This window comes from Phascolarctos cinereus, unplaced genomic scaffold (assembly GCF_003287225.1).
Source record: "Phascolarctos cinereus isolate Bilbo 61053 unplaced genomic scaffold, phaCin_HiC Scaffold_4;HRSCAF=312, whole genome shotgun sequence".
Lineage (NCBI taxonomy): Eukaryota > Metazoa > Chordata > Mammalia > Diprotodontia > Phascolarctidae > Phascolarctos > Phascolarctos cinereus.
This window is the reverse complement of record NW_027555847.1, coordinates 594,819,486-595,972,918: the sequence shown is the minus strand read 5'-3', so window position 1 is coordinate 595,972,918 and position 1,153,433 is coordinate 594,819,486. Positions and strand designations below refer to the sequence as shown.

General features: G+C 38.4%; 4 protein-coding genes across 11 annotated transcripts; 3 read left to right on the top strand and 1 right to left on the bottom strand.

Annotated features, from left to right (window-relative positions):
- Positions 1-53,296: 53,296 nt before the first annotated feature.
- UBR5 (ubiquitin protein ligase E3 component n-recognin 5) lies at positions 53,297-215,559 on the top strand. The gene is given in 60 exon segments (XM_020969574.2): positions 53,297-54,024; positions 97,791-97,835; positions 98,266-98,347; positions 98,884-98,960; positions 99,700-99,819; positions 107,387-107,576; positions 108,107-108,266; positions 108,635-108,784; positions 110,567-110,778; positions 123,815-123,931; positions 124,016-124,126; positions 124,730-124,884; positions 126,196-126,313; positions 132,862-133,046; positions 138,316-138,425; positions 141,714-141,826; positions 148,543-148,686; positions 148,799-148,910; positions 149,506-149,660; positions 150,326-150,523; positions 155,681-155,891; positions 156,672-156,798; positions 160,846-160,997; positions 161,443-161,538; positions 161,921-162,044; positions 164,135-164,232; positions 167,333-167,481; positions 168,399-168,490; positions 168,813-168,959; positions 169,107-169,225; positions 169,314-169,440; positions 169,530-169,659; positions 170,699-170,859; positions 170,970-171,209; positions 176,538-176,661; positions 177,233-177,344; positions 177,956-178,087; positions 184,319-184,576; positions 184,897-185,165; positions 185,310-185,521; positions 188,647-188,877; positions 190,851-190,924; positions 192,099-192,271; positions 192,370-192,483; positions 194,111-194,331; positions 194,997-195,117; positions 195,203-195,301; positions 196,022-196,265; positions 199,853-199,964; positions 200,512-200,656; positions 201,456-201,586; positions 202,216-202,276; positions 203,840-204,015; positions 204,313-204,397; positions 206,478-206,616; positions 206,619-206,632; positions 206,923-207,036; positions 210,129-210,273; positions 212,202-212,287; positions 214,933-215,559. Coding segments are annotated over 60 exon segments (8,394 nt in total). The 5' UTR covers positions 53,297-53,962; the 3' UTR covers positions 215,146-215,559.
- A 14,900-nt stretch (positions 215,560-230,459) lies between these two features.
- On the top strand, positions 230,460-339,429 carry RRM2B (ribonucleotide reductase regulatory TP53 inducible subunit M2B). Of its 2 annotated transcripts, none has more exons than XR_013486300.1 (10): positions 230,460-230,589; positions 238,257-238,412; positions 246,814-246,930; positions 247,317-247,450; positions 247,929-248,023; positions 253,151-253,284; positions 257,020-257,124; positions 257,888-258,001; positions 285,181-285,301; positions 338,891-339,429. XR_013486300.1 is itself a non-coding variant. In XM_020969561.2 (10 exons), exons 1-9 carry the CDS (start codon positions 230,542-230,544, stop codon positions 259,731-259,733), a joined length of 1,056 nt encoding a protein of 351 aa, XP_020825220.1. In that variant the 5' UTR covers positions 230,460-230,541; the 3' UTR covers positions 259,734-259,762; positions 261,803-263,686. The 2 variants fall into 2 exon arrangements, 1 of the variants encoding a protein (XP_020825220.1); XM_020969561.2 differs by lacking the exons at positions 285,181-285,301; positions 338,891-339,429 and adding exons at positions 259,581-259,762; positions 261,803-263,686.
- A 184,347-nt stretch (positions 339,430-523,776) lies between these two features.
- NCALD (neurocalcin delta) lies at positions 523,777-899,163 on the top strand. Of its 5 annotated transcripts, none has more exons than XM_020969526.2 (5): positions 523,777-523,829; positions 663,520-663,600; positions 875,324-875,720; positions 894,253-894,358; positions 894,670-899,163. In XM_020969526.2, exons 3-5 carry the CDS (start codon positions 875,343-875,345, stop codon positions 894,765-894,767), a joined length of 582 nt encoding a protein of 193 aa, XP_020825185.1. In that variant the 5' UTR covers positions 523,777-523,829; positions 663,520-663,600; positions 875,324-875,342; the 3' UTR covers positions 894,768-899,163. The 5 variants fall into 5 exon arrangements, with proteins under 5 accessions (XP_020825185.1, XP_078009817.1, XP_078009816.1 ...); XM_078153691.1 differs by lacking the exon at positions 523,777-523,829 and adding an exon at positions 704,573-704,680 and having other exon boundaries at positions 663,452-663,600; XM_078153690.1 differs by lacking the exon at positions 523,777-523,829 and adding an exon at positions 704,504-704,680 and having other exon boundaries at positions 663,452-663,600.
- A 7,338-nt stretch (positions 899,164-906,501) lies between these two features.
- On the bottom strand, positions 906,502-1,143,753 carry GRHL2 (grainyhead like transcription factor 2). Of its 3 annotated transcripts, none has more exons than XM_020969479.2 (16): positions 1,143,311-1,143,753; positions 1,086,113-1,086,308; positions 1,073,487-1,073,554; positions 1,065,601-1,065,994; positions 1,048,985-1,049,040; positions 1,046,907-1,047,063; positions 1,043,490-1,043,601; positions 1,001,074-1,001,168; positions 960,662-960,820; positions 943,390-943,477; positions 942,676-942,815; positions 937,428-937,459; positions 928,828-928,922; positions 920,541-920,626; positions 912,351-912,415; positions 906,502-910,016 (listed from the first exon to the last, which is right to left on the bottom strand). In XM_020969479.2, exons 1-16 carry the CDS (start codon positions 1,143,751-1,143,753, stop codon positions 909,902-909,904), a joined length of 2,301 nt encoding a protein of 766 aa, XP_020825138.2. In that variant the 3' UTR covers positions 906,502-909,901. The 3 variants fall into 3 exon arrangements, with proteins under 3 accessions (XP_020825138.2, XP_020825154.1, XP_020825145.1); XM_020969495.2 differs by having other exon boundaries at positions 928,828-928,919; positions 1,143,311-1,143,425; XM_020969486.2 differs by having other exon boundaries at positions 1,046,907-1,047,060; positions 1,143,311-1,143,425.
- Between the last annotated feature and the right edge of the window lie 9,680 nt (positions 1,143,754-1,153,433).

The following is a 1,153,433-nucleotide window of genomic DNA, read 5'->3' as shown; positions in this document are numbered from 1 at the left end:
ATTGCTCACCCACATCAAGAAGGAAGCAATTTGATATAGGTTTTACATGTATGATCAAGCACATAGTAATCCTGTGTGAGGAAAGAAAAGCAGACCAAAAAAACCAAGAAAAATAAAGTTTTGAAAAAAGTATGCTTCAATCTGCATTCAGACTCTATCAGTTCTTTGGAGGTGAACAGTATTTTTTCATCATAAGTCCTTCAGAATTGTCTTGGATCATTGTATTTCCGAGAATAGCTAAGTCATTCACAGTTGATCATCATAAAATATTACTGTTACTGTGTACAATGTTTGCTGGGCTCTGTTCCTTTCACTTTGCATCAGTTCATGTAAGTCTTTACAGGTTTTTCCTGAGAGCATCCTGACCCTCATTTCTTATTGCATAATAGTATTTCTTCACAATCATATAGAATAACTTGTTCAGCCATTCCCCAATTGATGGGCATCCCCATAATTTCTAATTCTTTGCCACCACAAAAAGGCTGCTATAAATATTTTTGTACATGTAGATCCTTATATTTTCTTTTTTATATCTCTTTGGAACACAGACCTAGTAGCAGCATTGCTGAATCAAAGGGTATGCCCAGTGTTTTGTTTTGTTTTTTTGCCTTTTGATTTGTTTTATAAATTTTAAAAATTTTAAACTTAAATACAAAATGCGAAAAGAAAAAAAAAAAAAGCACTGCCATGTACACAGCAGACCATAAGAAAGGATTCAATATAAAACAATAGATTTCCATTTCATGACCTATATAATAAATATTGCACACTGTTTTCAAAGCTGCCCAGATTTTCTTTGCTTCCTTGTTTGTTTTCTTTTGTTTTCTGCTGTGCATTTTACTTTATTTTTTTCCCCTCTCTGCTTCTCAACCCTAAAGAAGGCTACAATTCAGTGTGGATATACATAGATACCTATAAACATACATATGTATACACACATATACTCATACACATATGTGTGAAACCGTACTATACTTATTTCCTCCTATTATCCGTTTCTCTGAAGGTAGATAGCATCTTCCTTCATAAGTCCAAGTCTTTCCATGTTTTTCTAATGCAACCAGCTCATCACTTCCTACACCACAACAATATTCCAACCCAATCATATTGTATCTGAGAGGTTGTCTATGAAAGTTTTCCCTCACTTTTCTGTATTCCTTCTGTTCTTGGCTACATAGGTTTTATTTATACAAAAAAATTAATTTAAAATAATTGAAATTATCCTTTTTACACTTTAGCAATATTCTTGCCTTATAATATACTTTAAGGTCTGATATTGCTGAATCTACTTCCTTTACATCTTTTTCCCCTGGTTTCTTTGAAGTTCCTGATCTTTTGTTCTTCCAAATGAACTTTATTATTATTTTTTCTAACTCAGTAAAATAAAGTTTTAGTAATTTAATTGGGATGACATTGAATAAATAGATTGGTTAGGTAACATTGTCATTTTTTTTGTTTTTTGGTGAGGCAATCAGGGTTAAGTGACTTGCCCAGGGTCACACAGATAGGAGGTGTCAAGTGTCTGAGGTCACATTTGAACTCAGGTCCTCCTGACTCTAAGCCTAGAGCTCTATCCACTGCACCACCTAGCTGCCCTTAAAATTGTCATTTTTAAAAATTATATTAGCTTTACCTACCCATGAATAATAAATGTTGCTTCAGTTATTTAGATCTGAGTTTATGTGTATAAAGTGTTTTATGTTTATGTTCAGATAGTTCTGTGTCTGTTTTGGCAGGTATAGGCTCACGTATTTTAGGTATGATCAGTTTTACATCCCTTTGGGCATAGTTTCAAATTGCTTTCAAGAATGGTTGAATTAGTTCACAGTTCCACCAACAGTGCGTATCCCTATTTTTCCATATCCCCTCCAACACTTGTCATTTGCCTTTTCTGTCATACTAGCCAATCAGAGAGGTGTGATGTGGTACCTCAGAGTTGTTTTAATTTGCATTTCTCTAATCAATAGTGATTTATAGTATTTTTATATATCTATAGATAGCTTTGATTTCTTCATCTGAAAATTGTTCATATCCTTTGGCCATCTGTCAGTTGGGGAATGACTTATATTCTTATAAGTCTGACTCAATTCTCTGTTTGGAAAATAAGGCCTTTATCAGAGAAACTTATAATTTTTTCCCCAGTTTCCTGCTTTCTTTCTAATCCTGGCTACGTTGGTTTTGTTTGTGCAAAAACTTTTTAATAATGTAATCAAAATTATTCATTTTACTTCTCATAATGCTCTCTATCTCTTGTTTAATCATAAATTCTTCCCTTATCCATAGATCTGAGAGGTAAACTAACCCATGTTCTCTTAATTTGCTTATTATATCACCCTTTATGTCTAAATCATGTACCCATTTTAACTTTATCATGATATATGGTATGAGATATTGGGCAATACCTAATATCTGCCAAACTGCTTTCCAGTTTTCCCAATAATTTTTGTCTAATAATTAGCTTTTGTCCCAAAAGCTTAGATCTTTGCATTTATCAAACATTAGATTACTATGGTCATTTACTGCAGTATATTATGTACCTGATCCACCACTCTATTTCTTAGCCAATACCAGATAGTTTTGATTATTACCACTTTGTAATACAGTTTGAGATCTGGTATGGCTAGGCCAGATTTCACTTTTTTTTTTTTCATTGATTACCTTGATATTCTTGACCTATTGTTCTTCAAGGTGAATTTTGTTTTTGTTTTTGTTTTTTCGAACTCTATTACATATTTTTGAGTAGTTTGATTGGTGTGGCACTGTATAAGTAAATTAATTTAGGTAAAAATGTCATTTTTATTATATTGGCTCTGCCTACCCACAAACAATTAATATTTCTCTAATTGTTTAGATATGACTTTATGTGAAAATATATTGTAATTGTGTTCATATAGTTCCTGAGTTTGTCTTGGCAGGTAGACTCCCAAGTATTTTATATTGTCTACAGGTATTTTAAATGGAATTTTTGTTGATATATCTTGCTACTGGAGTTTATTGGTAATATACAGAAATGCTGATGATTTATGTGGTTTATATCTTGCAACTTTGCTAAAGCTGTTAATTATTTCAGCTAGCTTTTTAGTTGATTCTCTAGGATTCTTTAAGTATATCATCACATCATCTACAAAGAGTGATCGTTTTGTTTCTTCATTGCCTATTCTAAATTCTTCAATTTCTTTTTCTTCTCTTACTGTTATAGTTAGCACTTCTAGTGCTATTCTATAGCTAATATTTCTGTTACATTGAATAATAATGATGATAATGTAATCCTTGCTTCATCCTGATCTTACTGAGAAGGCTTCTAGCTTTTCCCCATTACAGATAATGTTTGCTGATGGTTTTAGACAGATAATATGTGTCATTTTAAGGAAAGCTCCATTTATTCCTATGCTTTCCAGGAATGAGTGTTTTATTTTGGCAAAAGCTTTCTCTGCATCTATTGAGATAATCATATGATTTTTGTTGTTTTTGTTATTGACACGGTCAATTATGTTGGTAGTTTTCCTGATATTGAATCAGCCCTGCATATCTGGTATAAATTCCACTGGCCATAGTATGTGATCTTTGTGATATGTTGCTGAAATTTCCTTGCTAGCTAGCATTGTATTTGAATTTTTTGCATCAATATTCATTAGGGAAATTGGTCTATAATTTTCTCTCTCTGTTTTGGGTCTTTCTAATTTAGGTATCAGCACCATATTTGTGTCATAAAAGGAATTTGGTAGGACTCCTTCTTGCCCTATTTTCCCAAATAATTGCTATAATAGTAGAATTGACTGTTTTTTTAAATGCTTGGTAGAATTCACTTGTGAATCCATCTGGTCCTGGAGATTTTTTCTTAGGGAGCTTACTGATGGCTTGTTCAATTTCTTTTTCTAAGGTAGGGTTATTTAAATACTCAATTTCTTCTTCTGTTAATCTGGTTAATTTATATTTTTATAAATATTCATCCATTTCACTTAGATTGTCTGATTTATTGGCATATAATTGAGCAAAATAGCTCCTAATAATTGCTTTAAGCTCATCTCCATTGGTGGTGAATTCACCCTTTTCATTTTTGATACCGGTAATTTGATTTTTCTCTTTCTTTTTTTTAAAAATCAAATTAAGCAATGGTTTGCCTATTTTATTGTGCTTTCTTTTTATAAAGCCAACTTGTAGTTTTAGTTATTAATTCAATGGTTTTCTTATTTTCAATTTTGTTAATCTCGCCTTTGATCTTTAGGATTTCTAATTTGAGGTATAATTGGGGATTTAAATTTTTTCTTTTCCTAGGTTTTTGTTCTTGTTGTTGTTGTTGCATGCTCAGTTCATTGATCTGCTCTCTCTCTATTTTATTGATGTAAACATTTAGAGATAGAAATTTTCTCCTAAGTACTGCTGTGGCTGCATCCCATAAGTTTTGGCATAATATTTCATTGTTGTTATTCTTTTTAATGAAATTATTGATTCTTTCTATTATTTGTTCTTTGTCTCATTCATTGTTTACCATTAGATTATTTAGTTTCCAATTAATTTTTAATGTATGTTTCCTTGACCCTTTACTGAATGTAATTTTTATTGCATTATGGCCTGAAAAGGATGCATTCAATAATTCTGCTTTTCTGCATTTGGTTGTGAGGTTTGTATGCCCTAATACATGGCCAGTTTTTGTGTAGGTACTATGTACTGCTTAGGAAAAGTTATACCCCTTTCTATTCCCATTCATTTTCTCCAGAGGTCTATCTAACTTTTCTAAAATTCTACTCATCTCCTTAATTTCTTTCTTGTTTATTTTTTGGTTAGATTTATCTTGTTCTGAGAGGGGAAAGTTGAGGTTCCCCCAAACAAAACCAAAAGAATGAAAAAATAGATGAAAATGTAAAATATTTCATTGGTAAAACAACTGACCTGGAAAATTGACCCAGGAGAGACAATTTAAAAATTATTGGTCTACCTGAAAACCATGATGAAAAAAAAAAAGAGCCTGGATGGTATCTTTCAGAAAATCATCAAGGAAAACTGTCCTGAGGTCCTAGAACCAGAGGGTAAAATAGCCATAGAAAGAATCCACCAATCACCTCCTGAAAGAGATCCCAAATTGAAAATACCAAGGAATATAGTAGTCAAATTCCAAAATTACCAGGTCAAAGAGAAAATACTGCAAGCAGCCAGAAAGAAACAATTTAAATATCATGGAACCAGAGTCAGGATTACACAGGACCTTGCAGCTTCTACGTTAAAAGACCACAGGGCATGGAATATGATATTCCATAAGGCAAAGAAGCTTGGATTACAACCAAAGATTAACTACCCAGTGAAAATGAGCATGATCTTTCAGGGGAGGAGATGGATATTCAACAAACTGGGAGACTTCAATACCTTCCTGATAAAAAGACCAGAATATTTGATCTTCAAATACACGACTCGAGAGATATAAAAAGGTAAATGGGACAGAAAGAAACAACATGTTATTAATAGGGGCAAACTCTTTACATCTCTACAAGGGAAGATGACACTTGTAACTCTTGAGAACTGTATTGTTATTATACCATGTTAAAGAGGTATACATAAAGGAGGTGGGTATAAATTGACTTTGATGTAATGATGAAAAAAAATGGATCCAAGTAAGTGAATTAATCTGATCTAACTAAGAAAATGTACTGAAGAGAAAAGGAAAGGAGGAGGCAGACAAGGGTATATTACATCATAGGAAAAGGCACAAAAACCTATTACAGCAGAGGGAAAGAAGGGAGGGAGATGAGCATTGTTTGAACCTTACTGTCATCAGATTTGGCTTAAGAAGGGAATAACACAATCAGTTAGGTACAGAAATCTAGCATGCCCTAGAAGAAGGAAAAGGAGAAAGAGGAGGGAAAAGAGGAAAGAAAAGGCAGGAGGCTAATAGAAGGGACGTGGGACTGAGGGAGGCAGTGGTCAAAAGCAAAACATTAGTGAGGAGGGAAAAGGAGAAAGGAGAAAGAAAAGCATAAACAGGGGGAGGGGAAGGATGGAAAAGAAAGACACAGATAGTTATCATAATTGTGAATGTGATATATGAATGTAATGGAATACTATTGTGCTATGAGAAATGATGAACGGGCAGACTTCAGATAAACCTGGAAAGACTTGTATGGTTTGACGCTGAGCAAAGTGAGCAGAACCAGGAGAACGTTGTACATGGTAACAGCCACATTGAGTGATGACTGACTTTGATGGACTTAACCCCTGTCAGCAATACAAGGATCTAAGACATCTCCAAAAGCCTCATGATGGAAAATGCTATCCACATCCAAAGAAAGAAGTATGGAGTTTGCATGCAGATCAAAGCATATTATTTGCTCATTTTTTTTTCTTCTGCTGTGTTTTGTTTCCTCTTTCTGGTGGTTCCTCCTATTAGTTCTAATTCTTACTTACAACATCACTAATGTGAAAATATGTTTAATAAGAATGTATATGTATAGCCTATATTAGATTGCATGCCGTCTTGGGGAGGGAGGTAGACAGGGAGGGGGAGAAAAATTTAAAACTCAAAAGCTTATGGAAGTGATTGTTGATAAATCAAAATAAATTAATAAAAAAATAAATTTTGAAAAAAGAATGAAGGACAAACAGCAAATATGATATCTAGGCTCCTTTTTTTTTTAATCATGGCTTTCAAGTAATCTAATAATTCTTAAATTATGTCTCCTTAATCTATTTTCTAGATCAGTTGTTTTTCTAATGAGATATTTCATATTTTCTTCATTTTTTCATTCTTTTAATTTTGTTGTTTCCTGATGTCTCATGGAGTCATTAGCTTCCAATTCTAATTCTTAAGGAATTATTTTCGTTGCTGAGCTTTTGTACCTCATTTTCCATTTGGCCAATTCTACTTTCTAAGATCTTTTCTTCAGTGAATTTTTGTACATCTTTTTCCATTTGGCCAATTCTGCTTTTTTAAGGAGTGCTTCACTGGATTTTTGTGTCTCCTTTATCATTTGACCTATTTTGTTTTTTAAGGTGTTCTTTTATTCAGTATTTTTTGTACCTCTTGTAGCAAGCTGTTGATCCTTTTTTCATGATTTTCTTGCACTACTCTCATTTCTTTTCCCAATTTTTCTTATACCCCTCTGATTTTTAAAATCCCTTTTGAGCTCTTCCAGGCATTTGGGAAGGGTGGTGCTGAGACCAATTCATATTTTTTGTAGCTATTTTGACATTGTTGTCTTCTTTTGAGTTTGTGTTTTGATCTTCCCTGTCAATATGGTAATTTTTCTATGGTCAAGTTCTTTTTTTGTTGTTTGCTCATTTTTTCCTTTTTTTTTTTCCTTTTAATTTTATGTTAAAGTTGGACTCTGTTCCCAGGGTGAAGGGGGCATTGTACCAAGCTTCAGGTTTTTTGTGCTGTTGTTTTCAGAGCTAGCTGTGGGGAGGTCTGTAAGTTTTCAATTCTTCCAAGGTGATGTGATCAAAGGAGAGGTCTGGTCACTGCTCTCCTACTCTATGCTCTTATCTGTGAGTGACCACAAGCACTCTTTTCTGCTCTAGAACTGTGACCATGTCCCCATTCCTGCTAGTGCTCCTCCTCACCCTGAAACTGTTACTTAGGACTGAGTATGAACAGTGCTGCGTCCAGTGCCAGAAAATGGTCCCCTGTAATTGCCTTCAGATTAGTTGTCTTAACCCCCTTACTATCTGTGGGCTGAGAGCTCCAGAAACCACCACCATTGATTCAGTCACACCCAAGGTCTGCTGCGGCCTTGCTAGGGCAGGGCTTCTATTGCACTGTGTTCCATTCTCACCCTAGTAAGACAGACATTTCCTGTTCACCTTCAAAATTATTTCATCCTGTCCTTTTGTTGATTCTGCCACTTCAGAACTCATTTTGAGACATTATTTTATGTCATTTAGAAGGGGATTTGTGAGAGCTCAGGTGAGCCCCTGCCTTTGCTCTGCCATCTTGGACTCACTACTTCCTTTATGAATGAAGATATGTTTTGTTAGAAAATGGCTTTCAAAGTCTGAGTCTCTTGCCCAGAACCATACCTCCACACTACTTCCTGGCCATCTTCTCACTGTGCTGCCTACCCCTTTCAAACTCTCTATATTGTTGTCTTCTCCAGTAAAAGGTAATCATTTTAAGGGCAAGGACAGTCTTGCTTGTTTGTTATTGCATCCCCCAAACTTAGCAAACTATCTGGTACTTAATAAATGTCATAAGCAAGCATTTAACAGATGCCTTCTCTCTCTCTCTCTCTCTCTCTCTCTCTCTCTCTCTCTCTCTCTCTCTCTCTCTCTCTCTCTCTGGCATATAGTAAGTCTTAATAAATGCTTATTGAATTGTATTGGATTGGTTTGGATTTCTTCCTTATCAACAAGTCAACACACATTTATTAAGTGTTTACTATGTTCAGGCACTGTGCTGAGCACTGGAGATACAAAGGAAGTAAAACCAAACCAAACCAAAACATTTTCCAGAAACTCACAGTCTAATGAGGGAAACAAAATGCAAACAGTTGTACAGACAAGATATAAACAGGATAAATTACGGGTATTCTCATAGGCAAAGTACTAAGATTAAGGAGGACTGGAAAAGGCTTCTTCTTGCAGGAGACGGGACGTTAGCAGAAACTTGAAAAAAAACAGGGAAGCCAGGAGGTAGAGATGAAGAAATGCCTAGAGTCAGAAGATAGACGGTATTGTTTAATGAAAAGCAAGGAGGTCAATGATACTGGATAGCAGAATACCTGGAGACTGGAAAGGTAGGAAATGACCAGATTATGAAGAGATTTCTTTATAGTCTAAATTTAACAAGCATCAAATAAAATAGGCATTCTCATTTACATAACAAAACAAAAAAATTGTACCTGAAACAGCAAATTTCTCTTATGTACAGTCTGCTTTTCTAAGTATATAATAAATTCAGCACGTAACTTTCAAAGTTACCCAGCTTGTCTATGATTCCTTCTGGTTTTCTTTCTGCTATTTTCTGTGTATTAAAAAAACAACAAAAAAAACCCCTTTTTTTCCCCACTATCTTATCTTTACCTCTTCTCTCCTCATTCACTTTCCCCTCTCTCACACTTCCCTCCAATCTCATATTTTTGCTATAGGTCCTCATCAGAATCTAATAGTTTGGAAGAGAGGAAGAAAAGTGTTGAAGAGATAGAAAATGGTTTATTAGTCAGATCTAGATTTGTCACAAAGTGTCACACTTAGTTAATGTAATTACAATTTTAACTCATATAGGAAAGGTACAAGAAGACACTTATTCCTGTACTTAATTCATTGACATGTGCAGAAAAGCAGGGTAAGACAGCGATTAGAGAGTCAGCCTTGGAAGTCAGGGGACTTGGCTTCACATACTGACTTTAATACATACTGGCTGTGTAACCCTGGACAATTCTTTACCTGCTTAATGCCCCAGTTAATTCTCCAAGACTACAAATTGCTGAAGAGTAGACAGTGAACTGATAGGAGTTTCCTCACCAGGAACTCCCAGAAGGGTGAAGTCATAGATCCAAAGAACAAAACACACACACACACACACACACACACACACACACACACACACACGTGCACACCTTACTTTACCTCCCTCTTACCAGTTAGGTTGCCAACCTGGTCTCGCTCAGGGAAATGATGCTGCAGATGTAGCTGCTCCCAAGAAGTCCGCTCTATCTAAACACAGTCTTACCTCCAGAAGGCCTAAGCAGGGACAATGCTGTTTTATGATCTGGTAGACAAAAGGAACTGAATTCTCTTACAAATGCATCAGTCTTAGGGTAGGCAGACCTTTAGTACATTTGGTACTAGTCATAAAAATGTCAGCTAAGAACTAAACACAGGGAATTGGTAGAATTCCTTTGGTGTCAGAGGCTGTACTCAGGGAAATTCATTGGTCACTCAGGCTGCCTTTATCAACTTTTCCTCTGTCTTCACTCTGGGGGAAGAGACCAATTTGTATCAGAGGCAAAGGAAGGTGAATTTCTAGAATTCATATCTTCAGAGAAAGGACTTCTCACTAAGGAAGAGATGAGGATGCAATCTAACAATGCTTGTAATAACATCTTTATTGGTTGATTTTATCAATCATAATGCCTACCAGCTATGTAGAGCTTTAAGGCTTATAAAGCACTTTATAGAAATGACCTCCATTTATCCTCAGAACAATCTTAAGAGGTAGATGCTATTTTTCAGATAAGGAAACCCCAACGGAGAGATGTGAAATCGCTTGCCCAAGGTCACATAGGTAACAAGTGTCTGAGACAGGATTCAAACTCAAGTCTCTCTGACTCCATTCTAGCATTGCACTTCACTAGGGAGCTGCTGCTCTTCCTAGGATCCTGCCTTTGAATCCTTGCTGATTTGGATGAGTCTTTCCTCTGAAGGGCTTAGCAAGTTCATGCTTCCCTGCTTTCACTGGGGAATTCAAAGGTTCCCATTAGATTCTTATGGATCGTACAAACTGTTATTTCCTGAACTTTTTATTATGGATTGCACCTATAATCCCTCAATACAGCATTCTTCTAATACCTCGTTTCATTTTAAGGCGACTGACTTCTCGAAGACTCTTCTGGTCAGGAGACCATAAGAGACCATAAATATTACTGAGCTTGAAAGACTCCTAATTCAGACCACTGAGACTTTAATCTGAGAACCAGCCTGGTTGAGTTCAAAATAGCTAAACATCAGAAGGTTGGCTGCACATTGGTAAAGAATATTTTCTTTTATGACACAGAGGGATAGCAAGCATGTAGTAAATATTTATTGATTGATTGACTGTGAGATTGGAGATAGTATCCATGCCAATTATTAAATCACAGATCACTTTAAATATTGAAGTATGGCAGCTACTTCAAATCGTAAACAGATGTACAGGTTTCATAAATGACTCAAAAAGTATGTTAATTTTGCATCAATGGCCTCGTCAAATTTTCTATTATGATTTAGTAGTAAAATAGCATTGTAAAAGAAGAAAATACCCATATGTTATCTGAGGCACATAGGTGTTGAAATGGATAAAGTATTAGACCTGGAACCAAATCTACCCTCAGATACTTAACCAGCTGTGTGGTCTTGGTCAAGTCATTTAACCTTTGCCTGCCTCAGTTTCCTTATCTGTGAAATGAGGATAATGACTGTACTTACCTATCAGAGTTGTTGTGAGGATGAAATAAAATATTTGTAAAGTGTTTTGCAAAGCCTTAAAATATTACATAAATGTTAGGTATTCTTATTATTGTTGTTATTATCATTATCATTACTCCAATCTGTGCTGGAAGCAAAACAGGAAATTGGGAGAGGTAGCAAAATTGTGTGTAGAGGAAAGAGAGGGAAGGAATGCCAAGTAATGAATAAGGGAAAAATGTAGGAGACAAAAGAAAGTATAAGATGAGAACTGGAAAAGATGACAAAGTGAGGTTCTTTTAAAGCTCCAATCATTAACTCAGGAAATATTATTATTTCTAGTCCTGAGAGGAAGAGGAACAGCTTGTTCAAGAGTGGATTTAAATATTATATGATAGAGAAAAATTATTTTCATGACCTAGCATTAGAAAAGGCTCCCAGATGGTTTCATAGAAACTGGAGAAGGCTTATATGAACTAATGAAGAGTGAAGTGAACAGAGCCAGGAGAACAATTTATATGATGATAGCAGTATGGGAAAGACAAACAACTCTGAAAGACCTAGGAATTCTGATCGCAAAATGACCATAATTTCTGGGTACTAATGATGAAACATACTATCAACCTCTTGACAGAGAGGTGAAGGACTCGGCATGCAGAATGAGACATATCTTTTTTATTGACGTGGCCATTGTAGAAGTTTATTTTGTTTGATTATGCATCTTTGTAATAGGGCTTTGTTTTTCTTTTGTCCTCAGTGGGTGGGTAGGGGAAGGTACAGTGGGAGAAAGAGAAGGCAGATTTTTGCTGATTTAATTTTTTTTTAAATTTTTTACAGTGACCAGACTACTTTGAGAAAATAGTTGAATTCTAATTTCAAATGTCTAAATTGATCTAATTTCTTTGCTGAACAATGTTAGAAAAATAAAGAAAAGAGAGAAAGATATAGATATTCTTTTCTGTTTTCAATCAATTCTTAAGACATTGTTGACTCCACAAAATGATACATCTTAACAATACCATTACATCTTTTTAGGCCTCAGTTCCTCCTCCAAATTCTGCCAAACTGTCAATAAAATAAAGGCTTCTGCAGGAAAAGCAGGAGAAGCCAACAGCGAAATTAGATATTGGCTGTCTATCTTCTCTCAGGAAACACACTGCAAAGAGATAACTGTGGAAGGAAATACTGTGTTGTAATTGTGGTGAAAAACATAACCAAGCCCCTAAACAGATTAAAGGGAGCTCTACCCCTTGGTGAGAATAAGAAGTCACATTTATTTATACAGTGCTTTACACAGCACTTTCCTCACCACCCTGTGAGGCAGGTTGTGCAAGTATTATTTTCCCCATTTTACAGATGAGGAAACTGGGTCACAGCAAGGTTCTATGAGTGATCTGTGATCCCTCAGTTAAGAGGTGTCGGAGACAGGAATCAAACCCCAGATGCCTGATTCCAACATTAGCATATGTCTCACAACGCCATACTATTTCTTCTTAAAAATGTAATAATAATATCATCATCCTAATTATATTATGTTTAAAAAGAGACATCTTCACCTGATTAGCACATTTTATTTGCTATGTGTTTACAATGGCAGAGGAGTCCCATTAGTTAAAATGCCTGGCATTTTACACGAGCTTTGTTATTATTGTGGTTATTGAGTCGCTTTTCAGGCTGTCTAACTCTTCGTGACCCTGTTTGGTGTTTTCTTGGCAAAGATATTGCAGTGCTTTGCCATTTCCTTCTCCACCTCATTTTACCAATGAGGAAAATGAGGAAAACAGGATTAAGTGACTTGCCCAGGCTCACACAACCAGTAAGTTAGGCCATATTTGAACTCAGGAAGAGGAATCTTCCCGACTCCAGGCCTGGCACTCTATCCACTTTGCCACCTACCTGCCCCCCCTCTATCAGCTTGAAGGTTTGCAAACTACATGTGTTATCTAAATTAAGCCTTATACAAATCTTATGAGCCAAGTGCTGCAGGTCTTACATTTTCCATTTTGCAGATGAGAAAACTGAAGGTAAAAAGAGGTTAATTGACTTGGGTAGGATCTTAGGTGAGATTCAAACCTAGGTCGTCCTGGTTCCCAATCTAGCACTCTGTCACATCGATTTTCCATTTTAGTTATATTTTACAACTTCTACAACCCTGGATTTCTTGAATTTAATAATAATTTACATAGTTACAATGGACTTGCATCTCTCTTTTTACGTGTTCCTATCACAAATTCCAAAATGCCAAAGTTACTTCCTAGGAATAGAAGTTTCTCAGGTTTTGCTTTAAATTATTATCTAAATTAATTAAAATCTAAACTAATTAAAATCAACTGCTCAAGTGCAACCTAGTCCAAGAAACCATGAAGTCAAAAATTTTTACTGGTGGTAGAAACCCTAGAGTTCATTTAGTTTCCATTTTACAGATGAGGACACTGAGCTCAGGAAGGTTAAGCAACTGGCCTGAAATGGCACACTCACTAGAAGAATTAGGACTCTATCACAGGTTTCCTGACTTCCAGTCCAGCGCTCTTCTTGATCCCCAGTTACAAGGGATCCTTTTGTCCTTTGAATTTTGACAACACCTAAGATCTGTAAAACTCCTTCGGCACTGTGTACTTCCTGACTCGTGTTTGTGGAGACATCTTGTTCATTCTACTGGAATGCAAGATACTAGAGGAACAGAGCCATAAATTGTTCATCTTTCACACACAGGGGATATTCGATAAATGTGTGTTATGCTTTTGTGATCTTTTATTACAGACCATTCAGTCAGATGGAGGACATGGATGATGAGTTTTTTATGCTGATCATGAAATGTGATGTGATATAGTTGTGTTAAGGAACTTTACACGGCTCTTCCTATAATTTCCTTGGCCATAATTTCCTCGGCCATGATTTCCTCATACGTAAAATGAGGGGGTTACACTAGGTTACATATAAGGTCCCTTTCAGCCCCAGTGATGTGTTGACTTCTTTCTTGGACCTCCTAAGATCTTTTCAGTGCAGCATGCTAGAAGCAAAGCACTGTAGCACAATTTCTTATAGTTGTTTTTTTTTGTATCCCCACTACCTGGCACAATGTCTGGCACATAGTATGTTCTTAATAAATGCTAATTGAGTTGAATTGGATTGATGATATCATTAATGATGTTCTCATAAACTTGCCACAAATATCAATGAGAGGTTAGCAATCCTTTCCAAGCTACAAATATGAGTCCGACATTTTTAACTTATAAGTATAATCCCCCATGGCAACATCTGGTGCTTTTTGTGACTCTGTTCTGTGGTTTGCTCAGTGCCCTTGCTCAAAGAAAGCCACCCAATCTGTTTCCCATAGACCTGTTTATATGCCCCCCTGTCCTTTTTAAATTGAGATACTGAGAAAAGTAATTGTTTTCAGCACTTCTTCCTGGCGTTACCCCATATAGAAATAGCAGATCTTGTTGAGAATGCCATTAGTAGGCATTTAAAATATATTAATGAATGAGTTGCCTCTAGAAACTGCAAGCCTTAGGAAGTGGTGGGCTACCCCTCAATGGAGATCTTCAAGCAAAGGCTTGGATGACCACTTGTGGGGATACTGTAGAAGGGACTTTTGTTCAGGGAGATTGGATCAAATGGCCTCTAAGGGATCCTCAAACAGTGAGATATTGTACTTCTGTGAATGACATGAGAAAATAGAGTACAATGATAACATGGCCAGATTGGTCATCATGATGGTGTGTGTTGTCTTTCTGAGAAGAGTACAACAGACCCGCACTCACTTTGAACTGTTGTTACAGGGAAGATAATAGATTGTTACCTGAGCCCTTTTACAGCCAAAGACATGTATTTCCCCCACAGGTAACTGCAAGTAACTAAGCAGTCTATAGATAGATGGCACAGTGGATAAAGTGTTATTATTGGAGTCAAGAAGACCTGAGTTCAAATTCTACCACAATCACTTATTAGTTGTATGATCCTGTCAAAATCACTCAAATTCTCTCAGCCCATTTCCTCATCCGTAAAATAGGGATTCTGATAGCACCTTCTTCACAGGGCTGTGATGAAGATCAAATGAGATAATACATGTAAAGCACTTTGGAACTCTTAAAGTGCTATAGAAAGGTTCGTTATGAGTAATTAGCTATAGCTAGGGATGATTAACTAGAAAACAAAAAGATTAGAAGCTGTCACCTTTGCATCCATTCCCTAATGTTCCATTCAGGTCAATTCAGCAAACAGTAATCAGGTACCTACAACTACATCAACTCATATGTATTTGACGTTTCCCCATAAATACAACTTACCTAATATCTGAGTTGCAGCCTAGATAACACTGTCTAACATGGGTTTTGTCATGTGATGGAAACTTCCTGATATTTTAAATGTTTTAAAATATAAATGGTCTGTCTCTACCACCCATCATTATTGAGTGATAAGAATTTTGATATCAGTTATAAAATGTGAGGCAATAATAAAGTGCGATTTGGTAGAAGGTGTTGAGAAATGGTAGCTGGTAAGAAATCCCTAATTGGTTTATTCTTGTTTTTTGTGTGAAATCCCACCTTATAAATTATATATATATATGAATAATATAAATAATGTTGCTGCCGTCTGGGCCTGACTCAGGCTGGACCCCATGGTAGCTTAAGTCTGATACTGGAATGAAATGAGATGGTTAACAAAGAGAAGTTCACTTGGGCATAGTGTACTCAACAATGACATAATAGAAGAATATGGACCAGAACCCAGGTTTCTGGATTGCCAGTCCTTTGTTCCATCACACCAAAGCTGCCTTTCGAACAACAACAATCATAATAGTTCTTATTTCTATAGTCCTTTGAAGATCACAAAGCAATTTGCTCACAACAACCCTATGAGGTGTGTTGTGCAAATCTCTCATTAACCCCATTTGGCAGAGGAGGAAACTGAGGCTGGGAGAGGTCAAGACTGACTCAAAATGATGCTTATTAAACATCAGGGCTAATATTCAAACTTAGGTATTCTGAAGATAAGAGGAGTTGATTTCTAAAAATCTATGCTATGAGAGGTCAAAGTACAGCTCACTTCTGCCAGAGGGAATCAGGGAAGACGCAGTATTTGAACTAGACCACTAAAACAGAGTCAAATTCATAGGCTGCCCCATAGTTTTGAATTTATTTTTTTAAATCTTTAAATTTCTAATTTTTATTGATATCTTTCATCTTAAATCAATTTCATTTCTAAATTTATCCTTCCTCCCTCCATTGCTTCAGTGAGCCAGCCCTTCAGCCCTTATAATAAAGAATTTTTTAAAAGAGAAAAAAGAAAAGCAATTCAGCAAAGCTGTGGTACTGTGAGAAAAAATGTTGGCTCAGACTCTCCTCAGATGGCTGAAAGAGAAGCAGAGTAGCCCAGCTCTCTCACAACTATTCTAGCAATGATGAGAAAATAACACCAAATTGAGTAATAATGAAGAAAACCAAGGAGAAGCTACAGTGAGTGTATTTTCCCAGCCCTATTTGGCACAAACACAGATAGAAGCCAGCTGACACAAGGAAAATAGTCCAAACCAAAAAAAAAAGTCTTTTCTGGGAGCATCGTTCATGGAAGCATTGAAACTAGGACCAGGAACAAGCCAGGAAAAGCTAGAATCTAAAGCTATATAAAGGGGAAAGGACACAGGAGCCCAGAACTCCAGCCAGGGATCTCCTGGAGTCTGCAGCCAGCTATGTCATTCTGACACTGAACCAGGTCTCAGGCTAGGGTCAGGAGGGCCTCAGTCAGGAAATACCTCGAATCAGACCACTCCACAAAGACCATGCCAACTCACTGGCCAAGCCACTCCTGAGGCTCTTGAAGACAACAGCATTCATTACTCAAACTCCAAATAATTCAAACTTAGAAAGCCCCACGCTTCCTTTCAGAAGTACACAAAACCTGGATCTAACACAAAGGAAGTAAGGCTAGAAAAAATGAGTAAGCAGAAGAAAATATAAATGATAATGAAATATGGAGGGAGAAAGCCCAAGATACAAATGCAGAATGACTTTGTGACATCTACAAACAAAGCTTCAAAGAAAATCATAGATTTGCCAAAAGTCTACTGGAATTCATATAATAAATGAAGCAAAAGCTAAAGAATGATAACATAGGGGGCAGGTAGGTGGCACAGTGGATAAGAGCACCGGCCCTGGAGTCAGGAGGACCTGAGTTCAAATCCAACTTCAGACACTTGACACTTACTAGCTGTATGGTCCTGGACAAGTCACTTAACCCCATTGCCTAGTCCAAAAACAAATTTTAAAAAATGATAATATAAATGGAACGAAAGCTCTAGATGAAAGAATGGGAAAGGAAACAAGAGATTGGGAAGAAAGAATTAGAAAGAGAATAATCACCTTATTACAGGAAGTGCAAACCTTACTAAACAGTAACAGATTCTTTGTGAATTAGCTTGGACCAGACAGAAATCAATTACTCTAGGAGACAATTAGAAATACAAGAATAAAATTAAAAGCCGAGAAAATATCAGAAATTGAAGGAGGACTGGTTCTAGAGTCTGAGGACCAAGTTTCAAATCCCACCTCTCATGTGTATACCATGATCATACACAGATACACATACGTATGTTTATATGTATATGTGGGGGGGGTATAAAACCATGGTCATTCAAATTTTCTGAGCTTCAGTTTTCTGAAGGGAGAAGTTTGACCTACATCTCTCTAAGATCCCTTTGATCGTGTCTGACACTATATGCAATGTTCTACATACATAACTCCCAGCCCCTGAAAAGAATGGAAGAAGGCACATTTTCTCATCTTAGCTTCAGGGACAAGCTTACATATTATAAAATTTATTTTCATTTCCCCTTCCCAACAAGCTCTTTTCAGAGCTACTAAATAACAGGGCTGCAGATTTGAGTTTTCCATTTATTTCCCAGCCATAGAAGGAAATGCCAACAAATAACAGTTCACTTTTATATAATGCTTTACAAAGTGTTCCACAAAGATCACATTTGATGATCAGAAAAAGCCTGCAATGTAGGTAATGCTAGTATCACCATTTCTGTTTTTGTTGTTCAGTCTTGTCCAACTCTTCATGACCCTATTTGGGGTTTTCTTAGCAAAAATACTGGAGTGGTTTGCCATTTCCTTCTCCAATCCATTTTTTCCCTTTTTTGGGGGGTGATGGGTAAGTAGGAGGGTAGGGAAAGAACAAACATTTATAGAGTACCAGCATGTGCTTTATGAATTTTATCTTCTTTGATCCTCACAACAACCCTGGGAGGTAGGTGCTATTATTATTATCCCCTATTGAGGCAGATACAGTTTAAGTGACTTGTCCAGGATCACATAGCTAGTATCTTAATCTGGATTTAAACTCAGGTCTTCCTGACTCCAGGCCAAGTATTTTATCCACTTTAACCTAGCTGTTGCAGGGGAAGATGGGAGGGAGGAAAAAAATGCTTGAAAACTAGTAAAAAGAAATATTTAATTTAACAAAATTTAAAAAATAAAAGTAGTTGTTGATCCAAGCACATTTGCATGAGGATTCACCAGTGGAAATCAAGGTGCCTAGCATTTTCCTAGATTTGTTGCTAGTTTCATTACATGGACTGATGCAAATTAAAACAAGCAGTATCAGGAAAACAATATACACAATGGCTACAATAATGTAAATGGAAAGGATGACAGCAACAACAGAAAACTGAACTGTGTAATTATGATGACTAAGTTTGGCTTAAAGAACAAAGAAGACAATGAATCCCTCTCCTTTCATCGGAGAACTTGGGAACTATGGTGGAAGAACATTGAATATACATACCATCTGACTTGGTGGACGTGTTGGTTAGTTTTGTTGAACTGTTTTTCTCTTTCGTTCTTTGTTATAGAGTTTGGCTCTTTGGGAGGGGAGAAGGGAGAGATATAGTTGGAAATAAAGATGATTTTTTTAAAGAGAAATAACATTTTAAAAAATGTTAAAATAGGTTTAAAAAATGCAACTGTCCAAAATAACATGTATTTCATTTACTTATTAACTGTTTTATTAAACATTTATTAAGGATTTACTATGTGCTCTGTGGCTAGGTACTATGGGAGATATGAGACAGGTCAACAAATAACTTTTACTCAAGGAAGAATGCAATGAGGGCCATAAGAGATATGAACAAGTTGGGATTTCTAGGTGGTAGAGATCGCTTCTTGCGGTAGGAAATAAGGAACATTTCTGTAGCAACTTAGGGCTTGTTGTGTTGTCCAGTGTTCCACCTGCAAGTACCATTCCCACGGTGCTCAATACAGGCAGTTGTTGAATACCTCCAATATCCTCAGCTGAAAGAGCTGGGGCAGAGGGTGCCATGAGAGGCTTGATGGGTCAGTTGGCTGTACAGGCATGGATCTGAGTGTCATCTGCAGAGGTATGGTAATAGAACCTTTGGCAGTTGAAGAGGTAGCACTAAGTGAGAGAGAATAAAGGCATAGCCTTAGGGGTCACACTCAGTATGCATTATTATATAGATGAAAAATTAGCAAAAAAGTTGGTAAATCAAAATAAATTAATTTTAAAAATTAGCAAAAGAAACTGAGAAGAAGCAGTCACACAGATAGGACCTAGAGAACCTAGAGAAAGCAGGATCTCAAAAACCTAGAAAGGAGCAAGTATCCAAGAGAAGAAGGCAGTCAACAGGGTCAAATACTACACACAGAGTGGTTAAGAAGGATGAGAAGAGAGAAAAAGACATTAGATGAGACAATTAAGAAATTATTAGTAACTTTGGGGACAACAGTTTCAGCTGAGTGATGATGTCAGAAGCCAAATTGCAGAAGATTTAGAAGGGAGTGAGAGGAGAGGAAGTAGAGTAAAATTATGTACATATACACACATATAAGTATGTATGTGTATATATGTATGTATGCATGTGTGTGTATATATATATATATACATATATAAAATTGTTGTCTCTGCTTTCTCTCCTCTCATTCCAATATGTATGATACATATATATACATATATACACATATATAAACATATTTTATGTGCTTATGTATACATATTTTAAAAGGAGTTTGGCTGAGAAAGGAGAGAAATAGGACAGCATGGATTGTTCAATAGAGATAGGTAGATAGAGATGGATAGATAGATAGATGGATAGATAGATAGATAGATAGATAGATAGATAGATAGAGCTTACTATAGGATAGGCACAGTCCTAATATAAATACAAACAATCAAGGCAGTCCCTTCTCTCTAGAAGTTTATAATCTTTATGTGGGAAGAAAACAAATAAAGAAAAGATTGAAAAGCGTTTGAAAGGATTATGCACATGAAGAAGAGCTGGAAGTGGTGTGGAGGCATGCTTCCTAGCAAGATAAGGTAAAAACTGGCCATTAGAGCTTAAGAACCCAGGGGTGGAATCCAAGTTTGTGGTGGGAAAGGAATCAAGATGATGGCTGGGGTGCAGGAAGAATGGAGAGGATCTACTGAGGATTTTTAAAGATAGGAGAGACTTGGGAATGTTTGGAGGCAGCACAGATGGAGCCAGTAGTTCAGAAAGATTGAAGATCAAACGAAGTCTGCAATCTGTTGCAGAAGATGGAAGGATATGGGATCAAGGGTACTTATAGAAGGATTGACCTTATGGAGGAAAAGGGTCACCTCTTTATCTGAGACTAGATTAGAGGAAAACTTGTTGTGAAATGTCTTAAATTTGCAGATCACTAAACATAAACTTAGATCTTTTTCATATGAATTCTTCTCTGGCTAAAATTCCCCTTTCCTGTACTTGGGTGGTGTAGTGGATTGGGTATAGGACTTTAAATCAGAAACACTTAAGTTTGAATCCTCCCTCACTTACTGTGTGGCCCTGGGCAGGTCACTTAATCTCTCCTTGCCTCAGTTTCTTCATCTGTAAACTGGAATAATAACAGCACCTACCTTAGAGTGTTGTTGTGAAGATCAAATGAGTTAACATCTGAAAAGCATTTTTTAGAACTTTCTGCACTACATAAATGCTAACTTCCTGTTGTTGAGTGACTTTTACCTCTTTGACACCCCATTTTTGGGGGTTTTCTTAGCAAAGTTACTGTTATAGTTTGCCATTTCCTTCTTCAGTTCATTTTTACAGATGAGGAACTGAGGCAAACAGGGCTAAGTGACTTGCCTAGGGTCATATGGCTAGTAAGTATCTGGGGCCAGATTTGAACTCATGAATATGAGTCTTCCTGATTCCAGGTCTAGCCACTCTATCCATCGCTCCATTGAGCTGCCCAAATGCTGACTTATAATTACGCAATTGTTTAATTTGCTTTTATTTATTTATTTATTTTTGGCCAGGCAACTGGGGTTAAGTGACTTGCCCAGGGTCACACAGCTAGTCATGTGTCTGAGGCCAGATTTGAATTCAGGTCCTTCTGACTCCAGGGCCAGTGCTCTATCCACTGCACCATCAAGCTGCTCCTGCAATTGTTTAATTTGAACGCTAGTGTAGGACTACACTTTCATCATCATTGAATTTAATCATCTCAGATTCAGCTCATCTTTCCAGCCTGTTGAGAGCTTTTTTGGACCTCAATTCTATCATCCAGTGTAGCAAGTATATTTTCTAGCTTGGTGTCATCTGCAAATTTAGTAAGTTTATCTATGACTTCATCTAAGTCATTAATAAAATTATTGAAGAGAATAGGGCCAAAGAACTAAGACGCTCCATCAGAGCTTTTCCTCTGGGTTTATGTGGATCCGTCAATCACTACTCATTGGTTCTAATCAGTCAAAAGTAAAGGCTTATTGACTGATCCATTCAACCAGTTCAAATCCACCTAGCTCTATGATTATGCAATTCACCTTTTTTCCATCTTTCCACAAGGAAATCACGAGAGGTTTTGTCAAATGCACCTCAAAAACTGAAGTATATTATTTCTGTTGTCTTCCATTTGTCTGCCGATTATCATTCATCTAATAAATTCTGTCAAAAAGGGAAATAAGAATACTTGAGCACAACCTGTAGTATTGATAAACTCATGACAGCTCTTAGTGATCACGACTTCTCTTTCTAAATGCTTACAATCCATCCCTTTAACAATATATTCTAGAATTCTTAATGGATTGAAGCAAAACTTCATAATTCAAAAGATCCATTTCCCCTTTTTCTGGTAAAAAAAAACCAAGGCAGGCACTCAGCTCTCCTTCCACTGTACCAATCTCAACCACTATGATTTGAGAGTGGAACGCTACCAGCAGTAATCGTGTTCGCCATTTCTTTCAGTAGCCAAAGATGCTATTCATCCAGGTCCAGTGATCTGATCATCTTAAGGGCAGCAGCTAGGTATTCTCATGCCGTCTTTCTCCCTTATCTCATGTTTCAGCTCCTTGTTAACCATTTTTACTTTGTCTTCTCCACTCCAAAAATTGCTTTCCTTGTTAAAGGAAACAGAAGTGATGTAGTAGTTTAGTAATGCTGCCTTCTCTCCTTTGAACTTTTGTTCCCCCCATAGTTAGCAAAGCTTTATGGGTGTCTTTAGCACTGACAGAGTCTGGTCGTTGCGAACTTTACCCTGACGCTGTTCTCTTAGGGCCACACGACATTTCTGTGCTTATTCTCAGTTACTTACCTTTGTCTCTTTGGCTTATACTCTTCCCCTTCCTGCCTTTTGGGTACTCTGGAAAAACTCTTGTCTCTTTTCTGTTCCACAAACCTATCACTTTTTTAGACTATAAGGCCTAAATATCCCTGCTAAATCCTGGGGTCTTACATGATTATTTAAGCCTTCTTCAGAAAACTTCAATCAGTGCCGCTTCCTCCCAGCCCCAAACTGCTCCCTGCAGCCCAGCTCATTAATATGTTCGATTATCAGGTTACTGTTGCTGTTGTTAAGTCACGTCCAACTCTTTAGGACTTCATTTATGAGGTTTTCTTGGCAAAGACACTGGAGTAGTTTGCCACTTCCTTCTCCGAGGTCTCCATTTACAATTGAGGAAACTGAGGCAAACAGAGATTTAAGTGACTTGCCCAGGGTCACATAGCTTGTAAGTACCTGAGACTGGACTTGAACTGAGGTCCTCCTGACTCCAGGACCAGCATTTGATCCACTGTACCACCTAGCTGCCTTTCAACTTGCCTCAATCTGAACATTAACAAAACAGCATCCTTTTTTCTCTACAGGCACCTGAAAAAAATCACAAGAACAACACCTGGAAATATAACTGGAGGGGGCTTTACTGTTCCAACAGCTATATTGCCCTATTGACATGCTCCATCCCACCTAGAGGTTTATATATTTGGAACTAGAAAAGACTGTATGATCACCCACTCCAAGCATCCTCATGGTACATTGCTCCCCCTTCTAAACTCTTCCAGTCAGCCAAACTGTCCTCTCTGTTCCTCACATACAATGCTTCATTTTCCATCTCCCCTCCTTTGCACTGGCTATTGTCCATTCCTGAACTGGACTGTTTCTCCACCTCCATTCCTCACTTCAGGTTCCATATTCTACAGGAAGCTTTTCCAGCAGGTTGTATGCAGAAGAACATCCCCCAATTGTTTATGCCCTCCCTCCCAAACTACCTTGAATTTACCTATTTTTTTAAACCTATTTGTATTTACTCTTTATATTTATTGTGTGTGATTTTATATATGTAATTGTCATCTCTCCCCTTGATCCCACTTAGAATGTCAGGTCTTTGAGAGTAGGGATCATATCATTCTTTGTATTTGTGATCACAGTGCCCAGCACAGTGGCCTTAATAAGAGGCACTCAATAAATGCCTTTTAACTGATCTTTTTGATTTTATAGGTGAAATTTTATAGGTGAAAAAGCTAAGATCCAGAAAGGAGAAATTACTTGCCCAAGGTCCCACAAGTGGTTAATGGCAGAGCCACAAATTAAATTAGGATCTCCAGAGGCCAGATTCAGTGCTCTTTATACTATGACTTCCAGGTTCTCTGTCTGATTAGTTGAAAAGGTTTAGGTCTGGGTCTCCAGTGTCAACTCCTTCTTACCCTGACCCCTCCAAATGCGTTGTGAAATGATTGAGGAGGGAAATCCTTGCTCCTGGATGGGAGGGAGGAGTTATCAGAGTTATCTATATGCCTCCATACTGGCAATTCTCCGTAACTTCTGTATTTGCTTCTCCCCTTTTCCAAGCTCACCTTGCTACCTCCCCCCCCAAAAAATCCTGAAATATCCCTCCCACCCTTCCCAAAGAGGGAGAGAGATGGCTCCATTATGTTTTGTATATTTGTCACATCCTGAGGCCTACAACCAGGTATAGAGGATTGAGCCCAGCTGCAGAAAGTCAGCTCTGCAGCTCTATTCTTTAGATCTCCTCTTTGAGGTACTCTGTGGCCCGGTACAAGATACAACTGCAGACCCAAATATAGACAGATTCCTGAAGGAACATCCATGTGCCCCACTAGCGCCTGGTTGTGGAGGTTTAGCAACCAGGGCTACAAAAAGCAAATAAAGAGAGGAAATGAGAAAGGGTCCAAGGCTAGAGAAACAAGGCGACTGACAAGTCTCCACTCTACCCCACTCACATGCTACACCATCATCAACACAAAGGGCGGACTGGTTTTAATTACCATACATGAGCACCTGAATATTTTCTTTCTGGTTCAGGTGTAGATGGAGCTTTTGTATTTTATGTCTTTTAATTGTTCCCAGTTGTGTGCCCCATTTCTACATCTACCGCTAAGAGCCCTAGACATTTTCCATACATAGAAAGCTCGGTGCTTCTGAGCTCAGCCCCCTTGGGACATCAGAGAGAACCCCTAGACTCCTGATGAACACAGAGAAGACTTCAGTCAGAACTCATTTGTTCCTGTTCATTAGACTCTGCATATGCTACAGAAAACCTATCAAAATGACAGGGGTGGGAGCTCAGACATCAGAGAGTCCATCCAAGAGGGAGACAGTTGTATGTATTGGGAAGAACCTTCATTTTAGAGTCAGAAGACCTGGGATCTAATCCCACACAACTCTGATCCCCAAGTATTTGGCACTGTGCCATACTAGATGTTTAATCTGTCTGTCAACCAGCATTTATTAAGCCAGGCACAGGGGGATACAAAGAAAGAAACAAAAAATAGCACTTGTTCTCAAGGAGCCCATCATCTGATGGGGGAAACAACGTACAAACAACTACCTATAAATAAGATACACATACATAGAGAGAAAGATAAATTGGGGGTAGACAGGAGGAAGGTAGTAAGGTTAAGGTGGAGGGGCAGCTAGGTGGCACAGTGGATAGAGCTCTGGCCTTGGAGTCGGGAGGATCTGATTTCAAATCCAGCCTCAGACACTTGACACTTACTAGCTGTGTGACCCTGGGCAAGTCACTTAACCCCAATTACCTCACCAAAAAGCAAAAAATAAAATAAATTTATTAGGGGCAGCTAGGTGGTTCAGTGGACAGAGCACTGGCCCTGGAGTCAAGAAAACCTGAGTTCAAATCTGGTCTTAGACCTGACACTTGACAGTTACTAGCTGTGTGACCCTAGGCAAGTCACTTAAACCTAATTGCCTTGCAAAAAAAAAAAAAAGATTAAGGTGGACCAGTAAAAGCTTCTTACAGAAGGTGAGATTTTAGCTGAAGCCCGGGAAGCCAGGAAGTGGAGATGAGGAGAGAGAATGTTACAGACATGGAGGAAAGCATTAAAAATGATGGGAGGGGCAGCTAGGTGGTGTGGTGGACAGAGCTCCCTCCAGCCTTGGAGTCAAGAGGACCTGAGTTCAAATCCAGCCTCAGAAAATTGACACTTAACTAGCTGTGTGACCCTGGGCAATTCACTTAACCCCAATTGCCTCACCAAAAGAGGAAAAAAAAAATGATGGGAGTTTGAGAAACTGCAAGGATAATATTGTCTTTCTTACCAACTACCATACCGCAAGAAGGCATGCCTCAGTACCCTGCTCAAATCCTAGGGCAGCTAGATGATGCAATGGATAGAGTGGAGTCAGGAAGACCTGAGTTCAAGTCTGCCCTCAGACATTTACTAGCTGTGTGACCCTGGGCAAGTCACTGATTTGCCTCAGTTTCCTCATCTGTAAAACGAGCTGGAGAAGGAAATGGCCAACCAGTATCTGTGTAAAGAAAACCTCAAATGGGGTCATGAAGAGTTGGACACAACTAAATGTAATTTCCTTGTGGGCAATGATGGTCTTTATTTTTTTTTTTCCATTTTGGGTATCTCCAGCACTTAGTGCAGAACTTGGCACAGAGTAAGCACTTAATAAATGTTTTTTCATTCAGTTGTCATTTGTTTAAAAAAGTAGATAATAATTTCCAGGAGGGCAAAAGGAGTACTAGCAGCAGGAAAGTCCTTATGTAGGAGGCAGAAATTGAGTTCTCAAAATTTTAAATGATGTAGGAATTCTAAAAGGAGGAAATAAGAAGGATACCAACAGGTCCTGTTTGGACCTATAGCACTGATTCCATGTTTGAATCTACTAATTCTCATTCTATTGGTAATTCTAATATGTATTCTGCTAATGGGTCCCTTATCATTGTTTGAAGCCTCTGTCTGTATGACTCTACTACTTATTTGTTGCAAAAGTCACAGCCCCTCAGGCCTCAGTTTCTCCATCTGTATTTACCAGAAGCAGTCAAATTTCCCAACTCCAAGCTCATCACTCTATACAATTTTCTAATTTCTGCTTGAAAAAAAGAAAAAACCCTAATAATTAGAGCTATCCCAAAGTGAAATGGGCTGCTTCATAAGGTGGTATGTTCCTCATTATCTAATGCTTTTCTTTCTGACAGATATATGACCACTTAACATGATTGTAGGAAGGATTCTTTTTTTTTGTAAGGGATTTGGGTTCCACGAACCATATGGTTCTGTACAACACTAAGATTTTATGTACAAATTCAAGAATGACCAAAACAATCCACGTGAAGGTTATATTTGAGGCCCAACTCATTTCCTAGGCTGCATTCCTCTTGGACCAAACTGAGGGAGTGGAATCAAAGGAGTTACTGATATTTATTGGCTCCCTTGAGAGAAGTTTCAAGGAACCACTGAGCTCAAAAGGTTTTGATTTTTGGGGGTCTCCCCTGTACTCAAAGATGATGCTCATGCACTCAGATAGGCAGCTGGGTGGCATACTGTATAGAGTGATGGGCCTGAAGTTGGGAAATTTGACCCTAGTTACTTACTAACTATGTAATCTTGGCAAAGCCACTTAACCTTTTCTTGCCTCAGTTTCCTCAAGAGTGAAATGAAGAAAATAGAACCTGCCTCTCAGGGCTGTTTTAAGGATTAAATGAGATAATATTTGCAAAGTGCTTAGCACAGCTTCCGGCATATCAGAGGCACTCAATGAATAGTTTTTCTCCTCCCTTCCTATTCAGTAGGGCATTTAGATTTAACTCAAAATTCATAAAATAGAGGTAGTGTATCATGGTGGTTAGAGTGCTTGGCATGGACCCAGGAAGCCCTGAGTTCAGAGTCTTGACCTCTCTTCAGCCTTTGACACTATCTATCAACCTCTTGTCCTTTTCTCTCTTTTCTCTCTAGGTTTTTGTAGCACGACTCTATTCTGGTTCTCCTCTTTACTATTTCGACAACTCTTTCTCAGTGTCCTTTGCCGGATCTTCTCTTGGGTCACATGCATTAATAGTGGGTGCTGCCCACAGGTCAGTCCTGGTACTTCTTTTCTTCTTTTATACTATTTCACTTGGTAATTACAAGGATGCTCTCAAGGCCTCTCTGAAGAACTCTGGAATTGATTGAGAGTCATGGAGGCACTGGTATAGGACTATCCTCTGTTGTGGCAAGGAAGGAATTGTGCTGTATGAGCAAAGCAGAATTGCAGTAGCTCAAAAGAAAAGTGAGACACATAAATTTAGAAATAATTCCACTCCAAATGTTCATAAGGACTATCTGTACCCAACCTATAGTAGAACCTTCTAAGCTTGTATTGGTCTGATCAGCCATAGTTGGACACACTATACCTTTACCCCAACATAGTGATGTCATTTTAGTCCTCCTCGAGAATGAAGGACAACAGCCACCTTATTTCACTTGGTGATCTTATCATCTTCTATAGATTCAATTATTGTCAATGCTGTTTCAATTTTACTTATCTAGCCCTAACTTCTTTTCTTACCTTTAAACTCCCATCTCCAACTGCGTTTTGGCCACATTAAACTGGATGTCTCATAGACATCTAAAATTCAACATCCAAAACTAAACTCAATATCTTTCTCCCTAAATCTTGTCAAGGATACCACCATCCTCCAACTTACCCAGGCTCACAACCTAGGTGTCATCCTCAATAGGTTAGTTGGTCTCCCTGCCTCAGATCTCTCCCACTATAGTTCATCTACCATTGGATACAAAATTCATCTTCCTGAAGTGCAGGTTTGACCATGTTACTGCCTTATTTAAAAAAAAAACAAAACAACTCCAGTGGCTCCCTGTCACCTCTAGGATTAAATATAAAATCCTCCAGCATTCAGAGTTCTTCATCACCTGGCTCCCTCCCACCTTTCCAGTCTTATTTACTGTCAAAAAAAAAAAGTTTTCCAGGGATACGGGCTTCCTTACTATTCCTTATACAAGACAATATCTCATTCCTGACTGGGTATTTACATTAGATGTCCTGGGACACTGGTACTTCTCTCATTGAGCCAGATAACTGTGGCTGAGCCCACAGGGTCTGGAATATTTGCTCCTCCCTTTCTTGTATGCAGATATTGTTGTTCATGGACTGGATATAGTGCTGGGAAGGAGGCAGAGGCTGCCTCTACTGTGAAGGGGGTTCGATTTCTTAAACTGATAAGCTTGATAGTAAACCCCAAGCCTAGCATCTCAAATGGAACCATGCTAATTTAGTAAAAGTTATGGTCTATGAGAGGAGGGCAGAGCCAAGATGGTGGAGTGAAAGCAGTAACTTGCTTGAGCTCTCCCCCAAACCCCTCCAAATACCTATAAAAATGGCTCTAAACAAATTCTAAAGCAGCAGAACCCACAAAAAGACAGAGTGAAACAAATTTCCAGGCCAAGACAATCTGGATGATTGATCAGAAAGGTATATCATGCCAGGCTGGGAGTGGAGCTCAGTTTGGCATGAGTGTGCAGGCCGCAGCAAACCTGGAGCAGGTCTCAGAGAACTGAATCGTGGGCAGCTGTGGAGGTTTCCAAACTCCTCAATCCACCAATGCCAAAGACAACTTAGAAGGTCAGTGGGAAAAGTCTGTTTCTGCGGTGCTGAGAAAGGAACGTGGGGTCTCAGCTCCATTCCCCAAGCATGGTCCAGGGCGGGGGCTGCCTCCTGAGCTTCCAGCCCACAGAGTGAGGGGGAATCCAGTGGCTGATCAGAGACGGATTGCAGGGATCTCTTTGCCAGTGCTGAGGCAGGAATCTCTTGCTTTGCCCATGCTTGGATCTGGGTCACAGCTCTAAGCGGTGGTCCTAGGGTGAGGAGGAGCGCTGGCATGGTGGAGCTTGTAGTGGCTGTAGAGAGGAAACCCTCCTCACAGTTACAGGACAGAAAGGAGGACTTGTGGTCACTAACAGACCACAGCACAGGCCAGGAAAGGAGTAAACACCTCACCCCTTATCATACCACCTTGCAAGAACTGAAAATTTATAGGTCCCTACAAGTATCTCTGAAAACAGCTGTACAAAACCCCAAAGCTTGGGACAGTACATTCTCCACATTGGAAGCAGACTCTTACCTTAACAAAGAGTTTAAAACTCAAGTAATTGGCCAGGATCATGAGCAAGCAGCACAAAAAGAGTCAGACTATATTATCTTACTTTGGTGACAAAGAAGATCAAAATATACAACCAGAAGAAGACAACAAAGTCAAAGCTCCTATATCCAAAGCCACCAAGAAAAATATGAATCAGTTCCAGGCCTTGGAAGAGCTCAAAAGGGATTTTGAGAAGCAAGTAAGAGAAGTAGAGGAAAAACTGGGAAGAGAGATGAAAGTGATGCAAGAAAATCATGAAAAACAAGTCAACAGCTTGCTAAAGGAGACCCAAAAAAATACTGAAGAAAATAACACCTTAAAAAATAGCCTAACCCAAATAGCAAAAGAGGTCCAAAAAGCCAATGAGGAGGAGAATGCCCTAAAAAGCAAAATTGGCCAAATGGAAAAGGAAGTCCAAAAGATTACTGAAGAAAATACTTCCTTAAAAATTAGAATAGAGCAATTGGAAGCTGGTGACTTTATGAGAAATCAAGACACTGTAAAACAAATCCAAAAGAAAGTTATGGTCTATGAGTCAAGGATTTTTCTATAAAAGAGGAAGCAAAAAGGTACTCAATTTGTAAAAATAAATTGGATATTGGACTGATAGTTTATTCTTACCTAGAAAGAAGTGCTTAACACAGAAGAATCATAGCACACACTTTAATGGAATTAACAGGCATCAACAAATATAAAACTATGGTTCTGGTTTTCAAGGAGGCTAAAATTTAAGTCTCATCAGAACATAAAGCAGGTTTTCAAGACTGCTAATCAGGCACTTTACATTTCACCTAGGCATTGCACTGTCCAATCACTCCTGGTACTTGTTTGCTGGTAACAGGGACCAGGCTTAGGTTATTTCTCTTATCCAGTGCTTAGTACAGTCCCTGGCACATAGGTGCGTAATAAATGCTAACTGAGTACAGAGATGGGAAATGGAATGCCACAATTCAGGAAGAGTAAAAAAAGCCAGACTTCTTGAATGGTAGAAAGCATAAAGGAGCTCCACATGTAAAAAGGTTGGAAAGATAGGTTGGGGTCAAGTTTTGAAGGGGACAGAGTAGTTTATATTTGTTCCTAGGGTTAGGGCTAGCCACTGGAATATATTGAGTCAGGGCGTGACATAATTAGATTTGAGTTTTAGAGAATCAGTTTGGGCAGCTGTGTGGTAGATGGAATAAATAAATGCCTGTTGATTGATTGATTGAGTAATGTTATCTTTGTAGCTGCATGGGGCAGAAAGGAGTGGGTGTTCAGGGAGGACTAGCACCTCTGGTGTGAGGGCTTGCCTAGTCCTTTTCAGAACTTCACATCCACCATTGGGGATCCATCTTTCACCCAACTCTCACTGTGGCTCCAAGAAGCTGTAGCAGGTGCCATCTCCTGATCTGTATCTTCTTGCCACTGGACCCAAATGGCTCTAGAAGAGAAAGTGAGGCTCGTGACCTTTCACAGCCCTCCCTCACTTAAATCCAATTCACTTGCATGTCATGGCATCACATTCCTAATGTCATGGTCTTCTTCAAGAATGAAGGACAAACAATAGCAGGTGCAGCGTCATGCCTCAATAAAACTGTCTTGGCAGATGGACTAAACCAGGTTGAGGATCACCAACAGGCCCAACCCATCAGTGAGTTAGGGGGATGTCTACCCCAAGCATGTAAAGACTTTTCCTGGTGGAATGGGTGGCTGAGAACAACTTGTTCCAATGGCCATGGAGGCGGCTGAAGCAGGCACTGTAGAGCAGTTAGAGCTTAGTCAGATATTGAAGATGCCAAGGTCATCCACTGCATTCTGGGCCATCACCAGTTATCCTGACTTTTATCTTGCCACTGGACTTTGATGACTCAGAGAGAGAGAGTGAAGCTGACAGCTTTGTGCAGCCCTGCTTCACTTAAATCCAATTCATACTCAAGTCAAGACATCACCTCGTGATGTCATTGGTTGTCTTTGAAAATGAAGGATGAACAACAACACAACAATAATTCTCTCCCTCCTCATCATCTTCTAGCCTTCCTGGCTTCCATCAAGTCCCAATTAAAATCCAGCCTTCTAGAGGCAACTAGGTGGTGCAGTGGATAGAGCACTGGCTCTGGAGTCACAGGGACCTGAGTTCAAATTTGGCCTCAGATACATAACACTCACTAGCTGTGTGACTCTGGGTAAGTCACTTAACCCCAACTGCCTCACTTAAAAAAAGTAAAAATAAATTAATGGACACTTGACACTTACTTACGTGTGACCACGAGCAAGTCACTTAACCTTGACTGCCTCATCAAAAAAAATAAAAAGAAATAAATGGGTGGACTTCAGGTTAAGAACCCATAGCCTAAACTCAATTTCTGCCAATTTCTTTCCAGTTTTCCCAGCACTTTTTGTGGAATAGTAAGTTTTTACCTCTAATACTGGGGGCTTAGGGTTTTATTTTTTTATGTGAGACCTTTCCTGATCTTCCTTAATTCTAGTCCCTTCCCTTTCTTATCTCCAATTTATCCTGCATATATCTTGCATGTATGTTGTTGTTTGCAAATTATCTCTTCCATTAGACTATGAGCTCCTTGAGAGCAAGGACTGTTTTTTGCTTTTCTTTGTATCACCAGCAGTTAGCCCAGTGCCTGGCACGTAGTAGACATTAAATAAATAAATTATATGATTCTGGTTAAGTCTTTCTGTCCCAAGTAACCTCCTAGGACCTGTACTGAATCATAGATAGTTGCAGCTTCCTCGGTAGAGAACATTACTGCCTGGGAAGTTCCTGTAATGATGAAATCACAGCTCTTTCCTGACTTCTTGTGATTGATAGAATGTCAAAACTAGAAGAGACCTTAAGGGTGACCTCTTATAATCCTTCTATGTACACACTGAGTCCTAGGAAGGTAAAATAACCTGCCAAAAGCAGCACAGGTGTTAATAGTTTGGATTGGCAGGATATTAAAAAAAAATTTATGATGTGATTTCTTAATTCAGTATAAAGAATCTTTTAGTTTAATATAGAAGTTCTTAATCCTTTTAATGACATAGACTCCTTTAGCAGTCTAGTGAAGCCTATGGACCCCTTCTCAGAATAATCTTTTTAAATGCATAAAATAAAATATGTAGAATTACAAAGGAAGCCAATTGCATTGAAATATATATATATATATATATATATATACACACACACACACACATATATATATACACACACACACATATATATATGTATGTATGTATGTATGTATGTATGTGTGTGTATATGTGTACATGCTCAGGTTAAGAATGCTTAGTTTATCGTAAACCAGATTTTGGGTTTAGATGGTGGCACAGGAATATTAAGGAACTGAGCACTTAGTTACAAACACCCATGTTGTGCTGGTCTGCTTTGGCCCAAACAGTAACATTTGGGTTTACTTTAAGATCACTAGTTAGCAGCTGGACTAGAAGTCAAGTTGCACTGTGGGAAACAACCTGCCTCTTCCCCACAGGACAAACTGTGGTCTGAGGAAAATAAGTCTGCCTTTTCCTTGAGGGAATGATTCTCTTTCCTTCCTCATCTCTGTAATGTAAATAGAGGGTAATATTAATTTTATCGTTAATGAGAGAAAATATGTACTGTTGATGAGTCCTTGGAGATGTTCAATTACCCTTTCTGGGAAATAGATAAGTTAGGGATTCTTGCCTGAAAACCTGAAAAGGACCTCTCTTTCCTGCCCCACAGCTAGGCTAAAGAGGTAGATTTTGCCACGTTCTATTGTGCAACCAAGTTGTAATAAGAAGGGTCTGGAGTGTGGGGAATTGATGCTATGTAGAAGGAGAAAAAAACTAAGTGTTGGAAGAGCTATAATTCTATAGCTAAGTTTAAGTACTACAGATCTGATCATTACAAACCCAGTACACTTTGAAATATATTATTCTGGCCTTCATAAGATATTGCACATGAAGTGACCATAAGACATTTTTTTTTCTTTTGGCTTTGCTTTTTGGGGAGGCAATCAGGGTCAAGTGACTTGCCCAGGGTCACTCAACTAGTAAGTGGTCAAGTGTCTGGGGCTGGATTTGAACTCAGGTCCTCTTTATTCCAAGGCCAGAGCTCTATCCACTGCGCCACCCGGCTGCCCCTCACATTTTTTTTTTCTAATGGCAATGTTATCGGTTTTGTTTAACTGACCTTGGAAAGAAGGAAGGCTGGCATTGGTGACTAGCCCTGTCAAGGGGCCAGGAAGAGGGACACACCAATGTAGTGTTCACAATGGGACAAAGAACTTTTGTTTCTAATGTTTGGTTTGGTAACAAATGTCTTTCTCCAACCTGTAAGAATGAATGAGAGGGAAATGACTTTCCAATTAATTGTTTTAAACTAAAAGCCCTGCTTAATAAATATATCATTTAGGACAACTACTTATGGAATCGATCATAGATTCAGAGCTGGAAGGGGCCTGGGAGGCCATTGGTTTGAACCCTGTGATTTAACAGATGAGGACCTGAGGCAAAAAGAGATGAAGGGATTTGGTTAGGATCAGATAGCTACTGAGTGGCTGAAGTGGTATTTGAACTCTGAATCCAGTGCCTTCTCTATTCAATCTTGTTTCTTTAAGACTAGGCTAGTGTCACAAATAGGTACATTGAATTCCTGGGGGCCAGGCAGGATAAGAAAAACAAATGGCTTTTATTTTACAGTACTAATTCTATTATTTCATAAATTCAACTAATAGGTGAAGATGTTATAGATGGGCTGATTTTTTTATTATGAAAATCAATTAACTTTGGTAATTTCTATTAAACTGGTGGATATAGTGAAGAAGAAAAGAACTTAGATTAATTTAAGCTAACTACTAAGAGCAGTGTAAATAAGTAATGAATATATTTCCATCTTTAAAAAGGTAGAACATGCATTTATATTTTAATAAGTTATTTGTGAGTTCTTTTGGTGCTTGTCAGTTGCTGGCGTGACGGGACCAGAAAGTTCATTAGCATTTGACAATGTTGAACAGTCATCTCTCTTCTTCCTGTATATGTTCTCTTTGCTTGGTTTCCATGATGCTATTCACTACCGGCTCTCCTTATTCGATTGCTTCTTTACTGGATCATTATCCATCTTCCCACCCTCTTACCATCATTCTCCCCATTGTCTTCTCTTCTGGGACATCTTCTTTTCTCTCTTTGTACTTTCTCCCTTGGTGATCTCACCAGCTCCCATGGCTTCAATTATCATCTCTACTCAGATAACTCCCAAATCTATATAGTCAACCCTAAATCTCTCTCTTGTACTCTAATGCCACACCAAAATTGCTTGATATATATTTATGCCTGAATATTTCATTGGCATCTCAAGCTAATATGTTAAAAACAGAACTGATTATAGTAATGTTTTTGTTTTTTGGTGAGGCCGTCGGGATTAAGTGACTTGCCCAGGGTCACATGGCTAGTAAATGTCAAGTGTTTGAGGTCACATTTGAACTCAGGTCCTCCTGATTCCAGGGCCAAAGATCCATCCACTGCGCCACCTAGCTGCCCCTGAACTGATTATATTCTTACCTAATGAACACATCTTCTAGACTTTTCTATTTCTGTTGAAAGAATGGCCATTGTCTGAAAAACCATTCTTTTCTCTTGCCCCTCACCCCCACATTACTTCACCAAATTTTGTTAGTGTGTGGCCTACACAACATTTCCCCACCTATCCTTTCTTTCTTGTGAACTTCTCCTTACCTGTTGGTGCCTTCTGCACTGTTATTTGTATGTCCATCTCCTCTGTCCTTAAAAAAAATCTTCACTAGATCCTACCATCCTACCAATATTTTGTTCTATAGCTCTCCTCTATTTCTCAGACCAAATGCCTCAAAACCAGGCCTGTACAACAAACAACCTGCGGCCTGCCAAAGAATTTTGGGCAACCAGCATAAAAGGTAGGGTGGCCACTGCCCACTCTCTCTTGTTTGTCATGTGACCCACGGCAACCAACCATCGTCAGTCTGTTTCTAGTCTCACCTATTTAGGGCCTGAAGAAGTTTAGCCTATTTTAATATCGGCCTCTACCTACTGCTAAGTTGTACAGGCCTGCTTAGAACAGTGGAGGCAAATACTTGATGCTTCCCTTTCCCCTCTAATTTGTTCCTCAATACTGGCTTCCAACTGCATCACTTGTCTGAAATTGCTCTCTTCAAAATTACTAACAATCACTTAATTTCCAAGTTTGATGGTCCTTTCTCAGTTTTCATTCTTCCTGACCTATCTACAGCATTTGACATTCTTGATCATTTTCTCCTCCTTAATACTCTCTCCTCTCTGGGTTTTTGTGACACTATTCTCTCATGGTTCTCCTCCTATTTGTCTGACACTGCTTCTCAGCCTCCTTTGCTGGTTCATCATATCACACCTCTAAGTGTGGGTATTCCCCAAGGTTCTTTCCTACAGCCTCTTCACTTCTCCCTCTAAATTTTCTCTTGGTAACCTTATTAACTTCCATGGATTTAACTATCATCTCTATGCAGGTGATTTGCAGATTATCTATCTATCTATCTATCATATCTATCTATCTATCTATCTATCTATCTATCTATCATCTATCTATCATCTATCTATGATATAGATATATATCAATATACAGAAATATAGAAAAATATATGTGTATATGTATATATGTATATGTGTGTATTCATACACATACACACAGTCTTTGAGACTAGACTGGTGTCACAAATGGTTCAATTGAATTCCTGGAGGGCTAGGTAGAATGAGGGGAAAAAAGGACTTTTATTTTATAGTAGTAATTTCATTATTTCATACATTCAACTACCGAATAGGTGAGAATGTTACAGGTGGGGTTTTCTAAAATTATGAAAATCAATTAGCCTTATTAATTTGTGGCTATGTGTATGCATATATTTTATATGTATGTATATGTATACATGTATGTATATGTATACATGTATGTATAGATGTGTATGTATATAGCATACATACACATGTGTATATGTATTTCCATACATATATACAGCCTCAATCTCTCTCCTGAGTTTCAGTTTTGATTCAGTCCAATTGTTTATCAGTCTTTTCAAACTGGTTGTCTTAGAAACATGTCTAAATTTAATTCAATATATATAAAACTGAAATCATTATCTTTCTCCCCAAACCCTCTCCTTTTCCATACTTCTTTATTTCTTTTGATGGCCCTCCCATCCTTTCTGTACCTCAGAAACATAACTTTAGCATTAACCTTGACTCCTCACTGCCCCTCCCCCCCACATCAAATCAGTTGCCCCCTCTTGCTTTTTCTACCTTCATGACATTTCTCTTATCAGACCATTTCTTTCCACAGCTACCACCTTAGTTCAGGGCCTCATCATCTCTCATCTAGATGACTGCAGTTTGTCTCTTAGTGAATGGTCTCCCTGCCTCAAGTCTCTCCCTATTCCAGTCCATCCTACACAGAGCTACCCAAGTAATTTTCCTTAAGCATAGATTTGATCATATGCCTCTCTTGTTCAATCAACTCCAGTGGCTTCCTATTACTCCTGGGTAAACACATAAACTCTGTTTGGTTTTTTAAAGCTCTGTATGACCTGGCCCCAACCTATCTTTTCAGTCTCATCAGACATTACTCCCAACATCTGTCACTTTGGGACCTAGCCATTGATCTTCTCTCTGTTCCTGTCATAGGATACTTCATCACCCATTTTCATGTCTTTTGATTGGCCATCACCTGTTGCTGGAATATACTTCCTCCTTACCACAGCCTGAAAGAATCCCTCGTTTTCTTTAAGACAAATCTTAAGCACCACCTTCTGCACTAAGCCTTTCCTAATTGCTTACCATGCTAACCAATCAATAAGTCAACTAGCATTTATTAAGCCTTTACAAAGTGCCAAGCAGGGGGCAGAGCCAAGGTGGCAGACAAAAGGCAGGGACTCACCTGAACTCTCCTAAATTCCCCTCCAAACAATTTTAAAATAATGCCTCAAATGAAATTCTGGAGTGGAAGAACCAACAAAATGTCTGGGTGAAAGAATTTCACAGTTCAAGATAACTTAGGAGGTCGGCAGGAGAGATCTGTCTCAACAAGGTGGTGGTTGCACCTGATCCGAGCACAGACCAGGCTGGGCTGCCAGCAGGAAGTCTTGGAGGCAGCTGCATGAGCAGCAGCAGCAGTTTCAGGAGTTTTCAACCCACAGATGGAAAGGTGGTCAGACAACTGTTCAGAAGTAGATTACAGGGGACCTTTGCTGGCACTGGGTGTACTACCCTGTTGCATTGCCCATACGTGGTTCTGGGTTGCAGTCCCAGGGTGAACATGAGCACTAGTTCACTAGCACTTGTGGCTGCAGGGATGCAGGAACCCTGGTCACAATTCCAAGGAGGAGAAGAGTGCTTATGGTCACTCACACACCAGAACACAGGCCAGGAGGAAAGTGACCATAACTCTCCTTAGATCCTACCACCTTAGAAGAACCAAAAACCTACAGAACCTACATTGTGCGATGACTAATATTGATAAACTTAACCCTTCTCAGCATTAAAAGGATCTAAGACATCTCCAGAGGCCTCGTGATGGAAAATGCTATCCATATCCAAAGAAAGAACTATGAAAGTTGAATCACTATCATTTTTTTCTCATCTGTTGAGTTTTGTTTCCTCTTTCTGATGGTTCCTCCTATTGGTTTTAATTTTTACTTACAACTTCACTAATGTGAAAATACATTTAATAGGAATGTAAATGTATAGCCTATATCAGATTGTGCGCTGTCTTGGGGAGCATGGTGGGGAGGAAGGGGGAGAAAAATTTTAAACTGAAAAGCATGTGGAAGTGATTATTGATAAGTCAAAATAAATTAATAAATTTTTTTTAAAAAAAGAAATTATGAAAGAAAACTGCCCTTATATCCTAGGACCAAAAGGTTAAATAAAAATTGAAATAATCTACTGATTACCTCCTGAAAGAGATCCCAAAATGAAAATTCCCAGGAATATTATAACCAAATTCCAGAGCTCCCAGATCAAGGAGAAAATCTGTAAGCAGCCAGAAAATAAAAATTCAAATATAATGGAGCCACAGTCAGAATAATGCAAGATTTAGTAGCTTCTACATTAAAGAATTAGAAGTCGTGAAACACGATATTCCAAAGGGCAAAGTAGCTAGGATTACAAACCAAGAATCATCTATCCAGCCAAACTAAGTATAATCCTTCAGGGGAAAAAATAGATATTGAATGAAATAGAGGACTTTCCAGTATTCCTAATGAAATGACCAGAGCTGATTAGAAAATTTGTGTTTCAAATGAATATAAGACTCAAGGGAAACATAAAAAGATAAACAGGAAAGAGAAATCACAAGGGATTCAATAAGGTAACCCCTAAGAACTTTATCATTATCAGGGCAGTTAGAAGACATATACATAGACAGAGAGCATGAGATGACTATGATGGTATCTTTTTAAAAAAATTAAGGAGTGAGAAAGAGGGGTGCACTGGGAAAAGGGGGAAGAAAGTGGTAGTATAGGGTAAATTATTTTGCATGGAAGAGGCATGAAAGGAACAGCTTTTATAGTGAAGGGGAAGATAGGAGGGTAGCAGGTAATGCTTGAACCTCACTCTTATTGGAATTGGTTAAAGAGGGAATAACATGGACTTAGGTATAGAAATCTATCTTACTCAACAGGGAAGAAGGAAGGGAGGGAGTTAAGAGAAGAGGGGGTGAGAGAAAGGAGGACAATTTGGGGGAAGCAGTGGTCAGAAGCAAAACACATTTGAGGAGGGACAGACTGAAAGGAGAGAGAAAGAGAGAGAGAGAGAGAGAGAGAGAGAGAGAGAGAGAGAGAGAGAGAGAGAGAGAGAGAGAGACGGACAGGGGAAAGCAGGATGGAGGGAAATACACAGTCATCATAATTATGAATGTGAAAGGGGTGAACTCACCCACAAAACAGAAGCAGATATCAGGGTGACTTAAGAAACAGAATCTGACAATTATGTTGTTTACAAGAAATACACTTGAAGCAGAAGGACACACAGAGAGTAAAAGTAAGAGGCTAGAGAAAAATATATTATGCTTTAGCTGAAATTTTAAAAAAACAGGCATAGCAGTTATGTTTAAAACAAAAACAAAAATAGATCTAATTAAAAGGAAAAAGCAGGGAAACTGCAGTTTGCTAAAATGTAACAGACAATGAAGTAATATCAATACTAAACATATATGCACTAAATAGCATAGCATCCAAATTCTTAAAGGAAAATTTAAATGAGTTACAGGAAGAAATGGACAGCAAAAATATACTATTGGGGGGAAGCTCAACTTTCCCCTCTCAGAACAAGATAAATCTAACCAAAAATAAACAAGAAAGAAATTAAGGAGATGAGTAGAATTTTAGAAAAGTTAGATAGGATAGATCTCTGGAGAAAATGAATGGGAATAGAAAGGGGTATAACTTTTCCTAAGCAGTACATAGCACCTACACAAAAACTGGCCGTGTATTAGGGCATACAAACCTCACAACCAAATGCAGAAAAGCAGAATTATTGAATGCATCCTTTTCAGGCCATAATGCAATAAAAATTACATTCAATAAAGGGTCAAGGAAAAATACATTAAAAATTAATTGGAAACTAAATAATCTAATGGTAAACAATGAATGAGACAAAGAACAAATAATAGAAAGAATCAATAATTTCATTAAAAAGAATAACAACAATGAAATATTATGCCAAAATTTATGAGATGCAGCCACAGAAATACTTGGGGGAAAATTTCTATCTCTAAATGTTTACATCAATAAAATAGAGAGAGAGCAGATCAATGAACTGAGCATGCAACAACAACAAGAACAAAACCTAGGAAAAGAAAAATTTTAAATCCTCAATTATACCTCAAATTAGAAATCCTAAAATTCGAAGGCGAGACTAACAAAATTGAAAATAAGAAAACCATTGAATTAATAACTAAAACTACAAGCTGGCTTTATAAAAAGAAAGCACAATAAAATAGGCAAACCATTGCTTAATTTGATTTTTAAAAGAAGAAAGAAAAATCAAATTACCAGTATCAAAAATGAAAAGGGTGATTTCACCACTAATGGAGATGAACTTAAAGCAATTATTAGGAGCTATTTTGCTCAATAATATGCCAATAAATCAGACGATGTAAGTGAAATGGATGAATATTTACAAAAATGTAAATTGAACAGATTAACAGAAGAGGAAATAGAATACTTAAAGAAACTGAACACACCATTAATGAACTCCCTAAGAAAAAAACACCAGCATCACATGAATTCACAAGTGAATTCTACTAAACATTTAATCAACAATTAATTCCAATACTACATAAACTATTCAGAAAAATAGGCCAAGAAGGAGTCCTACCAAATTCCCTTTGTGACACAAATATGGTGCTGATACCTAAATCAGGGAGAGCTAAAACAGAGAAAAAAACGTATAGATCTATTTCACTAATGAATATTGATTCAAAAAGTTTAAATAAACTACTAGCAAAGAGACTACAGCAATATATTGCAAAGACCATACACTATAATCAGGTGGGATTTACACCAGGAATGCAGGACTGGTTCAATATTAGGAAAACCATCAGCATAATGACCATTGCAATAATAAAAACAACAAAAATCATATGTTTATTATAGAGGTGCAGAAAAAGCTTTTTGACAAAATACAACACTCATTCCTATTAAAAATACTGGAGAACACAGGAATAAATGGAGCTTTTCTTAAAAATGATAAGTAGTATCTATCTAAAACCATCAACAAGTATTATTTATAATGGGGAAAAGCTAGAAGCCTTCTCAATAAGGCCGGAGGTGAAATAAGGATGCCCATTATCACCATGATTATTCAATATTGCACTAGAAATGCTAGTCATAGCAGTAAGAGAAGAAAAAATTTGAAGGACTTAGAATAGGCATGAAGAAACAAAATTATCGCTCCTTGCAGATGATATGATGGTATACTGAGAGAATCCTAGAAAATCAACCAAAAAACTACTTGAAATATTTAACAACTTCAGCAAAGGTGCAGAATATAAAATAAGCCCACATAAATCATCAGCCTTTCTACATACTATGAACAAAGTCCAGCAGCAAGAAATAGAAAGAGAAATTCCATTTAAAATAATTGTAGATAATATAAAATACTTTGGGAGTCTACCTGCTAAGACAAACCCAGGAACTATATGAATATGATTTTTTTTGTTTTGTTAATTAATTTTATTAATTTATTTTGATTTATCAACAATCACTTCCACATGCTTTTGAGTTTAAAATTTTTCTCCCCCTTCCTCCCCACCACCCTCCCCAAGACGGTGCACAATCTGATATAGGCTATACATTTACATTCCTATTAAACATATTTTCACATTAGTGAAGTTGTAAGTAAAAATTAAAACCAATAGGAGGAACCATCAGAAAGAGGAAACAAAACTCAACAGAAGAGAAAAAAAAGATAGCGATTCAACTTTCACATTACTATCTGTGTCTTTTTCTCCATCCTTTTTCCCCCATTTATGCTTTTCTTTCTCCTTTCTCCTTTCCCCCCCTCACTAGTGTTTTGCTTTTGACCACTCCTTCAGTCTCTCCTCCCTTCTATTATCCCTTTCCCTTTTCTTCCCCTTTGCCCTTACTGCTTCTTCCCTCCCTTCTATCCCCCTCCCTTTTCTTTCCCCTTTTCCCTCCTACTGCCTATAGGGCAAGTTAGATTTCTATACCTAACTGATTATGTTATTCCCTTCTTGAGCCAAATCTGATGAGAGTAAGGTTCAAACAATGCTCACCCCCTCCCTTCTTTCCCTCTGCTGTAATAGGATTTTCTGTCTTTTCCTGTAATGTAATTTACCCTTGTCTGCCTCCTCCTTTCTCAGTACATTTTCTAAGATCAGACTAATCCACTTACTTGGATCCATTTAACCCACTTGATTAGATTTTTTTTTATCATTACATCAAAGTCAACTAATATCCACCCCCTTTATGTATACTCCTTTAACATGGTGTAATAACAATACAGTTCTCAAGAGTTGCAAGTGTCATCTTCCCTTGTAGGGATGTAAACAGTCCGCCCTTATTAACAACATTTTGTATCTTTCTGTCCCATTTACCTTTTTATGTCTTTCTTGAATCTTGTACTTGAAGATCAAATTTTTTGTTGAGCTCTGGTCTTTTTATCAGGAAGGTTTGGAAGTCCCCCAGTTTGTTGAATATCCATCTCCTCCCTTGAAAAATCATGCTCATTTTTGCAGGGTAGTTGATCCTTGGCTGCAATCCAAGCTCCTTTGCCTTATGGAATATCATGTTCCACGCCCTGCGGTCTTTTAATGTAGAAGCTGCAAGGTCCTGTGTAATCCTGACTGTGGTTCCATGATATTTAAATTGTTTCTTTCTGGCTGCTTGCAGCACCTTCTCTTTCATCTGGTAATTTTGGAATTTTGCTATTATATTCCTTGGCATTGTCAATTTGGGATCTCTTTCAGGTGGTGAGCGGTGTATTCTTTCTATGGTTATTTTACCTTCTGGTTCTAGGACTTCAGGGCAGTTTTCCTTTATGATTTCCTGAAAGATACTGTCCAGGCTCTTTTTTTCATCATGATTTTCAGGTAGTCCAGTGATTTTTTAAATTGTCTCTCTTGGAATGATTTTCCAGGTCGGTTGTTTTACCAATGAGGTATTTTATGTTTTCATCTATTTTTTCATTTTTTTGTTTCTGTTTGACTGATTCTTGCTCTCTCATAGAGTCATTAGTTTCCATTTGTCCAATTCTAGTTTTTAACAGATTGTTTTCTTCTGTTAGTTTTTGTACTTCCTTCTTCAATTGGCCAATTGTATTTTTAAGGGATTTGTTTTCTTCAGTGTACTTTTTTTCCAGTTTGCCAGTTATGTTTTTTAGGGACTTGTTTTCTTCAGTGTACTTTTTTTCCAATTGGCCAATTGTATTTTTTAAGGACTCTTCTACCTCTCTCATTAGACTTTTAAAATCCTTCTTGAGCTCTTCTAAGAAGGCTTTTTGGGCTTCAGACCAGTTCATATTCCCTTTTGATGTTGCAGATGTGGGTTTGTTGACAATGTTGTCCTCTTCAGAATTTCTGTCTTGATCTTCACTCTTCTCATAATATGAATCTATGGTACATTTCTTTTTACTCATGGTTTATTCCCTGGCCTTTAAAGAGATTGAGCTCTCCTGCTGGGGAACAGAAGGCTTCTTGTGTTGGGAGCCTAGGTCTTGGTCACTGGCTTTGTGTGCTGAGGCCTCTTATGTTGGCAATTGGAGGGTGTAGGGTTTTGGCAGCTTACCTCGTGTTGGGCTGAAATCAGCAAGGTTGGAACTTTCAGGCAATTCTAGGTTGCCTGCTTTTCCTTTCCTTTAGCTTTCTTTTTTAGATGGGTGCTGCAGGGTGTTTATCTGCCTGGGGCCCCTTGCAATGCTGCCTCCCTCATTTCTACTAATACACTGGGAGATTCCTTTGCAATAGAGTGCTGAGGCACCTGGTGGTTTTCTGAGCTGGTTTCCATCGGTTCCTCCGCCCTTACTGAGGCACTTGGAGGTGCAAGTGTTGGAGTTTGCCTGCTCTACCACCTGGGCTTCAGGATCTCTTCCTGGTTGACAGTTGGAGGTTCTGACAGCTTACCTGGTGTTGGGCTGGAATCAGCAAGGCTGGGACTTTAGGAAGACTCTAGGTTGCTTTCTTCAGCTCATTTCAGATGAATGCTGCAGGGTGCTTATCTGCCTGGGGTCCTTTGTAGTGCTGCTTCCCTTATTTTTGCTGAGGCACTGGGAGACCCATTTGCTGGGCTGCTGTACTGCTGTTCCCCGTCTTTCTTCTAGTTCAGCTGTTCCAGGGTTTTTTTTTTTTTCTGGGGTGATATTTTCTGGGTTTTCAGAGGTTGACAGGGGAGGGTGAGAGCAACTACCTTTTTACTCTGCCATCTTTGGCGAAGAAGTCTTGACTCTATATGAATATAATTACAAAACAATTTTCACACAAACAAAGTCAGCTCTAAACAACAAGAGAAATATTACGTTCTCATGAGTAGGCTAAGACAATATAATATGTGACAATTCTACCTAAATTAATTTACTCATTTAGTTCCATATGAATCAAATTACCAAAAAATTATTTTATGGAGCTAGAAAAAAATCATAATAAAGTTCATCTGGAAGAACAATAGGTCAATAATATCAAGGCAATCAGTGAAGATAAAAATGTGAAGGAAGTTGGCCTCTAGTACCAGATCTCAAACTATATTACAAAAATGGTAATCATCTAAATAATCTGATATTGGCTAAGAAATAGAGTGGTAGACCATTAGAAGAGATTAGGTATACAATACACAATAGTAAATGACTATCATAATCTAGTGTTTAATAAATGCCAAGACCCAAGCTTTTGAGACAAGAACTCACTATTTGACAGAAATTGTTGGAAAACTGGAAAGCAATTCCAGGTTATCAGCCAACATCTCACACTGTACATCAAGATAAGGTCCAAAGGGGCACATAATTTAGATATAAAGGGTGATATAATAAGCAAATTAGGGAAGCAGGGAATAATTTACCTGTCAGATTTACGGATAAGGGGAAAAAGTTATGATCAAATAAGAAACAGAGAGCATTATGAGAAGTAAAATGGATAATTTTGATTACATTAAATTTAAAAATTTTTGCACAAACAAAACTAATGCAGCCAAAGATTAGAAAGAAAGCAGGAAACTGGAAAAAATTTATGGGAAGTTTCTCTGATAAAAAGCCTCAATTCTCAAATACGCAGAGAACTGAATCAAATTACTAAGAATGTGATTCATTTCTCAATTGACAAATGGTCAAAGGATATGAACAGGCAGTTTTCAGACTAAAAATGTTTTTCATCTGAAAAATGTTCTAAATCACTGTTCATTAGAGAAATGCAAATTAAAACAACTCTGAGAGGGCAGTTAGGTAGTGCAGAGGATAGAGCACCAGCCCTGAATTCAGGAGGAACTGAGTTCAAATCTGGCCTCAGATACATAACACTTACTAGCTGTGTGACCCTGGACAAGTCACTTAACCCCATTGCTTAGCCAAAAACAAAACAAACAAACAAACAAACAACAACAACAACAACTCTGAGGTACCACCTCATACCTATCAGATTGGCTAATATGACAGAAAAGGAAAATGACAAATGTTGTAGAAGATGTGGGAAAACAGGGACACTAATGCACAGTTAGTGGAGGTGTGAACTGATCAAATCATTCTGAAGAGAAATTTGGAACTATGCCCAAAGGACTATAAAAGTATGCATACCCTTTGACCCAGCAACACCACTACTGGTCTGTACCCCAAAGAGTTCAAAGAACAAAGAAAAAGACTTATGTGTACAAAAATATTTATAGCAGGTCCTTTAGTGGTGGCAAATAATTGGAAATTGAAGGGGTGTCTATGTATTGGGAAGTGGCTGAACAAGTTTGAGTATATGATTGTGATGGAATACTGTTGTGTTATAAGAAATTACAAGCAAGATGGTTTCAGAAAAACTTGGAAAGACATATGCAAAGTGAAATGAGTAGAACCAGAATATTGTACATAGTAACAGCAACATTTTATGATGATAAACTCTGAATAACTTAGTTATTCTCAGCAATACAATGATCCAAGAGAATTCCAAAAATCTTATGATAGAAAATGATATTCACCTCCAGAAAAAGAACTTATGGAGTCTGAATGCAGATCGATGCATGTTTTTTCTTTATTTTTCTTCATTGCTGATTTTTTTTGGGAGGATCTGTGTTTCTTTTGCAACATAGCTAATATGGGAATATATTTTGCATGGTTGCATATGTATAATCTACATCAAATTGTTTGCCTTCTCAAATTTTAAAAAAAGAATATTAAAAATTGTTTTAATATGTAATTGATAAAAGAACCAAACCAAACCAAACCAAAACAGTAACAAGAATAAGAACAACAAAACAAACCACCACAACAAAAACTAAGCACTGGGAATAAGATTTAATCAGAAAGAAAGACAGTTTCTGCTTAGAAGAAACTTACAGTCTAATGAAGGAAGACAACATTGAAAAGCTGGAGGAGATAGGAGGGAGGAATGAGACCTAGCTTGCCCTGGCATATTCCTTAAATGGAGGTTCTGGGACGAGCTATCAGATAAGTCATAGCATAGGGGTGCACTCCAGAGCTGATGAAGTGAAGAGCTGGGGCTAGGAGGGGCTCCCAAGATTGGATGCAGCCTAGAGAGAAATGAGAGATGGCACCCTCTCTCACGAACTTTTGTTGTCATTTTTTTTCAGTTGTGTCTGACTCTTCCTGACCCCATTTGGGGTATTCTTCCCAAAGATAATGAGGTGGTTTTCCACTTCCTTCTCTAGCTCATTTTAGAGAACTAAGGCAAACAGGGTTTAAGTCACTTGCCCAGGGTCACACAGCTATTAAGTGTCTGAAGCTAGATTTAAATTCGGGAAGATAACTTTTCCTGATTCCAAGCCCAGTACTCTATCCACTGTGCCACCTAGCTGCTCCTCCTCATAAATTACTTTATTGTAAAGTTAGGACTGGCCAATGGGGTTCAGTCCTTTGAGGCTGTGCTATCAGCTCTGCAGGGTGCCAACCCATGAAAATGCTTGGGCAGACTGCTTTCAGAAATGCATGATTATTTATAATAGTGGAGTCCTGTTTTCTGGTCAGAGCATGTGCAGGTATTCGGTGTCCACTTACTGTATGGCAAATAAAAGTCTTAACTGGTTGCTGAGCTATAACTTAGGACACACAAAAGCCTCAAGTGAAGTAAACCAATTTCTGTCTCTTCCCTGGTGGCAAATGAGGAAAGAAACTGCTGGGCCAGGAATGGACTAGAGGAGGGGAAAGGAAGGCTCTTGCCTTGAAATGTCATGAAGCTGTCAATGTATGGTGCTGTTATTTATCATTCTTTTCTTTTCTTAGGTGAATGATTTCTTAGAACTGATTTGGCTATGATTCTGTGACATTTAAAAGGTTGTATAAGCCTTTGGATGTCCAGAAAATGGAGTTGATAGAAGAGCTTATTAGCATCTGGGCTTGGTTAGGAATGACTTGCTTTACTTTTTTAAACTTTCTTTATTTTTCTTGTGTATGTGTATGTGTTTTCTTTTGCAACATGGCTAATGTGGAAATATTTTTGCATGACTTGTATAATTGATATCATATTGCTTGCCTTCTGAAGGGGTGGGGAGGATCAGGAAAGAGGGAGCAAATTTGGAACTGAAAAATTTCAAAATGAATGTTAAATTGTTTTTACATGTAATGGGGAAATATTTAATAAAATTTTAAAAAATTAGGAAAAAAAAAGAAAGAAGTGACTTGCTTGACCTAGTCTATCAGTAACAACTCAGCCACTAAAATATCGTGCCTCATAATCAGGGGAGCAATATATCCTTGCTATGACACAATTAGAGGTGAATTTGTTGGGAAGAATATTTTGTAGTCATTACCATAAATTTGAGCCCACTTTACTTAGGGATCAAATTGTAGGGGGTGGGGGAAATGTGCCTCAAGTCAACAGCATCAGAAAGACACCTCAGCCCCTCAGTGGTACCCCTAGAATCACAATAGGGTGATGTAGCTTAGCTCTGGGGACCTCACTAGCCAGTGAGAAAGTAAATTCGGTTAAAGTCCCCAGAGACCTACATGTGATACATTGTATTTATCTAAGTGACACAGTGGATACAATGCAGGACCTGGAATCAGTATGATCTGAGTTCAAATTTGTCCTCAGACAGTTAATAGCTATGTGACCCTGGGTAAATATTACCTAACTTCTCCATAGCTCAGTTTCTTAGCTTCTAAAATGAAGATGATTAATAGTACCTACCTTCCAGGTTTGTTGTGAGGATCAAATGAGATATTTGAAAAGCACTTTGTAAATCTTGGGGCAGCTAGGAGGCCCAGTGGATAGAGTACCAGTCCTGGAATCTGGAGGACCTGAGTTCAAAACCCATCTCAGACATTTACTAGCCCTATGATCCTGAACAAGTCACTTAACCCTGTTTGCCTCAGTTTCCTCATCTGTAAAATGGATGGGAGAAGGATATGACAAACCATTCCAGTATCTTTGCCAAGAAAACCCCAAATGGGGTCAGGTCAGACACAACTAAAAATGATTGAGCACACTTGCAAATCTTAAAGCACTGTATGAATACTAGCCATTGTCATTATTATTTACTTTTTATACACATATATTTATATTTATTCTCTTTATATTTATGCCATATATATTTATACATGTCCTTGTTGTCTCTCTTATTAGAATGGAGGCTCCTTGACAGAAGGGATTGTTTCATTCTTTGTACTTGTATCTGTAGCACCTCACACTTACTTAATACAATTTTTAGACCCATGTTGAAGTAGAGGATATTGAAAAACCCATTGTCACACCAGAATATTAAGAGATAATACAATTCAACAAACATTTATTAAGTGCCTACTATGTGCAAAAATATTGAATCAAGTTCTGAGATACCAAAATTTAAAATTCCTTGTCCTCAAGGAGCTTAAATTCCAGTGGAATGCATTCTCTAGTAATTTAGCATCCTACCCTAGATCCGGACCTCTCCTCTGGATATAACAGGCTTCTAACTGGTCCCCATGCCTTCAGTCTCTCTCTAACCTAACTGTTCAGTCTTGTTTCATATTACTTTTCTTCACACATTGTACTTTCAGGACAAGCAAGTCTGTCAGTTATTTCCCAAACTCAATTTTATACCCATTTCCTTTTTTTTTTGATCCACACCTGTAATTTCATCTGTCAGAAACTGCTAGTAAGGAAACTCTCCTTATTGATGAAAGCCAACTGCTCTGTAACTTAGAGAGTTACATGATTTGCCTGGGATCACATAGCCAGTACGTATGTGTCAAGCAGAATTTGAATCCATGTCTTCCTGACTCAAAGGCTGGCTTTCTATCCACTCAGTGCAGACCATCACCCCTGTACTGGCTTTACTCTCCTGCCTTTCCCATTCTTGACCCCTTCATGAACCAGTTTGACTCTACAATGTCCTCTTCCTTCGAATTCCTTTTCCTCTTATCCTATCACCCTGCCCATTCTTTTGATGACTTCCACCATCTATTGTTGCTGTTCCTATTCATTCCTTGCTGAATGAAGCTGGAGAGATCATAAAACCATGCTAACTTGGTCTATTACAAGTTTATGTTACATAATATCAACTGCTCCCCTGCTTTTGTGAGGAAATCTTTTTACATCTCCTTAATTAATGATTCCTCTCACCACAGCGACTTTTTTCAAACCTCCTATGGCTCGCCGTTCACTTTCTCAGTTTAGAACTTTGCTTCAGAATTCACTAAAGAAATTGAGGCAATTCACCAAGAGCTTTCTTTCTCTTTTCCCTTCCTCTTCTTTTCACACTATTCAAATACCTTCATGACCGGACTATTGCAATAGCTCACTGGTTGGTCTCTCCTGCTCCAGTCTCTCCTTCGCTCAGCTATCAAGGTGATCTTAAAACCCTGTCTAACTAGGTCACTCCAAGATTCAGTAAATTTCAGTGGCCTCTTATTGATCAAGTGTAAAGTGCTCTCTTTGGTTTTTAAAGCTCTTTACAACCTGGTTCCTTCCTATCTTTTCAGTCTTCTTGTACTTTACACCCCCTCTATAGATTCTAAGGTCTGATTCTTAGTCTTCTGGCTTTCCCTCACACAAGACACTCCATCTCTTTATTGTGTATTTTCACTGGCTGTCCCCCATGCCTAGAATGCTATCTTTTTTCATTTCCACTTCTTGGTCTCCTTCAAGCTTTCAAGTTTTAGCTAAAATCTCACCTTCTGCAAGAAGACTTTCCCAGTTCTTAATGTTAGGGTCTTCCCGCTGAAATTACTTCCAATTTATTCTGTATATAGTTCCTTTGAACATAGTCCTTTGTATATTGTCCTGCCCCACTCCCCCAAGTTAGATTTTGAGTTTCTAAGGGGCCAGGGACTGTTTTTTATTATTTTTTTTCCCCTGCCTTTCTTTGTGTCCCCAGCACTTAGCACAGTGTTTGGCACAAAATAATATATGGTGTAATAAATGCTTGTTGACCCGACTGGACATATGAGGCTGCCAAACTGCCTCACTAGTTGAATCCTTAAGGCTTAGGAAATTTAGTTTTTCTATTGAGAGTGCCAACAAGGGATAAAATTTAGAACTAGTTGCATACCACTTTCTGTGTTATGGAAATAGATCAGCATCCTAGACTCAGTTCACATGGGCTTTTACGGAACAGCTGTCTGAAATACTTTTTGAACCTAAAGTAATCTGGGTCAATGTTGGAAGTGGTGACCTATGAAAGTGTCCCATTACTAGTCCCATGTGGTATTTAGACCATTCTGCCTTATGTATAATTCTTGATGTCCATGTTTTGCTGAAAATTTTTTCAATAGACCTTTGAAAAAGGTATAATAAAGTTTTATAAAACCTAAGTTAGTAGCATAGTTGTTTAGGATACATATTTAAAGTATCTCACTACAGCTCAGGATTCATGTTTTCTAATACTGCCACTTTTGAGGTTTGGGACCTAACTTGACCTATCTCTTTTATCCCTTTATAATTCCATTTTCAGTGGGAAAATTTATGTTACTTCTGTTTAAATAATTTCCAATTCATAAATTTTTTATGAGTCACTCACTCCTTATTTGCTGTGCAAAGACTTTAATGATTTTAACATTTATCCATTAATTTTTTTCCACTTAATGTGTAATTCAAAACTCTTTATCAGTCTTTTGAAGGGTAGGACAGACATTTATTTTAATATGAAAAAAGATTACCAGAGGTTAGGCCATGCCTGCCATCCATGGAGGGAATGCTTAGTAGGAGTTGTTTGGGGAATGTTTTTTGGTGCCAAGACTCCACTGGGTGAGGGCTTGAAAGGATGAAAAGCCCATACTGTAGAAAAACCCATAGAGCAGAGAGTATCCCCAATGTAATAAGCTCTCTGAAGGCAGGAATTGTTTCATTTTGTGTTCTACTCCCCCAGTGCCTAGCACAGTACCTGGAAATCAATCAACCAACTATCATTTATGAAATTCCTACTATAGTGAGCTCTTAATTGATTGATTGGACCTGTGCACTGCTAGGACAAGGGTCCCCAACCATGTTCAGTATTAAGTGGAGGAATACAGACCTCATTTTTTAAAAAATAGTTTAAAATTTTATTATTTATTTTTATCATTCTTTTCTTTTTAAATCTTGAGTTCCAAATTTACTCCCTCCCTCCTACCCCTTCCCCATTTACTAAAAAGGCAAGCAATATGATATCAATTATAAATGTGAAATCATGCAAAACATTTCCATATTTAAAAAATGCAAGAAAAATAAAGTGAGGAAAATATACTTCAATTTACACTGAATTCATTAGTTCTCTTTCTGGAGGGGGACAGAATTTTTTCTTCACGAGTTCTTTAGAATTGTCTTGGATCATTGTCTTGATCAGAGAAGTCAAGTTTTTCACAGCTGATCATCATTATAACTGTTACTGTGCACAATAATCTCCATTCTTCTCACTTCACTTTGCATAAGCTCACCTAAGTCTTGCCACCTTTTTCTGATTTCTTACAGCACAATAGTACTCCATTACAATCATGCCACAGTTTATTCAGCCATTCCCCAATTGATTGGCATCCCCTCAATGTCCAATTCTTTGTCACCACAAAAAGAGTTGCTTTAAATATTTTTGTACATATAAGTCCTTTTTTATCGCTTTAGGATACAGACCTAGTAGTGGTACTGCTAGGTCAAAGGGTAGGCACAGCACAAAATTCTTTTTAAAATCTTCATGGGGGGGAGGGGATTAGGCTATAAAACAAAAAAGTTAGAGGCATAATGATATAATGGAATATATATGCCTGTAGCTAGGAAACTTGGGTTCTAGTCATGGCTGACTTCATCTCTCTGGGCCCCAGCTTCCTTTTATTTGTGAAATCAGATTAAATTGGACTCAAGGATCTCTACCGTTCAAAGTATAAATTTCTCTAATTCTGGTTCCTATGATCTTTAGGTCCCCAGAAAACCTTCCCCATTTTGCTTATTATAACAGTTTTTCCTCTTTTAACTGTTTGTACACGTTCACTTTAAATACAACAGCAGATTAATAAAAGGAGATAAAAGCCCCGCAGTTCTTAAAATAATTAGGGTTGCTCCAGGGAAATCAAGGAGAAAACTCGTTAACAGGCCCCTCCTCTGCGCTTCCCACCCGGGGATACCCTTTTGCACTCTGTCTCCTACTCAACCCAGGCCAGTCTGGGCTCTTCCCTTCTCTTCCCTCCTCCCCTATAACACGTGCTCTGGCCAAAATGCTCGCTCCCTATCGTCCCGTACACGGGAGGGCTAGGGAAGGCGGAGAGATACCCGGACCAATCTCTCTGGTTCTTACAGCTTCGTGGCCTTCCAACGCGGCGCCAACCAATCAGCAGAGCCGTAACGTGAATTGCCCCCGTCCTCTTTCTCTCTCCCCTCCCTCTACCCCCCACCCCCCGCCTGCCCGTCTCCTCCCTCCTCCCTCCTCCCCCCTCCCCCGCCCCTCGGAAGCGGAGCTTGCGAGAGGGAGAAACTGGGGCAGAAGTGAAGATGGCGGCGGCGGTGTTGGTGGCGGTAGCGGCGTCTCGCCTGTGAGCGCGGTGCGGACTCATCTCCCTCCCCACCTTCCCCCCCACGCCCGACCCCCCCCGTCCGCCGCCCCCCTCCAGCCCCCGGCGTCCCGGTAGCCCAGTCCCTCCCCGCACGTCTTTGGGCTACCTCCTCAAGCTCTCCCGGCTCCCGACGCCCGCCTGCCCGCCTAGCCGGGCCCCGATCTCGTCCTCCCGCCTCCTCCTCCTTCTCCCGCACCCCCACCTCGCCCCTCTCCGGCTCCTGGTCCTCTTTCCTCCTCCTCCCCCTCGTCCTCCTCTCCCCCTCCCTCCTCCTCGGTCCTCCTCCTCCTCCCCCCTTGGCGCAGGGGGAGCTGCTGGCGGGTGGCTCGCCCGTCCGCTCGCCCGCCAGCCGGGCCGGCCGGCCCCGCACACACAGCCCGGAGGTGGGGGGAGCCGGAGGACGAGGACGAGGAGGAGAAGGAGAAGCCCGAGGAGGGGGAGGAGGAGACGGCCCCTGCGCATTTGGTTCCCTCCTTTTGGGGGCGAGGAGGAGGAGGAGGAGGACGAGAAGAGGGGTTGTTTTTTGGGGGGGGGGGGGACGGGTTAGCGCGAGGGAGGTGGGGTGTCCTAGGGAGGAGGACGAGGAGGAAGCACCATGACGTCCATCCATTTCGTCGTTCACCCGCTGCCGGGCACCGAGGACCAGCTCAATGACAGGTAAGGGGAACGGGGGTGGGGGGAGGGTGACCCCCCAATTTACCCCGCCCATCCCCTTGCCCTCCCGTCTCCTGCTCTTTCTCGGAGGTGGGGCAGTGCGGCGCCACGGGGCCTCGGGGTGCTGGGAGTGGGCTGGTGGGGGGGTGGTTTTTTTTGGGGGGGGACATGGGAAGGGGAGGTTGTAGGTGTCTTACTCTCTTTTCCTCCTCTTCCTCCTCCTCTTCCTGCCTCTCGGATTTAGGCCCTGTCCAGGGTAAACTTCTGGTCCTGGGGAAGGAGAAGAGAGCATTTGGGCAGGGGGAGGAGAGATAAGGGGAATCGGTGAGCTTATTCCAGCTCCTCCATGGGAATCATGTTGAACAGGAGAGAGGCGGGCGACCCAAGCAGCCCTTTTCCCTAGGAGGAATAGGTTGTAATTACTGCCGGGCCCAGGCCCGAGGAATCCATATTAGTCAAAGTTGAATTGAGACAGACAATGCGGATGGGGGATGGTGGAGGTGAAAAGGGAGGGAAGGTGACCGAGGAGTCCGGGCCTCGGGGGTGGTGGTGGGAGGGTGGAGGGAGTGGATGAAGTGTGCCCTGGGTCTCTGGGTGGCCTGGATCCCGGGGCCAGAGAGCTATCAGGAGGAGCGGACAGTGTAGGCTTTGGCCCACTACGGGAAAGGGGAGTAGCCCATTCGCAGTTTCGGAGGAGGGGGGAGTAGAAGTAGGGGGGGTGTTGGACAGGAGGAAACGCCATGATTATGATTATGATTATTTAATTTGAGCCCCTGCTGTGGTGAGGCATGCCGATCCAGGGAGGGGGTCGAAACCAAGCCAAGAGGGAAAAAGAGATGGAGGTGGTAGCACATCCCGAAATGGGTAGTCAGGCCCATTATCACCCTCCCTGGCCAGTCTTTTGATGTTCGCTTTTTCTCTCTTTTTCAGTCTCTCCCCAACATCATAGGGGGAGGGATTTCTCCAAATGTAATATAGCAGAAGAAAATATATCTTGGTCTAGTTAGTAAAAAACTCTTTTTCTTAATCCTGGAGAAGGGTTTACCACGGGTTTATGGGGTAGTTACATATTGTTTTTAAAAATTGGAATGTGTTGGGTTTGGACGCCCATTTTCTTGCTCCCCAAGGCCTAACAGATAAGATATAGAATTACTGGGCTGCACGTTCACTTTGAACCTAGAAAAACCAGGAAAAGGTCCTTCACTGTTGCAACAGAGGGCTCGGAAAAGGTTGAGAAGAGGCCTCCATTAAATCCTGTTTTAGGTCCAACCCTGGGCTCAGTGTTTACAGGATCAGAAAGTAGGTCAATTTAAGCTTTCCCCTGTTAGTGTGCTAGACCCTGGATATACTTGTTCAGGCCTTGGAAGGCCATATTGGACTGAAGTTGGGGAGTTACATGTAATTTTTGCCGGTGACCCGGTGACACAATTCGCATGACGCCCTGTTTGTCATGCGCTTCTCCGGAGGGAGGAAGAGGCCTGCCTAACTTGCTGCTAAGAGATTGGCCTTCATTCTCTGTGTATGTATGTAAGCACTTCCAGTGTGGCCAGCAACAGTTCTTCAGTTAGAGGGCAAGATGTTTCATTTCTTACTTAGGTAAAGATCTGTTCAATTTTACTGAAGCCATGTTTTTTTTTTTAAGGTTTTGGTAGGAAATGAGTTAGCTACATGGAGTTGTCAGAACTTTCCCAAGTTGCTTATTTTGAATTCTTCATTTCTTTCAGTGGTCCATATTTTAAATATCATTTTACCAAGAAACTTTTAAAGATTCAAAGGTGCTTGGTAAATTTAGATAGTTTCTGTAAAATCAAGACACTTGTAAGATTACTCTGTTAGTCTTCTGTACTTTTCATGTTTTTTATAAGTCCAAACCAAGGGGAGTAGAGAAATTGGATGTTTTCTTGTATATATCTTAATTTGTAAGTTCCAAGAATTTTGACTATGCTGTTTTTCATGGAAAAACTTTAAATCAGCTTCTCTTTTTTTTTTTAATAGGAGCAGGTCTTTAATTTAAAAGTCTTTGTTTCTTTTTATATATGTGAAAATTGTATAAATATATCTTATTTTGTTAAGATAATTATCACTATTAGTATGCCTAAATGATCAATTAAAATTTGTGGTTGAATATAATGCTGCATATAGAAAATTATATCACATATAAAGAAATCTGTGATTAAAAAGGAAAGTAGATGTAATTTAAAGCATCGAATATTTGTGTATTATTTTTACATTACCTAAGGTCTTCACAGATGTTGAAGACAAAGCTATAAGTAGCATTTTTGAAAGCCATAGGTAATAGTTATGGAAATGTCTTCCTTTGAATATTTTTCTTTTCATTGTCAGCATTTGGAACTGCAGTCATATATATAGTGCGATTTTGAAGTATTTAACTTTGGTGGGGAAGATGTAGAGAAGCCCTTTGAAAGAGACACATTTGACTGTCTCAAGCAAGTTTTAGGACATGTTATTGTGGCATTGCTTCTTAAAATTAACACTTCAAGTATAAAAGAGTTCTGTCTTGTCAATTATTTTGAATTGAAAGGAAGCTTTAATTGAAAACATTGTTTTGATGGCTTAAGATAAATTTTTATTAGGGGTCACTTACTGGTAGTTATAGAAAAGGACAGTCATTGATCATAATTATTCTAGTACTGTGCTGTTTGATTCTGTACAGTGAACATTTCTTTAATAGAGATACTAAATTCTACATTGGTGTTTTGTGTGGAGATGTGTGTGTTTTAAAATACTGAATTTTTAACTCTACATTGTAAAGCAGCAAGGTTAGAGCTAATCATCTGAAGAAAGCTTTGTGAATCGTTCTAGCACTTTCCAAACCTACTTCAATCATATAGCCTTATGTTTGTTTGCAAATACACATTCTATGGAGATTCATGTAAGTCATGTATTTTAGTTGGTCTATTCTGAAATTTCAAGAATTGAAACTTTGTAATGAACAAGGAAAACTACTCCAGAATTCTTTTTCTGATTTGTTGGTTCTTTTTACATACTTTTTTTTACATATTTAAACAATAACTTGTACCACCTAAGTTCCATGGCAAATTTTTAAAACTGCCCTATAAAATACCAGGTTACTTGCTTGTCACTTGCACCTAAATGTTAATTCTGGGTGACTTATTGGGAATGGGTCTTGGGATGAATCGAAGTCCATCCTCTGGAAGGAGCATGCCTTGTACTGATATCCTGTGCTGCTTTGAAGCCTTTCAGTCAACAAGCATTTATTAAGCCCTTACTGTTTGCCAGCTGTTGACATAACACAAATGTGCTAGGCACTGTGCTAAATGGTGGTGATACAAAGAAAGGTAAAAATATTGTTTCTGCCCTCGAGGAGTTCACATTCTAATGGTGGAGACAAACATGAAAATAAGTAAATCCTTAGGGTGGAGGTGGGATGGGGGGGGGGAGAACTGATTGTGAACTGGTTATGTTCTGATTAAAGCAGGGGAAGCAGGTGCTTCTGGATCTTTATTTGATGCCTTGAATTAAACTTTCCTCTGATTTATTGCTTTAGAGCTGGGTTCTTAAAAACACTTGGCCAGGAACAAATTGTAGACTTTTAAGAGAAGTGCTCAGATGCCTAAGGTGGGATTCAGAGGAATAATTAGAAGTTTCTGCTTATTAAGCTTGAGTAAAGTATAGATCAGTGTAATAAACTAGGAATGTAATAAATGAGCACTTTAGAGATTATCTCATCCAAACTCATCATTTCACAGATGTGGAAATTGAGGTCCACAGAAGTTAAGTGACTTGCATAGCTCACAAGCCAGTCTTGCCTGGCCAGATCAGGGCTAGGAACCAATTCCGAACCAAATTAGTGTTCTGGCCAACAAGTACCTCTTTTTGGGGAGTATTTCTGTTATCCTAGACTTCCCTTTCAGCTCTCTGTAACAGTTTTGCAATTTAATCAGTTAGGTATTAGATTTATATAATCCTTTACTTGAAGAATGGGATGAGGAGTGGAAGTGTTAGGGGAGGGGTAAAGTATTTTTCTTGAGCATTTCTATGGCTGGATGAAGGGCAAAGATAATTTGTTTAAGGAATGCTGTTGATATCATGGATACTGGTACATGCTGAACTCCTGAGAGTTCACCACAAACATGTGGTGAAATTGCTATTTGAAGTAGGACATGGAAAGTGATGTTTTCTTTTGGGCAGTGAAATGTGCTGTTATGTTAAAGAATATTCTAATTTTTAGAATAATTTATGAAATAAAAACTTTTTAAAAAGCACTTTTTTTTTGGTGAGGCAACTCGGGGTTAAGTGACTTGCCCAGGGTCACACAGCTAGTAAGTGTCAAGTGTCTGAGGCCGGATTTCAAATCAGGTCCTCCTGACTCCAAGGCCAGAGCATTATCCACTGTGTCATCTAAAAAGCACTCTTAAGATCACAAGATCACATAGATTTAGTCAAAAGGGATTTAGAGGTCATCTAACCTAAATCCCTTTATTTTTGTGGATAATTAAGCGCCAGGCTTCAAGGCACTTTGCCTAAGGTTAAGTGGCAGATCTGGGATTTGAACTCAAGTCCTCTGATTCCAAATTCAACAAACCCTCTTTTTTCAGTACTCTACAGTGCCTTAGTGTTTGGTACAGAATAGAATTTAGTTGTTTTTTTTTTTTAAAGATGGATTAGAATTGGAGTAAATCCAAAGGCTTTAATTACTGAAGTTTGGAAATGACCTTTTTTATGTCAGTTTCACTTGTAAGATACTCTTACAAGGACTCCCTAATGATTTTTGTGTAAATAGTATAAACAGTATACACTTCTGAAAATATCTTTTTCCAGTGACATACTCAGCTACCCTGAACTCATAGCAAGTGGTATATTGTTCATTTTTACAAATGGAACAGGAGCCCAGAGAGATTTTTTATAGATTGTCATTTTTAGGCCTGAGCTCCTATTCCTGGTGGTAGCTCACTTTTGTGTAGTACAAGGACTTACAAGAATTACATTGCAAAGAGCAAATATAGGTAGTTTAAGATTTCAAATTACTGCCAAGGTAAGGTGACCTTAATTTCCAAACAATATAGGGTAAAATGTGTCATTGATCTTTCTACTTAACTTGCCAAAATCTTAATTAAGATGTTGCCTTTTTTCTGTTAGTAAATAATGAAAATATTGACACTTTATTTAGTGCCTTAACACTGATTTTTGGGGTTGTGGTAAAAAACATACACCTTTGAAGAAAAAATAAAGGAAGAAATTACTTTAAATGGTTCTTTCAAATATTTATAAGATTAGATTACCCACATGAAAAATACTTTCAGTTCTTAAAAAGTTACCAGTTTCGTATACCTTACTAATCCTTATTACATCCACTGTGAGGGAATTAAAACAATACAGTATAATAATTTTTATTTTAATATCTGTTCTCCTGAGAAGAACTTGAGTTTGGACTTGCTACTGGGTGTTCCTTATTTAGGTAAGTTAGTTCTACTCTTGATACTTAGGTTGTATTAAAATTTAAAAGGGGATGATGTGTAGCTTATTATGGGCTGCTTTGCCCATAGTAAATATGTAGTTGTTATGGGCAGTGGCTAGAGCATTGAGCCTGGAGTCAGACTGATTTCAAATCCAGCCTCATTCTTACTAGCTGTGTGACCTTGGGCAAGTCACTTAACCCTGTTTGCCTCAATTTCCTCATTTGTAAAATGAGCTGGAGAAGGAAATTATTCCAGTATGTTTGCCAAGAAAACCCAAATAGGGTCACAAAGAGTCAGACATGACGAAATAGGTAGTAGCCAGTAAGGCAAGCATTGCTGTGAGATGAAATAAATGAGATTGTGATAAGGGGTTTTAGTTGTTACTCAAAATTTGATTGTGCTATACCCCCAAGAAAGAGGGCCCAATAGCATTTAATTTTTGGTTCTTTGGTATGGAAAGATGTTGTGTTGACAAATTAGACCATGTTCAAGAGGGCTCAGAAATTAAGGAAAGTTGGACAGGAGAAGAAAGATTAAAAAACAAGTGTAGGCTGAATAACTTAGAAATTGAAAAAAACAAATCCAAGTCAGTCTTGTAAATCAAAAAATGAAGGAAACCTAAGTGAGTAAATGGTGATAAAAAGATGTAAACAAAACTGAGTGAGAATTAATACAGTACACAGGGGTATAGCTAGGAGTAATGGGGATGAAATTAAGAAAGGAAAAATTCCTGACTTAATGATTAGGTTAGGGAATAGTCTCCAAAGGGAAGTTTAGTCACTTGAGACTATTTTGAACTGCATTGAAGGGAACCACATAGTTTATATTTAAGGGAATACTTTTGCATTGCTAGTAGAATAGTCTTAAGCTTCAGTTAATTTTTGTATCAGAGAACTAGGCTTTTTTTTTTAAACTTAATATTATATTCATGTACTATATTAACTTGATAAATTGAGGTATGACCAAGTAAAATACCCTTCCATCTTGGGGCTCTTCTTATTTCTTCTAAACTGGGAGTTTATTTGGGTTAGTTTTTGTAAATAGCCTTTTGAGGGTGGGGGGCAGTAAAGAAATAGTCCTTGTTCTAGCACTACCTAGGGGAGGTTATGGAGTCTCAACTCAGGATTGTCATTGGTAAAATGAGGGTTGTTGGATTGGATATTTTCTAACATTGCTTTAGGGTCCAAGGTCTGTGTTTCTATGAACATTCATTTGGTTTGTTTGTGACCTTAACCAGAAGAAAGATAAAGGACTATTGGAAATCTTGAAGTCCCTCTTTCGCTGCTTCTGTGATTCTCAGGTTTTCCTCCTGTGCCTTCCCACTCTCAGCTAGATTTATTATTCTTAAAGGTGTAGCATCAGTGTGTATTATTAGTACTTTTAATGATTATGTTATGATGGTTTGAGACAGGAGACTTGAAAAAAATGATGGTTTGTAGAGCACATTCAGTGATGAGAGTAAATCAAGTGAAAAGTTTTAAAAATAATTCATATTAATCTGTCTTTGATTAGGTCAGCAAAAAATTGGTTTTGTTGCAAAACTGGACTTTGGTATAAATCATACCCTTTTTTTAAGTTTAAAGAGGAATTTGTTTTATTCTCTGACTTTTTAATAGAATTTTTTTAGTAGCAATAAATTCATAGAACTGGTGGCAAATAAATAGTTAATGTACTGTCAAATTAATAGTTAATGCACTGGAAGCATCTTCACATTTAAGCTATATTAGATATTGATATTTCAATTTACAAATAAATATTTGTATTGGTTTTACTTTGGAAAAAACCTTAATTTAGTTGCTGATGTAATTTCTTGCCTTATTAAAATGATTTTAGCTTCTCTAGGTGTTAATATCCTCGTTATAATAAAATGCTAAGAAGTCTTTTATCAGCAAGTAGAACATCCTTTTAAAAAACATTTTTCTTGATATTGATTCTTGATTGATTTTACAAATGTAACAAACAGAAAAATTTTAGAATTTCAGTGAGAATCTGAATTGCTGAGACATAAATTTTGGCAGTATCCAGCAAAGCAGTATAGCTTGAATGCTTTGACAAAAAATTTTTCTGCCCCACTCTCCTTAAACATCATCTGATCTATCTATCTATCTTGGCGACATAAAGACTGAAGCAGAGTAACTAGGGACATGATTTTACAACATGGTATTTTTAAGAATTTGTTGTTCTCCTTAATCATGTTGTTCAGAAATCTGTTAGACTTGAATTTTTCTAGTTTCATTTGTAAGGATGTAGTCCATTCTGTGGTGGTCTGGGAGTTTTAAACTAAATCAGGTTTCTAGACTTTCTCTAGAGTAAACCAAAACCCTGGAGGCAGCTTTTGTGTGTAATAGGTAAGGCAGAATTTGTGGGGGCATTTTCCCAAGTTAATTTGCTGTTGGCACTTAAACAAACAGTACAGTGTGAAAAATGCCTTGTTAGTAGGCCCTCTTTGAAATGATTTATTAGCTTTTAAGAAAAGAGCAAACTTTAGAATTGTGGAAAAAGTTAAAAGTTAAGTCGACAAAGAAATTAGCATTGAACTATTTAAATGTCTATTGAAATTAGTTACAGATAACTAAAGATTGGAAGTTTTTGACAGAAAAAGACTGAGAGCTGGGCTGTGCATGTATTTGATCTTGTATATGTCAACTATCTTTGTTTCCGTGGACCTCTCTGACCTTTCCTTGTGTGTGAAATGGGAGTAATACTTGTACTGTCTAATTTACAGGGTGATTGTGAAGAAAGCTGTTTGTGAACTATGAATTACTACATAAATGTGAACAACTGTAAATCTTTTAACAGTGATTGCTTTGTTTTATCCCTTAGTTCAACAGCATACATTTGGGAGGAGAATGGTTGAGGGGAGAAGGAAAGGAATACGTGTTTTTTTTTAGTTTTTAAGGATGGTGACCTTGAGTTTTATTGTTGCTCTTTCTGGAAGAGCAGAAAGCTATTTTATTGTTCTTCTGTGGTTTCCAAAAGAAGGTACATGACTTCACATTGCAGTTGTCTTCTCCATCACTACCACATGTCCTTAGTAATAAGTTGCTAGAATACACTGACGCTAGGGCAGAAAGAATAGGAGGTAACACATACGTACATAATACATAAATGTACACACGTATACAGTATATTCATATATATTCTGTAGTAATGACATATTGGCATATTTATGACATTTGCAAGTTTTTTCTTAGGATCAGTTCCCTGCCCTTTCGTTCCCCTTATGTAAATGCTATTGATGACTCTGTGGTCAGGGTTCCTACTTAAAATCAGTGTACTTCTGAATATGCATGTTCTTCCATTTTGGAAAGAAAAGGATAAGAACCTTTAGCATATTCTTTTTTAACAAAAGAATTTGTACTTTGTAACTTTCATGAGTAGAGTTAGTGCTAATGCAGTTGTCCTTTTTGGTTTTTCTCGATACTACTTTATTATTATTATTCCTTTTTAAATTTCCAAAGATTTCCATTTTGATTTGGGTAATGATGATATACTTTTCTTTTGTCCATTTTAGGACAGTCTTTTGGAATGATAGGGGTTTTTTTTGGGAGGAGGGACTTCTCATAGGGGAAATGAGACTATTAAACTGATTTTATGAAAGAGTCAACCTTTGAATATTGTTGGAAAAAATAGTAACAGTTAATTTAAAATTTCTGGACTTGTGCATTTAACTTTTAGTGGAAGGTTGCTATTCTTAATTGTCAAAGCATGGGGTTTCTTTGTGGTGTTAAAATGACTTAAACACATTGCTTTGCTTTATTGATGGCAGCAGATAGTGAAAGACCATGTGGCCAAGTGGTTTCCCTGGTTTTAAACGGTTTGCAAATTGATGTTGTATCACATTGAACCACTATAAATATAAAGTCTATTGCTAATAGTGTTAGGTCTATTTTTTCTTATCCCTTTTCTATAAGTATCTTCGAAACTCTGTGTAAGTTAACACCCTGATTGTAGGGCACAAATCACAGACATTGGACTGTCAGTTCAATCATTCTGTCAGTCTAGCTCTGGGTATGGGGAAAAATGGGATAAAATGTAAATTGGAATGTAGAGTGTAGAATGTAAATGTGTGACTGGGGTTGTGGAAGGAGTAGAAACTTTCATCACTTTCTAGAACTGATTGATTCGAGGAAGCGTGAGCTTGTGCTTGTAGGTTTCCTTACCTGTCCTTTTATAGGTTTTCCTCTTGATTGTTCATATAGCTCAATCGATGAAGTGTGGAAAAAAGAAACTTCATCTGCTGCCTCTTGTATAGTTGACTGTAATAGAAAACAGTAGCTGGAGTAATCTTTACATTTCCTACTTTCTGATAAAAGTTTAGATTTACAAGGATAAGGGATGCTATTAACAACCAGGTGTTTATGTTCATATATAAGCAGGCATCTATCTGTATGTAATAGAAGACCTGTAATGAATAAAAGTGTTGACCTGAGTCAGGAAGACCTGAATTTGAATTCTGCCTGGGACACTTGATAGCTGTGTGATCCTGGACAAGTCACCCTCTTTTCATCCTCAGTTTCTAAATCTGTAAAATGGGGATAATAGCACCTATCTCACAGGGTTGTTTTGAGGATCAATTTAGATAAGTAAAGGTCTTTGCAGACCTCAAAGTGCTATATAAATACTAGTTATAACCTGAGTGAAGACAGGTTTAACACTGTATAAGTCTTTTGTTTTAAATAAGGTTTTTTGCTTGCAAAAAAAAATACTGGGATAAAGAGTCAAGAGGCAGTGAGGTGATTGAAAAGTAGGTCTTGAAATCAAGAAACTAAACCAGGCAAGTGACTGACTCTCTGTACTCTAGGCCAGAGGTATCAGACTTATCCCTGCAAAACTCAAGCATCCTGCAGAACTCCTGATTAGGACCTGAAGTAGTTTAAAGTGTAATTGGGAAATGTTTAATAAAAAAGTAAAAATACAGTGCAATAAATATAGATTATGTGAATTTGAGGTTTTCTAAGGCAGTATGTGGCCATCTGGGATCTCTAGCAACTCTCTTAGTTGCAGAAAAGGTGCCCTTATGCTCTAGGACTAGGAGTTTCCATATTTGGGAATTACCTAGAGGTCCAGTCTCTTTGAATACCTAAAGGCAAGTTAAGGTGTAGCTGAGACTTTCATCTTACTTTTGGAAATGTGGATTGCATCCAAAGTTTTTCAGTCCAGTTCTGAGTAGCTTAATGTTATTGAAGTGTGTATTAGGGACAGTAGTAGGAGATGGAAGAAGTACTTGGGGGATTTTTGTAGGATTGTCTTTTTTTCCCCTCAGTATTTATAGACAGAAATTAACACTGCATACTATTAGCTTGTACCTCAGATCCACAGCTGCCAGGGGACCCTAACTGGCATATAGCCACTTGGGTATGAAGCTGCAGTTGCTAAGTTGTCTTACCCATTTTTTCATTGTATTATCTTTATTTGAAATACTTATTCCGCATAGTAAAGTCAGTAAATATTTCAAAGCCATTTTAATATTCGTCAGAGTTTTTAGTTAGTGTAGAATTTTATTTCAGATTTACCAAAAGCTCCTTATCATTCACAGAAACTCCATACATATCAGAATTTAGGTAGACAATATGCTGTGTGTGTGTGTGTTTTATTTGAGCATTTTTATGTGCCCTTATTGGGTATAAACTCCATGGGATAAATCTCTTAAGTGTGAATTATAGATCTGAGTTGCTGATCTGTATCAATCAGGAGAGTTTTCAGCCTAGGAATTCTCCATACTGATAAAATCACAGGTCTAGACCAACACCTCTTTTTTTTGGGAGGGGGAAGAGGTATCACTGTCAGAAGCATTCCCAACTCTTTCTCTTTTGCCACTCCCAATCATGAATAGGATTTAGAGAGACTTGGGACTTTCTGGATAGAGTGCTACACTTGGAAATCAGGAAAGATCTTGGTTCAAGTATTACCTTTGACATATATTGATATATATTTCTCAACTGTGTTGAGATGAGCATATGACAATTTCTCTATCCTCCTTTTCTCCTCCCTAAAATAAGTGTGCCTGTAGCACCTAACTGAGGGTGGTTGTAAAGTTCAAATGAGGTAATATATATAAAAGGCATTGTAAACTTTATAGTGCTTAAATATAATGTCAATTTTATTTTTTTTAGTATTTTATCTTTATATTAAAAGTCTTCATTTTAAGTTGGCTCATTATCAGAATTCTTATGCTCCATTAAGGTAAGGTAAGGCTTTGGACATCCTCTTTGGTCTCACACCGATGTCTTGGCTATCAGTTAGTGAGGGTTGAAGTAGTTAGACCACAGGAGGTGGCTTAGTGTCAAGAGGATTCTAGTCCTTGCTATGCCATTATCCAGCGTGGGCAAATCACTTAATCTCTTGGGGGGTAGTTTCCTTATTTGTTAAATAATAGGAACTGTATAATCTCAAAGGTCCTTTCTGGCTGTTGTAGATTTTTAAAGAATGAATAGTTTTGTGTTTGTAGACACTATTTTATGTGTTACACAAGACATATGGTAAGACTGTCCTTAAGTGATTTCTTTTTGAACTCTGGGTTCAAACCTATTCTTCCGCATTTGCTTTAGTTCTAGTAAATTCTAGAGGATATGTAGGATTTCCTAAAACTTAGCCTCTGTGTTTTAGCTGGAGAGAAGCTCCTTAAGATTAAAGTTCATAGGTTGAAGTTCTAAAAGTTAATGTACTTCACTCAGTAAAGAAAAAAGAAAGTGAAGTTAAGCTTAGTCAGACTGGCCTTATAATTTGACTGAAAGTACAAATTCTTTAGGAAATTTTTATGGGGGAAAATTTTTTTGTAGAAAAACCTTAGAGGAATATGAATCTTTTCCTTTTGGTTAGGAATTGTATTTCAGCATTAGATTTTTAAACCTTTGACTGAGGGGATTCTTTGTTAGAGGGTTTGTTTAGGTTTTAACTGCCAGAGGTCCGTCAAGGAAATATTTTTAATTTCTTTTTTTAAAATAATGACAATATAACACTTTTCCCGTATTTTCCTTTATCAGTTACCTAATTTGACTCAAAAGTGCTAAGTAGGTAAGTCATTTTATGGTGTATGTTGTTTTTGTACATCACATAGAATTTCAGAATTTTAGAAACCGTCTTGGCAACCAACTTCATCATTTTACATATGGACAAACAGATCTAAGAGAGAATTAGGGAAGGTTGTTGGCCTGACTAGTTGGTGTTAAAGTGGGGACTAGAACCTGAGTTAAATTAACTTTGTATCAGGGGAAGTAGAGAGGCCATTACTTTTTCTAGTTTATTAGAAAACAAGCTATTTCTAACATCTTTTCTAAAATGTTTGCAGTTGATCCTTGACTAGCCTTACTTTGTAATGCTTGTTCATTTTCTAAGTTCCATGTTTCATTTCTCATAGATGAAACTAGGAGTTTCATATCATTTGGAGAATTTTCATTGTTTTAGTCTTTCAGCATTTGTTAATTGTTAGCAGTTTAGTGGTGTGCTAATGCTATTAAATTTTTGTGTGCTAGTTTCTAGAATTGTAAATTATTAGTGATTGAAGTCAGAGTTAGGAGTTTGATCCCAGTATTTCCAGCTCCTATTTAGTAAGTGAACATCCTTGTTAACAAGGAGAAGCCAGCTTGGATGAATGAGATCACATTTGTCATCACTGATAGGAAAAAAGGGGGGGAAAACCTTAATCTATACCCCACTGGTATAATCTGTGCTCAGTAGTATAATGGTGAATGACAGAACATTTTTGAAATGAATTATATATAACATAAATGTATGGTCTTAAAATGTCAGAACTAGAAGTTTCATATAGCTAGGCCAATGACCCTATATTTGATAAAGCACATAATATTTCTTCTGTTGATATTATGATCTCATCCTTCACCTCTATAATTTATAACCCATCCATGCCCTCATATTCTACATGATTCTTATATATATGTAACATGTTTTATGTGTATGCGTATGTATATACACATACATATATATATCTTATATATATGTCCATGTTCTTGTATAGATTTCTTTGTAGAGGATTTACGCAGTGCACTGGAGGACTTTTTTCCAGATCTTCTGATAGTTTGTGTATCCCCTACAACTTGATCAGTACACTTCTTTTCCAATGGGACATATCCTTGATGCTTTTTATATTACTTGTATTTAAGACATCAATAATGATGTCTTACATTATCAGTATAAGGGAGCCTAACCCTACTATGCATCTCTTTGTTGTCTTTTGGGTCATACACAGTTTTGAATCTTTTGATTATGTTACTTCTTGCTTTGTAGTCATACTGCATCATGGGTGAACGCTGGCATTAAAAAAATGAGTGTTTACATCAGCAGCCTTAGATCATTGAAGGTACTGTGCAATTTTCCAAATATAAGTTAGTCCCTTCAATTCTGAATTCAAGCAAAAATAGATCTTACCAAAAGAGATAAGGAAGGAAACTACATCCTGCTAAAAGGCACCATACAATGAAGTAATATCATTACTAAACATATATGCACCAAATGGTATAGCATCCAGATTCTTAGAGAAGTTCAGGGAGTTAACAGGAAGAAATAGACAGCAAAACTATACTAGTGGGGGACCTCAGCCTCCCTTTCTCTGAACTAGATAAATCTAACCACAAATAAGAAAGAAGTTAAGGAGGTGAATAAAATTTTAGGAAAGTTAAGTATGGTAGACCTCTAGAGAAAATTGAATGGGGTTAGAAAGGAATATACTTTTTTCTCAGCAGTACATGGCACCTACACAAAAATTGACCATGTACTAGGGCATACAAACCTCATAATCCAATGCAGAAAGGCAGAAATATTAAATGCCTCCTTTTCAGATCATGATGCAATAAAAATTACATATAATAAAGGGTCATGGAAAGACAGACTAAAAAACAACTGGAAACTAAATAATCCTAAAAAATGAATGGGTCAAACAATAAATCATAGAAACAATCAATAACTTCATTCAATAGGATGACAATGAGACAATATACCAAAACATGTGGGATGCAGGGAAAGCAGTTCTTAGGGGAAGTTGTATATCTCTAAATGCTTGCATGAATAAAATATGGAAAGCAGAGAGCAATGAATTGGGCATACAACTAAAGAAACTAGAAAAAGAACAAATTAAAAATCCTCAATTAAACACCAAATTGGAAATACTGAAAACCAAAGGAGAAATTAAGAAAATTGAAATTAAGAAAACTGTTGAACTAAAATAAAACTAAGAGCTGGTTTTATGAAAAAACCAAAAAAATAGATAAACCTTTGGTTAATTTAATTTAAAAAAAAGAAAGAAGAAAACCAAATTACCAGCATCAAAAATGAAAAGACTGAATCTACCCCCAAGGAAGAGGAAATTAAAACAATAATTAGGAACTATTTTGCTCAACTGTATGCCAACAAATTTAACAATCTTAGTGAGATGGATGAATATTTACAAAAATATAAATTGCACAGATTAACAGAAGAGGAAGTAAAATACTTAAATAATCCCTTCTCAGAAAAAGAAATTGAACAAGCCATTGATGAATTCAAAGAGGAAGTAAAATACTTAAATAATCCCTTCTCAGAAAAAGAAATTGAACAAGCCATTGATGAACTCCCTAGGAAAACATCTCTAGGGCCGGATGGATTTACAAGCGAATTCTATCAGACAGGTAAAGAACAACTAATTCTAATACTATATAGACTTTTTGGGAAAATAGCCGAAGGAGTCTTAACAAATTCTTTCTATGATTATCTTATTTCTTGCTTTGTAGCCATATTGCATCATGTGTGAACACTGGCCTTAAAAAAAGTGTTTACATCAGCAGCTTTAGATCATTGAAAGTACTGTGCAATTTTCCAAATAAGTCAGTCTGCCCCTTTCAATTCTGAATCCAACTCGTGTCCATTCTGAGATTTGTGTTGATAGGCTACCTCAGTGGGCTGCTTATTCATTTCATTTCATAGTATAGGGTATCCTTCTTTAACTTCTTGTTGTGTGGATTGTTCTGTTGACTTCTTTAAAGACCAAAATGTCATTGAGAAGATCCTGTAAGTAATTTTGATGTTTGATGCATTTGTCACTGTATAATTTGTAAACAGGAGCATCTGGAATACTTTATGGTCTATAGAAATTCTACTTCAATTAGGATTCTGCTGCTTAGGACAGTCCTGAATGACACTGGCAAATACATTTGGTAAATATTTTTCTTGTTTCATCCTTTGCTGGACAGTCAACAAAGAATTGTTGAGCAAAGTTACCCCCTGTGGTTGTATCTATAAAGCATTCTTGGATTCATAGGATCATGAAAGTAGAACTGGAAAGACCTCAGGTCATTTAATTAAACCCTCTCATAGATCAAGAAATAAGCCTGGAGCTTAAGTAATTTACTTAACTTAAGCCAAGGTGTCATAGGTAATAATTAGCAGAGCTAAGATAGGAATCCTCTGACTATATCCAATACTTGTTTCTCTATGCCACATTTGCTCTTGTGCATGATCTTAACACGTCCATGTGAGATACCTTGTCAGTGGGAGAGCCTTTAAAGTAGAGGCTGAATAACCACATGCAAAACTCTGAAGTGCAACCTGAACCAAAGTAATATGTAATTGGGAACTGTTTAACAAAATGAGTAAAATTTTATTACAACGTAGATAATGTTAATTTGTAGTTTTCTAAGTCACTATGCAGCCACTGAGAGATACCCATTGGGGTTTCTTCAGTCTATTCTAGAAAAATATTTGCAAAATCTGTTTTTCAGTTTGAGAATTTTCATTAGAAGCATATTTTTCCTATTTTAAAAAATTCTGATTTTAAACATCACTTGAAATGAGCATTTGCATATGTTCAGTAGTACAGAGAGAGCAGTATATTAAACTCTGAATGGCTTATGTTTCTCTTAAGTATATAATATATCCAATGTTACTTTCAGAGCAATTCTTGTTTATGGTGCCTTCTCTGTACATTTCAAAAACATGTTTCAGTGGCCCTCTTTGCTTTTTTTCTTGTCTTTTTGACAGTCAGCTCCTTACATCATTCTTCCTCACCTCTGCTTCCCTCATCAGGAAAAAAGAAAAACAAAACCTTTATATAATACTAACACATGTTTGCATAATAAAAAAAACAAACCAGATTCCTACCTTGTCTGTATCTGAGAATGTATGCATATACAATGCCTAAAGAATTTATTGAATTTTATAGAGGTAAGAAAGCAGACATAGGAATCAATAGTTGTCTTAATCAGTGTTAGAATATTATTAATACCATTCATTCATGAACCCTTCTATTCTTTTGGAATCTTCTTCTAGAAATTAAGTCTTTTGAGGGTAGGGATTTGTTTATTTTTTTCTTCATCTTCATAACCTCTTGTTTGGACTATTGTTGCACCTCCGGTTTCTCCCTGCCTCAGATCTTTCACTTCTCCCTCTCTATACTGATGATTCACAGATCTATCCTACCCTAACCTCTCTGCTGGCCCTGATCTCCCATGCAGATGCCAAAGTGATATTCTTAAAGCAAAGGCGCTTCCTTTTGCTTTTTTAGGATCAAATATAAAACCCTCGGTTTGGCATTTAAAGCCCTTCACAGTTTGGCTCTTGTTTGGCTTTCTTTCTTTCTTTTTTTGTTTTTGGTGAGGCAGTTGGGGTTAAGTGACTTGCCCAGAGTCACACAGCTAGTGAGTGTTATGTATCTGAGGCCGGATTTGAACTCAGGTCCTCCAGACTCCAGGGCCAGTGCTCTATCCACTGCACCACCTAGCTGCCCCTCTGGTCTATATTTCTAGGCTTACTACATACATGTTACCCTCCTTCCTTGATTTTCTTCATTGTACAGCCTTCTATCCCTAGTAGCCCTTTGCCTTTGTGCAAGCAACTGTCTGCAATTTATTCTTTACATGTCCATGCCTCCTCTATCCACAAAATTCCCACTTGATCCTTCTATCCCACCTGTCATCTGATAGCTCTTCTGCCTTTTGTTGCTAAATTCCTTTAAAAGACTGTCTATGATAGGTACTTTCATTTTCTCTCCTCTCAATTTCTTCTTACAATTGCTCACTTCCTTACAATTCCAGCTTCTGACCTTAGCATTATACTGAAACTGCTCTCTCCAAAGTTACCAGAGATCTCTTAATTGTCATATGCACTGGCCTTTTCTCAATCCTCTTTCTTGTTGACCTCTCTGTAGCCTTAGGCATTGTTGATTATTTGCTCCTTGGTAACTCTTCTGTCTGTTTTCAGGATACCATGCCTTCTTTCCTGGTTCCCATCCTATCTTTCAGACCCCTCCTACTTAGTCTCCATTGCTGGATCCTCTTTCATATCATGCTCTAACCACAGGTTTCTCGCGTTATTTCCTGGGCCCTCTTCTTCCTCCATACTACTTCATTTGCATTCAGTTATCATCTTCATACTGATGATTCTCAAATCCATCTGTACTGCCTAACCCCTCTGCTAACCTTGATGTCACATCTCTATCTGCATTTCAGACATGTCAAACTAGATGTCCAGTAGACATCTTAAACTCTATGTGTCTAAAACAACTCATTATCTTTCCCCTTAAACCTTCCACTTATCCTACATTCCCTATGCAGCACTTTTTAAACTGCCAGTCGCAACCTGAAGTTTAAGGAGCATTGAAGGGGTCACAAGTAGGAAGAGCTTAAGAAGCCCTGTAAGAAGCCTTACAATTTGTACAGGTCAGCACCATTCTCCTGGTCCTTCAGGCTTGAAATCCAAGAGTCATCCTGGACTCCTCACTGTCTCTTACTTCCTCAAATCCAATCTGTTGCCAAGGCTTTTTGATTACACTTTTGCAGTGTCCTTTCAAAACACCTCTTTCTCTCTCTTGATTCTACTTCCACTCTGGTTCAGGCCTTCATCACTCATGTCTGAACTCTTGTAGTAGCCTGCTGGTGAATATCCCTGCTTCAAGTCCCTACCTACTTTCTAGTGAAATTATAAGTGCGAAAAGACAAACTGGTGAGATGTTGCTATGATTATAAAGTAACAACTGATTTTTTTTTTCATGTGGCTTATAGAACTGGAAGGGTGATCATAGCATAGCCATGTTACAACATGTTCTAATTTGTGGCAGCAGTATTTTTCTAGGTTGGTTAAGTTTTGTGGTAGCAGACATAATGAAAAGAAATGTTTTGATGTTATAAAGTAGTTACTGTTTAGCTTTATGGATTAATACTTAGTTTTTTGTAAAATAGAGCAGATTTGCAAGTGAGACAAGTGACCTATTGAAAGACTCTCACAAGGATGAAATGATATTAAGAGCAAGGGTTTTTGCTGGCACAGATGGTTTAAAGAAAATTTCATTCATGATGATGCATGAAATGGTTGCATAATCATCTTTGGTACCAGGGAACATTTTTTAAAAATTTACTGTTTATTCTTTTTAAAAAAAATTTTATTTATTTTTTGTTTTTAACATTCACTTCCATAAGGTTTTGAGTTCCAGATTTTCTCCCCATCTCTCCCTTCCCTCTGCCCCAAGAGGGCATGCAATTTGATATAAACTCTACATATACATTCGTATTGAACCTATTTTCATATTAGTCAAGTTATAAAGAAGAAATAGAACCAATGGGAGGAAACATGAGAAAGAAGGAACAAAAAAAAGAGAACAAATAATATGCTTTGATCTGCACTCAGACTCCATAGTTCTTTTTCCAGATGTGGACAGCATTTTTCATCACAAGTCCTTTGGAGTTTTTCTTGGATCCTTGCATTGCTAAGAAGAGATCAAAGTCAGTCTATCAAAGTTAGTCATCACACATTGTGGCTGTTATGGTGTATAATGTTCTCTTGGTTCTGCTCACTTCACTTAGCATCAGTTCATTCAAGTCTTTCCAGGTGTTTCGGAAGTTTGCCTGCCAGTAGTATTCTATTAGGTTCACATACCACAACTTGTTCAGCTGTTCCCCAACTGAAGGGCATCCCTTCAATTTCCAGGGTTTTTTGCCACCACAAAAAGAGTTGCTATAAATATTTTTGTACATTGTGGGTCCTTTTCCCATTTATATGATCTCTTACCAGAGAACATTTTATAAAATACCAAAGAAATGATTCCTTCAGTAAATGGTGAATTGTGGGAACAATGACTGAAGAGTTTATTCTAAAAGAAAACCAGAACATTAGCAAAAGTTCGATGTCATAATTTTAGTACTGAACAAAAACGACAAAGAAAGCATTTGTTCTAATGGTTTGAGGAGGAGCTGGACAAAGTATGAATCTTTTTGAAGAAAATAGTAATGAAACAAAGTATCAAAGTTTATGGTAAAAAAAATTAACACCCAAGAAAGAATCCACATCAACAGTGTAAGTGAAGACAGTGTTAATTTCAATTTATTTCATTATAATCACTAGAGTTATTGAATTATCCTGCAATTTAAAAAGTCAGTCTGACTTAGAGACATTTTGAATTATTTGAGAGATTCTTTGTGTACAAAAGAAATGAAAGGTTATCTACTTATTGATCTGTCATGACAATACAGTGGCTTATAGTACATTTTCTTTGTTCAACAAATCAAAAATTACATTGGGCATCCAATTTACCAGGCTTAATTTTGCATGGTGTGTTGTTGAAAATCAGATTGACTCAAAGAATGAAAATTTGCCACTTATTTAAATGAATGTGCCACAGATTTTTAAGATATTTATGATAAAGGAATTTCAGCAATATTTTTACCAATGACATCTTTTTGACTAAGTGCATATAGTCTTTCAATGTGCCCACTTTCAAAGGGGACAATACTCATCAAAGTACTTATGTGTATTATTAAAGTATTCATCTTTGTCATTACTTGAGGATTCTTGTAATAGTGTCACATATTTTATTTTCTCTGTCTCATTTTTTGTGACTGTTCTGATATTGAATAGATAAATGAAATTGTAGGATTGTAGAATAAATAGGATCTTTGTTGACTGTGCATGTTACCTGCAAGATCATAGGGTTTTAGAGTAAGGACCCTGCAAATCATCCAGGGTCTTTCTTATGTTCTTTTTCCTATTCCTGAAATAGATAGGTAACATTCTGTTAGGAAGTTTTCCAAGACCATTGTATCAACTTATTGGCATGACAGGGCTTTTCACACCCCATGAGCATTATGTGTAATAAAAGGTGTCTACGTCTATATAGAAATTAACTGTTTAGGTCAGAACACTAGGGCTGAAGGGTTCTTACCTGGATTGGTATCATTTGAAGGTAGAAAATGAACTTATTGCATTTAGTTATTAAAATTTCTTGGATGCCTTTATCCTTTATTTTGCTTTGTGACTACTTTGGATAGTCTAGATTTTTTTCTGGTAAAGGAGATGAGGTATTGGGTTACATGGAATTGATCAAGAGTTCTGTACCTTAAGCCTGGAGTCTCTCCCAACTCCAAATAAAATTCTCTTAAAGTCAAGTTCAAATGCCACTTCAACCTTCAAGCCTTCCTTCCGTGATCTACCCCTTCTCTACCCCCAGATGCATAAAGAGAATAAAGAATCTCAGATCACCAATGTTTGGAGACTGGGGACTGGAAAGATAGTGATGCTATTAATAGAAATATGGGTGTTTGTAGGAATTTAGGGAACTAGTTCGATAGGGACCTAGTAGGGAATTTGGTAGCCATCTAGTACAATTACTCTTATTTTATAGATGAGGAAACTGAGGCCAAGAGGTAAAAAGAGTGTGGGATAGTGAAAGAGCACTGGCTCTGTAGCAAAGAAGACATGAGTTAATATCTCACATCTAGTGCTCTGTAACCTTGGGCAAATAATTGTCTGAGTATCACTTTCCTAATGATAAGATGAGAGAATTGGACTAGATGGCCTTTGAAGTCCCTTCCCATTCTGGATCTATGATCTATGACATCCCCAAGGTCATGTAGGAAATAAACAATTTGAAGAATTTGAATCTACGTCCTTTGATTCCATTCAGTGCTCTTTTCACTATAATCACATTCTGCTGGACACCATTTTGGAGTAGGAATAAGGAGTAGGTTTTAGAAAGATGAGTATGTTAAGTTTTTGAAGTATGTAGGGGACATCCATGTGATTTTTCAACTGACAAAGATTAGGGCCTGGAGCTCAAACAAAAAATTGGGTGTAGCTTAGTTGATCCCCAATGTTTTAGTCTAGATTAGCAGGTTACTAATTAGATTCATCTTTTTAAAAAATTAGTCTTTTTTATTTCAAAATTAAGCATAAAATTTAGTATAGTAAATTTCACATTAAATTTCACATTTTCACATTAAATTTAGTATGGTAACAAAATTTTCCGCCTTGTTGTCTCCTTTTGAATTTCTTCTGCTTGCTTATTTAGATTACAAAAAAGTTTCATTGATGTTCTTTTTGCCCTTTACTTTTACATCACCATCACCGTTCATCAACTCCCTTCACATTGCCCCCCCACCCAATTTCTTTTCCTCATCCCACATGTTCAACCAGTTGCCAAATTGTGCAGTTTTCTACCTCCATTTCACATGAGAGAATACCTGTTTAAGCTCTTTGTGGGCAAGGACTGTTCCATTTTTGTCTTTGTATTTACAGTGACTTGAACAATGGTACTTAATGATTGTTGGTTTATTTTTTGCACTTCAATGATCTGTATACCATGCTGCCTCTTTTGTTCAAATAAATCTTTTTAAAAAGTAGAAATTCCTGGCCATTTAATTAGGGGATCTGAAAAGGAAGTGTGAAAAAAAGGTCCCTTTTATTATTATTATTTTTTTTTTACCATTTTGGATAAGCAGAGAGCAGGCAAAAATTTAGGGTCATCCTGTCTCATTTCCTCTTTCCCATCAGGATCCAACATTAGTGGTTTGGAGCTGATGGTGATACTACTTTCAGTCATAGTGGGATAGCAAGAAAGGAAGAATCATTGATATCATGGTATCACTGAAAGCTATATCTGGCATGTCAAGTTGAAATTCAACAAAATTTCCCATAGAAACATTGGTTATAAACAGCAAGTTCTGTTGTACCAAGTGTAGTACTACAGGTTTGAGCTACTTCCTGTGTGAGGCCTTTACTGATTTTCACACCCCCAGCTGCCAGTATTCCCTCCCTTTCATTACTTTGTATGAATTTTGTATATATTTAAGTACATATATGATGTTTTCCTTATTAGAATGTGAGATCTTTGGGGGCAGTATAGGTTTCATTTGTCTTTGTATCCCCCATATTATGCTCAGCATTCAGGCTGTATTTCAATTTAAATGATTGTTGATTGACAATGTGCTGTAATGAAAAATGAATAGGTAGATTCTGGACCTAGTCACAATGTTGACAGTGAGTAAAGTCCTTCCTATCCCTGCCATTGTGGTTTTGGGCTTGCTAATTTCTGTGATTCAGTTTAGTTCTCTGTAAAGTGAAGATTGTTATTAGGTGATTTCTGGAATCTTTTTTTCTGGAATCTTTTTTTCTAGAATCTGTTACAACTCAAAATGATTAAATAGGCTGTGGGCTAGCCTGGAGATTAAGCATCTTGTATTAATATTATTTCAGAGACTTATTTTCAGATTACAAACAACTGATTGGCAGTTAAACTTTTGGAAAACAGGACATTTGACTGGGAACTGCCTATACTAAATTATACCATAGGATTCCTTTTTTAATCTTTCTCATTTATAATTTAATACATTAATTTTCTCTTACTTTTAAAGCCCAGTTATGTGGATGAGAGAGGTAAAATATCCTCAAAAACGTTCTGTTCATGCATGGATCTAAATCTATTTTGCAAATTTAAAAAAAAACAATTTTCTTCTCATCATTTGACACATATATTCTTTCCTTTTTTTCCCCTTTTTTGAAATGAAGTTGGAAATAGCTGGTTGTGCTTTAAAGAAAAAGAATCTTTTAGTTGAGTAATATTCTGGTGACATGAATTTCTCTTTGAAATGACAGTGTTTTTGAAATTTAATCTGCTTTTAAGTGAAGCTGTTTTGCTGGGCAAAACCGTTATTTTTGATATTGTGCAGGAATTCTGCTCTTGTTTCAGTTTAGAAGAAACAGAAACAAAACACTGAGTGCAAACTTAACTTCTTGAAAGGAATTCTTCTTTTCTTTCATTTACTTTTTAATATTGATTTTGAAAAACTTTGTGTTCCAGACTATTTCCCACTCCCTCACTTATTGAGAAGGTATATCAGTTATACCTGTGGAGTCATGTAAAACATTTCCATTTTAGCCATGTTGGGGGAAAAAAAAAAGCAGGGAACAAAGAAAGTGGAAAAAATGCTTCAGTGTGCACTCGTAACTCATCAATTCTCTCTGGAGGTGAATGGCATTTTTTTCATGATGGGTTCTTTGCAATTGTCTTGAATCATTGTATTGAGGAGAGTAGCTAAGTGAAAGAATATTTCCTAGTTTTAATTTGGCAGTAGACTTTCATAGCTTTAACTGTATATTTGGTATTTTTGGTGATATATTTTAAGAAGTTTCCAAACTTTTGAATGATAATCCACTTATCTTTGAATCTCTTCAGAATGAGATGATTTCCAATTCCATGATTAATACTAAAGAGAGTGAGTTTAGAAACTCTTTTCTCAATTCTCCGACTATCGTGTGCTATGTATTAGAATGGATTGCTTTTGGGAAAGAAAACAGGCTTTTTGATGGTGATGGCAAACATCTGTATTCAAGTATTTATTGAGCTTAGCAATATACAAGTAGGTTTAGCATGGAACATGTGAGTTAGGTCATTTACAGTTAATATATTTTCAGGTTTTTAAGTACTATGTTTTTCTTCAAATAATCAGAAAGTTGGGAAATGCTAGACTATGTATTGGAACACACTAGACTGTAACTTAGGCCAAATATGACACTCTACCCCACCCTCTCAGAAAAAGAACCCCCCCAAACCAAAACATAAGATGTTAAGATACAAATGTCCAGGAATAAAGATAATAATTCATACTTATATTGTACTTTATTAGTTTTCAGAGTTTTTTCCTTGCAGCAGACCTGTGAGGTGTATAGTGATAATTATCGAGTATCTACTCTGTTTCAGGAACTGTGCTACCACTTGGAGATAAAAATACAATTATTTGTAATACAATAATATACTGTTATTCTTCTTTTACGGTTGAGAAAACTGAGGCTTGATTTCCTCAAGTGACTAGTCCAACATCAATCAATAAGTGGCCATCCAAAGTCTAGTACTCAGACTGTGCTGTTAAATGTAGTGGAGTAGATAGTTTAATATTTGTCACATGCTGTAGAAGTATTATCCAAGTAGTACCAAGTAATACCAAGATATTGAGATCTAAATTACAAAACTAATCACTTTATTAAGGGCTTTGAGATCAGATCATGTAGAGATCACTTGGAAGAATCCAGGAAGCCTTATATAGGAAGTAGCAGTTCAGTTGGGCCTTTAAAGGATGGGGAGGAGAGGTGAGGATAGAATTGGAAGACTCGGTTATTTTTAATAAAGGAGAAATTAGTTCTTTGTTAATGTAGAGTTAGCTTATGCAGATTAGGGTTTCAGAGCACTTAGAATGGTTCTGTAATTCAAAATAACTAAGGCAAATTTTGTTCTTGTTGTTGAAAGCCTAAAATGCTTTATGAATGTTTTTTATTATTCTCATTCTCATGTCTTGGTGGAAGTCAGATAAAAATGAAATGAAGCCAAGTTATTATCCTCTTACATTTAATATTCTGTGGCCTGTTATTGCACAGGTAAATAAATAACTGGTTTTTTGGTAATTGAGTAAAAATTGATAGCTCATTATGATCATAATATGGTTATTTAAGGAGATTAAGTAGCACCTTCCTTGACTGCAGGTTGCTTAAAATAATTTATATTGTTACTAGTAAAATTTTTAGTACTTAGGTGACCTTTAAGGTCATTTTACTTTGCTTTAGGCTTTGTTGGTATGGTGGTCTGAATGAATTCAGTTCAAACACTCAATAATTAAATATAAGCTGCTGTATGATTGCTTCCAATTAAATAATTGAATTGACATTTAAGATCCAGAGGGTTTTTTTTAAATTGCCATTTATGAAATTTTTTTGTGAAATGAATTTTTTTTATTAATAAAATATTTCTAATAGACAAATATTTGTTATTTTAAAAATGGTTAGACTACTTTTAGTGAGGAGTTTTTCTTGTATGTTCTTCACCCTTTGCTAATTAGCCCTGTTTACTTAGAGTAGCATCATATATGAAATTTAATACAGGAAATAAATCACAGGAAATAAATAGAAATGGACAAGGACAAGATATTTATCTGTCTAAGAGAACAGTGGCACAAATAATAAATTATTATGTTTGACTTTAGACGTGTGTTCATTTGATGTGTGTTTTTGTGGGAATTCATACTACCACAAACTAACCAAATGTAGTTCAAAGTTCTGATTCAGCATAAGTTAGAAAGCTATTTAACTTTTCTGTTCTGTCTTTCCCTATTCACTCTTTTTCTCAAAGCCTAACAAAACAGAACATACACTCTTTCTTGATGGAAAGCAATTTTAGCGCTTATGGAAAGTTCTACCTTCAAGTAGATTTTGCTATTGTCTGAACTTGTTTCATACTGAGAGGAGGGGATTCTCAAGTTCTATATTTGTTTATTGACACATTGGGCTTATTAAGAATACTGGAAAGCATCTAAGTCACAGGAAAAAAAATTCTAAAAGAGACAGGAATGAACACTGCTCCAGTATTATTTGAAAAACAAACAAAAAAGTAGAGAAGGAAGTCTTTTATAAAGTAAAGGCTCATAGGAGTATTTTTCATTTGAAATAAAAACTTCGCTCAAACTGTATTTGTTTTGAGAAGTGGTCAAGCAGCTGTTAGTGTTTTGGTTTTTTTAAAAAAAGTCTTCTGATGGTCTATAGGCTGGTCTAATGTAGTATAACCATTTTTATACCATGATGTGTCTATTTTTGTTTTAAATATGGACTGGTTGATATTATACTTAAAACTTGATATTTCCTTAGAAGCAGTGCCGACTCTCTTCATTCTGATTGATTTAGTTTGTTTTTTATGTTGGGGTATTGGCTACTAGGAAAAGTAAGAGATGTTTTGTGTGGCAAGGGAACCCTGTACCTAAAACAAAACATTCGAAATCTCTTAATAATTTAAACAAGCTATAGGGGTCATTAGTCAAAGTATATTTCTCCCAAGTCCTAGGATAAGCTGAAAACCTTTTCCATCAAACATGTGAACTTGGTGAATTGGTGAACTTGATGTAAACTGGAGAATCTTCAAATAGTTTGAAAATGTGAGTAGACGATTGGGGTGAGCCCTGCTTACTTTTTGTTTCTCATTGGTTCCCTTTGAGAAGTAAAAACAGAAGTCTGTTATACTTCCCACATCAATCTGCCTTTATCTTACCAGTTATAGCCAAGTGTCCTAAGAATTGGCTGCTCAGAACAAAGTTCTTGTGTGTGTTAGGCTATCTTGGAGGAGGTAGAGAACACAGATTTTATCTAGTTTTTTTTTTCCCTCCCTTTTAACTGTATGGACATTCTAGTGAGGTAAGTTTCTAAATGTAGCCTAGTAAGTTTTGGATACTGTATTCACAAGGTAGATGTGTGATGTTGTTTGCTATTCTTAAATAGTAAAGAAAAATGTAGAAGGAAAATTGAATGTCTTTTGAAGAAATATCAAGAATATTTCAAGTATTTATAGTTACTATTAAAAAAAGGCATAGATTTAATTCTTTCAAATTTTGGCAAAACTTATCCCAATAATATTATTCAAGTTGAACGAACATTTATGAAATTTCTTAAGTCGACAAATCCTATTGTCTATTTTTAAAGTGGTTAGAGTACTTGTAGTGTTTGTTTTTCTCCCCCTATCAATTAGCCCTGTTTAGATTAGCATCATTTACAAAATCTGTTACAGGAAGTAAATCACAGAAATAGAAAATGAGATATGGACAACATATCTTAATTATTTATGTAAGGGAGCAGTTGCACAAATAATGAATCATTAATGTTTGACTTTAGACATGTTCATTTGATAGATGTGCTCCAAAATTTAGATAGTTTTGCAGACGTTCCTTTTCTTCCTGGTGTGGTAACTCATCACATTTACTATTTATCTTTGATTTTGTTGCTAATCACTCTTTAGAAAGTTTTGTGAATAAGTTAAATTCCATCATTTATAGATCTGTTTGAGGGATCTGATATGTGTATGCTAAATTAATTATTTTGTGTTTGATATTTCACTTGATAGTTTGTTTTTTTCACATTAGTGACACATGAATAGTTAAGTTTGCAACTCTACCAGCACTAGATAACAACTAAGTTATGCAGTATACAATTTTCACTATTGGGATTTTGATACAGGGAAGTGGTGAAAGTTTTTGTTGGGAGAAACACCTCTGCAATTATCTCTCCAGTGTGAACATTTCTCTGGTTGTGCTGTTACTCTTTAATCTGTTCTGATTAGCTTCTGAAGTGTAGCACTTGTTAGTAGAAGAAAAAAAGGATTTTCTTCTAAAGGATCTCGGCAGTGTTATCTTTTCAAAATCCACCTTTGCTATATTGCTATTATTGTGAGCTCCCTTTCCTGCCCTCCTTTCCTACTTAACCCTTCTTTATCAAGCTCTTTATACTAGGAGTTGGTTACTATATCTCCCCTATTAATACCATTATCATTTTTGTTTCCTCTGCCATTCAAATCTTGTTACTATTGATTAAAAAAACTATTAAGATTAAACTGTACAGGACATATAAATGGTTTAGTTATGGTGGAACTTTACCAAAATGAATGTATTGCTAGGATCAGGTCACTTTCCTGCTCGATAATTCTCCACTGCATCTAGGATCAAAGAAACTTCTGTTTGTTTGTCTTTTAAAGCCTTTTATAGCCTTGACTCTCCATCCTACCTTTCTAGCTCATTCTCTTTCACACACTTTTACTGCCCAGTCTTCTTGCTGTTTCTCACGTACAACATTCTATCTCCTGTTTCTCTGTCTTTGCACAGACTGTCCCCAGTGCCTGGAATGCGTGCTTTCCTCACTGCTATCTCTTAGAATTCCTAGATTCTTTTAAAGCCCAGGTCTTTCCTAATCCTCTAAGCTGCTAATTCTCTCTCCGCACACTCATTACCTTATATTTATTTTGTGCATATTTATGTATACACGTACATTTTTGTGCTCTGACAGGTAATCATTTTGAGATGAGGGGTTGTTTTATTTTTGTATCTCCAGACCCTTGCATGGTACCTGGCATAGTAGATGGATTAATTAATGCCAGTTGACTGATTGAATGTTACTTGCCATTTCCTAGTGAATTCTGCCTCTGTGCCCTTCCCAAAATAAAGTAGCCAATGTTGTGCCCATAATCTTCTACTCTAAGCTCCTGGGTCTTTTCTCTGTTACTTAATAAATGGCTCAGAAGTGTTTGTGTTATTTTGATGTATGTATGTATATATTTTTTTCTGGTGTCATTAAGGGGCAATATAAGTGGAGTTGATAGGCAATTTCTCTTTAATGTCAGTAAAAATGATTTTTAATTTTTTAGGCAATTGGGGTTAAGTGACATGCCCAGGGTCACACCGCTAGTAAGTGTCAAGTGTTTAGTCTTGAGGCTGGATTTGAACTCAGGGCCTCCTGACTTCAGGTTCGGTGCTCTATCCACTGCGCTATCTAGCTGCCCCAATTATTTGTAATCCACACATTGCCTTTAGGGTTACAACTCTGGAGTTGATACTATAGGTCAAGAGTTTGAGATTTGCCAGTAGTTGCACAGTAAGATAGAATTTGAATCCAGGTCTTTTCTGACTCCTTGGTCAGTAATCTTTGCACTACCTACATTTCACTGCTTCAGTAAAAGAACATGGAAAAGTTTTGTTTTAATGTTTCCACATTGTTTATCACAATGTGTAGTACATAGTGCTTAATAAGTGCTAACCAAATTACTGATTAGATAATGTAGGTTATCGTATAGGACAGTTTATGATTAAGTGACTAAATAATACAGACTGTATGTAAAGTCCCAGGATCAAAGACTGTCAGAGTTGGAAGGAACCTCAGGTCTTTTTAGTCCAATTCATATCTGAACAGGAATCCTCGTGTAATGTCCCTAATAACTTCTGCTTTTACACCTCCAATCAAGGGGAGCCTTTTATAGTTATCCTGTTGTAGCCTTTTCCACTTTAAGACAGCTCTTACTGTTTTCCTTACGTCAGACCTGGTTCTTTGCCATTTCAGCCAGTTCTTCCAAGTTCTACCCTAGGGCACCACGGGGAATATATCTGTTCATTTTTCTACCATCTAGACATATTGTACCTATTAATTTGTCTTTTAAGATCAGTTTAGCTTTTTTTTTTTTTTGGCTGTTTTCATTCTGTTGAGCAGTGAACTTGTAGTCTACAAAATTCCCAGCATTTTAAGAAATATTATTTCATCATGCTTTTCCTTCTCTATTTGTATAATTTACTTTTAGGGTGCATGTGTGTAGGACTTTAGTCATCATAGAAAAATAGAAAGTAATTTAATTTCAGAGAAGAGAGAGATTAGTTTGGGATGAATCCATTCAGGAAGGGCTATTGTGAACTTGATCTGGGTTCTGATGAATGGCTTATTTTTCTATAGGCCTAAGGAAAAAAAAAACAGGCATCTAATAAGGGAGCAAAGGTTTGAAGTCAGGGATTAGAACTGTTTGTAAGGGCCATTGAGCAAGACCATTTGACTGTAGAGGAGGAATATTTTCAGTGGGGAGTAGTAGGAGACATCTAGATAGGAGGATGTTGTAGGGAACCATGAATGCTAGACTGAACAGTTTGGATTTTTTGTCCTAGATACAGTGGGGAGTCAGTTGAGGTTTTTGGGCAGGGGATCAACAGGATGAAATTTGCAGTTTTTGGAAGACTAATCTGGCATTAATGTTTAAGATAGATTAGAGAATGCAGATAGATTTAAGGAGAGGGTTACTAAATTTGCCCAGGTGTGAGATGCTAGACTAGATGAGTGGCATCTAACTTTGTTTTTTTGGAGATTAAGGAGAGTTACTGTACGAACTATCAAAACTTAAAATTGCTCTAAGACTTTTGGGATACTCTGTGCTCTGTACTGTAGTTGTTTCTGGTAGGTGGTGGTGGTGATAGTAGTCATGAAGTTATTGCAAGGAATTCATGAATCCAGTTGTATGTCAAATGTTATAATTTTGATCTTTATTTAGCTGTAAAAATATGTAATATTATTCAGTATAATAAAGAACACATCTTTGGTAGATGGAATAAATAATGTCTCATGTCTTACATTGTGGTATAGTGGAAAGAAGATGTACTGGGAGTCGATGGATTCAGTTCCCATTTCTTGACTAACTGTGTAACCATAGGCAAGTCCCTTAACACTCTGAGACTTGGTTTTCCTAGTTTGTAAAGTGAGAATGCAGTGCTGTTCACAGGGATTTTGTGAGGATCAAAGAGATAACAGTGCTTTGCACACCTTAACATGTAGACAAATGGCAATTACTGATGCATTTAGTGATTTTCAAATATATATGTCTGTATATATTATCTATTCAAAAGTATATAATTTTATAAATAAGGAGCTATGAATCAGAACTAAAATAAATGATTGCCTTAAAAACATGATTGAAAAAGGATTGGGTACTTATGTGGTGAAAGTGGATGATGTATAACCCACCTGCTATACCTGATATACCAATGATGTTAGAAGAAATTGAGAAAGGCCGCCAGGGCTTTGGATAAAACCCTCCCATAAGGTATGAAATTAAGGAAGGACATGCATGAATGGGTTGTGATCATATGTGACATCATAGATTTATTTGAATATATGCATACTACTATTGTGAAAAATAACAAAATCATGTATAAAGGCATTACTAAATTTAGAGTACTTTTTTTGTTGCCCATTGAGAAAACTTATGTAACTTTAGAACAACTACTGTCATGTAAAAGTCCCCTTAATTTTTTCATATTAAAAATAAGATTAATAAAAGAATCCATACCATAAAAGGTTGGGAATAACATAATATAAAAGATGCTGTGTACATTTGAAACATTAATGAACTTGAACTGTTTAAACAGGTAATAAAATCATAAATGAGGTTTGATATACTTATAGAAATGCTAGCAATAGTAATATGAGAAAAGAATGTAAAGATGAAGAGGAGATAAAATGATGATTTACTTAGAAAATCCAAAGGAGTCGGCAAAGAATCTATCTGATTGGGACAATAGCTTCAGCAAAATTGCAGGCTAAAAAATAACCCACAAAAATCAAAAGAATTTCTTTTTAATAACAAAAGAACAATAGAAGGGGAAATTCTTTTCAAAATAATTCCAAAAATGTATAAAATGTTTGGGAGCTAATCTAAGGCACACTCAGTATTTGTATAGATTAAATTACAAAGTGTTCCTTGAAAGAAATAAAAAACTTAAATAACTGGAGGAATATTCAGTGCTCATGGCTGGGTCATGCTGACATAATATCACCATGGTTAATTTAGCTTTAGTGCTATACCAGTGGAATTATTAAAAGGATACTTTATGGAAATGGATGCAATACTAAGAATGCATTTGGAGTAACAAAATAACCTAGAATAACGAAGGAAATTATGAAGAAAGGTAGGCATAAAAGGAGGAGAGCGCATGCAGACCTCCACATAATATGAAACAGTAGTCATCATGACTGTTTAATATTAGTTAATAGTAGCTAGCATTTATATAGCTCTTTAAAGTTTGCAGAGTGCTTTGCAAATACCATATCATTTGATCCTCACAATAGCCCCAGAAGGTAGGTGCTTTTTATTACCCCCGTTTTACAGAAGACTAAGGCAGAAAGAGGTTATAGAGAAACTTGTCCAGGGTCTAATAGCTAGTAAATGTTGGGGGGCTGGATTTGAACTCAAGCCTTCTTACTCTGGGTCCAGCACTCCATCTACTGCACCAAAATAGAGAACTAGATCAATTGGAACAGACTAGAAAAGGGGAGAATCAGAAATAATGGAGCTCAGTAATCTAGTGTAATCTAGTAATCTAGTAAACTGGAAAACCTAAATTACTTAGGATAAAAGAACTCTTGTGGATTAGACCTGCTGGGAAAACTGGAAGGTAGTCTGGCAGAAATTAGGCTTAGGTCGACACCTTATGTTTAAATGTTCCGCAATACATTCTAACTGTATACGCAACCCTGGCCCTGAAGAGCCCTTCTCTTCTTTGCAGAGGTGTGGAGGGCTATGATATAGAAAACTGAATATATTGTCTACCTCGATTAATATGTTGTTTAGTTTTGCAGAACTACTGTTTTTTCACCTCTTTAAAAAAATTCTTTATTACAAGGGAAGGTTCACTAAGGAGAAATACATTTGGACATTACAGTGATATAAAAGATAAACAAAATTAGGAATTGTAAAAGAAAAAATGATTTAAAAAATCCATTACAGCAAATTCAACATTTCAGTAATACTTCATTAAGTGAACTACAGCTAGAATTATAAAATATTCATAATAAGTTTTATTACCTTCAAGTAGTACCTAACTACAATAAAATGTAAGGTAAAGGCTTTGGAGACTTAAATTTTGCTCCTAATATTTTAATTAAACTAAACTCAGTCAAAAATTATCATCTTCCCAAATACAAATGGTTTCTTTCATCCTTTTTGACCACTCTGTCAGATACCACTTGGTTAGGAGATTTGGGTTCTAATTCAAATTCTCACTAAATCACCATGAACAAGAAAATGAAAATCACTGGACCTCAGTTTCTGTTATGTATTCTTGGAGGAGAGGAGCAGAAAGGTCAGACAATAAGTGCTCTTGAATATTCAGATGAACTAAAAAAGACTTTATGAAGGGGGATGCTATGTATCTCCAGAGAAAGAACTGATATGGAAATGTGTATTATATGGTTTTGCATATATATGTGCCTTTTCTATCGCAGGGTTGGGAGACAGCCCAAAACTCAAAATATAACCAAAAATAAACAAAACATTTTTAAAAAATGTTCTCAAAAATTTCATAATCCATGATTTTATTATCATCTGTCTTAAAAAAATAAATTGGAGACTCTTAAACTGTAAGGGACACCCCTTCTGCAATGTCTTTGAAAAATGATCATCCAGTTGTCACATCAAGACCTCCAGTAAAGGGGAATTACCTCCTAAGGTGATCCATGCCATCTTGGGCAACTCCAGTTGTCAGATGTTCCTGAAATGGAACTGAAATCTTCTCCCACTACTCCAAGTTCTGCCACCAGGGCCAAACTGATGAGTCTGATTGATCTCCCTGTTCCATATGACTGTCCTTAAAGCACTTTGATAGTTATTATGTACCCCACGTTATCTTTTTTTCCATTTAAAACATCCCCAGGTCCTTCAACCAATCCTCATATTCCATGGTATCCAAAGACACTCCTCACCTTCCTGGTCAATATCTTTTGGAATAGCCCTAGTTTGCCTACAGCATTTCTGAAATACAGTACTCAAAATTCAGCACAACAATCAAGATGTGGTCTGACTCCATGGCAGTAGTACTATGATTTTCCTCATTCTGGATAGTGTACCTCTCAATCCAGCTATAACATCCCATCAGTTTAGATGGTTAACTTGTCACAGACTTCTCGTTTTGAAAATGTAGTCCATTAAATTTCCTGGACCTTTAACACATGAATCCAATCTAGTGCAATAATGTTTTCCATATCCCATATCTATACAATTTGTGAAACCAAATTAAGAACTTTACAGTTATTTCTAATGAATCTAAGTGGATTCTGTCCATTCTTATAGTGTGGCAAGATCTTTTTGGATGGTTCTGCTATGCAATGTATTAATCTTAGATATGTACCTTAATGTTAGTGTTCACATGTAAGTGCTTCTTGAGGTAATAACTGTTTACTGTTTGTATTTATGATTTTTGACTGACTAATCTTCCCCTCTTAGTTCTGTGTTATCTAAAAACTTGAAAAGCAGTCCATCTATGCCTTTATCTAAATTAATGATTAAACCATTAAAAAAAAAAAAGTCTGCCAAAGGCAGACTCCTAGAAGACCCTACTGAAGTTTTTCCCTTTAAGCTGACATGTACCCATTAATGACAACTCCAAATCTGCATATGTGTGCTATTATCTAACTCACATCTCTTCACCTTGGCTATAAGTAGAACATCGATGATTCCATCAAATGATTTACTTAAATCCAAGTACACTGTATCTACAAATTTAATATACATAGTGAATTTCCCAGTATGGAAATTCTTCTAATACTCTATCAGTCTATTAATCCTGTCAAAAAATCAATGAGGTTAGTATGACATGACTTTATGAAGTCATCATGATTCAGTGATTTCCCTAAGTGTTGTTTTAAAAATGCTTTTAATGTTTTAGAATTTTGCCAGAAAGCAACTGAAAATTAAGGTAATTTGCCTTTCTCCACTCTAACAACACCTTTCCTGTTCTCCATAATTAATACAGGAGGACTGCACCTAAACTGGGAGGTATAGCAGATAGAGCACTGGGCCTGGAGTCAGGAAATCTTCATTCAAATCCAGGCTCAGACATAAGAGAATTACAAAAGAAAGGCAAAGATAATTTAGAGGTAGATTATGGAAGGTTTCAAGGAGATAACATGTGCTCTGGGCATTGTGTAAATACTAAATTCATCCTTCAGACTAAGAGGCAGGTGACTTGGGATGGCATAGGAGCTTGAGACTGTCCTAAACAAGTTCTGACCTTGCAAAGTAAAGGGCATATGAGTAGGAACTGCAAGGGCCCTTAGAGGTTATCTAATTCTCTTCTTTTACCGCTGATGAAATTGAGGGTCAGAGGGTAAATTCTCTGTCTATGTGACTTTGAACAAAAACCAGCTAGTATTCAAAACCAGATGCTCTGGCAGCAAATCTTGTGTTTCTTCAGATCTACTACAAGATGTTTCTTCATTTGAGCAATAGCAAGTAGCTTATTTTGGTGAGGTCGTAGCATTAGTTTGTATGAGAAGTGTGAACTAAGATTGGAGTGGTGGTTGGAGACGTTGTAGAGGTCTTTGAATAGTAAGATACTCTAATTACTGCTACTATAGCAGGAAGGGATAACATCTCCCTTAGATCCCTGCCTAGATAGTCTGTTGTGTGTGTCATTGATTCTCAGATGGAACTTATCTTTGTAATTAGCTTTGCACAAATGTATGAGTGTTATAAATTGTATACAGTTTGCCCAGATTTCTCATAGCAGAGAATAATATTGGGCTGTGAGCAAAAAAAAAAAAGTTTAGGGAACCATTGATATATACTGTACTAGTTGAAACTTCCTTTTGACACATTGAAATGATCGAGATTCAGTGCCACACATACAGAAGTATAAGAATCATTTTCTTGAAGGAATGCCTCAAGATGCATTACCTCTTTACCTTTCTGAAGAGTTGGAGCTTTTGGCTAGTCTTTTAGGTCATACCCTGGAAGGGTGCACTCTACAGGTACTGTTGCTTTACATTTTACTTTGTATGAACTCAATACTAATTGATAATGTGGTAGGGGAACAGAGAAACTTGAAACTAAACAAAGCATCTTTGAAATGATAATGTAAGTCAGTTTCACTGATTCCATTTACAAAATTATGTGGATATACTTTTTCAAGACTATTCCATATGATGAAGATTCAGCCATGTATTTCTTTTCACCATTTCTGTGATTTGGAGAAGAAGAAGTTGTGGGCTTCAAGTCAGCTTTGAGAGAATATTTTAGGATGTTAAATGGGGTCTTGGCGCTCTGATGAAGTAATTTCATTCCAAATACTTTTACACTTTATTTTCTCTGCCCCTAATCACTTGAGTGTTTTCTTAACCTCTCTAGTTATAAAATAACTTAAAAATTTTAAGGGATAGAATTGATTATTTAATCTGTCCGCAAAATAACAAATCTTTGATGTGAAAGTACTGAACATTGTTAGAAGCTTAATGCTAACCTATCCAACTACTTTAATACTTTATTGATTGTACTTGAATGAGATTAAATACAGAACTGAGGCTCTTTGTGGCAAAATTCATCTCCTCATGTTATTTTCCATTATAACTGCATGCAGAAATATATTCTGAAATGGTATTTGGCTGGCCTATGTTACTTAAAAAAATTTTTTTTTATTTCCCTTCTGCATATATATATAGGAGATCTTTCTAAAAGCTGCTGCTAGGGAAACAGATGATAATTTAGGGTATTTTAAGTGTCTTTTAAGGTTCTTTTAAATTGAGTGCCATATAATATAAATACTTAGAGATGATGATTAACTTAGAGATTAAAATGAATATGGTATCAGGACTTTAGTGACTATAATTTACATTGCTAATGTAAGCTACTTCCCATTCTATAGTTTACTTCTTTTATGCTTAAGAAATTTCCTTTTTATACTTATTGAGGATTTTTTAAACTAATCCACAGGGAACAGTTTATCCACATTAATATCCCTCAGACTTTAGAAGTTTAGTTTTATAGGATGATAGGTATTTAAGCAGGGTTTAAGATTATTGTATTCAGAGGTTTTTCACATAGCTATTCAGTGTCTATTAGAAAAGTATTCAACAACTATTGTGCTATAAGAAATGATGAGCAAGCGGACTTCAGAAAAACCTGGAAAGACTTGTACAGACTGATGCTGAGTGAAGTGAGCAGACCCAGGAGAATATTGTACGCAGTTAACAGCCACATTGTTCGGGGACTAACTTTGATAGGCTTACTTAGCTCTTCTCAGCAGTGCAAGGATCTAAGACATTTCCGAAAGACTCATGATGGAAAGTGCTATCCACTTTCAGAGAAAGAACTATGGAGTCTGAGTGCAGATGGAAGCATACTCTTTGCTCTTTTTTTTCTTCTGTTCTGTTTTGTTTTCTTCTTTCTTGTGGTTCCTCCTATTGGTTCTAATTCTAATTTACAACATGACAAATGTGAAAATATGTTTAACAGGAATGTATATGTAGAGCGTATATCAGATTGCATGCCATCTTGGGAAGGGAGGAGGGCAAAGTGGGGGAGAAAATTTAAAACTCAATCTTATTGAAGTGAATGTTGAAAGCTAAAAATAAATTAAATAAAAATAGAATGCTAAAAAAAGAGAAATGTATTCAACATCAAAATAGATTTTTATTTCATTTATTTAGAATCTTAAACTTGGAAAAGACCTTAGAAGTCAGCTAGCCCTAACCCACTTACTCTGTGCAGGATTCCTGACAGCATTCCAATAACTTATTCTGTGTTTGCTTGAAAACTTCTGGTGGCAGACAGTTCACAAGGCATACTTTTACATTTTTGATCTACTCAATGTTATTATGTTGACAAAATATTTTAACTTCTGCCTGCTGAATCTACATGGAATGAGTTAAATTTTTACATGGTAGTTCTTTAAAAAAAAATGTGAAAACTACTATCGTGTCCTTTAAATTCTTTTTCCCTGGGTTAACTATGCCAAGTTTGTTAAACAAATCCTTATATATGTCAGGATTTTGAGTCCCTTCATGGTGATTCAGGTTTGATTGTGTCCAAATTAAGATCATTGTTCACTGCTGAATACTCTGTTTGAGATCTGACCATTCAGTGGATCCTTGTTGTCAACATTATACTTCTGTTAAGACAACCTAATAATGGCATTTATTTGACACATTTTAAGTCTTAAATCAGATTATACAGTCCTTCAGTTCATACTACTTGAACTGCTTTTAACTCAGATTTCCCTTCTAGACTTGAGCACTTGGATTATTTATTTTTGGCTAGACAATAGGGTTAAATGACTTGCCCAGGGTCACACAGCTTAGTGAGTGTCAAATGTCTGAGGCCAGATATGATCTCAGGTCCTCCTGACTCCAAGGCTCCATCCACTGCACCACCTAGCTGCCCTGAGCAGTTGAATTGTTGACCCTTCATTGCAGATTTTTACTTTTGCCATTATTAGATATCATTTCGATATTTTTGATGTCCAGTGTTTTCTGTTTGTTTTGAACCCTCATTGTGTCATCTAATATATTATCTATTTTCTCCCTAGTTTTGTGTCATCTGCATTTTTGATAAATGTGTTTTAGGTCATCATCCACATAGAAGAAATAATTAACAGGCCACAGAACCAAGCACAGACTTGAGTCCTATTTACTGTCTTCCAAGTTGATATTTAATAGAGTAATCATAACATTTTATTTAGGATGCTTTGTCTAGCCAAGATTATATATAACTCTACTGCTATCCAATTTCATCTTCAATTCAACAGACATTAATTAAGCATCGACTGTATGCCAGGCACTCCTACAAAGATAATGGGAAAATTTTATCAGATGACTTGCTGAAATCCAGATAAATTATATTTATAATATTTTCCTGTTTCACTTGTCTAATAAGCATATCAAAAAAGGAAACTTCACTTATTTTGATTTAACTTGTTTTTAATGAACCTATATAATTTCTAGAGATCCTTCAGTTCCCCTTTCTAAATACTCTTAGACCATGCATTTAGTTTTTTCAGGAATTTAGTTGTGCATAGATGTCACATTTAACTAACATTTTGAAAATCATCTTATCAAACTAACACTTTTCTTTTTTCTATAGTTGTATATAAACGTTACTAAGAGAGGTTTTAGTCGTTGCATTTGCAGGTCCATTCGGTATTCTGGGATAAAAAATTAGAATTCAGTGTAAAAGCAGAGGGATAAAATTAAGTTCAAATAGAAGCAATCAGTAAGCATTTACAAAACATCTATGTGCTAGGCATTATGCTAGGCCTTGGGGAATATGAGTACAAAGAATTCAGCAGTCTTTATTCTCAAGGAATTTATACTCCACTGGGAGAGACAAAAAGTACACATCTAGGTATACATAATTCATATAAAAGGAATAAATACAAATCAGTGCAAAGGAAGGCAGGCCATTGTATTTGGGGAATTGGGAAAGGCCTCATGTTGTGCTTGAGCTTTGTCGTGAAGAAAGAGAGAAGCTCCTTGAGGCATAGGTGAACAGGGGATTGCATTACAGGAGTAGAGGGATGGCATCTGTGCACAAACACAAATATGGGATATGGAGTATCATGAGGGAGGAACAGAAGGGCAGGTTTGGCTGGATGGCAGTTGTGTGTAAGAAGGACTAGAGTAGAGAGAGCAATTAGGGGGCTATTGCAGTAATCTAGGTGAGAGGTGGTAAGGGCCTGAATTAAGTAGGATGGTAGCTGTGTGAGTGTCATGAAAGAGTCAAATGAGAGAGATCCTGTGAAGGTAAGCATAACAAGATTTGGCAACTGATTGGATTTGTGGAGTGAGGGAGAGTGAAGAGTTGAGGATACCGAGGTTATAATTAGGGGAATCTGGAAGGATGGTGGTGCTTTCCACAGAAATAGGAAAGTGATTAGGATCTGAACTAAGATGGTAGATATGATAGTAGAAAGAAAGGGAGTCAAATGTTAAAAATGTTGTGGAGATAGAAATGGCAAGATTTGGCAACTGATTAAATATGTGAATTGAGGGAGAAAGAATGTATGATGCGTTGTAATGTACTCTCTCTTTTTTTTAGAACTCCTCTTCCCCACCTTTCCCATTTCCTTTAAAACTCAGCTTGAATACTACCTTTCATGTGAGGCCTTTCTTGCTCTCTTCCTACCCCCTTCCACATCCTTAACTATCTTAAGTGTATTTTATGCATATTTACCATAGGTATCCAATACAATGTAAACTCCTTGAGGTCATGTATCCCAACCTATCTGGCATCTAATTGATAAATGCCTACTAAGTGATGGACATATATTACTTTCCTGTGCCAGGGGTCCTGTCTTCCCGTCTCATATTTCCAATGGCAGGCTCCTAGGGATTGGTCAGTTGATATCAATACATTTGTCTTTTACCTTTTTTTGTATCCTTAGGGCTTAGCACAGTAACTGACATGTAATAGGTGCTTAATAAATGTTTATTGACTGACTTACCTGGCTTGACTATCATTCAGCCCATAATTTTGAGTCTTTCTGCAAGGATTCTCATGAATTTAAAAATCTGAAGTGCTGTAGGCCATGAAAATATCATTGACTACTGTTTTGAGAAACCTAGAATGCTTCAACTCAGGACAGATACCTCTGCTAGTTACAGGATCATAAACATTAAGTTACCAAGGAACCATAAAGATAATCCAGTCCCACTGCTTTTATAGATGGCACACAGGCCCCAGATAGGTTAAAATTTGTCTAAAATGATAGTTACTTGGTAACATAGTTACGTAGCTGAGACTATAACCCAAATCTCAAAGTTTGTAGTGGCTTTTTAGTGTTTATTTTACTACTGTAGAAAAAGCCCCAATGCAGTGATATAAAAAAATGTAGGCCAATAGTGGTGTCATACAGACAGTGCAGATAAATACAGGAGAAATAGAGGTATCCATTACAAACTGCCTATACCTGATTTTTGAGAGAAAAATTAATCTTTGTGAATTGACCAAATGTTGTGGTCATTTATTTCATGTATCAGAAGCAACAGCATGGTAGAATATTTATCGTCTTCTTTTAGACAGCAGAATCATTATTGACCTAAGAATTTATTTTTCAAGAAAAAGTAAATTGAATGGAAGGCCCCGTATTAGAGAATTAGTGTATAGACTTTTTTATACTGAAAATCACAAGTCGAGTCAGCAAACATTAAGAGCCAAGCGCTGTGCTAAGCTCTAAAAATACAAAGAGAAAAAAATGGTCTCTGCTGCTAAGGGGCTCACAGTCTAATGGAGGAGACAGTATGCAAACAGCTATGTACTACAGGAGGAGAGTGTGTGTCTATGTGTCTGTGTAATTGGAGATAATCTCAAAAAGAAGACATTAGCATTAAGAAAGAATCTAGAAAGGTTTCTTGCAGAAGAGGCTATTTTAGTTCAGAATTAAAAGGATGCCAGGAGATGAGTAGGGAAAGCATTTCTGGTGTGGACAGCCTGTGAAAATGCCTAGTAATCTCTTATGAGAGGAATAGCAAGGACAATGTTTACACAATCACAGAGTATCGGGGAAGGTGAGGGGTGTAAGATATATGAAGACCAGAAAAGTAGGAGTCAGATTATGGAGAGTTTTAAAAGCCAAACAGAGGGTTGTATATTTGATCTTGGGTTAATTGGGAGCCATGGGAGTGATGGGAGTGGGGTCAGGTTAGGAAAATCACTGATAACTGAGTAGAAGATTTACTGGAGTGAAGAGAGACTTGAAGCAGGGAGACCAACCAACTGACTATTGGTAGTAGTCCAGACATGAGGTGATAAAGGCCTGTACCAGAATGATGGCAATGTCACAGGAGAGAAGGCTCATGGAATAAAGGTGTTATGAAGGTAGAATTGACAGAACGTGGCAGTAGATTGGCTGTGAGGGGACAGGGTGAGAGAGTAGAGCCAAGAATTGAGGATAGCACCCAAGTTGTGAGTCTGGATGACTGGGAGGATGTGAGGTGGTATCTTGGATTGTAACAGGGAAATTTGGAATATTAGAAGGTTCTGTTTTAGACATATTGAATTTATGTCATCTTTGAAACATCCAGATCAAGATGTCCAGCAGGTAATTGGAGATATGAGACTTGAGGTCAGGAAATAGGTTAGAACTGGGCAAATAGATCTGGAAATTATTTATATTTGTATAGCTATAGGTATCTATCAGTCAAATTGAATCCATAGCAGCTATTGAGATAAAGCAAAATAGTATATTAAAAGAAGAGGGCCAGGATAGAGCTTTGGGAGACACTCGTGGTTAGCCAGCAAAGGAGATAGAAAGGGAGTAGTCAGAGGCAGGATGTAGAAGGACCAGGAAAAAGCAGTGCCACAAAAACTTAGAAGAGATTATCAAGAAGAGATATCAAGAAGAGTGTGCGCACACATAGATTTTTGGCAAATTTTTCACCATAAATTGACTTCTGCCCAACAATTATTTCTAGGATAATTGAGACTTGGTCATTAATTTACTTGACTGTTCTTCAGTATGTCCTCTTGGAACTCCTAGATTCCTTCAAACTCAGCTGAAGTGGGAATATATAGACTGAACTGTCTGTCCCCTCATCTGTTAATATTCACAACTTCACTTAGTACTTTGTATTTATTTTGTATCAACACAATCACTTAGGCCAGTGTTAAATAGATAGTCATAAGTAGATAAAGACTTGTTTTTAAATCCAGAAATGCCTGTTTTATGTGAAGCCTCAGTCAGTATGGTGGTGTGATGATTTAACCTGGCCAAGTCATGTGACCCTGAAGTGTTGTAGGCCACTCTTAGTTACAAAGAAGGTGCTGGCCTGCATTGGTAACAGTGAGTTCCCTCTACCAATGATGTCACAGATTCAGTTCAAGTACTAACTCCTTGCTTTCCTTGAGAGCAGAGACTATTTTTTGTCTTTGTATCTCCAGTATATCTAGCACAGTCTCTGGTATGTAGTAGGTGCTTAGTATATTCTTATCAGTTAATTGATTGAGACCATGGAAGATGGAAGATTGGTTACCTGAAATAAAAAAAAATTTCCTTTGTTTTCTGTTGTTTGGAAGGAGCACTTATTTGTCAGCCCCACCCCCATATCGATAAAGGCAACTGAATTCACTTTTTAATTTGATTTCTCAAATTCTACAAGTTCATAGGAAGTTTGTAACATATGCTAAGCTAAATGTAAGAATAAAGTGGACTACTTTAATGAAATGATACTCTTAAAAATATAATTTGTTTATATTGACATTCTTATACCTCGAGTTAAAACATGACATTGCTTATATTTTAATATTAACACAAAATATAGGTTAAAGAAGACAGTTATTTTATTCTGATGAATTTGATTAACTTTGCTTATCTTTGTAGAAAATAATAAGATTAATGCCTTTTTATATTGTGATTTGTAGTAGTCCAGATACATTTATATTATCTTTAAATATTCATGTCAACTGTGTAAGGCACATAGATCAGAAGTATCCTGATTTATCAAGTGAGGAAACTGAGCCTGTGATTTTAAGTAACTTATTTACAATCATAAGGTTGGTAAGCTGTGGAGCCTAGACCAGAACTCCTAATTTGTTTTAAGTCCATTACTCCTTGTTCTAGATTAGATTTGTATTTAAAAAATGTCCATAACTTCTTCCTATTTGTTTTCATTCCATTCTAATTCTTACTATGACAGGCATACCTAGATGGAAGCACCTTTTGTTGTTAAGGAGAAATAATTGACTTGGCATGTATTGCTACTGCACTAAAGGATTGGTAGGATTTGAAAAAAGGTTTTATCTGCAGTGATAGAAGGAGCAGAGTCCAACTAGTGGTTGTCTTTGTGGAACAAAAGATTGTTTTGCCATGACTCATCAGTGATGCCGTAATAGTGAGGCGGTTTGTTCTACCATAATAGTTGTCATTAGAATAATGGATAAAAGATCTACCTGTCAAATGGGAATATTCTGCTGTTTTCATGTAATAAGTTTTTTATTTGACATATTCACTGTACAAGTTTATTTGTTTTTACCAGGTTACGGGAAGTGTCGGAGAAATTGAACAAATATAATTTAAACAGGTAAGACTTTTTAGCTGCTTTTTGTATTTAGAAAAATATTTTGTCTCTTCCATGTAAAAAAGCCACAGTAGCATGCTTTCTAGATTTCCTTAACTTAATCAGTTCATGTTCTGTTAAGTTCATGTTATACCAGTTCAAGTTTAGCTAGCAGTTATGAAGCATTTGTTATATGAGCATTGATCTTAGAAGTTTGGTCATTTGATTCCATGGGTCCTGTTCATACAAGTGAAGCCTGTGATATCATGTATGTTGACTTCATCAACATTAATAATTAAAGGGGTATCTTAATTAATATATAAACATATCTTACTTGATACACAAATTTTATTTTGGATGCCAATTCAAGTCTTTATGCTTTTTTTCTACGTAGTCTTCCCTGTTCTCCTAGCTTGAAATTTATTTAATATTGTATTTGCTTTTAACTTTTCAGTCACCCTCCATTGAATGTATTGGAACAGGCTACTATTAAACAGTGTGTGGTGGGACCAAATCATGCTGCATTTCTTCTTGAGGTAGATATTAATTGGTTGAAGTAAAAGTATTAAAATAATCTTTCTAATTATTTAATATTAGGTCCATGTTACCTAGTAAAAGTCATAATTGTCTAATAAGATTAAGCTTGTCGTGGGTCCTTCATTACTGCTCCCCACAGTTTACCCAATTAAAGACAAAATTTTAGAGCTGAAAAAGGGACTGCATATATGTTTCTGGCACCTCATTTTGCAAATGGGGCAGCTGAGGCCTAGAGAGATTAAATGATTTCCCAAGGTCACGTTTTTTCAGAGCTTCTTATTCCTTGTCTTTTTTTTCTTTCTATGGATTTCTACAAAACTTGGATTTTTCTCCTGTAATTTCATATATGTTCATCATTTCTTAAGTACATAAAATCCTTTGGGGTTAATTAAGGATGTTCTTTTTTTGGGGAGTGGGCAGGTATTCTCACAGAGTGCTAGCTTATTTTGGGGGCCAGGATAGACCTATATTTGAAGGAATACTTATATATTGACACTTCTGTTTTGAATACTTCATTTCTCTCTCTCTGTTTTAGGATGGTAGAGTTTGCAGGATTGGTTTTTCAGTTCAGCCAGACAGATTGGAATTGGGTAAACCTGATAATAATGATGGGTAAGGCTGTACATCCTTTCAACTTAATATATGTTTAAACTTTGGGTAACTTATTTTTAATGGCCTTTGTTTTTGTGTCCCCATAACTAAAAGTGAGGCATTATATCTTAACAAGGGTATAGTTTAATCATATTTTTCATTTTCAACAAAATTATGCATCTAGCATAAAATTAAAATCAGCAGAGAATCACTTGAATTTAGTTGAAATAACTTTCTGGATGGAATGCTTTGAAGTTTGTAATAGGTTCTAAAATAGACCTTTTTTTTGATATGAATCTATTTTGGCTGGATTGACTTTGTAGGTCACATTAAAATTTTGCCTTAATGTTTATAACAACAAATAGAATTTATTTGACTATAGTTGGACTGCTTAAATGAACCCTAATTTTGGGTGCTTAAAAACTGATGGGTGATGTCTTGTTTATTATTTTGTTGAATATCAGACAATTAACCTTAAATGTTATGTTTAACGTTTATTTATAATTACATTGTTGAACATTTTTACAGTGAGAACAGAATGGTTTGCTAATGTGAATAAAACATGTCAGCTATGTCTTGCTAATTTCCAGTTAACATTTTAGTATTTTAGTTAGATTAGCATGGAATATTCCCCAAGGGTGTTGCTTAAGCTGGTATGTTACCAGAATAAGTCCCTGAGAATTGAGACCTGGGATTCCAGGTTTTGTTCCTAACCCGTTTGGGATTGTTTTGTGACTGATCTACCATCTTTTATTTTCAGTTCAAAGTTGAGCAGTGGCTCAGGGGCAGGAAGGACATCCAGGCCAGGCAGGACTAGTGACTCCCCATGGTTTCTGTCTGGTTCTGAAACTCTGGGCAGACTGGCAGGCAACACCCTTGGGTAAGTTTTGATAGGATTGAGGCTGCAATTTGTTTGTATCGTAGTCTTGTATGTGTCTATACACATATAAACTGTTTTACCCTATGCGTAAAGAACACTTATAGTCAGTAGTGGTCCAACTAGGTATTGAGAAAACATTGATTAGAGGTCTAGGCAGGGGTCTCATGTTTAATTGTTCTAGATTATTTAGATATAAATTAACAGTATACATAGAATTGCTATTAATCAGGCTGTTCATCAGTATTATCGGTATTATTAAAACTTTTAAAAGGAATCAATGTTTGATGACCAAAAGGATAATTTTAAGGCGTAATAAGATCTGTGTGCTCACCATTTTAACTTTTTAATATGGGAGTCATTAATTTCTTCTCATTATCCTAGTCTTATAGCCATTTTGGATCTGTTAATTGAGCATTCTAAAATTCTGCAGCTGATATTCTGTTATTTCCACAATTTGAACCACAAATAAAGGAAAGTTTTACCTGTTTTCTTTTTCCTTTAACATATTCACTCTAACCATCTATCTTATATACAATTTCATTTTCAAATGCCATATAGTAGCTCCTTCTGTTTTTATTGAAGGTTTAAACTATAGGCAGAATAACAAGTGACCCCAGTATTTTAGCTCTGTCATATATAAACCAATGTTAATTTTTTTATTATTAACATTATTTCTATACGTAAAGCTTTCCTTGTCAGGCCATTTTCATTTGAAACATCTTTCCTTGATGAAAGATAAAACTATCCAAATTGGAAAATACAGATGGATTTATAATGAAGAATTTTAGTAAATATATTAAACACTTGTTAAGTAAGATTCTTAAAAATGCAGTAAAACATTTAAAAATTATAATTCTGGAAAACTGAAAAAATTTTGAATTTTATAATTTTGTGGCTTTAAGATAAATTATTATTTTTTATGAGTAAATGAATTATAGAGGAAATGATCAGAAATATTGAGTGAGGAATTTAATGAATTATGAATAATATAGGAAGAAAAAAGACCTTGATAAAGAATCAGATAAGATTGGAATTAAGATTTTAACGAGATAGGTCAAAGAAAATTGCTACTTTGAGAAACAGATGATGGGCTAAAGAGGTTAAAGTGAGAGTATGAAAAGAACATATCATGGATCCAAAGATGATTAAAATATATGATTGAATGTTGTATTTATGTAAAATGATAGAAAAGTGAGTATTGAATATATTTAAAACACAGCTAATGTTGATGTGATATTTTGAACTTGGTCTTTCTCCTTCTGCTTAGCACAATGCCTTTCACGTAATATATGTAATTTCTACTAGATCATAACGAGAGGCTTTTATTTAAGTTTTAACTAAAAATGTTGAATGCTTTTTTTGCCTTCTCTGTAATCCTCCTGAATGACTTTAGGTACACTTTAATTTAAGTGAATATGACTTCTTTTACCCACATCTCTTTTTTGAGGAGAAAAGCATTCTCTAAGCTTTTGTGAAACTCCTTTTTAATGGTCTTAAGGAAGGCATAGAAGGTAAAGCATTATGCAAATATATTGTGCATGTAAACTCACTTTTAGCAGTATTTGGACAATTGCCTTTTAAGAGTATTTTTCTTAATTTCTGCCAAAAACTATGAATTACCACAATTTTTTTTTGCATTTGTCACCATTTTGCTAATTAAAAAAAAAGATTTGTTGAATAAGATTAAACCTAATGTCTTATTTTCATAAATATTATTTTGGAAAGACTCAGTTATAATTTTTTATATTTTCAAAGAATGTAACTAATTTAATAATAATATCATCATAACTAATAAGATCTATATCAGCCATAACTTAGGGTAGAGCTAATTCTGAAGAAATAAAAGCCCTTGGTAAGATAGTTTTTCAAAATTTTGCTTCCACTGCAACCCATAGTAGTGGGGTTTTTTTGTTTTTGTTTTGTTTTGTTTGTTTCTTTGGTGAGGCATTTGGGGTTAAGTAACTTGCCCAGGGTCACACAGCTAGTAAGTGTCAAGTTTGAACTCAGGTCCTCCTGCCTCCAAGGCCGGGGCTCTATCCACTGCTTTACCTAGCTGCCCCCATAGTAGAAGTTTTAACCCTTTACTGTTTGTATTAGTCATACATTTCTTGTTTTCCTAAATTTGGTAATAAAATTGTAATCATCTAGTAAAAAATGTTTCTGTGTTCTACTTTCTTTGCTCTGTAGCCTCATTTCCTACTCTGTCCTCTTACAGTCCCATCTAGATCTAAGTCTGTGATCCTATGATCCAAAATAGCTCTTAACTGCTAGTAATTCACCTGTACAAAGTGCTCAGCTGGTGGTGTAATAGGTAAAGTGGTGGGCCTGAGTCAGGAAGACTTGAGTTCAAATCTAACTTCATACACTTATTAGCTACATGACCCTGGACAGGTTACTTAGAGGTTGCCTCAATTTCTTTAGCTGTAAAATAGGGATAATAATAACACCTATATCTCAGGGTTATTGTGAGGATCAATAATCTTTGTAAAATAATATTAGATAATATTTATTAAAAAAAAGCACCTGGGATGTAGTAGGTACTATGTAAATGCTTAGTCCCTCACTTGAATTGGAACTTAATTTGGTCCCATAAATGATTAATTTTGGCTTTTGTGGACGAGCAAACAGTAGAATTACATTCTGGATGAAATTGTTTATCCTACAGTTGATAATTATATAGGGAAACCAAGGGAATGTATATGATTATAATAAATGTATATTATAGTCATTTCTTATCTCAGAAAGTTGTTTCTTTGTAAGTAACTTTAGAGAAATATACTTTACATACCTGAAACAGGAAAACTTAAGAAAGTACTTTGATAACTTTTAAGTGACGTGAATGTTTGCTTTTGGCATTGTTATCGCGACAGTAATCAGTGCCACCTTCTACTATGAATAAGTTAAGCTAAGCAACAAACACTTCCTAAGGGCCAGCTTTGTGTCAGGCTCTGTACTAGTTCCTGAATGTACAAAGCTAATTCTGTCCTAGAAGCATTTATGTTATTTTGTGTAGACAATAGGCACATAAATACAGATTGACAAAACAAATTCAAGACCTACCTGGAAGTGTTCAGCCCCGGGGACTTCTGTCTTGAGGTTCAAAAGATGCATATCATTTATTGAAGAACTTAGACCTCCTTACTATCATTCTGTATCCAGAGATGACATAAAGAGAGTCATAGGAGAAGTAGAAGATGTCGAAGCAGCATCAGAGCATTCATATAATTCCAAAGATGAGGACTAGTGGCTTTTGTATATTGATAATTTTCTTATCATGGATAATTGCTGTTTTGATGGATTATTTTTATGGCTACCTAAGTAATAAAAAATTATGTGTTTTCTTGTAACTTTTCAGTTTTTTTCTCTTGTTTTCACTGAATGGCAGAGCTATTTAGAAATATTTATTGGTAGAAGGGATCTTACCACAAAGCATTCCATTTCACAGAAGAGGAAGCTGAGGGCCAGAGAGGTTCCATCTCTTGCCCAAGATCACACAGTCAGGAGGCAGCAGAATTGGTACCTCAGCCTGCATTCTTGGGATCTAGAGTCAGTGTTCTTCCTCAGTTTATCTTGCTGCTTTCCCAGTAAAATCTATTTTGTATTTAGCAAATTGTCATTAAATGCCTGCTCCATGAAAAGTACTCAGGAGACACAAATTTAAAATGGGTGATCTCAGTTATCAAGAAGCTTATCTAGTAACTGACAGTACTATGACTTGTCATTTCATAGTTTATAAATTTCAAATTCTTAGTATGCCATAAGCTTATAATTCATAACGTAAGCATCTATGGATCAGAGAGGGTAAAACAAAGATAGTAAGATGGTGCATTTGGAGGAAGCAGTACAGTGACATTCCTCCCCCCCAAAAAAAAAGCAGATTTAGAGCACTAGAAGTTACAGTGAGTTATTTTTCCAGCCTAAATAAGCATAGAGAGTCAGACAGGGAAGTCTGCAAACACTGGGGATGGGCCATGATGCAGAGCATGCCATATGTAGAGCATACTGACATCCAAAGAGAAGCTGAGAACCAGGTCAGGGGGGGAGTCCTAGACCCACACCAGGGTGCTGTTATGGGGACAGGTGCAAACTGACAGCTTTTTTGCCCACTGCCTAGTTCTGGGTCATACATCCAGGGCACATTGACAAAAGGACCTGTACTCCCACACCCCCTAAGTAGCCTCAGGCCCTAGAGGTTGTACTGTGAGAAGAACAAGTTCGAAAGCAAGTGTTCATAGTATGCCCCACCCCTCAAGAGTAGAGTGAGGTATTAATTCCAGCCACCAGCCCAATCTGAAATTTGCAAAGAAATAACCAGCCAGGAAACTCAGACAAAAGGAGAGCTTGTAGTTCTGTCACTGAACCAGAACTTTCCAGCTGGCTGATAGTGGCTGAGTCCAGCAACAACTACTGTTGCTCAGACCCAAATTCAGGTCAGGAAGTCACAGAGCTGAGACTGGGGTGGGGTGGGGAAAACAGTCTGACTTTACCCTGGATCAGACCACACTTTAGAGTACTGAAATATCAAGTCCAAAAGTCAAGAAGGAGGTTGAAAGATAGAGCAAACAAAAAAAGAATTGTGTCATAAAAAGCTGTTCTGGTGATAGGAATGCTCAAGACACAGAGTTGGAAGACAAGAGTGGCCTCAAAACATCTACAAGCAAAAACTTGTTGAAAAGCACAGCTTGAGTCCAAGTTCAATTGGAAGACATGAATCGAGAATTTTTTAAAAAGAATTTAAAATATAACTATGGAAAAAAGAAATGGAAAGGGATATAATAGCTTGGCACAAAAGGTACAAAACCTTGCCCAAGTACAAAAAACTCCCTGAAAATTAGAATAGACCAGTTAAAAGCCAATGAGACAACAAGAAATATTAAAACAAAGCCAAAAGGCTAAAAAAATTAGAAGAAAATATAAGTTATCTTATAGGAAAAGCAGCTGACCTGGAAAATAGATGAAGGAGAAAAAAATCATTGGATCACCTGAATTTCATGACCAAAACAAGCCTGGGCTTTGTATTTTAAGAAATCTTTAAAGAAAACTTCTCAGATCTCTTAGAACCATGGGGCTAAGTGGAAATAGGAGCTCACCCTTAAAAGAAATGCCTAAATAGAAAACTCCCAATAGCTTGTTGGCTAAATTCCAGAGCTTCCAACTCACAGAAAAAATACTGAAAGTAGCCAGAAGGAAAGCATTTAAGTTGTAATCTACAATCAGGATTGTACATAATTTATTTGCCACCACTGTAAATGAGTGGGGAGCTTGGAATACCATATTCCAGCAGGTAAAAGGGTAGATAGATAGATAGATTTATAGCCAAAAATAACTTATCCAGCAAAGCTGAGCATATTTCTACAGCTGAAAAAATGGACTTTTAATGAAATAGAAGACTTCCAAGCATTCCTGTTGAAAAGACCAGAGAGCTATATTCAAACACAGGAGTCAAGAGATGACATATAAATATGATGAAATTATGCAGGATATGGTTTTGTAGACAGGTGGACAACTTGGAAGAATTCTGAATAGTGTAATGACCAGTCACAATTCCAGAGGACTAATGATGAAACATGCTACCCACCTCTTGATAGAGGTAAAGGATGTATAGCACAGAATTAGACATAAAATTGTTTGAACATGGCCAATGTGGAATTTTTTTTTCCTTGAGTAGTTGGCATTTTCGTAACAAGTGTTTTATTTTTCTTTTGGTATTAGGGGGAGGAGTTGTAGGTTGGGGTAAAAAAAAAAGAGGTCAGGTTTTTACTGATTGAAAACAGCATAATTTTTTTTTTAAGGTAGGCTTGGATTGCTGGTGATGGTATCACAATTTTGTAGGCTTGGGGAACAGACTCAGAAAAATGAAATGATTCTTTCGAGGTCAGATAACTAATGGTAATTATAAAAGGTTTTTGATGTTACAGTGTAATACTCAGCACTGGGCATCTCTTCCCAGGGACAATGAAATGAATTGAGCTCAAAAGTATTGAGGGGTAATTCGGTGGTTCAGTGGATGGAGTGCCAGGCCTGGAGTTCCAAGTTCAATTTTGTTCTCAGACACTTAGTAGCTGTGTGACCCTGGGCAAGTCCCTTAATCCTGTCACCTCAGTTTCTCATCTGTCAAATGAATGGGAGGAGGAAGTGGCAAATCACTCTAGTATCTCTGTTAAGAAAACTGCAATGGGGTCACAAAGAGTTGAACATAAGTGAAAAACAACTGAACAGCAAGAAGAAAGTATGGGTGACATAGCTCTAGGAGACCTGATATAATGGAAAAGAGCACTCAATTTGGAGTCAGGAAATAAAGTTTCAGATCCTTGCTCTCACATTCATTAGCTTTGTAAACTTTAAAGGTTATAACTGTGTGAGTGTGAAATATAATCTCTTCCATTCAACTCATCCCCAGATGTGTCATCGTGTATGGAGGTTGTGGAAGAGAATGTTAATAGAATATAAGTTCTAACATGTCCTATGAAGCTGGAAAAAGGTGTGGGTATGATCTCCGTTAGGTTGTTTGATTGTTATTTGAGAACTAGCAGTGATTTATCACCATCTTCGCTCTAGGGTGATAAGGATTTGTTTGTTTTTCCAGCCATAGCAAGACTAAAAGGATTGTAGTTTCTGTTGAGGTAGACAGTACTCACCTGTCTCTTCTGATTGTTTTTGAAGGATCTGATTAAATGGAAGAAAAATGGTAAATTATTATATTGTTAATATATTGCAGTGCTTTAACCTACATGCAGAAAAAGCATAGAAGACTGAACTTCATGGCATAATCTAAATAGCTTGTTTACTCTAGGGTTGCCTCTCACATGATTTCCTTATTTACTTCTTACCCCACAACTCTTTAGAAGTTGCTAATATTTGGAAGTCATGTTTAAGTACTTCTATCTTTCCAGATATCTTGGAAAAAAAGAAATTTAACACGAGGACCTCAAATCACGAAATCCCTCAGTTGAACATGAGCTTTGCATTTGTCTGAGAAGTTTTTGTTTAATTTAGATAGAAAATTTATTTTGGCACGTCAACATATCTTGCTAAGTTGTTGTTTTTCATTCATGACTATTCAGTCATGTAGTAACTTTATTTAAGGTTTTCTTGGCAAATAAAGTGGAGTCGTTTGACATTTCCTTCTCCAGGCTTGCTAAGTACAAAACACTTTGTCATGCACCCCTGCCTTTATATATTATAAAAAGTCACATAAAATATCTCAGACTACAACTTTTTGGCGCTTGTAGTTGTTGAGCTTTTTGAAAGAAAGTCCTATGTTCCTCCTAATGATATACTGGTGTTGCTTTTGGAAATAATCATTACACAGTAGCTATAACAGAACTTAGGTATAGCAAATTTTATACCAACTACATATTTTTTCTTTACCAACTTTCTCTGTTTTAGGACAAAGCTAATTAAAACTTCAGTTAATGCTTATTCTTCTGTCAGGATGAACTACCATGATATATGGATAAGTAAATTTATTTAAATTCAAAGGAATGGATGTTTGGCAGTCTTTAATTTTTGGAAATTTTCAAAAATTAAAGATACTAATTGTATAAATCATTTTTCAAATATTTAGAAGTCGCTGGAGTTCAGGAGTTGGTGGAAGTGGAGGAGGATCTTCTGGCAGGTCATCTGCTGGAGCTCGAGACTCACGACGACAGACCAGAGTTATTCGGACAGGACGAGATAGAGGCTCTGGCCTGTTGGGCAGTCAGCCTCAGCCTGTTATTCCTGCATCTGTCATTCCAGAAGAACTCATTTCACAGGTATATTAGTTATATTCAAGTGTAGCTAAGTATATTGTGAGTTAGAAACAACTCAAATCTAATATACAGGAATATGTTAAGAATATGTGTTATCATCAGTAAAGGGAATTTTTTCCACTTGGTTATTATTAAATCCTATGGAACTGCCTGAGGCACATGGAGGTTGAGTGACCTGTTAAGAGTTATTCAGCTAGTATCAGAGGCAAGAGTGAATCCCAGGTCTTCTGATTCCAAGCTCTGTCTCTTAACCCCTATGCCAAACTAGTTTTCTGTTGTAAGATTTATTATGCTGAAGTGGCAAACTAGTATACCTCTTTTTTTCCCACAGAACAGGGGCCTTTATTGAAAATGGCATATTTCATAGTTTTATATAAATAAAATTTCATAGTTTTATGTAGAATTTTTTTTGTGTTCTCCTGAGTACCAGAAAATGTTCTTTGATGTTTCAATTCAGTGTGACAAAATAGGGGGGGAAATTTTAAAAATGGCTTAAAAGATGACAAATCCTTTCTCATGTATTTTCTTCCAAGGCCCAAGTTGTTTTACAGGGGAAGTCTAGAAGTGTTATTATTCGGGAACTCCAACGAACAAATCTTGATGTAAACCTTGCTGTAAATAATTTGCTCAGCCGTGATGATGAAGATGGAGATGATGGGGATGATACTGCAAGTGAATCGTATCTGCCTGGAGGTTGGTAATTGATTGCTTATGCACAGATTTTTTTTTGAATCTTTTAGGGGTCTTAGCATCTTGTTGAAGTGGCATAGTATAAATTTCATGTTGAAGAAAAAATGTTAGTGGTGTAACCATTCAGGTTTTTATTACTTAGTGGATTTTACTTAGATACTAGCAAAAAGGAGGACTGAACATTGGCTTTATGCTGCTGATTAATTACTTTTCAAGTTTTATACATAAATGTTAAATTGCGTAACAAATACATGTTCTACAACTCATAAAGCTTGGGTTCATTCTTTTATGAATTTATTATTTATCAATCCATTCATCTAATTATGTGAACACTGTGAATATTGGACTTAAATTATTTATTCTCCTTATAGAGGATCTTATGTCTCTTCTTGATGCTGATATTCATTCTGCACACCCAAGTGTTATTATTGATGCTGATGCTATGTTTTCAGAAGACATTAGCTACTTTGGTTATCCTTCCTTTCGTCGTTCATCACTTTCCAGGCTAGGCTCATCTCGAGGTAATTTTGCACTTTTCTCTTTTTGCTCAGTACTTAGCATTGTAGAACATTAGTGAGAGAATGCATGATAGTTTCCTTTTATTTTTTCTAATTATTACAAATTGAATTACTGTTGACTAGCATTTACATAGGATTCTGGGGAAAAAACCAGGTAGGTGATTTTAACTTTTCTTGGAAGAGCCACAATAGTATTATATTAATGATTTTATCTAGAATGTGGTCTATAATCTGGGAATGTTTGTGTTTATACTTAATCAAGTTTTTATTGCATAATTCTATTTTTTATTAGGAATACTAGTTATGAACTGAAAGCTAGATTCTATTTTGCAATGACATGCAGCATTCAGAAAGCCCTTCTCCATGGTTCTTAGGTTTGCATGATTATTCCATTACTTTTAGTCCCAGTATCGTGGAGGAGAGAACTGGGAAGCTAATTTAGAATCATGAAAGACTTATCAGAACTAGGTTAAGAGTAACAATTTATAATGATAAATTGCTAAAACAAATGTGTACTTAATTGAAATATTATTTTTGGATATTTCTAAGTCTTTTAATACTTCCTACACAGTATGACCAGTGCAGTTTTAAATTGTTAATCCAACCTCTGTATTTTGATTTGTTGTAGCTCTTTTTCTTCATTTTTATTTTAACTCCAGTATGTAGCACCAGTGAACATATGTATACCTGCTTGGGTCAGAATTCCAGGAATTATTGGTCACATTATGATAGGCCAATACTTTATATCTTTAGCGCTTGTTCCCTTTTAGTATAAAGACCCAAGGCTTAAAAAATGTTTTGTTTTGCTTTGTTTTGCTTTTTTAAGGAAAATATGATGGTGACTTGATATGTATGATATCAATATGTGATACCTCTTTGTTTTAGTCAGCATATACATAATGGCTAATGTACATCATGTGCATGTTCAGATGTTCGACATTTGACATAATGCCTTCTAAATCCCTCCTTTTTTTCCCTTTCCTAAGGTTATTTATAAGACGTTACTACGAATTGTTTCTAATCCTTATTTTCCATGCATAGTTGACTCTGGGAAAGTTAGTTTTGATTACCTCATTTAAAAAAATATCTGTATGAGCGAACTGCAGAGTACTGGCTTTAGACAGTTTGTAGGCCAATTGGAGGGGAAGCATTTTGGTAAGGAACTCTTTCCTACAAGGATCCTTTTTAAAACTTGTTTGGCTCTTTGGAACTTTTTAATTTGAAACTATTAAATACTCTGATTATTAAAACATTTTATGAATCCAGTCCTATAAAATGCTACTTTAAAGAAAGGGGTTGGATTATCAAAGCTTTATATAAATTTCATGTAATTTGATTTGTCTTAATTTTTTCAGACAAGGTTTTTTTTTTGTGCAGCTGTATTTTATTACTAGAGACTCTCTAATAAACACTCTTTTTTGGCTTGCATAAATGTATCTAACAGAAGTTGAAGTTTTGATTTATTAGGGAAGTTTGCCATTAGGCTGATAAATGTATCACGATCTTTGAATCTTAATTTAAAAAAAAAAGCCAATCAAAAAGCATTGTATAAAAAAAAACTGAAACCATTGTGCCTTTCAAATTTTTTAATTTGCCACTTATAGCAACTTTTGGTACATGTACTTGAAAAGATAAAAGCTTTGAATGTTGCATGTCAGACTTCTGAGACCTAAATCTATTTAAAATTTTTGTCAGTAGATAAACTGCTGTTAGTTGCATCCTGAAGGGTCTTTACTAGAGAGTGGCTTACTTTTATCCCACTGGTGTGACCCAATTGCATACCAGTTCTCCTTCTTCCCTTAGAGAGAGACTCTGAGCTGTTGCGTGAACGTGAATCCGTTTTACGTTTGCGTGAGCGAAGGTGGCTTGATGGAGCCTCATTTGATAATGAAAGAGGCTCTACAAGCAAGGAAGGAGAACCAAATTTGGATAAGAAGAATACACCTGTGCAAAGCCCAGTATCTCTAGGAGAAGATTTGCAGTGGTGGCCAGATAAGGTATTGAAATTTTCCCGTATTTGTCATAGATTGCTTAACTATATTCCATTTATTTTTCTGAGAGGTTTTTTTTTTAATTGTTAATTTATTTGGAGTTATCCACAATCACTTCCGTAAGCTTTTGAGTTTAAAGTTTTTCTCCCTCTCCCTTCCCACCTCCCTCCCCAAGACGGTGTGCAATCTGATATAGGCTGTACATATACATTCCTATTAAACATTTTCACATTAGTCATGTTGTAAGGAAGAATTAGAACCAATAGGAGGAACCACAAGAAAGAGGAAACAAAATAGAAGGGAAAAAGAGAGCAAATAGTATGCTTTGATCTGCATTCAAACTCCATTGTTCTTTCTGTGGATGTAATGCATTTTCCATCATGAGACTTTTGGAGATGTCTTAAATCCTTGCATTGTTAAGAAGGACTGAGTCTTATCAAAGTTAGTCATCGCACAGTATGGCTGTTACTGTGTACAATGTTCTCCTGGTTCTGCTCACTTCACTCAGCAACAGTTCATACAAGTCTTCCCAGGTTTTTCTGAAGTCTGCCTGCTCATCATTTCTTGTAGCACACTAATATTCCATTACATTCATATGCCACAACTTGCTCAGCCGTTCCCCAATTGATGGACATCCTCTCAATTTCCAGTTCTTTGCCACTACAGAAAGGGCTGCTATAAATATTTTTGTAAATGCGGGTCCTTTTCCCATTTTTATGATCTCTTTGGGATATAGCCCTAGAAGTGCTATTGCTGGGTCAAAGGGTATGCACATTTTTATAGCTCTTTGGGCATAGTTCTAAATTGCTCTCCAAAATGCTTGGATCAGCTCCACCAACAACGAGTTAGTGTTCCAATTTTCCCACGTCTTCTCCATCATTTTCCTGTTTTTATCATGTTGTAGATCATTTAGATATGATGACCTCAGAGTTGTTTTGATTTGCATTTCTCTAATCAGTAGTGATTTAGACCATTTTTTCATATGGCTTTAGTTTCTTAATCTGAGAACTGCCTGTTCACATCCTTTGACCATTACCAATTGGGGAACTGAAAGCTTTTCTGCTTGATTTTAAATATATTTTAAAATGAGTGAGAACCACCTGATGTATATACATTTATATGACATCTTCATTCTTGTTCTATTCATTAATCAATCAGTCAACATTTATTAAGCTCCTACTATGTGCCAGGCTTTGTGCTAAGCACTTGGAAATACAGAAGGAGTTAAAAGACTTTTTGCCCTTACGGAGCTTACAATCTGTTGGGGAGACAACAATCAAACAAATATGTACAAAGCATTCTATATATAGGATAAATAGAAATAATTTACAGAGGGAAGGCACTATAATTAAGAGGTGTTTGGGAAGGCTTCTTGTAGAAGATGAGGTTTTTGTTGGAATTTAAAGGAAGCCAGGAAGATGAGATGAAGAGGGAGAGAAACTGGGGGAATAGCCAAAGAAAAAGTCCTTTGAGAGATAAGTGTCTTGTTTTGTCGAACACAGAGGAGGCCAGTCACTAGATTGAAAGAGTCAGTAGTGAGAAATAAAGTATAAGAAGACTAGAAAGGGAAAGGGATAGGATGTGGAGGGCTTTGAATAATGGAGGATTTTTTATTTGACCCTGGAGGTGATAGGTCATCTGGAGTTTACTGAGTAAGGGAGTGGCATGATCAGACCTGTATTTAAGAATATCCTTTGATAACCAATTGGAGGAAGGAGGTATTGGAATAGGAAGAGACTTGAGGCAGGCAGACCCACCACTTGTTTATTGTAGCACCAGGCTGTTGCAGTAATCTGGGAGTAAGGGCCTACTCTAGAGTGTTGGCAGTGTCAGTAGAGAGAAGGTGGTGTATTTGAGACATGTTTCAAAGGTGAAATCAGCAGTCCTTGCCAACAGCGTGGATCTGAGGGGTGAGACATAATGAAGATTCTAAGATGATTCCTGGGCTGTGAGCCTGAAGGACTGGGAAGATGGTGTAGTCCACTATAGTAATAGGGAGGGTTTAGAAGGAAAGATTGAGTTTTGTTTTGAACATAGTGCATTTAAGGTGTTTACTGAACATCCAGTTGGAAAGGCAGTTGGAGATGTGAGATTGAAGGTCAGCAGAAAGTTTGAAGGTTAGGTAAATTTGAGAATTATTAGCACAGAGATAGCAATCAAATATGTGACAACTAATGAGATTACTAAGTGAAAGTTATAGGGGAAAGTTGAGGGAAAAGAGAAGAAGGCCTTGGACAGAATTCTGAAGGACACCTATGGCTAAAGGATATGTTATGGAAGAGGATCTAGCAAGGGAGACTGAGGAGTAGTCAGATGGGTGATAGGAAAACCAGGAGAGAGTGGTGTATTGAACTTAGTGAGAAGAGAGTATCAAGGAGGGAAGAATGATTAACAGTGTCAGAAGCTGCAGAGAGATCAAGGAGAATGAGGATTGAGAAAAGACCATTGGATTTGACAACTAAGACCATTAGTAACTTTGTAGAGAGTAGTTTTGGTGGAATGATAAGGTCAGAAACCAGATTGTAAGGGGTTAAGAGGAAATAAAGTGGAAGGACTTATTTTAGATGATTTTTTTGAGGGGTTTAGTTACAAAAGACAGAATAGATGTAGGACAGTAATTAAAGATGATGGAAGGATGAAGAGAGGGTTTTTTTCAGTATAGAGGAAACGTGGGCATGTTTGTAGGCAGGAAAGAAGTCAGACAGGGTGATGTTGAGAAAGGGGAATATTGTGGGGATGACAAAGGAGGTAATCTGTTGGAGGAGACAGGGAATGATGTCACTTGCACATGTAGAGGGGTGAGCCTTGATAAGGTGTAAAGGCCACCTCATCATGAGGTGAACAAGGAGGTATTGGCAGAAGGCATGAGTGATATGAGATGAAAAAGAGTAAAAGAGGGCCTAGTTCATGGCGAATGGGTTCAGTTTTTTCCTGTAAAATACGAGAAGGTTCTTAGCTTAAAGAGTGGGGAGAGGAAGCCATGGGAGATTCAAGGAAGCATGAAAAGTTTTTGAAGAGCCACTGAAAAATGGTATAATGAATTGATAAGGGAATTATAGTAGGATTGCCTTACCACAGTGAAGGCCCAGTTGAAGTTGCGTAGCAGATTTGTGGAGGACCCAGTCTGAACAGTTGCGTGATTTTTCTCCTCCTTTATTCAGCAATATGTGTATAGAGAGGGCAGCAGATGGCTAGAGTGATCCAGGGCTGAGCCTTGGCTGGGTATAATTTGTAGGATTAGAGGGGCTGGGGATTCAGGAGAGGACTGTATAGTATAGGATTCAGTTGGGTCACCATGGGTTCAAGTTGGAGAGAAGTGGGGAAGGTAGTAGTAGTACTAGTGTAAGGGAGATGGCCTGAGAGAGAGTTGAGGGGTCCAGAGATTGGAGTTCATGATGTGGAAAAAGAATAGTTTTGTAAGGAAAGGGGGAAAGAGAAGTGAAAAGTCATTAGATTTTGGTTAGATAGAGGGATTTGGGAATTTTTAATATAGAGAATGTACATTTTTGGATGATGGCAAGTTTAAATGTGTGACTGAGATAGGGTGAAAGAGTAAGTAGGTCATGGGAATTGAGTAAGTTGAAGAACTAAATGGTTAAAGAATTTGAGGGAGAGTCAGTATGTTCTGCCAGTAACTGACACTGATGGAAGGACTTAGCTGTGCCCATTGCAGACTTCCTTCGGGGTACATACAGTGCCTAGCAGGAGATGCAAGGCATAAGATGCTAGCATGTGACATGAAGTCTTCTCACCTGTGGAGACTGGCAGTAGGAAGTGGTAGACTTCCTGTGCAGGGGGAAGTCTTTTGGTAAATGTGATTTCATTTTCTGTATTTGCTTCTGGCAAACAGTGTTTTGTTATTTATTCTGTTTGGAGTAAGTAAATGAAATATTAGATTGTTATAAGCCTTATTTTTCTTGATCCTGAATAGAATAATCTAATTGGTTGGTAACTGGCTAGTGGTGGTATATTCATTTGCAAAAAATTTTACGTCAAACAGACCTTAGATGATAGCTACAGATTTCAGCAGAGTTGGTTTATCATTTATTGAATTACTGTGCTAATGACATTGGTCACAGATCTAGTAACACTGCTGAGTTCATGACTCCTCTTAATTCTAGACTGCCTTTGGCAAATGAAGGTTGTTAACAAGTGGGACAGGATGGCATAGTGTGGACATATCAGTACGAAGCCATCACCATTGCTAGATATGTAATTCTAAGAACAGGTCCTGCTGGATGGTAGGTTAGTATTTGGCTTTTCATCTGAATAATCATCCCTTATTAAGGTCTTATTAACCATCTAGTCTTATGGGGATAGTCTTTTGGAAAATCATGTGGTTTTTACACATGGCTCAAGTGTGACTCTTATTCTAGGCAGTCTTTGTTGGATGGGACACTCTTTGGAAATGCAGAACTAATTTAATTGAGGACTTTGATAACAGAAGAATTATATATAAGTATCATTTTTCTTTTTTCATGTACATAAAATTTGTACAAAGACAGCCAACCAACCAATCTTCAACTTTTGGTGTTCCCCTGCCACTTTTAAATTATTCTGAAATTTAGGGGCAGCTAGGTGGTGCAGTGGATAGAGCACCGGCCCTGGATTCAGGAGGACCTGAGTTCAAATGTGGCCTCAGACACAAAGCACTTTACTAGCTATGTGACCCTGGGTAAGTCACTTAACCCCATTGCCTAACAAAAAAAACCAAAATAAAACCATAAATTATTCTGAAATTTGATTTAGATATAGTTAATTCATTTTCCTTTATAGTTAGCTCCTGTGGAAAGAGCTTGAAGCAAGGAGTAACTTAAAAAACTAAATTTTCAATTGTTTGTATTCATAATTGGAATATTTAATATAATTTAAAGTTAAACAAAACAGCTTTGCTTTACTTAGCATTTCCAACAGCGTCATCAAGTTACTGTATTCCTGTTTCACATTGGGTACTGTGTACGAGAAGTATGAGATAATAATCTTTAGTTTGTATTGTTCAAAACCTAGCTGGAGATGCAGAATAAACATGAAAAAAATAATAAAAAATCTAATATCAGGGATATGCTATCTTTGTAATTTCAACTTTGATTTGTGATTTGAGCTTTGATTCCCTAATCTGTACATCCGAAGGGGTTGGACTAAGTTATCTCTTAGGTGCTTCCCACTTTTGAATTTTGTGATCATTTGAAATTTGAAGAAATCATACTCCTAGATGTCAGTAAGCAGAACTTACTATCATAATCAAATCTGTGAATAGTTTTTAAATTTTAAACTTGAAAGGAGTCTCATCTAGATTATCTAGTCTAGTCCCTTTATGGTCAGAGGGGTGAATTGATTTTTCAAGTGTCCTTAAACAACAGAATTCTTCCTCAGCTCTGTTTCATCAGAAATGTTTTGCAAACACTCTTATTCCATTAAAGGTCAGTTTTTTGGTTGTAAGGAATATTGTATTTCAACATATAGTTTATAAAAGAATCCTGGTCTTGTTCATCCTCTTTAAGGTTCCTAGGTATTTTAATTCTTTCTGAATTCTTGCAGTATTTTTTTTCCCTTTGATGTAGGAGTTTTGGATTTTGGTTATGACATTCATGAAACTTCTTTTTAACAGGTGATTGGTCGACTCTAGCATCACTTTGTCCTCTAATAGATCTGGGCAGTTTCCATTTGTAATTCTTAAAAATATGGTGTCTTGCCTTTTCTTTTTAAATTGTGGTTTTAGTTAATCTGTAGGTTCTTAAATTATTTCTCCTCTACCTGTTTTCCAGGTCAGTTTAAAAAAAAAATCTGTCATACCTTCTGTTCTATTTTTTCAGTGTTTTAATTTTGTTCTAATACTTCTGTTGTTTCATGGAGTCATCGATTACCATTTGATCCATTCTCATTTTCAGAGACCCTATTCTCCTAATTCTGCATTTTTCAATATTTTTCATTTCGCTTCTAAGATACTATTTTATCCTTGTTCACTTATCTATCTAATGTTCCTTCTGTGTTTCATTTGTCGGTTCTTCTCCTATCCTTCTAATTGTGATATTCCCCAAGTTTTCATCATTGGCCATTCACAGTGTATGGAATGCTTGCCTCCATCTCATCAATCGCTCACTTCTTTCAGAATGTTACTCAACCATCATGGTCTGTGTGAAACTTTTCCTGATGCTTTCAATTTCTTAATTCAACCCCTTCCCTAACTTTCTTGTTTTTGTTTTCTGTATAGTTACATGTGTGCATGTTGTCCCTCCCCATGATTTAATCTAAGTTACATGAAAGGAAGAATTGTTTCATTTGTTTTGTCTTTGTATCCTCATTAGCTAGCAGACTTCTTCATACATAGTAGGTGCTTAATAAATGCTTATTTATTATATCCCCTTGACTTTCTCTCTTTTTTGTTTTATGTCCACCAGTGAACACATGACAATAATGATTCTTTAGTCTGGAGGCCATATACATATTAAATCTATTGCAGCGCTGGTTTCTGCTTTTGAACTCCACTCATGAATTTTCAGATGATTGCTAGATATTTCCATGTTGATGGTCTGCCTGAGTTACATAATTAGCATGTCCAAGTTGCATTTCGTCTCTCTCCCACACCTTCATAAAACAGAAACTTGCCTCTCTTCTCTTCTTCCCATTCTCTTGAGCATCCTACTGTATTCGTTTTATTTTAGTCTTGTATCTGGTTATTTTTGACCCTTCTGGTTTCTTATATTCGGTCGATTGTTAAGTCCTTTTGATTCTGCTTTCATAACAATTGTCTTATTTATTCTACTTCCATTTCCACTGCTCATTATCTCTCACCTGGATTATATTAATAGTCATTATTTGTCTTCACCTTTCATCTTATATTGTCCAATATCTTTCATATAGCTTCTGGAATATGTGATGTCACTTCCCTCCTCCTGATTGCTTTATAAGATGTTATATATAAGCTCCTTAGCCTTGTATTTAATCCACAATCTTAGCTAAATAATTTAGAGCTTTGAAATTTCATTTTTCAACTATAGCATCTCTTCCACTTGCAGTTTAAAAAAAACAACAATAAATTATTCTGTTTTCCTTACAACCTTTGCTCCCTTTACTGATCCCTAGTATCCTTGTCTGTCTCTCTCCCTTACAGTCTATTCCAAATGTTTCACTATTTTAATAATATTGAGAGTTAGTATTTATGTTCACTATAAAGTTTGTGAAGTGCTTTGCAAATATTATCTCATTTTATCCTTAAAATAACCCTCGAGGGGTTTTACATTTACATTGCTGTTAGCTATGTATATTGCATTCCTGGTACTGCATAATTCACTTTGTACTTGTCTTTCCATGTTTCTTAGTTTATTATAGCACAAAATTTAATTACAATATTAATTGCATTTATGAGCCACACTTTGTTTTAGCCCTTTCCCAGAGTATTGGTATTTAATTTCCAATTCTTTGATATATGTACTGATATAAATATTTTGGTGTATTTGAGGCCTTTATTTTTTGTCTTTCCCCTCCTGTGAAGAATATTCACCTATCAGTGTAAGTGTATGGATATTTTGGTCACTTTTTTTCATATAAATGCAGATTTCTTTTCATATTGCTTACCAATTCACAGTTATAATGATTGTGCTTTAATGAGATTCATTTTGAATGGATTCTTTTTTACTGTTCAGCCTCTTGTCTTCTTGGTTGCATGAATTTGGTCCATGTAGTAGCTATTCAGTTTTTGAGCAAGAGTACTTGTTTTTAGGTTTTTCAAACATTTGTTAATGCATTACTGATTCTTTTTCATCTAGTCCATGCCATTGATTTACCATTGTAAACCTGCTTTTGAGAGATAAAATTTAGAATTAAGGCAAAATTAAGGATGGACAAAGCAAAGAAAGATATTTTTTTTGATGCCTCATTCAACAGCTCTATAGAAGGAGAAATATAGACTACTTTTATTAATGAATATCAAGTAAAAATTTTACAGGAGATCCAAGGAAAAAGCCTGGAAAAGAATTATCCAAAAAAAGGAAATTTAACCATTTGTTAAATTTGGATTTAAACTGAAGATAGAAAGATAATTCAGTAGTTGTAAAATTGTTAATAGATGCAGAAAGTCTTTGACAAAATACAGTACTCATTTGTATCAAATACCCTACAAAGCATAGGCTTAGAAGGATCTTTTTCTAACATGATAAAAGAAATATTGATCTGAAACTGAATGCTACCATTATATTCAGTGATGAGAGATTAGAGGTTTTCCTATGTTTATATAGGAATAAAGAGAACTCTTTTGACTACTACTACATAATTCTAGAATGCTAGTAATACCTGTTAAATGCATAAAAATAAGCAAAGAAGAGATAAAACTATCCTTATTTGCTGCTGATATGATAGTTTACTTAGGAAATTAATCAATATAACAGCTTCAACTAAAGTAACAGATTATACATCTAACAAAAATCAACAACATTTCTAAATAACAGTAATACTGTCCAAAAAAGAATAATAGAAAAGGAAGTTATTCTGGTCTGGGCCTGACTTAGGCCAATCCTTTGGTAGTTGGGAGGTAAAAAGAGAAACTTATAGGTCATTGAACAGCTATTTTACTTGGGTATTGTAGGGGAAGGCTTTTCAACGAGGATATGCACTGAGGATAACCTGAGCTAATTAAGCATCCCTTTCTGAGTTGTGCCTCATGGTCCAGTAGTCACATGTACCCAATTATACTCTTCTTGGCTCTTTTATACTTGGGCAACCAGAAAGTGATATTAATCGCCTCTGAGCCAATTATAAAGATTTTTGTTGTTGTTTTGTTTTCGTTTTGTTTATTTGTTTTGAAACCCCTTAAGCCTAAAGTAGTTTAATTTATATTGGGATGAGGTGGGATTCTGTTACTAGATAAAAATTCCCATTTAAAATAATTAGAGGGGAAGCTAGGTGGCACAGTGGATGGAGCACTGGCCTTGGAGTCAGGAGGACTTGAGTTCAAATGCGGCCTCAGACATATAACACTGACTAGCTGTGTGACTTGGGGCAAATCACTTAACCTCAATTGACTCACAAAAAAAAATAATTAGAAAAGACATAAAACATCTGATAGTTTACTAATGCACACTAAATACACGTATTGATAGAACAACTTAAATAATTGAAGAAGGATTCACTACCTGTTGATTGGGCACTGTGATATGATAAAGATTATACTATAGATTTTATTTTATTAAGCTAGTATAATAACAGCATTCATTTACAGGAAGAAAAGGTCTCTAAAATATCAAGGGAAATAATGGGGGGAAAAAAAGGAATAAATGTGGGGAAAGAATATACAGACCTATGATAAATGGTGCATGGGTAAAACCAGTTTCCATTTTTTATGCTTTTTAGGGCTTTATTGACTTTTCCAGTAATACAAACATCAAACTGTCTAGAAACAAATTAGCAACCTGATTTCTTAAAGATCCTGCTAAGCATATCTTGCATTGGTGCACATGACTAGGTTTTTCTCTATGCCTGACTATGTCTCCCTCTGAGATGCCATTCTGGCAAATCTCCCATCAGTCATTACTGCTTTTGAGCAAAAATAAGATGTTTATATTTCCCAGTGCTGAGGATGCAGAAGTCTGTTCTAGTCACAATCTCAGGAGCAGATTGTGATGTGTTTTTTTGTTTTGTTTTGTTTTTGTTTTTGGTTCTGGCTAAGGATGTTTATAAGTTCTTATTGGTGAAAGCTAATGTCATTGTCAGATGTTTATCAAATCTGAAACACTAGTAGTTTAATTTGGGGGATACATACATTATTACCAAACTATACTACTCCACTTCTTATTACAAAAAAACAGTATGCATAACAACTATTTATTTATAAAATGGAATCTTAAAACAAAAAGTTGTTCCTGCTAAGTTAACCTATTTTTTCCTGTTGTAAGACCTCAAACTATATTATTAAATAGTAATCAAAACTTTTTTTACTGGTTAAAAAGATGTAGGATAGCAGAACAGACTAAATAAGGAAGAACTAGGACTATTAGAGTTTAATAATGCAATATTTTATAATCCTGAAAACATAAATCATCTAGGAAAAGAATTCCGGATTTTAGGTGAATTTATGGGAAAACTATTTTTAATCCTCTTCACCCTAAAACCAGTGCTTCCCCAGAAGGAGTGCTGTTATATATATGCATGCATTTATACATACATACATACATACATACATACATACATACATACATATTACATATAGGTATATATCTGAATCACAAAGACTTATCATACTGGAAGGAAGTTCATGCATTTATTTTGTCTTCCCACCCTTATTTTGTCTTTCCACCCATCCCTTCCCTGCCCTACCTCCCTTCAGGCTGGTGCCTAAAATATTAAAGCTCTCTATGCTAGTCATCAAATTATCCAGAGTTAAACCATTTTGCAACTTTTTTCAATAATCTGTGCTTGTGTTTGGACCACTTGACCTTTTGTCCTTAAGAGTCTCACTTTATATATATTAAACACCCATAGTGCTTCCCTGGTAACCAACTCCAGCAGAAAGCAAATAGGCCTTGCGCCTTGGCAAGAGAGTATGGCTAGCATAGCTGTTTCTAAGTGTCTTTGCTTGGCTGGATACCTCTTAGTATTTGGGACATTCCTGGGTGAATGAGTATCAATACTGAGAGAGCTACTGATCCCCAATCAGTTGCCTTCAATGTCTTCATTTGTAAAATGTGAATAATAATGCCTATAGTAGCTACCTCACAAGGCTGTTGTGAGGAACTAATGAGATAATGAGTATAAAGTACCCTGTAAACTTAAAGTGCTAGATAAATATCAGCTATTTTGGTTATTGTTATTAACTGGTTGGAGGGATAGGTTATTGGGTAAATACATTTATCCCTACTTTGAGGGTAGACTTAACGTCTCCCTGTTTCTTTTGGAAACCTTTGCTCCTAAATCCTAAAGGACTCACAAATGCTTCAACCTGTGGGAGTTTGTTCCCATTTCTGTCCTAGGGCAGTAACAAGTGTGCCAGAGTTCCTGGTAGCCAGGTGCTGTTGGTGGGTAGTTTGTTCTTAATATGGTACCTAACTCAGTTCTCCTCAAAAAGTTTCTGTCTGGGCCAGCTAAGTGGCGCAGTGGATAGAGCCTGATATCAGGAGGACCTGAGTTCAAATCTGGTCTCAGACCAGACGCTTGAATCTTACTAGCTGTGTGACCCTAGGCAAGTCAACCCCAATTGTCAAATTTGACATTTAAAAAATTTTTGACAATTTTTTGACATTTAATTGTCAAAAAAAAAAGGTTCCCCTCAAATAAAGGGTCGGCACTTTTTCATTTTTAGTCATATTTTCCCTGAATCTTTGGTGCAATTGATTCTGTTGGATTGTGGGCTTGGATGATCCTTGAAACATCTTAGAACTCCAACTTTTGAATGTTTCTTGGAGTAATCTTCATTTTCTAAAAGCCACAAAATTAAAAGTGTACAGTGAGCATTGAAATGTGTAGATAGCACAAAACAAAAATTTAGTTGACAAAAAAATTCAGTAGAGAAAGAACCCCTGTGATTTCCTTCATCTGGTCAGAGTCCTATGTTCTAAGTCAGTAGAACTTATATGTAGGGTTTTATAGAAGCATATACACGTGACCATTGCTGGAACAAAATGAAACCCTATTAAAATTATTACTCATCCCCAGTAATTTGCATACCATCCTAGAGCCAGTTGGGAGCCACATAATTCATGGAGTAAGAGTAAAGGGGTGAATTGATGAGATAGGCACTAAAGGAAAAAAAAATCACCTTGGCTTCTATGTGGCTGACAGATTGGAGCAGAGAGAGCCTTGAGACAGCATCAGCAATTGGAGTCCATTTCCATAGTATAGGTGACAGTGATAAAGATCTACACTAGCATGGTAGCTATATGAATAGAGAGAAAGGGTTGGATGCAGGAGACATGGATGTAGAAATGGTAAGATGTTTCTACTTGTTAGATGTGGTGTGAGGAAGAGTGAGGAATTGAGGATAATGCAGAATTTATGAACTTGAGAGACTTCAAGAATAGTGCTGCCTTAAAACTATATGATGGTTTGTAAGTGGGGTAGGTTTGGAGGAAAAAAAGGTAATGAATTCTGCTTGGTACAGGTTGTTTGAGATATCACTGGGACATCTCATTTGAAATGTCTGTTAAGCAGTTTGTGATTCTTGGGAAGAGATTGAGTCTGGATATGCCCGAATCACCTACATAAACATGATAATTTAAGTCACTTGATTAATCTGGGCCTTTGTTTTCTGTACCTATAAAATACTGGTGTTGGATTTAATGGAATTTGTGTTTATCATTCCTCATACTTGTATTTATAATGAAAAATGTATTTATAATGTCTTACAGTTTTGGCTGGCCATTGCCCCGCGCGCACGCGCGCGCGCGCGTGTGTGTGTGTGTGTGTGTGTGTGTATCTGGTAAATTTGTATAGACTGCTGCACTTCCATTTGACTATCTCCTGCCTCATTTCTTTCCTGGTATCTCATATTCCTTTTGTTCTTTACCTATATGTATCACCATTGTTCTCACCTTAACTCCTGATAGTCAACTAAGGGAAATAAAGTCTGTATAAAATTTTTTGACAGATTGAAATCATAAGCCAAAATGGAAAGTGCTGTGTATGACACTTGGAACAATTATTTTTGGCTGAGAAAAGAAAGCTTCATGGAGGAAGAGAAGATGCTTTTAATTGGCAAAGATTGGGGAGAAAATAGGAAAAGATTAGGGATACAGATTTTAAAGTAGCAGAAATTTTGAATCCTTTCTTTCCCCCCCATTTCCTCCTTTCGCACAAACTCATAGCTTCCCTGCCCCACCCCTCTTTAATATGGTAATAGTGATTAAATTGTCATTTCTGTATAAACAAGTTCCTTTCTACATTTTAAACATTTTTTTTGTTTAATTTTTTCCTGATTCCTAGATAATGTTTTGATGAGTTATAGTGCATAATATATAATGTATGTGTAATGTGTTGTATAATAATAATACAGTGTATAAACTTCAGAAATACTTCATCATAATATTGTATTATTCTGATTTCTTTTATCTTATAGGATGGAACAAAATTTACATCCATTGGAGCTTTGTATTCTGAGCTTTTGGCAGTTAGCAATAAAGGGGAGCTCTATCAGTGGAAATGGAGTGAATCAGAGCCTTACAGGAATGCACAGGTACTTGACCTCCTCAAATTCTGGTTCAGTTAGCTTTACAAATCAGCTTACAAATTAGTAATAATTTTTCTTATGCTTTCAAAGAATCCTTCATTACATCATCCACGAGCAACATTTTTGGGGTTAACCAATGAAAAGATAGTCCTCCTTTCTGCAAATAGTATCAGAGCAACTGTAGCTACAGACAATAACAAGGTATGAAACACTTCACATTGCTGTTGTTAATTAAATTCTTCATTTTTTCTTTTTCATTAGAAATGAGTAAAAGTTCACTGTTTTCCTAAATAAGTGTGTGAATTTTATGAGAAATTTGAAATAGATTGTTGGCTAAAATTAAGTAGGATTCTAAGGATAGTTAATTCTGTTATCTGGTTTATCTTTGGATGGTTTAACATTTCTTGCTATAGATTTCCGCTGTAGGCTAGGCAGGGAAGAAGAAGGAGAGAGCTGTACAAAACATTGAAAAAGCATGCATTTTATGTCTAAAATGTTTGTATTTTTTTAAACTAATGAAACAGATTTGAATACTTTTGGTTAATGCCAAAAACAGTATAATTTGCCAGCAATTTGTATACATGTCTGAATTTCTGGTATGTAAAAACTATGAAAGATATCTTTCCGCTTATATAATGGAAGAATTGCAATATAATTGTTTTGCAGCATTTAACTCAGAACCATTACAGAATTTCAGTTATTCTGTTCTCTTTGTGTCTGAATCATGTGTGGTAGATCATGGATGTTTATGAGAAACTTCTTTGTGGAAATTTTTATGTAAACAAGCAGTATTTTGTTCTTTAGGTTGCTACATGGGTGGATGAAACTTTAAGTTCTGTCGCTTCTAAGTTAGAGCACACTGCACAAACTTACTCAGAGCTTCAGGGGGAACGGATAGTTTCATTACACTGTTGTGCTCTTTACACCTGTGCTCAACTAGAGAATAATCTGTATTGGTGGTAAGTAAAAAGATGAAGTTAATGTTGTCATCAGTGAATATCACACCTGAAAATATTTGGCAGCCCTTAAGAGGGCAGGTAAATTGACACTTAGCAAAACAGTACCAATAAAAAAGCCAGTGGCATTCCCCAAACTCTTTTGTGTGGAATTAATAAGGGCTTTTTGATAATTTCATTGCTCGTTGTCAAAGAGGGTGAAATAGAATCAATAAAGAGTACAATTTTAACAAACATTTTTATAATGCCTGTAAAGTACCTAATCTACTGACATTGGGTTATGAACCCTTTATCTAAGTTTAATTGTTAAGTACCTAATCTTAATATAAATGAATAACAAGGATTGGTATTAATGAATAGTAGTTGATTTGGGGAGCCATTTAAACTTGCATTTTTAAAAAAGGCCCAGATAATTCTTACATCTATCAGTGAGTTAAAGTAAAAATTAAATTTCGTGTTTTAAGTTCTCAAAACACCTGGGACCTGACTAATATTTAGTATATCAGACAGAATAGATTTTAAATGACTTAAGGGTTTGACTCAAGTTTTTGTCAACATTTTATTTTAGAGTACACAAAATATTCAGTTTTTAAAAATCGTACAGATTTCTAAAGTAGATCTGCTTTGAGGATAATTACAAATATTTAGCTGTTGAATCTCTAGAAGGTATATAGGTGATAAAATAAATAATATATTATTTGCCCTGTGGAACACCGCCCAATTTGAAGCTGTCATTTTGGGATAGGTAATTTTAACAACGAATGGATTTAAGCAACTTTGATTAGAGATGAGGGCCAACTCATTACTGGCATAGGGATTCTTATCCATATCTACTACAAAAAGCAGGCTATGAAAAATTTCCAGATAATGCGAGGTAGCAGAAAATATCTGATTATCAGCTAATGAAGATGATTTAACAGTACTGGCAGTAGATAAAGCACTCTACAGTGTACACAGAAATGTGAACATTAATTATACACCATCTATTACACTTAGCACTTGAATTTCTTTCTCCACAGCAGGGCTGGCAAAGCCACTTGTTTTTGTATGGCCCACAAGCGAGGACTGGTTTTTACATTTTTAAATAAAGTGTTTAAAATTTTATTCCACATTACAGTAGTCTTCCTTCTTAATTTTCTGGAATTTATCCTCCAAGCTTTTGCCCAGTTGATTCTAAAATTCTTGGAATAAATAAAGTCTTTAAAAATACGTCTTCCTGATCCATAGCAGTTCTTTAAGAATAGCATGTTAAAGTAATAGAAGGTCCTGTTGAGTTATAGCTTCTCATTTGTTGGTGTATCTGTTCTCTTCTAGGGGCGTGGTCCCTTTTAGTCAGAGGAAGAAGATGTTAGAAAAGGCCAGGGCAAAAAATAAAAAGCCAAAGTCCAGTGCTGGTATCTCCTCAATGCCCAATATCACAGTTGGCACCCAGGTAAGTGTGGAGACTGATAGAGAGAAAAGAGCCTCTCTTTAAAAACTGCTTTCTTCTTCTTCATGGTGTTTTTAAAAATGTAGTCATAAAAGTCTTATGATTAACCTCGATTGGCAGGTGCAGTTGGTCTTCCTTTTTAGTAGTAATATTCTTCTTCATACATTCTCTAACCTTTTGGCAAGTCACCCAACCTTAATTCAGCCTTATTTTCCTTATCTGAAAAATGAGGATAATGACACCTACTTCACACCAACTTTCACAAGGTTGTTGTGAGGATCGAATGAGATAACATATGTAACATATTTTATAAACTTTGAAGTACTATATAAATGATTTGGGTTGTCAACCAGATGATCCCTAAAGTCCTTTTCAGCTTTACAAGAATCCTACGAATTCTTTCTCATGGAAGCTTTCTTCATTGTTCAGTTTTACTGTTGATACGATGCAGCACTCTTTTTTGCCTGTCCTTTATACAGAAAATCTCATGGTAATACTGGGTATCTCTGGTCTTGCACATTAATCTCACTGAATTTTGCTCCTGATTTCTGTACAGCATATTCCATGCTATGCCCATGGCTATAGCTGTTGTTCATTTTTTTTCAATCATGCATTGCCCTTTTTGACTTTCCAGTTTTAGATTTATTTACATAGAAAAAGTGCTTAATATATGCTTAATTGGATCAAAATAAAGAATGTTAATGTTCTTTTAGCCTTTTTTCCAGCTAGACCCACTTCACAGTAGAATCCAAAGTAGCTGTTTTATTATTAGAAGATTAAATGACCTAACTGTATGTGGAGAAATCAGAAATAATACCCACAGGGTTCCTATGGCTTTTGATAGCTTAGAATCAGCAACAAATTAGACCAGCCTGATGAGTATAAATAAGGAATAGGCTAATATTTTTGAACATTTTTGGGTAGAGTTTGAAGCAGTTAAAAGTTGAAAACAGTTTCTTCTATGGGCAGTTGAGTCACTTACCAGAGAAATTTCCTTAGCTTGCAAAGTATGAGGACTATTGGTCATTTATTATATTCAGCCATACTTACAGTCATGGATCATAATCATTTTCACCTACATCTTTGAATTAAAAGACCAACAAAAATAAATTATTATTCTCATCTACTAGGTTCTTATCTCAGTTACAAGTTTCTCTTAATTTTTTAGAATTTAATCTTAGTGAACCTTCAGTCTTTTGCCCATATGATTCTAAATGTCTTTAAATAACTTTTCTCCCCTTGTTTCCCTTATTAAACTAATTTTAGTGTTTAGTAAAGGAAATAAATGCCTTAGCACACATTTCCCTGTTTTTTCTCCATCAGTCTTACAATTTAGGCAAACCTGTGTTTTATAGATTGGAAAAAAACTTAGGCTCATGTTAAGTAATATAGTTATTAAGTTTTATAGCCTGGACTAGACCAGGGCTTTGGACTCCTGGCTCGTTTTTTCCACTGTCGTGTCGCTTCTTGTGTCTGAGATAAAAGCTCCAGAAAGATAGGGACATTTCCTCTTTTTTTTCCATAGTATTTGTTTCAAGTCTTTTTTTTTTTTAAATTTTGAGGTCTTCTGACCTTCCCTCACTCACTGAGAAGGCAAACATCAAAACATTTCCGTATTAGACTTACCACTCAATTAAAAAAAACAGCAAGAAAAATGAAGTGAGGAAACTATACTGAAGTTTGTACTCAGAGTTCATCAGCTGTTTCTCTGGAGGTAGATAGCATTTTTTCATCATGAGTCCTTTGGAATTTTCTTGGGACATTGTATTGAGCAAAGTAATTAAGTCTTTCACAGTTAATTGTCATTAAAATATCGGTGTTACTATGTACAGTGAACCGATTCTCCTTATTTCAGTTTGTGTTAGTTCATATAGGTCTCACCATGTTTTTCTGAAATCATCCCCCTCATTATTTCTTTTTAAAGCATGGTAGTACTCCCATCACAATCATATGCCAAACCTTAAAATTCAGCCATTCCCCATTTGATGGGTATCTCCTCAATTGCCAATTCTTTGTCACCACAAAAAGAGTTGCTATAAATATTTTTGTTCGTATAGGTCCTTTCTTTCCTTTTCCTTTTTCTTTTTTTTAAATCTCTTTAGTGTACAGATAATAGAGATATCACTGGAACAAAGGTTATGCTTAGGGTTATAGCCCTTTAGGCATACATCCTAATTGTTTATCAGAATGGTTGGACCAGTTCACAACTCCACCAACAGTTCATTAGTGTGCCTATTTTCCTTCCATCATTTGTCCTTTCTAACAGGTGTGAGGTGGTATCTCACAGTTTTAATTTGCATATCTCTAACCAGTAGTAATTTAGAGCATTTTTTTCATATGATTATAGATAGCTTTTCTTATGAAAACTGCCTGTTTGTGTCCCTTGGCTGTTTGTCAATTGGGGATTGACTGTTGTTTTTATAAATTTGACAGAGTTCTCTGTATATTTGAGAAATGAAACCTTTACCACAGAAACTTGCTATAAAAGTTTTTGTTTACTTGTCTATGGTTGTTCAGTTGTGTCTAATTCTTCGTGATGCCATTTGGGGTTTTCTTGGCAAAGATACTGGAGTGTTTTGCTATTTCCTCCTCTAATTCATTTTCCAGAGGAGGAAATTGAGGCAAATAGGGTTAAATTACTTGCCCAGGGTCACATAGCTAGCTAGTTAAATGACTTGTCCAGGGTCACACAGACTCACTAGTTTCTGAGGCTGGATTTGAATTCTGGTTTTCCTGACATAGGACCTGGTGTTCAATCATGCCGCCTACGTAGCCATTGTTGTCTGTGATACCTTTTATCAAAATGTAGTTTCCCTGTTATCTCAGTGTGTCTGTTTCAAGTAAAACAATGTATTGTTGCATTCTGGTTTCTTATCCTTTTTTGCTTTCTCCTTCCACTTTGAGCGAGCTCATCCCATTCACATTTACAGTTATGATTACTAATGGTATTTACCTTCATCCTTTTTTCTTCCATTTGTCCCTCACTCTCTTTCTATCCTGTCCCTTCTTAAAAGTCTGTTTTGCTTCTGACCACTATCTCCTTTTATTTGACCTCCTTTTTCTTATCCCCTTACGTGCGTATTCCCTTGTTGGGTAAGGTACATTTCCATGAGAGAGAGAGAGAGAGAGAGAGAGAGTGTGTGTGTGTGTGTGTGTGTGTATGTACATGCATGTGTTCCCTTTTTGAACCATTTTGGATGAAAGTGAGGTTTGGTCGTTGCCCACCCTTCCCTGTTTCCCCCTCCACTGTAAAAGCTTTTCCCTGAATGCTTCTTTCACACGAGATAATTTCCCCATTGCACATCTACCTTCCTTCTTCCAGTACATTCCTCTCTTACCCCTTCTTTTTTTTTTCAAGCTAATCTCAAAAACTTGACTCCGACCCATGCCTTCTGTTGATATAGACTGTTTCTAACTGTGCCCTAATTATGATAAAGTTCTTAGGAATTATATGTATTATCTTCACTTTATTGAGTCTCTTATGATTGGATTTGTCAAGTCAAATAAGGGTGTTTTTTTTTTTAATTTTTCTTTGAGGATGGAGGAGAGACACAGGTTTATAGCAGGCAGTAGACTTAGAAGATGAATATTAGTGAGAGAATGGGGATATGGTAGAGATGAGAATTTGATGGAGAAGATGAGAAGGAATGAGATCACTTGTTCCTGTAGAAGGTTTTGCTTTGTCTAGGTGAAGTGCAAATCTTTTGTGAAAAAAAAGGTGGAGGAGATTATGACCGAAGACATGTTAGTGATGTGAGGTGAAGAGGAGAGGAGAAGGAATGGCCTCTTTTTTTTTTCAGTGAAATGTGAGACAAGGTTTTCAGGTCAGCGTCTAGGTGGAGGGAACTGCTCTGAGAGGCTTAAGGAACTATAAAAAGATTTGAAATAGCTGCTGAGATTATTGTACTGGTGAATCAGGTGTGTATAAAGTGATTGTCTTCCTTCAGTAGGGAGCCAGTTGAGATGATACAGCATAAATTTATAGAGGACCCAGTCAGATTTTCTCCAACTCCGTACAGCTGCATTTGAATAGGAGCTAAGTAGAGGTGTAATACAAGGTTGAAGATAAGTGTATAGGATAAAGAGGCAAAGTACACCAGGCCCGATGTCAGGAAGACCAGAGTTCAAATCCAGCCTCAGACACTTGTGTGCTTGTGTGACCCTGGGCAAGTAATTTAACCCTATTTGTTTCAATTTCTCACTTCTGGAAAATGAGTTAAAGAAGGAAATAGCAAAACACTCCAGTATCTTTGCCAAGAAAACCCAAATAGCATCACGAAGAGTTGGACACAATTAAACAACCACAGACAAGTAATCAAAGTACTATATACTGTAGAGTACAGTATGGCATTGAGATGTTTCATCAAGGTGTCGAGATAGGAAGGTATGGGGTATGTAGCCAGGAGAAGAGTTGATGATCTGGGAAAGAACTGAAAGGTATAGGAATTAAGGGTCATGGTGAGGATGAAAAAGGGTGATTGGGATTATAAGACAGAAGGAAAGATAGATAGGAGATTATAATCAGAGAAAGGAATTACAGTTAATAAATATGGAAGTGAAACACTTATGGATGCTCCTAAAAACAAAGGTATGACTATATCTGTATGTAGCTTATATAAAGAGAAGTACGTCAGTAATCTGAAATGAGTAGATTGAGAAATTGGGAAATTAGAGTGTTGGAATGTATGTCGAAGTTATCTTCTCTTAGAGAAGAGAAAAAGACTTTGAACAAGGCACTGAATTAGTTGAAGAAGGGAGGAAGGAGCCTGGAGCCTGATAGATAACACTATTCTAGAATTTTGTTTGGGGTGATAAATGATAGATTTAATGAACTTCAACAGAGGAGAGGTTCTAGATGATGGTTGTAAGGGGAGATTCTCGAAGTGGCACTTGAGGATCAGGGACTATTTATTTACAATGAGTAAATCAGGCATTTTGAAAAGTACAGTATGTACATGAAAGGATGCCCAGGGATATACTGTCTTTTAAGGAGGAAGGCAGGTCTCAGTGAAGGTGAGAGAAATTGGGAAAAGAAAATGTTTAAGATGAAAACCAGTTTAACCAAGAGGGCAGGCATTACAGAGAATCTAGTGGAGGGTGTGGGAGATCTGAAGACCTGAAATGGGACTTATAGAGGATAGTATTAAGGGAGATTGATTAAAGGGGTGGGCTATGGGTGATGGGTGATAGGTTTTGTACGGTGACAATTGGTTGTTCAGAATCACATGAATGGGAAGCTAACCATTGAGGAATGAGTTTGAGCAGAGTTTCAATGTCTGAAGAAAGGTCTTTTTGATGGAGGAGTGGGTGATTAGACTATTCAAGGCCTTTCCTCTAACCTTGTAGTAGGTGGAGATGTTAAATACTGTGAGGCCCAGTAGAACCATTTGACAGCACAGGTATAGGCAGAGTGAGTCTGAATCAGAAGGTTGATCTGGTAATTTAAGATGGGTTTGATGTGATAAAAGCTGTAGTGTATTCATGAATGTCCTGAGGTAAAGACAGGGATGGGCTGCTGCATCCAGAGCTGTCATAGAGCAGGGAATTATCTATAGTGAAAGGTTCCCTGGGCAGTCTCAGGAGCAAATGGCTACAGGTGTGTGGCCTGAATCTTGGGTTAAAACATGGCTTCTGAGGAAATGCCAGGAATGAAAAGGCCACAAGCAGGCATGCATGTTGGTTAGGAGCTGAATTCCCAGGGATGTCTCTGAAGAGAAGCCTGTGATAGTGGCTCTGAGGGGCTAATGGCTTGGATCTGGGGCTGACTTTTAAGATTCCCTTTCTGAGACTGTAAGTTAAACTGGGCCTTGGGGTTACAAATACAGTGAATGAGACAGACCCTACTCACAAGGACCTTCCCATTTCTTTTGGTAACGGAAGTTTTCTCATCTCAAGTGAAGTGACACGTCTAACGCTTGCCCCTACGCATCCCTCTCCTCCTCTCAAAAAATTCACACACACTCTCCATTGACATTTAAAGCTTTAAGGTTTGCCAACTCACAGTAACCCTGGGAAGTATTATTGTCCCTGTTTAGAATCAAGAAAACTGAAGCAGGTGTAGTAGTTTTAAAAAAGCCCCAGACATGATAAAGACAAAGAGAAGACATATATTTACTTCATAAATCAGTGAACCAAATACTGTACTATTCTATACGAGTCATAATTTTAAAATTGCATTGCTTTCTTCTCTGGTGTTTTTTCATATTTCTTCTCTTCTTGTTCCTTCTGTGATGCTTGTAAAGCTGCCTTTAAAAAAAAAAGTTAGATGATTACCTGTTTACTGTTACCTTCTTTTAAAAAAAAAAACAACTTGGTAATAGACCACAACACTGAAGTTTATGTAAAGACTGCATAAGTTACTTAATTTTCTTACCTGTATAACTTTACTTATAGAATTCTTTAAATTTGTTCTTCATTTTTCTTGTTCTTTTTTTCACATTCCCTTGATTTAGAAAGCTTGGGCAGGAATGCTTGATTCCTAGTATTCCTGTCATCTTATTAATTTCCATTGTAACATGGTGTTAAATGCCTTGATAATTTTCTTTTGTCAGGTGTGCTTAAGAAATAATCCTCTCTATCATGCTGGAGCAGTTGCCTTTTCAATTAGTGCTGGAATTCCTAAAGTTGGTGTGTTAATGGAATCAGTTTGGAATATGAATGACAGCTGTAGATTCCAACTTCGCTCACCTGAAAGCTTGAAAAACATGGAGAAAGCTAGCAAAACTACTGAAGCTAAGTAAGTACTTTTAATGAGGTATTAATTTTAAAATATTTTTAAAAATTCACAACCTTGTAAAGGAACTGCAACAACTTTACATGGTAGACACCTAAAAAGATCCTATGAACTTTTTTTTTCTTCAGAAACTTATTTTTTCAAAAAACTTAACCTGAAAAGTATATTTCAGTGTTTTGTTTAATGAAATAAATAAAAGACAATAGTAAACTGCCTGGCAGCAACTTTGTTCATTTCCCTAAAAGTCTATGTGTACTAGGGAAGAAATTGTTAGTCACTTAGTATTTTAAGTTGGAACTTCATTAATTTATAGTAATCCTTGTAATTCTTAGTAGAAAGGTTAATAAGAAGAATTGATTGTCATATAACGTGGAATTTTCCTATCAGTGTCTTATCCATTAGACCACCCCCTCTTACAAATTCAGGACTATTCTTTTTGCTAAAAATATTCTTTATTTCAGACCAACATTAGATGAAGTTCTTGGTAAGCTAACCCTACTGAATCATCTTCAAGCTTCTTACTATATCTTTTTTTCCCTCACAGTCCTTATTAATATTATTATTTTTTAATTTTTATTCATTTTGAATTTAATCACAAAAAGACCCCCAGAAAGAACATTTCCATGTACACAGCACAACATGAAAAGAGGATTCAATATAAAACTATTCATTTCCATTTCATGCAGTTTACTTTTTTTGGGAAGACTATGTAATAAATACTGCACATCATTTTCAGAGGAACCCAATTGATGATCATCCCCTCAATTTCCACGTCTTTGCCACCACTGAAAGAACTGCTATAAATATTTTTGTACATACAGGTCCTTTTCCTTTTTGTTTTTTATCTCGGAGATACAGACCTAGTGTTGATATTGCTTGGTCAAAGAGTATGCATGGATTTATAGCCCTTTTGACATAGTTCCAAATTACTCTACGGAATGGTCGAAATCAGTTCACAATTCCACCAACAAACAGTGCATTCATGTCTCTATTTTCCCATATGTCCTTCAACATTTGTCATTTTCCCTTTCTGTCAGATTAGCCGATATCATAGATATTGGGTGGTAGCTCCGAGTTGTTTTAATTTGTGCTTCTCTAACCAATGGTGATTTAGAGCATATTTTCATATGACTAGATAATTTGGTTACTTCATCTGAAAACTGCCTGTTCATATCTTTGACCATTTATCAATGGAGGATTAGCTCTTATTTCTATAAATTTGACTCAGTTCTCTATGTAGTTGAGAAATGAAGTCTTTATCAGGGAAACTTGCTATAAATTTTTTTTTCACAGTTATGGTTACTAACTATGTACTTCCTCTATCCTGTTTTCGTGTTGGTACCTGGAAGTCTTTCAGTTAATAAAATGCCTGCAAATCTCTCCCTCCCCAGCCTTTCCCCTTTCAGGATTATACTTAGCTTTGCTGGGTAAGTTATTCTTGGTTGCAAACCCAGCTCCTTTGCTCTTCGGAATAAAATGTTCCAATAATATTTAACAGTCTTTTAATGGAGAAGCTACTAGATTTTATGTTATCCTACTTACAGTTCCACAGTATTTAAATTATTTATTTTTTTGTTTCTTAAAGTATTTTCTCCTTAACTTGGGAGGTTTGAAACTTGACTGGGGAGTTCCTATAAGTTTTTGTATTGAGATCTCTTTCAGGTGGTAATTGATGGATTTTTTTCTGTTTCTGTTTTACCTACTTATTCTAGAACTTGAAAGCAATTTTCCTTAATGATTTCTCATAATGTTGTATCTAGGCTCTTTTTTTAAGAAATCATATCTTTCAGGTAGGCCAGCAATTCTTAATATTGTCTCTCCTTGATCTGTTTTCTAGATCACTTGTTTTTATAATGAGATGATTCACATTGTCTTTTTTTTTTTCATGCTTTTGATTCTGTTTTATTTCTTGGTGTCTTGTGACGTCATTAGTTTCCCCTTGCCCAATTCTAGTTTTAAAGGAGTTAGTTTTTGTTGTTGTTGTTGTTTTTGCTAGGCAGTGAGGTTAAGTGACTTGCCCAGGGTCACACAGGTAGTTAGTGTTATGTGTCTGAGGTCGGATTTGAACTCGGGTCCTCCTGAATCCAGGACCAGTACTCTATCCACTGCTCCACCAAGCTGCCCTAGGAGTTATTTTTTTCCTTAAGCTTTTGGATCTCTTCCAATTGATTTACTTTCTTTTCATAGTTTTCATGAATTTCTTTTATTGCTCTTTAATTTTTTCCCTAATTTTTCCTGAGCCTCACATGCTTGACATCTGAAGTCCTTTTTAAGCTCTTCCAAGAACTATTTTGGGCTTGTGACCATTTGACATTTTTCTTTAAACTAGGAGTGGCTTTTTTTTAACTGCCCTATCTCTGAGTGTTAATGCAGATCTTCTTTATCCACATAGTTGCTATGGTGGAATTCTTTTCCCTTTGCTTACTCATTGTTATTTTTTTAGTGGCTTATTATTATAGTCAGTGTCTAGTCCTGAGTAGTGGGGGGTGATGCCTCAGACTTCAAGTTTTTCATACTATTGTTTTCTAAGCACTGCCTGGGCGCCTAATCCTGGCTTTGCAACCTAAGCTGAGGCTATGGCCCCCTCTATGGCTGCTCTTGTTTCCTGTGGTCCCTTCTGGGCAGTTCATCCCCCTGGCTTGGAATGGAAACCAGGGAGTGTATTTTTCTGAATATGGCCATAGCCAGCAGGGTCCCCACCCTACTGCTTCCCCACACCCCAGGTATGTGCCTGTTCCTACACCCACAGCCTCAGCCTGGACCTTGGCTGGTCAGCAGAGCTGGGCCTGGTAAATAGACCACACACACACACACACACACACACACACACACACACACACTCTCTCTCTCTCTCTCTCTCTCTCTCTCTCTCTCTCTCTCTTCCTCTCTCTCTCTCTCTCTCTCTCTCTCTCTCTCTCTCTCTCTCTCTCCCTCTCTCTCTCTGTCCCATGAAGTGAAAGTTCCAGAAGCAGAGTACCCAGCTACCTTCGGGTTTCAGCAGAGTCTTTCTGGAAGTGTTTGCAGCTTACTCTAGCCAAACCTCTGCCCATGGAGGTACAGTTTTTCCTGAAGTCTTCTCAAGTTATCTTAGGAGGATAACATCTTTGCCCCGACTTTTAAGTATTTCTGCCACTCTAAGTTCACTTTGATGTTTGTGGGGGAAATTTGGAGAGCCTGGTACTTTTTTTTTTTCCTACTCTGTTATCTTTCCTTCTTACGATATCTCGGTCACAGACCATTGCTTACAAAATTTGTAAGACTGTTTGCTTTGAAGGAAATATTTCTAAGTTTCTGTGTTCTTTTTTTTTCCCCTCATAGAAATAAACCATTAAAATGTGGGTGCCTATTGAAAAAAATAGGCTGCTTGACACATGTATTCCTCACTCTGAGGAAGCCCTCTTCAACCATCAAAGATCTTAAAGAAAACTTTATAACTGTCCCCACTCCCCCAGTTTATTTTTAGATGTTTGTTACTGTTACACATTTTAACTATATACTAACCATCATTAATAAATAATGTTAAATACTTGTTTCTTTAGGAAATTATCAAATAAACCTGAAAATCTGAGATTGTTATGGTCATCTAAAGCTGTTATAGAATCTTTAAATTTGACTTGGAAATATACAAAGTTCTATATCCTCTTTTTTCTCAGTTTTCTTTAACTTAATAAAAAGGCTGCTAAGTTGAAAATTAAGTAAGATAGTGATTTTAGCTGGATTCTTATTCTACTTGAGCTTTATTGTGTTGCTTTCTTGTAGAAGTATATAAATCATTACTTAGCATTTGCTTTCTATGGTGGTGGTGGTGGTGGTAGTAGTTCAGCCACAACTTGGCATAATTATTGTGGTCTATTTTTGACATTGATGAAAAATGTTTTCAGTTGTTCTGTAGTTTTAAATACACACGTGTACTTTACCTTTGGGTTTCAACATTTTAGGGTTCAACTCATTACACTTTTCAGGAGAACTGGTCCTGTTTGCTTTATTCTTAGTTTGGGAGATATCACAAATGATTTGTTTCATTTTTTCTGCTGGTAAGCAACACTATTAATTTATGATAATGAAGTCTTGGACCATGTAAGCTTCTAAAATATAGTTCTAGATGATTAGAGTGGTTCACAGAATGAATTGCTAGTTTCATTTCTGTTTTTTAACCTAATGATATTAGATGATGTTTTTTTCCAGCTAAAAATTTATTTATGGCATTTCTTTAAAGGACAAAAAAATGGGTCAGAAAAAAGTTTATTTAAAGTATTTAGTTGACTTTGCCAACTTGAGTTAACAAATTGAACTGAAAAGCGTAAAACATTTCAGTTATAGATGATTCAATTCAAGTCTGTTGCTTTAGTCCACTGCAGTGTCTCATTGCATCACTCAGCACCTTAGAAAGCTTTAGACCTTTATTTAGTTACCTTTTAGTAGATAACACTTGGATCTATTTGGACATGTCTGAGTGGTAGATTCTAATTTTTGAGCACCTAAGTTTATGCTGCTGGTGCATAGATTAAGAAGCTTAGAGATCACTGAGTTTGTTTGATCTGTTTGACCAAAATGGGAAATCTCTTGATTAAGGACAAAGTAGTAGTGCTACATAATTTGGTCCCTACTCATTCCCTAGAAGGGCAGCTAGATGGTGCAGTAGATAAAGTGCCAGGCCTGGAGTCAGGAACATTTATCTTCCTGAATTCAAATCTGGCCTCAAACACTTGGTAGCTGTGTGACCATGGGTAAGTCACTTAACCCTGTTTGCTTAGTTTCTTTTTCTGTAAAATGAGCTGGAGAAGGAAATGGCAAACCAATGCAGTATCTTTGCCAAGAAAACCCCAAGTGGGGTCATGAAGAATCAGACATGACTGAACAATAGCAAATATCTCATTAGTGGAATTCTTTCACTTAACTGAACCCTTGAAGTGCAGATGAATTTAATGTACAATCTTCCTTGGTGCTAGATATGTGGAATGGTTGATTTTTTTTAATGAAAGAAATATATCAAATAGTATATGAAAATTATGTGTATTGGCAAATTTTTTTTGGTCTTTATTTTAATGCCTATACAAACCTTGTTATTTAGTATTCTGGAGGGCTGATAATTTTCTCATCTAAGTACAAGTTTCACTAAAAGTTCATCATATATATTTTAAATATTTCAAAGCTTTAATAAATACAGATTACCATAAAATTAATTTTTCAAAAGCCATTTTGCTAAGTTTTAGTGTATTTTTTCCAGTACCTATTTTCTTATTGAGAAATAAAATCTCACTTTGAATTTTAGACCTGAAAGTAAACAGGAGCCTGTGAAAACTGAAATGGGTCCTCCACCTTCTCCAGCTTCCACATGTAGTGATGCGTCTTCAATTGCAAGCAGCGCATCAATGCCATATAGTAAGTTATGTAGCTGGTATAAATTCTTTATAATAAGTTTGTTTTTATCGTAGCTGTATTCAATCTACCTCTTGTTAGATGATGCATAAGTTTTAAAATATTACTGTGATCTTTTTAATGGTATAAATATAACTTATATACTTAAACTAAAAGGAAGAAAACATTTTATAATTTCGATAATACCCTATATTTATCATATTGGAGTAATGTTGATATTCCCAGGATAAAGTAAACCATTAGTTAAAGTGAATTAGTACCTTAATTGAATCATTCTTCATAGGCAGACAAAAAAGTAGTTGATTGTTTGTTCAAAAGGAATACCATTCGTGGGAACTCTTGGTTATATTTTTTAGTGCTTATGATAAGTAAAAGAAAAAAAGACCACCATGAAGGTGATTACAATTTATGTTCCATCATTCTTTGCTGAGGATGAAGAGCTAGAGAAATTCTGGGAACTTGGTAAGGGCCTGCTGTACGAGTTTGCAAAAACCATGCCTTGGAGTCCAAAGACTTGGAATCAAAGCCCATCTCTGACACTTACTTGCTGTGTGACCTTAGGCAGCTTGCTTATCTGTCCAGGTCTTCATTTTCTTTATCTGTAAAATGAAGGGCTTGGTCTGGAGGCTTTTCAGGTCACTCCAGCTCCAGTTCTGTGATCTTGGCTTGCATACATGCTAGCTACATGAATCTGGGCAAGTCACTGAACTTTTCTGTGTCTCAGATTCCTGTAAAATGGGAGCGTTAGAGTGAATCACCTCTAAAGTCCTTCAGTATACTTGTCATCTCAATAGAACAGAGAGAGTATATGTTCAGCTTAAGAGCCATAGTTGTATAGTGAATAGAGTGCTGGCCTGAGACCTCTCTTCAAATACTTACTCATATACTAGTTCTGCTACTCTATTCAAGCCACTTAATCTCTCTTTATGTAGCTAGGTAGAAGGGTGGGTAGAACTGAACCTTGAGTCAGATTACCTAACCGTATGCTATGTCATATTGATTCTTTTTGGTTTTTATTTATTTTTTTATTTTTAGGCAGTTGTGGTTAAGTGACTTACCCAGGGTCACACAGCTAGTAAGTGTTTGGTCTGAGGCCGGATTTGAACTCAGGTTCTCCTGATTTCAGGGCTGGTGCTCTATACGCTGTGCCACCTAGCTGTCCCTTGTCATATTGATTCTACCCTCCCTTCTTTTCTCTACTCCCATGCCCACTGACATCTTTCAGGACTTTATCACCTCTCCCCTCAGCTGTTATAATAGCCTCCTCATTTAAAGGCATCTTCATAGTACAGTGGATAAAGTACCAGGCCTGGAGTCAGAAAGACTTATATTCCTGAGTTCAAATCTGGCCTTAGATATTTACTACCTGTGTGACCCTAGGCAAGTCACTTAACACTGTTTGCCTCAGTTTCCTCATCCATAAAGTGAGCTGGAGAAAGAAGGGGCAAGCCACTCCAGTATCTTTGCCAAGAAAACCCCCAAAATGGGGTCACAGTGAGTGAAACGTGACTGAAAAACAATTCTAGGACTTAGCAAAATGTCTGATGTGTAGTTCCGGATTATAGGGTTCATTTCTCAATCCCAAATGTTCTGTATTTGTAAGTTCACAGGATCATAGATTTAAATTAGGATTTCATACATTATTGAATTCATCTCCCCAATTTTATTAATGAGAAAACTGACACTTAAAAGGGAAGTGATCTGTTCATGGTCATAAGAATAAGTGACAGAGCTGGGATTTGAACTTGGGTCCTGTGATTACAAATCTAGTGTGGTGTTTTTGTTTTTTACACAAAGTGAAATTTTTTTTAATAAAAAAGTGAAATCAGGGGCAGTTAGGTGGCGCAGTAGATAGAGCAACAGTCCTGGAGCCTGGAGGACTTGAGTTCAAAGCTGGCCTCAAGACACATAACACTTACTAGCTGTGTGACCCTGGGCAAGTCACTTATCTTTGATTACCTCACCAAAAATAAAAAATTAAAATAAAAAATTATGTCCCATTTTTGTATGGTTGTGAATCTTCTAACATGATAGTCCTTGAAGAATTGAAATTGTAGGTGACTCAAAAGATGGTAGACAGGTGAATGATGAGTGTAAGTAGACTTCTGTTGTATTTCTTAAAACGACCTATGTTCGGTAAGTGGTGGTGTAAGGAATTTCATCAAGGAAATGCAAGAGGTTGGGCTAGTCTTGTAAGAGTGAGAGATAAGAAATAAAGAGGAATAGCTTAAATGCTGTACTCACAAAACATATGAAGTCCTAGAAGACATATTCAAGTATGTTGGCCTAGATTAGGAGAACATGGATTAGCAGCACATGATAAGATAACATGTTTTGATTTGTGATTGTAAAAGAAATACTTTGTAGCCCTGAGATTATAGCTCTATTGAAGTGTGTATTGTAAAAATATAATTTCTTTGAAATTTGTTAGGGGAAATTTTGTCAGCTGAACCCATTTGTACCTCTCATATTAAGGAAAGATTAGCTCTGTAGAATAAGTTTATGTGCTGTCTAGTAGTTTTTCATAGGTTTCTGGATTTCTGTAATTCTGGATTATTCTGTAGTTACTTGTAATTGTGTGATTACTTCACATAATCCAATTACGTGATTACTTCACGTAATCCATATAATAAACTGTTAGAAAATATAAATTTAAGAAAATTTTTATTGATTTCTCATCAGCGTTTCTCCTTGTACCCCTCCCAGAAATCAAATATTTTTAAAAGAAAAATCAGCAAAAATTGATCAATGCACCAAAAAATATATATATATATATATATATATATATATATATATATATATATATATTACATATATGTAATATATGCCATGCATTTCAAATTCTATCTTACAGTCAAGTAGTTTCTTCAGATTCTGGCTGTGGAAGACTTTTGGAAATGTTTGTAGTGAAACATTAATTTTCACAGAGTAAATCTGTGGCCACAACTACATATAATTTACTAGATTTTTCACTCCTTAAATAAACCTTACTTGGGTTTATTTATCCTATTTATTTTTTTCTCAAATCTATTGTATTATTCAAATAATTGACAATTTACTACAGTGGCTGCTTTTTTTTTTCTTTTTAAACAGGTCAGTTTATAAAGACATTATATGCAGCAATTTGTTAATCTTTTGTTCGTGGGCGTTTCACCTTTTTACACCTTAATGTTATTTATTAGTCTTGTATGTGTGTATTATAAATAATTTTTTCTCATATTTAGATGAAATCTATAAAATCTCTTTTAAATTTTTTTTCTTTTGGTACTTACCATTTTGTTGTTGTCTAAGAACGACGGAGGTCTACTCCTGCTCCCAAAGAAGAGGAGAAGGTGAATGAAGAGCAGTGGTCTCTTAGGGAGGTGGTGTTCGTGGAAGATGTGAAGAACGTTCCTGTTGGCAAGGTTTGGAGAAAACCTTTGTTCTCTGTTTTTGAGATGTTAATCTTAATCATCATCATTTCTGGTTGTTACATTACATTTAAAGAATTTTTTGAGTAATTTAGTAACATTAGTTCCATTGTACTCTCCTACCTTTGTCATTTTTTTTTATTGATTGAATATTAGAGGTGGAATGAACCTTAGAATACATGTAGTTCAATATCTCAACCAATTTTTGAATCCTGCTGCCAGAAGTAGCTTCATAGCCTCCATGAACTTTTCCTGAAAGCTCTGGTCAATAATGACCTTAGATCTTGCGTTTGACAGCTCTCTAATACATAATAGTAATTTTAGTTAACTTATTTAGTTAACTTATTTTACTGAGTTTACTGGACTAAAAAACTCCATGATGGAAGAAATTCTTTAATATAAACTTTATGTTACCTTCTGAGTCCATGGCAATGTCTCGAACCCAATAGGTGCTTAATAAATATTTGTTTGGCAGATGAGTAACTGTGATCTCTAAAGATATAGTGCCAAGGAACATGTTACCTCACTCCATTTTTGGACCCCTAAAAATGTTCACCTTTGAAGCCAAAATATCCTCCTTATATCTCTCACCCATTGCACATTGCTACCCATCGTTTATTATTGGAAGACAGCTATTATACTTTTATGTGTTCTCTCCAGATTTATACATGCTCAGTTTTTGAACTGTTATTCCTATATCAATTTAATCTGCAGTATTTATTGACCTATTCTAGATGCCACCAGTCAAGATATATTCACAATTTAATATTAATAAGTATAAATCATTCTTTCCTGGAACAAGTAATAATTTGAGAAATGCTTATTTGTGATAGTGCTGCATGAATATAATAAAGCTACACATTTAGTGCTATGCCATTCAGTCTGCCAATGAGTGATACTTTAAACATTAGACAAATAATAACTTCATTTGTGTGAGCAAAAGGTCTAGAAAATAATGGGGGCAGGGCATTGCATGGATAGCCCAAAGAAGGAAGGCATGGTTGTATTACCAGTCATCATAATATATTGTAAAGCAATGATCATCAAAACCACTTGGTATTGGGTGAATAGTAGAAGAGCAGATCAGTAGAACAGAATAGATAAGCAAGACCCAGAGAAAATTAACATAGTATTTCAAAATTTAGTAAGCTTAGGAGCACAAAATATCTGATAGAAAATATTGGGGAAATTGGAAAATAGTGAGCTAGAAAATAAATTTAGACCTGCAGCTTATATCACTTATCCCATAAGCTCTAACTATATAAAGGTCCTGTTATTAAATATCACATAAAAATTAAACAGGGGATAGTACTATGCTTTGGAGCTCTGGTTAGTGAGAGAATTCATAATCAGCCTAATACATTATTTCTCTTTCTTTACTTTATATGGTTGCCCAACTGCTCGTCTGGCAGTTCTCCTTATTGACCTTCCATTATTCCTAGAAGGCTAGTACTCACTTCTAACTTACAGGAGTCCCATACTTCCTTTAATAGTTTCTTTACGAAACCTTTTCTACCCCATACTTGCCCAACTACTGCTGCACTCTCTCCCTAACCAACTTCACATTTATATTTTATTCATTATTAATGTATTTATATATGTACTTTATTTGCCCTGATAGGATGTAAGGTTCTTGAAGACTGTTTGTTTTTTGTATCTCCATTGCCTATTCCAATTTTTGAAATGTAGTAGGTACTTAAAAATGCCAGAGACTTAATCCATAAGAAGTGAGCATAAAGGAAATTTGAGACAATTTTAGTTGTATAACTTTAAAAAGGTTTTACAAAAATAAGACTAATGTAACCAGAATAAAAAGGTAAATTATAAGTGTGGAATAATCTTTGCATCAAACAGAAAATGTTAAAGATCATGCCCCAGAAGATAAGTCCATATGTTTTTTTAAAGAATTGCAATTTTTTGACAGCCATATTTGACGTATGCTTTAAATCACTAGTAGGAGAATTGTAAATGAAACAGTTCTGAGTTTTTACTTCCTACCTTTCAGCAGGCAAAGATGGAGGCACTGGGAGCACAGATACTAATACACTAGTATTGTCTCTGAATTATTAATTTTGAAAAACAACTTGGATTTATGTCAACAAAGTCATTAAAGTATTCATACCCTTTGACTCGGCAAGCCTGTGTCCTGGGGAAGTAAATGACAGAGATAGAGTTTGTTTATATGCCAATGTAGTCTTAGTAGCCTCTTAGTAGAGATGGGAATGAGGGGTGGGGCAGTTTGGTAATAGTAGAACAAACTGTACTAGGTGAATGTGATAGAAACATAGGAAAATTCATATGAAATGATGAAAAGTGAAGGAAGCAAACCAGAAAAAGTAACTTACAAAATGAGTACCATGATGTAAACACAAAGAACATAAATGGAAGCCAAATTCTGAGTATTTATAATGATCAGTTTTGTTCTTTGAGAACAAATAATGTAACAATTCTTCTTTCTCTTCAACTTAGAGTGGGGAACTTGGAGTACAGAAGGTTGTGTGTGCTATCAGGATTGAGTGTTCTTTTTGATTAATTACTTTTCTTTGATAGAAACTAAGGTTCATTGCTGAAGGTATGGGAGGGGAGTTACTATATTTGGAAATGACTGATGTAAAAAGAAAAGCTTTCAATCAGCTTTATTTAAAAAAGAATCTATTGACCAATTGTGGTCCAAAAGGATAGTTGAAGAAACTCCTCACTTCCTGTAGTAAAGCAGGGAGAAGTATAATTGTAGAATGTTAAATATGCTTTCAAACACACACCAGTTTGATTTTTGCTTATCTGTTCTTTGCTACAAGGGAGGATTATGTGTCAGGCCTGCACAGCCTTGGGTGTGTGTGGGCTGCTTATGGCCCACAGGTCGCTTGCAGTGTGCCAGAGATTTTCCTCTACATACAAAGGATGTTTTCCTCTACATTTTTCATGAACCACCCAAAATCCTTTGGAGGCCAATGGCCGTAAGTGGCCTGTGGGGCAGAGATTGTGCAGGCCTGCTGTATGTAGTGATGAAGATACAGGGAAATGACAGGTACAGAATTTGAAAAGACCTCAATACATGATAAAAAACAAACACTGTTATTTTGAGGATGATCACATATTTGACTTATGGGTTTTGTTTTTGTTTTGCCTTGGTTGCTGCTAGTCTTATATCTGAGCTTCCTGAAGGAGATTATTTAGGGTTTGTAGAATTGTAATCAGTTCCAGGACAAAACTCAATGATGGTATTTCTAGGGAAATCCTTCTGTTCTCCTAGAAGTGCTAATTTTTCTCCTAGAAACTTGAAGCTAACTATTTAGGTATAGTTTTGAGGTTTATTATTTTATATTCAGAAGCAGCTAGGATAGAGCACAGGGCCTGGAGTCAGGAAGAACTGAGTTCAAATCCATGCTCAAAGCACTTAACAGATTTGTGACCCTGGATAAGTCACTTAATCACTTAATCTTCCATTTGCCTTAATCCAACTGGAGAAAGAAAGGTAAACCACTCCAGTATCTGTGCCAAGAAAACCTCATGGACAGCATGGTCCACAGGGTCTTGAAGAGTCAGACACAACTGAACAACAACAACAACACTTTTTTGTGTCCGACACTTTGTGTATTCTTGGCTAAAATGAATGGTTCTTAATTTATTACCTCAGTTTTGCTATTCATAATAAATCTCTGCCTAACACCAAATGGGAATAGTTACATGTTTTTCCCTAAAAAGGCTAATAAAGAAAACTAAGGGGGCAGCTAGGTGGCACAGTGGATAGAGCACCGGCCCTAAGGTCAGGAGGACCTGAGTTCAGATCTGGTCTCAGATCAAACACTTGATGATTACTAGCTGTGTGACCCTAGGCATATCACTTAACCCCAATTGCCCAATTAAAAAAAGAAAGTTTAAAGAAAACTAAGAAGACGTAGGCAGTTTTTGCTTTCTTTTCATTCTTGCTTTTCTTACTTTGATACCAGTCATTGCTAGACATAAGTATCCACATTGGAGTAATGTAATTTTATTTTGTGTTTTGAATGTTTGGTCACAATTGTCAAAACAAGGTGTCCCTGAGACCTTTTAAGATGAGAGGCAATTATAATTACATTATAATAACGTAAAGGATTCTGAACTTAGAGGCCATTACAACTGAGATTTGAATCCTACTTCAAACACTGTGTGACCATATGTAAAATACTTTGCCCCCTCAGTGTTTAGTCTTTTCATCTGTAAAGCGGGGATGGCAATTCCTATAATAATTAGCTTACAGGTAATCTTAGGGCCTTCACTTTGTAATTATATCCACTTTATCCTGTATAAATCTTGTGTTCATACATATTCATACGTACATGTTCTATCTCAGGTTGATAGACCTTTGAAGGCAAGGGCTTTTCCATAGTGCCTGGCATATAGTAGGTGCTTACTAAAAGTTTAATGACTTGACCCAGATTGTTTTGAAGATTAAGACTTTGAAAATGTAAAAGTTTTATGTTAGCTGCTTTTGTTCAGTCATTTTCAGTTTTTTGCAACTCTTTGTGACCCCATTTGGGGTTTTCTTGGCAAAGATAGTGGAATGGTTTGACATTTCCTTCTCCACCTCTTTTCCAGATGGGGAAACTGAGGCAAACAGGGTTAAGTGACTTACTCAGGGTCACATAGCTAGTCTGAGGCCAGATTTGAACTGGGAAGATGAGTTTTCCTGACTCCAGGCCCAGCACTCTACACAGTACTCCACCTAATGGCCCCCTAGCTGCTATTTCAGGACTGAATAAAGTTTTCTGAAAAGTCTTAGTAGTAATGGTGATGATAGTAGTAATGATAATAGTATTTAATAGTACTGATGGCTAACATTCATATAGTAGTGTGTCCCAGGCACTATGCTAAGTGCTGTACAGTTATCATCTCATTTGATCCTCAAAACAACCCTGGAAGGTAGGTGCTATTATATTATCTCCATTTTACAGATGAAGAGACTATGGCAATTAGCTTGTAAGTCTGTTGGGGGGGGGAGGGTAGATTTTTGAGGTCTTAGAATCATAGATCTAAAGCCAAAAGGGACCTCAGAATCTATCGAGTACAACTCAAATTATAGATAAGGAAACTGAGGCCTGGGGAGATTGAAGAGACTTTCCCAAGAAAGTGAGGCAAACAAGGGTCAAGTGATTTGCCTGGAGTCACAGCTAGTAAGTATCTGAGGCCATGTGTGAACTTAGGCCTTCTCATTCTAGGCCCCATGCTTTATCCCACTGCTCTATCTACCTGTCCTTCAAGAAAGGAACGAGAATGATTACACAATTGAAAAGCTTTTTTCTTCTTCTGTGTATCAGTGATCTGAGCTTTATCTAAATTAACTAATCTTAGTTTTATTTAAGTTTATTTTGTATCTTAGTTTTACTCTATAATGTGACAAGGGACTAAGCACAAAAACATTGCTTTTGAAATGAATTGTTCAGCTCCCAGCTTCTTCATATGTTTGGTATTTCATCTTAACACTGTTGAAATTTCTATAAAATATGCGTATCTGCAGTTTGTAATATTCTTCATTTAATTTAAATAAAACCTCCAATCAGGGAGGCTAGGGGATTATGGTTTTTATATCCTGAATTGTCTTATCTTTCTATGTTATTCAACTTCTAAATACGTTATGCATCCTTTCATTTGATCTTATTAAACTTACTTCAGGGATCCATGACTTTATATGTGTGACCACTTCCTCCAAAGGAGATTGCTGGCTCTTCCTTTTACAGTTTTATAGATGATTTTTGAGTACTGCTATTGGAAGACAAATAAAAACTTCCAGCCAAACAGCATTTGACCAAACCTGTAATCAAAGCCTTTACAAGTTTGGTAGGACCTAGTTTTTGCTTCTTTGCCATTGATTTTGATAACCAGTGGCTACTGACATGCCTTGAGAGGAAATTAAGCAGAACTTCAGTGCAGGTTTTCGTGGTGTATGATATATCCCAAGATTTAAAATGAGGAATGATTATTAATTTTTTTTTCTGGTGGGGCAGTCGAGGTTAAGTGATTTGGGCAATGTCACACAGCTACTTAAGTGTCAAATTTTTGAGGCAGACTTCAGGGCCAGTGCTGTATCCACTATGCCACCTAGCTGCCCCTAGATTGCTTTTTTCAATAGAGAAAAAAAGTTGGTTAACTTTGTGGAAGTTTTGCTTGCAGTTTAGTGATGATTCAAAGTCTACAATTATTAGTCATTTAATTTTGGTTAAGATTTCCAAAACCTAGGGGCAGCTAGGTGGTGCAGTGGACGGAGCACCGGCCCTGGATTCAGGAGAACCAGAGTTCAGATCCAGCCTCAGACACATAACACTTACTAGCTGTGTGACCCTGGGCAAGTCACTTAACCCCTTTGCCTAGCCAAAAGAAAAAAAAAGAAAGAAAAAAAGATTTCCAAAAACTGAAATGTGAACTACCTACTACAATAATCCTTGCTATTCTAGTTACTACTTTTGTGACTTGACAAATCACTTTTCTTCTCTTGGATTCATTTTCCTAAACAGCAAAATGAAGGGGTTAGAATAGATGACCTTAAATGTTCCTTTTAGCTTGGAATCTCTGATGCATAGATTTTGTCTTCTTTTTTTGTTTCCTGTTATAATAATGACCAAAAGAATCTCAACTTTCTCTTCTTAATTTTAAATAGAATTGATGCATAGAATCTGTTATGTTGATTTCAATTTAGTGCTTTAAGTAACACTTTTAATATGTTATATATCTAGGTACTAAAAGTAGATGGTGCCTATGTTGCTGTGAAATTTCCAGGCACTTCCAGTAATACAAATTGTCAGAGCAGCTCTAGTTCAGATCCTGATCCATCTTCTCTTCTTCAAGATTGTAGGCTTCTTAGAATTGATGAATTACAGGTATGTTTGAAGTCATATTTTAGTACATTTAGAAGTTACATTCAGCTGAAATTTTAGGTCACCTTATGATTGTATGTAGACTCAGAAACATAATTTCTTTTTTACTGTGTAGGTGGTCAAAACTGGTGGTACACCTAAAGTTCCTGACTGTTTTCAAAGGACCCCTAAGAAGCTGTGTATTCCTGAAAAAACAGAAATTTTAGCAGTTAATGTAGATTCAAAAGGTAAAGCTTTTTTTGTCTGTATAACTTTTTTTCTTATTTAGCTTATTTCCAATTACCCCTTCATTATCTTTTTATCCTTTTCATATAAATAAATGGGAATGGTTCTAAAGTATGCTGATATGGAGAAAGTTTGGGGGGGAATAGTACAGACTGATTTCAGGCATTACCAATTAATGGAGGGACAGCATGGTGTAATGAAAAAAATATTGTAAAGGAATCAAGCCTTGGTTTGGGTCCTGACCCCCACGATTTATTATGTTGCTTTGGATAAGTTACTTAGCTTGAGCCTCAGTTTCTATATTTGTAAAATTGGAATGGCAACACCTAAGTTATCCGCCTCATGTGGTTTTCGAGATCTAGTGAGACAAGATAAAAATAATAAATTTAAGGTGGTGTCATTGATGGTGGGTGGCCTGTGGTGGTGATATCATTCTGTGATTGAACTTGCTGTAAGCCTACTGAATATGGTGGGTTTTGTTTGAATAGCTTTTCATATGGACTTGCTAGAAATTTTTTGGTTTGTGATAAGGGTATTGGTGTTAGATAAATCAGTGAATGTAATTAATTGTTCTTCTTCATTTACATGCTGCTGAAGGTGTGCATGCTGTTTTGAAGACTGGGAATTGGGTGCGATACTGTATCTTTGACCTTGCTACAGGAAAAGCAGAACAGGAAAACAATTTTCCTACTAGTAGTATTGCGTTCCTTGGTCAGAATGAGAGGAATGTTGCTATTTTCACAGCTGGACAGGTATGAAGATAGTGAAATACTTTAGTTAAGAGACATACAGAATTTTGGGGGAAATATATACTTTATAAAGTTTTTTAGGATTTAGGGTGCTAACTTGTGGCAAGGTTTAAAAAGCATTTAGCCCATTTTGTAAGTGTTCCATGGCAGCTTGCCACTACTGCTTGTTTGAAGAAAAGAATTATTTCCAGCCTCTTCTCCACTGACTTGATTTTCACCAAAAATTATAAATTTTAGGAACCCACATTCCTGTGTCTTTTATTAAACCAACATGAACAGATTCTAAAGCCTCTTGACTCTTTTAACCCTGTATAAGAGGTGGTGGGGCGTAATGAACTTTATGTTGACTTTAATGTCAGCAAGACCTAGTTTCAAGTCTTCCCTCTGAAATATACTTGTTTTGTGACCCTGGAATAGTCTCTTGAACTCGCATGTTCTAGGTAACTTTAAAGCTATAAATTACAGGGATGGTGCTGACCTCCATTGGTAGAAAAAGTGCATCACCTAGGACTTCCTGAGACAAGTGAAATCACTGGTCTTTCCCCTACCTATCCTTAGCATATTTTAATATCAGAACTCTTATATTCATTTTAACATACAACTTTAAATTAAGCCTGTTATAGCAAAACTCAAGTACTTTTGTTTTCCCTTTCCTCTCCTTAATACAGGAGTCACCCATTATTCTTAGAGATGGAAATGGTACGATCTATCCTATGGCAAAAGATTGTATGGGAGGAATAAGGGATCCCGATTGGCTTGATCTTCCACCTATCAGTAGTCTTGGAATGGGGGTGCATTCTTTAACAAATCTTCCTGCTAATTCAACTATCAAAAAGAAAGCTGCTATTATCATCATGGCTGTAGAGGTAATACTTCACATTATTACTTATATGAGGAATCAGAGCCTGATCCAGTGTATTCTTTGTTTTCTTTGGTTTGGCAAGTTTACCTTTGTAGCATTTCTTAAAATATTTCTTCGTTACAGGAAGTTATATGTATGGCTATGACAAGTCCTTTTTGTTAGTTTGAAGTAAACTTAATTTAAATAAACATTAATTATAGTCAGGTACTGATGTCTCTAGAATCTGTTCAAAATTTCAAGAAGGAAGTTGATAATCAAAATAAAGTTTTACATGTAACTTGAGTTTAGGGCAGTGTTTTTGAAAAACAAGCCTTATTAGGAACAAATCTGGTAATACTTAGCAATATCTTTAATTGATTAAATCCAAGAAGATGGTCGGTGAGTGTCAGTTAAAGCAGCCTAGATTAATCAGACAGTTATGAATAGTAGTTGAAATTGAGATGTAAATTAGAATTACTTTGTTGTACAGTATATCCATAGAAATAATTTGATACTTTAGTATGTTAAAACAAGTCTTTATGTGTAGAATATAACCTTCCTTCCTTTTAAATTTGAATAAGTTATTAAGGTTTAAACATTTAGATCTGGCAGTATCAGATTCTATGTATTCTTATATTCTAACTATATTAGTACCCTTTTAATTTTCATAGATGTGCAATAGCCTTTCTGTCTATGTGAATGTCTCAGATAGTTAATGTTTACCTTATTGATAATTATTTTATGGATAGAAATAGTTCTAAAGTTATTATAAACTACCCTTCCATCAGAACTACACTGCATTATTTATTTAGTCTTTTCTTGGTGACTCACAGTCATTCTTATGACCATTGGTTCATTTTATTGTGTATGCCCTTGAGGAGTCATACATCGTTATACAACCATATCTTTGAGGGGCTGTTAAGGTATTTGGGCTTAGGCCTTTCATATTATGCTACCTGAACTGATCTACTTTTGTCTGCCTATGACTGCTTTTATTTTCTCATTTTAAATCTTAGCTATTGATTTTTTTTCTTTGCATCATTTTCTTAAATAACCCTTCCCTGCCTAATGCCCACCTTTAATTTGCTGGGGGCTGAAAAACCCAATTGTCATGTCTATTAGAGTTGTCTATTAAATATTCTTTCAGTGAGCACCATATTAACTCCAGAATCTCTCATAATAATATTCATGAGCTTAAGTTCAGGGGCCCTGAGTCCCTTTCCCCAGGAGATGTTTCTTTCTTTTTTTTTTTAACATTATTTCCTGGTTTTTGACTCTTCAAATATTGAGGTTTTTTGGTAAGTAAATGTAAACTATGTGTGTTTTCTCTTTAAACAATTTAACTTTTAAGAAAGCAGAAGTCTCTTTTTGTTAAAAGAATAAATTTTTAAGCGTGTCATTTGATAAAAATACCTCTGAGGAACAGGTCTAACAAAGAAAAGAGTAAAGTAGTGTAGTTATTGTTACTGCATTTAGTTTAGGAGTGTATAGAGTCTTCCCTATAGTGTGTCAGTCTGTTAGCAAGTCTACCACCCTATTTCCAGACAGTATATTTTTGCCAGACAGGTATTATATTTGTTTTGCTGTTAGTTGTTTAAGAAAGCTTAGAGATTGTCTTTTTTTTTTTAAGAGAATTTCATACTTCCTCTTCTGGACCTGTCTCATAAGCTTAGTTTTCTAGTTTTTGATAATTAGATTCCCATTATAGTAATGTTAGGTGGAAATACTAATAAAAAGAATGTTTGCAAAAAAAATTTGTCCAATGTTTCCCTTAAAAATATTCAGGTAATTTAAGAGCTTCTGTTCAATAATGAGACAGTTACAAAGGTCCCTTTCTGTGAGCTTCAAAACTGAAAGCTTTTTTTCTTTTAAAGAATTCATTTATTCAACTATCCGTTAAATGTCTGTTGAATATCCAACAATGCGTGATTCGTTTAAGATGCAGGAAGTATAGTATAGTAGTAGTAGTAGTATATAGTACATAGTAGTTTTGTATTTCAGCATGCCTCACATTTACTTTGTAAATACTGCTTAATGTCAGCACAGTGTAAATACTGTTCTTTGTCAGCATAGTGTTGACATATGGTAAATTCATAAGTACCTATTGGGTTGAATATTTGGGAACCCCCAGACCTCTTGGTCATTTTGAGTGTGGCCAATTATAGCCTGTCCTAAAGGCCTGTCTTGAGTCTTTTATCATGGACCATAGTGAGGCCTCTTATAGTTAAGCTGATTTTGACATTTCTAGCCTATGTATCAAACGGCCTGATTACTATGTTGTGTTATTTGCTGCCACTAAATGTAGTAGGATATTTTAAAATCTTCTTGGGGAAGCATAACAGTGACTTAGCAACATTTCAGGTTTTTTTTTTCTTTTTGATGAGGCAGTCGGAGTTAAGTGACTTGCCCAGGGTCACACAGCTAGTGTCATGTGGCTGAGGCCGGATTTGAACTCAGGTCCTCCTGACTCCAGGTGCCACTGTGCCACCTAGCTGCCCCTAGCATTTCAGTGTTTTATTAATTCCTAGATAAGTATTGTTATTAGATGGAGAAGAAATTTAATTAAAAAGAACTCATCTAAAATTGTATTAGCTTTGATATGCCCCATAAAAAGAACTGAACTTTTGCCTTCTGAATCTGTTTCCTGCTACTTTTAGTATGTTTTTTTAGAGCTGGAAGGGACTTTCAAGGCCATCTAGGTTAGACTCCTTCATTTTCTAGAAGAGAGTACTGAGGCTTAAGAGGTGAAATAACTTGCCAAAGGTCAGGCAAAAGTAGTGCCAGATCCAGGAGAACTTAGATTGTCTAATGCTAAATCTGATAGGTTTGGGGGATGTTCAGCAAGTGAGTCCATCAGTATTCCCAGCTTCTTTGAACAATGAAGTACATTAGTTGTCACTAATGGATAAGCCTTCTAACTACTGCTTTCTGGCGAGTTGAAATTTATGCCTTACTCACAGGTCATGTGCAGTATATTGTGTTTTGGGTATCCCCTACTGTCTGTCCTGTAGAGACAGCCCTCCAATTTCTCTTGCAGCAGGAAACACATGCTTTTCCTATGGCTCTTCCTGGTCTGGACAAAGAGAATTAAAGAACCAGGTTAGGGATAGAGGGACACTCTCCCATCCTCCCAGCTTCTGTCATCTTCCAGAGGAATCAGGTCTGAAACGTAACTCTGTCTTTTTTGACGGTGCTTACTATTGCCTAGAAGCTACTTATCTCCCCTCCCCACCACCCCATCCCCTCAACTTGCAGATTGTAAATTATTTCCCAAGTTAGGTTATAAATTGCTTCAGGAAAGGAACTATACTCTTGTATCTCCCCCATCACAACTGTACAGCACAGCACCTAGTATTGTGATTTGCCATAGCAGACGTTCAGTAAATAATGTTTATTTTTAGGTTGAGTTAATAACAAACCATTCCTGCAGATACGTGGTTTATATTGCAGTTTTAATTTTCATATTTCATTGTTAAGTATCAGTATCTCTTATGTCTCTACCTATGTGCATTTCAAGTTTTTCACTGTTTTTTACTTACTGTCCTAACTTGTAAATAACTGTTGTTGAGATTAAATTAAGGATAGGTTTTTTTAGGAAAGGAAATGTTTTAATTGTTGTTATTATACTCCCCCAATGCTTAGCATAGTGTCCTGGTTTGTAAAAAAGTCACTAAGAACTATTTGTTTAATGTTCTAACTTGGTATTCATATTTGCTGCATACTTTCTACAAGAAAGGAGAATCACTTTGTCTATGGGAAAATTTAAAGAATCCTAAAGTCTTCAGGTTTGAGATATTTGAAATGGAAACCTGTCTTCAGAAGTATTTTGTTTGACAAGTTTCTTGCGAAGATGTAAAATACCTAAATGTTCAGTATGCTGAACACCTTTGTTTCATTCCAGCAGTCCTTAAAAAAAAAATGTGATTAAACTGTATACAAGCTAAAGATTTTAATTCATGCCAGTTTTATGGAATTTCCACTATGAGTCAAAAATATTTAGTGTTTCTGTAGAATAAAAACTAGAGGTCTAATCATCAAACCTGTATGGATTTGGCTATGATTGATATTAGAGCACTCTCCATTCGTGCTACTTATGATATTATTGAGAGTTCAGATATTAAATCTTTAAAGTATTTGTCCTTCAGGCCCTTTTAGTAAGGGGCACACTTATAACAACTAAGTCTGATCAATGTTGTATAAAGAAAAATATAGTTTTCTAAACTAAAAGAAATTGAACAAGATGCAATACAATTTGCTTATGTAGAGGCTAAGTATTTGGAACATGGAGAACCACATGTTTGCGCCCCTAAACCTGGATATCAAAACTCGCGCACATCAGTCATTGTAAAACCCCTCAGGGCTATCAAGGTCTAACAGAAAAAGCACTTCATATGGATTCAGAAACTGGGTTCAAGCCTAGGCCTTGCCGCTCACTTCTCATATGACCTTGGGTTTGTTCCTCTCTCAGCTTCAGTTCCCTCAGTTGTAAAATTCAGGGGTTGTACTTAATGTTCTCTCATAATTCATAAGAGAAGCAGATGATTCTAAGATCCTGTCTATGTCCTCTGACTTTGAGCCCTTGAGTCACTTTTTAGGGATAGTTCTAAAACATATGGTAAAGTAGCCTTGCATGCAGTTCTGTTGCTAATGACAAGTGTGCTCATAACAGCAGGAAAGTGACAGAAAAACAACCAAAGAAAGCATAGTGTTGTCAGGATGTTTAGTGGCGTATCTTGTATACTTAAGCCATCCATGGTATCACTGTCCTAGGAATAATGTTTGTAATCAAGGAAATGTATTTTGTTTATTCTAGAGCTTCAGAAGCACATGCATCAAAATGGTTATAATCATTTTGGTGCATCAAAGGGGGGAAGGAAAAGCTTCTAGAAAGTATAATTATGCGTAACAGTTCAGTCACTTGCATTGCCAGATAAACAAGGTATTACTGTGCTAATTGAATATACAGGAGACACAGTTCTAGTAATCTTACCTTTTGTTGATATTTTAAACCTTTTTCCCTCACATTAGCAGGGAAAAATGGATTTAGTTCTCTTTATTAAATGTGTTTGAGAGAATCTCTTGGATTACAGAACTGATTATTCATTTCTAGATGTGACCTAAAATTTTAGTCTCAGTACTTAATGTAATCATCATTTTTCCTTCTTTTTTTATTTGAGTACAGAAACAAACCTTAATGCAGCATATTCTCCGATGTGATTATGAGGCCTGTCGACAGTATCTTTTGAATCTTGAGCAAGCTGTTGTTTTGGATCAGAATACACAGATCCTACAAACATTCCTCAGTCATAGATGTGATGGAAATCGTAATATTTTGCATGCTTGTGTATCTGTGTGCTTTCCAACCAGCAACAAAGAAACCAAGGAAGAAGAAGGTAAGCTTAAATACTGCCTAGAAGGTAAAAATTATCTATCTTACCTAATGGAAGAGTATATGAAATAGAAATAGCTTTTCTTTTGGGGGGGAAATATATATGTATTGCATATTTGCATTCATACTTATTGCATACCTAATAGCCAGTGAATAACACTGATTTTAGTCATCACTGCCTGGTTTTGTTACTGTAGAAAATTTCTTGAAGTTCAAACTCATTGATAGTGAAATTACTTTGATACTGTTTTTTGGAAAATGTTATGCTTGAAATGTGTTAATTATTAATCATATAAACCTCATTCCCTTGAGAATATTCAGGAGAATAAAGGATGGGAAAACTTTTAAGGTTTTATCTTATCTTGCATAATGCTTTGATTACCTGGTTTTTGTACATGTACTATTTTCTGAACTTTATCATAGTGTTTCATTGAAGCAGACATAGTAATTACCATAAAATAACAATGATAAAGCTATCTTTTCTTAACTAGATGTTATTTCCTATAGAATAGAAAAAAATTCATGTTACACTGATTTTGAATAAATAGGGGGCAGCTAGGTGGCGTGGTGGATAGAGCACCAGCCCTGAAGTCAGGAGGACCTGAGTTCAAATCCTGGCCTCAGACCAAACACTTGACACTTACTAGCTGTGTGACCCTGGGCAAGTCACTTAACCCCAATTGCGCCCCCCCCCCAAAAAAATTAATAAATAAAAGTATTAGCTATAGTTAATGGTAATTTTTCATCTTTTGCCTCTGGTACCAAATATTTTCTTATGTTTCAGAAGCAGAGCGCTCTGAAAGAAATACATTTGCAGAAAGACTTTCAGCAGTAGAGGCTATTGCGAATGCCATATCTGTGGTTTCAAGTAATGGCCCAGGTAATCGGACTGGATCATCAAGTAGCCGAAGGTAAAGTGATTTTTAACCAGAAACTTTGATTTAGAGAGCAGAAAAATACAAAAAGAAGAAAGTAGTCTTAAATTTTTTGCAACACTTTTTATTCTAGTTTCACTATAGAAAGGAATGTCTGATGTGATTGAGGGCAACTTTATTTGCAGTTGTCATCATCCCATCCTCTCCCAACAGCCCCAGGCTCCAAAATCTAGTGAATTTTTATCTTATTATAACCCAAAGGGATAGTATACTTTTTCACTTTTCCAGGTGTTTTAAATTAATTGTTGTTGTGTAGGAGAAACAGATAGCTAATTGAAAAGAGCCCCCATTATTTATTATTGTATACATACCCAAGGTCTCTTTGTTACATGTCCTGATAATGAAAGGAAATACTAGGAAAACCTCTACCACCTAATTGAGGAGTGTGTTGCACAAAAAGAATTCAGCACCATGTTAATGTGTCTTAAGTTGTAAGATAAAGACTATGTTGCATGTTCAAAAAATTCTTAGGTTTTTGAATAGATAATGTTCCAGGAAAATTTTCTTTGACAGGAAGGAAAAGCATCCTCATTTCATACCTAATGCAGGCATAATTTTTGATTACTGGTGTGTCTGCCATTATAAAACATATGCTAATATAAAAACAAGGTCTCAAACTTCCATAAAAAATTTTTTTTTCTCCAATTGATATCAAAAAGACTGCCCCTGCAAATAAAGCTTTTAGGTACAAAAAGAGATTAAGCTAAACAGAGCACCCATTTGTGCCTTTACATGACTTCTGTCTCTGTCTCTCTGTCTCTCTCTGTCTGCCTACCCCATTCCCCAACCCACTTCCTTCATCACTCCTCCCCCACTTCCCTGCCAGCATCACAAAAATAGTGAGAGGAGCAAGTCTAATAACTCCAAGTCCAGTACTCTTTCCACTATACTACACTCCTCAGTGTCCAAAATTGTGACATCAGTGAGGCAAAGAAAGTAAAATGTACGAAATGAAAAATATTTTCACTTTTGTCTTCAACTTATATGTTTAGCACTCTGCTAGATAGAAGGAAAGGTTTGGGTCTGAAATTTATGGAAAGATTAAATTATTCAGAAGTTAGTATCTGAATTATTTCAAGCATTTTGCTTCCTCAGGGAGGGTGCTGATGCAAATTCAGTTGGCTTCTCTGATATGATTGGTCCAAATACCACTTCTGCCATCTTTTGTTCATGTGAGGATTATTTTGAAGGCAAACACTAAAAGGAGCTTCAGTAGTGGGTAATGAATGGTTCACAAATAATTTGCAGTATAAGCTCCTCTGAGGAATTTGCTGAAGATTTTACTGCAGTACTTTTAACCAGTTCAAAATCAGGGCTGTCTGTTGAAACAGATGAAAGCACAGGAGTCTTAATCAACGTCTGACAATAGGAAATCCACAGAATCAGCTTCATTGATGTCATCCGATAGCCAGCAATGGATTATGTAAGAGTTGCCCCTTGATGAGTGTGCAGTCTTGAGAATCATGAGCTGTATGCCCAAAACTGATGCACTCTCAGTGTTAAGTTCTGTTATATTCCTTCAGATGATGCTTTACCTCAAATTTTGTTATGTGACTGGATAGGTCCAGAGTGCAAAGGGCAGATTTAGTGGAAAACATGATTGATGCATCTGATTGCAGGTGTATTTACTCTAAAGATCGTTAATTTGGAAGACACATGACCTTCGCTTTTTTGTCACAGTGGTATATTTGAACCATGACTGGATACTAAGGCTTCTGTAGTATGGATATAACGTGCTTACAAAGAGGAAATTACACCATCATTGAATTCTTCCATATTGTCAGAAAATACGATGACTGCAGGCAAGCCTATAAGAAGAAAACTCAAAACCCTGAATCTTAGCAGCCAAGATGGTATCTCCTCAGTATAATCCTCAGCCACTGAGGATCCAGGTGAATCTTCATGAATTGTGTACAACATCTTGAAGAATAATTTTCTTTTTTAAGAATCTATAAGAGGACCTGGGCATTCTGTTAAAATCTTTACCCAAAAGAAAATGAAGAAAAGAGGCTAAGGACATTTTAAAGTTTAAAAAAAAAACCAAACCAAACCGTAGGAAGAGGGATGACTTCTTGTCCCTCTCTTTCGTAAGCATTTGACTACATCAGAACAGCAAAAGTGGAAGTTTGCAAGTTCTTGATTTGTAAGCTTCATGTATTCTTCACACACTCTAAGCATTCCTCTTGTTGACAAAACCATATCATGTACTTGCTCTTACATGAATCAGCTAAGCAGTGTTTCCCAGTTATTGTTCATTGTATCTTAAGACATTTTAAGGACACCAAATGTCTACTTCTAATTAGTTAAAATTGTAGAAGTATCATTCCGTTAAAAAAAACAACAGGTTAACTATTGTCCTGATGAAAAACACTAGTCATAGATCTCTGATAGCGATGTAGAATTTCTGTGTATTTCTTTTAGAAAGGAATTGAGGTCATCCAGACTCAATGAAATAACTTCTTACATTGTTCATTTTACATTGTTCAGTTAAAGATCACAACCTATGCATTTACAAAACAAGATATATTGCAGAGGAATTGTTTCCTACATAGAGAAAGTAGTAACCGTTGAATTTTTTATGCATATTTAAAATGATTGCTTGCATAGATAGCTCTATGTTACTTTTTTCAGAATACATGTGTATATACGCACATGCACATACATACACATGCATAAAGCACAATGAAATGTTCCATATTACAGAAGATGTTTTCTCAAAACTTGGCAACGACAAGAATTCCTGTAAAAATAATCTTTTTGTTTATAGTGGCATCATGGGAAATATGTATGTGATCTCAAGAAGAAATGAAAACATCTTAAAATATAACCCATTTAAATGGAAATTCTTTTCATAAAATACCATTACAGATGACATTACCATTTAAAATCATGTCCAGACTGTTAATGTGAGAGGAATATATTCCATATATGTTGTCTGGCCCTTTAGTTTGGCTTTCTGTCACTTTATAAAGCTTTAGAGATTCTAGTGGATCATAAGGATTTTTGCTGTTTGTAACAGATTAATTGCAAACTTTTTTGTAGCCTTTGTAATTGTTCTCATTTTTCTTTGAATGGAGGGCATATTTGTCCAATTGCAGCTTTGTAGAACAAAAAGTACTAAAAGTAATGCCATTTAAAGGTATACCTCAAAGATCTAGTTTCTTTGTTCATTATTCTTGTGATTGGAACCATCTCTTTCTGATATTTATATAAGTTCAAAAACTAAACTTCCTTGATCAAATTTTTTTCTTAATGTTAATTTGCCTCTATTACTAGGTTTTTTTTTAGAACACAGGTGGTAAGTGTTATATGATTTCACAAAACTACTTTAGATAGAGGTAATATTCCCTTTTGTACTTTTAATACTTAATAATTATGAATCAGGGAAAGCAATATTTGACTTTTCATATTTAATTGTTTTCACTTTTTTTGAAGTTTAAAAGGTGTTTTTAATTACTTGTAATCCCTTTTTTTTTAAAGGGGTGGATTTGTTCCCTTATCCATTTAATATGGGAGCATGACACAATGGTTATAGGACTAAACTGAAAGCTAGGCCCTTACACACACACACACACACACACACACACACTCACACTCACACTCACTCTCACTCACTCATACACTCTCTCATTCACTCTTTGGCTCATTCTGTGAACCTAGAATTGTCATATATCTGTCTAGAAGCAGCATATGGCATAATGGGAAGAACACAAGTCTAGATACGAGGAGACTTGGTTCCTATTCCTATCTCTGTCACTAACTTGATGTGTGATACTGGGCACTCCTTAGTCCCTCTGCCTTCACCTTTCCTCTTCTGCAAAATGATGGGTTTGGACCAGATGATTGTTTCTTTCCAGCTCTGACATTCTATGTGCCATAAATTTTCCTGAACTGGAGCAATATTTATTTGTAAAATACCTTTTGAACTTTGAAGAAAAAAAAGTTCTGTGTAGCTATTCATTAACTTACAGTTTGGCGGCCAGATGTTAGTATTCACCTCCTTTCTTATCTGGTTCTTTCTAGTATGAGACTAAGGGAAATGATGAGACGTTCCTTGAGAGCAGCGGGTTTGGGTAGACATGAAGCTGGAGCTTCATCTAGTGACCACCAAGATCCAGTTTCTCCCCCCATAGCTCCTCCCAGTTGGGTTCCTGACCCTCCTGCCATGGATCCTGGTAAGGACTCTTATTTTTATATAGTATTTAAGATATTAAGAGAAAAGAAACTGATGTCCTCTATGGAATAAAGAATGTTATTTATGTATGCAGTGTTTTGATAAATAGTTTTAGTTATCTAGCTACCAAATAATTTCTCTGAGAAAGGCGTTAATTTTAAAATTTGTTGAAATGCTAGAAATAGATTTTTAAATTACTTTCAGGCATCTCTTCTCTATAAGAATATTCTCTTTATATTCTTTTTTAAAAAGTTAAACCTTTTGTATGTTAATAAATAGTCATTTTAATCTAAGTGGATTATTGTATTTTTTTTAAATCAATTTTGACCTCTCTCTGACTTGACCTCTGGCTAGCAGTAAAAAGCCTTAGGGTCAATTAAGGGAGCAACTTGTTAGGGATATGTTTTATATAATGATGTACATCCTGCTGTTCTGTTTACTGAAAGATGGTGACATTGATTTTATCCTGGCCCCCGCTGTGGGATCTCTTACCACAGCAGCGACTGGCACTGGTCAAGGACCAAGCACCTCCACCATCCCAGGTGAGAATCCACTGTTTATCTGCATAGGCATTGTGAAAAAGAAGAGGGTTCGCTTTGCATATAGGCTTCTACATATACTCATGTTAACTAAAGTTCTGTTGTCTTGATTGGAAAAATGTCTAATTTTCTCTAAATTAACATTTTACACTCCAGCAAAAATGTGGCATATATGTAGATAGCCTTAGAATTTTCTCAGGTCTGTAAAAGTATTCTGAACTTGTAAAAATTCTTTTTAATGAAAATAATAACTCATAACTAATAGTAGATTTTTTCTTAACAAAATGATCTATTTAATCATTTAACTTAATATATAATTCTGGGTTATATTTTATATAACACAGATTTTGATGTTTTATTACAAATCTCTTGCGTTTGATTACAGGTCCTTCCACTGAGCCATCCGTAGTAGAGTCAAAAGATCGAAAAGCAAATGCTCACTTTATACTAAAATTGTTATGTGACAGTGTTGTTCTGCAGCCTTATTTACGAGAACTCCTATCTGCCAAGTAAGACATTTTATTTTTCATTTCACAATTCAGTTGAAATTGTTATTTAAATAACTGTTTGAAATTTTTTCATATAAAATATTAATAATTTTTTTATCTTAACATCATTTGTCTGTAAGATATTTCTAATCCCATGTTGCCCACTTGGTTCCGTAGGCTTTGTTTGGAGTTGTTATATCTTGCCATCATTTAATAGACATTCAAAGATACAAATTAATTTGCTTAATATCAAAAGCAAATTAGGTGGGGCTTATCTGCCAATACAAAAACCTCATAATGCATACACATTTGTGTGTGTGTGCATGTGTATGTGTGTCTGACAGTTATATGTTAGTTATATAATCATAAAGATTTATTTCTCATGTGTATTGAAATTAGTGTCACCCAATCATGAGGCAGGTCAGGATTGTTCACTCTTTGGCCATGAGCTAAAGGGCAATAGCTTGTTTCATTTAATGCTTTTTTTTTTGGTATTTGTTTGTTTGTTTTTGTTTTTGTTTTTTTTGGCTAGGCAGTTAGGGTTAAGTGACTTGCCCAAGGGTTGCACAGCTAGTAAGTATCAAGTGTCTGAGGCCGGATTTGTACTGAGGTCCTCCTGACTCCAGAGTTGTGCTGTATCCACTGTGCCTCCTAGCTGCCCCATTTAATGTTTCTTATGTCAGAAAGATGGTATTTTGTCTCAGTAGCAAATGAGTACAAATTATCATTTGCTAAGTTCTTGAGCACAGTCATAAGAATTCTGTCTTCAGAGTCCATGCACTTGAGTTTAAATCTTTATCTGTAACATGGTGATAATAATAGAACATACCTCACACGCTTGTGAACATTAAATGAGATAATGTATGTAAAGTGCTTTGCAAACATTTAAAATGCTCTATACAAATGCTAGGTGTTATATATGTATATAGAGAATAACTTCAGGTAGTTGGGGAGGTCAATAGCGGTTTTGGGAAGGTGTCAGAAAATATTTCATTTAGGTGGTATTGCTTGAACTATGTCTAGAGTAACAATAAAGATTCTCTGAGGATGAGGTGAGGAGAGAATCTATATTTGCATACACAGAAACAGTACATCTTTCTACTTCAGCATTTCCTTGAATCTAATTTCATGTATACTGATATTTTGGGGTATTATTCCTGAGTCCTCTTTGTGTATTTAGGTTCTCTTTCCCTTGATTTTGAAAAAAAAATTCAGCAGTAAATTATTTTATCTTTAATTTGGTATTGAGGCATTGAATTTTATCATAATTTCTTTAATACCAAAATGACAAGGTATGGGCAGTAAAAGAGGTATTCCTTATTTCTATTAATGCACAAAACTACAAAGTTATCAGAAAAAAGATTGAACTCTATTCATGTAGTGTGGGAAAAGTACAGGACTTCAAACCCAGAGGAACGCAGATGTTTTGCATTGTCGCTTGACCTTTCCTGTACTGCAGTTTCTTCGCTTGTTAAATGAGGGGGTAGGAATCTGAAGCTGATCCATAAGGTCTTTTCTAGCCCTAAATCTTAGGAATTTCATATTAGACATAGTAAGTTTGAATAGATGGACATCGAAGTGGAATTGCTTAAACTACAATATGAGATGCGATTTGCAATGAGAATTTGGAAGATCAGTACAAAATCTTCAGGCATTTCATGTTGGTTGTTACAGCTGTGTCAGTCTCTGAATGGGAAGACTAGAGAGAGAGAGAGAGAGCAGTAAATTATTTAGCACTAATTCTTGAGGAGAAGGGAGACCCAGCAAAAAACTAGGAAGAGACATGTACTTCTGTGACTAATTTTTGAAGTGAGTTAAGAGCTATGATAATGGGTCACCAAACACAAGGAAGAGGAAACTTTTCAAGGACAAGTTTATTAACAATTTTCCCATGAACACATTATCTACTTCTTCTATGTAGTTCTCTTAACATTGACCATTGTTGTTTTTTTTAATCTTTGAATCCCTAGTACCTCTAGTACAGTGTCTTGTATATGTAGTAGATTTTTAATAAATATTATTTGAATTTAATCCTTTTGAGAAATCAATTAAACATTTCAAGCATTAATAGAAATAATTTAAGTTATAATATGAGATTCTTCTTATCCTAGGGATGCAAGAGGTATGACACCATTTATGTCTGCAGTAAGTGGCCGAGCTTACCCTGCTGCAATCACCATCTTAGAAACAGCGCAGAAAATTGCAAAAGGTAAATTTGTTTAATTTCCCAAATATACCGAGCTATTCGTGTATTTCATGTTAAAATTTTTTTTCCTGTACTTATATAATTTAATAGAACCTAATAAATTGCTAATTACATCTTTTAATGAGAAAATTTCTCTTCAGAAAGATTTTTTCTTTTGTGAACTATATCTCCCAGCTCTCCTCACAAATCATGGAATGTAAATTTCTCAACATATTCTTTTCTTCCCCATTAGAATGTTTGCTCTTAGCAAGTAGGGGTAATTTTATTCTTTGTATTGGTATACATAATACACATGTAATAAATTCCTGTTAAAGAGTTGATTATGGATAGCAATTAAGAAATGGAATTAGGTTTGTTTTTCTTTGACCCACCTTTCTGTCCTTGACAGAGATATAATAGCATAATGTAGGAAGATTTCTTGAATTTATCTAATTACTATTTCGACTCAGTCTAAGTAGCCTCAGTTAGGCCATAGCCTACAAGTCTGATGAGTATCTGTAGCTCAAATTTAACATTCCTTTTTGCTACACAGCACCTCCTTAAGAGAGTCACTTCCCACACACTTGACTCATTCATCTCTCCTCTGACCCCTTTTCAAAATGTCATTTGAATTTGTGTCATCAGTGTTTCTTTCCATTATTCTTTACTGCCTATTTTCTACATTTAATTTTATCTGCATCATGAAGGAGGAGACCTCTTTGATTCTCTTAGTAGCAATAATACATGAGTACATGAGTCCTTTTGCATTTATGCCTTCTCTTGGATATTTTTTAACCTGATATCCATTGGCCCTGCCTTTCTTTAGTTATGTTTTGACTATTTCTTACTGTTAATAATGGACACTAACTGTAAATCAAAGGACCCCCAGTTCCTTTCACCTGTTGTCTATCCCCTGTATCCTTAAGATGCTTATTATATGCTTATTTAGTATGTTCTTTTAAAAATACATTTTATTGACATTTTGATTTTTTATCACTTACACTTGTCAGTTTTTTTTTCTTCCCCTCCCCAGTTTCTCCTCCTTTTAATAATAAGGATAAAGGAGGAAGGAGTACCAGTTAAGTAAAATTAATATAAAAAATGAACAGATTTAACAGTTAACAAAATTAACATCCAAAAAATCCGATATTACTTAGTGTTCTAATATCAAAATCCATTTTTATGATTATCTTTCAACCATGTATACAAGCACAGAAACAGGAGGAACATACAAACCCCATCCCAAGTGTCTCTCATCTAAATGTTAAACATCTCTCTAGCAAAGCATCTTCTTTCAGCATTTTGCCGCTTGTTTTTTATCTTCCCTGGTATTCTCCATTGGTGCTCTGATATATAAGCTATAGTGGTGAAACTTGGAAAAAAAAGGGAGAAAATGCTATAGTTTCTTTCCCTTGTGGTCCTTCCCCTCCTCCCTCTCACCCGTTAAGAAGGGAGAGGGTTCATTTCTCAATTTATTATACAAACAAACCTTCCCCCAATAAAACCTTTGACTCTATAACTCTAGCTAACACATAGGGGCCTTCCCACTTGGACCTGAGAAATGCAACTTCTTCAGTGTATCATACTTAGCTTTACTCTCCCTTCAAATACTGGTACAGTACAAGTAGAGGTTCCAGTCAAGTGTAAGTCCCTGTCCTCATGCTCATCCTGCCAAGTAAAGATTTATTCCCTTTCAAAATATATTCCTCTTGTGAAGTTTATCCTTAAGAATACAGTTCTCTATTTGCCAGGATAAGTAAATTTATGGACCATATAAATTTGCAATAACCCTTTAGAGGTGGTGAGATTTGTTAAAGACCACTTTATGAAGGGAAGGAAGAGTTAATGCCAGAAGGCATCTGAGTGATAGGAGATGTGAGAGAGAAATCTTGGTGACCTCAATTTCTTTTGTAAAATACGAGGCAAGCCTCTCTGCTGGGAGGACATGGGAAGAGAGTACCATGGGAGATTTGAGGAGGGGTGAAAAGATTTGGAAAAGCCACCATGGAGAGTGGGATACTGAGATAGTGAGTTGATAAAGGGAGGTATAGCAGGATTGCCTAGCAGCAGTGAGAGCCCATAGTGGACCCCTTAGAACAGTTGTGTGATTTTTTTCTCCACCTTTATTCAGCAGCATGTATGTAGGAGTAAAGATGGTACATAGAATGAGTGTTCAGCATTGAGACCAAAATGATAAGAGGGTTAGGAATTCAAGAGAGGAGGACAGAGTAGAGTTGAATTGCTTCATCAGTGAGATCAAGAAAGGAAAAAGAGGAGAGAGCAGCAGCTAGTCCTGGAGAGAAAATTGAGGAGTCACAAGATTGGAGATCGTGGTGAGGATGAGGAATAAGATTACGTAAAGAACAAGAAGAGAGTAGAAGCCAGTGGATTAGGATTTTAGAATTCTTGAATGTGGTGGTAGTACATTTGTGGGTGATGGCAAGATCAAGGGTATGACCATCATTGCTTGTTATTTGAATACTATGGCTGAAGGAATAGAGAGGACCATAGAATATTTGGATTACATATAATTAAAAATTTTTGCAGGAACAAAATTAATGCAGGTCTGATAATGGTATTTAAGATAAGATTTCCATTCTGTCTGCTTAGATGAACTATGTCCACTTTTTAAAGAACTTTTATGTTTTTTACATTACAAATTACATGAGAAGTCCCTTGTAACAATGTAAAATAGTTAAGCAAAACTAACAATAAAATTACCTCATCTGTGAGTCCATATCTGTAGCATCCCCCCCAACCTCTTCATTAAAACAATTTTTTTAATAAACAGAAATTTATTTTTTCTCATTCCCCCTCCATTGGGAATAAAAGGAAAGAAAAGAAAAACAAATTCTTTCTTACAAATGTGCTTAGTAAAGCTAACAAATAACTCTCATCTTTTCAGATGAATTTATTTAGCCTGCTTCTGTTGCATACTGCTATTTCATAATCTAGCATATTCTACATCACTTGGTTGGATTTCATTTTGTATATTCTTTAGACTTTAATACATAATTATTTAATATTTATACTGTATGTTTGCTAAGCGTCCCATTTGAGGAAAGAACTAAGTGACACAGTGATAGAATCCTTTTATATAAATCATTGTTCTCAATCCTTATAGCAGAGGCATCTTCAAGTGAAAAAGAAGATGATGTATTTATGGGAATGGTTTGTCCATCTGGCACAAATCCTGATGATTCTCCTTTGTATGTCTTGTGTTGCAATGATACATGTAGTTTTACCTGGACCGGAACAGAGCACATTAATCAGGTCAGTAATACGATGTAGCATGGAATCTGAAATGTTAATTGTAATCCAGTTAAGATTGTAAAAAAATATTTCTCCAGTTCCAATTTCCTTGTCTTATACTCTCCCTTTACAGTTGAAATTCATAAACTGGGTGCCAGACAATCAAATAATTTTCAGGTTTTGTGTTAAAAACTTTCACAAAAAAGAATTATTTTACTTCCATATTTAAGGGATTTATGATTTTATCTCTATGCGTACTTCTTCAACCAGTATAGATTGTAACCCAACCATACCTTAGTAGCCTTTGTGAATTGATTTGCTCCTTTTGGGGAAAAAGAGAAAAAGAATTGGGAAAAGGAAATCACCTGTCTTAAGGGATCTCAGAGAACATTTTATTTTAAATTTTTTCAGGGTGGGAATAGGGCAAGTTATGCAGTACCCTTGAGGGAAGGCTATATTAACAAAATCCAAGTTCACGTAATACCCTATTATAGTTCAAAGACTGGTGATATCAGGTCTACAGAACTTAGGTAATTTGATGTACATGTGTATCTTTCTGTGCAGCAAGCATAGCAACTTTTTTCAGAAAATTGAATGTTTTTTAAAGTTCTGGTTTTAATACTGCATTTCTACACATGTAATATGTGGAACAATGACTTTCCCTCGTGGCACAGTGGAAAGAGCAATGGATTTGGAGTCTTGAGAACCCAAACTCAAATTCCACTTTTGTGATGTATTTTGTATGATTTATGGCAAGTTGCTGAACCTCCAGGGCCCGATTTTCTTCATCTTTGAGATGATAAGGATCTATGATTGAGTTTTTACCCTTATTGTACTTGAACAGTTGCCAAACCTATGAAAAAAAAGTAATTGTCTGTCACAGCCATACAGCTTTAAAAATGTAATTATTATTTTTATGTTATACATTTTGATTTTAGGATATTTTTGAGTGTCGAACTTGTGGATTACTAGAATCACTTTGCTGTTGTACAGAATGTGCAAGAGTTTGTCATAAAGGTCATGATTATAAGTAAGTATTAGTCTTAATTTTACTAGCACCTTCCTTACCACCTTCTTGTTTTAAATATTGATGCAGTTGATTAGTACTTCTTACACAGACGTGGTAGGCATCCTTTCTCCAGGCATTCTGTGTGATTGACCAGTCATGCAGGGCATGCAGCTCTGATGCCACTTCATCTTGAACATCTAGTACTTTAAAATGTGTATTTAAAAATGGGCTCACAAGTTCCGCAGGGTTCTTCACTTTCAATACATACCTATACAAATGACATTTACTTGAGAAATATTTTTCAGAACTTTAGTTTGAAGACTTCTGTATGGATTCTTTTTAGACTCAAGCGGACTTCCCCGACAGCTTACTGCGATTGCTGGGAGAAGTGCAAATGTAAAACCCTCATTGCTGGGCAAAAATCTGCGCGTCTTGATCTGCTTTATCGGCTGCTCACTACCACTAACCTGGTCACTCTGCCAAACAGCAGGCAAGTATAGAAATCAATGTGCACACAAACAGCTTGGTCTCCTCATTTATGTTTACATGTACACCAGGAAATAGTAATAGATGGTATTAGTAGAAATCCTTTTCTATTTTAGTGTTTTATGTCGCCCCTTGGCTCTCTTATTCCTAGGGGAGAACACCTTCTGCTGTTTTTAGTCCAGACTGTGGCCAGGCAGACAGTGGAGCACTGCCAATATCGGCCACCTAGAATCCGAGAAGACCGCAACCGGAAAACTGCAAATCCTGAGGGTGAGCAAGACACAGATATTTGTTCAAGGTTGAAAAGTAAAGCCCCAGGCCCTCATCACTCTTAACTTCTCTTTTTACTTTCTTCCAGATTCAGATATGCCTGATCATGATTTAGAGCCTCCAAGATTTGCTCAACTTGCTTTGGAGAGGGTTTTACAGGACTGGAATGCCCTGAAATCTATGATTATGTTTGGTTCACAGGAGAATAAAGATCCGTATGTACTAATCAGTAAATTTTCATTTTAGTAATTTGTATTTACATAGGGTAGACACTTGAATGTAATTTTCCTGTCATTTTTTCAAGTCTCAGTGCCAGCAGTAGAATAGGTCACCTTTTGCCTGAAGAGCAAGTATACCTTAATCAGCAAAGTGGCACAATTCGATTGGACTGTTTCACACACTGCCTTATAGTTAAGTGTACAGCAGACATTTTGGTGAGTAACTTGAATGTTTACTTTTGTCATCTTTAAAATGTTACTTTAAAATTTTATTAGGAATTTATATTGTCTAAAATATTAACTATACAAATACACTCCTGTTCACTTTGGAAAATGCTCCCAATCCAAGTAGTAAGTCTCGTAAAATAAACTGTAGAATTTGAGGATTGGGAATTTTGGTTTAATCAATCTGTCATCAAGCATTTCTTAAACATCTGCTGTGTGGGGGCCTTGGAAATTCATAAAAGACAAAAATGAAACTCTCTGCCCTTAAGGAGCTTACAGAAGAGGATTTGTACTTGTACAGATATTTATAATGCATAAAAAATAAATGTGAGGAAATTTCAAGGGGGATAGAGTAGCTAGCCAGAAAGAGGCCTCTTGTAAGGAAGTGTTGCTTTAACTGCACTTAGGGATTCTGAGTGGCTAAATTTAAAGTTAAACAGAAGATTTTGAACTTAATGATATTCTTCTTAGGTATTTAATCTCTTTTTCAAATTAGTATACTGTTGTGAAATATGTTTAACTACCCTGCAGCACCTCAAGATTAGTATGTGTATCACTTGTCATTGTATTGTAGATGTAGGTGCTGTTGAAAGATTGAACTGAATCTGTACTTCTCTAGACATATCCCCTGGAAGATGTTTATGTTTAGTAGTTTTCTGTTGGATTAATTGTTTTATTATAGGTTTTGTTCCTCTATTTGCTGTTCCCTTCTAAAACTGGCCTTCAGCAGCCTTCCCCACCCCAACTCTTCTCTCCCATCCCAAAACAAACCCCCCAAAAATGCTCCACAACTCTATTAATTTGTGAATTTCAACTTAGATCAGTACTGTTTAATCAGAGTGCTTTCTTATCATGTGACTTCTGGCAAGTTTTCAGAATTCTTTTATGATTGAATTTGACTTTTTTTATTTGAAGTGTTGTTCAAATGAAAACCCTACACTGAGTTTTTATAATAGTGCTGAATAAAAATAAATAGGGGAACTTCACGGCATTTGAAAAGTTGCTATAATTGGAGCACTCTGTTGTTTAGCTTTTAGACACACTGCTTGGTACTCTTGTGAAAGAACTACAAAATAAATACACACCTGGTCGTAGAGAAGAAGCTATTGCTGTTACAATGAGGTTTCTGCGTTCAGTGGCAAGAGTTTTTGTCATTCTTAGTGTGGAAATGGCCTCATCCAAAAAGAAAAAGTAAGATTCTGTTTATTTCAATATTCCTTTGTGGGTTTTTTTGGCATGTAGTTTTTAGCTTGTTGGTTATATTCAAAGGATTGTAAAAAAATTTATTCTTATTTTTTCAGCAACTTTATTCCACAGCCAATTGGGAAGTGCAAGCGAGTATTTCAAGCATTGTTGCCATATGCTGTGGAAGAACTGTGTAATGTAGCTGAATCCTTGATTATTCCAGTTAGGATGGGGATTGCTCGTCCCACTGCCCCGTTTACTCTAGCTAGTACTAGTATAGATGCCATGCAGGGCAGCGAAGAGCTCTTTTCTGTGGAGCCACTACCGCCAAGACCATCATCAGACCAGTCTAACAGGTAAATTTCATTTCTAGTGCTTGTTCTTATTACCACATTAGCTGGGTGCCAGCAGCAGCAGTCTTCTGAATTCCGTCTGTTGCCATTTATGTTTATGGTACACAAGTCTTGAAAACTGTTGGCTTGACTTGCCTGTATGACTGCCAAGACAGGAAAGGTGAAGTAACAACATTTGTAGAACAGCCCCGTATAAACTCAGTGTTCTTACTGGAAACGTCTTGGGTATGTGCTGCATGTGTTGACCTGGAAAGGCCTGTAAACCCGGATGCTTATTTATCTTCATCTGCCTCATTGAGCTACAGTTTCCCTTGCCCAGTATCACAGGCCAGAAAGAATTGAAAAAGATGCTAAAAGCATAATAACTGAATCATGGTGCAAAGACAGTTATCTTGAGGCTTTGAGTCCCTCTCCACTCCAATACATTATGCACACAGCTGCCAAAGTGATAGTCTTCAAGCACAGATCTGACCCTGTCGCTCCTTTGCCCCATACACTCATGACTTGATTTCCCTGTTAACCTCCAGAATCAAAGTCCTCTCTTTGACATTTAAAGCCCTTAATAACCTGGTCCCATCCTACCTTAATAAACATTATTCCATTTGATGCATATAGAGGTCCAACCAAAGTGGTCTTTTTATATTCCTAAAAAGTGATGCTCCATTGCGTACCTTTGTGACTTACAAGGTCCTCAGAGGGCAGGTACTGTTTTCCTTTTGTCTTGGTAATCCCAGTCGTTGCTTAATAAATGCTTGTTGATTGTTTGATAAGCCCAAATGGGATTTATTTGTTTTAGTCTTTTAGCCAGCTTCTGATTGTATAATTCCATGTCTTTCAGTCACCCTGTTGTTCACAGATAACATCATTTTATGGGCATACTGTGGAGTTTGAAGATGGTGTTAAAAGCTTGTATTCCAGACATAGGGAGAGGATGTTAATCTTTTCTTTTGTAGGTTCCTTAGGGCCATTTTGTTTACACCTCATTCATTTCACTTTTTTATCAAATAAAGTGTCAACTTCCTAATATTTAATTATCACAATTAATATTACCTGGCTATTTACTAGCAACTAGAATGTTTTAACTAGTTCCATCAAATTTGTTTGGCATTTCTCCCCCCCTTTTCTCTGAGTACCCATCTTGTCCTCAATTTGCCAAGAGTCGTTTTTTAGTTTTTCATCTTTTATAATAAAGGCATTTTTATCTTTAATGGTTTCTAATTATATCAGGCCTTTTTCTTATGCAGAGGTTCCTACAGTGGGCGATACTAATCCCTGGAGGGTGCTGGAAGGATGGTTGGGGTAGTAGCCTGACGTGCAGTTGAGGACCATTGAATAAAAATAAGGGGGTGGTGGGAGCGTAAGGAAAGAAGAGAAGAAAATTTTGAAAAACTGTTCATACGTGTTTCATCTGTTGTGTAACAGTTAAATTTGTAGTGATTGCATTATTTTCCAAATAAACACACAAAATGCAAGTTATAACCAATCAGAGGTCAAGTCCACTGACAGGTTTTACTAAGCAAGTGTTGGCAGGTGAGCGTGTCCTACTTTGTTGGGAAGTCCAGCATGCATCAGCAGGAATATTTGTGTGTAATGATTTCTTTATAACATGATACTGTATGGTTATATGACACAACATTGCATCATCAAAATTTTAATGCAGGAAAAAAAATACAATTTACAATAAATTATTAAATTTAAGATTTTTTTGAAACGATGAAAATTTTGGAAAAAAAACTCTTAAAGGGTTAAAGAAAGCAGGTTTCTAGAGGGCACTGAGTAATTTTTAAAGTGAATTTTAGGCCAAATAAGTTTGGGAACCTTTATTCATGTGAATGACTCAACATGGCTAGGCTTTCTGACTGTTAAAAAAAAAAAGCCAGAAAACTTTTTTTTTTTTTGCATCTATAAGAGATAACACATTAAAGTGCTATATAAATACTACCTATCATTGTTTTCACAAAACAGAAAAGGAGTTAAAATTCTATAGATACATTTTTTTGCCTTATTCAATAAAAGAACAAATCTGTAAAAATCTTTGTTTACTTTAGCAAACATTTGGCATCTATTGTGTGCAAATTTCAGATAGGATGATTTACATTATCCTGTCTATAAATGATACAGGTTTATTTGTGGTAATCACATTTTGTGTAATTAAATGTTAACAGTGCTTAAAAGTATTTGGTTCTTTCCTGTAGATTAGACATTAGGATGCATCCTCTTTTGCATCTGGAACATCTTTGGATTTTGCAGGCTATTTTTATCCATGAAAATGGAGAATAATATTCTGGCAGCTTCATTCATTCCAGAACCTTCAGGGCCTTTTTGATAGAAAGAGCTGAAGCCTAAATATGAGATGAAACTTTGCAGTTAGTTTCAGCAAACACACATTATTTTGCAACACTGTTTACTTTGTTTTCAAAGTTCAAGATTCTTGTTGAAATTTTGTTAGGAAAAGAAAAATGTCGTGCCAAATGAGACTAAGGTACTAAATAGGTCTAATGATACAGTCTTGTCAAACATTTATTAAGCTCCCAGCGTGTATGAGACACTGTGTTAGTGGCTGGAGGTAACAATACAAATCACGAAATGACACTTGCTGTGAAGGAGCTACCCTTATTTCAAAGATGACAACATGAATCTATCAGAATATATAGATCTTTTAAATACTTACAGAACAAATGCACAATATTCAGGGTGGGCAGGCACTTGGAACAAAAACAGTTTTCTAAAGAAAGTAGTGTTTTGGAATGGAGGAGGAAGGGAAAAAGCATTTATTAAATGCCTTCTGTGTACCAGCACTTTTACAGATATTATCTCATTTGAACCTTGAAGAAAGTGGAGCCAATAGTCATGGTCTGACTTACCCAAGGTCATATAGATTGTAAGTGTCTGAGGTTTTCCTGACTCCAGGCCTGGTGCTGGCTCTCTCCACTGGGCCGCTTTTCTCCGTAAGAGAATGATTCCAACCAGGGGGAGGCAGGAGTGATTAGAAGAAGGGCAGTGAAGCAGGAAATGGAACACTGTTTTAGGAATACCAAAAATAACAGTTGTATGAAACACACAGTGTCATTAGGAGAACAAAGTATAATGAGACTTGAAAAAAAAAAGATTTGGGCCTCATTTTGAAGAATTTAAAAAAACTGAACAGAGGAATTTATAATTTTATAGAGTCTACCAGGGACCCATTAAAATTTGAGGAGATGAGAGTAATGATCACATCTACTGAAGGCAAATCATTTTTGTAACTGTGTGTAGAATGAGTTGACTAAAGAAGACAATTATGAGCCAGAGTCATAGCTATGTGAATTGAGAGAAGGGGTCAGATGGGAGAGACGTGAAAGTAGAAATGACAGGATTTGATAACTGATTAGATGTAAGGGATGAGAAATTGAGAATAAATCCAAAGTTATAAACTTGAGAAACTAGAATGTTGATGCCTTTAGCAGAAATGGGGGAATTTTAAAGAGGATTGTTGTGGGAAAGGCAATGAGTTCTCTCTAAGACATACCAAATTGGAGATGTTTCAGAGGCATCCAATTTGAAATGTCTAGTAGGCAGTTGTTGATGTAGGACTGAATCTCAGCTGGGGCTGTGATATATAGATCTTTGAGTCACCTGCATAACGATAATAATTAAACCAGTAGGAACTAGTTAGATCTCCAGGAGATAGTTTAGAGAGAAATGAAAAGAAGTCCCAGAACAGAGCCCTGGGAAAACATCCACAATTAGGGGGCATAATGTAGATAATGAGCCAGCAAAGAAGACTGAAGAGTGTTCAGAAAGTGAAAATAGATCCACAAAAATATGTCATGAAAACCTAGAAAAGAGGAAGAACTGCATTCACTCCACATCTTCCTCCTGAGGACTTTTTATTTTTTGCTGTAATTATATATTGAACTCAACCTACTCCAAATTACCACTAAAAATTGGGATCCAAATTTAGTGTAATTTTTTTGTACTAAACTTATAATTCTGTTCTGATACTTAATTCATTGTCGTATGGTGATGACCTTGAGATCTGGAAAGCTTTTACCAATGTAGTATAATGTCTTCCAGATATTGCTAAGATGGATAAGATCTGTCTTCTAAGGAGCTGTTACTAGTCAGTGGAAGATTAACTAGTAAATGATCAATTCATTTTAGTTGACTCAAAAACTACTAAAAAAACCCTTATAAATATCATGAATACCACTTAAGTTTTCTGGTAGGCAATTCACCGTCCATTAATGGCCTCAGACACTTATTAGCTGTGTGGTCCTGGGCAAATCACTGAATCCAGTTTGCCTCAGTTTCCTCATTTGTAAAATGAGCTGCGGAAGGAAGTTGCAACCACTCCATTGTCTTTGCCAAGAGACCCCTAAATGAGGTTACAAAGAGTTGCATACAGCTGAAAAATGACTGAATAACTCAGTAGTGGCGAGTTGACTTAGCAGCTCAAAAGATTCTTAAGGAGCTATGATCTTCATTTTGGAAGTGCCCTCACTGACAAAACTACTGTCTTATGAAGTGTTCAAGTACTAACTTGAGGGTTGCATGAAGGTCATGAAAATCTTGATGAAAAAACGGAGGTTGCTCACCAGAAAGATAAAAACGACTTCTTAGATTGGCAGATTTGTTTTCTGACAAATTTTTGATAAGTAAAATTATTTTATCTGTTGATATAAATTTGCATCTTATGTTTACATATTATCATTTACTTTAACTAATTTCACAAGTCCATCAACAAGTGCTAATTATTAAGTTTTAATATGCCAGGCACTGTGCTTGAGGTTGGGATACTAATATAAAGAAGGAAATAATACTTTTTATCAAGGGACTTTTGGGGAAATTTTAACGTAACCGTCAATTTCTGCTCCAAAATATTTAATATGAAATTGCTATTAAATGCCATATGACAATTTTTCAGTATAAAAACAATCTTTATCACTTCCCCATCCCAGTTCCTTCACTCTTTAAATTTTGTGTAGGTGTTTAATGCAGTATACCTATTGGGCTATTATTTTATGTTTTCTTTCAATATATTCGAGGCCAAATACTATTCTGTGGTCAGATTAATGTAGGGCATACTATATAGATTTATTGGCTTCGTGCATTTAAAACACTGTTTGAAATACATTTATTGAGATATTTAATATATACCTATATGAATTTTCACTAAGTTTTCTATGGTGCTTATAAGTTGACTAAACGTGGAGTCTAAATATAGAATGCCTTATTTCTAAACTATTAATGATCTTTCTCTTATGAACCAAAATAGTCTTTCTTAACAGTAATTTGAAATGGCAACTGTTTATATTAATACTATATTTAAACTTCTCTAATTTCTTACAGTTCTAGTCAATCTCAGTCGTCTTACATCATAAGGAATCCTCAACAGAGACGTATTAGTCAATCCCAACCTGTTCGAGGCAGAGATGAAGAACAAGATGATATTGTTTCAGCAGATGTGGAGGAGGTTGTCTGTTTTATCAGATTAAATTGTTAATATTTAATTGGTTCATAGTATAATAGTATTATCAAATCACAAATGAATCAGATACCTTGTTGACCACTAATTAAACTACATCTTTCTGGCGTAGCCATCTCGTGTGTGTGTGTGTGTGTGTGTGTGTGTGTGTGTGTGTGTGTGTGTGTGTGTGTGTGTGTGTGTGTTGTTGTTGTTGAATATCTAGTATCCTTAGTTCATGACCAGGTAGAAAATAGTTACTTTGACTTAAAAGTTTTAGGGAATCTTTAATGTTTGAGTCAGTGTATCTTTCGAGAACCTGATGACTGAAGATACATGCCACTTGATCTTAACTCATTATTGTTAAACAATGTCTTTCAAAGGGTTAGAAAGACCATCACTTTCTGAAACAAAGTTATTAGTGGCAGAGTTTGCTTTCAGTACTGACTGTAGTATACACTGAATTTTTAACATAGTTTTCATTTCATTTGAGTAATTATTATAAAGGAACATTAGTGTGAATGCAGTTTTTATAATGGATACTATTATCATTTGTCTAAAAATAAAACTTTGGGTTTAGGTTGAGGTTGTGGAAGGTGTTGCTGGAGAAGAAGATCATCATGATGAACAAGAAGAACATGGAGAAGAAAATGCTGAAGCAGAGGGTCAGCATGATGAGCATGATGAGGATGGTATGAGGCCAGTTAGTTGGGTTTTGTTCTGTAGTGGTTGGTGGTGGAGTGAGGAGAGGATTTTGCATTTTATGTTAACAAAACACTTTAAAAGTGGAATCATTGGGGCAGCTAGGTGGCGCAGTGGACAGAACACCAGCCCTGGATTCAGGAGGACCTGAGTTCAAATCTGGCCTCAGACACATAACACTTACTAGCTTTGTGACCCTAGGCAAGTCACTTAACCCTATTGCCTGGCCAAAAAAATAAAATAAAAGTGGAATCATTTTGTTAAAATGGATGGAATAAAGAGCATAAAAATGATGGATTTTAGCCTTCATAAGCCCTTAAATAGTTCTTTGTATAAATTAAAGTACCATTACATACATGTATGTGTGTTTGTATGTATGTGTATATGTGTGTATGTACATTTATGCTCAGGTTCTTGTTTTTGTTTATATCTAAATCTGTTGAGCTTGTGATTGCCTGTCACTTACTAAGATTGATACTATTTATTTCCATCTTATTCTATCACTATTTCTTTTCCTTAATGCTTTATCTTTGCCTGTGTCTTCTGGTCTCTAATTTGATTTCATAGAGTGACTGTTATTTTTTCTTTAAAATCTTTTTAGGGAGTGATATGGAACTGGATTTATTAGCAGCAGCTGAAACAGAAAGTGACAGTGAGAGTAACCACAGCAACCAAGATAATGCTAGTGGGCGAAGAAGTGTTGTAACTGCAGCCACTGCAGGTTCAGAAGCAGGTATGTTGTCTCATTGCAACTTCTCTTTCCCTTTTTCATTCTGAGCACATCTTACTGGTCCCAAAATACATCAGAACCCCAAAATGAGATAGATATCTTTGAATTTTTTTTCAAAAGGTTTTTTCTGGAAAAAAATTTCATGAATTGTGTCAACATTGATGTAAAAGTTCTTTAAGTTCAAAGAAAAGATGTTTTATTCATTGTTATGATCACTTTCTTGTTTTTATCACTTTTTTTGTCTCTTACCATATCATATTATCTATATCATCCATAGAATTCAGAAGAATTTTGGGGAGGGGGTAAGAATGATAATTCTGGAAATTAACTTTCCTATGCACTTAAAAATCTATTGTAGAATCTTGTTGTGGCAACAACAGCTAATTTGAGGGGGTTTTTTCCCCTTTAAATACTTTATTTCTTTTTAGTTTTCAACATTCATTTCCATAAGGTTTTGAGTTTTAAATTTTTTCCCCCCTCCGTTCTCCCCCTCCAAGAGCCTGATATAGGCTCTACTTACACATACATATTAAGCATATTTTCCCATTAGCCATGATGCAAAGAGCAATTAGAACTAATGGGAGGGACCACGAGAACAAATCAATAATACAAAACAACAAAGGAAAAGGAAAGCAAATAGTATACATCCATCACCATTCAGACTCCATAGTTCTTTATAGCATTTTCCATCGTGAGTCTTTTGGAGTTGTCTTAGGTCTTTACATTGCTGAGAAGAGCCAAGTCTATCCAAGTCAGTCATTGCACATTGTGGCTGTTACTACTTCTCCTTGTTCTGCTCACTTCACTCAGCATCCGTCCATAAAAGTCGTTTCAGGTTTTTCTGAAGTCTGCCTGCTCAGCACAGTAGTATCCCATTACATTCATATACCACAACTTATTCAGCCATTCCCCAATGATGGACATCCCCTCAATTTCCAATTCTTCACCACCACAATAAAGAGCTACTATAAATATTTTTGTACATGTGGGTCCTCCCATTTGTGTAATCTCTTACCAGAGAACATTTGAGTGCTTTCTTTAAAAATTTTCCTTAAAGGACTTATACAGAATCATATTGAAGAGTTTGGATGATCTACAGATGGACCTTGTTAGCATTAGTCTTTTATTTTCTTATTTTTTTTAAGTTTTTATATTTATTTTTAACTTAATTACAAAATAAGGAAAAACATTGTCATGCAGAACATGTGAGATTTAATATAAAGCAATAAATTTCCATTTCAAGAAAACCTATGTAATAAACACTATATATTGTTTTCAAAGTTGTACAACTTTCCTTTGCTTCCTTGTTGGTTTTCTTTTGTTCTCTCCTTTGTACTTGTTATTTTACTTTTTTCCCCTTCCTCTTCCCCCAAAGAAGGCTATACAGTGAAGTATGGAAGATACACACACACACACACACACACACACACACACACACACTATACATACACCTAGATATCTATAAACATACACATGTTTATAGATGCGTTTCTCTGAAAGTGGATAGCATCTTTTTTCATAAGTCCAAGTCTTTCCATGTTTTTCAAAATCAACCAGCTCATCATTTCCTACACCACAGCAATATTCCAACCCAATCCCATTCTATCTGAGAGGTTGTCTGTCTGCAGTCCTTCTCTTCTTGGTTGCATAGGTTTTTTAATTCAAGAAAATTTTAAAATAATCAGTTACCCACCTCAACAGTGTTCTCACCTTATTATACTTTAAGGTGTGATACTACTAGATCTGCTTCCTTTACATCTTTTTTATGCTGGTTTCTCTGAAGTTCCTGACCTTTTATTCTTTTAAATGAACTTTGTTGTTATTTTTTCTAACTCAGTAATATAATGTTTTAGTAATTTAATTAAGATGGAATTACATAAATAGATTAGGTAAAATTGTCATTTTTTACTGTATTAGCTTTACCTATCCATGAACAATAAATATTATTTCATTTAATTAGGTCTAACCTCATTTGTATAAAACATGCTTTATGTTTATATTCGGGTAGTTCTTGTGTTTATTTTGGCAGCTATACTCCCAGGTATTTTATACTGTCTAGTTTTTAAATGGTCTGAAGCAATATTGAATAATATGGCTGACACATAGTATAGTTTCTCTGTTTTTCTCTTTTGATTAAATCTGTTTTTGCTTTAACTTTGTCTGAGATCATGATTACTACCCCGGTTTTTTTTTAATATAACAAGTTTTACTCTTGACCTTTATTTTATGTGTGTGTGCATCTCTCATTTTTATAGCATTTTCTGAAAGCAATATATTATTAAATTCAAATTTTTAAACTGCTATCAGTTTCCATTTTATGGGTAAATTCATCCCATTCACATTCTAAGCTATAGTTACTTGTATATTTTCCTCCACTGTCCTTGCCCTATTCCTATCCTTCCTCACTCCTCTGCTTTACTTCTGTCCACCACCTTGTCCTCCTATTCCTTAAGCTGCCCACCCCTCCAGGAATCCCTCCTTTGTCATCTCCCTCCACCTCCCTTATCCTCTTGCCCTCTTATTTCTTTCTGAATTTAGAAGACTTTTATACCCTTCTAGATTGAGATGTTCTTCCCTCTTTAACCCATTACCCAAGAGAATTAGGTTTCAGCACTATCTGCCCTTCCACCTTTGTGGCTTCTTCTGTATCAGTTTTTTTTCCTTCTTTGCCTCATTTGTATAAGATAATTTCTCATTTTTATCTCCCCTACACTTTTTTTTTTAGAATCACCATGTCATATTCAGCTTAACCCAGGCTTTTCTTTCAAATTACCCAAATGGAAATGACAGTCATAGGAGAACTGATATTTTCCTATATAAGAAGTAAACAGTTTGACCTTATTGAGTCCTTTATAATTTGTCCTTAGTGTTTACTTTACATTTTTCATGGATGTTAAATGTCAAATTTTCCTTCACGTTCTGCTGTTTTTGTCACAAATAGCTGAAAGTCTTTCAGTTTGTTAAATGTCCATTTTTTTTTATCATTCAGGATTATACTTAACTTTGCTGGGTAAGTTACACTTGGTCATAACCCAGTCTCTTTTGTTCGACAAAATACAGTATTCAGAATTTATGGTCCTTTAATATAGTAGCTGCTAGGTCTTGTGTAATCCATATTGTAGCTCCATGATATTTAAAATTTTTTTTTCTTGTCACTTCCAATATTTTCTCCTGAACTTGGGAGCTTTGAAACTAGTTATGATATTCCTGCAAGTTTTTATCTTGGGATATCTTTCAGGTGATGATTGGTAATTTTTTTTCAATTTCTGCTTTGCCTTCTTGTTCTAGAACTTCAGGGCAATTTTTCCTTGATAATTGTTTGTAATATTGCATCAGGATTCTTTTTTTATCATAATTTTCAGTCAGTCCAACTATTCTTGTATTATTTCTCTTCAGTCTGTTCTCTAGATCAGTTGTTTTTCTGATGAGGTGTTTTTATATTCTCTTCTATTTTTTCATTCTTTTGATTTTGTTTTGTGATTTCTCTTGTATCTTAGAATGTCATTAGCTTCCTTTTGCCCAATTCTAGTTTTCAAGTAATTATTTTCTTCCTTAAGTTTTTGATTTTCTGTTTCAAGTTGGTTGAGTTTTGTTTCATAATTTTCTTGATTTTCTTGGATTGCTCTTCTTTTTTTCCTGATTTTTCCTCAGTCTCTCTTATTTGATTTTCAAATTCCTTTTTAAGGTCTTCTAAGAAATCTTTGTTTCTGGGACCATTTGATATTTCTCATTGAAAAAGGAATGGCTTTTTTAGCTCCATTATCTTTCTCTGAATATGAACTCAGATCTTTTCTATCCTCATAGTAACTATGATTGGGTTCTTTCTCCTTTGGTTGCTTGTTTCTATTTTATTTTATTTTATTTTTTGTAGCTATTGGTGTGATCAGGTCCTTCTTACTGTTATTTTCTGAGGTCTGTTCTAAGGCTCAACCTTGTGCTCTCCTCTCCACTCCTAAGCCACAGCTAGAGCCTCCGATCTTGCTGTCTCACAAATGATTGTGCTCCCTGTGGTCTTCTCTGTCCTGGAACTGAAAGTAGGGACTCTGCTCTCTCGCAGGTGCCCATAGTCAGCAGGATCCCTGCTCCTCTGCTACTGTACTCACTAAAGGTGTGCTAGCTCCCCCTCTCAGCCACAACCTGGGATGCATCTGAGCAGCATACCTGTGCTTGGCATCCCTCTACAGTTGAATGTCCTTCAGTCTTTTCCTCAGCTATCAGACCCCCATGCTGTGAGACGAAACTTTCTAAGGCTGAGGATGCCTCCCAACCCCAACTGCTCCCAGAGCTTGTTGTTTATTCATTCTGCAGAGTTGGTCTGGAGGTGTTTGCACTTCATGCAGGTTGGATCTTTCCTTGGGTCTTCTTAGGTTGTCATAGGAGAACATCTGTTTTACCCTGACTTTTGTTTATTTCCACTCCTCTATAATCGCTCTGAGAAGAGAATGCTCTGTGTTTTACTGTGAAGGAAATTTGGAGAGCCGAAAGTTTTCTGACCTCTATCTTTCTAGAATCCTCTCCTTGTAGCATTAGTCTTTCACTGGGGAGGAGCACCAGGCCTCTTATTTTTTTTAAAAAAAATTATTATTTGGTTATTTTTAGTGTTCATTAAACTTCTTTCTTCTCCCACCCCACCTACCCCCATTTCCTATAGTTTTTATAAAGACAGACTTTGTGTTATTATATTAAGGGCATGTATGTTATAGAGGCAGAAGAGATCTCATGAGATACTCTCATACATTCCTCAGAATACTTGAATTTTGGTAAAAAGCTAAATTGGATGATAAATTACTGTATTGGGTCTTGCATTGGTATATTTAAGGGAACCATAGAATGGGGGAAATGATATGACATGACCTTGGAGTGAACAGTGAGTCAGTGGAAGAAGTACAGAGGCTAGACCCCTTTAGACTAAGGTTGCATAAGATACATCCTGACTTTGATGTTTTGTTTGGGTCCATCTCCATATACAGTTTGTGCTAGAATTAGGGAAGTTAGTGGAGAATAATACTGTGATAAATAGTCAAACTCTTATCTGTCTGAACTGTACCAGCTAAGCTTATTTTTTTTTTCAGTTCTCTGTCGCCTTGCTTAATGATAGTTATCATATGTAATATTTAGACACAATTTTTGATGTTATTAATTTTCTCATTGTTGTTTTATGAAGTAAAGAACTTACCCCGTATTGTTCCTTTGAAAGCTTCTTAAGGGAAAACAGCCCTCTTTTTTCCTACCTTTATCTGACCTACAATGAATGACACACATGTTCATCTATATTATTTTCCTCTTCCTTATTAATTGTAATAACAATAATTCAGATTTATATAACACTTTTGCATTTGCTGAGTGATTTCCTCCCAACAGCTCCCTGAAAGAAAGAGCTAAATATTATTCCCCTAATTTTCTGTGGATAAAGAATCAAGACTTGGGAAAACTCATGACCTGCCAGCGAGCAGCATGTGGCTCCTAAGTAACGAGACAGGACTAGACTCCAGTGGCATGTGCTCCACACCACCTCATATGTTTAGTGTAGGTAATAATTGCTGTTTTAAAATTCGGGTCATAACTACATCTTAGTCCAAATGATAGATGTCTGATTATGTGACCTTGACTCATTTATGCTATCTATAAAACATGGGCAACTTTTAGACAGATTTAGTCTATAACATCTCACAAGGAGACTAGTATCACTTTACACAAGGACAAATGAGGTGTGGAAGAAAAGTTGTGAAGTATCTTAAATTTCTTTTTGCTTTCTGAGGTCTCAGCCTAAATCATAGCTTTTCTTCTTATGGTATTAAGAACATGATTGTAGGCATGTTCTCAGTTTTTCTTTAAACCTGATTTTGGGGAAAAGAGTAGCTTAAATTCTGGTCAGTATTGAATTGCTCAGTCTAAATTGATGAAAATGCTCCAGTATATAGAAGGAGATGTTAAATCTTTTTTAGCCTCACTTTTTCATTCTATAGGTTATCTAGTGTTAGAGAAATTATTTTAGCTGTATTGCAGCTTTATGTTCCCAATCGTACATTGATTTATTTTCAATTTTGTTACCTTAAAAAGGTTTATAATAAGCACTTAACTAGCAATTGGTTTTATGGGCCACTGGTCACATTCTGAGGATTCTGTTATACATGTATCTTTTCTCGAAAGTGAATATGCTATAATGGCAAAATAATTTCATTTAAGTGTACCAATAAATCCAGGACAAATTTTTTTTTATGTCAATACATTTAGGTGCCAGCAGTGTACCTGCTTTTTTTTCTGAAGATGACTCTCAGTCCAATGACTCCAGTGATTCAGACAGCAGCAGTAGCCAGAGTGATGACATAGAGCAGGAAACATTTATGCTTGATGAGCCACTGGAAAGAACCACAAATAGTTCTCATGCTAATGGTGCCGCCCAGGCACCCCGCTCTATGCAGTGGGCTGTACGCAACACCCAGAATCAGAGAACTACCAGCACAACTCCTTCCAGTACATCAGCACCAGCAGGCAAGTCTAAATGCTATGTTTTCTAATGAGTGACTGAATAAATTTTTCACTGAAAGATTTTTATCTTGGAAAAAAATGAAATCTTAAAATAATTTGTGTTATGGCTTGAGTTTTAAAAACAACCGCCAAATCCAAAACCCATTTACGTAGGTTATGGTAATTCTTTGTTCCCAAGAAAGAAATCAGCATTATGATCAAAATCTTTATTTAACATTCTAGGACTGATACAAATAGATTTGCTATGGGAATTTTAATTCTATCTAATAAGTGTGTACAGAACTAGAGAAATATAATGGTCAAATTTTTTTTCTTCCCTTTAGCAAGTTCAGCGGGTTTGATTTATATTGATCCATCCAACTTACGCCGGAGTGGTACCATCAGTACAAGTGCTGCGGCTGCTGCAGCTGCTCTTGAAGCTAGCAATGCCAGCAGCTACTTAACATCTGCAAGCAGTTTAGCAAGAGCGTATAGCATTGTCATCAGACAGATCTCTGACTTGATGGGGCTTATTCCCAAATACAACCACCTTGTCTACTCTCAGATCCCAGCAGCTGTAAAACTGACTTATCAAGATGCAGTAAACTTACAGGTGTGAATCAACTTAAAATGCATTTTATCTTTCTGCCATCTATTATTATGATGATCACTATATGTAAAGATAAGACTAAAAGTACTTCTTGAATTGCCCTTGCTCTGTCTTACTGGATCATCTTCTTGTTTGTTTTTTCAATAGAATTATGTAGAAGAAAAGCTGATTCCCACGTGGAATTGGATGGTCAGTATTATGGATTCTACAGAAGCTCAGTTGCGTTATGGTTCTGCATTAGCATCTGCTGGTGATCCTGGGCATCCAAACCATCCTCTTCATGCTTCTCAGAATTCAACCAGGAGGGAAAGAATGACTGCTCGTGAGGAGGCTAGTTTAAGAACGCTGGAGGGCAGACGGTATGAAGTTAAAAAAAAAAAAGTTCTCCTCAGTTTTAAAAGAGAGCATTTGTGCTAAGTGCTAAGCACTCTTTATAGCTGTTCTCTCATTTGATCCTTACAGCATCCCTGGGAGGTAGATGTAGTTATTATCCCCCTTTTACAGTTGAGGAAACTGAGGCAAACTCAAGGTTAAGCAACTTGCCCAGGGTCAAACAGATGGTAAATGTCGAGGACCAGATTTGACCTCAGGTCTTCCTGACTTCAAGCCAAGCACACTATCCACTGTGCCACCAGCTGCTGAAGGAAAGATCATTTCCAATTTGGGAAAGATTGTATCACAGGTAGAATGTTTGTCCTGGAAGGATAGCCTCAATACATACTCAGATGAGATTCAAGTATTGTTTTGTCATTTGATTGATTTGGATATTCCCTCCAACAATGCTTGTCTCAACTTCTTCTGTGCTACTGTTGTCCATGTCTTCCCATAAGTTCACCAAGGGTAGTTTGAGTGTACTTTTGTATTGATATAAAAAATAATGTAGTTAACCCCTAATATTATGCTCGATGCTTCACAAGATGCAGTCGTACAAGATACAGTTTCTTTTTGGGGCACATAATCCAAAAGTGGAGATAGTGACAGACAATTCTAATGCTAGAATTCATTGTGCTATATAAGTAGAATTAAAAGTCATAAGTGGAAAATGGTTCACTTCTAACTGTAGTGATTACATGTAGTATTTTATTTGGGCCTTAGAATGTGAGAAACTTATAGACAAAGATGGGATAATGGAAGAAAGTCATTATTAGTACAAGAAATATCATGATTTAGGAAAGGACACATATAGTCTGGCCAGAGTATTTTTTTTTTCAGTCCTTTAAAAGTCATGTATTACTCTTATGACCTCATTTTGGATATAACAGAGTGGTTTGTCATTTCCTTCTCCACAAAAATGTTGTTCAGTTGTTTCCAGCTCTTTGTGACCCCATTTAGAGTTTTTAGAGTTTTCTTGGAAAAGATACTATAGTAGTTTCCCATTTCCTTTTCTAGCTCATTTTTTTATTTTTACTTTTTTTGGCAATTGGGGTTAAGTGACTTGCCCAGGGTCACACAGCTAGTAAGTGTCAAGTGTTTGGTCTGCGGCCAGATTTGAACTCAGGTCCTCCTGACTTCAGGGCAGGTGCATCCAGCTCATTTAACAGTTGAAACTGAGGCAGACAGAGTTAAGTGACTTGCCCAGGGTTACAGAGCTGGTGTCTGATGCTGAATTTGAGCTCAGGTCTCCCTGACTTCACGTCAGGCAATCTATTCACTGTGCCGCCTAGCTTCTCTTCTAGAGCTTAGAGAATATTAAAGATAAATGTTGGAAGTCGAGCCGAAAAGGTGCTTTTGAACTGTGTTGTATAGAAGCTCAAATTCCAGCATAAGGAGCCGTGATTTTATTTAGAAAGCAGGAAAATTCAAAGTGTTTGAGGAGAGTGGTAACATGATTTAAAGGGCACCTTGAGAAGAATTGGTGGTGTATAGGTTGTGCAAGTGTCCACGAGGTAGAAGACCAGGCTACCACTCTTAGTTTAGATATGAGCTAAGGGCCAGAGCTAGTGGCAGTGGTCATAAAGAGAAAGGAAGAAAAGGAATGATTTTGAGAGAGACACTGGGAAGGAAGATTCTATAAAAACTTCTTGGTTGATGGAGTTACTTGGCAGAGTGATGGAGGATCCATTAAAGAAAATAAGAATGATCAAGAAGAACAGCCTATTTGGATAAGATAAGTTTGGTTTTAGGGGTAAGATTAAGATGTAGGATCAAGAATCATTAGGATTTCAAGATGTCTTGTAAAGGTGGATGAAATCCCTTTTCTTAGGAAGTCTGTTCTGTAAAGTTTTAGTCCCATGCATTTTAGCTCAATTAAATGATAATTAGATGGCATGATAGAGTGCCAGGAAGACTCCAGTATCTTTGCCAGAAAACCACATATGGGGTCACTAAGAGTCAGACATGACTGAAATGACAGAACAGTTACAGAAACTTTTTTGAAGGGTTTAACTCTTTGCTTAGTGTGTAGCATGCTGGGCCTACCTCTTTGAGCAGGAGCATATTTTCTGTCATTAACATAGCATTCAAGATAGAAGGGACATTAGAAGCTACTTGTCCAATCCATACCTGAGGAAGAATAATCCCCTTGCCATATAGCCTGTTGTTAAAGACCTCTAAAGAGGTAGACAGAACCCACCCCTTCCCAGGTATTTGGATATTTTCCTTATATCATGTCTATTTCTTCATATCTGATCCAGTTAGTCCTCTGGGTGATAGTCTTTCAAATCCTCGAACACAGGTATCATATTCTCTCCTCCACCATCCCCATATACCCACACCAGTTCCCCACTCTTTTTCCCTCCAAGGGTTTTTTCTTCTTTCAACCTGTCCTCGTGGCCTTTCACATCCTGGTTACCTTCTTATAGACACTCTCCAGCTCATCAATGTCCTTCCTAAAATGTGAGATCCGTTACAATAGGCACTTGAAAATTCCTTCACAGCTAGATGTGGAAGTGTATATTTAATATGAATGAATGAGAACATCTGTTAAGTGCTGTGTACTAAGCATTGGGCATAGAAGTAGCCAGTATTAGATTAGGAAGCAGATTCTGGGAAATAATATAATCCATTCATTTCAAAAGACATTTTGTATGTGTCTACTATGTTTAAGGAAAGCACTGTCCTTGCGTACAATAGTGAAACAAAAAGTCTTTGCCCTGAAATAATATTTATATTCATTTGTTATTAAGTAGTGTTTTCAGTCGACTGATAAAATTATGACGGCAGAATCACATTACTTATCCGTTTTTCTTTGCTAAATAAACTTTATTGATTCATTTTGTTTTTACACATCATTTGTATTTCCCAATTTCTCTTTTCCATCACTGCCAGAAAACAGTCTCTTATAACAAAGAATAAAAATTAGGAAAACAAAATAGTTCATCAAAACTAACCAACATATCTAGAAGGTCTGACAGTGTGTTCAGTGTCCCCCATCCCTGCAAAGGACCTGGGAGAGGTGGCTCGTTATATATCTACTTTGGAGCCAAACTTGGTCATTATAGTTTCACAGTTTTCAGTTTCGGTTGTTTTGTTTTTGTTTCCACAGGCGTGCCACTTTACTTAGTGCCCGCCAAGGAATGATGTCTGCTCGAGGTGACTTCTTAAATTACGCCCTTTCTTTAATGCGATCTCATAACGATGAGCATTCTGATGTTCTTCCTGTTTTGGATGTCTGCTCACTGAAACATGTAGCATATGTTTTTCAAGCCCTTATTTATTGGATTAAAGCAATGAACCAACAGACAACCTTGGATACACCTCAACTGGAACGCAAAAGGTAAATTGCTGCAGTTTTAAAACTTAGTCGCTTGGGATTACCTTTATTTTCATGTCATCAGACTTTGGAGCTAGGAGATAAGAATTGGGCAAAAAAGACTGTAAAGAAAAGTTGGAATAGCCAGAGTAGGCTACCCAATAATTCTTGATTTTGTACAAGACCGTATTCTGTGTTTTTACTTTCTCCTCTGTACCTACCACTCTAGTTATACTGAGCTTAATGTTTGAGGTGTCTGTATTATGGTTTTGTCTCAGTTTAGACTTAATTATTTATTACTTCTTTGTTACCTAGTATTACAAAGCTTGTAATCGTAACTTTTTTTTTCTTACCCTTACTTCTTTTTAGTCACAGAGTAGAACCTTATTCAAGAACCTTGAATAAGAAGGCTGACTCATATCTTTAGTAATTCTAAATTAGAATGAACCAGAAAAAAATAGGCTTAAAATAGTCAAAAGCAGGAACCTTCTTTAAATCTTTTGTGATTGTTGACAACTGCTTATTTCTTTCTTTGGAATAATATTTGGCTGTAGAATCTTGTTGTGTTGTATGCTTTCTAAGGGGAATGAGAGAGTTGAATTTTCAGTTTCATATAAAAATCATACTTAAACTCTTCTTCATCCCTGTTAATAGAGACAAGCAAACTGGACAGACTTTGGAGTACAAAGTTAGAATAATAATGCATTTATAGCCAACTTTTGGTGGTGTCATGTATTCACTGTGTATAGTAAGTAGTTAAGTTATATTCTGGTAAGCTAAAAAGTCTGATAGGTTGTACCTTATTACTCAATCAAATTATTGATTGAAATGGAATTTAGAGCTACCTAATGTTATTAACTATTGTATGTGGGCACTTTTATTATCTCAATCAAATTATTGATTGAAATGGAATTTAGAGCTACCTAATGTTATTAACTATTGTATGTGGGCACTTTTATTATCTATCTGATTAATTTTAAAGCACAATTTTATAAAGCTTTACTCAACTAACTGCCATTTTTATGGCAACTTTTTTTTTTTAGTCAGACTAAGTTCTTTGATTTGGGAAATTTTTTAGTCTTTTTCAAAGTTACGATTTGTACAATGTTTTGTTTTAGAAGAATGTGGTTTTTAGCATTCATAGTTGGCTCTAGCATGTGCCCTCTTTTGAGATTTGGAGCTCTACTTTAAGAATTCAAATTATAAATTTGAACAAAATAGTGGAAATAAATGATGAGAACAAATAATGGAAATAATAATCTCAGCAATAATAACTTATGGGGAAAACGTAGTGGTATAAACCCATCTGCCTTAACACAAATTGTTTGCATATAATACATAAAATGCCTAAAGATGAGAAATATAGCAAGATGTTTTTGAGCCTGAAATTTGATATCATTTGTAGTGCTGTCTTTAAGTTGGCAATTCTGTTCCCATTTCAAGTTGTTAATCAAAAGATGTGCTGACAGCAGCTCCTCAGCATATGAATGTCAAGAGTTCTATGAGTTTTCTTTTATTCTTAGCTATGACAGCTAATCGCATAGCCTTGTTTTCATGTTTACGCAGAGAAATTGCTTTCACCGTTATAATTGAATTAATGAGTTGTTGGTTATTGGATGAATTGATTTATTTTTCTTTAAACTAAATCAAGTGGTCAGTTCATTGGATGGCCAAAGTAGTTTGTAGATATGAGATAAATCATAAATGCAAACATTTTAAACTTAATGCAGAAAAACATAAAGATAGCCCCTCTGTTAAAAAAAAAGAAAAGGAAAAAAACCCTAGCCAACCACCCAAATGCTGTTGGCAACTTGTCAAGCTAGCCTCTTTGCCATTTCCTTGAAGTCCATAACTCTTCAACATGTTTTGATGTGCTTTGGTGTTTTCTTAAAGTTATATTTTCAACCCTTTCTGCTTGCTCTGACCTCGCTTTAGCTGGTGCTGATACAGTCAAAAAAAGTTCATGCCAAATGACCAACACTTTCATTCTCTTTCAGAACACGGGAGCTCTTGGAACTAGGTATTGACAATGAAGATTCAGAACATGAAAATGACGATGACACCAATCAAAGTTAGTGTACAAAAAAACTCCTAATATGCTTCAAGGAATGACTGCCTCAATATTATTCTTTTAACCTTTTTAACTTTGTATTTTTTTGTCTGGCTGGGAATTTCTCTTTTCTTCATGTTCTGTTCCAAATATTTTCTTACTTGTATGCATCTTATTTATATTTTTATATTTATTGCTAACTTTTTTTTAAAATATGGAGGTTTATTCTAGCTTTCCAATTTCATATTAACTTTTCCTTCATATCTCTTTTTGTTATTTCTCCTTTTGATGTGTGTGTTTTCCTTTGCATATATTGTTTAGGAACTGCTTGGAACAAAGGATTAACAGAATTATATTCATTAATAAATTTATCTTATGAATGTAGTAAATATATATTATTGATAGAATAGAATTACCCAAGTATAAGAATCTAAATTTAGTTTATTATGTTATAGTTATAAGCTGTAAAACAGTGAAAATGGCCAGGGGATCTTGACTGTGTGACACATTCAACTCTAATTTTAGCTCATGAGTGTCAGGATTAGAACATTAAATTTATCAACTTGTTCCCAGTGAAGAGTAAGGCAGCCTTGGATATTCCTGTATTAGTAATTTACTCCAAACTCACTGTTACTTCAGTTTTGTTCCATGGACACATCACCAAAATTGTCATGTAAGCACATACTGTGAGCTGTTCCCTGGGTATTCTTTATGCATAAATTGCTTCTAACTTTTTTCTTTTAACTTGTATTTGTCTTTGTTGAGGAACAGAGGAAATAGGGTAGCACATGTTAAGATTTTAACATCTGAGCAGTCTTTTCATTTGTCATTCAAAATATCACTGAGGACTGAGGTCTAAGTTGTTAGACATGTTTTCCAAACTTTGTCTCCTGTAGGGGGAGAGAATTATAGCAGTTTTAGGAGAAACTAGGAAAGATCTTTGACTTTGGCATCGCCACTGTTCCTATAAATGTCTACTGGAAACTTTTCCTTAGTGGAGTCAGGATAATTTGTACTGAAGGCTCAGATCTTTCTAACAACTTTATTTTCTAAAGTTCAGGGACTGTTTGTCCATTATTTTTGAGTGGCCCTGAAGTTTCATAACAAGACCAAGAAATTTAGAATGAGTTTCGATTTTTAAAAGGTGCAGGTAATAAATCCATTAAAAAAACATACTTTGTTTCTGGTTATTTAGGTGCTTCATTGAATGATAAAGATGACGATACACTTACTGCAGAAACTGGACAGAATCATCCGTTTTTCCGACGATCAGATTCCATGACGTTCCTTGGGTGTATACCTCCAAATCCTTTTGAAGTACCTTTGGCTGAAGCCATCCCTTTGGCTGATCAGCCACATCTACTACAGGTGAAACTGAAGGCCAGTTCTGAAATCTTTTTGGTTTGTCTAAATTTTAACTAAATTAAACGTGTGGCATAACTAGAATGTTTTTGTTGAAATTACAGCCGAATGCTAGAAAAGAGGATCTTTTTGGCCGTCCCAGTCAGGGTCTCTATTCCTCATCTGCCAGTAGTGGGAAATGCTTAATGGAAGTTACAGTGGATAGAAACTGCCTTGAGGTAAGACTGCAATAATCTGAACCATTTTTAAAAAAAATTAATGCAGTTTTACTTTGGCACCTTTTAAAAGAAAGCATTGAACTCCAAAACTCAAAAAACTAATGGAAGTGTTCAAAAGTACTGTTGTTTCCATTTACACACATTTTCTCTACAGGTAGTGCTTCTGTAAATCTTGATTTTTCTCTTGTTATGAATGTAAGGTTGTTTGGGAGGTGAGGCTATTAGCAAGTGGGGTCAGTTTGGTGTTTCTTTGATGACCTTCTGCATCATGTATTGAATAAAGCGGTAAATAGATTTGTGTTTGGGAATTTTCAAAATCTCTCAAGAATTATGATTCTAATAAACTGAAACTTATTATGTTTTTGTTTTTTGTACCTTTATCATCAAAGGTCTGTTATCTTGAAAAGTTGTGAGTTTTTTTTTCCAGTTAGTAAGGACTGTCCCTCAAAACATGATGTTCCTAAAATTTGGCACCTTAGAATGTTCCATCAAAATGGGGTAGGCATAGCTTTGGAATAGAATTGCCATAATGGCAGCATTTTGTAATAACTGAGGTGCTAAGAGTAAGAAGCAAGGGCACAGAGTTTTAATTTCATATTGATATGAAAAAAGCGGCAGTCATTGAAAAGTTTGCCACCTTTCGGGGGCGGGGGGGAGCACCATTAACATTTTTCAGATGATTTTTTTCAGGTATATTTTATACCTAGACAGATATGTTGTGGAACCACTTAATATTCCCAAGGAAAGTCATATTAGAAATCTTCAGATAAATGAAACATGATCAGTAAAATATTAGTGTGGTGATGGGGTAAATAGTATATTGAGAGTAAGAAGACCTTAATCCTAATCTTGGCTCTAACCTTCTGTGTGCTTTGTTTAACTCACAAGATTGTTATGAAAATTAAATGAGAATTCTCCAGCTATATTTGAAATTGTCCTAAGAACAGTAACATGCTTTGAAAATATTAGCTGGTATTATGTTTGAAAAACTTTGAGGTGAAAATCAGGATAACTGCTGAAGAGATTTCTTCCACGTGATTTTCACTTTTAATACAAGTAGTTACAGTTTATATTAAATATACTTTATCCAAGTTCTCTACCCAAACTAACTTATTAAATACAGGGTTTTTGGATATATTTTGTGGCTAAGAATTTTCCTTTACTATATATAAAACGATTGTTTAAGTGTTTGCCTTTTTAAAAAAAGTTTATGTATATTTGGGACTCAAAAAGAAATACTCATACTTAATGAATTCAAGAATTTGGAGAAATCAGTGTGACGTGTACATGGAAAAAATGTAGTTGAAAACAGTTTTGGAAAGTATTTTGGGGGCAGAAGAAAGTACAAAGTGGAAATGATAAAAATGATAAAGGGAATTATTATGACACAAATATAAAAATGTCTTAGAAATTTCTGAGATGCTGACATGAATTTTAAAAGCGGTAGTTGATATCCAGCAGAGTAGGTAAGTTGTACTAGCCAGAGTGATCAGTAGGTGGAATTGCTATAGTCAGATTTTCTTGATGGGAATTGTTTCTTTTCACTATTTACTTTAGAGAATTATTAAGTTGAAATGATGTCTTGAATTGATTTTGAAATGTATCACTCATTCCTGAAATTCTTCAGGTTCTTCCAACTAAAATGTCTTACGCTGCCAACCTTAAAAATGTAATGAACATGCAAAATCGGCAAAAGAAAGAAGGGGAAGAACAAAATTTGCTGACGGAAGAATCTGAGAGTTCAAAACCAGGACCATCTGCTCATGACCTTGCAGCACAATTGAAAAGTAGTTTGTTGGCTGAAATAGGATTGACGGAAAGTGAAGGGCCTCCTCTAACATCGTTCAGGTATTTTTAAAATATTAATATAAGTTTTATAGAGACTATGTGATTTAATAGATAGAGTGTACTGGGCTTAGAGTTAGAAAGAAATAGGCTCAGATCTCACTCCTAACACTTAATTAGCTTTGTGACCCAGGCTAGTCACTTAAACTCTATTTCTTAGGAGGTTCACTTGAATTTAATCACTAGCTCATAGATAGCTTGTCAGTTTTTGTTGATATGAGTTTTCATACCAAGCAGCATCCATACTGACAATCACATTATCTTTTGTATTTGCATATTGTTTCCTTAGTGGTAAATGAATGTAGAATTGTTTTTTAATTAATTTTTTTTTTCAGTTAATAAAAATTTATCTTCTCTCCCTTCCACCCTTACCCTCCATTGAGAAAGAACCAGTAGGAGGGGAACACTGTTTCAGACGTGTAATAGAGCAAAACAAATTTCACCATTGGCCATATCCAAAAAAAAAGTCTCAAACTGTTTTCTTGTGTCAATCACCTCTCTATCAGCAGGTGGTTAATGTGCTTCATCATGCATCTTCTGGAATTCCAATGATCAATGCAATGCAATGATTGTTGAAGTTGAAGCAAACGTCTTAATTTATAGTTTACATTGCTAATTAATCTCCAGTGTTAGCGGAATGATTCTACTTCCTCCCCCTTTTCTTCCAGGCCTCAATGCAGCTTCATGGGAATGGTTATATCTCATGATATGTTGCTGGGACGCTGGCGCCTGTCTTTGGAGTTATTTGGCAGAGTGTTCATGGAGGATGTTGGAGCAGAACCTGGATCAGTATGTAATTTTTTCATTTTAGAAGCTGTTCTGTTTTTTCTGGGTCATTTCAGAAACTAATGCTGTCATTTTGTAATTGTTTAAGATCCTCACTGAATTAGGTGGTTTTGAAGTAAAAGAATCAAAATTCCGTAGAGAGATGGAAAAACTGAGAAATCAGCAATCAAGAGATTTAACATTAGAGGTAAAGGTGTTGTGGGGGTTTTTTCCAGTGTGTAGAATATATTTTTAAAAGTTCAACTCCCAAGAATGTTGACAGCTTAATAACTAATTTTACATGGTGACATGTTTTAATACTTAAATGTTAATTTTGTGTAAATTTTACACTTTTTGTGATGGTTGCAGTGAATGTACTGAGACTGAATGCAAGTGATAGTGTTCCATTAGGTCTGAGTTGTGAGAAACTTTAGAAGTGAGATAATTTTGTTCTAATTTACGTGAAGGGGGGTGGAGAATAAGCATTTATGTAGTGCCTACTATGTGCTAGACACTCTTATTGAGCCCTTTTACAAAAATTATTTCATTTGATCTTCATCACAGTCCTGCAAGGTAGATCTATTATTATCCCCATTTTACAGTTGAAAAAATTGAGGCAAACAGGTTAATGGATTTGCCCACAGTGGTGAAATGTCTGAAACCAGATTTGAACTTGGGTCTTCCAGACTCCAGGCCTAATGCCCTATCAGCTGTGCCACCAGCTATCTACCTGAGACTAGTGCTTTGAGACATTTTTGTTTTTTGGAAAGGTTAAGAATTTTGATAGCTTTCAATTGTGCATAAGAAACGTTTTAAATTGTTAATGAAAGAAAATATTTACTTACATTTTTAGTTGTTTTGCCTAGGAAAATAATCACTCAATATTTTCTGATGAAGTAAATAAGCCTTTTCTTATGCATTTCATTAGGTTGATCGAGATCGAGATCTTCTAATTCAGCAAACAATGAGGCAGCTTAACAATCATTTTGGTCGCAGATGTGCTACTACTCCAATGGCTGTACATAGAGTAAAAGTTACATTTAAGGATGAACCAGGAGAGGGCAGTGGTGTGGCACGAAGTTTCTATACTGCTATTGCACAAGCTTTTTTGTCAAATGAAAAACTGCCAAATCTAGATTGTATTCAGAATGCCAACAAGGGTACCCATACCAGTAAGTATTCTTTAAGGAATTTAATGTGTAATTTAAAGTATAATGGAGTTTACTCCATCCCTTGTTGATTGTGAAATAGCATAATAGTTTAAACTATGGATACTCAAATATTTTGTTTATACAGATTAATTCAGTTTAGTTTTCAACTTAACTAGCTGTGCTCAGGAAAACGTGGCAATTTTTAATTTTATCCATATCAGCACATATTATGGATTTAAAAGTCATTATATTTGGATTTTAGACCAAATACTACTACAAAACTACATCAGTAGTTTCTGTTAAGGTGACCTATACTTTCCATTAATTCATCACAGAAATGGACACATTTTCCCTTCATGCCAAGAAGTCATAGTCTGTCTTAAAGGAAAGAAGAGTAACAAGCTAAACTCTCTGGATCAGAGTTTCCTCATTTGTTAAATAAGGAGACCAGCTATCTGACATCTATTTAAGCTTTAAAATTCTAAATTCTAAGATTCTAAATCTTTTCCGCCCTCCCCTAACCCTCCTTCACAGTTCAGAAATTGTTTTTTTACCTCGGTTTTAATCTCCCTAAGAGAGAAGGCAAGCATTATATCTAAGCTGAGTTGGAATTGAAAAATGGCCAAGTAAAATGTAATTCTCCCAGGGTTTTCAGTATGTTGATGGTGCTTAGAGTTGAGGTTCTTTTTCCTTTAGATCATGTATCAGTCCGAGGAACAGCTGTCATCTTGGCCCAAAGTTCTTTTTCTGTTTGCAATTCTTTAGTTAACCTTGTGAGGATGGCTTTCTAGCTTTTCTCTACCTCCTTTGGGTTCAAACCTAGAAGGATATAAATACTTCAGTCAATTTATTTACATAGTTCCAAATTGTTTTCCAAAATGATTGCACTGATTCACAGCTATACTACCTATGCACTAGTGTGTCTGTCTTCCCATGTCCCTTCCCATATCGACCATTCCCATCTTTGTCACTTTGCAGAATGTGTAGGGAAATCTCAGGGTTGTTTTGATTTCCTTGTATGTTATTATAAGTGATTTGGAGAATTCTTTCCTGTGTTTGTTAATAGTTTACAGTTCTTTTAAGGGGAATGGCTGGGGTGGGGATGTGCACATGTATATACACGTGTATTTTTGTTACCTTATGTGTATTTATTTTGTTTACGCAGAAGCTTTTCAGTTTCGTGTAATCAAAGTCATCTTTTTAAAAAATCTTTGGTAATTGCTTCTCTTCTTTATTTGGTTAATAATCTACCATAGTTATGAAAGGTCTGACTTTTTAATATTGTTATTCTGAGGTCACATCCATTTTGAATTTCTTGTGGAATATTGTACAAGATGTTGATCTAAGTCTAATTTCTGCCAGACTGCTATATAACTTTTCCAGCAGTAAAAAAAGAAATGGCTTATAAGAGTGAATTCAGTAGGAACCTTAAACAATTTAACACCATGATGATTAGAGACTTAAAAAAAGAATAAATAGATATAACTACCCTGAATCAAACCATAAAACTCCAGAATTAATAGTAATAGCTAATAGTTAACATTAACAGTTAAACTAAGGGAGAGATAAAGTAACTTGACCAGGGTCACACAGCTAACAATTGTCTAAAACAGACTTTTAACTCAGGTCTTCCTGACTCCAGGCCCAGGTACTCTATTCACTGTGCCACATAGCTGCTGTAATAATCAATGAAGAATATTAATGAAGAGAAGAGAGAAAGAAATCCTTTTTAGAAAAGGATGCAATTTTAAAAATTAATAAAAGGAGTAGAAGGGGGATTTTATTTGATTGTGTAACTGAAAGGGAAAAAAAGAGGAAGAATTAGATAACTAGGTAATAGGAAGAAAGATTTAGTAAAACTCCAAAAACTGATAAATTAGAAAAGGTTGTGTGGCTTGATGGGAAAGAAGGAGAGCCTGTAGGAATAGAGTTGTCTTGAAGGAGATTAAGCAAAAATAACCGAAGAGGCAAATTAGTGTTTTTACAGAAAAAGAGGAACAATATCGGGGGAAAAAATAGATGCGCGGAGGAAAATATAAACCTAACTCATAACTTTAATAATAATTCAAAGCAAAACATTTTTTAAGAGAGTGACAGATTATATCCAACCTAATATGTTGCTTACAAGAAACACTTCGAAGAAGCAAAGACATAACAATAAAAATGAGTCACTGGAACAAAACTTAACTGTCCCTCAGGTGAATCCACAAAAGTCGGAATTGGAATCAGACCAAACAAAAATTCAGAACATATAAAGAGATTTTTTAAAACACCCTTGAATGGCTTACTGTTATGAGATTTCAACATCCTTAGCCTGGTATTCAGATTCCTCTGCACTTGGTACCACCTTACCCTCCATTCTTTCAGCTAGTTTGGATTAATTGCTATCCTTCTAATTTTGCCCTGTGTTCTCTTCTTTACTTTTGTTCACCTTGTTCCCCATAACTGCAATGTATTATCCTTCCTCCCCATTTCTCCTGATCTTCCCCTCACCTCCCAAATCTATACTTGTTGAAGAATAGCCCATCCTTCAAGATTTACGCAAAGCCACTTTTCCAGGAAGATTTCCTTTATTCTTTTCCTTTTCTTCCCTCCCCATTGCACCCTGCCCCTCCTGCCCCAACTTTACACTAGTTGAAAATGCTCTTTTTCCCTTTAGATTTCATATAACACCTTCTTAGCTTGTATATAACAAGGGAATGTGAAATGTAAATACAACTTCAATTCTGTTTTGTAATATTTATATTTATGAGTGTATTGCATCATCCTACCAGATTGTAAAGAGGGCAGAGATCATGTGTTATTCATTCTTGATTATGATTTTGTAAATGAAGCTTCAGCTCATCAGTCCCATTTTAAAAATTAATAATGGAAAACAATTTTAGTTATCTAATATTGTTGAGCAAACAATAATACTCTTAAAATGTTATTGTGAAATATTGTGGCTATTTCTGTTTATTTAAAGAATGTAAACCTGGTCATAAGATAATATTCTTAGCAAGAGTGAGATTTTGCTTTTTGGCACATTTATGACATTCACATTCTAGGAAGAGACTGGATAAAATGACCTCTAATAGATAGATGTTTGGTGACTACAGAATATACATTATCTTTTTCCTACAATGGTACAAGTTGAAGTAGTAGAACTAGGATGAAGAACATAAATCTGTGCTAAGTGCACAAATTATAGATATAATATTTATTATATCTATAATTTGTCAAATGTGCCAGGTATTATGCTGGGTTATAAGGAGTGATGGCAAGGGAGGTACAATTTATTGCCCCTGATTCTATCACCTTATCTACAGAATGGGCCAGCATCACTTTTTGGTTGGCAGTAAACAAACGTTCTTAGCCAAATCTCGGGGCATTAATTTATTGAACAAAATGTGCCATATAATTTGAGGTGCCATTGAGAAGTTTTCATAATACCATTTATCACAGTTGTATGAACTTGGTATGATCTATATATTAAGCGTTTTGTTTGTTACCACATCTTTCTTATAGAAGATTTAATGTTTTAGCAAAAGTAAATCTTTATGACCCTTTGTAATCTTTAATAATCACTTGAAAAACGTCACTGAACTTGCTCTTTACTTTTCCTGTAGGTTTGATGCAGAGATTAAGGAACCGAGGGGAGAGAGATCGGGAGAGAGAACGAGAAAGGGAAATGCGGAGGAGTAGTGGTTTGCGAGCAGGTTCCCGAAGAGATAGAGACAGGTGTGCTAATTCTGTTTATTGAATTATAATGTATTCTCTGTTTAACCAGCAAGTATACTACATGCTTAAAAATTAATGAAAAATGTGAATCATAGTATATTTTTAAATAAATAAAATTTTATGACATTGAAAATATAGACATACATGTCATAACTGAAAGAAAATTGGCCATATAATGCTTTATAAAAGTTCTCCTTTAATGAATATAAATGAATTATGTAATTTGTATATCAAAGGATTAACCTCCTTATGTTGAAATTTTACTTTTTAGTATTCTATTCAAGATCCTATTTGTCAGGGCATTTTGATTGACTTCATAACATTATTTCTTGGAATTGTAATGTTTAACATAAATATAGTAACTATGCAGTTACTTAATCTTTCTAGCAAAGTCAAGTTAATTAATTTTGCTAAATAACCTTTTATGTTATAATTGGAATTATGCAATTTTATATTCTAATTCTGTTACTTATGGTATTGGGAGTGCACTTTGTACTTGAGGGACATAAAGTTATATGGAAATTTTAATAGCTTTTTTGGTATTCAGGGACTTTAGGAGACAGCTTTCCATTGACACAAGGCCTTTCAGGCCAGCATCTGAAGGCAATCCTAGTGATGACCCTGATCCTCTTCCAGCACATCGTCAGGCACTTGGCGAGAGACTTTACCCCCGGGTTCAGGCAATGCAACCAGTAAGACCAGAATGCATGGGTGAAATTGTAACTAACTGTATTATTTCCCAAGGTTTTTTGGTTTAGAATTATATCTGTCTTTGTCAAGAAGTCAGCCATTCATATATTCCCAGAGTTTTCCAATGCTTTTCATCAAGCAGTAGAATTAGGGAAATGCTATGGGAAATGTGGCCCATACAGTGTTTACATGGCTTGTTTTTTCTTCTCCCATTATGAGTGATTTGGAAGCATGGTTCTAACTAACTGAATAAATCATTTGTGGATTTCAATTGGTACAAATGTTTACTGTTCAAAATAGCTAACTAGACGTTTACAGATAGTGGTTATCTTACCACTTTGCAAAGTCTTTATCTTATTAAAAGATAAGTATATCAGCAGTTTTTCTATATAGAGAATATCAAAGAAATTTCTTCATGATATAGTTACATGGCCACTCTTTCTGTATATATATAGAGCTATATATGTATTATTGGGCATAGAGGAGCAATTGAGCCCCTGGAGAGCTACGACTAGCTCATGAAGTAGGACTTAGTTCTGTTGTGAGAGGTGTTTATTTATTTTAGTAAAAATGTTTAGCCTTAAATACTATCATAAATATATGAAGTATTAGGGTGAATCTGGATCCTGTTGGATTTGGAAGCAAAGGACCTTTCTCTGCCATTTAAGACCTATATATGACTTAGGTCACTTCTCTAGACCTCATACAAAAGCCATATGTGTATATTACAAATAGTTTTCTATGACTAAACAGGAGAGGCTTAGGAGGACTATTTGAATAACTTTCTTTTGTTGCTTATAGGCATTTGCAAGTAAAATCACAGGTATGCTATTGGAATTATCCCCTGCTCAGCTGCTGCTTCTACTAGCAAGTGAGGACTCTTTGAGAGCAAGGGTAGATGAGGCCATGGAACTTATTATTGCACATGGAAGGTAAATATAGATTTGCAGAGAAAAAAGCATTTCATGTTTGGATTATTTGAAGACTTTCTATTTAAAATATTATGAAGCTAGTGCCATATTTTATTTCATTTCTACCGTAAAGCACCATTCTTGAGTTATTTATTAGAGTGCCGCCCCAAATTAACTTTACCAAACTTTACAATCAAACATCTGAAGTCCCAGTATATTAATGCAGAATTTTCACAGTTGTTTTTAGGTCCTGCCTGGTTTTGAGATGGTTCCGTATACTATTTCTTTTTTATTTGAGACTCCAATTTCCTTTTTGTTATCATATTTTCAAGGAAAGTACGGTCTCATTTTGTTCAAAGAGCTGATTTTTTGTTTTCCCCTTTCTTCCCACTTGGGTGCTTTTCTACTATCCTAGACAATTCTGACCCATTCTCTAAGACCTAGTTTATTTCTTCTCCAAAAAGACGATGTTGATTGTTAACTCTGAAAACATTCATTGTCTCTAGTACGTATTTTGGTACTATATAGGTCTACACTCTGTCATTATTTATTGTGCATGTAATCTTTTCTAGATGTTCTGATTTTTCCTTTTCCTGTTTGTATAAAATATATATATATATATATATATATATATATTGTTTTCTTTCAAGGGAGAATGGAGCTGATAGTATCTTGGACCTTGGGTTGCTAGACTCTTCCGAAAAGGTGCAGGTATGAAATCTTTTTTGTAAATAAGATCAAGACAAAAGTAATTAGAGAAACTTGAGTTAGCTGGCTATCACTGCTGCTTTCCCTAAAATATCCCCAAAAAATAGAATTTATTTTGTTCTCACCAGTTTTTATTTTACCATAATTCAGATTGTTTACTTGACTCATTCCTTCTATTTTCTCCCCTTTCAACCATTAGGGTCATTAGTAGCCCTATAGGTACTTGACTACATTTTAGAACAAAATGTGTAGGGAGCTCTGTGGCTTGGAAATTATTGTTATTTGAAATTAATATAGTCAAAGTTGAATGAAGAAGGGTGCAAAGATAAGTATAATAGAAGAAAGGGAAATTAACAAATAAGAAGAATTGGACTATAATCTTTGATCATCACAGCTTAAATTAGGACCCCCAAGCCACTGTCATTTAAAGCAAACTCTGATTTAGATTTCATTTGGCAAGGCTTTAAGAGAACTTGAGTTGCCTTGGTAGAATGCTTTTTTTTTTTTTTTAGGCAGTTGGGGTTAAGTGACTTGCCCAGAGTCACACAGCTATTAAGTGTCAAGTGTTTGGTCTGAGGCCAGATTTGAACTTGGGTACTCCTGACTTCAGGGCCAGTGCTCTATCCACTGCGCCAGCTAGCTGCCCCAGTAGAACGCTTTTTAAAAAATTTTATTAATTTATTTTATCAACAATCACTTCCATATTCTTTTGAGTTGAAAATTTTTCTCCCTCTTCCTCCCCCCCACCCTCCCCAAGACAGCGCACAATCTGATATAGGCTTTACATTTACATTCCTATTAAACATATTTTCACATTAGTGAAGTTGTAAGTAAAAATTAAAACCAATAGGAGGAACCATCAGAAAGACGAAACAAAACTCAACAGAAGGTAAAAATAAGTGGTAGCGATTCAACTTCCATATTTCTTTCTTTGGATGTGGACCGCATTTTCCATCACGAGGCCTCTGGAGGTGTCTTAGATCCTTGTAATGCTGAGAAGAGTTCAGTTTAACAACATTAGTCATCGCATAATGTGGCTGTTATTGTGTACAAAGTCCTCTTGGTTCTGCTCACATCACTCGGCATCAGACCATATAAGTCTTTCCAAGTTTTTCTGAAGTCAACCTGTTCATCATTTCTTATAGCACAATAATATTCCATTACATTCATATACCACAACTTGCTCAGCCATTCCCCAGTTGATGGGCATCCTCTCAATTTCCAGTTCTTTGGGTGGAATACTTTTTAAAAGAATTGAATGTGGATGAGGGTCAACCTAATGGTAGTCTCTGTGCAAGGAAAATGTATAGGAATCTTGACTGTGATGATAGAATTAAGAGCAATAAATAGAAGTTTCTTTTGATGGGGATAAGACTTTGGTTTTAGACTTAGTGTAAACTACCTAGGTTTATACCCAGTACAAAATGAGATTTCACATATGCTCAGTGTAGTCAACAGTGCAGAAAACCTAAAGGTAAAACATTCTGTTATTACTACTTGCAGCTTCACCCTGTGCCTTTTCATAAATAATCTTTGTAATGAATCTCTGGTATTCTTTGGTCCTAGGAAAATCGAAAACGACATGGCTCCAGTAGAAGTGTGGTAGATATGGAATTAGATGATACAGATGATGGTGATGATAATGCTCCGTTGTTTTACCAGCCTGGAAAAAGAGGTTTTTATACTCCAAGACCTGGGAAAAACACAGAAGCAAGGTTAAATTGTTTCAGAAATATTGGCAGGTAAGATAATAACCAGTCTCAAATTTTTATTAAAAAATGTTGGTTTATGGACTTAGTTATTTACATTTACTTCAGCTGTAGAATCAAATTCTGTTGGTTGATAAAGCCATACATACATATATAGGCATATACACTTTACCTACTTCACAAATCTTAAATATAAGTTTTGCCCTTAGAAGTTACCTGATGAAATTAATTTGTTTCACATTTAGAGAATATTTAAGTATGTGTTAATGCCATACTTCAGTATTGTTTAAGTTGCAGCTTCATAAATTTCCTCTTATTTTTCATCTTCAGAATCCTTGGACTCTGCTTGCTACAGAATGAACTGTGTCCTATCACATTGAATAGGCATGTAATTAAAGTATTGCTTGGTAGAAAAGTAAGTGATTCTAAGTAGCCTGATTTTGTTAATGTTTATAAACAGTAGTGATAATAATAGATCACATTTATGTTGTGCTTTACAGTGCACAAAGCACTTTACATACATTAAATTTTACTTTTGATCCTCACAATTCTGCAAGGTAGGTAGTGTGAATCATTTTATTCCCATTTGATAGATAAGGACATGGAGGTTTAGAAAGGATGTGATTTTCCCAGAGTCATAGCTAGTAGTAAGTGGTGGAGCCTAGACCCTTTGAATCCACTGATTCCAAATCCAGTCATCTTTCTATTCTACCACAGTTGCATGTTTGATAAAATAATCGCTATGTCTTTCTTTGTATATAATTTAATATTAAAAATCAAATGTACTATATACTGTTATGCAGAATTAGTTTTTATGTACTTATGTGCTCACAAAATTGGCAGATGCTCATTTAAAAGAAAAATTACCAGTGGAGTAACAGGATATCATGGGAGAGTCCCTCAAAATGACTAATAAAACATTATAAAAATGATTAGCCTGATAATCAACATTTGTTATATTTACAAATTTGGTGTATTATACTAGTCTGAGTGACGGTGTGACAGTCGTGCCAGGTTATAGAATTTACTAACCACAGCTAAATATTTCAATTCAACAAGCATTTATTAAGTATGGGGCTATGTACCAGACTCTGTGGTGGATACCACAACAAAAATGAAACTGTCCTCCTTACAGAGCTTTTGTTCTAGGCCTTGGGGAGGGGAAAAAACAGATAAATACAAAGTAATTTCAGGTGGTAGGGGTAGCACACACAAGTTATTAATCATTGGGGGAAAGGAAGTGGTCAAGAAAGGCTGGATATAGGAGGAACACTTGTGTGAGCTTTTAAGAGAGGGTCAGATTTCTAGTAGTGTTAAATAAGAGAGAAGATTGTTTGAATGAGGGAAGAGAGGAGATAGCCTATGTCATGTTACAAATGCAGGAGATAGAATATTATGTACAGTTTGGCTGGAATATAGGGTGCATGATGAAAAGTAACTGAAATCAGTCTGGAAAGGAGGCTGGGGCCATATTGGAAAGGGTCCTAAATATCAGAGGAATTGTTTTTTATCTTGGAAGATAAAAAAAAAAAAAGGAAGCTTCTTGAGTTGGGAAAACATGATTCAGGAATATCAATTTAGCAACTGGGTATAGAATGGTTTAGAGAGAAGATTGTTATTGAGGACCCCCTAGTCATCTTTATCTCCTGTGCCTGGAACATAACAGGTGCTTAATAAATGCTTATTGACTGACTGATATACCAGTGAATATTTTGCTATGTTAACCTCTTAAAAATAAATTTTATTGCTATCTTTTATGTCACTATTTCCCCAATATATTCTGCCCGCCTTCTGTAAGAGCCATCCTTTGCAACAGAAGATAAGAGAGAAAAAATTAGTCCAGCAAAAGCAAGCAACCCATCAACCAAGTCCAACATTAGCTATAGTGTTCCACAGTAACGTGTAATTTAGACATAGACTTTTGATACTGGAGAAAGGGGTCTTAAAGATCATAGCCCTATCCACTTATTTTGCAAATGAAGACACTAAATTCCAAAGAGTAAGCTACCCAAAGGCACACTGATAGCAAGTAGTGGAACTGACATCTCAACTCAGGTCTTCAGTTCATTGCCTTTTCCCTTTAGATGTGTTTGAAACTGTCCTACCTACGTTAATATGACACCATTCAAGTTAAAGAAATGCCAAAAGTTTTATTCAGTCTCTACCGCATTATGAATGAAAATAGATTCATTGCTTCAGAATATAAGAACGTTGATGACTGTTCTTACAAACTAAATTTCTCTTTGCTTAAGCACAGAATAAGAAATGTAAAGGTCCATTTAAAAATGATTTAGTATCACATGATGTTGGAGTACATTATCAGAACAATAGATCTATTAAACTTGCTTCTCCAGAACAAAATTATTATTAGCATCTAGTGTGATTTTCCTTTTTTTTGACCTGGGTTATTTGCTGTAAACAGCAGTGTGAATAATTTCATGTAGTGATGCAAGAAGTTTTTTATAATAATGTCATAAAATATCTTTTTTTATTAGGTTAATTGGCATGATTTTGCATTTTTTGATCCTGTTATGTATGAAAGTTTGCGGCAACTTATCCTCGCCTCACAGAGTACAGATGCTGATGCTGTTTTTGCAGCAATGGATTTGGCATTTGCAATAGACCTCTGCAAAGAAGAGGTGGAGGACAGGTAAGTAAAATTCCTGGTTTTAGGATTCCATTTGAAGTATTTATTGAAAGTATTGTTATTCATAAAATATTAATGGATTAGTGAAAGGAACTAGATAAAATCAATAATGAAAGATGTTCTGTTTTCAGTGTAGGTTTTATATTTTAGGTATACATTGGCTATCAAATTATTTTTAGATTTAAAAATTCTGTTAATCCAGTAGCATTTATTTTTTAAGAGTTGATATATTTTTACATTTTTTTCTGCTTTTTACTTCCAATTTTAAAAAAATACATTTTCATTTTGCATAGGTTGAACTAATTCCTAATGGTGTAAATATACCCGTCACCCCTCAGAATGTATATGAGTATGTACGGAAATATGCTGAACACAGAATGTTGGTAGTTGCTGAACAGCCTCTACATGTAAGTATTTTCTTAGAATTTTTTGTTGTAGTCTAATATTCATCAGGTGTAGAAACCTAAGTCTTCTTAGTCTTAGCATATATCTAGTTTTTCTTGTTTATTACAATTTTAATATAAGACTTACAATACTATTCAAATTTTAAATACATTCCTGAGAGCAAGAAGTAAAGGAGAGAGAAGGCCTAAAAGCAGTGTCAAACTTGAGAGACCCAGTAGGGTCTAGTGCATAGGTTCCCAAAGTAGGCAGTGCCACCCCCTGGGGGACGTTGGAAGGTTGGGGGGTAGCCTCAGGTGCAGTTGGGGGACGTTGAATAAAAACAAAGGGGGGGTGGAAGCATAAGAAAAGAAGAAAATCTTGAAAAACTGTACAGATTCTCATCTGTTGCATAACAGTTAAAGTTGTAGTAATTACATTATTTTCCAAATAAACACACAGAATGCAAATTATAACCAATCAGTGGTCAAGTCCACAACAGGTCTTAACAAGTGGGTGTTGGCAGGCAAGCATGTCATGCATTGTTGGGAAGTCCAGCACTCATAGGCAGGAATATGTATATGTGATGACTTGTTTACAGTACTATACTATACAGTTACATGATACAATATTGTGTCATCAAAATTTCAATGCAGGGGGAAAACCCTGCAAATTTACAATAAATTATTAAATTTAAGATGTGTAATTTACAAAATATCTATATTTTTTGAAATGATGCAAATTTAAAAAAAAAAACTGTCAAAGGGATAAAGAAAGTAGATTTCCAGGGGGATGCTGAGTAATTTTTTTTTTTAAGGAGGCAGTAGGCCAAATAAGTTTGGGAACCTCTGATCTAGTGAGACATACTTCCTATTTGCTTTTAAGTTTTTTTAATCTAATTATCAGTAGGTAAATTGTTGTAGTTGATAGGGGAATCAGTGGCATTATATGGCTTTCTGACATAGCTATGGTGAAATCTTTGCATGTATGCAGCTGTTTTTATCTTTATTCTTCTAAACTTATATTTTTATCTTTATTCTTCTAAACTTCATATATCATGATGCAGACAGTTCTAGCTGTATATAAATTCACATTGTGCATATTCAGCTTAAAGAATTCTGAAAGAAATCTACATTCCAAAAAAACCCCACCTATGATAACTTTATTGTATAGTACTGTATAGTACTGTGCTTTCCCAGTCCGCTTGTGCTCCTTAGATTGACACTCCATGGCTCCCTCCTACCTCCTACCCCATCCCCTGAAAAAAAAAAAAGCTGAAAAAAAAATTCAATTAAAACTCTTCAAGTGAAAGCTGAATGGACAGAGACTGCTACCAGTGGATTGGGGGCCTGGCTTGAGATTTCCAGCTCAAAGAGAGGAGACATTTGCCTGACTCCACCCATCCTGTCCTTGTGTTGGGTTGCAAGTGTCTTCTGTTGGTCTTTATGTCTGTCCCTCCCTAAACCTCTCCACCCCACATATTCCTGCTGCTGCTCTTGCTTCTCTGTCCCTGGCTCCCCAACATGTCCTTAAACTGTGTGCTGGCTCCCTCCTTCCGTGGGCACACAGTCCCTTTCTGTTTCCCTCTCTTGCCCTTCTTCATATCTGTAGGCAGACAGTCACCTTACATAAAAATCTCTTTATGTAAATGTCTGCAGCATGGTCCACATACATAAAACAAGAACTGTCTGTAGTGCAGAGAGACATTCTCACTTTTGAGTGATTAGGCTCATGTTTTGTTGATTAAGAATTCTGGGATCACTGGATAGCCGTGTCAGTGTGAGCTAACAGTTGATCCCACCACCCCATCTTTTCGGGTTCCCTTTGGAACCTTTCACTGACATAAATTTGAATCCTCTTGCTAGTATTTCTTGTCACCAAGGGCAAGTTACTTAGCCTCTCTGAACCTGTTTCTTTGTCTGTAGTGTGAGAATAATGCTCCTGTCCATAAGATTGTGATGATAAAATTAGTTATTTAGGATAAATGTTTTGTATACCTGAAAAGGGTTGTGTTTAGTCCAGATATTATTCCTGTTTCTTCATACTATTCTCTTTTCCCGTTCAAGTCTGAGCTTAAATTCTATTTCTTCCATAGTGAAACCTCTTCTGATATCTCAGAATCAGAAATAACCTTTCTTAAGAGGCAAGAGTGAGTGGATAGAGCCCTGGGCCTGCTGTGAGGCTGATCTGAGTACATATCTGGCCCCAGACACTTAACTACTTGGGTGACCCTGGGCAAGTCATTTAATCTCTGTCTCAGTATCCTCAGCTGTAAAACAAGAATAATAATGGCATCTACCTCCCAGAGTAGTTGTGTGGATCATATGAAATCAACTTTGTGAAACATGCCTAAAATATAATAAGTGCTATATAAATGTTTATTTACTTCCTTCTGTCCTTGCATAGTATTTGGTTTGCATTTGTATTTAATTTGGAATGTCACTTAGCACAGTGTAATGGCTTGATTTTGAGGCCGTATTTATTTTATGGCTAGTTGACTGCTGTTTATTAATTTAATTGAACTACCATTCTTTTTCTACTGTTGCCTAAATGACCTTCCACTTGCATCACCTAGGTTTTTTGTTGTTGTTGTTTTGTTTGTGTTTAAAGGCCGTTGGGGTTAAGTGACTTGCCCAGGGTCTCACACCTAGTAAGTGTCAAGTGTTTGGTCTGAGGCCAGATTTGAACTCAGGTCCTCCTGACTTCAGGGTCAGTGTTCTATCCACCTATCTGCCCCTCATCACCTTGAATTTTTAAACCTTATTTCACTCACTAAACAAAATGTCTTTTTTTTTTTAACTCACATACATTCAGTCATGCCTGACTCTTCATGACCTCATTTGAGATTTTGTTTTTTTGCAAAGATACTGGAGTGGTTTGCCATTTCCTTCTTCAGTTCATTTTGCAGATGAAGAACTGAGGCAAACAAGGTTAAGTGACTTGCCCAGGGTCACACATATATAGTAATTGGCTGAGGTCAAATTTGAACTCAGATCTTTCTGACTCCAGGCCCAGCACTCTTATCTACTGTGCCACCTAGTTGCTCCCATAAATAAATAGTTGAACTGAATAATACTTAGTGGAGGAGAATGAAAATAATGTATTTTTTTCACTATAGGCAATGAGGAAAGGTCTGTTGGATGTCCTTCCAAAGAATTCATTAGAAGATTTAACAGCAGAAGATTTCAGACTTTTGGTAAATGGTTGTGGAGAAGTTAATGTGCAAATGTTGATCAGCTTCACTTCTTTCAATGATGAATCGGGTATGGAATTTTGTTTACCTTCTTTGCGAACTGAGATACTGTTGCTCATTTAATCAGTCAGTTGTCATCTATTAACTGCCTGACTTGATGAGACATTAATAAAAGATCTGTGCTAAACTCAGAATATAGCTATTTAATAGCTGGGTGACTTCAGTTTTCTCATCTGTAAAATGAAGGGGTTTTGTTCTTGGTGACCTAAATCATGAGCCTTTAAAATCTTTTGGCTCAATCTTCTGAACTTGATTAAAAGACTTCATTCCTGTTTTCACATAGTTTACACATTTGATCAGGAAGGCATAAATTAGTATAAGCTAGAAAAGATACCTATTCTACTGAATCTTCAAGTGCTATAAAACCCTGCTGTTTCTTCCTTCCCCAAAATTGTATTTTGCCCCTTTTTGGGCCAGTTGTATGATTTCATTGATTTAGGGAACTCCCAGTGAGTAAAAGCTAATCTGAACCTGCTCTACAACTTTAGAGACTTAGAAAGTTGTCTGGGGACACTCAGAGATTAAATGACTTACTCAGCATCGTAAAACCAGTAACTGTCAGAAGCAGGACTTGAACCCCAGGTCTTTATGATTGAGTGGTCAGTACTCTTCCACTGTATACCACTCTGTCTTTAAAATGTATGATAGAATTTAATGCCATGTGTTTGAATGTTAGTTTTTTCAGTCTCTTTAGACTTTCTTATTTTAAAAGTACAACTCATGCCAAAGTTCTAATAATTATATTAAAGTGAATGCAGATAGAACCTCATTATGGTGAAAACTAGTATAGTACATTGAAAACATTTTCTGTAGCAAGCATGTCTTTGCACCATATCTCTTACAGCAGTGGTATCAGACTCAAATAGAAACAGATCCCTGCAGGCTGAATATTGATTTAGAAAACTAATTGATTTAGAAAATTAATGCTATCTTCATTATGTAGGTTGCATTGTATTTTAAAATATTTTTGCTAAACATTTTCCCAGTTACATTTTAATCAGGTTCAGGTTGAACTTGGGGGGTTTTATAGGATACAATTTGCTATGAGTTTGACACCTTTGTCTCATAAAATTATGAATTCAATTTGTTTTGCACTTTTGTCATGTTATATAATACTTCAGCTTTCTTCCTCTTTCTACTTGTGACATGCCAGCCACCTAAATACAACTCTTAATGCACCTACCAAGATACAGATCACTAAACTGTGAGGAAGAAAGAGGCATACATCTCCATTCTCCAACTAGTTTAACGGCACTTGTTTTTTCCTTTCTGTTACACTACTGGGTTCCACATACTGGAAATGTGTTGTTTAACAATGTATATTGTTTTATTTAAACAAAATGAAAAGCATTTTGACCTGTGGAGGCAAAAAATTTAACCTGTATTTTAAAAACTAAAGTGTATCATGATAGCTATTTCCCCTTATTCCCATGCCCCCATTTTTTGATAAAGGAGAATTGGGACAATGAAGGTTTAATATCTTAATAGATGATAATTACCATCGAAGTAGTAAAACACTATCCTTGTGATGTTTTGTGACATCACTACTAACACTTTGGACATCAAAACTTACATTCCAAACCTAAAGCCAAAACAGCCATCTTACATGAGTTACCCTGAATATGTTGGAGCAGTTAGGAACTGGGATTAGAGCCATTGTTTCATTTCAGTATAATCTGTGTTTTTCAGAATACCTGTTGTGTTGGTTCATAAAGTTCATGCTCAGAACCTTTCATTCTGTGGATCATATACAGGAAATATTGCATATGAACATGTGCAATTTTCTCTGTCAAACCTTTTTCTAATGTAAGAAATTACAATGTTCTAAATATATCATGTCCTCTACAGAAAGTTGAATTTAAATTCTTTTTTTTTGTTTTGTTGTTGTTGTTGTTGTTGTTGTTTGTTTATTTATTTGGGTTTATTTTTGTTTTTTAGGAGAAAATGCTGAGAAACTCTTACAATTCAAGCGATGGTTTTGGTCAATAGTGGAGAAGATGAGCATGACAGAACGGCAAGACCTTGTAAGTCATATGCCTGTATCATAAAATGTTTAGAAGGAAATTTAAGGTGAGATTTAGATTATGAATAATACCTACTGGAATCTAGAAACTATAGCTGAAATGTCAATCATGTTTTTTCCTGGGGGGGGTAAGGAGTAATTATTTACTAAGGAGGGGACTAAAACTAAAAATTTATTGGGCATATTTTTTTTTTCCGGCAAGGCAATTGGGGTTAAGTGACTTGCCCTGAGCCACACAGCTAGTGAGTGTTATGTGTCTGAGGCTGGATTTGAACTCTGGTCCTCCTGACTTCAGGGCCAGGGCTCTATCCACTGAGCCTCCTAGCTGCCCCTGGGCATATTTTTTCACAAATACACCACAGACCACTACATTATGGACTTCTGAAGCATTTGTAAAGCTCTAGGCATGTTGATTTTTTTTTTCTTATCTAATATTTTTTTTAGGTATAAGAAAACAGTGCTGATCTGTCATTGATATATAGATAGATATGTTTGTGTGTGTGTGTACGCATTTATATTTTTCCAGTAGTTCTGCTTGATCATTTATATGCCCTTGTTCCTTAATGATTTGTGGCATATATTTTCAGAACTGGTTAATTGAGTCAGGGTTACAGTCTATAGACAAGGAATAAAGTGACTTCAATTGGTATAGTTCAATTCAAAGATATTTATTAAACACCTGTATACAAAGTAGGTATATACTAGGCACTGGTGACAGTAATGGAAAACTGAGCACTCTGTGTTTATTTAAGATGGCCATCAATTCTTAAACTTAAAAAAAAAGACATTGTAGAAAGTGGTAGGCTTCTCTTTACCTGTTTCAGTGAATCTTTTTTCAAAATGAGAGGATAAAAATTTTAAGACATATATCCTTCCCATTGAATAGATTGCTCTTTTCACACCGTAGTTCAAGTGCCACAAATTGCATGTAGCCTTTCTTGATCTCCCTCCACCCCAATCCCAAACTACTAGTGTTTTTCCTTATAGAATGTAAACTCCTTGTGATAGACTGGTTTTTGTATTTTATTTCCGGAGCCTGAAGCTTAATAGGTTCTTATTATGTGTTTATTTGTTAATATGTAAGACCTTTTCATCTGTCTTTGACTTGTTTGGGGTATATGCCTACTAACATTTTCACAGGGCCAGACAGAGCATGTATATAATGTAGTGCTTTTTTTTAGTATGATTCCAAATTGTGGGAAGCACTGTTCTTTAGAAGGCCCTCACCCTATAGTGTTCTGTAGGCTTCTTTTTAAAGGTTTTAATCTAGTTTGTTGACACTTTTCCACCATACTAAACTTTACCCATTTCTTTTAAATTGTTACTCCCACAGAAATTAACAAGAAAAATACTCCACTAGAAGACTGTTGACATTTGATAGTGCTTGAGTTGTGACAAAGTATATGCTTACTTGCCCTTTGAAAAGAAATATAAAGTAGTTATTCATTTGGATTCATTCTAACTCTGGGCTAGAGCCATATTTTTCTTTCTTTCCCAGCTACCTCTCGTACCTTTTTCCTATCCCATGGCCCAAAGTTTCCAAGATTTTCACCTCTGTAGCTGGACCCTTTAATCAAACAGTCACCCTCACCCTCCAAACCTTGAACCCTTAAAAGTCTATGTACAGCTATTCTTCAGCTGATCACCAGAATTGTAATCAGGAAACTTGGGTTAAAATCCAGTTCCTATGGACAAGTCAACTTAGCTGTTCTGTGCATGTTTCTTCATGTGCAAAAGAGAATTATAATAATACAGATACTGTCTGCCTCCCTACGTTTTTGTGCAGAATCTACTTTTTCAACCTTAACTCACTGTAAATATGTGAGTAATTTGACTGCCCTAGAGGGCCCCTTAAAATTGATATTAGATATTTCCTTATGTCATAATTATCTGGGTGTGCCATAGTAGTTAGCATAGGTGTGTAGTTGCCTGGCTTCATGTATGTTGTCTTAGGAAATTGTAGCCAAAGTAGAACTATTTACTGCCCTTCATGTAAATATATTCATTGAGACAATTAATTACCAGATGATACACACACACACACACACACACACACACACATAGATACATATGTGTATACAAGTACACACATATCTCTCAACACACAAATGTCCATTTCTGTTAGAAAAAAAAGACCTCTGATTAATTCCTTCCAAAGATAGGAATCTGAGAGTTTAAAAAACTCACCCTTTTACCAAGTTGAATTTTAAATTCTCCTAATGCATACTGAGAGGCTCATTAGTAACCATTTCTCAGGGCCACCTTTAGGTGGTCATATTATCATACCAGTGCCAGCTATCTATTCAAGGAAAATGCATGGAAATTGACCATAGATTCAGTTGCATGAGACTCATAGCAAGGTAACATTATATGAGAATGCTCTACCAGTTTTCCTCCTTGGGAGAAGACCTTTCCCTATATGTTTGTCATTTACCAACTAGTTTAGAGTATTTCTACTATATTAGTTTTTTAAGTAAAAGGAAATATTTTAGCTAGGGAGGTATCACCACCACCTTGAATAAGTTTAAAATGTATTTCTAATGTGTAAGAATTATAAGAAAATGTAGTAGACATTCTAACAACTAAAAGTTAATCTTTAAATATGGCAAAACCAGAAAGTATAACACCATTTTAATTTCTACTTAGGTTTACTTTTGGACATCAAGCCCATCATTGCCTGCCAGTGAAGAGGGATTTCAGCCTATGCCATCAATCACAATAAGACCACCAGATGACCAACACCTTCCTACAGCAAACACTTGCATTTCTCGACTTTATGTCCCACTTTATTCCTCTAAACAGATTCTCAAACAGAAATTGTTACTCGCCATTAAGACCAAGAATTTTGGTTTTGTGTAGAGTATAAAAAGTGTGTATTGCTGTGTAATATTACTAGCTAAGTTTTGTAGATTTTTCCATTTGTCTATAAAAGTTTATGAAAGTTAATGCTGTCATGCCCCTGGTGGTACTTTATTGATTAAATGCAAACATTCCTATACCAAGTTTGTAATCTATAGGCCTAAGGAGCACTAGCAACATTTATCTGTAACTGTTTGCTAGTCAATAACTTCTTGGCCTAACCCCAGCCAAAGATGACAGCAGAACAATATAATTTACACTGTGATTTATCTTTTTGCTGAGGGGGAAAAAATGTAAAATGTTCTGAAAATTCACTGCTGCCTTTGTGGAAAGTGTTTCAGCAAAGGTTCTTGTATAGAGGGAGTAGGGAATTTCAAAATAAAAAATTAAGTATGTTCTGTGTTTTCCTTTTAACTTTTTTATGGTGTTTAATTTGTGGTTGGCTGCAGTTGTGTATCATGTATATTGAACTTGTAAAAAGTTCTTGACATTCAGATCTTAGAGTTGAAATCACTTTTACCTATGAAACCACTTTCATTGCAGTTTGTTTTGGTTGCATTGAGCTCTAGGACATTAGATGATATCACTAATATTTTGCATGTAATTTGTTCATTTGAGTGAAGGGATTTTGTGTACATAAGGTGGGGCCAATGCACAATACTTTATATCATGATCAACATTTTTTTTTTTGTATCCCTGTTTCAATGGGCAATCAGTCAGGAGGTTACTCCAGTTTAGTTCCAATTAGACATTTGTACTAAGGTGTTTCAGTTATGTAAACTCAGCCTGGGCACTTTTCTGATAACTGTAAAATGTTTTATAAGATCATGATTTCAATATATTGAAGATACATTTTGGAAAATTTTAATGTTCGTGAGCAGCTTAACTACTTTTGTATCTAGCCTTTTTTAAGTATCTTGTTACATTTACTTTTTTAAATAAAGAAATTACAGAAGAAATGTTAAGTCATATTGAAGAAACAATAGTTTTTATTTATGCAACCTGTATATTTTTAAACTAACTACAATACACCAGACACAGTTATGAAATTAACAAATTTCTGATTTTAAGAACTTAAACTTCTATGTATATGGATTATAAAGAAACAGAAGTAATTCATTCTACATTTTACAGTTAGCAGAGAATCCTGAATGGCACAGGCCAGGCAAGCCCGTTCATTTTAAAAATTCATTTTCAAGAGGGTATTTAATTCTGGCCCTTATATGAAATTGACCTCTATTCCGTCATTCTGAACATTCATTCACTTAGACTACTTTAAGTAGACACTTTATAAAAATATATCAGTTAAGTTTTTTTAATTTGGAAGCCCAGACAAATATTCTTAAGTTTTTATAGTTTTAGAATTTTCATGTAATTTGCTAGAGGAACTGCTTTTTTATATCACTGCTTCTAAGTAGGAATACTATGCTTATGATGCAAGAAAGTTGTTTTACTTGTTTATAAGAAGGCTAGAGAAGTTCTACTTTTTGCCTCCTCCTTTGCAGTGGCCCTGCAATGACAATTAACGTGACTTACTTTGAGTTGATATTTATCATCTTTTTCTTGCAACTTCATGGCACTTAATTGCTAAGTGGATCATTATCAAATTCATTGATTTTACTAGAGATACTTAGGACATTCTGTGTTTATTTTTATAAAAATTGATCCAGAGTCATTTTACAAAATGGGAGAGTTGTTTCTTTCTAATTTTTTAATAAGTAATAATTAGATTAAGGGTAAGGTGGTAAGCAAATGATGGAAACTTAGAAATTAGGCTTGCTTTTCTAACCCTAAAATGTAACATGATTTTTAAAATTTCAAGTGAATGAAAAAAAGAATTATTTTTAAAAATACACAATATCTAATCTTCAAGCCCTCTTATGCAAACTAACAAAAAATAGGGTAACTTTAAGTGAAGTGTGAAAATCCTTTATATTCAAATGTAAAATGAAGTTTCTTTGGGTCTCAGTTTATCGAGTTTTAAAATAATGTCTTACTACCCCCTTTTTTCTTTTTTTGTGTGAGGCAATTGGGGTTAAGTGACTTCTCCAGGGTCATATAGTAAGTGTCAAATATCTGGTCTGAGACCGGAATTGAATTCGGGCCGGTGGCTCTATCCACTGTGCCATCTAGCTGCCTCCCCCCTTTTTTTTCCCACCCTTTTCTTTAAAATTGTTAGGTTGTCAAAATAATCTGCATGATATATCTTATTAGCACAGGTTTATGTAATAGATGGTTTATTGCAGAAGTATTTCGACCTGCTGTACTCCATATCCATAGCATTGTAAAAGTGCTAGAGAAATGTAAATTGTTTTTCACTTTCCATTCTATATTGGGAGCAGTTCTTTAGACCCCTCTCCTTTGAAAGCCTAAGAAAATGTGGAGGTTTATTTTGTTTTTTGAATAAGAAAGATAGGAATTTCTAATCTTACATTTTAAGGCTGTGATCTTGTTTTCTTTATTTGCCCTTTTTTCCCCCCATATCTGTGGAATATAATTTATCAGTATATAAGCTCCCTGCCACTGGCCTTTTCTACCAATATCCTATCCTAGGGAATATGTATGTGACATCCAGTCGGTCTTGCAAATATATTTAGGCAAATATCCTGGTGTTTATTGTTTTAATGGAAGTACCTTTACACCATTGCTACTACACACATGAATTGAAGTTATTTTAATTGGTAATCATGTTCAGCAAAAGAGGTGAATATAAAAAAGAATGTAGATAGGTCTTTCTTAATTTTGCTGTTTACTGTAAGAAAGTACATTGAATGAAAATCATGGCCTTCAGGGGTTGTTTAAACATAGCTTTATCTCTTTAAAGATTTGGAACTCAAATTCAGGTAATTATACTGGCTACAGCAACCCTGTTGCCTTGGCATATTCTGTGGCATTTTTCAAGCTGTAGTGGAAGAGAAAATTACTGGATTCTACCTATGTCACTGAATATAGCAGCACCATATAAAGTTGTTCTTAATGGAAAAAATTTTTGTAAAAACTTTTTAAATGAAGTCCATGGGAAGAGAGTTAGAATTGTAATCCTGTAAAATATAAAACACCACAAAGAATTGCCTTTGTTAAGTAGTTTGAAACAGCAATATTTGATAAATTTCTATCATAAGTTGAAAAAGGATTTTCCTATAATTCCTAAACTTCTTACTAGGGAAATTTAGGACCAGGGAGGTATGGGGAAAATAATAATAATAATAATAATAATGTGGTTATCATTAATCAAAGCATACCCAAAACTCAACCTTAATTTCTTTACCAAATGCTTTTAAGTAGAAAATGGTATATATGATGAACAAACCATTTTCTCCTGAAATTTTGTTTCTGGTAAGTTTTAAAGGAATTGTACAAAAGAAATTTAGTTTTATATTTTTATTTAACTTTCTTTAAAATTCATTTCTGTGGAGTAACTAATTACTACAAAAAATTATACATTTTAATAATCAGTTGGTTAAATCATGATTTTTTTCCCCCTCAAGTTTGAATGGGACCTGCCACTTAACAGGTAAGATAATTTTGTTTTCAGAACTTATAGAGACCACTACTGTGTTGAGCATTTCTATTTTGAGATAGTTGTTAATGACCACAGTGATATAAGGCTATTTCAAAAGCTTAAAAGTGCTGTATATTTAATTCGTGGACTAGTTTGTTGCTCTTTGCCTTGGCTTGGATTCTCAAGGTTGGCAAATGTTATGAGTGTTTATAGCCAAAGTAGAGCATCTTGTAGATATAATCCATGCTGGCCTCCTTGTTAATTAAAAATGTTTTATTTCAGTATATTTAGTGATACCATGAATGATTTCTTGGCTTACAGAAATACAGGTTAGTGATAACTGGAAGAGAATACTTATTCAAAAGCATTGAGAAGCAAGTTCCTGAGCTTAACAGTTTGAAGATTCAATGTCTTTGTTCCTCAAGTGTATAGCCCATTTTCAATTTTTACTTAACCAGAGATCATTCACCTTGTTCTCTTGAACACAACTTTCTACTCTTTTTATAGACTGTTAGAGGTGGAAAGGACTTTAGAGAACCAGTCTAATGAATTTCAGTTTCTACAACTATCCTTAAATTTGAATTATCATCTTCCCTTCCAAATCACCACCTCCTTCTGATTTCCCTATTTTATAAAAAGTGCTACAATTTTCCCAGTCACCTCAGTAGCATCTCTAGCTCCACAGTCAGTTGTGGGGCATGGTTCTTTGCAACAACTCTCGGTGTCTCTTGTCCATTCCTCTTGCTACCACTGCTACCTAGTTTAGGTTTTGATTTGTGTGCGTGTGTGTGTGTGTCATAGCCTCTAACTTGTTTGACAGTCTCATTCACTCCTGTTTTCAGCTACCATCTTTCTGCAACAACAAGTTGGTATCCCTGGCCTTGACCTCTTTTCTGAACTTCAGACTTGTATCTCCCACAGCTTATGGGACAGAAGTCTATACTTTGATGCCCATTTTTAAATTCATTATGTCCAAAAACGGGTTTGTCTTTATCCCTACCCCTTCTGACTTTACTACTTTTGTTGGTAGCATCAACATTTACTCTGCTTTCCATGTTTGTAACTTTGGGCTTACCACACTGGCCTCCCCCTTCCCCCCCAAGCATAGTAGGGCCTGAATAAATGTTAATTGATTTTCCTTCGTCATCTTTCCATTTTTTCACATCTCTTATAATCATTTCTCCCCTCCTTTCTCTGTTTCTTCTGCTGCCACTCCAGTATTACAGTATGACAGTATTATTTAATAACTTGGTAAGTCTGCTTCCTAGTGGTCCCCTATTATGCAGCCTGCATACTGCTGCCATAATAGACTTATTTTACACATACACATACAAGTGACATCTGGTCACTTCACTCATTTGTTAATAAAGTACATCATTGGTTTTTGAATTAAAAAAATCAAGTTTGTCTACATGACATTTAAAGTTTTCCATAATCTAATATAACCTTGCTTTATCATATTCATTCCCTTCACAAGTTCTGTGTTGTAGCTAGGTTGGAAAACTATGTCCCTCCAACATGCCTCGTACTTCAGTCCTTCCACACTTTAATTCATTATATGACTTTAAATGCCTTTCTTCACCTTTTGAATTCCTCCACATCTTTTAAAGTCCAACTCATTACATCATCTCTACAAATATTTCACTGACCACTTCTCTCTACCTTACTCTCATCTATAATAAAATAACTTTTTTCTTTAGACAGCACAAAGTACTGTTTCTTAATACACTTGTCCTTTTCGTATCTGCCTCTGCCTCTTCCAGCACTCTCCTGCTCCCTCCCATTAGATTGTAAGCACTTTGACTGTAAGTCAGCTTATTGTCACCAGTATTCTAATTTGATCACTCCTTGGATATACTTTATATTATAATTTATATTATAATAATAATAAACTTTATATTATAATAATCATTATAATATAACTATAATATATAACAATATTATGATATTATGATGTAATAATATAATAACAGTGTTCTGCAAACAGATGTTTGATTTTTTAAAAATTTTGTCATAGCCTCTACAATCTAGTGCCTCATTATGTTGTGGAGGAAAGCATTCTGGATTCTCAAAAACTGTAACCTTTGACAAGCTCTAGCATGCTGGAAAAGTTTCAAATATGTTCCAGACAGCAAAATGACTGCTTTCTGAGTACTATTCTAGCAAGGTTTGGAGAGGTTTATTACCATTATGGTGGCTACTTGGTGAATTATTTCATCATGGCAACCCATAAAACAAAGGAAAATGCGAAAAGAAATCCATTATGTCCCCTTTCCACTTTTGTAGTAATAGTGGCAAAGCTGATAGTAGAAAAGGGGTCAGAGGGAGCTTAAATCACATTTCTTGTTCCATAAACATTAGGTGTCAATTTGGAAGATCTTAAGTCATAAGTTTTACCATTTTCAGTCAAATATGAGAACCCTAAATATAAGATACTTGTAAAGTGATTAACGAGTAAACATTACTTGAGAAAATGAACAGTATTGCTCTAAACACGTTCACTGTAATAAATTAAATCAGAATACAAAAGAAAGTTAAATGGAATAGCCTCACAAGTACTTCTTACAGAAATCGGTCAACATTTATTTAGCACACATTAGGCACTGGGCGGTATGCTAAGTGCTAGGAGGCATTTTGTTTTTTTTTTCTATCCAAAGAGAGCAAGAAACTTCATGGTACATTCATCACCAAAGTGCTCTTGACAAACATTTGCAAGAAGATCACCACAGAAGGTAATTGCAGTTTGTGTGCCAAAATCTTTAGTGAAGTTTTTAATTGGCTGAATAGAAGACCGTCCATCTTAAACCAACATAAACTTAAGACTGGTTTCAGTGCAGATGTGGTCACAGGGAAACACAATAGGAAAAATATGTTGGGAAATATGGTTCCAGAGCAAGAAATGAGAGCAGCCAAAGGTTTCTTGTCTATGTATTAGAAATACTTCAAAAAGGAAGTCAAGGTGATGAACATGGTAAGCACCAAATACCATCAAAAAGTTGAAATTATATTAGAAAATGATTCATCACTAGTGGGAGTCGTGCGAAATGAACAGAAGAAAAGATGGCATCACAGTTCTTTGCAGGAGAAGGTTGGATGACATAAATCAACGAGGACACTAAAAAACCACTTCATTCAGCAAACATTTGCTCTCCTTGCCAAGCAGAGAGAAATGATAGTCAATGACATCAGTTCAAGATGTTAACTCATTTGTAAAATTGTGGAGGGAGATTGAGACATAATCACATAAAACAACAAAAATCCTTCCAGGGGAGGAACAGAGTTTACAGGAAACATCTTAAGAGCCAACTAAGCAAGATCATTTCTGAGGCCATTAAGGACAAAAATGGAAGGAAGACAGTCGAGGAATGGTAAAGATCTAGAAAAACCTTTTTTTAATTTATTTTTTAGGCAATTGGGGTTAAGTGACTTGCCCAGGGTCACACAGTAAGTGTCAAGTGTTTGATCTGAGGTCACATTTGAACTCGGGTTCTCCTGATTTCAGGGCTGGTGCGCTATCTACTGTGCCATCTAGCTGCCCTCTATAATAACTTTTTATGTGTGTATGTGTATGAAGTCTTTACTCTTAAAAAGGACTTTGAATGATTTGAAGGGACTTTATTTTTTTAATATTTTTTTCCAATTACATGTAAAGATATTACCATTTATTTTAAATATTGAGTTCTAAATTATGTCCCTCCCTAAGATGGTTAACAGCTCAGTTTATGTTATGTGTGTTCGATCCTATAAAACATTTTCATATTAGTCATGTTGTAAAGAAGAGATAGACTAAAAGAAAGCCATGAAGAAAATGAAGTGAAGATAGTATGCCTTGATCTGCATTCAGAGTCCATCAGCTGTTTTGCTGGATGTGGATAGCACTCTCCATCATGAATCCTTTGGAATTGTCTTGGATCATTAATGTATTGCTGAGAAAAGCTAAGTGGTTCAAGGTTCATCATACAATGTTGCTCTTACCGTGTACAATGTTCTGCTGGTTCTGCTCACTTTGCATCAGTTCGTGTAAGCCTTTCCAGATTTTTTGAAATCTGCTTGTCTTTTCTTCTAGCACAATAGTATTACATTCATATGTCACAACTTGTTCAGCCATTCCCCAGTTGGTGGGTATCCCCTCAGTTTCCAATTTTTTGCCACCACAGAAAGAGCTGCTATAAATATCTTTATCCATGTAGGTCCTTTAAAATGAAATTATCAATGTTCTTCAATAACACTGTTGCTTCTAAATGGCTACCCTCACTACTTTCTCCCCACAATACAACTCTCCCTCATAACAAATTAGTAAAGAGGAAACTGGTCGCTATTATGGCTACATAAGAAAGTAAAATTGTCACCAATGCCATCTTCCCCACTTCCCAAAAAAAATGGAAAGAACTGAGCTAAACCAGGAATACACATACTTGGGCTGGAGGGAACACACTTTTGAGGAATTGATTCTTATGGGGGGGGTGATTTATTTTTACTTTTTTTTTTGGCTAGGCAATGGGGGTTAAGTGACTTGCCCAGGGTCACACAGCTAATAAGTGTTATGTGTCTGAGGCCAGATTTGAACTCAGTTCCTCCTGACTCCTGGGCAGGTGCTGTATCCATTGTGCTGCGCCCAAAACACTTTTTTTTTTTTGGTGAGGCATTTGGGGTTAAGTGACATGCCCAGGGTCACATAGCTAATAAGTGTTATATGTCTGAGGCTGGCTTTGAACTCAAGTCCTCCTGACCCAAGGCCAGAGTTCTATCCACTGCGCCACCTAGCACCCCTCTGATTTTTTTTAATGGAAAAAATTCTGAACTTGAAAATTACCAGCCTACAGACCTCTATGCTAGCTCTACACAATCTTCACGACTTTGTTGGAATTCTTTACGAAAGTTTGAGAAAGGAACAGACAGACTTTTCCCAAATGATATTCTAGAGCATATGTTGTTCATTTGGTGTAAGAAACAAAAGATCATAGATCCAAAGTTAGAAGGGGCCTAGATGACTGTCTAAAATGCCTCATTTTGTAGAAGAAACAGGCCCAGGGGGATTTGCCAAATTTATAAAGATATATACGGTGTGTATCTGAGATGGGATTTGGAAATCATATTCTCAGATTCCAAAGCCCATCTTTTTTCCATTGTCCCACAGTGCCTGTGTTTATTATTTGTTGAACATTTCAAAAACATTTGGTTGAACCAAAGGGTACCTTAAAAATTCTCCAAGATGACTTTCATAAAAATCATAAAATAATAAGAGACTCATTGGAAGATATGACAAGAGAACTTTGATTTCATTCTGATTGTTAATATCGGCATAAAATAGAGTGTTAAGTGCCAAAGATTTTTGCCACCCTCGGGATTTCTGTCAGATTTCCTATAGATGATGAGATGCCACAGATACTACTGTTTAGGGAAGATATGCTGATCACACCAAGCTTCTAAACATCACAGTCTGCTAAATTAGATCCATCATCATTTAAGAATTCAGCCTAACTTCCTACACAGGAAAAAACAAATGAATAATGCAATTAATTGCCTAGCCTATGTCCAGAATTTGGATAGGCATCTTGAAAAAGTCTAGAAGTACTTATATTTTAGATATTTTAGATATATATTTAGATAAACAATGAATTGGGCCCTCTATTGCCTCTATTGAGATATGCTAGATTGTATTTGGAGTACTGCACAGTGACCCTGTACTTCTTCCTGAAACAAAGGTCCATCTTCAATAACCATTTATTGAGTGCATACTATGCCAAGTACTGTGCTAAGTTCTAAGAGGCAAAAGCAAAAAAACCCCCACAATTCCTGCCCTTTAGGATCTGATGATTTTTAAATAACAGCATTTTCCCAGTGATGCTGTGTAGTTGTGAATCATGAAACACTAGTCTCTGAAAAGTTGTGGGTCACTAAAATGCAGTGTGGAGGTATATAGGAGACTGCAACATATCACCAATAAGTAGTTGTGCAGAAGTTGTATTATAGATGAAGTTTGTCATGCGTGTAGCAAAACTACAGGGTAACAATGGATAGCCTTTATCAGAAATTACAGTCAAGACCCTCCACAATCTAGTTTCATCCTTCCTTTCCACCCTTGTCTTCCACCCTTCACCTGTATTTGTCATGTGCACCTAAGTGAGGCCTTAAACATTTTGATTTCAGTCTATTTGTAAAATTACAAGACTGAATTAGATGATCTCTAAAAGCCCTTCTAACTCAGCGTCTATGGCATTTGATAAGATAATCACTTTGGTTTCCCATTGAACACCCTTGCCTTTATCAGTCCTCAACACTTAAGACCTCTATTTCTCAGCTACCCATAATGGGTAGCAACTTTTTTGATCTCACTGTTCCCCCTAAATCTTTACACATCATAATCCTGTTTCCTGCATCCCCCTTCCTTTTTTTTTTTAACTTTTCCCAAACCTGCTTTTTTTCCTCTGCTATTTCATTTCTCAGTCCCTCCCTGTTCTCCCAGTCCTTCAGATTTTTGGCTTAACTTCCCCTTCACTGTTTGACCTTGTTTTTGACCAGCTGAAGAAGGCAATGTCCTCCATATTCTTAAATCCCTTCCTACCCATTTATGTTCACAATTAGCTATCTTCAACCTTGGATCACCCTTCCACCTTCTTTGCTATTTCTCCCAAAGTTCTCGAGTGCTTCTGAAGGAAGTCAAGAAACTAAGCTAATTCATTTCAGTTGGTTCCTCAATGATATATAGCAATCTTTTTATTAAATCTCCAATTCACTATTAAACTTTCCCTACCAATTGTACAAGCTTCTTCTCAAGCCCCCAACTTTAGCTACACCCTATCCTACCAGATGACATCTTGCCATCTACTTTACCAAGAAAATTATGTCCATCCATCATGAGTTTCCTGTTCTCCCTTCTGCATCTCAAAACTTATACATCTTCAGCCATAATCTTTGCTCTAGTCTCAAAAGAAGGTGGCCTTTTCCTCCCCTTTTTCACTCTTTAATCGTCATTCCCAGCTCCCCCACTCCATTCATTACTTTTGTTCTTATGCCTTTCAGTTATATTCAGGTCTCGTTTATACTTTAAATTGCTTTCCCTCCCCCTAAAAAAAAAAACACTTTCTTTGATTGTCATCCACTCAAGATGACTTTCATCTCTTTTTGATTGCCAAAATTCCAGAAAGAAGTTATCAGTTCCTCATGACAGTCTCATAACTGATCTCCCTACCTCTAGTCTCTCCTCTTTCCAATATCCTTCATATGGCTGTCATAATAATCTTCCCAAGATTCAAATCTGACTGTTAACAGATCAAAATCTATAGATCCCTGTTGCCTCTATGATAAATTCTTTAACCTGGTGTTTAAGGTCCTCCACAATCTGTTTTCAACTCACCTTTACAGCTTTATTTTTTATCCCCCCTCACCCTATATCAGCCATACAAGAAGACTGTCATCAGTCTGGCATCCCTGCATTCCCAAACCATTCTTCATGCTATGTGAATATGCTGTCATCCACTGCCTTTCAGAATCTTAAGGCTTAGTACACAAATTTCCTGTAAAACCTTTTCTAATTCCTCTCAGCTAAAGAAAACATTCACTTAGATGTTTTTATGAGCCCTCATCACTCTCTACTTTGATTATATTTCTGTGTACATTTTGCATTTTTCCATCCCACTCTTACAAATTTAATTGCTGTGCTTGACAGTAAGGACTATCTCATTTTAATGTTTTTATTATTTAATTGTATATTTATATGCTCTGCATATAATAGTTAATTTTTATGGGATCAAATTAAGTTCTTTCACTTGTTCAGGTTGCCCACAGTGCCTTACAGAACTGATGTTCAACAGATATTTGCTAACTACTATTCAAGTAATCAGTACAAAGATGTTATTTAATTAATATGATTACTCCCTTTACCTACACCTGTACAAAACAAATTTAATTTTTCTGTGATGCCTAATTTTCTTCTAATTTTTAGATATAGTTGGTCTATTATGGGGACAGTGCAAGATTGCATTTTCTTTGAGAGTAGATAGTTTCTTTAAGCAGTCTTAGCTGCCTATATTAAGAGTGACAAGGTTGCCTTTCCAATCTGAATCCCAGGCACTTGCTGTCAGAATTGTGTTTTGGAATACATCTATTGTTAAGGAATTATGTTAATACTTGTTTTCTTTTTGGACATTAGAAACAAACTGAATTCATTTGTACCTAAGCATTGACCCCATTTCTCTAACTTAGGGAGTAGAGAACTTTTTTTTTGGTCCCCATATATTTCCTCCAAACAAGAAGATAACTGCACTCTAAGAAAAATTAGAAAATAAAGGCAGTGTTGGTACCCACCTTCACCCCCATTTAAGCTGTTAGCAAGGCTATTTCTTTCTATCCCTACCACTAGCACAGTACCTGGCACATACCACACACTAAGTAAATGTTTGTAGGCTTTGTCTGGGAGAAAAAGGACACTGGATCTGGAATCAAAGAACCCTGGTTTGAAGCCCAGTCCTGTTACTTGCTACTGTGAAACCCTGGACAAGTCAGGACATTTCATCTGTAAAATTGAGGAAGTTAGATTAGATGGCCTCTAAGCTTCCAGTTTTAAGCCTATGAATTTATGAATGATTCCTAATTAGTATGTTAATTTTAATTCAGCCTCATTCTGTTCAGCTTGTATCACTACACTGATGACTAGCCCTAGTCTCTCTTCTGAACTCCGAATCTATATCACACTTTCTATTAGGCATTGCAAAACTCAGCATGACCATATCAACTTAGAGGATCACACATAAGATTTAGAGCTAGACTTACTTCCCCCTCCCACTCCCATTCTCTTTTCTTCCTGGTTTCCCTTTTCCTTCAGGGGGCACTACCATCCTTCTAATCACTCATGTTTATAACCTGGGCATCATCTTGACTTGTTCCTTTTGCCCTTCCTATCCAGTCAGTTGCCAAGTCTTGTTGACTATCTCCAAAATATCCCTCAAATCCCTCAAGGTGTTCCATTGTTACTCTCTTGCCTCTAGAATAAAAATATCAATTCTTGTGTTTGGCCTCTTAAGCCCTTTGCAGTCTAGCTCCAGGCAACTTTTTCTGGCTTACTGCATTAGTCACCAAATACTTTATATTTCAGTTCAGTTGACTTACTTGCCGTTGCCAAAACAATTACCTATCTCCATCTCTATGGTTTTGCACAGATTGTCCTTAATGTTCTCCTTACTTCACTGTAGAATTTCTAGCTTCTTTAAAAAAAAACTCAGTTCTTAACAACCTTCTACAGGAAGCCTATCCTATTTCCCTCCACTTGTTAATGCCCTTCCCCCGAAAAACTACTTAACTAAGTTAGTATATATTCTGTATGTTGTGTCTTTCCTCTTCCCATACCTCCCCTCATATAAGGTAAGCTTTTTTTACTCTTGAATTTTTAGAGCATACCACAGTGCCTGAAACAGTAGGCAATTGGTATTGGTTAACTTGATTGACCTCACATTCAACTTAGATGACCTTGGGTTTCTGTGGTGGAAAAATTCATCACTGTGTTCATCACCGAGTGACCAACCTAGCCTCTCTGAATTTTGACTGCTTCTTGGAGAGTTTTTCCCAATCTGTCCATGTTACCAGATCTTCCAACTCTTCCAACATAGCCTTTCAAAACCTAGCATCACCTGTAAACTTCAGTGAAGAACCAAAATAGAACATTAGTGAAAGTGTTAAGGGCAAAAATATCTGGGGATTTAAAAGGTCCTTTTTGTATGGGGGGAGACAACACGCAAACAAACGTGTACAAACAAGCTACATACAGGATAAATTGCAAAGAATCAACCCTAGAAGTGAGGGGGACAGGAAAGGGCTTCTTGTAGAAGATGTGATTTTAACCGTTCTGAAGCAAGCTAAGGAAGCCCATGGAGTGGAGATGAAGAAGAGGTTTTCAATAATGGGGAACAGCTAGTAAAAATGTTAGGAGTTAGGAGTTGGAGTGTCTTAGTTTAAGGAAGAGCAAAGAAGAGCTTTGGGAGAAGGGGGAAAATGGGCTGGGGCAAGGTAATTAAGACCTTTTCTTTCAAAACTAAGATATCTGATTAACTGATTTCAGTTAAAGGAAACAGGAAATAATAGGATATTTACTCCTTTTAGTGGATACTTTTAGTGTGGTTAAAAGCCAAAGGAATCCTATGGAGATTTTGGAAAGTAGACCACTGTGACTTTCCTTAAGTTTAGGCTTGACTATGTTACTCCCCTCAAAGTGCTCCATGGTTAACCCTCTTGCCCCTAGAATTTGAGTCACCTTCAGTGACCCAATTTGGGATTTTTTTGGCAAAAATACTGGAGTGGTTTGCCATTTCCTTCTCCAGCTCATTTTAGGATTGAGGAACTTAGGCAAACAGGGTTGAGTCACCCAGCTAGTAACTATCTCAGGACAGATAGGAACTCAGGAAGATGTCTTCCAGATTTCAAGCCTGGCACTACCCACTGCTTTACCTATCAATTCTCTAAGGCTGTTTCTAAAAGGTTTTGATTCTTATCACCTCTTCAACTTTAAACCTTCTACAATATATTTGTCGGCCTGCGGAAGAACTTTTAAGGTGGATTTCCCGTCATTCAAATCTTACGTAGATTTTTCTCAAAACAAACTGCTTCAAACACCTGCACACAGAACCAGTTCTTACCCAAACCAGACAACTCTTCGCTACTCTCTATTCAGCTTCAAGACACCTCTTCCACCCATATTTTATCAGTCTCTATTATACCAAGTTGTCTCTGTTGTGCCTTAAGTTATTTTTGGAGAGGTCCCCAGGGAGGAGCCTATCAGATTTTTAGTCACTGGTCTATTGACTTTACTCAGTAGTCACAGCCAACAAATTTTCAATAAAATTCAATTTTATTTTATTTTCACTTCCAAGTTCTCTCCCTGCCACCTCCCTATCCTCCACCTATTGAGAAGGTAAGAAAAACAAAACCATGCACAGTCAAGCAAAACAAATCACCGCGTTAAACATGTCCAAAAAAAAAAACCCTTAAAAAAAAGTCCTCCAATCTGCACTTCTACCTGGAGACGGATATCATGCTTCACCATATGAGTCACGTGAAAATGTGGTTGGTCATTACCAACAAGAATTTATTAAAGGTTTACCACGAGCGCTAAGAAAAGCAATGCCTGCCGGGCCCCTGCCCTGCAGGTGGCTACATTCTAATGGGGGAGACAAGCCATTGAGCAAAAAGTGTTTCCTTCCCCCTAGAGTGGTTAAAAACCGTGCCAAGACTCGGGAGACGATGCACTCTCCAAACGCTCATATTTCAAAACTGAAGGTCTGCGTGTGAAAACGCCCTTCGAGAAGCTGGTCGTTAAGGGCTTCTTGCCCTCCAGCCTGGAATGCTTCGGCTTCCCCACCTGCCAGGGCCCTCTTCTGGGGTAACGAATCGCAGCCCCACAGCTGCCAGCCAGGACCTGCGCCACGTGACCCACAGGCTGGGGAAGCGACGGCGGTACAGCCCCACCCCCACCGCTGGAAATTTACGAAACTGCAGCCTCTTTCCATCTCCTCCCCACACCTCGACCCCAGCTGCTTTGCATCTCCACCCCTCCCGGCTGCCCCAGGTTGCATTTGGTGAATTTCTTTTGAAGGCGCGTGTACACATTTTCACTTCCGTTCTGTTCCAAATAATTCCTCTCGGGTTCGGAAAGGACGCTACACCATGGGCCGCGGTGCGGTACAATTATATCTGGCAAGCCCCGGCGCACTCCGCGACGGGCAGGGGGCGGGGCCAAGGAGTAGGGGCGGGGCCCGGTGGTGGGGACGGGAGGAATAGAGAAGGACTCAGGGGCGGGGCCAAGCGTCCGGGGCGGGGCCAGGCCTCGGGCCTCCTCTTGATGGGTAGCGGCGTAGAGCCTTCTTGCGTCTCCTTCGGATTCTGGCTCGCGCCTCTTCCGGGTGATGGGGGAGTCAGGAAGGCCGGTTGCGTCTGGGCCCCAGCTGGATGAGGTAAACACGGCGTCCCCGGCCCGCCTCCCTCCCTCTCTACTCCCTGCCTCAGAAGTTGGAGGGGAGCGCCTCCTGGCCACTCTCCGCCTCAGGCCTCTTTGTTCCTGCGGGGCCTTCCCTGCACCTGCTGGGGTTTCCGACGGGAGGGGAGAAGACGCAGGGGATAGGCCGTCCCCCTCCTCTTCGTCACCCCTTCCCGGAATGTCATTTGGGGAGCTTGAGTCTTGGGCCTCCGAAACGGCCAGGGCAGAAATGCCCCCTCTCCCACCTCCCCGGAGAAGAATAATTGTGACTCCTTAAGCTCTTTAAACGCTGGCTGGAGGAGAGTCTGGCTGGAGGGCGCCTCGGATTCGGGAAGACCGCTCGGGTCAGCTGCTCCCCTTGACCCGGGCAAGGCCTGCAGCCAGCCCTCTCCTGCCACTTCTAGCCTCTGGGGCTCCCTCGGTCCTGATTAATAAGAAATTGGAGTGAATTCAACAAATGTCTGTTAAGTAAGGACCTACTAGGTGCCATATACTTAGATCAGTGGTGATCTAAGCTTGCACCTCTGCTTTGCTAAAGAAAATCTCCTCACTGGGAGTGCCTCCCATGCCAATCCTGGCCAAAGTTGTTGCGATCTGCCGATAAAAAAAAAACAGCAACAAAACGAAAACAGAAAAATAAGCAGGTCCTGCTAACCAAGGAGTTTTTAGTTTTGGTGGGTTTGTGATTCAAGCCGAGAATAACTGGGATGAGAGACCTTTTCTCCTCCTATTGAATTTTCATTGTTTTTTTTTCTGATTAGCAAGCACTCCCTCTATCTCCCACAGTAAAAAGGAACGAAAAAAGAAAACCATTATAACAAATATGCACAGTCAAACAAAACAAATTCTCACATTGGCACGTGTCCCAAAATGTGTATCTCATTCTGCTTTTTGAGTCTTTTCACTTCTGGCAGGAGGTGGGTGTCAGTCCTCTGAAATTTTGGTTTATCATTGTATTTATCTTTGTTCTTTAGTCTTTCAAAGTTTTTTTTCCCCTTTAATAATATCATTGTATAAGTTCTGATTCTACTCTTTGGAGAAGACCTGCATTGAAGTTCTGCCTTTGACAGGTGTAGGCTAGGTAACCCTGAGCAAGCCCCTTTTTGCTGTGCACTCTAAAAGACTGCAGGACATTCCCTCATATGGAGTTGCCCATACAAGTGAAAATCCCTGTGCTGACTAAATATGTCAAGTTCTAGGGATACAAAGACAAAAGAATAAAATAGTCCCTGCCACTGAGAAATTTTTGTTTTAATGGATTTGTATTTCAAGCCATGAATAACAGATAGAAGAAGATAAAGATTTTACAGTCGCAGGATTTACTACTGGAAAGTCCCTCAGAGCCTCTGAGTCAGAAGCAGCAAACAGTTCAAAGCCTACTAAAACTCCCGAGTGCTGCCAGAACTAGATTAAAATTTAATTAGGAGATATTTAACAGAATAAATAAAAATGCAACATAAATGATGTTAATTTGTGGTTTTCAAAGTCAATGTGTGGTTGCTACCACTGTCTAAGTAAGTATCTTGCACCTAGAAGACAGTTAATTGATGTTTGTGAAATTCATTCTAATTTTTTATAAGTAAGGGCAATGGGAGGTTAAGTGATTTGTCTAAAATTACCCAGAAGCTGACAGTGACAGAGTTGCGACCAAATCCCTAAATGCCAAATTCCTTGCTTTTTGCATTACATGTGTACTGTGCTGCATTTTCCTTACTGCAAAGGAAGATTCAGTGAGGAAAGGAGAGGTCTTGAATTTGATTTTTCATTAGTCTACTAGCAGTTTATCTCTGCTTTTAAAGTAATTGGAGAACACATTATTTTGGTATTTGTTGCTGTCATGTCATGGAAAAAAAATCCAAAAAGTATTGTATTTAATTGTAACAAATGACTTTTCTAGATTGGCTGTCCCACCATGCTGTTTATTTTATAAGCATTGTAGGAAGGAAATAATCAGCAATTATGTAGCAACTACTACTTAGGCACTGTGGGAAATTGGGTAATTAAAGAATTTCAGAACTTGGAGGAGTCTTTTGAAGTCTAGTCAAACCAGGTCAAAGAGGTACTGACCAATATCATGGACAATCGATTTTTTTAGAGCTGGAAGGACTTAAAGGTTATCTAGTCCATCCATTTCCCTGCTCTTACACATAAAGAAACTGAGATCCAGAGATTAGCAACCTGGATAGGGTCACACAAGTAGTGGCAGGATCAAATCTTTTGATTATAGCTCCAGGAAAAGTCATATAAATATACCGTTTAAGAGGATTCCTTAACTTTCCGTTCCATACTTTTCCCACTGTACTAAGGTGGGAAACATTTTTCCATTATTTTTTCTTCTACTGTCATTACTTAACACTTTTCATCCAAAAGTGGGCTAGATTTGAGCAAAAAACTTGGCTTTAGTTCCTTTAGCCTTAAATTTAGCTGTGTATACATTTAGTAAGATGCTAAGTTTAAGTTTATGGTTTTAATACTGATTTTTATTGTTTTGTTTTTTAGTATGTATACCTTAGAAAATGTTTTTTTTCCTACATTGGCTAAATGCGTGTGAATGAATACTTAGTTCCCAAAGTCCAAACTAACCTTTTCTTGTGATTTCCTTCTTTTTATTAGAGGTATCACCATTGTTACATTCAGTCTAGAAATGTGTCATCCTTGATTATTCCTTCTCTCCTGTTCTTCAAATCTTATTGGTTCTCCAACCACAATGTAGTAGATTGTTCTATCTTTTAATTTCCATTGTAGTTCAGGCTTTCATATTTTCCTCAAGACTACTGCAGTAATCAAGCACCTGACTTTCCTACCTCCAATTTAATCTTTTTACCCCTCGTGCCTCTTTTAAAATAAATTTTTATTGATATCTTTTGTCTTTCACATCACCAAAATTTCTGCTAGTATCCTTCTTCCTATCTCTGTCTCACCTCACCCCAAGAGCCATTCCATATAATGAGTAACATTTTGTAAAGAAAGAAAAAGAGGAAAAGACAAAATAAGTCAGCAAAATTGATCACTACACAGAGAAGAATCTGAAAATATATGTAACATACGACTTCCATGATCTTACTTCTGCAAAGGAGTTGGGTGGAGGTGTCTTTTCATAATTCTTCTTCCATGCTTGCTCTATAATTTTGCAATATTTACTTTGTTTTGTGGCTTTTCCTTCCATTTAAATTCTTGTAGTAATTTTGTATATTGTATTCTTGGCTCTACTTCACTCTCCCTGTCCCAACTTAATCTTAAATACAGCCCTGCTTCATAAAGTGTTTGACAGTTCGGGTCTAGGCCACTGTAGTTCATTAAGTGTTCAACACCACACTAAACAAGCATTGTATGTCATGTTTAAGGCACTGATCTAGGCCATGGATATAAAAATTAATAAGATGTCTTTCCCTGAAAAGCTTATAATTTTTTAGGCAAGATAATCAAGGTATATAGTTACAATACTATAAATAAATAAATGATTATATATTATATAGCATATGATGATATTTCTATGACATAATATGCTTTATATCATATACATATAATATATATTAATAAATAAAAATAAATAACGCAATAAGTGTATAGGAAAGCTAGGAACAAAATAATGGGAAAAATCACTAGTAACTAAGGGTCAGGAATGCTTTGTGAAGGATAGAGCACCTGGGGTAGACCTTGAAGGATGGAGGAAGGATTCCTACAAGGAATGAGGGTTGCAAAAGGAAGGAGTACATTTTAGGCCACGGTGAAGTGACCAAAACCAAGACAATAGAAGAAGATAGGAGGAGTTCAGGAGTGTTGAGAGATGGAAGGGTAGTTTGAATCCTGACTGAAAAGCCTTGGATAACAGTTTAAGGAGTCTGGACTTTATTCAGCAGGCTATTGGGAGCCATTGATGGTTTTTGGACAGTCTCCCTTCCTGGAAGCAATGCCTCTCTTAAGGCAGCCCTGAGTTTTCAGATTTACTACCACGTGATAGTGCCTCTCCTATGTTTTCCTTATAAAAAGTTTATTTTTAGGTACTCAGGTATAAGACTTTGTATTTATTCCTATTGAATTTAATCTTAATAGAATTTTGCCCAATACTCTAGCTCAGCACTTTTTAAAGTGTGGGTCTTTACCTCATATGGGATTGAGAAAAATTTGGCAACAGTAAAAGGTTTCTGAATGTGCAACGACCAAAAGTTAATTAAAAATCAAATGCGTAATGAATCAGATGTTTCTCACAGCACTTGCCATGTAGCGTTGTGCAACTTCCCTACAGCCTTGGTTCTGAAAACAGAGCATATGCACTTTGCGTGCTCTCAGACCACACAATGCCAAGGAACACTGTCAAAGCAGAAAAGGGATCAAAAGTAGAAAAAGTTTAAGAAGCTCTGCTCTAACATGTCAAAATCTTTTTTGGATCCTGAATGTATTATCCATTGTGTTAACTATCCCTCCAATTGTCATCTTCAGATTTGGTGAGCATGTCATCTGTACCTTTATTAATAAATTATTAATAAAAATGTTTAACAACCCTGGCTCAAGCCCGGATATCTGGGACCAGTAGAAGTCACCATTCCATATAACAAGTAACATTTTTTTAAAGAAAGTGACTGATGACTTCTTACTGAAATGACATTGAACCATTAATAGCTATTCTTTGAGTCCAGCATCCATTTGGTTCCAAATTCATTGTTCAGAACTTTTTCATCTCTGTCTCTTTTTCACAGGAATAATATGAGATATTTTTATTAAAAGTATTTCTAAAATCTAGGTAAATAAATGATATTCATGTTAGTCTTCTCATAGGCTAGTTGAGTCATCTTGTAAAAAAAGTAAAATGAGATTAGTATGGCATGACCTGATCTTGATGAAGCCAGCCATTTCTTTAAATGATCCATGCTAGTATTTTATCAAGAATCGAAATCAAGCTCACTGGCCCATAGTTTGTGGGTTCTATTCTCTTCCCGTTTTTGAAAATCAGGACATTTGCCCTTCTCCAGTCTTGTCATATCTCTCCTATTTTCCACAGTCTTTTAATTATTACTGATAGTGTCTCACTAATCACACCTGTTACTTATGAATATATCTACTCTACAGGTATTCATGCTTTTGCTCTCCTTGTATTAATCTGGGTACATTTTGTGACCCTTCAGTAGAATATAACCTCCTGAGATTGTTTTATTTTTGTTTGTGTACCCCCATCCCTTGTAGAATACTACCTGCTGTATAATATGTACATAATAAATATCTATTTAATTATTGCCTACCCTATTTTATATACTCTTCATAGTCATGAACCGAATCTATAGTGGCAAAATAGCTTGGTCAAGGCAAAGTTGTTTTTGGTGAAGCTGGTTTAGTAAATTTTGCTAATCCCTCTGCTCAGACCATTAGATTGAAAGGGGGAAAAAAACTTTGTTAAGCACTTAATATGACAAGCACTAGAGAATACAAATTAAAAAAAAAAAGTCCCTGCCTCAAGGAGCTCACCCTCTTAAACTACACTTTTAGAGAGGTCCATGAAAATGCCTGGAGATCCTAAGGTGACTGTTTGACCCGGAAGGGAGAGTGAAAGGGAGTAATCCACTACCATTGAGGAAATGGGACTACGGGTCATTGGAGTTGTGATTCTGGCTTCTAGGTGGAGGAAACATGATATAAGTAGATATCACTACAACAGTCAGGAGTGGAAGGTTGGAGGTGGATTCAAGGGAACTGTGTATTGGAACTGTACCCTGGTCACCACATCAGTCAGTTATTAAGCACCCACTGTGTGCCAGGCACTGTGCTGAGCCATGGGGATACAAAGATAGGCAACAGCCCCTGCCCTGGAGGAGCTCAAAACCTAATGGGGAAGACAAAATGCAAACAACTATGTAGAAACAAAGTATAGTCAGGATAAATAGGAAATAATTGACAGAAGGAAGGCACTAAAATTAAGAGGGATCAGAAAAAGGCTTCTTGTAGAAGGTAGGATTTTTGTTGGGACTTGAAGGAAGCCAGGAGATAGAGATGAGAAAGCATAGTGTTCTGGGCATGGGAAACAACCAGTGAAAATTCCTGGAGCTGAAGGATGGAGTGTTTTGTTTAAAGAACAGCAAGGAAGCCAATGTTACTGTACAAAGAGTACAGGGGATTTTATATTTGATCCTGGTGGTGATAGAGAGTCACTGGAATTTTTTGGTTAGGGAGATGATAGGGTCAGACTTGTGCCAAAGGAAAAACACTTTGGCAGCTGAATGGAGGATAAGCTGGAGTGGTGAGAGGTTTGAAACAGAGAGACCCACCAGTAGACTATTGCAGTAGGCCATGTGTGAGGTGATGAGATTCTATACCAATGTCAGAGAAGAGAAGGGGATATGAGAGATATTATAAAAGTAAAATTGACAGGACTTTGCATCGGATTGGATATGGGGGGGTGCTGAAAGTTAGGATTCTAGGCTTACATCTAGGTTTTGAGCTTGGACCACTATAAGGTGGGGAGTTTGGGGAGAAAGGTAATGAGTTCAGTTTTGAACATGTTGAGTTTAAAATGTCTACAGGGCATTCAATTTAAAAGGTCCAGTAGGCTGTTGGAGATTCGAGACTGGAGGTCAGAAGGACTTACTAGCAATCCTGCCATTGTATTCTAAGAGTCACATTTTAGAAAGAATCAGGTATATTGGAGATTGTATAAACTATAGAGGATGTCGACCAAGATGGCAAAGGACCATGAGTCCATGCCACATATGAGGATCAGTTGAAGGAAATGGGAGTGTTTAGCTTGGAGAAGACCATGGTTGGGGAAGGAATGAGTATTTGAGACTTTAATGTAATAAGGGCATTAGACTTGTTTTGTTTGGTTTCATAGGGCAAAACCAGGAGTAATGGGTGGAAGTTCCAGAGAAGTAAATTTAGCACTGATATAAGAAAAAATTCAAGCTCTCTCTCATTGCCTACGATTTCAGATTTACTCCATTGTTCTTGAGAATGTATGACCTTTTCTTTGCCTAGATGCATGCCCAGATCTCTCAAGAATTACTGATTGACAACAAAATCTGATAATACCTGTGGCACTCTGTCAAAAGATCTTCAATTTTCCAAATGGTATTGTTAAAGGAATATTTTTAAATGACTGTTAGAAATTTTGAAACAATTATATGAGATAAGAGTCAACTCTCTAAAACTCAGGATGAAATGACAAACCACAAGGCCTTACTTTCTGCCCTTCTACTTCATCCTAAAATATTCTGCATCTTTCCATTCTCCCTGAACTTTTTTATGAATTTGCTCTCCCCAGTTAGGATATCAACTTTGTGAAAGCAAGGGTTATGTCCCCTTTTCTTGTTATATTTCCAGCACTTTGTACAGTGCTTGGCACATAAGTACTTAATAAATCCTTTTTCATTCACATATTCATTAATAAATGACATAATGCTCCAGACCATTAATGCTTTCAATCTATTCTTTGCTGCAAGTGGCACCACGTTATATGTTGTAGGAGAGTTTGTTAATTGTTCGCTATGAAATCAGTCAATTAAATATTTTGAATGCCTACTATGTGCTTTAGTACTGTGCTCAGACCTGAAGTAACTTACTCATCCCTAACTTCCTAGCTGTGGGCTAAGATAGAAATAAAAGGCAGGTGCTAGCAATGCTTTTTAAAACAAAGTATTTGTGTTTCTTCCTTTAAAGAGATTATCATCAGATACTGCTGAAAATGGGTTGAAGCCAAGTGAAGAACCACTCCTCAGGAAGAGTTCTCGCCGATTTGTCATTTTTCCAATTCAGTATCCTGACATCTGGAAAATGTACAAACAGGCCCAGGCATCCTTCTGGACCGCTGAAGAGGTAAGTGCTCATGCTTTTGTACATGAGAGGTTAGGACAAGTTCAGAGCTCTCTACGATACCTCTTAACTGTAAAAAATACACTAAGAATGGACAATTGCTGGCACAATGCTTTAAGCTGCCCCAACTCAGTACAGTAATATCAAATACTTTGTGTTCCAGTGCTCAACTACTAAAAAAAAAAATTCTTGTTGCAAATATTCTGTCTTGTGTCAGAGTTTGCCCTGCCATGTATCACAGAATAACTTCAGTTCTTAAGTAATCTTTAGGCTATCTAGGGTCACATAACGCTATTATTTGATAAAGGGTCAGGAGATTAAATAAAAATAACAACTCAGCTCTAGCCAGAAGCACATAATGACAGTTTTGTTGACCCCAGTTTAAATTGTAAAACTTACCTTATCCTTAAGAAAAGCTGTATAGAGGGTTGTTTTTACGAATGGCCATGTAATCATGAAGGCACTTTAATCTGAGACTACATGGCTACATTCATTGTCAAGTCAAGGGTCATCCTGCTGTCTCCCCAGCCAACCCTGAGGCATTTGCTTTGAGGGACTTAGTACTCAATTTAGTTCAAGAAATATATATTGAGTGCCTACTGTGTACCAGGAAACCCTGTGCTAGATGATGATGAGGCTACATATATCAATAATAAATACGCAGTCCTGCCCTCCAGGAGCTTACAGTATAGTCTACATGACAAACTATACATAGAGAAATAAAATCGAAAGAAATGTTTGAAAATGCCTAAGGATAGAACAAGGACAATGCTTTGAAAGTTCAAAGGAAGAGCCTCTTAGTACTTGTTGAGGTAATAGAGGGGACTGTTACAGAATATGATTTGTATGGATTTGGTACCCAGCCCCTGGAAAATGGATCAAAGCCATTTAACCAGAGAACTGCAGCTGTTTTATGTGTCAAGGAGTTTAGAAGGACTCATGTAGAAGTCTCTTCAACCAAACCAAGCACACATACAACAGTTATTGTCTGTACTGTCATCTCTGAATACAAAGAATAATGCTTTAATACTTAACTGGATCTGTGATCTTTACCAGTGTGGATCCTTTCACCTCTGCAGATTGTAACCCACATATGCCTTTTAGTCCTATGTGATTCTTGTCCCTGTCAATTAGTAATGTCTCCACAGGTCAGCTCAGTGTTCTGGAAGCCTTATTCGTAGTCTTATAATTTTTCATGGATACCAGTGCAACATTTGGGCTATCTCTTTATCTTTCACTTCTGCTTTAGGACCAGCCCCAACCTCCTTCGCTTATCACACATATCTTTGATACCTCTTCTTATATGCAAGTCTTCATTGATAGCATCAGTTGCCAAGTCTTGCCAACTGCCTTCACAACATAACTCACAATTATCTCTATATTTGTACCACAGCTTCCTTAATTTGGGCCTCCCTCAACCTCTTACTAGGACTATTGTAAATGTTTTCTAATTAACTTCTTTTGGCTCTCTAAGCCATTCTGCACATAGCTGCAACATTGATAACCCTAAATCCTGACCAATATAGTTTCTATTTGGCATTAAAAACCATTTATAATTTTGCTCCAACCTATCTTTCCAGACTGATTCCATGTCACCTCCCTACCCCACTCCTATGTACAACATAATCTGTAGCTAAATTTACCCTTCTCTTGTCTTCCATGTCTTTGCAAATGCTATTCCCTTTGCCCAAAATGTTCTCCTCCTTTACCTCCTCTTTTAGAGTTGTTTCAAGAATCAACTCAAGTACTACCTATAAGACACCTTTCCTGATTCTTCCAGTTGTTACTACTTCTCCAACCCCCAGGGAGCCCCTTCCAACAGAAATTTCTTTACATTTATTTTGTATTTACCTACCTATGTGCACTTTGTTCCTCCTTCCCATCCCCCTATCCTCCAGTAGAATGTAAGCTTCTTAATGGAAAGAACTTTCTGGTGTTTGTGTTGTGTCTCAGGGCCAAGTATACGATACTTGTCAGGTTATTTATTGAATTGTGTATTGCTGCTGTCTTTCCATTGACCTTTGGGTCACTTGTGATTTTCGTTGTTCTAAAGTTGTGGTGGTCCAAGTTATGGCAACACTGGGAGAATATTGATATTATAAATGTAGGTCATTGCAGCAGAAAACAACTTTGTACTTTGAAAATACTGCTTAATTTCCCAAATGCTATCCTCCTCTGCCATTCCAGTTCTGTGACCAACTCATTGTATCTGCTCTGTGCCTGTCCAAAGTATATAAACTAATGGGCCATCTTAGTGGGCTGTCTATTCAAATGCATATCATATCTGGTCAATATGCATTCCTCATCCATTTTGTTTGTGCTATTTGGGTTGCTAGGCCAATATTTTCTGAGTGACTTACTGCTTATTGACGAGGTCCTTTGGTACAGTGTCATTTGCAAATGGGAATTATCTGGTGGCTCATTATTTATAGGGAATCCTACACAGACATCTTCTTTGACACTGGTGAGCACTTTTGGTCGGAGTATAGCTCCATATTTAATGCCTAGTCTGAAAATGATAATGAAAGAATCATTAAAGTTATCTGTGAGTACATCATGAAGGAATTTTTTGTGATCTTATAATATGCATGTGACTTTTTTTTTAGCAGAGTTTTTAAGGTTGCATTTGGCCTCCAATCAAATACTTCTTGGTAATCATCAAATAATATACAATATAATATTGCATTCTTTATACATTGCAGTCATTTGTATTATAGTGAAGATAGAGTTTGCTAGAGATTTTATCCACAAAAGTTAGCCTGTTCCTTTCTCATATTTTTATCAAGTATACCTTTCATGAGAGGATTCTCACGAAAATTTTATAGAAACTAGAAAGGCATATGTATTAAATGAGATAATGTTTAGCACGGTGTTGGCACATAGTAGGTGCCAATGTGTCTACTTTTTATGGCCAGTGAACAAAGCTGTCCTGCCCTGGTTCCCCACCCATAGAATGTAAGGTCCTTGTGAATAGGGACTAATTTGTTTTTTGTATCTCATGTCTTTGTATTTTGTCTTTGTATCTCATGGTGTCTTGCATGTAGCTTGTATGTAATAAACATTTGTTGATTTGGGGGTAATGATACAGTCTTTGATCTTTTCTTTTTTATTTATCCTTTTTTTGAAATATATTGAAAATTGATCCCTGAGTGCCTTTAAAATTGTACATCTCTTAACACAAATATCCTGTGTGTGGATTTGGTCAGGTTTAGCCATCTTGCTTAACTTTGCTTTTTTTTTTTTTTTTGAGTGACACTGAGTATTTACGTATTAGAGTTAACATGTCATAGTTACGGTGTCATTAATAATGAAAAGAAATCACTGTAGAAACACATGCAAAATTATTCTATTTCATAGCTATTTGTTGTCCTTTTTTCCAGTTTCATCCACAAATGTTCACGGTATGATTTAATTTAGCTGAGTCTCACAGAAGAAAATTCCTTACTCTGTTTTTTAGACACAAGCCTTCAAGAAACAATCTTTATTGATTTCAATTATGTTGATCTAAGCATTCCTGCTTAGAGAGGGGACCAACAATGGACAGAGCCACCCCATGACTCTAAAAATCTCTCTCACAAGCCATTTTGGAATACAGTTATAGCATTTTTTGACAATAGACAAAATTCCACAATGAAATAAAAGTTACATAACTCAAGGTAAAGTTTAATTAACATTTTGCTGTATCAAACAGAACAATAGTCACCCTAAAATCATCCAATCCTACTTTGACTTTAAAGACTTCTTCTTTCCAGCAGTCAAAGGTGAACCTGAGATATTTCCATTAACTGAAATAATGAAAGAAGCTACTTCTTTATGTTACTGTCATCTTAATCTATATCCCTTCAAGATAGATCAATCAAGGGCTCCTTGATCTTGCCTAGGGCATTATTTTGGAACTGATAGTTAAAGAAAGTCTGATAAGTTTTCTCTTTATTATTAGGTCAAAGCCTTCAGACTAGGATAATCTTAAAATGCTTTTTTAATATTTCTGAAAGAGGGAAGGGAAAGGGCTTTACTTTATATATGTGTGTATGTATGTGTATATATATACGTATATATATATATTATATATATATATATTTCTTTATAGAGGGACTTGTAGTAAGTAGGTTTTGAACTAGAAAGCTAGAAGTTATGGTTCTTATGCCCAATTGTGAATGTCTTAAATCTGCCATAATATGAATTTACACTTGTGTCCTTGCTTATACATTTATTGTATTGAAGCAGTTGTCTAGGGGAAGTAAGATTATAACCTTACTAACCATGTAATATAAAATGAGTTAAAAGCTTGTCACACCTGACTACCCAACTGTTTGTGGTTTTTTAAAAAACGTTCATTATTTGAACTAAGTGAGCTGTGGGATTGCACCCTAGCCTGAATTCACGCATACCACTTTCTCTTTAACTAGCAACAAATATATTGTAAGAGTAAAGGGATTTTGTAATTACTATCCTCTGTCAGTATTAAAAAGATATTCCTAATGTTTAGAATTCCTGAAATATTACCCTAGTTATGGCACACTGAGTATGCATTTTGTTATAACAAATAATTACTACAGTTTTAACTACCTCCAACAATGTATTTATGAAATGTGCACCATTTGAAAAATATATATTGTTGTAATTTCATCAGGCTCCTGATATTTCAGTATTTCAAAAGATCCATACTTTGTTTTGGGTACTCCCTCTAGTGGTTCAGATTACAACTCTTCTCTTCTCTGTTCTTACATGACTATAATATATGTCCTTCTGTAAATCTTGTATGGGATCTCCAGAAAGCATGCTGAGGGCCTTCCCTCTAGATCTCTTGACATTGTATGGGTGCTAATTGAATGTATGAGTTGACTATTGGTTATCCCTTTCTCTTAATGTATGGGTAGCCTACCTCCTTTTCTAATCAAGTAGCTTCTCTATGATATTTTTTTTTTGGGTACCATTTCTCTTTATTTCTTTACTGCTAATATGTTGTAGCCTGCCAGGGACATTTCAGTTGCCCTTTGAATTGCCCACAATTTTAACTATTTGGAAACTGATATTCCATGAGTTGAAGCCATATAGCACACTGAAAGAATATTATTGTTAAAAAGAGAAATTTTTGTTTCTGATTGAAGATCAGAGTCATCAAAACACTGTGCACTTTTCCAGAGGCAATCCAGCCTGCTCTCTTCCTCATGTTCAGTTCTAGACCTAGGCCATTGTCCATGTGCACTCTGTGTTCAAGATATGTATGCTGATTGTTCAGCTCTATGGAATGTCCATCCAACTCCATATCAATAGACATTCCTCTTCACATAATCTTTTTTGTTTGAGTAGTTAAATTGAACTCTATTGAGAGGTAATGAATCTCATTTAGGAGGTTCTGAAGTGTTCCATGGCTTGATACAATATGCGTGACATTAATCAAAAATAGGCATCTGGAAGACTTCACCATCTGTAGGAAATACCTTTTCCATTTGGACTCTTTGTTGGATATTCTCTAGGATGATGGCAAATACTTCTTTGGTAAGCTGATAGAAATATTTAAAATATATTTTATGAGGAAGTCACACAATTTTCTACCTAAAATATCTTACTTTCCATTTAAATGGTGTACATTAAAACTTGGTCCTATTTTTTCCTTCAAAATTTGATTGGTGATATGGATAATGGAGCTGAGAGTATAATTATCCTTTCCACGTTGCCATTTTTCTCATCGCAGTTTCAATATATTGTGGGTTGGCATAAGAAATTAAATGAGAATTTTTGGGGAGTTTTGTGGAAGCCTTCACGTGTCAACTGCAGCTTCCACAAAACTCCTAAATGATTTTCATTTAATTTCTCATGCTGATCTGCAGTATATTGAAACTACAATGTGAAAAATGGCAATGTGGAAGGGATAATTCTACTCTCAGCTCCATCATCCATATCACCAATCAAATTTTGAAGAAAAAAGCTGGACCAAGTTTTAATGTACACCATTTAAATGGAAAGTAAGATATTTTAGGCAGAAAGTTGTATGCCTCTGTTTTCTTAATAAAATAGATAGTGAAATATTTGCTTAAAAGAGAGTAGTAGAGAAAGAATTAGGAACTTGAGAAGAGGAGTTTTGGAATAGCCATTGAGGAAAGTAGAATAGAATAAATAAAAAATAATAAAAGTTTTGCCGTGTAGCAGTGAAATAGCAGTGAAAACCCAAGTGTAGATGAGATAATATGAATTTATACTGAACTTAGCCAACTCAGAGGTATGACAAATTGACTTCCTCTACTGGAATGCAGCAATATAGCAGTAGAGAGGACAGATATTACATATATGACAATAAGAAAAAAAAAGAGTACAAATATAAGAAAATCAGGAGTGGAAGACACTATGTAGTTGAATTGGTCAATAATATATAGTCAAGACTGAAGAGTGAAAAATGAGGCCAGATCAATGGGAGAGGAGAATAAAGGTTTGGTTTAGTTCAGGACAGTGAGGCAGAGAAATAAAAGAAGGATGAGATTATCAGAGAGAAAACTTTCTAAGTTAAAAATGAAAGGGGTTGAAATAGGACAATGTTCAGTAGAAAAAGTTCGGTATATTATACGTTAAGAGAACAAATGTAGACATGTCTTCCAAATACGTAGTAGGGAATAAAAAGCTGTGAAGAAGTGAAACTGAAGTGATTTGAGAACTGAAGAGGATTGTAAGTCAAACAGAAGCAATTTAGCATCAAGATATCAAAAATAGCTTGATCCTAGTACAAGGGAACAGAACATACAAAGGCAATAGTCTTTTTGGCTAAGTCTTTAATAAACTAATGTAATTTTGGCTTCTATATTATCAGAGTTAGTTTGGGAAAATTGGAGAGAGTCTAAAAATTAACAATATGATTGAAATCCTATGAAAAAAAAGTTACAGAAGTTATTTAGGGTAGCTAGAAGGAGATTGAAGCAATCAGTAACTACTCCAAATATTTGAAAGGTTTTTATTTTGAAATCTGCTTAGAAAATCATCCATAACAAAAAAAAAATTGATACCCGTAAGTGAGTTTCAAGCATTAATTTTATTTCCAATAGGTTTGTTGTGTCTTAGAGGAAACTCATCCTATAGAAATCTAAATTAAGGAACTGATTATTTTTGCGTTACCTGTGAGCTCTGGCCTTACAGGAGGAATACGAATGGAGTAATACTTTTTCTCCCACTAAAATTAACTTAGGTGAACAAACAGAACCAGAAAGCAAACCACTGCTTAAACAACAAACAAGTTTAGTTAGACATTTAAGAGACATCATTATAAAACAAAAAAAAGGTCTAGGATTTCAAAGGAAATACTTGAGATGAGGTACTACAAAATTGAATTAGAAGAATTTTCCTTTCTTAAAAGAAATTCAGATCTCCTCCCCTTCATCTAATTGGTCAGCCAATATTTCTTAAGTATCATAACTGCGTGACAGGCACTGTACTGGGATCTGAGAAGACAAGTTTTAAAAATAAACAAAAGCATTCCTGCTCCCAAGGAGCTTACATTCTCATCTGTGCAACCAAGAGGGCATGTCTTCCAATTTGGTTCAAGAGAACAGAACTTCTCAAAATTATTTGTATTTTAATACTTATGGATGAGTGCTTTTTGTTTTTCTTTTAAATTGCATCTTAAAAATTAAAACTTTCTTTGGAAACAAGCGTCATGTTTATAATGGAAGACAGTTGGGAAATATGTTTCAATTTCTCAAAGTTCATTTTCTGGCTAACTTTCTGAATCCCTATTCTACAAAGTAAGTATGCTTGTAATGTATTTTGAACTCAGATAATTCTCTGTTGACATGATTACTGGCAGTTTCTAAAACATAAGACTTGGCAACGTAGTCAACTATCAAGTATTTATTATATATGAAAAATTAGCTTGACCCTAGTACAAAGCAGTAGGGCATGCAAGAAGAAGGTAGTCTTTTCACTACTGTATTTGTGATACTGATAAAGTCCTGAGCAGACCTAAATATAATTTTGACCTCCAAGTTATCAGAGTTAGAGAGAGAGAGAGAGACAGATTTGGGAAAATTGGAGAGTACAGTCTGCTATCTGCTCACCACTGTGTTAAGCAGTGTATAAATTACAGTAGCTGGCTGCATGGAAGTTATTAACTTTTTTCTTAAAATATCTTTGAAGGCAACCTTCCTTATTAACTTTTCTCCAGATTGTAATGTAGGTTGGTCCATTTTAATTTTTAAAATGCAGTTTTACCAAACATTATAACCCCTCTTCCAGAAGAATAGAGAGTTCTTTCACAAAGTTTATGTACAATAAAAGTATTTCCGTATACATACTTTAAATATAATGGGTCTTCCTCTCTAACCTTAAGGGTGAATTGCAGCTTGAGGTTTTCCTTGTTTATTGGAAAATATTTTGACCTTGTCTAAGTTAAAATTTGGAAACCTTTAAATTTCAGGTTGACTTATCAAAGGATCTTCCTCACTGGAACAAACTGAAATCAGATGAGAAGTATTTCATCTCTCACATCTTGGCTTTTTTTGCAGCCAGTGATGGAATAGTCAATGAGAATTTGGTAAGACTGATTTTCTTTACTTTGGTTAATACTCAATAACTGTTTGATGATTATAGTAAAATAACTTCATATTGATACTGAAAATAGTATCTGGAAAGGTAAGATCAGTAAAACTGAAGTTATGGAAGGATCCTAAAATATTGAAGCAAAAGATGCCTCGCCTTCATTTGACAAACATAATGGATTGGCTGTAATAATTTTCACTAATTAGAAATACCTCTTTCAATTATACACAATTAACAAAAACCATCTTCTTGGCCAGTTCATGATAGGACAAGCTTAATGGAGAATATTTGGCTAATGATTTTGATATTCAGTTTCTATTTGTCTTGATAACTAATATTTTATGGGCTTTCATTAAATTTATTCTTCCTGTTTTTCCTTAGGTGGAACGCTTTAGTCAGGAGGTGCAGGTCCCAGAGGCGCGCTGTTTCTATGGCTTTCAAATTCTTATTGAGAACATTCATTCAGAGATGTATAGTTTGCTAATAGATACCTATATCAAAGACCCCCAAAAGAGGTATGTTGGGATTTTCATCAGCCTTTTAAATTTATTTATAGATATTTACTACATTTATATGTTTATAGTCAGTCAGTGAATAACATCTATTTTCCACCCACATTAAGTGATGAATTAAGAGTCTTTTAGCCATTTGAATTTAGGTGTACCAGTCTTAACGTTCATTGTCTGTGTGTTTATCTTATGTTGAACGTTGTGATTGTAAGTTTTAGAAAGTGTGTTTAAAGAAACTATCCTATTTAGAAATCTTTGGTCACAAATACCTTGTCAGATGATACCTATTTCATTGTCATTTCAAGGTTTGCTATAGTTGTTTGCTTTTAGTGATCATTCTGCAGTGCTGAAAAACTGCATATGTATTGTTTATAGAATTGAAAGTTCAATAATTATTCTTGGTTAAGCGTTGAAAATTTTGTCTGATAAAGAAAACTAGGTAGTAAAGTAAGACATTATACCAGTTATTATTTTGGTTTTACAGGGAGTTCTTATTCAATGCAGTTGAAACAATGCCATGTGTTAAGAGGAAAGCAGATTGGGCCTTGAAATGGATAGCAGACAGAAAATCCACATTTGGTATGTTGCTTTAATTTACATATATTCTTATTGGATTTCGCCAATGTAGAGCTATTTAATGTAGTATGGCTTTAGATGGAATCACTGTTAACCTCATTGGGTCTTAGGATTAAATTTATTGATGTCTAATATCAATTCCATTCCTATAAAAAATAAAATTTATTCTGAATAATCAACAATGATATTTGGTTCAAGGAAAATGAGTCTTAAATTTAGAATGGAAACATGAGATATAGCAGCCTATTAGAAACTAGAGTAAACCAATCTAATTTTATTGGTAAGCTGCAAGACTAAAGGTTAAACAGACATTAATGCAGACAGAGAGATAACTAAGAGTTAGTGCAACAGAATCTGATCAAGAGTTTCCTAGTCAGCTACGATTTTAGAACTATTTTCAGTAATATTTTGTACCTTTATTGACTCAAAGCAGGTCAAAATTTCAGCCTCCTGCAGGATTGTAAATTATTAAACCATGGAATAATTGACTTCAAAGGAACCGTAGAGGTCCCTTTCCCTAACCCCAACACAAAACATAAATCCCATCTATAACATTCTTGGCGGTGGTGAATCAGATAGTAAATAATCAGAGTTATATTTATCTTTGGTAGATAGAGGAAAGAGAAGTAAATCTTTGGGAAAAAACAAATTTTATTGGATACTATGATGATGAAACAAAATAGAGGGGAAAGAGAGAGAAAAGAGAGGAAGACTATTTTTTCCTTTGCTACTATTGGGAAAATATGGTTAGCATTCAAGAAATGTTTGTTGAATTGCTTTCCTGTAGCTAGGACAAACCCTGCACTGAGGGCTCTGTTTCAAGGAGAAGGAAGGGCCTCTGGAAGGAGGTAGAAAAGGAGAGAAGAATGAAAAGTCACATGGGCCCATTGATGCCAAAGTTCTTTAAATGCTCCCTTTCGTAAGTTACATGAAATTGCATAAAACCCATAATAATATGAAAGAGATTGGCTTAACTATGTACAGTAGGAAAGACAGAGTGAAAACTACACATTTCCCAGATTACAACACACAGTCGGATTCAACACAATGAGCTGGATAGAATTGAAGAGGATGAAGAAAGCGAGCCAAGCCCCATTTGGGAACTTTGGTGGTAATTTGTCTTCAAATACTGCTTATTGTCACCAAGGCCTATCTTTATCAACATTATTATTTTTCCAGTGGTGTTACAGAGCTATGAATCATGGAATATTGTGATTTCAGAAAAATCAAAGTTTTGATGATCCAAAGGACAATGGGAAGATGCATGGTAGATCTGAGTAGACTACCACATACTGCCAACAGTAATGTAAACAGTCCTAACTTCACCAACTTTTAATAGAAATGTGAACACTTCTCAAATGTAAACACATTAAAAAGGAACAGAAGGATGTATATGATAGGAAAAAGATATGGATTAGTTGTGTATCAGGAGCAAAGGATAAGAGAAAATGAGAGCTGCAACAGGAACTGTGAAATATGGAAGTAACTGGGAAGACCTCCAGTGATTTGGGTGGAAGATTTATGGAAGATTTTTGTAACCACATGGACAAGAATCACATAGGATGAGAGAGCATGGAGGCGTGATTTGTAGTAGTGGAAGGAGCATCTACACATGAGATCATTGAAGTGTCAATAAATATAATCAGACACATATGTGCTTTTAAAATCAGATTTCTTATTTGTTAGCTAAAGTTGTCTAAATTATTTCAGAAGATATTATACTAAGATATTCTACCTATACTTCTGAGAGGCAGCAAGACATAACGGATAGAGTGGTGACCTTGGAGTTAGGAAAACCTAGATTGAGCTCTTGCCTCTAACACCTGTTAACTATGTCATGGTCAAATCAGCTTAACTCTCTGAGACTGTTTTCCTCATCTTTAAAATGGAAGTGATAGCATCCATACTGTCTATATCACAGGTCTTCTCGATTCTCACAAAGCTCAAATAAGATGTGAAAAGATCTTTCTAAATATTAAAGTCTGCTATAAAAATTATTTGTTTTCTACTTATCTGTAAATGATCCATCACATTATGATAAGGATAGGGACTGTACTTATGATATTTTCGGTGTAGGGAATCCCAGATGAAACTCCCTCAACCAATTTAGGTTGGCACCTTCTGTGCAACTGGAAAGTCTCAGAAAGTTGCCCAGAGTTGACGCCCAGTGTGGGGGAGCCAGATTATAATGTAATTGGGAAATGTTTAACAAAATAAGTAAATATACAGTGTAACATGGATAATATTAATTTGTGATTTTCCAAGTCAGTGAGCCACCCTTTCTATTTGACCTTGACACCCCTGGCATAGAGCAGTTAGAGTTTAAGTGGCTTGCCAAGGGTCATTCAGCCAGTCTGTGCCAGAGGCTCTGTATCCACTATACCACGCTGCTTCTATAAAGGCTGGTGATAATCTTTTAATATTAAGCTCTCAGCACATTATATCCCACATTGTGTATAAAAATAATTACAACTAAAGACAAGATTTTCTTATAAAAAAAGATGACACCATGATGGCACATCAACCAAAGGCACATTTTGATTTTCATTAGGTTTTGTTAGCACATAGCAAGTAGACTAAAGGTAGCTCTTGTTTATTTTTAATTGCAGAGTGAACTTTAAATGAAAATTATGTCTGTAAAACAAAAATACCAAATTGAATGTTTATTTGCAGGTAATACAAATGAAACAATGCCTGCCCTCAAGGAGCTTACATTCTATTAGGGAAAACAATGTGTAGATATATAATTATTCAAAAAAATAATAAAATACAGGGTAATAGGAGTAGGCTCTGGAAGCTGTGGAGGATCAGATAATATTTCATAAGGAAAGTGGTGGTTGATTTGAGTCTAGAAGGAAATAAGGGCTTCTAAGAAATGGAGGTGAGAAGAAAGGACATTCAAAAACTAATGGTATAAAATGCCTGGAAGTACACCTGCCAAAACAAACCCAGGAACTATATAAACAAAATTAAAAAAACTTATTATACAAATAAAATTAGATTTAAATAATTGGAGAAATATTAATTGTTCATGGGTAGGCAGGCCAATATAATAAAAATGACAGTTTTCCCCAATCTGAGTTATATATTCAATGCCATCCCAATTAAATTACCAAAAAATTATTTTACTGAATTAGAAAAAAATAATAGCAAAATTCATTTGGAAGAACAGAAAGTCAAGAATATCAAAGGAAGTAATGGAAAAAAATGTTAAAGAAGGAGGTTTAGCAGTACCAGATCTTAAATTATATTCTAAAGCAGTAATTATCAAAACTATCTGGTACTGGCTAAGAAATAGAAAGGTAGATCAATGGAACAGAGTAGAACATACAATTTACAGCAGCAGTTAAATATAATAACCTTGTATTTGACAAGTGTAAAGGCTTAAGATTTGGGAATAAGAATTCATTATTTGGTGAAAATTGTTGGGAAAACTGGAAAGCAGTATGGCAGAAACTGGGCATAAACCAGTATCTTACACCATTTACCAAGATAAGGTCAAAATGGATACATGACCTAGATATAAGAGAGATATCACAAGAAAATTAGAACATGGATATTACTGATATTACTTATCAGACTTATGGATAGGGGAACAATTTATTAATAAACAAGAGAGAGAAGGAGAGCAGAGTGAGATATAAGATGGATAATTTCAATTACATTAAGTTAGTTTTTGTACAAATAAAACAAATGTAGCCAAGATCAAAAGGAAAGCAGAAAACTGGGGGAAAATTTTATAGATGGTTTCTCAGATAAAGGTCCTGTCTTTCAAATACGTGAAGAACTTTGTCAAATCTATAAGAATAGGAGTCATTCCCCAGCTGATATATGGTCAAAGGATATGGACAGGAAGTTTTACAATGAAGAAGTCAAAACAATTTATAGTCATATGAAAAAATGCTCTAAATCATTATTGATTAGGAAAATGAAACTTAACAATCTTGAGATATCTTTTACACTTACCAGATTGGCTAAAATAATTGAAGGGGAAAGTGACAAATGTTGGAGGGGATGTGAAAAAAATGGGACACTAATTCATTTTTGGTGGAATTGTAAACTGATCCAGTTATTTTGGAAAGCAATGTGGAATTATGCCCAAAGAGTTATTAAACTGCCTACATTCTTTGATTCAGCAATACCACTACTAGGTTTATTTCCAAAGATGACTAGGGAAAAAGGAAAAGAGCCTCTATGTTCTAAAATGTTTATAGCAGCTCTCCTTGTGGTGGCAAAGGACTGGAAATTGCAAGGATGCCTATCATTTGGGGAATGGCTGAACAAGTTGTGGTTTACGATTATGGTGGAATACTACAGTACTATAAGAAACGATAAGCTCGGAGGCAGCTAGGTGGCACAATGGACAAAGCACTGGCCCTGGAGTTAGGAGGACCAGAGTTCAAATTTGACCTCACACACTTGACACCTACTAGCTGTGTGACCCTGGGAAAGTCACTTAACCCCATTGCCTAGCAAAAAAACCAACAAACAAACAAAAAAACAACACTGATAAGCTCAGTGATCTTAGAAAAACATGGAAAGATTTGCATGAAGTAATGAAGGGCAAAATGAGTAGAATGAAGAAGACATTGGAAACAGTAACAGCAATATTATTTTAAGAACGATTTTGAGAAAATAATTTATAAATTATAAATACCCAAGTTAACTATTATAAATACCCAAATTAACCGTAAAGTGTATGTGAAGAAAAATGCTATCTGCATCTAGAGAAAGAACTGATAAATGGAAGTATGTATAGAATAATTTCAATAAGGCCAGGAGGTGGGAGGGAGAGGAAAGGGGAGAAAATGAGGGAAAAAAAAAAGAAATATACACGATAACTTTGCATATTTGAAGGAAATAGCAAATTGCACATGGTGGATTTGCGATTTCGTGTGCAATCATCTTTTTTGTTGTGCTGTGCTGTAGAAATGCTTGTTTTGTTCCATGAATTAAAATAAATTTTTAAAAAATGCCTAATGGCAAATGCTTTTGGCTAGAATGTATCTTCCTGTTTTATGCTTTGGCTGATGTACTATCAGAAAATCATTGAACAGGATTATTTCAGTTCTATCTTATAAGGAATTTTGCATTTTAGTCTATTTAAAGTGAATACATGTTATGTAACAGGAGAAAGAGTGGTTGCATTTGCTGCTGTGGAAGGGATTTTCTTCTCGGGCTCTTTTGCTGCTATATTCTGGCTTAAGAAGAGAGGTCTTATGCCTGGACTCACTTTCTCCAATGAACTCATCAGCAGAGATGAGGTAAGGTATGAATTCTAATTGTGATGTGTAAGATTATTCATGAAATCCATTTCTTATTTTTCTTTGTCTTAAAAAAATGCTCATTGTAACTCAGAATGAAAAAGGAAGGTTCAAATGTTTTTCAGGATAGTTATTCATCTTTTGCAAAGAAAAATGGTTCCCTGGACTAACATTTTGGAATTGGTACCCCAAAGAGAACCTCCAGATACAGACCATGTGAGAATGTTGTCTCAGTGTTGCATGACCCTCTCAGTTACAATTAATAGAAAAATTAAAGTAGTATTTGGCACTCTTGATGTATTTTTAAGGTCATTTACATTTTTTCCTAAGGAAATCAGGGAAATGTCAAGTGTTATTTGAAAACCTCTTTTATTATACAACAGGCCCTTGGTATCTATGAGAGGATACATTGCAAAGGCCTTTGGAAGAATATTATATGGTATTGATGATAATAGGAGAGGAATACATATACATATACACATATGTATAATAGTGTCCCATTTCTCTTTCTTACTTGCTTTCTCTTAGTAATGGAAGAAAAATTAGATGTGAAGTTGCTAGATTGAACTGAACTAGCCACAACTTGGACCACTTAGGAAGAGCTGAAAGAACCTGAGGTTTTCAACCTTTCGGATGAGACCTAATATTTTAACTAGTATGTTGATAGCCTATGTCAGTCCTGGGTAAAAATGAGGCAGTGCTTTTTTCCATTGTCCAACTTATTGTGCTTTTGGGATGCATTAAGAGAAGTAGACTGTCCAGAAGGAGGGTGATGATAGCTCCACTCTATAGTACATTGCCTTCATCAAACCACGTCTGAAGTGTTCTGTCAGTTTTGGGCATCAAATTTTAGGAAGATTAATAAACTGAGGAGTATACCAGGGAGGGTGACTAAAGCTTAAGATCGTATTTGAAATTCGTTGAAAGGACTGGGGACATGTAACCTGGAAAAGAGAAGACTAGGGAGCTTGCATTAAGACTGCTTAGCTTTCTTTAAGTATTTGAAGGGTTATATAGAAAAAGGATTACACTTGTTTGGCTTCAGAGGGAAAACCTGGGAGCAATGGATAGACATTGTAAAGAGGCCAACTTAGGAAAAACATCCCAGAGCTATCCAGGAATGAGTGGGCTGCCTCCAGTAGTAATTGGGTGCCCATTTCTTTGAGGTCCTGCTCTGTCTCCTTTACTGGATCCTCTCCCAGATTATACCCTCTAACTATACTATTCTCAGGATTCTGTCTTGGGCTTTCTGGTCTTCTCCTTCTATACTGTTTCACTTGGTGATCTTATTAGCCCCCATGGATTTAATTACCTTCACTATGCTGATGATTCTTACAGCTTTTGTCTCCAGCTTCTCTACTGACTTCTGATTTCACATTTCCAACTCCCTTTCAGATATCTCCAACTGGATGTCCAGTAGGCATCTTAAACTAAATATGTCCAAAACAGAATTCATTATATTTTCCCTTAAACTCTCCCCCCTCTCCCCTCCTACCTCCTGTTACTGTAGAGAGTGACACTATCCTTCCAAGTCCATCAGGCTCACAACCTAGCTATCATCCTAGATTCCTCTTTCATTCCCATATCCAATGTGTTACCAAGGCCTGTCGATTTCACCTTTGCAACATCTCTAGAATATAAAATGCCTTTTCTCCTCTGACACTGTCATCAGTCTAATACAGATCCTTATCATCACATACCTCACCTATTGCAGTAACCTGCTGGTGGATTTGTCTGCCTCAAGTCTCTCCCCACTCCAGTCTATCCTTCATTCAGCCTTCAAAGTGATTTTCCTAAAGCTCCCTGGTTGTGGCAGATCCTCGTTCCGTAAGCTCCATTGGCTCCCTGTCCACCTCCAGGATCAAATCCAACATGTTCTGTTTAGCATTTAAAGCCTTTCATAACCCTCCCCCTTCCCAACTCTCCTCTACTATTTAAGTCTTCTTACACCTTACTCCCTACCATTCTGATCCAGTGACACTGGTTTCCTGGCTATTCCAGGAACAAGACACTCCATTGCTTAGCTCCTGGTGTTCTCTCTGTCTGTCCCCCATGCCTGAAGTGTTTTCCTTTCTCATCTCTGCCTACTGGCTTCCTTGACTCCCTTCAAGTCCCAACTAAAATCTCACTTTGTTCAAGAAGTCTTTCCCCAACTCTTATTAATTTTAATGCCTTCCCTTTTAAAATTATTTCCTGTTTATCTTTATATAGCTTGTTTGTACATATATGTTTGCATGTTGTTGTGAGCTCCTTGATGGCAGGGGCTATCTTTTGCCTCTTAGTGATTGTCACAGTGGCTGGCACATAATAAGAGTTTATTGACTGACGGACTAAGGTCTTCATTTAGATGCATGTTGTAGAGGGGATTATTGGTCAGGTATGTTAGGCTAAATAGCTTCTAAAGATAGAGATTTCTTCTTGCTCTTCAGACATTTAGCGGCTTGTTATCTTTAGTCTCTCCTAAGTATTGCCTCATACAAGACTTTTCCTTTAAATTTTTCCTTCCTTCTTCCATATCTTTACCAAAACTCCTATTCTCTGTGTGCTCAGATAAATGTTAACCTGATATCTTAGCGGACAGTTATTCACACCTTAGTATGAATTCACACAATCCCTTATTGATGAAATATGTCTGGAAGGTTTTTTTTGGGGGGGTGGGGCTAGCTTTCAAATGTTACTTGCTTATTCCTGCCAACACCCTGTATACCTTATTAATTGTTTTCCCGAGAGTAAAATATGTGGAATATGCAATCAGCTTTGTAAAAAGGACCTTTAGCTTTCTTTATCGCCAGGTAGAACAAGGTGTTTGTTTACAACATAAATTTCCTTGTAATTTCATCAACATTTCCAGAATCTAAGGTAAGAGTGGGGGAGGAAAATTGAACACTACTAATAACAAAAATTACTAAATTATGGGGAATATCCCCTGCCTATCTTTATTTACCCAGCCCATTGTCTTATCTTTATTTAATAAGAAGTTAAATTACATAATCCATACCCTTTTCAGTGATATCTTATAAAATTAAAACTGCAAGAAAGAAAACAACTTTATTCAGCCCTACCAATATTTGTTATTTTTAACAATCCCATTTCCAAATTGCTCCCTCAGGTGCACTGGGCTTATTCTTACCATATATGATGTTTAAGGAATAGGAAAACCATATTGATTTTGAACTGCACTACTGCAGGTGACCTTTGCCTAAGTATATATGGAAGCATTATTGCTGAGCAAAGATTATAAAAACATTGCAAGAAGAATAGTTAAACTGTTTAAGGGGACAGATTTTTTTTTTAATGGCCCTAAGTATCTATTCACATACAAACGATAGAAAATATTTTTGCACTTATGCACTTTTGCACTTTGCACTTAAGCAACTCCTGTATGGGGCTTATAGGAAGTAGAATTTTTGTCATCTTGGTCTAGTAATTTTATATACTTAAAAGTAATAAAATTGCAATGGTTTCAAACTATTATGTAGACATTTTCATAAAATCAGACAGACCTTGCCCTAGTTTATGAAGTTTCGTGAATTGTATTGTCTGGATATTTATTCATTATTCTTTCTTCTTGTGTTTCTTCTGTGTTAACATAAATATTTCTGTGTTAGATAGAAGTTTCTTGAGATCTTGGAATGTGCCTTTTGAAAAAAAAAACAAACTTGTTCCATATAACATACCATACTATGTGAAAATAACTTTTGGATTTTGATTTTTTTTTCCCCCACTGTTTCTCAGGGTCTTCATTGTGACTTTGCTTGTTTAATGTTTCATTACTTAGTGAATAAGCCTTCAGAAGAAAGGGTCAAAGAGATCATCATCAATGCTGTTGAAATAGAACAGGTAAACAGGGAAGCCTTTATACAGTTTCGCCATAACATGTGAGGAGTACTGCTTGCTGATACAGCATTAATAATTTGGCACTCTTATCCTATATACCTAATTCTAATACAGAAGCAGCAGAGAAATGCATTTTTGCAGCTTTACTTAAGAGCTGAATCTAAACTTGCAGGGTTTTTTCCCCCTCTCCTTAATTATGCTTTATACTTACCCCCAAGTTCCCAATGTCCTTTAATTTTCGTTCTCTTTTATTTTCTTATGGACTTTCTCACCTTCATATTTCTCTGCGTCCTGTCCTTGACACCTTGAGTGACCAAAATCTTTGTAGATTCTAGTTCATAATAACAAAAAGGGAATCCTAACAAAAACAGTATAGGAAACAGCAGCTCCCTTTTCCTGTCTCATAGCAGGAGCCTAATCAGCCCTAAGATCATAGCAAAATACTTTTCAAAAATAATATTGTTGTGTAAGATAGTTATGAAATACTTTGTTCTTAGGAGGATGATGTTACACCATAAGAAACTGATTTGATTCATTCTTTCATGGAAATACACATTGACTTATTTTTATATTATTATGTATTATTATATGATATTGTCATATTATACTATTATTATTACAATAAAGTCCATTATTAAAATAATGGACTTTCCTTTAAACAATATATATTTCCTATAAAAATACTTTCTGATCAGCACATAGCCAGTTATTTAATGTTATTAATATCTGAGTGTGCCCCTCTTTTTGTTTTGTTTTTTTTCCCTAGGAGTTTTTAACTGACGCCTTACCAGTTGGTTTAATTGGCATTAATTGCACTTTGATGAAACAGTATATTGAGTTCGTAGCAGACAGATTGCTTGTGGAGCTTGGGTTCTCAAAGGTAAAGTGTTTTTAAAAATGGGAAAAACAGCAATTATTAATTGGTAAGGCCCTCTGGTCAAGTAAGGTCTCTTAAAATTTTTACTTCACAACAGAGAAGGTAATAGTGAATTGTGTTATCCCCAAAATATGTGTGACAGGTACACAGATGTAATTTTTCCAAAATCTCCTATAGTAACAAAAGGAAATTCTCAGCACTGAACTATTCAGAAAAATTAATGTTGTTGATAACAAGCATAATCCAATACTTAGTAATATATTTGGCTTTAGCTAACAGGGTTATCTTTTAATAATTTCACCTAAACAAGTCAAACATATATATGTTGTATTTTTCTAACTTCTTACCGTGGACAAATGCCACTGACCTTGAGTTAGTATGTAACTGGTCCACATTCACAAAGTGTGTATGAATGTGCACACACATGTTTGTTAGAAGGCCCTCAAGATGCAGAGTCTTATTTAAGCTAACAAATGATTGTCTTGTGGATAGACTCAACTACAAATAGATCTCTTATCAATGAATTTTGATTTTAAACTTCGCTCCAGGTTTGGTCTTCAGCTTAAATAGACCTGAGGTTCATGGTTGCAGGCAGTGCATTGGTTGTCATTCTTTTGCAGTTTTAGCTTTTGTTTGTCTGGTATGAAACTTTGACATTTCAGATAGGCTGAAGTCTCCTGTCTTTGACTCAGCAACTCAGTGGGTGGTGCATGAACCTTCCTTTGGAGCATTCACAGCATATATCTGTTTTGCCTGTTCTGGGTATGGTTGTCCTATTTCAATGTCACAGTATCACATAGTCACATAATTTAAGACTTGGAAGAGACTCAAGCAGCCAGCTGGGTGGATCCCCACCATAACTTACCTGCGTGTTCCTTCCACTTCTGCCTGAAGACTTCCTAAAGAGGGGAATGTGTCCTATGGTTGCTTTGACATAGTGGTCTCTTTTCATTGTCTCTTTCCATAGCCTGTTGCTGATACTGATTATTGCTAGACTTTTTAGTTTCTAAGAATATAATGGCCTGCAATTCTGTGTTAATATTGCTAATAGTCATGTTAATGGAGCTATTAAACGATCTTGATCATTTCTGTAGCAAATTTGCAGAACCAGCTATAAATTGTAGGGTGTTTTTTTTGGTTGGCATTACATTTTAAGGCTTCTGCTGAACTTGATTTGGCTTTCTGTTTCTTGGCATATCAGTGCATTGCTAGACACTAAACAACTAAGGTGGCAGAATTCAATATTTGGTTTTCTTTCAGTTACTTCACCTCTGTGTACCTCCATTTTCCTGTTTTTAAAATAGGAGTTTTTTTTGTATTTCTGTTAATGAAAAGAGTTGAAGGGGGAGAACAAAATTAAATAGTTTCTGCAAGTCTTGACTGAAAGCTCCATATTTCTTTATTCATATAAATAAAAGTATTATAAGCTTCTGTAAGGTGAAAATTTTGTAGGCCAATGGTTTAACTTCTCTACATGACAAAGTAGACATCAATAATGGAAAGCTTCATGGCATGTTAGGGCAGATTTCTTGAGAGATGAAATTTTGCTTCTTCAGAATCTCTAATGCATTTTTTTTTTCAGGTTTTTCAGTCAGATAATCCCTTTGATTTCATGGAAAATATTTCTCTGGAAGGGAAAACAAATTTTTTTGAAAAAAGGGTCTCAGAATACCAGCGTTTTGCAGTTATGGCAGAAACAACAGACAATGTCTTCACCTTGGATGCAGATTTTTAATCCAATTTTCTAGATGCTCCTCCTTTTTGGTAAATGACAGTCTTCTTTTCTCTCCATTTTTCTCCAGTCCTAGTTGTCAAAAGAAAAGCCCAAATAGAGTTCCAATAAAGTAAAAAGTGCTGTAATTTTCCTTTTAAAAATCTAAGTCTACCTTAGATTCTTTTATTTGGGTTCATGGAGAAATAGGACTACATTGTTAACAATATGTTTTTTGAGAATATGTTTTTTGAGATTTTATTAATTTTGTGGTAAATAGGGTAGCACTGGTAGTGATGGCTATAGTAATGCATTAGTGGGGGTGGGAGGGAGTCTGTCCTCCCTACAAAGTTTTGGTGAATTAAAGAATATTTCCTTCTTTCTACTCTTCTTCTCCAAGATAATAGACCCAGAAATCTGTGCTAACATGTAATAGTTGGAGAAAGTCCTCGATATTTTTAATGTTTAAGGAAAGACAATTATGATTTTCCAGAGAAGATGGGGATTGTTAGCAAGGGAGTATATTCCTTTTACAAACATGAGATAGACATTCTTTTTTTTGTTGTCATTTTTTGTTTTTTGTTTTTAGGCAGTTGGGATTAAGTGACTTGCTAGTAAGTGTCAAGTGTTTGGTCTAGGCCGGATTTGAACTCAGGTCCTCCTGACTTCAGGGCCAGTGCTCTATCCACTGTGCCACCTAGCTGCCCTGAGATAGACATTCTTAGGAAGATTTGCATTGATTATCTTTGGAGAAGAGCTGAAAACAAGTGATCCAATGATGGGCAAGCAAAGTTGGGCAAAACTAAAAATCTTTTAGAAATCATGTTATATGATGATCCAGCACTAGATGATACAGTGCTAGAATTGGGATCAGAAGACCAGAGTTCAAATCCTACCTCAAATACTAACTCTGTGACATTGGGCAAGTCACTTAACTTCTGTCTGCCTCAGTTTCCTTGTCTGTAAAATAGGAAAAATAATGGTACTTGCCTCCTTAGGGTTGTTGTGAGGATAAAATGAGATATTTATAAAGTACTTTGCAAACCTTAAAGCACTATATAAATGCTAGTTATTGTTATTATTTTTTTATTAATTTATTTTGAATGATCAACAATTGCTTCATAAGCTTTTGAGTTTAAAATTTTTCTCCCCCTCCTTCCCTACCTCCCTCTCTTAGACATTGTGCAGTCTGATATAGGCTATACATATACATTCCTATTAAAACATTTTCACATTAGTGATATTGTAAGTGTTATTATTTTTAAGTAGAGAAAAGATACAGATGCAGATCCAGGAAATCTGGAATATGCTAAGTAAGAAAAGAGTTGTAGGATAGAAATAGAGAGAAAATGGGATTCTTAGTAGGTAATATTAGAGAATATTCAAGGTGCAGGCCAAATGCTACCTCCTCCATGAAGCTTCCCTCATGTCTTCCTCCACACTGTAACTAGAAGTGATATTATATATTATTTATATGCATGGCTTAAATCTTTTCCTAGATTATAAGTTCTTTGGGGGTAGAGGCTTTGATTTATTTATCTTTGTGTTTTCCCCAGAACCTAACGTGATGTCTTATACATGATAAGCGTTCTTGGTAAATCTTTCCTAAATGTTAAATGAGTTGTTACTGTTAGGACACCAGGTAAGATGGTGAGATAATTGACCCTGTAAGAAGCAGGTTGAACAAGAAGCCAAAAAGGAATGTTATCTGCTACCCAAACAGAAAAGGGCCTTGTTCTTCATCTTGGCTTAGGACTAGCGTGTACTAAATAGAGGAAAAGCTCAGGGACTCAAATAAGATTCTGCAGTCTAAACTTAGATTAATGGCTGGAAGCACCTGAAAAGGAATATTTAATGCTTTTAAAAGTGTTCCAGGTTAACAGAGTAGTGTGGGCCAGGTGTATATATGCGTGTACCTCAGCTGTATGCCATTTGTATAACCATACTATAGTAAATGCTCTTAGTGTGCTTGAAACTATGTTAAACTGCTGAGGGAGAAAGAATGCCATGACGGCTGGGGTGGAGGAGGGCCGGTGCCTCTGAGCAGACCTTTGACAGATAATCTTCTCCCCTCTCCATCCTTTTACCTTCAGGTGGTAGCAGCAAAGCAAAGGAAGCAGAGATCCAGCAAGCAGCGGGACAGAGGATATATCATCTTTTGTTTCTTCTCATGAGTACTTTTTAAAAGTGCCTGGGAAAAGCAGGCTGCATTTTGTCAGTTTCCTAGTTTACAGTCTTCAGAATTTGTTTTCAGGCAAATTCTTGGTTTCTTGGTTTCTTGATGGTCGTCTGTAAAGCTTATTTGTACTAGATTGGGGAAATTATTTAGCTATTGTAGAAGGTAGAGTTCGTTCATAGCTATATTGAAATGTTGAAAACAGTAATTTTATCAAATGAAAAACTTTCTACATCAGATTTTTTTTCCTTGTTCAATTTGTAGAGATTGTTCTTTGTATTTATGGGACAGTTGCATCATTTTATATCAAGTCTGTTGAGGTCTGACTTTGTTTTGTCTTGTTCCATCACTAAACTTAGGCAACATATACTTTTAGAATAATATCTGTACTTTCTGGAGCAAAAATTTCAAGGGCATATGTCTCTAGAATGAGATGTAATTTTAACTAGAAATAGCTTGCATGATTTCAGAATGAAGGAAGGGAAAGTTCTAAGTCCTTTGTATTAAATTCAGATCCTTCTGTTATATTTGTAAATGCCTTAATGTCAACCATATTTTTTATAGCAGCAATAAACTACCAGTAAGAGGGCAGAGAAATCTCATACTGATTTTTAATATATTGGCTTACAATAAGAAGCATTCTACACTCCCTCTTCAGTGCTCCACTTTGCATGTGTGTTTTATTATGTTCATGACATTTTATTCTCAGTTCTTAAGGAACTTAAAAAAAAACAATTTATTTTGTAATTTACAACTTACTCTGTTATAGCCTAAGTATTTAAATTATGGTCATGATTAAAACACATTTTATTATTTGGTCCTATAAAATCTAGAATTATGGGACTGGGAGTTCTGCTTCCAGGAAAGTAGGATTTTGTTATGTTTATAAGATATAAAGAATTGAAAATAACTATTCCTACAATGTAGGAACCAATCCAGTCATGACCTAATGTTATGAGGTTTTTGCTATTCTCATTTAATAATGTCTAATTCTTGATTGTTTTGCCACCCCTTCCACCTCTATTAGGAGAAAAATGATTGCTAAGAAAACAGCAGTTTGCACACTGAAAAAAATTAGTAATCAGAATTTAGTGTTTTGTAGTATTGATAACATTACAGTGATGGCATTTTGAAATTTCAGTTGTATAGTTTCAGGCTAAATGTCAATCATTAATTTTTTTAAAATGCTGGTGACTCAGAAAACTGTTAATGGGAAATACAAATTGCTTCCACATGGTCATCAGTTTTCATTGAAGCCAAAATATCAGTACAGCTGCTATGCCATAGGTGTTTTAACTAAGGAGAGTAGATCGGTGCCTGACTCAAGAACTCACGCCAAAGCTGGCTGCCTTTCTTATAGGGTCATCCAGGGCCAGCTGGTAGTGGCTTCCAAACAGGAACATGTATAACTTGTTCTTGTAATCCTTTTAAATAATTATCTCCCAATTAGGGGTATGTAGATTGCCTATAGATTTGAAGGAAGAAAGGGTAGGATTATTGAAATCCTTATTGTACTTGCTCTAAGAAAATAGGGTATCAGCTTTAGTCGTATTGGTTTAATCCCTTTCAAAGAAAAATATAGATTCAGATGCTGTGAAATATTGGTAGCCTAAAGCTCTGTTTTAATAATATCTGAGTTGTCCAACATTTCACAGTATTTAGAAGGTACTCCCTGTGTACAGAGAATATGCTATTAGGCATTGTATACCTAAACCCCATGTTTTATTTTGTCTTTATATAAAGTATTTTGTATTCAATCAGTCAACTATTTATGTCCATAATTAAAGTTTTCCAAAGAACATGTTATGCTTTTTGGTCTGATTATTTTATAGTTTAATATGATTGAAATAAAATGCATCATAGCAACCTCAGTTTATGTGTTTTTAAGTAAGAATCTTCCTTAGGTCAAGAGTTCCTTTTCAAATGCAAGTTTTTTTTTCATAGTTCCTCATCAGAGGTGCATTCACTAGCTATTTGGGTAGTCAGGAACATAGAAACTTAGAATCAAAAACACCCCAGAATCCAAGAAGGAGTCTGACCCCCAAAGTTGTAATCTAGAAACTGAAACTGAAGATATGAGTAAACGAAAAGTACAGTCAAACCCAAGAATGAAATACCGTGCTCTGAGAGAAGCCCAACAGGTAAACTCAGAAGAAAGTTATTTTCAAAACAAGTCCAGGTTGAGTCTCACAGAAAAGAATGTCTTAACCACAAGAACTGCGAGAGTATCTAGGAGAAAATGAAGAGAAGCCTTTTCTATCCTTTGATCACTCATCTGTTAGGTGTTATATGTTGTGCTTTTGATGTTATAAATTTTTCTGAGTTCTCTATATATTTTGGATATCTAGACTTTCATCAGTGATATTTGATGCAATTTTTTTCTCAACACTTCCTCTTCTAATTCTGCCTTTGTTGATTTTTTTTTTCATGAAAAGCTTTTTCTATTCCATTCCAGCAAGCTTCAACAAGGTACAAATCAGATGTCATGTTATCCCTTGTTAAATTACAGGAATTTCCTATGAACCATCATGCACTGCATATATGAGTCTACTATTGATCTGCTGTTAGGCAAATACAACACTCATTTCTTCAGTTATGAGATGACAGTCACAGTTCTAATGAGTTATTTATGTTGATATAAAACCTGATATTCTGTGTATATCTGTGCTATAGAATAGAATTCTTGTTGGTAGCCTGCTGGGCAAAAGCTCCTGTTCTATATGTTCTTTGGTAATAGTCTTGTGAGGGTATCTCAGTTTTGAAGAGCTTGGATTGGGACAATCATTAACCCTTGGTCTAGCAAAGAGAGCATTGTACTCACATTTGATTTTGAATTCTGCTTTATATACCTGCTAGCTGTGCGACCCTGGACAAGTCATTTCTGTATGCTTCCATTTTCTCATTGACAAAATGAGCAAGGGTGGACTTGGTGACTTCTAAGATCCGTTTCAGGGATTCAGCTCTTCAAATTTTAATGGTATGCCGTGGGATATTCAGGTTATTCTTCTTGATGACTATCATAAAGCATGGTTATGGGTTTCTTTGTCTCAGGATAGATTTATGGTATTTTTCTGTGGGCAAGTTTACCGCCACATCCTTACCAGAACAAGAGAGCTGGGTGGAGTCAGGAAATGGAGCAAGAAACATTAAGGAGGGCCAGTGTCATTGGGGACCATTGTCATTGGATTGCAGAGTTTGGGAATGAGAGGGGGGGATAGTATGGTATAAGAAGACTGAAAAGGAAGGAAAAAGCCAGGTTATGAAGGGCTTTTAAAGCCAGATGGAGGATTTTTATGTCACCATGCTGAATGTGCTCCATCATCTCAACTTCCTTCCTAAAATATAATGGCTAGATTTAGATATGGTACTCCGATGCTTTAATGTTGTGGGGACTAGGGCCAAGTAAAGAGAGACTATCACCTCCCTTTTTTTGGAATTATATTTTTATTAATGAAATATTAATAATGCAATAGGATTTGTTTGTTTTTGATTGTCACATTACCTACCTTGCCTCATATCAAAAGGTTTAGCCTTATTAGAGAATAGAAGAGGATCCTAGAAGAGAGAGTAGTATGATGAAAATGGAGAAATGGAAGAACACAGAATCGCTCCTCTTGCTGTTGTTTTCCTCTGCCAATAGCTCAGAAAGAATAGAACAAAAATATTAAAGAATTCAAGACCATGAAAAGAAGATAATAAGAGGGCTTTATTATGAAGCATGCAGAACTAGGAGAACCATTTATATATAATTAAATTATATGATTAAAAGAAAACAGCTTTGGAAGATTAGAGCTGTAGTCGATGCAATGACTTCAGAAAATGATGATACCACATGCTTCCCACCTTTTTGGGGATAGGTGTGTTTGGTGTGTAATGAGAAAAAAGAAAGAAGAAATCATTAATGCTCTTTAAGATAAAATATACAGAAGAGAGAAGGAAGTTCAAAAGGGGATACAAATGGCAGTTCTATTACCGTGTTAAATTTCATTTTAAAATATCAAGTTACACATAATGTGTTTACTGTTTCATGTGCATACTTTTTTTTGTTATATATTTAAAATGTTCATGTCTATTGCTGTTAAATTTATTTGAAAAGAGCACCTTGCCAACCTTTCTAAGTTCGAGTCAGTAGGACCGGATGACTTACATCTATGGGTAACCTGGCTTGAGTAATGTCCTTGAAAAATCTGGCATGTCATTGTTGACCCAGAGCCAGTGATCTTTGAAGGATCATGGAGAATAAGTGTTGTGGGACTAGAGAAAGGCAAATTTTGTTTAGATTTTCCAGAAAGGGAAAGGAAGTCTACAAACAGATTGATGAACTTGATTCTTATTTTTGGCAAAGTTCTAGAATGAAAGGGTTGGTTAGTGAAAATCTAGAAAAGGAAATAATGGTTATTAAAGAGTCTGCAAAGCTTCATCAGGATAGGTCATGAAGACTAGCCTAATTCCTGTTTTTGACAGGGTTACAAGATTGGTAGATGCTGTTGTTTACTTATATTTTAGCAATATATTTGACCAGGTCATGGTATTCTTTGGCCAAGATGGAGGAATATAGGCAAGAACAATTAGTTGAATTTAAAACTGGTTTTATGACTATTGTTCTGTTGTTTCAGTCGTGTCTGACTCTTTGTGACCCCATTTTGGCAAAGACACTGGAGTGGTTTGCCGTTTCATTTTATAGATGAGGAACTAAGGCAAACAGAGTTAAGTGACTTGCCCAGGGTCACAAAAGCACTAGTGAGTGTTGGAGGCTGGATTTGACTCAGGAAGATGAGTCTTCCCGACTCTAGGCCTGGCACTCTATCCACATTGCTTTCTTAAAAAGCTGTAAAATTTTTGGAAAACCCAAAATGGGATCATGAAAAGTCAAACATGACTGAAACAATAACAACACCACCTGTGGGTCCAGGGAATGATAATCTAGATGTCAAGGGGACTGAAAATGATGCCATTCAAAAATCAGAGGAAGGAACCTGGAAAAAAGAAGACAATAGGGGCATGATAGCTTTGTATTTGAAGGACTTACCACTTAGGAGAAGGGTTAGACTGGTTCTGTTTGGTCTCAAAGGGCATATCTTGGATTGATTAGTGAAAGTTACTGGGAAGTGGCTAAGTAAAGACTTCTAAGACCACCACCACCACCACCAAGAAAAAGCTAACCCAAAGTGGAATGTGCTGCCTTGGGAGATATTGGTTCCCCTCACTAGAGTTCTTCAAACAAAGGCTAGATATTTGTTAGCTCTGTTGTAGAAGAGAAATTTTATCATTCTTTGTGCCTGGTTTCCATGTTTACATTTTCTTAGATCCAAAATGCAACCCAAGTTCCCAAGAATTAAAATTTTAATATCCATGCTTTCACTGGCCATAGCCACAACGCTGTAATCCTTGGGAGTTCTGAACTGAGGTGGGCTAAGTTAATTGAATTTCTCCACTGTCTGGCCTCAATATGGTGAGCTACCTGGGGTTGGGGGTAGTGCCAGGTTCCCTAAAGAGGGGAAAACCATCCCAGGTTGGAACAAGCTAAAGCTCCTAGGTCAATCACTAGTTGGAGTGGGTGTATCATATGCTGTTCTGAATTGACTCCTGTTTTTCCAAGTTCTTCATTATTTTTATGTTTAAGCTTACTAACATCCAACAGGTACTTCTGCAGTGCCCTCTCTATGACACAGTAAATACACATAACAAGTTAAATGTAAGGCCAGCACAGAAAACATACAAGTTCATGGCACATATCTGTTCCATGCATACCCTCCTACCCTTAGCTTCAGTGGATGCCCTGAGATACCCCAGAGATAACCATGAAACCTGCCTCCCGCTCTTGGTGTGTGGCACTCTAATGGCACTAACAGATGTAGGGATAAAAAGAATGCACCATGCTGGCGAAGAGATGACCTTTTACTTTTACTTCAGAATTTGCAGGAGTCAGAATTTCACTTAATAGCTGTGTGAGCCCAGGTGAGTCACAACCTCTGTCTAACTTAGTTTTCTCAACTGTAAAAGAGGGATAATGTATAATTAGTGATAAAATGTAATACTAATAATGCCTATTTCATAAGGTTCTTATGAGGATTCAATGAGACAGTATTTGCAAAGTGACTGTAAAGTGCATAGTGCTTGACATATAGTAGGCACTTAATAAATTTTTGTTCCTATCTTTCCCCTCTCCCTGACTGGTGTGGATACTCCTATTGGTTCAGGTCACAATCTCCTAATGACTCCTTAGATGGTTTTTGTGAGTCATTGTGGATCCAAATATTCATCACCTGATGACCAGCTTTAATGATTAATATCTCTAGATTTAGCTGATTGGGCTTTGGACAATAGATACATGCTCATTTCCCATATTTCTCCATGGTAGGACCTACCAGAACTTGAGTTCTGCTAGTGTAATTTTTGAAAACCCAAAGTCAGAGCCACACTATTATGAGACATCAGAAGACCTTAGTGGGGCTTTGGTTTCTTTGACCACTGAAACACACAGGTGATACTCAATCCCCCCCTGGAGGATACCCCTCTGGGTATCTTTAGGTAAAACAAGTATAAGCATCCAAATAGGGTGCTCACTTTAGCCTCTTTGCCTTCAGTAACTTTTCCCAATACCTCAGAGATGAGAAGAATGGGCTGAGTTTCCTGGAGGACCTACCTATTTCTAGAGCTAAGAATCAGATTACACGCTTTTAAAAAAAATTGCATTGGCATATTTTGTTTTTACATTGCCTAGACATCTCCTTGTATACTTCTTCCTCCCTCCCAGAGAACCATCCCATATGACAGATTTTTTTTTAAAGAAAAAAAAGGGGGAAGGGGAAAATTCATTGTAACTGATCAATACATTGAAAACATCTGAAAATATATGCAGTGTTGCACATCTTTGGCCTTCTTGCCTCTGCAAAGGAGAAAGGGGAGGTATCTTCTCATATCTTTTCTTTGGGCCCATGTTTTGCAACATTTTTTATTGCTTTTTGGTGGTGGTTCTTTCCATTTACATGACTGTAGTAATTGTATATATAGTTTCCTTGACTATGTTTCATTTATTTTGTATCAGTTCATGTTAGTCTTTCCATGTTTCTTTGTAGTCATCATAGTCATCATTTCTAACAGCACAGTAATATTCAATTATATTTACTTACCACAATTTATTTAGCCATTCCCAAATCAATGGGCATGTACTTTGTTTTCAGTTTTCTGCTACCAGAAAAAGTACTTCTATAAATATTTTGGTATATATGGACCTCTCTTTTTGTTGATAACCTCTTTAGGATGTGTACCTAGTAGTGGAATCTCTGGGTCACAGGGTTGGATGTGCTAGTCAACTTTATTTGCATAATTCCAAATTGCTTTTCACAGTGGTTGTATTAATTTCCAGCTCCACCAACAGTACATTAATGTGCCTATCTTTCCATAGTCCCTCCAACATTGATTATTCCCATCTTTTGTCATCTTTGCCAGTTTGGTGGGTATGAGGTAAAACTCCAGAATTATTTTGATCTGCATTTCTCTTTATTGCATATGGTCGTTAACAGTTTTCCATTCTTCTTTTGAGAACTATTTGTTCATATTCTTTAAGGCTTGGCACACTTTTATGCTCTCTGTCCAGCCACTGGGGAGGGTAGTGTGGTATAGGGGAAAGAATGTGCTGAAAATAGAATGTAAGCTTCTTGATGGCACAGACCTTTCTTTTTTGTTGTTTATTTTGGTATCCCTAGAACCTACTATAATGCCTAGCACATAGTAGATGCTTAGTAAATATTTGTTGATTGGTTAACTGGAGTAAAGAGAGATCTTTATTCAAAGCCTGCCTGTAACATTAGTAATTTATGTGCCATTAGACAAGTCAATCAACCTGTCCCACTGCCATTCTCCTTGTCTGTAAAATACACTATAAAATGATAGGTATTTTTATACTTAACTCAATGGTTGAGAATAAAATGACATATGAAAACTGCTTTGTAAAGAGGAAAAGGACCCATAACTATAAAAGTATTCATAGTACCTTATTTTACAGTAGGAGAAAACTGGAGGTGCTCACCTATTGGGAAATGGCTAAACGAATTGTGGGTGCAGAGAAACCTGGGAAGACTTGTATAAACTAATTCAGAATGAAGTGAGTAGAACCAGGATAACAATTTATACAATAAGATTATTTAAAACACACATACACACAACTTTGAAAGACTTTAGAACTCTATTCAATGCAATGACAAGTCATGATTCCAGAGGATTGGTGATGAAGCCTGCTACCCACCTCTTGGCAGAGAAGTGATGGATTCAAAATGCAGAATGAGACATACAATTTTTTGAAACATAGCCATGAGGAAATTTGTTTTTCTTGACTATGAATATTTGTTATGAGGTTTTTCTGTTTCTTTTTTTTTCTTTTTCTTTTTTCATTGGAAAGAGGGAGGGGGGGAAAGCTTGTTAATTGGGAAAAATGATAAAATTAAAATTTTAAAAGTGCTTTGTAAACCTTAAAGATGATGATGATGATGATTAAAGAGGCAGGAAAACAAATATCTGAAAAGTGGCTGTGGGCTCAGCAGCTTCTCTGAGTAATGCAGAAAGGAAATGATGCAAATGGAGGGACCAAAGACTGGATCCTGTTGGCAACTGGCAGCCTCTTTCCAAATTAATAGGGATTAGCTGGAAAGGGCTGAGGGCAGAATTTTACTCCATAGCAGAGCTAATTTTAGCTAATTTTCTGAAAAGGAATACCCACAGCATCTTGCCAGCTGCTACCAATTTACAGTTCAAAGACAGCAGCCTTTTACGTGTCCAGATGTAGTCATCTCAAGCAGGCTCTTAATTATTTTTATAACTTCATTAGATAATGGAGTTCTTGCCCCATATAGGGGTAATTTATCTTCTGGGAAGCTTGCATCTTTTAGGGCAGGCAAAGCAAGAGAGGCTTTGGGCAAAGTGCTACCCTATTGGATAATCTCTCAATATTTTGCAGTTCACTAGGTTTCCTCCAGAGAGACAGATAAATACAACGTTATTTCTTCACCTAACAGATCTAACAGACCTTCTTTTTGTTCACCACCCCCAATCTCCTATCTCCCTGCTGCTTCCATCAACTAGGAGGTGGTAAGTGTTCGCAACGGGTAGCGTCTGTTATGGGTGGTTGTGAAAATTTATAGTTTGATGTTTTCCTAACTTCCTCCTCTTGGTGGCACACTTGAGCCAACAAGATGGCATTTCTTTGCAAGTAAGTTGTAAGAAGGTTTACTGTTCTTTCAGAACTTTGAAATCTTTTCAGAATTGAATAAAGGGAATGCAAAGCTTGGTGGTGATTATAGTCAGACTGCAGCTGTTTTAGGTAGGATCAAGATAAGTGATTGCTTTAGCTGGTACCTTCAAACACACCTGGAAATTTGCTCTCAATACCGCGCATAAGAGTATGGCCTAGAAAGTACATGGCTGTAAATGATGGAATAGTTAAACCACTAATGATGATGATTGTGTGAGAATGCAGGAATTTGTGAAGTGGTCTTTTGTCCTATGTCCTGGCTGCTCTCTCCCTGAGAACGGGAGTTAGATTATGCTTCAGGGTAATCTGTAGTGCAACTGAGAGCAGTATGGCACGTTGGTTCCTTCCCCTGTCCCGTCCCCCCCCCCCACATACCTGATACAATTACAGAAAGTGAGGGGCAGATAACAAAAGAAATGAGGTGTCAGTATTGCTAATGCAGTACAAAGACATGACTACTCCCTATTTATTCCTTTACCAGTTTGAGGAGAAAGGATAGCAAAGCCTTACAATACCAAAGACATCAGTGGTCTTGGTCACGTTTTCCTTACATGTGCGTCTCATTCCCAGTGTACCAGTTCTCATCATTCCTGTGGCCATGTGTGTATTTGTGGGAGACTGTCCCCAACTTTGTGGAGGGAAATGTTTTACAGCTACTGTTCTTACATTTGTTTTGCCTTTGCTTTTAGTTAATTATATCTATCGGCTCAATATTAAAAGCAATCTGATTGGAAGGGTCTCAGGAGACATAGTTTTTGAAGTACAGATCACAAAGTACATTTGAACCCTGGTTAGTGGTCACTGCCCTGGGAACCCAACCAACTAATGCTGAATTCAAGTGCAAATAGGGAGGGTAGCTGCTGAAGGGATGGTGGGTGGTGGAACTACACATATATTTATATAAGGCTTCAGAAATTTTAAAAGCACTTCGTATGTGTTATCTGGTTCATATAATAAGCCTGTGAAATAAGTAGCATAAGCATTTTTCTCCCCATTTTGTGATGATGAAACTAAGGCTCAGGGAGATCTTAAGTGATTTGCCACATGTGTGGCTAGTTTTTCATTGTCATTATTTAGTATTTGCTGAGCATTCATTATATATAGAGAGTCTAATTATTCCCCAGTAATCATTTGGTAAACATTCACTAAACGTCTACTACAATTTGTGCTAGGTGCTCAACTAGGTTCTTGGGATACAAAGATAAATATGACAGGGAGATCACAAAAATAAGGGGAAAGACATATTACATAATTATATAATTCAATATGATTTAACATTTATTAAGCACCTATTGTGTGCAAGGTGAGAAGCAGGAAAACCTGGGTTCAAGTCTCACCCCTAACTCATGCTGACTGTTTGACTATGTACAAATCATTTAACTTTTCAGTGCTATCAGGAAACTCTCTAAGCCTCTAAATTGCAGAACAAGTGCTAATCTGCTTTGTTAGAGAGACTTTCGTCACTGGAATTTCTCTACACCAATGAAATTATAGCTCTGGAACTATATCCTTCTCTCTTTTCTCCCTTCCCATATACCAAGTGTTCAAGACTCTCTGCTAAGCCCTGGGGATACACTTCATTAGTAAGTCAATGAACATTTGTTAAACACTTACTTTGTGCCTTCATTATGCTAAGTACTGGGGGTACAAAGAAAGGCAAAAATATGGTTTCCTCAAGGACCTCCCCTTCTCAAAGGAAATTTGGTTTGTTCAGTTGGGTCTGACCCCATTTGGGGTTCTCTTGGCAAAGATACCGGAGTAGTTTGCCATTTCCTTCTGCAGATTATTTTACAGATAAGGAAACTGAGGCAAACAGGGTAAAGTGACTTTCCCAGAGTCACACAGATGATAAGTATTTGAGTCCAGATTTGAACTTAGGAAGAGGAATCTTCCTAAAATACTAGAAGACTAGAAAGGTAGGAAGGGGTTGGTTGTAAAGAGCTTTAAAAGTCAAATAGAGGAGGGAGATTTGGGGGAGAAAGATGAGTTCTGTTTTGGGTATGTTTAGTTTCAGACACCAAGAGGGAATTGAGTTCAAAGTGTTCAATATGCAGTTAAAGATGTGAGGCTAGAATAAAGAAATGAGGTAAATAGACCTGGGGGAAGCTAGGTGGTGTAGTGGATAGAATTCTGGCTTTGGAGTCAGGAGGACCCAAGTTCAAATCCGATCTCATAGACTTGACACTTACTAGCTCTGTGACCCTGGGCAAGTCACTTAACCCTGATTGCCTCAGCAAAAAGCAAAAAAAAAAAAAATTCAAAAAGTCAGAAATTAAAATAGAAAATAAAACTGGGGGAAGCCATCAAAATGATATATTTGTATTTTGTTGGCATATTATTCAAATTTTTACAAATTTGGCTGAGTTCCCTAAATATTTGAGAAATGAGACTTTTATCAGAGAAACTTGCCATATTTTTTTTTTACCATTTTCCCACTTTTCTTCTAATTTTAACTTCATTTGTTTTGTTTATTAAAAAATTTTAATATTATGTAATCAGAATGATCCATTTTACCTCCTGTGAACCTCTCTGTCTCTTGTTTTGTCATGAACTGTTCCTCTATCTATAGATCTGACTAGTAAATTTTTCCATACTCTCCTAATTTGCCTGTGATATAACTATGTTTAAATCATGTATCCTTCTTGAACTTCTCTTAGTATACGGTATGAGATGTTGTTCTATGCCTAATTTCTGCTGGGCTACTTTCTAGTTTTCCTAGCAATTTTTTTCAAATGGTGAATTTTCCCAATAGCTGAGACCTTTGGGTTTATCAAACACTAGGTTACTGTGCTCAACTGCTTATATCTATTGTGTACCTAATCTGTTCCATTGATCAACCACTCTATTTCTCATCCAGTACCAAATTGTTTTGATGACTATTACTTTGTAATATAGTTTGAGAATTGGTACTGCTAGGCTGCGTTCCTTCACTTTTTTCATTGATTCTCTTATTATTCTTGACCTTTTGTTCCTCCAGATGAATTTTGTTATTATTTATACTAATCCTATGAAGTAATTCTTTGGTAGTTTGGTTGGCATGGTACTGAATAAGTAAATTAGTTTAGGTAGAATTATCATTTTTATTATATTGGCTTAGCTTACCCACGAGCAATTACTACTTTCCCAGTTGTTTAGATCTGTCTTTATTTGTGTAAAGAGTGTTTTGTAATTACATTCATATAGTTATTGTGTGTGTCCTCGCAGGTAGAATTCCAAGTATTTTATATTGTCTGCAGTTCTTTTGAATGGAATTTCCCTTTCTATCCCTTTTTGCTGGGTTTTGTTAGTAATATGTAGAAATGCTGATGGTTTGTGTAGGTTTATTTTATTTCCTGCAACTTTGCAAAAGTTGTTTATTGTTTCAGCCAATTTTTTTTAGATGACTCTTTCATGTTCTTTAAGTAAACCATCATATCATTGGCAAAAGTGATAGTTTTCTTTCCTCATTACCTATGCTTATTCCTTCCAATTCCTTATTCCTTCCAATTTCTCTTTTCTGTCTAATGGCTATAGCTAACATTTCTAGTAATATTGAATAATAGTAGTGGTAATGGACATCCTTGCTTTACCCCTGATCATATAGGAAAGGTTTCTAGTTTATCCTCATTACAGATAATGCTTGCTCTTGGTTTTAGATAAATACTACATATATATATATATATATATACATATACATATATATATACATACATATATATATATATATATATATATATATTTATTTATTCCTATTCTTTCTGGCATCTTTTAATAGGAATGAGTGTTGTGTTTTGTCAAAAGATTTTTCTGTATCTATTAAAATAATAATATAATTTTTGTTGTTTTTGTTATTGATATGGTCAATTATGCTTACAGTTTTCCTGATATCTAATCAGCCCTGAATTCCTGATATAAATCCAGCCTCATAATAGAGTATAATCTTTATGCTAGATTGATATAATCTCCTTGCTATTATTTTATTTAAAATTTTGCATCAATATTCCTTAGGGAGATTAGTATAGAGTTTTCTTGTTTTTTTGTTCTTCCTCATTTAGGTATTAAAACCATATTTGTGTAATAGAAAGAATCTGGTAAGACTCTCTTTACCTATTTTTCAGCAGTTTATATAGTATTGAAATTTATTGTTCTTCAAATATTTGGTGAAATTTGCTTGTAAATACATCTGGTCCTAGTTCTTTTTCCCCTTAGGGAGCTCATTTATGATCTGTAGATTGTTAATCTTAAAGGGACAACATGTGAAATCACACCAAGTATAAAGAATGCAACCTCTGTAATCACCAGCCAAGGATGCTTGCAAAGACTGCGAAGACAATTTGGTAGTGGTGAGCTCCCTTAGCAAGCATATGCCAATTTCATTTAATATGCTATTGAATAAAGAGGGGAAAGAGCCTTTGAATTTATAACTCAAGTGGTCCCCTTTCAAACTTGTCACAAGAAAAAAAAAAGAAAATAAATTTGATAATCAGTCTAAAATTTTTCTGGGTCTCAGAATCAAGCAAGAAAGTCTACAGCTTTTGGAAATGACTTTTCTTCATTTTTAAAAATACCTTTTTCTGAAAGACCAGCTCCATTTTTTGTTACTTTTTCTGTTCTGTATAATTCCCCAATGATTAACAACAGGAATTTAATGAGCACATCCACAAGTTCCTTCAGGACCCTGGAATGCAATTTGTCAGGGCCAGGAGGCTTTTTAATATAGCAAAATGTTCTTTTATTATCTCTTTACCTATCTTGGGCTTCAACTCCTTTTTAACTATGTTTGTTCTGCTCTTTCCAGTAGAGAATTTCTGCTTTCTCTTTGTCATCTGTTAAAATAGCACCATCTGCCCAAACTTGCTGGTTTTGCCCTCATAACTCTGAACATATTTTTAAAAGCCCTGTCTATTGTTCTTAGCATTTTTCCCAACCTCAGCTCATTCTGGGCTCTTGACATTCTTGCTGACATTTGAATGGGTTGGTGCCATCCTTTCACATTGCATCTTTATTTATGTACTCCTTTTTTGCATTTTTTTTATACATGGTTTTTTAAAAACTGAGTTCAATGGAAAGATCCCTATGTAGCTTCATTGATTTATTTAGATGCCACATTCATTTCTTCCTCATAAGAATTTTGTTGTTGAGAACCTCCTATCCAGAAGTGTGCTGGAGACACTTGAAATGTCTTTCAAGAGTTGATTATTAAATTTTCAGGATGAGCTGAATCACCTTGGAAATGAGCTTGGAAATCACCTTGGAAATCAGCAAATGTTACAAATTGGGGCTTGATTGTTTCATTGATTGTCTAGACTTAAGATGGTGATGGGAAAAGTAGTAATAATGCAGATTAAATTTAAAAGTCTGTCATGTAAGCATTTTTTGAGTTGTTAAACATTCACCTCAATAGCCTTGCTCCCACTCCTTTTCAGATATCTTCGCCTTTATAATCTTTGACTATGAACTCATAACTAGATTTTTTTCCTAACCCTAAAGCAATCTGGTTCTGTTCGGATGAATTTTTTTTTTATTTAGGAACTCTGAGATGGCATGATTCCTATCTCTTCTTTAGAATCCTCTCACTTCTACCTCACTGTTCAATTATTCTTTAATTAAGACTTTAGTCCAAGATAATAGTTCTCTTTGCTGCTTCTTTTACCTTCTGAGGAATGAAATTGTCAATGAAGCAAGTCAAGAATTTACCAAGTTATTCAGCTTTTAGTAGAATGAAGCTTCTAGCATGTATCTGGATAGTTGGAATCCCTCCTCATTATTATTTCTGATCACTGATTGCATCTTTTTCTTTGAGGATTTAAGACTTTTAAATTTGCATATATGAACACATATACATATGATATATGCATATGTAATGTATTCATATGGTGCATATTTAAGGTGTTGTGCATTCTATAATTAAAACTGTTTGAATAAATGAAGATAGCAGTTTTCAGATTGTTTGGACCTTTGTACAATTTTGTAATTTATGCTATTAAATAGATCCACAATAGGCTCTTCTTTCACCAGCTTTCAAGTCCTCTTGCCCCTAGGAACCAAACCACCCAAATAGGTTGATACAAAGTTTTTAGGTTAATGTCAGTAGTTCTTTATTTTTGGAATATGAGAGGCATCAATACAATCTTTTCAATGTTAATTCAACCTCTTCATCTTACAAAGCTAAACAGCCAAAGGAAATAAATTAGAAAGCAGTACTTCGGGTTTTTAGTGAATGTTGACAGAAAAGATAGCACTCTGATTCACCTGCTAAATTTCTCTGTTCCACTGGTTTTTTTGAAGTCAGTAGAGAAGTAACAGGTCTCTTTAGGACTTTCTTAGACTTTATTTTGTACTGCATATTAAGAAAGTATCATCCATATCCTCACTCTGCCCAGTTGATCTATAGTAACATTTTCTCCCTCCATATCCTACCCCATTCTTGTCACCTTGTGTTTCCCTTAATCATCAGAAATTATGTGTACTATGGTTTGACTTCAAAGTTCCTAGATATTATTCCAGGTCTATAAGTTTTTAAATATGTAGTGTTATTCTCCTAGCCCTTTATAGTATCTATTTCTCTAGCTTCCTTCCATAGTCATATTCAAGGCATATTTATTTTATTTTATATTTCATTTAACCACAAATGAGAACTTCCTATTTGGTGGTATTTACCTTATTTTGTTAAAATTTCAAGTTAATTTTTATTCGTTATACTTTTTGAGGACTTTAATATAGAGAAGTCTGAGGTCATACTGTTCCTAACTTTCTTCCCACTGATTTATTCTTAGATACTTCCTCCACTGTTATTTTTCTTTCCATGGTCCTCTATAGCAGAAGTGTCAAAAATATGGTCTGTGGACCACATGTGACCCACAATACTTCCAGGTGTTGCCCGAATTAGAATAGACTGTAACTGGGAAATATTTAATAAAATAAATAAAAATACAATAAAACATAGATAATGTTAATATACAGTTTTCTAAGTCAACATGTGGTCCATAGGGATCCTTATGTACAGTTCAGTGACTCTCACGTCTGTTTGAGTTTGGCATGGCTGCTCTATAATGTCAATGTGTGTTAATCACCAACATTTTACAATTATATGTGGGCATTTTTCTTTAAATTTGGCTCATGGGATCTCCTTAAATTTCAGCTCTAGGTTCTCATGATCTGATCAGAAAGTTGCCTTTCAAATACCCTGTTAAGATGAATTTTGTACTTTGCCAGCAGATTTTTTTAAAAAATCTTAAGCCATGATCCAGAAAAATAAATCCTGCTTTCCAATACCACAAATATAACCAGCTGTTTACTTCCAGAAGAAGTGAAAGTACTTCTAGTGCCTCCAAGGTCCTTCTGTTTCCAATTCAGGAATTTTCAGAGACTAGGGACATACTCCAAGTTTCTTCTGGTGGTATTATTGCTTTTTATGTAAATCAGCAGTCAATGGGTTATTTATCTTTCTACTGTCACTTTTCAATTCTCCTCCAGTGGTCTAATATCCTTCAGTTTGACATATTAATACTGGAAGAATTTAATGCAAGCACCGTGAGGGTAGAGACTTATCCATTTTTTTGTCTCTTCTCAGTATCTTTACTTTATGAGTCAAGGTGCTGGGAATACAAAAATAAAAACAGACATTGCAAATAGACACTATCTTTTGGTTCCAAAAGAACTGAGCAGAAGGGTAGTGGACTGTATTACAGTACAAATTCTTTCTCCCTGAAACGAAGGCTTTTCTTTTTAACACCAATGTCTTTCTAGTGTTATTATATGATTATAGTGGAGTCTCCAAAGAATCAATATTGAGAACTACCCAAAAAGCAAGGGAAAAGATGAATGGTGGACAAGACTTAGCTCCAATGCATTACAAACAAGTAATTATTTAGAAGAAGTAGTATAAACAAAGTCAACAAAGAAATGAGTACAAGAAGAGTGGGTTGGGCTTGTTCCCTGGCCCCTTTATGTCCCAGTGAATGGGGACTGTGTGAAAAATGATGAGTGCCTGAGCCAGGAAAAGTCACCCCTCCAGTAAGCTAGAAAAGCTGTTGAAAAGCTCTGCCAACTTCTTGTTTGAATATATCATTTGGAATTCTGTAAGCTCTTGGACTTTCCAGTGATCCCTCCAGCCTGGCGTCAATGGTAACTGCATGCACATAGTGGCAAAGACTAGTGTTAGCCTAGGTTGGCCTAAGCCTGGCCCTCAGGTCCTTGGCTACCTCTTCTGTCTTGTATTTCTTTTCCCTGAATCCAAATCATTTTCCTGAGCTTTCGAGCTCTAAAACAGGAGATACTGATTTAGGGATTTCTGCAACAATTTCTTAGAGGAAAAGATGACTGCCACCAGAAGAGTCTATAGCTTAAAGCACAAAGAAAGCCTAAGTGATGCCCTGGTATATCAGGAGATCTTGACTTGTGAATTATTCAGGTGGTGTGAGTCAGAGGTGAAAATGAAATATCTGTTCAGCTGTCACATAATGTGTCTTTATCTCCTGGGAAAGTATAATAGGTAATAGTTGATTGTTTTATATTTTAAGTATTTGTTATGAGCCTTTGGAATCTTAAGCACTTCTTTTCTGGTGGAGAAAAGAAATAGCTGTCCTATACCTGATTTCCACTTTGTACATTGAGTACCATTTCTAGGAGGGAATATATATATATATATATATGCTAATTATTATTATTGTTATCATCAATCAACAATCATTTTTAAGTGCCTATGTGACAGGCTCTGGGGATGCCAAGAATTTATTAGCCACAGTAATTCTGAGTGGTCATAAGTATATCAATCTGTACAAATGGAGGGAAGGAACACTTACTAATGACCCTGCAAGAACTGAAATATAACCACCAGGAGATACTGCTGACCAGTGATCTGATTCTGTTTGTTAACATGGACAAGTACTGTTAATCTAAAACTGATCCCCAGCATTTACGTTTTCCCTTCCAACACAAGAGGATATTTGGGGGGTAACAAGCAATCTCTCTGACTCTCAGAAAGCTGATTGTCTCTCTTCCCTTGGTTGCACTCTTTTTGTGTGTGGTAATGTTTGTCTCCTTAATCTAAGGGTTCAGCATCAATTTATCCAACCAGATTCTTGGTTCAGTCCCTATCCACTTAAGAAACTCTCCCTCATCCAGTCTCTGCTGCATTTCAAGAGAGGTCACTCACAAAACCTCAGGAGTCATACCTAGTACAATATTAGAAAGGAGTAAAACATGTATGTGTATACACACATACATGTGTATATGTATATGTTTGTGTGTGTATTTATGTATGTATGTATGTATGTCTCTGCTAGGGTTGCTCTGCTTTGGCCACACCTCCTGATTTGTATAGGTTCATTCCCTGTTTGTCCCTGAGCCTTGCTATCAAAGTCTTATCTCAGGAAAATGACTGGAGGATTACAGGTTGGACTGCTTCCATTTTATCCATCCCCTCTTTACCTTACCACAGTTAGGCTATCTTGCCCAGCCAGATGACCTTACTCCTATTTCTCATGGGAACTTCCATGACTAGGTTAATGTCCTACAGGCTTGTTCTTCCCTGATTCCCACAAGCCCTCCCCAGTCTCTTCCTTCTGCTTATGAGGCCACTGATGTATTTCTTTTTTGTTCAGGTACAGTTCAGAAGGGGTTGAGTAAAGAGAAGAAAGCTACAGAAAGGTTCTGTTAGACCTCCTCCCCTCCACATTCCTCTCAAGGGTTATGTCCTGGGTACTTTACTTATGTCATTGGGTTTCTTATTAGCAAGCAGGTAGCTCTAAGCTTAAATGGTTGTTAAAGGAAAATTCTTTGTTCAGGCTTTTGCCCTGATTAACAAGGGTAACATGCAGGACAAAGAGAATTAAAATTATTAAAAATACATGCAGGTAACAACATGTTGATGGGCTAATCCCTGGAGATCAGCAAGGGATCAAAATGGAGTCAGCTTTTATTGATAACTTCCATAATGAGGTACAGATGCGTTGGATAGGTCCATATCAGCAAAAAGGGATGGGCCATCGCATCTTAGCATCTTTCCAGTTGCTGGTACATGAGGGCTAACAGGTACGTGATGTATAGCGGGTAATACAAAAGCTGCAAAGTGCAGCTCCTCCTCCAGTGAAGCCTCTCTCAACAGAACCTACCCAACACTGATTTATAATCAGGACTGGGAATGATGAGTCACTGGGTCAGCATAACTTTCAATATGGTGATAACAGCAATGCTCCGTTGAGAACTTGGCCTGTATCCCACAATTCTCCATATGGTGCAACACAGACCCTTAGCGCATCATTCAAAGCATTTCAATAGATAATAATTGAATTGTACTCTACTAGATGCTATGGAGCTAATGTCATACAGGCCTGGTCCTGGACCTCTAGGGGCTTATAATGCAAGATAATTCATCATTCATATCCTATTCCCAAAACTTTGAATTCATCATTCCTTTATACAGACTTTTCCTAGTTCTGTTGAGGTCAGGTTACCTTGACTCAAAAGTCCATATTTATCAGCAGTGATTCCCAAAAATCCACCTTCACTCTGATTTGCTGGCTGTTCCTTCTCATTGGCTCTTACTTCCCCTACCTTCCTCAAGGTGCTTACTTCCATGGTTTGTAGCTATTTTGTTCTGGTGGTTAAAAGTATGAGATTAAGTTTGAATCTCCAGTTGGGACCAGTTAGCTTTGATATTTTTCATCTACTAAATTCCTAATCCTTATAAATGGGTACCCTTGGCCACAAGGGACACCAGATGAAAGAAATCATCAAGAATGCATCAACACTACAGGAAAAATGTCTTCTTTGTGCAGACTGGGCAGTCCATTCCACCCTCCCCCCATCAAATCAAATGCACTGTCAATATTTTCTTACAATGGCCCTTTCCTAAGGATCTTGGCATTAGGAATTAGGTCTCTAATCCTAGAGGCAGCTAGATGGTGCAGTGGATAGAGTGCTAGGCCTGTAGTCAGGAAAACCTGAGTTCAAATCTGGCCTCAGACACTGTCTGACCCTTGGCAGGTCATGTAACCTCTTCCTGCCTCAGTTTCCTCATCTGTAAAATGGGGATAATAGCACCTATCTTGAAAAGTTGTAAGAATTAAAGGAGATAATATTTCTAAAGCGCTTAGTATAGTGCCTGGAATGTAGTAGACACTTAATAAATGCTTATTCCTTTCCTCTTCCCTATTTGTTACATGGGTTTTGAATATTCTTTTTTTTCCAGTGGAAGGGAGGCAAGTGGGAGAAAAAAAGTGCTGATGAGGGGAAAATGAAAAGCAATAGCTTTAAAAAGCACAGAAATATCCTGGTCAAGGATTTTAGGTGAGCCAGTGCTGAGTGGTGTCCAGTGGGCCAACATCTGGATGCCTCTCTATTTTCACTTCTTTAAGTGTCTACTCACATAAAGAGAAGATTAAGGGAAGTTGTGATACCTTTCAAATACTTCAACATAGATTCAAGTATTTGGAAATCTGTAATAAGGACGAGAGTTTGAACTTGATCTTTTGGGGAGAACCAGGAACTGTGAGCAGAAATTACAAAAAGGCAAATTTAAGCTTGATGTCATGAAAAAAAACTTCCTAACAATTAGAGATGTTTACAAGTGGAATGACCTGCTGTGGGAGGTGGCAGGTTCCTCCTTCTTGAAAAATCCTCAGACAGAGGCTGGATGACCACAGATAAGGATTCCTTTCCAGCATGAATTGACTTTGATGTGATGATGGTGGTGACAATAATGACTGATGATGATGATGATAACTAATATTTACATAGCACTTTAAGGTGTGCAAAACATTTTCCATGTTATCTCATTTGCTTTTCACAACAACTCTGTGAAGTAGGTGCTATTATTATTCCCATTTTATAGGTGAGAAAACTGAGGCTGAGGGGGCTACCAGTTGCATAGGGTCACACAGCTAATAAATGTCTGAGGCAGGATTTAAACTTAGGTTTCCCTTATTACAGCACTATCTACTGTAGTAGCTAGCTTCTTTAGATGATGGCTGATGTCCCTTTCAGTTCTCCAATTCTGTGATTCTATGTTTTGCACGATCCAGTTCTATTAGTCTAATGAACTTTAGAACATAGGGAAGACCCACTTATATTTGAGAAACACATCTGTGATTGGGAAATAGTATTTGAAGGGGGTCTACTTTCAACATTTGTATTTTGTATACATATTATGTGTGTTATATATATATATATATATATATATATATATATATATACACGCATGTAAATTTATACACCCACATGTATATAAATTTTGTAAAGATGTTTATAGCATGCTTTCCACTACTGACTATTTGATGCTTGCATATCTTTCTCTCCCTGAAGGCAATTCAACTTGGCAATTATGCCCTAAAGCAATAACCATGAAAAGTATCATTTTGTCAGTTCAAAATAATAAATTATTCAAGATGACCTGCTGGACTAGTTCTGCTGTCTGCTTCCCACTCCTTTCTGTCTGTATGCAAGACCCCTTGCATTGGAGCAAAGCTAGGATCACCAGGGTCTCCCATAGCTACTGTCTCCTGGGTCCCAGAGAGAATTTGCTCTCACATAGGAATTCCTCCCTCCTCAAAATTCCCAGAACAGTTTCCTCCTACCTTTCCTATGTACTGTCATGTCATACTTGCTAATACATTTATATTTATCTGTCTTATTCCACCCTACTAGTCCATAAGTTCTTTGAGGGTAGAGGTGATATATCTAATACAATGATTTGCATGCAGTAGGCATGGATTAAATACTTATTGAATTAAACCGAACCTGCTGAAATGATGACATGAAACTAAGTTTTCTGTGAGATTGTCTACCCTGTGCATCTTGGCAAAAGTGAGGGGAAGAAAAGATTCAAGTACCAAGTGCAATGCCCCAGCTGAGATCACTCCATAGGACCTAACAATTTTCCATATGATAAAGAATAATAAAGAGATTTCCCTTATGTGAAGGATTTATGATCAGTTCAGAGTATAGAGATGTCAATTGAAACCATGTTTTCAGAATGAGATCGTAAAGAGAAAGAGGGATGAAGGCTTGGGTCAGAACTTTGGGTGATAACCGCATTTAGGAGATGCCAAGAAGGCAATAAACTAGCAAGTGAGCCATTGGAGTAATCAGACAGGTAGGGGGAGAGAGTACAGCATCATTAGTGTCTGGAAAAGAGAAGAGTATTCAGGAGGAGAAGAGGAGGGGATCAACAGTGTTAAGTGCTGCAGAAAGCCAAACCAACAAGAGGAAATTCTATTCTATACTTGATTCTCACCAACACAGAGGAACTTGTTGCTGGGTTTAAAATTATGAGAACCTTGGGGGAAAGTGACCATTTCATCTTCAAGTGTGTGATAGAGAAGAGGAAGATTAGGTACAGTCTGTTGTGTTCCAGAAATTTTAGGAAAGCAGATTATATAGTTTTCAAAGGAAGGATAGGTAAGATCCCATGTTTAAATATTCTGTAGGGTGAAGTCATCACAGGAAGTATGGGAAGTTCTCATGTAATTCTTAGGACACAAAGACAAATAATTCTGATCAGTAAGGAAAGAGGGACTGGTCTGAAGAGACTGATATGTGTGTACGAGGAACTTTTGCACATTGGGTAAATACCTTATGGAAGAATTATGGGATAATGGTTAAAAATCGTACAGGATGAGAAGGCATAGTGTGGTTGCAGTCTACACTATTGGAGGTAGTATCCACATTGATGAGATTGTAGAATCATCAAAATATCAAAGTTTCTAAGTTAAGGATAGATTGGAGAAGAAAGAGACCAGAGGCAGGAAGATCAGCTAAGTAGTTACGAGAATAATCCTGGCAAAAAGTGACACACATCAAAACTAGAGTGGTGGTACCCCCCTCCTCCTCTCCCTGAATTGCTCAGCAGTAGAATTTACATTAAGAGGTATTGTTCCATTCAGAGGAGTTGTTCTAGTTGTGGATTTCATTCCCATTTTAAAATCCGTGACTGAGAGTGCTTGTCACAGGGCCCAAGAAAAATCTACAGTCTGTCTCTTGGGAAGGAAAGACTTCACAAATCTATGAACTCTGGTTTTGAATTAGGCTGCTCATTAATGGAATATTTTTCTGTTGTTTTTTAGTAAAAGAACTCCCAAGGACTACAGTTTATTTGTTCTGCAACCTTCTGAGAAATGTGTTACATCATGTGCTGCTTCCAAAACCATGCTAATGAAATAGGGCTGTCAGAACTCATTTACACAGGTAATATTTCTGATGCATTCCGGCGGATGTCTACTCATGTAAAGAACTAGGCTGTCAAAGTTTTGTAAATCTACTAGAGGAGAAAAAGAAAAGGCTGATTTCTGCAACAATGTTTCCATGCCATTGTGGGGAGTAGATGCTTTCCCCTCTCTTGGTGATGACAATGAAGAATTTCAGTCCATAAAATTTAAAAAAAATTATTTCTTCTTAATGGGCATGGAGATGTCTTAAATACAAGGGACATTTCTTTTCTGCTTAAACTTTGGTGTTACTACTGAGTCTAATTAGTGGAAAATAATCATAATTTTTAATACTAGCCCTACATAATTTTATTTTTCAATGACATAATCATTATGTGCCACAATTTGTTTTGCTTTCCAATCAATGGGCACTTACTTTATTTCTAATTCTTTGCTACTACAAAATTGCTGGGATGAATGTGTGTATACACATATGTACATATACAACACATATACATGCATATATATATATATATATATATATATATGTGTGTGTGTGTGTGTGTGTAACTTTTCTTTTGGTCTTTGACCTTTTTGAGATATGTACCTAGCAGTGGGCTCTCTAGGTGAAAGGATATGGACATTTTAGTCACTTTTGTGGCAGAATTCCAAATTGCTTTCCAGAATGGTTGGTTCAATTCATAGATCCACCAGTATTCATACACTCATCTTTCTTTAATCCATCCAACATTGACTACTTTCATTTTTTGTCATCTTTGTCAATTTGCTGGGTATGAGGTGAAGCCTCAGAGTTGTTTTCATGTGCATTTCTCTAATTTGTATATTTGGAACAATCTTTCAATATGCTTGTAAATAATTTATAATTCTTTTGAGAATTGTTTATATCTTTTTACTGTTTACCCATTGTGAAATGGATCTTCTTACTTAAGACTTACTGTATATTTGTATTAATTCACTATACAGTTTGACTATCAGACTCAAAAAGCATTAAAATCACTCGTCAGCTCATTAATAAGGCCAATCAACAAAATGTTTTCTAAGAGTAGGGAATTTGTAACTACAGTGCTTGAGCAGTACTATGAAAATAAATTGCATAACCACAAGCTTCTCTAACCACTCTATTTTAAAATTTAACCACTTTAGAAAAAAGTGGTTTAGCTAAGATCTTGGACAGAGTCCAATTCTTCCTCCTTTCTGTTAACCCAGCCTGGTTCTCTGGGTTTCTATTTATAATTAGGAACTTGAGAGATTAGGGATGTCTGCTTTTTGTATTTCCTGGGACTGGTGGAGTTGGAGTTCTATTGTCTCATGTTGCTGTTCCAAATTTTATCCAGTCCTGTATCCAGCTGATATAATCAAGATATGATTATTGCCAGAGATCTGTGACAATTAAAAAGGTTTGAGAGACATAGTTTCTGGGTAACCTAATCATTTTATTAATAAGGCCAGCAGATTATTAATAAACGGATGGCCATTTGGCCATCTCTTTTAGACCAAAGACAGTCGTGGTGTTGGGCTCATAGTTTATATACCCTTCGAAGATTAAGTGTTCAATGAGGGTCTGAGAGTGACATCATGTTCCCCTTGGACAGAGAAACTATCTCTATACCAGACCACTCTCAGCCTTGGCTATCTAGACAAAAAGATCTACCTCCACCTAAGCTTGAGTAGAACACCTTAGATTAAATGCCTCATAAGGTTAGATGGGGTCTGACCAAGATGAGGGGCCTTAACTCAATCTCATTATCAGTAATGTCCTTCAAGAGACTGAAATTTTTAAAATCAGGAATTTGGAAGAAGAGTAGAGCTCTGAATCTCCCCAAGATATTGGTTATTAATAATCATTTCTCTCATATTTATTCTATTTTCCTATTCATAGACTAATAGAATCTTAAGATTTAGACCTAGAAGGGATTATAAGGAAAGGGGAGTAGATGCCCCTTTCTGGGTGATAACAATGAAAAATTTCAGGATGAAACTGAAAGCCAAAGAAGTTAAGAAACTTGCCTGAGGTCCCATAGGTGGCAAGTACTGTTCCTTGTGAATAAACATTTCCAAGACATTTTCCTTAAGACATGCTATTATCTATACTTTCCCTTTTAGAATTCTTCCAATCTATTAAAAATTTTTTTAAAAACTTATGAATATACCATAGTCTTTAAATGTGAGTTTGTGGTGTGCTGTGGTAGGCAGGCAATTCCTTTACTTTGACCTAAAACAATCCTTGGGAAAAAATCACAAACTGTAATTGGTCTCAAAATCTCCAAATTCAATCTTACCACTGGAAATATGTCTAGAGGTTCATGGTTTCTGTGTGACACAGAATACTCTCATCCCAGGCCCATTTTTACATTCTTTTTCTCATTCAGTTCTTTTTATTGCCTCAGCTTCCTCTTCCAGGCATAGGAACTGTCCATGGTAGTTCACTCTCAGCTGCACATACACAAGTGGTTGGATTAGGTCTGTTCACATTATCTGTTTATGGTTTTAGATTTGGTTTTATCCTTTTGTGTTGTAACATGTTGTGTACCCATTCCTATTTGTGAGTCAAGGTAGAGATTAGACAGAGGATAATGTGGGGATGTTACAATAATGTGTGTTTTAAACTTGTATTTCCCTTGTATTTTTAGGATTATTTCTTGGTTTAATAACTATTTGAAATATTATTGATCTCACTAATAAAGCAAGATGAGATAGCTTTTCTTGGTAAGGATAAACAATAGTTGCTTTTGCCTGTGTGAAGTGTTAAGGAGGTGTGTTATACAATCAAGGCTCTGGAAATCTTTTATTATCTATCTTCAGAATTTGAAAAGGCCTCTGTTCAACTCTTTTCTCTTCCATACCACTAACCAGTGCTTATTCCTTGCTATAAAGAATTTTCAAGATTCATCTGAGAGACAGGATTGTGAAGACTCCGCATCCCATCATCCTAATTAGAAATTTGGGGTTAATTTAATCTATCAGTTTCTGCCTACTCAGTAGTCCCTGATCCTCTAAAAGCCAAACTCAACCCTCTGCTCACTGTTGTCATTCAGAACCGCCACCTGCCTCAAGCAAAAAAAAGTTTTCTTTTGCTACTTCTCAATATGTCCTCATCACCATCCACTTCAATCCTGCCTCTCCTTAGTCACTATTCTCCTGTGACCACTCTTTTGACTATGTTCTCCTCAGGAACCTCACTAATCTATTGTTAACAAATATCCTTTCATTTTTGATCTCTTCCTTTTATACACATTCCTTCTTTTGTCACTAACTGAAATGTGGCTTTACATTAAAATATTGTATCCTTTGAAACCCTCTTCAATGTGGTCCATTCCTCTTATGCCCATTGATACACAGGGTCAGGAGGAAACAGTATAATAGTTGTTCAACATATCTACTTCTAGATCCTTGATCTGCCACCATCACTCAACAGCTTCTCCTCTTTTGAGATTCATGCTGTTCAATGATATTGTTTAATCCCTATCCTTTTCCCCCTCATATCTACCTCACCATCTTTTCCCAACATGTACTACTTGTTTATTTACATAAGAGAAACTAATTTGATCCTTGTAACATCCCTGTGGGTGTAAGGGCAAAATAAATATTTTCTCCTTTTCAGGTGACAATGCAAAGTCCTATAGAATTGAAACTATGAAAACTACTGACTCTAGAAAACATCAATTTTCTTTCTATCACATTGAGGTGCCTTCATAATTTAACAAGTGTATTCCTAGAATCAGAGAATCATAAAGGTAAAAGTAGTCTTAGAGGTAATTTGTGCAACTTCTCCCATAATGCAGGAATCAAAGTAGAAATTATGCTGGATTTGGAGATCAGAAGATTTGGATTCAAATCTCAGTTCTATAACTTGCTACCCCTGTGAACTGGGGCAAGTAACTTAACCTCTTTGGGCCTCACTTAAAGTTGAAAGAGAACATAAATGTCATTTAGTCTAACCCCCTCATTTCACAAATGATGTAACTGAGGCTCAGAGTGGTTTAATGACTTGCTAAAGGCCACAAAGAGCCATCAAAGTTGGGATCCAAACCCAGGTCCTCTGAAAATCCATCACCTTTCCCACTATACCATGTTGTCCCTCCTTCTCTTCTCTAGGTTCAACACCTTTAGGTTCTTCAAATGTCCCATGGTTTCCAGACCCTTCACTATGCTGGTTGCCTTTCCCCAAATGTATTCTACTCTGTAAATGTCTCTATAATGTGTCAAACAGAGTGGAACACAATATTCCAGGTGTAATGCAGTCCACGATAATAGAGAACAGTGCAACTATTATTTTTCTTGTTCTATGCATGATGCTTCTATTAATGCTACCTAAAGTTGCATTAGCTTTTCTAACTACTATGACACATTTCTGGCTCATGTAGAACTTGCTATTAACGTAACTCCTAATATTTTTTTAAAAGTGTTTCACTGATACATTTACTGTTATGTTAATTTATGAAGACATCTCCCCCCCAACACACACAGGTATGAGTCATCTCTTGTTTAAGAAAAGAAAAAAAAACAATTCAGCAAAACCAACCAACACATCAGTCATGTCTGACAGTAGATGCAATAGTCCACATTTATAGACTACCAACCTGTGGGGTGGTGATTCCTATTACTGTAGCTCATAAGCCCCCATTTGCATGTTTCTCATTAACAATCAGCCAGTAGACTTGATTAACTTCTAGCAAAGACATTTACTAAGATGGTATAGTAAAGATAAACCATTCTTTCCCCAAAATCCTGGGATGCATTCTTCCACAAATAAATTCTATTCAATGATAGTGAAGCACATATGTAGGACATATCTGTATGCCAAAGGGTAGCATACAACTCCAGGTACTGGAAGTCTTTCCTCCTTTCTTGAGTCTGTAGATACTGCTTTTCACTTCCACAAAGGGTCATGATCCCTGAAGTTCACTCCTCTCTCAGGTCTGTCCACATCCATACCTGTCTTTGGTATATCTCTGTTCCTAACTGGATCTGTTTCATTGCTGGTTCAGTAGTTCCAATGGCATGTCCATTTGGGGAGGGAGTGGAAAGAGGAGAGAAAGTTAGAATCTTTGAGTATTAGAAGTTTGTTGCTCCCTACTCCCCCATCATGGGATCTGAACTAGCTTTTCACATATAGAATCTCAAGATAAGAACCATAAGCATTTCTAAAAGACCTTTGATTTCTCATTTGATAGAATAATCCAAAGCCAATCTCCTGGCATTTCTTCTAAACTCCCTGGGAGTTCTGCCCATATCAGTTACCCAGTACATGGTAATTAGTTCTTGCTTTCACCTCCTAAAAGTAGCCAAGAAGTCCCACCCCACCTACCTCTTTCCCAATGATAACCACCAAGGAGATAAAGTGTTCATCTAGGTTCACATGACCCCTACCACTTGACTTCATAGATAGTACCCTTGTTAGCTAAACTTTCAAATCAACAAGCGTAATTAAGTGTTTATTATACTAAGTAATGGGAATACTGAAGAAAGGTAAAAAAAGTGTCTGCTCTCAAGGAGTTCACAATCAGGGAGAAAATATATACAAGATAATTAATAATGTGAATGAGAGATAATCAACAGAGGGAAGGTACTACTGGTATATTTGGGGTGGGGGGTGAGATCTCAGGAAAGGCCTCTTGTAGAAGGTGGGATGGGAGCTGAATCTTGAAAGGAGCCAAGAAGGGGGTAGCTAGGTGGTGAGGTGGATAGAGCACCGGCCCTGGAGTCAGGAGGACCTGAGTTCAAATCCGATCTCAGACACATAACACTTACTAGCTGTGTGACCCTGGGCAAGTCACTTAACCCCATTGCCTAGCCAAAAAAAAAAAAAAGGAAAGAAAGAAAGGAGCCAAGGAGGCCAGGAGATAGAAGGGGGAGGGAAAGCATTCCTTGTATAAGGACAACCAATGGGAGATAGAATACCATATGCAAGGAATAGCAAGGCCAGTCTTTCGGGATTGTTGAGTATGTGGAGGGGAGTAAAGTATAAGAAGACTAGAAAAGTAGTCTGGATTGGAAAAGGCTGGGAAAAGACTGAGTTGTGAAGGGTTTTAAAAACCAAACAGAGGATTTTGTATTTTATCCTGGAGGCAACAAGGAGCCACTGGAGTCTGTTGATTAAGGGTGTGACATGGTCTTATCTGTGCTTTAGGAAGATCACTTTAGCAGCTGAATGGAATATGGTCTGGAGTGGGGAGAGATTTGAGGCAGGGAGACCAACCAGAGGCTTTTGAAATAATCCAAGTTTGAGGTGATAAACACCTGTAGAAGTGTGGTGGAATAAAGGGAATGTGTATGAGAGATGTGATGGTATAAATGATCGGACTTGGCAAAAAGTTTGGATTGTGGGGCAAGTAAGAGTAAGGAGGCAAAGATGACATCTAGGTTTCAAGTCTGAATGACTGAGAGGATACTGGTGCATTTCACAGTAAGAGGGAAGTTTGGAAGAGGGGAAGGTTTGGTGTACAAGCTGTACATGAGAATGGATAATGAGTTCTGATTTGGTGTTGTTGAGTCTACAGGAAATTTAATTTTAGATGTCCAATAGTCAATTGGAGATAGGATGCTGGAGGTCAAGAGAGAGGTTAAAGCTGAATAAACAGATCTGAGAATCATAAAAATCATTTATATTGTTCTTAGGCCATTCCTTTTTTGCATCCCTCAGCTCATTCTGAACTTTGGGATTCCTAATGCTATTATTACAGGACCATGACAATATTTTGTATTTATTCTTAGTTTCATGCTCCTCCTATCTTTAGAGTTTTTAAAAATCGGAACTCATCAGAGTACTCTCTGTGCAGCACATTAGTTCCTTTTGGTGCCCTGCTTTTTTCTTCTTTATCTCATTCACATGTAATTGTTTTTCATTTTGAGAGCTTCTTATCACCCTTTCTTTCCCATCACTCCATATCTTTCCATATAGAATCTCTGACTGTATGATCTATATTTTCTCAGACCTTTATGAAATGTCCTTTATGACATTCTAGGGGACATATCTGACTATGGTCAGTGTTCTGTTCCTTGATTATTATGAACTCTAAATGTTTAATGTTATTTTAATTATATTCACCCCCATCCTCTTCTCCCGCACTTCCTATTTCCGAACAAGGTATCACCATTCTTGTAGTCTCCCAAGTTTGTAACATTGGTGTTATCCTCAACTTCTGCAGAAAACCCTTGAATCTGACCATTTCTTGCCATTCACTATAGCTGCCCTAATCATCTGTCAGCTAGATCATTGCAGTAGCCTCCTTCTTGGTTCCCTGCCTCAAATCTCTCACTCCTCCAGGCCATCCTTTTCCCTGATAGCAGGACAGTATTCCTCAAGCACAAATCTGACCATGTCACTGCCCTTTTGAGTAAACTCCAGTGATTCCTATTGTCTCTAGGATGAAATGTAAACTCTGCTTAGATTTTAAAGCCCTTCACAATCTGGCCCCATTATAGCTTTCCAATCTCATTGTATATCACTTCCTACTCTTTCTGATCCAGCCAAACTTACCGTCTCTCTGTTCCTCCCATTTCCCACCTCTGTGTCTTTGCATAGCAGTGCTCCATGCCTAGGATACACTCCCTCCTTGTCTGCACCTTGCAGAATCCCTGTTTCTACATGACACAGCCTGAGCACCACCTTCTACAGCAAGTTCCCTCCCTCCCAAACGACCTGATGTTTAACTACTTCATATTCTTTTTACATTTATTCTCTATATACTTATATATGCCCTTGTCTCCCCCATTAGAGTGCTTCTTGAGAGTAGGAAGCATTTCAATCTTTGTACTTTTATCTCCAGAACCTAGCCCAGTGACTAGATTATAGTAGGTTCTTAATAAGTGTTTGTTGATTGGCTGATCAACTGATATCGCTTTCTCCCAAGCCTCCCATCACTTGAACTTCCTTCACCAGTCCTTCCTTGTTGCTCATGACTACATACAGGGTAGTACTTAATCTCATTTTCTCCTTTACATACCTTCTGGGAGATGAAATTGCCCATAAGACAAGTCAAGTATTTATCGGTACTCTGTTTTTAGCAGGATGAGACTTCTAACAGATGTCTAGATCTGTGAAATCCCCTATCACTATGACAGCTTTCCTGAAAAGTCATGTGTAACATTTTTGAAAACTGAATATCTTCCTTCTTTCTCAAAATATAATTTCAGAGTCTGACTCAGACTATCCAAATACCCATGCCATTTACACCTTTCTTTGATGTTAGTTGGAAACTTTAGCTCCTCCTTCCGTTGTGGAGAATCTTCTTGGGTCGTGCCGATTCACTGAGATGACAAGTATATTCTAGAAGCAGCTAGGCGTCACAGTGGCTAGAGGGTCGGACTTGGCATCAGAAAGACCTGAGTTCAAATCCAGTCTCAGGCACTAGCTACCTGTGTGACCAGAGCTGGAATTCCTACTCAAGTCTGGTAAACCAGCATCTACTGTTCCTTTGCTATAACTAGATACCCAGTACAACTTTTAGAACATCATCCTCAACTGTAGAATAGACATCACAATTATTACCAGCAAAATACCACTGAATTCTTAGAGGGGGCATAGAGTTACCAAAGTCAAGGAGGCAGGACTATGGATCTGTGGATCAGGAAGTAAATAGCTCTTCCCAGTTTCCGTAACAATGGCATCAGCCTCCCTCCCACCATAAGGCTGCCCATAAGAAGCCCAAATATTAGAGATAGAAACTGTGGGCTTGTGTTTAGACAGGCCTTCCATACAGGATGTCCCAGAAGTCTTTTAAGAAGTGTAAAACCACACTAAGACTTTTGGGATGCCCTGTATTCTAGTTGCAGAGAAATGTATATTGGAAGGAGTGAATGGAAGAAGACCAGGTGAGACCACTTTTTTCATTGTTCACTCTTGTTTCATTAATTTAATTTTATTTTCGGTTCCAAATTCTTTCACTTCCTCTAACTCTCCCCCATTCATTCAGAAGTCAAGAAATAAAAACTCCATTATAAATATGAAGTCATGCGAAACAAAATTTCCCATTAGAGATGTTCCAGAAAAAAAAAAGTTTCAATCTGCACTGAGTCCATCAATTCTCAGTCTGGACGTGGATAACACACTTCATTAAGAGTCCTTTGGAATGTTAGTGGATCATTGTTGATCAGAGTTACTAAATGAGTTCATTTCTCATCAGAGGAGTTCTCAAGGGAATTCCCCTATATGTCCATGTCTGTATTTTCATGTGTTGTCCTTTACTGGGGAGCAGTGAAGGGCTGTGTATGATACCTCTATTTCACAAGGTCAGCAATAACTGGGCCATTGGCAACAGCTTCAGAGTTTTCTGTATTCTGTAGGGTACTTCAAGAGCAGGAAGGGACCTCAAAGGTCATCTAACCTAATTCATTCCTGAGCAGAAAACTTCTCTACAACATCTCTGAGAGCTGATGGTCCAGCCTCTGACTAAAGGCCTTTTAAAGAAGACTATTCTACTTTTATGCTGCTCTAATAGTTAGGATTTTTCCTTTACATCAGATTGAAATCTTCCTCTCTGAAATTTCCATTCATTGTTCTAACTTCTGTATTCTGGGATGAAACGAAACACATCTCATTGTCATGACAGCCCTTTGTGTACTTAAAGATAGCTATCATGTCAATCCTGTTTTTCTTCAGGCTTACCATCCTCAGTTCCTTCAATCTCTATGGCTCCCATCTATATTTTCAGGTAATTTCAGATTGTTCTCCATGATTTTCTCTGTGCTCCAATTACACTGACTGGCTTACTGTTCTCTGCTCCACCCTCCCCTAATTTCTGCCTCACAGAATCTCTGTCTTCTTTCAAACAACAGCTCAGACTCCACTTCCCACAAGAGGTCTTTCCTGATTCCTCTCTGTTGTTAGCTCTCTCTTAGATGAAATGACTCAGTAATACTTTGAAAATATTTTGTACTTATTGTTCTATGTTAATGTCCTTTCCCCTTAATGGAATGGAAAGTTCCTTGTGGACAATGATTGTACTATTTTCTGTCCCCAACTCCAAGCACAATGTCAGGCACTTAGTAGGTGGTTTTTAAAAAATTAATATTTTATTTCCCCCCAATTACATGTTAAAATTTTAAAAAATATTATTATTTTTTTTAAATTGAGTTCCAAATTCTCTCCCTCCCCTGATCCCTCTTTGAGAAGGCAAGCAATTTGATAAAGGTTATACATGTGCAGCCATGCAAAAACATATATCCATATTAGTCATGTTGTGAAAGAAAACACAGACCAAAAGAAAAAAAAACAAGAAAAATAAAGAAAGTTAGAAAAGTATTCTTCAATCTGCATTCAGATTCTATCAGTTCTTTTTCTGGACGTAGGTAGCATTTTTAATTATAAGTCCTTTAGTATTAACTTAGATCATTGTATTAATGAGAATAGCTAAATCATCCACAGCTGATCATCATACACTATTGCTGTTACTATGTACAATATTCTCCTGGTTCTGCTCATTTCACTTTGTATCAGTTCATGTAAGTCTTTCCAGGTTTTTCTGAGAGCATCCTGCTTGTCATTTCTTATAGCATAATATAATAATAGTATTCCATCACAATCATATAACACAACATGTTCAGTTATTCCTCAATTTATGGACATCTCAATTTCCAATTCTTTGCCACCTCAGAAAGAGCTGCTTTTTGTATGTATAGGTCCTTTTCCTTTTTTTAAATCTCTTTGGGATACATACCTAGTAGTGATATTACTAGGTTTAAAAGTATGCATGGTTGTATAACCCTTTGGGTTATAAATTATTACAAATTATTCTCCAGAACAGTTGACTCAGTTCACAACTCCACCAACAGTGCATTAGTGTCTCAAATTTCCCACATCCCCTCCAACATTTGTCATTTTCCTTTACTGTCCTAATAGCCAATCTGATAGATATAAGATGGTACCTTGGAGTTATTTTACTTTGCATTTCTCTAACCAATCGTGATTTAGAACATTTTTTTTTCATATGATAATACATAGCTTTGATTACTTCATCTGAAAATAGCCTGTTTATTCTGCTGACCATTTATCAATTGGGGAATGGCTCTTATTTTAATAAATTTAACTCAGTTCTCTAATATGTTTGATAAATAAGGCCTTTATCAGAGAAACTTGCTGTAAAATTTTTTTCATAGTTATGATTACTGTGTACCCCTCCCTGTTATTTCCCTGCCCTATTTATGCTACTCTCTCTCTCCTTTCATCTTGTCTATTCTCAAAACTGTTTTGCTTGTGACTGTTACCTCTTCCAGTCTGCCTTTCTTTCAATCAGCACCCTCCCCAACCCTTTCCCTTCTACTTTCTTGTAGGGCAAGATAGATTTCTATGCCCAACTGAGTGTGTATGCTATTCCTTCTTTGAGCCAATTCCAATGAGAATAAGGTTCAGGCACTCCCCCTCCTTCCCCTCCCATCACTTTCCCCTCCACTGTAAAAGCTCTTTCAGGACTCTTTTATATGAGATAATTTATCCTATTCTATCTCTCCATTTCCCCTTCTTCAAGTGTATTCCTCTTTCTCACCCTTTAATTTAATTTAAATTTTTAATATTTCATCCCAACATATTCAACTCACACCACTGCCTTCTGTGTAGGTATACTCCATCTAACTGCCCCAAAATGAGAAAGTTCTTAGGAGTTACAAGTATCATCTTCCTATGTAAGAATGTAAACAGTTTAACTTTATTGAATCCTTTAGGATTTCTTTTGCCTATTTACCTTTTTATGCTTCCCTTGAGTCTTGAATTTGAAAGTCATACTTTCTGTTCAGCTCTGTTCTTTTCATCAGGAATGCTTTCAAGTCCTCTATTTCATTGAGTATCCATTTTTCCCCATGAAGGATTATACTCAGTTTTGCTGGGTAGGTGATTCTTGGTTGTAATCCTAGCTCTTTTGCCCCCCAGAATATCATATTCCAAGCCCTCTGATTCTTTAATGTAGAAACTGCTAAATCTTGTATTATCCTGATTGTAGCTCCATGATATTTGAATTGTTTAATATTTTTAAAAAAAATTATTTATGTATTTATTTTTAGTTTTCAACATTCACTTCCATAAGATTTTGAATTTTAAATTTTCTCCCCCTCTCTTTCCTTCCCCCTCCCCAAAACGGTGTGCAATCGGATATAGGCTCTACATATACATTCATATTAAACATATTTTCCCATTAGTCATGTTGTAAAGAAGAATTAGAATCAACAAGAGAAACCACAAGAAAGAAGAAACAACAACAAAAAAGAGAGCAAATAGTATGCTTCAATCTGCATTCGGACGCCATAGTTTTTTTTTTTTTTTCTGGACGTGGATAGCATTTTCCATCATGAATCTTTCAGAGTTGTCTTAGATCCTTGCATTGCTGAGAAAAGTTGTCAATCAAAGTTAGTCATCGCACAGTGTGGCTGTTACTGTGTACAATGTTCTCCTGGTTCTGCTCACTTCACTCAGCATCAGTCTTTCCAGGTTTTTCTGAAGTCTGCCTGCTCTTCATTGTTTATGGAACAGCCGTATTCCATCACATTCATATACCACAACTTGTTCAACCAGTCCCTCAATTTCTAATTCTTGGCCACCACAAAGGAGCTGCTATAAATATTTTTGTACATGTGGGTCCTTTTCCCTTTTTTATGATGTCTTTCAGATACAGCCTTAGAAGTGGTATTGCTGGGTCAAAGGGTATGCACAGCTCTACAGACCTTTGGGTCTAGTTCCAAATTGCTCTCCAAATTGGATTAGTTCACAGCTCCACTAACAATGCAGTTGTGTTCCAATTTTCTCACATCTTCTCCAACACGTATCATTTTTCTGTTTTGTCATGTTAGCCAATCTGATATGTGTGATGTAGTCCCTCAGAGTTGTTTTGACTTGAGCTTCTCTAATCAATAGTGATTTAGAGCATTTTAGAGCAAAACTGAGTAAAATCCTTCGTGAGAAAAAATGGATACTCAGTGAAATAGAGGACTTGCAACCATTCCTGATGAAAAGACCAGAGCTGAACAGAAAATTTGACTTTAGAATTCAAGACTCAAGGGAAGCATGAAAAAGCAAAAGAAATCATAAAGGATTCAACAAAGTTAAAGTTTTCATAGACAGCTTTAATTACTTAATCTGAAAACTGCCTGTTCATATCCTTTGACCATTTATCAATTGAGGAATGACTTGAATTCTTATTGAATTGTTTCTTTCTGTCTGCTTGCAATATTTTCTCCTTGACCTGAGAGCTTTGGATTTGGCTATAATATTCCTGGGAGTTTTTATTTTGGGATCTCTTTCAGGAGGTGATCAATGGATTCTTTCAATTTCTATTTTACCCTCTGGTTCTAAGATATCAGGGCAATTTTCATTGATAATTTATTGAAAAATTATGTCTAAGTTCTTTTTTTGATTATGGCTTTCGGTCAGTCCAATGATTCTTAAATTATCTCTCCTGGATCTATTTTCCAGTTCAGTTGTTTTTTCCAATGAGGCACTTCACATTTTCTTCTCTTTTTTCATTCTTTTGATTGTATTTTGTTGTTTCTTGATGTTTCATGGAGTCATTAGCTTCCGTTTGCCCAAGTATTTTCTTCAGTGAGCTTTTGTACCTCTTTTTCCATTCGGCCAATTCTAGTTTTTAAGGAGTTCTTTTTTCAGTTGATTTTTATATATTTTTTCCACTTGGCCGCTTCTGCTTTCCAAGGCATTTTTCTCTTCAGTAGATTTTTGTGCCTCTTTTACCATTTGGCCTTTTCTCTTTTTTTAAGGTATTATTGTCTTCAGTATTTTTCGTGTGCCTTCATTACCAAGCTTTTGACTCTTTTTTCATGACTTTCTTGCATCACTCTCATTTCTTTTCCAAATTTCCCCCCTGTCTCTTTCATTTGCTTTTAAAAATCCTTTTTGAGTCCTTCCAGGAATTCTTTTTGGGCCTAAGACCAATTCACATTTTTCTTTGAGGTGTTGGATGTGGCGGTTTTGCATTTGTTGTCTTCTGAGTTTGTTTTGATCCTCCCTGTCACCATAGTAACTTTCTATGGCCAGGTTCTTCTTTTGTCGTTGTTTGCTCACTTTTCCAGCCTATATCTTGACTTTTAACTTCATCTGTCAAAACTGCGCTATGCTCCCGGTGCGGAGGGTGCACTGCCCCAAAGTTAAGGGTTTTTTGTGCAGCTATTTTCAGAGCTCATTTTGGGGGCCTGTGAGTTTTCAGCTCTTCTAAAGTAGTATGATCTAAGGAGAAGGGTGCTTCCTACTACCCTGGCCTGTGCTCCAGTCTGTGAGCAACCGTAAGCATTCTTTTCTGCCCTGGAACTGTGGCTGGGGTCTCTGTAGCCACAAACTCCGGCGTGCTAGTGTTCCTCCCTGCCCTGGGACTGTGACCCAGGATTACAATCCACCTCTGAGTATGGGCAATGCAACAATGAGTCCTGAGCCAGCGTGGTCACAGAGGCCTTTGTAATCTCCTTCTGACCGGTTGTCAGACCACTTGAGTTCTAAAAGCTGCAGCTGCTCCAGTTGATTCAGGTAAGCCCACTGCTTGTTTGCTGGGGTACAACCTGCACCCTGTGCTAGACTGCGCTCCGTCTCCCTCAGGTGCAACAAACCTTTCCTGCTGACCTTCTGAGTTGTCTTGGGCTGGAAGATTGTGTCACTCCATCCTTTTGTGGGTTCTGCTGCTTCAGAATTCATTTTGAGGCATTATTTACAATTGTTTGGAGGTGAATTTGGGAGAGCTCAGGCAAGCCCTTGCCTTTTCTTTGATATTCTGGCTCCACCTCTATAGTGGGTGTTGAATAAATATTTGTTAACTTGAATGCAATCAAGCAACAAGAATTTATTAAGCATCTATTATGTGCCAGGCTTGGTGGCAAAGACTATACATATTACAAAGGAGGAAGCAGGTCCGAGGGAGTAGCGAGGATTTCAAGGGGGAAGTTTCTAAGTTGCTGTAGGGATAGAGTTTCACAGGGAAAGTCCCTAGCCTGCACAGCAGTTAGGATTACAAGTTGCTGGGAGGTAGATGGTCTCCATTAGGGTCCGAGGTGAGATGATGGTCAAGGTGTTGGTTGTGGTCCAACATGCTCCTGTATCCCTCTTCCCTGTCCCCCAACTGCCTCCACTAGGCTAGTCCACCTACTCTGTGGAAGTCAGTTGGTTGGCAGAGGATGCTATATGCACAGTAACCTCAAAACTCCAACCTTCCACCATTTAGGCAGCTAAAGCATAGAAGTCTCTTTCTTTCTTTTTTTTTTTTAATTTTTTTTTAGCTAGGCAGTGGGGTTAAGTGACTTGCCCAGGGTCACACAGCTAGGAAGTTTTATGTGTCTGAGGCCGGATTTGAACTCAGGTCCTCCTGAATCCAGGGCTGGTGCTCTATCCACTGTGCCACCTAGCTGCCCCTAGAAGTCTCTTTATTTCAAACATTGAGTTTTGCACTGCTGATGTGGTGTCTGGTGGCTCCTATAAACAGATGAAACTGTCCTGCTCAGGGAGCCCATGCCCTCTCAGACATAGCAATTCTCCTATACCATGTGGTTCTGTAGTAGCCATTAATTGTCTTTGCAAGAATGGTATCCATGGGAGAAAAACAGACAAAAAAGTCTTGGTCCTCAGTTGAGGGGGAAATAAAAAAAAGAGGCAGATCCAGAATTACCAACATATATCCTTGCTCTGTATGCCACACCTGTATCACTATAAGTATACCATTCCCTCATGCCTGTGCTGCTGACTCTCTGAACTTTACCATCATTATTCAGCTGCCTTCTCGCCCTGGAATTTCTCTCAGTCCCTGGGGTCTTCTCACACTGGGATGTCCCTCTGCTCCAGTCCCCTTATCCCATTGATGAGTTCTTTCCAGGGTTTCCATTTGGGGAGGGAGATCTGGCTAGACCAACCTCATTCCCCTTCTGGCATTCAAGACTTTATCATCATGCCCTTGTTCCATTGCCTTCTCTTCCTTTTCCTATTTTTCAGCTCCTCGTTTGGTGTTGTCCCCCAGTTAGGGGGAATTTTTAGGATAGAGACTGTCTTTCTTTTTGCTGAATATCTATCCCTAGCACTTAGCATAGTAATAATAGCTAACATTTATAGAGTGCTTATGATGTGCCAAGCACCGTACAATCTCATTTGATCCTCACTATTATTGTCTCCTTTTTTTACAGATGAAGAAACTGAGGCAATCAGAGGTTAAGTGATGTGCCCAAGGGCCACACAGGTACTAAGTGTCTGAGGCCAGATCTGAACTTAGGTCCTCTTGACTTTGGGCCCAGTGCTCTCTCCGCTGTGCCACCTGGATACTTGGCACCTTTTAAGCACTTAAGAAATGCTTTTTTTTTTTTTTTTGCCTCTCTGCCTTTTGTAACCTCTTGTCTGCACCAGGTCGATCATTTATGCCATTCAAATTCCTGGGCTCAGGACGTCTCCCTGAGCCACCTAGCACAGAGATACTCTCAAAGAGCTTACATTCTATTGGGGAAACACCCCCCCCCCCATACACACACACGAAGATGAATGCAAAGTAGTTAAATACAAGATAGGGAAGGAGATTCCTAGGATTTAGGGGATCAGGAAAGTCTTCACAGGGAGAAGGCAGGGCCTGAGATGGCAGCTTGAAGAAAGAGAGGGATTTGATCAATGGAGGGGAGGAAAGGAAACTCTGTGGTTTGTGTCTTGATGGCGCGGCTCTAGTCGTGGCTCTGCTACTATCTAGCAGTTTCATCTTGGGCAAGTCATTTCATCTTTCTGGGACTCAGTTTACTTATCTACAGAGTCATGGTTTGGAATATCTTAGCTCTGAAGGTCCCATCCACTTCTGACATTCTGTGATTCTGTGCCTACTTCAGTGTGCCTGGTAATCAACCAGGGACGGCAGGGAATAATCTCAGCTGATCTTAGGGCCTTATTTGTCTCTTGTGGTTGTGTGTTTTGGGGATTCCCAGTTAACTCCTTAACTTCCTTGCATTGAATTTGCTCTTTGGTTTCCTTTCTCCTTTTCCTGCACTTTCCCTTTTAGACCCACATTTATATTGACCCCTCTGTCCAAACAGCATAAACTCATACAATCATTGGGTTTGAAAGCTGGAAGAGACCATCTATAAAGTTAGGTGGCTCAATGGATAAAGTACCACACCTATCGGTTGGGAAGACCTGGGTTTAAATCCTGTCTCAGACACCTACTAACTAGGTGGGTGACCTTGGGCAAGTCACTGAACCTCTGTCTGCCTTAGTTTCCTCTTCTGTAAAATGGAGGTAGTCATAGCATCCACCTAAAGGGGTTGATGTGAGGCTAAAATGAGGTAATGTTTGTAAAGAGCAGTGCAAACCTTAAAACACTACATAAATGCTTGTTTTTTGTTGTGTTTGGCCTAACCTCTATTTTAGGGGTGCCAGAACTTGTCTCTGATTGCCAAAGTCTTGAGGAACTCAATAATGCAATTCCCACTGAGAAAGAGATCACAAATAGGTATTTAAAGTGTTGAGTGGGATGAGAAGACTGGAAAACAGGGTCTTAGAAGCCTGCAGAGGCTTGGTATCTGCCATTTCCCCTCTGACTTTTCTATCCTACCTTTCTCTTTACATTCAAATTTTGAGAAGTATTTTCCCATCACACAATGCAAGTTATTACTTTCCTCACCTATGGGAATCAAAGACACATTCTCTCAGGACTAGGAACAGGGACTGCATTCAGGCAACTTACGGTATAGGACTAGGCATTTAGGGGAGATGAGAGAAAGGTGTGGGATGAATTAAAAAAAACCCCACAAAATCGTGAGTCAATTGAAAATACACGATTAAGTAATTAACCATGCTATTTATGGAGAAAGCTGCTTCCAGGCAGCCTCCCACACATTTGCCGATGCTTAGGAGAATTGCAGAGCTTTTCTGGTGCTAGTTGAAGTAAGTGACAGGGAGGGCCCTCAGGAGGAGGAGGAAGAGGAAAAAAAGGGAGGAAGACAAAAAGGAGTGTGAAAACTACTCCAGATGATAATTTTTCAGCCTCCCTCAAAATAGGGACCTAGATGCCTTTACTACATTATCATATGTTAGCAATGGGTTTTATGATCAGTTTCCCAAACTCATCTTCTAATTCCCCTTTCTGCCTATCTACCTAGGGGCAGCTAAGGGACACAGTGCATTAGAGGCTTGGCCTGAAGCCAGGGTTCAAATCCAACCTCAGACATTTAGTAGCTATGGGACCCCTGAGTACTTCAATTTCCTCAACTATAAAATAAGGATTATAATAGCACCTACCTCCCAGGGTTATTGTGAAGATCCATTGAGATAAAATTTGTAAATCACTTAGCATAGTGCTTGGCAGACATTAGGTACTTAATAAATGCTTGTTTCCTCCCTTCCTTCTATCCCAGAGAGAGGTCTGTAACTTAACCCCAGGATAATATCACTTCTGTCTCTTCCTCTTCTGATCCTCACTCATATGTTCTCCAACATATTTTTCCTACATTTCCTCACTGGGTATATCTTCTTAATAAATAATGTTACTGAATTTAGTAGTCTTCTTCTGCTTTGTAATAATGATATCTACTATTTTTATAGTGAGTTTAAGATTTAAATCACTTCACATCTCATTTGAACCTCACAACAGCCCTATGATGAATTATTATCCCCATCTTACAGATGGGGAAACTGAGGCTGAGAGATTAAGTGACTTTCCTGGGATCACACAGCTAGTAAGTGTCTGAGGCAGGGTTCTAACTTAGGTCTTCCTATTTCCAAATCCATTACTTTATCAACTATACTGCCCAGCTGCTTTCAGAATTGACTGACACATCAAACTAGTGACTCACATTGAGCTTACAGTTCACTAAAATCTTCAGATGTTTTTCAGACCAATGGCTATCTAGCCATACATCCCCCCTCTTTCACTTATAAAGCTGGTATATAAGACTTTAGCATTATCCCTACTGAATTGTATTTTATTAAATACTCTCCAGGTGTCTACAAATTACTAAAAATGTAAAATCTATTCTTAGCTTATGGGTACAAAAACAGGTGCCCAGTAGATCAGAGTTGGCCCATGGACCACAGTTTGCCTGCCTCTGCAGACCATCAAGATTTTTTGGATCCCGTCATTGTGTTAGCTGTCCATCTCAGCTTTGTGTCCTCTTCCAGTTTGATAAATATGTCATCTATGCCTTTATCTGAGTCACTGGTAAGAAAAAATGTTCAGCAGCACGGGGCCAACTACACACACATCCTTGGGGTGCTCTTTTGGCAATCTCTCATCACATTTCTATTGAGCCATTCACCACTAATCTTTCGAGTCTGGCCCTCCTAACTGTTCCCAAGCCATATACTTGTGTTGTTGTCTAGTCCCCATCATGCCATCTTTTCCACAAGAAGGATGTGAGATACTCTAGCCAATGCTTCATGAAAATCTGGTAAACTATCCTTAGTATTTCTCTGATCCACCCATCTAATAATACTGTCCCCAGAGGAAATACAGCTTGTCTGGTGTGGTCAATTACTTATGAAGCCCCGCTGGCTCTTTGTGGTCACTGTTTCTTTTTTCTAGATGCTCACTCACTGAATTTCTCTAGCAGTCAAAGTCAAGTTCACTGGCTTTAGTGTCTATAAAATGCATTCTCTTCCTCTTTTGAAAATCAGGACAGTGTTTTGCCTGTCTGTAATCCTGTGATTTCTTTCCTGCTCTCCGTGTCTTTTAAAAAGAGGCCAACATTAAGTAGTTCAGCTCTCATATTTGCTACTTCTGGGCTAGGTGACATAAAATAACAACAACAACAACAACCAGCAGTGAATTATGTAGCTCTTTAGGGCTTGCAAAATGCTTAACAATATTATCTCATTTTGTCCTCACAGCAACCCTGGGAGCTAGGTGTCATTACTATCCTCATTTTGTAGATCAAGAAACTGAGTCACAGAGAAGTGAAATGACTTGCCCAGGATCACTCACCTAGCAAGTATCACCTAAGAACTTAGGTCTTCCTGACTCCAGGTCCAGTGCCCTATCCACAGCCTAGGTGTTCATTCATGGTGAATTCATCAAGGGCAGCTACGTGCTCTCTTACTGTTTTCTTAACTTGGCAATCTACTCTGCTAATCATTTTTGTTCCATTATTTCCAGTGTAAAGGTCATTTTCCTTGGCAGAGAAAACAAATTTCACTTCTCAAAAGGCTATAGAGTTCAGGACCCTAAAGAAGAAGATGCTAGAGCCCAGAAAGCTGAAATTACTTTCCTAAGGTAGTAAGTGAAGTAAGAATTGAGCAGCTCAGCATTTTTTCCATTGACAGTTATTTTCTCATTTATCCAAAGAACAACCCTAGACCTTTTTAAAATTTATTTCCTTTCCTCCTATATGGCTATCCTCAAACCTCCCAACTCTTAATGTTGTCTTAGCTTTGCTCGCCAATCTCAGTTCATTCTGAGGTCTAGCAGTCTGATGTTATTTTTATGGGGCTATCCCCACATTCCAGTTCATCATGCAGTCAGCTTTCAGATTAATCTTCCTGAAGCACAAGTCTGACCATGTCGCTGCCCTATTCAGTTAACTCCACTGGTTCCCTATCACCTTAAGGGTCAGACAGAAAATCCTCTGTTTGGCATCAAAGCTCTTCACAACCTGGTCCCCTTCTGCCTTTCTAGGCTTCTTATAGTTTACTGCCCCCCCCCCCCGTTCTCTGAGATCTAGTGACACTGGCCTCTTAGCTGTTCCTCACATAAGACATTCCATCTCTTAGCTCCAGGCATTTTCACTGGCTGTCCCCCATGTATGGAATATTCTCTCTCATCATCTTCACCACTTGACTTTCCAAGCTTCCTTTAAATCCCAGCTAAAATCTCACCCTTTACAAGAAAGCTTTCTTGATCTTTCTTAATAGTAATTTCTTTCCTCAATTGATTATCTCCAATTTATTCTGTACATAGTTTATTCATACATAGGTTTGCATGTTGTCTCCCCCATTAAGGCTGTGAGCCCCTTGAGAGCAGGGGCTATCTTTTGCCTTTCTTTATATGCCTAGCACTTAGTATGATATATGGCACATAGTAGCTAGCACGTTGATAAATACTTATTGACCAACTGTACATATTTTTTTAAAAAAATCTATGTTGTTTGACAAGTTCCCTGTGTGGAATCAACAATTTCTTTACATAACTTTTTTTTCCCTCCTCATGGTAATTGTTTCCCTTTGTGTCTTCAGAATTTCACTCATAAGAACTTAACTGTCCCTCCTGGGTCAAAATTTCTCATGCACCCTGGATTTTGGGAAATCATATGTCAACATTTTTGGAGGAAAAATAGGTGAGATCCCACATATTAAAAATTTGATGAAAAAAGTAGCCTTCTATTATGATTACCTGCTCAGATTTCTAGATTTTTTTCACATGGATATGCCTTCTTAATATACAGTGTTTTTTCTCCTCTCCCTCTTGCCTATCATACTTCTTAAATATATTTATATAATAATTATATATTATTTATGTTTATATATAAATAATATTTATAGAAAAATATAATTAAATATAAATAATGTAAATACAAATAAAATATACACATCCAGGACCATATCATAGTCATGATTTTCATCCTACTAAGTCTCAGTGATATCGATGAGGTCAAATTTGCCTTCTTGTGTTAAAACCTCTAGTTTTTTTCTTGTTGCCTAAATTTTGGTCATATATGTACAGACACTCAAGGCCATGGATTTTTACTTCCTGATCATTTCTTGAACTCCATCACTTGTAATTTTCTCAGTGTCTCAGCTTCTATTTTTTTTCTTCCTTGTAGCTACTGTCTATGACAGTGGTTCTTAAATTTTTTGGCCTTTATACTCTTGAAAATTAATGAGAACTCCCCCCACCTCCAAGAGAGCTTTTGTTTACATGGTTGCATCTATTGATATTTATCATATTAGAAATTAAAGCATCTTTGTATTATAGTTTTGATCTAAAGGACCTGTGAGAGTTGGACTATAAGGAAAGCTGAGTGCCACAGCATCGACACTTTCAAATTGTGATGCTGGAGAAGACTTTTGAGAGTCCTTGGACAGTAAGGAGATCAAATTAGTCAATGCTGAAAGAAATAATTTCAGAGTATTTACTGGAAGGTTAAGCACTGAAGCAGAAGCACTTTTCCACATAATGAAAAGACAGGACTCATTGGAAAAGACCCTGATGTTAGGAAAGATTGAAAGCAAAAGGAGAAGGGGATGCCAGATGATTAGATGGGTAGATAGTGGCATGCCAGTTGTGAACATGAGCTTGGACAGACTTGGGAGATGTGAGGATAGAAGGGCCTGGCGTTCTATGATCTGTGGAGCCATGAAGAAGTCAAACAGGATTGAATGAATGAACAACAAAAAAGAACGACCTGAAAAGGTCTTGAGGACCTCCAGGAGTCCCCGAACTACACCTTGAGAACCATGGCTCTGTGGTGTCTTGATGACACGCAGAATCAGTTTTCTCCCTCTACTATTCTTTTTATTTTAAAGACTGTTTTAATGTATTTGTAAGACACCTGACAAAAATTTTGCACACAGGGCAGCTATCTCATAATTTCCCACCTAGCTACATTCCTCTGAGGACAGGTGCGTCCCTTTCTCCCTACCCCTTTCAGCTTCTTTTAATGTATTATCATTTCTCATTAGATTGTAAGCTCCTTCAGGTCAGGAACTGTCTTTTGCCTTTCTTTGTATCTCCAGTGCTTTGCACAGTGCCTGGCATATGGTAAGCATTTAATACATGCTTATTAACTGGGTGACTACTAATCTTTCTTAGGTGTACTCCTTTCCTGGCCAAGAGTCTGTCATTCTTATATTTTTAGCTGTGGCCTAGAAATCTAAATCCCATTTTCACATATGATCTTGAGACATTATTCGCTTCCCAAGAGGACACAGAATTCACTCCCCCCATCTTACCGATGAGGAAAGTGAGGCCTAAAGAGATGAAATGATTTGCCTGAGGTCACACAGATAATAAATGGCAGCTCTTAGGAGCTGCGTCTGAACCCATTTCCTAAAGTTCCAAAACCAGCATTCTTCATTTGACCAAATTCAACTATTAAAAAAAAATTTCCAGCTATTGGACAGAGTTCAGCCTGATGACCGGAGGATAGGGAGGGATGGGCCAGACATTTCAACTCAATTATCTATAGACATTGCCTAAAATTAGAAAAACAAAACAAAACATTCCATTTTCTGTTGGGAACAGACAGTACTTTCAAGTAGCCAGTCCAAAGGGCTAAGGTCAGTAGTTGCCTTGCTGTTTTTCTGTTCACAGCCCTGTCTCTAACTTCTGGCCTCTGTCTGGCTCTGCAGCTACCCCACACATAAATGTAACTCGTGTCAGTCTAATAAAGTCGTTGATGCAACCCTTCCTGTTAACCTTTCACCTTGAACTATGAACAATTCCTAATTCAGTGACCTCTCCTTCTTGCAAGATACAGCTGAGTTCTTGATTAAGCCTAAATCTAATTTTCCTTATTATTTAGTAATTCTTCCACTTTGTCAGGTGCCACACCTTGGATATGGATAGCTATGGTATAGAAGGAGCAGTGTGGCATAGACAGTAGATAAAATGCTCCACCTGGATTCAGGAAACCTGTTTGAAACCTGTCTTAGACACTTAATAGCTGTCTAACCTGGGCTACCTCTCTGAGCCTCAGTTTCTTCATCTGTTAAATGAGGATAAGAGTAGCAACTACTTCATAGGGTTCTTGTGATGACAAAATGGCACAATGCACATAAAGCTATTTACAAACCTTGAAGTGTTATATAAATATGAGCTATTATTAAGCTAGTCATATTTCCCAAACCAAAGAGATGTGAGACATATGATCTGATATGGGATTTTCCCCTCTCTGCTTTGTAAGTTTATTCATACTTAACATTTTTACAGTTCTAACTTCTTGACATTTAGAGCTATCCAAAAAGTGGAAATGAACTGCTTTTTTCCATCATTGGAGTCTTCAAGGAAGGAAGAAAATAAAGCATTTATTATGTGTCTACTATGTGCCAGAAACTGTGCTAAGTGCTTTATAAATATTATCTCATTTGATCTTCACCTCCTGGGAGGTATTATTATCATTATCTTTTTTTTTACAGATGAGGAAACTGAGGCACGCAATGGTCAAGTGACTTACCCAGGGACACACAACTAGTAAATTGTTTAAGGTGAGATTTGAACTCAGATCTTCCTGAATCCAGTCCCAGTATTCTATCCACTGTGCCATCTTGCTGCCTTCAGATATGATAAAGTAGAAGTACTCTGTACTTGAAGTCAGGGACCTGGTTTTGAGTCTCAGCTTCAATACTTATGACCCTGGAAATGACTTAGCAGCTCCGCATCTGAGTTTCCCTATCTGTAAAATGGGAATAACACTTGAATCATCTGTGTCATAAGGCTATTGTGAGGAAAATATTTTTTAAATCATAAAGATGTTCCAGAAACATCTTTTGGTTGTTTTTGGTTGTAGCAGAGGCTGACTGACTCCTTGTCAGGGAGGATTAGAGGAGAACATTGGTCAGGCATGAGATGGACTTGCATCTCTTCCAATATTGAGTTTTTGTGATTACGTTTCCAACTAAGTACTATTCAGTTGGAGTTGGGTGGGTGAAGGGCAGTTAGAGACTAGTGTGTTCCTCCTGAATGCAATGAGTAGGAAACACTTTGTTCTGATACTAGAGAAGGAAGGAGGCAAATGACAATGAATCACTATGAGAGTTGGGGACAGAGACTGTCTTGTGAGGTGCCAGGAGAGTTCCTCCTATAGCCTCCAGATGTCTGGTGTGAGCCCTTCAGATGTGGTGATTGAGTGCAAAAGCAGCCATCCATGTGGGTACAAAGATGCAAGGAATCAACCTTATGCTTGATGTTAGGGGAAAAAAAACCTTTCTAACAATGAGAATTGCCTGAAAGTTGAATGGGCATATGACCCCTTCTCTCCTCTGACACTGCCACCACCCTTGTGCAGGCCTAGACTTTTGCAATAACCTGCTGGAGGGTCTGCCTGCCTCAAATTTCTCCCTTCTACAGTCCATCTGCCACTGAGGGTACCAAAGTGATCTTCCTAATGTGTTCCACATTGGAGGTATGATTTTAATGGCAGCATCTTCTTAGTTCAAGTCTGATGTTGGAATGAAATGAAGCACTCACAACTCATCGAACATTTAACAAAGAAGGTTTACTTTGCCCCAACACAGCAAGAATCTGCAATAGAGATACAGTCTTATTTAACTTCTCTGGACATGGCCCCATTCATCTCCATCTTTTAATGCATCTGGTCCAGAGGTCATTAGGTTATGGTGACTCAAGTGGTCTTAGGCACCCACCTGGTGTGTAAATGACTTTTTATGACCCAAATGACCAGGAAACTGTGTCAAAGAAACTGACGCCAATTCCAGTGACAGCTTTATCTTCTTTCAGATAAAGCTTCCCCATGTTGTGGGTAAGAGGAAAGAAGTTGTATTGAAAATGCTGGTCCTTTCACATCATGTTCCTCCCCTTACTCAATAAACTCCATTTGTTCCCTATCACCTCTAGGATCAAATATAAAATCCCTTATTTAGTGTTCAAAGCGTTTCATAACCTGCCCCATACCTACCCCTTTCCAGTTTTCTTAAATTATACTCCCTCCCCCTCAGTAGTCTCATCCAGTGACACTGTCCTTCATGCTGTTCTTTGAACAAGAAACTCCATCATCTGACTACATGCATTTCACTGGCTGTCCCCATGCCTGGAATACTCTCCCTCCTCATTTCTGAAGGAAGCTTGGCTTCCCTTGCTTTAGTCTCAGCTAAATTCCACCTTTAACAAGAAACTTTTCCTGGTCCTCCTTGATTTTGGTGCTTTCCTTCTGTTGATTATTTCCTATTTATCCTCTATATAACTTATTTGTACATAATTGTTTACAAGTTGTCTCCCCTATGAACTCCTTGTGAGTAGAGACTGTCTTTTATCTTTTTTTAAATCTCTAGTATTATATTCCCAGCATTTTTTGCATGCCAAGCTTGACATATATTAGGTACCATTATTAGTAAACATTAATAAATATGTATTGACTGACTGACTAATGTATTTCTCTTCAATGGAAGCCTTCAAGAAGAGGTTGGATGAACACTTGTAGGGTACATTCTAGTGGTGGTTGTTTTTTAGATATAAATCAGACTGTATGGACACAGATGTTTCTTCCAACTGTAAAATTTTGTGATTCTGTAATTTTTGTAGGTGTAAGCTATAAAACACACTCAGAGGTTCTTCCAACATGGGCTAATATGACAGAGCTGGTTCCCTGGGAAAGATAATTATGCCATCTGCTGGAAAAAAATGGCAGAACTGTGGGAAACAGTGAATAGGGCTAGCAATGAAATAACCATATGGGAGTACCAGTGGAGAGCTGCCAGAATGAGAACTGAGTTGATTGGCAAGAAAAGGAGCTGAGAGCTTCAGGAAGTAGATGCTGCAAAGAATGACATATGGAGTCAGCAGTAAGACAACTACCGTCTGCTGAGATCATAGGATCATGGACTTAGAGCTGAATGAATCCTTAGATCTCCCCTCAGGGAGTATAGAATCTAACATCCTAGCCAGCTGCTGCCTCCCAGGTAGCATTCGATCCCTTTGCTACAAATGTCACATATTTGTACAATGTGTAAGAGCTATAGATGCATTCATTCAATAAACATGTGTTAAGCACCTGCTATGTTCTTGTGCCATTGGAAACAATAGGCAAACAAATAAATACAAAGTAATCTATATACAGGATAAATAGGAAATAATTAAAAGAGGGAAAGCACTGGAATTAAGAGGGGACAGGGAAGGCTTCCTGTAGAAGGTAGGATTTTAATTGGGACTTAAAGAAAGACAAGGAAGTCAGTGGTCAGAGATGAAGAGAGAGAGCATTCCAGGCATGGGATTCAGCCAGAGAAAGTGCTTGGAGCTGAGAGATGGAGTGTCTTATTCATGGAATAGCCAGGAGGCCAATGTCACTGGATCCAAGAGTATGTATTGGGGAATAAGGTGTAAGAAGACTGCAAAGATAGGAGGGGATTAGTTCATGCCAAACATGGCATTTTGTATTTGGTCATGGCAGCAATAGGAAATCACTGAAATTTATTGAGTAGGGGTGAGGGGGTGACACGATCAGACCTTCTGTTTAGGAAAATCACTTCAGTGGTTGGATAGAGAATGAATTGGAGGCAGGCAGACAGTGAGCTGGATGTTGCAGTAATCAAGGTGTGAGGTGACAAGGGCCTGCACCAGGATGCTAGTAGTACAGAGGAGAGAAGTGGGTGTATTCAAGAAATGATGTGAAGGTGAAATTGACAGATCTTGGCAACAGCTTGGATGTGGGGTTGAGAGATGAGGGTGAGGAGTTCTAGATGACTCCTAGGTTAAGAACTTGAACTGGGAGAATAGTGCTTCTCTCTACAGTAATAAGGAAGGTTGCGGGGGGTGAGGGGAGTTTAGAGTTTAGAGGGAGTTTAGTTGTTTTGTATGTATTGAATTTAAGATGTCTACTGGACATCCAGTTGGAGATATCTGTCTGAAAGGCAATTGGAGATGTGAGACTGGAGGTCAAAAGAGACATTGGGGTAGGAAATGTAGATTTGAGAATCATCAGCAGAAGGATGGTAATTAAATCCATGGGAGCTGATGAGATTATCAGTGAAACAATACAGAGGGAAAAGAGAAGGGGACCTAGGACAGAGCCTTGTGGGAAACCTACAGTTAGTGGGCATGACCTAGAAGAGGATCCAGCAAAGGAGACAGAGAAGGAGAGTTCAGATATGTAGAAGAACCTGGAGAGAGTAGTGTCCCAAAAAACATAGAGAGAAGAGAGTATCAAGGAGAGCTGATCAAGTGCCAAAGGCTGCAGAAAAGTCGAGGAGAATGAGGATTAAGAAAAAGCCATTGGTTTTTGGCAACTAAGAGATTGTTAGCAGCTTTGGAGATAGCAGTTTTGGTGGAATAATAGGACTAAGAGAGAGTGAGAGGAAAGAAAGTGGAGGAACCTATTGTAGACAGGTTTTTTTTGAGGGGTTTAACTACAAAGGGCAGAATAGATAAAGGAGGATAGTTAGCAGGGATGGAAGGATCAACTGAGGGTTTTTTTTTTTCAGAATGTGGGAAACATAGGCATATTTGTAGGCAGTAGAAATGAGCCAGTAGAGACAGAAAGAGTTAAAAATAAGTAGAAGACTGGGGATGACAGAGGGGACAATCTGTAGAGGGAGACAGAATGCAATAGGATTGCTTGAACAAGTAGAGGGTTAGCCTTGGTAAGGAGTAAGCCCACTTCATCACGTGGGACAGGGGTGAAGGAGGAAATAATGGCAGAAGATACCTGAATGATAGGAGATGAGGAAAAGGGGAGAAGATGGAACTCATGGCAAATGGCCTCAATTTTTTTTCTATAAAATATCAGGCAAGGATTTCAGCTGAAAAGGTGAGGGGAGGGGAGTTATGGGAGGTTTGAAGAAGGATGAAAAAGTTTGGAAGAGCCACTATGGAGAGTGGGATGGTGAGCTGATAAAGAAGGTATAGTAGAATTGCCTAGTATCAGTGAGGGCTCAGTTGAGATTATGTAACAAAAATGTGTAATGGATGTAGTCAGAACATACATAACACAGGTAGGTACTGATACATTTTTGTGAAAAATTGTGATTTTTCTTCAGTCTATGTGATCTATGTCTATTATGTAATTCTTTATGATTTGATTCCTTCAGGTAATAGCTGCCTAAATAAAAGAATCTCCAAGACATTTCTATGGTTTATGGTGGACAATGGACAGAATAATTGAAATCAGGATTGTCCGAGAAAATCTGGTACATACAGTAACTGTATATAAGTTCTTTATACATTTCCCAAGCACTTTCACATGTATTATTATATTTGATTTGGGAATTTTCCTTCCCTAAGATAGTAATTTATTATAGTCCATTATATGCAGGGAGCTGGATATTGGTCCTTAAAATTAATGTCTGGAAACCTTTAGATGGAAAGAACAAATTAAAAGAAGCCAATGAATGGTTAGCTTACTATAAATAAGATTCCACTAACATTTAGAGTCTAGATAGTGAAAATTATTTGTATTTTTGTTCATAATTTATAAGCAAATGCTTATAAATAATAAATGAATAAAATGGATTCTAAATAGCAAATACAATATCGTCATTAGATTTTTACTTTTTTATAATTCTGCATATTAGAAACAGCATTGTGAAAACTGATAGGCAGCATCAATCATATTCTAATATAAACAATGTAGCTGTTATCATTACTATAGACATTATAATACTAACTTGCATATAGATCATTCATCCCCCCCTCCCCACTTCAATTATTCATTATGCTTCCTCAGACACTGGGCCTGAGTTGATCTAACAACTCCCCCTTTACAGATCATGAATTGGCACCCATTACTCTCCAACTTTGAGGGTACTGAGACACTAGAAGAGATGTCCTGTAGGCTTTGGATTTTACCTCTCTGATCATCAGTGTCTTTCACTGTTTCTGATACAAACATGCCCAAGAGAATAGGAAAGGGTTCAGAAGGACATGGTTTTTCATTTGCCCTTGTGACATGAAATCATAATCATTTAACTCTTTGGTCTTCTCTATGTCTAAGGCATCAGGAAAATCATCATACACTCAAAGAGCAACATTCCTCCCGAAACAAACACAGAATAAGGAAACACAAACAGAGACATACAGGAAAAACTACCCCAGATCATGAGATCCCCAGAGTTACAGTGTTCTGCCAAATCTCACCCAATTCTCTTCTTCTCCCTCCTTTCAACATTGCCCGACCCACTATGAAACTGCACTATAATAGATCAGCCTAAACATCAGCTCAAAGACTCAGGCTCTCTTTGCTTTGATGTGATGTCCACAAACATTCTTAGAGTCAGAAGAGGTTGTGATCTTGTTAGCAATACCCAGTGACTTCCAGCCTCACAAATCTCTGGGATAATTCTAGTAGTAGTACTAGTAGTAGCAATAGCAGCAGCAGCAGCAGCAGCAGCAGTTGTTGTTGTTGTTGTTGTTTTAAATATCTGACATGTTATATCTCTGGCATAGAGAACACCCAGTGATTAACCTCTCTACCAATGCTAATCAACACCTTCTCTTAAATTTATATTTTTAGAAAGTTTCCTGGAGCACTGTTAGTGGCTTGATGGGGTCACACAGCCAGTATGTGTCAGAAGTGGTCCTTGAGTATTCCTGAGACCACTTTATCTACCTTATCCACTCATGCCAGTCATTCTTTAAAGAAAAGATCAGGAACTATCTCACCAGTATGGCTCAGGCATAGGCTCAGTCAGACACAAGACTAAACTCTAGGGTAACCTTGTATTAGTCCCTTAATCTCTCTAGGACTCTTCTTCATCTTTAAAATGAACGGACTGGCACAGATAACTCTCTCAGGTCTCTTTAGCTTTGGATTTACAAAACTGTGCGTTTTCTTATATCTTTTTTCCCACTTCCTCATTGGCAAGACTGAAGAGAAACAACCTCAGAAACCAAGCAGATACTTCACCTGTGGGAAGACAGGCAGTGGAAGCACCTTCATACAAATGTTCTAGATGAAGCCTTGGAACTCACTTGAATAGAGCTAAATGGAGACACTTCTCTTTATTTGTTGTTCCCCTTCACTTGGCTAACTTGTCCTTTCAGATTACTTCCCAGTTTTTCTGCTCTTCTAATCTCAGTCTTCCATATCCATTGCCTTTGCTTGATTTTTCTTTCTTTAAAAGAAGTAGCAGCTGTATGCTGGGCTAAAGAGCTGGGCTATAGAAAGGAATTATATCGCCACCCTCCGGCCTAGAATAGCTAACAATTGTATAACCCTTTAAAGTTAACAAAACACTTTAAAAAATATTATCTCATTTAATCCTCAGAACTGTGGGAGCTATTATTAGCTCCATTTTACAGATGGGGAAACTGAGGCAGACAGACGTTAAATGTCTTGCTGAGGGTCAAACAGCAAGTAAGTGTTGGAGGTTGGAATTGAACTCAGGACTTCCTGATTTACAGGTCCAGTGCTCTATTCAGAGCACTATTCTATTCGATTAGAGAATGTCAAGACATTTATCTCAATGCTGTTGTAATGGAGGTGGATCAAGGCAGTCCCAGATCAAACTGGGGTGTTTTCCTAAATGACCAGATGACACAGTATTTCCTAATTAACTTGATAATATAATAAAATATTAGCCATTGGATGAAGAGATGAAGGGAAGCCCTGGTGATTGTCAGGCTTGGGGATCAGCCTTACTGGCTAGTAGCCTTTAAAATGCAACTTGGCTATACTTTGCAGACAGGCAGCTCTGGAAGATGAATCAAGCCCCTAAGGACTCCATTTTCACCTTGTTTTTGATGCCTCTTACAGAGAGATTGATTTTTTGACTGTGTGTAATCTGAGGAAGTGAGAGTCAACACATGTGAGTAGGGATGTGCTCAAATTTTGATCAATATAAGGGCTTTTTTAGCCTTTCCTAGAGATTTCAGGAAGTGCTTTTGGATGAATCTCCATTTTGAAAGAGTAAGAAATGATGGAATTTTTTATTTAATAACTACTTATTATATTTATAAATATTGTTGTTTTTTGAGAGTGGGTTTCCCTATCTTACCTAGGCTGGAAGTTTAGCCTCTTATGGGTCCCATCCCATTATTTATCAGAATAGAAGCTTGAACCTACTACATTTATGACCTTGGCAGGTCTTCAGATAGCCTGGTAGGCCATTGCTTTTGGGGGCTTACCATACAGGTGCCAGGGTTAGTGCAGACCCCAACATTGTGCATTGTATTTAATCTGAGTTCTGTTGCAATATGGTGTTGTCTTCATTTATCTTGTTGTAGAACTTGTCCTTTGGGCTCTACTTTCTTCACTCTGTGATTGGGAATTAAAGAAGCACACAACCTGTGGTCAGTCTGTGCTCTTCCAGTTCAGTCTGGGATCAAAGAACAGAGCCTCAGCCACATTCTCCTCCGAGAAAACTATGGGGCTTACTGAAAGCATGCAATGCACTCATGGAACTCTCACACAGAAAGGATACAAGTTGACATATGCTCCTGCCTCTCGATGGGTTCTAGTCTTGGCCTATATCTGGGAGCTGAAGCCAAACGTAAAGACAACTGGCTTTGTTTAGCCTGTTAGTTTGTGGTGGTTAGGGTCTGTGGAGTTTTATGTTGAAACAAATAAAGGGAACTAGAGTCTTTTGCAAATGCATGAATGTACAGTAACCATACCTCTTGCTCTCTCTGAATACACCAATCATAAGGAGGTCAGATCAGATTAAATGCAGGGGTTGGTAGAAATTTTTAGATGCCAGGGGCTGCACTCTTGGATTTATCTTTCATTCTAGCTTTTTCTTCTTCTGTCTTTCCTTTTCCCCTTCCTGTAAAGAGCCCAATATAATCAACCTGAATCAGATACTATATGTCCTGTGCAGTTCCCTAAGAAATGATTTTCGTTTGAAGAGCCCTGATGACCAAGTTGTGTGATACCCAGTTGATAGAGTCCTGAGCCCCCGTTAGTCTCAACAAGGAAAAAGAGAGCCCTGGGGGAGGTGGCTCATGGATCCAGAGACTACACGTAAGAATAATTAGTGGGAAGTGCTTGAGAGGGTAGAGGGGTCTATGTCAGCCCTCCTGCTGCTTCCTCAGTCCTATCCCTCTCTGCCCACCTAGGATTATAGATCGAGAGCTGTGAGGGAACTCAGAGGCCATCTAGTACAACTTTCTCTTTTCACAGATGAGGAAACTGAGGTTAAAAGAGGTTAAGTGACTTGCTTAGGTCAAAATGGTAGTGACTTAAGGTCACAAAGGTAGTAAATGTCAAAGGGAGAATTTGAATCCAGGTACTCTGATTCGGCTGATGCACACTGCTTCCTTATTCTATGGGACTACTTAGCCAGTTTCATCATTAATCAATTCCCCTTCATTCTCAATCTCTTCCTCTTAAACTCATTTGTACTTTTTATAGGGGAAACCTGACTTGCCATGGATTACCCCTAATCTCTGGCAACTCTTCTCTTCCCATTCCCCTATCTTAAAATAATGATGATGATGATGATGATGATGATAATGATAATAACTAACATTTATATAGCTCTATGTGCCAAGTACTATATAATTATAAGTACTTTATTGTTATTTTCTCATTTCATCCTCATAATAACCACAGGATATCAATGTTATTGTTATCCCCATTTTGCAGATGAGAAAACTGAGGCAAACAAAAGTTAAATGACTTGCCCATGGTCGTACAGATGACTAGATTTGAACTCAGGACTTTCTGACTCCAGGTCTGGTTTTTTTTATCCGCTGTGGTACCTAGGAGTCTTTGTTCCCTGCTGCCACTTCCAGACCCTTGTTGTCCCTCTATCATTCACCATTTCTTTCTTTGAAGTCCCTGTCATCCCATTGAGCTGCAATTTTGTCTTTTCGCTGGCATCTATTGACCTCTAGGACTGGCCTTGACCTTTTCAATTACATCATCTAATTCAAAAATCTTCCTCTTCATTGCTTCCCCTGTGGAAATCATTAGTAGGTTTCTAGATTTGCTAGTGAAGCTCAAATTCTTCTGCCTTTCATACAAGACTCTGCAATTTGGTGCCACCTTGCAGTCTTCACGTAGCTTGAGTGAGGTTTGGAATCCCAGGGTGCAGGAGAAGGAGCAGATTCAGTAACATAGAGACTGCAGCAGGAATGGGAGCTAGCAGAGAGAAGGTGAAGCAAGCAAAGTTTACTGAGGGGAAATACTCACCACACCAAGTATAGTCAGGGAGGATGAAAATGGGTCAGGTCCTCTGGGATTGCCAGCAGAACGGGCCATGCAAACTGGTAATGCCTGCTGAGTTAGTATAAGATTTTTTTGTGGGTTGAGCAGGGAGCCTGGACCTATGTGCAGGTCATGTTTTTGAAACTGATGGTAATTCCTGTTGGGGGGAGGGGAGAAACCGCCTGGTAAATTGGGGGGCTAGCTGATGCTCAAACACCCCAGCGGTGGAAAGGGGGCTTTCAAGCTATTACTGCAGGCTTTACTTTGAGTAACTCAGGGGATTTGGGCTTCCTTGGCTTCTTCCTTTAGGAGGGTGTGGAGGCTGCTAAGGTCATAACCTGCCCTTTCCCAGCTTAATCTCTGTTTCTTGAATTTCACATACTTTACATTCCAAGAAATCCGAAGTGCTCTCTGCACCCAGAATATGACTTGTCCTTTTTTTACTCTGTGCCTTTATAAGAAATGGTTCCATATCATCCTTCCCCCCTACCCTGCCCATACACTTGGAATGTTGTCCTTCCTTCCTCTGTCTGATGACTTTCTATTCTTTAAAGGCCAATCCAAATGCCACCTAATTCAGGAAGTCTTCGAGCATTCCTCCACCCCATCTGTAACAGCCTCCGCCACTTATATACCATGTAGCCTTTGTTTTGTAATTTTCTAAGGAGCTTATCATGTATTAGAATGTATTATACTTTAAGTATCTGTGTTGGTGTCCTCTCTCCACTTGTCTGTGAGCTCCAGGAGGCCAGGGATCAGATCTTTTTTAAACTTTGTTTCTCCCCAGGCACTTAGCCCAGGACTAATAGACGCTTGGACTTACTCAGCTTGATGTCCTAGCCACGTGACCTTGAGCAAATCACTTAACCTTCTGAGCCTCAGTTGATCTGCTTCTAAAATGGATACAGAATTATCTGCCCTGTCTTGCTCAGAATTATTGTGAGGATATAATAAGACAATTTGTGAAAGAGCTTTTTACCTGTGAAGTAAGACAATGCAAGCCAATGAATCAACCAACCAATTGAACATTTATTAAGCATCTGCTGTATGCCAGTAACAGTGGTAAGGCGCTAGGGATAAATAAGTGAGTCCCTTCATTCAAAAAGCTTACAATCTAATGGGAGAGACAACAAGGGCATGTATAAGCATATAGAAAATAAATGCAGATAAATATAAGGTAGTTAAAGACAGGTAGTTTGAGAAGGAGGGCACTAGCAGCTAAGAGGACAGGAAGTCTTCATGAATAAAGTTGTGCTTTGAGCTTTGCTGTTTAGTATTAGTATTAGTACATCTCTGGGGCAGCTGGTCCAAACCCTTCATTTCACAGATGTAATCTAGGGAGGCTAAGTTCACAAAGGTAATTTAGTATTAGGGCAGGTTCAGAAGGCATGGGGATGAGTGGCAGAGGGAGATGGGCAGAGGGTCAATGAAAGTCTTGTGGGCTGCTGGACATTTTCTGAATCTAGAGTTCTTAATCCTTTTATGCTTTGTTCCCCTTTGGCAGGCTGGTGAAGCCTATAGGCTCACTCCTCAGAATAATATTTTTAAATGCGTAAAAACAAAACACATAGAACTGCAAAAAAAAATCAGTTATGCTGAAATAGTTATAAAAATGTGTGGGTTTTTAAAAAATAAGTTCAAGGACCCCAGGTTAAGATCCACTGGTCTAGATAATTGTGTTCTGACTCTATATAGGGCCTTGCTGTTCTGAAGACAGGCATGGAGATCTGGCCAAGACAATTTGGCTGCTCTGCCGTAGTTTACCCTGGCCAGACATATGCAGTGGCCAGAGTCTGGGCACTAACCTAGAAATAGAATTCCACCTGGTGTGGGAGAGGGAGGGGGAAAGGAAGGGCAAGATCAAAGGAAGAGGAGTAATCAGAAAGAGGACACTGAAAATTGAAGAGGGCCCAAAAAGAGAGTAGTGATATGGGCAAAGGGGCGGCTGGGTAAGAAGATGTGAGAATCCTCTCTGTGGACCATGGATCGTCTTTTAAAGTTCTGCCACAGCTTGGAGTAGTTTGAGACCTACTAGGGAGTCATGGATCCCAGCAGTTCATTTTTCATCTCTTATTAATCCATAAAAAGTGAAAGGAAATTTTTTTTAAAGGCAACACACTGAGAGAGTACAGCAACTATTCCCTTTCGAACTCATTTTGACTCTGTGGCAGGCAAAGGGAGGGGCAGGATGCAGCTATAAAACAGAAGGGAGATTTTTTTTTTTAATGAGACATTGAGTATAACAGTTGCTTATGTGTGTATATTTTTCTCTTTCTTTCATGCTCCATGCTGGCACAAGCCATTTTTTTCCCCTCTCAAAGAACTCTATCTTTATATAAATTATGTACAATTTACAGTCTCTTTTAACCTCAGAGCTTGATAAATGGAGCCAGACCCTAGCAGCTGTTAATAAAAGCACACCCTACACAAGAAGAAATAGTGTTTTTCCCTAATCTTTTTTCATTATTTCAAGGTATGAATTTACAGACTACTTTATTAATATCTGTAGGGTTGGAGGGAAGCTGTCTTTGTGGAGAGCAATAAGCTAGCTTTTTGTCGACCCTCATGGCTCCAGCCATTCTTTATTATACAATGGCATCATAGGGACTGTATACTACAGCATGCGTCTTCCTCCTCAGTTTTAGTGCTGTGTAACAAGGGTCCATAACAGGCTAATAGACTACATGGACCAGCACTATGCTAACGTGGAGAAGGAGCACATCCCCTTCCAAAACTATTAACAGTGAGGATCATAGACCCAGGGCCAGAAAGTATCTCTGGGGCCAGCTGGTCCAAATCCTTCTTTCACAGATAAGGAAACTATAGCCTAGGGAGGGTAAGGTCACAAAGGGAATACAGGTCAGAGGCAACATCTGAACCCAAGTTCTCTGACTCCAGAGCTGAGGCTAACCTGGTTGATCTGCATGATCTTGATGAAGCCTAGGCAATCTTTAAGATCCCTTGCAGCTTTATGATTCTTTAATTCTTTGAATTTATAAAAAAAAAAAGAAGAAAGAAAAAAGAAAAAGAAAGTCCCCCACCACCACCTCCACACAAACAGTTAACTGAGAGTCATTGAGAAAATCCTTATTGAAAATCCTTTAGTCCCTGATGATGATGGATCCTACCTACCCTTGACAGAGGTGATTGGCTCAAGATACGGAGTAAGGTATACATCTTTCATCATAGCCAATGTAGGAATTTGTTTTACCTGATTAAATATTTGTTATAAGAGCTTGGGCTTCCTTCCTTCCTTCCTTCATTCCTTCCTCCTTTCTTCTTTTTTTTTCAATTTCTTAAAATGGGGGATAAGGATAGAATAGTTTAAAAACAGAGTCCTTAATTAGGAAAAGAGAACAAAAGGAAAGCTAGAAAGACAGGACAGCTATGAAAGCTACAAGTTGAACTGATTTTGTATTTAAAAAGACAAGAAAGTTGAACATAGCAGAGATTTTCAGTTTCATGTATAATCATCTTTTCTTTTCCTCTATGTACATGGAAATGCTCATTTAAAAATGTATTATTTTTATTTTTCAATAGCAACTTAAAAAATACCTTTTCACTTCTACTACCCCTTCCCATTGAGTAAATAAATTTTTAAAAAAGTAAATACCTCAAACATTTCTATAGCCTGGCAAAAACAAATTCCTACATCAGCCATGTCTGGAAATATACATCTATTTCTGGGAAATACTAATTTACCTGATGCTTATTAAGTTCAAAATAAATGTAAATTTAGACAACATATATGTATTCCTCCCATTCCTGCCTTAGTAAGTATAGTATGTTGAATATAAACAACAGAGTATGTCATGATAACTGAGGCTGCCCTCAGGGGCATTTCTCTGAACATTTATTTTCATTTCACAGAATTATGTAGAAAAGATGAAGAAGCCTTAGGAGTTTGGACTGTCTCAGTATCCCCTTGGAAAATCCTTTTTTAAATAAGAAGCTGGATGGAGTAATGGATAGAACATTGAACTCCCATTTAGGAAGATCTGAATTAAAATCCAGCCTCAGAGTCTTAGGTATGTGACTCTGGGTACTCTTTCAGTTTCAGTTTCCTCATCTGTAAAATGGGTATAATAATGGCATCTACTTCACAGGCTGGTTATAAGGATTACATGAAATAAAAATATATATTTGCATATATGTCATATATATATATATTCATAGTGCTTTGTAAACCTAAAAGAGCTATATAAATGCTGACTATTATTATTGAGAGATAGGTCTGGTCTATTAGCTTGTTTTCTTTCATGGTATTTGCTTCTTTGGCAGTGTGGTCCAGAGGAGACAGCACTAGATTTGAGGTAAGGAGACCTGAGTTCTAGCCCCAATTATGACATTTTTCAGCTGTGTGACCTTAATTGAGTCATTTTTTTTTCTGGCTAGGCAATAGGGTTAAGTGACTTGCCCAGGGTCACGCAGGTAGTAAGTGTTATGTATCTGAGGCCAGATTTGAACTCAGGTCCTCCTGAATCCAGGGCCAGTGCTCTATCCACTGTGCCACCTAACTGCCCCAATCGAGTCATTTTTCTAGGCCTCACTTTCTAGGTTCAGTATCCATATTCCTGTAAATACGGATAATGATATTCCTCTTGCACATCTCAGGGGAATGTTGTTAAGGAAGCGCTTTACAAACCTTAAAGTACCATGAATCCAAGAGGTTTGTTTTCAAAATCAAGAACTTTGAGAGAGTTCCTTAGTTCAATTGATGAAGACTTGAAGCTTTAAGAGGGAATGGAGAAGTTATGTGGGGAGCAGGTGTGAGGGACATAGCAAGGGAAGGTGAAAAGAGTGCCAAGTCCAGGGGGGAGGGCCAGGGTTTGAGTCCTGGCTCTTTCATTTATTAGCTGTGCCATGCTGGACAATGCATTTCATCTCTCTGTGCCTCTGTTTACCTATCTGAAAAAATGAGAGGGCTGGATTATAAGATGATCTTTTTAACTCTCTGGCTAGCTGTGATTCTATGCACCTTGTTGTAGTTTAGTTACTTTCTACTGAAAAGGTAAGTACTTGATTCCCCGTAGAACATAGGATCAGTCACACACATTGATCTAAGTGTGGGGAGAGGGAGGGATATTGCCTTTATGTACCATCCTGAGCCCTCCAATTCCCTGAAAATAGCTGGAAGGTGAATGTGCATGAGGCACATGATAAATGGAGGTTGAATTGGGGCCGGGGCAATCATGCTATTGTCTCACATGCAATTATAGCAATTCTCCACCTCATACACCTGAAGTACTTTTATGGCCTGAAAAATGGCAGTGTATTGTAACAGTGTTTTAAGTGACAGAATGCTGGATTTGGAGTTAGGAAGACCGGGGTTCTACACTTACTTGCTGATCTAGAGCTAGAGGGAAACACTCTAAGGCCATTCAGTCTAATTCTTTTATTTTACAGATGAGGAAACTGAGGCCCAGGGAGCTTCAATGACTTACCCAATGTCTCCCAGCCTGTAAGAGTTAGAAGCAGGATCTGAACCCAGGTCCCCAATTTTCTTTCCACTTACTATGCTACCCCCACTTCACATCTCTGAGACTCAGTTTTCTCATCTGTATAAAGGGAATAATAATAATATCTGCATAGAAAATAGTGTGCTAACTTTAAAGTACTGTGTAAGTATTAGTTGTTATTAAAATCCCCAGGGGGAAGCAAGACTCTAGCTCAGAGAGCTATGGCCACTCACATAATCTGGGTTCACCCCAGAATGGGTCTGCAGCTCTCAGACACAAAGAAAGCAAGAAAAGGGGAGAAAAGCACTTAGAAAGTGACCCCAGAGGGTGATTCAAGTCAATTCAAGAAGACATTTTTTATGCAGAACACCGTGCAAGGTCCTGGTGGAGATGCAGTTTTTCCTGTATTCCCATGATGGTTTTTCCCTTAAGAAAAGCAGAGGAAAGAAGAGAAAAGAGATCTATATATTTTTAAATGCCTTGTTATCTCAGGTAAATTATTAATGGAGGCAGCAAGCTAACTTTCACTTATCACTTACTGTGCCTAAAAGGTAATCTAGGTAAAACAGGCCACATTAAAAAGACACATTTTTAGAATCAAACAGTGTGCCTACTATGTTTTGGCACTGTGTCACCCAGAGGGGGTACAATAGCATAGGTTCCATTGCCCCTGCCCTCAAGTAATTTGTGATTTAACTGGGAGGCAAAGCTACAGATAATGTTTTGACTCTTAAGCCTTCTCTCTCACAACATTTCCAGCCAAACAGGCTTATTTGCTATCTCTTAACACACGTTATTCACAATACTCACAATACTTTGGGTGGCGTGACATTTAAAAAGTTCAGACATAGTTTTGGGGCATTTAATAATTTTATTAATAAGGCTGGCATGTTTATTAATAAAAAGAGGTCAGGGTACCCTTGAATGCCAAAAACCCCTCGTGGTGGTGCTCTTGGAAGAGTGGGTGTACCTGAGGGTGGCAATCAACTCTGATTGGTTATCAATCAATGAGAGAATGAATATTAAAATGAGAGGGTGGGCTATATTCCAATGAAGGTCTTGGGAGTAGGGGACTTGGATCACCCAAGTCTTGGTCAAAGAGACTTATCATTTCCATATCACCTGTCTGACAAAAGGGAGAATCCATATTTTCCCAGACCTGTCTGAGTAAACACAATGAGCAGAAATCCAGAGTCTGCCCAAGACTTCCCACACTGGTAGACTTCTAGATGAGGAAACAAAAAGGGGGAAAGACCTTGGTCCTAATTCAATAATTAGTTATTACATACAGAAGAGAAATAATCATTTCTCTCAGTGGGAAGTCTCCTTCCCACCCAAGTACTTTGTGCTTTCCCACCTGGAGGTATAGAGGACCTTTTCCTCTAAGCAGTGCCTGTTGAAATCCTACCCTTCCCATCCTTCAAGGCCTAGCTCCAATGCCTCCTTTTCCTTGGAGCCTCCCCTGACCTCTTTAAGTTTGATTTAAAAAATTTTCCCTTCTGGGACCTCAGGGGTAATAGATGCGCTCACTGAATTGTCTCATGAGAGGATTAAAATAGTGTATGAGGAAGACTGCATGGGTCTTGGAGTCAGGAGGTAGACCTGAGTCTAATTTTTGACTAGTCTATTTAGTAGCTACATATCCCTGAGAAAGTTTAATTCTTCCCCAAATCTGAGTTTATAGAGTCATAGAATCAGAACTGGAAGAGACTTTGGAATTCATCTAGTCCAATCCCCTTCATTTGATAGATGAGGAAACTTTAACCCCGAAGGTAAAAATCATATGGGTAGTAAAGTAAGAGATCTAGGCTTTCAGCCTAGGGATTCTGATACTGATGGTAGTGGTATTGCCTTGCACTACCTTCTCACTTGTTTCTTATATAGAAAGGGTTGTGAATCTTAGGTCACTATGCAAATTGCTGTTATTTCAACATTGTGCGATGACCAACTTTGATAGACTTAGCTCTTCTCAGCAATGCAGTGATCTAAGACAATTCCAAAAGACTCATGAGAAAATGCTATCCACATCCAGAGAAAAACTATGGAGTCTGAATTCAGATCGAAGCAAACTATTTTCTCTTTTTTTCCTTCTCATGGTTTTTTCCTTTTGTTCTGATTCTTCTTTCACAATATGACTAATATGGAAATACATTTAATATGATTTTACATATATACTCTATATCAGATTGCCTGCCCTCTTGGGGAGTGGGAGGGGAGGGAGAAAAAATTTGGAACTCAAAATCTTATAAAAGTGGATGTTGAAAATGAAAAATAAATAAATCTAGTTTAAAAAATAAATTGTTATTATTGTTATTATTATAGTGGAAAGAAAATTGTGCTAGGTGCCAGTAGACCTGGGTTCTAGTCTGTGGAGTTTTAGTCTGTGTAAATTTTTAACAACTGGTTCTCCAGGAAAAAAAAAAGCCACACACATGGCACACTTTTAAGTTTAATTTATATTAACATTTTCCCATCGTATTCTTACAAAACAGTTAAGTCAAGCCCTGATTTGTAGCATTTGCCAATTTCTGAGATGCAAAAGCTCAAACTGAAAATTTGACGTTAGCTCTCAGCTAACTCCAGCACATCCCTGGTTTTAGTTTGATGCTACACTTACAAGTTGATGATCAATAAATATTTGTTAAGTGCCTATGGCTGGGGATATGAATATGAAAAAAGAAAGACAGTTCCTACCCTCAAGGAGCTTAACAGTCTAGGGGGGAAGACAACACACAAAGGAAGGTGGAGAGTGGGGAGGAGAAAGTTATCTAGGGCATGGTGGAGAAGCCAGAGATGTCTTAAAATAGTGCAGTCAGGTGAGAAGTGAGATGTTCTAAGCTGAGCTTCCTCCTTAAATGGAGATTGTGGAGTTCATGGCTCTACCTTCCAATAATAGGGGCAGGGCTGATGATGAGGTAGAGGACCAAGACTGATGGCATCTTGAAGGGTGATGAGATTTTCCCTGAGACATGGCGGAGAAATGACTATCAGTGAGACTCAGAGTCAATCACTTGCTAGGTCTGGGCCTCAGTTTCTTGATTTATAAAAGGGATGCATTAGGCTAAATGGTCTCTAAAGTCCCTTCTAGTTCTACAATTTTATAGTTTCCCTGGAAGGAAACATTAATCATGCGTTTACTATTTGCAAGCCTCCGTGTTAAATGTTTTACAAATATTATCTCATTCGATCCTCCCAGCAACCTTGGAAGGTAGGTGTTATTATTATAATACCCATTTTACAGTTGTGGAAACTGAAGCAGACAGAGGTTAAGTGACTTGTCTAGGATCAATCACACAGCTAGTAAGTGTTTGAAGATGAATTTGAACTCAAATCTTCCAACTCCAGGCTGGAGCTCTTTGCACTATGGCACCACCTAGCTGCCTCTTTTATTTCCTGGCTTACTTCTTGAATGATTTCTTCTCTTCTGTCTAGGAATTTTTCATCTTATGTAATGAGATGGAACATAAAAAGGCATTCTTTGAACCCTTTAACCTTTTCCACGAGCAAGTAAGGCAGCTTGAATTGAAAATATAATAATAGCTCATCTATCTTAAGGTTTTCAGAGCACTTTTCTCCCAACAACCTGTGAGGTCTCTTGTGCCCATGTAATTATTCCCATTCTACAAATGAAGAAACTGGAGGTCAGAGAGTTTGAGTAACTTGCCTATACGCAGCTTGGGGCAGCTAGGTGGTGCAGTGCATAGAGCACTGGGCTTGGAATCAGGAAGATTCATCTTTCTGAGTTCACATCCGGCCTCAGACACTTATTGGCTGTGCGACTCTGGGCAAGCCTCTTAATCGTGTTCACCTCGATTTCCTCATCTATAAAATAAACTGGAGAAGGAAATGGCAAGCCACCCCAGTGTCTCTGCCAAGAAAACCCTAAATGGGGTCACAGAGAGCAGCTAGGACTGAAAGGAGTGAACAAGAAGTATCATGAGTCCTGACTCTAGGGCAAGTGATTTCTACTATACTCCACAGGAGAAAATACCTCCAACAGGAAGGCAGATATAATATGTTCTGGACACCTCACTTAAATACTCATCTTGGTTTCTGTATCCCTTAGTATTAGAGAGTTAGGCTGATTAAGTGGAACTACAAACCACTGTGACCCTTCTTCATAAAATAATGAGAACAAACCTCAGCTAATAGTATATTAGCTATTGCCAACTCCTAAGGGAGGTTTCTCTGTGGCTGCTATGAGGACTGACCTGACTATTCCTTTCTCTGAGTTATAGCATGCTGCTTTTTCCAGATATGAGTCAGTAATCAGGCAAATTCTGAGGCTCACTGGATAAAAATCATTGCAGTGTTTGCTAGAACATTCTAAAATCATTCACATCTTATAGCCTATTTGAGGATCTCCCCTCCCGCAACCTCTTTTTTTTTCTATCCTTGTTTACTCCTGCAGAGATTCAAATTACAAATGGGTTGTGTTTCAAAACTTTGGTGATTTGGGATGACAATTTCCCCACAGAAATAATATTATAAATGGTAATTTTGTTCCCAGGCTACCCCACAAAAAGCCCATTAGAACTAATAGTTTTATCAGTCATGATGGCCAAAGAAGGCATGAGCTAGTGGACAACCTGTGTATGAATTTTGGGTGTTGGGAAGATAGGAATATTTGCTGTATGACATAGAAGCAGTGACTTCACATTTTTGTGCCTGATTTTACAGAGGGAGATGGTAATTACATATGATAGTGTCATGTAGTTGTTTCCGGTATAAACTATATATATATAATATATGTATATACATGTATGTATATATAAAAGCTGTGGAAAGATAGACATGCTAATACATTGTTGATGGTATTGTGAAATGATACAACTATTTTGGAAAATAATTTGCAATTATGCAAATAAAGTGACTAGAATGCCCATATGCTTTCAACCAGAGATTCCATGACTTGGAACCCATTGATAAGAAAAAAATTCCCCATATACTCCCAAATATTTATGGCACCACTTTTTGTTGTAGAAAAGAATTGGAAACAAATAAGATATCCATCAGTCGGGGAATGACTAGACAAAGTGAGGTACATGAATGTAATGGGATGTTACTGTGCTATAAGACATGATGTGTGTGATGAATACGGAGAAGCATGGAAAGATCTATATGAACTGAAGAAGAGTGAAGTAAGCAAAGCCAAGAAAACAATATATACAGTAACTACAACAATGTAAATGGAAAGAACAATCACACACAAAAAAATTCAAAATTAAACGCAACAGATTTATAAAGATCAAGCAGATCTCAAATAAAGAACTATGAGAAGACACTTCAACCTACCCCTTGGTGGAAGTGGGAGGTCCATGAGTGTTACACATTGCACATGTTTAGGGACTTTTTCAATGTATTGATCAGTTGTGCTGATTTTTGTTTTTTCTCTTTAAAAAAACAAAGCACTTTGCCATATGGGATGGCTCTTTGGGAAGGGGAGGAGAGAGACATGGAATTCTATGGTGATGTAAGAAAGAGAAAATACCAGTAAAAGCTTATTTTAAAAAATATTTTGGCCCCTTTACCACTATTGGTGTGTTAAACACTCAATAACTTACATACTCGTCAAGTAATCCTGACCACCTCTTTCAAGAGATAGGAAGCTGATTTCCAAAAACTTATAGGCATACATGTAGCTAAAGCAGGGCTTCCCGGCTTTTTGTGTCATGGACAATTATGTTTCTAAATGCATAAAACATAATATGTAGGACTAAAAAGGAAACAAATTGTATTGAAATAGTCATCCAAAAAATCTTTTTAAAGTCCATGGACCCCAGATTAAGAACTATAAGCTAAACTGTTTTCCATTTGACTTTCCTTTAGAAATAGGTATATTATCATAGGTATATTATCTGTTCATTTGTCTTGAGATTTTCCTGAGATGCAAGCTGCCAATTGACAAAATGGTTCCAAATAGCTTGAACCTTTCTACGTTCTAAGTACAGAATGAATGTGAATAATTATTGTTCATGTTTATGTAGTGCTATGAGGTAGGTAGTACATGCATAATTATTCTCCCATTTTGTAGATAAGAGAACTGTGGCTAGAGAGGCAAAGTGATTTGCCTTTGGTTAGGGAGGCTAATGAGTGGCAGAGCTGGGATACAAACCCGTCTTCTGCTGCTAAGTCCAGTTCTTGTTCCATGGCATCACACTCTTTTGGTTGATATACAGACCTATTTCTCTGCTTTTGTCATATTAGTGGGAGGAGTTCTGGAACATCACTCTGCCATGCCGGCTCCATTGGTGAATTCCTTCTGGGGCCTCCATTTTGGGGATGAAAGGGCCCACACTGGTCATACCTCATTCCCTTTCCTGGCTATGCTTCTGACTCCATGGATTTTGACATCACAACTCAGTTTCCTTTTTACTCTGCAACTTCACTCACTGCCTTGGGCTTTCTCACTCTGAAACATCCCTCTCCAACTAGTGAGTCCTTTCCAGGGCTTCTGCTTTTGGGACCAGACAAGGTTGTCGTGCCTCATTCCTCTATCAGCTGTGCTTTTAACTATACTCTTTGCCACCAACCTCCAAGCAAGTACTTTCTCCCCTCTACTCCACTCTTCCTTTTCAGCCCTCTTTTGTGTGTTGTCCCATTAGCATGTAAGCTCCTTGAGGGTAGGGCCTATCTTTCTTTTTGCTTGTATTTTTATTCCTAGCCTTAGTACAGTGCCAGAGTCCTAGGCTATCTCTATAAAGGTCTAAGGAGAGGAGGTGGTGAAAGGTGGAAGGTAGTTTGACTTGCCTGGCACAGGTTTGCTTTTTGTTTCTCTTCAGGTTGAGTTACCGTTTCATCATACTTGCCTTATAAAGAATCTTTAGTCAGTCAGTCCATAAACATTTATTAAGTGCCTACCATGTGCCAGGTATTGTATTAAGCAGTGGGGATACAGAAAAAGGCAAAGACATTCTCTGCTATCAAGGAGCTCAGAGTCTAATGGGGGAGATGACATGTAGACACTATATACAAACAAGATATATCATATCTATCTATATTTATAAATATATTTACCTAAGTATAAACATATTTATATATCTATACTTATAGATATATAGATATATCCTTTACAGGCTAAATTAGGGATAATCACCAGAAGGAAGGCACTAGAAATTAAAAGGCTTGGGACAGGCTTGCTGTAAAAGATAGAATTTTAATTGAAACTTGAAGCCAGGGCAGCCAGGAGATCAAGATGAGGAGGAAAAGTCTCCCAGGCTGGAGGACAACCAGTGAATGTCCCTGGAGTTGGCAGTGTCTTATGTGAAGAACACACTTTCTGCTTTATCTGAAAACATGAAGGGGTTAAAATGGATGACCTCTGAAGTGCATTCCAACTGTAAATCTCTAATTTATGAGCTATAACTGCTTCATTTTGCTGATGAGAAGACTGAGGACAAAAAGTGGGTGGTAATTTGCTTAAAGGCAAGGTTGCCAATTAGTAGGTGGCAGGGTTGAGACTGGACCCCATGACTACTTATCAAACATTCACTATGTGCAAGGCACTGTATTTATCACTGAAAACACAAGGCAAATAAGTGTTTAATCAGTATTTATCGACAGAATGAACAGCAGTCTTTGCTATGATTTTGGCATGATCTAATTGTTAGTAGTGGGGTGAATTATCTGGGACAAACAATAATTTGATATGGCTTCATTTCACATGTGCATGGGCGTCTACTGATACTAGACTGCTTCAGAACCTCTGCTCTTAATCAGATGAAAATGGGTTTCTCCACCTTTAGTTGCTTTTCTGTTAGTTGAGTGCTTACTTCCATTTTTATTTTAGCCTTTGTCATAGGTAAGATCATACAAAGGAGTTTAGAAAAAGGGCATTTTTTACTGATCTCATTCATTTTTCATTCAAGGATATGCCCAAAACATTGGCACCATGTTTGGAAGGCAAGCATAGAAACCATGAGCTACAAAAAAGAGCTTTATCTCTCCTGTTCTTTTCCAGAGATTGCCCTCCAATTGTGCCCATAACTCGGGCTCAGAGGTACACTTACTGAGAAACTTTGACGTTCTGGCTTTTGTAAGCAAGATATTAGAAAATTGGGTGGAGAGGGAATGAAGAAAAGCTAAAAAGATAATGGAATAAATTAGAAAAGAAGAACTGTTTGTACTTACTTATGTGCAAGTTGTCTCATCCATTAGATTCTGAGCTCTTGGAGGGAAAGGACTTTTACCTTTCTTTGTATCTCCAGAGCTTAGTACATGTCTGGCACATAGGTGAATAGTGTTTGTTGATTGACCAACCTATGGGAAAACTTGACTTTCTTTCTGTCCAGAAGGGCTAGCAATGTACCCACTTTGGCAGAGTGAATACAATACTTTCTCTTTGTGTCCCCTCCCATCTTCTTGAAACCCATAACCATAGGTTGACTGTGAGGAAACCAGTAGAAGGTCATCTTGTACAGATGCTGCTGGGTTATGCTCCTCACCCTTGAGAATTTGTAAGCAATGTATCCCCTTATGCAAAGGTTGAGGAAAACACTCCCACCTTCTGTCTGATTCCTGAATCCTTACTGTAAGATCTGGCTCTGAAGAGACAGTTGCTCCACTGAATGGATCAAATACATCATTTTTGAACAGTCATGGAATAAGAAAATTTCAGAGTTGGAAGGGACATCAGTATACTTACGGTTCAGCCTATTCTCAACAAAGCCTTCCTACTGCAATGCACTTGACAAGGGCTTGCCCAGTCTCTTCTTGAAGGCCTCCAAGGAGGGGCAACTCACCACCTCCAGCCTGTTCTCACTTTTGGAAAGTTCTAATTGTTGAAAAGTTTTTCCTGATATCAAGTCTGAATCTGCCTCCGTGCATCTTCCACTCATTGCTTCTGGTCCTACCTGTTGGGGCCAAGCAGAGCAGGTCAATCCATGTGGTTGTCTACCACATGATAACCCTTCAAGTACCTAAAGACAGTTATCTATTCTTAAGACTAAGCATCCTCAGTTCCTTGTTCTGATCTTCAAATCCTCATTTTCTAACATGGCTATGAAATGCTGTAGGGAACAGCTATGTGAAGGGGATATGTGCTCTGTATGTGTGTGTGTGTGTGTGTGTGTGTGTGTGTGTGTGTGTGTGTGTCCCATTGGCAGTTTGAGGACTGAGAATGCTGGGGATTGTTATGACTGCCAGTGCTAATTTTTGTTTTTTAAAATTTTTATTTATTTATTCATTCAGTCATTTATAGTTTTCAACATTCACTTCTATAAGATTTGGAGTTGTAATTTTTCTCCTCCTTCTTTCTTTCTCCCCTCCCAAGAATGGCATGCAATCTGATATAGTCTATACATATACATTCATATTAAACATTTTCTCATTGGTTGTAAAGAAGAATTAGAACCAATGGGAGAAACCGTGAGAGGAAACAAAAAAAAAAAAAAGAGAGTAAATAGTATGCTTTGATCTGCATTCAAACTCCATAGTTCTTTCTCTGGACATGGATAGCATTTTCCATCATGAGACTTTTGGAGTTGTCTTAGATCCTTGCATTGCTGAGAAGAGCTAAGTGTATCAAAGTTAGTCATCACACAGTGTTGTTACTGTGTACAATGTTCTCCTGGTTCTGCTCATTTCACTCAGCATCAGTTTATGTAAATCTTTTCAGGTTTTTCTGAAGTCTGCCTGCTCATCATTTTTTATGAAACAATAGTATTCCATCATATTCATATACCACAACTTGTTCAGCCATTCCCCAGTTGATAGGCATCTCCTCAATGTCCAATTCTTTGCCACCACAGAAAGAGCTGCTATAAATATTTTGTACATGTGGGTTCTTTTCCCATTTTTATGCTCTCTTTGGGACACAGTATGGTCTTATTTTTAAAAGACATTATTAGAAATGAGCAGGAAGCAGGAGCCCACAGTTGATAGCAAATGATAGATGCTAATCTCTCCTGGACAGGGAAATGCTAAGCAGATAAGAACAAAATGCAGGAGCTTTTATCAGACTGTGTAAAATGGATGAAGGCTCCTGTCATGGTCATAAAATGTTTGGAGAAAATCCTCACTCTACTTATAGAATGAAGCAAAACTAGGGGTTCTGATATAATTGTGATATTCCCTTTGCTGTAAAGGAAGGTTCAGGATTAGCGATTTGTAATTATAAAGGAAATGACAGTAGTATATCCCCTCTTCAGCTCTGTCTCTGTGATAGGGCAGCTCTCCCCTAACCCTCAGATCAGGCTAATTCTTTCCCTAAAAGCCAAGACAATTTTTCCCAAGACTTGATTGTCTCGGGTTATTAAGGCTCAAATCACTTACTTGTTGACTCCATTTCCTAATGACTCAGGCTATATTGATAGTGGCTTCCTATCCACTTAAGGTGCACCCTTTGTTGAGTGTCCTTTCTATGCTTTGTGAATTGGTAATTAATTTATGAAATTATGAAATGGGGCATGCCTAGTTCTTTGGGTGCTCACAGGAAAAGACCACAATGGCAGCAGGAAGTGAGGCTACAATCATACTTTAATAAGGAACAGAGAGTGTAGGGATGAACAGGCACAGAAAGTATGGCAACAAGCAGTGAAAAGGGGCTTAAAGGCAGCCAACATGGGGATGGGGCTATGAAGGAAGACAGGAAGTGGGGAAAGAGGATGAAGAGGGAGAGAGGTGCTGTATCATTCACTTTTATGGATTAGAGTTGGGTATACTCAGCTGCATGGACCCAATGGAGATGGAAGAGGGCTGGGATAGATTAGGGATGAGGGCAATGACAGGAATCTGAGGTTTCATTTTTATAGTTTTTGGGGGAACAGAGTAACTCTCATCCGTGCCACCTTGGGGTTAGTTTATTAACGTATCCATATCATCTCAAAGTTGTTGGTAAAACTTTAAAGTTAACATATCCACATCATCTCAGTTATCAGCACCACTTGGTATTTTGCTGGTCTTACTGCTGAGTCTGGAACTTGTCTGAGATTTACATATCACAGGAACAAAAGGCCTTGCCAGCCAAATCTAGGTGCCTTTTCTTGATTTAGCATGTATTACCAGGATGTGATTTTTGGTCAATACTGTGTATGATATCATTTGTAAATGATGCTCCTTTTACCTTTGGGATAGTTTTTAATATGACTTCTAGGTTCCCCTTTGTAATCTTATTTCCTGCTATTGCTACTTTATACTGGCTACTTATACATTTTTTATATGAATAGAAAGTGGGATGGTCAGGGAGACCAGAACGAGGTACAAAACACACTTGCTAAATAAACCCATTTTTATTAACTATTGAAGGTCTCATTTGTTTCAAAAATTGGATCTAAGTTACTAGGGGACAGCCTGCATCAGAGTGAGCCCAGAATAGACTCTTAGAATCCTCGCTCTTTTTTTTTTTTTTTTCGGTTAGGCAGTGGGGTTAAGTGACTTACCAGCTAGTAAGTGTTATGTGTCTGAGGCCAGATTTGAACTCAGGTCCTCCTGAATCCAGGGCCGAATCCTCACTCTTTTCAAAGCTTAGACCAAAACCAATCTCCTGCATGAGGGTGCTTCTGATCTCATCAGCTCCTACTGCCAACTTCCCTACCAGAGTTAGATTGTTATATATTCCCCCCAATAGAATATCATCTCCTTGACAGCAGAAACTGTTTCATTCTTGTCTTTATACCCCTAGAACCTAGCACAGAGCCTGACATATAATAGACACTTCATAAATGTTTGTTGATAGAATAATTGATTGAGGGCAAAACTCCAAATGCATCAAAAACAGAAAAGATGGTGGGCTCTGAGCTGTCAGTTGTAATGCATCATCAATGTCTCAGTGGTGTTATATCCAAGAAGGCCAGTAAAGTATTGGGATACATTGGGAAGGATTAGAAAGTAAGCAACATTTTCAATTTTGCAACTAAGCAACTGAGTGGTCTGAATGTTAGGCTCAGTCAAGAGAATCTGAGTTCTAATCTTGTCTCAGATACTGATTGTGTCAATGGATAAATCATTTAGCTCTCTTAACTTCAGTTTCCTCATCACAGCATGAAGGCATTGGACTCAATGGTCTTTTAGGTCCTTTCAACTCTAAATCTATGATTCCACAGTCAATTTTTCTGCCTAGATAGAAAGTGTTACTCATTCACACATGAAACTACTCATGAATCATCAGGTATAGTTTTCTTCACTAAACTTTAAAAAAGATACAATGGTGGAGAAAATTCCAGAAAAAGTTGACTAAACAATAATGAGTATAGGAGGATTTCTGTCAAAGGATAGGTGATATAAAGGAGGAGGGTGATTTTCACATAATCACAAAATCTTAGATTTGGAAGGACCTCAGAAACCATCTGAACATGCCTATACCTGAACAAAATTCCTCTCTCCAACATTCGTAAACCAACATTTACTTGAAGAGCTGGAATGTTGAGGAAACCGTTATCTCCCATGACATTATGTTATGCTTTTAGATAACTCTAATTGCTACAAAGTTTTTGTTTGTTTCTTTTGCGCAGTTCAAAGAGTGCTGGATTTTGGAGGTCAGAGGACTAGGTTCAAATTCTAGCCCTTCCACTTACTAAGTATGTGACCTCGGGCAAGATACTTAACAGTCTCTCTGGATCTCAGTTTCTCAGATTTAGATGAATTAGATGACCTCTAAAGCACCTTTTAGTTCCAGATCACTGATCCTATGGCCTTATGGCAAGCCTAAATTTACCTTTTCATAGCTTCCACTCATTGCTACTACCTCTGCTCTCTGGTGCCAAGAACAAATGAATTTAAACCTTTCTCACTGTGATTATTGTCCCAATACTCGAAGATGGCTGTTATGTCCCTGTGTTCTGTTCTCCAAACAAAATATTCCAGTTGCTCCAACTGATTCTCATATGGCATAAACTTGAGGTTCTTCACTATTACAGTCATCCTATTCTGGACGTTGTTCATCAATGTCCTTCCTAAAATGTGATGCCCCAAAGTGAAAACTCCAGACCAGACCAGAGTGTAGATGAGCACCATCACCTCCCCAGTTCTGGACACCATGCTTCTGTTGTTCAGTCTAAGATCCCATTAACTTTCTCAGATGCCATATTACACTGTTGACTGATATTGAGGTCATAATCCCCTAAAACCACCAGATCTTTTCCCCCCAGAAAACTGCTGTCCATTCATTCCTCTCTCATCATCTACTTATGAAGTTGAATTTAATGGAGGAGGTGACTGAGCAATGAACTTGAGATGGCCATACCAAGGCACTGATCTTTGGACCCCATCAGAGAGTCATAAATAAGGGGAACTTGAGCACTTTATAAACAGAGAAAAGTACTTTAAGTAACCAGGTACCTATGAGGTACTCCTTTGCCACATTTGTACCTCACTACTTGTACTTTAAGTTTGTGTGTCTTATGTGTCTGTAGGGGTGGGGGGAAATTAAGAGTGTTCCCTCAGTTTGGGGGGAATGTTTTGTACCTACTATTCTTAGTATATCATCTTATTAAATATTTTGTCTAAAAGTTTATTGAGGATAATCAATGAAAGTACAGTGGTGGGGGCTCATAAGCAACATCATTGGAAGCTCTAGCCCCTAAGGGTGACTCCTAGAAATCTTTAGGACATAGTAAATCACCTCTTCTCTGGATACCTGGACCGCCTATGCAAGTTAGAGTTGGAGAAGTAGCCCTAGAGAGGGTGCTGTACTTATCCACATAGCCAGCTGATAGAAGCATTATAGATGAATGAAAGAAACTGTGTAGCCATGAAATATTAGAAGTAGAAGGGACTTTAGAGAAATAGATCTGAATTATAGGATTTCAGTGGGAAAATGATTTTGGAGATAATTTAATCCAGCCCATTCACTTTACAGATGAAGAAATTGAGGCCCCAAAAGGTTGCCACAATTTGCAATTTTGCAAAGCTAAAATTTCAGTACAGGTCCTCTGACTCTCTATCCAGTACTAACTAGCCTTTCCACTGAACCGTGATACCTCCCATCTGGTTCAATGCTCTCATGTTATAGACTCTACATGAAGAAATTGAGGTCCATAGCTAGTTAATTGCACAGCCAAGAATCAAACTAAAATCTCCTACTTGCCAGACCAAATCTCTTTCCATTGTGCCACTGATGTTTGAAAGATGATGACATGATGGCAAACTGCTGTTGTTGTTGTTCAGTCATTTTCAGTTATGTCTGATTCTTTGTGAGCCCATTTGGGATTCTCTTGGCAAAGATGCTAGAATGGTTTTCCATTTCCTTCTCCAGCTCATTTTTACAGATGAAGAAAGTGAGTTAAACAGGATTAGGTGAACTGTCAAGGGTCACACAGCTGTAAGTGTCTGAGGCCAGATTTGAACTCGGGAAGATGAGTCTTCCTGACTCCAGGCCTAGATCTCTAGCCATTGTGCCATCTAGCTGCCCCACAAACTCTTCTCTCCCATGAAACATCCTTTGGTGGCCATGACAGGCATAGATTTTTTAATTATATGAACCATGGGTGTGACCAATCATGCCTTTTTTATGTTCTTAGGATACACAATTGCTTGATGACACTTGAGGATATTCACAGCCTAACAAAGAGGCAAAGATTTCTGGAGATAAATCCCAACATCGGCCTCTGGGTGCCTTAGTATCCTGAAGAGCACAGCAACATAAAAAAGCTTGAGCAGAATTGTATCCATAAGGCTTGTATGGACTGATGCTGAGTGAAGTGAGCAGAACCAGAAGAATGTTGTACACAGTAACAGCCACGTTGTGCAATGACTAACTCTGACAGACGTAGCTCTTCTCAGAAATACAAGGATCTAAGACAACTCCAAAAGACTCATGATGGAAAATGCTATCCACATCCAGAAAAAGAACTATGGAGTCTGAATGCAGATCGAAGCATATTATTTACTCTCTTTTTTTGTTGTTTTATTTCTTCTTTCTTGTGGTTCCTCCTATTGGTTCTAATTCTTACTTACAGCATCACTAATGTGAAATTAAGTTTAATAGGAATGTATACGTTGAGCCTATATCAGATCGCATGCTGCCTTGGGTAGGGAGGTGGGGAAGGAAGGGGAGAAAATTTAAAACTCAAAAGCTTATGGAAGTGATTGTTGAAAACTAAAAATAAGCAAATAAATAATAATAAAAAAAGAATTGTGCCCATTATGCATCCCTTCTCCTTCCTATTAATGGTGGGAAAGAAATAGGACAAAGTGCCATGAAGACTAGAGCAACCTTGGAGATAAATGTTCTGAACTATCTGCATTGTTAAGACCAGGCCTTCTCATGTCTCCCAGACAGATAATGCCAGAGCCAGTGGTGGTAGCAAACAGCAGAACCCTGTAAATCCACTCCCAGCATCATTGATTTTTCTTCTCCAAATGTAGTCCTGTTCATGTGGCAGTGATGGTTAGAAATATTTGTGTGGCTTACTGGGTTTACAGCTTTCTAATCCCGTTAGGAAAAAAACCAATAGGGTAGATAATGGAAGCCTTGGAGGGTCAGTGAGAGGGTGCACGGCCATGCTCAGACCTCTCATTCACTTGCTAAGAAGAATGGAGTTTTTCTTGGATAAGAGCTACATGTGATGCCTGATCAAAATGCATGAAAATAAATATGACCAACTAAGCTTGCTTATTAACTCTTTACAATTGAATGAATTAATTTCAATGAATAAGATATTGCAGCAGTTTTTTATTTTCTCCCTTCGGGTCCCCATCTGGATTCTTTGTCCATTCATTATCCTTCATTTTTCCTCTTATGTGGTTATAGCTAGTATGTACTACACTTTCAATTTCTGTTTTTCTCAGTGGGCAATATTTTATAAGGGGGCAGCTAAGTGGCGCAGTGGGTAGAGTGCTGGGCCTGGAGTCAGGAAGACTCACCTTCCTGAGTTCAGATCCGGCCACAGACACTAGCTTTGTGACCCTGGGCAAATCCCTCAATTTCCTTATCTGTAAAAATGAGCTGAAAGACATGGCAAACCACTTCGTACTTTTGCCAAGAAAACTCCAACTAGAATCATGAAGAGTCAGACATGACTGAGCAACAATAGCAACACAAAGTTACTCTTATGAAGTTTCTAAAGCTGGCTTGGTTAAGAAAAAACGGCATATTTGTCAAACTCTCCAACACCATCCACATGAGAAGAAATTGTTACAAACTGCTGCAGTCCTCTATCTAATAGCCATGTGGAATAACTGCTCCTGAACAGAATGGTGAGGCAAGTAAATGACACAGTTTTGTGCTTTGTGGGCCTTTACGTTTTTAGAATATAGACCAAGAGAGGAATTCAGCATTTAGAACAACAGTGAGATGTCATAGTTATATTTTGTGGTTTTAATTCCAATCTATACTTATATACTGTATACTATAGATAAAAGTTTTATGGTTCACCTATTTTCTGTCAGGCTTTGAGTTTTACCTTTGGCATATGAGTAATATACCAGGACCACCGAGCTAATGAAATTACTTTAACCAGAGACTCTGTTGCTGTGGTAGGGGATGGCCAAAAAGGTCACTAATGAGATTTGGATAATCTCCCGGCTTTCTGACCTGTACACTGTATTTCCAGAGGTGGTCTACCTCAACCAGACATTTCTTCTTCCCACAAAAGTGTCACATGGTTATTAAGTTGTGAAAGAGGTAACACACGCAATTGCTATGATATAAATTTATTCACAGTGCCAGGGGTTAAAACCAATTAGAACAAAACAGACAGAATTAATGCTGTTGCCTACATTCTCTTATGCTGAAGCTTCTGCCTCCATCACTGGGGAAGGGAAGGGAGAAAAGGAAATATGCATTTATATAGTGCCAGGCACTGTGCTGAGTCCTTTTTACAAATATTATTTCATTCGATCCTCATAACTCTGAGAGGTAGGTGCTATTATTATTCCCATTTTACAGTTGAGGAAGCCAAGGCAGACAGAGGTTAAGTGTCTTGCACAGGGTCACACAACTAGTAAGTATTGAGGCCAAATTTGAACTCAGGTCCTCCTGACTCCAGACCCAGCATTCTCTACTCATCGAGCCACCACCAGCCTTATTGCACTAATAGCATCTGTCTTATATTCAGACTTGCTGAGGGCCTCCATCAGGGAAGAAATCTGTCCACAGAGGGTTTGGGTAATTCAGTCCATAGTGACAATTCTAACAATGAATTTACAGTGCAATGGAGAACACCAGCAGGGAGGTGAATCTTACAGATGGTATTAAGTAACAATAATTCCTCTGTTTGCTATTAGGAATATCTTCTTTTTTCCTCTGGTACGTAAATGTTTCTGTTCACTGTGAAATAACCAGTGTTCTGTGTTATTGAACATTCATAAGGAAGCAGTGTGGTGTAGTACAAAGAATTATGGAGTCCAGACCTAAATTCCAACCCTGGTTGTAACATTCACCAGCTTTGTGACTATGGGCAAGTCTTAGAACTTTAATATCATCATCTGTAAAATGGGCATAATAATATACTACCAATACCTTTTAGTGCTAGTGTGAGTAAAATGTGTGGTAATGCTTAATAAATTATACAAGCATGAGTTGTTATTTAACAATTTTAAACTATCTACTGTGTGTAGAGCAATATTCAAAATTGTGGGGCCTTGATTTACTCATCTGTAAAATGAATATAATAACATACTACTCATACCTCATGGGGATGTTGTGAGTGAAGTGTTTTGCAAAGGTTAATACATTACATGAGTTATTATTCAACAAACAGTTTAAAAATATCTACTGCATGCAGAGCAATATTTTAAGTGTTGGGAAGAGATACAGAGTTTAGGTAAAACAGGGTCCCTTTTCTCATGGGACCTCTAGCCTCATGGAAGGGTGAGAGGCAGGAAAAAGACACTGGCATTCACATCCTGCTTTTGTCACTTAATAATTGTATGACCTTGGGCAAATCACTTCATCTCCCTGGGCCTCAGTTTCCCCTAAGGTCTTCTCAGGATCCCTTGAGTTCCATCTAGCTCTGAATCTATGAACCCATGCCTTGCAAACAGAGATTATTCTCAGCAATATGGCATCCATGGAATGTTTACTAGCTATGTTGCTTGGATAATATGACAATTATCTCACGGAATTTAATGGACTTATTACTATGACATTGAGATTATAAAAAATTGGTAGTCAGAGACAAGACTTTACCTGCTGTAGGAAAGTAAAGTGTTTTAGTTCAGAGTAACAGCATCATTCAATAAGAGTTTCAGAGCTGTACTGGAAAACCTTTAGATTCAGTAGTCTTCTCAAAGGCAATTGATGAAGGTCTAGAGCTCATAGCTCACAGAGCAGGCTAGCGGATGGTGAAAAGAATAGGCTCCATCCTATTGTCACTGCAGAGAAACAGTTTTACTCCTTGCCATGGAGAGCAGTGTTTCTGTAGTTTGCATCAATTGCAGACCAAAAAGCAGGGACATGTGAGTATATGGGGTAATCCATTGTAGTGAAAAGTCCTCCATAAAACATATGGATTTGGAAGATGTGTCTAGGTGGAGGTGTAATGAAAAACCTCAGTCCAGAATTGTGAGGGGCTATAAAAATGCATGACTGGTGCGGGAGGTGGAGTTGCTTTTTTTTTTTAATAGTACTTTATTTTTGTCCAACTACATGTAAAGACAAGTTTTAACATTTATTAAAAAAAACTGAGTTCCAAATTTTCTTCTTCCTTCCCTCCCTACCCCCTCCCTAAGACAGTAAGCAATTTGATATAGATTATATATGTATAATCATGTAAAACATATTTCCATATTAGTTGTGTTGTGAAAGAAGAAACAAACCAAAAGGAAAAAAAAACCAAGAAAAAATAAAGTGAAAATAATGTGTTTCGATCTCCATTCAGACACCATCAGTTTTTTCTCTGGAAGTGGATAACATTTTCCATCATGGGTCTTTTGGGACTGACTTAGATCATTGTAGTGTTGAGGAGCTAAGTCAATCATAGCTGATCACCACACAATATTGCTGTTACTGTGTACAGTGTTCTCCTGGTTCTGCTCATTTGCCTCAGCATCAGTCCAAACAAGTCTTTCCAGGTTTTTCTGAAATCCACCTGCTTATCATTTCTTATAGCACAATAGTATTCCATTACATTCATATACCACAACTTGCTCAGCCATTTCCCAATAGATGGGCATCCCCTCCATTTCCAATTCTTGGCCACCACAAAAAGAGCTGCTATAGATATTGTTGTACATGTGGGTCCTTTTCCCATTTTTATGGTCTCTTTGGGATACAGACCTAGGAGTGGTATTGCTGAGTCAAAGGGTGTGCACAGTTTGATTGCCCTTTGGGCATAGTTAGGAGGTGGGATTGTGAAGGAACTCCTGGCCTTTAGAGATCCTGTGGTGGGGGAGAAAAGAGAGAAAAGGGAAGGACATGAGGGGAGGGAGAGGAGAGAAAGAAGCATGAGAGGAGAGTAGGAGAGAAAGGGAAAGAAGGAAGAAAGAGGGAAAAGGAAAGGGAGGAAAGAAAGGAGGGGGGAAGGAAGAAGTGAGGGAAGAGGCGGTAAGAAGGGAGAGAGGAAAGGGAGGGGGAGAATAAAGGAGAAGAAAGGGAGAAGGAAAGAAGAAAGGGAGGAGGGCATAGAGGGAGGGGGGAAGGGGAGATAGAGAGATTGTAGGTGAGAGAAAAACCTAGGAGATACTCATTAAGATTAGAGTATCGACATCCTCAAGGAAACACAATAATATGCTGAGTTCCCAGAACCATAGATAAAGCACAGCAGGAAATGTCTGGGTAGGATCTAGGAATAACTATGAATAGTGTACTTTCAATTTAAGGCCCAGAGGATGGAATTAGATGTCAGAGGACCTCAGAAGCCAAAAAGGGAGAGCTCAGCCTAGGGCAGATCTTTCATGGGACCAGAAGGACTGCTTTAGAGATATTCTATTTAAATTGACAAAGGCAAGCTTGTGTCAATCAGTCAACTAATATTTATTAAGCGTTTGCTATGTGCCAGGCACTGTGTTAAGTGCTGGAGATAACAAAGAAAGGCAAAAGACAGACCTTCTTCTCCCGGAATTCATAGTCTAAAAGGGAGGCAACATGCAAAGAGTTATGTAATAAGAGGATATGTACAGGATAGATTGGGGATAATCTCAGAGGGAAGGCATTAAGATTAAGGAAGACTACAATAAATTTCTTGCAGAAGCTGGTATGTTAGCTGAGATTTAAAAGAAGCCAAGAGAGCCAGGAGGTTGAGACAGGAAAGGAAGAGTTCCAAGCAAGGGGGACAGCCAGTGAAAATGATCGGAATCAGGAGATGGAAAGTCTTGTTCCAGGAACAGCAGAAAGACCAGTATAACTGGATCACAGAATGTAGGGGTGAGTAATGTATAAGAAAACTGGAAAGTTAGGAAGAGGCCAGATTACTGGGGGCTTTCAAAGCCAAAGATAGGATTTTATCTTTGATCCTGGAGGCTACAGGGAGCCACTGGAGTTGATTGAATAGGACAGGTGATATGGTCAGACTTTCACTTCAGGAAGATTAATTTGACAGCTAAGTGGAAGATGGACCAGAGAGGGGAGAGACCTGAGGCAGGGGGACCAAGCAGAAGGTTATTGCAATAGTTTAGGCATGAGGCGAAGAAGGCCTGAACCAGGGTGGTGGCAGTGTCAGAGAAGACAACCAGGTCCACATCAGAGATACTATGAAGTAGAAACAATAGCACTTGGCAACTGATTGAATATGGGGGTTGACAGAGAATGATGGGTCAAAGAGGAAAGCAAGGTTTTGAATCTATGTGACTAGGATGATGGTGGTTCCTACCACAGTAACAGAAATTAGGAAGAGGGAAGGATTTGGGGGAAATGTAACAAGTTCACTTTTTGACATGTGTGTTTGTGGCCCAACATTTACTTCATATGGGATCAATCAACAAGCATTTATGTTATCTACCAGGTACCGTGTGACCCAAAGATTTTTAAAAAATAGTCTCTGCCCTCAAGGAGCTTATATGGGGTGTGGGGGGGGGGAAGGGGAAGATAAGAATATACATATACAGATATATCCAAAATACATTCATGTTAGTTTTGAAGGCAAGGGCAGTAACATCTGGGCTGGGGGTGGGGATCAGGAAAGGTTTCATGCTGAATTGTACTTGAGCTGAGTCATGAAAAACACTCAGGACCTTGAGAGGTAAAGGTGAAAAGGAATGAATTTCTGGGGTGGGGAAGAGCTGCAAAGAGGGGAGAAAGACTGTCCTGTGTGAAGATCAGTGAAAAGGCCAGTGTGGTTAGACCACAAAGAACATGAGGTGGATTAATGTATAATAATATTGATAATGTATAATAGGTTGAGGTCCGGTTGTAAAGAGCTTTGAATGTCAAACAGTGGAAGTGATAAGGAAGCACTGGAGGCTATTGAGTAGGAAAGTGACTTGATCTGACCTTACTTAAGAAGATCACTTTCACAGCTGTGTGGAGGATAGGCTGGAGAAAGGAAAGAGGAGGCAAGGAAGCCAATTAAGAAGCCCTTGTAATAGTCTAGTCAAGAAGTAATGGCGGTTTGATAGAGTGATGATTGTGTGAGAGGAAAAGATACTTATGTGAAAGAAGTGAAGGTAGAAATGACAAGTTTTGGCACCTGAATGGATATATGGTGGGAGAAAGCGAAGACTCTATGATAATACCATGCGTATGATGCTGGAAGACTGAAAGCATGGTGGTACCTGAGAGAAGTAGGGAAGTGTACAAGAGAGTGGTCGGGGGGGGGGGTTGGTGGAGTGGATAGATAAGGAGTTCTCTGCTGTGTATGTTGATTTTAAGATGGAAGGATAATAGAAAGGATCCTGAAGGCTATGGAACTTCCTCATTTTACAAATGAAAAAATCCTCGTAGAGGTGATTTGCCCAGAATAAAAAAAACTAGTGTCCGAGGGTGGACTTAAACTTAGATCTTCTTGACTCCATTGTATCTAAATGTCTACAGGAAGCATTTTCCCTTCTGCAAGATGCCTAGTTGACAGGACATCAGTTTGAAGTACCCAAGAGGTGGTTGATGATGTAGGACTGGAGCCCAGGAGAGAGACTAGTTGCTTCACACTGTAGGAAAAATGCATTTGAACACACCTGGAATATGTTTTTCTGTAGTGGACAGAAAAAAGAAGTGGTACCCACTAGAAAAGAGAAAAAATGGGAGAAGGCAAACCCCCTTTTTTCTTCTTCTCCTTTACTCTTTTCATTGCCTTGGTAGCTGTAGCCCAGTTAGCAGAGAGATGCTGTCCTGGAAGGCCCATTGGGGGAATATTCTATTTGGTCCTCCCTGGGGCCAACAAGCTTTGTCACACCCCATCAACTGGTAGCCAGTTCATCAGGAAGCATCATAGACACCTGGTTCATGAGAAGTTTACAAAGGGAGACACTTCCTCCTTTGAGGAATAAACAACTTCAGTCTCTTTTACTTCGTTTTGTGGAGACTGAATTTTTCCTGAATTTGGAGAAACCTTCTGGGTGGCTGTTGTTGTCAGAAACACTTCAAGTGGCAGAATGTAAAAGGCAAATGCCAAATGGCAGGCATTTCCACTTAAATCACCTTCACTGTGTTTCCTGAAAAACTTCAAGTGTACTTTTAATGACTGCCTTGTTCTTTGAATGTGTCAGAAAACCAGCTAACCTTAGAGAGAGCTATCAAGGCAAGGTAAAAGCCATATGTTCAAAGGGAATATTTGTCCCCAAATAGCAATTAAGAAGTTGGTATCTGTAGTTCGGATTATGACAAGGATGAGGCTCAGAAGAGGCAAGGAGGCCAGCTTTCCTATTGTGCATAATCCCAAATATTACAGTCAGTCAGCAAGCATTTATTAAGTACTCATTTATGTGCTATGAGCTAGGAATTGTTGTTGTTTGTTGCTCGTCCTTCATTCTAGAAGAGGGCCAAAGACATCTGGAAGGTGGTGTCTTGACTTGCAAGTGAATTGGACTTAAGTGAGGCAGGGCTATGCAAAGTCATCATCCTTACTCTTTCTTCCAGAGTTATCTGAGTCCAGTGGCAGCACATAGGTCAGGACAACTGGAGATGACCCTGGATGCAGTAGGAGGCCAGTAGATGCCACTGCTGTGACTGAGACTTGTGGGTGACTATGCTACAGATCTTTTGCTCACCCCAACTCCCATCAAAACTTTCCTGAACAGTCTATCCTGAGCATTCCCACCAGGCCTCAATGACCTGACAACACAATTTTAGCAGGGGTGTTAATGGGTGATAATGTATTACGGCTGCCCAGCTTTGCACTTAAAGTAATATGTTCAAGGCCACCACCCAAAGAACCAGAGTGTGGAAATTTCATCACTTAGAAATTTAATTAAATTCAATGAGCACCTAGAAAGAGCAAAGTACTGTAAAGATGCTGTAAGTAAGGTGGATTTGTTATTCTTTTTTAGATAAAAGTTCCCAGGATCATGGATACTAGTTCCCAGGATCCATGGCCATAACAATTTACTAGTTCCCAGGATTTCACATTGTAAACAAATTGTACTGCAACTTTGAAGTGAGATATAATAATGAGATAATGTAAACATTTGAGTTTAGTTGTAAATAACCTATTTCATCTGCACAGTGCGAAGTCATCAGAATATTGCTAAAGTTAATGTAAACTTGTGAGACTATTGCTGGCACATTGTCTTCTTTGTGTGCTCCTCTATAAATCAAGTGATAACTGGTCAGTAAGTGGGGATTTGGGGAATATGCCAGCTGAATGCTGTGTGTGCCTTGACCTGTCCCCATCAAGGCTTGTGGGGAATGTGACAGTGTAATGCTTCCCTCAGCCAGCCCCCATTGAGGCTTAGGGGCAGTGCACAAACTGGAATGCTATGCTGCCTCAATTGGCCCCCATCTAGGCTTAGGGGAATAAGATAGGAGTTGCGTTTTTACGTAACAGTTGTTGCCCCATTCATTACAGGAAGCTGTAGGAGTCAGTGCTCCCATTATCAGCAACCCACTTGAGAAGAAAAGAATAAAAATTATTATTTAACCCCTTATTGTCCCTATTCCTGTCCTTCTGGCTGCCCAGGTCAAGAGTGAACCTGCTACAGGCTGGAGCCCAAAAGCTCCAGTGGTGCCTCCTGCCTTACAATTGACATAGTCAGTGTCTCCTATGTTACAGATACAAAGATAGGAAATGAAAAACAGCTTGTCCTCAAGAAGTTTATATTCTGCTGGGGAGAAGGGGGAATTAAGCACTTAAATAGTTAAATGAACACAAGATAATGTGAGGAAGAAGGAAGAACTAAAGAGTTGGGGGATCAGGAAAGGCTTCTCTGAGGAGATGGCACATTCCAGGCCTTGTAATAAGTCAAGAGCCCAGGCTAAAGAGGGAGTCTGTTCCAGGGACAGACACTGGTGTGGAATGCTGTTTGGGGATCAGCAAGGTGGTAGGTTCTTGTACCCAGAGCAATACATTGTGAGGATGTGGGTGGCGGTGGGAGAGTGTGATTGAGGATTTACCAGTCAAACATCATTAGTGTCCGTTCTCCAGCAGAGGGTGTCACAGGATATGAATCCTACGAGCATGTTATTGAATTCTCCCAAATGAACAATGAAAAGAGGACCACTGGCACCAATAGGGTTACATTGAAAACCTCCAGATCCTAGGGGCTTCATGAGCTAACCTCTCAAACATTCAAACATGTAAGATATATACTCATCCCATTAGATTGTAAGCTCCTTGAGGGCAAGGAATGTCTGTTGCTTCTTTTTGTATCCCCAACACTTTGCACAATGCCTAGTACATAGTAGGCATTTAATAAATGTTATTGGATGAATGAATGAGTGAAAGTGGGTCATCTTTTGTGCCTTCCAAAACCCTAGTCCCACCTACAACTGAATTTGCCCTGGGCACAAAAATGGGAGACTGATTTGTGGGGAAAGACAGGCCCTGGGACAGAGGTGGCACCCTGGAATAGGAAAGGGAGAGGTGGGGCAGTCGCAGTGCATTTCAGAGAAGGACCACAAGGCTCCAGGATTGTCCAGGGGACAGCTGTGGGGAAGAAGAAGTGGAAGGCAATGTCAGCACCTTGGGTCAGTGCCCCAGTTGCCCCGCCATAATTACAGTGCTGAGAAACCAGTGCAGAGAAACAGTAAGTAGGACAGTTTGCCTGGAACATGAAGCATGGTAGAGTGCACAAAAAGAGTAACATGTATTAAGGATCAAATGAGATACCATATGGAAAATGCTTTGCAAACCTTGAAGCACTATATAAATGCTAGCTATTATTATTAAGCCTGGAAAGGCAGGGTGTAGCTAGATTTTTGATCAGCTTTAAATGTTAAAGAGGAATTTGTATCATAGCTAGAGGGAGTTCAGTGACATGGTCAAGACTGTTTTTGGATGATTATTTTGGCAGCTGTGTGGAAGAACTGGAAAGGAGAAAGACTGAAAAGAGGATTAGAAGTCAATTACAATTGTCTAAGTGAGTGGTGACCATATAAGTGGAGGGCAGGGGCACATGGTGAAGATATTGTGGAGGAAGAATTGAAGAAACTTGGTGACTTGGAGGTAGTGAAAGAGAGGGAGAAATCCAGGATGGCTCTCAGGTGAGTGGAAGGATGGGAGTGTCTTCAATAGAAATAGGGAAGTTTGGAGGAGATGCAGGCTATGTGCAGCATGTGGAGTTTGAGATGCTTACCAGATGTCTAGTTGGAGAGGTCCAATAGGCAACTGGGGGTGTGAGACCAGAGCTCAGGAAGGAGATTAAGACTGGATATACAGATTTGAAAGTCACCTGCATAGAAATAATATTGATCTCATGGGAGAGGAGGAGACCAGGAAAAGTGAGAAAGTCTATTTAAAAAATTGATAATTGTATTTTAATGTAATCTTATATATTTTACTTTATGCCTTTAACACTATTATTCTGAGAAATGTTCTATAGGATTCTCCAGACTATCAAAGGAATCCATGACCCACCCCCCCAAAAAGCCAAACAAACCCAAAGTTAAGGGTCTCTCGTTTGCAGAGAGAAGGGACGGTATCTTTTACTAATCAGCGTATATAGAGCTCGAAGAGATCTTAGAGCTCCTCACTTTACAGATTTGGAAAACTGAGGCCCAAAGAGAGGAAATAATTTGCCCAAGGTCACACAAGCATTTAGTAGCACCTACCATTGCAATAACTACATAGCATTAGTAAGGGTAGTAAACTTTCCTTTGTTATGATGATAAAAAAAAATCGGGATGGCGTTGTTCAGTATGCTGCAGGTACCCCTGAATTTCAGATGGTGCTAACTACACGGTACTTGCAGGCAATCCCAGGGGAAACTTGTTACACTCCCCGTTGAGGGGAAGGTGACCGCAGGAGAATTTCCTTCCCTGCTCTCTGTTCCTCGTCCAGCCCCAGCTCCACGTGGGGCCCTCAGCTCACCGCTCTCCCGCCACTTCTCACCCCGAGAGCCCTCGAACGCTTAGCGCATATCGATCCCCGTGCGCCCCTCGAATCCGGCCCCAGCTGTCCCTCTGGATCCTCCGGCCAAGGCCATGCAGTTCCCAGGCTGGGGCCGGAGAGATGGGCCCGTCTCGGCCACCTGAGAGCTAGGGGAAGGGGGAAGTCTGCTGGGTGAGGGTCTGGTAGGCTGCGGGGAGGGGGCCCCTGGCACGCTTGCAGCGGCCATCGCGGGGAGGCGGGCGGGGGTAAGGCGCTGCCGTTGTCGCCACGCCATCGCCGCCGCCTCTCTCCGGGTGACACAGGCAGACGCCAGGAGCAACCGAGGCGGTGAGTCGCAGCGTTTCTCTCTCCGCGTCTCATTCTCCTTGGTTCGAGCGCCTTGGCAGAGTTGCGGCTGGGGCGGGTCTGACGGCTTTTGAGGTGGTGGGAGGAAGGAGCGGCGGCTGCTGCCCCTGCTGTCCTGGGGTGTGCGAGTAGGGGAGAAGTGCAGCACTTTAGAGGAGACCCTGACCCCCAGACCCACTCAGTCCGCAGCCACAATTGTGCACTCACTCTTTCCCCATATTTGGGGGTGGGGGGGAGCAGAAGGAAAAGAAGAGGAATGGGTGTTGGCTAAGAGGGAGGAACTTCGGGGCGAGACGTGCAAAAGCGAAGGTAGGAGGGGACCTAGTGCTCAGGGTCAGCTCTTGGGGCGTAGCAGAGAGATCTCAAAGGCACTGAAAGCATCTCTGTGGGGGCCAGGGCTCGGATGCACAGCTGCTTTCCTCATCTGTGGAACGGGAGCCTAGGGTCAGTGGAAAGGGAAGGGCGCCCTCATCGCCGCCCTGCCGTGGCTGAACACGCACCACACTGCACCCAGTCGCCTTTCCCCTGGGGGCCCTTGTCAGGGGCCTGGCTCTGGGGTGGGTGGCGCAGGAGAAATGTCAGGGGTGGGGTGGGGTGGGGGGTTCTTTGGATTGGGATTGAAAGGAGCTGGTAGAGAGAGGAGGAGGAGGAGGAAGTGTGCATTCTAGGCTTCTGATGCAGGACTTGGAACATTGGTTAGTTTTGTTGTCAGGGACCCAAGGGAAGGGGCGTGTTGGGGAGTTGTGTGTTTCATTGCACGCCGGTTTATTTTTAGGTGCTGGGGAAGCAGGATGTGTAAAGCGGGTTGTATCAGCCGAGAAGGTCAGGAGGTCTCTGTGTCCGCAGGAAATGGATTAGTTTCTTGCAGCAAAAGAGAAAAATTAAGGGGCAAAACGAAGCCCATTTGCAGCCAGAAGTTCCTTCTGTCTCCGTCGTTTACCTCAAACGTGTTTGTGGCTGCTACTTGTAGGGCTAAAAACTCTGGCTCCAGAGATGTGTTGAAGTGTCTTTCTTCTCAGCAGTAATGTATGTGTAACTGAGAAGCGGCTCTTCCAGGGTTTCAGACACTCTGAAGCAACATCAGCTTGCTCAAAGTTTTCCCAGTTCAAGTTTAAAAAATAATGAAGTCAAGCTGCAAAGCTACGGTCATTTGTTAGCCCTCATAAGTATTTTTACAAATGAGATGATCCAGGATCTTAACAGGAGCCCTGGCTTTTTAGCATGTTTCTTCATTTAGAGAGGTGGCTAGGGAAGGGATGAAGTGGTGAGAAGACTGCCTAGGTCAGAATCAGGAGAGGACAAGGGACTGATCAGAACTATGATAGCTTCCAATCATCTGTAAGAAATCCCCTCCCCCTCCCCGGGTCTACACCTGGGTTTTCGTAGAGTGTTGTTGGGCAGTCTTGGTGCAGAAACTCCATCCACTTATTAAAATGAGTATCTCATCTTTAACTTAAAAGTCTTTCAGAGTGGTCTGGGGGCATAGAGAGGTTGAGTAAATTGTTCAAGATTACTCAACTGGTTTCCATAGCATTATCAGGAAGTAGGTATGTGCTCTTGAATCCCAGGCTAATTCTCTAGCAGTCTAGCTATTACTTCAGGAAGCTAGGTGGTACAATGCAGAGAGTGCCAGGCCTGGAATCAGGAAGATCAGAGTTCAAATCCAGCCTCAGATACTAATGAGCTGTGTGTCCCTGAGCAAGTCTTTTAACCCATTTGCCTCAGTTTCCTCATCTGGAAAATGAGAGTAGTATTAGCACCTACTTCCCAAAGTTATTGTAAGGATCACATGAGACAGTACTTAGCGTAGTACCTGGCACATAGGAAGCACTATGTAAATGTTAGTTATTATTATTACTCCTGAAAAATAATGTGTAATAAGAGTGTGTTTGACTGGTTAGTTGTAACTGTGCCAAGAGCAGGGAGGCAGAACTGGTGGGCTCTCCAAGCCTGTAATAGTGAGATTTTGTGATTCTTGCACAGCAACTTTATTTGAAGGAGTATATGAGATTAAGAGGTCTGGACTTGAGTTCAGGAAGACCTGGGTTCAGATTGTGCCTTTGAGGCTGTCCGTGTGACCATGAGTTAGCTTTTCTTTTCTTTTCTTCTTTCTTTTTTTTTTCCCCCCGAGGGGAGGCAAGTCTATTATTTATTAAGCACTTACATAGTTCTAGATACAGGACTAAGCTCAGGAATTACAAACAAAAACAAGGAAAAGTTCCTGCCCTCAAGCAGCTCACCTTCCAATGGGGGAAAATAACTGAAAAGCAATGGGGGCATGGGGAGTAACCCTGAGCATGGTTAGTATACTATCAGATTCTATGATAGGTTCCCAAAGTGGGAATACTGCCCCCTGGCAGTATTTTATAACCAATACCAAAAATTATAAACCATGAAAAACGAGAATCTGAAAATCCTAAGGAGCTGAGAGTTTGTCATGAAACTATAGTTTACTGTCCTTTTGAGGGAAATTTCAGGGGTTGTTGCAGGCTTATGAAACTTTCCTGTTCTCTTTCCTTCTCCTCTTTTTCTCCCTCTTGCTTTCTCAGGCCCCCTCATACTATAAAAGTACCAAAGATTCACAGTCTGGAATCTAAGATTGGGCCATAGGGAAGTCCAGATCCAGCTGTTTGACAGAGCTTTTGGAATGGATTTAGCTCAGGAAGCAGAAAGTCAAGGTCACCAAATGCACTGGCTTTACAAATAGTTCTTGGATTTCAGATTATGCAATCTACCTTACTTGCTGACTTTGGTCTGTTAAGAGGCTGGTGTACTGAGAATGTGGAGCTCCCTCTTGTAGGATCAGAGGATGATAGATTGAGAGCTTGTAGGGAGCTTAGAGAGCATCTAGCCCAACTCCCTCATTATTCAGATGAGGGGGGTGAGGCCCAGAGAACAAGTGATTTCCCAAGGTCACACAGATTGAGCTGAGATTTAAACCTAGATCTTCTAAAGTTCTTTCCACTGTCCTGGGTGCTGCTTAATGATGCCTCTGAGATATTTCAGTATCCTGTCTGGCTCCTGGAATGCTTTTAGGCACTCTGTCTTGGGCATTCTTAGAAGTAATACCGGTCCTCAGGAAGCCCTCCTGAAGGAGACAAGCCTATAACCAGGTCTATCTAGAGCTCTGGTAAACATGAGTACCACCTGTTTCTTCTATGGAGATGATATTCTCACGTTACCCTGTTCTACTCAGAGCCTATGTAAAACATTGTGCTCATTTCTGGATGCCACATTTTGGGAAGGATGTTAATAAACTGGAGTGTCCAGAGGAGTGTAACTAAGATGGAGAGGAGCCTTTGATTCATGCCATTTGACTGAAGGAACTGAGACATTTAACCGGGAGAAAAGAGAAAAAGGGGGACATAAATAGCTATCTGCAGGTGTTTTGTAGGGCTATTGGAGTTGTTCTGCTTGGTCTTAGAGGATGAACCTGGTGCAGGGGGTGGCAGGTGAAGAGATGTGAATTTAAAATTCAGAAAAGGAAAAAAATTCACATAATTACAGCAACCCCAAAGAAGAACAGGTTTCTTCATGAAATAATGGCATCTCCCTCTATTGGAGGTCTTCAGATAAAGTCTGAATATATACCCTTGTTGGATATATTGTAAGAGGATTCTTTGTTCAGGTTTGGTTGGATTGAAGATGAGGTGGGGCTTGGAGGTTCTGCCCAACTCTAGTATCATCATCTGATTCTGATTCATTATTCCTCTGCCTGGCAACACTGGCCATGGTTACCAAGACCAAGGCCTTGAGAAAATAAAATTTTAATTGATTGTTGAGAAAATCTAGAAACTTCTCTAAAACAAAACTTCTATTATTTGATTGTAAAGTTGAGGAGTGTAATGTCTGAAATAATTTTAAATGAGACTACCTAGCACACCAGGTTCTCATTCTTTTCATTTCTAACCAGAAAACACAAAAAATAGAAAGTATGTTAAAATACTGGCTGGCTAGAAGATGAAAGGAAGAAAACTAGACAGTTAGCATACATTCAATAAATCCCTTAACATTTAAAACACATTTTTTGATATTTTTTGGTTTTATATCACATTCATTTCTGAATATATCCCTCTCTTACCTAGTGTGCCATCTTTTGCAACAACAAAAAAAGGGGGAGAGACAGAGTGGAAACAATTCATTCAAACTAACAAACATTAACTGGTCTGACAGAATATACAATGAATAATGTCTCTTTTGGTTTGATTAATTGAACTTTCATTTTAACATAAACAACCCCAGTGCTCAGAGTAAGCCAAATGCTCCCAAATAAAAGTCACCTTCTCTCTCTTGCTATCCATCCACTGCTATCGAGTGAATGACCTGATGTGATCAAAAGATTATAGGATTATAGATTTAGAGCTGGAAGAGACTGCAGACACCGTCTAGTTAGACTCCCTTATTTTATATGTGGAGAAACTGAGGCCTGGGGATATAGTTTGTCCAAGGTCATAGAAGTTGTAAGTGTCGATTACCTTGGCTGAAAGTTCCTTATTCTGAATGGAGATAATCACTTTTCTTAGCAGAATGACTGTAGAGGAGATGAAGGGGGATGAATGGATGGGTGGATGGTTTGATGGGATAAGGTGTGGTGAGAAAGAAGGCAATAACAATTCTATTTTTTTCCTCAATGCATTTCTAGCACACTTAATGTGAACTATATGTAATTATCCTTAGTCTTCTTGAAGATGTAGAGTCATTTGGAAAAGGGAAGCAACAGTCTAGTGCATTTAAATTTCCAGGCTCCAGGAAAAAAAAATGGTAGAATGGTGATTGGTAAAAGCTACTACCCAATAATGCACCTTTTCCGGTGTGTGTATCTTTGTTGTAAGCCCAGATCTAGGACCTGTGTTCTGAAGGCAAAAGGATGAGTTGCTTTGGTGCAGCAGTGGGGAATCCGTGGCCTTGAGGCCACATGTGGCCCTCTAGGTCCTCAAGTGAATCCACATTGCAGCTTCTGCTCCTCTGCTCTGGTTATTGCAAGGTTAATTAGATTATTATGGTCAGCCCAGTAGAATGAATTAGGAAAAGCCATCCTAGAGTCAGAAATTTCTTGTTTAGTGCTACACTTGCCACCCTTATCACTTTACATGAATAAGTTGTAAATTCAGTTTAACAAACCATTTATTATTATTGTTGTTGTTAAGTCATTTTTCAGTCATGTCTCCATGACACTATTTGGGGTTTTTTAGGCAGAGATTCTAGAGTGGTTTGCCATTTCTTTCCCCAGATCATTTTACAGATGAAGAAATTGAAGCAAACAGGGTTAAGTGACTTGCTCAGAGTCACCTAGCCAGTAAATGTCTGAGGTCAGATTTTAATTCAGGAAGATGAGTCTTCCTGGCTCTAGGCCCAGCATTCTATCCCTTGTGCCACCTAACTGCCCTACGCCATTTATTAAACACCTACTATGTGCAAGGAAGGCACCAGGTCCTGGGGATAAGAGTCTCTCTGGTCAAGGAGGCTGTTTTCTACTGTGGGGAGGAGTGAGAGATACAACATATTCACAGACAAGTAATTATAATATACGTACACGATAATTTCCTGAGTGAGAGGCACATATCTTGGGGAATATCAGGAGAGGCCTTGTGTAGGAGATGGCTCCTGAGTTGTACTTTGAAAGAAGATGTGGATTCTAAGAGGTGAAAGTGAAGAGGAAGTGGGAAACAGATTGTTCAAAGGTGGGCTATAGAATATTTTCTAGGAAGAACAAGCCCATGTAGGAGGTGATGCTTGAGCTGGGCTTTGGAAGAAGCTATATTCTTCTTTGGAGAGGCAGATGTGAGGAGGGGCGACATTTCCAGGCATTGAGCTGGGAATCAGTTTGTGCTGTGTAGAGAGAAATTTAATATCTGTAGAGGTTTTGCAAGGGATAGTGGGCATTACTATTGGTTGAAAAATGCTTAATTGGTGTCTTTGTGTTTTTTGCATCACGATCATTTCTAGACATGCTCCCCAGTCCGACATGCTACCCAGCCTCCAGCTCAAACCCTTCTTTGTAACAAAGAAAATCAGTTAACAACCGATACAGTGGCCACATATGACCGTATATGCAACATTTTGCCCCTATAGTTTTCTATTTTGCATCAAAAGGCAGGATATATGTTTCATTATCTGTTCTCCAGGACAAAGATTGATATTACTGTTACTTAGAATTATTGTTACTGTTACTAATGTGCTAGGTACTGTTACTTAGAACACTTTGAGTGTTCTTTTCATTTGCATTGTTGTAGTCATTGTATGTACATATGTCTGTCTGTCTGTATGTATGTATGTATATTTTCCTGGTTCTTCTCACTTAGCTCTGCATTTGTCCATATTTCTCTAAATTCTTCAGGTTTGTTATTTCTAATTGCCTACTAATAATATTCCACTGTAGCAGTATGCCATAGTCTTCCCAGTCATTTTCCAATACATAGACTCTTAACATTGTTAGGATTTCAGCTACTTTAAAGGTAGCATCCAAAAGAACAGAGTTGTTAAAACCAAGGAGAAAAAAAAGACTTCATAACATCCTTCATCCTCTTTATCTTCCTCATAAATGGATCGACTGTTGCCAGAGACCTCATAAAGTAGGAGTAATTTATACATGCTTGAAATATAAAAACAAAGCACATCAATAAAACTGAACAAAAAGTTCAAATGGATTAAAGTTGGTTGGAAAAAACAAACAAATGTATTAAAGCTAGTTAATAATAATTGTTTGGTATAGGTTAGTTGTAATGCTTATAGTTATTTACTATTGCATCCAGGGCTGTCTGCTCACATGTAGCATAGAAATGATGTTGTGTGGCTTCAAAGGAGGCAAAAAAACTTCTCTAGCCTCTTCTCACCCCATTTTTCTCCAGAAAAGACTTTAATTCCTGCCTGGAGGAGAAGCAGGAGGTTGGGGCCTCAAGCCTGGTCATTTTGAGGGTAATAGGCTAGAATTCTATCTGCTTCCTGCAAAGTATTGGACGAAGGAATGTGGTTTTCAGGTTTAAGCTAAATTTGTCATGTCTATTCAGTAATGAAAAGAAGGAAAACTCAAGCTTTATATGTAAGGCTTGACTCTCTTTTTACCAAATACCAGTTCCACTATGAACACACATAGCAATTAGTAAAGAAACTCTTTCATCAAAGTTGATAGCAAAACAGAAATCAGAAAAAATATACGTAGGAGAATATATACTAGACAATACAGAGTAAAGGGGCTATCCCTTGGGAGTGAGGTAACCCAGATCAACCAGGGGAGTCTCAGATCTCACCCAAGGGGAAATTCCCTGAAGTCTCTAGCGCAGTAAGCTGGGGACAGGGCTATGATGGCAACTACCAGCTCCTCTCCTGTTAGCTTCTTCCCAGAGTCTTTTCCTTCATTAACCTGAAGTGGGGCTGGCATTGCCCATCTTCTTTCTCAAAATTGGAAGCCAACTGCCTTCTCAATGAGGGAGGGAGAGGAGGGAGAAAATTTGTTACTCAAAAATTTTACAAAATGAATATTAAAAATTACTTTCACATATAATTGGGGAAAATAAAATATTAAATTATAGGGAAAAAAATTGGAAGCTGGAAGAGCCTGAAGAAATTCAAGGAGCCTGATGCTTTCCTCTCTCCGACTCTCACCAAATCTATCTCTCCCTTTATGCAGGCATGGGGCATTGCTCTGCACTAATGGGGAGAGAGTCCCATATCAGCAGGCTTTGAGACTCAGGTTACAATATATTTATATTTATTTTTAGTATTGCCTGAGAAAGGTGGGTTGCCTTGGTCGAATATGTTAAAGACTTTTATGATTTCCTCTTCCATCTATACAGAATGTCCAAAAAGGAAGAAACATTTCATTTCTGCTGAACCAAAGCTATAGTGGTGAGTACGGTGGCATGTCAATCATGTTTGGCCCTCCCCCTTAACTCTTCAGACCCTCAGTTTCCTAATCAGTAGAATGGGTGTAATAATATTTGTACTGCCTACCTCACAGAGAGGAAAGAACTTTGCAAACATTAAAGTAACATATAAATGGGAGTTATTTTTATTATGATTTACCTTTTTGCTCCTGGAGGATGGAAAAGGAAAATGATGATGACAATGACAATACTATGGACTAGCTGGACTCCCACAGGTCTTAGAGGAAACTCTGGTGCCTTGGAAAAAACACTGACCTAAGCAATAGGAGATCTGGGTTCTAGTCCTGAATCTGCCACTGACTAACTATATTTGGGGTAAGACATCTCAGCTCACTGGGTTCTTTATCCCATTTGTAAAATGAAGGGGTTGGATTCTCCAAGTTCCTATACAGCTCTAAAATGTTGATATTTTAAGTGATAAGTTGCCAGAAATTTCCCATAGGAAAGACTGTTTTTTCTCTGTTGGACTTCATCTTGTATTCAATATGAAGCATTAATCTCGGATAGCTCCCTCTCTTGTGAACTCCAATACTTCCAGTAATCTGTGCCACAAAATTTAGCAGGTTATACCCTGACTCACATTATTCATCCTTGTTTCATGTGTACTAGGCTTTCTCCAACTAGATTGTATATTTCCTAAGGACAGGGACTTGGTAAGACTTCTTTTGTTTTCCCCATAGTACTGAGCATGTGGCAGGTGTCTACTAAATATATGATGAGTGTTGGATATTTGGCGGTTAAAGTAGACTTGCAAATATATGTGTAATATTTACTAGCCCGTGAAACTGTGAAATATTTTACTAGCTCTGTCTCTCTTTCCCTCTCTCCTTCTCCTTCCCCTTTTTCTCCTCCTTCTCTCCTCTCCTCTCTTTTCCCTCCCTCCTCCCTCCCTCCTCAGACTTATATAGGTGGATTATAAATAAAATCATTGACATTTTTTCTTCTACAACCAGAATCATAAGTTGTTACTCACTTCATATCAATCAATCAACAAACGTATATTAAGTGCCTAATTTGTGCTAGGTTTTGGGGACACAAAGACAAAAATGAAATGGTCCTTGCCCTCAAAAAGCTTGAGAATATTTGTGTGTAAGTATACGGTATCCCCAGTCAGTCAGTAAACAACTAAGTACCTACTATGTGCCACTAAGTGGCACATAGCCCACAAAGAGGAGCAAAAGATGGTCCCTGCACTTGAGGAGTTCACACAATAATGGGGGAGACAACAAGCAAACACATCTGTACAAACAAACTATATACATATGATTAAAAAGGAAATAAAAGAAGGAAGTCACTAGGATTAGGAGGCATTGGGAAAGGCTTCCTGTTGAGGAAAGGATTTTAATTGGGAATTAAAAGAAGCCAGAGAAGCCAGTAGAGAGAAATGAGGAGAGGGAGCTTAACAGGCATGGGGATAGTCAGAGAAAATGCCCCCAAAGTTCAATTTAAGGTATAAAAGCTTTTGGGACACTCTGTGTATATACAAAATAGATAGAGGGCACTTTTTTTTTGGTAGGAGGGCATTAGTAGCTGACAGATCTAGGCTTTCTTTAGAATAGATGGTATCCCTTGAACAGAGTTTTGAAGTAAACAAAACAGTCTAAGAGGAGAAGGTTAGGTGGGACAAAGAAATGAAGACAGAGGATTAGCTATGAATGTCTTCCTGGTACAGTTCTGCTATGCAGTTGGATCATTTCTTTGGGGAGCTTTGCCCTTGTCCACAGTCTTTACCCAGGCAACCTATTTCCCACAGTTCTGTCCAGGATCCATTTCTTTCAGTTTGTTTTCTTCTGCCTGGTTTCCTAATTACTGACATTCTTTGACTTTAGTAACCATTTACATTCAGATGATGCCTTGATACCTTCTTGTGCCCTATTGTGCTCTGAGCATCTTTGTCTGTCTTTTTGGTTGCCTGGGAGATCCTTTCAAAAGAATGTGTGCTGATCTTTTGCTATTACAGTAGAGATAAAATAATTTATTTTTAGGTCTTGCTAAACTTTCTGGTTTCTTTTTCAAGTCAATTGACTCCCCCCCTCCCCTTATCATTTGAAGACCAGGCAACATTTCCTCTGATTGGATCTAGTGTTGGAATTAATTTCATTAGGAGAAAAGGTAGTCAACTAAGTAGTTTGATAGCAACATATTCAGAATTGGTGGCAGGTTTTGACATCAGAAGACAGAAGGTTAAATCCCATTTCTCATGATTACTGTCTCTATGGCCTTGGGAAAGTCACATAACCTCTCTGGGCCTCAGTTTCCTCATCTGTAAATCAATAGGCTTGAACTAGATGGCCTTTAAGGTCTCTTCCAGCTCTGTATCTATGGTCTTTGATCCTTTGATTGCCTCTTGTTGGTTATTATCCAAATCAGGCTTCACCAGGTACATTTTGGCAGAGGAAGAACAAATCTGATTAGTTATACAGGTGCAGTCACTTTGAAAAATATAATGGTTAGTAGAAAGAGCCACAGGATTTGGCTGTTAATCTGTGTGACCATGACAAAGTACTTGAGAACTTACTTACCTGGATTCACCAATGAGGGGGTCAGAGTAAATGACCTACCTTAAAGGTCTCTTCCAACTTTGAATGCTATGATATTCTAAAAATTAAAATTTACCAGGTAGATAAATTAAAGTGTGATTTTTTTTGCTTTATAAAAAAGGATTTATAGTAAATTCTCCAATTTTCTTTAAATTGTAGGTACTCTGAAGTGCATTTTTATGATGTGGTTTACTAAGGGCATCCACTCTCACCAGCTGATTGATGATAATGTCACTCCTGTTCTGCTGGTTTCTGTGGATGACAAGCTTATCTCCAGGCCTGGAATATACTTTCTTCATTTGTGCTTCATAGAATCTTTCATTTTCTTTAAGACTGAGCTCATGAAACTACCCCTTAGGATGCCTATCCTAAATTCTATCAGATATTAATGCTTTCTCTCTCCTCAAATTACCTTGTATCATTAAAATAGGAGAGAGCAGGCCTCAGAATTAGCCACCACCTTCCTTATTAGTATCAGCTTTCACCTATTCCACAGGTTGGGCCAGTTTTCCTAAGGTATTGATACCTCCCTTGAGCCAACCAATTTTCAAAGAGTCAAACATCTTTTAAGGAAAACTAGTTTTACTTGTGTGAGCGAAGAGCTTAAGATACCGCTCCTACCACAACCATTTCCTAAGAATCTTAAGATACTATCAATAATCTTATTGCACTTATCCCTCCAATATCCTTGTGAAGAGAGTAGGAATTATTAACCCCATTTTAAAGAACAAGAAACTGAGCTATCTAGGTTCACATGTGTCAGTGTTGAAGTTTATACTAGAATCCAGGTCTCTTGTTTCCTAATCTGATACTTAACTGATTAAGGCAGTATGGCGTAGTGGACAGAGCATTAGAATCTGGAGACCTGATTTCCTACCTTTAACACATACTAGCTCTGTGACTATGGGTAAATCACTTAACTCTTCTGAACTTCAGTTTCCCCAGCTGTAAAAAGGAAATAATAAAACCTGTAATACTTTCCTTAAAAGGTTATCATGAGAAATGAATGATGTCGTGTATGTAAAGGTATCAGTATAATTTTGGTAGTCTTTCAGTTGGCTGATCCTATGTAGCTAGTTGTCCCCATTCCCTTTGTAACCAGGAATCATTCTTTGGAACTACAGTTCATTCTTTCAATAAGCATTTATTAGATGTGTGAATCATTTGTCTTAGAGTTTCACATCCCCCATTTTAAAAATGAGGATAATAATACTTTTACTACTTAATTCACAGGGTTGTTGGGGGAAGCCCTTTGTAAGCCTTTCAGTGCTATGGAAATGTAAATTATTAATGAAATGACTGTATTTATCTCTTTTTGGACTGTTTTATTCAAGGCCTGGGAGGCTTGCTGCCAACTGTATATATGCATAATAAAGACAAGAATTTATAATGAAGGATCTTAGGTGCCAGGAGATAGCCTTGAAGCATCCCCAAGATGGCTCCTTTTGTTTCTAGTTTCTTACACCTATTCATTGGGAAACCAGAGTGTGTTGACTAGGGAAAAATTGTGACCTTTTTTTTTGCCAAAGGATCCCCACCTTCTATATGGGTTTAAGGGTGGTGGATCTCCATGAGGAGTTAAACAGAAGGTGTAAGGAGTTTCTAACCTTCAGTCAGATAGTTGTCTGGAGCAATGGATAGATTTAGCCACAAACGCAGGTAATTTGAAAGTTGGATCATGTTTATGGGATCTAATTAACTGGCTAATTGTTCCCTGTCCCCAAAGAGATTGGCCCCTGGAGGCTAAGACTGAAGGAATTGACTTATTCTTCTCTTTTTTTTTTTTGAGAGATAAAGGACTTTTACCTTAGTCCAATTCCTGAGTATGTGAAGCACTTGCCTTTTCTTCCTATTTAAAAGAGCTGAAGCTCAGGCTCTGGGTCCCAAGTTAAAAGAGAAATGTCAGAGCCTGCTTCTCTTCTTAGGAAGAAGCAATGTCACTTCAGCCCATCACTACAATTGAGGTTCATTGGATTGTAGCAGTAAGAACAAACTAGGAGAGAGATACCTAAACAGAACATCTGAGAAACTAGCTGATCAGTAACAGGACACCTATATTTTTCAGTAGAGGTGGGATACCCAAGTGCAGGCCCAGTAGACAGCAGTATCCAGGGGGCAGTACACCTAGGGAGAGCAGTGTAATGTTTTGTCAGAAGACATTAATGGGTCAAAGGATATGAACAGACAGTTCTCAGATAAAGAAATGAAAGCCATCCATAGTCATATGGAAAAAAATGCTCTAAATCATTATTGATTAGAGAAATGCAAATCAAAACAACTCTGAGGTACCACATCACACCTATCAGATTGGCCAACATGACAAAACAGGAAAATGACAAATGTTGGAGAAGATGTGGGAAAATTGGAACACTAATGCATTGTTGGTGGAGTTGTGAAATGATCCAACCATTTTGGAGAACAATTTGGAACTATGCCCAAAGGGCTACAAAAATGTGCATACCCTTTGACCCAGCAATAGCACTTCTAGGGCTATATTCCAAAGAGATCATGCAAATGGGAAAAGGACCCACATATACAAAAATATTCATAGCAGCTCTTTTTGTGGTAGCAAAGAATTGGAAATTGAGAGGGTGCCCATCAATTGGGGAATGGCTGAGCAAATTGTGGTATATGAATGTAATGGAATACTATTGGGCTATAAGAAATGATGAACAGGCTGACTTCATAAAAACCTGGAAAGACTTGTATGGTCTGATGCTGAGTGAAGTGAGCAGAACTAAGAGAACATTGTACACAATAATAGCCACATTGTACAATGACTAATATTGATAAACTTAACCCTTCTCAGCATTACAAGGATCTAAGACATCTCCAGAGGCCTTGTGATGGAAAATGCTATGCACATCCAAAGAAAGAACTATGAAAGTTGAATTGCTATCATTTTTTTCTCTTCTGTTGAGTTTTGTTTCCTCTTTCTAATGGTTCCTCCTATTGGTTTTAATTTTTACTTACAACTCCACTAATGTGAAAATATGTTTAATAGGAATGTAAATGTGTAGCCTATATGAGATTGTGCACCATCTTGGGGAGGGTGGTGGGGAGGAAGGGGGAGAAAAAATTTTAAACTCAAAAGCATATGGAAGTGATTGCTGATAAATCAAAATAAATTAATAAAATTTTTAAAAAAAGAAAAAAAAAAGAAGACCTTAATGGTCCTGCAGTGTTGGAGTTGTGCTCTACGAGAGTGTCCTGGTCACATGCAATCTCTATGCATTTGTCTCTCATGTCTGATCTTTAATGTGATGATATGTGTATTTTTTGGAGAGCATGTTCAGATTTATGGGGGAAATGTTTATTTCTACTACTTCTACTTTTCCTTACCATATTATTTCACTTAATGCCTTCATTTTGAACTAGTTGACTAGTAAAAGGAAATGCTTCAATGGGGCTTTTGAGCTACAGTTTTGAGCAAATGTAGACCCACAGAGTACCTTGAACCTGAGATGATAACTTTTTGCGGGGGGACACACATTTGAGAAGGTGTGTCCCCTGGAATCATATAGAAATGTTTTCTGCTTCTGGTGGAATTTTGTGGGTTGTAAAGGGCTTTGTATTCACAGTGCCTAGAAGTACTTGGCACATAGTAAGTGCTTTGTAAATGCCTGCTGAGTATAGTAATCACAATATGCCTTCATTTCTATTTGTGGTCTGTCCTCCTATCTTGGGATGAAATGGTAGCCACAAAGAATGCTGGATTTGAAATAGGAGGTTTAGGGTTTAAATCTTATCTCTGTCACTTGTGCAGCCTTGGCTAAGTTATTTTAAATTCCCTGGGCCTCAATTTCCTCATCAAATGAGAGAGTTAGAATAGATCATCTCTAAAGTCCTTTCTAGCTGCCAAATCTTTGGAAGTTTTCACATTGGGGCATGTTTTCTCTGATGATACTGAATGATTGATGTATGTAATTCAAAGAACACCAAGCAGCTATTTAAATTTCTAGGGATCTGAATGATGTATCTTTTGTAAATAAAATTGGGCTCCAAGATCTGGAATATTAGCACTTTGGATTCTCAATCACTTTTCTGCTGATATTTCTGTCTGATTTCTTTTCCCTCACATATTTTGATTACTGTGTTGGTCAACCAGAAATTAAAATAAATCTACAAGATTTTTTGTTGTTGTTGTAGATGTGTTCATAGTTTTAGCATGATAGTTATTTGGTTTTGCATTTTACATACTGCATTCGACAATGCAAACAAAAGCATGAAGTCCCCGTGATGATTTCTATACACTTGACTTGCATGTGACTTGTTGCTGACCATGAGTATCTCTTTCCTTCTGTGTCTTCCTTTCTATCACCTTTGCTTTTGGAGACCCCCATCCTGTCCAAGACTAACAGCACTCTTGTCCATGTCTCCTCTGTCTTTATTTCTTACCTTATCCCAGTGACAGCTGGCACAGAGTCTGTGGTGATGGGACAGGAGAAAGTAAATGAGGATGCTTCTGCCCCATTTCTTTCCTCATTTGCCCTCAGGACTGGTCAAATAAGAGAAAGGCTTGCATTCCCCTGATAGTCTTATCATTGGTCTAGCCTTCCTAGTCACAGAAGATATGAAGGGAGGGTAAAGCGTGACTGTCATGGCCTACCACTTCCCCAGCTCTCCAGCCTATTCAGAGATTCCTCCCCTCTTCTTCAATCTTACGCATTCCTCTAGATTTCTTCCTTCACCTTCATTCACCCAGCTACCATAGCAAGGGAGCCACTATCAGTGATGTGGAGTGATTTGGAGCCAGGATAGGCTGTCCTGTCCTACTTATTGCCTGGCAGAGAGTGAAAGAGCTCTACTTTCACACAAATCACTACATCAGGGCAAGATGTATTCCTGACTCTCCAAGTGGGAGTGATGAATGTTTATTTTTTTCCAAAGAAATACTGTACTCCATGGTAAGAGGTTACACTAGTATAGAGTCAGTATATGTTGCACTGGATGGAGAAATTAGGAAAACCTGGGCACAGACCCCATGTCAGACACTTAGTAGCTGTGTGACCCTGTGCAAGTCTTTAACTTCTTTAAGCCTCAGTTTCCTGATCTGTAAAATGGGATTAATTACCTACCTTATAGGGTTGTCATGAGAATCAAATGAAATAAAGAATGTAAAGTATTTTGTAAACCTGAAAACTCTATGAAAATGTTATTATTACCATTCATACATGGCTTATGTCATATAATGATAACAATAATAATAAGTTAGATTTTGGGGGCTGCCCTTGGAACTAAGGTGTTGTAACTTTTCTATGGAAAATGTGTTCCATGGTCCAAAGGATCAACTTAGTTGGAATACATCCCCAAATTAACTTTTGGAATAAAAATGAAAGTAAATTTGGGGCTTTCTAGGAAGATAAAAAAGTAGATTGTTTCTGCTGGGGATCACCTTAAGTCTTCTTATAGATTCTTCCCAGAAGCACTAGAAGGGAATGCTTTAAGCCCATCCTCCCTTGTGTTTCTTCTCTATCACAAAGAATATTTTATTTATCTCCCTACTTAACATAGAGTAGGAATAGTGCATTAAAAATAAAACAACTCTCCCACTCCCCAATAGCCCTGCATTTGAATTCTGCAAAGAAGGAAGAGGAAGACAGACCCCAGAGTTTGAGTTTTGTTGTTCAGTTCTTATCTTTTAGCAAAAAAAAAAAAGGCAAAACTTCATATACTCAGCATTCCTGGGGGAGGATTCTGGTTTTCCTAAGGATGCCAAGATCTGGATTTTCACTTTCACTGTTAATACCCTGGTCCTTTTGTTCTTCACTGAGGACTGCAAATGGAACTAGGGAGAAACCTTTCTGTCCCTTTTCCTTGTTCTGAAGCCCGGGGGAACATTTTGAAAGATTGTGGGCGAGTTGATTCTACCTCATCTTTCCTATCAACAGAAGCTTTAGAGACAGAAAGTTTGGCCCAGCAGTTCAGAACAATACTGATTCTTGGAATAAAAGCAGGTTCTGGGCCAACAGATGGATCCTAAGTTTCTCAGTATGTGTTCCTGTGAGGTGGGGATAATAACCTAACTTAAATGAACTTGCTTCCTGGCTTTGTGCTACTTTAATGAGTGCTGTGAAAAGATATTTGTCTGTCCCATATTCATTTTTAGTTTTTTATTCTTCAGGAACATTAGCCTCAAAAGCTCTATTTTACTGAGTATCTTCTTTGGCTGAAATGGTACCTAAGTCAGTTATCACTTAAACCAATTGAGAGTCTTGGTGTTAGTATTACCTGGGTTTGGGGACCCAGGAGTATAGCATGGATTTCAGGCCTGATGCATTGTCTGAGCTGCTGTTTCAGTGTAGTGACTCCTAATTTGGTCGAGAAAATGCTGATATACATCATGAGTATATGGGGGGTGGAGTTGACACTGAAGCTTTGGAGAGCAGAGACATTTTTCTTCATTTCTTCTTTGAGAGAGACACATGTTCCAAACTCTCTTTGGGGAAGAAACCCAGGTTACACTAGGGAAAAAATCTTTTGGCTTTAGTTAATATAAAATTTCAAGAAATTTCAGGCCAAAGAGAGGGAAAACCAATGAATATTCAGTGTTGTAGGCATAGGGTCAGGCTCCATGCAACTAAGTTTTTTTCCCCCTTCCTGTTTTGGTTGGTTTTTTTTGGTCTTTTACAGACATAACTTTATTCAGGGCAGGAAATAGTGAGCTTCTGTATTGGCTGGACATTTATCTTTACCACCTCCATTCTCTTCAATTCAGCAAACATGAGGAGCCTGCTTGTGAGCATACTAGGTGCCTTAGGGAGACTTGCAAAGATAAGAACATTGTCTTTTGTCTTCAAGGAGTTTACAATCTAGTATGAGAGATGAATGTTACATAAAAACAACAATATTAGACAGAGTATAATCATTGCTGTTGGAGAAGAACAATCTGATAAAGGAATTCACACTTATGAGTCCCATTTCCTGATGGGAAAGAAAGGGCAGCCTGCGACTTCTGAGTTCTTCTAGGACAAGAGAGACACCGAAGAGGAGGAAAAGGATGTTGGAAGGGGCACACCACCAACCAAGAGGAAAGGTTACTTGTCTAGTATGTAGTAGGTTCTACATAAATGCTTATTTTCTTTACCTTCCCTTTAAGTTAGATCTGGATGCATGTATTCTATTTATTCATAACTTTTTGTCTAATTGGGGGATTATTTTTTGGGGGGGACATTCATTTTTTGTCAGAGAGTGGTATGGTAGTCAGTAAGGAGCCTTTGTTTGTTTGTTTTTTAGGCAGTTGGGGTTAATCGACTTGCCCAGGGGCACACAGCTAGTAAGTGTCAAGTGTTTGGATTGAGGCCGGATTTGAACTCAGGTCCTCCTGACTTCAGGGCTGGTGATCTATCCACTGCACCACCTAGCTGCCCCAGTAAGGAGCCTTTAAACAGTACTGGGGAATTTTTTTTTTACGTATGCCAAGAATTATATGAACATTTCAGTTTCATGAAAAATATCCCATTTCCACTTATTCCTAGTTTCTTAGAATAGGATTCCAGTTGAGTGATAGTCTGATGCCTTTCTCTGCTAATCACAGATCAACAAAAGAAAAGGTCTGGGAGTAACCCATTTGAATATGTAACTTGTTAGGTAACTGTGACAGTTCCATGTTGGTGTTGACCCACTCACTGTCAGAAGGAAATATTCTTGAGTTATTTTTCTAGGAGTGTTTGATGGGATGAGTCGTGGTGCCTACCATCCACTCATTCTCATCGAGTTAATTCCTGTGTGACCTTGGGCAAGCCACAACCTCTCTGGGCCTCTGTTGAGGGGGGTTGGACATCTAAGGTCCCTTCTTGTTCCAAATCTATGATTCATATGAACTCTGTGATCCCACTCTTATGTGGGTAGGGGCAGAGTTCACATTGTAGAATGTTTCTCCCTAAGATCTAACTCCTTAACTAGAGGACTGGTACCCCTTGAAAATTTCCTCATGAGCATTGTATTCTCATCAGATGAATTCACCTAGCCCTGCTAAGCAGCCTGCAACAAAGTGCTGGTGTGGGTCCCCAGGCATACAATATGTAGTTTTGTTTTACCTCTCTGCAGTCTCTGGTTGAAGATGCAGCATGCTGTGAGTTTGCCTCTGCTTGATAATAACTGATATTTATAAAGGACTTTAACATTTGCAAAATACTTGGTATTGAAATCTCATTTGAGCCCCACAACAACTCTGTGAGGTGGGAATAACAGGCATTTTTGTTGTTTGTTGTTCAGTTGTGTCCAACTACTCATGACCCCATTTGGGGTTTTCTTGGCAAAGATACTGGAGTGGTTTGCCATTTTCTTCTCCATATCATTTTACAGATGAGGAACTGAGGCAAACAGGGTGAAGTGACTTGTCCAGGGTCACATGACTAGTAAGCATCTGAGGCAGCATTTGAACTCAGTTCTTCCTGACTCCAGGCCCTGTGCTCTGTCCACTGTGCCACCTAGCTGCCCTATATAACAGGCATTATTTCTTCTATTTTGTATATGAGTAAACTTCAACTCAGAGAAGTTAGGTGACTCACCTATGGTCACAACTCTAGTAAGTATCACAGGTGAGATTTGAGCACAGATCTTCATGATTCTAGTTCAACCCAACTAATCACTATATCATGCCGTACTGTCTCAGCTTTATGGATAATTCTTTTGGGAAGTATTAACAATCTTTCCCAAGAACTGAGTAAACTTCGAGAAAATTAGAATTTTCAGAAACGTAAAAATTGTGTCATTATAGGATTCTTAAATGTCAGTCATGTCATGATTGCCATCAAAGGTCAGATGAGCCCAAGATCTCCAGAAATAGCAGTCTCCTGCTCCTCCCCTCTTCCCCCAAGACCACTGGCCCTATTTCTAGTCCAGCCTTCACAGCCATCATGTAGCAGCTCTTGTGACTGTGATGTGACTTGCTGCCTACTACTACTACTAATAACAATAACAACTAACATTTATATAGAACATTAAGATTTGTAAAGTGCTTTACAAATATCACCTGAAATTTATCTTCACAACAATCCTGTGAGGTAGGTGGTATCATTGGAGAAGGAAATGGCAAGCCATTCCAGTATCTTTGCTAAGAAAACTCTTAAGTGGGGACACAACTGAAACAACTGAATAAGAACAGCAAAGTTATTATCATCATTTCCATTTTACAGTTGAGGAAACTGAGGCACAGCTAGTAAGTGTCTGAGATAGAATTTGAACTGATCCAAGACCTTTTCTGTATTTACTGTGCCACCTAGCTGCCTCTGCAGGTGTTGCAACCCCGACCTCCACAATGTTAGCTTCTGAAGACCCAGAAAAGAAAATTCTCATGCCCAATGTCCTTGGCACTGTCAAATGGTTCAAAATCAGAAACAGATATAGTTTTTAAAAATAGAAATAACCCCAAAGAAAATGCATTACGATCTGTCTTGCCTCTGAAGCCTAAGGACCTCAGGACCTTTCCATCTACCCTGCAAGCAGAACCTTCCTATATCAGTTGAGTCTCTTTATTAGAATGTGAGCTCCTTGAGAGCAGGGGCTATCTTTTCTATTTTTATCTCCATCACTTAACATAGTACTTGCAGATAATAAGCGCTTAATAACTACTTTTTCATACATTCACGAGAAAATATCAAGAGGTAAGATTTTTCAACTTACCTAGTCTTGAATTTAGTCCAGAAGGACCTTGGCCAGGGAACAAAACCTGTAAAATATTTGATTTCCCTGATTTGAATGAACCTGGCTCATCTTGCCTGGGTATCCTTCATTTGGTAACTTGTAAACGTGACCTTTGAGGTGTAGTTTCTAATAATGGAGAATAAGAAAATAATATGGATTTCCTGTATGATTTTTCAGGTTATTTGAAACCTGGAAAAGTGTATGTTACCTGCACCAATTTTTATTGAATATTTAGTGAAATGTCAGAATTGAGGCACCTAACTTTTTTAATTAAAAAAGAGATTTGCTAATATGTTAAAGGTATTAAGATGCTAAATAATTATCCTATGGAGATGGAAGAGAATTTTGAACTTATTACCATTCAAACCATATTAATTTTTGAAAGAACTGGCTCCCAGGTTGTGGTAATTTGGACTAAGGTTGAGCTGGCTAATAGATAGTGCTAACACCAAAACCAACTGGCCCTTTGGACCGCCATCTTTGCTTTTTTATTTTGCTTTTGTCTTACCTAGTGGTAATAACTCTGGTGGTATAGCTCTCAGGTTGTACTTGCCCCCTTAGATCCTGCATTTGAATCCATTCCTGGCCTTTGAGGGTATTCTTGTTAGAGGAAACTAGGTGCCAAAGTGGGTAGAGAGCTGGACTTGCAATGCAGAAGACTCAAGTTCTAATCCTCCTTCAGACATTTAACTAGCAAATCACTTAACATCTCTGGGCCTCAGTTTCCTTATCTAGAAATGGAGATAATAATAATGAAGATTGTGATAACAACAGCAACAACAACAACACACGCCTTATGAGTGGTTGTGAGGATCAAATGAGATAATATATGTAAACTTTGGAAACCTTGAAGTTCTTTCTAAATGTTAGCTCTATCATTATTATAGCTTCTTGCTGGAAGCTTCAGTATTACTGATGTGTTAGCCAGAGAACCTCCAGGGCCCTGTGCCACTAGGACTGCCTGTTTCCTCTCCCTTTCATCAATGAAAAAGTACTAGACCTTTCATAGGGTCACAGAGTTAGGGTTACAAAGGATCTTAGTGGTCTTCTAGCCCAATACCTTTATGTAGTTGATAGGGAAACTGACTCCAAAGGAAATTAGGTGACTTGGCCAAGGCCACACAAGGAGTTATCACTGATATTTGAACTTCTCTGTGCCCACTGACTCCAGTCCTCTTTGTTGTCTGCTATATTGCCTATGTCGGTGTTCAGGGAGGACTAGTACCTCTGGTGTGAGGGCTTGCCCAGCCCTTTTCAGGGCTACTCATCCAATTTTGGTGTCCACCTTTCACCCAACTCTCACCTGTGGCTCTACGAAGCTGTAGCATGTGCAGTGGCCATACCCCAGTAAACTCTCTTGGCAGATGGGATAAACCAGGTTGAGGTTAACTGACAGGCCTCAAACCCGTCAGTGAGTTAGGGGGATGTCTACCCCAAGCATGTGAAAACTTCCTGGGCAAAAGGGGTGGATGAGAGCGGTTTGTTCCAATAGCCACGAAGGCAGCTGAAGCAGGTGCTGTGGAACTCTCAGAAGTTGGTCAGACATTAAAGACACCAAAGTCATCCACTGCATCCCAGGCCATCTCTAGTAGTCCTGACTTTTATCTTGCCACTGGACTTCGATGACTCTGGAAGAGAGAATGAGGCTGATGGGACTGTGCAACTCTGCCTCACTTAAATCCAATTCACAAATGAGTCAAGACATCACTCTGTGATATCATAGGTCTTCTTAGAAAACAAAGAATGAACAATATTGCCTACCCTTCTTTACATTTAAGGGAAGATAGAATTGCTGTTAATATTTATCAGCATTTTTATATTTCAGTTTGTGGCCCCCAAACCACCTAGAAATGGGTGTGTTTTATTGTTCTACTACTGAGAGAGCCATTATGCAGAGCAAATCTAAGACACTTTTGCATGTGATGCTTTCCTAGGTTTATTCTCTGTAAAGATAATCTCTCTTGGCTTATGTTTGCATATAAATATTTGTTAACAATTAATATGTTTTTGTATGGAAATCTTGAGCAAATTTCTCCCTAGCGATGCTGAGTATTTGCTTTGCTAGCTGAAACTATTGAACATACCAATGGTGTTCCTACTACTGTATAAGACATGGGTGGGGAACCTGCAGCCTTGAGGCCACATGTGGCTTTCTAGGTCCTCAGATGTGGTCCTTTAACTGAATCCAAACTTCACAGAACAAATAGAAGCTCCACGTGGCCCTCTAGGCTTCAGGACCCTGGAAGACATATAACTGAAGACAATCCCTGTCCTGTTAGCTTCAGATGGTCCAACAATCTCTGTAGCATTTGAACACAGAGGCAAGTGAATTCATCTTCTGCTGTCCTCTTCTGGGTGATGTGGACAAACTAGTTCTTTCTTCCCTTCCTAAGGTAAAATAGTGAATAATTTGACTGGATGGAGAACTGAGTTTATGACTTACCAGTCCTATATGACCTGTTGCCTGCACCCCCCACCCTATTATCCTAGCAACAGCCGCTCCCTTTCCCCATCTGCCAGACTGCATCCTTCCCTTGCATCCTTTCATGTCTAACTCACGGCCCACCTTTTCCTCTGTGCTCTCTCTGATGAGGTAGAAGAAGATCCCCTATCAAGTTCAGCTTGCCTGTGTCTTCTGCCTCACTTTATAATTCCTGTCGTCTGCTCCAGGAAAGAGAATGCAGTGTATCAAGAAGCATGCTAGGCTTGAGGTCAGAGGACCCAGCCCTGCAACTTATTCCTTGGGTGACTTTGTGACTTAGCTGTGTGAGTCTGGGTAGATCTCTGACTCTTTCTTTGCCTCAGTTTTCTCAACTGTAAAATAGGAATAATAATAGTAGCTATCTCCCAGGGTTGTTGTGAGGATCAAATGAGATATTTGCAGAGCACTTAGCATAGTGCCTGGCACATAGCAGGTTGCTTCATTTTTCTAGACTTTAGTGTCCTCATCTGTAAAATGAGGGGGTTGGTCTGGGTGGTCTGTTAGGTCCCTTCCAGCCCTAAATGTATAATCCTATGATCCAAAGTGTGGAAGTTGGGGCAGGGGAAATGATTATTGAGAGAAGAGGAAGAAGAGGTTTGGGACAGATGTAATGGGGGTTGAGATGGAGATCTAGATTGAAAGGGTAGATTGAAAACATTGTTAGGAATCAGTGAGGGACCAGCTTTAAGGTTAGGGAGTGGATGAGGTCAGCTTGATTGGGTGATTTTTTTTCCCTCCTTTTTTTCCTCTTAATATGAATTTATTTATTTTTTAGTTTTCAATTTTCACTTCCACAAGTTTTTGAGTTCCAAATTTCTCACCCCTCCCCCCACCCCAAGATGGCATGCATTCTGAATACCCCTTCCCCTGGTCTGCCTTCTCTTCTATCTCTCCCCCCTCCCTTCTCTTATCCCCTTCCCCTTCTATTTTCCTGTAGAGCAGGATAGACTTCTGTACCCCATTTCCTGTATTTCTTATTTCCCAGTTGCATGTGAAAACATTTTTTTTAAAACATGTGTTTTTAAAACTTTGAGTTCCAAATTTTCTCCCTTCCTCCCTCCCCACCCACCCTCATTGAAAAGGCAAGCAACTCAATATAGGTTGTACATGTGCAGTTATGCAAAACACTTCCTTAGTAGACATGTTGTAAAAACTAACTCTATTTCCCTTAATCCTATCCTGCCCTCCCATTTATTCTATTCTTTCTTTTGACCCTGTCCCTCCTCAGAAGTATTTGCTTCTGATTACCCTCTTTCCCAATCTGCCCTCCTCTCTATCACCCCCTGCTCTCTTGTCCCCTTCTCCCCCTATTTTCCTGTAGGGTAAGACAGATTTCCATACCCAATTGAATGTGTATGTTATTCTCTCCTTAAGCCAAATCCTATGAGAATAAGATTCCCTCATTCCCTCTCACCTTCCCCTGTTTCCCCTCCACTGTGACTTTTCTTTTCTGTTTTTTTTTGTGAGATAATTTACCCCATTCTACCTCTCCCTTTCTTCTCCCAGTATCATCCTCTCTCATCCCTTAATTTTATTCTCCAGATATGACCCCTTAATCTTCAACTCACCCTGTGCCCTCTATCTATCTATATATACATACATAGAATTTTTTTCCTTCAACTACCCTAATACTGACAAAGTTCTCATGAGTTACAAATATCATCTTTCCATGCAGGAAAGTAAACAGTTCAATCTTAATAAGTCTTTTATGATTTCTCTTTCCTGTTTACCTCTTCATGTTCCACTGGAGTCCTGTATTTGAAAGTCAAATTTTCTGTTTAGCTCTGGTCTTTTCATCAGGAATGCTTGAAAGTCCTCTATTTCACTGAATGACCATTTTTTCCCCTGAAGGATTATACTCAATTTTGCTGGGTAGGTGATTCTTGGTTGTAATCCTATCTCCTTTGCCCTCCGGAATATTATATTCCATGCCCTGCGGTCCTTTAATGTAGAAGCTGCTAAATCTTGTGTCATCCTGATTGTGTTTCCACAGTACTTGAATTGTTTCCTTCTGGCAGCTTGTAATATTTTCTCCTTGACCTGGGAACTCTGGAATTTGGCTACAATATTCCTAGGAGTTTTCCTTTGGGGATCTCTTTCAGGGGGAGATCGGTGGATTCTTTCAATTTCTATTTTGCCCTCTGGTTCTAAAATATCAGGGCAGTTTTTTGATAATTTCTTGAAAGATGATGTCTAGCTCTTTTTTTTCATGGCTTTCAGATAGTCCAATAATTTTTAAATTCTCTCTCCTGGATCTATTTTCCAGGTCAGTTGTTTTTCCAATGAGATATTTCACATTGTTTTCTAATTTTTCATTCTTTTGGATTTGTTTTACAGTGTCTTGATTTCTCATAAAGTCACTGTCTTCCAATTGCTCTATTCTAATTTTTAAGGAAGTATTTTCTTCAGTAATCTTTTGGACTTCCTTTTCCATTTGGCCAATTTTCTTTTTAGGGCATTTTTCTCCTCATTGGCTTTTTGGACCTCTTTTGCCATTTGGGTTAGGCTGTTTTTTAAGTGTTATTTTCTTCAGTATTTTTTTGGGTCTCCTTTAGCAAGCTGTTGACTTGTTTTTCATGATTTTCTTGCATCACTCTCATTTCTCTTCCCAGTTTTTCCTCTACTTCTCTTACTTGCTTCTCAAAATCCCTTTTGAGCTCTTCCAAGGCCTGGGACTGATTCATATTTTTCTTGGAGGCTTTGGATGTAGGAGCTTTGACTTTGTTGTGTTCTTCTGGTTGTATATTTTGATCTTCTTTTTCACCAAAGTAAGATAATATAGTCTGACTCTTTTTGCGCTGCTTGCTCATGATCCCGGCCAATTACTTGAGTTTTAAACTCTTTGTTAAGGTAAGAGTCTGCTTCCAATGTGGAGAGTGTACTGTCCGAAGTTTCAGGGTTTTGTGTAGCGGTTTTCAGAGATACTTGTAGGGCCCTGTAAATTTTCAGTTCTTGCAAGGTGGTATGATAAGGGGTGAGGTGTTTACTCCTTTCCTGGCCTGTGAGCACAGGTATTCCTTTCTGTCCTGTAACTGTGAGGAGGGGCTCCTCTCCACAGCCACTACAAGCTCCACCATGCCAGCGCTCTTCCTCACCCCAGCACTGCCGCCCAGAACTGTGACCCAGATCCACACGCGGGCAAAGCAAGAGATTCCTGCCTCAGCACTGGCAAAGAGATCCCTGCAGTCCCTCTCTGATCAGCCACTGGATTCCCCTTCAGTCTGTGGGCCGGAAGCTCGGGAAGCAGCTGCCCCCCCAGGGCCATGCTCTTGGGGAATGGAGCTGAAACCCGCCTTCCTCTCTGACCACCAACAGAAACAGACTTTTCCCACTGACCTTCTAAGTTGTCTTTGGCATTAGTGGATTGAGGAGTCTGGAAACCTCCACAGCTGCCTGCGATTCAGTCCTCTGAGGCCTGCTCCAGGTTTGCTGTGGCCTGCCCACCCATGCCACGTTGCGCTGCGCTCCCAGCCCGGCACGATACACCTTTCTGATCAATCACCCAGGTTGTCTTGGGCTGGAAATTTGTTTCACTCTGTCTTTTTGTGGGTTCTGCTGCTTCAGAATTTGTTTAGAGCCATTTTTTATGAGTATTTGGAGGGGTTTGGGGGAGAGCTCAAGCAAGTCACGGCTTTCACTCCGCCATCTTGGCTCCGTCCCTGGGTGATTTTTTTTTCTTCCAGTAGTGCTCAGTAACCTCCAGGACAAAGAAGTCAGATGGTGGGAGTTAGCCAGGGATAGGCATTTACAGCTGAGAATGGCAGGAGGTGGGTTAATGATTTGTCCCTTTTTTTCTCATCAGATTTTTTTTTCTTTGTGCCTTTAGAATTTGATTTTTCGAGGCAGCTAGGTGGTGTAGTGAATAGAGCACCAGCTGTGAAGTCAGGAGGACCTGAGTTCAAATCCAGCCTCAGACCAAACACTTGATACTTACTAGCTGTGTGACCCTGGGCAAGTCACTTAACCCTAATTGCCAAAAAAAAAAAAAAGAATTCGATTTTTGAAGTGGCCCATCTCTCCCAGGCAAATTTCAATACAACCTTAGGCCACGGGGTCCTGCCTGTTCTTTCTTTGAACCCTTTCAAATGTATCTTCCCTGTCCAGACCATCCCTCCTTATGTTCAGCTCTGTTCAGCTTTTTCCTCCTGTTATCACACGTTCTAAAATCCAGCAGGCTTTTCTTTCCAAGGTGTTAATATTTTGACTTCAGCCATGAATTATTCCATATTGATGAGACGCAAATCTAGAGTAGCAGCTACTCTTGTTACCTGTTGCACTTTTGAAAAGATGAAATTGCTCTTAAAGCAAGCCAAGACATCATCATCTTGCTTTATTTTTGGCAGAGAGAGAGAGATAACTTGGTCCAGTGCCTTGTTGAAGTCAAGCTATGTTATGCCTATGGTATTCTCCTGATCTGCCAGCCAAGCAGCTCTGCTTAGAATCTAAGCTCCTTGAGGGCAGAAGCTGTTTTGGCCTTCTTTGTACCAGGCCCGGCACATAGTAAGCCCTTAGTAAATGATTCTTGACTAATGAACTGATAGTCTGAGGAAAGATGTGTCCAGGCATTGTTGCTATATAGAGATAGGTAACAGTCCCATGACGTCACTGTAATAGGAAATTCCCCTCAACCAACCTTCTGTGAAACTTAAACTGACTTAGTTACCTAGAGCAATGACCCGTCGAATGATTTGCCCAGGGTCACATAGCCAGTATGTGTCAGAAATGAGCCTTGAACCTACGTGTTCCTTGCTCTGAGTCCTATTCTCTACCTACTATACTGTATTGCCTCTCTGTTGCTATATTGTGGCAGGAAATGCTTTCGGGACAGGTAGGGGAACAGGAAAGGAAGAAACATTTATACTTTTGTTATTATTCAGTTGTTTCAGTCATGTCCCACTCTTCATGACGCCATTTGGGGTTTTCTTTGCAAGGATACTGGAGTGGTTTTCCATTTCCTTCTCTGGCTCATTTTACAGAAGAGGAAACAGGCAAATAAGGTTAAGTGACTTGCCTAGGGTCACACAACTAGTAAATGTCTGAGGTTGGATTTGAATTCAGATCTTCTTGACTCCAGGTCTGGCACTATAGCCACTGTGTTACTTAGCTGCCCTAAACATTTATATAGTACCTACTATATGCTAATAACCACACTAAGCACATTGTAAATATTTCATTTTATCCTCACAGCAACCTGGCAGATAGGTACTATTACAACCTCCACTTTATAGTTGTAGAAATTGAGGCAAACAGAGGTTAAGTAACATGTCCAGAATCATATAACTAATAAGTATCTGAAGCTGGATTTAAACTCAGAGCCACCTACCTGTCAAAATGGAATTCCTCCTTTTTTGTAAGCTGTGACTTTTACAAATGCCAACCATAGATTTGACCTTTACTAGACTTGTAGAGTTTAAGGGAAAAAGAAGATTTGAATAGATTGTAGTGTATTACTTAGGTGTAACACACTTGAAATCCATGTCTATAGTCTGCAAAGTTCAACGGGTCTCAGTTCTATAGACATACTTTCTCTTCAGTGCCTGTGCCCTGTTTTACCAAGAGGACTCAGACATCAGGGTGGGTTTTGTGTTGAGAAAGCTAATAAAGAATTTCAAAATGGTTTGCTCATCACCGTCACATGAAGTTAGACAGGTCCAGAGACAAAGCCCTGGAACCACTTGTTATTTTAAGCCTGGAGTCAGGTTTTATAAACTGATGCTCACAGAAGACAACTTGTGTTTAAATGTTCTTTTACAAGTGGTGCCTCCTCTAATCTCCTACGTTCCTGCCGCTTCTACATTTTCACATTCCTCCTCTTCTCCTGTCAAATCTTACTCACTAACTTAAATACCTTTTTTTTTCCCTTTGAGAGATGAGTTGGGATAGGGCAGGGAGGTAGTCAGGGGTGTGCTGGTAAGTGTTCAATAATTAGCTTTCCCCTATAAAATGTACTTACTACACATTTTTAAGTTTAATCTGTGTCATTAACATTTCCTTCATAATTTTCTTAAGTCTAAAGAATCAATAAATCAAGCCTTGATTTGTAGCTTTTGCTGATTTCTGAGATGTAAATGCTCATGCTGAAAATTTCACAATTGGCTCTGCTGTAGGTTTCTTCAGCTTCACCACACCCTTGGAGATGGTACCCATAATTAATAAGTCATTTTGTTATTGTTGTTGTTGTTGTTATTGTTGATCAGAGGTCTCTGTTGAGGAATTTACTCATGGACTGATGAATTATCAGAATCAGCTCTTGGTTAGTAGAAGTATGAACTGGGGATTAAAAGGCAAGTCTGATGCTAAAGATGAGTTTTCAGACTCATTAAAAGTTTATTTATTGCTTGGACCTGCAATGAGGATCTTATTTCCTAGAAAAATTGGCCATAAGGGAACACTCATCTCATTAACTATTTGTCTCATTGAAAATTTTACTGTTTTTTAAGCCCAGGGAAATTTACTTCCTCAGATTTGAAATACTTTTGTTGGAATTGACTTTTTAAAATTAGGCCCTCAGTTCATTTAAATTTATGCTGTGGATAGAATGAAGGATTTAGAGTCAGAAGACCTGGGTCCTAGTTTGGGCTCTGCCATTTATAACTGTGGGATCTTGGGTTCATCCCTGAACCTTTCTTGGCCTCAGTTTCCTCATCTGTAAAATGAGGGGATTGAAATAGATGACATTTAAGGAATCTTTTAGTTCTAAGGCAGCATGGTATGGTGGTTAGCAATCTGTCCTCAGAGCTAGGCAAACCTGGGTTCAATTCCACCTTTGACAAATACTGACTCTGTGATCCTCAGCAAATCATCTAACTTCCTACTGCTCTAGGCCAATGGTGTTAACTTAAATGGAAACAGAGCCACTAAACCTTATGTAAGAGTTTCACTGTATAACATAAGGTTGTTGTGGTGTTCAATTGTTTTCAGTCATTTATTTACTTTTTAAAAATTTTTAATTAATTTATTTTGAATTATCAACAATCACTTCCATAAGCTTTTGAGTTTTGAATTTTTCTCCCCCTCCCTCCGCCTCCCTCCCCAAGATGGCGCATAATGTGATATAGGCTATACATATATATTCCTATTAAACATATTTTCACATTAGTGATGTTGTAGGTAAGAATTAGAACCAATAGGAGGAACCACCAGAAAGAGGAAACAAAACACAACAGAAGGAAAAAAAAATAGCAAATAGTATGCTTTGATCTGCATTCAAACTCCATAGTTCTTTCTTTGAACATGGTTAGCATTTTCCATCACGAGGCCTTTGGAGATGTCTTAGATCCTTGCATTACTGAGAAGGGTTAAGTCTATCAATATTACATCATCCCACAACGTGGCTGTTACTGTGTACAATGTTCTCCTGCATTTTCAGTCATTTATACAACATTAAGGTTAGTTAATAACAGGCTTTTACATAAGGATCCCTGAGGGCACAAATTTACTTAGAAAACCACATATTTACATTATCTATGTTTTATTTACCTATGTTTTATCTATGTTTTATTTATGTATTTTTATTTATTTTGTTAAATAGTCCCCATTTTAATTTGGTTGGTAGCACTTGGGAACATGCAGCCTATGGGCCCTATTTGACACCTCTGCTCTAGGCAACTTTTTTATATTAATTTTTTTGATGGACAAAAATTGTTTTTCTCTCCCTCCTATATGCTGTACCACTTTCTCCCCCCTACCACACCTCTATGGGAAAATAAAAAAAGAAAAATGAAACTCCTGTACCTAATATACACAATTAAGCAACACAAATTTTTGACTAGGCAACTTTCTAAGGCTGTAAGTGGGAGAGATGGGCAGTCTTGTCTAAGGAGAGCAAGTGTCTCAGTGGAAGCCTCCCTCTCGTGACTCTTATGGGATTAGTCCCTGTGCCCTATCCCATCCATCCCTAAAGCTATGATTCCATCGGCCAAGGTGGAGATGACAGAGCTCCCAAAGAATGTCTTTTAAAAGATTTTTTTTATTAAGAAAAAAATAATTTCCCTTTTAGCAATTTTCTGGGATCCAGATGTGAATCTCTTCTAGCTGATAGCTTATCTTGCTCTATGTGTATATATTTTATATATACATATATACACATATGCATATATAATATATGCATATAAATGATATACATATATATATATATATATAATATATATATATACACACACACATATGTATATGCAAGGGGTCCCAAAAGTCTCAGTGTAGATTTTTCACTAAGACTTTTGGGACCCCCTCTATACGCATATATAAGTATATCATTTATATGCATATACATACATATATGTATCTGTGTGTATAGTTTATATACAGTATAGATTTGCACTAAGAATTTTGGGACACCCTGCGTATTATATATATATATGTATGTATGTGTGTATATATATATATATATATATTCGTGTATACACACACACACACACACACTGTTAATTAGTAACAGGACCTGTAATTTCATTGGCATAAATTGGCATAAGCAATTCCTGGGTGAGGAAATTCTCTTTATCAATACATCTTGACACCTTCTTTGCAACTTAGCAAATTTTAGAAAGTTTCTTATAATACCACAAGGTTAAGTGACATGTTCAGGGTGACATAGCCAGTATATGTCAGAAATAAGACTCAAATGTAGGTCTTCCTGGCTCTGAGCTCTCTGTGTATTATACCACATTGCCTTTGTGTGTATGTGTGTAGCATTTGGGATATCCTTTTTGGCATGTGAGCTTCCAGAAAAGTACCCCATGTTCAACGTGCTCTGTGAATCAGCTTCTACCCAAAGTGGATGAGACACACAGATGTGGCTAGGGTACAGATATTAATGGGCATGTTTGAGGAATCTCTGTGGTTAGGGTGCATATACAAGGATAATGTGTGTCCAGGACACCTCACACTGCCAACACTGTGGGGCTGCTGCTCTCCTCTGATGATGTTATGTTGTTCTTTCTGTTAGTCTTAGGGTCCACCTTGGGGAGTTTCTTTCTGCTGTCAGCTTCTGAAATTATTTTAGGATCGCCTGAGCTTTGTCTGCTAAGATACAGTGACTAAAAGCCTCTCCATGGTAAGCACAGGCTGATAGCTATTTTAATTTACAGTTAAGGTTGTGAGCCACCCCATCCAACTGAAGGTCCTGCACCAAAGTTAGATAAAGAGCCTCCAAATTAACACTGAATCTTTTAACTGCTCATGTCTAGAGATGAATCACATTTCTTTGTCTCAGACAACTAACTGACTAAGGGTTAGAAATTCTGTGTCACTCTCATTTAATCCCTTATGGAGATACAGCCCTCAAACCTACTGCACAAAAGCAGTATGGTAGCCCTAGTCACTCTCTAGATCCTCTGGACTTACCATGCAAATGAATGGGTGGGAGGAAAAAACAAGAAAAAAAAAGACTAGGCTAGACTGCAATGAGACTCAGTCCCTGCATCTCAGATCATTTGTTTTAAATTCCTACCTTTCCCTTGCAAATGTAGCCAGCAATACGCCTTCCAGGTTTTGCGTTTCCTTGCATCAGCATTTATTTGTTGCATTATGGTGGGTGATGTTTTAAGCAAGAATTAAGAAACACAACCAATCAATGGCTTTTAGAAACTTATAATTTAAGATAGACAATTCACTGACACAGATAGCCACAAATGATCCTAAACAGGCACCTGAAATCACTATTATATGTTAAATAATGTATTATTCAATATTTGCATGGTTCTGTGATTCTTCAGTGTGGATATTCCTGTTGGTACATCTCACAATGCATTTGCCTTTCTTATCTATGTCTTCCTATAAATCATCCATATAGGATCCACCTAATAAACTGAAGGGGAAGGTAGGTGGTGCAGTAGTGGGTTTGGAATTAGGAAGACTCATCTTCATGAGTTCAAATCCAGCCTCAGAAACCTATTAGCTGTGTGACCCTGGGCAAGTCCCTTAACCCTGTTTTCCTCAATTTCCTCATCTGTAAAATGAGCTAGAGAAAGGAAATGGCAAACTACTTCATCATCTTTGCCAAGAAAATCCCCAAAAGGGTCACCAATTGAACAACAATGAACTGAAGGCTGTCCTCTAGAACTTTCAACATTCCATGACTGCCAGTAGAGGACATGAAGTATTCACTTGTGGTCTCTCATTGGCTACATTTTTAGCCTATTTTCAAATCATGTTTCCTGGAGGTTATCCTTTGTATCACTTCTTGCTCACGATGAATTAGTAATAGCAATAATTGGTTTGTATAATGTTTTGTAGTTTACAAAGCACTTTAAGTTAAGTCAACTCATTTGGTTCTCACAACTGTCCTGTGTGCCATCCGGTTTTTAATATGAGGAAACTGAGGCTCAGAGAAGCAGCTACCTGTTGAAGGTGACAAAGCTAGTAAATAGCTTATCAGGGATTCAGACTTTTTCAATTAAAATTCCATGCTCTTCCCAGAAGGCTCATGCCAACAAAGGGATAAGTTCATTTTCTTGACAGCTGTGGAAGTCAGATGCTTAGTCCAAGGGGAAAGAAGCTGGCCAGAAGGAATTCTTGATCTTTCTTCTAGTGTGTGAGCAGAGGGTTTCCTAGGAAAACCAGTTTGTGAAATGGAAGCTATTTAATATGTCAAAAATGTCCCCAAAGCTAGATTTATTTCTCAAAGTGTTATTCATTTACAATTTGAAGAAAACCCATGGCAAGAGAACATTTCTCAGAACTAGTACTGATATTTCTCTCCCTTTTTGCCATCTTGGTGATAGGGAATAAACAATGCTGATAATTCAGTTGCATTAGCTTCTGAGTCACCATATAAAGGATATTATTCTATTAGGAAAACACATTTAAAGAGTACATTTGGACCTTATGCTCAAGTCTTTCATTCCCAATTCTTCATCTGTAAAATGGAAATAATAATACTTATATTGCCTACTTCTTGAGGTTGTTTTGAGCAAAGTGCTATATAAATGTGAATTATTATTATTAGGCAGGGGAAAAACAGGAAGGAATCAAAGATAAATGTAAAAGCAGCTTTAGGAGTTTGGTGAGTCATGACAAAATGAAGGATGATATTGAATCATACCTATATGTCTACAGAGCCACAATTAGAAATGTTCATGCCTGGGATAGGTACCAATAACCATGCCCAGGGCAAGAAGCTCAAAGCCCATATTCAGATGTGTAAGGAGGGAAAGAGAGGAGAAACGGGAGGGGGAGGAGAAGAACTCATACCAACTTCCCCTCTTATAGCTTCCTATTTTAACACATTATTCTCCTGAGCTAGGTCTTAAGCACTGTTGTTTCAGGGCCTTGAAGGATCACACTGTTTGTCCTGTTGAAAGACCACAAAGCCCATCAGGCTTTCTACATTTATCACCCCGGGTCAAAGCCCCAGTTCTTCTGCTCTAGTTATTACACTATGTGCCCACCAGCACATCGCATTCTCCTACGTACAACACTAAAAAAATCAAATGTTTATACTCTGGGAGCTTGAATTCTTAACCAACAAAGAAAACAGCATTATTTGGTATGGTGCTGTGAAATCTATGGTTTTAGATACATGTTTCATAATGATGATGGGGATCACCAATACTTAGGAAAATGTTCCTGTGAAATTTGGAGCAGGGCTAGGAGCTAAGGAGGCTTTCTAAAAAAAGGTTCTTTTTTGATACTTATTGTTGATTATTTTTTATTCTTCATTTTTATTTATTTTTCATTATGTTTATTTTTCATTTCTAATAATAATTTGAGAGAAGAGGCCTGCACCTGGAATTTAACTGATTTAACGATAGAGACCTTGCAGATGAGCAAAGTCCTTCTCCCAAGAAAGGCAGCACAGCACCTTCTCTGTAGACTTGCAAAGTTGTCTAGAACTCTGAGAAGTTGTTACTTATCCAACATCATGTAGACAGTAAGTGTTGGAAGTAGGACTTAAAACTTAGATTTTCCCATCTCTGAGGCCAGCTTTCTATCTACTCTTCCAAGATATCCTTTGCCCAAGAATAACTACTCAGTTCATTCATTCATTCATTCACTCGTTCATATATTTCTTTTTTTTTTAATTAAAAAAATTATTTTGCTTTTTGGTGAGGCAATCAGGGTTAAATGACTTGCCCAGGATCATACAGCTGGTGTCAAGTATCTGAGGCTGGATTTGAACTCAGGTCCTCCTGACTCCAAGGCCAGAGCTCTATTCACTGTGCCCCTTCATTCATATATTTCTTTATTAAAATAGTATTTTATTTTTTTCCAAATACATGTAAAGACAGTTTTTAACATTCATTTTTAATGAGATTTTGAGTTCCAAAAATTTCTCTCTCACTCCTCCCTAAGACATATGATGTTATATATCACATTATTTATATAACATCTTAAAGTTTACAAATTTCTGTCCTTTCAACAATTCCATGAGGTAAGTAGTGTGAGTACTGATGTTTCCCCTGTTTTACCAGTGAGGAAACTGTGGTTTAGGGAGTTGAAGTGAATTGCCTATAGTCACGTAGGTAGTATGTGGAATAGGGACTCAAGCTTTGTTCCTTCGACTCCAAAGTCCAAAAGTCTTTGTACCACACAATGCTGCTTCTTATTATCCAATGTTGCCTTCAGAGAAAAGGGAATGCAGAAGTGAGGACTGCTTTGTGCATGGTAGGCATTTAACAAGTATTTGTTGACTTAATTTGGAAAAGGAAACAGTGGAGTGTGTTCCACCCATTGTTTATGTTTGTTTGTTTGTTTTGCCATCTGGTTGTTCCAAAACTCCTTCATGCTTTAAATAAAAATGGGAAGAAAATGAGCAAAAACATTTTTAAGTGGTGATAACATCTGGTGGATGGGCTGGTTTGGACTGTGGTCTCAACAGCAATATTAATGAAAGGGTTAACAATTGAAACTGAATAATTGTTTAAGAGCTTTCGCTCCAACAGACTGCTCTGGTGGATTGGCCTTGGCTTTCCTTTTCTGTTAGGATGATTTAATTTGCGGATCACATTTTAAAATGTCTTTGAAAACCAGAAATATTGTTTGATGATGTTGGAGTTTTGTTTTTGTTTTCAAAGAAGCAGAGATGAATGCTAAAAGTGTGAAAGATTCCTTTGTTTGTTGATCTGGAGGTTGAAGAACTGGCTGTGTGTGAAGGGGTTGATTAAGGTGATCATCAAGGTCTCTTCTGACTCTAAAACCCGTTTTGAATTTATTGTGAAATATAGTGTAACATGTCGCTCTAAGTTTAATTTCTGCCTGACTGCTTTTCCAGCAGTTCTTATCAATTAGAGAGTGTTTTCCCCAAATTATTTGTTTTCAGGTTTATCAGGCATTGGATTATTGAGTTCCATTATTTCTGATTCTTGTCTAGTCTATTCCATTGATCTACTTCTCTATTTTTAAACTGATACCAAAAAACTAAAATAAAATGCTTTATTTTCCAGTTTGAGGTCTGGAAATGCTATTCCTTCTTCATTCCTAACTTTTTTCATTATTTCCCTTAATAGCTAGATCTTTTGATCCTCCAGATAAATTCTGCTATTATTTTACGGAGTTCTGTAAAGTATCCCTTTGGTAATTTGGTGTAACATTAAAACTGAAAATAAACTTTGGTAGTATTGTCATTTTTATTACAGTGGCTCACCCAATATAATAAAGTTGTTCTTTATTTCTTCGAAGATTATTTTGTAATTGAATTTATATAAGAATCTGACTCTTACTGCAAATATTTTTTTCTAAGTTGTTTCCTTTCTAATCTTAGCTGCATTAGTTTTATTTATGCAAAACCTTTTAAATTTTATTTAATAAGAATTATCTATTTTATCTTCCTTGATCTTCTATATCCTTTGTTTGGTCATGAATTCTTTCCCAATCCATGGATCTGATAGATAATTTGTTCCTTCGCTCCTCTACCTTGTTTACAACGTGATCTTTTATGTCTGTCACATACTCATTTGGAACTCATCTTGGTATAGTTATCTAGAAGCTGCAGATGACACAGAAAAAGTTTAGAAACTCAAAAATGCATAAAATATATGTATAGTGTTGTATAATATCAATATATTTTCTCTTTTAATACCTAACAATTCAGACTTCTGTGGTATGAAGGGAGGGCCAAAGAAATTTTATGGGGATTTTCTGGATCACCAAGGTTCCATTCCCCTAATCTTGGCCATGTGGAAGGGATAACTGTATAAGATGTGAATTGTTGTTCTGAACCTAATTTCTACCATCTTGCTATATGATTTTCCCAGGAGTTTTTCTGAAAGAGTACTACTACTTGTGGTCTTTGTTTTTCCTGAACACTAGAACATTTGCTGTATACTTAAACTGATGGATTTATAGTTTTTAACCAGTAATAAATTATTTTGAGAATTACTTCTTTATAGTATAGCTTGAGAACACTTCTAGGGATTTCTTGTTCGTACTTTCCTTTTCATTATTTCTCTTGAGATTCTTGATTTTTTGTGCCTCCATATGAATTCTGTAAAGTAATTCTTTGGTAAGGCACTGAATAAGTAAATTAATTTGGATAGTATTGTCATTTTTGTTATATTATCTCAACCTACATAGGAGCAACTGCTATTTCTCCAATTATTTAGATCTGCCTTCATTTCTGTAAACAGTGGTTTATTGTTGTATTTATATGGTTTTTTTTGTGCACCTTGGTAGGTGGACTATTAAGTACTTTATACATTCTATTGTTATTTTAAATAGAATCTCTTTCTATCTCTTCCTGCTGGCTTTTATTGGTGTTGTACAGAAACACTGATTCTTTGTATGGATATATTTTATACCCTGCAAGTTTGCTAAAGTTATTATTTCAATCAGTTCTTTCAGTTGATTCTCCAAGGTTCTTTTAGTATAGCATCATCATATCATCTGCAAAAGTGATAATTTTGTTTTTTCTTTGCCCATGATTATTCTCTCAATTTCTTTTTCTTGTTTTATCTAGCACTCTGTTAAATAAAAGTGGTTACAATGAACATCCTTTTTTCCACCCCTGATCCTACTGGATAGGATTCTAGTTTTTCCCTGTTACATATGATACTGGCTCTTGGTTTTAGATGTATACTCTTTATAATACTAAGGAAAGGACCCCTTATTCATATATTTTATAGGAACAGGGAAGAGATTACCTTTGAGATCTATGGATAGGGGAAAAATTCATGACAAAACAAGGGCTAGAGAGGAATATACGAGATAAATGGCCAATTTTGATTACATAAAAGTCAAAAGTTTTTGTTTAAGCAAATCTAATGTAGGTAAGATTAAAGGGGAAACAGTTAACTGGAGGGAAAATACAGCAAGTTTCTGAGAAATGTTTCATTTTCAAGATATATAAGGAATGGATCCAAAATTATAAGAATAAGATCCATTTCCCCAATTGATAAATGGTTGTAGGATATAAACAGCCAGTTCTTAAGAGGAGAAACCCAGGCTATCTATAATCATGTAAAAATACTCCAAATTACTACTAACTAGAGAAATGCGAAATAAAGCAATTCTTAATTTCCATCTTATAACCCATCAAGTTATCAAAGATGGCAAAAGAAAACAAAATGATAAATATTTGAGGCAATGGATACATTATTGGTGGCACTGTGAATGGGTCTAGTCATTTTGGAAAACAATTTGAGATTATACACAAAAACTTATTAAATAATACATAGCCTTTGACCCAGCTATACTACCCAAAGAGATCAAAGAAAGAGAAAGGTTTTACATGTACAAAAATACTTATGGCATCTTTACTTGTGGTGGTAAAACAAAAAGAAACCCTGAAAACTAATGGAATGCCCATCAATTGAGTAATGATTAAACAAATGTGGTATATGGGTATGATGGAATACTATTGTGCTGTAAGAAATGAGAAAAAAAGATGATTTCAAAGATATGTGGAAAGACTTTTATGAACTGATACAGAGAGAAGGGAGCATGACCAGAAGAACAATTTATGCCATGACATCAATGTTATAATGGACTAACATGCAGAATAAGAGATGCATTTTTGGAAATGATCAATGTGGAAATATATTTTGCTTGTGTAATACAGTGATCCTTCCTCCTTCCCTTCCTCCCATGTGGCAAACATGGCAGTCTGGTTACATTCAAGGACAAAGCCAACAAATACTTTATTAAGTGTCTATATAGGATTAGAGCTTCAAGCGACCTAAGAGGTTACCTAGTTTTTGGACCCATAGTTTTCTTCAGAGTTTAGCTCATGTTACCCCTTTCTTGTTTCTGTCTCTCTCCAAATTCCCTAACATAGATATGTTGTCTCTTGACTCCCCTCCCTTTCCCCTCCTGCCTAAAATCTAAGCACCTTGAGGGCACGGATTGGTTCTTTTTTGTCTTTGTATCTTTAGCATTTAGCATAGTTCCTGACATAGAGTAAGTACTTAATAAAAGACTGATGTCAGTCAAGAAGCATTTATTAAGCTCTTACCATGGGCTAGGCACTGGTCAATACTAGGGATACAAGAAAAAAAGAGCTTGGATTCTAATGCGGTAGGGGTAGGGGAGGCAATATCTAAATAACCAAATACATATATTATATATATGGAATAGTTAGAAGGTACTATGAGGTGTGAAGCACTAAAAGCTGGGTGGAACAGGAAAGGCCTTCAGAAGAAGGTGGGATTTCAGCTGAATTTTGAAAGAAGACAATGGAACTAAGAGGTGGAGGTGAAGGAGTAGAGCATTCCAGGCACGGAGTGCAAAGGCATGGAGATAATAGATGGAGCAAAGTGGTGCAGGCTTGTTGGCAGAGCTGGGGGTATTGATCAAGTCCAACCTTTCCATTTTATAGCTGAGGAAATTGAGACCCATAAAGGGCTTACTCAAAGTCACACAGTAGCTGAGCCAACTGTATTCCATTTGTCGAACATAAGCACCAGGGAACACAGAGATAAAATAACAACAGAATTTCTGAGTTTAAGATACTTAAGAGTTTAAAAAAAGGGGGGGGAGGATATGAGAATGTGATATGTACTATACACAAATATGATACAAAGTGGGACAAAGAGGAGGTTCAGAGGAGGAAGATACCACTTTTAGCTGGGATAATCAGCAAAGACTTCACACTCACTAATCCTTGAAGAAAGAAGAGGATTTCTCAAGACTTTAACAGGTAAAGCTGATGACAGTGTATAACATATATGGGAGACAGTGCTAATGCATTTAATAAATTCAGAATGGTGAGAAATGGCTGATTGAGATTGGGGAGCAGCCACGTGGTACAGTGGATAGTGCTGGACTTGGATTGAGGATTGAGACAGGAGTTTGAATCCTGTACTACCTCAGATGCTAACTGGATATGTGACCATGGACTAGTTAGTCACCTCAGTCTCTGAGCCTCGATTTCCTTACCTGTTAAATGAGGGAGCGGGCCTCAGTGGCCTCTAAGTTTCCTTATAGCTCTAAATCCATGGTCCTGTACTCTCAGTAGTCCAATTTGGCTGAAATGTCGATTGTGTGAGGTGGACTATATAAAATAATCTGGAAAGGTTGTTGGAGTCAGGTTGTAAAGGGCCCAAAATGCCAGGCTCAGGCATCTGTGGATGTCCTTTGGTCTTAGTAAGCTACTATAAGTCCCTTGAGTAATGTCTTCATATGGTTAGTCCGAGCAGTTGTGAGGTAAGTGAATATGGAAATCCTATTGGATACCATGGGCAGAAGGGTTGAGGAAAAAGCTGATAGCATTGGTGAATACACACAGTCGTTCCTCAGTCGCTTTATTGTGACATAATATTTGCAAAAGACTTAGTACAATGTTTGGCACCTAGTAGGTACTACATAAATGTTAACCATAATAATATAGTTATTCCTTCCACATCATGGGGGTTAAAAGCATGGTAACCCCGAAATCTGGAAAATCCACATAAAGTTTTTTGGCCCTCCTTTTGTACCAGAGAAGAAGTCTGAATTTTTTCTTATTCTTTTATGGATGTTTACAATTATTAAAAGATAAAATATGTTGACATTATACAATACTATATATATTTTATGCATTTCAGAGTTTCTAAATTTTTTCTGTTGTCTACTGGATTTTGTGTGTTGTCTATGGCTTCCACAAAACTACCAAAAAAATCCCATTTAATTTCTTATGTTGACCCACAATATATATTGAAATAGCGATGGGGAAAGTCATGATATGGAAAGGATAACTGTAATGATGATGATGATGATGATGATGATGACAGTAATTATTATTATTATTCCATGCCCCTGTCCCATTGTCTTCTGATTTCCCCAGGTAGTTACTTTGTAAGCAGACATAGTACCTATTCTATTGAGGGTCTCTCCACTTTCTAATTTTAACAAGATTTCCCCAGATCTTAACTTTTAAGCTACCTGGAGACAGTAGTGTTGTACAATGGAAAGAATACTGGATGTGGAGTCTTAGAACCTGGTTTGGTGGTCTTGGGCAAACAACTTTTATAGCCTCAGTTTCCTTATCTGTAAAATGAAGGTATTGGATGGGATGATCTCTAAGGTCCCTTCTAGCTCCAAATCTGTAGTCCTATAGGTGGACCATCATGTTCAGGATGGCTCTGCACCTGATACATTAATACAGAATTCCTTATTTAGCCTTAATATTTCTGGCAGAATTTTCTTGGTTGTCCCAGATGTAAAACTCAAAGTCCCTAGTTTAAAGCCTATAAGCTCCACCAACTTATTTAAAGTATAATCAAATCCCAATTAGTCCAAAGATAATTAGCTGTTTTATGGATTAGTCTTTTGCTTCTCTGTTTATTTCCTTTTGCTGCTTCCTATATTTTTGGGCTATTCCCTGCTGGCCAGCATTACAGCCCAAAGATGCTTTTAATTTTAGTGATATTACATATACACATATATGTATAATATAAAGGTTGTATAATATTATATGATTTAACATAACATAATACCACATAATAATATAACATAATGTATGTATTACCTAACACAATAAGATATAACCTAACACAAAGTAACATGACATAAAATAATATAGTATACATCTTACATTACTAAGATTAAAAACATCTTTGGGTAATAGTGTATTCTATATAATCTACCATATATATGTGTGTACACATACACACACACACACACTCTTTATGTATATCTTGCATGTACCCTGTAATTTACATATTGTTTCACCCATTAGAATGCAAAATCCTTGAAGGTAGAGACTGGTTTTGTCTTTCTCTGTCTCCCTAGTGATTAACACAGTGCCTGAAACATAATAAACTCTTAATGGATGCTTGTTGATTTGACTCAACTTGGCCTGGGATGCCAGGATATATGCAGAATAGGATAGCTATGTGGTGCAGTGGATAGAGTGCTGGGCCTGGAGTCAGAAAGGCTAATCTTCTTACATTCAATCTGGTATCAGACACTTATTAGCTGCGTGATCTTGGGCAAATCACTAAACCCTATTTGCCTCACTTCTTCATTTGTAAAATGAGTTAGAGAAGGAAATGGCAAATCACTCCAGTATCTCTGCTAAGAAAACCCCATATGAGGTCATGAAGAGTCAGATACAACTATAAAATGACTTAACAACAACAGGAAAGGGAGGTTGGTTATTTATGTAGGGAGATGAAGGAATAACAGAAGGATGGCCAGTGTGAATGCTGCACTGGTACCCATAAAATGCCAAATGGTCTAGAGGAAGACCCCTAGTGTGCTGGGTGGAGAATTTACAGGAGGACATGGAGAAGAGCTGGACTAGAACTGAAGGTTTGCAGTGAGATTCCACCCTATTGGGAGGCCCAATATATAATCCCTGAGGTCAGGAAGCCATTGAACTGCTGATAACAACATGTGGTAGATGTTTTATTACTATTAAATCCTATGAACACCTTCTTGACCTGTGTGATTCTTGTTCATGTCCTCCATAAATACCCAGTGGTACACTGCTTTATTCACATCAATACACCATGCTGGAGGTCTCCCTCATCTTTTTTACATTTTGTGGGTATCAGTGCCATTTGGAATCTCTTGGTTCATTGTGGGATTAGACACCCACAGTCCTAATGTGTAATAACATCTCACTTTCACATAATACTTTATATGTAATAATTTTTTCTCATCCCTTCAGTTTTATTTTGTGTATATCTTTGTTTTTAAAATATGTTTCTTGTAACCAACAGATTATAAAATTTGTTTTCTTATCCAATTTGTCACTTTTTTATTTTATTGGATCATTTAATCCATTCACATTTAAAGTTATGAGTTAGGTTTATATTTTCTACCATCTGTTTCTAATATATGTATTTTCTTTTTTTAATATTTAAAAAAAATTTTTTTCCATACGCTTTTGAGTTGAAAATTTTTTCTCCCTTTTTCTCCCCCCCCCCAAGATGGTGCACAATCTGACACAGGCTTTATATTTACATACCCATTAAACATATTTTCACATTAGTGAAGTTGTAAGTAAAAATTAAAACCAATAGGAGGAGCCATCAGAAAGATGAAACAAAACTCAACAGAAGGTAAAAATAAGTGAAAGCGATTCGACTTCCATAGTTCTTTCTTTGGATGTGGACAGCATTTTCCATCCCGAGGCCTCTGGAGATGTCTTAGATCCTTGTAATGCTGAGAAGGGTTCAGTTTAACATTCTTAGTCATTGCATAACATGGCTGCTGTTGTGTACAAAGTCCTCTTGGTTCTGCTCACTTCACTCAGCATCAGACCATATAAGTCTTCCCAGGTTTTTCTGAAGTCAGCCTGTTCATCATTTCTTATAGCACAATAGTATTCCATTACATTCATATACCACAATTTGCTCAGCCATTCCCCAATGGATGGGCATCCTCTCAATTTCCAATTCTTTGCCACCACAAAAAGAGCTGCTATGTATATTTTTGTACATGTGGGTCCTTTTCCAATTTGTTTGATCTCTTTGGGATATAGCCCTAGAAGTGCTGTTGCTGGGTCAAAGGGTATGCACATTTTTGTAGCCCTTTGGGCATAGTTCCAAATTGTTCTCCAAAATGGTTGGATCATTTCACAACTCCACCAACAATGTATTAGCATTCCAATTTTCCCACATCCTCTCCAACATTTACCATTTTCCTGTTTTGTCATGTTGGCCAATCTGATAGGTATGATGTGGTACCTCAGAGTTGTTTTGATTTGCATTTCTCTAATCAATAATGATTTAGAGCGTTTTTTCATATGATACAGATGGCTTTAATTTCTTCATCTGAGAACTGTCTGTTCATATCCTTTGGCCATTTATCAATTGGGGATAATATATGTATTTTCCCAAATTATGGTATTTCCCCCTTTTCTGATGTAAATACAGTACTATGTTCCTTCAGTTACTTTAATCTTTTTGAAAGTGGCCTTATTCCCACTGGATCTCTTGCCCTCACCCCTGATCCATTCTCTCATTTGCTACTTCCCCTTTGGGGTTTTGTTTAATAGTTCCTTTTCCTCTTCTGTCTTTCTGGTTTCATATTTCTTCACCCTCCTTTTTTTGCTCTCCCTTAGTCAAGTAGATTCTCCCTTCCTCTCCCCCCCTCCTCCAACTAGTCCTGTTCATTAGTTTTTTAAATTTCATTTTTTGGTGTTCCTTTCCAAAAAGGATTTCTCTCATTTTCTTCTTTTTCTCTTTCTATCTCCTCTAGACCCTCATTTTCTGATTCACAACCCCATCGTATTTTTTGTCTTCATGACTCCATTTGGGGCTTTCTTGGCAAAGATACTGAAGTGGTTTGCCATTTCCTTCTCTAGCTCATTTTACAGATGAGGAAACTGAGGCAAACAGGGTTAAGTGACTTGTCTAGGGTCACACAGCTAATAAGCATCTGGGCTAGACTTGAACTCAAGAAGGTGAGTCTTCAGACTCTGGTCCAGTCTCTCTATCCACTGTGTTACCTACCTGCCCTACAGTTATCTAATCTCTCTAGTCTTTGCATTCCTAATGCAATCAAAACTTCCAAGGTATCCATTCTAGGTTTTTCCCTCTAAATAGTTTCTGCCACTGCCTTGTAGAACTTGCCCCAAGGATTCCCCTTTTCCATTGTTCCTCCCTCCTAGAACAATGCCAGATTCCTGTAGATGACAGAGAAGACCCTGTGCCATCATAGTACCACTCCACCACGTTCCTGACCATGCAGCCAATGATCCAAACCTTCCCCCTGGTTCCCTTTTCTCCCCATTTGTCTCAAAATTTCCCACTGAGTCCATGTTCTCTTGCTCCCCCAGGTGCCAGTTGTTCCCAATAGTTCCAACTCCCCACTATCCTGAGGCAGAACAAGTGGACTTCTGAGGCTAAATCCCCCAGACCACACTTAGCCCAAGGGTCCCCATCTCCCTCCACAGAGTTCTCCCTTCATTTATAGGAGCATGCATCAATGCAACCCCATCCACCACCAAAGCAAGGCCGCCTTCCTTTCTCCCTCTTTTTCCATCCTCTCTCCCCTCCTCTTTACCTGTTCTCCTGTAGGCTTTTCTCTTACTTAGACCACCTGAATCACCTTCTCCTCATTGCTAATTCTTGATTTGACTCCCGCATATCACATATTCCTCTCTATCCCTCTATTCCATCTACTTTTTCATGTATGTTACCATGGTGTAATGTAGTCCTCTAAAAAACACTGATTCACTTGCAGGCAGGGTGTGGCTAAGTTCTGCCCATAATGCCTTAGGCCTTTGCTTCACTATTATTTCCACCTGACTTCCACCTTCACTTCAGTCTCCTTGTGTGCATTTAGAAATATCTCTCTGCTGTCACTCTGTTGCTATTGCTGTCCTTGGTTGCTGCCTCTGTTCACTCCTACATTTCTGTTTTTTAAAGCAAATAATTGCTTTAAGTCTGGTTTTCTTTCTGAAAATATTTCAAATGCTTCCTTATTATTGAACATCCATCTTTTTTTCATTTATGGTTAAGCTCAGATTTGCAGGGTAGGTCACATTGCTTTTTGAAATAGATTATTCCATTCCCTCCTGTGTTTTCTGGTAAGTGTAGAATAATAGTCTTATGTTATTTAAATTCCTTTTCCTTTGTATTTTAAGATCTTTCTCCTAATCACTTGTAAAATTTGTTTTGGAATTGAATTGTTAAATTTGACCTCTATGTGTCTTAGCATCTCCTACCTTGTATTTTTTTTTTCTGGAGGCATTCTATGAATTCTTTCAATTGGTATTTCATTTTTTCTTTTATTATTTCTTGCATTATATTGTTCAGGTTTTTGTGCTGTCATGGTCTTCTGGGAGACTTATGACACTTATATCCTGTTTTGATAACCGTGCATTTTGCCTGTACAGTGAGCATGTTTTAATGTTACTATTTTTTTCTTCTTTTCTTCTAGGTTTTCCTTCACTTCTATGTATTTGCATTCTCAATCTATTGTTTTCTGTTTTGAAACTTGTCCTGGCACATTCCAGATTTTCTCTTCTGTCTGTAATTTTTGCTGTATAGGCCATAAATTCTGCTCTCATAATTCTCATTTCTCTTTTGAACCACTCAGGAAGACTGGATTATAGTTCCATGTTCTCAAATTCCGTAGGGTCTTCTGTTTCATGAAGTGTTGGATCATTTTAATTTGTTTTGTGGTATTTATCCATGGATGCTGACCTCATTTACTAGATTCTACTGTCATTGGTTTCCCTGTTGATTTGTTTGCTTTTGGTCAAGGTCTTTGAGTTTCCTTCTTCTTGAGGTCTTTGGTATTTACAATATCTTTTTCCTTATGCTCCCTATTACTTTCTGAGTTTCTTCTCTCTGATTTGCTCCTCTCTGACGATGATTTCCTTGGGACTGAATCTCAAAGCATCTCAGCCTCCTCCTATGCTGGGCAATTATGCCAGCCCTAAGTGACTTTGGTGTGGACAGAACCAGCCTCACTGGATGTAGTGAACTCTGCCTCAGGCTCAGTAGTGTATACTACACAGCCATCACTCACACTGTGACCAGTCCCTACCTCCAGTCCCATTCTCTCTGTTCCTCAGTTTTCGGGCCAGGAGTTCTCTGTAAGTTCAGAGAGGGGCCATGCTGGTGCCATCGGGTTGATTTTTGTAGCTTGAGTCTCTGAAGGTCTGGATTTAGGGGATAGTGGGATGTGGTGTTGAGCTCTATTTTAAGCCCAAACATGTGTCCTACTCCTTTCCCTCTGCTCCTGGCTCTCCTGCAGAGATCTTTTGCAGCAGAGACTGCTGCCGGCCACAGCTCAGGCTGTGTAGCCCCAGTGAGATTCCATCATCTAGAGTGCTCTAGTGGCATTAGCTGTGTGTTCTGACTCAAGCAGACTTCCACAGCCTGAAACCGGGACTTCCATGGCACTAGAAAGAGGGAAGGGAGACCAGATGTGTGGTTGGGTTTTGTTCAGGCCTGGTATGGTGCTGCTAGTGCAGCCTTGCTAGCTGCTGGTAGCTTGGGACGTGGCAGAGGAACGCTGAGTGAAGTCAGTGTAGAAGTCAGTTCGTGGGTTGGTTGGTTTGTTTTTAGCCTTCTTTTGGATTCCAGGAGTCCTAAATCAAGAGACAGCTGAAGTTTCTTTATCTTTGGGACATAATTACTGTTTTGGAGAGGTCTGAGAGGTTACGGAGATCAGAGAAAATGTCTAATCCTCCATCTTGCATGTCATGCGACTGGGAAGCCCCCTATGCCATAGTTCTCACTTTATGTAAGTGAATCATTCCTCAGATCTCTACCAAAACAATTTTTACATAATGCGATTTTGCCTTGGGATGTGGGAAAGGGAAGGAGGGAGGGAGTTAAGGAGGGGGCTGGTACATGGTTCAAGGACATGAGGAGGCCAAGGACAGAGAAGTAAGAGCAAGAGGAGAAACACTGGGCTGGGCCAGCTGCTTAAGGGCCTGACCAGAACCAAGGGGATAACACACGGGAGAATCGACATGTGGGGGTTGGATGCAGAGACAGGCAGGAGAGGATGGGTGACAGGCAGGGTGTCGGGGACAGATATTTGGTATGACACAGGTAGAAGACACACCAGATGGACAGGGGAATGTGGGAGGGTGGATGGGTGGAATGGGGCAAAGTTCTCTTGTCTAGGAGACTATCTCAAGGCAAGCAAGTCTGCAGGTCTGTTCTTCAGCTTTCACTTGCAGGGATTTTTTTAGGTTTTTTTTTTTTGTGGGGGGTGGGTGTGGGGACTGTGGAGTGCTGAGCTACAGGGCAGTTGTGGAGCCAGCGAGCACAGCACTGTAAAGTTAATGTAGGTTTTTTTTTTTTGGAATGAGGATTTCTTTCAGAATTCTTTATGAATTTGTGTAATGCATATTTACATAAAGTGAGAATTGTCAATCGTACTTTAGAGGTTACAAAGCGCTTTTCCTTATAGCAACCCAGTGAGTTAGATTATATTATTATAGCCCCCATTGTATGTAGGAATCATATCTGAGTGGTTAAGCAACTTGCTCAAAGCCACACAGAGAGGAAATAGAAGAACTAGGGTTTAGATTAACTTTTTTATTGCTATCTTTTGTTCTTTACATTACCTACATTTCTCAATACAGTGCTCTTATTTCCTTCTCTCAGAGATCCATTCCTTACAAAAACAGAATAAAGAAGGGGTGGGGGGCAGACAGCAGATGAACAATACTAACCAACACATCACGCAAGGGTGACATTTGATGCGGCGTGTTCCACCCCCGTAGACCTCCGCTTCTGTAAAGAAGGGAGGAAAGTATATTCTTATATCTCTTCTTTGGGACTAAACTTGGTCATTGTTTTACAACATTTCTTTTTTCTTTCTTTCTTTCTTTTTTTAAAGGCAGTTGGGGTTAAGTGACTTGCCCAGGGTCACACAGCTAGTAAGTGTTAAGTGTTTGATCAGAGGCCAGATTTGAACCGAGGTCTTCCTGGCTTCAGGGCTGGTGCTCTATCCACTGCGCCCCCTAGCTGCCCCTACAACATTTCTTTGATTGCTTTATAGCTATTGTTCTTTCTATTTACATTGTGGTGGTAGCCATATATGGGCAGCAAATCTGGCTTCAGACACGCATTAGCTGTGTGACCCTGGGCAAGTCACTTAACCCTGTTTGCCTCAGTTTCCTCATCTATAAAATGAGCTGCAGGAGGAAATGGCAAACCACTCTAGTATCTTTGCCAAGAAAACTCCAAATGTGGTCATGAAGAGTTGGACACAACTGAACAACAACAAATTCACGTATATTGTTTTCTTGGTTCTGTTTACTCCACTCTGCACTAGTTCATAGAAATCTTCCCATGCTTCTCTGTATTCAGTTAGTCAGTCAACAAATATTTATTAAGGCACTACTCTGTGCCAGGTACTGTATTAAGTGCTGCTGATACAAAGAAAGGCCAAAAACAGTCCCTGCCCTCAAGGAGCTCAACGTTCAATGAGGGAGTTCAACATGCAAGGAACTACATACAAAAAGAGTTATAGACGGGATGCTTATCTCTTATACAGGAAACGATCAATAGAAGATGACTTTTGGCTTTCTTTGCATCCCAGAATGCTTGCTGGCTGCTTACTTGTAGCTTTTGGCATGATCCATTCCTGGGAATCCATTCTAGATCTTGCTTACTTTCCAGTCTGGAGAAGTCTCTAGGGCAGAGATTCTTAACCTTTTTTGGTATCACGGATCCCCTTGACAGACCAGTGAAACCTATGGACCACAAGTCTGTGTAATACATTCTGAACAGAACCACTGAGCAGTGGTGAAAAAAACAACCCCACATGTCACCTGCAATTGCGGTTCTCTTCTGACTCTCGAGCCCTCTCTGCCAGAGCTCTCGGAGACTTACTGGACTCCAGAGAGCTAGAGAAAATATGCTTTTGCTTGTGATCTCACCTCCTGATGAAGTGCAGCCCCCAAAGGCTTTCCCTTTTCACTAGTGGAAACACCTACGAGATTCCTCTTCCTGGCCAGACACAGAGCAAGCCCTTGAAAGCAGTTTTGGTGGAGGTCTCCTGAAATTCTGTGATCGGCCCTGACAGGAATGGAACAATATACAGGCAGGAGCCAGCTCTTCAAGTCAGCAGTGAAATATTTGGCTCTCCTTCCTGCTGAGCCTGGCTGTCTGAAAGAACGCTGTGTGAGGGAGTATATTGTTTCTGGATAATCCTGTAGGTCATTTTTGAAGTGAAGTGCTTATAGGAAGACATTAAGATGAACCCAATACTTAGGCTATAAAGGTCACCCAGGGCTGGTTTAAATAAAAGTGTTTGCTTGGCATTTAACGGAAGAGTGGAAATCCTAAATTAGAAGAAGCATAAAAATGCTCTTCATAGGTGGAATTAGGAAAAGAGATGAATACGGTTTCCCACGTAGGATTTTTTTTAAGACAGTGGGTAACAGCTGGGATCTATTTTTATTAAAAAAAAAACAAAATAAACTAAAAAACCTATAATAGGGCAGTGGACCTGCATTTTGCAGATATTCCTCCTGAACCACCCCCCCCCCCATAATTGGCAAAGTAGGAAAGATCTGACAGTAGGGAAAAAGAATCCTTAGGCCTATCTTCTGGTCCCAAAGCTTCTGAGAATGGGAGGGAATTGACTACTACCTTTGTGCCCTGGTTTCTTACCTCCTGAAATATGATTTAACTCCTCATGTCATGGTGAGCTTTTATTCATTGTTGTCAGATTGCTTTTGTGTATTCAGACGTGTGAAATGGAAATTGTACAATATCTTAATTATACATTACAAATAATGTTCTCTTAAAGCTGTTGAATGGTTGGGAGTAGGAGGTGTGGGAGAAAAAGGATTATTAAAACAGCCCCAGTTGTTACTATAGTTAGTGGCTTATTATTGTTACCCTAACCTTTTAAAGAACTTTCATCAAGTTGTCATTTAAAAAAAATCTCCTTTAGTGAAAATCATATTTAAGTGAAAGTCATTTCTTTTACTTCTATTTCAGAGAGGGATGGTGATGGTGATGGGATTACCTTTCTGGTTGAGTTAATTAGCATTTATTTTATTTTGAAAAATTTATTTTTAGTTTTCAACATTCACTTTTATAAGATTTTGAGTTACAGATTTCTCTCTCCCTCTCTCTACTCTCCCTCCCCCAAGATGGCATGCAAACTGATATAGGCTACACATGTACAATCATATTGAACATATTTCCATATTAGTCATGTTGACTAGAAGAATCATGTTGAAAGAAGAATCAGAACAAAAGGGAAAAATCACGAGAAAGAAAAAAAACAACAAAAAAGAAAAAAATAGTATGCTTTGATCTGCATTCAAACTCCATAGTTCTTTCTCTGGATGTGGATAGCGTTAATTAGTATTTATTAAGCACCTACTTTGTGCCAGGTATTTCACTAAGTACTTGGGCTCACAAAGCAAGGCAAAAACAGCCCCTGCCCTCTAGGAGTTCTCAGTCTAATGAGAGAGACAACATGCAAAGAAGAGGTATACAGGGTAAGTTGATGAATTCAATGTAGTTCACTTAGAGATGCTATTTTGCAAAGGAAGAGTTAGGATGGTGGAAGGTTAGGACAGTAGAAGAATTGGCCCTGTCCTTGACTGCTGACCACTTGGGTGACTGTAAGAGAGACACATACCTTATCTGTACCTTAGTTTTTCCAACACTAAAAAGACAAATGGTTGTTGTCCTTTCTGCTGGAAGAGGACCAAAATGACATCACTATGTTGGGGTTAAGGTACACTGTGTCTGACTGTGGCTGATCAGACCAACGTGAGCTTGGAAGGCTGTACCACAGGTTGGGCACAGATAGTCCATATGAACATTTGGAGTGCAGATTTCTCTAAATTTGTGCATCTCATCTTTATTTTGAGCTACTGCAAATTCTGTGGAGGTAGAAGAAGTGCAGATTAGAGCCTAGCCACTCTGGGCTTCATCTGTAAAACAAGAGGGTTGAATTAGGTGATCCTGCCTGGGTCACTATCTCTGGGCTTCAGTAGAATTAAAGAGTGAGACTAGATAACCTTTGTGATCCCTTTTAGCTCTGAATTTATGATGTTGTGATCCCTAAGCTCTGTCAGTCCCAGATTTTATGCTCCAATGTGCCTGTTCCCAGGGGTCAGTCTCTCCATTGGAAACATTATCTTCTAAGGCCATATATGGCACAAGCAGAGAAAGATAGTCTTAGCTGTTAATTGATATTTTGCCAGTTTGCCAGACTTTGAGGGATCTTGCAAATTTTCCTCCTTTTTACCCTAACTCTATTTGATTTTGATCAGGCTCCTCTAATGTCTTGTTTTCTCAAAGATCCCTTGAGCTTTGATTTCATTAAATACTTGATTTCCATCCTTTAATTCTGTGAGATAATATCTGTAAAGCACTTAGCACAGTACCTGCCACATAGTAGGCACCTAATAAATATTTGTTCTCTTCCTTTCTTCTTCATAATTTTTCTTTTCTTTTCTTTTATTTAAAAAAATTTACTTGCCCTGCACTGCCTGTTGGTTTGCCTCCATGGCATACCTTGGCATCGTGTGAGTGGGTTTTTCCAAGAGTAGTCATGTTAAATCACTATGTGCATAACTATTCCATGTAACATTCTTCCTCTTTCCATCATTTGATCAACTGACTATTATGCAAATTCAGTCACAAGAAGGAGTAGATGAAAGTGTGATTACTACTAGAATAATAGCTCACACGTATAGTGCTTTAAGATTTATTAAACATGTTAGACATATTATCTCATGTGAGCTTCAGAGTAACCCTGTGAGATAAGTAGGTAGTATAAGTATTATTATCCCCATTTTATAGATGGAAAAATTGAGGAACAGACTTTTGGTCCAAAGGCTTATGGCTAAGCCGTGGCAGGTAGTTGGACTTGAGCCTGTCATATTTTTATAAATGTTTTATGGTTTTTGTTTGTTGTTGTCTGAGTCACGTCCTACTCTTTTGTAACCCTATTTGGGGTTTTCTTGGCAAAGATACTGGAGTGATTTGCTATTTCTTTCTCCAACTCATTTTACAGATGAGGAAACTGAGTTTATTCACCCATTTCTCAATTGGTTCACTTCTTTTTCAGTTTTATTTGCCAACACAAAATGGCTACTATGAATATTTGGTGTCTGTCCTCAGTCATGTCTGACTCTTTATGACCCCATTTAGGGTTTTCTTGGCAAAGATATTTGGGTGGTTTGCCATCTCCTTCTCCAGCTCATTTAACAGATGAGGAAACTGAGGCAAACAGGGTTAAGTGATTTGCCCACAGTCACACAGCTAGTGTCTGAGGCTAGATTTGAATTCAGGGAGATGAATCTTCCTGTCTCCCAGCCCAGTGCTCTATCTGCTGTGACATCTAGCTGCCCCCTCAAGGATTAGGAAGGACCATAGCTCATCAGTTTTCTAATAATCAGGACAACTGACTATTTGCAAAAGTCCTTGGACAATACTATGGAACTACTTAGCTGAAGGAGGAGCTACTTAGACTAATGTTATTCTGGTGTTATTTTCCTTGTATTCATGTGCCTGATGTGAAATGTCCTGTTTGCAGCTGCACATTGTTTTGGGGCTGCTTCTTTTGCACATGCAAAGGAGGGGATAATGGAACTGACCTCCCTCACTCAGGTTACTGAACACAACTACCCCCATGATGGCAGGCTGCATAGCAATTACTCTGCGCCACCCAACCTGGCAGTTTTGTTTTGATGAAGATGTGTGGCTCTGCACAACAAATGTCTAACTGAGCAAGGAAACTGTTTAGCATGTACCTCAGGAAGTTGTGAGTATTCTTTCGCTGCAGCTGCCCCTTACTATCTTGGCTTTGTTTAGGAATAATAAAAACAGTCAGTGGAATGAAGCTTAGCCAGTGTTCTCTCAGCAGAAGTTTGATGATACAATTTAAACTTCTTTTATATGTATGCCTTTTGTTTTGACACGGCAGATATGCCCCAACAAACAACCAGATAAGTCTTTCCATTGCCCCCCAGAATGTTTCCTGAGAACAGCTAAGCAAAGCTACCAAACGGAGTGATCACGATTGGTAGTACACATGACTTTCCCCTTTTGTAGTTTACTGTTTGTTAGCAGAAGGGAAAGATGTGTACTATGACTTCAGTAATTCAATATCAGAACCATCCATCATATTTAGCTTGGGTTTTGTTGCTTTTTCGTGGTGTCTGGGTTTGCACTGATCCAGTCATTTGTGGCTGTTTTTCTTTTGTCTGCTTTCTTCTGTCTATTTTATTTCCTATGTCTTCCCATATCTGTCTGGATTCTTCATATTAATCATTCTGTGTAAAGCACATTCCTGTGTCAGTTTGTTCATCTGTCCTGCAATTTCTGGGTACACAATTTGTTTCTAGCTTTGTGCTGTTGCAGGCAATACTTCTCTGTATAGTTTTGTACATATGGTCCCTTTCCTGCCATCAATCAGCTCCTTGGGTGGGATCTCATTCCAGGAATGGGATTTCAGGGTCAAAGATTATGAACAATTTAGTAACTTTCTTCTTGCATATCAACAAGGATTTTCAAGTCAACAAGCATGACTTGGTTAAATGCTTCTTGCATAATTCCAAACTGTTTTAAATCATTTGACCTTATAATACAATCTAATTAAAATAGAGGAGAAAAAATTCCAGGGGTGTAGCTGAGGCAAAAACCCCAAAATGTTAAGGTGAGAAGGTACACTGTTGTGTCTCTTAATAGTATTATGTTTTTGCTGTTTTATGTCTTCATGTAGTCCCAGCATAATATATGCCTTGTATTCCTGTCATGTACGTTTTTTGGTGCCATGTGAGTCATCTGAAACCTCCTTCCTCTATATCTTGGTCATACTTCAGTAAGAATGAGTAACTGAAATGTGGTTAAGACTGGATGTTTGAAACTCCCTCTGAAGTGATAAGCAGTTTCCCTGAAGGAGTGGTTGGTATAATTCTGGCTCACTCCCAAACTTTCAGAAGAGTGTCATTTTGAGAGCCCTCAATGTAGCCAAAAGCTTGGTGAGAAAAGCCAGGGCAAAAAAAGATTATTTTCAGATGCTATAACCCAGAAGAGGGGATCCTTGTTCTAAAGAACCCTGGGTCCAAAATAATGGGCAAAAAGGAGAAATGAAGAGAGAAAAAGCATAAACCTTCTTTTAAAAGTTGTCATTCCATTTGCTTGACTATTCTCTTGCCTTCTCTCTCCCATTTTCTTGGTATCAAGTTATTTTCTTCCTTTCTTTTTTTCTTTCTGTACTACAAGTAAAATTATCCAACCCAATTTTGGGAGAACTAAAGGAAGAAGGCAGAAGGAGAGAGAGAGAGAGAGAGAGAGAGAGAGAGAGAGAGAGAGAGAAGAGAGAGAGAGAGAGGAGAGAGAGAGAGAGAGAGAGAGAGAGAGAGACAGAGACAGAGAGAGAGAGAGAGAGACAGAGAGAGAGACAGAGAGAGAGACAGAGAGAGAGCGAATAAAAAGGTTAGGAATACACAAAGAAGAAAATGAGAAAGAAGTTAGAAATAAGGGGAATATTAAATGCAGATATATCACTGAAACATTAATAGGTAAACCTGTTGAGGTAGGAATTCATGGGAAGGGCACTACAATGTCAAAAAGGATTTTGGGCAATGTTAACTAGGTTTTGCAGAGGGAATTGAGCTGTCTAGAATCATGGACACCAAAGCCAAAGCTAGAGGCAAGGGGAGCAGTAAGGGATTGGTCTTATGTTACCAGGAAACTAGATAACCCAAATCTAAGGGGATGTAGCTACAAAGACTATATGAGAATGAAAATGGAAGTCATTCAGTTGCCAAGGCAAGGATGGAGGAAGTTGGGCCAGAATGGCAAAACATGAAGAGAAAACATTAAATAGGGGTACTTGAGCTATCTCTTGTCTTTTCCTGCATGTGCCTGGGTTTTGGTTGAATCCCTGCATACACAGCCTTTTCTAGTGTCCTGACAGCTGGGCATGAAAGGAGCTATTTTTTTTCCACCATAGTCTTGAGAAACATATTTCATTAGGATATGTACCCAGGGAATTTTATTTTATTTTTTTAAGGCCAGTGATTATTGAATACTTATTTATAAAAGATGTTATTTTCATTCCTCAAACACACTGTAGAACCTGAAACAATTTTTAAAATTCATGACTAAACTTCACTTCTAAATGTTTTAAAGCCCTCTATAACCTGGCCCTTTTCTCCCTTTCCAGTCTTCTTATACCTGACTCACTTTCAAGTACTCTTCAATGCAGTAACACTGGCCTCTTTGCTGTTTCTCAAATAAGACTCTCCATCTTCTGACTCCAGGCATTTCCCCTGGCTGTTTCTCATGCTTGGATTCTCTCCATCTTCATCTCTATTTCTTGCCTTTCTTTAAGGCCCCCCTAAATTCTGCTTTCTATAAGAAGCTTTTCCTGGTCCCTTAATGCTAGCATCTTCTCTCTATGATTACTCAAATTTGTCTTGAAGATTGTCTTGGATTATCTACAATTTATCTGTTTATATTTTGTTTGTACACAATTGTTTGCATGTTCTCTCCACCATCAAATCGAGATCTTTGAGAGCAGGGGCTGTTTTTCTTTTTTAAACCTCTATTTGTTTTTTCAGGGCTTAGCATAGTACCTAGCATATAGTAGGCATTTGTTAAATACTTGTAACTTGCCTTGACTTTACAAATAGACAAAATACTTTTTGGGGGTGGGAGAGAGATTATGGTGTATCTGGGCACAAGCCATACACACATATGTGTGTATGTGTGTGTATATATGTATGTATGTGTGTACATGTTTCCCTCCTAAAAATTAACATTTAGTTGTATTGATTGCAAGCTTCATGAAGAATAGCCACCAGGTGATGACTTTTTCCTAGCAAATGAAGACTATTTGCTAAGGTGTGGACAAGTTGTCTATATTGGTGGAAGAATTTACCTGTATAGATGAAGTCATGCATCCTTAAGGTATCAAAATAAGGAGAATCAATAAATCTCCCCAGAAGGGAAGGGTGGCAGGTTTAAAAAGTATTGATATGTTGTGTGTATTGGTAAATTGTTATTTGTAAACCTTAGATCTAGGCATATTGAGATTCATCCAGAGGCATGCCATCAGCTTGGCTGGTAGTATTTTATGTAGCCAGTGTGCCTACTTGTGAGATTCTCTCTGGAGTTTTCAATATCTCACCTTATAACAGCATTGAGTAGATGGAAAACCAGATTCAGTACCTTCAGCCTCATTTTCCCTATCCCTCTACCGGAACTAACAGTTTTTCTGCATTTTTAGCAATGCTGGAGTGAAGCCTGGGAAGTTTTCAGTTGTGACCCTCCAAATTCCAGGGAAGTGGGCTATTTTTAGGTCTGTGTTATATGCTTGAAGACTGTGAGCAAAATGGTTATTAAGGGAGCACAGGTCGGGGCTGGAGGGAGTGGGAGATAGCTGTGTTTTCAGTGGGAATCTGCTCTTATCAGTTCAGAGCAGTCAATGATCTGGGGAAATGGGTAGATTCCAAGCTAAAGATGACCCTCAGGGCAGGGGAAACAGTGCTGTTGGGTCTTTGACACCCATGTATGCATTCCAGCTGCAGTGGGTAATTGCTGTTTTTTCCAGATTTCATTAGCCATGTGGCTGGAAAAGTTTGTTTCTTAATCACTTGGGGTTCAGATGCTTCTGTTTCTCATCTGAGTGAATGTGAATCACTTTTAAGAAATCCATAGGACCATAGGATCCTAGATTCAGAACTGAAAAGCTTGCTTTTCAGATTAGGAAACTGAGATTTAGAGAGATAGAATGACTTGCCCAGTTTAACATAGTTAGAGGCAGAGGTGAGATTTGAACCCGGGTCAGTTGAATTCAATTCAATTCAATTCAATTCAATAAGGAAGTATATGAAGTATTTGGCAGGTCCTGTGCTAGGCATTGGGGATACAAAGACAGAAACCAAATGGTCACTGTCTTCTTCTGAGCTTCTGTTTTGCTGATGTATATAGAAAACATACATAGACAAGCCAAAAAATTTGGGAGGGGCATCAATAAATTTGGGAAATCAGGAGAGGCCTCATTCAAGGTATCAGACAATTGGTGTGAGGAAAAGAGGCGAAAGGGGTGAAACCAAGGATTTGCCTCTAGTCGGTAACAAAATATAGTTATACATTGTGTGATGATCAGCTGTGACAGGCTTAGCTCTTCTCAGCAATACAGTGATCCAAGACAATTCCAAAAGACTCATGCTGGAAAATGCTATCCACATCCAGAGAAAGAACTATGGAGTTTGAATTCAGATTGAAGCATACTACTCTCACTTTGTGTGTGTGTGTGGTTTTTTCCCCTTTGCTCTGTTTCTTCTTTCACAACATGACTAATGTGAAAATGTTTTATGTGATCGCACATGTGTAACCTGTATCAGATTACTTGCCATCTTGGGGAGGGGAAAAGGGAAGGAGGGAGGCAGAAAAATTTGGAACATAAAATCTTTCAAAAAATGAATGTTGAAAAATGGTCTTTATATGTACTTGGAAAAAATAAAATGCTATTAAAATCTAGCTCTTTGATTCATGATTTATAGTGTTATAGATGAGTTTCTCCATTTTTTAACCAAATGCAATACATATGAGGTGCTAATTGTGCTAAATTAAAGCAGTCCTTTGTAAGTATCTAGTGACAACCTTTGATTGAAGGAATCTTCTCTTTCTGCACCCAGAAACTGACATACTTTTGTTTTCCATTGGCAGCAACTGAGACAATGCAGAAAGCTACTGAAGGCAGAAAGGAGTGAAATTATACAGATGTTGGCTTTTTTTTTTTTAGTTCATGATAAGCAGAAAACTTCTGAACCCAGCAAAGGGAGAAGCTAATGGACAATAGTCAAGGTGGTTTGGGGGATCTTACAGATGGGCGAGTCCTATTGGTCTATGTAGAGGATTAAAAAACCTGTCAATGGAATGGTTTCTGATTTTTAGAGCATAATTAGAAAATTGCATATTTATTAGTTTTTGGATCAGAACAAAGATGGACTGTCTTTTCATTTTAAGGAAGAATTCTGCAGGAAAACTGCACTATTGTGCTTATAGAAGTCCAGAAACAAATGTGAGAGAAAGAGAAATGGCTTGATGAGCACCATATTTCTTAGTAGCATGTGATTTTTTTTTGACCCCATGAGCCAGTTTTTTACATATATTTATCCCATGCTATTAGAACTTGTGCCTGTGAGTACATCCCCCTCCATATGTAGACACATACAGGTAGGGAGATCCAGGCTAAAGTTTTGGTGACTAGGTACACGATTTCTAACTAGAGGTAGCTATGTGGCACAGTGATTGAAGCTCTGAGCCTGGAGTCAAGAAGACCTGAGTTCAAATAGACACTTATTAGCTTTATGACCCTGGGCAAGTCACTTAAAAAAATCTGTCTGACTTGGTTTCCCCAGCTGTCATATGAAAATAATTATAGCCTTTATCTCCCAGGGTTGTTGTTAGGATCAAATGAGGTAATATTTGTAAAGCACTTAGTATAGTTTAGGGCACGTGTTGTTTCATCAGTTAGTCGTGTCCAACTGTTTTTGACAAAGATCTGTAGTGGTTTGCCATTTCCTTCTCCAGTGTGTCACCATTTTATAGATAGGGAACTGAGGCAAATAGGGGTTAAGTGACTTTACAGGGTCACACATCTAGTAAGTGTCTGAATACAGATTTGAACTCAGATCTTCCTGACTCTGGGGCCAGTGCTCTAGTCACTGTGCAACATTTTAAAATGGATTATAAAGCTGAGAGATTGTGGACACTTAAAAAGAAAGAAATGATGATTATCAGAATCTAGTGTAAATTCCCTAAGAACAAGGCTTGCTGGAATAATCTAATTTCCTTTTTTTTTTGGACATCAGCTTTGCATGGGTAGATCAATGATGTACTTGGGTAGATCACTGTAATACCATAGTCATAATATATCTAGGTTTTACTGAATACATTTGACAATATCTCTTATCATATTTATATTCTGTACATGAGATAAATAAATGTGGACTTGATGATAGCACAGTTAGATTGAATTTTGTTGTTGTTCAGTTTTTTTCCCCAGTGGTGTCTGACTCTTTAGGACCCCATTTGGGGTTTTCTTGGCAAAGATACTGGAGTGGTTTGCCATTTCCTTTTCCAGCTCATTTTACAGATGAGGAAACTGAGGCAAGATTCAGAATTAAGTGACTTGCCCCCAGGTCACACAGCTAGTAAATGTTTGAGGCCAGATTTGAGTCTTCCTAACTCCAGGCCTGGCATTCTATCCACTGTGTCACCTTGCTACTCCATTAGATTGAATAACGATCCTTCTGGCTATAATATTCCTAGGAGTTTTCCTTTGGGGATCTCTTTCAGGAGGTGTTTGGTGGATTCTTTTAATTTCTATTTTGCTCTCTGGTTCTAAAATATCAGGGCAGTTTTCCTTGATAATTTCTTGAAAGATGATGTCTAAGCTCTTTTTTTGTTCATGGCTTTCAGATAGTCCAATAATTTTTAAATTATCTCTCCTGGATCTATTTTCCACATTAGTTGTTTTTCCAGTGAGATATTTCACATTGTTTTATATTTTTCATTCTTTTGGATCTGTTTTACAGTGTCTTGATTTCTCATAAAGTCACTAGCTTCCAACTGCTCTATTCTAATTTTTTAGGAAGTATTTTCTTCAGTAAGCTTTTGGACTTCCTTTTCCATTTGGCCAGTTTTGCTTTTTAGGGCATTCTTCCCCTCAATGGCTTTTTGGACCTCTTTTGCTATTTAGGTTAGGCTATTTTTTAAGGTATTATTTTCTTCAGTATTTTTTTGGGTCTCCTTTAGCAAGCTGTTGACTTGTTTTTCATGATTTTCTTACATCACTGTCATTTCTCTTTCCAGTTTTTCTTCTACTTCTCTTATTTGTTTCTTAAAATCCTTTTCGAGCTCTTCCATGGCCTGGGACTGATTCATATTTTTCTTGGAGGCTTTGGATGTAGGAGTTTTGACTTTGTTGTCTTCTTCTGATTGTATGTTTTTATCTTCTTTGTTACCAAAGAAAGATTCTGTGGTCTGACTCTTTTTGTGCCTTTGTTCATGATCCCAGCCAATTAGTTGGGTTTTAAACTCTTAGTTAAGGTGGGGGTATTCTTCCAGTGTGGGGAATGTATTGTCCCAAGCTTTGGGGGTTTTGTGCAGCTGTTTTCAGAGATACTTCTAGGGATCTGTAAATTTTCAGTTCTTCCAAGGTGGTATGATGGGAGGTGAGGTGTTTACTACCTTCTTGGCCTGTGCTCTGGTTGTGAGTGACCACAAGCACTCTTTTCTGCCTTGGAACTGTGAGGAGGAGTTTCTCTTCACCACTACTACAAGCTCCACCACTCCAGAGCTCCTCCTTGCCCCAGGACTGCCACCCAGAACTGTGACCCAGATCCAACTACGGGCAAAGCAAGAGATTCCTTCCTCGGCACTAGAAAAGAGATCCCTGCAATCCCCCTCTGATCAGCCATCCATTTCCCCCTCAGTTTGTGGGCTGGAAGCCCCTGAGGCAGCCACTGCCTTGTGGCTGCACTCTGGGACTGGGACTGAGCTTCTCTCTCTCACCATAGTCGCAGACTTTTCCCACTGACCTTCTTTGGTGTTTGTGGGTTGAGAAGTCTGGAAATTGCCACAGCTGCCTGTGATTCAGTCCTCTGAGGCCTGCTCCAGGTTCACTGAGGCCTGTTTTGCCTGTGTGCCCATGCTGAACTGCACGCCTTTCCCCTGCCACATGATATTCCTTTCCAATCAGCCATCCAGGCTGTCTTGAGCTGGAAATTTGTTTCACTCTGTCTTTTTGTGGGTTCTGCTGCATTAGAATTTGTTTAGAGCCATTTTTTACTGGTATTTGGAGGGGTTCGGGGCAGAGCTCAAGCAAGCCACTGCTTTTACTCCATCATCTTGGCTCTGCCCCTGAATAATCATTCTTTAAAAAGGCTTTCTGTCACTCTATCAATATCAACCTGCATGGAAGTTTCTAGTGGCTTCCTACAGGGCTCTGTCTTTAGCCTTGCCACATTTAACATTTTTTTTTTGATGACATGGTTGAAAATATGGAAGGCATGCTTATTGGATTTGTGGATCCCCTACAGCCTGAGGTATGGTTAATTCTTTGAATGATAGAATCAGGATTCAAAAACTCTTAATAGGCTAGAAGAGTGGACCAAAGGTGACAGGATAAAATGGAATGAGGATTAATGTAGGCATCTGCGCTGAGTTTCAAGTAATAATCTGCCTAAATACAAGATGAGGAGAAAGGCATCCTGACAGTACTTTGTGAAAAGAAGGCTCTGGTGCTTTAGTTGCCTACAAATTAAGTATGAGATAACAATATGATATCTGGGGTATCCTCTTCAGTTCTAGGCATCATTTTTTAAGAGGACTATTGATTGTCTGAAGTACATCTAGAAAAGGGTGACCAGGAGAGCAAAGGCCCTGAAAATCACAACACATGAAGAAGAGCTGATGGCAATAGGTTGTTCAGGCTGCAGAAGAGGAGACTTTGAGAAATCATCATAGATATTTTAAGTATTTGAAATGTGGTTATTGGAAAGTGGAATTAACGCTGTTACTGGAAGACTTTTTTGTTGCTCTGGAAAGCTGAAAGAACAATGGGCAAAAGGTCCATGGTATAAAATTTCTTCTCAGGAGCTCAAAAAATGAAGAAAATCTTAATATTGGAGCTTCAAAGAATGAATAGGTAGCTTCTAAAGTCTCTTTGAGTTCTAAATGTATGATCTTATAATCTTCTGAATGAGGTAGTGAGCTCCCCATCATTGACAGTATTCAAACCAAAGCCTGATTCTTGCCAGGGAGTCTGTAGAGAGTATTCCTTTTGTGGCTCAGTGGTCAGGCTAGATAGCTTTCAAGAATCCTTCTGACACTGATTCTCTGCTTTTCCTGGGGCTGATTCTGCTGGATCTCTGTTGAGTTCAGGGTGCTGAATAAAATGGCATGAAACCAGGATCATGAGATTTAGAGCTGAAAGTGAACCTTGGAAATCAACTAGTTACAACCCTCTCATTTTACAGATGATGAAACTGAGGCCTCAAGAAAGGAAGTGACCTGTCTAAGATGACAGTGGTAGGAGTAGGATTTGCTGCATAGTCTAGGCTAGTTTTTCCTTAAAAGGTATTGGAATGATATTCCAGACTTAATTGTATCAGGAAGTAAGGATTTGCTTCTTGGTGGTCCTAGTCCACATGAGAGATCAGCAGAAAAGGGGTGAGTCCTTCAATCTTCCAACATTCCAACAGTGAGAGAGGCAGGGAAACTGTGCCCTTGTGGACTAGCCTTTCTCTGCTATGGCTAAGTCAATGTTCTTGTGTTGTCAGATGGTCTCTGATTGATTATCCACTTAATAGCTAGGATGTATATAGTGCTTTTAAGTTTACAGAACAATTTACAAACATCTTATTTTATCCTCACAATAACCTTGGAGCTAATGCTATCATTACCTCCATTTTACAGTTAAGGAAACTGAGGCAAGTGGAGGTTAAGTGACTTGCTTGAGGTCAGACAGATAGTGTCTAAGTCTGGATTTGAACTCAGGTATTCCCAACTCCAGGGCCAGTTCTCCAGCCACTGCATCACCCGGCTGCCTCTAATTAAGCTCTTAACATAAGCTATACACTGTTCTTATTAAGATAATTGTCTGAGCTCCCTGTTAAAGCTGTTCCTAGCTTCCAGACAGAAATCTTAGATTCACTTAGCACAGTGCCTAGCACATAGTAGTTGATTAATAAATGCTTGTTCCCTTCCTCTTCCTCTTCTCTTAATGCTGCCCAAGATCACATTAGCATTTTTGTCTTTCATATCAAAACCTTGATTCGTATTGAGCTTATCATCCACTAAAATCCCTAGACAGATTGCTGTTTCTCTATTCCTCTCATGGTTGTTAAAAATCATCTTATAAGATTTTGCTGAAAGTTTGAGCCCATTGAGGTCTCCTTGGGTCCTCATTCTGTCATGCAAAATGTGAACTATCCCTTCCAGTCTTGGAGGGAAGAGAAGGGAATAAGCATTTATATAACACCTGCTACATGTCAGGCACTGTGCTAAGTACTTTTTATACATATTATCTCATTTGATTCTCACAACAGCCCTGGGAGGTAGGTACTTTTACATTTGAGGGAACTGAGGCAAACAGAGAGGTTCAGTAACTTGCCTAGGGCCATACAGCTAGTTAGCCTCTGAGGTCAGATTTGAATGCAGGTCTTCCTTACTCCAAGCCTAGGGCTCTATGTGCTGTACCACCTACCTGTCTCTATATAATTTGCTAGTGTGATAAGCCTATTCTCTCTGTGTTTATCCAAGGACATTTTTATTCAGGAGCTTTCTCCTATAAGAGAACTTTAAAAAAAACAAACAAAAAATAAGCAGTTATTAAGTGCCTATTATGTGCTAGGCATTTTGCTAAGCACTTTACAAATATCATCACAACTCTGGGAGGTAGGTGCTATTATTAGCTCCATTTTACAGATGGGGAAACTGAGGCAGAGAGAAGTCAAGTGGCTTGCTCAGGGTCACACAGCTAGAAAGTGGTCCAAGGCCAAATTTGAACTCATGTTTTCCTGATTCCAAGTCCAGGGCTCTATCTACTGTGCTACCTAGTTGCCTTTTTTACCTAAAACACATTTTTCATTTTCTTTGTTTTGCCTAATAAGAGTAACAGAAGTAAAATAGAAATCCTCTAGGCTCAGTTCTGTCTACTTCTCCTAAAAGTCTTATTTAAATTTGCATTTGGTCTTAGTAAAAGGTATGAAACCTCCATAAGCATGTAAGGGATTCTATTTGGGCATTGGACTAGGAGGCAGATTTGTTTGTGCAATGCTTGAGAGGAACTCCAAATGCAACCAAAGCCACTTCAGTGATGGGCCCGTTAGCATCAAGAATGTGAGTCTGTTTCATCCAGAAAAAAATGGCATTTCACACAATAACATATAAGGATCGAGAGCTTGGGAGAGCATATTTCCAAAAGGCCAACTAATCTACTCATGAAGACCCTTTGACCTCTGCACACCAGCTGTAGCTCCTGAACTGTTACGGATGAACTATGGGTTTCATAGATCTTGTAATTAATTTTTTTTAAAGAATGGGCGGGATTGTTTTGTTCTGCATTGCTATTCCAATACTTTGGAGTATCTATTATATGTATTCCTACATTGTAGACCCGGCATGTGAAGACACACCATCAGTGTTTTTTTAAATACTTCAGCATTTTTACTGCTGTAAAATCACAGGGTTAATACTGGAGTAAATATGTATAAATGGGGAACCTAGTGGATAGAGGGGCCCCTGCACAGTGGATAGAGCACCCAGCCTGGAGTCAGGAAAATGGCATCAGACACTTATTAGTTGTGTGACCCTGCTTGCCTTTGTTTCCTCATCTGTAAAATGAGTTGGAGAAAGAAATGGCAACCCACTCCAGTAGCTTTGCCAAGAAGACCCCAAATAGCGTCACAAAGAGTCAGGCACAACTGAAAATGACTAAACAACAACAGAGTCTCTGCAATGCACTAATGCATACACATGCATGTATACATGTATATATGTATATGTAACATGCACAGTACACACATATGTGGCTATGTATATATGTAAGTATATGCATGTGTATATGGTGTATGTAGGCATGCTATATACACATTATATATAGATGTACGTTATTTAATATAATATTTAATACATTGTATATATGATATGTTATATACAATGTATTATATGTAATATATAATACATTAGAAATAATATATAACATACCATAGATAATATACTTTTATATAATATACATTGTATAACATGACTAATCATACTGTATAGTATGTATATATAATAATGTATATATAATTGATATATATCATACATTGTATATAATTTATATCATTGTAGATGATTAGATAGATTGATGATAGATGGTAGGTGAATATGTTGTTCAGTTTATGAGTCACGTTTGACTCTTCATGACCCTGTGGACCATATCGGGCCAATACTGTCCATGGGGTTTTCTTGACAAAGATACTAGAGTGGTTTGCTTTTTCCTTTTCCAATGGATTAAGGCGAACAGAAGTTAAGTGACTTGGCCAGGGTCGCATAGCTAGTAAGTATCTGAAGCCAGATTTGAAGTCAGGTCTTCCTGACTCTAGGCCCATCACTCTATCCAGTGATCTACCTAGCTGCCTCTGGAAAGATGGATAGATAGATAATGAAAAAGAAAGAAAGAAAGAAAAAAAGAAAAAAGAAAGAAGGAAGGAAGGAAAGAATGAGAAAGATATGTAGGTAAAATAGAAGCCAGCAGTGATAAGATAACAAGACAGTAGTAGAGTATGAGAACTAGAATTTTAACTGCTTAAGAAGCAACTTAGGTTGGGAAAGTAGGAAGTGGTTGGGGTTAGAAAATGAAGCTTAAACATGACACTAAAGGGAAAACTAATTTCACAAATGTTGTCTTCACTCTTTGGATTCCTTCAGTTTTCTCTTCTATAAAAGTATTCTGAAAGCACAGTCAGCATCCTGCTTTATCTTACCAGCAGTTTTGTGTTTCCTACTGGGGAATGGGGAGCATGTACATGTTAATAAAATCATATATGCCAGGAGGTCTTGGGGTATAGGCTTCCCCAGAGTGAGATGAGGTTTCTGCAGATAACATGGCTCAGTTTGCCTGAAAGATGCACAATTAACTTTCTCAATCCAGTCTACATGATTCCACAGAGCAATAATTACCATATTTATGGTGTCAGGAGTCAGTTCTGATGACTCAGAAAAATAACCCCAAATGGTACTTAACAGTGTGGAAGGAGGCTGCTTTCTTGGACCATCCTAGTTATAAGAAAGCGATGTCAAGGTTATTTCTCGGGGGAAAAAAGATGAGATGTTTTAAGGACAGGGAAAAGATGTCATGAGCACTGGGGAAAAGCAACAACAGAGCCAGTGGTTATGTCCAGTGCTGTCTTCTCAATCAGTTAATAAGTCCATAAGCATTTATTAAACTCCCACTATGGGCCAGGACTTGCACTAGGTGCTAAGGATATGAAGACAAAAACAAAATATTCTCTGCCCTCAAGGAGCTTATATTCTATTGGGGGAAACATTTACATGTAAGTAAATGCAAATGTATGCATAATCAGTACACAGTAATTTCGATGAAAGGTGCACTAGCAGCTGCAGAATCAGCAAAAAGACACTGGAGTTGAGCTCTGCAGGAAGCTAGGGAGGTGGAGGTGAGGGAGATGTGTATTATGGGTGGGTGGCTCAGCCTGTGTAAAAGCGTGGAAACAGGACATGTCATGTCATATGTGAGGAATGGGAAGTGAACTAGTTTGGCTAGACCATGTGTTAAAAGAAGGAGAATAATGCATAATAAATTAAAGAGGAAGGTTGAAGTCAGATGATTTTAAGGGTTTTAAATGCCAAACAAAGGAGTTTATATTTTGTCCTATGGGCAGTAGGAAGCCACTAGAGTTTTTTTTTTTTAAGTAGGGTTGTGGTATGGTCACAGGATGATAGATTCCCAGCTGGAAGCAGTCTTGGAAGTCTTTGGGTCTAACTCCACTTCATTTTATAGATGAGGGAACTGAGGCACAGAGAGATTAAGTGACTTTCCTAGGATCACACAGCTGGTATGTATCTGAAGGGATTTGAACCCAGGTCTTCCTGATTCCAAGTCCAGCCATCTATCACTTTGGCTCTTATACAGGGGACGGGTTGGAGTGGGGATACATATGAAGCAGAGAGACCAATTAGGAGGCCATGGAAGTATTCCAGATGAGGGGTAAGGAGTGCTTGAGCTACGGTGGTGTCTGTAGGCATACTGAGAAAGGGATGCATTCAAGAGATGTTGCTGAGGTAGAATTAACAAGACTTTCAACTGATTGGATGGAGTTATGATGACAAGAGCTAACATTTAGATATGGCTTCAGGCACTTTACGTATATTGGCTTATTTGAACCTCACAACAATCTTTTGAGGTAGATGCTATTATTAATTCCCTCATTTTACAGACGCTGGGACTGAGAGGGACAGGGATGGGGGTGGCAAGAGTGAAGAGACTGGGAACCTCTGACTGGAAGGATACTTAGTCTTGAGTTGTCCATTCAGGATGTAGTCAAGTACTCCCTTTTACTGGAACCCTTTCCTGATCCCCCCAACCACTAGTGCCATCCCTCCCTAACTACTTTGCATTTATTTTGTATTTTGGCTGTATTTTTCTCTATCTACAGATCTACCTTTTTCTATATGTGCAGATGGATGTGGACATGTATGTTGTCTTCATAGAATGTGAGCATTTTTAGAGCAGGAATTGTTTCTTTTTTGCCTTTGTATCCCCAGTACTTAGCATAGCCCCTGGTATACAGTAGGTTCCTAATTAATGCATGTTGATTGAGTGATTGATTGATTGGTGAGGTTCTACGAGTGAATGATATGGGAAGGAAGAAGGAAGGAGGAGCAAGTTAATGAGATATAGAAGGCAGCCATATGGCTTCTGGCCCTGCCTGCTGGCTTTTCTTCATCTCAGCACCCTGACACTTGATGACTTGGTTGTAAGGGGAAAGATTTTTCTTCCACATATTGTGATCTTGTACATTTGCATCTCTTAGAGGGAAGGCTAGAGCTGAAAGTCCTCCTTATCTCTTCAGAAAAAAGAAAAATCGGGGATAAATATTAACAGTGCATTTCTATCTTGTCGTGTTAATCAACTGGGTCTATTTCTTGTATGTAGATACATATCTGTACTTACTGTTCCTCATTCTGAAGCAGATCCCACCATCTTCTTCTCCCTCCCTACCCCCTTCCTGCACCATTTATAGCTTTATATCTTAGGCTGGAAGCAAAAACTTTACACAGGTTTTGTTTCTTTAAAAAGTTTGAGTTTGGAATTTTATTTCCTGGATTACAGCCCCTGCTGCTTTCACTTCCTGCCTGAAGCAAGGTACTGGCCCGTTGCCCTGACAACTTGTGTCATTGATCCAAGCAGTTCTTGGGGAACTGAGAAATGTCCCAGGGTTTGTACTGGGGCTGGGACACACTGTCTGCAGCAGAAAAATTCCCCATCTGTTTTAGAAGAATCGAAGTTGGGGCTGATTGGGGTAGTGCCTGGAGCCAGCCTAGAAGCAGATATCAGAGAGAACTAAGTAGGCAGGGTGGTGGGGGTGGGGGTGTGGGTGTGGGGTGATGCTCATCTAGCAAGAAGCTTTCTGCAGAATTCCTACAGATGGAGCAAAAGAGCCCTAGGTGGCTTGAGCAGCCCTGGGCTAGAGGCAGGGTTCAGGATTTCTTCCTAACCAAAACAAGCAAACAACTATCCCTGCTTCCCTCGTATTAATCTCACCTGATGCTCTTTATCACATGCTCCAGAGAGATGCTTAGACTGTGGCCTGGTAGGGAGTTCTGAAGCCATTCTGCCTGGGAGCACATGCCTGTGCTTATTAACCCAGTCCACAGCTGTTGAGGGAGTTAAAAACTTCTCAGTCCTATATAGGTGGCTGTTGTGCTTTACTAAACTCTTCTGCTCCCAGGCAGCTTGGAGAGTCTGCAAAGGCTAGAGAGGGAGTGGGGAAAAGAGGAGGGTGCTTCTGGATCAGCGGTTCTCCCTAGCTCTTTGGGAGCCAATCTAACGTCCATATTCTGGCCCTAAAGCAAAGAAGGAACACCCAGGGAAGCCAGAATCTAGTAAATTAAATGCCCTTTAGAAAGTGTAAGGAAAGTGACAGCCTTTCCTGAGAACCAACCGGAAGCATTGCTTGTGCAGCCAAGACTCAATTACCCAGGAGCTGATTATATCTGTGCCCTTTCTTCTCATTCTTTTCCCTCCTGGCTGCGTGCTTTGGGGTCATTTTCTTGTTTATTAACATCTCCATGGGGATGAGCAGGCTCAGGGAATGGAGGGGAAAACCAAATGACTAATCTTTTAACTTGGTAGCAGCCTTCCCTTTGGTTGGGGAGGAGGAGTGGAAGCCAATGACTGAAACATGGCTCTGATGGGCTTCTTGGAGCTATTTTCCCCCTACTTTTCAGAAGCATGCATAATTAATAATGCCTGTGGTTATGCCTTGGGCTTTATTGAGAGCCAGAACAAAATGGATGGGCAAAATGTTGTAAGCAATTGAGAGCTGGCTTTGGAAGACATAGTAACTGTGGGACCCTGGGCAAGTCAGTAAAGCATTTGTCTAAGACTATAATTTAGAGATGAGTTGCAGTTCAGTGGAAGATATCTGGATACTAGGGGTTGTCTAAAGCAAACAAATGAAAAAGGAACTTCAGTCAATATTTAATAATTGCCTCCTGCTCTGTGCAAGGCAATATACTGGGTGCACTTAACCTTGCGCAGTCTTGGTTTCCTTAGCTGTAAAATGGGGATAATAAGAGCACAGTACCTACCTCCCAGGGTTGTTGTGAGGATCAAATGAAATGATATGGACAAAATGCTTAGAAGTGCTTTAGCACAAAGAACTGAATAATGTCAGCTACTATTACTATTATTTTAATTTATCTGTGGTCTTGCATTCATATCCAGGGAATCTGGTTGGATATGCCCTCAGGGAAAGAAACTTCATAATGAGCTCTAAGAGGAACATATTCGGGAAAATAGATGCAAAGAGCTGTACTCCCAAAGGGCACTGATTTGATGCCAGTAACAAATCACCCTTGGTCTCTGGTTTCTCCTATTTTGGTGACAATCAGTCATTCTGACTTTTATTTTTGAGGCAGGGAAATTCGGTGAAGAATGGCCTTATGGCTTCCTGGCAAACTGTGGGTCCAGATTCTATCCTCCACTTTGACAATGGGTGTCCAGGCCCCTGCAGTCAGCCCTTCTCCTCCCCTAGCCACCTGCCTCCCTCAGATTAATAAGGTAATATATCTGGGAAGCTTGAACAACCACCGCAGGGAGAGGTGATTCGTGAGCACAGGGGAACAGGAACAAATGGAAGAGAATGAAAAGCCTGACTGATCCACCCAATGAAAACCAAATGTGACTTTTTAGATTAGCAGGTTGCAATCTCTTGAAAGAACCTGGCATTTCTATTTAGGGCTGGGAGAACCATGTTCCAACTGTTTCTTTCTCTCTTTCTCCTCCCTCCTCCCCCCCACAAAGCAGCTTCTACTGCTGTTTTTTTTTTCACTCATACTTGCTTGGCCTGAGGCCTGGCCTGTGCTGTCCCATGTCTGAAGCCCTTTTGATCTTGGGTAGGGTTTGTAGAGCAATACATGATTTGATAGATACTTCAGTTTTGTGTTGGACTCCAAGGAGAAGAGGCTTTGAAGAGAAGCCAGTGACCCCAGCATAGTGCCTTGTGTATAGCTGGCGCCAATAAAGATCTAGTCATTGAGTTAAGAGACAAGGGAAGATAGTAGTTTGGCTTTTGAGGTGCTTCTGGTCAGCAGAGAGTCGAAGAAGAGATGTTATTTGGGATTGCTTCTTATTTTCAAAGCGTCATCCTTAAGGAAAACTGAGATTTCAACAGCCTTTTCTTTTCTTTCTTTCTTTTTCTCCCTTTTGTTCCTAAGGATCAACTTTTCAAAGCTGACAAAGATGAATCATTCCAGCATCCAGTATAGGACTTGAGAGTTGGAAAGACTTTCAGAGGCCATCCTGTTCAACCCAAACCTGAATAAGGATCTCTCCTACTATGTCTCTGACAAGTCATTATTCAGTTTTCCCTTGGAGATCTCCAGTGACAGGGAACTTGCAGCCTCCCTAGGCTTCTGCCTGTGAGCAACATTAATTGGTAGAATAATGTTTCCTTATATTGAACTGAAAGCTACCTCTTTGTGATATATTTACCCATCACTTCTATTTATGCCACTGAGGTACAAGCAGAATATAGCTAATCCATCTTCCATATGACAACCCTTTAAAAACTTGAAGATACGTATCATGTCCTACTTTCTTATTTATCTCTTAATTAGATCTATTTTTGCTTTTGCTTTGTCTGAGATCAGGATTTCTATCTCTGCTTTTATTTTTTAACTTCAGCTGAAGCATAATATATTCTGCTCCAATCTTTTACCTTTACTCTGTATATATTTGTCTATTTCAAATGTGTTTCTTATAAACAACATGTTGTAGGATTCTGGTTTTTAATCTACTCTGCTATCCACTTCCATTTTGTGGGTGAGTTCATCCCTTTCACATTCATAGTTATGATTACTAACTGATTTCCCTCTATCCTCTTTCACCCCATTTATATTTTTCTCTCTCCTCTCACCCTGTCCCTCCTCACCAGTGTTTTGCTTCTTACCACTGCCTCTCTCAATCTGCCTTCCCTTCTATCAGCCCCTGTTTTCTTTCCCCTCTCCCCTTCTATTTCTCTACAGAATAAGATAAATTTCTATACCCAACTGAGTGTATATATTATTCCCTCTTTCAGCCAAAGCTGAGGAGAGTAAGGTTCAAACAGTAATCTTCTTTCCCTCTACTGTAATAGGTCTTTTGTGCCTCTTCATGTGATGTAATTTACCCTACTCTGCCTCCTTCCTTTTTCTTCTCCCAGTACAATCCTTTTTGTTCACCCATTAATTTTTTATATTGTCCCAACAAAGACAATTTATACTCATATGCTCTGTATATGTATACTCCTTCTAACTGCCCTAATAGAGATACAGTTTTCAAGAGTTACAAGTATCATCTTCCTGTGTAGAGATGTAAACAGTTTAATCTACTGTATAATATTTTTTTTTCTTTTTCCTGTTTACCTTTTAATGGTTCTCTTCAGTCTTGTATTTGAAGATTGAATTTTCTGGCCAACTCTCACCTTTTCATCAGGAAAGTTTGAAAGTCCCCTATTTCATTGAATGTCATATTTTCCCCTGAAAGATTAGTTTTACTGGGTAATTGATTCTTGTAATCCAAGCTCCTTTGCCTTCTAGAACATCATATTCCAAGCCTCCAGTCCTTTACTGTACAGGCTGCTAGGTCCTGTGTAATCCTGACTGTAGCTCCTTGATATTTGAATTGTTTCTTTCTGGCTACTTGCAGTATTTTCTCCTTGACCTGACAATTCTGGAATTTGGCTACAATATTTCTTGGAGTTTTTGTTTTGGGATCTCTTTCAGGAGGTGATTGGTGGATTCTTTTAATGACTATTTTACCCTCTTGTTCTAAGGTATCAGGGCAGTTTTCCTTGACAATTTCTTGAAAGATGCTGTCCAGGCTTGTTTTTTGATCATGGCTTTCAGGTAGTCCCAATAATTCTTAAATTATCTCTCTGGTATATTTTTTTTCCAGGTCAGTTGTTTTTCCAATGAGGCATTTTACATTTTCTTCTATTTTTCATATTTTTGATTTTGTTGTGTTGATTCTTGATGTCTCATAGGGTCATTAGCTTCCACTTGCCCAATTCTAATTTTTAAGGAATTATTTTCTTCAGTTAGCTTTTGTACTTCCTTTTACATTTGGCCAGTTCTACTTTTTAAGGAGTTATTTTCTTCAGTCACTTTTTGTCCTTCCTTTTCCAGGCTGTTGACTCTTTCTTGCATAACTCTCATTTCTTTTCCCAGTTTTTCTTCTACCTCTCTTATTTGATTTTAAAAATTCTTTTTGATCTCTTTCAAGAAGGCTTTTTGGGCTTGAGACCAATTCATATTCCCTTTTGAGGCTTCACATGTAGGCATGTTGACATTGTTGTCCTCTTCTGAGTTTGTGTTTTGATCTTCTGTGTCTCCACAGTAGCTTTCTAATGCTCTTTTCTGTTTTCATTCTTTTTTTAGCCTATTTTGTGACTTTTAAAGTTGAGCTCTGCTCCTGGGGCACAGGGGCAACTCTCCTAAGCTTCTTTCAGTGGGGGCCAGGGAGCTGCACCAGGGCTTCAGGTGCTGGCAGATTGCCCACTGTGCTGGATGGCCTGGCCAAGTTGTGCCTGTTGTGCCAGGATTCTGGGGCTGGTAGTTTGCCTTCAGTGCTGAGGCCAGAGGCCTCACAGCTGGCCTGCTGTGCCTCTGGCCTGTTTAGCAGGACCTCAGGGCCTTGGTTGCTGATCTATGCTGTGGCTAAGAGCCTCCTCCTGCAGGCTTGCCTGGACACCACCTGTGCTGGGATGCCCTTTTACCCAAGTGAGATAGACCTTTCCTGAAGTCCTCTAAGTTATTTTAAGCTGGAAAATTGTTTCACTCTATCTTTTTGTGGGTACTGTTGCTCCAGAATCTGTTTAGGGATTGATTTAACATTGTTTCTGAGGGAAACTAGGGAGAGCTCAGGCAGCTTCCTGGCTTTTCTCCACCATCTTGGCTCCCCATGTCCCACTTTCTTCTCACAGTTAAACATTCTCATCTTTCAACAATCTCCTTATGTCATGGTTTTGAAGTTGCCTTGTCATCCTAGTCACCCTCCTGGATATACTCAGTTTGTCAGTACCCTCAGACGGAGCAATATGCCTTTCACAATATTCTAGGTCTTTTCTCACCAGGGCAGGGACAATGTCAGCTGATCATCAACAAGCCTTTATTAAACCCTTACTGTATGCCAGGCTCTGCATTACTATTGGGGATATATAGAAAGGCAACAACAACAACAAACCAAAGCAAAACAAACCAAAAAACCGAAAAAACAAAATGGTCCCTGCTCTCAGGGAGCTTGTGATCTAATGGGGGAGATAACATGTAAATAACATGTTATACAGACTATATGTGGATAACAAAGTAGATGGAGGTAATGTCAAAGGAGAAGGCCTTCTGCAGAAGACTGAATTGGTGCTAATTCTTGAAGGAAGCCAGGGGAGCCAGGAAGCAGAGCATTCCAGATACAGGGGATAGCCCATTGCAAAGGCACGGAACTTTGTTGCTTTCTCAAGTTGAGAATGTCTTAGGTATTCTGAGCTTAGGAGACTGAGGTGGTGGTGGTGGGGAGAGGTAGAGAGAGAGACAGAGAGAGGCAGAGACAGAGAGATTAAAGTTCCACATCACTACTATAGCCTGCCTCCATGTCACTCTTGTAATCTACCTCTGGATCTCATCATCCTTTTCTACTTTCTGTCCAGGTGGTCTTTAGTATACATACTACAGTATCATTTCCATTTCTCCCTCCTTTGATACTCATCAAAAGAGATGAGCATGGCACTCAACCCTTCTTTTAAATTTGTGGATTTCTTCACAGGATAGTGTCTTTTTTAATTGTAGGATCATGAAATTAGAGCTGGAGTTGTCTTGCTCAAACACCTCATTTTACACATAAAGAAAATTAGACCTGTGGAGATGTTGAGTGACTGACCCACAATTACACAGTTAGTAAAAAGTAGAGTTGGATTCAAACCCATGTGCTCTAACTCCAAATACAGTGCTTTCTTTCTACTGTACTATCTGCGTCTTTTAATATACTATCATTTAAAAAATGTGATCTATTCCTTTGATTAAAGTAATACCCTTCCTTTGGCATACTCCAGTTAGGTCTCACTAAGTTTTAGTGATATCTTTGAGGTTGAATTTGACCTTTTTGTTTTGGCTCTGTAGATCACCTTATTTGTTACCTAGACTTTGAAAACATGTATCCGAAATAAGAATTATTATGTGACTTTTCTTAGATACTGTGAATTAGTGGGTCTCTCCATTTCTGTTGTTCCTATTTTGTGGTTGCTACTCTATGATATGTAGCTTAAATGGTTGTTTGTGGGAAATTCTTTCTGACTGCCCCCTTTTCAGTTTAAATTGCTCTTGTATTGAAAAGTCTCCAGGCAAATACATTCTTCTTGACTTTTGCTACATGCCCTCCATCCCTGGCCAAGAGCCTGTCATTCCTACATCACAACTAAGGTCCAGAAATTTAAATCCCATTTTCCACACTATCTTCCTAACTGGTTGTTAGCTTCTCATACTAAAACTTTCCTCTCTGAATCCTTTACCTGCTCAGCACCTAACATTGTAGAATAAATACCTAATAAATATTTATATCATATTACATAGTAATGAATCATACCTTTACTCAATAGTAATGACAATAATACTGTCTGAAACTCCTAAGATCTTTAGTTTCCTGCTCAGGACTGCATAGTGAATGAATGAAAAAGCATTTATTAAATGCTCATTATGAGTCAAGCACTGGGCCATAAATGCTAGGTATATAAAAACAAGCAAAGACAGATTCTGCCCTCAGGGAGCTTGCATTCTTTTTTTATTTTTGAGTTTATATTCTAATGGGGAGACAATACACATAATCTCTAGAGAGGCTTTCTAGCTTTCTAACTATGATTTAGACCCACATTAATCTCCAGAAGTGGTTATTGGTTAGTAAGCCCAGAAATTCTCAAGAGGGACACAATGAGACCCTGGAAGAAGCCATAGGAGGGGCCATGCCTTTTGATAATTCATGTCAGGTTGGCATGTAACTGCCTTGTATCTCTCTGTTGGAAGTTTCCAGTCAGCAAGATTCAACTGTTATTCCTGTGATGAGGATGTATTATTTCTGGGCAGAACCTGTGGATTCTTATCATCATTCCTTGGAGCTCAGTAAACTGCCTTCTTCTCTGAGGGTCCACCTCTACTTTTTGTGGGAAGAATTTCAGCTATGTTATGTGTTTTCAGTAGTTTATCATTCTGGTGGTCCTCCTATCACATTTTCTACTCTCCAGTTTCCTGACACAGGCTTAGATTTCCCTTTGTCTCTCCAAATAATTTTCCTTTCTTTTTTTTAATCACTTTTTTCCTTTCAAGTAATACTTCATTGTCTCCAGCTTCTCTCTCTCTCTCTCTCTCTCTCTCTCTCTCTCTCTCTCTCTCTCTCTCTCTCTCTCTCTCTCTTTCTCTCTCTCTCACTCTCTCTTTCTTTCTCTTTCACACACACACACACACACGCGCGTGCACGTTGTTACAGTCCTTTCACTTTCTCCTCTAGAAGGGAAACTAGCTTGCATTTTTTTTTTCACTGCTGAATATTATGGAATCTCAGAGTTGGAAGGGATTTCAGAATTCACCTACTTCAATATTCACCTGAATGAATACCTCTTCAACAATATATCTGAAAACTTATGTAAACTGACAATGAGTAAAATGAGCAGAATCAGAAAGATAATTTATACAGTAACAATACTGTGAATATTATGAAGCCAGTCAACTTTGAAAGTCTTAGAAACCCTGATCAACACAATGACCAATCATAATTACAGAGGACTCATGATGAAACAGGCTACCTACTTCCTGAAAGAGAGGTGATAGATTCAGAGTGAAGATTGAAACCAAAAATTTTTTGGATATGGTCAATAAGGGAATTTGTTTTGTTTGACCACATACCTAACAGGAAATTTTGTTTTCCCTGTTTTTGTTTTTTTTGTTTTCATTGTTTTCTCAGTGAGGGAGGAAAAGAGGGGAAAAGGTGGATCTTTATTTGAAAAAAATATATAATAAAAATGTACCTGAAAAGGGAGATGAGTTAAGAAGATATTATACAAATTGAGGTAAGAGGTATTGGTGCCTGTGTGAGTAGATTCCATACTTTTGGAAATAGAGTTGATGAGACTTGTTACTTAATTGTCTATGGGGGAGACGTTTTAGGGATAGGGCAAAGTTTAGGATGACTATGCAGTTATTAAGCTCAGTGATTAAGAGGATGGTGACATCCTAAATAGAGATGTTTGGAGGAGAGGTGGCATTCCAGACAGAAGTAATCACAGAAGCAAAGGTAGGAGGTACGAGAATCTGGCATATGAACAAGGGCTGGTGGTGTTGTTAGAGCACTGAGTGTGAGGGGATGAGGTTGGGATATAATATGGAGATAAGGCTGAAAAGGAATGGTGGTCCCTTTATGAGTACTTTGGATGCCAGTAGGAGGAGCTTTAACTTTATTCTGTAGGTGAGGAGACATTGAAGGATTTTGAGTAGATGAATAACACAGTCAAGTAACACTTGAAGGGGAATTGAGTCAATACAGTCCTGCCAATCACTAAAGTTGCTAAGAGTCATCCTAGACTCTTCATTCTCCCTCCCTCATCTCTCATATCCAATAGGATGCTAAGTCCTGGTGACACTACCTCCTTCACATGGCAACAATCCTAGTTCAACCTCTTATTTCTTCTTATCTGAGCTGTTGTAATAGCCTCCTAATTGGCTTCCTGCTTCCAGTCTCTCCTGTTTCTATTCAGACTTCTACACAGCTATGTAATTAATCTTCCTAAGGCACAGGTCTGGCCACATTCCTCTCCCATTCAAAAACCTTCACTGCCTCCTAATTGTTTTCATTTTAAATTTTAGTCTGAAATAGAAAACCTTTTGTAATCTTCAGCTTTTTCCTGACTTATTTCCCATTATTCCCTTTACAGCTTCAAATACACTTGAGTCTAACTAAATTGTCCTACTTCCTCCAATGCACATTTCATCTCTTGCCGAAGCTTATTCATGTAAGCCATTCCCTGGGCCCAGAAAGAACTCCTTCCTCAACCTTACTCTAATGAATCCTTTTAAACCTCGGCTTGGATGCCACCTCCTCTTTAAAGTCCTGCCTGATCTCTCTACTTCCCCTCAGTAATGCTGTCATCTTCCTCAAATTACCATGTCATTTGCTCAGGGAGAGGGAAGGGAATGTGCATTTATATATGACCTACTATGTAGCAGTTACTATGCTAAGCACTTTATACATATTATCTCTTTTGATCCTCACAAAAGCTCTGCAATGTAGATACATTTATCTCTGTGTTGCAGTCGAGGAAACTGAGGTTAAGTGACTTTCCCTGGGTTACACAGCTACTAAGTATCTCAGGCTATATTTGCACTCAGCTCTTCCTGATGCCAGGACCTGTACCCCATCTACTGTGCCATCTAGCTGCCTCAACGTGCATACTTATTTCTATGTATATTGTATGTTCTTAAGGGGAGGCATGGCCAGATCTGTAGGATTATAAAGTCATAGATTTAGAACTTGAAGGGACCTGAGAAGGCCTTCTAATCTAACTGTCCCATTTTGCAGATGTGGAAACTGAGGTCCTTAGAGGTTTTAAATTACTTGCCAAAGTCAGAAAAGTATGAAGTGGAAAAGCCAGATTTTGAATTCAGGTCCTTTGAATCCAAATCCAGAGTTCTTTCCACTATAACATGCTGCTTCTCACAGGAGGGTAGCAAAAATAAAGAACATGGTGTCCGCATCAGAAGACATAATTTTTGTTCCCAGCTTTGCTTCTGACTGCTTTAGTGACCTTAGGCAAGTCAGTTTACTTCCCTGGACCTCAGTTTCCTCATTTATAAAAAAGAGGCATTTGAAGATCTTTCTGATCTCTTCCAGGTCTAAATCTCTGACAATAATAGGAGCTATCATTATGTAGCACTTCAAGAATTGCAAAGTGCTTTATGAATTTTACTTTTTTGGTCCTCATAACAACCTTGGGAAATAGGTATCATTATAATCCTCATTTTACAGAGGAAGAAACTGGGGACAAGAAAGGTTGTTCAGAGTTACACAGCTAGTGAATGTCTAAGACAAGATTCAAACTGAGGACTTACTGTGCTCTCTCCTCTATGCAGCCTAGCTGCCTAAGCTTCTGGAAGGAAGGCACTGTTTGGCTTTTGTCTTAGTATCTCTAGCACCTAGCAAAATGCCTTTAAAGACTGCATTTAATAATGATTGTTTGTTGAATTGAGATAGGGATACCGTCTAGAAGGATGTTTCCCTCCTAAATTCAATTTTATTTTCAGTTCCAAATTCTCTCCCTCTCTTTCATTTCCCCCTACTCACTCAGAAGGCAAGAAAAACAAAACCCATTACAAATTTTTTACATATATATAATATATAAAATTTGTTAAACATTTAAAAATGTTAAACGAAAAGCAAGAAGAAGAAAGGAAGAGAAGAAAGTATGCTTCAATATGCACTCTGAGTCCACCAGTTCTCTATCTGAAGGTGGAGGATGCATTTCATCATGAGTTCTTTGGAATTGTCGATCAGAGTTACTAAATCTTTCATAGTTGCTTTTCTTTACTATATTGCTATTACTGTAGATATTCTGCTCACTCTTCCCATGTCTTTCTGAAACTATCCTTGTCATCATTTCTTCTATTTATTTATTTACTTTTAGTTTTAAACATTCACTTCCACAAGATTTTAAGCTCAAAATTTTCTCCCCATATTGCCACTCCTCTCACCCCAAGAAGGCATGCATTCTGATTATCCCTTCCCCCAATCTGCCCTCCCTTCTATCAACCCCCCCCTTCTCTTATCCCCTTCTCCTTCTATTTTCCTAAAGAGCAAGATAGATTTCTGTCCCCCATTGCTTGTGTATCTTATTTCCCAGTTACGGGTAAAAATAATTTTTAAATATTTGTTTTTATAACTTTGAGTTCCAAATTCTCTCCCTTCCTCCCTCCCCACCTACCCTCATTGTGAAGGCAAGCAATTCGATATAGGTTATACATGTGTAGTCATGCAAAACATTTTCATAATAGTCATGTTGTGAACTGTATTTCCCTCCATCCTATCCCGCCCCCTGTTTATTCTATTCTCTCCTTTGACCCTATCCCTCCTCAAAAGTGTTTGCATCTGATTATCCCATCCTCTAATCTGCCCTCCCTCCTATCACTTTCCCTTATCCCCTTCCCCCCTACTTTCCTGTAGCATAAGATAGATTCCCATACCCAATTGAGTGTGTATGTTATTCCTTCCTTAAGCCAAATACAATGAGAGCAATGTTCGCTCATTCCCTCTTACCTCCCCCCTCTTCTCTTCCACTGTAAAAGCTTTTTCTTGCCTATTTTATGTGAGATAATTTACCCTATTCTACCTCTCCCTTTCTCCTTCTCCTAGTACATTCCTCTCTCACCCCTTAACTTTATTTTTTAGATATCATCCCTTCATATTCAATTTACCCTGTACCCTCTGTCTATATATATTCCCTCCAGCTACCCTAATATTGACAAAGGTATCATGAGTTACAAATATCATCTTTCCATGTAAGAATGTAAATAGTTCAACTTTAATAAGTCCCTTATGATTTATCTTTCCTGTTTACCTTTTCATGCTTCTCTTGAGTCTTGTATCTGAAGGTCAATTTTTCTATTTAGCCCTGTTTTCTTTTTCTCAAGAATGCATTAAATTTCTCTACATCATTGAATGTAAATTTTTACCCCTCATTGATTACACTCAGTTTTGCTGGGTAGGTGATTCTTGGTTTTAATCCTAGCTCCTTTGACCTCTGGACTATTATATTACAAGCCCTCAAGTCTCTTAATGTAGAAGCTGCTAAATCTTGTGTTATCCTGACTGTGGTTCCATCATACTTGAATTATTTCTTTCTGGCTGTTTACAATATTTTCTCCTTGACCTGGGAACTCTGGAATTTGGCTATAATATTCCTGGGAGTTTTCCTTTTGGGACCTCTTTTAGGAGGTGATCGGTAGATTTTTTTCAATTTCTATTTTACCGTCTGGTTCTAGAATATCAGGGCAGTTTTCCTTGATAATTTCTTGAAAGATGATGTCTAGGCTCTTTTTCTGATCATGGTTTTCAGATAGTCCAATAATTTTTAAATTCTCTCCCTGGATCTATTTTCCAGGTCAGTCGTTTTTCCATTGAGATAATTCACATTGTTTTCTCTTTTTTCAGTCTTTTGGTTTTGTTTTATAATTTCTCAATTTCTCATAGAGTCATTAGCTTCCATTTGCTCCATTCTAATTTTTAAGGAATTATTTTCTTCAGTAAGCTTTTGGGCCAACTTTTCCATTTGGCCAATTCTGCTTTTTAAGATTTTCTTCTCCTCATTGGCTTTTTGGACCTTTTTTTTTTCATTTGTGTTAGTGTATTTTTTAAGGTATTATTTTCTTCCGTTTTTTTTTTGTATATTTTATACCTTTAACAAACTATTGGCTTGTTTTTCATGATTTTCTTGCAGCATTCTCATTTCTCTTCCCAATTTTTCCTCTACTTCTCTTACTTGATTTTCAAAATCCTTTTTGAGCTCTTCCATGACGTGAGATTAATTCATATTTTTCTTGGAGGCTTTGGATGTAGGAGCTTTGACTTTGTTGTCTTCTTCTGAGTGTATGTTTTGACCTTCCTTGTCACCAAAGTAAGTTTCCATAGTCTTTTCTGTTTTTTTCTGTGTTTGCTCATTTTCCCAGCCAATTACTTGATTTTTTAATTCTTTGTTAAAGTAGGGCTCTGCTTCCAGTGTGGAAGGTGTACTGTCCCAAACTTCAGGGGTTTTGTGCAGCTGTTTTCGCAGATACTTCCAGGGAACTAGAAGTTTTCAGTTCTTCCAAGCTGATATGATATAAGGAGAGGTGTTTACTCCTCTTCTGGCCTGCGCCCTGGTCTGTGAGTGACCACAAGCGCCTTATCATCATTTCTTATAACACAATAGTTCTCTATTACATTCATACACCATAACTTGTTTAGCCATTCCCTAGTTGATGGACATCCCTTCAGTTTCCAATTCTTTGCCACCATATAAAAGAGATGTTATAACTTTCTGTACCTATGGGCCCTTTTCCTCTTTCTTTAATATTTATGAAGTATTAACCTATTATTGTTATCTCTGGGTGAAAGGGAATACATAATTTATTATTAGTTTTTTGGGCACAATTAGGAAGCTATTGCAATGTTGAAATGCCTTCTGTAGTCACAATTTTAGACTGCCTTCATGCCAGTCAGGCTACAGATCTAAAGGCTATTTATTCCCGTTGAGGAATTCCCCATGGGTAGAGCATCTACTTTTGCCAAAACATTTTGCCTCGTGCCAGAACCTGCTATAACACTCCTCTCCCTAGATTCAAACTTCTATGAAGGCCGGAAGGCCACTGCTCTCTCTCTCTCAGCTCCAGTTTGCTTGTCCCTTCCTCCTTACCCTCTCCTCTTGCATCATCTTGTTCCCTTTGCAGCTCTGGAACCCCTCCTCAAACATCTCTGCAGGGCCATTTGTGTGGACCAGACCTGTGATTTCATTAGTACAGGGCACTAACTGCCCATGAGAAAACTTCCTATGATGATGCACATTAACATTTGCTATGCATCTTCTGCATTGAGAGGTTGTGATTCATGCAGGGGCAACAGCCAGTTTGTAGGAGGCAAGAAGTGAATCCTGGTCTTCACCTCCTTAACAACAATAACAGTCGGTAACAACCTACATTTTTATAATGCTTTCAGATTTTCGAAGGGCTTTACATACATTACTTCATTTGGGCCTCACAACAATCCTATGAGTTAGATACTACAGTATTAAAATTCTTTTTGTACAGACGAGAAGACTGAAGGGCAAGAAGATTAAGGGACTTACCCAGGGGGCTGTAGCTAGTAAGTGGCAGAAACAGGATTTCAGTCCAGATCTTTCCTGACTCCAGTCTTTCAGCTCTTTCTAGACCTGAGATAACTTTGACTCAGAAATATTTCTTTTTTTCCCCTTTAATGGAAAAACCCTGGCAGCAGGCCCAGAGATGAGTGCAGGGTGGACCAAGGAAGTGATTTTTTTTTCTTTTTAAAGGATTAGAAAGACATGAGCATATTTTAGTCAGATAGGAAGGAATCAATGGAGAGGGAAAGATTGAATGTAGGTGAAAAAGAGAGGATGATTGATGGAACAAAGTTGTGGAAGGGGTGGAAGTTGATTGCATCAAACATTTATTTTAGAGGCAGCTGGTGGTACAGTGGATAGAACTTAGGCTTGGAGACAGGAAGATCTAAGTTCAAATCCTGCCTTTCTAGTTTTGTTACCCTGGGCAAATCACTTAAGTTCTTTCTTCCTCAGTTTCTTACCTATAAAATGGGGATAGTGATAGCACCTACGTCCCAGAGTTGTTGTGAGGATCAAAGAAGATAATATTTGTAAAATACTTAACACCTTGCCTGTCACACAGTAGGTGCTTGATAAATGCTTCTTTCCTTCCTTTATCAAGCACCTCTTGTATGCTGCACATCACTGTACTAGATGCTAGAGATTCAAAGAAAAACAGAACAGCCCCTACCCCTCCCTTCAAGCAACTTAGCTGGGGAAAAACAACAAATGCCAGTAAGTATAGAATATGTATGAGTGAAAACTATTACCTGGGAGAATCAGAGTAAGTCCTTATGTAGGTGGTAGAATTTGTGCTGCTCCTAATTATCCCAAAAAGCATAAGTGAGGAGGGCAGGGATTGTGGGCATGGGAATATTTTGAAGGCATAGACAAAGGAGATGAGCTGGTGTATTTGGAGAACAGCAGGTAGCCCTGTTTGTTAGAACACAGAATGCATGAAGGGTGTAAGATGGAACCAGCCCTGGAAAGATAGGTTTGGGAACTGCTTGTAATGAGCTATAAATGCTAGACGAGCTCCAGGCAATAGAGAGCCACTGATGTTTCTTGATTAGTTTAGTGACATGGCCAGGCCTATGCTTCAGAAGTCACCATTTAGGCAGTTGTGCAGAGAATGGATTGGAGAGTGGAAGAGGCAGGCTAATTAGGAAGCTGTTGCAGTAGTTTATTCCCCAGCACATTTTCTTTGTTCCAGTGGAACTGGCTTCCTGGCTGTTTCATAAACAAGAGGCTTTATCTCCCAGCTCTGGGCATTTTCTCTGGCTGCCCCTATGCTTAGAACACGCTTCCTCCTCCACTCAGACTATTGACCTCCCTGGCTTTCTTCTATAGGAAGGCTTCCTCAACCCCTCTTAATTCTAATGCCTTCCATTTCTTAGTAATCTTCTATTTATCCTGCATATAGCTTGTCTTGTATATATTTGTATGATGTTGTCTCCCCTATTAGACTGCAAGCTCCTTGAGGGCAGGGACTGTCTTTTTAACTCTTTTTGTATTTCCAGCATTTAGCAAAGTGCCTGGCACATAGTAGGTTTTAACAAATGTTTATTTATTGATTGATTATTATAATAGCTAGCATTTCCAGTACAATATTGAATAATAATGGAGATAATGGATTTCCTTGCTTCACCCCTAATCTTATTGGAAAGGCTTTTAGCTTACCTCCAATACAGATGATGCTTGCTCTTGGTTTTAGTTAGATACTACTTATTTTAAGAAAAGCTCTATTTACTCCTATGCTGTCTAGTGTTTTTTTTTTTAAACAGGAATAAGCATTGTATTTTGTTGAAGGCCTTTTCTGCATCTATTGAAATTATCTATTTGTAGTTTTTGTTATTCATAGGATCAATTATGCTTATAGTTTTCCTAATATTAAAAAAAAGTACATCCTTGGGATAAATCCATCCTGGTCATAGTATATGATCTTTACAATATAGTGTTGTAATCTTCTTACTAGTATTTTATCTTAAAATTTGCATCAATATTAATTAGGGAAATTGGTTTATAATTTTCTTTCTCTGTTTTTGCTTTTAGGTATCAAGAGCATATTTGTGTCCTAGAAGGAATTTGATAGGACTCCTTTTTTACCTATTTTTTTCAAACAGTTTATGTAGTATTGGAATTAATTGTTATTTAAATGCTTTGTAGAATTCACTTGTAAATCTATGTCCTGGGTGTTTTTTTTTTCTTTTTCTTTTGGGAGCTCACTTATGGCTTATTCAATTTCTTTTTCTAAGGTAGGATTATTTAAGTATTCTCTTTTCTGTTCTGTTAATCTGGGCAATTTATATTTTTGTAAAATTCATCTATTTTGTTTAGATTCTCAGTTTTATTGGCATATAATTGGGAAAAATAGCTCCTAATAATTGCTTTACTTTCATTTTCATTGGTTGTGAATTTAGTCTTTTCATTTTTGATACTGATAATTTAATTTTCTTCTATTTTAAAAAATTGAATTAGCCAATGATTTATCTATATTATTGTTTTTCCCTAAAAAACAAACTCCTAGTTTTAATTATTAGTTTAAAATTCTTAATTCCTTTTTATCAATATCTCTTTGATTTTCAGGATGTCTATTTGGTTGTTTTAGTAAGGATTTAAAATGTGTTGTTTTCTAGTGTTTTTTAGTTGCTCATTGACATATTTTTTTCTCTTTTTTATTGATGTAAGTATCTAGAGATATAAAATTTCCCCTAAGTACTGCTTTGGCTTCATCCTGCAAATTTTTGTATGTTTACTCATTGTTGTCATTATCTTTAATGAAATTATTGTTATATGGTAAAGAATCTACTCATTATTTAGTTAGGTTATTTAGTTTCCAATTAATTTTTAATTTGTGCTTTGAAGGTTTTTATTGCATGTAATTTTATTGCATTATGGTCAGGAAAAGATTAGTTTACTATTTCTGTTTTTCTGCATTTGTTTGTGAGGTTTTTATGCCTAATTCATGGTCAATATTGATGAAGGCTTCATGCCTTGCTGAAAAAAACAGGCATACTCCTTTCTATTCCCATTCAGCATTCTTCAGAAGTCACATCTAAGTTTTCTGAAATTCTGTTTACCTCCTTAACTTCTTTCTTGTTTATTTTATGGTTAGATTTATCTAGATCTGAAAAGGGTAAATTGAAGTCCCCTACTATTATGGTTTCACTTTCTATTTCCTTCTGTAACTCACTTAACTTTTCCTTCACAAATTTGTGTGTCATATCATTTGGTGTATATATGTTTAGTATTAATCTTATTTCATTGTCTATGGTACTTTTTAGTAAAATGTGGTTTCCCTTTTTCTCTCTCTTAATTAGGTCTATTTTTGCTTTTGCTTCTCTGAGACCATGATTGCTAGCCCTACCATTTCTACTTCAGCTGAAGCATATTTCTTTCTGGCTACTTTCAGTATTTTCTCTTTGACATGGGAGTTCAGGATTTTGGCTGTAATATTCCTGGGGCAGAGGGGGAGGGGTAGCATTTTGGTATTTCTTTCAGCAGTTGAATTTTTTCAATATCTGCTTTGTTCTTTGGTTCTAAGATATCTAGTCAGTTTTCCTTTATAATTTCTTGAATATGATGTTTAGGCTCTTTTTTTTTGTTCATGGTTTTCAGGTAGTCAAATCATTCTTAAATTATCTCTCCTTGATTTGTTTACCTTAAATTTTATCTCCTTTGTTCTGCTCTAGTTCTTTATTTTAACTCTATGTATGTCTTCCTGTTTCAAGTATGTTTCTTCTAAACAACATATTGTTGGGCTCTGGTTTCTAATCCATTCTGCTATCCTATTCTATTTTGGGGTGAGTTACTTTGTCAGTTCACTTTCTTTTTTTTTTTTTTTGCTTTTAGGCAATTGGGGTTAAGTGACTTGCCCAGGGTCACACAGCTAGTAAGTGTCAAGGGTTTGGTCTGAGGCCAGATTTGAACTCAGATCCTCTTGACTTCAGGGCCGGTGCTCTATCCACTGTGCCACCTAGCTGCCCCCTGTCAGTTCACTTTCACATTTATGATTGCTACTGTTACTTTCTCTCCATCCAAATCTCTTACAATTATCTTTCTCTCTTTTACTGTGTCCTCTCCTCAAGAGTCTATATTGCTTCTTCCCACAGGCTCCCTTAATCTTCTCTCTCTCTTATTCTCCCCCTTTTTCTCTTAAAGCCTTTCCCTATTACTCCTCTGTTGCATAAAAAGAATTTCTGTACCTAATTGTGTTTGTTTGTGTATTCTTCCATCCTTCAGCCAATTCAGATGAGAGTGAGCTCAGTTCAAGTGTTCTTTGTTTCCCTTCTACATTTTTATCTCCATTGTATGAACTCTTCCTTGAGCAATTCATTTATGTGAGATAATTTTCCAAATTTTTCTTCTCCCTTTCCCCCTTTTAGTGCATTTCTCTTTCTTACCCTTCCATTCTTTTTTTGGAGATCATCGCAATACAATGGAATAATGCCAAAGTCATTTGTTTAGTAGACTCCCTTTAAAACTCATGCTGATGATAAAGATCTGAGGCGTTACATATATAATTTCCCCTTATAAGGGTGTAAACAGTTTAACCTTGTTTAATCCCTTGTGATTTCTCACTCACTCATGTTTGCTTTTTTTATACTTGAGTCTTGTATTTAAATGTCAAATTTTCTATTCAGCTCTGGTATTTTCATCAGGAGTTCTTGAAAGTCCTTTATTTAATGAACTATCAATTTTTCCCCCTATGGAATAATACTTAGTTTTGCTGGGTAGTTTATTTGTTGTTCTAAACCTAATTCCTTTGCATTCTGGTATACCATGTTCTAAGCTTTCCCTTTCTTTGTAGTTGTAGCTGCTTAATCTTGTGAGATCCTGACTGTGGCTCCATGGCATTTAAATTATTTTTTTCTGGCTACTTTCAGTATTTTCTCCTTGACCTGGGAGTTCTGAATTTTGGTTATGATATTCCTAGAAAGTTTTACTTTTGGATTTCTTTCAGGAGGTGGATTCTTTTAATTTCTGCCTTACTTTCTGGTTCTAAGATATCTGGCCAATTTTCCTTTATAATTTTTTCTTTTTTCTTTTTGGTGAGGCAATCAGGGTTAAATGACTTGCCCAGAGTTACACAGCTAGTAAGTGTCAACTCTCTGAGGTTGGATTTGAACTCAGGTCCTCCTGACTCCAAGGCTGGCACTCTATCCAGCACCATCTAGCTGCCCCTAGGCTCTTTTTTGTTCATGGTTTTTGGGTAGTTCAAGGATTCTTAAATTTTCTCTCCTTGATTTGTTTACCAGATCAGTTGTTTTTACACTGAGATATTTCACATTTTCTTCTATTTTTTCAGTCTTTTGACTTGTTTTATTGTTTTTTTTTCCATGTCTAATGCATTCATTAGCATCCATTTGGCCATTTTTAAGAGGCAAATAGCTTTTGTGTTGTTTTGTACCTCTTTTACCAAGCTGTTTTCAGAATTTTCTTGCATAGCTCTTGTTTCCTTTTCTAGTTTTTCCTCTACTACTCTTGTTTGTTTAAAAAATTTTTTTTTGCTTTAAAAAAAGTCATTGGTCTTATATACAATCCAAATTTTCCTTTGTGACTTTGCTTGTTGATGTTTTCAGGTCATTGTTTTCTTCTCTGTTTATGCCTTGAGCTCTCTGTCACCATAGTAGCTCTTTATGGTTGGGTTCTTTTTTATTGTTTGCTCATTTTTCCAGCCTACTTCCTGACTTTGGACTTTATGTTAGTGTTGATCTCTGCTCACCTCTGGAGAGTATGTTTGGCCTGAGCTTCTTTCTTTTTTTTAATGTCCTTCTGCTGCTTTCACAGCTCTGCCTGTGGACCACTTAAGTTTTCAGTGCACCCAAAGTGGTGTGTTCCAAGGAGAGGTCTGTTGACTCCAATCCTGATCTGTGCTCTGCAAATTCCCAATCTGGTTTATTTCTTTCAGCTTGCATATAGTTGAATTTCTGTAGACTACTGCTGGATTCAGTTACAGTTAGTCTGCTAGGAGGTTCTCTGTGTTCAGAGCTACTGAATTGCTGGCTTTCCATTGATTCTGGTCTCCTGCCCTGGTTTATTCTGCTTCCGGCTTATGTTCAGGGCTGAAGGTCAGAGCTGAATTCTCACTCTGCTTTTTGGCTCAGAGTCACACAGCTATGTTTCTGGAACTTGTTATTTACTCCTTATGTAGATAGGGCTCCTGCTCCCTCTTGACCACTTCTCTTGACCCCGGAACTGTGACTTGAGACTGGGTAATGGGTGAGAGAGCTGCCAGATGGCATCCATTCCTGCTACCAGTGTTAATATAGGGGTCTCCTAGAATCTTTTTTCTGCCTTGGTATTTCCTTTACCCTGGTGTTTAGTTCCCTTACCATCCCTGGACATTGGAATGCTCTCTACTGATGCCACTGCTGCTGCTGCTATACTTTGCTCCTGGGTAGCCTCCACCCCAGTGTCTATAGACCTCTCTGTTTATCTTTCTTGACTTTACCCAATCAGAATTCAGTCTGGAGTGCTTTCTGTATTGTTATGGAGGAGGTTGTGGAGGAGCTAAGGCAAAAATGCCATCTTGACTCTGCCCCCCCACCCCACCCCAGGGTGGGACTCTTTTTCAAGGCCTTGGATACCAAACTGAAAGATTTTATTTAAGCTTGGTTAGAGCTAGTATGCCATTGAAGGTTTTTGAATAAAAGAACTTTTTTGCCTTCATGCTACAGATTAGTGCAATGAGTGTTAGATGGTGGAAGTGTGTGTGTGTGTGTGTGTGTGTGTGTGTGTATGTGTGTGTGTGTGTATAAGATTATGAATTCAATTTTGTAAGTTTTGAGTTTAATAGGTATATGATACACCCAGTTTAAGATGTCCAATAGGCAGTTAGAGATGGGAGTCTGGAGGTTAAAAGAGAAATTGGAGCTGTGTAAGTAGATCTGAGAATCATCAGCATAGAAAGGATGAGTGAATACATGAATCCATGATGAGATCATCAAATGAAAAAATATAGAGGGAGAAGAGAAGAGGCCCCAGACAGAGCTCTAGGGGATGCCTACCACCAGTGGGCATGACCTGGAAGAACTTCTTTATTACTATTGAGGATATCACTGTCTTCCTGCTCATTCAAGCTCCTAACCTAGGTGTTATCCTTGACTCCTAAACCTCTCTTACCTTGTCTCCCCAGTACGTTGCCAAGTCAGGTATATTTTATCTTTGTAACATTTCTTATATACCCCCACTTTTCTCCTTTGACTCTGCCACCAGCTTGGTTCAGCCCTCATCACCTCAATCCTAGAATATTGTTTTTAATTGGCCTCCCTACCAGAAGTCTTTCCCTACTCTAGTCCATTCTTGGTGCTGCTATCAAATTAATCTTCCTAAAGCACAGATCTGAGCATTTTACCTTTCCTTCTCCCACTTTCCCTCCCTCCCCCTGCCTTCAATAAATTCCAGTGGCTCCCTATCATCTCTAGGATCAAGTATAAAATCGTCTGCTTAGCATTCTAAGCCCTTTGCAACCTGACTTCCTCCTGCTTTTCCAGCCTTCTTACACCTTACTCCTTCCATGTATTCTGCAATTCAGTGACACTGGCCTCCTTGTTGTTTCTCCACCAAGACACTCCATCTCCAGACTCCAGGCATTTTCTCTGGCTGTCCCACATGCCTAGAATGCTCTCCCTCCTCATCTCTGCCTCTTGGCTTGTTTCAAATCCCAGCTAAAATCCTACCTACTAAGAGAAACTGTTCCTGATCCCTGTTGATGCTAATGCATTCCCTCTGTTGTTTATCTCCATTTTATACTGAACATAACTTGTTTGTACAGACTTTTTGCCTGCCGCCTCCCCCATTAGACTGTGAGCTCCCTGAGGTCTGGGCCTGCTTTTTTTCTTCTTCTTTGTATCCCCACTGCTTAGCACAGTGTCTGGCACATAGTCGCTGCTTGACAGTGCCTATGGACTGAATTAGTCAGCTGCAGACTTGATGTAGCTATGGCTAAGAGAGAAGTTTAGGACAGTCTTGTACTGCATATATTTGGGTAGCTTTGCTGAAATAGCACTTATCTTTTTAAAAAGAGTCCTTGAAAATGCTTAAAAGGGTAAATTTACTATACTGTTCTATTTTTGACTAGATTCATAGAATTATAGAGAAATCACAGAATTTTAGAACTCTTTAGAAATCATCCAGTATACCCCCATCATTTTACAGTTGAGGAAACTGAGGCACAAGGAAGTCAAATGGCTTAACTTTCTAGCTGTGTAACAACTGGCAAGTCATGTTATGATGATAGTTAAAATTTATGTTGTGCTTTAAGGCTGGCAAAGGGCATTATATATATATATATATATATATATATATATATACGTATATTTTTTTCTTTTCTAATTAGATCCTCACAACAACCATGGGAAGTAGATACTATTATTATCCTCATTTTATAGATGAAGACTGAGATTAAGTGATTTGCTCAGAGCCACCTAACTAGAGTTGGAGGTGTCTGAGGCCAAATTGAAACTCAGATCTTTCTAGAGGCAGCTAAGTGATGCAGTAGATAGAACACTAGGCTTTGAGACAGGGATACCTGTATTCAGATCCAGCTTCTGCACTAGCTATGTGACCCTGGGCAAATCATTTAATCTCTATTTGCCTCAGTTTCCTCATCTATAAAATGGCAATAATAACAGTTTCTCCCTCCTAGGGTTGTTGTAAGGATCAAATGAGATAATATATGTAAAGCAGCTGGCACAATGCTTGCCACACATGGTAGGCACTTAGTAAACGTTTGTTTCTTTCTTTCCTTTCTGATTCCAAGTTTAGCACTCTATTCTTTGTATTTCCTAACTGCTTTCTGAACCTCAGGTTTATAATACTGAGATATCTTTATTTATAAAAGTGCTACTTTATTTATATAAAGTGAGATAATACCACTGGAATCACCCCACAGCATGGGGGAAATCACAAAGAGATGGCCTTGGAAACAGAAACACCTAAATTCAAGTCCCAACTCTGACACATACTGACTGTGATCCTGGGCAAGTCACTTAACTTTCTGTGACCAAGGCAATTCTTTAAGACTATATATGTTGAGAAGGTGCTAACTACATGGGTAGAAGGAGTTTTCTTACTAGGAGTTATGTATGTCAATGAAATCACAGGTCCAATTCCTATCTATCCCTCTTACTTCATGAGGTTGTTGTGAGGCTTAAATGGGATAACGTATATGAGAGACTTTGCAGTTATTAAAATGCTGTGGTCAGTGATGATGATGATGGTGGTGATGATGGTGATGATGTCATATGTCCAAGGTCACATACCAAGTTTGCAAAATCACAGAATTTTAACATGGGAAGATTCTTCAGTGGCCATTAAGTCCAACCTATATCCCATCAAAAGAATCCCCACTACCACTTTCTAACTTCCATCCACTGGTTTTACTTTTGTTCTATGCAATCAAACAAAAGTTGCAGGGAGAGGATTAGAACTCAAGGCCCTTGGCTTCCAGGCCAGTACTCTTCCTACTCCTTACTGCACTTTGTCCAAGGCACTCCATCTTCTGACTCCCTGCATTTTCACTGGCTGTCCCCCATGCCTGGAATGCTCTCTTTCTCCTAATTTCCACTGCTGGCTTTCCTGGCTTCCAAGTCCTAACTAAAATCTCATCTTCTACTGGAAGCCTTTCCCAACCCCTCTTAATTCTAGTGTCTTCTCTCTGTTAGTTATTATTATTTTTTCCTGTATATAGCTTCTTCCTACATATTTATTTACATGCAGTCTTCTCATCAGATTGTGAGCTCCTTGAGGGCAGGTGCTGTCTTTTGCTTCTTTTTGTATCCTCAGTGCTAAGGCCCTGTGCTCGGCACAAAGTAGGTACTCAATAAATGCCTGTTGACTCAGTCCATCCCAGAAGCCTCACAGCTCTACATGACTTTACAAACCAAAGGATTCTGGTGTGTAGCAAAGTGGGAATAGGAAAGGAAACAAGGTGGCTGTTGCCATATCACCACTGTTATTAAAGGAAATCTTCACCAATATGGAAGCTGCCTCTCCGACAGTCCTGTTTTATGTCTAGAAGTGTCTAGAACAAAGTCTTTAAAAAATGCAAAAAAAAAAAAATAGACACATCATCACTTTGTCTACCAATCTGTTGTTGAGTTGATTCTGCTTTTCCCAAAGTTTTGACTGGGCTCCATGACTAAAAATAATCTGCCTGTGTACGTGAAATTCTCCTAGTGTAAATGGCTGCCTGGGTGTTTATATTTATCTTCGTCTGTGAAGATTCTGCCTACTCTGGGGGGCTCTGGTGCCTGCTTTGGCATGAACATATTGTAGTAGGATAAAAAGTTGAGTAGGAAATTTGAATGCAAGGGTGGAATAAGATTTAGAATATTCAAATAACTTGGAAACATTAAGTGTAATGTCTTTAGGGCTGGTGAAGAGCCAATAATAAAAAAAAATCAATTTTTTTTTCATGTAGTATTTAAGAGGCAGCACAGGAGAAAGTGTCTCCCAGCTTCCCAGAAGACTTGGAAAGGTGGCTTCAAAATTGCAAAGGCAGATTTGAGATTTAATTTGCAGTTTATACTTGATTGTCCATAATAAGGGTGGGAAGAAGTGTTGAAGAGACTAAGTAACAGAAAATTCAAAAATAATTTCTCTGTCACTCTAAAGAGAGAATGCTTTCATTTTCCTGAAGCCAAGCCCCTGCTTTTCCTGGGTTTTTGTTGTTCAGTCTTTTTAGTCATGTCTAACTTTTCGTGACCCCATTTAGGGTTTTCTTGGCAGAGATGCTGTAGTAGTTTGCCATTTCTTTCTCCAAATCATTTTACAGATGACAAAAGTGAGGCAAACAGGGTTATGTGACTTGTCTAGGGTCACACAGCTAGTAAGTGTTTGAGGTTGTATTTGAACTTAGGTCTTCCTGACTCCAGGCCTAGCACTCTATCCATTGTACCATCTAGCTGCCCCTTCCCCTTTTCTCTATTTCATATATATACATACACATATATGTACATACATATGTATATATGTGTACACACATATGTTTGACCATATTTTGTATTTAATTATTTTAATATGCATGTTGTTTTGAGGGCAGGTACCATATAATTTTTATCTTTTTCTCCAGTTTCTTACATATAGTGCACAAGAAATGACTTTTGAAATGAATTGGATTGGATTGACCAGACATTCTAGGAGAGGCTTCAGGTTGCTAGGACTTTACGATAATTAGAACTGTCCCAAAGCAGCATGGGCTTCCTCAGGACGTAGTTGTCACTGAAGACCTTTAGGTCGAGTCGGGATAACCACTTGCAGATATTGTAACAGGGCCTTCCTTCTCCTCTTCCCTCACCCTCTTTCAATTTTTTTTTAGGAAAGAATGAATAGCATGGGATGAGCAGGCTTGAATAGTTTGCCATTACATTCTCTTTCCCCCCAAATCCAACCTATTCTGAACTTCTCCAGTTCTGCAGAGGGCACTATCATCCTTCCAATCTTCTAGGTTCTAGCCTTGTCCTTATCCTTAAGCCTCTCACTCAGTTGAAACTGCTCTTTCCAAAGTTATCAGTGGTTCCTCAGTTGCTAAATTTGAGAGTCTTTTCTTGATCTCTCCGAAGCATTTGGCACTGTCTACTTACTCTCTTCTCTCTGGGTTGTTGTGACACAGATTTCTTTTGCTTCTCTTACCTGTCTTACCACTCCTCAGTCTCCTTGCTTGTTCGTTATCTATATCATGCCACCTCACAGTAAATGTACCCCCAGTGCTCTGTCTTGGGTCTTCTTTCTTTACATTCTTATTCAGTTGGCTTTATCAGTTCCCATGTGTTCTCTGAGTGACTCCCAGATCTCTCTCTCTCTCTCTCTCTCTCTCTCTCTCTCTCTCTCTCTCTCTCTCTCTCTCTCTCTCTCTCTCTCTCTCTTCCTGTCTGTCTCTATATATGTACACACACATACATATTTGTGTATGTGTGTGTGTATATATATGTATGTATATATGTATATATTCTCTCTCTTGAACTCTAGTCTCATATCCATGAAATACCTACTGGACGTTTCCATCTGGATGCTACATGATTCTCAAGCTCAACATGTCAGAACTCATTATCTTTCCCCATAAACTCACCCCTTTTCCAAATTTACCTATTTCTGTTGAGTATACAACATCCTTTTAGTCATTAGGGATCTCAACCTTGGCATCCTTGACTCTTCATTTTCCCTCATTCTATATATCCAGTTAGTTGCCAAGTGATTTCCACCTCCTCAGCATCTCTCATATCTATCCCCTTCTTTCCCCTTACACAGCCATCACCCCAGGTACATTTAGAGCCCAATTTACCCACCAGCATTTGTTCTCCTATTGCTTGGACCATGAAGAAGTTAAAAGTTGCTCTTGTTGACAGAATCAAGTCCATCTTTCATGTGACAAATGACCGATTTTAACAAGATTTTATCACATCTACTCTGGCAGTATGGTGCTAAGTTTGCTGTAGTTGCCAGGCAGTCCCATGATTAACAGGAGGTAAACATACTATTCTGTGTCAGGGCTTATTTTCAGGCTTTTAGTTGTATTCCAGAGGTGGCAGAGAGGTACAGGTGTTTCAGGATTCCATTTTGAAAAGGCTTCACTATTACATGGTTAGTCTGATAGAATGAGGCTGAATTGGAACCACAGAGAGAAGAGTGGCTACTCTATACTTCCTAGAGATCACTGGCCCAGGAAATGACCAGGTAAATCACAGATAGCAGAATTGGACTTATATCTTTGCAATTTCATCACCCAGCAAGCACATGGTCAAAGGAAATGCTCCGCACTGCAGGCTCCAAACGTGGGCTCAGGAAAGATCGGTCTCACCTTACAGATGTGTCTGGTATGACTCAGACTGCCTCCAAGAAATTTATGTCTGAGTTGCATTAAATACAAAAAGGACACACACTTCCATGCATCCAAATAGGAGGAAGGCAATATTTTCATTCCACATCAACAGTTACCAGTTCATAAAATATTCATTATCTTTTCTCAAATTTAACATTATCATACCACAGATGGGAGGAGGGGGCACAGTGGCAGCATCACCAGTTATTTACTAAATGCTTACTGTGTTCAGAATGCTGTGGCTACAACACTGCTTTGAAAGGGCTTTGGGGAGCAACGGATTGAGTCTCCCCAGCCAGCCACTCTTGGGATTTTTTAAAAAAATGTGTGACAATAAAACATTAGGCTGGCTGAATAAATGGAGACAGTTTTACTAGAGAGATTGAAACTTAATGAGGACTTGAATTTTTTTTTTTTTGTGGGCAGAAAGGAGGAAATCTCTAACTCAGTAAAATCATCCAAATCCTTAGGATCGTTACTTTAAAGCTGGAAGTGACCTTAGAGACCATTTCTTCTAGTCTTCTCAGTTTACAGATGAGGAAACTGGGGCACAAATAGAAAATGATGGAGGCAAGATTTAAACAGTTTTCTGCCTCAAAAGCTGGAGATCATTCTGCTCTGCCCTGCTGCCTCAAAACTGACTTCTGGAAATTGAGGATAAAATTTAATCCTTGACAATATCCACAAGGACACAGACATACAGGCTTTCTTGGAAACCTCGAGGTCTCAGATGACTTGGTTATTACACCAGGATTAGTTGGGAGTCTTGGTCAGGCTTCCAGAAAATAGTTCAAGGGCTGAGTCTGAGGAATTCTACTGCTAATGGTCTGCCTGACAGAAGGCAGTGAAGTCAAAAGGGTTGGAGAATAGTAGGATATTATGTATTTTTGGTAAGTTCTTAGTTCTACTTCTAGTACATCAAATCACTTGCCATCTACTTTTCTTCTTACTAATATAATAAGTATACTAATATTACTGCTTCTCAGCACCCTCTAAGGGTCAGAGGTAAAATTGTACTTTTTGTGTTCCAAGTTCAGAGTCAGATTTGATGTCCATGGTGGCGCTGTCCCCTTCTAAAGGACAAATTACTTTCAAAGTTCCAACCTTATTAACCACAGAAAGCCACCTCAAAAGTCCAATCACAAGACTCCTTGCTATCCCCTTTTCAAAGATGTATTGTTTTGGCTGGGCCAGAGTGGGGCAGGGTAAGTATCTTTGCCCCTCCCTATACTATGTAACTGGAAGGCAATGATTTGCCTGTAGAAAATTATGAAATTGCCAAGTATTTCCAATTACCAAGGTAGGAAGGCTCCTAACACCTTGTGTTAGTACCTAGGGCAGATACAAAGATGAAAAAAGGCACAATCCAAGCCTTTATGGAGCTCACAGCTTAGTGGGAAGGTTTGACAGCCTAGTAGGTAGCTATGTGATATGGTAAATGGAACTCTAGAGCTGGGGGCAGGGAGGTCTGAGTTCAAATCCTGTATCAGATACTTAGTGGCTGTGTGACTCTGGCCAGTCATTTAACTTTGTTCACATAGGTTTCCTTGTCTGTAAAATGAGGAAGCACCTTCCTTACAGGGTTGTTGTTGGGTAAAGTGCTTTGCTAAACTTAAAATGCTACAGAAATGTTAGCTATTCTATGGCACACATGTAAATAATTACATTACAAAATGACACATGATAAGCATGTAAGAGAGGTGTAAAGCAAGATCCCAGGAATTGCTAACTAAGAAGAGAGAAGCCCAGGATCATTACAGGCTGGCAGAATAAGGGAACATTTGTGAATGAGATGGCATTTGATCAGCACTTTAAAGGATGGTTAAGACTTCAACAGGTGGAGATAGAGGAGGCAGGCATTGCAGACATGGGGTATGGTCCAGCAAGGTGTAGAGGGAAGCCAAAGCCTGCCTCATTCTATCTCCACTCGTGATCCTAGCTTTCTCTTGGGGACCAAGTAGAACAAATTGAATCCTCCTTCCACATGTCAGCCCTTCATTTTTTTTAAACAAGTATTTATTAAGCTCCTAATATATGTCAGGAACTGTGCAAGCATTTTACAATTTCATTGTGTTTTGATCTGATTTGATTCTCACAACAACCCTGGAAGGTAGGTGCTATTATTATCCCCAATTTATAGATGAGGACATTAAGACAGAGGTTAAATGACTTGCCCAAGGTCACACAGCTACTAAGTGTCTGAAGCCAGCTTTGAACTCAGGTCTTCCTGACTCCATATCCTGGGCTCTAGCCACTGAACCACCTGATGTCAAGTCCTTTTCGAGTCCTCTCTTTTCTAGACCAAATCCCACCCCTATTCCATCAACCAATTTTCCTATAGCATGGTTTCAGGTATGTTCACCATCCTGGTCTTGCTCCTTCACGTATGCTTCAGCTTGTCAAAGTCCTACTATGCAGCACATAGAACCAGGCCAGTATTACAGATAGGGCCTGACCAGCTAGGAGTGAGAAACTGCTATCCTTTGTTGGGTGTGTCGTGGTGCAGATTCCTTTTGTGTATAAGTGGGATTAGATGGCATTGAAATCCCTTCCAATTCTCAAATTCTGTGATTCAGTAATTCTAGCATCTGTCTCTTTGTGGATAATTCACTTCTGTTAGCGCAAACTAAGGTCATATTCGATTTTGTGTCTATCCTGGTACAATGTTGACACATATGGAACTTGTCATTTATATATCCTGGGGGACAGCTAGGTGGCACAGTAGAGGGAGGGCTGGCCCTGGAGTCGGAAGAACCTGAGTTCAAATCCAGCCTCACTTAATAGCTGTATGACCCTGGGTAAGTCACTTCACCCTGTTTGCCTCAGTTTCCTCATATGTCAGATGAACTGGAGAAGGAAATGGCAAACTCCAGTATCTTTGCCAAGAAAGCCCTAAATGGAGTCACAAAGAGTCAGACATAACTAATTGATTAACAAACATCAACAACAATCCGCTATAACCCCTGGGACTTTTTCACATGAACAGCTTTCTAGTCAAATCTAGCCCATCTTGTGATGTTTCTTCTGTGAACTCAGGTGCAGAATTTCCATTTATCTGTGTTGAATTTCCCAACATTAGCTCTGATCCTCATCACTGTAGCCTATTGAGATCTTTTTGAATCTTGATTTTCTGATTCTCTGTGTTAGCTAACCCCCCAGCTTTTTTTCCATCTGAAGACTCAGTGACTATGCCATCTATACCTTTGTCTAAGTATTGATAAAAATGTCCAGTAGCACAGATCCCTGGGGCGTTCTATTGGAGACCTCCTTCTAAGCTGGCATCAGCTAATTAATAACTACCCTCTAGGCACAATCATTCAACCAATGCTGAATCTACCTAACTATGTTTTCCTTTAGCTCAAATGTCTCTTGTCAGATACTTTGATAAAATTCAGGGAGACTATGACAACATTCTTTTGCTCTACCAGTCTGGGTACCCTAATAAAAAAAAGAAAATGAGGTTAATTGGTCAACACTTGTCCTCAGTGAAATCATGCTGGTCCTTATGATTACAACTATATCCCAGAATGAACTGAGGCTGGTGATGGGGGCTAAGGACAACAAAAATATCTTTGGGTAATGGGGGTGGGGTGGGGAGTAAGAGCAAGACCAGAGAAGGATTAAGACTACTGCTTGGAGTGGATGGGATAATGGATGGCACAGAGAAGGCAGAAGTGTTTTGTTATTATTTTGTGTCCATTTTCTCTATGAACAGGGAAGATCTTTGGATTGGAAAGGACAGAATAAAAATAGTTACTGGTAGTTGAAACCCAAAATAAATGAGAAGCTGGTAATGGAATACCTGATATTCTCTCAATGAGTACAAGTCATCTGATCCAGACAAACTACATAGCAGGGTTCTGAAATAGCTGGTGCTTGTGATTCCTGAGACATTCTCCAGGATCTTGAAAGACAAAGAAGAATGAGAGAGATACCCCAAGACTGGAGAAGGGAAAATGTAGTGGTCCTGATTTTCTGAAAAAGAGAAGAGTAAGGAATCCACTAGGTGACACAGCAGATAGAGCACTGGGTCTACAATCAGGAAGACTCTCCTTCCTGAGTTCAAATGTGACCTCAGACACTTACTAGCTGCATGACTGTGGACAAGTTAATTAATACTGTTTGCCTCAGTTTCCTCATCTGTAAAATGAGCTGGAGAAGGAAATGGCAAACCGCTCCAGTCTTTGCCAAGAAAACCCCAAATGCAGTTACAGAAAGTTGGACATGACTGAAAACGACTGAATAGCAAGAGCTTAACTTTGATTTCTGGCAAAATTCTAATGTGTTTTATTAAAGGAATGATTTGCTAGCAATTAGAGTTCTTTCTAAGCAGTGACCACTGAGTGTTAGGAAGAAAGCCAGGGTGATCAAGAATACAGCATGCCTGACTACATTCATTTTCTTTCCTAGCTTGGCCTTCCCAACCTTATAGTTTACTTCTCTCTCCCACCAAAATACTTTGTGATTGAGTGACACTAGTCTCCTGGCTGTTCCTCTAACCAGACACTCCATCTCCAGACTCTGCATATTTTCTCTGGCTGTCCCTTATCCCTGGAATTCTCTCCCTCCTTATCTTTCTGAGTTCAAATCTGATCTCAGATACTTACTAGCTGTGTGACCCTGGGCAAGTCACTTAACCTTTTTGCTTCAGTTTCCTCATCTGTAAAATGTGCTGGAGAAAAAAATGGCAAACTACTCTAGGATCTCTGCTAAGAATACCCCAAATGGGGTCATGAAGAGTTAGACGAGACTGAAAAGACTGAACAAAAACAAAAATTCTACCAACTCTCCTACCTATTCCTCTTATTTTGAATAAAAAGATTCCCTTCCAAAACCATATTCCAGGCCTGAGTCTCATCCCACCAGTGATACCAATGAGACAAATTTGTGTTTTTGAATTAAGGTTTCCAGTGTACCTTGTTTATTATTTAAGATTGTACATTTGTGTATAGATATCTGGGAAGATAGTTCTTATTGCTGATTCTCATCTTAGATATTCTCTCCTGTGAATTTCTTTTCCTCTTCACTCATATTCTTCCTGTGTTGTATTTGCTGTTCTCTGTTGTATCTGGCCTGTCAGATTTGTGTGGGCAGTTTTTCTCTCTTACTTCCTTTTCAGTTTATAAATTTTTTAATCAGATTAAAAAACTCAAGGCAACTGAGTGTGTATATACACACTCAGTTGCCATATGTATAATAAATATAATGTATGTGTGTGTATATATATGTGTGTATGTATGTATATATACACACATGTGTTTACACACAGATTTATCATTTATTACTGGTCATGAGATCAGAATTTTAAAGTTTTGGCCCAGAAATCCAAATTCCATTCTCAGAATTTGTAGATATTCACCTCTTAAATTTACCATTCTTTTTGAAGTCACTACCTTCAGTTGGTAACAATAATTAAGATACCAGCTCTGCCCCTAAAGTCTTCTATTTTTTCCCTATAATTTCATAGTGTCTTAACAGTGTTTTCTGTTCTTTCTGGGGCATCATTTGTCCCAGAATGAACCACCAGCTGTGGGTAGTGGTCTCTGTTTTTGACAAGTCTCAGGAAGTTTTCAGTCAATATTTTATTAAATGACAGGCTCTATGCTAGCAATGGGGATGCAAAGATGAAAATGAGAGTTCTTTCCCTCCAGGAGCTTACACACTATCATTCTACTTCATTTATTATGTTAAATTCTGTCCTCTCATGCCTAACCCTGGGAACCCTGGAAACAGAGTCAATCTTCTCCATTGTTCATGGCAGATTGGTAGAAATGGTTGTCCAAGTACCCATCAGCACAAGCCCTTTTCACCTCTTCTTTCTGGATGACCTCAATCCTATAAGCACCTCTGGATCTACATCATTATTCCTTTGAGCAAAAGAATTAATTTCCTCTTAACATGGTCCAGTCCCCATCTGCAAGGAGCACCTCAGACTTATTAATGGTTCTAAATATTCAAGTCTTTCTTCCCTGCCTTCTCTGTTATATTCATCCACCTGTTAAACCCCGGCACAAGTTAGAATTCCCCTCTGCTTCTGCACATCTGTTTTCTTCTTTGTTTTATTGTTTTTGCTAGTTTTCTTTCCAGGATTATTTTATTGTCCCTGATAATGTCGAGATTGGAGACTAGTTTTTCCCAGCTCTTTCATCTTCTCCCCCAGCAGGGAGATCAACATATACTTCATGCATGTAAAGTGTTTACTTGCCATTGTCAGAAAGACAAACAGAATATACTCCCTGCAGATAATTGCAAAATTACCCTTGGCCTTCAGGCTTGCTCTGAGTGATAATGTACCAGATCTTATCTGATCTTAGACACTAATGAGGGTCAGACCTGGTTCGTATTTGGATGAGAGACTGCCTGAGAATACAAGTGCTGTGTTTAGAGGAATCTTGGTGTAGTGGATAGAGTGCTGAGCTTGGAGTTGGGGAGACCTAATGAAGTTTGAACCTCATCTCAGATACTTACTTGTATCCCTACTTGGTAGAGTTGACTGTCAAGGTTTGGAGGTGTGTGGTGGAAAGGGAAAACAAAAGGATAAAATCCTCATTCTCTCCTCTAGCCCCCACCTTTGTTAAATGGATAAGCCAGTTTTTTCCAAGCCACATCTTTCTCCTCCCATTGTACAGAACTGCTCTCTAGACACTGCCATTGATTCTCTGAGCATGGAGGTGGGTGAATTGAGGGATGATGGGGATGATAGCAATATTCAACAAAACCTATCCCTTTGGTCAAACTACGAAAGCCTAAGAAGCTTGCTTTAACTCAAGGACAAAGAAACAGGGGCACCTAGGTGGCTCAATAGATAGATTCCCGGGTCTGGAGTCAGGAAAACTCATCTTCCTGAGTTCAAATCTGGCCTCAGACTTACTAGCTGTGTGACTCTGAGCAAATCACATAACCCTTTTTGCCTCCGTTTTCTCATCTGTAAAATGAGCTGGAGAAGCAAATGACAAACTACTCTGGTATCTGTGCCAAGAAAATCCCAAATGGGGTCATGAAGAGTTAGATGCGACTGAAACCACTGAACAACAAAAAGAAAAACTCCCCAGGACCAGATGGATTTACAAGTGAATTCTACCAAACATAAAGGAACAGTTAATCTCAATATTATATGAACTATTTGAAAAAAAGGTGAAGAAGGTAAATTATTTTTATGATACAAATATGGTTTTGATACCCAAACCAGGGAGAGCAAAAACAGAGAAAGAAAGAAAACCATAGACAAATTTCCTTAATGAATATCACACCTATCCCCTTTCTCTTATCCCCTTCCCCTCCTGCTTCCCTGTTGGGTAAGATAGATTCCTATTACCAACATCTATGTCTATATATGTAGGTGTGTATAAATGTATGTATGTATGTATGTATGTATGTATGTATATATATGTATATATATATATATATGTATATATGTGTGTATCTATCTAGTTCCCTCTTTGAATTTATTTACATGTGAGTGAGCTTCAAGCATTGCCTTCCCCCCTCCCCATTTTCGCCTCCACTGTAAAGGTTCTTCATTGTGCATCTCTTTTATGTGAGATAATTTTCCACATCCTTCTTTCCCTTCTCCCTTCTCCTAGGGCATCCCTCTTTCTCGTCTATCCACTTTTTTTTACATCATCCTAACATAATCTACTCCTTCTCATGTCTTCTTTCTATAAAGAATCTTTCTAACTGATTTAATAATGATATAGTTTTTAGATGCTACACGTATCATCTTCTCATATAAAAAGGTAAACAGTTGAATCTTATTGAGTCCTTTGCGATTTCTCTTTCATATTTACCTTTTTATGCTTATCTTGTTTTTGTATATGAAAGTAAAATTTTCTATTTAGCTCTGATTTTTTCATCAGGAATGCTTGAAAATCATCTATTACAGTAAATGTAATTAGATTAAATGTAATTTTCTTTTGAAAAAATTATACTCATTTTGGTTGGGTAGGTTATTTTTGGCTGTAATCCCATCTCCTTTGCCTTCCAGAATTTCACATTCCAAGCTCTCTGCAGCTTAAACATGGTAACTGCTAAATCTTGTGTGAGTCTGTGACCCAATTGAATGGTTTCTGTCTGGCTGCTTGAAGTATTTTCTCTTTGACTTGGGCGCTCTGGAATTGGGCTATAACATTTTTGGGGTTTTTATTTTGGGATCTCTTTTAGGAGAGGATTGGTGGATTCTTTCTATTTTGCCCTCTGGTTCTAGGCTATCAAGGCAGCTTTCCATGCTACTTTCTTGAAATGTGATGTCTAGGTCCCTCTTGCAATTGTGGCTTTCAGATAGTTCAATAATTCTTAAATGATCTCTCTGTTTTCTGGGTCTATTTTTCTGATGAAATGTTTCAAATTTTCTTCAAATTTTTCATTCTTTTGACTTTGTTACATTTGTTTCTTTGTTTCATGATGTCTTATGGAATCATTAGCTTCAATTTGCTTAATTCCAACTTTTTTTTTTCTGATGAGGCAGTTGGAGTTAAGTGACTTGCCAAGAGTCACACAGCTAGTGAGTGTTATGTGTCTGAGGCCAGATTTGAACTCAGGTCATCCTGACTCCAGGGCCAGTGCTCTGTCCACTGCACCACCTAGCTGCCTCCCAATTCTAGTTTTTAAGGAATTATTTTCTTCAGTGAGTTTTACCTCTTTTTCCATTTGGCCAATTCTGTTTTTTCAAGATGTCATTTTCTTCAGTATTTTTTGATGTGTGCCTCTTTTATCAAGCTGTTAATTATCTTTCATAATATTTACTTTTGCTCTCATTTCTCTATCTAGTTTTTCCTCTATCACTCTTATTTGATTTTCAAAATAATTTTTTAGCGCTTCTGGGAAATCTTGTTGGTCTTGTGTCCAATTCACATTCTTTTCCTTTGAGGCTTTGCTTGTAGCTATTTTGACTTATTTGTCTTCTGAGTCTGTGTCTTGATCTTCCCTGTCATCATAGTAACTTTTTATGCTCAGGTTCTTTTTTTTTTTTTTTGCTCATTTTTCCATGCTATTTCTTGATTTTGCACTTTACGTTAAAGTTGGGTTATGTTCCTGGTGTGTGTGTGGGGGGGAATGGCACTGTCTCAAGCTTCTGGCTTTTTTGCATTGCAATTTCGAGAGCTAATTCTGGAGGTTTGGAAGTTTTTGGTGCTTCTAAGGTGATATAGTCTGGGGAGAGGTGTGGTCACTGTTCTTCTGGCCTGCACTCTGGTCCTTATCCAGGAAGAATCCCTGATCCCTTGGAATTGCAATCAATATGACTCTTCAGGGCCCTTGGCTACCTTGGGACTAGAAGTGATACTGATCCCTTGTGACTAAAAGCAACGTTGTTTTTCAGGGCTCCTGTTCTCTCTTGACTAAAAGTACTCCTCTCTGCCTTTGAACTATTACCCCAAACTGGGTATGGGCAATGGATTTTCCAAAGAGGATCTGGTCCTGCATCCAGTCTTAGCACAGGGGTCCACTATAACCTCTTTCTGATCAGTTGTGAGATCCCCTTATCGACTCTAGTTTGAGAGCTCCCGAAGCTGTTTTTGCCTCCCTCCTCCTCTTTCCAAGTTCTCTTAAGCCTTCTCCTCCAGCTGAAATTAGTCCTAATATCTGTTTATACTGGCTGTTTGAACATGAGCAAATTATTTAACCTTGAAGCCTCAGTTTCTTCATTTTAAAAATAGAGATAATAGCAACAGTCCCATAGTTTTATTGTGAAGATCAAATGAGATTGTTTATATGAAATGCTTGGCAAACCTTCAAGTGCTATATGTCAGTTACTACTACTACTACTACTACTACTACTACTACTACTACTACTACTACAACAATTACTGCTGCTGCTGCTGCTACTGCTACTACTATTACTACAACCACCACCACCACCACTACTACTACTACTACCACTATTACTACTACTACTGCTGCTACTACTACTAATGTTACTCTTCCTCTTCCTCCTCCTCCTCCTCCTAGTACTCCCCTGTCTTTTCTTGATAATTCATGTGGTGAACTGTCTGCTTGCCAATCAGTCAGCAAGTGTTTATTAAATATTTATTATGTGCTACCTACTATAGTAGGTAGGTATGAGGGAATACAAAGACAAAAATGAAGTCCTTGCCCTCAAGAAGCTTACATTTTGTTGTTGAGACAGTTTACACACACACACACACACACACACACACACATTGTATATATAATACACAAAATAAATACAAGATTATTTTAGCAAAAGAGAGAGGTAGCTGGGAGATGAAGAAAAGCCTCTTGCAGGAGGTATTGCTTGAGCAGTTTTGGGAATTGAGAATTGAAGGTGAGAGGGAATAAATTCCAGGCATAAGGGACATAGAATATCCTATGTGAGGAGCAGGAGGTCATGAAGTGGCCATCCCTGTTTGCTGTGTCATGGTCTTAGTTGCTGGAGGTTTTTGAGCAAGCCTATTTAATTTTATATTGCTGTTGTCATTGTTGTTGTCATTTTAAAATGGATTTAATCCCTTTTTATAAGTTGTAATGAGTAAGGTGGAATATGATGAAAGTACCAAGTGTGAATTTGAGGGGAGTTGGTGATAGTTAAGAATGGAGAAACTGGGCAAAGAGGAGTTGAAATTGAGAAAATAAAGTGAAGTTGAAAGAGAGGGATGAGAGAGAGAAGTATAGTAGATTTCTAAAGAGAAGCAGTTTAAAATTATAGAAAAGCTGAATAGTGTGATAAAGGGACTAAAAAGAGGAATATGTAATATTGATAAGAAAAGATTGGTAAAGAACTGGGTTTTAAAATTTTTAGTTGCGGAATCACTTCTGTTGATGTGATATTTTAAGCTTCCTGGAAGATAATTTTGTTACGTTAGCCTTTTTCTGAGGTTATCTGGAAGCCACACAGGGGACTCTCTGTTCTTCTTTCCTTACTATCCTCCTTACTCTCTTCATCAAAAAGCTTGCTAGACTTCCAACTCCATGAGGGCAGGAGAAGGTTTTATCTTTTCATATCTCTACCACATAGCATAGTGTATTACTTATAATAGTACTTATTAAATGTTTGTTAGCTTAAATCAAATGCTACACCCTCACCAGAATGTGAAGGTGTCATATTCCCTGGAAATTATAGAACTTGAATTTAGATAGAAATTTGGACCAAACAGAACCACAGGCTCAGAGAGTTGGAAGGGACCTCAGACACTCTTTAGTCCAGTGCATATGGAGCAAGAATATCTGGCCACATTATCCCCAACTAATGATCATCCCATCCCTGTTTGAAGACCTCCAATGAAGTGGAATACACTTCATCTTGAGGGAGCCCATTCTACTTTTGGAGAACTCTGATTTCTTGGAAGTTTTTTCTCATAGTTGAAATCTGCTTCTTTTCAACTTCTTCCCATTGCTCCTACTTCAGTCACCTGAAACCAAGCAGAAAATCTCATCTCTTTTCTCCATGACAGCCCTTCAAAGACCTGAAAATACCTACCATGTCTTCTCTCTTTCACCCCCATCCCAAGTCCTTTTATTTTCACGTTAAACATCCTTAAAGTCTTTCAACCTCTCCTCCTATGGCAGGATTTCAAGACTGTCCACTATCCTGGTCACCATTTTCTAAAATGTGGTATCTGGAACTGAGCAGAATACCCCAGGTATAACTTCGTTATTTCTGGAAGCTTTGCCTCTCCTAATACAATATAAGATTGCCTTAGCTTTTTTTTTTTTTAGCTGCCTTGTCATACTATTGTCTCGTTGTAGTACAGGGGAAGGAATGCTGACTCTAGAGTCCGAGGGCCTGAGTACAAATCCTGCCTTTGATATTTATTTTCAGTGTACCTTTGGGCAGGTCACTTAATCTCTCTTCACCTTAGTTTCTTCATCTATAAAAAGAGGAACTTGGGCATTGTGGACTCCAAGATTTTTTCCCTAATTCTAATTATGGAATCCTAATAATCCTAAATTTGCAGTCCTCATTTCTCACCTGGCTGTGCTACCTTGGGTCTTCTCTGACTGATCTCTCTGCCATGAATAGTAAGCCCATTAGTGGAATAACCTTGTCATTCTGTAAGATCTCATCAGCTTTGGTGTTCCACATCATCATTATCCCTCTGATTAGAGAGTGGGGCCATGGACTCCAGACCTCCATTGAAGGAGAGAGCTCAACTCAGTCATCTCTTCATTTCTCACCTGGCTGCACTATTCTGGGACTTCTCTGACTGACTTTTCCACCATGCCCTTATCTGGTACCTCTCCTCACTCCCTACCTCAGCTTTTCCACTTCCTTTTGTGTTTTGTCTTTTCTCAATAGATCATAGTCTTCTTAAGGGCAGAGAATGTATTTTTCTTTCTTTCTTTCTTTCTTTCTTTCTTTCTTTCTTTCTTTCTTTCTTTCTTTCTTTCTTTCTTTCTTTCTTTCTTTCTTTCTTTCATTTTGTAATTCTAGTGCTTAGCACTGTGCCTGGTACATATAAATACACTTAATGAACGCGCCATGCCTGGTACATATAAATACACTTAATAAATGTCTACTGACTATTGACTAAGACCCCAGATCTTTTTCACAGGATCTATTGTTAAGCCATTCTTCCTTCAGCTTGTATTTGTATGGCTTTCAATTCTTTTTCTTTTTTTGTACCAAGGAATGTTCAGCTACTATCTAGCTTTTCCAAATAATTTTCCATTTTAAATATTACAGATCAGCTCTGTATCCAGATCTTCTGCCACTGAATTGACATAGGAAAGTGCTTTATGGACAATCATTACTGAAAAGATCCAACAAGGGTGTGCACTAAGACTCTTGACAATACAATGGCATCATGGTCAACTATGATCCTTTATTCTGAGCATATTGTTTTCTCTATACTCATACTTCCTTATGCAGCCAGCCATTCTCCACTGAAGTTTGCGCATTATAAGAGCTGTGCTTAGTTCATCTTGTAAAGTGCCAGAGTGAATTATCCACTATTCAACCCATGAACATTTATTGAGCACCTACTTTGTTTAAGCCTGGGCTTCCATATAGCGTTCATATGTTATGTCATGCCCCTGTCCAATCCACAGTCCACTAAGAGTATGGCTATATTACTACACACTGTGGCTCTTGATTACTAAACAGACATTCTGGGTCAGTACTAAGACTAGAAGGGTAGGCATGGCAGAGAGTAGCCTTGATCATTTAGGAAAAAAATTCTTTTTAAATATATCCTTTAAAAATATATTGATGCTTTTTGTTTTCATATCACAGTCATTTCCAGTCGGGCCCTTCATATTCCTCCTACCCGGCTGCCACCCAACAGTAACTATATCTGATAGCACATGCTATAATCCACATCCATAGCCCCCCCATCTCTGATAGAAGAAGGGAGACGCATTTCTTCATGTCTTCTTGAGGGCCATGATTAGTCATTATAATGGAAAGGAAACTGAGTCTTCTTTTCTTTTACATTTTACTGTAAATGTAGTCACATTGTATATTGCTTTCTGGCCTTACTTCCTTCACACTCAGAAACATTTTTAATGGCCCCCAAAGTTTCTTTCTGTAGGCTCAGACTAGGAAAAACCCAATATACAACTTAAAAACTCACCCTGGGCTTTTCATTTGGGTGTGTGTGTGTCAGAGGGAGGGGGAAGATTAAAGATTGAAGTGCAGATAAATGTCAAGAAGTTAGATACATCATATTTCTGGAGAGGTCAGCCATAGGGCCATATTTCATGTTCTTGGAATCATAGAGTGCTAGAGCTAGAAAAGACCATGGAGATTTTTGTTATCTGGGTGGTCTTGGCCAAAAGACAGAAGTTCATGAGTTTACTTAAATAAAGCACAGGCTCTGTTTCTTTCCCAAAATAACCCTTATTATTATTACTTTTTTTTAAATTTTGGGTGCAATTAACAAGAATGACTTATTACATGATGAGTTTTAGAAATAAAAACTAACGTGCCAGAACAGACATGTTGTCCTAAGCAAACCTAATTAGGCTTTTCCACATGTCAATGTTTTAAATCATTTTTCCCCTTTACTTTTGAAGCTGGAGAAATGCCCATGATCTCTTGGGATGTTGGATCTCTCACATGCCACTCTGGGTTGTTGTAGTGTTTTCTCTGCACTCCTAAACATGGTATGATCGCATTGTAGCTTGCTATCTGGTAAGGTTCTTTGTGACCTCTCTGCAGTTATTATATCTCCTCTTTACTCCTTGGCCCATGGTTCTGTAGAGACTCCATCAAAGGAAAGCAAGACTTTGTAATGATGGCTCTTGGCCATAGTATTGCTATTTCAAGTGTAGGCATTAGGGCCACCCCTGGCCAAGTCTTTTTAAGGACTAGAAGGGAGGAAGGACAAGGAGCAAGGTTGTGCCGGAGTCAGCTCTTACCAGCTCAAGAGGCGATTGTTAAATTTTCAGTGTGAACATTTATACCTTGGAAATCAGCAAATGCTACAAATCAGGGAGGGTTTATTGTTTTGTAGATTGTCTAGACTTAAGAAAGTGATGGAGGAAATATTAATAAGGTAGATTAAACACAAAAGTATGTCGAGCAGACATTGCTGATTGTTATACATTTACCAGCACACCCCTGGTGACTAGGGTCCTTAAAAATTAAATTTCTCACAGAAATGCCCCTTAATCCCAATTGCCTCTGAGCATTCCCTTGGTTCATTTCCCTGACCCTATGGAACAGTGAGCCCCACTTTTATTTTTAACCTACTCAACCTGACTTCCCAGCTGAGACCCCTTTTTCCTTTCTTTTAGTTTGAAGCTTCTAAAAAAAGATTTCATTATTGAACTTGACTTTACCCACTTTGTGTTTGCTTGGTAGAGCTCTCTCTTTTTCCTGTCTGGAAGATACCACTGAAGATGGAAGGGATTAGATATTCAGTGGAAATTGCCATGTGCAGTTCTGCGGCCCCTTTGACTGGCCCTGGGCAGTGTCCATCTTCTACTGCCAACTCCCATGGCCCATTGGAAGAGGGGAGTGAGGGAAAAGCGAGGGATGGTTAGATTTTGAAAGAGAAGTCGTTTAGCCTGATCAAAGGATCATGCTATAGACATTGACCTAGAAGGCACCTCAGAGACCTTCTAGTCCAATGCTAGCCCATTTTACACATGAGAGAAAATGAGGCCTAGGGAGATTTTCTTAATTGGGGTCACAGAGAGGCAGAGTTTGAACATAAGCCCTCTCACTCCAGAACCAGTGCTCTTTTCACTGCACCAAGGTTTTAACTGCAGGTAACCACTGTCGAAGTCTCTGCAATTGTGCTATTTCCACTCAGGCCCTTATCTTCTCTCACAGCCTACCAGAAAATTAGACCCTATCCCTGGAATCTCCATGGGCTTTGATAGAACAGCTTTATCTTTCTCTTGCTTAGTTCCAGATTCACAACATTGCACATGAAGCCTTAGCCATGTTGCTGTCCAGCATGCTTTTATTTATATCCTTAGTTTTTGTCCTTAATTAGCTCAGTGCCTGGCACACAGTAAATGCATCATAACATCTGTCAGTCTTTCTGTCTATATCATCTGTCTATCTAAATATCTATATGTCTGTCTGTCATCTATCTTTCTGTCTGTCTGCCTATCTGTCTAATCTAAACTACCTATTTACCTGTCATCTATCTATCTATCTATCTATCTATCTATCTATCTATCTATCTATCTATCTAGTCTTTCTATCTGTCATCTCTCTATCTTTTTATCTATCTATATGTCTAACTATCTCTCTATCTTTATCTAGCAATCATCTATTGCCTCATATGTTTAAAATAGAGTACAATAAAGAATTGCTGTTTTTCTTTGGATACAGGGCTATGCTTTCCTTTCTAGTTTTCTTCTTTTCCTTAAAGGAAAAGCAACTTTCCTTGAAGTTGACCATTCAGTAGGGGGAAGCGAGGCAGGCACATGATGAGGGATTCAACTCTTTTTTGTGGATTCTAGGCTGAGTCAGAAGCCCTTGGCAGTAGAGGAAATGCTTTCCTAGCCTTGTGTGACTATAATGAGAAACTTGCACCTTCCTTTCCTTGCTGATGCTGACCTTTTTTGACAAGTGAGGATGAGAGCAGAGAAGCTTGTTCGAGTATTTGGGTTATAACTAAGAATCAGAGATGGTAAGGCCAGAGAAAGTAATGACAGGAATAAAATCAGAGGGGGAGAATAACAAATCAGATTTTACTTCTATAGGTTATAAGCTCCTCAGATCTAGAATTAGCAATTCTAGTGCTCAAGTAAAATATCACAAAAGCAAACTTAGGGAAAGTAGCACAAATGGTGGCCTTCAATAACTTTTAAGGTCATATTTGGTTGAGAGTTGAAGAGAACTCAGACTTTGAGACTCAAAACCCTGGGGGGGGGGGGGAAGAAACCACAGAACACCTGAAGCTTCTGCTGGGGAGGCCACTATATCAAGAGGAGAGCAGGATCAGGTGAGGAAGAACTTGCCTGGAATGTGGTTTGTTATTTTTGTTAGCTAGGTGGTAAACTCAGTTTTTTTCTATCTTCCTGATAGCCTAGCTGCAAAATCATCTGCCCAGTCATCCTTGTGGAGTCACCATTAACTCTCACCTCTCTATGGCCACAGAGGGATACAACTAATCCATTTTGTTCATAACCTCCTCCTGCAGCAAATTGCTTACCAGAGCTGCTGAGTGGTAGCAAAAGGGACCAGTCAATTCTTTTTTTCCAGTGTCTTTTTTATCCTTATGTGAAAATGCTAGTGGATAAGATGGCCGCAATCTAAGAAAGACAAAGACAGAAAAGGAGAAAAGTAAGTGATAAATAGATATCTATTATTCATGACTTTAATTAGGGCCAATTAGCTAGAAGTAACAATGGCCCAGTAGCAGAACTTTTCCTTATGTTGTCAGATTCTTAAGTATTAATATTTCCAGTTTTCTTATAAAATCAAATCAACAAGTCAGCAGGTCAGCACACATTTATTAAGTTCTTGTGATGTGCCAGGCACTGTGCTAAGTGTTGGGGATGCAAATATAAGCAAAAAGAAAGTCCCTGTTCTCACAGAGTTTACATTCTAATGGGAGAAGACAATGCTGAAAAGGGAGCTGAAAAGCAAAGGGCAGGATGGAAGGTACCCTCCTGGGGGCATGATGGTAAAGTCCAAAGAATGAAGGATGGCTAGTCTGGGCCCTTCCTGAAAGTGGGGTTCAGGACATATTTGCTATAACTACTGAGATCTGTAGTGCTTGTCAAAGTTACCAAAAAACCATTTTTTTTAAAGAAAAATTTATCTTGAGCTACCATCTGTGAAAGTTTTTTCCCCTTTATATGTTCCATAGAACATCATGGCACTGCTTTTGAGGGATTTGTTGTGTTTATTTTGTCACTGATAAAAATTCAAAGAGGGAATTGTATTTGGTTTCTGTTGAGAATGAAAAATCCTGGTGCATTTAATTTTCTGACACAGTCATTGGAAAAACTCTCTGTATCTCACAGACTTTTTCCTCTTCTGAGTTTTTTTTCTTTAATGTCTTCCTATGCTGCTGATTAAAAGAACATCCCACTGGGCCTCAGTGGAGTCTGCTCATAATCCCTGCTATCTCAGAAGCTGTAGCTAGAACATCTCTTTTCGTTGAGAATTCTGAGCTACAGGAGCTAAGTCAATAAAGCATCTGTACTAAGTTCAGCATTAATATGGTGAACTTCTAAGAGAAGGGACACTAGGTTCCATGAAAAGGAGTAAACAGGTCTGGATCAGTGATGAATAGAGTCCAAGCTCCCTTCCTGAGCAGAGTGGGACCTGTCTTGTGAGTAGCCCCTATATGTACAGCTTTGGTGAGATGGGGAGACCTAGTTTAGAAAGGAAGGAAGGAAAAAAGGAAGGAAGGGAGAGAAGAAGAAGGAAGGAGGAAAAGAAAGAAGGAGGGAGGGAGGGGGGAAGGAAGAAAAGAAGAAAGGAAAGAAAGAAAGAAAAAAGGAAGGAATATGACATTCTGTTGACAGTGTACTTTGATAGATCTGTGATCTCATCAATGTGATGATTGCATTGTGTCTTGCACTCAGTTGCACTCAGCACTGTGTGCAACCCACGGGTAACTACCCAACCCTTGTGACTGTCATCCGTGGTGTCTCCTAAATCTGCTCCAAGGAGGATCACTCAAAGTACTGGGAGCCTGTTCTCTTGACATTTGAGACTAACATGGAACTCAAACTGTACATTGGTTGTCCCCTCACCTTATGGTATCACTCGCCCAAATTAAAAAAATTGGAGATGTCCTTTGTTTTTTTTTTAAATCTATACCAATCATTTTATTATCATATCCTTCTCCTTGCCAAAAAAATATAAACTTCCCTTTCTGACAAGGAAAAGCGGTTAATTATGTCAGCAATCACAGTGTCATGAGACTTACGTGAAAAACAGGTTTATTACAATAGAAATAAACGTGCATGTGGAACCCAAAGTTTCCTCATAGAAGTTTGTGTATTCATGACAGTACAACAAAAGGAGGAGAAAACTGGAAGGGGTGTGTGTGTGGCATGGGAGGAGAAAGGTCAGTAACCCCTCCCAAAGGGGAGGAGCAAGGAGATGACAAATGCCACATTCTTTTCCCTTGGGAATGGTTAGACCATGAAGATAGGAGAGTCTGCTTATTTGCAAAGGACCAAGCTGAACACGCATTTTTCCCAGCCTGGCACAGTCTTGCCTCCCAAGGATACACCTGGAATCCAGCTTGGGTTGTGAACAATATATTATGTCAGCTGGGGGGGGGGCTTTGTCCTTGACATATTCAGGGCCTCCTACATGGTCTGGGTCCAGTGTTTCTGGACAATATGGCAACTGAAAAAGACAAGTTCAGGGGACCCCTTAATATCCCTTAACAACTAAAAACTATCGATTTAGTTAAATCTCTGACCTCTTCCCTGAAATAAAGGAAGTGTGTTTCCATATTTATCCTCTGGCACTGTTACTGGTTTTTCAGTTAGCCAGAGCTCAGCTTTCCTTTGGCACTCTTTTCATTTACATTGTTGTAGTCATTGCCTATATTGTTTTGCTGCTTTTGATATTTTCATTCTTTTTTTAAATTTTTAATTAAAAAATTTTTTTTGATGTTTTCATTTTAATAGTAATAGCTAATATTTATAGCACCTACTATGTGCCAGGTGTGCTCAGTGCTTTACAAGTATTATCTCATTTGATCCTCACAACAATTCTGGGAGGTAGGTGCTGTTATTATCCCCATTTTACAGATGAGGAAACTGAGGCAAACAGAGGTTAAGTGACACAGCTATGATGTATCTGATTTAAACTCTGGCTTTAACAAAAACAGATTTAAACTCATCTTCCTGACTCCATACCTGGCATTCTATCTATGGCACCACCTAACTGCCTAGCTGTATCAGTTTATAAATTCAAATCGTGTTTCTCTGACTTCTTTGTATTCATCATTTCTTATTTAATTTAGAATATATAAATAACTTGATATTACATTACATGATACAATATATAACATATAATATATGACAATATAATTATATAATATAACAAATATAATATACAACACAATGCAATATAATATAATACAATATGTTATGATATGGTATAATAATACCATAAAACACAACACAACATAGTATAATAATGTGATATAATATAATAGTTCTATTATGTGTTGCAGTTTGTTAAGCTTTTTCCTAATCTATGCCAGGCCTTTCCTGCCTCCCCCTCCTCATTAATACATTTTTTAATGATAATAAACAAGCATTTATTAATCACTTACACATGCCAGACAGTGTTCTAAATACTGGATAGAATGTAAGCTCATTGAGAGCAGGGTTTGCCATAACGTCCCCAGCCCGTAGTACAGTGCTTAGAATATACAAGGCCCTTATTGATTGATAACTCACTTTATGACACTTCTCTGCACAATTTCTCTGTTGTAACATGTCACAGTCTGCATACCACCACCACCACGTTCCTCTCCATTCCCCTATAGATGAGAATCACCTTGTTTTTTCAGAGGCTGTAGCATTTCATAACCCATGCCTTTACAATATCAGCAGCAGAATACTGGGTTAAAAAGATGGGCTTTTGTTTCAGGGGGAGCCTCAAGATAGTTTTAGTCATTGATACAATGAAGCAATACTAGAACATGGCTCATTTGTGTGTGTGTGTGTGTGTGTGTGTGTGGACTGGACATAACATAGTTCAATGCCTTGGAGCCCGAGAGAAGCTGCAGTGTACATTCTGCTTCCTTTAATTCAACAAGTATTAACTAGGCATCTACCTATTCTGGGCACTGAGAGAGATACAAAAGTTGGAGAAGATAGTCTCTGTCCTCATGGGGTTTATAATTTAAAGATAGTGGTTGGGGGGATAGGGGAGAATGACATGAACACAGATGTATGTGTATAATGTAGAATAAGTACATGCTAAGTGCATTAGCGGACAGCGCCCCTTCTCCTCCAAATGCTATATTAGGCACCCAGAGGTTACAGAATCATTCACACCTAAATCTCTGGACCAAATCTAGAGCTCTTGGCTACATCAAGGCTTTAAATCACTTTCACCACTGTCCCCATCCTTGTTACCAACTGGAATACAATGCTCTCTAGAGGGAAAAGTCACTCTCTTGGACACAGAACTTCAATGTGGGGTCAAAAGTATTTAATTTCAGCCAAAGGAGTGCAGGCATTAGGGTGAAAAAAGCAAGCCAGATAAGAAATGGGGTTAAAGTAACAGAAGAAGAAGAACTAAGGAATTGCATAGCCAAGAGAGAGCAACTGGTGGGTTGGCTTTATGGAAAGGGGCAAATGATGGGTGATTGGCTGCAAGGGGCATAGGACTGGGAGGCTAGGAATTGCATTAAAAGGACTATCATTTTAGCCAACTAAACACAGTCAAGATCCACTTTGAAACAATAAAATGGAAAAATAAATCTCCCTCTTCCCAATCCCAGGCAGAATGCTGATTATGTTACTGGTGTTACCTGTAGGGGATGAATTGTTGCCCATCTTAAGTGCAAGGGAAGAGTTTTGTTACAATGAACAGAGCACAGTCCTGACCACTGCTTTTGGGGCTAATGTTTTCTTTTGTGGTTTTAAATTTTCCAATAGTCTTTGATTTTTGATAGAATTATTTCTCAATCACTGGTGACACATTTAGGAGACAAATAGGTTCTAAGAACAACTAGTATCCTCAATCATGAGGCATACTTGTAGAAAGAGGAAACAGTCATGGCTGCCTCCTTTCTCTCACCACATTCTTACTTTCTTTTTTGGAGAGGGAGCTGCAATTGGCATTAAATGACTTGCATAGAGACACACAGCTGGTAAGTATGAAGTGTCTGAAACTGGACTTGAACTCGGGTCCTCCTGACTCCAGAGCTAGTGCTCTATCCACTGGGCCACCTAGCTGTTCTAACACTTGTCTACTTTTCAAGTCTCTTGTAATTTTCAATTTTCAATCCCTTGCTGTTTTCTCTGTCTGTCTCTTTTTCTCCCCGCTAATGACCTCTGAATTGTGAAATCTCATTCCCTTTTGCTAAATCATCATTCTTTCTGACCTCTTTGCAACTTTCCCTACTGCTGGTTCTCTCCCCTCATCCTCTCCCTTCACCCCCAGCCATACTTACTCTCTATGTCACTGCCCTTCTGGTTTGTTCTCTTCCTGCCTGTCTGATCACTTCTTCTAGGAGAAGGGGTATGGTGTAGTACAGTGATTCCAAATGGTTTTTGTTCCTTGAGCCCCTTTAAACAGCAACAAAAAAAGTGAACTGCCAGGGTAATTTAATATACTATTTGAAAATTGTTTTAAATTTATTCATTAAGTGGTTACAATAACTGAAATGGTAACTTCTGCTCCCAAAAGCTCAAATATAAAATTTCCATTATAAAATAAGATGTAAAATTTTATTCTACTTAAAATTATGAAAGCTTCATAATTTCTAATTATAAAATAATTATGAATATTTTATGTGGGACATTCTGTAAGAATTAGAAATAATTCAACAAGACTTCATATGTTTGCCAATATCTGTAAGACTTCATATTAAATTTCCTTATTTTATAAGTTTTGTTGAATATAAATAGCACATTAATGAAATAAATTGCAACTCAGAAGATATTTAATTTTATTATATGATAACCATATGTAAGCTTAATTTTGATGTTAAATTTCTTTATTTGAACAAAGATTTGCAATATTTGGCTCAATACCAAACTCAATTTTAAATCTGGTTTCTCATTGAGGTTATTTCTGTATTTTTATTTAAAACAAGAATAAGATGAAAATGCTTACCCACACAAATATATGGCTGAAAATGGTAGGAGAATTTTATAAGCTTTCTTGCTGAGATATGAAAATTCATTTTTTATCTTTAGCCACTTTACTAATCAATGAAAATGAATTGCTCGTTATAGTATAAAATATTTCCTTTTCTACGGCTAATGATAAACATTGCATTAAATGGAAAATGTACTTGAACTTTGGTTGCATGTATTATTTGGGTTTTTTTTAAACAATGTTTATATACAAACTAATCTTTGTTAAGGAAAGAATTTCTTCAGATGTGACTTTCCTTCTCTTTCACCACAAGCATGCTGGCTACATTCTCACAGAAATGCTACTGAATGACTTACCAGTGTTGCCAACCAATTCACTGGAAAGTCCCCAGATAGAAGAATAGTAACATTAAGGAGAGGATAAGTTTAAATCATAAAATGGCCTTAGTACTGCAATGAGAGGCAATATAAGGTTTGTTTCTGCAGCACGTTTGTGATGGTACATGATGGTTTTAAGATTGCTTGTAATATACATGCCCAGCAATCATAGTTTTCAGACAGCCTGACTTTTTGATGGCAAGAATTCAAATGTCAGTAATGTCTTGATTGCATGATTACACATTTGATGAGGTGTAATTATAGAGTAACAGAGGAGAATTAGGTAGCTGTTCTGCTGCGGTGTACGGAATGCAAATGAGGGAATGTGCATGAATCTGACTATCCATTGGGAATCAGTTTGTATCTGAATGATAAACCCTTGTAAAAGTTCGGAAGCAATTTGATGATAGATTGAGAACTCATAAAAGCACATTGTATTTACTCAGAAGTGTTCAGTCATTTAATAATCATTTATTAAGCACCTACTATGTGCCAAGCACATATGCACTGAGCACTGGGGATACAAAGAGAGGCAAAAAGACAGTCCCTGCACTTAAGGCACTCACAATTTAATGGAGCAAGAGATGGAGACAACAAGCAAGCAAATATGTACGAACAAGTTATATACAGGAAATAGGAAATAGATAACAGAGGCAAGGCACTAGAATTAGAAGGGTTGAGAAAGGTTTCTTGTAGAATATGGGATTTTGATTACGACTTGAAGGAAACCAGGGAAGCAAGGAGGTGGAGATGAGAGGGAGAGCATCCCAAGCATGGGAGACAACCAGACCCAGAGGTAAGAGGTGGAGTAGATCAGTGAAGAGGCTAGTTTCATTGAACAGAAGAGTATGTGTGGGTAAGTGTAAAGTGTGAGAAGATTAGAAAGGAAGGAAGGGGCTAGGTTATGAAGCTCTTTGAATGCCAAATAGAGCATTTTGTATTTGATCCTGCAGACAATAGGGAGCCACTGGAGTTTACTGAGTAGGGATGTGACATGGTCAGACCTGCACTTTAAAATGGTCAGTTTGATCTAATTGTTTCATGAACAACAAAATCACTTTGCACATGATGATAATTTCTAATCTTTGCAGGAAAAAATTTGTAATGCTTCAAACATGCATATGCTTGTTGTCACAGAACAAAAAAGTACTTTAACATAACTGGGCAATTATTTACTGATCAAGACACCATTAAAAATTTTTTTTAACGAAGACCTTTTGGACCATCATGGAACTCACAAATCACTCAATCAGAGCCTCTGGTGTAGTAGACAGCATGGTGGACCTGGAGTCAAGAAGACAAGTTCAAATCCTGCCCAGATATTTTCTAGCTATATGACCTCGCATGGGACTAAATCTTTCTTAGCCTCAATTTTCTCATGCAAAATGGCAATAATAATACTTTCAGCACCTATCTCACTGAGTTGTTATTCTCAAATGAGAAAATGTACATAAAGCACTTTGCAAATCTCAGAGTGCAATATAAATGTCTTCTCATCTTCTTTATCCCAAGTTTACTGGCCTCTTGCATCTCCAGCGTCTCTCTTAAAAGCATGGTTGATCTATTTTTAAGCGTTCCAATTATAGCCAGACAGAACAACCTCAGGTAACTTTCTCATGTTAAGTGTCCAAAGGCTATCCAAGCTCTGTATTTTATATTCTTTCTAATGCCTAAAACATCTAGGAAATTGGAGATAGAAGGGAGTAGTAGGAAAGACCAGCAATCGAAGTTACTTCTGCCAAGGGCTATGGGTAGATAGGATGATTCTAACAGTTTGAGAGATGGAAGAAGGCAGCTTTTTTTCTCTTTAGATAGACAAGAAGCCTGGAGGTGACTGGGGCACGGAATAATTGTCATTATTCTATATGTTACATGGTTTTAGGTTGATTTTGAAACTCCAGCTGTTTGAGGGCAAGGGTTGCTTACTGAATGAAACTGAATTAAATCTGTGCAGCAGCTGACCATAAGAATGGCTCAGGAAGGGGAGTTTCTATCAGCCACAGCAGAAAAGAGGATAACTTCTGCCATGAAAGTTGTAACTTTCCTTAATAGCAGAGACAGGGAGATATAGATGTACGTATATATGTATGTATATACACACACACATATATGTGTGTAAGTATGTATATATGTATGTATGTATGTATGTATACACACACACACACACACACACACACACACACACACACACACATATATAATCTTTGTTCTAGGCTTAGGTTTTAGGCTTACTGACTACATCTCTTCCTAGGTACGAGCTCGTTCTTAGTCAGGATCGGGACCTGGAGACCCTTAAATTTGGCTTATAATTGAGCAAGCCAAATAACTCTCTGAATCTAAGCTTCTTCCTGTGTAAGAAGGGGATAAGAATACTTGTAGCATTTGCTTTGTAGGGTTGTTTGAAGGCTCAAATGAGATAACAATGTATGTAAAGTGCTTTCTGAACATTAAAACCCCACATGACTTCCCATTATTCTTGTTATTATTATTACTATATTATCATCCTTATAGCAGCCTCATTCCAGAATGTTATCCGCTAATTTAGGTTTCGTCCAAATGGCTGCTCTCATTTATGGAGTCTTATAAAAGATGATGTCACAATAGCATCCTTTATCCCCTCCCCCCCAAAAAGAATAATCAGTCAATCAACCAGCATTTATTTGGTGCCTACTATGGATCAGGTCTATGTAAGGCACTGGGGATTCAAATACAATTCCTTTTCATAAAGAGCTTGCTTACAAATGGGGGAGACAAGTACATATAAAATATATAAAGCATAATTAAAAAGTTAATAAATACAAATATATGCAAAGTAGTTAAATACAAAGTAGTTTGGAAGGGAGTATATTAGTGGCTAGGGAGATCAAGAAAGGCTCCATGTAAAAGATGGTGCTTGAGTTGCAGGTTTAAAGGAAGAGAGGGACTCTGTGAGGTGGAGGGAATGCATTTCAGGTATATGGAATGGGTAGTACAAAGGCAAGGAAACTAGAGACCAAATTTCTTGTGTGAGGAACAGAGCAAAGACCAATTTGGCTTGATAATGAAACTTGACAACCAATTTCACCTCCACTCCTATCCCTTTCTATACAAGGATACCTCTGGGGCACATCTTTTGTATTTATTCAAATGGAATATTCATAATAGTTATTTGTTTAGTACAGGAATAGGAACCTGTGGCCTCGAGGCCACTTGTGGCCCTCTAGGTCTTCAAGTGCAGCCCTTTTACTGAATCCAAACTTCACAGAACAAATCCTTTTATTAAATTTGGATTCAGTCCAAGGGCCACACTTGAGGACCTAGAGGGCCACATGTGGCCTTGAAGCCTCAGGTTCCCCAACCTTGGTTTAGTGCTTTAGAGTTTATGAAGGACTTTTCTTACAACAGCCTTGTGAGGTAGGTAGTACAAATTTGATTATTCCAATTTTCCAGATAAGAAAACCAAATGACATTAAATGACTTGCTGATGGTCCCCACATAGCTAATAAGTTTGGAGCTGACATATGATGATTTTCACTCTTATTTGAGCCCAGGCATCCAAATTTGCAGTTTTCTGTCTTTGCCACTGTTTTACTTTTTCTTTCCATGCACTTCCCTGTGCCCTCAACACCCAACACTCCCTTCTGAAATCACTAGAATCATTTAATGTTACAACTGGAAGGGGCTGAGAAGTCATGTAATCCAGAAGTTCTCAAAGTGTGATCCAGAGCCTCCTGGAGATCCCTAAGACTCTTATAAGGAGTACTTGAGGTCAAAATTGCTTTTATAATAATACAAAGATATTTTAATTTCCAATGTGGTAAATATCTATAGCTATTACCCATACAAACAAAAACCCTTTGGGGGCACTTAATAATTTTAAAGAGTGTGAGGGTGTCCTGAGACAAAAAAGTTTGAAAATTGCTAATCTTCATTCTACAAATGAGTAAATCATTCCCTGGAGATGTGAAAGGAATTGCTAGGAAGTATGACTATTAACTCTCAGTCTAATTCCCATTATATCCTATTGCTTTCCCATTCTCAATGAAATGAAGAGTGAGCCTTGAAAACAAGTCCAAGGCCAAGTGTTATAGTGGATTAAGGAAGACTGGACAAGTCATTAAACCTCTCTGGGCCCCACTTTCCCCAACTATAAAATGGAAGCAGATTGGGTCAAATGGCCTTGAAGGTGCTTTCCAACAGTAACACTGCAATCGCTTGAAGACCTTGATCCAAATTCCTTCTCAGATTCTCATTAGCTACACAACCCATAGCAAATTACTTCACCTCTCTGGTTTTCAGATTCCTTACCTGGATGCAAAATGATGGATTTGGACTCAATGACCTCTAAGGTCCCTTCCAGTCCTGAATCTAGGATTTTATGATCTATGAAAACACCAGCAATTGACATTGTGATGATCATTATCATCAACATTACATGTTATATTGATTTCCTACACCTTGACTTCTATAGAATATGTTATAAAACATATTGGGATGAAGATAGATCAACACATTCTGGTCAGTGGATGGGTTACTATTCGATAAAATCAATAATATTATGAACCTTTTGCCCTTATGAGTAGAAATAGCCTAAGGTCTGTGTTGGACATGTAAATAGAAGTGCAATTCTGGTAGAGGAACAAGAGAGTATGTGGAGAGTAAGAAGCAGCAAATGAAGCCAGTTCCCATCTTGTAATTAATTGGACATTTAAAGAAACTGGCAGGCTCTATCATGCATTGCTGCCAATTCAGTAGGTGATATTCCTAGATACTTTTCACGTCACTAGGAGATTTCTACCAAACAATAGATTATTGTAATGTAATTAACTAATTAGTACTATAATTCCTTATTTTGCTGAGCAATAAAAGTGAAAATAATGAGCCATTTTGTATATTTGTAGACTATTTGTGTTGACGCTTATAGCAAATGCTCAATTATTTAAGAGGTAGGTTATATTGTTTCAGAATTAGCCATATTCTTGATGATATAATATAAGCTACTTGAGGGCAGGGACCTCCTTTCACTTTCCTCTTTGTATCTCCAACATGTAGCACAATGCTGAGTATATAGTAGGTACTTAATAAATGGTTATGAATTGCTTGAGTGTAGTGAAGAGAGAACTCACTGACTTTGGAGTTAGAAGACCTAGGGCTGAATCCTGGATCTGTTACCTACTACTTCTTGAATGACCTTGGCTAAGTCATTTCATAGGCCTCAGTTTCCTCAGCTGTAAAATGAAGGATCTCAGTGGTTCCTTCTATCTCTCAATCCTATGGCTTAACACCATTTCTCTTTTTCTCTTCTGCTTTGCCGCCTTTGTTCAATCCCTCACTGTATAGCTCTTCCACCAGAGGGCAGACTGGCCAAGGAAGAAGAGGAAAAAGGAATTCATCACTTGGAGGCATTGATTTCTGAGTCTTGAGTCAATAGCACCACTGCTGTTTGGGTGTTTTCTGCATGATTCTTATATGTAGCATCAAGTTCCTTTAAAACCTGTCAGTATTGTTTGTGATTGATAGGAACTATATTATTATATCCTTTCTATTCTGTCATACCACTTCCATTTACGGAGCAGAGTATGTATCCCACATGCCCTCACTTGTGGACATGATACTGCTACCATTTCTACCTCTATATATGAGTTTTGTGGAGGAAAGATATCTGGATGCCTCCTTATTCCTACTTCTATTTCATTGGGCCTTCAGGATTTCTTGTGGGAGGGATAAAGAAATAACAATTAGACTTCTTGTTTCTTTGGTATAGAGAATTCTTGGATGAATAAATTTCCTTTGCTAAGGCAAGCTGATAGCTTCTCTGAAACTCATAATTTTAGGAAGTTGCCTAGATCATTGAGATATTAAGTGACTTGCCAAGAGTCACTCAGCTTCTGCAAGCAAGACCAAGTCTTCCTGTCTCTGAAGCTGGCTCTCTAGCCACTACACCCCACTGTATGGCAGAGTGCTTTAAAAAAATAGCTGTAGTCTCTTCCTCTTCCTTCTCAGGCTGTGTGTTGGTCATTTCTTTCTAGAGAAGAACAATTAGCAAATTAATTAATTAGGATTCTGTTTATTGTATTAAGTAAGATGCCTTATTTAGTGAAGAATATTAATGGCTACAAGTGAATGAATTTCCACAGCAAAGACCCAGAGGCTCAACTAATATTTCCATATTCTACCACTCAAATTTAAACTGCTTAAATTGACAAATGATTATGATAAGCAGTAAAAATATGAACACAACTTTGATTCTTATAATTGTTGTTCCTCAACATGGTCATTAGTGACAGTATCTTCCAGGTTCTTCCATCTAACTCTACCCTTTAATTCATATAGAGAAGCAGAACATGGAAAATGTAACAGGTAAATAAGCTTTTTTTCCTTCCATTTTTGCCATAGCTCCAAACTTATTAAGCCCTGTCTATTTTATTTTATTTTATTTTTTTCATTTTTTAGGCATTTGGGGTTAAGTGACTTGCCAAGGGTCACACAGCTAGCAAGTGTCAAGTGTTTGGGCTGAGGTCAGATTTCAACTCAGGTCCTCCTGACTTCAGGGCCGGTGCTCTATCCACTGCACCACCTAGCTGTCCCTGCCCTGTCTATTTTAAACCCAGTTTTTCTATCCTTCTTTGGTTGATACATGAGGAATTGATAGAGGTGGCTACCACCACCCTCCATAATGTGTTATCCTCCTTTTCATTTATCTAGAGACCACTTTCAAGTCATTTTTTGACAGTTACAGCTTCTTTGGCTCTTTTTTTTCTTTCTCCAGGGCCTAATGCTACACCCTTAATTTTTACCTTATTTTAAATCCTATCCCTATTTTCAGCCTGTGATAGCACATTAAATCTTTGGGAATCCGGATATTCTTTGGCTAGTTAACGACAAGCGAGCCATTGCCTTTACAAGGAGCCTTTGACTCTACAAGGGGAGTCATCAAGGCAGAGTCATCATCAGCATCATCAGGGCAGAGTATAGGTTGGAACACATGGGAACTGAGGTCCCTTCCAACTCTGAGATTCTGCCAAGAAAAAAGAAGAGGGATTAGATTTGTTCTGTTTGACCTCAGAAAATAGGAGTAGGAGCAGTGGTTGGAAGTTGCAAAGAAGCACATTTTGCCTTGAAATAAGGAAACACTTCCTAGCAAATAGAGCTGTCCAACAGTGGAAGGGGCTTAAAAGGTGGTAAATTCCCTCTTCTTGTAGCTCTTTAATTGAGAGCCTGGATGACCACTTGAAGGGTCCAGTATGGTGAGAATTTGTTTTGTTTTTTGGGGTTGGATTCGATGGCCACTGAGGTACTTTTCAACTCTCAAATTTACTGATTCTGTGATAATACAGTTCCAGTATCCCTATAGTTGATGCTCAACTCCTTTCTTTTCTGAAGTGGACAGTACCTGTAGGCATCTAGTGGAATGTAGTGGGTAGAGTGCTGGGCTTAGAGTAAGGAAGACCTGAATTAAAATCCTGCCTCAAACATTTACTAGCTGTGAGGCCCTGGGCAAGTCATTTAAATTCTCATCAGTTTCCTCATCTGTAAAATAGGGATAATGATATCACCCACTTCACAGAGTTGTTGTGAGGATCAAATGTCATAACATAAATAAAGTGCATTGTGAACCTTAAAGTACTGTATACTCAGCTAGGAAAAGGGGTAATATGTGTGGACAGGTTAGAACTATGATCTGAATCTAAAAAGTTGAAATTGAATAGGGGTCAATGTAAAGTCCCACATTTGGGACTTGTCCAAGGTAAGATAGCTAGTAAATGTCTGAAGCTGGATTTGAATTCAGGTCTTCCTCACTCCAGGTTCAACTCTGTCAGCCACTGAGTAACACAGAACAACAGGGTTGGAAGGGACTTTAGATTACACTTAATTCAGCTCATTTTGTAGGTAACAAATCCAAGGCCTACAGAGTTGTATAATATCCCTCAGCTAGGTAAGAATAGTCCAGAGAGTCCAACATGAATCTCTTCTCAGGCTAATTTTCTTGGTCTTTAAAATTATTTCTTTCTTTGAATAATATTTTATTTTTAAATTTTTAGTAAAAATAATTTTTAATATTCAGTTTTTAAAAATTTGAGTTCCAAATTCTCTCCTTCCTTATCTCCCCTCCTCCTTCCCCGAGATGGTAAGCAATTTGATTGTTATACATGTGCAATCATGCAAAACATTTCCATATTAGTCATGTTGTGAAAGAAAACATAGACCCCCAAAAAACCCATTACAAAATACAGAAAGTGAAAAATAATATGCTTACATCTGCATTCAGGCTCTGTCAATTCTTTCTCTGGAAGTAGACAGCATTTAATTCCTTTGCAATTGTCTTGTATCGTTGCATTGCTGATAATAGCTAAGTCACTCACAGTTGATCATCAAACAGTGTTGCTGTTACTGTTCTCCTGGTTCTGCTCATTTCACTTTGCATTGGTTCATATAAGTCGGTCATTAAAATTAAATCAAATAACCTTATCCTTTATATCTATTTCACAGTGTTGTTTTGAGAATCAGATTTAAATAAATTATATATATATATATATATATATATATGCACACATACACATATACAAATACATGTATATATGACACATATATAAATTTTATAAATATATAAAATCTACACTCATAATTTCTTCACTTTCTATATGTACTGTGATCAACCTACATATAATATCATCAACATATATGATAATATGTACATATATGTATATATCATAGAATTTAGAGGTGGAAAGAAACTGAGAGGCCATCTAGTCATACACAGTATCTTTTTTTTTTAAACAGATAAGGACACAGAATCCCCCAAAGAAGAAGTGACTTGACTAAGGTCGCACAGGTAGTAAATGGCAGGTCTAGGATTCAAACCTGAAGGGAATCAAAGTGATTCTTGTGATTCTAAATCAACCAATCAGCCCATTAATCCATCTATCAATCAACAAGTGTTTGCTAAGTGCCTACTAAATGCCAGGAACTGTTCTAGGTGCTGGGGTTAATGGGGGAGAAAAGTACCTATAAAATATTTTCAGTATGCTTTGTGATTGTCTAATGTTATTATCAGTACCTAAAATGGATATGTATTTATCAGCTTCTGATTGATGGTGCACTTAAAAATAATCATATACAGGATACTTCTTTCCTCCAGGGGTTATAGGGAACCATTAGCTTAAGAAGAGGCAGTCAGTTGAACTCCCCTTTCAGGCAAAGCAGTCCCTGCATCCTAAGCCCACATCCACATGGAGCAATAGGTAATTATTCTTGTCCAGGTCCTAACATCGCTGTTTGATGTTAGAGTAATTGCTTAGTGTAATGATTAGTGGTGCTATTCAAGGGAAGACCCTGCTGGATGTAACAGTCTGTCTGTTTTGCCTCTGTTAGCGTACAAGGCAAGAATGAGGGCTTACCTTTTCTTGTGGAGGCCTGTGTCAAAAGGGATGATGAAAAGTAGATGCCAGAGGCATACATCACTTTTGCTGTCTTTGGGTAAGAGGCTGGTCTTCAATCAGAAGCTGACCACTGTTTGTCACTCTCTCAGTGTACTTCATTTTCCATCAGGACTTTTTTTTGGTCATGTTTCTACAGCAACAGGATAAATTTGCAGTATAAATAACACTTCTTGCAATTAGTGAAGGAAGGAGCTGCTGTGAGCACTGCTCTAAAACTCTGCAAGCAGAAGGAAGCCCTTAACACTATCCTGCTCCTGCTTCAAAAATCAATTTGACTTTGTAGGCTTTTGTGAATGAAATTTCATTAGCAGTGATTTTTTCCTTTTGTATCTTGCTAAATATTATGACTCTTCTGGAGGGAAGGTTTTTGTTCGATAAGGAGATCAGTCACCTAATGAGAAACAGTTGATAAGACAGCAAAGAGGTAGAAGAATATTTATTTTAAAAGACCTTAATGTTCAGTAGTTCTCAGTAGCATGCTCTGAGTCATCTTTTTAATTCATCCTTGAATTCTTAGGATCCCAGAACTAGGGCTAGAAGGGACTTCAGTGGACTTCTAATCCAATCCCTTCAATTTTTACAGATGGAGAAACTGAGACCCAGAAAGGTTAAGTGACTTGCCCAAGGTTACACAGGTACTCAGCTTCTGAAGTGGAATTTGAGCCAAGGTCCTCTGACTCCAGTACCAGTGTCCTTTCTTTTTGTCTGTCTGGGCCTCAGTTGCCTTACAAGCGAAATGAAAAGACCGAACTAGAAAATCCTTTAAGCCCTCTTTATAGGTCTGAGACTCTAATTCTGCAATTGTATGGTAGCTGGCTAAAAGAACTCCTTCAAGTCCATCACCAATAATGGGTTGAATGCCTTTTTGTTACTTTATGAAGGTTATTCTAAGGCTCATTCATGGTAAACCAAAACAAGCAAAGTATGTGTCTGTCTATGTAAAGGCAGCCATATAGAAGAGGTAGTAGACTTGTACTGGATTGTTCTAGAGTTGTGTCCTTCGAACATTTTTCACCATGCACTATATCTGCAAAAAAAATTGAGTATGCATTCTCAATATTTTTAAATCATGTGCATGTATGATTATACTAATATACATATTATAAAATATATGCAAACTGGAAATTAAAGAAATGTGATAAAGATGAACAATGTTTTAAAAATAATTTTTATTTATTAATGATACACTTCCCCCACTACCTTTTTTGCCTGGGCCAGAGGACTCATAGTGTGTATGCTGCTACTGTGGTTGGGGGTGGAAGAAATGAGGATAGGGGTGCACAGATCCAGGGTTTAAGACTGGGTGAGGTATGGCTTCCTGCCTTCAGAGGACCACAAGTCTGGCTGTCTGGTGCAGGTTCCCCACCGTGGTCTAGTGGCTCACATTGGTTGCAGGCAGGGGAAGCAGAGCTGTAGAGGGAGATGGTGTGGCTATAAAGCGGACAGCTTTGATGCTTTTGTTAGTTCTTATATTTTCTTTATGCAACCACAGTAGATCAGCCTGAGTGCTCACTGGTATGTGCACACCCCCATTTTGGAGACCATTGGAGACCATTAGAGGATAGAAGTAGTGCCAATAGTTGGAAGCAACAGGAAGGTAGGTTTTAGCGCTTTATGAAGGATTCCGCAACTATACCCATTCAGTGATGGAATGGATTGCCTCATCAAGTAGTGAGCTCATTATCTTTGGAAGTATTCGAGGCTAGGCTTACTGCCTTCTCTGAGGGATGTGGTAAATGGGATTCCTGTGAACCTCCAAGTCTGTGATTCCATAAGTTTAACAGGATTATGTAGGTTATGCTCAACCTACTACTTGACTTGTTACCATATTCATTCTCATCATTCAGAGTTCTGGGGTGAAAATATCAGAATTAGTATTATCTATCTTTGAAGGCATACAAGTAGACCTGGTATATTTCCATAAGATATATTGTGTGTCTTTGCCTGTCCTTGTGTAATTAGAGAAGTTCTTTAAAATCTTAGTTTTGAACCCCTACCAAAGATTACAAGATGTTGAATGTATCCCATAAAATAATTGACATTCCTTAATTGTTGGATATGAATGGTTATTAGCTCCCCCCCATGGGTGTTAGCCCACTTTCCTTGATGTAACAAATCATGTTGTCTCCACTATCAGGATGTTGTCTACCCTGTAACTTAGTGCATTGTCTTCTCTACCTACCCAACTCTGTACTCCCCAAAATTATATGAAGCCTGGTAAGCCCTACCTCAGGTTCTTTGGTTATTGAGAGACGCCAGTGATCCAATTTATTGCATGCTACTAGCTTAATTAATAAATTGATCATACTCAGATTATTGCCTCTCAGTTTAACTTGATTTTCAAACATAGCAATGATAATCCAGGAGTATGTTTGGATAGTTCCTTGTTAATTACTAAATTGCAACATTTCTCATTAATTAATCAATTAAACTCTTAGCCTCCATCCCAGTTTATTACATAAAGCTTATTTAGTAAATTAGAGAAATCTCCTTGTCTTTAAACAATTGCTCATATCTTCCTATATGTCAAAATTCTTAATATCTTAGGATTAAATAAATATTAGCTATTCTCTGTATAATGTATGAATCATGTAATCAGTACAAGAAATGTTATTATTTATAGTTTAGCTGTGAGAAAGACCATAGCCAATGTCAATTCTAACCATCATTGTAACCACAGAATATTTCTGAAAGTATACTCCCAGCATTCAGTGCACTCAAGATACCAAGTAAAAACTCTTCTCAAGAATTTTCTTCATGCTTTTCACAAGATAAAGGTTAAATATATCCTTCAGGAGATGAATTTTCTTTTGTATTTTCTCTCAAATCACTAGTCTTAATAGTCACTCTCTAGACTTCCTCCTCATGAAATTCTCTGTTTCTTCACAGTATAAATTAAACAGTTCTCCCAAGAAAGACATTCCCCCCCATCTTTTTCAGCTCTAACTTCTCCACATTTTCTCTTAAACCTTCTTCATTACCCCTCCTCAGTCTTTCATAAATTGCCTGTCCAACTGCTAAATGCTCAACATTCCATCTGGTTCTTAAAGCTAAAACAATACTAATTATAGACTCTGTAGAAGAGGCTATTGTAACCGATATTACCTAAGTATTTATGGAGCACATACAGTGTACAAGACACTACGGAGAATGTACAACTGTTAGAGAGGGCATATGCCCTCAAGGAGCTTGTAGTTTAGTAGGTAATTCTAGGACTCTATTCTGTAATTGTAACATAAAATAGTAGTAAAAAATACAAGGTGATATGTTGGGATTAAATGGTAGAATTTGACCTTGGGCAATTGATTTAACTTGCTAAGGTTCAGTTTACTCATCTGTTCCCTTCCAGATTTAACATTCTATGACCCTATAATTAAATGCTGAATTGTATGTTATAGAGCATAAGAAAAGGCTTCAGAAGAGGTAGGAGCTATAAAAACCTGTATTTCCTATACCCTATCTTCCAATTTAGAAAACAAATTTTGCTAAATTCCAAGGATATCCAAAACTCTTATATGTTGTATTTGGCTGCCCAGCGATTCATTTTCTTTTTAGAGTCAATATTAATAATCTTTACTGAAGTTTGCATAACTCAGCTAAGAAACTCACTAACTTAAAGCAGGGGGAGAGGTACCAGTTGGGTTCAGACTTTGTTGGATTTTTAAAAAATTATATTCTATATATTTTCTCTAGGTACTAGCTTTTTTCTCAGGCTGCTTTCTATAGCTCCCAATATATCAAAATTTATAACTCATTTACATTCAACTTTAGCCTCCTGGCAGATTAACTTCCAGATGGTAAGGAGAGGCAATAGTGAAATAGTGGGGGGGGAAGCACTATGATTAGCAGCCAGGAGACCTCAGCTCTCTCTGTTCCTATCTGGCTGTTCACATCACATTTTTTATGCCTCAGTTGCCTCATCTGTGAAATAAATGAATTCTGTAAAAACTGAGCAAGGAGATAAAGCTATTAATGATTTTTAAAATGAGGTTGTTAAGGACATATACTTCCTTCCAATCCTATTCTGAAGTAGTATTGGAGGATAACGGACCAGAATGAGGAGAGACTAGAGAGGAGACCGTAAGGAAGTGCTGTATATCTAGCAAGAGTAATAAACCTGATCTAAGTGTGCTTTGAGTAGAAAGAAAGGTCAGTCTAGAGTATTGTGGAGGTAGAACCAAGATTTTGCATCTGATGGAGAGTGGAGAGTTGATGATAACATCAAGGTTACTTTCCTGACAAATGGGAAGAATGTTATCTTTAACAGACAATTGGAAGAAGAGTGAGCTTTGGGGAAAAGATAATGGGCTGTATTTTGGACATGTTGGGTTTGAGATGTCTCAGGGACATTGAAATATCTTTAAGGCAGTTGGTGATTTAGGGCTAAAGCTCAGTGGAGAGACTAAGCCGATATAGATCTCTGAATGATCTACATAGAAATGATAATTAAGCCCATGGAAACGGATGGGGTCACCAGAAGAGAGAATATATAGTGAAAAGAAAAAAAGGTCCAGAACAATGCCTTTGTTTACACATGGTTAGGGACCATGATGTGGACCTATGAGCTAGCAGAGGAGAATGAGAAGAAACAGAATGATAGGAAAAGAACAAGGAGTGCGTGGCACAGTAGATAGAGTGCTGGGCCTCATATTAGAAAGACTTGAGTTCAAATTCAGCCACTAGGGGCCAGCGAGGTGGCACATTGGATAGAGCACCAGTCCTGAAGTCAGAAGGACCTGAGTTCAAATGTAGCCTCAAACCAAACACTTGACACTTAACTAGCTGTTTGACCCTGGGCAAGTCACTTAACCTCAATTGCCTAAAAAGAGAAAACCAAAACCAAAAACCAAAACCAAAACAAACAAAAAAAAAATCAGCTACTAGCTGTGTGACACTGGGCAAGTCACTTTACCCTGTTCCTTTGGTTTCCTCATCTGTAAAATAAGACGGAGAAGGAAATGTCAAACCATTCTGGTATCTTTGCAAAGAAGAATCCCAAGTGGGGTCACAAAAAGTTGGATATGACTGAAAAATGACTGAAAAACAAAGTATCATGAAAATTGGAAGAGAAGAGGGTGTGTGGGATGAGAAAGAGGGTAGTAATCCGTGTCAAAGGCAGCAGAGAAGCACAAAAGAATGAGGACTAAGAAAAGCCCATCAGATTTGTCAATAAAATGATTTTGGGTGACTTTGGAGAGAAGAGTTCCAGTTGCATAATGAGGTCAGAAGCCAGACTGCAAAGAGTTGAAGAGTGAGTGAAAGAAGAGGAATTGGAGGCAACATGTGTAGATATGTCTCCCTCTACCTTCTGGCTAAGATTTTGGTAGAGAAAGGGAGAAGAGCTATAAGACTGTAGCTCTCTCCATTAATCTTTACCAAAATGCTTTCAGCATCTCTTCCCTGCTCTGGTTCCTGAAGATTTTCTCATGACTGTAATTTGTGAAATTATTTCATCACCTCTTTCACCTATTTTGTTTCTTTTGAATAATTTATACCCCTGTAGATATCAAGCCTCAGTGACAATGATGAACTTAATCTTACCTCCTTGCATTAGGGCACCTTAGTTCATATTTATGTTTCCCAGGCTTTGTGCATTTGTATGTAGAAATTTTGGGACATGGGTTTTTGCATTTGGCCTTTATCTCAGATTTTTTTTCCTACTGTGGCTTTTTGTGCATTTCAAATGCTTCCTTCATTGTAATTTCTTTTTATGGAATCTAGCTTGGTAAATATATGTGGGCAATTTTCTACCTTCACCTTCATTTTCTGCTTAAAGCCCTTTTGATTATTCTTACAAAACTCCATACAAATACATTCTTACAAACCTTTGTTAGGTGCCAGGTGCCTCTATTTTAAGAAGCGTCCAGGAAATCTAAATCTCTGTTTTATGCACAATCTTTTTAGCCAGCTATTGATTTCCCCAATCTACTTTTTTCTTCTATATCCCTTGCCTTCAGTGGGCAGCAGTGATGAGTATCCCTTGTGCTCAATGAGCTTATGTTCCTTTTTTTTGTAAGTAGTATTTAAGTTTTTCCAATTATATTTAAAAATAGTTTTCAACATTCATATTTTATAAGATTTTGAGTTCCAAATTTTTTCCTCTCACTTTCTCTCATCCGCTCTCCCCAAGATGGCAGGCAATCTGATATAGGTTATACATGTGCAGTCATGTAACACATTTCCACATTAGTCATGTTGTGAAAGAAGAAACAGAACAAAAGGGAAAAGCCACAAAAAGAAAACAAAAAACAAAAAAAGTAAAAATAATATGCTTTGATCTGCATTCAGACACTATAGTTCTTTCTCTGGATGTGGATAGTATTTTCCCTCATGAGTCTTTTGGAAATCATCTTGTATCATTGTATTGCTGAGAAGAGCTAAGTCAAATATAGTTGATCATCTCACAATGTTGATGTTACTGTGTACAATGTTCTTCCTGTTCTGCTCACTTCACTCAGCATCAGTTCATGTAAGTCTTTCCAGCTTTTTCTGAGAGCATCCTGCTCATCACTTCTTATAGCACAATAATATTCCATTACATTCATATACCACAACTTGTTCAGCCATTCTCCAATTGATGGGCATTCCCTCAGTTTCCAATTCTTTGCCACCACAAAAGAGCTGTTATTAATATTTTTGTATGTGTAGGTCCTTTTCCCTTTTCTATGATCCATTTGGGTTACAGACCTAGTAGTGGTATTGCTGGATCAAAGGGTATGCACAGTTTGATTGCCCTTTGGGCATAGTTCCAAATTGCTTTCCAGAATGGTTGGATCAGTTCACAATTCCACCAATAATGTAGTAGTGTTCCAATTTTCCCACATCTTTTCCAATTCTGACATATTAGCCAATCTGATAGATGTGATGTGGTACCTCAGAGTTGTTTTAATTTGCATTTCTCTAATCAATAGTTATTAGAACATTTTTTGTATGACTATAGATAGCTTTAATTTCTTCATTTGAAACCTGCCTGTTCATACCCTTTGACCATTTATCATTGGAGAATAACTTGTATTCTTATAAATTTGACTCAATTCTCTCTACATTTGAGAAATGAGGCCTTTATTAGAAACACTGTAAGGGCTCATGTTTCTTGCCCAAGACTTCGTAATTTTGCAGTGCTTTCCAGGGTCTTTCTGGCAATATCATTTGTGCCCTTGTGAATCATCAGGAGGGGGTAGTAATATCTTTTGACATCTCTTTGGAAGATTCCTGTTGTGTATTAGATAAATGCACTGGTAAAACAATAAATCACTCTTGTGGTTATCAGATTGACAAATGTTCCTTCAGTCTTTTCAGTAGGCTATCACCAACATTTCTTCTACTCTCTTCTTTTTAAAAATACTTATATTTTATTTTCACCCAGTTACTTGTAAATACAATTTTTAACATTTGCTTTTTAATTCTCTACTCCTCCCATTTTCCCTTCCACTGTAAAAGCTCTTTCATGCCTCCTTTATATCATATATTTTACCCCATTTTACCTCTCCTTTCCCCCTTTCCCAGTGCATTCATCCTTCTCACCCATTAATTTTATTTTTTAGATAATTATCCCATCATATTCAACTTACATCCATGCCCTCTGTCTGTGTATACTCCTTCTAACAACCCTAATAATGAGACAGTTTTAAAGAGTTACAAGTATCACTTTCCCATGTAGGAATGTAAACATTTTAACCTTATTTTAAATCCCTTATGATTTCTCTTTCCTGTTCACCTTTTTATGCTTCTCTTGAGTCTTGTATTTGAAAGTCAAGTTTTCTGTTCAACTTTGGTCTTTTCATCAGGAATGCTTGAAAAGTCCTCTATTTTATTGAATATCCATTCCCCCCCCGCTCCCCCTCCCCCATGAAGGATTATATTCAGTTTTGCTAGGTAGATGATTCTTGGTTTTAATTCTAGGTCTTTTGCTTGCTGGAGTATCATATTCCAAGTCCTCCAATCCTTTATTATAGAACTGGGGAATGACTTGTATTATTATAAATTATAGAAATTTATTATAGAAATTGCTAAATCTCATGTAATCCTGACTGTGGCTCCACAGTACTTGAATTGTTTCTCTCTGGCTGCTTGCAATATTTTCTCCTTGACCTGGGAGTTTTGGAATTCTGGCTATAATATTCCTAGCAATTTTCATTTTGGGATTTCTTTAAGGAGATTATTGGTAGATTCTTTCAATTTCTATTTTATTCTCTGATTCTAGAATATAAGGGTAATTTTCCTTGATAATTTATTGAAAGATGATGTCTGGGCTCTTTTTTTGATCATGGCTTTCAGTAAATCCAGTTATTCTTAATTATCTCTCTGGGATCTTTTTTCCAGATAAGTTATTTTTCCAATGAGACATTTTACATTTTCTTCTACTTTTTTATTCTTTTGATTTTGTTTTATTGTTTCTTGATGTCTCATAAAGTCATTAATTTTCACTTGCACAATTCTAACCTTTAAGGAATAATTGTCTTCATTGAGCTTTTGTACCTGCTTTCCCATTTAGCCAATTCTACTTTTTAAGGAATTATTTTCCTCAGTGAAGTTTTATACCTCTTTTTCCATTTGGTCAATTCTGCTTTTAAAGATATTCTTTTCTTCAGTGAATTTTTGTGTATCTTTTTCCATTTGGTCAATTCCACTTTTCAAGGCATTCTTCTCTTCACTGGGTTTTTGTACCTCTTTCACCATTTGGCCTATTCTGGTTTTTAAGGTGTTATTTTCCTCAGTATTTTCTTTTGTGCCTGCTTTACCAAAATGTTGACTCTTTTTCATGATTTTCGTGCATCACTCTCATTTGTCTTCCTGTTTTTTCCTCTACCATCTCTTACTTGATTTTTAAAATCCTCTTGAGCTTTTTCATGACCTGAGACCAATATTTTTCTCTGAGGTTTTGGATGTAGCGGTTTTAACTTTGTTGTCTTCTTCTGAGTTTGTATTTTGATGTTCCTTGTCAACATAATAACTTTCTATAGTCAGGATCTTTTTCTGCTGCTTGCTCATTTTCCAGCCTACTTCTTGACTTTTAACTCTATGCTAAAGTGGGGCTTTGCTTCTGGAGGGGGCACTGTACCAAGTTTCTGGGTTTTTTGTGCAGCTGTTTTCAGAGATAATTCTGGGGGCTCATAAGTTTTTGGTTCTTCCAAGGTGATATGATCCAGGGAGAGCTGTATTTACTACATTTCTGCACTGTGCTCTGGTCTGTAAGTGACCACAAGCACTCTTTTCCACCTTGAAACTGTGACAGGGTCTTAGCTCCTCTGCAGCTACAAGCTCTGGTGTGCTGGTGCTCCTCCTTGACCTCTAAATATTGGCAATGAAATAGAGTCCTGTCCCTGGTGCCAGAAAAAGGGTCCCCGTAATCTCCTGACCCCCTTACTGTCTGTGGGCTGAAAGGTCCAGAAACTGCCACTGCTGCTTCTGATTCAGTCACCCCCCACCCCCCATCACAACCCCCCCACCAAGGCCTATTGCTGGTTTGCTGGGGCTCAGCGTACACTGGACAGCACTCTATTTTCACCCTCGTGAAACAGACCTTTCCTGTTGACCTTCTAAGTTGTCTTGGGCTAGAAAATTGTTTCCCTCCATCCTTTGTGAGTTCTGCTGCTCCAGAATTTTTTTTGAAGCATTATTTATTTAAAGTTGTTCAGAGGGGTTTTGGTGAGAGCTCAGGTGAATCCCTGTCTTTTCTCTGCCATCTTGGCTCTACTCTCTTTGTTTGACCTAAATTGGATGATCTCTTACCTGATAGCCTGTGAGTTAATTTTTATCATTTCTTGGCATTGTAAAGGTGTTTACAACCTGTCCCCTTACCATTTTTTCTAGTATTCTTACCCATTACTCCCCTTCACATACTCTAGGGTCTAGCCATAATGACTTACTGATCAGATGTGTTAATATTTGTGAAGCACTTAGCACAGTGCCTGGAACATAGTAGATGCTTATTCAATTCATGTTTCTTCTCTTCCTCCTCCCTCAGGATGCTCTATTTCCCATCTCTGTGCCTTGGCACTGGTTTCCCCCCATACTTGAAACACTCTCTCTCCTCATCTCCGCTTCTTAGGATCTTTGACTTTCTCCAAAACTTGAAGCTCCACCTTCTACAAGAGGCCTTTCCAAGTCTACTTGGTGACTCATGTCAGGTGTCCCTATGAATGTCAGATCCTATTCCCACTGTCCCCTTCCCAACCCATCAAAGCTCGTGTGTGTGTGTGTGTGTGTGTGTGTGTGTGTATGTGTGTGTTTGAAATAACTTCATTGAACTTAATAACCTGGAGTGAGGAGAGATATTTCTTATTACCTCTAGGAACAAGTAAAAACTTCTCAGTTTGGTATTTAAGCCTCTCACAATGGCCCCAACTTTTCCAGCCTTATTATTGTATGCATTATTCACTTTCCTTCCTTCTCTGGCATCTGCATCTGATACTGTGTCTGATGTATGGCAGTCCTTTCCCTATCTCCCTTCATTTGTAGTAATTATTTCCTACCCCTCCTCACTTTGGCCTTTTAGAATCCCTACTTTCTTTCAAAGCTTAGCTCATATGTCACTCCCTCAGTCTCTGCATGAATAGCCTTTCCTGACACACTCCTCCTTTAGTGCCCTGCTCCCCCAAATTATCTGGTATCTGTTTTGTACAAGTCTATTTAAATACATGTTGTATTCCCTGAGAGAATATAAGCTTTTTGAGAGCAGAGAGTCTTTCACTTTTGTCTTTGTATCTTTAGTGACTAGTACATAGTATGTGCTTAACAAATGCTTTTTGATTAATCAGTTCCTGAGTTCTGTCACCTTTTATCTTAGGAGAGAGATGTAACATATAAAAAGTATGAGAGACATAGTTTCTGAGTAATTAATCATTTTATTAACTATTGCTAGCAGATAATTAATTAAATGATTGTCATTTGTCCATCTCTCATGAACCAGAGACTCATTGTGGTGGCTTCTTGATGGGCTATGCCCTTGGGAGAGTGAGAGTTCCTGACAGGCAGCAGTCAACTTTGATTGGTTAACAATGAATAAGAAGAATGAATATTATAATGAGAAGTGAACCTGTTCTAATGGGATCCTGACTCTGATCACTCAGACCTGTCAGACTGGAACACAATGGACTGGATTTTACCCAGATTGGATTTTCTTTGTAAGGTTTTTCTAGTTGGGTGGAACAACAACTCTACTTAGATAGGTAGAGTAAATTTTTAGGCAAGGTCAGAGATCTCCAGATCTCCTGGACTTTGAATGAAGGAACAGGAAAAAAGGGGGAAAACCCTCTGGATCTTCCCAATAATTGGTTATTTAATTTGAGAGATAATCATTTCTCTCAGAGACCAGCCTCCATTTTGAACATAGTCACTTGGCAGTGCTAGCAATATACTAAACACAAGTCATCATCAAATTCACCTTCTTTTCTATTCTTGCCAATTCTATTATTGAGGTACTCAATATTATCTTTCAAATATCATCATCATCATCATCATGCATTTATTAAATGCCTACTATGTGCCAGGTGCTGTGCTCAAGAAAAGGCAACATTATTTATTTTACTAAGTTAAATCTTTTAGAACAGAGGCAGTTAACATCTCTTTTTGTGTGTGATGCATCATGTTAATAATCATAACCATACAGGTGCCAGGCATTGTGTTAAGCACTGAGGATACTAAAGAAGGGCAAAAAAAAGTCCCTTACCTCAAGGAACTCACACTCTAATGGGTGAGGTAATGTGCCAACAACTACTACATCCAAGAATATCCTGAATAAATTAAAGGTAAATTGTTTGTGAGTGATTACAGCTCACTTAATTAGGACCTTGGGAACACTTTTACATGCTTTAATCACCTTTTTATACCTTTGCTCCAGTTTATCACCTTTTAACAACTCAATAATCCTAGGGACTTCATTTTTTTTTCCATTATTGAAGAATGGGAGAGCCACTCCCATCCTCCTTTCCATTCTCTCACTAACCTCTTACTCCTTACTCATTTATTGTACTTACTTGTTCTTGAGTTTTCTGCTTTATTAACTACTCCTCAGTCCTTTTCTTCCTTCAGATCAGGTCTTCTCCTATGGCTTGAGTCGTTCTCTTTCAACTTTCCTTCATATTCTCCCAAATTTCTTCTCCTCCCCAAATTCATTTTTTGGCTTTCACAAATCCAAAGTTTTCCAAATCACTTTTTCAAATTCCTTTTCTTTTTTATGCAGTTGGAAAGTCTTTTTCTCCAATGCCTTCAAACTTCTCCTTTAGAAGCTAGAAGTAGAAATTTAGTTTTGGAATGTCATTTGTCAAGAGGCCCCACATTTTTCAATTTCTAATAATAATAGCTGAAAGAGATGTGGCCTTGAAGGTTTTTGAAGCATTTTATATAAAGAGGGAATCTCAAAAGTTCTAGAGAAGTTTAAACTTTTAGGAAACTCTTTATTATCTTGTTTGAGCCTCACTCCACTCAAGTGAGAAAAGTAGTGTTTTTATTCCCATTTTACAGAGAAGGAAACTGAATCTCAGAGTTTAAGGGACTCCAGTCACAGACTAGTAAATGTCACTTGTAGGATGTAAACCCATGGTTTCTGAGCTCCAAGCCCAGTAGGATAGGATAATGGCTTGTAAAGTAGATCTCTCTGCTTGGTTTATTGACATTTAAGCAGAGATCAGAATCTTAAAACAGAGAAAAGAAGCACTATCATTTCAGGAATCCATCAGCCAGCATGATGAGGAGGCATTTGGTGGGGCTGGAAGCTTCCTGACAGTAATCATAACCACGCAGTGGTTATGTCATTTGTCTTATAAGCAGCTGTCTAGTCATTTCACCAATCATGCAGACCACAAACATGCCTTAGAATAGACCAAGGAGGCTGTAGACAATTTGAGGATTATTGGAAGAAAGAACAGTGTGTGGGAGTAAGAGAATGATAACAATAGCTGACATTTATATAGCGCTTTATGGTTATAATGTGCTCTGCATAAATTATCTCATCCTATTTCTGGGCAGCTATTTTTTTCGTCTATTTTGAAGATAAGAGGACTGAGTCTCAGAGACTGGACCTGTGATTTTATGATATAGGGAGATGAGGAAACTCCTACCAATGAAGGTCTGAGCCTTCTTTGTGACTTAGAATTTTCCAGAGTTGCCTAGATAATTGAGAGGATAAGTGACTTTCCCGGGGCTACTCAGTCAGTATGTGCCAGAGGAGGAACATGAACCCAGGTCCTTTTGGCTCCAAGGCTGGCACTCTATCCACTAAACCACACAAGAGCTATATTTACTTTTTATTTTGCATTTATTTGTATGTGTGCATATTATTCTCTGCCTCCCATCTCCCAAGAAAGTAAGCATCTTGAGAGCAGGGTCTGTTTCGTTTTCATCTCTGCTATCTCTAGCTCCTGAATAGTGCTCGATATATACTAGGTGTTTTATTCATGCTTGTGGGATGGGTAAATGAAAAAATACAGCTGCTAAATGTTAGACGACCTCTATAACCTTCAGTTTCCTCATTTGTAAAATGAAGGGATGGATTAGACAGCTTTTAGGAGCCCTTCCAGCTAGAATCTATGATCCTATGAAAGTGGAGACTGGAAACCAACCTCGTCTCCTGACTCCCTATTCAATGTTCTTTTTCCTGTACTACACTGCCTCTAAAAAAATGAGACACACACACACACACACACACACACACACACACACACACACACAGGAAAACACACTGAGAGACAGAGACAGAAAGTGAGAGAGATGAGAGAAAGGAGGGAGAGAAAAAGGTAAAGAGGGAAGGAGGGAGGGAGGAAAGAGAAGAGAGAAAGGAGAGAAAAAGAGAGAGAGAAAGACAGGAAGGAGTAGAAAAAGAAAGGGGGAGAGAGAGAAAGAAAAGCAGAAAGAGAGGGAAAGAACAAAGAGAGAAAAGAGAGACACATACAGACAGATAGAAACACACATACAGAGAGGAGTTGAATAGAGAAATTTCAGGAACTTTGAAAAGGGTGAGCATCATCTGCTTGCTTCACTAATTGAGAGTAGGGAGGCAGATGAAAACAACAGAGGCTGAGGTCTCTGTGGTCATTTCCCCAATATTAGTGTAGTGAAGAGTGTCAGAGAAGCCTTCCCAAATCAGTTTTATTAGCTCTTTATCTGCGAAGAGGAAAGATAGGAACCTCATGTGTGCCAAGGTAGGGAAATCAGCATTTCTCTGGGTTTTTGCTTCCCCTTTTAAAATGGACTCTGCTGTTTTCTTGGGTAGGTAAAAGTTCTTCTCCGGCCTTAGGCAAGTCTTACTTTTCTGAATTGCTACCAGCAGTTTCTCTACCTTCTTCACTTAAGACAAACAAGTTGCTAATATAGAAACGAACAAGCGTATTTTAAAATGGTTCAGAAAGAGAAACAAGAAAGGAGATAAGAGTCTTGTGTTTCCAACAAATTATTTCTATTGTTGATTATGCAACCACTGGCCATGTTCCTTCTGCCTGAGGAGCAGCTATGAGGCCTTGGCTTCTGATGTAGGCTATTTCCTGTAATAATTACTTTATTAGAGATGTTTCAGGCTTCATATGAAAACCACAGGCACACCTGCCCTGCTGCAGAAAGATAATAACTTCTTTCATCGAGTCACTTGAAGCAAGTAAATCTTTTCCTTTTTTATGGTAAGCAGGTATTTTATGTTAGGAGCAAGTATTTTGTATAGAGAGGAAATATTTTCTATAACAAGCAATTTGTACTTTATATAGCCAATAAGGAGTTGTAAAGCAAGCAAAGATTTCATACAGTGAGTAAGTATTTTATGTAATGAGTATATTATATAGTGTGAGAGACAACACGGAACTGTAGAAAGAAGGCCACTCTCAGAGTCAAGGAGACCTGGGTCCAAATAACAGTTCTCACTCATACTGGCTGTGTTCCCTGGGCAGGTCAGTTAAGTTTTCAGTGGTTCAGTAAACCCTCTAAACCTAAAATTTGCAGATAAGTTGCTGATCTGCATCTGTGAAGTGAATTTCTTCACTGAGAGTTCCTTAATCAACAAGCAATTTTTTAGGTGCCTAGTATGTGCTAGGTGCTGGGAATAGAAAAAAAAGAAATAATCTTTGCCCTTAAGGAACTTGCATTTTATTGGAGGAAACACCACTAACATGTATAGGTATATGAAAAAATATTAATAGGTAAATACAAAGTAATTTGGATGGGAGAAAGGCACTAAAGAGTGAGTGAGTGTGTGTGTGTGTGTGTGTGTGTGTGTGTGTGTGTGTGTGTGTAGAAGATCAGTAAAGGTCTTATGTAGATGACATTCAATCCATCTACACCAATATAATCACAAGTCTATATCATCTCCTCAAATTATATTATGAGGAAGCATTTTATATAGGAAGTAAATATAGATGATAGTCAAACTCTTTGTATGTATTTTATATTCTTTAATGTATCCATGACTTCATTAACATAATTCCTTGATTTGTATAAATCACTGCCTCTATGGTCATCTTCCTGTGTAATCTTTTCCGGAACTTTCTGTTGTCTCTATAGAGTGGATAGACTCTATCCACATGCTAGAAGTCTTACTTTTGTTCTTTTCCTATGTAGAGTATATTGTGTTAGCGGTTGGGCTATTATCTCACTGTTCCAATAGAATTAGCTCAATGAATGTTTTGTGTCTTTGATGTTGGCTTTTAAGCCACTTTTCACACAAGTCATTGATGATGAACTGCCACAGCCTGCATACACTCTCGCATCTTTCCATTGCCATTTGGGCAACCTGTAATTTTGATTTTTTCCAAGATTCGATTGCTCTATGATCCACAGCAATGTGAGGGCTTTTGTGCTTTCGTAGCAGTGAGCAGCTTGTGATTCCTGCACATTCTGGGCAGTTTCCAAAATGTGATCTAATCTGATCTCTTAATCTTCTCTTGTACTCGTTTTTGGGGTCCAGATTATTATAATCTACAGTGCCTATCCAAAATGTGTGCTATATATCTATATCTATATCTAGATAAGCACACATTTATATAGTTGTTTGTATGTGTAAATGTATATGTTCACATCCATATACATACAAAGAGCATAGAAATATGATGGAATATTATTTTGTTGTAAGAAAGATGAAAGGGATGGTATAAGAGAAACCTGGGAAGGCTTGTATGAACTGATGCAGAATGAAATGAACAGAACTAGAAGAATGTTGCATATACCATTATGGCATTACGTCACGCAACTGGCAGGGCAGTGTTTTGAATTAATCCATCAACATATCATTTATATGCATTTTTATGAATGTGCATTGATATCTACAAATGGATATAGATACAGATTGTGGTTGGTCTTTGTTTTCAAAGGGGTCCAATGACATGACTGTATTGGGGTAAAATGGTGCCAAAGGGGGTTGTCTTGCACATGATAAACCGCAATACCATTGTAAAAGAAAGCAACTACAAAAGACTTAATAACTAATTAATGAAATAAGCCAACACTATGTCAGAGGACTGGCAGCAACACATGCTATCCACTTCCTCAGAGTGAAGGGATGAGCTCTCGGTGCAGTAGATATTCAAACTATAGAATGAGAGAATTTCCCCTCTAGATATGGCCAACATGGGGATTTGTTTTGCTTGACCCTGCATCTCTGGTATAAATGCTTTGTTTTTCTTTGTTTCCATTTTTTTGGGGGGTGGGCATGGGAGTTGGAGATGAAGGCTAATGATGGGGTGGCTAAAATGAAAAAAAAAACAGTAAGAAAAAAGGGTCACTGAAGCATTTTTTTTTAAATGCCCAAAAGAGAACAGAAAGAAGATTGGTAAGAAACAAACAGGACAGCTTTGAAAATAGCATGTTGATTTCATTGTATCTTTGAAGGGAGAAACAAGCCGTATGTGGGACAGATTCACAGCAGCAGGCACAGTGCTTCTTTTTTCCTGCTTTGTATATGGAAATGTCCATCTTAATAGGTATTTATTAGGTACAGAATTTTAAAAAAAATGAAATAGAAGAAAAAGAAATCACAAGTCCAGACTATCACCCTACCTAAATCTTACAACATAAGTGTTTTTGTATCTATATAGGGATAAATCTTTACCTGTCTTCGTGCCTCTGTTTACTATATTTCTATCTGTATCGTGTATGAGGTATTCAGGGAGGACTAACACCTCTGGTGTGAGGGCTTGCTGAGCCCTTTTCAGAACCACTCATCCGCCTTTGGTGTCAACCCATTACTGAACTCTCACCTGTGGCTCCAAGAAGCTATAGCATGCACAGCAGCCACACTTCAGTAAACTGATAAAAACTCTCTTGGCAAACAGGCTAAACCAGGTTGAGGGTGACCAAGGGGGTCTCAAAGTTGTTGGTGAGTTACAGGGATGGGCAGATGAGAACAATTTGTTCCAACAGCCATGGAGGCAGCTGAAGTAGGTACTATGGAGTGCTTAGTGCTGGGTCAGACATTGAAGATGCCAACGCTACATCCTAAAGCAATCACCAGTCATCTTGACTTTTGTCCTGCCACCAGACTTTGATGAATTTGGAAGAGAGAGTGTGGCTAATGACTTTGTGCAACTCTGCCTCACTTAAATCCAAATCATGTGCAAGTCAAGACATCACCCATCATCCACCATTTTACCCCAATATACTGATGTCATTGGTCCCTAGCAACAATCTGTATCTATATCCATATGTAGATATCAAGGTACATATGTAAAATACATATAAATTATATGTTGATGGATTAATTCAAAACACTGCCCTGCCAGTTGTGTGACATAATGCCATAATCTGTGCTGCCTGTTTTTTATGTAATTTTTTTCATTGTTAATTTCACAGAAGAAATTCCATAATGTTCTTGTAGTTGATTATTGCAATGTCATCTGCAAATGGAGAAATTTGGAGAACCTTACTATCAGTAGGGAACCCAGTTATTTAGATTCTGGACTTTGGCACAGTGGATAGAGTACCAGTCCTGGAGTCATTGTGCCATACTGGTAATAAACTACATTAGGCAAGTCTGTGGCTTTCTGTTTTACATCATGCTTCATGTGAATGCTCAATAGATCACTGAACTCTGTTGTATCCAATGTAGTTACATCTGTCACAGAATCTTTTGTGTTATTTTGTTGCATTCATGGAAGATGCCTTAGTTGAGGAGAGCTTCAAGGTGTCATTTTGTTCTATAGTGACAAATCCTATACTTTAAAAAAATTAATAAACTTCAAATGAATAAGAAATACAATTATTTAAAAAGTGGACAGAATCACAGCATCTCAGAGTTTGAAGGGATTGCTAAGGCTAGTCAGTCCAACTCATGTTGGAACAAAGAATTCCCACTACAACATCCCTGACAACTGGAAGCCCAACTTGCTTGAAGATGTCTATTATGAAGGAATCTGTTCTCTCTCAAAGTAGCCTATTCCACTTTGGGGAGATAGAGACTAAAGGGGGTTGAATTTGCTTGGAAATAGCTAAAAGGGAAGCTAGCATTTCCACTTTGCAACAGCTTTTAATTGTTTAGAAATTTTTCCCTGACATTCAACCTAAATTTACTTCTCTGCAGCCTCCACCTGATTCTGACTTGGTTCTTCCCTCTCGGACCAAACAGACCAAGTCCTATCCTTTTTCTACATGACAGCTCTTTGGGTTGGATAGAAGAACTTTCCTGGCCAGCTCACTAATTCTTCTCTTTTCCAGACTAAACATTCCTACCTTCCTTTAACTCATACTCATATATGGCCTGTACTCCAGTCCTGCCTGTTGTTTTTCTCCAGCTTGTTTATGTAATTCCTAAAATGTGATGCCCAACATTGGATACAGTGCTCCATATGTGGCCTGACAAGACAGAGGAAAGTATTCAGAACATCTTTTCTCTGTTAATGCACCTCAAGTAGTATTAGATCTTTTGGCTGCAATTTCACACTGTTAATTCATAATTGAGCTTTGAGGTCCACTAAACACCAGATTTTTTCCCCCAAAGGAATTATCTCCTTAGTGCTGCTACATAGTAGTCATCTCTGTCTGTTTGGCAAAGGATGTTCAATTCAACAAGTATCTATTAAGCACCTACTAAGTGTCAGAAACTGGGCAAATAAAAAAAGATAAAAACAGCCAAGATGGCTTCTCTGCTTTTTGACCTCCTGATTTTGATTACTGGTTTATAGCTTTTTCTAAGTGAGAGTCTGTGCCTTTCATTTTGTCTGATTTCTATATTTTGGACTCATCAGCTTATTTAAACCGGTTGGATTTAAACTTCTATAATTGTGCACTGCCTTTTTCTTACCTCTGCCCTCTTTGTTTCTTTTAATTTGGTACTTATTTTCACCTTTGCTTTATAAACAGTTGATCTAACTATATATAGACAAATGATTATGAAATGACTGCTGTGTCAGCAGACATTTCTGGTCAAGTTGTATTCTATTTTGTTTCTGATATCTTAAGTTCATAGGATTATGGAGTTGGAGCTGGAAGGGGCCTTGAAGGCCATCCAAGCCAACCCCTTCATTTTATAGGTGAAGAAACTGAGACTTAGGGCAGGGAGATGATATGCCCAAGGTCAGAGCTAGTCAGTGACACAGCCAGGATTCACACTCAGATTATCATTCTCTCCTGTTGGAGATCTGCAAAAAGAGGCTTCATGATAGACAATCTTTTGTATATGAGATAGTGAGGCTTCTTTTTATGTACAGATTGATCTATATGACTGCTAAGGTCTCTTTCATCTACTCCTCTTACTCCAAATCCGTCATTCTTTCCACAGAACCATTGTATCTCCAACCTTGCCACCTCCAGTCCTTTTGAGCTTTCTCATTGAAGAAAGTATTCAAGATACACATCCATGAGGTTTCTAAGTTGGTTATAACCTATTGGCTTTATAGGCTTTTTGTTCCTGCACAATATTGTAAAAAAAAGTCTTTGACATCCTCTCCTGGATCTGCTTTCCCAGCAAGGCACTGAACAACAGTTTGGCTTAGATTAGAGGGTCCTGTGAAGTTCTTCAGAGAATGTCTGTTTGGTTCTTGGCCTGGATGGTGCCACATTTATCTTCACAACTGCAATTAGCTTCATAATTATTGGTTCACTTACATTATTCATGAGCATGTCAAAGTGAGATGACCAAGTATCCTCAGAAATAATTCTTCTTGTTGTTTTTGATCATTTTATGAAACCAAGTTCCCAAGTCCCTTTATTTGTCTCTATGAAAAGAATCACCAACTCATACTTCTGTTTAGCTGAAGTTTCCTTATAACTTCATTTATCATGAAAATGTCAGTATGAATATTGTTCTGTTCCTTCAGTCCTGTATTATTAACTCATTGGTTACTGGACAAAGGTTCAATTAGTATTTGTATTCAGTTGAAAAATGAAGTGATTCTTACTATTTATTGTCTCATTTTTGACCACCATAGTCACTGTAGAATTTCAAGGAAATGATTACATAAAACTGAGAACTTTATTATACTGATTAAAAAACAAATTCATGGGTTATTAAGATGGAAAATATTTGCCACTGATTGCTAACTTTCTGGTGATTAACTTCTCTGCACTCAGCTTTGTATTGGAGTGGTCTTTGGACATACTATGTCACTGAGATCATACTCAATACCTTTCTTTTTTGTTGTTATTGTTTGGAGGCAGTTGGGGTTAAGTGACTTGCCCAGGGTCATACAAATAGAAAGTGTTTGAGGCCAGATTTGAACTCAGGTCTTCCTGACTCCAGGGCTGGTTGCTCCATCTACTGTGCCACCTAGCTGCTCCTCAATACCTTTCTTAGCATGTACAGCTTCCATTGGCATTTTCTCCAACAACCTCCATACTTCAAAGAGCAGTGGAGTGGGACTCGTTATGTTTTATGTAATGAGTCAATAGTTTATATAGCACGTAAAATTATAGTAAACAATGCAGAGGGCAACAAAGCATTTAATCTGGCACTTTATGTAATAAGCAAATATTTGATGTGGTTAGCATACTCTATGGCAAAATTGGGATTTTATTTGGCAATAATTTTATGTAGTAAGCAACTATTTTTGTATAATTAATAAGTATTTTATGTAGCCTGAAATAATTTATATAGCAAGGATTTTACATAAGTATTTCATGTAGCTGGTAGGTATTTTATATAGAAAACAAATGTGTTGAAAATATTATTTTATGAAGCACATATTTCCTATAGAAAACATATTTCATAAAGCATGCTGACATTTTGTATAACCAGCAAGTATTTATGTATAAAGCAATAAAAACAAGCAATGAAGGAAGCTTTTCTTTGAAGTGGGAAAATGGAGCCGCCTACATTTAAATAGTTAGAAATAAGTATGGTCTGATCATCATTATGGGAATAAAAATATTTTTTATTTGGAGCTATTATAGCATGCAGACTAGCTGTTTAATTTCCAAATGGATAGAAGAAATGAATATGATACTGTGTTTTTTCTTCTTTAGTGTGGAGCATTCTGTGTTTGTTTTGTCTTATGATTCTATGCTTCAGTGGATTTGGGATTTCATCAGTGCACAGTGGTACAGAATGAATCCCATGCATGTCTTCTAATCTTATGGAACGGTGGTATGCAACCTCCTGTAAATTCTCCAAAGGGAGTCCACCCAATATAGGTTTCTCTCTAAATCTCTTATGATACTATGGGCACCACCAGTCTGGCAGGTTGGCTGATTATCTGGCATCCTTTGCCTTCACCCACATCCCTGGCCAACGTCCTTATCTGGTCATTTATGAATAAGTGAAGGAGTTTGTTTTAGTCAGTGTAAGGAACTCCTGTTGTGGGAACTCCTTCCACCAACCTTCTAGTAATTTAGTAAATAAAGAAATTACCTTTGCTATATAGGGGTTAAATGACTTGCCCAGAGTCACACAGTGAATACATGTTAATCTAGGGGTTGAATTTGAACCTAGGTCTTCCATACTTCAAGCCCAGCACTCTATCCATTATGCTACATCTTATATGATTTCTGATTATTCCTGATTATTTCCTTAAGGCTATTGGCAAGCGTGTGCTGGTAAATGTTTAACATTTGGAAGTATATGTATGCAATGTACCCATGACATATTTTTAAGTTTAAACCACATTATTAACATTTTTTCCTTCATTTTTTTAAGGTGTAGACAATTATCAAAACAATACAACAAGCTGTGATTTGTATGTAGCATTTGCCTGTTTCAAGGTGCAAATGCTCATACTCAAAATTTAACAATTGGCTCTCTACAGCTAGCTAATAGACGCTGACTCACATCCAGGGATGGTGTGAGATTCAAGTGAGATGATGGATGTAAAGCACTTTGAAAATCTTAAAGTAGGCAAGCTAGGTTGTGCAGTGGATAAAGCATCAGCCCTGGAGTCAGGAGGACCTGAGTTCAAATGTGGCCTCAGACCCTTATTAGCTGTGTGGCCCTGGTCATGTCACTTAACCCTGATTGTCTCAAAAAAATCTTAAAGTACTGTATAAATGCCAGTTATTGTTATTAGCCTACATTGATCAGTCCTCCAGTCTGGTGATGACTTCATTCCCTGAGCCTTTTACCACACTCCTGCTGAGCTCAAGCAAAGTTTACAGAGCAATACAGGGGTGTGATGGGAAGTGTTTAAATGTATGCACACACACTTTAAAGTTTAATTTGCATTTATTAATACTTTATTAAGTCTAGACAGTCAACAAATCAAGCCCTAATTTGTAGCCATTGTTGATTGCTGAGGGGTGAATGCTTACAGTGAAAATTTAACAATGGTTCTTATTTAGAGCTGGCATTAGCCCATTCCTGGATTGGGTAGACTGAATAGTTCATTGCTTTATTTTTTTACTCTTGTTCTGAGGTGAGCATGTCTCACTGTACTCGAGGAATGAATAAATGTGATTTGTGTTATTAATAAATAACCATTTATTAAATGCTACAGTGCAACAGGCACTGTGTTAGTTCCTAGGGACACAAAGACAAAAATGGAAGTCCTGCCCTTGTGGAAATTACATGCTTTAGAGGCAAACAACTCATACACATATAAGTATATATGAAATATATAAATAGTACATTACAATTTAATTTCCAAGTGAGGAGGCATTAGCGGAAGAATCAACAATGGCTTAATGTTGTTCAGTTGTGTTTGAGTCTTCATGACCCCATTTGGGATTTTCTTGGCAAAGATACTGGAGTGATTTACCATTTCCTTCTCCAGCTCATTTGACAGATGAGGAAACTGAGGCAAACAGGGTTAAATGACTTGTCCAGGGTCACACAGCTAGTGAGTGTTTGAGACCACATTTGAGCTCAAGAAGATGTCTTCCTGACTTCAGACCCAGCATTATGCCACCCAGCTGCCCAAGGCGAGTGATATTTGCACTGAGTTATTTCCTCCTTTGGAACACCTATACATCTGCTTTCATTAACCTGGATAACTGAGAGTTGTTACTGTAATACATTTTTTCAAAAAACCACATTGGTGTTTATGTATCTTGTTCCCACTTTCATGGTTAGCTTCTTAGCTTGTTTAGGATGTGGGTGTTCTGAAGTACCACCCACATTTTCCTTGGGGTGCAGGAGTGGCGTGTCAATAATAGAATGTCAATAATAGCTTGACATCCAAGTGACTGGCCTAGTTTGAATTCCAAACTCTTTAGCAAATAAGGGCAAATTCATTACAACCAGAGTGTATCTTTTTCTTCTCTGTCTTGTATGCTCTGTGAAACGCTAAGTCAGTTCTCAGTAAGCATTGTTGGTGATATAGTCAGGGAAATCTGTGCTTAATTATAAAATAAAAGCAAACAAACAGTCCAAAGCCTCTTCCTCTTTTTTTTTTTAACTGAGGAAGCCAGTATTGACTTGCATTAATAGGAGCCAGGAAGTTTATATGTGGTTATCAAGTTGCATTTTTCCTCTGCCCCGTCCCACCGTCGTCACCAGCTGGGGCACAGCAGAGAACCCAGCCAGCCCTGAGCTTTCATGCTGTTCTGTGTTATCGTTGGCTGCTTCCTCTGAGCTGAAGGGGCTGCTGGGCAGCAGACCACCAGTGCAGCCTTAAAAAATCATAGCAATTTCACTGAATGAAAATGGAAGGACAGGAGGCTTAAAAATAAAAGTGAGCAAGCAAACAAACAAAAAATCAAGAGGTAGAAGCCCTCTGAGTCCACGTGAATTCCTTACATTCCTGACTTTGCTGTATGTCAAGAGTTCCTGAGCTTTTTCAGTCCCTGTATACTGTTGGCTTTCAGTAGACCTACCATACCCCAAATCAATATGAAAGGAAATGAATTCTAGACATTACCACATGTGTACTCATGAGAAAAACCTTTTCCTGTTCCATATTCAGTATGAAAGGAATTAAATTCTAGCATATAGTAATAATAGCTAACATTTGTATAGCATTTACTATAAGACAGGCACTGTGCTAAGCACTTTATAATTTTTATCTCATTTGGTCCTCACAATAACCCTGAAAGGTAGGTATTATTATTATCCCTATTTTACAGATTTGAAAACTGAGGGAAACAGAGGTTAAATAACTTGCCCGAGATCTCATAGCTAGTAATAAAAATAGTAGTAGTAGTAATAGTAATAGTAGTAGTAGTAGTAGTAGTAGTAGTAGTAGTAGTAGTAGTAGTAGTTGTAGTAGTAATTTACCAGAAGTTCACAGTATCCCTTACAAAGTTATCTGGTGTAAATGGACTCCAGGTTGAGAATCCCTGCTGTATGTTATTAAGGAGGGGCGTTCAACGATCAGTGGTAGGGCACTGTCTAGTTCTTTCATGTGGTTTCAACTACTTTTTAAATCGGAGGTTTCAATATCTTCCTTGGGTCATGGGGACACTTCTCATGTGGGGCAGTGGGCTAAGCAAAATAAGAGTATTTCTCATTTATTTGGCACTTCAAGGTTTTCAAAGTGCTTATTACCTCACAGCCACTCTACTAGGTGATGAATAATCCCACTCAACCGAGAAGAAAGCTGAAGTTAAAGAGAGGTTAGGTAATTTGTCTGAAGTCACACAGCTAATGAGTGGCAGAGAAAAACTTGATTCCAGGTCTCCTGAACTGATACCTACCAAGCTTCCTACCGGATGATGCTATTCTTTCTTCATCAGTGACTTAGCCGTGATTTTCACAGGTATCCAAATGCTCCTTAATGTAGGCAGGCACTTCTTCTGAGATCTAAAACCATCCTTGCCTTCTCATCTTGTGAAACTTCCATATCCTTCCCCATGTGTCTTCCAGTCAGTTCTCTATGGGAGCCTTCACAAAGTCCTGGGTCTCTGCCTCTGTTTTTTTTTTTCAGTTACTCCAGTTTAAAAAGTGAAATCTTAAAAAAAGGAAAGCTTATAGAGGGCTGTATGGATAGGGATTTGGGAGGTTGAGGGAGAGAAAGGAGGGGGACTTTTAGAGGGGTGTGTGGATTGATTGGGGATGGGGGGAGGGAATGGGGAGGGACTCAGAGGGATTGGTGAAGTAGGTGAAGATAAGGTAACAGGGATAGGGTAAAAAGACAGGCTGAGAAAGAAAAGAATGAGTAAAAATAAGATGGAGAGAAATTCACAAATAGTAATTATAACTTTGAATGTGAATGGCATGTGTATAGCAGCTCTCTTTGTTGTGGTAAAGAACTGGAAATTGCAGGGAACCGCAGAAGTACATATAGAATAATTTTACATATATGCAATATATATAATATATAATATATATATGCCTCTATATATGCCTGCCTCTCTCTCTTCCTCTCTCTCTCTCTCTCTCTTTCTCTGTTTCTTTCTCTCTCTCTCTCTCTCTCTCTCTCTCCAGATTTTATATATATATATATATATATATATATATACCTATACCTATATGTGTCTAATGGTAGCCATCTCTCGGGCAGGAGGGAGGAGGAGGAAAGAAAAAAAGGAAAAAAAAGAAATTTACATGATAACTGTTGTATATTTAGAGGCAATAGCAAGTCGTACATGGTACATTTGCAGTTTTCTTGTGCAATCCTCTTTTTTATTGTACTGTGTTATGGAAATGCTTGTTTTGTTCTGTGAATTGAAAATAAAGTAAATTAAAAAAAAAAAGCTTGAAAGAATCCTTAGGTAAGTTTCTTTTCTACTACCTGGCTATGGCTTTTCGGCATTTGTTGAACAGTTACTGACATCAATATTAGGCTTCCATTAAACATAATTAGTACTTCATTTTCCCTTCCACCTCCCCCAGAAGTGGTAGAAATTAGAATTTCTATGCTGCTGAGAAGAGAGAAATCACTAGCAACACCTTTCTTTGTTAATTAATCTCTTGTTCCTTTGAGCTCCTACATCTCTTCTTGTCTGTAGCATTCTTTGGGCACTTCAGTAATCAATACTTAGTTTATTCATTCAGAGTTCAAGTTATGCCCCTTTGTGTTGTTATTTATCTTATGTAAAATAGTTTTCTCCTCAACTGGACTATAAACTATCTGTAGACAGGGAACATATTTTTTCTCTTTTATGTTATACCCTCTTCTCCCCACAGTGCATAGTGTTATGGTACACATGGTGGACACTCAATGGATATTTGTGGATTGAATGATTCAAATAAAAAAGCTACAGAGAACAGAGATTCCCAATTCTATCCATTTTGTAAGAGGTGAAGAAATAATATGCCGGATAGGAGGGAGAGTTAAGCATATGGAGGCTTTAAAAAATATACAAAAGCTGTTCCTAGAAATGTTCAGCAAGCATTTATTAAGCACCTGCTATTGCCAGGCATTGTTCTTGGCCCTGGGTATATAAGCATAAAGAATGAAATAGTGCCTATTTAAAAAGAGCTTACACGCTAATGGATGGACCATAATATTTGTCTAGCACAACTTTTGGTTTTTCAGTTTGTTTAAATTACATTTGCTTGGAGTTTTAAATGTCTTAGAAATTTTGATGATGTTAAGTATACCTACCAAATGGGTATGGAAATGTGTCCTTTCTGTTTATAAATGTTTTTGGCTTTGTCTTTAAAGTCTGTATCTCTGGCTTCCTTTTGGACTGTTCTCCACTGGAAATCATTTTACTCTGCCAGAGAAGCCCACCTCTTCCAGAAGGATTTGGTATTAATAGTTTTCCCTGCAATGACTTACTCTGTCTGTATCTCAGATGAGATTTAAAATATACTTAATGACCATTTTCATTTGAAGTGACCTCATACTTAGTGTTGTTTTTCCTTTAGAAGTACTGTACCTAATAGATTAAGTACCTGCAAATTCATCTCTGGAGGAAAATAAAATGTGATTAATCTTAATTAAGTGTGTGACTGGTTCATATCCAGGGCTTTTTTTGGTGTGGGATAATGACTTTTATGAAAATGTACTGTCTTCAAAAAGGATTTTAAAATCCACATAAGAAGACTCCTTAGATCTCTATCTTCTTTTGATATTCTGGCTTTTGCCCTGGGACATTTTAACTTTAATATTTCTACTTTGGGGAAAGCAGACTCAGATGCCCATGACCCCTTTGAAGATATCTGTTGAAATAGCTGTCTTTAGAATTGTATTTGACCCAACACACACAAGGTGAGTGAGTCTTCCTGATTCCAAGCCCAGTGCTCTATTCACTGTTCCGTCTAGCTGCGCATCTGAACAGGAATCCCCACAAAAACATCTCTATTGTGTGGTCATCTGGCCTCGGCTAGAAGATTTTTATTGATTTGTAACCCATGATCCCACTTTTGGACAGGCCTGATTATTAGGAACTTTTTCCTTATATAGACCTTAAATTTTCATTCATTGGACTTAATTCTGTACTCTGGAGTTAAGTCTAAGTCATCTTATGATAACTTTTCAAATATGTAAAGGTAGAAATCATGCCCCCTGAGGTTCCTCTTGTTCAGTGGGGAAAATACCCCAGTTTCTTCAGTTGATCCTTATCTGACATTGTTTTGAGTCTCTTTGCCATACTTCTGTAAAGGAGGATAACGGGCTGTCCTCTTAAGACCCTCCTCTGGGTGCTCAATAGTTAATGTCCTTCCTAAAGTGTTTGACCCACATTTGAACACAATGCTCCAGATGTGGCCTGACCAGGGCAGAGTACAAGGGAGCTCTTACCTTCCTTGTTCTGGACAATGTACTTGGTTAATGGAAGAGTTATTTTGATTGCTACATCAATCACACTGAGGTCTCATTTTGAACTTGTCCATTATCAACCCCCTGGGTCTTTTTCATATGGACTACTTTTTACTCACATCTTTCTCTGTTCTCCACTCATTTGATGGAATCCAGCTGTGGAGACTTCTCATATATTACTATATAAGCCTTTTGTGCTTGAACTTTTCACAATTGTCATATGGGATTATTGGTTCTTGTCATAGGCAATGGGCCTTCTTTTTTGAGAGGGTTATCTGTTTCATGTGAATTTAACTCTTTAATTTGGCATTTAAGGCCCTCTACAATCTCAAACCCACATATCCTCCTAGTCTTATCTATGATAATTCCCCAGTGACCCCTCTAGCCAGGGTAATCTTGGATTCTGTCCAGGAGTGAACTGTCACACACTGTTGAATAGGACATGCAGTTTTCCCGAGTGAATGGAGGAAGGGTCTGAATCAGAATCCAAACAAGCATAAACCTAAAGGTAGACTGGGTCAGTATCAGGGTTTCTTTGGAGCACTAAATGGAAGGAATTGAAAAGAGAGTGATAAACTGGTTGTGGGTGCAGAGATTCAGACCAGGTAGGTCAGTCTTCTTTGTACTTTGTACTTTTGCACTTCAGAGTACTTAACAAATGCTTGCTAATTAATTGATCAAGATACAAAATATATACTTGAATATTACATTGAAATGGATGAAATATTAAAATGACCAGAAGAAGGTGGTGGTACCATAGGATATTGGAAAGAACATTTGTGCTGGAGTCAGTGGACCTGGTTTCAAATTCTTCTTCTGGTGTTTACTACATGGGTGACTGTGGGCCAATCACGTAATCTCTCCCAACCTCTCCACAGTTTCCTCAGCTGTAAAAGAAGAGGGTTGGACTAGATAGTTTTGAGATCCCCTCTAGCTCAAGATTTATGAGGCTGTGATCCAGATGTCTTCAAAATGTTGAGTGGATATTTATAGAGAATATATGAGAAAATCTGAACAAGACTCACAGGGGAAAAGAAGAGCTGATTGGGTTTCAAAAAAGGCTTTGTAGTCATGGAAGGATTGCCCACATTATTAAGATCTTGGGTGTATCAATATATTGAAGGTTTGGGTAATAATAGTATTACTGAATTTATACTTCCATAGATCACATGGAAGAACCAGTTCAATGAGGGGGATACAACCCTGGATTTGGAGTAAGGAAGACCTGAATTCAAACTCATCTCATATACTTACTAGCTGTGTGACCCTTGCAGAAATGTGCTAGGGCTAGCTTGAGATTGTTAAATATTCAGTGCCAAGCCTTTATAACTTTTGTTGTTCAGTCATTTCAGTTGTGTCTGACTCTTTGTGACCCCATTTGGGGTTTTCTTGTCAAAGATACAGGAGTGGTTTGCCATTTCCTTCTCTGGTTCATTTTACAGATGAGGAAACTGAGGCAAACAGGCTGAAGTGACTTGTCCAGGGTCACACAGCTAGTAAGCATCTGAGGCCACATTTGAACTCAGAAGATGAGTCTTCCTGACTTCAGATCTAGCACTCTCTCCACTGTACCACCTAGCTGTCCTTTTAAACTTTGAAAATGAGCAAATGGTACAAATCAGAGCTTGATATATTGTTTTGTTGATTGTCTGAACTTGAGAAAGTGATGGAAAAATGTTAATAATGCAGATTAAACGTAAGTGTGTCACGTACTCTTTTTCCCCTGGAGAGCTAGTAGTTACACATTTGCCTGCATATTCCTGGACCTTGGGCAAGTCCCTTAACCTCTCTGAGCCTTAGTTTCCTCACCTGAGAAATAAAGGGGTTGGACTTGGTGATCTCTAAGGTCACTTCCAGCTCTAAATCAATGTGCTTTTATCCAAGGATCATGGATATATATCTTCAGTGTGGTTACTCCTTCCACTGATGCAGTTCACAGCATCTCTACAAGAAGGAAGGAAGAAAAGAACCAAGCATTTATTAAGCACCTACTATATGCCAGGCACTATGCTAAGTGTTTTAAAAATATTTCACTTGATCCTTACAAGAATCCTGCAAAGTAGGTGCTATTATAACCCCCATTTTACAATTGAAACGAAGGCAGATTTTACGTGACTTCCCCAGGGTCACACAGCTAGTAAGTGTCTGGGGTCCAATTTGAATTCAGATCTTCCTGACTTCAGGTCTAGTGCTCTATCCACTGTAATACCTGTCTGTCTCACAGTACTCTATTCAGTACTAAACAGTGTGAGTTGCTATGACCCAAAAGATTTGTCAATTGGTGGATAGCCCCCTTGTTATAGAATTCATGCCATTAATTTATATCAAATTGAATGCTTTATAATTTATGTGTGTATTTTGTGCAAGACAGTCTCAAAAGTTGAAATCAAGTATAAAAATCAATATGCATATTTACCCATGACCTTCAGCATGTGAATATGTCTTTTTGTTAAATGGTTTTGGTTTGCCTGCCTTTTCCCCCTTTAGATTGCAAATTCTTTGAGCTTGAGGCTCATGCTTTCTCCAGTCTTAAATCTTTCACTTTTGTGGCCTTCATTATGGTCATGCAAGATGGTTGTTCCAAAGAGTGGTAGCAAGAATTCTCAGTGAATATTATTTTGCACCAGGACAGATGGTGTCTAGAGAGAGAATTGGGAGCGTGCAGAAGATAGGCGAAATAGTTCTTGGAAATAAATAGAGCTGTCTGATAACTGAAATAGGCTGATTCTGGAAGCAGCGAATGCCCAGTAACTGGAGGTCTTCCAGGGGAGTTTGGATCACAGTTGGCTGGGATTTTGTAAATGGGATTCTTTTTTTTGGGTGGGGGATGGATCATGAGGGGCCCTTCCAACTTTTAAGATCCCATGATTCTGAGATTCCAGATTGCTTTACACTGGATTGCATCTCTTTATTAGCATTTGGAAGACATTTTGGCTCAGTCAGAGTACTAAAAATGTGTCATTTCTAGGATGTTCATTTTTAAACAGATAAATATTGCAATTAGAGCGAGTATTTGTTTTCTTAACTTTTTCCCTCCAGTTTCCCTGTAAGTATACAAGTACAACATCTGGTATTTTTCTTCCTAAGGACTATGGGAAAAATTCAGCCTTGATTAGGACCAGCACTTGACAGATCTTCTAGTTGTAATAATCTGTCTCTGCATCTGTAATTGAAGGCAGTTGTTGACTAAAAACTTCTATTTCAGGAGCAAGGCTGTTCAGTGTTATAGAAAAATCCCCTGGAGAGGGAGCCTGCCTTTTAAGATAGTGGACAGTCTTAAGAGGCTCCATGGACTGAATCAGAATATATGCAGATAGGTGGAAATAGCTGTTTAAACCAATATCTTTTGATATGGGAATGGAGTAATAATACTTTTAGAACACTAGAAAGATGAAAGCCTTGGAAAAATTATTGTCCCTTATCTATCAAACATACAGACTAGCAGTGTTGGCTGTCTTTCTTATGTTCCCCCATGCGTGACATTCCACTAGGCTTTGAAATGGAGCCTCCTGTCCTTAGCTTGACCATCATAGGCCAGGAAGCCTTCTCTGGCTCTCTTTCCGACCCATCCCATTTCCCGTGCCCAGCTGAAAGTGATGCTTTCTTTCTCAAATAGTTTGCATCAGTTTGCCATCATCTGTCCCTCTTATTAATTCTTAGATTCATAGATCTAGGTCAAGGAGGTCACCTAGCCCAACACCCTCATTTTATAGATGAGGATACTGAGGCACAGCTAATTGACTTACCCAAGATCACCCAATTAATATCAGAGGTATATAATTATGTCATAGTAATATGTGCTATTAGAATGCAAAATCCTTACAAGCACTTCATATGCCGTATTAGAGCTGGAAGTTACTTCAAAAATCATCTAGTCCAAGGCCCTCATTTTACATGTGAGGAAATTGAAGTTATGTGACTTGTCCAAGGTCACATAGGCAATATGTGGCAGAGCCAGGATTTTAACTTGTGTCCTGTTATGTCAAATTCAGTGCCACGTCTGCCTTTGTAGATGGGTGTGACTAGCACAGAACTTTGTAATTTTTTTAAACTGGAACTGTGATTTCATTGGGATAGGGAACTCCCTTTACCAATGTTGATTGGCACCTACTTTGCAAATTGTAGTCAAAGTGTCCTGGGATACTTAGAGGTTAAGCAATTTACCTAGAGTCACATAGTAAATATATGTCTGAAGTGGACTTGAATAAGGGGTATGCTGATAAATGTTTAACAATCTGCTCCTCCCTTCAAAGTACCCATGACATACTTTTAAGATTAATCTGTAATAATAACATTTTATCCATCATTTTCTTACATCTATACAATTAGCTAAATAATAAAGCAAGACCTGATTTGTAGCATTTGTTTATTTTGAAGTGTATTATTAACAACTGGCTCTGACTCCTTCCTGACTCTGAAGTTGACTATTCACTATGCCAAGTTAAGCCCAATTAGTATGTGCTTAATTAATTAATCATAGGATAACCAGTTCAGGGCTATGAGGGAATATCTAAGTCCTTCTGGTCCAACACCTTCATTTTTCAGATGAGGAAACTGAGGCCCTGAGATGTAAAGTGGCTATGTAAGATCACAAATGGTAAGTAGCACAGCTGGGGCAGCTGGGTGGCTCAGTGGATAGAGCACAGGGTCTGGGGTCAGAAGACTCATCTTCCTGAGTTCTAATCTGGCCTCAGACACTTACTAGCTGTGTGACCCTGGACAAGTCACTTCACTCTGTTTGCCTCAGTGACTCATCTGTAAAATGAGCTGGAGAAGGATATGGGAAACCACTCCAGTATCTTTGCCAAGGAAACCCTAAATGGGGTCACAAAGAGTCAGACACAACTGAAACATCTGTACTGAACAAGTAGCAAAGCTATAATTTGAACCCAGGTCTTCTTCCTCCAAATCTAGTCCTTTTTGTACTCTAAAATAAATTCTACTGGAATTGAATTAGACTGATTTTCACCCTCTAATTTTTATTCTTGCTGAAAGGTGAGGAGACTTCCTTAGTTAAACTAAGCATTTCCTAAAATATCCTTTCTAGCTTGATCCAGAATGAAAAAAAAAGTTTCTCCTATAACATTTATTTTTGTTTTGTAAAATAGAATTTCTTCATAACTCAGCATGGTTCCCCCATCTCTAGTTTGAGAGGCTTTCAGAGAACAGTAGGAAATCTCAAATGGTAGGCACTGCACAGTTTGAAGTCCCGATAATGGTACACGTAGCATGTGGAAGGCTTATGAAAGTGCCACCTCTTCTGGATTCAGGAAGAAAGAGACGCTAAAAAAAAAGTAGAGTGGGCCCCACTGACTCTATCCTGAGTCAGTCTGGGTGGCACAAGTGCCTTCCAAGGCTGAAGCTATTTATCAAAATAAGTCTTTGAAAATGTTCTTGACTCTTGAAACTAAGAGCCAGCAGCTGAGCCCAAGATGGAGGTCATTACCTTTGATATGAGCCTAAGGTGTACTTGTGGGCACCACTGGTGGCCACTAATAGGCTCAGAGCATACATGGGGAAAGAAAAAGCAAGAAAAGAAAAGGGAGAGAGGAGACCAAAAAAAAAAAAACCCATGATGTGGGAGAAAACAAGATTTATAAAGCTTCAGTAGCACATAGGACTATAGCTTAGCCCTGGGGCCATGCTAATTGTCAGTCACTGTAAATTTTATTAAGGGAGACTAAGTGCTAGGCTCTTAGTCACCAGTCTAAGTGCTGAGGACACAGAAATTCAAGACTCTCCCTGCCCTCATGTTTGTTATTGTTCAGTCCTTCAGTCCCATCTGACTCTTTGTGACCCCATGGACCATAGCATACCAAACTTTTCTATCCTCCACTACCTCTTGAAGTCACTGTTTCCATGACACTATCTGTCCATTTCATCCTCTGCTTTCAGTAAGTCCACTCTTCTCATTATGTGGCCAAAGAATTTAAGCTTCATCTTCAGTATTTGACCTTTCAGTGAATAGTCTGAATTAATTTCTTTAAGTATTCGCTGATTTGATGTCCTTGCTGTACAAGGGACTCTCAGAAGTCTTCTCCAGCATTGTAATTTGAAAGCATAAATTCGATTTTGTGGCTCTTAGCTTTCCTAATAGTCTAACTCTCACAGCCATGCATTGCTACTGGAAAAACAATAGCTTTGACTATACAGACCTTTGCTGGCAAAATGATGTCTCTGCTTTTTAGCTTGCTGTCCAGATTTGCCAAAGCTTTCCTTCCAAGGAGCAAGTGTCTTTTAATTTCATGGCTGCAGTTGCCATCTGCAGTGATCTTTGAGCCCAGGAATATGAAATCTGACACTGCTTCCATTTCTTCTCCCTCTATTTGCTAAGAAATGGTGGAACCAGTTGCCAAGATCTTAGTTTTTTTTCTGTTAAATTGCAAGCCAAATTTTACACTTGTCTCTTTCAATCTCATCAAAAGCCTTTTAATTCCTCTTCACTTTCTGCCATCAGGGTGGTATCATCTGTACATCTGAAATTGTTGATATTTCTCCTGGCAGCCTTAATTCCAGTTTTTGACTCATCCATCACATGATGTACTCTGTATATAAGTTAAATAAATAAGGCAATAATATACAGCTTTGCCATACTCCTTTTTGTATCTTAAACCAATCAATTGTTCCCTGTTTGGATCTAACTGTTGTTTCTTGGCCTGCAAACGGGTCCTTCAGGAGACAAGATGATCTGGTACTCCCATCTCTTTGAGAACGTGTCACATTTTGTTGTGATCCACACAAAGGCTTTAGTGTAGTTAATGAAGCAGAAATAGATTTTTTTTTTCTGGAACTTCCTTGCTTTCTCCATAATCCAATGAATGTTGGCAATTTGGTCTCTAGTTCCTCTGTCTCTTTGAAAACCAATCTGCTCTTCTGGTAATTCTTGGTCCACATATTGCTGAAGCCTAGCTTGTAGAATCTTAAGCATAACCCTGCTGGTGTGTGAAATGAGTGCAATTGTTCAGCGATTTGAATATTCCTTGGCATTGCCCTTCTTTAGGATTGGGATATACACTGATCTTTTCCAATCCAGTGCCCACTGTTGAGTTTTCCAAATTTGCTGGCACATCGAGTGTAGCACTTTAACAGCATCATCATTTAGGGTTTTAAATAGCTCAGCTGAATTCCATCCCCTACTCTAGTCTTATTGTTAGCAATGATTCCTATGGCCTACTTGGCTTCATTCTCCAGGATGTTTGGCTCAAGATCAGTAACCACACCATTATGGTTATCAGCGATGTTAAGATCTTTCTTGTATAGATCTTTTGTGTGTTCACGCTACCTCTTCCTAATCTCTTCTGCTTCTGTTAAATTCCTACCATTTTTTTTCTTTTATCTTGCCCATTTTTTGCAAAAAATTTACCCTTATGTCTCTAATTTTCTCGAAGAGACCTCTTTCACATTCTATTGTTTTCTTCTATTTCTTTGTGTTGCATTTAAGAAAACCTTTTTTGTCTCTCCATGCTATTCTCTGGAATTCTACATTCAGCTGCATATATCTTTCCTTTTCTCCTTTCCCTTTTGCTTTCCTTTTTCCTCATCTATCTTGTAAAGTCTCATCAAATAGCCATTTTATTTTCTTGCTCTTCTTTTTCTTTGCATTATTTTTTATTGGTGCCTCCTGTACAATATTGCAAACATATGTCCAAAGTTCTTCAGTCACTCTATTTAGCAGATCTAATCCAAGGTCCTGTACTTCATATTCATAAAGGATGTTTTTTAGGTCATACCTTTATGGTCTGGAGAAGGAAATGGCAAACCACTCCAGTATGTTTGCCAAGAAAACCTCATAGTTGGTACTAAAATGATAAAAGAGTGACATCAGAAGATTAGCCCCTCAGGTTGGAAGGTGTCCAATATGCTAATGGGGAAGGGCAGAGGGCAACTACAAGTAGTTCCAGTACTAATGAGTAAGTGGGCCAAAGCTGAAAGGAAGCTCAGCAGCAGATCCATCTGACAAAAGAAAAGGCTGATGCTATAATGATCAATATTGCATAGGAACTTGGAATGTAAGATCTATGAACCAAGGTAAGCTGGATGGGGAATGTAAGATCTATGAACCAAGGTAAGCTGGATGTGGTCAAACAGGAGATTGAAAGATTAAACATAGGTGTCAGTGAACTTACACAGATGGAAATGGGTGAATTTAATTCACTACATATTCTACAGTGGGCAAGAATCCCTTAGAAGAAATGGAGTAGCCCTCATAGTCAATAAAAGGATGAGAAAAGTGGTACTGGGGTATGGATATCTGTTCAAATCTAAGGCAAACCATTCAACATCACATTAATACAAGTCTGTGCTCCAGCCACTGATGCCAAAGAGGCCAAAGTTGATTAGTTTTATAAAGACCTATAACATCTTCTAAAAAAAAAACAACCAAAAAAAGATGTCACATTCATCATAGGGATTGGAATGCTAAAGTAGGAAATCATAAAATAATTAGAATAACAGGCAACTGTGGCCTCAGAGTATAAAATGAAGCAGGGCAGAGACTAATAGAGTTTTGTTAAGATAACTTACTGGTTATAGCAAACACTGTTTTTCAACAGCCAAAAAGATGACTCATCACATGGACATCACCAGATGGTCAATATAGAAATCAGATTGATCATATGCTTTGTAGGCAAAGGTGGTTACAGTCAGTTAAAACAAGACCTGGAGCTGACTATTGTTCAGATCATGAGCTTCTTATTGCAAAATTCAGACTTAAATTGAAGAAAGTAGGAAAAACCATCAGACTGTATAGGTATGACCTGAATAACATCTTTTCCCTCAAGGAGCTCACAGCTGAATGGGGGAAGACAAATGTGGGAGGAGAGCTCTTGAGGAAGGGTCAAGATTAAGTCCCAGAAGAGTGCAGCTGGGTTGGAAATGAAGCAATGGCTGCCCTGGGAGTTCTCCTTAGATGGAGGATCTGAGAAGAGCTCTCCACTGTCTATCTCTCTGCCCTCTCCCATCTGAGGGAGGAAAGGCCCTGGAGCAGGGGGTTCTGAGGAAAGGTAAATTTCAGGGTTGATGTAGGATAATGAGATTCCAGAGAGTATGAAAGATTCCAGGGAAGTGCAGCTGAGTACAGAACTGAAGAAGAATGGAGAATCTGGGAGGAGCTCTCCACTGTCCATTCTTCACCCTTTCTGATCATTGGATAAAATCAGATGATGCCACATGGAAAATAAACTGAGAGAGGTGTGATATTAGCCAGTCCTTGCCACTGGACCATACTATTTTCCTGCTATCCTGTTGCCATGATGTCCTGTTCCTTACCTTTCCCTTTCCAGTCTTACTCTGAGAACAGGAGTCAAATAATGACTACTATACTTCTGCAAAGGAAGAATCAACAATTAGTTACCCAAAGGCTCCGCTCATCAACCCTTTAACTTCATCCTTTTTTGGCTACTATGCACTTTTATATGTTGTCTCTTCCTATTAGAATGTTAGCTCCTTAAGGATATGGACTGTCTCATTTCTATAGCATCCCTTCTGGGCTGTTTCCCCAATCCCCACTAGCACTGGTAGGTAGGATCCCCAAAGAATGACTATTTCCCTCCTTAGGGATCTAGAGGTAACCGTGAAGAATTGGGATTATCTAGTGTTGTTCTCAAGTCCCCATCCAGTGTGTTCCTCATTGACTACTATCCTGCATCTATTCATATCTCTCTACTTACAAGATCCCCCATTCTAGTTAAGGTCTTCATTACCTGTGGCTTAGACTCCTACAAGAGCCTCCTAATTTGTCTCCCTGTCTCCAGTATCTCTTATTTGCAGTTCACTCTTCATACAACTTCCAAATTGACATTCCTAAAATATATTTTTGATCATGTTATGGGGGAAAATATCTCCTCCATGAGTTTATATGGTAACTTCACCACAACACAGAAATTATAGAGGTAAAAACCTAGGCTTTATTATTGTGCTTAAGCATGGGTTCAGGCCTCAGAGAAAACCTGAACCCAGATTAAGACTCTAACAAGGCTTCTTATAAGCAAAGTTGTGTCAGAGGGGCAGAGAAATAGTTCTTTAATGTAGTGCAGTCTTATACATTACTCTCAGGTCATAAAAGTTAGCTCCATGACCCCATACTTCTTTCAATGTCATAAATGTTGAACAAACCTAGTTAAACAGTAATAATCTCATATCTCTCCTAAGGAAACAGACTTTGTCAAACAAACTCTATTGGTAAACTAAGTAAGGTTACAGATTTAACTACATTTAGAGTATTCACAAATTGGTTGGTTGTTATCTTTTGGACCTAAATGACATCACTATGTTAGAGTCAAGTAACAGTGTCCTACTGTGGCTGGTCAAACCAATATGGAAGGCTCTAGCTTGGAAGGCTCTACCACAGATCAGGCACAAATAGTTCATTTGAACATTTGGAATGGATTCCCTAAATTTGCACATCTTGTGGGGGTTTTGTTGTTGTTGAGCTACCGTAATTCTGCTTTGCTCAAAGAGCCCAGCACCTTTTCTGATGAGGACATGCCATTCTGGGTAGTCCTGTGCCAGTGTCTCCCATGTCATGCAGTCAATTCCAAAGTTCTTCTGTGAGACCTTCGGAGTATCCTTGTATTGGTTCCTCTGACCACCGTGTGAACCCACACGGATTCACAAATGGGCTGATTAAGGAGGAGGAGGATTTCAGTGTTGCCTCTGACATATATCTATATGACCGCTGCAAATCACCTAACTTATGTGATGTCTGCAATGTTTATAAGTTACTGAGCATCTCATTTCCTTTCAGGTAGTTATCTAAAACTGTAAATTACATAAGTGCTGATCCGAGTTGGTAAAAGAAGTTTCCTCAGTAATGAAATCTGTATATCAGCGGAAACATACACACAAATTAGCCTTTAATTCTGTGCTCTTTTGGATCATTCACATTTGTCTTTTTCTAGCCTTTAGAAGACAGGCTTCATGCCTTATGCCTTTTTATATATTGACACAAGTGGGGATGTCCTCTTCTTTCCCCTAATTGAGGCTGCCTATACTCCTTATGTGATGCTAGGCAGGAGCAGCCTCCAGCAAAGTCCCTTCTCCTGGCCCAAACCTCCCTGCCAGTGCCTTCTTGTTTTCCCCTTCTCATGGCTGGACACTCATTCTTAGTCCAGTGCATCTTTCCGGATGACCCAACCCGAGTCGACATGACTGGTCACATGGAAGAGCTGGAACTACAATCCTTCTGGTAAGACAGAGGATCACCATCCCCCCCCCCCAGGGTCCCTTGGGCCTTAACATATGCCCTTCAGAGTCCTGGATACTGTCATTTGACTAAGGATACACCCAAATGACCCCTGAACCTTGCCAGTGATGTACCCTTAGGACTTCAAGGCCTTCTAAGTATGGTGACACCTATTAAAATGTTATTAAATTTTCTGAGTCTGTTATGACCAGGCAATCATAGGTCACAATTTTTTTTTTCTGTGATGATACTCCAGTTATAGCACAGCTTATTGGTTGAATTCTCAAGATATTTTGGGGGTTTTATTTATAGTTCAGGGATTTATCATCTGTTCGTTTATGAAGGATGGCAAGCTTCTAATGTGTTATTTTGGCCACTTGATTGCGTCTTTCTAAGTCCTTGGCAGGTGCTAAGTTTTTGCAACCTGTGATATGGTGAACAGTTTCTCGTTTCCTTAGAAAATCTGCATTGATCAAGAAGTCTCAGGTCCTTTTGGAAGTTTCAAGAAGCAATGATATGGTCTTGTGCTGTCACAAACCCCTTCATTTCTATATATATATTACATATTATATTGTTCATCAATCAACCTTTATTAAGTGTTGGGCACTGTGATACGTGTTTTCTATTATTATTATGATTACCTCATTCTTATCTGTTTGATGGAGTTCAGATAGAAATGGTCCTGGGATAAGTCACCATCCTGCTATTTAAAAAAAACCAATATACATACATGCATACATGTATATATATGTGTGTGTGTGTATATATGTATGAATGTGTGTGTATATGTGTTTATGTACATGTATAAATACATATACATACACATACATATATATACACATAGAGAAAGAGAGAGAGAGAGAGAGTTCTATGAGCCCACAGGTGGGTAAAGTAATAGCATTTTATATTTTAAAAAAATATGTAAGACAGTCGTCTCCAGGATCCACTCCTGACTCTTTGGACTATCTAGATCCTCCCAAAACCTCTGTTTCAAGGAAAGGGCCCAGATGAGTCAAGTATTCAATCCTTTCTGGGCACCACTCGACTCTAGGAACTTTGATTACCATGTTCTGATGCGACTGCCTCATTTTACCCCTTCTCCAGTGTTTAGTTTCGTTGTATACCTTATCTTCCTGAACTACATATTTAGGCCTCAGTTTTCCCATCCTTAAAATGAAAGAATTGAATTAGATCATCTCTAAGGACCTTCCCAGCTCTGTCATTCCCTGTTCTAAGGCTCCTTCCAGGCCTGACATTCCCTGTTCTAGGGTTCCTTGTGCCTAGCACAGTGCTTGTTGACTTACCTTGACTCTGTAGGTTCTTTGAGAGTGTCCTTAGTACAATGCCAGTAGCAGACAGAACTATAGGGATGATATATACCCCATCCCATTTCCACATGATTTTGATCTCCTCTTAATAATAATAGCTAGCATTTATATAGCACCTACTATGTGCACTGTGCTAAGCACTTTACAAATTTTATTTCATTTGATCCTCACAACAACCTTGGGAGGTAGGTGCTATTATTATCCCCCTTTTATAGTTGAGTTAACTGAGACAAAAGTTAAGTGACTTGCCCGAGGTTACACAACTAGGAAGTGTTTGAGAGTAGATTGGAACTCAGGTCATCCTGACTCCATGCACTCTATGTACTATGGCGCCACCTTCTCTTCTCTATATTTAAAAGCTTTTCGCTTCATGTAACATGAAGATTATGAGTGTTTGGTATGAGTATTGATATGGTGACATTCATTAAAAACATTATTTGTAAAGGTTTTATGGATCAATGATGTATCTGGGTAACTGTGGCCAAAAGTTTGTTTTGAGATAATGGCCCAGTTCTGGTACAGTTTATTGACTGAGTTTTTGAGGATATTTGCCAGTCTATATTGTTAATACAGCAGAGTCAGAAAGACTAATCTTCCTGAGTTCAAATCTGGCCTCAGATACTTAGCAGCTGTGTGACCCTGGGCAAGTCATTTAACCCTGTTTGTTTCAGTTTCTTGTTTGTAAAAAGAGCTGGAGAAGGAAATAACAAACTTCTCCAATGTCTTTGCTGAGAAAATCCCAAATGGGGTCACAAAGAACAGAAACTACTGAAAACAACTGAACACATTGTTAGTACATGGATTTGTCATATCTCAGTTCGTGAAAGCTAGCAAGCTTCTGTTGGGTAATTGTAGCCACCAGATAATGTCTTCATAGGTATTTAGTAGGTGCCAAATTTGACAATTTATAGTAATATGTTGTATGGTCTCGACCAGCTCCTTGCATGATCCACACTCACCACTAGACAGGGCATTTTAAGGATAACTTTCCTGTAATTTCTGATGATAATGATCTGATACTCAATTGCCATTGTAAACCCTTCTATTGACACTAACAAATCTAAATTACTCAACCATTTGTTTAGTCTTTTGTTAACATATTGCTGGCTGACTGAATTTTTTTTTTGAAAGGAAACTATATTGAAATACAATTACAAAAATATTTTTAAAAAACAAGTTCAAAGACCCCATGTATTTATATGCTTTTTGACTATTTTAAGCTTTTATTTAGTATTTTGTTTTTCCCAAGTTACATGTAAAAACGATTTTGACATTTGTTTTTAAAACTTTGAGTTCCAAATCCTTTCTCTTCCTCTCCCCCACCCACCATTGAGAAGGCAAGCAATTCGATATAGGTTATATATGTGTAGTCATGCAAAATATATCCATAATAGTCATATTGTGAAAGAAAACATAGACAAAAAAACTCAAGAAAAATAAAGTTTAAAAAAAATATGCTTTAACCTGTATTCAGACACCATCTATTCTTTTTCTGGGGCTGGACAGCATTTTTCATCATAAGTCCTTCAGAATTGAATTAGATCATTGTATTGCTGAGAACAGCTAAGTCATTCACAGTTGATGATCTTACAATATTGCTGTTACTTTGTACACAGTACATTTCACTTTGCATCCGCCCATAAGAGTCTTTCCAAGTTGCTCTGAGAGCATCCTGCTCATCATTTCTTACAGTATAATAGTATTCCATCATAATCACATACCACAACTTGTTCAGCCATTCTCCAATTGATGGGCATCCTCTCAATTTCCAATTTTTTTACCACCACATGCAGAGCTGCTATAAATATTTTTGTACAAATAGGTTCTTTTCTTTTTGTTTTTTTATCCCTTTTGGGAGCTGAGTGAGTTTATGGCACAATCTCACCAATGGAAAACCTTTTGATTCCATCCATACTTTACAGTTGCTTGGCAATGGTGATATCCGCTTGTTGCCAAGAGTAGGGCTGTAGATTTTTGACCCATTTAGCACATTCTCTAAGAATGTTTGTCCATCTGCTTCCTCCTTTTTGGTGAAGAAGTGTTAATCTATAGTTTCTTTATGGTGATAGACCTTGTAATTTGTTAATATTTTACAGGTTTTTGTTGAGATAATTTCTAAATCTCTTATGGTGCATTTTATAGATTGAAAACTGCACACTAAGACCCATATTGCATATGTGTTAATGGCTTTAAACATTTTTTCCCATTCAACTTTGACTTCAGGATGCCAATAAATTTTTTAACATCCAGCTGAAGCCTACTCCTTAATTTCTTTATGCACACTGTAACTTGCCTAGAGGGAAACAAGGTTTTGGTAGGTAGCACCTTCATTCATTATTCAATCTAATCTCTGGATTTGAGCTTGAAGCCTTCAGTCTCTGTTTTTTCTTGGCATAAATTGTATGAGTATTGAATCTAGATGACATTTTTGTATCATTGGAGAGAATCAACAGTTAGAAGGAGCTATTTAATATGATTTTCAGCGCTGCCGTATAATTTGATACCACCCATGCTCATCAAGTGGTTAATAAAATGTATTGATTTGACTATCTTCAGTTCTATTTAAGAGATATTAGAATGGATTTAAGAGTAGGCAGAACCAGAAGTGGTTTAAACTGTCTGCTTGGAAAAGTTTTATATCAATTGTCCTTAACATTATCTTGTTGGTGTGTTTCAAATGAAGACTAGTTTTGTGCATGGATATTAAATATTAAATGTGAAACTGAGTCAAAGACTTTGTTGTGGTTGACAAAGTATAAGTTTTATGGGACTGTCTGATAGCGTCTTCAATAATTACTAAATTTATGGTAAGTTACTTTGGATACCTCTAGGTTGTTGCTGTTTTGGGTTTCTGATGCATCCTTTTTGCTCCTCAGCCAACATATTAAGTTTTTTTAAATAGTACTTTTAAATTATATAAGCTGTGAATACTTTGTATGACTTATACAATACAAAATTAGCTTAAGTTTGATGTTTTTATTTTCTGTTAATAGATATATGATACCTTCTGTTGAGAAAGGTGGGACCAGGTTTATGCATGAGAGCAAGCTGATGAGGTGCCTTGTTAGTAATTTATGAATCACTGTGAAGCATTTGGGCCAATGATTATGGATCTTCTCTGGCCCTACTACTTTCTGGTTTACAGAGATTACTTGAGTTTTAGTAACTTCCACTACAATAACTATTCTGTTTTGTAGCATATGAATGGTGAGCAAACTTTCCGTTTTTCATTTGATCCAACTTGCATTTACTTCTTGCAGCCACATCAATGACCAGAAGTTTTCTATTTCCTTTTTCTTCAGGGGCTGTTTTTTAGCTCTGATTTCTTGATTTATCAAGACTAAAAAAAGTAAAGTTTTTTGATTATTTTGAATTGTTTTTATTGTTGTCTTTTGTGCTGCTTAGACTCCTTGCATCTCCTTTATTTAAGGGAATCTAGAATTTTGGGTATACTGTTGTTTTCTCAATTCCTTTCCTCTGGTTTCATTTTTCTTGCCTTTAATTTTGCAATATGGTATGCATATTTTCCTCCTGGTGCATTAACGACCAGATACTGATGTAATCTTCTATGCCTTTCTGCATATCTTTAAAGCTTTCTAAAGTTGCTTCTGGAAAGATCTTATTTGATGCCTGTCCTTAGGAATTTTTCTTCATAGGACATCCTTTCTTCCTTGGGTTTTTACTGTGGCAATGGCTGTTACAAATAAGGCTGTGTAGAGGTCCTGAAATGTTTTTCACATTATGTTAATGATTATAGGAGAATATACTTATTCGTGATAGTTATAGTAGGTATCACCTTTTTAAAATTATTGGTTTTGTTGTAATTGGTCTGCTAATTGGATTCATGCCATCAAACTCAAGAAGGACATTTTTGAATTCCTGTCTTAAGTAGGCCCATCTCCTTTTCAAAACTATTTGAAACATTAATGCTGTTTTTGTCATCTGTCTCAATAGGTATAATTTCTGTAGTTTGCACTTTGACATTAGAATTTTTCAAATTTTCCTTTTTTGTATTTTAGCAGCTTCTATATTTTTCTTCTTATTTAATCTCATTAAATTAAATAGGGATAAAGTTATTTTTTATGATTGCCCTTCTCTTGGTTGGCAGTGTGTTCTTGTATCACTCAGAGCTGAGAGTACTATTGACCAAAAGCAATCCTTACCTATAACCGGTTAGATCTGTTTCCAATTTAGTTATATCATATTGGCACCTAATGAATATAAATTAATTGTACCTTTTATCAGTCCATTTTATGCTGCTTCCTAGTTTGCCTGCTTTAGTGGTCAGCATCCTCTGCACAGAAGCATTTCCAGCAGGGGGCATTGGTATTTCTGATTGTTCTGGTGTATCTTCTCCTGGTGCCAGAACATGAAGCGGTGCTGCTTTTGCTGTTCCTTCTGTGCTAAGCCGATCACGATGATTGTTTTGTAGGGCCAGCCTGACTCTGCTCTTATTTTATTAGGCTCTTAGGAGAGCTTGTGTCGCATTGATTAGGTTGCTAACCCAGCAGAGCCCAATTGACAGGCATAGGCAGAATTGTCCATGCTAAACACTATCTTTCCTGTTCTAGTTCAACAACCTACCTTCTTTCTCTCCTTCCAATCTTGTTGCATGTCCTGGGATTTCTAGTTATGCCATTGTTGCCATGTGTGTATTTTGAATTTTAATGCCTACTTTGTTATCATTGGCTTACTTTTGCTGAGTGCATATAGCCCCACTGAAGCAAGAATTATTTTAAATGTTCTATATGAATTAGAAAATAGGTTGGGAATTTGGAAATGGAGTAGTTGATTCTAAGTATCCCATAATCATGCAAGCAAAACCAAGACCAACCCGTATTTCCCATCATTAATTATTCTGTTTATTTCTATTAATTCTTGATAAACCAATTTTTTTTTTAAACACAGGAGCTCATTCTGACTTCCAGAATCCACAGTGTGCTGTGATCAAGTTAACACAGGTAAGTAATAGTAAAAATTCCTTGGATTTATTTACCTTTTTTTCTTAAGAGCTCAAAGTACTTCCACATTCTTGCATTCATCTGGACCTCTTGGGGAGGCAGGCCTAATTATCCCTAATTTTCAAATGGAGAAACTAGGGCATAGAGCAGTAAAGTGTTTTTGCATTGTTAGTGGTAGATGGCAGCTCAAGCCTATCCTACATTCACTAGACATACAATACTGCATAGCTCAGAAAATTGCTGTTGCTACTATAGTTGGAAGGAAATTGCAGGGATCCCCATCAACTGGGGAATGGATGAACAAGTTGTGGTTTATGGTTGTGATGGAAAACCATTGTACTATGAGAAATGATGAGCTCAGTGATCTTAGAAAAACATAGATAAACTTGCACAAAATAATGAAGAGTGAAATGAGAAGAACCAAGAGAACATTGTGTACAGTAATAGCAATATTATTTTAAGAATGACTGAGCAACTGAGTCATTTTGACTATTATTAATACTCAAATTAACTATAAAGGACATATGAAGACTCTATCTGCTATCAGAAAGAAAGAAATGATAAATAGAAGTATGTATAGAATAATTTTACATGCACATATATGCGAGGGCATACATATACATACACACATATATGTACACACACATATACATATATGTATACATACATACATACATACATACATACATGTGTATATATCTATATCTCTGCGTATTTGTGTTTAACGATAGCCACCTTTAGGACAGAGGGGAGGGATGGAAGAAAAAAAAGGAAAAAATGAAAAGAAATTTAAATGGTAACTGTAGTATGTTTAGAGGGAATAGCAACTTATACATGGCAGATTTGTAGTTTTCATGTATTGTTTCATGTATTGTATTGTGTTATAGAGATGCTTGTTTTGTTCCATGAATTAAAAATAAAATAAATTTGTAATACAAAAGAAAATAAATTACAAGGAGTCATGAAGTGAGTGGGAAAGGGGAAAATACAGGCAGTAATTTCAGATGAACTTTTCAAGGAATTTGGCTGTGAAAGAGTGAAGAGATAGTTCAAAGGGATGGCAGAGTCAGTTGGAGACTTTTTAAGAATGAAGGAGACCTGGGAATGTTTATAATGTGTTCTCTGGAACCAAGACCATGTGGATATTAGGTACAATATTTTACTGACCTTTAAATTTATAGCACAGTAGTCATTGCCAATATTCTGATTTTGCCATTTTTTGTTCTCAATATTTGGATAGCTGTCCCTGTGTTTCTCTGAATTCCTCATTTGTTTGTTTGGTTGTTTTTTGGTTGCAATGATATTCCATTATTTATATGTATGACAACTGTATTAATTGTTTCCTTAATTGATTGGCATCCACTTTTTTCTTTTGGTACTAAAAAGATTACTATTCTGAATATTTTGGTATTTATGTGACAGTTTTTTCTAGCTTTGATGCTTTGTGGGATTATTGGGTCAAAGGGTATGAACAGGTGAGTGAATTATCTTGTATGATTTCAAATTATTTTCCATTATTGTTGGACTGTTTCACAGTCCCACCACAGGGTGTTGGTGTCTTATGTTCCTAATGTCCCTTCAACATCGACTACTTCTGTCTTTTTTCATATTTGTCAATTTGATGGGTATGAGATGAAACCTCAGTACTGTTTTACTTTGCATTTCTGGTCACATATAGCATGTTTCAAGAGGAATGAGACAATCTTGGGAACAGCTTGACTTTAACTGTCAAACTAAAACATTTCAACCAGATAAAGTGATAGTGATTTCACATTTATTGGGGAAGAAAAAGGGAAAGGGGGAAGGGAATAAACATTTATGTAGCACCTACTATGTGCCAGGCACTGTGCTAAGCACTTTTTTTTTACAAGTATTATCTCATTTTATCCTCACAACAATCCTATGAGGTAGGTGCCATTGTTATCCCCATTTCATAGATGTGGGATGTGAGGTAAACAGAGGTCAGGGTGACACAGCTAGTAAGTGAATGAGGCTAGATTTGAACTCAGGTCTTTCTGATTCCAGGCCTGGTAATCTCTCCACTGCACCACCAGCTGCCTCTATTAGCAGTGAACCCTCCAAGCCTGAGGATGTGTAATGCTGATGTTGTACTACTGAATTATACTTTTAGTTCCTCTTATAAATTTCCTGTAACTTGGTATCCTCCAGACCCTGAACTAATTGGCATGGCTAAGTCCATATGCTAGACTCTACTTTGTTCTAATAGTTTCCTGCTAAATTAGATATATTTTAGAAATAAAATGGACAAACAGATTCAGAAGATGTGGTATCTAGTCCCTATTCCACCACTTAACTTGTGTAACCCTCCACTCAAAGGCCATTTGCATAAGACACTTCTCATTGGTAGATACCAATTACTTAATGCTCTTCACTTTTGTGATGGGTAGAATTGGCAAGAGGTTGAGAGAAGCAAGATCCTGGTTTTCTGGCTTCTAACTTTGGGCAGAAGGCACATAGTTCCAGATACTTTTCAGAGAGAGGTCCCTGAACAAAGAGAAAGACTCTGGGAAGAAACTGACATGGCATGATTGAGGTATGGAGGTGCCAGCTGCTCTGCGTGTCAGCTTCTTCCCAGTGTTTTTCTTTCCCTTCTGGAACCTCTCCCTGAAGACACTCTGGAATCATGCATCTGCTCTCTCTCTCAAATCTGGAAGCCAGAACACCAGGTTCTCTTTCCTCCCAAGCTCTGTCCAATTCTGCCCCTCACACAGGAGAGGAATATTGAGTAAGCAGTCTCCACCAATGAGGAGAGTCTTATGACTTTGAGCAGAGGGTTACTCTAGTCTAAAGCAGCATTTGAATGAGAGTGGATAAGTAGATAGAATGTTGAACCTCAAACAAGGAGGTCTGGCTTCTAATCCTGCCTCCAATGCTTTTATTAGTTATGTATGACCCTGAGCAAGTCACTTCCTTTCTCAGGTCCTGTTTCCTCAGGCTAACACTGAGTGTCCCAAAAAGGGAAAAAAAAATGTGTATTGACAAGCTCAGACATACATTCATCTTCTTTCAACCTTGTAGCAAAATATTTCCTCTCTCTCCTCCCCCCATCAAGAATTCCTTTCTATACTGAACAGGTAGAAATGAACAGGAACAGGTTCATGTTCAACAACAGAACCATATGTTGCATATTTTGAAGTTTCGTTCAACTTCAAGTTTTGCCCAATATTGCAATTCATCACCAGAAGGCCACTGTGACATGATAAGTTTTTATGGACACAGTGACTCATGAAGCAAGTAAGCATTGTGATACCTAAAATACCACACTTTTAAAAAATTATTTTTAGGTAATTTCCTAAAGCAATTTAAAATCTGACTGAAAAATTTTCCAAAATGCTACTTTGAATCTGTTTTCATTAGTTAACATTTAGGGAGAAAAACATTCGTTACTTGCCACCCCCATCAATAGGGAACGTAGTTCTCTGTGGGCTAGCCACTGAGGTCTTTACTTTTAGTCTTTGATTTAGACACATTTAGTCTTCTGCATAATGAATGCTATGAGCATTTTTTTTTAGTCACATGAGCTTTAATAATGAAGTTAAAAGTCATTCCAGGTCAGTCAGTTTTTCAGAACTATTAACCAAGTTAGAGAGCACTTATAACAGATACTCAGTGAAGAAAGTGAAGACCATTTTCTAGTTGAGCTATTCAATTCAAAAAGTATGCACTGAACAGAGCTACAACTAGCAATTTTGGCACCTGGGGTTAGTAGAACCAATTACCTTCTAAAATCGATTTTTTAAGAGACAAATTTAGTTGTGGAATAGATAAAAACCATGAGACACAAGGCCCTGTGGAGAAGAGACCCTGGGGACACTACCTCATATAAGGGGGATCAGAGACCTCTTGAATATCACAAGCCCAGTTTAGGAAGCATAGGAGCAGAGTGAGCTAGTTCCAAGAGGAACTTGTTTACAGTAGGATGGCTTAGAATTGAAGAAAGAAATAGAGAGTGACATCTACTAACTTCCTAATTTTAACTGAGTATTCTTGCTAACCAGGAGCAACTAAGTAGCACAGTGGATAGAGTGCTGGGCCTGGAGTCAGGGAGACCTGAGTTCAAATTTGGCTTCAGATACTTACTAGTTGTGTGACCTTGGGCAAGTCACTTCAGTTCTGTTTGCCTCAGTTTCCTCATCTGTAAAATGAGCTGGAGAAGGAAATGGCAAACCAATCCAGTATCTTTGCCAAGAAAACCCCAAATGGGGTGACAATGAGTTGAGTAGGACTCAACAACAGCAACAACATTCTTGCTAACCAAGTGCTAAACTCAGTTGAGACTATATTGTAGAAATGTTGTGGTCTGAGAGGTTGTGAAGTACACGACGGGGTCGTCTGGAATGAATTCATAGACTCAAGCATTCTTTAAGTCAAGTTGGCAAAAAAGTTTATTGTTAATGCTTTTCAGTGGGAAAGATTCTTAAGGAACCTGCGATCTTACAGGGGTACAGTTAAAGTTTATGTAGGATAAACTATAATAAAACATGTGCCAAATATGCTAACTAGGTGATTTGGGGTAGGATTAGGGAGTGGTTAAGAAGTGGTCAATTGTTAAAGGAACATGCACTTCTTGTACCTACTGCACAGGCGCTTTACCAGGCCTGCTACGTCACAAAGTTAACTAGTGTTCAGGGGTAACTGAGAGTGGTCCAGTCTGCCACTGGTCAATGTCTTGTTTGACAAGATAGATGTAGGGAGTATACATATGTCTTAAGTCTAGAATGCAGTTAATGAGGAGCCCAGGATGTAGATAATGAGGTAGGGCAGTAGCATAGATAGTCCAGTGAGTAAGAATATCTTTATGACCCAGTGCAAAGCCAATTCAAACTAATAATTCCTTCAGGTGCTGTTTGTAACTGCACCAGGGAGAGAGATAAGGGGTTTGCTGGGGCCCACTCATGGGTAATTGCTAGGCACAGCGTCCTTGGGCTGGGGAGAAACTGTCAGGGATAGTGTTTCTGAGGCTAGGGAGAAATTGGGGTCCAAGCACAAACACCCAAACACAAGCACCCAAGCACTCCATCAGAAGTACAAGTGGTAAGAAGTAGTTTCCCCATTAGATTCTAAACTCCTTGAGGGCAGGGATTATCTATGTTTTTATTTGTATCCCTAAAGTGCCTTAGCACATAGTAGGCACTTAATAAACTATTGTTTATTGACTATGGAACTAATAGTGACTTCTAATTTTTGTTGCCCTGAAGTAGATCCCTACCTGTCCCACACTAGATAGGCACACATTAATTATAGTAGAAAGAAACCATTAGCTGAGTTCTTCAAGATGAGGTTGCTTTTAAAAGGTAATTTTTCATCATCCTCAAATTTGCTAGAAGGTATTTCTATTAATATAGATGTAAATGACTTATTTGTTGCTAAAATAGAATGTAATTCCTTGAGGGCAAAGGCTGTTTCATTTTTGTCTTGGTACATCTATTACCTCAAAGAATGCTTTATCATCTAGTCAGGCACTTAATATAATTCTTGTTGAATTTTCAGTGGAAAGTGTATTCGATTTGAATCACTGAATCTGGATTCTAATTTTAGTTTTTCCCTTTACTATCTTTATGAAAGAAAGGAAACAAACAATTATTAAGCACCTACTATGTGCCAGGTACTCTGCTAAGCATTTCACAACTATCTCTTTTGATCCTCAGAATAACCCTGTGAGGTGTAGAGGATGCTTTTTAAGAATACAAGACAGACTGTGATGAAGTGTCCAGGTGGGTGGGAGGGACTGCACATGATACAGGAGTTGGGAAAAATGAGAAAACAGGATGAGCTGGAGCGAGCAGCTCGGAGGTGCAGTGGATAGAGCACTAGCCTGGAGTTGGTGAGATCTAAGTTCAAATCCAGCCTCAGACACTAGCTGTGTGACCCTGGGCAAGTCACTTACCCCTGTTTGCCTCAGTTTCCTCATCTGTAAAATGAGCAGGAGAAGGAAATGGCAATCCACTCCAATATCTTTGCCAAGAAAACCCCAAATGGAGTCACAAAGAGTCAGACACCAGTGAAACAACTGAACAATAACAACAATGACCTAGAATAGTGATGGCTTCACAGGAGAAATGGACTATGAGTTAGCCAGGGAGGGATTGGTAGAACTTGAGTTAGCAGTGAGGAGAGAAAAAGGAGCTAATAAAGGTGGGCTAATAATAACAAGAGCCAACATTTATATAATACAGATTTACAAAGGACATTATATGCCTTATTTCATTTAATCCTCATAGCAACCTTGTAAGGTAGACATTGCCCTCATTTTATAGGAAGAAAGCCCTGAACCTGGAGTCAGGAAGTCCTGAGTTCAAATCCTACCTAGACACTTACTATGTGATCCTGGGCAAGTCACTTAACCTTTGTTGGCCTAAGTTTCTTCATCGGTAAAATAGGAATAATAATAATAATAATAGCACCTCCCTCCCAGGGTTATTGTGAGGACAAAATGAGATAATATTTTAAATACATTTTGCAAATCTTAAAGCACTATCTAAATGCTAGCTAGTATTATTATTATATTTTAGTAGATCAAAGCCCAAAGAGGTTAATGATTTACTGGAGGTCACACATGTAGTACATGTCAAAAATTTGAATCCATGTCTTTGTAACTCTGAGCTGAGTCCATGGCAAGAAGCGGCATTATAAGCAAAGGCTCCTACGTGGCTGGGAGTGTGTGTTGGGTTTTGAGGACTCTTTGGTGCTTCAGAATGCTGGTCACTTCAACTACTTTTTTCAGTAGGTATCCCTAAGAAATTTCCTATAATCAGTGTCTTCCTGCTCACTCCAGTCTGTATCTTTCCTCCTTGTTTTGTTATTACAGGTGCCCGTCCCCAGACAAATCTCAAAATGTAAAGTAACCAATTCCACAGCTCCTGTTCAGGAGCATTTTTGTCACTGCTACTCCTGGCTTGGCTGACAGAACTGTGTGCCTTGTCTTGTTTTCTTGAGAGTTCCTTAATTAGAGGAGATGAAATCAGGGATTGTCTAAGCAGCTTCTTGCCAGGTATTATTACATCGGTAGCAGTCAGGTGGCATTTAGTTTTGTTCCTGTAAGGCTGGTCATAAACCTTTCTTGCCTCTATCACAGGTTATGCAAGTAAATGATGTTTTATCATATTAGGGATTAGATGCCTCTGACTCAGGAGAAGAACAATTCTATTTTTTCCTGCTTTGTGTTCAGAGCAAGGTTCTTCAAATGGCCTTTGTGCAACCAGAAATACTCCCCTGAAATATTCACAGCCTGAAAGTTAACGAAATCTTTTCTTTATTCCCTTTCAAATAAGGTCTTTCATGATCTTTTGGACTTTTGCTTTCCTGTTGAATGTTAAGACCCCCTTTCACTTTCCTGTTCTGCCTACAGACACACACATAGACATTCATGAAGAATCTCTCTCTCTCTGTCTCTGTCTCTCTCTCTCTCTCTCACACACACACTCACACGCACAAATACGTCTAAAATAGAACTCAATTGTATGCATCCTCCATACTTCTCAAATCTTGCAGACAACATCCTTTCAATCACCCAGATTCACCACCTTCTGAATCATCCTTGACTCTTCTCTCCCTCACATACCATATCTAATCAGTTGCTGAGTCTTGACAACATTTCTGACATCTGCTCTCTTCTCTCCACTTGTATAGCTTCTACCCTGGTTCAGGCCCTCATCACCTCTAGTATGGATTATTTTGGTAGCTTCCTAATTATTTTTCTTGCTTCTGGTTTCTCCCTTTTCCAGCCCATCCAGTATATAACAATCAAATTGGTATTCTTTTTAAATAATATTTTATTTTCCCCCAATTACATGTAAAGATAATTTTTAACTTCATTTAAAAATTTTTGAGTTCTGAATTTTCTTCTTCCCTCTCTTACCTCCCCTGTTCCTGAAATGGTAAGCAATTTGGTGTAGGTTATACATGCATAATCATGTAAGACATATTTCCATATTAGTCATGTTATGAAAGAAGACACAGACCCAAAGGGGAAAAAAGATTAAAAAAAAAAGTATGCTTCTATCCGCATTCAGACTCCATCAGTTCTTTCTCTGGAGGTGGAGAACATTTTTTATCATGAGTATCTTGGAATTGTCTTAGATCATTGTATTGCTGAGAATAGCTAAGTCATTCACATTTGATCATGGTACATTATTGCTGTTACTGTGTACAATGTTCTCCTGGTTCTGCTCACTTCACTTTGCATCAGTTCATATAAGTCTTTCCGGGTTTTTCTGAAGTCTGCCTGCTCATAATTTCTTATAGTACAATAGTATTCAATTACATTTATATACCACAAATTGTTCAGCATTCCCCAATTGATGGCTATCCCCTTGATTTCTAATTCTTTGCCTCTATCAAATTGATATCCTTAAAGCATAGATCTGATGATGTCATTTCCCCTACTCAGATATCTTTTATTACTACCTGTTGCTTCCAGGATAAAATACAAAATCACCAAACATGGTACCCACCTCCAATTCCATTCTTACTTCATATCATCCCCTTCATAAAATGTTCTAGGCCTGGTGCATGACTCTGGATCTTTCATCTCTATGTCTTTGCATAGGTGCAAAGATATCAGAATGCATTTCCTCTTCATTTTATTGTTTACTTCCTTTACTCCTTTTCTTATATAAATTTCCTCCAAAGACTTCCTGCCATGTGATACTGAACTATTAATTGCTGTTATTTAAGTCTGACCATCAAATCAGTTCAGAATCCATCTAATTGTATTATTGTTTAGTTCATATCTCCATTTTTTCCACAAGTCTAGGAGGAAATACTTTAGTAAAAACTTCTAAAATCTAAGTGAACCATGTCTACAGCATTCTCTTCTATTTCTGGTTTATAGGACTACATTTCCAGAAGGCTCACACACAGCCCTCTGGGAAATGTAGTCTAGAGAATTTTTCCCAATGAGTGAAGGTCTCTCATTTCTGGGGAATGTGTGAAATGATGTCTTGGAGATATGCCCTAACACACACACACACACACACACACACACACACACACACACACACACACACACACACACGTATGAATATAACACAGAATTATGTTTGAAGAGATGCAATTTTGAAATTTTCAAGTATACCTAATAATTATCCTGATGAAGACATTTCCAAGTACAGGTCTTTTGGGGGCTACTTTAATAAGTAGGTAAGACTCATTTGTTAGTCGCAGTATCTGTGTAGATGAGGAGTTATACTAGATAATTTCTAAAATCCCTTCCAACTCTAAATCCTGTGATCCTAGGATAAACAATGGGCTTAAATCCTTAATGTTGGTTTGTTCTGTTTAGGTTAAGCTTGCTCACCACCCCCTCCACTGTCATTTTGTTTCTGCTGTTAATTCAACAAGTATTTGTTGACCATATTGGTCCCCTGCAGGATATGCAAGAAGTACAAAATACATTACCAATAATTCATAGGTAGATTAATTTCCTTAAGGAACCCACTAATAATTTATAGCCATCTCACTTAGGAATAAACTTTCATTATGGTAATTCCCTAATATAAAACATTATTATGTCTATTTCACAAGTTAGACAACCAAGGCTTTATCCTTCAAACTCTAGCTCATAGCCTGACTTCACCTCAAGGCCTACCCCAACTCCTTTAGTCTTAGTTGGTTCTTCCCTTTCTGAAGCTTTATATTATTTTCTTTCCTCTTTTTGACACTTAAACATATACTGCTTTGCATAAAAATTCAAGAAATTTTATTGAATAACTAACATGTCCATTTTGGGGAATATACAAAAAATTAGACATATTCCCTTTCCTCATAGAATTTATAGTCTAATAGGGGAAATTCTTTTGGCCATTTTGGAGAGCCATATCCACCAGTGGGAATCCATTGACTATAGGTCAATGGTAGGAAGCCAAAACTGAAAGCAAAGAGATTTATTGGCATGCTAAGTGGAAGGCTACTCTTGCTGAATAGCAGCTTCAGAATTCTGGGGTACAGATTTAGTTTTTGCAACCTTTCAAGAACTCATAAAGGACTCAGTCAGTCAGCAGCCTTTGTGGTAACTTCAGATAGAAAAGCAAAGCATTTCATAGGAAAAGGAGGGGCAGAGAAAGAGGGGGATCATTTAGGAAAGAAAAGGGAAGTATTTGGAATGCAACTAGCAGGATTTATTATTGCAATAACAAAACATCCCCTGTTAAAGGACAAGAGAGACAGGGGGAAATGACCAAATACTTTTACAATTGTGAAAAAAGTCCTTTTGGACAAAACTGGAGGGTGTTTTGTCCAAGGACAGAAAGTAGTTGTTACAACAGTGGATGAGACCATCTGCTTTACTATGTCCTTGTTAATATTGTATTTTTCCTTCAATAAAGTTGATGACTTTATATTATTAGGTCACCAGATGGTTGAAGGGAATTTTTTAGTCCATCAAGATGTCATGAAATGATTGTGGTTCCTGTTTTTCCTCCACAGTAGGACAAAGAACCATAATATAACATCCTATGATGTGAAAGTACAGTAAGAAGGGGGACAAAAGAACTATGGGAGGTCATAAGGGAGAGATGAATCGCTTTTACCTAACTTTGCATGAGGAACAGCAGTGGCATTGTAGATTAAGGGCTAGCCCTGGAGCCAGGAAGTCCTCCAATTAGTGGCTTCTTCTGACATATTTTGGCTATCATGTTACCATGGGCAGATCAACTTAATTTAGGTGCTTCAGGCAATTCTTTAAGACTGGAGGTTCAGAGGACTTGTTGGAGGAACTTTCCATGCTGGGATTGCCCTACAGTGATGGTGTAGGTCACAGGTCTGGACCTTTCTCACCAAAAAAAAGATGTATATATGACTTGTTTTCCTTATCAGATAACAAACTATGGGAGCACAGGGAACCTGTCTTATTTTAAATATACAAATATGCTTACATTTTATTTATAAAATTAATATTTTATATATAAACAATATATTCTAAGCATATATTATTTATCTATATTTAAAAATGTATATATGACTTGTTTTCCCTGTAGGAGGTCAGGACCCTGTCTTATTTTAAATCACATTTATTAAAATGTGTGCACTTAGTATTTGTTACATGAATTAAACTGTGTTTGTTCCAGTTAACAAATTTCTTTGGCATGATAACTATGGTAAGGACTTCCCAAATCACCAGGCAGAAATGACACCTTTCGAGTGTTGATTGAGCTCTTTGGGTTAGGTGGTGGTTTAAAAATCAAATGCAAACATCAACCCACAGAAACCTGTGGCATGAAACGGTTTGTGCTGTTTGCTAAGAGCCACAAGTATCCTCTTTAGAGAAGCCTGCAGATATGGCTGGTTTGGATTCTGTCATCTTTCCCTTGAACTGTAGAGTGCACTGTGTACACTGGCTATTAGCCTACATTACATCAGAAATGGGCTACACCCAGTTAATAAGCTTCTTTTGCCTTATAATGAGAGGCTGAAATACTGTCCCTTTTATAGACAAGCCGAGAGACTTTCTGTTCTCACAGGAGTTTTACTATTTACAAGCTGAGAAAGCCAACCAGCAGATGGAGGTTAGGTGTTAGATTAAGAGATAGTTCAAAGTTCAGAGTTCAAAGTAAATTGGCTGAGTCTCCCTTGCTTCCTTCTCTCATTGACATTTTAGGGGAATTTGAATCAGAGAATTTTTTTTTAAGAGCCGAAAGGTATGATGTAGGGCATCTAGTCTAATCTCCTTGTTTTACAGAGGTAGAAACTGGAGTTCAGAGAGGATACTTAAGCTCAGGCTCCCTTGGCTAGCTAGCAATAGAGACAATGCCTTCATTCCTCAGCTGCCTCCTCCCTCAGCTCCTGTGGCATATTCTTCCAGGAACCTCCATTTTAGGGAAGGGTGTCCCTCATTTTCTACACTTAACCATCTTGCCTTCACCCTGGTAACTCCCTCCCTCCACTCTAATTTTCAGTTCCCCTTTTGTGTGTTGTCTTCTCCTATTAGAATGTAAGCTCCCTGAGGGCAGGCACCATGTTTCTTTTTCCTTGTATTTGTATCCCAAGCACTTAGCACTGTGCCAGACACATAGTAAGTATTTAATAAATGCTTATTAGCTGACTGGCTGCCAGTATTCAGTCTACTGTACCAATTTGCCTCTCTTAAGGAATTCTTTCCTGTATATGTATGTGCATATGTATATATATATATGTATATATATATATATACACATATATATATATGTATATATATATGTATATATATACACACACATATACACATACAATGCATTTACATATGTATATGTACACACATGCATAGGTGTATATTTGTACATATGCGTTCATATGTTTATTTGTATATATGTGTGGTGCACATATATATGTGTATATATGCACATGCATGTACATGTATCATCACCTTTTGTGTTCATATATACACCTATATATGTAAAACACAACACACATATACTTATATATAACATAAGCCTATTTGTGTGTGTATACCTTTTGAAAAACAAAACAAAACTTACTCATTTCCCAAGATAACTCTCACTTAGGGACACCTCCTTTCTAGGAAAGCAATGCAGTTAAGTGAATCCAATTTTCACAGGGACTTCACCTGACAAGGTATGCCACATTCTGTTTCCATAGATCCCCACTTCTGCCAAGAAGAGGGAAATGTGCTTCATCATTTGTTCTGTAGGTCTATGATTGGCCAACTTAATGTGTTCTTATTTAAAATTACCACATTTCTAAATCTGCGACCAATACCCAAAATTAAAATCTTGACACATTAGAATGGAAACCTGAATTAACCTTAATAACCACTCCTGCATTGGCTCTTATAGCTTATCTTGGCTTTTACTCTTTCTGCCACAGTATGGCTAATGTTCAATAAGCTGCAGGTTCACCCGCGCATTTGAATGACAGTCCTTCATTTCCTTACAGTTAAAATGTACATCTCAGGTTCTGGTGAGTGCTTATTTTCTTAGGGGGCATTTTAAAACTTCTTAAACTGTGTCTCAGACCCAACTCGTCATATATAGCAGTATGAGATGGAGGGAAAACCTCTGAGTCAGAGGACCTGGATTCAAATCCTACCTCTGACACTTACCTCTGTGACCTTGGGTCGGTAGTTTTGTTATTCATTTGTTTAGTTATATCTGCTTCTTCATGACCCCATGGACCATAGCATGCCAATACTGTCCATGGGGTTTTCTTGGCAAAGGCATTGGAGTAGTTTGCCATTTCCTTCTCTAATGAATTAACACAAACAGGGTTGAGTGACTTGGCCAGGATCTGAACCCAGTTTTGAACTCAGGTCTTCTTGACTCCAGGTCTTTTACTCTATCTACTGAACCACTTAGCTTCCTCCAAGTAACTTTATCTCCCTATAAAATTAATGGGTTGGTCTTTGAGGTCTCTTCCAAATAAATACCTAGATCTATTACCATGACATCCGATAGGCAGTGTTTGGTACCATGTAGATTGTGTATGCCTTCTGAAGAGACTGGTGAAGTTGAACAGGTCAAGTTCTCCCCCTTAGGGATAAGATAGTAAATATATATAATGTATGTAAATAAAACAGCCTTTTTCAGTTTGCTTGTAGTGAAAGATGAGAGAGACAGAGACAGAGAGAATTTCGTGAATGTTTTACCTACTTTCTCACTTGCACCTGGCATGTAGGCCCTACATCTGGCACGTATACTCTGGTTTCCCATTTTGACTAAGTATAGCAGGAATGTTGGCCCTACAGCTTCCATATGTACCATATGTCCTAAACCTGGAGGGTGACTCTTTCACCCTGCGTACACTTAGTAGGCACACCCTACCAGCTCTCTTGTTCCAGCTCACTTTTACTTCTGATTAAGTTTCTTCTTTTTCTCCGTTTCTTGGGAAAAGAAAAAAAATGGAAATGAGAAAACACTCCTAAACACTAAAACACTGAATTTCATTTAGTTGCAGAAATGACTGCAGAGGTAACTGAGCTCTCTCCTATTTGTTCAGGTCAACCCTCCAGGGAGTGAAGAGAACCCTGGTTCACTCTGAACACAATTATAAGTCAGCTTGCCTTCTTGGGGGCAGGCTTCCCTACCTCTGAGGCACATCTTTGATCTTGCCTTCATTTCCATCTGGTTTTTATTATGGTTCAGAGCAACAGATCTCAGCTCTTTGGGGGTGAAGACCAAAAACCATCAATTTCAGGTTATTTTCAATACAACCTCAGGCTCTGTAGCTTTCTTTTCATGAAAAGGGACATGGAGACAGCAACCTTTATTCATCTTTACCACTGGGATACATAGAGTCTCCTAAGGGATATCCAGGTAGATTCAAAGGCCTAGACATGGGCTGCTCTGCTGTCAGGGACAAGGGGGGCATTTGCTCACGGTGTGAAGAAAGAGAAAAGGGAAAATCCCTTAACTTGCTTCCACAATCAATTTGCCATCTGCTCCATCCTTAATCAGAGATTGATCAGAGACTGAGAGATGCAAGGGATCTTAGTGTCATCCAGTCCAACCAAAGAGCGCTAGGTCTGGGTTCAAAGTGCTTGTGCCCAAAATGCACTTCTGATATAATGCTAATAAGCATTAACCAAGAGTGGCTAACAATCCAATTCAATTTAACCAATGAATATCAATTAGCTTTTACAAAAAGATGTTTACTCTGAAGATATAGTAAGGAAAAAAATACAAACTTTCTCTTCCAAAGCCCTGGTGGTCAATTAACTGACCTAGACCTTACTTTCCTCAACTATTAAATGAGGGTGTTGAACTAGATGCTATTCCAGTAGGTCCCTTCCAGCTCTGTAACAATGAGCCTACAGTCTGTGAGTCAGGGATACTGGATCTTGCAATCCCTTCATTTCACAAAAGTGGGAAGTGAGGCCAAGGGACTCGGCCTAGGTCACAAAGTAAGTAATAATAGCTGACATATTTATGTTGTGTTTCAAGGTCCGCAAACTGCTTTATATATGTTTTCTCATTTGATCCTCACAACAACCCTGGGAGGGGTTGTGGTTCAGTTGTTTTTCAGTTGTGTCCGATTTTTCCTGACCACATTTGGGTTTGTTGGGTTTTTTTTGTTTTTGGAGGGTTTTTTTTGGTGAAAATACTGGAGTAGTTTGTCATTTCTTTCTCCAGCTCATTTACAGATGAGGAAACTGAGGCAAACAAGGTTACATGACTTGCCCAAGGTCACACAGCTACTGTGTCTAAGTCTGTGATTGACCAAATGGTATACACACAAATAGGCTTATATTATATAAATATACATATATTTATATTTACTTATTTTTATTCATATACACATACATCATATCTATCTATCTATCATCTATCTATCTCCTAAGACTGGATTTGAACTCAGATCTTCCTGAGTCTAGGCCTATTCACTACCCATGCTGTTGTTATCCCCATTTTACAAATGGGCAAACTGCGACTAAGAGAGATTAAGTCATTTGCCAAAGGTCACACAGCTAAGTAAGCATCTGAGGCAGAAATTGAACCCAGATCTTCCAGATTCCAAGTCTAACACTTTGTCCTCTGCCCTCAGATTCCAAATCTAGCACTCTTCTGCTATCCTTTGAATCAACAAATATATTAATTACAGGATTTACCTAAGATATTGTGCTACATCCTTTTAGCGAGGAAAGTGCAGCATTGACATTGACAATGAATAGATAAAAGTGTAGACAGCTAATATGGGCAGAATGGCTGGAGGACCACCTCCAGCTAGAAAAACCTGAATTCCTGTCCTATGGACCCATAATAGCTCTATCACCCATAGCCTTCACCTTCTCAGGCTCCCAGGCATCAGTTTACAGATGAGTTGCTGTTCTGCAAACAGTGGTAGGAGTTCCTGTACTGGAAGCTCCCTACACTAATGAAATCATAGGTTAAGACCAGGAAAAAGAACAAGGATTTTGGAGTAGTGGCAAAAGAGTAGTTTTTCAGTCATTTATTTGGCTTCTGCCATAGGTAAGGTATTATACCAGGAGCCTTAGGAAACACAGAAAAAACCAGAGCCATTAGCACGGTTGATGAGACAGAACCCACCCTGGGAAACAGCTTATAAAGCAGCCCACCCATCCTGTGGGCTGTACTGTCTAGGAAACTTGAGCTTGAAAAAGGCCTGGTTTTAAAATATCCTCATTTCAAGTGGAGGAGGAAATAGAAGAACTTGGCTCTCGTTTTCCTTGTAGTCTAAATACATAACACCTTTTGTTGGAGTGTTTATAAACCAGAGTCTGACCTCAAAATCTGGGCTGTGACCTCTACTTTGTTTTAAATGGAGAATTATTCTAGTCAAGTACAGGCAATGAACTGCCCATGATTCTTAACTTAGGGTGGTTCTTCCTTTTATGTAATGTAGAGAATCTTCAGTTGCTTCCATTACCATCTGGACCAGAATGCACTTCTTCCAAATGCCCTGGATCCCATAAAGTCTTCAAATACATCACTACCAGACATACAGTATTACAGTGTACCATGCTGACTCTGTACTCCATCTGAAGGTTTTCATTTGCCCTGGTCTCATCAACAAGTAATTCTGTGATACCCCAAAATAGTGCTAAAGGCATGGTGCAAAGAGGATGAATTTCTTTTGCCCTGTTCCCGATTCCCTTAATTGTTAGTGTCTCAAATATGCTCTCTGGCTTGCTATCCCAGAGTCAAGCTGCTACATCTGTTCCTTGGGGTTCTAGGGGTTCCTGAGTGTGTATGTATGTATCTCCTTCTCTAATACTATTGCCTTGAGCTTTTACCAGTTGTATTTGCCCATTGTTGGCCAAGACCAATTAACTGACTGTCCAGTTTATTTAGCCAATTAACATCAATTAACTTTTACAAAGAGATATGTACTTTGAAAATATAGCAAGAACAAAAGTACAGACTTTCTCTCCCAACACCCTGGTGGTGGTATATTTTTCCCTATCCCACCTTGGTCTCTGGGGTAAGTGGGCTCACACCTAGCACAGTTGCTACTTAGCATTGTTCCCACCAAGTGCACTCCAAATAAGTCCTAATTTCAGCTAATACTGGCTTGGATCCTGAAGGCAACTCCCAAAGGTCACTCTTCAAATATGGTGTGGACTCCAGCTCCTGGACTCCCAAATTCCAGGATTTCGAGACTATTGGAAGCTTATGTTCCTGACCTTTTGAAATTCACAAGGTTGGCACCTCCATATTACTGTCCATCTAGAAAAATAGAGAGGTGAAAGACTGAGACCCATTTTCATGGGGCCATGTGTCTGCCTTGGAAGGAGAAGGTCCATCACTCTCCCTTTACAGCATTGTCTCTTCCCAGATGCTTCCAAGGAAGGAATCAAATCAGGAGCCAAGATCCAACTTCTGGTTTACAATTCCAGCCAATGAGTTCATTAGACCAGTTAGTTCCTTATTACCTCTAGGACAAAATCCTTACCCGACATTTAAAGCCCTTCAGAATATGGCTGCTCTCTACTTTTCTAGTCTTATTTCATTTTATTCTCCTTCAGGCATTCTACTTTTCAGTCAAATTATCTTACCAGCTACAGACCTGTATAGAGGAAAGAACATTGGTTTCAGAGTCAAAGGATCTGGGTTCAAATTCTTCCTTTTATTAAGTGTATGACCTTTGGCAAGTTGCTCAACCTTTATAGGTCTCTGTATAATTACAAGAGTGGACTAAATGGTCCCTAACATCAGCAACTTCCTCCTTAGGAGCTTCTGTCAACTTTCAATAAACCTGCCTCCATCATCTTAAAGTTCTGTGTATGGTGAGACTCAAAGAAACTGAGCTGAAAATAGAATCCTTATAGCAATTTCAGCTGATAAACCTGAAAATGTTTTCTTTAGAGGGGTGTGTGTGTGTGTGTGTGTGTGTGTGTGTGTGTGTGTGTGTGTGGTGTGTGAATGGCAGAATGACAGTGCCCCAGAGATTACCTTCCTGAGAAAAGAAATACCCTTTCCTATTTTTTTTTCTTTCTTTCTATTTGTGTCTCTTTGATGGATGGTGACCTGAAGAACAGACACATGACATTAAATTCATTCTGTGTGTTGTCCTGTGAGGTTTTCAGATTCAGCTTGACTGTGGTATCCCTGTCCAATTTAACCCTGCCTTCCCTTACACAGCTGCTATTTCACTGGGCACAGCTCCCTTTTCTCTGAGGAGATCCAGGAATAAATATTAAAACAAGTAGGAAAATGAAGTCATATTCTCCCAGTACTCTCAGGCTTGAATGCTGGCATTGCAATTCCCCAGGCTAGCAAAAGAGATTTAGTCTGCTCTGCTCTCAAGCTTTATAGCAGCAGTATTTATCTGGGCAATGGTAAGCAGTAGACTCATAGAAATGCTAATGGAAAGAGGGCAAAAGCAGATAACAGGATGTTTACTGTAGTGGACATGGCTTAAGGAGCTTAAAGTAAAGAGTCTTTGATGTATAATTTAATTGGGTTTTATTACAATTTTGATCAAGGATATCTGGAGATCAGACTTAACTGGAGAAAAATAGCATATGACATCATAGCTTTGTAGAGATGGAATTGATATGCTATGTTCTTCATTTTTTTTTAAACCTAGACCTATGATATCATTGGAATTGGGGACTCATGATAAGGAAACTATACATAAATATTGATTACCCTTCTGCAATTTGTAGTCTTGTGCTACAGTGGGGGCACAGAGGGGCCAAGGGACTGCCAGGGACACCCTGTCAATATATGTCAGTAGAAGGGCTTGAAATCAGATCCTTCTATCTCCAAAGCTAGCTTTTCTTTGTATACCACATTACACAGTTCAATGTTATCATGAACAGACCTAGAGTTTTTTCTCATCTTATGAAAGGCTGCATGACACAATGAATAGAGAACTGACTTCAGAGACAGAAAGAACTAGGTTCAAGTCCTACTTCTGACACATACTGACTGTGTGTGGGGGGTATTCAAGGAGGACTTTTGGTATGAGGGCTTGCTAAGCCCTTCTCAGGGCTGCTCATCTGCCTTCAATGTCTACCTCTCACCCAGCTCTCACTTGTGGCTCCAAGAAGCTACAAGCATGTGCTTTGACTAAACCAGGTTGAAGGTAACTGATAGGTTTCAAACCCATTGATGAGTTAGGGGGATGTCTACCCCAAGCATGTGAAGACTTCCACTGGTGGAATGGGTGGATGAGACCAATTTGTTTAATGACCACAAAGGTGGCTGAAGCAGACTCTGTGGAGCACTTAGAGCTCGGTCAGACATCAAAGACTCCAGAGTCATCCACTGCAGCCCACACCGTTGCCAGTAGTCTTGACTTTTGTCTTGCCACTGGACTTGGATGACTCTGGATGAGAGTGTAAGGCTGATGTCTTTGTGTAACAGTCTCACTTAAGTCTAATACATGTTCAAGTCAAGGCATCTCCCATGATGTCACTGGTCCTCTTTGAAAACGAAGGACAACCAATCAACGAGCTGTGTTGACTCCAGGTGAGTCATATAACCTCTGGGTTCTATAGGCAGCTCTCTAAGAATAAAAATTACAGAGAAGGTGCCAACCTGCATTGTTGGAGGGAGTTTCCTTGTCTGGGTGTTCCCTATATCAATGAAATTGCAAGTCTAGTCCCTATCCTTATTGACACTAGATGGATCTTGTGTTCAGAAAGAAATACTGTGCCTAATTAAAAATGACAAGATGACATTCATTTATATGAAAAGCTATAATAACTCACGTGAACATTAATAATAGTACTAATTTTCATTGATGGTGCCAAAATGTTACCAAGTCTTTAAACCTGAATTACCTTTTACTTCTCCTTCCTCACCCACCCCCCAATATGACCAAGCACTGAGTTCCACCAGTCCTTCTTTCCTAATGTCTCTCGTGTAGTAGAAAGACCATTGGACTTAAAGGCAGAAGACTAATGTTCAAGTCCCTCCTATGCTGGTTTTGTGACCTTCAAACAAAGGTCATTTAATTTTTCTGTGCCTTATTTTCCACATATGTAAAGTTGGGATAATAATGCATATACCATTTTCTACTTCATAGGAAGTTTTAAGGAAACTGATGTATAAATCTTGTAATGCTTTGGAAATCTGAAATGATGATGATGATGATGATGATGATGATGACAATGATGATAATGAAATTATAGAGGTGCAAGGAAGTGGATAAAGAGGCAATGAAGGAGTCAAGAAGACTTGGATTAAAATCCTGCTTCTGATACTTACTAGCTATGTAATCTTGGGCAAGTGACTTAACTTCTCTGAACCTCAGTTTCCTCTTGTGTAAAGTGAACATAATAATCCTTTCATCATAATACCAGCCCTGAAGTCAGTAGGACCTAAGTTCAAATCTGGCCTCAGACACTTACTAGCTGTGTGACCCTGGGCAAGTCACTTAATGCTGATTGCCTCCATTGTCTTGGGGAGGGAGGAGGGAAGGGAGCGGGAGAAAAATTTAAAACCTCAAAAGCTTATGGAAGCGATTGTTGGTAAATCAAAATAAATTAATAAAAAATAATCCTTTCATTATGAACCTGAGAGGTCAAATGAGGTAATTTACCTTTGTCAGATGAAACAAATTCTTTGTAATCAAAAAGTGGTGTGTTAATGAAAGCTGCTATTATTATTGTTGTTATCCTTCATTTCTGCTGCCATGGCCTCTGCTCTAATTCAGGCTTTTTGATCTGGTCCATGCAAGGTAGATTATTATTCCTATTTTAAAGAAGAGAAAACTTAGGTTTAGAGATGTGAAGTGACTTGTCCATAAACACACAAAATAACAGGGAATTCTAGTCTATTGTCTATTCTATCGATACTATCTTTTCTCAAGACATCTTGTAATTCTGTTTTTAGAATTGCTTCAAACACAAGGACATTGAGCCAAGGACAAAAATATTTAATCTTTGTCTGGCAGGGTAAAGTTCACTCCATGTTTTCTGAGATATTAGCACAATAATATATGATAACAATAATAAGCAAATAAGCAAATTTTCATTGACCATTTTGTTCCAAGTGTAAATGATTTATTTATTTAATTAATGGCATGTATTTTTTAGGAGGTGTTAGCATATCAGGACAGTATTTGTTGAGCCTGGTTTGTTGCAATTTGGCCATGCCATACACAATGACAAGAGCCTGGTTGTGGAAGCCTTTGGATAAGATGGTGGAAGGCAGATAGTAAATAACACAGGACCCTCAGATTTTATAAATTAGAAGAGTACCACTTCTTAGAGTATGTATGTAACTTAATTAATGGATTGTATATATAGCTTGATATACATATATATGTATACATACATATATGTGTGTGTATACACACACACACACACACACACACACATATATTTGTTTGCATGCTGTCTCCCCATTAGATTTTTAAGCTCCTTGAGGGCAGGGACTGTTTTTGCCTATTTATGTCCCTATAAGTGGACAAAATAGCAGAAACTTTAAGTCTTAAAGTTTTTATGTGAGTGGGAAGACATAGGAGATAAACTCAGAATCCCTTCAATTTATAATTCTCTTCCTGTATTTCAACTCAAAGGACCATCGCTTTTATGAAAGTAAGTGTCATAGCTGACATTTACTGGTCCTGGAGAAATCAGGACCTCTTGGGTAATTAATTTGTAATTGTTGCCTAGAGAGGGCTGTGTTTGCCTACAGACTTATCAGGAAAGTGGCAGACGTAACATTCTGGGGCTACTCACCAGTTTATCACAGTTCAATATGACGTGGTTTTTTCCTATTAAAAATAGAATGTTGTCTGTTCTGTGCCAATATCAAGAAGATGATTCAGTCTGACCTGCACTCTTTTAAAACACACACACACACACACACACACACACACACACACACACACACATGGCTCCTTATGAAAAACTACACATCATGATGCTTAAAACAAAGGACATTGATGTCCAGGGCTATATTATAATCAAGCATCATTATAAAGAAGCTTTATTTTGGATCATAATAGAAAAAAATCAAGGCTGTTAGAGCAGTGACCCAGCACCAGAAAGCATATTGTATGGTTTGTTTGTATGTGTTTTTTTTCCCCTAGATGAACACTTAATAGACTTGGCTTCTAATCTTAGTTTTACCACTGGATTATTTGTTATTCATCATTCTTTTTTGAGGAAGACCAGTGACATCATGGGATGATATCTTGACTTGCTCATGAATTAGATTTAAGTGAGGCAGAGTTGTGCAAAGTTGTTAGCCTCACTCTCTCTTTCAGAGTCATCAAAGTCTAGTGGCAAGACAAAACTGAAGATGATCGGCGATGGTCCAGGATGTAATGGATGACTTTGAGTCTTCAGTGTCTGACCAAGTGCTAAGCTCTCCACAATATCTGCTTCAGCCACCTCTTTGGCCATTGGAATAGATTATTCTCATCTGACCATTCCGCCATTCCAATGTGTGGGGTAGACATCCCCCTAAATTTACTGATGGGTTGGAGGGCTGTTAGTTACCTTCAGTTTGGTTTAGTTAGTATAACAAAGGACAAAATCACCAAATATCTGTGTCTCTGCTTTATTGTTTGTGAAGTCATCCTCATATACCTCTCTACTGAGTTGTGGTGAGCTAATATGTTTGAAAATACTTTATGGTCCTTGAAAGAATACCTCTTTGGTAGGTATTGGTTGGTCCAACCTCTATCCTGTGGCATTAAAGCCTCACATGGGGTCCCAATTCAGTGTATGTCTCCAGCATATCTCCTGCTATTCTCTTCTGAATACCCTTTGATTTATCCTACCCAGTCTCCTCAGAATTGCCAGAACACACCTTACAAAGATCTGCCTCCACACTCCTACTCATAGCATTTCCTGCTGCTTAGAATTCTCCCCTCTCTCCTCACATCTCTCATCTCTTCATGTCAAAATTAAACCCCATTTTCAAGATCTAGCACAAATGTGGTAGAAAAGGAGAAACATTGACTCTACAGTCAGAAGACCTGCCACTACCTTCATGACCTTGGTCAAGTCCCTTAGCCTCTCTGAGTCTCAGTTTCCTCATCTTTAAGATAAAGGACTCAGTGGCCTCTACGATCTTGCAACTCTAAATTTGTGATCCTATGGTCCTGAGTTTACTTTGATCTTCCTAGATGGAAGGGATGTTTCCCTCCTTTCCCCAACTCCCATAGTTCCTGACATAGTACTACTCTCGTGGCACTTATTAAGTCATTTCCGTTGTGTCCAACCCTTTGTTACACCATTTGAGGTTTTCTTTGCAGAGATACTGGAGTGGTTTGCCAAGTCCTTTTCCAGATCAATTTAAAGATGAGGTAACTGAGGCAAATGGGATTAAGTGACTTGTCCAGGGTCACGTAGCTAGTGAGTGTTTGAGGTCAGATTTGAATTCAGGCAAATTAGTCTTCCTGACTCCAGGACCAGCACTCCCTCCACTGTGCCACTTAGCTGGCTAGTGATTGCATATTAACAGCCCATCACTATCGTACTTATGATCCATAGCACTCACTTGAGATGGCTGGTCTAGGTGTCCAGTGCCCCACCTAGCTTCCTTGTATTGGAGCTATCTGGGTGTATGCTCTGTTTCTTTCACTGGACTGTAAACTTCATAAGGGCAGGGAACATGAGTGTCATCTTTTCGTCTGTCCCAAGGTGTATAGCCCAGTGCCTGGTACATAGCATAAAGAAGTCCTCTATTCTGTCTATAAGTAAAAGTACATATGTTTTGGGTTCTATCTTCACTCTGCTTACTCAATGTCATTACATCAGTTAGCTGATAAGAGGAGCTATGTCAGCACAAGGTTTACAGACCCACACACCCTCAGACCCAGAGCCCTGAGGGAAGCCTTTTCTCCTCTACTCAGATGGTTGCCAAACCTATTCAAGGGCAGGGAGTCGCAAGCAGATGAACAAGCAATGAATAAGAAGAATCATCTTTCTTTCAACTTCCAACGTGGCTCTTTGGTCCTTTAGATATTTTCTTCAGTACAGTGTATGTTAGTCACTCAAAAGTAATTTCTTCAGTACCTGCCATGTGCCAGGCTAAACACTGGGGATACAAAGAAAGACAAGAATAGACCCTGCTCTCAAGGAGTTCACATTCTAATGGTAGATACATATAAATAACTAGGCACATTCAGGATATGTACATAATAAATGGGAGGTAATTAGGTTAATAGTGTATCTAGGTGGTGCAGTGGATAGAGTGCTTGGCCTGGAGCCAGGAAGATTCATCTTCCTGTGTTCAAATCTGGCCTCAGACATGTATTAGCTGTGTGACCCCGGGCAAGTCCCTTAACCCTTTTTGCCTCAATTTTGTCACCTATGAAATGAGCCAGAGAAGAAAATGGCAAACCTCTCCAGGATCTTTGCCAAGAAAACCCCAAATGGGGTTGCAAAGAGCTAGACATGATTGAAATGACTGAACAACAACAATGTATTGGGTTAATACATAATGAATAATGCCCATTTGTGGTCCTATTCATTCATTCATTATTGAGCTCTTTACATTTCATTTTAAGAAATATGGACTTGGGGCAGCTAGACAGTATAATGCACAGGGTTCTGGGTTTGAAGTCAGGAAGATTTGAGTTCAAATCATTCCTCAGACATTTACTAGCAGTGTGACCTTAGGAAAATCAGTTAACCTCTCTGTGCCTCAGTTTCTTTTTCTATAAAATGAATGGGTTAGCCTGGATGGCCCCAAGGACCCCTTTTCCCTTAAATCTATTGTACTATGACTTTATTTGATAGACCTATTCCAAAAAGCTCAAAATGTTATTATATAAATTATGACCTCTCTTTTTACCCAATAAGCATTTGCTTATTGTTTGTTGAATTGAATTGAATGAGATGGATGATTTCCTAGGGCATATTATAGTAGCTACCTCAATGCCATGGTGGCAGGCAAGAACGGACCATATTTTTGACTTGATCTATTTTCCATTGCTATTTTGAAATTGACTTGAGTTTGAACTCATGCTAATGTTACTAATCAATGAACTAAAAATAAGCTTATGCCAGCATAACCTCTCTCCCCTTTTTTTGCACTCCAGTGGTTTATTGTTTTCAGTTGTGTCTGATTCTTTGTGATACTCCACAAGGGGAAAAAAGGACTTCTCATAACTATGAGCTAGGAGCTTACCTTTGGTGACATGTGCTTTCTAAATTGAGAGTGGAGCACTCAGAAGGGAGTGCTACATTGTGGAGGCTGGCCTGGGACAAATTTGGGGCCCTTTGCATTTGCCCGGACCCTCTGTAGAGGGAATTAGGGGAAGTAGCCCCAGTAGGAAATTTGAAGTATGAGGGCTTTGCCCAGGATTTTGGACGCCGTTTGTATTTGTAAGAACCCACTGAAAAGAGTCTCTATTGAGGGTTCTCATTCTTGGATACCCTAGTTTTGCCTTCAGGGATCCACTAAAGATTTTTTTTTTCTGCTTTTGCTTTTGATAATAATTGAATAGTCTGTTTTCAATGTGCTTCTTTAAAAGTCAGATTGACATCTGTGATAACCTTTGCTTGTTTGAATGTTTTACTACTAATATCTGTTGTGTTAATGTACCTTTAGTAGGATAGAAGCTGAGATTTGTATAGATTTTTGCATCTCCGAAATATTGTTGCTCAGCAGTTTGCCTAGAGTATATTGTGGCTAGTTAGCAGTGAATAGTGTACTGAGCCTGGAGTCAGGAAGAACTGAGTTCAGATCCAGCCTCAGATACTTCCTAGCTGTATGACCTTGGGCAAGTCACTTAACATCTGTTTGTCTCAGTTTCCTCAATTGTTAAATAGGGATAATAATAGTAAGTGCCTCCCAGGGTTGTTCTGAGGACCAAATGAGATAATTTTTGTAAAACGCTTAGCACAGTGCTTGGAATATAATGGCATTTAATAATTTCTTCTGCTCTCTTTCTTCCTATGATAGTTCACAAATGCTAGCATTTTTTCTTTTTATGCATATCTATGATTGGCTTATTTGTGACATGAGTCCAGACAGCTTGCCTGATATTCTTATAGACTGCTAACTAGTGCTGAAACCTTAGTTGTCAACCCTAAGGGTTTAATCTCTTTTTGGGAGCTCCTATGGCTAATGCTTTTCGGAGTTGGTTTCCTTTTAAGTTAATCTGTTTTGCCTTGTGAAAGGTGAAGTAGGAATGCCATTTGGATTGTCCTAATGCCTTGTAAGGGATTGCTTGAGGAAATTTCAGGGGCCTTGTGGTACAGTTACTGAGAAAAAATCTATGTCTGGCCCTCCAGTGTGTTGGCCTTATACGAGGTAGCTAGGTTGGGCAGTAGATAGACTGCTTGCTGTACCTGGTGTTAGAAATACCTGGGTTAAAATCTGGCCTCAAAGACTTACTGGTTGTTTGATTCTGGACAAGTCACTTAAACACAATCTGCCTCAGTTTCCTCAGCTTCGAAATGTGGATAATGTTGGCACCTACCTCCTAGGGCTGTTGTGAGGGTCAAGTGAGATATTTGTAAAGTGCTTAGCACAGTGCCATTATAGGTACTTAATAAATGCTTCTTCCTTTTCACTTATGTGTGAAGGTCAGGAGAGCTAAAAGCTTACAGATGAACGCTGAAATTGAAGAAAAAAAAAGAAGGGGGATTTTTTAAGGGCTCTGATGAGAATGTAAAGATTGAAGAATTGACAGGACTAAGATGTAATGGTCAGAACAGAAAACTGAGGAGAGAAGGTAAAACTCTTCTTGCTTTGGACTTCCCAACCAAGGAGAATGAGTTTTGGTCTGGGAAGTGCAGAACAAAAACGTTTAATGGAGGATCAAAGTCTAAGATAAGTGAGCAGACAGTGTTGTTGTTGTCATTTCAGTTGTGTCTGACTCTCCATGACCCTTTTTGGGGGTTTTCTTGGCAAAGATACTAGAGTGGTTCGCCATTTCCTTCTCCAGTTCACTTTACAGATGAGGAATTGAGGCAAACAGGGTTAAGTGACTTACTCAGGGTCATAAGTAAATGTCTGAGGCCGGATTTAAATTCTGGTCCTCCTGACTCCAAGGCTAGCACTCCATCCATTTGACCACTTACTTGCCCTGAGCAGATAGTAAGAGAGCACTTAACTTCTTTTGTTGAGTTCAAGTCACTGACCCAATTTTAGCTGTATCCTGGGTTGTACAGAGAATTTGCAGGTAATATTCATAGCTAGCATTTATATTGTGCTTTAAGATTTGCAAAGCACTTTACTGATATTATCTCATTTGATCTTCACAACAACCTTGGGAGGTAGGTGCTATTATTATCCTCATTTTACAAATGAGGAAACTGAGGCAGACAAAAGTTAAGTGACTTTCCTATAGTCACATAGCTTGGAAGTATCTGAAGCTGGATTTGAATTCAGGTTTTCTTGACTCCAGGGCTAGCACTCTACCAACTACCTTACTTAGCTGTGAGGGCTGCTATTTTACTTTGAAAAATCCTGGAAAACAGGAAATATACAAAAGGAGTGGAGATGGGTAGATATTGTCCTGCTTTATAAAAATAAGGTAGACTGTTCAGTAAAATACAGGAATAAGAAGTAAAGAGATTGACTTCATGACAAAAATGCTAGAGCATAAAGGGATAGTTTGTGAGCACTAAAAGAAAAAGTTCCTGTTATGAGCCATCATGGCTTCATCAAGAACAAATCATACCACACTAATTTAATTTCTCTTTTTGGCAAAGTTACTTGGTTGGCAGGTTAGGAGATTGTCATAGCATAGTGGTTCCCAACCTGTGAGTTGTGGACACTAGGTAGGTGGGGCAAAGAGTCATTTCAAGGGCTTTGTGAATCTGTGTGTCATTTCAAAAACTAAGCAAACATATCTTCTGTATGCTCAATGAATAATACTTACATATGTACTGCTGTTCTTCAAATATATGTAGATTATCTTGTGATGAGTAAAATATAAATTCACCTACTGGATTCATAGTAGCTTTTTGTTATTTTTGTGTTTTCTCAATCAATTCTAAAGTGCAAGTACCTCCTGGTTAACAATGCTCCATTAATCAATACTCTTTTGGTCCGATTATTCAGTTATTTCTGAATGCTCTTACCTGTGCAATCTGGTCTTCATCTCATGTCCACAAGATTCTGATGAGACATGTTCATGAATGTCATACCAATTATGTCTATGTCAACAGTTCCCAACATTCTTACCATTAAAAAAAATGTCAAATCTGACATCACACAGGTAAGACTATTCAGGAGGTAGGTTTCTAATGGAGAGCCCCAGGGATCTGTCCTTGGTCCTGTTCCTTTCATGAATTTTATCAATGCCTTTGATGAAGGCACTGGCATACTTAGCAGATTTGTGAATGGCATGAAACTGAGAGGAATAGATAATGCATTCTAAGACAGAATCAAGATACAAAAGATTCCTCACAGAATAGAATGATAAAATGAAATTTATACTTTGAAATTCTGATGGATCCATTATGTCACTCCTTTGGGTAATCCTTCCATTGATTTTGATTGAATCCCTTCCATACATTCTTATCCTGTACTATTCTTATCCCCTCATAAAAGGACCGTGGGATCATAGATTTAGTGATGAAAATGACCCTATAGAGTCCATCTAGTCCAAACTCCTCATTTTTTCTTTTTTTTATTAATTTATTTTACAATCACTTCCATATGCTTTTGAGTTTAAAATTTTTCTCCCCCCCCTCCCCACCACCCTCCCCATGACAGCGCACAATCTGATATAGGCTCTACATATATTCCTATTAAATGTATTTTTCACATTAGTGATGTTGTAAGTAAGAATTAGAACCAATAGAAGGAACCACCAGAAAGAGGAAACAAAACTCAACAGAAGAAAAAAAATAGCAAATAGTGTGCTTTGATATGCATTCAAACTCCATAGTTCTTTCTTTGGATGTGGGTAGCATTTTCCATCATGAGGCCTTTGGAGATGTCTTAGATCCTTGTATTCAAACTCCTCATTTTAAGGATGAAGATACTGAAGCCCAAAGATGTGAGGTTAATTTAAGATCAATCACGAATAGTAATTAGCGAAACCAAGACCCAAACCAGAGTCCTTTTGCTCCAAATATTCTTTCCACTTACTCTTTCCACTATGTCACACCAACTACTGGGGTGGCAGCATTCCTTTAGGTATTTTATCATCTCATGGGTTGCAGTGTAATAACTGGACCATCCATTTATTATCCTTCATTTTTGTTATGTGAGCAATCTACCTCTGGGCTTAGATAATCTTGATTGTTTTATGTAACTTCTTATGCATGAATCATCATTACCAATATTTCTGCAGCCTGCTCCTCTCTTATACCTCTTAACCTCTCCATTGAACTTTGGATCATTATTTTGACATCATGGTGTTGCATGATTCACTGAGAATAGCTTATAATTATAGAATGTGCTGTATAATTTCCAAAAGGTAATATGGTTCATAATCTTCCTGATGTCTTCTAGGCCTGAATCATTTTATATCTGTAGTTCCTGTCCAACATATATGTACTAATGGGCCAATTCAGTGAGCTGTCCAATCAGATGAATGAAATAATTTTATGCAATATGGATTTTTATCCACTTTGTTTTTCCATTATGGATGACTAGTCCAATCTCTTTTTGAATGACCATGGATTTAACTGAGAAGACTTATGCTGTTCTGAGACTCAATATAGGTAGACCTTTTTTTTTTATACCCGTTATTTCATTAGCATAAGAAACTCCATGATATGGAAACTTCCTCTACAGTTGTAAATCATCAACTTGCCTATAACTTATAGTCTTAGAGAGATACTTGGGGCTCTGAGAGAGAGTAAGTAGCTTCAGGATAACACAGTCATTATATGTCAGTAGCAAGACTTTAATCCAAGGCTTTCTGACTCCAAGGCCAATCATCCATTCTCCATATCACACCACCCCTTTATTAGTGTCATGCCCTCTGCAAATAGAAGCATCTTGGGGATTTTGCTATATAGATAGTATCCTTCTTCCATTTAGACAGGATCTATATTAAAATAATATGAGAGTACTTCATAGATATAACCACAGACACAACTTTGATCAGTGATCCTTTCATTATCTATACAAAAATGAGGGGGCACTGGCTTACCAAAGATTTTTACCAGTGTTGTGGAAAATCCTACACAAAAATGAAATTTAACAGGGATAAATGTGAAGTCCTATATGCAATATGAATGAAATGTGGTTCGAGACCTGAATGTTTAAGTGAATGAAAAGCTCAATAAAAGCTAATGGAGAGGCATAGCAGCCAAATAAGCAAATGATTGGTGCAGTGGGTAGAGTGCCGGGCCTGGAGTCAGGAAAATTCATCTCCCCAAGTTCAAATGTAGCTGCAGAAACTTACTGGCTGTGTGACCCGTGGGCAAGTTACTGAACCTTGTTTGCCTCAGTTTTCTCATGTGTAAAATGACCTAGAGAAGGAAATGGCAAACTACTCCAGTCTCTTTGTCAACAAAACACCAAATGGGGTCACAAAGAGTTGGACACGACAGCAACAACATCAGTTTTCCAGAATTCAGTCTCCAAAACTTCCTACATTTATGACACCAGACAAATCACTTAACCTCTCCAAACTCAGTTTCCCTGTAAAATGGGAATGATATTTGTAATACCTAACACAAAGGGTTGTTATGAGCAAAATGTATTATAAAACTTAGCTATAGAAATAGGTTATTAATATAGAGATGGATGGGTTGGAATATAAATTTAGTCAGAAGATATTTGCTATTAATAAATTACTGACAGGATGTGATTACTGTTCCTTCTCTTAAAAAATGAATTTCTAATTTCAGTTACTTTTAGCAATTCCTTCAGTAAATACTACAGACTATCTGGGCTCTGGCATTGATTTGACCTTTAGTGTTTTATTTTTCAAGATATTCTTTTTTTCCTGGAGATTTGGACTGATTTGTTGTTTTCATTCCAAAGACAGTATATGCTACAGTTTTTCATCTGAAATAGTGCTTGAAAGTACAACCTGTACACATCATTTGCAGTTTCAGAAAAAGGACAAGATTTAATTTTTTCTTTGGCAGGACATTGGCTGGGAATTTCAGCATGGTGTGATGCATAGCCCATTGGACTTGGAGTTAGGAAGATCTGTGTTCTAATTTTGCCTCAGTTGCTCACTAGTGATGTAACTCTCAACAAGTCAGTTAACTGTTCTGAGCCTCTGTTTTCCTCATGTACAAAATGAGGATAATGCTAATACCAGCTGCTCCACAGGGCTGTAGCAAGGTTCCACTGAGGTCATGCATCTAAAGTACTATGAAAACCTTAAAGTGCTCCAGAAATGTTGGTTATTCTATCTCATAAGCTCAGCTTTCTTTTCTGGCAGGCAGAAGAAGTTAGGAAGGAGCCCATGTTATAGAGAAGGATGGGATCTTAGAGATCATGTCCTCCACCCTCTCATTTTCAGGTGAAGGGAACTTTGGCCTTTGTTCTCACTGGCAAGGAAGAAGGCAGCTACTTGGCCCAGTGGAGAAAGCACAGTACCTGGAATCAGGAAGACTTGAGCTCAAATCTCGCCTTACTTCCTGGCTGTGTGACCTTTAGCTAGTCACTCTGCCTCAGTTTCTTCATCTATGAAAATGGAAATAATAATTGCACCGACTTCCCAAGATTGCAAGGATGAGATAATGTTTGTAAAGTGCTTTGCAAACCTTAAAGCATTATACAAAAGCTAGCTATTATTATTGTTATTGTTATTATTCAGAAGTAGTAGAAACCTTCAGAGAAAGTGACCATGTTATTATTGCTAGCCAAGGAAAGAAATGATAGAGACAGTCAGATGTATATGTTGGAAGTATCCAAACAGAGACTACACCCATTGGGATAGAAGGTGTAGCCAGGGGTTGGGAACCTGTAGCCTCAAGGCCACATGTAGCCCTCTAGGTCTTCCACTGAGGCCCTTTGACTGAATCCAAACTTCTGTGAGGTTTGAGGGTCCACATGTGGTCTCGAGGCTGAAGGTTCCCTACTCCTGGTATAGATGCAATTGCTTCATAGAACGGGAGACTGCACTGAGCACATCTAATTTCTCTAACAAAATTTAGAGCCCAGTGTTCCGCTTGATGTGCAAAAAAGATCATCTGAAAAATTGCATAAAATCTTCGCTGCAATGAAAAATGCTTATTAAGGGAAGACCCAGCTGCTGATAACGGTAGCGTGATGAAGAGCATGGTCTGGGGGTCAGAAGACTTGGGTTTCAGTCTTGGTTCCTCCACTAATTAGCTATAAGATTTTGACCAAGTCATTTTTCCTAAGTATGCCTCAGTTTCATTTTCTGCTAAAGGAGAGTTTGGGTCACAGACTCTGCTTCTCTGATGCCATGAGTGGAGATGCCCGAAGTCATGGTTCACAACAGTGCTGTCGTTGCTTATCAATAATTACCTGTACCCTGTGATTTCTGGGGAACTTGGGAAGGCCCTCCTGCTCTAAAAACATACTTTCTCCTGAACTAAAATTCAACAGAGAACAGTTAGGATTATGTATAGGAGCTAGAATGCTGGATTTAAAGGCAAGAAGATTTGAGTTTGAATCCTGGCGAAGACACAATAGTTATGTGAGCCAGGGCAAGACACTTACCTATTACCCGGTACCTCAGGTTTCTCATCTGTAAAATGAGGAGGTTACACTTGGTACCCTTTAGAGCCCCTTCCAGCTCTAAATCTATGATTCTATGATCTTTTTTGCATCATTTTCCCCATTAAAAAGATAATTTTTATTATTCATTTAAGTTTTCCAAATACTTATTAAACAACTGCAAAGCTTGCAGCTTCTAAATGCTGGTGTAAAGAGGTATGACATATTCCCTAATCTTAAGAAGTTTACTCTGCCTAATTTGGGAGATGGAACAGATAACCTACAACAATAAAATTAACAATACAGCTGTGAATTGAGCCCTGAACTCAAAGGTAGGAGACTTGGGTTTGAATTTCTGTTATCTAAAGTCTCTGAGCCTCAGTTTCCTCAGCTATAAATGAACTTAATAGTGGCACTTATCTCCCAGGATGGTTGTGAGGATTAGATGAGACAGTGTGTGTAAAAGCTCTGTGTTCTATAAATGTCCAGTATTATTATTAAGGGTGACTGGGAGGTTAGTAATACATTCAAAATTTTGAGGAAGGGCATAGGCTAGCCATACTTCATTCTTCCTGTGGCTTTGCTTCTGACTCATTAGACTTCCCCCCCCAATTGGTCACCCTTTTTCCACATCCCCAACTTTTCAGTTCTCTTTTATATGTTGTCTTCCCATCCTGAGAATACAAACTCCTTGAAAGCAGGGGTTATCTTTCTTTTTTGTTATTTTTTTAATCCCTAGCAGTTAACATAGTGCCTGGCACATAGTTTGTGCTTTAATAAATGCTTATTGACTGGTAGAACATTTAATAGGGAAAAAAAATTAAGGACAAAGAATGAATCTCCACCTTTAGGGTTAATTTGTTGTTGTTGTTTTTTACAAGATTCTTTAAAAAATGTTTTTTAATACCCTTTGTTTTTACATCACCATCATTTCTAAATATATCTTTCTCTATCCTCTATCCAGTGACCACTCCTTGTAATAATGAACAAAGAAAAGGGAGAGGAGGAAAAACACAGCTCAACAAAATTAACCAATTCATCAACACTGTCTGAGAATAAATACAAGTTCCTTGCCTTTGGGGTTAATTTGAAGGGGGATGAACATATCTTTTTGCAGCATAGTTGGGGTTGGAGAGCTACTTATTATAGGTGTTGTAAAGGGGAGTAGTGCTTCTACCTCTGAGGTCCCTTTAGAGGTAGCTAGTGATGCAGAGGATAGAGTGCTGAGTCTGGGGTCAAGAAGTCCTTAGTTCAAATCTGGCTTCATACTAGCTGTATGATCCTGGGCATCTACCCTCTGTCTGCCTCAGTTTCCTCAACTGTAAAATGGGGATAATAATAGGGGGCAGCTAGGTGGCACAATGGATAGTTCCCTGGGTTTGAAATCAGGAAGACTCATGTTCATGAGTTCAAATCTAGCCTCAGACTGTTACTGGCTGTGTGATCCTGGGCAAGTCACTTAACCATGTTTGCCTCAGTTCCTTTTTTGTAAAATGAGTTGGAGAAGGAAATGGCAAACCACTCTAGTATCTTTGCCAAGAAAAGCCCAAATGGGCTCACAATGTCAGACATGACTGAACAGTAAGAAGTAACACCCTTCTTCCCAGGGTTATGGTGAGGCTCACAGGAAATAAAAATTATAAACTTCTTAGTACAGTGCCTGGCCCCTGATAAACACTTAATAAATAATTGTTTTCTTCCAATTCTAAGATTTCAACAACACAGTAGAAACTTAAATCTTTGCTGATGTCCCTTGATTCTCTTAGATATAGAGTGCTAGGCTGGCCTGCCCTTAATGGAAATTCTTATGTTCTCATGTTTTTAAGTGGGTGGTCTCTGGATGTTTCCTGGGCCTCTGATACAAAAACCACAGAATTCTGTGTTTATTGCTATGAGGTTACAGAGAGGGGCAGGGACTGATGCCTCAGATTGCATTCTGGAGATAGGAAAAAAAAAACACATTTACAGCCAAAGAAATGAGCTGAGATGATGGCAAAAACTCCCTGGGTGGAGTTGGCCTACAGTTCCACAGGATCTTAGTTAAAATTTCTGTAACTGTATTTTGAAAAATCAGAGATGGTTTTCAGTATTCCCTGATTGCTTTTAAAGGGAATTGAACCACATCAGAGGATCAGAGTTGCAGTTATGGGGGACCTCAGACATCCACTAGTCCAAATCCTATCCAGATATTAAATTCTATCTCCATCATCCCAGGCAAGTGGTCCTTCAGACTCTGCTCGAAGATCCCCAGTCCATTCTATTTTTTTTACTGCTCTAATTGTTGGAAACTTTCCTTTACATGCAGCTGAAAATCTGCCTCTTGTAATGTTCACTCAGTACTCGTAATTCTCACATTTGAGGCCAAGCAGGGTGACAATTCTTCAAATACTTGAATCTATAGCTGTAATTCCTCTCTGTGAGTTTCCTCCCCCCATCTTCTCTATTTCTGCTTGCATTTAGTCATTCCCTTTTGCCAATATGAGAATATTACAGTAATTTGAGCTTTTCTTCCCATGAGTAATGAGCTTCCCATTCCTAAAGTCATATGCAAGACAACTCAAATCTCACCTCCTGCAGGAGGCCTTTCCCAGTCCTCTCTCCCCTCCCCTCCACTGCTAATGCCTTCTGTCTGATATTACTTGCCATTTATACTGTATATATAGCGCTGTTTGCATGTTGTCTTGCCTAATAGAATGTGAGCTCCTCGAGAGAGGGATTGGTTTTTTGCCTTTCTCTGTACCCAACTCTGGGGCAGCTAGGTGGCATAATGATTAAAGAACAGACCTTGGAATCAAGAAGAGCTGAGTTCAAATCCAGTCCAGTATTTTTGCCAAGAAAACCCCAAATGGGGTCACAGAGAGTTGGACATGACTGAAGTGACTCATCGACACAAAGGTATCCAACATTTAGCATAATGCCTAGTACTTAATAAATAGATAAGTACTTAATAAATGCTCATTGATTGACTAACTGATGCAATAGCTTATGATCTACCTTTGATACTATATAAAGGAGGAGAAAGGATCTGTTTGGAGAGCGTTCTGAGTCCCTCTCACTGATGGAAAGAATATGTACTTCAGTAGCTGATTAAACGCCCAAGTTCAAAGGCAATATGCACAGTGGGAAAAGTTCTGGAATGGGAGTCACAGCTGACCTATATTGCCATCTCTATGTGACCCTGAACAAGTCATTTATCTTCTTAGTCCTCAGTTTCTTTATCTGTAAAATGAAGGGGTTGGTCTGAATGAACTGAGAGAAGGATCTGCTGGGTTTCCCAACACACTTATAAATTTAGTCTGCCTGATTAAAATTGTCTCAATTTCTTAAGTTTAGCCAATCAACAAGACAGTAAGTCAAGTCCTTATTTTCAGCATAAGGTGTAAATGATCACCCTGAAAATTTAAAAATCAGCTTTCTAAAGCTGGTCATAAGGCTGTACCACACCCCTGAAGTCTGAGGCCAGTTTTCACTATAAATCCAAGATTCTAAGTTGCTGACAGTTTGTTCAGTCATCTGGGAATGGTCAAAGTCAATCCATCTTAAATCCCAAACCAAGGTTATTATAAAGCTGCCTTTGTATTAATGATAGGGGCTTGGCACACACCCCTCTCTCCCCATCCCAATGCCAGCTATTTCATTTTCTTCCAAGATAATATCAGTTTCCCACTTCTTATAGAGCAGGGGAAACATTGGCTACACATATTACTACTTCGTGTTGTACAGATTGATATATTTTTTTCGTGGTGTTAGAAAACCATCTGCTGAGAGAAATCTGTGCCCTTGTCACATTGTTCGTGCAGGAGGGAGCTGGTTTCAACAGCTCAAGTGCCTGGAACGATGATGATGATGAGAGATGGTTTGCTTAAGTGGAAATTTTGAGCTTTAAAATCTTTATTTAGAAAGGGTAATTGAGTAATTGAAAACAGACAGGAACTGTCCAAAGAGTGAAGCGAAAACTATTCTAATAAACATGTAAACATGCCATGGCCTGTTGATTTCTTTCCCACCCCACAGTTCATGATTCTTAGGAGCCGATGTGATGTCTCCCTTAAGAGTTTCCAAAAGATGCCAGATTGGAGGAAGACCCCCCCCCCCCAAGGTTAACTTTAGTTTTTGTTGTTGTTCTTTTGCTGTTCTATTATTAATCCAGGCAAACTCACCACACAGGTTTGCACAATCAGGCATAGGTGTGTCAGTGTGAGCCTTGGTTTCCTGGTAGCAAAGTGAAGATGGAAAGGCATTCTCATACTGGTAGCTTGAGGTTAAAACTAGTAGGGTTGTGTATTCTCTCTTTCTGACATTCTTCTCCAGGCTGTGGGTGCAGTATTTGGGGATTAGTGACTGTAGTCTTTCTTTACTTGAGTTAGCGCAGGTAAGGGGGCATGCTCTGTTGACCCAGATTTCCCTTAAATTGAATTTGTTTAATTTAGCTATTAGAAGAGTTAATTCTTTTATAAATGGGAACAACAATGTTCACGTAGTTAAGGAGGTACTCTCTAGCCCGTTCTATAAACAGCAGCCAAATAGATGTTCCTGAAGCACAGTTCTGATCATGTCATTCTTCTGCCAGTGAATAGAGTGTTGGCCCTGGAGTCAGGAAGACCCCCTTTCCTGGGTTCAAATCTGGCCTCAGACACTTACTAGCTGTGTGACCCTGGGCAAGTCACTAAACCCTATTTTGCCTCGGTTTCCTTATCTATAAAATGAGCTGCAGAAAGAAATAACAAACCACTCCATTATTTTTGCCGAGAAAACCCCAAATGGGGTCATGAAGAGTCAGATATGACTGAAACAACTAAACAACAACAAAGGGTACTATTGTTATCCCCATTTTACTGTTGAGGAAACTGAGGAAAAGAGATTAAGTCACATAGGTAATAAATATCTGAGGCAAGATTTGAACTTAGGGCTTCCTGACCCCAGTTCCAACACTCTATCCACTGTGCCATCAGTTATCATGAAAACAGGGACTTTTTTTGGTCTTTGTATCCCTAGTGCCTAACACATCATATCCTAGGATCATACCTTTAGAGCTGGAAAGGTTATCAGACTTGATTTAGTCTAATCCTTCATTTTATGGGAAAGTGAGATTCAGTGATGTGCCCAAGATCACCAATCATCCATCAGAAGTGGGATTAGAACTCAGGTCTTCTGACTCTAGAGCCAGTGGTCTTTCCACTATGCTGCCTCCCTGTAGGTGCTTCATAAATGCTTATTGAATTTGGTTTCAAAAAAACTGGTGGAAGAAGAAGAGAAGGCATAATCAGCTGTTAGACCCTGAAAGGACTGGAGAAGGGATTTGGCTTAGGGGATTGTCCAGAGTCAATCACATTTGTTAAGTGGACTTTAAAGAATTAATGAATTTTGAAAAGTACTCAATTCATCCCTTAGACTTAGATACCTTGTAGGTATCTTGGATGTACAAAGCTGTTTGTCTCTCCTATTAGAATGTGAGCTTTTTTTCTCTGTGTTTAGAATGTGGGCAGGGGCAGTGTATCCCTGTATTTCTTTGTATCCCTGGTGCTTAGCACAGAGTCTTACCTATAATAAGAATTTAAATAATTCCTGTTGTTTGACAGGATTATTTATCTGGCAGGTTCTAGACTCTTGCAGCAATTTCTGCTTCATATCTCTCGGGCCCTTCACCCTCTCCTCCCACACTTTTATGTATTTATGTATTTTGGTTTTGAGTACTGTGCACAGATTAGAGTCTTAGCTTATTTACAGAGTAGGATCTGACAACTGACTTGGTTTTTTAACTAATCTTGATAATCCCAGCAGTGTGCAAATAATACTTTCACAGGCCTAACTAGTGAGGGGAAATACTTTATCACCAATGCCACGTAATGGAACAGATTTCAGTTTCAGATTTGCCATAGATCCCATCCAAGATGGGACCTTTTAGCAAGGCAACCCCATGGCATGGACCTAACAGAATCTTATCAGGTTTTGATAGAAAGTTGAATAATTCTTCAGCATATAAGAAAGTTGACTGCATTCTAGAATATATGCCAAAAGCTTCTTTTGGAAAAAGAAATATTTGCTAAGAGAAAAGTGTTCTAGTTACCAAAGGAATCATCTTCAGTGAGGATGAGTCATTTAAATGAACTAAGTAAGATGAAAATTTTCTCATGGTCATTGAAAGTTCACCTTACTTTGACATTGATGTTTCAATTCAGAATCTCATGCAAGAGTTCTCTGGAGTGGGAGATAATCAGTCAGAGATAATTGAATTTGTTTAACTATTAGAAGAGTTAATTCTTTTATAAATGGCTAGTTTTTCAGGGGAAATATTTTATTCAGTGGATTATTCTCTTTATGTTTAGGAGAGAAAGGTAAAATTATTTAAGTGAAATTTTTTTCTTTTATGAATAACAGGGATGAATATTTTAATTGAAAGAAATTTTAGCTCAGTGAAACTAAGGGGCATTGAACACGGTTAATAAATTGGATAGCTAGAAAGAGACATCTCTGTCATTAATTATATGATCTTGAATAAGTCACTTAACCTCTGTAGTCTTGATTTTCTCATCTTAAGAGAAGTCACAGAATATCATAGTTTCTGCAGAACTGAAGTTGAAGTCAGTAAAAAGCTACATGGCACTTTTAAATGTTTATTGTTGTTGTTCGGTAGTTTTTCAGTTGTGACCAACTCTTTCTGACCCCATTTGGGGTTTTCTTGGCAAAGAGACTGCAGTGGTTTGCCATTTCCTTCTCCACATCATTTTCCAGATGAAGAAACTGAGGCAAACAGGGTGAAATAATTTGCCCAGTATCGTACAACAAGTGTCTGAGGCTGGACTTGAATTCTGGAAGATAAGTCTCCCTAACTCAAGCCCAGTACTTTATTCACTATGCCACCCAGTATTAGATGTTTTCTACACGCTTGACACTGTATTAAGCACTAGGGAACAGATACAAAGAGAAGACAATCTGTGCCCCCAGGGAGCTTACATTTTAATGAGGGAAGATAGCACATATAGGGGGAGTGGTGAGTGAGGAGGGGTGTTTTGGTCTGAGGACACAGGGATAATGAACGAAATCATACAATCCTTTCTAGCAGGGGTAGGACTGCTTTGATTGCTATTTCCAGAGTAACAGGTGAAAAATGAAGAGGTAGCAGAAAGGGTAGGACAATGCATGTGTCATGGCAGGAAAACAGAGTGTGTAGCATGGTGGGTCTGGAGACCCACCCAGTGAATGCTCACCAATCAGGAGCAGAGGACTCAAGGGTATTAGTTGGAATGCTGGGTCTGAGGAAGGCAGAATGAGAAGACATAATGGAAAACTAGTTGTGGTAGAGCCTGCTGGATATGGGAGCACCTAGCTATGGTGAAATCTCATCCAATCAAGAAGATATGGCCCCAGGGCAAGGGTTAGAATGCCATTTCAAAGTAATGATGATTCTGGACTCACTCTCCCAAAGTGAAACCAGCTACATTTCCACTCAGGAGAGTTTGAAGGGGACCTTTAGAGTTTAGGGGTATCTCTAATTCTATCAGTCTACTACATTAGTTATTCTTTACAAAAGAATATTTAATTAGAAGGTTTATCAAGAACAGAAATATAAATATTTTCCCTCCACAACTAAGGTCACACTTTCCCTTATCCTACTTTGGTCTCTGGGAATAGTGGGCTCAAACTTAATGTGTTTCTACATAGCATTTGCCCCACCAAATTCAGTTCTGAAGGCAGAATGGCCAATGAGTTCCTGTGTTTAATCATTTTTTCAGTCATGTCCAACTCTTCATGATGCCATTTGGGGTTTTCTTGGTGGAGGTACTGCAGTGGTTTGCCATTTCCTTCTCCAGCTCATTTTACAGATGAGAAAATTGAGGCAAACAAGGTTAAGTGACTTGTCCAGGGTCACGCAGTGCCTGAGGCTATATTTGAACTCTGGTCTTCCTGATTGCAAGGCTCTGTCTACTGCATGACCTGACTGGCCTGGGAAGCTCTTCCTCATTGCAAGCAGCAGTTGTGACTCTACTTTCCTATAATCAACTCATACTCCATCAGTATGGACATCACAGCAGTATGGATATCGGCCTGAAGTCCTTATAGCTATGATATGAACATTAGGCCATATTCCCCAAACTGAGGTGAGCTTTCAGTTAAATGGCCCAGCCCAGCCTTCCACCAAACAGACATGTAGATCATCATGATGTCTCAGAGCCATAACTAGCCATTTTTACTCTCGGGGCAAGCAGCAGAAGATATATCCGACATGCTGCTGGAGGTGGAGGGGGTGAAGCAGGCCTAGGGAAGGACTTAGCTTTGGTGTGACTGGGTGGGGGGGGAAGCAAGCACACACCATCTGGTAGCTTCCTATTTTAACTAATTACTCTAAGTGCTAAACTCGGTTGTTTCTAGGCCATTGAGGGAATGCAAATGCTGAGAGCATTCTCCAAATTTCTACACCCTGGGGAAAAACCCATGTGCCTCCCCCCTCCCTTTAATTCTAGCTCTTAATAGCAGTATCAGTAACGCTGTTACACTTGAGACCATCCCAGAGAACTACTCGGACTGCCTGAGCTGATAGCTGGTGTGTAATAGGCCCAGAGCCAGTGATAGGACCATTGGCCACAGTGGAAAACCTCCTTTTGTCAAACAGTGCATGGGAGATTTCAAAGCAGAGGAGCACTGGTGGGACATTCACATGTGTGTGTGCATGTGTAACTGAATAAGATTCAAGCAGGAGATACATGATAGTTGGATGTATCATGCATCTATATGTAAACCCATATCTCCTTACATAAATGGAAAGAGATACATCGACCCTGTAATTCTGAAGATATTATCTGCCTGCCAGCATCCATTTCCCAGGTGATGCTGATAATATAGGTGCCTTAAAATAGCTGAAAATAAGTTGCTCCCATGAGGCACAGATTACCAGTGTTGTCTATTGCTCATCATTGACACTCTTTGGCAGAGTGCATGGACTGTGTTGAGTGCAGGGACACTAAATTATAGCTTGTCATTCCACTGAACCCCGTGGAATTGAAGGAAAACAATGTGATCTGTCCTTTAAATGAGCCAAGAATAGTCCTCAATATCTCATGCTCTCCCAACTAATACAGTAGGATTTTCCAGTACCTGTTTCACCACAAGATATTGTTGTGATCCCAGTTTCCCTCCTCTCATATAGGAGAGGGAGCGTGGCATAGTAGAGACTGCTGTTTTGGGGGTGAGAAACACCTGAGTTCAAGTCCACACATTCTCACTGTGTTGTCCCGGGGCAGTTTGCTGAACCTTTCCGTGCTCTAGGCAACTCTCTAAGGATATAAATTGTAGAGAAAGGCGAGTCTGAAGACATGGTAGAAGGAGTTTTCTCACTGAGAGTTCCCTTTAGGAATACAATCCCAGGTTTAGTCTTTATCCTAGCCTCTGGAAGCAGTATGCTTGGAGAACTGGTCCTGAAATCCTGAAAGGAAGACCCGGATTCAAGTGTTGCCTCTGAAACATGCTAGCTGTGTGACCACGATCATGTCAGTTTATCTTGGAATGCTCCAGGAAATAGCCAGTCTGCATTGATAAAGGAAGTTTCCATACCAGGAGTTCCCTTGACCAATGAAGCCACAGGTCTTCCTCTGACCCCTTCCACTCCACATCCCCACAAAATGTTGGGCAAATTTCTCTTTAGGTCTTCTTAGACTTGACTGTAATAAGAAGGATTCTCACAGGCAGTGTTTCTGCCATTCCAAATGCACATCATAGGATTATTTCAATAAGAATGCATTAAGTACCATTTATTCTGGCTGTTCCCCATGCCTGGACACTTCCTTCTCTACTCCAACTACTAACCTCTTTGGCTTCCGTTAAGTCCCAACTAAAATCCCATCTCCTACAGGAAGCCTTCCCCAACTCTTCTTAATTTCAGTGCCTTCCATATGTTAATAACCTCTGATTTGTCCTGTATCTAGCTTGCTTTATATGTATTTGTTTGCGTGTTGTCTCCCCTATTAGACTGTAAGCTCCTTGAGGGCAGGGACTATCTTTTGCCTCTTTTTGTATCTGCAGCACTTAGCACAGTACCTGGCACATAGTAAGCCTTTAATAAATGTTCATTGAATTTAATTACTTAAGATGTTCAATTTATTAAGTACATATGTACCATTTATTAGTTATTATGTGCCAGGTAGTGTGGCATAGTGACCTTGGTGCTGGGAAGTTAAATTTTTATATTTTGTTCTACTTTATGCATTCTGGCTGCATGACCATGGGGAAGTCACCTAACTACTCAGGAGTATTGACAACTCTCTCATGATGAGTCTGCTCCTAGCCCCTATTCTTATCCTTATCCCTGCAGGGGGAGAGGTACCAGAAATCATAGGTCCTTAGCATCATGTATAAATTGATAGCTGAAAGGGACCTTAGAGGTTTTCTAGTCCAACCTTATTCTTTTACAGATGAAGAAACTGAGATCTAGAGAAAGTAATGATTCCGTCATTGTCATAGAGGAAGTAACAGAGCCAGCATTTGAATCTAGGTCCTGTGATTACTCGTTAAGGACTTTTTCCATTGTATCATGGTGCCTCCATATTAGGGCTTGATTCTTCCAAGCTTGGGTTCTTTGCAGAGGGACTAATGAATGTGATTCAGAGATCTGGACCAGATTGTCTGGCAGCTATGACTGATATCTATCATTAAGAGCCAATAGTATTTGGACAGTTGCCCTTTAGAGTTCCTGATATGCCATACCTCCCAAGATAAGGGTGTCCTTTGTGGCATTTAGGCCAGTTGGGAAAATAGGTTAGAACGGTCAGAAACACACATTGCCAGAAGGGTTCATGGCTCATTCTCAGTATCATTTATGCTGATCATCCTCATCCTTCCATTTGCTTCTTGTAATTTCTCCTTGCCTTATTATTTGAGCTGTCAAACTCTGGATCTTTCACACTCGGTGAAGCTGGTCCAGGTATTCTCTTACTAAAAGGAAAACATGACTTTTTTTTCTCTCTGCAAATGAAGCAAGTGTGGTAGGAGATAGCTCTATCAAGTAACTGAGAGGTGAATTAAGCACTTGGAGTGGCTTGTTTTTATTTTGTGTTATTTCAAAATTTGTAGCAAAGAGAAAATATTTGGTAGGAATATTTTATACATGAAACACTGACTGTAGCACCAATTCAAGAACTCCTTTGTATAATAGAGATAGAGGCAGGGACTGAACCTGTTACTTTATTAGTGCGGGGGAGAAGGAGAAGGGAACAAGCATTTGGTAAGCCCTACTGTGTACCAGGCACATCTTAAGCACATTACAAATATTATCTTATTTGAGCTCTCTCTGATGAGGAAACTTCTAACAAGGTAGGTGGACACCTTCTCTTGTCTTGGAGCATATAGCCCTGAGAAGTAAAATGCCTTGTCCGGCCAGGACATGTCAGAACGACTGGAACTCAGGTCTTCTTGGCTTCAAGGTCTGTCTCTATTCAAACCACTACATAATGCAATGTCTCCCTTTGTATAATAACAACATTATATATCTATAATTATATCTATATACATATATATAAATATATATGTATATAAAAGTCCAGACTTGTGATTCATACCTGTGGGGAGCTCCCTCCCTGAATACCCCCACAATTCTCCTGCAACTTATGGTGTCAGAGGGTGGCCTCGGGGCTTTGGAGGTTAAGTGATTTGCCCAGGGTCACACAAATCTGTCAGAAATAGACTCCCAGGCTGGCTGTCTAGTCATTATACTAATTGACCTACCTGATAGCAATGGTAATCACCACTTACATATCTACAGGGCTTCGAGGATGGCAAAGCGCTTAATATTATCTCATTCCCTCACTTCCTAGCTGCATCTCCTGACTCCATTGCTCTCTGGGAAGCCCTTATTAATAAAGAAGAGGCCAAACAAACCATTTAATGCATAGTTAATCTTCAAAGCCAGCTAACTTCACATCATCTCCTGGAGACAGTTAAGTCAAATCTAGATTAAGCATTAGCTTCCTCATTAGGCAAATACAGAGAATTATCAGCGCTTCAGAGGAAATAATGAGAGCCATCCCTAGGGAGGCTTCCTTTAGCGGAGGCTAAGTTATGGAAATTGGCCCCCTTTGCTGCATTCCCTGAGAGTACTAACTTCCATGTAATTTGATTTCTCCAGACAAAAACCTCATTGCAGGGTGATTTCTTGTGAGTTTGTTTTTTTTTTTATTTTAATATGCCCATTTTTATCTCTTAATGTGATTTCTAGGGGATATACAAAAGCAGATATAAATGTATTTTTGGTTGCAAACTGGTTCCGTTGCTGTGCCCCTTAAGTGATTCTGGTTTCCTGTTTGTCATCCCCACAGACAGGAAAACTCGGGTCAAGAGTGTGTGGTTTGTTTTGGAGGGGAAAACATTCTCTTACCTAAAATCATTTAAAGTATCTGTCACCTAGGAGACCTTTCATTTGTGGAAGCCTCATAAGTCTGGAAATTGCTCTTAGGCTTCCAGTTTCTGAAAAACATCTTGTAAGAGAAAATACTCAAGCATAGCAGGCCTGTTTCTATACAAGGAATGTAAATAAAATCTCAGGAGACCCCAGGGAGATAGCAGCCTGACCAGGACAGTCACCCCTAGATTGTGGGTTTAGGTCTTTTCCACTCAGATGGCTCTTCTTGGACAAGGTTATTTGTACATATGGTCCAAGGGCATGTACATCAGCCATCTCAGAACAAAGGTGGGAGGGGATCAGCAAGAGAAGATTTATGGGAGACAAAAGGATATTTCAGTGAGACTTCCAAGAAGGAGCTAAGATAACAGGTAGCACTAACATCCAGATTAGAAAAGAGCTTGTTGAGTTGAGTTGAATGAAAGCAAGCCCACTATGTGCTTCTTAACTGGGCACCACATTATGTTCCTTTTTCTATTCTTCCTCCATTTTCAGCACATGTAAGTCTCAGGCTGACTCTCCAAATTCCCTCACTAGTAATGGCAGATTGGGCTCCAGCGCTTGGCTACATGTCTTCCTACCCTTAGGATTCTAGGGGTTGTGGAATTGTTAATACTCCTACCATTCTGAGCTCCCACTCACTATTTCACTTCTCCAGATCAATCAGCCAGTTAATATCCATATCATCTAAGCAATGATTAGCACCCCAATATAATTTTGACCATTTCTTTTCTTCTCAATATCAATTCACCAATTAATATCAATTAGCTTTTACAAATGGATATTTGTTGAGAAAATATGGTAAGGATACAAACATATCCTCCAAAACAAGGACACTCTCCCCTCCACATCTCAGTCCCTCTGGAGAGTAGGCTCAGACAAAATTGTGACTAAAATACATTCACCCCACCAAATTCACTTTTTCTTGTTGTTTGTCTTTCATTCTTGAAGAGGACCATGACGTCCCGAAGGTGATGTTGTGACTTGCAAGCGAATTGGATTTAACTGAGGGAGGACTGTGCAAAGTCACCAGTCCCCAAAGTCACCAGCCCTCTGCAGCCATCTGGATCCAGTGGCAGGATACGGAGCAAGATGACTGGCGATGGCCCCAGATGAAGCGGGAGGCTATGGCCTCTTTAAGAGGGTTGTGGTATAGCCGTCTATTGCCTTCAGGACACAGTGTCTTGGCTGTTGAGTTAATTCAGTGCTGGTTGATTCACTGCTAAGTTGGCTCATGGAGGTCCCTCCCCAGGGCTACTGCATTGGGATATCAATGAGTTTAGCGGTGGCAGCTATAGTCTGTGTCATGGACTCCTGTCATTGGCCCTCTGGTGGCTCTTTTGACCTTTTGAAGTTAACAAGGTTGTTCTGTCCCTGCTATTCGTTTACCTAGGATTACAGAAGAATAAACACAACAGATACAGAAGAAATGAAAGCACTATGTGTTTAAGGCTATATGGTGACCAAATGGGAGAGGGGCTCCCCATGTGGAGGCTTGAAGACTTCCTCTTTCCTTTGAGAGAGAGAGAGAGAGAGAGAGAGAGAGAGAGAGAGAGAGAGAGAGAGAGAGATGGAGACAGATAGACAGACAGAGACAAAGAGAGAGAGAGAGACAGAGAGAGAATGAGAATTTTGCCTGTTTCCATCTTTTGTATGCACACCAGGTTCCAACCCAATAGCTAGTTACAAAGTTTTTCTTTTCCACACAGTAAACAAACAGAAAACAATCACAGAATACCCGTGCATGCTTTGAAGGGTAGGCTTCTCTAGTAGTTTTCATCACACATTCCTGGAATCAGGCTCCCCAAGCTTCCTCATAGGTTGATATCAGATAGAGAAGGTTATGTATGCTTGAAAGGACCAGCTGGTTCCCTGTTGGTCAGTCCCCCATTATACCTTCTTTCTCCATCTCCAATTAAGCACAGCATGTCACTTCTCAAAGGCTTGATCAGAGACATCGAAATGAAGATTGCCATTTCACTTGACCCATCTCAGTTGCCTAGGAAATTCTACAAGATCATAAATTGCAGAACAGTTGCTGCTGTTCACTGGTAGAGGGGGTTTCCTTCACAGGTAACATCATACACCCATGAAAACATAGGTTTAAATCCCTCCCTCCCTATTTAAATGGAAGAACCAGGCCAACTATTCTCAGACCTAATACACTTTGCTTTCTTTTTAGATGTTAAATAAGGTACTATTCTAAAGGAAAGTGAAGGGAAAAAGAGAAAGGGAAAGATATTCCCAGCTGAATGCAGAATTCCAGAGAATATCAAGGAGACTTAAGAAGGTTTTCTTAAATGATCAGTGCAAGGAAATAGAAGAAAATAATTAAATGGAAAAATGGCAAGAGATCTCTTCAAGAAAAATAGAGATATCAAGGGAAATTTTGTGCAAAAATGGGTATGATAAAAGACAAAAATGGTAGGGCCTTAACAGAAGCAGGAGAGATTAAGAAGAGGTGATAAGAATACCCAAAAGAACTATAAAAGAAAGATTTTAACATTGCCATGATGGTGTGGTTACTGATCTAGGGTCAGACTCCTTGAGAGTGAGGTCAAGTGAGCCTTAGGAAGCATTAATAACGATCAGGCTAGTGGAGGTGATAGAATTCCAGCTGAGCTATTTAATATACTAAAAGATAATGCTATTAAAGTGCTACACTCAATATGCCACCAAATTCAGAAAACTGAACAGTGGCCACTGGATTGGAAAAGATCAGTTTATGTCCCAGTCCTAAAGAAGAACTGTTCAAATTACCAAGAAATGTTCAAATTATCAAACAGTTGTGCTCATTTCACATACCAGCAAGGCTGTGCTTAAGATTCGGCAAGCTAAGCTTCAGCAATATATGAACCAAGAATTACAGTACTGGTTTTCAAAGAGGCAGAAGAATTGGAGACCAAATTGGCAACACTCACTGGATTATGGAGAAAGCAAGGGAGTTCCAGGAAAACATCTACTTCTGCTTCATTGATTACACCAAAGCCTTTGACCGTGTGTGGATCACAACAAAATATGGCAACTTCTCAAAGACATGGGAGTACCACGTCATCTTACTGTCTCCTGAGGAACCTGTATGCAGGCCAAGAAACAACAGTTAGAACTGACCATTGAACAACTGATTGATTTAAGATTGGAAAAAGGGTGTGACAAAACTGTATATCATGAGATATGCCAGGCTGAATGAATCAAAAGCTGGAATTAAGGCTTCCAGGAGAAATATCAACAATTTCAGATATGCAAATGATACCACTCTGATGGCAGAAAGTGAAGAGGAATTAAGAAGCCTTTTGACAAGGGTGAAAGAGGAAAGTGTAAAATATAGTTTGAAGCTTAACATAAAAAAACCCAAAAAACAAAACTAAGATCTTGGCAACTGATCCCATCACTTCCTGGCAAACAGAGGGAGAAGAACTGGAAGCAGTGTCAGATTTAATATTCTTGGGCTCAATGATCACTGCAGATGGTGACTGTAGCCTTGAAATAAAAAGACATTTGTTCAATGAAAGTAAAGCTATGGCAAATCTGGACAGCATACTAAAAAGCAGAGACATCACCTGGCTGACAAAGGTCTGTATAGTCAAACTTTTTCCAGTAGAAATGTTTGGCTGTGAGAGTTAGACTAAAAGAAAAGCTGAGCACTGTAGAATTGACACTTTCAAATTGTGGTGCTGGAGAAGACTTTTGAGATCAAAAGATAGCAAAGAGATCAAATCAGTCAACACTTAAGGAAATTAATTCAGGCTATTCACTGGATGGTCAAATACTGAAGCTGGAGCTTACATACTTTGGCTACATAAGAAGATGCAACTCATTGGAAAAGACCCTGATTTGGGAAAGATTGAAGGCAAAAGGAAAAGGGGAAAGCAGAAGATGAGATGGATAGTTAGTGTCATGAAAACAATGAACATGAATTTGGACAGAATTTGAGAGATAGTAGAGGATGAAAGGGCCTGGCATGCTATGGTCCAGGGAATCATGAAGAGTTGGCCATGACTGAACAACTAAACAAAAAAGTACTACTCTGACGGTAATGCAGCATTGCCACAGAAGAAACGTACCAGTACATCCTTGGCAGAGGGTTAATGTGACAGATGATAAAGGTTTTCAAGGAACAATAATAAAGTCTTTTTAAAAGCAGCAGAGATCCTAAGCTGTAATATCAGATCACATTTTTCACATTTTGGCCTTGTTTGCTGTCAGTGGGTCATTGGAATCTGTGTTTGAGAACTCAAGAGCAGAGATTAGCTCAGAATTATTTTGTTAATTCTTCATCCACTAAAGCTAAAAATATTCTGGTGAGTTGGTTGGAGAAAGCATAGACTTAGGACACTGGGTTCTATTAGTTAGTCCCATGACCACATACTTAACATCTTTGAGCCTCATTTAATTCATCTGCAAAATGGGGATACTGTTATTTTCCCCTACCTTTCTCACAGGCTAGCTGTGAAGCTTAAATGAGATAATGTAAGAAAAAATTTTGTGGACTGAAAACGTAAGGCATTATAGTTATGAAAGAAAAACTATTCTTTTCATCCTATAGTTCACATAGAATGGTCCTGGGAGAAATCTCTATTCTGCTGTTATTCTTTTCTATTTAATTTATTGCATGGAATAAAATAGCAGCTGTTTTGTAGGTGATTAAAAGTATGAGGCTGAAAGCTTATGTTCTATAGACTCATGAAAAGCATAGAACTGTAGCAGACGATGATGGGGATCCCTTCTAAACTCATCCCCATGCTGCTAACTCAAGTCTTTATGGGCTCCACCTACCTCAGCTTTCTCTCCCCTCTGTTTGATGTGCTGGAGAGTTGAATACCAACTTCCTTTCAAAGCCTTCTTTTGTGGATGGCAGAAACTGGGCTCTCAGATCTCTCCACTTTATATCTGCTGCTGTGTCTGGTTTCAACTCCACGGAAAAAGATGCCCCTGTATGAGTACCCCCTGGTATCTCTTCCCCCTTCCCCCTACTGCTATACTGCCTTCTTTTGTGTGTTGTCTCTGCCGTTGGATTGTGAGCTCACTGAGGGCAGGGACCGTCTTTCTTTTTATTAATTTTATCCCCAAAGCTTAACACAGTGTCTGCCACATCACAGGTGCTTAATAAATGTGGATTGGATTGGATGGCAGATACTTCATCCTGTTCCCAAGGGATTTTGATTTCTTCTGCTAGAACTCTGTGTTTTGAAAGATTTTTTGTCTCACAAAGCTTGTAGGTGAATAGTATTTGGCATTATGGTATCTATTAAAAACATTGTTCTTAACTTTTTTTTATGGATCAGTGCTATGTCAATGCAATTACTATTCTTTATTCTCTGATAGGATCTATTTAAATAAATTTTTTACACAGTTTGGAGAGTGGGATGTGTGGTCTTCACATATATCACAAACTTAACTAACAGAGAGAGCTTGGCTTCAAAATGTCCCTGTCCCATAAGGGACTTACTCCATCCTTTCCATTTGGAAGTACTGGCTAGGCATCCATTCCTATAAGTGAAAGCAATAGTGAGTATGATCAACCCAAGAAAGTTCTCTTTTCACAATAATATATATATATATATATTATATATATATATATATGTATTATATATAATATTTGTATCTTTTGTTTTTATATCCCCTAGATGTCTTGCTATATCTGTCCCCTCCCTGATTCCAGAGAGCCATGCCTTATAACAAAGACTTTTTCTTTAAAAAGGAAGAGAAAAAAAAGTCTGTTAAACTACAACACATTGAAGCAATCTGGCATTATATACAATGTTCCACAACTGTGGATCCTCCTATCTTCACCCTGCAAAGGAGTGGAAAGAGGTGTCTTCTCATATCTCTTTTTGGGGGCTATGCTTGCTCTTTGTGATTTTGAAACATTCATTTTCAGTTGTTTTATGGTTGTTGTTGTTTTTTCCGTTGTCCATTTCCATAATTGTTGTCATTGTTTATCTGGCTGTTCTTCCTTCATTTCACATCAGTTCATGTAAGGCTTTCTATTCTTTCTGATTCACCATATTCTTTATTTCTTACAGTACAGTAATATTCCATCACATTGTTTAGACATTCCCCAATTGATGGGCATCCACTTTGTTTCCTAGTTCTTTGCCCTCAGAAAAGTACTGCTATAAATATTTTGTTGTAAACATAGGCTTTCTTCTCATCAGTGAACTCCTTGGGGTATAGCTTAGCTTATATACCCCTCTGGGTCAAAGGGTATGAATATTTTTACTCACTTTATTTGAATAATTCTAAATTGCTTTGCAGATTAGTTGGATCAATTCACAAATTCATGAGCAATACATTAGTGTGTCTGTCTTTTTACCAGACTCTCTAACGTTGACTATTCCTATATTTTGTCCTCTTTGCCAGTTTTCTGGATGTGAGTTGAAATCTCAGGGTTTCAGTCTGGATTTATTATGAGTGATTATTATCAGTGATTTTATCATTCTTTAATTTAATTGTTAATAGTTTACAATTTTTTGAGAATAAGTTGCTCATATCTTTTAACCACTTCTCTATTGGGGAATGACTCTTGGTCACATAATACTTCTAGTTTCTATAGATCTGAGATACCAAACTCTTATCAGAGATATTTAATACAAAGATTTTTTCCCCTAGTTGCCTCTTTTTTCCTTATTTATTTTGATGTATCAACAATCACTTCCATAAGCTTTTGGGTTTTAAATTTTTCTCCCCCTCCCTCCCCACCTCTCTTCCCAAGATGGCTGTAATCTGATGTAGCCTAGTTGTCTCTTTTAAGGAAGATTCTTTTGATCTGAAAAAGTGATATATCATCTGAGGGAATTAGACAAGAAGAGAGAACATCTCCCTCCCCACCAACCACTAGCATTTAGCTTGCCAGGTGGACCTTGCTGTGAGTACAACAAAGGTGAGATCAATCACATTAAGTGAAAGAGGATACAATTGAAATTGAGATCTGGCTCTGCACATTCAAGTCAAAAGCATTGAAGATTCATGGATCTGGCAGAATCAAAGCTGCAGTAGATTCTCCCATGAAATACCATATGTGAATGGCCTTTGATGGACCTGACTATAAAATAGAGAATTAAAAATGTGATTAATAGACAAAGTTAGAGTTCATGCTGTCAAAAAATGTGCTTTGCCAGTCTTTTAAATCTAATTGATCTGATTGATAGCTCTTCTCTTAGGGACTGGAGCATGCTTTATAACTTCCTCTTTTTCCTGTGAGAATTATGCTTAAAATGGCAACTTGTGCCAAATGGTAAATGTTACCTGGCTTGAAGCCTTAAGGGGAAGAAGTGCACCGTGGGATAGTCCAAGATTTCTACCTTGCTAAAACTCACTCTGTGTAGGTAAAGAGAGAGAAGCTGAGACCAGAGAGCTGAGCAAGATAGTAGAGAGACTGCCTTCTGGAAGATGCTTTCACTGTCCTTCAAATTACATCCCTAGAGAAAAGTTTCATTTGCCTGACCCTTGTTATGACTCTTGACCACAACATGAAAGCAGGTCTAAAGCCCATATTGAAAAAGCAATAAATAAACATCATAAGGAAATGTTTTTCAATTACTTTAAGTTTATAAAATGTAGTATATAGTAAATGTTGGATAAAAATAGTTCAGGGCTAAAAATAGAAATGGGACTTATTTCTATTCGTTGAAAGTGATTGGCCTGACTATGTAGAGAGGAAAAATTATATGGACAAAAAGCATCCATTACCCAGGCTATGACATGCATTTGGGAGGCCTATCCATTAAATTAGCGCATTAGTCTGTATAAATGGGACAGGCCTTGCAGATGGAAACTACATTGGATTTAGAATTGAATCGAAATGAGCAAGGAGGTTGGATTGCATTTCAGAAAGTTCTCAGTGTTTTTCATGATCCCAAGTTATTCCCTGGCATAAAGACTCCTTTTTGAAAAATATAAATCTCAAGGCAAATCTTAGGATAGTGTCATCTTTAATCCAATCAGTCAACAAGCATTTATTAAACACCTCCTGAATGCAAGGCACTATGCTAGTAGCTGGAGTTACAGATACCAAATTGAGATAGTGCCTTTGTTCAAAGAGCTTCCCTACAAAGAATCAAAGCCACAGGTAACCCAAGGGCCTATGAAGAGGTGTGTGCTGGGTAAAAGTAGGCTGCAGAATGCTTCTGCTGATGACCTTATTAGAGCAGAAGCATCATAGAGGAATTCATCAAGGAAATGTATGATCAGAAAAGGAGGTGAACTGGTCATGTGGAAAGAGTGAGGGATTACATATGGATACCCCAAATACTCCACTGGTACTTATGAAATGTTAAAAAAAAAAACCCTGCCATCTTGAGTAGATCTTTTTTGGAGGATCTTTGATAGAATATCGATTGGCCAACTTGTCCACGGCTTGCCGTTCTCCATATACAACATTCCATCTCCCCTTTCAGTGTTTATAAACGCTGACCTTCATTCCTGGAATGTTTCATCCTCGTCTCTGTCTCTTGGAAACTCTAGCTTCCTAGTAACTAACTAGAAGAAGCCATTCCTGGTGTCTCAAGTTAGTGTTTCCTCTCCTGATTACTGCACGCTTAGTTTGCATATATTCTGTATATATGTGTTCGTATAGTTTCTGCTGATAAAACATGAGCGTGTTGAGGTCAAAGACGGTTTCATTTTTGCCTTTGTTCCCAATGGCTGGCACACAGTAGGTACTTTCTACGTGGATATTGAAATAACTGAAATTGAATATTAAGAAGGGGTCGATCATAATGCTTTTCATAAAGAATAAAGTCAAAGCTTAAATATGAAAAATGCACCAACATTCCTCATTCAGCACTTGGTAACTCTCCTAATTCCTCACATACTTCATATTCATGTCTCTTGACAGCTGAAGCATGCATGTGTGCCTCAGTTTGAGTCGTGACCGTAGTAGATACAAATAGGGACAGCCTTTGCATGTCACTTTTTCTGGATTAGAAAAAGTCTCAAGTTTAATGCTGATGGAATTCAGGAACATGTTGTTCTTTCTGTAATCAGGTCTCATGCAGGCAGATGATGTGTTCATCTTGGCCCCCAGCAGGGAACATCCACATCACTAAATTACAGGGTGGTTTTTATGACTGGAGTAGACGACGGCTTTCATCTTTGCTCCTCTACCTGTCATCGCCATAATACACGACCTCTGAGTTCAGATGGAAAATGCCTTTTTGATTAGTGTGCAAAGGTGCTGACCCAGAGTGGGAAAGACAGTTCCTTGTTTTGGATGGATCTCAAAGCATGAGAGATCAGTGGACATTTGGACCAAAATGTACATATTGATTTACTTGTTTGATCTGAAAAAAAAAAAGATAACTCAAGGAAAGCTATGCAGTTACTTGAGCCAAAAAAATAAATAAATAAATAGCCATTAAGCCTCTTATCCAGCCTCCGCCTAGAAATATGGGAATTTCAACAAACTTCCATAGTAGCTACCTCTGGTCATCCTAAAAGATTCTGGATGAACTACTGGTATGTTTAAGGTTTCGGTAAATTCTGTTTTGTCCCTAAGACAGGTAGGAAGTGGATGTAACGTGATAGCGGTATATACCATCACATCATAGCTGTTCTCAGAGAGCTGTCATTTTGTTGTGGGTATTTTTTTTACTTCTTTTAAGCGCTTTGAAAAGTTTTTCCATTGTAGTCACCTACAGAGAGTGAGAGACAATGGGTAACCAAAAAAGAGTCAAAGCGTTCGGTAACTGGGCAAGCTTTTTGTGAATGATTTCTGTATTACAAACATGATATCTAAATGTCACTGAAAGTAATACAAGTCAGCATCTTTGGCCTTTGTAAATGATTTGGGCATCTTTGAGTCACAGAATCTCTGAACTAGAAGGTGCCTTTGAGGCCATTCAACTCAGACATGTGAAGTGGGGTGCTGGCTGATGAGGGCCCAGTCCTGCAAACATGCTCAGGTTACCTACATAGAGTTTTAGTGAGCCTGCTTCTAGATATGCATGACAATGTGTAACGCAGGGGCCTGGCTCTCCACTTCAGGTATCCTCTAACTTCTTCCCTATAGTAATAGCTAACATTTATATAGCATTTACTATGGGGCAGGGACTGTACTAAGTGCTTTCCAATTATCTCATTTGATCCTTTGTGGAAGGTAGATGCTATTATTATCTAAATTTTACAGATAAGGAAACTAAGAAAAACAAGTTAGGTGCTATTATGATTTCCATTTTACAGATGAGGAAACTGAGGCAAACAAGTTAGGTGCTATTATCATTCACATTTTACAGATGAGGAAACTGAGGCAAACAGGTTAAGCAACATGGTATGGCTTGTATGTGTCTGAAGCTGGATTTGAACTCAAGTCTTCCTGATTCCAGACCTAGTGTTCTAACCATTTTTGCCACATAGCTGCTTTTTGCTTACGTCATGGTAAATAATAGGCCCTTTGATTGGCAGATGAGCTGGAATTGAGTATGCATATGAAAGGCACTAACTGACCACATTCAAGTGAGAAAGATGCTTATTACACATGAAAAAATAATCCCTTCTGCAATATATTCAGGAAATGGTCACCCAGCTTTTTCCTCAAAGACCTAAGTAAGGAGGATTCTATTAACTCCCAAGGCATTCCATTTTTGGATAGTTCTAATTGTTCAGAAGTTTTTCATCGAATCAAACCCAAATGTGTCTCCCTGAGACTTCTATTCATTGGTCCTTGTTTTGCTCTCTAGGATTGAGAACAGAATCCTAATTCCTCTGCACATAATAGCCCATCAGATACCTCTACGATGCCTATTGTGGCCCTGATAAATCTTTTCTTCTTCTGCCTAAGCATCCCCAATCACTATAAGAGCTTTTCATGTGGTATCAACTCAGAACCTATGAAGATACCTTTACTATCCTAGTTGCCCTTCTGTGGATAATGTTCAGCTTTTCATTCCTTTCTTAAACTTTGGTGCCCAGAACAAAACTCAGTACTCCATATGGTCTAACCAGAGCACAGTACAGTGAGAGTATCACTTCCCTAACCCTAAACATTAGCCCCCCCCTTTTTTTAAACACAGTTTAAGATTGCATTAGCTTTCCTGTTCATTATATCACTCTGTTCAGTCAATGAACAAGCATTTATTAAGGGCCTGTTATGATATACCAGTCACTGTGCTAGATGCTAGAGACTGAAGACAAATAGGAAAAAGTCCCTGCCCTCAAGGTACTTACATTCAATCGTAGGAAACAATGAGAACACATATAAGTAAATGTAAACTATATACAAAAGAAGTATGAGGTAATTTGGGGCAGTGCAACTGGGAAGGTCAGAGAGGCACTAGCAGCTGGGGAACGGCTTGGGAGTGGGGTGGGAATCAGGCAAGGCCTCCTGCAAGAATTGGCACTTGAGATGAGCTCTGAAGGAAGCTTGGGGATGCTGTTAAGCAAAGAGGAGGAGGGGAGGGCATTCCTAGCATGAAGTATAGTGTATGCAAAGGAACAGGTGATGGAATGTTGTATGTGAGGAATAAATAACAAGTAGCCCAGTTTGGCTAGAATGTAGTGTGTAGGAAGGTGAGTAATATGTAATAAACCTGGAAAATTTAAATGGAGCCCAATTGTAAAGGACAAAGGGGGAGTTTTATTGTATTCTGGCAGTCATCTTACTGAGCAGGAGAATGACATGATCAGATCTATGTTTTAGGAATATCACTTTGGCAATATCACTATTGAAATTAAGGTAAACTGAGACACAAAGTTCCAAGCTTGATTGATTTATTAGCAAAGCACAAATTTACAAATAAATAAGGTCTCAGCCTCCTCATCAATAGCTGAGACCCTGGAGGTGGAACTCACAGATTATGTTTATAGAGAAAAGGAGGAGCATCCACAGAAAAAGCAACATCATAGATGGGGAAAATAATATGATTGGTTACAAGGCCTGTAGCATCATACATGGGGAAAACTATGTGATTGGCTGGAGATCAGGGATGCCAGCAACCACTTCTCCTTCCATCTTGTTGTTGATTGTGTCCACCTGCAAGGTTAGTTAGTGGTACATGGATAATAAACCAGACTTTCTCAAAGGCTAGAGATAATACACCACATTTTTTTGAAGGACAACTAGTGGAATAGAGATAACAGATTTCTTTGACATAAGAATAGACTTGAGATAGCCATCCCTAGGGTGGGGGGGGGTGGGAAGTGAGGGAAGAAAAGGAAAAAAAAAAGAAATGTACATGATACCTTTATTGTGTATCTGGAGGGAATAGCAAGTTGTATGTGGTAGATTTGCAGTTTCATGTGCAATTATCTTTTTTATTGCACTGTGTTATAGAAATGTTTGTTTTGTTCCATGAATTGAAAATAAATTTTAAAAAAAGACTAGGCCATTGATTTCAAAGAAAAACTGAACCTCTAAACTTAACTCAGAGACAATAAAACGTGACTTAGGCAATTACAAAAATGTCAGTGGTAATACAGAATGAAATAAATTATAAATAGAATCAGTTTGGGTTTTTTTTCAGCAGCAATGTGGCGAGTTGGAAATGAGAGGGATTTGAAGCAAAGAGACAAATTAGGAGGCTATTGGAATAGTCTGGTCTAGTGATGAAAAGTTGACTCATGTTGAACGTAAAGTCTGGTTCATTATCTTTTTCAGTTGAACTTGTTTCTAATCGTACCCCGTCCCCCATCTTGTACTTCTTTCTAAAGTCAATTTCAACAGTGAAGCAGAACCTTCTGTTAGATATTGAGAAAGACACATTTAGAGAAGACATTTAGAGAAGAGTTAACAGTCTAGGGGGCAGAGTTAATCTATAGAAAAAACAACAATATAAAATAATAAAGACACTAAAAAGGTACTCCAAAAATGCTATGTGAGATCTGAAGGGAGAAAGTGATTACTAACTATGGGAAAGAGAAGATTCCATGGAAGAAATGTCATTTGAATTGGGCTTTACATTCTCTCTGAGAAGTAGGCATTAAAATATGACTAGGAATTCATTGATCAGAAGATAACAATCCAGGCATAAAGAATAATGTGAGTTAATCTACAGATGTTAAAAAGGACAGGGAATGAGTGTTTTGCTTTGCTATTAAGAATAGTAGAATCAAAAAATTTTTGAGATTAATGGCGCCTTAAATGTTATCTTCAACCTTTATTTTACAGATGGGACAAGTGAGGCCCAAAGAGGTTTATTGAGTTGCTAAAGGTCATGTGGCTGGTATTCTAACCAGCTTTCATCTCCCCTCTGAACCCAGCACTTCCCTGCACTCCTAGGCTGAGCCACATCTTTTGTCGCATAATTTATTTGGTTTTCTTTTGCTTATTCATTGTTTCACAGATGTCAATCTTATATCCACAGAGCTGTGTGGTCCTGTAAGCAGAAACCATGCCTTATACTTCTGTATCTGCCACAATGCCAAGCACATGGTAGCCTGTTGGAGGGTTTTTAATTTGTTTCTTTTTTGTTTGCTAGAACTGTGGTAGTCTGCTTTGAGAGAAATAGCTTTCCCTAATTATATTTCATGCTTTGCTTTGTCTGATATAAGCTGTTATGTCTTTCTTATTCCCCATCTAAATATTTTGTATTTTTACACAGGGCACAGTGGGTCACATAGAGAATGTGTATATTTACATGTTTTCCCAATTCTCATGCCTTCTGTCCAAGAGAATGCAAGAGCTTGGAAAAGTAGGTGGTATCCCATCTCTATGATTGCGCCTTGGCTCTCCTCCTTCCCTGAACATTCTCCCTCCTCACCTCAACCTTGTAGAATCTCTTGTTGCCTTCAAGACTTTGCTCAGTAGCAAACTTTCACGTGAAGCCTTTTGCTGATCCCTGCCTCACTTCCTCAAGCTTCTAGAGCCCTCTTCAAAACTACCTTGTATTAATCTTGCTTACATTATACATATATTTGTATATGTACATGTTGTCTCTTCTATTCTAATATAAGCTTCTTGAGGGCAGGGACTGGTGCACTTTGTCTTTTTATCCATCATGCTTAACACCAGGGTATCGTAGGTGCTTAATAACTGCATGTTGAATGAATAAGTGAGAAAGCATTTATTAATTGCTTACTATGTGCCATGGACTGTGCCAAGCACTGAGGATAAAAATAGTAAAGCAAGATGACCTTTGTTCTCAAGAAAGTCACATTATAATAGGGGAGACAACACATATTGTAGATTTCAGCTGGAAGTCAGATGGAAAGACACCTTTATCCTTAGGGTACAGCTCCAAAGCAGATGGTAATGCATTTTCTTTAATGTCATTTCCATTGATAATACTATAGATTGTAAGCACCTTGAAGGCAGGGACTTTCACCTTTTTTTGTGTCCCCAGCATTTAGCACAATACCTGGCACATAGTAGGAACTTAATAAATGCTTATTGATATTTGTTTCTGATGTTGACTTATTTTACAGTGCCAAGAACTTTAGTGGCAAACATTTTTTGGGGGGGTCTTCAGCGTCTGTGGCTTGATTGATTGATAGTGGCATATTCATTTCTCTATATAAAGAACAGTAAAGAAAAACTTCCTATTAGAGCTACAATTGCCTATCTTAGGAAGGAATGAGTTTTCCATCAATGAAAGCTGCTCTAGGAAAAGTTCAGTTATCCTTTGTTGGGGATTTAATAGAAAGAATTCATGCTTCTGGAGGGTTTGAGTTAAATGACTCCTAGGGTTCCTTCAGATTTTAAAATTCTGTTATTTGAACGGATTCAACCATTACAAATTCATGCTACATAATTTGTGCAGTCCTCCTATTCTTGCCATATCAATTTCCCAGGTTCCCAAGACCACAAACTCCAGGTTGAGAACTCTCTGGTTTATACCAGAGATGATGATGAAGAGGAGGAGGAGGAGGCCGTCTGTTAAAGCCCAACTCTTATGTCATCACCTCCATGATTCCTTCCAGGATGCTTGTGGTTAACCCCCTCAGACCTCACATAGCCCTTTGTTTTACTCTTCTGTGAAACACTTTCCATGTAATGTTATGCATTATAGTTAGCTGTGTTTGTATTTTGTTTTCTCAGTAGACTATAACTTTCATGATGTCACTTATCTAAACTTTGTATCTGCCCATTGCCTAGCCTGGTGCTCTACATATAGTAGGAACTTAGTATTTATTTGTTAAATGAGTGAATGAATGGCTCTATGAATCTGTTAATATCATCAAATGTTCACTGCTGTTTTTCTGAATGTCCTTCCTATAGGCACTTTTCTACAGTGGATAGGGTATTGGATTTGAATAAAAAAAGAATGGGTTTGAATTCCACCTAAGACATTTCCTAGTTTTATAAAATTGGCCAAATCACTTAATCTATGTGAGCCTCAGTTTCCTCATAGGTATATTTTTGCAATGCATTCCCCATGAAGTTGTTGAAAGAAAAGAACTTTGTAAACCTTAAACTTATCTGTATTGCTCAACTGTTATTATTTGCAGCATGGACCTGGAATCTCAGGCCAGCTGGGGCTATTACAGGATCTGTATTTTTGAGAGCCCAATTTGGATTCACTGGTAGAGAGGCTCTTTACCCTTTTTTGCAAGTAGGAGTAGGACTAATATATCTGTGGGGTCTGTATTTCCTCCCTTGGACAAAAGAAAGATTTGCTGGTCTATTTTTAACTTTGTTTTCTTGGTGTCTTGGTTGTGCTGTAATTTTCCTTAGAATGTGATATTTACAGAAGCCTTCTGTGTGGCATGTTCTATTTTGAGGCAGCAGGGGTGTCTTATGCCTACTTCCAACGGGTAAAAGTCTTGGAAGATGGGAATAAAATAAGGAGGTTGGATTAGGTGATCTCTGAGGACCCTTTCAGATCCAAATCTATTGACCTATAAGCTTGTAATCCCAAGAATCTAACCAGGATTCATCCTGAGAGTCCACAGGCCTCAGTGAAAAAAAAAAAGACCAAATGTCAATACAATAGAATGTTACTATGCTGTAAAAAACCCATGAATATGACAAATATAGAGAAGCATAGAAAACTTAAATGAACTGATGCAGAATCAGGAAAATAATATTGACCATAACAATGTAAATGAAAAGAACAACAAATACAAACAAAAAAATGGAAATGAATGTTGCCAAATTACAAAGAACAAGCATGGCTCCAAAGAAGAGATACTTGAAGATGCTTGCCCCCATCCTTTGGCAAAAGTGAACTTCCACAGATGTCGGAACATGGCATATATTGTCTCTTTTTATATTTATATATATGTATATATATATATATATATATATACATATATATATATATACATATATATATACATATATATATATACATATATATATACACACACACACACGTATATATATATATATATTATATATATATATATATAAATTAGTTTTGCTGATTTTTTCTCATCATTTTCTTTTTTTTTTCCTTAAAAACATTCTTTGTTATATGAGATGGCCTTCTGGGAAGGGGGAAGGGAAAGGAACAAGCAAGAAAAAATAGACCAAGTGGGCTGCTGAACAGCTTTTGTGTAAATCTCTTCAGTCAGTTGCTCAAAGAATGCTTTGCGATGCCAGCTGTGGGCCATTTTTGGTAATTCTGCTGCTCTCCTCTTAGCTGCTCATTGCATATACCTCTAAGCAGAACTGAGTGGAGTTTGGTGTGGTTTGATTAGAGCTCTGCAGGCTGTAGCCACTGTATCTAGATGAGGGAGCAAAGGAAGATTAGTTTAGATTTGAAATATCATTCAGCATCCTCTCTAAGAAATATCGAGAGATCCCTTTCTGACCCTCCACATGAAGAATCAAGGCAAAGACTTTTAATGCAATAGACTTTTAATGCAATATTCTCGTTGAGGGCAAGGACTGTCTCACTTTTGTGGTCCTGCCTGGATGGCCTGACCTCATACATACCATGTGCTTAATAAGTGCTTATAGATTGACTGATATGTGGCTAGTATGGTGCTAGGTCTGGTAGAGGATACAGAAGCAGTATAAATCATGGTCCTTGATGTTAAAAGGAGCTAACTATCTGAGAAAGTACAACTATCATGCATGAATGATTAGAGATTAGACAAATGTGAAACTAGGGCAGTTAGGTGGCACAGTGGATGGAGTGCTGGGCCTGGAGTCAGGAAAGACTCATCTTCCTGAGTTCAAATCTTGCCTCAGATGCTTACTAGCTATGTAACCGTGGGCAAGTCACTTAAGCCTGTTTGCCTCAACTTCCTCATCTATAAAATGAACTGGAGAAGGAATGACAAACCACTCCAGTATCTTTACCAAGAAAACCCCAAATGGAGCCATGAAGAGTTGGACATGACTGAAAAATGACTGAACAACAACAAATACGAAACTATCTGATACTGACTGCAGGTGTGTGTGGGGAGTAGACAGGTATTTTGAGGAGGGAAATATCAGAGTGGACTGAAGATACAAGGTCAAGCTTCATGGTAGAGGTAAATTAGATCTGAATCTTGAAGGTTGAGTAGGACTTGAATAAAGTGAGGTCATAGGGATAACATTCAAGGTGGCAAGTACTATATAGACAAAAAAAATGGAGGTGGAAATGAGCATAGCATATATAAGAAACTAAGATCTGTGTGACTGAAGTAGGAGATGGTTAGAAGAAAGTTGTAAGGTGAAAGGAGTGTTGAGGAAGATGGTAGCAGCATGCAGGTTCTGTTGGAGAGGGGAAATACTGAAATGAAAACAGATTTACTAAATTGTTTCTATTTTCCCATACCTCTGCTTTGAGATTATATATTCCCAAGCAATTTAAACAAAACCAGAAAAAAACCACTTAAAACTGTAATCACAAGGCAATCCAGTATATGTTATAGAATACTAATACGTGGCAAGCTTCATAATTGCCCTTGCTTCAGAACAGGAATTAGAGATTAGGTTATTCCCACAAAGAAGAATTAACTTTATCACCTTTTACCTGGACTATTGTAATAGCCTCCCAATTGGCCTCCTGCCTCTAGGAGTCTCCACTTGCCAGTGTCCACACTTGCCAATCCCTCCTTTACACAATTGCCAACATTTTATTTTCTTAAGGCATGGCTCTGACCATGCCACTCCCCATTTAAAAACCTTCAATGGGTCTTACTTTCATCTAGGATAAAATCCAGATTACTTAGCTTAGCATTAATGATTGCCTACAGTCTGGTTTTAGTCATGTTTCACATCATTCTCCTTCATTCAACACTACTATTCAAGTCAACAAACATTTATTAAGTGGATACTAGTTTCAAGGCCCTTCAGGCTACATTCTAGTGAAGCTATACCCTGACTGCAGCATGCTGTCTTCTACCTCTGCCTGTTCATTTCATGCCTGGAATTCCAGGCAACCCCCTAATATTTTACTATTGAAAATCTTTCTCTTCCTTTAACTGTCAGCTCTGGTGTTACCTTCACTGTGAAGCCTTCCCAGAACCCCTAGCTGAAAATGGTGCCTCCATCCTTAAATTTTCTTAGAACATTTTATTTGGATCTCCTCTGTGCTCCCATCATCCTTACCTATGTATCTTAGTATCAACTCATTCAGAGCAGGGACCATATTGATTCTCCTCCACTACCCCAGTGCCTTTCCTGGCATGTGCAGTACTGTTGAGACACATTTACCTCCTTCCCTTCCCTCTGATAACTGCTAATGAAGAAAGAGGCAAGGCTGTGGATGCCAGCCAATCCAAGACAGAAATTCAAGGGAGACTCTTTTCTCTGGTGATAGAAAGTCTTTATAGGATCCTATCCTGGTCACCTCTCAGCATCAGTTATGAAAGTGACTTAGAGAAAAGCATTATTAGTGAGAAAGGAATAAGGATTTCTTAAGAGCCTGCTACATGCCAGCGGCAGTGCTAAGTACTTTATAGTTATTATTTCACTTGATTCTTACAACAACCCTGGGAGGTAGGTGCTGTTATCATCTCCTTTTGAGGAAACTGAGGCAAGCAGAGATTTAAGTGATTTGCCCAGGGTCACACACAAATAAGTATCTGAGGGAGGTGTTTCTGACTCCAGGGCCACACTCTGTCCAATGTATCACCTAACTGCCTCTAACAAATCATTTACTATATTTTAGAAGCTGTGCTTGTTAAGATAGTTATCTGAATGGCTAGCAGGGGCATACCAAAAGCAAAATGTTTTTCTGCTCCCCTAATGTTTTTGTTTGTTTATTTGTTTTCTTTTCTTTTCTTTTCTTTTCTTTTCTTTTCTTTTCTTTTCTTTTCTTTTCTTTTCTTTTCTTTTCTTTTCTTTTCTTTTCTTTTCTTTTTTTTGCTATTTATTTTATTTCTTGGCGTTTAAATGCTTTATTTACAGATTCTTATGTGTAAAACATATTGTTCAGGCTAAACAGACCTTTGTTTGAGGGAAAAGCTTTGGGTCACTAAAAGTATTGTATAATTTACCAAATGTACTTCAACCCGCTTTTGTCTACTTGGTCAATTCTGGGCCCTCTGTTGAAGATTTGGGAAGCATAGAGACAAAGGTCAGACAAGTGGATGACACGTGGAAGGGTTGCAACCTTCACCAGTAAATGGAGTATCTAAATTGAAGAGATTGTATGTGTTAAATATTGAATAAATATATTTAGATTAAAAAAAAAAAGATAGTTGTCTGAGCATCCTGTTGAAGCTGTTCCTAGCTTCCAAATAGAAATCAGGTGAATTAACTGTATTACAGACTAAATATAGTTTGATTGAAGCTGGCCATTGATTAGAATGGTCACCTGAGGAGAAGCAGGTCAAGATCATAGTCTGAGAGCTGGAAGGGACCTGAGGGGTCATTTGGCCTACCTACTTAACTTTACAGATGAGGGAATTGATGATGTCAAAGCAAACAAACAGATGTGGATTTGTTTCCTATTTCTGTCGAAGTTTGTTAGAGGGTGTGTGTGTGTGTGTGTGAGACATTTGGCTAACTATGAGGTAAGAGATGTCTGCAGGTTCTCTGCTTTGGGTCCAAAGGCTTAGCTATGAATAAGCCAGCTTTGTTTATGGTATACACTGCTTTATTTTTTCTTTTTAACCCATGACCCAGGAGGCATTTTTCAAGGGTAGGTAATACAGTCACAAACTTCAGCGTTTCTGAGAAGTCTATGAATGGCCTTTGTATGTGAAGGTATATATAGTGTGTCCCAAAAGTCTCAGTGGAGTTTTAAGCTATTAAAGTATATGTATGGGTTGAGACCTGAATTTTTTATGGGGCTAACAAAACAGATCTATTTCCTACCTTTATTGTATTACAACATAATGGTAATAGTTCGCATTTGTGTAACATTTTACAAATCATTGCCCCACAACAATCTTGAAAGTACATAGCACAAGTATTTTTTCCCCTCATTTACAGATGAGAAAATTGAGGATGAGAGAGGGTAAATGGTATGCTCCAACACAGCAAAAAAGTGTCAGAGCTAAGATCACAGATTCGGAGCTGGACCTCAGAGACGTCTTCGTCCAGCCCTTTCATTTTACTAACGAGGAGCTAATGTGGCCAGTGCAGAGAGTGCTAGATATGGAGTCAGGAAGATCTGACTTTCTAGCTGTATGACTCTGGACAAATCACTTAACCTTTCTCAGCCTTAGGTTCCTTACCTGTAAAATGGGAATGATAAGGGCACTTTCCTCACAGGGTTGTTCCTCATCTCATCTCAATCAATCAATCTATCAACATTTATTAAGAATCTACTCTGTACCCGGCACTGTGCTGACCTCTGGGAATACAAAAAAAAAAAGAGGTAAACGACAATCCTTGCCCTCAAGGAGCTTACAATCTAATGGGGGAGACATCATACAAACAAATATATGGAAATAATTAAGAGGGAAGGCACTGGAATCTAGAGGGATTGGAGAAGGCTTCCAGTCAAAGGTGAGATTTTAGTTGGGAGTTAAAAGAAGCCAGAGAGGTCAGAAGTCTCTAAGCTAATTAGATTTTGGGTGATGAGCTTATCCTGGGGGCAGCCGAAGGCTGAGATTCAAACCAAGATCCTAAATTCATTCCTCTTTCCACTACACTATGTCAGGACTTGAAACCAAGCTTTAACTCAGTATTCTTTCTATTACCCCCTAATGCTTTTCTGTTGAAATTCTTTTAGAAGATAAGCTGATATTCCTAGAAGTTTAACCAAGAGCTTTAGCAACAAAGTTATTCTAAGTGCCCCTGTCGAAAGTTTTCTGGGACTTTTGCATGTGGAGCTGTTGGGTTTTAGGGATGATAATTGGGATGGGGTTCTTGATATAGCTGGGCACCAATGACTAAGGCCAAACCTTGATGTGTCTCTGTGGAAAAAGGATGTATTGTAATTAAGGAGAGAAGTTAAAAAAAAAAGGAAAAAAGTTTCAGTGAAACATTCAAGAAATATCAGCTATTATTATTAAGAACTGGGAGGAAGAGAATAATCATTTATGTAGTACCTGCTATGTGCCAGGCACTATGCTAAGTGCTGTACAAATATTTTCTCATTTAATCTTCACAACTCTGGGAGGTAGGGACTATTATTATCCCCATTTTACACTTGAGGAAACTGAGATAGAGAGAGGTGAAGTGACTTGCCCGGGATCCTACAGTTAGTAAATGTCTGAGGCTGAATTTGAACTCGGGTCTTCTCAAGTCCAGATCCAGTCCTCTATCTACTATGCCACCTAACTGCAGAAAGAACTTTAGAATGGGACACATACAAGGGCAATTTGCTGCTACCAAGTTAAATTTAACATACATTTAAAAAAGAAAAAAATAAACTATGCAACAGAAATTCACAGTTTCCTATACAATCCTTTTTTCTGTTCCTAATAATTGCTAATAATAATACCTTGCACTTATATAGCACATCAAGGTTTTCAAAGTGTTTTACATATATTATTTCATTTGATGTTCACAACAGCCCTGTCAGATAAGTACTGGTCGGCTGGTTGTTACCTTTTGTTCTCAGAGATAACCAAAATGACATCATTATGTCGGGATGAAGGTCCAGGGTGTCCAACTGTGACCAAGCAGCCAATAAGAGCTAAGAAAGCTCTACCATAGGTGGGGCACAAATAATCTGTATGAACATTTGAAGCGGAGATGTCTCTGAATTTGCACATCTCACAATTCTGCTTTACTCGTAGAGCACAGCGACCTTCTTTGATGTGGGCAAGCCACGCTTGGTGGTCTTGTGCCAGAGTCTCCCAGGATAGGTGTTAGTCTTATCTGTATTATAGTGAGACAAGATTTGAACTCTAGTTTTCCTAACTCCAAGCCCAGCGCTCTATTCACTACACTGACTATTCTTTGTATGTGGAAATGTTCATGTTTGTTGATGTTTAAATTAATAACAAAAAAAAAGTGGTAGGGGAGAGATATAGACTATATGGAGATGGCCAAGAAAGCTCCCCCCTTCAGCTCCCGCTGGAAGAACACCCACCATATGACTATTTGAGTTTCCAAAGGAAGTACCAGTACTTCCCTTACAGGTGGTATTTATGTCTCAGCAGTTCAGTTTAAAAAAAAATAATTAATAATTAGCTTTCCATTTTGCGGACCCAGGAAAAAAATCTGACCATATGGGACAGCTAGGTGGCTCAGTGGATAGAGCTCCAGCCTTGGAATCAGGAGGACCTGAGTTCAAATCTGGTTTGAGACACTTGACATTTACTAGCTGCGTGACCCTGGACAAGTCAACCCCACTTGCCTCACCAAAAAAGCAAAAACCAAAACAAAACCTGACCATATCACTTTAAACACACATTTTCCTCTAACTTCACTTTCTGTCAAAGGTACCACTATCCTTCCATTCATCTAGGTTCCCAATTTTAGAGCCTTCCTAAACACTTCACTGTCCCTCACCCTTACAAATCCAGTTTCTTGCTAATTCTACTTCCTCAACATCTCTTCAGTCTTTCCCCTTCTTTCCACTTAGATGGCCACCGCAACTGCTTGTTCAATTGAATTCAATTGAAATAAAAGGCCTAAGGTGACATAGCCAAAGACAGACTCAGGTCTGGAATTCTGGTCTCTTGATTTCCAGCAGTCTTGTCCTGCACCATGAGATAACAGGAAAGAGTGGATGAAACACCAGCTCTTCTTCATCCAACTGGTCACCTAAATGGAGGGTGATGGTATATATCATCTTTAAATGAGTTTTGTTTTTTCCCGCTTGTAGCATAACTGGGTCGATGACATCGTGTTTCATAGCCAGCTGCTTTTGGAGGGGGCTTGCAGCTAACTCTTCTGTAGGTCTATTATTATGTATAAAAAGCTTCCAGACTGCAATCTCCAGCAATTTTCTCTGCTGAGCTTTTTGTTCAGCCTAGTGCCCCATTCCTTTTTTTCTGTCAGTGGCCATTATGCTGTGAAATAGCAGGCATTCTCCATGGTGAGCATCTAGTACTAAATGAACTGGATATAGAATGTTATTGGAACCCATTAAAATGTTCACTAACAGAGATCTTAATGTCTCAGTAGATTGAGTGATCCCTCCTCCCCCCCGAAAAAATCAAAGGTGATCAAGATTATTACATTTTCCTTTTTCACAATATAGCTGCCTCAGAGAGCTTTATTGAGCGTATGTACTTCAGAGCTTTGATACCAGGCTGTCTTTACCTTGTAGGAAAAACAACTTTGTGACATTTGGGGTATTTCAGTCTTTTAGTAACTTGGCCCTCCTGGATCATTTCTGAGACAGGCTGGTTTATGCTGATTTCCATACCACCTATAGACTACGAGCTTTACAGGTTCATATGCCTGAAGTTGGAAGGGTCTTTAGGAATCTATTCCAATTATTCCATTTTACATAGGAGAAAACTGAATCCTATCAGGTTAATTGAATTCCGCAAGGTTCATGGAGATATTAAGTGGCAAAAGTGGGTTGTAAACCTAGTCTTCTCACTCCAAATCCAACATTGTAGGATCCCAGATTTAAAGCTGGAAGGGAACTTCAAGGCCATCTAATCCAATGCCTTCATTTCACATCTGGGAAATGTGAGGCCCAAAGGGGTTAAATGACTCTCCCATGGTTATGCAATAAATGGTAGATCTGGGATTTGAACCCAAATCCTTTGGCTCCAAATCTAGCACTTATAGCCCTTATTCCATTTGAGTATTTTCCAATATGTTGTTGTTATTTGTTCAGTTGTTTCAGTTGTATTGTGACCCTATTTGGGGTTTTCTTTTCTTTTCTTTTCTTTTTTTTTTTTGGTTAGTCAGTAGGGTTAAGTGACTTGCCCAGGGTCACACAGCTAGTAACTGTTATGTGTCTGAGGCCAGATTTGAACTCAGGTCCTCCTGAATCCAGGGCCGGTGCTGTATCCACTGCACCACCTAGCTGCCCCTATGGCAGTTTTCTTGGTAAAGATATAGAGTGGTTTGTCATTTCCTTCTTTAGCTCATTTTACAGATGAGGAAACTGAGGCAAACAGTGTTAAGTGACTTGCCCAAGGTCACACAGCTAGTCAGTGTCTGAGGCCAGATTTGAACTTAGGAAGATGAGTCTTTTGACTCCAGGCCTGGCGCCCTATCCATTGTACCACCTTGCTGCTCAAGCATACCATGAGATATGTAAAGTTGTGTGAATAAAATCACTGAAGAGCCTGAAAGGACCATGTAATTATGCTCATTGCTCCAAGTGCTTTTGGAGAAGACCAGCAGTCCCTTGGGTAAAAAGGGCCCCACTGTGAATTTGTTTAGCTAGGAAAAAAATATATATAATGACTAGATTCAGATATAAAAACTTAGCAAACCAAAATTCAGTGTGGAGATCCAGATGTGACTGTCAGTGACTGTGCAGTAAATATGTTCTGGTCACATTTAAACAAGCAAACAAAAAATTGGCGAGAATGTTCTTCCTTGCTAATGGTCAAACCAGATTCCTCAAGTCCTCGGGTCACTGTTTCTGTTCTGGAGCTTAGGAGAATCAAGTTATTTTTGGTTGAAAAACAAATATACTTCAGGTGGATAAATCTGTGTGCCAGATTCATCCTGATTCATCTCACAGTTACTGAGATAACAGAGCCCTAGAAATAGAGGATGTGCTTTTTTGTATTTCACTTGGTATCATGATTCCAAGTTCATTTTTAATGCTCTCAAGCAGAGCCCATGGAAAGAGGTGCTGTCTGTGGAATCCTGGGATTTGAAAGTTGAAGGGAAGCATGGTGGCCTTCTAGCCCAACCCATCCATGAAAGGAGTCCCCACTAGAGTGCACCTGACAAGTGTGTCCAATTTCTGCTTGCAGGTGCCCTCCGAGGAAGAAGAGTCCACTGTATCTCAGTGGACACATTATTCTTTGGGGCGGTTCTGTTAGGAAGTTTGTTTGTGGTGTCTTCCTGACATGGAATCTAAATTTGCCTCTTTATGGTTTGTGCTCATTATTCCCAATTCTGCTTTCTGGGACCAAACAGAAGTCTAAGCCCTCCCTCATATTCTGGTCTTGAAATTGAACTAATCCTCATGTTGATGTAGACTCAGGGCCCTTCACCATCCTGGTTGTCCTTTTTGGGACACTCTCCAGCTTGTTAATGGAGTCAGGAAACATAGGTTCAAATCCTGGCTCTGACAGTTAATAATTGTGTAAACTTGGGCTCATTCAAACTCAGTTTCTTCTTCTGTAAAATGAGGCTAACACTCGCATTGCCTGCCTTGCACAATTGTAAGGATTGTCAGTAGGCAATCACAACTTCACAAAACTTATGTGAGAACTAGGTTTATTACAAAAGAAATGAACATGTACGTGGAACCCAAAGAGTTTAGAATCCACACAGATGTTTGCATTTTTATAACAGCGGGACAAAGGAAGGAGGAGATACCAGAAATCTCCACCTAAAGGGGCATGACACGGGAGGGGGAAAGATGTTGTAAAGGTGGGAAAAGGACAAAAGAGGAGGAGCAAGGCAATGGCAAAAGCTGCATTCTTTTCTCTTGGGATCATGTGGATATGACGGTATCCTGATGTACAAGGGTCCCAGCTACACAAGCCTAGTTCAGGCTGTCCGGCGCCTATTGACTCTCGAGGACATGCAAGGAGCCCAGTTTGGGATGCAAACAACGCATTATGTCGCTTGGGGTGGTGGGGGGGAGTGGCTTCATCCTGGATACATTCAAGGCCTCCTGCATGTTCTGGGTCCAGTGTTTCTGGAAAATATGGCAACTCAAAAAGACAAGTTCAGGGGATCCCTTAACATTCCTTAAGAGGATCAAGTGACACCATATACATAAAGCGTATAGCAACCATGTATTATCAACACTGAAAAAATGTATTGATGGTAGTCTAGGTCACCTTTGAATAAAGTCTTTCCTGTGAATATATTCTAATAATAATAACTGCCACAGTAATATTATGCTTCATTACAAGGTGCTATATAATCACAAGCTGTCGTGATTAGCATATTGGTACCTTTGCTATTTATTTCCTGGGCATTATGCTCTTTGCCTATGGAAAGCAGCATCTCATTTACCTTCATCTCTGTTTGGCTTCAGATTAGGGCTTTATGATCTCAAAAGTATTCATTTTTCTTTTCGTCACCCATCTGCTTAATAGTTATTTTCTCATTTCTGACAGACTTGTTATGCTGACATGCCTGTATCTAAATAGAATGTCTATATTGGATTGCGTTGTTTGCCATTTTCTGTTTCTCCCTATTTTGTTTAATTAGAATGCAGAAAACTCACAGAACCTGAGCCCTCTCAATAAATACTATAATCAAAATCAGTTACAAAAATTGCTATAAGCCAACCTAAGTGTTTATATCTGGCACCAAGATACAGTAAGCAATCTTTTCTGTTCTCACATATTTATTTACTTATTCTTATGCCTGCAGATGACTTTGTCATGTTTATTTGGAGTCTCAGGCTAATGTTTACTTTTTATGCTGGATAATTCATGAGCTTTTTTTGGCCAAATACATTCTGAGAGTCTTAGCCCAACCACAGTGTGTGAGAGGGCCAGTCCTGGAGTCAGAGAGACCTGGGTTTAAATCCTACCTCTCAACATATTAGCTATGTGACCATGAGCAGGTTACTTAACCTCTCAGTTGTTCTAGGCTACTCCTTAAGATTAGAAATTACAGCCAAGCAGCCATATTGCATTAGTGGAGGGGGTTTCCATACTGGAAGTTTACTACACTTATGTAATCACAGGTATAGACTCCACCTCTCCCAAAAGAACAGTGTATAATGTGTATATATATATGTGCATGTATGTGTGTGTGTGTGTGTGTGTGTGTGTGTGTGTGTGTGTGTGTGTGTGTAAAGACATTTACAATTTATTTATACCTCCTTTGGAACTTTTCAGCTGCCTAATTCATTGATTCAATAAATATTCTTTATAAGGTGTGAACTCTATGCTGTGTACTGTACTACCACATTAAGGAGAGATCTAAAAAGAAAAAAGTCCCTCAAGAAACTTATATTCAACTATATAATCATTTTCAAAGTTTGTGTGTAAAGATATACATATATATGCGTACATTCGTACAGACATACATAAGCACATAGAATGGTATGGTATTTGTTTGTATGTATTATATGTATATATTCAGAATAGGGAATGGACCTGTGATTTTACTAATATAGGAAACTCCCAGGTGAGAAATCTTATACCAGTGCAGGTAGGCATCTGCTCTGCAATTTATTCTAGAGAGTGTCCTAGAACAATAAGAAGCCAAGTGACTTGCCCAAGGTCACATGGCCAGTTTATGTCAGAATCAGGACTTGAACTCAGGTCTCACTGACTCCAAGACCATTATGCCATAGTGCTTTTCATATCTATACACTGGCATGTATGCACACACATATATATGTACTTAAGTGTATGCATATACCTGTACACACATATAGACAAGTCTCTGGGTGTCATTGTCTTCCTCTCTAAAAAGAAGGTTATTTCTAAATTCCCCTACAGCTCTACCATTCTATTAATTTCTAAATGAATACAGATAGAATGAGACTATGTTCTTTTACATTGGCATAACATCAATTTACTTAAAGTAAGCCAAAGGGTTACTCAGGCATGAATCTCTTTTCCTGAAAAGTTCTGGCTGTTGAAGAATCTGCTACATTTCTAAATAGTCTGTTTCATTAAGTATTAAGTTAATTAGATTACCTGATGAAACTATTTACCCATCATTGGCACCTTGCATTCATTCATTTTTACTTTCATTCATTCAAAAATGCTCATAAAAGCCTTTTTAGTTCTTGAAGGTAGATTAATATCCATGTGTGTGTGTGTGTGTGTGTGTGTGTGTCTGTCTGTCTGTCTGTCTCTCTCCCTGAATTAATCGAAGAATTCCAAAGATGCTGTGAGTGTACCCTCTATGGAAGAAGACATGTTGTTGTTTCTTCTTTTTTCTCAAAGAAGACCATGGCATCAGGAAGGCGATGCCATGACTTGCAAGTGAATTGGATTTGAGTGAGAGAGGGCTGTGCAAGGTCACCAGCCTCACTCTCTCCTCCAGAGCCATCTGGGATCAGTGGCAAGATATAAATCAGGATGACTAGAGATGGCCCCAGATGCAGTGGGAGATCTTGGCCTTGTATTACACTATTCTTCCAGTCTAGGAGAATTGCTGGACTTTCACTGTGTCTGTGTATCGTCAGGGTTTTTTGATGACCTTTCAAACCACACTTTGTACCATTTGAGGTCATCCATTACAGGAATGCTAAAACCCCCATTTCTGAGTGAGATGAATCTCCACCAGCTGTGTTTAGATAAACCCTTATAGAAACTGGTTTCTGTTAGTCCTTTGTTTTGATGTACCCATTTTTTCTTTCCTTCCAAAACTCTTGTCCCCTTAGTTGCTCTGCATGGGAATAACCTTCTGTTGTATATTTTTGTTTTGTTTTGTTTTAAACAGCATTTCAGAAAACTGCTAGTTCAGAGTTGGCCTTTCAAGACAGAGCCTCTTTCCAGGGAGACTACAATGTTAACATCTGCAGTTTGTATCATCATCAGTCCCATCATTTGTATTGAAACACTACATTTTATTTTTGTTGTTCTTGAGTTGTTTCAGTTGTGTCTGAGGCAAGACTTGAACTCAGGTCTTCCTGACTCCAAGCGTCTTACTCTATCCATTATGCCACCTAACTGCAAGCTCTGAAGTCTCTTCCAGTTTAATTTGCCCTTTCTTAGCGGTTACTTATCTGACCAACACCTCTCAGTAGGAACACTTTGAGCCTAAGTGCTCCTCTGGCTAATGCCCAGGCTCTGCTCTCCTCTACTCTACCTATGCTCACAGCCTGGACCAGGTGGGCCAGGAAGTTTTTACCTCTTTTTGTCCCCATGGTACCTAGCACACAGTAGGCCATGAATAAGTCTTTGTGGGTGGATTGATAGGGAGTGGAACTACATAGAAGGGACTAGGACTACTTCATTTTTTTCACCAGTGACTTAGATGATGGAAGAGAAAACCTCCTCATTATATTATCAAGAGAGTTAATACAATAAGGATGCTTCCTCTTCCATCGTCCAAGTGATTCATATCATAGAGAATGGATTAGGATTTTAAAAGACTAAAAGAAAATTTAAATGACTTACAGAAGTGAGCAGACTAAGAAGCCTGAAGTTTGGTAAAGAGAGCTATAGATTAGTTTAGTTGGGGAGAAAACCAGAATTACACAAATTCAAGCTAAGGAATGATAATATCCCTTTATATTCAACTAAAAATTCACAGACTTAGGGCTGGAGTGGGACTTGAAGGCCATCTAGTTCAGTCCTTTAATTTTACAGAGAGAAAATTGAGGCCTAGAGAAGTGAAGTAGTTTGCCACTTAATGTAGTTTCTAGAACACCATAGGTGCATAATAAATGCTTGTGTCACCTAAGTAGTTAGTGGAAGAGTCAAGGTTTTAACCCAGTTTCTCTGAGTCCAAATCCTGGGTTCCTATCTATACTAATTTCTACAACTGCACATCTTATTCCTTTTTCCAACCAGCAACTTTTGGGACCTTTTTGCAAGTGGCAGGTTGAGTGCTTAGGCAGAATGAATCTCAATAAAACAGATGGGATTTAGAGCAGGGTGTCAAACTCAGATAGAATCGCATCCCTATAGGCCATATGTTACTTAGAAGACCACATATTAACATTATCTATGTTGTATTTTGTTTTTATTTAAAAAAAAATTCCCAACTACATTTTAATCTGGTTGGACAGAACTCAGGCTTTAGCCTACTAAACAAGCTATGAATTTGATACCTCTGACTAAAGTAGAGAAGAGAGAAGAAATTCTAATTTAGAAAGAACTTGCATTAAAACTGAATTTTTAAAATGAGGGTTATGCTAGTCATAAAGAAGGCTATGTAAGCATTCATTCTTGCAGGTTGGATGCAGTTAGATTACTTCTCTTGATGTAGAGCATCAATTTCACTAGCCTCTGTCAGAGCCCCTGGGAAAAGGAGACAGAGAAAAGGAGAGCAGGAGGAAGGGGAAGTTGTCTCTAGATGATCCTCTGCCCATTGGAGAAAAGAGGAAAACTTTCTACTATTCTCAGTTTTGTTGGGTTACAGGTAATTACCATTTGTCGAATTGGAATCCCTATTGCCTGCTTCCCATATGCTCTTGAAGACTGGATGCTTCTGTATTCCAAATTCTCTTCTAGATGTAACTGTCACTGGCCCTATTTTAAGAGACAGCTCAGGTTTGAACTGAGAAGCTCTAGCCTTATCAACAATAGAAAGCTGCATTCTCAGTTTGGTCACATGGCCCATTCCAATCTCTTTTTCTGAAACCTATTATTTTAACTAGAATTTAGAAATAGGAAGTACATGTCATGATGAGTACATTGGTACTGACAATGTTGGTAACTAAGGAGGCAAGAGCCTAATGTTCTTTATATTGCTCCAAGGCTCTGTTCATAAATGGCCTTCTGGCACTCTATCCTCTGTGCTACCTCGCTGCCTCTCAATAACACTTCATCTAAATTATTTTTGTGATTTCCATTGTGGCATGGAGGTGACCTATGAATTCATGATCTGTTTTTCATGTAGTTGTTCTGGTTCTTTGTAATCACTGCTTCCTTTTCTGGCTATTCAATAAACATCCCTTTAATAGTATCTCATAGATACATGCCAGGAATCAGACACATTTAATGACTTGTAGTTTGCAGACTCCATTCTCAAGTTCCTTAAAACAAATAAACAAACAAAAAAACAGGCCAAAAGCACTTCCCCGTTATTGGCCTCAGGTTCAGCTTCTGTCAGATGAGTGAATTGGACTAACTGATCATTAAGGCACCTTCCAGCTCTATATCCTTTGAGATTAAATGGACTGTTCTGTGTTTGCAGTAAAGTGGAATCCAAACCTCCTGATACCATGGTCAGAATAATCTATGTTACACTGCGCTGCCTACTCATTTAATTGAGGCCTCAAACCAGTTGGTGAGTTACAGGGGTGTCTACCCCAAGCATGTGAAGACTTCCCCTGGTAGAATGGGCAGATGAGAACAATTTATTCCAACGGCCATGAAGGTGGCTGAAATAGGCAATGTGGAGTGCGTAGAGCTTGGTCAGACATCAGTGACGTCAAGGGCTTCCACTGCATCCTGGATCATTGCCAGTCATCTTGACTTTTGTCCTGCCACTGGACTTGGATGACTCTAAAAGAAAAAGTGAGGCTGATGATTTTATGCAACTCTGCCTCACTTAAATCTGATTCACTTAAAAGGCAAGACATTGATGTCATGGTTTTCTTCAAAAATGAAGGACTATATGAAATACAATAACAACTCATTTAATAATTTGTAACCTCTCTATACACATATCAGAATGTTTTATAGATGAACATACACACACACACACACACACACAACACACATATATATATATAAAATATGTAATAGTCTGTACTCTCTATATGTTTATGGAGAGTACTTCTATATTCTCTATAAATTGTAATGCTGTTTCACTTGACAAAGGAGCCAGTGACCAGCTGCTCCCCAGATTGTAGAGGTAAGGCATTAGCAATAGCTTTGCCATGGTACCCCCTTGGATAATGTTCAGTCTTGCTCAAGGAAGAAAGAGGAAGGTGGGGAAAGTACTGCATCATGTTGACTTCAAGGCAATAAGAGCTGGATAGATATCTATTGAACCTTTATCTTGACAGATCACATTTGTTTGGAGCAAGATTTTGGACCAGAGTATGCTACAAGGAGATCATTGACTCATAGATTGAGAGCAGGAGTGACCAGAGAGGGCATCTAATCCTAGTCCATAATTTTAGAGATGAGGACATTGAAGTCAAGGAAAACTAAATAATTTCCCCAAGGTCACATAGGCAGGAAGTAGCAGAGATGGTGCAATGGATAGAGTACTGAACCTATAGTCAAGAAGACTCATCTTCGTGAGTTCAAATCTGACCTCAGACACTTACTAGCTGTTTGCCCTTGAGCAAGTCACTCAACCCTATTTGCCTCAGTTTCCTCAATCTGTAAAATGAACTGAAGATGGAAATGACAAACCCTTCCAGTATCTTTACCAATAAAACCCTAAAAGGGGTCACAAAGATTCAGACATGACTGAAGATGAGCCAACAACAACCTCGGACTCTCAAGCTACTTCTCTTTTCACAGTATAATGCTGCCTCCCTTTCTGCCAACTTTGTAAGATAAATTTACACTCTACCAGAGAGTCACTAGATTTATAGCAGTCCCAGCCCCCCACATTAGATGAGATTAAGGAAGGGAAGAAGACAGAAAGGGAAAATTGGAAAAGAAAGATGTTATTTTTTTAAAAAGAGGATGATAAAAGATCCTCTTTGGTGAATGCTGATAGCCAGTCCTGTCAGGTACACTAATGTAGGATGGGGGTTGGTCCCATCCCTTTCAATAAGATGTATGCTCACTTGACTGTTCCTGTCCTGTTGTATCATTTCTCCCTTGATGCTCTTGGAAAATTAGCCCCAAGAAATCTTTTAGTGCCATCCCCACTCAAGTCTTTCTTCAACACACATCCAAACTGTACACCTTTGACTTATTTAACCTCCTCAGCTGATGTCCCTTGTCTCCTTACACTATCACCTTCTGTGTCTCCTTCAGTGCTGATTAAAAGCTGCTGTCAATAACAAAGGGAGCTCTGCAGCTATCGAATTGAACATGTAGGAGAGATTGAGAAGTGAGCCCTGCCTGAGGTAAAAACAGGAGGGGGGGAAGCATTTATTCATGAAAGAAGATTGAAACTCCTCCATCCCAGAGATAGGATGCCTGGGCTTGCCTTGTATCTTAGCTGGGAAAATCACTTGGTAAAATATAATGGTTTATCATACCCAAGAAACACTGTAGCAGGTTGTAGGATTTAGTGGCTGAATGAGGGCAGGTTGGACAGTTGGGTGATGGGACTGAAATTAGGAAGACTTATCTTCTTGAATTCAAATCTAGCCTCAGACACTAGTTGTGTGTCCCAGGAAGTCACTTAACCCTGTTTGCGTCAGTTCTTTAATTGTAAAATGAGTTGGTGAAGAAAACGGCAAACCACTCCATCACCTTTGCCCCCCCCAAAAACCCCTAAATGGGGTCACAAAGAGCTGGGCATGACAGAAATGACAGAACAACAACAAGCAGAATGATCCTGAATTCAGCAAATTTAGGTCAGATCTTGGCAAAGGAAAGGCAGTTTGTAGGTTTGGTAGCTTTTCATGTGGTCTCCTGTAAGATAGAAGCCTATTTATGACAAAAATGTGTGAAGTGCTTAGTGGTGCTAGTGAATAAATTATAAACACTGAGCCAAGTGTAAGTTACCCATACATTCTATTTACTATTAAACTAGCAAAGCACAGCCCCTAGTTGTATGTGATGATGGAGGGCAAGAGTTAGACAGACCTTCAGAGCCAATAGATGAGATGAATGCCCTATATCACCCTGGCCATTAGTTTCAACGTTCTTTACCATCTAAGCCAGACTGGTTGCTCCCCCAGCTACCTTCTAACCCCCAACATGTTTTCTTCCTCTCAGCTCCACTCCCTGAAGGAGGGGAGCTCATCAGTGCTGATGTGGTAAAAACAAGGCAGGTAGAATAGAAACAAAGACTTTAGGTAATCTACAAACTGTATAATCTGTCCCCCACCCTAATAATTAAGCTTGTTAGCACAGCAGGGAAGGCAAAGCAGCTGCTCTGAAGAGGCGGTAGAGAGCAGGTGGGCCATTTAGCTAGATGAGAAAATTGACATTACTGCCTACACTGAGACAAGCTTAAGCAGAATTTTTAAGGTAGGGAAGCAAGCACAGCATTGTCTGGTATGTTGGAACTATTTTTTTTTTAAATAAAACCCTGTTGTTGCTGAGTGATTATAGGCAATGAGAAGGGAAAGTTCTAAGCCAGGTAGGAATAAGGTACAAAGTGATGTGTAACTGCAGTAATCTGGGGTACCTAGACATCTCCCATTTTGGGGGGGATCTGTTTGCTCCACTGGTCCACTGACCCCTTTGGGAAAGCAGGTGGTCATCCTCACCACTTATTATTTGGGTGACCTTAAGCAAATCACTGAACCTCTGTGGTTTCAGTTTCTTCTTCTGTAAAATGATGTCATCAGTTAGGCAACAAACATTTATCAAAAGCCTAGTGTGTCCCAGGCATTGTGCTAAACAGTGAGTTTATAAAGAAGGACAAAAGACAATCCCTGCCCTTGAGGAGCTCGCAATCTAATGTGGCAGACAACAGGCCAGTAGCTATGTACAGAGGGGCTATCTAGAGGTTGCGCTGGGACGAGGTAGCCTCCCAGCTTCCTCCTGGCTCTCAATCCATGATCCTGTGGCCCTCATGAGGATAGTGGGTTCAAAGCCACACTGGAATGTGGGGATAAGCCACCACCTCAGCCTTAGAATGTCCTTGGGTCGTAGGCAGATATATGTTCTCTGTTCTCCATGCCTGGTCTTGGGTTCTACTTACTTTAAATCTTTTTTTAATTTAAAATTTTACTTTATAGAATAAAACAAGCATTTCCATAACATAGTGCATGAAAAAAGATGATTGTACATGAAACTACAAATCTACGATGCACAACTTGCTATTCCTTTCAAATATACAACAAAATTATCATGTGCATTTCTTTTTCTCTCCCCCTACCATCCCAGAGATGACTACCCATTAGACACAAATAGGTATACTTATATGTAAAATTTTCTATAAATACTTCTATTTATCCAATGCTGATAGCATCTTTCTTCATATGTCCTTTATAGTTAATTTGGATATTGATAATAGACAAAATAATTTATTCATTCAAAGACATTCTTAAAACAATATTGCTGTTACTGTATACAATGTTCTCTTGGTTCTGCTCATTTCCCTCTAGTATTCCATGAAAGTCTTTCTTGTGTTTTTTTAAAAAATCATTTCTTTCTTTTTTTTTTTTCCTCTTGGTGAGGCTGGGGTTAAGTGACTTGCCCAGGGTCACACAGATAGTAAGTGTTAAGTGTCGGGAGGCTGGATTTGAACTCAGATCCTCCTGACTCCTGACTCTATTCACTGTGCCACCTAGCTGCCCCCTCATCATTTCCTAGAAGGAGGAAAAATTGGAAAAAATATAAAAGCAATTTAAGAAAATTATGGGTTTTACTTACTTTAGTCCCAGTGCCTTGCATGGTAGAGCTGTCTTGTGGCAGGTGCTCAAGGGATAGCTGAGTGGCAGGATACCTCCTGGAATCAATTATCTTTGCTTATATAATTGATTTTGATATGGTAAAACCTCATTAATTCAGACTTGTCATTCTCAATTTGTGACAATTAAATTGGGAATGAAGTTTACACACTTAAATACATTTAAAAATGATTTGCTAAATGAACTAATAAGTATAAATTAGAAATTTATAACTTGGGGTCTATGAACTTGTTTTTAAAAATATTTCATTATGATTGAAGTAGCTAAGGGGCCCAGTGGACAAAGGGCTGGGCCTGGATTCAAGAAGACCTGAGTTCCAATCCCACCTCAGGTGCTTACTGGCTGTGTGATCCCGAGCAAGTCACTTACCCTCTGCTTACCTCAGTTTCCTCAACTATGAAATGGGGATAATAACGGCACCTATCTCACAGGATTATTGTGGGGATCAAATGGGATATTTGCAAAGTGCTTAGCACAGTGACTGGCATATAATAGGTGTTATATAAATTCTAGCTATTATTGTTGTTGTTATTTTGTTATTATATTTCCTTTGTAATCCTATGTATTTTATCTTATGCAATTAAAAACATTACTCTGAGAAGGGAATACATAAGCAAGCTTTATCAGATGGCCAAAGAGGGTCCATGACACTCAAAAAAAGTTAAGAACCCCTGGTATAAATAGTATTGTTTGTTTACTTAAAAGAACAAAATTTTAACAGAATCTTAAAATCTTAGTGTTAAGAGGGACCTGAGATATCATCTTGTTCAAACCCTACCTATCTACAACATCCTCATGCATGATTATGCAGGTTCTGTTGAATACCTCTAGTCATTGGAAACTCACAACCCATTTCTGTTTTTGTGTGGATTTAAAAAAAATTGATCTAAAATCTGGCTTCCTGTGATTTTCACCCTTTTCCCCTAATTCTGCCCTCTGGGGCCAAGTACAGCAAATAGACCTCTTCTTCCACATGATGAACTATTCAATATTTGTAGCCAGTTATCATGTCCCTTCTCTTTTCTTTTCTCCAGACTAAGTAGTGGTAGTTCCTCCAATAAATCCTTGCTTTAGATTCAGGGGTCTATGGACTTCTAAAAACTTCTATTTCGGTGATTCTATCCCATTACGACCGTTTTCCATTGTAATCCTATATATTTTATTTTATGCATTTAAAACTGTTATTCTGAGAAGGGGTGCATCCCAGATTATCAAAGGGGTCTCTGACAGAAAAAAAGGTGCAGAAACTGAGTGTAAGAGGAGGTAAGTCACTTGCCTAGGTCACACAACTAGTAAGTATCTGAGACCAGATTTGAATTTGAGTCTTCTTGACTCCAGGCCCAGAACTCTGTTCTCTGCACCACCTAGAAATAATGATCATGAAGATTCAGAGACGCTTTGGAAGACTTTCATGGACTTCTGCAGAGTGAAATGAACAGAATCATTAATGCAAAGGAAAACAGCTCCAAAATTCTGATCAGTGCATGACACATAGTGACTTCAGGATCCTAATGATGAAACATACTTACAAATAATAATAGCTAACATTCATGTAGCTCTTTCTTAGATTTTCTTAATTAATATTTTTTAAATTAATTAATTAATTTTCTTAATTTCTTAATAGCAGACATGTGGTGGACTGTGGGTGCAGAATACGGTATACATTGTTAGAAATGGATGGTGTATTGATCGGCTTTGCTTCACTGCATTTCTTGGTTTCAGGAGAGGCTTCTCTCAGCAGCTAGGTCATTGAACTGACAGTGATGTTTAAAAAAGCAACAATAACATTTATTTATTAAAAAATAAACACATAAATATAACTTTAATTCCTGTTTTCCCTAGGAATACATGAATTTATATCCAGTAAAAACACATCTCTCTTTTTCCTTTGGTTCTTTGGAAGGCATCATTTTTTCTTTGATTTCTCCCCCTACCCCCAATATCTCTTAAACCTGAGTCCCAGATGCCCCAACACCCTTACCCTTATTATAATATCAATAGCAAACATTGTGATCATTTTACATGTGCCTCATCCAAGATTTGAGGGAAACTCCTTTGATTACCCTGGCAACAACTCTTTGGTGCTAACACATCAGTGGATCAGCTCATCCTTGGATTGTCTTGGCCCAGTTGTTGCTGGTTTCCTCATTCCTGTGCTATCCTTCTGGTTTGCTCCCCTCTAGTTGGCATCTTGTCAGTTCATCTTGGCCACTCCATCCAGGTCTTCTCTTGTCCCTTCCTGTATTTCTTAAGATACCTACGAAAAAGAAGGCTCAACTGGTCCCAAGATAAAAGGTAAAGAAGGCAAGATCACCTTCTTGGCCATCTCCACACCATGCCTCTCCATTGGAACCATCATTTCCAACTCCTCCCCACTTGAACCTTGAACTCTGCCCATAAAACCTTCAGCTCTGATAGGTGAACTTCCTCCTTATCCTGCTTGGAACCAGGCCTCTACTATACCTCCTGACCATTCTCCATCATCTGCTCCTGCCTTCCAAATTTTCCTTCTCCTTTCTATGTTCTGTCTTCTCCCATTAGAATATAAGATCCTTTAGGGAAGGGGTTGTCTTGTTGGCTTTTATTTTTTATTCCCAGAACTTTGGAATGCCATATAAAGATTAGGTATTATTGTTAAATGCTCTGTCTATCTGTCTGTTTATCTACTGATCTATTTTTCATTAATTCTGTCAAGTGCAGGCGGCGGCAAGAGGCACAGTGGATAGAGCACTGTGCTGGGAGTGAGGAAGACTCATCTTCCTGAGTTCAAATCTGGCTTCAGATACTTATTAGCTGCATGACCCTAGGCAAGTCATATAATCCTATTTACCTCAGTTTCCTCATCTGTAAAATGGACTGGAGAAGGAAGTGACAAACCACTCCAGTGTCTTTGCTAAGAAAACCCCAAATGGGGTCATGAAAAGTGGACATGGCTGAGACGACTGAACAATAAGCAAGTGCAAACAAAGCAACCATCACACTGAAGGGTTTGTTTTGGTTTGGTTTGTTGACTCAAGTGTAGACCTTGGTATTTATCCCTCCCAAACTTCATCTTAGAGTAGAACAACCTCCATGGCTCTGATGAAACCTTTTGATGAGAGAGAGAGAGAGAGAGAGAGAGAGAGAGAGAGAGAGAGAGAGAGAGAGAGAGAGAGAGAGAGAGAGAGAGAGAGAGAGAGAGAGAGAGACAGAGAGAGAGAGAGAGAGAGAAAGAGAGAGACAGAGAGAGAGAGAACAGAGAGAGAGAGACAGAGAGAGAGAGACAGAGAGAGAGAGAGAGAGAGACATGAAGCAGATTTTCATCTGAAAACGTCCACTTGTTCCTTTTACATGTTTTCATCAAGGCTATTACTGATATATGCATGGACTATTCAGTCTACAAGCATTTGTTAAACACAATTGAGAACCATCTACTGCCTTAAGGCAATGACAACCACATACGCTTGGTTCTCTAGGAGTGAAGCTTGTTTGCGGCACAGGGAGAAGAGAGGCCCACCTTGGCTTGAAGCTGACTGAATTCAAGCAGACCCAGAGCAGCCAAGTAAACTTAGAATTTCTGCACTCCGAGCCCAGTCCGTTTCCTAATTTACTTATTCCCCTATTGGTTCATCTGAAATGTTTTCTGAGTTCTATTGTTACACATTGTAAGACATTTAACAATGCTCTGTCAGATGCAATGGAAATGAAAGGGAAAATCCAAAATTAAACAGCCTTGGATGGCAGTAGGGACAGAAGGTTTCTGCTCTGTGGGCTTATCAGGGAAAACAAGCCCTTTAGGGAGCATATTGAAAAGTGCCACCTGACTTATTCTTGACACCTTAATAATCATTCTCCTTTACCTAACTCTGAAAGCACTTTGGCTTTCCCTGTGAGGCAGTCAGCATTTGTTGCTGGATGGAGGAGACAAATGAGTTGCAGGAACTTTGATGAAATGCCTAGAGAGATGTAAATCCAGGGCTGACTCACCATTCAGTTTGGGCTGTCACTTGGTACACAAAATGTCAGCCATAAAACCAGCCCTTTCTGACTCAACATGAAGCACGATTCCATTTTTAAATGGCCGCCCATCAGCCCCAGATCACGCTCCCTATTCCCTTCATTGTAGGGTATATCGGCTCTTTAACTAGGTGGAAAGGCCACAAATACTAACTTTAGATTGTGTGTGTGTGTGTGTGTGTGTGTTAGTGAGAGAGGCAGATATATATATAGATACATATATATATATATATATATATATATATATATGTATATATATATATATATATATATATGGAGAGAGAGAGTGAAAGAGGGGAGAGAGAGAGAGAGAGAGAGAGAGAGAGAGAGAGAGAGAGAGAGAAGAGAATTTTTACCAGAAGTTAGTTTCAAACAACTAGGAAAATATTTTAGAAATTGTGTTCATGTAGAATGAAACTTCTATGTTTCCAGGAATGGAACTTTCTTAGTTTGATACTAAGACACAGGAACCTGTTCATTTAACTCACCAAAAACAGAAACGTGCCCAGACTATGTTTATAGTAATCATTTGGTAAATGAACAAGAAATTATTAAGTACCTACTATGTATAAGAAATTATTCTTGGCACTGGAGATACATAAAAAAAACCCCAGTCCCCTACCCTTAAGGAGTTTACTTTTATAGAGGAGACAATATGTGCATTTAGAGATTTATACAAAATATATACAAAGTAGATGCAAGATAAGCTTAGGTGAAAGACATTGGTAGTTGAGGGACCAGAAAATGCAAAGGTAGCCCTTGGCCTAAATCTTGAAGGAAACTAGGAATTCTAGGGGGCTGGGGTCATCATCATCATCATCATCATCATCATCATCATCATCATTATTGTTATTGTCCAATAGTTTAAACTTCGTTTGTTTCAGTTTCTTCAACTATGAAATAAAATAGCAACTGTGGTAACTAACCACCAGCTTATGTTTTCCTTAACGTATGAGAGTTCAGAAAGGTGTATAGATATCTTGGGTTTTTTTCAGCCATGTCTATGTACACATGGGATATTCCCATTGGTTGCAACCTCTGGGAATATAATGGATAAACATGTAGATACTGTGCTTAATTAATGACAATTACTCTTTAAGATTTACAAAGTGTTTTACAAATGTTATTCCATTTTGTCCTCACAACAACCCTGGCAGGTGGGTGCTATTATTATTCACATTTTATAGATGACAAAAATGAGGCAGGCAGACTTGCCCAGGGTCACACAGCTATTAAATGTCTGAGGCTAGATTTTAAATCAGGTCTTCCTAATTCCATGTCCACAGCAATACCTAGCTACCTCATCTTATAGACTGATATTAAATATTCATAAGATTACACATTTTGAGCTGGAAAGGATCTTGGATGACAACTAACCCAACCCCATCATTTTACGGATGAGGAAACTGAGGCCCAGAAAGGCTAAGTGACTTGCCTGAGGCCACATTGGTAAAAAGTATCAAAATCACAACTTAAAGCCAGGTCTTTTGTAAACCTAACGAGCAGACCACATAGAGTATGAAAAATGTATTTGACCTGGAATCAGATTAATTTTGAATCCCACTTCTGACTTACTTTCTTTGTATCCATGGGTAAATCACTGAACCTCACTGAGCCTGTGTCTTCATCTATAAAATGGAAATAATGATACTTGACCTGCTTAACTCATGGAGCTATTATGGAAAACGTGTTTTAAAACTCTGAATGTGCTTTGGGAATTTGAGGTATCATTACAGGGTAATTATGAACATCTTATGTAGTATATGTGATATAATCTATTAACCTTAAGCTCTATATGAATGCAAGTTATTATTAAACACAAAGAAAAATTGCCTTCCCTTCAGAAGTGAAGTATTGTTTACCAAAGCTGTCACAACAGACTACCTACAGAGAGTGTTTTCTACAATTCTTATTTACATAAAAAAGTAAACATCCCACCTCCTCAGGCTAATGTTGGATGTTAACCTGTTTTAGAGTATTTATCTCTAGTCTATACATCAGAATGATTGATGATAAAGCCATTTTATGTAGAATTTGTTACTTAACCTATCACTGCTTATTTGGGGGGCACAGGAATGCTTTTGTGGTTATTATCTACTGTCACTGAGGAGGGACAGAGAAAGCACATGGCATTTTCTGAGCGTTTCTCTGTTTCTGTCTGAGCCATACAACCACCATATTGTTCTAAGGATCTGGAAGGAGAATCACATAAAAGATTCCTTCAAAGAGATGTATGAGTGGAAAATAAGATGGTGGTGGACATGTGGTCAGAGCAAAAGATAAAATGATGGATGACCTATGTGCTCCGCAAGTATCATTATGATGCATGCAAGCATGAATGAAAAAGCATCTAATGAGCTCTTGATATGTTCAGAGCCTTATGCTAAATGTTGAGAACTCAGAGAAAAAAGAAAAAAAAAGTCCTCCTCTCAAGGAGCTGACATTCTAACAGAGCATATCAAGAGGAAGCTAACAAAGTCTCTACCATGTTGGCTGCTTCCATCACCCTTTCTGCCTCCCAGTGTTCTTATGGGAAGACATTCACTGAGGTCTCCTGGAATGGGCAGAAATGAATGGATTGTTATCTACATTGTTGGAAGGAACATCCACATTGTTGAGATCGCAGATCAATTTAAATAAAAATCCAGAACACATCCAAACAATTCAGTTGGCAACTTGAAAAGTAGTGCATATCTGGAATGAATGATTGTCCCATCATGGAGAAGAGATTCAGATGAACAGCTCAGTTAAGAGAAACGGCACAGTGCTGCTGGACAATTGACAAAGTAGATTTTCTTCACAAATTATGGGGAGTTTCCTCTGCTGTAAAGTCCTCTAGTCTTGTCTAACTCCCCCCTCCCTACTCCCTTCGCCTTACATTTTGATGAGGCATTAGAAACCCTTTCATTTATGGTTTTTAGATGTTGAAATCAGGTGAAACTCAAAAGCTCTGAAGACGGCAGCTAGTTTCTGTTCAACTTCTTCGTTGGTTTTTTTCCCCCAGTCAGTTGTTTTTGTTTTTGTAGGGTAGTGGTCTGGCTTTTGTTTCTGTAGAAAACATTGTTATCACCCTGTGGTTTTCTTCTTTGTTGTATGCACAGTTCTCAAGTAGACCAGCTGCCTGTCTTTATAACTCCTGTCACCAGCTCAGTATTTTCCATAAGAACTATTTTTGCATTTGTTTAGGAGATGTGAACTTTCATTTCAAGGTCGCCTATATTCTTCTGGCCTATGAACTCTCTTCCTCTCCTAGTCTTCTGAGTTCAGTGTCTGAATGTTAGCTACACATCAGAATCAGATCAACCAACATCAATGTTTTCTTCAGTGCATCAAGTTGCCTGTGTTCAAAGTTCATGTTATCAGCCTCTTTGTGCAAGCTGAGTTGCTCCATAAAACAGATAGAAGCAGATGAATTGAAATGTGTAGCTTTGTGTATGTCTGCCTCTCCTTACACTCACTCCTCATCAGTCTTCTGTTTCTCATTGAGGGTAGGCTCAAAATATGAATCCCACTATTTAAACTCTCAAAAAATGCAAGTAGTTTTTCTCACCTTCTGTACAGAAATGTTGAGATATACATAAAAGAAGTCATAGGATCATAAATTTGGATCTGGAAGGTACCTTAGTCTAACTTAGTTTTCAGGTATAAAACTGAGGCTCAGAGAGGTTTGAGTGATTTGCACAAACTCCCACGGCTAGTGTCAGAGACAAAATTTACAGATATTTACAGAATACAGAACCCCTATATTCTGACTTCAAATCTAGCATGCTGTCAACTTCGTCATGTTATCATAGAATTGTATTCTTTGAAATGTAGGTTCTCCCTTCACTTCACTCTCTTTTTTATTTGGTTTTGTTTTCAATGTGCTGTTCTGTACCACTTACTCAAAGTGGTTTTTAATTTAGATAATGATATATTTGCTACATAGGCAACCATATTGGATAAGTTCTTTCTCCATACACATTACACACCTGGAAGGCACTTCATCTTGTTAATTTCCCTTACCTGACAAATAAAGCATTTAAAGCCAGTTGTCTTATTGCTAAGTGAATGGTTTATGTTTAAGATCTAAAAGTGTCATTATTAAAGTGGCTGAGCTTGTGTAAATGGAAACTTATTGGTAGGGACTCTAGAGATAAAATAGAGAGTAAGCAGAGCATATCCCCTCCCAACAGAGTAATTCCTACAACCCTGGAAATTTGAGTGTAACTATGTGGTACTGTCTCTGGAAGCCCAGACCTGCCAGCCCAGAGAGTGAATTGTTGTCTGCGTGGCCTATTGGAGAGGTGCTATAATGTGGGTGCCCACCCCATAATACCTACAACATGGCCCTGAAAAATGTTTTGTTTGCTTGTTTGTTTTTTCTAGCTCAGATCTTTATTTTCATGTGTGAAATGACTTAATCTGTCCCTGGGAAGTACTAATCACATTAGCTGAAGGGGATGATGGTGACAATCTGAGTTATAATGGAAAGTATTGTGTTTAAAGCTGAGAAACCACTTTCATTGAACTCACTTGTCATACTATCATCCCTCATCCCCTTATGGGCTCAAGTTAGTGTGGTGCCGTGGAAAGAGTGCTAGATTTGGTGTCTGAGGATCTGGGTTTGAATCCTGGCTGCCGTTTACTATCTGTGTGACCTTTGGCAACTCTGTGCCTCAGTTTCCCCATCTGCAAAATGAAAGGTTTGGGCTCTTGGAGATGATCTCAAAGATCCCTTGCAGCTCTCATTCTATAGTTAAGTACATTGTAAACAAGCCTGCCTGCCATATTATCTAAAGAAGTTAAATATACACAGGCATGTTATTTTTAGTTTAGTCCCTAAATTTTTGCTGCCCTCTTTACTGTTTATAAGAACCATAGATAGCATTTTACATTAAAACAGATAACTTCCCTTTAAATCCTTTGATAAAAGGAATATTCTTTGGGCTTAATCGTAGTTTTAAATGTAGGAACTTGGTAGCAATTCATTCTGTTCCATTTATTGTCATTGATGTCTCATTTAAGATCCTAACTGTGATGAGCTCACTTTTTTGGGAGAAAGTCACTAACCCTCCTATTAGGTAATGCCTTTTTTTTTATACTGTAAAACTATTGCACACTATTATTTATTTAGCATAGTTTTTCAAGTTGCAGAGTTGGAACATTTTGAGCATTTTGTCCCCCTGCAAAAGCTACTTAGCAGCAAATAGATTGAATTGTTGAAATTTATGAGCATGCAGTAGACAGCCCATCCATGCTGTCCAGCTTGACCCTCCATTCATCTTTGGTCTGTGTTTTCTGCAGCAGCTGACCAATTAGGCTCCATGCCATTCGTCCTCTGTACTGTGGTGTTTTATACTGTCCTTTGTCTGAACCTCAGGCCTGCCTAATTCTGGATTTGGATTATCTCCTGGCCTAGCAGCTGTTGTCATTGTGTGATATTTGCCCTACTGGATTCTCAAATCCAGCTATGCTCATGCTGTTGACATAGGCTCAGTGAAAATAAAAGCCTGTTGAGGGTGCTGAAGGAGTGGCAGATGCCTGGGTAGCAGTCCAGACTGACGAATCATGTGAAGTCAGTCAACGTTGCTAAGTCAGGCTTTTAGAGCCGTTGGTTGGAAGGGCTCTCCAAATATTGGGGCCTCTCACTCTCTTCAATTATTCATTATAGAGTTTACCTCCCCTTAGTGTCAGGAAATTCTTTCGAATATCAAGCCCGATCCTTTCCTTTTGTAGCTACACTCATTTCCTCAGACTCTATTCTGTTCTCAAGGGATGTATAAATCAGTGATTATCGCCTTTATTTAGGGGGCACTTGGATTTCATTTCCACATGCAGTGTTCTGAATGCCTTTCTGAGTATTCTTACTCTAAAATAGTAAATGGAACAAATTCTTTTGTGCTCAAGGAGTTAGGTGAGGCTTCAGAGAAGTGTAACTTCAGCCTTGAGCTTCAGTTTGCCTGGAAAATGTCCAAAAGCTTGTAACAGTTCTTTTCATCCCTTTTCCTATAGGCGGTCCTTTCTGTTGTCAGTTTATTTTTCTCTTCTGGTGTGAATATTGGGGCCTTTGCATGGCCTCTTAGCAATAATGTGATGGTGGTTCTGTATTTTGAATTTTCTTCTTGCTTGGTCCTATGATTTTACCAGCATAGGTGGGTTACTGTCTCTATCAATGAATACCAGAACTTTCTCTAAAATTTTTAGGCTGCAGAGTTCCCTGGGGACTCCAAGAGGTCAAATAACTTTCCTGAGGACATACAGTCATTATATATCAAAGATAAGACTTGAGCCTAGGTCTCCCGGATCCAAAGGGCAGTTCTCTATCCTCTACACTCTACTGTATAGGATAAGTGATTTTTATTTGATTACCAAGTCTTATTTTGATATTACCAATTCTGGATTGGTGATCATTTGGTTAGAATCTAGGCAGAAGTTTACTTCTGTGCTAGTTAGGACCTTAAGTAGGTTGAGGCAATCAGGGCTTTGACCCAGGATGTCAGTATACATGGAATTCACTTCCTTCCTACAGCATTCCAGAAACTTGCCAGCTTTGTGCTTCATTCCTCAGAAAATGGTGGTCTTCTACTGGTCCTGTGCCACACCATGTTTCCTCACAAAGGTCTATACCTATGTCCCAGAACATGAATTCCTTCTTGCTCCATCTCTCTGCCTTTTCCTTGGGGTTGGGTGTTATTGGCCATGCCTGGAAGGAATAGAGCCATACTGTCTGGTACATGGGCTGCCTCTTTTCAAGACTTCACCCAACTGGGGCAAACTGTACTCTTTGCCACCTTCCCCCTAATCTCCAAATGAATTTGCCCTGAGTGACAGAATTCCTACTTAAAGCTTTAAAGTTTTCTTATTTAATTTAATTTCCTATTTAAAGCTATTTTAAAAAATGTTTTACTAAGAAAATTGATAGTTTAAGTGATAATGGGAATATGTAGCAATGTTAAATCTACTGGAACTTCTCTAGTAATCCAGCATCCTTTACTTATATAAAACATATGTGCTAATTATAGGACATTAAAGCTTGAAAGTCAATAGATGCCATCTAGTCAATCAATCATTCAATCAATAAACATTTATTAAGCACTTGTTATGTTCCAGGCACTGTGCTAAGTGCTGGAGATATAAAAAGACATAAAAAGAGACAAAAGACAGTCCCTGCCCTCAAGCAACTTACAATCTAGCAGAGGAAACAACATACAAACAAATAAAAACAAAACAAGCTATACAAATAAGTAATATATTTAGGAATATCCTAAAGAGGAATAATAAGTAGAATAAATTTATCCTGAACAAGATAAATAGGAGATAATTAAGAGTGGGAAGATGCCAGAATTATTTTGGTTGGGATTTAAAGGAAGTCAGGGAGATCAGTAGACAGTGGAGGAGGGAGAGTATTTTAGGTAGGCATTTGAGACAATGAGAGACAATGCCTAGAGCCAAGAGATGGAGTGTCTTGTTCGTGGAACCATCTCCCTCATTTTACCAATCAGGCCCAAAGAAATGAAATTACTTACTTGACAGTTTTACATAGGAAGTGGCTGAGCCTTCAGTACTTGAATCTTCTTCCTTTAATTCTAAGAACAGTGCTCTTTACATATCACTATAGAATTATAATTATCCTTACTTAATTATTAAAGCAAATTTGATAGACTGCCCAAGTGTAATTCCTCCCCTCCCCACCCCCATTTATCGTCATGGTATTGGAATTTTTAAAAGTGTACTTTAAAAATGTCCCCTGATTCTGGCATTTAACTGCCTTCAAATGATTTTCCTCCAAGTGGCTCCATTTAAAGATGTTTTATAGTGGTTCAAAACATAGCGCTGAATTGACTTAAAGCATCATTGTTATCAGAATGGAAAACATTCTTTTGTCTTCTACTCGTTTGGGCATTTCCCTCATCTGCCCTTATTTTTGGGTTCTTGGAACTATTTTGCTGATAGTGGAATGTGAATAATCTGCTATTCTGGTACTTAGTGACTTCCTTTACTAACATGATCTTACATGATAGCTGTATTCTCATTTCCCTTTTATTCAATTATGCAAATGTAGCAGGTCATTCATGACCTGCCATTCATGAAAGATCCTAGCAATGTTTCATAGAATTCTGTATCTACAGTTGTTGGAAGGGATCTCAGAGACCATCCAGTGTCCAGTGCCCTCACTTTACATATGAGGACTCAGATGCCTCACAGAGGTTAAGTGACTTGCCCAAGGCCACACGGGTAGTAAGCGCCATAGATGAGATTTCAACCCAGGACCTCTGCCAGAGCTTTTATTACTATATCACAGAAGAAAATGCTTGTTATGGTTGTAGTAAGACACATGCATTGCACTCTATCTTGTCACATGGAGATATGATCACCCACCATCATGTAAATGAATGCCTGATTTAACAAAGTGATTTATAACATTTTATGATTCATTATAATCCATCTCTTCCAAATCCATGACATTTATTAATTCCCTAAGCTTGTGTTGGAGAATGAGTCAGTGATTAGGCAGTTTGGCAAATCATGACTGACTGGTGGCTTCAGGGTCATGTCCTCAGACTGATGTTTGCTATTCAGACTATAAGTGGCTGATCCTTTCCACCCCAGGACAGAGAATACACAGTAGATCATTGTCCCTTAGGAAATTCCAGGGTATGAAATTACTTACTGAATATTCCTATTGCCACTGGAGAATTTTTGCCATGTTTTTATTGACTATCATGAGGATTCCCTGAATTAACCTAAAATGAAAAGATTTGGAATTATTTTGCATTCCTTGCATTCTGGAGGGAGAGTTTTCCCCTCTCAATAAAATTCTGAACTTTTCAAATACTTTTAATCATGGTAGTCTCTGAAATAGGGTAACAGTGCCACTGCAGGAATGAGAAGGGGAAAGGTAATATAGACTGAATTTAACAACATTAACAAAAGTAGTATAGCTTAGAAACTGTATATTAAGTCAGCCTGATGATAAATTCTCAGGGAAAAAATCCAGAGTGGGTGAAGCCAAGATGGCAGAGTGAAAGCAGTGACTTGCTTGAGCTCTCTCCCAAATCCCTCCAAATACCTATAAAAATGGCTCTAAACAAATTCTAAGGCAGCAGAACCCACAAAAAGACAGAGTGAAACAAATTTCCAGACCAAGACACCCTGGGTGGTTGATCAGGAAGGTATATTGTGCTGGGCTGAAAGAGGAGCACAGTGGAGCATGGGCACACAGGCCATAGCAAACCTGGAGCAGGCCTCAGAGGACTGAATCTCAGGCAGCTGTGGCAGTTTCCAGACTTCTCAACCCACAAACACCAAAGACAACCTAGATGGTCAGTGGGAAAAGTCTATTTCTGTGGTGCTGAGAGAGAAGTGAAGTGGTCTCAGCTCCATTCCCCGGGCACAGCCCGGGGTGGGGGCTGCCTCCTGAGCTTCAGGCCCTCAGACTGAGGGAGAATCCAGTAGCTGATCAGAGGGAGATTGCAGGGAACTCTTTGCAGTGCTGAGACAGGAATCTCTTGCTTTGCCAGTGCTTGGATCTGGGTCACAATTCTGAGGGGGCGATCCTGGGGTGAGGAGGAGCACTGGTGTGGTGGAGCTTGTAGTGGCTGTGGAGAGAAAACCTTCCTCACAGTTCCAGGACAGAAAGGAGTGCTGGTGGTCACTAATACGCCAGAGCACAGGCCAGGAAAGGAGTAAACACCTCGCCCCTTATCATACCACCTTGGAAGTAATGAAAATTTACAGGTCTCTACAAGCATCTGTGAAAACAGCTGTACAACCCCCTGAAGCTTGGGATAGTACATTCTCCACATTGGAAGCAGACTCCTACCTTCACAAAGAGTTTAAAACTCAAGTAATTGTCCGGGATCATGAGCAAGCAGTGCAAAAAGAGTCAGACTATATTATCTTACTTTGGTGACAAAGAAGATCAAAACATACAACCAGAAGAAGACAACAAAGTCAAAGCTCCTATATCCAAAGCCTCCAAGAAAAAAATCTAGAAAGTATTATCAGAAAAATGATTTGTCAACAACTAGATAAAAATTTAGTCATCACTTTGTTTCCTTCTGTGTATATTACATGACTATATGTATGTATTTGTATATTTTATGTTTATTCTCCTATCAGTGGAATCAAAAGATGTAGGATCACCTTGCCACCATGAGACCTAAGACTTAATAATAACTTAATAAAGCAATAATAATAATAGGCATTTGTGTGATCTTTCAGTGTTTTCAAAGCATTTTACAAGCATTATCTCTCTTTGGATCTCAGGTTCCACATTTGTAAAATGAGAAGGTTAGCCTAAGATGGCCTTCAAATTCCTTTCCAGCTCTAAATCTACAATCTGTAATCTCATTGGCCCATTTGGAATTTGTTGACTATGTTTTGTGAAGCATAGGAACCAGTTCCATTGTCCCAAATTACTTTCATGCAAGTCATCACCCACGTGATATCATTGGTCCTCTTCCAGAACGAAGGTTGAACAACAGCAAAGGTGTTGAGACGTAAGTTCATCTGATGTAGGTTCACTGAAAGCATCTTTCGGACAACTCCAGTAACAGACAGAATGATGAAAATGATAAGGAATTTATTCTGTTCCCAAGTGATTTTGATGTCTTCTTCTAGCTCTCTCTATTTTGAGAACTTTCCGTTTCCTATAGGTTGGAAATCATGAATATTCAAGCAACGTAGCAACATTGTTGTTAAGAATGTTTTTCTTGCTAGGCATGGTGGTGAACACCTATGATGCCTGCTACTGGGGTAAACATAATAGCCAGTATTTATATACCACTCTAAGGATAGCAAAGGGTTTTGCAAATATCTTACTTCATCTTCACAATCCTCAGACCTAGGTGCTATTATTATTATTCACATTTTATTGATAAGAAAATTGTGGCTGAGGGAGGTTAAGTGAATTGTCTAGGGTCTTATAAAGCTTGTAAATGTCTGAGATGGGATTTGAGCTCAAACCATCCAGTCTCCAAGTCTAGCATTATCCTGCACAGGAAGCCCAGATAGCTTGAATGATTGGCTTGCTCTATGCTATATGGGAAGCAGGTGTCAGAACTGAATTTGAAATTTATATCTTTCACTGCTGTATTCTGAGCTCTTGATCTCTCTCTCTCCTACTGCATGATATTGATTGATTCAAATGCAGTAGATTGAGTACCTTATGTGTATGTGTGTGTGTACACACATATTTGTGTATATGTGTATTGTATTGTGTATATGTATGTTATAATATATATTATCTATACTATATGTATATATTATATGTGTGTGGTGTGTATGTTGTCTATGTATGTGTTACACAAATGTATACATTGTGTTTTGTATTGTATATGTATATGTTGCATATGTGTATATTATATATGCGTGTGTTCTATACATAGCATATATATCCATACACGTATACATACACAAAGTATATGTATCCCCAGCTGCGTCTCCAGCACTTCTCTTGTTTCTAGGGACAAAAAGACATATAACACAAACTTTTCTCTCAAAAAGATTATATAATTGATAATGATGACAATTAAGATGATTAAATGGTCCATGATGACAGATCACAGACTGCCTGCCTGAGAGATGATAAACCTGCTGCAGGGAAGACCCTGATTGTCATGGTGATTTATGGATTGATCATGATTATCATGAGAATTAATTATTATTATTAATAATAATACCCATCATAATAATGCAAACTAGAGAACAAACACAGGGAGAAAGAAAAACTAAAAATTGGCTATTATAGTAGAGACCATCATTTACGGTAACATTAGGCCATGTATGCCTAGCTACTGTATAGCACAATAACAATCATGCATGTTGTTAAATGTTTCCAATTAACTTTGTTGTAAGTTTCATTTGATTACAAAAGTAAACTCTCCAAGTGTACACTCAGTCTTCACAGGTTGGGTCAACAGACTCCTGCAGAGTGGGAGGCAGGAGCATAAATAAAGTCAAGCGCAAGCAGCCCGAGCCAACAAGCCTGTGCCATGGTTCAGCAGCAGCAAATCTGTCAGAGCTAAGAGGGAAGGAAGCCATAAGCACAGCTGCAGCAGGCTCCCTCATGAACTGCAGCTGTTGTGACTGTCTGTCCCCCTTTTCCATGCTGCCCAAATCAATTACCAGCCAGGAAATAAAAGCCGATGGAGTTACAGATCTCTGCTGGTGATCTGCTGATCGAGGGTCCCTTTCTCTGCTGTGCCAGAGACTGCCACTTTAAGAGCTGTACACTTGTTATATTCACTGAAGCCTTCTGACCTGTGGAACATCCCCTATCATGGCTGGCTAGGGCTTCCCTTCCTGCTTATCCTTTTGTGTAACTGTTGTGTCTCCCTGGGCTCTTTGTAGCATGGGCTTGTTCCAAGGTAGATAGATTATCCTGTTCATTTGTTTACCCATAGTGGGCTGGTTTTCTCGTAGAAGCCTATCCATTTATATTCATGTATATTTGGAAGGGGGAGGAATCTGGGCACTGGCCAAAGCTTGGTCAAAGTAATGTGGACTTGAGGTGGTTACAAGACTTTGTTGTGTCTAATATTATATTTCTGAGATTCCTCCTTTCCGGGAAATCTAAATCTGGGGAAGTACATCACAGAATTACAGCAATCTAAGAGACCTCAGTGGCCATCTAGTCTAAATTATGCTTTAACATATTATGCTCAGTGATATACCTGACAAGTGATCATCGAGCTCCAGTGGCAGAGGGGAAACCCACTGCCTACTGAGGCAGTCCAGTCTGCTTTTGGACAGCTCAAATTGCTGGCTTTGGGTAAGCCTGACCTTTTGTTTCTACAATCTAATTCTACTCCCTGGGGACGAGCTGAATTAGTTTAATCGATCTTCTATAGACAGCCTTTCTACAACTTTAAAGCAGCCATTATCTCACTCTTCTCCTCCCCCAAGTCTCTTCTCCAGGCTAAATAGCCCCAATTCCTTCAATAAATTTTCATTTGGCATAAACTCAAGGCCCTTCACCGTACTGATTTCCCCCTTTTAGACAATTTCCATCTTATTTATGTCCTTCACCATGTGTGATGCCAACAGCTGAACATAATATTGAACGTAGTAGTTTAATCTCACAAGAACAGCGTAGCAGGACTTTTACCTCCTGAGTTCTAAGTGCTATAATGTAGTCTAACATGGAATTAGCCTTCTAATATTAAAGGGAAAAAAACCCTTTGTAACAAATATGAATTGTTTGGGTATTTTGTGTGTCTAAAAAACAATTCTAAGCATTTCAATTATCTGGTTTCCATGTCTACAGTTTAGAAACAGCAAGTTAAATATGCGAGAGGATATCTTCAAGTATCAGGCTTCTTAGAAGAGAATTTGATCTGGTTTTGTACCATAACTGTTTTGGAAAAATCTCCTATGCAGGCAAGAAAACACGATGTGATCATAGATTTAGATCTGGAAGGACCCTGAGAGGCCATCTCATCCAATCCCCTTATTTTGTAGGTGAGCAAATGGAGGCCCAAGGATTGACGTGACTTGCCCAGGGGCACCACCAGTGGCAGACTGGCACCTAACTTCATATTCTTCAACTCTAGAGTCAATGCTCTTCCTACTTTCTAGGCTCAAGTACCTTCTGACACAAAAATTCCATTTCTTTTTTTGACCACGAGCAGTAGCCAAAACAAATCGACCTAAGTATAGTTCCAAATTCCAGTTCTAATGGGCTAGCTCTTGGCTTAGGATCCTGTAAAGGCTGGCATCGACCTCGCCAACTTCCAAGGTTTGTACCATTAATCTTCAAATGACTACCAGGGGAAATTCCCTGACCAATAGAGGCAGGCATACCACAGATAGCTATGAAGTGACAGGTAATAGCCTTAGTGACAGAAAAAATATTAAACATAGACATCATAACTCAAAAAACATGGCAACTAACAGGGGTTAAGGGAACACTGAATATAAGAGTGAAGAGCCCTACACTAGGAATCCCTGATAGAGTCACTGTGTTCCAGTATGGCACCATAATTGATATTTATAATGACATTCAAAATATTTTGTAACCATATTCTATATGTTCTGTTTAAGAAAGAGAAGGGAAATGTGGAACCTAGTTTTATAAACATTTCCAATCAAAATGATTTTTAAAAATGGTTAAAAAATAAAACGTTTCAAAGTTGAAAGGAACATAGTTCACCTATCTGCAATATTTCTTTGGAAAACCTTATTCACTTAGTCAGCAGGCATTTATTAAGCAGTTCCTGTGTACCACACGCTGGGCAGAACACTGGGGAAACAAAGAGGGGCAAAAATACACCCTGCCTTTAAAGCACTCTGCTGGGAGGGAAGGAAACAGGCATTTATGTAGCTCTACTATGTGCCAACACTGTGCTAAAGCACTTTTCAGAGTTTGTCCTCACAACAGCCCTGGAGGTATTTACTATTATTGTTCTCATTTGACACTTGAGGAAACTGAAGCAGACAGAGGTTAATTGACTTGCCCAAAGTCACCCAGCCGGCAAGTCCCTGAGGCCACATTTGAACTCAGGTAGTTAGAGCCAAGTGCTCTAACCACTGCATCACCCAGATGCCTCTGAACAGCAGAGACATATAAAGAACTAAATATACTTAAGATACTTAAAGAGGAGAAAGAGGCAATCTGAAAGAATACATTAGCAGCTGGAGAGAACAGAAAAGTCCTCCTGAAGAAGATAAGATTTGAGCTGAGTCTTGGAAGAAGCCAGGTGAACCAAGAGGTGACCATGAGGGTGCAGAGAATTGCATGGTAGACAGCTTGTGCAAAGAGACAGAGGTGGGAGATGGGATATTGTGTTCCTGAAACTGCAACAAGGTCAATGTCGTTGACTGTTGAATGCATGGAAGGGAGTAGAGTGCAAGAAGGCTTGAAAGGCTGAAAGGGGCCAGGTTATGAAGAACTTTAAATGACAAAGAGAGTAACGTTTATTGAATCTTGGAGATAATGGGGAATCACTGGAGCTCATTGAACATGGGGCTTGAAGGGTTGACTTAAATTATGCCTTATAAAAATCACCTTGGAAGATGAGTGTAGGATGGAAGAGAGTGGGGAGAGAACCGAAGTAGGAATGCTAGTTAAAAGACTATTGCAATAGTCCAGGGAGAGTGAACATGGGCCTCAGGTAGAGTTGTGGTTGTGTGAATGGAGAGAGGGACACATAGGAGAGAGGTTGTGAGTATAGGAATAGCATGATTTGGACATGGAGTATAGCCATTTTGGAAAGCAATTTGAAACTATATCCTCAAGGTCAAATGTGTATACTTTTTGACTCAGTGGTACCATTTCTAGGCCTGTGCTGCAAAGAAATCACGAAAAGAGAAAAAAGGTCCCATATATACAAAAATGTTAATAGCAACTCTTTTTGTAATGACAAGGAATTAGAAATGGAAGGGATTCTCATCAACTGGGGAATGGCCAAACAAATTATGGTATATGAATATAATGGAATATTATTGTGCAGTAAGAAATGATGAAAGGAATTATTTCAGAGGAACTTGGAACCAGGAGATATTAGTGTCTCAAAAACCTAGAGAGGAGAAAGCATCCAAGAAGAGGTGATAAATAGTGTCAAATGCCACGGCGAGTCATGAAGGATCAGGGTAGAGAAAAGACCATAACATTTGACAATTAAGAGATCACTAATAACTTTGACGAGTACAATTTCAAATTGCAAAAACCAAATGAATGATAAGGTTGGGAGACAGGTTGCAGTGAGAGGGAAGGAAGTGGAGTCATTACCTGAGCTTAAGGCCTCTTTAAGACTCACTACTTTACCCAGTAGCATAGTATAGTGAAAAAAACAGTCAACTTTGCATTATTGTGACTAAGTTTGACTTCTTGCCACTATATTACCTTACCCTCAGGGTCTCAGTTTCCTTTCCTGTAAGATTTAGTATAATGTAAGCTACCTGAGGGCAGAGACTGTGTCATTTTTGTCTTGTATTTCCAGCACCATTCTCAATGTGGAGTAGTCACTTCAATTTTGTTGAATAGAATTGAATTGAACATTTTAAATAAAATGGTTGGACCAGTATTTTCTAAGGTCTTTTCCACCTTTAAATCTTGTGATCCTGAGAATATTTATGTTAAAAATGAAGAAAGGAGAAAACTGCCTACATATATCCACTAACATAGATACCATGAAGACCATGGGAAATAGGATATCCCTAGAGTGTATCAGTAATTCACAAGGAAAAATATTCAAGAAGAGGACCATTGATAATACTCACAATCTCAGGTTGCCATATGCAAATATCCAGAGTGTGGGAAATAAAATGAACTAGAGACTTTTTGAAAAAAATAAATTTATTTATTCATATATACACATAATATAATATATGTATATATAAATTGTCCTTCCCAGTGCCCCCTCTCACCATTGAACAAATATAAAATAAAATAAAATAAGATAAAACTCTCACCATAACCAACATAATTCAGTAAAACAAATCCCTGAACTGGTCATGCTCAAAAATGTCTGTCTCTCTCTGCATCTCAAGTTCATCATCTTTCTGGCAAGAAGTGAATGATGTGTTTCATCTTCAGTCTTCTGGAACTGTGGTTTATCATTGCATTGATCAGAGTTATGAAATCTTTCAAAGCTGGTTTTCTCTTTAATGTTATTGACATTGCATAAATTGTTCTAGTTCTTAGGTTCATAGATGTCTTCCCAGTTTTCTTTGAACCTGTCCCTTTCATTTCTTATAATACAATAATATTCCATCCATTTATCATAATTTGTTTAATTATTCTGCAATAAAAGAACAGCTTCTCAGTTTCCCATTTTTGGCAATTATGAAAATAGCTGTTATATATATTTTTGCACATAAAGGTCCTTTTCTTCTTTCTTTGATATCTTTATGGTTCAGGCCTATTAATGATATAGTTAGGCCTAAGGCCATGTTCAGTTAATGGACTAGAAAATTTTACCACAAGGATATAAATTCTTTCTCATCAACATCACTGAAGTTTTGTGAGATAGAACTTATTTTTTGTGTCTTAAATCTATTTTATTTCCCCCCAATTACAAGTTAAAATTTTTCAACATTTGTTTTTTGTTTAAAGTTTTGTGTTCCAAATTCTATCCCCTCCTCCCTCCCTCCTTGAGATGGTAAGAAAGCAGATATAGGTTATACAGGTGCAAAATGGCTAGAATATTGCAATGATCATTGCGTAGTAACAGCAACATTGTTTGATGACCAGCTTTAATAGACTTAGCTCTTCTGAGCAATGCAGTGATTTCAGACAGTTCCAAAAGACTCGTGTTGGAAAATGCTGTCCACATCCAGATAAAGAACTATGGAGTCTAAATGCAGATGTTTTTTTCTTTCTCATGGTTTTCCCCTTTTATTCTGACTCTTCTTTCACATGACTAATGTGGAAATATGTTTAGTATGATTGTACATATATAGCCTATATCAGATTGCATGCCATCTTGGGGAGGGAGGAAAGGAGGGAGGGGGAAAACTTTTAGAACTCAAAATCTTATAAAAGTGAATGTTGAAAACTAAGTAAATACAGAAAAAATTTTAAAAATCATGATTATCTCAACAGATAGAGAAAAAGCTTTGGACAAAACTACAATACTTATTTCTCTGAAAGGCAATATGGAACTCAAAATTAAAAAGAAAAAAGTTTAAATAAATAATAATTTTATTTAAAAAATAATAGGGCTACAAAAGGACAACCACAAATAGATTAGGTAAAAGGGACATTAAAATAGCAAAGAGGATGTGCTTTTATGAACAAATCCACAAAACAGATGATGGTAAACATTTAGGTAAGGGTAAAAATAAATGGAAGGAGAAACAAAAGTGTTATTATGGTGAGAATATACCAGAGACTACTTGGCCAGAAGTAGGAAATAGTGCCAGAAAATGATCATAAACCAGTCTTGGAGGCATGATATTACAGTGAGAGGGTACTTTACTATCTGGAAATCTGGAGTGGGAAGTATCCTGACTTTCAAAAAATGGCCTTTTCAAATTTGCAGGTAAATTTGTCTTTAATTCCTGGAAAACTTCTAGAAGCCATTATTTAAAAAATGGTTTGGGAGGACTAAGAAAGTAATGATCACTATTGTTAGCCTGATTTCATTATGAACAATATAACCCAATTTTTCTTTTTGGAATCATTACTGAACTAGTAAATTAGGGAAATGCCATACATATAGTATACCTTGATTTCAGCAAGACATTTAACAAACTCTCATGCATTCTTGTATGGAAGATGGAGAGATGTCAGCTAGATAACACAGTTAAATGTATTTGTAAGTGGTTGAAAGACTGGGTCAGAAGGATTGTGATTCAGGAAAGGATGCCAAGTTTGACAGGTACCTATTAATGGACTGCCCTCAAAAGGTATTCTTTTTTTAATAGTTTCTTTATTTTTAATTTTCAACATTTACTTCCATAAGATTTTGAGTTTTAAATTTTCTCCCCCTACCTCCCTGCAACTTACCCCAAAATGGTGTGCAATCTGATATAGGCTGTGCATATACATTCCTTTTAAACATATTTTCACATTAGTCAAGTTGTAAAGAAGAATTAGAACTAATAGGATGAACCACAAGAAAAAAGAAACAAAACAAAACAAAACAAAAACAAAAAAAAGAGCAAATAGTATGCTTTGATCTGCATTCAAATCCCATAGGTCTTACTCTGGATGTAGATAGCATTTTAGATGTCTTAGATCCTTGCATTGCTGAGAAGAGCTAAGTCTATCAAAGTTAGTCATCGCGCAATGTGGCTGTAACTGGGTACAATGCTCTCCTGGTTCTGCTCACTTCACTCAGCATCAGACCATATAAGTCTTTCCAGGTTTTTCTGAAGTCAGTCTGTTAATCATTTCTTACAGCACAATAGTATTCCATGACATTCATAACCACAACTTGCTCAGCCATTCCCCAATTGACGGGCATCCTCTCAATTTCCAATTCTTTGCCACCACAAAAAGAGCTGCTATGTATATTTTTGTACTTATGGGTCCTTTTCCTATTTGTTTCATCTCTTTGGGATATAGCCCTAGAAGTGCTATTGCTGGATCAAAGGGTATGCACATTTTTGTAGCCCTTTGGGCATAGTTCCAAATTGTTCTCCAAAATGATTGGATCATTTCACAACTCCACCAACAATGTATTAGTGTTCCAATTTTCCCACATCCTCTCCAACATTTATCGTTTTCCTGTTTTGTCATGTTGGCCAATCTGATAGGTGTGATGTGGTACCTCAGAGTTGTTTTGATTCGCATTTCTCTAATCAATAGCGATTTAGAGCATTTTTTTGAAAGCTATTCTTGACCTTATCTGTTCAGTGTTTTTATTGGTGATTTAAATGAAGGCACTGATGGCATACTTACCAAATTTATAGGTGGCACAAACCTGAGACTCATAGCTGACATGTCAGATGACAGAGTCAAAGTGTGGATATTGTATTTTTGGAAGATCGTTGACAAGCAAGCTGGTGCAGGTACAGGGAAGAGCAAACAAAGTGGTGAGGAGACAGCAAATTATGTCCTGCAAAAATCAGTTAAAGGAACTGGAGATGTTTACCCTGTAAAGTAGATAACTGGAAAGTGTAGGATAGGGAGCATTTGAACAGTTGTTATGTAAAAAGGGGATTAAATATTTTACGTCTAGAGCTAGAGAGCAGAAATAGGAAGCAATGAGTACTAGTGGCAGAGTTCAAGATTCCAGGTTAATGGAAAGAAACACTTCCAAAGATTTCAGGCTGCCCAAAGTCAAAAGAGGTTGCCTTGCATGGTAGTGAGTTTCCTATCAGATAAAGTATAAGAGGATTTTATTAATTTGTGCAAGGGCCATCCCATTAGATATTTATTGTTGTTGTTCAGTTAGTTCTGACTGTTCATGAGCCTATTTGGGGTTTTCTTGGAAAGGATACTGGAGTGGTTTGCCATTTGCTTTTCCAGTTTTAGGCAGTTAGGGTTAAGTGACTTGCCCAGGGTCACACAGCTGGTAAGCATCTGAGGTCAGATTTGAACTCTGGTCTTTCTCACTCCAGGCCCAGTTCTCTATGCTCTATGCCACCTAGTTGTCCCGGATCTTTTGGTAGAGAAGGACAAATGAAAGTGAGGCAGATATTTGGAATAAGTAAGGCCACTGGTATCCAGCATGTGGTAGGCATTGAATGTAAGGCACTAACATTGAGAAACAAAGTAGCAGCAGTGGTGTTGAAATCTACCCAGTGTTTGCCAGCTGAGAAAGCTCGTTGGCATCACCTGTTCCTTGCACCTGTTTTAGCTCTTCTCGGTGGGTTACTGACCTCATTTCCTTCCTTTGCCAAAAAAGAAAAAAAAAATCAGAGCGTGGGAAACAGCCTTGGAAGAAGGTCAATGTGAATCAAGGATTGCCATCACCCAATTTCAGAGAGATTCCTCTAGGGTGGGGAGGGGAGATTGTTCATTTGTGCCCTGCTCAGAGAGACCCCTGAGTCTCTGTAGTGAGCAAAGAGAGCACTGTAAAAACACGTTTTCAGGCTAATTCAGTACTAAAGGCCACATCGCAGCATTAGACTGACCAGTGCAGGAGTCAGAAGTGAGTCTGCAACCAGCCAACATGATCAGCATGTCAAGGCATCACTGTGACGCCTTTAGCAGCACCCCTACCCACTTCTGCAGTCCTTTCTGTCCTTTGTACCCTGCCATTAGAGACCTTTGAATCTCAGACTCCTTGGAAGAGTTGAATCTGGTTTTGTACCTTAAGAATTTAGAACATCTCAAAGGCAGATCAGATGTTATCCAGTATGTTGGCCCAAGAGCCTCTGGAACCTTATGGTCTTAAATGGAACCCACATTCTGCTGTTTGGATAACAAACACACTTGCATTTCATACATCCTTTCCATTCGTCTTTGACGCAGAAACTTCCTTCCATTTTTTGGCCAAGACTGGCTGCCAAGACAAAGTTATCTAACCACAGTCCTAAATTACTGGTCTGTTAGGAAGAGATCTTGGCTGAAGATCTTGGCCCCCACTGAGGAATGCAACATCCACCTTCATCTAAGTAGCAGGGGAAATCCCCAGCCATTAGTGTTAATAAATAAGATACTTCTGAGCCCTCTGATTCATCTGCCTCTCCACCTGGTCATTTTTAGAGTGCCAGGCAGATGAAAATAAAATGGTGCTGACATACCAGATTTTAAATGCAGTCCCCTTTCCCATGGTTCCTGGGCTGTAGTTTAATTTGATCAAATCCTGCTGTTCCCTTGAAAGTAATTTCCATCTCTTGGCACCAGCAGTCCCTGCAGCCTCTTGCTTCATAATGAAACCCACACAACAGCTTGAACATGACTCTTTTTAAAAATATGTATATGTATGTATATATATATATATATATATATATTATTTATTTTGTTAAATATTTCCTAATTACATTTACATTTTTAAGATTCACTTTTTGAAATTTGAGTTCCAAATTCTCTCCCCCTGCCCCTCCCCCATGCTTAAGAAAGTAAGCAATATAAGGATTATACATGTGAAGTCATGCAAAACATATTTGCATGTTAGCCATGTTACAAAATAAAACACACACACACATATACACACACACACACAACCAAGAAAAATAAAGTAAAAAAGATGCTTCAATTTGCACTCAGAGGTCATCGGTTGTCACTGTGCAATTTGATAGCATTTTCCATCATGGGTCCTTTGGAATTTTCTTGGATCATTGTCTTGATCATAGTAGCTAAGTTTTTCACAGCTGATCATCATTACGATACTGCTGTTGAGCACTACTCTTTATTTAATGAGCAAGACTCAAACAGCTACCAGGGAGTGTAAGAGTCCCAGTGCTTTTCGTAGGGGGTGAGGAGTTGTGGTCATACCTTCAAGGGAAGGCTTTGATTCCTTCATTTGTGGGGAGTTTTTTCCCACCGTTTTGGAAGGGTAATGAATTCCAAGGATAGTGAAGTTGGTATGTGGTTAGTCTTTAAGTAATTTTCAGCTCTTGCTCAGCCCCATATAAATGGAGTCATTCAGGATTTTCCAAGTACAATTATCTATATTAATGTTGTCCATTTTTTTCTCAACTTTTAATTCTTTCCCTCCTTGAATTAAACCATCACTAGTGCTGCACATTTTAGACCTCATTGAAAATTTTTATATTTTTCACCCTGCATTCCATCTTCTTAAAGAGAACACTGATGCATTGAGAGGGAGACTTGGCTATCATATAATATTACATATAAATACTATGTAGGTGAGAGACAAAGTTACAAATTACAAGGTGGAGGAAGTCCAGTCTGGTTGACTGACTAACCAAGTGAGGTGTTTGTTTAGGTCTCATGTAATCAGTCACTCTTCTTTGAGCTTCATTGAGTTTCTTTGTGCTCAATTAAGTTCAATGAAGTAAACAAGAGCACTGTGCACAATACACGGTGCTAGACACTGATCAATTCAACAAACACTAAAAGATAATAACATTTATTAACTCTTCCTCATCCCTCACTCCCCAATCCAATCAGTTGCCAAGTTTTGTTGACAGTACTTCCACAATATTTCTTACCATTTTCCTTTTCACTCATGTGACTACCATCTTTGTATAGACCCTCTTCATCTCTCTCCTGGACTATTGAAACACCCTTCTAATTGGTCTCCCTGCCTCAATTCTCTCCTCCCTCCATTTTGTAATCTCTACAACTAACAAGTAATATTCTGAAAATACACCTAACTCCAGTGGCCCCTCATAATCTCAAGGTTCAAATACAAGCTCTTTAGGTCGGCTCTTCACAATCTGAGTCCAACACACCTTCCAGACTGATTTTCTATTACTTCTCATTCACTTTACATTAAATTGCAAAATCAAGGAAATTTATCTAAAATGTCAACAGCCTGAGGATGCCCTCAATTGGGGAATGGCTAAATAAGCTGTGGTATATGATTGTGATGGAATATTGTTGTGCTATAAGAAATGGCAAGCAGGATGATTTCAGAAAAACCTGGAAAGACTTATATGAACTGATGCAAAATGAAGTGAGCAGAACCAGGAAAACGTTGTACAAAGTAACAGCAACATTGAATGATGCAGAACTGTGAATGACTTTGCTGTTCTCAGTAATAGAATGATCTAGGACGATCCCAAAGGACTAATGATGAAACTATACTGTCTGACTTGAGAGAAAGAACTGAAATTGTCTGAATACAGACTGAAGCATACTATTGTTCATTTTCTTTCTTTCATTCTTTTTTCCATAATCTTTCCTCTTCATCCTTGAATCTTCAAATTATCCTGTATAGATTTTGCCTATGCACTTATCATGAGTTCAGATCTCACCTCTGATAATTATTACTTGAGATGAGTCACTTAATCTCCCTAGTCTTGGTGATGGAAATTATATTAGAAGCACTCTCTCCCAACTTTCAGTATAATACTCTTTCTGCAATGCCATGTTGTCTTTCTAAAGTTGTGATTCATTGTATTTAAAGCTTGAAGAGACCTTGGGAAGAGATCATTCCATCCAGCACCTTAATTTTACAATTAAAAAACTGAATCTGTGCTCATAAAAGTGTGAATTGACTTATAAAAGTAGAGTTTACTTTCAACTCTTAACAAATATATCTTTTGTGGAGAGTGAGGGACACAACAACATTGTCTGTAGCTGCATTCAGGTACAACTCCCATCATTTTAACCTCAGCCCTTAAGAAAAAAAATGGTAATAAGGTTTTTTTCAAAGTCATGTTTGCCTCAGTGTTCCGATCAATAAATATTTACTAAACGCATAAATGAATAGAAGGAGTCAAAGAGCTTTAAAAACTTCTCCTTGTGTCTTCTGCTATGTCCTTAGGACCAACCCAGTTTCTTTTTTGTCTTAGCCATTATTTTGATGAAAATTAACAAGGCGAGTTTTGTTCTGTAGGGGGGAACACAAGGTTGTAGTTTATGACTGGTCAAAATTGACTTCTTAGTAAAAAAAAATTGACTTCTTAGTCATCTCAAGCAAATGCTCTTTAAAAAAAATTGGCCAAGTGCCATATAAAACTAGAAAATGTAGCAGTTTTATCTAATACTTTCATACTGTCTGTGTGATTCTGGTCTTAACCTCTCAGTGGCCCAGACTGTTTTCTAAAACTAGAGTTATTTATCTGCATTGGAAGAGGATGTTTTAATCTTTGCAAAGAGGCTATGGCAATATATTAAAAAGATTGTAAATTATGACTAGGCTGGATTTATACCGGAAATTCAGGGTTGGTTCAATGTTATGAAAACTATAAACATTATAGATGATATTAATAACAAAACCAATAAAATCACATATCTGCATCTGACAAATGGTGAAAATTATTTTGACAAAATACAACACCCTTTTTCTATTAAAAACATAAAAAAATAGTAATAAATAGATCTTTTCTTAGTATGGCAAACAACATCTGTAATGTAGAAATGCTAAGGGCCTTTCTAGTAAGACTACAGTCACTATTATTGTTTAATTTACAGTGGAGTGTGAATTACTTGGAACGGTTTTGAAATGGTTTCAGTTTGTGACAATAGTGGTTACATATGTATGTTTCTGCTTATACTAAGCTGACTGGTAACTTCTGAACTTGACTAGATGAAACCAGAATGAGCTGGTTTCCCTATTTTTAGTTAGTACTCTGTCAATTGTGAGCTAGATTTTGTGTCATACACATGTTTCAATGCTCTTGTTTGTTGCGTTTTTTAATTTCATAGTTTTTAAGAATAGATATTACTCTAAAGAAATGTAGAAAAGTTTTACATCTTAAAGAACACACATAAGTGACTGTTAGAAATATTGTAGTAGCTGTTAGTTTGAGGAAATCTAGCATCTTGAGGATTACTTAATTCCATGATGAGGAAAGATTAGTCACAAAGGCAAGACAATGACATTGAAAATGAAAAACAATGCCAAAAACTGACAAATAATTGCTGTGAAACAGCCTAATTTGTCATCAGAAAATAAGGAAAGACCTTCAGAGGGACCTGGCAGCTCAAGAAGTTGTTTTCAATTCTTCTGCAGCATAGCACAGGCTTTTTCAAAGTTGAAGAACAGCAAGAAGTCCAACTTTTTAAAAAACCACCAAAGAAAAAAAAAATATTGACTCTACAAAGAAAAAAAATGTTATAGGTAAGACAATATGATGCTAGGTAGATAGAGTACTGGTCCTGAGATAGAAAGTCTTGAGTTCAAATCCAGCCTCAGATACTTACTAGCTGTGTGACCCTGGGCAAGTCACTCAACCCCTGTTTGCCTAAAAAAACCCTCCTGGATCACTGTCTTGTTGTGGCAGAGGGGCTTGTGTAACTTGATGAAACTATGAACTATTCTGTGCATAGTTACTCAAGATGGATAGGTCATAATGGATATCACTGACAAAAAAACCAAAATGATCCACTGGTGGAGGAAATGGCAAACCACTCTAGCATCTTTGTCAGGAAAATCCCGTGAAAGGAGCAGCTAGGTGGTGCAATGAATAGAGCTCCAGCCTTGGAGTCAGGAGGACTTGAGTTCAAATCTGGCCTTAGACACTTGAACTTACTTGCTGTGTGACCCTGGGCAAGTTACTTAACCCTGATTGTCTCACCAAAAATCAAAAAAAAAATTTAAATCCCATGAAAAAAATAATCTATGGGGTACCAAAGAGTTGGACACAACTGATTGAATGAACAACACAACAGTACCAAAAACAGGCAATTTTTACTTATGAAGCTCACTTTTTCACTCAAGTCTATACCAAAACTGTTCTCAAAAGAATCCAGGTGAGCCTATAAGATATGGGCATCTTTTTAAGACTATAAAACAGAAATCTCTTTCAGAGTAACTGTAGCATGTGTAAAACATTTGGGAATTTACCTACCAAGACATATACAGAAATTGTATGAATAAAAATTTGTATGTTTAAGTAAGGAGATTAATGAGATATCTTTTGTAATAGTCCCAGTCAGATGTAATAAAGACTTGAGCTAGGGGTTGGTAAGTGAAGAAAAGAGGAAAGCTGCATGTAAGAGATAATGTAGAGATAAAATTGAAGAAGATTTGGCAACTGATTGAATGTCAGTGTCAGTGAGACTGAAGAAGTGAGAAAGACTCAGGCTGTGGACCTTAGTATATGGACCGATGATAGTGACCTCAACAGGAATTAGGAAGCAGTGAGTTATTTCATGGGGAAGAGAATGAGTTCAGTTTTGAAAATATTGAGTTGGAAATGCCAATGGCATGTTCAGATGCAGATACAGTAGGCAATTGTTGATGTGGGACTGGAATTGAGGAAAGAAATAAAAGTCAATTATGTACATTTGAAAGCCATCTGTACAGATATAACAAATTCACACGCAATCAATGAGTAAGCTTTTTATAAAGGTTCTTTAAAGAAGATAATAATTGAACCTATTGAAACTGACAAGTGAAAGTGGAAAGAGAAAAAGCTGTGAGCCCAGTACAGAGCCCTAATAATCCAGCAAAGAAGATTAAGAAGGAGCAGTCAGAAATACAGGGAAACAACTGAAACAGAAAAATTAAGAGACAGAATATTCATGATGAATTAACATCATGCCTTCTGCCTCCAAGTCTCCTGATTTCTCTGGGACTTAAAAAATAACAGCAACTCTGAGTTCATCTTGATTTAAATGAGAAAGTTCTGAATGTCACCCTTCAAGTTGTAATAAGTTTATATGTTGAAAAAGAAATCTTGAAGAGAAGAAAAATTTCTATTAACTACTTGACAGAACTCTTTGATTTTTTTTTCCACTAAAAGAAAAATTACATTTGAAGGGCTGTAGAAGTAGCTGGCTCTATTTCTGTGTGTTTTTTTTTCCCCCGGAAAGCAATTCACTACTCAAGAAAAATAATGCTTTAGAAAGCAGACATTCCATTGAGCTAGGGGGTACCTCTTCTCTTTGGCTATATAACATCAATGGATTCATAAACATTTATTAAGCACTTAACTGTGTGCCAGGAGCTGTGCCAAGAGCAGGGGGTACAAAGAAAAAGCAAAAAAAAAACTGCTTTGAAGTAGCTCCTTGAAGTAGCTTACATTCTAATGGGGCAAACAACATGTATCATTTGGAACATACAAGATAAATACCGAGTGGATGAGAGGTAACCTGAGCAGGTGGCACTTGGAGTTTGGCATGAGGGGGCAAGTGGTACTGAAGCTTCTTAAAGGAAGCCAGAGGGTGGGAGGGAGAAAATTCTAGGCATGGAGAGAGAAGGTATTTTATGCGTCAGAAACAGAGTGTGATGGAAGGGAGTAAAATGTAAGAAAATTGGAAAAGTAGGAAAGGGCCAGGTATTAAAGAGCTTTGGATACCAAATAAAAGACTACATTTAATCCTGGAGGTGAAAGGGAATCACTGAAGTTTGTTGAGCCAGAAGGTTAAATAGTTAGACCTTTATTCTAGAAAAATCACTTCAGCAACTGAATGGAAGATGGGTTGGGTGGGGGTAGAGATTGGAGGTAGGGAGACTGCCTATAAAGCTATTGTGATAATCTAGACAAGAAGTGACTAGGGCACACAAGGTTGTGTGAGTAGAGAAAGAGGATATAGGTGAGAGACACTGTAGAGAAAGAAATGACAAGATTTTGTAAGTAATTGGATATGTAGGTGAATGAAAGATAAGAAAATGACTGTGACGTCTCTTAGCTGGGTGATTGAAGGAAGGCGACACCTTTGACAATAATAGGAAAATTGGGGATAGCGGGGCACATTTGGGAGGAAAGATGAGTCTTGCTTTGAACATGTTGAATTTGAGGTGGTCATGGGACATCCAGTTTGACCTGTCAGAAAGGCAGTTGTGTCTCAGGAAAGAGACAGGGACTAGATAGGCAAATCATTGGATAATTTAACTCCTGGAAGTGGAGGAGATTATCTAATGAGTTAATATAAAGAAACAAGATAAAAGATTCTGAGCAGAACTTTGGGCTATACCCACAGCTATTGTCTGGAACACAGATGAAGAGCCAGGAAGAGGGACTGCAAAGGAGTGATCAGACAGGTGGCAAGAAGCTAGAAATTTTGAAACTGCAGTCATTTAGCTGCAGATCGTTACCATTAAAGGAAAAGGGAAAATATTGTTCTTGGCCAGTGTTTGCCCTTTTGAGAATATAAAAAAACTGAAAGTTAATAGAAAGTTGGATTTGTCCCACTGACTGATAGGGTTATTAACTCCATTTTCCCCCTTTCATGGGGGGTGTATGAGGTGTTCATGAAGGACTAGCCCCTGAGGTGTGAGGGCTTCCCAAGCCCTTTTCAGGACTGCTCACGTATCTTTGGTGTCCACCTGTCATCCAACTCTGACCTGTGGCTCCAAGAAGCTGTAGCATGCACAATGGCCACACTTGAGTAAAACCATATTGGCAGACAGGCTGAACCAGATTGAGGATAACCGACAGGCCTCAAACCCATAAGTGAGTTAGGGGGTTGTCTATCTCGAGCATGTGAAGACTTTTCCTGGTGGAATGGGTCAATGAGAACAATTTGTTCCCACAGCCATGAAGGGGGCTGAAAGAGTGCTTAGATGCTATGGGGTGCTTAGAGCTTGGTCAGACATCACAGATGCCAAGGTCATGCACAGTATCCCAGACCATCGCCAATTGTCTTGGCTTTTGTCCTGCCACTGGATTTTGATGACTGTGGAAGTGAAACTGAAAGTGAGGCTGACAACTTTTGCAACTCTGCCTCACTTAAGTCCAGTTCACAAACAAGTCAAGATGTCTTAACATCCACTGTTTTACCCCGACATTGTGATATTATTGGTCCTCTTTGAAAAGAAAGGACAAACAACAATGAGATGGTTGAACTTAGCATCCCAATAAACAATAGGATACCCACTAAACTTTTGGAGGAGAAACTACCATCCTTGGTCTACTGTGACAGATTAGGGCCTGTTGGTCACTTACTATATTGAAATAGGTAGAATGTTGGGATTTGGGGTACAAGGGAGTACAACAACTCAGGGGGTTTTGTCTCTTTGAATGATTGCTTTGGTATTTTAGAAAATTCAGAAAGCAGAGGATTTAAAAAAAACTTAAGTGACTCCATTTTACTTGGTATTTCATTAATGATATAAGTGACACTGGGTTATTTAAGAATTCATTGCTTTGTCTTTTTATAAAATAGATTTCTGAGAAGGCCTCTTTTTAGTGTTGAGACTATGTTACATAGGCTGATGAGACCGTGTAGCTAGACTTCTCCCAGGGGTAGGAGAATGCAATTTTCTCTGAGAGAGATTCTAAAGTACTGCTTAGCCATGATGATGGCAAATACAAATGCAAACTTCGCCTGAAAATGCTGAGTTGGAGAGGCCCTACCTCCTTTCCTACCATTATCATCAGCACCCTAGGTATTACACCCTCCTCTTTGTAGCCTCAACTCAGCTCACCTCCTGTGTTTCTAATCTCACTTGCTCCTTCTTCTACTAGTCATTTCCTTTCTTGAGGACTCTTCAGCACTATAAATTCAGCTCTTCTGTTATTTTGTTCTTGTTGACCTATTCTTTTATTGTTATTTTCTAATTTGCCTGAGTATGAAATGCGGTAATATGATGGAGTGAATAGAACACTGCATTATGAGGCTAGAGATTAACCCTGAGCCCGTTTGTTTCCTCACCTGGGAAGGAAGGGTATTGCATACACTAGATCAGAGATTCTTAACCTCTAAGGAGAGAGAGAGAGAGAGAGAGAGAGAGAGAGAGAGAGAGAGAGAGAGAGAGAGAGAGAGAGAGAGAGAGAGAGAGAGAGTCAGCCCCAGATCTTACCCAAAGGGAAATTCCCTGAAGCCTCTAGTATAGCAAACTGGAGATAGGGACATGATGGAGACTGCCCACTCCTCTCATGTTGGCTACTTCTTGGAGTCTTATTCTGTCTTTAGCAACCTGAAGTGGGGTTGGCATTGTCCATCTTGTCTCATGAAGCTGGAAGCCAGAAGCATCCAAAGCAACTGCAGAGACTAAAGACACTAAAGAAACCAAACAAATTCAAAAGACTGAATCTCTCCTCTCTCTCCACCCCACTCTTCATACAGACATTATTCTCCCCCAGTGAGGAGAAAATCCCATACCATTGGGCTTTGGGACTGAGTTATAGTCATAAATATAGAATTCCAAACCCTAGAGGAATTTGCATTTTTAAGAGAGAGGAGGATCATAACATTACACAGAGCAGTCAGTACAAAGTGTCCCAAAAACCTTGGTGCACTTTGAAACTTTTTAAAGCAACTGCAGTTGCTTTGGACATTTCGGGCTTCCAGCTTCCAAATTCCAAAACCCCAAAGTAATCTCAAGAGGGAGAGAGCCTGGAGAAGTCAGGAAGGGCCTCTCTGTAGGAGACAGCACCTGAGTTGTGCTGAAGGTTTTTGAAAGAAGCTAGTCGTTCTAAGAGGCAGAGATGAGGCAAGAGTGCATCCCAAGCATGCTAGGACCACCTGTGAAAATGAATGTCTCTTAGATGACATGTTTATTCTGTAGACGCTGCTCTTTCTCATAATGGGTTCTTGGAGCTCCACTTTGAGAATTTCTTTCAGACATTGCAATACATAGAATCATAGAATGCTAGCTGGAAAAAGATCTGGAAAGGACTCAGAGTATCAATCTTACTATACATGTTCATAACTCTACCAGCTAGATCAGGGGTGGGGGCCCTGCGGCCTCAAGGCCTACCTGTAATAATAACATCAATGAGAGCTAGCATTTACAGTATTTTAAGGTTTGCAAAGAGCTTTCAAAAAACACTATCTCATTTGATCCTCACAACAATCCTAGGCCTTAGGCTGTGCAGTTATTAGCTCTTACAGTTGAGGAAACTAAGGCAAACAGAGGTTAAGTGACTTATTGAGGGTCACATAGCTAGTGAGTGTCTGAAGCTGGATTTGAGACTCCTGGCCCAGAACTCTTTCCACTGCATCACCTCTTATGGGATACTAGATCCAAGTTCCCTAACGCAAAGCTAGCATCTACTTTTCTGCGTGTGTTCTTCTAGAGCACCTTTTCATTTTTTTTCTCCTTGTGGTTCCCTTTTCAGAAGTCTGTGGATATTTCTGGGAATAGTGTTTCATTACCTTTGGCCTTCTTTTTCTAGGTAGTTTCGTCTCTATTAATCAGCATTCATACTCCTCCCCCTCCATTTGAGAGAGTTTATTAATTGCTAAACCTAGTTAAAATGAAACTTTATAGTGTTCTGTCCACTAAAATAGGTTTGAGAGAGAGAGTGAAACTAGGATAAGCTGTCCTTCAAGTATTTTTATTTCCATTGTCCTTTTGTCTTTTGGGGGGCAGCTAGGTGGCTCAGTGGATAGAGTGCTGGGCCAGGTCAAGAAGACCTGAGTTCAAATCCAGCCTTGGACACTTCCTCGCTATGTGGCCTTGGCCAAATCACTTAACCTCTGTTTACCTTCATCTACTAAAGAAGAAAATGGCAAATCACTCCAGTATCTTTGCCAAGAAAGCCCCATGGACAGTGTGGTCTACAGGGTCGCAAAGAGTTGAACGTGACTGAATGACTGAACAAATAATTGTCTGATTATCTTAGCCCTTTGACCTTTTGGAACTTCCTACTAGACATTTATACATTAAGTATACATTTTTAGTTTTCTTATCAATCATCTGTATGTGAAAAGTGAGCTGTTGCCTGAAAGTTTTCCATGAAGAAAAATACTAATTTTAAAATAATAATTTAACAACAAAAAATAACATAGCAAGAAGGTGCCTCTAGGTGGCGCAATGGATAGAGTGCTAGGTCTGAAGTCAGGAAGACTCATCTTCCTGAGTTCAAATCTGTTCTCAGACACTTCCTACCTGTATGGCACTGGTCAAATCACTTAGCCCTGTTTGCCTCAGTTTCTTCATCTGTAAAATAAGCTGGAAAAGGAAATGCAAACCACTCTAGTATCTTTGCCAAGAAAACCCCAGATAGAGTTATGAAGAGTCAGACACAACTGAAAAGACTGAACAACAAAACAAAGCAACACCATATAGTGAAAGCCCTCTGAAAAGTTTTCAGAATTGAGGAGATTGTGAAAATAACAGAAAACATAAAGTAAAGAGGAATAATAAGCTGTGTTTCTGCTTGTTTTTATTTAACAACTCATATTATATCATGGATTAAATTTAACAAGCATTTATTAAATAATTATGGTATAGTCTACTTCAGAAGGAGGGCACTGGGATAAAACAGATGTGTGTGGGGGGAGCCTTCTTGCCCTCAAGGATCTTATATCTAATTGACAGAATATAATGCATACTCAGGTAAGTCCATATATTTATAACCATAAAAGTAATTTCAAGAAGGAGAGGGAGCACTGTTAACTGAGGAATCAGGAAAAGCATGGTGAAAGAGATGGCCCTTGAGCTGTGCTTTGGAGGAAGCTAAAGAGTCCAAGAGGAGATGAGGAGTGGGCACATTCCACACATGGGCAGCCAACATGGGAGATGATTTTTTTTTTATAGGGAACAGCTGATGAAATGATTTCACTAAAGGAGAGAGGGCTCAGAGGGGAGCAATATACAAATCAAACTTGAAAGGTAGCTGGAAAGCATATCACGGAGGGCTTTACATGCCAGGCTGAGGGGTTTGTATTTTATTTTAGAGGTATTATGGAACAACTGAAAACTCATGAGAAGGGGTGTGACATGTTCAGATCTATGTTTTAGAAGAATTGATTTGACAACTGTGGAAAATGGATTAGAGAGGAGAGAGACTAGAAAAGCTGGAAGAGAAAATGGGATACTATTATAATAATCCAGAAGAGAGGGCCTCCAATGTAATGAGGAGCTGAACTAGACTAGAAGCTATGTAGATGGATGGAAGAAATGCTATATAAGTAGAATCTATAACACTTGACAACTATTCTAAGTGGAATCTACAATACTTTACAACCACTTGGATGGGGGTGGTGATGGTGAGGGGCTTGACTCTGGTCAAGGATGGCACCAAGGCTACAGACCCATGTCATTTGCCTTCAAAAGAATTAGGGAAGTTTGGGAGGCAGGTGGGTTTTGGGGAAAATATAATGAGTTCTGTTTGAACATGTTGGATTTGAGCCACATTCAGATGGAGATGTTCAGCAGGCAATATAGTTGAGGAGACAGATTAAGCCTGGATATATAGATCTGGAGATACTCTGCACCAGATGTTGATTAAACTTGCGGGAGCTGCAGAATCTATCAAAGAAAAGAAAGTCTAGAAAAACAAAGAGATGCTGGGGAGAAAGCATTGGGCAATGGTTAGTAATGGGAAGAAGGAAGATGATCCTGCAAAGGATGCTGAGGAAGAATGTTCAGGTAGGCAGGTGAAGAACTGAGAGCAATGTCATGAAAGCCAAGGGAAAGAAGGAATGGCAACATATCAAAAACTTCAGAGAGGTTGAGCAGAAGCGGAATGGTGTCTGAGGAAAGACAATTGGATTTAGCATTTATAAGCATGAGTAAAAGGTAGTTATTACGTATTATCTTCTTCCAAATCAGCTGCCAGAATTGTTTCAAATTCAGTTTGAAAAAAAGTATTCGAAAGTATCCTACTTTAAAAGTATTTAAAATATTCTAATTTTAAAAAGTATTCAAACCAGTGCCACCCCTCCTCCAGGCAGGCATACTTTAATACTGAGTCATGGGCACCCCTGCTGATCAGAAAACCCGCTTGGTGATTTATTTACTCCTCTCCAGGTATGGAACCAATTAAAACACTGTAAGAATATAGCCCCAGGACTTAATGGTATTAAATATTGGATCTGGAAGAAGATTGATCCAGAAGGATACATTTTAACCACTCTCTAAAAAAATATTAAATAAATACAATTATATCACCAAACAGTGGCAGTCATCTATACCTATTTTAATTTATAAAAAATGTAATAGGAATCTGCCATCTAACTGGAGACCTATTTCCCTGAGTCACACTATGAGTAAGGTCTATGTCTCCAGCCTGTCTAAAACTCTCAACACCTGGAACATAAGAAATGGATGCATCAGCAGGAATCAGAAAGGCTTCATGCTTACTGACAGCTGCAGCAAGCATAATTTCTTATCATAGTCCATCCTGGATGAAGCTAAACATAAAAGGAAAATGTGTGGGGTGGCGTGGCTCTAATTAATCAATGCATTTGGCTCAGTGCTACACATGATGTTTAGCACTGAAATGGGACAGTTTGCACAAAGAGGCAATTGGCATTATAGAAAGACTCTATTGGAGTAGTAAGACCTCTATCCATACCACAGATGGCCTTACAACAAGTATCAACATTCAGACAGGGGTGAGGCAGGACTTCCCTCATAATCAAATAATTTTTAACTTAAAACATTGGAACAGATAATACATGCGCTTACAAGGATAGGACAATGGTACAGTTTGTACAATAGGAAGATTAACATCCTAGCATATATAGATGATTTGGCCATAGGAGCTGACTCTTCTGGCTTCCTGGCCAAAATTCTGGACAACGTAAGTGAGGTTGCTTCACGAGCAGGACTACATTTTAATGGGACCAAACGTTCATTCTTTTTGGTTGCTGGCCAGAAGAAGGTACTCCCCATTTAATCCCAACTACTAAATCAGAGGATCTCAGTAGTGTCCTGAGGAAAACACCTGTTCTCAACTTGAAATCTCCGTGTGGTTCCATACTGCAAATTCTGCAAAGAATGTGATAACTAACATGACTATAGACATTGTGGACAATCTAAATTGTCTCTGTGGCAGAAAATAGACACGTAAATCCTACTCTGTGTCTCCTTGAATCTTAAGAACAGTGTGATCACCAAGAATGCCCTCAAACCCTTAGAACATTTTAAAAATATGCCAAGAAATGGCTACACCTTCCCCAAAGAGCCAGTATTTAGGCCGTGAATCTCCCCTAAAAAATGGAGGGCTAGGGGTTGAAAAGCAGTAGACATCAATCAGCTGGCTCTTTGAAGTGAGGCTTCTGGCATCAACTGATCTAGACAAAATATCCCAACACTCTTTTACTGATATGGTAAGGAACCAAATCAAACATAACCCTCCACCAGAAGACCTGACCGTTTATTTAAATGTCTCTGTGGAAAGAGAATTTTGATACAAGGGTACAGTAGCATCTAACATTTTGGTCCCAGCTGTAGGTAGCCTTCTGATGATTGTCAGCTCAAATGTCAATTGAGTAGAGTCTTATATAATGGTGTCTTAAATAATGGGGTCTTGGTACTATGGCTGAATGACAGCTGTATGACAATGGATCTGGTAGATGTGCAGAGGAATTTGAAATGTAAACTAAGATATTACTTTAAATAGCAGCTAATAAACCCAATTGGTATAAAGTATAATCCGTTACCTTGTTGGCTATGGCTTCGCATTTCTCTATGATGGAAGACTCCTTTACCCAGCTTATGGACTGGCAATTCGTTCACAGAGCTGAACTGGGCTGCATTTCTTAAGCACTGGAGAAGCATCAAATGAAGTGATCCCACAAGTCCTCTGCCACCCTGCTCCTCAGTTGAGTGGGGCTATTACCTAACAGCATGCTATTATTTTAAATAGACTTGTTAGAGCTATTAAAGTGCCAGCCAAAAAAACCCACTCAAGATTAGGGCAAATTCAGACTGGAAGAGGTCAAAGGACTAGATTTAGTAATCTCAGACAATCAGAACTATGCCACTGGTACCAAAGATGTTACATACCCTTTGAAAAAATAGATATTCTGTCTTTTAATATGCCAGGGCTTTCAAGATTGGGAAATATTAGTCTGTTAGCATCTGGCTCAGGAAGGTTGCAGGGTACATTATGTGTTGGTAGTGGGGGTGCTAGGATAATGGGATCCAGCTAATAATGTTGTTTTATCTAGATTAAAGATTAGTCTGAGGTATGCTAGCTTGATGAAGAAATTGATGATACAGCAGGATTCCATCAGATGGGGCAGGGATACATAACACAGATATGCACACATATGTGTGTGTATATATATGTTGAACATATAACAGGAGTTAAGCATTATTTAGAATAGCTCTTGAGAAGAATATCGTGAGAAGTGTTTTTTTAAATTAACTTATATATGAGGTTCTATAATGTTTCCTTGTGATCTATTTTGTGATCAAATTGTATATCTATGATGTTTATTTTTTTAGATTTTATACAGTACTCTTTATATTATCAGATATTTGATTATTTATTCCTGTGAAAGATCATATGTGATCAAAACTATCTTTAGGTCTGTTCTCTTAAACATTAGTTGAATAAAGTTAAAATATCTTCATCCAAGGCATCTGCCAGCATCTTTTCAAATTCAATTCCATTCAATTCTAGAATTTATTCTATTCTAGTTTGTACTGTATTAGGTGCAGGGAATATAAAGGCAAAAATGAAATAGTCCCTGTCCCCAGGGAGCTTCTATTATATTGAGGAAGTGAGAGAGAGGGGTAATATATACCCAGAGAAGTAAATGTAAAATAAAATGAATACACAGTAATTTTGGGGTCAGAAGACATTAACAACTTGGGTGTCAAGAAAAGACTCTTCTAGGATATTGCAATTGAGATCAGTCAAGTTAGGGGTTCTGAGACATGACATGAGAAAGGACAGCACGAAGTCATGGGGGGAAGCTTACACAAAATCACGGAGAAAGAAGCTAAAATATTGTATATGAGGTATACAAACTGGCCAGTTCAGCTTCATCATAGAAAGCACCCAACAAGTCCTTTGTAATCAGCCTGAAAGGACAGTTGGGAGTTTGACTGTGAAGAGCTGCAAATGGCAAGCAAAGGAGATTGTATTTTAACCTAGAGGTGATAGAGAGTCGCTGAAACTCCATGGAAAGGGAATAACATGGTTGTACTTGAGCTTTAGGAATTTCTATTTAACATCCACATTAATGGAGTATGGATTAAAGAGGACTGGATGCAGGAAAACCAGTATGGGAGATTTTTAAGTACTCCAGGCAAGAGATAATGAGGAACTGAATTGGGATAGTTACAATGTGAGTAGAGAGAAGGGGACCGATGTTGGGGTGTTATTAGTCTCTTCCTGGATACCCATCTTTAAACATGATAAGCCCCTATTCACACTTTGCACAATGACCTTGTTTTTAAATAATTATTGGGGCTATTGCATCTCTACAGAAAGAGCAAAACATCCCTTAACAGGATGTACAAGGCATTCTGTCTGATCTTTGGGATTAATATCACATTAGTAATCGGAATTTTTCTCCAATCATTTCTGAGGAATGAATGCAACTTATAGAAACTCAGTTCATTAGCAGTGCTGTGTAAACTATGACAAACTGTGAATTATAACAATACAAATAATGGCTTCCCCAGAACCCCTAATCATATCCCTCCCCAGCCTTAATTTGTCTCTCATTCTCTTATCCTTTCTCCAAACCTCAGCATTTTCTTTTTCTTTTCCTTACTCTAGTGTCTCCAGTTTTTTCTTTTCTTTTTTTTCTTTTTGTTTTGTTTTACCATCTAAGTCACGACTAAGCTATAATCAGATGCTGCTTCCCTGGGCTGTTTCTGCTTTTTCCTGTTATTCCAAGGTGTACAAAAAGCTGTTATTCAGGCTACTGAGGACCTAATTACCTGTGGCTCCTGGGTAAAGCATCTCATTTAGCAAATAAAGGTCAGAGCTTTTTTTTTTTTTTTCTCCTCTTGGTTTGTTTTCTTTACAGCAGTTGAGTAGATGGTTCCTTTCTGAATTCAGAACAAGTCAGAGTAAATAGAAATAACCTTTTCTGCTTTTGCAGGAAACTGTTAAGTGAAAACACAGAACAGGACATTAGCTTTTGCTCGAAGGTCGCAGCACAAAGCCAATCGTGATCAGAACCGTGGCTGGCAGTGGGTGCAGGCATTTCCCAAGTGGCAGTCAGCAGTGATGGCAATCAGATCCATTTTCCCTTTTGTCATAATTAGGTGTTAGCTGAGCATTTCTGGGGGGATAAGTCTCCTATAATGGCTCACTGAGATCAACTTTGCATGTGTGAATGTATATGTCTGATGCATGTCCCCACGCATACATAATATCGGGTTTCGTATGGCCAGATCCCAGGTAGTTAAACATCACATGAATTATCTTTTTTTAAAAAATCAAGGGTAATGTTTAAATTCTAACTCTTTTCAAAGGTTATTATGAAGTAGGATCACTGTCCATTTGGTTCAACAGTTCTGTTTTTTCAGTGTTTCTTATTGTTTCTACCATGTACAAGTTCTCTATCAGGTGCTGGGGGAAACTTAAAACATATTATCTGTTGTCAAGGAGCTTGCAGCTTCTCAGGGGAGATGATAAAGTATTTGATAATATTTGGGGCTCTGAAACAGGTCCTTAGGTGATGGACCAGGGTCTCAGAGCAGTCCCATCAGAAATGCATCCTGGCCATCAATTGGTGAATGGCCGATGACAGTGATGGAATACTGTTGGGCTATAAGAAATGATAAGGGTGTGGTTTCTAAAAAACCTGGGAAGATTTATGTGAATTGATACAAAGTGAAGTGAGCAGAACCAGGAGAACATTATACACAGGAACAACAATGCAATGATGATTAACTGTGAAAGACTTAGCTGCTCTGATCAGTACAACGATGAGACAATTCCAAAGTACTCATGATGAAAAATATTATGCCCGCCAGAGAGAGAACCAATGAACTCTAAGTGCATATTGGTGTATATTGTCTTTTCACTTTATTTATTTTTCTTGACTTTTTTTGCAACATGGCTAATGGAGAAATATGTTTGAGAATAATAGAGAAATAATGAGTATCACCTTGTTTGCCTTCTTAATGGGTGGGGGAGAGGCTGGAGGGAGGGAGAAAATGTGGCACTCAACATTTTAAATTGAATGTTAAAAATGAATTTTAAAAAAGGAAAAAAACAAGTTATTAAAGAGAAAAAGACAGAAATGCATCCTGGACTATATGAATCACCATATCATCACAGACTCAAACCTTCCTAAAAGAATGGCCCTTTACCACCAAAGGAAGCCACCAGCAAGGCTGTTGTTGTTGTTTGTCCTTCATTCTCAAAGAGGACTGATGACATCCCAAGGGTGAAGTCTTGACCTGCTAAGAAACTGGACTTCAATGAGGCAGAGCTGTGCAAAGCCATCACCCTCACTCCCTCCTCCAAAGACAAAGAGTCCAGTGTCAAGACAAAGGTCAAGACAGCTGGCAATGGTCCAGCCAAGCATGGCTATAGCACAAGATACGCAAGGGAGGGAAAGACAAAAAAAAAACCCTCTGCTCCCCTCCTTCCATCCTATTGATGAACACATTGGGAAAACTTCAGCAGCTGTATCTTTTCCCAACTCCCTCCCCACCACTCCCAGGCTTACCTGGGTCTGACTCTCACTTCCTAACCCATCCACTCCACCTGAAAGCAGTGGGATGGGCAGCCAGCCAAATTATCCACATGTTGCCAGTGTGGTTGCTCATAAATCTCACAATTGGTCTCTCTGAACCTTCTCCAATTGCAGTGCTAATAATGATTTTTTAAATTTTTATGGATCTGTGATTTTGCAAGTGTAGCTACTCCCAGTAGACTACAACCTGACTAGACCTTCTCATCCTGAACCATTTTTATTCATATCCCTTCATAATGAATGAAGCTCTAATGGTGAAATATCTGGTACTAAAACAGGTAGCAAAGGAGCTGTCCTGGGAGAAGTGGGGTAGGGAAGAAGGAGGCAACAAGTATTTCTTAAATACCTACTAAGTTCCAGGTATTGTACTAAATACTTTACAAATCTGATCTTATCTGATCCTCACAACAACCCTGGGAACTAGATGCCATTGTTATCTGCATTTTGCAGTCAAGGAACCTGAGACAGACAGAGGTTAAGGGATTTGCCCTCTGTCACACAAGCTAATGTCTGAGTTTGGATTTGAACTCAGGTCTTCTTAACTCCAGGTCTGGCACTCTATTTACTGTGCTACTTAGTTGCCTCGAGTGCCTGGTAGGCGACATCCCTTAATTCATACCATTTTATTGTTGTTCAGTCATCTCAGTCATATCTGACTCTTCATGACCCCATTAGGGGTTTTCTTGACAAAGATATTGGGAGGGGTTTGCCATTTCCTTCTCCACCTCATTTTACAGATGAGGAAACTGAGGCAAACTAGGTTAAGTGATTTGCCTAGGGTCACACAGCTAGTAAGCCAGATTTAAACTCATGAGGATGAGTGTTTCTGATTCCATGCTCAGAACTCTATCCACTACACCACCTAGCTGCCCTCAATTCATAGGAAAAGGGCTGCCATTTATTCCAACTTCTTGAATTTTTGGTTATCTTTGGAAATTCCCAAAGAAACATTCCATCTCCCCTCTAGTTAATCAGATACCACATAGCACTCATGTACCATTTTTGGATTTGTGTGTCTAATCGCTGTACCAGACTGTAAGGCAAGTAGCCCTTCTCACTCAGCACTTAGCTAACTGCTATCCCTGTTTATGTTGAGGGCAACACCATTCTCCTAGTCACCCAGATTCACAACCTGAGAGTCATCATTATCCCTTCCCTCTCTTTCATCCCTATATCCAATCAGTTGCTCTTGTCACCACCCTAGTTTCAGCCCTTATCACCTCTCTCCTGGACTCTTCCAACAACCTAGCCTCCTTCTTGGGATCTCAGCTTTTAGTCTCTCCCCCTCTAATACACCCTCCATATGGCTACTAAAATAATCTTCCTACAGCAGGTCACTCACTACCGTCAGTGTCTTCCTTTTGTTGCTGTTGTTCAGTTGTGTCTCTTTGTGACCTCATTTGGGGTTTTCTTGGCAAAGACACTGGAGTGATTTGTTATTTCCTCCTCCAGATGAGGAACCAAGGCAAACAGGGTCATATAGCTAGTTAGTGTCTGCTAGCAAATTTGAACTCAGGTCTTCACGACTCCAGGCACCTAGTGCTCTATTCACTGTGCCGAGCTTCCTATTACCTCTCATATAAAGTACAAATGCCTTAGCTTGATGCTTAAGGGCCTTCACAAAGCCCTCCAGCCTACTTTTCTAGGTTTATTGCCCATTATTCTTTCAAATTCTATGTTCCATCCCATGTGCTGTTTCAAAAACTTGATGGTTACTACATCTCTCATCTCCATGTCTTTACATTGGTTCTGTCCTCTGCCTGGAATATGCTCCCCTTTCACCTCTACCTCTTGGAATTTCCAGCTTCCTTTAAAGTTGGCTTATGTACCATATGCTTTAGAGCAGCCTTTCTTGACCTCCTTAATTATTAGTTCTCATTTCCTCTTCTTCAAATTATCATGTATGTATCTACTGTTTACACAATGATGAATATAAACTCTGTGAGCACAAGGAATTATTTTAATTTTGCCTTTATCTCTCCCTAGCACAGTGTTTCCTACTTAGTAAGGGCTTACCTGGCTGACTTTAGGTAACCTCCTCCCTGGACCGGCTAGTTTCTTCATCTGCAAAATGAGGAGGTTGGAGAAGGTGATCTCTGAAAGTCCTTTCCAGCCGATGGGTCTGTGATCCCTTCCCTCTATCTGATAAATGTCTGTTAGACTGAATTGGATGGATCTGCAGCTATCTGCCTTCCTAGGGTTTTTGATTTTGTGCTAGGGACTTTTACATAGTGGGGAATAACTAAGTTCAATCCCAGGTCACGCTCATTCATGCAGTTACTGTACAGCTGGGGAGCGAAGACTGATTTTGCCTTTATCTCCTTGAGGGTGGGAATCCTGAAGAGAAGATTGCTGAAGTGTTTCTGCCCTTGGTATACCAGCCCACATCACAAATTGAACTACAAAAAGACAAAGAACAGGCCAAGATACAATCTAAGAATGGTTTATATGTTTTCCCTGCATGTGTGTGTCTAGGAGGGAAAAATAAAAGGGAAATATTTTGGTTTCCAGGAAGCGATGCTAAAAGGGCAGATCGGAAGGATCTGGTGGTTATTTGCAAAAATGATGTGATTTTGGAAAGTTGGGCAGGCAACAGGGTGTCTGCAGTGGAGCACGAAGGGAGGAAAAACTGAGGCATAGAAACTGGGAAAAGAGTTTACAAAATGTCGTCAGATGCCAAAGCAGGGTTTCTGGCAGAACAAAAGGGATCATGGCAAATTCTAGCAGCCACCTGGTTTTCTGGTTTAACACTTGTCAGAGTTTTCATTGTTCTGTGTTGTGTTGTCCTTACTTGAATCCTGTCTCATTCTCCCTGTTGAAATAGAGAACTTTTAAAAAAGGCTATATATTTTACTTCGGCTGCCTTTTAAATCTTGTTTCCCTGCTGTTTACAAGATTGGTCCCTCTCACTCTTTGTAGGGGGTCTTCTATTCCTGGGTATTCAGAGTTGTAACAGGAGTTCCTTGGGCTGAAGTACGTCAAAACAGTGCTCCCCTGTGGAAACTGAGAGCTTTATGATGTGTCCCTAGTGAAAAAGGGAAAACAGCCAACTGGATCCTGTTGATAGAATGTAAAACTGTGCACTTGCAATAATTAGGCATGATTAAGAGGGCCTACTATGCATGCCTCAGTTATAAAGATAGAGAGCCCATCCTCATTGCTCATTGAAACTGTCTTTCTCCATCTTGTGCCTTTGCATAGACTATCCTTCATGCCTACGATACACTTGCTCTATCCTGACACCTCTTGGCATCCCTAGCTTCCTTTGAGATTTAGCTTAATAATTTGGAACTATACCCAAAGGGCCATCAAACTGTTTATACTCATTGACCCAGCAATACAATTACTAGGTCTGTATCCCAAAGAGATCATAAAAAAGGGAAAAGGACCCACATGTACGAACATATTTATAGCAGCTCTTTTTGTGGTGACCAAGAATTGAAAATTGAGGGAATGCCCATCAATTGGGGAATCACTGAACAAGCTATGGTATATGAATGTAATGGAATACTATTGTTCTGTAAGAAATGATGAGCAGGAGGACTTCAGAAAAACCTAGAAAGACTTACATGAACTAATACAAGTGAAGTGAGCAGAACCAGGACAACAGCGTATTCAATAACAGCAACATTGTGTGATGCTCAGCTATGACAGACTTAGCTCTTCTCAGCAATACAACAATCAAAGATAATTCCAAAAGACTCATGATGGAAAGTGTATCCACATCCAGAGAAAGAGCTGATGGAGTCTGAATGCAGATCGAAGCATACTGTTTTTACTTTCTTGGATTTTTTTCATGGCTTTTCCCTTTTGTTCTCTTTCTTCTTTCATAACATGACTAATGTGGAAATGTGTTTAACATGATTGCACATGTATAGCCTATATCATATTGCTTGCCATCTTGGGGAGTGGGCAAGAGAAGAAGGGAGAGAGAAAAATGTGGAGCTCAAAATCTTATAAAAATGAATGTTGGAAACTATCTTTATATATAATTGGAAAAAAATAAAATACTTTTTACATTAAAAAGAGACATAATTTAAGCACTACTTCCTACATGATGCTTTTTCTGGGCCCTCCAGCTACTTCCTCTCCCCCGCCCCAATGAAATTATGTTGCGTATGTAAGATGCACTGTCCCTTTAGGGCTCCTTTTTGTATGGAACAGTTTAATAATAAAAGGATAGAAAAAAAATTTGGTAAAGAGAAAAAACTTACATTGTGGAATGAGGTAAGATCACTGTTATAATGAAAATTTTGATACCTAATAGGAATAGGAAGAGATCTTTGTTTTAATAAAATAATACCTACCATTTAGAGAGTGCTTTAAGGCAGGGCTTCTTAAATTTTTTCCACTTGTGACCCCTTCAGCACTTCTCAAACTGTGGTTCCTTAGTTCAAATCTGACCTCAGACGCTTAGTAGCTGTGTGACCCTGGCCAAGTCACTTAACCCTGTTTTCCTCAGTTTTCTCATCTGTAAAATGAGCTGGAGAATGAAATGAGAAACGACTCCAGTATCTTTGCCAAGAAAACCCCAAATGGGATCATGAAGAGTCAGACATAACTGAAAAATGACTGATTTGATAGGGAAAACTGGGGAGAGCTGGGACTTCTAAAATTAAAAGTTAGACATCAAAATTCAAGAGGCTCCCATTTAAGCCACTGAAGGCAAATGAACCTGGAGGGGGGAGGTGGGGGGGAAGAACTAAAGACAAAGCAAGGGGGCTGAAAAGCTGCTTTATTCAGTGATGGGGACAGTTAAAAGCAGTCGTTGGATAGAATACTTCAATTGAGTGATTCCTGATTGGTTGGAGAGAGAGAAATAATTTCATTGGCCAAGAGCTCCAGTGATAGCTATTGCCCTTCCGTACAACATAGATTTGGAGAAAGATATTGTTTTGGCATCCTGATGAGCTGGCTTAAAAGGGTCAACCTGATGAATGTTGACTGAAAGATGGACCTGATGGAGCCTTGAGCTCCATTCTGACTGGAGAGTGCACCATCCCATTGCATAATTAACTGACTGGACTAGTTGCATAGCCCCCAAATTTGTTAACTTTGCGGTTCTCTGGCTTAAAGAGAACTGATAATCAGTGCCCTTTCAAGGGTGACAGCAAATTGAAGAGCCTGTAAATGCTCAAGTAAATGTTTGAATAGAGAAGAGAATTTTTCCCAACTAATGAGTGACAAGGATCAAAAAACAGTTAAGCAGTAGGCAGAGAAGCAGTTTCATGTGTAGCACGTATTCCTGCATGAATGAATAACATTGAAAGCCACAGTCCAGGGCTGTAAGATACCCTAAACACATGGGTTTTCCTCCCTCACAGACTTTGCTTCCCAGATCCTGTAAATGTGTGTCCACTTTTCACTATAGGTGCACTGTTGGGATAGGGTAATCTGAGTTTATTTGTGTACTGTGATGTATATTCCATTATATATTCTTCTGCCTTAATATGTTAGTATCTATAACATTTCTTTTGTCTTTTTATTAAATGATTGTGTTCAAGATCTAAAAGTGTCATTATTGTAAGTGCTTGGGTGTGCAAATGGAACATAGCCATCTTACCTTATGAATGGCAAATCATATAGATTAAAAACACATTGTATGGGGGCTCCGTAGCTAGAGTGATGAGTAGGGGAAGTGTATATCCCTTCAACAGGATTACGTCTAGGACAGAATTTGAACATGTCTGATACAACTGCAGTAGTGACCTATCTCTAGGAACCTAGACCTGAAATTATTTTAGCTCTGATACTCAATACTTCCTCATCACCCTCAGTTGCCTCTGTCCTCTGATTGGAGGGCTGGAAGATGGAGCAATGAACCCTTCCAAGGCCTCCCTTTATGGAGGACTCAGACCTTTTCAGCTAACTCATCATTTCCCATCAGCTGCTCTACTTGGTTTCAACTCCACAAAAATCATGCCCTCCCTCTGGTGCCCCCCTCCTCTTTTTGGTTTCTTTTGTGTACTGTCTTCTCCCATTAGATTTTAAGCTTCCTGAGGGTAGGGACTGTCTTTCTTCTTATTTGTGTTCCTAGTGCTTCATAGAGCCTGGGACATAGTAGGCACTTACTGAATGTTTACTGACTATTGACTAGATCTGCTAATATGAGAACAGGTTGGAGTGAAGGGGCTTAACCTGGGAAATGAGGAGCTGGCATGCCAACTGAGAGGTATGAGACCCCTGAAACAGTTGGTTTTGACTGTATCTCACTGTAATGATGATGCTACTTTTGTTGCATTGCACCTATATTCTCTATATATTTATGTGTGTACATATTGTTTCCCTGATATCACGTAAGCTTCTGTAGGGTAAGGATTAGTTCCGTTTTTGCTTTTGTATTCCTAGTGCCTGGCACATACATTGTAGGTGTTTAATAGATGTCAGAAGGAGCAATACAAGGACACTGTCAAGATATCTCTGAAATACTTTGGAATTAATTGTGAGACGAGGGAGACACTGGCATAACACTACCCAGCAGGGCGTGTGCTCTCATCAGAGAAGGTGCTGTGCTCTATGAGCAAAGCTCAAAAGAAACATGAGATGTGCACATTTAGAGACATCTCTACTGCAAATGTTCATCTAGACTATTTGTGCCCGACCTGTGGTAGAGCCTTCCAAGCTCATATTGGTCTGATTAGCCACGGTTGGGCACGCTGTTCCTTGACCCCAACATAGTGGTGTCATTTTGGTCCTCTTTGAGAATGAAGGACAGCAACCAACCAACAGAGATAGCCAGGAAGGCAAATAGAACTGGAGACCACATCGTATGAGACTCAAGGAAGTGGGGGTGCTTAACATGGACAAGTCTTAGGGAGGAAATAAGTTATTTCATATATTTGAAGAGCCATCATGTGGAAGGATCAGATTTGTTGGACTATTTGTGCTTGACCTGTGGTAGAGCCTTCCAAGCTCATATTGGTCTGATCAGCCACAGTTGGGCACACTGTTCCTTGACTCCAACATAGTGATGTCATTTTGGTCCTCTTTGAGAATGAAGGACAACAACCAACCAACAGAGACAGCCAGGAAGGCAAATAGAACTGGAGACCACATCGTATGAGACTCAAGGAAGTGGGGGTGTTTAACATGGATGAGTCTTAGGGAGGAAATAAGTTATTTCATATATTTGAAGAGCCATCATGTGGAAGGATCAGATTTGTTGGATATTTGTGCTTGACCTGTGGTAGAGCCTTCCAAGCTCATATTGGTCTGATCAGCCACAGTTGGGCACACTGTTCCTTGACTCCAACATCGTGGTGTCATTTTGGTTCTCTTCAAATAAGAACAAAAAGCAACCAGCCAGTAGGTGTTTAACAAATGTTTGTTTGTTGATTACTTTATTTTTCTCCTTTAAAGCAGTAATGAAATGAGATTTTTTTCCAAAGAGGAGCAGTCCTTACTGTTTTGTTAGCATATTTCTCAAAAGGAAGCCAGAGATCAGAGCTTCTTTCCTCACCAAAGCGAAGCCTTTTGGAGACTGAAACATGATTTCAGGACTCTTGACTTGATAGGGGGAACTTGGGGAAGTTTTGACTTTTTAAACAAAAGGTCATTTAAACTCATTGTTGCATAGGAGAATGATATGACCAGATCTGCTGTTAAGGAAAAATCCCTTTGGCAGCAGTGCATGGGTGTGGTACAAGAGAGTTTCAATGGAAAACAGCAGAGTCATACGGGGATAGCCTTTAACAAGACGTGCTACTCACAAGGGGAGGAGAACAGAAGGCAAGACTTAATAGTCTTAGGTCCTGGTCAAGGGCATCACAGAGTGGGGTGGCTTCCAGGCATGGAAATGAGCAGTGGCTTTCTCACTCCAATTGAAAGTCCAGAGTCCCTCAAAGCTTAAGCTTACATAGAAAGCACAGAGGCAGATACCACAACAAAGAGACAGATTATCTATCTATCCATCCATCTATCTATCTATCTATCCATCTATCTATCTATCTATCTTCTATCTATCTATCTATCTATCTATCTATCTATCTATCTATCTATCTATGTCTGTTTGCCTATCTGCTATCTATCTGTCTATCTTATCTATCGTATATCTACCTACCTACTTACCTACCTATCTCTCTATCTTACCCCCCAAACATCCCCTGACCTAATATAGACAAGCCTTTGAGATAAATATGAGCCCAAGCTTCCATTCCATGGGACAATTCTATTTCCACTGGGATTGTGCTCCTGTACATATATTAGACAGGGCATAAAATGAATGAATGCTTCAGTGTAGGAAGGAGGATGCTAAAAATGGAGTGGAGAGGACCTGAAAAGCCAACTTTAGAATTTTACATAGGGTCATCCTAGCCTAGGTTTATACTAGTTGGAGCTGTTGGCTCATGTGAGAGAGTTAAGGGTGAACCTTTATTCCTATGACAGCAGCTGCAGAGGTGCCTCCTGCATTTTCACAGATCCCTGTTTCTCCCCGACCACCAGCAGAAGAGACTGTTTCATGCTTACTATAAGTAGTAGAATGTAAGCTTCTGGGGGCCGCTAGGTGGCGCAGTGGATAGAGCTCTGGCCTTGGAGTCAGGAGAACCTGACCTCAGACACTTGCCACTTACTAGCTGTGTGACCCTGGGCAAGTCACTTAATCCCAATTGCCTCACCAAGAAAAAAGAAAAAAGAATGTAAGCTTCTTGAGGACAGGGCCTCTTTGGTTTTTATCTTTCTGTTCCTTGCATCTAGCTGAATAACAGGCAACTAATAAATATTTTTTTCAGAAAAAAAATGAAACAAATGCTCTCTAAGCTTCTTGATCACAATTATCAGTCTTGAAAGGAAGCATTGTCAAGTGGGATGAGGTTGATATTGGGGCTGAGGCTTTGTGAAGCATAAGCTCCTTGGTGGTAGGTGCTTAGTTCAGAGATAGTGTACAGGAAATTGGGGGTGGGGATGGGGAAGGGGATAAAGCTCTGAGGCTGGAAGTAAAGCCACAGTTTCCTCTAGAGAGCTAGTATAGTAGACAGTGTGCTAGCAATGGTGCTGAATGGCAGGCAATTCTGTGCTAATCTTTTTTGCTCCATTCTTCCCAGTCCCAGCATCATTGTCCTTGATAGAAAACAGACAATAATAATTCAGTAGTCCTATCCTCTTTCCTTCATCCATTATTATACTTAATTGTGATATTATCTGCCCTCAGCCTGTGATACTCTTTCTTTGATCTTCCTCTTGTCTCTAACGTAGCTTAAAAAGCTCTTTTTCATCACCTGTCTCAACTCCTGACACCATTATTATAGAATCATGCTAGTTATTCATAATTAGATAATTATTATCATTATTATTAATTCTCAGCTACCTGTCCTTGCTTTCATTTTCTCTATATGTCTTTAAAAAACAATCTAAGTTGTCCAGTGAGATTTCTGCACAATCATACCAGTCTCTTTAGAAAATATTCTTTTTTCTCCCTCATCAGAATTGTTTCTCTTTGTGTCTTCAGAATTTCACAGAATTTTAGAACTTGAGAGTTAAAAGAAACCTCAACACCCATCTCATCCAACCCATACACAAAAAGATTTCATTCTCAAGAGCTTCTTCAAAAAAAAAAAAAGCTTCTTTTTAATGCTGATTTCTCCCGTGGAATTTTAGCCAATGGGAGCTTAAGATCGTAGCTTTAGAGCTGGGAAGGACCTTTAGAGGCCATCAGTTCATCCTCCGCATTCTACAGAAGAGGAAAAGGAAGCCCAGGAGCTTGCCTGTCCTTTTCCTAAACTTTAGAAGTCTGCTTTCCTAAAATCTAGGGTTTATACCGCACTATTCCTGGCTTTCCTTTCCTTTGTAACAAGTTCTAAGGTGGATTCATCATTTCTTCCCAGGTTTCTCATCATTTCGTGATCAGGAACCAGTTCCTCATTACTGACCATCAGGTCCATAGCACTTCACCCTTGTGGCTTCTTCCACTCATTTTTATTCTACTTTTGCTACATTTTTAAGAAAACAAAATGGAGGTCCTGGGTCCCGGCAGAGGGACAAACATTCAAAAAGTAAAGGAGGGATGGAAAAGAGAAGGTAGGAGGATCCTCAGCTGGTGGATGGTGAACAAACCCTTCATAACCTGACCCTTTCCTATCTTTCCAGTCTTCTTACATCTTACTCAGCTCCACATACTCTTTGATCTAATGATAACCAGCTCCTTGCTATTCTTCCGCAAAGATGCTTCATCTCCAGCATTTTCACTGGCTCTCCCCCATGCCTGAAATTTTCTTCCTTTTCTTCTCTACCTCCTGGCTTCCCTGTCTTCTTTAAGTCTCAGCTGAAGTGCTACTTTCCTCAAGGAGTCTTTCCTAGTCCTTAATATTAGTGCACTCCCCCAGAGATTGTCGCCAGTTTATCCTGTATGTATTTTGTTTGCACATAGTTATTTGCATGTGGTCTCTCCCATTAGAATGTGACTGGCTTGATGGCAGGGTCATGTTTTTGCCCTTCTTTGTGTCTCTAGGGCTTAGACACAATGCCTGGCACATAGTAGGCACTTAATGAATGCCTGCTAACTTGATTTGTGATGTCCTGAATGGGTACGAAGGACTGTATGCATGATTAATGAATGCTTTGCTGTTTGGGGTTGTACCTGCCATTAGTGTGGAATGCAGAAAATTGTAAATTGGGCAACAAGTTTATTTGGGGAAAGAGTGATAAAGAAAAAAGGTACAAACTCAATCCTGAGACATTTCCTCTTTCAGCCTTGGTGCCAGTAGAAGGACAAATGTAGCGTCTCAGTCAAGAGTGCTAGAGAGAGGATCAGAGGACCTAGGTTTGAGTTCCAGCTGGGCTGCATCCCAATTGTGTTACCTTGGGCAAGTCATTTCATTTCCTTTGAAACTCAGTTTCCTCATCTATGAAATGAGGAGATTGGGCAAGATGATTTCTAAGATTCCTTCCAGCTCCAAATTCTATGGCCAAAGGTGTTCCTAATTCATCCATATTTCAAATATTTACTTTCCTAAAATTTTTAGTCATTTTGGTGTTAATTTTGGCTTCCTCTTGCTTATGCACTCTATAGGAGCAGCTAGGTGGTACAGTGGATACAGTGCTGGACTTGGAGTCAGGAATACCTGAGTTCCAATCCTGCCTTGGACATTTACTAGCTGTGTGACCCTGGATAAGTCACTTAACCAATGTCTGCTTCAGTTTTCTTATATGTAAAATGAGGATAATAATAGTACCTACCTCCCAAAGTTGTAGTGAAAAATCAAATGAGATGACATCTATAATATAAAGCACTCTACAAACCTTAAAGCATCATATAAATGCTAGCTATTATTAAATTATTGATAATTTAATTATTGCTAAAATGGTATTAATTGACCTTCATTGCTCAGTAGGGAAGGAAAGATAGAAGCTGAGTTGAATAAAGTTGAGGGAAGATCTGTTTTCTTAACTCAGTAAGAACTGAATGCAAAAGATTATTGCCATCTATCTATGCAATATACAGAGTCATTTGAGTAGAGGAGTCTAGAACCCACAAATCGGGAAACTCCAACCTAGAGACATCCTGGCATATCTGAAATGGAGGAAAGTGGTGAGGTGAAAGGGTCCAGCATGACTACCTCTGACTTCCTGTGATGCTCTCCCAAGCCATTTAATATACACCTTAATGGCTCTGCTTTTATTTTCATTTTCAGACACAGATGTATCCATATGGGTTCCCAGGTACACACAGGATCCCACAGTCCCTGCTTACTTTCTCTGTAACCTCTTTCCAGGTCCAAAGCAGAGGTCAGGAGGTTGCCTCCATTTTGCAAATGGCAAAGATGAGGGGAAGGTGAGGAACAAAGCAGGCTACTGCCATGCAGCTGATTTTTCTTCTTCTAAAAGAAACAGGAGGAAAACTATCGTTGTACTGAAAGGCAGCTGTTGGCAGTGGACAGGAAAAGAAAGAAAGGAAAGGGCCAGTTGGAGAGCAAGAGGGAGAGATATGGCAACCTAAGGAAACTGTTTAGATAAGATGACTTTAGAAAACTCTACGAGCATCTACACACACAATTGAAGTTGGTTATTTATGATCATTGATTTTACTATTTGTTGAACAATTCCCTGTTAAATCTCCCTCTCATCCTGGTGGGATTTGAGAAAATATGAAGTATATGGACTACACCCAAGAAATAGTTTCTCACCTGAGAGAAGAAGAATCTTTTTAAAGAAAGAGGGACCATGCTCCCCTCCATCTCTACTTCCTGCAGTATCAGCTTTCAGAAAAGATAGAACATTCTAGATTTTATTCCTGCTCTAGAGAGTAATCCATATGTCAATAAAGTAAAGGGCTTGAAATGTTCAGTTCTTTGATATCACTTTAGGACATAGTCAATAGAAGGTTATGGGCACCAAAGAGGAGCCAGGTTTGATTGTGCTGACCACACATATAACATTCAAAAGTCAGGCAAGCAATGGGCAAGTGGCCAGATAAGCCAGCAGATAGACCATCCCCACACCTCAGAGGCCCAGTGCAGCCTAAACACATTACCACTGAATAGACCGTCCACCTTCCTATCTGCCTTCTCCTTCCTCAGCCTCCTTTGCTTGATCATCATCAATTAATTAGTGCATGAATGAAAAAGCTTTTATTCAACACTTACTATGTACAGAGCACTGTGGAATACCAGTAGAAAAGCAAGACTGTCCCTAATATCAAGAAACTCACACTCTAATGGGAGAGAGGAGAGGCAGGGGATTAGAGGGGCAAGAAAGCAAGCATTCATTAAGCACCTGTTATGTGCCATGAACTGTGCTAAGTGAGTTTAGATAACATGTGTAGGAAGTGTCAGCTGCAAGTCAAATGGAAATGTCCATTGGTCCTTAGAATGCAATGGCCAAGCAAGATGGTGATACATTTATTTTAATGTTATTTTCACAGATAAAAACACATCATTTCATTATATTACACTCCCTAATTGGGAGTGATCTCCTGGCTCTGTCCTGGGCCCTTTTTTCTTCTCTCTTTATATTCTCAGTGACCTCGTCAGCTCCCATGGGTTTAATTATCATTTCTTATAATGAGCTCAATGATCTTAGAAAAACGTGGAAAGACTTACATGAAATAATGAAGAGCAAAATGAGCAGAACCAAGAGAGCATTGTATACAGTAATAGCAATATTGTTTTAAGAATGTCTTTGAGTGAATAAGTCATTTTGACTATTATAAATACCCAAATTAACTATAAAGGACATATGAAGAAAGATGCTATCTGCATCCAGAAAAAGAACTGATAAATAGAAGTTTGTATAGAATAATTTACATGTATATGTATATCCATTTGTGTCTAATGGTAGCCATCTGTAGAATTGGGGGAGGAAGAAAAAAAATTTACATAAGTTTTTTGTGTATTTGGAGGAAATAGCAAGTTGCGCATGGTGGATTTGCAGTTTCATGTGCAGTCTTCTTTTTGTTGAACTGTGTTATGTAAGTGCTTGTTTTGTTCCATAGATCAAAATAAAATAAAAATTAAATTTAAAATAAGGAATTATGGTTTCTGGGTTGATGAGTCCCAGATCAATATTTCCAACCAAGGCACGGGCGCAACAAACAGTTCTAATTCTCTGCAGACTATTCCTCTTTGCATAGAAAATTACTACTTGCTCTTACTTTCCAGATATACAATGACATTGAATCCCAACCTACCAAAGAGTAAAACTATCCCTCCTCCGCAACCCTCACTAGTCATTGTCTCATCACCATTGACTTCAACATTACTCCTTCAGTTGTCACTGGAGTTTCTGTTGTCGCTCCAGTTCTGTTTGTCTCCTGCATCATGCCTTCTGGAATTCCCTTCCCATAATTAAAAAATTTCTTCCCCTCCCCAGTGAAACTGAATCTGTAACCATCTTTTCCAATATTGGTCACACTATCTCTCATACTCCCCTACTCTACTCACTAGTCTACCATAACTCTCTCCTCTTTTGACATTCACTCTAACTAAATTTGTCAGCTCAGAATCTAGTGTCTTTTATCCCCCACAGCTCTCCAATTCTTTCTTCTTCAGTCTTAAAAAGTTCAGTGTCTGGCCCACAGTCTTCCTTGACACTACAACTCTTGATTTATGCTAGGAGACTTCACCATACACTTTAACCTCTCAGTTCCTCAGTCTAATCAACTCCGATGATGTACTCTTTTATTTCACTTAACAACGTACAGAGATGGTCATTCCCTTCAGATCACCATAATACAATATTGTTCCACTTCTGTGATCAAGAACTCTGAAATTCCTTTTTATGATCACAATCTCTCCACATTCTTCTTTCCCTATGTCTGATGTATCCTAAACCATTCTTCCTCCTCACTATAACCTCTGATCCCTTTATACTTTCCAAGGCTGTCACCACTGATCTGACTTCACTTTCTTTTCTTTCCAAATGTGTCCGTTTAACCAGTTCAACTCTACACTGTCTTCTACTCTCAAGCCCCTTATTGCCATGTGCTATTTACCATTCAAGCCATGCTAAACCCCAACCCCAGATTACTACCATCTTCCTCCTTTGATCCTGCTCACAAGTTATTGAATAGAACTGAAGAAACCCAAGCAACTATGTTGACTGAATCCAGTACAAATTTATGTTATCTAATCTCAAACAAGCCCTCACTGCAGTGAGGTAAAAGTTTTATTCCTCCCTGTGACCCTAAGGTCATAGATCTTTGTACTTTTTAAGACTGAAGAAGGCAGCTAGGTGGTATAGTGGGTCAGAAAGACTTGAGTTGGAATCCTGCTCTAGACACTTACTTAGCTTTATGTGATTCTGGATAAGTCACTTAACCTCTTTTTGCCTCAGTTTCCTCATCTGTAAAATAGGGACCTACATCACAGAGTTGTTAGGAGGGTCAAATGAGATAGTATATCTAAAGCTCTTTGTAAACCTTAAAATGCTCTATAAATGCTACCTATTAAATAACAGAAGTAGGAATAGGGACTTGGGGGGCAAGACAGAAAGGGAAACTGATGCATAGACCCTTATACTAGGGCTGTTAATTGTCCTATTCTCGGCAGCCCTGTAACAGACAGTCGCAACTGAGCCTTGTGTGGAAGTCTTCTGGAGATGAAAACCAAAAACTTGGCTAATCAGGATTAGGGGAGTGGGAAGCAGATAATTTTTTGTCAGAGGGGATTTGCCTGTCATATGCTGATAGTAGCCACTGTGCCAGCAGCAGGATCATTGAATGGGTGGGCAGCCTGGGAAGATGGCCATTTCATATGTTCAGCCTCCTATTAAATTCCTCCATTAAGCCCCTGTTAATTGGACTCCTGGATCACTTTGTTGATTTCCCAGAAAGTAGGAGCAGGATCTGATACCTTCACTTTGCTTTTTCTGCTTGACTCTTAATTCTATCCACAATAACATTTTATGTATACCTTAAAGTTTTACAAAGTGCTTTGTATATATTAGTTCCTTTTATTTTCATAACAATCCTGTGAGATGTGTGCTATTACCATTCCCATTTAACGTGTGAGGAAACTGAGGCAGACACAGGTTAAATGACTTGTGCAAGGTCATAGAGCTAGTAAGTATCTGAGGTGGGATTCAAACTCAGGTCTTCCTAACCTCTAGTGCAGTACTCTATATACCATACACCAAACTGCCTCCTTATAGTTGAATATGTTGTCATCCCCAGTAGAATATAACCTCCTCAAGGTCAGAGAATGTCTTTTTGTCCCCAACACCAAGCACAATGCCTGACACATAGTTAGTACTAATCACTAATATCTCCTTCCCCTCTCCTTTATCCTAATCAATCAAGATTTGTTGTTTGATTGACTGGGATAAAGGAGGGGGGCGGGAAGGAAATACTAGTGATTAATATGCCATCGCTATCATCTAAGAACTTGTTGGCATTTGTCCATTAAGTATTAAGCCCTGCAATCATTTTGCAACTAAATTCTCATTCATTTGGCAAATCTGTGCCCATTAATCTCTCATAAAATTCACGCTTAGACCACTTTGAACTAAAAAGCCAACTGTACTGGTGTGTGTGTGTGTGTGTGTGTGTGTGTGTGTGTGTGTGTGTGTGTGTGCTTTTTATAGGTATATTTCCTGTTTCCTGTTTGCAGAGCCAAGTGTAAAAAAAAAAGATAAAAGTTATCACTCTTACCTCACCTTCTTGTTTCTATGTCAAATGATTAAATAGAAAATAATTATTGATTATGAGTGATCTTAATTGCAGGGCTGTTGAGCTGCTGGTTGTGAGATCTGCCCTGACATTGAGGAAAGATCTGCCTGCCGTGGACCTCTGGGCCCGAATCTTGTAAGTCTTCATTTTTTTAAATCTCCTTTAAAATTGTCAGTTAAAAAAATCTTTTCAGTCTTCTTCAGAATTCAAATATGCCATATTTTCACCATTTGTTTGGTGAGGGTGGCCTTTGTTTTTTCACCGTTTGGGGCAGGAGAGGCCTCCTTGTTTCATTTAATAGTTTGAGATGAAGTTTCAATTTCCATTTTTGATCTTTGGGTACCATGAACATGGCTGGCAGGAAGAGTCTCTCTTTACACCCACCCCTGAAACTCCTTTCTAGGATCATGCCTTCTCTACAAGGGCTTAGATGAGGTGGGATCCTCATTGGTGATGTATTAGGAGCCATAATGGGGATATTTGTGGGATCTTTTGCCTATAGCAGTGGTTCTTAACCTGGGGTCATGAACTTTTAAAAAAATTTATTTTGATAACAGAATTTGCATATAATTGACTTCCTTTGTAATCCTATATATATTTATGTTAAATGTTTATAAATATTATTCTGAAAAGTAGTTCATAGGCTTCTCTGGACTGCCAAAGGTGTCCACCACACAAAAGAAAGGTTAACAAACTTTGCTGACTGGTTCCTTCCTGGATAAAAGGACCAGTCAGTTGTCTACCTCCTCACTTTCCAATATCTGCACTTTCTACAAAAAAGCTTAAAGGACATGTTGTAACCGATAGCTGCAACTTTCTTGTTAAAATCTTTCTGAAATACCTCTTCTGAGCAATATTTTGTTCTCTGTCAATTTGGGAACAATATTGTTACTTTAAAGAAAATCTCATTGTAAATGAGGACATGACCCTGTGGGCCATACGGCTATGGGGTTTTCTTGGCAAAGATACTGAAGTGGTTTATCATTTTTTTCTTCAGTAGATTAAGGCAAACAGAAGTTAAGTGACTTGCCTAGGGTCCCACAGTTCATAATATATGCAACTGGATTTGAACTCAGGTCTTCCTGACTCTAGGTCCCAAGCTCTATCTACTGAGACACCTACAGGATAACCTGTAAATAACTAGGTATATACAACATATATTCTAACTGGAAGGTAATCTGAGAGGGAAAGGGATTAGCAGCTGGGGGGAAGAAAGGAGGGGCCTCCTGCAGAAGGTGGGATTGGAGCTGAGTCTTAAAGAATGAAATAAGCATTTTAAATAAGAGCATTACTTGTCTCTTAAAGGACCCCCAAAAGACAGCTAGTCTCTGTGGTTGACTGACCAGCATGTGGAAATGCTCGTCTAACCCTTAGTATCATTTTACCTGATTATCAGGGATTGAGCCTAAGTGAAATGATTGACCTAATGCATGACTGGGCCAGACTTATGGCACACGTGGCAAAAATAAGATATTTGCTAAAAGTGAACTTAGGCAAGAACCAAATGATGCATTTCATGTTGTGCTGACATTGACAGGAGAGGAAGAAAGTCAACAGAAAAGGAAACTTTCACGGTTCAGCTTGGTCCCTTCTGGCCATGTCTCTGTGACTTCATTAAACATTTATTTGGTGAGCAACCTAGATTTTCCTCGATGTAAGGTGAAAATGAAACAGCCCTGATGCTAATTTTGGAGGCCAGGCATTTGGCAGGAAACTTATTTCAACGTTATTGAACACCCAGATTTAAGTTATACAAAATCTGCTGTTGTCGGTTGATGGGCTGATTCTTGTAATGTAATTACACAAAGCAATGGTCCCACTCCTGAAGGTCCATATCGACTGAGAGCTTAAGAGGAAAGGTAGATGGATTACAGCTTAGAAGAGAATTGAGCCAAACTGTCATTAGAAAGAATCATATTTTAATCAAAAGATCAACAAAGCATCCATTCATCACAACAAGCATTGTGTTAGGAGCTAACAGTACAAAAGCAAAAATGAAAAATGGTTTGTGGTCTCAAGGAGTTTATATTATCTGGAGGGATATACAACATATACAGAAGTCTATATGAGCAAGATATGTACAGATAATCTGTGGTGGGAGTGGGGCAAGCAGTGAGGGGGATCAAGAAAGACTCCATGTAGGGAGTGGCATTTGAGCTGAGCTTTGCAGGGAACTGGGGAGTCTAGGAGACAGAGGTGAGGAGCACATGAAGATGTTTAATTAAGAAATAATTAAATTGGAGACTATGAGTGCTTCAAGACTGCCCTGTTTTATCTAGCCTTTGTGTCTCCTTCAGCGTCTCCAACAGTGTGCAGCATACAGGAGGCATTTAATAAATGATTGCTGTTGTTAGAATAGTGTTCAGGTGTGTTTTAATTCTTTTAAATCTTGTTCCTTAGTATTTTACTTTTTTTACTTATCCCTCTCATATAAGCCACATTGAGTCTGAAAAGCAATTTACCTTACACTTATTTCTTTTCCATATTTGAACTGGGTTATAGATTTCTCAAAAGTCCATTTTGTTGAATAGCCTTGCTCCTGCCAACTGTTCCATTAGATTAGGTAGCAAGGGGAAGGGAGATGACAGAGATGGTGGGGATTTAGGATCTAGTGATCCTAAATGTAAAACTAGTAATAGGGGTATGCTGGAGTCAGCTTGAACTGATATATGGAAGTCATTTATTATATCTTCAGTGTGAGCATTCACACCTTGAAAATTGGCAAATGCCACAGATCAGGACTTCATTTATTGTTTTGTTGGTTATCTAGATTTAATAAAATGATTGAGAAAATATTAATAATTCAGATTAAACCTAAAAGTGCTTCACGCTTTTCAGAGAGCCAGTTGTTAGACATTTACCACACCTCTGGCTAGGTGGGACCTTAGAGGTCATTGATCTAACCCTTTCATTTTACAAATGAGTAAACGCTTGGAAAGGTTAAAAAAAATTTGTCCAAGATCACACAGGTATCAAGCAGTGGAACTGGGATTCCCAAACCCAGGTCTTCAGGCTCAAAAGCCACAGCTTGTAGAACTTTATAGAAAAAGAAACTGAGGCACAGAGAAGTTTATTATATGAGAAAACATACCCTTAAGAGACTGAAAGCCTGTGTGGCCTGCAGTGAATTGTAAAGTATAGAAATCTGTCATCATAGTTGGTGAGTGGTGAATCACTAATCATAGTTGATAGAGCGGTGAAACTAAATTATGACATTAGGGGAAAAACCACATTGCTCTTGATACTTAGGGGTTTGTGTCTCTAGGTCAGGAATTAGAAAAGGAGAAAGAATCCCTTTGTGCCCTCAGGGATGGGTCAGGAGATCCTGTCTCAGGTAGGAGGATTTGACAACACTAAAGCAACCTTTGTTGTTGTTCAGTTGTTTCAGTCCTATCCAGCTATTTGTGACCCCTATTGGGGTTTTCTTGGCAGAGATGCTGAAGAGATTTGCCATTTCCTTCTCCAGTTCATTTTACAGATGAGGAAACTGAGGCAAACAGGGCTAAGTGACTTGCACAGGGTCACACAGCAAGTGTCTGAGACCAGATTTGAACTCAGGTCTTCCTGACTCCAGGCTTGGCACTCTATACACTGTGCCACTAAAACAACCTAGCAGTGGCCAATCACCTTTGCTGTAACCATGTGACTGCTAAGCTCTGCCCCCGGCAACATCCAGGAGCAAGAACACTGCTTTAACTTGTCTTCCAAAGGTGAAAGAAAACCAGGCCAACCAACCTCGCTTTGCAATGGCTGGTACTCTCCATCTGGCCTGCCTCCTCATGGGGATCTTAGCAATAGAAATTTATATATACGCAGCAGTTTCTAACTACCACTCATTCAGATTTGTCTTTTATCAAAACTTGTGATTTCTTTGGTGTAGGCAACTCCCCAGGAGGAAATTCACACATCAGTACAGATCTGAAGTTGTTCTGCTGCTAAGAATATTAGAAAGTTGCCTGGAAAAGTAAGAGGTAAAATGACTAGACCAATGTCATGCAGTCAGTATGTATCAGAAGTAGTAGTTAGACCTGAGTTTTCCTGATTCGCAAGAGATTGGCCTTCTATCCACTATATAGTCCAGTGCTTTTCACCCTTTGAAATAGGTGGTATGAATATTAATATCCTCATTTTGCAGTTAATGAAACCAGGGATCCATGACTTTCCCAAGTAGACATGAGCTAATTTCAATTAGGTAGATAGATGGATGATTAGATTTATGATTGGTAAATAGACCGATAAATAGATTGGTTGATAGATAGATAGATAGATAGATAGATAGATAGATAGATAGATAGATGGATGGATAGGTAGATAGATAGATAAATAGATTATAAGTAGATAAATAACTGCTAAGTAGGTAGATTGATAATATGTTGTTGTTGTTTGTCCTTTGTTCTTGAAGAGGACCATGGCATCAGGAAGGTGATGCCATGACTTGCACATGAATTGGATCTAAGTGAGGGAGGGCTGTGCAGAGTCACCAGCCTCATTCTCTCCTCTTGAGCCCTCTGGGTTCAGTGGCAAGATATAGATCAAGACAACTGGAGATGGCCCCCAGATAGATAATAGGTAGATAGGTAATAGATAGATAGATAGATAAATAGATAGATAGGTAGATGATTAGATAATAGATAAACAGATGATTGGCAAGTAGGTAGATAGGTGGACACAATGATAGTGGAGTCAATCCATGCAGTACAGCTGGTAGGGAATGAAGAGCTGGCTGGGCTTCTGAGCCCTCTGTGAATAGGAGCTTTGGATGGAGCTTTTTTTTTTTTTGTCCCATCTTCCAGCCCTCTAACCAGAAGGTCAGAGAAAACTGAGTGTTCTGATGAAGGGTGGATACCAAAGCTGATGCAATCTCTGTAATGATGAGTTTCCTAGTGATGCGCTTTTCCTGGAAGGAGGGATTATGATGATGGTTAGTCAAAACCAAGTAATGCAGCTGGTAAGGAAATCCTCTTTCTCAAGACCATAAGTTTCAGTATTTCTACTCATTTCTCTTCTTTTTTCAATCTTTGCTGTCATTCAAATCTCACCAATTCTTGGACTGTCTACCCAGATGGCTCCCAGATCCAGATTTCTAACCAAACCTCTCTCTTGAGTTCTAGTCTATATTCACAGTGGTTGGATCACCATCTCCAACTATATGACTTGTTAGCACCTCAAACTCAACATATCCTGACTTTTCCATTTCTATCAATGGTGGTGCCATTAGCAGAAAGGAAGAGGCAGGAGGAGGAACTGGTTTCAGTATAAGTTGATTCTGGTTTTGGATACGTCGAATTTGAGGTATCTCTGCTGTCAAGGAGCTCACCGTCTAATAGGAGAGACAACAGAAAAAGACAGATAGATAAACACTTATCTACTTACTATGTTCCAGTTATGATGCTAGATGCTTTACAATTATTATCTTATTTGATCCTCACAACAACCCTGGGATGTAGATGCTATTATTATCCTCAAATTTTAGATGAGGAAACTGAGGCAAATAGAGGTTGACTTGCCCAGGGTCACACAGCTAGTAAGTGTCTGAGGCCAAATTTGAACTCAGGTGTCCCTGATTCCAGGCCCAGCAATAGATACATAAAGAGACAGACAGATAGATGATGGATGGATGGATGGATGGATGGATGGATGGATGGATGGATAGAAGGAAAGATAGATAGATAGATAGATAGATAGATAGATACATACATACATACATACATACATACATACATACATACATACATACATACAAAGAAAGGAAAGCAGCTTTAAAGGAAAAGGCTTTATTAGCTGGGAGGGCAGAAGATGGGCAGGAAATGCTTCCTACAGAAGGTGACACCTGAACAGGGTCATCATGAAGGAAGCTGATTATTCTGAGAGGTGGAGCTTAGGAAGGCATGGAGAACAGCCAGTGCAAAGGCACAGAGGTGGTAATTTGATATAATTTAGTTCTGTGACCTGGTACATTTCCTTTGTGAAGGACTATGACAGCAGATGAATGCTTCCCCTCATCCCAGGAATTGTTGACCCCAGATTACATTCAGCTGAGTGTTGTTTGCAACAAAGTAAACTCTAATAGATATAAAGAAATTGTGGTGAGTTGTAGTTTAAAATTATTGGGCATTTTAAAAGATGTATTTCTTTAGCTATTGTTTAGAATATATGCATTTAATTGTAAAAGGATATATTCAGAGCCAGATATGGCTACAGTTCTGAATATAATCTAAGGGAAAAAATGTGTTTTTGGAAGATGTAAATGTTCTTTTCCAGATTGTAGTAAACATATTTTTTCTCTTGTGTATAAAAATTCTAAATTTGGTTTTGTACATTAATCACATTGTCCTATAGAGTTTTCTCTCTAATTCCTTTGATTTTTTTTTCTTTTGTAACTATGGAAATGTATATTGTAGACTTTTGATAATTTGTAATGCTTCACATTTATGCCCAAATATGAGAAATTTGATAGTCCAGACCTGGATAAATATATGTTGCCATTCTAATGATACCAAGAGGATAGTATTTAAATCCTGGTATGAATTGCTTTTACTTAGTAAACGGCAAAGCAAATGAACATATTCCTATAGTCTCTGCCTTAAATCTTTAACAGCCCCTGAAATTCAGACTAGTAAAATGGCATAATAAAAATGTTCATCTTCCTGGGTTTTCTGATATGAATGGTTAGCCTGAAATCTTTGGGATGATTATGTATCTCATTTAAAAAGTTCTGCTTTTATTCTGGATTTTGATGTGGTAAACACAATGCCATCTAGAAACAGGAGCACCTGGAGGCCTTTGTTGTCTATACAGAACTTCTTTTGTCTTTGGACTGTACATTGGACAGCCTCTGTGACGAGCAAACACTTCTCTGGGTTATGCCTTTGTGTATGTGTGTGTGTGTGTGTGTGTGTGTGTGTGTGTGTGTGTGTGTGTATGTGTGTGTGTGTGTGTGTGTGAGAGAGAGAGAGAGAGAGAGAGAGAGAGAGAGAGAGAGAGAGAGTGAGAGAGAGAGAGAGAGAGAGTTTTGTATATTCCTGGGTGCAGTTTTTGTTCACCTAATCTTTTTCTCAGAGGAAAACTGTATGTGAACAAACAAAATTCACATTATGCTCACATTATGCAGATTAGAGCACATGATTTACTGAATAAAGTTATCTCTAGGGATACCTTTTAAGTAATCTTGTGTGATCTTGGCATATGCCTGGGATGCATCTTGTTAGGAAAGTATCTTTGTCTATGTACATGTTGTATCCCCCGGTAGAATGTAAGCCCCTTGAGTGTAGGGATTGTCTCACTTTTATATTTTATCCCTAACACTTAGCACAGTTCCTGGCATGTAGCAGGCATTTAATAAATGTTTGCTGATTAGTGGCAAGGTTGTTACAGAGCTGGACTTGGAGACAGGAAGACCTGGGTTCAAATTTGGCCTCAGATACTTACTAGCTGTGTGACCCTGGACAAGTCACTTAACCTCTGTCTGCTTGAGTTTTCTCAATTATAAAATGGAGATGATAATAGAACCTGCCCCTCTCAGGGTTGTCATGAGGATAAAATGAAATAATATTTATTGAGCATTTTTCAAGTCTTAGAGTGCTATATAAATGCTATTATCATCATTATCTAAATATTGTTTAAACCATAGGAAACTAGCAATCATTACAAACTCTCAGAGTTGGAAGAAACCCTAGAGCCCATCTAGGCCACCATGCCTGAATAAGAATCCTTTGTACAATGCCCCAGTAAGTGGTCATACAACCTTTGCTTGGAGAGCTCCAGTGAGGGGGAGCCACTGCCTTCCAAGACAGCTCCTTCCTCTTTGGGCTTGCATTGATTATTAGGAAGTTTTGCCCTCCATCAGACTTAAATCTGCCTCTGTGCATCTTCCACACACTGATTCTAGTTATGCCCTCTGGGATACAAGACAGGTCTAATCCTTCTTCTAGCAATCATTTTCTCAAACAATGAAAATTTTTTAAAGTGCGTATTATGTGTCAGGCTTTGTGCTAACCTTTTGAATACTTGAAAACCACTACAATTATTTCTCCACCTTCACCCCACACAACTTGAGGCCTCCACCATGTCTTTTCAGGCTAACAATCCCCAGTTCCTTCAACTAATTCTCATATGATATATTCTTCAGTCCTCTTCATTCTAATCTTCCTCTTCTGGACACTTCCCAATGCATCTCCATCTTTACTAAAATGTATCACCCAGAACTGCACAAAATCATATTCAATTGCATTAATAAACTCTTACCATTTGGGTATTTCCTCCACTAATACAGATGCCACCATCCTTGCCTGCCTGTGTGATTTACCCACACCCTCCCATAAGTTCACCTGAGGGTAGTCCCCCAAACATGCTAGGAACCTCTCTCAAGATACCTTGACACCCTGAGTAAGCTAGTGGAGAACATAGTCTGTCCATTGTTCTTAGCACCTGACCAAACTATCTTCTTTTCTATCACAGGCTCCTTTGATGACAGAAATGCTGTGGGACTTCTTCCCAGTTCTTTTTTTTCCAAATGGACTGCATGCAGCTTGCTCACGAGGATGCTGCGGTGTATTCCATCATTTCCCCCATAGTTAACATATAGCTTATTTCTAGCTTTTCCACTGTTACAAACCAAATCATTGTAAATATCATCCCATTTCTGGTCTTTAGAAATCTCTTTCTTCTGATGTTAGGCTTCTGTGATAAGGGTATTGAGTCAGAATGATCGTTTCTATATTTTCTAGAAGTGTCTGATGTAAGATGAATGATGGAAGTGTTTTTAATTTAATCCTTGAGCAGACTATAAACAGTGACTCACCACGCTTTTGCTTTGACCTTGTGTTGAGAACATACCCGATTTTAGGCATATAGATCTCATCATGTCCTCATAGGCTCAAATCTGGCCTCAGACACTTTCTAGCTAGGTGACCCTGGGCAAATCACTTAACCTTTATCTGCCTTAGTTTCCTCATCTGTAAAACAGGGATAATAATACACCTGCTTCTCAGGGTTATTGTGAGGATCAAATGCAATCATATTTATAAAGCATTCAGCACAATGCCTGGCAACTAGTAGGCATTTAATAAATGTTTGATTGCTTCCTTTGTTTTATCGATAAAATTACATAAATCTTAAATCCTAAGTGAAAATAACACAAAGCAGAATTGGACAGCAAGCTAATATTTTGGGGAGGTGGTAGGGAGAAGGGGCCAGTACCTGTAAATGTATCAGTATGTAGAACTTCTGGTGTGAAAAGTCCTTATACTAATTCCCCTAAAACCTATAGTCTTTGAACATTAGGTAGGGGAACCAAAAGGTTAAATGAATTGCCCATGTGTCAGAGACAGAGTTAGAACCTAGGACCTACTGGCTCAAAGATTAGGCATCTCTCTCTTAAGCCTTTCAATAATTTTTTCCCCACATAATTAAGAGTGCTTATGGCCAATGGAGTTATTTGTTTACCTAGAGGTTATATAAGACAGAGATTTGAGAATTCAGTTTTTAGAAGTAAGTTCTCCATAGCAGAGGAAGTTGAAATATCAGTTAGCTAACCTAACAAATTATTTTTGTTAAAGATACACTTCTGGGGCCTTTAACATTTCAGAAGAGGGTGATTTAGGCAGCTACAAAAATTGATCACCTCATGGTGGCACAGAGAAACTTAAATGAGACAGGCTCAATGAGTCCCATTCTTGCTTTATAGGAGAAAGAAAACAACATGGTGACCGACAGAAGTATTGCTCTTGTGTCCTCTGGTGACAGTGCTTGACATTTGCACGTAAATTATCAGGGTGTATATTGGTCTAATGTTCTCCTAATATCTGTGGCTTAATCAAGAGTTTCTGGAACGCAGTGCTGAGAAATGGCGTTTTAAAATTACTTTAATCATGTGTAATTAGATTTTCTAGAAAGGGCTCTTATTATATTGTCCTGTTTAGGAATACTTAGGATCCTTTCTTTTAAGTTTACCTGGACTTGAAACTAATATTTGACAGCACTGAGATAATTATTTTTTAAAAACCTCCTTCTTTGCATTCATTTCCGACTGCAACAAAAAATCTCAAGTGTCACATCTCAGCTGGCAGGCACAAGTGTGTGGGTAATGCAATTCGCTTTTTAAAAATTGTTCAGTAGGGGAGTCCAGTCCTGTACGTCTTTTCATCTTCAAAATGTCACTGGCAAAAAATATGAAAATAGGCCTTTTTGTAAAAAGACATGACTTTGTACATTTCTTCCCACTGTTCCTGAATAACCCAGATGAACTAAGAGTTCTACTTTCCTTATTTCCATATAAAACTACATGCATCATACTGTACATGTGAAAACAAATTTGGAAAGCAGTCTCAAGCTGGCCTCTGAAATTGTGTAAGCAATTATCATATTTTTGTGCACAAATGCAGTAATTATGTGTGTAATTTGGCAGCTGGGTTTGAAAATTTGGCCTTAAATGGAACATAGACAGGAAAAATAAATGTTGGAAAATGCCAATATTTTATAAAGATTTTGAATCAAATAATGGTAGAATTATTGCAAGCAATCTTAATTTTTTTATTTTTAAAATGTGTTTTTATTGATGCTTTTTGTTTTTGCTTCATAGTAATTTTTTTTGGTAAATTATTATTTATTTTAAATACAAAAAGAGCATAACAATTAAGTATATATATATGTATATATATACATATATATATGTATACACACACATACACACACCATACATATAGATATGTATAAACACACGCACACACACACATATATATACACACAAGTACACTCATACACATATATGTGAGACCATACTATGCATATTTCCACTTGTCATCTGTTTCTCTGAAGGTGCATAGCATCTTCCTTCATAAATTCAAGTCTTCCCATGTTTTTCTAAATCAACTAGCTCATTATTTCCTACACCACAGCAATATTCCAACCCAATCAGATCCTAAGATATTTTCTATGAAAATTTTTTCCCAAATTTCTTCATTCCTTTTATTTTTGGCTACATAAGTTTTATTTATACAAGAAAATTTTAATTTAAAATAATTGAAATTATCAATTTTATACTTCAACAGTGCTCTCACCTTATAATATAGTTTAAAGTCTCATACTGCTGAATCTTCTTCCTTTACATCTTTTTCCCCTGGTTTCTTTGAAGTCTCTAACCTTTTGTTCTTTCATATGAACTTTTTTATTATTTTTTCTAATTCAGTAAGATAATTTTTAGTAATTTAATTGGGATAGTATTGAATAAGATTGGTTAGGTAAAATAGTCATTTTTACTATATTGGCTTTACCTACTCATGAACAATAAAGATTACTTCAATTATTTAGATCTGACTTTATTTGTATAAAAAGTATTTTATATTTACATTCACATAGTTCCTGTATCTGTTTTGGCAGGTATACTCTCAGGTGTTTTATGCCGTCTAGTTATTTTAAATGGTCTAAAATGTTAAAGATTATTGACATAGTATAGTTTCTCTATTTTTCTTTTTTGATTAAATATTTATTAGCTTTAATTTTGTCTGAAATCATGATTACCACCCCTGCTTTTTTTTAATGTAATAAATTCTGCTCCTGACCTTTATATATATATATATATATTTACATATATATGTATATATATGTACATATGATAAAATAAAGGTCAGGAGCAGAATTTTTATACGCATAAAATTTTTATAGCATTTTATAGCATTTCCTGAAAGTAACGCACTGTTGAATTCAAAATTTTTTTTAATCTGCTTTCCATTTTATGGGTAAATTCATCCCATTCACATTCTAAGCTATAGTTACTTGTTATGTTTTTTCTTCCTTTCTATTTTTCCTCATTATCCTTTTCACTCTATTCCTATCCCTCCTCACTCCTTTGTTTTACTTCTACCCACTACCTTGCCCTCCTTGTCTAATTCACTTTCAAATAGTTACCCTTCTCTGCAATATTTGCTGAAGTAAAAACTTGTTTCCCCTTAGCTCCAATGAAAAGTTCTGATCAGAATAAGATCTTGCTGCTTCTTGCCCAGTGGCTCATTTTTCTGTCAATAGGTTCCTATCACGTTAGGTGGACCCCCTAATGGGAGCAAACTTATCGGAAGATCATAGAGCTAGGGCTAGAAGAAACATCAAAGGTGTATCTCACCCAACTCCTCCCATTTTACAGATGGAGAAACTGAGTCCCAGAAAAGTTAAATGATATTTCCTATATCAGTTCAGTCATCTTTCAGTCACGTCCAATGCTTCGTGATCCCATTTGAGGTTTTATTGGCAGAGATAGTAGAGTAGCTTGCCATTTTCTTCTCCCACTTATTTTACAGATGAAGAAACTGAGGCAAAGAGGGGTAAGTGACTTACCCAGGATCACATACCTAGTAAGTATCTGAGGCTAGATTTAAATTTAGGAAGATGAGTCTTCCTGACTCCATACCAAGTGCTCTATCCACTGTGCCACCTAGCTACTCCCAGCATCTCATAGTTGTAAATCTAAGAGATTTGAACCCAGTTCTTCCAGACATGGAAGCCAAGCCTCTAACCATTGCTTCTCAATAACGTTGTTGACACATAATTATAGGGACAATTTCCTCTGAGTTTACCAATGAGAAAACCAACGTTCTTAGAGGTTAAGTGGCTTGACCATGGAAACACAGGAAAGGGACATAGGTGGAATTTGAACTCAGGTCTTTGAGGTCTCAAGCTCTCAAATGCTCACTCCAGAATCAGTGTTTTTTCTACTGCCCTACACTTTCTTCTCGTCACTGGATAGATAATTCAGATGATGAGTTCGTAGATTCCTTGGAGTAGTCAACATAGTTATACTATGTTCACTAAACCCAGCTTTTGCTGGGTTAATTTTGCTCAATTACCATGTGAATCCAAGAGTTAGATATATGGTAGAATGTAAGCTCTTTGAGGGCAGGGATTGTTTTATAGTCATCTTTGTTGTCAGTTAATAAACATTTATTAAGTGCCTACTATGTGCAAGCACTGAGGATCAAAGAAAGGCAAAAGACAGTCTTTGTTCTCTAGGAGCTCACAACACTTAGAATGGTTGCCTGGTATATAGTAGGATGTTAATAAGTACTTGTTGATAGATTAATTTTGTTTTCTAGAAATTTGTTACCAGCATCACATAGTCTTTGTATACTTAGCTGGATCTCTGTCCTCCTATAAATCCAAGGCAGAGAATCCAACCTATGTTTAATACTTTTTGGATTCCAGTGGAGAATGAGAGCTTTCTACTAGTTTTTCCTTCCTTCTTGTAATAGATTGTTAGCCCCTTGAGGGCAAGGACTGTCTTTTATCTCTTTTTGTATCCCTGGTGCTTGGCACATAGTAGGTGCTTAATAAGTGGGAAATATGGCTGGCCCATCTTTTTTTCCAGTCATATGAATCATTTCATGAGACTGCTGATATATTTCACCTTCACCTCAGCTCTGTACTGTCTAAGTAAGTCTCTCAAAGTCTATGTCTTCAAATAATACAGTCTAGGTCTTATCCTTATCCTTCTGTTGGTAGTCATCTTATATTCTGAGAAGTACTATAGTAGCCACAGGTAATATTTTCCACAGTGCAGCTGGCACCTACTGAAGGACCAAGAGCTTCTTGACCTCTCAAAAGGTTAACCCCAAAGCTTCCAGCATCCAATCTTATGATTGTTCTTCAGTTGCCTTTGCTTAGGGAAAGAAATATAAAATGGAAGCAGCAGCCAGGGGCCGGAGATCAATGCTCAGGTTCACCTAGACAGCCATGTGTGAGGAGTAGTCACTATGGAGGAGGGGAGATGGGGTGAGGGGAAGGAGGAGAGGTGCCACTCCCACAAAGTCCCATTAAGACTTTTCAAATGTTCTAATAGAAGTTAAAAGAGGGTAAAAATGGAAGTTGGTTTTCCCTTTAGAGCACATTGAATGGGCAGCTCTTCTTGCCACAGTGGAAAATCCTCATCTGAAGCATCCAGCCTCCCCCTGCTTCCATCCCAAAGTCCTTCAGCACTGAGCCACAGTACCCATGATTCACTGGACCTGGCCTGAGGAAGCATAGCTCAACTTGTCTGTTCCATGGGAGATGCTTCCATCCAACCCTTCCTTTACATTTATTTCTTGTAAATTACATTTTACTTTGTTATTGTGAACTTGACAATCATCAACAAAGATAAAAATGTCAATATGCAAAGGAGAACAGGAAAGGGGTCATGCATTTTATGGATTACATCCTGTGCAACATTTCTGTATAATTAGATTATCTTCAACTCTAGTTGTTTTTATTGATGTCATTATGTCTTTTACACTACAATCATTTTTTAAAAAATTTTTATCTTTGCCCTCCTTCTCTATAACCCTCCCTTCTATTCTTCCTCAAATATCCAATGGATTCATAATTTCATGAGTTTGGGAGATCCTTCTAACATAGCCAATCACAACCCCATCCATACCTCCCCAAGCTTGCTTGTTGTCTCAATAATACCCTCATCAAGGATGCCCTAGATCATATATGGATGATGCTGATAAAGATTTTGTATTGATGGTAGAGTAGATATATCATTGGGCAGTTATTGGTATTTTCTTGGTCATCTTGTTTCAGTATTAACATAGTCCAAGTGTTTTTTCTACCTCTTTAGGATCTTACCCTCCTTCAGATACCTTGTATATTGATCCCTCAGTGTCCTCACAGTTGTATCACTCCTAGCATGGATATCCTTTCTACATAATTGGTCCAATGTGGCCAGTTTCCCAACTTTATTCTATTTAGTGCAATATCTAACTTATTTGTAAACAGCTGAGGAATGGTGATGTTAAGGGTCAAGTGGAGTGGTTCCATTATCCTTGATGGAGTTTGTTAGAATGTCTTTTGCAAATATTTTTCCATTTTTCTTCAGTTTGTTATCCTTTTTCAATTTTCTTCTATGAGTGTCTGTGAGATGTCTTTGCTTAAGTGGATGCCATCCCAGGCTTTCTTTAAACTGGTTTTACTTTCCACTGCTTCTTTCTGCTTTGTGAGATGATGATTGCTTATAATCATTCATCATTCTTCTTGGTAAGACTTTACAGATGACTTTACATTATATTCTAGTTTAGATAAAGCATTTATTAAGTGCTTACTATATGCCAAGAATAGTGCTAAATTCTGGGCATAAAAATAGAAGCCTAAAGAAAATCCCTGACCTTAAGCAGTTTACATTCTACACAATGACACTGGTTTCCTGACTGTTCCACAGATAAGACATTCCATATCCTGCCTCCCATGCCTGGAACATTCTTCAACTCTATCCGACTTCCCTGGCTTCCTTTAAATGGCATCTCCTACAGGAAGCCTTTTCCAATTCTTTTTAGTTCTAGTGTCTTTCCTCTTTTAATTATTTCCTATTTATTCTATATATGGCTTTTTTGTATATATGTGTTAGCATGTTTTCTTCCCCATTAGATTGTAAGTCCCCCTGAGGGTAAGTATTATCTTTTGCTTCTTTTTGTATTCCCAGCAGTTAGTGCAGTCCCTAGCACATAGTAGGTGCTTAATACATGTTTATTGATTGATTATTTGGTCTTTCCTTTGTTAGTCAACAAGCATTTATTAAATGCCTACCATATACCAGGCACTGTGCTAAGTTTGGAGATACCGATAGAGAAAGATAAAAGACAAGCAGCCCCTACTCTCAAAGAGCTCACAGTCTAGTAGGAGAGATATGTAGCTTGTAAAGAACCATCTACAAATAAGATATAGACAGGATAAATTTGGGGTAGTCTCAGAAGAAAGGCACTAAAATTAGAGGAGGTCTAGGAAAGTCTTCTTGAAGAAGGTATGAGTTTAGCTGAGACTTGAAGGAAGCCGGGAGGTAGAGATGAGGAGAAAGAGAGTTCCAGACAAGGTGGATAGCCAGTGAAAATGCCTGGAGTTGAGAGATGGACTTTCTGAAGAATAACAAGATGGTCAACATCACTAGATCATAATACATGTGGAGAAGTGTAAGGTGTAAGCAGAAGGGAGGAAGGGACCAAGCTATGAAAGGTTTTAAAAGTTAAATGGAGTTCAAATCCAGCCTCAGACACATAACACTTACTAGCTGTGTGACCCTGGGCAAGTAACTTAACCCCATTGCCTAGCCAAAAAAAAAAACCACCAAAAAACCAAAAGTTAAATGGAGGATTTCTTTTGATCCTGGAGGTGATAGGGTGGATTGGAGTTGATTAAATGGGGGAAAGGTGACATAGCCATTTCTCTTTGTCCGGTTAAGTTAATCTAATATTTGCTAAGAACTTTTATGGATCTATTTGTTTATTTTTGGTCTCCTTATTATGGGTTTTAATTTATATTGGTTAACCAGATGGATGAAATGATTATAGTTGCTGTCAATGTCATTTTTAATATCTCTCTTTTTTTAAATTTTGAATTATTTGTTTAAATAATTCAGAGTTCAGTTCAATAGTACTCCATATTTTCCTCTAAGTAGTATTATTTCTTCTTGTTTTGTGCAATTCTTAGTTCTGATGGGTTGATGATCTGAAGTACACGGACAGCTCTCTCAAAAATGACTCCCCCATCACTGGTTGTTAAAATAGAATCGGTTTCATTCATTAAGTAATTAGGTTGCACAGTGGATAGAGTGGGTGGGCTTAGAGTCAAAAAGACATAAGTTCATATTCAGTCTCAGAAACTTACTGAGTGACCCTGGACAAGTTGCTGAAAACTCTGTTTGCTTCAGTTTCCTTACCTATAAGATGGGGATGATAATAATTGCACCTATCTCCTGAGGTTGTTGTGAGGCTCAAATGAGATAGGATATGTAAAGCACTTTACAAACCTTGAAGCACTATATAAATAGGTTTTTATTATTATTTAAGAAAAGACAGACCTTTGTTTCAGTGAGAAAAATTTTGTATCATTCGAAAAACTTCACGTTTTCCCAAAGGCCATTGTACCTGCTCTCTTCTTTATAGCCATTCTGCTTACCGCAGCCCAAAATGAGTCAATTTAAGAAAAGAGGCTGATTCAGGCTGAAAAATAATAGGAGGGAAAATAGCTAGAAATAATGGTGGCCATGGACCAGTTCTCCTCCCCTCCCCTCCCCCCCCAAATTCTGGTAAGAAGGAGCCCTGAGTACAGGTAATAGATAATTTGGAAATACTGGGGGCCAGGCTGCCATTTTGGGATGTTCGGGGAAGTTCCATTTTAACATTAACATTGTGGTGGGTTCTATTAAAGAACCATTATTTCATGAAAATATTCCATCAGGTGAGCAAAGAAATATCAGGGCATTTAATATAGATTTCCCCTTTGGTTTTCCCCCTTCACTACACCCTATTCTGTCTCCATACATTATTCGTCATTTCTGGAGAGCCCAGGGCAGACTCCCAGAGCTGTAATCAATGATGACCTGATATTGTGTTTCTGGAAACTTCTTTGTTTCTGGTTTCACTGGAACAGTGGCTCTCTCTAAAAGGTAAAAACAGGAAGTATGGACTCCAGTAATTTGAGAGGGAGGAGGCTGTTTGTTTGAACTTTAAAAAAAAATAAAGTGAATGTCAGATTTTATTCTAGTGTTCTGGTGAGTGGGAGGAGGGTTTCTAGGAATCTTTTATGTTCTAATCAAAACTGACAAAAATCCCATTATCTGGGAGAAGAGATATGCTAAAAAGCTCATTATCTGACTTAGTGTTCATTCAGCAGCTGCACTAGGCTAGTTAGTTTGGTATACGCCTATCTGGTGAGCCTTCTCTGTCTTATTAGTTCACACGGCTAGAGGGCTTTCAGATTTAAAAAGCACTTTACTTACAATATCCCCATGAGGGAGGTAATTTTATAGATGAGGAAACTGAGGCTTAGACAGGGATAGTGATAGGCTCTGGTGGCCCCGTTATCAAGTAGCAGGACTAGAATATAAGTTTCAGGTTCTTTTTACTGGACTAGCCAGCTTGAGGTAGCTAGGAGACTCAGTAGACAGATGGCTAGGTTAGGAGTTAGGAAGTTCTGAGTTCAAAAATCCAGCCTCAGACACTTACTAGCCGCATCTGTGACCCTGGACAAGTCACCTATCCTCTCTTGGCCTCAGTTTCCCCATCTGTAAAATGGAGGTAATAATAATAATAATACCTGCCTCCCAGGGTTTTTGTGAGGATCAGATGAGATAATAATTGTAAAGCCCTTGGCACAATGCCTGGCAAATGTTAGTATTATTACTATTATTATTATCATTATCATTATTTCTCTAAATAGTGATGTTGGCTTCTACCTGATGAATGGTGGTGAAGATGCTGGTAGGATATGGATGCTCAGCAAAAGCATTTCTCAGGCTTTCAGAATCTTTCAACCCGATCTGCAAGGCAGTAGTTGAAGCTTTTATTAGCTCGATATAATCATGCTCTTTGCTTTTCTGCCTTGTTTGAAATGTTCCTCTGTGAACAGTGCCTTGTCTAGGGAAACCAGTGTTTGCTTTCCACTTTTGGACACATCTATTGGGGGAAACATGTGTTTGCTGGTGTTTATTGAGGATTTATTCTGAGTGGTCTCTTTCCTCCTCCCATTCCTCCCACTCTGTCCCCCTTACAAAGACAAATACACACAACTGGAATAATAATGATTGCCATTTTTATAGCATTTCAAATTCTGCAAAGTGATATATTCACGAATCATCTCACTTTAGCTTCTTAATAGTACTATAAGTTAGGATCTGCAAGTATTTCTACCACCAACACTACTACTACTGCTACTGCTACTACTACTACTGCTGCTGCTGCTGCTGCTGCGCTGCTGCTGCTGCTACTGCTACTACTACTACTACTATACTACTACCACCACCACCACCACCACCGCTGCCACTACTACTACTACTACCACTACTACAGTGCTACCTACTACTAGCTAGCTAGCATTTATGTAACACTTTTAAAGTTTGCAAAACCTTTTGCATATATTATCTTATTTGATCCTCTCAAGAATCTGATGAGTTAAGTGTTGTCAATATCTTTACTTTATAGATGAGAAATGAGGCCAAGAAAAAGGTCAAGTTACTTGCCCAAGATCATACGGCTGGTGGGTGTCTGAGGTAGAATTTGAACTTTGGTCTTCCTAGCTCAAATACTATGTCCACAGATGAGAAAACTAGATTCAAAAGAGATTAAGTGGCTTGCTTATGGTCATACAGCTAGTAAGTGCAAGAAATGGAATTTGAACCCAGTGCTTCCTGCACCCACATCCAATCTCTATCTGCTGCTGTCCTCTACTGCCTGCAATGAAAAGACTATTTGAGAGATCTAACTTTCTGTCTTTCCTCTTAGCAGCCTTCTGGGTTTTGACCTAGCTCAGTCTCCTTAAGACCTAAATTGTCACTGGGAGGATGTTCTTCACTGATTTGTGCTCTGGAAAAGAAGTCCTGGGTGGGGAATGGGGGAGGGGAGAAGGTGGGAGGAAGAAGGCAGGCTCTTGAGAAAGCCTAATACCTAAGGAAGCAACAGGGATGCTGGAAGGGAAGAGGAGCCAGCTTGTGCAGGCAAGAACAATGGGAGATAGGGTTCAGATTAAGCAACTACCAGAAAAGTGTTGGCAGGGAATCATCAAACCTGGAGGGAAAATCTCTTCTTGACAAGGTTATTTAATAGGTGATTCTAGAGGTGTGTGCTGCTGTAAGGGAGCAACAGAGAGTGGCTTTGCAAGATACTAATAAAATGTTTTCTCTTCTTCCTGCGGATGAATCCCAGAAAGAGTCAAATGAATGGGTGAACAAATGAGTGAGTGAATGAATGAATGCAAAAGCATTTACTAAGTAAACTCTATGTCTGTAGCCCTATGCTAAATGCTTTAGATATAAATAGAAAAAAGCAAGATAGTCTCTGGTCTCAAGGAGCACATGTTCCAGTGTCTCTTCATCACAGAGCTTCCTTTCAGTGTTTTTGTATTACTTTCCAGGTCCCAGGCTTTGGCTTTGCTTTACTTTGTGCTGGAAATGCTATTGAATGATGGGACCTAGTCTCTTATGCTCTCTGGCTAATGGAATGTTTTGGAAAATGGCTCCATGCTGCTTTCAGTAATGGAGATAGAATTAAAAGGCTGAAGGGTGCCAGAAAATATAGAGAAGTTACAGTGGCGTGGAAATACAGAAGAGGCTAACTGTTGCCTGAGTAACCGAAAAGGAGAGGAAGAGAAAGAGGAGAGAGGAGAGGGAGGAAGGGGGAGGAAGAAGAGGAGGAGTGAAAAAGATATGGTGAGAAAGGATGGAGGGGGGAGGAGAGGAAAGAGAAGGAAGAGGTAGAAAAGAAGAGGGAGGGTAGAAAAGAAGGAGGAGGACTTGGAAAAGAGAATGAATGCAATGAGGTAATAAAAGAGATGATACCTGTCCTAGAAGGAACCTTTTCAAGCCCATTTCACTTGAAGGATGTTCAAGTTCCAACATTACTGTTGGCTAATGCATGTTAGACTCTGAAAGTAGCATGCTGTTCAAGAGGATCAGTGTGTCACCCCTATCTTGCTTGTCTTTTTCCTTTGCAGGTCTGTTCCTTATTGAAGAAGAGAATCATTGTTTGAAGTATGAAAGCGCAAACTTTGAATATATAATGGGGAATCTCAAGCTCATAGACTTTAGGCTGGGGGAGCAGAATTATTAAATGGGCTTTCCAGGAACCATCCACAACTGTAATTTGGAGGGTCTTTTAGGGAGCCAAGAGAATAATTAGGTCTTTCAAGTACCTCTGTATTTAGTTAACATTTTTCCTATTTTCTCTTTCTTTCTTTCTTTCTTTCTTTCTTTCTTTTCTTTCTTTCTTTCTTTCTTTCTTTCTTTCTTTCTTTCTTTCTTTCTTTCTTTCTTCTATCAGGGAAGGTCTAGAGCCCTCCAAACCTTCACCATAGGCAGCACATCCCACTTTGGGGCTTCACTGTCATTAATACCCCAATCCTTCCCTTCAGTGATCTCAAAACTTTAAGAACCAGAAACTCCTTCTCACCAAGAGTTGGACAGGTAACATGGTAGAAAGAGCATTTTAATTGGAGCAACTAGAGCTGGTCTTGAATCTTGACTTGGATATTATATCTTATATGACTTTGAGCAAATCACTTCTTATCTATAAAATGGGAAGAAGAAAATAATAATTCTACTCCTTTGTTGGGATGAAAGTGCTTTGTAAGCTTTAATGTATAATATATGTGTAAATGTTGTTTGAGTTGATCATACAATTTGGGGAACCCTTACTCTAGCAGGTTAGAAGTTGGTTGATTTCCTTTAATTTGGCTTGGATTGCTTAAGGGGACCCCAGACTAGGTCCCTTTGAGAGTGAGACCTAAAGGGGTCCTAGAAAGAGGAATGAAGGGGCATTTTGTTATTAAGGGATAGGAGATTATTTCAGAAGAACATCAGGTCAGAAGCATATGTGGACTGGGAATAAGGGTCAGAGAAAAGAACAGATTAAAAATGAAGTTCTTGATCTGAGTAGAGGCACAGAGCACTGGATTTGACATTGGGTGTTCTTTGCTTCTTCTGTAATTCAGAGAATCTGGATTGAAATCCTGGATTTGCCCCTTATTACCTGTGTGACCTTGCGTGAGTCACCTAAACCTCTTTGGTACTCAGTTTCCTCATCTGTCGAATGAGAGGATTAGACTAGATAAGTTCCAAATCTGTGATACTACGAAATGAAGTGTTTTAGCTTCAAGAACAAAAGAGAAAAAAAATATTGAAGAAAAAAGATCATGTACACCCTGTTTTGTAGTCATAAGCCCAAATCTAGCCTCAATTTCCAGGTCTGCTCATTTGCTGGGGTACTCTTTTATCAGAGTGAGGAGTTCCCCAAACCGGAAGCTGCCATAAACTTCTAGGTTAGCCCCTTAAGTACAGAAGAAACCCCTCAGTCTGCCCACCTCAGTTCATCCACCCAAAATTGGCCAGGCCCAAGGAACTTAATATGAGTCTAAGGATAGGCACACTTAAAACAGGGAGCGAAAATAAGATAAAGAAATCCAGCAAAGCCTAAGGTTCAGAGCTGAGGTACCAGATATCCAGCAGCAATTATCTCGATAAGCTCTCTGTCCCCGCTTCCGGGAGCCAAGATGGCGGAGTGAAAAGGTAGTTGCTCTCACTCTCCCCTATCAACCTCTGCAAACCCAGAAAATATCAGCCCAGGAAAAAAAAACCCTGGAACACCTGAACTAGAAGAAAGACAAGGAGCAGCAGTGCAGTAGCCCAGCAAACGGATGTCTCAGTGCCTCAGCAAAAACAAGGGGCCCCAGGTGGATAGGTACCCTGCAGTATTCATCTTAAAGGAGGTGAAGAAAACAACCTAAAGGCTTCCTAAAGCCCCGGTCTTGCTGATTCCAACCCAACACCAGGTGAGCTGTAGGAGCCCTGAAGCCCCCAATTGTGAAGAAATCCTGAAGCCCAGGTGGTAGAGAAGGCAAACACCAACACCTGGACCTCCGAGTGCCTCAGTGAGGGTGGGGGAACCAGTGGAAACCAGCTCAGAAAAGCACCAGGACTCTCGGCAATCCACTACAAAGGAATCTCCCCGTGCATTAGCAGAACCGAGGGAGACAACACTGCAGGGGGCCCCAGGCAGATAAACATCCTGCAGCAGCCATCTAAAAGGAGCTGAAGAAAGCTAAAGGAAAGGAAAAGCAGGCAACCTAGAATTGCCTGAAAGTTCCAGCCTTGCTGATTCCAGCCCAACACAAGGTAAGCTGCCAGAAACCTACAGCTTCCAAATCCCAGCATAAGAGGCCCCATCACACAAAGCCAGTGACCAAGACCTAGGCTCCCAACACAAGAAGCTTGGGTCAGTACCCTCTGTTCCCCAGCAGGAGAGCTCAATCTCTTTAAAGGCCAGGGAATAAGGAAACACCATGAGTAAAAAGAAACGTACCATAGACTCATATTATGAGAAGAGTGAAGATCAAGACAGAAATTCTGAAGAGGACAACATTGTCAACAAACCCACATCTGCAACAACAAAAGGGAATATGAACTGGTCTGAAGCCCAAAAAGTCTTCTTAGAAGAGCTCAAGAAGGATTTTAATAGTCAAATGAGAGAGGTAAAAGAGTCCTTCAAAAATACAATTGGCCAGTTGGAAAAAAAATACACTGAAGAAAACAAGTCCCTAAAAAACACAATTGGCCAATTGAAGAAGGAAGCACAAAAACTAACAGAAGAGTACACTGAAGAAAACAAGTCCCTAAAAAACACAATTGGCCAGTTGAAGAAGGAAGTACAAAAACTAACAGAAGAAAACAATCTGTCAAGATATGCTCTCTCTTCATGGTGTCTCTCCCTTTCTCTTTTCTTCCCAATTTTCAGTAAATATTTATTAAAAACCTACTATATGTTTAGGCACTCTCATAAGCACCAGAAACATCTGAGTAATAGAGTGGACAGAGTTAGAATCAACTTGGAATCTAGAAGAGCTGAGTTCAAACCCAGCCTCTGACACTTACCAGTGTTGTGACCCTGGGCAAGTCACTTACCCTGTCTGTCTCATCTGTAAAATGGTGACAGCAATAGAACCTACCCTAGGATTGCTGTTGAGGAGCAAACCAGATATCCCATATAAAGCACTTTGCAAACCTTAAGGCACTATATAAACACTAGCTATCATTATCATTATCATTGTTATTGTTGTTACGAGGAGATACAAATGTGAAGACAAGACATGAGCCCCTGCATGCATAGGACATACGGTCTAGTAGGAAGATATAACACATTCACAGATAATTGTAATTCACAATCTAACATAGTAAATGCATCAGAGAAACACAAAATAAAATGTCAGTGGGGGACAGTGACAACTTTAATATCCAGGCAGGAAACCCAGAGCCTTAGAGATCTAATTCTTTAAAGCTAACAACAACAGCAATACATTTCTACCATCCACCTCCAATGATTCTGAATAGAACTGAAAGAAACAATCAAATGGTACAGACCAGGTCCACTCAAAATTTCTGTTAGCTAATCTCAACTCAGCTGGGTGATGTAGTAGATAGAGCACTGGAATTAGAATCAGGAAGATCTAAACTCAAATCTAACCTCAGACACTAGCTATGTGGCCCCAGGCAAGTCAGTTAAGCCCTATTTGCCTCAATTTCTCATCTATAAAATGGGGACACAGTGGAGAAGGAAATTACAAACCACTCCAGTATCCTCACCAAGAAAACCCCGTGGGCAAAGTCCATGGGATCACAATGAGTCAGACATGACTGAACAGCAGCAGCGTCTCAGCTCACTGATACAAGCCAAACCTTCTATTCCTCTCTAATCAATTTGCTATCCCATTATCCATAGCAGCTGACCTCATCTCTGCCTAAGCCTCCCATGGCACTGTCCTCCTTCAGCCTCTCAGCTTAGGATCTTGCTTCGTAGTCTGCAAAAATAAATTTAAAAAATAAGCAAACAAACAAATGTATGAATAAATAAATAAATAGAGACCATTTGTCCAGAGCTCTCCCTTCTCTCCTTCACTACATTTCACAGCATTCAGACATCTTCCCTTATATTTCTTCCTTCGCTCCCATCGAAGATGAAGAGATGGCCTTTCTCATTGCTAAGGCCAAGCCCCCACTTGCTCCTTTAATCCCATCCCCTCAGGTCTTCTCCAGATGATTGTTGTCACTATCATCCCTATTTACCCTCATCTTCAATATTCACTATCAACTCACTGTTTCCCTGCTGCCTACAAATATACTCATCCTTAAAAACCCCTCACTTGATCATACAATCCTGGCTAGCCATCACTGTAGATCTCACCACCCTATTCTACTCCCCAGCCCACCTTTGTGGCTAAACTCCTACACTTAATACCTCTACTTCCTCTCCTCTCACGTTCTTCTTATAAAAAATTAATAAATTTATTTTAAATTAATTTTTAAAAAATCTTGAGTTCCCAATTCTCTCCCTCCCTCTTTCCCTCCTGCCACTCCTCCACTGTTGAGAAGTCAAGTGATATGATATCAATTGTACATGTGAAATGATGCAAAACATATTTCCATATTAGCCTTGTTTCAAAAAAAAAAGCAAGAAAAATAAAGCTCTCTTGCTAAATGCTCATCTAAACCCATTTAGATATGATTTAACCAAAACTCCCAGCTCCTAAGTCACCAATGATCTCATAATTGCCAATTCTCAATTCTCCTTCTTGACCTCACTGCAGCTTTTGACACTGCGTTTTACTTCTGAATATTCTCTTCTCTCTAGGTTTTTATGATGCTGCTCACTCCTGGATTTCCTCCCATCTGTCTGACCACTCCTCTCACTCTCCTGTGCTGGATCTTTGCCCAGGTTACACCCCACTAACTATGGCTGTCCCCCAAGGCTTTGTCCAGGGTTTTATCTTTTCACTCTAAGCTGTAATCATTTGGTGATCTCTAAAGTTCCCATTAGTTCAAAGATGTACCGGCAAATGATCAAAACAAAACAAAACAAAACCAAACAAAAAACAGGCTCTCCAGGGGAAAAACGTATTTAATTTAATATTCATTATTAACATTTTCTCCATCATTTTATTAAGTCTAGAAAATCAGCAAAATGGTATATCAGATGCTGACTTATAGTGTGTTCTGATTTCTAAAGTGTAAATGCTCACACTGAAAATTTAACAATCAGTTTTCTAAGTTAGAGATGTCTCTAACTTCGAACACACCCCTGCCTAGAGCCATAAACCACCCCTACTTTGTTTCCTTTCTCTCCTGAATTTCAGCCTCACAAAAAGCCTTTTGGATATCTCAGATCGGATGTTCTATGGGCATCTTGGACATGTTCAGAATAGAACTCATCATCTTACCCTGCCCCACCCCCACCCCAAAATCTCTTCTTTTCTCAAATGCACTATTATTGTTGAAGACATCATCCTCCCACTGACTAAGCCTCGAAATCTCAGTATCATCCTTCACTCCTCGCTTTAATTAACTCAGTGTATATAGTCAATTGCCAAATATCATTTTTTTCTTCTAACATCATTCATACACACACACACACACACACACACACACACACACACTCCTTTCTCTCCATTCATAGTTATCTCTCATACCTTGAATCCTCTGCTCTCTCAACTCTGCGTCTTCTTTTCCCTGGCTTCTTAGAAGATTCAGCTCAAAGCCCACCCTGTGCAGGAGCTCCCCTGGATCCCTAGCTATTAATGTCCTCCTTCCAGCTTTCCACCTGCTCTGTTTATATCTTGTATGTACCTAGTTATTTGCATGTTGTCTCTTCCATTAGAATGCAAGTTTTGCCTTTCTTTCTGTTCGAAGTTTTAGCATGGTGTCTTCTATGTAAGAGCTTCATAAATGTTTGTGGATTTGACTTGACTATATATAATAATTGTTCAAAATTTACAAAGTGCTTTAAATATATTGAGGGAGAAGGGAACTGGCATTCATTAAGCACCTCCTCTGTTCCAGGCACTGTGCTAAACACTTTAAAATATTATCTCATTGGATCCTCACAGCAACTCTGCAAAGTAGGTGCTCTTATTATCCTTATTTTTTATAGCTGAGGAAACTGAGGCAGACAGAGGTTAAGTAATTTTCCCAGAGTCAAACAGGTAATAAGTGTCTAAGGCTAGATCTGAACTCAGGTTTTCCTGACTCCACACCCAGTGATCTCTCCACTCTGACATGTGGCTGCCGATATTATCTCATGAAGATGGTAGAACATCCAGAAGCTGAAGTCAGAATGCTTCACAGAGTCCCTTGTTTTCCTCTTTCTTTTTTTATACTTTGGATTGGCCTTTTTAGTGCATTGGCTGTTAAAGTTTCATGCTAAAGATCTTAGTATCCTGCTTGTAATGTCAGCTCTATAGCTTCCGAGACATAGACTAAATTTGTTTCTGTTGATTTCTTCCTGATAAAATATGGGTTGGAATGGGTCAGTATCTTCCTTGTATAAAGATGGATTTAACATTCCAAAAAAAATGTCCTGATCACTGAATAACAACAAGAAAATACAATAAATTTTAATTGGGACAAAGACAAAATTTCATACTTGCATTTTTAAAAAAATCAACTATTTAAGTAGAATGGCTGAAATATGGCTAGGGCAAAAGATCCCATAAAAAGGAGTTTTAGCGAATTGCAAGATCAATGTGAGTCAAGAGTGTATCACAGTAGCAAAATAAACAAACACACAAAAAACTCCCACAACCTGTGGTACAGTGGATAGAGCACTGGCCCTAGAGTTGGGAGGACCTGAGTTCAAATGTGGCCTCAGACATTTGACACTTACTAGCAATGTGACCCTGGAAAAGTCACTTAACTCCATTGTCTACCAAAATAAAAAACAAAACAACAACAACAACAACAAAAAACAATAATTTTTAAAAAACCTCCCCCAACCTTAAGCTACATTAGGAATGAAGATAAATATGGTATCCAGAACAAAGAAAGTGATCATCTCAATTCTGCCCTGGTTAGGTTCTATTCAGAACATCGTATTTGGTTCTTGATTAACTAGAATAGCTCCATGGAAAGACAGACACTGAGGTCCTTTCTTGAGCTAAACTGCCAAGCGTTCAGACTCTCCTGCAAGGACCACAACAGGGCTGGCCACATTGTTCGAGTGCCAAACCTCCCGCTACTGAGAACTCGCCCAGGCCAAGCACTCACGTGGGGGTCAGAAGAAGCGATATAAGGACACTCTCAAGGTCTCTCTGAAGAACTTTGGAATTGACTGGGTGACATGGGAGACACTGGCACAGGACTGCCCAACGTGGCGAGCCTACATCAGAGAAGGTCTTGTACTCTATGAGCAAAGCAGAATTGCAGTAGCTCAAAAGAAACACGAGATGCATAAATTTAGAGACATGTCCATTCCAAATGTTCACATGGCCTATTTGTGTCCAGCCTGTGGTAGAGCCTTCTGAGCTCATATTGGTCTGATCAGCCACAGTCAGACACAATGTATCTTGACCCCAATATAGTGGTGGCGTTTTGGTCTTTGAGAATGAAGGATGACAATCAACCAAGAAAGACAACTAGGCAGGTTAATGGAACTGGAGACCATGTCCTATGAGACCCAAGGAACTGGGGGTGTTTAACATAGACAAGTCTTTGGGGGGAAATAATAGTTGTTTTCATATTTTTGAAGAGCTACCATATGGAAGAAAGATCTGATTTGTTCTGATTGGCCCCTGAAGGCAGAAGTAGGAGCAGTGGGAGGAAGTTGTAAGGAAGAGAGAGTATTCAGGCTGAAATAGAAGGAGAGTTACCATAGGTCTTAGACATTAGCAGTACTGGCTCCTAGACTGTTTGGGAGAACAGAAAAAACAAAACAAAACAAAACAAAACACTGCAGTCCTTATCAAAGTAAGTTCAGCTCAATCCAGCAAAATGGAATTATATCTAAGCCAGACATCTGGACTTCTGTGAAGTAAATCTTAAATTCAACAGGATTAAGATGTATTCGGTTAGGAACATCTTTCTTAGCAAAGAACTGGATAAACTGCAAGAAAATAGCTGAAGGAGACTTCTAGATCTGTTGTTCCAGCAAAAACTTGTCATTTCCCAGTGTGCATTGCTCTGAGCCATTCTAGAAATTACTGAATAACAACATGGTACAGAATTAGGAAAGGGGAGGGGGTAAGGGTAGTGATGGAGTGAGCTTGTAGCAAGCAAATGCAGAGCATCAGTTACAACAAGAACCTCTGCTTGGCAAAGCTTGCTGTCTCATCCTTAATGTTGGGTTTATGTATTTGAAAATAGTGAACTAGAGGACTCTACCAAATGCTTTCTCTTCTTTTCCTGTGAGAAAGATGTTGAGGGGACATTTGGGGACATCAAGAAGGACAATGAGGAGAGTCTGCAGAACTCAGTTCAGTTTTTGGAGTCAACAGTCAATGAGCATTTATTAAATGTCTACTGTATGCTAGGCCCTGCTGGGGATACAAATAAAGGCAAAAAAAAAAATCTGCCTTCGAGGAGCTCATAATCTAATGGTAGAAAGATAAAAATCCAAAAGCTGTTGGTATTGTATCAACCTGTGCCAAGTGGGTTATTAATTATACGTCCCACATTTTACATGATTGCACACGTATAACCTGTATCAGTTGCTTACCGTCTCAAGGAAGGGGGAGGGAAGAAAGAGAGAGAGGGATTGAGTTTGGAACTCAAAACTTTTAAAAAATTTTAAAAGTTGTTTTGACATGTAATGGGGGAAAATAAAATAGTATTTAAAAATTTACATTTCCCGGCCCTCTCCTGCCACCCCAAAGTGAATTTAGGAAAACCCCAAAGATTCACTTTCATACAAAACCAATGAGACACCTTCACACATCTAAGACTCTTTCAGATATTGACATTGGGGTGTTTATTGTGGTATTTCAGCTTATTTCCAAAGCTAGAAAAGAACACTCATATAAAACTTTTTTTTTTTCAGATCAATTTCTGGCAGATGTTACCTAGATAAATTCTGGGGATTTTCAGGGACTTACTTCTTTTTTCCTTATCATTGGGAGGGAAAACCTATTCTTTCTTTTCTTTTTAGTCCATTGTTGTCTGAGGACAGACAGTGGCAATCTTTTTTTTACATGCATTCCCATCCCCATCCCCCAACCCAAACTCAAGTGAGGTCTTTGCATAGAGCCCAGCTTTTCTGAGTTTTTGCTACAAAGCCCCAGAGTACCAAGTCAAAAGCCCTGTACACAGTCAGGCAGGCAGACAGGCCAGCAGGCCATGAATCAAACCAGCGACAGTAGATTTGTTTTTCTTTTCCAGAAGTGCATTTATCACATGAAACAGCCCATTTTATTAAAGTGGGCTTGACAGATTAGCACCCTCTCCCTTTCCTTGGCTAGTTGAGTAAGCGATTCAAGTTGCTGGTGATTTAGTGCTTTAGAACAATCATCTGACCAGAAATTGTTGGATAGTTTCTTAGCCTTCTGTTTCTTTCTTTTCTTCACACAGTCCCCTTCTCCGCCCACCCTCACCCCCACTTTTTGTGGCTGTAGTTTAAGTCAACAAAGTGATTGTGTCGGTGAGAGTGGGTAAAAGTGGTTCAAGCTTTTTAAAAATGAACCTGTGAAGACACAGATTAAAACCACTGAAAGTGCCATTTATTCAGGAACTAGGATCATAGACTTAGAGTTGGAAGGGACTGAAGAGGCCCTTGATATTACAGATGAAGAAACTGAGGCCCACAGAGGTTATTGTGGGATTTAGCCCAAGGCTGCCCTGGTAGCTAGTGGCAGAACCTTAGCTTTGAATCCTTATTAGCTGTTTGCTGGGCTTCACTTTCTGAGTGCTCCCTCCATTCCCATTCGCCATATTCCTAGGTTTGGGAATGGGCATATTCCTGGAGAGGAAGACAATCAAAGCTAGAGGCATGTGTGAGGGAGGAAAAAAGAAAATCATGTCAAGTGCTGGAAATGGAAAAAACAAGAAGCAGAGAAGACTGAGGGAGGCACCCATGCTCAGCACTCCTGGGCTCTCGGTGGATTTGCATTGCACCCTCGTTGATTGTATGTGGTTTTCTGTTTTTAATTTCCTGAGTTTTTTGAACAGTAGTCTAACATAATATGCTATCTGTTTCCTGGGAACAGAAAACACATGTAAGTATTTGAGAAACTCAATATATAGTAATTTAGTTTGAAGCTTGGCAAATAAGACGCATGAAACCAGACCCCCAGTGAGTTTTTGTTTTTCTCTGCCTCTGGTTTGCCATGGTTTAATGGGATTATTTGCTTCCCACCCCCAAATAATTTCATATCCTGCCATAGAATTCATTATTTTGCTCATCTAGTGAACATTTTATTAAGTACCTATTTGTGTTAGGCATGCAAATATATGTGTATGTGTGTGTATATATGTACATATGATATAGATATATGTGTATATGTTTATTGGTTGTTATAACTAAAAAAAACCAATTCACATGTTGATCAAAATAATGTAGAGAAAAGCAGCATTTAAAAACATCAGCTCTTGCCTCCAAATGCATGTATGTATATGTGTGTATATATATATTTATCTGTGTATATGTATTTACATGTATGTGTACATGGACATTTATATGTGTTTGTATATATAGACATACACATATTTGGGGGCAGTAGCTGAAAGTCTACCATTCTTATACTTATTCTCAAGTAAACAAGCTGTAGTTTCCTTTTAAATCTTGTATATTTTGGTTAATTCATAGGCGTGATGCACATTTATATAATGTGGGTGAAAGAAGAATCTAGTAGCAAACTTTTAGGAAAGCCTGATGTTCCAAGGCTTCCAGGATTTTAGCTTTAGGGCTAGACCAGACCTTAGAGATTATCTGAGCCAAGCCCTTCATTTGACAGCCCAAGAAACTTAGATCCTAGGATATAAAGTAATTTACCTGAGGTCAAGCAGGTTGTAAATGACAGAATCAAGAGTCATACTCAGAGTATCTGAGTCCAAATCCAGTGGTCTTCCCACTGGATCACAGTCTTCTTCTTCTTCTTCTTCTTCTTCTTCTTCTTCTTCTTCTTCTTCTTCTTCTTCTTCTTCTTCTTCTTCATTGGGATTAAGTGAGTTGTCTAGTGTCACACAGCTAGTAAGTGTCAAGTTTCTGAGGCCAGATTTGAACTCAGATCCTCCTGACTCTGGATTGGTGTTCTATCCAGTGCACTCCCTAGCTGCCCTCACCACAGTATTCTTTTTTTTTTTTTGCTTGATACATGTTTATTGACTGACTGATGGTCTGATTTTCCAATAGAAACATAAAAAGGTATAAATATTGGTTTGAATTAAAATAAATTTGTAGGGGTAAATTGTTTGCATGTCAGTCAAATAAAAAATATGTCTTCTCAGAGCCCTAATATCTTTAAGAATGAAAAAGAATGTTTAAAATGACAGAGGGTCTGTGTGTGGTTGTTTTTTTTTTAATGGTGAATGAGAAAATTTGGAACTCAAAATTTTAAGAAATGAATGTGAAAAAATTTTACATGAAATATTCATTTTTAAGGATTTTTTTTTCAAATTACAAGTGCCAAAAGAAAAAGAAAAGAAAAGAATTGAACTGGTTCAAAAACAGGACCCAAATAAGGGAATGCTTGAAGGAAAAGGCAATTGATATGGTAGAGCAAGACTAGAGAATGAGGCAGAAAGTTTGACTGGGGTTTATGATGGTATTGAAGTTGTGTGAAGACTGTACATTCTCTGGTCAATAAGTTGGCCTCAGGGTAGCCATAAAGTAGGCCAGCTTGGTAATTTCCTATATTTTGTTGCTGTTGCTGGTTGTCTATTGAGGACATATTCCAAGGCTGGTCCATTGCATAGTTTGACTGAAAAGCACCAGGCTCCAAATAAGGATTGGGATATGTGGGAACAATAGTTGCTTGATAATAATTGCCATTTGGGAACTCATCTATCTTCTGTTGTTTATGTAAATGACAGTAGTAACCCCAGGATTGGTTGTCCCTTTGGAATGCAAGAGTAGTATTTGTCCAAGAGTTTTGCTGCAAGGTAACTGTGGGCAAGATAACCATGAGTCACAGTGGGGTTCATTACTGATAGGTGACACATCTCTTCATGTTCCACTTGAGTCTTGTATTTGAAAGTCAAATTTTCTATTCAGCTCTGGTCTTTTCATCAAGAATGCTTGAAAGTCCTCTATTTCACTGAATGACCATTTTTTCCCCTGAAGGATTATACTCAGTTTTGCTGGGTAGGTGATTCTTGGTTGGAATCCTTTCTCCTTTGCCCTCCGGAATATTATATTCCATGCCCTGCCATCCTTTAATGTAGAAGCTGCTAAATCTTGTGTTATCCTGATTGTGTTTCCACAATACTTGAATTGTTTCTTTCTGGCAGCTTGTAATGTTTTCTTCTTGACCTGGGAAGTCTGGAATTTGGCTACAATATTCCTAGGAGTTTTCCTTTGGGGATCTCTTTCAGGAGGAGATCTGTGGATTCTTTCAATTTCTATTTTGCCCTCTGGTTCTAATATATTAGGGCAGTTTTCCTTGATAATTTCTTGAAAGATGATGTCTAGGCTCTTTTTTTGATCATGGCTTTCAGATGGTCCAATAATTTTTAAATTCTCTCTTCTGGATCTATTTTCCAGGTCAGTTGTTTTTCCAATGAGATATTTGACATTGTTTTCTAATTTTTCATTCTTTTGGATTTGTTCTACAGTGTCTTGATTTCTCATAAAGTCACTGTCTTCCAACTGCTTTATTTTAATTTTTAAGGAAATATTTTCTTCAGTAATCTTTTGGACTTCCTTTTCCATTTGGCTAATTTTTCTTTTTAGGGCATTCTTCTCCTCATTGGCTTTTTGGACCTCTTTTGCCATTTGGATTAGGCTGTTTTTTAAGGTGTTATTTTCTTCAGTATTTTTTTGGGTCTCCTTTAGCAAGCTGTTGACTTGTTTTTCATGATTTTCTTGCATCACTCTCATTTCTCTTCCCAGTTTTTCCTCTACTTCTCTTACTTGCTTCTCAAAATCCCTTTTGAGCTGTTCCAAGGCCTGGGACTGATTCACATTTTTCTTGGAGGCTTTGGATGTAGGAGCTTTGACTTTGTTACCTTCTTCTGGTTGTATGGTTTGATCTTCTTTGTCACCAAAGTAAGATAATATAGTCTGACTCTTTTTGCGCTGCTTCCTCATGATCCCGGCCAATTACTTGAGTTTTAAACACTTCATTAAGGTAAGATTCTGCTTCCAATGTGGCGAATGTACTGTTCCAAGCTTCAGGGGTTTGTGCAGCTGTTTTCAGAGATACTTGTAGGGACCTGTAAATTTTCAGTTCTTCCAAGGTGGTATAATAAGGGGTGAGGTGTTTACTCCTTTCCTGGCCTATGCTCTGGTGTATTAGTGACCACAAGCACTCCTTTCTGTCCTGGAACTGTGAAGAAGGTTTCTTCTCCACTGCTACTACAAGCTCCACCATGCCAGCACTCCTCTTCTCCCCAGGACTGCCGCCCAGAACTGTGACCCAGATCCAAACACGGGCAAAGCAAGAGATTCCTGCCTCAGTACTGGCAAAGAGATCCCTGCAATCCCTCTCTGATTAGCCACTGGATTCCTCCTCAGTCTATGGGCCAGAAGCTCAGGACGCAGCCACCACCCTGGCGCTCACAGTCTGCACTCTGGAGCTGGCTCTGACCTAGCTCCTTTCTCAGCACCACAGAAACAGACTTTTCCCTCTGACCTTCTAAGTTGTCTTTGGTGTTTGTGGGTTGAGCGGTCTGGAAGCCGCCACAGCTGTCTGAGATTCAGTCCTCTGAGACCTGCTCCAGGTTCACTGTGGCCTGCACACCCACACCACACTGTGCTCCTCTACCTACCCACCATGATATACCTTTCCAATCAATCATCCAGGTTGTCTTGGGCTGGAAATTTGCTTCACTCTGTCTTTTTGTGGGTTCTGTTGCTTTAGAATTTGTTTAGAGCCATTTTTTATATGTATTTGGAGGGGTTTGGGGGAGAGCTGAAGCAAGTCACTGCTTTCACTCTGCCATCTTGGCTTGCCACACAGTATTCTTAAAGAGAGCATCCTCATCAACCAGCCATTTAAATGAACAGGTACAAAAGTTATTAAATCCTAAGTATAGAATCCTTATGGTTTTTAGATGCATGCAGTTTCTAGGGAAACTGGACACTTTCTCAATATCCTATGACCTCTGTTCTCCTCATGACCTTTCCATCTCCTTAATAAACATATTGAAAATATTCTAAAAGGTATATGGAATCTCAAGCAACTTATGTAGCCAGGTCCCCCAGTGTTGTAAATATACATGACTCTTTAGTATGTATATGTATATACGTATGTGCATAGGTGTATCTATGCATGCAGACATACATATATGTATTATATACATACACATGTATACACACATGTGTATATGTGTATACACACATGTGTATGTGTGTATACACATATGTGTATGTACATGTGGTTTTATTATGCACACAAGAAAATATTCATGTAAGTTTTTAAACTTACTCTATTTTTAAAAAGTTATTTTATTGATGCTCTTTTAAAAAATTGTCACTGCCAGTTTTCATACACTCCTTTCTTCCTCCCCCAAGTAAGTATACTCAAGCAACATAAATCAACACATTGGACTTTTCTGAAAAAATGTAGCCAATTCCACATCTCCAGTATACCATAGCTATGCTGAGAGACAAAACACATGTTCACCATTGGTCTTCTGAAGTTATGGTCAGACACTACATTGATTAGAGTTCTGCTATCTTTGAATGTTGCTTTCCTTTGCATTATTATGGTGATCCTATAAGGTGTTCCCTCAGCTCCTCTTACCTGGCATTTTTCACTGGCTATTCCCCAAGGCTAGAATGCTCTCCCTCCTCCACCTACTGGCTTCCTTCAAGTCCCATCTAAAATCCTGCCTTCTACTGAAAGTTTTTCCCTACCCCCTACAATTCTTGTGTCTTTCCTCTGTTATTTCCCTTTGTCTTGTGTGTAGTTTGCTTGTACGTAGTATTTTCATGTAGCCTCTCCCCTTAGATTGTGAACTTCTTGAGTACAGTAACTATTTGTTTTTTGTTTTGTTTTGTCCTATTTTGTTTGGGGTGGGGATGAGGAGGTATTGTTGTTCTTTGAATTCTTCGTGCTTAGTGCCTGCCCTAGTAGGCACTTAATAAATGTTGACAACTTCAATTATCAGCAAGTATTTATGAAGTACCTCCTAAGTGTCAGGCACCATGCTAGGTGTTGTGGATACATAGACAACCAATAAAATAATCCCTGCCCTCAAGGAGCTTACATTCTATGAAGAGAAACACTGTGCACACAAGGGAAGCACTATCAACTGAGGGAATCAGGAATCAATCAACCAATAAGCATTTATTAAGCACTTAACTGTGTTCTGGGCAGGGCAACAGTGGATAAGTGGTACAGTGGATAGATCACTGGAGGAGGATCTGAATTCAAATCTAGCCTCAGACACTATGACTCTGGGCAAGTCATATAACCCTTTTTGCCTCAGTTTCCTCATCAGTAAAATGAGCTGAAGAAGAAAATGGCAAATCACTCTAGTATCTTTGCCAAGAAAACCCCAAGTGGGGTAATGAAGAGTTGGACATGACTGAAACAACTAAACACAAATATGCCAGAATAAAAAATATCATCAAGGAATTGTATGCTGAGAAGGGGTGACAAGGAGCAGCCAGAGTGCTTCTAGTATCTTTTGCAACATCAGGAGAAAGTGAAGAAGACCCATAGCATGTTGGATGAATTCCCTTGGAGCAAATTTATGGGAGGATATGGACAAGAATCACTGAGGATCCGCAGAAAGAGATGAATTGTCTTGTGGAAAGAATTTCCAAGTTGCTGAAGTCACAGATGCATTTGCATATTTAAAGAACTTATTATTTAGCATTATATGTTACTTCTTTCTTATTTCACCTTTGCTTTTTCTTTTCCAATGGCATTCATGAGATATCACATTTTTAATTGCTGACATTTTACTTGTAAGGAGGAACTCTGAAGGAGGAAAAAGGAAAAAAAAACAAATTTGTGCTAAATATTTTACAATTAATTCATATGGTTGTCACAACCACCCTGAAAAGTAATTGCTATTATTATTAACATTTTACAGTTGAAGAAACTGAGGCAGAGAGAGGTTAAGTGACTTGGCAAGGGTCACAGAGTGTCTGAGGCCAGATTTGAATTCAGTTCTTCCTGACTCCAGGCCTGATGCCCTAACCATGGCTCCATTTAGTTGCCACTGGCAGAGAAGTAGCAGTGCTATGCTGGTAAATATTTAACAACCAGCTCCCCAGAGGAAAAAATATGTATGCAATAAACACTTTTCTATTTAATTGGCATCATTAACATTTTGTCCATCGCTTTCTTAAATCCACACTATCAACAAAACAATAACTCAAGTCTTGATTTGTAGTGTTTGCCAATTTCTGAATGTTTACACTGAAAGTTTAATAATCATCTCTCTCAAGTCATACCTCCAGCACACCCAAGTAACAATAACAATAAACAATACATAAAGAACTGGCGCCCACAACTTCTCAGACATAACACTGACTCGTAAAAACTTAAGAACAACATTTTTAATAGCTACCATCATCCCAAGTACACATAATCTCCCAACCCTGTGGAGTGAGAGGTTTTCAAAATATAGAGACCTTTTGGAAGACATTTTTAAAACTGTGGGGGAGCAGGTCAAGTTAGGTGCCATCTCTATCATCTTGTCTGCTGATGGAATGGTCTCAATGCCATTTTGAGTGAGAGTCTAGAGGAGATGAGCTTCCATCCCCATATTTTATTCAGTTATGGGATGCAGCACTTTATCTGTCTGCACAGCAGCCCATGAAACATTCAGTAAATAGCAGGATGATGACTTGTCCTTGGGCAGGTCCTATCTGAGTCCCATCAAGAAGGAGATAGCAATAATAATAATGATGAAAGCACCAACTGATATTTACACTACACTGAAGTTTGCAAAACACTTTACATATATGATTTCATTTGAGTCTCATTATGTCCATTTTATAAGTGAGGAAACTGAGGCTCAGAGATGATAAGTGACTTGTCCTGGTATCACACAGCCAGTGAGTGCTGAAGTTGGTATCTGACATGGGATTGTTGATCCAGAGCTGGACCTGGAGTCAAGAAACCCTGAATTCCAATCCATCCTCAGATGTTTGCTAACTGTGTGACCCTGAGCAAGTCACTTCACCTTTGTCTGCCTCAGTTTCTTCAAATGTAAAATGGGGGTGATGATATCACCCACCCTTTAGAGTTGCTGTGAGGATCCAATGACATAATATTTGTAAAGCACCTAGCAAAGGGCCTGGCACATATTAGGTGCTTTACAAATGCTTTTCTTCTTCCTTCTTTCAGCTGGAAGGGACCTCAAAGGCCATTTAGCCCAGTCCGTCCATCTAGTCCTAGAAAGGTTGAGTGACTTACCCAAGGTAATGCAGAGAATAAGTATCATAGGTGGAATCTGATCCCAGTGCCATCACTCCAGATCCATTGGTTTGTTTTTCTGATGGTACTATGTTATTGTTGTTCAGTCATTTCAGCCAACTCTTTGTGGCTCCACTTGGGGTTTTCTTGGCAAAGATACTGGAGTGGTTTACCATTTCCTTCTACAGCTCATTTTACAGATGAGGAAACTGAGGCAAAGAGGGTTAAGTGACTTGCCCAGGGTCACAAGATAACAAGTGTCTGAGGCTAGATTTGAACTCAAGAAGATGAGTCTTCCCAACTCCAGACCCAGCACTCTATCCACTGTGCCACATAGCTTTCTTCTATATTAAACAAAATTAATGTACTCATAGATGTCTTGATTTCCCACCCATTCCAATGATACTGCCTTTGTTTAGAACATCTTTGGAAATTTTCTTCTGGAATTGCCTTTGGAACCAATTTAGGAACTTTGGGAAAGCATCATTCTATTATTGCCAAGTCCCATTCCACCCCTGCTTACCTAACAAAACATTTCTTTCCCATGCAGTATACTGAAGAATCGTGACTGAACTGTATGTTTCTGTACTTTGAGTTTCCTTAGATGTTCTATGCCATTAGTATTTATTATACGTTCCTGACATTTTCTATTTCTCTCACCTACCAACTGTTACTCTATTCATCCTTGCTAAATGAAGACCAATCTGAAGTATTCCAGTGGGTCCATTTCCTTACCCTCACATAGTATGTTTGTTTCTGTCCTCTTGTAAAGGTAGTATTTTGTGGTGGTTGGTATTTAATTCCTCCTTAACCTTGCCTTCTGGTTTTCTCTTTTTCCCTCCTGTTACATCCCTTTGTCATTCAAAGGATTTGCAATCAAGACAGTGTCATCTGCAGACAGCAGTGTCTCAGTATGCTACATGTTATTATTTCTTACTTTCACAGCCTTGCTCACGAGCAATCTGAATGTTTCTTCCTGCACTGAAATTAGCATGTGGAACATTCTGTGATTTTAAGGTTATTTGCAGCTCACATGGGGTTACCAGTCAGCACTCTGAGCTAGTAGGAGATTGGTTGTGTAGGCTGAAGGTGAGGAAGGACTGCTGTAATTCCATTATGGGCAGGATAGGGTAATTTACTAAATGTCTTTTCTCAGTGATGCTGATGGCATTGCCAATGTCTCCCCATTTTGGAGAAGGGTCTAGTAATATTCCAGGCTGATGTACCTGTTTGGCTAGATTGGTCTTCACTCTCTTTAGAATGGGAGATGTTTTTGGAACGAGTATGGTGTATTGGAAAGAGGACTATAAGGGGGGCGGGTAGAAGAGATGTGCTAAAATCCTGATTCTGGTGCTTTGGGTTGAGTTGTTTTGAGTCATGTCCAACTGTTCATCATCAATTTTGGGTTTTCTTGGCAAAGGTACTGGAGTGGTTTGCCATTTCCTTCTCCAGACCATTGTACCAATAAGGAAGCTGAGGCAAACAGGGTTAAGTGACTTGCCCAGTGTCACACAGCTAGTAAGTGTCAGAGGCCAGATTTGAACTCATGAAGATGAATCTTTTGACTCTAGACCCAATGCTCTATCCACTGCACCACCTAGCTAGCTTGATTATGGTGCTTACCTGTGTAATCTTTGAGAAGTCAATTAACCCCTTTGGGCTGAATCTCTAAAATGAAGAGATTAATCCTTTATATCTTAAATATATTTTGTATGTGTAGACTTCTTTAAATAGGACCTTTGGGTCTGTGTCATGAGTTCAGGTTGTGGAGCTACAAACATGAGCCTAACTGGCTGAATACAGACAGCATAATGTTTACAGTGACTTGAGAACTGGTCTTCATCATGTTACCTTCCATCCCAAAGTCTTTCTTGTCCTTCCAAAGGATAATAAACAAAGAAAATGCTACTTAAAGGAAAAGAGCTGTATTTTTTCTTAGAGATTTCTACCCCATGTCTGCTTAATAGTTGCTTAATGATAAAAATTCACAATTATATGGCACTTTGAAGGTTTATACAGTGATTTGCACATAAAAGCCTGGTCAAGATATGGGAGTAAGAGTATTTTTATACCAGTTTTACAGACTAAGAAACTATGGCTCTGAGAGGTGGGATGACTTCCCCATGATAATATGGAAATGTCTGAAGCAGTATTCAAACTCATCTTTCCTGACCCCAGCTCCCATGCTCCTGCTTCCTATGAAACAGGATTGGATTACAGTTAATTCACATCATTCATGGTAGTTATATTCTATGAAGTCACTGTAATCACTGAATTGGGGAATACAGAACTATTGCTCCTCAGAGAAATACAAGGTTAGGTTCCTATAAGCTTCTGGTCACAGCACTTACATTAGCGCTTTCTGGAGTGGTCTTACTATGGTTCCATGAATTTCTTCTTCCTTTTTATGGATGTACTGTATTGTTGATTCATTAACATTGAACTCACAGCCAGCAGCACTATAATTCTTGCCTGAAAGAAGCTTAAGAAGCTTATCTAACACACATATTTTCTATGTAAGGCACATCACAGGCTTGTGCTTAGGAATGTAGGGAAGATTCCATCTGTAGGGAGAGATGCTCCCCCCCTCCCCCTACTCTGGGGCAAGGGCTGTCTTTGTGTTGGGAGACATAATAGACATCACTAGTCTCTTCTCCCCACACCCTTCTCCAAAGGAGACATTCATTCCATTCAGGAAGGGAAACAGGAGGTTGGGGTCCAAGGCTGCTCTATTCTCCTCAGAGACAGAAGAAGTACCAGGCTAGAATCGTGTCTTTCTGCTCCCTTAGATATCATTAGTCTGTGGAATATGATTAGGTTGAATCTAACTTCTGATCGCTTTATCATTTTGGGGGAGAGGGAAAACCCAAGCTCTATATTCAAAGTTTGACCCCTTCCCCACCTAATGCTAATTCCACAAGGAAGACACATATTGAACAGCAAAGAAACCATTTTACCCAAATTGTAGCACAACAGAAATCAGAGGTCATAGGAGAATATATACCAGACAATGGAGTGAAAGAGGTCTCGAATTCGAAGTGATATAACACAGCTCAACAGAGAGACACAGAAGAGAGAGAGAGAGAGAGAGAGAGAGAGAGAGAGAGAGAGAGAGAGAGAGAGAGAGAGAGAGGAGAGAGAAAGAGATCTCATCCAAGGGAAATATTCCTCAGTCTCTAAGTATGACAAGCTGGGGCTGGGAACATGACAGAGACTGTTGGTTTCTCTCATATCTTCCCAGAGTCTTTTCCTTCAGCAACCTGAAGTGGTATTGATATCTTTCATCTTCCCTCTCAAACCTGGAATTCAGAAGCAACTCAACATTTGAAGAGTCCAGAAGCTTGAGGAACCCTGAAGAGGACTGAAGAAGACTGGAGCTTATCCACTAGCCAATACCACCCTGTATCTCATGCAACGGGTATGTTTCCACCAATAACAAGACAGTCCCATACCAATGGGCTTTGGATATGAAGTAATAGTAACACTAGACAAAATTTCAGCACTATATTTGGGGGCCAATTTAAACAGTCAAATCACCAACAAAAAGCACAAAAATGTGAAAGTGACCCTGAATAGGCCATGAAAAGAACATTTATTTATAGCGCAAGAGCAGAAGCAAGAAGATAGCACTTTGCCTTGCTCGACTTTAACTAGGACTTTGCCTGTTGGATGATAAATTTTTGCTATGGTTCAGGAATGACTGAAAAAGTGCCAGAAGTATTAATTTTGGGGGTTTTTTAGCAAATAGGCAAATTCACAAATGTGGAATCTACAAATAATGAGGATTGTTGACTGTATGTTTTCCCCGGTGAATTGTCTCCTTGCTTCTTTTCTTCCAACCCCCAACCAATCCCCCCTCCCCACCATGGTGCTTCCATAAGCCTTGTGAGATCCATAACTCTAGCCCTTGAAAGTTCCGCACAGCATCCTGGAGGCTTTCTGTAGTTTGTTGATGATAGCAAAGGAGGAGGGTTAATTAAAATCAACAAACATTTTTTGATGATCTGCAACATATAAGGCATTGCACCTAGTCATTGAGGGAGGCACATAGTTAAATAAAGAGTTAGGTACTATAATTGAAGGATTTCTAGGTTTCAGGTCAGAGGACCTAGTTTTGTACCCTCATGCTACAAAACTTACTAGCTTCCCTTAACTAATCTCACTGCACTACCTCATTCTAATTCATTGATTTATTCATTGATTCATTCTGCAAATTTGTATCTAGCACTTAACGTGTACAGATTGTCTTTTGAGAATCTGGAGGACATGAGAAAGTTTAGTAAGTTAGGGTCCTGTTCTCATATTGTTATTGTTCAGTCATTTCACTAATGGCAGACTCTTCATGACCTTATTTGGATTTTCTTTGGAAAGATACTGGAGTGGTTTGCCATTTCCTTCTCCAACTCATTTTACAGATGAGGAAACTGAGGCAAACAGAGTGAAGTGACTTGCCTAGGGTCACACAGCTAGTAAGTGTCTGAGGCCAAATGTGCATTCAGGAAGATGAGTCTTCTTGACTTCAGGCCCAGCGCTTTATCCACTGTGCCACCTAGCTCGTAGAATTTGTCATCTCATAAGTGATGATTCAAATACAGATAGCTGTGGTATGGAGCTCATCATGATATGTCATTAGAGATGGGGGAAAAAAGGGGCTGTGGGAAATCTGAGGGGGGACGGTCTTATTGACAAGGAGAGGACAGATAACAGATTTAGAGATAAGAGGGATATTTGAGGCATCTAGTACAACCCCTTCATCTGAAGGTGAGGAAACTGAGGCCCAGAGAGACTAAATGATTTGCCTAATGTCACATAGATAGTAAGTGTCAAAAGCAGGGTTTTAACCCAAGTTCTATGCCTCAAAATTCAGCACTCTCTCAATTGTACCATGCTGACTTCCAAGGAAAGGCTTCATGGAAGAGGTGGCATTTGAGCTGAGTTTTAAAAGGTGAGTAGGTATTGAACCGATGAAGAGAGCAAAGGAAGGCATCCCAGGAACAGAGTATAAGCAAAGGTACAGAGTTGGGAGAGTAATTCAATGGGGCATGTATGTCGTATTCAAATATATGTTGTATAGTAATAGCAATAAGGAGTATTACTTCAATATGTCACTAGACCATGAAAGACTTTGAAAATGTTTCAGAGAAATCTGAGAAGACTTACATTAACAGATACAAAATAAAGTAAGCCAAACCAGAATAACTTATGTAACATTATAACGACAAATAGCTTTGAAAGACTTAAGAATTCTGATCAACATAGTAACCGACCACAATTCAACAGAACTGATGAACAGGTGTGCTGCCCATGTCCTGATAGAGTGGTTAAGGATTCATGGTCATAGGACTTTGAACTTTACTCAGTAGGAAGCTACTGATAATTGTTTTTTCACTAGAAGGACTGAGACACTATGAGTTACATGATGTATACTTTTTCTCTGCACAGGTGACAGACATTTTCTTGTGTATTTCATTCTTTGATATAAACATTTTCATATATTCTCACATTTTCATAGGTGAAGTGGGAAGATTATAGGCCTATATGAGTTCTAATTGGTTCATAGTTAAAACTAGGAGATAGAACAGAAGGCAGAATTAGGAGCAATTAGAGTTGCAACTAGGGATGGGATACAAGAGTTTTTAACCCAGGGTGCCAAATTTTAGAGGGTTCTGATAGTGTTTCACATCTTTCAATAGTATGGAAACAAAAGAGCTTAGCACATCTTAACAAGAATTAATTAAAATGGGAGGCTATCAGTTGAGATTCACTCCTCCTCTTCCCTTTCTACTTCCCCACTCTGTACCTTGTCCCAATCACACACTTCCCCTTAGCTACTACATAGGCCCAGAAACAGAGAAGAAAACACTGATACCTGGGCCAGTCCTCTAGTATCAGTCTCATGCTGGCATCCTAGGGTCTTTGTCTCTCCTCATGGGACAGTGATCTATCCAACTCCAACTTCCCACTTGCCTGAAAGCCTCTTTCAGACACTTTCCCTTGGTAGAATTTGTGGTACTTGTCCTTGCATATTCTGGGAACGTTGTTGTTGTTGTTCAGTTGTTTCAGTTGTGTCCAACTCTTTTGTGAACCTATTTGGAGGGGGTTTTTTTGGGTTTTTTTTTTTTTGGCAAAGATACTGGAGTGGTTTGACATTTCCTTCTCCAGTTCATTTTACAAATGAGGAAACTGAGGCAAGTAGGGTTAAGTGACTTGCCCAGGGTCACACAGCTAGTAAGTGCCTGAGGCAGCATTTGAACTCAGGTCTTCTTGATTCTAGGCCCAGAGCTCTGGCTGCTGTGCCACCTAGCTGCCCATTCTGGGAACAATAGGCGGTAATTGCTGATAGGCAGGTTTTGTCGTGACTTAAGGAAAAACTAATAACAATTTGAGCTGCCCAGCAGCAGAATGGATAGTGGGTGGGTCCTTTGTAATTAACTGAATAAAAATACAGATATACTTTATAGCAAGAGGCATATTGCTCCCTGGTTAATATCAGAATATATCTTATGTCATATCAGCACCTGAATTTCAATTGTTAACCTTTCCTTGTATACTTTGACAGAAAAAAAATCTGTATCTCCAGATATCTATATGAAAAAATATCTGTATACATTTCTAGACCTATACTTTTTGCAGGTATTAATTTAAGGTAGTTGCGCCCTTCCCCTCCCATCCCCCCTTCTCAGTTCTGTCTTTTCATTTCTGTTATTATGATTGCTTTCTTTACATGGAATATTCATAAGCCTTATCTTGAGTATTACTAAAATAAAAGTTCCTTGAGGGCAGGAAACATCTCTTATCTAAATTTTGCATCTCCCTCTATGCCTACTGCATGCTGAGTATATAGCTAAGGGCTTTAAAAATGTTTTTGAATGAATTAATAAATGTTATGACAGAGAGTGCTTTGCAAGAACTCTTTGAACTAGACTTCTGAGGTCCCTTTAAGCTCTGAGATTGCATGATTTTGTGTAATTTTAACAAGGGTTGTAGCACCACCAATAACTGACCATGTTACCTTGGACAGGTTACTATGCATATACCTTGTCTATAAAAATAAGGATTATAATACCTGACCAACCTATCTCAGCAGATTTTTGAAGATCAGATTAAGCCTGACACATAGTGGCCACTTAAATGTTTATTAACTGACAATGTTTATTGACTGAAATTACTTTAACAAGCATAAAATGTTCTCTACATGCAAAAAAAAGGGGGGGGCAATATTACTAACAGCACATACTGCAAATTGGGTACTTGGGAAATGTTGCCAATTATAAATAATTTACCAGATGTGATCAGGGACCTTTCAGAAAGAATAAGATCAACATGTACCACCTGCTTAACAAATGATCATCTTCTAAAAATAAAGTGAGGGTAGAGATGGGTGGGTGCTCTGTAAATAATTGAACAGAATCTATAGATGTACTTTGTAGCAAGAGGCATAGCGCTCCCCAGTTTATCACAGAATGTATTCTATGTCATGTCATCATCTGAATTTTGAGTTGTAGCTTTTGCCTTATAGACTTTCTCAGAAAAAAAAAGAATCTCTCTCCCTCACCCTTCTCCATAGATATATATAATATACAAATGCATATGTGTGTGTATATATGGCATGTATATATGTGTGTATCCATGTTTATATGTGTGTATATGTGTATACATATTATGTGTATATACAGATATTGATGTTAGATCATTGGGTTCACATCCCCCACACCCCAGTTCTGTCATCTTTCATTTCTGTTACTGAGATGACTTCCTCTTCATGGCACCTACATGAAGCATTTATAGGACTTAATTCACTGTGCAGATTCTCTAGGTACCTCCTTTGAGACAAGCAGAGGCTAAATGGATTTCATACCACTTCATAGGTGAAGGGATAGAAAGGGAAGCAAAATAACATATTCCAAAGTCCCAAAGAATCTCCAGCTCTTAGTCCCATAATTTCTCATTATGTCATTGGTTCCTTAAATCAAAGAGTAAATGAAACATTTATCTTTGGTTCTTTTCTCTGCATCTAAATTTGAAAATGCAGCCTGTCTTAGTCACAGGCTGAGGTCAGACCCTGATGGATCTCCTTCCTCTTACTCCCAAAATACCAGCCGACTTAATCCTTCTAACCCTTAGAATCTTACACTGTTAGAGCTAGAAGTTATATGAGGATCACGTAGCTTAGATCTTTGGTTCCTGGGATCCAAAGATGCTGATCTTTGTGGGATCATTGATCTAAAGCTATATAGGACCCTGGAGGCCATCCAGTTCAACTCTCATTTTACTGATGAGAAAAGTAAGGCCGATGGAAATTAAAAAGAGTTTTCTGGGGTCACACAAGTGGTGCACTTCCAGATGAAGAAACCCAAGCTCCATAAAGGAAGAGAGTTACCCAAGGTCACACAGATAATTAATTATAGAACTAGGACTATAAGTTAGATACTGTTCTTTCATGTTATAAGTGAGAGAATTATTTTTCTGGTATATTAATACACAATTATTAAATTAGGACTAAGGATTTTTCTTTCTATTTTCTCCTTCACAGACTAGACCCTATAGGCCAGTCAGTCTGACTCTGAAGGACATTCTGATATATGAGTTTGTCCAAGTCCTCCCAAAACAGGCTCTCAATCTTGTGCAGGATCCCACCCAACTAGAAGATCTTACTTCTGTTTAGAGTGTAAACAGAATCTAATCTAGGTGAATTCCAGCCCTAATGGCTTAAGTTTTATGCCTTTGTAGCACCGACCCCCCCCCCCCAGTTGTAGATTGGGAGGAGAAAGCCAACCAGAGCTCTCTGGGTGGAGATGGATTCCCCAATCCAAATTGCTGGAGGAGACTGAGACTCATGATCAAGCCATGTTCTCAGAAGAAGGAACTGAAGACTTTTAGCCGACCTCCTCATTAATATGTCCAACCCCTCAAATTGTTCACTCATCAAGGTTGATTTCTTCTGTCAAGGGCATTCCCTTTTCTAAAAGTATTTAAGGCATTCGGTATCTCCATTAAGTATGAGGTACCAAGATTTATTTATTTATCAATCAATTTATTGATTATCAGCTAGTCTAATTAATACATTGATTATTAATTACCTCTGTTTTAGCATTTCCTACCACTGTCAGAGGCCAGGAAATCTAACATTAAAGCGGCAACCATATGGTCCTTTCTGGTCAGAAATTCAGGTGAAAGGACTGACTGGGGGAGGTAGCGAGAGAAAATGGTTGGTGTAGAAAAGTAGTACATAATAGCCATAGGTCCTGGGAGCACAGATTGAGTGCTGCTGAGTTGAGGAAGCAAATTCTAGATGGCTTGATATACATTCGAGCACTGCTAAATCAAATCCATCATCAAAGTGTATGCCAGAGATATGTGAGATTCTTTAGGAACATGTCAGCATCTTGTTTACCATGTGGAAATAAAGATTTCTAAAGAGGGAATCCACAGATTGATACATCTTTGGTGATAGTACCATATTTGTGGATTTTAAAAATGTGGAGAGTTAGTGTTGCTCTGAGAAAACCACCTCTCATCACAGTTTGAAAACTGTAGATGTTTTATTCTATGGATTATATTTTCAAATAGAAATGGAGATGGAATAGAGGGGTCTGAACCAATTTAAAAATAAGTTTATGCCTCTTATAGAAGCTGTAAAGTGGCAGTCATATGAACTGCTGAGTAAAAAAAGCAGTTCTTTGTACAGACTTCTTCAAATCATCCATGCTCTCATATCCTTTATGTTTCTTGTCCGTGGCAGAGGAGCTACCCATATACTGGATCTTCCCCTGGGTCATTCAACCTTCGATGATTATCATTGCTGTACTTGGCCTGGCTTTCTCTTATTGCCCACTCTCACAACATGACTAGCCTACTTCCTTTTCTGGTCATATTTCAAATCAAAAGATCATTAGAGATCATTTTGTCCCCCATTTTATGGATAATGAGATTGAGTCCCAAAGAGTTAAGTGGTTACAACAGTGTCAAAGCTGAGATTTGAACCCAAGACATCTGACTTTAAACAGAGGGCTTTTTCTTACAAACATGACTTTGTGGATATTTTCTGGATGGTATTTTTATTGCCATTTCTCACACATTAGTGGTAATTGGAAATATGCTACAGCCTAGTTATGCCTCTGGTATGTCTCTCTACTGCCCTTTGAGTCACCTGCAATCCTTTTTTTTTTTTTGGAGATTATGATATCATAAGATTCACAACCATGAAACTGGGAGAATGGTGTAAATAAAGGCTTTTGTGTAAAGGAGCAGCTTGGGATCATTGAGCGCACTTCGTCATTTCTCAAATATAAGACAGTCTGTTCTGTTCCTCCTATGAAATTCTTGGCTCATCATCTTTCTGCAGTGCCTGTAATGAACTAACTCAAAGGACTGATCATGCAACTTCCTATCACGGTCTGGACAATGTACTTTCTCTATCTGTTTGTTTTTGCCTGCTTGGATTATTTGGCTAATCTCTTTTGGGTGGCCATGGATTTCATTGAAGAGACCCTGTCGTATTCTGGATCTTGATGCGAACAACACAGTGTCATCTGCAAACAGGAGCATCTGGAAAATCTCACTACCTAGTAAAGAAGACAGTTCTTTGTTGATATTGAACAAATATCAGGAGAAAAGGGAATTTAGAAGGAGTTGGTAAATCTCATCACTAGGGAAACATCTATCTTAGAAAAATAAAGTCTTGAGTTTCAGGTGTTCCCTAATCACCTTCTTCCTGTTTGAGTCACAGAGCATAAAGCCAGTTTTTTGTTAAAAGTGACAGAGACGGACTGGATGATTAGCTATCAGGAGGGCTTTGAAAACAAAGAGAGAGGGACAAGAATATAAGTTAGTGATTTTTCTCTAAGACTACACATAGATAAAGAAAGCTGTTGGTAAGGGATTTTGATGATAAAGCTACTCTGAAGTATCTAGGGCTAGAGCCAGAGGGACTTACAAATCATAGAACTGTAGGGCTGGAAGAGGTGTCTGAGTCCAATGACAACACAAAGCATGAATTCTATCTACCACCACCTTTAAAAAGTAGTCATTTAGATAGCCTGTTTTTGAAGATCTCCAGGGGATAACTCACCGTCCTTGAGGCAGCCAATTCTTTCAGGTAGCTCATCATGGATTTAGATTAAACACTGATTCATGACAGTCTAAATGTTCCTAGGTGATTAAGTTTATTTGTATCTTATTCTAAGTTTTATTCAATGGTATGCAGAGTAATAAATTAGTGATTCATTAATATTTATCACCGTAGATTATTTTGAGTTTTTTTTAAAGCATCATAGCACGAAGTGTGGGCTAACTGTTCCTTTGCTTAGTTGTATGAGCCTGAGGAAACCTTAGTCAGTATTGTCTGTGTAGCCACAAGGAACTAGCCTTGAAAATTGAAACATATAAAGTTACAGTGAAAATCATAGTATCATAATGACATCTTTTTTATTAGTATACAGATCTACTTTGTAGAATCACTGTGTTCCTCAAAATTTGGGTTTGAATCAAGTTTATATAAATTGAATCATTTCCCCAACTTACTTCTATAAATATTTCTGGAATTTGTTACCTTCATTTTTGGTTGATTTTCAATCGTCAATAATAGCATTTAATGTTTTGTAAAATACTCAAGGTGCAGAGCCATAAAGACTTCACCAGTCTTGCTTGCTGTCATGGAATATTTTTGTCTACTGAATAATGATTTTTTGATCATGTAAATAGTTCCTAGATTATTTGCTCCTCAAGGCTACTAGAACAGATCCAATATTTATTTTCCTCTTATACTTCCATAGGTGACTATCATGCCTTGCATTTAGACAGTAATGTTAGGTGAATGAAAATTGTCTGTAATTTAAGTAATTTTTTATATTTGAGTTTTCTTAAAACAGGACTACTTCTGTATTGGGGTGTTTATTTTCCTTTTTCCTTAAATATATACCCTGTGATATGTTTATTTTTATTTGCTTTAGCCAACATTTAGTGTCATCAAACATAAATTCTTAGGCCCGGAAGGGACATCAGAGGTTACCTTCCGTTCCAGCCTGATGCATGAATGCCTTCTATGGCATCCTCAACAGAGTCATCACCGCTTTTCTGGATGACTTCCTGGAGCTGTCTCTTCTACTCTGAAATAGCTCTAGGATTATAGAACCCCAGGATTGGAAAGGACCTCCAGTGACTGAGCCAACCCATATCAGGTTATTCCTAAAAATCTTTCAGAGATGAAGAATTCATGAACTCCACTTTTAGTCACTTCTCTCTGTTGATAATTTTTTTTTTCTTTCAGTGAATCTGAAATCTGCCTCTCTTCCATTTCTCCATTACAGTCTCTCTATGTGTAACTTCCCAATATCTGCTTGGCTCCAAAGGGCCAAGCAGAAAATGATCTTCCTGAGTCTTCTCTTCCTAGTGACATGATCTCAAGGACCCTCACTATCCTGATCGCTCTTTTCTGGGCATGCTTAAGTTTGTCAAAATCCCTTCTGAAACATGCCTCTCAGAAAGATGGATTCGTACTGGGATTTAACCTTCCATGTTAACTGACCATCAGCTACCTAATAAGTAGATGAGATCATAATTCATCCAAATATCTATCACCCTGATTTTTTGGAAGAATTTGTGAAAGAGAAGTATTTCATGTGACAACATCCTGTCAGCAGTTGAAACTTCAGATACTTACTATCTCAGATTATATTTGGACAGCTTTGCTGTGGCCCTGGTGTTTTATTTTGTCTCTCTGACCCACTGCTTCAGATCCAACCACTCAGCATTCCATTTATACAATGTATTTTGTATCTGTTTCTTTCATTACCTGTAACTTATACCTACATCTTCCCTTGTTCTCTTGTTTTGGCTGGCTTTTGTAGGGTGAAGCCTTGGATTACATTACACAAGACACACTGAGTGTAATGATGGTTAATGAAGAGGATCAGAACATTATCTCCATTTTTATGAATTTCATTAAGAAACTTATGGCATCACAATTAAGAACCCAGCATGTTAAATTTTCTTGTGTTTCTATAATGACACGTACAACATTAGGACAGTTTAAGGTGGGAGCACAGATTAGTTCTCACAGAGAATTCTTTAAGCTATGCTTTCAAATCAAAATTGATGGAACCATGTACTATATGACATAGTGGACAGAATGTTTGGCTTGGAATTGGGAAAACTGAGATTCAGATCTTGCTTCTGCTTTCCTCACTAGCTGTATCTACATGAACCAACCCCTCCAAACCTCAGTTGCCACACCTGTAAAATGTAGACAATTATGTACCTGCTTTACAAGATTTTTGGGTGGCTCAAATGAAATACATATTAAGCACACTTAGAGCCTTACTGGGCTTTTAAGATATCAGTCTGTCTTTTTGTTCTTTTGGAGGAAACTAGGTAGAGCAGTAGGTAAAACAATGGGCTTGGAGTCAGGAAGACCTGTGTTCCAATCCAGTCTCAGAGACTTCCTAGCTATATGACCTTGGACAAAGTCACTTAAGTACTGCCTAACTTAGTTTCCTTGTTTGTAATGATACCTGACTTGCAGGGTTGTCGTCAGCATCGAATCAAACATTTGTAAAGTTCTTGGCACATAGTAGGCATTTAATAAATACTTGTTCTCTTTTGTTGTTGTTGCTGTTTAATTTTTGTAATGTGTAAAAAATATGTTATTTATAATGAGAAAGAATTGTCAAGTAGTGGGGACTTTTGACATCAATGAAAAAGGCTGTATTTGCAAAGTGATGGTGAGTTGTTCCAGCTCACCAAACGATGGGGAGTTGTTCCAACCTTACTGCACTGCAATTTGGGTCCATTTCAGTAGCAATGTTAATGTACCTTTAAAAACCTACTGAAGCCATAGAAAGGTACATCTCCCTAGTGCTGTATTACTTGCTTTGTTATTTTCAGTAGTTGTGTTTGTGGAAGGGAAAATACACAGAGATGAATACACAGAGATAATCACTAAATGCTTCCATCCTAGGAGCCAAGATTTAGAGCAAGAAAAGACCTTAATCTAACTCCTTTATTTTATAGATGAGTGACTTGCCCAAGGTCACATAGGAAACTAAATGATGGGGCTGAGATTTATCCTCAGAATCCAAATCTAGCATTTTTCCTAATATACTATCCTTTCTACAAATAAAACTTTAGGAATAGGGTAAGAGTAGGGTAACACAGACAACATTCACTTTTTTTTGTCATATTAATTCATATTTAGAACAGTTTTAGAGATTAGTTCATAGAAACCTGGTTTGGATACCAGCTCTGCCATTTACAACCTGTGTGACCTTGGGCAAGTCATTTTATTTCCCTACCTTTGGTTTGTTTATCTGTAAAATGAGAGTTTGACCAGATTGTCTCTATGGTCCCATCCAGCTCAAAATCCTTTGATTCTCCTATGAACTGGGCACAGGGTTCCAGCTGTTGTCTGACCAGGGTAGTATACAATGAGACAATCACCTACCTCTTTTTCTTTTATTTTTTAATTAATTTTATTTTGGTCATGAACTTTAAAACCAAATAGAATGGGCATCTGCCTACACATAGTAGAACAAAAAAAAAATAAGAGCATTGTTTTATAGAGCTTACTTTTAAAGTATATAGTATATTCAACCTGTAACTTTCAAAGCTGTCCTGCTTCTCTGACTTTCTTTCTGGCCTTACTTCAGTTATTTTCCTCTCTCTTCCCTTCTCTTCCCTCCTTTTCCTTCTCTTCTCTTCTTTTTTCTTTCTTTTCCTTGCCTTTCTTTTCTTTTTCTCTTTCTTCCTTTCTTCTTTTCCTTCCTTCCTTTTCCTTCATTTCTTTCTTCCTTCATTTTTCTTCCTTCCTTCCTTCCTTCCTTCCTTCCTTCCTTCCTTCCTTCCTTCCTTCCTTCCTTCCTTCCTTCCTTCCTTCCTTCCTTCCCTCCTTCCTTCCTTCCTTTCCTCCCTCCCTCCCTCCCTCCCTCTCTCGCTCTCTCTCTCTTTCTTTCTTTCTTTCTTTCTCTTTCTTTCTTTTCCTTTCTAACTTATCACTTCCTTTCTCATTCTGAACATTGCTTCTGTTAATATAGTAAAAGTAGCATTACCTTTTGCAGAAGCCACTTTATTTTGTTGATATGTATAGTCCACTAAAACCTCTAATTCCTTTTTCACATGAACTACTGTCCAGCCACTTCTTCCTCATCTTATCCTTGTGTAGCTGAGTTTTTAATTCCAAGGGAGGATTTTCCTCATATTCCTTTAAGTTTCCCTGGCATAGATTCTGCTCACTGTTCCAGCCTGTCAAGAAATTTGGCAATGGCAAATTGTCATACGTTGTTTTATCTAGCCGTGCAAGCTTCAGGTCATCTGATAAGCATGCTATCTATGCCTTTTTTAAAAGCCATTTACAAAAATGTTGAACACAAGGTCAAAAATGTACACTTACCATTTTCTTACCTATAAGTAGCAACCTTGACTGCTGCAACAATAGTCGGACTATCCCAACAGGATACTGGGGGGAAAAGCCTTGCTGACCCAGAATTTGTCCAGAGATGAGCTATAGCCATGTAGGAGGAAAAAGGTGAAGGACACCTCACAGTCATCCTTTCTCAGTATTTGAAAGGGCATACCCGAGCATTTAAGTGGCTCAGTAAATAGAATGCTAGGGCCAGAGTCAGAAAGACCTAAGTTCAAATGTAGTCTCAGACACATTAGCTGGTAAGTGTCCCTAGGCAAGTCACTTAACCTCTGTCTGTCTCAGTTTCCTTGATTGTAAAATGGGGATAATAATAATTAAGATCAGCTAGGTAGCCCAGTGGATACAGCACTGGGACTGGAGTCAGAAAGACTCATTTTCCTGAGTTCAAATCCAGCCTCAGACACTTATTAGCTGTGTGATCCAGGGCAAGTCACTTAACCCTGTTTACCTCAGTTTCTTCATCTGTAAAATGAGCTGGAGAAGGAAATAGCGAACCACTCCGGTATCTTTGCTAAGAAAACTCCAAATGAGGTCATGAAGAGTCAGACATGAGTGCAGAACATCACAAATGATAACTGACGTTTGTAAAGATAATATTTGTAAAGTGCTTAGCACTGTGCCTGGCACATAGTAGGTGCTTAATAACTGCTTCTTCCCTTCCCTTCCCCCTTCAATGCTACTGCTTAGCTCAAGAAAAGGAGAATGAGAATGTATATTAGGACTCCATTTTCACTTCTCCATAACCCTGGGAAGTCATTATTACTGTTATTATTGGGAGAAGTAAAGTATTACACCTTGTCCTCTTACTATTTGTACTACCATCAGGATATACAGTTATCCCTTCCGCATCATGGGGGTTAGGGTTACAGCACCCCTGTGATCTGGAAAAGCCTGAATTATTATGCTATTAAAAGATAAAATTTGTTGATATTGTACAATGCTATGCATTTATTTTATGCATTTCTGAGTTCCTAAACTTTTTCTGGGTTGTCTTCTGGCCTTTGAATGTCATTCATGCACTTCTGCAAAACTCCCCAAAAATTCTCATTTGATTTCTTATGTCAACCCATGATATATTGAAACCACAGTGGGGAAAGCCACGATATGGAAGGAATAACTGTAATTCACCACAGCAGCCTTCACAGCAACTTCCATTGCTGTCTTCCTTGGGGTGGACTTGGAAGGGATAGCCTGGAAGTGCTGCAAGATGTGCAGGGGACATGGGATCTGTCAAAGAGCCACCCACTGGAAGCCACCACGTCCCAGTGTTACACTAAGGAGAGCTACAGCTCGTTTGAGGCTGGAAAAATATAGAATATGATAGAGCAATGGCACGTGGAAGCTGAGAGACCTGACATCTGTTCCTTACTAGCCATTAGACCTAGGGCAAGTCCCTATAGATCAAATCAACTCCATTCCACAGAATCATAAAGTTTCAAGTTGGAAGGGACTTCAGTGTCTATCCATTCCAACCCATAACTGAGAGGAATCCATACCTACCACAACATCCTTTAGAAGTAGTCATCCAGCTTTAGCTTGAAGATATCTAATGAGGGGGAACCCACTACCTCCCAAGGCAACCCAGTCAAACTCTAAAGAGGTTTAGTTGTCAGAAAGGTTTCCCCCCCGTATAGCAAGCTAAAAGCATCTGTTTGCAATGCCCACCCATAACTCCTGATTTTGACCTCTGGGACCAAGCACAGCAAGCTTTATCTCTCTCCCATGTGATGGGCCTTGAGATAGTTAAAGAAGGCTATCAAATTCTCAGTGTTGAATCCCAGTTTGCCACTTCCTCTGCACCTTAGTTTCCTTATCTGTAAAATGGGCACAATTAGATGCATACTCCCTTGTGGCTAGATGCTGTAGGAGGAATGCTAGATTTGGGGTCAAGAGAGATTAGAATCTAATATAATACCTTGGGCAAATTATATAATGTTGATGGGCCTCAGTTTCCTCATCTGTAAAAATAAAAAAGAGAGAGTTGGACTATATGTTCTCTAGGACCCTTTCTAGTTCTAAATGTAGAAAAGTGCTTTGTAGCCCTTAAACTCTGCATTTTGTCATCATTGTTCAGTCGTTAAAGTCATGTCTGATCCTTCAGGAACTCATTTGGGGTTTTCTTGGCAAAGGTACTGGAATAGTTTGCCATTTCCTTCTCTAGTTCTTTTTATGGATGAGGAAACTGAGGCAAACAAGATTAAGTGGCTTTCCCAGGGTCATATAGCTAGTGTCTGAGGCTGGATTTGAATTTAGGTCTTCCTGACTCCAGGCCTGGTGCTCTATCCATTGGGTCACTAAAATACTATATAAATGTCAGTAATTATTATTTTCAAATATTGGCTGTTATTATTATTATTGATTTAATATTGATTTTGTCTTTTTTTTTTTTTGGTGAGGCAATCGGGGTTAAGTGACTTGCCCAGGGTCACACAGCTAGTAAGTGTCAAGTGTCTGGTCTGAGACTTAATTTGAACTCAGGTCCTCTTGATTCCAGGGCCGGTGCTCTATTCACTGCGCCACCTAGCTGCCCCTGATTTTGTCACTGTTTTGATTCAGGTCATATATGAAAAACATTTAATCGAGGGATATTTTTTTCCTATTTTGTGATTATAAAAACTTGTCTCAGGAATACAATCAATGAAGAACCCTTAGAATTTCATGTTTAGAGTTATAAATTTTGCTATTTTAGTTCACAGTGAAGTCATTGATGGTGTTATAGCAATGTAGAGGTCACTGCAAGTGCATTGATGAACAATTAGACATTTACAATTCATGAGGTCAATATAAAATAGCTGCTATAGTATTAAACTTATATAAATAAATGGTATGCTATTTACAATACAATAGGCATGCATTATACCCTTTCCAACAAAGAAGAAGGGGGATTCCAGGCCTTAGCCTATTACTTTAAAAAGGAATATAGGTCTTTTAAAGTCAGTAGTTTTAAAATGTCATCTTAGATGTAATTCAATTAAACAGATAATTATTAAGCACCTACTATGTGCGAACATTGAGAGAAAAGCTAGAGTTACAAAGATGAAAAGTTAGGTAATCTCTATCCTTGAGGAACTTGGAGGAATAATAGGTGGGATAAGACATGAACAGAAATAGACAAAATATTGAGTAAAATATAATGATGGCCAATGAATGGCCCTCGCCAAATGCCTAAAGAAAGGTGAAGGCTTTCAGGAGGAAGTGTTAGCTGAGCTGGACCTTGAAGGAAGAAAAGGATTTCAAAAGGTAGAGATGGGCAGGGATTGTGTTCCAATTACAGAGGATGGACCAAGTGAGTAAATAAAGGCAAGAAAGAGCAAGATAGTAAATACTAGTCCTTTGGTTGGATCAAGGTTTGTATAATTATACCATATCGTATACCATATACGTACCATACACCATATCACTGGGCCTGAAATCAGGAAAACCTGAGTTCAAATGCAGCCTCAGACATTTACTTGCTTGGTAACCCAGGGCAAGTCACTTAATCCTATTTGCCTCAGTTTCTTCAACTGTAAAATGGGGATAATAATAGCACTTACCTCTTAAGGTTGTTGTGTGGATCAAATGATATATTTGTAAATCACTTAGAATTAGGACTAACTGGAACACAGTAGGTGTTTAATAAATGTTTGCACCCTCTACTCCCTCCCTGGTCTATAAGTAATAGTCTTAGAGAGTTGCCTGGGACACTGAAAACTCAAGTGATTTGCCTGTACGACACAGCCAGTTTGTGTCAGAGATTCCTGTCTCTGTCTGAACATGAGTTTTCTCATTTTCAGGCCCAGTTCTCTGTCCAGTTATCATACTGCTTCTCAATAGTAGAATGCCATTTTCCATAACTATAACTTTGTTGTTGTTTGACATATGTATGTGTATGCATTTATGTATGTATTTGTATATATATATGTGTATATACCACTATGTGTGTGTGTATATATATATACACACATGTAATAATGACACATATATACTGACCAGTATGTGTGTATAAATATTATCAACACAAACATATAGGCTATCTATATGTATGTATGTATGTATGTGTATGTAAATGGAGTGAAGAGGAAAGAAGAGGGCTCCACGTGTGTAGTGATACTCACCTGTTGCAAGGTTGTCCCCGTGGGTGGCTCAAATAGAGACAGAATAGACACCTCTGACCTCTTCTCTGCCCACCCTTCTCCAAGGGGTACTTTCATTCCCGCCAAGAGGGGAAGTAGAAGTTTGGAGTCAGAGGCCACTACTTGGCCCTCCTCAGAGAGAGAGGATACTGGACTAGAATTATATCTATCTACCTGCTTACTTAAATATTATTTGTCTAGGGGATATGATTGCGTTCCATCTAACTTTTGATCACTTTGTCATTTTGGGATAAAAGGAGGACCCTAAGTTCTATATCCAAAGCTTGACTCCTTCTACACCTGATACCAATTCCATGACAAATCTATATCTATATCTGTCTATCTATCTGTCTGTCTATCTATCTATCTATCTATCTATCTATCTATCTATCTATCTATCTATCTATCTATCTATCTATCTATCTTTCTATCTATCTATCTATCTATCTATCTATCTATCTATCTATCTTTCTTTCTATCTATCTATCTATCTATCTATCTATCTATCTATCTATCTATCTATCTATCTATCTACATAAAATAGCAAAGAAACTAATTTATCCAAATCATAGCACACCATAGATCAGAGAAGGTATACGTAGGAGAATATTATACCATACAATATAGAGTGGAGGAGCTCTCCCATTGGAAGGGAGATGACTGCTCAACCAAGAGAGAGTGTCTGGATCTCACTAGAGGGGAAACTCCCCAAAGTCTGGGAACAGGGACATGAGAGAGACTGCCAGCTCCTCCATTCTCTGTCCAGAGTCTTTTCCTTCAGCAGCCCAAACTGAGGTTGGCCTCTTTCATCTTCTGTCTCAAAGCTGGAAGCCAGAAGTGTCCAAAGTGACTTGACCTCATGAGGAAGACTCCAAGTTTGATGAGTCCCCAAAGGGGACTTGAAAAGAATTCTTGCTTGGAGATTTCCAAAGGGGGAGTGGCAGAGAACTGAAGCCCTTTCCTCTTACCAGCTCCTCTCTGCCCCTTACACAGGGCAGGCCCTTCATGCCCATCAAAAAGGGGAGAAAAAAACACGTACCAGTGGGCTTTAGAATATATAGACATATCTATACATACATACACACACCTACATGCAATATATTTAATATATAACACAACTTTATTGTATTGGCTACTGGTCATTATATATACATAAACAATATTATATATTTAGAGGAAAAGTTAATTGGGAAGAGACTAGAGGACAGGTACATAGAAGTGGAAATAGCATAATGTAGGAGTGTCCTCCAAGGTCAAGTGCCACTCTTCCTCCCCAAATGCCATTTGGTTCTCTAGACCTCTGAAGCAGAATTGGGATTAGGACATTCCATGGCCCACTTGTTCAGTCCCTGGCCCTGAGTCCTGAGATCACAAATGGGATCTGCTCTATATTCCAGAATCAGTCTGACTGCACTTAGCTAGAGTTTTGTCCTCCAACCTCCCACATCCTGGTATACAGCTGGTGCACGGAGGCACCATTCCTTCTCTTCAAGGTCACAGGCAGCTCAGGTCAACCCCAACTCTTGTTATTTTCATTTAGATGCCTTGGAAAGAGCATTTCAGGACAGCAGAATGCTTTCATTTCCTCTAAATAAACAAGGAGTGGAACAAAAGGTTTCATTTTTATGTATTTCATATTTCATGTTACTCTTCTCACAGTTCTCTCTCTCTCTCTCCCTCTCTCTCTCTCTCTCTCTCTCTCTCTCTCTCTCTCTCTCTCTCTCTCTCTCTCTCTCTCTCTCTCTCTCTCTCTCTTTCTTTCTCTCTCCCACTCCTTGCATTCCAGGGAAGACCAGAGCAGATGTCACATCTCTCATTCCTAAGCCTGGAAAGTGCAGTTATTCTGATTAGTCTTTCTTGCCTCGTCTTTGTTCTGCCAAGTCTTGTGGGATGACTCCCTACCCTCCCTAGGTCATTTAGGAATCTCTCCTGACTCTTGAGGCATAAGGGCTTGGGTCTTGAAAGGATTTTGTGTTTTGTTCTAACTTCACAGTGGGATGGTTGACAAGAGGTTAAGTGGGATACTATGGACTCTTGACAGATGATGAATTGTCTCCTTAGAAAAGAAATGACAACTGAGCATTCCTCAGCTTGCTGCTACATTTCCATCTATTAGAAAAGAGAATGAGAGTACCTAACTACTCAGATTTGTGCCATGTCCCTCACCAGGAATATCCAGGGCAATCCGGTCCAGGGGGAAAAAAATGAATAAATTTTTGGTTCCTTTTCTGCTTAAAATTAACTGTTTGCTTTCTCTCTTTAAGAACTCCAAAGTAGCTATGGAGTATTATTAAAAGCAGAAAGAAAGACATTTTAATCAACACAAACCTCATTTTTATGTAATCATCAGGCAGTAAACATCTATTAAGCACCTACTATGTGCCAGGGACTATAAATACCCCCTCCCCAAAAGAAAATGGCAATACCCTACTTCAAGGAATTTACAATCTTGTGGTGAGGTTGGAGGAGACAACACCACAAAGAAAACTGGAAAGGGCAGAGGAAGTACCTAGCATGGGAGGGCGGAACTTGATGGGGAAAACCAAAGGAGTGTTGACAAGTGGTAAATGAAGAGATGGCTAATCTGGGGGCTCTCCTTCTCCATCTCCACTCTCTGCTGTCAGTGGGAGCCAGAGGGGTGAAAAATGAAGAGATTTCTTTGGGTTCTAATTGCTGAAAAGTTTCATTCTCTCTGTCTGCCTCTTGGGCCCTGCCACTAAGAGACACCATTCTCAAAGCTGCTCTCTTCCTCACCATCCTAGAATGGTCCTCTTCTATTGTGCACTAGAAAGGGTGATTGATGACAGTGTGACAACTGTCACTGTCAGGAGTGTCCCCCAAAGCTGTTACTATTAGCAGTTCATTAGGGTGAGCTGAGCTATTGTCCGTCATCATTGACCTCAGATGATGCTTAGGCCCTGCTGCAATATCAGCAGAAGTGGAATGGGCTGCCTCAAGCCTATTGGTGGTGGCTTCCCCCTCCTTAGAGGTCTTCAAGCAGAGGCTAGACCAGGGGTGGAGCACCTGCTGCCTCAAGGCCCTGGGGGCTCTCTAGCTTGGCCTTTGGGTATTTGTTGGGTATAATCCTTTGGGTATTTGTTCTGTGAAGTTTGGATTCTATCAAAGCACTGTGCTTGAGGACCTAGAGGACCACATGTGGCCTTGAGGCTGCAAGTTCCCTACCCCTGGGCTGGACTATCACTTGTTGGATATGGGACAATGGGGATTCTTTTTGTGTATAGGATGGACTAAATGGCCCCCAAGGTACCTTCCAGCTCTCAAATCTGTGATTCTGTGATTCTGTGATGCTGAGTCTTTCCAAGGTCAATGCAAGACGTAAAAATCAATTCTTTCTTAATGTTTTAGTCAAGTACCATCACTTCGCCAACCTCTAAATATCCCTTCTGACTACATAGTCCTCCCCTACTGCCAATAAGCAGCAGTAGAAAAAATATGTATGATTTCTACATATGTGATGAATCCTATGTATGTATAATTTATATAGAGCCTTAAGTTTGGCAAAGTGCTTTACAAATATTTATCTCATTTGATACCTATAATAGCCCTTGAAGGCAGGTGCTAGCATCACCCCCATTTTGCAGATGAAAGTTAGGTAGACAGAGGTTAAATCACTTTCTCAGAGTCATACAGCTAATAAATGGGTGTGGAGTAGTGGGAGGAAGAAAAGGAGAAAGAAGAAGAGGAGGAGGAGAAGGAAGAAGAGAAAGAAGGAAGAGGAGGACAAGGGAGAAAGAAAAAAGATGAGAAGAAGGAATAGGAGGAGAAAGAGAATGAAAAGGAGGAGAAGAAGGAAGAGGAAGAGGATGAAAAGTAATTTTTTTTGGTACTGTATTTCATCAGTGTAGAGGACTTCCAGTGTGGAAATTGATTTCCATCTTCTTATTTGGAGATCCATTACTTGTGAGGGAAATAAAATGCATAGCCATAATATGGTATTGTCACTACTTCCAGCAACTGTGTTTTTCTTTTAAAAAAAAAAATTGAAGGAAGGAAAAAGCTTATGGAGAGCTAGGGGCAGGGCTAGGTATTTTCACCATATTCCTAGCATGCACTTATAAATACCTACACTTGAATTAGGAGGTTCTGCTGAATGCACCTGGGGATCTTGGGCCAGACATATCTTCACATCCATTGGCCCTTCTCCTTCCTCATAGGACCTACCCATAGCTCTACATTGGCTCTTCCTTGAGGAAAAGAAGGGTCAATGGGAATCCTTCCCAAACCTGTGGCTAATGCTTTATGCTGTATCCATTAATCCACTCACCCCCAAAAGGTCCATAAAGGGGTAAAAGACAATTCAGCGGAATGAAAACAGCCGTGTACTTGGTGTCAGGCTACCTGGGCTTGCATCCTGGCTCTGCCACTTAGTAGCTGGGTGACCTTGGACAAGTCATAGGCTTGTGGGTTTAGAGCTAAGAGGGAATTTAAAGGCTATCTGGTTCAAACCCCTCATCTTAAAGATAAGAGAACTGAGGCTCAGAGAAGATAAGAGACTTGCCCCAGTGTTATACAGGTAATAAGGAGTGGAGCCAAGATGTAAAGCAAAGTCTTCTGACCCTTTCCACTGTTGTCACTTAATCTTTTTTGAGCCTCAGTTTCTTCATCTGCAAAATGGGTATAATACCTGAACTACTTGATTCATAGGGTTGTCATGGGTAGAGCTGTGATTCAAATAAAGAGTCCCTCAAATATATTAGATCTGCACTATTCAAAATTATTGGAGGATTACTGGAACCAGTTAGAACTGGCTTTTTAAAATATTCAGTGTAAGCCTCAGAAATTAGGAAAGGCCATACATAAATCAGGGCTTGACTTATTGTTTTGCTGACTATCTAGACTTAAGAAAGTGATAGAGAAAATGTTAGTGATTCATATTAAGCTTTAAAGAGTATCTTTTTTTTTATTTTGTGAGAAAGCCAGTTGTTAAATATTTGCCAACATACATGGTTATAATTATGTAAAATAAGCTAACTGGTTCAGACCAATGGAAATATGTAGGGCAGATAGGGACCACTTTAGTATTCACACTAATTGAGACCTGGCTGTAATGGATCAAATCATAATACCTACTCTACCATTTCCTAGATGTGTGACCATAACTACATTACTTTAGCCTCTCGGAGATTTTATTTATTCATCTGTAAAGTAAGAAATCAAAACATAGAGGTAGAGTTGAAATCACCCCACTCCATTTAGTTCAGATTCCTTTATAAATGAGAACATATCTCTTTCCATTATTCACTAGGTCTGAATAAGACCTGAATGCCTCCCTAGGTGTAACAAGAAGCCTATTCACATTGTCTAAGGAACTTGGTCTCACTCTATGGAGTCTATATAAAACTTTGAACTAGATGTAATTGGAATTTTCTGCTAGTAGCCAGCTAGGAGAGGATGCCAATTTCCTTAGGTTTAATAGGAAGTCTGCTCCAATTGGTTAATGTAGTCTCACCTGATAAATGTATCAAGACTAGGTGTGGTAAAGTGATCTAGAACCACCCTTTACACAAAACTCGAAATACCTACATACCTACTTCACCAAGTTCTTGTGAGGAATGCACTTTTAAAACACTATGTAAATGTGAAATTTTTAAAGAAAGGAAAATTGATCAAAGCATAAATATTAACTATTAATATTCTAGAGATTCCTAACTAATGCAAAACAGTTGCCAGAATGAAGAAGCTGAAAGCCTAATATAGTAAGCATTTAATTTCCTTCCCAAGTGGAAAGATATGGAAGCTTTCAGTTTATCATATAAGCTTATTTGCATGAATCTGGGCTCTCAACAACCGTGGCCCTGCAAACTGCCTCAAATTCAATATGTATCTCAGCTGAAAATTGCTTTCTGCCTTCTAAACGGCTATTTGCTGATCTGGCATTGCCATTTGCCAGTCTGGTAAGGTCATCTCCTGAGTCTTTTTTTCCCCACTAAGCTACAAACCTTTTTCTCTGCTGAGATGCAAGCTGCTGGGGTCATCTATTGGATTATTTTCTTTACTTGATCTGTCCTGAGCTATAGGCCTCTACTAAATCTTCACTGAGCTGCTGTCATCTACTGGCTCTCTATTGAATTACAGCTGCTGTAGGACCCCTTCCCCTTAGGGGAGTGGTCATAACTCCTTTTTTGAAGCAAGGTCCGTGACCTTGAGGGGCTATTCCAGCTCTTTGTGAGTCAGACTCAGCCATACTCAGACAGCCAGTAAAACCCACAGGTCGTGCCTGTCTTATGAATTGCCTTTTTTCTCCTCTTTTCTTTTTGCCATAGCCCTACTTACTATTTAGGTTGAGTGGAGAAAATTCCTTTCATCTCCTATTATATTCGTTTCAAGGTCATGAAAATTACCCAGGTGCTTCAGTTAGCAAGTATAAAGGATTAGATGTGGAACTAGAGACTTTTGTCCTACATTTCTGATAGCATCAAAATTCCTGTTGTCCTTATGTGTTCCTTGGATAAAGATTGCAGATGGGTAATGAACTGGTCCTGTAATTAAATAAGAGAAGGTCAGTATGTATTGTTTTTAGGAAACTACACTGTGCTTTCAATGATTTGCCACTGCTAATTACCGTTAAGCCTTCCTCTTTAACACTAATATTGTTGTGGTATTGCTATATATTGCTATATATCTGTAAGGCATGAAACATCATGATTTCATAAAAATTTAAATCACAGATAACCCGAAGGTGATAAATAGGTTCCTAGTAGGTTTAGTAGGCAAATATCAGCACATTATTAATAATGACTTCTATATGCAAAGTAGCATAAAAGAAACATTATTGGGAATTTTAAAGACCAGAAAAGGAGGTAGGCCAGTCATGAAGCAAAAATGAATGGAAGAGGATATCTATCCCAGAGAGCCTACTAACTCTGAGATACTAAAAGAGCAAGAGAAAGGAAACAAATTAGCATTTATCAAGTGCCTACTAAGCACTGTGTTAAGTGCTTTATATATATTATCTCATTATATCCTCACAACAGCTCTGGGATGTAGGAGCTATTATTATGCCCATTTTGTAACTGAGAAAATTGAGATAGACTGAAGTGAAGTGACTTGCCCAGGGTCACATAGCTAATAAGTGTCTGAGGCTGGATATGAACTCAGGTCTTCCTGCCTCTAGGCCCAGCACTCTGTCCACTGGGTCAAGTCTCCTAGTTTATTGTAATTTTTTTTTTCTATATTGGATTTAAGGGAAAACATGAAAAAGAATGGCATGGGATTTTAGAATCACAGAATCTCAGAATTAAAAAGGACCTCAGAGACTACAAGTTCCCCACTCCTGGACTACTTAGTTCAATCTGATGAGAAGGTGAGGAGGGGTTGGAATCTATACGAGTAGAGAGAATACAAATGAAATCAAGGTCTCGTCAAAGGCAAAATAGAAGTCAGCATTATAATTGGAACTAATTTCAGTAGCCCTTGAAGGTTTACCAAGTACTTTCCTCCCCACAACCCAAGGAGGTAGATAGTACAAATGATACTATCCACATTTTGCATGTGAGAAGTTAAATGACTTACCCCAAAGTTGGAGGCTGGACTAGATTATCTTGAAGGCCTCTGTCAGCTCTTCAGTTCTTTTATATGATGTGTCCAGATTGCACAGAGATGTGGGAATACATCTTTGTCACTAGAACACAGAAATCTCCTGACACAATTATTATCTTCATACCTTGGCCTTGAGTTCAAGAAGTTTACATTTGAAATGGACGCTGAGACACACAAGAACAGGAATACTTTGAAAGGAAGGTTTTTGCCATTTTCTTGGCTCCTTTGGCATGATTGGGGAATACTTGCGGCTAGGGTGTGCAGTGGACAGAGCACTGTGCTTAGAGTCAAGAAGACTCATCTTCATGAGTTCAAATCTGTCCTCAGATGCTAGCTGTGGGACCCTGTGCAAGACATTTAATCCTGTTTGCCTCAGTTTCCTCATCTGTAAAATGAGCTGGAAAAGGAAGTGGCAAACCACTCCAGTATCTTTGCCAAGAAAACCCCAAAATGGGGTCATGGAGAGTTGGACCTGACTGAAACAACAACAAACAGTTATTGGGGATTACCTGCAGGGTTTCCATGATCAGGCTGTATCAATCTGTCTTTCCCAGTGATGATCCAATCCAACACATATGGTTTAATACCACTGTGCTGGAAAGGTAGGCTGGAGCCAACTTGGGAAGGTCTGAGGAGTTTGTATTTTATATTATAGGCAATAGGGAGCCATTGATGGTTCTTGAACAGAGGGGTTGAAATTGTTGTACTTGTTCTTTAAAAAGATACCACAATTCAGCCATCTCATGAAATAATTTCTGCAACAGCCAAGCGTTTCCAATGAAAGCATCCAATATCATCTATATTCCAGATGGAATTCTGTGTGCATTCAGCACATATGAATTTAAGGTTTGACAAGTACATTGCTAATCAGCAATGGTGAGAAGTCAGATGTGGAAAAGTACTTTGAATTAAGAGTGTCTGTGAAAACATTTTTTTCCCCCAGATTCCATTCAAAGTGGGAGAATTTAATGAATTGCACAAAACAGTTGTGGCAACCACCAAAAAATAATTAGTCTTGTAAGCATAATGGTGCTAGGCCATCCTGTTCAGAGGCTATCTCTTTCAAAGATCTTTATTTCAGAGGGTTTGTCAATTAACCTCTGTGAAGATATGGTCTGGTGGGGCTGTCTTATCCCAGCTCTCCTATAATGCTCCTTAAGGCAGAATTATACAGATTGTACAATGGTGGCATGAGCCAATTTTGGGAAGAGGAGAAAGCAAATGGTGACTTCACTTCTTATACTAATCAGCCAGAGTCTTAATAAACACAAGCCAGACAATGCTGTCATCAAACTGTATTTGCTGAGAGCTCATGGCATGTATACTATGTGCACATGGGGGTATGTTTAAGAAGAACTAAATGAGAGTGATACAAAGAAATTCATTTAACTTGGTGCTCCTCAGCTTTCTCAACTCTAAAATGGTTGTAGAAATAATGATATAGGATTTCCAGGAAATATTATGGGAAACTTTTTTTTTTCAGTTCCAGATCTATGATTTAATCAGCATGGGAACTCCCAGTGTAGAAACTTCCTCCACTAAGTTAATTTCTCTGTGATTTAGATTAGCCATCCCTCTATAATTTAGAATCTTAGAATGTTCCTTAAGACATTTAAGAGATTTACCCAAGGTCACACAAATAGTATATGTAAGAGGCAGAACTTGAATCCAGGTCTCTCTGACTCTAAGGCTAGCTGCCTAACCACTGTACTACACTGCCTATCATAAGAAACAAATTTAGTAATTGCAAAGAAAGTATGGATTCAAGCTATATCTTATTACATAATTTTTTGGACTTGTGAAAAGAGTTACGGAAATTCTCAGTGCTATCAGGTCATGTAGCTAACAGGTCAACAATTTCAGGACATGATTCTCCAAACTGGAATTTGCCTTTCTCATTTGTTAGAGAAACAGATAAATTTGAAGGTCAAAACTATTATCACATTTTCTTTCAATCCAAAAATAAAGCTAACTACAGGTTTAGAAAAACCTTGATTTTAAAGAAGACTGAGTGTACTTATTGATATTTTTAAAAAAGTCACAGTCATCCCAATGTGTTTTTCTTTATAAAGCTTATAGATGTTCCAATTATGGCCTCAGATCACTTCCTTACTAAAAATAATCTTCATTCACTTAGGATCATAGAACATTGTCAAATCTTTTATGGAAGGCCCATACATCAATATTGTTTAAACCATTTTTTCTGAAAAAGTTTAACCGTGGAATTAGGAGAACCAAAGAGCATAGAAATCCTTTCGTAAACATGCATTAAGGTGTGAATCCCTTAGTCAACCTCATCCTAGCTCACCATCCTCAAAGTGTTCTGAGATTACTCCACCCTGGGGAGTGTCTGTGGATCAGTATCAGGGGGGTTGTGAACTTGGATGGAAAAGAATTTCCTTTATTTCAACATATTTGATTTCCTCTATAATGCTGTGTGTTTTACTTTATTCATTCAAGAACATCATTCTGAGAATGGTTCCATTGGCTGCCAAAGGAGTCCATGATACATAAAGGGTTAGATAGAGAAGGTAGTGCTTGAGCTGAGTTTTGAAGCAAACTAATGACTCTAACAATTAAAGGGGAGGAGGGCATGTTCCAGGCACTGGGCACAGCCAATGCAAAGGCGTGGAGATGGGCAGTGAAGTGTTGTATATGTGAGGAATAGCAGGAAGGCCGGTTTGGCTGGACTGGAAGCTGTGTGAAGGGGAGTACTATATTATAACTATACTGGAAGGGTAGATCAGAACTACATCATGAAGGACTTTAAAGGACAACCAGAAGAGTCTGTACTTAATTTGAGAGACAATTGAGTTTGTTGTTGTTATTGTTGTGTTTGTCTTTCCTTCTCAGAGAGGACCATGACATCAGGGAGAGGATGACATGACTTGCAATTGACTTTGTTTTGAGTGAATGAGGGCTGTGCAAGACCAGCCTCACTTTCTTCTCCAGAGCCATCTGGGTCCAGTGGCCAGATATTCATCAGGACTACTGGAGATAGATAGCTCAGGATGCAATGGAAGACCCTGGTCCTTTTAAGTTAAGTTTTTTTTCGGTTCTCACTTTGAGTGAGGTAATGACCATTCAGTGGATGGGCTCTTTAAGAAGTGAATCAAGGGATGGCCCCTTTGATCAAAAAAAAAAAAAAACTGGAAGGGGAAGACCCTCAGGGTTGCTGGCCAAAAGAGAAACAGTTATTATTTATATTCACTCTGAGTTAGGAGGGCCCCCAAAACACCAATTTACTCTGGAGCTCATAGACTGGACAACAATGGACAACAGTTGAGGAGAGGAATGACGTGGTCAGCCTTTACTTTAGGAAAATCACTTTGTCAACATAGGCAAAGGCAAAATGGAAACTGGGTTCTCCAGAGTTGTGCACACAGGTCTCACCACGTCTTGTTGTCTCATAAATCTGTTTCCTCCCATTCAAATTGTAGGGGAGGGGAATGAGAGCAGCCTTGGCTTCCAAGAGACTCCAAATCACTGCAATAACCTGCTCTGTAATGTTTACCAGAATCAAGTTTTAGATCCTTTCTTCCCCATCTGTCCAATTCCACAGGTATTTATTGAGCATCCGCTATGTGCCCTGTTGTCTGTACCCCATCAATCTTGATTTGCTTGACACCACTGAAGTGTGTATTATAGAATAATTACTTGTAGTAATTAAGAAGTCACTTTGTTAGCATAAATAATTAGACCAAACAAGTAACTTAAAGGCCCCTAAATTGGAAACGGACTATTAGAGATCCAGCTATTATTTAAAATGATAGTCTTTAAAATGAAGGCCATGGAATGACCCCAAGAACACTTAGTTTGACACTTAGAGCTATGGCTTGGCCCCAAGGAGTATATGATTAGTTGGAAGATGGGAAGATGCATCTCACCTTCTCTCTGATAATTAATGCTGCACAACTACCTCGTCTCTTTTAATACTCTCCCATTCTGCTCCTTCCCACCACTGGCTTTCCATGGGACTTCCTTAGATGAGGACCTTTCAGAAAGGGTATAATCTAACTCAACCCAGTTATCCCCAGCAGCTGCTTATAAAAAATTCTGTTCCCCTTGGTGTCCCCCAATCAATGTAGTAATGGGATCTTTAGTCAGGGGCAGCAACCAGGGAGTAAACCTCCTCCTCCTCCTCTTCCCTTTCTTCTTCTCCTTCTCCTCCTCTTTCTCCTTCTCCTTCTCCTTCTCCTTCTCCTTCTCCTTCTCTTTCTCCTTCTCCTTCTCCTTCTCCTTCTCCTTCTCCTTCTCCTTCTCCTTCTCCTTCTCCTTCTCCTTCTCCTTCTCCTTCTCCTTCTCCTTCTCCTTCTCCTTCTCCTTCTCCTTCCCCTTCTTCTTCTTTTTCTCTTTCTATCTCTGTCTCTGCCTCTTACTCTCTTTTCATTTTGCAGAAAGAGTAGCGAAGGATGAGAAGGAATGGATGGATTGTGACTTCATTATCTTTCCTTCAAAACTTACACCACTTCCAAACTTTTGTATTTCTGTTGAAGGTACCATCATCTTTTCATTCTCACAGATTCTCAATTCCCTCATTATCCTTGATCCTTCATTCAAATGAAATTACTTTCTTCAAAGTTAATAATACTTAGTTAACAAATCTGGCCTCCTTTTTTCAGTCCCCATCGTTTTTGACCTTTCTGCAGCATTGGACCCTGTTGTCTATCCTCTCCTGAATATTTACTCTTCTCTGGGTTTCCATGACATTGCTCTCTCTCGGTTCTTCTGCTTGTTTGACCACTCCTTCTCAGTCTCCTTTGTTAAAGACATATTTTGCTCCCTAAATCTGAGTGTACCTCTATGCACTGTGCACTCTATCACTTGGTGATTTCATCATCTCGATGCATGTCTCCTAGATCTCTCTCTCATTCTCTCTCTCTCTCTGTGTGTATGTGTGTGTGTGTGTGTATGTATGTATGTATGTATGTATGTGTATATGTGTATGTATATTTGTATAGTAGTAGTCTATCTTTTGAACTCCAGTCCCTAATTGCCAACTGTCTGTTGGATATTTTGAACTGGCTTCCCATAGGCATCTCAAACTCAACATGTCCCAAATAGAACTCATTATGTTTTTCCCAAAATCTACCCCTTTACCCAACTTCCCTGTGTCTGATCAGGGCACCATCATCCTTCCCGTAACCCAGGTTTGCAAACTTGGCGTCATCCTTGACTCCTCACTCTCCTTCACTAAACAGATCCAGTCAGTTGCCAAATCTTGTAATTTCTACATCCACAACATCTTCTCTCTCTCCATTCTACTTATGTAGTCACAATTCTAGTTCAGGAACTCATCACTTCTCATCTAGACCATTGTAATAGTCTTCTAACTGTTTAGAGATCACTGATCTGAGACACTTAATTTTATGTATTATATATATATATATATTTACTTTTATACTTAATAATATAAATATATGAATATATAATTTATTAATATATTAGTATTAATGGATATAATATATATATGTATAAATATACTATAAAATATATAATATACTAAATTTTTTACTTAATATATAAGCTTAGTTTATATATTTCATATATGTGATATATATTCTGTGATTTATATAAAATCACAGAATCTTAAAGCTGGAAGAGACCTTAGAAATCATATATCTACTCTAATGTTATTATTCTACACATAGAGAAACTGAGAGTGAGACAGTTTAAGATACTGCACAGGATCCTGTAGTTTGTAAGATTTGAATCTAGTTCTCTTGATTCTGAGGTTGGTTTTTATTCCACTACATCACGTACTATTCTTCATGGCTTGTTCAGAGAAACACTTATCCACTTATGAGAAGGATCATATAGTAGAATACATATGTGCTTCCTGCACTACCAGTAATAATAGCTAGCATTTACATAGCATTTCAAAGTTTGCAAAGAGCTTTACAAATATTACCTCATTTGATCCTCACAACAGCCCTGGGAAGTAGATGCTATTATTATCTCTATTTTACAAATGAGAAAACTGAAGCATGCAGAGGCTGAGTAACTTAGTAGAGTCACATAGCTAGTAAATGTTTGAGGCCAAAGTTGGACTCAGGTCTTCCTGACTCCAGGTCTAGCACGCTAACCAAAGTCACTGTATAATAAATATTATTTATTTGTCTTTTTCTGTCTTAACCGGTGACTTCACTAATATAAGGATCTTCCAATGAGTAAACTCTCTCTACTAATGCAGATTCATATCTGTTCTGCAATTTGTATTTTCAGAGTGTCCTGGAGCCACTATCAGATTAAATGGTTTACTCCGTCTGTATGTTTCAGAGACAATATTAACCCAAGTATTTTTGGCTCTCAAGCCAGCTACCTATCCATAATACCATTCTGCCTCTTGGTTATTTTAATACTAATAAAAACAATCTATCCTCTAAATCAGAGGTATCAATCATGCAGCCTGCAAACTCCCCAGTGTGGCCCCAACCATGGAGCTCCTGTCCAATTTTAATGTGTTTTTGTATTAATTAAAAAAGAAATATATAAATACATATGGTTTCGTAAATCAATATGCAGCCTGTAGGGAGCCTTATGTATGGGTATGGTTTAGGTCCCCTGGTTTCTATTTGAGTTTGACACCACTGCTCTAAATCAAGTTGTTGAACATTGTACTAAGTTATCAAGGGAAGGTATGGTTCTTCCTCTTAAAACAAGAATCCATTTTTATCTGTCTGGAATGGTTTAATGGGTCAGAGTGACAAGTTCCTGCAGCACCTTACTGCTGGGGCCCTAGAACTTTTGCCACAGGAATGCTGGAGAGAAAAGGAGAGTGTGGTCAGAAGGTGTTGTCTAGGCCAGGGCAACTAGAACTGACTGACCTTGTGACAGTCCCCATATATACTTCTTTGGTCTTCTCTCTGCCCAAGTCTTCAGGAAGTTTTAAGCAGAGGATAGCACAATATTTCCCCAGTGCCACATATAAAACAAGGGATCTCAGTCACGGACATTCAACACTTAGCGCTCTGTCTCTCTGTCTCTGTTTTTCTGTCTTTCTCTGTGTCTATGTCTATCTCTCTCTGATTCTGTCTATCTCTGTCTCTCTCTTTTCTTCTCTCCCTCTCTCCTCTTCTCCTCTTTTATGGACAACCAGTTCTGTAAGCAATAGAATAATGGGCCAGCCTAAAATATCGACCTGGAAGTTCTGACTGTTCCTGCTTTTGTCTGCTGTCTGCAGGCAGCCTCAGAGTGGGAGAGGGCCTCATAGAGTCCCCAGGTCTTGGTGGGCTCTTGCCCACATTGGCTGCTTCTTGGCCCTTCAGCTCAGCAGTTCTGGCTTCCTTACAGTGGTAACAGAGGGAAGTAGGAGGTGGATTTTTAAGATTCCTGGAAGCTTTTCAGATGAATGATTTTGTATCTTTATACAGCATTTGACAATGGCTGCAGTTTTCCCACTTCTTTATCTCCCCTTCTCCTTTCTTCTCTACCTTCCATATATATGATTTTGGGTTGTTGTTATTTTTAAATAATGCCTGTCTGAGGGGCAAGAAATGAAAATTAGATTTTTGTGGAGGTTAGATAATTGCTGTCTGCTGAATATAATTTCTGCTCTCCTGCAGGGAAAACTTCAGAAGTGAAATTAACATCTTGTTTAATAGATGACAAGGTGAGATGATCTACTCACTGCTAATGGGAACATTCTCAGAGCCAGATCAAAGCACTTATTCCTTTGGTTAATTTTGAAAGCTGGCTGCTAGCTGAGATCCCTGTAAGTCCCTTTTGATAAGAGCTTTCTGCAACAGGCAGAGTTCAGAAGGAAACACAAAGACATTGGTGGAGCAGCCATTGCAGGCCAGCAATTTTCAGCTTCATTTGTACAGGGATCATTTCAAGGGTGGGAGGGATGGAATGTGTTTCTTCTTTATTCCAACTGATCACATTTTTTCTTTAAGAAACTTGTGGTGGGTTAGGGCTGCATAAATTACAGTCGGAATCTGGGTTTGTTTTGTGGGGCCACTGCACGAAAATGACTTCTATAATCCTCTCTCCTCTGGGCGACTCAGAGCCCCCATTCTGTCTCCTACTGGACTTCTTTGTTCTGGGTTCTGCTCGCCAGAGGCCAGTCCATGCCCTGGATAGTGCAGGCTCATCTGATTGCTACCTTTGCGGCCAATTGTCCTTAGTCACGCAGTTCATTTTATCACAGTCTCAGTTGAATTACTGAGGTTGGTGCCGGCTGTAACAGAGAGGAAAAAATTTCATTAGTCTGAGCTGTGGCTTGATATAGTTATTCACAGCCTCTGGGGCCTACAGTCATGCAACTCCATGCAAAGACAAGACCAAAAACACAAGTAAGGCATCTTCTCCTCAACTGATTCCATATTCTAGTGCCAGCTGTGTGTCTGGTCGTGGCCAAGGACATGCAATCTGCATGAAAGTTATCTTGGATTCTGTGCTTTAATTCATTGATAGACATTGTTAATCATCAGTTTGAGTCTGGAGGTTAAAAGAGATGTTAGGGGTGGATAAGTATATCTGAGAATCTTCACCATAAAGATGATAATTGACTCTATGGGAGCTGATGAGATCACCAAGTGAAATAAGATAAGTGGGAAAACAGAGAGGCTAAAGAACAGAAGCCTGGGGGATATTCATGATTAGTGGGGGTGACTTGGATGAAGATCCACCAAAGGAGACTACAATGTGAAAGTCAGATAGGTAGGTGGAGGATCAGGAGAGAGAAGTGTCATAGAGACCTAGAGAGAAGAGGATTTCAAGAAGGGGGTGATTGACAGGTGTCAAAAGCTACAGAGATGAGGAGAAGGAGAAGGATGAGAAAAGGCCATTAGGTTTAGCAATTAAGAAATCGTTGGTAACTTTGGAGAAAGCAGTTTTAGTTAAATGATGAAATAGGATGCCAGACTTTGCGTGTTGAAAAAGAGAATGAGAGGAAAAGAAATGGAAGCATCAGTTCTAGACATCCTTCTAAAAAAGTTTGGCCACAAAAAGAGGAGAGAGATGGGTGATAGCTAGCAGGGACTGACAGATCAAATGAGGATTTTTTGAGGATGGGGAAGATACGTATGTAGGCAGTAGGGAAGCATGTAGTAGACAAGGAAAGATTGAAGAGAAATGATAGCATGGGGAAAATAGAGGGGGCAATCCACTAGACAAGATGGGATGGAATAGGGCCACTTGTGTATATACAGGGGTTTGCTTTGGTAAGGAGAAGGGCCTCCTCTTTATTTGAGACAAAGTGAAGGAGGAGATAGTGGCAGTAGTTGTTTGGGTTATGTGAGATGAGGAAGAGGGGAGAAGAGGGAGCTCTTGACAAGTGGCCTCAGTTTGTCAGTAAAAGAAGAGGCAAGGTTCTAAGCTGAAAAGATGGGAGGGGGTTAGAAGAGTCCATGATATGAATGGGATAGTTCAGTTAATTAGGGTTGTTTCCAGTCATCTAATCACTCTACTTTTGTAGGGTTTTGAGGGGGTAGAGGAGAAGAGGAAGAGGGTAACCTCAAATCCATTTGACTAAGTCTAGCAAGCATCCTAGAGAATTTATTGATCGTTGGTATCCACTCATTTTGAAGTTTTCCACTTAGAATGAATAGTTTTATGAGAGCAGCAGCATGAAATAATCAAAAAGCGTGAGCCTGCATATCACTTGTTGAAGAAAAATTCTGTATTTTGTATTTTTGTCACAAATTTCAAGACAAATTTTATTAATTACATTTTAAGTGTGGTAGCTTAGAGAGAGAAAAATCCAAAGCAACAAAGATACATCCTGAATTTTAAAATTTCCCTGATTCAAATCATTGCCACTCACAGTTTATAATATTCCCCCAACAAAAGGCAAAATTCTACAAGAAGATAAAATTTTAGCTTCAAAGTTCAGGTAAACATTTTGATCCATCAGATAGAACATTGGTAACTTAACTTGGGGTGCATCCTGGAGGATCATTTTCCTAAAATTACCAGAGCCCTCTTTAAGGATTCCCTTTAAGGATTCTCCTTTTTACCTGGTCAAAGGTAAACTCGAGAGATATTTGTCTTAATTGAATTAAATCAAAGGGGCTCTTAGTCTGATCATTAACTTAATCAGTTTTGAGGAAGATTCTTTCTTGAGTTGACCATATCTCTCCCTTTAGAAACTGATTAGACTTTGCATGTGAAGGATGTAAATAAGATTTCAGTACAAGATGTTTGTATGTATATGTGTGTGTGTGTGTATATATATATATATGTGTGTGTGTGTGTATATATATATATATATACAAACATCCTGTACTGAAATATATATATGTACTGAATATATATACATACTGAAATATATATGTGTGTATATATGCCTGTGTGTATATGTAGATATATGCATACATATATACAGAAATACATATGCATGTATGTATATATACATACATATATGTGTGTATGCATATATGCATATACAAAATAACTATGAGGTTAGCTATGTTGGAAGTAGGGAAAGCACTAGCAGCTGGTAGAGATGGAGTCAGGAAAAACCTCATGTAGATGGTGGTGCTCAAACTGGACCTTGCAGGAAATGAGGGGTTCTAGATGGAGGAAATAGGTTCAAGGTATAGGGGTGTGGGGTGGAGTGGGGATACAGCCAGTGCCAAGACGCAGGGATGGGAGATGGAGTGTGAAGAACATCAGGAAATCCAGTTTGTCTGAACAAAAAGTGAAATAAGGGAAAGCAGCGTACACTAAGACAGGAAAGGGCGTTCTGGAGCCAGGTTTTAAAGGGCTTTAAATGCCAAGCAGAAGAGTTTTTGTATTTGACTCCAGAGGCAACTGGACAGTGTGTAGCTTTCTATTTCAAAATGTTTCTCATTGTACAGGAAAGACAATATACATTCCCCAGTAGCACATCTGTTAAAACTTTACAATCTGGCTCCAGCCTCACTTTCCAGACTTGTAAGTTACTTCTCTTCACCCACTCCATGGCCCAGACAAGCTAGTCTATCGAGGGGGAAGAGAGAAGGAAACAAGCATTTGCTAAGGACCTGCTGTGCTCCAAGCACTGTGCAGGGAGTATTAGTTCATTTTTGTCTTTGTATCTCCAGGACAATGCTTCGCAGCTAGGCTGTGCAGTGGGTAGAGCGCTGGACATGGAGTAAGGAAGTTGTCGTTCAGTTATTTCAGTTGTGTCAGACTCTTTGTAACCCCATTTGGGGTTTTCGTAGCAAAGATACTGGAGTGGTTTGCCTTTTCCTTCTGCAGCTCATTTTAAAGATGAGGAAACAGAGGCAAACAGGGTTAAGTGCCCAGGGTCACACAGTTAGTAAGTGGCTGAGGGTGGATTTGAACTCAGGAAGATGAGCCTTCTGGATTCCAAGCCTGGCACTCTATCTACTTCACTACGTACTGCTCCTGGAATAAGGAAGACCTGAATTCAAATCTAGCTATAGACACTTACTATCTGTGCTACCCTAGACAAGTCACTTAACTTCTGTCTGCCTCACTTTCATAATTTCTAAAATGGGGGCAATAATAGCAAACTACTTCCCAGGGTGGTTGTTGGGATCAAATGAGATAATATTTGCAATATAAATTGCTATTACTGTTGTCATTGTCACTGTTATTATTGTTATGTATTAGTAAACTCTTACCCAATCCTCAGTCATCGAATGGGTGTCGCCTCAGACGAATTGAGACCTGGGAAAGACCTTAATTTAGAAAGACCAAGGTCACCCACTGCATGCTGGGCTATCACCAGTAGTCTTGACCTTTGTCTTGCCACTGGACTTCTATGACTCTGAAGGAGAAAGTGTGGCTGATAACTTTGCATAGCTCCACCCCATCAAATCCAATTCATAGCAAGTCAAGACATCACCCCTCTGATGTCATTGGCCCTCTTCTAGAATGAAGGATGAACATTAAGTATTAGTATAAATAAGTACTAGTTGACTGATTGATTGATTGATTGATTGGTTCCCTTACCTTGGGGGATTTATATAGCCTCTCAGGATAGGAAAGATAATTGGCATTTAGGCACTCTAAACTTTCATACTTGTTTCTTTCCTTGACCAGCCCATATTAATAAATTAGAACAATCACGTTTGGCTCAGTTTACCCTTCCTTGTGGTCTTACACCCCTTTATGAGACAGCTTATGCACCTGGAGGAAGTTCCCTAGCAGCTTTTATATGTAGTTGACTCTGGATAAATGATCCTGAACTTTTATACACTTCAGTTCACAACAAGGAATTCTTTGTAACTGAGTCCAGGCCTCTTCTACTGAAACTGAGCACTGCTAATTCAGCCCTGCCTGTGGTGACTTACCTAGACCTCTCTTGTTCTGCTGGCAATTCAAGATATATCCACTTACAAGGGAGGCCAGTAAAGTAAGAGCCATATTTTGGAAGCTGTAGCTCTCTGCCATCTTCATAAATTAATCCCAGCCATTCATCCGCTGCAGAACCTAGCTGCTAAGCATTGTCCTAGGCACTAGAAATACAAAAACAAAAATGAAGCAATAGTCCCTGCACAGTCCTTGGCACATAGTAAGTATTTAATAAATGATTGTTTCCTTCTCCCTTCCCCTTAGACAGAATAGCTTGTCCGTACCATAGAGTGGGTGAAGGGTTGTAACTTTTTTAGTCTCTGCCTCCCCATCATCTCTAATCATGACTTGGAATCTCTTATTTTAGTTTCACTTGATCGAAGTAAAGAAGACACAAACTACCTTTTTGGTCCAGTTTTCTTTTTTTTTTTTTGATGAGGCAATTGGGGTTAAGTGACTTGCCCAGGGTCACACAGTTAGTAACTGTTAAGCATCTGAGGCCGAATTCGAACTCAGGTCCTTCTGACTCCAGGGCTGGTGCTCTATTCACTGTGCCACCTACCTGCCACTTTGGTCCAGTTTTCACATGGTCCTTTTTTATTTATTCCTGTGCATGCTTCATCCTTTCAGACTAGAGAAGTCCCTGAAGAGCCACATCTCCAGCTTTCATATTGTAGGTGACCAACAGAAGATACCTCTGGAGCTTAAAGAAAGAAAAATGCATCATTGCTGTTAGTGTTAATATGGCTATAGTTCATTGACCTAGCAATGTTGGGGAGAAAATGTTCTGAGTTAAGTTTTTCAAGTGACAGAAAGTTAATCCTTTAAATGTTTAAACATTCTATTTAAATGAGTTTTTTAAGCACCATTTTAAAATAAGGGCTCTTAATTTGGGGTCCTTGAACTTGTATATTTAAAAATATTTTTAAATTACATTTTGATTTAATTGGTTTCCTTTGAAATCCTGTGTATTTTATGCAGTTAAAAACATTATTCTGAGGGGTCTGTAGGCTTTCCTAGACTGCCAGAGAGGTCCATGACATCCTTGTCTCCTCTCTCTCTCTCTCTCTCTCTCTCTCTCTCTCTCTCTCTCTCTCTCTCTCTCGTTCTCTCTGTGTGTCTGTCTGTCTGTCTCTCTCTGTCTACTCTCTTCTTCTTCTGACTCTGTCTTTCTCTGTCTCTGTGTCTCTGTGTCCCTCTCTGTATCTCTCCCCCCCTCCCCTCTCTGTCTGTCTGTCTGTGTCTTCTCTCTCTACTCTCTTCTTCTTCTGACTCTGTCTTTCTCTGTGTCTCTCTCTGTATCTCTCTCTCTCTCTCTCTCTCTCTCTCTCTCTCTCTCTCTCTCCCTCCCCACCTCCCTCCCTCCCTCCCTCCCCATCTCCCTCTCCCTCCCTCTATCTCTCTTTCTGTCTCTCTCTCCAATTTGTTGCCAAAGACTGTCATCTCCACCTTTGGAACATCCCTCGTATATGCTCTCTTCTTCCTATGCTGTATCTGCCTCCCTGGTACAGGCCCTCATCACCTCACACTTGTACTATTGCAGTAACTTTCTGGTTAGTTTCCCAGCCTCAAGTCTCTCCAGTCCATCCTCCAGGCAGCTTCCAGTGATCTCCCTAAAGTACAGATTGAACTGTAAAATCCAATGGCTCCCTGTTACCGACAGGATTAAATTTAAATTCCTGTTTGGTTTTTAGAGCTCTTCACAGCCTGGCCTCTCCCTACCTTTCCAGGTTTCTTCCACCTTACTTCCCTCCAGATATTGTATGGTCTAATGACATTGACCTCCTTGCTGTTCTGGGAACAAGATGGCTGCCCCCCATGCCTGGAATGCTCTCCATCTTCACCTCTGCCTCCTGGGTTACCTGGCAATCTCACCTTCTGCAAGTGCCCTTTCCAGCCTCCACATCCCCCACCTCCCAAAACCTTTATTCTGAGACTACCTCTCATTTATACTGCCTATATCTTGTATGCACATAGTTTTTTTTAACATGTTGCTTTCCTCCATTAGAATGTTAGCTTCTTGAGCACAAGGACCATTTTTGCCTTTCTTGGTATTCTCCCCTTTTAGCATATTTCCTGGCATATAGCAAGGGCTTGATGCATGCTTCTTGATTTGACCTGACTTCATGTGACATGACACAAAATGTTTAGGAACCCCTATTCTAAAAAGTATATTTACCTTAGTAAGTAAAGGATGCGGAATAAAATCCAAACTTTTACTTACCAACCGAGGGTCATTCTTATGAATGTCCCTTATTGTACTGTACAGTGATCCCCTCAGAGGTCCTGAGTTCCATGTGGCTTAGCTTTCTCTTTTGTTAAATATCCCCAGACAGCTGTGCTGTTATTGATTAATGACTTTTTGTATTTCCTTTTCTTTCCCCCCCGCACACTCTGCAAGGACCACTGAGGTATAGAGATAGCAATAGAGGCAGCTAGATGGCACAGCAGATAGAACTCTGGGCTCTGGAGAGCCAAAGTTCAAATACTCACTAACTGTGTGACCCTGAGCAAGTCACTTAACTTCTGACTCAGTTTCCTCAACTGTAAAATGGGGATAATAACAGCACCTTCCTCTCAAGATTGTTGTAAAGATTAAATGAAATAGTATTTTAAAGCACTTAACCAACTTCTTATTCTCCTCCTCTTCCTCCTCCTCCTCCTTCTCTTCCTCTTCTTCCTCTTCTTCTTGTTATTATCATTGTTATAATGGAAAGAGAACTTTCTGTGAAGTCAGATGCTTTGGATTCATATCCCACCTTAGATGCTTATTGAGCTTCATGACCATAGGCACTTATTAATCTTCATGATCCTCTTATGCAAAATAAGGTGGATTGGACTAGATAACTTTTGAAGTCTGTTCCAATTTTAGATAATGATCTTCTCTTGACCCTCACATTAAACATCACTATTATGATGTTTCTTCTGGCTTCAAACTCTTAAATATCTTTGCTCCTCAATGATGGTAAGTTTGCTTTCATTCATCTCTCCTCCAGAACCTTCACATTTTTCTGTTGCATAACCTTCACCTCTTTCTGTTGGGGACACTAATTTCAGTCAACTAGGTTTTGGTATCCCTGGAATCTTCCTTCTTCCCCTGCCTCAACTACCATTTCTAGTCAGTTTCCAAGACCTATTGTTTCCATTTCCATTACCTTTCACATATCTTTCTCTTTCTCTCTACTCCTGCTGCCACCAGCCTGGTTCAAGTTCTCATTACTTCCTGGCCCAAGTGAAGCAGTGGCCTCCAAATCGAGCTCCCTGCCTTGAGAGATGGGTGGTTCAATTTTTATAGCCTACAGGGATGTATTAGTCGTTGGTCTTGCAGATTGTTTCAGTGAGCCTAGGGAAAAGGAACTTGTATCCCCAAATGGGGATTCAGTTACAAAATTAGTTATTTAATCTCCTGTGTGTCTGTAGATCATAAAATATAAAAGATGAATAGCAGAATAGTCACTTGTCCTAGGATTATTTCTAGTTGAACTTCATGGGAAAAGATGAGATGGAAGAGATGGAAATAATAATAATAGGAGAGAGAAGGAGGAGGAGGTTGTTTTTTGTTTATTTCCCAATTCACAGATGTTGTTTACAGGTTCAGGGATGATTAAAATTGTAGGATTTCTAAAATTTCATTTGAAAATAGTTCATAAGACTAATATTTTTAGAGCTAAAAAGGAGCTTAAGTTTGGTGGAATCACAAGACCATATGATTTCAAAGATCATATTCTCCAAACCCTTCATTTTACAGGTGAGAAAATTGACAATTGGGGCCTAGAGAGGTTAAAAAAACTTCCTAAGGCAGCTCTTCTCCTCCTTTTTCCTCTTCTCCTTTTCTCCTCCTCCTCCTCTCCCCAACTCTTCTTCCTCCTCCTCCTCTTCCTCCTCTTTCGCCTCTTTCTCCTCCATCCTGTTATTATCATCTCCATTTTTCAACTTCAAATCCACTGTTGTTCCTACTACAATACTGCACCTCATCTACTAGGTAGAAGCAATAATGATAACAATAACTCACATTTATATAGTAATTTAAGGTTTACAAAACACTCCCTTTACCACAGCCTTATGAGATAGATAGTATAGATATTATTATCTCCATTTTACAGGTAAGTGATTTACCTAAGGTCACATATGGCCAGAATTCCAAATGAAGTTTATTGATTCCAAATTGTGTGTGTTACACACTATACAACACTTCTCTAGAATAACTTTTTTCAGTGCTGCTATCTGCCTACTTCAGGCAGATTGTGTGTGTGTGTGTGTGTGTGTGTGTGTGTGTGTGTGTTTTACTCAAAAGGACAGCAATAATGCTATTAATAAAGCTTTCCATCATTTTGTCTGTGAATAAAACCAGCCTGTCTACAATGCAAAGCAAAATCTGACTACTCATTTATCTTTCAACAGAGCAGCCCAAAGGCATTCTCTATTTTTTCCATTTTTTGCTCTGAGTAAATGACCCTTGGGCAGAATGTTAAAATGTTATGGTTTAACTTATAAGATAGTAGAAATCTGCCCTTCTCCTCCTTTTGCCAGATTATTGTTTGCCTTTTTTTTTCATTCCCTACATGTTCTATTATGAAAAACATTGGTTTTTAGGAAAGAAAACATTGACTATGAAAAGTGTGTAGTGGGCTGCATGGATCCAAGAAAAATCTTTGAAATTTTCCTTAAATAGATTTTTATCCTCTTCTAAATCAGTGAGATCATGATTTCTAATTGTGATCACATGATAATGTATTAAAACTATAAACCAAAATACTGCATCTTACCCTAAGCCTTCTTAAAGATAAGTTTTCATTTGAGAAGCCTTAAACAATCTCACCAGCCAGAAGATTTGGCCCAGGCTACTCCATATTTATTAGTAATAATAGTGGTAGTGGTGGTGGTAGTCGTAATAGTAGTAATAGCAGTAGTAGTAATAGTAGTAGTAGTAGTAGTAGTAGTAGTAGTAGTAGTAGTAGTAGTAGTAGTAGTAATAGTAGTAATGGCTAGCATTTGAGAGAAATGATTATTATAAATTACCAATTATTGAATTACAGTTAAAGGGTTTTCCACTTCCTTATCCAAAAATCAACCATTATAGGAAATCTTGGGAAAAACTTACCCTAGGAGGCTGAGAGAATTGGTGAATTCCTGTTCATTGTGTTTCCTCTGTGGATTCCCTCTTTGATATACATGTACATATATATTGATGTCTCTTTGACCAAGACTTGGGTGATCCCCAAGACTCTCATTAGACTAAGTCCATATTTCATTTTAATATTCATTATCTCATTAATTGTTAACCAATCAGAGTTGATTGCTGCCCTCAGGAACACCCATTCTTCCAAGGACATGTAAACTGTGATCTCATTGCCATGATCGGTCTTTGGCATTCAAGAGTGTCACTGACCCTTTTGTTAATAAAATGCTGATTACCCAGAAATTATGTCTCTCAAACTTTTTAAACATCATATATTTATGTAGCACTTTAAGGTCTAAAAAGTGTTTTATATAATTGTATCTCCTTTGATCCTCACTGCAGTTCTGTGAGGTAGATGTAATTATTATCCCCATTTTACAGATGAGGAAATTGTGACACAGAAAGGTTAAGTGATTTGCCCAGGATCATACAACTAATATGCCTAAGCAGTAGAATTTGAACCAGACTTCCTGTTGCCAAAATGAGTATTTCTATTCCCCATGCAATGCTGCATGACAGTGATAAAGCTAGTGGGGTTATATCCTATGAATGCCAGAATGTTAATTGAGGAAGAATTGAGATGCTCTTCTGGATAGATTCTAAAATTTGGCAGTCTCTAAGGGATACTAGAAGCTAAAGGAAAGAATAGCATTCATGTCCTATGTCCTCCAAAAGGCAAATGGAGGTAAGCCATTGATGGAAAGTCATTGGTTTCTTTTTTGTTTCTTTCCTGGGTTCTATACTGCCAAAAAAAAGCTCATTAAAGCAAAATGAATTTCCTAAGAATCCAAACCACAACACCAGCCCTGGGCTGATGGTGACTTCTCTTACACCAAAAAAAAAGAAAAAAAAAGATAAGGTTTGGTGGTAAAGGGCTCTGCCTTTGTGCTTGTCAGTTACTGGCCTATGTTTGCTGCCTATGTCTCATGATTTCCACTGTCATTGTACTTTCTTTGGAAGGAGAGCAAAGGAGGAAATTTATTTTTATGTATTTATTTTATTTACTTATTAAGTGCTTACTATGTGCCAGACATGGGGCTGAGTGGTGGCAATACAAATAAATACAAAAAATAAAGACTATCCCTGCCCTCGAGGGGCTTATGTTCTAATGGGGGATGATAACATACAAAAGGAAGATGAAAAATGCAGTGGTCCTGATGTGGAGGCTGGTTTTGAAGATCAGCTAGTTCCATTCTGGAGTCTCTCTGCAGTCTTTAATGTGAGCCATCCCACTGCCCTCCCCATTTAGTGGCTCTCTGTTACCTCCAGGATCAAATATTAAGTCCTCTTTTGGGCACTCGAGGCTCTTCCTGACTAATCTGGCTCCTTCTTACCTTCCTAGTCATTTTATACTTAACTACCACTTCCCCATCACACCTCCATTCAGACACAGCAGCTAGCTTGCTCTTCTTCACACATAATGCTATCTTCAGTGTCTGTGCATTGAACTAGCTGTCCCCCTTCTTTGGTTTTCCTGGCTTCCCTTCAGAATCGGATTAAGTCTACCTTTGTCAGGAGACAATTCCTGGTCCCTCCAGATTCTAGTGCCTGCCTCTCTGAGATTCCCATCGATTCTGTAGAGATATTGTATGTACCTAGTTATACACATGTTTTTCCCCCATTAGAATGTGAACTCTTTGAGATCAGGGAACATTTTTGCCTTTCTTTGTATCTCCAGGGCTTAGCCCAGGGCCTGGTATATGGTAGGTGATTAATTAATGCTTGTTGATTGATTGGTTACTCAGAGGATTATTCTATTAAAGGGGGTGATAGTGCATTGTGCTTTCTTGGAACGGATTCCTTTTGCTACACCCATTACAAGAGGCTGTAGTAATTATTGATAAAATATCCTAGGCAAATTCCTCTTTCTCCCTACAGGCAATAAGCAAACTGTAGTGATTAATGGAACACATTGAAAAATAGGTTCTAAAGCTCACCTGGTGCATATTTCTGCATTTTCCTATTTCCCTCGGGTTTTGTGAGGGCCAGGTAAAACAAGGATGTTGAAAGGTTTGTCAGTTATGAAGTGACACACTCAAGGGATATGGGAAGAGGCTAAGCATTTATTAAGCACCTACTATGTACTAGGTACTGTGCAAAGCACTTTAAAACTATCATCTCATGAGGCAGCAAAGTGGCACAATGGATTGAGCCCTGGCCCTGGATTCAGTTCAAGCCCGGACTCAGACACTTGATACTTAACTGTGTGACCCGAGGCAAGTCACTTAACCCCAATTGCCTTGCAAAAAAAAAAAAATCTAAAAAGATTATCTCATGCAATTCTCACTACAACCCTGTGAGCTAGGTTCTGTAATTATCTCCTTTGAGGAAACTGAAGCAGACAGAGGTTAAGTGAATTGCACAGGGTCATGCAGCTAGTAAGTTTCTTAAGGCAGATTTGAACTCAGATCTTCCCACTTCCAGACACAACATTCTGTCCGTTGTGCCACCTAACTGTGGTATGATTTTTAGTCCTTTGAAATGAGGTTAGGGACAGCTAGGTGGTGCAGTAGATAGAGCTCCAGCTTTAGAGGCAGGAGGACCTGAGTTCAAATTTGGCCTCAGACACTTGACACTTACTAGCTGTGTGACCCTGGGCAAGTCACTTAACCCCACTTGCCAAGAAAGAAAGAAAGAAAGAAAGAAAGAAAGAAAGAAAGAAAGAAAGAAAGAAAGAAAGAAAGAAAGAAAGGAAGGAAGGAAGGAAGGAAGGAAGGAAGGAAGGAAGGAAGGAAGGAAGGAAGGAAGGAAGGAAGGAGGTTATATGGAATGCCAGACCTCAGCAGGAGAGGAAGAAGGGTACAACCAAAGGAGCATTGGCTCTGTAGTCAGAGGACCTGGTCTAACCTTGGGTAGCTAGTTAGGTATCCCCCCTGGGCCTAGTTTCCTCATCTGTAACTGAAGGGACTGGATTAGCTGGCCTCTGCAGTCTGGTCCCTTCCTGCTCTTGATCTGTGATAATGCCAGGAAGAAACAGCTGTCTATGTGTCTGATTAGAGTCAAAGACCCCCAAACATCTTTCTCCCCCACATGGCTGCCATGTCTTGGAGCTGCTCCTGATTAAGCCTTGTGCTAAAAAAGCCAACACCTTACCCAAGAGGAGCAAGACATTAATCCATAGCCATTCATTAATATGTGTTTTGCATTCTATTTGCTCAGTGTCCGTAGATAACAGGGAACTGCCTAGGGGTCAAAGGCAGGAAAGTTTTGATGGGGGAGAGGAAGTTAGGCAAAACCCCAAAGCTGCAAGGAGGGAAGAACAGTAGAGCAAGGAGAGGGAGAAATGTGGCAATAGGAAGCAGAAAAGCCTCCAAGACAAACTTTTGCTCTCTTCACAGTTTTGCTTAGGGCACATCCTGTTGAGTTGCTGGATTATACTGCTGACCTTTTCAGCCACACCCAGACACACAAATAAGTTGTCACAACCATAAAAATTTCAGGGTGGAGGAGAGCAAGGGGCCAAGTAACCAGTGGGGAGGTGAAGCAGACCAGCATGGTAGAAAGACCAGAAGGTGAGGTAGAAGTGGAGAGTGAGCAGTGTGTCTTGATCTTCTCTCAATGTGGTGGTTGCAGGCAGGAGTTCATCAGTCACTGAGCTGGTCTAAGGTTGGAGCCAGAAAGCTGGTGTGGAGGGGTGGAGCAGATGGAAGGTTAGGCTAGAAGTGGGGAGTGGGAGAACAGAATGGGGCACAAGAACTGGAGAGAGAATGAATAAATAGGTTTAGGAGAGGTATAAATGAAAGGATAAGAAATTATGATCATTATTTTAATTATTTAAAATGATTAAAACAATACTGATCTGGCTTCTGGAAAGTGAAGATCAATCAACTCTCCTGTGGATCAGCTTACCATTTCAGTGACTCTCCAGGACAAAACTTCTTTCCCTGGCTTCTATGCCTCTGTATATATTGTTTCCCTCTATTAGAATGTGAGCTAGCACTTGGAGCTAGCACTTCATTCTTTTATTTGTATTACAAGTGTTTACTATGGTGACTGGTACCTATTTTTGCACTTAATAAATGTTCATCTATTCGTTAAAAAAATTATGAGCATAAAGGGGAATTTCAGTCTGAGGTGTTGGTAAATCTAAGGCATGAACATCCCTATGGGTGTCTGTGGTTGAAGTAAGATATAGATCATGGGAGCTAAAGATATTGTTGAATTAGGAGAGACTGTTTAAGGGAATGACAACACATGCTTGAAGTTCCCTGGTATAAGGACAGAAGTAAAGGTGGGAAGGAAGATGGACAGTCAAGTGCTGACCTCCTTTAGAAAAAAGGGTAAGTGACCTAGGGGCTTGATAGATAATAGCAACCAGGATCTAGATGGATAGAGAGGTAAAAAGGGATAGCATTCCAGGCATGCAGGACACCTGGTACAAAGGAATGAAAATGGGAGTTGGAGTGTTATGTATGAAGAACAGGAAGGAGGCTCTTTTAGCTAGACCATGAAAAGTAGAAAGCAGAGTAACATATCAATTAGCCTGTAAAGCTAGATTAGGGCCAGTCTGGGACTATAAAAGCCAAAGGAATTTTAACCTAGAAGCACTAGAAGGTCACTGGAGTTTGTTTAGTAGAGCAGTGATATGGTCAGACCCATACTTAAGAAAAATTACTGACAGCTAAGTGGAAGTGGACTGGAGTGAGTAGAGATGCAAGGCAAGGAGACTGATTAGGACACCAGAGAAATGGTGCAGTAGGGATGAGAGCTTGAACTAGTCCAGCAACTATACGATAGAAACATATGTTAAAGATGGTGTGAAGGGAGAAATGTCAAGATTTGGCCACTGATATGACAGGTGAAATTCCAGGACTGGGGAGTTGAGGATTACACCTAGGCTGTGTACCCGACAGACCAAAAGAATGGCAGTGTCCTCAGCAGAAATGATGCTCCAAAGAAAGATGAGTTTGAAGGGAAAGATAATGTTCTGTTTTCATATTTTGAGTATGAGATATCCACTAGTCAACCTTTGCTTGAATACCTTCAGTGCTGGAGAACCCACTACTTCCTTCCACTTTTGGAAGGATGGGTAAGAAAGATTTTCTTTTCATAGAGCTTGAAATTTCCTCTTTGCAATTTCTACTCGTTTCTCCAAGCCCAGCACTCTATCCACTGTGCCACCTAGCTGCCCTACCAGGGAAGAGTACATGGCACTATAAGCTCACTCATCCTGAACACTGCTGACCATTTCCTATTGTTCCATGTTATCTCCTACTTGATTTCAGGGACACTGAACCTTCCTGGTTTTCCAAAATTATAAAGGGAGGAAGGGAATTTCGTTCCCTGAAAATCTTAAAAGGGAAAAAAAAGCTTGGCTATCTGCTTATCTGTGTTTGGTCATTTAGGTGCCATTCTGCCATAAAGCACAAATCAACTGGAGGGAAGGAATCTAAGGACTGAACCAGCAGGGAAAAGAAAAGCTATTATCTTTGTCATGTCCAAATTACATTCATAGCAGCCATTTTTTTTCTCCCTACTAATACTACCTTCCATGAAAAATTAAAGCTGTGCAAAAGGCAGATCAATTAATCAGATCACTTTGAGAATTCCATGCTTTCCTTTAACCTGGGATTTTTACCAGGTTGAAATATTTCCCATCTTTCAGGTTAAGAGACTGTTCTTGTGAATTGAGTTCTACACCTAGATTGTCAAGAGTTTTAATACATTCTCTAGCTTTATGAAATCTGTGAGATAAGATCACAAAAAATGCTATCTTAGTAATTTGCTCAAAGATGAAAGTTGGGTTATATGTAAGAGAATGTTTGCATTTTATCTTGGGAAAACATTTAGGCCTAAACTAAACCATGCATAGTTACTGCTAATAGTCTTGGTCAAAAGAATTTGTTTAGTCAACAGAACTTAAAACACTTTAGTCACCAAGAAGTTAAATTGTTCTGTATCATTATGTACTTCATTATTTGAGAAATATTATTCTATGTCACATACATAGGTTCTTGCCTCACCAAACAGATCGTTAGCAACCCAAAGGTATGGCATATATGTTGCGCTTTTTCTTTTTGCTAATCACTCTTCGCCTTTCTATTATATATACTAGAGCAATCTACATATTATAGAAACTCAGTAAATTGACTGACCAGTATCTGTGCAGGCTGAATGAATTTCATAACTTGGGCCAGTTTTCCCAGGATGCTGAGAAATAGTAGAAAATCTTTTTTAGATATTTTGACTAAACATGTCCATTGGAAAGAAAATGAAAAAGAATGCTAGATTTTTAGTCAAATAACAAGGGTCCAAATTCTGGCTCTGCTGCTTACAAGCTATATGAAGTTATGTAAATTGCTTTTCCTCCCAACCTTCAGTTTCCTCAGCTATAAATTTGAATGGGTTGACATAGAAGAATTTTGAAGTCCCTTCACATTCTATATACTATGATACAATATTTTTAGGGGAAAAATATGTGTGTGATGGCTAAAGTCTCAATCACAGCTAATACAAAAATTAAAGCCTTACCTGCTAACTGTCCAATGTTTCTGGTAAATCAGCATTGACATGTCTGGTACATTGGTGTCAATTTCAACCATGTGTCAGATGACACCTTGTGACTAATTTTTGGAATACAGTTGCCTGCTTTGGTCCTTGCCTGGTAGTTTTGGCTAAAGTTGAGACTGCCTGGTTAATATCAGATGTTCGTTTGAGAAAATACATGTCCACGCACGCTTGACAAACTAGCTGTCGCTGATCCGAGAGCTTGTTTTTATTAGAGCAACTTTGAAACTGTGTTGTCTATCTGTAACCATACTTAATATGGTCACAAACTCAGAAAGAATCCTAATAGATGCTTCTTTAGTGAAAACTTTTCTAAGGAGTCTATCCCCAGGAATGTAAAAAGGCTTTCTCTATTATGCTGGTGAGAGGGTGGGCCAGTTAATTTCAGACCATGCAGGTGAAGAATGAGTCACTAATACATGTAGATGACCAGTAGTGAATAATTTCCCCTGTGGTGGCAAGATTATAGTCATTCACTGTATAAGGAATGTGGAGGTCAGGAACCCTCGATATTTATATTGGAAACCTCACTGTTTGTATGAGGAAATATCCTTATTAATCACTACCCTGTCCAGTATTTACCAGGCCAGTGAAATCAGGTGGTGGCCTAAAATAATAAACATATTCTGTGCCTTGTGTTTTGTGTTTAGTGACAATATTAGGAGCCTCGCTCTTTGGGACAACTTCAGGCTCTGCTTCTGGGAAGGAAGGAATGTGTAATAAGTCTCTGTTAAGACAAATGATATTCAACTGTGAATAAAAAAGCAGCAGCAGATGGTATCTCCTTGGACAATCGTTGACAAGTTTCAAAGGCAGCATGATGCAGAAAGACCACAGGCTCTGAAGCAGAGACCTGAGTTCAAATCTGGCTTCTGTTTCTTGCTACCTGTGTTACTATGGGCAAGTCATGTAACTTGTCTGAGCCTAAGTTTACTCATCTGTAAAAAGAAGTGGTTGGACTAAATACCCTCTAGAAGCTCTTCTGGCTCTAAATTGGGAAAGTGGTCTGAGATAGAAGAAAGAAGTCCTGGCTCTGGAATCAGGGAACCTGAATGCAAAACTTGTCCCAGGCTGCTCATTACCTGTATGACTTCAGACAAGTCATTTATTCTCCCACATCACACCTCATCAGTAGAACGGGGTTTAGATTAAATGACAACCGAGGCCCCTTTGGGATCTAGATCTATGATCAGTGGTGGTCCTTCATGCCTAGAATGCTTTCCCTTCTCATCTCTGCTTCCCTGGCTTCTTTCATGTCCCAGCTAAAATCTCACCTTCTACCACAAGCTTTTCCTGATCCCTCTTAATGCTCATGTCTCTCCTTTGTTAATTATCTCCCCTTCATCCTGCATATAGCTTGTTTGTATGTAACTATTTGCATGTTGTCTCTCCCATTAGGCTCTGAGCTCTTTGAGAACAGGGACTGCCTTTTCCCTTTCTTTTGTATTCCTATCACAGAGGACAGTGACTGGCACATAGTAGGTGTTTAATTAATGTTTATTAAATGACTGGTGAAAAGAGTTTCAGGGCAGCTCGGTGGTACAGTGGATAGAATGCCTTGCCTGGAGTCAGGAAGACTCCTTAGGTATCCTGTCTGTCAGTCAATTAAGAAATATTTATTAAGTGCCTACCATGTACCAGGAATACTGCTAAATGCTAGGGATCCAAAGAAAGAAAAAAGACAGTCCCTACTCTCAAGGAGCTCACAGCCTAATAGGGGAGTAAATAGGAAAAAAAAAACCCTATGGACAAACTATGTACACACACACAGAGGATAAATTGAAGGTAATCAATAGAAAGCACTAGCATTAAATGGGACCCTGGACAAATCACTTAACCTTCCAGTACTCTGGGCAATTCTCTAATACAGTGTAGATTACCAAGATGCCAATCTGAAGTCATAGAAGGACTCTCCTCACACAATGGTTTCCTACAGTAATAAAGTCATGTATCCAGTCCCCTCTAGCCTCGCAATAGACTATGACATGCCCCAAATACAGTACCAGTGGCAGTTCTTGCCACCACTTCTCAAGAAAGAGATAACAAAAGTAGAAAAGATCTAAAGAAAGGCAGATAAAATAGTCCAAGAGATAAGGAAGCATCTATCTTCTTAAAAATGGATCAAGAATAGTAGGACTCTTCAGCTCGGGATAATGAGGTGCTAAAAAAGGGAAAAGCCAAAGTTGATAACTTTTTCATCAAATTCCCAAGTCCTAGATCAAGGTGGCACCCACTGATATTTGAGAACTCAGATGGTATATAATAAAAAGTGAGTATTACTTACAGAAATCAGTTAACCAACAAACATTTGTTTCACACCTACTATGGGCCAGATGTGGTGGGAGGCACCACCATAGAGATGCAAAGACAAAAATGGGAAGACCCTACTTTCAAGGAAATTAAATTCTACTGGAGAAATGTGTGCGATGAGCTGACCAAAATTCTTACATGTTTCAAAATTATTATCTTATAGTGTTGTTGCTACTGAATAAGTAGTTCTCCTGGTTCTGCTCATTTCATTCTTCATGATGAAAGTTGTTATCTACAAGGTGATAGATTCAGGGTGTAGAATGAGACATTTTTTGCATGTAGTCAATGATAGAATTTGTTTTGCTTGACTGCATATTTGTTACAAGGAATTTATTAGCCTTTTCTTCCCCCAGTGGAGTAGAGGGTAAGAGGAAGAGGAAGTTGATTTCTGTTCATAAAAAATACAATTTAATTTTAAAAAGAAGTAACATGTACACATGTAAGTATGTATAAAACAACAAAGTTTAAAAAAAGGTGATGAAAGCAGGAGACACTAGGGGGTGTCAAGGTCAGAAAAGCCAATAGCACCTTAGGTAGCATTGTAGATGGTAACCCTTGAGCTGTACTTTGAGGACAAAATCAAATGCCTTTCTACTACATATCCCTTAGCCCTATTGTGAAGGACAGAACATTGGACAGGAAAGGAATCTTGACCTGACTCGGTGTGGCCATTCTTAACTTATATTACAAAAGCAGCAAAGTAATGTGTGCCCACTCCACTGTAGTCATTGGAAACTTTACTTTCATACACAGTAACGTAGCAGTGCAATCCAAAATGGATAGAATCGCATCCTTTTCAAAAGACAAGAGTCTAAGATTACCACTATGTGGTTGGGGATCTCAGACCAGATGCTTAAAAGGACTGATTGTTTAGCTTGGAAAGTCCTTCTCTAACCTGGCCCCTTCCTACCTTTCCGGTCTTCTTACACCTTAATCCCCTTTTTGTACTCAGTGATCCGGTGACATTGGCCTTCTTCCTGTTCTTTTCAGAAGTTACAACGTGTCTACAATCATTTTTGCTGGCTGTCCTCCATGCCTGGAGCTCTCTCCCTTCTAATCACCACTTCCTGGTTTCTCTGGCTTTCTTCAAGTCTCAGTTAAAATCTTACCTTCTATAAGAACCCTTTTTCCTGATTCCCCTTTTATTTGTAGTGCCTTCTCCTTGAGAATATCTCCAATATGTCCTGTACGTATCTTGTTTAGTTGTTTTCAAGTGATCTCCTCTATTAGGTTATGAGTTTCTAGGGGGAGGGACTGATTTTTTGCCTTTCTTTGTATCTTAGTATTTAGCTCAGTGGCTGGCACTCTTAATAAATGCTTGTTGATTTAACTTGGCTTAGCTTGACTAAGAAACATGTCAGTTTGGCTTGTGAACATACTAACTGTGAGGAGGGCCACTTCTTCCCCAAGGAAATAGCAAAATGCTGTCAATTTTTTAAAACCATATTAAGGGAGAGGCACCATGTACAAGATTAGTTCTTTTAAAAATTTATTTTATTTTTAATTTATGGAGTAAAACAAACGTTTCCATAACATAGTACAATAAAAAAGATAATTGTACATGGAACTGCAGATCTATGTGGACAACTTGCTTTTCCTTTCAAATATACAACAAAATTATCATATAAATTTCTTTTTTTTCCCCTTCCCTACCCCCTGCCCTAGAAATGGCTACCATTAGACACAAACATATGTGTGTGTGTGTGTGTGTGTGTATACACACATACATATATATGTACACACACACATAGAGAGAGAGAGAGGTGTAAAATTATTCTGTACATGCTTCTATTTATCAATTCTTTCTCTGGATGCAGATAGCATCTTTCTTCATGTGTACTTTATGGTTAATTTGGGTATTTAGTCAGAATAACATTCATTCAAAGTCGTTCTTAAAACAATATTGCTATTACTGGATACAATCTTCTTGTGATTTTGCTTATTTCACTCTTCATTATTTCATGCAAGTCCTTCCACATTTTTCTAAGATCATCATTTCTTATAGTACAGTAGTATTCTATCACAATCATATACTACAACTTGTTCAGCCATTCCCCAATTGATGGGCAGCCCTGCAGTTTCCAGTTCTTTACCACCACAGAGAGAGGTGCTATAAACATTTTAGAATATATGTATATACTTTTCTTTTTTCCCTAATCATATTTGGAAATAGACCTAGTAGTGGTATTGCTGGGTCAAAGGCTATAGGCAGTTTAAATAACTCTTTGGGCATAATTTCAGATTGCTTTCCAAAATGGTTGGATCAGTTCACGCTTCCACTGACAATGAATTAGTGTCCCAGTGTTTCTACATCCTCTCCAATATTTGTCGCTTTCCCATTTACTCATTTTAGCCCTTCAATGATTCAGTCATTGGTAGGTTTAAAATGATACCTTAAGGTTGTTTTAATTTGCATTTATCAAATCAATAATGATTTAGACTAAAGCATCTTTTCATATGACTACAAACTGTGGTGATTTCTTCATTGCCTGTTCATATCCTTTAAGCATTTTCAATTAGGGAATGACTCATATTCTTATAGATTTGATGAAGTTATTAACATAATGAGATTGGTTTTAAACCAAGAGGAAGTCAGAACCAGGCTTACTGATGTCAGGCCTGGGGTCAGGCTCCCTGGAATCCAACCTAGTTGGTTTCCTAAGTAGCTCATACATAAAAGTTAAATTGTTAGGGGTATAAATTTGTGCAATTGGTTAATTTATTTGATTATTAAAATGTATCCATTAAAATGTATCCACAAAAGTCTCAAGTAGCTCACATATGCACCGTTTTTTCTCTAGAGAATGCAGATTGAGTCAAACTCTAGAGTCATTTGCCATTTAGGGCTTCGTATAAGTCAGCTTTGATTCAAAGGATGCTGGGAGATCTGGTCAGTTTGGGATCTCTTTGGTACTTGGGTGAGCATCAGGAGATAGACAGGAATCTACAACTAAACAGGGGAAAGACTGAGAATCCAAGGCAACATGGCCTAGTAGATAAGAGGGCAAGACTTGGCACCAAGAAGACCTGAGTTCAAATTCCACTTCTAACACTTACTAGCAGTATGATTCTGCATAAGTTACCTAACTAATAATACCCCTACCCCTTACCAAATAACCTCCAGTGACTTTATATTGCCTCCAGCAGCAAATACAAAATGCTTTGTTTGGCATTCAAAGCCCTTCATAACCTAGCCTCCTCCCACCTTTCCAGTCTTCTTATACTTTACTTTACAACACATAATCTTCAATCCAATGATGCTGATCTCCTGGCTATGCTGCAGATAAGACACTCCTTCTTTCAGTTCTGGGCATTTTCTCTGGCTATTCCCCATACCTGGAAAGCTGTCCCTCTGCTCTCTGAATACTGATCTCCCTTGCTTCCTTTAAATTCCAGCTAAAATCTCACCTTCTACAAGCCTTCCCAATCTCCCTTAATTCCAGTGTCTTCCCTTTATAAACTGTTTTCTAATGATCCTATATGTAGTTTGATATGTGTGTGTGTGTGTGTGTGTGTGTGTGTATTTGCATGTTGTCGCCTCCATTAGATTTTAAGCTCTGAGGGCAGGGACTGCCTTTTGTTTCTTTTTGTATCCCCAGTGCTTAGCATCACACAAGAGACACTTAATAAATGTTTATTGAATGAATGAATGATCAGACAGCAGGATGGCCAAGATGACCTCTACAATCCTTGCAGGTTCTAGGAATGTATGCTCTCCTTTTTCCATAAAAAAGGAAATGAATTTAAATGATGACTAAAGACAATTTATAACAGTCTCCAGGGAAAGAGTCCACATCACATATCTTTCTAATATATTCCAGTGTCTAATAATGCTCATAGTTGGGAAGACCCTTCCAAAGCAGTCAATTTCCAGTGTCTGTTGTCTAAAATGAACAGCAGTTTTCTTTCTAGCTAAGTACTACAGTATATTTATTGCATTAACAGATCAGTGTTTCTAATTGAATGTTTGGAAATGGCGGCCTGTTACATATAATAACAATAACAATAAAGCTTTGTTCATAGACCATTCCCTAGCTAAGGCATTCAGGGCTATGTACACATTTCAGAGATAGGACTTCTTTAGCTCCAAAAACCTACATTACAAAGCTTAATGGCAATGGTAATACCAAAAGTATCTGGTAGACTCTAAAGGGCTGACACTGGTCAATAATAAGCAGTACCATTGTTATAATAAGAATGAATTCCAGCTGCTCTTCAAAAGTTGGAAATGGACAGAAATGGTTCATGGGTTGGAACTTGGGTTACATGCTCCATTTATGAAGGAAATTCCCTGTCTCTCTATCCCTCCCTCTCAAAGAGCTTAAGAAATCGAGCTGGCTACATAAATAGTTTTTACAATGAAGAAAACACCGATCACAGGTCTTCACCTATTCTTGATGACTCACCAAAAGCACAGCCAGAGTCTGCAGGACAAATTGCCCACATCAAATTCATGCAATGAAATACTGAACTTGTTTCTCCCCTTCAGGCTTTAGAAGGTAAAACTTCATACCCTATCTGGCAACAGAAGGAAGAAAAACCTCCTTGGATCTCTCTCCCTAATACTCTAAGATGGACGGTCTTATCTTTGGCTTCCCCCAGATAATTCCTTAACCACTGCCAGGGTCATGCTTTTGAGTGAATACCAAATTCCAGAGCTGCTTTAAAAAAAAAACAAACCAGCAGGCTGGAAATTCATGTACAACAAATAGCCCTGTGGTTTTTTGCCCTGGAAGCAAGCAGAATCAACTGCCAAAACTGCCAGTATTAACTGGCATCCCATATTCTCTATCCCAAGCCCTTCCACCAGATTAAGTGGCTCTGGAGAGAAAAGGAAATGGTTTTGGGGATGGGGAGATGCTTCTGCAGTTCAAGTTCTCTTTTAAATAAACAGGAAATAAAGAGATCACTGCAACATCCTTTGAATTATTAAATGCTAAGGTTGAGATTCCAGAGTTGCCAGAGTATAGGACAAAAGCTTTCCTGAAAGTAGAAGGCTAGACTGGGGTCCCTTTGCAAAGTTTGCCATCAACTCCTAGAATGTGGACTATTGGTAGGAGACAATCTGCTCCTAGCACTTCTATTCTGAGTCTATGGCAGGTATCCCACTGAGAGTTTGCTAAAGCCTGCTCATAAAATCCAGTTAAAATGCAATGGATTCTGAGAGGATTTTTGCATTTTTTTAGCCCAAACTTACAGATGGATATTTTGGAATCCATCAGCCACCAAATGTCCACCGGCTCCTTCCACATTTTCTCTTGCCATAGATATAATGTTTCTAGAGGTCTAAAGATAGCTGTAGCAGCCAAAAGAATGTAAGCACCTGGAGAGCAGGAGCTATTGGGTTTTGTCTTTGTATTCCACAAGGCCTAGAATGGTTACCTTGAATATAGTAGCTAACATTTATTAATGTATACAGTAGTCACTTAATAAATATTTATTGAATTCACTCATTTAAGACAGGACCTGTGGTTCTGTCTTCAGGTACACAGCTAGCTCTGGCTGGTGATTTTTGGTTCCATTGATAGTTTACAGATGGTAGCAGCCTCCATGAATTGACCCTTGGACAATAATGCCTATGGATGATTTAAATGGTATTTCCTAGAATCATATCTAGAAATGTTTAAAGATCAAGTAGTCCAACACTCTCCCTTTACAAATGAGGAAACAGAGTCTGAGACAAGTGAAATCAAACGTGTCCTCTGAATCATAATCCAGTCTTCTTTTTATCACAACATTGGTTCCTGACTCCCTTGTGAGCACTGCCACTTGGTGCTGAAGATCTATGGTTAAGAATTTTCTGTTTTCCTGTCATTATCTGCTGGGGTGTGTGTTTGTGTGTTTGTGTGTGTGTGTGTGTGTGTGTGTGTGTGTGTGTGTGTGTGTACTCTGCTAATGGCAGAAAAGAATCTCAGGTGAGTTATTTCTTTGAAATTATTTTTCATCCCAACTAGATCTAATTTGATTATCATTCCTTAGGTCTTCTATTAGGTGGTGATGTTCATTTTGTTATTGTAGTTTAGTCGTTTTTCAGTTGTGTCCAGCTCTGTGACCCTATTTGGGGTTTTCTTGGCGAAGATACTGGAGCGGTTTGCCATTTCCTTCTCCAGATGAGGAAACTAAAGCAAGCAAGTTAAGTGACTTGCCCAAGGTCACACAGCTGGTAAGGTTTGAGGACATATTTGAATTCAGGAAGAGTAGTCTTCTTGACTCCAGCCCCAATACTCTATCCACTGTGCCACCTAGCTGCCCAAGTGACACTTAGAGATTTAAGAAATCACAGAATTTCAGATATAGACGGGAGCTCAGAGGCCTCTAACTGAGCCCTAAATTGAATGAGCATCCTCTATCCATCACATCTAGCAAGGGGTCATCCAGCCTTTGCTTCACCCTCTAGCAAGAAAGATCTCACTACCTCTTCAAGGCAGTCCATTCTACATTGGCATGGCTCTAATTGTTAGCAAGTTTTCCTTACATGGTTCCACCTAGCTATACCCAGATCCCTAGGGCTCTACCAAAGACCTGCTCCTAAGTCAACATCAAACCATTATTGACTTTTCTTTGGATATTCAATGAAAGCCCTCAAATTCAGGGCACATCTTCATCTTATCTGTAAGATCAGCAGGAGGGACTTGGTCAAATGTTTTCATAAATCCGGGGAAACTATTATCTGCAATATTCTCTTGATCTGCCCGTCTAGTAATCCCAGATCTAAGTGACCCAGTAAGTAGAACACTGAGCCTAGAGTCAGGAAGGTTGGGGAGTTCAAATCTGGCCTCAGACATTTCCTAGCTGTATGACTTTGAGCAAGTCACTTAACCTCTGATATTTCCTTGAATGTAAAATGAAGGTATCAACAGCAACCACCTCTCAACGTTGTTGGGAGGATCAAATAAGATAATATTTGTAAAGTGCTTAGTACAGTGCCTGGCATATAGTGAATGCCTAATAAATGCTTATTCCCTTCACCTTCCTTGCCCCTGTCAAGAAAAGAAATGAGGTTCTCTTGGTATGACATTCTAGGCTAATAATAGTAATAATAATAACAATTTATATAGTTCTTTAAGGTTTGCACAGCATTTTACAATTATTATTTCATTTTCTCTTCACAACAACCCTGGGAGGAAGGAGCTATTATTATCTCAGTTTTCCAGATGAGGAAATAGAGGCTTAAAAAGGTCAACTGACTTACCCAGAATCATATAGCTAATAAGAGCCTGAGGCTGGATTTGAACTCAGGTCCTCCTGACTCCAGGGTCAGAGCTGTATCCAACATGCCAACTAGCTGCCTCTCTTCATAGTTTTTTTTTTCAAAGATCATTTACTGTGATTCAACAGCAACAACTTCCTGTCTTTTCAGTACTGTAGGATCTCATTCATATGGCATTGAGTTAAACTCGTCAAGGGCAGCTAGGTTCTCTCTTTACCATCTCAGATTTTATTTTGGGTACCAACTCTGTATTTGCCGACTTTGTTTTGTCCTTTCCAGTCCAAAAGTCTTTCTTCTTGGCAGAGAAAACAGAAACAAACAATGAGTGGAGTAGCTCCCTCTCTCCATGACCTGTTTGATCCACCACCAAGAGCCTTCCTGTCTCCTCTTTGATCATCTGAAAAGCTAATCAGAAACTACTTAACCAAACTCTTCTTAAACTCTAAATATGACATAGCATTTTTATATCCTGGCAAGGTTTACAGAAAGCAGTTGTGTTTTATTTCCTGAGTGCTTGGGGTTGAGGTGTCCTTGTTTCTTGTATGTGAGATGATCATGGAGCACTAAGGTGAGGTTTCTTCTTCCATTAGTGACAAATCCTTTTGGCTTAAATTGAGGCAATGGATTGTACTCACTAGCCAAGCTTTTGAATGAATAAATGGACATTTGAGCTTCATTCTCAAGGACACTTTCTTAAAGGGAAATCCCATTTCTGAAAGTCTTAGGATGAGAGTGTCTGAAAATTAAACTGTGTGTTCTTGTTAGGAGCATGTAATCTTTTCTTCACCTAGTAAATCACTTTTTCCATGTTCTAAAGGCTTCTTTAGCACATATGATGTTACTGCCCAAACTGAGAAAGTCCATTTCTCAAGATCAATGGTGGCTGTTCTGTGCTCAGGAAAGAAAATTATATTCAGAAAAAGGTTTCCAGGGACTCAGTTCTCCTAGGTAAGCAGATATTCCCACTGTTCTATCCTCGTAGCTTCCTCCCAGTGTTGTCAGTGGGCACAAAGAAGAAAGAGAAATCCCTGAATTCCTTCCCCCTCCCCAATCCCTCACTCCAAGTCTAAAAGTACAAGTGGCCTGAATTAGCCCCAAAATAGACTGAGCTGTCTCTTTCCTGTTATTCTTGTGGCCTACCGAATGGGTGTCTCCTCTTGACTCTGTGCTCTATGACCTTTAATACAATCTCTGCCGCTGGTGACCAATCTGGGGTACTATCTCATCTCAACAAGATGCATGTTCTTTTGCATGACTACACATGTAGAACCTATTTGGAATTGCTTGCATTCTCAATGGGAAGGAATAAGGGAGGAAGGGAGAGAATTTGGAACTCAAAGTTTTAAAAACTAATATTAAAAACTATTTTTACCTGTAACTGGGGAAAAATAAAAGACTAAATAAAAGCTAAAAAAAACCCCCAAACAAACCAAGATGTGTGTTCTTCAACAAGAGTCCAGAGCATATGCCTTACAAAAAGGGACTCAAACACTTGCCTAATTCCATGGGAAGTGACCCAAGTCAGAAAATATGAGGTTTACCTGAACACCTGTGTTAGATGTCCTACTTGCTTCATTATATCTACTGGGCTTTCATCAGTAAGGGTGCATTTTTCACTCAGGCAGAGTTCTAATCTCTACATCTGAGTGGATTATTTTGTAACTTTGTCTGGATAAAAAAGATTATTATTATTACCAAGAATAAGAACAGCTAGCATTTATATCATGCTTTAAGATTTGAAATGCACTTCACATATAGAATGTTCCAAGACTTTGGAGACACCCTGTATGTTATATCATCTGATTAACTGGCAAATAAATTTTTGATGATCATAAGCAATATAATTTATATCAGAATCAGCAGGCTTAAGTATCAACCGGCATACTGTAAATACTAATACTAGAAGAAATCAACTTGTGCTCTGGACCACTAACAAAGCCTGAAAGATATGACCCCTGGACTACAGTGCCTTTAGAACCATTGACATAGAATGTATCATTCTTCCTTGGGGAAGATGCACTGTATTTTGCACTAGTATTTTGTGTTGTCAGTTTAAATTGATAGATTCCTAAATGAGACCCAATGAAATCCATAATATCAGTAGGGGAAGAAAAATAGCTGTAAAAGTAAGGAATGTATTATAATCTGTATATCTTTACAAATTAAAAATATGTAATTATATATATGTATATATATGCATGCTTCTCTTCTTTTTTCTTTCTTTCTCCTCTTCTTTTTCTTACTCCTCCTCCTCCTCCTCCTTCTTCTCCCTTCTCCCTTCTTTGTTCTTCCTTCTTTTTTTTCTTTTTTCTCATTCTTTTTCTATGTGGTTCTTAGAGAACTGGCCTTGGAACCAGGAAGACCTAGGCTCAAGCTCTGCCTCTGACACCAGATGGCCATATGACTCTGGGAAAGTCACTGAACCTCTCAGTGCTTTAGTCCACTTTCTAAGGTTGTATGTAAAGGAAATTGCCTACACCAGCAGTTCTCAAAGTCTAAAGACCCTTTCAGGGGGTTTACAAGATCAAAACTTTTAAAAATAATAATACCGAGATGTTTTCATTTCTAATACAGTAAATATCAATAGCTATAACCTATATCAACAAAAATTCTTTGGGAGGACTCCAATAATTTTTAAGAACAGAAAAGGTGAACCACTGTCCTCTATACCAATGAAATTTCTGGTCCTAACCTAGATAGATAGGAGAGATCACAGATTTAGAACTGGATAGCAGCTTAGAAGCTACTGACCCCTTCATTTTACATGTGAATAAACTGAGGCCCAGAGAAGTGTTAAATGACTTGCCCAAGTTCACATGGTTAATAATTAGCAAGATTGAGCCCAGGTCCTTTGACTCTAAAGTTGGTACATGTTCAATTATTTGATCAAGACTCAGTGCTACTGTGGCATTAATGCTGACAACAGTAAGAAAGTCTTGTTAATAAGGAATATTAATATGAGGAGGTTTCCTTGTACCTGCTAGTGTTGGAAGTATTACTACTACCAGAGTGCAACTATCTGTGTGTGAGGGTGGGACTGGTCTTTTCCCTAAGGAATTATTCTGTAGTGCCATTCCTTACCCAAGGTATATCTTATAAATAGGAATCCCACACGTCAAGTTCATTACCATGAATGCCTGGATTTAAAAACAACAACAGTAACAACAACCTACCATATTTAAAAAGCCTTCAATCCTTTGTTTGTGTGTTTGATTGTTTCATGCATTCCCAGTGTTTGGACATTTGCCACTTCCTGGTAAAACACAACTAGGCACAGGATGACATAGTGTAGGTGAGTGACAGCAGAAATTTGTGGTCCAGGTGACCAAATTCAGGTGCATTGTTTAGGAAAGTCTGGAAGCAGGAGACAGTTAATCTTGATATTCATAATGAATTCAAACTTGAACTAGTTATGCATTATCCCAGTACAGGCCTCCTTCAGAATGAATCCACTCCCTCAGCAAAGATTTCTATTCATCAACACACAGATCATTTTGGTGTCATTCCACATCAACAGATTGTACCACCAGTTGTTAGGAAATTAAAAAGCCGAAAATGATTGTTTTTGTTTTCTTCTATCTTGTTCCAATATCAGGATGCAATCTGAAAAAGCAAAAGCTTGTATTAACTCTAAGTCACAACACAAAATAATATTGTTAGGGACTTTTTTTTAGTTCAACAGGGAAGACGTTTTTCCATAATGTTTTTTAAAATTGCCATATTTCAAGTCAAATCAACAAGCATTACTAAGTGCCTACTGTGCTCCAGGCACTGTGCTAAGCTGGGTGGGGAACCTATGAGCCTTGAGGCCACCCTCCCCTCTTCTGAGCTTCACTGTTACTGTCAAGGGCATTACCATCCTCCCAGTCACCTAGGCTCAAAATCTAGGTGTTATCCTCCATTTCTCACTCTGTCTCATCCCATATATCCAATCAGTTGCCAGTTACCAAGTCCCATTGATTCTAACTTCCTAACATCTCTTGTATACTCCCCCTTGTCCCTGACACTGCCATCACCATGGTCCAGACTCCACGCCTCCATAGCCTCATGTCTAGTTTATTGCAATACACTTCTGGTTGGTTTCCCTGCCTCAGATTTCTCCTCACTCCTGTCCATTTTCCACTCAGTTATCAAAGTGATCTTCCTAAAGCACAGGTCTGACCACATCACTTCCCTTTTCAATCAAGTCCAGTGTCTCCCTATTGTCTCCAGAATCAAATATATAAAATTCTGTTTGGCTTTCAAAGCTCTTCATAACCAGGCCCCTTCTATCCCTTTCTCCCTTCAATGTACTATGTGATCCAGTGACATTGGTCCCTTGCTGTTCCTCCCAACTCTGAGCATTTTCACTGGCTATCCTTCATTCACGGAATTATCTCCCTCCTCATTTCTGCCTCCTGGCTTTTCTGGCTTCCTTAAAGTCTCACCTAAAGTCCTGTCTCCTACAAGAAGCCTTTCCCCATCCTCCACTAAGATTATGGTACCTTCTTTCTATTTATTACCTCCAATTTATCCTGCATATATCTTGTTTGTGCATAATTGTTTGCATGTTGTCTCCCATATTAGACTGTGAGTTCCTTCAGAGTAGGAACACACTCTTTTTGCATCCCTAGCACCTAGCACAGCACCTAGCACATAGTAAGTGTTTAATAAATGCTAATTAACTCGCTATATAACAATAAGAAATATACAGGATAAATTGGACGTAATCTTACAGGGAAGGGAGTAGCTTGAAGAGAGACTGGGAAAAGTTTCTTGCAGAAGATGGGATTTAAAATGGACCTGCAGGGAGCTAGAGAATCTAGGAATGAGGAAGCAGCAAATTCCAGGCATGGGAGACAGCCAGTGGAAATGCTCAGTGACAGGAAATAGAGTATTTTGTACCAGCAAAAGCAACAGGGTAAGTGTCATTGGATAACAGAGTACATTGAGTAAGGAGTAAGAAAACTGCCAAGGTTGGAAGGGGCCAGGTTATGAAGGGTTTTAAAAGCCTGACAAACATTTTGTATTTATCCTGGAGGTAATAAGGAACCACTGGTGTTTATTGAATAAGAGCAGCGACATAGTCAGACTTGCAATTTGGAAAGATCAATGTTCTAGTTGTGAACTGTGGCAGAATTCCCAGTAGAGAAGTTATCTCCACCACAGCAGAGAAATTGTCCATCTGTAACCCTGAGTCTGAGAGAAAAGCCTGGAGGCCAACATCACACCGCCAGGGCATAGCAGAGACAAGAATCAAACCCAGGTCTTTCTGTTCCAAAACTCGCCTTCTATCCACTAAACCACCCTGTCTTCCCATAATGTTATATTACTATGAACAGAACTCATTTGACCTTATCACATAAGGTCTTCAAATATACCCTTTAAACTGTGGCCCAAGAACTGCATTAATGAGGATTACAGTTACAACACATGCATGAAACATATATCTTTTGTCATTGCCTCTCAATCGCAATCCCTCTTAATTATGTAAAATCAAATCCAAATATTTACCCTCATCCTCATCACTGTGATGGGGACAGAGAACCACTATTGTCAGAAGCCAGTCTGACACTGACCAGCCACAGAACATTGCATTGTCAGGTTAGCTGCATCCATGTGTTTGGTAGAGTTTTTCTGATTCTTTTCTTTTTCTTCTAAAAATTATTGATATATTTTGTTTTTCTATCATCTACATTTGTCAGCTAGGTGGGGGTGGTAAATAAGGTGCTGAAGTTCAAATAAACCTGCCTCAGATATTTAGTAGCCATGTGACCATGGGCAAATCACAACCTCTATCAGCCTCAGTTTCCTCATTTGTAAAATGAAGATAGTAATAGCACCTATCTCATGAAACTATTTTGAGGCTCAAATAAGATAACATATGTAAAGTGCTTTGTAAACCTTAAATCACTATATAAATGCTAGCTATTATTATCGTTATTATTATTATCATTTTTTACTATATCCCTTTCTATTCCCCTTCCCAAAGTCATCCTTTATTAATACAAAGAGAGGGAAAAATTAGTGGGGGAAAAGTAAAGTAAAACTAATGAACACATCACCCCATAGTCCCCCAGCTCTGCAAAGAAAGGAGGGAGAGGGCACATTTTTTCAAAGTTCATTTGGACAGGGTACTTAAGTAGATTGTCTTCTGATTGGATTGTGTTAGTGGCAAAGAATAAGGAATAATATTTAGACATCCTCACTCCTTAGAGTATAGAAATGGAAAAGGAAGGCTTTGTTAAGTCAGATCTGCTCTGAAATTGAATTAATGAAGCATTTATTAAGCATCTATTCTGTGCCAAGCACTGTATTAGATCCTGGGAATACAAAAACTAAAGGAAACAAAAATAGTCTCTGGGTACAAGGAATTTACATTCTCCTAAGGGAGTGGGAGTAGACATATCATTTATGCAAATAAGGATGTACAATATAGCTTAAGGAGCAAGCCCTAGTAATTAGGGAGATCTGGAAAGACTTCTTTTCACCATTTCAGGTCTTTTTTATGTAAATAGCATTTTATTTTTTACAATTATATGTAAAGACAATTTTCAACATTCATTTTTATAAGATCTTGAGTTCTGTATTTTTCTCTCTCCTTCCCTCCCTTCCCCCATCCCTAAGATGGTGAGCAATCTGATATAGGTTATATATGTGAAATCATGTAAAACATATTTCACATTAGCCATGTTGTGAAAACGAAAGGAAGAAATCCATGAAAAAAAAAAACAAAGAAAGTGAAAATAGGATGCTTTGAGGAAAGACTTCTTGAAACCCAGAGGTGGCACCTGGACTGGGCCTTGAAGGAAGTCAAGGAGGAGGAGGAGGCTGAGGTCAGGAATATGGAGCATTCCAGGCAGGGGGCACAGCTCTTGCCCACCAGGTTCAATTCGTGGTAGACATTTGAGAAGAGACTGTCGGTGACATTTGCTTCCTTCTCTTTGTCTCTTTTAAAGATGCCCTGTGTGCAGCACGATGTTTTTGTGTTTGGGATTGAGAAGTAGAGCTTTTCTTCCCTTTGTCAACTCTTTGAGGGATGCCATAAGGCCTCAATTCCACCAAGTTTGCTAGCATAAAAGGTGGGCAAGATTTGACTACCAATGATTTTCTTCCTTCTTTAATATCCCAATATTGGGACACCTCTTGAAGAGGAGACCTAGTGGTTGTTATTCCAAAGCTCTCAAATGAGTACAACCATTGATAGAATCAGTTTTTAGTTCTAGTAGTAGTTCAGCAGTCCTAGATCACTTAATCTCTCTGAATATCAGTTGCCTTCTCAGGAAAATAATAATAATAATGAGGAGGAGGAGGAGGAGGAGGAGGAGGAGGAGAAGAAGAAGAAGAAGAAGAAGAAGAAGAAGAAGAAGAAGAAGAAGAAGAAGAAGAAGAAGAAGAAGAAAGAAGAGGAAGGAGGAGACAGAAGGAGGAGGAGGAAGAAGAAGACAAGAAGGAGGAAGAGGAGGAGGAAGAGAAGAACTAACATTTATATGGTACCTACTATGTTACAGGCACATACATCTGTAAAATGAGGTGGAGAAGGAAATTATTACAGTATCTTTTCAAAGAAAACTATAGATGGGGTTATGAAGAGCTGGACATGACTGAAATGGCTGGACAACAAAAATGTGACAGGCACTGTGCTAAGCACTTTACAAATATCTTATTCTATCCTTTCAGCAACCCTGGGAGGTAGGTGCTATTATTATCCCCATTTTACAAATGAGACAGACAGAGGTTAAGTAACTTGCTCGGGGTCATAGAGCCAGTTAAGTGTCTGAGACTAGGTTTGAATTCAAGTCTTCCTGAGTTCAGGCCCAGTGCTCTATCCACTGTTGCAAATGGAAATTATAATGCACCTGCTTTAGAGGTTTGTTAGGAGGATGAAATGAAGTAATGTATGGAAAGTGCTTTGTAAACCTTAGGAAGCTACGTAAACTTCCACTAAGAAAAAAAAAAAGTCCTGAACCAGTGCCTCATCTTGGGTTCTCAAAGACTTTATCAAAGGTGTTCAAGCTTTGGCAAGTCCTGCCAAGCAGGAAAAATTTCAGTTACAGGCTGACTATGTCTATGTTCCAAGGTCCTTAGCTTAGTCTGAGAGGCTCTACACTAGATTGGCTTCAGGGAGCAGGAGTGGGGAGTGTAGTCTTTTTCAACTATAGAACCTCAAAGAAACACCATCTACTTAGGCATAAAGGGTTTGGGATCTGGTCATTGCAGAGAGCATCCATACCCATGAAATCGCAGATCCTTGAAATATTGAAGTAAGAGAATAAAATGTGAGCTGGCTTTCCAAGGTCATCTAGTCCAATCTCTTCATTTTACAGATGAGGAAATAGAGACCCAAGGAGGATGAGTAACTCACCCAAGGTCACATGGACAATAAACATCAAAGGAGTGATTTGAACCTAGGTCCTCTGGGTCTAGAGTCATCACTGCTTCCACAGTGCCACTTCTCCTTCGTTCTGCTGCGAAATGTTGTCTCTTTCTAAACAGCCATAATGTTGGCTTAAAATGGAACTGATTATATCCTTATCCTCCGAGAGGCTATTTTCAGAGAAGCTGCTCTCTTAGATGTCTGATCATCCCACACCTGTGAGAATACATTATTGCTCACCGAGAACCAAATCCCATTTGAAATTTCTGGTGCCAGAGGTTCTAACACTCACCAAAAGGGGAAGCTTAGTATTTCCTTATTAATACCGCATTCATGGGAAATCATCTTCCACCTGATCTGGCTGGAACAATGGCTCTTTCAGCTGCCAGGCGGCAGTGAATGGGAAAGTCTGAATGGCATCTCTTTAGTAGGGTTCTTCTTCTGAAATCAGCATTGTTTGCATGCTTTCTGGGCAGCTGGACAGTGAAACACATCTTCCTATCAATTTAGCCCTTTCCCACTTGGCAATCAGATTTATTTTTTTGGCTCATATATTTTTTTTCTAAGAGAAGTGAAAACCAAAAGGCAGCCAGAGTTGATTCCTACACACCTGCATTATTTATGCTTCCAGAAACTTTAGACTAGAGATCGAAACCCTGTGATTGTGAATTGTGAGCAGAGGTGGTTGGGGGAGGAGGTGGTGCAAAGGGTGGAAGGAATTTCTTCAATGTCAGTGGCGTGAAATTAAAGTTATGGTTTGTAATGTAAGTTTTCCAAAGGACGAATCCTTTAAAGTATCCACTAACTAGCTGTAAAATAATCACCTTCCTTAATTAAATATCTTCTCTATTCTGCATAGTCTCTATGTCATGCCTACTTCACTGACTAGGGAGGAAATATTCTGACTTTCAGCTCCAACAACAAAGTAGTAATACCAGGGGAGCCTTTTCTGGCTTATTAATCATTGTGGTATTGCTGATCATGAGGAGAGACAGCTATACATTCTGTATAGCTTTCCACTGAGATGTTCATCTTTGAGATGTTGATCATTAAAAGAAACCATTTTTAAAAAAATGGATGCTAATTTGGAACTATGCCCAAATGGTTATAAAACTGTGCATGCCCATTTATACAGCAATACCATTACTAGGTCTGTATCCCAAAGAAATCACAAAAAAAGGAAAAGGGCTTACATGTACAAAAATATTTATAGCATCTCTTTTTATGGTGGCCAAGAATTGGAAATGGAGTGGATGCCCATCAATTGGGGAAGGCTGAACAAGTTGTGGTATATGAATATAATGGAATGCTATTGTTCTATAAGAAATGATGAGCAGGCAGATTTCAGAAAAACCTGGAAAGACTTACATGAACTGATGCTGAGTGAAGTGAGCAGAACCAGGAGAACATTGTACACAGTAACAGCACATTGTGCAATGATCAGCTACGATAGACTTAGCTCTTCTCAGCAGTACAATGGTCTGAGACAATTCCATAAGACTCATGATGGAAAATGCTGTCTTCATCCAGAGAAAGAACTATGGAGTCTGAATGCAGATTGAAGCATATTATTTTCACTGTTTTTTGTTTTCTTTATCATGGTTTTCCCCTTTTCTTCTGATTCTTCTTTCACAACATGACTAATATGGAAATATGTTTAACATGATTGTACATGTATAACTTATGTCAGATTGCTTGCTGTCTTAGGGAGGGGGTAGGGAAGGGAGGGGGTAGGGAAGGGAGAGAGGGAGAAAAATTTGGAACTCAAAATCTTACAGAAATGAATGTTGAAAACTATCTTTACATGAAATTGGAAAAAAAGTAAAATACTATTAAGTGCAAAAAATCCCCCAAATAAAATAAACTTTAGACAATAAAAAAGTGGATGCTAAGCACCTTTCTCAAAGTCAGCAGAAAAGGGAGATGGGTTTGGAATGTTGTGATCTTTCATGGCCATTTTTATGATCATATTTAGTGAAAGACAATTGATGAACATGGAGTTCCATTAAGCCAAAATTAATGAGTTACAGAGATGTGTCCTGAGTACACTTGTATTGACAGACAAGCCTACTCTGTGAGTCTTAAGCTGTGCATACTATCAGGCTCAGCATGGCCAATGAGAATGGAAATGCCATATGTTCAAAGGAAAAGAACTTTAAAAATAGAGAATTTAAGGAAAATAGAGTTCCTGTGTCATGGAGAGGGAAACAAGATCTTGTCAGAGAGAACCCCAGGACATACCAAGGACATACCAGGACATACCAAGCGCTGAGAATAGTTTCCCCAATAATATTTAGTGACTAGTAGAATGTAAACTCCTTGAGGGCAGGTACTGTGTTTAGATTTTGTCTCTATATCCTGAGTTCCTAGCTTGATGCCTTGCATACAGTGGGTGCTTAATAATTGCTTATGGCTTATATTGCATTGTTTGGTACATTTGAACATCAGTTGTTAAGAAGCAGCCAAGTATTTGGCCATCTTGGAAAACCCATGATGACAAACAAGTTTCTATAGGTTTCTCCCCAACTTTGTTCCTGAGATGGGATGTAGTTTGTGCTATGCTTAGGTCACAGGGGAGAGTCCATGTGACTAATGTTCAAAAGCAAGCCCTTTTTGCTAGATCTGTGATAGTTAGATTTGTTCCTGACACTTTTCTGGAATATTCTCCTTCCCTCCTCCCTACAAATTTCTTTGATCCTCCTCATGACATATTTGACCTTCTCCTTTATCAGCAGGAGATAAACTTCACAAGGCTGGAAGGAACCTTGAGAGGTCACTTAGATCATCTCCCTGCTTTAGGCAGACTCCCTCTTGACTCGGAGCAGACAGGTGATGATGACCTGTCCAATGTTGAAATACCTCCAGAAAATGAACTTCTTTTTGTTGAACAACTTTCATTGTCAGAAAATCCTTCCCTATAAATTGCAAATCATTTGCCCAGTCAAATCCAACAAGTGTTTATTTTTAATAGTATTTTGTTTTTTCCAATTACATGTAAAAATAATTTTTAACATTCATTTTTTAAAAATTTTGAGTCCCCTCCCTAACACACCAAACAATTTAATATAGGTTATATATGTGTAATCATTTAAAACATATTTCCATATTAGTCATGTTGTGAAAGGAGAAACAGACCGAAAGGGAAAAAAAATCCCAAAGAAGTAAAAATAGCATATACTTTGATCTGCATTCAAACTCCATCAATTCTTTCTCCAGATGTGGATAGCATTTTCCATCATGAGTCCTTTGAAACTCTCTTGGATCGTTGTATTGCTGAGAAGAGCTAAGTCAGCCATGCCCCAATCAGTGGGCATCCCCTCAGTTTCCAATTCTTTGCCACCATTAAAAGAGCTGCTATAAGTATTTTTTTACATGTAGCCAACAAGTATTTATTAAGCTCCTACTTATAAAAGGCATTGTGGTAGGCACTTTGAATAAAAAATAAAATAAAACAAAATGTACCAGCCAGGATTTGCCTTCAAGGAACTTACCTTTTATGAGGAGTAGTGGGAGAGAAAGGATATATTACAGTAGAGCTATAAGGGAGAGTGGCTAAGTTATATGATGGTAAATTGGACATTTGCATAGAGCAAAATGCTGAATGGGTCTTTGCTATGCTGAAAATATAGGAATATGGTGAAAGGGGGGGAGAATTTTGCTGACTAATTAATTGTTCCATGCAAGTAAGGTTTTCTTTCACAAAAATAGTCAATTAAAATCATGATAGAGTACCAGTCCCAGGGTCAAGAAGACCTGAGTTCAAATCCAGCTTCAGACACTTAATAGTTGTATGACCCTGGGCAAGTCACTTAACCTCTGTTTGCATTAATCCCCAGGAGAAGGAAATGGCAAACCACTCTATATCTTTGTCAAGAAAATCCAATGGATAGTATGGTCCACCAGGTCATGAAGAGCTGGACACTACTGAACAACTGAGTAAAAACAAGAAGTTCATAATAAAAAAGAAAAGAATTTAAAAATTAGATAGTGCTACATAAATATTAGGTTTTATAATTAAATGAAAGACTGTAGCATATGCTCTATGGCAGGACTTGTTAAACTTTTTCGGTAGTGTTTGTTGGCATTGCTTGGCCTGAGGGCATGCGCAATGCCAAGTGGCATGCTTTGTGTTCAGAACCAAGGCTGCAGTGAAGTTGCTTGATGCAACACGGGCAAGTGCTGCCAGAAACCTCGGATTCATTACGTGTTTGATTTTGAACTAATTTTTGGTCCTTGCACATTCAGAAACCTTTTACTGTTGCCAAATTTTTCACAACCCTATATGGGGTCACGACCCACAGTTTAAGAAGCGCTGCTCTATGGGATACAAATTATCCCATCCATAGTCCTTGCTCTCAAGCAGTTTGTAGAATAAATGAGACATATACATGAATATCTGTGCAACTGAGTAGAATATTAATTGCTGAGGAATTTGAGTTTATAGAAGTAAATGGTGATCTTCTTTCCATTCTGATTGTTGTGTCAATATTTCCAACAATCCCATGATTTCATCAGCTGTGAACTTCCTCTCCTGACACAGATCGAGGCCCTTCTCCACACCTTAGTAGATGGTACTTCATGAGTTGCTGTGGCCAAATGCATTTTTATCAGCCTGTCTACAGGTGATGAGCCTCTCTGTACTTAATCAGGTTGGACCTGGAATGCCAGACACATAACTGTTTTGTGGAATTTTACCTGAAGCCTTTCCAGCTGGGTAGCACCTCCCAAGGTTTAAATACTGCTGACAACCCTTAAGAATGCACGGTCATTTACATACCACAATGAGGTTTTGAAATGGGATTCTAGTGGGTAACGTCATAAAAAAAGGATGACTTTTCAGTGACAGGAGTCTGCCCTATATTCACTGAGTTGCTTTTGTTTTCTTATATTTTCATCATATACAATATACCAAAGAACTGTTTTAAAGTGGACACAGTGTTATTGTTAGATGCAGATATACCAAATTTGCAAGGTCTTGCCTCAAGGTGATTTCCTTAATATGAGAAGCTTCCTCTGCCAATGTAGGTCAGCATCTTCTCTGAAATTTAGTTTCCCAGAGTAGCTTACTAATAGACCTAGAGAGGCAACACGGTATAGATAAAAAGGACTAGCCTCAAAGCCAGGAAGACCTGATTTCAAATCCTACTGAAACATATACTGTGTAACCTTGGGCAAGTCACTTGACCTCACCTGGCCTCAGTTTCCATATCTGAAAAATGAGTCAGTTGAACTAGATAGCCTCTAAAGTTCTTTCCAGCTTTGAATCTGATTTTTTAATGAAATAAGTCCATTTGCATTAAAAAAAAATTTTTAAACCCAACAAATATGTGACTTCTCAAGAAGGAATAAAGGAAGGAAGAGAAGAAGGAAGAGAGGGAAGAAGGAAAGAAGGCAGGGGGAAGAGAAAGAAAGAGATAGGAACAGAGGGAGGAAAGAAGGGAAGAAGAAAGAAAAGAAGAGAGGAAGAGGGGAAGGGAAGATGGGAGGGGGGAAGGAAGGAAGAGGGAGTGAGAAAGAAAAGAAGGAGGGAAGAAAGATAGGAAGAAAAGAAGGAAGGAGAGAGGGAGGGAGGGAGGAAACAAGCATTTATTAAGCAAATACTGTGTGCCAGGCACTGTGCTGAGTGCTTTGCAAATATTCTCCCATTTGATCTTCATAACTCTGAGGGGTAGGTGTTATTATTATTTGCATTTTACAGTTGCCTAGCCAAAACAAAAAACAAAAAAAAACCAAAAAAAAGTAGCAGTCATATTCCCCTCTGAGTCTTCTCTTCTGCACACTAAACACCTGCAGGTCCTTCAGCCAACCTTCAAATGGATGGCATATTTTCAAGACCCTTCCTCCTTTAAAACTCTTTCTAGAAATACTGTTGGATATTCTTTCATATGACCAGGTCAACAAAATCTTCAGCAGATAGTGAGTGGATAAGAATAATATCTCAATCAATCAATCAACAACTATTAAATGCCTACTATATGCCAAGAACTCTACCAGGTGTTCCATTTCAGCAATAGGGCACTGGGAACTAAGCTAAGATTTTCTGCTGATTTACTTAAAAAGCATAAAATGTGCAAGCTGAAAGTGATGAATATGAAATTCCATGTTTTGAGTTTCCTTAGAAGAAAGAGCACTAAAGTGTGTGCACCTTTACTGAGTATGTTGAAGCAATTCAAGAATCACTGGTGATATTTTGTATTCAAAAACTACTGTCCCATTGGTAATAGGGCAGCCTATTTAAAAATTTTAGATGCAAGGCACCTAGGTGATAGCTGTAGATAGAACCTCTGACTCAGGAAGATCTGAACTCAGATCCAGACTAAGATAGGCTTACTAGCTTATGTGACCCTGGGAAAGTCACTTGACCTCTATCTACCTCAGTTTCTTCATCTGTAAAATGGAGATAACTGCACCTACCTCAAAGTGTTGTTTTGAGGCTCAAATGATATATATGCATATATATGTGTGTGTGTGTGTGTGTGTGTGTGTGTGTGTGTATAAAGTGCTTTGCAAACCTTTAAATGTATATATAAATGTCGAGCATTCTTCATTATTAAAAACCATTACTAAATGAGGGAAGATTTCCTAGAAGGGGTGGCATTTGCATTAGACTTTAAAGGATGGGGGAGGAAATAAACTGCTGGAAAAAGGAAGGGAAAAATGCTATTCTAGGTACAAGCACTAACAGAAGGCAAAAATACAGTCAGAAAGACACAAGGATTATTTGAGCGATGAGTTGGCTGGAATGTAGAAGTATGAATAAGACTGATCATACATTGAAAGCTAGAAGGGCCTTCTGAGGCTATGTAGTACAATCCTCTAGTCGTACAAATGAGAAACTGAAGGCCAGAGATGTTAAATGATTTGCTCCAGGTCATGCAAGTAGTAGAACGGCAGCTAGATGGCGCAGTGGATAGAGCAGTGAGCCTTGAGTCAGGAAGAACAGAGTTCAAATCTAGCCCCAGGCACTTAATAGCTGTGTCACCCTGGGCAAGTCACGTCACCTTGTGTGCCTCAGTTTCCTCATCTGTAAAATGAGCTGAAGAAGGAAATGGCGAACCACTCCAGTATCTTTGCCAAGAAAACCCTAAATGGGGTCACAAAGAGTCAGAGGTGAGTATAAAATGAACAATAACACATAAAAGGGAGCTGAAAAGCTGGGGTGGCTGTGGGGAGATGGGGAGAGAATGTAAGGCAGAGAAGTCTAGAAAGTCAGAAGCATAGCCAGGAAGGTAATGGAAGATGGTCATCCTAGGTCTGTTCTCAGAATGGAAGTCCTCCCTGAGCCAGTCGGCATGGAAGAGGGATGTCCCAGAGTGAGAAGGCTGAGGAAAGTTGGTGAGAAGGCAAGTGTCAGATTGAGCACACCTCTGAATGCCAGGGATAGGAGCTTGAATTTCACTTGGTAGGCAATAGGAAACAAAGCCAAGTCCTTTGTTCTCCCTGTAGCACCCCCTGCTCACTATAGTACAGTGACAAAAGTCCTGGACTGAGAGAAGACTGGATTCTAATCCCTGATTTCTAATTAAAATGCTATCTTTCTTGGAGCCAGACCCAGCTTCCTCATCTGCAAAATAGAGTGGTCTGGATCAAATAGTTTCTGACATCCCTTCTAGCTCTAAAACTCTATCGTTCTGGTATCTCCTAGTTAACCTCAGGTCTTTCTACCCTTTACCCAGAACACTCTGGGTCCCTATTTATCATTGTTCTCTATGGCCACCAATGCTGATCTGTTAATGTCAACCCCAGGGGTGGGGAACCTGTGGGCTTGAGGCCACATGTGACCACAGAACATTTGTTCTGGCAAGTTTGGATTCAGTCAAAGGGCCCCAGTTGAGGACCTAGAAGGCCACATGTGGCCTCGAGGTCACAAGTTCCTCACCCCTGGTCTACCCCTTTCTCCCTCCTAAGAGCCATAAACCTTTGACATCATGCTGGGCAACCAGTTTTGGTTTGTTTGCTTTTAACTTTTAGGATGAAGGGCATGTGTTTTTATTAACATGTACTTGCTTTAGACAATAGAACCCTCCCAGCTGATCAGATAGCATATGCAAATTTTTGTAGACAGATTGGAGCCATCTGTATCAACTCTGTCTTTATGTTCCAAAAACCCCTTCTTTCCCCCTCCTCCCATCTACCCCAGCCCTTCAGGAAAATTGCCATGGTTTTCATACCTGAACAGAAAGCAGATCTAAATAATTTCCTCCCCACAGCAAGGTTGAAACACAAGAATTAAAGCAGTTCTCTAAATCTTTCCATTTTCTATCTTAGACTCCAAACATCTGGCAGCAGGTATATAAACAAAGAACAAAAAGAGAAACTCTGTGTTGTTCTGCCGCCTTAAATTACTTGAAAATCTGAGACAAGTCCAACCTGGCAGCCAGAAGCTTGGAAATTAATGAATAAAAGTGGGTTATTACTAACATCTTGCTTAAATGATATTGCCCCCCAAAGTAGTTATGAGAGAGGAAGGAAGCTTCCTGAATCAAAATACATCGTTTGCTCTTAATGGGGTACAGGAAGGAAATGGGCAAATTGATGCTAGCATAGAACACTTCTGTGGCTGCCCAGGATGGTTAGTAGTCCCATCCCTGAAGTGACGGTTTCTGACTCAGTGGAAGTTTGGTTCAGTAGCATAAACTAAGTTTACCCAGATGGCTTTGTGCATCATGTCCCAAATTGGAGATACTCTGCTTCTAAGAAAACCAGAAGTAGGCATTTTGGTTCTCCTTGCTCCAATCCAGAATGGAAAGATCCTTGGGGTTTTAAAATCAAAGCTGTCTTTCTCCCAAATGTCTTGGCCCATCATGCATACTTACACACTGTGTGTTCTCCTTCAAAGCACTCACTAAAATGCGAGTAGTTGGACCAGCTGATGACTAAGAAGATCAAGAGACAGTGTGATACAATGGAAGGAAAGCTAGCTGTACAGTCAAAGATGTGGGTTTCAGTCCACCTGGCTCTGCCACTTGTGACCTTGGTTGACCTTGAGCAAGTCATTTATGGATCTCAGTTTCCTGATCTGGGATATCTGAGGGTTGAATTTAGTTGACTTGGAAGGTCCCTTCCATAGCTAAATTGAATTTATGAATCTGTAAGGTCCCTCCTGGGGCAGCTAGTGGCTAGTGGTTAGAGTGCTGGTCCTGGAGCTAAAAAGATCTGAGTTCGAATCCAGCTTTAGACACTTACTAATTGTTGTATGACCCTGGACAAGTCACTTAATCTCTGCTTGTCTTAATCCACTGGAGCAGGAAAGGGCGAATCACTCCGGTAAATTTGCCAAGAAAATGCCATGGACAGTATGGTCCATGAGGTCATGAAGAGTCAGACCGAACAACAACAAGGTCCCTTATACTTCTAAATTCTGTGATCTGCTCAGAAAAAAATAAGTATATGTCAAATTTGGAGGAATCAAGTCGGGGGAAGAGGGAGAAGAAAAGAAAGAGGGGGGAGAAAAAACAGAGAAGGAAAGAAAGGAGGGAGAGAGATTTCATATATAGCACATATATGTGCTATGAAACAACTTCCAGTTACAAATTGTGTAAAAAACAAATTTGGTGTTATGGTCACTGATAAGGAGTAATACATAATTATCTTTCCTGCTTAACACTTGTTAATGTAACATATCCTAGAAATACAGAGCTATCTTAGCAATTATAACACTTGCATATAATACATATTTCACCCAGCACCTAGCCAAATCAACGCTCTGCATACAGAGTTGGTGTTTAATAAATGCGGTTAAATTGAATGCCCTTAGCATGGGTTAACAGTTTCCTCTTTTGAATACACACACATATGTGTATACATACACAAAGAGTCTCTCTCTCCTTCCTCCCACCCTACTCCCAAATATTGATAAGTGGTAAAGCTGAATGAAGAGGCTGGAGAATGAGTTGGATGAGAAAAATCAGTGTGACTGAAGTTAATGCAAATACTGCAGATCTAACAATTCTTGAAAAATGATCTCATGACAAGGCTGTTGAAAAAAATTCAGTGTGTAGCACAATTTTGGAATGTATATATGTGATGGTGGTGGTGGTGGTAGGTATCTTCATTCCTGTGCAAACATTTTATAATATAGGAATACATTATCATCCAACTTTCTTCTCCTAGTTGGAACCAGCCAAGAGAATCTCAAGCCACCTGCATTTTTCTTCATTTTTCCATGTAGCCTTTATTTTTTTTTTTTGATCTTAAGATCGTAGCTTTGGAGCTGGAAGGAATAGTTCAACACCCTTATTTTTAATAGCAATAATAACAACTAGCATTTTATATAGTGTTTTAAGGTTTACAAAGTGCTTTATGGATGTTTTGTTCCTCACACCAACCCTGGGAGGTAGGTGCTATTATTATTATTGTTATTGTTATTGTTATTATTATTATTATTATTATTATTATTATTATTATTATTATCCTCATTTTACAGATGAAGAAACTGAAGCAGACAGCAGTGACTTACTCAGGGTGACCCAGCTAGTAAATGTGTTTGAGGCTGGATATGAACTGAGACCTTCCTAACTCCTGGTCCAGTGCTCCACCTAGCTATAAAACATACCTCCTTCTACCTGTCTGCCAAGAGAAGTGACTTTGTATTCTTTTCTTCTTAATATTATTGATATTTTATTAGCACATCAATTTGGGTTAATGTCACTGTCCCTTTGGGCACTCTTCCCCTAGGTTTCTGCTTTCACAGGATAATAGCAAAGGCAGATATTTTTTGTAACACACTTTACAAACCCTCAAAGGGCTCCATAAACTGTAGCTATTATTATTACAACAAATTTAGAGCCACAGAGAGCCCTTATATGACATCTAATCCAACTCCACCACATTATGGATGAGGAAGCCCCAGTTCAGAGAGGAAACGTGACTTGCCCAGTATCACACAAGGTACTCAGTGGCTGAGGCGGGAATATTCCCCGGGTCTTCGCGATTCAGAGGTCAGCTCTCCATCCTCTACACTCGTCGCCTCCTTTCGTGTGTGTGTGTGTGTGTGTGTGTGTGTGTGTGTGTGTGTGTGTGTGAGAGAGTGAGAGAGAGAGAGAGAGAGAGAGAGAGAGAGAGAGAGAGAGAGAGAGAGAGAGAGAGTTAGAGTTCTTTGAAAGTTTTGAGAGTCTCTTGTTCTGTTTTAGAAAGGGACACATGTTGCGTCCTGCTCAGGGAAAAGTTAGAAGAAACCTGTGAGTTACGACTTCTATGAATTCAGGTTGTCAGGAATCAGCCGCTTGTGATGGCTGTGCAAACGAGCGTGAGCGCGCGCGCACACACACACACACACACACACACACACACACACACACACACTGTGACAGATGACCTATTGAAATAATTTCAGAGCAGCTCGGTGGTTGCTACGACAACCAATGCTCTCTTGGCTTTCATCTGGCCATGTGACAGCGACTTTGACGTCAGCTGGAGGCTGAGTCTGTGGTTTAGTCCATCGAGCCAAAGGCTTGTGAGAATCTGTTGGATGCTGGACTTATCTCCGTTTGCTTTCACTGCTGCTGTCTCTGCTGCTGCCGCCACCGCCACAGCTGCTGCCGCCGCCGCCACTGCTGCTTTCCAGGGGTTGCCGGAGCATGGACTATTAAAGTCCTGCATTTCTTCCGTGTGAGGTAACCACTTTGCTTTACATTCTAGCCAGATAATTTTAAAGCTTAGTGTGGAGATGTTTCACCCCATACACCCCACCCGCGGCTGCTGCAAGTTTGCCTTGATGAGCAATTGGAATATCTTTTTTTTTTTTTTTTTAAAGTGTGAGCCAGCTGCCAGTGGCCAATAATATGTGCAGCCCCGGAGGCTCAGCTCAGTGGGGTGGGATGGTCCCAGCCAAATAATCATCCTTCCTGCTCCAGTATTTGCTCAAGGACCACACTGCCCCGGGGGAGCAGCTGGTCCAACTTGGGCCAGATCGCCCCCTCCTGCATTCCAACAGTCGCTTTCTCTGACATTGTTTGGGATTTCAAACTCCGGCGCAGTCAGGAACCATAGCGTCTCGTTCGTTACTTTACCATCCGCTACCCTCTCTCGCCAGCTCCAGAGGAGGACACTTTGAAACTCGGTTTCTATTTTCGTTTGCAGGGTTCATAATTAGCAACAATGGGAACAGAGCAAAAGGAACACCAAACACAAACAAAAGTTTGTGTGTGCGTGTTTCCTTTTAAAATAAGGTCCCTTTCAATGTACATTAGGTTCGGACAATAGGAGGGAGGGCCTTTATCAGTTCCTTAGCTGTTTACTGTGTACTGGAGCGCGCGCGCGCGTGTGTGTGTGTGTGTGTGTGTGTGTGTGTGTGTGTGTGTGTGTGTGTGTGTGTGTGTGTGTGTGTGTGTGCGCGCGCGCGCGCTGAGGATTGTCAACAGCTTCCTGTTAAAAATTTTTTTTTTGAATTAAAGTCAGAATTGTGCCAAGGAAATGGTGCTGTATGTAACTGATGCTGGGTGTCCAAACGTTTCCTTTCCTTTTATATAGAAGTGAAGAATCTTAATATCACCTCACTGTCTCCCACTCCCCTCCAAAAAAAAAAAAAGAGAGAGAGAGAGACCGAGATTAGGGTATAAATTGCAATTTCTTTTAGAAAGTGACATTGGAACTTCTTTGCCAAAGGGGTCTGCTTGGGTCAAAAACAGAATTTATTACTTAAATACGAAATTGATAGTTCTTATCCAAATCTAAAGGTAGCATCTTTTACTCAGATGTATTGATGTAAAGATCAATCCATTCAAGACTAGATTGTAGTTGACACTACCACCAACTATTTATTGCCTTTGAAAGGTGGGGACAGAATTGATGATAGCTTATAAAAGCCCATTTCCTGATAACTTTCAATGCACCTGGGTACAATCAATACTGTTGTTCCTTTCCCTTTGGACCTTGGTATTCCTTAGCAGTTCTGTAACTGCCACAAGCAAATGATTTTGCATGTTGTGATGCTAAGAAAAAAAAATCTAGTATTGGGGAGTTCTTTAAAGTTCTGATTTTAGTGTTCACCTAACATCAAAGCCTTTTAACTGAGCACCAATTGGCAATCTCCCCTGATCTAATAGCATCATACCTAAGTGCCTCTTGTGTTCCAAGGTCTGCAGAAGATTTAAATGCCTCATAATGAAAAAAAGAAAATTCTTCTTAACTATTTGTGTATGCTTTATGAAATGTTAAATTTCACTGTGCCTGACATGTTACCTGGATTTTTAGTGACTTATTCTGGGTAGTGGGAAATAGATTAATGGTTTTCAGCTATAATGATGAATGGGGTAAATGCCAGTATTTGGAGTGATTTTTATTGAGTGTATGTATGTGTGTGTATATATGTGTCTATATACATACATATATAGACACATATGCATACATTCATATAAATATATACACCTGTACATGTGTGCATATGTACGTGAATGTATATAAATACATACATATAAGCAGCTAGGTGGTATAGTGGATGGAGTACCTGGCCTGGAGTCAAGAAGACTCATCTTTGTGAGTTCAAATCTGGCCTCAGACACTTACTAGCTGTGTGACCCTGGGCGAGTCACTTAACCCTGTTTGCCTCAATTTCCTCATCTGTAAAATGAGCTAAGGAAGGAAATGGTAAACCACTCCATTGTCTTTGCTAAGAAAACCCCAAATGGAGTTATGAAAAATCAGACACGATTGAACAACGACAACAACAAAATATATATTCACATCAATCATTTGGTCTTAATATTAGCTTCAGACCAGGTCACCCATGCAGGAACTGCCAGATAGTGTCAGTACATTCAAGTCACATCTACAAAGACAACATATCATGAATTCATCAGTTTTAGAAATATAATAAACCAGAGGTTAAATTCTTAATATCCTTAGAAATGTTAATGGAAATATTATTTTGCAGTTGAGCATGGACCATTAATTCTGTCATCTAAAAACCCAATTAAAAATCCCATCATTGAAAAGTGTTTGCCTTGGTGATAAATGACTTTTAGCCAAGAATTTAGATTGATCTGAATGGGGGAATCTTATTCATCTCAATTCCAAGGATCCTAGATTGTTCTGACACTGTCACTACATCTCTCTTCACTTAGGAATAATAAAATAAGGAAGGAGTATGAATCTCAGAGGCATAAAATAAGAGTATAGGAGAACTTAGCTGTTTGATCCTATGGCTCAGTGAGAAAGTTTTTGTTGTTGTTCAACCAGCCCTGTGCTAAGAAGACATTTGTTGATTTTTTTCTTGAGTCAAAAATAAGAACCTTAGAGCTTAGAAAGGACATGAGAGGTCATCTGGCCTAGCTCTTTTTATAGTAATGAAAATATAGGTGTATCAAGCTGGAGTCAAACTCTTCTTCAGAAGAGTCAGACCGACCACAGAAGCATAACATCATAGAATTTCAAAGTTGAAAGGATTCCTAGTAGTTATATTGTCCAACCCATACCTGAACAAGGATACCCTCTACTGACATCTTCAACAAGTGGTCAAACAAAGGCTAAAGCCTTTTCTTGATCACTTCCTTACATATATAAGTTGATGGGAATGGCATGATTTATTCTGGAAATTCTGAGTGTGTTATGGTTTAAACATTTGTGTACAGGTAATTGAATTACATATTGACAAAGCCAAAAGAGTTCATAGAACTGTCTTCTTCCCCATACACCACCTTGCCATTTTTACCATTGTCAACATCCATTTGGACCCTCACAGTTTGTAATAACATGTTCCCTCTCTTCTGCTTGGAAATAGACTTGTGTGAATATGAGGTATTAAACAAAAATTCTACCCTCTGAAACTCCATGTCAGCCTTGCATATACCTGTGGCAATTTGGAATGAAATACTCCTATCCACTTGGATAGGCATTAAGAGGAACAATGCTAGTGTTAACTTAAGGTATGCAAGTCAACCCCTCCCTCCTCCATCAAGGTGTAGTTTTATATAGTACACACAAAGGTAGCAGTAACTGTTCAAAGGATGCTGGTGCCTTCACAAAGAATTCAGCATGGTAGATGAGATCTGGATTGAAAACCTAAGAAAGGCCTCTTCTTTTCATTCCTGTAAAACTAGATATGGGCACTACGGAACCTAGCTGTTACCCTGGTTTTATATAACACACACTCATCTGGTTGAACAGGTTAGCAGCCCTCAGTGCTTATGGGGGTTTTACATGCATCACACCAAGAGACAACTACAGTGAAATCAATCTAAATCAGGGCTATGATTTACTTCTATCAGTAGAATCTGAGGTTGGGGCTGCACAGTTGCAGATAATTGAAAAATAGAGAATAGAGGGGTTGACTTGCATACCCCTCCTCTATACCCCTCCAAAACAATTTGCCTCATTTATTGGTAAGTCTAAGTAAGATGGAAGGGTTTGATCTGAATTGTCTAGAGCAGGAGTGGGGAACTTGCAGCCTTGAGGCCACATGTGGCCTTCTAGGTCCTTGGGAGTGCCCTTTTGACTGAGTCTAGGTTTTACAGAACAGCTCCTTTTATTAAGGGGATTTGTTCTGTGAAGTTTGGATTCAGTCAAAGGACCACACTTGAGGACCTAGAGGGCCACATGTGGCCTCCAGGCCTCAGGTTCCCTGTCCCTGGTCTAGAGTCGATTCCATTGCATTCCGTGACCATTTATTAACATTCTCTTTAATCATGTTATTGTACTTAATGTACCTCATTTCCATACCTTGCTCTGCTTGAACAGACAGCCTCATTTTTCTTTTTAAACTAACTAGCAAACTTTTTAGCTGGTTGGTCTGCAGTGAAGCCATCCTTTGAGGTGCATCAGCATTAACCCTCATAATGTAAGTGCATGGAATGAGAGCTGTGACATTTTGCACAAGCTGTTATTTCAACTCCTTCCAGATGCCTAACATTTGAGATGGAAGCTTAGCAACTTCCCCTTGGTAGGTTCCCCAGGGGATTACAGAAGAGGATTTCCTAAAATGGTTCTCATACTTTGGGGATAGAAAAGTGTACCTGCTTAATGGGAAATGCGTGTCTCAGGAACAACTTGCTAAGGGAATTTGGGAAAGGACTCGAATGCTTGACTTTTGTCATCCTGATTTTTAGTCACTCCCAAGACAAAGAGTAAGATTTGGGATTGGCAGAAGAGCATTTAAGGATGGCACATGTTATACATTTCTGTTTAAGTAAAAATTATGTGATTAAAAGCCAAATAGAAAGTATGTTTCGAAATATACTCTCTTATGACTCTTTCTAACAGGGACCATGGAAAATCAGGGGTCATTTCTGCCTCATATTCAATATTCATATAGATCTGTGATCTCACCAACCTAGAGTCTCCTGCAATAAAGATTGTGAACTCATCTGTGACTGATATTAATATTATATTCAAAATCGTAGCTGTTAGGGCTTTCTTCCTTCCCAAATTTTATATATGTATACACACACACACACATGCATATATATATATATGTGTATGTGTGTGTGTATGTATATATATATATATATATATATATATATATATATATATATTATATATATATATACATACACACACACACACACACTTATGTTTAAATGTTGTATCCTCCCTCTACCTCCCCCAAGTAGAATGGAAGCTTCTTGAGGACAAGAACTGTTTTTCAGTTTGTCTTTTTATCTTCAGTTTATAGTACACACTGTGCCTTACACATAGTAGGCATTTAGCATGTGCTCATTGAACTGGTAAATATCAGAGCTGAGTAGGAATGAAGTTCTTTCCTCTAAAGACAATCTGCTCTTTTATCTGTGTTGAATTTCAGTTGTTATTAGGATTTATGTCTTTTAAGAGCTTTTAATGGGAGACATAGCACCCATTTAACGTTGACCGGGCTTTTGTAGTCTTTTATATAGGGTTGGGTAGTAGGGTTGAGTAGAATCTGCAGGTAGGAAACGCCTAGGCTGTAAGTTGCAGCATGGGAGACATGTCCATGTTTTCCGAGGGCTGCCACTGTGACCCCGAGAAATCTTCATGTTCCCCACAATTTTTTGTTCTGGTACAAGGATGACATTTTCTAGGACGATCAGGATTTTCCTTGCCTTCATGAGCTTAACTCCCATCCTTAGGGGGATAAATGTTAAGCACTGTGTTTGCTATTTCTTGGCTCTTCTTTCAGCTCTGTGACTCCCACAGCCTTTGGGATGATTCATGCTGCTAAAACCACGATCTAGATTCGGATGACTGGGTATTTACAACAGCCTTGCAGATAGATCAAAAAAGATCGTCCTACAAAAGTCATCCCACACCTGCTGGTGATGATGGATTACATGGTGAACGTTCATAGCCTGAGGAATTATCAATCAGCCTAGCAACAATTTTTTGATAACTAACTAGCCCTGCACTTTATGAGATTAAGTGTGACCAGAAGAGATCTGGGTTCAGATCCCACTTCTAACACTAACCAGCTGTGTAAGTAGCCTTAGGAAGTCACTTAACTTTTCTGTCTTGGTTTCTTCATCTGTAAAATGGAGATAATAAAACCTATATTACCTACTTCAGAGGGTTGTTGTGAGAACCATAGATCTAGAGCTAAAAGAACATTAGAAGCCCTCTAGTTTAACCCTCTTATGAGGAAAGTAAGGCCAAGATAATACAGCTAGGAGGAGAAGAACCGGAATTCAAATTGACAATTCATAGGCTTAGAGCTGTAAGGTTAGCTGTGTAACCTTTGAGAAAACTGAGACCCAAAGAAATTAAATAAGTCTGTGAGACAGTATTTGGAGGTCCTCAGATGCCAAACGCCGTTCTCTTTCCATTGAGGGAAATTATGAGGTAGTAGGTACTTTGCAAACTTTAAAAAAAATCAGTTGTTATTACAGTGTACTACTGTAGGCCCTATGTCAGAGACCTCACTAACATGAAGGGCCCAGCGGTATCTTTTGGGAGATCACACTTCTCCCTGTCTCCCACACCCCCACTCCCAGGGAAAATCCCTCCATTGCACAACTCATCAGGGTGACACCAGATCCCTACTTGCAAATATTGCTGGCCACAAGGTAGCAAAAATGTAGTCTTATCAAAAGGACAAAAAAAAAAAGAATAACAACCCAATAATCATCGTATATTATACAACTAATAACTAAATAGTGGTCCATGATTTAGCAATTTGGACTTACAAATGACCTGACCTATATCTCTAAACAAGCAGAGGGAGGGGACAGAAGGTAAGGGCCTTTCTTCTGGGTCTACTAGCCCTGAGTTACTTGATTCTGATGACCTAGATGTTTTCTTTCTCACAAAAATATAAGGGCAGCTAGGTGGCACAGTGCATAGAGTGCCGGGCCTGGAATCAAGGAAGACCTGAATTCAAATCTGCCCTTAGACACTTACTAGCCCTGTGACTCTGGACAAGTCACTTGACCCGGTTTGCCTCAGTTTCCTCATCTGTAAAATGAGCTGAAGAAGGAAATGGCAAACCACGCCAGTATCTTTGCCAAGAAAATCCCAAAAGGGTCTTGAAGACCCAAACACAATTAAAACAATTGAGTAATAACAAACATATAAATATAAAAAGTTAATATGTCTTAGGCAGATGCAGAATAGAGCCTCCTCTTAGCATCTCTAGAAAACAGTTTTTTTTCTTATACAGCTGTGGAGAAGTATCTTTTTTTTGGTAGATGTAAACTCTTATTTTCTCTTAAATTAATATATTGAGATTATGGGGGGGGCACTTAGTTAAATCAACAGAAATGCCTTAAGGAAAAAAGAGATAATTCACTAACAATTAAGTTGTAAAAAAAAAAAAAGAAAGAAAAGAAAGGAATGAATTGCCTATAGAATTGTGAGTTCTCTTCTCCTCAATCAATCCACAAGCACATACTGACCAATTACTAAGCGCCAGGCAATGGAGATACAAAGACAGAGTGAAACAATCCCTGACCACCAAGAGCTTACAGGCCAGCCTGAGTGGACAACATGGTTACATATATGTACACACTATGTGTAAAATAGGAACAAAAGTAACTTTGAGGAGGAGGGCTCCAGCAACTGGGAATGGGGGAGGGTAGGAGGTAGGAAGAGAATGAGTAAAGGCTTTGTTTAGAAGGTGGCTGCTGAATTGAGCCTGAAAGAGAAAAGGAGAGGTTCCAAGAAGCTGAGGTGAGGGGAAAGTACAGGCACCAGGGACAGTGAAATTCCATGTAGGAGGAAGAGGAAACAGGCCACTTTTACCCTAGCATTGAATGTTAGAGGTCTTCCAGCAGAGCCTGACTATGTATTGGGATGTTGAGAGTGGGTGATTTATATCTCAGGTGTGTGCTTGGACAAGAAAGACTTTGAGATCACTTTCAACTTAGCTTCTGTGAAACCTCAGCCATCCCTGCCTAGTATCCTTTCAACACCCCAAGGAGCTACTTCCTTTTTTTTTGTGCAGTGACTGGCAGGGCTCAGCCACCGGCGTTCAGCTTACTCAGATCAGGCGAAAGGCAGTTGCCCTGGCCTGAAAGTGATTCTAGTCAGAACTCCCTAGTTAAACTGAGGCTTTAGTCTAAAAAGCTTGTTAAGTGCATGTGTCCTGGGGGTGATCACTTAGTTTTGATTTTCACCAAGCTGTCCTTTCTACCTTACTGCTTTTCATCAAGTTTTAAGCTGAATAATTTTGTATATGACCTAATAAGCAATAGGGAGTTTTAGGTTCTTGAGTAGGGAAGAGTGCTGGTTTTGAATTCACACAATCTTTGTTTGACCTTGGGGAAGTCACTTAAGGTCTTGGGACATTCATATCCTCTTATATAAAATGGACTCTTTGGACCAGATGTTTTCTAAATTCCCATCCTGCTTTAGATCCTATGAAGTGTTATGATGAAATGGAGTATGAGTATGAATTTAGTGAACTAAATTTTCGATTCTTTTCTTAAAAAATGTTACTTTTAAATTCAAACAACTTATTTTTTATGTTTGAAATTACAGCTCAATCTATAGATGAGTAAATTTAGATAGAAAGGGAGACTGAGAGAGACACAGAGAGAGGAGGAGGGGAGAGAGAACATTTATTAAGCACTTTAAAACTATAAATACAAGTAAGGAAGACAGTCCCTACCCTTAAGGAACTTCTTTCCTTCCCTCTTTTCTTTTCCTTCCTTTCCTGACTTCCTTTCCTCCTTATCTCCTCCTCCTCCTCCCCCTTCCCCTCCTCCTCCTCCCCCCTCCTCCTCCTCCTTCTCCTCCTTCTCCTCCTTCTCCTCCTTCTTCTCCTTCTTCTCCTTCTCCTTCTCCTTCTCCTTCTTCTACTTCTTCTTCTTCTTCTTCTTCTTCTTCTTCTTCTTCTTCTTCTTCTTCTTCTTCTTCTTCTTCTCTCTCTCTCTCTCTCTCTCTCTCCTCTCTCTCTCTCTCTCTCTCTCTCTCTCTCTCTGTCATTTACCTGAAAGGTATAGCAAAAACTATACATACAAACAATTCCCCCCACCACCTCGGGGACATAATCATTCCTCACCATCTCAGTCTCTGCCAAGAAGAGGGGCATTAGGTTTACAGCTTAACTCAGTTCCTAAATAGCATAGTCCTGCCAAGTTACAAGTTCAATGTTTGGCCCCACTCCCTCACCCCACCCCCGAAGTTCATGTGTTGGCACCCTGGCTTCTCAGGGCTTCCCTCTAGGGCTGGCAGCCACATCCTGCCTGGAATCCTGTCACTAGGGTTGCCAAGGCTGAAACTCCCAAGTTTCCAGGTCTGGGGCTTCCACTGCCTGCACCTAGAACTGAAAAGAACAGACAAGAGAGCCCAAAACCTCGAGCCTGATTCTTGAGGCCACATGGCCTAAAGGAAGAGGGAGAAAGTAGCCCTTTCCAGCTTAGTACATGGCGCCCGTGCTTCAGGTGGGTGACATCTTCACCCACTGAAAACAGCTGGAAAAGAGAGGAGGGAGCCATCATTTTAATAGGGGAGCTAGTAAGGACTATGGCATGGTCTGGAGATGGTCTGAAAGTGGTCTGAAGGCCTGGTTCCAGGAAAGATAAATAAAAATTCACTCATCAGAGAACAGGGTGGCTCCAGGCTTCCTGTGGGAAGGAGGTGGGAATGATGCTTGGGATGGAAGCAGTGTGCTATACAGATGCACATCGTTTTATGTGTGTGTTTCTTATTAGGGATATTCTAAGTTTTGAAGGTCTAAAGAGTAGTCCCAACCCATTATAATCAATCAACAACCAGCAAGCATTTAGTAAATGCTCTTCAAGTGCCTCAACACTGCAGTCTCTGTGGTGAAAAATTTTATGCCAGTGGCCTTTTTTGTGTATTTAGTTAGCTAATATTTTTGGAAAGCATTTCTATAAAGGCCTTTTCCATTTACAGGCTTGGCTTAGGGGAAAGTCCATTGAAGTAGGAATTATCAGCTCTGTGTTCTAGTTCCAACTCTGTCACTAATTAGTTGTGTAATTACGGGCAATTCACTCGCCTCCCTGGACTCCAGGGTCCTTCTCTGTAAAATCATGGACCTCTCTAAGGACTTTTCAGCTCAGAGACCTGTATTTCAACAATTTCTCTTTTACCTAGAGCTGAAACAACCAGAAAACAAAGATAATGACATTTTCTTTCGGAGACTAGCCCAGTGGTTAATTGATGCTCATAAGGATAATCCTGAGGCACTGTAGCATCCTTGTGTGCCTTCTGAATCTTCTGTGAAAAGTCAAATTAGGTTCTCTATGGTCTTAGTTATCCTAATACCTACACAGTATCTGGATTCCCAAATTAGACTTATTGGACTAACAGAATTTTGGAGCTAGAAGGAATCTTAGAATCAACCAGTCTTATGACGATCCAGATTTCACTTTGAAAAGCAAGCTGTTATTAAAATTTGCAATGTCCATCTTCAAAAACTTTTATCCCCTTCCCAACTCTAAAAGCCCAACTCATTCCCTTTTGGAAAATAGATTTTTTTTCTTTCCCAGGCCCCAAAATACCTTCACATACTATGACCAGAAAGTAGGCATCCTAATAATAGCTAGCATTAGGTAACCCTTTAAGGTTTGCACAGCATTTTATGTTTGTCACCTTTGATCCTCATAATAACCCTGGGAGGTAGGTGCTATCATTAATCCTATTTTACAAATGAGGAAGCTGAGGCAAGTAGCAGTTAAGTGACTTGCCCAGGGTCAAACAGCTAATAAGTAAGTGTCTGAGGCAGGAATCCTACTCAGATCTTCCTTGCTGCAAGTCCAACATTCAATACAATGTGCTACTAAGCAGCTAGGACTAAGAAACCATTAATTGTCTAATAAATATTACTCTGCCAGCAAGAAATACCTTGACTTTGGTAAGATCAAGAAATGTCTTGTAAAAGACCCATATCAAAAATAGCCTCTGGAAAACAATGTGTAGGATTCATTATCTAGGTTTTCCTGAAATGGAAATTTATTGTTTTATATTGAATCCTCTTTTGTGTTCTTCTGTGTATGTGGCAATGGTTTTTTTTTCTTTTCTTATTTTTTACTTAAGTTTAAAATAAATTTGAAAACAAAAAAAAAACAAATCATATACCCATTTTGACATTAAAAACAAAACAAAGCAAAAAAAATGGCCTCTTATAGCATGTAATAAAGATTCTGAAAAGCTTTGGCAAGAAGACTTACAGAAATTAGAGGCAGGTAAGGTGGCACAGCATACTGTGTTCCTCTTGGAATCAAGAAGGCCTGAGTTCAAATCCAGCCTCAGACACTTATTAGCCGTGTGACTCATGGCAAATTTTACAACCTCTGTCTGCCCCAGCTTCTGCATCTGTAAAATAGGGATAATAATAATAGCACCTACCTCCCAGGGTTGTTGTGAACATAAAACTGAGATATTTGTAAAGCATTTTATAGACCTTTGAGTGTTCATTTTTATAAACTCATAAATCCCTAGGAAACCTAAAGAATTTTTTCTTACATGACAAGGGTAAGTTTTAAAAGCAGAAATGAAAACAACTCTCTGGTATCCCTTTTCTCTTGCAGAATTCTATAATTAATAAAAGCAGCTAAAGAGATGACAGTGAAGCCATGATGTCTGTATTCAAGGATCTGAAAGTCTGTCATGTGGAAGAAAGATTAGCCCTGTTTTGCTTGGCCCCTGACAGCAGAACTAGGAGCAGGGGGTAAAAATCGCAAAGAGACAATTTTAGACTTACTGTCAGTAAAAACTTCCTAAAAATCAGAGCTATCCAAGAGTGGAATAGGCAGCCTCGGGAAGTTATGGACTTCTACCAAACCCTTCTCTACCTACACTGAAACTCTTTGAGCAAAGGCTGACTCTTCAATTGTTGGGTATGTTCAGGGGTATGCTGGTAAATGTTTAACAACCAGCTTTCCAGGATAAAAAAATGTAAGACACACTTTCAAGTTTAATATGCTTTATTAAAATTTTCTCCACTGCTTTCTTAAATTAAAAAAATGAACAAAATGATTAATCAAGCCTTGATTTTTAGCATTTGCCATTTCCAGAGTATAAATGTTCACACTGAAAATTTAACAGTCAGCTTGGAGCTAGCTACAGCCCAACCTTGGGTATGTTGTAGGGTTTTTGTTCTGATATGAATTAGGCTAGACATCCCCTAAGTCCTTTCTTAATATTCAGATTCTGTTATTCTAAGCACCCACTTCTACTGGGTTTTAGCCTTCAATTCTCATCTCTGAAACTGTGAGTTGCTCAGGTAGACTAGATGCAAGTATCAAGAAGTGGAAATTTGAGCAAATTATCCCTATACTACAAAAATGAAAATGTACAAAATACAAGGGGGAAAAATGAGAGTGAGCAGAAGGATTTCTTCTGAATTATACAGTTTGGCTGCCTCCCTTAATCATGTTTTCCATCTCTAGCCTTCATTCTGCCCACGTAGTCATATCGATATAGCGTTTGTCTTGTATAAACATTCTTACAGGATTGAAGGGTAGTTTTTTTTGGCAGGTAGAATTATAGTCCTAATGATTCTGGGACCAACAGCTCAATCTCCATGAAAGTCATTATAGGATCGTAGATGTGGAGAGGGAAGGGATTTTCGAGGTCAACTGGTCCAGCCCTGCCATTTTAATTGTTGTTATTGTTTGTCCTTCGTTCTTGAAGATGACCAATGACATCAGGAAGGTAATATCTTGACTTGCAAGTGAATTGGATTTAAGGGAGGGATTGCTGTGCAAAGTCATCAGACTCACTCTTTCCTCCAGACTCATGAGCATCCAGTGGCAAAACATAGGTCACAGGACAACTGTCAATGGCCTCTGCCATTTTAATAATAATAGCTGACGTTCACATAGGGCATTGAGGTTTGTGAAGCACTTTATACACATTATCTCACTGTATTTTCACAGCCCTGTGAGGCTATTGCTATTATTATCTCCATTTTACATATGGGGAAACTGAGGCTCAGAGAGTTTAAATGACGTGCCCAGGATCATATAACTAATAAATAACTAGGACAGGATTTGGACCCAGGTCTTTCTGATTCCTTAAGCCTAGTGCTTTATACACTATCCTATGCTGCCTCTGAGATGAGGAAAAATGAGGCCCAAGGAGATGAGGAGACAGGACAGTGTTCATTGGATCTGAAGTCACAGAACGTGGGTCCTGGCTTAAGTAACTGTATGATTGGTCAAATCATTCCACTTCTGTTGGCCTCACTTTCCTCAACTGTGACATAACCTAGATAATCTTAGAGGTCCCTTACAGCTCTCAATCTATGATCTTATGTGATTAAATGACTTGTCCAGGGTCCTATAGGTACTGAATGGCAAACTAGGGCTCAGTTTTCCTCTAGTCTCTGGCCACACCTAATCCTGGCCAGCCATCTTGTAAATGCATGGTGTATGTACAATGGGATGGTACCAAGCAAGTGAATGTGGATGGTTGAGTGCCGATCTATCCCCACAGCTGGGAAAGATACTAAAAACGTAAGCCCTACTGAGATCAGGTCAGGGGCTTCATCTTGAGGTATGAAAAGCAGGATACTGATTCCTTAAGAACCAAATCTAAGTTGTTGAGGAGAGAGAAGAATGTGATAATTTTGATTATTTGTGCAGCCAGCTTCAATCTCCTATCTCATCCCCTTTCTTTCCTGAGTGGCAGCCTGATTACAGGGTTTTCACTAGCTTTGCCAGGTCAGTGAGCGCAGATCCAATTAGGACAATTAGATCTCAGCAGAAATGCTGGTTGCTGTATTCTATAGGTGTCAATCAAACGTCTGCTCCCTGCCTGCTCTGCGTGTTCCCATGTTTGTGAAGGACTGCATAATTAGAAATCCCTACTAGCCCTGCTTTTGGATTCATGTTACAGACTTTGCAAGTGGCATGACATGCTACCAAGTTCACGTAGCCCATAGTTTGAAGGAGTGGTCGGAAACCTCAGATCCATAAACAGCCTTGAGGCTTCTGTGGCTAGCTTGCCATCGGTGCTATATGAGGATCATCTGTTCGACAGTCTTGATGTTTCCCCAAACTCTCCAGATCACCACTTCCTTGATCGTGCTCTGACATGAGGTATGTTGTCTGACAAGTCCCTCCCTAGCGCCCCCAGTTTGGGCATCCTGATAACACTGCCTGCCTCCCAGGCGATTTGAAAACACAATGGTCCCTTGAGGCAGCAAAGTAGGGTAGTGGATAGAGGATAGAGTCATGAAGATCTGAGTTCAAATTGTGCTTCAAGTATTTATTAGCTATGTGATTTTGAGTAACTCATTGAATCTCTATTATCTTCAGTTTCCTCATTTAAAATAGGAATAATAGTAGGACCTATCTTGGCGATGTTATGAGGACATAATGAAATAACATAAACAAAATGCTTTGTAAACCTTAAAGTGCTATCTAAATGCTAGTTATGTGGGCAGCTAGGTGGCACCAGCCCTGAAGTCAGGAGGACCTGAGTTCAAATCCAGCCTCAGACCAAACACTTGATACTTACTAGCTGTGTGACCCTGGGCAAGTCACTTAACCCCAATTGCCTAAAAACAAAAAAGAGCTAGTTATTATTAATAATTTTATTTCATTGAAGAACAAAGTATTTTACCAAAAAAGACAGTTTATAGGATTATAGATTTGTTGTTGTTGTTCAGTTGTTTCCTACTCTTTGTGACCCCATTTGGGATTTTCTTGGCAAAAATATTGGAGTGATTTGACATTTCTTTCTCCAGCTCATTTTACAGATGAAGAAACTGAGACAAATAGAGTTAAGTGACTTTCCCAGAGTCACAACCCTAATGAGCATCTGCAGTCAGATTTGAATTCAGGAAGATGAGTCCCCCCTGATTCCAAGCCCCATGCTCTGTCTATTGTGCCGCTTAGCTGCCCCACTCAGACCTGTTGGATTGGAATTGGATTGGAATGTGGAGGAATGTGAGGCAGGGGGGAGATTAAAAGGCTATTTCAATAGGCTAGGTGAGAGGTGATGAGGGCTTGTACTAGGGTGGTAGTCACATGACTGGAGAGAAAGGGATATATGTGAAAAATGTTGACTAGGTAGCTGGGTGAGAGTGAGGAGTCAAAGATGATACCCAGTTGTGAGTCTGTTTGTTTGTTTTTTGGGTTTTTTTTTTGGTTGGGCAATGGGGGTTAAGTGACTTGCCTAGGTTCACACAGCTAGTAAGTGCTATGTGTTTGAGGCCGGATTTGAACTCAGGTCCTCCTGACCCCAGGGCCGGTACTCTATCCACTGTGCCACCTAGCTGCTCCCCCAGTTGTGAGTCTGAATGACTGGGATGATAGCAGCAGTGCTCACGGCAATAATAAGAAAATCTGAAAGAGGGAGCGGTTGGGAGCAGGGGGTGGTTGAGGAAGATAATGAATTCAGTGTGGAATAGTGCTGCCACATCATAGATGCTTGATAAACATTCATCCATCCATCCATTCATATTTTGAATATATTGAGTTTAAGATGCCTAGAGGACATCCATTTTGAGATGTCCAAAAGGGAGAGAGTAGGACTGGCTATATACATCTAGGAATCATCTATAGAAAGCAAAAATTGTGATCTGCTGCAGCTCCCATATCTCAATGTTTTATTTTCTCCATGTAGTTTAGCTTAAAATTGTTGTCTCTTTGAGTTCCCTCCTCCTGTGACATTCCAGCCTTGCCCCCTGTGTTTCATAGAGGCACAGCACTCTCCCTGGGAGCTGTGTTCCTACAGCCATGCCCCCTTGCTGACTCTGAGCACACTGGTTAACGGAAAGGGCCGTTCCTCAGCTGCCAAAGCAGGGGCCCCCCCTAGAAAGGAGTAAACCGCATCAGTGACCAGTCTGAGCTTATATGACTGATCACTGACTGGTTCCCAGGGGTGAGGAAGCTAGATTGAGAAATACATGAGAGTCCTCAGTGACCAAGTGATCATAAGCTGTTTGAGGACCGGGGTCTGTGTTTCATTTAATCTTCGTATCCCTAGGATCCCTCCTCAGTACTTTACACATAGCAGGTACCTGAGTGGTTTAGTGGATAGAGTGCCTGGTTTGGAGTTAGGAAGACATCTTCTGCTGTGTGACCCAGGGCAAGTCATTTGACCCTATTTGCCTCAGTTTCCTCATCTGTAAAGTGAGTTGGAGAAAGAAATGGCAAACCGCTCTGGTGTCTCTGCCAGTAAAACCCCAGTGGATGGAGTCATGAAGAATCAGACACGACTGAATAAGAACAGCAAAAACAAAGATGTTTGTTGAATGAATGAATGAACGCAATAGGCATAGAGTCTACTGATTTTAATTTCAGATGCAGAAAGCAGAGACTTAGAAGTGCTTCAGGTTGCCTGTGAAAGAGCCATCTGCGGCTGTGGTCTGAGTGCAACATGGTATCATCTGTGTGTTTCATCTGGGAGATGAGGGTGACAAAGAGCTAGCTCCATTCATGCTCCAGAGTGATCTGGGAAGCTGTGCTGAGGTGTAAGAGCACACTTGCGACCTTGGCCTTGGGAGGCAGAGTCAGGAACCGTGTCTGGCACTTCATGACTTTGGGTTGACTTCACAGAAGGATTTCCCCGTACAACGTACCTGGGTCACGAAGATGTGATTTCTTTTTCCAGAGCCAGTTGGTACTTTAAGAAAAGGATTCCCAGGCCCCCAGCTATAGACAAAGTTCCAAGTACTCTGCCTAACTTTATAAACTTCCATGTCACCCATTAGTCAGCTGGAAATAGCCTTTCCTTCCTTTGGTCTCAGCTGGCATTTTGACCATGTCTAGTGCTCTTATTAAGTTCTATTTTGTATCAGTTTTGTGTATTTATTGCACTGGATTGTAAATGAGATAATATATTAAAGTACTTTGAAAATCTTAAAAAGCTACATAGATGTTAGCTATTATTATCATTATTATTGTTACATATGGGCAGCTAGGTGGCACAGTAGATAGAGTGATGAACCTGGGGTCAGGAAGACTCATCTTCCTGAAATCAAATCTGGCCTCAGACACTTACTAGCTGTGTGACCCTGGGCAAGTCACCTAACCCTGTTTTCCTCTGTTTTTTCATTAGTAAAATGAGATGGAGAAAGAAATGGTAAGCTACTCCAGTATCTTTGTCAAGAAAGCCCTAAATGAGGGGCAGATAGGTGGCACAGTGGATAGAGCACTGGCCCTGAAGTCAGGATGACCTGAGTTCAAATCCGGCCTCAGACCAAGCATTTGACACTTACTAGCCTAGTAACCCTGGGAAAGTCATTTAACCCTAATTGCCAAAAAAAAATCCCTAAATGGGGTCACAGAGAGTCAGACACAACTGAAATGACTGAACAATAAGAATAAAATTATTGCATGTGTGTGCTCGTGCCTATATTTCCTCCCCTCCCCTTTTTGTAAGAGCAAGGACAGTATCTCAGTGATCTCTGAATCAATCCATTGATAAGCAATCAATTAATCAGTCAATATTTATTGAGCATATTCTATGTACCAGACACAAAAAAGAGGTAAAAGACAGTTCATGACCTGAAGGCTTTCATAATCCAATGGAGGAGACAGACAACAAATATATACAAACAAGGTATGTACAGGATGAATGGGAAATAGGCAATGAAAGGCACTAGAATTAAGAGGGGTTGGGAAAGGCTTGCTGTAAAAGATGGGATTTTAGTTGGTCCTTAAAGGAAGCCAGGAAAATCAGGGAAAACCAATGAGGAAGAGCATTCCAGGCATGGGGGACAGCCAGAGAATGTACCTGGAGCCAAAGGTGACTCATCTTGTTCATGGAAGAGCAAGGAGGCCCGTGTCACTGATGGAAGAGCAAGGAGGCCCTTGTCACTGATTGAAGAGCATGTACTGGGGAGTAAGGTGGAAGAAGACTGGAAAGGTTGGAAGGGAATCGGTTATGAAGGGTTTTGAACCCAAACAAAGGATTTTGTAATTGACTTTGAGGATGATAGAGAGGCACTGACATTTATTGAGTAAGGGAGTATGTGGTCAGCTCTTTCTTTTAGGAAAATCGCTTTGTTGGTTTATTGGAGGATGGATTAGAGTGGGGAGACTTGAGTCAGGCAGATGGGTCAGCGGACTACTGCAGTAGTCCAGGAGTAAGGTGACGGAGACATGCATCAGAGATGTAGCAGCATTGGAGGAGAGGAAGCATATTTAAGAGCTGTAGAAAGCTGAAATCAAGAGGCATTGGCCACAGAGTGGACAGGAGGAGTGAGAGATAGTGAGAAGTCTAAGATAACCTATGATGGCCAGATTTGAACTCAGGAAGATGAGTCTTCCTGCCCAGCACTCTATCCACCATCACATAGCTGCACTTCTAAGGTACTGCTGATTACTGTCTTGTCTTTAAGAAGCACTTTGGAAAAAACAAATCAAAAAAGAAAACAAAGAATGTTGTGAACAACCACAAAAACAACCACAATCCTGGTGGTTCCCAGCGCCCTGGGCAAGGGCAATTAGTACTGTCAGTGGGGTTTCTAAATACAGGTGTGTGTGTTCCATATACTGATATAGATAGGCAACTCTCCTTAGAACTTAGAGTATCAGAAAGTTGTCCCAGGCACTTATGGGCCAAAAGACTTACCTTTGGTCACATAGCAAGAACAGTTCAGAAGTAGAACGGACTCTGAGGCTGGCCTTCTAGCCAAGACATTGAACTTCCTCCCATTTACTTAGTAATGCCAAATATTATTGTCTCCATTTTACAGCTAAAGGAACTGAGATTCAGAAAGAAATTATTTTTCTCTTAAATCACAAAGATTTAAGTGGCAGAGCCAGAATTCAAACCCAGGTTCACTGAATCCAAGTCTTTCCCTGTTCCTGAATAATTTGTGTTATCACGGTACAGATTTAGAGACCGTTTGTTTTCATTTCCACCAGGAAGCCCTTAATGATGTTATGAACAAACACCTTAATCCAAAAGGACAACTTCTATTATTTAATTATCATTTAAAGGGATCCTTTGATAACTAGGGAAATCACTTAACCACTCCCTAATTTATCACTCCTGTAAATTTAGATTTCCTTAAGTTGGGCATACTCAGTGCTTAGCCCTGTGCCTGGCGCATAGTATTATATGATTATTGATCCCCCATACTTGAATTTTTAGAAACCAAGTTGACCCTTCCCAGGGGGCCAGGAACCACTAGGGTTTATTGTTTCTGTTACTGTTCACAGAGTTCTTGGTTTTCTGTTTTGATTTATTTTTCCAAAGTGATTCCTAGAGAAAGAACGCTAATAACGACATCTAAGAGGAGGTTGGGGTACACTAAGTTTATTAGACTTAGAGCTTGAAGAAAATTTCCTAGTCAAACCTTTTCATTTTGCTAATGGAGAAACTAAGGCTGCCAAGATGGTAAATGATTTGCCCAAGGACATATAACTATTAAGTAATAGATCTGGAATTTGAACCCAGCTCCCCTGACTCCAGAGCCAGCACACTTACAGTTAGCAAGTAGCAGACCTGGAATTTGAACTCAGCTCTCCTAACTCCAGAGCCAACATTCTTTACACAGCATACTTGTGTCTGCTCTATTTAAATTCCTCTGGAGAACTTTATTTATAGCTATTAGAGTTTTTGGCAGTGTTAAATGGGATGATCTCTCAAATCCCTTTGCTTGTCATTAATAATAGTGTTTTAAGTTTGCCTATTCAGTGCTTCAAGGCCATCTGAATTAGCCATTCATCATCCCTTTGAAGTTGATTAGTATTAATTTCTTTTTGATAAGAGGAGAAAACAAAGGCTCCAGGAGGTCGATGAGTAGCTCTAGGTCATAGAGTAAACCTGAAGTCATACAATCAAGTCGCTCTTATGTAATCTTAAACCCAGCTAGTACAGCCATTGTTGTGCCTAAAGCAAATACCACAAGCTGGGCCTGGGTCAAGTGAAAACAAATGACACCCTCCCTGAGGGATTTGGGCACAGAAACAAGGCTACTGCTAAATAGGCCCCTGGTGGGAAACTAGGAAGGGTAGGGAAGGGAACAAGCATTTATTAAGTGCTTGCTATGTGCCAAACACTGTCCTAAGCGCAAAAGTTGTAAAAATATTATCTCCTTTGATCCTCACAATAACCCTGGGAGGTAGGTATAGGGAGCTATTTTTCTTCTCATTTTACAGTTGAAGAAACTGAGACAGAGGTTAAGTGAGTTGCTTAGAGTTACACAGCTAGTAGTTACTTGAGGCTGTATTTAAACTCAGGTCTTCCTGGTTCTAAGTCCTGTGCTCTATCTATTGTGCCACCTAGCTTCTGAAGGATGAAGGAGTAGCTCATCCCAGGGGCCATTTGGCAAATTCCTATTCTGACAAGTATTCTTGTTCACTGAGGTGCTAGACACTCTCAGTCAGTCAACTGGCATTTATTAAGCACCTACTGTGTTTTGTGCTGCTAAAGGACTAAGTGTCTTATTGGTGCCCTCTAAACTTGGTACCTTGAGTCAAAGTCCCCCTGGCTCTACCCTCATTGTAGCTTTGGCCCTAAGTACATTTTAAAATTGTGTATGAGAGTGGAGGAAGTACATGGAGGGGGGGATAAAGAACGTGTGCATACTTCATTGAATTCTGCAGCTTCTTTGTTCTTTCCATACATACAACCCATTTGTAATAAGGTAACTTACAGTAGTAGCATTTGTGTTGGGTTGTTTATATAGAATAGTATCCTATAGGCAAAGAAGATGCTCTTCATAATGCCTATTTCCTTTGTTGACTTGTGCCCCCTCCCCCCCCAAGACCCTTTACTTTGTATCAGAGAAATTGAGCTTTCATTGTACTTCATGCAGCTTGATTTACCACCTCTGGGCAGAAGGGAGCAAAATTTTCCAGTACTAAAAATATGCATGTTCGCATAATGTAATGTTTTAAAAAGTTGTTCATTTCACTCGCTGGCATGTTATATCCTAGGTAGTTGCCCACCTTGCCAGTCCTTAGTCACAGCTGTTCTTTAGTCTCGTTTAGTGAGCTGAGCTGTGTTTCATCCTGATTCTGAAGATGTTGGTTGGGGTCTTTCGCAGACCTTTGGAGGCTTATGCAGACCAGATTCTTTTTCTGTCTTTAATCCTAATATCATACTGTTTAATTCCTCAATTCAAAAAAAAATTGCAAAGCAGATGTTTGGTGTTAGTGCCGCTCCTCTGTACGATATCCTCTGAACAGGTAAGAGACATGTACCACTCTAAGTATGTTAACAAGCAGGTTACAAGATCTTAAAGGCAACTGTGCTGTCCAAAGGTCAATAGAGTGTGGGGGTTGGGAGAGTGAAAGAGAGAGCAGCAAGAAAATAAAATCTGACTTCACGGATTTGTCTGGGGCCTTGTCTTCAATTTTTACATCATGGTATATAGACAGTCTCCAACTTTTGAACAGCTGTGTTGACAAAAAGTTGGTTCCTAAGTTGTTTGGAACTTGTACCTCCATTTCCCATTAAAGCATTATACTTAGTGGTTAGGACCCCAGACCAGCCTACAAAACCTTTTTTAACTTCTAATTTACCGTACAGTACAGGACTATATTGATAGTTATATGGAATCTCTGACAGCTGCTGTTTCATTCTGTCTCTCCATCTGCCAGGGATCTGTAGAAGCCAAGAATTAACATTGTGTAGGCTCATTTCCGTGCCCACACCAGTCAGATGGCATGAAATCACCATCTCAGACCACTTAGAATCTGTGAGCTGAAAGAACTGGTCAAGATCGTCTAGTCCAGCCCAATCATTATACAGATAAGGAAACTGAAACCCAAATGAGGAAGGAGTTTGCCTAGGGTCATAGCTCTAACTTAGGTTGGGCAACCAATATGTCGTCCAAGGGTGCCAAAATTTAGAGGGTAATGCTAGCACTTGTACTCCATCTAGTTAGAAAGAATAATTAGCTTAACTGTAAAGGTATCAGATGGCTCATTTTCTCTATCACTGTCACCACCACCTGCTCTGGGCCAGCCATACCCAGATGAGTAGCTTCTTACTGACCAGGCCCTGCCTTGCTCCCTCTCCCAGGACTGTTTTCTGCCACAGTGTCCTCATTGTATCCTATGGTATCTGTCTCTCACTCCATGCTGCTGCACAAAGTGGTAACCTAGGGTCTCATAGAATTGTAGATCTAGACCTGGAAGAAATCTTAGAGGTCATCATTTTACAGATGAGGAAACTGAGGCTGAAAGTCAGTCAATTAACATTTTATTAGGTACCTGCTATGTGTCAGGCATTGTGCTAAGCTCTAAGGATACAAAGATAGGGGGAAAATGTCTCTGCTCTCAAGGAACTCAGTCTGTTGGAAGAGGCAATATGCAAATGGCTATATACAATTAAGTGTGCACAAGATAAATTGGAAATAATCAAGAGGTTCTGCTCATTTCACTCTTCTTTATTTTGTGCAAGTCCTTCCATGTTTTTCTAAGATCATTGAGCTCATTATTTCTTATAGCATAGTAGTATTCCATAACAATCACATACCACAACTTGTTCAGTCATTTCCCCAATTGGTGGGCATCCCTGCAATTTCCAGTTCCTTACCACCACAAAGAGAGCTGCTATAAACATTTTAGAACATATAGGCTCTTTTCCTTTTTCCCTAATCATCTTTGGAAATAGACCTAGTAGTGGTATTGCTGGCTCAAAGGCTATAGGCAGTTTAATAACTCTTTGGGCACAATTCCAGATTGATCTCTAAAATAGTTGGGTCAGTTCAGCATTCCACCCGTGAGGAATTAGCGTCCCAATTTTTCCACATTCCCTCCAGCAAGAGAGAGAGGGCATCAGCCTTAAGGGGGATCAGAAAAGGCTTCCTGTAGAAGATGAGATTTTTTTAGCCAGGGCTTAAAAAAAGCCATGGAGACCAGGGGGCAGAGATGAGGAGGGAAAGAATTCCAGGCTTGAGGGACAGATAGTGGAAGTGCCTGGAGTTGGGAGACACTGGAGGGTGTCTTGTTGGAAGAACATCAAGACCAGTGCCACCAGATCACAGAATACGTGATGAGGTGTAAGGTATAAGAAGACTGGAAAGGTGGGAGGGTGCAGACTAGGAATGGCTTTGAAAGCCAAACAGATTTTATATTTGATCCTGGAGGTGATAGGGAGCCAGTGATGTGTTAGTGGGGAGAGGGGATGGTCACATGTACTTTGAGAAGATCACTTCGATGTCTTGATGAGAGAATGAACTAGAGTGGTGGCACAGAGAGCAACCAGGGGGTATTACATTGAATAATTGTGCCCAGGTTCGAATAACTAGTAAGAATGATAGTAAGCTAGTATTTAAACTTAAGTCTTCCTGGCCTGAAGGCCAGCACTCCATCTATCTGCTATGTCCCCAAGCTACCTAAAGCAGTTAGCAGAAGATGTCTCCCTACCACCTCTCCCAACTACTGTAGAGTTTTGTGTCTCAATGCCCAAGCACCTTTCCTTCTTCACTACTTCACTGAAATTTATTTGCCTGAAAAAATCAATTCTATAGTATCTTTTGGTTCCAGCACAGGGTTTGGGAAGCTAGCCCTAGATACCAGAAATACTCATTTTGGCTCCACCAAGATCACATCGCTAGACTAGCAGAGCTAAGATTTGAACTCAAGTCTCCAGGCTCAATCCAGTGAGTGTTCTTTCCACCACACAACCCAGCTTATGTTGGGCTTATTATTACTGGGCTTATGTTGCCCAGCCGCAAAGTTTTCTCTGTCATCTGTTGCTGACCTTTCATCAACATTCAAGGAGTTATTTAGCTGATGTGTGCTTAAATGGGCACTTCCATGAGTTACTGGGTGTTCGTTCATTCTCTATGGTAGAAAAAAGGATGCCAGGTTGGGAGTCAGGAACCCCATAATGCAGGTCTTGACCTGCCACTGAACTCACTGTGTGATATTGGCTAATGCACTGAACCCCTCTGTGCCTCTGTTTCCTCACTGGGCAAATAAGGAGGATCATTATATCTACCCTACCTACCTCACAGGGATGTTGTGAGGATAAAAATGAACCAAGGAGTGTGAAAATGTCTTGAAAAATTGTAAAGTGTGATAATAATGGAAGGCACAATTTTCGTTACCACCTCCAGTTGTGCCTTCTCAGGTCATTTTTGGCCTGGGCTTTTTTTTGTGGGGGGGTGGTCGGGGGGAGAGTGGGTATCCTACTATGTTTGACCTTGTCGGGAAATACTGAATGTGAGGTAATAGGGACTACTTCATGTCATTTGTAGCCATGGATGTTGCAAGTAAAAACAAGAGAGAAAAAAGATGGGAGATAACAAAGTGGAGATGTATTTATTCTCCTGGTCTGCTTTTGGAGGAGGTAGCATTTATTTTAAGCAGCATCTGCTGAATTTTTAAGTGTTTTTTCACCCGTTCTTCTTCATCCCTGCTGCAACTGAGCAATAAGGATGAGGTGATTGGTATTTTGGAAATTGGAGCCCCCCCAACCCCCCCCATCTCCATCCCCTCCCCCTTCCCTCTCTCCCTTCACATGATGCTTATTGGCCCCAAGGCCAGAGTAGGGCTCAGAAAAAAGCTCTGCACTGTATCAGAGCACAGAAAGGCGTAAGGAAGCCTTTCACCACAGGCAGACACAAGACAGGGCCTGGTAATGGCTCTGCTCTTTGTCAAAACCATAAATTGTTACTGCTTCCTCTATGATGGTTTCTTTCTCCTGCCTCACCTTCCAGACTTCTTGGGTGATTTGTTGGGGGGTGGGGAGTGGCAAGAAACAACTGGTCCTTCTAGGGAAAGTCTCATTTTACTGATCCTGACCTGCTCAGGCCCACCATAGAATTGAAGAGACAATGGAGCCCCTGGCTATATTGTTAATTAACTTGCCAGTAAATTAATTTTATTTATGTAGATTAAATTTAATTCCTATTAGCATGACAGAGATTCCTTAGTATTTCTTTTATGCATACTTGAAATGGAGTATATACCAATCAGGATTTGGGCCTGGGAACACTTCCTTAACTGCTCATATTTACCTATTAATAATAATAAATATTTATGTGGTACTTTAAGGTTTAAAAATAGCTTTACATATGTTGGCATTTTTGTTCCTCACAACAGTCCTATAAGGGGAATGGGGGTAGGGAGAGGAGAAGAGAGGAGGGGAGAGAGAGAAAGAAAAGCCAAAATGAGGAGAAAGAGAAAACAGAGAGGGGGAGAGAAAAATTGAAAAGTGATAGGGAGAAAAAAGAGAAAGAGAGAAGAGACAGAAAGAGGAGAGGAGAGAGACAGAGGAGATAGAGAAAAGAGAGAGAGAAAGGAAAAGACAGAGGAGAGAGGAGAGAGACAGAGAGACAGAAAGAGAGAAGAGAGGGGGAGAGAAAGAGAGAGAAAAGAGAGAAAGAGAAAAGAGAGGGAGAGGGAAAGAGACAGAGACAGAGAGAGATTCATCCAGGAAATTATATATCTAGTCACTTCAGTTCATAAGATCGTATATTTAGAGCTGGAAGGGACCAGGATCTTAGAGGTCATCTGATCCAACTCTCCTGATTTACAGATTAGGAATCTGAAGCCTAGAGAGATTATATGATTTGCCCAAAGTCATAAAAGTAGTAAGTCATAGGGCTGAGGTTCAAACTCAGGTCCTCTGACTCCACCTCCAGGGTTTTTACCACACGTTACACTCCTGGCCGGATTTGTTCAACTTTTATTTGGACAAGCCACTGTTGATCCTTTTGATTTAGCCTGACAAAGACTTGCAAAGTGTTGACAAAGATACTTTCCCCACAGGAATCCTGCAAGGAGTAAAATTAATGAGCCTAGCAATTTTAATCATTTCTCCAGCATAAATTGTCATCACTGTCAGAAAGAAGGTGGAGATTTTCGGAAAGGTGAGCTTGAGTGCTGTAGAAAATTCTGGAAGGAACTTTTTGTATTAATCTTGGTAAATAATTATAAACATTCTTGAATGAATCATACCTCTAAATAAAATGAAAATGTTGTTAGAAATGGTGATGATGGACTGTGTGCTAACACAGTATAGATACAGCTTTGTGGTTGACAAATTGTCAAGAGCTTACAACTTTTTCTGCTGTACCATGTTGAGGACCTGCAAAGAATATATCAAGTAATTTTGGAGAAGGACCCATCTAGGAGCTGGGAAAAGTCTCTTGAGGGAAATTCTACTTGAACTGAGCTTTGAAAGGAAATAGGGATTCTGAGAGGTAAAAATAAGGAGGGAGAGCATTCCAAGTTTAGGGCTCTGCATAAATGCTTGGAGGTAGGAGATGAAGGGCCAAATTGAGGTAGTTTGACTGGAATGTAGAGGACAAGAAGGAGAGTCATGTGAAATTAATTTGGAGAGGTAGATCAGACCTAGATTATGAAGGACTTCAGATGCCTCAAAGAGACCAAAAAACAGCTGCTTTTACTTGGAGAATCCAGGAAATTCAAAGTCACAATAATAACAATAACGGTTCACACTGCATAGTCCTTTTTTTGATATGGTGCTTGAGGCACTGCCTTTCAGACATGAAGAAACCAAAAAAGCTATCCCAGGTTCAAGATATGGGACTGGTCTGTATCCATTCAAAAATCATAGCTCACAAGCCCCCATCGGTGGTTTATTTCTACCAATCAGTCACAGGATGTAATTAGTTCAAAGAAAAAAAGACAACTTAATGAAATAGCATAGTAAGAAAAGTAGCAGTAAAACATGTTTATTCATTTTTCAGTCATGTCTGACTCTTTAAGACTTTATGGCAAGGACACTTGCCATAAAGTAGTTTGCCATTTCCTACTGCAGCTCATTCTACAGATGAGTAAACTGAGGCAAATAGGAGTTAAGTGGCTTACCCAGGGTCACATAGCTAATAAGTGTTTGAGACCAGATTTGAATTTAGGAAGATGAGTCTTTTTTACTCCAGGCCTAGAGCTCTATCCACTGTGCCACCTAGCTGCTGGACAAATACAACATCTCCTCCCCTAAAACTTGGGATGTATTTTTTCACAAACACACATGCACACACACTCATCATCATCATCATCATCATCATCATCATTATCATCATCATCATCATCAGGAAGAGTGGACACAGGTGGGGATCATGTATGAGAAATAAATGTGGGAACACATGTGTCCAAGGTGTAGGCACGGAGGGCTAACTAATGTTAGCTGGTGTCTTCTGTTCTGTTTCCTAGTGGACTGTGCTAGACTTGTGCTTTGGCGCTGTGTCTGCACACACACACACACACACACACACACACACACACACACACCTTTTTTAATCCACAGCTTTAGCTAGAATCCTGAACAGAGGTTCTACTTTCTCATAGTATCTCTTTTAACTTAGCCCCTCCAAGGCTAAGCTAGAAGAGAGCTAGAAGAGAATACAACATACACAATAAAAGCTCCTTGTGTTTGAGGATTGCATGGATTTTTGTCCTTGCATTCTCAGGGCCTTGCGCATTGTAGGTGCTTAATAAATGCTTGTTGAATGACTAAATAAATGAATAAACCTTGAGCTTTTAAGCAGGACACTCATGCTGAGTCATAAGACTATAGGGAAAAAGCAAAGCTACATAGCTGCTCACAGGAAGAAGTAGCGACATCCAACAGGTCGTTGTGAAAACCAGAGCTTTTTTTCTGAAACTTGCAATGATTTCCCCAGGAACCTTGATATTTTCTGGATTTTTGAAGTTGGCAAATGGCGGCTTCAGGACCTTGGTGGAAGCTCAGTGTGCTTTTCTTCTTGCACGTGAGAAAATAAAAAATGCTGCCTGGTTTGGTAATTCCTGCCTGTCCTCCTGTTTGTATTTCATTCTGGGGCCCACTGAATGATTGCTCTTTTATCACTACTCATCTGCTGGACAGTCCCCCCATGAAGCTAGTGGTAGAATCCAAAGGCCCCTGAGTAAGCAGTGCCAAACTCTCTGTGCTTTGTTAATTAGATTATCTGATTTTTTTTTTCAGATGGCTAATTTTGCTACAGATTTCACAGGGCTTCTAAATGTGTGCTCGTAAACACAGAGTGGCAGGCTCTTCCCCAACTTATTTCATAAGAATCAAAATTAGGCAAGCTCTTGACCTTCAGAGTACTATGGAGAAGATTAGCAATGCCTTTGTAGGTATATGCTGGAAACTTTCATGGATGCCCTAGCATAAAAGAATTGAAATACTCAAGTTCTTTTGTTGGGTGCATCCTTCAGTGTTTTGTTGGGTGCATCCTTCAGTGTTTAATATTGACAAGCTGTGGGTCACTGGCTGGCTTTTTTCCTGTTTATGAAAGGGGTTACATGTTTCATTGCCTGGAGGATCTGTGATTTCCTCTATGTGAGTACTCTCTCCACCTATGCAGATTGTGACCCTTCCAGAGTTCAGCCAGCTCCCTTAGTGTGAATAATGAATGAATCCCGTGAAGGGGCCACCTGTATTCAAAGCACTGTCTGAAGTTGTACAAAGTTATTATATAAGATATAGTCATTGGTGTCAGTGCAATGGAAACATATCGTGTGAATTCAAATAATGTGATCACTTAACAGTATTCTTTGTTTGCACTAATTGGGGCCTTGCTGTAGACATTTTCTCTGAACAGAAAAATGACTCCTTGGGCTCTCAGGCAATAAGCCCTTTGGAATTTAGGTAGGCTGGTCTTTAGATGATTGGTATCGGGTCTGTCACCAGGCCTATACCTGGAATTTTTCCAAGTTGGTAGGACCCACTAAACCCCTAATTCCACTGGCACTGAATTTGAGAACCCAGATAACCCCAGAGCCATCAATGTGGAGTCAGAGGTTGACCTCAGTGGGCAAATTACAATTAACAGAGACTCCTAAATTATTTTTTCTCCATTTATGGGATGTAATTAACCATGACTGGAGCTCAGATAAGGTATTTGTCTCTCTTAAGTAACACCCTTGGCTTGTTTCTGACTGCTGGAGGCTTTGAGTGTTCCCTGACGCTTTTGGGCCATAGCTACCTTTCTCTTTCCAAAGCCTCACAAAACATCATTTTATAGTTCTTCATTGCACTGAAGATGGCGTATTGTATATTATGGTTCTCTTTGCTTGTGTTTTATCTCACTAATAACTGACATCGCATTTTACATACATTATCTCAATTGGACCTGTAACAACCCTGTGTGATTATTTGGGGAATTATTATCCCTGTTTCACAGATAAGAAAAGTGAGGTTTGGAGTAAATGACTTGCTCACGTTCACACAGCTAGCAACATCTAGCAGTGGAATTTAAGTCTGGGTCCAACAAGGCGGTGCAGCAGATAAAGCTTTGGATCTGGAGTTGGGAAGACCTGAGTTCGAAGCCAGACTCAGACACTTACTAGCTGTGTGATCCTGGGCATGTAACTTAATCTCTGACTGCCTCTGTTTCTTCATCTGTAAAGTGGGAATGATAACACCTTCCTCCCTGGGCTGTTGTGAGGATCAAATGAGATAATATTTGTAAAGCACTTTCCAAACCTCAAAGTGCTCCATAAATGCTAGCTGTTATTATGGTTACCTACAAATCTAAAGCTCTGTGAGGCCTTAGATTGTGTCTTCTATCTATTTATAGATTTGCATATGCCCTAGCTCTCATTCTAGCTCTCTACATAACAGTAATAAATGTTTGTTGGTTTGGTTGCTTGATTTACTTTGAAGAATGCCATTTGGCCAAAATGCCTATCTGCCATGGAGAATAGAATTTGTTGGAGTTTTTTTTTTCATTTAAGATAGGTCATGTTATAAAGTACCCTCCTTCCTCTTCCTCTTTCCCCCTACTTATCCTATGTATAGCTTACTTCATATGTATTTGTTTGCATGTTATCTCCCCCATTCGATTGTAAGCTCCTTGAGGGCAGGAACTGTCTTTTTCTTCTTTTTCTATTCCCAACACTTAGCAAAGTGTCTGGATCTTAGTAGGCACATAATAAATGTTTATTGAATTGAGTTGTTAATAATCTATATGGGGTCTGGGATCTGGGCCACAAGTTCCTCACTCCTGATATAGATTAAGCTTAAAAATGTGTGTACCGACCTTTTTTTTTCCTTTGGAGAGTCTGGCTGTTAAACATGTACCAATTCTTACCTATATTGCTTTATAAATGTTGCTTAAGCTTATTGGGTGTGCAGTAGAAGCTCAGGCAATGAAGTCATTTCCAGAATGAAGACCTGGCAACTGTAGGCTAATAATAACAGATAACAACAATAATAATAATATTAATATTAATGGTAACTGGCCTTTATATAATTCTTTAAAATTTACAATCCATTATCACATTTGAGCCTTATAATAACCCTGCCTAAAGATCATGGAAATAGATATAACTGTGTAATGTGAAAAGCCCCTGGGTAACATACAAAAGTCTTTCTCTGTTCTTGGCAGAGTTCGATGAGTGAGAAGAACACTGCTGAAGACTATTCAATATAGGGTTATAAATACATGGCTTTGAGAAATTCTAGTACAGATCCTGGATAATTTAATTAATAATTTAATTGAGTGACATTGACATCATCAAATGAATTCTTTTAAATTCCCTGCCAATGTTATCTTTCTTCGTGTTTCTCATTAAAGCTTCTTGCAATTTAGAAGACATTAATTACACAATCTGAATGCTTAGAATCTGACCATTCAGAAGGAAGATGGTTATAACCGTGGAGGCACAGCAGAACCCTTTCACCAAGGTGCCCTTGCAGAGCCCTTTCAAGGAGAAAGCATAGATTGAATCTCCAGCTTTGTTTGTTATTCTTCAATGACCGCCCATGTGTAGTTCTCTAATCAATCAATGAGTTAAGCAACAAGCATTTATTAAGCATCTACTGTGTGCCAGGTGCAATGCTAAGCACTGGAGATAGAAAAACAAAGAATCAGTCCTTGCCCTCAGGTAGCTTATATTCTATTGGAGGGAAGTAATATTTATACATATGAGTAAATGTAAAGTATACACAGGATAAATTTTATAAAAGTAACTAAGTCCTTGAGGGCAGAAACTATTTATAGACAGGCAGCTAGGTAGCATGGTGAATGATGAGACTTGGAGTCAGGAAGACTTTAGTTCAAATCTAGAGAGTATTTTGTACTTGAAGTCAGGAAAACCTGAATTCAAATGTAGCCTCACATATTTAGTAGCCATGTGATCCAAATGTTTAATCTCTATCTGCCTCAATTTCCTCAACTGTAAAATGAGAATAATAATAGCACCTTCCTCCCAGAGTCATTGTGAGAATCAAATGAGATAATAGTTATAAAGTGCTTAGCACAATGACTGACACACAGTAAGCACTTTAAAATGCTTGTTTTCCTCCTATAATTGAAGATCTAGAGCTAAAAGTGGCCTCAGAGCACATCTTGTCAAACCTTATTTTTTAGATGAGTAAACTGAGGCCAAGAAGGTTAAGTAACTTGCCCAAGGTCATATAGGTAATTAGTGGCAGAGATTTGAATCCAGGCCCTCTAACTCTAAAGAGCTTAGCAAAGAATATATCAAGTAATTTTAGAGAAGAACCCACCTAGGAGCTGGGAAAAATCTCTTGAGGGAGACTCTGCTTGAGCTGGGCTTTGAAAGGAAATAGGGTTCTGAGAGGTAGAGATGAGGAGGGAGAGATTCCAAGCTTGGGGCTTTGTACGAATGCTTGGAGGTAGGAGATGAAGGGCCAAATTGAGACACAGGAGGTACAGCAGTTTGACTGGAATGTAGAGGACATGAAGGAGAGTCACGTGAAATTAGTCTGGAAAGGTAGATCAGATTTAGATGCTCCAAAGGGACCAATCAGGTGGGAAGCCTTGTAAATTAAGATAATGACCTCCTTCAGATAGGAGACCCAACATGCAATCAAGTGGATAGAGTACTATACTCAGAGTCAGACAGATCTGGGTTCAAATCCTCCGAAATCATTTAATTTATATCAACGTCAAGTCTTTCATCTGAAAAACAAATCAGCAACCTTTTGTTAAGCATCTGCTATATGTCAGACATTGGGCTAGGTTCTAGAGATACAAAGATGAAAGCCCAACAATTCACAGCCTCAAGAAGCTTACATTCCTTCAGGAGACTCAACATGTCCTCGCATGAGTAGATACAAAATTTATGCAAGTTAATTTTGTGTCTCTGCCACTGCTCTAGGTAGCCACAGTGGGAGAACCAAGAAAGGCATCATTCCTAGACACGTTGGTCCTTGAGCTGAGCTTTGAAGGAGGCTATGCTGTCTATGATACAAATGATATATTAACCTGTAGTGCTTCCCTTACAAGTTTGTGAGGCCCAGGTGCACTGATTTTTATACAATGCTTTGAGAACCATAGTGAGTGATACAAATCTCAGCTGTCATTATTCCTGGGCACTTTTCTTTAATTCTGAATGAAGAACAGATCTTTCTTTCAGAGATGGCAGTAGGTAGAGGCAGGTAGGTGAGCAAAGAACTTGGAAGCTGAAAGACCTGATTTCAAATCCTACCTCAGATTCTTATTGGGCAAACTCTGTCTGCTTGAGTTTTCTTATCTGTAAAATGAGAATTATACTAGCCCAATGGATAGAACACTTGGCCTGGAGTCAGGAAGACCTGAGTGCAAATGCTCCCTCAGACACTTCCTAGCTGTGCCATCCTGGGAAAGTCATTTAACCTCTGTCTACCTCAGTTTCCTCATCTATAAAGTCAGGATATTAATAATACCTACTTCCGGAGATTGTGAGGATCAAATGAGATATTCTTTGCAGAGCATTTTGCAAACCTTAAAGCATTATGTAAATGGTAGCTATTGTTATTAATGAGTATCACTTGGAGAGAGTTAGGAGCTTAGGGTCAGAGATCTAGTTCTGGAAGGGACCTCAGAGGCTAAGTTATAGAAGGGGAAACAGGTTCAGAAAATGTAAGCAGTTTGCCCAAGGTCACGCAGATAATAAATGAGAGAGAAATATCAGAAATGGTTCACTGTATACAGGCATGAAGCTATCATTTAAGATTATAGCTGGGAGTGCAGCCTGTTAGCTGTCCTGAAGATGGATACTTACGCTTTTCATGACCATTTAAAGAACATTCATTTCCACTTTAAAATTGGAGCTAAAAAGCTGCTTATTTTTTGTTCCCTGATGGATGGGTATTCACAATTGAGAGATGATTGCAAAGGCATCTCCTGAGAAATTTCAAAGACCTCTTCTGGGTTTTTAAGCCAAATTGCAAAATCTCTTTGTACAGAGGAACTTTTATATCATAAAGTTTATAACAAGTAAGAATGGGGGAGTGTGGTGGGGGTGGAGATGGACCACACAAATCATTCTTGCCACCTTAATGAGAATAGAAACTCTCCACAATGACCCAAAATATGCAGTCTGTGTTCAAGAGCACCTCTGGGAAGTGCTTTGTGGGAAAATCAAAATGACCTTTATGGCTAATAATTGTACCTTGTGAGTCTTGAAGGGTAAATTAGGTTAATGCTACATTTAGAGGGAAAGAATAGAAAGTGGGTTAATAATATATACCTGTATGTGATCATAAATTATCCTGGTGAGAGGATGAAATCTGTCCCACTGAGGCCTTTTGTTTGAAATTACCTCTTAAGCCTAATTTGGTTTGGTTTGGCACTAATTATATTGCTGTTTCGTGCTCACCAACGTTAAAACTATTTTCTGATACTCTTGACCTGCTCTCCAGGGCCTTTTTGGATCATCTTACACAAAAAATGCTTTGATGAATTGAGGAAAGAGTAGTGGGTTGTCACCAATAGACAGTGTGAAGATAGAAGAGAACAGAGACTAAAACAGAGCCTTAATGTACATCTGCAATTAAGAACTCATGATATAGTTGACGATTCAGTAAAAGAGTCAGAGAAGGAATGATCAGGGAAGTGGAAGGTAATAGGAGAACTAGAAGAGAGTAATGTCCTGAAAACATGGAGAAGAGAAAGTATCTGGGAAGAGAGAAGATGATTAACTGTTAAATGCTGCAGAGGTCAAGGAGGATGAAGATTGAGAAAAGACCAACTGATTTGGCAATTAAGAGATCTCTGATAGTATCAGAGATACCAATTTCAGTTGAATGATGAGGTAAGAAGCCGTATTACAAAAGATGGAGAAGTGAGTGAGATGAGAATAAATGAAAGCAATGAGTCTAGACAGCTTTTTTTCTAGGAGTTTGTCTAAGAAAAGTAGGAGAGATATGGAGCAGTAATGTAAGGTGGAATGGTAGTGTGGTCAAAGTTTCTTAAGGTTGAGGGATTTTGGTATATTTGTAGGAACCAGTAGATAGAGTGAGATTGAAGGAGAGAGAGAGAGAAAGAGAGAAAGAGTGAAATCAAGAGATAAATATATTATCTCATTTGATCCTCGAATGAACCCTGTGAGATACTATAATAGTATAGTTATATAATTATGATATATTTTTAATATAACTGTACAATACTGTTATTAAGATAATGCTATTATTAATTAATATAATCATATACTAATATATTATTAATTCATGTGATAATAATATAATTATATAACACTATTATGACTCCCATTTTACAAAGGAGGAAACTGAAGTTGAGAGTTTCAGTGACTTGCCTAGGGCAATGTAGCTAAGTCAGGATTGGAACCCACATCTTCTTGATTCTAAATGAAGAGCTCTACCTGCTACCCCAAAAGGCCTCTTAAATACTTCCACACAAGGATCATGTGAATGATCTGGGCCTTCTCTAATTTACTTTCATTATTTAGTTCAGTTTCCATTCTTATTTAGTAATTCTGTTTCCTCACGAAGAGTAGAGTACCATTTTCAGGTCCCCAAAGGAAATACCAAAATAGCCACCCAATGATTTTTGTGTTGGTAAATGCCACTGTAGGATGCATCAAAGAACATCCAGTCCTTGGGAAGGGAGGACAAGGGAAGGGAATTAGCATTTATATAGCACCTACTATGTGCCATGTAGTGTGCTAAGCACTTTTACAGTTATTATCTTATTTGATAGGGTGCCTTGGGACTCCCTTATCCTAGCTGTCCTTGCCCCCTTCCAGTATCCCAGGCAAGGATGCTGACTAGTCCGTGCCTATTCATATGGAAAAGATAATTCTAAGGCAACTAGGTGGTGAAGTAGATAGAACACCAGGCCTGGAATCAGTGAGTTCAAAACTGGCCTCAGATCCTTACTAGCTGTGTGACCCTAGGCAAGTCACATAACTCTATTTGCCTCAGTTTCCTCATCTGCAAAATGAACTGGAGAAGGAAATGGCAAACCATTCCGTTATCTTTGCCAAGAAAGCCCCAATGGGGTCACAAAGAGTTGGACACAACTGAACAACAACAACAAGGTATACAGGTTGACAACCACAGAATACCTGGATCAGAGGAACTAACGTTCCCTCCACTCTAGTAAAATATAAGCTACTGGAGGGCAGGCAGTTCTGAGTTTTGTTTTTCAACCCCCAGAGTCTTGCATATTATAAGCATTTAACAAATGCCTGTTGAATATTGAGTTGAATTGAATTGTGCAAAATCAGTGTGTATGGACAGGATACCTGTAGGCATTTTAGTACATTATAGATAGAGTTCCTCAGTGCATGAAACTGGAGAAGCAATCCTTGGACTACAGTAAAGCAACTCAGACACTGTCTCCTGGACAGAATGAGTTCAGAGTCAAGGACGGCAGATGCACCACTGATGTAGTAGATTTAGCTACTATACCAGCAAATGCTCACCTAATTTTGGAAACATTTTAGAGTTAAGTAGGGTTTTTCAGGCAAGTTGGAATCCTTTCTAAATTCATCATATTTCCTGGAAACAAAGGTTTAAGGCTTGTCCCTCTCCCAAGTAGATGAAAAGCTTCTAGGAAGGTGTTCTTTCTGATATCTAAAGAGATGAAAATAGAGTCTTCAGACAAGGTAAATAGAGCAACAGCAAAGATTCTTCCTCCTGGATATGAACATCTGTTCTAACTTTCTATAGTCCTGGTTAGGTGGACACAAAAAAATAAGCGTGGCAGTACATCGTTGGATCTTCATCCAGGTGACACCTGATAGTTGTGAGCATCCCCCAAAGTTCTATCCTGGGCCCCTTCTCTTCTCCCTCTATGCTATCATATGCGGTGATTGCATCAGACCGTATAGATCTAACTCTCATCTCTATGCAGATGATTGTCAAATTTATCCAGCCCTAACCTCTCTCTGACCTCCAGCCTCACATCTCCAAATACCTCTTGGGCATCTCAGACTAGATGTCCCATAGACATCATAGGCATGTCCAAAACTGAACTCTGTATCTTTCTCCCCAGACTCTCCTCTCTTCCCAACTTCCCTGTTTCTATTAAGGTCACCACTATCTTCTCAATCACCCGGGATTGCAACTTAAGCGACATCCTCACTCTTTCTTGATGCTCACCTTCCATATCCAATCAGTTGCCAAGTCCTGTTGATTCTGCCTCTGAGTATACTCACCCTTCTCCCCTTTGACACTGCCCCCAACCTGGTGTGGGCCCTCATTGCCTCCTGCTTGGACTATTACAATAGCCTGGCCTGGAGTGTCTGCCTGCCTCAAGTCTCTCCCTCCTGCAATCCATGCTCCCTTCAGGCACCAAAATGATTTTCCTAAAGCACAGGTCATACCATGTAACTCTCCTACTCCATAAACTCCAGTAGCTCCCTGTTGTCACCAGGATCAAATATGAAGTCCTCTGTTTGGCTTTCAAAGCCCTTTACAACCTGGCCCTTTCCTGTCTTTCCAATCTTCTTATACATTCTCTGTGGTAAAGTGGCACTTCCCTCTTTGTTCTTGCACAGGACACTCTGTCTCCTGACTGTGTATTTTTCCTGACTGTCCCCCATGCCAGGAATGTTCTCCCTCCTCATCTCTGCCTCCTGGCTTCCCTCACTTCCTTCAAGTGTTCAGCTAAAAAGCTCACCTGCAATAAGCCTTTCCAAGCCCCACTTACTAATAGTGCCTTCCCTATGAGATTACCTCTGATATATTTTGTCTGTGTCTTGTTTATGTATAGTTGTTTATATATTTTCTACCCCTTTAGACTGGGAGCTTCTTAAGAGCAGGAACAGGCTTTGGGCATTTTTTGGTATCCCCAGTGCCTGGCAAAGTGCCTGTAACATAGTAGGTGCTTATAAATGCTTGTGGACTTGACTTTAGTTATGGTGAAGCCTCATTCCTATGAAATTTGTCATTTGTTCTACACAGGGTTATAAGGAGATGCATTTAACCTGAGGGCAGCTTGGCATAGTGGAGTCATGAAGACCATAATTCAAACTGTGCCTCTGAAACAAGGTCACTTTGTGACCTTGGACAATTTATTTAATCTACTTGTGCCTTAGGCAGCTCTGAGACTTGCTGACTATGTTGTAGACTGCCCGATCTTTGTGAAAGCTTTTCTGACACCAATGAAAAAAATCATGTTTAACTTCCTCATGATATAAAAGTAGTTAAGGATTATAGTACACTTCCATATAAATGGCTGCTGCTAATTAAAAAGGAGCCATCCCTTCATTTAGAAAGCAGTCCACTGGGGCCTCTATTTTGAAATGTTCACTTAACCTATAGTTTATGAGTTTCTTCATGTAATTCTGTCAAAGTAATTAAATGTATCTTTCATTGGAGACTTGTCACTAATTATCTACCAATCAGTCCAGAAGCAAGCATTTTGTACTAACAGCACCCCAGGGATACTACCAGGCACATATAAATATAAGTGACCATGGGTGGAAGCTTTCAGCTAGGACTTGAGCAAGCATCCCCATCTCCCATTGTCCCAAATAGAGCCAAACTCACATGTTGTGGTTGTAGCCTGATATTAATAGTGACCCCTATTAGCCTAGATTTGTGAGATTTTATTTAGCATATATCACAAAATTATGGCATTTCAGAATTGGAAAGGACCTCAGAGGCCAGTGAGTATAAGTCACACCTGAAAAAAGAATCCCCTTTACAATTCACCCAGCAAGTAGTCATCAAGCTTTTAATCGAAAACATCCAATGAGGGTAAACATACCCCTTCCCGATGTATCTCCAGTCCACTCTGGAGTGGCTTTGGTTTTTCAGTTTTTCCTGACATCAAACCTAAATTTTTATGCTTGCAACTTCTATGCATTTTCCCTAGCTCTTCTCTGTTGGGACAAACAGAATTAGTTTAATCTCTCTTCCATAGGACTGCTCTTCAAATGCTGATGACTGGCTATCTTGAGGTGCACTGTGGCCTAGGGGATAGGGTGCTGGAACTGTAGTCAGAAGGACCTGGTTTTGAGTCATGCCTCAGACATTTACTAGCTGTGTGACCTTTCTGAGACTCAGTTGACATTTAAGGTCCCTTCCAGCTGTGTATCCATGCTTCCACCCACCCCTGAATCTTCTCTTTTCCTGACTAAAACAATCTCCAGTTCCTTGAACCATTTGTTGCCTGTCTATATAGTTATCCCTTTCATATGGCGGGGGTTAGGGATGCGAGCCTCCTTCAATCTAGAACATCTGTGTAAAATTTTTTGGCCTTCCCTCCATACCGGAGAAGAAGTCTGCATTATTATAGTATTAAAAGATAAAATGTATTGATATTATACAATACTGTACATGCATTTTTTTGCATTTCTGAGGTTCTAAACTTTTTCTTGTAATCTGCTGGTCTTCATGTATCACCTACGAACTTCCCTCAAATTCCCATTTAATTTCTTATGCCGACCCATGAAAGTGATGGAGGAAATGATCACAATGGAGATTAAACTCACAAGTGAGTCACGCATACATTTTGTTTTTGAGAGCTAGCTGGTAAACACTCACTAGTGCACCACTGATCCACTCCATTAAAATCCCACCACTTAGATTTATTTTTAGACCCAGAGTTGAGGGCTATCTAACCAAGTGTCCGTCAAGTTAGCCTGTGAAATCAAATTTTGAAAACCTCAAGCATAAGACTTTATGTTTATTCCTACTCAGCTTAGATTCAAATCAGTATCCTAACTTTCCAGGATCTTTTTGGATCTTGACTCTGTAATCCAGTATGTTAGTGATCCCTTGCAGCCCTGTGCCACCTACAGATTTAATGAGTAGTGCTCTGTATGCTTTATTCAAGTCATTGACAAAAATACTAAACTGTATCAGCCAAGAACGATTCCTTGAGGTACAGTACTGGAGACCTTCCAAGTTGACATCAAACCATTATTAATAACCATTATTTTATTCCAGCCATCCAACTAATTCCAAATTCATCTAAATGCATTATCATCTAGTGCCTGAATCACATGATGTATTCCACAAGATTAGCATGAGAGCCTTTATCAAATGTTTTGCTAAAATCTACATAAACTATGGGGCAGCTCGGTGTCACAGTAGACAGCACCCAGCCTGGAGTCAGGAGGTTCAGAGTTCAAATCCAGCCTCAGACACTTATTGGCTGTGTGACCCTGGGCAAGTCACTTAACCCTGTTTGCCTCAGTTTTCTCATCTGGAAAATGAACTGGAGGAGGAAACGGCAAACCACTCCAGTATCTTTGCCAAGAAAACCCCCAATGGGGTCACAAAGAGTCAGATATGACTAAGCAGCAGCAACCTGTAACGATGCTTTCTACCACAACACTAATCTAACCTATACCTGAACAATTCTTCCCTTAAGAATTAAAATGTTACACACCATTCTTCCCTCTGTGTCTTTAGGTAGCAAAAGGGGAAAAATTAATCTCTGTCCAATATCTAAAATGTGGTCATGAAGAGTCAGACACAACTGAAACAAATCAACAGTATAAACTATGCCTAAAGATTCTACTCTTCTAACAATTTAGTAATTCTGACCAAAAAGAAAATAGGGTTAGTTTAGCATGACATGTTCTTTTTAAAAAAGATTATAATTTATTTTTAATAAATTTAATTTAATGTCTAATTAAATTGTTTTTTATTTTTTAATTAAGTAGCATTTATTTCTGCCTCTATCCCCCTCAAAAAAGAAAGAAAAACAAAACTGTTTTAATAAATGAGCAGTCAAGCAAACAAATTCCCATATCAGCCACATCCAAATATATGGATCTCATTCTGTGTATTCAGTCCATCATCTCTCTGTCAGGAGTGGGTAGCATCATTTATCATTAGCCCTCTAGAATCATGGTTGATCATTGTATTGATCAGAGTTCTTTCAAAATTATTTACTACTACAATCATGTTGTTGATACAAAAAATGTTTTCCTATTTCTGCTCACTCTGCATCAGCACTCTGTATAAGCCTTTGCAGGTTTTTCTGAAATTGTGCATTTCATCATTTCTTACATTCAATTCCATTCATGTATGATAAGTATTTAACCATTCCCCAATTGATGGACATCCCTTGATTTTCCATTTCTTTACCATCATCAAAAAGAATTGCTATACAGCACTTTTCTTTGTGGCAAGATATTAGAAATTGAGGAGATGCCCATCAGTTGTGGAATGGCTGAATAAATTGTAGAATGTGAATGTAATAGAATACTGTTGTGCAATAAGAAATAAAGAACAAGCAGACTTCAGAAAAACCTGGAAAGACTTGTACAAACTGATGCAAAGCGAAATGAGCAGAACCAGGAAAAAATTGTACACAGTATCAGCAACATTGTGTGATGATCAACTATGAATCAGCACTTCTCAGCAAATACAATGATCCAAGACAAGTACAAAAGACTTGTGATAGAAAATACTATCCATAACCAGATAAAGAACTGAGGGACTTAAAATACAAGTCAAAGCATATTTTTATCACTTACTTTATTCTTTCTCATGGTTTTATTTCCTTTTAATCTGTTTCTTCTTCCACAACTGTGACAAATATGAAATGTCCATGATAGCATATGTATAAACTATATCAAACTGCATACCATTTTCAGAAGAGGGGAGGGAAGGGAAAGGAGAAAAATTAGGAGCTCAAAATCTTGTGAAAATGAATGCTAAAAAATTTTCTTAATGTGTAATTGGGGAGCCAAGATGGCGGAGTGAAAAGGTAGTCGTTCTCACTCTCCCCTATCAACCTCTGAAAACCTAGAAAATATCACCCCAGAAAAAAAAAACCTGGAACACCTGAACTAGAAGAAAGATGGGGAGCAACAGTGCAGCAGCCCAGCAAACGGGTCTCCCAGTGCCTCAGCAAAAATAAGGGAGGCAACTACAAGGGCCCCAGGCAGACAAGTACCCTGTGGCATTCATCTGAAAGGAGGTGAAGAAAACAACCTACAGGCTTCCTAAAACCCTTGCCTTGCTGATTCTAACCCAACACCAGGTGAGCTGTCCAAGCCCTGCAGCCTCCAATTATGAAGAAATCCTGAAGCCAGGTGGTAGAATGGGCAAACGCCAACACTTGGACCTCCAGTGCCTCAGTGAGGGCGGGGAACCGTGGAAACCAGCTCAGAAAACCACCAGGTGCCTCAGCACTCCACTCAAAGGAATCTCCCGGTGCATTAGCAAAGAGGGAGACAACACTGCAGGGGGCCCCAGGCAGATAAACACCCTGCAGCACCCATCTAAAAGGAGCTGAAGAAAGCTAAAGCAGGCAACCTAGAATTGCCTGAAAGTTCCAGCCTTGCTGATTCCAGCCCAACACAAGGTAAGCTGCCAGAAACCTACAGCCTCCAATTGCCAGCATAAGAGGCCCCAGCACAAAGCCAGTGACCAAGACCTAGGCTCCCAACACAAGAAGCTTGGGTCAGTACCCTCTGTTCCCCAGCAGGAGAGCTCAATCTCTTTAAAGGCCAGGGAATAAAGAAACACCATGAGTAAAAAGTACCATAGATTCATATTATGAGAAGAGTGAAGATCAAGACAGAAATTCTGAAGAGGACAACATTGTCAACAAACCCACATCTGCAACAACAAAAGGGAATATGAACTGGTCTGAAGCCCAAAAAGCCTTCTTAGAAGAGCTCAAGAAGGATTTTAATAGTCAAATGAGAGAGGAAGAAGAGTCCTTCAAAAATACAATTAAAAAAAAATACACTGAAGAAAACAAGTCCCTAAAAAACACAATTGGCCAATTGAAGAAGGAAGGACAAAAACTAACAGAAGAGTACACTGAAAAACAAGTCCCTAAAAAACACAATTGGCCAGTTGAAGAAGGAAGTACAAAAACTAACAGAAGAAAACAATCTGTTAAAAACTAGAATTGGACAAATGGAAACTAATGTCTCTATGAGAGAGCAAGAATCAGTCAAACAGAAACAAAAAAATGAAAAAATAGATGAAAATGTAAAATACCTCATCAGTAAAACAACCGACCTGGAAAATCGACTCAGGAGAGACAATTTAAAAATTATTGGACTACCTGAAAATCATGATGAAAAAAAGAGCCTGGACAGTATCTTTCAGGAAATCATAAAGGAAAACTGCCCAGAAGTCCTAGAACCAGAAGGGAAAATAACCATAGAAAGAATCCACCGATCACCACCTGAAAGAGATCCCAAATTGACAACGCCAAGAATATAATAGCAAAATTCCAAAATTACCAGATGAAAGAGAAGGTGCTGCAAGCAGCCAGAAAGAAAGAATTTAAATATCATGGAACCACAGTCAGGATTACACAGGACCTTGCAGCTTCTACATTAAAAGACCGCAGGGCATGGAACATGATATTCCATAAGGCAAAGGAGCTTGGAATGCAGCCAAGGATCAATTACCCAGCAAAAATGAGCATCATTTTTCAAGGGAGGAGGTGGATATTCAATGAAATAGGAGACTTCCAAACTTTCCTGATAAAAAGACCAGAGCTCAACAAAAAATTTGATCTTCAAGTACAGGACTCAAGAAGGACTTAAAAAGGTAAATGGGACAGAAGGATACAATGTTGTTAATGGGGGGGCTGTTTAAACCCCTACAATGGAATATGAGACTTGCAGCCCTTGAGAACTGTATTGTTATTACACCTTGTTAAAGGAGTATACATAAAGAGGGTGGATATTAGTTGACTTTGATGTAATGATAAAAAAAAATCTAATCAAGTGGGTTAAATGGATCCAAATAAGTGGATCAATCTGATCTTAGAAAATGTACTGAGAAAGGAGGAGGCAGACAAGGGTAAATTACATTACAGGAAAAGACACAAAATCCTATTACAACAGAGGGAAAGAAAGGCGGGAGCATTGTTTGAACCTTACTCTCATCAGATTTGGCTCAAGAAGGGCATAATCAGTTAGGTATAGAAATCTAACTTGCCCTATAGGCAGTAGGAGGGAAAAGGGGAAAGAAAAGGGAGGGGAAAGAAAAGGGAGGGGGAAAGAAGGGAGGAAGAAGCAGTAAGACTAAAGGGGAAGAAAAGGGAAAGGGATAATAAAAGGGGGAAGGGACTGAAGGAGGGTGGTCAAAAGCAAAACACTAGTGAAGGGGGAAAGGAAAAAGGAGAAAGAAAAGCATAAATGGGGGGAAAGGATGGAGAAAAAGACACAGATAGTAATCATAACTGTGAATGTGAATGGGATGAACTCTCCCATAAAACGGAAACGGATTGCAGAATGGATTAAAAACCATAATCCTACAATATGTTGTTTACAGGAAACACATTTGAAAAACAGTGACAAATACAGGGTAAAGGTAAAAGGCTGGAGCAGAATATATTATGCTCAGCTGAAGTAAAAAAAGCAGGGGTAGCAATCCTGATCTCAGACAAAGCAAAAGGAAAAATAGATCTAATCAAAAGAGATAAGGAAGGAAACTACATCCTGCTAAAAGGCACCATAGACAATGAAGTAATATCATTACTAAACATATATGCACCAAATGGTATAGCATCCAAATTCTTACAGGAGAAGTTCAGGGAGTTACAGGAAGAAATAGACAGCAAAACTATACTAGTGGGGGACCTGAACCTCCCCCTCTCAGCACTAGATAAGTCTAACCACAAAATAAACAAGAAAGAAGTTAAGGAGGTGAATAGAACATTAGAAAAGTTAGGTATGATAGACCTCTGGAGAAAACTGAATGGGGATAGAAAGGAATATACTTTTTTCTCAGTACATGGCACATACACAAAAATAATGACCATGTATTAGGGCATAAAAACCTCACAATCCAATACAGAAATGCAGAAATATTAAATCCATCCATTTCAGATCATGAAAAATTATATGTAATAAAGGGCCATGGAAAGATAGACTAAAAAATAATTGGAAACTAAATAATCTAATCCTAAAAAATGATTGGGTCAAACAACAAATCATAGAAACAATCAATAATTTCATTCAAGAGAATGACAATAATGAGACAACATACCAAAACCTATGGGATGCAGAAAGCAGTTCTTAGGGGAAGTTTTATATTTCTAAATGCTTACATAAATAAAATAGAATAACAGGAGAAGAATGAATGGGGCATACAACTAAAAAAAAACTAGAAAAAGAACAAATTAAAATCTCCAACTAAACACTAAATTAGAAATATTGAAAACCAAAGGAAAAATTAATAAAATAGACATTAAGAAAACTTGAACTAATAAATAAAACTAAGAGCTGGTTTTATGAAAAAACCAATAAAATAGAAAGCCTTTGGTTAATTTAATTAAAAAAAGAAAGAAGAAAACCAAATTACTAGTATCAAGAATGAAAAGGGAAGCTACCACCAAGGAAGAGGAAATTAAAAAAAATTAGGAATTATTTTGCCCAACTATATGCCAACAAATTTGACAATCTTAGTGAAATGGATACATATTTACAAAAATATAAATTGCCCAGATTAACCGAAGAGGAAGTAAAATACTTAAATAACCCCATCTCAGAAAAAGAAATTGAACAAGCCATTGATGAACTCCCTAGGAAAAAATCTCCAGGGCCAGATGGATTTACATGAATTCTATCAAACATTTAAAGAACAATTAATTCCAATACTATATAGACTATTTGGGAAAATAGGTGAAGAAGGAGTCTTACCAAATTCTTTTTATGATACAAATATGGTGTTGATACCTAAACCAGGAAGAGTCAAAATAGAGAAAGAAAATTATAGACCAATTTCTCTAATGAATATAGATGCAAAAATTTTAAACAAAATACTAGCAAGTAGATTGCAACAACTTATCACAAGAATAATACACTATGACCAGGTAGGATTTATACCAGGAATGCAGGGTTGGTTCAATATTAGGAAAACTATCAGCATCATTGAGCATATCAACAACAAAACCAACAGAAACCACATGATCATCTCAATAGATGCAGAAAAAGCTTTTGATAAAATACAACACCCATTCCTATTAAAAACACTAGAAAGCATAGGTATAAATGGAGTCTTCCTTAAAATAATAAATAGCATATATCTAAAACCTTCAGCAAGCATTATATGTAATGGGGACAGGCTAGAAGCATTTCCAATAAGATCGGGGGTGAAACAAGGATGTCCATTATCACCACTGTTATTCAATATTGTACTGGAAACCTTAGCTTTAGCAATAAGAGAAGAAAAAGAAATTGAAGGCATTAGAATAGGCAAAGAAGAAACAAAGCTATCACTCTTTGCAGATGACATGATGATATACTTAGAGAATCCTAGAGAATCAAGTAAAAAACTACTTGAAATAATAAACAACTTTAGCAAAGTTGCAGGCTATAAAATAAACCCACATAAATCATCAGCATTTCTATATATTACCAACAAAGCCCAACAGCAAGAGATAGAAAGAGAAATCCCATTTAAACTTACTGTAGACATTATAAAATATTTAGGAGTCTACCTCCGAAACAAACCCAGGAACTCTATGAACACAATTACAAAACACTTTTCACACAAATAAAATCAGATCTAAATAATTGGAAAAACATCAGTTGCTCATGGGTAGGCCGAGCTAATATAATAAAAATGACAATCCTACCTAAGCTAATTTACTTATTCAGTGCCATACCAATCAAACTACCAAAAATTATTTTATAGAGTTAGAAAAAATAATAACAAGATTCATTTGGAAAAACAAAAGGTCCAGAATATCAAAGGAACTAATGAAAAGAAATGCAGGGGAAGGTGGCCTAGCAATTCCAGATCTTAAATTGTATTATAAAGCAGCAATCATCAAAACTGCTTGGTACTGGCTAAGAAATAGGGAGGTGGATCAGTGGAATAGGTTAAATATGCAAGACACAGTAGTCAATGACTATAGTAATCTATTATTTGATAAACCCAAAGACCCCAGCTTCTGGGATAAGAACCCACTCTTTGAAAAAAACTGCTGGGAAAACTGGAAAAGAGTATGGCAGAAACTAGGCATAGACCCAAATCTCACACCATATACCAAAATAAAGTCAAAATGGGTTCATGACTTAGATATAAAGGCTGATACCATAAGTAAACTGGGAGAACAAGGAATAGTTTACCTATCAGATCTATGGAGAACAGAAGAATTCATGACCAAACAGGAGATAGAGAACATTATGAAAAGCAAAATGGATAATTTTGATTACATTAAATTGAAACATTTTTGCACAAGCAAAGCCAATGCAACTAAGATTAGAAGGAAGGTAGAAAATTGGGAAAGAATTTTTACAACTAGTCTCTCTGATAAAGGCCTCATTTCTAAAATATATAGAGAATTAAGACAAATTTATAAGAACACAAGCCATTCCCCAATTGATAAATGGTCAAAGGATATGAACAGATGGTTCTCAGATGAAGAAATTAAAGCCATCTATACTCATATGAAAAAATGCTCCAAATTGTTATTGATTCGAGAAATGCAAATCAAAACAACTCTGAGGTACCACATCACACCTATCAGATTGGCCAACATGACAAAACAGGAAAACAATAAATGTTGGAGAGGATGTGGGAAAATTGGAACACTAATACATTGTTGGTGGAGTTGTGAAATGATCCAACCATTTTGGAGAACAATTTGGAACTATGCCCAAAGGGCTACAAAAATGTGCCCACCCTTTGATCCAGCAATAGCACTTCTAGGGCTATATCCCAAAGAGATCAAACAAATGGGAAAAGGACCCACATGTACAAAAATATTCGTAGCAGCTCTTTTTGTGGTGGCAAAGAATTGGAAATTGAGAGGATGCCCGTCAATTGGGGAATGGCTAAGCAGGTTGTGGTATATGAATGTAATGGAATACTGTTGTGATATAAGAAATGATAAACAGGCTGACTTCAGAAAAACCTGGAAAGACTTATATGGTCTGATGCTGAGTGAAGTGAGTAGAACCAAGAGGACTCTGTACACAATAATAGCCACGTTATGCAATGACTGATATTGTTAAACTGAACCCTTCTCAGCATTACAAGGATCTAAGACATCTCCAGAAGCCTCGGGATGGAAAATGCTGTCCACATCCAAAGAAAGAACTATGGAAGTCGAATCGCTCTCACTTATTTTTACCTTCTGTTGAGTTTTGTTTCATCTTTCTGATGGTTCCTCCTATTGGTTTTAATTTTTACTTACAACTTCACTGATGTGAAAATATGTTTCATGGGTATGTAAATATAAAGCCTATATCAGATTGTGAGCCGTCTTTGGGAGGGTCGGGGGGAGGAAGGGGAAGAAAAATTTTCAACTCAAAAGCATATGGAAGTGATTGTTGATAAATCAAAATAAATTAATAAAATTAAAAAATATGCAATTGGGGAAAAATAAAATACTATTTAAAGTAAAAAAAACTGCTATAAATATGGTTTTACATATAGGACCTTTCCAGGGTCTTTGATGTCTTTTCTTTAGCGTATGCATAGTTTGGTGATTTTCAAAGCATAGTTCCAAACTGCTTTCCAGAATGGCTGGGCCAATCCACATCCTTACCAGCAGGTCATTAATATGCCTATTTTCCTACAGTTTGCCTCAAACATTTGCCATTTTCCCTTGTTATCAGCTTTTTCAATCTGATATTTGTGAAGTAGATCCTCAGAGTTGCTTTAATTTGAATTTCTCTAATTACTAATGATTTGGAGCATGTTTTCAAATATATATATATATATATATATATATATACACATATATTATATATATATATATATATATATATATATATATATATATATATATATATGGTGCTTTTAAAAAAAACTTGATGACTACCCTTTCATATTCTTTGACCATTTTTCAATTGGGGAATGGCACTTATTCTTATAAATTCAAATCAGTCCCTAATGTATCTACGAAATGAGGCTTTTCTCAGAAAAATTCACTGCAAAAAAAGAAAAAATTTCCCCCAGTAACTCTTTCCCTTCTAATTTACCTCTAGTGGATATGTTTCTGCAAGAACTTATAAAAATTGGATGGAATTCAGATCGTGCCTTTCACCTTCTGTGAGCCTCTCTTCCTTATCTCTCATTTGTTCAGTTCTTTCCTTATCCTTGCATCTGGAAGGTAATCTCTTCCTCGCATCTCTAATTTGCTTATGATGTGACCTTTTATATCAATGTGGCGTAACCCATTCTTGGTGAATCTATACCTTCATCATGATCACTTGTTTCTTTTCTAGATATCTACTCATCATTTCTTGACACTTTATTGTAACTTTGCCCCTATTCTGATACGGACTTGGGTTTGGTATTTAGTATTCCCCCCTCCTCCCCAACCCTACATCCCCACCACCTTTATTCTCCCAGTATCCTTACCATCCGTCTTTTAAAACAGATCCACATATTCACTTCTGGCCAGCTGCTGTTTCCTTTTCCAACATAGAAACTGTGGGGTGATGCTGTAGGACAGAAGGCAGCTCTGCTGGGCCCCATACTTCTCTTTCCTTCAGTTTCCTGGCCCACAATCTCTGAAGATAGGATGTCAGGCTAAGTGATAAGCACTGTAAAAATAGTACTAATAGGTAAGAATGGGACAAACAATGATGTGGACAGCCCTTTGCTGGCTTTCTATCCTGCAGAGTCGCAAGAAGGGAAAACCATGGTTATAACTTCTTGGCACTGAAAGTTACAAGTAGGTGAGCTGACTCAAATAAAACTCCAGGAGGACACATATCCTCCTGTTCTAGACTCACTCTGTGTACATAATCTTTCTCCAGAGTAGTTATAACAGGCAATAAAACTAGAAAAACCCCGTTACAGCCATGGCAATGACTGGGTCTATGGCCAGCTTTTTTCTTACCACTTACAGTTCTTGGATTGTCTGTCACTGTGAGCTATAACTTTAGTGGTTGATTGACAAGTTTATGAGGGTAATGTTAGCAATCTTTTACTATGCTAAATGATTATCTGGGCTCTGATAGTTAGAAGGGACCTTAGATATTATCTAGTCCAACCCTGTCATTTTACGGGTGAGAAAAATGAGGCCCAGAGAAATAAGGCAGTACAAGACTAACTACTAATAAAAGCAGTTCAACTTTTGCGAAGTGTTTTACATGTTACTTCACTCAATTTTCACAAAAGTTCTGTGAAATACTTGCTATTATTATCCCCACTTTATAGTCAGAGAGAAGGGTGTCCAGGGTCACGTAGTGAGGCAGGATTTGAACTCAGTTAGACAAACCACTCCAGTGTCTTTGCCCAGAAAACCCCAAATGGGGTCACAAAGAGTCTGACACAACTGAAATGACTCAGTAATGACTTTCTACCTCCCAGTCCAACACTCTGGCTGCTGTGCCACCTAGCTGCCTCCTAGTTGGGGAATGTGGGACAGCTGGGTGGTAAAGTGGAGAGAGTGCTAGGCCTAGAGTCAGGAAGTCTCATCTTCCTGAGTTCAAATCAGGCCTCAGACTCTTACTAGCTATGTGACCTTGCCCAAGTCACTTAACCCTGTTTGCCTCGGTCTCCTTATCTGTTAGAAGAGCAGGAGAAGGATATGAAAAACCACTCCAGTATCTTTGCCAAGAGAAAACCCCAGATGAGGTCATGAAGAGTTAGACACAACTGAACAACAACAAAAAAGATATAGTATATTACATATTTGTCTGAAAGACTTAATCTTTTTTTTTCCATAGCCAGTAAATAGGTAGTTTGGGCAGCTAGATGGCAGAGTGTTGAGCCTGGAATCAGAAAGATCTGGGTTCAAATCTGGTCTCAGATACTTACTAACTTGTGACCCTGGGCAAGTCACTTAACCCTGTTTGCCTCAGTTTCCTCATCTGTAAAATGAGCTAGAGAAGAAAATGACAAAGCACTCCAGTATCTCTGCCATCTTCTGACCCCAAGTGGGGTCATGAAGAGTCAGACATGACTGAAATAACTGAACAACTTGGGAAATAAGAGCTGGGATGGTTGTCTTCTGGTCATCCTTTATGTGACCCCTGAATTCCTTGCTCCTGGCTCACAGTTATGGGTAACTCTTGGCTGTAAACTTGAATATCCCAGGGTAATCAGGATAATCACAATTTTGCAGTTTCTAAGGCAGGATGAGCAGCACACCAGAGGTGTGCTGGTGAAAGTTTAACAACCAGTTCTCCCAGGGCCCACTTTTAAATTCAGTCTGCATCATTTAACATTTTTTTCCATCCCTTTCTTAAGTGTAGGCAATCAACAAAACAATAAACCAACTCTTAGTGGTTGCTGATTTCCAGGGTATAAATGCTCACACTAAAAATTTAGCAATCAGCTCCCTTAAACCTGTACGAGTTGGCTCCAGCACACCCCTGCTCAGAACCCCTGAAAATTCATTTTGTGCTGGTGGATGCATTCTATTTGCTGTCACTCACCACCAGAAACTCTTTGTCTAGGTGAGGGGCCGGCCCAGCAGTCAAGTTGCGGAGGCTGCCCTGTGGGCACTGAGCCTTGGCATCAAGCTCATTTGTTAGCTGCCCAGGAGTAAGCAGATGCCAATTTGCCCTCCCATTGGCACTGGTATTTGCTTCTCCTGACTGGGTGAGTGCTCCTTCCTCTTTGTTGCCTCTCAACTGCTGATATTGCTTCTATTGGGCACTAGAGATCACACTCTTTCAAGTGTTTCTTCTGGGCTCACCACTGAGTACTTTTTCTGAAAAAATAGAAAAGCCCCACGGCCATTCGTGGTAAGCACGGTGTAAATCGGTGAGGCCTTTGTTGTTTTATTAACAAATATGTGGATTTGGGGGTTGTTGTATAGCTGTGTTCCTATGAATATGCTTTTGTGTGTTTTAAAAATGAATCCAGATTATAGACTAATGTGTCTGAGTGTTTTCCCTTTGAGTGCTGGGTCAACATCACTGAGTAATCAGGGATGGCATAAAGATCGTAATGAGAAGAGTTAAGAATTGATGAGGCAGTCTAGGGACCTGTGGGGTCATGCCCAGCTGTACTGGGCTGAGAATCCTTGAGACCTTCATGAAACCATTGAGTTGGAAGTAGTTAGGGTTCCATCTTCTCTCTTTCTTATAGATTGCCCAGATAGAGAATACCATGCATAGAGTGCTAATATTTACATAGCACTTCAAAGTTTTTGAAGCATTTTTTTACATATTATCTCATTTGATCCTCACAGAAACCCTGGGAGGTAAGTGCTATTATCCCATTTTACAGATGAGGAAGCTGAAGTTAACAAATTAAATGACTTGCCCAGGATCACATGGCTAGGAAGTACCTGAGAGGAGTTTGGGAGTCAAGTCTTCCTGACTATAAGTAAGGCAGCTAGGCGGTCCTCCGATACTTAACTAGCTATGTGACCCTGGGCAAAGGCACTTAACTTCTCTCTGCCTCATTCTCCTCAACTTTAAAAATGGTGATAATAGTGGTACCTGCCTCTCAGGACTGTTGTTAGTAATATTTGTAAACACAGTGTGTGGCACATAGTAGGAGCTTAATAAGTGTTTATTCCCCGTTCTGGTTCTGGGCATTCTATCCACTACACTACCCCGTGGGTTATTAAACTCTGAAATGTTTAGATTGTAACAGGAAAGATGAAGTAAAAATTGGAAAATGGATAGCCACTAGTGTTTAGTCATGATGGGGCCTGCCCATTTCTCATTGGGCTCCCTGGTTAGGCAGGATATATCTGGATTTATTGCCAATTGTAAACAAGGAGAGGTAGCTATATATTGGACCCAGTGAAGCTCCTGGGAGCATGGATTTGATAATCAGCAAACAGTCTCTTCTGCCAAAGAAAGAGCCTCTGTGAAACCTCCTTAAGGTCAGATGCTTATCACAAAAGCACAGATTTTTTTTCTTGATATTTGTTTGGCCTGACATTCTTCTTTCCTCCTCAGGGAGGAGGACAGATCCCTTGGTGGCTAAACAAGTCTCAGCTGTGGGACTCAAGTGGCACTGAAGTCTTTCAGTGTCACTCTGAAAGGGCATTGGACCTCACTCGGGAAAGATTGCAGCTTGGAATTTAGCTGCCAATCTGTGTTGGAAATTTTTTTTAATGGATTCCCTTGACTTTGAAAAAGCTCATTTCTTAAATTATGTGTTTGGGAAGTATCAGGGCATAGTAGATAGTTTTGGGGAAAGGTTCTGGAGTGAATAGCAATGACCTATGGAGAAGGGGAGGAGAACAGAGGAAAGATATAGAGAGGAAGGGTCCTGCGGAGAGGATGGTGGGGCAGTGAAATGATGGCAGGAGGAGAAAGAATTATACCATGCTGGAACTAAATCTAGGCTTTTGAAGATCCACCTCTACCAATGAAGTAGCTATTGATTTTTTTTTAATTTTTTAAAAATTATCATTTGTTTTTGCAAAAATTTGCCCAATCTTCCCCTTCCTTCACCCCTTCCCAAAAAGCCGTCCTATATATGCCTTCATATATAAAAGAGAAAAAAAAACAATTTAACAAAACAAACCTATTGGGGAAAAAAAAAAAGCCTGACATTAAATGCAGCTAGGTGGCGAAGTGGATAGAGTGCTGGGCCTAGAATTGGGGAGACCTGAGTTCAAATTCAGCCTCAGATACTTATTAGCTTTGTGACCCTGGGCAAGTCACTTAACCCTTTTTGCCTCAGTTTCCTCTTCTTTAAAATGAATTGGAGGACAAGACAAATCAAGAAAATGACATGACAACTCACTCCAGTATCTTTGCTAAGAAAACCTCAAATGGGGTCACAAAATGTCAGACACTACTGGACAATAGCAATCTACACCCATACCTTTGCAAAGAAGGAGGGGGAGACATGGCTGCTAATGAGGCTAGTCGAAAGGGTTTTGAAAACGTATTTGAATGAGTTAAACAGCACTCCTGGAAGAAAGCTAAACAGGCTGTACTTTTTTTGTTGATAACATTTGGAAGCTGCCTCTGGTCCCTTTTTTCAAAATAATGACTGTCGGTGAGTGTAGAATAGAATCCTCCTGGGCTTTTGCCTACTATAATGCATTAGCATTGTAGAAATTCGAAAGCATCTTGTCAGTGGGTATTTAACAAATGTCTGTAGTAAAATGATTAATTAGTAGGGAATCAGTCCATTGGAATATTATTTTGCATCTGCCAAGTGCAAAGCCTGTGATTTCACTGGTACACTAAATGCCCAGTGAGCAAACATCCCTCTATCAGTGCAGAACGCATCATCGTTTGAAATGTAGAATTAAGAGAATTGCCGGAAGCAATGAGAAGGGGAATCCCATGACCAGAGTCACATAGCCAGTAGGTCAGGGGTGGATTTGAACTCAGATCTTCATGACTCCAAAGACAGCTGTCTATCCACCACACCACAGTTGCCTCCCAGGCACCTTATTAGGCACTTTGAGGGGATATAAATTATAAAATATTATCTTTGCTTTCAGTCAGAGAAAGCTAGGCAGACCTCTTATCAGCCAGGAATTCCACCTGTCTAGAAGCCTTATTACCTTCCTCAACACAAGTCACAGAATACCTGAGTCAGTTGTGAGTTGCTGTGCTTGTACCTTTTGGAAGGTGAGCATTCTAGCATGAAGAACCTTGGGGCCAGTTAATTGATCAAGCTTCTGTTGCCAACATTCCATTCCCGTCTACCACCCATCATCTCAATTTCTCAATCTTTGGTATTTTAGATTAACTGACTTCTTTTAAAAATATATTTTCACCTCAATTACATAATAAAGCAATTTTTAACATTTTTTTGAAGTTTTGAGTTCCAAATTCCATCCTTCCCTCTCTTCCTCTTCCTCCCCTCCCCCCGCCGAGACCATAAGCAGTCAGATATAGGTTAGACATTTGCAATCTTGTAAAACATTCCCATATTAGTCATTTTGTACAAGAGGACTCAAAAGAAAAAGAATGAAGTAAAGAAAGTGAAAATAGCATGCTTCAGTCTGTATTAAAACAGTATCAGTTCTTTCTCTGGAGGCAGATGGTATGCTTCATCATGAGTCCTTTGGGATTGTCTTGGATTGTTGTATTGCTGCAAAGAGCTAAGTATATCTAGGTCAGTCATCCGCATAATGTGGCTGTTACTATGTACAATGTTCTACTGGTTCTTCTCACTTTACTTTGCATCAGTTCATGTAAGTCTTTTTAGGTTTTTCTGAAATCGTCCTGCTTGTCATTTCTTATAGCATGATAATATTCCATCACAATCATATACCACAGCTTGTTTAGCCATTCCACAATTGATAGGCATCCCTTCAATTTCCAATTTTTAGCCACCACAAAAAAGCTGCCATAAATATTTTCATACAAATAGGTCCTTTTCCCTTTTTCTTTCTATTTTGGTGTGATGTGTTTTGGATATAGACCTCACAGAGGTTCACTGACTTTTAAGAAAGGCTTGTTAGCTCAATGACCTCCACCTGAACCCTTATCCCTATGAAAGACAAACCTTACTCCCTCCTCCATCCTACTCCAACCTAGTTCACCCATCATCTATCCTATTTCATGCTGCCCTTTGGACCTCTTACTTCTAGCAAACTCACATTTCTGAACTTTTCCTCAAATATTCCTTCCTCCTCCTTGCTTTTACAGAGCAGGATTTCTCCGAAGATATCACATCCCTTGCATCCCTCTCCATTCACAGCCCTTCCTTCTCCAGCTCTCTTAACTCAGATGTGTCAAACACTCAGCCCACAGCAGCATATGGCCCACAAAACTCCAACCAGATGATAATGCAATTGGGAAATATTTAACGAGATAAATAAAAACACAATAAAGCACAGTGATATTGCATTTTAAAACAAAGTCAATATACAGTGTGCCAGGATCCTTATGTACAGATTCCTGTCCGCTCTCACTGTTTGAGTTTATGCTCTCAGAGAAAGTGTACTCATATTTCTTGCTTTCCACTGTTATTTAAAGATATTCCTTGACCACCACTTCTTATTCTTTCCTTCTAAGTCCATGCAGTCCATTTGTACTGTTCAATCCCCATCCATGTTGCCATTATCCACCAGCTTTCCAGTCCCTTTCTCAGCTTTCCATGATGTAAATACAATGGAAAGATTGCTGGATTTAGAGTCAAGAGAGACCTGTGTTCCCGGGCATTGTTATTATTCCTCGTTGGTTTTAGCACTTTGGCTAATGGTTTTCTTCTCTACCTTATCCCAAGCCTCTATCCCTGAAGCCTTCAGAATCCATGTTGAAAACCATTCTAAAACCGTGACCATAAAATTTATCAACCTGCTTAACTCAAGTGACTTGCTTTTCTAGTTCAGTGATACATGGGCACAACTTAGAGCTTGCTCTCCTATGGGACTGCTTCAGAGATCCTGAGTTTTGATGTTCAGTACTCTGATTGCAGCCTCCTGCCCTCTGCCCTTAGCCTTGACCCCTTTGAGGACTTGGTAGAATTCTAGAAATCCAAGTGGGAAGAAGCCATCTATATATTCCTGTCCAGTAACTGGCCTACTTGGCAGTTGCTCAAACATGATATTCCATCTCTCAATCTCCATGCCTTTTCACTAGCTGTTAGCTATGTGCAGAATGTTCTGCCCTTTCACCTCTGCCTCCTGGCTTCTTTCCTTTCCTTCAAGACTCAATGCATAGCCCAAGGTCTGGAGGTGGCCTTTCCTGGTGCTGCCAGCTGCTTATGCCTTCCCCTTTCAGATTCCCTTACATGCCTTCTGTATCTGTCTTATATGTATGTGTGGAGTTATTTGCCTGCTTTCCCCTTCATTAGAACATAAATTCCTCAAGGGCAGAGGCCATGTTGTTCGCTTTTCTTTCTCCATAAAGGACAATGCCTAACACATGGTAAGTTCTTAATAAACGCTTGTTGACTACCTGCTGATCCATTACTAGGGATGGTGGCTGAAATTTGCAGGACTAATTTTGACTTGAGATAAAGAAAAAAACAAACACTAGCTGTTGCTTCGTCATTTGACCCTTCATGTCCCCATTTGGGGTTTTGTTGGCAAAGATACTGGAGTTTGCCATTTCCTTCTCCAGCTCATTTTTACAGATGAGGAAATTGAGGCAAAGTTAAGTGACTTACCTAGAGTCACACAGCTAGTAAGTGTCTGAGGCTGCATTTGAATTCAGGTCTTCCTGACTCCAGGATTAGCACTCTATCCACTGTGCCACCTAGCTGCCCTATAACTATTCTAGATTATAATAATAACAATAATAGTACCTAACATTTATATAGCACCTTAAGATTTGCAAAGTGCTTTCTATATCTTATGTCATCTCATCTTCACAACAGTCCAGGTGCTATTATTATTCCCATTTTACAAGTGAGAAAACTGGGACAAACAGAAGTAAAGTGTCTCAGAATTTGAATGCAGGTCTTTCTGACCCCAAGCCCATTACTTTATGAATTTGGTTAGGTCAGGTATCATGCCTTATCTAAACTGTATTTTGTCACATACCTAGCAGTGTGCTCTGCACACAGTAGACAATTAATGTTGTTCAGTTGTATCCAACACTTTATGACCCCTTTTGGGGTTTTCTTGGCAAAGATACTAGAGTGGTTTGCTGTTTCCTTCTCCAGCTCATTTTACAGAGGAGGAAACTCAGGCAAATAGGGTCAAGTGACTTGCCCAGGGTCACACAGCTAGTAAGTGTCTTGAGGCCAGATCTGAACTCAGGAAGATGAATCTTCCTGACTCCGGACCTGGCACTGTATCCACTGCCCCGCTTAGCTACCCTATACAGTTAATAGGTGTTTGTTCAATTCAATTATTGAATCTAGTTGGAGAGTCAAAATATATAAATGTTACTAATAACTTAAGGCAGCATGTGGCAAGTACCAAATGTGTAATCTGGACACTACTATAAGATGTTGGGATTGTAGATTTAGACCTATCCATGACCTTAAAGGTCGTCAGGTCCAACCTCTTAATTTTATGGGTAAAGAAATTGAGGCTCAAGGTGATTAAACAATTTGCCCAGAAAAACACAGTAAGAGGCAAATTTTGAACTCAGGCCTTTCTGATTCCCCATTTAACACTCTCTCCATGCTACCACCTTCAAGTATTCAGTGGTGAGAAAGAAAATTGAGCAGGGGTGATCAAAAGGGGTTTCTTGTGGTTGAAAAAATGAGATTGGAAAATTTTTGTCATATGGGTTGGCACTCAAGAAGGGAGGAGTAGAAATACAGGGGAAGGAGAACTTAGGGGATGTCAATTTATCAATAAAAATCCATTTTAAAAATTAGAAGATAGGAGACCACATGGCATTCCTTGCAGGAAGAACAGCATAAACAAAAGTCCGCGTATGGGAACATGAGAGGTATATTTGGAGGACAGAGAGTAGATGACTTTGGCTAAAGTGGAGAATTCATGGGGAAGAACAATAGGGCATAAGGTTAGAAAGGTAAGTTGAGACCAGAATAGGGAGGGCTTTGAATTCTAGGATAAGGTTGTGCAGGATGCAGTCCTTTTAGTAGTGGATTTCCACTGGAGATTTTCCAGCTGTCCCTTGTTCCCTGCTATTTCAGCTTAACAATCATGGTGACCTTAGTGAAAATGACAGTAGATATTGGTGTGGCCTTCTTGGGTCTGAGGATTTGGGAAACTATCCGGACCAGAACCCATTCCTCAGGGGAGTTCAAAAGCACAACTGCCCCATGGCTCCAGTAAGAGTCATGCAATTGGGAGTACAAGTTTGAACTGCAAGTATTTTGGTTACATTACTTAGCACCCTACTCCTCACCCACCCACACACTCACCCCTGTGATCAGGGTGAGAGGGCTGATCATGAAAACAACAGGCCTTGACTCTTATTAGCTTTGTGACCCTGGGCAAGTCACTTAACTCCAATTGCCTCACAAAAAAACCCAAAAACAAAGAAACAAAAAACCCAACATACCTTCTCTCTGAGATAACATTCCATCCATTTTGCATATATTTATATTGTATTGGCCTAGTTCTTTACAGGTTATCCCTTCCAGTTTTATGTGAGCTCCTTGAGAACAGAAACTATGTTTTTTGTCTTTTATTTCATCCCCAGTGCTCATGTCAGTGCCCAGCACATAATAGGTGCTTAACAAATGCTAGTTATTGACTAACTTCTAATAATGAGGATGGTTACATAAGTGTTATGCATCTAATAGCATTTATCGAATTAATGAATGAAATGCTTTGACTCTGGTATAAATTGTGTTAGACCTGAAAGAGGTCATGGCAGATAAGAGATTTAGGACCTTGTTTGCCTACCAGAAGTGTTACTGTTTCTCAATTCCAAGCATGTGAGACATGATCTGGGTTTTCTCTGCCACTGTGAGTGTTCCCTTGAGCTATTGAAAAGGTTGGGAATACATGATGAAGAATGCTGTCCACCTCCAGAGGAAGAACTGATGAACTCTGAGTGAAGACTGATACTCTTTTTCACTTTCTTTGTTTTTCTCCTTTTTTGTGTCTCTGTTTTCTTTTGCAACGTGACTAATATGGAAATATGTTTTGTATGACTTCATATGTATAATTGAACTCAAATTGCTTGCATTCTCAAGGAGAGGAGAAGGATAGGAGGGAGGGAGAGAATTTGGAACTCAAAATTTAAAAAAATGAATGTTAAAAATTTTTTTACATATAATTGGGAAATATTTAATGAAATAAATAAAAAATATATTGGGAAAAAGTTGGGAATAGTCCTGTGATGTAGTTAACTCAAGATGCAGTATGATGCTGGAAGAATCCACCAAATGAAAGAAAAGAAGGGCCTTGACCTCAAAATCTTGATTAACTTTTCAAGCCTTGCTAATTTTATTTCTAATCTCTAAGACCTGCTGCTTCAAATCAGAACCATGGATTCTGCATTTTGCTTGATAGTGTCTGTTACCATGACAACAATCTTCAGAAAATTCTATTTTTTTTTACAATTGTTAATAGAAATAAAGGAGCCAGAGGTATAATTACTCCATTCCTATTCAATTCCATTCAATTGCAGCTGGCAGTCACATTTTTTTTCCACAGAGAAAAAAAGATATATATGTATTTTTTTTAAACTGGGTATTACTTTTCTAGTTAGGATTACTTGAGAGGATTAAGAAAATCTGCTTAGTCCAGAAAGCACTGGGGATAAAATTCACATATAATGGATATATTGGATTAGAAATCCAAGTTTATTTTTAATATTTAGTGACCAGAAATGTCATAATTGTATTTCAAGTGACCACAAGAAAAAAAAAGTGCTATTGTTTGGTGGAATAATTTTCAAAGAGAGACTTAAAGGATTTCTAGTCTACTGTGCTAAAAACCGGAGAACTGTAACATTTGTGGTCGTAAATCATACATTGAAAATAAGAGAAAGAATTGTTTGGTACAAACCCCAGAGGTGGGAGGGCTCAAGTGGCCTTTGAAAATAGGGCTTCTGATTGAAGCTTCTTTTCCTGGGGGGCATGGAGTCCCTGGGAACAAGCAGAAACAATCACCATGTTAATTATTTTCTAAGTGGGACTATTGTAATATGCTCTATTTACTGGGTTTCAACCACAGCATTGTTTCGTTTGCTTTTATCTATTATCCTTTTCTGAGATAAGTCATAGCAGAGTGAGTGTGCATGAATGAGTGCCATATGTAAGAAGGACTGCCCAAGGCACATGCATGCATTAAGAGGAGGGAGTTCCATTCAGGTGCTCTGCTAGTTCCTGTGTGGTGACTTCATTATGATGGAAAGAGCAGTGGAGGGGAATGGAGAGTGGCCCTATGGGCATTCTGGAAAAGGATCTGATTCTGTTGAGAGAGTTAGGAAGACTTATACGAACTGATGGGTAGTGAAGAGAGCAGGTTCTCTGGACGATCGACAACAGCAATTACCCTGATAGACATGAGAACGCTAAAAAGGCAACTGAACTCTGGTTATTTGCAATGACCAACTTGGTCTTGGTGAAAAGATGATGAAGCATACCTACTTCCTTTCTAGAGGTGGAGGGGCAGCCATGCTGTGTACGCTTTTGAATACAACAATTTCTGTTGCTTTTGTAGTAGTCATGGTAGCTTACATTTACATAGTGCTTATTATGTGCCAGGCACTGTGCTAAGCACTTTATAATTATTGTTGTTGTTCCATCATTTCAATGGTGTCCAACTCTCCATCACCCCATTTGGAGCTTTTTTTTTTTCTGGCGGAGATGCCTGAGTGGTTTGTCATTTCCTTCTCCAGCTCATTTTACAGATGAAGAAACTGAGCCAAATAGGATTAAGTGACTTGTCCAGGGTCACATAGCTAGTAAATGCCTGAGGCCAGATGTGAACTCAGGACAATGAGTCCTGATTCCAAGCCCAGTGCTCTATCCATTCCACTATCTAGCTGCCCCTTGTAATTATTATCTCATTTGAATCTCACAGCCCTTTGAGATAGATGCCATTGCTATCCCCATCTTACACAAGAGGGAACTGAGGAAACAGAGGTTAAGTGACTTGCCCAGGGTCACACAGCTAGTAATCTGGATTTGAACTCAGGTCACTCCTGGTGCAGTGCTGTATCCACTTTGCCACCTAGCTGCAGGTCTACTTAAATGGTTTTCCTTATTACGAGGGAAGGTTCAGTGTGTGTGTGTGTATGTGTTTTTGTGTGTATGTGTGTGTGTGTGTGTGTGTGTGTGTGTGTGCACGCGCCTGCCAAAGGCAGCAATAAAACATTCTAAACTGTTTTACTGATGGCTTATGTCTTCAATAAAACTTTTTTAAAAGGCCAAGTTAGCTCTAGATGTTATGCACTTTCCCATAAAGTGAAATCCTGTGTGCAAAAAAGCCTCCCTGGGGGAGACCTGTCAGTAGATTAGGACTCAGTCAGTTGCCTCTGGTTCAAGTCTAAATAGATCTTAAAATGAGAAGCATTGCTTTCCCTGTGACGAGACAAAATGGGGCATCTCTGTATTTCCACAGCATCAACTCTTGTTAAGAAAAGCCCTGATGGAGACTTTTGGTGGGTCTCTCAGCTAGAAACTCTTCTCCATATGTGTATATGTATGTATGTGTACATATATATATATATATATATATATATATATATATATATATGTATATATATATACATATATATGTGTGTGTATATATATACATACACATACATATACACACATATGTGTGTGTACATATACATATGCACACACATATATACATGCATGTATATATGTATATATGTGTATGTGTATATATCTATATCTATAGTGCTAGGCTGCTAAGGCAATAAGGGAATCTTATAAAGGAAAGATTGAAAATTAGCTTGCCTAAGTAGAAACCACATGAAAATGTCAAAGAAATCACTCCATTTAGTTCAGTGCTAACCTGTATTTCTTCCACTTAAGTTGGATCCTAGAAAGACTTTATTGAAATCTCTCTCTCTGTCTCTCTCTCTCTCTCTTTCTGTGTCTGTCTCTGTCTGTCACACACACATACACACACACACACACACACACACACACACAACACACAGAGGATTGCTACAACACCCCCACCACCACCCCCTATTCTTTTCTAGCAGGTAGACAACATCTGTGTGAAGGTAGAATTTGGGCACTACTTTATGAGTTTTCTAGAGAGTCTCTGCTGTCCTTGGTGCCGATGCTCTCAGAGCCACTAGTGAGACTTTATTTAGAAGCAGAATGGAATCAATTATGAAGTGTAAATTGTTTCTAAAGAGAAATCCCAATGACCTCATTTCCAGGGTAATTTAATTATAATTAAGGGCTCTCTTTAATCAACCATAAAGACTTGGGTACCAGACATGAGAGCAATGAAATTGGCCTGAAATGTTTTTGTTTTAATTTGTTTTTATTGAAAAGGCTTAGGTAAATGTGAATGAGAGGGTGTGGGTCTTTGGGTGAGGAAAAAGGGGAGTTGTTCCTTGCTTAATGTTTTAGTAGTTGTCAAGAAGTCACTGTGCAATGGCACTGAAACATGATGGTCACACAAATACACACACACACACACACACACACACACGCGCGCACACACAAAGCAGGGAGAACAAAGTACACATCTATATTATATAAAGACTAAGTGTGCACTCAGGTAGAATCTTCAGAAGCATTAGCCCAGCCTGGAGAGAAGACAATCGTATCCCTCCAAGAGCCCTTCATTAATACTATTCCCATTCCTACTACTCAGGGTCTATTTGGCCTTCTGTCTGTCTCTACCTCATCAAATTACTTTCGCATACCCCAATCTTGGATAAAACCTCGGCATATTAGGAGTTCATTTCAGGAGCCTTGCTTCAAGATAGCTATACCCTAAATAACATCAAATTCAACTCTTCGCTACTGGGACATTTTTCTGAAATAGTTACAGTTAAGGTCAGTAGAAGTGCAGAGCAGATGCTTAATAAATATTGATTGATTGATCTAAGAGACAATGCTTGGGTCAAACAATTAGTACCAGAGCTTTGAACTGAATAGCTTTATCCAATTATTGCTTTAGAATCTTCCATCCACTGAGCATTGAATTTGGAGTTAAAGGATCTAGATTCAAATCTTGGCTCCACCACTTACCATCTATGTGACCTTGAGTAAGGTCACTTGCCTGATCTTGTTTCCTCATCTATAAAATGAGAGGACTCAACTAGTTGACATTTAAGGTCACAGCCAGTTCTAAATCTGGTGATCCTCTAATCTCATTTCAAATCCTCAATAGTCAATAAACATTAATTAAGTATCAATAGTCAACAAATGTTTATTAAGTACCTACTATATGCCAGGCACTATGCTAAGTGCTGGGGTTACATTTCCTGCCCTCAAGCAGCTTACAGTCTAATGGGGGAAGACAATACACAAAACGGGAGAACCAAAGGGTACGTAATTGAGGCATGATGTTACTGAGTGAAACCAAGCAGAGCAGCTGGTGGGAAATGAAGAGCTGGAAATCCTGGACCCTCTGCAGAGGCTTTGGGAGGTTTTTGCTCCACTCCTACCCCTCCAAGCAGAGGTGAGAAACACTGAAACAGTCTCCATGATGATGAGATTCCTAGTGGTGAGCTTATCCTGGGAGAAGCAACTGAGCACTTGGTGGGAAATGAAGAGTTTCAAAGAGACGTAATCCATGGAAACTTATTTAAGGAGACTTTCTGACAGCTGGTCTGTAAATGATCTCTAAGTCAGGTTTATCCTGCTAGCTTTATACATGTCATTTCTATAGCACATTCGTTAACTGACAGCTACAGCACTTTTAGACTTCTTTGGTCTCTATAATGCCCCCTCAGCAGGTCCCTTCCTCCTCTTTCCAGTATTTTTTGTATTATCTCCCCCCCCCATTAGATTGGAAGCTCCTTGAGAGCAGGAACTGTATTTTTATTTGTATCCCCAGCACTTAGCACAGTGCCTGGCACACAGTAGATGTTTAATGAATGTTTATTGACTGATTGACTTTAAGATTTACAAGCTTTTCCCTTCTGCTGTAAGGAAGGTGGGACATATTATTATCTCTATTTATAGATGAGAAAACTACAACTCAAAGAAGTTATATAGCTCTATAAAGGACACAAAGCTAATAGGTGTCAAAGTTAGGATTGAAAGCTAGGTCTCCTGACTCCAAGGCTACGATTTTCTCAACTGTACCCTTCTTTCTGTAAGGATGGCTTTGATTAGAGAATACCAATTTTCATTTAAACATCACTAGGCACATTATCTCAATTTATCCTCAGAATAATCCTATGAGATAGGTAATAAGCCTCATTATACCCATTTTACTGATGAGAAAATTGAGGCTTAAAAAGGTTAAGGGACCTATACAAGGGTACACAGGGAATAAGGAGTGGATCCAGCTTTCAAACCTATGTCTTTAGACTGTAATTCAAGGACTCTGCTATGCAACAACAGCTCTCAGAGATGGTGGCATTGGCATGCATGGCATATTTCTTGTCTTGTCTTAATTGTTTGCTCCAAATCTGTCATTAAGTGTAAACCTACACAGTGATTAGGCATGCCACTTATCAGATGCACTTTCCCTGAAGCCCAAATAGGAAATGAGGGCGGTCATTACAGGACCTAGTCAGAAATCAGTAAGATTAATTCAGAATCTATCTCAGATATGACTTTTTTTTTTGAGGGAAACAGGAAAGAGTAGCAGAGAATTGATTCTGACTGACCTTAACTGACAGCAAGGAGAGTGAGTGGATCTTCTATCTCTTTGTTGAACCTACAGAAAACCTGTGCCAGAAGGTTCCCCTGTACTCCATGAGTGGTCTAAATGAGAGAGAGGGAGCTCCAGGGCATCTCCCATTAGAGACCCATTTTTGGTAGACAAAAAGAGAACCAGAGAGAAAAGCAAGTATGGGGTCAGAACCAAGATTGAGCCTCAAGGATAAGTATCTACATGTGCCCAACAACTCTCAGAATCTGCCTTTGTGTTTTGTTCCTTAACTTGTTATATTATGGAAGTCTGGGTGTCATTGATTGATATATTCTTTGGTCATGAAAACAGCACATTGACATATTGTTGGTGTCCAACGTTCTGGAATCTATTTTAGATGTCTTTTTCTTATAAAACAAAGGATTCTTAACAGAATCTCTGCCCAGGCAGTGTTAGCTCTCTGATACTGAGAGATCACTATATAGAGGTCTCCGGATCCTAATCATTGCAAGATACATCCAAAGCTTTCTTTGGAAGCAGATGAGAGCAGGGACCACATCTTACCTAAACCGTATTTCTTGGGGCAGCTAGGTGGTGCAGTGGATAAAGCACCTGCCTTGGAGTCAGGAGGACCTGAGTTCAGATATAGTCTCAGGCCTATTTTATACATGAGGAATCTGAGGCAGACAGGGAAAGTGACTTTCCCTGTGTCATACAACTAGTAAGTGTCTGATTGAAGTAGGATTTGAACTCAGGTCTTCATGCTCTAGCCACTGAGACATTTGCAAGAGCCAAGACTCTACCCCAGGTCATCTGACTATGTTCAATCCCCTTTTCCCTGCACTGCTTTAACATCATAGCTACATTTTTTATATATATATATATATATATATATATATATATATGTATGTATGTATGCATGCATTTATGTATGTATATGTATGTATATGTATGTATATGTATATGTATGTATATGTATATGTATGTATATGTATATATAAAACACATATACATACACATGCACATATGTGTTGTATATATGTATATGTAATGTATAAATAATATATACACATGTATGTGTGTATACACACATATACATGTATGTATAAATGTATTTCTCTTTTATAATCATTTACAGAGTCTAGTGGTATGCCAGTACATGTTTAACAGCTGGCTCTCAAAAAAAGAGTATGCAAGGTCCAACCTAAATTTAATCTGCATTATCAACATTTTCCTCTTCACTTTCTTAAGTCTACACAATGAACAAAACAATAAACCAATCCCTGATTTGTAGTGTTTGTGATTTCTGAGAAATTTAAAGGAAGCACACCCAACCTCTCCTCTGTGAAAGGGCTCTTTTAATAAAATCATTGAGTAAAACTAACAATACAGTGACCTCATCTGAAAGTGCATTCAACCTTCCACTCCTGTAGCCCTGCCCCCCATTAAAATTTTTATTTTTAATTAACAGAAATTTTTGCTCTGTTCCTCCCATTCCCTTCCTTATGAGGAAATAAAAACAAATTCCTTACAAGTAGAATTTGTCAAGCAAAACCAATTAGCACATGCTATCTTGGCTTGTTATTTGGTGCTTACATGCTTGTTCTTTTGATCACCTTAAGGCAGCTTAGAAGGCCAGTAGATAAGAAGCTGGGCCTGGAGTTAGAAGACCTGAGTTCAAAAGTTGACCTCAGACCCTTCTAATTGTATGACCTTGGGTAAGACATTAAATGACTGTCTGCCTCAGTTTCCTCATCTATAAAATGAGGGTGATAATAGCTCCTCTCTCCCAGGGTTTTGAGCATAAAATAATATCATATTTGTAAAGCATTGAGTGCAGTGCTTGGCATGTAATAGGCACTTAATAAATTCTTGTTTCTTTTCTTCCAAAAATGAGCTCCTTGCATCTTAGAACAGTGTAGGGAGTACATGGCTGTTGTTGAGTTGTTTTCAGTTGTGTCTGACTCTTTTTGACTCCATTTGGGGTTTTCTTGGCAAAGGTACTGGAATGATTTGCCATTTCCTTCTCCAGCTCATTTTACAGATGAGGAAACAGAGGCAAACAAGGTTAAGTGACTTGCCCAGGGTCACACAGCTAATAAGTGTCTGAAGCTAGATTTGAACTCAGGAAGATGAATCTTCCTGACTAGGCCAGACACTCTATGCATTGTATCACACAGCTGCCCTGTACCACAGCAGGTACTCAGTAATTACTTATTTATTGAATTAGTGGGAAGTAGGAATCTTTTCTTGGTAGAGACATTACCCATCTTTACTCCGTGCTCTCACCCCCTGTGCTCTCACAGGCCTGGCTAAACAGCCTTCAACTTTTTTCACCTCCCATATTTCTTTTATTTAGGTCAAATTTTAAGTGATTTTCTTTCCTTTTTTTTTTTTTTAGGCAATTGGGGTTAATGACTTGCCCAAGGTCGCACAGCGAGTAAGTGTCAAGTGTTTGGTCTGAGGTTGGATTTGAACTCAGGTCCTCCTGACTTCTGGACTGGTGCTCTATCCACTGTGCCACTTAGCTGCCCTCTGATTTTCTTTTTATGAACATATTGCAACATACATTTTTATAGACACAATATGAGGGAGGAGGAAGCATCAGCACTCAGTGATTCAATCCATACATTATTGGTTAATTAATTTAATATTAATTAAGTGCTAATTAAATATTCAAATGTGCTTTGTGCTGGTAACTAAAGAAGACAATCTGGTGAAAACCAGTGAGCTTTTATAAAGCTAATACTTTCGGTGTTCTCAGTGCTTCAGTAATTCAGCTCTTTAGTTCAACAAGTAACCCTGTGCAAGGCTCTGTCTGCTAGAAGCTAGGGATTCAAGAACAAGAAAAGCAAACAGTCCCTGCCTCTGCGCTCAGCTTACTGCCTACTGGTGCAGCACGACAGGGACACCTATACATAAATATTGAGTGACTGAAGGAGCACTTGAATTGTGCCTTAAAGGAAAGGTGAAGATCCTGATGGGGGTGGGGAGGAGGGAGTGTGTTCTAGCCATGGCGATGGTCTGTCCAAAGGCTTGTGGATGGAATGCAAAGTTCAGGGGACGCCTAATAGTCCAGTTTGGCTAGAATGAAGAGTGCGTAAAGAGGAGTAATGTGAAATAATGCTAGAAAGATGCTGGGGCCAAACGGCCAGCTTGAAGAGCTTATAGTCTATCCTGAAGATAATAAGGAGCCACAGAGGATTTTAGAGGAAGGGAGAAGCCTGGTCCGATCTATGCCTTCTATATAGCACAGTTCTCATTTTGAATATTCTTATGCTTATTTTTTTTCTCTTTTTTTGTGAGACTGGATGCTATGCTAGAAGTGCAGTGGCTATTCAAGGGTCCAGTCCCACTGCTAACTGGCATGGAGGTTTTGACCCTCTTTGTTTCTAGCTTGCACCCCTCTTTAGGCAGTCTGGTGACTCCTCAGCCTCAACCCCACTCTCAGAGACTCACCATACTGGTGCCTGATCAGCTTAGTGCATCTCAGAACACCCGAGTTCAAGAAATCCCCCAGCCTCAGCCTCCTCAGGAGTAGGAGCTGCAAAGGGGCATGCCCATGCTTGGCTTCTTATGCATTCATATTAAAGTTTTACGTCATAATTCATTCATAATGGGGATAATGAAGACAATTGGCAGACTTAGCTCCCATAACCATTTAACTATCTGATGAGTTGGTACATGTGTGTATGACAAGATAAGTAGGTAATTGTAATTAGATGTTGTAAATGTATATTTTCAATTGGAGGTGGAAGTGACAAGCATTTATTAAGTTTCTACTATGTGTCAGCCACTATGCCAAGCTCTTTATAAATATTATCTCATTTGATAATTTATCATGTTCTCTAGGGATCACATGAGTCCCAACCCATTCCATAAAATCAGAATTTTACAGTATAACTAGATGCATTTGAGAATATGTCTGTATAGATGTATGTATACCTACATATATACATATATGTAAATATATGTATATATGTATAAGTTAGGTTAATTTATCCAAGCAGGATAGAGTGGAAGGAGTTAAGGTGTCTGGAGACTTAGGTTTTCTTCTGTGGTCTTGATTTGTTATATGACCTTGGCTTAGCCACTTTCCATTTCTAAGCCTCAGTTTCATTATTAAATGAGTATCCAACAGTTTCCAAACCATTCAACAGTCAGGGAAACTCTCACCCTGTTTTCTAGTCAGCATGAATCAACCCTTCCAGTTGGTTCTATCTTTCTTCATGTCTTATAAAATCTGTGTAACTATTGCAGTAACTGTGAAGGATCCTCACTATTCCATGTGACACCCTTTTGTGCTGATCCTTTTCCTTTGGGACCTCAAAGTTAGCGTGGCCTATGGGCCTTTTTTCAGGTCTTAGTGAGTCTAAGGGGTCTCTGTATGAGCCCATATGTCTACTTCTTGGAATGTGGTTCTATGCCTCATCTCTTTGTCTCTTCCTCCAGTGAGACCAAATTTCTTTTAAGGCACAAATCCAACAGCCATCTTAAAATCACAACCTCAGTGATTAACATGGTACCAACTTGACTGTTGATGTTGGCAGAAAAGCCATTTCAATGTGGCAGTGAAAACCCAGGTGGAAGATAATTTACACTCAGTCCAAGAAACTCATACCAGAGAATTCATACCCTGTTCAGAAAAGGGGATGGAGGCTTACCTGGCCAAGCCTGCTAGATCAACAATCGACAAAAATATGTTGGGATAATTTTTTTAAAATACCCTACAAGCAAAAAAGAGGACTTTCATCTACTTAAGAAAATGATTTTTTAAAAAATGCTTCTTATTAGTCCTTGGTTCTGATTTTCTCCATGACCTCCAGCAAAGGTCATCACAGGTAGATTCACTTGATGGACTTCAGCTCCAAGAGGATTTGTCAACTCTTCCTCTAAGATAAACTAGAAAACGCCACTAAGTAGGTTTCCCTGGGGGTGGTAGTGAAGAACTGAAGACATTTCAGGGGCAAACCAATCTATCACAATGCAAAGTTCACAAAGTATTTGGTTTTTTAAGATGATGGTGGTCATACAGTGACTTTTCTTCTTTCTAATTTAAGCTGCTGCTCTTATATTTGAACCTCAATGAACTGGAGAAAATAACATAATATGAAAGGTTTTCTTTTCTTTCTTTTTTTTAAAGGCAGTTGGGGTTAAGTGACTTGTCTAGAGTCACACAGCTAGTAAGTATCTGAGGCCAGATTTGAACTCAGATCTACCTGACTCCAGGGCTGGTTCTCTATCCACTGTGCCACTTTGCTGCCCCTTCTTTTTTTTTTAAAAAGCTTTGTTTTCTTCGTTAATCTCCAGTGTGTTGTTTATAGTTTAGATTGTAAACTGAGGAGAAAAGGGACTGGGCCTTATTTTACATTCATTGTGTTCTTTGACTAGCATGTTACCCTACCTATGTAAGAGGCTTAATAACTCCTGGTATTGAATGATGAATGAGAATAGTAGAGGAAATGTGGGTATGATTGGACAGGGGAATGGGGAGGGGGTGGACAGGCAGTGTGGTTCAAGCACTGAATTTAGTCAGGATAGAAGTTGAATCCTGTCTCTGACACTTGCTAGCTGTGGGGTGGAAAGAGTACTGAACCCAGAGTGAGGTTAGAACTAATTTGAATCCTTTCTCTGATACTTGGTAGCTCTGTGATTTTGGTCAAGTCACTTAATTTCTCTGAGTCTCAGTCTCCTTGTCTGTAAAATGAGGCACAGACTTGTGAGGATAAAATAAAATGACGTATGTAAAAAGCTTTATAAAATTAAATGCACTAGTAAATAACAATAGCTAGCATTTATATAGTGCATTAAAGTTTGCAAAATGTAAAATATCATGTTTTTCCTCACAAAAACCCTGGGAGGTAGGTATTATTATCCCCATTTTATAGATGAAGAAAATGAGGCAGACAGAGGTTAAATGGCTTGCCTACATTCACACAAGCTTGTTTGAGTACAGATTTGACCTTCCTGACTCCCAAGGCATGTTAGCCACCGTACAACCTAGCTGCCTCAAGTAAGAATCAGTTAATTATCAGCCATTACTCTTAGTGATTGAAGGGGAACAAAATAGCAGATTTAGAGTATTGTTGTTGATGTTTACATTCCTCTCCTAGTTTTGCTCATTTCATTCTTCATCACTTCGTTCAAGCCTTCAAAATTGTTCATTTTTAAAATATTGATGTCATAGTATAAATTGTTCTGATTATGCTTACTTCACTCTGTATCAGTTCATTCAAGTCTTTCCACGTCTCATTCCTTACAGCACAATGGTATTCTATTACATTCATGTACCATTTATTTATTTACGATTTACATTTTATTCATGTACAATTTATTCAGCCATTCTTCAGTTGATGGGCATCACCTCAGTTTCCAGTTTTTTTGCCACCACAAAGAGTTATAAACAAAACAACGTTGCAAAGACAACTTTGAAAGACAGTGAGAACTTTGATCAATGCAATGATAATCCATGGTTGCAGAGGACTGATGACAGCACATACTATTGCCTACTTCCTGATGAAGAGTACTGAACACAGGGTGCAGATGAGGCCTGTATTTTTGGTTATGATCAATGAAGGAATTTTATTTTGCTTGACTATAAATATGTGTTAAAAATGTATATACACACATACACACAAATATGCAATTTTTTCTTTTTTCTTTCCAGTAGTGAAGGAGGAAAAGAAAATATTTTTGTTCATTAAAAAAATTAATTTAAGAATTTAGATCAAGCTAAATTGGAAACACCAGGTGTCTCAAAAGAAGCCCCTGTTTCGCATGGGGAATTCTGTTTCTTTCAGTCAATTAGATGCTTGTGGTACAATTGTGAATGCTTCTAAAGACTGAATTTACAAAGAGGTAGAGTGAGACTTGATGTTAAGAGGCAGAATTAGGCTTCCTTACAATCAGTCAGGAACAGTCAACAAGCATTTATTAAATGCTTGTGATGTGCCCAACCCAACTATCCAAAAGTGGAATGAATGGGCTTGCTAGGGAGTCAGAGCAAGGGGGAAAGAGGAAAATGACTTCCCCCATGTTGAAGGTCTTCCAAGACTAGTGGAGCATTGACTGTGAGTATTTTGTAAGAGACGATTCTTGTTCAGGTACCATTTGGAGCCAGATGGCTTTTGAGGTCCCTTCTATCTCAGACCTTCTGTGATTCTTCTTCATTTCCCTGGGAATGCAAGTATGCAGAGAAAATAAAAAACACAACTCTAAACCCATTACTAATACTAGCATACTGACTTCTGAGAAAGGTTGGCCCCAGACAGAGGCTTCAGTTATCCCAATTATTTTGCCTAAAGGCAGCTGGGTAGCTCAGTAGATAGAGCACTGGGCCTAGAGTCAGGAAAACCTGAGATCAAATCCAGCCTCAGACACTTACAACTGTGTGACCTTGGGCAAGCCATTTAACCTCTGTTTGCCTTAATCTATTGGAGAAGGAAATAGCACACTACTCCAGAATCTTTGCCAAGAAAACTCCATGGACAACATTGTCATGCTATAGCCCATGGGTCACAAAGAGTCAGACACAACTGAGTGACCGAACAACAATACTTAGCTCTAGAAGACACTAAAGGCTGGACAAACTGCATATAAATGTGACGGAATACTATTGTGCTCTAAGAAATGAAGTAATTGATGATTTCAAAGAAACATGGAAAGACTTGCACAAACTGAAACAGAATGCAATAAACAGAACCAGAACAATTCATACTATGTCATCAATATTATTGGGGAAGCTAGATGGTACAATGGATAGAACACTGGGTCTGGAATCACAAAGACCTGAGTTCAAATGTGACTTCAGGCACTATCTAATTGTGTGACCCTGAGCCAATCACTTAGCTCTGTTTACTTCCATTTGTTCATCTGTAAAACGAGCCAGAGAAGGAAATGGCAAATCACTGCAGTATCTTTGCCAAGAAAAAATGGGGTCACAATCGAAATGACTGAACAAGTCATTGTTATCGTGGTCCTCATAGACAACTGCTTTCTGAAGGAGTGAATGCCACTGAGTTATTCCTGCAGAGGAAGTGGTAATGCAAACGTGCCAGCTAGCCACGATTCCCTTAGAGCCAACGTTTATAAATACTGTCAGTGTCTTCGCCTTAACAGATCTCTTGTAGGCAATATAAACAGAGAAAGCACCCTGGGAGGACTCGATGTTCTTTGGAGCAAGGCTCCCTTTAACTCTGTCAATTTATCATTCCTATCCAGCAACAAAAGGGGATTTCCAGAGACAAAGCTCTTTACTCACAAGCCCCTCTTGCTCACCTACTTGACCATCAGATCTCAGGAGAGTAATTTCTTCTCAAGGCAGAGGGAATTTAGAACTTCCCATCAAACCTCTTAGCAAGGATTTGACTTTTTAATAAACTTGTTTATGATTCTGTATAATAATCTCTGTAGGACCCAAGGCCTTTCACATTTGGAGCAGGGCCCTGTAAATGATATTGTCACTCACCACAAAGATAGATGACCATTCAACCGACCACACTTTCAGAGCTACTCTGGTCCCATTCAAAAGTCATTTGGTTTGGATTGGCTTGAGGGCCTACTGGGGACAGCCCTTCCCTCTGAAGTTGGTCCCAGGATGATGGACAAGTTCGTGAAAGTCTTCAGGCATGGACACAACTAGCAACAATAATAACAAGGCTACTCAGGATGCTCTACCTATCCTGATAGAAATAACTTTTTAGTCCCCATTCCAGGCCTCATTTCCATTTTTTTCTTTCTTTCTTTCTTTCTTTCTTTCTTTCTTTCTTTCTTTCTTTCTTTCTTTCTTTCTTTCTTTCTCTCTCTCTCTCTCTCTTTCTTTCTTTCTTTTTTTTTTTAAGGCAGTTGGTGTATCACACAGCTAGTAAGTGTAAAGTGTTTGGATTGAGGGTGGATTTGAACTCACATCCTTTTGACTTCAGGGTCAATGTTCTATCCAACTCTGCCACCTAGCTGCCCTGATTTTTTTTTACCCAGGTTGCTATTTGGCTAGGCCAGAATACAGATCTGGTTTGCTTTTTGACAGGCATAAGTCGTTCCAGCCAAATGGTATGATGGATAGAGGACTGGAGTTGGAATCAAAAATACATGGGTCTGAGTCCTACTGATTCAGGCACTTACTAGCTGTGTGACCTTGGGACAGTCACATGTTTTCTCTCAGCCAGTCTCAGTTTCCTTATCTATAAAATGGGAACACTACCTGTAACAGTTATCACACAGTTGTTATCAGATGAGATAATATAATATATGCAGAGCATTTAAAAATAATATAATGCTATATAGATGTAATTTCATTTATATCATATTCCACAATAATGATAATAATAATTCACATTTGTGTAGTGCTTTAAGATTTGCAAGGCATCTTATCTCCACTCACTTTGTGAGGTAGGTAGCATAAGTCCTATTGTACCCATTTGCAGATGAGCAGCCTGGGATTCAGAGACCTTGGATGACTTTATTACCATCACATAGTTGTGGGACCTGGTCTAGAACCTGGCAATGACAATTCTAGGGAAACATAAGCTCTAGGTGAGTAAACCAGAGATTCATCTAAAAATAGTCTAGCTAAGTTTTGAGGGGACCCATCACTAGAAAGATGGTCATCAAGTGATCAAAGAGAGGAAAGAAGGAAAGAAGGGAGGGAGAGAGAAAGGAAAGAAGGAAGGAAGAGAGGGAGAACGAATTAGGAAAGGCTTTATGGAAAAGTTGGCATTTGTGAGAGCAGTCCAAGTGTAAGGATGGATGTTAACAAAAGCAAAGGGTGAACTGCATGGAACATAGAACACTTGGGAGGAACAAGCTGGACAAAGCAGGCAGGGTCTGGAGTGAAAGTTGCCTATGTATGAAAGGAGCCAATGACATTTTATGGAGAAGAGGGACCTGATCAGAAGGGTAGATGAAGAAGCTGATTCTGACCTTCCCACTCCTCCTCACATGTGACATTCCACTCCTTGACTCTGGGCCTTTTCATGGGCCACCCCACCGAACCAGGAATGTTCTTCCTCCTCATCTCCCCTCCTGTCTTCCCAAGTGGATCCTTCAAGATTCAGCTCCAGTTTCACTCTCTGCATGATGCCTTTTCTTGTCTCCCACTCCCATCCCCCTGCCTCTGAGATTTACACGGTTTTATTTGTATGTACATAGTTATTATACACATGGCATACACATATTTGTGTACATGTTCATTTGCACATTATTTGTATGTTTTCCCCAGTTAGAATATCAGCTTCTTATAGTCTGAGACTGTTTTCATCTTTTTTGTATCCTCAGTATTAAGCACAATGACGGGCGTATAGTAAGTACATGATAAATACTTGTCGACTGGCTGACTAATTAATCTACCAGAATCAAGTAATCACACCTCTTAACTCGTAAATAATCTACCAGAATCAAGTTATCATACTTCTTAACCTCATCAATAGGATTTCATATAAGGCAGAGCCATCTAGGCCCCTATCCGAAGGATTTAGTTACTAAAGAAAATCAGTAGGAAGTATTGTCATCTATAATAGTGTTCACCAGCGTGAGAGACCCAGCTTCCTGAATTGGGCATCACCCACAAGCGTTGTGTGGTCAGCTAATCAGAGGTGGAAATACAGATTGAATCCAATCGGCTCCTCCCCCTCCCCACCCCCATGATAGCCAACCATGGAGCTTGTCTGCATTGCGACTATGCTTAATTTTCACCTTTACGGCCCAGCCTTTCCCCACTGTTTCCTCTAGCCCTCCGTAAACTCCCATCCTTCCTGTTCTGTGATATGCCCATCAAAGCAGTTAAAACCTAACCTTGACAGGCAAACCCAGAAGCAGCTGCCCATGTACCAAGGGGAAAATCCTCCAGGCCCCAGAATACCCAACCCATGTACTCTAAATCAGTGATATCAAACTCCAAATAGAAAAGGATGTGGGGTGGGGGTGGGGGGTCACATTGACTTAGAAAACCACAAATTAGCATTATCTTTGTTTTTATTGGGGCAGCTAGGTGGCACAGTGGATAGAATACTGGGTCTGAAATCAGGAGGGCTTATCTTCCTCAGACGTTTACTAGTTGTGTGACTCTGGGCAAATAGCTTAACCTTGTTTGCCTCGGTTTCCTCATCTGTCAAATGAACTGGAGAAGGAAATAACAAACCACTCAAGTATCTTTGCCAGAAAACCCAGATGGGGTCATGAAGAGTCAGACACAACTGAACAACGACATGTTTTATTGTATTTTTGTTTATTTAATTAAATATTTCCCAGTTACATTTTAGTCTGGTTCAGGAAGCACTAGGGAATGTTGTTATGGCATCTGCACTGTGTTTGACACCTCTGCTCTGAATCACCTTTTGGCTTCTGGGGATGCCCTGTAGGGGGCAGGTAAGCACCCCACCCCTGCCCCCTTATTTTGAGTGGGATGGCATGAGTCTGACAGGAGGAGCAGGCATGGATGGGTTGCAATGTAACACAGGTCTCCTTACCATATATTTCCCCTCTTCCAAAGTTCCTGTTGATTCATCACTCAACTGAGTCACAGTCTTGGTATTGTCAGCTCCTCATTTTCTTCCACCTCATATTTCTGTGTAGTTGACTGATCTTGTCATTGTTATCTCAACAAAATCTCTCACATCTGTCCCTTTATCTCCATTTACAGTCACCACCCTAATTCAGACCCTTATCACCTCTTGCCAGGGCTACTGCAGTCACCTCCTACAGGGGTCCCCTGCTTCAAGTCTCTTTCTACTCTCTCTCTCTCTCTCTCTCTACACACACACACACACACACACACACACACACACACACACACACACACACACATATATATATATATGTATATATATATATATATATATATATATGTATATATATGAGTATACTCCACACAGCTGCCAGAGTGATTTTCCTAAATTACACATCTGACCATGTCACCCACCCACCCCTAGTCCCCACTCAATAAACTTCAGTAACTTCATGTTAACGGTAGGATCAAATATTATTTCATCTTTTTCTCATCCTTTTTAATGTCTATTTTTGTGTTTTATAATGTGTATAATTGTTAGTAATATAATACATGCACATATCAACCGATAAACATTTATTAAGTACCACTATATACCAGACATTATGCTAGGCACCTGGGCAACAAACATAAAGAATAAAACAGTCTTTACTCTCAAGGAGTTTATATTATAACTTTTATACTTTATTCCAGCTTTTTCTAACATTTATACTTTATAAACATTCTAAGTTTTATGCTTTATAAATAAGCAAATGAGAGATCCCATGTCATAGTGGAAAAAGACCCAGCCTTAAAGCCAAGAGGCCAAGCCTTACCTCTGCCACATGATGTAATTTTGAGCAAGTGATTTAAATTCTTGGAAACTCTAGGAAACTGTCTAAAATTCTAAGTTATAGAGAAGTTGCAAACCTGCGTCGGTAGAGCGAGTTTTCTCACCTGGGAATTCCATATACTAATCAAATCACACATCTAGTACTTCCCAGCTCCTAAATAAGTAAATATGTATATTTGGGAGGGGGTAAGCACCAACAATTTTTTTACTTACAGGTTGCACAATCAAAACAGTTTGGAGACTACTGCTCTAGAAGGAGGCCTGGAGCTAGAGAACAGAAACAGAATGGGGCTCCAGTGGGCCGTTGCACTGAGCTCAGATTCATTTCTTTCCATGCTCTGATTGTTATTGGTGGTGCTTCATTCTCAAAGAGGACCAACGGCATCACAAGAATAATGTCTTTTACTGAAAAGTCTCATGACAAGCACAAGAGCATGGTGTAAGGAATGTAGTAGCTACCCAATAAATCTTCTCTGCCTTGGAGAATGGATTGATGGGTCAATGGCTGGCTGGATGGACTGATGCCATCCCCTGGGATGGCATGTGTTCAAACTGGAATTTCTCAGCAGTTTTACCTTCTGTCCCTTCCCCCTCAATCTCACCAAAGGTGTAGTTCATTAATATGTATATTAGCTCAGCGTTTGGGAGGCTCTGAAGGAAAATGTGGAAGAGGAGAGCTATTAGACTGACTACCAGGTTGAAGGTCTATAGAGTCATTGTGCTGACCTCATTGTTGTATGCCTGTGAAACCTGGACAGTCTACCAGTGCCATGCCAGGAAACTGAATCACTTCCATTTGGATTGTCTTAGGAAGATTCTGAAGATCACCTGGCAGAATAGGATACCAGACACTGAGGTCCTTTCTCAAACTAAACTGTCAAGCATTCAAACTCTACTGCAGCAGCCCAATTCCGATGGGCTGGCCACGTTTGAATGCCAAATGTATGCTTGTCTGAAAGACAATTTTACAGAAAACTCACACAAAACAAGTGCTCACACGGTGGTCAGAAAAAGTAATACAAGGACACTCTCAAGGTCTCTCTTAAGAACTTTGGAATTGATTGTGTACATGGGAGACACTGGCACAGGACTGTTTAGCATGGCATGCCCTCATCAGAGAAGGGGCTGTGCTCTCTGAGCAAAGCAGAATGGGAGTAGCTCAGAAGAAACACAAGATGCGCAAATTCAGAGAATCCACCCCAAATGTTCACATGGACTATTTGTGCCCGACCTATGGTAGAGTTTTCTGAGCTTGTATCAGTTGGATCAGCCACAGTCGGACACATTGAAACTTGACTCTAACATAGTGATGTCGTTTTGGTCCTCTTCAAGAACAAAGAATAATGACCAGCCAACCAACTAATTATATTATGCTATGTTATGCATTATGTTATGTTATGTTATATTATGCTTTACATTATATTATACTATATCATATCATACTATATAGCATAGTATAATATAATATTCACTATATTTGTTCACAGTTGGCTTTTTTGAGGATTAACTGTTAGAAGCTCTGGCCATGTCCAAAACAGGCATCTGGATTGCTGCATCATTTTGCTCATCTTCATCTGAGGATCATGCTCCCATAGCATACTCTGAATGGCATAATTGTTTTGAAGCATTTGATGAGACAGACCGTAGGATGTGCAGTGAATTCTAAAGAGCTTTGGATGGGTATTTGGTGCTGTTTCTATACTAAGTTGTTTTCTGACTGTGCGTGGTAGTGGTTGGTTTTTTTTTTTTGATCATTGCCAACATTCTACTTTGATTCACTTCAGAAACACAGTGTTTAGCTTTGCATGTGCAAATTAAAAAAAAAAAACAACAGTTATATCTCTTTTTTTTAAACATTAAGTCTTGTTTGAGGACCTGAAGCCAGGCCATCTCCAGCCTGGAATGCTTGCTGGCTGGACTGATCATGACAACATTCCAGTCCCTAGTAACCCTACTGTTCCATTAATCCTGAGCAGATCCAATGAATTTCCATAGGCTCAGTCACAGAGCATATTGAAAGGCAGGAAAAAATGTTCTTCCAACTGAGTAATGTTTTCATGCTAAAATGGCCCCTTTCTCCATTTCCCGCCCCTACTTCAGCAGCATAAGTACAAATCTACCTAGCTATTATAAAGTTCACTATTACAAACTTGACCTCACAAAGAAGAGAAGCTATTTTAATGAATTTATACTGAAAACTTAAGATGAGCAGGCAACAAACATTATGAACCAAAATAAAGATACGGCTTTGAAAAAACTTGGCTGTACATACAATCAGATAACCAAGTCCATGGCTTAAAATGTCATCTTTGTGTAACCAAAGCCATCCTGTGCCTTAGAGAAGATCCAGAGAAGTAATATCAATTATATTAAATTACCCCACTTTGAAATCTCCCTCTGGCCAAATGGGAATATTTTTCTGGTCAAGGTACTTAATCATAGTCCTTATGTTTGCCTTTCCTAATTTGTATGGTAACTTTTTCTGCGTAACTAGAGTATATTTTATTTTATACTTTGTATTTTATAAATAAATGTGTCTCTATAATATACAGCGTGTCCCAAAAGTCTTAGTGCAGGCTTAAGTCTCAACAGCTGAAACCTGTGTAAAGACTCTTGGGACACTGTATATTATAGACATATACTTATGTACTTGTTAACAATGGAATATGCCTGCTGTCCAAGGAATAGCCTAATTAGCCAACTATGTAAAAATTGGCAGCCTCTAGCTGGTTGGCCAAAGATGAGGAATTTTTTGGCAATGATGATGTGTTTTTATCAACATTGATATTGTTATAAACAGGTTACCGTAGCCAAAAATTAGAGGCAGCTAGTCGCACAGTGGATAAAACTCTGCACCTAGAGTTAGGAAGTCCCAAGTTCAAATCCAGCCTCAGACACTTATTAACTTTATGACCCTGGGCAAGTCACTTAGCCTGTGTTTGTCTCAGTTTCCTCAGCTATGTTGCTGTTTAGTTGTTTCAGTCATGTCTGACTTGTTGTGACCCCATTTGAGGTTTTCTTGGCAAAGATACTAGAGTGGTTTGCCATTTCCTTCTCCAGCTCATTTAACTCATGAGTGACTGAGGCAAATGGGAGTTAAGTGACTTGCCCAGGGTCACAGAGCTAGTAAGTGTCTGAGCCCAGATTTGAATTCAGATCTTCCTGATTCCAGGCCCCATGCTTTATCCACTAGCTACCTGTCTATATATCCAACCATCCCTCTGTCTATCATCTAAATAAATCATAAACCTATAGAATTTGAGTCCATATAGTCCAGTCTATCACCATAAAAGAATCCCCGCAGACATACCTGATAAGTGGTCATCCCCCATTGCCTGAAGACCTTCATAGAGCATGAATAGTCTACTGCCCAGTCCATTTCAGGATAGTTCTAGTTAGGAGGAAGCTTGCCCTGACATGAAGCCTAATTTAGACTCTTTGCCGCATCCACCCATTGCTCGTGGGTCTGCCCTTGGATGCCAAACAGAACAAATGGAATCTCTCTTTCCACATGAGGGCACTTTACATTCTTGACCATAGCTATCATGTCCCTTCTGAGTTTTTTCATCTCCAGGTTATCATCTCTAGTTATTTCTACTGATCCTCATATGATAAGGACTTAAAGCCCTTCACCACTGCTCTTGCCATCCTCTGGACAGTCTCCAGCTGATTAACCTCCCTCCTAAACTGCAGCACTCAAAGATGCATGCAGTGCCCCAGACGAGGTCTGAGGAGGGAAGAGTACAAGAGACTCCATCCCTAGGTGAGAATATGTATGCTTGCAAGTATGCATGTAGATACATGCATACATATGTAGGGGGCAGTTAGGATGTGCAGTGGATGGTGCACTGAGCCTGGAATCAGGAAGACTCATCTTCCTGAGTTCAACTCTGACCTCAGACACTCAGTAGCTGCATGACCTTGGGCAATTCACTTAACCCTGTTTGCCTCAGTTTTCTCATCTGAAAAATGAGCTGGAAAAGGAAATGGCATACCACTCCAGTATCTTTGACAAAAACAAAACCAAACCCAAATAGGTTCACAAAAGAGTCAGACACAACTGAAGTGCCTGAAAAATAACAACATAGACATGTATACATATTTATATATATATATATACATATATATATATATATATGTGTGTGTGTGTGTGTGTGTGTGTGTGTGTGTGTGTATATATTTATATATATGTATATATATCTACAGATAGAGGAGAGAGGAGAGAGAGAGAGAGAGAGAGAGAGAGAGAGAGAGAGAGAGAGAGAGAGAGAGAAAGAGAGAGAGAGAGAAAGAGAGAGAGAAGGTATATGTATGTGTATGTATTTATCCCCCATCAAAAATTTTTGGGAGAAGCATGTTCCAATTAGAAAAATTTGCTAAGAACATGCTTTCAAAAATGTATCTAATTCATTTTGGGGCACATGGAAAAGCTTCTAAGAAATTTGCTGAATTTTAGCTTCCTGTAAACTTTATTTGGCTGAAACAGCCAATGCCCAGGCCATCCCAGGTTAGCAGGTGCCTGCTTTGCCTATGTCTTTTTTATAATTAGTTTCCTCATTTAAAAACACTCCAAGAGGTGAAACTTCAAGTGGAATGTTGGCCAGCTGAAGTGCTAACGTGCTGCATATACCAGTCTGAGTGAGCTGAAGGATCTCTTCAAACCACCCTCTCTCCAGGCTCACTTGAGGTCCAAGTTATTGCCAAAATCAGCTTGCAGCCACTAGCATTTTGCAAAATCCATTTTAGAAGAATGAGAATCTTTCTGCCACTTTTATTGGTTCATTACCTCAGATGGTTACCAGTCTGTCCAATGTAAGTAGTGAACTTTGCCCAAGAACAATCTAACTCTTGACTCCAAGGAAGTAATTCACAGGGTTTTTAGGAACTTATGAGGCATTGCATATATAAGGTGCAAGAGATCTCTCGTTGGAGAGAGAGAGAGAAGAGGAGGGGGAGAAAGAAGACAAAGGAGGGAGGGAGGAAAGAAAGGGAGAAGGAGAGAGAGAGAGAGAGAGAGAGAGAGAGAGAGAGAGAGAGAGAGAGAGAGAGAGAGAAGAGAAGAGAAAGAATGAAAGAAAAAGAAAGAAAGAAAGAAAGAAAGAAAGAAAGAAAGAAAGAAAGAAAGAAAGAAAGAAAGAAAGAAAGAAAGAAAGAAAGAAAGAACAGGAGTAAGGGGGGGAAATCATTCCAGTGTCTCATTATGGCTGTGACTTTTCCCATCCTTAAGGGGTGACTCTGGGTTGATGCTTCATTTTCTCTTTCTTTGTAACTGGAAAGTTCTAAACATTTAAAATTTTTGGTCATGGTTGGCTTGTTGTGGTTTATCATGTTGTTTCTTTTCTTTTTTTGCAAATGTGGTCAATTTTTGAATTTATATTTGAACATTAGGAAGATTATATGTGACCCACAATAAACTGGGAAAGTCTTCAGTGCCTGTCTTGGAGTAATCTGCTCTGTAACAAGATATCATAGCTTCAGTGTAGTTTGCTTTCAGAAACTCTAGTGTGAACCAGAATGCAAATATTCACTCTGCTAATTAATTCATGCAAGTTCCTTTTAAATGATGAGCTGCCTCGGGTGCATTTTAAATATGACTCGACTCATTTTACACAAGCTTTTCAGGGATTTATTTTTTTTTTGGCACTCAACTTGTAATTTCATTGGTATATAGGAAGAGGTAACTCACTTCTCCAATGCAGATCAACACTTGCTCCAAAACTTGCAGTCATCATCCTGCCTCACTAAAGAGATTAGGTAACTTGTCCAGGGGCACACAGCTAGTATGAGTAAGAAAGGATTTGAACCAAGGTCTTTCTGACCCTGAGACCAGATCTCCAGCTACTCCTCTGTGATGCTCATCTTCCAGGACAGAGTTGTTTAGAAAGCATTCAATCAACAAGCATTTTCTAAGTGCCTATTATGCGGCAGGCACCATGCTCGGTGTTGGAGATACAAAGCAAAAATAGGGTTGTCAAGGAGCCTACATTCTATCAAGTGAGATGTAGGTAAATAAGAATGTAAAATACACAAAATAAATACAAGGCAATTTTTTCTTTCAGTGAAGTGGGGGCGGAGATGGAGAAATAGCAGTTGGAGAGATCAAGAAATGCCTCTTGTAGGAGATGATGGAGAAGGAAATGGCAAGCCACTCCCGTATCTGTGCCAAGAAAACACCAAATGGGGTCAAGAAGAGTCAGACGCGGCTGAAATGACTGAACAACGAGCAGATGATATTTGAGCTGAGTTTTGAAGGAAACTAGGGATTCTTAGAGCTAGAAATGAGCAAGGAGTATCTTCCAGCTGTGGGGGCAGGAGAACGGTTTGGGGAGGGACAGTCTGTGCAAAGGGAGATGCAGATCTGTGAAGACAGTAAGGACTGTTCAGCTGTGGGATAGAGTGTGTAAAAGAGAGTGAAATATAATTCAGGCTGGAAATGTAGGTTGGAGCAAGGTTGTAAAGGGCTTTAAATGCCAAACAAGAGTTTCTGTTTGATCCTAGAAAAATAGAGGCAATGCAAACTCACATAGCATTAGTTAATACCACATCAAATACCTGTGTGTGTGTGTGTGTGTGTGTGTGTGTGTGTGTATATACAATGATATACATATATACATGCATACATACACACATATATATCCTATGAAATCACACACACACACACACACACACACACACACACACACACACACATATCCTATGAAATCCTAAGGAAGGCTGGAGGAAAAATCAGAGGGGCCTTCTCTGGGAACAGCCAGTTCCTGTGAATCAGAATTCTGAAGGAAAACTTCTAATAAATGCATTGGCTTCCCACTATGATAAAAAAAAAAGTTATTATATATATTTACATTTACACCCAGATAATTATGTATCTGGCTTTCTCTTTAGGGAAGGGAATGTTTGTGTGTGTCTGTGTGCTCTCTCTTTCTCTCTCTCATGCACACACGCACACACACAAATGAAAGCATTATATATACTTTTGTATCTCAGATATTTCAACAAATAGCCAGCTATTTTCAACAATTATGCTAAATAAGCTAATTTAAATAATTAGGACATCTTGCTTAGAATATAGTTTCTGGTTGTCAGTGCTATCTTATTTACTGTTTCTTAATAGTTAGGCATATTATCATTATTATAATTGCTCAGGACATTAGGGCCCTGTGTGGTTTTCTGAGGGGCACATTTAGTTCATAATGCCTGAGAGAATCCTGATGACACTCAGCCCTCATAAACAACCCCAGGGAACAGCTTACTTGCTTACAGGCTCTCATCTATTGAGTATTCCCAGATTCCTTTGGGCATTTGTGAGTAGGACATGATGATAGAAATAAAGAAGTGATTTATGGTTGTCCTTTTTCATGTTAGCGTGATTGTCTTGGATTATTGTCCGATGTGATAGCTAGATGTGGAGTGGCCTCTTTGCCACTGTCAACCCCTTTCCTGGTCCCCCTTAATTCTATCCCCATTCCTCTCCTCCCAAGGGGCTTCTCCTTTTATCACATCCTTTCTCCTCCTAATTTTCTTTTTCCCCCTAAAAATAGTTTATCAATACCTTTTTAAAATGTCACTTTTGTCTCTAAATGAGGAAGCATAGATGGGGTAGTCAATAAAGAGCTGGCCTTTGAGGGGGGAAGACCAGGGTTCAAGTCTTTCTTTTCCCCCATGTAACCCTGGGTAAGTCACTTAAGCTCTTACTGCCCCCAGACAACTCTCTGAGACTCTAACCTGTAGAGAAAAGCCAGTGGATTTGTAGCCAAAAGTTCTTCATGGAAAGCTTTCTATGAAAATCAGTGAAATCACAGATCTGGTCACAAGGAAACAAACAAAAATGTCCAAATACATTCCTCACCCTCCACTTTCCAGAGAGCCATCTCTTGTGACAAAGAATAAAAAAGGAGGAAAAAGAATCAGTTTGACAAAAAATAATCTCTCTGTATGTACACACACACACACACACACACACACACACACACACACATATATCTGTAGCCATATCAACTGAGTCTAAAAGTATTTACAGTGTTCCACACCAATACTCCATCACCTCTACAAAACAATGGGGACAAGATGCATTTTCTAATCTCTTCTCTGAGGCCAAGCTCATTTATTTTAATTCTATAGTATGAAGTTTCAGATTTTTTTGACCACTTACCAATCAGGTTCTGTCCCTAATTTCCAGTCTTTCTTTATCCACCAGCTTATTCCCTGCTACCTACAAGAATGTCCAGATTTAATAAATTTTAAATTTATTTTTAGTGAATTTAGAATAATTTTACTTATATATACCTATTTATGTCTAATGGTAGCCATCTCTAGGTCAGGGGAGGAGGGAAGGAAGGAAAAAAAAAGAAAAAAAATAAATTTACATAATAACTTTGTTACATATTTAAAAGGAATTATATCTTTATTATATAATATAATAATAAATATTATATTTTTAAAAGAAAAGTTGTACATAATAGATTTGCAATTTCATGTGCAATCATCTGTTTTATTATACTATGTTATGGACATTCTTGTTTTATTCCACTTATTAAAATAAATAAATGTGAAAAAAGAATAAATGAATGTTGGGCTTGAAAAAAAATTGCCAGATTTCCCCTACCCTTAAAAAAATTCAGTTGATCTTGCCATCCCCTCAAGTTATTGTTCTATTTCTCCATTGCCTTTTACATCCAAACTCTTTTAAAAAATGTTGCATGTGATCCTTTTCTCTTCTTTCTCACCTGCCCCTCACTTCTCCATCCTTTTCCATTCTGATTTCTGTCCCCACCACTTGACTATTAGGTATAAGCTCCTTTATTAGTCTATAAGCCCCTTAAGAGCTGGAACTGTCTTTTACCTTTTTTTTTTTGTATCCCCATCACTTAGCACAGTACCTGGAAGATAGTAGGCACCTAATAATTGCTTGTTGACTGACTGACTGACTTACTGACTCTTTGGCACCATCAGTGATCTCTTTATTGTCAATACAATCTCTTTTTCTTAATCCTCATACTTCTTGACTTCTCTGTAATATTTAACCCTATTGACTACCCCCCCCTCTAGATACTCTGTCTTCCCTGCAGCTGGTGAAACTATCCTGTTGAATATGTTGTGTATATGTTCTACATCTACCTGTACGGATAATCTTTGTCTCCTCTCCACAAACACCTCTGATGTCCCATCTACTGAGCAGGGATCTTTCCTAAGGCTCTTCTCTTGGGCCTCTTCTCTTCTCTCTCTGCATTCTTTTTCCTAGTGTTATCATCAGACCCTGTGGGTTCCACTCTCATCTCTCTGCAGATGATTCTCAAATCAGCACAATTAGCTCTCATCCCTTCTCCTGAGCACCCGTGTCACATCTTCAGTGGCTTACTGGACCTTTCTACTCTACTCTATATGTATCGCACATTCAACTCAGCTGATTGTCTTTCCACCTAAATCTTCCCATCTTCATAATTTCCCTACTTCTGTTGAGAGCTCCACCATTCTTACAGTCACCCACGTTTGCAATCTAGGAGATATCCTTGATCATTCCTTCTTACTCTCAACTTACCCGTATCCAATCAGTTGCCAAATCTTATTGATTCTCTCTCAGGCTATCGTAGTGGTCTCCTGATTGGTCTCCCTACATCCAGCATCCCTTTTCTAATCTAACCTCTATACAATTACCAAATTGCTATTCTTCAAGGCTAGGTCTGACCATGTCCGACCATGTCACTCCCCTACTCAAGAACCTTTAGAGGTTCCCTATTGCCTCTAGAATAAAATACATACTCATCTATTTGGCACTTGGAATGGTTCACAATCTGGCTGCAACATCATCTGTTTGGGGAAGGTTCTGATAGCAGCATCCCTCTTCTGGGTTGTTGTGATAATCAATTGGGGTAATGTTATCTTAAATCATAATAATAACAGTAATAGTAATAACTAGCATTTGTATAGTGTTTTAAGGTCTTTGTAACGTATTAAAATATTTAGGTATAGATTGGCCTGGATGGTTTCTGAAGTCCCTACTGATTCTGTGAAGTGCATTAAACTTTTCTTTCCACAGACCACTGTTGGTCAGTTCCCTTCTTTTTTATTTGTCCCAGCTACAGGTGACTTTTTTCTGGATTATACCATGGGGTAGAGTTTGGCTTTACCATTTCATTTGTCTCGTAGAAATATGTTTTGCAAGACCCACCCCATAGAGCACCTCCTGGATTCAGGAGGACCAGAGTTCAAATCCGGCCTCAGACATATAAATACTTACTAGCTGTGTGACCCTGGGCAAGTCACTTAATCCCATTGCCTAGCCAAAAAAAAAAAACCCACCCCTCTGAATTCAGTCCATTGATGCAATAAGCATTTTATAACCTGTCTCTGGTACTAGTGTGATCTTGAACAAGTCACTTACTATCTGTGGGTCTCCATTTCCTTAGCTGTGAAATGAAGGAGGTTGGACTATATAATATATAATGTCTTAGAAGAGGAAAGACAAGCAAACAACTGTAATGTGAACAGTTATGCAAGGTGCTATGAGAGTTCTTAAGAGGGAGAAATTGTTCTGAACTGCAGGGAACAGAGAGGCTATTGAGCATGGTCTTCAGGATGACACATGTAATCAAAAGATCTGTTTTGAGTCCCAGTTTTGCCATGGATTTGTGACCATGAGCAATATTCTTAACTTCAATGTACCTCAGTTTCCTCATCTGTAAATAATAGTAATAATTAGCATGTAAATATAAAAATACTTAACATGTAACACACACACACACACACACACACACACACATATATATATATATATATATATATATATAAATTTTGCAAACCTTAAAGTGCTTTGTAAATGTTAATTATTACTATTGGTTACATGTTAAGTATTTTTATATTTATTATTGTTATATGTATGTGCATATATGTAACAATAATATGCTACCACATATTATATGTAGATACACACACATACATATACACACAGTCACACACACACATACACACACATATATATATAATTTAATCTTTACAACAATACTATGAGATGGGTGCCATTATTATTCTCATTTTGCAGATGAGGAGACTGAGACAGGCACAACTTAAGTGACTTAAGTAGAATCACATAGGTGGTAAATGTCTGAGGCAGCATTTGAACTCCTATCTTCTTGACTTCAAGTTCAGCACTGTGTCTACTGTGCTAACTTGCTGTCCCCTATAAAATGAAGGGGTTGAACTTAGATGATTTCTCAGGTCCCTTCTACCTACAGTATTTCTGTGCTTCTATAACATGTGACCCAGGGTCCCCCAAAGTTTTTGGACTCACATGGTCTAAGTTTAATCCTAGGTTGTTGTTCAGTCACTTTTCAGTCATGTCCAACTCTTCATGACCCCATTTGGGATTTTCCTGTCAAAGATACTGGAGTGGTTTGCCATTTCCTCCTCCAGCTTATTTGACAGAATAGGAAACTGAGGCAAACAGGGTTAAGTGACTTATCCAGGATCACACAACTAATAAGTGTCTGCAGCCAGATTTGAATTGAGGAAGATGAGTCTTCTTGACTTCAGGCCTAGCATGCTATTCACTGTACCACCCAACTGCCCTTCAATCCTAGGGCCTGAACCCGAATACTGATTTTCTCTCTGTGGTTGCTCATCCAAACCTGGGGTGAGGGAGAAGGAAAGAGAAAGGGGGATGCTTTTAAGAGATCTTTGGCTAGAGCCCTTTCATGCCTCCATACACTGGTGCAGAAGAGACAGAAAGCCCTATCTCACAAAAAAAAAAAATAGGAAGGAGAGAAGACTAGATTACACACCCACAGAGATTTTGGTCATATAATCTGATAAAGTCCAGATGCTTTGCCTAAGTTAGAAAAATTTGTGTAATTTTAGCATGAAACAATTCTAGGCCCAATCACTAACTCGCTTCCCAAGTCATATGTTCCATGCTCTTAAGTCTTGTTTCTGCTACGGTCTTTCAGTGCTAATGAATTCAGAAACGTTTTTTAATTACTGTTTTTCAAGAAATAGCTCCACATAGTTCAGTCAAAGTGAGCGATTTAGCAAAACTGATGGGGAAATTGGATAGTAGTGTGGAAATTGTTCGTAAAAGAGAATTACTTTTTAAATGAGCTAAGTTCAGTTTGGGAGGAATAGGGTTTTGAATTTCCAGGAAAGACTAATCATATCCTCCTCAGAGGCAGAAGAATTAGATATTAAAATGCCATTTCTTATCAAGAATAGGGCATGTGGTGATTTGTATTTTTTATAAATGTAATAGTGATATATCAGTTGAAAAAGGCAGGGGGGGTTGGAGGGAAATTATATTCTGAATTATTTCCCAAAAGCAAACTCAAAATTACTTTAATATTCCATAAATTAATTTGATGTTCTGTTAATCTGTGAGCTATATACTATCTAGGGTCCGGAGGTGGGGTATCGATTCCCTGCTGTAGCCAACTTACCACTAAAAGATAGTTTTACATTCTAAGGTAAACAAATAAAGACATGTTTAACTCAAAGGGAGAAAAGAGTCTGTTTTTAAATCACAGAATTCCAGCACTGGAAAGGCCTTTAGAAGCCATCTATCCATACTATAACCAAAAAAAAATCCACTTCACAGAATTCTATCAAGTGGTCAAACACTCTCTAATTGAAGATCTGTTCTGAGGGACAGACCCACTCCCTCCTGAAGCAGCCCAACCAAGTCCACTTTTCAGGAGCTCTAATGGCCAGAGGTGAGCAGCTAGGTAGAGCCACAATGGATAGGGTGCTGGGCCTGGAGTCAGGAAGACTCAACGTTCTGAGTCCAAATCTGGCCTCAGATACTTCCTAGCTGTGTGACCCTGGGCAAGTCACTTCACCCTGTCTGCCTCAGTTTCTTCCTGTGTAAAATGAGCTGGAAAGGGAAATGGCAAACCACTCCATTATCTCTGCCAAGGAAACCCCAAATGGGGTCATGAAGAGTCAGATATGACTGAAAATAACTCAACAACAACAGCAAAAATTGGTAGAGAATTTTTCCTGGAATCAAACCTGTATATTCCCTCTCTACAAGTTTCACCCTTTGTTCCTTATTCTGCTCTAATCCTTCTTCAAATTATGGTCCTTCAAGTGTTACAGACAGTTATCATGTCTTCCACCTAAGTCTTCTCTTCCAGGACAAACATCCTTAGTTTCTTCAACTAATCCTCATGTTTGGGAAAGCTAGGTAGCATAATGGGTAGAGTTCAAATCCAGCGGCAGACAACTTACTAACTGTGTGACCCTGGGCAAGTCACTTAACCGCCGCCTGCCTCAGTTTCCCCCTTTGTAAAATGGAGACGATAATAGCACCAATCTCCCAATGAGATAATCATTGTGAAGTGCTTAGTGAAGAGCCAGGTGTGTAATAAGCACGACATAAATGTTAGTGATGATGATGATGAAGATAGATGGATGATCATCAATCCTCTCACCATCTTGGTCAATCTCTGTTCTCATATTTCAGTTTCAGAATAGCCTCCCTAACATGAGACATCCCAAATTGAACAGAGTACTCCCAGAGTTAACCGGAATAGCGTGGCATGCAGTGGGACTATCACCATCACCTCTTTTATAGACGTGAAGCCTTTCCTAAAATGTACCCTAGGATATAGTGTTTACTTTTTTTGACTTGCTAGATCACACTGTTAATGCATGTTGAGCTTGCAGTCCACTAAGGCCTGTGGATCTTTTACATAAGAACTGTTATCTAGCAATTTCCTTGCCATTCTCTACTCAGCAAGTTGATTTTCAGAACTCTTATATAGAACTTCATAGAATTGATTTGAATTTATTCCTTAATATTTCTTATGAGATTTGGCCCTTTGTTTTGACTTGCTGCAGCCTCTTTGTATGTTTTCCTTCAAAGGTAAGATCTCAGCATTGTTATAACTGTGTATCTTACAAACACACTTTCTAAATCACTGATCAAAAATGTCCAGGTGGTGGCTGATCTGTGCTGAGTTAAGAAATACAAGGGGTTCTGTTTTTCAATTGATGTTCTGCTATCCTCTGAACATGTCCCACATTTTCAAGCCTTTATAATTCCTCCTGAGAGTGCCTTTTACAGATAAGGAAAGTGAGGCATAGAGAGGAGACAAAGTGATGTGCCAGGGTCATACACCCAGAGTGGCGCTTAGAACCTCCACTGTCCTAACTCTAGGTCTTACATTCTTTCCACTACTCCACATTGTCTCTGTAACAGTTAATGATTAGAATTTCCCCCAAGTCAAATGGGCTGCCCCAAGAGAAGTGGGTTTGGCCCTTATGTTAAGCCAAGGTTGGATGAAAACTTGACAAGGATATAGTCAAGAGGATTCTTATTTATTTACAGGTTGGATCAGGCAGCATTTATGTAACACTGTAGGGTTTGCAAAGTGCTTTACAAATATTATCTAATCCAATCCTCACCACAATCCTAGGAGGGAAAGCTGTTATTATCCCCATTTTACAGGTGAAGAAACTGAGGCAGACAAAAGTTAAGTGACTTGCCCAGGATCACCCAGTTAGTACATATCTGAAGTGGGATTTGAACTCTGGTCTTCTAGACTCCAGGTCCACCACTTTGTCCATCATACCATCTGTCTGTAGGAGGTGATATCTGAACTGTGGGGCACAGACCCACTTAGAGGACAGGGTATAAAGGGTATAAAGGATAATCCAGCAGAGGAGACAAACAAGAAACAGTCAGACAAGTAAAAAGAAAATGAGGAAAAAGCAGTATAGCGAAAATTTAGGGAGAGAATGATATGAAATGAGAATTTCAGATGCTATAGACAGTTCAAACATAATAGAGACTAAGAAAAAAAGACAATGGGTTTACTAGTTAAAAAAGAGCAGTTTCAGTAAAGTCAAGGTAATATGGCCAGTGACTGAAGGAAAGATTCTTGGAGAAGATGATGGCATTTAAACTCATCCTTGAAAGAGAAATAGGGTTTTTTTTGAAACTGTGGCTCTATTTCACCTAGGCTGGAAGTACATAGTCTATTCACAGTCGCTAGCCCAGTATGGATCCCTACAGAAACTTTAACTTGCTCTGTTTTTCTGACTTGGGACAGTTTGTCCCCCACCCTTAGGCAGCCGAGTAGCCCTCAGCTCCTGGGGGCTCCTCATACCTGCCTTGGTGCAGACACCCATTGGCTTCAGCCCTACTACAACTCAGAACTTGTAAACTCGAGTGATCCACTAACCTCAGCCTTCCCAGTACCAAGGATTATAGGTGTCCTACCACACTTGGCTGATGCATAGGATTTCAAAAGGCAAATATGGGTAATTCCCAAAGACAGGCATTCTAGGCATAGTAGACATAAAAGCTAAAAAATATGGGAAGTGTTCATAGAATAGTGATCTAGTTCCACTGGGGCATGGAGTACGTAAAAGAGATTCGTATCAGATAAAGCTGAAAGGTATAGCTAGCACAGAGATTCTTCGCAAAAAAAAAAAACTTTTATTTTTTCCCTGATTACATATAAAAATAGTTTTTAACATTAGTTGTTTTTTTTAAGTTTTGAATTTCAAATTCTATCCCTTCCTCCCTCTCCCACCCCTCCCCCTGAGATGGTAAGCAATGTGATATAGGTTATACATGTACAGTCATGTAAAACATTTCCATATTAGTCATTTTGTGGAAGAAAACAAGAAAGAAAGGAAGAAAGAAAGATAGAAGGAGAAAGAAAGAATGACTGAGTGCTTCAGTCTGTATTCAGACTCCCTAGTTCTTTCTCTGGACATGGAGAGCATTTTCCATCATTAGTCCTTTGGAATTGTATTGAATCTTTGTATTGCTGAGAATAGCTAAGTCAGTCATGGTTGACCATTACACAACGTTGCTGTTACTGTGTACAATGTTCTTCTGGTTCCGCTCACTTTGCTGTTTATTAGTTGATGTGAATCTTTCCAGGTTTTTTTCTGAAATCATTGTGCTTGTCATTTCTATTCCGTTATAATCACATGCCACATCTTGTTCAGCCGTTCCTCAATTAATGGACATTCGCATTCTTAGCTACTGCAAAGAGCTACTGTAAATGTTTTTGTACAATTAGGTTCTTTTCCACTTTTTTGGATCTTTTTGGGATACAGACCTACTGGTGGTATTGGTGGATCAAAGGGTATGCACAATTTTATATCCCTGTGGATAGTTACAAATTGTTCTCCAGAATGGTTGGATCAGTTCACAATTCCACCAACAGTGCGTTAGTGTCCCCAGTTTTCCTACATCCCCTCCAACATGTATCATTTTCCTTTTCTGTCATGTTGGCCAATCTGATAGGTGTGAGGCAATACTTCAGAGTTGTTTTAATTTTCATTTTTCTAATCAGTAATGATTTAGAGCAATTTTTCATATGACCATAGATAGCTTTGATTTCTTTGTCAAAAAGTGTCTGTAGAATAGAGCTTCTTAACCCTTTTTTCATGTGTCATAGACACATTTGACAGTCTGAAGAAAACTATGGACCCCTTCTCAGAGTTATGCTTTTAAATCCATAAAACAGAAATTCATAGGATAAAAAGGAAACTATACTGAAATAAAGACATTTTTCCCATCCAAGTTCATGTATCCCCTGAAATCGACAGAGTGTTTGGAGGCTTATGGACCCCATGTTAAGAACCCCTGAGTAAGATCCACATTGCGAAGCACCCTGAATGCCAAGCTAGAGTTTGGACTTTATTTACTAGGTAACTGTTGTAAGAGACTATTTTTATTAACAAAACATATCTGCCCTTTTGCAAAGCCCAGTCTTTTAACATTCAACTTTTTCACTCAGTGACTTCAATTATTTCTCCTGGCTTGATTTAGTTAACTGGCATTTACAAAGCTCTTCTCTGTTTGGTCCCTCCATATCCTTGTTTATTACATTCAGATGGTATTGGAATATTGCCCAATTTGGAAATATTAATACACAAGTAATGAAGGCACAGGTGTTAATCTTTGTCATATTTTTTACTGTCCTGGATTGGATATGAGAGACCTGAGTATTCTTCACTCTTGTGAACTGAAAAACCAGGGTTATCTTCTTTACTACATCGATAATTCTTTTCTTTCACACTGTTCCCAAAGAGAATCCCAACACTAATTCTTGGCAGGGCTTTGGTTAACCTTCGTAGGTCAACATAACCTTCTGTTCCTTGAACAAGACCCTCCATCTTCTGACTTCTGGCATTTTCTCTGGCTGTCTCCCATGCCTGGAATGCCCTCCCTCCTCATCTCTGCCTCCCTGCTACAAGAAGCCTTTCCCGATTCCCCTCAATGCTCACTAGTTCTTCCCCTCTATTAATTATCTCCAATTTAGTTTGTATATGCTATTTACCTGCTGTCGCCCTCATTGGATTGTGAATTTTTTGAAAACAGGGACTATTTATTGCCTTTCTTTATATCGCCAGCACCAAGCACAGTGTTTGGTATGTACTAGGTGCTTAATGTTAATTGACTAACAGTTATAACAATCTAATCTTCCCCTTTTTCCATTTGCAGCTGAACCTCTAACACCAAGATGGGGAAACAGAACAGCAAACTTCGCCCAGAGGTGATGCAGGATTTGCTGGAAAGCACAGACTTTACTGAGCATGAGATCCAGGAATGGTATAAAGGCTTCTTGAGAGACTGCCCAAGTGGTCATTTATCCATGGAGGAATTTAAGAAAATATATGGGAACTTTTTTCCTTACGGGGACGCTTCCAAATTTGCAGAGCATGTTTTCCGCACTTTTGATGCAAATGGAGATGGAACAATAGACTTTAGAGAATTCATTATTGCCCTGAGTGTAACATCGAGAGGCAAACTGGAGCAGAAGCTGAAATGGGCCTTCAGCATGTATGACCTGGATGGCAACGGGTACATCAGCAAGGCCGAAATGCTGGAGATTGTTCAGGTAGGTCTTGTCCATCTACTTTCCTGAATTCTTGAACTCAGGTAACATCAGGAGCACCAAAACTGAATTCATGCCCCAGATCAGAAACAGAGTGAAGTAGTCAATTGTGCCCTGGACTTGGAACCAGGAAGACCTGGGTTCAAACCCTGCATCAGACATTTACCTAGCTGTGTGACCCTGTGCAAATCACTTGAACCTGTCTGAGGAGGTTGAATTCAATAACCTCTAATGTCCCTTCTGGTTTTATAATCCTAAGAGGAAGAAAAACTATGAAGATTTTTGAGGAAGATCCTTTCATTTTCAGAAAGCTGTGTTTAAGGGATGGGAGAAGGGAGAGGCAGAGGAGACAGAGAGATGCTTATTATAAAATGCTTAAGGAAGCCAAATTCCTTTCCCAAGCATCTGGGAACTCTAGCAAACACCAGAAAGGGAGGCAGTGGCAACCAGCTTGTAAAGCATCCCAATCTAGTAAGAGATCTAGGAATATCACAAAGGTCTAGAGAGGAAAGAGTATGCAAGAGAGGGTAGTCAATAGAGCTAAATGTAGCAGAGATGTTGAGAAGGAAGGGGACAGAGAAAAGAAAATTAGCTCTAGCAGCTGAGAGATCATGGACAACTTCAGAAGGAGCAGCTTGAGTATTAAGGTCAGAAGCCAGACTGCAAAAGATCATGGAATTATGGGAATTAGAGCTGGAAAGGACCTTAAAAGACAACTGAGTCCAGACTGAGGACAAGAATCCTTTAGAAGAGATGGGGTAGCCTTCATAGTCAATAAAAGGGTGAGAAAAGCAGTACTGGGGTATCATCTAGGAAATGGCAGAATGATATCTGTTTGAATCCAAGGCAAACCATTCAGCATCATGCTCCAACCATTGATGCTGATGAGGCTAAACGTGATGAGTTCTATAAAGACCTACAACATCTTCTAGAAATAACACCCCCCAAAAATGGTGCATTCGTCATAGAGGATTGGAACGCTAAAGTAGAAAATCAAAAGATAATTGGAATAACACGCAAATTTGGCTTTGGAGTATAAAATGAAGCAGGGCAGAGACTAATAGAATTTTGTCAAGATAACCCCTTTTCAGTCTAAAGCACTTTAATTAGATTAGAAAGACTCTAGGCAACTATTTTTCCCAATCCTTGTTAGGTATGCTCTATCCCTGGCCAAGGTTTGTCATGGTCCAGAAATCTGAATCCTATAATCAGATATATCTCCTTGCCAGTGGTTCAGGAAGTGGTGATTGGGAAGAAGTACAGCAAGCTTCCCTCCCCAAAATGAAAACTCCCAGGAACATCATAGCCCAAATCCAGAGCTTTCAGCTCAAAGTGAAAAATGCTGCAAGCAGCCAGAAAGAAAACATTTAAGTATCAAGGAGCCACAGTCAGAATTACACATGATTAAGGAGCAAAGAGCTTGGAATATATCCCAGAAATTAAAGGTTTACAACCAAGAGTAATTTACTAGAAAAAATATGGGAAAATGGATTTTTAATGAAATAGAGGGTGTCTAAACAATCCTGATGAAAAGACCAGAGCTGTGTAGAAATTTTCAAGTACAAAAATAAGAGTTAAAAAACATTTAAAAATTAAATATGAGTGAACAATCATAAAGGATTAAACAAGGATAGACTTCTATAATTTTAATATGGGGAGATGATGCATGTCTCTATTGAGCCTTATCATCATTAGGGGTCACAGAGGGCCTCTAATTACATAGAGGGCCTAGGAATGGTTCTGTTATATCTTGATTATATTAAAAGCAGAATAGATATATGTCATTCCCCAAATTAATATGCACAGGCAGTTTTCAGATGAAGAAATCAAAGCTATCTATAGTTAAATAAAAATTCTCTAAATCACCATAATTAAAGAAATGCAAAACAACTCTGAGGTACCACCTCACACCTATCAGATTGGCTAATATGGCAGGAAAGGAAAATTATAAATGTTAGAGAAGATGTGGAAAAATTGGGACACTAATGCACTGATGGTGGGGTTGTGAACTGACTAAACTAAATAGAGAGCACTTTGTAACTATGTCCAAACTGTACATACCCTTTGATCCAGTAATACCACTGCTAGGTCTGTATCCTAAAGAGATCACAAAAAAGGAGAAAGGACCTACATGTTAAAAAATGTTTATAGCAGCCATTTTATGTTGGCAAAGATTTGGCAATTGAGGGGATGCCCGTCAATTGGGGAATGGCTGAAGAAGTTGTGGTATATGAATGTAATGGAATACTACTGTGTTATAAGCAATGATGTATAGCCAGATTTCAGAAAAACCTGTACATGAACTGATGCAAAGTGAAGTGAGCAGAACCAGGAGAATATTATTTGTTTGTTTTTAAATAATTAGTTTATTTATTTTTAGTTTTCAGCATTCACGTCCATAAGATTTTGAGGTTGAAGTTTTCTCCCCTTCCCTCTCTGCCTCCCTCCCCAAGACAGCGTGCAATCTGATATAGGCTCTACTTATACATTCATGTTAAGTGTATTTTCACATTATTCATGATGTAAAGAAGAATTAGAACTAATGGGAGGAACCATGAGATAGAAGAAACAAAATATAACAACAAAAGACAAGGAGAGCAAATAATATGCTTCCATCTCCATTCAGACTCCATAGTTCTTTTTCTGGATGTGGATAGCATATTCCATCATGAGACTTTTGGAGTCGTCTTAGATCCTTGCACTGCTGAGAAGAGCTAAGTCTATCAAAGTCAGTCATTGCACAATGTGGCTGTTACTGTGTACAATGTTCTCCTGGTTCTGCTCATTTCATTCAGCATCAGTTCATATAAGTCTTTCCAGGTTTTTCTGAAGTCTGCCTGCTCATCGTTTCTTATAGCACAATAATATTCTATTACATTCATATACCACAATTTATTCAGCTATTCCCCAATTGATGGGCATCCCCTCAATTTCCAATTCTTTGCCACCACAAAAAGAGCTGCTATAAATATTTTTATACATGTGGGTCCTTTTCCTGTTTTTATGATCTCTTTGGTATACAGACCTAGAAGTGGTATTGCTGAGTCAAAGTGTATGCATAATTTTAGAGCCCTTTGGGCATAGTTCCAAACTGCTCTCCAGAATGGTTGGATCAGTTCACAACTCCACCAACAATGCATTAGTATTCCAATTTTCCCACATCTTCTCCAACATTTATCATTGTCCGGTTTTGTCATATTAGCCAATCTGATATGTGTGATGTGGTACTCAGAGTCATTCTGATTTGTATTCAATCAATAGTGATTTAGAGCATTTTTTATATATCTGTAGATGGCTTTAATTTCTTCATCTGAAAACTGCCTGTTCATACCCTTTGACCATTTATCAACTGGGGAATTACTTGTATTCTTGTAAATTTGATTCAGTTCTCTATATATTTTAGAAATGAGGCCTTTATCAGAGACACTGGCTGTAAAAATTGTTTCCCAGCTTTCTGCCTCCTTTGTTTGTGCAAAAACTTTTCAATTTAATGTAATCAAAGTCATCCATTTTGCATTCCATACTGTTCTCTATCTCTTGTTTGGTCATAGATTCTTTCCTTCTCCATAGATCTGATAGGTAAACTATTCCTTGCTTATAGTATCAGTTTTTATATATAAAGCATGTACTCATTTTGACCTTATCTTGGTATATGGTGTAAGATGTTGATCTATGCCTAGTTTCTGCTATACTATTTACCAGCTTTCCCAGCAGTTTTTGTTACATAGTGAGTTCTTATCCCAGAAGCTGGATTCTTTGGATTTATCAAATAGTAGATTACTATAGTCACTGAGTATTGCACCTTGAATATCTAACCTATTCCACTGATCTACCATTCTATTTCTTAACCAGTGACAAGTAGTTTTGGTGATTGCTGCTGTATAAAACAATTTAAAATTTGGTACAGCTAGGCCACCTTCCCTTACATTTCTTTTCATTAGTTCCCTTGATATTCTAGACCTTTTTTTCTTCCAGATAAACTTTGTTATCATTTTTTCTAGCTTTATAAAATAATTTTTTGGTAGTTTGATTGGTATGGCACTGTAATAAGTAAATTAATTTAGGTAGAATTGTCATTTTTATTATATTAGCTTGGCCTACCCATGAGCAGCTGACTTTTTCCAATTATTTAGATCTGATTTTATTTGTGTGAAAAGTGTTTTGGAATTGTGTTAATAGAGTTCCTAAGTTTGTTTTGGCAGGTAGGCTCTCAAATATTTTATAATGACTACAGTAACTTTAAATGGAATGTCTACAGTAAACTTTAAATGGAATTTCTCCTCCTATTTCTTGCTGTTGTACTTTATTAGTAACATATAGAAATGCCAGTGACTTATGTGGGTTTATTTTATATCTTGCAACTTTGCTAAATTTGTTTATTATTTCAAATAATTTTTTACTTGATTCTCTAGGATCCTCTAAGAACACCATCATATCATCTGCAAAGAGTGATAGCTTTGTTTCTTCTTTGCCTTCTCTAATTCCTTCCATTTCTTTTTTTCTCTCATTGCTAAAGCTAACATTTCTAGTACAATATTGAATAACAGTGGTGATAATGGACATCCTTGTTTCACTCTGATCTTATTAGAAATGCTTCTAGCTTATACTAGCAGAACATTGTACACAGTAACAGCAACATTGTGGGATGATCAGCTATGTCTGATTTAGCTCTTCTCAGCAATACAGTGATCCAAGACGATTCCAAAAGACTCATGATGGAAAATACTATCCACATCCAGAGAAAGAACTGATGGAGTCTGAATGCAGATGGAAGTATACTGTTCTTAATTTTTTTTGTGGGTTTTGTTCCTTTTGCAAACCGTAATTTTTTTGCAAACTATTTCTTCTTTCACAATATTACTAATATGGAAATAGGTTTTACATGATTGCACATATATAATCTATATCAAATTGCTTACTGTCTTAGGGAGGGGGAGGGAAAGGAGGAAGAGAGAAAATGGAACTCCAAATTTTATCAAAAATGCACGTTAAAATTGTCTTTATATATAATTGGAAAAATACTATTAAAAATGCTTTTCTAAAAAAAAGAAAAATAGAAATAGAATAGAGGGGAAGAGATGGGACAGAGAGGGAAAAAAGATTAGAAAAAATTATCCCACATAATCAGAGCACACATGTAGAAGTCTATACAAACAAGGAAGAAAGAGTGTGCGGAGGGGAATGGGTGACACTTGAATCTCACTTTCACTGGAAATGGTCAAAGGAGGGAACCACACACACACACACACACACACACACACACACACACACACACAGAGTTGGATATAGAAGTACATTTCACTAAGTGGGGAAACAGCAGGGAAAGAGAGAAGGGATGGGGAAATAAAGAGTGTAGATTAAGGGAGTGATTGTTCAGTCATTTCAGTCGTGTCTGACTCTTTGTGATCCCATTTGGGGTTTTCTTGGCAGAGATACTAGTTTGTTTTGCCATTTCCTTCTTCAGCTCATTTTACAGATGAGGAAACTGAGGCAAACAGGGTTAAGTGACTTGCCCAGGATCACATAGCTAGTAAGTGTCTGAGGTCAGATTGGAACATCAGGAAGATGAGTCCTCCTGACTCCAAATCCAGTCTCTATCCCTAACGGCATATTCAGTATTGTTCTTGTATTTGACCAGATGATTCCTCAAGTCCCCTGATGACCAGTGACACACATCTGTTCAGCAGGTGACCAGGGGTTAAGAAAGCAGTCAGAAGCAGCAGTGAGATGAGGTGTGGTCTCTCTCTCTTTCTGACTAGGACAAGGCGAGAGACTGGTGCTTAATTCCAAAGGACACCAGGGTAGAAGTGCAGCTCTCCATTTGTTGGTTTTCAGAACTATTAGAGGCTCTAATCTACAAGGAGCCCATTAGAGCCAACTTCTTTGTCATAGCACCAGTTTAATTCACTCATCAGGAAAAAGAAATGAGAGTAATACACTACCACCATTCAGAAAGTAGTGAGTCAGTAGTGCAGAGAAACCTCTAGGTCCTTATTTTCACAGGTTCTGGCAGAAATTCGGGTCCAAGCCAGTTGGTACAGTTGGTGTTCCTAAAGCTAAAGCTGTGGGTTGGCTTCCTTGATGAGGTGGTTAACAACATGGGGCTGGGACTCCTCTTAGCCGGAAACAAGATTGTGCTCTTTATCACCAAGTTCCCCTGTCTTAACAGGTGCAAAAGAAAAAAAAATAGGTAATGCACCTGAAATTGGGTGACCCCAGTTGAGATGGGCAGAGGCCAGACAGACGATGTGAGTGAGCAAAACCCCGACTGATGGAAAAGAATGTGACTTTCACGTAGTAGGTTTTTAAGAAGTGCTCAGTGAGTCGAATCTTGTTGAATTGGATTAAAATGAATTAAAAGTGCTTTGTAAACTGCTAGGCCCATGCAGATACAAAGTATTGTGTGTGTGTGTGTGTGTGTGTGTGTGTGTGTGTGTGTGTGTGTGTGTGTGTGCCCTCCTTTCTCCCCCACTGTTATTGTGATCAGCTTGGCTTCCTTCAAAGAGAAAGAAAGCTGGGATTTGACTCTTAACTTGGGCTGTTTTATTTCCTCAGTTATGAACCATGTTCATGTTGATTTGGCCTGGAATGCCTTTCATGCTGAGTTTCAGGAGCCTGTTGCTTCGGGGGGAAAAGAAATGGAAAACACACAGAAAGAAGAAATACTGAAGGACAGGGTACACACACATGTGTAGATTCACTTCCACATGCTTAGAGACCCTGCCTAGACCCAGCTGGGCTGGGCTGGGCTGGGCTGAGCCAGGGCAGACCCCTTACTGCTCCATAGTGCTTTATTCACTCAGGGACAAGAATAGGACATTTCAAGCTTAATTAAAAGCAGAATGTCCCTGTTAGTCCTTCTATTGACATGGCTAAAAATAAAGTAGGGAAGCAGCCTAGCTTCTCTCTCCTCTCTCTCCCTCTCTTCTCTCTCACTCATCTTTTTCCCCTCTCTCTTTCTTTCTTTTCCTTTCTCTGCTCCTCTTCCTTTTCCCACCTCTCTCTTTCTCCCTCCCTCCCTTTCTCTCTCTGCCTCTTTCTCTTCCTCTCATCTTTCTTTCTCTTCTAGTCCCTCTCTTCCTCATCTCTCTCTTCCCCTCTCTTCTCTCTTACTCATCTTTCTCTTCCCTCCTCACTTTCTCTCTCTCCTTCCCTTTCTCTCCCACCTCCTCCTTCTCTCTGTTTGCCTCTCCTACCTCCTCCTCCTCTCTCTCTCTCTCCCTCTCTCTGTCCCCTTCATTTTCCTCTCTCTTCCTTGTCTCTCTCTCTCTCTCTTCTCTCTCACTCATCTTTCTCCCTCTCTCTCTTTCTCTCTCCTTCCCTTTCTCTCCTCCTCTTCCTTTTCCTCTCTCTCTCTCTCTCTCTCTCTCTCTCTCTCTCTCTCTCTCTCTCTCTCTCTCTCTCTCTCTCTCTCCCCCCTTCTTCCCTCATCTCTTTCCATTCCACTTTCTTTCCCTCCCTCCCTCCTTCCCTTCATTGTTTGATTCCATTAAATCTGAAAAAAAAAACCTGAGCTAACAAAAGGTATGATTTGTTTCATATTACTGCCTGGGGGTTCTGTCCTTTCTTTTCCAGGATCTTAGAGCTACCACTTTTGAAGTCTTAATATGATTGTATCTCAATTATTTTCACTGTTAGAAGAAAAACAGAGGCTCAAATTATCCCCAAGTCATTTCCATTTGGCTTTGTAAAAAATAATGTAGACTCAACAAGGTTTCAAACTTGGGAAACTGGGTAAGTGGTAATGTCACTGACAGAAGGAGTGAAGTCAGAAGGAGGAACAGGTTTCTAGGACAAGATAATAAGCTTGGTACTGGGCATAAATTCCTACCTAGCCTCTAAATCTTAATCCAAATGCTATGCCCTCCATGAAGCTTCTCTGAGCTCTCTGGTGAGTAATGATTACCAGCCCCAAGCCCAGAAAGCACTTGCTGTATTCTGCAGTATTCTGATCTGTGCCTGTCATATTCCTACTCAAAGACTGGAAACTTCATCATGGCAAGAATGAATCTCACTTGAACTTTCAATCTTCCCCTAGGTTCCTGGGAAGATAGAAAGTTCAAGTGAGATTCATCCTGGGCACTGCACAGAGCAGGCACTTAGGTCGGATCGACTGAATTGAATTAAATTGAATTTTATTTGAGTTGAATTGAATTTTATTAGTGGAAACTAATTGAATTAAATTGAATTTGAGGTGCTAATGGGATATTAAGGTGTGATGTACTGTAGGCCTCAGAAGAAAAACTGGTGGGAAAGGAAGAATGAAAATGGGGAAAAGAAATTATAAAAAGGAGAGGAAGTCAAGAGAGAAAAGGAAAGTAGGAGAAGAGAGATAGCAAAAAGAAATTGAGATTTGCCATCTCTCTTCACTTTCAGAACAGCTTCCTCATGAGCAACAGTAATAGTTATGATAATAACGTTTATGATAATTTGTTATTGTTGTTGTTCAGTCATGTCTGACTCTTCATGACTCCAAGGAGCACAGCATGCCAATACTGTCCCTGGGGTTTTCTTGGCAAAGATACTAGAGTGGTTTGCCATTTCCTTCTCCAGTGGATTAAGGCAAACAGACTTACTTACCCAGGGTCATACAGCTAGCGAGTGCCTGAGATGGAATTTGAATTCAGATCTTCCTGACTCCAAGCCCAGTGTTCTATCCACTGATAGCTGCCTCCTTTATAACAATAACTTTTAAATAGCTCTGTAACATTTGCAAAGAATTTCATATAGAGTTATCTCTTCCACATTGTGACTTTCCCTATCACAGTTTTAATTTATCAAGGGTTGGCATAAGAAAATAAATGGGAATTTCGGGGGAGTTTTGAATAAGGTGCAGATAATATGTGAAGACCAGCAGAAGGCACAGGAAATGTTTAGAAACTCAGAAATACATAAAATATATGTGTAGTATTGTATGGTATCAACATATTTTATCTTTTAAAACCATAATAAATCAGACTTCTTCTCTGGTACAAAGGAAGGATGAAAATTTTTACAGGTATTTTCCAGATCACAGGAGCATTGTACCCCTAACCCCTGTGATATAAAAAGGATAACTGTACATTATTTCATTCGGTCTTCATAACAATCCTATGAGATAAATGGAGGGAGGGAGGGAAGGAAGAGAGTTTAGGAAATGAGGAAGGAGACAGAGAATGAATGTTGTTCAGTTTGCAATACACGTAGACATAACTAGCACAGTACTTCATCCTGTAATGCTAATATCTAAGGGGAGCTGACCTTCCTTAAGTGACCACCATCTCTGAGTCTCACCTCAAGGCTCTCTGCTGTCCTGTGCCCTCCCATAATTCAGCTGTCCTAGGCTACCTCATTTCTTACTATGGCTGAATGTGAGATCAGAGGCTTCTTGACACCTCTCTGTCCTCTGAACTACTTTTGCTTTACTTAAAAGGATTCCTTGTTGTGCTGCTGCTAATCAATTAGTTCATCAACCAATATTTGTTTACTGCCCGTCATGAGCTAGGCACTGTGCTAAGGACTGCAGATTAAAGTACAAAGAATGAAATATCCCTGGGAAAAGACACTTTGGGAAGAGGGGAGAAAATGTAGAGGGCCAAGAGAAGTCATTCCAAATCACCCCAACTTAGCCAGAGTGAGCCCCTTTGCAGGCTACAGTGTCATCTGTCCACCCCGGACCTTTCTTCTTCTGCTTGCTAACCTTCTTCCAACAGGCATTGAATGTGTTCCCAAAAGAAGGGCAGGGGATAGCAAGAGGGAGGCAGCCTCTGTTTAGATTTTCCTCTGTTTTAAACAACCCAGGGTGGAGGAGGGGAGCAAAGGTACCATTCAGTGCCTAATTACAAAGCATTATTATAATAACACTGTCTACAGAAAGGATCTCTCTTATTTGTGTTTCAAGTATGACACCCACTTCACCTGTCACTCCAGAAATCTGCCATCCATTGTTCCTTGATGGGAGACTGTCTGAATGTGACCTGACAGGATAATAATTTTCAAATACCTCTTATTTTTTTAATTTTTTCTTTTCAGTTCTAAGATTCATATGCTTAAGGAACAAGGTGATTTGATTAAATAATCTTGGGAGAGCAGGGACTATGTTTTGCATTTCTTTGTAACTCAGTCCTTCACACAGTGCCTGGCACATAGTAGGGCCTTCATAAATGTTTATTGATTTGAACATTCCAAGGTGATATATCTGGGTTAGCATGAGTCTTTATGTTTGGTGCAACCATTAGCATTAAAATGGGAATTTTTCTATAACTAAATCCATGCCACAGCTCCAGCTGATCTGATTTTGAGGAGAGGAAATGGTAGGGGAAAAAAAGTTACTCCTCAAGGCAGTTTTTTTCATGAACATAACAATAGTTTACGTACATTTAGCCTCTTATTAAAAAGTACATGATGTGCATTATCTCATTTGCTTTTCATGTTGTGAGATAGGTAGTATAATTATCCCTGTTTTACAAGTGGGAAAGCTGAGGTTCAGGCAAATATCTTGCCTGAGGTTACACAGCTAGTAAATAGCAAAGCCAAGTTTTGAACCGGGTTCTTCTTCAAGTGTTCTGACCTAAAGTCCAGTGCTCTTCCTGAAGTGGAATGGTACCAGGCAGCTAGGCTTTCTCAGTGGTTCAGTATGTGGCATTGTTCAGCTGTGTTGTAAAGGAACACACACACACACACACACACACACACACACACACACACACACACACACAGAGTGGTGTAGCCAGACAGGGGAGGTGGTGGCAAATACCACCTGGGCAGAATTCTTGGAGACTAGGACATAAGATGATCATAGGATCATGGATTTAGAGTTAGACCTTTAATGTCATGAGGTAGGACAGTGAATAAAATACTGGACAAGGAAGACTTGAGTTCAAACTCTGCCTCAGACACTTAGTTCTGTGATCCTGGGAAAATCACTTAATCCGTCAGCCTATTTCCTGTAAAATGGAGATGAGGACAGCACCTACCTCAAAGTCGTCTTGAGGAGCAAATGAGAAAATATATGTAAAATATTTTATAACCCTTAAAGTAATCTATAAGTGCTAGGGATTTTTGTTATAATTTTAAGAAGAGACCCAGAAGGGATAAGTGACTTACTCAACGTTCCACAAGTAGTACATGGTAGAACCATACTTTGAACCCAGGCATCTGATTCTAGATCTATGCACTGCAGATGGGAAGGGGCTCAAACCTCTGTCTGCCCTCTTACCCAGAATAATCTCAACTACCCCTCCCCAGGAAGGCAGAAAGTACTTATGCCAATGAAGTCCAACACTGCCTGATGGGGTTAGTGAATCTGTGAGCTTCTGTCTTCCTCCTGCCCTAAGTTTTTCTCAGCCATGATGATATGCACCTGCCACGCCATTGCCTGGTGTTTCTTAAATAAAGATTAGAAGGTTTGTTTGGAGCTAAGACTCAGAAAATGTAGCCCAAGTACCTCTGAGGGCAAGAGTGGTATACTCTAAGCCACTTCTCATGACTCAGAAGAAGTGTGTGTGCTCTACATACAGCGAGATGATTGACCATATCAAAATCTGCACTGAAGTCGAGGGAGGGATGGCTAAGAATATGATATTAGTTTTTAGTTGTTAAGTTATTATTGACAATCTTTGAGAAAACAGTTTCAGCCTAGTAGATTGTAATTTTCTAGAGGGCAGAAACTGGAATTTTGGCATTGTATCCCTAGTACCCTTAGTACCTTGTACATAGTAGGTACTTAATGAATGCTTGATGGATTGGATTGGTTGGAAGGGAGTGGTGGGTTCAGAAGCTAAGATTGTTATTCTTTTTTTTTAAATTTTGATTTATCAACAATCACTTCCATATGCTTTTGAGTTTAAAATTTTTCTCCCCCTTCCTCCCCGCCACCCTCCCCAAGACGGTGCACAATCTCATATAGGCTATACATTTATATTCCTATTAAACATATGTCACATTAGTGAAGTTGTAAGTAAAAATTAAAACCAATAGGAGGAACCATTCAAAAGAGGAAATAAAACTCAACAGAAGAGAAAAAAAAATGATAGCAATTCAACTTCCATAGTTTTCCCTTTGGAGATGGATAGCATTTTCCATCATGAGGCCTCTGGGGATGACTTAGATCCTTGTATTGCTGAGAAGGGTTAAGTTTATCAATATTAGTAATCACACAATGTGGCTGTTATTGTGTACAATGTTCTCTTGGTTCTGCTCACTTCACTCAGCATCAGACCATACAGGTCTTTCCAGGTTTTTCTGAAGTCAGCCTGTTCATCATTTCTTATAGCACAATAGTATTCCATTACATTCATATACCACACCTTGCTCAGCCATTCCCCAACTGATGGGCATCCTCTCAATTTCCAATTCTCTGCCACCACAAAAAGAGTTGCTATGAATATTTTTGTACATGTGGGTCCTTTTCCCATTTGTTTGATCTCTTTGGGATATAGCCCTAGAAGTGCTATTGCTGGGTCAAAGGGTAAGATTGTTATTCTTAATTGTTACTGATGTAAAACAATTATGAGACTTATCCTCATGTCAATGAATGTCAGCAAAAACTATTCATCTGATGTCTGTGAGTAGGGCTGATCCTAAGCACAACTGCTAACTGGACAAAAGTTTTTCTTCAAGGTTTCCCTAGGGTTTTATTTTCTTCTACAGTATTCATCTGATCTACCTATTCAAAAACCTTGTCCAAAAATAAAATAAAGTTCTTTTGGCATGGCCTGTTCTTAATGAAGCCACACTGGCTCTTTGTAGTCACTGTTTTTCCCCTCAAGGTTCATGAAGTATCTCTTTCATATGTTCTAGAATTTTGCCAGGAAACAAAATCAACCTGATAGGCCTATAGTTTGTTAGACTTAGTTCTTTTTTCTTTTTTTATATGGGAACATTGCTCTTCTCTCATTCTCTACATTCTTTCAAATATCAATAAGCAATCACATATGACAGCTCTTTCAGTATCTAAGGGAATGGTTCATTTGGGCCCAGAGACTTGGATTCATCCAGGGCATCCAATTACTTTCTTACCATGCCCTTACTTACCTTGGGTATCATTTCCCTTATTTGCCATTTTTGTTCTGTCTTTTTCCAGACCAGAGGTCATTCCCCTTGACAGAGAAAACAAGCAAAATTAGAGCCAATGAGTCCTATATTCTCTCTGTTGTTCAGTTATCATTGTCTCATTGAACCCAAGTAATAGCCTGGTTCCATCTTCCATCTTCCTTTTTCCCCCATTAAAAACATCATTTCTTCTTGTCTTTGATTTTCCCCAGTAGCCTCATATCATATTTAGCTTTAGAACTCCTGACATTACTCTTACTGTACTATGCCACACTTTTGTGTCCATCTTTTATTGTGTGTTCTGGCTTCCATCTTTTGTAATACCTGTTATAAATCTAACGAGATTAGCCAGTTCCTGATCATCCGCATCAGTCTCCAGACAACTCCTGTTTTTCTCATTGACATTGTTTCCCTTTATGTCTTCAGAATTTCATTCTTGGTAGTCACTTTTACTTCCTGGTCTGATTTCCTCTGTAGATTTTCATTCCATTGGATTCTCTATATCTTTCTTCTGAACCATTTGAAAGCTTTTCCCAAAAATTTCAGGATATATATTATTGCAATGGCTGACTTTCTTCTCATTTTCTGTCATAAACTCCAGGAGGGAGTAGTCACTTCCCTCCAAGATTTCCATCATTTCTACTGTAGCAACCAGTTCTTCCATATTGGTGAAAATCAGATTCAGAGGATGAAATTTTCACTAAGGCAAATGAAGACATTATAAGTATCTTTGCTTTTAAAGAAGGAAAGCTCCAGCAGGTGTCTGCATAATTAAAATCTCCCATCATTATTATATCAAGCCTCAGTGGTGGGCTTGTGATATGTTTCCTGAATCACTGACCTATTTCCTCTTCCCATACAGGTGACCCATAGTATACTGCCATTTTGGTTTCTCCTTTTACTGATCATTACCTAAATGTGGTCCACCTTGGTTAGCCCTGATGATTCTTGATTTTCCTCATTTGGATATTGCACAATGTTTTGTGCTTCCTTTTATCTTCTTTACTTTGAATAAGACCTTTTGTTTTTATTGAGTTGTTTCAGTTACATCTGACTCTCCATGACCCCACTTGGGGTTTTCTTGGCAGATACTGGAGTGGTTTACCATTTCCTTCTCTAGCTCATTCTACAGATGAGGAACTGGAGTATACAGGGTTAACCCAGAGTCACACAACTACTAAATATTTGAGGCTGGATTTGAACTCAGGTCCTCGACTCCAGGGCTGGCATTCTATCCACTACACCACCTATCTGACCCAGATATTTGTATGGACTATATTTTAGTCTTGGCTCTTATTGTACAATGTCTCACTGATACCTAGGAGTTACACATCCTTTAACTAGGAGCTTCAGTATTTTTAGGTAGACATATGAGACTCATTTTGTAGCTCCTCTAAGCTCTGAGCATCTCAATATCTTTTCTTCCTGCCTCTATGGACAGAGGTATCAAATTTGGGTCCACAGGCCACGGACAGCCCCCAAAACTCCCAGCATGGCCAAACCAGATTAAAATGCAATTGGGAAATGTTTAACAAAATAACAAAAATACAGTAAAAGATGGATAATGTTAATTTGTGGGGTTTTTAAGCCAATATAAGGCCAACAGAGATCTGTTTCTATTTGAGTTTGGCACCCCTACTGTATGGTATAGAGAAAGTTGGATTCATGTAGGCACTTTTTTCCTCTCCTCTTTTTTTCAGTTTAAAGTTCTTTTGATTAAATTTGCAAAACACCAGGAAAATACACTTGTACCAGCCTTTGTTACACTCCATCCCTTGCCAGAAACCTGTTATTCCAGTATTTTGAGCCATTGTCCAGAAATCCAAATCCCATTCTCAGATAATACTTTTTTTAACTAGTTGTTCTCCAAAATCAGCTTTTTTTCTTCTTCATTCATGGCCTGTAATGAGTAGCAGTGGTGCAAACACCACCTGTGCCCCTTATAATTTTCAGTTTCTTGCCCAAGAGTTCATTTTCCTTGGCTTTCTAGATTCCCCTTGGCAGTGTCATTTATTCCCATGCGAATCACAAGAAGGGGATAGTAGTCATCTGTTTTGATAAGTTTGGGGAAGTTTTCTCCACAGGTTGGCAAAGCCCTCTCTGTAATCAGGTTGCCTCCACTTAGAGCTCTGGTAGCAATCCTTTGGCCACAGAAGAAACAAAAACATTGTGCACTCAATGCAAGCCATTGCAAAGTTCTCTATGCCCTCTATTCCTACTGATAATTTACAACCTTTTATGACTTCTTTGTGTCCCTTATCACCCCTTTACACTTCATTACTTCCCCTTTATTACTTTTTTTAAATCTTTATATCTTTAAACCTTTTTATTACCCCTTAACAACTTCATAGCCACACACAACTTCCTTGTCCTTCTCTATTTTATTACAGAATCTAGCTCAGTTTATTTTTAAGAATACTTTTTCATGTATCTTGTTTTTTTACATTGCCCACATTTCCTAATGTAGCCCTTCCCCCTCTCAGGAAACCATTTCTTATAATAAAGAACAAAAAGATGGGGGGAAAAACAGTTCGTCAAAACTAACCCACACATCTGAAAAAGTCTCACATTATATGTGATGCTTCACTCCTTCCCCTCCTCTCCTCAACTTCTTCAAAGAAGAAGATGAGACACTTTCTCATATCTCTTCATTGGGGCCAAGTTTAGTTATAATTTCTTTCATTCAATTTCAATTATTTTGTTTCTGTTGTTCTTTCCATTCATACCATTGTAGTCATTTTGTATATTGTTTTTCTGGTTTAGCTTATGTCACTTTGCAGTGGTTCATGAGTCTTTTTATGCTTAATATGCATTGTTTCTTAGAGTGCCAAAATATTCCATTACATTTACGTGCCAGAACTTGTTCCCCAATTGATGGATATCCACTTGATATTCAGTTCTTTGTACTATGTCTGTATAAATACTTATACAGTCTTTTCTATTTGTTTTAGTTACCTTTTCTTATTTACCATGCCTTACCTTTTTCTTTTCTAATTCTTTTCCTTAGAGAAGACTCAGTCTCTCTTTTTTTTCTCCCCTAGGTCGTCTACCTTTAGAATGTGCCCTTCTTCTTTTTGGCAAGTCAGTCTGTCAAATTTTCCTCAAGTTTTCCCAAATTTCTTTTCCCCAAATTCAGTTTCTGACTGTCTTCACAAATTCAAAGACCTCCAAGTCACCTTAACAATTTCTTTCTCTTTCTTGTCCCCGTTCTTCCCTTCTCCTCTGACCCATTCTGCCATCCTTACAACTGAAAGATTCTTCCTGGTTGCTTTTTCACTGCTAGGGTCATCAAAGAATAAGTCTAAGGCAAAAAGTAGTAGCTAGCATTTATATAGTATGTTAAGATTTGCAAAATGCTGCTGGGAAAACTAGAAAGCAGTTTGGCAGAAACTAGGCATAGACAACATCTAATACTGTATACCAAGATAAGCTCAAAATCAGTCCATGATTTAAATATTACATCACAAGCAAATTAGGGGAACATCAGGAAAAATTACTTGGTAGATGATGGAAGGGATAAGGGAAGAGCTCATGACCAAACAAGAAGGAGGCGATCATAGGAGGTAAAATGGATAATTTTGATTTTATAAAATTAAAAAGCTTTTATAAGGGGGCAGCTAGGTGGCACAGTGGACAGAGCACCGGCCCTGGATTCAGGAGGACCTGAGTTTAAATCCAGACTCAGACACATAGCACTTACCAGCTGTGTGACCCTGGGCAAGTCACTTAACCCCATTCCTAACAAAAAAATAATTAATTGATTAATTGATTGATTAATAAATAAATTAACAAATAAATAATAAGAAGCTTTTATAAAAAAAAATCCATCGTAGCAAAAATTAGAAGGAAAGCTGAACACTGGGAGGAGGGGCTAGTTTTATGGCAAATTTCTCTGATAAAAGTCTCAGTTCTTGAATATGCAGAGAACTGAGCCAAAATGATAAAAATAAGAGCCATTCCCCAGTTGATAAATGGCCAGAGGATAGAGACAGGCAGTTTTCAGAAGAAGAAATCAAAACTATCAGTAGTCATATAAAAATGTTCTAAATCATTAATAATTAGAGAAATGAAAATTAAAATAAGTCTGAGGAACCACCTTATAACTATACCTATTGTTTAACATGATAGAAAAGGAAAATGACAAATGATGGAGGAGATTTGGAAAAATAGGTACATTAATGCACTGTTGGCGGAACTGTGAATTAGTCCAACCATTTTGGAGAATCATTTGGAACTATGCCCAAAGAGCTATAAAGCTGTGACCCAGTAATACCACTGTGATCCTTTGATCCAATATTACAACTACTAGGTCTTTATCCCAAAAATATATTAAAAAAAAAGGAAAAGGACTTGTATGTACAGAAATATTTATAGTAGCTCCTTTTTTGGTGGCAAACAATTGGATATTCAGGGGATGCCTATCAACTGGGAAATGGCCAAACAAGTTGCAGCATATAATTGTGATGGAAAATTATTGTACTGTCAAAAATGAAGAAGTAGGTGGTTTCAGAAAAACCTGGGAAGACTTATATGAGCTGATACAAAGTGAAGTGAGCAGAACTGAAACATTGTATATAGTAACAGCAATATTGTAATGATAATCAAATGTGAAAGACACTTCTTTAATCTATACAATGATCCATGACAGTTCCAAAGGATTCATGCTGAAAAATGTTATCTACCTTCAGAGAGAAGTCTGATGAACTCTGAGTACAGAATGAAGCACATTTTGTTTTACTTGCTTTATTTGCCTTGTGTGTTTTTTCTTTCACAGCATGGCTATTATGGAAATATGCTTTTCATGACTTTGTATTGTGGGCATCATATTTCTTTCTTTCTCAGTGGGTAGGAGAGGGGTAGGGTGGAGACAGAGAATTCAGAACAGAAAATAAAATTTTTTTTGAAGATTTGCAACATTATTTACATATGTTATTTTCTTTGAGCCCCACAATAACACTGTGAAGGGAATGCAACAGGTGTTATAACCCCACTTTTACAGATGCTGCTTAGTTTAAGTGATTTGACCATGGTCACACAGCTAGTAAGAGTCACAAGCAGGATTTGAACCTAGGCCCTCCTGACTCCAAGTCAAGCATTATATTTCCCAAACTGTACTTTCTGTCTAACTGGAACAAACAATCTTTATCCTAATCTCATGTCCTCATGTCCTGAGATGACCTATACTACTGGTCCCTACCCAGTGGCAACTTTCTTTCTATGAAAACAAAGTCTGAACCTTGGTAAAAATGGGAGCAATCCTTTTCAACTATAGAGAAAGAGTCCAAGGTGGCAGTTCAAGGTTTACAAAGAAGGTTTCACAACTATGGGGTGAGGTAGGTGGTTATATTAGTAATTTTCTGTGTTGAATAACATATGATCAATCATCAAGCATTTACTAAGCACCTACTATGTGCCAACCACTATGCTACAAATACAAAGAATAAACAGTCCCTACTCTCAATGAGCCTAAATTTTCTCTCCTTTTTTTTTTTTTGTTAATTAGGCAATCTATAAGATGGTTTCTTCAGTAATGAAAATGCCCGAAGATGAGTCAACACCAGAGAAAAGGACAGAGAAGATCTTTCGCCAGATGGATACCAACCGAGATGGTGGGTCCAAGATTGCAATCTGTTGCCTTCCCTTTGTTAATTATTTCTTATGTAGCCTGGATATAGCTTGCTTTGCATATACTTATTTGCATATTGTTTGTGCCATTAGATTGTAAGCTCCTTGAGGGAAGAAACTATCTTTTCCTTTTTTTGTATCTCCAGGCTTAGCACAGTACTAGGCACACAGTAGGTGATTAATATGTTTATTGATTGACTGATAGCAGGGTAGGTGGGCTGACTATGAAGTAAATGTTAAGAATCCATTACAGAGAGCACTCATTCTCATCTAAAATTTTGTTCTTGTTTTCCAGGCAAACTCTCCCTGGAAGAATTCATCCGAGGAGCCAAGAGTGATCCTTCCATAGTGCGTCTCCTGCAATGTGACCCTAGCAGCGCGGGCCAATTCTGAACCCCATTCCCATTGTCTGAATGAATTCTATAGAGCTGCTTTTTTTTCTTTTTTTTTCCTTTTTTTTTTTGCCAAACATTGGTGGTGATGTTGCCTCTGTGTGGCCAGATATTCCTTGTTCTGTGACACCTTTTAGCTTCTTTTGTGGATGTGTTCATGGGAATGCCAAGTGCTCTCATCTGCTTGTCAAGAGCATGGACAATACTGTTCTACACAGTTTTTGTGGTGTTCATTGTTTTAAGGGGTTTTTATTATTGTTGTTATTTTAGTTTAACAGACATGTTAAACTAAGGATCATGGATGCCAGAGTTCAAAAACTATGTAACCTTGGCTCATCGTGCCAGAGGGCTCTAAGAGATTTTTTAAAATATTTAAAAAAAAAAGAGATCAAAAAAAGAGATTTAAAAAAACCTTCCCCATTGTTTATTGCTGAATACACCTAAGCGTTCCAAGTACAGATGCAGTGGGTGACTGTTCCCCAATAACAAGTTGTACCCTAAGCCTTAGGGCACAGCCACTGAACAGGCTTGAACAATCAACCCATAATGGACCAATTCCAATGTGGGCTGTAGTGTCTAAACTGTGAGCATTACTCACGGTGAATAAGCAGAAAGCAAGGGCAAGATGACTCAGCTGGTTTTTAAGACAGGTCTATACTAGTCAACATAACATAACTATATTGAGGAAATAAACGCAAATCTATCTTCCAAAACCAGGCCTGTATCTAGTCGCTCTTTGTGTTAACAGATAAGAATGTTGTAAATATACAGTGATGGGTGATGAAGACAAAAACAGTATTCTGGAATGCTGAAGGGAGATGCATGTCTAATGAGATCTTGGGAAAGGGTGGTAGCATTCTTAAGGTCTTACTACAAAAGACTGTTTTTGTTTTGTTTTGGTAGCTTATTATGAGGTAAGCCAGCTCTAATGAATGTCTGACATGTTGTGTTTTAAAGTCATATACTCTGTCTGCCCAGATGTGCCAGTCAGTAGGTATATTTTGTGTATTTAAAAAATGAAAAGAATATATCAAAAGGCCCAGTTCTTCATTTTATGTTTCCAGGTAAAGGATACTTGGGAAAGGGAAGGAGTTCAGACTTACAGGGATGGAAATCTTAGGCTATTACCAGGACCATAATCAATAGGAGTGGAAACCTAGTGCTTCATTGATGCCTTCAAAAAGAAGAAAATCATAGGCGCACATGCCTTTGGGACTTCCAGAGCCTCAAACCCAAACCTGTGACACTTTTGAGATACACATCTTACCAAGTCAGGGATGTTCCTGAAATGCAGTCCCCAGTATCTTTGGCTGGGGTGATCATCCAATTATTTTGATAAGGAATCTGGAGGTGCTGCTGAGATTGGCAGAGGGCCCCAGGGGAGTGATGGATGGGATATGAACAAGGCAGCATTCGCCATTACCAAATACACTCAGAAGGCTGGTTTTGGTTCAGGGCCCATGCCAAGGTGAAGCCAGGTTCTCTACCCTTTTCATGCAAACTACTGGTTCCTTTAAATTTCAGATTAAGAGTTAGAGTCCAACCCCAAGGTGCTAAATGTCAATGAACAGCAGGGAAGAGCATCATTCTTCACAGTGATTCATTGGTTAGTAACTAGAGCTCTTGGGGAGAGACATCAAGCATGGCCCACCAAAGAAACAGATAGGTCCCCAGGTTGGTTCTCCAGCAGAAGTCACCTCTATAACAGAAAATACAGAGGGCAAGTAGAGACATTGCATTTGGAAACATTAAAAAAAGCCATACAATGAGCTCATAGAAGCATAACCTCCAGCCTGTATTATTAGCAATTCAAGAGTCCATTAAAACTGGTAGTAAAAAAAATAATCTAAATTTGTGCTGTTGGCTTAAATGAGCCGAAAGTCTCTTTGCATGGAATTATTTCCTTATATTGGGGAGCCTTAGCTGGATGGCTTTAAATCCCACCTTGACCTGCTCTATACAAGCATTTATTAAGCACCTGCTATGTGCCAGGCACTGTGTGCTAAATTCTGAGGATACAAAGAAAGGCAAAGAAATAATAATAATTTCATGCTTCTAAGCTCACCAGAGTCTAATAGAGAGACAATATTCAAACAACTTTGGACAAACAAGATAAAGACAGAATAAATCAGAGATAATCTCAAAGGGAAGACACACTAAGATTAAAGACGACAAGAAAAGGATCCCTTGAAGAACATGGGACTTTATCTGAGACTTGGAGAGCTAGGAGTAAGATGGAATGTCTCACTGGAGGAAATATAGCAAGAAGACAGAAGAAAGACAGGAGGGGAATAAAGCGTTGTTGTTGTTTGTCCTTCAATCTCGAAGAGGACCCATCACTGGGAGGGCAGGAAGGGGCCAGATTTGGAAGGACTCCAAAAACCAAACAGAAGATTTTAGATTTTTTTTCCTTGTTAATGTGATCATACAGGTGAAAGGAAATTAGGCTCAGTCTTCCCTTCTCCTTCATCCCAGTCTGGAGATTAAGACCTGATCTCACAAGGGAAATTTTGTGTTCTCCCAACCCTTCTGATAGCCCCAGGCCTTCCAGAAAGAAATCTCCAGGTTTGCTTTGGCTCTCACTTTCCTTAGTGCTTGAATCCAGGTGGCATTTGAGCTTTATCATTGAAGGGAGGATTAGTCTGGCCTCACCAGAGGCCTTCTCTGAGCTCTGTTTTCATCACTCTGCAGAAGTACTTACGAATCAATGAATGTATTTGCCTCTTTCAGCTTCTAGTTATGAATCAATGAGTGTATTTGCCTCTCATAGCTCTCCTTCCCAATCCCTTCTCAGGCTACAGTATAGGCCTCTGAATCAGAGGCAGATCTAGGCCTCATCACTGAAGGCAGGGGTATTCCAGAGGATGGCTCTGACTCCCACTCCAGGGCCCTGCTGTCCTGCCTGGTACCTCCTTCCTTGTTTCTATCCCCTGCCTAAACGTACAGAGGATGGAGAGATGATATTCTTCCTATACCCTTTTGCCTTTCAAAGCTAGCTAAAAAAATGACCAAACCTCTGCTAAATAAACAGGATGTATTAGGCATTCATGCAGAGAGGCAGCCTTGCAAAAAATAGAGAGATGGCCTTGGTGTCAGGAGGACGTGGGTTCAAGTCCTGACACATACTAGCTGAGTGCCCCTGGGCAAGCCATTTAACTCTTTGTGCTCTAGTCAACCCTCTTCAGACTCCCAAGTTGTAGAGAAGGTACCAGCCTGCATCGGTAAAGGATGATTCCTTTCTGATAATTCTGTATCAGGGAAATCACAGGTGTCGTCCCTGTTTATATCTCTACTTCTACAGAGCACTATGTGGAAGGGGCTACCAAAGAAAGAAACTCTAGCCTTTTTTTTAAGCTAAGGTATTTAGCAGGTGTCAGTTTGACTGAATCTTGCCACTGGGCCCAGATGGCTCTGGAAGAGAAAGTGAGGCTGGTGACTTTGCACAGCCCTCCCTCACTTAAATCCAACTCACTTTGATGTCATGGCATCACCTCCCTGATGTCATGGTCCTCTTTGAGAATGAAGGACAACAACAACAACAATTCTAGCCACAGCGATGCCACAATGAGGGGTGTGATGACATTGAGGGAGCAACATTGACCCAAGAATGGTTCTGAAATGCAGCTGGCCCCTTTGCACTCACCTCATTGTATACTGACCAGAGACCCTCTGAGAAGGGCTGAGTTTTATTAAATGCCATTGGCAGTGTCCATCACTCAGTTGACCCTGCTGTTTCTGTATGGGGATGTAGCTAAGATAAGCAAGTCACTTGCTGGGTAATGAACACCATCTGTCCTAGCTTCCAGTATGGAGGGGCCATGTCAGCCTTGCCTGGTTTAAGAGTTGTAGAACCTAGAACTGAATTTCTCCTGTTGGTTTTTCTTGGAGAGGGTATGATCAAATTAGTTTATTGGACTTTAAAAGAGATAATTGAAAAGGTCTGGGCCATGCCTCCTTGGCCACAGACTCTTACCAAATTATAGTTTTTTTTTTCCCCAATGAAGCCCAGTACTGGAGTGAAGAGCATGGTATCTCTGACTGTGAAGGACAGAAATAAATAACTGGATGTGTGGTGATTATATACACTCAACTGAATGCATTGAAATCATTCTCTCCCTTGCTTGTCAATGATTATTTCTGTTGTTCATATGGACTATCTTCTCCTTCTCCATCCCAAGAGCTGCCAGTCAGTCCTCTGTATGTAATTTAATCCATTGCGATGGGACTGAGTTAGTTAAAGGAACATCAGCATACTGAGGCCTAAGAGATTTTGTATCATATTTCTGCTAAGTAACATTACTGTGTCCTGGAATCTCGGAAAAGGAGAATGTCCACTCCAAAATAAAGATGATATGTGATGTTTGAGGGACTGGAATAAAATGGCTTACAACTTGAAAGTCTCCAAAGAGTGTATGACTGCAGCTTTACTCATGGGGCAGGGGTGGGGGAGGGTGGGAAGGGATGGGTGGGAGAGTCTCCCATCAGCATTATCAAGCAGTTTATTTACTACTACTAATAGACTCAATCAAACTGGTAGCTGCTGATAGCCTCACTGAGTCGGCCCTATGTTCATAGAAGATGCATAAATCTTGACTGGCATTGATGCATTTTTACGGTTAATAAGACCATCTAAAACCTGTGATCTCCATGTCTAAACTCCATCCCCCTGAATTAACACGGAAAATTTCATCCTCCTCAGCAAGATGCTAATTTTTCTACCAGAAAGCGATGGGACAAGTAGATACCAGTCGGTCTACTCTACCTGTGACCTACATGGAAGAAGCAGGGGACTGGAATTGTCTGGCTCTTACACATCTGAGAGTGTTGAATCTATTCACCTTTCTAAAAGGATGGATGAGGTGAGACAGCACAGCTTAATGCTGAACTTGGGGTTGGGAAGACCTGGGTTCAGTTCTGCCTCTGATAGTTAGCTCCCTATGTGACTAGGAGCAAATCATTTAGCTTCTCTGAACTTCAGATTTTTCATCTGTAAAATGGGTATGATAATATCCATAGTACCTACTTCACGGGCGTGCTGTGAGGTTCAAAGGGCACACAAAATTTCTAGCAGTATATAGATGGCATTCCTCAGTCTGTGAATATGGCCCATTTCTGATTTGGTGATATTGACACTCACTGCCCTCGACCCAAGGCTGCTAGGTATACCATTGAAAGTGATATTACTGGGAGCCAATATGGCAGATTGGAGGCAATCCAGCTGAGCTCTCTCAATATTCCCCCACAAACAACAATAAAGCAATGCTTCAAACCACATTTTGGAGTGGCATAGCCAACAAAAGGTCAGGGTGGGACATTTTTCTGGCCTAAGAAAACTTAGGAGGTGAGCAGGAGAAGTTTTTGACACCAAGGTGGAAGCCTGTCTGGAGCCCATACACGTAGCATTAGCAGCTTCAGGAGCTCTCAGCCCAGAGATGGTTAGAGGGGCAGACAACTGATCAGATAGACATTACAGGGCACCCTTTGCTGGCACTGGGTACATCTGGCACTGATTGGAAACTCTATTACCCATATGTAGTTCTGGGTCACAGTTACAGGGGAGAGAGGAATACTGCGGGTTGATCACAAGAAAGCAACGGCCCTGGTCACAATTCCAAGGTAAAGAGAGTGCTAGTGCTTATGGTTGCAGGGGACCAGGAGCCCTTCCTGGAAAAGACAAGAGCAGAGGCCAGGAGAGCAGTGACCATACTTCACACCACCTTGGAAGCCCCAAAAACTGGCAGACACCTAGAACTAGCTCTGGAAATAGCCACATGGAAAAAGCCTCAGGTTTGGAACAGTGCATTCCCACTTACAGGTGAACAGAGCCCAACTTTAACACAAAATTCAAAGTTAAGAAATAGGCTGGAAAAGGAGCAAACAACAATAACAACAAAAAAAATTGACCATAAAAAGCTAATATGGTGACAGGGAAGACCGAGACATAAACTCAGAAAAAGACAACAGTGTGAAAATAGCTACAAAGCCTCAAAGAAAAATGCTAATTGAACCCCAGCCCAACTAGAATTCCTGGAAGAGTTAAAGAAAGAGATGAGTGGTAGAGGAAACATTGGGAAAAGAAATGAGAATGATGACACAAAGTTATGAACAGGAAATTAATAGCTTTGTAAAAATATCACACACACACACACACACACACACACACACACACAACCAAAGAAAATAAAACCTTAAATAACAGAATTGGCCGAATGGTAAAAAGAGGCATGAAATTTCACTGAAGAAAAGAATCCTTAAAAAAGCAGAATAGGACAAATGGAAAAGTAGGTACAAAAATTCTCTGAAGAATAAAAACTTCTTAAAAAACAGAATTGGGGTTGCGGAGCCAAGATGGCAGAGTGAAAGCAGTGACTTGCTTGAGCTCTCCCCCAAAACCCTCCAAATGCTCATAAAAAATGGCTCTAAACAAATTCTGAAGTGGCAGAACCTACAAAAAGACAGAGTGAAACAAATCTCCAACCCAAGACAACCTGGATTATTGATCAGAAAGGTATATCGTACCGGGCTGGGAGCACAGCACAGCACAGCACGGCGTGGGTGCACAGGCTGCAGCAAACCTGGAGCAGGCCTCAGAGGACTGAATCATGGGCAGGTGTGGCGGTTTCTAGATTCCTCAATCCACCAATGACAAAGACAACTTAGAAGGTCAGTGGGAAAAGTCTGTTTCTGTCGGTGGTCAGAGAGGAAGGCGGGGTTTCAACTCCATTTCCCAAGAGCGTGGCCCTGGGGGGGGCAGTTGCTTCCCAAGCTTTCAGCCCACAGACTGAGGGGGAATCCAGTGGCTGACCAGAGAGGGACTGCAGGGATCTCTTTGCCAGTGCTGAGGCAGGAATCTCTTGCTTTGCCCGCGTTTGGATCTGGGTCACAGTTCTGGGCGGCAGTGCTGGGGTGAGGAGGAGCGCTGGCATGGTGGAGCTTGTACTGGCTGTGGAGAGGAACCCCTCCTCACAGTTGTGGGACAGAAAGGAATACTTGTGGTCACAGGCCAGGAAAGGAGTAAACACCTCGCCCCTTATCATACCACCTTGGAAGAACTGAAAATTTACAGGTCCCTACAAGTATCTCTGAAAACAGCTACACAAACCCCTGAAGCTTGGGACAGTACACTCTCCACATTGGAAGCAGACTCTTACCTTAACAAAGAGTTCAAAACTCAAGTAATTGGCTGGAATCATGAGCAAGCAGCGCAAAAAGAGTCAGACTATATTATCTTACTTTGGTGAAAAAGAAGATCAAAATATACAACCAGAAGACAACAAAATCAAAGCTCCTACATCCAAAGCCTCCAAGAAAAATATGAATCAGTCCCAGGCCTTGGAAGAGCTCAAAAGGGATTTTGAGAAGCAAGTAAGGGAAGTAGAGGAAAAACTGGGAAGAGAAATGAGAGTGATGCAAGAAAATCATGAAAAACAAGTCAACAGCTTGCTAAAGGAGACCCAAAAAAATACTGAAGAAAATAACACCTTAAAAAATAGCCTAACCCAAATGGCAAAAGAGGTCCAAAAAGCCAATGAGGAGAAAAATGCCCTAAAAAGAAAAATTGGCCAAATGGAAAAGGAAGTCCAAAAGATTACTGAAGAAAATACTTCCTTAAAAATTAGAATAGAGCAATTGGAAGACAGTGACTTTATGAGAAATCAAGACACATATAAACAAATCCAAAAGAATGAAAAATTAGAAAACAATGTGAAATATCTCATTGGAAAAACAACTGACCTGGAAAATAGATCCAGGAGAGAGAATTTAAAAATTATTGGACTATCTGAAAGCCATGATCAAAAAAAGAGCCTAGACATCATCTTTCAAGAAATTATCAAGGAAAACTGCCCTGATATATTAGAACCAGAGGGCAAAATAGAAATTGAAAGAATCCACAGATCTCCTCCTGAAAGAGATCCCCAAAGGAAAACTCCTAGGAATATTATAGCCAAATTCCAGAGTTCCCAGGTCAAGGAGAAAATATTACAAGCTCTGCCAGAAACAATTCAAGTACTGTGGAAACACAATCAGGATAACACAAGGTTTAGCAGCTTCTACATTAAAGGACCGCAGAGCATGGAATATAATATTCAGGAGGGCAAAGGAGATAGGATTACAACCAAGAATCACCTACCCAGCAAAACTGAGTATAATCCTTCAGGGGAAAAAAATGGTCATTCAGTGAAATAGAGGACTTTCAAGCATTCCTGATGAAAAGACCAGAGCTGAATAGAAAATTTGACTTTCAAATACAGGACTCCAGTGGAACATGAAGAGGTAAACAGGAAAGAGAAATCATAAGAGACTTATTAAGATTGAACTGTTTACTTTCCTGCATGGAAAGATGATATTTGTAACTCATGAAACTTTGTCAGTATTAGGGTAGTTGAAGGAAAAAAAATGTATTATGTATATAGATAGATAGATAGATAGAGGGCACAGGGTGAGTTGAAGATGAAGGGGTCATATCTGGAGAATAAAATTAAGGGATGAGACAGGATGATATTTGGAGAAGAAAGGGAGAGGTAGAATGGGGTAAATTATCTCACAAAAAAAACAGAAAAGTCTCTCACAGTGGAGGGGGAACAGGGGAAGGTGAGAGGGAATGAGGGAATCTTATTCCCATAGGATTTGGCTTAAAGAGAGAATAACATACACATTCAATTAGGTATGGAAATCTGTCTTACCCTACAGGAAAATAGGGGGAGAAGGGGACAAGAGAGTAGGGGGGTGATAGAGAGGAGGGCAGATTGGGAAAGAGGGTAATCAGAAGCAAATACTTCTGAGGAGGGACAGGGTTAAAAGAAAGAATAGAATAAATGGGAGAGCAAGATAGGATTAAGGGAAATAGAGTTAGTTTTTCACATGTCTACTAAGAAAGTGTTTTGCATAACTGCACATGTACAACCTATTGAGTTGTTTGCCTTTTCAACGAGGGTGGGTAGGGAGGGAGGAAGGGAGAAAATTTGGAACTCAAAGTTTTAAAAACACATGTTTTTTAAAAAAATGTTTCCACATGCAACTGGGAAATAAGAAATACAGGAAATGGGGTACAGAAGTCTATCCTGCTCTACAGGAAAATAGAAGGGGAAGGGGATAAGAGAAGGGAGGGGGGAGAGATAGAAGAGAAGGCAGACCAGGGGAAGGGGTATTCAGAATGCATGCAATCTTGGGGTGGGGGGAGGGGTGAGAAATTTGGAACTCAAAAACTTGTGGAAGTGAATATTGAAAACTAAAAATAAATAAATTTATATTAAAAAAAACAGTTGGGCAAATAGAAAAAGAGGTACAAGAACTCACTGCAGGAAAAATTCCTTTAAAAACTGGAATTGGACAAGTGAAAGCAACCTCATGAGACATCAAGAAATAATAAAACAAAATCAAAAGAATGAAAAAGGAGAAGAAAATGTGAAGTATCTCATTGGAAAAACTGAACTGGAAAATAAATTGAGGAAAGATAACTTAAGAATTACTGCACTACCTGAAAGCCATGACCAAAGAAAGAGCCTAGACATCATATTTCAAGAAATTATCAAGGAAAACTTCCCCAATATCTTAGATACAGAGGGTAAAATAGAAATTAAAAGAATTCACGAATCACCTCCAAAGGAGATCCCAAAATGAAAACTCCCAGGAATACTACATCAAACTCCAGAGCTTTCAGGTAAAAAAGAAAATATTTCGAACAGCCAAAAAGAAAACATTAAAATACCATGGAGCCATAGTCAGGATCACACAAAATTTAGAGGCTTAAAGCATTAAAGGAATGGAGGACTTGGACTATGATATTCCAGAAGGCAAAGGAGCTAAGATTACAGCTAATTATAAACTACCCTGAAAAACTGAGTATAATGCTTCAGGGGGAAATGGGTATTTAATGAGAGAACTTTCAAGCATTCCTGAAAAAAGATCAGAGTTAAATAAAAAAATTTGATATTCGACCACAATATTCAAGAGAAGCATATAAAGGTAAACATAAAAGTGTAATAATAAAGGTCTCAATAAAGTTCAACTATTTACATTCCTATATAGAAAGATGATACATGTAATTCCTAATAACTTTATCATTATTAGGGCAGTTAAAAGGAATTTACGAAGACTGAGGGCATGAATGTGAGTTGATTGTGTTGGAAGGATCTCCAAAAAATGAAGAAGTGAGAAAGAAGGATGCATTGAGAGAACAGGGAAGAGGTATAATGGCAAAAGTTTTATCACATAGCAGAGGTACACAAGGAAAAACTTTTGTAGCAAAGGGGAAAAATGGAGGTGGTGGTGGCATGTAATGCTTGACCCTCACTGTCATTGGAATTGTTTCAAAGAGGTAAGTATGAATGTATGTATGTATACACACACACACACACACACACACACACACACACACACACACACGTGTATAGAAATGTAACCTACCCAATAAGGAAATAGGGGATAAGAAAAAAGGAGAGGATGATAAAAGGAAGAACAGGTTAAAGGAGGCACTGGTTTGAAGCAAAATAGACTTTTGAGGAGGGACAGGATAAGAAGAGATAGAAGAAACAGAAGAAATTGGGATAAAGGGAAATAAATAGTAATAATAACGGTGAATGTGAATGTGAGGAACTCACCCACAAAATGAAACAGATAGCAAAATTGATTAGAAACCAGAATCCAACAACATGTTGTTTATAAGAGACACACTTGAAACAGAAAGACACACACAGAGTTAAAATAAAGGACTGGAGCCAGGTCACATATGCTTCAGCTAAACTAAAAGAGGGTAGCAGTACCAGTTATGGTCTCAGAAGGGGTGGGGACAAAAATAGACCTGGTTAAAGAGGATGATCAGGGAAGCTGCATTTGACTAGAAGGTGCCATGGACAATAAAATAACATCAAAAACTTTTTATTTGGCTACTCTGATCAATACAATGATCCAAGACAATTCCAAAAGACTCATGATGAAAAAATTACTATCCACCTCCAAAGAGAGAATTGATGAACTCTGAGTACAAATCGAAGTATCAATTTCTCACTTTATTTTTCTTACTTGTTTTGAAATGGGGCTAACATGGAAATATGTTTTGCATGATTTCACATGCATAATTGATATCATATTGCTTGCCTTCTCAGTGGGTAGGATGGGGGAGGGAGGAAGAGAATTTGGAATCCAAAATATGAAAAGACTGTTCAAAATAAATAACTAAATACTGAATTTATGTATATAAAAGAAAGTGACATTTCTTGGAGAAGGCTTGTTAGAGATGAATTTGGAGCTAGGGTTCAAAAGAAGAGTTGAATAGACATGTCAGAGAAGAGGGAGAGGCAGAAATATGCAAGATATAAATCAAGGACATTTGGGATAGGAGCCTGTCTGGAGGGGAGGAGCTTTGCAGAGCAGCAAGAGATGATACTAAATAGTTACTGAGGTGGAGATGGAGAGGAAATGATAAAATTAAAAGACCAATGTCTTTGAATTGAGAAGACATGGTACCAGCTTAGAGAAGGAAACAAAACAAAACAAACAACTATATGATGAGATCGTACATGAGGGAGTGGCAGTATCTGAGCCTCCTTCTACTTGTTCTAGTTTCTTCAGTGACTGTTCTGTGTACTCCATCAGGGAGAAGCATTCAGGAGAAAATTCCTGATCATGTCCCTGCTGTGAGCCACCCCTGGGGGAAGTCTGGTGACAGATGACTACTTGCTGCCTGGGGCAGGTTGAAGAACCCAAGGCCTCACTGAAAGCACCAGACGCTGCTGTTCACTCTTACATTATGAATATTTATTTTTCTTCTTAAAAATGTACAAAAAATAAAATAATTGTATTTTTAGTTTATAGATTCCCCCTCTCCCATTTACAAAACTATTAAGTTACATAGGCTATTGGTGTGTTCTGTTTTATTTTTTTTTTTTAACATGAAAGCAAATTGTATACAATGCTTCTTTTGCTTGCCATGAAGAAAGGGCCTTTCACAGAATTTGGCACAAACCCTCCTGTTTCTGTTGAGTTCGAGAAATTTTAAATAAAGGGAAGAATTTAAACATTCCATCCATGTCATCCACATCCTGCATCTCTGCAGAGGCTGGTATGAATGCATAGGTGCCACCTGGGGGATGGCTCTGAAGGAAAATCAGACGGCATTTCCCCAACAGCCCGATTTCCAAACCCGCCGTGGCATGGGTTTAAACAGCTTAGCGTAAACAAGTTAAGCACTTGCTTCAAGTGCCTCCATGGTCCATTGATCAAAAACTTAGTGTCTGTTTGAAAGTGACAAATAAGACAGGAAGAAGGGTCAAGTTCTTCTGTGTTTCTGGAGTGCTTTTTGCCCGTTAATTTCTGACACTTGTAATTTATCAAAGCACTGCTAATGTGTTCCGTAAAAGGCACATCCAAACTAGTCCATGAGCTTTTCCTTTAGAGGAGGAAGCAGCAGAGAGGCCTGGGCATGGAGAAGAGGGAAGGGCCTGTGGGATGGAAGCAGGGAGGGGAGGGGATTGGATGCTGATGGCTGCCTGTAACATGCTGTGATGTCTAGGGAAAGTAATGGAACAAGCCCGTGGACCCACTCAGAACCTCTGAAGACACACTGGTCACTATTTCTTTGGGGAACAAGTTATACAAATTTTCATCCAAGAATAGCTACTGTAGTGTTCTGGGCCACATTCTCACCAACAGGAAACCATCCCTGATGGTTGCTAGTGGTTGTAGTGGTACCAGAAGATGGCATTTTAGAACTGGCTAGTCAAGGTCTGCACCACAGAATGGGAAAGGTAAATAGCAGGTAGATTCTAATTCTCCTTCAAGAAAGTAGTCACTAAAATGCCTGCAGTGGCTAGGACAAAGCTAGTGCTGCTCCCAGGAGTTTGGGACTTAAACATTCATGCAGACAAGTTATATGGATGCTCTCAAGGAGCTTGTGAAATAAAAATCATATCTTTTTTCATTTGAGATTTTTTTTCATCAATAGGTTTAGAAGTACTCTTGGTGAGACGAACCAGGTGTGGCATCAGTCAGCTTCATGTGTTAAGTGACATCAAAGTCACCAGGGAAAAAGGAGGATGTGATATGACCTGCTGTGTAAATGAATCTGTCTAGGATATAGTGGTATGCTTGATTAGGTTTTTTTTTTTCCTTTCTCTGGATGGCCACAGCGAAAGGTTAACAGGTTTGCAAGGGAAACACAGAAAGCTGAGTTATCACCTTATCTTCCTGTCTACCCACTCCCCATTCTTAGGCACAATCTGTGCTCTTTTCAATATTGTTCCCTGATAAAAGAGAAGCAAGCCGGACTGGGAGACTTTCCAACTGGGAAAACTTAAGTGGGAGCAGAAGACAGGTCAGAGAGGATCAGGATGCAGATTTGGGGCAGTTCCGTGGAGGGGTTAGGTATGGTTCATTGTACTGGCTTGCAATGCCCATTACCAGCACTTGAAATCCAGGGTGCCCTCCAGTGAAGACCTCGAAGTGCTTCGTGTGTGGCATCCAGTGGCCAGACAAAGGGAAACTGAGGCAGGGGGAACACTAAGAAGTTCGTACCGGGGACACAAAGTCCACTCTCCTCATTCCAGGAGTTCAGTGCTCTGGACTCTCCGGCCAATCACAGAGAGCATGTTTACTGAAGCACATGCTCAGATTTGCTTGCTGTTTTAAGAGAGCATCTATCAAAACGTTTCTCTTCCTCTTAATTTCCCAGGCGCTCTCTCCCCAGACCGCATCATTGTTTTTGAAAAGGATTCCCAGAGTAAAAGAGTACAGCTCGGGAGGTAAAGGGACCTTTATAGTTTCACTCACTTTCGTAGCATCTGATGCCAATGGCAGGAGACAGAGTTAAATCTAACCCTTACAAGTGCCTGTGTTGACGAGGTCCAGTTACACCTAAGAGCTTGTTCTGGTGGTCAGGCCCCGGGAATAAGGACTCCTGGGCAATGATAAAAAACATGGCTAATTTAAATGAAAAAAATCAACCAATAAGGCGCATGGAATAGCATGTTACAGTCTGGTACAAACCCTGCAGTGACTTGATGGGCCATGGGGTTGGTACTGTGAGGGACCCCCACATGCTTGCAGGGTTTCTGGCATCAGCACACTGGAAAGGGACAAGGAGACCCAGTAGTAAGGGGACATGAAAGAACATAATCAGTGGGTGCATGCAATAGGTCCAGTGAAAGGGAACATAGTAATGCTTAGGGAAGGGGAACTCCCTGAGGACAGGGAAAGAGTCCCAGGGGAGAGGCTGCATAGAGACTAGCTCATCCACTGGCAGCAAATTCTTGGGCTCACAGCCCAGGAACCCTACTCAACTTCAGGCCACATCTGCTGCCCAACACCATCCCTGGGGGAGGGGCAGGATGAAAGCTCTTGAAGAAAGGCGAACCTCAGGGCATGCACCCCACCCCCCAAATACAGTGGCAGTAAACGTGCCCACATACAGTAGGTAAAATATATTATTGCAATATTATAAACATTATGTACAGATGCTAAAGAGGCATACTTTTCAGGTCACTTACAAATTACATGGTAGCTGAACATCTTTCTGTACAAGTCCCTGTGGGCCACTTGCTGGGAGCTTCCAGAGGTATTTGACAAGACTGCCTTCCCCAGGGCAAAGAAAGGGGGTTTCTGACTGGCGAATGCAACTGTTGGATTCTTTGCACCACCTGGGTTAATTCTACCATGGAGTAGCCCACTTTGTCCAGCCACGCAGGGGGAAAGGGGAATAACTAAAACGTTCCAGCCTCCCCCAGCTGAACCAAGCGATGCTTTTCCCTCAGTGGGGAAGGCCCTAGACTACCTCATTTTGAAGATGGGTCACTCCATACCCAGGAATGACCTATAGAGCCCAGGCACCAGCTGACTCTGGATAGTGGTGGGCAATAAATAAAGAGCCAAGGGGCTAGAGGTGCCTTCCCAGCTAGGGTTCTATCAGAAAACCAGGCCTCCTTCAGCTCTGCCCCAGCGACCTGATTAATGAGCCAAAAGGCCCCACAACACTAAAAAGGGCATTTTTTCCTTTGTTTCCCCTCCCCAAAGCAGTCTTGTAACAGCATTTCTCAGATGGGTGACTTGGGTCTGCAGGGTTCTTGGGGGTGGGGTGGGGCATGCTTTTTTCTGGGGATGAAATGCATTGACGGTTCCTGCAGAGGGGGCTTGCAGGGTCAGTCAGATCTCCATCAAAGTGATCTTGAAGCCGTCCACCATGCTCTCCATGTTAAGGATGAAGGTGTCCTCATTGGAGTAGTGCTCAATGATGTTATCATCCATGTTAACCAAGATGCTGGAGAAAAGGGGGAAAGATTGGCAGCTGTGAAGGAATCCGAGGGCTCAGCACAAGGGAAGGAATTTTGGAGATGCAAAATGACCTCTTATAGGGCAGCGAAGTGGCGCAGTGGATAGAGCGCCAGCCCTGGATTCAGGAGGACCTGAGTTCAAATCTGGCCTCAGACACATAACACTTACTAGCTGTGTGACCCTGGGCAAGTCACTTAACCCCATTGCCTAACCAAAAAAACCAAAATGAAACAAAACAAAATGACCTCTTATTACCCATGAGACCTGCTTTGCTTGTCCTCCTGTGAGATTCCTAAAGGTTCACAATTAAGGCTTGGAAGCTTTAGTACCTTCTATCTCTTCTCTTAAAACAGGGGTTGATAGTTTGAGGTCTGGAAACTCATTTGTTGAAAAAAAAATTGATAACTGTTATTTCAATATAATTGTTTGCCTTTGTATTATATTTTATATATTTAAAACATTATTCTGAAAAGGGCTCCATAGGCTTCCCAAAGGGGTTAATGAGCCAGGAAGAAGTGACTTCAAATCTCGCCTCAGACACTTACTAGCTGTGCGACCTTGGGCAAGTCACTTAACCTCTGCTTGCCTCAGTTTCCTCAACTGTAGCACAGAGTTATAAACAACACAGGATTATTGAAAAGATAAAATGAAAGAATATTTATAAAACACTTAGCATAGTGCCTGGCCCATAGTAGGCCTTACATAAATGGTAGGTATAGTGATGATGTCACAAAAAAGGTTAAGAACTCCTACCCTAAAATCATTTAATAGATCCTTCCCCCTCTCTCTTTCTCCTTTCCTTCCTTCTCTCTCTCCCTCCCTCCCTCCCTCCTTCCCTCCCTTCCTTTCTTCCTCCCTCTCAAGAAAAAGGTCCAGGAAACAATATTTGGGGAATACTTTCTCATCCTACCTATCCTTTCACCCAAACACGAGCTAAAGATTATCGATTTTTTAGCATGAGCCATTACACCTTGGAAATCAGCAAACTACAAAGCAGGTTTGATTTATTAATTTGTTGATTGTCTAGATCAAAGAAGGAGATGGAGAAAATGTTATTAATGCAGATTAAACTTAAAAATATTTCCTGTATTTTTGGCAAATGGGTTGTTAAACATTTACCAGCACACCTATACTTCCACCGACCAACTCTACCAGCCTTGCTCTTGAACTGACCTACAATGCCCTCGGGAATAGAGCTCCCCAGTACAGCCCTGTCTTCTTCCATTTCCCCTCCAAACCTACTACAGTCTCTTTTCTTCACCTTGCCTTGAGAGCTCATAACAGGGATACTCTCCTCTTTTTGGAGACTTGCACAACACATCCCCACCCCAGTAATTCTGCTACCATGGGAAATGGAAACAAAAAAATGTTGAGCACTGTTGGACAACAGATTTACATAGAAAACAAACCTGGACTCATAGGATCATAGATTTACAGATGAAATGGGCCTTGGTGCCTATTAAATCCAACTCCATCTTTTTATTGATGAGGAAACTGAGGTAGAGAACATATAAGTGATTTACCTGAGGTCATATGGCTAGTAAGTGCCTGAGGCAGGATTTGAACTTGGATCTGCCTGACTCCAAGTCCAGTGCCCTAGGCATCCTGCCTGGTTAATTTGGAGAGAGAGAGAGAGAGAGAGAGAGAGAGAGAGAGAGAGAGAAGAGAGAGAGACAGAGAGAGAGATAGAGACAGAGACAGACAGAGAGAGAGAGACAGAGAGAGAGAGACAGAGACAGAGACAGAGAGAGAGAGAGACAGAGAGACAGAGACAGAGACAGACAGAGAGAGAGACAGAGAGAGACAGAGAGAGAGAGACAGAGACAGAGAGAGAGAGAGAGAGAGAGAGAGAGAGAGACAGAGACAGAGACAGACAGAGAGAGAGAGACAGAGACAGAGACAGAGAGAGAGAGAGACAGAGAGAGAGAGAGAGAGACAGAGAGAGACAGAGACAGACAGAGAGAGAGAGAGACAGAGAGAGAGAGAGACAGAGACAGACAGAGAGAGAGAGAGACAGAGACAGAGACAGAGAGAGAGAGAGAGAGAGAGAGAGAGAGAGAGAGAGAGAGAGAGAGAGAGAGAGAGAGACAGAGAGAGAGAGAGACAGAGACAGAGGAGAGAGAGAGAGAGAGAGAGACAGAGACAGAGAGAGAGAGAGAGACAGAGAGAGAGAGAGACAGAGAGAGAGAGAGAGAGAGAGAGAGAGAGAGAGAGAGAGAGAGAGAGAGAGAGAGAGAGAGAGAGAGAGAGTTCGGTTGTTGTTTTTGTTTGTTTGGTGGAAGGGAGAGATTTCATGAAAAGTGATCATATTTTTCCTTACCCTTTTTTGCTTTTCTTGTAAAGTTTTGCAATCTTCTCTACTGGCAACCCATATTTCTCAGATATCTGTAAATACCAAAAGACAGAAAATAAGTAAGTAGGGGAGAGATTGCAGTCCAACATGAGACCTTTTGACTTCCTTCCACTAGGACCCCTACTTAGGTGTCAACAGGCTTCACTTAATGAGACATTCTCAATCAGCTTTACTTTTTGCTATTTAGCCCTGGGGCCAGAGAAAGTGAAAAATTTAAATCACTCAACTAAGGTCTCAGGGGAGAAAAGCCCCAGGGCATCTTCTCAGTCTCTACTTCCAACAGTTGAACTTTCAACTCATTTTGTGTCAGGGAGAAGTAAAAGCCTCCTAGAGTCTTCTTTGGGAACTGTCCACAGGCTGAAACATCCCACACCTCTTGCTAGCATATACAGGATTAATTACATCCCCACCACGACACTCCACTCCAATCCCAGCCCCCAACATCATTCAAATCTACTGCTGATGTCATGGTGAGTCAATCTCCTCTCCCTAGGGAAGAAATACTATCCTGAATACACCAATATCTTGGTTGTAATGCTGAAGCCAATGCCACAGGATTAAGCCCAGGAAGGGAACTTAGACCAGATTATCTTAGATCTTGAGTATACACACACACACACACACACACACACACACATAATATATATAATATATAACAGCATAAATGACATCAAACAGAAATAGACAACATACAATCAGAAAAGGAAGTAGTCCAGTAATGTAGTAAGCAGAGATGGCAGATGTGTTGATACATATGTAATGTTAAAAAGACGTAGAGAACAAAAATGTTGTTTGAGTGGGTTTATTGAAAGAGAAGGAGGGAAGGGAGGAAGGAAGGAGGGAAGGAAGGAAGGAGGGAAGGAGGGAAGGAAGGAGGGAAGGAGGGAAGGAAGGAAGGAAGGAAGGAAGGAAGGAAGGAAGGAAGGAAGGAAGGAAGGAAGGAAGGAAGGAAGGGGCACTTTTAAATATTATGTGCTAAGCACTGTGCAAAGTGCTGGAGGAGACAAATAGAAAAATTGAGATAGTTCCTGCCTTCAAGGAACTCACATTATACTTGGGGGAAACAACACCTAAAAGAAAGTTCAATTGTAGGGTAGATGAAAAAGCCTGGAAGTCCTAATGGTGAAGCAGTGGGGTGGATGGCAAGAGCCAAAGGCATTTGGCCTCATAATTAAGCCAAATAATAGTGCCAAGAAGCTTCAGAGAGCAGAGGCAGGGCAGATGGTAAGTCCTGGAGAGGGTGGGACAAATGGCAAAAGCACCATAGACCTAAAGATGGACAAGAAGAGGAGAAGGTATGGATGAATTGTAATCTGCACCTTGGAGACAGTATATGCATTGATGTAGTCAGAAATCCATTCAAGTATTGAAATTTAAATAACATTATTCACATTTTTTATAAGAGTGAAATCTTAGTATGTTAGAGAAGAATCTTTCTTAAGTGTAGGACAGATGCTATGGCTGCTTGGGACTGCACTCAATGCAATATCCCCTCCCCCTACCTCCAATTACTACTGGTGTATATTGAGGATCTTTGTTTTTTTCATGCAGGTGTAATCAAATTAACTGTCTTCATGAAGAGAAACAAAGTGCTGATAGTCCAGGTCAATAAATTCAAGGCAAATACAAAATATGAGTTTGATGGTCAGTAGTTTGATGTGAATGCTTTCCCAAGCAAGAACTAGGCTCCCTCACAGTGATAGTTTAAAGCACAGTTCAGCCTTTCTTGAAACACCTTTAAATTATCTAGATATACTCTGGATGTTTACCATGGGAATTCTGTTCACTGTTTCATCATTTCCTCTCTCAGCAGCTCAGATTCATAGACTTCAGGTTGTCAAATTTGCCCTATGGTCTATTACTGAAAATGGGTTGGTGCAAAATTTGGCTGAGAGTGCAATTTTGCTTTGTTTTGATGTGAGGCTCTGATGTAAATTTCTAGCTCTTGGCCTACTTACAGCCAATAATGAGATAAAAGCCACTGCTCAGGAGGGCTCATATTTCTTCTCGGTTTGTCAGCAAATACTTAGTGTTCATGGCTACTTGGAGCCCCCTGCAAAATTTCATGGAAGCTCTTCACTATCCTCAGAAGTCTGAAGTAAGAGCTTAAACATCGCCATCAGTTCTACAGATCTGATCTTTCTGTAACTTTTAACCTGAGCATAGTCTGTAAAACGGAGTAAGGAAAAACAGAATCTTTTGGACAATGCCAATTGTAATTATCATTATTTTTGTTGTCACTTCAGTCATGTCTTACTCTTGTGACCCCATCTGGGGTTTTCTTGGCAAAGATACTACAGTGGTTTGCCATTTCCTTCTCCAGCTCACTTTACAGATGAGGAAACTGAGGCAAACAGGGTTAAGTGACTTGCTCAGGGTCACAGAGCCAGTGAGTGTCTGAGGCCAGATCTGAATTCAGGAAGATGAGTCTTCCTGACTTCAGGCCCAGCACTTTATCCACTGCACCACATTTAAAATTTTAATACAAATTATGCAGTGATTACTGATAAGGTAAATTATCATGAGTTTATGTAATCCAATAAAAATAGTTACTGGTAGCATGGTGTAGTAGATAGAAGGTCACCCTTGTGGGGGCAGCTAGGTGGCACAGTGGATAGCACACCAGCCCTAGATTCAGGAAGACCTGAGTTCAAATCTGGCCTCAGACACATAACACTTACTAGCTGTGTGACCCAGGGCAAATCACTTAACCCCATTGCCTAGTCAAAAAAAAAATTTTTTTTTATTTAAAAAATTAAAAAAAGGTCACCCTTGGAATCAGGAATATCTGGGTTCAAGTCTCTCAGACACATATTGGCTATGTGACCTTAGGCAAGTCACTTAACTTTTCAGTACCCTCAGGCAACTCTCTAAGACTATGAAATATAAAGTAGATGTCATCGACATTGATGTGAAAAGTTTTCTCACCAGGAATTCCCTATATCAAGGAAATTAGAGGTCTGGACAAAAATAACAACTCATTTTTCAAACTTATAGTCCAAAGGAACACCAAATGTCATGAGAAATCCAGACACTGAGAGGATACTCAAAGCATGTAATCGAAAATTCATAAAACAATACCATATGTATGTTGATCATAGATTTAGGACTCTCAGGAAAGCTTAGAGGTCATCTAGTGCAACCTATTCATTTTATAGATTACAAAATGTAAGCCTGGATGATTATAGTGACAGGATCATAGACCTATTACTTCTGACCTCAGAAGTCACTGGGTCCAATCTCCTCACTTTACAAATCAATCAATCAATCAACAAACTCTAGTTAAGTCCTCTACATCTGTTGGGTCCAGCCATGTACCTGTCCAATCATCTATCCACTTCCAGTTGCCATGACATGAATATCCGGGGTTTTTATCCCATTTGGGGAAAGGGATTAGTAATCTGTCACATCTCTTCTTACTGAGTTTAAGGGGCTCCTATGCCAGCCTAAGCCTGTGTTGGAAACTTCGCATCATGGAGCAGGTCCTCTAGGTTCGTTCTAGTCAGTCATTTAGCTTGGCTGCCTAGGTGGGGCACTGGAAGATGGTGGGGGAATAATAAGGAAAGCCTAAGAACCAAGTACTTGGTTCTTAGGGGTATTTGCCAAGAAAACTAGTTACTAGATAGGTCTTTTGTCAGTTTCTTTGGGAGTATGTCATTGTTCTGAGCACCATCACGACTAAGTAGGAATTAATAAGCAGGACCAAGAATAATGAACCACTAAACCAGAACGTCATGACTACTGAGCCACAGAGGAAAGACAAAATCAGATTCATCACGTAGGTCTTGTGAGGTAGAGGCTTTCTTTATCAGTGTTTCCCTGTATTAAAAGAGGCAATATGGTACAAGGGGGTTAGAATCAGAGGCCCTGAGTTTGAACGCTGGTTCTGTTAGTTACTACTAGGGCATTTTAGGTAAGTTAGCATGGTAGCATAGAAGGGGTAAGGTGGAACTAAGATGGTAAAGAAGCAGAAAGAAATACAGAGAGCTCTCTCCCAAACTTCTACAAACAGATCTTGAAAATGCACCAGACCAAATCCTAATGAGGGAAAACCCAGAAAAAGTCAATGAATCATTCTCCCAGCCCAGGTCAGCACAGGAAGATAGAGAGGTCTACAGACACTGGAGAAAGAGTTTAGGCAGGAGCATGGGACCATGGAAAACATTCCAACACAGGGCAAGATTGTGCACCAGAACAAAAAGTAGCTCCCAGACCCATACCAGGGCCCTGTGACAGGAACAGATGCCAACTTCCAACTCTACCAATCATCCAGCACCCAGTTCCAAGGCACAAACCCAGGGTAGGCTGAGGAAGGGCACTGCATTGCCCAGGGGTGGCACGCCAGCGTGAGAAACAATGGTAAGCTTTAGCCTGTAAACTGAGCAAGGGGCAATTTTGGAAGTAAGTGGCAGAAGTGTGGCAGAGAAATAATGAGGGCAAGAATCCCAGCGTCTACAGTTCTGTCACTCCGAACTAGCTGCTCAGATCCAAACCCAGGCCAGGAACTTGCAGAGCTGAAACCAGGGAGGCAGCAATCCGACTTTGCCCCGGAGCAGACCACTTTGGGAGCGCTGAAAGCTTGCAGGTTCCCAGGTTAGACCGTCTTTGAGAGCACTCAGCACCCCAAGAAAGAAGCTAAAGGACCAACCCAGAAATTCCTTCAAAAAGTACGCAGGGTCTGACCTTCATACAAAGTCTGAATTTAGGGCATAGGCTGGAAGAATGACCAAAAATACAAACAAACAAAAGAAATGCTCCATCAAAAACTATTATGGTGATAGGGAAGCTCAACACATAAACTCAGAAGAAGAGGTCAACTCCAAAACATCTACAAGCAAAGCTTCAGAGAAAAATATAGCTTGGGCACAAATTTAACTGCAATTCCTGGAAGAGATAAAGCACATTGGTTTTTTTGATAAAGAGTTACAAATATTTTTATAAGTGAAATGAGAGCACTAGAAAAAATTTGGAAAAGACAAGAGAGCTAACAGAAGAATTGGAAAGAGAATTAATATCTTACTTAGCACAAGAATTGCAAAGCCTTGCCCAAATAACAAACTCCCTAAAAATTAGAATGGAAGAATTAGAATAGTATTATTATTAGAATAGAAGCCAGTGATTCTATGAGACAACAAAAAATAAATTCAAAAGACTGTAAAAAAAGAAGAAAATGTAAGAAGTTATGAGGTATGATATCAACTTGGAAATGTGTTTTGTTTGATTATCCACATGTCTGTTAACAGGGATTTTGTTTTTCTTTCATTCTCAATGAGGGTGGAAGGTAGGGTCGGAGTATTAGAGAGAGAAGGTGAATTTTTCTTAATTAAAATTATATATGTGTGTATATATATACACATACATACATACATACATATATATATATATATATATACAGAGAGAGAGAGAGAGAGAGAGAAAGAGACAGAGAGAGAAAGAGACAGAGAGAGAAAGAGAGAGAGAAGAGAGAGAGAGAGAGAGAGAGAGAGAGAGAGAGAGAGAGAGAGAGAGGGAGGGAGGGAGAGTGTACTAGACCCTGGAGTCAGAGGACTTGGGTTCAGATTGCACATCTGACTCTTGGGCAAGTGACTTCACCTCCCAAAAGAAGGCCTCCCTCAGTTGCTTCATCAGCATCCAGCATAGACAGATTATTTGGAAAATTGCTACAAAATGCACAAGTGTTGTAGAGCTTTGGGAGAAAGTAGAAGCCTAGAAGACAGAGGTAGAATTCAAAGGTTGTGAATTAGTTTTGGAATTAATCTAGTAATGTGCATGAGGGATGCCCCAAATGCCATCCACATTCAGTTAGAAGACACAGCTTTAAGGACTACAAAAGTATCTTTATATAAGAATAAGCAAGAATTAAAAGGTGAGAAGGGGAGGGAGTAGAGTTCAGGCAGAGGGGAAAATGTGAACAAAGGCAGCAAGGGAGGAAAAACTTGGGTGTGTTTGGAGTGTGGGGACCTGCCTGCCTGCCTCTTGGGTACGTGGCAGGCACTAAGATGTGGTAAGGCTAGAAAATCAGTTATGTCACATTGTGGAGGGCATCATTTGTGAGACCACTAAAGATTTTTTTTTTTAGGCAATTGGGGGTAAGGGACTTGCCCAGGGTCACACAGCTAGCAAGTGTCAAGTGTTTGGCCTGAGTTCAGATTTGAACTCAGGTCCTCCTGACTTCAGGGCCGGTGCTCTATCCATTGCACCACCTAACTGCCCCATACCACTAAAGATTTTTGAGCAACTTTTTTTTTATCCTAGCTACTCAGAGGTTGATCTTTTCAGGATGTTATTATTTATTACATGGGTTGCCTCCTGTTATAACAGAGACCAATTCAAAAAAATCTCTGAGGAACTAAAAGATTTTCAGGTTCTAGGCATTGTTTCAAGGAATATCTAAAACACTGGGATGGGGGAACAAAGCATATGGAATGACTCCTTAAGTTTGTCATGAAGGGATGTGAACTGAGTTCTTTTGCACTTTCATCTAGAACTGACCTGGATTCCCTACAATACAATAGCAATTTTATATATATTTTTTTATTTTAAAATTAATGAATACCACAAAAGAACATTTCCATAGGCAAAGTAGAATATAAAAAGAGGACTGGTTACACATGAAAATGCAAACAGCTTACTTTTTAAAAAAAATAAATAAAATTCCACATTTTTGTTGAAAGCTGCTCTGCTTGTCTATGTTTTTGTGTGAATAATCACACTTTACAGAAATAACTAAAGCAGGAGGATGCATGAAGATGATTTTTTTTAAGTGAGGCAATTGGGATTAAATGACTTGCCCAAGCTCACACAGCTAGTACATGTCAAGTGTTTGGTCTGAGTTTACATTTGAACTCAGGTCCTCCTGACTTCAGGGCTGGTGCTGTATCCACTGCGCCACCTAGCTGCCCCTATGAAGATGATTTTTAAAAATGTTTCAATATAATGAAGTCAACAAGCATTTATTATGCACTTACTCTGTGCCAGACGCTGTACTAAGTGCTGGGGATAAAAACAAGCAAACCTTGCCTTCTAGAAGCTCACAATCTAATGGTACAACTCTCTTTTCTTCTATTTTATTGGCCACTCCATGCTTAACTTCCCTCTCTTCCTCAAATGTCAACTCCTTTTTCCATTAAAAAAGGACATGAAAACAAAAAATGAAGCAAACATCTGCTCAAAAATCTTTAGTGGTCTCACAGATAATGTGACACAGCTGTGACAATGTCACAATAATGTGACAATCTGACATAGCTGATTTTCTAGCCTTACCACGTCTTAGTACCTGCCATGTACCCCAGATGCATGCAGACAGCTCTCTGCACCCCAAACACACCCAAGGCTCTCCTTCCTTGATGCCTTTGTTTCCCCTCTGCCTGAACTCTACTCCCTCTCCTTCTCATCTTTGAGTTCTTGTTTATTCTGGAAAGTCAACTCAAGTGAAGACTGCATCCTTCCTGAAGTTATCCTCAGTCCTGCTTTTTGGGCAAGAGTATTTTGCTTTGTGGCTCTCTAACATACTTAGTATGTGTTACAGTTCCTTCTGTATGCGTGAATTTATTATGAGACTAGCATAGTGCTTATCACTATGCTCTATACTTTTTTTTTACTGGATTTGTGATTTCATCAGGGTAGAGAGTGAGGAACTCCCTCTATTAATAAAGATCTTTACCAGCCTTGCAATTTATACATTTAGAGAGTCACTTAGGGCACTGAGAGGTTAAATACAGCAAGCAGGTGTCAGGGATGGGATATGAACCTAAATTTTCCCATCTCCAACTCCAGCTGTCTATTCATTATGGTGCACTGCCTCACTACCTGACTTGATTGCAGATAGTAGCCCTATAGATAGAGGTTTAATTAAATGTCTGTTGAATTGACTTAAAACTAGATGCATCTGCTTTGTTTTTTGTAAACAAGCACATGCAAACTCACTGTCTGATCATATTCTGTATCAAAACATTCTCTCAATAGTCCTGCATAAATATTTGGGGATTGTCATTTCTCCCTCTCTATAGATGGGAGAAAGCAAAGTCTCTACAAAGCTCAATATTGCTGATAAAATATCTTCCAAAGAAATTGTCAAAGCTGCATTTTGAGAAATGGTTTTGAGTTAAGAAAACTATGATGAGGTTTCCTGGCTGTTGAAAAGGGCTCACTGCTTACCGCTTCCATTAGTCCTTTTACTGTGGGCGATTTTAACATCAAAGCGTCAAACACATCGTCAGTCTCTTTCCTCACGTACAAAAGCACTGCAAGAGAAGGGGGAGGAGAGGAGAAAGTGATTAGATTCGGAAAGCACCCAGATGCCACAGATGAATACTTCCAACTAAACAGGTCTTCAGATGTGGACTATGACGGAATGATGCTACTTAAGTCCCTGACCCCTCCTCTGGCTATCATTTTACAAGAGCAACTGAGGCATTCATGTAAAATGTGTGCAGCAGGAGGCATGGAAGTGATTACTGAATGCCAGATAACTTAGGTGTGCCTCAATAGCATGAACTCCTGGAGGGCTGATATATTGTTTTGTATGCTCGCAATACTTACTTAAGGGCAGGAACCTGCACCCTAGCTCAGCATAATGCCTTGCCTGAACCACTGTATAGTGGTAAAAGCACCTTTTGTTGTTGTTGTCGTTGTTGAATCATGTCCAACTTTTTGCGACCCCCATCTTGGGTTTTCGTGGCAAAGATACTAGAATGGTTTGCCATTTCTTTCTCCAGCTCATTTTACAGATGAGGAAACTGAGGCAAACAGGAGTAAGTGACTTGCCCAGGGTCACACAGCTAGTATCTGAGGATGGATTTGGACTCAGGTCTTCCTGACTCCAGGCCCAGAACTCTATTCACTGTGCAACCTAGCTGCCCGAAAGTACTACTCATCTATGAAATTAAAGAGTTGGACTTAATGACATCTCAGGTCCCTTTCAAGTCTAATGTTGTATGGTTGTACATCAACACAGATATATTTTAAAGACCAAGTGATGATGAAGAGGAGGAGGAGGAGGAGGAGGATGGTGGTGGTGATGATGTGACGAAGCAAGACAGCATGGCAGAGCAGTGAGAACTGGCTTTGGAGTCAGAAAGACCTGGGTTCAAATGCCCCTTCTGAAACATACAGGCTGTGTAACCTTGAGCAAGTCATTTAATTTATTTCTCGGTGCTCCAGATTGCTCTCTCTGCTATAGAGATGATGCCCACCTATACTGGTAGATGGAATTCCCTCATTCAGGAGACCCCTATATCAATAAACTCACAGTTCCAGTTCCTAACTAATAATAACCACATCAAATATTCCTATTTCCATAGGACTTTAGTATTTACAAGCAATTTCTTCCCAACGACTCTGTGAGGTGGAAAATGAAATGTATCATTACCTCTAATTTGCAGATGAGGAGATTAAGGGTCAGAGAAATGATAAATCCCATCAAGGTCATTTAGTCAATAAGTGACTGAGGTGGAATTGATTCAAACCCAGGTCTATCTCCTAACCCCAGCTCTTCCCTCCAGACCATCCTGACTTTCCAAAGTTATGAGCTATGCAACTACTTTGAAAGCAGTAAAGTGCTATGCCATGTAAGTTAGTGTCATAGAACAACCTGGATAAATATTTTCTGACATATTCAGGGGCCACACACACTTCTCAGGATTGAGATTGAATCTGGTTAGTTTTCACCAAGGACTGTACAATGTCATCTACCACTTAACATTAACCATTGACCAAAACCATTTAAATCTCATGTGGCTCTTTGGCACCGAGATTACAGACTGGATCTGCATGAAATACATGAACTTGGGGCTCATTCCTAGGAAGCTTCCATACGTTCATTATAATTTTCTTGTGTCCCAAATAAAGCTGGGATTAAAATAGTTTTTGTTTCTTTCTGCATTAGTCAACCAGCATTATTCACATTTGTTCAGAGATCAGAGATTGTTAGAGGAGAGAAGGAGACCTTCACAATCAGCTTCTAGTTCAAACCCCCATTTTATAGATGAGAAAACTAAGGTCTATAAGCTAATCAATTTGGCCAAAATCAAACAGCTATTTAGTGGCAGAGCTGGATCTGGAACTCTGGTCTCCTCCCACAGTTCAGGGCTCTCTCCACAATGCCAAACATTTCAAACCCCTCCTTCCATGTTTCCAATTCACCAGTTACATTGTGGCTCAGCTCTCACAAGATCCTAGAGGATCTGAAATTCAGATAAAACTCACTGGTCCTAAGTTTACTGTCCTTCTTTTCTCCCTCAGTGACATGACTCATGCTTCTATTTCAGAAGAATGGAGTGTGATATTTATAAACAACAATAAAAAGAACAAAAACCATGTACAGTATGCATGGTTAAAGAAAAACTCATTCACATCCCTGTCCCAACTACAATGGGGGCATCAATCTGAAGGATATGAATGTCACTAGAAAGGGGCGAAGGAATGAAAAGATTTGGAGCTAATATATAAATCCCTAAGCCCTAACTCATAAAAGACTGACTTTGGGGAATGGAAAATCTACATAAAATACAGATGGACTCTGCTTGTGTTTTATTCTCTTGTGTACAGGATGCTATATAAGAATATTTTTAAAGCATCATTACTAAAAAATTCTTTTCTTTTTTAATCAGTAAAATAAGACAAGATGCAATGGACAAATCACACTTTCCCTACCACCTCCATCCCCAAGTATGCCCGGATAAATCTCATCAACTAATGTTTTAGGACTAATATTTCATTTGCTCAGAAAAAGGATGTAAAGAAAATTAATGATGAATGAATTTTAATAAGGTAAGCCAAAGGGAATGAACAGTTATTAAGCACCTACTGTGTGCCAGGTACTGTGTTAAAGGCTTATCAAATATCTCATTTGAACCTCACAACAACCCTGGAAAGTAAATGCTGTTCTTATCCCCATATCACAGATGAAGAAACAGAGACAATTAGAGATGTAGTGACTTGCCCAAGATCACAGTGTGAGAGGCCAGATTTTAATTCAGGTCATCCCAACTCTAGGCCCAGCACTCTATCAACTTCACTGCTTAGCTGCCCATTTATATCGGGTCACAGTTCATAGACTGTCAGAGGTGGAAGCGAATCTTCACCATCACCTTCTAGTCCAAATTTCTGTTTTATAGATCAGAAAACTAAAGCCCAGACAGGTTTAGTGACTTTATCAAAGGCTGCATTGTTATTTGATACAGGAGGAAATAAATACACATGTAAGTTATAGAAGGCATTTCATTAAATCCCAGGAGAAAATTACTTGAAAACTAGTTTTGAACAAATAGGAGGGAAAATCATTATATGCCCATTGAAGGGAAACATATTCCTGCAGATGTGTTCCTTGGGGTTTATATGATCTAAATTGTAGCCGGCCCACACTGAAGGCAGTAGGGAAAAGGAGAAAGGCAATATCTTTGGAGTCCAAGGATACAAATTCAAATTCTGACTCTCCTAACTGCCTATGTGACATTGAGTGAGCCTCTCTGTCTTATTTTCCTCATCTGAAAAATGAGGGGGTTGGACCAGATCACCACTTAAGTCCCTTCCAGATTTAAATTTCTAATCCTAAGAAGGAACACAAAAATGGTGCCCCATGACACTGGAAAGCCAGGATGGTCTGGAGGGAAGAGCTGGGGTTAGGAGATAGACCTGGGTTTGAATCAATCCACCTCAGTCACTTATTGGCTAAATGACCTTGACGAGATTTATCATTTCTCTGACCCTTAATCTCTTCATCTGCAAATGGTCTTTTAAAGCTCCAGCTACTAAAATGTCACAGTTAATACTGTCTCTGGTGTCACTGTAAAGGGTTAAATGAAATATCTAAGTGATGTTGTATTGGGTTGGCTCAGAACCAAGGGGCAAGGTTGTTCAGATGTTCTCTGGCTGAGTGTGTTGACAGCTAAGCCTTGACATCCTGGGTCTATGGAGCCCTCCCTGCTGTTTCCTTAGGGAGCTGGGGCTTTATTAACTAGAGCTCTATGGCAGGAGAATAGCAATAATGACAATTTTAACAACAACAACATCAGGAAGAATTCCTCCATCATGGACATTGGGCACCACAGGCATCCTCATTCTGCTCAGTGGGAAAGGCTCCCAATTGTCCTTGAAGGAACCATGCCTGTAAGTCAGTACCAAGACAATGCTAACAATAGCCATAATGATGATAATAGTTTCCTGCAGAACTAATCTACACTCAGGAATTTCCGCGGGATAAACAACAGATAACTTCATGGAGCTTGATTCGCCCATGTTTTGAAAGGGCAGCTCAGTACAACTGCACATTTGCATGAGGCATGAGTGGCTAACCTGATCAAGAGCAAGAGGCAGGCAGAAGTAGATGGCGTTGCTGGCAACCAGCCACTGGAACGTGTTCCTGCCCACATTCCTCCCCCACCTCCAACACTTTTCTTACTGTGAAGATGTTTTCCTCTTGCTTGTTGCTTATTGTACCCACATTGGTGGTGCTAAAGACCTAGGGTTTAGGTCTTTCTCTATCTCTGTCCCTTTGACAAAACACTTTAATAACAGCATCCATACATATCACAAAGATGCTTTTCCCCCCCTCATACTTGCTTCAGGGTTTGTACATAAAAGCTTTGAAGGGCCAGACTACAGGAAAAACATTATATGGGGATAAATGTCATGGCTAAATCCTTGTGTGTGACCATTAAAAATTATAATTTATAATTATAATATTATAATTATATTTTTATTAATAGTTATTATTAAGTATTTGTTTTTTATTATAGATATAATTATTAGTAGTACTAACTCACATTTATTCAACCCTTTCTTTATGGCAATACTGTAGGAAAGGTAGCGTATAATTATCCCCATTTTACAGATGGGGGAAAGTAAACTCCGAGAAGAAAAATGATTTGATTGTGATGGTACAGATAGTGTCAGAAACTAGATGTCAACACAGGTCTTTTGACTCCAAGGCCATAATTCTTTCCATTATTCGCTTTCCCACCTAATCACATATCAAATTATTATTATCTTCTTATTTGTTTGATGGAATTCAAGTAGAAACAGTCCAGAGATGAGTTACTATCCTGTTATTATTCTTTTATGTTTAATGTTCTGCAGGTTTTTGTACAGAATGACATTTTTATAATTGAACAAAAGTTTTTTTTTTTAATAATTGAATACAATTATTAGGATGTAAGGTCGTATTCTCTAGCTTCAATGAAAGGACCTTTGGAACAACTCCAGTGGCAGACAAGACTATGGGGATGAATGGTTGTTGTTTTCATTATTATAACTAGATAGAGAAAATGATAAGGAATGGATCCCCAGGCTTGGAAACTCCCTCCACTGAGGTAAGTGAGCATATTCCCTGTAGTTCACAGTCTTAGAGACCTGCCTAGAGTATTGAGAAGTTAAATGATTTGCCCAGGATCACACAATTAGTATGTATAAGAGGTGGGATGAGTCCAGATCTTTCTGGCTTCTAGGCCAATACCGACTCTCTGTCCTCATCATCGTTGTTATCATCAACATGATTATTATCATCATGATGGTGGTGGTTGTTATGCAACTTAGTTGGCATCTATGAAACTCAATTTCTTTTGTCTATAAAATGAAGGAGTTAGCCTAGGAGATCTCTGATGTTCCACTCAGCTCTAACATTTTATTATTCTTTTACTGACATGGAAATGGAAGGACTCTTCCATGGATCTTTTGAACCTTGTCCCAGAAGGAGAGGAATAGACCTTCATAATGGTGGAGCCTTAGGAAGATAAAAATTCATTCTAGGTCCTGTAATTACTCATCTGTCTGCTACCTACAAACCACAAGGGTTCATTAGCATTTGTGAGATATGCTCAGTAAACAGTAGCAAAACAACCTTAATATCGTAGTTCCTTTACTTGCTTAATCCTTCCACAATCTATGGATCCCAAAGCTGACATAATGAAATATCGTGTAGTAATAATCAACTCCTCCATGCTCATGGAGGGTGCTGGTATTTGTATAAGCAAATAAAATTAAAATGTCCTCTAGGATCTAAAGCAGATTATGGGTATGTTGGCAAATATTTAAGGCGAGGAGGTATAAGGTTGGCAGGGGGCTGGCCAGAAGGGGGTGGGATGGTTGCATCCATAGAAACCAAGAATACTGCAATTAGTCAAGCGATAAAATCATAGGATCACACATTTAGAGCCAAAAGAAACCTCAAAGGTCATCTGATTCAAATCATACTTTTTACAGATAAGAATTCAAGTGAAATGATTTGCCCAGGGTCACACAGACATAATGGAGCCACACTGAGGACCATGTGCTGGAACACCTTGGACATGTCACATTTTCAAGTCTTTGGGACTCAATATTTTCGTCTGTAAAGTGTATGGGGTGGATCAGATGGCCTCTTAAAGGTCCAATACCGTTCTAAATCTCAGGATCCCATGAGCACAGAAGGACAAAAGGAAAAGGAGGCCTGACTGAACTCAATTTTATAAGAAGTCTCTTCCAAGGTTGAAAATATAATTCAAACATTATTAGGTATTGGCTGATAAAGTTTGCAAAGTATCTTTGCTGTGGTACTGTGCCCCCTCTTTGGGCACTTATTTCCCTGGGGACTCCAGGACTATGAACTCAGAATTTGGCCTTCTATAAAAGTAGACATTTTCCACCTCTATTTCTCCTGCCCTCATTTATCAGAAGGAGGAAAATAACAATCTGAGTTGTTCATGTTGTTTGTGGTCTGCTGCAATGTTCCTGAGAATTCCTACCAGGGGGCTGCAGCTTAAACTGGTCTCTCTGACTCTTCTGTAATCTAATGCCCTCCCCCTCCGGTGGGCATGCTTCTCTGAAATTTTAATTAACTATACATTTAAAATGTATTATTCTATGTGAAAAAACAAAGAAGGACCCACTGACTGTGAAAGTTTAGGATTAGAAATAGTAGATTTTGCTTCTTAGGAACTGGGGCAAGCAGTAGGTCATGATAAGGCGTCAGATTTTATGGATCATAGGCTTATAGACACTGAAAGGACTTTGGAGATCATTTTGTACAATTTCATCAATATATAAGTGGAGAAACTGAGTTCCAGAGAGTTTAAGTGACTTGTTCAAGGCTATAGAGCTAATTAGTTGAGGAGCCAGGATCAGGATCCATACATCTGCCCTCTCAGTCTAGTGCTGTTCTTCTTACAACACACCGATGGAAACATTTTCAGGAGTCTCAGTTAACAGTGCTCAGGTTGCCAACCCAATTCAGGAAAATCTCACGAAAAAGAGCTTGAGTTTGTCTGTTAGCAAATCCCCCCAAGTCCATCTAAACAGAAATGGGAAATTAGATAGGACAGACTTGCATGGGGGAATTTCTGTGCTTTCATTGCTTAATCCCTTCACAGAACAGTGAAAAGGAGAAGTAAATGAAAACTAAAAATAGTACCAGGATTTGAGTAGTTTCTTTCCAAACACCAAAAGGTGGTTTGAGTGGAACTACGCTTGGCTCTCTTTATTGAAAACAATGAATCACAAGGATGTGGCAGGTCACCTAGTCATGACTGCCTTAAAGATGATGTCTATATAAACCGGGCTTATCTGGTTTAAAAAAAAATAAAAAACAACAAACCACCTTCTGTAACTTCTTTTGAAAACCAGTTACAGAGTTGACCAACTTCCACCATCAGGAATGCTTCATTATGGCTAATCTAAATCCCACCTGCTGCAGTGGGTCCAGGAAACCTCTACAACATTTGTGACTCACAAATGAATGCCCCGAAGTTAGAAGTTGAGAAGTCAATAACCAAAGACCACAGGCAGAAGTCAAGAAGCAAAGATCATAGCCTCAGTGGCAGGCTAAAGATATTTTGGTACAGCGGGCCAGGCTTGCCTCCACTCAATCAGGCATTTGCCTCAGGCCCAAGAGCAACCAACAATATTGTTATGGGCATAGCTTGCAACTTTCCAATTTGCCCAAGCAACTTCATGGGTCAGCCAGATCTGTTTACAAATGGTATTCAGGTCCCCTGAGACTGAAGCTTTCACCATGTCTAATGCAGATGGGTTACTTTAAGTGTTTTTTTTTTGGGGGGGAAGGGTTGTTTTCATTTTTAAATAATTAACATGTTTAGAGCCCTGTTGCTTGATATGGTTCCTTAGAATTTTCCTGAAAAAAATTTTTTAATAATTTTTAAAAATAATTAAAAGAAATAATTTCCCTGGTGTAGGTGTGTGTATAAGTGACATAAGTTTTATTATATGTATAATATATATTTATGTATGTTATATATAATAATATAATTATAAGTTTTATTATACTCTTGAAGCTATTTTCCTTCAGTCATCCTGTGTGGCCTAGTTTATGTGATACCAACAACCAGCCCCATAAATGACTGGAGAGACTGAGCTGAGGTGAGTGTTGTCCTTGGCAAACTCAAATGGGTGAATGTGCATTGTATAACCATAGTGATGACAGTGAAATGTGGTGCCTCTAGCTGCTAAGTACCTCTCTTCATTCCTTCTTCTTTCATCTGCTTAGAAGGTGGTGGACCAAACTCTTCCTCCATTGGCCTGAACATCCTTTTAACAAGGACACTGCTACTAGAAAAGAACACAAGCAATTTATTGATAAAACACACACAGAGTGACCAAACAAAGGGAGGTAAAACAATGCCCTAAATAGTAGGTGGGGGTTTTGGTATCCCTCTTCATCACCATCCAAGAACGAGAAGCAGGGCTTCCAAAGGGAGAATGAAGTGTCTCATTTCTTTAGGAAGTAGCTGGTATTGAGACAAAGAAAGAGACTGAACTCAACCCTCAGCTTTCTGGGGATTCTTAGGATCAGGCACAACTAAGAAATGAGGTAGAAGGTGCAGAATGGAGTAGAGGAAGAGGGTAATAATAGGGAGAAAGAAGAACAGGGAGGTAGAGGGCATAAGAAAGTGGAGAGCTGCCATTTTGTGCATAGCAGGAACACACCTCTACCCTAGTATCACACTTAGCTCACAAGGCAGTTTAGAAGACTGCTCCCAAGAAGGGTTCTTTCTGAGCATTATTGTTACAAAGAAACCAATTAAAAGTAACAATCCAACCATTCTAGTAGAAGTGGGTCACTAATGTAGATAATCCATACCTAAGTAGGATCTAGAAAGCATCCCATTAGCATTAGGACTAAACAATGGTACATGGTAGTCCCTCAATAAATATGAAATGATAGTGAATGATAGTAATAGAAACAAGAGGAAAGTAGTCATTCTCTCATTTTTTAAGTATAGAACTGAAAATTAAAGTTTAGAAAAACGTCAATGGTAGACAACAGCTTTCATTTACACATAGCACATTAAAGTTCAGTAGGTACTTTGCTCTAAACTTGTGAGATGGGTAATAATATGAATATTTTAATCTCCATTTTTAGCTAAGGACAAAGGCTCAAAAGTGAGCTATTAAGTGATTAGACTTGCCCAGGTCCCAAAGATAGCAAGTACATAGACCTAAGATCTGAAGCCAGTTATCCTGCCACACAGAACCAGCATTCAATCCATGGTGCCTCTTACCAAAGTCAGAGAGCAGAAAAAATCAGGAGGTCCTGCTTAGATGAAGGAGGTTGGTTTGGGTTTTTTTTCTCTCTCTATTGTAAGTTCCTTTTATTAATCCCCTTCCTTCCCCAGGTTAGCATGTCATAAATACAGGTCATAGGGGCAGGTCTTATTCTACCAAGAAGTTTGAGGCCAGGCAGCAGAGGCCCAGTAAGTGACATAATTACCCTTTCAAGATGTAGGAAATCCAGTTGTTAATGGCCAACCAATTTCTTGTTGGTAAATAGATGGAGAATTAAACCTTGATACCTCCTTTTGTTTACCTTGGGTCTCTGAATAGAGCTCATCTTTTTCTGACTAATCTGCTTTATAGTTTCTTAGACCTGCTGACTTCTGATCATTTTTTCCAGATACGAAAACACAATTTTTTCTATCATCTGAATCTTGCCAACTTGTTATTTAAAGAACATCTTGAATTATTATTATTAATAGCATTTATAAAGCATTTTAAGGTTTACAAAACACTCTACATGTGTTATCACATCTGATTTTCACAGCAACTCTGTGAGGTAAATGTTATTATTATCCCTATTTGCAGATGAGGAAACGGGCTGGAAAAGGTTAAGTGATTTGTCCAAAGCCACACAGCTAGTAAGTATCTGAGGCAAGATGTTAACTGAGGGCTTCCTAATTTCAAGTCCAGCACTCTATACCTCTCACCTGGAGACCTCAAAGTGTTTTTAATCTTTCATATCCTTAGCACCTCAGGATACTTGAAAGGCATTTTAAAATCTACTATCTTAAATCTAGCATCCTGAGGTATTGCTGCCTCCATTCTAATGGTGCAGAAACTTAGGATCTGAGAGTTTTAATGTCTTATCAATAAAGAACATAGTTAAGTCAGTAGGTAATCCAGGATACAGTTTGGGCTCCGTGTTGGTTGATTTCATGATTTCTATGATTCTGGGAAGTATATTTGGCTTTATATCCTTATATTATTTTCCCACTTTGCTCATGAAAAAAGAGTTTAGGCTCAACAAAATTTTAATATGCTGCACTCATGGCTGGCAGGCACTTAATTTTAACTTTTCTAAAGAAAATGTAATTCAAGGATTAGAGGAATACCATAGACATATTACAACTGGATTTCAGCAAAGCGTTTGAGAAAGCCTCAGATGATGTCCTTACATACAAGGAAGGGTAGACAAATGTGGACTAGATGACAGTGCACTTAGGTGGATTTGGAACTGGGTGAATGGCTGAACCCAAAGAGTAGCCATTATAGATGAATGCAAATCTGGAGAAAAGTGTTCCATGGAGTACCATAGAGATCTGACCTTGTTTAAGTAAACATTTTTTTTCAATGACTTTCAGGAAAGCAGAGATGGCATGCTTATCTAATTTGTGGATAACAGGAATCCAAGAGTGATGGTTTACCATATTGGATAATAAAATCAGGATCCCAAAAGATCTCAATAATGAGTCAAATCTAATAAGATAAAATTCAATAGTAATGAATGTTAGGTCCCACAGTTTGGTTTTTAAGAAGCAACCAGACAAACAGAGGATGGAGGAATTGTGGTCAGATGAGAGTTAATGTGATGGACAGCTGAGTTTGGGTTTTTTTTTTTTTTTTAGTTTTTGGTGGGTTGTAAGCTCAACATGATTAGTAGCATGACCTGGAAGCCTAATACCACACTAGGCTATGTAGAAGGGTACTGTGTCAGTCCTGAACAACATGGGAGATACAGTATTTCTGTAGTTGGCCTTGGTCTGACCACATCTGGAGAACTGAAATTCAGGAGTCATGCTGAGAACCTAGAGCATGTCCAAGGGCAGGAAATCCAGATGTGATGGGGAGGTAATGGAGACCATGCTATACAAGGATTGGTTGAAAATGGTCAGCCTGAAGAAACAGAGTTTGGGATAGATTCAGAGGGTATGGGTGCTGGCTGACTTTTCTGAAGGACTGTCACACAGAAGAAAGACTATGCTTTGATCCCAGATGGCAGAATGATAAGTAATTAATGAGTAGAATTTATGGAGAGGGAAATTGCAGCTCCTCACAATGAAAAAATTTCCTAACAGAAAGAAGTGGAACCAGATATCTCCAAAGGTAGCAAATTCCTTGTTCCAACAGAGATGGCCACTCATCTGGGATATCGTAGATGGAATTTCTGTGTACACATGTGTTGGATTAGTTGAACTCTGCTGTCTCCACCAGCTTGGAAATTCTGTGCCTGTGGTCAAAATAGCTGTTGGTCCTGGAACATACAAGTTAGTCCCAGTTCTTTTCTTAGCTACTCTGCAATTAAGTCTACAAAATGACCTTGCAAAATATCTGGTTTCCCTTCAGAAATGTCAAAGCCAAGGCTCTCTTGTAGAGACAAAGAGAAAGTGCCCAGAAAGACAATCTGAGCCAGGAGTCAGGCAGCACCAGATACCCATTCCTCCAAGGCAGCAAAGTGACTATGTCTGGTGCAATGTGAGGAGGGGAGGGGCATAGCTGCTAAGAGATGGTACTGAAGATAAAAGCAACTTCTTTTCAACCGGAAGTCTGTCTCTCTGTTGTTTTACCAAAGAATATCCTTGTTCATTAACTTGTTACTAAGAAAGAGGTATGGATTGGGACATAGGAAATTGCAAATGATCTCTTCATTCTTGGACTTACAAATATGCACTTCTCATATACTTCTGCTATTTTCTGTAAAATATTCATTTATATGTTCTCTCTCCTCTCCTCTCCAGAACGTGAACCCCCTATCACTCATCTTTATATCTCTGGTACCTCCAAGCTCCATTTACTCAGTATATTATCCTGTACTTATTTACATGGTTGTTTTCATGTTGTCTGTCCCATTAGAATTTGAGCTCCTTGAGGTCAGGCACTGTTTTTGCCTTTCTTTGTAACCCTTAGTATAGTGCCTAGCACATAGTAGATGCTTAATACATGTTTGTTAATTTAATTTACAAGCTGGGTTCTAGTTTCGGCTCTATCACAACAAGAAGAAGCATTTATTAAGTACCTAGTAAATGCCAGGCACTGTATTTAGGGCTGGGAATACAAAGAATGGCAAAAACAGTGCCTCCCCTCAAGAAGCTCACTTTCTAATGGGGGAGACAACATGAAAACAATGATGCACAAACAAGATGTATACTGGGTAAATTGAAGGTAATCCAAGGTAAGAAACTACTGGTAGGGAGAGCAAGCAATTTGACTACTCTACATCTCATTTTCCTCCTTGGTACAAAAGGACCCAGATTATATCGAAAATCCTTTCTAGCTCTAAAATTTTATGACAAAGGCACAGGTTTTGTCTCCTTAAAAAGAGATTTCTCTCCCTTCAATTAGTTTTCCTTATTTCAAAACCCTGTTCTGACTTGGTTGCCATTCTTTCCCATTTCCTCAATACTCACATATTTTTCCTTTTCTGCCTTATTTTTATCTCTAGGCAAACTTCTATTCCCTATGCAGTCAGAATTTTTTTCTTTTTCCACTCTTTCCCCTTTCCTTATTTTTTTTCCTACTCTCTCTTCTTTTCTCATTTGGCATTAGGATACCTTAATGGCTTAAGAGAGTTAATCAACCTTCTTCGTGAGTAACTTAATCCCCAGATGGAATTTTAGCATTTTGGAGAACTTAGTTCATTAAGCTTAGTAGGGCAAAGAAGCTGAGACTTGGATTCTGCAGGGGAAGTCAAACTGAGCACTTCCCCTATTATTTCAAAAAGCACCTAACCATCCTTAGTGATCTTATTAGGGTATGGGTGACTGGCTGCCAGTTGCTTTCCGCCTCCATGTCCCCTTGAATTTCCTTTTTTAATTGCATTCATTATTGCTACAGCATCTGTCTGAATAGCATTTCCCAATGGTGACAGAGTCTCTGCCTTGTGACAATGCCTCACTAGGAGGTCTCTGGGGGAAAGGCTTGGGTGTTCTGGTATGGGAATCTCATATCACCAGCTGGAAGCAAGGCTGGGTATTTAATGCAAATCATAAAATGACATGCTATAATTCATACAGATTGGTGACAGTATAAAACATAGCATTTTGTTCTCATTTTAATGGTAATGTTGTTATGTTTAATGAGGAAAGTGAAGTTGGTAGGAAAGCGGATTTCAGAACCTTTAAAATAAATACTCTGCTCAAGGCAGCAAGGGTCTGGGTTTTGAAAGCCTAACTCCTCAGGTGACCACACTGATCCAATTGCAAATGCCCATAAGGAACTCTCCACGTTCTGGAGGATGAGTAAGCAGGGTCTCAAGTCTCTGGTGACTTGAGATTTGAGTAAGTTATTGAACCACTCAATGAAGGAAAGTAAAGTTTACCCCATGGCAAAGACATAACAGAGAACCACGTTATTTATCATCTTTGATGTCTACTTTTCTTTCTTTTTTTAAAGGCAATTGGGGTTAAGAGACTTTCCCAGGGTCACAAAACTAGTAAGTGTCAAATGTCTGGTCTGAGGCCAGATTTGAACTCAGGTCCCACTGACTTCAAGGCCAGTGCTGTATCCACTGTGCTACCTCGCTGTCCCCAATGTCTGCTTTTCTGATTTACTGATTTGAGGTAGTCAGTTGGTCTCTGGACATTTACTATGAGTTAGTTTGATGTAATAGAAAAAAGTGTGGGACTTAGATGCAAGAGAGACCTGGGTTCAAATTCAACCTCTTCCATGTATTAGCTGTGTAACCAATGGAAAAAAGACTTAACCTTTCACAGCCTCTGTTTCCTCATCTGTAAAATGGGTATGATCATAATTTTTATCACTCACCCCCCAGGGTTGTTGTAAGGATTAAATGAGAAAAGGTATATAAAATGTCAAATATTTATTGAGTATATTAGCGTGCAGAAGAATGTGGATGGAAACTGAATCTAAATTTGGAAAGAACCCTAGCATCTAGTAAAAACAGGGTGAGAGCAACCAAGGAAATCCAGGGTGACATAGAAAGAGTGGTTGATATGACTGAAAATGATCTGGTGTTCTGACACACAGATTTCAGGGATAGTAACAGAATATAACCTCTCTGAAGGCAGGGATTATCTTATTTTTATATCTGTATCCTTCATGCCTAGCACAGTGTGTGGCTCATAGAAGGCATTTAATAAATGTTTTTGATTGATTGGAAGGGAAGAGGAGAGATAAGATTCAGGGGAGAAAAGTGTATATGTATTCACAAAGAATCCTGAGTTATTTCTCAGGGTACTGAAGGGTTGGGCAGTAATAGAAAAGAGGACAGTCCAAACCTAGGATTTCATCAGACCACTTAATTTCTGGTGAGCAAATCCCACATGGATCTGCAACTAATTATCTTATAAAGTTATTTGGGGGAGGGGATTACTGAGAGGTTAAGTTATTTGTGCAGAGGCTCACAGCCAATACACAGTAGAGACAGGACTTGAACCCAGATTTTCCTGATTCCTATTCTGGTTTCTGGCTCCTGCTCCCTGTTGCTTCTTCATTGAGGGTGTTAACAATACTAATAACACCTTGGGTATCAAAGCTATTAATAATTAAGGGGTAAACAGAGAGTGGATAGAAAATATAGGTACCAAATAGATGAACTTGTATACAGATTAATGATGAAAGCATTATAGGTGAGTAGCAAGAGACCTGGGTTCTAGTCTTGACTTTGTTACTAACTATAAGTGTGATTTTAATCATTACTTAAGTCCAGTGAGCCTCAATTTACTCATTTGAAAATAAGAATAATCATATCTGTCCCCAAGCTCAAATTCAATTCCAAAATTATAAGGTGAGTTGGAATAAAGTCGTGTGGGGAAAGACAAGGAGAATGGGAGTAGATTTAGTCAAGCATATGATTAATACGGGCTGACAATGTAATAGAGCTACCAAAAACATTAAACTGAGTTAATAGACATTTCTCTTCTAGATCACAGAAAGCAGAGTACTGTGCCCAGTTCTGGGTACCACCTTTGAAGGAAGATCGTGACAATCAGGAGCCATCAAAGAAGGCAACCAAGGTGACCAGGAGCATGCAAATCTCTTAGAAGACTCAGCTGCAGACACTGGAAATGTTTGTCCCAAAGAGAGAAGCTTTGAAGACATATGATAGCTCTCTGCAAATATCTAAGAGGTGTCCAGTAGAAGAATGCTTAAGCTTATGGTTTGCAGATTAAAAGGGCGGAATTAGGACAGGAAGGGTGAAAAGTTATAAAAGAAGAGGTTGTGGCTCAACATAAGAAAGAATTTTCTCACATCTACAAGTCACCAGTATTAGAATGTGCTGACTCATGAAGTAGTGAGCCCCCATCAGTGTAGGTCATCAAGCAAGAGGCTAGATGACCACTGATCAGGAATGAAGACAGGATTCCCCTAAGGTCCCTTCCAACTCTTAAGCATTTATGTTCTTGTAGGATTTAGCCAGAGTAGTCTTGGTCATATTACTTAGAAATCTAAAGCAAAGTTGTTTCTGGTCTAACTTCATTGAAATGAAATAATGAAGATTGTGGTGCTTTGGAAAGTATAAAGTGGTATATAAATGGTAATAAATAACAATAATAAGATCTGGAAGACCAATGCCTGCCTTTTTCTTCTTTTCAAAAAGAAAAAAAAGTGAAGCCCCATCCATTCTCCTACCGGCTTCTTGAGTTCACAGTAGTCAGTGAAAATCTAGAGTCCCCTAAAAGGTGAAAGAACTATGCTCACTTGTCTAGTATCTTGAAAGAAATAGAAGAGCTTCCATGTTTCTGTTCGCCTTGTAGACCAGAAGATGAAACTATGGCATGGGTGAATTAATAGGTGCCAATGTTTTTAGTGACTTAAATAAAAGTACCTAGGGCCATTTCAACTCTTCCTTCTAACTTCACTTTACCCTCTTCTCCACTTCACACACAATTCACTAATATTCCTGGAATGGAGGATTTGTATGAGTATGATATAGAGGAAGCTGGTGTTAAAGACTATTTTCACTTTAAGAAGTACTACTCATAGAGTCCTTGTCATTCTGATTATATAGCAATGACAGATTATCATCCTATGCTCAAATAAATTAGGGTGGGTGAGCTTAGGTGACCAGGAAGGTCCAAGTGATCCTTTCCTTCCTGCCTTACTTTGTACCACGAAGAGCCAACAATAAGCTCCTTGAGGACAGGGAACGTATTGTTTTTTATCTTTATAGATTCAGCACCTAGCACAGCGTATTGCAAAGTTGATGCTTAATAATGAAATATACAATGCACTCTAAATATCATTCAGAACAATCACATTCCCTGCTACCTCTTTATTTCTCCTTACTTAAGATTCTATTTGAAGTGGAAAGGCTGAAAAATTAGGTCACTCAGGATAAAACAAAACAAAACACAACACAAGTTAGTCCTTAGAGAGGAAAAGAAGAAATATGAGAGTCAGAACAGGAATGTAGTATTTACTGGGCTTCCTTCCCAAATGGTCCTTAGTATCAACTCCATCATAATCAGGAATTAAAAGCCAGGATTGGAGAGGTTCCACCCCCTGTTTGGAATACACAGATGGAGCATTTCTACTGGTATGCACTGACTGTCTCTTATTTCCCTCCAAGCTTTGAAATAAAAGAACTAAATGTCTTACCCTTCTCGCTCGTCATCAGTGTTGTAATATGCCTGCAGAAAAAATAACAGATTTACAGATTTACCCCGGTCCTATTATCCCAGCTGAAAGAACATCATTCAGAGAAGAGAGATGAAAAAATATACTGTGTGAGCCATAGTCTTCCCTAAAATTCTGTCTCCTTCCCTTTCTCAAAAAGGGCAAAACTGTTGAGTGCAGCATGTATGTATATGTTTTTTTTTAAATGTAAATCTTAACAGAACAACAATTACCCCCCGGAAAGAAGTTTTTTATATCTTTTTTTAAGTTTTTTATATCTTAATGAAACAACATTTAAAACCTAATTATTTTATACTGTCTAGAGTTATTTTAAATGGGGTATCTCTTACTATCTCTTCTTGCAGGGTTTAGTCAAAGTAATCCTGGTCATGTTACCTAGAACTCTAAAGCAAAGATTGTTTCTGGTCTAGTCTAGTCCAGATATTGGTTGCTTGTGTTAGGAGACTTTTAAACAAGGTCTATAAGCCACAGAAGGTGGCAAAACTGGAAAAGGCTTCTTTGGCTAGGTGTCTGTATGTTCTGTGACTAATGTATTAAAGTCAATACATGAAGGAATTGACTCCTGGATCAGCTGTTATGTGGGGTAAAGATGAAAACATGGACAGGAGGGACATACAAAAAAGCACCCCCTGCTCCCATAGCATAAACTTCTGGCTTCTTAGCTTATTCTTCAAGGAGGACAGAGGGTCCTGATATCCCTCAACAACAGAAAAGTCTAAAGCCAGCTGCATCTGAATTGAGCAAGTTCATACTTGCAGATGGTCCCCCTATTCATCAAGGAGACCTCACATAAGTTGAGGGGCAGAAGGGAATCAATCTTTTTTGTGATCCATGAAAAAAACAAACAGAAAGGAAATAAGTCAGTGAATCTTTAAAAAGTGAAGACAAATACTCAGATGGTTTTGTTTGCTTTTGATGAAATTTTCCTTGTGAAGCAGATGTTATCCTATCTGCTACAGACAGATACTTGGGCTTTAGGGACCTACTGACTTGTGAGAACTAACTATAAGGCTGCTTTATACATTCACTTCCTAATGATCTGTGGCCCTTTTAACTTAGACATGGCAAAATATCTATATAGCTCATTCACTTCCCCTCATTTGATGCCCAACTGGAAGGCACGCCAGCCAAGTCTACTTGAGCTCTAAGATATTCAGATCACTGTTCCTTCATCAGCATTCTAGAGGGGGGAAGTCAGTGGTAGTTTGGAAGTTTCTGGGAAACTCCTAGCAAATGTTAATAGTGGCTAGCAAGCCTAGGAGTTGTTCCATAGTAAAACTTCAGATATCTTGAAGCCTTAGAGAATAAATTATTCATGACATTGTTTTCCCCAGAAAGGTGAAGGTTATCCTTCTAAGTGCTGGACTTGTCTTAATTTAATTTTTGGGTTTTTTAATTACAATCTTTCATAAATGTACAATATTCTTTTCTATCTTCTTAAGTAGGGTGCATAGAACATAATTTAACCTTCTCTTGATGATTCAGGGTCCTTCTAACATGCACTTGTCATTGTGATGAATTTCAGATATAAATCAAGCAGAGCATAAAACACAATGTGTATTGACCCCCATAGTAGCTCTGGAAATGATTTTTCCTAGAAAAGTTCCTGATGTCAGCTTCTGTTGTAGGGGATGGTAGGGAGTAATTTTCCTCTCTCATGAATGTGCAGCCAAATAACTCCCTAGGCAAAAACAACAACAGCAGAGAAAAAACAAACAAACAAAAAAAACAACCAACCTATCTGCCTCTATGCAAAATAAATTTGTGAATACAAGAGAGATGCATCCTTTTCCCAAGGGGTTTTCTCACCCTCCAAAAAAAAGCATCTCTTCATCCTAACTGTCCATGTGCTTGGGTTGGTCAGTTTTAAAGCATCATCTGTGAATTCTGCAATAAAGGATCACAGGTACCTCCTAGCCAGCTTGTACTTGCCCTTCTAATTCACATACACTAACTTTGCTTATGGAGTGTGAAGGAGAAACATTTCTCACCACTTCAATAATGTATGCTTGGGAGAAGGTTGATTCCAGAGACTGATCATTCTTCATCATTACCAGGTAATACCTCTGCAGACATGACACCAACCCAAAACTTTTTCAACCTTTCTTCTAATTTTATAGTTCTAACAGATTTCCCAGAACAAGAAATGCTCAGATTTTGAAAGTCCTACAGTTGATCAACTTTCTCATGAATTCTTTGCTATATAGCATTTACTATTTTGGATAATATCTTGCTTAATAGGCTGAATCATTGAAATAGCACTACAGAGGCAAGAAGATAGTAAATACTCCCAGACTTTATCCCTGACTCCTAAGAAAAAGCTCTGATATTATCTAGCAATAGGACAGTTGTCCTTTGACATACCAATGGCTAATGAAACTTATCTAAATGGCTCTTTGCTGTTTCTTGTCTTATGGTTGATGTTTCCTTAGTGTCCGAACAACACTACCCATAGGAGCTATAGATAGCTGTCTATGCTGCCCACCCTTCCCTCCCCTCTTTCAATTGTTCTATCACTAGCTTACTTTTTCTCTATCAGATTAACTGCTGTTCAGTATCCCCATAGTCACTTCCAATTCCCACTGTTGTCTTCCCCTTCTTCTTTCCTCCTCTTTGCTTCTTTCATATCTCATCTTATGTGATTTTTCCCGTGGTTCTTAAATTTTGCATTAAAACGTTGGTCTTCTATTGACATCACCAACTATGTGCTCATAATTTATATACAACATAATATACTATATGATATTCTCTATATAGACTGTAATCTAGTACACACTACACTACTACATATTATGAATATTACAGTATTATGTACTATAGTATACTTTATACTATATACTATAGCATAGCATATGCCTGTATACTATACTAATATATTACTAATCTACTATAGACTATAATGTACCATATAATCTATAGATTATATAATCTTCTATAGACTATAACTTTTAGACTATTATTAACTATCAACTGTATTATAATATATTATATATGCTATACTAAACTATGGTATAGTATATATCATTCATGCTGTTCTATATAGTATATAATATAGTAAAATAAATGTTATATATATATATAACATATTATATTATAGTAATATAATTATATATTAATGATATGATAGCATATTTATTTATGATATATAATGGTTATATAATGTTATAAATAATATATGTTAGTATGTTATATTAACTATATACTAACTATACTGTTAGTATATAGTATGTACAATGTTTTAAATCATATATTTTATTACCTTATTAATATATTTTCTGTTACTATAGTATAATATATATAACATTTTATATATAAACTATATTATTTACTATATAGAATAGACTATATGATATATAATATATACTACACTATAGTATGCCACAGTAAATATATAGTATACAAATAATACTCTATTAACCTGCTATAGACTATATTTCATTATATAATATATATATACCATATAATTGTTATAACCTATAGGCTACATAATATAATTGTTCAGTTCTCTGGCTGTTCCCTGCTTTGTCAGTTTGTGTGCTCAAGAGCAGCTCCTTCACCCTCCATGCCACTTCACCTCCCTGCTCCTTCCCCACTTGCTTTTAGAGTCTGGGGTCCTTCTGAAAGCCTGAGGGTTGCAGAAAGCTGGTCTCCAGAGAATTGATGTGGTATGACTTTGTGGGCTTAGTGGAAAGAAATACAGCTTTTGTAACTGTGGTCACTAAAATATGTAAAGGTATCACTGTCTCTTCTTCTCAGTGCTTTGATCAGATTGTGGGCTTGGCGAAATCAGAGGAGGCAGCAGCTACAACATTGCTTTGATATAGGGGCTGATGGGCATAAGGGGCCATGTTTGGCCAAAATGTTCTGCTTTCTTCCTATCTCCAAATTGTTAATAATGGCCTAAGAACCATATCTTCTCCAACCACACTCTTAGCCTGTATATACAGAGTAAATTGTCTTTTTCCTTCTTACAATTGCTTTGTGGCTTTTTAAATTATAGAGGAAAGTTGCCATAGGAAAAGCTAGTATTTAGGGATTTAACATGAAACCAGAATCAAAAGACTGCTAGTAAATAATAACAATGACAATTTCCACAATTGTTCCCTCTCTTGGACAGTATGTAGTGAAGTTCTGTAAGGGCAAAGAGACTTCAAACATGGGCAGTCACTCCTTTGTTCTAGTGTACAACATACTTCCATCCCATACATATAGCTAAGTTTAAACACTACCCAAGGTAGGGACAGAATAACTCAAGAATGATTTTTTAAATTAAAAAATGGTTATGAAAATATATTGAACTCTCTTTTACCATCCAGCTAAAAATATGTTTTTTCTGAGTAATGAATGGGCACATGAATGATGAAAATGGAAGCAAAAGTTGAGTTTTGTTTGAACCTGGCTCTTTGCTTTTGAAAGGCTGACAACTCATGAAAAGTCATGAGCCAGCTCAAGCCCTCTTGACTCCATTTCCAAATTCTCACTCACAAGGTGGTACTTTGGGATTAAGTTTGGTGTGGAGGTTGTTTTGTTTAAGGTCCAGTCTGAACTGTTGTGCTCTCACATTTGATTTAAAGGGCTCTTTGAAACAGATCTTTCACTAACATCAGTTTGGGAAGATTTGTGTTTCCAAAACATTTGGAAGACACATCTAGCAGAGAAAGTATCATTAAAAATAGGCCACTTCAACTCCTCCTTTCTTATTAAATTGTTCTGTTAGTCTGTATTTCTTACAGTAACCACCTTTTTGACTCCCTGAAATCTGGTCCATTTACGATAAGAGCAGGAACTAATCAGCGAAAAAATAAACAAACTGAGAAATGTTCAGATTTCCCATATTGGACTTGTAGGCCACTTCCTTTTGGTGCTAAGATGGAAGACAACAGTCACATCTTCACTTCTTACCACTAGGTGGCACTCTATGGCATCAAGCCAATTCAGCAAGGATCAGAACTTTTTCTCATACTCCCAAAGATCTTTCTCCATTGTTCTGTCTATTCCTGTCCTTAATGGAGTATTTCCACTCTTATGTCATTAAAAAAAAAGTTCTACTTTCAGTAAGCAGAGCTCTGACATTTTGTGATACTTAAAGAAGAGTACTTTAAAATAAACAAACCAGAAAAAAACCCCAACCCAACCCACATTGCTATAGTCAATTTCAGCTGCCTTCAGGGTCCATGACTCATACCCATGGATGGTAGGTGCATCTTACCTGCCCAGTCCTCTGTAAGTTTCCAAAATGAACATCTGGTATGAAGAGAACGGGCTGGGAATCCAAGTCAGTCATTGTCTTGAAGTAGGTGATGTCGCTCTTTTTTTGTAAGGGTATTGCTGTCAACTTCCCATCAGTGGCTGAGCAGAATTGCAAAACTCTTAGTGACTGAGGGTTATATTTGATTTAGAAATCCCAACCACAGCCCTAGCCCTAGATAAAGTTAATTATCTCCGTGAAGAGAAAAGGCTGCCCTAAAAAGTAACGCGGATTAAAGCAAATATGAGGTGTTAATTTGCCCATCCTACACAGATTATGTCTCTAACAGCAATGATGTAGCAAGCAGGTGGCCAAGAGCTGAGAAAACTCAGGACACCCCTAGTATATACATAGTTTTCCCTAAGACTGGCTCTATCCCTTCTGATGTCTTAATGATTGTAATACTCTCTACATATATTATCTGATTTGAGCACCATAAAAACTCTTTGAGGTAGATGGCAAGTTAGGATTATCTCCATTTTACAAGTAAAAAACTTAAGCTCAGAGATAATAGATAATTTTCCCATGGTTACTCAATCAGTAAGCGTCATAGTCAAAATCTGAACCTAAGTCTTCTTGATCCCACCACATCTATGACAACACACAGCCTCCCTTCACCTTCCTTTCCCTAATGAAGTGATAGTCTTAAATACCCAATTTTCCAGTCAAACTCACAGTTGTTGCACTGGGTTTGCGCTGCTTGGCCTTTTCCTTTCTTTCTGTTCTGCTTCCTCTCTTCATCACGGATTTTTCTTTCTGCTCCCTGCCAGTGAAAACAAACACAAACAATGCCAGGCATGTTTTAAAAAAAAGCACCCAAAGCTATCATCTCCATTACAAATCTTGGTGAATGTGAAACAAGCCAGAGGAAAGAGAAAGATGGGGTGGGAGTCTCATTTCTATCATTCAGGCGGGGTCAGGGCTTCAACTGGGAAAGCTTTATGATGTATTAAAGATCCTTGAAAACAACTGAGATCAATTTATTGATATAGACCACATTTCTGACCTCTGCACCATATTGACACCCATCTTCCTTTTGGGGGTGATTCCATCCTCTCTCCTGGTTTTGCTTTCTTGTCTGTCTATAGAATTTCAATTTGGAATCCACCCAAAGAAAACACGTTCAACTTTATAACCGACTGGACAATGATGAATGTTAAATAATGCTAGTAACTACAATAATAGAATTTAAGACAAGTAATGGTAGCAGATTGACAGAAAAAAAGAAGCAATATTAAGTATCATACTCTTTTTCGATTGCCTATAAACATTATCTTAACTACAAATATGAGCTAACAACCAATTAGTCAACATACTAGTGGAAGAAATAAATCACATCAGTATTGATATCCTAGATACAAATGAAACACAAAGGTACAAGGAAGTTTCAGTTAAATGGAAGAAGGGCTCACAGGCTCCCCTTGGGACATCAAATAAAAGAGTTGGCAGTATTAGTTTACTCTGCAGACTCAGGCAACAAGAAACAATTTACAGGACACTTGGTCACCACCACAGGGCTCATTTATACCATAAGTAAAAAGACCAACATAAAGGTAACTGGAGTTTATACCCAACACAGAGAAGAACACACAGAAATTCTATGAAGAATTGGGTAAGTCCCTTCAAATTCAATCAGGATATATTCTAATACTTGGTGACTTCAACGCAAAGGCAAGCAAGTATATGGAAATACAGTGAAAATATGGTTCAGAATCAAGAAATTAGAATCAAAGTTTTATTGATTACACAAACACCAAACTCCTATATATTAATACCCTTTTTAAGAAGAGCATTGGAAGGGGCTGGATATGATAAACATCAAATAATATCAAAAATATTAAAACTATGTCTAAACAGAGAAGAAATGAATGGTTACTGATGGGGGAATCGCACCTGAATCAGCTATCTATATTAAGTTGGTTCGTTAATTTTAGAGCAGAGATCAAAATTAGTATGAAATTGCAAGAAAGAATAAAGATGAGAAGAAATAGCTAATGAAATTAAACCACCTTGAATGTGACATATTTAAATGAGTTTGCAGCACAAGAAATGTCCAATGGATAAAAGAGCATATATCAATGTGGATTAAATCATTTCCTATTGAAATTTAGTGTATATAAAGCAATTGACACAATGAGGAGGCCCAAAGAATCCTGAACCTATCTTATCCAGGAAACATTTTGTTTCTTTGGCAACTAAAGAGAGATAGGCAGCCAAGGGCAATGCCACTGTAGAATATAAACTCATTTGTAAAATCTGATGGAAGCACTGTTAGCAGTAGAGTCTTAGAAAAACAACAAGTAGTTCATAATCTTGCTGATAAAACCGGTTTAAGCCTCATCATCCTGAGAATATTTAAGGACAAAACTGGCAAGACAATAAATGGATACAAAATGGAAACAATTTAACAAAATATCTACAATAAACCATTATCTACATCAATGACAATAGAACCACCACATCCGAACTCTAATTCTTTCTCATTGGAGGACTTTTTCATACCAGGAGTTCCTAAAACAGTTTTATTTATATATTTACACACACACACACATCTGTGTACACACACACATCTGGATCTTTGACTTCATCACTATAGGAAACTCTTAATGTAAAAACTCTGTCCTTTTAATGCATTTCAACAACTCAAAAATGACTTAGAGAGTTTAGGTAACTTGTCTACGGTCAGTCAGCTAATATGTGTCACAGACAGGTCTTGATAAACCAGATCTTTCTGACTCCAAAGCCAGCTCCTTATACACTATGTCATGTGGCTTCTTAAATAAATAAATGAGACAATATAGAGAATCCTAGACTTGTAGAACTATAAGAGACCTGAGGGAAATAAGTACTCAGGATTGGGTCACCACACCATCTCATTGTAACAGTATTTTTGGCTATGTATCTAAACTACATAATTGTGCTTTATTCTTCTTCCTCCTAAGCACTCAGATTTTACTCTCATGACAATTTGGAAAGAAAAAATACACATTCCCAGATAGAACCAGTCAATCGGTGATGGTAGCATGCTCTTGAGCCTGCTCTTGTCCATTTAACGGGAGGTCAATGATTACCTGAGTTAACAACATGCCGAAAAACAGCCTAGGCACATGGGTAGTCTTCCCTCCCACCTCTCAGGCTTTCCAGATATCCTTTAAGACAATTCTGTAAACTCTACATGAAAACTAATTTGGATTTTGATGATTCAACCCAATTGAATCCATTCAATAAATACATATTAAGCTACTATTTGCCAGGCATTAGAGGTGCAAATATTAAGATGAAAAGAGTTTCTGGTCTCAAGAAGCTTACACTCTTTTGGAATGTAAACCAATGACACTTTTATTCTTGTTTTTCTTTCCTCAAAACTGAAAAAATGCATCTTGTTAAATGTATGCACTAGCTCCCAGATCCAAAGCTCTGTATATCAAGCTCCTCCTTTAAAATTATCAATCTAATCCAACCTCCCCATAGATAAAGAGACTGAAAGTCAGAGATGAGTCTGAGTTTATGTATATGAGAAGTTCCAAGAAGGAGGAGAGAAGTAAGGGTAAGAATAGTTAGGAAAAAATTGCCCTAAGGAATGAAGATGAGCTGGAGGCTTGAAGCATGGGTAAAATTAGAAAAATTATCACACTTGTAAATAGTTTGATGCTAGAAAATAAGCATTATTATTGATTCACACAATTTCTTTTTTTGGTGAGGCAATTGGAGTTAAGTGACTTGCCTAAGGTCACACAGCTAGTGTCAAATGTCTGACGCTAGATTTGAACTCAGGTCCTCCTGACTCCAGGGCCAGTGTTCTATCCATTGCACCACCTAGCTGCCCCACACACAATTACTTTTTATGGTCAGAGGGATCTGTTGTCTACAATAAATGTCAGTAAAGTCCTTGAAAATATAAACACCATTGACGCTTGAAAGACCTTGGAAATTCATATATAGACATAAGAGAGAAAGCAGTATCTGCTTAGATGTGTATTCCGGAAAAATAGTTTCCACCGCTTCTATGCTGAAATTAGCAACAAAAAAAATTTAATCATCTCTACTCTTTCAGAGTTTTCCTAAGAGACTAGGCAGCTAGAGAATTAAAAGAAAAAGAAAAACCCAGTTGTTAAGTGCATAAATATTAATATATTCAACTACATTTGGAACATAAGCAATGGTCTCCAGAAAAAAATCAAGGTTACTTATTTGCTCCATCTATGGGAAAATGCCTCTGCCGAAAAGTGTTTGATGGTTCTCTGCAATGCAACTCTCATCTTCTATCTAATTCTGCATCTTTATTCATCTATTAGCCTAAATAACAACCTGGACAATAAAAGAGATAAATGAGAACATTTTTATTTGTGAGCAAAGTCCTGTTCTGCATTGTAACTGAAGAAATTAAGTTTGAAATTTATCTGGCTTGGTAATTTATGTGTAAATGGTACGGGTTAAATCCTTTTTTTTTCTTTTACTAACTTCAATTCAATTCAATTCAAAAAGTATTTATCAAGTACTTACTCCCTACCAATCACTGAGCTAAGTACTGTAGATTCAAAAACAAAAATTAAAGTCCTTGTCCTCAAGGGAGAAGGGAAGAAACAACATATATACAGATAAACACATATAAAATCAATACGAAGTACTTTGATGGAGAAAAATGGGAGCAGGAACAACTAGGGAAATCAGAAAAGGTCTCTGGGGGGCAGCTTGGTGGTGCAGTGGACAGAGCATTGGGCTTAGAATCAGGAAGACCCATCTTCATGAGTTCAAATCTGGCCTCAAACACCATGGCCAAGTCACTTAACTCTGTTCGCCTCAGTTTCCTCATCAGTAAAATGAGCTGGAGAAGGAAATAGTAAACCAGCATCTTTGCCAAGAAACCCCCAAATGAGGTCATGAAGAGTTGGACATGGCTGAACGGACTGAACATTGACAGGAGGCAGAACTGGAGCTGAGCCTTGAAGGGGCAGGGATTGCAAGACAAGGCCAGGAAGACAAAGCACATTTCAGGCATCAGAATAGCCCGTGCCAAGGAATGGAGGTGGGAGAGAACACAAATAGGTCAATGTGGTTGGAAAACTAAGTGTATGAGGGGAGATGAAATAAAATTAGTCTAGAAACATAGGTTGGAGTTATAGCGTGAAGGATTTTAAATGGCAGAGAGGTTTCTTTATTTCTAGCAGCAACAGGAAGTCACTGAAGTTTCTTGAGTGAAGGACTGATGTAGTGAGATTTGTGCTTCAATAATCAGTCTGGCAGCCATGTGGAGGCTGAATTAGCGAGAGGAGAGGCTGTTTGCGGGAAGTCTATATATAGCAGGTTTTTGAAATAGTCTAGATGAGAGTCTGAAGTGGAATAGTTGTGTAGATGAGGGAGTTGTTGAAGGACCCATTCATTCAACACCTTTAACCCTTACCCCTCTCCAAAATAAAAGCAAAACTCCAGAAATCTCTTTAAAAATGAAATTCCCTGCCTAGAGCAAAGGAGATTGAATATTTGTCTTATACATACACACATATGTAGATAGATAGGTAGATAGATAGGTGATAGATAGATACATAGATAGATAAAAAGATAATTCTCCATTTCCCACCCACCACTACTACTGGATATTAATTAATCTGAGCAACCAACCCTGATATTAACCAAACATCCTTAGTGATAGATTTCACTTTAGTTCCCTTTTCTGCTCAGTTATAATCTTCTGACTTCTAACTGACTCAAAAGAAAGATGGTGAATTTTGGACAAGATAATGCAAAGGCCATTGGATTGGGTCACTTCAAACATTCTCTTTCTTTATAGGATCACAAAGTGTATAAAACCAAATTGTGAGATGAAGTTCCTTTAAAAGATTTTCTTTTTCAATTGTCCTTAAAGAGCAGAAGTACATATCTCTTTCATGTGAGTACAATTTGCTATAAATACCAAATACATTTATCTGAAAATAACTCTCCCACTCCAGTGTTCACTCTGGAAGGTGAGAATGCTTTATGCTATGATTCCTTTTTTCACCTCTTGAGAAGTGAGAGCTTTCTTCCTTGCTTGTTAAATGAGTATTGTGTTTGCCTAGGTTTATTTTCAGAAAATTTCTCAACTTTTATACAGTATATACCTGCTGGTTGCTGTAATAACATATCTCTTATCCTTGGATGACTAGGAAATTGATTCAAATAAGCTGTTGTTTTAATTCTGAAGACATATTTGTTTGCTTTAACTAACAGCTTCAAATGCATAAGATTTAAAAGCAGCGCAGTATGCAAGAGTCTCATTATGGGCATCTGCTTGTTAATAAGAAGTAAAAATGAAGTTCTGAAAGCAGGGGGAAAATTGAATTTGTCTGATACTACAGAAAGTAGAAAACCAGCTGCTTTAAAATAGAAAAAAAAAGCACTCTGACTTTGCTGCTGCTGCAAATGACTATAAATGGATTTTCTTTTTTTAGATTTTTGAGCTTAAAGAGACACTCAAACAACAACATTATGGCAAAAGCCCACTGCCTCCTCAGCAGTGTAAAGAAATAGCTACAAAGGTCTTAATTGACTTGGAGCTGGGGAAGACCCCTTATTCCATGGCAATGGAGGAAGATGTGTTTTGACCTCCCAGGTTGAAACTCTGAATGTATTTTCCCATATAACAAGCAAGTCAAAAAGACCATTAGCCTTTTTTTTTTCTTGAGTTTTTTCAGGATCTCTCTTTCTTCTTGGGTTTCAAAGTTATGATGGCTACCTATAGTTCCATGCTATTGCTCATGATAGAGGAAGAAAAGGAAAAAGTTTTTACTACATTTTGGGGACTTGGTGCCCTATATAATATCAATTTTGGGTATATGAGTTCTTTCCTACTTCTTCTAGGGGTGTTCTCTCTTACTTTTCTGTGGTTTTCCCTCTTAAAATGTCTAAGTGAGTGAAAAGACAATGATTTGCATAGTTAAATCACCATTTCTGTGTGAAAGTTCTCTGATGGGATGGTTTTCAAAAAAACCTGGAAAGACTAATATGAACTGATGCAGAGTGAAGCAAGCAGAACCAGGAGAACATTGTACACAATAATAGTTAATGACTTAGCTATTCTTAGCAATACAATGATCCAAGACAATCCCAAAAGACTCATGATGAAAAATGCATTTCACCTCCAGAGAAAGAATGGGTGGTGTCTAAATACAGACCAAAGCATATTATTTTTCACTTTCTTTTTTCTTTCCCCTTTTAATTTTTGGTTCTAGTTTTCTTATACAAAATGACTAATATAGAAATACGTTTTACATGATTGCACGTGTATAACCTATATCAGATTGCTTATCATCTCAGGGAAAGGGGAAGAGAGGGAGAAGGGATAGAATTTGGAACTCAAAACTTTTAATAAAATGAATACTAAAAAAGTTTTTACATGTAATTGGGGGAATAAAATATTATTTAAAAAAACAAAGTTCTCTGAGGCAAGGATGTATAGTTGTGATTCTATCATGATTATTCCTCTCAGTCAGGGATGAGGTACCCATGGAATTCCCTGACAAGAGGAAATCGATTACTGTTACATCTGGGAGTGGAGGGAGCAATGTGAAGACAAAAGTTTCTTTGCTTCCTCTTCCCATGCCATTGAAAGAGATTTCCATTCAACTCTTTCCCCCTATGTGGCCACAAGCTAAGCAGCAGGAATAAAGACCAAAGCTGACTGCTTGCCGGTGCTGCTAATGCCCCCATTGCCACTGAGACACTGTTGCCTGAGATAGGACAGATCCTAGAAAGCTGTGATGGCTGAGGCGGAAAACTTGGGATGGAGATAAGACCAAGATGCTGTGATGATCAGACAGACAGACCATCAAGCAGAAACAGAGACAGTGTTTTAACTATGTTGACCATGTGGATTGTTTGTGTAAAGATAAAGAGTCAGTCCAACTGAAAGCCATTTCCCTGGCACAGGGCAGGGGCAGAGCCAATCAGAGATTTTCCTATAATTTCCAAATAATTTGGAGCAGTATTTCCTTTATAAACCCATAAAATCAATGTTGAATCAGGACCAGCACCTGCTACTATGAGGGAGATGTATGCTAATTATTTGTTCACTGAACATATGCTGGTAAGCAGTGGGGATTATCTTTAAACTCTCCCTATCTACTGGTATCTTCCTTACTGTCTACAAACACACCCACACCTTCTTTATCCTCAAAAAATCTTCTTGATCCATCCATCCCCACTAACTCTCATCCCACATATCTTCTCCCTGTTGTGGCTAAACTCCCTGAGAAGACCATCTGTAACAGACGCCTTCACTTTCTTTCTTCTCATTCTTTTTTCAGTTCTTTATAGTCTTTTTCCAACCTTATCAGTTCCTCTGAAACTGCTCTTTCCAAAGTTACCAGTGATCTCCAAGCTGTCAAATCTAATAGCTTTTTCTCCACTCTCCTCCTTGACCTCTCTGCAGCCACCCACGCTATTGAGTACCCACTTCTCCATGATGTTTTCTTCTCCCTAAGTTTTGGTGCTGTTACTCTTTCCTGGTACACCTCCTACTTGTCTCACTCCTCACTCTCAGACTCCCTTGCTGGATTTTTGTCCATGTCACTCCTACTAAAAATAGGTGTCTGCCCTGGCCCATTTTCTCTTCTTCCATTATAACATTTCACTTGGTAATTTCATCAGCTCCCAAGGATTCAATTATCATCTCTACACAAATGATTTTCAGATCTATTTTTCCAGCCCTAACCTCTCTCCTGACCTCCAGTTTTGCATCTCCAACTGTATATTGGACACCTCAAACTGGATGTCCTTTAGATAATACTAAACTCAACATATCTAAAACAGACTTCATTCTCCCCCCCACCCCCCAATTCTTGCCTCTTCCTAACTTCCCTATGACTGTTGTGGTTACTACTGTCCTAACAGTCACATAGATTCAAAATTTAAGGGTCATCCTAGACTCTTCACTCCTTCTCATCCTCTCACTCCACCCTCAACCACTGCCCCCCCCTCCCCCAATCACTTAACACAGTTACTGGAGCACAGCAGGTCCTACTGACCTGACTTACTGAAGAGAGAACGAAACTATTTGGCTAGTGGCTTCAGCATAGTGCCACCTGCTGGCAAAATTTTATACTACTGTCCATTCCAGGTTAACTCCTTAATTAGTAAAAGGACAATATGCACCTATACAGGCTTGTAGAAAAAGAGAACACAATTTGGGTATGGGCTCCTGCTGCTATTGCAGTACTTTGAATGGGACCCAGTTCATCCACCAAGTATAATCTATCAATTGTAAGCACTTACTATGTACAAGGCAGTGTGTTCCACAACAGGGAAACAAAGAAAAGGTAACATAGATCCTGTACTGCTCTCACACATGTAATCTTTTCCCATGCTAAAATAGAAGGAAAAACAAATAATCCAGAAGCAACTCTGATCTAGCTCTTACACTCCACATCTGGTCTAGTCACAGGGTAGTTATAAAAGTAGCTTTGCTGATTATTTCACTGAGTATATTTGTAAACACACACACACACACACACACACACACACACACACACACACACACACACACACACACACAACCCCTGAATATATATGAAGCAAGAGGCAATAGTGAATAGAAGGCCAATCTAAGAATCCTGCCTCTGGCATGTACTATAGCAGCTATTTGACTGTGGGCATGTGATTTAAGCTCTTAGTGTTCCAGGTAATTTTGTAAGTCACAAAGGAATTACTGATCTACATTGGTGAAAAGAGATTCCAAAAAGGGTTCTCTCTAACAAATGAAATCTGACTCTGTGTGCGTGTGTGTGTGTGTGTGTGTGTGTGTGTGTGTGTGTGTGTGTAGGTACATCTATTTGGGTGATGGGTTTCTTTTCAGTACAACTTGGCATTCCATTGGGTCCTGTTAACTCTTTATGGAAACCCCCTTCACCAATTCAAATTGGCATTACTCATTGGTAATTTAAAGGCTAAGGGAGTTGCCTAGGGGGTACTGGAGAGGATAAGGAACTTATCCATGGAAACACAGCTAGTATCTGTCAGGGGTCTTAGGTCTTCCTGACTCCAAGGCTGGACCTCTCTCCACTATACTACATTGTCTCTCAGATATATGGATAGATATATAATTAAATAGATAAATATATGCAAGCTTACAAACACACACATGAGAGCGTGCTTTATACCAATCGTCCTTAAATTTCTACATTCTTCAAACTGCCCAAGGGCACTTGCAAGTTGTCATGTCCTATGTTATTACTCTTAGGATACTTTGATGAAACCATTTCTCCATAGAGCCCATCCATGGAACAATACTGATTTTTACCACCGCTAAGTAATATTATTTTCTTTCTCCCCTTTTTAACTGCAAAATATCTGGCAAATAAAAAGCATAAAATAACTTTAAATCAGAACCATAATTACCCATTTTAACTGATTGATTCCAGTTTTGGGATCCTGTGATTGTGTGTGTTAGTGATTTAAAAGGGGAGCTGAGACCCTTGGCCAGTCTATTTTCCACTGGAGCATTTAAAAGCTTTTTGGAAATATAAAGCACTATGTAAATTTAGGTTACATGAAGTGATACCTAAAATATCCAAACTAGTCTAGGAATGTGGCAAATGAGATGGTAACTTCCAGATGTTTGAAAGTTATCTTGTTCAATGTTGAGACCTCTTAGTTTAAGCCATTTGTGGAAATCCATCTAAAATATGTTTTTAAAAAAGAAACTTTTAAAAAAGTTTCTTCTCTTAACAACTTAACCTTTACTTATAACTTAAGGGAATCCTTAGGAGCATCAGCAATTCACTTTCCTTTAGGTATAGCTTCAGACAATGTTGAAGTGTGATGCACACTAAATGGGCACTGATGGACAGAGAGAACCTGGAATTCTCTTTCTTGAAAAAAAAAATCCAACAGGATTATTGCCTTCTGTTGAATATAAATGCATACAAGAGGATAATTGACACATTTTTAATGCACAGAACTGAAGTTCAGAAAGAAACACAAATAAAGGAGACAGCTTTGAAAGTAACCCTACATTTATTGCATTTTTTAATAAAGCAAACTGTACATAAAAGATTTTCATTTTTACTTATAATCCTCTTAATCCTTTTCTGCTTGACTTTGCATAATTTTGCATGTTCATTAAATTCAGAATAAAAATACAATTTAAAATGTAAGGTTTGTGAAAAGGAAAAAAAAACCTGATAGCTTATTTTTTTACCCTTCTCTTTCTTATCCACGTGAATGAAGGGTGTGCATTTAGGAACACGGTCCTCATTCTGCACATTTAACTATGGAACCAAATGCTCTTGAAGCCCTTTGGCAAGGGGTTTTTCTTCCCTGAACAAAGTCTTCTTTATGATCTGTGTCTGAAGGCCTACACCATGACTTCTGGGTCATTGATGCCATGACAACCTCCCTGTCAGCTTCTCCTAGTGCCAGGACCTCATTTATAGACTTTGTTCATGAGGTGTGGAAGAGAGTCCTTCACCATTTCAAAAAACAGACATGAATCTATTTTGAGGAGGCCCTTCTTTAAACGAACAAATTCTTTGTTGTGATTATCCGAAGGATCCTTTGCAAAAGTAAGACTAGCCTTGATTTTCTGCAAGTTACCTTTGCTATTTGACTTCTAACAGAATTCTATGCACAAACAATATCTGAATCTGCATACATCTTTAAGGTGAAAAGGAAATTTAAAGGACTGTGTGATGGATGTCTGAGAGATCAACTTTCTTCTTCCTGCATTAGCATCTCCTACTGGCTATAACACCTAGTGAATAGCCTAAAAATCGGCGGGGGGGGGGGAACCTGTGACCTCAAGGCCACGTGTAGCTTCTAGGTCCTTGGGTGCAGCCTTTTGACTGAGTCCAAGTTTTACAGAACAAATACTTTTATCAAAGGAATTTGTTCCATGAAGTTGGGTTCAGTCAAAGGGCTTGAGGACCTAGAGGGCCACATGTGGCCTCAAGGCCACAGGCTCCCCACCCCTGGCCCTAAATCAATAAGGCAACACTGAGAGGCAGGAAGCTGTTGAAAATGGGACCAGACACAAATTCTGCTCCCTTAAGAGTAAGGTTTCAACACATTACTGATAGGAGAGTTTTGTTATGCTTTGTTAAGACTGTGAATCTAAAATATTCTTCTATCATAAGTATAAAACATGATGGAACCCATACAAAGATAATTTATCTGTCTATCCAGACATTGTTCTGTATTCTATAAGGAACCAATTAACATAAAATGTCTTTAAATGAGCTGTAATTATATTTTCTAATCACAAAATTTTTTCTTAAATTGTATCAGATCTTCAAGGAATAGCATATGTAAGAGTCTAAACTTAAATTCTAATGATCCCTATTATCTCTAGGACATGGTAACTCATCTATTTGGCATTTAAGGTCCTTCCCACACTGACTCCAACTTACCTTTCCAGCCTTTTTATACAGTACTCCCTTTCCTGAACTCCATAATCTAGCCAAACTGACTTTCTTGATGCTCGTCATCCATGTAATACTGCTTCCCATCCCTATTCCTTTGTGCAAACTACTCTCCACACCTGGAATAAAATCCCTTTTTACCTCTATCTCTTCGACTGTTTTCCTTCAAAGCTCAGAATAAGGGCTCCCCTCTGCCTAAGGACTTTCCTGGTCCCTTCAGCAGCTTTTCACCATCAATGACACTCTATTTTGTATATATGTACACATATGGTTGCTCCCCATCAAATGTAAATCCCCTAAAGGGGGCTGTTTCATTGTCGTTTTAGTGCTGAATTACTTCATTAATGCTTGTGATTGATGTATATAAACCTAAGAGTACTTGATTCACAAGCACCATGGACCTTTTATACTGCTAATGAAACTGTTCAGAAAATTAGCTGCTCACAAGTTGAGTTTTCTAAAAAAGTCACCAAATTGATCTGAAGATTCTGGGTTTATGGTTGTTTTTCCATGGGTTAATAATAATAGTTTGACATTTAGACAGCACTTTAAAGTTTGCAGATGCTTAGCATATTTATCCCATCTAGCCATCTGCTTGTATATCGTTTATCTGACTTGATTGTTTGGAAAGGCAGCATGGTCTTTTCCAAAGAAAGAGTAGTGATTCTGGAGTGGGAAGATTGGGGTTCGAATTAACATCTAGGATCACATAGCTAATATGTGTTAGAGGGGAGATTTGAATCCAGCTCCAGGTCTTTATACTTCCAAATGTTATACTCTATGCACCACATCACACTTAGTTACTGCTACTTACCTCAACCAAGCGCTATGCCCACAATAAGCCACAATTTCCACATTTGTAAAAATAAGGGAGTTAGACTAGCTGATGATATCTACAGTCACTTGCAGCTTTCAAATCCTATGATTCTCTGAGAAAATAAGGCCACTTTTCAAAAAATATACCTGTCTTAGCCAAGTGCATTGACTGACTCATAAAAATTTTTGCTTTTTTCAATTAATATTGAGTCAGAAATAAGGGGATGTTTTTATTTTGAGACATCATAGATAGAGTGCGGGGCCTGAAATCTGGCAGACCTGAGTTCAAATGTGGCCTCAGACGTTTACCAGTTGTTTGACTCTAGACGAGTCATTTAACCTCTGTTTGCCTCAGTTTCCTCAATGGGGAAATGGGGAAAATAACAGCACTAATCTCACAGGGTTGATATGAGGATTCAGTGAGATAATAAATTGTAAAGCTCTTAAGCTCTTAGTACAAGGCCTGGCACATAGTAGGTGCTTATTCTCTTCTTAGTCATCTCCATATCTCTAGCAAAGTCAAAGTCATATATCCTCTTAGTAAGAGCCACACATTTATCTAGCCATGGTCTTGGTAAGAGAGATGAAGAAGGGATTATTTCCTACTAAGGAGCCTCTATATGCCTTATGATTAACAGGGCAGGGATATGTTAAGAAATGCTTGTTAATTTATGTTAACAGGGTAGTGTGAGACAAAGAAGAAAGAGGCTCTGAGGGGTAAGTTTGAGATAATAACAGGGAAATCCTGTTGGTAGACTGGAAGCCCTGGTAGCTTCCACTCACATACACCCTCCATGATGGAAAGTCTTGTGGTATAAAGATGAAGGCCTTCTGCTCCCTGTCTCTCCCCACCTCCACTTTAGTTCAGGATGTTTGAAATATCATTTTAGCTGGCTGTGAATGCCAAGCTTACCCCTCTCTCTATAGCCAGAGAACATTTTAATTGCCTTTAGGTGTGCAAGTAGGTGACACCCTGTAGAGCGGTCCTGGGCCCTTTTGAATACCCTCCTAGGCTAAAGGTGCTCTAGTTTCGCCATATTTACTTGTCTAGTAACTTGATAATGACATGTCCCAACACTGAGAATGGTTTAAAATTGGAATTGGCTGCTGCTGGAGAGTTAGAGAGGTAGGCCTTTTTCCACAGTCAGTGGTTTCACTATCCATCTATAGGTTCTATCTACAAGTCCCAATGCTTAAGCTACTGGACCTCTGAGCACCAGGTAAGTGAGATGTTGATGTAGCTGTAAAATTACTAAATAGAATCTGCTTCAGCCTATTTCCTTCTTTAAATCATGCTCACAACTCATTCTTACGTGACTGAAAATAAACCTTTCCCCAAAACTAGGTTTTTTCTTAGGGGAACAATCTCAAATGTCCATGATGGTGAGATTTTTGTCTTCCTAGATGTCCCCTAAATATTTCTGACATTAAGTGATTTTGAGAACTAGGCTAACCAGTTAAATCATTGTTTAAATGCACTTAAAGCAGTGTTTTCTATCACCTTGATGACCAAATAAAAATGTACAATTAATGCAATGCCTCCTGCACCATCGGAAATAAGGACATTTAAAAATTGCTGAACTACCCACATCAGAGTCAATGAGGTTGTCTTATAATCAAAACTATCTCAGATCAGATCAACCCATTCAAGGCCAGACTTTGAGGAAATTAAAAGGGATAAAGAAAAACAATTTAGCTCAGCATCTAGAACCCTATCTTTGGCTAATTACTGAGGGGCCACTAGGTAACACAGTGAATAGATTGCTATACCTGGGAGTCAGGAAGACCTGAGCACAAGTACAGGCTTAGGCACTTACTAGCTGTGTGACCCTGGTCAGGTCACTTAACTTCTGTTTGTCTCAGTTTCCTCATCTCTAAAATAGGGATAATATACACCTACCTACCAGGATTGTTGCAAGGAACAAATGAGATAATTGTACAGTGCTTAGCACAGTGTCTGGCACACAGCAAGCACTATATAAGTATAATCATTATTATTAGTGATGAATGTTCCCAGGTACTATCTGTTTTGGGTCCAGTAGGACTGGCCCAGGAATTCTTTCATTACTCTGTCCCTGCCTCTCCACGGCTACCATTTTGAGTTCCTGTAGGTCCAGGCCAAGCCCTCTAGGTACTTCTCACTGTTCTAAGACTCCTTTAGCTCTCCAGGGCACTTCACTACCAGGCTCCCTTCAGTGTGGGGATTCCATCCAAGAAATATTGAGTTAATGTGTGTTTCACTGGCTTCTCCCCCATCCCTACCTTCCATCTTCTACCTCCCACCTGTCATTGTCTGGCTATCCTTTCTCCTCTCAGTTCTTGCCTCCTTTGAACTCTCTGGGTTTTAGGGGCTGAGTCCAAGGTTATAGCCTAGGTTTATGATCCAGTCATGATTCAAGCAAATATTCTCAATCTGGTGTCAAATAAAGCTGCCCGAGTTAAGGAAAAGATATTTGCTTCGTTGAGGAGTTAACCTTGTCAAGGCAACTGACATCTTCTTAAAGAAATATTACTAATGGCACAACCATATCCTCCTCTGTAGAAGAAATGTAGACATCTAAATTTTATTTAGGGAGTTTAAAACCAAAGATACTGCCAGGGTACAACACACTGTCTATAAAATAATGACAATAATTACATAATAGTGACAATAACTAGCATTTATGTCAGATTATAAGATTTATAAAGCACTCTTCTATATACATGATGTTTCCTGTATTATCTCATTTGACCCTCACAACAACCTTGCTGGGTAAGCATTATAAATGTTATTATCCCCACGTGTAGACAAGAAGGCAACTAGGAGACACAGTGAATAGAGTGCCAGACCTGAAGTCAGGAAGACTCATCTTCCTGAGTCCAAATCTGACCTCATGAGAACTGTGTGACCCTGGAAAAGTCACTTAACCCTATTTGACTCAGTTTCCTCATCTGCAAAATGAGCTGGAGAAGGAAATAGCACAACACTCCAGTATCTTTGCCAAGAAAACCCCAAATGGGGTCGTGAAGAGTCAGACACAACTGAAATGACTGAACAACAACAAAAACAACAATAGATGACAAAAATTAAGGCTTTGAAAACTTAAGAAACTTGCCCAGGATCATAAGGCTAATTAGTGTTTGCTGCAGGATTTAAATGCATGTTTTCCTGACTAAAGAACAACACTCCCTGAAGACCATAAACACACTAGGATATTTAGAATCACTGTCTCATTTCAGCATTCCTTGGCCCCAGCTAGAAGTGCTCCCTCTCCAGCCCCGCTGCATTTGGACGTTTTATCATTTAAAGAAAAAAAAAAGCTTAGAGGAGTCAGGATACCTTTTCAGCTATCTAAAGGGCTGTTATGTGGAAGAGGGAGAAGACTTGTTCTGCTTTGTGTGACCGTGGGAGCCCATTGGAAAAGACTCGTTTACTCCAAAATCATCAAGCTGGTATTTGGGAGATTTAATTGACTAAAGCACACTGAATTTGCAGATGACACAAAGCTGAAAGGGTAACCAGCACAATGTATGATAGACCAAGTTTCCAAAAAGATGTCAGAACATGAGGAACTTGGGCCTAATTGAATAAGATGACTTTAATATGAGTAAATTTAAAGTTGACACAGGTTCAAAAAAAATCAGCTTCATAAGTATAGATGTGTATAGAGAGAGGGTATTCATCCTCTGCTCATGCTTTCACTCTTGGCCTAGCTCTAGACACATCTGTGCTTACAAGTATATTACTGGGGAGGGGAGGCTATACAGCAATTCAAATGAAAAGTTTTAAGTGGATTGCAAGATCAGTTTGAGGGAACAGGGTGATGTGGCAGCCAAAGAAGCCAGTAGAATCTTGTGCTGCAATAATAATTATTATAACTAATATTTCTATAGTGCTTTAAAGTTTGCAAATTGCTTTATATAATATCCCATTTGACCCTCACAACAACCCTGGGAGGTAGGTGCTATTGTTATTGCCATTTTATAGAATGAGTAAACTGAGGAAAAGAGAGGTTAAGTGACTTGCCCAGCATCACACAGCTAGTAAGTGCCTGAGACTGGATTTGAACTCAGATTTTCTTGACTCCAACACTCTATCCAATGATAGCACTACTGTGATCTACTCTGGGCAGACCACCTCTGGAGTAGTGTGTTCAGTCCTCAGTGTCACATTTAGGAAGTACATTGATAAGTCAGAGAGTGGCCAGAGAAGTAGAGCTTGAATAGCTAAGGTTTATGCTGCATAAGGGTCAGTCAAAGTGTAGAATTTTCAAAGAAGCAAATTTAGGCTTTATATAAGAAGAAAATGTCTTAACAATTAGAGCTACCCATGAGTGGCATGAGCTGCCTTAGGAGGGACTCAGCTCTCCCAATATAGAAGCTGGCTAACCACTCGGGAGATATGAGACAGGAGGGATTTTTGTTCAAGCACAGACAGGTTAGACAAGGTGGCCTTTGAGGACCCTTCTAACTCCTAGACTCTGTGATTCTATGGCTGAATCAGTTGCAAGCCAGTCATTCCGGGAGCTACAGAAGTGACTGATCAAGAAAGCCATTGAGTGGTGAGGGTCTTCATTACCAAGTCCTGACATTTTGTAAAGCACTAGGGAACAGCAAACAGTGACTTTTCACAGGATGACTGTCTGGGAGATTACTTTGACATTGACCCTTCAGAGGAGGTGGGAGGGGAAGCAGAAATTCCATCATCAGTAATATCTACATACAAAGATTTCTCCTGTGAGAGTGTTACCTCCACTCACCTTGTCACAGAAGACCTTGATCTGGCAGTACGCTCTGTGAATGGGTTTATTGCTTCGATTGTTGTAACTGTACGTGTCGATCTGAATCATCAGAGGAAGCCCTTTCACCCCTTTTTGGGAGGAGAAGTCTGTACTTAGGCAATTCACAGTGATGAAAATCTGAGGGGGGAGAGAGAGAAAGGGAGAAAGAGGAAGAGAGAGAGAATGCATAATGAGAGCACACCAGTTACCACAAAAAATACATACACATCCAACTCAAACTCAAAATGCTAGATAAATCTATGAGAGGCAGTATGTAATAGCGGATAGAGGACTGTCAGGAGGACCTGGGTTCAAAGTTCCACCTCAGACACTAATAGCTGCGTGATCCTGGGCAAATCACTTAATATCTCTGTGCCTCAGTTTCCTCATCTGCAAAATGAGGGGGTTGGACTTAACCTCTAAGATTCCTTCTATCTCTAAATCTGTTCTTAACATGGAGTCACCCCCAAGGGGTTTATAGATAGATTTTAGGGGGTCTCTGAACTTGAATGGAATTTAAAAACCCTACACCTTTACTCTTACTAACCTCTCAATTATTTAAAAATATTATTCTGAGAAAGGGTCCATGGGCTTCACAAGACTTCCAAAGGGGTCTGAGACAATTAAAAAGATTAAGAACTCCCACTCTAAATCTATGATTCTATGAATATGCTGGTATTCTAACTGTTTAACTTGATCTAAATGTTTAAGTTGGTCACAACAATCATAATGGCTGACATTTATACAGCTTATTTATTGACATTTGTTAAATACCTACTATGTGCCAGGAACACAACCCTGTACAAGCCAGATCCTATAAGTATTATCTTCTCCATTTTACAGATGAGGCTGTGACTTAAGAGAAAGAAAATAGTGTGGCAACTGGTCTGTAGCCACAGTCTAAGGCATGATTCGAACCCAAGTCTCTCTTGACTCCAAAATCTTTGTTCTTCCCAGCATGCTGTCCCTCTTAATAGGATAAGGTATCATATTTAAAAAGTTAATGCTCTAAAATAACAAATTCTCAAGGTTTCCCCCACCTCTCCCATCTTGGGTTTTTAAGCTGACAACAAAATAACAAAAATTCAATCTAAAATGCTTCTTTACACAGTATCATCAAGTTCATACTGATGGGGCTTTGGGGGGAGAAGAGAGGAAGAAGAAGAGAGGAAACAAGGAAGAAGTCATTTGTTTTATTAAAAAGCACCACAAATTATATTTTCTTTCACAGATGGATTCCAGTCCCAGCTTTGTGACCTTGAATAACCAGCTGTGTGATCTTGGGTAAAGCAATTATATTCTTAGAATATTATTTTGGGGTAGAGCAAGGATTGTTTTTGACCTTTTTTTTTCTGTCAGTGAAGCTCACTCTTGTTGTTCAGTTGTTTCAGATTTTTTGTGACCCCATTTGGGGTTTTCTTGGCAGAGATACTGGGTAGTTTACTATTTCCTTCTCCAGATCATTTTACAGATGAGGAAACTGAGGCAAAAAGGGTTAAGTGACTTGCCCAGAGTCACACAGCTAGTCAGTGTCTGAGGCCAGTTTTGCACTTATGAAGATGAGTCTTCCTGATTCCAAGCTCAATGCCCTATCCACTGAGCCATCTAGCTGCTCCTTGTGTAGCCTATAGATTCCTTTTCAAAATAAGGTTTTTAAATGCATAAAGACACCTATGATTGCAAAAAAACAAAAACAAAAACAATTGTATTGAAATGCAGTTATCAAAATGTTAAGACACACCATCAACAACAACCACCACCCTGGGTTAACAACCTCTAGTGGGGAGGCAAAAAACACTGGATTTGAGATCAAAGGACCTGGGTTCAAATCTTATCTCCGTCATCTGATGGGTAGGTGACTTGTGGGTGAATTATTTTATTTATCTAAGCCTCATCAGTTTCATTATCTGTAATATGAGGAAGTCCAATTATAAGACTCTTAAGGTCTCTTCCAGCCTTAAAACTAAGATCTGTAACATGAGAGCATTTGATGACATGATTTCTAAGATCTTTTCTATATCTTGATTCTATAAATTTATTTTTAAACCTTTAACTTGACAGCTCAGCTTTACTTGATTAGACCATATTTCATATTTTGTTATAAATAATCAGGGTAAGAAGAGAAATCTTAAGGCACTATATGTATTGTCATAATTATTAATAATAATAAAAAACATTTTCAATTCTTAAAATAAACTATTGATATTGTTGTAGTTCATAACTTGAAAATAAAGAAAAATATTCTGGTAATATGTGTTGCATGATTGAACACATACAACCTATGTAAAATAGCTTACTGTCTCAGGGAAGGGGGAGGTAAAAGAGAGAAAGAGAAAATTTGGGACTCAAAATTTGTTTAAAATGAATGTTAACAATTGTCTTTATATGTAACTGAGGAAACAATAATTTTATTTTAAAAAAGAAATAGTCTATAAATAAGGTTGTCAAGTGCAGCTAGGTGGTACAGTAGATAGAAAACTGGACTTGGAATCAGGAAGACTCATCTTTGTGAGTTCAAATCTGGACTCAGACACTTACCAGCTGTGTGACCCTGAGCAAGTCACTTAACCCTCTTTGTCTCAGTTCTCTCATCTGTAAAATGAACTGGAGAAGGAAATGGCAAACCACTCCAGTGTTGCCAAGAAAACCTTAAATGGGGTCATGAAGAGTCAGACACAACTGAAACAGCTCAACAACAAAAAGATTATCAAAACATATAGTTAATGTTATAAAAAACCACAAATAGCCCTAATTTAGAAATTTTAAGGCAAATAAATCCAGTTATGTATTCTTATGAATGACTGTTAGTAAATAAAGATTAAATATGGATAAAAACTAAATTTTGGCATCTTCCCACAAATGTTGCAGATGAAAACTTTGACATGTTAAAAGCAGACTGTGAGGAAAGAGTAACATTAAGGCAAAGTATACAGCAGAAAGAAGGCCAAACTTCAACTCAGAAGATCCAGGTTCAAGTCCTGACACCGACAGATACTTGAGAAAATTAATCTCTGTGAAGCTTAGTTTTCTCATGTATAAAATATTGACAATATTTGTACCACATACTTCACAGAGTTGTTTTACTGAGGATATTTCAAAAGAAAAAAAAGGTATTTTTAAAAAATGGCAAAAACAGTCCCTGCCTTCAAGGGGCTCATATTCTAAGGAACAACACGTAAATAAATAGACACCAGAAAGAGATTCCCTGACCCTCCCACACATACACACATACACACATCCGATATACTGGTGTGACTACTGATGTAGTCTGGTGGAGACAGAATTGGGTAACTTTAAAAATTAATTTGTATCTTTTGTACTCCTTAAAACACAGGGGCCCTTCAGGACCTGCCCTTATTTCTTTCCTTTTGTCCACATACTGTGCTCCCCCTCCCCCAATTAATTCTGTCAGATACCACAGTCCTTCAAGCAATCTGGAGTTCGATGACAGCCCTGAGGTGACCTCACCCAAAAGAGTGGCAGTTCTTTTTTCTTATTTGGGGGATCTTTTCTTAATAAGAATTCTGTAGTTTTCATTTCATTTCTTCAAATTTAGAGTAGGCTTATGAAAAATTATCAATGTGTGCTAAATGTAAAAATATCCAACTTTATTCCAAATTAAATCAAATGGGATAATATGTGTAAAGCAGTTAGCACAATCTATGTGAATACTTACTCCATTTTCCCCTCCCTTCCTCTTCCTTTCCCTTCCCTGCTTAACGTATAAAATGAAGATTCTTCACTAGGTTTTATAATCATTTTATGTTTCTCATAGTCCATGGAGGAGAGGAGTTTGAAAGTCATTGTATACCATTGCTAATAATAGCCCATGTCCTGCCTGAATTACTGTGATTTTTTATAAAAGGAATCTTTAATAAACCTGGATACAGTTTGGGGGACAGGAAATGGACTATTAAGTCCAGGTAAGAGATGATGAGTGCATAATTTAAGATGGTGGCTGTGTGAACTGAGAGAAGGGGACATATGGGAGAGACAATGTAAATGCAGAAATGACAAGATTTGGCAGTCTACTAGATCTCTGTGAGATAAATGAAAGTGGGAGGGAGGTTATCACTGAGGTTATGAACTTGAGTTACCGCAAGGATGGTTGAGAACCTGGGTGACAAAGAAGATGGGAGTGGCCTCAGCAATAAAAGGGAAGTTCAAAAGTTGGGAAGAGTTTGGGTCCTAGAGATTGTACACTATAATTACCAAAAAATGATCTATGCTCACAACAACATAAACTCAACTATATTCCACCTCACAAAATGGGAGTGTTTATGGAAAAAACTCACCAATCTTTTACTATATTATAAATAGGTAAATTTAAATTTTAAAAATTATGGGAACTAAGGGGTGGAAAGGCATGCCCACTTGAACCCCAAGCTGGACTCCCAGGGCATGTCTCTGGGAAAAATCCTTTGATCATGATTAACAGAAAAACATCAGAGGCAGGTAAAACACACTTGATCTCTCCTACCAGAACTTTGATTCTCCATAAATCAAGAAATCCAGGAATCCTATCAGTAAATCAACAAATATTTATTGAGTATTAGGATATACTCTCTACCTAAGGTCAGATGTTCAGAAGATCAGATGTAGAGAATATCTTCATGTAGTGGGGTCCACCTGTATTTTCATTTTGTTTTCAAAGAAAAGCAACCATCCGATTGCTTCAGCACTGAACCCAGTGACTTATACGGGGAAAGGCAGAATGTGTGGTGAAGAGGGGTGTCAGGCTAACCAGGTTATGACAGTGCCTGTCTTATAGCAAATCACCTAGTCCAGAGTTTCTCTAACTGGGGTTAACAATCCTTAAGAGCAATTCAGGAGGTCTCAGAGGCAAAAGCTGAGTTAGAATCCTATCATGTTGAGTGGCAGCCATGACTTAATGGATAGAGAGCTAGCCTCAGAAGATGTGGGTTTAAGTTCTGCCTATGACATAAACGGGCCATGGGATGCTGTACAAGTCAAGTCAACAAGCATGTGTAAAGCGCTGTGTGCCAGGCATTGTACTAAGCCCTGAGGATACAAAGAAAGCTACTCTCTTTTCTCAGTCCTCTGGGTCAGTGACTGCAGGGGGCCACTACAAGACCACAAGAACTGTCTTTTTTTTTTTTTAAGGCAATTGGGTTTAAGTGACTTGCCCAGGGTCACACAACTAGTAAATGTCAAGTGTTTGGTCTGAGGCCGGATTTGAACTCAGGCACTCCTGACTTCAGGGCTGTGCCACCTAGCTGCCCAAGAACTGTATTTCTGACCGTTGAACATCCATTCACCGTGTCAATGCCCTTTTCCCCTTGACGAGTTCCTTGTAGAAGCCTCCATTCTGGAGACACGTCCAGATCAGCCTTGCTTCATTTCCCTCTATGAGTGTTTCCAACTCACTAGACGTCACCACCATGTATTCTCATGGGTATCTTCTCCCAACCCACCTTTTCATCTCCCTTTTTTGTGTTGTCTTCCTCCGTTAGAATGTAAACTCCTTGACTGTCTTCCTTTTTGCTTTTATTTGTATTCCCAGAGCTTAGCACAGTGCTTGGGACATAGTAAACAATAAATGCTTATTGCCTACCCGCCTACCATATATAGCATGACCAGCAGGAGTGTGTAATCAACCAATTAGAGAGTCCTTTCCAACACAGCTAGCGCTCTCTTTACCCACTAGCATCCCAAACTCTGTCATTCTGCCCCTTCCCAGCAGCTCTTCTAATGCTCACGCTTTCTCCTTCTCCACCAGTTCTCAACTCCTCAGGACCAATTATAACCTAAACATGACCAAGGCACCTGTACCAGCAGCTCTATGGGCAAAGCCCTTTGGCTACAGTGTGCCCCATACCCTGTCCCTCAGATCACTTCTTGGCTGTAGCCTAGCATGCCCTCAGAGAGCAGAGTCTGTGCTTCAGGGCAGTGCCTACTGAGTTAGAGCCATACTCCCCCTCTTGACCCCCTCCCCAACCTTTTTCCTTTTCGAGACAGAGTGAGTTACACGGAATAAGTATCTAAGATAGGTACCAATCTGCATCACAGATCTTATCTCATTGGTTTTCCCGAAGACGTCCATCTTCTTAAATCCCCTGTTTCTATATAAAGCACCCCCACACATCCAGCAATCCAGGTTCAAAACCTTGGTGTTATCCTCATCTTCTCATTATTACTTCTCATATATATACGCACACATATATGTATGTATCTGTTGCCCAGTGCTCAGCACAGTGCCTGGAATATAGTAGGCCAGGCCTAAAAAAAATGTCTATTGACTGATTGATTATTGCCAAATCTTGTTGTTTCTACCTCAGCATCTCTTGTATCTGTGCTTTCTCTCCACTCTCCACTCATGCCCCAAGAACTCTTGTTCAGGCCCCTCATCACATCTAAGCTGGACCCCAACAGGCTCCCTACTAAGCTATCTCTCAAGTCTCCCACTCCAATCAATTCTCTACACAGCTGCCAACACAATTTTCCTAAGTACAGGCTTGAGTACATTACAGCCCTACTCAACAAACTCTAAGGCCCCCCTATTACCTCTAGAAGCAATGATTGTTTCACCTTTTGCTTATCCTTTTAAATTTTCTCATTTTTGTATGTTATATAATATAATTATTTTCACAGTAGTGCATTATATAATTTGTAAATAAGCAAATGGGTATATACTAGAGGTACATGATTATGTTTTTTTCGATAGGGGTGCACAATTAAAAAAAAAGTCAGGGGACCACTGCTCCAAGCAACTCTCCATGACTTAAGTTGCAGAGCAGGAATAGACCCGCATTGGCATAAATCACCTCACTGGAAGTTTCCTCTATCAGTGTAATCACAGATAAGACTTTAATGAAGAATCTTACAGTGTTTCCTAGCTCTTTTCCATCCCTGAAATACCTGTGAACTTCTTATATCATATTTGCTTCTAACTATCCATCTTTCTAGACCTCTATCTATGCTGATAAAAAGAGAAATTGTGGTATAGGAACTGAAAGATGAGTATCATATCTGATACCACCTTTTGCTTGCTCCTGAGGGAGACTAGGGGGAGGAGGAGGGAGGAACACCACCACGATATAAGAAATGATGAAATCGACAGTTTCAGAGAAAATTTGTGGCAACAGATGCAAAGTGAAGTGGAACCAAGAGAACAATTTGTACAATAACGATATGAAGAAAAACAACTTTGAAAGACTTGAGAATTCTGGTCAATGCAATGACAAGGCATGATTCCACAGGACTAAAGGTAAAGGCTTCTTACCCTTCACTCACAACTTGAAGGGGCCAGGAATGTTGGGGGACTAAAGTTGCAGAATGAGATACACACTTCCAAACATGGCCAATGTGGGAATTTGCTTTGTTTGATTATGCATATTTGTTATGATAGTTTTTCTTTTTGCATATTCAGTGGGAGAAGGGAGAAAATAAATTCTTGTTAATTGAAAAAAATAATTTCAAAATGTAATAAAAACAAAATATTTTTAAAAAATCTGTTAGCCCCACTAAAACTTTTATTAGTCTTCAAAAATTAGTATTTTATTATTATTAAAATTAGATGCTCATAATTACTAATACCATAGCAATGTCACAGTGAGCAGGACTAGTGGAAAAAGTAGGGCACCCTATCATCAATGCTACTAAATGTTAGTGAAATTTTTAGTGGTTCTGATTTTCTTAAAACTAATCTAATTTATATTGGAACTTATTCCTCTTGGCCCATGCTAATTTGCATAGCTGTAATTTGTTGCCAGCTCTGCACTTCTATATACATTTTATTTTAGAGAGAAATCAATTCATCACTTGGGAGGGTGAAGCCAATTGATAAAACAGCATATCAACAGACCACCAGTGATGAGTGAAGGATTTTAGCAACATTCTAATTGCAAACAACCCAGATGAACTAACTCTCATTTAACCCTGTCAGAATGGCTTATGAGGTAACAATTAGCATCTGACTTCTTTCATCAAGGAGAAGATGGAAAACTGAGATCCTAAGTTACCCAGACTTCTGCTATTTTAACAGCAATCAGAAAACACATGTGATTGACTGGCAAAACAGAGATTTTCAAGTGAATATGTAGAGATGTAGTACATAACAAAGCGCTGGGCTTTGGCGTCATTGTCAAGCCATTTTTCAGTTGGTCTGACTCTCCATGATTTATTTGGGTTTTTTTTGGCAGAGATACTGGAATGATTCTTCTCATTTTACAGATGAGGACCTGAGGCAAATGGGGGTAAGTGACTTGCCCAGGGTGATGTGGCTACTAAATGTCTGAGGCCAGATTTGAACTGAGGATGTCTTTCTGGTTCTAAGCCCAGTGCTTTATCCACTGAGCCACGTAGCTGCCCCAATCCTCCATAAAGGAGGAGAGATAACAAAGGAATAACTAATCAGTTTTGTTTCCTCAATTAACATGATGAGATTTCTGAGCATGAACTTTCCTTTGGAGACAAGTAAGGGGTAATTCTTCATAGAATGTGAGCATACTCATTAGCACTATACTGACTGAGCCAATGCCAATGTTTGACGGAGAAACAGGGGTGAGAATGAGCATGTGCAATTTGACTCTTCCACCGGGGCTATAATAGGAAGTAACCTACCCTTCTTCAATAATGACAGAGAGAGGAAATAGTGTCTATACTGCTCCTGGTTGAGGGACAGGGGAATCAATTTTCCCACAAGTATCGAAACCATGAAAGGATTATCCTCTCAGGGTTATAATGACTACTCCTCAGAGAATCAGGTGAATAGTCCAGCAATACTTGTTTTCTCTTAAATACTGAGATTATCAAGTTAGTAGTCCCAAAGGGTCATTTGTGTAAAATGTATCACATCAATCTACTGGACTCTGATGACTCTGAAAGAGAGAAGAGTCTGGCTGATGACTTCGCACGGTTCTGCCTCGGTTTGCTTACAGGTCAAGACATCACCCTCCTGATGCCATTGGTCCTTTTTGAGAATGAAAGACAACAATTCTATCAGTCAGCTCTGATAAACTATACTGATGGAGCCTTTTGGCTATGGGTTTCATAAATCAAGTGAGTGTGGCAGAGTAAGAAAAAAATGGACTTCGTGGGAAAACCTGACTTTGAGTCTTGTCTACACTACCTTAGTAACTCTATGGCCTGGAGAAAATCACTTTGACTCGACATTCCCTCATCTGTGAAATGGCATCTTTGTGTCTCCACATCTTTTAGCATGGTGTTTTGCAAAGAGAAGTGGCACTGTAGGTACTTCTTGAATAAATGAATGAACAAATGTTGAATAATTCTGACAATAAATGATAGTATACAAAAGCAACGGTTATTGTGAAGGGAAGGCAGAAGCACAGAAAACAGGCATAAAAAATACTAGACAGCCTGCTGAAACTCATCAAAAACACTGTTTGAGAGGACACAAGCTTCAGGTGGGGTTGGGATTGATCAGAGTCACAGATCTGGCATCAGAGGGCTCAGGTCCAAACCCTGGGTCTCCTCTAAATGAAGATGTGGGCTAGGTGTCTTCTGAGGTCCCTCTATGTTCCTAAGAACTCCTAGGTCATTTCCAACTCATATTCTATGGTTTTACAAATATTAACACTACTTATTTCACAAAGTCTAATAATATCCACACTCTCTGCTTACTGTGAGGATCAAATCATATGCTGTATGCAAAGTGATTTATAACTGTGTAGCCCTATATAGATGTGAGCTATTATTTGGATAAAGAAGTTTGCTTACTGGTGGCAGCTGGATTGCAGGCAGTCGGATGTATAGGCTTAGTTTTTTTCCACTTGCTGATTCAGACTCACACCACAGGGCCTGGAAGAGTTCTAGTGGATATTTCCTAAACCATTAGAACTCACAGTTGGCTCCCTGATTTATCCATATATCAAATTAGGCATCCATTCTGATACACAGGGAGGGAAGTTAATTGTGGGCTCATCAGCTCTAAGTTTAAACTGCAGGACATGGAGTGATTGACCATGAATATTTAACTAAGGCTGCTTTTCTAACACAGAAGCACAGAAAAGCATACTTACTGAAAATATACCTCCAGAGGGAACACAGCCTTAACAGCACTATAAAAGTTAGTCAAGCTAGGAGGTGGTCTTTAAAGGTCAAACCGAAAGCACTTGGGAATCCACCCCAGGATCCTTGGGGCAGACAAAGGGCTTCCCAGGAGAGGTAGGAGGAGAGGTGAGGGTCCTCAGGGCTACCAGGCTGTGTACTGGATTGTTGATTATAGCACACACACTCCATAGAGAGTAAACAAATGGGAGCCTGCATTCAGTCTCTCCCAGATTGTATAAAGTTAAATGGTGCAGCTGGGTAATTAATGGCATTCCTGGCACCGGTTCTCCCTTCTGACTTGACTGCCTGACCTCTCAGCACAGTACAATATCAGTCCTTGATGCTATCGCAGTCTTGGTGAGCCAAACTTACAACCAAATTGTTAAACGTTAACTGAAACTTGGGGGGATGGGGGATGTGGAGGCAGGTAAGGACACTAAGTAAAACCCTGATTTAGAAACCGATTAAAAAGGATTCTGCTTCATCTCACAAACCCAGCTGAGTTCTTCACTCCCTGTGCAGCTGGCAAATGGGGAAACAGATTTCTTTTGAAAATACATCTAGGATGTTAAAAATTGTCTTTACATGTAATTGGAAAAAAACTATTTAAAAGAAAAAAAAGGATCCGGGCAAATCATGCAGTTTTAAAAAGTGCATCAAGTTAATTGAAGCCAGAGGGCATATGAAGCCAGAGGCCCATGTCCATATGCCTTCAGCAGCCCACCTCTAACAACTTCAGTCTGGGGCTCCCTCTTGTCCACTTGAGTCTCCTTCTAACTCCAGTCAGTTAAGAGTGTGTCAAGAATACACGCATGACCTGAGCTATGAGTCTGTCACCTAAAAGTTTTAAAATCAAGTCTGTAGGATCAATTCAAACCCACTATTCATTATTTTCCTGTAATCTCACCAGTACTTCCTTGGCTTCTAAGTGACATATTCATAGAAAGGTGTCAATTGTGGCAGACAAGATACACAATTCATTTTTGCAATGCTTCTGAAGATTTCTCCAGCTAGAAACATTGTTTCTATAAGCACAGGAATAGATGTTTCCATAACCTTCTCCCACTAAAATTGCCTTTTACACCCCCTTTAAGTTCTAAATCTATGATCTATCTGCTTACAAAAGTGGGATTTAAGGCATTATTTGAATGACAGTTTCAAAAAAACAGAAATTTAACTAGTAAATAATGTGTGTTTGAGAGACAGCATAGAATAGTGGATAGAGAGCTGAACTCAAGAGTCATAAGACTTGGCTCAAGTTCAATTTCTGATGTATAATAGATGACGCTAGGCAAGACACTTTACCTTTCATTGTGCTTTGTAAGCCTTCAAGACTAAATTTTGCAACAATTCTTTTCATTGGTAGAGACAATTATTTCACTTATAAGTTTCCTGTAGCAATGAGCTCACAGATCTAGATCTAAAAACAAAACAAAACAAACTACCTTTTTTTTTAAAGGATAGGACAAATAGACTAAGGAAATGGACAATAATACCGTGGTACCTGTAGTTTTCCAATATGTGGAATTAAATTACTGTTTTGCAATTAAATTAAGAGAAAAATGGACAAAAGCACTAGGTAGCGGATTCAAGCCCTGGGTTGATCACTTACTAGCTATAAGGACTTTCACAAGTCATTGAACCTCATTGAGCTTCTCTTTGCCCCTCTCTAAAATGTCTTACTGTCTCTTAAGGTCTTTTTCTCCATCTGTTTTCAACCAAGTACCAAAACGGTTATACCTTATGAACTGTATCACCATCAATATCCAAATTTGGAAATTACATTCTCTGCCCACTGCTTCCTATCCTTTCACCTCTCCCAACATATTAAACCTTCTCTTCTTTCTTATTGCAACCTTCATTTCTCTTGACCCATTTATAGTCTGCCAGTCTGTATCCCTCATTTTGGCTTCTCTTACCTTCATACCCAGCATTGAATCAATCCATAGTTTTGTCACTGTAATGTCTCATGAGCAAAATCGTCTGCTGCTCCAACCAGCTATTTCTGAATGGGAAATCTCTAACCTTAGGTAATCCCCATCATCTAATATTTCTGCTCCTGCTCCAGGGCTATTCTAAATAGTGATTCTGATTTGTCCTTCATTCTCAAAGAGGACCATGACATCAGGAACATGATAACTTGACTTGCAATTGAATTGGATTTGAGTAAGGAAGGGCTGATAGAAGAAATCATGATATCTACCTATTTTGCAGTGGCAAATTCATGGTACTTATACTGAGCTGGGTCTGCTTTGTTTTCTGATAATCCTACTTTACCCTTTTCAACTACTTATCTCATGTTCCATGGCAACTTTTTCAAAATTTTTCTTCTCTCTTTTTTCCTTCTTCCTTTGCCAACTATTATCCTACTCTACCCCCATGCTTTTTAGCAGGTACCTCAGCATCCTCCTTCACTGAGGAGATTGAGACTATCCTTCACAATCCCTCCTCCATTTCCTAATACTTTTTTTTTAGTATCATCACCTTTTTTCTTGTCTTTCTTTCCTGTCATTGTTATATATATATGACATATCTACGGTATCCACTTAAACTAAACCCTCTGCACATACTCCCAAGATGTCTTGCCTTTTTCAAAACTCTACTTTCAAAAAATCCCTTCTTCCTCATGCATTTCCAATGACTTTTTGTCCAATGGTTCCCATTTGCCTACAAACATGCTTAGGTCTCACCAATCCTTTAAAAGCCCTGATTACTATTCTATATCTTTTCTCCCCTTCATTGTTAGAACTTCTTGAATATCTTATCTAAAGGAGGTAAAATCAATAATAACATTAACAAATCAGGCTTCATAAGTAGTTCCATTCTGTGATACAAATTACTTCTTCAACTTTCACTTTTCTCAGTTCTTTGCATTTCTGGCTTCCCCAGCCACTGTACTGAATTTGCTTTCCCAAAGGTCACCAATGATCTCCATAATGACCACTACAATGACCTTTTATAATGTTCACACTCCTTCTCTTTGTAGCATTTAGCTCTGTTGACCATTCCTTCCTGTGCTTGATGCTATATCTTTCCTTGGCTTCAGAAATACTCTCTTCTATCCTACTAACTCTTCCTTCACCATCTCACTCTCTGTTTTCTCTTCCTCTTCCAAACCATCAAAGTCGATGTTTCTTCTATGTCCTCTCTCTTAGTAGTCCTATCTACTGCCATTACTTCAGCTATCACCTCCTCATAGATGGCTTCTAAATCTAAACCATTGGCAGTAACCTGTCTCTTCCAAAATCTGAAAGCAGAAATTCTGGCATTCTTCAATGCCTACCTCAAATACCACCTCTTCCATAAGTTTTCCCTAAAGACCCCACTTCACCCAACTTGGAAATGCTCTTTCCTTCCTTGGACATCACACAGTGTTCTGTTTGTAAAAACTCTTTACTCAGTTATTTTGTCCAACTTTGCAATATCTGTGGATGTATCCTATCCTCTTGCTATACTATAAGCTTTGTGAGGGAAGGGACCATTTTGTATTTAACTTGTATGGCCTTCAAGCACAATGTCCTGAACACATTCATAATAGCTCATATTTATGCAGCATTGATTTGTTTAGGATACACTTTCCTCATAGCTAACGTGAGGCAGGACATATATTATTATTCCTATTTTAGAGATGGGGAAGAGGTAAAGTGATATATCACACAGCACTAATTAATATATAGCCAAATCTTGAGGCCAGATCTTCTGACTCCAATTCCATTTCTTGCTCTATAGAACTGGGCTAAGTAGAAATAAGTAAGTAGAAATAAAATAAATATTGTCAATATTTGGTGATTTGAATTAGAGCAATCTAGGTTCAAATATACCTAGAACTGTCTAGGACTTCCAAGACCACTTGGTTCAGCCCTCTCATTCATAGGTTCAGGGTGGTTAAAAGACTTACCCTATGTCATGCAGGTAATAAGTCATCTAGATTCTATATGCATATATTCTATAGGTAAAGGACTAAAATGACTCAGTCTAGAGAAAGCAAAATGTTTAAGTGAAATTATAATTACAAACCATAGAAATATCACCAATATCAAAAATTCACTTATTTAAGTTCCCAGCTATTTGTGGCCCTATGATTTATAAAAATAATTACTCTATATAGAATAATAAAGTTTTCATACTTTCCTCTGATGAATACACATTTTTCTGGGTATTATTGAGCACTTATTTCCTTTAGATGTTTCAGTTAAGTGACATGAAATGGTGAGGGAGGGAGGTGCAGAAAAGGGCTAAAAAAAATTGGATATACTGGTGAAATTTTCCCAGACTTTTGGTATATGAGTTTGGGATAAGATTGTAATTATCTAACTGATTGAGAGTGCTTTCAATAATGTCTTTTTAGCACCAATATTCTCTTAGTGGTGCTATATGGCTATTAATCATGGAATATCATACTCTCCATAGAATCACAGTTGCAGGTGACCCAGATGGTGATGGACAATTGCAAGGTGTAAATAGGCTGTAACCTATTACTAGTAATGATTTGCACATGGAAAATCGTGTAAAAGATATCATCAAAGATATATAAAAATAGGTAAGAAAGTGAACCAGTCACAAATTGAATAGGGAAACAGCTTGAATACTGTGCTGGTACCTGTGACGCATTAAAAAGTCAAAGAAAGACCCTTAATGCTTTGGATAAACCCTCTATGGATTATTTGTGAAACCACATGGCTATGAATATTAAACAGAATTAGAAGGCATGGATGATTTGTGATCTGCACCAATGGATGAAAATAACCAAGCCTCTAATTGGATGTGCTACAATACTAGGAGGCTAGGTGGTGCAGGGGATAGAGTGCCTGGCCTAGAGTCAGAAAGACCTGAGTTCAAATGTGACCTCAGATACTTATTAGCTGTGTGATCCTGGGCAAGTCACTTAACCATATTTGCCTCAGTTTCCTCATTTGCAAAATGAGCTGGAGAAGGAAATGGCAAATCACTCCATTATCTTTGCAAAGAAAACCTCCAAATGGGTCACAAAGAGACAGACGTGACTGAAAATGGCTAAACAACAAACAAGGAGTGTTTGTATTATGGGTATGTACCTTTTTCAGGACAGCAATGCCATGTTAGTGAATTAAGAAGACTAAAAGATAAAAGCACAAAAGAAACTAATTTCCTATCTCTCTAATATAAACTAAAATATATAATATTATCCCCAAAATATATAATGAGGCTATCTCTTCATTTCCTACCACTTGTACTCCTTGGCCTAGACTCTACCATAACTCTCATCATTCTATGAGATTGCATCAGCTTTGCTACTCACACTTCATCAGTACTATTGGTGCCCCTGCTCCTCTGATTTAGAGGGCTAATAGAACTCCTCCTAAAGACTCTGTTTAATGAGGGCTCAAAGCCATCCATCTCTTCATTTTCTACCAGTTGCACTTTTGACTGGATTATATTATGCTCCAGGCACCTTCTCCCTCCAATACTCTTTTTCAGTTTCCTTTTGTATGCTATCTTCTGTCATTAAATTGTAACTTCCTTGAGGCCAGGAACTGACTCTTGTTTCCTATTTGTATCCTCAGTGCCCAGCACATAGCAGATGCTTAATAAATGTTTGCTTGTCTGACTCTTTTAGATATTTCTCAAGCAGCAGAAATGTTTGTGTTTCTCCAGGCCACATATAAGCTACTACCCAATTAACAAGCCAATGGTATCATCTTATTCCAATAATTCATCCAGAGATTTTCCCAAATACAAGATGATTAATGAGAATTCTGAAAATATTCCTCTGAGGAAGACTGCAGCTTGCAAGGGAATTCTATACTCAGTAGGAACACAATAAATGCTTTTTACTAACAGGATCCAAATATATGTGTATGTGTTTCACTGAATGTAAGCTTATTTTGAAGAGAGATGGTTTCATAGTTTATACTAGTAACCCCAGGGCCTAGCACATCGTAGGCAATTAATAAATACTGATTGATTGGATGTAACATACATTTAAGCTGAATAGCCTGAAACTACACTAAGGCTTTTGACACCCAGTATGTGTGTGTATATATACACAGATACAGACAACACTCACTTTCATGTAGTACTTTCCTTCAGCCAGCAGGGGCCGGCATAAGCACCTGGCAAACAAATGCTCTAGCAAACCTGTTAAATGTTTCGTATGTGTTAAGTCTTGAGACTAAAATCAAACATGAACCACAAAAATAACATGTTATATGCATTTTTTTAAAACCAATTTTTATTTTCTCTTCCTTCTTTTCCCTTTTAGAAATGACAAAAATTTCAGGAAAAAGCTCTCCATATATTTATGCATATGTAGAATAGTACACATTAACACAGGTTACAGTAGTGTTACTTAACGGTGTGGAAGAGGACTGTTGACCACATATAGGACATTCCAGTGATACCACAAAGATGCTAATAATTGTGATAATAGCTTGAATTTACGTGGTATTTTAGTTTTTACAAAGTATCCTACTTTACAAAGGACCCTTATCTCGCTTAAGCCTTAAACCAACCTCAGGAGGCAGAATATGCAAGTACTATTATGCCTATTACATACCACTATTACCCATTGAGAGGTTAAGTGGATTGCCCAAAGTCCCGAAGTTAGTAAGTGGTAGAATCAGAATCTGAAACCAGCTTTCCTGACTCTAACTATAATTAGCTCATGGTACATCAAAGGGAGGGTGGGTAAGTCACTTAACCCTTCTAAGCCTCTGCTGTCAAATATAGATAGTAATAGCACATATACCATCACAAGGAAGTTGTGACAATCATATGAGATAACCTATGTTAAAGTGCTTTGAAATTCTTAAAGTATTAAATATTGTGATGGAATATTATTGTGCTATAAGAAATGATAAACTCAATGATCTTAGAAAAGCACAGAAAGACACAAAATGGTGAAAAGCAAAATGAGCAGAACCAAGAGGACATTGTATACAGTAACTGCGATACTGTTTTAAGAATGACTTTGAGCAAATAAATCATTTTGACTATTATAAATACTCAAATTAATTAAAGAAAGGTGCTATCTGCATCCAAAGAACTGATAAATAGAACTATGCGTAAAGCAACTATATATACATATATATATATATACATACATACATACATATATATATATATATGACCTATTTGTGTCTAATAATAGCCATCTCTAGGCTGGAGGGAGAAAAAAAGAAATTTACATGATGACTTTATTATATATTTAAAAGGAATAGCAAGTTGTACATAATAGATTTACACTTTTATATGCAATCATCTTTTTTTTGGAAATGCTTGTTTTATTCTATAAACTAAAAATAAAATAAATTAACAAAAAAGAAATTCTCAAAGTATTATATAAATGTCAACCATTATTATTATTTTACTATAACAATTATTATTTTACTACTACAACTGCTTCTTTAAAGTCAGTAGAAGCAGGGGCAGCTAGGTGGCACAGTGGATAGAGCTCCAGCCTTGTAGTCAGGAGGGTCTGAGTTCAAATTTGATCTCAGACATGTGACATTTAACTAGCTGTATGACTCTGGGCAAATCACTTAACCCCGACTGTCTCACCAAAAAGAAAAAAAAATCAATAGAAGCATCATTTTGTAATGAAGCCTAGCAGTATATCTATAATCCAAGCCTATGAGATCTAATGTCTGAGCAGAGAAGACCAACTGGCAAAAATTCACTAACTCAGCATACACTCATGTTACCAATGCATATCCTGTCCCTTTGACATAAAGTCTTCTCTCTTTATTACTCTGATTAGGAGAGTCATTAAAATGACAGTCTGGCTAGTATGAAAGACTAGGTGAATATTGACATTGTTGTACAAATAGAGTTAAAGGAAAGAAAAACTCATTTTAGAGCATAGGACAAGTTTGAGATATTCGCAAGAGATCAAGGTGAAGATACCCTGTAGAAAATTGTTCTAACTTTCAGAGTGTTCAGAATTGTATATATAGATTTGGGGGTCTTCTACATGGAGACAGTAGCTGATGCTATAAGTATAAATGAAATGGTTAGAACAATTGTAACTAGAGGAGAGAACAGAAGGATACACACAGACAGACCCTTGGAAAGCACCCATAGTAAGGGGTTGGGAATAAGACAAGGAGCTAGTGAGGGAGACAGAGAAATAGTGGTTAGATAGGAAAGAATAGAGTATTTAGCAGAAAAGAATGCCCATCAAACTCCAAGAGCACAGATATATCAAGAATGAGGAATGAAGAAAGGTTGTGGTGATCTGTGATCACTGATGAACTTGAAGAGAGCAGTTTCAGTGGAGTAGTGGGAAAGAAAATTTGATTGCAAGGAAGCTGACAAGATAAGGTTATGAGGAAGTGGAGACTTCTGGTATAGAATATCATGAGAAAAATGGGGCAGCTAGATGGCTCAGTAGATAGAGTACCAGCCCTGAAATCAGGAGGATTTGAATTCAAATCTGACCTCAGACACTTATTAGGTGGGTGACCATGGGCAAGTCACTTAACCCTGATTGCCTTGGGTGAGGGGGGAAGAGAAGGAATAGCATTAGAAAAATAAACTAATTAATGAATTTGTTAACAAGTCACATTAATATCTGTCCATTTTTATCCTCTTTGCCTTTCACAAGCAGTCAAATGTTTATAGAGGTACAAAAAGCAGAAGTGGCATTGTGGAGTCAGCAAAAGCTAGGTACAAGTCCTGCCTACAACACCTAATAGCTTTACTGGCCATTGATGAGTCATTTGAACTCAACAAGTCTCTAAGAGTTTGTTATGGGCAGCTACGTGGTACAATGGATAGTGTAGGATCGGAGTCAGAAAGACCTGAGTTTAAATCTAGCCTCAGACATTTACTAGCTGTGTCAACCTGGGCAGGTCACTTAACCCTGTTTGCCTTAGTTCCTCATCTGTCAAATGAGCTGAAGTAAATAGCAAACCACTCCACTATCTTTGCCATCACAAAAAAGGAGTTATAAAGAGTCAGACACAACTGAAATAACTAAACAATAACAAGAGGATATTAAGAGGTACTGATTTGTATGGGGAGGAGGGGAGGAAGAACACACATTTGTTAAGCACCTACTATGTGCTAGGGATTTGCTAACTACTGTACAAATATTATCTTATTTGCACCTCTCAACACCCTGGTGCTGTTATTCTCCCCATTGCATAGCTGGAGAAAGTTAGGTCTATCTACCTAACTTCCTCAGCAAGGGTGTTTCCAAACCTAGAATTTCCCCAAAAACAAAAATATTTTTTTGTCGCAGTATTAGGTCTATAGGGGTTACCAAAAAAAGAAAAAAGTATAAAACACTAAGTCTCACTTCAGGAAACAGCACAGTTACTGTGACAAGAAATGTTCACATATTATGCATGTAGTAAGAAACGACATCTTGTTTTACTCTAAACTAGTGTTTCCATAAAGACAAAGAAGAGAACCTACATTGCATTATGTAAAGTCCAGGTGCTTAGTGCCATATACTGAAGATTTCAACCAATGCTATCTGATAATGATTTTGTAAGGCCCTGCAAATGAACATAAAAAAGAGCTTTCTAACAATTAGTGCTGTCCAACAATGGGAAAAGTTGTTTTTCAGAGGTGAAACATGAATAGTAAGCTCCTAATGGCCAAAAGTCTTTGAGTAAAGGCTGACATCTACGGGTTTAAGGTTTGCAAAAGACTTTACTTACATTATATAATTTGAGCTTCACAACAATTCTATGAGAAGTACACTAGAGATATTAAGTGACTTGCCAATGACCACATAGCTAGTAGATTTAAAGAGAGGGCTTCCTAACTTTAAGTCAGTCACCTTGCCCCCTCACTACACCACACTGATAACCTTTCAGGGATGCCACAAAAGAGATTCTGACATTGGGTACGAGGTTGAAGAAATGACCTTGGAAAGTCCCTTCCAATGCAAGACTCCTTTTCTGAGTTATATGCTAGGTACTTGGCTAGGTGCTAAAAAAGTAAGATGAAGACATAGGCCTTTCTCAAGGAGTTTACACTTTAGGTAGGGAAGGTAAGACACATCTACAAGTAAATAGAATAGAGAGTAGAGCCTGTAAATCATGTAAAAGAGATTCAATGAAAGTCAATTATTTAGTTTAGCAAGTATTTATGGTGATTCTATGAAATCCCAAGCTATGCCATCATTTCTCTCCCCAATGCCAACAAGGCGAGCATGTTGGATCAAGAGTCTTACGTCAGGGTCAAGTGGTGAGCCATGGAAACCTCACATTCTGACAGAAGTTCAAGTTCTTGTTCTCTTCTGTTAGATGAGCTTCTAAGATCATTCCTTCCATATAAGGCTTAAGTCCATCTTAATAGCTTCTCCTGCTATCCATTACCACATAAAACCTGAACAAAGGCATGACTTTGTTTTAGTCCAATACCAGCAGCTCCAGCAAATGTTTACATTTCCCTTCTGAAGCTTCCTTAACCCATACCACACCCTAGCAACTACATAAAAATACCATTTACCCTGACTCCCTATTGTATACTTCCAGAGCCCTCTGGGTGGCTTTTAAACTTCAAGATACTTTCCAGGAGTGTTTTTCCCCCACTTTTGTTTCTTTGCTTCTAATCCATAGTTTTAATCCAGACATTTTAAGGTCAGTGTGGCACAAGGGAAAGAACAATGGATTTGAATTCAAAGGACCTAGGTAAAAATCTTTCTGCAGTAAATCATTTAAATTCTCTGAGTCTTGGTTTCCTGATTTATAAAAGGGGAACTAGATCCTCATCATTCAATCCTCATTGTTCAGTCCTATCTGACTCTTTGTGACCCCATTTGAGGTTTTCTTGGCAAAGATACTGGAGTTGTTTGCCATTTCTTTCCCCAGCTCATTTTACAGATGAGGAAACTAAGGCAAACAAGGTTAAGTGACTTGCTCAGGGTCACATGGCTAGTAAGTGAATGTCACCAGATTTGAACTCATGAAAATGATCTTCCTGATTATTCCAAGCCCAGGGCTTTATCCACTTCACCACCTAGCTGCCCTCTACTTAAACTGCTGATATTGAAATGATGAGAAACCAGAAGTTGTGGTGCTCTTCACTTCATAACAGTGCCTTAAGGGAAAATTCTCTTCTTATCCATTGCACACAGTTAGGGGGATGGGGGTGGGAGGGAGAAGCAACAGCGGGGAGAAAAGTTGCCTTTGTAGTGAGAAGAAGTCAAAACCTAAATTTCTATCTAGGACAAATTCAGACTGGCCTATATGAGATGATTCAACTTAGGTTTCATGACATAAAGTAAGGCATCTCAACCACTGCATCATTGAAGATGTCAAATAGAAGAACAAATGGGGCCAAAGGTGTCTAAACAGACAGGTCTGTAATAGGGGCACATGCTCCTTCAATAGTTGAAAACAACTGACCTTAGCCCCTAGCTAGCAATGATAATTTGTTAAACTAGGAAGTTACTAGATGCTCCCTTTTGTTCTAACTTCTCCCACTCCTAGCTCCAAGCTAAGGCTCCTTTTACCTGGCTTTATCTTACCCCAGTCCTTAGGTGAAGGAAGATGAATAGAGGAAGTCTTCTCCCTACAAAAGACTTTTTAAAAAAATTCTCTCTATGCTGATGATTCTCAGCTCAACTTTTCCCACTCTGAGGTTTCTTTAAATCTCCAGACTCACATCTCCAATTGCTTTTGAGATATTCCAAACTGGATGTCCCATAGACAACTTAAACTTAACATGTTCAAAATTGAACTCATTATCTTTCCCCTCAAGCTCTCCCCACTTCCTCACTTTCCTATTATTGTTGAGGGCACTACCAACCTCCCAGGCACCCAGGTTGTACACTCTGGGTATTGTCCTTGACTCCACTCTCCCTCACACCCCCAGATCAGTTGCCAAGTCCTGTTAATTCTACCTTCCTAGCATTTCTCATATGCACCCCTTCCTCTCCTCTGACACTTCCACCACCCTGGTGTAGGCACTGATCACCTCACAGGTAGACTACTGCAGTGGCTTACTGGTTGATCTATCCCCACTGCATCCATCCTACTCAGCTATCAAAGTGATCTTCCTAAAGCACAGGTCTGATTAGGGTCACCTTCCCCTTCCCTTCAACTAAATAAACCCCAGTGGCTTCCTATCACCCCCAGGATCAAATGTAAAATCCTCTGTTTGGAATTCAAAGCCCTTTGTAACCTGAATCTCACACAAACACACCTTTCCAGTATTCTTATACCTTTACACCTCCCTACATACCCTGTGATCCAGTGACACTGTCTTCCTTGCTATTCCTCACACAAGACACTCCATTTCCCAACCAACAACATTTTCACTGGCTGTCCCTTATGCCTGGAACACTCTCTCTCTCTTCTTCTTTGCCTCTTGGATTCCCTGGCTTCCTTCGAGTCCCAGTTAAAATCCAACCTTCTACAGGAAGTCTTGCCCAGACTTAGTGTCAGTGCCTTCCCTCTGTTGAGCAGCTTCCATTCATCCTGCATGTACCTTGGTTGTACATGGTTGTTTGCATGCTGTCTCCCTCATTACTGTGGGATGATGCTGTGTCCCCCAAGACTGTGAGCTCCTTGAGAGAAAAGATTGTGTTTTTCCTTTTTTGTATCCCCAGTGCCTCGCACAGTACTGGGTACATAGTAGGCACTTAATAAATGCTTGTTGACTTGACTTGTCCTTGTGTTCATAGGTCTGAGCTCTTTCCTGGGGGTTCTCCACCCCACCCTAAATGAATGTCTTTAAAAGACGATTAGAGGGAGCATTTGGCTTTTGTATCTATTTTGTCTTCCTGACTCCAAGGCCAGCATTCCATTACACCATGCAGCCCTAGGTAAGTCACAACTTCTCAATGTCTCAGGAAACTTTCTATTATTATAAGTTGCAGAAAAAGCTGATTTGCATTAATCACCCTATACCAGCATTCTCTACACCAATGAAATCACAGGTCTAGTAAATCTATGTGTATATAAATGTGTATATATTCATACATATATATATATATAACTTTGTATATAATTTAAAAATATATATGTAGATGTTGTTTCTCCTGATCAGAATTTAAGCTCTTGGAGGGCAGGAACAGTTTCACTTTTGATTCTGTATTGCCAGTGCTTGATATAGTACTAACAAATAGCAGATTCTTAATTATATGTTTGTTGATTGACTGATTGATTGTCTTAGGGATCATTTTGTGATTCATGCTCCAGGCCAGAATTTCTAGTTATGCTCTCCATGAGTGCATGTGGGTATAAGCCACCTTCACTGTCCCCCTTTTATAATGGGTAAAGAAAATGTGTTAGAACAATGTAATTGACAGATCTCATCTTATGTTTTCTCATTCTAGACTCATATTCATTCCAACTGTCAAATAGAACTATTGCAGTCTGATTATTTTTATTCAGGGTTAAATCAAGATCAGATATTGGTTCAACTGACAAGAGGATGGAAAGAGAAAAGATGAAGAGGAGACTCAAAGGGGAATATTTTTTTGTGCAGTAAAGGAACTCCTAAAAGTTTCATGTAAATTCAATCATATTTTAAACACACTAAGACAGTCTCACTACTTAAATAAACCCAAGTTTAAAAGGAAAGAATCCTTCATAAAACTAACCTAGACACATATACAGTGGTATAGAGCAGGGCAGAGACGTCCTACCTTCTTCTGGACAACAACATGTGCTAATTCAGGATTTGAGTATTTTAGGAATATTAAAGCCCATAGATGCTTCTCAGGTAGCCATGTGTGATGAACTCAGATCCTTAGAGAATGATGAAGCAATCTTCTTACTGGCTACTATTCAGGAAGACTCAGTGGACCTCAGAAAGGAAGTGACCCAGTCTCAGTTGCCTCTTCTCTTCCTAGTTGTAGTGCATGTTAATACTATTTGGATTCCCATTCTGATACCATGATGCCTAATTCTACATGGCAGGCAGAGTATGGGGACTCAATTAGGAGCCTTTGTTCACAAGCTTCTGGCTGCCTCTTTTGCTTTATTTATTTATTTTTTTTGCCTGCTCATAGATTACTAAACAATAATCCTGAGATGACTACATCCAGTCTTAAGGGATGAATCTATGAGTTTGACCAAGAAGTCTTGGGTTTATTAGTTGGAGTTGACTGGTGGCAGGGGAAGTTTCTGCATTGGAGAAGATATCACTGACAAGAGGAAAAGTTCAACTACTGGACTACATGAACTTGGAGGGAATTCTTTAGACAATGCAGAATTCAAGTGAAATGTAAGAATGCCTATTCAGAAATCCTACGAAGTGCTTCATGTTTGGATTATTTTAAATCTAAGCTTCCTGGGGAAGGTATAACAGTAATAATAAGCAATTGAATCCTGCTTTTAAGTCTTTCCATCAATGAATTTTTGTGGGTCTTGGGTTGGTTAAGCATTTCTTTTTTGGGGAGGAAATGAATAGCTGTCCTATAATCGGTTCCTATTGCACACTGAATGCCTTTCAACTTCACCCTTTTCGGAAGACCCTAGACATGGGCCAAACATGAGCTTTTGGTAATTTCTCCCCTGGCCACAGAGATAGGGATATAAGGAGCCAAAGAATGAAAAAAGGAGTAAACCTTTCTTTTAGGTGATCAAGATCCCTCATGGTTGAATCTGGTCAACACATGCATAGGTCCAGAGCAGATGTGTTCCTTAGTGTTTAGGATGTGCCCCAGCCCCTTAGGCCCATCACAGGCTATTATTGATAGTATGTATTCATACAATACTAAAGTATTAGCTTGACAATTGGGGTTTTCCTATATATTTTATTTTTCATGAAAATCACTTGGGTGCCCTTGGCAGTCTTCACCCTCTTTACCTTTCAGTCATAGAAATAGAAAAGAAAAGGCACCAGAAAGAAAAGTTGTAGAAAAACATGTAATTGCATAGGGCTGGAGGTGAAAGAGGAGGATGAGAATATGAGCTGCAAAGGAAAGGGGAACTAAGTTGGGCTTAAATTATTATTTTGAATTTCCCTATAGGCTTGCTATTCTGCATTGGGGAGCTAAAGGAACACAAAAATGTTGTTTTTAGGATCATAAAGTACTTAAACAATAAAGTATTTCAGAAGACAACTAGATCACCCCATTTCCTCCCTTTACGAGTGAGGAAACTGAGGCCCAGTGGAGGTTAAGTGACTTTTCTAAGATCACACAGAGAGTAAGTGCCTGAGGTGGGGGTTGAACCCAGATTTTCTCAATCAAAAGTGCAGTTTCCAGTGTATCACTGAGAAATGAGATTGAGACTCAAGAGATGAAGAGAGGGAAAAACCATAGCAAAGAAAGATATAGGAAAGAAAAAGAAAGAAAGAAGGAAAGAAAGAAGACTAAGAGAAAGAAGAAGGAAGGAAGGAGGAGAAGGAAGGAAGGAAGGAAGGAAGGAAGGAAGGAAGGAAGGAAGGGAGGGAGGGCAGATTTTGTAGTGACATGTTGATTTTAAGTATAAATGTAAAGGAAGAGGACAGACTGTTTCATAGAAGTGATCATGCTTGTAAAATGAAACTTTTTCCCCAAATACAATATGCTGTCAGGGAGAGCAGAGGAAGCAATCCCTATTACACACACCTGCCCCTTCCTGTTGGCTAAACTACAGGCATGACACAGGATGGGGAGGGAGCCCTTGGCTCGCTTGGCTAACAACAGCTGTTATTCCAACAGGCAGAAGCATTCCTGCAGAGGCAATGTGCTGTTAATCATTGTTTGCAGCAAATGAGAAAAGAAGTTAGGAATAAGAATAAACTACCCTGGCTAAAGAGATGTGGCCTCCTGAATACTTATGTATTTGCTTGCCTGCTGGATCAATTCAACAAATATTTATTAATGACCTACTTTGCGAGAAGATGTGTGCCAGGTGTGAAGGAAGGAACAGAGATTAATAAGACATAATTCTTGACCTCAAGGAGGTCACACAAAAGAAACACTTAACAAACCCAAGGTCCATAAATATTCATGTTCTAGTAGAAGCCTAAGCTCGAATGCATTTAGCTGAGTACTCATGCCTACCTGCCATGTGGGATCAGGCATCATGGTGGCGCTTGTCTTGCCACTGGACTTTGATGACTCTAGAGGAGTGAGGCTGACAACTTTGCACAACTATGCCAATCCAATTCACACACAAGTCAAGACATCACCCTGTGGCTCTATATCTGTGTTCTTGGTCCTACTCAAGAACGAAGGGTAAACAACAGCAGCCAGAGTGGAAGGGAGAGTCGTTTCCCTTTATCCCTCCAGCAATAGACTCAAATCGTGTTAACATGATCTACAGCTAGGGAGAGGATAGGCGATGGAGGCCGGGTTACTTCCTTTTAGAGGTTCACTGAGTCATCCTGATTAGTAGGCAATAAGGGGATTGCTTCTTCATTCCCTAAGGACCTGAGTTGTTCTTCATATAGGCGGGAAGACTTTCTCGGGGTAGGGGTGGGGAAGCCATAACATATTTTGGTCTAAAAAGACTAACTACTTTAACAATTAACTGTTGCATAAATGTTTTTTGTTAAATTATTTTTCCAAGAAGGACCTTAGATAAGTCATGTCATTTCTCTGTGTTAAATACAGAATTAGAATAGATTCTAAAGTCATGTCCAGTTCCATTATATATCCATTTTTAATTTTTTATATTTATTTGTCTTGAACTTAAATACAAAAAGACCAAAAAAGAGAATTTCATGAATACAGCACAACATGAAAAGGGGATACAATATAAAACTATGAATTTCTATTTCACAGTTTATTTTAAAAAACAACTATGTAATAAATACTAGACATCATTTTCAAAGCTACACTGCTTTTCTACGCTTCCTTCTAAGTTTTCTTTTGCTCTCTGCTATGCACTTTTAATTTTTTCTCCATATGATGTATATTTTTTTTTTCTGTTGAAATATGTCAGAGCTGTCCTTCCATACCAGATAGAAATGTCTGTCAGGGAACTACTTCCACTTTGAAAAAAAAAACAGCCCATGGATGGTGCACAGAGGAATCAATTGTGGTTTCAATAGCAATTCTTTCTCATGGGTTTCATTTACTTTTAAATTTTATTCTCATCCATATCCAAGTAGAAAGACAATTCAATAGAGATAGTGCTAAAAGGAAAGTAACCATTTTCCAAAGAATGCCTAAAGCTCACAGGAAATCAGACTGAAAATACCCAGATTATCCAACAAAATGACAATATGATAATCTGCAAAGCTTTGTTTATTGTTTGAAACTTGGGCTTTGATTGGCTTTAAATAATACTTCTTGAAAGTCAGTTATTCCAAATTATTTCGAATTTTGCCTTTAGCATTCCTACATGTGGCAGATTTGATGTAAGGGGACACTAATGTCTTCACAGTCACTAGTCCAAGGCTTTTGTTCCATAGAAACAAAACTGATTCACCTTTGCCCTCACAAATACCTTCTCTAATTATGATCTGCACTAGAAAAGAGACAAAGCTCTGTCATTATTAGTTCTTATCTTAGATTTACTCTAGAATATCTCAAAAGAAGATAAGGTTAGCACCTTTAGAAGTGTGCCTCAAAGGAGATTTTCATTAAAATGCTTTAAGTCAAATAATATAGTGTAATACAATTCACATTCTTCAATCTAGCCTTTATGCTGGTAAATTATGATGAAATTCACAGTGGAATAGTTCGCTTAGTCTAATTTACCACCATTGCTAATAGCACTGTGATTAAAAAAACCAACACAAAGTTTCCCAATTAGGAAATCCTTTATTTGACGGCCAGCCTCCAATCTATAAATGTAACAACTCCTAACCTAAAAGGGTAAGGAAGGTCAAAATGGAAAGAAATATGACTAGGTAATGTTCAATGACTAGGTAATTTTTTACAATGTTTTTGCATTAAGAAGAGGATGTGGAGGTGTCAAGAAGGACATTCTGATTATTCAAACACAAACTACTATGAGACTGTTTCAGCTTCTGACTTTGTTTTCCCACAACACAGTAGCATAGTGCCAGGCATGAGTAAGTATTTAATAAAATTTCGTTGATTGATTGACTGATGAGGAAGAAAAGAGGAAGTCTTCTAACCAGAAAAAGGAAATTCATTGCCAAATTCCTATTTGAAGACAATACGTACCGGAGAAATGTGCAAAATACTGAATGAAGCAAGAGTGGATAACCAAATATAATCAGATGATTAGGGTTCAACGTTCAGCCTCACACAATGGCTATGAAACCTTGGCTAAAAATTACTTAACCTCCCTAATGCTGATCTGCATCAGAAAATTGGAGATTCCTCCTTGGGAGTTACTTATATCAATAAAATGACTGTTCTGGTAATAATAATAATGACAACAACAACAACGATAGTAACAACAGCATACATAGAGACCATGTGAAATATTGAAAATAATTCTAGCCTTTGAATCACAAAGACCTGGATTCGAATCCTGTCTCTGGTATTCACTGTATAGGCTGGAGTAGGTCATTTAACTCAACTCTGTTTTGTTGTTCAGTTGTTTCAGTTATGTTCAACTCTTTGTGACCCTATTTGGGGTTTTCTTGGCAAAGATACTAGAGTGGTTTGCGATTTCCTTCTCCAATTCATTTTACAGTTGAGAAACTGAGGCAAACAGGATGAAGTGACTTGCTTAGGGTCATACAGCTAGTAAGTATCTGGCCCAGCACTCTATCTATTGCACCACCTAGCTACCCCTTAACAACAAAAGCCTTGGGTAAATCTACTCAGTCATATATGTTGCAGATCAGCATTGATAGAGGGCATTCCTGCCTTGGGAGAGTCCCACACTAGATGAAATCCCAGTTCTCTGAATGCCACCTTCTCATAGCCCATTAAGATTTTACAAGGTGCTTTCCTTACAACAACCCTATGTTGTGCCTAAGCACATGAATACACTGGCATCCATGTTTTGAAGATGAAGTGACAAACTCAGGAGGGTAAGGTGATATGCCCTCAGTCCCACAGCTGGTATTGGAGATGGGAAATGAACCCAGATCATCAGATTCTGAGAGCTATTTCTCTTATACTGCCTCTTTGATCAGTGGTATAGTCATAAAGAAAGACATCTGGAAGGCTAAAAATAAATGAGATTTAAATGAAGATTGAATGAGGAAATATTCACAAAGAGCACTTAGCATAGTGCCTGGCACACAGTAGGTGCTATCTAAATGTTTATGCCCTCCCTGCTCCCCTTAAAACTTAGTAAGCACTGAAGCTCAAGTTTAGTGCCTAATAACAGGGATTTTTAAAGCTAGGCTGGAGGCTGCCAGGATAGGAAAGAACTCCTGGTTAGGGGAAGAAGGCAAAACAATAAAACTCCAATTTTGCTTCCATTACAAACGAGAACAATCTTCAGAATGGGCAAGGTAGAAGGAAAATGCTTAACAGGGAAGTGGAACCAAAACAAATAAAGAAAAGTAAGTTAAATAAAGAGTACTTAGCTTCCCTTAGGGAGTTAAAAGTCACTAGGGTAAGCATAATATCAATCCCACTATAGTCTGCCTTGGCCCAATCATATTTGTAGCACTATGCCTATCACTGAATAATAGAAGGAAAATTAGTCACAGGGTGATAGTATCATACACCTGGAAGGGAGAGTCAAATACAATCCCTACATTTTACAGATAAGGAAAATGAGGCCAATTGGAGGCTAAGTGATTTGTCCAAGGTTATAACAGCATGAAATTGCAGAGGCAGGATTTAAACCCAGTCCCTCTGATTCCAAAACCAGTGCTTTGAGATCACAGAGACCAGATACAAGCCTGGAAGCCATTCCATAAGAAAACAGTATTGAAGGAATGAGGGCTTCTTAGCATGAAGGATAGAATGCTTAAGGAGGATATGATAGCAGTCTTCAAGTATATAGAGGATTATGAGTTGAAAGAAGTATTTGACCTATTCTATAAAGGCGCAGAGAGAAGAATTAGGATAAATTGATAGAATAAATCAATTGCTGGGAGGCAGATATTGGCTAAATATAAGCAAAACCTTCCAATAACTGGGGAAGTCACTCAACCTCTTACTACATCTAGCAATAACATTATAATTTGTAAAATAGTTGCCAATCATCTTTGGTAAAGGTGTTTTCTTTACTACTTACTGGAGTTCCTTACATCAATGGAATCACAGATTTGGATTTGGGGGGGAGGGGCTAGGCAGTGGAGTTAAATGACTTGCCGAGGGTCACACAGCTAGTAAGAGTTATGTGTCTGAGGCTGGATTTGAACTCAGGTCCTCCTGAATCCAGGGCTGGTGCTCTATCCATTGTACCATTTAGCTGCCCCCAGATTTGGATTTTTAAAAAGGGATAGGAGGACTTTCTAACAGTTATAACTTTCAAAAAATAAATGATTTCCTGTAGAGGGAGAAAGGAAATGTCCTTCGTCTTCACAACTTTCCCATTACTATGGAGGGTACCACCATCTTTCCAGTAACCCAGACTTACAACCTTAGTTATCATGCTTGTACTCCCCCCTCATAGTCACACAGTCACCACCCTAGTTCAAGGTCTCATCACCTCTTACCCAGACTATTGTAATAATCTTCTAACTGGTCTCTACTTCAAGTCTCCCTTCTGCAATACTTGTCCACTCAGCTGCCATTGTGATTTTCCTAGAGCATAGGTCTAACCATGTCATCCCATTATCCAAAAAACTCCAGTGTCTTCATGTTACTTGTATGAATAAATATAAAATCCTCTAACATGGCCCCTTGCTATCTTTCCTGCCTTCTTACTCCTTGCTTTCCTCTTAAGGCTCTATGATCTAGCTACGCTGGCCAGTTTGCTTTTCTCACAGACAACATTCTATCTCCTTTCCAAACCTGTGTTGCTGTTGTTTTTTAACCAACTGTCCTCCTTGTCTGGATTTGCTACATTCTCACCTATGCCTCTTGGCTTCCTTCAAGACTCAGCAAAGGTGGGTCCGAGATGATAAAGCAGAATGATGAAGTAAAGTGAGCACCCCCATCCCCAACTCCTCCAAACAGATCTAGAAAATACCACAGATCAAATACTGTTTGAAAAATCCAAGAAAAAAAATCAGTGAGTCATTTTTTTTCTAGCCTAGATCAGCATAGGGAGATAGAGAAGCCAATGGATACTGGGGACTATGTCTGGTCATAAGTGAACACATAGCATTATGGTCCAAGGACAGGCTATGCATCAGGTCAAGAAGAGCTCCAAGATCAGTAATAGAGGGGCCTAAAATTATTTAGGATTCAGGAGCAAGTTCCAATAGACAGCTCTGACAGTTACTGCCTGGTTCTGTACTACAGATCCAGGGTGGATTGAGTAGGGGACCTGAGCCTAGGGCTGGTGTTCCAGGGTGAAGAGTAGTCACAGATCTTAAGGCCTGTATATCAAGTAAAGAGCAGAGCAAGTTCTGAAGTAGGCAGCAGCTGCGTAGCTCTGAGCCCAGGAGCAGAGTGGGGTCTCAGTTCCAACTTCCAAGGTACTCTGAAGCCTGCAGAGGAATAACCAGAGCAGGAATCCTAGACCAAAGAGAAGCCTAGAGTTCTGTCACTCTGAAGTGACAGAGCATTATAGCTGACAGCAGATAAATCCAGCAGCAGTCCACTGGGACTGCAAACAAGGCAAGGCTGAAGATCTGCTGCTGATACCCAAACACAGGTCAGGAACTTACAGAACTCAGACCAGGGTAGAAGAGAGGGAGGCAGAGAGAGGGAAGCAGTGATCAGACATTGCTCTGGATCAGACCACTTTGAGAGCACTAAAGGCTCATAGGTCCCTAACCGAGCTATACCTGAGATCCTAGAATAACACAGCACTCAATACCCTAAGAAAACAGCAACAGAACTAGCCCAGACATTAACACCTGGTCCTAATATTAAACCCAACGTCAAGAAGTTGATCAAAATAATGAATAAGAAAAAAATAAAATAATTCCATCATGAAGAGCTGTTATGGTGATTGGAATGTTCAAGATGCAAATGCAAAAGAAGAAAATGATTACAAAATATAAGCAAAGCTTCAAAGAAAAACACAGTCTTCAATTAGAATTCCTGGAAGAGATGAAGCAGAAGTTTAAAAAATTTTTTTTAATGTTTTTATAAATAAAATGAGAGCCCTAGAGGGAAGAATGGAAAAGAAATGAAAGCATGGAAGAAAGGATTGGAAAGAGAATTAATAATTTGGAACAAGAGGTATAAAATTTTGTCTAGCAACAAAGTCTCAGAAAATTAGAATGAGTGAAACAGAATCTAATGACTCCATGAAACAACAAGAGACATTAAAATAAAGTCAAGAATGATAAAACTGAATAAAATGTAAGGTATCTCATGGTAAAAAAAAACTGACTTGGAAAACAGTGAGGAGAGCTAATTTTAAAATCATTGAAATTTGTTTTCCTTGACTATACATGTTTGCAACAACAGTTTTATTTTTCTTTCTTTCTCAATTGGGCTTGGGAGTAGGAAGGAGGAACGGTATGATTTTATTGATTGGAAAAAAATAATTAAAAAAAAAAGCACAAACCCTGCTGTCTGCCTTTCCTGATCTCCCCCCGTTTACTGACTTCCCTTTAAGATTGCCTTTCATTTATACTGTAGATGTCTTACATGTAAATAGATATTTGGATATTGTCTCCCCCTTAGAATGTGGGCTCCTTAAGGATGGAGACCATGTTGTGTTTTTGTCTTATATTGCCAGTGCTTAGCACAATGCCTAATCAATGTTTGTTGCCTGCCTAACTGGCCCTGCCACTGGACTTCTTCATGCAGAAGTTGACAGATCCACCTATCGGTGGTGATACTGGAGAGGAAATTCATCTACAAAGCAGGGGTTAACCTTGTTGTTTGCTGGGAGTACCTTTTAACTCTAAGCTTCTATAATTTTATGTCAGCCTGGAACATGGCAGAGAAACATTCCAGTTTTGCTGCTTACTGCCTATCTGACTTCAGGCAAGTTACTCTTCCTCTCTGGACCTCAGTTTCCCCATCTACCAAAGAAGGAGGATAATCTCTAACATCCCTTCCAGTTCTATGAGACAATGCAACTATAAACCTGAGAGTGGAAGAAAGAAAACACAGGGTAAAATTCTATCTTGATACTTGAAAAATATCAGTGATGCAGGAATATAGTAGTGGGGTTTTAGTACATTTTCATTGGCTAGAGGCAACCCTGGAGGACCAAGATGGAGAGGAAATAAAAAGGCATTCCTGGAAAGATGGCTTTTTCAATCCGAGGCACCTTATCAATCGTGAGAAGGGTGGGGCATAGGACCAAATTGGGGGGAAAAAACTGATATGGAATTACTATGAAAGGACACAAAGAAGGTGCTTGTTTCTTGGATTTTGCAGAAAAAGCTCTAAGTAGCATCTTACTGCCCGGGTAATGTCTCCTCTTTGGGCATTCTGTCTGGGTCATATAAGAGAGGTCTTTGTAGCACTGAGGTTAGTTTAATCTTGAAATTGTTGTGAAGGGAATAAATGACATGGGATAGAAACAATGGGTCCAGTTTTAAGAATATCCTTAGAAATCCGGAAGAAAGGAGAGTCTGTAATTAGGGTTTGAAGCTCTCCTGCTCTCCAAAATGATGTCATTTCCAAGTGAAAAGGGAGCCTTCAGTGAGAGGAATCTGAGCCTGGCAGTCTTTAATAGCTCAATAGGGTCTTGTGTGAAGAATTCCCTGCCTTTGGTATTAATGAGCAGTCAACAACTTTTTTTTTTATGTGAGTTTAAGGGGGTCAAAAAAAAGTCTTTTAAATTAAAGTCTTAAGGAGCCATGTTACAGATGAAAGCTTCCACTGGAATTGCAGAATTGTAGAACTGAAATTATTCCAAGGTGTGGACCATGTCTTCTTCTTACTATCCTGTGGACACCTTGCACAGGGAACTCATTCAATAAATGTTTGTGGTCTCTGAGGTTCAACTGTAAAGCTCTAGAGTTCCATGTTCCTTCCAATTCCACAGTTCCATGCTTTATGACTTCAATAAACAATCTTGCTCCAGCTCCTCACTTTACAGATGAGGAAACAGAGGTCCAGAGAGGCTCCATATTTTGTCTAAGGTCACTTAGCTAGAACTAATAACAATAACTCACAGATATATAAAACTTGATGATTTTCAATATACCTTTCTCAAAATAATGCTTTGAAGAAGAAAATGGAAGTGTTATCATCCCCATTTTATAGAAGAGGAAACTGAGACTCAGAGAGGTCAAATGACTTGATCGCACAGTGTCTAGTGCAATGTCTGGCATATTTGTTGTTTTTGTTCAGTCATCTCCAGTCATGTCTGACTCTCTGTGTCTCCATTTGGGGTTTTGTTGGCAGAGATACTGGAGTGGTTTGCCATTTCCTTCTCCAAATCATTTTACAGATGAGGAAATGGAGGCAAACAGAGTTAAACGACTTGCTCAGAGTCACACAGCTAGTAAGTATCTGAGGCCAGATTTGAACTCAGGAATATGAGTCTTCCTGACTTCAGATCTGGCTCTCTGTCCATGGCACCGCCTAGCTGCCCTCTAGCACATACTAGGCACCTAATAAATTCTTTTTTGAAAGAACCGAATGAAATGTCAGAGGCTAAATGTAGAATCCAAGTCTTCTTTACTTTAAGTTCATTATTCCTTTCATTATAACGTGTTGTCTCATATTCAAATGAGTGTTGTCCTCAAAATAGATACTTTGGGAGACTAATCACTCATGTGAACATTATTTTCATTACTCACAGCATTTCTGAAATTCTTATATGGGAACTATCTTCAGAAGCATGCAACAATAACAGTCTCATTGCCTTTTAGTCACACCTAATCTGGAGGATAAGGGAAGAAAGAAGCTTGACTTCAAATATTTAAAGTTATTTATTTAATTTTTTTAGAAATCTGTTTTATTGGTGCTTTTGTCTTCAACACTGTCATTTCCCACCCTCTGCCCACACCTAGATTTTAAGCAAAAATTCTCTTTTGCAGCTTGATCCTCCTCCTCGTTATTCAAATAGCTAGCATTTATATAGCACATTCAGGTTTGCAAAATACTTTAAAAACATAATCTCTTTTGACCCACACAACAACTCTGAGAGGTATATGCTATTACTATCCCCATTTTATAGATGAGGAAACTGAGGAAAATAGAGGTCAACCTCCAGGGTTACATATCTAGTAAGTGTTAGTCATGTTTTCCTGACTCTAAGTCCAGTGCAAGAAGTATTCCAACTGAACCAGTGAGCTGAGGAGAATGAGTGAAGGTGCGGGCAGTGCTGGGATGAGTGGCCAGGGACACTATGTCATTGGGGAGTGTCAGATTTCTGTAATTAGCTAGACAAGTAATGTGAGAGGAAAAGATTTAGTGAAAGGAGAAATTTACTGCCTATGGAATATGCACTCCAGAGTGCACAGTGAAAGGGGAAGGCAGTGTTTGGTCAAGACTTTGGGGTAGGAAGGTGGAGGGAGATGGGAATAAGGAACTAGGTAGTGGGAAATGGGCAATGGGGTTTGGATAATGATCTATAGAGGTTCAGAATCACTGGGAAATAAAGGAAATGATCATATGACTTCAAATCATGGAAAACTATGATCTCAGGATATCCAAGGGCAATGGAAAAACACATGATGAACATAAATAAGCCACAATACACTATCAGCAATTAAATTTGCACATGAAAAAAGTCTAAAAGACTTTACTGAGCACACATATGATTTTTAAAAAATGGAGATGAGCTAATCATGGAGTGAGAATGGCCTGCAATATATAAGCAATCTGATACTGGTATCCCTGAGATAGTAAAAGAATGAGAGAAAAGTCTTAGGTAGATCTTGGGGGGGGCATTATGAGAAAACATGGACAAGATTCATATGGGTGAGCAGGCTTAGAATGGATGCCATCTATATCAGAAATAATGAATATATATATATATGATAACTATCAAAAGGTAGTCTGAACCAACAGTTTTCTTACTAACTCAGTCCCCATTATCTTAACCATCACTTTTCCTCTTATTGTGGAGAGAGGACCTAGTGGACATATTCCACTGTAAACACCGAATAAAACTAAAGTAAGTGACATTTTAAGAAGTTTCTGCTTCTTCCCAGAGGAACTCAAGGCACTTGTATTCAGATGTTAGCAATGGAATTAGAAAAGCAAGCAAATGGCTTTGGGGGAAAGTTCTGCAATATGAAAATCATACCCAATCCTAATATAAGGGAGGGAGATTTCCCATCTGCTTCCTGCTTTAGTAGAAATCTATTTTCTTTCTACTTCCTGATTGTATTTTTATAGAATACATGCTATGAAGTCAATAACATTTTAAGGAAAAGCCTTCTGCTCTGCTAATGAAAAATACTCTTCTCGGTCTCTTTAATGAAACAGATTTAATTTTTTTAGTGCCTTATAGGAATTTGGAGAAAAGTTTCTTGTAGCCTTTTATTATGTATTGATTCAAGGATTATTTGCAACCACAAGAACCAAGTATTAGTCACTATGAATGTATCACACACACACACACACACACACACACACACACTGGTCTGAGCCAGGATAAGCAAAGAAAGAGAAATAAACAACACAAACCTTCCTCCACTGCCATATACCAAAGCATATGCGCACATAAACTTGTTTGCTGTGAAAAATAAATTGCACAATACTGAAACAAGAAAAATGAGCCAAGTAAATCATCTTACATAATTTTCTGAAGGCTTCCAAATGCAGTGCCCCACCCCTCCCCCAACTACGAGAGGAATAAGTCAGAACTAACTAAAATGCAGGGTCCCTAATTACTTTCCAACCATTTGTCCCATGCAAATTTCCCCTCCCCCACTTTTTAAATTCAATTTGATGAGAAGAAAACAATAAAAAAAATGGATGTCTTCTAATACTTTCAGTTCAGTTTTAAAAAGAAAAGCTACGTCCTACTATTTCCCTTAAATAATATTAAACTTGGTATAAAGTGACCCTTCATCCAAAGATTAGTCAAATTCTATTACAGTTTTCAAATTTCATGAGCGAAATTGAATGGGAAATCCTTGAAGTATTTATAACACCACACATTTTTTTTTAAAGGCAGAGCATCTTGCCAATTCTGCCTATTGATATTACAGGTGTACCTGACTTTGCAGAATGGGCATGATCTCAAGGAGAAAAAAATTATATAAATCAGATGTGGTTTTTTTTTTAATGCACAGGAGAAGCTAATTATTTGAGTGGATCCTTGGCTAAGACTTCTGCGAAACAGAAAAACCTGTTGTAAAGTAAACATTTACCCACGGAGACAGTATGGTAGAGTGGAAAGGGTAGCAACTTGTAGTCATGGGACTTCAATTCAAATCCTAGCTCTGGCATTTACTGATTCTGTGAATTTGGGTAAGTAATGGCAAACATTTATATAGCACTTACTATGTTCCAGGCACTGTGCTAAGCTAATAATTGTTATTATCTCATTTGATCCTCACAACAATCCTGAGAGGTGGGTGCTATGATTATCCCCATCTCACAGATGAAGAAACTGAGGCAAACAGAGATTAAGTGACTTGTCCAGGGTCACACAGCTAATAAGTGTCTGAGGCCAGATTTGAACTCTGGTCTTCTTGACTCCAGGCTTGGTACTCTATCCACTGTGCCACCTAACTGCAAGACATTTAATCCTTCTGGACCTTAGTTTTCTTATTTGTAAAATGAAGGGATGGACTAGGTATATGTCTTTAATGGCCCTTTCTATTTTGATCTATCCATTCTCTATGATCTATCTGTTCTCTGGCCTTTGCCACCACGCATAAGCTACAGTCTCCCTCTTCCTCAGTAGCCCCCTTCTCCCACCGGTGAGTTTTTCCTGTAATCTCCATTTTGGAGAAGGGACCAGACAGTGTTATCCGATTCTCCGGGCTTTGCTGCCATGTCCCTACCCCACCTTCCTCCCACTTTCCAGCTCCCTTTTTTATGTTTTGCCTTTCCGTATTAGAATTAGTCTCCTTGGGGGTAAAAATTATCAGTAAATACTTGTTGACTGACTCTATGATTTATTTTTTATAATTTTAGATTTTTACACATGGGACTTACCTGAAATTAGATTTACTTATGCTTTGACATGTTCTTTCATGTGTGGACAGATATTATTTGAATAGAATCGAAAGACCCACTTGCTTCAAAATAATCTTCCTCTCTTATCTATCGTGTTTTCCAAAATTTCTCTCATTAAAAATTAGTCATTCTTTTGGGTTAAGTAATTACCTTTAGAAATTCCATATTAAATGATAAAGGAAAGTAATATAATTAGGGCCATGGCCGAATTAAGGTGTCATAATAGAACGTCAAATTTTAGAAGGAGCTAAAACACTGTCCCACGACATGCTGACTCTCTCCAGCATTTATACTCCCAGCTCCTAACCATCCTACCTGCTTTTTCCCTACAGCCCCAAGTCTTTCAACAAAGTAGAAACCTCATAATGGTCCAGGAAGTGCTTCTTCCTCCTGAGGCCTCCCCTAGATGAGCGTTGCCCCATACCCTTTAACACCAATCCTTCTGCCCCTTCTCTTCAAGGGCATACATTTCTAGTTACTGCTCTAAGAACAACAGCCAATCTATTACCACAATTTGTTGTTTGCACAGTTGTTCAGTCATGTCTGACTCTATGTGAGCCCACAGACTTTGTTCATGGAATTTTCTTAGCAAAGATACTGGAGTGGTTTGCCATTTCCTTCTCCAGTGTGTCCCATTTTACAGAAGAGGAATTGAGGCAAATAAAGTTAAGTGACTTGCCCAGGGTCACACAGCATGTAAGTATCTGAGTCTGGATTTGAACAGGGATCTTCCTGACACCAGGTCCAGTGCTCTATCCACTGCACCACCTAGCTACCCCACAGTAGCATAGATTAATTCACTATCTAATTTACCATCTAACAGATATTAGGGTCCTGATGTAGTGAGCCTCCTCACAAGTAAATTTGATTACTAAAGGAAAAAAATGGTTGCAAAGAAGAGGTACATGGGAAAAACCCAGAATATAGAGACAAGGTAATGTAGTATGCTGCTGCTAGGGAGCTCAGGCTAATGTCTCTTCAGTTATGAAAAAACTGAAAAGAAACTGGATGGAAAGAGGTGAGTAAAATAGATAGCAAAGGTACTGTAGACACATTTTTCCTATGCTAACCTTTTGTCTGGGATCCATTCTGTACCTGTGTTACAAAGTGCGCTTTGCATAAAGTAGGTGCCTAACTCATGTTTGCTGAAATGGGAACATTCAGTCACTGGAACATCTCAGCATATTTCTCCAGGTGTTGCCATTACTTATTTTGGGGGTTGCCTTTCATGGGCCTAAAACCATCTTCTATACACAGTGAAATATAAGACGCTCTGCAATTCATGTTTTTTTGATGTCATGCCCTCAAAATGCCAAATGTTCTTCCTCTCTCAAACATCCCTCCCTTGTTCCTAAACAATACCCATTGAATGAGTTATTAGACTGTTCACATTTGTTTTAAGACAATTCCCCCTACAAAAGGCTAGTCATTTAACATTCTTATAGAGACCGTAGCAGGAATCAAGCTTAGACTTCACCCAGCACATGGTGTCACCTTTGGTTCTAATTAGAGACTGTTCATAGAACAGTAAGGAATTCAGAACCATGAACATTAAGGTGGGAGAGAACAGAAGGAATACAGATAATTAGCTACGATGATGAAATGTACAATTTTCATTAAATCCTAGAAGGATTTAACTAAACTGTCAGAGTCAGCTATGCTGGTTAGTTTAGCAGAAATGCTTTTTTTGTGTGTGTTACAAAAGATGGCTATTTGGAGAGGGACAGACAGGGAATATATTTGTAAATAAAAATAAAAAGACAGAACTTTTTAAATCTAAAAAGGATATTATTTTAACATATAGAAAGAGTACAAAGAAAAAATACTAGCACTCAAGAAAAAGAGAAAAGTATTAAATGAGCAATGAGGAAATAATCAGCTGAGTTCTCTTGTGGCTGCAGGGCACCACACCCTGTGAAGGGAAGAAAACCTGCCCATCTCCCCCTTCCGAGGTTCTTTGTTCAAACTAGACTTGTGTCTTAATCAAGTAAAGTATCCCTCCTCCACAGCTGGCACATTACACATGTTTTGGTTAAGCTATTTCTCTGAAAAATGCCCACAGGGATGTCAGTGATTGTGTCCTGCTACCAGAAGAATACCTAGCAATATACTTGGTCAACCCCCCACACAGAGCCTAGAGACTTGGGAATCTGGGGTGTGGATCTGCTCCTGTGGAGTATAGCAGATCTCTTTTTCCATTTCATCATCCTCCACATAAGGAAGGAGATGGAAGTACTGTGCTCCAAAAGGTGTGACAATTAACCCGCTTCCTATTCTATTGGAAGACCCTTTCACCCCATTGGCCTTTTACTATGGCAGCATCTGCAGCCACTTTGTCCCGGTAAGAAATGAGGCCTTTGAATTCCTACAAAAGAATGAGCCAAATTTGAAATAATCAATTCCTGCCAGTCTTGACACTTTTACTTACTTTTGCCTCTTCGTTGACATCCCAGGTGAAAGAAACAGCATTGTACGCAATTTCTTCAATGTTTCCAATTGTATTAAAACTTTCCTTGTAGTCAGCTGTAAGACACACACACACACACAAAGATTAAACAAAATTTGAAGAGATGCTTTTTGTATCATTGAATTCTGTGTCACTCATCCACTGACTGGAACAAAATTTTGCCTATTCTTCTGTCTCCATGGCAACAGGAAAAGGATTTTTGTTCTTGCTGATATTTCATTATTGCTAATATTCTACAAAAATGGTAAAGACATTGCACTATTAAGGGTAATAAATGCAAGCAAAGCAATATTCTTAGCCAATTTTTATTAGTTTTACTTCTTCACCCTAGGTTTTTATTATGATCTGTGAAGGTTTTCTATTCTTCTTCGACTTTGGATATCCCTCCTTAGCTACCCACTCATGCTGCAACTCCCACTGTCTTGCAAGCCCCATGTGGATTTCTTGGATGAACCAGCTCTGTAGAACCACAGACTCTTAGAGCCAGAAGGGATCTTAGAAATCATCCATCCCAATTCTTTATTTTCACAGATGAGAAAACAGAGGTTCCAAGTGGTTTAGTGATTTGCTTAAGTCTAAGGTCACCCAGCTCAGATAACGGAAGAGCCAAGACTTCAGTCTTGCTCTCCTGCTTCCCAATCCAATACTATTTCCAGCAACAACCTGCCTCTCCTAACCCAAGTTTGTGTTCATGTGTACCATTAGTCCGGCTGTATCATATGAGATTGTAGGCATATAAGGATTCCCTGACCAAAATAATTTTGCAATAATATCTTTACATTATGTTACAAATAATTATATACTCATATGCAATAATATATTATACAATATCTTTATATTATATATAGTAACTATGTTCTACTACAATGTTATTCAAGCAATCGTCAACTTGGTTCCTATGGAACTATGACCCCTGTAACATAATTTTCCTAACATTGCATTGTCATGGAATCAATGAAAACATTGAGTGGGATACACTTGAGGATTCAAGAAGTTAGAAGAAAATGACATATAGGTTCAGGAAGATGTAGTTTCAAGTCGAAGCTCAGCTATGTGACCTGTACAAGTTCCTAAACCTGCCATCTGTCAAATGGAGATAATAATAACTACTTCTGTCTTTCTCCCATTTGATCCTGCTGTAAAAATCAAATGAAATAATGTATTAAAAAACCTTTTGTAAACTGAAATGTCATCTAGCTGGCAGTTCTTATAATTATTGATATTACTAGAAACTGTAGAGAAAGAAAATATTTAAGGTTAGATGAGATACAGAGCAAAGGAAGACAACCTCTTGCTGTCCTATGACATGGAGAACTAGAACACAAAAACCTCTCAATCAAATCATAAAGCAAATCTTTGCTTCTGATATCAGAGCTCATTTTGACCTTAAGTGGCTGGACTCAGCGTCCAGACAAGTTTTCCCTGGGACTAGAACTTTAAGGTTCTCCAGAGAGCAATACTTAATTCCAGGAAAATAGTTGCTGAGTCTTAGCACTGTTTGGCTTTGCAGAGATCAAACTCATTCCTGTTTTTAGTTTATTTACAACCTTTTAATACTACTATAGCAAAAGACTAAAAAAAAATTGTTAAGGCCCCTATACGAAGTAGTGCCCCAGGGCCATTTTAAGCAAGGAAACAAGTGGCAAATTTTTAAATGAGGATTAAAAACCAGTATGAATGAGTCCAACACTCATGAGGGAAATCATGATGCTTCCTATGCTGTTTTTTTTCTTCTTCTGAGTTGCTCCCCAATGATCTACCCTTTTGGTTTGAAAATAGCTATTGCTCTAAATCTAGAACAGACAAAGGAGAGAAGTTAAACATAAAGACGGTATCACAGAAAGGATAGCTACTCCAAGGATCTCCCATTCTGCATGTTCCTGACAGGCTGCCCCGAAATTAGAATTTAGATGCTAATGTGGAAAAGAAAATGCAACTTAATAACACCTTGCATTCAGCTATAACTTTATACTTTCCAAAGAATCTTCACATACATTATTTTCATTGATCCTTAAAACAAGCCTCGGATAGGTAAAGTAGATGTTAAAATCTCATTTTACAGATGAAGAAATTGAGGCAACACATTATATAGATTCTTTCTTGGAAACATCTCTTGTATCTCTCCTTTTCCTTCATTCCTCCCCTGCCACCACCTTCATCCAGTTTCTTATTGCTTCAGACCTGGATTATTTGTTGCATCAAATTCCTACTTGGCTTCCCTGACTATAGTCTCTCTCCTTCCAATACACCCTGAATAGTTCTGCCAGATTAATCACCTTTAAACACTACTGCCATCATAGAACTCCTGTGCTCAAAAAATTGGCATGGGTTCCTTGTTGCCCACCTTATCAAATCCAAATTTGACTTTCAAGCCCCTCTATAATATTATAACACCCTATATAGCCAATGTTATGTCCCATCATGCCCAAACATAGCTTCTCCTCCCCAGGAACAAAGTTGCTTTATAATCCCATAATTAGATCATCTGTATTCCTGTATTTGTTCACATTGATCACCTAACCTGCCCCTACCCCAAACACACATCTCCCAGCCTGCCCCAGCCCATGCCAATCTTCAAAGTTCACCTAATCCCATCACCTTCTTGAAGCCTTTCTTAGTTCTCCCGACCCAAATTAACCTCCTCTTTCTCTTAATTTGTACAACTTGTATAATCCATTCTCCGAAATTTTATATTTAATTATGTATCCTATCTTGTAGCAATCACTAATCATTTTGTATGCAATTATCCTTGTCTCTCTGGCTAGACTGCAAATTCTTTGGAGGCAAAATCTCATTAAGTAGTTATACTTCCACATCATCCATAATGACCAGCAGCAAATACTTGTCAAGTCAAAGCAACCAACATTTCCTTTGTGTCTACCATGTGCCAGGCACTGGGCTAACCCCCAGAGATACATAGAAAGGCAAACATATTACTTACCCTCAAGGAACTCATGTTCAAATGGGAGATACAACATGCAAACAACTATGCCCATGCTCATTATTTTGGTGATGGTTCTGGCTGCCATGGGAAATTCAGCCAAATCATTCAGAGAATTATATAAAATGACTGGCAGCTGTCTTTCTAGGGTGAAAACAGATGGCTCAGAGCCCATCAACCATAAAGTATTGGGTGGATTATTTGTTCCTAAATTCATTACTTTACAGAAAAGCAGTACTGTGTAGTAACCTTAGAGCCAGAGTAATTTGGGGGTAATCTCAGAGGGAAGAGGGAGACAAGGAATATTTACTGCTGAAGATGGTAGCCATCTTTAGGGCAGGGGGCAGGGGAAGAACAAGAGGGAGAAAGAAAAATAGGGAAAAAAAAGAAATTTCCATGATAACTTTATTATACATTTAAAAGGAATAGCAAGTTGTATATAGTAGATTTGCTGTTTCATGTGCAATCATCTTTTTTTATTATATTGTTATGAAAATGCTCATTTTATTTCATAAATTAAAAATAAAATTGAAAAAAAAAGGTGAGATTCTAGCTGAGACTTACAGGAAGCCAGAGAAGTCAGGAGGATGCAGGGGGGCGGGGGGAATCATTCCTGGTTTGGGAGACAGCCAATGAAAATGAAGGGAGTAGAAAGACAGTTTCTTATGCAAGAAAGAGTAGTGAGGCCAGCCGGTCATACAACCACTGGATCAGAAAGTACATAGAGGAAAGTAAGGGGTTAAGAAGACTAGAAATCTGAGAAGGTATCAAGTTATGAAGGGCTTTAAAAGCCATACAGAGGATTTTATATTTGATCATGGAGGTAACAGAGAATTACTGGGGTTTACTGAACAGGAGTGGGTGATGGAAGCATGTGTGGAAATAACATGGTCAGTCCTTCAGGACTGATCTCTTACGTTGGTATTAAGTGGAGGATAGACTGGACTGGGGGGAGACAAGGCAGGGTGAGCAATTAGAAAACTATTGCAGCAGTCCAAATGAGAGGTGATGATGGCCTGTACTTGTCTGATTTCACTTACTTTCCTGGGTTAAACAACTACTTAATGAGAGATACAAGTTGGACTCAGCTCTCCTAATTCCTGGTTGAGCACTCATCCCACTACGTCACATTAGATCTCAATATTTATTGGCTGTGAGATAGGATGGTATAGCAGAAAGATAAAAAGGTGTAGTGGATTGAGTACTGGACTCAGAGACAAGAAAGACTTAGGCTCAATTCCTGCCTCAGAAATTTACTGTGTAATCCTGATACAATCTCTTAAACTCTCTGTGCTTCAGTTACCTCGTGTAAAATGTGTTGGTTAGATTCAATGGCTTCTAAGGACCCTTCCTACTTGAAGTCTATAATTCTAAGATTATGATGGACTCTAATGGAAAAACTGAGGGATTAATTTCCTCTTACCTGATGGCAAGATTTCAAAATCTCCCAACCATCTTTTCTGATTAAATTTGCAATCAACTCATCTTCAGTTCCCTGGTATCTAAATAAGACCCATGGTCCATCTAATGTGGTTTTCTATCTAGCACCAGGGGATGTTATGGAAATACATAAGATATATATCTGTTCAAAGTTTAAAGGTCAGAGACATTTACCAAAATATCCTACTTTTCTTTGGAAATCTAGTGAGGCTTGGTCATCGGCAAATGTATCTAAACTTTAAAAAAAAACTCCTCTTGGCCTAATGAGTTCACTAAATTTATTATTCATTCTGTGAGATAGGACTTTCTTCTATTTGTTCCAGATTTCCCTCTCTCAAGCTTCCACAAATGCCCTTTGCTCCAGTATCCTGGGTCTGATGCATAGAGCTGTGTTTGTTGTAGTCCTACCACTCACGGTTTAATAGCCCTCAATCCCATCCCTTTTTATCCTTCCAAGACTGAAGAGTCCTGCTATTTTTGTATCCTCCAATATGGAAGACCTCTCTTTTTCTTGACACTTTTTCCCCCCTTCCTCTTTTCTGAAATTTTCTATAGTCCCATTAGCTTTCTTACAATTCAACAACTGAAAGTCATGTTTTAGTTGTGGTTACATCAGGTTTTGTTTCCAAAATCATTTTGAGGATGCCCATTATTTTAATAACTGTTTTGATTGTCATGGAATGTTGAACCAAATCATTAGGGAAACTATTTAAAATGACTGCCAGGTCTTTTGGGGGGGGTGATGACAAATAGCTCAGAACCCATCATCTATTAAGTATAGGGTGGATTATTTGTTTCTGAGATCAGGACCTTGTAGAGAGATAGTGTAGCATAGTAAATAGAGACCTGGCCTTAGAGCCAGGAAATCCTGGGGTCAGGTACTGCCTCTGACACATCCTGGCTCTATGATATGGTATAAGTCACTTAACCTTTCTGTGCCCTGGCAGCTCTCTAAGACTATAAAAGGCACAGAAGGTGTTAACCTGCATTGGCAGAGGATGTTTTACACTGGGAGATTCTATCACCAGTAAAATCACAACTCTGGTCCTTATCCTTACGATAACCTTGCAGTTACCCAAAATGGAAACTCATCTGTGATATTTCTGCTTAATCATGTGGGCTCAAACATTCTTTCTGAAACTTAATTCCTATTAGTTCAAGGTTTCATTATTTGGAAGAATTTTGTATCATGTGAAAAGGTGATAATTTTACAGGGCACTATCTCCTCCAAAAGCTTTACATTTTGGCATCTGATGTCACCACTCGACTGAAGCTGATCTCCCCAAAGTTAGCTTGGATCTCTTTATTGGAAAATTTTATGCACTTTAATCCCCTGGTATCTAGCATACTGCCAGGCACAGAGTAGGTGCTTAATAAATACTTGTTGACTAGTTGATTAAAAAAACTAAATAGAACTAATTTTACTGTTGATCCCTAGGGAACCATTTTTTATACTTTTCCATTAAAAGAAGTTTCTATACTTTTAAGTTTCTCTGACCCAAACCCAGGTCAGGAATCTGCAGAGAAATCAAATCAAAGGACAGCAATCTAACTTTTCTCTGGATCAGAACACTTCAAGAGCATTAAAAGCTTATAGGTCCCCAACCTGAAATGGTCTCTGAGAGCCTGGATTAACACAACATTCAATATCCCAAGAAAGCAACAGCAGGATCAGTACAGACACTCCCTCTAGAAATATGTATAACCTGCCACTAACATCAGTTCCAAAGTCACGAAGTATATTGGAAGAATGAGCAAACAAACAAAAATAGAACTCCACCATAAAAGGCTATTTATGGTAACAGGAACACTCAAGATATAACCCAGAAGAAGAGAATGACTCTGAAATATCTACAAGCAAAGCCTCAAAGTAAAACCCAAAGTAAAAAAAAAAAGATATAAATTTAAGTAGAATTCTTGGAAGAGATGAAATAAAAGCTTTAAAAGAAAAGAATTGAAAATGTTTTTATAAACATAATGAGAGCACTAGAGGAGAAAATGGGAAAGAGATGAGAGCCATGAAAGAAAAAATTGGAAAGAAAATTAACAGTTTGACACAAAGGGTATACAACCTTGCCAAAGCAACAAACTCCCTGAAAAATATAACGGACTAAATTGAAGCTAACAACTCCATGGGACAACAAGAAATATCCAGATGAGGGCAAAATACTGAAAATATAGAAGAAAATGTAAGCTATCTCATAGCAAAAAAAAAAAAAACTGAGCTGGAAAACAGACCAAGGGAAAATATTTAGAATAATTGGGCTACCAAAAAAAAAGAGCCTAGACATCTTACTGCAAAGAAATCTTAAAAGAAAAATGTCTAGATATCTTATGACTAGAAGGCAAGGTAGAAATCCACCAAAGAAAGAATCTACCACCCACCTCCTGAAAGAAGCCCCCAAATGAAAACCTCCAGGCATAAATAGTCAGAATCTAGGACTTCTTGTTCAAATAAAAAAATACCGTAAGCAGCCAGAAAGGAAGTATTCAAGTATCAAGGAGCCACAGTCAGCAACACCCATGATTTAGCAGCCACAACTTTGAAGAAAAGGAGAGCTTGTAATACAATATTCCAGAAGACAAGGGATACAGGTTTACAACCAAGAACAACTTATCCAGCAAAAATGAGTGTAATCTTACAAGGGGGGAATAACCTTTTAATGAAATAAAAGACTTCCAAGAATTTCTGATAAAAAGACCAGAGCTGCATAGAAATTTTGAAGGGCCAATACAAGAGTTAAAAGAAACATAAAAAGGTAAACCTGGATAAAAACAATGTAAAGGACTAAACAAGGATAAACAGCTTATGTTCTAATATGGATAGATAATGCATATGTCTCCTCTGAACCCTATCATCACCAGGGATAACAGAGAGAATTTAGGTTAGACATAGGGCTTAGGAATAGTTTTGTTTTGTTTTGTTTTGATGATCTTAAAAAAAAAAGAATGGAAAGGGAAGGAGAGAGGAATACCCTGTGGGTGGGGGAAGGGAAGGGAAAGAAATATTAGGGAAAATTATCTCACATAATTGGCATGTATAAGTAGAAGTACATACAAACAAATAAGGAGGAAGGAGTTGGAGAAGAAGCTAACATTTGAACCTCACTCTCATCTGAACTCATCAAAGGAGGGAAAAATAAACACGCAATCAAGTACAGTTCATCAACAGAGAAATAGGAGGGAAATGGGAGAAGAAAGAAAGAATAAGAGGTAGGGTAGATTAAGAGAAGGATTAGACCTAAGCAAAATCAACTCTAACTAAGAATGTACAAAAATATATATAGCTCATTTTAAGGTGGAAAAGAATTGGAATCTGAAGGGGAAAATAGGGAATGGCCAAACAAGCTATGCTCTATGAATGTGATAGAATGTCATTTTGAAATGGTGGAGAGGATTATTTCAGGAAACCTGGGGAGAGAGGTATGAACTTATGCAGAATGAAGTGAACAGAACTAGGAGAACAAAAGAGAAACAGTTTTGAAAGATTTAGGAAATCTGATCAGCATAATGACCAACCACGATCCCAGAGTACTATTGATGGAACATGCTACCAACCTCCTAATAGAAGTAAAGGAATCAGAGTGAAGAATGAGACATATATGTATACATTTCTTTTAGACATGCCCAATGCAGGAATTTTTTTTGCTTGACTATATAGAGATACATTTATTATATATATATATGTGTGTGAATACACACATACATATATATTCTAATATAAGTAGATGACATGTATCTTCTCTAAACCCTATCAACATCAGAGGTAACACAGAGAGTCTAAGTTAGAGGGCCCAGGAATACTTTTGTTATGTTTTGATGATCTCAAAAGAAGAATAGGTTTTATACACACACACACACACACACATTATTTGTAACAGGTTTTGTCTTTCTGTCATTGTCAATTGAGGAGGGGCAGATTTTTTCCTAATTGAAAAAAATGAAATTTAAATTTAATTTTTTTTGCTTTTTTTGGTGAGGCAATCAGGGTTAAGTGACTTGCCCAGGGTCACATAGCTATTAAGTGTCAAGTGTCTGTGGCCGGATTTGAACTCAGGTCCTCCCAATTCTAAGGCTGGAGCTGCATCTACTGTACCACCTAGCTGCCCCATGAAATTTAATTTTTAAAAATTCTTAAAGAACTCCCATGTCCATTTCTGTGCAATGGAATAAGAATCAGAAAACTTGAACTGGAAGGGACTCTGAGAACATCTAGTCCAACTATATATTTTTATAATTTAGGACTAAAGGATATCAGATCTAAATATAAAATAGATACTCACCATAAACCTTATATTCATATAATTTAATAATATAAGTATCTTTAGGGCAAATTCAACATTCAAATTCAGCAAATACTGTACTAGGCTGTGGGGATGTATAATAGCTAAGTCCCTGATTTCAAGGATTTCAAGTAGATATTGAGGTTGTTGGGCTTGCTTTGTACTGTTCCAAAAAACTGTAATACAAGGGGTTGGAGGGCAAGTGAAGAGAAGCCCCAGTCCAGCAAGGCCATCTGGTTGAATGCAGGGATTTTTGAAGCCTATTTGTCACCCCCAACATGCTTGTGCCCTCTTTCTTCCTACTATTCAATCCCTCCTCCTCTTTAACAAAAATAAAACCAAAAACCCTTCCTCTTAGAATTTGAGACAACTGTTCATTCAACCTGTACTTGAATAGCAAACCTCTATTGGGTGCCATGGCCAGTATCCATAATCCCTGTTCTTGGGAAGGCTGAGGCAAGTGCATTGCTTGAGAGTAGGAGTTCTGAGCTGTGGTGGGGCCAAAGTTGATTGGATGTCTGCACTAAGTCTGGCACCAATAGGGAAGACCTCACTCACCCAGGAGGAAGGGGCCACCAGGCTGCCTATGGAAAGATAAACCAGCCCAAGTCGGAACCAAAGCAAGCCAAAGCTTCTATGCTGATTGGCAGTGGGATAAGCCTGTGAAGGGCTGTTGGCTTTCCAGCTGGGATGAGACTGGAAGACTCATCAGTGGCTCTGATTGGTTCAGACTCCCCAAATCACCCTTTCCCCAGGACAAGCTCATCATCTGAAATCATATTATCTTGGAGACTGATTCAACTTTGATATTCAACATCTCCTCAGCATCCTCAGTTGCCTCCCCTCTGACTGGAGGGCTAGAGAGTAGAGAAATGATCTCTTTCCAAGGACTCCCTATAGAGAGAGTTCAGACTTTTCAAGCTAATTTCACCTACCATCCGCTTTTCAGTTTCCTTTGGTGTACTGTATTCCCATGTTAGATTGTAAAGGTCCTTGAAGGCAGGGACAATCTTTTTCTTTCTCTCTCTCTCTTTTTTTTTGTACTCCCAATGCTTAAAATAGTGCCTGGCACATAGCAGGCACTTAATAAATGTTTACTATCTACCCCATATGAAAACAAAGCAAAACACATTCTAGCCTCTGTATGGATAACTCAGTGATGCGAAACTTACTACCTCCTGGTCACCCTCATTTAGATATGCTTCCAGCTGATCAACGTACTCGCTAAAAAATTGGAGTCAGGAATTAACATAATAGTTCATATATGGTCTAACCAGGATATATTATAGGACTGTCATTTCCTTCACTCTGTACACATACAAAATCCATGTAACCTAAAATCACGTCAACTCTTTTCACTACCACATCAAAATTCTGATTCAAATTTGATTTTATAGTACATCAGACCCCTGGATCTTTCTTTTTTCCTTTTTTAGTTTTACTAACCATGTCTCTCTCACATTTGTGCAATTGATTTTTTGAACTGAAGTCCAAGATTTTACATTTGTCTATTACATATTATATCTATTTACAATTATGTCTATTATGTCAATCCTGATTCTTTTATTTCATTTATTGGCTGTTCCTCTACTTTTGTATCATGAGCAAATATGATGAGCATACTATCTCTGCTTTTCAACTAGTTGATAAATATTTGAATGAAGGCCTTACCTTCCAACATTAAAATACACATACCCCTCAAGCAACACAATAATTTATTGCTGATCAGCAGCAGCAGAATAATACTTCTTCTATCAGATGCTTTCTCCAGAAAAGGCAAACTTGAAGAAGGGTATAGAGGGAATGGGAGTTTTTATGCAGGGAGGTGGATGAGGTAATGTTGGAATATAGTGTATAGAGCTGGGAGGCAAAGGCTTTCGGTGGGATACTATAGTGGAGAGCACTGGCCATGCAGTAAGTACATTTCATGAGAATATGGAACCCCTGGGGCAGGAAAGGAAAAAAAGATAGAAGGGTGGGAGGGTGGAATTCATCTAGAAGAGACAAGAGATTGGAAGACTTCGATGACAATCTTAAATGGGGGGGGGAGAGGTAGAAGGCCAGCCATGTATATTTGTGTTCCTCTCCTTTCTATGACAGATGTGTCTCTGAAAAATTATGCATAAACCTATATTTTGCTAACACAATATTTAAGATGCACAGGGGAACACAACAGCAAATTCTTTTACAAAATGAAGGATCCTTTTGTAAAGCAAAATATTACTCTGTAGTTTGTTTTTAAGTTCATATTTTTTGTATATTGAGTTTTCTTAAAGCCAGTCACATATGGATGTGCAATTCTGGAATGGCTTAAAGGAAAGGTTAATTCCTGTGCTCTAATTAAGTGTAGCATGAAATGTTCTTTGTAAATTATTTATAACTAATGCTGGCTTTCAATTCTTTTTTGTATATCTTGTTGGAGATTAAGAAGAAGAGCATAATTAAAATAAAATTATTTTCCCTTCTGAAGGGTAAGGATTCTGTCTGGACTAGTGGAGCAAAGTGCTTGGAATGCTTAAAGTGGCTTAGGGCTCTGTTAATAATTCAGTGAGCATACTCCACAGCCCAGTGAGATGCTTCCCAATTAGCCAAGACTGGGGAGAGTTTATATATTATAGCCTATATACAGAAATCTGTTCTTTCCCAAAGAGGTAAGATCTGTCAGATAGATCCTTTCTATCAGATGAGTCAGATGAGTCCTTTCTAAATTCATCTGAACAATTCCAAGTGATTCAAAATCATTAGAATGATGAGCTTTAACTTGAGATAAACAGAATAAAAAGACCTTTGGAGAAGTGGATTTTTTTGGTTTTCTCCTCTGCTTTTTAAAGTCATAAAAGCAAAGTTACCAAAGTCTGAAATGTCTCACAAATAACTTGTAATTAATTATTTTATCTGTGAAACTTATAATTCTGTCAAAGGTAACCTGATACTGATATAGCTAATAGCTCTTTTTTTTTTTTAATATGTCGATCTGGACAGCTTTGTGGCACAATAGATAGAGTGCAGGGCCTGGAGTCATGAAGACCTAAGCTCAAATATGACTTCAGACTATTAGAAGTATGTGATTCTGAGCAAGTCACTTAACCCTCTTTGCCTCAGTTTCCTCATCTGTAAAATGAGCTGGAGAAGGAAATGGCAAACCACTCCAGTATCTCTGCCAAGAATACCCAAATGAGGTCACAGAGAGTCAGACACGACTGAAAATGACTAAACAACAACATGCTGATGTTCAATTTGGGTGTGAATTGTTCTAAATTAATAAGCCTATTTGGTCATGGTCCATATACTATTTATAAATTGGCATTCTTCTACTTAGATACAAAAATACACCTTCACAGACTTGCACTGGACAGAACACAAAGGTTTGGTTGGTCTATGAGACATTATAATGGTACTCTCAGTCCATGAAACAGTCCTTCAAATACTTCAAGTCAAGTATCATAGTCTTTAAGTTTTCTCATATCATAACTATACATCTCAGTTCCTTCAACTAAATCTCATATGCAAAGGTTCCCAGTCCTCTCAACACACTGGTTGCCCTTCTCTGGACACATTTCAGAGGTCATTTCAGTCATGTCTGACTCCTCATGACCCCACTTAGGGTTTTCTTGGCAAAGATACTGGAGTACTTTGTTATTTCCTTTTCCAACTCATTTTTACAGATGAGGAAACTAAGGCAAACAAGGTTGAGTGACTTGCTCAGGGTCATACAGCTAGTAAGTGTCTGAGGCTGGATTTGAACTTGTGAAGATGAATCTTCCTGATTCCAAGCCCAATGCTGTATCCACTTCACCAGCTAACTGCCCCAGTTTGTCAATACCTTTCCAAAAATGTGACACTCCAGAGCAAAGTTAACACTCTGGATAAGGTTTGACTAATGTATAATATATTATTTTCATCTGCCATGTCACATGGTTGATTTATATCATAATTTGTTGTTCTTATTCAGTCATTCAATTGTGTCCAACTCTTTATGACCTGTGGATCACAGAACACCAATACTGTCCATGGAGTTTTCTTGAAAAAGATTCTAGGGTGCTTTTTCCATTTCCTTCTCTGATGGATTTAGGCAAATAGAGGTCACACAGCTAGTAAGTATTTGAGGCCACATTTGAACTCAGATCTTCCTGACTCCAGGCCTAGCACTCTATCCACTGATGCCTCCTATATTGCAATTAGTCTACTAAAACACCCTTGAGGGGTGCTAGTGATGCAGTAGATAAAGCACTGGGCCTAGAGTCAGGAAGACTCATCTTCTTGAGTTCAAATCTGGCCTCAGATGCTTACTTAGCTGTGTGATCTGGGCAAGTTACTTAACCCTGTTTGCCTCAGTTTTCTCATATGATAAAAAAAAATGAGCTGGAGAAGGAAATGGCAAACTATTCCAGTATTTCTGCCAAGAAAACCCCAAGTGGGGTCATGAAGAGTCAAACATGACTAAAATAACTCAACAATAATACCTTTATGCTTTTTACCTGAACTGTTGTTTACTTTATCTCCCCAATCCTGTACTTGGGTTGGGTGTATGTGTGAGTGTGTGTGTGTGTGTGTGTGTGTGTGTGTGTGTGTGTGTGTGTGTGTGCGCGCGCGCGCATGTGTGTTTGGAATCCAAGAATAGGACTTCACATTTACCCCTACTCAATTTTATATTATCAGGCCTGCCAAAGCATTCTTGCCCATAGGGATTCTGGCATCCAACATATTGGCTATACCTCTCAGTTTTCTATCATCAATAAATTTAGTAACTCCGCTATCTACATCTTTTCTCTCATGTCTAAAGAGGAGACTGAACTGTTAGTATAAAAGGTACCAATCTGGTGTGTAATCAAACACACTGCACTATGCCAGGAGAATGTAAATTTAAGTCAACTGGGTTAGATTTGAAATGAAATCTTTGTTTCATGCTCTTCAAATTGTTCCTCTACATCTTGGTAGTTGAAATTTAATTCTGAATCTACTTGGCTTCTGATTCACCCATTTTATTCAGGGATCCCTCAAAGATTGTACTTCCGGAAATAATTTATAACGATAAAGGCAAGAAATCTCCCAAACTGGAAAGCACATCCCAGGGATTCACCAACAAACACAGTGCATATCCTAATGAAAAACAAAAGTACCTTTCCCTCTAACTCCATCCTTCATTTCCTCAGTTCTGCTAAAACTGACCTCGGGGGCACGGACTACAGAAGAGAGGATGGGAATGAAATGGCCCAGAAGATCATAAAGCAGAGTAAATCTATGTTACCCAATAAGCACAATCTGTAACAAAATTTTAATCCCCAATATATATTCTCAACTGCCTTGGATGCTACAAACTAGACTCCCAGTTGAATCCAGCTACTATGACACATATACTTGGGTAATTTTAATAACAGAAAACATTTTAATACTAAGCAAAATATAAATAGGAGCAGCCAAAAACACATATAAGGCATTACAGTAGCATATGCTTGTTTGACTGATGCCGCATAGAATGTCTTTTGTCCTGTATATTGTTTTGATTTGTTAATATGCCTGTTTCTTTCAAGTAAGGGTGTGGTGGGGCAGCTAGGTGGCACAGTGGATAAAGTACTGGGCCTAAAGTCAGGAAGACTCCTCTTTCTGAGTTCAAATCCGGTCTCAGACACCTACTAGCTGAGTGCCCGTGGGCAAGTCACTTAACCCTGTTTGCCTCAGTTCTTTATCTGTAAAATGACCTGGAAAAGGAAAAGGCAAACCACCCCAGTATCCTTGCCAAGAAAACCCCAAATGGGGTCATGAAGAGTCAGACATGACTGAAAAATGATTCAATAACACAGGGGTGTGGTATGGTGGGTTTAGAATGAGAAAACTTGGGTCTTCTCCCCAGCTCTACCATTTATAGTCATGTGACCATGGTCAAGTCACTTAGCTCCTCTGAGCCTAAATTGACTTCCCTATAAAATGGAGACATTTATACATTACTCTCAGGGTTGCTGGTAGGAGGAAAACAATTTGAAAAAATTAAAGCACTAAATAGAGCTGAGCTACTATTGTGGAAAAACAAATCAATTTTATCATGGGATCACAGATTTAAATTCATTACACAGATAAGGAAATAGGCCTAGGAAGACTGAAAGACTTGTCTACAGGCAGGTAGTTAATTACATATCTGGGATGTGAACCCAGGTCCTCCAATTTCATACCCAACATTCTTTCCTCTGTACCATGCTGTCCTTCACAACCTCTGAATTTAGAGTTATCTGAAAAATGAAATTTTTATTCCACTTATATTTCAAATTGCTTCTTTCAGAAAGTCAAACTTTTTATGGGTTTTTTTATGCACTATAAAATTATATATACTCTTCAAAGGGAAAGGACATGATTGTTTTTATCATTTTCAAATTATTTCAATGAAGTATATTGAACCTATAGTCAACTCACCATTATTCAAACATGCTGATTACATATGATAACAAAATTAATCCCATATTAATATTAGTGGTATTATTATCAACAATAATAGTATTTTTGTGCTGTGGTCACTAGTAAGCTATGAGGTTAGTGAAATGATCAGTGCTTAAAGGGGGCCCTTCAAATACCTGTCTTTTCAGGAGCAGAAAAAACTAAGAACAGTCTTGCATTTCTGGAGAACGTTCAAAGTGTTTTTGTTTTTTAGTTTAGTTTTTTTTCCCCTGACTGTATCTACCTTATTATGGCCTTCAAAACCTTAAGGTGTTTAAACGTATTTTGAAAAAAAACTTTTTCTTGGCAAGTTCTAGGCTTTGTAAACAATGAAAAGAAATTTGGAATTTGCATAATTTCATGCCTGAGTGTGTTGCCAGCACTTAAGTTCTTCCTGTTGAAAGCTTTAATGAGAAGACTTGTGACAACTGTTAAAAAGAGTAAGTCTGTAATTTTAATCAATAAATCTCATCATGGTTCCAGAACCCAAGAAGATACTGCCTCTGGTTTCACAGAGATGGGACCATAAATTTACTATGGGCCCCATTATTTATACTCTTTTAAAGATAATTAGACCAAGACCTATAAAAAAATGAACTTAAATGTGTCCAGTGGAGAAAATAAAGTATTTTCCATGTGATTGAGAGACTAAATGAGACAACTTAGCTAAAGGATGTGTAAGATGAAGAAGAAATAACATATGAATATGGTTTCTCTGGAGGAAAAAATAATTATGTTAACAGAATGTGAATGATAATGAAAAAATTTTAAGTACGTTAAAAAAACCCCAGAACATTGACCATTGGGTTAATTTAGCTAATGAATTTTTTATTAAAAAATTATCATTTGCAATGTTCTAAGCCAATCGATTTCTAAATGATACTTTACCACTTTGTCAGAGAAAAAAAAATGGACAAATTACAAAACAATAAGCCCATGAACAGCCTAGGACCTCATTTGGGAAGATTTAAGAAAGGTGTATAGTGGGGGGAAAAAACAGATAAAATAACACACGGGTTTCTATTTTCCATGTTCTAATATAACTTAACATTTGAAAGTCTAGCATTTTTTTTGCAAATTTTCCAATTTTTTTAACTTCTAAAATGTTTTAACATTTTAGAAGGTAATATTTTCAGTAAAAGCACTCCTTTCACCAACTGCAACTGTTCTCCAACTTAGTAGCTGGCCATTAGGTGTTGCTAGGACTAAAACCTTTTATCAACCTGCAGCCAACCAAAGCCTCTGAAAACACACCTAAGCTAATCCTGGGAAAGTCAACATACCATCCACCCCTTGTACTATACTTGAAACCTTTCCAACTTGTTATAACCTGAAAGAGCTTGTACTTTACCTTCAAGAACCCAAGTTTATAGCTATAACACCATGGGTCATGAGAGGCTGCATTCTAAAAAGCAGCAAAAATTGGGTGACATTGCCACTTTAAGAAGGGAAAAATGCCTCCCATTAGTTTTGATATGAGAGCAGGTAGGTAGCGCAGTGAATAGAGTGCCAGCCTTGGAGTCAGAAGGACCTGAATTCAAATCCAGCCTCAGACACTTAACCCTGGGCAAGTCATTTAGCCCTCTTTGCCTCAGTTTCCTCTGTAAAATGGGCAGAGAAGGAAATGGCTAATCACTCTAGTATCTTTGCCAAGAAAACCCCAAACAGGGTCTTGAAGACTCAAGACAAGACTGAAATGACTGAACAACAACATTTAGATATTTCCAAGTCACAAATTAGTCTTTTTCAGGTGGATAATTTCCTGAACATGGAGAACTCCCCCTATCAAGGCAAATTCTATGGCTTAGTATAGTATTGGCAAACTCAAATAGAAATGGGGGCCACTAATAAGGAACCCTGTAGGTCACATATTGACGATTTTAAAATGTAGTGTTATGTATGTTTTATTATATTTTTATTTGTTTTATTAACTATTTCTCAATTACATTTTAAACTTGTTTGGGCACATAGACCATGCGGTCTATGTGCTGCATATATGATACTCCTGTCTTAATGGTAGATAATACCTAAGCAGGTATTCCTGATCTTAAGTGCATGCTATCCATTCTACTGGGGGTTCTAAACCTTTTTTTGTGACACACATCCCTTTGGCAGCTGAGTGGAACCAATGGACCTCTTCTAGAACGCGTTTTTAACTAATTGTAGGCAATGTTAAATTTCAGTTAAAGTCTGGTAAAAACAAAGATGCATTGTTTTTCCCATCCAGGCTACTGACTCTCTGAAATCTATTCATGGATCTTTTAAAGGTCTACTAACTCCAAGTTAAGATCTGCCTTACTGCAGATCTGACGACATGTTGTATGGCAGTGCCATAGACTGCCCTACACCAGGTTGCTTCTAATTTTCCTACATTTGTGAAATTAGGTCACCAAAGAGGCCCATAATACATTTTTTTAAGTAAAGGATAATCAATAGAATAACAGATAATAATAATCTAATAACAGATAATCAATAGAATCCAGTTATCCGCCTAGGATGCCAACAATGGTTCTTTCCCTCTTCATAAGCTTCCCTGTACAGAAGAGTACTGAATACAGCAGGAATCGGGAAGGGACTTTAGCACAGTCATTGGAACTATACACCCTCTGACTCCACTCCTCTCTGCCCTAAAGTATCCTGGGTAACTCTTCCTCTTAGGGTGGCTGCTCTGCCAAAGTTGGGTAGGCAAGCAGAGTTGAGTCTCAGGGAGTAGGGGAGAACTCAGGGAATAACTCTCCCCAACAAGTTCTGTTCTTCAGCCAAATCAAGATATATTGATGTGTATGTGTGTATGTGTGTGTGTGGGTGCACGTGCGCGTGCATGTATACACATGGGGAGAGGGGGGACTTACATATGTAGGTTGATGAGGCTTAATGATGTTTTTCTTCTTAAACAAAATAATCAATATTTAAGATCTGCATGGTTTTTTACAACTTTTCAAAAGAAATCACTGCTGTAACCTGCTCAGAGTTTACTGTGTAAATGTTTTCTCAACCAAATATTTGAGATGAAAAGGATTTTTTCCTTGTTGTGGCCATAGCACTCCTCCATATATCAGGGCATGCCTTACATTATGCACAAATGTGATAACAGGGGGCGAGAAAAAGGTGATGAAATTTAGGGAGAGCAACAATCTTGCTATTTGTTAGTTCCTGGCCAGTCCTCCAGATTCCCCATCAAGTTGAGTTCTGTGCAGATAGTAGCGATAAGCCTCTTTCTCTAATCTGGTTGTGACTCACTACTATGACTTATCAGTGAGTCTGCAATGTTTTTTGAAAAGTCAGGGGCCTTCAAGAGTTTCTGTTTTTAATAATAAGTTGTCATTAATCACTTCCGGTGCCGACAGACTAAGATTCTATTAGTATATTTATCTCTGAAAAGAGGCATGGAAATTACCTGAGAAAGAGAAATTCAAGGCTCTAATTCTTATGTCCTGGAGCTGTTTTGTTTTTGTTTTTGGAAGAAGAGCCTAATTTTCTTTAGTCTAAAGAGCAGAAGAAGAGCTTATGTAACTCTGGGGAAGGTAACTAGCTCTCTGTGGACTTTATCTATGAGAAGGAAGCATAGACAACATGCTGGAGAATGTCTGGTCATCTTAGGGAACGTGCAGAAGGCTTGCCAGACTGCTCTCTTCAGCCTGTCTCTAAATGACATAGATCATTTAGGGGCTAAGGTACACATGAGATCAGTGGTACCTTTTGTAAGGTGGAGTTCTTTGAGTGTAGCAACACGGTGTCGGGACCAGTGATGGCACAAACTGCAGAAGAACAGACTAGGAGGACATGGTGTCAGTTACCTCTTGGGCTAGATCATGAAAGAGAAGTGGGCACAAAAGCTAATTAACTCACAACCACAATTCCTTTCATTTGACTGAGTAAAAACACTTAATAAGAAGAGAACATGGACTGAATGTTTACTATGGAACCTAAATACTTGTCTGTATGTAAAGGGTTAGAGAATCACAGATTCAGAGGGACCTTATATACCATCTAGTTCAATCATATCATTGTACAGATGAGGAAAGTGAGACCCAGAGAGGTGTGACTTAGAATCATAGATTTGGAGCCAGGAACGACGGCAGAGGCTATCTAACCCAACCCCTTAATGTTACATATGAGATGAAAAAATGAGATCCAGTGACCAAAGTGACTCAAGTAGTAAATGGCAGATCCAGAATTCAAGCTGAGGGCCTTTGACTCCAAAGGCAGCACTCCTTCTATTAATATTGCTATTTTGTAAGTTTTCAATCCCAGAAAAAAGGAGAAATAATGGAAAATTAACTTAAACTATTAATCCCTATGTTATAATGTAACAGCCTTTCAGGAAAAGATAGTTTTGCTTTAAAAAAGCTAGGATTTATAGAGTGCTTCCTGGTTTGTAATTTTATCCTCACAATCACCCTGGGTGATAGGTGCTGTTATTATTACCATTTTACAAACAAAGAAATTGAGGCTGACAGGGTCAGCCTACCCAGGGTGACACAGCTAGTAAGTATCTAAGACTGGATTTGAATTCAGTTCTTTCTGGCTCCGAGTCCACACTTTATCCAAAGGTTATCCAGAAAGTCCTATGATTTCATTCTGATAACTATAGTTATGCTATAATTGCTATGGAAGAAGAAGAAGAATATATCCTAATTCAGGGAAAGATTATTATGAGCCTAAAACAAAGATGATTATGTAAATCCTTTACACAATTAACAATAGATTAAATTCAGAAAGTACATTAATGAAGGATTATATAGTGCTATTTGTTATGGTGTGGCTTTTAGGTGTGACTTATAAATCAGTTGCATTGTATTACAATGCATTTTAATTGAGTTTTTCAAAATCAAAAGGTGTGATTTTCAACAGTTTGCAGACCTTTACATTTTAAATTAGTTTCTAATTCTTCATCATCAATTCAATAAAGGGAGAACATGTGCATATACTACAAAATAATGCATCTTTATGGTTTTTATTATAACTGATCCTTAAATAGGAATCTATATGCATTACCTTATCTAAGCCTCTCTAGAATATGTGAAACAAATGCTATAATTATTCTTATCCACATTTTGCTGACGAGAAAACTGAAGCTCAGAATCATTAAATCATTTACTTATAGTAATAGAAATATTAGAGGAAGAACTTGAAGCCTTGTTTTCTTGAATAAAGGTCCAGTATCTTATCCACCATACCATGGTTCTCTTCGGGCACTGTTAGCTTCCTTTTATAAGCAATAACAGGGCAGCTAGGTGGTGCAGTGGAGAGAGTACTGGGCTTTATCTACTCCACAGTCAGGTAGACCTGAGTTCAGATCTGAACCTCAGGCACTTAGTAGCTGTGTGAACCTGGACAAGTCACTTAACCTTTGTTTGCCTCAGTTCCTCATCTGTAAAATGGAGACACACTGGAAAAAGAAATGGCAAACCACACCACTATCTTTGCAAAGAAAACCCAATGGACAGAAGTCCATGGGGTCACATAGAGTCAGACACAACTGAACAACCGCATAGACAATAAGTGGGATTTTATTTGTCATTATTATTTGAAAAATAAATTTAAAAAGAATGTTATCCCAAAGAAATGATTTTTGATTCATCTATTTCACCCCCTTCTATTAGCATGGATAAGAAAAAATTAACTTGATCTCAAGATCACCTGGGACTTTTTTTTTTTTGATGAACTAGAAAATGACATTATCTTTGGAAGATGCTACACCCTTCACATAAAGTAGCTGACTACTGAATCATGTTTTTAGGCTTCATAGTACTTATACTGGCATCAAAAGCCTTATGACTCAAGGGCTCAGGGGAACGACAGAAGACAACTGAAAAGAATCCCACAAAGGGATGAGAAACATGATTTTTTCCTCTGGTCATACCCCTTTTGGATGGTACTCAACTGGATTATAACTCCATGCCATGCTATTGTGTAGATTCAAAATGTGATATAATCTTGAAATGAATTTTCTGAGGTTGTATGGAATTCCAATTTCTATAGATGTAGACAGACACAAAAGAAAGACCTTTAGGGGTACTTTTCTAATCCAGTTTGACCCAACTAGAGAAGTGACATCCATTAAGACAGGGCAGAATTTGTGTCTCTACTAATCTGCCTTCAAAGGGAAACAGAATATTCCCAAAGATACATAGATGATAGGCCTAGCTAAAGGAAGCAAGAAGTTTGTGGAGAAACAAAATCTCATATCCTATCTCATTTTCAACCTCTCAGGAAGGAGCTGGCTTCTAAGGTACAAGGTAATAGAGAAAGAAGAGCACTTACCAATTAAAATAAACAAATTAAACTTGGTATCCCAACTGAAAACCTGGGAAAGAGTAGGAGAATCTTGCTCACCTCCAACCTCTTTTTGCTTCCTTCCTTCCCCAATGAGATCAGAAGATGGCTTTTGTTGTAAGCTAGGGTCTATGAACTTACAGTTTTTTATTTTTAATATTTTGATAATTGCATAAAATGTCATTATTTCCTTAGTAATCCTAAATATTTTATTTGATGCATTTAAAAAACATTATGCCGAGGAGGGGTTCATAGGCTTCAGTAGACTGCCATAGGAGTCTATGCCACACACACACACACACACATTTTAAGAATCTCTGCTATAGAAAAAAGACTCAGTTTCTCCTGTCTATCTATCTATCTATCTATCTATGCACGCACATATATTGTTCATGTGTATGTGTTCATACACATATATTTTTTTAAACAATAATGTCTAGAACCTTTAGAGGCTGGAGTGCTTAATGCAAGTAACTTCCTGAGGACTCATCTTGAAATTTATTTAGGGGCCATTGGCACAATGAGGCTGAATGTTTTAAAGCTATATGCCCAAAATTGAATGAATAGTTACATCAGGAATTTAAAAATAATCCCTTTCTAGCCCCTTTCAATATGCTCTATGTGAGTCCTTGATAGGAACTGTTTATTAGAGCTAAAATTCCCCACATAAAGAAATCATCTGATATACTGGCTTACTTGTTTTTAAGCTAAGATTTCTCTAAAATAATGTCTTCTTTAACATTATTTGCTCAGTAAATGCATTCCTCTGGTTTCAATAATGTGTGTGTGTGTGTGTGTGTGTGTGTGTGTGTGTGTGTGTGTGAGAGAGAGAGAGAGAGAGAGAGAGAGAGAGAGAGAGAGAGAAAGAGAGAGAGAGAGGGAGGGAGAGAGAGAGAAAATGTGAGATTTAAAGCATGTAATCTATCAAGATGTGTTATGGAAAAGTCAAAAGTGTCCTGGTTTATAAAACTAGATCTGGAGAAAATGTTATCATGCCTATTTCCATCACCTCAACTTGGATCTAGGATATAGAAAGTCAAAGAAATCTTAGTACTGGTAGTTTAGAGAAACCCAGGCTTTAAGAAGCCTTGTCATTACAGGGCAACCAATAGAAAAACAGGTGATTCCACAAACTTGTGCTAAAAAAAAACCAGATGTTACATATGTATGTGTACATGTATATAGAGAGAAATATATATGTATGCATATATAGTAATTTATATTATATTTATATTATAAATTCTGTATTTAAATATTACAGAGAAAGAAACCTAGTTTCAAATATTTGCTCTGTACCCTAAAAATACCTTAATGCCTCAACTATTCCTAGGTTCAGTTCCCTGGTTGTAAGCCTTGATAAAAGGAAAATTAACAGGTATTAAAGAATTAAAATGCATACAAGAACATAATTGAATTTTAAAAGTGATTATTCAGAATTGAAAGGTTGGTGAAAAAAAGAGATCATACATTTTAATTAGATACATTTAGTTGGGAAGGAGTCAAGTCCAAGGCCCTCATTTGACCGTGGAGGAAATTTAGAAATTGAGTGACTTGTCCAAGGTGACATCACTGATAAGTATCTGAGAGATGTAAAGCTATGCCTCCCTGACTCTTAAGTCCAGCTTTAAATCCACTACCCCAAGCTGACTTTCATCTAAAAGTCTAAATAATTTTGCTTGTGTAACCAATACCCAAAGAACTAGCCAATAGGGAGGACTTCCCCTACCTCAATCACCAATGCAGAGTGGACTGTTTTACCATCCTCCTATTTTACAGATGCATTCCTCAGGCAACCCTCTTACAACTTTTCTTTTTCACCCTGCTTAGGCAATTTGGCCTTATTTAATTTATGCAAAAAGCTAAAGAAAGCTGGGTTGAGGATATAATACAATATGTCCCTAGGTTACATCCCCTTTGATACTCCTCCATTTACCATCATTCCACATAAAACTTTCATTCACTATGCAGGGAAACTAAAAGCTTCACCATTTCTAAAATATCAAATTAATTTCTTATTTAATACTCATCACAACTACAAAGTGATTTTATGGACTTTGGTATTAGTTTGGACCAAACATGGAAGCTTTTACTTTGTCAAGAGATCTATTTCTTTATAGCTTTTGTTTTATTTCATTGTTATTCTTCAGTCGTTTTAGTTGGATCTGATTCCTCATGACCCCATTTGGGATTTTCTTGGCAAAGATACTAGAGGGGTTTGCCATTTCATTCTCCCCCTCATTTGACAGATGAGGAAACTGAGGCAAACAAGGTTAAGTGACTTGCCCAGGATCACACAGCTAGTAAGTGTCTGAGGCAAGATTTGGAAACACTTGGGAATCTTAACCACTTCATTTGATCTTTTACTAGAAATGAAAGGAGAGCCAGATGGAGCTAGAACAGATAGATCCAGGTCATGTAGCCATGAAAAGATTGATGGATTTGGAGCCAACAGATCTAGTTTCAAATTCTAGCTTTACTAACTGTGACCTTGGGTAAGTCATAAACCTAAGGCTCAGTTTTCTGGTCTGCCAAATAAAGGGATTGGCCTAGAGATGGGTAGGTCCTTTCTTTCTCTAAATCTGTGATCCTAAAGCAAAAAGCTCTTGTTGCTCATATAAAGCAAAAAGTTGTTATATATGGGTTACATCATGGGGACAGAAGGCATATGTTACTTCATGCTTTATTATTTTGCATTTTAAATAAAATGTTTCCATCTCTTTCAATTTCATGTCACAGTAGCCTTGTGTTTGAATATTATTGCTATTCCAGCTCTGCCACATAATTACTGTGTGAAGTCACGTTAGTCACTGTGGGCCTCAATTTCCTCACCTGTAAAATGAAGGTGTTAGTGTAGATTACTTTTGAAGTCCCTTCCAGTTCTTAAATCTATAAACCAATTGACCTATACACTTTGCCACCTTTCTTCCTCATTGGAGTGCTAAAAGGAGGGCTGAATGTGTGTTATTATAGGAGCTAACATTTACATAACTCTGTAAGGTCTGCAAAGTACTTTACTTACATTATCTTACTTTATCCTCTCCACAGCCCTAAGAGATGTGTTCTACATTTGTTATTATCTCCATATTACACAAAGGAACTTATCCATGGTCACAAAATTATAAAGCATCAAAGGCAGAATTTGAACCCAGGTCTTTCTGACTCAAGATGCAACACTCTATTATACTCTGATGTGTTTCTTGGATGAGTGGCAGTATTTAGATACAATATACTATTATTCCTCTCTCATTTGCTCTCACGGTTATCTAAAAAAATACCTAAATCGGGTAACAGGAAACAGAGCAGCTAAAACCTAGGTACACTTTCCTACAAAACAAATACAAATTTGAATTCCCAGTAAATAGCAACATGTCCTTCCTCAAATTGGTGTTTAACAAATGAAGCCCTGTTATTAACACAGTGTCTTATTATACAGAGGTTTTCACTTTTAAAGCCAACTCAACCACAAATGGATTCTAAGTGTCTGACTGACAATGGAAGTAGTGAAGAAATGTTATTAGGGCTATAGGAGGTGGTAAAAATGCTTGACCCAGAATGGGTAATTGGCATACACTTAATCTGGCTTCCAGGGGAGTTTGGAAAAATAACAACAGCAATGATGGTATAGGATTCAGAGCTGAAAGGGACATAAGAGCTCATCTAATCCACACTTGGCATTTTACAAAGAAAGTGAGGCACAGAGAGTTGAAGTATTGATTAACCCCAGGATATACACTTGTGCCTGTTAACAGGCACAAATTGAAGACCTCAGGTCATCTAATTCTATCAACCAAGTATTCTTTAAGTATAGTGCTATAGGTGCTTGGGATACAGCTTCTAAAATGAAATTCCTGCCCTCAAGCAACTTACACCCTGTCCACTGCTCTCGCCTTTGCCTCCTTCAAACAGCCATCACTACCAGTGAAGTCTTACAAAAATTCCTAGGTGGAGGAAGAGGAGCATCTGGCTGTGGGATTTTGGTCAAAATTCTTCTTTCACAGCAGTGAACCTTAATGTCCTTATATTCTTTTGTATGATTGACCAGAGGCCATATTATACCCCTTCAGTCTCTAGGCTAGGATAGGTGAGCTTTCACCTAACCTAGAGTAGAACAAGGCCACACTGCCATTTCCAAGCCAGCTCCAAACCATGCCATGGTGTGTATATTCTAGCCCCACCCGTTTCCACTCAGGCTCCCCTATATTCATTGTATTCCCCTATTAGAATATAAGCTCCATGAGGGCAGGGCCTATCTTACTTACTTATATTTGTACCCCTAGCACTTAGCACAGTGCCTGTTTAACAAGCGATATCCTGTCTCCTTCCTTCCCCTGAAACTTCTAATTTAAGTTAGGTTAGTTTTTCCTTAGAAAGCATTGAGGTGGTGCAGTGGATAGAGCACCAGCTCTGGAGTCAGGAGGACCTGAGTTCAAAATGCAGCCTCAGGCACTTGCCATTTACTAGCTGTGTGATCCTGGGCAAGTCACTTAACCCCATTGCCTAGCCAAAAAAAAAAAAAGCATTGAAACAGTCCTGGAGACTCAGTTGGTTCAGTCTCTAGCTATTGATATCACTTCCTGAGGGCCTGAGTACAGAAGAGCCACAAGGAACTCTAGGTGTTGGGGGTGTTTTTGTTTCTTTTTTTGATAGTTGTCTGGTAGAAGACAATGGGCAACTAAGAGGTAGGGGAGCTTTACTTAGTAGAATCAACTCAGGATGACCTCAGTGCACATCCTTGCTGAATATTCTCCTGCTATGGCTAAGTAAACCTAGGAATAACCTTAGCATGGAAGGACACGTATCTTGTGCTTGATATACTGTGTCTGCTGAGCCCCCATTAGGTGGCTTTTTAGTTAAATAAATCCATCACAAGGATACCAGTGACTCTTAAACATGAAACATTTACGAAAGACTGCCATATAAGCACAACTAATCATGCCATTTACTCAAAAGAAAGCTAGGGCAAGAACAATCAGAACATAAAAGGTCCGCTCAAAAACATGGGTTACACTCTCCCCTAATTATACAGTTTTCATGAGGGCAGATTGACTACATACTTACAGAAACCTAGCAGAAAGGGACATCACTGAGACCTGGTGGTCTCTTTTAAGTCTGAATGTGTCATTTAATTCTTTTCTGAGGTTTAATGCTTTCTAGATAGATGGAACTGCTTCTATGCTGCTCTTGGGTTGCAGAAATCCTCAAAATTGTTTCAATCTGCTTTTCTCACACATGACTTTTTTTCCTGTCCCTTTCAATAACTAATGGGTATATATCCAAAAAGAGCAGTGCCTTACGCTTTAAAGAACACTTATGTAGATAGCACTATTTCAAGGTACAAATTAGTATAGTTCGTATTTTTTTTATGTAAGTGTTGCTTTTATAAGAATGTCCTCCAGAACCTGTTCTTAGCCCTCTTCTCTTTTTAGTTTAAATTCTCTCTTTTCAATTTCATCCCCCCCCGCCCCGGAATGAGCTGCTTCAAGCATGTGTATGACTCCAAAATCTCTATCTCTTGCTTTGACTTCTCTTCTGAGCTCCAGACCCATATCTCTATCTACCCAGAGGAGATATTTACCTGGCTATCCTACAGGGTCCTCAAACTCAACATATATGAAACCCTAAACTTGCTCCCTTCATTATTTCTATCTTCGTTGTTCTCAGGTTTGTTTAATTTGACATTTCTTAACCTATACCTTTTATTTATGTCTAATCAGTTACAAAGTCCCATCAGTTTTACATCAGTACCATCTCTTGAATTGTCCCATCCTTTACATCCTTATTTTTTCCACCCTTATAAAGGCCCTTATCACTACCTTCCTGTACTGTTTCATTAGCTTCATAATATGTATTCCCCTTCATTTAATTAACAAATAAATTCAATAACTCTGAAAATAGTATTTGGTATAGCCAAAGTAATTTTAGGGGGAGGGGAAGATTGCATGAGCATCTAGGGGAATCTGGATGGACTTCCTGATGGATAGGCCCATCAGGAATGTATTAAAGCAAGCTAGTAATTCTACAAAGCTGGAATGGAGAGGGAGGGTGTGTCAAGCATAAGGAGCAGCCTAGACAAAGACATTCAGATCAGAATTGGAATGTCAGGTATGGAAAAGAATAAAGCAGGCCATTTGGCTGGAACATAGAGTATGTAAAAGAGAAGAATGTGCAATGAGCCCAGAAAAGTAGTCCACAATCAGATATTTTTTCTATTTTATTTTTTTCTCAATTACATGTAAAAAATTTTTTTAACATTCATTTCTTAAAATTTTGAGTTCCAAATTCTGTCCCTCCCTACCTCCTTTCCCCCTTCCTCAAAGAGATAAGAAATTTGATATAGATTATACATTTGAAGTCATACAAAACATATTTTCATATTAGTCATGTTGCAGAAGAAAACAGACAAAAAAAGAAAAATAAAGAAAGTTTAAAGTATACTTTGATCTGTATTCAGACTCCATCAGTTCTTTCTCTGGAGGTGGATAGCATTTTTCATGATAAGTCCTTCAGAATTGTCTTGGATCAATGAATTGCTGAGAATAGCTAAGTCTTTCAAGGTTGACCATCATACAATATTGGGGTTAGTGTATACATTATTTTCCTAGTTCTGCTCACTTCATTTTACATCAGTTTATATAAGTCTTCTCAGGGTTTTCTGAAAGCATCCTGCTCATCATTTCTTATAGCACAGCAGTATATACCACAATTTGTTCAGCCATCGCCCAGTTGATAGGCATCCCCTCAGTTTCAATTCTTTGCCATTGCAAAAAAAGCTGCTACAAATATTTTTGTACATGTAGGTCTTTTTGCTTTGATCTCTTTAGGATACAAACCTAATAGTGGTATTATTGGGTCACAGGGTGTGCAAAGTTTTATTGTTCTTTGGGCATAACTCCAACTTGTTCTCCAGAATGGTTGGATCAGTTCACAACTCCACCAATAATGCATTAGTGCCCCAATTTTTCCACATTCCCTCCAACATTTATCATTTTCATTTTCTTCCATATTAGTCATATGTATAAGGTAGTACCTCAAGAGTTATTTTAATTTGTATTTCTCTAATCAATAATGGTTTAGAGCATTTTTCACATAGCATTGATTTCTTCTTCTGAAAACTGCCTGTTCATATCCTTTGACCATTTATCAACTGGGGAATGACTTGTATTCTTATAAAAATAACTCAGTTCTCCATATATTTGAGAAATTAGGTCTTTATCCAAGAAACTCCCTATGAATCCCCCCCCACAATTTCCTGCTTTCCTTCTTATCTTGACAGAACTGGTTTTGTTTGTACAAAACCTCTTTAATGTAATCAAAATTATCCATTTTATATCCCATAATGCTCACTATCTCCTGTTTGGTCATAAATTCTTCCCTTATCCATAGATCTTACAGGAAAAATTTTCTGTGCTCCCCTAATTTGCTTATGATATCACCCTTTATGTATAAATCATGACCCATTTTGACCTTTTCTTGGTATAACATATGAAATATTTTCTGCCAAACTGCTTTTCAGTTTTCCCAACATTTTTGCCAAATAGTGAGTTCTTGTTCCAAAAGCTTAGATCTTTGTGTTTACCAAACACTAGATTACTATGGTCGTTTATTATATTGTACTATGTACCTAATCTAATCCACTGGTCTATCACTCTATTTCTTAGCCAGTACTAGATTATTTTGATAAATACCACTAGGCCACCTTCCTTCACATTTTTTTTCATTAATTCCCTTGATATTCTTGACTTTTTGTTCTTCCAGATGAATTTGGTTATGATTTTTATCTAGCTCTATAAAATAATTTTTGGTAATTTAAAATGGTATGGCACTGAATAAATAAATAAATTTATGTAGAATTGTCATTTTTATTATATTGGCTTGGCATATCCATGAGTATTTAATATTTTTCCAGTTGTTTAGATCTGACTTTATTTGTGTGAAAAGTATTTTGTAATTGTGTTCATATAGTTCCTGGGTTTGTCTTGATAGGTAGACTCTCAAGTATTTTATATTGTCTATAGTCATTTAAGTGGAATTTCTCTCTCTCTTCCTGCTGGACTTTATTGACAATATATAGAGTACCAATTGTTTATGTAAGTTTATTTTATATCCTGCAACTTTGCTAAAGTTGTTAATTATTTCAACTAGTTTTTTAGTACATTCTCTAGGATTCTCTAAGTTTATCATATTATCATCTGCAAAGAGTGATAGCTCTTTTCCCCCATTGCCTAATTTAATTCCTTCAATTTCTTTTTCTTCTCTTGTTGTAGCTAACATTTCTAGTACAATATTGAATAATAGTGCTGTTAATGAACATCTTTGCTTCACTCCTAATCTTACTGGGAAGGCTTCTAGTTTATCCTCATTACAGATAATGATGGTTTTAGGTAGATACTACTTATCATTTTAAGAAAAGCTCCATTTATTCGTGCGTATTTTAGTGCATTCTTATGTACTTTTTAGGAATAGATGTGTTTTTTCAAAAGCTTTTTCTGCATCTATTGAGATAATCATGTGATTTTTGTTGGTTTTGCTATTGATATGTTCAATTATGCTGACAGTTTTCCTAATATTGAACCAGCCCTGAATTCCTGGCATAAATCCCTCCTGGTCATAGTGTACAATCTTTGTGATGTATCGCTGAAATCTGCTTGCTAGTGTTTTATTTAAATTTTTTGCATCAATATTCATTGGGGAAATATAGGTTTTTGTCTATTTTTGCTCTTCCTGGCTTAGTTATCAAAATCATATTTGTGTCATAAAAGGAATTTTGTAAGTCTCCTTCTTTGCCTATTTTTCCAAATAGTTTATATAGTGTTAGAATTCATTGTTTTTTAAATATCTGTTAGAATTCACTTGTGAATCCTTCTGGTCCTGGAGATTATTTTTTCTTAGGGAGCTAATTGATGTCTTGTTCAATTTCTTTTCCTAAGATAGGATTACTTAAGTATTCTATTTCCTCTTCTGTTAATCTGGGTAACATATTATTAACAGACACATATATTGTAAATGTTCATCAATTTCACTTAGATTGTCAAATGTATTGACATATACTTAGGGAAAATGACTCCTAATAACTGCTTTAATTTCATCTTCGTTGGTGGTGAATTGATCCTTTTCATTTTTGATACTGGTAATTTGGTTTTCTTCTTTTTCTTTTAAATCAAATTAACCAATGGTTTATCTGTTTTATTGTTTTTTTTCCCCCGGAAACCAGCTACTAGTTTTATTTATTAGTTCAAAGGGATTTTTTAAATTTTCAACTCTCCTTTCATTTCAGGTTTCCAACTGGTGTTAAATTGGGGATTTTGAATTTGTTCTTTTTATCATTTTTTTTGAGTTGCATGCTTAATTCAATGATCTGCTCTTTCTCTGTTTTATTGATGTTTGTGTTAGAGATATACATTTCCCCCTAAAAACTACATTAGCTACGTTCCACAAATCTTGCCATGTGCTCTGATTATTATCATTCTCTTTAATGAAATTGAGTGTTTCTATGACTTGTAATTTGACCCACTCTTTCTTTAAATTAGATTGTTTAGTTTCCAGTTAATTTTTAATCTCCTTTTACATAGCCCCTTACTGAATATAATATTTTATTGCATTATAGTTTAAATATTTTTTAACATTTCTGATTTTCTGCATTTAGTTATGAGGTTCTTATGCCCTAATACATAGTCAATTTTTGTGAAGATGCCGTATACAGCTTGAAAAAAGTATACTTCTCCATAATCTTATACATTTTTCTCCAGAAGTCTATCATATCTAACATTTATAAAATTCAATTAATCTCCTTATCTTTGTTTTTCTTTATTTTTGTGATTGGATTTACCTAATTCTAGAGGAGAAAGTTGAGGTCCCTAACTAGTAGTTTTACTTTCTATTTCCTCCTGTTATTCATTTAACTTTCCTTTAAGAATTTGGATGCCATACTATTTGGTGCAAATATGTTAGAGTATTGATATCACTTCATTGTCTATGGTACCTTTTAGCAAAATGTAGTTTTCCTGCTTGTCTTTTTTAATTAATTCTATTTTTGCTTTTGCTTTGTCTGAGATCATGATTGCTACCCCTCTTTTTTTTTACCTCAGCTGAGGCATAATAGATTCTGCTCCAGTCCCTTATTTTTACTCTCTGTGTCTCTCTGTTTTGTGTATGTTTCTTGTAAACAACATATTGTAGCATGCTGGGTTTCAATCCATTTTGCTACCTGTTTCTATTTTATGGGAGAGTTCATCCCATCCACATTCACAGTTATAATTATTAATTGAATATTTCCCCCCTGTTTATCCTTCTCTCCCTCTTTTCACTCTGTCCCTCCTCAAAAGTCTGTTTTACTTCTGAACACTGCCTCCTTTAATCTTCCCTCCCTTCTATAGTGTCCCACCTTCTCTTATACCTTTCCCCTCCTACTTCCCTGTTGGGTACCCAACTAAGTGTATGTTATCTGTCTTTGAACCAATTCTAGTAAGAGTAAGGTTCAAACTTTGCCCACCTCCACTCCCATCTTCCCCTCCACTGTAAAAGTTCTTCCTTTCATGCCTCTTTTACATGACACAATTTCTCTCATTCTACCTCTCCCTTCCCCCTTCTCCTAGTAAATCCCTGTTTCTCAACCCTTAATTTTATTTTTTTGAAATCATCCCATCATAGTCAACTCATACCCATGCCCTCTATACATATTTACTCCTTGAAACAGCCCTAATAATAATGAAATTCTTAGGAATTATAAGTATCATTTTCCCATATAGAAAGGTATAGCACTTAACTTTATTGAATCTTTTATGATTTCTCTTTCGTTTTTACCTTTTTATACTGCTCTTGACACTTGTATTTGAAAGTCAGTTTTTTTTAATTCAAGTCTAATCTTTCATCAGGAATACTTGGAAGTCCTTTATTTAATTAAATATCCATTTCCCCCTGCCAAAGGATTATATTCAGTTTTGTTTGGTAGATTATTCCTTTGCTTTCTGGAACATCATATTCCAAACACTCTGATATTTAATGTGGAAGCTGCTAATGTTGTGTGATCTTGACTGTGGCTCCATGATATTTGAAGTGTTTCTTTCTGGCTATTTGCAATATTTCCTCCTTGACCTGGGAGCTCTGAAATTTGGCTATAATATTCCTGGGAGTTTTCATTTTGGGATCTCTATCAGGAGATGAATGCTGGATTCTTTCAATTTCTATTTTACCCTCTGGTACTAGGATACCAGGGAAACTGCCTTGATAATTTCTTGAAATATGATGTCTCCATTTTTTTTGACCATGGCTTTTTAGATAGTCCAAAAATTCTTAAGTCATCTCTCCTCAATCTATTTCCAGGTTGGTTGTTTTTCCAGTGAGATAGTTCACATTTTCTTCTATTTTTTCATTCTTTTGATTTTGTTTATTGTTTTTTAATGTCTCATGGAGTCATTAGCTTTCACTTGCCTAATTCTAATTTTTAAGGAATTCTTTTCTTCAGTGAATTTTGCACCTCTTTTTTCATTTGGCCAATTATGCTTTTTAAGTTCTTGTCTTCAGTGGATTTTTGAGCATCTTTTACCATTTGCCCAATTTTATTTTTTAAAGTTGTTTTTTTTAGTACTTTTGGTATCTCTTTTACCAAGCTGTTGACTCTCTTTTGATAATTTCCTTGCTTCACTCTTATTTCCCACCCCAGTTTTTCCTCAACCTCTCTTATTTGTTGTAAAAATCCTGTTTCAGCTCTTCCAGGAATTCTTGTTGGGCTTGTGTCTAATTCACATATTTTTCCCTTCTAGGCTTTGCATGTAGCTGTTTCAACATTGTTTTCTGAGTTGTGTCTTGATCTTCTCAATCACCATAGTAATTCTTTTTTAGTTGTTTACTCATTTTTCCAGCCTGTTTCTTGACTTTTTCTTGATGTTAAAGTTGGGCTGTCTTTTTGGGGTGGAGGGGGTACTGTCCCAAGCTTTAGGAGTTTTGTGCAGCTGTTTTCAGAGCTAGTTCTAGGGATCTGTAAGTTTTCAGTGCTTCCAAGGTCATATGATTTAAGAAGAGGTGTAGTCACTGCACAGTCCTGTGCCTTGGTCTTTACCAAAAAAGGGACCTTGTCCCCCTATAGCCACAAGTGCTGAAGTGCTGGCACTCCTCTTGGCCCTGGAACTATGACCAGTTCTCTTGCTCTCTGGCAGCCTTTTTGCCTTGGAACTGAGACCAGCCCCCTTATTCCCCTGTGAGCAACCATGAGTACCTCTCTCTGCCCTGAAACTGAGACCAGGACCAGGACCCCTGTTCCTCTGTATCCACAAGTGCTATCACTCTTTTTGGCCCCCTACTCTCCTATGTCTGCAAGCACTAATGTCCCTTTTGGCTTTGGAACTCAGACCCAGGTCCTTGCTCTCCTATGAGTGACCACAAGCGTCTCTGCCCAGACCTGAACCCAAAATCACTAATACTTCTCTTTGCCTGCAACCTACAACTGCAAATGGGCAATGCAATAGAGTGCTGAACCCAGCATCAGAAAAGTGTCCTCTGTAATCTCTTTCTAACCAGTTGTCTGACTGCCTTACTATCTATGGACTGAGAGCTCCAGAAGCCTCTGATGCAGTCACCTCCATCACCTGCTGCTGGCTTTGCCAGGGTATAAACTGTCCTGCACCCTGGGGCTAATCACCACCCCAGTGCGATAGACCTTTCCTGATAACCTCTTACGTTGTCTTAGGTTGGAAAATTGTTTCACTCCAACCTTTTGTTGGTTCTGCTGCTCCAAAATTTGACTTTGAGGCATTATTTTAAAGTTGTTTGGAGGAAAAATTGGGAGAGTTTAGTTGAGTTTCTGCTTCTACTCCATTGTTTCGACTCCATCTCCACAGGCAGATTGTAAAAGGATTTAAGATGCAAGGAAAAGAGTTTGTATTTTAACTTTATGCCAAAAGGGAGACATGGGAACTTCTTGAGCAGGGGAGCACATCTATATTTCAGGAATATCAATTTGGCAGCTATGTTGAAGTTGGATTTAAGAAAGGAGAGACTGAAGATAAGGGGACCATTTAGGAGGTTATTGACGTAGTTTAGGCTAAAGGTGATAAAGGCCTGAGGTAGTGCAGTTGGCCACGTGAGCGAAGAGAATGGGATTTGTGCAAGATAATCTGTGGAAGTGGAATTGACATGACTTGGCAATTTACTGGATAAGAGGGATAAAGGAGAGGGAAGGATGATTCCTTGGTTGTGAATGTAGTTGATTAGAATCATGGTTGTATCCTCAACTAGGACAGGAAAGTTGGAAAGAAGGGAAGGTTTATAGGGAAAGGTAATGAGATAATCAATTCATGAGCATTTATTAAGTACCTACTGTATACACACACACACACACACACACACACACGCACACATATATATAACACATGTGGTAGGCATAGAAAATATAAAACTACAAATGAGACAGTTCTTGACATCAAGGAGTTCCATTCACAGCTAAATAAGCTGTTCGTGTCCTTGGACTCAAGCTGTAACTCGATGAAGCCCCCAGCCAAGTAGTGAGTCAGTGATAGCCCTGTTTTTAAAAAAGCAAAGCCATGGAACCAGGGGGGTGGAGGGGTGGTGACAGATGAGAATGGGGAGACTGGATATGACAGCCAGTGAAGTATAAATGTGCTGGTGTTAGGAAAATAAACCCTATAATATTATAAATGTTGAACCAAAAGGTATGTAGTTGAAATTCACTTACTTTTTGACTTATTTGGAACTAATCCACATTCCTATTTAATTGCATCTCTTATTTTCTCGAGTAGTAATTATAATGCTGTGTCTTCAAATAAAAAAAACTTGTGCCTCTCTTCTACAGAAGTTTATTGGTTCTTCAACAGGTTAAGGCAAATAGCCACAAATTCTTTGTGTAATTAGCATATACTAGGAGCTGTAGGAGAAAGAGTCCTAAACTATACACCCAAAGATACAGTTCTATCTCTCTATGTGACAAGTTGCATGACCTTGAACCTAGTCTCATTTTATCCTCTGTGAAATGCAGGAGCCATACTCAATGATTCCTCCAAAATTACTTTTAGCTCTATGGGTCTATAAAAATAGCTATCAAGGAGAAGAAAGCTTTTTCAGTCAGTAGATATGGTATGCTTCAAACTGAGAGAATTAAAAATAGACCCTTTTTCTTCTCACAATTTTTCAGAATATTTTACCATTACAAGAAAATGGCATTCAATCTCACCACCACACTCAAAGGCTTTCTCTAAGATTACTCATGATCTGCCAATTGCTAAGTCCGTGGGCCTTTTTAAAGTCCATCTGATGCTGTTGTTCTTGTTGTTCAGCTGTTTTTCAGCTGTGTCTGACTCTTCATGACCCCATTTAGGGTTTTTTGTTTTTGTTTTTTTGGTTTGAGGCTATGGGGTTAAGTGACTTGCCCAGGGTCACACAGCTAGTAAGCATTATGTGTCCGAGGCCAGATTTGAACTCAGGTCCTCCTGAATCGAGAGCTGGTGCTCTATCCACTGTGCCACCTAGCTGCCCCCATTTAGGGTTTTCCTGGCAAAGATACTGAGTGGTTTGCCATTTCTTTCTCTAGCTCATTTTATAGACGAGGAAAGTAAGGCAAACAGAGTTAAGAGACTTGCTCAGGGTCACACAGCTAGTAAGTGTCTGATGCTGGATTTCAACTCAGGTGTTCCTGACTGCAGGCCTGGCATTCTATCCACTGTGCCATCTAGATTTCCCACATTCTCTGTGATGTCGTAGTTAATTGTTTAAATGTCTTTTCCCACATTGAATTGTAAGTTCCTTGAGACTATGGTATGAGCAGTAACTTTCTTTGAATCCTGAGTATGTAACATACTTTAATAGAATAGATCATTTTAATAAATGCATATTGAATTGAATTGATACATCTACAGACTGTACCTTTAACCTCTTATCCTTCATTTAAAAGATGATGTAATCAATCCACTTTCAGTGATAGTTTTCAGCAAATTTTTCTTACTAGGAGTGATACGAATATTGGTTGGTAGGGATTAGCAAGAGCATATGAATATATCAGCAAAAGTCCATAGCCAATACTGAAGTGAAAAAACAAACTGAGCAAATGCCCTACTGAGGAATCAATTACATTAATTTTGAACACAGAGGATAGCACATTGTATATCTGAGCAATCCACTTTGTCTCCCTGATCCTCAGTTTTCTGACCTGCAAAATAGGATAATATCTATTGGGAAAAAAAAAGACAGCTCCCTCATTATTCTTGTGAAGGGATACATCACATATAAAGGAACTCTTACCCTGTGCCTTAGGGGGGGAAAAGTCAGCTTACGGTACTTGTTGAGCCCTGTTCTTTTCCCAAAATACCAGCTGGCACTGAGTCTACAACCCAAAGTGAGGAGTAACTTCAAAGGATCCTTCAGGCAATTCACACTTACTAAGCACCTACTATGTGCTAGGTAGACACAGTGATAAGCACTAGAGATACAAGGACTGGCAAAAGATAGTCCCTGCTCTCAAGGAGCTCCCAGCATAATGGAGGAGATAACATGCAAACTATTATGTACAGAGAAAATATAGCATATTTAGGATAAATTGAAAATAACCAGTAGAAGAAATGCACTAGCATTTAGGGGAATGGGAAAGATTTCTTGCAGAAGGTGAGACTTTGGTTAAGACCTAAAGTCTCAACCTAAAGGAAAGATGTAAAGGAAACCAGGGAAGCTAGGAAGCAAAGATGCTCATAAAGTTTAGGCCCTACCATGTACACAAATGCAACTGGGACTCTATCACAGTAAGCTCTAGGTGAGCCTTTTGGGTGGAGGAGGGGAAGGGATTCATTAAAATGAAGTTCAATGTTTTTTGGGCTCTATAAATTAAGTCCTATATGTCAAAGGGTTCCTTATTACTCTCTACGGAATTATATAGACAGAGATAGAAGAGTCAGCTGAGCCTAAACTTTCTTTGAATACCCACAAGGAACCAAACATCCTTATGTTCAACTTCAAAGAAATATAGGCCATGAAGACTCAGTATGACTTGCTATGATGGTGGTCTCTCCTCTTCATTCATTCCCACAGTAAAATAGCCTATATGAGAAAACTCAGCTATAACTGAGGAAAACCTGCTCTGTTAATGGTCACATATTTTCAAAAGGTTAAGAAAGAGAAAAGAGCATAGATTAAAAACTCAGCTTTAAAAAATCTTTTCCCACATTGAATTGTAAGAGATTGTAAGATATCAATAATAAAAAGGTTACAAATATACTAAAATATTCAAAGCAACACTTTGATGGCAGGGGGGAAAAACAACAACCTCATAAACAATTAGAAACAAAATCAGTGTCTATCAATTTGAGACATGTCCAAACAAAGTATGGTATATAAATATAATATGCTGGAAAAAGTGATGAATATGTGGAAGTCAGAAAAACTTGGGAAGTATAAATTCAACAAGCATTTACTAAGTACCTAGTATGTGCTAAGAGCTGATGGTACAAAGACAAAAAATAAAACAAAACAGGCAAACAAGAAAAGCCTCATCTGAAAACAGAACCAGGAGAACAATATAAACAATGAGTATAAGAAGATAAAATTAAAAGGCTGAATTCAGATTGGGCACTAGATGGCACAGTGGATAGAGTGCTGGAGTCAGAAAGATTCAAGTTCAAATCTAGCCTCAGATATTAGCTGTGTGACCCTGGGCAAATAACTTAACCCTGTTTGCCTCAGTTTCCTCATCTGTCAAATGAGCTGGAGAAGGAAATGACAAATCAATCCAGTATCTTTGCCAAGAAAACCCCAAATGGAGTCACAAACAGTTGAACATGACTGAAACAACTGAACCAAAGAACTCATATTAAATGCAATGACAAAACTTGGTCTCCAAGTCAGATGATGAAATATTTGGTAAAGAAGTAGGGGACTAGAGATACAGAATGTTGTATGTGTAAAGACTATTTTTCCCCAAACATAGAATATACTCTTTTCTCACCTCAATCTCATAGAATGCCTAGCTTCCTTCAAGGTTCATTTCATTTGCCACTTCTTTTAGGAAGCTATTCCTAACCTTCCTTTAAAATTTCCCTCTTTTCTTAAATCACCCTGCATTTCCTCATCTGTTTATTCATATTCCACCAGAAGAATATAAGTTTCTTTAGAGTAGAGACATTTTTTTGTCTTTATATGTTACTTAATAAATGTTTGTTGATTTGAATGTTGCATACAGTTAGACCTTCTGAGACTTTGCTTGCCTACAGGGAAAGGACTATAGGAGAGGTAGGATAGAACATAAAAATGTCATCAATGAAACTTTTAAAAAGAATCCAACTTTAAGTGGGGGTATAACATGAGGAATCAGCAAAAGTTGTAAAATGCACAGACTGCTTCAATGGTAGCATGGTAATATCTATGGTATTCCAGCTTGATAAATCTTTTTTTTTTGGTGAGGCAATTGGAGTTAAGTGACTTGCCCAGAGTCACACAGCTAGTGAGTTTTATGTGTTGGAGATCAGATTTGAACTCAGCCTCTCCTGACTCCAAGGCTGGTGCTCTATCCACTATGCCACCTAGCTACCTCCAGCCTAATAAATTAAAGAAGAAAATTAAATAATTCAACCACAGCATCAAATAATCTTTTCTTCTCCGTATTTCAAGGAGTGACAAACATGAGGATTGTAGATGGTAGATTTGACCTACATGCAATGATATTCCTAGGTCTTTCCATCATAAACATTTTTAAAAATTGAAAAATTTTCTCTGGGGAATAGGACCCAAAGAAAGAATGACGCTGTCCAAGAGTTAAATAAGAGTGCTCAGATGAGACATAACATCTCAATCAAGTTTTCACAAGCACTTGGAGGACTTACAGTAGCTGCCTTAGAATCATAGGATTGTGGAGGATATACTCTGGAGAAGGCTGGTCAGGGTTAACTCCTTGTTAACAGGGTTAAAACCATAAAACCTTTGTTCTGAGTTGTAAACATCTCCACTGACACCACATTTGCACTCTGTTGTGGAACTCAGGATAGCTGACCTCACCTTGACAGAGTTCACAGGTAGTTATCACCTAGTTAACACCTCAATGCAAACTAATTAATGCCAGAGACACCTTGGCCTTGGCTTTTAAAAGAGCAGAAACAGAAAAATTTGAAGAAAGACACAAGAAAGGAAAGAGAGGAGCTATATTCAGAGAAAGGTGCTGATAGTGAATGGGGAATGGGGAGTGGAGAGTGGGCAATGATCCAGCAAAGTCCAAAATCCATCACAAGGAAATTCTTGGCAATAGAGATGGCAGATAGGAGGGTCAAAATGACAAAATGGTGAAGACATTCTTGGATGAGGAAGTACCCAGGGGAAGCAATCCTGGATCAAGAAGTTAGAGGGGAACAAAGCCATACCTTACCCTTCATATACTGTGAGCTATGTAGATTATTTGAGTCCTGGGAAAAAGGGATAAACTATTTAGTGACTTTATGCACTTCTTCATGCAAGGATCCTCAAGCCTAGCACAGTATCATAAGTCTAGAAAATTGCATACAGCCCTGGGGAAAGGGAGGGTCCTCCAGAAAAGAAAGAATTGTGTTGACTATTTACAATTTCAAGATGAGTCCTTTTATGTTGGTTGAAATGAATCTGTCCTGTGTTCAATGTTTTTTAGTCTGGGTGCTCTCTTGGGAATTAGTTACTTTTTTTTTTGAGATTTGAATATAAGCCAGATTCTGCTGTTCCTGAGGTCAGAAGCCAAAAAGGAAAAAAAAAAGTGATTAGCAAGAAGCCCCAACTAGTTCATATATACAACCCACAGTTGTAGTTCTGGGATACGGGCTATAAGATTATATAATTTAAGAATTGGAAGGGACTTTAGATTTCATCTAGTTCAATGAGGAAACTGAAGCCCGGAGAAAGGAAGTCACTTCCAAGATCAAACAGCTTCTTCTGTGGAGGCAGAATAAAAGCTAGACCATAGATCTCTCAACTCCTACTCCAGGATTCTCTTTATAAGATGACATCACCTTATCAAACAAAGCAGACAGAGCCAGCAAACAACCCTTGAGTCATGAGCAGATCTAAAGCTGAGCAAGCTGAAGATCTTCCTCAGGTCCCAAAGGCCTGGGTTCAAATCCTAGCTCTGCTCCTTACTAGGCATTTGACCATAGACAAGTAATAATGACCAATCTAGGCCTCATTCCTCTTCTGTGTGAATGAGACTGGATGATCTCTGAAGTTTTTGGTTTTTTATTTTCCCTACACTAACAAGGCAGCCTTACATAGAAGAAATCATGCTAGACTTGGCAACACGGATATCTGGGTTAGAATCTGGTTGCTGACATTGTCTCATTTTCCTCATCTGTAAAATGAGGATAAATAACCTATGTTGATGTAGTGCTTTAAAGTCGGCAAAAGAGATGACCTCTATTAATATTTGATGTAATACAGACGGTCCCTACCCACAAGGGTGGGAGGAACAAATGAAATGGAGGTACGTAAAAGGTTTTGCCAACTTAAAATGCCACACAAATGTCAGCTGTTATTATTATTAATTATCCAATGATGGATAAGAAGCAAAAGTTCATGTGGAGAAGTTGTACTTAGGCTTTCTATTCCTTTCAATTCTTTTTTTGTTCCTTATTGTGTTGTTGTTTTGGGTTTTTTTTCCCCCCTGGTGACAATCAGAGTTAAATGACTTGCCCAGGGTCACACAGCTAGTAAATGTCTGAGGCCGCATTTGAACTCGGGTCCTCCTGACTCCAGGGCCAGTGCTCTATCAACTGGACAACCTAACTGCCCCTCCTTATTGTGTTCTTGAGAGTTTAACTTTCCCTCGTAATATTTGGTTAACTGATCTATGTTATTTTGATTGAGTTATATTTTCATTTTCTTAAAAACAGTACTTACTGGCTCTTAATTTTTATCACATCTCTTAATCATCCATGCCAAAAGATTAGCATAGACACTAAAGCTATGTAGTGAACAGAGAGAAGCACCATCATCTACAAGGTGGAAGATATTCAAAATACAAGCCCTGAAAGGAGCTAAACAGATTCTGGAGGGAAGGAATGCAAGGGCTTGTAATCTAGGGTCTGTGAACTTGTTTTTAAAAATATCTTCCACTAGTAATGTTAACAATAACATTATTTATATAATACTTTAAGGTTTTCAAAATGTTTTACAAATATCATCTCATTTTATTCTCACAATAACCCCGGGAGGTAGATACTATTGTTATCCCCATTTTACAGATGAGAAAACTGAGGAGGGGGCTAAGTGGCTTAACTTGATAACTTACCTCAATGTAATTAATTTCCTTTGTAATCCTATGTATTTTATTTTATGCATTTAAATCAAGTCAAGCCAACAAGGATTTACTAAGTGCTTACTATGTGTCAGGTACCATGCTAAAAATATTTTTCTGAGAAGGGGCACATAGGTTTCACCAGACTGCCAAAGAAAGGACTCCACAACATAACTATCGCTAAACTGTGACACTTTCTGTTTTACTGGGCTACATAGTATTCTTATTTTTTTCTTTTTTTAGTGAGGCAATTGGGGTTAAGTGACTTGCCCAGAGTCATACGGCTAGTGAGTTTTTATGTATCTGAACTCAGGTCCTCCTGACTCCAGAGCCAGTGCTCTATCTACTGCACCACCTAGCTGCCCCCTACATATATTTTTTAAAGCAGTGGCTCTCAAAGTACAATTTGAGGGTCCCTAGGGGTATCCAAAACCCTTTCAAGGAATCTTTGAGGTCAAAACTACTTGCATAATCCCAAGACATTTTAATTGCCAATATAGCAAATAGTGATAGGTACAAGTCACAAAAAGAAAAGCTCTTTGGGATCCTCAGGTTTTAGGAGCATAAAGGTGTCCTGAGACCAAAAAGTTTGAGAATCATTGGTTTCCAATAACAAATGAATATAAGTTTTCCTCTCATGGGAACAAAAATGCTCTCACCTTTGAGGTTTCTGAACTGTCATTGTTTTGCTACTTGCTAGTCTTCACCTTAACTTCATAACAACAGCCCTGTAGTCATCAAAGCCCCTTGCAGAACCGTGCCTACTTACCAATGTCAAGTACCCTTTGCTTAGCCGTATGCTGCCGAGAGTGCCAATACTTCCAGTACTTCAACTGCTCGTCTCGATTTTTGTCTTCACTGAATACAACCATCACCACACTCTGTCAAGTCAAAGAATGATAGAAATTACTTATTGTATAGGTGGGAGAAAAGGAAAGAAGGGGAAAAAAGGGAGGAAAGAAAGAAGAGAGGAAGGAAAGAAGGAAAATGAAAGGAAGAAAAAAGGATAAAGAAAGGAAAGAAGGAAGGAAGGGAAAGAAGGAAGGAAAGAAAGAAGAGAGGAAGGAAGGAAGGAAGGAAGGAAGGAAGGAAGGAAGGAAGGAAGGAAGGAAGGAAGGAAGGAAGGAAGGAAGGAAGGAAAGAGTGAAAGAAAGAAAAAAATATTTTTTAAAAGAACTGGAAAGCTCATCACTAGAGTTATAAACAATTTGGATTGCCTGAATACATATTGACCCAAAGAATCATAGAGTATGCAGTACTGGAAGGGAGCTTAGAAGTCATCCGGTCCAACTTTTTCATTTTACAGATAAGGAAACTGTGGTAGCTGCAGTTCTATGTGATGAACTGCACCCCATCACATACAAAAAAATCTTTTAATACAGTGGCAAAAATGGGTCAGCTAAGTGGTGCAGTGGGTAAGCTCTGGCCTTGGAGTCAGGAGGACCTGAGTTCAAATCCAGCCTCAGACACATGACACTTACTAGCTCTGTGACTCCAGGCAAGTCACTTAACCCCAATTGCCTCACCAAAAAAAAAAAATACTGTGGCAAAAATATAGCTCCTCCTATCGTTTTTAATATTAGAGAAATCAGCATCTATTATCTAGTTAGGTGACCTCATATTCCCTCTTCCACTTGAAATTACTTTGACTATACTTTTCCCCTTATCTTTATATATGTTGTAGTCCCCCTTCCCAATAGAATGTAAGCACCCTGAAGGCAGAGTCTCTTTCATTTTTGCCTTTGTATCCCCAGCCCCTAGTAAAGTTCTTTCCCCAGAGTAGGCACTTCACAAAGGTTTGTTGGATTCAAAAGCTCAGTCTCTAGGATCCTATTTCCTGCATTATGCTTTTTCTAACTGGGCTGAAAGGATATACTATTGAATATTTTTTCCCAAGTTTCCATTTGAACTCTGGCCCAATTTCAATCTATTTTTATACATTAGGAAATACTGTACAAGGAAACAGATTGCTCCGTCAAAGGGTTTATATTTATTAGGAAAGTTTGCTAGGTTAACACAATTTAAAAATAAACATTACTCCAGCTCACAGGCAGTGCCTATTGAACTTAAAAGAAAGCAGAAAAATTACAAAGAGAAGTCAACACGTGGTGGGTTACTCAATTTATGAGCCTGCCAAGCTGCTTGTTTTCATTTTGCATCTCCAAACTTACACATAAGTTTACTATGTGGTGTCTCAGTGTTTGTTTCTGGCTGTTCTCAAGTTAAAGTCTCATTGCAAACAAAAACTCCTTTAGTAAATGAGTAAGGTAATATAAATACTCTTGTGTTCTTGATGTAGAAATTTATTCGAAGTCCTTAGCCAATCTGAGGATTTAAAAAAATATATTTGAAAATTTTCCTTAGGGATAAATGAAAGAAACACCCTACCACCCACGAGTGGGTTTTACATTCCAAATTAGATTAAATGTGATCCTATGGGAAATATTGCCAGTGATTGGGGGAAATGTCCATTCCTTTCCTCACTACCATTGTATTAAGTACAAGCAGTAGTCATTGTTAGATTTGCCATCTTTCAGAGAGGAAATAAGTTCTGCATTCTGAATATAAACTTGAGGGCAGGTACTGTATTGAATTTTTTTTTTTGCCTTTGCACCTCCAGTGCCTAGCACAGTGCCTGACATATAGTAGGCACTGTAATAAATGTTCATGGAATTGAAATGAATTGAAATCCTAAAGGAGCATATTTTTCTCCTCATCAAAATACAGCCCATTAAATCCAATTGAACTCTTATCTGGAAATATAGGGTAAGAGAAACTGAAAAGTCAAGATTAATACGGAGGAACATGAAAGCTTGGAAGGATAATAGCACACTCAACAAAAAGAGGGAAGTTTGGTAGAAGAGGTGATTTGGGAAAGATTTTGAGTTTAGTTTGAACATGTTGGGTTTAAAATATCTCTGGGACAATCAGTTTGAAATGTCTAATAGGCAACTGGTGATGTGGGGGTAGGGTGGGAAAGAAGAGAAGGGGATGGGTATATAGATCTGTGAGTCATCTGTGGACAGATGATAATTAAACCCCTGGGAGCAGATGAGGTATCCATGAGGGGGTGTGCAGAGAGATAAGAGAAGGCACAAGACCAAATAACATCCAGTAGATAGGTGATTAGATTTTTTTGGATTGGATTAGATACCCCAGAGAGAAGGCCAGTATAATAATATAGAGGAAAAATCATCAGATCAGTAAACTTTCCCAATTTCTCACACTGAAACAAAGCAATTAAATCCAGTTACAACAAATAAGTTTGTGCCACTGTACCAAGAGAAACTGAACAAACTTTTCCTCTTTTCTTAATAATGTGCTGGTTGGATTTTATGGGGACCTTTTTATTTGGGATAAACTCAAGTCTGCCACATTTAGCCACAGGCATACAGTAGTGTTCTTTCATCCCAATGAGTCTTTCAATGGGTATGAACAAGATGGGATTGGGAGGCAGTGATTAGTCACTGTGGATGAAGATGCATAAAGATTTTACCAGAAAATCTGAAGGTTTTTGCAACTTTCTTGGTAATGGTAGTGTTGATGGCGGAATCTGATACAATACTCCTTTTCAGTGTGAAGAGATTATCAATTATTTTCCTTCCTGGCAGCATTGTGGATTCTAGAAGCTGGAAGCATTCCAATGTGAGGCTAAAACTCAAATTACATTTTCCACCAAAAGGACTGACGCTTCTGTTCTGAGAATCCCTCCAAATAATTCACATAGGTTTCAGTCCTGTCTCTTGAATAGGGAGGGAGTGAGCTGTGAAATCTTTAGATAGAACTCCAAGTTTGTACCTACACTGACTTAATCACACCCTCCCTTTTCGAATCTAGTAGCAGCTCTTTCATGCTCCCAAACAGATTTCAGTTTCACAGCTACACACCTAATAAATTTAGATTAGTTGATAAGAAGCTATGTAGTTCATATCTGATGAATGAAGCAGGGAAAGTCCCTCTGATATATTCTAAAACTATGTATGTTGCAGACCATAATTATTCTTTGGAATTATTTTGACACCTCTCTAGGATGATAAATCAAAACCCTCACATTTTTCTTTTATTCAAGAAAAAGAACACAGAAAAATTAAAGCAATGCTCTCCACCCCCACCCCCCCAAAATGAAAAAATTCTCTGAATTTTAATTATCTGATTTTTGTGTCTTTAATGTGAGAAATTCTCATACCCTGACTTTGCTGATGGGATGTCTGAAGCACTTGTTGTCTCCTGTCTCACTCAGGGTGATAGCATAGAATTGTCCTTTGTTTAGATAAGTCATGGGTCCCTCTCCTTGCTTCTGACGTAGGGATTTGGTAGCTTCCAAAGTATACTGAAATGTGCTACTGAGAAAAAGGGAAAAAAAGAATGAATTATCATTCCCACCTCCATTTTGTTTGTTTATTTTCATTTCTGATGCTTAATGAATTCAACATCCCTTCTTATAAATATGACCTGCATTTGCTTGAATTTGACACTGTTAGCCTATAGCAAAGAAGATGTAATTTTAAGATGGAAATAGGCAAAGGTCATTTCTAATACTGTATATATATTTCTTGTGTAATTCCCAGTAGGGGCCTTCGTGTCAATTTTTTTTTTTTTGGTTAGGAAGAAAGTCCACAATATACCTGGTTAATTGTGCAAGCCTATGGCCCATGGGGAATGCAAGCTACAATATGTAAGTTTCTTTGGCTTTCACCAAGCTGATATAATATGATATAATATCCTACTTTAAGACAACACAATATACAAAAAATCTTAAAAAATGAATATAATAGAAGATAATTTTTCCCGTTACAAAATAATTGCTCACAAAACAATTGCTTCACAAAAGAAAACATGACAGTTTCTTCAAATAGCCAATTTTCCTAACACATTTGAAATACTTCATTTACATTAAAATTATAGAACTTTTAGGAAGATATATATTTTAGTACATGAAATATACTTACATACTATAGTGGTCTTTTTGAACTGAGGTATTTATTTCTGCATTGTATGCTAAGTGCAAGTTGAAATTTTCTGCATTAGTCTTTTCAATGGGGCCATCTGATTTTTTAGTTTTTTTATTTCATGTACTCTTAAAAAAACCTAGGCAAAGAGGTGACTTTCAAAGTCAACTTTTAAAATTTCTATTTTCACCTTAGGGTAATAAAATCTTCAACCAAAGCTGCTAATAAAGAGATCCAAAATAAATTTCTAAGAACAAGGAGTAAAAAACATGCTTATTAGATATACCTACCATAGTGACTGGCATATAATGCATTTAATAAATTTTTTTTTATTGATTTATATGTCATAAAATCAAGGAGCTCCCATTCCAATAGAAGGACAGCTAGGTGGCACAGTGGATAGAGTGCAGGGCCTGGAGTCAAGAAGACCTGAGTTCAAATCTGATCTCAGACACTAACTAGCTATGTGACCCTGGGCAAATCACTTGCCTCTGCCTCCATTTTCTCATTTGTAAGATAGGGATAGGACAGCTAGATGGCACAGTGGACAGAGCACTGGACCTGAAGTCAGGAGTTCAAATCCAGCCTGTAACACTTACTAGGTGTGTGACCCTGGGCAAGTCACTTAACTGTTTGCCTCAGTTACTCATCTGTAAAATGAGCTAGAGAAGGAAATAGCAAACCACTCCAGTATCTTTGCAAGAAAACCCCATAAAGGGGTCATGAAGACCCAAACACGACTGAAAAAAACTAAACAACAAAATTCCAGTAAAATGTAAGCTTCTTAAGGACAAGAACTGTTCTCATTTTGGTCTTCATATCCTCAACACCTAGCACGGCACCAGGAAGGGAAGACACAATCAATGCTTATTTAACTGAATTGCTTTAACTTTGTTGCAATGAATTGGAATAAACAAATTATAAATTTATTTTTTTCTTTAGAAAACAACAGCATGATATCATAGAATGATAGAATTGCAGAAATGAATAATTATAGAATCTTAAAGGTTATATGTTCCAACTCCATCACTTTACAGATCAAAACACTGAGACTGAGATGACAAGACTTGCTCAAGATCACACAGCCAGCTGGCGGAAGAGTTGAAACTAGAACCCAGATCTCCTGACTTCACAGACCATTACTGTTTCCATTACACTTGAAAAATGATTAAGGTAATTGCCTATTTTAACATTAGATATACTATGCATTTGCTTCAATATTTGATCAGATGATTAGAAATTATCTTGTTTTCCTCAAATGTCCTGTTTTAATCTTAATCAGTTTGTTAACCAGTTCCGTCTCTCATCAACCTACCTTGCTGTTTGTTCATAAATGTATTCTTCGGCCCCCACTGAAGCACTCCGATATTTCTGAAAAGTTTAGAAGTGATTAAAAATTAAAATAGATAAGGAAGCATTACAAACAAACATCAGGTTAAAAAAATTCTTCCGGGGGCAGTTAGGTGGCACAGTGCATAGAGCACCAGCCCGGAAGTCAAGGGGACCTGAGTTCAAATACAGCCTCAGACAAACACTTGACCCTTACTAGCTGTGTGACCCTGGGCAAGTCACTTAATCCCAAAAAAATTCTTCTAAAATATTTCCAATTGTGATCATCCTAGAAAGAAATCTTTAAAGTGTTATGGATCTATTTCAAATCTAGGAGGAAAAGGTACTGCTTATATATGGAATTTGCTTACATGCTCTGAAGATTTCTCCATCTTGTGCAACCTTCTCCAAGTATAATGATCAGAACAGGCACATTCAGTTATTCAACCTCCTTTCTTAAACTAAATTCCCACTCACTTCAGAAAAGACTAGCCCTTTGCTATTGTAAATTGAGACTTAAAATTCACTAAGTCCTGGCAGTCTCAGTAGTGATTCATCATACTCTCAGAGGGACAAGGTATCTTGGAAGTAAATTATTCCCTTTCACATTTTTCTTCTTCAATTCTATTCCTTCTACTACCAACCTAGCTCAGGTCCTAATTTTCTCTCTACTGTATTACTGCAATAGCCTTATAGTTGGTTTCCATACCTCATCACTCTCTCTGTTTCAAATTATAGCTATGCTACTATCAGAATACTCATTCTAAGATTCTAATCACATTATTACTCTGCTCTAAAAATCCTTCAGTGGCTCCATATTGTCAACTAAATGAAATCTCAAGCTCCTTATCCTGGCATTCAAGTTCACCACAATCTGGTTCTAACTTCACTTTCCAACATTTTCTGTAGTGGTTATTTCAGTCAAATTGGCCTACTCATCATCCCCTAATGCTATCCTTTCTTTTCTACCTTTTGCTGATGCCTTTCCTTAGGCATGGGAAGCCTTTCCTTCCATCCCAAATGTCTATCTGTAAAATCCATTGTATCCTACCTAACTCAAGCTACGAGGATGTGCTTTATAAACTACAAAATGATATATAACTCTAAGATATAAAAATAATATTGATCATTTTTCAAGGTCCAGTTCTAGCAGTACCTCTTTCAAAAAACCTTTTATTTATGACAAGTCTTTATCCCATCCCACCCTATCTCACAGACACCAAGGTAGACCCACGTACCTAAAAATATTCTCTTAAATAAGTCATCAATTCCGTAAAATGTGTAAGCACCCAGACATTGGGGATAACAAAGATGTTTTTAAATGATAAAGTCCCTGCCCTAAACAGAGCTTTTGTATTCTACTTGGGGTGGAAGGGAGATGCCATGTATACGAACAAACAGAATGTCCCCAAAAGTCTTAGAACAGTTTTAAATTTAATAGCTTTTTGGGACACCCTGTATCATGTAAGATAGAATTTGATGGTGCCAAAGCACTTTACTGCTACATCTCCTATGCCTTTTACCATATTTCAACACATATTGTAATTATTTGTATTCTGATCATATCTCTCATGCCAGATCATCATAAATGACATTCAATTGTGCATGCCCAGTCTCTACTAGAGCCCTTCTCTATGATTAACAAGCATATGAATGTTGACTCAGTAGGAATATGACAGAGTTATGAGATTCTCAAAGACCTGGATTCAAATCATGCCTCTGATGCTTAATACCTGTGTGACCTTGGGGCAAGTTATTTCACCTCCTCAGCCTCAGTTTCATAATCTATAAAAAGAGGGGACAAGATGAGTTGGACTCTATGAACTCTGATGCCCCTTCCATCTCCAGATCAATGACCCTATGTTCTCTGAAATCACATCTCAACAAAAAGAGAGGGAGGGAGGGAGGGAGGGAGAGGGAGGGAGGGAGGGAGAGAGAGAGAGAGAGAGAGAGAGAGAGAGAGAGAGAGAGAGAGAGAGAGAGAGAGAGAGTTCACATTTGTAGAGTATTTTAAGATTTACAAAGCACTTTTCTTGTAACAATTCTATGAGGTATTATTATCCTCCTTTTGCCAAAAGGTTAACAGAAATTTAGAGAGTTGAAATGATCTGCTTATGGCTACACAGCTAGTTGGATTTGAACCCTGGACAAAACCTCTGAACCCAGTGCTTTTTTCATTATATAACTGAGCTTTCTAATGATTTACAAAAAGCTTAACCTTCATCCTTGCGCTTAAGTATAATTCTAGTGCCTTCTCTCTGTTGCTTATCGCCAACTTACCCTACATATGTCTTATTTGTAGCTATGTCTTATGTATATATACTCTGTGTATATTTGTTTGTATACTGTCTCCCTATTATACTTCATGAGATTTCCTTGAGAGCAGAGGCTGTCTTTTGCCTTTCTTTGTACTCCCAGTGACCAGCACAGTGTTTGTCACACAGTATGTGCTTAAGAAATATTAGGAAATGCTTGTTGGATTTAATTGAATGAGTTTGTAATCTCAGATGACATTTATAAAGCACTTTACATACATTAACTCTTTTGATCCTCGTAAAAATTATGTGAATTAGGTGGTAATATCACCATTTTTACAGATGAGAAAACTGAAACAAGAGGGGTTAAAGGACTTATTCTAGATCATACCACTAGTGAGAGTGTAAGGCATAAGGTTTTAACTCAGACCTAACAGTGGATGGCCTGGTAAAAATATACTTGCCTAGAAATCTTGGAAATCTAATCAAAAGTATCTATACGTATATATATATATATATATATATATATATATATATATATATATACACATATATATATATATGTATGTATATATATGTATGTATGTATATGTATAAATATATGTATATAGAAAGAGGGGGGCTCAGGAAGAAAAGTGGTTATACATAATACATACTCATTCTGTTTATCAATTATGATTTACCTTGGTTTGGATGCAGAAGCGACCACTGCAAGTGCAGACAGCTCAATAAATATGCTAAATGGAAGATCTCAAAAAGGTCATGCATATCTGATTTTCCACATGGCCTGGCACATAGGAGGGGTTCAATAAAAGCTTATTGATTAACTACAGTAAAAAGGAATATATACATTTTCCTGACAAAACAGGAATGATTTTGTCCATTGAAGATAAGTTATTATGGGCAAACTTCATTTATCAATTAATAAATAAAATATTTATTATGTACCCACTATATGCCCATCACTATGCTAGATGATAATTAGAGGAAAGTCCAGTTTGAATTTGTTAAAAGTCTGAACCATAGGATATTTGTTCAGGAAAAACAGATTATTGTTATGTCCATACAATATCTCCAACTAGGTTGGCACATTTTTTTTATTCATTCAAAAGTTGCCTTAATAGAATGTCTTGGGAGAAATATTTCAACACATGATGCTTATTCATAGTTAGCATATCATTTTCTTGTAAGTATATGTTTTACTATAATAATGTTAGCTGATGATCATATATAGCTTTAATGTTTGCAAAGTACAATACAACTCTGATCTCCAGCCTTATAATCTTCCTATGAAGTAGGTAATCCAGGTATTTTTACCCCCATTTTATAAAGAAGGAAATCAAATTTCAGAAAGGTTAAGTGATTTGCCTAGGGTCATACAATTTTTAAGTATGGGAGGCAGAATTTGGATTTAGGACTTTAGGACTCCAAGTTTAGCTTCCTGTTCACTATACCACACTGTTGGCTTACATATTATTTTAATGCAGCGCTATAAGTTTGTTTACATTGGCCATTTGTACTGTTTATCAGAAAAAAAGGAGCTCTAAACAAGCAATCAACATTGACCTCAATTACTGAAAATTCTAATTTAGTGAAATTCATGTAAATGTATTCTTATTTGTTTAGAAATATTAACACATAATAGTAACATCTGGAATCTAATAAAAGCTTCTTCCCAAGAACCTTAATTCTTACAATAGTCTAATAATAGGTTAATGGAAGTACAAGAATATCCTTATTACAGACCAAAAAAAAAAAACCAAACCCCCCGAAAAGGTCCAGAATATTTGAGATTTTCTTAAATCACAAATAATATAGTAATGAAACCCAGCTACTAGTCTGTTATCTATTGTTATTAAATTTATTGGGAAGAAATAGATCAGATTTTTCCAGAATTCAAAACACTTTATACAAGTAGGCAAATAAAAGCCCTGACTCATGGCCTGAGAGTGAGATACACTGCAATCTGAATTTTTTTTAAAAAGTGGACTCCCTATATACCTGGGCCTTCCTGTTTGACCTTTAAACTTTTTCCCCAAAAATTGCTCTCTACATAATAATAATAATATCTAGCATTTATGTAGCTTTAAGGTTTACAATCTTTTAACATATTATCTCATTTGATCCTTCCAACAACCTGGCTGTGTGACCCCTGTGCAAGTCCCTTACCCCCTGCCTGCCAAAACTGAGGCAGGCAGGATTTAAGGGACTTGCCTGGAGTCACTCAACCAAATAAGATTTTAAGGCAGGATTCAAATTCAAGTGTTCCTGACTCCAGACCTAGTTCTCTATTCATAGTGTCACCTAGTATCCTATAAAATGAGACAAACTTATTCCTTCTGTCTGCCATAGAATATATAGTATAGAGTGTCCCAAAAGCCTTAGTGTACTTTCAGGCTATTAAAGACTTTTTTATGCTATTAAAGCTTAAAACTGCAGTATTTCCATTCCTGAAGGCTGTCCTACATGAAACTTACTCTGATTTAGTCTAATAGTGCCCAAACTTTAAGAATATTTCCTAATCTATCTTCTCTGTCATTCAACACACTTTTGTAGTTACTATTTACAATCATAGGTGATTTTTGTCATCCATCCTATCAGACTGTATATTCATTCTTTCATTTAATAGCACTTTATTAAGCCTCTATAATACTACAACAACTACTAATAATAACAGCTAGCATTTAGCCCTAAATGTTTGCAAAGTACTTTACAAATAATGTCTCATGTTATCCTTACAACAACCCTGGGAAGTAGGCACTATTATTACCTGCATTTAACAGTTGAGGGAACTGAGGGAACAAAGAGAGGTTAAGTAACTTACCTAAAAGACTGTACTGGATGATGGGAGAGAATCAAAGCACCTGCCCTCACAGAGCAGGTACAGGAGGTGCACTAACACATACACAAATATGTAATAACTATGGTACATAACAGAATGTTTAAAAAAAGCCATAAAAGGAACCGAATGCTATGTGAGAGTCAAGGAAGGAAAGATCCTCAGGATTACATTTATTTATTGAAGGAGACCATCTGGCAGAGTAGAAAGAGCATTTACTGGCTTTAGAATTCAGAAGAAAAAGATATGAAGGTATTAAAGGGTCACAAGCTCAATCTGAATCACTCAAGTGAGGTGGTAGGCACAAACCCCACCCCAAAAAAGTTAATACAATCCTAAGCAAGATTAACAATCTAGAATAAGACAAATAATATTTCTTTTTTTCATATACATTTATTTATTTTTAGTTTTCAACATTCACAAGTTTTTGAATTCCAAATTTTCAACTCATCTCTCCCCTCCCCCCACCCCAAGATGGCATGCATTCTGAATATCCCTTCCCCTAGTCTGTCCTCTCTTCTATCTCTCTCCCCTTCTCTTATCCCCTTCCCCTTCTATTTTCCTATAGGGCAGGATAGACTTCTGTACCCCATTTCCTGTATATCTTATTTCCCAGTAGCATGTGAAAACATTTTTTTAAACATATGTTTTTAAAACTTTAGGTTTCAAATTTTCTCTCTTCCTCCCTCCCCACCCTCATTGAAAAGGCAAGCAACTCAGTATAGGTTATACATGTGCAGTTATGCAAAACACATCCATAGTAGACATGTTGTGAAAAACTAACTCTATTCCCCTTAATCCTATCCTGCCCTCCCATTTATTCTATTCTTTCTTTTGACCCTGTCCCTCCTCAGAAGTATTTTCTGATTACCCTTTCCCAATCTGCCCTCCTCTCTATCATCCCCCTGCTCTCTTGTCCCCTTCTCCCCCTATTTTCCTGTAGGGTAAGACAGATTTCCATACCCAATTGAATGTGTTTTATTCCCTCCTTAAGCCAAATCCTATGAGAATAAGATTCTCATTCTCTCACCTTCCCCTTTTCCCCTCCACTGTAAGAGACTTTTCTTTTTTTTTTTTGTGAGATAATTTACCCCATTCTACCTCTCCCTTTCTTCTCTGAGTATAATCCTCTCTCATCCCTTAATTTTATTCTCCAGATATGACCCCTTAATCTTCAACTCACCCTGTGCCCTCTATCTATCTATCATATACATACATATAATTTTTTTCCTCCAACTACCCTAATACTGACAAAGGTCTCATGAGTTATAAATATCATCTTTCCATGCAGGAATGTAAACAGTTCAATCTTAATAAGTCTCTTATGATTTCTCTTTCCTGTTTACCTCTTCATGTTCCACTGAGTCCTGTATTTGAAAGTCAAATTTTCTATTCAGCTCTGGTCTTTTCATCAAGAATGCTTGAAAGTCCTCTATTTCACTGAATGACCATTTTTTCCCCTGAAGGATTATACTCAGTTTTGCTGGGTAGGTGATTCTTGGTTGTAATCCTATCTCCTTTGCCCTCTGAATATTATATTCCATGCCCTGTGGTCCTTTAATGTAGAAGCTGCTAAATCTTGTGTTATCCTGATTGTGTTTCCACAGTACTTGAATGTTTCCTTCTGGCAGCTTGTAATATTTTCTCCTTGACCTGGGAACTCTGGAATTTGGCTATAATATTCCTAGGAGTTTTCCTTTGGGGATCTCTTTCAGGAGGAGATCTGTGGATTCTTTCAATTTCTATTTTGCCCTCTGGTTCTATATCAGGGCAGTTTTCCTTGATAATTTCTTGAAAGATGATGTCTAGGCTCTTTTTTGATCATGGCTTTCAGATAGTCCAATAATTTTTAAATTCTCTCTCCTGGATCTATTTTCCAGGTCAGTTGTTTTTCCAATGAGATATTTCACATTGTTTTCTAATTTTTCATTCTTTTGGATTTGTTCTACTGTGTCGATTTCTCATAAAGTCACTATCTTCCAATTGCTCTATTCTAATTTTTAAGGAAGTATTTTCTTCAGTAAGCTTTTGGACTTCCTTTTCCATTTGGCCAATTTTGCTTTTTAGGGCATTTTCTCCTCATTGGCTTTTTGGACCTCTTTTGCCATTTGGGTTAGGCTATTTTTTAAGGTGTTATTTTCTTCAGTATTTTTTTGGGTCTCCTTTAGCAAGCTGTTGACTTGTTTTTCATGATTTTCTTGCATCACTCTCATTTCTCTTCCCAGTTTTCCCTCTACTTCCCTTACTTGCTTCTCAAAATCCCTTTTGAGCTCTTCCAAGGCCTGGGACTGATTCATAGGAGCTTTGACTTTGTTGTCTTCTTCTGGTTGTATATTTTGATCTTCTTTTTCACCAAAGTAAGATTATATGTCTGACTCTTTTTGCGCTGCTTGCTCATGATCCCAGCCAATTACTTGAGTTTTAAACTCTTTGTTAAGGTAAGAGTCTGCTTCCAATGTGGAGAATGTACTGTCCCAAGCTTCAGGGTTTGTACTGTTTTCAGAGATACTTGTAGGGACCTGTAAATTTTCAGTTCTTCCAAGGTGGTATGATAAGGGGCGAGGTGTTTACTCCTTTCCTGGCCTGTGACCACAAGTATTCCTTTCTGTCCTGTAACTGTGAGGAGGGTTCCTCTCCACAGCCACTCCAAGCTCCACCAGCCAGCTTCCTCCTCACCCCAGCACTGCTGCCCAGAACTGTGACCCAGATCCAAACAGGGCAAAGCAAGAGATTCCTGCCTCAGCACTGGCAAAGAGATCCCTGCAGTCCCTCTCTGATCAGCCACTGGATTCCCCTCAGTCTGTGGGCCAAGCTCGGGAAGCAGCTGCCCCCCCCAGGGCCACGCTCTTGGGGAATGGAGCTGAAACCCCCTTCCTTCTCAGCACCGACAGAAACAGACTTTTCCCACTGACCTTCTAAGTTGTCTTTGGCATTGGTGGATTGAGGAGTCTGGAAACCTCCACAGCCGCCCACGATTCAGTCCTCTGAGGCCTGCTCCAGGTTCCCTGTGGCCTGAGCGCCCACGCCGCACTGCACTGCGCTCCCAGCCCAGCGATACACCTTTCTGATCAATCATCCAAGTTGTCTTGGGCTGGAAATTTGTTTCACTCTGTCTCTTTGTGGGTTCTGCTGCTTCAGAATTTGTTTAGAGCCATTTTTTATGAGTATTTGGAGGGGTTTGGATGAGAACTCAAGCAAGTCACTGCTTTCACTCTGCCATCTTGGCTCCGCCCTCGACAAATAATTTTTCAGTTGTACTCTTTACTAGTCAGACTACATCTGGAGTATTGTATTTAGTTCTAGGAATATTTTTGGAACAACACAGATAAACTAGAATACATCCTGTAGAAGGAAAAAGGGTTAATGAAAGGTCTAGAGATTATGGCATATGAGAATCAATAGAAATAAATGGGGATAAGTCTGCAAAAGAAAAAGGGTACAATGTGATAGCTCACTTCAAATATGTAATGTCATGTGGAAAAGAGGTTAGAGTTGTTCGTCTTGGTCCCGGGGGCAGAACTACATGGAAATTGTTAAAGGGGAGATTTAAGCTTAATATAAGGAAAATCTCTGTAACCATTAGTTATTCTAAAATGAAATTGGCTGACTCCAGGAATAGTGGGTTGAAAGGCTCTTGGAAGTCATCAGTTGCCTCAGATGTCCCTTTCCAAAGCCAAGACTCTATGATTGTGTGGGTAGATGTATAAAGACAAAAGTGAAGGTACAACATTCTAGGCAAGGGAAACATGAATACAGATGGACTATCTGAGGCAATGAGGACTGTCTTCTGTCTAGAAAATAACTCTAGGTATAATGAGAATAAAAAGACTGTATCAGTGAGAAGTGAGAAATATGTTGCATAACTGGATGGTGTCCAATTTTGTAGGACCTGAGAAGCCAGGTAGAATAATTTCTGGGCAAGGGAATAACAAAATAAAAACTGTTTCACCAAGAAAGATCTCCTTTCCAAGAACTGTACAATCCAGACACACTGTCCTCCTTGCTATTCCTCCCACAAGATGCTCCATCTCTCAAATCCATGCCTTTTCACTACTATCCCCCCATACTTGGAATGTTCTCCCGCCTCACTTCCGCTGCCTAATTTCCCTAGCTTCTTTCAAGACTCAACTCAAATCTCACCTTCAGCAGGGCTTTCCTGATCCACACTCATTCCCCCACTTTCCCTCTCAGCCATCTTCCATTTACATTATATATATCGTGTATGTACATAGTTGTCTCTCATTAGAATCTGAGCTCCTTAAAAGACATAATCCGTGTTTTTGCTTTTCTTTGTATCCCACAGACTTAGAACAGTGCCTAGAACCTAACAAGTATTTAATACATGCTTGTTAACTCACACTGTAGCTCGAGGAGGATTAGAGCGGTGGAGCAACTATGTCTCAATTATCATACCTGGAACAGAAGCTGCCTTTTTCAGGTCTCCCTTGATAGGAAGCATAGGCTGGTAGCCAGTGGCCATTTATGGCAGGCTGCCATTAACAAGCATCGACTTCACTGAATTGACTAACTATAGCAAACAGAAAGTGTAACTTGAGGAGAAGATAGACTAATAAAACATTTATGTGAGTTCATAAATTCTTTGTTGCCAATCAATTTACAAGGTGATACAAGAAAGCTTTGGTGCAGTACAGGCTTCCTTAAACATTTAAGACCCTCCACAATCTAGCTTCACCTACTTTTATAGTCTTATTTCCCATTATTCCCCATCCACACATTCTGTGTTCTAATAGAATTAGAACACTTGTCAGTCCATTCTCTCATCACACATTTTCCTGCAATTGTGCAGTCCATACCTTGGACCTAGAATTCACTCTTTCTTCATTTTAACCTATCAGAATCCTTCTCTTCCTATAAATACTAGTCCAGACACATTTTTGGACGCGACCAATATTTTGCTTGACTATGTTTATTTGTTACAAGAAATTTTCTTTTTGTTTTTGTTTTCAGTGAAGGAGGAAGTGGGAATGCTTGTTAATTGAAAAAAAAACTTTAATTAACAAAATAAAGACTAAATTAAGTATGACTTCCTCCACAAAGCCTTCTCTGATTTCCCTGTCCCTATCCCAGCTGAAAGTATGTTCTCTTACCTCAGATTTTCCTAGTGTGGGAAATCTTGGAATCTCTCCTTTGCCCTTTGCTGTTTGTTGTTCAGTCATGTCCAACTCTTCATGACCCCATTTGGAGTTTTCTTGGCAAAAATGCTGGAGTGGTTTGACATTTCTTTCTCTAACTTGTTTTACAGATGAGGAAACTGAGGCAGTGACTTGCCCAAGGTCACACAGTCAGTATGTGTCTGAGGGTGAATTTTACCTCAGGAAGATGAATGTTCCTGATTCCCAGTTCAGTGTTCTATCCACTGTGCCAACTAGATGCCATATCCCTTTTTTATTTCTTTTGTATTACATTGTTGCCCCCCACCTCTAATATATTATGAATTCTTGAAGGTTAGGTATTATATTGTTTTGCAGATTTGAATAAAGAATGTACCTAGCAAAGTACCTGAAACACTATAGGTCTTTACTACATGTTTATTGAACTGGAGAGAATCCTATGTAGCATCTTCTGAATTGGATAGATCATTAAATATAAGCTGGCCATAAACCAATGACATATCTAATATCTGACAATCAATAAATTAATTGTCTACTATGTGGCAGGCACTTTGTAGGTGCTGCAGATAAAAGTCAAAAGTGAGGCAGTTCCTGTCCCCAAGGAGCTTACAGTCACAGGATGAAACAACACGTGTGCGTAGATGGACAGACAGACAGATAGAAATAAACAGATATATGTATTTCTGTATCTGTATATGCATACATATATGCAAAACACACACAGAAAATATGTGGTACAGAGGATGGGTAGGGGAAAGGGAACCAGGAAAATCATGCAGAAGGTGGTGCTTGGCTGAAGGATTCCAAGAGCCACAGGTAGAGAGGAAGTGCGGACCCGGTAGAGGGGACAGCCAATGAAAAAGCAAGACAGAGCATTCTGTTTGAGGAAGAGAAAAGATCAATATGGTTGAACTAGAGTATGTGGAAGGGAATAATATAGGCAGGAGGAGTCCCAATTGTGAAGACCTTTAAATGAAAAACAAGGGAATTTAGATTTAATCCTAAAGGTGACTGAGAGCCACAGAAGTTTATTGGCAAGGGAGAGAGGGAAGAAGGAATCACATGGCCAAACATGCTTAGGAAAATTACTTTGGCGACTATGTTGAGATTGGGTTGGAGCTGAGAGAGACTTGAGGTAGGAGGACCAATATAAATAGGAGATGATATACCTGCATCACAGCCCCTGCACAAGGGGAATGTTGGTATTTGCACACCTCTAAAAGCCTCATTTTCTTCTTTCCACCAAGAGATCCACTAATGGCTGGAAAAGTCTTTAGTGAATATCCCAGGAGGGTAGCAAGGTTATTGTACTGTTACAAGCTAACTCTAATGAGAAACAACATGTATGTATGTATGTATGTATGTATGTATGTATGTATGTATGTGTATTACGCATACATATATATACACACCACACATATGTGGATACACATACCTATTTATATATGTGTGTTGTATGTGTGCATGTATGTATATGTATGCACACAAAGAAGAGAACACACAGAGAACAGAATTATGAGAGGAATAGGAAGAGAACCAGAAAAGATTTCACCACCTAGAGGGTGGTGCCTGAGCTGGCTCTAAAAATTCCAAGAGGCAAAGCTAGAGAGGGAGTGTATTCCAAGCATGGGTGACAGCCAGCCAGTGCAACCAGAACTGGTTAAAAATGTGTTTTGTTTTGTTTTGCTTTGTTTTTCCCTTGGGCAGAGGGGAGATTTGAACCAAAATTTCTGGCCTCCAAACTCTTTGCACTGTACCAACCTGCCTCTCAAAGACTGATTGTTTCAAAGTTTTTATTTGTTGTTTTTATTCTCTTATCTTGGCACAGAAGTATTCAGAATTTTCCAATACTTAACGCTGACTTCAACCTGACAAAAAATGTCTAAACTCTTAATGGTTTCTGACATATGAATACTGAAAGTTGCGGGGAAGGCCTCATTCCTAAGGTTTCACTGGTATAGGGAACTCCCAGGGAGGAGCCTCTCTCTGCCAACACAGTTCTGAAATTTTTCTGCAATTTACATACACTTATTCCTTCTATAACATGAAGGTTAGGGGTATGGCACTCCTGTGATCTGGAAAATCCACATAAAAAATTTTGGTCCTCCTTTTGTACCAGAGAAGAAGTCTGAATTATTTATGATATTAAAAGACAAAATGTGTTGATATTATATAATAACTATACATATATTTTGTGTATTTCTGAGTTCCTAAACTTTTTGTGTCATCTGCTGGCCTTTGTATGTTATCTGTGGCTTCTTCAAAACTCCCCAAAAATTTCCATTTAATTTCTTATTCTGACCCATAATATATTGAAATTATGATGGGGAAACCATGGAAGGGATAACTGAAGTCTTAGAGAGTTGCCTTAAACAGCCAAACAGCCAATCAATAGACCATTCGCAGACATTGCATTAAGTACTAGGAGTATGAAGAAAAGCAACAGAGTCTCTGCTTTCAAGCAGCTCACAGTCTTACGGGAAAAAACATGGAAACAACTAGGCCCAAACAAGTTAGATACAGGATAAACTTTAAATAATGGAGGGAAGGCACTAGGATAAAGGAGAATTGGTAACCGTTTCCTTAGAAGGTAGGAATTTACCTGGGATTTAAAGAAAGCCAGGGAGGCCAGGAGATTGAGGTGAAGAGAAAAAACATTCCAGGCATGAGGAGAGCTAGCAAAAAGGCCAGGTTGCCCACACAGCTCTTACGTGTCAGAGGTGAGATGTGAAGGCAGATATTTTTAACTCTGTCAGGAATCCTATGCAATACAGCACACTCACTCTTACTTGTTAAGTATAATGTTCTCATATTTGTTTTTTTTCTGAATTTGCAGCAACTGGATTTTTAAACTTCACTATGTTCTTCCCTCCAAACATTGTCTGCATCTAGCACAGTGCCTTTAGGCACTTTATAAATATTTATTTAGATAGTTTGATAATAGTTGCCTTTTTTCTTGCTGGAGATGAGGTAAATAAGGGATCAAAATTCCTCTTAAACTATGCACACATCTTGTTACCATCTAAAATAATTGAAGCTTATGTGATTATTCATGTTCCACTGATACTGGTTCTTTAAGAGATATCAGTTGGACCCTTCATAGCAACAACCCTCTCCTCTACTTATCCAGGCTTGCATCAGAGCTAGTCTCCCTTGTATAGGCTGAGGCATGCTGCATTCACCAGTGGTCTCCATATAATTCAATAATCCACCAGTGAGTGTAATAAATTTCAACCAAGAATTTGTGCTACAGGGATTTCCTTAAGAACTTTACTCAGAGGTCGCCTAATCATATGACTAGTTGGCAGTACTATAGCAAAAGATTATAACTAGAACACTTTTTTTTAAAACTCCTATCAAAATGAAATGCAGCAGGCAAGTTAAAGCCCAATGCAAACGCTGATTTTGGCTGCAATGATTAAACCCCACAAAGCAGTTAAACCAAAAACATTGGGACTGAGCCCAAACACTTAGCTTCTGGTAAGGTCAGAGAATTCCTTTAGACCCCCTTTTTCGACTTTGATATTAAAAAAACAACAATCACTTCTGTTCATAGAACTTTTATCTGCAACACAAATACAACTGATAACGTACCACCTAGATATCATGACCATTCCATTGCCCAATTGGACCATGTGCCTAAGTCCTTCTGAAAGGCAGTATAGTAGAGGGGTAAAAACACTGAACTCTGAGTCAGTCTTGGCCTCTACTGCTGCATCCACTAATTACTAACATGTCACCTTGGGCTTAATCCTTCCAAGTCTGTTTCCTCATCTGTAAAGTGAAGATATCAATAGTTGCATTACAGAGACAGTAAGGTGGCCCAGTGGACAGACGATTGGGCTTGGAGGCAGGAAGACCTATGTTCAAATCTGATGTCACAGACACTTAATAACTAATGTACGTAGTATTATAGCTAGGCAAATTATTTCACCACTGTCTGCCTCAGTTTCCTCAACTGTAAAATGAGAATAAGAACATTACCTACCTTTCACGATCTAAATGAAGATCAGATGAGAGAATATTTGTTTTGGTGGTTTTTTTAAAAACTGCTTAGCACAGTGCCTGGCACACTGCAGGTGTTTATGCCCTTCCTTTCCTTCCCTCACCTCACAGGGTTGTTCTGAGCCTCAAATTAAACAATGCATGTAAAATTCATTGTAACTGTCAAGTTACATGTAAAAGCTAGCTATTATTAATATGCAGAAACCAAATGAAAAGACCTATATGTGGTCTAAAAATATATCACCGGCTTTTCTCTTGTGAAGGAGCATCCATTTGTCCTCAAATTGATGGGAGTAAGGGTCTCTTTCTATACATCTGGTACAGTGGAATATCTATTGGATGTGAAATCAGAGGAGCTGGGTTCAAATTCCAGTTTTGATGCTTACTACCTGTGTGACCAGTGCCAAGGTATTTAACCTCTATGGGCCTCAGTCTCCTCATCTGTAAAGTGACAGGACCGGCCTAGATGACCTCAGAGATAAATCCCAGCTCTCAAAATGTGATTTCTTATATTTGTTGACAAACAATATTTATCGAGTGTTTATCAATGTTGGTTGATTGAATCAACCAAGTGGACATTTATTAAGCACTCAGTATGTGCCAGGAGCTGTATTCTGTGTCAAGGATACCATAAGAAAAACAGAAAAATTCCATTCTAATGTTCTGAACATCCACAATGACTGAAAACAGCACAGTCTCTCTTCATTTAAAAAAAATTGTTCTCAACAAATATTTTTGAAAACATCAGAAGACAGGAAAAGAATTTTAAATACAAGTTATTAAAATGATGTTACGAATTTTACTTCTGATCTCCAAGAGCAGGAAAGGTGGTAGCTCCCAGGATAGGGAATGCATCTTATCTATCCAATACTAAGTCACTGCACTTTGGCTTCACTACATATGCATACAGTGAGTACTCACGACCACGCTCATGCAAACAGAATTCCTCTGTGCAGATCAATTAATGGGAATAAACAGGAAAGAAGCCTGGGGTATGTGGGGCATGGCCTGGGCAGTCTCTGCATGCTCTTGCGGAAAGGTAGTTTCTGCACAGGCAAATCTGCCTACCACCCTGTTGTTACCCCTACGCTGCATGCATCCTCTGGAATTCCATGGAGATGACAAAGCTTGGAAGGCAGGAGGACGATGAGGGGGAGACTCATGTGCAAAGTTAAAAAAAATAAGCAAGTGCCACCTTATGTACTTGAGTTACTATAAATTAGAACATTTAAAGCATCAATTGTATGCACATTTACTTAACCTTAGGATGTCATCTTACTCGAATAGGAAGAAAATATAAGAGTTTTATAAAAAAGTTTTTTCAAAGTCATCTACGAAATAGAGGAAAGGGTAAGTTTCTCTAGTTGCTTCTATGAATGGACATGTCCACCCTGGTAATATTGTACCCCCCCGCCTTTGTCTGAAAGATTAGATAAATATCTGCTAGAGTCTAACACTAATGCTGTCCCAGAAAGTTTGGAAAATCACAAAAATATAGTCACAGTAATGAAATCTTTAGAACTGGAATGAGAAATTCTTGCAAATTCATATGGGGTTAGGGTGATGGGAATACAAAGGCAGCCTATCCTTCAGTTCTCAGCCCCCAGCCTCCAATCCCTCAGAAGGAGAAAACAAAAGAAAGAAGGTGACACGTATGTCACTGTGTAGGGGGTGGGAGGGAAGGTGAGGGGTGTTGGGGCCAATGATGGTAGGAGGTAGGCCTCAGAAGAAGCATAGGACACTAGGAAGGGGGGAGGGGACAGTGCTTCAGGGTCAGTAGTAGACCTCATGAGGCTTTGAGTTGGCTGGGCTCCAAAGTACTCTCCAACCACTGTTCTTCAAGTTGTCCCAATCCCAGTCGTAATTCTGGTGGTCTTAAAAGGTCTTAAAAAGTAGATGTTTTCTGAACATTGAAAAGGCCTATTTGAACTACTGGACAAGTACAATCAAATACAGGTCAAAAACCAAGTAGATGGCAACCTTAATTCAGGCAACATTTGGAGTGCTTAACAGCAAACCATAAAAGATGACAAGATTATAAACAGAAATACAGATTCCATAAAATATTCCTAGCTCTAAAAACTTGGGTTTCTATATAAGCTTCCCACATTTTCCATAAACAATATACCTAGATTTAAAGGCTAAAAATCCAAATTAATTTAAAAGAAACAAATGGGCTAAGATGTCAGAAACAAACAAACAAAAAAACTTCTCCCAAATACATATCCCCACCACATACACATCAGGTTTATTCCAATACTAAAAAATGCTAAACTTTCAGTTAATTGTATGTATCCCATTTGCCTTTTGGAAATCTAAGACTGGATGCCCAGTTATCAGACATTCATTCACTAACTTACAATTGACTCACCTCTGTAGCGCCATCTTTGAAAGTCTCACTGTAAGTGCTGTCTGGTGTGCTTCTCTGGTCATCCTTGAGATAGTTGGCATGGGGAGCCATGCTGGGTACTTCATACTGATTTTGCTCAAAGATGACACCACGGGGCTCCTCACTTTCTCCTCTGGGGTACTGCACAGAGGGGGCCATGAAGACGGGCGTAAACTCTTCAGCCTTCACCACCACTACTCCTGCCACACAGCCTGCTGAACCCTCAGACACATTTGCACTGTACTGTTCCCTTTTTAAGGTCTCCAGGTGATCTTGGTTCAAAGAAAGGTTAACTGGAACAGTTTTTAAGACCTGTACTCGGTTTTCTCCTCCTCCACTCAGGTTGCTCTGGGCTTCACTAGTCCCAAGGCAGTTTCTGTTCATGCCAAACACAGAAAAAGAGGGGAAAAGGGGGGAGGGTGGTAAATGAAGAAGAAAAACATGGTGAGTGACTCATTTTTAAGTGACTTTTTTTCTTTTCCTAGAGATACCACTTAGATGAAAACAAGCTGATACTTGGGTACAAAAATTTTCAACTAAACCAAGGAAATAATTATGGATGATCAGGGAAGCCTGAGTCTAGAGTATTTTCTGAAGTTTGGAGAGATGAAGCAATAAGGCTTAAATCAGGAAGAATCTCATAGATCTCACATGAAATAGGTAGGGGCAGGGGAGAGGGACTGACAAAAATAAGCTCTCAGCTCTGATGTGGGTATGAGGGACTAGCCAATGTAAGAAGCAAAGAGATAACTGGGAAAAAGTGCTGGTAGTCAACCTCATTTATTTTTTGCACATTTTAACCACTAAGAACTTTTAGTTCTTTGTGAATTACTCATGAATGTTGAGAAATAGAGGCAGCAAACTGATGTTTTATGAAGCTGAGCCAGCTCAGGTGCCATCTGCTTCATGAAGGCTTTCCCAGTCCCCTAACTAGAAGGCACTTCTCCCTCCCTGAATTTCTCCTAGCATATTTTCCTACCACTCCTATATCCCACCCACATTCTAATCTGTATTATACTTATTTGCATCCCTGTCTTATTGACCCTACTAGATTTAAATGCCTTGAGGTCTAAGGGACCATACCATGCTTATTCATTTATGTATACTCAGCATGATGTTTTCCAGCTCAGTAAAATCCAGTGGCTCCCTTTTGCCTCCAAGATCAAACATAAAATCCTATTTGGCTTCTAAAGCCCTTCACAATGTAGCCTCTTCCTACGTTTCCAGTTTTCTTATGCTTTACACCCCTCCACATTCTCTACAATCCAGCAACACTGGTCTTCTGGTCACTGGTCACTGCACACTCCATGTTTTTCAAAGACTCTCTCTATGCCTTAAATGTTCTTCCTTCTCTCCAGAATCTCCTGGCATTTTTGGCCTTCTTCAAAACTCAGCTCAAATCTTGCCTTCTGCAACAGAGGTCTTTAGCGGTTTATACTGCCCCCCTACCTGTTGTACCTTTTTTTCTGATCTTACCTCTCATTTACACTGCTTATACCATGTATGTGCATAGTTGTGTATCTCTCATCAGCTTTTAGTCAATAAACATTTATTAAGCAACTACTATGTTCCAAACACTGGGCTAAGTGATGGGAATACAAAGAGGCAAAGGACGGTCCTTGACCTATAGGAGCTCACAGTCTAAAGGAGGAGTCAATAAGCAAACAAATAAGGGTAGGATAGAGAGGAAATAATTAAGAGAGAGAAGGAACTACAATTTAGGGTTGGGAAAGGCTTTCCATAGCAGATGGGATTTTAATTGGGATTTAAAGGAAGTTATGGAAAGCAGGGAAGCCATTTGGCAGAGATAAGGAGAGGGGGCATTCCAGGCATAGAGGACAGTCAGAGAAAATTCCTGGAGCTGAGAGATGGAATATCTTGTTCATATAGCTCTCAGGAGGCCAGTGTCACTGGAACAAAGACTGTGTAGTAGCGAGTGAAGTATAAGATGCCTTATAAGAAAGGTAGTAGGGCTTTAGGTAATGAAGAGCTTTGAACACCAAGAAGAGAATTTCATGTTTGATCCTGGAGGCAATAGGGAGCTACTGGAGTTTCCTTAGTAGGGGAAGTGACTGGATGAATGGAGGATATATTGGAATAGGGAGAGACTTGAGACTTGGGCTCTTTGAGGACAGGAACTATGTTTTTTGCTGTTCTTTGTATCCCAGGCACTTAGAGTAGTGACTGGCACAAAGATGCTTCATAAATGTTTATGGACTGAACCTAGCCTGGTGGTGTGGTGGAATGAAGGTGCTGCATCTAAAATCAAAACTAGGGGTCCTAGTCTTGACTGCTGCCTCTGATACTTACTAGCTGTGTGATTCTGGGCAAGGTAGTCTCTACGGGTCTGATATTTTTATTTGTTTTTATAGTCTTCGTGGTGTGGAAGGTAAGGAGCCAATCTCAGAGCCCCCTCACTGACAGATTGGCTGGGCTGATGCTGAGCACATCACTCTAAGACAGCAGTTCACAAACCTTGGTACCAGGATCCTTTTATACTCTAAAAAATTATTGAGGACCCCTTCCCCCAAAAAGCTTTTGTTTATGCAAGGATTTTATCTACCAATATTTACCGTATTAGAAATGAAAGCATCTTAGCATTATTATGAAAGTATTTTTCACTTTATAGACTCCCTGAAAAGGTCTCAAGGACCTCAAAAGATCCCCAGACCACATGTTGGGAACTGTGCTCTAAGACTAAATTGAAGAGAAGGTATCAATCTGCATTGGTAGAGGAAATTTCCCTGTCTATGCCAATGGTTGAAGCTCCAGTCCCTATTCCCATCACAGTGTACTTATTGGACACTTGTTCTGCTGGATTGAAATGAAAGATTCTGCAGGTATCTCCATTTCAGTTAAATTGTGCCTCATAAGGAGGCTCATCCTGATGGTGAGAAATGTTACCAGCGGAATCTCCATTATTTCAGTACTTTCCAGAGCTAATTAATCACCCCCCCCTTTCCTTCCCCTAAAAAAACATGGTTTTTGAAAGTAAAAGGCACTTATAGGTTTCCCTGGCCCCACTATCAGGTAAGAGGAAAAGAAGAGCAAGGGAGAGGGGGAAGGGAATGGAAAGGAATAGGAAGGATTACTCAAAAGACTCAGTCCCACCAGAATCCCGCAACATAATATAATGTCTCTGGAAATAATCAAATTTCTTCACTAATGTGACTTATTAAGACTGTGATTACATAGCACTTGGTGAAGATGTGGAAATGCACATGTCTAACCTGATCAACAGAGACAGTCAAATGGCATAGCTGGAGCCAAAAGCCTCAAGGAACTATCTACTCTGACGAAATTAAGCACAGACCAGCCCAGCCTCCACTTTCACATGCACCATGTAGAAACAAGTCCCAAATGGATTTGCCCAAACATTCCCCACGGTTGACCATCTTTTCCACAGACCACACCAAGGCCCAGTTGAAGCTAACCTTCACTTTCTCCATTGACATATCCCAGATTCCCTGGTTCTATTTAAAACCCTAAAAGTGTTATTTCTTTGGTCTCAGTTTGTGTGAAGTTTGCTTTGACATCCCAAATTTACCTAACCCCAGAATTCCTTATAAGGGCAAATCAAAAGTTTTAAATCTATTTAAGTAGCAAGAATCCAGGGAAGTAGAAACTGCTGTGCTTAGTCATAGTTGCCCAAACCAGGAAGCTACAAAAAGACATTTGCAAAGAAATTTGCTAGAATTGAGGAGATTATTTGAATTACTTGGGACAGAATTAAAAATGTGCTTAAGCATCATATGAATAAAAGAAACCAAACTTTAGAAAGAAAGTTAGCTTGCCAATTGGGAAATGTCTGAACAAATAATGGTAGATAAACACAATGAAGTGTTTTTATACCATAGAAATGATAAATAAGAAGTTAGAGAAACTTGGGAAGACTTACATGAACCAATATAGAGCCAGAACAATTTGCATAATGGTCACAATAACATAAAGAAAAATAATAACTGAAAGACTTCACAACTCTGATAGATGTGGCACCTATTATGACTTCCAGGACTTAATAGTGAATTATATCCCCTACCTATCTATAAAGGAGTGGTAGACAATAGGTGCACAATGAGGCATATGTTCAGAAATGATCAACATGAGGATTTCTTTGATTGACTATACTTTTTGGTCATAAAAGAGGATTCAATTATTTGGGTTAAAGGAGACATCTGGAAGTGATGGTGATGTTTCAAAAAAGAAAAAAAACAATTAAAACATTTAAAATAAATAAAGGATTAGAAATGGTATATTATATCTTCTATTTTTCAAAAATGGAACCATATCACTCCAATGTCATATTATTTTAACAAAAGGAGACCTCAATACGCAAATAGTTACAATCCTATAGTAAAATCCTATTATAGCATCACCCATTATTAAATGGATTTATCTTTAGTGACATTTATAAAGCACTTTAAAGCTGGCAAAGTACTTTTCCTCCATTAATTCATTTGAGTCATACAATAATCCTGTAACATAGAGACTATAGTTATAATATTATGCCGGTTTTACAGATGAGGAAATTGAAGCTCAGAAAACTTGATTTTTTCATTGTCACATAGCTTATAAATGTTAAAGTGGGATGTGAACCCAGGTCTCTTCTGCCTCCAAGTCCAGCATGCTATCTACTCTATGATATGCCTTGCTTCTAAAGGACAAACTGTATTCTCTAAAAAAAAGAAAGAAAGAAAGAAAGAACCATAAAAAAGTCCATTGTGACCTTGGGTACATCACTTTAAACCTCCCTGGACATCATTTTTCCTCATCTATAAAATGAAGGGGTTGTACTGAATAGCCCCTTCCAGCACTAAATCTATGGTCCTATGATAACAATATAATAGGTAACATTTATATAGTATTTATTATATGCCAGGCAGTTTGCTAAGTACTTTACAATTATTATCTCATCTGATCCTCAACAACCCTGGAAGGTAGGTGCTATTATTATCCTTATTTTACACGTGAGGCAACTGGGTCAAACATCAGTTGAGTAACTTGCACAGAGTCAAACAGCTAGGACATGCCTGAGGTCAAATTTGAACTCAGATCTTCCCGACTCCAAGCCTGGTGCTCTGTCCACTGCTCCACTTACCCTTGAGCCTATGAAGTTCGAAATAAAGTAGTATTGCTCTCATCCTCCAATTCCGGCATTATAAAAGGTTTCTACTGTAATTATCCAAATAATAGCTACAATTGAATTGATGTCACTGATATGCTTTTAAATACATCCAGGAAGTTAGGGATGGAAAACATCACCTTTCTTCCTCATTAGCAGTGATATACCTTGTATTTGTTATGGTGCTTTATGACTTATAAAATGCTTCCCTAGAGATCAGCTCATTTGTTCCCCATTTTACAGATGAGGAAACTAAAGAAGAAGCTCTAGAAAGGTTAAGTATTTTGCAAGTGATGGAACTGGTACACAATCCCATGACTTCTGGCTTAATCTCCATGGGCTCTTCCTAATGCCCCACAATCAGACCTTGTAAAACATATCCTTAAATGTGTTTTGCATGATTACATGTGTATAACCGATGTCAATTGCTTGCCTTTTCAATGAGGGGGGAGGGGAAGAAGGGAGGCAGAGAATTTGGAACCCAAAATTTAAAAAAAAAAGAATGTTAAAATTGTTTTTACATGTAATTGGCAAAAATAAAATATTAAATTAAAAAATTAGTATAATAAAAATTATTAATCTCTTTAAAAAGTACCCTTTTTCTAACCCTATGATGCTAATTCTAGGTGTAGGTTTTAGCAGATTGTGGCTCATTTGGTACAGGATCAATAAATACAGATTGGTGGAAAAACATCACAACCTTGACCCTGACCTGAAACATATATAAGGTAGGGGAAGTGATTTGTCTTCACTGTTGTGTTTCAAGTGGCAGCATTGTCACACAGAAACTCCAAATAGAGCAGGAGAGTCAGATTCACAGAGTACACACACCATCACAGGCAGGATATTCAATAGGGCAGAAAAAGCATTCTGTATCCCAATAGCTGAGGTCTGGTGGAAAGGGTCTTGGGTATTACCCAAGAGAGCTGCTATCTAGAAGTGAAAATACTATGGAGATGTTATGTTGGGATCGGTCCTATCTCTGGATAAAACTGTGAAATAAGTGAAGTTTGCCTTTAGTATCCCTCCTTCCTAACTCAGTATTCACTGCCTGCTTCTCTCTTCTTCCCCAAAGGCTCAAAGTGACCTTTCAGGCTTCTAGGATGCCCAGCATGCCCAGACACTGAAGTGTCTCAGTCTAGCCTGGACAGTAACAGAGCACTAAATGTCCTCAACCTACTTTCCCTCCTCTCCATGCTAGGATCATAGATTTAGTGCAGGAAGGGACCTTCGAGGCTATCTAGTCCAATCGTCTAATTTTACAGATGAAGAAACTGAGACATGCAGGGGTGAATCGATTTGCTTGAGGCTATAAAGGTAGTCTGTCATAAAGCTGGGACTTGAACCCAACCCATTTGATTCTGAATGCAATGCTTTTCCCAGGCTGTGTCCTATTCCTTCACGGTCTTCCTCCTGTAATAATGGATCACTCAGATAACCTAATCCTAGCTGATATGTTATCCCTCTTAGGACTGAAGCTAATGCTATTAATCTCATGAAGCAGAGAAGGCAGGGAGATATTTTGAGTCAAGAAAGCCTTTCATTACTCTCTTCTCTTAAGTGGCCAGTTCTGTTTCCAGATGAAAAAGAAAAATAAAGGAGAACAAATCTCCAATTCCTATTCTTCTTTCAAGAGTGCTTTTCCATTGAATACTGCTCTTTTCAATCAATATGAATCAAAAGTTCTGCTAAGTGTAGTTGAAAGAACATAAAACAAGAACAGAAGTTAAGACCTGAGTTCTACCTCTGTCTTGCTGCATAAGCTAGGGCAAGTCCTTCAACCACTCTTAGTGCCTTGGTTTCCTTATCTGTAAAATTAGGTTGGTACATTATATGTACAAATATATTTACAGCAGTTCTTGTTCTAGTGGCAAAGAATTAGAAAGTGAGGGATTGTCTATCAATTCAGGGAATGACTGAAACATGTATGATATATGAATGAATGGAACAGAATACTATCGTGTTTTAAGAAGTGATGAAAGGAATGGGTTCAGAGAGGCTAGGGAAAACTTATAAAAACTGATACAAAGGGAAGGGAGCAAAATTAGGAGCATGATTTGTAGATTAACAACAATACTGTAAAACAGAATCAATTCTGAAAGATTGAAGAACGCTGATGAACCCAATAACCAATCATGATCAAACATACTACCTGCCTCCTGACAGAGAGACAATGCACTCAGGGGCTGACACATGTTTTTTAGACATGCTCAATACAGTAATTACTTTTGCTTGACTTTGCATATTTGTTTGTTGTTGGTCAGTCATTTTTCAGTTTTGCCTGACTTACTGTGACTCCACATTGGGGATCTCTTGGTAAAGATACTGGATGATTTGCCATTTCCTTCTCCAGCTCATTTTACAGAAGAGGAAACAGACAAACAGGGTTAAGTTAATTGCCCAGGGTCACACAGCTAGTAAATGTCTGAGACCACATTCAAACTCAGGAAGATGATTCTTCCAGACTTCAGGTCCAGCACTCTATCCACTTTTTTTGGGGGGAGGGTGGAGGGTTTGGGAGAGTTTTGAGGGAAGAAAATATTTTTGCTAATTAAAAATTTTTAATATAGCTTTTAAAAAATCTTTTTAAATTAGGTGGGTAAATTAAATGATCTCTAAGTCTCTTCTAGGTCTGAAATTCTATGTTTGAGGATTTCTAATCTCAGGATGCATATCTGTATATAATATGCATTACATATAATATAACGTAGAGAAAATATCTTATTATAGTAAGATAATTCCTTACCTTTTATCTTGATCTTCTTGACTGTCAGTAGCTTTGCAAACAGTGAGCAACCTTTTATCTCGAGGAACCTGCAAGCAGTATCATCAATTGGTTAGGCATTTAATCCAGAGATAGCACTGGAAGCTAAGTATAATCTAATAAGGAGAAAAAGAAACTTTCTTTAGACCAAAATCACTCAACCATATGTCAGGCTGGCTTATTAGGGGCAGTGGTCTGAGGCACAGTGGTAGTAGTTGTACCACTAGGTGAGACGGTAAGGCCAGCAGTCAGTAACCCAAAGATCTGCTGCTTGTTGCAGTCATGGGCAGCTTTGCTTGGGTCCCCACCTCAACCCAAATTCTCTGTCCTGTTAACCTCCCCCACCCCCTTGACGACTCCAGAATAGAAAAGAGAACAAAGGGGGAAGTGAGTAATAAATTTGGATGGCTCATTTGCCTTGGACACCCTCAAAATTCTCGTTAGAGTACCTATCCAGGAACAGGTGCTTTCTCTCTTCCCTGCTTTGAATTCAACAAATAGCAAGAGCCCTGTTTTCTCATTATTTTACAGAGAGATAGAGATAGAAGAGAGAAACAGAAGGAAGAGGGATAAGAAGAGCCAGAAGGAAGAATGAGGGAGATGAAAAGAAAGAAGACAGATTTCTCTTTGACTGTCTCTTTCTAGTTTAGAAGCAATTTAGGTTTGGGGTTAAAGTCTCAGTATCCCCTAGTCCTAATTAAGCTATTCTGCACCAACAAATTGAATAAGAAGTGATATGAGCTTTTCTGTAATCTCTCCCTTCTCAGAAGTCCTATTGCAGTACTTAACTATGGATTTGATTCACTTGGCTCCTATTAAAGATGGCCTGGCATCATTAGCTTTCCCTTTATTTGTAGATGTCTTGCCTCTCCAAATGGACTGTGAGCTCTTCAAGTAATGTTTGTTGCCAAAACAACTCCAAAATTCGGGAGGGTGTTGTGGAGTTGAAAGGAGGCAAGAAAGTGAAATTCATAACTCATGCCTCTATGGTACCTTAAGGTTTACAAAGTATCTGCTTCACGACAACCCTGTAAAGAATGTTGTAGTGGTAGTAGCAGCAGCAGGTCATATTATAAAGCTCTTTAAGGTTTATAAAGTGCTTTTCATGCATTATCTTATTTGATCTTTCCAACAATCCTATAAGGCAGGTGCTGTTTTTACCCTAATCTGATAGAGGAGGAAACAAGGGTTCAAGGAAGTTCAAAGTTTTGCCCACAGCCACACAACTAGAAAGTGTTAGAGCCAAGATTTAAACCTGAGTCTTCTGTCTCCTGATCTTACACTCTTTTCACTTCTGCATGCTACCAATTTGACATCACTAGACTAAAAAAAAAATCTGACAATTTTTCACTTACCTGAATGTTGCATTATACCCAGTGCATATTTCCTGAAGGGCCATGGATAAATCGAAACCTGTTCCAGACATGTAAATCAAATTGCTGGCTTATAAGGCTAACTGGCAGTTGCCTGATCTAGAATTTAAAACCTATAGTTTTGATCAAATCTTTCATTTCTAATTATATACATATAAAATTAAGACATGTACATACATCATATATATATTTAAAACGTGTTTGTGTATAGATATGCATGTATATATACATATGTGTGCATATATATATATATATACATATATATATATATATATACACATACACACACACACACACATATATATATGTATTATATAAAATAATATAGTCCAACCCCCTTCATTTTATCGATGAAGAAACTTGGGCCCAGAAAGGTAAACTTTGAACTGTTCCACACGTTTCGGTTCAAAATGCTTTGTTCCCTTAAGTAATCTTCTGGGTATTCTAGGGCAATGCTAAAGCCCATTACTAAGGGAACCCATATCAGAAATATATAACCAACAAATTAACAGGGCACGTAGATTCAAGCTAAAGAAACTAAAAAAAAATGTAATAGAAAGACTGAACCAAGAATCAGGAACTAACAGCTTTTTCTGTTTTATGAATTGGCAGTGTAAGCTCAGGCAAATTCCTTAACCTCTATGGATCCAATGTTCCTATCTGTAGAATGGAGACAGGGGTTGGAGACATAGAAGATGAACTAGATGATCTCCTATGTCCCTACTAACTCTAACACTCGATGACTCTATTATCCTGTTTCTGTAGAGTCTGAGCAGGGGAAATGATATTAAGTTCATCCAAAGAAGAAAAAAAAATCCTTCTGATTATCAGATCTAGTGAAAGGGAAAATTTTTTTTTCTGATTATTGGATCTAGTCAAGGGGAAAAAAATTCTTCTAATTACTGGATCTAGTCAAAGGGAAAAAAAATTCTTCTGAGTATTGGATCTAGTCAAAGGGGCAGAGGGGCCTTGAGCAAAAGTGGAGTGATATCGATTCATTTCAATGAACAATCTTTGTTTTGGACAACAAAGTCTGACATACACACATCCCTCCTTTTCTACATGAAACCTTTCCTGATCCGCCAAATGCTAGTGCTCTCCCTCCTTCCCAAACTACCTTGTATTTAACTATTTATATACATACTTGTTGTGACCCACATTAGAATGTAAGCTCACTGGGAGAAGAGACTGCTTCATTCTTTGTACTTGTAAATCTAGCACCTGACACATAGTAGGCACTTAATAAATGTTTATTGATTGCTTATTGATTGGTTAATTGGTTGGTTGATAGGGTGTGGGAGATTCTAGAGGCAGAATGTTGCAGGTGGGTTGCTTTTGGCTTTGTTCAGCTGTTTTCCCTTGTTCCAAGGAACAGTTCACAGTGGGGGGAGGGAGTGAAGGAGGAATGGTTCTATTGAAATAACTTAGGTAAAAGAACACAAAAGACTTCAATGAGAATTCTTTAGAAAAAGAAGGGGAAGGATGCTTTACATTTCTTTTTCTTCTTCCATCTCATAGAAAGGAAACAAAAAACTTTACCTGACTGAGAGCACACTGGAAAGAAAAACTATCTCTTTCTCTTTCATTAACTTGAGCAGGGAGAAAGTCCTAGCCAAGAGAAGAGTGGGAAGTTATGGGAGATCAGAAACTGATTCAGTCTGAGGCCCAGAGTTATATACAATCTGAGGGAGAAAACAGATATAAAGAATTATTCTAAATAAGAGAAATATGGGGGCAGCTAGGTGGCACAGGCCCTGAAGTCAGGAAGATTTTAGTTCAAATCCAGCCTCAGACACTTAATAGCTATGTGACCTTGGGCAAGTCACTTAACCCTAATTGCCTCAAGAAAAACAAGCAAAAAAAAATAGACAAATATGAGAATTGAAATGCACCCAAATCGGAAAAGTTAAGGGATAAGGTATATTTACTGTGTAAAGTATTTATTCTTTTAAATTTTTTTCCTCAAAGCAGCATCTTTAAACATAGTAACTAGTCATTTCCTTTGGATAGTTGGCCTGGCACTGGAGAAGGCAGTCTGGGATCCAAGTCTCACCTGTGACATACACTGTCTTGTATGACCTTGGGCACTTGACCTCTCCCAGTACCCCCAAGCAACACTCTAAGATTATAAATTGCAGATATCAGCCTATGTAAGCAGATATGTAGTATATGAAGTTTCCTCATTGGGAGTTTCCTATATTAATAAAAGTACAGGGCTGGTGCAAAGTCTGGAAAAAAAGTTTTTGTTTAAATTTGGCTTTTATTGTAATTACATTTTATAATGAGTATATTAGTATGTTTTATATTTAACATAAACATTATTACTCTTAATATTAAAGATATGTTGTTTTTACTATAAAAAGTTAAATATTTTTAATATTAGATGAGTATATTTTTAATATTAAATGCACACTAATCTCTTATCTTACAAGACTTTGTAGTGTGATGGATAGAGAATTGATTTTTGGAGTCAATTGTAAGAAAAGATTATTTTTCAGATTTGGGTTATACTAGATGGCCTCTGAGATCCCTGCCAGTTCTTAAATTCTCTGATTCTGTGACCTTGGGCAAATTACTTCTTCATCTGGTCATCAATATCCTCATCTGTAAAATGACTTATAGTAGGTGACCTCCAAGGTTACTTCGAGCTATAAATCATCTGATCCATGCACAACCTTTTCTATTTAATATATGGCAGGATGGCAATTTCTTTTCCTTCCTAGAAGATCAGATGGCTCAGTGAAGAATTAAAACAAATCTGGCTGTAAATATAAAGGCTAAAGACTTACAAGTATTCCTGATGAACAGACCAAATCTAAGTAGAAACTTTGAAGTACAACACAGGAGTTAAGAGGGAAAAAAAAGATAAATATGAAAGGACAATCATAAAGGAATAAAACAGGATAAACTTATTATATTCTAATATGAGACAATATATGTGACTATTCTGAACACTATAATCACTAGAGGTCATAGAAGGAACCTAATTAGAAAGAAGTTGTTATATCTTGGTTATCTTTTTTAAAAGAATGGGAAAAGTGGGGGGGAGAGGAGTACACTAAGGAGGAAAGAAGGAAAAAGAAGGTTGGGGAAAATTATCTCACATAATTGGAGTATACAAGCAAAGGTCTATACAAAAAAGTAGTAAAGGGTTGAAGAAGCAGCAGACACTTGAACCTCATTCTCATCTGAACTAGTTAAGAACACACCCACACACAGAGAATCAGGCACAGAAACCCATTTTACTCAACAGAGAAACATGAGGGAAAGGGAAGAAAAGAGAACGAGGTAGGAGAAAGAGGGGAAAGGAGGGGAGTATATTAAGAGAGGGATTAAACCTAAGCAAAGACACTCCAAGGATGCACAAAAATATTTATAGCTCTTTTTAAGGTGGCAAAGAATTGGAATACAGATGGAATGCCCATCAATTTGGGGAACAGCTGAATAAAGTATGGTATATAAAGATTTTGGAATACTATTGTGCCATAAGAAATTATGAGGGGGACGGTTTCAAAGAAACTGGGAAGACTTCTTTGAATTGATGCAGAGTAAGGTGAGAACCAGGAGAATAATTCAAAGACAATAATAGTGTAAAGTCAAACTATTTTGAAAGACTTAGAAACTCTGATTAGTGTGAACAAACATGACTCCAGAGAACTCAGATGAAACATCCTACCCACCTCCTGATAGAGAGGTTAAAAACTCACTCAGAGTTCTAAAAGTGATATTTTTTTAAAGGCCATGGCTAGTGTAAAATTTTGTTTTGCTTGATTACATATGTTTGTAACAGGGTTTCGTTTTTCTTTATTTCTCAATTGGGGAGGCAGGGAGAGTAGAAGCGAAAAAATTTCTTCTGATTGAAAAAAATTAATTTAAAAATAAATTAATAAGTTAATTTACAGCTTTTCTTTGCCTGTATTTCAAAGAAACCTAAAATATTTCATGTGAATAATTAGAGAGAGAAGGTATGTATAAAAGTCAATGCTAACCAAAAAAAAAAGCAAAATACATGACAGTGAATTAATATGTGGAAATTTATTAAGTTGGTACATAATGTTCTCCTGTGTCTTTCAAGGATTTATTGTTTCTGTCTGAACTGAAAGTTAAGTGCTTTATGATCATTTCCAGTTTAGATAAACAATCTGTTCTTTTCCCTGGCAAAAACTCAAGGATTCATAGGATGAATTGGCATCATTCCTTAAGACTATTCTCAAATCATCATTTTGAGGAGTCATTTCTTTTCTCAGGGGGCAGCTAGGTGACACAGTAGAGAACTGGGCCTGGCTAAATGACCCTGAGGAAGTCACTAAACCCTGTTTGCCTCAATTTCCTCATCTGTAAAATGAGCTGGAGAAAGAAATGGCAAACTGCTCTAATATCTCCGCCAAGAAAACCCCAAATGAGGCCATGTAGGGTAGGACACAAATGAAAAATGACTGAACATACCTCTATACATGCATTCTCTTTTCAGACATAATTAAGTTGTACATCCTCTTTAACTCTGTAAACAGAGGTATAGTAAGACTGCTTCTACTTTAAAAATGCAGCGGCCAAAGTTCTCTTTTTAGTTTATTCATAGGATTTAGAAGTAGAAAGTAAACATGATAGAGGTCATCTGGTCCAACCCCTTCATTCACAGATGAAGAAGCTGAGGCTCGGAGGGATTAAATGACTTCGAAGAGTCACTGAATCCCAGAAGTGAATAGTTGGAAGGGACCCCTGAGTCCATCTAGTTCAATCCATAAACAAAAGGAACCCACTCCATAATGCACTTGACAAGTAGTTGTCCAGCCTCCAGGGAAGGAGAGCCCACCACCTCTCTAGGCACACCGTTCCACTTTTAGATAGCTCTAACTGTATGTAAGTTTTTCCTGACATCCAGTCTAAATGGTTCTCTTCCACCCATTACTCTTGGATCTCTCCTGCATAACCAAAGAGAAAAGATGTCATCTTTCTTCTACTGGACAGCCCTTCAAATACAGTACTTTGGTAACCATCATGTCCACTCTGAAACTTCTCTTCTCCGGGGAAAACGTACCCAGCTCCTCATACTTATCCTCAGAAGACATGGATTCAAAGCCTTTTACCATTCTTTCTTTTTGCCCTCTGCATACACCTTCTAGCTCATTAATGTCCTTCTCAAACTATGTTACATAAACAAAAATGTGCTGGAACTAGATCAAATTGGCTCTCAAGAGCTGATTGTTAAACTTTCAATGTCACCATTTACATCTCAGAAACTGCATTACAAGCATTACAAATCAGAGCTTGATTCATTGGTTTGCTGATTGTCTAGACTTAAGAACATGATGGAGAAAATGTTGATGCAGATTCAATTTAAAAGTGTATTATATACACATTTTATTCAGAGAGCTGCTTGTTAAACATTTACCAACACAGCTTTGTGTATATCTGTATATTCAAGTTATATACCCATAACTAAACACAATACTGCAGATGAAGTCTGGCAAGGGCAAATTTACTGGGACTCTGCCTTCTATTTCTCTCATTTATTCTGATTGTTGGGAAGTTTTTCCTTACTATAAGCCTAAATTTGTCTCCTTATAATTTCTACCCATTGCTCTAGTTCTTCCTCTGAGGCCAAGTAAAACAAGTTTAATCTCTCTTCCACATCCCTTCAAAAACTTAGATACAAAGGTCATGTCTTCTCTGGGCTGTATTTTCCTAGCTCCTGAGCAACATATACAGATAGGATCTTCTGATTAGAAGGATAGTGGTATCTTCAGGATGAAAGGGAGGAGGCAATACCTGCCATTTCTTATAATTGAGGTAAATGAGAAGAAGAGTATACAACAATGAAGGAAAGGGGAGGGATGAATGGGCACCAGATGAGCTTCATTCTTCTCCAAAATGGAGAGAAGAGGATTGAACATGTATCTCAAGTTTGGTGTAGAAGTACATTGAACTCAACAGGGAAACAAATAGGGATAGGAAGGAGATGAGGGTTAAGAAGGAAAATATCAAAAAGGGAATAACCATGCAAAACAAACTTCCTGATCCTTAAGGAAGAATTCAAAGGGAAAATAAGGAAAACTGGGATGGTTCATATTTGGGGAGGGGGGAAGATGATGGGTTCTGTTTGGGAGATGTTCAGATTGATATACCAATATCCAGGTACAGATATCCAAAAGGAGGTTAGAAATGTGGAACAGGGGATTAGATAAGATAATAAATGGCTATATACATTGGGGATTCATCTGCATGAGACAATAATTGAAGTAGCTGTCAGGGAAATGGCAGATAGTCTCAGGAGGATAAACATGAGAGGTTAAAAGAATAATCAATTGCCAGATTATCAAAATCTTGTTGATTCTATACTTAACGTTATACCTTCTCTCTGTTCCCTAGTCTTCACTCACGTGACAATCAACCTTGATCCAGCCCTCATCTCCTTTCACCTGAACTTATTGCAATAGTCTCTTAATAGGTCTCCCTGGATCTAATCTCTCTCCCTTAAAAAGTCCATCCTCCACACATCTGCTTAATTCATAGGTCTGACATGTCCCTCTTTAGCTTCAGCGGCTCCCCACTGACTCTAGGATAAAATACAAATTCCTCCATTTGTCATTTAAAGTTTTACAATATGGCTTCAGCCCACCTCTCTGGACATATCTCATATTATTCTCTTTCATGCATTCAGTGTTGTAACCAACTGTCCTATTTACTGTTCCTGGTGTATTAGAAAGGGTGCTGTATTTGAGAGTTAAGAAGACTTGGTACCATTTGGTATCGATTCATAAATAGAAAAGTAGATCAATGGGACAAATAAGATAAGGAAAGATCAGAACTAATGAAACTAAATAACCCAATGTTTAATAACATAAATTATTTAGAAAAGAGCTCCCTATTTGGTCTGCTAGGAAAGCCGTCTGGCAAAAATAAGGCTTTGACCAGGGGTGGGGAACCTGTGGCCTCAAGGCAACATATGGCCTTCTAGGTCCTTGGGTGCAGCCTTTTGGCTGAGTCCAAGTTTTACAAAACAAATCCTTTTATTAAGGGGATTTGTTCTGTGAAGTTTGGATTCAGCCAAAGGGCTTCACTTGAGGACCTAAAGGGTCACATGTGGCCTTGAGGATGCAGGCCCCCCACTCTTGGCATAGACCAATAACTTATTTCATATTTCACAATAAATTCAAAATGGGTACATGCATCCTGAATATTAGAAAATATAATACGCATGCACACAAACACATACACAATAGCAGAGAAGCAAGTCATATATTTTCACAGCTATAGGTTAGAGATGAATTCTTAACCAAACAAGGGATAGAGGTAATTACAAAAGATAAAAGATAATTTTGATTACATGAAATTGAAAAGTTTTTGTACAAACAAAAATCTATGCTCACAGGCTTGTATTAACTGGTAAAAATGGAAGCAGAGCCAACAAAACAATATATACAATGACTGCAACAATGTAAATGGAAAGAATAAACACAAAACAGTAAAAAAAATGCTGCAAAATTACAAAGCACAAGCTTAGCCCAAAAGAATTGATATAAGAAGCTATCTCCTACCATTTCTTTACATGCAAAGAAAAGTAATGGGAAGAGAGGCTCCCACTTGTGTCAAATTTAATGTCAGATTTTTTTCAATACATTGGATTGGTTTAGCTGAATCTTTTTTTTTATTCTTCCATTTTTCTTTTCTTTTTTTTTTTTGAATTCTTTGTTATAAAGATGGCTTTCTGGGTAGAGCTAGGAGTGATACAGGGGAAAATCTAAGTCATGTAAAAACAAAGAAATCAATAAAACCATTAAAAAAAGACCTGGACTTGAATCCTGCCTATGAAATGACTGTCACTCAAATTCTCAGCCTCAGTTTCTTCATCTATAAAATAGGGATACTGATAATACCTAGAGAACCAACCTCACAAGTTTGTATGAACCTTTAATGAGCTAATATATTAAAAATGCTATATCTGCTATTTCTGCCACTTTGGTACCTTTGTACAGGTGATTCCCCCAATGGATGGAGTACAATACCCCTTCTCTTATACTGCTTTCTTCAAAATTTGGCACCATCTCCTATGGAAAGTCTTTTTGGATTTCCATTCTTGTGAGAGTTCTCTCCCTCCTGAAGTTATTACGTATTAACTTATCATTTTACATGTTGTATCTATATAACATAATATAATGTATATTATATCAATATAATGTAAATTCTGTGGTGCCAGGCATTGCTTTTCTATTTGTATGCTCAGCCCCTCACATACAATAGGCACTAAATAAATACACATTGCCTAGACTTGACCTAGGGGTGTTTAGCCCAGAAAAGAGAAAACGTGAGAGGGTTTCGATAAATATCTTTAATGTCACATAGAAGAGGGTTAGACATTTTCTGGAACTAGGACCAATGGGTGGAATTTTCCAAGAGTCAGATTTAGGTTTATTGTAAGAAAAACAGAATTATCCAAAAGGGAAATGGGTAATTTTGGAATTTGTTCTTACTAGAGCTCTTCAAGCAAAAGTTGGATAACCACGTGTCAAGAATGTTATAGAAGGATTCTAGTTCAGGAATGGGTTGGATCGAATGGGGCATGGAATTCCTTTCAGTTGTGAGATCCTCTGGGAACAGAATCACAGAGAAGACTGAGGAAGGTGGTTTCACAGTGCCAACTGCTGCCGAAGGGCCAAGAAGGTTTGAGGATTTATTAATTAAGGAGCTGTGAATGATGCTGAGATAACCGTTTTCATAAAGGAAAGAAGGAGGAGGAGATGATGAAGGAAGAGAAAGAGAATAAGAAGAAGGAGGAGGAAAAGAAGAAGAAAAGAGAAAGAGGTAGAAAAAGAGGAGAAGAAAATGGAAGAGAAAAAAGAGAAGGAAGAAGAAGAATCAATGAAATGTAGGTCATTGAGGAATATAGAAGAAAGCAGGGAAAAAAAACTACTGAAGAGATTGTAACTGGGATGGGGAACCTGCAGCCTCAAGGCCACGTGTGGCTCTCTAGGTCCTCAAGTGAGGCCCTTTAAATACAAAAGGTTTGGATTTGGTCAAAGGGCCTCACTTGAGGACTTAGAGGACCACATGGGGCCTTGAGGCTGCAGGTTCCCCGTCCCTGGCTTATATCTTAGTATAAAGTACATATGTGAATTATATTCCACTTAGTTTCTACAAAGCTTCAAATGACAATAAATACTCTGACACAAAAAGCAGGCTAAACTGCTATCAACTGTTCTTCTGCACCAAGACTAGTTAAAGTATTGTCATTTTCTTTATTTATTTAGCCCCTTCATTCAACAAGGGGAAAAAAGACTATACCCCCAAATCATTTTTTTATATTTCAAGAATGTTCCCAAATACTGTCTATTCAATATGGAAGAGATGACGTCTTTCAGAAAATATAACCTACATTCTAGAACAGAATTTTGTATTAAATTCTATTTATAACTTTGATATACTCATAACATAAATTCCTGACTAGCTATACCAAGGGTCTATTACAAACTTTTAGTAGTAAGGTGGAAAGATATTGACCTCAATTTTTTTTGGTGGGGTAGGGGGGAAACTAGAGCATGAAATGGACACCAAAAGATCCTTTATTCAAAAATGTCTTCCCCAGACATTTTTTTTGGTAGTGGTGGAGGAGGGTGTTAATAAGCTTCTCTTCTAAAATGCAGTTTTACAATGGGGCCATAAACCGTATTCCACGCCTTTGTTGAACTTATTTTGATCACGTTACTTTCCCTGTAACATATTGCTGAGCTCAGCCCCTGGGAAGGAAATGAAAATATGCAGAGTGGGGAGAGAAGAAGAGTTAGCATAATTTTGGAGCATGGGTTACATAGTAGGCTTGGATAAGATATTGCAGTGGCAACCATTGGCCATGCAGAAAGCAACATGAGTGTTATTGATGTGGGTTGGGGAGACAGTTGGGTTCAAGTGGCTGTGGTTCTTCTGGTCTCTAAAGCTCATCATGATTCCATGAAGGAACTATAACCTAATTAGCCATGTTATCTTTTTTAAGTGATATATCCAGCCAAACTAACAATGTAAAACCAGTTACATTCTACTTCTACAGATCCAAGATCAAACCAAAGTTACTTCAAGCAATGCCTGTAGGATATCTCCTACCACTCAGTTCTCTTCCTTGGACCCCCTATAAAAACTTTTTAGATGTGTTAATACTTCTCTTCTCTATAAGAAAGTGCCAGTTGCTTAACTCTTCTATGCCTCAGTTTGCTCATTTGTAAAATGCAGGATTTGGACTAAAAGGGTCTCATTGTAGCTTCCAGCTCTAGGACTCTGTAACTGTGTCAGATGTTGCTTTTTGTGGTTTATACAATCTATCCTTGCTTATTTACTTTATAACACACCCTCCTCCTCTCCTAAACGTGCTGTATGGTGTATTTATGAGAGGTGATTTCAAAAAAATTAAAGGTAACTACATCTTTGTTGTGAGAGCTTTCTAAAACGACTAAAGATACCATAGAACATGGACCTAAGGCTGGACTTCAGAGGCTTTCTTCTAAGCACGTTTTTTTGTTTTGTTTTGTTTTTTAGTGAGGCAATCTGGGTTAAGTGATTTGCCCAGAGTCAAACAGCTAGTAAGTGTCAAGTGCCTGGGGTCACATTTGAACTCAGGTCCTTCTGACTGTAAGACTGAAGCTCTATCCACTGTGCCACCTAGCTACCCTTAAGCACCTCTTTTTTAAAAAGAGAGAAACTGAATCCCAAGAAAGTTAAGGGCCTTCCCCAAAGTCAAATAGACAAAAAATATCAAAGGTGGAGTTCTTTGTCTCCAGAACCAGTACTCTTTCTGCTGTAACCATGCCGCCCACATACCTTGCAATTTCACAAAATCAGAGTTGGACATCATTGCTCCATGGCAAAATCTTGAAAATAGAGCTTACAAGGGCAGCTAGGTGGCACAGTGGATAGAGCACCAGCCCCTAGATTCAGCAGGACCTGACTTCAGATCCAGCCTCAGATACTTTCTAGTTGTGTGACCCTGTGCAAATCACTTAACTGAAAGAAAGAAAGAAAGAAAGAAAGAAAGAAAGAAAGAAAGAAAGAAAGAAAGAAAGAAAGAAAGAAAGAAAGAAAGAAAGAAAGAAAGAAAGAAAATAGAGCTTATAGCTCTAAGATATGAGGTTAAGCCCAGAGTGATGGGCACTCAAGGAAGCAGCAGAGAAAAGGCAAGTGTAATCTTTATTGTAATAAAAAAAAAAACAACCTAGAAGCAAATTGGGTAGTAAGGAATAAGTTGTCTACCTTGTAATAATCATACAGTAAGCCCAAAGCAGCAGCACTGTCTTCATCTCCATTGATACTCATCATCGCCTTGGTTGCAGCAGTCAGGGGATTTTCAAGGTAGGATTTCCAGGCTTCATCCTCACTGGTGTAAGCCCGGCGGGCATGGAATGGTGTGTCATTTGGCATCGGCACTAAAGCAACGAGTCGTTTATTACTGTAAAACATAAAGCATGTAATCATCATTCATTGGAGAAGTTTTTGTTTGTTTGTTTTTCATACTAGGCTTCATACGTCTCATTGAATGCATAGTTATCCTTCCTCTATTATCACGGAATGGGAAAATTACACAACATAAAACTCACAGTTGCCATTGATTAAAAAAAAAAGAACAGGAGGAGCTTTATTGACTGATTAATTTACTGGTTCTCTCTATCTCACAAAGATTGGAAGTACAGTGGCCACCTATGAGTCAGTTACAATGCTAACCAGTGTAGAAGCTTTGATCTGCTCTGTTCTTACAAGCTGTGCCAGTTTGTTCTTCCAGAGGCAATCTGATGGCCCTCCATACCAAGGGGCTCATCATATTGGTGCTGAATTTAGCACTTAACATGGACACCCCGTCAGCTTTAGCCCTACTTGAGCTCAGAACTTCTTAGTTCAATGGATCTACCAGCCTCGTCATTTCCCAGTAGCATAGATTACAGGCTTGTATCATTGTGCCCAGTAAGAAAATATATGTGTGTGTGTGTGTATGTATGTATGTGTATGTGTATATGTGTATGTATGTATGTGTATACACACATATACATATGCATATATACACATATGTTATTTATGTATGTAAGTATGTATGCATGTATGTATGTATCTTCATTATAAGGGATTGCTCCCAGAGAGAAGAAGAGCAGGAAATAAGGAGAAAATTTGAGTAACATCAAAACAAACAAAAAAGAATAAAAACTTTTTTTAAAAAAAGCAAATGGCTTGCCTTTTTAAAACTGCTTAAGCAATATCAACAAAATTTTGAAAGCAGCATAAGTGGGGCAGCTAGGTGGTGCAGTGGATATGGCTCTGTCCTTGGAGTCAGGAGGATCTGAGTTCAAATTTGAACTCAGACACTCGACACTTACTAGCTGTGTGACCCTGAGCAAGTCACTTAACCCCCAATTACCTCACCAAAAAGCAAAAAAAACCCAAAAACCCAGCAGCATAAGTTCATATGCCCCTCCAAAAATGGTTAAATATATCATTTATGCAGACAACCAAACCTAGATTTTTTGTTTCATCAATCTCCATTATTTAAAAAATATCAGTGTAACTATGTAAAAGAGCAGATTTCATTTAACTTTATTTTACCTGAGTTTTTAAAATATTCATTGTTATATGTAACATCCCTGACTTCCTTCAAGTGTCAGCTAAAATCTGATCTTCTGTAAGAAGCATTTGTTCATTCCCCTTAATCTTAGTGCCCTCCCTGAGACTACCCCAATTATCCTGTATCTATCTTCTTTGAACATAGTCTTATATGTTGTCTCCCTCCTTGGACTCTGAGTTCTCTGAATGCAAGGCCTATTTTGGCTTTTGTATCTCCAGTTTTTAGTACCCATGCCTGTACATAATAGAGCTTAATCAATGTTTGACTTGTCCATTTGTTAAATAAAGCCTTCATTGGAAGCAGGGTTCGTATCTAGTCTGATTTAGACTAGAAATCTGTAATAAATGGTGGACCAACTCAAGTCTTTTGATTTATACAAAATAAAACCATTTTGCAAATGCTTAGAAATACATTAAATATAATGACAGGGAAGATGGCAGAGTGAAAGCAGTGACTTGCTTGAGCTCTCCTCCAAACCCCTCCAAATATTCATAAAAAATGGCTCTAAACAAATTCTGAAGCAGCAGAACCCTCAAAAAGACAGAGTGAAACAAATTTCCAGCCCAAGACAACCTGGATGATTGATCAGAAAGGTGTATTGCGCCGGGCTGGGAGTGCAGCGCAGGGCGGTACGGGCACGCAGGCCACAGCAAACCTGGAGCAGGCCTCAGAGGACTGAATCGTGGGCGGCTGTGGAGGTTTCCAGACTCCTCAATCCACCAATGCCAAAGACAACTTAGAAGGTCAGTGGGAAAAGTCTGTTTCTGTTGGTGGTCAGAGAGGAAGGCGGGGTTTCAGCTCCATTCCCCAAGAGCGTGGCCCTGGGGGGGCAGCTGCTTCCCGAGCTTCGGCCCTTAGACTGAGGGGAAATCCAGTGGCTGATCAGAGAGGGACTGCAGGGATCTCTTTGCCAGTGCTGAGGCAGGAATCTCTTGCTTTGCCGTGTTTGGATCTGGGTCACAGTTCTGGGGCAGTGCTGGGGTGAGGAGGAACGCTGGCATGGTGGAGCTTGGAGTGGCTGTGGAGAGGAACCCTCCTCACAGTTACAGGACAGAAAGGAATACTTGTGGTCACAGGCCAGGAAAGGAGTAAACACCTCCCCCTTATCATACCACCTTGGAAGAACTGAAAATTTACAGGTCCCTACAAGTATCTCTGAAAACAGCTACACAAACCCCTGAAGCTTGGGACAGTACATTCTCCACATTGGAAGCAGACCCTTACCTTAACAAAGAGTTTAAAACTCAAGTAATTGGCTGGGATCATGAGCAAGCAGCAAAAAGAGTCAGACTATAGATCTTACTTTGGTGAAAAGAAGATCAAAATATACAACCAGAAGAAGACAACAAAGTCAAAGCTCCTACATCCAAAGCCTCCAAGAAAAATATGAATCAGTCCCAGGCCTTGGAAGAGCTCAAAAGGGATTTTGAGAAGCAAGTAAGGGAAGTAGAGGAAAAACTGAGAGTGATGCAAGAAAATCATGAAAAACAAGTCAACAGCTTGCTAAAGGAGACCCAAAAAAATACTGAAGAAAATAACACCTTAAAAAATAGCCTAACCCAAATGGCAAAAGAGTCCAAAAAGCCAATGAGGAGAAAATGCCCTAAAAAGAAAATTGGCCAAATGGAAAAGGAAGTCCAAAAGCTTACTGAAGAAAATACTTCCTTAAAAATTAGAATAGAGCAATTGGAAGAGTGACTTTATGAGAAATCAAGACACAGTAGAACAAATCCAAAAGAATGAAAAATTAGAAAACAATGTGAAATATCTCATTGGAAAAACAACTGACCTGGAAAATAGATCCAGGAGAGAGAATTTAAAAATTATTGGACTATCTGAAAGCCATGATCAAAAAAAGAGCCTAGACATCATCTTTCAAGAAATTATCAAGGAAAACTGCCCTGAATATAGAACCAGAGGGCAAAATAGAAATTGAAAGAATCCACAGATCTCCTCCTGAAAGAGATCCCCAAAGGAAAACTCCTAGGAATATTATAGCCAAATTCCAGAGTTCCCAGGTCAAGGAGAAAATATTACAAGCTGCCAGAAGGAAACAGTTCAAGTACTGTGGAAACACAATCAGGATAACACAAGATTTAGCAGCTTCTACATTAAAGGACCACAGGGCATGGAATATAATATTCAGGAGGGCAAAGGAGATAGGATTACAACCAAGAATCACCTACCCAGCAAAACTGAGTATAATCCTTCAGGGGAAAAAATGGTCATTCAGTGAAATAGAGGACTTTCAAGCATTCTTGATGAAAAGACCAGAGCTGAATAGAAAATTTGACTTTCAAATACAGGACTCAGTGGAACATGAAGAGGTAAACAGGAAAGAGAAATCATAAGAGACATATTAAGATCGAACTGTTTACATTCTATCATGGAAAGATGATATTTATAACTCATGAGACCTTTGTCAGTATTAGGGTAGTTGGAGGAAAAAAATTATATGTATGCATATGTAGATAGATAGATAGAGGGCACAGGGTGAGTTGAAGATTAAGGGGTCATATCTGGAGAATAAAGGGATGAGAGAGGATTATACTCAGAGAAGAAGAAAGGGAGAGGTAGAATGGGGTAAATTATCACAAAAAAAAACAGAAAAGTCTCTTACAGTGGAGGGGAAACGGGGGAAGGTGAGAAATGAGTGAATCTTATTCTCATAGGATTTGGCTTAAGGAGGGAATAACATACACATTCAATTGGGTATGGAAATCTGTCTTACCCTACAGGAAAATAGGGGGAGAAGGGGACAAGAGAGCAGGGGGATGATAGAGAGGAGGGCAGATTGGGAAAGGGTAATCAGAAACAAATACTTCTGAGGAGGGACAGGATCAAAAGAAAGAATAGAATAAATGGGAGGGCAGGATAGGATTAAGGGAAATAGAGTTAGTTTTTCACAACATGTCTACTATGGAAGTGTTTTGCATAACTGCACATGTACAACCTATATTGAGTTGCTTGCCTTTTCAATGAGGGTGGGTGGGGAGGGAGGAAGAGAGAAAATTTGAAACCTAAAGTTTTAAAAACATATGTTTAAAAAAAATGTTTTCACATGCTACTGGGAAATAAGAAATACAGGAAATGGGGTACAGAAGTCTATCCTGCCTACAGGAAAAGAAGGGGAAGGGGATAAGAGAAGGGAGAGAGATAGAAGAGAGGACAGACTAGGGGAAGGGATATTCAGAATGCATGCCATCTTGGGGTGGGAGGAGGGGGGAGATGGGGTATAAATTTGGAATTCAAAAACTTGTGGAAGTGAATGTTGAAAGCTAAAAATAAATAAATTTGTATTTAAAAAATTAAATAAATAAATAAATTAAAAAATTAAAAAAAATTAAAAAAAGAAAATATTGGAAAAAAAATATAATGATTGGGAGCAGATGGAATGAGATGGGTTTTTTATGTGAACAGGTTTTTAGTCTGTTTGTGGACCTGGTTATATTCTAGCTTTTTGCTTCCTTTTTAAACTGGATATCATCTAGAAGTGCAAAGGATCTGATTTGGTGGAGGAGGTTTTACAAGATGGGTGTTATAAATCACTATGTATATGTAATGATCCCAATTTGACTCATTAAAAAAAATCAGACCTGTGCATATAATAGAATCTTACTGCATTTAATCTCTTCTAGTTCCTGTAAGCCTATGAAGTAGTTCCTTATCCTCCAGCACTAGAGGATTACAATGGATTTCTACTGTTGCTCAATTATATATAAGCCACAGGTTAAGTGCATCAGGGAAGTGGTGAATAAAGAATAATTGGGGCATCCAGGTACTTTATATTTACACAGTGTGAGGTAAGAGGAATTTATCACTAATATTGGCCAACTGGGCAACACAGGTTTGTGGGAAGTGGAGATGAACAATTGAGATATTTTTTTTCCATAAGGATAGACAGACAAGGATTTCTCTTTTGGTCAAATGGATGTTGATTTAGATACCATCACAGGGAATGGGGTCTCATAACAATGCACAATTTCCTAGCCCTGAAATTTCAGCTACCACCAAATAAAACACAGATCTAGATGGAAAGTCCATTGGCACTCCTATCCCTCTTGCTGTTTTTATTTGTTCAGTGAAATGGAACCGAAAAAGAACAATAGCACATTGTATTTCAGGAACACTTGTTAGCAATATAGTTCACATGACAGGCACATGGGACACTTTTCTTGACCTATCTATGTGACTATCAACTATTAAAGAACTTCTGAATCACAAATGGTTTTGTAAAGAGCTCTCCTTCTTTCTTCTTCTTCTTCTTCTTCTTCTTCTTCTTCTTCTTCTTCTTCTTCTTCTTCTTCTTCTTCTTCTTCAAAGTTGTTTGGCCCTTTTAAAATGTAGTGATCTCTAAGCTAATGCTCTCTTAGGAAGCTGGTAAAGCATCAAGAAATGGCACAGCATCTTTTAAGCTTTTGGTTGATGAAAAATACCAACATGAGCAAAATGACATTCCAGACAAGACATTTTCTTCATTTGGCCCTGTTATTGTCAGTGCATCATTTGGTCACATTCTTATGTGGAAAATGTGCAAGGAAGTGCTATGAGAATTCCCACATGGAAAGGCCGGGAATTGCCTCCTCCAAGACTTTAGCAGCTTATCTGTGGTCCTGGTACAAGTTAGAAACTATGTGACTTCCTTGGAAGCAGGTCTCTGAGACTCAACAGGAAGAAAGGTGTTTTGCTCACAGAGCGTGCCTCCACAATCTATTTCTCGCTGTAATGGTTTTTCAATCTGTGTCATTGAGTTCCCTTGCTTTAGTTGCAAGTACTACTTCCTCTTAAATGATCACTCATGTTCTAAATATTCTTCTTCTACTCCCTCCTGGTTTCCCTCCATCTACTAGCCCATTTGAACTCCTGCTTTTCCTCCCCCTTCACTCCCTCTTCTCTACTAAGGACACTTTATCTCCTAGAACCTTCTTTAGTCAAGTTGAGTCAACAAGCGTCTCTTAAGCACCTATTCACCACATGGCTAGGCCCTGTACTTGGTGCTGGGGACAGAAATACAAACAAATAGTGTGACAATCCCTATCCTCAAAGACCTTACATTCTTTTTTTCATTCTTTATTTGCTTTTTAAAATTTTATTCATTTTATTTTTAATTTATGGAAAAAACAAGGATTTCTATAACAGGATAATAGAAAAAATGACTATATATGAAACTGCAAATCTATTATGTACAATTTGCTATTCCTTTTAAATATATAATAAAGTTATCATGTGAATTTCCTTTTTTGCTTTTTTTCTCTCTCTCCTCCCCTGCTAGACACAAATATGTATGTATATATGTGTATGTGTACATATATACATATATATATATATATGTGTATGTGTGTATATATATATGTATGTGTGTGTGTGTGTGTGTGTGTGTGTGTGTGTAAAATCATTCTATACATACTTCTGTTTATCAATTTTGTCTCTGGATCCAGATAGGATCTTCCTTCCTATGGCCTTTGTAGTTAACGTGAGTACTTATAATGGACAAAAATGAGTGATTCACTCAAAGTCGTTCTTAAAACAATATTGCTGTTACTGTATACAACATTCTCTTGGTTCTGCTCATTTCATTCTTCACTGTTTTGTGCAAGTCTATCTTTTTCAAAGATCACCAAGCTCATCATTTCTTATAGCACAGTAGTATTCCATCACAATCACATGCCACAACTTGTTCATCCATTCCTCAATTGACGGGCATCCTAATAGAGAAACGTAACACATAAAAGGGAGCTTAAATGGGGTGGGATACAGTGCACAGTGGTAAAGACCAGAGAATGAATGGTGGCTGGTGTGAGGAGTTCCTCAAGATGGAGATTTGGGGAAGAACTCACCAATTAGAGAAGGGAACTGTATGGACAAAGGAAAAGGCACCTGAAGCATGGCAACAAAGTCCAGATAATGATTAACAAAGTTTTCTCTGATGGAACACTCTTCCTTTACTCTCCACTCTTATCCTCCAACCACTGAATCTCAGGGTCAGAGAAGAGTGATTAGTATACTCTTTGACCCTCACTGCTGCTTCCCAACTATTCCTCAACCAGAAACCCTAAATAGGCTCTGACGCACATCCATCAATTTGTATTCATTTATATTCTACTCTCTCTGTTCTTATTATCATCTACTGGGGAGTGAACAATTTGTTAAGAATAGATGTTGTCTGAGAATAGGATTTCCATTTCTGGACCATAGCATAAAATCTAGAAATGACAGTCTATTTACTAGAACTAGAGTGCCCCTAAAAAGGCTAATAAGAATATATTTGCCTGGAATCTTACACATCTAATTGAAATTAGGCAGCCAGCCAGGTGGTGCAATAGATAGAGTGCCAGTTTGAGAGACAGGAAGAACTCGAGTTCAAATTCCACCTCTGACATTTGGCAGCTTTGTATGACTTTGAGCAAGTTACTAAATCTCCCTCCACTTCACTATGAACATTTGTGAAAAGGGACACAATGATAGCACTTACCTCACAGAGCTGTTTGGGAGAATCAAAGGAAATAATATATTTCAAGTACTTTGCAAACCGTAAAGTACTATATAAATGTTAGCAATTATTTAAAAAGCTTTAAACTCAAAAAGGAAGGAGAAAGAAAACTACTCATGTATATCCAAGCTAGATGCCATTAAGAATAGATACAATGCACAAAGAAAAATAGCAGGAGAGGAATACAGAATTGCACAGGAGACAAATATCCAAGAAAAGAGCCAGCCATCAAGTCCATGATCTCAGATGTCTACACACAAATGTCCAAAGTACACATAATAAGCAAAGTAATTATAAAGCAGGAACATTTAATTTCATAAAGTATTGGATGCTATTTGGTGAGATAAGATCCATAATCTGGATCTGGAATATAGATCTAGAAAGGTATACTTTATATAACAGAAACAGCTACATAAAATGGAAGGCTAAATAGCATCATGTTATGAAAATGAGGAAATTCAGGAAATAAAGGTGGGGAGAAGAAATTGTGTTAAACATTTGAGTATAGTCCAACAGAGGAAAAAACACAAATGTTAAGTGCATATTATAGGCCACCTGGACAGAAAAAAGAACTAGACAACAAGTTTAGAAATAAAACACAAACCCAGCATGAAGGCATGAAACAGTAATGACAGAGACTTCAATGATCTGGACACTTGGTAGAATTCTCTCTGCCAAAAGCAGAGTTAGTAATAGGTTCTTAAAGATAAGTTCATCCTTCAAAAGATAGAGAATAAGCAAATCAAAGTTCTCTTCAGGATCTGATTCTTACCAAGGGTTAGAAATGCCAGGGTAAAAATAATGGGAATCTTGGGATTTTGTGATCAAAGAAAAGAAAGTTAGGCATCATCTGACACACACCTCCTCTTATAGAGAGGAGATTTCAGAGTGCTCAGGGAATGGGATGGGTAGAACACTATACTCTAACATTCTATAGGGGAAGACAATCCAAGAGGGATGGGAATTCTAAAGACACAAAAAGAAACAATTTCATTGCACAGAAAATTATAGGTTAAAGAGACAGATTTAGATGCTAGGAGCTCACCAACTTAGATTTTTTTTTAATGATATATAGTGCAGTGGATAGAGTACCAGGGCTGGAGTCAGGAATATCCATCTTCTTGAGTTGAAATCCAGCCCCCGACATTTACTAACCATGTGACCCTGGGCAAGTCACTTAACTGTTTGCCTCAGTTTCCCATCTGTAAAATGAGCTGCAGAAGGAAATGACAAACCACTTCAGTATCTTTGCCAGCAAAATCCCAAGTGGAGTAATGAAGAGTTGCACACAAGTGAAAATGACTGAACAACAAAACAATAGAAATAATACAGTAAATGAACAATAAAAATAAGGAAAGGTAACAGAAGATGAACACAAAATCTTATCATGGCCCTGTAAGAATAACAACAGAAATGCTAAAGCTAAGGATGAAGTAAAGTTTCTGAAGAATAGGGGCAGCTAGGTGGCACAGTGGATAGAGCACCAGCCCTGGAGTCAGGAGGACCTGAGTTCAAATCTGGCCTCAGACACATAACACTCACTACCTGTGTGACCCTGGGCAAGTCACTTAACCCCAATTGCCTCACTAAAAAAAAAAAGAATACCAAGAATAACAAAGAGGGGGTATTATTTGTTGGTAATCTTGATATGTTAGTGAAAAGCAGAATCAAAGAAAAGATGTAAACGCTACTTTGGGTTGATAGGATGATTTTAACAAATAAGAAAGAGAAAGCAGAATCAATTGCCTTTTGTTCTATTTTTTATAACAAGGAGAATGCTTGTCCTGAAAATAATAATAAAAAAATGCCTAATAAGGAGTTGATACCCAAGGAAGTAAGAAGATAGTAAGGAAGTACTTAACTGCCCAGAGGAGTTCAAGTCACCTGGCCCAAATAAAGAACATCACAAGAGACTATTTATAAGTGAATCCACCTCCTGTGTTTAGAGTACAATTAATCCCTATGCTACAAAAATTATTCTCATTAATAGTTAGAACGCATTCTAACAAATTCTTTATGAGACAGATATGTATTGATAAAGAAACCATGGAGGGCAAAGCAGAGAAAAAAGACTACAGAATAATGTCACTAATGAATATAGATGCAAACTTTTTTTAAAAAATTTAAAGAAAAAAAGGACACTACAGAAAGATATCCAGAAAATAATTCACTACCATCAATTTGTATTCACACTGGTTATTCAAGGATGGCTCAACACCAGGAAAACGATTATCATAAGGAATCACATAAACAACAAACATAACAAAAATTACATGACTGTTTTAGGAGATGTAGAAAAAAGCCTTTGAAAAAACACAGCCTTAATTTATATTAAAAATCCTCTAAAAAGCATAAATATGTTGTTCAGTCATGCCTAACTGTTCATGACCCTATTGGGGTTTTTTTGGCAAAGATACTGCCTTCTCCAGCTCATTTTACAGATGAGGAAACTGAGGTTAAATCTCTTGTGCAGGGTCACACAGCTAGTAAGTGTCTCAGGCCAGATTTTAACTCAGGAAGACTCATCTTTCTGATTCTAAGCCTAGTATTCTATCCATTGTACCACTTAAAAAACCCTCTAGAAAGCTTAAGAACGGAAAGGCCCTTCCTTAAGAGGATCAAAAACACATATTAAAAACAATGAGCTAACGTTATTTGCAGTTGACAAACACTAGATGCTTTGCTATCACAAAAAAGGATAAAATAAGGAAGCCTCCTCTCCTCACCATTATCTGATATAGTACTAGAATTGCTAATGAAGAGAACAAAATTAAAAGTATAAATAATGGCAAGTAAAGGATAAAATTATTCCTCCTTGTAGATGACATGATATATATCCCAGATAATCAGCAAAGAGACTAAATAGGACAAGTAATTGCATTAGAATCATATCAGGATACAAAATAAATCCCCAAAATCATCAACCTATCTATATGTTATTAACAAAAACCAGGAAGAAACAATAGTAGAAGAAATTTCATCCAAAATAACTATAAAATGTCAAGGAGCTAATCAACTAAGATACATGCAAGGTTTATACAACTATAACTACAAAATATTTTTTACAGAAATAGAGACAAATAATGGGAGAAATATTTTATTAATGATTAGGCTGTACCAATATGTTAAAGTGAACGTATTACCTATGTTAATTTACAAATTTAGTGTTGCACAGGTCAAATTATATAAAGAGTACTTTGTATAAACAGAAAAAAACAAAAACAAAATTCATTTGGAATGCTAAAAGGGCTGGACTTGAAAGGGAAATAGCAAGAAAAATACAAATGAAGAAAGCATAGCAATAGCAGATCCAAATATTTGGCACTCATTCAAAACAAAACAAAAAGATCAATGGAAAAGACTATATGTATAATAAACAGAAATAAACAAAATCACCCAAGAACACTTATTAATGGACAAAAGACTTCATTTTGGCAAGAATTGCTTGGAAAACTAGAACACAGTTTGACAGAAATTAGAACCAAGGGCATAGAGTATCTAACACACACACACACACACACACACACAAACACACAAATACTAGATCTTAATATAAAAGGCCACATCATTAAAATATTAGAAGATATTTAGGTTAGGAATGGTTCACACTTATGGCTAGAGGGTTCTTAACCAAAAGAATGATCCTAATCAATAATAAACAAATATTTGTTAAAATGCCTGCAATGTGTCAGGCATTGTGCTTGGTACTAGAGATAAAAGTAGAAAGAATGAAATGCTCCTGAATGGCAATGATCTTATATTCTAATGAGGGAGACAAGTACATGCAAAAATCTATACAGCATAAACATAAATGGAATAAACACAAGTAAATAATACATATATGTATGAGTTAAATGCTAGGTAATCAGGGAAGGAGGACACTAGCAATTGGGGAATCAAGAATGACTTCATGCAGATGATAATTAGGCTGAAACTTAAAAGAGAAGAATTCTGTGAGGCAGAGGTAAGGAGTGAGTACATACCAGGCATGAGGGACCACCTAAGCAAAGACACGGAGACTGCAGATGGAATGTTGTGTATGAAGAACAGAAAGAAGACTAGTTAGGCTGTATCCCATAGTATAGAAGAAAAGGAATATCCAGTGGGCCTGGAAAGACAGGTTGGGGCCAGGTTCTTTTAGGGCTTTAAAAACTAAACATAGGAGTTCATATTTTATTCTAGAAGCAACAGGAATCAATCATAGTTGGTTAAGTAGGGAAGTCATACAGTTAAGGAAAATTACTTTGGAAGCAGTGTGTAGGACAGAATAAAAGATCATTTCAATTATATAAAATTGGAAAGCTTTTTCATGAAAAAAATCAGTGCTATCCAGTGTTTTTATATAATTTCTCTCCATACATTCCATGCTCCAGACAAACTAGACTATTCTGTATACTGAAAACAATCTATGCTCTTCTGATGTTTATACCTTTCCTCACAAAGTTTCGAATGACTTCCTTCCCTTCTCCTCTTTCTTAAATTCTTCTCCATCCCTTGAAACTTAATTGAAATGTTACTTCCTTCTCAGTTCCACATTGGCAAAAATAACAACAACAACAACAACAACAACAATTTTTTCCTCAAAGCTCACCTAGTACTTTATTTGACAACTCTCTAATGGATTCATGTAATTTCATTACTTTGACTTTTCTGTGTATATGTTGCAGCTCATAAACTGTACATTTCATGATGGTTTCATGGGAGCAGAAACTATTTCTAACCTAAACATTTTATCTCTCCCAGGGCCTATAGCTTGTGCTCTACATATGGTAATAAAAAGGCAGCTAAGTGGTTCAAGGGATAGAATGATGGGCTTGGAGATAGGAAGATGTGAGTTCAAATCCTGACTCCTACATTTACTGGCTGTATGACCCTGAATAATTCACTTAACTTCCTTTACCTTCAGTTTTGTCATCTGTAAAATAGGAATAATAATAGCACCTACTTCCCAGGGTTGTTGTGAGGACAAAAAAAATATTTGTAAAGTGATTTACAAACCTTAAAGTGCTATAAATGCTAGTTATTACTATTATTGTTGTTGTTGTTCAATGAAAATCAAAATAGAAAAGAATGGTAATGTTTTGATGGGGAAAAATGGCATGAGAATATCTGGTTCTGAGAACTACCTCAAATGCAGTGATTTGTATGGAATGTTAGAAAGAGTGATGGTACAGTGCTGAACTAGGAAAATGGAATTTTTAAAACTAGACAATGAATGGGGGCAGCTAGGTGGCACAGTGGATAGAGCACCGCCCTGAAGTCAGGAGGACCTGAGTTCAAATCCGGACTCAGACCAAACACTTCACACTTACTAGCTGTGTGACACTGGGCAAGTCACTTAACCCCAATTGCCTAAATAAATAAACAAACAAACAAATAAATAAATAAATATAAAACTTGACAGTTATTTATAAAATATATAGGAAGTTCTAAAGGTTCTTCAGTAAAATTTTAAAATTCAGGGCAGTAAGAACAGGGGAGACTACAAAGTCCAACTGCACCTCCTTGCCACTTCCCTGGTCTCTCAAGGGCACTGCTCTCTTCCCAGTCACTCAGGACTATGACCTCAGGGTCATCCTTCACTCCTCACCTGGGTTCCCTCTACAAATAAAATCTCATGCCTAGTCTTCTTGTTTCTCCCTTCACATCATCTCTCCTATACATCCCCCTCCCTCCCTTCACAACATCCCAGTGCAGGTTCTCATCCCTTTAGACTGGACACTTGCAATAGCCTTCTGATGGTCCTCTCTTCCTCAGGTCTCTCCCCATTCCAGTCCATCCTGCATTTAGCTGCCAAAATGGTCTTCTTAACGTGAAGATCACGCATACTTACGGCCATTCAGTAAACTCCAGTGGCTCCCTATTACCTCCAAGATCCAATACAAAATCCTGTTTGACTTTTAAAGCCCAACATAACCTGGTCCCTTCCTACCTTTCCAATCTTCTTACACATTACTCCCTGACACATATTTTATGATCCAATCATATTAGCTTTCTTGCTATTTCTACTCCAATTACAGACATTTCCACTCCAGATAGACTATTTGTGCCAGACTGGTGGTACAGCCTTCCGAGCTCATATTGGTCTGATCAGCACAGTCAGACACAGCATACCTCAACCCCAACATGGTGGTCATTTTGGTAGTCTTTGAGCACAAAGAACAAGAACCATTTCTACTCCCTCTCCTTATTCCATGATTTTTCATTGGCTGTTCCCCACACCTGGAATGCATGTCTTCTTCATCCCCACCTCCTGGCTTCCTTCAAGACTCAGCTCAAATCTACCTTCTACAAAAAGTCTTTCCCAGTTATCATCCTCCTCCCCACTGTACTCCCACAATGCCTTACTTCTGAAGTTACTTTTCATTATATATATATGTGTATACACACACACACATATATATGTATATATTTGTTTGCATATTTTTTTCCCTGTTAGAATGTGAGTTTCTTAAGGATAGAGGCTTTGGTTTTGCCTTTCTTTGTATCCTCAGCCCTTATTTCAGTGCCTGGCACATAGTAGGCATTTATTAAATGATTTCTGACTCACTGACCCACCAAAACATTGTTTCCTTTTTCTAAGTTTCTCAAATCTGGTTCTCATCTATTTTTTTTCACCTTCTCCTTCTTCCCCTGACCCCCTGTCTCTGCCTCCATTCTCTCTGCCTATTCCATTCTCTTTATACTCCAGCAAACCAAATCAGCTAGGTGGTACAATGAATAGAGTGCTAAGCCTGGAGTCAGAAGACCCATTTTCCTAAGTTCAGATCTGGCCTCAAATACTTACTAGCTGCATGAACCTAGACAAGTCCCTAAACTCTATTTACCTCAGTTTCCTCATGTCGAAAATGAGGTGGAGAAGGAAATGGTAAACCATTCCAGTATCTTTGCCAACAAAACCCCAAATGGGGTCACAAAGAGTTGGACATGACTGAACAACAATAGTCCAGACAGGAGGAGATAAGGGCCTGAGTTAGGGTAGTTACTATGAGAATAAAGAGAAAGGAACATATATGAAATGCTGTGATGACAGAAACAAGATTCGCAACTAATTAGGTGTGTTGGATGAATGAGAACAAGAAATCAAAGATGATGCTAAGGTTGTGAATTTGGGTAATTAGAAGGATGGTGGTACCCTTGGCAGTAATGGAGAGGTTTGGGAAAGGAGATGGGTAGAGATAATGAGTTATATTCTGGACATATTGTGTTTGAGAGGCCTATGAATCATCCATTTCAAAATGTTCAAAAAGCTCCAGGAAGAGACAAGGCCCAAATATATAAATCTGAGAGACATCTGCATAGGAAGGATAACTGAATACTCGGCAACAAAGGAGATCACCAAATGACAGTGTGGAGACAAAAGAGAAGAGACCCCCAAATGGGATTTTCTTACACTAAGAGCACACTTGTATTAATTTTTGATATTACATTAGGATGATGTACCTAAGAAAGTCAAATGATTAAATAATATTTTTTTATAATTTAGTAAATGATTGGTCTGCTGTCTGTTGGATAGATCATAGAATTTTACCAGAAAGCAAGGAAACAGGAATATTTCAGGGAGGGGGGAGGAATTTGATACAATAAGGAAAACAAAAAAGAAAAGGGAATAAAAGGAGAACTAGGAAAGGAGTGGGAAAAGGCAGTAGAGCTAAGGCTTAATAAGTCACCATTGATCCAGTGACTTATAACCAATCACCTGGATGATGTTTTTAGGTACCTGAGGCTGCTAGATGAGCTGCTTGGTCCCAAGTGGATCAAGACTTTGGTTTGAGGCAGGGTAGGGAAGGGAAGGGACACTGGATTTGGAGACAAAGAACCTTGGTTCAACAGTCAGCCTTGGTTTCAATTCCCAGACCAAAGACCTTGGGCAACTCACAACCTCTCTGAGCCTCACTTTGCACATCTCTAAGTTAGAATGTTGAACTACATAATTTCTAAGGATTTTCTAATGTTAAATATGATGATCATATGAATTTATTTAGGCTAAAGGAGGATATTCCTGTCTAATTGCCTGTTTCTCAATGGCCAGCTCCCTCACAATGCTCCTGTAGTGAATGATCTGTCATGTTGAACAGCTTCAATAATGCAAGAAAATGCAAAGAACTTCAAGGTAAGTTCATTCCACAGGTGTACTGCTTAGAAGGTAGCATTTAACATTTTTCTTGTGCTAGACTTTCCCCAATAAATAAATAAAGAAAGAAAGAAAGAAAGAAAGAAAGAAAGAAAGAAAGAAAGAAAAAAACAAACAAATAAATAAATAAATAAAAGAATGAATGGATAGATAGATAAATAGATAAATAAATAAGTGAATGAATAAATAATTAAATGAATAAATGAATAAATAAATGAGCGGATAGATGGACGGATGGATGGATGGATAGATAGATACATAAATAAATAAATAGAAACAGAGAGGTCATTATATCATAATTATAATTTCCCATACATTGAGAAGCCAGTAATTACCTAACAAGGTAAAGCCAATGGGGACCTGATCTAAAATAGTTCTAGGTTCTTCTCCCTTAACCTCATTTGCATATGTGGAGCACTATTGGTTTGGGACACTACAGATGTCAGATTTTTTTCAATATATTGGTCAGTTTTATTTAACTCCTTTTCTCTTTCTTTTTTATTCATTGTTATAAGGAATAGCTCTTTGAGAAGGGGAAGGGGAATGGGAGGGCTACATTGGAAAACAAAGCCAATTTTTTAAAAAGGGGATCAGTTAAATGCTAATAAAAAATAAAAATAAATTTTAAAATATTTTCCCCAATCTGTTTGATAAATGTTTACTTGACTTCTCTTGCGAAGCAAAAGTTTCCTACTCGTTCTTGCTATCTATTGGATTCAATTCAAGTCCACAAACTTACTGATGTTAGATTTCTTTAATGTTATAGGGCCAAAAATATCTTCTTGCAGGACAAATTCAGGCTCATACATTTAAGTGATTCTGGCCAGTGTTTAACAAATATTTGTTGAATGAATGGATGGATGAATGAATATTCATAAGCCTCACTAAACCAGCCAATCAATTTTTAACCTTGGGAGGGAGGAGGAGGAAGAATTCTGGGAAAAAAACACAGTTTCAGCCATTCCTTTCATCTTGTTTGATGACCAAAAAGTGTTTTTAATATTATTTTCTCTTTCTGTGTATAACTTAGAGTTTTATTCATAGATTATAATCTCTCTGGAACACAGCATTGTTGACTGATGCTCTATTCTAATGAAAACAAAGTAATCTCTCTGGTATGCTGAGCAAAAATGTTGGGAGTTGTGGGAGAGAAAAAGAATTTTCATGGTTGTTTTTACCAAAGTTACAAAAAGTAATTGAAGCCATTATCTTTCCATCTATACTTGGTGTGCTTGAAGGGGCATTAGACTTGGAGTCAGGAAGACCTAGGTTCAAATTCCTGATAAGATTCACTTAATATCTCTAAGCCTCAGTTTTCTTACCTGTAAAATGAGCATAATAATGCTTACTTCCTACCTGACATTATGAGGAATTCAGAGGAATTTGGGAAGATTTGTATGAACTGATGCAGCCCAAAATAAGCAAAACAAGAAAATAATATACATGATGATTACAACAATGTAAATGAAAAGCTCAGTAAAAGGAAGATGAACATCGAGTAATGGGGAGGGGAAAAAACTAAAGAAGATGATAGCAATGCAAAAAAAAAAGAAGCAGCAAAGAAATCAAAGAAACATTAACAATTACACCAAGGAGTGCAGAAAGAAGTTCAGAAGGGGTCATAGACAAAGAGGGCAATTTTGTTCCTAACATGTTAAATTTAACATACAATTTAAAACTATGCAATACCTTCATATTTTCATATATAATCTCTTATATTCTTCATTGCATTGAAATATTTGTTTGCTGATATTTGTTAAATTCATGATATTAATTAAAGGCTTGGAAAAGACGCAATGAAATCTATCACTTCCCTAATGTCAGAGAAGCAGAGAACCATGAGGAATATCACATGTTATCAGACAAGATTTCTGTACTGGATGTTTCTGTTTGATGATCTTTGGTTTTGCTGAAACATTGCCCTCCGACAAGGGAGGGTTCATTCTGGTGGAGGATAACTTCAATATAAAGACAGAAAACACTGGCAAAAAAAATTTAACAGTAATAATCCTGATTATATTGGCTTCTCTCTTAGAAAAAAAATTGGTAGCAACCATGTAGTTCACAAGAGTGCTTTAATTCATATAGGGTCTCAGATCCAGCACCTTTTTGTCTTAGACCAATCACTTGAAACTTGTGGATACAGGAGAAAGGAAAGAAAATAGATGTATACGGCTGGCATGGTACAAGGAATTTACTATCTTTAAGGCTTTTGATTAAGACTATTTAGTGTTTGTTGTACCATTATCACCATCCTGATAAAAAACATTATTTAATGGCTAATAAGGTAACACTACACAAGTAGGCATACAAAAAAACTGCACAGATACTCTTGCCTTCTAGGAATTTATGCAGTAATCTAAGATAAATACTGACATCGATAAATATATAAAGAACATTCTAACTACAAAGAAAATCCATACTGAAACTTATACTATTTCCTCACTACTCATTCCTTCTTTAAGCCTCTGCCATCTGGCTTTTGTCCCTAATGTTCTACTGAAGCAATGTTGTTCAATATCACCTCTGACCTCTTTTCCAAATTCAGCAACCTTTCCTCATTCCTCGTTCTCCTTAACGTTACTGCATTTGAGAATGTTGATTAGTCTTCTCCTTTGGGGCTCATTTCACTCCCATGACATTGTCTTTATCTTAGTTCTCCACCTATTTTCTTTTCTCCTCCCTCTCCCTAGCTGTGGGCATCTCCCAAAGTTTAGTCCCTGGTCTCTACTCTCTCACTACACATTGATCCATTCTCACAACTGGATCTATGATGATTCATTTATATCTTTAGAGTTACCCAAATCTCTGTTTCGGGAACCTGTATCTCTAGGAAGCTATGGGGCATTTTTCATACTTACTATCAAAAGAAGACTAATTCCCCAAAGAATCAATTATCCTAAGCTAATTCCCCAAAGAATAAATGTCTGAAAGCAACTGAGCTAATTAACAAATCTGCCTAATAAACAAATTGACTTAAAATTCATATTTTTTGACTCATGATGGGAAATGCTATTCATATCCCAACAAAAACTATGGAGTCTAAATGCAGACTGAAGCATACTATTTTCTCTTTTTTTGTTATTTTTTGTTTTTTCTTTCTTGTGGTTTTTCCCTTTTGCTCTGATTCTTCTTTCATAACATGACTAATGTGGAAATATGTTTAATATGATTGTATGTGTACAGCCTATATCAGATTGCATGCCACCTTGGGGAGGGGGGAGGGGAGGAAGTAGCGGAAATTTTAAAACTCAAAATCTTTAAAAGTGAATATTGAAAATGAAAATTTAATTTATTAATTAAAATTTTTAAAATTCATATTTTTTAAATTATTAAATACACAGACTTCCCTAGGTCACAGAATCATTTTAGCAACCTATTAAGAGTTTTGGTATCATTTAGGCATTTGGAGGAAAAAATTTTATTTTCTTTTTAATTCATTTATTGTTTTCATTAGTTTTTACTTTTTTGGTTTTGTTACTTTATTGTTTATTTTTCCCTTATTACATTTATTTTGTTTTGAAGAGGCAGTGTTTCTAGCCATCGAGATTAAGTTTCCAACCACTCCTGCCAATGCTTTTGGAGAAGTACACAAGCCAGGGACCTGAAACAGTGCAGTGAAAATGATAATTGTTCTCTGTCATTCCAATGCTCATTTACAGCCTGCTTGGGTGGTTCATCCCAATTGCCACAATGTTTGCTATTTTTAATGCTTATAAAATTGCCCCAAAGCAGATAAATTTGCTTTTTCAAAATCTAAAACCATACTGTCCACAACATAATACATAATGCTTTTTTAAGTGAAAGGAACTTTGAATATATGCTAATTTGCTTGATAAATCAAAGACTTTTGGCACACAATGGTAAAACAGCAAAAGAAGATTAAAAATATGCTTTAAAAACAGCTAAGATTACCCACTATATATTACTTTCAAAATTTTTAAAATATTTTTATTAGAGACACAGAAATTATATGTATATGCTTTTAAGTAAATTGACTAAAAGGATGAGTAAGAGTTGGGGTTTATTGATCATTCTCACTCCACTTAAAATAATAACCTTTGTTAGGTGAGAAGACTTCTAGACTTGAATCAATGTAATTGGGGTGTACAATGAGATGTATTTTTTTTTCCACACAGGCAAAGAGGGAATTGTTTTGCTCGAATACACATATTTTTGTTACAGAAATTTGTTTTTCTTTTTCAATGTGGTAAGAATAAGAGGGAGAAAATAGATTTCTGGTCATTTAAAAAAATAAAACTTTAATTTTAAAAAGATAAGTGCTAGACTTATGAGTCAGAAAAGACCTAAGTCTGTATCTTGCTTATGACATTTGCCACTTGTGTGATTCAGAAAACAAGGTGTCTAGGGCAGCTAGGTGTCACAGTGGATAGAGCACCAGCCCTGAAGTCAGGAGGACCTGAGTTCAAATCCAGCCTCAGACCAAACACTTGACACTTACTAGCTGTGTGACCCTGGGCAAGTTACTTAACCGCAACTGCCTTAAAAAAAAAAAAACAAACAAGGTATCTGTCTTTGATAAGCTCCAGGGAGCAGGCATAGATGAACTAGGATTCACAAATACAGAAAGAACAAGCAGGTACAATTACTGAACACCAATAGTGATCTTTGGGAAATGAAAGAGAACAGGAGGGATTGTTGTTTTTCATCCTTCGTTTACAAAGAAGACCAACAATGCAGGATTGGAGAAGGGAAAATGTCTTCATTTTCAAAAATGAGGAGGGAAAGAGAGTGAGGCTGACTTCAAGTCCTGGCCAAATTCTGAAACTAATTTTAAAGAAATGGTCAGCAAACATCAAGAAAACCATTGGTTATTAAAAAAGCATAGTTTCATAAAAAATAAGTCATGTTATACTAACCATATATCCTTTTTGACAGGGTTAATAGTCTAGATTGGGGGAATGCTATAGCTATAGTTAACAGAAGAGATGTATGCAATACAACAGTATAGTTAGGTGAATTTAAAACTAGTTAAACGGTTGGACCCAAAGAGTAATCTTTAATGATTTAATGTCAGCTTGGAAGGAGGATTCTAGTGATGTGTCCCAGGGCTCTTTGATTAGCTTTGTCCAGTTTAACATTTTTACCTGACTTAGATAAAGGCACAGATGGCTTGCTTATCAACTGCAGATGACACAAAGCTGGGAGAGATAGCTGACACATTGGATGGTACAGTAAGGATCCAAAAAGACCTCAGCAGATTAGAATGCAACTAAATCAATTAAGATGAAATTTAATAAGGATACATTTATGGTGTTTTTTTTAACTCCACATCACAATTATAAGATGGAGGAAGAGTGGCTAGAGAGCAGTGCATCTGAAAAAAATCAGTTTTTAGTGGATTGGAAGCTCAATACAAATTAATACTGTAATAAGACAACCCCCCCAAAAATTAATGTACTGAGAGGCACATTATCCAGATTAGGAATAATATAGGTTCATTCTACTCTACACTGGACAGATCATATCTAAAATATGTTCAGTTCTGGATACCATATTTTAGGAAGGACAGTGATAAGCTGGAGAGAAACCAGAGGAAGGAAACCAGGATAGTGAAGGGCTGTGAAATTATGCCCTATGACTATGGGCAATCAAACTGTGCACAACCCTTTGCCCCCAACGATACCACTACTTAGGTCTGTATCCCAAAGACATCGTAAAAAAGAGAAAAAGACTTATTTGTACAAAAATATTTATAGCAGCTCTTTTTTGTGGTGGCAAAGGATTGGAAACAGAGGGGATGTCCATCAATCAGGGAATGGCGGAACAAACTGTGGTATATGAGTGAAATGGAATACTACTGTAATATAAGAAATGATGAGCAGGCAGATTTCAGAAAAACCTAGAAAGACTTATATGAATTGATGCAAAGGGAATTGAGCAGAACCAGGAAAACACCATAACAACAGTGCACAGTAACAACAAGAACATTGTATAATGATCAACTATGAATAACTTAGCTCTTCTCAGCAATACAATAATCCAAGACAATTCCAAAGGACTCATGATAGAAAATGCTATCCACCTCCAGAGAAAGAACTGATCTAGTCTGAATGCAGATTGAAGTATACTATTTTCACTTTCTTCATTTTTTTGTATTCTTTTTTCCTTTTGGTCTGTTTCTTCTCTCACAACATGACTGATATGGAAATATGTTTTACATGATTGCACATATATATAACCCATATAAAATTGCTTACCATTTTAGGGAGGGTTTGGAGGGAGAAAATTTGGAACTCAAAAAAAATTTTAAATGAATGATTAAAATTGTCTTTACATGTAATTGGAAAAAATAAAATAGTATTTATAAAAAAAGAAATCATGTCATATGAGGATTGGTTAAGAAACATGCTATAGTAGATAGGGAGTTGGATTTGAGTCAAGAAGACCTATGTTCAAATCTGGTTTCAGACACTGATTGTGTGACTCTGGGCAAGTCATTAACCTCTGACCCTCAGTTTCCTCCTCTGTAAAACAAGAGTGTTGGCCTCTGTGACCTCTCAGATCTAAATCTACCATCGTATGAATTGGGGGCATGTAGTAGGGAGAAGTGTTAGGGTAGACATGATAGCTGTTTCCAAATATTTATAGGGCTGCCATATGTTCTTATGCTCTTTTAAAGAAAAAGATCTAGGAGCAATGTTTCTAGTATGCAGAGAAGAAAATTTAGGCCCACCAGCTGCTAGCATCCCCCTGCAGAATCACCTTGTATTTACTTTGTACGTCTTTTATGAGTGTTTGTTTAAGTACATGTTGTCTCCTCAATAGAATGTAGTCTCCCTGAGAGCAAGGACTGCCTCACCTTTGCCTTTATATCCCCCCAGTTCTATCCCAGGATGTGGCACATAATAGCAGTTAATAAATGCCCTTGATTAACTGACCAGGGTTAGGTCTTCATCCGTTTGACTTTGTATCTGACTAACCTTACCGACTTACATGCTTGTAGACAGAGGGCTAGAATCAGAATGTCAAGAAGAGACTATGTTCAAAAACAGGAGCCAGTCTTCCTAGGGGCATCTTGCAGGTAGCAGTGATCTTTTCTATTAGAATCTGAGCTTTTAAAAGTAGTTATTCTGGCATTGAAGAAAGCCTCTGAAATGGAAGCTAATGAAGCATTTATCCCAGTTCAGGTTAATGTCACAGTGCAATTATCACAATTTAAATGCCAAGGGTGTTAATCATTTCACTGCTGATTATCATCAGTAATCTCCTTCTGATGTGCTTGCTAGGGGTAAACCACAAAAAGGACCTAGGCATGTTCCATGTTGGAACATGGACAGCAGTTTTATTCCAAAGCCAACCCCATGACTGACAGATAGTGTTTGATAATTATAACCTTTTGCCTTTGACTCTGTCTTGAAATGAGGTAGACTAGTGAGACGGACGCCTCCCCGTGTGGATAAACAAGCCCCAAGACACTGGTTCCCCGTCCATAGCTTTTCCTTTGTCATCAAAGGTAATATGAAAGCTGATATTCGTGATCTCCGACTTCAAGACTCTTTCTTTTAAGAGACACAAGACAGATACAATCACAGCGACACAGCAAAGCTGCTTCTTCAAAAGGGGCAAGTAGATTTCTGCTTCTGCTCATGTTTTTTATCTTTTATGCTCCATTCTTGCAGGAGAGAGGAATAAGGTAATAATGAGGGGGCAGTAATGAAGAGAGCAGGTAACTGGAAGAGGTAGGATAAGAGAAAGATTAGGAAACATGTAATAACATAAAGCAAAGGACCAAAACTACACAAGAATGAGATTCAATTCAACAAACATGTATCAAGCACCTACTATGTGCAAGGTGGGCAGCTGGCTGATGCAGTGGATAGAGTGCCTGTCCTGGTTAGGAAGACCTGAGTTCAGATCCAACTTTAGACACTGTGATCCTGGGCAAGTCACTTAACTCTGTTTGCCTCAGTTTCCTCAACTGTAAAATGAGCTGGAGAAGGAAATAGTAAACCACTCCAGTGTCTCTGCCAAGAAAACCCCAAAGTGGGGTCACAGAGTCAGACAGACTGCAAAGGACTAACAGCAACAAGAACAACAATGTGCACGACACGAGGGCCAGCCGTCAGGGACACAAGAACAAAACTGAAATAGCGTCTGCCGTGAGGGAATTGACATTCTCTCTAGTGCCCTTTCCAGCGTGGCCCTCAGATAGTCCCTGAAAGCTCGTGAAAATTCCTGCATGGTGCACAGAGGGGGCAATAGTGACGGCAGTGAATGGAAGAGATTGAGTTTGCCAGCATTCCTGACCTACCCCAAAGAACCTTCAAGCCTTTAGACTTTTTTGCTCAACTAGAGTCATTTCACTAAAGAGTCCCTCTAAAAATGAGAGATACAAGAAGGCAGCAGGTACCATGATACATCTCTTGAGAAACACACTTCCAGGCAGCTAAGTGGCGCTATGGATAGAGCACTGGTCCTGGATTCAGGAAGACCTGAGTTCAAATCTGGATTCAGACACTTAAAACTTACTAGCTGTGTGACCCTGGGCAAGTCACTTAACCCCATCATCTAGACAAAAAAAAAGAAAGAAAGAAAAAAGAAACAGACTCCTACACTCCATCTAAAGCATCGGGGCACTGAGGTCACCACTACCTTTGGTATGAAAGATCAAAGTTTACCTTGAGTCTACCTTTGAAAGCCTGAAGGGGTTTCCCATGCTGAATTTATTTAAAATTCAATTTTATTTCATTTTCAGTTCCAAATTTTCTCCTTTCCCATACTCATAAAAAAAAGGAAAAGAAAAAGAAAATTGGTTATGAATATTTATATAGTCAAGCAAAATAAATTCTCATATTAGCCATGTCCAAGAAAAAAAATGCTTCAATCTATACTCTGAATCTGTTACCTCAGTCTAGAGGTGGGCAGTATGTTTCATCATGAGCCCTCTGGAAGTGTGGTTGATTATTGTGTTCATCAGAATTCCTAAGTCTTTCAAAGCTGTTTGCCTTTACAATACTGTTATTATTGTAAATATTGCTTTCCTGGTTCTGCTCATTTCACTTTGCATCAGTTCATATAAGGCTTCCCACATTTTTCTGAAACCAACCCCTTCATCATTTCTTATAGCACAATGGTGTTCCATCACATTCAAGGTAACTGACAGGCCTCAAACCTGTCAGTTAGTTAGGCGGATGTCTACCCCAAGCATGTGCAGACTTTCTCTGGTGGAATAAGCCTTTCCAATGGCCATGAAGGTGGCTGAAGCAGGAGCTGTGGAGCATTTAGAGCCTGGTCAGACACGGAAGAAGCCAAGGTCATCCACTGCATCCTGGGCCAGCCATCTTGATTTTTGTCCTACTGGATTTTGGTGACTCAGAAAGAGCGAATGAGGCTGATAACTTTTGCAACTCTGCCTCACTTAAATCCAATTCACTCACAAGTCAAGATATCACTTGTGATGTCACTGGTCCTCTTCAAAAACAAAGGATGAGGGGCAGCTAGGTGGTGCAGTGGATAGAGCACTGGCTGTGAAGTCAGGAGGACCTGAGTTCAAATCCAGCCTCAGATCAAATACTTGACATTTACTAGCTGTGTGACCCTGGGTAAGTCACTTAACCCCAACTGCCTAAAAACAAAGGATGAACAACAACTGTTCCATGACTTCCATATACTGTAACTTGTTCAGTTATTTCCCAACTGATGGATGTCCCTCAATTTCCAATTTTTTGGTACCACAAAAAAGAGTTGCTATACACTTTTTTGTTCACATGTGTTCTTTTCCTCTTTCTTTGATCTCTTCGGGGTATAGACCTAGTAGTGTATCACTGAATGAAAGGGTATATACAGTTTAATAGCTTTTGAGGCATAGTTTCAAATCTACACTGAAGAACATGAGAGCTGTCTCCCAGGCAATCAATCAGCAAAATGAATTAGTATAGTTCAGGATACTGTACAAAAAAGCATTAACGTACAGTATACCTCAGAGGATTTGGAAAGGAAAGATTTAGATTCTAATCCTGACCTTTCCACTTGATGTGTTGACTGTAAGCAAGTCACTTGTTCTACTAGAGACTCAGCTTCCTCATCAGTACAATAAAGGGGCTGTCTTAAGTAACAATAGCTAGTGTTCGTAGGGGGCTTTAAGGTTTGCAAAGTATTTTACAAATATTACTTCATTTTATCCTTATAACAACCCTGGCAGGTAGATGCCATTATTATCCCCCTTCCACAGATGAGGAAACTGGGGTTAAATGACTTTCCTAGTGTTACACATATAGTAAGTGGAGAAGATCAGATTTGAACCCAGGTGTTCCTGACTCCAGGCCCAGTTCTTTATGCATTGCACCACCTAGCTGCCTCTATATAAGCTCTAAGGTTAACAGTGCTAACATTCTTCGATTTTGGTGCCTTCCTCTCAATCCCCAGAAAGTTACTTTGTATTTTCTTTATATGTATTTATACACAAATATTTAATAGGTAAATGTTATAATAATAATAAATATATAATTAATAATAATAATAAAATGTAAATATTTTATAAATGCTTATATGTGTGTATGTTGGCTGGCGCTTAGAATATAAACCCCTTTTCTGTTTTAGTTTTGAACATTCACTTTTATAAGATTTTGAGTTCCAAAGTTTTTTCTCCCTCCCTCCTACCCTTTCCCCTCCCCAAGACAGTAAGCAATCTGATATAGGCTATACATGTACAATCATATTAAACATATTTCCATATTAGTTATGTCGTGAAAGAAGAATCACAACAAAAGGGAAAAACCGTGAGAAAGGAAAAACAACTGTTTTATTTATATCTTTGTATCCCTATTGTCCATACAGTAACTGGCAAATGCTGAGGCTTAATAAATGTTTGTTGAGTAAGAAGACAGAAGGAAATATAAAAGGAGTTGAAATGACATCACTTTTTTAAAAAAGGATGACTGCAAGACAACACAATTACAATGTGTGAATTATTATAGAAGACATTTTAAAAACCAAAATGTGGCTTTCATGAAAATCTACTTGACCTTGTTCTCTGCTCCCTTCTGTTCACTCTACTTTCTCCCCCTTGATAATTTCGTCTCCTCCCAGTTTCATCCACCATCACAATGCCAATGACTCTCAAAATCCATCATTCCTCTCACTTGACATTCCAATATGACCATCTCTGTGTCACTATGCAGACTGTCCACTGTGTACACCCACCCCTTTACATCTCAGAATCCCTCTTCCTTCCAAACTCAACTCAAATGCTATTTTCTATAAGGAAGCCTTTTCTGATTACCTCAGCTGTTGTACCTCTCACACAAAATTTACCTTGAGTTATTCTGCATGTATTTATTTTGCACATATTTATATATGTACATTGTCTCCCACTGCCAAATAGGGCAGAGTATATTTCATTTTAATCTTTACATTCCCAATCACATAGAAGGAACCTAATGTTTGTTGATTGAATGATTAATTGATTGACTGATGAATCATAGAATCAATATATCTGTCTCATACACACACACACACACACACACCACAAAATTTCAGAGGTGGAAGAGGTTTGTACCTGACAAGAATCCTCTTTACATCATCTCCTATGAGTGTTTAGCCAGTCTTTACTTGAAGACTTCCAGTGATGGAGACCCCATTGCCTCCTGGGGACAGGCAGGCAACAGACACTCAAAAACATTTATTCAGTGTTTACTGGGTTCCAGGCAGCCCAGGTCAGTTTGGGATAACTATCTCAAAAATTTAGAAGTTCTTCCTTTCAGAATTAAAGCTATCTATAGTCATATGAAAAAAATGTTCTCAATCACTATTGATTAGAGTAAGGCAAATCAAAATGACTCTGAGATACCACATCACACCTATCAGATTGGCTAACATGACAAAATAGGAAAATGATAAATGTTGGAGAAGATGTGGGAAAACTGAAACAGTAATGCATTGTTGGTGGAGTTGTGAACTCATCCAGCCATTCTGGAGAGCGATGTGGAACTATGCCCAAAGGGCTATAAAACTGTGCATACTCTTTAACCCAGCAATACCATTTCTAGGTCTATCCCAAAGAGATAATAAAAACAAGAAAAGGACCCACATATACAAAAATATTCATAGCAGCTCTTTTTGTGGTGGCAAATAATTGGAAATTGAGGGGATGCCCATCAATTGGAGAAGGGCTGAACAAGTTGTGGTATATGAACGTAATAGAATACTACTGTGCTATAAGAAATGATGAGCAGGTGGACTTCAGAAAAACCTGGAAAGACTTGTATGGACTGATGCTGAGTGAAATGAGCAGAACCAGGAGAACATTGTACACAGTAACAGCCACATTTGCGATGACTGACTTTGAGAGACTTAGCTCTTCTCAGCAATGCAAGGATCTAAGACAATTCCAAAAGACTCATGATGCAAAATGCTATGCACATCCAGAAAAAGAACCACAAAGTCTGAATGCAGATGGAAGCATACTATTTGCTCTCTTTTTCCTTCATTGTTTTGTTTCATTGCTTCAATCTCATGGTCCCTCCAAACAATTCTAATTCTTCTTTACATCATGACTAATGGAAACTATACTTAATACGAATGTATAAGTTGAGTCTTATGCCATCTTGGGGAGGGGGAAGGAGAGAGAGGGGGAGAAAATTTAAAATTCAAAATCTTATGGAAATAAATGTTGAAAACTAAAAATAAATAAATTGTATTTTTTAAAAAAGTTCTTCCTTTTACCAAATCTAAATCTTCCTTTTTAGAACTTTTAACCATTGCTTCTTGCTCTGTACTTCGAGTCCAAACAGAGCACGTCTGATCCTTCCCTCCATTTGACAGCTTTTCAAATGCTTCAACAACTCTTTAGTCTCCTGGAAGTCTTCTCTTCCAGGTTAAACATTCCAATCATTTCTCATGTGGCAGACTTAAAGTCTTTTACCATCCTGCTTACCCTCCTCTGGACACTCTCCAGCTCATTGAAGTCCTTTCTAAAATTTGGTATCCAAAACTAAGCACAAGACAGCAGAGCAGAAAACGTAGAGTAAGAGTCTAAATTCCTTAGTACTGGGCACTGTACCTCATAATGAAGCCTAAGGTCTGTTTTGGTGGAGTTTTTAGGGGATGTGGGAAGTCAGGAAGACCAGAATTCAAATCCTGCTCTTGACACTTATTAACTACAGAACTCCGGGCAAGTTATGTGCCTCTTTGCTTCCTCCTCTGTAAAATGAGAGGCCTTGACTCAATAGCTTCTAGGGTCCTTTCCAGTTCTATGCTCTTGCTGCTTTCATGAGCTTCTGCAGGAAACTCGTTCTTGTCATTAAAAAAAAATACAAATCCATGCTTGTCTTACTCCAGACCAGTATCTTCTTTTTCAGTTATCTTCTCTTAAAACTATGAAGAGTTACTTCAAAGAGGTCAAGATTTGAAGAGGGGGAAGGGCCAATGTGAAATGGGAAAGTATAAGACAAATGGGTATGGAACATTCAACAATAGGACAGTAACTGATTATGGCAATATGAACCATGACTTGAGCATCCTCCTGAAAACGCAAAATGCTCAGGAAAATGTACCTGGAAGTGCTTTCTCCATTACCTCCTGCTAAAGGAGATGCAATGAAGCTCTTTAGAATTCTATCCAGAGCTAAACTAGATCTAAAAGGTTTGTACATTGTGTGGTGACTAACTTTGATAGACAAACCTCTTCTCAGCAATACAAGGATCTAAGACAATTCCAAAAGACTCATGATGGAAAATGCTATCCACATCCAGAGGAAGAACTATGGAGTCTGAACCAGATCAAAACATACAATTTTCTTTTTTTGTTGTTGTTGGGTTTTTTTGGTTGTTTTTCCTTTCTCATGATTTTTCCCTTCTTTTGTGATTCTTCTTTCACAATATAACTAATGTAGAAATATGTTTAATATGATGTACATGTATAGCCTATATCAGATTGCTTGCTGTCTTGGGGAGGGGAAAGGGTAGGGAGGGAGAAAAAACTTTGGAACTCAAAATCTTATAAAAGTGAATGTTGAAAACTAAAAAAATAAAAAGGGTTGCAGAAATTCAATCAAAAATGAAAGAAGCATTTTATAAAGACACCACCCAAGCTGATTTAGTCATTAAGGAGCAGAGTCTGGAAGGAGAAGAAAGAAGCTGCTCTGTCTTCACTTTGGAGGTGAATTGTATGTGACAAAAACATAGATAGAATCAATAATACACAAAGTCCATGGATGACTGAGAATCATTTAATGGGACTCTCTTTGAAATGCTTTTATCCTTGTGATTCGTTTCCCCAGAAAACTAGGTTTTTTTCATATTTACATTCTAAGAAGTGCAATGAGCTATTAAAACAAGTATAAATGCAATGATCAAGCATGATTCCAGAGGACTAATGATGAAGCATGCTACCCAACTCCTGACAAACAGCTGATAGACCCAAGATGCATGAAGAGACATACCATTTTTTAACATAGACAATGTGGGAATTTGTTTTGCTTGACTATGCATATTTGCTACAAAGATTTTGGTTTCCTTTTTTTCCCCCTCAATGGAGTAGGGAGGTGGGAACAAGAGAAAATAATTTCTTAATTAAAAAAAGTATCTTAACTACTACATCAAATAAATCATCATCCTACAAATATTTCCACTTAACAGAAGGCCTATACTTCTGAATATAGCCCAGTTGACTCTATTAAGCTATTTATTAAGACTAATGAGAGGGAAAGGAGGATTAGGTATTAGGGAGAGAAGCTAGCAAAAGGAAAGGACTGGGAAGAAGATGATAGAATACATACAATGTAAATGTGATCTGCATAATAGGCAAGATAGGTAATATTTGTGAAAAATTTTCCAGAAAATTACACCATTCTAAACTCTGGCTTCAGTCCCACATCCACGTCCTCTAGAAATATTTCTAAGAATGTAATTTTGAAGGCTAACTGTGGGGGAGCTCCACTCTCCTCAATAGCAAAATATTTGTTACAAAAATATTTTCCATATTTTTAATATATTGTGTCAGTTATACCCTTCTAATTTCATCCTTAAATGCCCTTGAGATAACTTAAGTTTACTGAGCTGTATCAAGGCTTTCTTTAAACTTGTTTTTTCCTCCATTCTTCCTTGTTTTATGAGGCAATGTTACTCATAACTTTATAGGATAATAACCTCATAGAGACAGTGTTAGCATAGAGGATAGAAAGCTGACCTTGGACCAGGAAGACTTCACTGTGTGACCCTAGGCTAGTCACTTATCTTCTCAGTAAATGAGAAAACTCTCTCAGAATAGAAGTTGCATAGAAAATGCTCAGCTGCATTGGGAAAAGAAGTTTCCTCATACGATCTTAGACCCACAGCTAGAAGGGACCTCTGAAGCCACCTAGTCCAAAGACTTCATTTTACAGATGAGAAAACTAAAGCCCAGGGAAGTTATGACTTACTCAGTGCCACACAGACAGTACGCATGACAAGGAGGACTTGAACACAAATCTTCTGACTCCATAACCTCTTTCCATTATATTTGGTTGCCTGTCAACATCATCCCTTTCTGTGCGATTTTACAAATCAGTCAATACTCTGAACTAGTGGTGTCTTTGGCTGTCATATCTCTTTGCTTGTCAAGGAAGGGTCTATGGTCTAAGAAAAGTTTTAGGCTTTTTTGGTCTCCTCTTTATGTACAGAAACTCCAAATAACTTGTGCCCATAAGAATTAAATAGGAGGGAGAGAGACAGAGACAGAGACAGAGACAGAGAGACAGAGACAGAGAGGGAGACAGAGAGAGAGAGAGAGAGAGAGAGAGAGAGAGAGAGAGAGAGAGAGAGAGAGAGAGAGAGAGAGAGGCCTGAATCATTGTTGAGGAATTGCCAAATTCTTTTAGTGACTCTACATTTCTCCCCAAAACAAAAAGCCAACTTTTTAACAGCAATAAACTTCCCCCTGGTATTGTGTGGCTGGGAGTAACGGAACAATATGGTCTCTGAAGAATGGAAGTTGAGGATAACCCAAAGGGCAATAAGAGGCATATAATGTATGTGATACAGCATATATCTATATAGCAAGCCATAAAACATGAAAAAAAACAAGGAGTTACAACAAAGAAGCAGTGTTAAAGACGTCACCAAGGAAATGTAAATTGAAAAAAGAAAGGTAGACTGGTCACATGTTAATCATAAAGAATTTAAAAAAAAATCACCGTTACATGAGATGGTTCTCTGGGAGGGGTAAGGGGAAGGGATACAAGGGGAAAATTTAGGTGATATAAAAACAAAACATATCAATAAAAATATGATTTTTAAAAAGCATGAAGGATGACTAATATATAGTTTGTGGATTCCATTGGTATCCTAATGTCAGGAAAATGAAAGAAAGACACACACACACACCTCCCCTACCCCCAACCCATTGGGTGGACTCCCTGTGGCAGACTAATAAAAGAACTTATATAAGAGTTGCACAATGTAGACAGGAATGGATCAACTCAGATTTAAATCACTGAAGGGAATACTTGCATTGGTGACATCAAAGATCTACTGGGGTACAGAGGTATATAAACCTTTTACACTACCTGCTAGATGGTGCAATGGATAAATGCTAGCCCTAGAGTGAGGAAGAACTGAGTTCAAATCCAGCCTCAGATATGCACTATCTGGGTGACCCTGGGCAATTAACCTCACCTCTGCCTGTCTAAGTTTCCTTATCTGTAAAATGTGAACAATAATAGCATATACCTCTCAGGGTTGTTGTGAGGAAAAATGAGATGTTTGTAAACAGCTTTGCATACCTTAACACGCAATATAAATGCTAAATGTTATTAACATGGATATCAATAAAAATTCAAAAAATTATATCATCTCATGAATGTGGTCTACTGAGGAATGGAGGAGCATCAATCTGCATTGTTGAAGGGAGTACCCACAGAAATTAAATAGTGGATCTTTTGAAGTATGGAATTCTTCATAAGCACAGCCGAGACCCAGAATTCAACTAAAAGAGACCAAAGTAAGAGAGAAGAATGAATATTTCCTGCACATCCATCCCACTTGCATCAGATAGCCAAGACATAGTGACTTGCCCTTTTTTCACTGTAGTGACTGATTTGTAATGGGATACCTTTTAGAATTTATGTAGCTTTGTATGTTTAACTAAAAAAAGTAATGCAGTTATACAATGCCATGGCAGCAAAGTAGAGGATTCATGTGCATTCCTTCTTCCCAGCTGTTCTACTTTATGCAACTGCACTCTCAAACTTAGATGGTTCATCAGCCTCAAAAATCCTGCAGAACAAGTCAACTCACTGGAAAATCCCCCGAGGCTCACTGCCTTCTGTAAAATGGGTTGGTAAGACTCTGCTGGTACAGAAGGGACAGTGCAGTATTTATGTGGTGGAATAAGCCCTGTATTTGGAGTCACTGGACCAGAGTTCAAATGCCAATGTCTGCTGCTTACTACCTGTATGACTGTAGTGAACTTTGGCCCACCTACACTGGGCCACCCAAACCTGTACTCCTAACAGCCCCCTTTACTATAGAGATCTTTTGCCAAGACTTCTGTTACCTAATTAGAATCTCAAGACTCAAGCCCTTTCCCTTAATCATCAACCAATCATACATTTCCACCTTAGTTTTGGAGGGGCCAGGAGTGAGTAGAACTCATTCTAGCTTCTCTAGAAGTCTCTGGTATGGCCAAATCTCAGGTGCCACTTTTGACCTCAGATACCAGGTTTCTACCATCCCTTCTGCCTAAGCTGTTATGAGTATGTACTGAACAAACTTGCTCGTTTGATCTGCTCCCTTTCTCCTCAGGTCTTGCTGCTGCCTAAGAAACTTAGTAGGCATTTCCCTGGACATGCTTGAGCTCTGCCTCTGCAGTGAGGATGTTCCTCTCCCTGCCATCACCCACCCACCTCCTAAACAAGCCAGGAGGGGTGGGATGGTGACCTTGAGCAAATCCCTTCTCTGAACCTCAGCTCTTTAATTAGTAAATCAAGGAAATTGCACTGCATTATCTGAATTTATGATCTCAGAATGGGTGCTGGTAGTTCCTGATGTTATGATTATAAATAGTAATCTCTGTTCAGTTTAGCATTCAATCAAATCCATATATACAGGATTTATCTGAATGAGACTCAAATGCTATTCCAGACTCCTTGGGTTGACACCTTTACTTCATAAGGAGGAACTGTAAGAAGGATAGCAAAAAGGAAAGAAAAAAAAGAGAGGACTGATTTATATTTATTTCTATACATGTATATTATTTATTATTTTATTTTATTTTTATTTATTTATATAAAACTAATGCCAAGATCTGGCTCAGGGTGTGCCTTACAATTAAACATCTGAAATCATAAGCCAAGTAACTCAATAGAGTAAGAATGGTTGCCAAGCTCAGGGGATAATCACATTCTATGGTAGCATTCATATTTTTGTTAACCCAACAAATAAGCAGTGTGAGGGGAAAAAACAAGAGGTCTTTTTTTTATAATAGCCTATATATATGAGGAGAGGGGAGGGAGAAAAGAATAGAAGAGAGAGAAAGGAGAGAGGAAGGGAGATGGAAAAGGAGGAGAGAAAAGAAAGGGAGGGGAGGGGAGGGAAAGGGAGAAGAGAAAGAAAGGAAGGAAAGAAAGAAGGAAAAAAGAAAGGAGAGAAATGAGAGGAAGGGAAGGAAAAGGAAAAATGAGAACAGGAAAAATGAAAAAAGAAAGGGAAGAGATAACTTTTTGAAAGTAGCATATCTTAATTTGTAAATTTATTTTCTTCTAAGAACGCCACCCATCTACACTATACTTATCATAGGACAGCGTTTATCAAAATATATTCAGTGAAGCACGAATGTTCCATGTTGATGAGATGAGTTCCACAAGAACATTTCAATGCTAGTAGCATTTTTTTCTAAAATATTAAATACTGTATATTTGTATCCAAAAATGCTTTTTGCATACAATTTTTCAGTGTGAAAATAGTCTTACTTTCTTCTTTCAAATTTTACTTTCTTTACTTACTTTCTTATTTCAAATTTCCCTAGCCCTCCCTTGCCCTCTTTTTCCATTCAGATATGGAATCCACCTATGCCTTTAAGAACTGCAGTTATCATTTCTGTTATTTTTTTCCTCTCCTTTTTAAGACTAGTTCTCTCTCACCCTGGCTGAAAGTGCATCAGCCACTCCCAGGCTAATTGATCCCACAACTCAACATATTTCAAAGCCAAAGGTGTTTCCAAGGCTAACTCAGGTGCTACAGTCCTGTGATGGAAAGCACTGGATTTGAAGGTCAGAAGGGGGAACAGAAGGAATAAACACTTATGTAGCACCTATTATGTGCCAGGCACTGTTCTAAGTGCAGAAAACTAGTTCTACTAACAACAACCCATATGACCTTGGGCAAATTATTTCACCTCTTTCGGCCTCATTCCTTTTCTTAAAATAAGAAGCGGAGAGTTGGGTTGAAAAATCTGTGAGTTCCCTTTCACTGCTAAAGTCTTAGGATTCTAGTTTGGAACATAGTATCTTAAAGGGTTTAGGAGCCCAGAATCTACAAGGAGGCAACTAATATGCACGTAGTACCAAAATTGCTGAAGAGATACAGACAACATAATCAATGTCTGCCAAGGCCATATGCAGCATCCAGTATCCTGGTTCCCAGCAAGAAGAAATCTCTGAAAGTTCTCACCAGTAACTCCTTCTATCCCCAGAGTGGACATCAACAATAACCTGTATAACTATTCTTAGACTGGTTGCTTTACATCAATCACTGGCCCCAAGTTTTTTCCCATCTGTAGTCTTCAAAGGCTTGCACTATCCCCCAGGCAGGTATCCCCCAATTTCAGTTTTTTGGTGAAGTCATTTAAATTACATGATGATTCACTAAATGCTGTTTGTAAAGCACTTTGGGTCAGTCAGAGTGAGCTCTGCAGAGCTCTAGTACAGTACAGGCTATTGTGTTATTATTATAGCCTAGTCGACAGTATGTGGGCAGGTAGGTGGCAAAGTGGAGAGAGTGTCAGGCCTGGAGTCAGAAAGACTCATGTTCCTAAATTGAAATCTGGCCTCAGACACTTACTAAGATGTGTGACCCTGGGCACTTCACTCAACCTTGTTTGCCTTAGTTTCTTCACCTGTAAAATGAGCTGGAGAAGGAAATGGCAAGCCACTCCAGTATCTCTGCCAAGAAAACCCCAAATGGGGCCATGAAGAGCCAGACATGACCAAAAAATGGCTGAACAACACACAATAACAATACATAGCTTGGTATAAACAATAGCATACATAGAATTCTCTCTTCCATCTAGCCAGTCTGCTTTCTACGGCAGTGTCTGTGTACTGGTCAAGCAAAGGATTATCCTGAATGAACTTGCCTAGCAAGTTCATCCATTTTTTTTTATTTCTAAATAAGGCAACAGGGTTGATAAGTTCTCTCAATCACTAATAAATGAGGGTGGGGAGGTGGGAATCTTAGATTTTACTTCTGAGAAATAGAATATCATCGGTTCACAGGATTGATTTTGTACTGGAAGAAACTTCACAATGTGTTTTGTCCAACTCCCTTGTTTTATATAGGAAGAACCCAAGGTTCAGATAAGCAAAGTGATTTGTCCATGGCCCCATACCCTGTAGGCTCTTAGGCTACTTTCCCTACCCCCACTAACACTGGCAAGCTAGGTACCTGGAGAGCAGTTACTAGGTCCCCTAGATTTCATTAGTTTTAGAAACAAGTATTTACCATGGTGGTTTAAATGGTATAAAACAATATCTAAAAAGTCTGGGACATAATCTCTCCAAAGTACACGTATAATCCAGGAGAAAGTAGGCTCATGGGGCAAAGGGGTAACACATTTCCTAGAAGCCCTTTTGCTAGAAGCCTAAGATGTTATGCTTTCTCCTGGGCTCCTTTCTGGAGATACTGTTAAGACACTGATGGAAGTCCAAAATCTTCTGGACCCTTTGAAGTTCACAAAATGCTCCTCTGGTAAAGGGAGGGGGAAAGGAGATAGAGGAGCCAAGGAGTTCTCCCCTATTCCCAGGGGAGTCATTTTCAGAAGCTTGGCTGGATGCACGGTAAATACTGCTATTTTATAGAAGGCTCACAGGATAGACACTTTTCTGCCATACCAAATTAAAATGCCTTTGGATTGACTGGTTGGTTCATTCCACGCCTCTGATTGATTCAATGAGTTGTGTTCTCCTCTGATAAACCACCTTGCAGGTGTGTGTGTATATGGGTGGGGGGGGTGAAGTGTGGTAGGGGGTGGAGTTACTACTCAACTCAACCCACCTCTACCCTTATACATGTCACTAAATTCAAAAGTGTTGGGGGGAAAAATAGGAAAGAAGGTAGGAATGGTTTACAACAAACCCACAAGTCATCCAAAAACCTCATTTGATGCAATAATTTCGATCTTCCTATTCCAAACATTTTTTAATGGGAGTAGCCAATAAGCTTGAATTAAATTCAGAACTTGAATTAAAAGGCGGCCTTTCTCTAATGCTGGTATTCTTTTTTGCCACTCCCAAATCCAAAATGCATGGTAAGTTTGGCATAGGCATTTGTTCCCAAGGGTTCCTTCCAGATCTCACTCAGCAACCATCAATCAGGAACCTCTGTTTTCAGGTTCTTCCTGTCTATACCATCCTCTGCCAATCCTTAACACTGTCTGTCCCCTATCAATGTCCTGGCCATTCTCCTACCTCTCTTCATGTAAAATACTTGGCAAATTTTAAAATGCTGCTTAAATTTCAGTTTTAGGGTAGCTAGGTGGCCCAGTGGATAGAGTGTTGGGCCTGGAGTCAGGAAAACTCATCTTCCTGAATTGAAATCTGGCTTTAAACACTCTGTGTGACTACCTGTGTGACCCTGGACAACCTACTTAACCCTGTTTGCCTCAGTTTCCTCATCTGTAAAATGAGTGGGAGAAGGAAATGGAAAACCACTCCAATATCTTTGCCAAGAAAACCACAAATGGGGTCACAAATATTAGGACACCACTGAAAATGACTGAACAACAACAACAAATCATTATTTTGGTAGCTGGATCAGTTTTCCTTTCTCTCATCAATACCCTTCCATTCAGTAGACTGTTTTGAAACATAGGAGTAGTAGGCATTCCACATCCTCTCCATGGATGCCCTTTCATCAGGATGTTTTCCCCTTACGTTAACTTAAAATCTGCATCCTTGTAACGTTTACCCATAACTTGCCTACTTAATCCTTCTTCCATATAAAATCTATACTAGAAAACATTTATTGTGTCCATCATGAGTTTTCTCTTCTTCAATCTAAATATTCTGCACCCTTCAAATGATCCTCTTATGAGATGGTATTGAGGCTTTTCCCTGCTCTGGTTGCCTTCCTCTGGACACTTTCCAGGTCAGTAATGTCCTTCCTAAGATGTGGCAGCCAGAACACAACACAATTCTCTGGATGTGGTTTGACCAGGGCAGAATGAAACCAGCCTACCATCTCCTTTGTTCTGAACACTATGTCACTCTTAATGCAACCTAAGATCGCATTAGTGTTGGGATTTTTTTGCTCCCATTGTACATTTTGACTCATATTGAGGCTACAGTCCACTAAAACCCTCCAAATCGTGGAATAGGAGGAAGAATAATGGATTTGATGTTAGGAGTCCTGAGTTCCAATCTTGACTCTGCCTTTTACTACGTCAGTGAACATGGAGGGAGGATGTCAACTCCAGAGGCCTCAGTTTCTTCACCTGCTGAATGAACAGGATTGGTCCTTAAGGCTACTTCCTATTCTAATTCCTACTCTAATAAATTTACTGAATCCTTTGATCTGCTTTCAGACAAACATAGCCATGCCTCCCTAACTTGAACCTGGGAAGTTATTCCTTGAACTCTAAATATCAATTTATTGCATTCTGGCCCAACCTTCTAATCTGAGAGTTACAAAAATGAAAATGACTTGCTCAAGGTCACCCAAGGTAGTAAGTAGCAGAGCCAGAAGTTAAATCCAGGTCCTCTGATTCCATAACTCATGCTCTTTTCATATACCATACTGATTATCAATAGCTTGTTTAATTTAGGGCAAAAATTCAACTTTTTGGTTACAAAAGTACATACAACAATAATGATGGCTACATGGATAGTTATATTTCCTCCAAATTATCTAGTTTCACTTTTTAAGATGAGTGTTTGTTTTGCTTTGGGTGGGGGAAGGGACTAGGGGGAAAATATTGTCCTGAATTCATTAGAGAAGTTATCAGTCTGCTCAGAAGGTCTGGCTCTCAATACTTGCTAGTCCTTTGTGACAGTGGTCTTTTTTATTTGGTGGCCTAGAGAAGGAAATCAGTATTTCTTAAAGTGCCTTTTGCATGCCAGGCATTGTGTTAAGCAGTTTACAAACATTAACTAATTTATTCCTCACAGATTCCAAAGGCTGAATGTTGAGTCTAAGTCTTGGCTTTCACTAGCAACAGAAGAAGAGTTGTGAATCAGGTACCATTCTCTTATAGTACAAGCTGATGTCTTAGAAAAACAGAAAATTGTCATTCTGAGATAACTAGGGGGTGCAGTGGATAGTGTTAGATTTTGAGTCAGGAAGCCCTGAGTTCAAATCCTGACTTACTAGCTGTATAACTCTGGGTAAGTCACTTAACTTTTATTTGCCTCAGTTTCCTCATCTGTAAAATGAGGATAATAACAGCACCCACTTCACAAAGTTGTATGGAGGATCAAATATCTGTAAAGTGTTTGGCAAACCCTAAAGCATTATATACATGCTAACATCCACCCATACGCCTAACCCCAATCCTTCTATCTCCCAAGGTGAAGCTCTATTCTCCTGCCCCAATATGTGTCTTTTGAAGCTTTAGCTCTGTTCCAGTGGAAAAGGTTGGAGTCTGAGCCCTATGTATGAAGGACAAGGAGAAAGGAAGGAAGGAAGGAAGGAAGGAAGGAAGGAAGGAAGGAAGGAAGGAAGGAAGGAAGGAAGGAAGGAAGGAAGGAAGGAAGGAAGGAAAGAAAAAATCCCAGAGTTCTCCTAAATCAAGACAGATGAAAGAAACCCTCCTAACTGGGTTCTCCCATCTAGGTATGTGCCTTCCTTCCTTGTTCTTTTCCAGAAGAACAAGGATATAAATAAACAGTAGGAAGACTGTCCAAAACTTTCTAGATAGTTTCAAAAATCTAATTTGTGTTGCATCATGACTTCAGTAAAATCATCATTTTTCTATTTAACATAGGAAACAGTAGGATTAATTTGCCCCCTCTCTTCAAAAAAAAAAATTACTGCCCTAACCCCAACCCTCATCTCCAATGCCTTTCTGGGTTTATTTTTCTTTTGAAACCCATCCAAGGAAGTTTAAGCTCTAAAAAAAGTCTGGAGCCAAGGGTTTAGATAGTGTTATTCTTTTTAACTTAAGAAGTAACGGAGCAAGAATAAACTTTCTGTATTGGAAGAAATCATTATTACTCTCACTTTTGAACACACATCTAAAGAGGGAATGTTCTTTCCATGTGCTGTGTAGGTGCCCGGTGCTATAGACTGTCTTTGCTTTGCATCTCTGTCACTGGAGGGAATTTTTACTCTTTGATTCCCAGAGTCTTTTTCTGTCCTCGACTTTGACAACATCTAGGCTGATTTTCAATACCAGCTCTTCAGTGGGCTCCAATATTGTGCTTTTGTACCCCTGGTGTGCACTTTCTGTGGATGTGTTAAGAAAATGATTTCACATATACAACTATTTGTTGTTCAGTTGTGTCTAACTCTTCATGACCTCATTTGGGGATTTCTTGGCAAAGATATTGAAATGGTTTGCCATTTCCTTCTCCAGCTCACTTTATAGATGAGGAAATTGAGGAAACCAGGGTTAAATGACTTGCCTAGCTAATAAGATAATAAGTGTCTGAAACTGGGTTTGAACTCAGATCTTCCTGATTCCAGGCCTAGTATTCTATCCACTGCACCACCTAACTGCCCCATTTACAACTATACCTCCATTCAACATGCCTATGACAAATCAAGTGATAAAATACCAGAAAGCTTCATTAAGAGACACAAGCTCAAATCTGGCTTGATTTGTGCCCCAGCTCAGAGATATAGCTTCATAAGTCACTTACTCATTCTTCAGGGTAGAGATAAGCCTACCTAATATAAAAACAATTTTTCCTTAAACTTCATGGCCAACCTGTCCCATGTCTTCCAACCATTTTCACCTTTCCCAATTTACAACCGAGCAAAACTAGACTGCTTTCTAAAAGAGTTTCATATTAGTTCTATGATGAGATAGAAAAGAGACTTGAACACAGGGTCCATTTTGCAAGAGAGGTAGCACATATCAGGCCAGTGAGTGGAATGAAATGGAATGGAATGCCAGGCTCTCATTTCTAAGCCATTCTCCAGCTTGAAATACTATGAGTTTTTGGAAACTCCCACACATATTCTAATTCGAAAAATAATTGGTTTCACAAATTGGATTCCATCTATGCAAATTATAGAAGGGCATATGAGTTGAGACAAAAAACTGGGAAGTAATTCTAGGTAGATTGGGCATAGTATAACTTAATCTAGCAAATCAAGCAATACCCCAAAATTGCATGTTTCAAAAGGAAAAGAGCAAGAATCTTTTTTTTCCCCGTTAAGTTAAAAGAAAATGTAGAACAATAGAACAAATCATGGTTTAGTTTGGTATGTGATGCATATCCATTATTTTAAATGCTCCCTGGACTGAATGAATATCTTTTAAAAAAACTAACTTCAAGAATACAATGAAGGCAGGTAAGAAATCACTTCCTATACAATCAACATAATTGCTACCTTGGCCATTTTGTGCCATGTACCAAATTCTACTATGAAGACAAACTTTTCAATGGGTATGGCCCACTCTCTTAGATCATCTGTTAGCCTTCAAGTAAACGTAACACAATATTGCACTAGACAAGGAAATTTTATTCCTGACTATAGTGAATGATCACTTGTGTTCTGAAGCATAATAACTTACTACAGTACAAGTGGAACTGTGGAGGCTTTTCTTTATCACTGAATTTTCTAATGCCTTTTCTGAAAATCTGCTAAAGCAGTTTGCCTCAGTAATATTGTGTGACATTGAGGTTTCCTGAAAGATGGCATATTAAAAATATTTTAAGGACTTCTTTTCAACCATTTAAGATTTGCAGCTTTTGGAATTACTTTCAACATTCCCTGCCTCCTTGCACTGTGCCTCACCTTCACTGCAGATGAAGAGAGTAAACTTTAGGCATAGCATACCATTTCCCAAGCTCTCCAAAGAGAGGAATTTGCCAGGCTTTTTCATCTGATTTTGTTGCTTCTTCTTTGAACTAGCCCTGGCCTGTCCCATGAACCCCTTAATGTTTAAACAATTTATTTTGTTGCCTATTTTTCTTATGTACTTCCATCTGGCCCTCTTAATTCTGCTGCAACACTATAGGAAATTTTATCATGAATACTGCCATGTTTTAGATTTTCATTTTATAATAGGGATCATGGTCTCATCATTAGAATTAAAAGGTATCTTAGAAGCCATTAAGTTTGTTTTTGTTTTTTGTTTGTTTTTTTTTTAAAGCCATTTTTACAGATAAAGGAACAGAAGCTTAGAAAAGTTACATGATTCACCTATGGGCTACTCAGGACCTAAGTCAGGATCTGAACTTAAGACTTTCCCTCTCCAACTCTAGCACCCTATCCATTGTACCATCCAGCTACTCCAAAAGATCACACAATCACAAAGGTAGAAAGGGGCTTTGGAGACCTAAAGCTTGTCTATGCCCCTTATTTTAGAGATCAGAAACAGATGCCAGGAGAGGTTAAGTGAGGCAGTAAGTGGTTGAACTGGGATGTGAACTGAGACCACATGAGTCTAAGCTGAACATTCCAAGTTCAACATTTTTTCCACTGTGCCACAATTCATGAAGAATCAGGGAAGATATATGGACAATATCATGGATCATCTAACTTGACCTAGCTTGTCTGTTCAGTCATTTTTCAGTCTTCTCCAACTCTTCATGACCCCATTTGGGGTTTTCTTGGCAGAGATACTAGAGTGGTTTGCCAATTCCTTCTCCAGTTCATTTTACAGATGAGAAAACTGAGGCAAACAGGGTTAAGTGACTTGCCCTGGATCACCCATTAAGTATCTGAGGCTGGATTTGAACCTGGAAGGATGAATCTTCCTGACTCCAGACGCAGCACTCTATCCACTGTGCCACCTAGCTACCTCTAGCTTGCCAATGAGGAAACTAGATCCCCCAAGACAAAGTGATTTTCCCAATACCCACAGTTCTCCTCACACCTAACTCTCAGGTGTGAGAAGGGCATGCTATGTTATATTGACTCAAGGCTTGCTGGTGTCCTAGTATATAGGCTATATACAATATACTATATATGATACGGATACATAAGATCAAGGTTCCTGTGGTAGAAGAAAAAAAATTAAGAAAACGTGTCTGATCTTGTGTTAAGGATTCATCTTGTCTTGCAGAAAACAGACAGTGAGCTACACTTTTTTCTTGCTTTTTTAAAAATGGTGTGTAAATTTCTATGAAGTATAAAAGGCAATATTTACAGAACTCACAAAAGAAAATGTTATAATTGGGAATTAGGAAAGGTAGGGCACATTGGGTAAGGAAAGCATCTGCATCAACCATTTTTACCCAAGCAAAATGGCTGTTTTAATAAGACTATTTTAATAAGACTACTATGGTAGCCATCTCTAAGGTGGAGGATGGGAGAGGGAAGAATGAAAAAGAAAAGAAAGAAATTTACATGATAATTTTATTATATATTTGAAAGGTATAACAAGCTGTACATAATAGATTTGCCGTTTCATGTGCAATTATCTTTTTCATTATGTTATGAAAAAAATGTTCAAATGTCAACTACAAAAAAAAGACATGCTACATAGTATCATTTTCATATTTTTTAAAAGCCCAATTTCCTTTTTACCTTTTAGAGAAAAAAGGTCTGAGGGCTAGAGGGAGAAAATAGCCACAAGCTGAAACCATGAGGTTATCAAAGCAGGTACAGCCTGACTCCTGACACACAACTCAGGAAGAAAGGCAAAGATCTGAACTTAGATTTTTGTTACCTATCAATCAGAATTGATTCAAGACTTTAAGGAATAGTTAACTCTCTGCCCCCCACCCCCAAACAATTCCTGGCTGGCCAGGGCTTAAGAAGGAGATGAATGCCAGGTAGAGGCAGACCAAGTGAGAACCGGTGGGGTTAGTTACAAGAAGAACTGCCCAAAAATCAAGACAGCAAGGGTTCTCCTTTCCTTTTCCCTTCTGGGGACTGTGATCTAAAACCAGAAGTCACTGAATCCAACCTCTTCATTTTACAGTTGAGGAAACTGGAGGGCCAGAGAGATTAAGTCAATCAATCAATAAACATTTAAGTGCCCATTATGTGCCAGGCACTGGGCTAAGCCCTGGAGATATCAAGAAAGTCAAAAAGCTGTCACTGTAGCTCCAGGTCTAATGGAGGAGACAGCATGCAAACAACTATGAACCAATAAGATATACAGGATAAATTGGAGCTAATCAATAGAAGAAAGGGGATAGAATTAAAAGGGGGTTGGGAAAGACTTCCTTAGCTGAGTGGAAGCCAGGGAGATAAAGAGGGAAAGCATTCCAGGCATGAAGGCCAGAGAGCCAGTGAAAATGGAGAAAACTGTTTCAGGAACAGCAAGAACACCAGTGTCACTGGATCAAAGAATATGCAGGATGGGTTGGGGAGAGGTGCAAGGTATAAGAAGACTGGAAAGGTGAGGGGGTACAGATTTTATATTTGAGCTTAGAGTGACAGAGAACCATTGGAGTTAACTGAATGGTGGGGGGAGGGTGGGAAGAAGGAGTGATATAGTCAGACTGGATCTTTAGGAAGTCCTAGCTGAATGGAGGGTAGACTGGAGAGATGATAAAATGGAGGTAGTCAGACAAACCAGAAGGCATGGGGTGATGAGGGAAGTGGCAGTGTCAGAGAAGGGGGTTTGACATTGTGAAGGTAAAAATCAATAGACCTTGGCAACAGACTGGATATGGGGAGAGGGGTGAGAGTGAGGAGTACAGGGTATCTATCACCAAGGGTACAACCTTGGATGGCTGGTACACTTAATAGTAATAGGGAAGTTAAGAGGAGTGGAGGATTGGGGGAGAGGAGGTGGAATGAGTTCATTTTTGGACATGTTGAATTTAAGATGTCTACAGGACATCCAGTTTGAGATGTTCAAGAAGAAGTTAGAAATGTGAGACTGGAAGTCAATAGACAGGTCTTTGTTGTTGTTCAGTGGTTTTTCAGTTGTGTTCTTCATGACTCTACTTGGCATTTACTTGGCAAAGATACTGGAGTGGTTTGCAATTTCTTTCTCCAGCTCATTTGACAGATGAGGAAACTGAAGCAAACAGGGTTAAATGACTTGCCCAGGGTCACCCACTTAGTAAGTGTCTGAGGCCAAATTTGAACTCGTCTTACTGACTCCAGGAGTGGCATTCTATCCACTGCACCACTCTAGCTGCCCAACAAAAAGGTCAGGACTGGAAAAATAAATTTGAAACTTATAGAGATGATCACTGAATTCATGGGAACTGATGAGATCACCAAGTGACACAGTGCAGAGTGAGAAGAGAAGAGGGTCCAGGATAGAGCCCAAGGTCACAGGGTGACTTGAACACCGTTCTTCCTTACTCCAGGTCCATAAGTATAAGGTTAAAGTTCATGGTGAAATCTTGAGGGAGGTCCCATGGTATAGGTCTGGAGTCAGAGGTCCCTACTCTACTACATACTACTAATATGACCTAGGGCTAGTCCCCACCCTTCTGGACCTCTCAGTTATCTTATCAGTAAAAAGAGAGAGTTGGATCAGAGGATCTCTAAATCACCTTCTAACTCTAAACAGATGATCCCAGGTAGTACTTAAATGGAGGGAAGCCCCCTGGTCCTGCTTTCCTTTTCTATTCCTGGGGGTAAATCAGAATTCACACTTGTAAAGAAAGCATTTCCAGGGAAATGAATTTGAAGGCACTTTGCTTTAAAAGTACAGCCTTCCAAAGGTCATTTCCATGTGCATCACAAAGCAAAATAAAACACTTTATACCCTATGGGCTGAAACTGCTTTCCATTCAATGCCTATTCAAATGCACTAACATCTCCATACTCCTACTTTCCAACCAAACCAATATGCATAGAAATCCACAGAAATGTGCTTCCTACAGAATTCTGAAAATACTCCAACAGATTTGAAGAGCCCTTTAACATGTGCAGGATTTATATAGAGTTGTGAATTCAGCAAGCCCTGTGAAATAACTGTTTTCTATATGCTTCATAGAAATACAATGTACATTTTTAAAGAAGAAAAAAAAGGCCAGCTTTTGCCCCCCTTTCCCTTACTAGCAAAAAGGAACCCATTACTTTCTTAGTCTTACTTCTTCCTGTTCTTCAACAGGCAAGCAATCCACATCTTTAGCTAATACAAATGCTAGTAGAAAAAAAAAATCTCACCATAGGTTACTATACAGGATATTGACTTTTTTCTTTTTTAATGAAAAGGTTTTTATTATAAACTTTACATTCACAACTAACATGAATTAATAGATCAAAAAACAATGAAATTCATAATAAATTAAGAATAATAATAATACATTTGCTCTGTGATCGCCTCCTAATTCATCTTTGTACTTGTGAAGCTCTACTGTTTTGGTTACTTTTAAAAATATAGTTGGAATTCCTTCATTGTTGTCCTTATTCAGCCGATCTCTCTTTATATCACTTGGTGTATTTCTTTACTCATTTCTCCATAGTCTTACATCATTATACCATACTTTATTCAACTATTCCCGCCAACTATTGAGCACAGTTTTTTTCCAGTTCTTCGATAATACAAATAAAGCAACTCTATTTTGGTAAATATTTTTTTCTTTTTAACATAAAGATGTCTTCTTGCTGGCATCTCCTATGATCCAATAGCATTCCAGTTCACTTCAGTTTTTTCTCATTTTTGTCATTAAGAATCCTACCAATTCCCCAGTGAGGAAGAAAATATAACTTTGATAGACCAAGACCAAGGTCAACGATGGGAGTGCTGAGGATAACTTTTGTGGCTGTTCTAGAAAGAGTAGTGTGTCCAATAGGAATCCGAGACTGAAGAGGCCTTCTAGGCCACAAAGTGAAGCCAACTGAGGGACTCCAGTGTAGGTGTTATTGTTGCCAAGCAGCCAGGTAGGCCTCCTGGGCATGTGGCTAGAATTCCTATGGAGCCTGTCTCTGCTTGCTCAGGAATTCTTACTGGGACATGCTTGCCAAATCTATGGGAGCCTCCTCTCAGCTTAGGCCTAGTGTTTTCAGAACCCGGAAGATTCCCATAATTCCCTTGAAAAGGAAGGGAGTATCTACAACTGTTTACTGTGTAGGAAGACTTCCTTTATTTAGCTCAAAATTTCCTGTTCCAGAATTTGAGAGAAATAGAAAATGTCTACTTCCCAAGTTTAAATTCAACTTCGAGCCTAGACATCTCTTGCTGAATCATACAACTCCTAGCCCAGAGAGTCAGGATTGGCTTGTGAAGAGTCTTTATGATGAATCACCATCAAAAGCTAAAACAGGAGAGAGCACAGTATTTCAAGTGAAACACAGAGATGAGAACAGATTTTGAATCTATCCTCGGACACAAACGGGGTCCTCAAAATGTATTCCTCCCTCCACCCCCACCTGCCAAATACAAACAACTTATTTTCACTCAAATATTGGGGGGGGCAGTGGGAGGAGTTAGTTCAGATGCTTGACATCACAAAAGCTACCCTAAAGAGTTTCATTTTTTTTTATATCCTGTTATGGATACCTTCATAGGAACATGTCAGAGCAAAAGGATCCCTAAGCTTCCTTCAAAGCTCAGTTCTATCATAGCCTACTCAAGTTCTTTTCTAATTCCTCAAATTGCTGGTGCCTCCTCTCCTTGTAAAATTACCTTGTATCTCCTTTGTATATGTTTTGGATAGACTTAGAAGTGTACATGTTGTCTCCCACAATAGAATTTAATCTCCTTGAGGGCAGAGACTGTTTGATTTCTGTCTTTGTATCCCAGCTTAATGCAAGGCACGCAGTAAGTGCTTAATAAATGCTGACTTAAACCTAGAAATTAAAGCAACTGTCAATTTTCTAAGCAAAAAAAAAGTATAGTGGATTTCTTTTAGTTTTATTTTATATTCTCAGGTAGCTAGGTGACATGGTAGTAGACTTTTAGACTTAGAGTCAAAAAGATCTAAGTTCAAATCTTGCCTTAGAAACTAACTTTGTGCCCCTAGGAAAGAAACTTCACCTCCGGCACCATTTCTTCATCTGTAAAATGGGGATAATAGCACCTAACTCAAAGGGTTGTTGTAAGGATAAAATACATATTGTGCTTTGCAAACCTTAAAGCACCATATAAATATTAGCTATTATTATTAGTACCACAACCATATGTAGATAGCAAGTACTGTACATTGACTCATGTATGGAATACCTCTACATTCTGCATTTCCCATCCCACTTGGGCTGAATGGTACTAAAGGAATCTCACCTACCTTTTCAAATCCGTGCTTATCCACAGGCCCAGAGAATGACAAACAGCATCCTCTTACTGGGCAAAAGAATTGAACTGAAACCACCGAGACATTTAATTAGGAGCAGCCATCAGGCAGTCACCGATTATTTTTGACGAAGAATGGTATCGTTGTCCTCGTGTTACAACATGGTATCTTGATGAGATGAATGAAATAGAAGTCTCCAGAAATATGAACAGCTAGCTTTCTTGTATAATGTGAGACAGCAAAGGACTGGGCTGGCAGTCTAACTTGAGCACAGTTTTCTCTAATGTGTAAGATCCAAGCTTGAAACTTGAGCCTGAGCCTTTGCTACAGCCCTGGCAGTGAGACACTCAGGTGACATCATTCAGGAATCAGTTCTTTGGGAAACTCTTCTGGGAATAGGTCACTTGGTTGAAAGACCCTTCCTCTTCTAAAGGGGACAGTTTAGCATGATGCGTAGGGCAGAAGGACTGGGTAAGCTTTTTCGTAGTGAATAAAAATATAAATCTGGAGAGGGTTTTGAGAGATCCTATGATGATCATTGTTGATCCTCTCATGACTTTCCATGACCCCATTTGGGTTTTTTTTTGGCAAAGAAGCTGCAGCGGTCTGCCATTTCCTTCTCCAGCCCATTTGACAGATGAGGAAACTGAGGCAAACAGGATTAAATGACTTGCCCAGGGTCACACAGCTAGTAAGTGTCTGAACCTATCCTGATTCCTAGCCCAGTGCTCTATTCACTGTGCCACCTGGCTGCCCTAATCTGGGGAGTACAAAAACACAAAAGTCTGAGAAAGGTGCACCTCACCTCCATTATACAATTTTAGACGTGTCTCTGAAAAGTTATTTATGATTCATTCATTTGAAACATTCAAAAAGGACTCCAGGCAAATTACTTAACCTCTCAGTTTCCTTGTCTGAAATAGAATTTAAGCCTCAATTTCCTTCTCTGGAAAATGGAAGTAATGCTCACATTTCCTACTTGTTAGGATTGTTTCAAGAAAGTAATTTGTATGCTACTATATGTGTGTATGTATATACACACACATACACACACACATACACACGTATATATGTGTGTGTATGTATATACGTACATACATATGTGAGTCTTATATCAGTTTAAAGTGATGTAGCCTTCTTGCTATTTTTGCAGTCAGTCAACGATTATTTATTGAGCGCCTAGTAATATATGCTAAGCACTGTGTTAAGCACTGGAGATACAAAAAAATGCCCCCCCCAAAAAAAGGTCACTGCTTTCAAGAGGGGAAACTATACCAAGAGGTGTGTACAAATAAGCTATACACAGGAAGAATTGTAGATAATCTCAAAGGGAAGGCATAAAGATTAAGAAGGACTGAAAAGGCTTCTGGTAGAAGGTAGGATTTTAGCTGAGATGTAAAGGAAGTCAGAAAACAGGGATGAGAAATGAGAGACTTCTGAGCATGGGGAGCCAACAAAAATTCCTAGAGTTGTAAGACAGAAGTCTTGTGGAAAGAATAGCAAGGAGGCCAGTGTCATTGTGTAGCAGAATGGAGGAGGAGGGAAAATGGTTAGAAAGATTAAGCTGTAAGAATTTGACTGGAAATGTAGGAGGGTTTGCAAAGCCAAAAAAAAGAATGTTATGTTTGATCCTGGAGGCAATAAGGAACCACTAGAGTTGACTGAATGGGGAGCTGGAATGGGCAATGTGATGTGGTCAGACTTTGTCTTTGAGAAGATTAATTTGACAGTTAATCAGAAGATGGCCTCAAATGGGGAGAGATTTGGGGCAGAGAGACCAAACAGGAGACTATTGAAATAGTCCATGTGTAACGTTATGAAGGCCTGTACCAACATGGCTGCAGGGTCAAAGAGAAAGGGGAGTATTCAATGAATGTTCTAAAGGTAGAAATGACAGGGCTTGGTAAACAATTGGGTATGGGAGTTGAGAGTGACACCTAGGGTGCAATCCTGGGTGACTTGAGAGGATTACTTGACAATAACAAGGAAGACAGGAAGAGGGGATGATTTGGGGGGAAAAGATAATGAGTTCAATTTTGGGAAAGTTAGTTTAAGATATCTCTAAGACATCAAGCCAGAGATGTGCAAAGGCAGTTGGAAACGTGAGACTGGAGGTCAAGAAAGAAGTTAGGGCTGAATCAATAAATGTGATATTCATCTGCATAGAGATGTGGTATATGTTTTACATAGATGTCATATGTCCATGAGCTTACTTCAATGCAAAGACTATCATGTGGGCAATTAACCAAATCACATTATTTACGTAACGTCTTTCTTCTAGGAAGCAGAGAGCTCTTTGGAAATAGTATCTTGGTGTTGGTTATTTGACCAATGGAACTGTTAGGGTGGGGAGTAGAACATTAGAAGGTTTATTTGACAATGGTCTAATTCTACGCCATTGATATAGAGGTCAAAATGGGTAAGAATAAATTAGTTAATAATTGTTTAGAAGCGGGAAAGTTCAGTGGTTCCCTTTCTGATTCCAACTGAGCATCTTTAATCTATTTTTCATTCTATTTTTTTTCAGGTTAGCAGGAAATATAGTTGACTGCATTCTACAAGGAAACTGAGGTCTAGATATTAAGTGGAACATAGAATGAGTCTGACAGAAAAGGTGACAATTCATTTAGGCTAGCACTTTACCCATAAGACAGTTTACAACCTCTTAACTCTTAGGCAAATAGAGTGCTAGGCCTAGAGTAAGGAAGACTCATCTTTCTGAGTACAAATCTGGCCTCAGATACTTACTAGCTGTGTGACCCTGAGCAAGTCACTTAACCTGTTTGCCTCAGTTTACTCATCTGGAAAATGAGCTGGAGGAAATGGCAAACCACTCCAGTATGTTTTCCAAGAAAACCCTAAATGGGATCACGAAGAGTCGGACATGACTGCACAAACACTGAACAATCTGAAATTTGGCAAGTGCTTTGCAAATCTGAAAGTGTGGTATAAATGTTGTTATTATTATTATACCATCTGATATCTTTCTGACTACATGACCTTTCTCTATTATGAAAAGGATATTATATAAATTGCATTAATAATTACTTTGGTATTCTGAAAAGAGGGGTAAGATATAACAAATTCTTTAATGTTTACTCTCTCAAAATTATGTACAATACCTGACACATATAGTACTTTGGGATTTGCAAAGTGCTTTAGAAATATTATCTCATTTGATCCTCACAACAACCCTAGGAGGTAGGTGCCATATTGGAACTCATCTTCTAGATTCCGGGTCTAGCACTCTATCTACTGCTCTACCTAGATGCCTACTAATCAAATGAAAATAAATTTTCTTTCTTTACATTAAGGACTAGAAACTTAAAAATCATGTTATATGAAGTAATATCAAGATGATACCAATGATTCGGGTTATTTTTTTTCTTTCTAATAAAAAATGACTGCTGCTAAATATATGTTGAATGACTAAAAGTAATTATACTATTTATAAGCTACGGGGGAAAAATATAACATTACATAAACTTAGGGTGTTATCGCACTTTGTACCATTCACATGGAAAAAAATATGGTATACTCATAACAGTCAAGAAGTAAAAAGATAAAAGACGCTCTTTGGGAATCACATTATGTCTTAAAGTGCTTCACAGACAGAACAGGCCTTTCCCCTTCTACTAGATTGCAAGTTCCTTGAAAGCAGGAACCTTCGTGTTTCTGCATTCCCAGCAGCATCAGTACAGTGCCTTCCTCAAAGAAAGTATTTAACAAATATCTGTTGAATAAAAGATTGCTTCAAACAAAACCTTTTACTACATTTTATCCCTTGAATTTACATAATGTATTTATAAATATATATAAAGATGAAAATTAAGAAACCACACAGAAAAATACTTTGAATGATTAGATGTATAATACAAGCAAGGATGTACCATGTATGTAAAACATGAAACATTTCTTGGTCAGGAATTATTTCATTGGTGTAAGGAAGAGTGTCAAACATTACCCCAACCAGATTAAAATGTAATTGGGAAATATTTAACAAAATAAAAATACGAAAGAACAAAATACTGTTAATATGTGGTTTTCTAAGTCAATATGTGGCAGGCAGAGATCTTTATGTACATATAGGTTAATGGCTACTGTTTGTATTTGAGTTTGACAGGACTAGTGTAGGGAACTCCCCATGAGTAAACTCCCAGTATGAATGCAGATTGCTAACTGCTTTGCAATTTATGGCCTTACAAAGTTGCCTGGGGCACTGATAAATTGAGTGACTTGCCCAAGGTCACATAGCTAGAGACTGGACTGAACCCAGGTCTTCCTGACTCCCAAGACCAGATTTCCACTCACTAAATTCCACTAGCTATTTCTGAGAACAATTTTGTTTTTTAAATTGAAGTGTTTCTAGTTATGAAAGTTTATGTACATACAGTAGTTTGGGTCTGGGTTTTTTTTTTTTGCTTTGTTGTGGGTAGGGCTTGCTTATGTATTTGTTTCTGTTGACATTTACTCAGTTTATAAACTAAGGCACTTGATCACCCAAAGGGCAAAAGAAAAGGCATGACCAGGCTGGAATCACTCAGGGTAAAGACCAGGCAACAATGTCAACAGAGAAGAAAGGATAAGTAACTCACAAGGCAAGAGTAATGGATCAAAAAAGGTCAACCAGAATGGTATTCATGCTATGTTCGGGCAACATAAGGAGGGTCCCCGCCTCAATAGGCAGATGTTCCTCTCCACCAGGAGATTTTACAGTAGAAAATTTGATTTGAATACAATGGATAGACATGAATCGATTTCAAACTGCATTGTTGGAGGTGACAGTCACATAAACTAGGAGGTCCATTGGAATTTGAATACTAAGTTTAAAATAAATTTTTAAGAATTTTAATGAGCTTTTCTGGACCAATTACCACCTTACTGCAATTGCCACATAAAAGTTTGATTTAAAAAAAACATATAGAGGCGGTAGAAAATATTTGAAAGTGTACAAAGACAAAATGTCCTCAAAATGCTGTTTTATTCATGATAGCATCAGCACTGCAGAGTGTAAAAACAGAACATTGCAGTCTGAAGTCTATAACCATAAAGAAGATAAAAGTTACTTCAATACAAGTTTACTAACAGTGTTTTCCACTGTGGTATCCAAAGACTACCTAAATTTCCATAGGTTTTGAGAAAATATCAGTTAATCAGCAAGCACTTATTAAGTGCCTGCCTTTCAAAGGTGATTCAGTTTCTCTTCTCAAACAGTTTAATCAAACTAGAGAGTTGTAACAGGTTCACAGGGATAGAATTTGGACCTGTGATTTCTTATAGGGAACCTCTGGATAACAAAGGCTCTCTACCAAGGCAGGTTAGCACCTTCTCAACAACTTAGCCTCAGAGACTCATTTGGAGAAGGAAGAGGTTAAATAGTTCATTGACAGTCATGTAACCAGGCTTTGATGTATCAGAGACAAGACTTGATCCACATCTTTCTAGCTCAGAGACTGGCTCACTGTCCTGTACACCATGCTATCCACCACACCAGAGACAGCTCATGGCCTCCTAGATGATAAGAGGCCTGGACCTAGAGTCAGGAAGACCTGAGTTCCAATCAAGCCTCAGACACTTAGTAGCTGTGTGATCCCAGACATGTCACTTTGCTTCAGTTTCCTCTACTTTAAAATGAAGATAATAATAGCGCCTACCTCCCAAGGCTGTTGTGAGAATCAAATGAAATAATATTTATAGAAAGTACCTGGCACATAGTAGGGATTATAGAAATGCTTATTTCCTCCTTTCTATGCTGTCTCTCCAAATATAGTATACAGTTGAGACACAGTGATTTGGAAGGAAAGAGGGGCAAAGGGGAGAAGGACCCACTACTAACTGGAAAATCAGTGAAGACCTATTGAAGGAAGAGGGTAGAACTGAAACTGAGCCTGGTGTACAGTCTCTGAAACTGCCCCTGTCCCCAAAGGTATGTAAACCTAATTTGGAGCATTCTCCATTTAAAAAAAAAGATCATATTATCAAGAACAGTTACTTTGCTGTTGGAGTTGAAAAGTTTTTCTCAATTCCTGTTCAGAAACACATGTATAAATAACATGGTTTATTGGTTTGTCTTCTTATAATATTGTCTGCACAATTAATTTTCTCCAGACAGAAAATAATTAGAAATTATCACAATACCAAGGCCCTGCAATGGCCCTGCACATACTATATGCTTAATAAAGGTGTGTTGAATTGATTTGAATTCCATTGAAAACTAAAATATTAAAACATACTGCAAAGCCAATCATTAAAGTTCAAAATTTGTTTTGAACAGTAAACAAATAGTCCTTGCTGGGACTGAATATAACTTGTTGAAATAAAAGTTAAAGTGTTTTCATTAGGGAATTTCTCTGGCTCACGCTAAATAACAAATAAAACTAAGCTGCTAAGCTAAGTGGTCCTTGTATCACACAACTAAAGGAACTACCGTACCATAAAATACTGAAGATGTATACGGTGGAAGTCAAAACCCTGCCTTCCCACCACATGTTGGCAAACATTTTACACACTCGCGCGCGCGCGCGCGCACACACACACACACACACACACACACAATCTTGGCATTTTGATCCCGGACTAAAAGTTTTGAAATCCAGAAAAAACTACACTCATCTGCATGAAACTGGTATTTCCCAAAAGGCTGCTAAGAAAGAACTAGTTTCAGGCCATGCCCATTGCCATACATACACACCAATCAACACGTCCACTATTTATCTGCAGCTGCAATAACTCTGTCTTTGGCGCCCAAAATATTTGTGCTATAAATTTAATAGTATTATCAATATTCAGTCCTTGAGAATCACGTCGATGACGACGATTACAACTACAAGACAGTGCATAGGTCCTGAGGTGAGGTCACCATACCCATAGAAAGTCCTGACTCAAACTCTTTTCAACTCTCTCCTTGGAACTCTCCCTGCACCTCCGCCCAACCTCTCCTCCCTCCAGGGTCCCTAAGCAAGAGTGAGGCCCCCGGCAAAATTCTTCCAAAGAGGTGCAGGCAGCTGGCCGCCTCCAGGCTCTAGGCTGCTTGGCCCCTCAATGACAATCAGGAAGGTCTCTGCTTCGGCCACAACACTAGGGTAAAGTTACCAGCGAAAGCAAAAGCAAAAAAGAAAAAAAAAAAACCCCGACCCATTTCCAATTGGATGAGGATCATTCCGAGTTGGGGAGGCACTGGGGAGGGGAGAGCTGGCACCCAAGCCAATGAAATGTACAAGTACCAACCCCCAGCTCCCTTTCTTTCTAACTTCCCCCTCCCCCATCACAAAGCCTCAAGAGAGGGCGGGGAACAGGCCGGCTTGGGAGAGGCTGCTGCGACCAGCACAGTGCAGAAGTCACAGTGTGCTGGGCCGTCCACCGCACAAGAACCCAACTGAAGGCCCCCGGGACTTCTTAGTAAAAGTCTTGGTTAGTTACAGGCTGTCCTAACCCCCAATCCGCCAGCTGCCCCACCCACCCACTCCCTCCACTCTCGCAGTGTCACAGGAGCCATTTCTTTCTTTCTTTCTTTCTTTTTTTTTTTAATTTTCTGCGAAGCATACGTGCATTTCAACTCCTGGCTTTAAAAGATATTTATTGTTCTTGATAATAATACACCTGATTCACTTCGTTGGAGTCTTCCAACTTTCTGAAAAAGATTTCCATTTGTAAAAGCAGGAAGGACTTTCACGAAAAAATAAATATATTGAATAAAAAGAGCAAACACAAGCACCTGATTTTTTAAGGTCCCCTGACCTATAGTCAAAAAGTAGCAGGGACCTAAGTTGGGCAGCAGGTTTATGTGTTAGGAGTTGGGCCGCAGGGACATTTGGGGTTTGGGGGCAGGGGGATGCTCTACTTTAGTGATTTAGTGTTGACAAGACGTCCAGAGGAATAGGGGTCAATGCCACCAGACACTGCTGGGAAGCAGGTTCTCGTCCGGAATCAATGCCTCCCGCTTCTGAAAGGCCCTTTTCCCAGGGCACAAAGCAGACAGGGAAATCATAATGGGAATTGGGGCGGGGGCGAGAAGGGGGGGAGGAGGTGGAGAGAAGGAGATTTAGAGGTGGGGGAGGAGATGGCGCCAGCCCGTAGTACCCCCTGGGGGAAGGCTGGGCTCCCCAAACTGCTCTCAGCTTCGGAGTGCGACACGCACGCACTCACGCACGCGGGCTCACGCGCACAATGCACACACGTACACACAAACACACACACACACATTCGGGGTGAGGGGAAGATGGCCGTTTGTGCTTCAATATAAAAGCTCTTTGTTGCTCTCACACAAAAGCGAAGAACCTCTTTTTGTGGCAGGGCCTTCAGGAAAATCGAGGAACTTCGACTGAACTTTCAAAGGGAAGAAGGCCCCGCAAAAAGAGTTTGCGGGGAGGGGGCGGGGAGAGTTTATCAAATCGGGGAAAGCACCACTGTCCCACCGCTAAAAACCCTGCAAATGTCTAATTATTTTCAAGGGAATGGAAAGTATTCATTTTTAGAGGAAAGTAAAAAACTAGTTTCATGAGCAAGGCCCAAAGGGGCTCTTCAACCTTCCTATTCTTGTGGCTTTTTTCTTTTTTTTAATCCTTTTCCCTCGTCTGGGAAGAAACACAATCCGAAATGGTCCGGATGCACACAAGAGGGGGGAAAAAATCAAACACAACAACATACAATAAAAGCCCCAAACGACAAACCAGTTGCCATCAGCCCAGAGTAGTAGGAGCAGCGGCGGCGGCGGCGGCAACAGCAGCGTGTGATCCACTTACTTGTCCGACTCTTGTGACATGTTTGATCCAATGAACTCTCTCCCCTTTTCCTGGTGCCTCAGTCTCTGGCGAAACTGGACTTTCAAGTCTGTGCAGGTGAAGGTGTGTGCGAGCGCCCGAGATGGCAGAACAAGAGGTACAGGTAATTCTGCTTTTCCGTTCCCCCTCAACCACTCTCCCTCGCTCGCTCCCTCACCTAGCCGGAAAGGTGTGATAAGGAGCGGGCCCCCCTCACATGTGGCAAGAGCTCGGAGTCGGCGGGGTGCTGCTGGCTTCTCCTCGCTGGTGGCAAAGGGGAGGCACAGAGCGGGCGAAAAGTGGCGGACTTGGGCGGCCACAGGTAACTTTCTCGCTAGGAGCCGAATTCTTTCACTAAAGGGTACAAGCCTGAGGGACGAGCTGCGCGCTGATTGGCTGCAGAGAACCCTCAGGTGAGCTACCATTGGCAGATAGGCGCTCAGGTAAGGCCCCTCTCCAAGAGCAGGTAACTCTCCAAAGTTTACCTGAGCAGTAACAGCAGCAGTAGCCGCAGCCAGGGCGGCAGGGGCAGCTCCGGGCTCTGGAGCAACCTCAGGAAGACCTGATTGGGTCGGGGCGTTTCAAGTCTCCTTCATGCTACATTTCCCTTGTTCCTTAAGGCCGTGGAAGAAAACAGCCAGCACCTGCGGACTCGTAGAATTGTCGGTCAAACTAAAGACAAAGAAAGTTAATAATACTGAATTCAGGTGTCCTAGGCCAGCTCTGATCAAATGAGCAGAATTCACAAGAGAGTTTGAGGCCACATTACGAGGAGCTGGTTGACAAGGGCAGAAAACAAATAGTTACTTTATGCTTTCAAAAAAAAGACGAAAGAAAACTAGACAAAAAGGAATATTAACTTTATGCACAACATTGAGAGTCTTGAAGTGCAGAAGAGACCAAAAAGTGTGCATCATTTTACTCTTGGGTTTTGGGCGGTTTGGGGTGGAGTGGAAAAATTCTGTTAAATAGAAAATATTATGGGCCCCTGGGTGACAACTACGTTGAAGACTTGGATTCCAGAGCAGCAAACCACTACTAGATCTGTGTTCCCCACAGCCCCTCCACAGTACCCCAGCACCCCAGCACCTTGTATTCATTTGATGTTTCCCAGGGAGGCATCAACATTTACATTGTAATTCAATAGAAGCAGCCACTACAAAGGTGCTTTATCCCTCCAGCTTAGTAAAGTTGCTATGGTAACAGTTAAGGATGAAACTGCATTTTTCATAGCTAGATTTCTAGAAGTGGGAAACAACATTGCACAGCAAATATTTAGTGCACAATTATATGTTGCTAAAGTGTGACACTTATCACTTGGACTTGTTTGTGGGTGATATGGGAGATCTAGCAGGAAAAACCTAGCCTAAAAACGTGGAACATCTCTAAGTATGTATGACAAGCACTAGAAAATTCATCATTTTATTTCAGACTGGAGTCAAAGCTTATGTAAGAGATTATGATTTTATTTTATCCTTCTGGATCAAATACTCCTTGGAAAATACATTATGGAAATTAAGATTTCACTATTACTATCTGGCACACTTCCATCCTATGAAGAAATAAAGATTTACAAACAACACATTCCGAATACTTGAACTAAATTGTTTATGTTAGACATACTGATGCACCCAAACAAGACTTTTTTACAGACAAAGATTTTATTTCAGTAAACTATGATAGATGGTCAAGTTTCTTTTCCCTTTCTGCCCCTGATGTTTCTGGCCTGCTAACCATTCTGTTAATTGTCAGGAGATATATTGCATTCCTTACCTAATAAACATTGTTTGCAGCCAGCCCTTCATGATCTGAATAAATGGAGGAAAGCCAGAATGGCTTGTTGAAATTGAAAATCCAAAAACTTAATTTTATCCAATAAATTAAATTTTCTCCATTACTCAATAATTTGAGAGTTACTAGTAAGTACCAAAGTTAAGTTTTAATTAGATTTATGTCTATATTAGATAGTCGATAGGTAGGCAACAATAGCAAACCATTAACAAATCTGTATAATCTCCAAACTATAATTGGCCTCTAAATAATCAAGAATTCGAGGTTATATTCAGTCAGGTTTCATTTCTGAGAATTTTGCAATTGTCTGGAGGTGATTCAGGGGCAGTTAAGTGGCACAGTGGATAGAGCTCCCACCTTGGGGTCAGGAGGACCTGAGTTCAAATGTGGCCTCAGACACTTCACACTTACTAGCTGTGTGATCCTGGGCAAGTCACTGAACCCCAATTGCCTCACCAAGAAGCAAAAAAAAAAAGTGATTCCCAACTTATCCCAAGGAAGTGGGGGAGGGGAGAGAGGTACTTAGAAGAAAAAAAAGTAGCTACTTTTTTTTTTGGTCTAGGCAATAGGGTTAAATGACTTGCCCAGGGTCACACAGCTAGTAAGTGTTATATCTGAAGCCACATTTGAACTCAGGTCGTCCTGAATCCAGGGCTGGTGCTCTATCCACTGCACCACTCAGCTGCCCCATGCTACTTACTCTTAATCTGATACACTTTAAATGAAGCAGATTTGTTGCTGTGAGATGCATCATCTGAAGTTGGGAATGGAGGAATGGAGGAATGGATGGATGCTACGGCAATGCATTGCAAACATTGATAAGGTCTGATTGAAAAAGTAAAATTTAAGTTTGCTGTTCAGACATGTCATTCACAACAAATAAGTCAACAGCCTGTGGTGAGAATATATCCCTAAGAATGACTAGAGATTGAATGATGTTTCACTATGTACGGAAGCAGGTCAACATAACATCATCATTAAATTTACTGTGAAGTAGTTATTCTTCACTTAACAGAAGAGAGGCAATACTATTTTGCAAAGTATGCTATAAAATAAATTTATAGAAAATGGATCCTATTTTCTCATCAACTTCAGTCATAAAATCAGAGATAGGTTCCATGAAAAAATATATTGGAAATGACACTTAAGACTATAGCAAACCAAACCTTTGAAGATTAAGGGGGGAAAAAATGTTCTAATAAAACATTCAGAAAAACAACAGTACTCAAAATACCGACAGCGAAATAAACCACAAAATTTAAAAAAAAAATAATAAAAAGAGTGGGACTCAGAGAACTGAGTTCTAATCCCAGTTCTGCTTATTACTTTGTTCCATGATCAACTACAATAAATGTTATCTCTCATAACTGAAATCTCTATGTCTGTAAAATGAGGGAAGGAGGGCTAAAATCGATAAGCTGTCTAAGGTCTATTCCAGCTTTCACAGTCTATAAATGTATAGCAATTAGTGTAAATACAAAACTTTGTGGTTGTTAAATACATGAGATCTGAGGAAATCACTAAGAAATAGTAGGGAAAGAAAAGAGAGTCCTTGACAGAACCTTGGAGGACACCCACTGTGAGAGGAATGAAGATTCAGCAAAAGGGACAAAGATTTTCATCCATGTCACATCCACTGGGAGTGTACCCAAAGATTATTTCTAAGCTCTTTTCTATTTTCTCTCTGTACCCTCTTCATTGGACAACTAAGGTGGCAAATGGATAGAGCACTCTGCCTGGAGTCAGAAAAGTCTGAATTCAAATCCTGCTTCAGATATTTACTAGCTCTATGACCCTAGGAAAGTCACTTAACCTTGTTTGCCTCAGTTTCCTCATCTGTACAATGAGCTGGAGAAGGAAATGGCAAACCATTCTAGTATCTTTGCCAAGAACACCCCAAATAGGGTCACAAAGAGTCAGACATAACTGAACAACAACTCCCTCATTTGGTGATCTCATCAGTTCCAATGGGTTTAGTTATGATCTCTATGCAAATGACTTTCCGGATCTACATATGAAGCCCTAGACTCTTTGCTGGATTCCAGGCCCACATCACAAACTGCCTACTGGACATTTCAAACCTGATGTCCCATAGGCATCTCAGACTCAATGAGTACAAAACAATTCACTATCCTTTTCCTCAAACCTACTTTTTCAAAACTTTTATTGCAAGAGCATTATTATCCTTCCAGTCATCCAGGTACCAAACCTTGGCATCATCCTCAAGAGCTCACTCTGACTCAACCTACATAGCCGATTAGCTAACAAAGCTTGCTTCTATCTCCACAACATCTTTCTCAAATAGGTCCCCTTCCTTCCTTATACAGCCTCACCCTAGTTCATTCTTTCATCATCTTTTACCTTAACTATTTCAAGAGCTTCCTAATTGGTCTACCTACCTCAAATACCTTCTCACGTCATTTGATCCTTCACACAGTTGCCAAAGTGATTTTTTCAAAAGTTCAGGTCTGACCATGTAACCCCCTACTCATTAGACTCCTATTACTTCTTATTGGCCTGAACAACATTCCTCATTACCTCTATGATCAAACAGAAATATAAATGCCTTTCTTTGGCCTTTAAAACTCTTTACAATCTGGTCCTATCTATCCTCCCCACCTTATACATCATTTCCGTCCATGTATTCTATAGTCCAGCCATACTGTTTCTACTTATTGTACCTCACACACAATGCCTCATTTACCATCTCTGGGCTTTTGCACACTCCCCATGTCTGGAATGATGTCCATCTTCATTTCTACCTTTTACAATCTCTGGCTTCCTTCAAGACTCAGCTTAAGCCACCTTCTGTTGGAGGCCTCCTAATTGCTAGGTTGTTTTTTTTTTTTACTTCTAAGATTGCAACATATCTACTTTGTGTGTATCTTATCTACATACACGTTTTTGTTCAATTGTATCTGACTCTTCCCATTTGGAGTTTTCTTGTCAAAGATACTGGTGGTTTGCCATTTCCTTCTCTAGCTCATTGTATAGATGAGGAAACTGAGGCAAACAGGTTCACACAGTTAGTGTCTGAGGTAAGATTTGAACTCAGGAAGAGGAGTCTTCCTGACTCCCCAGCTAGCCCTCTATTCGCTGAGCCACCTAGCTACCCTATGTACATGTTATCACTTACATTAGAATATAAGTTCCTAGTGGCAGAATGTTTTTTTTTTCTTTCTGGCCCTAATACAATGCCTGATATCTTGTAAGCCCTGGATTAATTGTTGTCGATTAATTGATAGATTAATATTGTGGCTAACTTGGTCATTAGTTTCATGTAATTTTTGTACTTCTAACTTATATTTAATACATGAGTTTCAAGTTTCATTTCTTGAATTTTCTGATTCTTCTTGACATCTTCACCCATTAACACTTGAGGATAAGAGGCAAGACAAGATTTCTTTAGGAAGTAGCACATAGAGGAATGAAATTCCAATTCATACTTGGAAATTGAGGCTTATTGTACAAACATAATCTTATAGAGTCATCAATTTCAAACTAGAACCTTAGATATCATTTAACCCAGCCCTCTCATTTTACAAATAAGGAAACTGAGACCCATAGAGGTTAATTGATGTACTCAAGGTCTCTAGAGCAATCAGGATGGTGAAGAACCTCAATTCCATGTTGAGGGAGGATCAGTTTAAGGAACTGGTGATGTTGAGACTGGAGAAAAATAGACTAAGCATGGGAACATGATGGCTATGTTCAAGTATTTGTGGAAGAGAAATTTTATGTGTTCTTTTGTCCCTAGAAAGCAGAACCAGAAACAATGAGTAAAAGTTGCAAGGAGGCAGACTCAGGCTTGACGTAAGAAAAACAATAACAGAAGGAGCTCTCCGGAAGACGATTTTGTGGGAAGACAATAGGATTCCCCTCAATGGAGATCTTTAATTAGAGACTATTTAGGTGATGTAGTTGATAGAGCACCAGACTTGGAGTCAGGAAATCCTGAGTTTAATTCTGAATCACTATCTGTGTGACCCAGGGTACCTTACTAAATTTTCTGCCTCAATTTCTTCCTCTGTAAAGTAGGGGTGATAATAGTAACTTATCTCACAGGATTATTGTGAGGAGCAAATGAGATAATTTTGTGATTTGTGCAAGTAGTGCACGGCAAAGCCAGCTTCTGGACCATACTCTGACTTCTAACCCAATGCTCATTCCACTACATAACACTGCGTTCTTCTATGTGATATACAAGAGCCTTCTACCTTCTAGCTCCAAACTCCTTTGGCAGTATCTCTCAGCACTCTTTCCATAGTTAGGTTTGTCTAGCAACCAATTACAATCAATGGTCATCTGCAATTTAGAAGATTATACCAGCAATGACTACTGCATTCTGTTCCCAAGCTAATGGTTTGCACACCTAATTTATGGTTGAGGAACTCATTAGGAGCTTTTAACACATCAAAACAGTGCTTATTGAACCTGTCAAAGATCACCATTCACTTGGCAGATGTGGTTAGAGTACAAGGAGCCAGGCACTTCAGATGGCAGGATATGGCAGCTGGTATCATAGCACCTCCAATTATATATGCTTCAATTGCAATGTTCTTTGATCTGAAATGTAACTTTGAGTTAGGAATTTTGTTAATTGAATTTGTTCTTAAACAAGGAAGAGACATCTGCATTATTCTTTCCTATGGTCTAATTTAACAGCCCTGTTGGCAGGCTCTAAATGTCACTAAATGGACACTAAATGAGTATTTCAGAGATTAGGAAAAAAGAGGCGGCTGCTGTAGCATCTAGACAAAAAAGTCAAGGTGAACTAGCTTGCAGATCAGGTCTGACAAGTCTTGCCTGCTACTGCTGCTTCTCCTGCTACTCATTCTCAAGGATAGAAGGGTTATTCTCACAGAGCTGTATCTGAGCCCGCTATACAAACTGATTATTTGAAGACACTTCATGACAATGACAACATATCTCAATCTGTTAAAAAAAAAAAAGCTGAAAGTCCAGATAACCAGTTTCTCTTTTTAAACCAACAGGTAGGTTTGAAAAATTCACTGAGTCATTAAGATGACCATTTCCTTGTTTTAAGTAGCCGTTGGTTTTCTTTCATAGATGCTTCCTTTGACATTATAAAGTAACTGCAATCTATCTGGCTGATGTTTTTGTATTTTCCTCAGAAGAGCCAATATTTCATTTGCCTGGGTTTACTAGTGTTAAACAATAACAAAAATAAGTAAATAAGAGAATAAATGAATAAATAAATGAATAAATAAATAGATGAATAAGTGAATTACAAATAAATAAATAAACTGAAAGCTCTGTTATTAGACAGAACTCCAGACTGATGCCACAGCTTTCCATTCCCATTTTACAGGGTGTTCTGAAAGTCTTAGTGTGGTTAGATTTCGATCTTCTCATGAGAATAAAGTGTCTTTTGCCTTTCTTTGTATCCTCTGTACTTAGCACAATGCCTGACACTTAATAAATGCTTATTGACTGACTGACATCCTGTATTTATTTGTACTCCCAAGACTGGGAAATGTGTGTGGAAGTAGAAGTACTGGCTGTATTCTTGAACATTTCCCTCCCCCCCTTCTGTTGTTGTTCAGCCATTTCAGTTGTGTCCAACTCTTCATGACCACAATTGGAGTATTCTTAGCAAAGATAATGGAGTGGTTTGCCAATTCCTTCTGCAACTCATTTGACAGATGAGGAAACTGAGGCATACGTGGTTAAGTGACTTGTCCAAATATTGGAGGCCCGATTTAAATTCTGGAAGATGAGTCTTCCTGACGCCAAGCCCATCACTCTATACATTGGTGCCACCTAGATATGCATTAAGATTGGCCAAATTCCCCAACAATGTAACTCCAGATCCCCACAGTTCTACCTGCCCCATGGTAATGCTTGTTGTAACATTGCTCTTTTGGGTAGCCATTAGGCTTTAGAGGATAGTCAGGAATGCAGTAGAAAAAAGGGGGAGAGAGGACATTCCAGGAATACGGAACACTGTGAACAAAGTCCCAGAAGTATGTATCCAAGGAGTAGGGAAGTTTGGGTGGAATGTAGTAGTATGTGGAGTGACTTAGTATGAAATATTCAGTTAGGACAGCTAGATGGTGCAAGGGATAGAGTACCAGGTCTGGAGTCAGGAAGACTCATCTTGAGTTCAAATCTGGACTCAGACACTTAGTATGATCTGGGCAATTCACTTTACCCTATTTCCCTCAGTTTCCTCATCTGGAAAATGAACTGGAGAAGAAAATGGCAAACCACTTCAATATCCTTGCCAAGAAAACCCCAAATGGGGTTATGAGAGTTGGACATGACTGAAGGAATGAAATACGTCAAAGGGGAAGGGATGGCATTCCAGAAATAGGGAACAGTGTGAACACAGGCCCAGAGGTATGTATCTGAAAAACAGGAAAGTTTGTAATATAAGTATGTGGAGGGACTTAGTAGGAGATAAGGCTAGAAAGGTAGGGTGACACCGGATTTTGAGAGCCCTGAACCTAAGGGAGAAGAATTTAGACTATATGTACTTGGTAGGCAATAGGGAGGCACTGAATAATAATGTTGACTCAACTAGTTTTCCAATCCTTGTTTTCATTTTCCTACTGTCAAATTCAACAGGACCATGGTCATCCCAATCCTCTAGTGTATCCAGAGGAAGATGACCAGAATAGGGAAGATTCTAGAGGCCATGACATATGAAGAACCACTGAGGGAACTGGGATATTGGCCTGAAGATAAGAAGATATATATCTTTGGGTATTTAAAGGGCTATTATTGTAAAACTGGTCCCAGAGGGCAGAATCAGGAGCAAAAGATTGAGATCCTATGGTGGAATATTTTGGCTTTATGTAAAGAAAAACTCCATTACAATTAGCTCTATCTAGGAAGGAAGGAAGGAAGGAAGGAAGGGAGGAAGGAGGAAGGCAGGGAAGGGAAAGGAAAGGAAAGGAAAGGAAAGGAAAGGAAAGGAAAGGAAAGGAAAGGAAAGGAAAGGAAAGGAAAGGAAGGAAAGGAAAGGAAAGGAAAGGAAAGGAGGAAAGGAAAGGAAAAGAAAGGAAAGGAAAGGAAAGGAAAGGAAAGGAAAGGAAAGGAAAGGAAAGGAAAGGAAAGGAAAGGAAAGGAAAGGAAAGGAAAGGAAAGGAAAGGAAAGGAAAGGAAGAAAAGGAAAGGAAAGGAAAGGAAAAGAAAGGAAAGAGACATTTATTAATTGCCTACGGTGTGCTATTTATTGTGCTAAGCACTTAACAAATATTCTTATTTTATCTTTTCATCCTCAAAAACCCCTCCCTTAATCCTTCTATTCCTTCTAACTTTCGTGCTATATCTCTTCTGCCCTTTGTGGCTTAACTCCATGAAAAGGCAGTCTTTAATAAGAGCCACCACTTTCTCTCCTCTCACTTTCTTCTTAACCCCTTACAATTCAGCTTCCAACATTATCTTTGGAGTTACCAAAGATCTCTTAAATGCCAAATACAATGGCCTTTTCTCCGCTCTCATTTGCCCTGACTTTTCTGAAAGCTTTGATATGGTTGATCACCTTCTTCTCCTTGATGCTCTCTTTTCTCTAGGTTTTCAGGATACCACTCTTCTCCTTGTTCTCCTCCTACTTATCAGATCATTCCTTCTCAGTTTCCATTACTAGATCCTCATCCAGATTAAACCCTCTACTCTAGCTCTAGGTGTCCCTTAGGGTTCTGGGCCTTCTTCTCTTCTCATCCATACTACTTCACTTGGTGATCTCCCTTGAATTTAACTACCATCTCTATGCTGATGATTCTCATATCTATCTATCCAACCTCAACCTCTCTGCTGACCTCCAATCTTGCGTCTCCAACTGCCTTTCAGGCATATCAAACTGGATATCCAGGAGACACCTTTAAGTCAACATGTTCAAAATAGAACTCATTGTCTTTTCCCCTGAATCCTTCCCTCTTCCCAGCTTCCTATTACTGTAGAGGGTAACACCATCCTCTCAGTTCCTCAGGCTCACAACCTAGGAATCATCTTGGATTCCTCGATATCTCTCATCCCCCCATATCTAGTCTGTTGCCAAGGCCTACTGATTTCACCTTTACAACATCTCTGAAATATGCCCCTTTCTCTCCTCTGAAACTGCCACAATGCTGATGCAAACCTTTATCATTTCATGCCTGGATTATTGTAATATATTAGATTATTGTAATAATAGTCCAAAGGTGGGTCTGTCTACCTCAAATCTCTCCCCACTCCAATCCATTCTCCATTAAGCCACTAAAGTGATTTTTTAAAAATGCAGATCTAATCGTGTCACCCCATACTCAAGCAATTCCAATGACCCTATTGCCACAAAGATCAAACACAA

Coding starts and splice junctions, on each gene's coding strand:
- RRM2B (XM_020969561.2), top strand. CDS start 230,542: ATGGGGGAGTCAGGAAGGCCGGTTGCGTCTGGGCCCCAGCTGGATGAG. Junction 247,451..247,928: donor ATCAAAGACCCCCAAAAGAG/GTATGTTGGGAT, acceptor TTGGTTTTACAG/GGAGTTCTTATTCAATGCAG. Junction 257,125..257,887: donor ATGCTGTTGAAATAGAACAG/GTAAACAGGGAA, acceptor TTTTTTCCCTAG/GAGTTTTTAACTGACGCCTT.
- NCALD (XM_020969526.2), top strand. CDS start 875,343: ATGGGGAAACAGAACAGCAAACTTCGCCCAGAGGTGATGCAGGATTTG. Junction 875,721..894,252: donor AAATGCTGGAGATTGTTCAG/GTAGGTCTTGTC, acceptor TTTGTTAATTAG/GCAATCTATAAGATGGTTTC. Junction 894,359..894,669: donor GATGGATACCAACCGAGATG/GTGGGTCCAAGA, acceptor CTTGTTTTCCAG/GCAAACTCTCCCTGGAAGAA.
- GRHL2 (XM_020969479.2), bottom strand. CDS start 1,143,753: ATGGTAGCTCACCTGAGGGTTCTCTGCAGCCAATCAGCGCGCAGCTCG. Junction 1,047,064..1,048,984: donor ATTTATGAACAAACAGCAAG/GTAGGTTGATGA, acceptor CCTTTTTCTCAG/TAGCACATTTCAGTATACTT. Junction 910,017..912,350: donor TACAAGAAAAGCAAAAAAGG/GTAAGGAAAAAT, acceptor CCTTTTCTCCAG/CATCTTGGTTAACATGGATG.